Here is an 811581-nt window from a genome sequence, read left to right on the forward strand (position 1 = left end):
ATACTAGTAAGTAGGCAGCTAAGTATCCTGTTATTTACAACATCTTAGAGCAAATCATAATTACCACCTTGGACTTCCTACAACTTCTAAGCAATAACCTATAGCAGACTACATGACACTTCCCTGGCCCTCTTTGAATTCTTTATTTACTCATCCATAAGATCAGAAGCCTCCTTCCAATACCCATTCATTAATATTCTGCAATCACATTATATGCCATCTTATCCTTATTCTATTATCCTATACTGCTACATGGAAACACCAGGTAACCAATAAGGCTTTAACAGAATTGTGAACTGCCTTATGGAGAGGAGCTTGGGATTTGCGTTGGGAATAGTGGTGATAAAGGAGATTTCGCCTGTTTCTTAGTATAGTTTCCCTTTTGATGTCAACTTCGCCAAGTTTTAGAGAAATTCTTGGGGAATGCCTTGCGGCAGCATCTTAACCATACAAGAATAGAGGGTGGCGAATAATAACTAATAGGATAGTTATATCCTTGCAAAGTTTTGGGCAATGGATGTTACCTTCTAGGAGATGGCCTTGTCAACTTATTCCTAATAAAAAGGAGCGGTTGTGCTTGATTACATTCTTAATCTGTCAGGTAGATTAAGTAGGCGAAGGCAGGAGGTTTAATATGATAGCTGGAGAGGAGAGAACTTATACAGACATTCAACCTCTTCCTCACTGTCAGTCATGTAGGTCTCACAATAGCTCTTAAATAATTAACCCTCATGTCCCCCATATCTCTCTTAGAGTTCTGAAAAATTACAGAGGGAAGCAAACAAATTATTATTTAAATAGGGCGTTGGCAAACTCAGCACACAAATATAAATTCATTGTGGAGGGCTAGAGTCAGGCTTGAATTCAATCTAGCTGTGATAATTCACATGTGTAGTGCTTGATGCATGGTGTTGATGCCAGCTGCCACACGCATCCTATATATATTTAGACAGGCCCTTGTTCTCTTGCACTCTCTCCTTCATTCCTTCCCCATGCTAAGTTGTTTCATTAAATACTACTACATTGGTTGATCTTCTTCCTTTCATACTTGAGTATAACACTAGCCAGGCTATTTGCAGTTTTCTAAAGCTTAAAAAAAGGGATATCCTCCATATTACCAAACCTAGGTTAGGTCCTTCACTGCTTCGCAGTAAAGGGCCCTTCCAAGCGTAACCCACAAATAAAAAGGGACTAAGAGAAGGTGGCGCACAACAAGGCCCCTGTTTAGACCTTGCAGGAATAAATTTAACAACTTCGCCTGCTAATTAATAAAAATAATATATAGCCACCTCCCTACAACAGCAAAATGCAGCCAGGGGACGCATTAGGGCCTGGTCTATGGTCCAAGAATAATTATGGGGGTTTATGGTGTATCATGTTCCCATGAAACCAATGAAGCTCACTCCAGAGATGATGATTGACGTTCGAGTCAAGCTGCTGAGATAGAACGACTAGAGTGAAGGCACTTGCTTTCAGGAATTTAGCTAGCTAAATCTGAAATATTAGTATAAATCCTACTATCAACTTAGGCTACACTACAGGTCCCTTATGCATTGGATCTACGCTAAGTGTAGGTGAATTCCATAGATATATGCTTTTTAGAGCTCCTCTTCTGACATTACTATTCTGCCACGACTGTACGCACTATTCACGCATTAGGGTTAGACCAGTAAATATATTACTAGGTTGTAGCCCTCATAACCCCACTACAGCAGACATATCAACATGCCATATGATAATCCTTTTCAGCTAGGCACTGCACCATTTCAGGCCATTCATGCGATTAGACGCGTAATATGATAATATGCAGAAAGGCGTGCCGCACCCTGTATATAAACTTTCAACTAACATAATATTGTGGTGGCTGAAGTAACTTAAGTGGGCTTTAGACTATTTAAATTAAAGGCATATTTCCTTTTTTTAGTGACTGATCCAGATAAAGCTTCCTCCGCCTTCCCAAACTCATCCTGAGCTAAAAATAAGAATGAAAGTTCGACTTACTCCCTTGAGCAGCTCAGTAACTTAAGACATAAGGTAATTTTGTGGACCAAAAAGGGGTGGCTAGGGCTAGATGGTGTGGTAAACAGAGGCGTGAGATGTAGGATAAGTTGGGGTTCTCTAATACCCCTATCCTTTACCACCTTTAAAAGTGATGTATCACCTCCTCGGACTGCCCTATCCTCATGTTTTTATTCTTAATCCTTAATTACTCTTCCTGCCACTTTTTTAATAATGTTATCATTTCATTACTCTCCTATATTTATTCCTCAGTGTTGCACAAGCCCGCAAGGCGCTCTCTCATCACTATTACCATCCAGTTGCAGAGCGCATGTCTTTATTGCCAAGCCTTTTATTATCCCTAGAACTCCTTCTTGATTATCAGTTGACCTGGTATGATGAATTCAAGTTTACCTCATACCACCAACTGCCCTCGTCTGAGCACTGGATCTTTGACCTCAGAATAAAATACCCAGTAGATGATGCCCCCCCGAATTGGGGAAACAACAAGGCTGAGATATACATAAATTCTCCCACAAATGTGCACGTCACACCTTCCAGCACTCTTGCAATCACATCACAGTTTGTCTAATAGCACATGGACGTCCGCACGCATTAAATCTTAATGCGCAGATTTTGCTGCTACTCCAGGCGGAAGACTCTTTGTTGAGAGCAAACTAAGAACGGGCTGTGCTCCCAGTAATAGACAAAAAGGAATCTAGCCGGCGTTCTGGGCGCTAGGGGCTGACTATACGCCAAGCTGTAATATAATTAGTAAGCAAGCTGCCACTGCAACCGAGCTGCCACTTTCCCATCTGATTCCAATGTGTTTGAATTCGAAGCTATCCAAACAGCTACTATGCCACTAAAAACATATATAATTACAAGTAATTCAGTGGAGCAGGAAGGCAGGATCCTACTTGCAATATCAGCCCTAAAAAAGAAGGAATCTCAGTAATCAGCAGGGCTGTACAGATATTCAATGCCCCTTGTTCAACTCTACGCGATCAGTTAAAGGGTATTAAATACCGCAAAGAAACACGCGTAAATGGCCATAAAATGACTCAAAATGAAGAGGAATCACTTATTAGATGGATTCTATCTATGGATTGATGTGGAGCAGCTCCCTGACCATCCCATGTGTAAGAAATGGCAAATATTCTGCTTATACAGCGTGGTTCAACTCCTATTAAGACTATTAGAGAGAAATGGGTATATAACTTCATTAATCAGCATGATGAGATCAAAACCTGATTCTCTAGGTGCTATAATCATCAGTGTGCTAAATGTGAAGACCCAAAGATCATCCTAGAATAGTTTAATCATGTCTAGATTACTATAATGCAGCATGGGATTGCACTAGAAGATATCTATAACTTTAATAAAACTAGCTTTGCAATAGGCTTAGTAGCTACTACTAAGGTAGTTACAAGAGCTAAGATGCTTAGTTAGCCCTTCCTTATTCAGCCAGGGAACCGCGAATGGGTTATATCTATAGAGTGTATTAACTCTACTGGATAGGTGCTTCCACCATGCATTATCTTTAAGGGAAAGGTCTATATTAAGGGCTGGTATCAAGATATGGCCTTACCAGCTGACTGGTGGATTGAGGTTAGCGAGAATGGATGGACAACTAATCAGATTGGATTATGATGGCTTTAAAAGGTCTTTATTCCTGCTACTACCAGTTGTACAACTGGTAGATATCAACTATTAATTCTTGATGGCCATGGGAGCCATCTAACACCTTAGTTTAATTAAATCTGCACTAAGAATAATATTATTCCACTCTGTATGCCTGCGCATTCATCACATCTCCTTTAACCTCTAGATATTGGCTGTTTCTCTCCACTAAAGCGTGCATATAGCCGCTTGATTGAGGATAAGACACGAGTTGGTTTTAACCATATTAATAAGCTTGACTTCCTTGAGGCCTATCCACTGGCTTGTACGGCAATCTTTTCATCAGATAATATTAAGAGTGGCTTCTCAGCAACTGGATTAATACTACTAAATCCAGATCGGGTGCTTAGTCAGCTTAATATCCAGCTCAAAACCCCTACACCACCAGGCAGCCAATCAACTGATTCTATCCCAAAAACACATTACAATCTTAAGCAGCTGAAAAAGCAGGAAAGCATGCTTAAGAAGCTACTCAGGGAGCGTACATATAGTCCTCCTACCCCTACTAAGGCTGCGCTAGATCAGATTATCAAGGGGTGTGAGATGGCAATGAATAATGCTATCCTTCTTGCAAAGGAAAATCAAGATCTACGTGCTGCACATGAGAAGCAGCTTCAAAAGAGGAAGCGATCTAGGAGGCAGATAGAAGCTATAGATGGATTCTCTATCCAGGAGGGGCAGGAGTTCATTCAGCGCAGGAATCAGGCTAATGAAGCTATCCCATCTATCCCTACAGAGCAGGTAGTAGATGCAGAACAACGCCCTCAACAGGCCCCCCACGCTGCAGTGACTGCCATATTCTGGGCCATAAGCGATTGCAATGTCCACAGCGCAAGAATAACTAGATTTAGCAATATAATCATGTTTTAGGGGTTGAAAATAGCTTCGATTTCGGCTCCAGCCAATCTTGGGTGGCGGCTCGGTTGCAGTGGCGGCTCGCTTACCGATTACGTTACCGGTTGGCCTGCTGTGCCAGAATGGGATCTATTGGAAGTCGTGAACGGTTTGCCAACAGTGTACAATACACTCCATTGTGGGTATGCGCCGGGAGGGCCCTGTGGGGAGTATAATGGGCTTCGAAATGGTGGTGTGAAATAGACTGGCTGTGACTGGCATACAATTGGTTTTGAGGTTAATAGGTGGCAGGCGCCGGCTGCTGGGGAAGGTGAGCAAAGAAATTCGTGGAAAAAGGAGACCCTGTCGTGGTATCTTGACGGGGAGAAGACCTTTGAGATATCAGAGTCAAGATTTAAAACTCAGCTACGTGGGAGTCAATTGCACACAAGGGGCACTTCTTGTTGCTCAATGTTGCGGTAGGTGGCAATTGGCGTGGTCACCCAAATTCTAGCACTCTGAGTGGCGAGGCTGTACAGATGGAGGTTGATTACATTCGCGTGTGGAATTCGTATTGGGAAGCGGGAAGATGTTAGTGTACTTGGGTATTTGTCTCATGGCTGCAGAGCCTTATATCAGCTACAGTCCAACATAATAGTCTCAGCGTATCGCATTTGGGCAAAGGAGTTATATATTACTGATAGGCTTGAGTATATACGATTATTATATAGCATAGATTGGTGTAGTGAAATTATGGTAGCTCAAGTGCGGAAAGATCTTAACATCAACTGGGAAAAGTTGGAAGTTGTGAGTTCTAATTGGCATTTTTAAATTTATCAAATTTATCAGGCTGTGTCCATTCTTGCTACAACTGCGGTAACATCTGTGAAGGCTACCATAGGCCATTCATTTACCTTGGGGCCCTCGGTGACCCATTCAATAAAGTTTCATGACCTCGTACTTCATGTTCTTATTACTTGGGCAGTTGGGGTTAGAAACATCATACTGCTGTGCAAGTCAACAAGGTAAGCTGTCAGTATCATTTAAAATGCTACTTACATACAAAGTATCACACATCCAACCAGTAATCTGGTAGTAAGAGTGAGCTACTAGCGCGATGGTGAGGAATTGCACAATGTTGCATAAGTTTCTATGAACTGCTCTCCCTGCTTGTAGTCTGGATGGCATGCTATAGGATGGGAATGGTAGTTATGATTTCTTGCTGGTTAGAAAATTCACTCATCATTTCCTCGCCCGATGCTGACCCGATGTTAAAATGGTCAGAAATCGACAACTTTGCTGTCTCAAAGCGTGTCATGACCTTCCTGAAAGCCAGGCAGGTCTGGAACGTGGTGTCCCAGCGGCCCGACAGCCAATTCAAGTTCGACCTTAACACGGCCCGCCCATGGGCCGCCTAAACAGCCCATTTTTTGATTCTTCTGCATAATTAGGATGGGTAAATCGCTGATACAGCTCAATGTATGAGCGTAATCCATGGGTGAGCGGAACATAAAGATCCAACCCATTGATAAAATTCAAACCCGAATATCTCAACCAAAACACCTTAATTAATTTAAATATAGCAAATTTTTACATGAATTGATCCTGTGGCCAATCTCCTTGCATCTACTACGCCTTGGCAGGGCCCTTGTTGCTGATTGATCTTGCTGAAGAGGCAAATCGTCCTGCGCTGGCGATACTGCCCTGGTTAGGTTCAACTGGCTGATTTAGCTGCTGAGCTAGCTATAGACCTTCTTCAATTAAAGGGCCTCCTTCATGGGGTATTATTGGTTCAACCATCTATCTTTCTAATGTTTCTTCTTATTTGTAGGATGTAGATTAGTGTTTTCTTGAGTAAGCAAACATAGTGCTATACATAGCAGCTTTTGATAGTCTAATCTAGGGCGATTTTTGGCGGGGTCGGAGGGCTATTTGACTGTTCTTTTTGTAATCCTTTAAGCAATGGAGCTTGCTTATGTAGTTCTATAATGGTCTCTGGTGTTTTCGGGGTGAATAAACCCTTGTAGGAAGGCTAACCACCAACACAGATATAGTAATCGACCCACAGATTGCTATAATCGCATCAATCTCTGCATTAGGTATTGTATCTATATAATGTTAGTAACATACTGGAAAATCGCTCCTTTATTAGGTGAAGATGGATTTTCAGTCTAAATACACTCCTTAGCTAATATATCCACACAATTACACATTTGCAGTCTAGGGCTGGCCTCTCTGTCCTTTCTGCGAGAGGCCCATGCGATTGAATGTCCCGCGTTTCAAGTGCGCTACACACCAATGCAGACATAGTACTCTACCCACAAATTGCTACAAGTCGCTTCAATCAAAGTATTCCACTCCCGGAACCGGGCAAGCGCGATCCCCGCCGCAGTGTCGAACGAGTTGCAGTTATCGCCTGACTACATGTGATAGAACTTGCTACAGTTGCTCACAAACCCGGCCATCTGTGGCTATGGCCCTGTGGGCGTCGACTTAGGGGATGAGCTCGTGGTTGTTGCGCCTGGAACGTGTACGCAAATAAGTAGTCTAGCCAGAGGTTGGAGCATGCTATCATACGGATGGATTAGCACCTTGGTGTAGCGATGTGGGGTGATTAGGTGAATGCATGGAGACATACTTGCGTCGACAGTGGGATTACACGCCTTGAAATGCGCGTTCGTGATGCCGTACCTGTCCTTAATAGTGTCGCACTGGTCCCTCGAGGTGATGAGGTGGAACTTGTCGCAGTTGGGTTTAGGGTTTAGCTATCTGTTCCATGATAATTTACTATGGCCTCCTTAGGGATCTATAAAATATCTACCTCTCCGTGAACAACCAAATAAAAACATCGCGTCAAGGCCAGACTCTAGGATACTAAGTGACAGATGTACAGTGTATGTAAGTTTAAAAATTTAGGTTTATAAGTTTAAAAGGAGAGTAATCAACAACAGATATAGGAAAAGGCCATAAATAGGTAAACGTTTTCCTTTTCAGTTCCTCCTCGCACATCCCAGCTACTAATTCTCTCGGTCTCTCCTATTGGGAGGTTGCTCCTCAGTGAGAGGCCAAACTATGTATCTGACTATTTAGCTTGGTCTTGTTAAGTTGATTAAGGTGTAATTTATCTTACTCATGCCTTTAATTAATCTCTTACCTTCGTATGAGGCTAAAGTATTTAACTATATAGCTTGTTCTTATTAAGCTAATATAGGCATAATTAATTTCACTTATTACTTTATAATAATATATTTCTTTTAAGAGTAAGGCAGCCATTTCTATGCTTAGATCTGACATGGTATTAGTAACCAAGGATAAGAAATACTGTTATTAAATAAGGCCTACCTATAGACTAATACTAGTAGTATAATTAATTAGCTAATAGTAGCAGTTAGAGTTGCATAACCGAACCGCTAAAATCGAATCCAACCCTCACCAAACTTGCAGCGGTTCGGTTCTGTTTGTGACAGCCCGTCGTCGTCCCATCACCATTTTTCCATTCACCTCGTTACCTTGGAGCTTTCTGCCGCAGCAGACTGCTTGCTACTTCTGGAGGTCTGCTGCCCCGCGATATCTTCTTGCTCCATGTACATACTTTCTCTTCCCTTTCCTAGACTTAGTATTCATTCTAAATACTACCATATCATTCGATCTGCTGAAGTGAACGTGATACTGTTCCTAGATTGAGAAATCGCACTGGGTTAGGGGCAGGTCAGGGTCGGATCCAGGGGGTCAGTGGTTAAACCGCTAGAAACTGTTTTGCTTAGTAATCACTAATTTCTTCAAATTTGGGCTCGAAATCGCAGCAGTTCGGTTCCAACTGGGGTTGGACTCGCCCAAACGCAACTCTGAACTGGACACCAGCTGTGGATCACATGACTCTGTACTAATTAATGTAATAATCAGATATGTCATACGACTTCACTTCCTGTTGCACTCCCCTTTTCATATTTAGCCTGTATGGCCTCAGTTAGGCATCCTCAGCGATTTCTTACCGTCCAAACCTAGGATATAGGTCAAACCGGCTTCTAGCCCGTGACATGCTTCGTTGTTATGGAAGAAGTCATCTGACTCATCCATTAGGCTAAAAACATCACAGAATTTGCACTCTTACTGTACTCTACTCCAACCCTTATTATATACAGCACAACAATATCATCAATTGCGAACAAGGGAAAGAACCTAAGGTTTCAGACAAGGGTTGCTGAACTTGCTGCTGAAGTCCAACTGACTTAAAGATCTTGGCTGTATTTTCCGCCCATTAATAGCCTTTGTAACTGCGTTGTTCATAAGTGAGAATGAAAGGTGCGTAGTAATAATTATTATTATAAGGCATGGACTCTATGGTTCTCTTTGTCAGTGTTGAGGTCATTGCATCTATGGTAGTTCGTGCCATCCGTGTTGTATGTCAGTAGATTGATAATCTTCCTAAGTGCTACGTACAGCGGAGATGGATATACGCCACTGCTCACGTGGTCGTACGACAGCATCTATGAACCTTGGTAATGGGATGATCCGACGGCAACCCCAGATCTAGCCCAGTCTAAGCTGCACGCAGATCCTGAAACCTCGGATTTCTCATAAGATGCCAAAAGGATCATATGGAAAAACCGCCTGATCCATGGATGATGGTCGATTCCATTCATGGAAATTTAGTTAGGACTATGATGGTATCCGATCGTCTTCAATGCCCTAACTTTGGTTCACTTCTGACCATTGAAAACATCTTTGGTCAATCCTTTTACAGCAGTTAGTCTTGAGCAAATCAAAAAAGTTCGCCTCTGACAGCTGGATACTAACACCAATAACTATTGCTATTAAGTATTATGGCAGTCATAGAAGCTAGCAAAATACATCCTAATATAATCTCCATGCTATATGCCATTGAAGCTCAAATTGCCATAGCTGCTTGCAGGATTACCTTCTGACCGTGCCTTCCTAAGGGTTTTAGATTATACTCATCCCAATCACGGAACCCAAATGAAACCCCCATCAGCATCTATTGGCACTACCTCCCCTGTGCCAGCATCGGGTAAGTTGTGCGCCTGTCGTTGGATGTGGTAGCCGCTCGCCTGCTCAGGCAGTCAGGTTCCGTCTCTGAAATTGAAGCCTAATTCATTTGCTATGCCATTGACATCTAAAACCCACATGTCTATATAGTCTAGACCATTGATAACACCACCTGTCATACCACTCAAATCCTAAATAAAACTTATCCATCCTGTCTAGACCTTTGAAGGCGCGCTATTCATGCTATGCTACCATGTTAATATGACGCATAGCAACGCCACGTACATGAGGCCTGAAGTATACTTAAGCAAGCATTAGGACCTTCAAAATCACACGGACGCAAGCCCTTGAAGATTTCCCATCTAGGTTAACCTTTATTAATCTCACAGAGAAGACAACATGCAAATCAAGAACATCGTCGCAGTCCTTGCCCTGGCCAGCTTGGCCTCTGCAGCTCCAGAACCCGAAAACTTAGAGAAAAGGGCATGTCCGCTAGCGAGTCAGCACAGGTTCTGCTGCAAAGAATTTTTCCCATTTCGTTTCTTGTTTATTACGGCACTCGGAAACGACTGCAAAGGTAAGTTAAATTATATAACCCTCCAGTGAAACATATCTGACAAATTCAGCAAACTCTAGCACTTCGGCCTGTCCACCCGAAAGACCTAAAGAAGCCTGCTGCGGTAGTAATCTCCCCCTACAGGTAATACATTCACTGTACTGTGTGATTCAGCATTGACAATTGCTAATTTATGAAAGCCTAATGGAGATCTTGCCTGTACTGGATAAAGAATCTAGCTACAGTGCAAAATCTTCCTAGGGATTTGTCATTAAGGTTAGGGAGGTCGCATTTACCATAAGTGAAACAGGAGAAAGAGAAGCAAAGGGATCTAAAAGTTCAGCTTTATAATGTTTTACTTGAAAAAGGAAATCTTTTAGTGTCTGCTTGAGTATCCAAAATCATGTACAATATATTCTCTTCCACAATGCTATCTAATTCTTTGTTTTCATCACTGACACAGAAGTTGAAGTAAATGCTTGATTCGAAGTATTTGGAGCTGACAAAACAAAACACTAAGCTCCAGAAGATAACTAAGAAGGCTTTCCTCTATTAGAAGAAGGCAGCCAGTGCCGATGTCAACTAAAGTTGGTCTGGTAAAGAACAGAATTATTAGTTAGGGGTATCAGCTACCCAACCCTAAAGTTTGAATGAACTAGAATAGAGCTGGTGCACGAGCAAAGAGATACTATGGAATCACACCATGTGTAAAATAATGTATACTATACCTGGGTTAATGTTATCAGTTCATAGGAGACCATTAAAACATCAATTCATGGCTCATTCACAGACTATTGCGAATATAAGGAAGCAAATGTCTGGCAAGCTATTAATACCCCTGCTCCTAAATCATCTGTGGATGCAACCATTAATACACATTTAAAACAGCATTTATCTCCTTCGAGCCTCCAGATCATGGCATTAGTTCCAGTATGACAGCACCATACACACGCAAATACTTTACTGGCAGGGCCCCCTGTGCTGTTTATAATAAGAATTACCATCCTAGCAGCGGCATCGCCCTTTTTGGAGATACGCGCGAGTTCCTCAATTCCCTGCACCATGAATGTGTAGTGGCCTGCTGCGCGTGGGTCTATCTTATGACTGCCCCAACACAGTGGTGCGGCAATAAACACACTGTTGGTGTAGAGCGTGAACATTATGGAGGTATAACTGCGACCCAGGCGGTAGTTAATGCGTGCAGAATAATACCGTGCATCTTTGGCGCTTAAATTGGCTCTCGGCACCCTAGAGAGGCGAATAGTTTGGACAGTGACCATATCAGGGCTTAGTTCAGGAGGGGCTGGTAGCGTCCACTCGCCGCCATCACCATGGTTACTTTCCCTGGACCAGGTCATTTCAGTTGTATCTCCAACGCCAGAGTCCAGATGTAGTGGAATAAATGGAGGCTGCAGTGTCGACAAAGAAACAGTGATGCCAAGTCTGCATTCAGGCAGAGAGGGCGAAAGGCAGAGCCCTACCCAGCCACCTAAACAACGAACCTTGGGATGACCTGTTTGCTGATCTCCAGACAGTGGTGCCAGCACCTTGCCTAACACAGAGCGGACATTCCAACATGAGGCCTCGGGATACACGATGCCGAGCCTTCCTTCTGCGAACCTTGACGATCTCTCGCGTTGGTGCTTCTGTCGACGCCGGTATACTTTGCTTGACTTGACTTTCCTTCTGCGCTATCGGGCCATATCGGCTCTGGAGCTGTTCAATATCAATATAGTGGGCGAAGCAGGCTAAAAGGCCTGCCACAGCCGGTCGCAGGGCGCGCCTCGGAGGGATTCGTCGAGAAGGTCGAGTTCATTGGCAGTCTCATGATCTCATCTTCGGGTTGATTAGGGTCGATATTAGTCAGCCCTGGTCCCCAGATAATAAGTCGTAGCCGTTCAATTTCAATCTTTGTCTGGAGGATCTCGCGATCGACGCTGTGTCTTGCAGCCGCGGCGAGTGTATCCAGGGTCTCTATGCAAGTATTAAATAGGGTGGCCAACCCAACCACCCCAATTGCTGTACTTACTATCTCCATTTATGAAGCTCGAGCTTACAAGGGTAGCCGGAATGATGCTTTACTCGTGATATGCCTCGTGCAAAATATAATCTAAAACATGACAACCCCAGATGTGATGGAGATTGATTCCAAAACTAAGAGTGTCCCTCTGATGTTTGGTGGCGCAATTTTGGAAATGTAGAGAGTTGCACCCTTTATCACAACCCCAAGTCAATATTCCGGTCAAGTACATGCAACAGACTTGCCTAGTCACTTACTATGGCAAGCAATCCAACGCCTATACCTCTAATAAATCTTCCCGCCACAAGAGTGGCATAGTTTGGTGCAGCTATCTGGAGAATAGCACTAATATCAAATACCACAACCACAACCATCAGTGCTCACTTGCGCGAGAACCAGTCCGCCACATAGGGCCTGGAGATGCAGCCAACAAAGGCACCTAGCAACAGCATCACACGCATAAACTCTGTGCCAAAGGCAGATGCTTCAAAAGGCGTGGTGGAATTGCTCCATCACATTAATGATAGAGATGACTCCCATATTGTAGCCAATAGAGAAGCCACCCAGAGAGGCGAGGACCGCCGCGCCGAAGACATATTTCAAGCTGAGGAGAGCTTTAACCCCCGAGGAGCCGTAGGAGATAGATTGCACGAAGCTCAGATCCCGCAATAATTTATTCATTGTATTCTGATGATACCACCTCACCGTCAGCCTTGATGGACAGATGCTTTATATTTTCATCAATGGCCATGGCCGATGCAGAGGAAGGGGTGATATGGACCGAAGAGAAGAGCAAGATGATGGCTGTGGGTCTTGGGGGCCGAACTGATGCCCTCGAGCTGTTATTTATCATGCCTCTTGAAGAACGTTTCTCTTTTCTCATAACGCCCGGAATGATTAAACTTTTAGATTCCAGAGTTTCGTTTGCGGGGGTGGAGTCATTTGAGACATCCAACCCAGAAGTTGAAGTGGCCCTTCCCCAGATTTTCAAAGACGGTGATTTAACCCGCGCCCTACTACCCTTGCAATGTGATACTGCGATCGCATGTTTCGCTGAAATAACCATGCGCGCGTGCAAAGTGGATCCTCTTTTGATCAGCAGAGAGTTCCCTCTCGGCCGATTATCTGGGCGGTAATATCATGATCCACGGAGGAATAAGATAGACGGCGCGCCCCAAGATGATCCTGTGGAATCTTGGGCATCTGGAAAATTCGGGGAGACTCTACTCCACGCTGAGTTCTCTGCACGCGTATGTCCATACGACATGCCCTGAGCACACATATAGCTGATGAGTTCGTGATCGACTATTTGAGTTTCTGCTACTTCAGGCTTATTACTAAAAAGGGGCAGGGTCGCCGATGGCTATGATAACCGTACCTAATCTGTTACAATCCTAGGTAGACTTTCGTTGGTCGGGAGATAAGCTGACTTATTGTTTGTGGTATTTCTTTTTTTATCTAGACAAGCTTTCTCTAAAGCGGGAAGCGAACCTGACTTGCTAGGACCGTGTGAGCCTTACCGATCTTTTGAACCCACAGATGATCATGTATGGGCTGACTGCTTGGTTAACCACAGCGCTGATGTGCTCCGATATTGCTTTGGATCCGATGCTGAGAGCACCCATGTCGCCGCAGCAGATACAACATCTGCTCAACGCATTTCTCAGTACGAAGAACTCTGCTTTTTGATGAGTCATGGGAAGAGTTTCACCCTCTCTATTTCCTTCCCATCTATGCCCGCGAGGCAGACCACCCGCGGGGAGAAGCCTTTCCCAAGATTTGGTATCTCAACCACTGCCACGTTGCTGGTATTCAATACTCGGAACTTGCGAGGATTCTGCTTGTAGTACACAACCCAAAGGTACCCCGCATGGGCCCCAGTCACCATGCTACAATGCACTCCGTGGACCAGACACTTAGGTCCATCGTTTTATGGATATGGGGCATCGATCTATCAACCAGTACAGCCCACCGCGCCTGGTCGTGGCTAGTATGGCTATCCGTATGTGTGGAGATCGATTCACCATGCAGGTCAACGAAGAGGCATTGCTCACTCTTCTTGTTATGCTTAAAGAGAATCATGCCAGGCGCAGGCAGCAACTTCTGAAGAAGGCTTGGGGTTGGTTTTTAAAGAGCAATATTATGGTCTTAAGACAGAGTGGTCAACATGCTACCAATAGACGTGATTCTTCAAGCTATTTTAGTGAGGGTGACACCATACTAGTTAAGCTCAATATGCCCGAGCACCGTTACAGGGTCTCATTTAACTGTGTTTATCACTAAAATTTATATCTAGGACAATATTGCAGAGCTTCATTTCAAACTCCCTTATTACACCAAGCCTATTGCGTGTTCCTATGGTCCTCACACCTGGTGCCCTCATGGTATTGACACCCTTCCCTAGACAGTTCAACGATTTCCATGGCAAATAAATTAGCCGGGCAGCTAGAAACGCGCCTGACTAACGCTGCGCTGCCCCATTAATGTTGCTGTCAACTTCCTAGTGACCGCAATCGAACAATCAGCCTTAGCTCATATATTCTAGCCTATGATGCTGGTGTGAAGCATAAGCTGAAATAGGGTTTAGTCCAGGTACAAGCACAGTCTCCCCACTACCGACACCTTAGGCGTTGAGATCTCCACAGACTGCGATGCTCAGAAGGAGGCGGAGGGCATCGTAGCCCGTCTCTCTACAGCCACATCAAAGGGAGATGCGCAAGCTTTCACTGGGCTGTTCCTCAATTATGGTGAGACCCTTTCAGCAACAAGATCCGAAATCTGGACTTTAGATGACTTTGAATGTACAGGCGTGTGGCGTGACAAGCTCTTATTCACCTGGGACTTCCACACATTTAACTTCAGAGAGGCCATCTCAAAGGCCGCTACCGACCTTTTGCCTCAAACCAACGCTAGAAATTTCGACTTTCTCGAGCCTGCGACTTCGGTGCCTCGCCCTTACCCTGACTTCTCTCCGTTACAATTTGTTGTATCCTTCGAGACTGAAATTGTCCTTGCTTCGGCCGTCATCAATGCGGTCCTCACTCAAGATGGCTGGAGAATTTACACCATGCACACTGTTGCAGAGAGCCTCAAGCAGTTCCCCGAGCAGGCTGCACCAGATGCGCACATGACCGGTATCACTAGCTGGGAGAGTCATAGAGCCGAGGCCATCAACCGTGTTGACCCCGAGGTGCTGATCATCGGTGGTGGTCAAAAGTAAGTACCCAAGCATGTGAGCTCCATGAAATAATCTTTGGTGATTTTGTGTTTGGTAATAGCAGCTTTGTCAACAGCCAAAGCCTCATATCTATAAACCGAACAGCCTCCCTGCTGGCTGAGACCAGTTATATTAAACCCCATTTCTTTACTCAGAGACGCCCTAAATACTATGACCTTGACACAGCCTAAATCACGGATCTAAATGCCATGGGGGCGATGGGAGACGGCACTATGCATGATGGGCTGGTAATCAACACAATAGCGGCCAATCTCTCCTCCATAGTCTATTTCCCCCACAGTGTGTATGTGGTAAAGGACGGCCTAAAGGTCCCCGTGGGCAGCTGTATTGTTGGCCAAGCCTGGCCATAAATTATGGAAAAGGGGAATAAGATCGACGATTAGCACGGTTCTCGAGCTGCCGTCAAGGTAGGTGAGCTGGGTGACGTGGGAGTCGTGAAAGTACAGGACATGCTGTTTATAGTGTCAGGTGGCATGGTAGGGCGCCATCGTGGTTAAGTGGAATGCACATCAGTCAACCTAGGACTCTGCTATATTATGCGGTATATCACTGGTCCTTCTTACTCCTTGATTACCACACACAGTGCTTATTAAGGCGATAGATTCCCACATTCGTGTTGGGGGTGAATAGGATCCGGACTACAAATGGCTGATTGCCCCAAGTTGAGTGGTGGTATGAATCAGAATTGCCAGTCAGCTTCCCTCCTGCTTCACCTGAGCCTCCCAGTACGCTGCATACAAGGAAAAAATCTAGGTGTGGGTAACAGCCCACGATCTAGACATTGTTACGCGGGAGATCAGATTGGTACCTATGTTGCTCCTGGTGTTTTGATTGAGAGCTGGGGACCAATGTGGCTCTATGGCAAGGCGGCAGAGCATCGCGTGATGTAAGACTACAAATCTGAGCTGCTTTAACTCTGACAAAACAACAAAAATAATACATTTATACAGGTTTGTGCTCTATGCCTGAGTACTCGTAGCGCCTCGACTCTCTTGGTACCTGGTCCTCTATAGGCGTGGGCTTCCTGACCATAAGGGCTCTCAGTCCAAAGCATTCAGACACCGGAAATTCTCTACGTCAGTAGGTGTACGTAAAACAGTTAAGCCCTTTCAGAGCTAGTCTTGGATAGTTATCTGTTTCTATAACTTTCCTATCCTTTCCTAGGTTTTCATTGCCGGTTATCAGTTGAATAGTAGGTTTGATCTCATTTAGTCTCGGGTTCAATAATATCCATTATGAATATGAAAGCACGATAGTATTATTACAATCTGATTCTCATTGAGCAGTTATGATCAAAGACTTGCTGGTTCACTGAATGGTATATAGAGCATCCAGAGAAGAGACCATACTAATCATAACAGTAGGGCTATCGGTACAGCAAGCTGGTTCTCCCCAAGCAAGGTGAGCGCAGATATAATCTCCACTAACTGCCAGAAAAACCATGTCAGCAGGGCCACTACCGCAGAGAACCATTATCCCCAGGGTGTCCATACACCATGGTCTGTAGTGTTCCTGTGTTGTTTCGGCTAACCAATTCCTGCGTGGGCTGTCGAGGCCTGGGCTATTAGAGGACGGGTCGTCCTCTTCTGAAAGTATTCTGTCAGCAAGAAATGGCTCCGATAAGGCAGCCCAGGCTATTTATCGGTAGGAATCTCCGTTTTCCATGACTGAATGCCAATGATAGTCGCTGTGGGACTTTGTAAACATAACCACTCTCGGAAATTCCATTTAGACGATTCGTAATTCAGTTCCATTGCGAGCGCTTGGAAGGAGAAGTCAGGTACCAAGGAAAGGGGTTTTCTCCAAGGGACATTGTCCCTGTGTTTAAGTGGAGGGGTCTGATTCAAGCACAAGACGAATCAATCGTGGAATCTGTTATGATCCACAAGATAACGCGGTTAGCACAGACATATCCGACAATCTGGCCGTCGAGTTCCCGAGGAATATCACCATCATTCGCTTAAGCTCGGTTCCTTCTATGAAGCCCTAGCCTTCGACTGAGACGGGCGGCGTGCATCCCTGCCTCCAGCGATTATCTGGTCTCCTATATGTGAATTGGATATATTTCCGCGGCAATCCTTCTCTCCCACAGTCACACTTCCTAAGCTCTCGAGTACTATTCCACGGCAGGAATGTGATAGAGTTATGTAGTATACTGGGAGCATTTTTTGGTCCTCTCATGGGTCCAAATGGTGATTCTGTGGCGCTCCATTCGAAATGTCTTTCCACGGTGTATACTACACTTTACAAGCAACATGAATGGGTTTGACACTAGCATCCTCCGGGAATACTATCATTATCTTATTTTGAACGGCGAGGAGCTGATATTCTGATGTCAGCCCCATGATATGGCCTGATCATAATTTGAGTCGCCAATTCAAGGAACATCCCCTTATCTAGACAGGGACTATTTTCGGGAAGCGATTACGGATAAAGCGGATCTGGTCCACTCAGGGGCATAAGCTCTTATCTCCAACTCGAAAATTGACAGATCACAAGTCCGGCGTATTAGCTCTCCCGCGGAAATCAGACGAGTCGTAGTAGTCGATGTCCGATAAGGAGCTACACCAGCCATACAACGGAAATCTCGAGAGCAGGGAGAACAGATAAGCGCGTCAAAAGCAAATATCCCACAGCATCCCTCAAAACACTACGGTGGTCTCAATTTCAATTTCCCAAGAGCATAAGTAGACAATGAATTCAAGCTGGGAGCACCGGTCGAGGACGATCCGTGCTCTTTTCTCATCGCTTCAGCCCTATCATGTATGATTTATGTGGAAGTGAAGCACATCCAACATGCACAATAGTCTCACCTTCCGAGCAGCCCTCTCAGCGCCCACTTCGATTGAGGCCGAGAAAACCCTGTCCATTACAATCCTAGCGGTGTCTATAACCTCTGTTCTCGGAGCGGGATGGATGATCTTGAGTTTCATCGTAGGCGTTCTGAGCTTTGCGTTCCCTATGAGCGAACAGGCATACTAACAGCCAAAAGCTCATTCCATCACTGCGGACATTCCGCCATCAGCTAATCCTTGGTAATTGCTACATCAGTAAGCCCTGGACGTCAAGCTGAACTACCTCATAGGGCTGGGAATAAGCGATTTCATGATAGCCCTAAACTTCATGATCTCGACAACAATGAATTTCACCGGCCATGAAATCTGGCAGCCAGCCCAGCTTGCATTCTGTAGTTTCAATGGATTCATGGCACAGTTGTTTATCATCCAGAGTAAGCCGCCCTTGCTGCGTGGCTCAAAAATATATACTGAGACTTGTTCATAGCTGACTACTGGGTTTTGCTCATTGCTATATGCACCTATGTGATACTCTCCGACAACAAACGGGCATCGGCATGGATGCAAGGTCATCCGATCGTCATTTGGTGTCTGCCATGGGGACTGTCCGCACTTTGGGCAGTTCTCGGTTTGGTGATTGTTGGATACGGGAATATAGGAGCATGTCTGTTTCTCCGACGCTTTCACGCACTGAATGGACCGCTGAACTGGTATTCAGGGTGCTGGTTCACCAGTGACCGGATTCGGCTCCTCGTCAACTTCATTCCTCGATGGATCATCGTCATTGCAATAATAGTACTGTACGCTCAGCTATGTTGGATACTACTTAAAGCCCATAGGGCAGTCAGTTCATCTGAGGAAGACGACACATTTATCATGCTGTCTCGCTCGCAGGATACTCAGAGGCGCAGACAGGATCCATCACCGAACAATTCTTCAAATTCCAGGTCTTTCAGAAAAGTCCACCCTGCTCCATCTCTCAAGAAGGTAGTCAATCACTCCCTTGCCGATTTTCTCAATAGTTGACATTTTACAGATGTCTCAACGCATGATGTTGTATCCCACGGTATACATGATGATATGGATCATCCCCACCGCAATTCGGATCTACCAGTCCACTGCCAAACGGCCCGTACCACTCTCGATCAACATTCTGGACAAGGTAATTTTCGTGAAACTCTGCTGTAGGTACATAGCTGATGTTGAACCAGGTGTGCATTGCTATCCAGGGACTTGTAGATGCCATTATTTACGGTAAGTATTCTTCACCAGCACAGATAGTCTGCTCCTCACTTACTCGACAGGGCTGAATGAACGAACGTGGAATGCATGGACAGAGCGATTTTCCTGGGACTGACCAGGCTGAACAATGGCCGTTGGTGCAATAGTTCCAATCTGGTTTGTAACAACATATGAACCTAGATTTCGCAATTTCCTATATATCAACTTTAGTGGTTGCTGCAGTGTCTTAAGCCAGGATGGAACCCCCGAAACATCCCATCTTGTCACTATAGCCTAAAGCTCGCCTATACACTTTGACAGTAATGTATTGTGTGCTTCCCCGCGCACCGACGCTTTCGCACTGCCTTCCTTATTAATAAAGGGTATTTAGATACTATATAGACTAGAGCTAGACCACATTATTTTGTAGAGATTAAGATTTATAACATACTCTTAGGAGACCTTATTCTATATAAGCAGGTATCAGTATGAACAGGCGGTGACGTTACCAGCTTGTTCCGGAACGATCAGGTGAAGACGAGGCGTCGCATCCTCTTTGGCTTGGTGGGTCCAGTTCATGAACCAGGCAGGGGGATATATCTGGTGGTTTATTACGCACCATTTAAGCTTGTTGGCTCCCGTCCAGTACTATGTTCTGTCAAGTTGAATTTTTGACCGCAGCTGTCCTTGTTAAAAATGTCGGCATGTCACAGAAACTAGCGCAAGTCCTCGGCGGCTGTATCAATATGATGTTTATGTTCAGTTCAATTTTGCCTTCCTTTACCCTCGATCGGATGCAAAGGACAGTGATGGCTGGTTGCAGTGGCCTTAGTCTATGCATGCTGATGATCTCAGCTCTTCTCTCACGAGCAAACGCTACCACCAAGCATGCATTCTCGTCCGGGGCTGTGCGTTCCTTTTTCTCTACATGCTTATCTTTGGGATGAGCGTCAATTGTGTGCTTTGGGTTTATGTTCCAGAAATCTCCCTCTAGCTGCCCGCATGCGACGCGTGGTACAGTAATTAGTATCAGTTCTAATTGGCAGTGTAACTTTACAGTTTCGATGATCACGCCGGTTTACTGGCTCTCTGCTGCGTAAAATGTAAAGGTTTCTCAACTGAAGATTGTCCTCGTGAATCTTCTGAGAGGTCTGCTATTAAATCAAAGGCTGTGATGAAGTTTTCTTGATGTCCTGAAATGTGGCTCAAATGGTGGAGCAGACCAAGACTGAACTTAGAAGTTCACCGTTCGACCAAGATGCCAATCGCGAAGATGGGCACCGTAGTCTTACACACCTGAGGAAGCCGTATCTTGAGCCAATTGTCGTGATTGTAGGTATGATAGTCGTACTCCGATAGAAAGTACAGTAGAAAGTTAGTAGCTGCAAGTTATGCAATCATTTTTGATTGAATGACAAGTAAGTCCTTTAACTCCCAGAGTTAGATGCAAAATGGCTGGACGGCCAGCTAGGGTAAATGCCATGTTCCCATACCAGATAGGGCTTGAGCAAAGGCTGTTTTATTGGTTTACTCTGATTTCGACTCCTTGGCTCCGTTGATCCTAAACTGCGCCCTCTAGAGAAGGGCCCGGTCCACTAAGTAGGGAATGCAACAGTCTGGCCTTGCTTGTCAATGTGGCAGAAGATCATGAAACCGCAATCGAAATTCAAGTAGATCCATTACCAAAGCACTCTGCGCATCAAAGTCAAAACAAAGAAGCATAACATAAGACCGCAATGAGTAATACAATCAGCTCAGGAATCATTAATGGACTCCATCGCGGCTTCCAGCCCTCATTAAATGGCAAACGCTCCTCCTGGAAAACCGCTTTCGCGTATTTAACTGGAAGGTGATAGAAGACACCCTCACCAAAAACTCCCTGAAGTATAGCAGCTTCAGCACAGCCCACTATATGGGTTTTGTAGCTAAATTTTAAATCCTTATTCTTTGCTTTTTGCTCCAGATACCGCTTCTTGCGAAGCCTGCCAAGATGGGAAACAGAGAAGAAGTCTTCTTTTGGATACCCAAGAAACCCTTCAATTAAGCCCGAGTGAGGACTGATACAGTCACCCAGGGCGCGATCCTCTCTAGAGAGAGAAACATCGTGTTCCACCGCATGAGGACGTCCAGTTTGATCCAGATTCAAGACAGGTATCCCAGAATTATTTACCTGTCCTGGGTTGCGAAGGCCACGATGCGACTTTTCGTTGTGAACAGCATACGCAGCCTTGACAAGGCCCAACCTTATGTCGATGCCAACACCAATATGCTTGAGGGCATCCTTCAGCTGATCAGCCGTAATATTACGGCCATCGCGGGCAATTAGCCCGTGGTTTGCCAGGGCGTTAAGAACAGGGCATGGGGCTCGTAAGTCTTCAGCTCCAGCGGGGTGATATTCGTATTTCTTTGCTAGATATGATGGCTGAGCCATGAGAGTATAGTACCAACCATTTGTGGTACAGACTAGTAAAGGCCAATGGAACTAAGATCTAAGTTCATCCTTGTCTTTTCCGGCTTTGATGCAGTCGACTAACTACTTATAATGGTTGACGCTCATGCCGTGACATGTAAGGTCCGGCCCAGGTAAGGTGATGCGCAACACGATCGGTCTCTGGACTTGGAAATTAGATGTATTCTAGACCCAGTATCAGCTGCATATTCCTGAGTAAAGCCGAAATCAGATGTCGCGCGTGTTAATTAGATCATCTTTGCGTAGTAATGTTGTCATTAGAGTTAAGGATGCGCGACATGTTAACATACGCTTCTGGATTTGATTCTCTATTCCTAATTCATTACCGGTCTAGACTTCAGCGGGTTTAAGCAAGTAAACCTTGCTCAAGGAGGACATACATAGTTATGTATACTTTCTTTAATTCCAAAATGACTGCTGGACCACCCAATAAATCTACAGATATAGAATTGATCAATAGTATTACGTTGTAAGCTCACCTTTGGTATTCTCTATGGCAGGGAAAAATTGCGAGGCATCGTAAGCTAAACCATGTAGTGGCGTTAGAGTGGCGTGATAAAGGGTTTTAAAATAACTTAGTACCAGCAAGCCTGATTCTGAGACGATTATTGAGCCATCGCCTCTGATCTAGACTACCTCTGCCCTTGCTTAGGATGCTATATTGCATGGTCGAATGATTTGACATTATGACTTCATTATAGTATGATTGCGTACAATTCTCGATTCTCAGTTGGGAGAATTTACACCCGGATGAAGCCAGTTTTATCGCCTCGTGGCCTTTTCTAGTCACAATAGCTGGAAGCGCGCTAGCGGACTTCTGAAACTAAAGCTTATTAGCAATAACAATAGCCGAAACTCTCCTAACTAGCCAAGTGTCAGGCTGTCTTTTGGATCCATGGGGCGCATATAGCTTTTATCCACATGCAGTATTAAGCATTCTGTATCAATGTCACTTGGCTATTGCTGTGGTGAAACAGTGAATTGTATATTAACTGAAATGGTTATTCCCTTATATCTCACCAGCCAGTAAATATTCCGAATTAATATTTCATGTTTAGATAGACTAGACACTAGGCTATCAAGTGATACTAATATTTCTAGAAAAATCCTAGAACTTAGTGATTTCTAAGTAAAATAGTGAGGGTTAGTTAACCTAAACAGGCTAAACTAATAAAACTGCAAAAACCATAACCAACAGGCTTAACTGAACTTTGAGTCAGTTTTGCCCTAGGGAAACTGAAACCAGTGTAATTCCGAGGCTAGGCACCGAACCCGCACCGCAGCGAGTTCGTGAGGGTTGGATTTAATTTAAATGGATTGGTTATTGTCAACCAATCAGAGGTAATAGCGTTTGTATGGTAAACGCATATACGCGGAATATCAAGGGAAGAAGGTCTGATTCTTCTAATCTACGATCTCGTGCTAGGATTTATAGTCAGGGAAAACGCAATAAGAACAAATGAGAACGACTGGGCGAGTTGAATCTATTTCCCGCGATCTGATTGGTCGAATCAGAATTCAAGATGATTCTGTAAATCCTCTACCAGATTCGGTGGCCGCTGGCTGACAGTTATGCAGCTCCAAGGAGAAGTTGAGAACCCAGCCTAATCCGCGAAAATAACAACCCTAGTCTGATATCAACTATTAAGATCAGTGTAGAGGGAATAAGATAACTAGTATTACCTAAGCAAGGAGAACTAGTTAATCACTAAGTTATAGGATACTTAGCGACTTGCAGAGATAAATACAGTATTCCATGTAGCATAGCGCTTTAGTGCATACGGCGGCATTATGGGCCGCCGTAGCCCTTAACAGTGATGGTAAGTATATGGATTAATGTGCAGAATTGATTTCTGTCCTATTGATTGAGGCCTTCCATAGTAGTAATGATTGACAACGCGTCGCCTCATTGTATCACAGTGGAGAGATTATGCTGGAAACCTGGTTGCCAAATAACCCAATGCTGTAATCCGGAATTGTCGCCCATGAGTAACCACGCTCATCATGAGGATACACTTTCTTACTCAGGAGCAGAACATACCAGCAATGGGCATAATATTAGATTTGCCAACGGGTCCTAGAGCATAAGGAGTACTGCTGAAGATAATGCATCATTACTTTCCAGTAATCAGCCCACTCTCACTACTTCTGCAGGTATCCAGGAATCCTGCCTACTATAATACTTTATTGAGGAAGTATCTCCCTGGGTACAAGATATTACTCTCACTATGCAATGCAACACGTACTAACCTCCCTACTTTAATCGCTATGATGATCAGCGGCATTTCTAGTTAGTTATTCCCTGTTGGGCTCAGCACCGCCCGACTCTTTGATATGCTATGTTTGCAGTATCAGCCTGACACTTGTGTCAACTGCCTCAATACAGGACACGCTGCGGGATTCTATATGGTGGGCAGTTACTCCTCCACCTACGAACGTCCAGTGCTGTTGAATATATGCTCAAATGCATCCCTGGTCTGGCCGAGTTCCCTAACATCCAGGACCCGACACACCAAGAGAACATCATCGCTGCTGCCGTCATTCTACGTCAGAACGAGGAGATGGAAGAAGAGACCGGCAAAGGCAGAGGCAAAATCGAAGCTGAGTATTACGATGACGAACGCGTCAACTTTCTGGCTGCCACTCAGAGGATCATTGACTCTATGATCGCCTCTCGGCTCGACCATTCACTTGCTACGGCCGCATATTGGATTGTCACTCGGAAAGAGATTTATCATGCATTGACAAGGGAGACGGTTCCCGCATTTAGGATTCGATTCTGACCGTTGGCGTAATGCTTCAATCGCCAACAATATGATTGTTCGTCGGTAAAGTCGCCGAGTGGCGCTGGGGGCAAAAGCGCCCTGATGGATGGAGTAAGTATGCTTTATCTTCTCAGTAGAGGATTTCTTTTTTTGATCACTAGAATTACAGCACAACTCAAGCTGCATGAACAGAAACTGGTTCATGAATCGCTTGGTCAAACGGAACCTATTCTTGAACTCAAGGCAGATCGAGCTAAAGGCCAGATATTTCCGACGGTCTGGTACAGCTTCAATGTCCAGGCGACGGCAGTACAGCATTTCCAACAGGCTCAAATGATCTTGACTGCTGGGAATTTGCAACTTGCGTAAGCTGATATCGAGAAGAAAGATGGCTTTGTTCAGTAGCTGACTGTGTTTAGAAAAGCAAATCGTGCGGCTCATCACGAAGCAGAGGCTCAAGTTTGATCAATCATCCTCAATCTCTGCGCTATCGCTTTGAATCGCCTACAAGTGCAACCCTGCCTGGCAAACGCAGTCATTGCTATCACTCTGTACGGCGCTTACTTTACTGATCATGAGGAGCGCGAGGCATTAGTTGGTATCATCAACCGGACAAGAGACTTACATGCGTGGCAGATGAAAAAGCCATATCAGACTCTGCTACGACGAGGGGAAGCGGCCGACAGTGCAGAGATATGAGACCTAAAGCATGATAGTTCATTCTCAAGAGCTTGAATAGCCAAGAAGATCTAACTCACTTACTCAATAGATTAGAAGCGTCTAAGGTAGGTTCTACTAGTAAAGTGGCCTGTAGGTGGATAGAGAGGGTATTTAAGAAGGTAGTCAAGAGGACAAGGAAGAGGGTAGGAAAGAAGAATATTTTAGGTCTGTATAACTGTGTGAATGATTAAGAGGCGCTCTTAGTCTTAGGCCCTCTTTACATAGGATAACCGTGTAACAAGGTCGCTCCTTATACATAACCTAGTAACAATTTTAGTCTAATTCCATGTTCCCCCGTTGTGAGCAGGCCGGAGGTACCCTGCTCAAGGGGTTCCCTAGGGATTCTTTAGGCTTCAGAGAATCTGTATCCTGCTGAGATATCACCTGCGAAAGGTCTCCACCCTTTGGCAACTAACTTTCACGGGATACCGCCAAAATTGACTACTCACAGGGAATACTCAAGCTAAGAGAGAGTCATCCTTATGGACACTCATCACTTAATTACTCCGATTTCCTTCTACCTGAACGCTGAGGAGAGAACGAGAACCCATGGTGTGACAGTATGTACACGGAGTGGTGGGGCAATTTTTGTGATGCCGTCTAGTAAAAAGTAGTGCAATTGCCTTTTCCTAATCATTCCCTTTGGGCCTTAGCAGCGTTGAGATATCGCTGTATTTTTCCCTGTGGGAGCCTTGCCCAATCGCCTGTAAGCTTTGAGCAAAGACTATGGTGGTTGTCGAAAGGACTCTTGACGGCCCCGCCGCCACCTCCGGCATGCTTAGGCGAGCCCCTGTGCATTCGTACGGACTTGCAGTGCGTTTCTCTGTTTCGGATTGTTCTGATGTACCGCTCGCTGGTTTGGGATGGTCTGGTGAGCGTCGCTGTGGTGCAGGAGGCACCTTGACAGCCTTGATTAACTTCCTAAGGATAGCATATTCGAGCTTCAGCTTGATGCTATACACCAACGCCTTGAAGGTGGTTTGCACGGAATACAGTCCGGCATATTGCGTGCCAACCACGGAGGCGTCCAGAAGAATAATAATCACATTGATGATGAGGAGTTCATGCAAGATGTACCGATAACGGTTTCCATCAGTATACCTTAGGAACTTCAATGTACCCCAGATATATACTGCGGATAGGAATGTCTCTTGGATACAGAATCCAACCAGTTGTACTCTTTCAAGAACATTGTATGCCTTGACAAAAACGATAGGATGGCTTGGTGCATTAGTGCCGAATGCAACCACCGCAGTCGGTATATGGAATATTATTGCATCAAAGATGATCAAGTAGAGGATGCCGCGTAGGAATTGTTGATTCAACAGAATCAGATGGAGTCGTGACCACAGGACCATTGATTGACCTGTCACCATGCAACACCAACCGATGGTCACCAGGGTGTGTGTTCCGAGATAATTATGACGGACAATGTTGAAGAACTTCAGGAATAAACCGAGGCCATATGGGATAATACCGGTTGATGCGACAAGAAGACTCCAGAAGTAAGCGCCCCTCCACCGTTTGAACGTTGTAAAACAAAGAACAATGAGCTCTATCGCATTGTACCAAGCCAATCCGATGAAGGTCGCAAAGAGGACTTCATCTAGACACCGCCGGCTAGTATAGACACCTCCAGAGAGGCCGTTGTTGCTGCCAGGCATGGTAAGCGACCACGTCTCTTGTCTGTTATAGGGGAATGATCACTCTCAAAGTGGTATCGGGCTCGGAATTGAGAGAACAGGCGGGTGATAAGTCTTGCACACCACCATGTAGCACTGAATATAATCGTCATGGTCCTAAAGTCTTCGATGCTTGGTGGCGGATTTAAGTTCAAGAGAAACATGGTTGGTCCAGAACCAGAGCCTGAGGGAGCGCCTCCCACAGGCAAAACCAAAACGCCTGTCTGGCTGAGCTATAGGATGCAATGCAATCTGTTTTCTCTTTCCTTGTGGTAATATTCCACCAACCGAGACAGTGCAACTGATACTTATGCGTGGCTCGCATGATTGAGATATTGCGGAAGGCTTACAGAACTGCGACCTCCGACCCCATTGCTCGGATATTTCAAAGAGGTGCTTAGCACACATAAAATCACTCGGCTCCCACGGCCCGTGAGGACTGTAAATTTCCCAACGGCTCAAAACTGACCCTAAACCGGCTGGGAAAGGACTTGCTCCCGGGCGAGGCATTCAATAATGCTTCAGTACATAGGCGGACTTTTGTGCAGAGCTACAAGAGTTCAGCGATATGAAGGGTTCAATTGGAGTAAAGTGTCTAAGTTTGGGGCCAATGCCGTGACCATAACTCCCTCACCAATTAAATTCTTAAGATCCGTTGCCTATCCGCCACCTTGGCTTGCGGCGCGAGAGGACCACTTTAGCCAGGATCATTCCGTGCTCTGGAGGAAACCAAAAAAGAGAGTAGCCCAGATCTGGCCCAGATCACACTTCCAACATAGACTGACAGACCAAAAGCTTAAATAGCTACTGTTTTCGCCACACTATCAGCCGACATCCATCGAGGGTTTAACAAAACTGGCTCTTTATGTGCTAGGGCGAATTTCGATCTCTACAACCACGCTCCGACTCTCCTACCTAGATGCACTCTCTAACCAACTCCTAGCGTGTGGACATTCATGTCGAATTCCACCGCGTCGGACAGCGACCATGGGCTCACAGAGGGTATCTACACTAGCAGAGCATGTCTTGAGTCTGTCCTTGTCTCTGTTTTCACCACTATTGCCTCCTACAACATCATCGAGCTCCTGATTCTCTGCTTTACCAGATTCAAACGGAGGGACGTTTACTTTTGGACCTTGCTAGTTGCAACCCTTGGAATCATTCCCTATAATCTTGGCCTGATCCTCAAACTTTCTAACGTCGTCCACAACAATAACATCTCATTAACGTTTGCGAGCATTGGATGGTATTGCATGGTGACCGGCCAGTCTATGGTGCTATGGTCACGACTCCACCTCCTGATTCAGAGTCAAAAGGTGCTGCATGGTACTTTGTGCATGATCGTCGTCGATGCTTTTGTACTCCATATCCCTACCACAGTGCTTGCCTTTGGCGCCAATGCACCGAGCCGTCCCCGGGCATTCGTGAAGGGGTATGAAATTATGGAAAGGGTACAGTTGATCGGATTCTTTGCTCAGGAGGCTCTGCTATCAGTTTTATACATCTGCAAAACAGTTGAGTTTCTCAAGACTCATGTCAGAAATCGTTACTGGGGTATACTGCATCAACTGCTGGTTATCAACATCCTTATCATCCTGATGGATGCTTCATTCGTTGCAGTTCAGTACTCAGGGTTTTACGCAATCCAAGTCACTCTAAAGGGCCTGGTTTATAGCGTCAAGCTGAAGCTGGAGTATGCCATTCTGGGCAAGCTCGTCAAGGCTGTCAATGCACAACGCAAGGCCGCCGGATCGTACTGCGACACAGATCGCACAGACAAGTCCTCCATGCCATAATCATGTTCAAAGCACCGGGCCGTTAACTCTTTACGCTGGCGATTCTTACCACTGCCTTACGGGCACCACCAGTGCTGACGCTGCACCGAAAGTCTCTTGATATCAAGATGGAGATTAATTCAGAACCGGATGAGTGGGGCAGGAAGAGGAAAGCAATTAAAGGACAGTGACTAGGAGAACGGCGATAGGACCGACGTGCTGGACACGCTGGGGATGTGGCAGATTTCTGAAAAGACATGTCGATGTGACCAGTTTTATGCATAACACTAGAGCTGTTAATGAAGGCAAGATGGAAGAAGGAAGATGGAAGATGGAAGTTGGAAGTTGGAAGCTATCATATGATCTCATTAATAGAGCATGCAGGGATACTACTCACTTTGACTAGCTTCACAATCAAACTGTTCCACCTCTGGCTTTTTGTCTACTATACCAACTTCCAGCAAACAGTAACATGTTCATAGCAAAGGCTTATAAAGTTAAAGAAGCTCTTTTAGTTAAGTTAATCCTTTAATTCTTTAAGTTTAGTAGAATAAGGCTCTTCTAATTAATATTAGTTTATAGTTTTCTTTCATATTTAGCTATCTTTAAGTAATTACTAATTAGCTTTAGTTAAATAAGTAATTAATTTAATACTATTATTTACCTTAGATAATACTAATTTGTAGATTAGGGCATTAGGTTAATCATTCTAGACGCATCATAATAAAATGGACTAAGTAGTACCCTTAGTTAGAGGTTGGGGCAACAGGCGTGGGCGGACACAGTGGTTGGATTTGGAATTGGGGGTTCCAAGGCGCCATGCTGGGACGCTTCAGACAGCCATGAGAGCCTTCTCATAACAAGTCTTATGTTGTAAATTTTCCATATATAAAGGATCAAATTTACTACATGCTACATCAACATAAAGTCAGAGCTTTTTATCCCAGTCTGATCACAATTTTGAACCTGGTGCTTTCTCTTTGTTATCTGATGATCTTTGTGCCTTAGTGCTTGTATAATGATCATTTCCACTGGTACTACCTGTCTCCGACCCTGTATAGATCTGTTGGGGCCGCCATATTGCCGGGGGCCGACCTATGTTGAAATCAGTGAGTCCTCTTCTTCGACGGGAATACAATGTATGAGCTGTGAACTTACCAGCAGACTCCCTCCACTGGGCCAGAACGCCAGGGCTTCGTGAAACAATCACCAATGAGGTAATTAGATCTGTAGGAATGCCCCTGGACAAGGACCACACTGCATTAGCAGGGATTACTTCTTTAATGTTGGATACTCAGAGCAAAGAAAGGACATACAGTGCAGTGTAGACAAAGCTACCATACAGATCAGCATTCGCAAAAATTTTGCGAGCAGTGAAGTAATCATCGCTGCTAGCAATGCGGTCGATCTCGAATGCGACCTGAAGGAGCGGGTCCAACTCATTTACAGGGACCTCACGCGTGAGGTCATGAAGAATCTCCTTGATCGCCTCTGCACGTGGGTCCGTCCCTTTGTAGATTCGATGCCCGTATCCAAACAATCGACACTCTTTCCGTTTGACTTTTGCAATGAGCTCTGGGACCTGATAGGCTGTCCCGACCTCTCGCATGACACTGTAGGCAGTGTCGATCGCCCCACCGTGTAGGGGCCCATACCCCGCCGCGACACCCGCGATAAATGAGGAGATTGGATCGGCTTGGGTCGATGCCACGTGCAGGAAAGCGGCGGTTGAGCATGTCATCTCATGGTCTGCGTACAGAATCCATAGCCGCTGGAGAGTGGCGATAATAGTAGCGGCAGGCACTCTCGAGTTCTCTGCAAGGCCGCTCATGTGTACAATGTTCTCGATCATACTTGCGCTGGGGTCCGCTGATTTTAGGGGCGTCCAGTTTTGTGACAGGCGATCAGGGAGACTGTTACAGTAACCACAGCAAGGATGCGCACGACCTGCTCGTCCACTAGCTTCATGTCATTCCCATAGAGGTTGCGTCCTACGTACGAGGGTACCAGGTGAGGTCGGTCGGCTGCGAAGGCGCTGAGAGCCGCTATAAAGATGACTACTGATGGAGAATCCCGTCTGCGGAAGCATCAGATTCGTCAACTGAGGCCAGAACGACGAATATAGTAAGGGGAAGAGTCCTACGGGAAGCTGGTAACAACGTCCTCAACTACTTGAGGGACGAAGCACTCCTCTGCAATGCATCTCTGAAGGTGCTGGAGTTGTTCTTGAGACGGCAGTGTTCCCCAGATGAGGAGATAGATAATCTCTTCGAAAGTCTTCCCCTCAAGTGCATTAATTGTGTGGCCTCGGTAGCATAGTAAGCCACTTTTTCCGTTGCTGTAATGGCAAATTCGACAGGTCAGTTAGACATGATAGTGAGTTGTTAGGAGCAGGGAACAAGCACATGTAAGTAATGTTGGATTCCTTCACCGCGGTATTCCGAAACCCAGGGTCAAAGACGCGAAGTCCTTCCTTGGAATGTTGGCTTGCATTTTGACTGTCATCAGCAGTGATCTGTCGAAAACTGAGGGCATGCACCGCATTGCGGTAGATTGGAAAGGTGTATTTGGCTCCTGTACGACTGTCCTTCACGGAGAGGAAGCCTTCCGTCTTCTGATCCCCATTATCTGCAGGAATGGCAGGCTGCGGCCAGTTATGTCGATCGGCGTCATCCATAACCAGAAAATGATAAAATAAAATAAGATAAACCCCATTAAATCGCCATTGCAATCTCCAGGCTGTGCTTGTGCGCTGGTTATATACCTCACAACATGCAATTGAACTGCGCATTATAGTCAATGACATCAGGAACTTGTGTAAGACCACTGCTTCCGTTTGCATCTCAAATATGTCACAAACAGACGTCATTCCTGCGCCAGCGCGGTAAGTAGTAGTACTTGTGTTGTACAATGGCTTGATCATATCTATTAGATCTGGTATTCTGATTAACGTTGTCCGCTTCCTCCCATTGTGAAACGAGAGGAAGCAGCTCATAGAGAAACTATACGATATGGCTCCTAACCATTTAGTAGTTGTTGGTTGTGTGCCCCTATATATAAACATATAAAACTATATTATCTATACATCATTTGTGTTAATCTACTAAAAAAGTAAGGGATCAGATAAAGGTTCCTTAACGAGCGTGTGGGTAAAGATGGGGTAAACAGGATATTTTGCGTTGAATAATATGCGTGTCTCAAGCGTCTGAGGTTTCGTTCCCTGCCTTCTGTTTGTGTCTTGGACAGAAAGCGTTTATCAAAAAAAAATCAGCCGTAAGGATATAAAACAGGGTTCTAGTTATAAATATAGTTGTCAACGACCCTAATCAGTACTAGGACTAGTTCAGACCCTGTAGTTTCCAGCACTACAAGTACACGTCTGAATTTAATCCTCTGTTTCTTTGCAAGGAGAACTTTATAGTTGAATCCACTGGCATAGGGGCCACTACTCTTGAGTGCCAGGCTAGCCCGCTCTATTCAGGAACGGAGTGCGACAAATGCAGCACGGTGTCAACTGTTGCTGGCAAAGTTGCTAATGCCCAGGTTATATTCTTCCTGCATGCGGACTCGTGGTCCTCCTACCATGATAAGACAGGAACGATCTATATTTTTCGCCAGCTATGCTCTATAAAAGCTATAGCAGGAAAGATATAGTGATGGCGACTGTGATATCCTGCATGTCCTTGAAAGTGAGAGGTTAGCAGATGCACCACCACTGAAATATATTAAGGGCCTTAACTAACTGTTCTACACAGCCTTACTTTACTAAGCCATAGAGTAGCATGCTATGATTATGAAGCATTAATTTCTGTGCTCCTTGAAGCATGGTGCCCTTTACCAGTCCTTGATGTCCCGGACTAATTAGAGTTGCATAAGTGTATAGCAGGGAGTAATCTTGGTAAGCTTTGCCTTGCTACTTTGTTCTCCTGTTTTAGTGTTGATTGCTGGAAACAGTTGACTAATTGCATCTGTGACTGACTAGTAGACCTTCGGATGGTTAAGCATGTTAACGAGGCTTCCCATTTTGTGGGATTGTGGGAGACTGTCACAGGCTCGGTGGGTAGCATTGGTATGGAGGGAGAAGAACCATTAGAAAGAAGATTTAGACATATTTCGTTGTCTGCTGTATTGAGTAGAAAGCACTCAGAATACAGTTCAGCCGACCTTTCGGAAAAGTTCAGCTAGTGCCAAGATAGCTGAGACAGTGAATGAGACAAGCCTAGATCACATAACTAATCTCCACTTTAAAGGTCAGCTGACCTCCTTACAGTAACTTACCTTCTTACATATCTCTCATCTCCCCCCCCGCCCCCCCCTTACAATTTTTTTTTTGATTAACTAGTTATTACTTAGTTAATAACTAGTCTATTCTCCTTCTCTCTCTCCCTGCTATTCTCATTATCACTTCCCTTCTTCCTAAAAGATCAGTCTTCTACTTTCTAAATACTCTCACCTTCATTTCACAATTCTAGCAACGCACCTAGTTCCTAACTACTTAGGAACTAGTTAGTAAATCTCACTATTACCTTACCTTTACCTCACAATTCTAGCAGATAACTAGTTTATAACTAGTTCATAACTAGTTTACATTCACAATAGCATTTATTAAGAAGTTAGTAAGTACTACTCTAACTATTTAACTAGTTTATAACTAGTTCTGGATAAGTTAGAATGCTAACTAAACTATAGAACACATATCTCTAGTACCTTAAGCTGGGGCCAGACAAGCTTACCCTCCCAGCATACACTAAAGATGTAAGTCATCCTTCTGACTAGTTACTAACTAGTTACTAACTAGTTAATAGGAGGATAATTTCATCATCCTTTTTACTAGAGAGGTGTTCTGCTGAGTTCTAAACTATCTAAAGGCTATAGTATGTATACACCTATCTTTTACATAGACTAGTTACTAACTAGTTCTTTTTAGGAGGTGTACTCTTTATTAAATAATCTAAAGAAGCATATTTCAAAGTTGCATACCATATATAAGATTAAGAAGGGTACTAGTGGTCCTCCCTTAATTACAGAGTAGCAAGAGGTAATTAGTAAGTCTATTCCTAATTAGTTCCTGACTAGTTACTAACTAGTTATAGCTTAGTACCAAAAGCTTTATAATAACTATATCAACCCACCTAATAACACATCTAAGCTCCCTCCCCTCCCTAAGAAGAAGGATGGAACTATAAGTACTCCCTATTTACTAGTTCTTAACTAGTTCTAGACTAGTTACTAACTAGTTAGGTCCATATTAAAAACATAAAGACCATATGTAAGGACATGGGTGTTACTATTCCTTACACCAACTATAAGGAGTGTAAGTTAGGTAAAAGTAAGTTTTACTATTCCTCTCACCTAGTCACTAACTAGTTACTAACTAGTTCTTAGAATGCTGTTCTGACGCCTCTTATAACTAGTGTGGAAATTTTGACTTCTTTACTAAGGAAGAAGGAGAGGAGGAGGAAGCTAAGAAGGAAGAGGGTGAGGAGAGCACTCTTAGTAAAATTAAGGCTAGTGATAAGGAGGCTAAGGAAGAAACTAACTAGTTCTAAACTAGTTCTAAACTAGTTATAAACTAGTTAGCGACAAGGCATCTCTAGTTTTTCTTTTAGTTATGAGGAGTTATTAGTAACTGGGTCAACTAGTATTCTAGTATGCTTTTTCTAAAAAAAGACTAGTTATTAATGAGTTAATAACTAGTCTAGCTTACTACTAGGAGAATGGAACTATCTTTTTAAATATTCTAAACCTAAAGTCATCTTTCTTAAAGCCTGATATATGTCTGTAAGGTATAGATAATATATAATAAGAGTAACTAGTTCATAACTAGTTATGACCTGGTTAACATATATATATATATATTTACTATAAAAGTATGAACTAGTTCTTAACTAGTCCATATCTACCCTATGCAAGGACTAGAATAATTATTATAAGTATATATAATTTATTAGACAAGTTCCTAACTAGTTAAGAACTAGTACCAGGCTGTTCCTGGCCTAAAATAGCAACCTCTTTTTGCCAGATCTCAACCTGTAGTAACCTTTCTCTAAGCTGAACACAATTTACCTCTAGCTAAATCTATCTTTCTTCAAGTTAAAGACACCTTTTAAGCTATTAAAGCTTACATTCTTCAACCTCTAACTGAGCCTGCTATATCTATAAATTCTGGACTTGTAAATTAGAAGTAGCTGTTTGCTGTAGTAGCCTAAGATAGAAAGGTAACTAGTTAGTAACTAGTCCAGAACTAGTTAATATAGGGACTTACAGTGATTATGTACTTCTATAATATATTAGTAAGTATTAGTAATAGTATCTCTATAAAACTCACCCTGGTGGACTTGATGATGGGATACCTAGGTAAGGAGTTGGAGATCTAAGAAAGGTTAATATAGAGTAGTTACTAACTAGTTAGTAACTAGTTACTAAATATACTCAGATAGAGACTCTGAGTATAGCCTAGTATTAGAAGGGTTAGAAAGAGTACTTTATAGTATAGAAAGGATAGATTTATATACCTTCTTGGGGTTGGTCGACACGGTAATTAGGGAGTTAATGTTCTAGAGAAGTTAGAAAAGATATAAGCTAACTAGTTTAGAACCAGTCCTTAACTAGTTATACTTACCATAATCTTAAGCATGAGGTTAGTATTCTACTATAAGAGCTACCTCTTCTTCCTCTATAAGAGGGTATTGCACCAGAGGAGTTTAACTCAAAGAGAATATTATCAGGATCTCTAATATTCCCTTCATTCCAGCGCTTCAGCTTCTGACTGTCTAGGGGATGTTAGCAACTAGTTGCTAACTAGTTAAGGACTAGTTCATACTCTGCCAGGTAATATTATTCTAGTATCATATTACTATATCATCTGATTGATATGAATGATGGGTACCATAGGCCATTCATGCCTAATACTAATTAATATCATGCTGATTAAGGATATAGGATCTAATATAGTTAGTTAAGTATAATAAGCTAGTTACTAACTAGTTATAAACTAGTCTATAACTTACCCCTTTACTGCCCCTAATAGTGACTCATGAACCCCTATAAAATAAGATTTATAGTGGCTCTGCTCAACAGCATTAGTAATATTTCAAATCTGTTCAAAGAACTCAGGAGGCATTAATAAGCAGGCTTTATTTAAGCCAGCTGCAATAATATAATAGTATTTATACTTAGCCCAACCTGCAATCTCTGGTGATTCATGCTCTAGAACTAGTTAGTAACTAGTTTAGTATAACTAGTTTAGAACTAGTTCTCACCTTGAAGAAGGTTAATAAGCTAATAGTATTCAGCTTCTATTTCACAATTAAGAAGGCTTCTCATCCTTATAAAGGTAGTATAAGAAGGATGCCCTAGCTCATTCATATCTCTAGCTATTCTAAGTAGTCTTAAAATAGTTCATAGAAAGTGCACATAACAGAGAATTAAAATATTCTTTAATTACTATTGCCATGGTTAGTGAGCATTATTAATAGAGGCAAGGTAACGCCCAAGGCCTAGGATCTATTAGTAACTAGTTAGTAACTAGTATATAACTAGTTATACTTACCTAACATCTGCTTACCACACATATCAACCACAATACCCTTAAACCCACTATTATGAAGATAGTGGAAGTTTACTAGCTTCTAGGTAATTTTACCTATTAAGCTAAATACTTATTTAAATAAAAGTTGATAGCTTTGGGCTGTTTCCTGGTTGATAAACACTTATAAGAGTGTAAGACTTAACTAGTTAGTAACTAGTCAGTAACTAGTTAGAACTAGTCTACTTACTCTTTCTATGTTTAGGAAGAAAGGTTGTAAAGATCACCTTATTAAACTCTCCCTTAATCCTTTTATAGGATATATTAATTTCAAAGCTGCTAAGAGAGCTTAGGATCTGAATCTGCTAATTAAATCCACAGATAACCATGGTATAATCATCCTGGGTATATACCCTCCAGATATAATTCTAGTGACTAGTTAATAACCAGTTAATAAATAGTTAGGGACTAGTTGCCTACCTTAATCTCTAGCCTATGATCCATTTCATATAGAATACCATTAATATTCCAACCACAAGGATAAAGAAGGGCTTTTTCCTTAGTAATAATAGCTGCAAATCAGTCCTGATTTACAAAGCTATTATGAATTTGAGAAAGGGTCTGGCCATTATACTACTAATAGAACTATAAAAGTAGAGGGCTCTAAAGAAAGGTACCTATAACTAGTTAGTAACTAGTCCCTATTTCTTATGCCTATTTTAAGTAAACTAGTCTATAACTAGTACATAACTAGTTAACTTACTTAAAGTAAGATCTGGATTCTATATTTACCTAATCAGATCCAGAATCCCATCTATAATAAGCTATGGTGGCTTATTTAGTGGAGGTAGTAGATAAGTATAAATACTAGTTAAGAGAAAGATAGCATAAGGGCATGCCTGAAGGTCCTCTGGAATATATATTCTAAACCAAACATTATAGGCCATTTTCTGCATCTTTCCAGCTCCCTGTGGATGGATAACCCCTAAGGAAATATCAGTTTAGTAGACTAGTCAGTAACTAGTTAGTAACTAGTCTTTAAGTAGTAGTAACTTACCACATAGTAGTTAATAGGTTAGGTTTTATTCAATAACTCCACATAATCTAGGCTGCTGATTAGAGCCATTATATCTAAGAAGCTCTCTCAGGCAATTCAGATTAATATTCACTGCCCTATTTATAAGGCTCATATAGAAATGACCTTGACAGGGATTTCTAGAATTTAAATAGACAAGATAAGGCATTTCAGCTCAGGTGATTAACTAGACTAGTTAGTAACTAGTTCCTAACTAGTCTAATCTATAGAATATACTAACCTAAGTATCACTTAGTCTTAATACTAGCTAACATGTTGTTATTTATTAAAGGCAGGCATCACCTAGATTAAATCACTATTTAATACTATAGAACATCCTAGGAGCTAGTTAGCAACTAGTCTATAACTAGTTAGGAACTAATCCTTACCTATATACAGCTCACTCTTAGGTGCTAATTCAGAATCAGTAATTCTAGAGCATATCTCTAATATTTGCTCTAGAATAGGTAGTGAAACCCAAGTATGATGAATATTCTTTAGTTCTAGTAATAAATATTCACATACTTTTACCCCTATATAATAATAAACATATTTTTTAACATTGCACTCTAGGAGTGGTAAAAAGGTTATTTAATATAAGCCCTCCTATTAATAAGCATATTGTATCTAGACTAGTTAGTAACTAGTTAAGAACTAGTTTAGAACTAGTACATACATCATGCAATGATTTCTCAAAGGTTTCCAAGTTCCAGCCATGACTTTTTATAATATAAGTATAGCCATTTTCATCAGATCTTGGATATTCTAGTAAATAATCACTATACTTAATAAATTAAGCAGTATTTCCAGGCCTTTTCCCTCCATTAGTAATAAGGATAATTAGTATAGGCTATAAACTAGTTAGTAACTAGTTATGAACTAGTTAAACACTAATCTTCATACCACCTCATCTAGATTACTACTTGCAGTATTATAACCATATAAAATTACTTTATCAACTTCATTTAATAATTCATCATACTCTGATTCAGGTGTAAGAGATGATAAATTAATAAGAGAATTAATTACTATTTAATCATTCTTAAGATAATGAAAGTTATCTAAGGATGACATTATGAACTAGTTTAGAACTAGTTAAGGCTATAAGATATAGTGAAATTATTACAGAACATGAAATTAGATTTAGATATAAAAGGTCGGATGAGCTTTTATATTTATGTTATATAGGTCGGCTGACCCACTTTGGTTAGCCGAACTCCTTAGTAAAGGTCGGCTGACCTGTAGTCACGAAAGCACTTTGGTCCATACACAAAGTTTAGGAATCTGCAGTTCAGAGAAACATTCCTGATCTCACTAAATACAACATCAGTGAGATTTGACGGCTCATAGATACCCAATAGTGTAGTAGCGTTTGAGTCTCCAATCTAACATTGTTATTGATTCACAACTTCAGCGAGACGTCGAGCAACGGAACCATAGTCACTCCAAGCTGAAATCAATTTTACCACCTCTGCACGCCCGTTCATCAACCCACATCCACCATGGGCAGTAACGATCCACTCCTCCGCATGCCCCAGATCTGTCTGGAGGCGTCAAGAAAAGTCGGCATGCCATCTCCAGCAACCAGCGCATCTTACGAAGATAGGAAGCGCAGCGAGAATGCCTTTTGCTCGACCTTCGTCCTAGGAGGAGAGCACGTACTCCCATACTTTTTGAAGTCCATGTGCCCGCACCTCATCTGGTTCCCAATACATTCATGGGATCACTGAAGGAGCTTCATGTCGCACTTCCGGCTGCCTTGACAAATATTGTGCAGAGATGGGTTGAATCTGTGATCAAAATCAACTGAGGGTCAACGGACATGAAGCCTTTGATTTTCGCCGTATGACTTGACCCATCCTTGACAGTTTTAAGGCTATACACTATCTTTTATCACACTTAAAACGCACGTCGGTTAAATACGGTCATATGTTACATCTTCACGCATTTACGGCAATACCATAAACATGGGCAGCATTTACCAGGCGCCTGAACATCTGCAAATTTGCTGGTCAGCCACAGACAATGTAGGACAGCCGTTGTCGGTGATGCTGGCCAAAGACGAAGATCGACATCGCGATCGAAAAGATTATCAGGCGATATACCAATCAACGCCACGGCCTGGATGCGATTGTAGCCAGGAGACCCTTTCGCCTCATCTAATATTAGCTGACTGACCGAAGTCTTGTTCTGCGGTTGAAAACTTTCCACGAGGCTCTAGTTAGAGCTGTGGTGAATATCGTGGACAGATGGTGGGAAGATATTAGTGCCAACTTCCCAGCCTGAATGCCTTTGGAGCATCCTGTGGAGGCTGTTTTACAGGTCAGTAATGTCAAATCTTGTTCCTCTCAGGGCACTAGATGACAGGTGATGCAGTGGATTGATGAGCAGAGCCGCATGAAGCAACTGTGGGCGTTTAGAGACTGCCTTGGCATTTGGAGGCCTGATTTCATATTGACAGGTGACGGCAGCGGTGCGGTTGGATTTCAACTGTGTGGGATAAACAGCCGTGTACCACTCAACGCGCTCATCAACAGCGCATACTAAAACGACATCATGTGGCAACTATTGGGAGCCGAATCGAGCTTAAAGCCAGCTGGTGACTTCAATGAGATGGTGGACAGTCTTGTCTGCCTTTTCGACGCTAGGTTGCCAATCCATCTTGTAAGGGGAAGGGACACAATTGACAGGCAAGAGTTTATCCACCTAGTCGAGAAGAAGACTGGGCTACGGCCAAGGTTTGTTGGGTTAGCGGACCTGCAGTTGGGACCGGATCCTTCTTCTGCGACAGGAAAGTCCCTTTGTTGCAAAAGTCCGGCCAGTAGGGAAGAAGGAGAAGAACTAGAGAAGGTTAAGCAGGTGGCTCTATTGCTCTTCCCTGATGAGTACTCTTTGCTGGCACAAGACTTGCTCCAACACTTAGCACCTATAGCGGCACATGATTTTCGTACTAGCCTACTAGCCAATGGCGATCGGTTCCTAGGCATTGTGTTACAGGAAATTGAGCACCTTGTAATCACCCACAAAGCCCTCACTCCCGACCAGGCTAGACTCCTCAAGGACTGCATCGTGCCTACCATACTACCAGGATCTCTGGAATTGGAGCAATGGATCGATCTTAGCACCCGAGCGGAGGTTACGAAGAACGATTATATTCTCAAGGCAGCCCGTCAAAGTCGCGGGATGGGTCATTTACTCGGAGAGGAAGTCTCTGAAGAGAAATGGAAGGTGATCATGGCCAGGATGGATGATCCAGGTATGCGCACGGGCACGACATGTTTTGTTCTGCAGCCTTACATACAACAGCCCACCTTTGATATTGTTGTGAATGATGATAAAGTCGAGCACGGTTTTCATATGATTGGTACATACTATACAGCTAATGGTCGCTTTCTTGGTCTAGGCCCTTGGCGCGCAGGAAGGGCAAAAATCTGCAACGTCCATGGTAGCGGGTGTGTGGGGCTATATTCTGTTACTCAGGCAGACACGGATTGATAACAAATACATAAGAAGCTGCTTGCATGCAGCTGCGTTTCTACGCCACGGGCAGTCGCGTCAGTCGACTGTGAACAAAGCTGGAGGGGCCGTGTCGGATCAGATGGCCAGAATTACAACAATTGATATTCGAGAGGAGAATTCCATCCATCCATTGCTTAAAACCGAATCTAACCGACAGCTAGATATCGACTAGGTAGGCATCTTCCCTTGGAAACCTGTATATCATCAATCAGACCCAGAGGAGGATCTATGTCGATATGGTTCTCTTCAAGCAATGGTAGTACTTTCTGGGATGTCATACACATCGCGGTGTAGGGACGATATAAATGGATAGTGAGAGGGAGAGAGAGATATGTGTACACTTTGACTTGTAGGAACCAACCAGCTATGAGGAATATATTTACCCCCTATCCGAGACATAAAGAAAGTTATGAACTTAATAGTATTAGGTTGTCACGACTAGCCCATCGATAAGGAAGTTCTACGGACAAAAAGCAGAATAAACAACATCTTCATTATTCTCAATTGCGTGAGGGAGGTTTTGCTATAATGAAAAGCAGATAATGGGTAACCACATCTCGTTTCTTACAAGATTAGCAATTCCTTAACACAGGAAGTGATCATGTCAGTAATCCCCTGGTAATCCTCTGTCATGGAAACTGAGGTGAAGTATGGGCCGATGCGCGGTATGGAGACGGTCTGGAAGCAATGGGAGTGATACGAAAGGCGGTCTGCGCAGTATTCAATTCAGATGCTATCCAAATGGGCTGGCAATGGGAAACTGCATGACCATCCCAGTCTGTGCAGCTGGAGATTATATGGGAAGTGACAGTCATTTCTAGGCTTCTACAATCATGCATCCGTTTTCAGAAACTGACGTCAAAATGTCAAAGCTGGTGATGCTTGCGACGTTACATCGAAGAGCACCAATAATGGTGTTTCTTCATAATTAACATATGAACACATTAATGAAGTCAGGTTTTGTCCTTCAGTGACTTCCCATCTACCCCTCTGCTCTCACAGACCCGAACATGGCACCCCTACTGCAGACGCATACCCCATCCCCCAAGACGATACATATCCTAGCAAATCTATCTCCGCGAGCAGGCTTTCAGGTCCCCTCAAATACTCCGGAAGCCTGGATGAATACGAATCATTTGATCTGACTTCCGCCATTGGCCGGGAGTTCTCGACACTGCAACTGAGCGAGATCTTACACGACGATGCCAAGATCCAGGATTTGGGCATCATAGGTCCGGATTTCTATTGTGATGAAAGTAAAATACAAGCACTAACATACAAGCAGTCTCCCAGCGTGGAGTGGTGTTCATGCGCAACCAGGACTTGAACATCGCTGACCAGAAGAACCTGGCGATCAAGATCGGGAAGCTGACAGGGAGACCCGAGGTATCTTATCTTCATAAACATCCTCTTTCGAACGGCAAACGCGGGCTTGCAGTAGACAAGGACGGAAAGGTCGATGATGAGGTGACCATTATGTCTTCTGAGCAGAATAAGAGGATGTATAGGGGTCGTTGTGGTCCTAGTACGAAGCGATTGGCTAGTGAGGGATGGCATTCAGAGTAAGTAGATCGTCTTATGGACCTGGCACAACTTCGTGATTTACAGAGGTGGCAGTATCACCTTTGAACCAGTGCCATCCGACTACGCCATCCTGAAAATCGTGACTCCTCCTCAGGACGCAGGAGGAGATACACTTTGGGCGTCTGGATATGAGGCCTACGACCGACTTTCCCCAGCATGGAAGAAATTCGCCGAGGGTTTGACGGCCACCCATTACCAACCTGCTTTCAATGATGCTGTCAGAGACCAGAATATGGAACTTATCACAGAGGATCGCGGCAATCCGGAGAACAGCGGAGTGGAATTCAAAGCCTCCCAGTCAGTATATCCACTTGCTTAAGTTCTTTTCTAGATTCCTCTCTGACTAAGGCTGTTACAGTCCCGTTGTGCGCACAAACCCGGTGACTGGGTAAGAGCATAACAATATGAGCCTCTTAAATTCGATGAATGAGAAATGGGCTGATCACTTGCAGATGGAAGAGTCTGTTTGCTGCTGGATTTCAGATCCGCGCAGGATGGATTGACCATGTGACAGAGTACGAAAGTGAGATGTTAAAGTCTTACTGTAGGATTCTCACATGATATTTATTAAGCAATGAATTGACTAAGCATGTTTTTTTGCATTCAGTTCTGAAATTAATTTCTGAGAACCATGACCTTCAGGTGCGATTTCGCTGGAGAGAAAACGATGTCGCCATATGGGACAAGTACGTATGAACCCATGCAACCCAATGTGAGCCAAATTTCTAACCCTCTACTAACCGCTCAGTGTTCCATACTGCAACTTAGTAAGTAGAATATGGTGGGAACAGTCATGTCAGCAATAACCTTCTGACAACGGTGACAGTGACTATAATGGTGCTCGGGTTGGAAACCGAGTGGTTTCTATTGGAGAGAGACCATTCTACGACCGAAATTCCGTTTCCCGTAGGGAAGCGCTTGGACTTGAGGTGTAGGGAACAGAATGGGCTTCGAATATTCAGCGAAATCTGTTCCATCTTCAATGTAACAGCGATGGGGTGGTCTAGTTTAGCTGCACGGGGCCAAGTCAGACCTCCGGACTTAGCATGTCGCTTCAGGTTAAATTGAAATTTCTGGAATGTACGAATTTCTCCAATGAGCCCGCCGAGTTTCTCCTACTTGAATCGACTACGACGATCGCAGGTAGTGGAACGGTCGCATCAAGCTGCCGAGAACGGAAAGTGAAGGCATCCGGATCCAGCGGTCGGAGTGCAAACCGGTAAAAGCGTCAACCCCGACGCTTTCTCTTCTCTCTAGGCTCAATATTGCTGCAAATCTGTTACATCGATATGAGTTACTAAAATGAATACCCCATCGCCGATCATCCTCGATTATACCCTCCACGATCTCTACACAGCCGATTCGGAAGATGGCCTGAACACTGTCCTGATCTACTACCCGTTACAGTTCGGGCACAACCATGAGGGTACATCGGCCAAGTTTACCTACGGGTACAAAGTGGAAGAAGAGGATGAAGACGCCACGTCGTCCTTGACGATGGCCGCCAACCTGGTACCACAGCGATACGCGTTCTCAGCCGGCAGGATGCCTCTGGTTATCCTGGACGTTATTGCACAAAGGAGATTGGACAACGAAAGCGAAGGGGGTCCTCAAGGTACGGATTCTGCGCCCGCCCACCATCTTGATATCTACCAAACGTTCGCCCAGCTACAGCCCGACCAGCGGCCAATCGTCAGTTTTGCAAACAACCCGGACAGTATAGAGTTAGACTTGGACGCGAGGATCGCCGTCCTAGTGCCCACCGACTGCCTGTCGCATTTACCACACCTTACCTGTCCGGAAACTCACTATGAGATCCTGTCAAAACGTGGGCTGGCTCTGTCGGGATTACCAACGCCGCCGTCTCGGGTCATTGACACCATTCTTGTCAACCACGAGGATCCCAGTCTACTTGCCATAGAGACTGCACGGATGACTGAGTCAATTGGGCAACGTCAGATCCCTTTCATGGTCAAATTACCCCAGTCGATTTCAGGGATGGGCACCTTTGCCGTGACCTCCGAAACCGACCGAACGCGGATAAAAGCCATGCTCACAACCCAGTTAGGGACCATGCTACGACAACTTAACCAAACGAACCGGCATCTTCATCCCTGCTCGTTGGTCTTGCAAGACTTTGTTGACGGACCGGTGGTGGCTCTATCATTGTTCGTCACCAAGACCGGCCAACCCATATTCATTGCCTGCTGTGAGCAACTATTCGATGACCACTCGCATTGGATCGGCGGGCGCATCTCGTACCGGCAGCAGGCAGGGTTTCGAAAGACGTTTTGCGCGCTCATGGGCAAAGTGGCTGCGTTCTTGCATCGCAAAGGGTATCATGGCCCGGCGGGCGTGGATATTGTCATCGATCAACACAGCGGGGAGCAGTTGGTTATTGATCTGAATGTTCGGGTTACTGGTACTTTTAATCTAGGGCCTCTCACGGGGCATTTCACTCGGCGTGGGCTGTTCGAGGCTGCTATGACTAGCGGGGATTTCTTTTGTACGCGAGATGCATTCGAGGAAGTCTTTTCGGAGGAAATTCGACAAGGCAGTTTGATTGTTAGTGGCTGGGTACATAACGAGTCACGGTCAAAAAGCTATGCTGCGATTACTATTGGGGCGAGAGATTATGATAGTTTGCAGGAGTACCTTGAGCGGGTTAGGGCTGTTGGTCTACAGAATTAGTTTGTGTGAATTCAACATTGCTCCTTTCATGCTCATCCGATTCCTGCTCCAAATCTGAGGTAAATGACCCCTATATACAGCTTCTATTACTATATTTCCGGCTGCATTATAAAGTCACAAGCTTCTGCGTCGCTTCAGGCATGATCGACCGCAGAAACTGTTCTAAACTCTCTACATCATCAATATCCGAAAGAAAAGCCAGATGCTGATCAGGCCGCAGCAAAGCCATGCACCCCTTGTCCCCAATACCAAAAGACGAGTACAGCCTCCCTCCGCCGGCATGATGGTAAGCTTCACCATCAGCCCAAACCCTGCCATAGTCTACACCGTCTTTTGTCCAAGGACGGAAGACCATCGGCAGGTCGTTCAGCTCGATGCTAAGTCTATCCGCACAGTGAATGAGATACACCCCGAGAGCCGGAAACCCGCGCCGCGCCACGGAGACCGGGTCATTCAACTTCTCGAAAGCTGAATCCGGGGAATTGAGGGCATTTGCGAGGTCTTCGACGCGGTGCTTCTGATCCGCTCCCGCAATGTCACCTCCAAAAACGATCAGATTCCATTGTCCCGTACTGGGGAGGATCTGCTGCAGATGGCATGCTTGCGAGTCGCTTTGGTTAAGGATCAGCACGCTAGGAATGCGCGCGCCGACTCGAAGATTCCGGGCCACAGATGGTCTGCTGCTGCAGGAGGCCACGCCTTTGGGCAAAGGCGCATCACAAACTGTTGCTGTAACGAGAGAATTAGGCTCGTAGATCACAGCGAGTCCCGACATTGAGGAATTCTCCTCCTCGAGCGCCCGCCTGTGGTCCTCGTCGAAGCCGCCATGTTGGGCCTCCGGATGCCCGTTCCGCTGGCTGCACATTCCTCGGCAGATCCGCTGGTCTAGTGCAATCAGTCTTTCGGCAACGGGCAGCCGTTCTTGTTGGTACGTCTCGAGGACACGTGGGTGCAATACACCCTTGATGACTGACGCGATTTTCCAGCCGAGATTAAACGTGTCTTGCATGCTGACGTTCATCCCTTGTCCTGCTTTCGGAGAATGCGTGTGGATGGCGTCTCCGGCAAGGAATATGCGGTTATATAGACCAATTTTTCGGCAGATGCGTTGGCCGACCTGGTTGTTGTTAACTGAGGTGGTTCAGGTACAGCGTCAAAGGAGCAAAAGAAGGGGTGAGCTGACGGTATATATCGTTGACCATTCAATGTGACTTGTTCTCATGGTATACGGCTGCATGATAGTTGCGACCTGCTCCATGAGGATGTCTGCGTTGCGTTCTGCACGATACCTGTCGGCTGCTTTGGGTGGAAGCTCGACATAAACGCGCACCAGCTTTCTTTCCCGTGGAATCATCATGAGAGTCCCATGATTTGACTTGATAATAAAACGTTTCCGGATGTCGGCTGGATGACCAGCTTGGATTAGCAATGTCGATGGCGATACTTGATCCGGCTGAGCTTACGAAAATTCGTCAAGGGGATAATATCCAGAACACCCCAAGAATCGTCGTAGCTTTCTCCCTCAAATCTCAACCCGAGCTGCTTCCTGAGCCAGCTATGAGCTCCATCGCAGCCCAGAATGTACTTGGCTTCGACCATTGTCCCTATTCCTACGTATCCGGAGTCATCCGATTGAGCCTCGCTGAGCTCACTGCTCGGAGTACCCACGCCATCAAACGGAGTCTTTGGGTTGGATGACACATTCTCCAGATTGACGCGGATCGGAAACGCATCATGGTCGTCGATCATCATGTAGTCGATCTCGAACGAAGTGGGGATTGTCTCCCGCTTCACTTCGACGTGCTTTCGAGCCCGCACATATTCCATGAGATATTCTTCTATTCGACCCTGGCTGAGCGTGGACTCATGGAACCGGGACCATCCGGGCTTGGAATTCGTGGTGACACTCTGCCTTTGCAGCTTACCATCGGCTGTGGCGCCCTGGACACGACAGGAGGTTGAGTTAGTGGAATTGCTATCGAAGACAACGTGGACGGTCGTACCCATAGTGCAATCTCCACGGTGTGGTTTGCTTGAGCCCAGACTTTATCCGCGAGGCCGAAACTGTCGAGGATTTCTAGCGTTCGACTCTCCAGTCCGTCCGCTCGACCGCATCGCGTCTGATGCGACTTCTGATCAATTATTATGGTGTTCACGCCCATCTGGGCCATCCAGGCGGCGGCTATCAACCTTTTCACCGGCAATTAGTCGCCGTCATTTATTTAGTTTCGGAAACGAAGGAGGAAGTTGATAGAGCAACATACCCGGACGGACCAGCCCCGACGATCAAGATGTCGGTCCGGACTGTATGGCCCATGGCGGCGTGATCAATTTCAGGGGTGTTTAGGGAACCAGAGAATGTAGACGTATGTTTTTGGCGAGCAACCAGAATGCAATTGAGTACATATTAGTACAGACGCGCGGTGAGGAAAAGGGGGCCCCATGGTCCGGCTAGTCTGGTCTGCGTCATGATCAAACACATTTTCATTTTTATGGCCCAATCGAGACTGCCAAATTTCCGCATTCAGAAGCACTGTTGGGACATACCGGTTGGCGACGAAGTGGTTTAGGGAATCCTAGGTAATCGCGGATAAAATGAGTTGGGTGGGGCCGCGTTACATTCAAAGCCCTAAGTTGATGGCGTCATGATCCGGGCGCAGAAGTGTTTCCATACTTATCCTCCCACTGCAGAGCTACTTCTTGCTAACTATTTATTAGGGAGACGCATGTCATCATCTGCGAACTATTCTTCCAGATGCCAGCAATTGTTTTCCTGAATTGACTTTTGTGTTCTTATCATCTTTCCATCAACCACGTAACTATTCATAATGGCCACCCTAACCACAAACACATCCATATCGCAAGGGTTCTACAAGCCTGAAGAAACTGTCTTCGTAAGGGACTCCCTGCCAAGCTCAGATATACTGTGAACTAAATGATCCGACTAGTGCAATGACGGCCGGGAAAACCAGCTCCTCGACTTCATAACTACTCATCCCCAACTCTCCGCCATCCGCAACTCGCCGGAGGCTGTACTCGCCGCCATCGACGAGTTTGCCCGCACCAAGGACTTCTTGATGAATGTGGGCCCATACAAAGGCAGCATCATCACCGACATTATTGCCACCGAGCGGCCCAGCTCCATTCTCGAAATCGGCGGCTACATCGGCTACTCGGCCATCATGTTCGGCAGCGCAATGCGCAACACGGGCGTTTCGGCCCCTCGCTACGTCAGTCTTGAAATGAACCCGAAGTTCGCATCTGTTGCGCGCGCCTTGGTTGATGTTGCCGGTCTCAGTGATGTCGTTGAGATTCGGGAGGGTCGGTGTCGGACGTCTCTGCAACGTCTTGCGGCGGGCACTTCGAACCAGGGAGCCAGCTCGAAGAAGTGGGATATGTTGTTCTTGGATCACTCGAAGATCTCGTATTTGAATGATCTGAAATTAGCCGAAGAGTTGGGCATCGTTGCGCCTGGGTCAATTGTCGTTGCAGACGATATGAAGAGACCAGGCAATCCGACGTATTCGGACTATGTGAGGGCTGATACCGCGACAAAGATGGAGGCGTATATGCCGTTTGTGGGATGTCTGTCTGACGGGGGCATCTCGTTGGGAAATCCGTACTTGGTATATCAGACTGTTCTGCTTGAAGGATTGGAGCCGACAGGGCACATGGTGAGTTTTTATTACCCCCGTTTATTGCAGTTTCGAAAAGCAGGCTGATGGAATCTAAGGATGCCGTCGAGATATCGCGGTGTGTGGACTTGGTAGACATGAATTGAGCGGCTGGGGCGGAGACCTTTGATAAAGGGGATTCTAGTTTGGCATTTGATTACCGTACACTTTAATAGCACCATTGGTACCAGCTAGCTCTGCAAAAGTGACTGCCACCTTGTCCAAATGTGTGGGCTGTATTGATACCGTCCAAAACCTCGATTTGTTCATGTGCCCGTTCTAGGACGGCGACTTCCTTCGTCTATGTCAGATATCTCTGTCCAAATATGCTAGACGTTATATTCTTCAAAGCGCTTTACATGGCCCAGGCGATAATATATGGAAGACAGATCCTAGTAACACTTGTCGTGCGTTGGAGTATACGGGTCCTATACTGAATACAGGCGACTGCAAGGTTTCCTGAACTCGGAAGTCCACATCCACAATCGGATATTTTCGTTAATAGCAACCAGAGTAAAATCTACAACGCTCTGTGTCAACCTTCTATGTCAAAAATCTGGGTCTTCAAAACATAACATACAAGATAAGCCGGCCGTCTCCCATACATGTGGACATACGGGGTCAGCAGCAACGGGGTCAGGCCACCCATAAGGGTATACCAAGTCGCAAGGTAGCTCGCCTTTTGCTTCTCGACCTTGTACTCAGCAGCAATGGGACCAAACACAGGAGGAATTATCCCAGCGCTGACTAAGACACCCTGGGATTCAGTAATGGGAACAGGACTGTTATATCGTGCGTAGGGTCACCCGCACTGGACAATGAATGCCAGGATACAGAGAAGAAACAGCACATGGTACTTGTACCAATTGGCCAGTTCTAAGACTATGAACCATTAGTTTCTTGCGCTCCCAATATGGAATCAGGTGGGAATTTTCCTTACAAGAGGATTGTCCTTGGGGTCATTCGGCTGGGGTTCCAGGGGGAGGCCATTTGCGTCCAACTTCAGATTCGAAACGTGGTCTTCCAAGGGTACACGACACCTCGACATCCTCCATATGGGACATGCGCTCTTTGTCGTGGACAGCCATATGAACAAACCTCAACTTTACCACCAGCAGTGAAAGTCGAAATATAGAAAGAAATTGATAGAAAACTCGGACTTTATGTATGTGCACGTGCCCCAGATGTGAATGAATATTCACAACTTAACTGCAGCCAGTCTAGCATATGGCAAGTGACGGCCTTCGCTCCTCCATGTGCTTAAGAGAGCTACTACTGCTCTACGGAGTACTGCTAATGTGAACAGTATGTGGGCCGCGATCGCCACTGGGCGAAAGACCTCTACATGCTCGAATCATGCCCAGTTACCATATATATAACCCACGGCATTGAGTTATCTTTCCAATGCCCTACTGTATGGGTCACGATTGACGAGATACTAGGCGTCGTGCATAAATGTTGACTTCGGCCTCGTGAGACAGACATTATAATTGACACATCCTCAGCCATGACATGCACATGAGTTAAAATTTTGTTTGGGACTATGATGACCTTAAGATGACAGGGTGGCTATGACTACTCTGTAGGAAAAGCTTCCTTAGGTATGATAAACCTTGGTGGTTCATTAATCCTAACCTTACGCATAGTTCCGTCCCGGAACTGTCATTGAAAGTTATTAACTGTACAATGACCTACCATTTGAGTCATATGGTATATGTCATGAACTTGATAATATAAGTATCAAAAGCTTGGATTAATTATGGAATACACCCCAGTCTTAGTGTAAGACATTCTTGAATGATACTCTACTATAAACCCTCTTATTGATCTTGGCTTTAATCATGTCAGCCGGACAAAGACAGCCGAAGCCGCTTCGTCGCATCATAACAGCCCATGATCCTAAAAGCGGCAAAGCTGTCTTCAGCAGTGCAATTAGTGAACAGGTATCATGCACTGGATTCCCTGTTCCCCCGGGCAAGCCACCAGCGACAGACTATGTTCTGGCCTACAATACAAATGTATTCCCTGTGAAAGGGCTCTCGCCCCCAAGTTCTACAAACCCGGACTCCAAAGCCGATCTCGACATTAAGCAATATCAGTCCCAGCTCTCAAGGCCATCACCTTTGCCTCCGCCCAACGGCACATCCTGCACCGTCATCGAGGTACCACCGGGCTCAGCGGTCCCGATGCACCGAACAACAACTCTCGACTATACGGTTATAATAGACGGCACTACAGAACTAGTTCTTGATTCTGGCGAGAAAAAAATATTGAAAAAGGGCGATGTAATTGTTCAGCGAGGTACCGCTCATTCCTGGCGGAATGTGACTGAAAAAAGTGACAATTCTGGCGTTCTGCGTATCTTCTTTGTGTTTCTGCCCATGGAAAAGGTGCAAGTGGAACGCGGACTCATTGATATGGACTTGACTCTGTCTTTGAAACAGACTTGAATCATGCAGCGGGGGGTGAATCTTGCTGCCAATTATTTTGTCACTGACTTTCGAAGACTTTGCAGCCTTTTCGCGGCCTGTTGGCAGTAGTCACTCTAGACTAATCACAGTGTATTTTATGGGCTCTCAATGATCATGCTTCCACCACTCTCTATACTCAATACACAAATTATCATGCCAGTGTGTCTCTTAAAGGGTACTAATTCCTCTGAATTGGGCTGGTCTCGGAATATACATTGCTTCTGCCAGGGATTCAAAAGAGTAGTTCAAGGAATGCGGTAGAGGATTGGTCACTGGTCCAGGAGTCAGTATCATCACATTGCGTCAATTACATACAATGAAATTCTTTGCTCTTGGTATATTAGCATCATATAGCAAGAGTCGTATGCCTTGGGCCCTCCCCACAGAGCTTTTGTCGGAGACGTCATTTTCATTATGAGAAAGAGAAGAGCGAGATATTGTTGGCCCCGCTCCCTCAGTCAAGGATGACTGTTTTAACAATCTTGATTTTATTCCAATGACTTGAATAGAAATATTTCCACGGCTGTGTAGTTTGACTGTTTGAGTGTATGACTTTTCGGATGTGTAAACCCCATGTGAAACATCCAGACTTGCTAGTATAATTTTAATAAAGTAAAACTCAAAGCACTGTTAGTGGGGGTGATCCTGGGGATGGAGATGCGGAAAATTTTGTCTGTATGAAAACCTTCTGCATACCCGGTTCGCGCTTATCAAATAAATCATAGACTTTCTCCATGTCCTCGAGCTTGAACCGGTGGGTGACCATATCCAAGGGGTGGATCTTGTCCTCTTGAATATACCTCAACAGCTCTTTCCAGTATTTTTGCACAGGAGCTTGTCCATTGCCATGAAGCTTGATCCCACACTCCATTAAGGCACCGATGTTGAAGTGATTACACTGCATTGCAACGTCAGTGGACTTGTTTCACTGTAGAAAAGGTACCACATACATAACCAGCATATACGCCTGTGATACCACAGTGTCCAAACCCACGGACAGACATAAGCATTTCATTGACCAGTTCGGATGTATCCGTTTCCATGCCGAGTAATCTCTGAAAGTAATGGGCCCAGCTTTTTTCATACTCACCAGCAGCGCACTCAATTGCCACATCAGGTCCATGGCCGTCGCACATTTTCTTTAGTGTCGAGGGAACTGATTCACCCCTTGGGAGGTTTGTAAAATCAATTGTCTCCAGCTTGGGCAGGATTTTTCTGATAAAGTCTAGTCGCCATTTTCCCTGGCCGCCGTCAATAAGAATAACCCGCTTAGCACCATGGAAGAAGCTGTATTCAGCCGCCATTTGTCCAACTGGGCCAGCTCCCCAGATTGCCACAGTGTTACCTTCCTTAACCCCAGTGTCAACAACGGCATTCCAAGACGTTCCCAAGACATCAGAAAGATAGAGTCCTTTTTCATCAGGAACGTCATCAGGCAGATGAAGGAGGTTCACGTCACCATAAGGGACGCGAACAAATTCCGACTGCCCACCGGCAAAGCCGCCTGTGAAGTGGGAGTATCCAAAGAAGCCTAAGACAGCGTTTAGCATAGTAACCTCACCGAGATCACCATGGTTGTTTTAGGAAACCCACCGGATGTTCGTTGTCCATACAGCTTAGTAGCACTCTCGCCTGTATTCGTCCGCTCACACATTGTGGACAACCCCTGCTTGCAGTAATAACACTGTCCACAGGCAATTTGGAATGATGACACAACGCGATCGCCCACTTTAACCTTCTGGACTCCCGGGCCCACAGTGACGACGATGCCGCAGAACTCATGGCCGAGGATATCACCTTTCTGCAGCTCTGGGATGGCCCCTGCATGTCGAAAATGGCAGCGTGTCAGCAGATCTAGTGACAGCTTATTATCTCATGCAGAGTCATGGCATACCGTGGTACAGGTGTAGATCACTCCCACAAATAGTGCTGCCTGTGACCTTAACTATGGCATCGCCTGGATCAATGATCTTCGGGGTGGCCGTCTCAACTATGACACACCATATAAGCAGGAGGCTCGAATTATTTGAGATGCTTGAGGTGCAATAAAGATCGCTTACCGACTTTAACTGTACGGTTGCCTTGCCATGTCAGGGCTTTCATTGTTTGGCTTGGGTCGCCGTATTTCTCCCCGTAGTTGCTGACATGTCCGGTGATCGAGGTGGACATTGTGTATTTCCACTGAGAACTGATTTAGTCGCTTTCCTCCTTCCTTGTGTCGCTAGTCAAGTTTGTTCAGCTGAGCTCTGTGTGAAGATCGATCGGAATGAGCGGACTGTATTAATTATCTTGTCTTAAGCGTCCCTGACACTATGTCTACATCACCGGGTTTATATCTCGGCCAAACCTGAGTTGGGATGATCGCCTTGATGTCATCCAAGTCATAAGGACTCGAAGATATACCGAGGCGCTTGGCCACAACTTGGTTCTAGACCGGTTAGGAGCGACTGAATAATTATTTGCTCATAAGAAGTTCTGTTGAACGCATCATTACACTACTATTTCTACTACGCCTGGAATGGTTGCCTGGATGCCTTTTTTGGTTGGCGGTTTTAGGCTTGACAAGTTCCTGAGCAATGGAATTTATTACACATGTCAAACAGTGGAATCGATGTCCCTATAGTAGAACTAATTTTATTTGCTTCGAATGTCGGATTATTTAACAGTTACTTTGGACACCTGTGATGTTAGAGCTAACTGAGTGTTGCGTACTCTGATGATGTAGACCATTGGCAATCCCATTTGCAGCCAATCTGTCATTGTGACAAATCTTAACCATCACAACTTGTCGCACCCAAATTCTCCGGTCATTATGTTTTATTGCATATTTAGGTGACCATAGTTTGATAATGGATGAGTCGAGTTCCTATCTGGCCAACTGAGACCTCGACCCGTTCGAGGCTGTGTGTTTTGAGACAGTGAAGAGAGACAAGTAGAGGACATCAGCAATGTCTAAAGAAGAAAGGAACTGGATATTCTGTATGATGGTAGGTAGATAGATATACGCATATATCCGCAGTAGTTTTTATGTTATCCTCGTGGAATGCGTCTTCCCACCCCAGTTAAGCTTATTTTAGCTTACTCAATAGATAATATGGTGCAGACCAGCAGAACCCAACCCAACCCACCTGGCAGTCATCTGAGGCCAATCGGTACAGCCAAACATGTCATCGTTGCACATACAACATTCCTCTACACCAAGACAATGGTACATTCGCATACTCCTGTTGCCGTTCCACTGAATATCACTCTTCAGGTCTGTCCTGGAACAACTGCAGTGTATGCCACGATGATCAGCGCAGTCAGAGCCACCAATAAAGACTTCTGGACATAGTATCACAGCTTTTACAGGTCAATGCCCGTTCTCACTGCCGGCCAAAAACCCCACCCGGCATCTACGAAGGTGCAATCGGAACCCTGGATGGGACTCTTCTGACCTCAGAGTCCACAGAGGGTTATATAGTGTAAGAACAACCAAAAGCCTCGCTGGACCTTTGAACTATCGCCAAACACGCTGTCGTCGACGGTAAAGAGCACCCTTTCTAATAGATTACCAACACTTACGTTTATCTGGGCATTCCTACATTTCTGGTCAATGTCTTTTTCCACGAGAATCGAGTCGGATGCTTCTATAGCGGAGACAAAGCAGCGCCCTCCCTCCTCTCCCCCACCCACGGGACGGATTCTCAATCCTAAAGGGACCAATGCGAATACAACATCTACAAACATTCTGCGGACAACTGGAGAGTGAATGATTCCTCCTTTTGATCGGGGTGGAATCTGGCAAGAATGGATTCATAAGGATGCGGCTGTACCTTACAGACAATATCTTGAGGGTGATGGCGTGGATGACAGCAACGTCAAGGTATTAGGTTCGTGCAAAATTCTTCGAATGGCAAAATGGGCTGAACGAGTCAGCTAACGAATACTGGGACTTCCTGCGTTCTAACGCTTCTCATGTCTGAATAGCTTGATATTCCCCATACTAGACGAATGCCATTGCAGCAAGCTAGCTTCACTCAACCTTTCATTAACAAGGCCGTATAGAGTAACATAATGCGTACTAGGGATCACTCTCTTTATTTGATGCCCCATTTCAGCATCTATCGATATTTGAGCTCGTCGAGCCTGATCCAATGATCCTCCACAAACACCATATCGTTCTGTCCTTCACCATGCTGCCTTAAGGCTCTCTGGTAGGGAGGAAGCAGGATCCATGCTTTTGACGGCAGATATTGACAGCAATACCTCGCTCCTCCCCAGTGGCAAACACGTCACACAGAGTATAATGTTGTGACAATATCGGCAAATCGAGATATTGCTGATCTCAACGGACCTGTAACATCCCCTGCAAATAATAGACTGTTCGACCAACCCCTCATCCTCGCCATTGCTGTCATTATCGTATTGAGTGAGCGAGTAACTCTGATGCCACATCGTGACTCCTTGTCCCCAGACCGGCGAAGACATCCCCAAGTCGCCGAAATGCCATTCCATCATTCAACGGATCATTGTCGCTCGAGAGCCGAATACATTGCTTGACTTGTGCGGCGTAGCAGGCCATCGCCTCGATGTTCCGACCAAAAGCTCTGTAGTATTTCCCCATGAGGAATCCAACTTCTGAATTAGCCACGATGCGGTCTGCATGAGGATTCTTCTCAGATTCCTGTGGGTCTGCGATCTCACTGAGATAGAGAGCCCTTCCCTGCACGAGTAATTCCAGCATCTCGCCGGATCTCCAGCCCTCAACCGTATCAACGCCCACTTCGATAGCCTGAGTTAAGAGTGAGTCGCCAGAAAGACGCAGTCTCCAGTACAAGGGTAATCTCTCCATCTGATCTCTTCCCACTGTAGGTATTAATGACTCCCTGCCACCCCCACGCAGCGCGTGAAGAGTCGTCTCCATAGATCTGGAGAAATACGCCCCTGTAGAGTTCCAGATTTTGCAGCCTGGGTGGTTTTAGCCTGGCGAAATGCAACCTTGGCAGCACTCGTGTATGCATTGACCATGTAGGCTGTATTGGACGTGTGGCACGCTGCCGCCGCCGAGAACCAGTGTGTAAAGGAGTCAGACAGTTCGGAGTTGGCCAACAAACATTCCGATAGGCCTGTGATGTCGGTTTCAAGACGCGGTGCACGAACTGGCAGATATAATGGCCATTCATGTCGAGGCCGGATTCCCCAGCAAACTCCTGGTAATGTACCGAATAGCAGGGAGGAAAATACCGCGAATACTGCCGGAGGCAAATGAGTCATACCACCCTTTCTCGATTGGTGGTAACGCCTCCTGCACATCGGAATCGATGAGCCAGGTCATGAAGGGGTCCCGTATGTCCTCCAGGAGAGGCACATCACCGGCAAACATGACGAGTCTCGGCATCGCCCACTGGTCGAAAAGGAGCTTGCCAGATAGATTTCAATGGTCTGTTTGTCTTCTTTGCGACATTGATGAATACCAATAGCCTTGAGGGCTGGGGTGACCGAACCGCTAGCTCGGAACAGGAGTACAGTCGCAATGTCCCTCTTGGGAAGTCTTCCGGGCAAGAGATAATTTCATAGTATCGCTTGAATAGCGTTACCTTCGCCTCATAGAAACTGACTCCAATCGGTGGACACCCATCCGCAGATATCGGACAGTTCCATTCACACCTGAAAAAGTATCCCAGCGAGGCATGCGTCAGCGTCACGTATGTTGTCTTTGGGTCGGAATTGAAACCAGGCAGATTGTTCAAGTCTTCGAACCCAGTCTCCGAGTGGTGAGTATCTGCTTGTCCCATATATATTGCTTTCCGTTGAAGTTCTGTCGTCGTCAAGCCGTCCTTCCGGTTGAGGAGAAAGAGCGAAGCATACTGCCTTCGCAGATCTTGCTCGAGCCAGATTCAGCCGTCCCCAGATTCCGAGCGCCATTTGACAACGCTTTCCATTTCGGCCAATCTGAGCTGCGACGTGGAACACGTAGCCCAGGTGAGCATTTCATTCAGGTCCTCTGCATATTGAGGGGAGTCTTTAGACTTTCTGACATGTCCTTCAGAACGTGTCGAATTGTCTGGGACAAACCGTTCGGTGCTTCATCTAGTGCTTTCCGAATGCTTCCTTCGTTCGCTGCTTGAGGAGCTCTTTGAGCATGAAATCTACCCATATAAACTAAGCTACCTTAGCAACCAGGTAATAACGGCAATTTCGACGATCACTTACCATCCGCCGAGCCCCTGTTGATAATCTCTCCACTGTTTCACCTCGAAGCCCGTTTAAGATAAACCGACTTTGAGATGCCGCTCTGTATATATCGCACAATATCCTCTGAGGTAGGACGTATTCTCCATTTTGATGGTTCCGCCGCAGTGACACCGAGTTCAAGGCCATCTCCGTGATCTGTCCATACTGACTAGTCGGTCGCGTCCAGATTTGGGGGACCTGATCGTGAGACATACTGTTAAGCTAGTCAACGTTGGGAAGATGATTACGCAGAGGAAATTTGGCCGCCATATTCTTGCCGATCCCGTGGGGTGCAAGAGTCGATATTCTACCTAAACTGGACTGGTGATAGCGTCAGGCTAGTGGCATTGCACTAGTTCTAACACCAAGGGCTGTTATTTGTGTGGAACTGGCAAGCTGCCTGCTGATATAGCGAAATCTGAAGTCCTGATCACAGCCGAAGCCTGGACGGGCTTACTCCAACAAGCTCTCGAGTGCGCAGCTTAGATTGCTTGTCATGTCCACCTGCATCTATGCCAACCAACTCTGATTTGACTAGGTTTGTACGCTTCCTGCATAGGTCCTTTGGGTTTTCGCATTCCTGTGTCCATATACCCCAGGAGAAGGGAGGTGTAGTAGTTGCCGCCCTGAACAAGGAAATGTCTTCCAGATGTGATCTATATACAGTCTAGGCGTCAGCTAGGCTCCAGCAGACGCGAGTCTGGTCATTTCTTCCGATAGAACAAACCTCTATCGGCTCTTCCCCGGCTCCCATATCCTCTCCTTTCTGCCGATCTTCATTTTGTCGACCGGCCTGGACAGCCGTTCAAAGGCCATCATGCACTCCTCTTTTCTCGCTGCCCTTCCTCTCACTGCAGTGATTCTCCCTATTAAATGGTCATTTTTACACGGATTAACAATTGCAGAATGCTCCCAAGCCTTGGATTGGTCAACTCCTAAGTACCAGTAATAGCCATGATCTCATCGGAATGTTCCGCAGTCACGTGGATGTAAATATATATTTGCCTCCCACCCTGCTACTTGCTTTCTAATCACCTCTGGTTAACTAATTTATACACACTACTTTTGTCAGTACTCATATATGAAATAAATAGTAATTAAATCTCTGTTTATTATGCCGAAGACACATGGAGATTGAGGAAGCACCTAGTAAAAAGAGTGAATCATAACAGAGCAAGTTGAATGGGATCATGCCATATCTAAAGGTTTACAGTCGTATTTCTGGAAGAGCCGAAGGATTCTGCCCGTCATCCGGATTTAGTGTTACATTGGCCAAACTCTAAAGAATTTAAGGCTTAGGCTCAAGGCAGGTAGGCAGCAGTTGAAAAAAAGGAATCATGGGCCCTGGAGGTGCAACTGACAGAATTGATAATCTTGACAAATGAAACGCGGAGTCCCCAACTTGGTCACCGGTTTCCTCCAGATTTCAGAATCATTTCAGACTCGATAGACGACGGATACCCGATATCGGTCCGGGTGGCCAATTTTTGCACGAAGAAGATCCATCCAATGACCTTTTGGACGAATGGGACCTGCTGGCCAACTCCGAAGCCAAGCTTTGTGGTGGGTCTTGGTCAATTTTCATTATGTATAGAGAATCCAAAGTATGGGGCGACGGAGAACTTCGCCTCACACCGGGGTGGATCGGCACCACAATACGGAGTAATGAAAACTTAGTTGTCGAGTCATATATCAGCAAGACGATCCGCCCTGAACTGCATTCACTGTCTTTAAAGCTTGTTGCGCCTTTTGTCTGGTCTCTCTTGCCTCCCTTGCTATTAATCGAATTGAAACACCATGGAGGCCATCAACGCGAACCCTCCCGCATACAGGAATGAGAAAGTCGAAGAGACCAAGTACACCTCGGACTATGAGGAGGAGGGCCAACTCAAGACTGGCCAGGTTGCAGATGCCTTTGGAAACGAGGAGTCTGCAGAGATCAAGTATAAGACGTTGAAGTGGTGGTATGTGTTGGGCAATCTCGCCAGTGGGCTCGGATCTTTGCTGACCATTGCTTTTTTATTTATCTAGGCAATGTGGCTTGCGTACGAGATTTCCTCGATGTGATCGTCATTTCGGCCTCTAACATTGTTTGATATAGTCATGATCTGTGAATCCGTGTCGCTCGGTGTGCTATCCCTGCCGGCTGCTGTGGCTACTCTGGGTCTTGTCCCGTAAGTGCTCCAATAGCGATGGTGGAGTTATTGCCGTTACTGACATTCTTGCAGAGCTGTCATTCTGATTGTCGGTCTTGGTCTGCTCGCAACCTACACTGGATACAACATTGGTTTATTTAGAGAGAGATACCCTAAAATCCAGAACCTTGGAGATGCCGGAGAGATCCTGATGGGCCCTATTGGCCGGGAAATCTTCGGTCTGGGTCAATTCTTATTCTTTATCTTCGTCATGGGAAGCCATATCCTGACCTTTCGGGTCATGATGAACACTATCACTGAGCATGGCACCTGCTCGATCGTCTTTAGTGTTGTTGGCACGGTTATTTCCATGGTCCTCTCGATCCCCCGTACCATGAAGGGGTTGACATGGATTTCGTTTGCATGTGAGTAGTCCATTGAGGTCACTTGGAACTAGGACGTGACTTGGTACTAATCCGGTATCTTACAGCGTTCCTCAGCATTTTTGGCGCCGTCATGATTACCATGGTCTCTGTCGGTGTGCAAGATCACCCCGGCCGCATTATCGAGGCGACAGTCGACACCACTCTCTACTCCGGATTCCAGGCTGTTTCCAACATAGTTTTTGCCTACTGCGCCCACGTTGCCTTCTTCGGCCTGATCGCCGAAATGGAAAACCCCAAAGATTTCAAGAAGTCGCTGTTCATGCTTCAATCCTTCGAGATTTGCTTGTATCTCACTGCCGCCGTGGTGATTTACTACTTTGTCGGCAAAGACGTAGCATCACCGGCTCTGATCTCTGCAGGGCCTGTGATGAAGAAGGTCGCTTTCGGCATTGCTATTCCTACGGTGCGTCTCTTTTCCTTGGCTACCGGAGCATGCATGCTAACTGATATTAGATTGTTGGAGCGGGTGTGGTCAATGGTCACGTCGGTCTCAAATACATATATTTCCGTCTTTGCCATAAGTCGGATCTGATCCACAGCCGTAGCAAACGCTCTGTCGGAATCTGGATCGGTCTCGGTCTGACTTGCTGGGTTGTCGCCTGGGTCATTGCAGAGGCCATTCCCGTGTTCAGTGACCTGAACGGGTTGATTGTAAGTCAAGTTCTATACCCGGTTCATTTTGAGACCTATGCTAACCGAGATTAGAGCGCGCTCTTCGCCAGTTGGTTCAGCTATGGGCTCAGTGGTGTCTATTGGCTTCATCTGAACTATGGGCAGTGGTTCGCCAGCCCTCGTAAGATTCTGCTCACCATCCTCAACATCTCCATTGCCCTGTTCGGTCTGGCCCTCTGTGTCTTGGGCTTATATGCATCAGGCACGGCCATCCACAATGATACCAGCAGCAGCAGCTTCAGCTGTGCCAATACGGACGCTTAGGTCTTTTTTTGTAAATAGTTAATTGTACATAGACATGTCCGTTTGACACGCAGTTGCATTAGAGCCATGATTTTTCATACTTGCTATGTTGGCCTCCTAACATCTACCTTGGAAAGTTCGTAAAATCTGTTTCGATACGACCATCATGAGGGAACATTACCAATCATTCCTGTTCTCCAGTCTGCAAGATCTGCTATTTACCAGAGTTTCACGTAGGAGCGGATCGTATTCCTGTCCGCCAACATGTTCTGCTCCAATGGAGATATCAAAGGTTGGATGATGGGTCACCGGCCAACGCCCTGCACCCAACAGGCAGCGTAATAATGGGGTAGGGTAGCCCCAGGGCTTCGTCTGCGGCCGTTCCCACAGCTGAACTCTAGTTTTAATGGAAGTTCAGCGTGATGATCTGCCCAACTGTCGTACCGTATTTCCTCTGGGTCCTTGCACACGCCGTAGGTGAATTCGAATGCTGTAATGGTCCAAACACTGCGCATACATTGAGGGGCATTGGTATACGTGTTGGCTGGCAGGACCTCGTCCGGCGAAGACAGACTGAATATTTCTCTGCGTTTTCTGTCCATGGCGAGCCCACTGTGATGCTCAACTTATACAAGACGACTCGGCTGATGGTGTCATTGGCGGCAGTGGTATAGTCAAGACGGCCACCATAGATGCAGGTTGCAGTGGCGTTCTGAGCTTGTAAGACGCACGTGTCATTGTCTGGATTGCTGACTGCATCCGGCATGACCAGAGAGAACCCAAGGAAGAGGTATTCCGCGTCCATCATCCGATTGGCGCGCGTGATATCGCAGACTCCGCGACCAAGTTTGGCCGCAATGCTGAAGATGCTATCACCCTCCAGAACCGTATAATAGAGAGTAGTGTTGGACGCCTTTCGGGGCGCCACATGAGGCACGGATAGAGCGAAGGCTGCAAAAGCCAGTGAGGACAGTACTGCCATAACGAATGGGACTCTGGGTGCCTTCTGGCTTACCGTTTCATCCATACCTGCGCCCAGGCATCGATGGCAACTTCATATCCATGGGTTAAAGGCGCATTGAGTGCTTCTCCAGAGACTATACAGCGCGATGCGGGGAGTGCTCTGTGGCGTCTTGCCAATTTCGGTAGTGAAGCCCGACATTAAACTGGATGTCTTCAAGTGTTGGCGAGCGTACTTACAATGTTTATCCGGGCTACTTACACCCTGTATAAATCCCGCAAATGAAGGAAGAGGACCTGAACTGTGTGCGCATCCATACTCCGATTTTGAATGTTGAAGTTGCTGGGGCGCAAAGGCCTTGATCACATTTGACACTGCAGTGGAGTTGTTACTGGGCTAGTAGATGGCGAGGTTTCCGTTGGAAAATTGATCGGGATAAAACCTCAGAATGGGTATGCCGAATGAATGACCGACTAGATCTCTGGTCATGTTAGAGTACCGAGCCAGCAATACCGTCCTTGACGACTCGGGGTTGGCATGGATCTCAGTATTACTTGCGTGCTAGTGATTGGAGGTATTATTGTAGATAAGCACAGATTCGTTTCGCCTTTAACTGTCTCTCGCGGGAATCTGACGGCTAGGCCTCTATATTGGAGGCTTAACCCTAAGGGCTCTCTGGAGGCTATGGAAAAAGCTAAGGCGTCATCATCACGAAAATGGTGTCAACTGATGCTATATACCTGGAACACAATAAAAAGTGACATGGATAAGAGTGATCTTCCGAGAATATCTCCGAAGTCTGTAATTTTCCTGGAGTCACGTATGAAAGTACCTATGATCCCACGGATAGATGAGTCGAAAATCAGTCCTTGTGGCTTGCCCTAGGTAACCGTTATAGCAAAGACGAGAGGTATAAAGCCATATGTAACGTCTATGATGCCCTCCAGACTGCCAGCAACAACTGCAATATACCAACCACAAGTGCACCAACATTAAAGATGATAGCCAATGTTAGCACGATCCTTCCCCTACTGCCTCTGTTGGCCATGTCAATGCCTTCGACACCGGAAATGCCCATCAACAAACGATCAGTCACCTGTCTGAAAGTCGGCGCTGTTGCTACAGCCACTTGGACCAATAGTGCCGGGCAGAGCTGTTCCTTCGTCGGGGTGGTCGGAAGCAATTATGGCACCAACAGTGCTGGAACAGGAGAGTAAGTTTAAGGTGCATTTTGCTGAGGCGTCTTAGACGCAGTCTGGCTAATCGGACAAATTTTTCAGTTATTCCTGTAATGGCCGATGTGGCGGGGGATGCACGGGCACTGCACTTGGCAATGCGTATACCCAAGACTGCTTCTCCCATGATATCTGCTCCTATTTTAACAATGCCAGCGGAGGGTCAAGGTGCGTCAGCATTGACGAACCTCGACTGCAAGACACCTATACTAATGCTATTCTAGTGATCCGAACTGCGGAACTGCTTATGATGCTGCAGTGGATGATTTTCTCCTTGGTGTTGCAGATGGATGTTCGCAGACAAATCCAGCTCTGGCAGTCTCAAAACCAAGTTTGACTCCTGTCTGTAAATAGAGCTCCCTTTTAGCCCTTTAAGGGCCTTGGTTGGACTCCGTGTCTCCAGATGTAGCCAGCCTGCTACCAAATAATTAGGAATTTCATGGGCATATGCGTCTCTCGTGCATAATATAATTGTTTCAATGGATCATCGGGATCACATTACGATTTGGACCGAACATTAGTAATATCGAGACAATTATCAATAGAAATTTTGAAAACTTCTGGCAGCCTCAGTGCCTGTGCCCTTTTCATCCCTCTGATCCGACTAACCATCACATACTGAGGAACTATGACAGGCCAAGGAGGATCACTGATTGTATACAGGCATTGCTGGAGACTTGCCGACCAAAATATCGGTACTCTTGCTAGGAAGAAACTTGGCCTCCTTTCCTGCTCGCTCAGCACCCTGAGCCTGAATCTTCACCTGGCTGAAATCAAACTTTTGCTCCGGGAGTAGATCATAGACGCCCTTTGCGTACTCCGGAGAAATGCAATACAGCTGTGCTAGGTATTTGAGTTGTATTTCGGGATACTCAACCACCTTGAGCATTCGTGCAGTGTTGGAATGAAGATGCTCCCTTGCTCGAGCATCCATGACCTTTTGGTATAGAGCACGCGGCTGGTCATACTCCGACGACTTCCCTTCGTGGTAGAAGTGAGACTTGCGGCTCACAGTGTTATCTGCCAGCTGGTAGGGCGCCTCGGCAGTATCCGGTCTGAACTTGTGTACGAAACTGTTGGGCGTGTATTGAGGATTCATCGCGTGGTTTGCATCCACTCTCAATGGACCATCGAAGTTGAGTGAAGAGTAGGACGAGGCCATGAATGGACAGTTTACTATATGTGTTAACTTGGATCCCTCGTATGAGAAGACCTTCTTACATACCAGGTACTTGATGCAAGTTGACCCCAATCCGATGATACTGTGCGTCACGATAGAAGAACATGCGAAACTGCAGCAGAGGATCCGGGCTGTCCTCAATTCCCGGCACCATGCTTCCCGGAGAGAAGGCGGCTTGTTCTACGTCTCGGTGGAAGTTCTCCGGGTTTTTGTTCAAGACCAGCTTGCCGAATTCATGCAACTGTCGATGTAACGAGTCAGTCACTATATCCCGTGGCTTAATCCAGGTGTTGCACGTACCGGGAACTGGCTCTTGGGCCACACCTTGGTGACATCGAATGGATCAAACCCCAATTTGGCAGGGTCAGCTTCCTCTGGCTTCATCATCTGGACGTGCGCCGTCCAGCTGATCTTTTCGCCCTTTTCAATGGCCCGATAGAGGTCACGCTTTGAGAAGTCTGGATCCTCACCACAAATCTGGATGGCTTCCTCGGCAGTGAACTGCTTTTGTCCGTGATCTGCGATGAAATGGTATTTGATATACACGAACTCTCCATTTTTGTTAACCCTGTCAACGTCGTCAGTATGTATTACTGTCTGAACAGGATCATTTTACCTACCATTTGAATGTGTGACATCCGTACCCATGTTGATTGCGCCACCCCACAGGTGTGCCGTGGTCGCTGAAGAACATCATGCCCGCATGGTTTCTATTGTCTGTTAGTGTCTGAGTTTCGATAATCTCCATTGCTCGCTCACCCCTCGGGAGTGTTTGCGAGCAGATCGAACAGAGAGTTGTAGTCCAGCAGGAAGTTCTGCGGATTCCGATACTGGGAGCGAATAACATCGGGGCCTTGAATGGGATCACGACAGAAGAACACGGGCTGTATCGCCACTGTTAGTCGCTGGCCTGCGCTGAAAATTGGGTAGGCATACAAAGTTTAATCCCACAATGTCATAGTTTCCCTCACCGGTGTAGAACTTGATGGCAAAGCCCCGTGGATTTCTCGCCTCGTCAGGGAACTCTCGGCCCAGAGTCACAGTCGAGAAGCGGACAAAGACTGGAGTTCTCACGCCAGCAGACCTCAGGAAATGCGCCTACAAGATTAGCAATCTGCGTTTGCTCCCGAAAGACTGAGGGGTAGCTCACTTTAGTCAGTGATGATACGTCTTTGGTGGTCTCGAAGTAACCAAAAGCTCCGCTGCCACCTTGACGTCGTTAGCTCGAGTGACGATGGATGATTCACAGTGATAACTTACAAGGGTGGACCATCCGCTCGAGTGGCTTCGAGCGATTGAAATGCTGCTGCTTTTGGAACAGAAAGGTATCGGACGCTACGGGTATGCCTCCCGCAGTCTTACTGTGGGCTGGGTCAGGAAACGGAATAGCTTCATTGTTCGTAAAGTACGGTCCATCATCCGCTCTCTTCCCTGCAGCTTGGATACCGGTCAATTTAGCTGCAGTCTTTGCCGGGCCATCGTTGGCGCCCTGGAACAATGAAGAAAGCTGCATAGGGCGAGGATCAGCTCCCGCCGCCCCGACGGCCTCGCCTATCGCCTGAAGAGGATGAGATGCCATTGCGAGTATTCAGATCGGATATATTTCTCTTAGTTCAAATCACAGCTTGTGGTGCTGGGAGAACCCGGTATACACGAACATATATACTTTTATTGATGGCCATCATAGTGACTCGGTAGCATCCGCAGCTCCACAAATAATGGGGTCAACATGACGTCCGCTCTGTCCGCATGTATAAACGAAGGAAATCATGATTCAATACTGGTTCATCCTGGAAATTACATTGATTAAACTAGAATTGAGTCAATTGAAGTGAATTGGCAGTCCTCTTTAGGAAACAGCCAAATTATGGAAGCATTACCCGCGCAATGGTCATATCATTGTTAGTGTCGCTTGTGTCAGTAAGGCAGCATTAATGCTCTGACAGAACCCCCAACCAAGACAATTCGATTCGTTCTAGATCTGGATAAACTTGCATTTCCCTGATACCATGCCTGATCGATACGAATTACTCCTCATCCCTTATAGGTAGATCCGGTTCCCATCCCAACCAATTATCAGCCAGAATCAAGAGCTCATGGGTACTACTACCTTACCTTGGAGACATGTCCAACGGCTAAAATAGCCTTGAGATATAGCTTTTAGTGAAGCAGGCTTTGGTGGACAAAACCAAACTTGAATGTCATAGGAAATAGCCGAGCTGACCATGCTGTTGCTAGCAGTCATTTTGAGTCTGTCTTATCGGACTTGTCTATGCTTTTCCGGGCTTCAAACCCAGATAAAGTCGTCGAGCCTCACGTTTTAACCTCTGTTGCTGGATTTCAATACCGAACTTGTTCTCTCTTGGCGCTTGAAGCAATGCTGAGACGGTTATTGAATGCAAGGAAATCAACTTTTGTATTAGTTGGCTAATTACATGCTAGTATAGCCCATGATGTTATTCCCATATTCTTTACCCAATGCAATGTCATCAATCATTAAAATGTCGCTGGAGGCGGGTCAGCTCGCCGCGTCCCACAATGCGTAGCCCCATTCCCAACCAGCGCAGTGTCCGAATGTCCGTAATTGAGCATCTCCAGATTCGCCAATGGCCGATCCGGAAGCGAAGATCTCAGGACCGGCCACATCCCGACCGTACCAGTGCTGCTTCCAACCAGCATTGGGCTGGTCGATGGCTGGCATCGCCCGCAGCCCTTGCAGCCTCTCATTGTTCTTATATCTTTCTACGGACCAGGGTTGAGGCGAGGGATCCCGGACGACCCGCACTGTGTCCATGAAGGAGGACTTGGAGGATATCGCGTTGCATGCCAACAATCGCCAGCGAGCTTCCCGGCTGTTCTGGGAGAGGACCTTCTGTAGGAAAGTAGGACCCAAGAGGACGAGATGATTTAAGTAGATGCTATAATCGTTTGCATCGTCTATGTGTGCCTGTCAGCGTAGGAGACATGGGTATCTCAGATGGAAAGAAGCGTACCAGAAGAACTGGGATATAGCTCCCATGGATCGGCCGGCAGTGAAGCTGGTCTCAGCGACCTCCACCGACTATCTGTGCGAGGAAACTCCTGCTGCATTTCGTCGAACATGCGCTTGTATTCGTTCCGCACGAGAACCCAAACCGATCCAAACTCCTCCACCTCCCACGGAGCCATGGAGCCGAAACAACGCCGCCACATTTCGTGGATAGTGAAGTTTTTGTACCAGGTGGAAGACGTCCGCTTGCACGTCGACATCGACGACTTGCAGAGGTCATCGGCCGGCTCTGTCCACTCTCGTGCGCCAAAGACGTTGCAATATGTTTGTAACCGGCACAGCGCTCGCAATATCCGTGCTTTTTCTGTTGGTGAGACTCGCAAAGGAGCGGCTTGCTGCCGTGGAATGGGTTCGGCCTGGCGCGAACGTCTCGCATGCGAGCAAAGGGTGTTTAACAGTGTCTGGAACGTTTGATGAAGGTGAAGAAGGTCGATACTATCGGAGGGGTTCAGCTTGCTGGGGACTGAATCGGAGATGCGCTGGCGATCGAGAACCTCGATGATCCTCTGTTTGTTGGCTGACTCCTCAGCATGGAGACCGGCGGATTGAATGGCCATAATAGGTTCTTCCAGCCCAACTGCGCCATAGTGTTCTCGTACAAGGCGATCGAGAATGCTTCTTTGGGACAAACGGTAGGTGCTCCGGTATGCTGCGGAAACTCGGATAAGATCGTGGAGGGTTTCAACATCTGGCATAGACTTCAGGATGTGAATTTTGAGCTCTGCTGGAAGAGTTTCTAACGCCATGGTTGTATAGATGTGCACGAGAGGATAAGAGTGACGCAGGATGATGCAACCTGATTGATCATGTTATGCAATTGGAGCTGTAGTTGTACCTGGGAATAGTGGAAGAAACCCGGGGGTATATAAAACAAGTCATAGCTGTTAATGTCTGGATTTCTGTGTCGAATCATACTACTCCTTCTTACCCTTCAAGCACAAAATTCTGGGGTAAAGAATTCCCGCTGATGGCTTGCTGCTATTCTTGCTTTCCCCACAAAGCACTAAAATGGGCGAATATTTGGGGCCGAGGATACCCAGAGCTCCACCGGGAATGACGGCAGCCAGGAGGCGGTCATACCGGAATTGGTGCTGATAGGCTCCCCTGCCAGCAGGGGCTTTATTTGTTAGGTAAAATATTGGCCTCGCTCATCATCTGACATTGTTAATGAGCTGTAGCTAAAGTCGTGTTCAGTTCTAGACCAGTTGCGTGCTTTGTCGAAAATTTCAGCGTCAAGAGGATTGTCCTTGGCACCAAGAAATGCCTCATCATGACTTTCCCCCTTACTGGACTTTTAGGTAATAGATTGATTCTATGGATCAGATGACGTCAAATAGCTGGGATACTTTTCATCTTCAGCCAAATGGAGATTTGAGGCAACTCTGCGCCAGAATATCTAGATCTAGACTTTACAATGCAACGATTGACTCAGATCTACAGTCAGTACAACAGAGCGTGTCCATGATACTTTCTCTGCTCGTCATTCATCTCAGATTCTACCCCGGTCCTCTTCGGAAAGCCATCGAATGACCGAGCGTACGTGGCAATCGAGTGTGCGACCAGCTTTGTACATATCAGTAATGGTTCTCGACTGTAGAGACAGAACAACTCTTACCTTGGTATTCACCTCCCAGGCAGTGAGATTGACATTGCTTACGTCGTCACAGAGCTGGTGGTAGCAGGGATCAAAGGCCTCTCCAGCGACACCTCCGAACATCTTCTGCTCTTCCTCTGTCTTGATCACCTCAGCTCCAGTAGCGATTCCGCCGCCGGGGATGCCATTCCGGATGAATGCATCATAGTCGCTTCGTCCATCAAATGGGATGTAGGTGAAGTTCAATCCGTGCGCCTCATAGAACTCGGTGTAGAGGTCCCGCAGCTGTTCCGATCCGACCGGGTTGACCGCGTTGGTGGCGTTGTAGACCTGGTAGGCAAAGTTGGGCGAGGCCAGCATGTCATAGTCCATAAACAGCCGGATCTTCAGGTTCTCAGCCTCGGACAGCACCGAGACATAGTAGTCCGATCCGAGCAGTCCTTCTTCCTCCGCGGCCCACCAGGCCAGTCGTACACAGTTGTTGACCCGGTACTGAGGCAGCAAAGAAGCGATCTCCAGCAAGGTCAAGGAGCCCGATCCATCATCGTTGATGCCAGGTCCTTCCATCACGCTGTCACTGTGTGCACCGGCCATCACGCAATTGTCGGCGTCTCCTTCTTTGGTTTGCGCAATGATATTAGTGGTGGTGATGGTCTCCACCGTGGCGTCCATGTAGGCGATTGCATCGACCTTCTGGCCGTGTCCGAGTTGTTCTAGGAAGGGCGCCGCATCACTGTCAGAAAGGCCAAAGGTAGCGACATGGTTGGGAGACGGAGAGCCCAGAGTCCCTCCGAGGCCGCCTTTTTCGTTGTTGAAGATCACCGCAGCCACGGCTCCGGCCTTTCCAGCCAAGGCGGACTTGGTACCAAAAGGACAGCTGCCTCGGCTGATAAATGCGATGGCACCCTTGACCTCTGGGGGTAGTCTGCTGCGTCACAGCCCAGGCGTGAGACAAGCACCAGCGGTCCGTACACCGGTTCGTGGTTCTTGGTGGGGGGTGTCAAGCCCATGGGGAGAGCAGACTCTGGCACGGTGTGGCCTAGCACCAACCGTGATTCCACCACATTGCCGGTAACTGCAGGGAAGGTCTGGTTAGAGATGGTGTAGTAGTCGTCGAAATCCGTCAGAGTCGCATAGATGTAGTCCAGCGTCCCCAGATGGCCTGTGGTCACGTGAGTAAAGCGCCTTGCGATACGCGACGCCAATCAAATTCAAACGAACCTTTACTGCCAATCACGCGTGTGGGATGATTATACTCGTCAGATCCGCGTTCTGCGATGCTATACAGGTGCTTGGCTCTGTTGAGTAGCTTGCCGACATCGATCTGGCTTTGCACCGCGGAGGAGCTGATCAACTCCTTCCCAGCCACCGGAATTTGGGGTTCCGAGGCACCGAAGAGAGGGAGCTGAAGACCGGCAACTTCCCCTGTGAGAGCAAGAGCAGTGGCCAAAAGGCGTATTGGTGAAGCTAGCATTCTGAACATCAGTAGTGGTGTGCAATTGTCAAGAGGAGGGTCATGCTGAAGGAGTAGGAATCATGGTGGTCATGCCTCAAGGGAATAGCCATTATGTGTGGGGCATTGCTGGCAAAGGGAGTCCAATCACTGATAAGTGTCGCTACAGCAACAGATGAGATGGCCAGATACGGAGTAGAGTAGATTGACTTATGTCCGTCACCCGTGTTATCTGTGTAAGGTGATAACTGATAAGACCGGGATAGTATCAGCAATATACAGATACTTTAGTCTACCTTAGATACCTGAGGCTCTCGATAATACCCAAGGTATCCGATAAGACATCCAGGGAATTACCGGGAATTACTTATCCTGAAGTAGTTTCAAATGAGCATCTGCTCTATTTAGTAGAAAATAAGGCTTCAATGCATACCTACCCTGTGCCTGTTCCAACATCCAACACACATACGATCCCTACGGGGGATTCTGTCTGTATGATGCTCTCCTCCAAACCTGCTATTCATGAGAACGTGTTGAAATAAAAGTAAAGTTTCAGAATCCCTAGCGATTTGTACAGCAGATCTAGGCCGAATGAAGGTCTGATTCTTCTCAAATGAATGACTATCTAGTCCCAATCCATACCCCGATATGGCGAAGAGGAAGACATTCAAATCGAATCCATAGAAAAAACGAACGGTATCGGATATTGCAAGCGTGACAGTCTTCCGTCAATTCAAATACATCCCAATTCCATAAGAGGTAAAGTAGGCCATCAGAACGGCCAAAATGCTTCTGTTAGCCATCTACGTTCGAACAGTGGGCGAGTCCACTACCTACAGACACGCATAGAGTGCCGGTCCTATAGCACGGGTGATTCTGTTTCACCAGTTAGCAAAAGCTTTCTCAGAAAAGAAGCATAACCGATTTGACTACTGATATGAAGGGAAACTTACTGAGGTGCAGGAGTACCATGTTCCCGCATCCCCTCCAAGGGATTTATCACCCCATCCATATAGCCTGCGCCACTCCATCACGGCTCTTACGATACATATGACTCCTTCGCTGTCTCCTGGCTCCATTTCCTGACTGAACCACTGTTTGCCGTATTCCAGCAGGCCGAAGATGGCCAGCTGGGTGAGTTGGAACTTGATTTTCTCAAATATATGTCATCCTCTGTATATGTAGAGGGCACGTTATTAGACAAAAGTTATTGGGCATGGCAACTTCTGGGGACAGAGGTCAATCAAAGACCGTACAAACGAAATGTCTATCGGGTATCATCATATGGCTTAACTACTACAGATGGTACGAGCGAGTGTTCTCAACCAGAACTCCCAACCTCTCCCACCAGCCTTCTACTCCCATATCCTCTCGGCCACTATACATATCGATCAGTATCATATGCCGCAACAGTCATGAATGCAACTTACTCGGTCTTCTCGTTTATCCAGGGTTCAGTCTGTCCTTCTGCCGTGTTCGGATTGCGGAATATGACATTCGATTTCTGGCGCCAGTGAGCTTCAGCCGGCCCTCATCTTTTTCGAGTGGAACTTACCATGCCAAGGGTGAGGTGTATGGCTGCAGGCGATGGTGCATACTCTTCCTCCGCCCTCCGTCCTTCAATCAACGCTTGGATATTCCTGGCGACCACGCCGGCCTGCACGGATCCTGGTCGAGCGGCCTTTTGCGCACCAGTGTCGGCAATGTCACCCACGGCAAAAATGTTCGGAAAGCGTTCATCTTGTAGTTGCAAAGTAGGCCGAACTCGAATAAACCCATTATCCAGATTGATCAACGATCCAGATCTCGAAGGGGTCAAACTAGTCAAAAGGTCATTATTAGGCCGTTGGCCCGTTGCGAGAATGACGAATTCCGTCGAAACCTTGCTGCCGTTGGTCAACTGCACATCAAATGGCTTTCCATCGGTAGGGACTCCTTCTGAAGGTACGGTCGCGCGAGCGCTGACAATAAGCCTACAGAAATTGACTCGTCAGTCGAAGTTCGGTGCTGGGTAAGTCTATCACGTGTACATACCGGACCCCTAGCTCGTCGAGTCGCTTTTTGATCAGCTCATGCAACTGCTCATGGAATAGAGGCATGACTCGTGTCCGAGACTGTACAAGAGTGACGTCTTTATCAGGATAGTACTCCTTGAGGTCCGTCGCCATCTGCACCCCAACAGCACCTCCACCGACAATCAGGATCGACTTGGCCCGCTTGATATCGGCCTGGTGGTTTCGCAAGTACTCGACGGAGGACACCTTGTCATCATTTTTCATGCCGCCGGCTGAGCGAGCCGAGTCCCAGTGGCAATTGCTAGATAATCATAGGGGATCTGCTTGGAATCCTGCCACTGGCGGTCCAATGTCACAAATCGTGGGTTTACCGAAAGTACTCTCGCTTGGACCACTGCATGTGTGGATGGACCGGAAACAGAGGAGAAGATTCCGGTGTACGGGATGAAAGCTTTATGTTCATGACCGGGTACAATGGCAAAACGTGGCTGAGATGAACAGGTTAGCGACATCGGGATACGGAGGAAGAAACCTTACAAAAGCAAAGAGATGGTGAAAATGGCTATGTGGTTCAATCAGGAGGACCTGCGGGAATTAACATGTGTATTCTGGCCGTGATGGAGTATAAAGTACCCGATGTGTTTCTGGAACAACTCGTGCGAGTTCCTGAGCAGTGGCCTTATACAACTTATCAGTATGAAATTCATTTTACGTCTTGGTGAAGGACGTACTCTTCCCACATAGGACCCTCCCACCACAATGATATTCTTCAAAGGTGCTGCCATGTCGATCTGATGTTCTTTTAAGCTTCTGTATTGGTGTCCAAAGCACAGAATGAAGAGGATGAGGATATGACCCCCAACTCCGGGATTGTGCATTTATATATCGGCATTGGAGGATCGGATACACACCCGGATCAAATAGGACAGAGGCAGGACTGATTGATAAGAATTATCAGATCATCTTTTCTGCCCGGCAGTTGTCAGTCCCTAGCATTCATATTTCCGAGCTTTGAGCTGTCCTACTCCATTAGGCATAAAGTCCGAATACGCCGAGCCGGACCGCTTAAGATTTTATCCGGCAAGCCACAGGTTAACTGCTATTGCCGTGGACGCATTCGTGATAAATTTCATAATTAAGATTGCAAGGCCATGCGAAGTGCTGCCATCATGGATGGTTTTGCTGTTTGTGGGATTTTTGTCTAAAATGCTTCTTATAAGCTCCACCCTCAGTGTGACCTATATATAAAAGTTGTCCCCTATCGATGCTAACCCTTCCCTTAGTAGGCTGACTGTCATGGTATTATATTATATAATGTCTTACTACTTTAGCATTTAGGTCGTTCCATCCGTCTTCGTCGTGTCGCAGTACCACGCGTCTAACTGCAGCCACAGCTTCAATATGACTCACTTCAAGTCATCCTGCTCTGCCCTCATCTTTTGTATAGAGTAGTTCCGTTCCCAGTATCGGCATGTTATCCCTGCATTATCTTACAAATTGTCATAAAATGTCCACGCTTCCGATATCCGAGGACAATCCATTCCAGACTTTGATTACTGAGACGAATACTGATGCGGTGAGTAATATTCAAATGTTTCTGGTAAGAGTCCCATGTTAAGCCTCTCTATCAGGCTCAGTTGCAGTCCTGCTACGAGGATCACCGAGTAAATCGAAATGCACAGCAAGCTGCGAAGATCCTGGTACCAGACTTCGCAGGCTGGAATCTCGACGAGATTTTAATGCGCCTTGACGGCCCTGCAAAGGAAGAAGGGTTTGTTGATCCGCGCAACTGCCTGGTCATTTGGGCCCGGCCCCCTTCTCCAATTCGCGATCTTGTAAAGTTCGTGCAAAGCGAACTCAGAAGCGTTGCTCCGAGTAAGTTCTTACACTTCACAACCCTTTCGCGCGTCCAGGAGGCAAGGCGCTCACCGTGTTCTGACAGCCCTCTGGTTCATGCCCTCCGAGAATCTACATACAACAGTACTGGAAATAGCCCATTCATTGACCGAAGAGCAGATTGAGAGTCTGGTAAATACTCTGCAGTCATCACAGAACATAACCAGTGCAGATATTGCAGACTATGCGTTTGCTCATCGAACACGCCTTGTGAAGCCTATGGTGGGCTTTGATTCTGCAGCCATGGCACTGACCTTTGTCCCAGCCGCTGGAGAAGCTTCAGATGCGCAACGCAGTATCGACGACGAGACCTACAGTTATCATCATCTACGTCGTGATATATTTGACATGGTTCGGGCGGCTGGTATCCCGGTTGCATCGCGGTACATTGTTCCTTCAGCCCATCTCACCATTGCTCGGTTCGTCACTCAGGACGGCTTCGTCAGACAAGGAGACGCAGTGGGAGAGGGACATGTTGACCCTTCCAAGGTCAAGGAACTGATTGATAAGATTGACGAAATTAACCAGAAGCTGCAGGACGAATATTGGCCTAGTGAGAACGGAACAATCAAGGCCGGCGGAGAGTGGCTGGTTGGCCAGGAAAAGGGCTTGGTCATTCGCAGGGGTCGTCTGTGGTATGGTGGTGGCGATGATGTACAGCTTGGAAAGGGCTATTGAGCCTGAATTAGTATGATACCTTTCTGTGGATGGTCATAAACACCATCCTGAACGGAAATGGACTGAATATACTTCTGTCTCCGTTCTATGACATAGAGGTTACTACACTCGGAGTCGAGTGTTTTATGAAAACAGATTCAATGCAGGCTGTATAAAGAGGAACAGGTCTATCATCGAGATAATAATGGAATTGTGTCCCTCTTACTATGACCTATCCGATAACTGCAAAGGCATCATTCAACACTGCTTGAATTCTCCAATCCCATACTTGCTATACTCCCGCCCAGTGTCCAGTCTCTTTGATCCTGTCCACTGCCTTCCCGAGATCTTCCATGTATTGCCTATGTAGTGTCTGTCGCAGGTGTTGCGGTATACTAGGGTATGCAATGCGCATGACACGAACAGTGGCCTGAAACTGGATCCGACTCAAGACAGTCGGTTGCAGATCGTACTCTTTGGCCAGTCGTGCTGGGAGGAAATGGATAGTCAAAAGCCGCGAGAACGGGGCCATGACTCTCATCCACATCGGGAGATGGACCGGATAGAGGAGATCGCGACTCAGTTTCCGTGCCATATCGGTGACCTCCAAGGTCTCGATGTTGTGGTTCCAGTACTCCCAGAACTCGTCAAGAGTGGCTGGCCACATCTCGGGAGGCATCCGGAGGGAAGTGCCAAATACCGCAGATTCTCGGTAAAGCGCTTCCATCTCGTCTCGGGGCAACTCCCCGAAGAAGGTTTCGTGAACGACTAGAATAGCGACGAACAGGGTAGCGGCGGTCCATTTGTGCAACTCCGGGTCATTTGCATCGTAGTCCTCTGCCTTGACTCGGGCATGATAGCGGTGGATGATGGAGAAGACAGCTGCCTTGTCCTGCTGAGTGCCAAAGACAGCCGCATTGATGAAACGGGCGGTATTCTGGAGGCGGCTGGGAATGCGAGTGGCAAAGCTGGAGTGGTTGTAGCTGCCCTTGGCCAGGGCAGGATGGGCAAACTGACAAAGGATAGCAAACTGGCCTCCGAGGAGATAGATATCTTCCGTCAGGAATGTCCTGAGGTTTGTGGGGTCCGCAATGGTGTCATAGATGGGTACAGATTCGTACGACTTCGCCGCCTCTGTGAGCTGAGCAGTTCCCTCCTGGACAAAAGCCATGACTTCGTATCAGGAAATGTGCCTGACCTGGTAATGACTCAACGACACGATGTTGCTGTGTGATATTTTATAGGGCATGAAAGAGATTGGCCGAACCGAGGAACGGAAATCAGGATACGTATAGAGAGGTACAGTGCATTTGATAATACACAGCAGATTCGATCAGCACCGCAAAAGGGCCAAGTATGCCATCCTTGAGTCTGCCAATTATATCTGGAGAAATTCCGGCTCACCTCGTCCATCATTTAGTGCTCGATCTTGTGGAGCGGGGTTGCGCATGTGAAAAGGCATGTGAAAAGGCATATGAAGGCTACGGAGGCGTGTCAGACGCAGAGGTCAGATGGTTTGAGAAAAGCAGAACAACCTCACCAGCAAATCGTAATATAGCATCGACTAAATGGAGGACGAGAGCTGTAGATTATTTGGCTCGACAAAGACTCCTGCTGCATCCGGGATGCCAGGGTTTGCGGCCTAGATGGAATGCCATTTGGCGTCTTCCAGACATTGCGCAGACTCTTTACGTCGTGACGTTAAGGACGCTCAAAATAGCGTCCATAGAGGTTCATACACCTGTGAGGGCTATTGTATAGGGGAGTGAGTCATGAGAATTTATATGATAGGGAATGACCTAGCGTTGAGACAGTGGCGCCATCTAGCAACAGACTTGATGTAGGTCCCTAAAGTAAGCTATGTATTTTACTCAGCCAGTCCGTGCTCTACAGGTGATGATGTTGGCTGCATTCACAACATTAGGAGCTATAAATATGCAAGTGGCATCCCTGAATAACACCTGTTCTGCCCATGCAGTTGACGTACTCAAAATGTGCCTCTCCATGTTTCAGCACTGAAACTTCGTGCCAGGTGCGGAACTTGCGCTGGTCTCCAAACTTCTTTGCATGCTTTATGGCTCCAGTATAGATGGCCAAGTGGGAGGGATGCGACCTGGCCCAGTGTTCGAGGTCTGCAAGGTTACGAAAGAATCCAGCCACACAGGACTCTTTAGTCTCAGGCGTCTTCTCCAGTGCACGAGCAGTGGGTGCACGATTGTAGAGATACCGTAACCCCATAGCGCCACTCTTCTGGGGATTATCCCATAGATACGCCAGTCCAGCACGCAGGGTAGGCTCTAACGTCTGCTCGTATGCTTTGGTTTCGTCTTCGGGGCAGTTGGCCCAGAATTGTCCCGAGCGGATGTGGACAAGGTTGTCCGGATTCGTGCCTACTACGTGATAATTTTGAATCTCGCGCTGTGACGTAGTCTCTGGTGCCAACTGTGTCTTTTCAGGCCCCTCGTTCTCGGCGAACTGATCTGTGGCTGAGGCTGGGATGCGATCGCGGGCAGCCCCCAATATGCAGTCAAGGTATGTTCCACGGTCGACACTCCGGGCAAGCGAGCCAGTCCCGGTAGATAGTCCAGACCTGAATAGTTGGTCTCGACACGCGACAGATGGCTAGTGAATCGCTCACACCACAAGCCAACAGACTCTCGATGAGGAGGACTTAATTGCTCATGGATATTCACAAGTCTCAAGCGTCGTATGCTGTCCTCATACTTGCTGGCTTCCTTCCAGTAACAGACCCAAACAGTGGAGCCGGGCATATCATCTCCGTCAAGAACCTGAAATTGTTCGATCGACGCAGGTGCGCTCGATGCATCCTCGACCATCCATCGCTGGATGCTCTCGACCGCCTCGTTAACGCTCTCAGTCAGTAACCCTTCATCGGTTTGGGCCCCACGCCGTTGGACCCCAATATATGCGGTGAAAACACAGTCCATATCAGCTGGGAACTGAGCCATCCACCTTGGAATGGGCGGTCGATGCCCTTTGGGCTGCCGAAGTGGAAAGACTCGTCTTGTGCAGCTCATCGCGATGTGCGGATATAAAGTTGTGCCGTGTTGTTTCTTCAAAGATGATGGCAAACACACAAGAAACAGGAGCATTCGTGTCTCAGAGAAGAAAATGACTTGCCTCGGATAGCATCGTATAACCCCGCTTTGATCGGATGTCTCTATGTCGACCTTACCACGTAAACAGTCCTCGCTTATAGTAATTGGTCATACTATAATCGCATCATTTTATGCATGCTGCTTGTATTCATCGATCTAGGATTTCTCATTTTCTAGTCTGCTCAGGTCATACATTCCCAACCACATTTGACGATCAGAGTCTAAACACGACCGTAACTAAGAAAGAAAAAGAGATGCAACTATGGATGCAGAGGGTTTCCAATTCAAGGATCGTCGTAGCTCCTTCGATAACCAGGGGACATCATCTCCTGTACACTGTAAACTCAAGAGCTAAAAATGTCACATAGGCAGCAAGGAATATTACACCGGCTATCCTCCCCAGGCCGAGGATAACCACCAAGAAAAAGCCCAAGGATGACACCCAGACAGTCATCAGATCGAACAGGACAAACGTGTCTGATCGATTCCTTGTATCACCGGCGAGTGCCACCACGCCGGCACAGAGAGTCAAGAGGAAGATATTGCTTCCTGCAGTAGTGGCCGCCATAATGTTGACATGTCCGCGAGACCCGCTGAGGACTGCAATCAGTTTCTCAGGCAAGGTGGTGGCGAACGACACAATGGTCAGACCAAAGACAGTTCCGGAGAGATGCAAGGAATCGGCGATGCTCACGGCACTGTGCGACAGAAGATATCCAGCTAGTGATAGTGCGATGAGGCCGAAGAATAGCTGGGTGACGTGGTACAGAAGGCTCCTAGTCGACCGTTCTGGGAGTTGGCCTGACTGAGACACTATCAAGGGAGTCGCTTCAGTCACAGAATCCACCACACCATCGGTCGACTCTACATCACTGTCGCTGTCCGATAGCTCAGGTGCTGTCGCAACTCCTTTGTAGATGGCATAGAGGATTGAGATAACATAGAGGGCAAACAAAGCGATCAGAAAGCCGCCGACTATTTTGTCCAGCTGGTTGAAGAACGCCAGCACCACGAACAGCGTGCTAACCGCGAGAAGCACTGCAGCATATATTTTGGCACTCCGATCAAAGTCAATTCGAGTCGGATGGAACAGTAGACCCAATGAGAGCGCGCCCAGGATGTTGGAGATGCTCGAGCCCATGAGGTTGCCCAAGGCCAGGGGTGTGCGATGTTGCAGAATGGCAGCAACCACCACGGCGAGCTAATCCAAAGTTAGTTCGCATAAGAGATCAGAAATAGAAAAGTTGACTTGCTTCTTCATACTCCGCCCCTGCCGTCAGCAGCGCAATAATTGTGTGCGAAACCCCCAAGGAACGGCCGACGGTGACGGTGTGATCAATGAACGTATCGGCGCCAAAATCAAGGACAAAGACACCGGCGATGAAAACGCCTATATTGAAGATGAGGCTGTCCCAATCCATTGCACCACAATCATCGCATCGTTTGGGCGAAGGAGTAATAGGGATGGGAAGCCGCCCGAAATAGGATGCCATTAAAGTTTTCCGTTTGGCGGGGCAAGTATCCGCGAGTGATGCTACCCCTGGTATGACCATCAACTCACCATCCTTCGTCGAATCATCGCGATCAGTTAAGGCAAAAGAAACAAAGGTTGCGTCGGCTGATCCACAGCAACTAGTAGATTCGATATCCAGAACGGCATTGGCTTGTGCATCCCGCAAGGGAAATTGCAGAATGCGGGGTTGGTCGCATCTGTGCAACACCAATAGCCTTCATACCCCCTGTCAGATCGTATCTGCAGGTGAAGCATCAGGCATGCAGCTGGGATGGTCGCCAGTGGATCCCGGATGATGGCCGCTTGTACAACTCCAGCACCTCGATGCCTCCCATATGATCCAGTCGTTTATCGACCAAGGCATGCCATCCATCTCACAAAAATCAAACCTGAGGGCGGGAATCACATATACGAGGGCCAAGACATACAGAGCATTGTCTGATGGCGCTGAAGTTGCAGCAATGCTACTACGGTGCCCTGGGCTTACTGTCAGCACTCGTATTCTGCCGTGCCCAGGGAGTCTAAATATGTGATACTGTGCTCTCTGGTTTCTGTGAACTACAAGAGAGGCCTCTATACATTGTGAATGGCCTTACTGAAGGGATTGGTGGAAGGAAGCCATACTGGGCATCTCACAACAATGACAGACATTGGCTGGCAGATACAACTTCTTAAAGACTCGGCGCGGCATACTTCGTATATGCATGGCCTCAGAGTCTGGATGCAGAGCGGAGTTGCTTCCCCAAGAAGCATAATGCCAGCCTTGAGTATCATTGTAAAGGATCAGTCACATCTACCGAATCGTAGAAGGAGGAGGGTTGGGGGGGGGGGGAGGATATCTGTATATAAAGCCTCTTGCTCCTCTGTCTGAAAAAACAAGACAAACAGCAGATCAACTCGAACTTGGATTGCCTATTCCAGCAAAGATGAAGCAATACCTTCTATTACTTGCCTTATCATGGCTCCTCAGCGCTGTCATTGCTGTTGAAAACAACCTGATTGACCTGCAGCCTCTTCCCCGACACGTTTGGGACAAGGATGCTTTGCACAAGAGAGATGATCCCGCTGGAAGTGTGGCGCTACAGGACCATGAGCAGTTCATGTGGACTTCTGGCAACGGTATTTCTTAAATCAGCTTTCTGAACAGCGGACTGACCGTTACAGAGCCAAACACCAAGGTCACTGCAGTCAGCATGGTTGTTTGGTCCCGACAGGATGAACGCATCCTGGACATGGACAAGATTTCCTTTGCCCTGGACTCGGTCAGCTGCACCGACGGGATGACCCTCAAGTTCAAAAACAAGCTCTTCTATCTTGCTGCCAAGTTCGCATGGCAGTGGGTGAATTACAACGACATGCGCAGTTTCGTAATGGTCTCCAGCTGGGAAGGATGCGGTAATGCCCGCGAGCGCGATCCTTGGGTGGTCAGCAACGCTGTCTTTGACGACAAGGCCTCGACGGCCAAGCTCGCAGCGACCAAGAGTACTTGGCAGAAGGTATCCAACACGACTGTTCTTGACTTTGGAGATATCGTCCTCGGCCAACAGGGCACCAAGGACAAGCGGTTCCTCGATGTAAGCTTGAACAAGGCCTTTACCCTGGATCTGAGCTCCTCGTTTCCCACTGAAATTGTCAACTGGACCATGAACACCCCGTTTGTGGATGCCAGTCTCGCCATCAACTGTGTCAACTGCGGCACCACAGGCACTCTCGCGTTCGCCGGCCATGTCGAAGCGAGTCTGTTCGGTGGGTTGGAGAAGTTTGAGCTCTCCGCTACACCTCGTAACATCGCCGCGAATCTGGACCTGAGCTTAGAGTTCAAAGGTGAGGTAGATTTTGATGGCCTCCCCGCTCCGGGTAAGGAGTGGACGCTGGTGGAGCTGCCATTGCCCAGTGGCTGGCGGGTTCCGGGGGTGTTGACATTCGGACCCAATGTCAAGATCAATGCAGGTTACAGTATTGAATATATTGGAGGCGAGGCATCTGTCACTACAGGAATCTCAGCCAGGGTGCCCGATAGCTCGGTAGCCAAGGTAGATTTGGCCAGCAAGAACCCGGTGACTATCTCAGGATGGATTCCAGAAATCCAAACCAAGCCTCTCGAGATCGAGGCACAAATCCACGCGAGAGCAAAACTCTACACGGAAGTTGCGGTGGCGGCGAGCATTGAAGTCTTTGGTATCCAATAGCCCCCTTCTTGGATTTGAGCATGTGCAGCTGACCCTTGTTGCAGACAATGGGCTGAACGTTGAAGTGGGCATCAAAGTTCCCGATATTACAGTGACTGCGGGCGCGGGATACAGTAAGCTTCTATCGAGCCCAGATCTCTTCGAATACTGACTCTGTCATCAGACGTAGCCGGCTTCTGCGCCAATGATCCCAACAAACCCTATGGAGTCAAGCTGGATGCTGCGCTGGGTGCCAGTCTGGGGCTGCAGGGCTATACAGAGGTGAAGGGGGAACGAGACGTGTTCCTGGACGTGACTTTGTACGAGACACCGACGCTGTACACGTTCCCCCAGCTCTGTCTGGCTGCTGGAGAAGAGTCTCCCGGAACCTGCATTCCTCAGTCAGACCCTCTGGATCCAGATGATGGGGTCGCTCCGGGCGTCCTTCGGAGAGATACAACGAGCTCAGTGGCGCTCTCCAGACGGGATGCAGATAGCGCCTTTTACCAGGGTCGGGATCCATATTACCTCGCCTGCGACGAGGGCCGCACGAAACAGATCTGGGTGCAAAAGTATCAGCGCCCCTCGCGACTGAGGAACAATGCTGCCGTCCCCATCATCCAGCCAGGAATGTCGTGCAGTAATAGCCCACAGAACCAATGCCCTGCCAGCACCTGGAATATCAAGGAGGTTCCCAAGGATGACCGGGCTGGCGTGACAAGACAAGGATGGGCCTGTAAGTGCCTTGACCTGGTGCGCATAGAGACAAACTGACGAAAGTAGCGGAACATATCTATGAGGGCAACTGGGTCCGTGACTTTATCGACTATCTGGTGAAGAATTATTATCCAGCGACGATCGAGGATCCCACAGTCCAGGACAACACTAAATGCAAGGGAGCGATGAACAGTTTTGGCATCCAACGCGACATCAGCACGCCCAATCCTACCGTCGCGTTCAACTACTCGGAGGCGTTGATGCAGAATCTGGGTACCGTCCATACGGCGTCGACGCTCATGGCGATTTTCCCCAACAGACAAAATGGCATGAAATATACTGTGAGTTTCGTGGAGGTCGACCAGGCACGCCGTAATGACTGACTCCCATCAGATGTTCGCTGGTAATGATCTCGATGCCAAGTTCAAGACGTCCGACAAGAATACCAACCAGCGAGTGTGCTCTCTCGGACGCATCGTCACCATCTGTCAGTATATGAATTATGGGGAGATTCGGACTCGCATGAAGGCAACCATCGCGGCCATAGACGGTCTTTTGTCAGTCTTCTCTCAATTACCTTCTTTGTTAGTTCCGTGTTGACCGTTTAGCAGAGACAAGATGCAGCAGGACGTCAACATCTACCTCCCAAGTCCCCTTAAGAATGAAACACTCAAGACGGCCCACGCCAAGTTCTTTGAGGAGAAGTACAGAGGGGGATTCCGCAATGCGCGGAATCGACTCCAGGACTATGCCAGCTGGCTCCAGGGTCAAGCTGGTTTCGGAGATCTCGACCAAGCCACGAAGGATGAAGTGGCCAAGCTTGCAAGCAATCCCGACGCTCATTGCAAGGAAATATGGCCATTGTAAGGATCAGTTGGCCAGGTCTATGAAGAAATATGTTGATAAGCTATATATTTGCATTCAAATCTGTCCTCTTGCGTCACTAGTTCAGTTTGATTGTATATCTGGTGAGAAGCGCCAAAAAGAAGATCACAATACGTGTGACACAACGAACACAATCACTTGTCACTTCTTCAATGAATGCCTGGATGGGTATCTCAGTGGTGACTAGCCTAGGACCCTTTCCGATTCTTTCCACCAATGTAGCGAGTCGAATCAAGGCCATTTATCGAAGAGACTCGTAGCAGAAAGTCGGAGAGCTCCGAATTGTGGGTTCTGAGGGGAATTAGACACGGACACTGCTACACTTGGAAGCATACACACGTCTGATCCCCTAATTTATCCCATTTGGCAGGTCTTTCTCCCTCCTGGTGCGGATCCTGGTCCGCGAGGAACTGGGACCGACCCCGGCTTGAAGACTCGGGAGTCTCGTCACTCTCGTGTAGCTTGCCGTTTTCAGACATGTTCCGTTAAGACAATCATATAGATGCTCATTAAAAATGTCCACAAGAAGAACGGTGCCGTGATACCTCTGGTATATGGACAGCGTTGAAAAAGGAGCATTATCGGACCGATGACTTCACCATTCATCATTTCCCCTCAGCATTGCCTCTTCGGGACGCCCCACATTTATGCCCGAAATGTGCAACTTGTGCTATGCAGCTGAGTCAGCAAGAGTGGCGCAGAACCATCGAGATCCCTGTGGATCTTTTCCCCATTGCTCCCTCTCACTGTTCTTTCCCTTCCCTCTCCGCCTCAAACAAGGCATAACCAGATCCATCAAGTTGCTGCCCAGTGTCGAGTGAAATGACTTCACTTTAGCACGTTTCATCCCCATTTCATCCACGTCAGTTCTGCACAATGAGGCTCTCTGCCTTGTCGCTCGAAATTCAGGATATTCCCTAATTCTTTCTCAATAATTTGACAGCACTATTTCATCCTCTTTCCGCTAACAATGACAGACCGTCCCCCTTCGTTGTCCCACGTCCGAGATGACCAGCGGGAGGCCGAGATTCTATCACAACATCTTCATCCCCAATTCACCGGGTCCCTTCATGAAGAATCTCCCCTTCAGGCCCGTGCTGCGGCTGAAGCATCCTCCAGTTCAAACACTCCGGAACAACATTCATCGCTAAAGCTCCTGGGTGGTGATGTCCATCGCGATCTCTACCGGCTCGAGGCCAAGGCCAAACAAGCTCTGCAAGAAAGACGGGCCGCCAGCTTTTCTTATCCCGCCCGACCTCCCGATGATGCGATAGAAGAAGGCGTGGCTGCCATGGAACCTGGCAGCTTTCGTCGGCACTTTGTACAACAGAAAAAGGGCTGGGCCAGCGATGCACTGGTCGCTCGCTCGTTCCTGGACTTTCTCGACCTGTATGGTAGTTTCGCCGGTGAGGATTTAGCGGAGACGGAGGATGAGTCTGCGATTGCAACGGAAGATCTCGAGCATGAGCCTGAACGACGACCTCTGCTGGGCCGGCGGAGAACAACTCGACCACCTCGCCCTGGGGACGCGTCTCGGGTCAAGACATTTTTCACCCTACTGAAGGCGTTTATCGGGACGGGAATTATCTTCCTGCCCAAGGCCTTTCGCAACGGTGGCATTCTCTTCTCCTCGGTCGCTCTGGTCACGGTCGCGGCGGTCACAAGTCTCTGCTTCCATCTTCTGCTGGAGTGTCGGAAAGGACATGGAGGCGGTTATGGTGATATCGGTGAGCGTATAGCAGGGCCTCGATTCCGATCGCTCATTCTGGGGTCCATCACCATTTCCCAACTTGGCTTTGTCTGCACAGGTATCATCTTCACTGCGGACAATTTTCGGGCGGTCTTGTCAGCAGTCGCTGAAAATAGCGAAAAAGTTCTGTCCACCAACATCCTCATCGCACTCCAATTAGCTGTTCTTGTGCCGCTGGCATTCATCCGAAACATCTCCAAACTGGGTCCGGCGGCGCTCCTCGCGGATATTTTCATCCTCATGGGTCTTGCGTACATTTATTACTACGATATTGCGACCATTGCGTCCCGGCATGGGTTGGCATCGTCAGTGGAACTATTCAATCCCAAGTCATTTACCTTGACCATCGGTTCCTGCATCTTCACTTTCGAAGGAATCGGCCTCATCCTCCCCATCCAATCGTCCATGAAACACCCGGAGAAATTCGACGGACTCCTCTATACTGTCATGATCATCATCACTGTGCTCTTCACCGCGGTCGGCGCTCTGTCCTACGGCGCTTTTGGTTCCGACACGAAGATCGAAGTCATTAACAATCTTCCCCAGGGAGACAAGTTTGTGAACGCTATGCAGTTCCTCTACTCGATGGCGATCTTGATCGGTGTTCCGGTACAACTGTTCCCCGCCGTTCGGATCATGGAGGGCAAACTGTTCGGTCAGGTGTCGGGCAAGCGAGACCCTTGGATCAAGTGGAAAAAGAACATCTTCCGATCGTTGATCGTGTTGGCTTGCGCTGTGATGTCGGCCGTCGGAGCTGCTGACTTGGACAAGTTTGTGTCGTTGATCGGCTCGTTTGCTTGCGTTCCTCTGGTCTACATCTATCCGGCGTACTTGCACTGGAAGGGGGTTGCAGACTCCCCCTTGGCTAAGTTTGGCGACCTTACAATGGTGGTGCTGGGGTTCGTCTTTATGATTTATACGACCTTGTCTACTGCTTCGGTATGGCTTGAAGGGCATAAGTAAGTTATGCATTGCTTAGATAGCTGGACTTGAAATCTCAAATGATACACTATTTCCGCTTGATACTTTTCCAGTCACGAGGAGTTGAACCATTGGTGACAATGGGCCTCCGAACCTACTCTGGGCTTTTTGCGTACAGTAAACATGATCCAATTGCGTTCAGCCAAACAATTAAGGCACGAGAATAGGGACCGCGAGGCATTTTTTCAACCTTGATCTGTCTCTAGTAAAGGCAGCAGTGGACTCAGTAAGTCAGTATCATCCTACCTCGGAACCCGACTTACCGAGTGCGCCAAAGGACGATCAGCTGTTATATCTCAAGGACTATTCATCCGTCGCACTCATTTAGTGTCAAAGTTTTCTTGCTAGGCATTAACAGATACCGGCATAATGGACGTCGTGCTTGATGTTCTGGATACCTTTGTCTTCGACAAGTTATATGCGCTTCTTCTACCAGCCAAATCATTTGACCTTTCGGACCAAGACTCGCTGCTTGATTACAACTGCCATATCAATCGATATGTCACCCTCACTCCAAACCAACACACTGTGCAGAGCAGCTGGTCGCGAGACAATATCTTCCGGCAGTTTCTGAGTCTTTTCATCACGATTTGGTGGGGCTTCAATGTCCCTATTCAGACCAGCGGCGATAGCACCTGCTTATTGACTTCTTAGGGGCTTCGGGCTTCTGCTCTACTTGACCACTGCCACCCTCTCCTTCGCTCTGGTCTTCGACAAACGTGCCATGCAACATCCCAAATTCCTTCGCCATCAGATACGGCTTGAAATCGGGCAGGCGCTGCGCGCAATGCCCGTGATGGCGGCCCTGACTGCTCCTCTTTTCCTGGCCGAAGTGCGAGGATACAGCAAGCTATACGACTTTCCCACCGAGAGTCCCTTCCCACTCTATACCTACCTCCAGTACCCGCTCTTTATCGCGTTTACCGATTTTGCAATCTACTGGATTCATCGAGGACTCCATCATCCGGCCATCTATAAACGCCTGCACAAGCCGCATCACAGGTGGATCATCTCCACCCCCTATGCGAGCTACGCCTTCCATCCGGTGGACGGCTGGAGCCAGGGTCTTCCATACCACCTCTATCCGTTTCTTTTTCCGCTGCAGAAGGCGGCGTATTTGGGTCTCTTTGTTTTCGTGACCATCTGGACGGTCATGATCCGTAAGTCTTCTGAGATCCTCTAATTCGTGAAAGAGTCAAATGCTTACGATTGAGATGAATGCCCAGACGATGGAGAGTACGCTCTCGATTCACCCGTGATTAATGGATCAGCCTGCCACACTATTCACCACTACTATTTCAACTACAACTACGGGCAGTTCACCACGTTTTGGGACCGTATTGGAGGCAGCTATCGCAGGCCAAATCGGGAGCTGTTCAACAGGCAAGAACGGCTCAAACAGACGGAGATCCAGCGGCAAGTCGAAGAGATGGAGAGATTGGTAAAGGAGGTCGAAGGATCTGACGATCGGTGTTATGAGCAAGCCACCAAGAAAACTTCTTGAGGTGATCGGCTGTTGTGTAGAGGAGGTCATGTAGCAAGGTTGAGTGTTTGGTGTTGTCTGTGAGATCCGCCGGACCGTCGTAATGTTAATGATGTTGGTGGAAGGCGCTCTTAAGGTGTCCACAATTTGCCATCCCTTGAATATATCTCCACCAGCGCCTTCTATCTACATACATGCCATCCAGCGGAAAAGAAAAGGACAAAACTCCCATTTAATTCAGGAAGACGGCTTTTGAAAAGTTTGCCGGGAAGTGGATCTTTGGTTGTGTTCCGGAATCGTTCCACTACAGCTGTCCACAGAAGGCGTAGGGTAATAAAAGCAACGGCGAGACTGATCAACTGACCGGCCACCAATCAACTTCTTCTTGTTTAGCAGTCGCGAAATAGCCAATATGCAGTCTTTCAGACGCGCTAACTACCATTTATCAAGACACACATCGCGGGGGCTGTCCACGGCATGTCAAGGATTGGGCCTCAAGATCAACGCCAATAGATTATGGGAAACGCTACATGAGACGTGTCAGTGGGGAGCTGCTCATCGTCATGGCGAGTACGTGAATTGTCATCTTCCGGTTGAAGGGTAGAGCTTATTCCGAATAGGAGCCCGACAGACACTGGGATGGCTCGTCTCACGCTGGATGACAACGATGCACGTGTGCGGCGATGGTTCGCCGCAGAAGTCGAAAAACTCGGATGTTCGCTGTCCATAGATCAGATGGGGAACATGTTTGCACGCCAGAAAGGCAAGTCCCAGTCATCTGCTCCCATGATCGCCATGGGAAGCCACCTTGATACCCAGCCACGGGGCGGTCGGTACGATGGCATTCTGGGGGTGATGGCGGCGCTGGAAGTGCTACGGACAATGAAGGAGAACGGATTCCAGACCAACTACGACGTTGGGGTTGTCAATTGGACGAAGTGAGACCCTGCTCCCTAGACCTCTCCTCGTACTTCTTCTAAATGACTGCAGCGAAGAAGGAGCTCGATTCCCCAAGTCAATGTGCTCCTCTGGCGTTTGGGCTGGCGCCATCCCGATCGAAAAAGCCTGGAATCTGCGTGACATACGTGATTCAAGTGTCACGCTAAAATCCGAGCTCGAGAGACACGGATTTCTCGGCCAAATGGAGTGCTCACACACTGCGTATCCCCTCGCTGCTCATTTTGAGCTGCATATCGAACAGGGCCCCATTCTACAAGAGACAGGACGTTCTATTGGCATCGTTCAGGGCGCACAGGGATACAGGTGGTTTACTTTTACAGTCAAGGGACGCGATGCACACACAGGCACGACGCCCTTGAGCGCCCGTCAGGATCCCCTACTTGCAGCCTCGCGAATGATTGCAGCGTCGAATGACATCGCTCAAAAGCACAATGCTCTTGCTTCGACTGGGATCTTCAGGATTCCTCCTAACGCATCAACTAATACGGTTGCATCCGAGGTTTCCTTCACGCTTGATATCCGACACCCGCAGGATAGCGTGGTACATGCAGTGCAAGAAGAATGTCTACTGGCCTTCTCTGCCATTGCGGCCCAGGACGGAAAAGGAGTCACCTTCGACTGGACGTTGGACACCGATTCCCCGGCTGTGAAGTTTGATCAGGGGTGCCTTGAGTCCATCCAGGCAGCGGCCAACCACCTCGTTGGTCCCGAGCAGTGGATGAACATATCCAGTGGCGCTGGCCACGATAGCGTGCATACCAGCCATCACTGTCCGACTGCCATGATTTTTGTGCCCTGCCGCGATGGCGTCAGTCACCATCCGACGGAATATTGTACCCCCGAGCACTGGTAAATGGTTGTTCTTATTCTGTCGTAGTTGGATGCTAACTCTCATAGTGCATTGGGTGCTCAAACCCTGCTTGAGGCTGTGGTTCACTACGACCGGACCAAGGCGCAAAACATTTGAATAATGAATTGAGTGAATTAAAGTCAGTTAGCAAAGAAGTGGACTTACATATTCTATAATAGACTCGCAAATATAGAGTCTGGAGCACCCTACTGAATGGTGCAGGCATATGTTGCCTATCAGAGAGCCTGGTGATTTTTATGCAACATAACCAGAAGTGTCCATATCCAAAATATTCAGAATGGCTGACAACAGGGACTGCACCAGGGAACGTTTCATCCACCCTTTTCATCTCAGTCAAGCTTTTCTTCCTTTCTGTGCCATTATTCCCCACTCCCAAGAATGTTCATAGAAGGCGCTTTTTGTCGCGAGAAGGCACAGAGACCCACTCATAAGACAGCTCAAAATTTTTAATTTACATATATGTACACAGCACTGATCATAGGTCCATGCATATCCTGCTTAATTATTGCAACAATCTTTTCCCCTGGCAAAATGTCTCGTCGCCCAATATACTTCAATCCCTTGGCGGCGGACGAGCGCTGCGATTCCTCGACCATCCAAGGCCTCAATCATTTCCATCATTCTCTCCCTGATTACTGTCCAACACCCTTGGTCTCACTCCCTGAAATTGCAGCCGAGTTAGGTGTCAAGGCGGTTTTCGTAAAGGACGAAACCAACCGCTTCGGACTGCCTTCCTTTAAGGTCTTGGGCGCATCATGGGGATGCTATCGCTCTGTGGTGTCTCATCTGGGACTATCACCGACTGCCGCTCTTGAAGGTGTGAAGCAGCGGCTCCAGGAAAGCCCCGTCACTTTCTTTGCAGCTACCGAGGGAAACCATGGACGAGCGGTCGCCTTTATGGCAAGGCAGCTCGGAGTGACCGCCCGAATCTTCGTCCCTGCATCCATGGACGAGGGGACGCGTAAACGTATTGCATCGGAGGGCGCTGAGGTCTTCATCAGCGATGGCGACTACGATCAAGCGGTCAAAGAGGCATGGGTCGCATCACGGAACGACCGTGGACTACTGGTCCAAGACACCGCATTCGATGGATACGAAGAGGTCCCGGCATGGATTGTGGAGGGGTACTCGACAATGATGACGGAGATCGATGAACAGCTAAGGCAGCATAATCTGCAAAGCACCTTGACTGTTACCCCTGTGGGTGTCGGAAGTCTGGCGCATGCCGTAGTCAGACATTGCAAGTCTCGGACGACCCCGATTGCGGTTGTGGCTGTTGAGCCGGACAGCGGACCGTGTCTGATCAACAGCCTCCAGGCTGGCAAGATGGTCACAGTCAAGTCTTCCGAAACGATCATGAATGGAATGAATTGTGGCACGGTGTCAGCCACGGCGTGGCCCGATCTGCAACGAGTAGTTGATGCTGCAGCCACCGTTTCATCGTATGAGAGTCACTGCGCGGTTCAGTATTTGGCATCTCATAACGTACGCGCTGGTCCTTGTGGCGGAGCATCCTTGGCTGCCATCCGATGGTTGAAAGGGTCAGGCCAGGCCGCATCACTACTGCATAGGGACGCTGTGGTGGTGCTTCTTTGCACTGAAGGTGCCCGCCCGTACCCCCTTCCTCGCGATGTGGCCGTCGAGGACGTTGTGGGTTTGACGCAAACTCTGACACAAATCAACTCATCCAACCCTACACTATCTGTGGCGGACGGCGTGGGAGAGACTGAGATCGCCGACTACCTCGCGGCCTGGTTCGCTCATCGTGGGATAGAGTGCCATCACGTCGAGTCGGTTGCCGGTCGGCCATCCATCGTCGGGGTATTGCGCGGGAGTGGCGGCGGTCAGTCGTTGATGTTCAACGGTCATATTGACACTGTCAGTTTGACTAGCTACGAGCAAGACCCGTTGTCTGGCCACCTGGGCGAGAAGGAAGGCAAGCCAGTGATTTTTGGACGGGGTAGTCTGGACATGAAGGGTGGACTGGCTGCTTCTCTGGCAGCTCTCGCAGCGATCAAAGCCAGTGGTCGCACCCTTCGGGGAGATGTCATTGTGGCAGCTGTATCCGATGAGGAAGACGCTTCCCAGGGAACACGCGATATTATTGCCGCAGGATGGCGTGCCGATGCAGCAGTGGTTCCTGAGCCCACCATGGGGGCAATCGCAATTGCGCATAAAGGGTTCGTGTGGGTGGAAGTGGACATTCTGGGTGTCGCCGCGCACGGCTCGGATCCTCAAGCGGGAGAAGACGCGATCCTTCACGCGGGTTGGTTCTTGCAGTCTCTGGAGCAGTATCAGAAGCGACTGCCCGTCGACGATACTCTGGGACAGGCCTCTCTACATTGTGGGCTGATCAAGGGAGGTCAGGAACCTTCTTCGTATCCGGAGCGTTGCACCATCACCATCGAGTTCCGGACGATTCCCGCCCAATCCAACGAGTCTATCCTTGAGGACATGAACGCTTTGTTAAGCGACATTGCAAAAGAGAAGCCTCGCTTCCGATATGCTCCGCCGCGCCTCACTGTTTCGCGCCCGACACAGAAGCTCCCTGCGGACCACCCTCTAGTCCAAAAGACTATGGCATGTGCCACTGGGGTCTTGGGATACTGTCCTGAAGTGGTCAGTGTACCGTTCTGGTGCGACGCGGCTCTATTAAGTGAAGCGGGAGTCCCTGCAATCGTATATGGTCCATCAGGAGCCGGACTGCACAGCAAGGAGGAATGGGTGGAGGTTGACAGTCTCCAGAGGATGAGCAGAATTTTCGAAAAGTTGATCCAAGAATTCTGTGCTTGAAACTTGAAGTTTATGGATTATAGATTTGTAGGAACTGTATATAGATGGACAGTTGGAAGAAAAGATGGATCTATCTTTCAACTTCGAAGTGACTAGAACTCTTCTGATCTGGACTACCATTCCATCTCCAGATGCATATACAAGTACGTGAGGTCGTTAAAACGTCCTTGTTTATTGGACGGCAGAAATTCATGCATGGCCGTGGCTTTGCGGTAGTCCTTCACCGACGCATTCAGATCGATATTGAGAACGTAACGGGAGTCCGATAGCAGGGGGCGGGCGTATGCTATTACCTAAAGTACTTACTGATGCTCATCCGGTGGTTTTATCTTATACTTAAATAGAAGGAATGCACCTTGCCAGTTACTTCATGGTAAGCTGGACAGTTACGGCGGCTGAGGGACATGCCTCTAAGCAGCGAACTTCGCAGTTCAGCCGGAAGAACCAGTTTGGACGCGCTTCTGGCGTCTACTCCAGGCCTTGCTCAACTTAGCCAGAGGCTCCTGATATTCAGGGCACCCTGGTGGAGACTATTCTCCAGGCACATCACAAGACCGTAAAGGACACCTGGCCTTTCAGGAGCTTGCTGCATACGCTCAACTAAACAGGGTCAAGCTATTTGAGAGACCGAAGTCCATCTGGCAGGAGCTTACTGTGGATGAAGAGTCTCGAAAGAACCAAGATGAGCCAGGCAATACTGAACGTCGTCCAAGTGCAGCGTTTGGAGAGGTCAAAGGATCCATACAGATGTACTGGCGTGTCTGACATAAACAACGGCAAACAGTAAATATAGACTTAGGCACTCTGCTTGCAATTGATGCCAGCAATATCCATATAACATGTCCTGTTCATGTTTTGTTTCGGCTTTTTTGAAGCGGTTGACATTGGACGGTAACACGTGATATGTCAGACGAACTAACTGCTTGGCTGAACGGTTCTGGGAGTCACATGACTTTCATGAGTCTTACTCTGACCTTCTCACGAAGAGGGGAGTGAGTGCTCGTCAATATTATCGACTCTTCATCTGCGCATCGTAATATGGCCTGATTACAGTCACTATCAATAGGCATAAGCATAATGGATCATCCAGATTATCTGAACTCCTTGTCCTCACATCCCGCTCCTAATCCGGCGGAGAATGGCACATGGTTTAATGCCGATGACACGGTTGATACCACTTTATTCAGCAACAACCTTCAACATGATTCTACGCTTGATGTGAACCAGCTGAATGACATGTACTATCTGTCATCCGGGTCTGCAAATGATGAGTGGCTAAGCTGGTTTGACGCCAACGGTCCAGATACCCCGGAACTGTTTCCGTCCCCTACGAGGCAGGACCCTGGAGTCTTGCAAGCTGCCACTACAACGACCAGGGATACACGGTCGGAAATGCAAAATCAGACCCCTGCTATAGCCTCGCAAAGCATGTCAAACGTCACTCAGTGGCTAGATGGTGCCTACTGCCCTCCACAGCCCTGCAGCTACTGCCGGAAACACCGGCTGCAGTGCCTCATCATCCGTACCACACCAGCGAATCCGAATCCGGTAACCTCTTGTTCCAGCTGTGTCGCTTTATTTCGGGAGTGCAGCCTGGCCCGCGGAGAAAAGCGCCAACCATCACGGTTCGAGACGCTCTCTCCCGTGTTGGGCCACCTGCATGGTGTCACCGAACTGGAGGAAGACGAGGTACGCGGTGACGCATATCATGATCGGATATTGCTAACTAGGATGCAGGGAGAGCAAGCAGAGGCATCGGTACCAGACATCAGCTGCGCAGACACGCAGAAGGAGTCAAAACAGTTCGTCAGAAGAGGCGTCCGGATATTGAAGGAATGGTTTCGCGACCACCATGATTTCCCATATCCTTCTGAAGAGGAGAAAGCGCGCTTGGTTCGTGAGACTGGATTTTCACGAAAGCGCATGTCAACATGGTTTGCCAATGCACGCCGCCGCCAGAAGGATAGATTTGAAACTCCTCCAGCTGCTCAAATCTGCCGCTCTGGATCTCCAATGCCAGCGAGCCGGCTGACCCTCATGACGCCGATGGAAAGATGGCAGAATTCACCCCCGGAGGAGGAAGCGGTACCGGAGTCAGTCATCATGAATGCCATCTCTTCTTGTGAGGTAGCACCTTCAGAGCACGAAGCCGCCATGTTCGATTCGTTCCTGAATCTCGACGAGACATTGTCGCATCTCGGTTCTTCTGTCTCTAGCATGGGAAGTAGACACTCAGAGAGCTCGACAAGCGTCTCATCCGCATGGAGCCACCGCTCCGGAGACAGCTCGCTACCGTTCCCGCTGCATCACCCACGTCCGCGGGCCCGGCACAGAAGAACTAGGCCTAGAGGCTCAATGAACGAAGGGCAATACCAATGTACTTTCTGCACCCAGTCCTTCAAGAAGAAGCATGATTGGCTCCGACACGAGAAGAGCGTTCATCTCCAGCTTGACGCATGGGTCTGCACTCCGGATGTCAACGAACTCCGGCCGGGCAACTTACCGTCGGAATGTCGATTCTGTGATCATAACGCGCCATCTATCGATCACTGGAATGACCACGAGTTTGAGGTGTGCGCGCAGAAGCCCGTAGCAGATCGTTCTTTCAGTCGGAAGGACTATCTATGGCAGCATTTACGCAAGTTTCATGGATGTACCAAGCTGCCCGTTGACAGTCTGGATCAGTGGCGTAGTGCTGGGAGCGACGTCCGTAGTCGCTGTGGATTCTGTAATGCGTCATTGCCCACCTGGACAGCCCGAGGGGATCATCTCGCCGATCATTTCAAGCAAGGGTGCCGCATGCATCAGTGGGTTGGTGACTGGGGATTAGATCCGCACATGTTGGGTGCCCTGCAGAACGCCATTTTACCATTTGAGCGGACCATGGAAGCTACAACAGATTTCCCTCTGTCTGCTGGCTGAGTTCCCTCGAGCGGTCTCAATGTATTGTTCTGCATCGTCCAAGGCATACTATCATCCAGCTCATCTGCTTCTTGGGTTGATCTTGATATCCCTATGGATTGCAAGTATTAGGTGAAAGACCAGCGTTCATATGGGTCTCTCTTCATCAAATCAAAACTCATCAATGGTGCCTGTGTGGCATTCCTAGCTACTGTACAATATGGTATTTCCTGAAATTAACCTCAAAACCACATAGAGGTTTCATGACATTAACATTACATTCGTGACCACAAATCATTTGCCGGGTTCATAACATGCATTCCTAATAAAATCTCGACAAAAGACTGCTCCTACTGGAAAGCCGCCGGTACTCATCCATGGCTGGACTGACAGGCTTCGGCATATCGTCGACTTCCATCGAGGCCATGGAGCGACTGGCTCTCATCGAGGCCGGCCGCACATTCTGTTCGGCCTTGGTCCGGATATAATAATGCTCATCCTCCTCCTCCATAGCCACATAGAACCGCTCGTTGAGCTGGCGACCGTGCGGTCCTGCACCACACGCCCCTTGCAGCTGCGCGGTGGCCGGGCTGTTCATCGCCAACGCGAACAGATTCTGAGGTTCCGTAAAGTCGGTGATTTGTCGTCCACGCACCTCGAACAGCATGAACGCGAGAATGATGGCACTTGTCAAAAAGGCAAACACCAGGACCAGATAGAACACGTTCTGCCATTGCTCCGTGCCCCCGGAAGCATATCCCACGGCGCGAACTGTGGCCTCGAAATACTGCGGAACGGGTTCGGCGAGTGCAGAGGAGTCGTTATCGGTCTTGGTGTAGTTAAAGAATTGCACAAAGGGGGCATTCCTCGACCCAAGGAGCAGGGTACTGCCTGCCAGAACCGCAAGCGCCTCGCCGACCGATGGTAACTTGGGGTCAAGCGAATAGGTCTTTGTTCGATTATCGAGGGCCGGAAGGAACTGCATCAGGAGGCGAGCATTGCTGGCGCGGCCGTCGGTGATACCCGAATTCAAACTCAATGATTTCGCCCACTCGTCAGCCACGTTCTTCCAGTTGCCATCCCACACTCCGTCAAGGGCACTCTGATTGCGGTGATTATACTGCAAGGGATTCGCAGGATTCTCGCACCTGGTTGAAAAGGAAGCTCCACTGGCGGCCGCCGAATACCTGGTCGAACACACCGGGGACAATTTCGCCTTGAGTGCGCACAGCACATAAGGCGGTGTCATGGATTTATTTGGCGCTGCTCCGAGGATGTAAATGGCGTTTGTGGGCCAAAAACCAGTGCTATTGGTGATGGTATTGTTGGCTAGGGGCAACTTGCCAAACACAGGAGGCGTCTGCTTTATCTCGGCGTTGGCGTTGGGATCCCACCCGAAGAGGTCATCGACGACCGTTCGATTAAACCAGTCGACGGCGACGTTTGTGTGTCCCTCGTAATCCCAGGTCAGTGGGTCGAAGTTGTGCCCGCCAGGCCACCTCTCGTATACTAAGGGAGTGAGCTCCTCGTCCGTCATCCCTACACAGAGGACGTTGATGGCCGGAGAGGGCACCGAGGCCTCAATCTCGAAGTTGCCTTCGCCGGTCACATCGGCCGGCTGGCGGATGCCATTCCGCGGGTCGGTCGCGGCGGCGATAACTCCTGCATGAGGCATTGCGGCGGTGACGTTGTTGACCATTCGACCGTACTTGAGCGACAATTCGGTCATATTGCCAATGTCAATCCAGCTTCCTGTCACGGTAGTGTTATCGTATAGCGAGCCGGTCGGGGGTGGCCGCGCTGCGAGGTTTGACGTCGTCCGGTTCTTCCTCTTAGCCAGGTCGCTCCAAGCAGAGATGTACGCCTGGTAGTTGTGGTACGCCTGTCCGACCAGTTCCAGGTCCAAACAGGTACTTCCTGCCGCTTCCGGGTCCATGGCCAGAGTGACGGGGGTCGAGCAATGAATTTTGAGGTATTTCGGGTTGGCGAATTCGGTGGACACGTTTCCGACCAAGACCCGAGGTTCGATGGGGCCCATCCGCAGTTTGGGCGCAACTATTACCATCAGTTATGCACGTCTTGTTTTCATCAGAGCAAACCCCTACCTAGTGCCTCTGCTGCGGTGGTGTAAAGCATGGCCACCAACGTCGCGGTCAACGTGATCAGGCCCAGCACCGTGAGCGCTGAGTACCGCACAGTCTCCCAGTGCACAATGAGAGAGCCTGGCTGCATGATCCAGGTACGCATGCTCATGTCGGAGATAGTAATCCCCGCGACCCCTTGGTGATCGCCCGACGACTCAAGACTTGCCCCAGAAACGCGACGCAGACAGTCACGTACGACAGCTCAATGGTCTTGGCGAAAAGTGCACTAAGTAGGCTGGCTGTGGAAGGCGCCAGGCCACCCTCTTCACCGATCTTTTTGTCATAGCGCGGCTTGACCAGCGCGAGCACCAGGTAGATGCCGGAGAAAATGGTGGAGTAGATCGCGAGGACCAGGATTGTGATGGGAACCCATGACAGCCGCTTCTGGACTATACCCTGGTGTGTTGGACATTTTATATATTCCGGCGAATGCGGCAATAGTGTCGTCCGCGACGTCTGGTCCTGCAATGGCGACGGCTCCGAGGGTTCGGGATACGGGGATTTGGTCGCGAGGTCGCCGTCGTCGTCGGCGTCATCGGGAGACTTATACGGGGATGGAGGGAAGGTATTGGTGATTCCTAGGCCAAACGTGGTCCCGCGTTGTGCGGGTGGTGAAGCGGGGTCTTCGTTTGTAGAAGAGGCGGGCTGATAGCGGATATAGTCTCGGTCGGGTGAAGGACTGCGGTCAAAGGGATTCCACGATTTGGATGGGAATGAGTCGTCTTCATTATCATTATGATCATTATTATTAGTGGTGTCGTCTCGACGAAGCAACTCGGACAACGGAGGCAGAAGATATTGCTCCGACTGCTGCGATTCGGACGCCATGACGGGGCTGTTCTGAATTATCTGAAGCGACAGTAGGGAGTGTGATGGATGGAAGCGACTGTAGTTGAGGTCATAATGCAAGAATGCCAGGAATATCAGAGAACTCCTACACTACGTTTCTGGTGATGCTGTTGGGGGGGTGTAGGACAGAAAAGCGGACTGTGCCACCGCCAGCGGAAGCGTAAGATTAAGTACCTCCACGGGTGAACTGTCCGATGAGCAGGGATAAGCACTCGAGCTGAAATCTGTGACCAATTGAAATGCTCTGGATTTAAGCCACGCGGTCTGGGCGCTGTTGGACCTTCTGAGACCGGTTCGTGGTTGTTTGAGTCTCGGAATACTCCGCAGATAACGATGCAAGTACTCTGTCCTTTTAACATCTTCAGCAATGGATTCTGTCTCTTGATTTATTTCCGTTTCAGCCCTGTATATACCCTTCTATTGTACTACAGTCTGCTGTAGTTCGCCATAGCACTGCTGGACTATTCTCAAAATAGGTTGTACGACCCATAACGGGTGATCAGCTTCGAGGCTTGAGAGTCAGAGTCAGGGTAACGGGGCTCAGCCTTGCGCATCGTACACAGAAACAGGAAAGGATCAGCCCATCGCAAGGAAACTAACCTGCTCCGCTCGTGCTAGGCTCTAGGTTCGTGTATTATTAATCTCGTAGACTTCTCATTTCCTTTGTCCTACCTTAGTCTATTCACTTGACTCTGAGGCTGTTTTCCATCCCCAACAACTTCAATTCTCTACACTGAAAATGACAATACCACGGGGTAGGACCATGGAAGTAAGTATACATCCAAACCACTAAGAGAGTGCGCAGTTGGATTATAGTTCCCGAAACCCTATTATTCAAGCTTAAATAGGCCTTCAATACATCTCTAGTTATATATAGTACAGTTGTGTGCTGGCCCTTGCTCTACCCAACCAGTTCCGTGCTTAAGCTGTACCTGCTTATCTTAGAGGTTATTGGAAAGGAGACGTCACTCATAGGAACGACGGCTTCTAATTGAGATAAAAATAATTTCCAAGAGAAGTTACTCGAATTATTTGTGGTTGTGATGTTTATCTCGCAATAACCGCTGCTAATGATATCCCGTACATCCACAACCTGTTTTCAATCCCCCGACACTCTTGATGCCTTTCAAAGAAGGCTCCAGAACTTAGCATCTACTACTGGAGCATTGCCGAAGGGGGATTCAATCGAGTTTTTCTCCCCACGTTCGGTGATGGATTCGAGGCCCATTGCCAAGGTTCCATATCAAATCGCGGGGCCCACGCAATACGCGACCGTCAGCGAAGCGGCCACTCTCCAATATCTTCACTCCAAAGGTATGCTTGTACCCAAGGTATACGGATATTCCTCCTGAACTTCAAGCTGCGTTGTGCACTTCCATCGCCGAGAATAACCGTGATTGGCCCAACTGCGGATTACATGTTTTGCCATAGGAAGCGAGCTGGTCTCAATCTTTACCGTGGACCTTGTACGTTCATCTCATAGTTGGAATCTCAAGATGTCCAGTTTCTGACTATTGCTGCAGGGATTGACCCTAAGAAGTACCTTGCCTCGATTGCAGCGAAATAAATTGAATGGACCCGGCAGTATGGAAAGCCGGTCCAGCTTGGCTTTCCGCATAATGGAGTCTTTCCCGGGGAGAAATTCCCAGAGGATTACCTCTGCCTTCTAGATAAATACCTTACATTGGCGCAGTATCTACTTCCAGACGAACCTGATAACCCGCTTGATCGGCCAACTCTCCGCCATCCAGGTATGTATCGTCCATTGAATATACAGTCGAGCAACAGTACTGACAAGTTGAGATTTGAACCCGAATAATATCTTCATTTCACCCGACTCCGATGCCATCTTTTGTATCGTCGACTGGCAGCATGCAACGGTCGAGCCGCGTCTGCTGGTTGCTGGCCATTTCCTCGCGCATTCGAAAACCCAGACCCTGAACAAACCCCCGAGCTAAACGAACCATCTCTTCCATTGGACTACGAATCACTTTCAGCCCATGAAAAGGCTGAAGCTGATATACTGTATCGTCGGCGTCTGCTCTTTTATTACTACCGTATCTTCAATGGTCATTTCAACAAGGCACATCTCGAAGCTCTTCGTGACCCGATCCTTCTGCCGCGTCAACACCTTGTGGATCGGGCTGGCAGACAATGGAACGGGAATCCCATGACGTTGAAACGGGCATTAGTGCGCACGGTCGAGTACTGGCCTCATTTACCCGATACGAAGGGACTGTCGTGCCCGGTGCAGTTCACCGGCGCTGAATTGGAGGGCTTTCATGAGCAGGAACAGCGGTGGTTTGACTTGAACAAGTTTGTGAATCATTGGCGGGACCAGATTGGCGGTGTAAATAAAGATGGCTGGACCAGCAATGAACAGTATGAGTGAGGCTGTACAGAAAATTGCTGAGCGTAAGGCTTCTCTTGTGGCTAGTGCGGAGAGGGACGAGGGGGATATTCGTCGCTTGGAGAAAAGGGTGGTTGTTCAGAGCTCGTGAGGAGATTAGTTGATATAATAGAGAATGTCTTTCGTCCATAATATTGATGATTATGTGCTTCTGCCCACCTTCCAGTCGGTTGGGATTGTACCATTTGGGTACAAGTTGATAAAGTGGCGGTGCGGTGCCTTTCTCCACCTGCATTTAGCCGTTACAACTTACCCCTCTCCATCAGAGATGTTGACATCTGTGCATCAATAAAGACGAATCATTCTTGACTCAGCTTGATTCCAGATCGTTGATCTTCAATATGACTCAATTAGAACTTGTCACCGACCCTGATGATCTGAATGAGTTTCATATTACAGCTGGACTGTCTAGCCTCAACACTGGAGGCTCGCGGGCCCCACCAGACCCAGCACTGCGGACGCGGAAGGTGAAGCTGGTTTTACTACAGCCTCTAGCCAAGCCTGATATGCTTGCAGCCTGCCGTAATCCCGTTTCTCGCGTCACTCGCAGATCCACTGGTAGTGTCGATGGCGCTTCCACTTGCGAGTTTCTCGATATCCGACCCCTCAGTAAGGCGTGGAGACAGGCAACGATGAAAGTCCCGCCCTTTTCTCACTTGATATTTGATCTTACCCTACCAAAAGCCAATGAAGGACGCAATGACTCCTTTCGGAAAGTGTACTGGGACATCGGCATTCCCCAAGGCGACACGCTCAGTGTTGAGGTGCGGGACGTTATGAATCTGGTCGTCACCATCGCCACCGAGACGAGGATACGAACCAAGGGTAGCGTGTATTTCGAAATCGTTTATGACGAGGCTGAAGGGGTAGCGCCTAGGGTATTGACCCGTCTAGACAAGCAGCTTCTTGCTCTTCAGCAGTTTCCTGGGAAGAAAGATGTGGAAAGGGCGAATGGTCACTGATATAATGGGTTACTGATGCTTCCTTGCAAGTGGGCTGGTCGGGCGCGAAAGGGTGTATCTTTGACATTATTATGATGGACAGAATTATTGTCTATATCCGCGCAAGTCAAGGAACGCGATGCTGCAGCCATTAGAACATGATCTGTATTTGAGCACTGACAACGCTATCTAGCTACCTAGTTATTCTTGTCCATTCATAGATGTACTATCTATCACTCTTTCCTCATGCTACCTACCTCCACTGCGCATATCCACACCTAGTACTTCCGGAATGCGATTCGAAAAGCGCAAGCTGTCAGGAACATCATCCCGGCCGTCACAGACCATAGCACCACAAGTAAAGGATCCTTAGCCAGCGGCGACAAAGCCATTCCTAACAGATATCCGACTCCAGCAGTGCTGATATAGCACGCCTGTAGAACCGACTTCATGCTCTTCGGGGCATGCAAATACGTGCACTTTGATCCAGTGGGCCAGCAAAACACCTCGGCCAGGGCGATGATCACAAAAGTCGGTAGCTGAAGCAAAACATGCACTTGGTTCGGGGTGCGGCCACCTGATGCAGCGCACGACAGTGGATGGGAGTAACATGGACCGGAGCGATAGATGATTGCCTGCACGACTGCGGAATACGCCATGGCCACGGACATGATGAAGAATCCCAGACTGATGCGGTTGACGGGGCTGAAGTGGATCTTGCGTCGTCGGAGAAGAGGATAGAGCTGTTTCTGGATGAGCACGCCGAAAATCACGTAGGGGATCGGGTTCGACGTCTTGATCAGGTCATTGGGGATGCCGTGGGTTTCCATCTGTCCGGCTTGCGAGATTGAGACTTGAGCACCCTGTCCCATGCATACCCAGAAAATGGGCCATCCAATGCTGCTGCCGTTAGCTGCTACATCGCGATGACGGGGATCGGGGAGGAATACCAGATTTTGAATGCAGACAGGGCACTCCGAAGCTCAGAAATAAAGTCCTTGTCCCATGGCACCACTCGCTGGTGCTTCTCTAGCTGGTACTCTGGCCGAGCGGCGTCCAAGCTGAAGCCATCCCGGGTAGCATACCATAGGCAGCGAGCTGCACGTGGAAGAACAGAGCCTTGTGGGACAGGATGAACTATCGAACCCCAGGATCAGCAATTAACACTAGCTGACATACGGAAATTCCTTGCTGCCATACCAAACTTTGGTCTTGCTAAATGGACAATCACCACGGCAAGTACGACGGCACACAGACCCAGCAGGTACGCGGACCAGAAGCCAATATACTTTTCCATCAACGTGGTAGCAATGATCCCCAGTGACCCGACATTCACCATCCTAGAATTACCATCTATCTGTCAGTAACACAGTCATCCAGTATTGGCACTATCGTTCATCATACCAAAAGTACACATTGTAGATATACTGGATGGTCAGTTCGCGACTTTCGACCACCCGCTGGCCATTCTTCCTGATCCTTATCCGCATAGTTTGCTCTGTATATTGGTCCGCTGAACAAGCAGTAAGTGTCGTCCCTTGAATTGGTGAGCATAAAGTTGAGGACTTACCAATGAAAGGCTGTACTGAAGCTTGAACACCGCCCAGTCCCACAGCGATCAGAATACTTCCAAATATGAACCCTATACGAGAAACGCCGCTCTTCATCTCGGAGGGAAATGAAGTGCCGAACAGGATTGCAGACCCTAGAGCATAGATTCTGCAAGCCAAGTCGTTAGAAGAGGTCCGACAAGCCAGAATGAAGTCCAGAAGTACCCAGTGAAGATCTGCAAAGCTTTATATCTCCCTAGACGTCCATCAACCAGGATTGACGCCGGCAATGACAACAGATTCACTGTAACGGTGAAAGCCAAATTGACCGTGGTAGCATGAGTCTTTCCTAATCCCATCGCGCCAGGTATGAGGTCATCTAGGCTGTTCTGGAGATAGTTCTCTATACAATATAGTACCAGAAGGCCAGTAATTTAGGTGTCTGCACCACTCTAGAGTTCAAACAGCTTCTGTACTTACGGAAGAGACTCTGTGTGCCATAGTACGCAAACCGCTCTGCCATTCCAATCGTTGCAGCAAGCCAAACCCGCGCCGGCAGGCAGGCAGTGACATGTTCCATATCCCGGATCTCATCTTCAGTCGCCGCTTCGCTGCCTGGTGCTGTGGACAATGGAGCGATGTATGCTGCTTGTCCTTTTTCAGCTTTGTCCTCCATAGCTGAGTCCAGTCTCAGGGCCATGTTGGTAGAGTGTCACGAAGTGATAGTGTGTGCTATCTTCTAGATTTTCCTTTGATACTACCCGCATTAAATACGTTATCTCATCTATAGAAATGCCCGGAATTCAACGGCGTTGGACGGAGTTCGGGATAGCTTCAATGGACAAGTCCATTGTCAGGGACTAGGTATACCGGTTTACGGACTAACGCATCGGTATAGTATAGTTCAAATCCGGTTGCAAGCTACAATCCTAGGCCCAAGACACAATTCAACAACAGCATCGTACAGAGTCATATATGGGTGCTCCTTGCACAAGTAGTAATCTACTCTCATAGCAGCCCTGATAGCAAGGCTAAAGCCTTGGATTATAGGAAGTATCCAAGCAGCTCAATACAAAGTATACCTCTCCGGAGAGAAGGTCGAGTATCTGCATTGAAGTAGTAATACATCCATAATAATGCAAATCCCTCCATCGAGTCAAGGACCCCGTTCAGATCCGTTAACGTAGGAGATGCCACTAATATCCCAAGATCCCTGTCAACATTCGTAATTCCACTAGAACTGACTGTCAGTATTTATAGAGATTTGCCTCGTATTTCTGTTATGGAGACAACAATACATTAACCGATATTCTGGTCCCTCGGGGCTGTGGTGAGCGTATATACTTGCCCCGCCAACCCCGCAACTCGTCCATTCCGCCAGCCGCCCTCGCTTCTTAGCACTGGGCTCAGGATGGATTATGGAATGAGTCGGACTTCACATCTCCGTCGCATCTGCGGTCCTCCAATATGGCCATCACTATCGATACAGCAAGGGAAACAGATGCTCCTCGCATCGCCGATATTCACATGGCGGCATTTCACACCAACGGCATGCTGCTGGCCCAGTTTCCCACGCCGGCCGTGCGAAAGGGGCTATGGACGTCGCTAGTCGACAAAGTCATCAAAGAGATTCGAGATCCGCAATGGGAGGTACTAGTGGTTAGAGAGGATGATGATCGAGTTGTCAGCTTTGCCAAATGGTGTCTTCCCGTTTCTGAGTCGGCGGTGTATGAGGAAGAGCCATGGGTGTGGCCTGAGGGCACCAATATGGCTATTTTGAACGCTTGGACGGAGAAGGTCGAGCAGGCAGCGGACGAAATAATGGGGAGAACACCATGCTATCGTACGTTTTGTGCGATCCGGTTATCTGATTGACGATTGCTTACAGCGTCCAGGCCTTAGCTTTATTGCGACTGACCCATCTTATGCACTGCGTGGAGCAGGGTCCCTGTTGGTCAACTGGGGAATTGAACGCAGCAAGAAAGAGAACATTCCTATTGCTCTGGAAAGCACGCTGGCTGCTGTACCATTCTACCAGAGCTTTGGATTTCAAACAGAGGCGCGAATCTCCATGCCACTGGAAGGCATCGGAAAGGATGGTGAAACAATCCTGTACGAGGAAGAATGTCTTACATATAGACCTAAGACTAGACCATACTTTGAATAAAGAACCATACAAACTAAATTGACTAGCACCAGCCGTATTTCTCATTCAAGAGCCAATTGAGCGAGTACGGCTTTCCACTCCCCTCGCCATACCATTGCAGACAGGGTATGCTGTCTTGTGTCCGTTGCTTGCGCTGGAACGGGATACCCGATAGTTGTATTGCCCTCTCCAGAGAGTGCGACGGATTCCAGAGCTTGATCTTGTGCAGATCCCATTCCGCGGCTTCTGCCTGAGCAGCTCGTATAACCTCTCTCACGCTCGTGACTTGTTCATAGGTGAGATCGTCGTCGGCGTCGAAACTCAGGGTTGCACCCTCCATGACAAATCGGAGAATGTACAGCGTGTTCTCGGAGAGGCTTTTGTCTGGATGATTATAGAAACGGTGCGTCCAGATGGCCCAGACAAATTGTCCGGGTTCTCCGCTCATGGCGCCTTTTACAAGCGGTGCTCTACCAAAGAGCTTCTGCGTCACAAACTCCTCCTTGCTGTGATGCCATAGCATATGGTCGTGGTCTGGGAGAATAAGCAACCGGGTCATATTATTCGTTGAAAAACGCGACATGGTGTGTCCAAGTCTCGCCACGTCGACGGCACAGAGCCTGGCTACATCCTCAGCATAGACAGGCAACGCAGTGTGCTGTACCACAGCAGGTTCAAATTCGATATGGTCGCTCGGAAATGGATGCCATCCCAGGCTTTTATAGAATCTGGGCTGAATGTCCGAGAAGAGTACACTGGCCACACATTTCTTTCCCGCACACTGCCAAGAGGGAAGTGTCTTGCTCAGCTCCTCGAGCAGTCTCGAGGCATATCCCCGTCCTCGATAGTCTGGATTGCAGTAGACGCTCGCAATGCCGTGGACAACCACAAGTTGATTAGCTTCCGTTCCATCACTGATCAGTGACAGTTTGCGAAACGTCTCACAGGATGCGAGTATCGGTCGTTGATTTGGCGCAAGGTTTCGATCCACCAGAATCCACTGCGTCATGCCCTTGTTGCGGGCCAGAGGAACTGACATGAGATACGCAGACTCTTCCAGATATTGAGGAATGGTAAGAGCATCCTTCCACTCATTCGATGTCAATTGCCAGATGCGAAGATTCTCCTCGTCCGTGGGATGGCTGAGATGAAGATTCGGAGATGTGGAATCTGGGAGCATTTGCTCCTCAGATTGAGAAGTGACGACGGGCACTGCAACCGGAGTCATCCTGATCTTATCTTTAACAATATCGAAGAATATGTGGATGAATCTCGAGGTGCATTCCAACAAAGGGATTGTGGCATCGGTTTGACCCAATGAAACGACTAAAATGCTCGGCGGTTAGAAGGCCCCTCTCGTTGGTTGATGCATGTAAAGAGGAAGATGATTGGCACGAATAACTCGAAACGGTGACCTGCAATGCAGCCCGAGCCCCTTTTTGCTTATTTTAGTGTCGTGCAGCCATGGTGACCCCAATTATTTGGCGCACAGCTCTGTGCCTATCTCCTCTTGCCAGCCGTCGGCCTGCCCCTCCACGAATCCTGCTATCCTTCTGAGATCACGCAGTTCCTTATGCGCTCAGCCATTGGCAGAGTACACTATCTCGAGTCAGGGGCATCAATCGTGCCGCGCATTTACCAGTCCAGCCGCTGGGTTTGGGTTAGATCCTCCCATGCTCTACGGCCAGAGGTTTCCCACTCCTGCAAAGCACCACGCATGTTTTCACCCTTTGAGCAGCTGGATCGTCCTTGTTGGAACTACAGTCTCTAACGTCCAGCTCGAAGAATTGGTCGTAATGTAGCTAAAGGATGGATCCGATCACCACTATCGGACTGCTTGGCTCAATAGCCAACCTCATCACCATCACCGGAGAGACAATTCAGCTGGTAAGAAGCTTCAAGGATGGCGAGCGCGAACTAGCGGATTTATCCAACCAGCTATCACTTTTTGAAGAGAACCTCAAAGGATTTGACCGGGTCTTCCGAAGTCGTCGGGTTGTCCACCAGATCTCTGTGGAAACCGTGAAGAATGGCATTGACGAGAGTTACACGACGCTGAAGGACTTGCAGAAGCGACTTAAGCAAATCGCCAGGTCCGAGAGCTCAACTATCAGACGTATGAGATGGGTTCAGCACAAGTCGAGCCTCGAGAGGATTGATGGCCGCATCAAGAGCCAGTGTGCAATGTTGCACAGCCTGGTCTCGGTCGCTCAAATGTTCGTCATCTTAGCGGCTAAATAGGAACCGGTGTACTAACTCATATGCTCTCAGGGAAATGATGTTAGCCATGTGTAGCCAGAATCCTCAGCTTCTCGAGATCTGCTCCAACGTTGCAGAGGAGATGGCGAGAGACACGATTGACAGGCCTGATATTCCTCTGCTTCGCACGCCTACCGATCCTGCACCGACAGTCGACTGCCGACCGTCCGCATACCAGGAAGAAAACATGAGAGCGGTCACGAGAAACTCTGTCTCATCGACCAATTCGTCAGACGGCTCATTACTGGCACCTGGAGCGTGGAATATGCCTCGACGGAGCTCTTCATCGACTGGGTCAAGCATCGGCAGCTCAGCAGGATCACCAGCGACATCCATATTTTCGAGTCTCGATGATTCAGCCTCGTCAATCACTGTCCCAGATCAAGATGAAAATATACAAAGGCCCTGTCCTGTACGCGCCAACAGAGCTAGGAGTGCCGACACAGATGCCCTGGTGATTCGCCGCGCCTGTCGATTCGACTGCTACTGCCGATGCCACAAGCAAAGCGTGGAGGTTTCCAACGCCCTCTTCTCCAAGTTCAACTCTAACATATTCAAGCAATCCAAAGCTGCACGGATCGAATGCTCTGAGCCAGACTGTGCGGGCGCAACATACTCACAGACCCGAGTTTTACCATCCGCTTTCTTCCATCGAGCCGTTTCTCGTTTGGCTTCGATGCAGGGAGTTAGGATCAGATACAATCTGAACACATATCGAATGGTGCCAGAAGGATCTGATGCAATGCGATACGTCAAACATGGCAACCTGGACAAGCTGAAGATGTCCATTTCATCCCGGGAGGCCACACCCTGGGATACGGCCCCTGATGGATGGTCTCTCTTACATGTACGCTCCCCCTCTTACCTTTTCACCGATTTAAACGCTAACATTTAGTAGACCGCGGTCTATGCAAGACAGTTACCGACCGTAAAATATCTCTGCAACATCGGCGTGGATACTGAAGTCGCAGACCTTGGAGCTAGGTCCGCCAACCCCAATGATTGCAGATGATGGTACAAAAACTGACTGCAACAAAGAAAACCGGTCGACCTAGCGATTCTCAAGTCACTAACCGCAGACGCAACCGAAGTGGAGAAAGAAATTGTGCGCATATTCGCCAAAGACGACGACTACCTCGAAGACTTCGAATTCACCCCGATCCACATCGCCGTTCTAGATCTCTACGACCCCAGCGACCCGGAGCGGCCGAAGCTGGAGGACCTGATTGAATTCGTGGATAATGCGAATAATGCTCCGCCGGGGACAAACTGGGCACGATGGAAGAGTCGATACCAAAAACGATCCCCGTTGTATGCTGCCATCATCGAGCAGTTCCGCGTGTCCGCCTTGGAGGGCGACAGCGCGCGCAAAGTGATCCATAATCTCCTCGACCAGAAGGACCGAAAATTCCACTGGACGCCCCTGCATTGGGCCGCGGTGACCAATCGGGCCGACAAGATGAGGATCCTCGTCGAACATGGCGCCGATCCCTTCATCCAGTCCAACCTGAATGCGAATATCATCCATGCCGCGGTCGAGTCGAATGCGTTGCAGAGTTTGGCCTACGCACTCGAGCTGAGCCGATGCTATCCGGAGCAGTTGAACATCAATCAGCCCAATGTCTGGGGAGAGTCGCCGCTGATGATGGCCGCGCAGGGGTGTTTAGTGGATTGCGTCCGGTTGTTGCTGGCCGAGGGAGCTGATCGCGCAGTAAGACAGGAGAATCAACAGGTGGCGCTTCATTACGCGGGATTATCTTCTCGAGGAGAAAGCAGACGGCAGACAGTTGCCCTGCTCTGCCAGAACAGCGGACAAGACTCATTGCCTATCAACTCGCAGGACGAGGATGGACGACCGCCACTGTTCGACCTTCTGGATGATGCGATATGCGTGGAGGAGTTGATACGCAATGGTGCCGATCTAAGCATACAGGACATAACAGGGAAGAACGTATACCATCATGTATGCATACAGGATGAGAGCGAGTCTCTCAGGACCCTCATACGGCTATGCCCGAGCACCGCCCTGTTGAAGCAAAAAGACCGGGACGGGAACACTCCACTCACCGAAGCACTGCAGCACGAAAGTACGAGGAGCGCAATGATTCTTCTTGACTCTGACGACGTTGGCGATGTGTACGGAGGAGATGGATGGGCAGCGGTTCACTATGCAACCAAGGCCGGAGATCCGCGGCTGTTGGAGAAGGTGCTACAGCATTCAAGCTACAGGAAAGGAATGAGAACTCGCGATGGGAAAACAGCCCAAGTAATTGCGATGGAGTCTGGGACATGGTGTGGACAAGTAAAGGAACTCTTGAGGAAGTATAACTTGCTGGCATGAGTCTACGATGTGACATGATATCCTGTAGATATTCTGATGTAACTTTAGTGTCTATTGGCTTGATACATTTCAACGAACGGGGAATCTTATGAGTCCCGACAGAACTCTTCTCGACTGGGTCAAGCATTGGAAGTGAAGCTCAGCAGCATTACCAGCGACGTTCCCATCCTCCAGCCTCGATAAGTCAGTTCGTGAATAGTAAATTTAGCCGATGTGCTGGCGCCATTGCAGCATCCAATAAGCTATGAGAGCCTGGGTTAGCTGCGGACGATTCCGAGACTACGGACTACAGACCGACCCGGACATAGCAACGTGCATAAAGTGATCGACATGAATGGGAACAGCTGGAGAGATCCTAAACATGGGGCGAGTCGGTGACACTCCAGCTACATGATCTTGGAGATTATGTGTGCTCTTCAGGCGGCCTAGTCTTCAGTCCATCTGACAGGTTTGAATATATGATGTGATCTGTCTTATCAGGCTTGCTTTAGTGGTATAGCTAGCTTCTTTGGCGATGATCATGACTGCTACCAGTTAGCTATCCTGATTGACCCCGCGTTGATTATCCTTCGAGCTGAAGATTACTGCTCCACCACAGGCAGCCAGATCATGCGAGGTTGCCCATTTCTGGTCCCAGCTTTGGTTCTCTCCTAGCGGCCCGTCTCGCCCGCGCATCTTCCGCTACTTTGGACCATTCTCGTTCCGCTGATCTCCTAGCGGCCGTACAGCGAACATATTAAGTTCGTCCTAGGTTTTGTTATTTGAAAGGTAGTCTAGATCCTGACTACGGAAGAGAGACTGGCCAGAGTCCACAACATGATTGATAGAGACTGTGGAGAGGCAGAACCTGAGCGCTGCGTACAAGAAGAGTAGACTTTATATGCCATTGTTTTGGAGAATCTACAGACACAGATTCAACAATCCCGGCACACAAGCGAAGACACAAGTCGAAACGCAAATTGATGACTCAAATGATTGCCACAGTTAGACAAACGTCACCCTCCTCTGATTGACTCGGACCGGAGAGTATCCGATATTTGCACTTAAGCTGGTCCAATAAGGTGGGTGGAAGTCCAGGGTTGAGTAGTGGTCTGAACAGTGTGCTGGCCATGCGATCTCATCCAGCATGTACTCGTGCCGGCTACATCATTGACCCATGCTGTACGGACACAGTTCGGCTTTGAAGCACAGAGCTTCATGCATGCCATATAGGACGGTTGATTTAGAGTACCCACATCCCAAGCGCCAGGATCATTCACTATAAACCAATCAGCATGACACAAGACATGGAAATGGGAGATATACACTTGGCGTAATATATTTTCCATCTCTTGCCAGCAATAACCACCTCCCGTCCATCATCGTTTCGGGCTAGAGTATGTGAGTCAATGTCGTCCACAGATATAAGGGGAGGCCTACCAGGAACGAAGCTATCAGGGACCATCCGTGGGTTAGACAGTCGCGCAATTTCTTTGTTTGCAGCTGCGAGACTGTTCTCGCACGTGGTTTTTGCGGCAGATATGCTGCTCTTCTCAGCTGCACACTGCGCCAACGATGTACCACATTGCTCCTTCTCCTGTGCCAATTGCTCCTTCTCCTCGAGACATTGCCGTTGTCCCTCGGATGGTCCAGTGGCGGGATCATGTTTCTCGCCAGGTGTCAGTAGTACAGCACCCGGGACACGCAATGAGATGGCATCTGATTTGTCGGACTGCCAGCAGTTTCCAGCATGCCAGACCATGCCATGGCATGCTGGCTCCGCCGTACATAGCCGAGCACACTCTTCGGGGGATGCGCTCTCCTTTACCTTCTTGGGAGCGGGAGATATGTAAGACGTATCGCAGGTGACGGTGTAAAAGGTGGAATCGACTTGAACTTGCCCTGCTTGATTGGGACAGAAGCGATTGTAGTCAGCCTTTGCGACGCTGCTGAACCACAGTGACGCGAACAGGAGGGACACGAGTCCAGACTGGTAGAAATTTGGTGCACCCATCTTGAAGACAGTTAACAGAAACAGAGGATGATACTCCAAGAAAGCAATGGGACAAGCTGGTGCACGGGCTGAGTTTTATAGAGAGCATCAGTATGCGTGCTCTTGCCCATTGGCAACAGTCCAAGTCACATCATGCCTGCCAACTTGCAGCTTCAGGTAGCCACCACTTTCTCCTTTTGCCAAAAGAAGGAAGAGTGAGCGACCATGTAGATCTCAGGGTAATCCAAGCGTCCAACGGGAGCAATCTGCAGCACTGAGTCCCTGACTCTGTAGACAGAATTGGTGGCAACTGTGAGAGCTGCGATATCCAAACGCGCGCACTGTGACGGAGGCTGCATGGCAACTGGAGCTGAGGGATTTATCATAGGCTGTATCATGCTTCTTATCACGGTGGCTAGCTGAGCTGAGACAGGAAAACATGATGAGTTCGAAATATGCACTATGCCTGCAGATCGATCTCCACGACCAGCTCATGCAGAGTAGCGCCCCGCCGATCATAGCCCAGACTATGGAGTATTCTGCAATTCCTTCAGGCTGCTGTACCCAAAGTTGCTTGTAACTGCAGGTTAAGCCCCATCTCCTTGCATTTGGAGGGCAGACCTCGGTTCTCCGTGCGACAAAGGAATGTTCGCCTGGGCCTTGTCCGCTCGGCCGATCCATTACAGGAGAATCAGGAATGATGTAGTAACTGTAACCTCAAGGTATCTCGTCCGTCCCCTGTCAATAATGTGAGGGGTTTAGGGCTAAGAAGCGTGACTATATAACGTGGCCATGATTCCGTCGATTGAACACCATTCATGCAATCCACCTCGTTTTCCGACTTGTTTTACTACCCTCGAGCAAGAATGAACCTCCCTCTGGCACTCTTGCTGGCTACTGGAGTACTTCAGGTGGCCTGCCAGCAAGCGTCTGGATTGCAAAAAGCCCTTGATTATCCCTCCCGCCCAATCACCCTCGATGACATTGTCCCGTCCTCTTGGCGTAACCCTACCACGGGCGAAACCGACCTAAAGTGCTGTCCAAAGGGGACCGTGTATGACGGGACCAGGTGTCTGCTGTATCAGAAGGACATCTGTCCCGAGCACATGATCTTCGAGGATGGGATGTGTGTCCATACCAACGGGCCACAATGCCCACCTGGCTTCAAATATCAAGACCATCTATGCGTGTCCACTCAAGACCCGCTCTGCCCGTCCGGATCCAACTGGATAAACGGGACCTGCACGCTGTCGATCCCTCCCGGTTGTGATGCTGGATATGAGTTCAGTGACGGTCACTGTGTGCACCAAGAAGGTCCTCAGTGTCCACATGGCTTCTTCCCCGAGAACGATCGGTGTATCTCCCGGTCCAATCCGGATTGTCCCGGTGGCTTACGGTACGACGGCGAAAGCTGCATCGCCAAGGAGGGGCCGTCATGTGGGCGACCGGACCTAGTCGTCCTTGATGGGAAGTGTGTTTCCAAAGAGCAACCGGAGTGCCCTCCTGGGTACAAGAACGATGGTTCTCATTGTCGGCTCATGCGTGACCCCGAGTGTCCCCCTGGAACAGTGTCTCGAAATGGGAAATGCGTGTCTCAAACCCCGCCCACTTGTACATCGGGCCATTTCGAGGATGGGCAGTGTCGAACGGACCAGACGCCCCAGTGCCCTCCGGGGTTGAACTTGGAGAACAAACGATGCGTGCGCCGAGAGGGCCCCGTCTGTCCCCCTGGATTCGCTTCATCCTTCCATCGACCCTCTCAGACCGGGCGATGCTGCCCAACGGCTTGGACGTGGGATGGTTCCTCCTGCATCCTTATCCATACCGATCCCGCATCGTGCCCGGAAGGAACTGGGTTCGACGGTGAGAAATGCGTCAGAGCTCCTCTCGAGCAGCCTCTCTGTGATCCCCTACTGGAGCTCCGCGATGGTTACTGCGTATCAGAAGAGACGCCCGCCTGCGACGTAGGAGTATGGAATGGACAGTATTGCCTGCTCGATGAAACACCATACTGTGCGCCTCCTACTCGGTTCAATGGTGTGGAGTGTGTCTCCACACAGCCCCCGACCTGTCCAGAAGGCTCGCATGTCCATGCCGACCACTGCCGTGGCGACAGGCCAGCGAGCTGCCCACCTCCCCTCCGTCTAGTCAAAGATCAATGCGTGGATGCCACAACTCCCGAGTGTCCAACAGGCTTCACTCTCATCGGGACCGTCTGCCGTTCGGACAAGCTCCCTAAGTGCCCCGATGGTCAGATGTACTGGAACGGCAACTGCATCATCCCGATCACCCCCGAATGCCCGGACGGATTCCCACCGGTGGGTGATAAGTGCCTTGCAGACCTCCAGCCGGAATGTCCCCCAGGCTTCCGAGTCGAGGGCAAGAACTGCATTTCCACCGAGAGCCCCGAATGTCCCCCGGGACTCGATCGCGTCGACGCAGACTGCGTCCATCGAGACCCCCATCCTGTCCCCCAGGCACAGCGCCAGACGGAAACCGATGCATCTCGCTGGTACCACCTCAATGTCCCGACGGTCTCGTCCCGCGAGGCAGCGAATGTGTCGCCAATGATAACCCCGAATGTCCTCCGGGATTCCGTTTCCTGGATAACCACTGTGTCTCTGAGAATAAGCCCGAATGCCCGCCCGGCTCTAACCTCGTCGGCGAGGAATGTGTCGTTGAGAAGGCCCCCGACTGTCCGCCCGGTACGGAGTTCCACTCTGGGATGTGTGTCTCGACGAAGCGGCCTGAATGCCCCCGGGCTTGGAGTTGAAGGATAATAAGTGCGTCAGGAGGTCGGAGCCCGAGTGTCCTCCGGGTCAGAGATTCAATGGATTCTTCTGCGCGTCCACAGGTGATCCGCAGTGTCCTGAGGGAACGAGCTATGATGGGACGAGGTGTTCCGTTAATGCCAATCCTTCTTGTTATGAGCTGCAATATTGTCCCCCTATTGCTCCATCGCAAAATGTCTTGGTGGCATGATCGCACGGAGCCTCTTCAGTCAGTATGGCTGTCGACACGCATTTGACCTATTGTTTTTAGGGCAGCTCGAGTTCTCGGTCTCAGTGATTTAGTCTTCTGTCGTGTGTTTATTGCGGTGCAGGAATTAACTACATATTATCCAAGTCATTGGATTCATATACTGTCTAGTATGCCTGTTCCTCTTGCAGCAATAGGATCATTCTAACTCATTTATCGTTGTCGGTAGTTAGGGATGTAACTAAGTGTCTTTATACATTGCTAGAAAGCCGTCCTTCCGGTCTTGACGGATCGAAGCACACCTTCTTCAGCCAGCTTCTTGATCATATTGAAGAGCATAAAGTCGCATCCTCTGCGAGCAATGATATTAATCGTCACCGGCCACTGCTCCGTCACCATGGTCACGGGCGAGTAATAGTCCACCTGTCCGAGAGGAATGGTAAAATCCACACATCTACAGCCAGTCAGCTTGCCCCAGACATGCGCAAGACGCTACTTACCCAAATAAAGTACAGATACCGCTGCATGACACGTCTGCATGCTCAGGAAACACATTCATGAAGCTCGCATTGGGGCTGCTGTTCAAATCTTGCTCACGGAAACTCGGCAAGCCCCCGGTGCCTCCGTCGCAGATCATCACAGCCTCAGAGCATGAGTCAGAGGTCTCGTACAACACTTCGTCCTGGAACCAGTTGACCGCTGCGGCTTTTGTCTGCAGGGCCTGCTCGTACACTGCCTGGGTGATATGGCTGACATCATATCGAGTCCACGCTTCCCTCCACTGCGCGTCGACCGGGGGGAAACGACCTTCATTCCTCGCAGCCCAGGTCGAGATCAGGGGTCCATAGACCTTGGTGGACTGGGTCCACAGCTGTAGCGTCGCCCCGGCGTCGTATAAGAGATTCCAGTTGACGAAGAGGTCCCCAACGGCCTCGGGGGAAATGGATGCATTGCTCGCTGTGGCGGTAAAATTCGTCCGCTCGGTCGTCATGTTAAACACACTTGTCATGCCGTGAAGGAAATTGTCGAGGATGGCCTGCGCTGCGGGATTGGGCAGAGGGAGATACTCCACTGGATATAAGATCCGCTTCGGAAATGCCGTTGTATCTGGTACCGATAGAGGGGGTAGACTATTGATCGAGGGATCTTGATGAAGGTCTGGGGTATACCAGGCTTTGGCGAACTCGGCCCATTCAACAGGATCGCGAGAGAAGACTCCGACAGTATCCTCCCCTGCATTCAGTGGAACAGCACCCTCAAGCGACATCATACCCTGGCTAGGACGGTTGCCAAAAGTTCCCGATACCGAAGCAGGACGACGCATCGACGAACCCGTATCCGTCCCTATTGCCGCGTCAAGCCAATCGTACGCAGCGATTCCGCATCCCCCTCCGGAGGATGAGGCCGAGCAGGTCAGGTACCCATCACCCCGAGGATTAAAGGGGGCCTGTTCATCAGTCCAATTCCACGGATCTGCAGCCGACGCAAATTGAGCTAGCTTGAACTTGCCGACTATCACCGCTCCGAGGTCGATCAATCGTTGAATGGCAGGAGCACTCGAATTGGCAATCGGGGTGACCTGTATCCACGCCTGGCTTCCAGCTGAGGTCTGTAGGCCTTTCACGTCAAAAAGGTCTTTTACAGAGACTCGTTTACCTGCCAGTGGTCGATTGTCATTCCAGGAATGAATTCGACTGGGCACAGGGATCAGCGGGCCCCAGAGCCGTGGATTCATGGCAGGTAGCGCAGTAAACGAACCAATGCCGTCGTTGGAGGGATATGCACCAGTAATAAAGGTGCTAAAGTTGTCGACATACAGTCGGTAGGTGTCAAGAAAAGAGACGGACCCATTGTCGACGAGAATGGTAAATGGACCTGGTGGCAGGGATGTGCCGTGGTCGTCCTCTAGCGCATATCCATTGCTCGGGATACGATCGAAAGAGCTGGAATTGAATAGAAGACAAGCCGCGCCGTGGCTCCTGAGATATTTCTCTGCCGTCGAGTCCAATCTAGACTTTGAGACAGTCGATGTGAGATAGATTGCGTACAGGAACTCGGGGGAGAAGACATCATCTTGGGTCAGGTAACGGGAAATGGTAGTCTCAAGATAGCTGCCGGTGACCACACTCTGGTTCACCAGGATGACTGTTGCTGGCACAGGTCGAGAAGTACTGGTGTAGTTCAAATTGAAGATTGCTCTGGGATGTTCGATGTTGGCAAAGTATGTGACGTTGCCAAGTTCATATGTAACCCCTTGAGCGGAAGGCTGCACATTGACCATGGGATCCTGTCTGCTAGAGATCCCAGAGACAGCAGTATAGAAAAGCAAAAATTTCACGAAGACAGCTATCCAGGAGTTCATTTTGAAGGAACCATTCTAGCATGGATCCACTTGGCTGTTCCTGACGACCGTGGTCTGCCTTTATGTAGACGAAGCAGACAGCAGCCTTTGAGATTTGGACCGCAACATATGCGTCTGTCATATGCAGAGTATGCCTTCTCCCTTACTGAGGTTGTTGGATGTCGTGTTTCTCAATTCTCGATCCTATTCGACGGGCGTTGCCAATGTTGCACGACAGCCATACACCACGTTCCGTGCTAGGCGATATTCCATGGCCTGGATTGGTGGAGTCGAGACATGTTTGATTACATTGCGTCAATTTTGACAGACATGCAGGCACTGTTGCTTCTAGATGCCACATTCGCAAGGATCCTGACTCGCATGGTAGCATTCCTATTGTTCTCGCGTGCGATCCTATTGTTCAGTTGGTCAATATCAACACCACCCCTGTCCACATTGTTTCTCCTGCAATTCAGATTATTGAGCCTAGGGGAGAATGGCAACCAGTAGTTGATTCATTCTCTAATGCATCTCGCCGTTATTCCGTCCACACGTGGCATAAATTTCCGGGCCTCCATGACTCGTTCAGTTTTCATCCCTGTCTCAACCCCCTGGGCCAATTTCAATTGGCTACAGCATGCAAGCTGTATGTGATGAGATAGAAGCTTTAGGGCCTTGGAAAGGTGGCAGAGAATAATAGAAGCCTGAAGGAAGAGGCATGAAGATAAGTCAAAGGGGGAGTTTCTGGATATTAATCGATCATTCCGCACTGTGCACTGTTATTGCCATGAAATAAGCCGTACTCTTCTGCTAAAACAGAACGAAAATGCTTTTGTAAAGCAAAGTTATATGCAGGTTGAATGTGTTAGCTGGCCAGACAACGTGAAGCAACGCAATATGCGGCGTCCGTAGGGGAAGGCCATATCATCCGCTGGCTCCAGCACCCAAAGAGGGATTCAGATTGGGGGGTAATCAATCTGTGCAGTTAATCTGTGAACCGCCAACCATGAGTCAAGTAAGCAGGAAATAGCTAAGATTCACAAGACCATATGTGAGTCTGTGCAAGTCCTGCAGTGTCAATTGGCGACATTAATCAATTTCTCCTTATATCATATACCGGGGCATAGAAACATGCTCATGGGAACAGCAACTCACAATACGATTGACATAGAAAAGAAAGAAAAGAAGGACACAGTAATCCTTGGATCACAACAAGACTGGTTGTTCTATATCTACCATTCCTTCTTCAGACTGAATAAATCCTTGTCCTCAGTCACGGCATCGCCCGCTGCCTTAAACACCCTCAGAATCTGAGAGTTCCTCTGCTTGACATGGCTTAACATGATCTTAATGGCCTTGCTGGCCTGCTCTGCAAGAACCTTCTTATCTGCTTTTGCTGCTTCATCGGCGATCTCATGTAACTGCTTAAACCAGTATAGCCATCTCCAAGGACTAAATCCACTTGGTGCTTGTTGACCTAGCTCTGACTGGACAAAAGTGAAGCCACCTCTCCTAATGGTACTGTTAGAGCAATCATTCCATGAGACATCGGATAAGAGTATGATGTTATGCCCGGCCTCTCGGAGCCAGGCACATGCAGATGGGAGTAATGACGCGATAGTCATTATATGGATTGTCCGGCGAGCATCTTCGGCATCTGGGTTATTAGAGCTGCCAAGGGGACGCACAGACTCGAACGTATTATGGAAAAGAATTAGAGCAACCTGGCAAAGCTGATCATTGGCAACGCGCGTGGAGGCAAGCTTCGCAAGGAAGGACGCAGCATTAAGACACTGCTTTGCGTCCATTGTCGCGCAGTTGTTGATCCACAACTCTGTCATGTCTGTTGTAAGGAACGGCAGGTCGTTCCGGACAGTCCCATTGGGAGTTCTGGCAATATCGATACCAGCACCCGGTGCCGGCCTTGTTAGGGGCCCTTGTCCCCTTGTCCGCAGGATGTCGAGCACCCATCTGTCTTGTTCAAAGCTTTCGTGGGAGACATGTCTGGCGCATTGGTAATAGACATACCACAGAGAATGCAGATATGGCTCGCAGGAGTCAATGGAAGTGCCGCTCCTGCAGTACCTTTGACCAACGATCCATTCCCTGTTATGTGCTACAGATCGGAGCAGGTTGAAATCCCCTGCTCGAGCAGCCTCCTCAAAATCCGCCTGATCCGCTGGGGCGCGTGCAGCGAAGCCGCAAGGGCTATCCCGCGGTTGCGAGCTTGGTGAATCTCTTGTAAGTCGTGCATCCTGTGTTCAGATCGTGAATGAGCTGCCGTACCGATTGGAGATAAGGTTCACAAAGGTGAATCTCCAGGAATGAGGTGAGTGTTGGAGGGCAATGAGAGTAGAGAACGGATACGTTCTTTATAAAAAGGGCAGACTGGGGGATAGGTAAGGAATGGTAAGGGATACTGTCTTTACGGCAGGCAGCAACAATCTTTTGCCTCCCAGTCTGACCCGTAGATATACGATTGGTGACACGCCACTCGTTCGGGGTAGGACCGTAGGAGGCCCACTGATCAGCACAAGATCGGCAGAAGGCGTGCCCATGACTCGATATTTGGGGCTAGATACGCTGACTATCCAGGGGAATCCTGGTCACACTAGACTCTGGTGCTGTAGTGCTCCACGCCAGAGGTGAAAATACAACGAGGCGCATTATAGAACTCGAGATGACAGTTCATATGCAATGCTGGTATAGCATAGAAAACAGGACAACTATAATAGAAGGTACTAAAAATGCAGCAAACTTGTATCTGTGTCTCTACACTAGTGACTGCCTCACAATCAACCAAGTAGCAGCAGGAGAAGTACTCGCCTCAGTTAACTACCTCCTGGCAGACACACTTTCTATTGTAAGAGTCAAAATAGCATTCTTTATCCTCGATCGTGTCGGTACACTTTGTGTAGAAGTTAGCATACTCTTGGAGCAGGGTCCAGGGCAAGTTACCATTTTGAAGTCGCAATGACAGATAGCAGGGTTCCCATTTTGCGACTTATAATGGCATTGATTGGTTTTTGGATCGCACTCCTAGTTTGAAAAGATCAGGCTCTTTGTCCCTACCCCAATGAAACTTGGACACTTACTCCTGGGTACCGGACCTGAACATTGTTTTCGGTTCTGACATCTAATTCATTGGATGCTGGAGACGCTGGGCTCGCTGGGCTGCCTAATGCTCCCAGAGCAGCAGAGAGGGCAAGTCCCAGAGAAGTGACGGTACAAGCTTTCATGATGAAGACGTGCAGCTGGAGTTATTTGAGAAGCAGGAGTGATATCTTGTAAAATGGATTTGTCTTTCATCTAACCTCCAGTATGTTGGGTCAGTAGTCGTCTTGAATAGATACAATTTCAATCAGGCGGGAGCCGTCAAGACAGGAGGACAGTTGGAGGTCTACAAGTTGTTGAACGCTGGGTAGCTGGTCAAACTCACACCAAGAGCAAGGCCACCCCGAGATATCAAGCGTCCTTCCTAAGAGGGAATATGCTGGATCCGACCAATTGCTTGAGGCTATATTGTTAGCTGATTGTTGGTATCCGGCCAACGGGCCAACTGCGCAGTGGAGTAGCCGCTGGCTCCTTTCCTCGAGCCGCACCAACCTGATTGAGACGTGTCGGTCTATCGTCGTCGACTAACTCCTGATATCGTCGTTGAGACACCGGTCGATCGAGGCGATGTAACAATGACTCCATCGAGAAGCAGAAGCCAACTCTCGACCCCAAGGGCGACGATCCACGAGCGGAATCAATGAGAAACCAGACACTTGTCGGGAGGTTCGACTCCAGGATCAGTCGAATGGGCAACATGACCGGATTCTGCGAGGACAGATGGATATAAAATTGTCGATACTCGCTCCCTCTGGACGACTTCTCTACTACCACATTCAGGAACTCCACTACTGCCGTCCAGAATTCATACAATCTTTCTGCTGTCTTTCTCTGATCAAGAGTCTCTGCTCCAAACCACCCACAATGCAGCTTATCAACAACGCCGTCTACGCCGTTACTGTGCTGGCCACCCTTGCGGCAGCCGTCCCTGGCCCAATTGTCGCTAGGGGTGAGGAGTTCCCCGTCTTCAATGGCGAGAAATCCGTCATGGTTTCAACCGAGCCCTCTGCGGAGACCGGCAACGTCTTGGTGGCCATGGCCGAAGGGGACGTCGACTGCAAGGGCTCTGCCTTTTGCGAAAGACTCGGCGGGAGCTGCGACGATGCTTATCGCAAGGTGATTCCCAGCAATACCTACAGCACCTACCTCGAGTATGTCTACCCTGATATGAGAATATATGGTCTGAACGTTTGCTAACGCGACAAAGCGCTTCCAACACTGGAACTTGCAGTGGCACCTGCGGTCTTTTTCTCGGCGGCTCCCACTGTGAAGTCATGGGCCAGGATTTGATGGACGCCTACAATGACATTCGCAACCGAGGCCATTGCGCCCATTGCGGACGCAAGCAGATTGCCAACGGCTGCATGATCAAGATTGACCGGGTGACGGGTTGCTAAATGGAGTCCGCTCTTTGATCAGACGCGAGGTACATACCGTATGTGCATGTATTTAGGGCCACAGGGCCGCAATCTTGGCTTTTAGTTTCAAAATTTAGTTTACTTCTTGTCGTTCTTTGGAACTGAAACGAAGTACGTAGTAAAGCTTCTCAAATGTACTGAACTCCACCAGAATTTTCATGGTGGACCTTTCTTAGCCGCTGCTTCACTTTGGGGCGAATCCCCCTAATTCGGATAAGAACAAGTGTCCACGGTTACATCGCATTTAAGCGGTCTTAGCTAGCGGCTGTAGTGACTCTTAACCCAGGCACTAACCAACAGCTTGTCTTAAATTTCTCACCCGGTTGGTCGACAGTGTTTAGAGGCGATGATCTTGTGGGTCATCTTGTTGGGTCTAAATGTCCGCCAACCCTACCAACTCCACCACAAGTCCTTCGTTTAACTCAGGCCACTGGGCTAACTGGGTGACCCGTTCAGGGATCCTATCTTTACCTGACTGGGAAAAAGGCCCCGTAGTCCTTAGTCCCTAGTCCATAGTCCCTAGTCCGTCCCCATGTGGGCTGAGGCAATTCTCTGAGCCTCTGGCTCAATCTGCTGCCTGGGGGTTCGGTTTTCTCCTTACCCTCCCCAGGTATCCCACTTATCACTCTCGCCATTTTCACAAATTCCCATCATGCAGCGATCATGGAACAGCTGGTGTTCCCTTCGGCGGACGATATTGACCGTCGCCATTGGCGCTTGCGGTGTTTTCATCTATTTGATATGGTTTGGAATGAACTCGGACCGTGATAATGTCCCCCGCTCCTCACACAACTCATCCCAGCAGGCCACTGCACCTGCCAGTCATCCACTTCATTTCAATGCGCCGACTGCCTCACCTGTCTTGCCTCAGCGCCGCCATTGGAACAGGATCATGTTGCAACGTGGAGTTTCCAGTACGGACGAGACGACCAGAACCTAGGCCTGAGTCAGAGCCAGTGCCAAGCAGCATTCCCTGGTCTTTTCCAAGATATCCACCGAGGAGTCGAGTATTGGAAGTCGCGAGGAGGGATATCAAGAGATGATCTGAATACGATCCCCTTCAAAGATGGCATGGCCCGCGCCATCATCTCCAACGGAGACCTGTACGTCGTGGCGACAAGAGCAAAGGGGGACGACCACCGGCGCAAGATCGTTGGTACTCTGGGATCTATCCATCGGGCGCTCTCCGCGTCCGCAAATCGTACCTCACACCCCACAATCGAGTTTATCTTCTCGATCGAAGACCGCGTGGATGACGTTAACGCGGTGGGCCACCCGGTCTGGGTGCTATCAAGAAAAGCATCCGAGGAGTCGGTCATCTTGATGCCTGATTTCGGGTTCTGGTCCTGGGCCAAGAGTAACATCGGTCCATACGGACAGGTCGTAGAGCGCATCATGGCCACTGAATCCAAGCTGAAGTTCGCAGATAAGGAACAGAAGCTGGTCTGGCGCGGGAAGCTGAGCTTTGCACCAAAGCTGCGTCGGGCGCTCTTGGATATTGCACGGGGGAAGCCCTGGAGTGATGTGAAGGAGTTGGACTGGAGCAAGAAGGCCAATTTCTTGTTGATGGAGGATCATTGCCGGTACATGTTTATCGGGCATATCGAGGGTATGTTCTCTTTCACTTCAACTTTTGCTGTCCAAGGCTGACAGGTGTCGTCCATTTCAGGTCGTGCATATTCGGCATCCCTCAAATACCGTCAAGCCTGCCGGTCGGTTGTCGTGGCACATAAGCTGCAGTATATCCAACATCACCACTATCTCCTCGTCGCCTCCGGTCCAGAACAGAACTACCTGGAAGTCGAGAGAGACTTCTCCGATCTCCCCAGACGAATGGATGAACTCTTGCAGAACCCAGACAAGGCAGAGCGGATAGCCAATAACAGTGTCAAAACCTTCCGAGAACGGTACCTCACCCCAGCCGCTGAGGCATGCTACTGGAGAGCGCTCTGGGAGGGATGGGCTGAAGTCTCGGCGAATGTCACCAGCGACGTTGAACGGCCGCCGGCGGACAGGGGACTGCGGTATGAGTCTTTTGTCCTGATGGACAGTAACGATATGTTCAAGTATTCATTTGGGTCGGAGTAAGAGCACTGTGATGGATATGTATATAAATATAATAGTCGATATGATCGATGCAATGAATGACAAACATCATGATACGATTGCCTTGCAGGTTACCATCAGCTGATCATCAGCACTATAATCTAACCTCACTTGCTGAATTGATCTGACAGTGATGCAGCACCACGTGACTCGGTCATCTACAATGCGACGGATATACGAGGGGTCTGCAAGGGGCATATTCTTTCGCTTTATAAGAGTCATGTCCAATTGCGGGTTGTATTTATTGAGGCCCTTGGCTTATGCGTCCAAGTCTTCTATGATGAAAGGGCGTGTAGAACGCCCATCCCGAAGAAGGGGTTGAATAAATGCGGAAACATATATACTGCCGGGTTAGCAATTAGAGAATGACATTTACAATGACTTGCCAACAAGCTCGGGACACTCCGTAAGGTGATATTGATACTTAAGGAAATAACGTTGACTATTCTTCATACTCCGATTTCAACAAACTGTGACGTTTTTCTAGTCCGACGGAGGGGGAAAAAAACATCAAAAAAGTGACCTACGCAGGATTCGAACCTGCAATCTCTTGATCCGTAGTCAAGCGCCTTACCATTGGGCCAGCAGGCCAGGTTATTGTGATTAACAGGCTTTTCTTACTTAATGAACAAGAATTACTCAGACTGCTTGGGCACAAGCTTGAATGCATTTGTGTTGCTCTTCTATGACCTTATGTATAGCTTTGATATTAGTATTTGGTCCACCACGCCGGTCGAAGGTATATTAAATAAATTGCTGCCATTGAGTCAGCTACCTACTTAATTGTCTTGATGTGGATAATCTTGCCTCAGTTTACTTTCGACTGTTCATCCACACATGTTTCTCGTATAATAACTTCCCTCCTTGGCTAGAGGCTAGAGCTAAAGTCCAACTACGCTACCATGAAGCGCCTAAAACGGCTAGAAGACAGCCATATAAGGAACAACGGCTATGTTCTGTGGCTGTTCACGAGACGGTGAAACACCCTAAGCATTTAGTCTCCAGGCACCCTTATTCCTCCATATTTCGCCTTTTTATAGATATGTGTCGTTGGTGTTGAAAGATGGTGCGCAGCTAAGTTGGGATAGTCTGCCATACTTGGTCTCGAGGATGAGACAGATATATAACTCTGCCAGCTCACTAGAGACAATGAGTCTGCGCGATGACAAACTAGCTATCCGGATAGTGCCATCATGGATCCCTCAACATTCATCGACCCTTATCTGACACTTCCTGATCAGTTGGTGCTGCAGGAGCTTCTCAGGAATGAAGACACAAAAAGTATATATCCAATATCCCAATAGTACAACAGACAACTGACCGCGAGTAGGCAAATCTTCAAAAACATCCGACACTGTCCAAACGCTACAGTGTCTGAACAATCCCAAGGAAGTAGGGTTCGATCCGACGGTCTTCCAGTTCTGGGATACCCATCAGTTGCGCACCAATCTGCACCCACCCGCCCGGAAATATGTCCTAGATCCCTATGTCGCCTGGGCTCAGGAAATTGCCCGGTACCCTACAGACGTGGTGATGGTCACTCATCTGTTGATCTATTTTGGAATGTCTATTCCCAGCGCCGTCTGGCTACACTGCTATCACTTCACTTGGATCCACGGGTTGCTGCATTGGATCTTGCATGTCTGGTTCGCAGGCACATACACACTGATGAAGCATCAATATGTCCATATGAACGGCGTTCTCGCTCCAAAGTATCGTATATTCGACAGACTGTTTCCCTACCTCGTGGATCCGCTGGTGGGCCACACCTGGAACTCGTACTACTACCACCACGTCAAGCATCACCATGTCGAGGGCAATGGGCCGGCAGACCTCAACTCGACGATGTGGTACGACCGCGACTCGATCACAGATTTTGCCTGCTACGTTGGCCGCTTCTTTTTTCTCATCTGGCTGGAGCTGCCCCTATATTTTCTGCGGACAGGAAAGCTCAAGTATGCACTCAAGACGGCCCTGTGGGAGGGGAGCAACTACGTCTTCATCTATCTGATGTGGAGATATATCAACCCTCGTGCGGCCTTTTGTGTGTTTATCCTACCACTTTTGACTCTACGACTGGGCCTGATGGCAGGCAATTGGGGACAACACGCTTTTGTGGACCCTGACAATCCGACATCCGACTTTCGGTCGAGCATTACGCTAATCGATGTTGCTGTACGTCCCGTCCCACGTTTCTGTCTTTCTTTGCAAACTAATGATACCATCAGAGTAACCGCTTCTGTTTCAACGACGGCTACCACACCTCCCACCATCTGCACCCGCGTCGCCACTGGCGAGATCATCCCGTGGCCCTGCTGAAAGACCGAGAGCGCTACGCGAACGAAAAAGCGCTCGTCTTCCGAAACATCGACTACCTGATGCTGACCGTCAAGCTGCTACAAAAGGACTACGAGTATCTCGCCAAGTGTATGGTGCCGCTGAGCGCGCAGCAGGCCAATATGACCCTGCAAGAGCGGGCGGATATGTTACGAGGCAGGACGCGGCGCTTTCCGAAGGAACACATTCATGCGTCCAGTGTTTGATGCCGTAGACGGCCTACTTCTTGGCCGTGATATACGGCAACCTCGAGGCCAAGCGTATCACGTATCACATTACTGCAGCCTGATCAGTGCATATTAAAAAGCAGCGATTGGAGGATAATCATGTCGCGAGTAATTGCCGCTACTATTCGTAAGCTTGGTCCCGGTCTATTTATTTTGGCCCGGAGACTTGGCTTGTGGCACAGCCGCCCTGTTCCTGCCTTAGCTGTTGCTTACGCCAGGAACAGCCGTTTAATCTCGTAGCCTAATTAGCCTACTTAGCCTACTCGGACAGTCCGACATAGTACCTTAGCCTACTACTGCATCTCGGCTATTAGTCATGATTACTCCTTATAACTAACTATAGTGCTCGGGATCAAATGCCCCCAACTCAGACCAAGGCTGGCGCATTTTAGGCAGGAGAATTTGAGCCAATGAGGTCTCGGGCTGAACAGCGTGTTCTGTACCGCTAGCAGATTGAGGCTATTATCGGGACAATTATATCTCAGCTAAATTAGCCAAGAGAAGGAGAGAGGCCTGCATGCGTGATAGATAGACTGCTGCCTGATAGCTGCCTGATAGACCGAATGCTCGCTAGGAGCGACATGAACCATCCTATTGTCTTACTCGTGAGAGATAGGAATTTTGTCCAGAAGCAGAAGCAACAACGCGGTCTGTAGTAGTAGAGAATGGAACTAGGTAAACTAAATAACAGCCAATTTCAAGGTGCTGGCATTATACAACTTCCCAAACAAACTGGGAGGATCGCGCGCGAGCCAATCGCTTGGCGCCGCCAACTCGACCACCTCCCCTCCGAAAATAACAGCCACTCGGTCCGTATCCAAGACCGCGGATATCGGACGCACAATGGTGATGCTCGCGCTGTTGGCAGAATCCTCGCGGCTGATTTTCTGTGCCAGCTGATTGGCCTCCCAATCGACGCTGGCCGTCCCTCGGCGAGGATAAGGATCGCACCGGCCCGAACCAAGGCCCGTGCCAGGAATAACAGCCTCTTCTGCCCCACGTTGAAGTGATCGTCGGTCAGGGAGACGTCGATCCCGCTCGAGCCACGGTTTGAGGCTCGACGGTTGGGTCCGAGGCGCTGCCGGATGTGCCGGATGTGCCGGATGTGAGGTGGGGAGTCGGCGGCGATGATGACGATCTCGGCCACACCCATCAGCAGCTCGGCCGTGTGAATAGCATCAGTGACAGTTCCATACCCGCAAATTGCAACCTCTGCAAAGAGGTTAATGATGGTCCCGACGTCTGTTGTCTAGATCTGCCGCTGGGGCGTTCAGGACTGTGTTTACAAGGTATTGTGGAAATGGGCCGAGGCTCGGGCTAGCATCCGCCCAGTCAGTTGCCTACACAATCATCATCCTGTCAGACAAAAAGGGCCAAGAACTCGTACCAAGCGCCGACATCAAGTCGGACAATGGCGAGACCTGCCAGCGCGGCGTAGATTCCCAGATACTCCCCCCGGTGGTCGATCGTATGCTCGTCGCTTAATTGGAGTCATCATTTCACCACGAATTCTGCGGATATTAGTGCCCTTTTTCAACATGGCATAGCGCGTATAAGCGAGTATACACACGCCGTCAACTGAGACCAATGACGAACGGGGCACATGCAATGACAAGGTCGATAGCATACTTGGGGTGGACTGCTCGGACGGAACACTTGTAGATAATCATGCCTCTAGTCCGCCGTTCGCTCCTTGAGGAGTTTCAACCGGAGAGGGCGACATCGACGGTCCCAATGTAGTTTCCTCAGGAGACTTGCTCTTCCCCACGGGTATATTGGGGGGAGGGTTGAGAGCAATCACTTTCTCCATGCATTCACCTTTTTGTAAGTGCCTTCGTCCGCCGGGCGTCCACTGCCTTCGAGAATTATGATGTACTGCTGGTCGGAAAAGATTCCCCGTCGCTGTCAAGGGAAGAAATTCCGACTTGCATTGGTAGTCAGAACGGTAATTGTATCTCCCCGGTTGAGCAGTTCATTGGCACCAAACAAGTCGTGGAAAATGCGCTTTGGTCTTGAGCAATGGAAGGAATACCTCCCAAACAGCAGAGTAAAATGGAACCCATCGCGACAGTCCGTAGCCACTACTGGACCTGGGGCATTCTCAACGGCGATGGAACACATCACTAGCAGTCGTCGAGCCCAGTGGGTGAATTGGACCTGCACACAGCAAGAAGAATAGGACGTAAAGCGGTCTTGGAGTAAAAACTTGCTTCATATTCAAACACAGCGAAAAAAAATAGTGTATATCACGCCTTCTCTATTGTCAGTTCCTGTGGTGCTGGTTGCTGACATCTTACTGTAGTTACTCGCACTATCCACCTGTAGGGCCATACCAAAATAAATGAAGAATTCATGCGTTAATATTGAGACAAATTCTAAGCTTGGCATTTACGGACTGATATGGCTATTCTTAATATAAAAGTTGTGCTGCTACTAAGGTGCTAACGTCTAGTGCTTACATCCCTCCACAGCTGGGGCATTTGTGGCCCTGTTCGGTGTTTCAGCCTCAATAAAAGGACTGGTACGTTGCTCACTGCAGAGAACATGTGCTCCACTTTCAAATCGAGACTCGGTAAAATATGAGGCTTGGTTGAGCAAGAATCAGCACAGCCTGTGTCTTAGCCCTTATCCCTGTCACCCAATTTAACCAAGCCTAACTGAGCAAATGCGGAAATTAAGCTAGACTACAAGCAAAGCAGTCTATTTGAAACCGTCTCTACTTCAGCTATCTACAGCTTACCAATATTCAATGACTCGGAACAATGCGGCAGCCTAACAAGGATCTAATCAACAACCATGTCACTTTGCCCGTCCAAGACTCTTTGACGCTCGACATCCGAGTTCACCCCAGAAAACCTATTCATATAGATCTAATCTCCAGACAGAATTGTCGGGATGCGCTATGACTGGCTCGTTTTCCAGGCAGCACAAAAAGCAGCCCTAATCCTCGCTCTTGATTCCGAAAATAGAATTAGGCAGTGGCCATGGCGGATTGTATGCATCCCAGAAGCGCAACAACAAGACATAACAAGAATTGTATCAACAATTTATATCCAGTTATAAACCAACTTGATTGTCCTTGAAGTATATGGGAATAACCTCTATTCGATTGTTAATCTGGTTTCACCTTTCGCTCTCTATTGTGACTGAATTGCTGGCTGTCATCGATCTTCCATTCTTGTCTTGCTTGCTGGTCAACTTTATTCGATATGCGTATACAGCTTTTATTACCTCTGCTATTGCTCATTTCTGCAATTGGAGTGCTTGCTGTCCCGGCGCCGACTCCTGCGCCGACTCCTGCTCCTACTACGGCCGAGGCCCATGTCGAGCAAAGAGGGACAGAAACAGCCAACGATTATGACCCCCATATTACCATTGAGGTTCCCAAAATCACGATCAAGCCCTTTAGTCTGTCACTGGATCTGCCTTCCGACACCTGCACACCTACCATCACCCCCGATGCGAATGGCTGGGTTCCGGCAACCGAATGCAATGCCCTTTACAACTACTACCCTTCCTTTGGCGCTGCGATTGCCTTTTCCGTTCTTTTTGGTGCCTTGATGGTCACTCATTTTGTCCAGGCCACTGTCTACAAGGCAGGGTTCGCCTGGGTCATCTTGATGAGCGCGGCATGGGAATGTGTAGGATTCGTGGTACGCACGCTGAGTACGCGCGATCAGCAGGACAGTACTCTTGCCACGATCACTCAGTTGTTTATTCTTTTGTCTCCATTGTGTACGCTTTCCTCTCAGATCCCTTCTTCAAACACCTGCTGATCATCTGTCAGGGGTCAATGCATTCGACTACATGGTTCTGGCCCGAATGATCCACTTCTTCGTCCCGGATCGTCGAATAGGCATCTTCAAACCCTCCGTGCTGGCCATGATCTTTGTGGTCCTGGACCTAGGGTCCTTTGTCATCCAATTGATTGGAGGCAGCATGGCCGGACCCGGGGCGGACCACGACACCATGATGAAGGGTATTCACATCTACATGGGCGGAATCGGCATACAGGAATTCTTCATTATTCTCTTCCTCTTCATCGCGATACAATTCCACCGCCAGATGCTCCATCTCGATCGCCAGGGGAGACTCGTTGGACTCAAGGCGAAATGGCGAGGCTTGCTATATGCGTTGTACGCGAGTCTGCTATTCATCACGGTGCGCATCATCTTCCGCCTGGTGGAGTTTTCCTCGGGGAATGACGCGTCAAATCCCATCCCGCAGCATGAGTGGTACATGTACGTTTTTGACGCTGTCCCCATGTGGTTTGCTATTGTGGTTTGGAACGTGGTTCATCCGGGGGCCATCATCAAAGGCCCCGATGCAAAGATGCCGCCAAGCCCTCTGCGCAAGATCTTTTGCTGCGCTTGCTGTTGTTCCTGCTGCAGAAAGCGGAAGAACAAGGACATGCAGAAGATTCCAGATAATGACCACCTAGAAGGCGATGAGATGTTGCCGCTGCGGGAGCGGGCGGCTTCACCATACAGATAATGCTCATCGATTGCTTCTCTGGTAGAATGCTATTTTACCTTTCTTTTCTTCTCAAATATACTGTCCGTCTACATGATTTTATGTATCGGCGTTGTATTCAATTCCTAAAATTGTGACCTTACACCATCAAAGAGACAGGAACAAAAGGTCTGTGGTCTGATTCTTGGATGACTTTCTCCATCATGTATATCTAGAAATATGTCCTTTGTGATACAAATTGAGTCGCTGTACTAGATACACTCTTGTGATAAGGCAGCAACTATCATATATACAGGTGACAGGAATCAGGCAACACTAACAGAACATGAGAAGATTCTCTAGGATCTTCATTATTGCGTACTCGCGTTGAGACCCAGTATATCTCTCACTACCATCCACAAGCAGCTCTGTATCCATGACCGTCATTACCATTCCATCCCTAGCCTCGTCAGTCTAATGCTTATCTACCTTGAAGTTGGAGAGAACTCACCTGCAATCTGTTGGCCACATCACTAACATACGAAGCAGTCGCCCCCTGGGGATCATCCAGATCGTTAAAGTTGATGCTGCCCGAGTTGTAGCCCCGGAGCACATTGTACGGGTTGCCACCGGTGTTGGCCCCAACATTGATGTCGTTGAACCATTGGACAAGACCACCGCCTTGTGCTGTGCCCTGTGTGCCGTCGATGATCATCTGGGTGATGCTTCCCTGTGGATCATTGGGGTTGAAGGACACCGACCCCGCGTAGGCCTGCATCAGCCCGCAGTTTTGGACGCCGTTATTCGTGCAGCCGACGTACACGTTACCACTAGACTGTGAGGTATTAGTCTATGATCAAATAGATTAGAGACCGTGCCATACCTCCTGCATAACTACCGCCAGAATCAACCGAGGATCGACCTTGGCCGCGGCAGACACCTCGACGATGGCATTCCAGATAGCGCCCTGGATGGGACCCGATTCGACCAGTGCCATGGAGGTTTGCTGGTTCAGATCAAACATCGCCGTGAAGCCCATCCAGTTCTGGAACGGCGGGAAGTTGGCAGCCGACCCGCGGAAGCAGTAGTAGTATTCTGGATCCTGGTATCCGGCTGCGCCGTTGGTCAGAGAAGAGCTATACCAGTTCAACCCGTTGCCGGTAACCGCGGCGCTGTTCGCATCGCCGGATCTGCGCCTGCGACTGCTGGAGCCCACATTGTGGAGATACGCGGCGACGACGCCGCCCATCCGCCAGAGTTGTCGCTTTCCTTTGCGGCGGCAACGGTATTCTCGAGGACGATGTTGCTGATCGCCTTGACGTTGGTGCCGTAGAGGTACACCGAGCCAGCCGATGACAGGATGCGGACGGCGTTCGCCTGACAGTCCCCATTACATCCACCGTTGTGGTTGAAAAACGCCCAGACGCAGCCTCCATAGAGGAACAAGTTCGAGGAGCCACGGATGCGCTCAAACAGCGCCATGCGACATCCTGCATCGTTGGCGTCGCAGTTACTGAAGTTGGGGTCGCCGGCAATCAGGTTCGAGGACCATGGCGCAGGGGCCAGATCGGGACTTCCCCAGCCCTGCCAGTAGGGGGTTTCGCTCTGCTGGAAGGCGGAGAAGACGTTCTGGGCGTACTCGAAGTTGTACTGGTAGAGGGTGTGGTGTTCCATGGCCGTTCCGACGAGCCAGGTACCCTTGGTGGCTTCGACGAGGAGACCACGGCCGGTGGCGACGGTGGTTGTCCCGCCGTTGCCGTCGAGGTCGTGGTCTGCGGTCCATCCCCACATGTTCTCGATATACGCCGAGGACGTACTGGTCAGATGCAGCAGGCCCCAGGCGGCTTTGCACTGGTCGGGACTGCCGTAGCAGTTGGTTTGGACTTTGGAGCCGACTGCGCCGCCGATACGGAAATGCGAGTTCCAGAATCCCACGTCGCCAGGAGCTGCTCCGGCAATGTTGACCTCGACCTATCTCCAGTTAGCTGTAGCTTCAAATAAAGCGATGATAGCCTACCAATTTGCAGCCCTGGAGAACATCGGCCACTGTAAACATCATATCTGTGAACTGGGCGACGCCCACGTCGCCTGTATTCCCGACCTTGACCATTGGCGTTGGGGCATTAGGATTCCAAAAGTTGGAACCCGTAGCACTGATCGCCGAGGCGTACGCATCTCCAACAATAATCGAACCAGCGGGGACAAAGATCGTCCCTGTCACAATGTACGTACCGGCTGGGAAGTAGATGATCTTGCAGCCAGCATACTGGGCCAGGATGGCGTTGATGTTGGCCGTGTCGTCGGTGGCGCCGTCTCCCTTGACAGGAAGACCGCTCACAGTCTTGATATTGATAAACTGGCTGGACGAGTACTGAGCGTATGTGGGCGGTGCCATGGTAAAGTACTTGGAGTTGGCTCCGAGAAGAACATTTGCACGAGGCGTGGTGACTCTCGAGCCTTGTGCATGTGTAGGGGTGGTAGCCCCTCCGGAGTACTAGCGTCCTGTGAGCGGCAGATGCAACAAGCCAGAGGGATCGACTCACCATGTTTCCATGCACCCAGGTGTCTGTCACGGAGCCGGAGAGAACCGCATTGTTGTTAAGCGAGACGGTGCTGCCGCTGTTGGTGCACTGCACATTCTCCAGGATGATCGAGTTCTGAGCACTACCACCAGGATTGGAGGAGACGATCATATTACCGAGCGAGCTGCCGCTGGAATCGATGACGGTCAGCGAGCCAGAGATTCCACTGGCATCAATGCCTGTAGCACCGTTTGAGAGGTTGCAGTCCAGACAGACGAGCTGAAATGCGCCGGCCTTTATACCGACGTTGGCCCCGTTAATGGTGATCCCCTTGAGGACCCATTGTTGGCCGCTCAATTCCATGCCAATGGCACCACCATTGAAAGTAAGATCGTTCTGTGGAAGTCAGCAAGTATTCCTGCATAATGATTATCAAACTGACCAGAATGATATTGCTGTTCGAGTCATACTGACTTGTCACGCCAACATGGTTCGAATACGTTGGCATGTTGAAGACGACATTCGTCAGCTGCGTAGCCTGCGAGACAGTCCAATCCAACAGGGTAATCGACTTCGAAGCAGCAACGGCCGTAGAATCAATAATCACGTTTTTGAAGCCAATGTAGAAGTTGATCGTACCGCCCAGGTGGGGGTCTTTTCCGTAGATGATATGATCGTTGGGAAAGTTTGCGTTGGCTTTGAGAGTAGGCGGATTGAGGGCATCGCCCACAATGACCGTACCGACGTATAGCTGCAGACTACTCTCCATCAGGTACGTCCCGGCTGGGAGGTATACGATTGCAGGTTGACCGGTGGTGCCCATGGAGTGGCTAGCACGGTTAGGGCCGTTGGAGGCCCCAGCTATTGGCAGTTAGCACTTCGCGTCTATATACGGGCAAGACAGGGGGTAATACCGTTGATGGCATTCTGAATAGCAGCAGAAGCATCCTTAGCTCCGGTGTTGTCCGCTCCAAAGTCGGTCACCACATTCCGAAAGACCTTGTAGTTATGCTTGTAGGTCGAGTCCAAGAACGACGACTCTCCGTTATGAGTAATTGTCTCCAGCCAGAACTTGCTGGGACTGTCCGGAGTCGGACCTCCACAGCTTGCTCTTTTCTGGCTATCATGGCTTGTGAGGTTTCCCGTAGAGCCTTGAGTAACCGGGTCCCAGGGACGGGCAGTTTTGTTTTGGATTGGAAAAGGAATGGTTCTATATCACTGTCAGATTGAAACATGCTACGTGCGAGAAAAGGCGGCTTACTGTTTATGGGGAACATAGTCAAGAGAGGGAACCCATTGTTCGACATTGAAGGTGCTAAAGTTGGTAGGAGCTTGAAAATGAGTGCCAGCTGGAAAAGCTGTAGAAAGAATGGAGAACGAAAGACTCGAGGCCAGAAGCCAAGCGAACCTCGCCATTGCGACAGAACCAGCCCTGACAGGAGAGAATGAAAAGAGTGTCTGTCCTGGCAATAGCAGATAACCACTACATCTTGGATGTATTTATACATGGAAGCTGGCCTGCCCTCCAGCTAAAGATTCTGAAGAAGCAGTATAGGGGGTCATTTAGCTCAATGACCTGAAGCACTCCGTACCAATCATTGCAGCATTTGTCTGCCATCGGGCGTGGGTTACCCTTCTCGGACAAGCTGAAGGTTTAGTAGACGCATTGTAGAGATGAAGGGTCACTTCGGATGCGACATGGCTGGCACATAATAAGAACGCCGGCACTTAGTGCAGGTACAATGTCACCTCGCTAATCTGAGTTAGGGAATTGGTCTATTGTAACTAGACTCTAACGCTGGGGCATCCACCAATGGAATAGTCAATTGTAGGCCATGAAGCCTCGATATTATTCACGTTTTGTTTGATGGATAGTCTAGTAACCTGTCTCATTCCTCGCTACATAGTCTTTCAAGTAATCATGAATAATATTATCGTTAGCGGCTGACTCTGAAACTAGGTGGAAGGGTCGGCTAGAGAGGAGGCACCGAGATGATTGGTATATTTGGCCCACTGCGGAAATTACGTGCTCATGCTTTCAGCTGAGTCCTATCTAAATAGGCAATTGGTATCAGTTCAAATGTCGGCAATACTGACTCTGGAACTGAGAAAGACAAGCATCATCAAGCATAGCTGGTGCGCTTGGCAGATTTAGGGGATCGACTCCTTTTCATATGGGAAGATGATGATTATGAACAGTGGAGACTGGAGACTGCTGAATAATCAATCAATTGATGCCGCTTTCTTCAGGCTTAATTTCTGCCACCTTTCTCAGGCAGCTCTGCCTCCGTAGCATCTAGATTCAAGACTCCTTTCACCTGGGCAGCTTGGTATGGCTAAGAACAGAGCCTATTCAATGTGTCTCTTTTCTGTTCTCAAATCTAGAATTATGCTGAAAAATAAAGATATAACTGTTAGTCTTGAAGGCACTATTGAGCTAAAAAGTCAGAGATGTCAATATGGCATCTCCTCCTTAAATATAGATAACGGTAATATCTTATGGCTACACCCTGCAGACATAATATTCCCCCTTTAACATCAACACTCAAGAGGCCAATATCAGTAGATCTGAGCTAGAAGATATGTCGTAGTCTAAAGCAGCAGCTGTGCGCCGTTAGGAGAAGAACAAAAAGTGCCACCCTGCGATGGCGAAAACAGCCAAGAAGACCTCCGCAGCCCTACGTCGCATTGACGCAAGACACCATTTAAACCAAACCTGGGAAGAATACTAGCAGCATTCTAGCCTTACCTTTGAATATGATATTGTATTAAAGATGGATCTCGATCATACCACATGGATTCGCTCATGCCTGCTGCTTTTGACGTCACTACTTGGTGACTTGAGACTGTATATATGTAAAGAATGTAAAGAATGTGTAGTGATAAGCTCAACCGACTGAATTTATCAATAATTCTATACAATTGAAAGTTGATACCTGAGCTTGAAAATGGCTGCTTATTCTGGAAATTTTACAAATGGTCGTCGTCCTCAAGCGACCAGGTACGTCTATCGGGAATCCTTTACCAACAGTCTCTCTACTTACAGATTCTCTTCCAGCTCCCGTAACATTGCCTTTCTGAGTATCTTCGCTGTCATCGCCGGTGGCTACCTCGCTTTCCGAGCCCAATCGCCCAGCAAGAACGAGCCATTGGTGTCGAAGAAAGAGGTCGAGGCAATGTACGGCAGTCCGGCAGGTCAGGGCGATCGAGTGGGACGCGGACCCGCTCATCAGCCAAAGGACTAGGGTCGAGGGCCTATTTCTCTTTTGAAATTCAGGCTGTACATATGGCGTTGTCTTGTTCGTTTTCAGGTTGATGAATCGGATTTCTTTGTTGTCTCGTCTTGAAGCATCAGAGTCCGAATGCATGTACCTATTCTCCGAAACTCCGAAAATCCGAGATCTGACCGAAAAGCGTCGACTGATTGATGCTTCTTTATTAATACCGGAATAAACCCCAGAGGCATGTCTTCAATATTAAGTAGCTCTAGAAGACTATTTAATCCTTCCCCGACGCGGTATAGCCATAGTGTCGAGTATTCCATACATCCACCTTTCAATCAAGTGATCAATCCAGACAGTATGGACTCAATAACCTTCCATCACAGCCCAGGTGTGTCGATACATGCCTGTATCTCTCACCCAGCTATCGTTCAGCACAAACCCCTCCTAGTCTTCCTCCACTACTGGGGCGGCTCCTCGTCGACGTGGTACAAACTCACATCGCCAGACTCCCCTACCTCACTCAGCGCATCATATCCAACTCTCGCAATCGACCATCGAGGATGGGGCAAGTCAACCGGACCATCCCAGGATGGTAACACCGCCTACTCGATCTCCTCCATGGCAAAAGACGTTGCTTTGGTCCTGCAACAGCTCGCAGCAGACCAAGACAGGAAAGACGCCCTAAAGCATGGATTCATCCTGATCGGCCACTCAATGGGAGCCAAGGTCGCGATGGCAACTCTAACCACGCTGCCACGCGACCTACTCAACTGCCTCAAAGGGCTAGTCCTAGTCGCTCCGGCGCCCGCGACGCCTCTACTCCTGCCACCGGAAATGCGAGAACAACAGAAAGCGGCGTACCAAAACGCCGAGTCTGTCCGCTGGTCGCTCAACCATATCCTTGCGAACCCGGAGAATCTTGACGAAAAGGATATCGAGATGGTGGTTCGTGACAGCTTGCGAGGGAACGAGTTGGCCAAGAGCGCGTGGCCGACGTATGGTATGGCGGAGGATGTATCCGATGCGCTTCAGCGCGCTCTGGAATCGATGGATAGGGAGAAGCTACGGGTGAATATTCTGGTCGGAGAGTCCGATGTTGTGGAGCCAAAGGACCGGGTGGATAAGGAGGTTCGTCGGTTTTTGGAGCGCAGTGGGATCCAGGTATCGATGACGAGCGTCCCCGGTGTGAAGCATTTGCTGCCGCTTGAATGTCCGGAGGCGCTTTTACAGGAGATTTCCAAGTTCTCATAGCGTAAGATGGTAGTATAGTGGCTATAACATTCAATAAGACAGCTTTAGCTATCGAGTCGCTATCGTATTCTTATCATCTAATCATTACCAGCGTTAGAAATGTATGACAGAGAAACGCCGCCAACACCATGCGACAGGACAAGAACATATCCAGAAGACAAGCAATCGTTTACGACTGTTCCGACCTGCTGATCAACGACGCAATCACCGCAGCTCCCACACTCGATCCATCCACGGCAGGAATCAACCGGATCGGATCCGGGGTATCAGCCGGCCACTCCAGGATCTCCCGCAGCGCCCCGATAGCCCTCTCCGGGAAGCATGGATACTTGTTGAACACAGATCCATCCACAGCGACATGACAGCTTTCCAACCCCCGCTTCTTCATGATCGCCGCGATGCCACACGCGTATAACCTCGCCGATCGCAAGGAAATCATGTGCGCCAGGTCGTAGCAGAAGCGTAGCTCGGACGGGGAAGGCGTGATTGACAGCGTCTTCTCAAAGGTATCTTTGGCTGTCCGCAGATCTCCGGAATCGTCGCTCTCGATAGTCGCCAGGAAACAGCAGTCCAGAACATACGGCTCGTTTAGTTTGGAGGAATTCTGACCGTCAAAGATCGCCTTGCGATTGTGGAGATCCAGCAGGATGAGCCGGAAGATCTCACCCAGGTAGAATCCCGCAACCATCTTCTCGTATCGCTGCTGACCGGGTCGGGGTGAGGCGCGGTCGATCTCGGCGTCGTAGTCGGTAAAAGGGAGCACTCGCTGGCTGTTATCAAAGGCGCCGTACTCGCAGTTGATGGCCATGAATGCGTCGTCGGGGAGATGCTGATCGGCCAGTTTCGGGATCTGGGAGCATCGCTCCATGTACGCTGCGTTACTGCCTGTGCCGAAGATGCTACCGATTTCGGTCTTGGAGTCGACGTAAGAAGAAGCCATCAGGGTACCGACTGTGTCGTTGACCAAGGCGACGATCTTAGAAGGGAGACCCTATTCAAGTTAATATCAACCCTTTATGCAGAGGTGCTGAAGCAGCACCGACCTTCTCCTTGAGAGCCTTCTGCAGCTCAGCAACAACGTCTGCCCCCTCGACACCCTTAATGTCAAATCCTTTAGTCCATCGCTGGAGGATGCCATGCGAGATGGATGTTTGGGTGACAGGGTAGGAAAATGTAAAGGCGAGAGGTGTCTCGGCAAGCTCCTTCTGCGAGATTGAATAGCGATCGACAAACTGCTGCAGACAATCGGCAATGTAGTGCCACAGTTGCTCTGCCGTTCCGGACTTCAAGGACTTGGGAATCTTGTTGTCCATCTGGACGACGTCATACTTGCCCGCAGTGCCGTTGAGTGTCACTTTGCAGACGCGAAAGTTGGTGCCTCCCATGTCCATCGTGAAGAAGGCTCCCTTTTCGTCGCCGCGGGGCAGTTGCATTACCCATGTTGGGTTCATTGGCTGTTTGTTCTAGTTAGTCTGTGCCCTAGCAGGTAGAAAGTAGGCTTTAATGACATACAATGTCGCCGCCTTGGCCACTGAGCCCTGAAACCTATTAGCATTCATGTCTTGAGACAGTCAGGAAATGCGATTCGTACTTACCAACTTCAAGTTCATGGACAAAGTGGTCAGTAATCTGCTTTAGCTTGGCAGAATCAACAGTTAAGAGTTCCCGCAGCCTCGTGAATTCATCCTGAAGTGCATCCCCGGTCACCTTCCGGGCCAGGGGAGGAGTAGGTGCTGGCAGACAGTTAGCCATTTCTCGTCGCTTCAGTCTGAGGCGCAGACATACGGCTTGTAACAACCACCGACGCGGTAGTGGACATGATGTCTGTGTTAGAGGGCTCTGGTGCAAAGGAGCTCTGGGAGAAGGGACACTCTGGCCGGGGTGAATGTCGAGGGCTTTGATTTATGGTGAAGGAAGGACGAAGAACTCTGCGCTAAAAAAGGAAATGCGTTGAACTTGGCTGTATAGACGCGTGACCGTCCGGGTGGTTCTTTTATATTCTATTTCTATTCCTTCGGTGTAGATAGCATGATTATTCGCCCTACGCTATTGCAGTATTCCTGATGTCAGCTATCCAACTATTCCACCAAGCACATAACCGGACAATAGCATGGTGGTGGCCATGACCTCCATGATAAAGACCCATTAATGGATCCTTCCGTCACCATGGCATATACAGCACAGTTCTCAGGGAAAATCAACTCCGGCCACCCACTCTTGATCATGGTTCCGCCAATGTAGTACTCAGTTTTTGCCCCTGCAACGGAGGTCCCTGAACCGATTGTCTGTACATCAACGGGATGACGTATTGGCTGCCAAGACCGCCACTCAACATATTCAGAGGGCAGGATGAAAGTATTCCACCTGGACGAACACTCAGTTCTCCATCGCCGGTGAGCCTGAGGTAGGCTAGACTCAGAAATGTCAGAGACAGCCTCGAACAACCTAGGAGACAGAGAGGTGGACTCTTCCAGGCAATTCTAGCCCCCGAATATACTGGTAGCCAAGGAGGCCATGGGAACGATCTGATTGGATGAGAATCAGAATTCAAGGCATCTGATTGGCGTCGCGTTATCACGCTGGTCAGGTGTTACGTCATTAGCCAATCATGTCAATCACTTCCCAGTTTCTATAACTACCTTATCTTTTCCAGGATCACTCCTTCTTTATATATGCCTTACAGGGACACTCCGGTCTTATCTACTCCGTAAGGTCAGCCAGAAAACTTAAGGTCAAGACGGGTGACGTATTCATCCAATTAGGACTCGGAAGCACCTGACCGTAGTAGATATCTTCTGGATGATTCTATCAGGAGTCAATGTCTGATAGCTAGGCTATACTATGCATGTTATACGGTGTAGCCTTCAAAGGTATCTCAGAAAGGGGAGAAGTGCTATACAGTGAGGACTAGGGAGTAAGGCGCTGGAACCTATGCTGCAGACTTAGTATAGGACGCATCTCCCAACAGCCCATAAGTCGATGATCGGTATTTAATCAACAGGAGGTACAGCAGCACACAGATTGACTACTACTAGTTATCTAGTGGGTAATAGATGCTCATGGATTAGGAATCAGTTCGTCTATGTGTGGTATTACTGCAAATCTATCATATCATAAGTATCTGAATTACTGATATAATAATGGCTCACTTGAGCTTGTCATAATACCATCGACAGTCCAAATGATAGACAAATCATTATGTATAAAAATAGTAAAATTGGCCCAGGGTAGATGCATGGGATGCTGGCGAGCTTCGTCTCCTCTTCAAATAAAGAGATTGATATCAGATAGCTCTAGCGCTTCTGGCTCATTGTTGTCTCTGGCTGTAGGATACGCTGAACAGCCAGACACCAAAATCCCCAGTGCCTGACTGCGGCAATATATGACGAGCTGTTCTTTACGGTATAAATGAGGTATATTTTGCTATGAATCAAGTCGTTCCAAAACATCCTGTGGCAGCTCTTGCATGATAACCCTGCATCTCCCATCCATAAACCAGTCAAGGTGAGCGTACATGTTTCGGTTGTGGCTGCTTCTTATTCTGCCACAAAGCTTGTCAACATAGACTGACAGCCTGAAGACAAGCATATCAGTAATGAGTTGCGAATCAATGATATTAGGCTATATTCATGCCTTCTCCATCAGACCACAGTGGAGCCGGATATACGAAGACCCACAACCCCTCACTGTGGGATATTGTCGAGGTACATATCGCCAAAGCCTTGCATTTCACGAGCTGTACGATCGATCATGATACTAAAGGTTGATGAGAGAAGTGTTTTAGACGTGTTAACCAAATAATCCGAATATGTTAAACAACCCATTGATAGCAGAATCAGCTCAGTTACCTAGGTAATCATTTCAGCTGAGATCACACTCCGAGCGTAACTATCAACACCGAAAAGAGAAATGATATCCCATCGCAGAGATCACCCCGCACTCTCATTTTTCAGTTTGCGGGGTTAACTGAAGTATTCCCCTTCGGCTTTCCTCCCGAAGCCTCTCAAGGGGCGAACGATGTCGATCCTTGCATACATCCCAAGCAACTGATGTCACACAACATCAGAATCAGCCTATTTCATTCCTGGCGGATAAATTTCCGCAGAAGCCTTAAATACCTTGCATTTGACTGCGAGATCAGGACCATAACAATGGCCAACCGCGATGATGGTGTCTATCAAACGTTGGCTACTCGGCTTCTGCGCCGTGTCCACGGTATGGGCGAACCCCATACAAACCCGCGAGGAGGGCTATGTGATGCCCAACTCGAGCGGCTTCCGCATGCAGCATGGCTTTGAGACTGTGCTCGTCCAGCCATTTGGCTACGACGGGTTTCGCGTGCGCGCCTGGCCCTATCGTCCGCCCACTGGCAACGAGGTCAGCTTCATCTACGACCCGCCTCTCGAGGGTTTCGAGGATGGAAAGGCCCATGGCTTGGACTTTGACACTGCGTTCAATGGCAATCGGACGGTCGCCATTCGAAATGGCAAGATAGTTGTCCGTACGTCCGGTTGGGGTGGGAACCCGGGGGCTACCGGCTGGCCTTTTACCGGGTGGAAAATGACGGGTCGGAGACGCTGCTTACGAACGAGTATGCGCCTCTCAAGTCGGTCAATCCCAGGTACTACTTCTGGCGCGGACCAGGGAGCGAGTTCTCTGCGGAATTCTCGTTCAGCTCGACGCCGGACGAGCAGATCTACGGCACGGGCACGCAGCAGGATCATATGGTCAATAAGAAGGGTTCTGTGATCGATCTGATCAACTTCAACACGCATATCCCGACGCCGGTGTTTGTGAGTAACAAGGGCTACGGCTTTGTGTGGAACATGGCGTCCCAGGGCCGGATGGAGTTTGGAGTCTTGCGGACCAAGTTCACGGCCGAGTCGGCGACTGTGGTCGACTATGCAATAGTCGCTGCGGAGCGAGGTGACTACGATACACTCCAGCGTCGGCTGTCGGCACTGACAGGTCGTGCGCCCACGCCTCCCGAGGCCTCGCTCGGTTACATCCAGTCGAAGCTGCGGTACGAGAACCAAACCGAGGTGGAGCTGCTGGCTCAGCGGTTCAAAGACCACAACATCCCGGTCTCCATGATCGTCATCGACTACCAATCCTGGGCTCACCAGGGAGACTGGGCATTGGACCCTCGCCTCTGGCCGGATGTGGCGCCCATGGCGAAGAAAGTCAAGGATCTCACAGGCGCAGAGATGATGGCGTCTCTCTGGCCCAGCGTAGCCGACAACAGTGAAAACTACCTGGAACTCATCGCGAAAGGGCTACTATCCGCTACACGATCCGGCCCCGGCACCACCGACTCCTGGAACGGGTCTTACATTCGGAACATCGACTCAACGAACCCGGCCGCTCGGGCGTTTCTCTGGAAGACGCTGAAACGCAACTACTACGACAAGGGCATCAAGAACTTCTGGATTGACCAAGCCGACGGCGGCGCGCTAGGCGAAGCCTACGAGAACAACGGACAGAGCTCCTACATCGAGTCCATCCCATTCGCGCTGCCCAACGTCCTCTACGCCGCAGGCACCCAGCTCAGCGCAGGCAAGCTGTACCCTTGGGCGCACCAGCAGGCCATCGAAGAGGGATACCGCAACGCCACCGGCACGAAAATGGGTGAAGCATGCGACCACATCAGCCTGAGCCGCTCGGGATACATTGGTTCCCAGCGCTTCTGCAGCATGATCTGGTCGGGGGATACGACTTCCGTGTGGGATACGCTGGCCGTGCAGGTTGCCAGTGGCCTCTCAGCGGCTGCAACGGGGTGGGGATGGTGGACGATGGATGCAGGAGGGTTCCAGGCTGACCCGACGGTGACGTGGAGCGCGAACATCGACACGCCCGAGTACCGCGAGTTGTACGTGCGGTGGTTCCAGTGGGCGACATTCCTGCCGTTTATGCGAACACATGGGTCGAGGAAGTGCAATGTCCAGAATGCGTACACGTGCAACAACGAACCGTGGTCGTATGGCGAGGAGAACACGCCCATCATTGTGTCGTATATCCAGCTGCGGTATCAGCTCAAGACGTACATCCAGGCTGTGTTTGAGCAGTTTCATCAAACGGGGATGTCGATTATGAGGCCACTCTATATGGATTTCGAGCGGACAGATCCGCAGATCGCGAAGATGACGCGGGAGAATGTCAATGCAACTACCCAGCAGTACATGTTTGGCCCGAGGCTGCTTGTTACCCCAGTCACGTTGCCCAATGCTACCGAGTGGGAGGTGTATTTGCCGCAGACGGGCCAGGATGAGACAAAGCCGTGGACGTACTGGTGGACGAATCAGACATATGCTGGTGGACAGACAGTGACCGTCCCGGCCCCGATCGAGCATATTCCGTTGTTTTACCTGGGTAGGAGGGAGGATATAATGAGTGGAGGTGTGTTCTAGATGCGGCAACTTAATCATGTTGGAACTGTCTACGGACTCATCGCCCTACTGCTTAATGTGACTGACGAGGAACGAGGCGATAGAGATGACCCAGGCCTTGCTTGTATTGACTAGTCATCATCTCATGCATTCCATCACTTACTACATCACTTGCACCTCGTAGTCTCATTTGCTCGTCTGCTCTCTCAGTCCGTCACTACCACCCTGTAGCTTCAGGCGTAGGCATAGCCGCCACCGACTCGGGCACCGCCATAGCAGCCATGACATTCGCCTCAGCCGCGGGCGTAGGTTGAACCTTCACGTCCCCCGTCAAAGGCACCAAAGTCACAGGCGGGATATACCAGTGCGCATCACACTCGGTCCACAGCGCATCAATCTGGCGGACCGCCTCGGGAAGATCCAAGAAAGGCATGTAATCATCCCGGATCAGCGTGCAGGAAGGATCGTACAGCGGACACTGCGATCCTCCGCGGTACTGTGGCCAGGGAATCAGCGGCATGGTATAATTGCCGACCTCCTGCGGCATGAACTCGGCGAAATTGAACGGATACGCAGTCCCGATGGTGGGGTACTTTGCGTTGCGGTGATTGCGGACCGAAGACACGCTGACGGGATCCACGGCGATGATGGTGTCGGTGTGCGTGTCCCCGCATTGGCTTCCGGGATGGGCGCGCCGGTTACTCCAGGCGTAGATGGAGGTAAATGAAACGTAGATGCTTGGGGAGACGAGGGTCTGCCCGTTGACTACGGCGGTATTGGGGCCGTTTCCGGTTGGTGTAGCAGGGATGGTGGTGCCGCTCTGCAGACATAGATCGCCACCAGCGGTGGTCACGGGCCAGTAGAAGACGGTTGCCGTGCCGGGGAGGAAGTGGCAGTTTGTGCAGGGGTCTTCGGGGTAGGACCGTGTTGTCGAGGGACAGCTATACGGTGGGATGGGGCTCTTGGTGTCGCCTGGAGTGACGGTGGTGACAGTGTCGTAGTACGAACTGGACAGTTCCCTATACGTCGACCAGATCGGAATGCATTCTTGCGTGTTGAGGTCGCAGTCGGGCGCTCGCGGCTCCCGGTAGAGCTCAACCGTATTCGTGAAGGTGGTGGTGTAAGTGCTACATGGTCCTGTACCGGGATAGTAGGATGTCACGGTCTCACGAGGGCCCAGCGCGCGTGGAATACCGTCGCAAAGGGTCGTCACAGGTCCTGTATGAGTATCCGGGTATCTCTCCAGCGACGAAGAGGTTCTGCAGGCCCCCTCGCTGGTTGGATATGGGTCATAGGAGATACTCGTCGCTGTTGGGCCTAGCGAGCGTAGTCCGGTGGACCGGCCATAGTATTCAACCCACTTCGCATTGCAGGTTACAACCGGCGCTTCGGGGCCGGTTGTTGGTCCATAGAAGTAGTCTGTATATGTGGGCCAGAAGATGGATGTGTTGGAGATAATCAACCACTGGCCACTGGTCGACGATGGCTCGCCGGTGGGTGATGGGCGGATCGTGATGGAACTGGCCGTGACAGCCAGACATAAGGCTGAACTGGTCAGAGCTATTTCATCATTGTGGATGAGGATACCTACCAATGTGTCCCTGAAGGACAGCAAGCAGTAGAGTCCAGAGCATGATTGCTGATTATCAGTTGCTTGCTCACTGGACTTGCTCTCAGAGAAAGACAGCCTTTTTATACACTCACTCGGCCACACCCCGCTATTCTTCAGCGGTCTGCGTAGCGATGTCTGGGTAGCGATGTCACATTGATCTTGATCCACTCAAGACATATGTAGTAGTGTGATTGGGGGGCAGCTAAAATCTCACATCTAGAACATGCAGACTCGCCACCAAGCCATTCGATATGGGCCCATTGCCAAGTCTTTACCTGCAGATCCGACACAGCCCGACATCCGGGATTGGCCAGGATTCAGTTTGCCCACAGGACCTCGTATATCCAGCCTAGCTTCAGCAGTACAGCTCGCCATGAATCAGTCGATTCAAACTTTGATTACTGAACTCTATGTGTTTGGAAAAGAGTCTGCCCATGTCAAAATGCCGGCAGATTCTAAAACATGGCAGTATGTACGCTACCCCTTGAATTGCACACTCCATTTCTTAAAGGGCTGATAATATAGGCAAAACAGGTAATGCAGTAAGTGGAGTAACGCTGAAGCATTCAATACTAGCTAGATTCATACTATGCCTTACACCAGGTCAGTAGGCAATCCAAATGTCTTTTCCGGCGCCCCGAGAACGCCTGACAGACTTTGCAGATCTCCTCTGATGGTGCACTCATGAGAATAATAGAACGCCTGTAGGCAAATTGAAGCGAGTGATTGGAGGTGTCTTCACTGACAGTGAGTGCAGTCAGTCATAATCCTTTCCTTTCTTCTGCGCAGTGTACAGTACCTTTCTATGGAGTAATCGCACGCCCCCAACTTTGGAATGTGCCTCCAGTTCCGAGTTCTTCTTCCCCGCGGCTAATCCTTTCTCGCTCGTCGTTATCAGACGAGCATTTCAGGCCCTCCATTTGACAGACTTGACGAACGAGAGTTGCGCTGTCGATCTCATAGGCGACTTGTCCGGTTCTGTTGGTCTATCGGGAAGTGAAATCTGTAGGATGCAGCTCGCTTCTCGCAATGGGACAGTCGAGTACCAGGTCTGTAGTGCACGAAGCCGTGTTGGTGCACTCGCTGGCAGAAAGGACAGCGGACGTAGACACTCGAAGCGTTCCAGTCGAGGACATCAATATCAATAATGCGTGTGTTCGACATTCTGCCGTTCCAGTGGACCGATAAGCTCCACACAGTTTGATTCAAATCCGATGTTGTAGGGTTGGTGTCTTCCAGCAAATCTGGAGTAGAGCAGGTGTACGTCTTGGTCTGAGCCGTGGAGCTGTATGTCTTATATAAAGCATATTTCTTTCAGAGCGATGAGGCCTGCAAAAAGATACTACTACGGCAAGAGCCGCCTTCTACCTTGTAGTAAGTGATTATCTGCCAATCAGTTTGCCTGTAGGCACTGCATATTCACAATGTTCCTGCGGCGCCATGCCATGCACCACAGCCACAATATGCGCCACACAAGTCGTTTATTGGGGTTCCTGTATTCCCAGGTAACACGACCATATTCTGCTCTTTAATCTTGCCATGAGGCTGGCTATAGAAGAGATAGTTTACCACTAACCACTGATTTACGTTGCCTGCTGGATTACGACACTGCTGTCCTGTACTTTGCGGGCATTTTCCATCTAACTGATTTGCCTCTACTCTAATACATATGGATTATACCTATTTGTGTTTGCTCCTATTGACAGACAAAGGAGGATGCTCTACATAAGGACATCTTAGCTAGTGGTAACTATCCTACGAACAGCAACCCTCATCCTTTACGGTTCTCGGCTCCTGACAGAGAAACAAGGAGCTCTGCAGGACCACTTTTAGGCGAAGAGTGACAATATCCAAAGGATCCTGAAGAATGTCTATGCTTATACTACGAGAACTGACAATTCTCAATGTCTTTCTTTGATGTTTGACATAGAGGCCTTTGCATTTGCATAAAGATATAGGGAAACGTATCGTGATAGGGCAAAGCCTATATCAATGCATATATCGCTCACACCTGAACACAAAAGAACAGAGCAATCCTGCAACTTATATCCCAAAGTGATTGAAGCCGACTACGCACAGTAATCACTGTTTCCTGGACCACCATCTTTGCAGCCATTTCGGCAAGCCTGCGTAAACTTGATATTGCCAAAGACATCGTTACAGTAGAAAAGGATATTTTCGGCAGTTGGGTTGTAAGTGGAAGGCGATCTCGCTTTCGCATTTGTGTCTGATCTGGTACTCGTAGTTCCCCTAAGTTGATGAATAGTTATGTATATGGACACATTTTCCGATAGGATACTAGCCAAGATCGAAAAGGGTCGGTCCACAGTAGTTAAGGCCCCTTTTACAGCCCCTCCCACGGACACGACCAGAAAGAGCAGCCATTGTGAGGATTGTAGAGAGCTTCATTGTTTACACTGCGTGCATCTTGCCACTCCCGCCGTCCCTGGAGGCCATATCCTAGCTTCAGTTCTAAGAAGTATGTTATAGCTAGATATACATAGTAACAAGTTCATTCGTCCTTGGATCTTCCAACATAAAGGCAGCCACAGCTAACATGAAAGTATTGTATAAATAGAGTTTGCTCTTACAAGGATTTAGGGCCTGTAATTTCCTCTGAATAGTAATAGCGAGTTAGAACACACAGATATAGTTCACATAAATGATTCGGATGTTATCACAAAGGTCTTATACCATGTTATGACATATCCATGCCTTCGAGTCAGCCCCCGCATTCGTCACGGGTAGCGAGACTAAATTGCGGGGAGATGGCTGAAGAATCCTAAGGAAGCTAAGCTCGTCCTCAGATGCAAACATTCGCCAATAATCTGGCCAGTTGGACGGATAAAAACGACGAGAATGTCCTCGTTCCGGCTCGTCGGGGGAACTGGCCGAAATTTGATTGCTCGTTACCCTTTTGATCACGGACGTCGATGAATACCCCAATCCTGAAAACTCAGATATTGGACGCCACGCGTCTTTCCACCAATGAGTCTTCTTCAGTGGCTTTTAATGCAGAGACATCAGAGTCTATATATTTCGAGGGGAGTCTCGTCAGGGTCCATCGCCTGAGACAACGGCCACCGTATAAACTTTCTCTCATCTTCCAGCCTTGTGCCCGTTATTTGGCCTTCCATAATGTTGCACATATCGATCGTGTCATTGACTGTTTCCTTGGCTCTGGCACTTGGTGCCAACGCCCAAGCAGCATTATACGCTCAGTGTGGTGGTCAAGGCTACTCGGGTCCTACCTCGTGCGTCGCTGGAGCTGTCTGTAAAGTTTGGAACCCGTGGTACTGTACGTCTGTTGCAAATACTACTATTGAAGATAGATCAATCCTGATCGACAACACTTAGCTCAATGCGTCCCTGGAACAAGTACTGCACCGAGTACTACAACAACCACAACGACCACAACGACCACAACAACTAACACCGCCACACCCACCGGAGTAAAGTACTTCATCACTTTGTGAGTCACCCTCAACTTCATACCGAAAGTTCTTGTACTCATCAAGTTAGTGGTGACTCCTACTCGCAGACGGGATTCAATATCAATGGCACCAAACCGTCCGCCGAGAATCCCCTCGGGAACCCCACTTTGCCAGGATGGACGACGACTGGAGGCTTGAACTGGATCGGGTTCCTCGTCTCGAAATATAATACGTCCCTGACTCTGTCATACAATTTTGCCTATGGTGGAGCGACGACCAACGCCAGCCTTGTTGCTCCATTTACCTCTACTGTCCTTAGCTTCATCGATCAGGTCACCGAGTTCACCAACAGCATCGCCTTGAAGCCCTCTTATGCGCCGTGGACCAGCGAGAATACTCTCGTGGGCGTCTGGATGGGCGTGAATGACGTTGGCAACTCATACTGGCAGTCCAGTATTGACGAACTTCTCATCAAGATCATGGATAGCTACTTTGGGCAGCTGCAAATTCTCTACAACGCTGGAGTGCGGAACTACGTGCTACTCGGTGTTCCTCGTAAGTCTTGCTTCTGTTTGACATCACCGATAATTCTAATACTTCTACAGCAATCAACCGCTCCCCACTCATGCTTTCCCAAGGCACCAGTGCCACTACCGCGGAAGCGGCAGTGATCGCAAAGTACAACAACCTGATCGCGACATATCTCGCTAACTTCAAGTCCAAGAACAGCGGTGTCACAGCGACAATCGTGGATACGCAGGCGCCATTCAATAAGGCATTGGATAATCCCACGGCCTATGGTGCGCCCAATGCTACCTGCTATAACAGCGATGGTACCAGCTGTCTGTGGTTCAATGACTACCACCCTGGCGTTGCAATCCAGAACCTCACGGCACAGGCTGTGGCTTCTGCGCTGAAGGGATCGTTTTTCTAGGGTACCTTCACAGCCGTGAATGGATAACGCCATCATTTTGCCGAGGTGCCTCTTATACGACTGTATATACTCCGTTGAGATAATATGCGAACCCAGTCGCAGCTTTACATAAGCTATTCAGCCTTCTGGCATAATAATGTTTGATCGGTACGCAAATGTAGAGAGATCTTGGATCCCTCGGTGATGAAATACACTTCCACTTAGACCTGGTCACTGCCACGATCAGAGAGGCTTCCGAATTCCTCATTGGTATGGACTGAACAATGAAACCTCACCCACTCAACCACCGAGAATTTGGCAGTATCATCCATTTGATCTCTGTACTTTCGAGGGCCATTAACTCTTCCATTATCGTACAATGAATCCACCAAGGCACAGCTGATATGTCCTACAGGGTTCAAATAGCAAGGCACGCCATACTGTCTCAGTCTTCAGTGCCTGAAATCCAGCTGGATCAGCCGCTTTCTGACAAGTTCACAGGTGATCACATCTGCTCATGACAGTCCCTTTATATATTGACCGGTGAGCAATGGGCGTTACTGGCCTGGGTCCAGGCCATCATGGATCATCATCCGCATAACCAAGATCACCATTGCAAACTGGTATCTTGCCTGGTTGCACCCTTGGACAGCTGTAAATCTACTACCCGTACCAAAGATACATGTGATCTCTCTTGAATTGCATATATGTTACTCTCAGTGTCTTATTCTGGTTAGGAGAAGGCATTGTACTTACTACGTATTATTTGTGAGCGATCCTTGCACAATAGTAAGCGAATTTCAATTATGGCCATAGCATGAACTAAGGAACAAGGACTACCTGGAGCCTTTGATCAAGGTGAGCTTTACGGCGTATCGGAATTCCTAACCCGAGGTGTCCATTGGGTCACCATCTAAGCTGATCGCCTCAGCGGCAGCCAATTCTAGGAAAGGCAGCTGCTGTTGGATGGTGTCACAAACCTGCTGCAAGTTAGAAGGCACCCAGTGATCTTCCATATCTTTAAGCGCCACTTTAACCCAGTATCTCCCGCCGTTCACGAGCTTATTGAGTTGATGCTCCATCCAAGCATCCCAGCAGTCGAGAAGATCCAAGTCTTTGATCTTGTCCTTGAATGAGGATGTGATTCCTGCAAGGGGTACCTAACTCCACTTTGGGTGTCAAAGGAATGCTCCGAGCTCGATCATAAGGGGTGTCTCACATTGCTGATCGGAGAGAGCAACTATTTCCATTGCTTTTCTCGCGCTGGATATCTCCTGGTCTGAGATGTCATCCCGCTGATTCCAATAATAGGTTTTCAGTCAACATTCTCGGTCCGACAAGGCGTGTTGTTGATGCCTGCATTCCAGGGCGTCTCCGCCACCAGTCACTATGAATCAGAAGGAAATGTATAAATTGGGGCATGCAAGATGTCCTCAGACCAAACAAGAGATTAGTCTCAATGATGTACTCACACACGATTGCGAGTGCCTTCTTTGCAACTTGTTGTCTGTTGGGCCTGGCGACGGCATCGAGTCCTCTTCATCATGCCGACGGCAACCCTGACTACTCCTTTGACGATCTCTGGTCTCTGGAGAGAAGTTTCTGGGATACGTTTCTCTACCCGACGAACGTAGCACAGATCAACGCGACGGATGACTCTGTCTTTGCCGAAAATGTATTCCCTGCTGAGCACCGATGGAACCACAACCCGTTCTGACATATTGATTCAGGTCCAAGGTCGAGTGGACATCACACGCACTTTTGACGGCCGCGAGCTCAACAACGAATACATCTTCGGACTTTTCTCCGAGCCGGAGCACCTTAGTCTCGTGGGTGTTCCCATCGCATACAGCATCACCCAGTTCACAGCCAATGGCAACATCGCCTCGGCCACGACAGTCGTCACCTTCAACTCGACCTCCTTCGGGGTCATCATCCCCGTAACCATCGACACCTGGATCGAATGGGACGCACAGCAGAAGATCGTGCAGTACGACGCCACATTCCGGTGGTTCGGGCCCCTCCTCGAGGCGCTGCTCAAAGCGCAAGCCGCCAGGATGAATACCACCGACCTGGCCGTAGTGCGGGCAGCGCTTACGCAGCGCCTAGCAGACACAATCTGCCAGACCCACGAGGACAACTGCAAGGGGGAGAACCAGCAATACGAGAGTCGGGACGCCTGCATGGACTTCCTGACGAACAAGACGCGCTTCGGACAGGCGTACGAGCTGGGCCGGGATACCCTGCTCTGTCGCGAGGTGCATGAGCTTATGGTCAAGTACCGGCCGGATATACACTGTCCGCATATCGGACCTACGGGGGGTGACTACTGCGTGGACGATCTATCGTATGAGCAGGTGGTGCTGGAGAAGTATTTCCGGGACTCGTTTATTGCGTATGGGTATGGGCAGGAGCAGAATATCTGGGTTGCGTAATTCTATGATCTATCAGTTCATTCAGATTGCCGTTGTCCTTAGCCAATATGAGTTATACTGCACTTCCCCCTCATTCTCTCTCCAGAATATCCATGAGACAGAAATAATCAGCTTCAATCCAGCAGCCATCCACAGCACAGGCGAGATATCGTGTGTCGCCTTGGTGATCCATCCTCCAGCGATTGCACCGATCAGCGTCAGAACAAACGCCACCACTCGACGATCCCGCTTCTCATTGCGGAGGAGAAACAACTTCGGATCGGAGACCAGATCACAGAGAAGACTGGTAATGACCACAGTAGGGATCTCGTTGAACCCCAGCGCCCGACTAGCGACGATCTGACCTGCAGACTGGATACTCAAGAGCACAATAGGCGCTTCCTGATTCCAATGCGTCTCGCTCGAAGCAGGGCCCGAGGGGATGCCAGCTATCACGCCGCTCTGTACCAACGAAGCAGTGATTACCAGCATGGCGACTTGTAGAAAGAAAGAGAGAACTAATGTCCCTCTGCGTTTCGGTCCGAGGAGACGGCTCAGCCGGGCGAAGAGAAAGCAGCCGATGACGAAGCATCCGATTGAGGTGAGAGAGCGCGCCCAGCCGTACGGTTTAAGATTCTGATTTGATGCGCCCAGGCCGACGAAAATGGTGTTTCCTTAACGATGAGCCGCGTTCCTGACCACGCTTATGGTTGACTTACCCGTTTGCATTGAAACGAAGGTGTTGTAGGCTGCGCAATCAGTAGCCGCAGGATAAGAGGGATGACGGGACTACTTACCATTGTAGAGGGTGCTATCCACAAGACCAGAGCTTAGACAGCACCCATACAGAAGCACCTCAGCGTGTTTGGCATTGATATCTGTGTTGAAGAAACCAGTGATGCTTTTCTTCGAGTCCGACGAGGTGGACATTGTGATGGATCCGTGATGAGAGCACAGCGAGGAACGAAATTGCAACAGCAAGAAAGTGGGAGACCGTGGGATATCCTCAAAGTAGTCAATTCCAATCCACCGCGTGTCAATGTGGGATTTTCTCCCCGAGCTATACCAAGACCCTGATTGTTTGCAGCATTATGCAGCGAGATGAGCACGGATTTACCCGACATCAACCCGGGCCAGTCGGTCCAGGCCAATCGATGCAACATTCCTTTCGGATTCCGGCATGATTATCAGATCACTAAACTTCTCGCACTATTCGAGCTGGTCAATGAGCGGGGTGCGGATGGCGCCGAGACTGCATCCCTAGTGCCAAGTGGCTTGGCTAAGCGACGCCGGAGGATCTGTGCATCAGAGGTGATATTGACTTCGGGGTGATTCGGTGCACTCGCGGAGGCCAGAGACCACCTTGAATTGCCGAAACGACATGGTCTGCAGTACAGCAACCTGGTTTCTTCCGACAGTGAGTCTTGGATTGTGTTCCAAAAGATCCAGCACCGTCGACTTGTCACTACCTAAACTCAGTTTCACAGCTTCCAAGGCGTTTGACCAGCAGTATGATACTGTATTTCCCCTCTTTGGGAGTCTCTAGTTTTGCTCGGGGTATGCTTGAAATAAAGCTTTTGATTACGTCTAAGACCTGGATGATTTACACGGTCCGAAATTCAAAAAGCGCCACCTTTGACGAAATGAAGTGCTTGACTCACGACTGCCGCTCGCCAATGGCATGTCCAGATCGCAGACCAACTTCTTCACGGGCTTTTTCTTCCTATCAGCGCGTCGAATGCAGACGCATGGCATTCGCTTGGCCTGCGAACTTTGTGGCTATGCTGTATCACGCTAGCTACAATAAGGGTGTCGTGAGCCGGGGTCTTCTACAAAGGGGGACCATCGTTGGCTGGATATCTCTCGGCCCGGGGTCCGAATTTGTTGTGAATGATACCCCTCAAACGCGTTGTGCGTCTGACTGGATCGATAAGGGCGTCGATGAAGCATCCAGAATCACGCCCGCATTCTGGGCGCGCCTGCGTCGTCAGCCGCCAAGCGAATCTAATATAGGTGATAAGCACGACGGATATTATGACTCGATATGGCCGAGGTGGTTGCTACGAGTCGACACGGAGGGTGTTATCCAGCAGTGTCAGCTGCGATGATGAGACATGCTCGACGAGGGTCACGTCCGACGGGGAGAAATTGCGCCGAGAAGGGGATTGTGAGAGAAACGAGGTTATAAAAGGATCGGTCTAGTCAGACCAGATCACAGTCTTTACCATCTACCCTCCCAGCATCTCAACTCCACTATCTTCTTGGGACTTTGCCAAAATGAGCATCACCATTACTGTAGAGAAGGACGGCTTCTACGAGGTTAACGGAGAAAGCCGTGAGCCCACGATCAGCCTGTACATGATTGCCGGTGCTACTAAGCTCCGCAAGTATCTCCGTGATACTGACGAGCTGATCGTCTGCCCGGGAGTTTACGATGGCCTGTCCGCACGGATTGCCATGCAACTTGGCTTCAGGGCCCTCTACATGGTATGCATACTCTCCCTATCTCCCACATCACCTTCAGTGTACACGCTGACCTCGTAGACTGGTGCGGGAACAACCGCCTCTAGACTGGGCATGGCAGATCTAGGCCTAGCCCAGCTGTACGACATGAGAACCAATGCGGAGATGATCGCCAACCTGGATCCCTTTGGTCCTCCTCTGATTGCCGACATGGACACTGGGTACGGAGGTATGTATCTACGCACTTCCCCTCGACATTCCTTAGCTAATCACAAACAGGCCCCCTCATGGTCGCCAAATCCGTCCAGCAATACATCCAAGCCGGCGTCGCCGGATTCCACATCGAAGACCAAATCCAGAACAAGCGATGCGGCCATCTAGCAGGTAAAAAGGTCGTCTCCTTGGACGAGTACCTCACACGCATCCGCGCCGCAAAGCAAACCAAGGACCGCCTCCGCTCGGATATCGTGCTGATTGCGCGCACCGACGCGCTGCAGCAGCACGGCTACGACGAGTGCATCCGGCGTCTCAAGGCCGCACGGGACATTGGTGCGGATGTGGGTCTGCTGGAGGGATTCACCTCCAAGGAGATGGCGCGCCAGGCGGTCCAGGATCTGGCGCCGTGGCCCTTGCTGCTCAACATGGTGGAGAACGGGGCCGGGCCGGTGATTACCACCAAGGAGGCCAAGGAGATGGGGTTCCGGATTATGATTTTCTCTTTTGCCTCCCTGGCGCCTGCGTATCTCGGCATCAGGGCTGCTCTTGAGCGGTTGAAGAACGAGGGGATCACGGGCATCCCTGAGGGACTGGGGCCCAAGAAGCTGTTTGAGGTGTGCGGGTTGATGGATTCGATGAGGATTGACACAGAAGCTGGAGGGGACGGGTTTACTAACGGCGTCTGATTGGTTTTTGAAATCGTTTTTCTGCATTTCGTATTTCATTTTTGTACCTACTCTTGTTTCCTTACATCAGTCGCTGTTGAGCATTAGTTTAGAATCAAGGAATTTTTCAGGGCGCACATAAGCTAAAGAGCGCAAAGTATATTACACGGTGGCTGTGAATGCAGTTAATAACCACATAGCAATCTGATTGGCCTGTCTGGCAGTCAATAAGATATATATATGTTATGAGTGAACAAGGGTTCAGTGCTGGTTTCTCATGAGACCCTGCGAGTGTAAGCCACTCAGCGTAGACCCAGCCCGGATGCTGAGATTCATCAACATTCTCGGTACATTTCGGCTCAGGCTTAGATGCTTTTCATTCCTGTTTCTTAGACTACGAGTCAGTCACTTGCCGTGAGACTAGCTGCTTGTGAGTCTTCGACCCCTAAGTAGCCGAAAATACATCTGAAGGCACAATTGGTGGAGAAATGCTCCTCACGATGGTAAGTTTTGAGTCTACAGATTCGAAGTGCCAAGGTATCGATTAGAGGCATACACATGCATGTTCATAACATGACTCTGCTCTTGAAGTTTCGATCCACAGCTGAGATGCACCAAGGTGTCGAGGCGGAATCGACCCTCCCATGAGCTGGGGTCGTGGATTCCCCAAGTACCATGAGGTCGAAATACTTGATATCGTAGCAATGCTTTTCAAACTGAGCTGAGCCTCAATTTGCCTCTCTTGTGTTACGTTACGTGTAGGAAAAAGTCAATTCCTCGACCGGTTTCGCAGGAACAAAACTACTACAGCAGGCAGGGGGGGTTGACACCTTGGGGGTTAAAAGGAGCGATAATATTGCCAGACCAAGACGCACTGTTCAGCCAGCCAAGGCCCGTTAGAAAGGGCAATATCGGCCACTCAAAATTCGTCCTCCATTCATAATGGATACCGCTATTCAGAATCTACAGGGTTAAGCCCACGTTTTGCAGGCCACAGAAGCCGGATCGCGGCCGGATCCGATTTGCATCAGAAGACGAACTACGTGAGGCTAGCACGAGATTACTGATCTTGACTTCACCGTAATGCAATAGTGGAAGAATCCGGAAGAACTTGCAAACTAGAGACACTATTATGCATGTCAGAAGCCTTCATATTCCGTGATTGGCATACCTCTGACATCAATCTCGGTGCTCGGGTGCCGCGCGACGAAATGCGAGAATAAGCGGCAAACCGTGCCAATTGGGACATAACGGCCCTAGTCCATGACCACGACGAACGTGTGGGCGGATTATTTGAATGATACCTGTGAGAATGACCTGATCCGCTGTGTGGCCCTGCCTGAGGACAACCCTCTGTATGCCATCAAGCAAAAGGCTCAGCCGACTTGGGACGCCATGAAAGTAGATATTAAACTAGAGAATCGATTATGCATATCTGAAGGTTTTATATTTTGGAAATCATCTAGCTGTCATATCAATCTCGAGGCTCAAGTGCGATTCAGAAATGCAAGAACAAGCGACAGGAATACTAACTGGGAGTGCGATGACTATGTGATGCATCAAAATACTTGCTGAGAGCAGGGAAACTGGATGTCAGATACACTAATTGCTCCTATACCCAAAGAGCCAGAGAATGCATGCTTCCTAGAACACTAGGGGAAATACAGGAACCCAATGAAGATATCTGATAAGCACATCAAACGTCACAGGAATATGAACCTCTTCGTAGGAAGTAAATCGTAAAAGTCGCATTTCATTCAAGGCCAAGATGGGTTTGCAAGTGGATGCGGGAGGATCCTTGGGCCTGGCTACAGACACCAGCCCCATCTTGAGGATGGGAGCTGTTTCTGTTCCAGGGCTGGAGTCCTTTATGGAAGCTTCATCTATCTTAGTCCAGACTGTCTCAGGGTAGAGGAGGACGTTGCTATTCCAAAGTCCACGCAGCTTTGGAAGAGTTCATATAGCTTCTTTTCTCTCAATCCGGGATCAGCAGATGCACAGGAGCCGAGTTGCTCAGTTCCTCTCATGCAGTTCATGGCTGCGTCGTCCAGATATCCTTTGGTGACAGATTGAATGCCCATGCCGGTCGCTGAGCGCCAGTTGTCAGCCACATAACCTGGGCCTGGACAAGCAATCGTCAGCAGAAGTTCCAAATGATAAGATATTGCTGGTGCGAGAACATACATTTCCCAAAAATGTCCGACTCCATGGTAATCAGGCTATACTCAATGTCCGGGTTCCTGACTCCCACCATGTACACGTCAGAGAAATAGTAGAAGAGATATGAGGTGACGAATGCCCGGATAAAAGCCCAGTTGTGATGCATATTCTGCAGCTTGTTGATTATTCCCATACTGTACGGCACATCCACGGGTTCCAGCTGCGGGACTTTGCAGAAGACTCGGATCCTTGAAGCTGCCCTAGACCCAAACGTCCAGATTTTGGCTGAGCTTGGCCATAATTTGAACCACTTCGTCATCATTAAGAATGTCCGGATGGTACTGGATGTCATTCAGTCGTTTCGTAAGCTCAGCAATGTGCTGATCTTTCTGCATTAACAGTTTCGAGGCTTCATGATGAATCTCTTCAATTTCCTCCTTTTGCCTGCGACATTTTTCCTCTGCTTGCTGCACCCGATGATAGACTTGATCGATGTCGTTAAACAGACGCACGGGACTTCTCTCGCATGCCAGCCCTCATCCATCGCGCCTCTGGTCTCCGTTGCTGCTTTTGCGATCAGGTGATTGCCGCTGCGTTCTGTATGTGAGGGAGGCAACCGTCCTTTCTCCGCTTGAGCTTTGTGTTGTTGAGGAATCGATTGCTTGCGCTCTACTCTAAGGCTAGTTGTGCCCAAATAAAATGCAAGTGAGGTTATATACCTAGTTCAATAACTGAGCTATCGTTCATTCTAGTGCCAAGTCGAAAAGATGAGAGCCACGAGAGCATATCACGGACAAAGTAAGCCGGTCTAGACCTCATCACTGACACCTATATGAATAGGTTGACCACGAATAGGGAGAACGTCGGGGGCATATTCTTCCTGTCGTCGATGAAGTCGAAAGACTGGTGCAAGACCAGATGGTGCAAATATCCATGGCTGGAATGCGGGCCAAGGTGAGCAAAGCGAACAGGTTCCTTCGACTTTTACTCCGTACAACCACCTACAATGGACCTTGAACAGGCTATCTTTTTCGTTGGAGGCTTGGAGGCTTTGGTTCTTCCGAATATCTCTTCAGACGATTGCAATCCGCCGTGGTGAATGTGACTGTGATGCAGCCGCCTTTTCAGATTGCCATGACACCTACTTCTGCGTCTATTTGTTCAATCTTGAGTTCAACGGAGTGTCTTATGGATCAGTGCAGGCCAAGTATTGAGTCTGTGGCCTTGTTTGTTAGGTGCAACGTCGCGTTCATGCTCGCCACATTCACCGAGATTCGTTCTTCGATCTACAAGTTGCATTGTTTTTGAGCATCTCAAGGATGAGCGTCATACCCCAGGAGTTCTGAACACAATTTGGTCGTCTCTTTCAGTTTCCTATGATTCTTGCTTTTCGAAGTTGACAAGGAAGAACATGGGTCAAGCTCTGTGGCGTCAGTTTAATATTACTTTGACGAAACAAGCACAATAGACGATGACTCTGATGTCGCATGCTGCTTAAAGGACACACTTTTGCAGGCTGAAACAAGAAGACCGTAAGCAGACAAATATCCACTTTCAATACGAGTATCCATCTATCTAGTCATCATGCCAAGACTTTTCGGCCTAGAAAAGCCTCGTTGGCATCAGATGCTTTTTTCCTTCTTCATTTGATCATTTTGATACTCTTGGCGCACCGCATCGCAGCCCTATGAGTCAGAACGTCTGGTCAAGCGGAGAATTCAAAACTGCCCGATTTCGCCAAATACAACGGACTGACTCTTACAAGATCTTGACCGAGTCCGAGAGTACGCTGTATTTTTGCCATAACGGCCGTGAATCCTTCAACATGGACAATTTCTACTTTCCGCTAGACCTGTCAAAACTGGAGAATGACCGACTCCGGCTAGTTCCATTTGATGTAATAGCTCGCTACTTCTCAACCTGCTACGACCACTAACCTCACAGTTGTAGTCTAATTTCGAGGAGCTGTCAGCGACATACGTGAAACTGTCATCTGAGACTCCCGAGATCTTCCAATATCTTCCCTATGGACCTTTCGAAAGCCCCCAAGCGTATGAGCAGTGGTACGGCAATCGCATTCGGCCCACCAAAGAATCGATCATCTTCGCCATCATCCTCAAAGCAGGCATCGTCAGAAGGCGAAAGCCTGGCTCCGACGAATTTGAGGAACTGAACGTGGAAGACGGTACCTTTGCAGGGACTACCGGCCTGATCAGGGCGGATCCAGATAACTCCGTTGTCGAGGTGGGAAATGTAGGTATTCTTGCTTACTTGCCGTGTAGACGTACTTATCCACATAGGTCGTGATTCTTCCACGGTTCCATCGAACGTTTGTGGGAACGGCAGCTCACACGCTTCTTCTGAACCATATGTTGGATCCTCCACCTAATGGACTCCATCTCCGACGCGTCCAATGGCAGGCCTTCAGCAGCAATCAGGCCTCGATTGCCGCGGCGCAGCGCCTCGGCTTCCAGCTCGAGGGCATCATTCGCTGGCAACGGGTGTTACCAGAGGGCAAGAAGGGAAATGAGAGCGGTGTCATTGACAACAAAATGCCTGGGTTGGACCCAACTGGCCAGAAAAAGCTTGGGCCAGGCCGTCACTCGGCGATGTTGAGTTTGTGTTGGGATGATTGGGAGAATGGAGCGAGGGAGAGACTGCATGCTCTCTCGCAGAAATATTCCTAGCTTGGAACATGGAACCGAGACTTTCGTGCTAATCAACTCCCCTCTCAATCACATTTTTTGATCATATGAAATGATCGTGGAATTTGAACTCTAGCAAGCCACATGCACCGCCTTGTTTCATTGTCTGTGAGTCAAGTCTGCCAATGGATACAGTCAATGAGAGTAGGCGTCTTGGCCAGCAGGTCACTACTTATCTATGAAGACTGGTTTGTAAACACAAGTCGCAATCATTGTAGTTGTAGGTCAATTTGACTCGACAGCTTCCGAAATCGCTATCAAAGAACACGGATGATGAAAAGCTTGAGGCTTTCAATTGATCAGCTTATTGGTCAAGTAGGCCTAAGATCGTATTCAGGGAATACTTCTGAGAGGGAGGTTATCGAGCAATCAGGAGTAGGAACTATTCTCGGACTGATGCCGATTATTGAGTCATACACAGCTCACTGGATATGGGGATAGACACATGGACAATGACACTCCAAAGCAAGTATCTCTTGGCTAGTTTGAAGTAACTTGATTTCTCCTTGATGATCTATTCTAGGGCTATTAATAAGCCCATGTCGCCATTCAAAGAAACGCACAGATGCGGATCCATACTCTGGTCAAGCCTGCCAAGATTCTTAACTGTAAACGAACTACGAAGCCATACAAACTTCCCATCCCAAATTGACTAGACCCATGGGCTTAATAATAATCCTCGTATTTTAACTCACCTTGCAGCCTGAGTCACCTTCACCGATCTCGGACATCTCTCGGGAAATTGTTTCTCAACCATTCAGAATTGACAGTTGACACGCCCTTGAAGCTCGGCATCGAGCCACCAGCAGCACCAGTGGACCAGATACGAGGCACTATGCCAAACTGAGGCACCGATGACTCCATTATGGCTGGTTTGCAGCATTTGCAGGCGATCTCGCCTATTATTCAAACATTGTGTCTAGGCTGGAATTTGCGTCATTCTTTGTGTTTGTCATATTTGGGGAGTTTGTCATCCATGGGGATGAGTGTATCGATATTCTGCCTTGAGGGAGGAAAGATGTATATAAAGATCCAAAGATCCCAGTTGAGAGACATCTTCATCAAGAATATACATCAAGCATCGAATAAACATCCATCTCAATCAATCGTGATCCTCTCAGTTGCCTACCTCGAGCTCTCGAAGAGATACCAAAAAAGATATCATTAAGCACTCTATAGCCATCCATCGCGCGGCCACTACAAAGAAGAGCCTTTCCTGAGCATTCTCAATCGAAACAAAACCAATATACAAAACACCGAGTCCTCCAAAGAACATCAACACGTCAACATGTCGCCCAAGTCCTTCAAGTCCACCACCACTTTCGATAACGCCTCAACCCACACAACATCCTCAACAGCCTCGACTCTTAAGGGCATGTTCACAAAATCATTGAAGCTTAAGGCGGCCGAGAAGGCGCCTTCAGATCCTAAGCCTCCAAGCAAAAAGTCCCCAGCTAAGGACTACACCGCTGCAGCTGTTCACCACGAGGCTGTTGCTCAGTACCTGGCCCTTCGGTGATATGTGTCTTCGAAGCACATATCAAAAATTTGCATGACTTACGGAAATTTATGGGTTCGATTGCGCCGGCGCTATTTGAAATAATATAATGTCAATGTGATATATATCCTTTGTTGCTTCTCGAACTACAATGGGGGCTTGCATCGTTCACGGGGAAGGTATCTGGTAGTTTTATGTATATACACCTTCAAGTTTGGTACAATCTAACTAATGATGAGTCGATAATTCTGGTCGCTTGAAACATTTTTGTGTAGCGTGCTTGTGACGCTCTGACACATGTGGAGATGTGACACAATAAGCTTACCTGAGACAGGACTAGCAGGGATATCTGCAAGGGTAATATCATATGTACTGGCCTGCATCTGATCTTTCATGTGTAAAAGTGGAATTTACTACAAAAACTGCAGTTGGTGGTACTTTAATCTACTTGGAGCAGTCTCCTTCCGGGTCGTCATCTACCATGCCTCGGCCACTGTAGGTCTGAGGTTAAACATGAACATATGCCAGTTCTCCGACACTTTCAAGCTGTCCTGCCATAGTATTTCAGAACGTCCGCACAGGCTCATTGTGACATTTTTGCTTATTGTGGTGAATATGCCGGCAATAAGATTGAGCGGGGCATTTATTGATAAGCAATCTCATCATCTCCACAACTCCCACGCTTTCCACCGGATCTATCGTCATTTCCCCTCACTATGGCCAAATTCCGCAGGCTTATAAATCCAATTTCAATAGTCTTACTTCCTATATAAATCAAGTAATTCACACACTCTTGGGTTGTCAGCAATCTCACCATCTACGAACACAGAACAGCAACATGTCCGCTCCAAAAATCACCCTCTACACCAACCACCGATGCCCCTGGGCCCACAGAGCGCATATCGCCCTCAAGGAGCTCGGCCTTGACTACGAAGAGGTCATCATCGATCTGAACACACCCCGAGAACCATGGTACCTTGAGATCAACCCGGTAGGACATCTTCCATCCCTGGTAATGACCGTTACTCTAACAGCCACAGCGCGGTCTCGTCCCCACCATCTCCTACAACGGCAACATCATCACCGAGTCAGCCATCGTCGCCCAGTTCCTCGCAGACGCGCACCCATCCCACCTCCTTCCTCCCTCTAACAGCGTCGAAGGCGCCCTGCAGCGCGCCCGCATCGCCTTCTTTGTCGATACCTTCTTCAGCAAGGTCCAGTCGCAGGTCCTGGCTTCTATGCGCGCCACCAGCGACGAGGACCGCGCTGCAGCCGGCGATGCTATCGTCGCGGCGGTTGAGAAGGAGATCGAACCCATTCTGGCCTCGCAGAAGGGATCCGGTCCGTTCTTCGGTGGGAGTGAGAAGTTGACCCTGGCGGAGGTGTTGACTGGTTCGTTCCTGTTACGGTTGCTGTCGTTGCATAAGCCTGAGCATGGACTGCTGAGGGAGGATTTGCCGGAGCTGTTGGAGAAGAAGACTCCGGCGTTTACGAAATGGGCCAAGGCGACGGTGCAGCAGGAGAGTGTGAACTTTATCTGGGATGAGAAGAGCGTTGCGGAGCTGACGAAGAAGAAGATTGCGTCGCTGGCTCAGAAGTGATCGCCCTGTGCGTATATCAGTATTTGAATAACGGCCTATAATGATATGACTTGTCTTGCTATCAACAAACTGAAGTACTTCTTGTTGTTTCGTAATTCCCAATATACTCCACCAATCATGAGGCACATGAAAGGTCATGGTGGGACCTCGTATTCGTCCTAAAATTAAACCATCAGAACTTTTTATGTAGGTCTAACACCCATCCATTGCTGGTGCTCAGTCAACCTTCGTCATGGACGCGTCCAATATCAACGATATCACACAAGACGCCCGTCTCCAGGTGCTCACGGGACTCTACTCCCAGGCCGAAATCCTCCAACAGCTCATCGACATCTACGAACTCCCGGAGCACAGCACAAACGTGGTCCAACAACTGATCCAATCACTCTGGAACCAGCAACTAGAAGAAGAGACAAGCTGGTCCGATGAACCAACCGACGTCGAAAAGCTCCAAACCGCGTTCTCCCGTTTAGAAGACGAGGATCGCATCATCTGTCGTATGAATTTCACCTGCTGTCAGACCTGCGGGAATGCCGAGATCGGTGGAGAGGCAGATGAGACACACATCGGGTACTGCTTCTTCCATCGGCAGGATACAGAGGGAGCAGTCAGGGGCGGGGCCTATCGCTGCGATACGGAGATCTCGAAGGGGATAGTAAAGACGAGAGCGTGGTGGATATCGGCCAGAAAATCGCTGCAAGGCTACGAGAGGAAGGGCTTAACGTGGACTGGAATGAGAACCCGAAGAAGACTATCGAGCTTGATCCGTTTCAGTGGCGCGTCCGCCTTGGTCGGTCGTGATCGGTTTACCATTGCTCGTCATTCCTGGCCATCGTCGCGATTCATGAAGGATTGTGGTTCGAACCTGAGCGTAGAAAGGTCGAGGCACTCAACGACTAATAGTCAGTTCATCAATGGAGATCGTGCAGACTGACCCTGACGGTTGTGCTTTCCTGATATTTAAAAAACCGCAAATGAAGTATATCTGGTGGTAGCGGACATGTTCAGGCCGGCAGAAACGGCGTTCTTCCCGATCGAGCACGGAGAAAGATGCCGCTGCACAGTTCAGGCTGAATTCCCCAGTGACTTAATATTAATGTATACTACATATACCCTCAGTATTCTGCAGGAAATAATTCAGCCGCCAATCATGCTCTTTGCTCCATTCAGTCTGAAGAGAATATGGTACTTGAGACAGGCTTCCCCGCGGGTCGTACATCGGAGCGAGGAGACATACATGAGTATATATATTAGAGAGGAGATGCACACATAGACTAGTTGAATATACCTCAAGTGCATTGAGAACTGTGAGCTGACGAAATGCGGACTCTTGCTTTCCTGTTGTTCTTCACTTGGCTGTTCACTGCATCTGGGACGATTCTCGAGAACGGTCAGGCGCGGTTGAACCCGTATCCAGGGCAAGCGGAGGTTATTACGCTGGACAACAAGACATGGAAGACCTACAAGCCTGGTGTAAAGGAGCTTTCCTACAAGGGCAGATGGGACGACAAGCATATTTCTTGTGAGTCCAACAGAAGAACATAAAAGAAGAATCACTGATAAGAGCAGGGTGGTCGTATGTACAGCAGTCACTGCAATTGACTCTCGTTCACATTCCCTAGGGCTCCTGGATTCAAGCTTGCATTCACGGGTGAAAAGGTACGAAGAGCTTCCTGGAACAAAGGGATGAAGACTGACAGGATAGCTCGCCTTGTCCTTTGGCCAATACACGAGTCAAGGTGTTCTCGTCGCATACAGGTATGTCGGATGCCGGGTCTCATGCAAGGCTAATTTATTGCAGACTGGGTGGCCAGGACTGGCAATTCTCGAATGTCACTGCCAATGCCACATATCAATTTATTGGCCCTACCACGACGGGACTCAATCTCACTAATGCTGGCGACGCAAAGACTTTTGAGCTGAGAGGTAAGGCACGTACTGGACGCTCGTACAATAATCTCGCTGACTCTAGTAGTTACGAACTGGGCCTATGGATACGTTTCCCGGCTCCGTATACAGCAGGAATTTACTGACAACAAGCACAATCCAGCTGGCCGGTGTATCCGTCGCGGCAGATGCAAAGATCTCCAGGATCCCGAGTACCCGAAGATGGTAGAAATTATCGGAGACTCGTAGGTACACGGGATCCAGAAGAGTCACATACTGACCTCTGCAGGCTGAGCTCCGGCGACTACGCTACATATGAAGGGCTATCCTCCTGGGCGTACGATTTCGCAGCAGGTCTCGGAAACGTAGAATACTCCATTACTGTACGTTCTCTTCTACACCTGCTACATCCTGTATCCTGTGCTAACCGCCAAGGCCTATCCCGGTATCTGCCTTCACGACCAGAATTGCTGGGGAAATCCCCGCGGTCAGGTAAGCCAAGCCAGGCCTCCATTGTCGTCTCCTCAGACTGACCACCAGGCCTACCAATGGTACCGCACCTCCGACACATCCTGGCGCGCACACGAGATCTACGGCGACAATCCACCCAGGTGGAACTTTGCAGCTCAGCGCCCAGCCGATCTGGTTGTCATCAACATTGGCACAAATGACAACAACCCGACGAACAATGTCTCCAGCACAGACTACTACAACGACTATGTCGCTCTCGTGGACAACATCCACAGGATCTGGCCCAAGGCCAATATCGTTCTCATGGTGAGTCTCCTTAACAAAGTACGTACAATGCTAATAATGGCAGTCGCTTTGGGGTGGCTTCGGAGCTTCGGGGGATACATACTTGCAGGGCCCTATATGGGTGGATGAGATTAAGCGGGTTTACCAGCATTACGAGGGGAAGGGGTTCATCCATTACTTCGACACGACGGGGATCCTGCAGCACAACGATATCGCTCCGCAGTGGCATCCCACTGATGTTGGACATTTGAAGATTGCCGCGCATCTGATGCAGTGGGTGAAGTTGAAGTTTGGGTGGGAGTTTGGGGCTACCGGGCCAGAGGTGCATCATGGGACGTTGTACTGGAATGATCAGGCAAATTACTAGTTGTGGCAACTGCGCAAGAAGACAAACGCTCCGTGTCGTAGAGAGATGAGCTGCATGTTCGTTAGGCCTTTTTCCTGAGCAGACTAGGAGACAAACATCCTAAGACTATCCTTTCCGATAGAAACCCACTAGGATCATTTGTAACTGCGACCCAGTGAGGGATATATATCATGCAAACGGACCAATCAAGTGTATATGACGTCCGTAGATGGCTGTCCCTGCCACCTCATAGTGGCACTGTGGCTCCTGCACACCGTTCCCGTTAAGCTCGCCGGAGATGCATACTCCTCGGGTAGTCCCCTCTTTGCGGAGACAGAATATGGGGAACTTTGATAATTGACTGATACTCGGCCTTCGACTCGGAGTGGTGAGCTTTTAGGGCTTCTATTCGCTCAGCCTCTTCTAACTGACCTCGCCGAATCTCCTACTCAATGAATATCTGCACCTCCTCTAGCTATCATCACTTTGTAGAGAGTTGGGTCCTTGTATGGTCGGGGCTGCCGGACGATGTCCAAGGACTCCAAGCTGCCTGATCTTGCGCTTATGAGCCTACCCTCTCCGCGGATGATTGTCAGATTGAACAAGTATTCCAGTACTTCACACCAAGCACGAATATTGACTGTGCCTCAAAGAGTTTGCACTCATTTTTCGTCATTACTGGACTATTTGACTGATGTGGTTTGTACTTCGAGGAGATTTTGGTGCGCAGAGGCTACCTTTCTGCCATTCATTGGATAGCTATGCTCCGACCTGCTGCAAAGCTAGAGCACGGTACTTTATCTGACAGCCTGGTCTAGCCCGTAGGTGAGGTTTTGTCGCCCAGGTGGCGGTAGTCTTAGCATATCGTCCACGTCGAAGTGCAGCTGAAGCGGACTAGGCTTTTATGGCGAAGCAACACCGAGAGTAGCTCGCACTCTGATAGATGGGCATAACTTCCAGCCAATGGGGAGTACATCTAAAGCACCAACTAATGCAGACAGTGCATTAGTCGGGACTGATCAATTTCCTGCTTTGGACATCCAAGACCCCCAAAATCATGTATCAGACATCGTCTTCCAGATATGCTATCAAAGGCCCACCCCAACTTATTCCACGACAGGCACTCCAAAATACTTGGTCGATTGTCTTCCCCAGGAAAAGTTTTCCGTTCCCCAGCAGAGAACTTGCGAAAAATGAGGTTGGCATACAAACGACTACTCAGGAAGAAAATTCAACTGCAACACCTCCTGCACCGCCTCATGGATGGTCTCTTGCTTCCGTAGAAACTCCAAAAGCTTGATAATACTGTCATTGTCTCCTTGGGCGATAAGGTTGATCAATGAATTGAGTGCATTTTTATATCGTTCTTTTGCCAGATAAATCGGGTCCTCCGAGTCTGCTTTTCTGTTTGGCACAGTCGTCGAGGTAGTGCTTCTCTCCTGTAGAGTTCACGTCAACGGCTGTTCTCACAAAACCGAATAAACACCGTACCTTTGAAGAATGGTTATTTTGTTGCATCATGAGATACCCTCGGGGAACAATGCTCGTGAGGTGGGATGTAAATCACCGCCTGCCGTTGGGTGAGTGCTGTCAAACACAATTGAACTTTAGGGAACCTGGAGCCTACTATATTAAAGCTTCAAACGAAGGAGTTAGCCTAACATAAAAATTGCTGTAGATAGAGATTCAACGTGAGCGGTCAATGGAATCATTCAGTCTTATAAACAATAAGCCTGAAGAAACAGAGTCGGTGCAGATCAGCCCAGACATCGGGCAGCAGATCATGGTCCACCCGTTAATAGACCAAGAAGTCCAGGCTTGTCAAGCCCGCCAGTAAGAATTGGGTTACAATTACCCCCAAGTCCGGGAGCCCGTGTATCTGTCGTGTGCAATGTGTGTTGACCTGTTCTAGCCCAATTATTGAGTCTATGAAGCTCATGCAGATCCAGCTATTGGTATGCATTGACCCAAGTATTAGGGGTCCAAAGCAGACCTACTAAAAAGCTTCTGGATCATCCACAACCTAATATATGAGATGGCATTTTAAAAGGACGCCATGAAGAGCATTGCCCTGTTAGGTTCTGAATTCATCTATATTAGGTAAGGAACTAAGACATCCAAGCTTATGGCTCGATGATCGACCTATCTCGATAGTCGTTGAGAATGGCTGCCAATTGGCTGGCAGTGTATCCCATAAATTAGCCATGCAGCTGAAGCTGATAACTATCTAAGAGGAGAATAAATGGGGCTATCTGCCTAGTTCCTCAGAGATATAGTTCTCCGCTCAATATTTTGTTTGTAATTTAGTATCCTTAGCATTACAGTTATCATTACACCATATATCTAAGCTATCTCTAGGGTATTTAATCTGCCCTATAATATTTATTCTTTTTTGAATTGATCATCATGAATTAGTTCTGCTTGATCTTGCCTTATTACCTATTCGTCCGCCAGGATTACTAGCCCATATTGTCTCAGCTTGCTACGACAGTTATGAGCCTGAGTGCTCATTAGCTATCTCAGGATAACACGCACACATTGCCACTGTTGTCCTCTAACGCGAGTCTGCAGTTTACCCTCGAGTCGATCGGATCGGCCGTCGAACCCTGGTGTCGGCCCACCTCAAAGCAACTTCAAACTGGCTAGTATCCTATACAAATATGGTGTACGTGGAGGCAGGTCAAGCGTCTGTGACTGTTCCAAATGACCAACTGCTACAGTCAGAGGCACAATGGAGAGTCTGGATAAGTCACGTTGAGTCTGCGGCTATGTCCGAGAACGTTTGGAGATATCTTGATCCGGACGAGGCCATTGTCCCTGAAGTCCCAGATCTTCCCACACGTTTCCCTGAACCATCCGATCTTGATCAGGATGCAGTCGATGCTATCGATCTGAGTGATAAACTGCTCATGAAGTATGATAAGCTCTGTAGCCAATTCGTTAAGAAGAGAGCTTTGGTAACGGCCACCCAGAAGGCTCTGGCGCGTATCAATAGCTATATTATCGCGAGAGTGGCAAAAGAGTATCATCCACAGTTGACTTCCTGCAAGACGCCGAGCCAGAAGCTAGTTCAATTATTCTGTTCCAACCAAAAGGATCTACTCGCCACCAAGACCTTCGCAACGAATGGCGACAGCTATCTCTTATTCTTATAGCTATACTACTTATTATTTCTATACCTCTTATGCTTACTATAGCTATAGTGCCCTATCTATTACTACTAATACTACTACACTATTAATACTGCTTCCTCTAGTTACTAGGGCTATCCTCCCAGTCATGGACATGCTACATCCTATACTAGTTATAGATATAGTATATTTTATAGTTAGGGGGGCAGTGCCCTTATTAGTATTATTATCTTTATACATAGCTTATCTATACTACTACTCCCTCCTCCTCCTATATCTCTTATTCTAATAGGGCTAAGTTATATAGCTCTTTTAGAGTACTACTACTACTATTTATAGGCCCTGCCTTGTAGGGTAGGGGCCTATTACAATTTTATAATAGCTATAATACTTCTAGTACTAAGTATGTATAATATAAGGGACTTTATTAGTCTTACTAGTTAGTATATTTACTTCTCTCTTTATACTTAGTGTAGTTATTAATTATTTTATTCTTTTAAGTTCCCCCTTACTATACTCTCTATTAATATATCTAAAGAAGACTAAGGCAGGCTACTAACAACCATTAAGGCATGCAGTAGATGTAGAAAGGACCCTTGCTAAGATAGACTAGAGTATATATACACAGGCTAATAGTTTGGATTCCTAGAGATATGTATAATAACTACCATGTAGGCTATGGCGCTATAGATTTATTATAATTTAGTTTAGTAGATATCTAGGAATTCCAGGAAGTCCAGGAAATCAAGGCTCTAGCACTACTAATTATTATAATTTAGTTTAGTAGATATCCCAGTCCAGGAAGTATTATCTAGTTCTAAGAGCTGATTCCAGCTTTTGTTAATATCCAGGTAGTAGTTGAGTGGATTATAATAAGTAGTAATCTATGGCAAGGAGTTGAAGCACCTGATATATCTGCCTTAATGATCAGGCCATGTATACTTAGTAATGGGCTCTGGAAAGGGCTGAGGCCACGCATCCTGCGTGGCCAAAAGACCTTGTACATCTATAAATGCATCTGAATAATAGAAATGTACTATGTCTGGGAAGGCACCGTCTCCCATTCACGAACATTATCCAACCCCCTAGTCCTCGAGACATCTCCCCTGTCTAAATATCCGCAGATCCTGCCGGTAGGATCCCACTTCCTGCGGATATCCATCAGTCGACGCCCGTTGTTCTCGGACCAGTATCTGGTCTGTCGTTCCTGGAAATCTGAATCCCCTAGATACGCCCCAACCGAATGCCGCTCGACTTGCTTCATCACGTTCTTTACCCACGCCTGGCACCGTGCATCGTCCTTCTCGTCTTCCCACACGGTATACAATGCAAAGTAGTGATCCGATTGCATGCTGAGTGCCATACTCGGCAGGTCGCGGCGGCTACAAGGGTTCATCGCGTACCACAAGCAAAAGGCCTTGCGATGGGGCAAGGTGGTGAACGCCTCCTCCAGGACTTTGGGGACGTCCGCGTCGTTGTGCAGGTAGGCATTCTCGGCGCAGTAGCGGTGGCCTTCTGGGTTTGCCTTGCCTTGGTTCACGTATTGGTTCTCTAAGCTGTCCTCTCGGCAGAACCATTCCCCGATGGTGCCAGCAGGGCGTGACTGCTGGGCTGGAGTGAGGGCTGCTTCTGCCTCTTCCGGAGTGTGTTTTAGAGTCACGAGGAGAACGAAGAGGCAGATGTCATCGCTGTCCTCAGGATACATACTCACAACAGCGATTTCGGTGTCGCGATCGAAATCCGGGGTGATGGCGACTATCCAGCTGAAGGCTTCATGATATTTGCTGATGGGGTAGACGTACCCAGACGACCGAAACCCGCGTTTGGGATACGGGATGAGCTCAAGATGGAATTGTGTGATCACACCAGGGAAGCCTGCCACGGGGATGGGCCGAGGATTAGATGATGAATTGATGATGTGGGTTAAGAGCTTTACCCGGACCGGCGCCTCGAGCTGCCCAGTAGAGATCCTCGTTTTGATTCTCATTGCAGTGCAGCAGTTCCCCCTCCGCCGTCACCACATCGACGGCCTTGACTCTCTCGCACGCCCAACCCCAGCCCTTCATAAAGTCAGTTAACCATGATACTTGGAGAGTTCGAGTCATACCCGGCAGTTCCATCCCATACCTCCTTGCAGGAGAAAGCCCCCCAGTCCAACATCCGGACAATGACCCCCGGGGAACATCAACCCGTACTCCTCGATCAGCTTTCCGTTAATCTCCTTCCCCGTCATACTCGGTGATGCTCGCGCCATGCGCTTCTCTGCCTCCACTTCCAAATGCTTGTAATCGCCCAAGTCTATAAGAATGGACTCATCACGCACACTCCAAGCAGCCCATGAATGTCCCCCGGAGCGCACGGCGACGCGGCAATTCTTCTCCTTTGCCAACTTGACTGCCAGCACGATGTCGTTTAGACAAGTAGCCTTGACTACCGCCATGGGATATCGACGCGGGCGACGGTGGTTGAAGACGCGACCCACGCGGGCTTCTTCGTAGACGGCTGGATCGGCCGAGGCGCGCCAGATAATACGCATTGTACTGTGAAGTGTGGTAAACTGGAAAGAAGACACGACTTTGTGTTTATCTAGACTATATCTGAGGTGTATAGGTGAAAGTGGTTATAAAGGTCCTCTTCTACTGTGTTTCGCGTACGCCCCGATTTACCCCCGCGGCCGACCCCGCACACTGAAATATCGCGTGGAGCCGAAATGTGGAGGGCGGAACTGAAGCCGCGGAAGTAGCGGCATTATGATCGTTCTGGCAGAGTAGGAACGGGGCTCTGAACTCTTAAGATCATACTACCACAATCTATGCGTAATCAGGCCTTGACTTGAGTGGTTTCTGGTCCAAAGTCCACCGTAATGTATGGGGAGTTCTGATGAAGTCCGATAATCGGATCAACATTAATGTCCAGTATCCCATTATCTTGGCACTCAACGTGTCAGGCAAACTCAGAATAAATCCACCAAGTCAAGATAATCAGTTGTTTCTGATACCCGGTAACAAGAGATGGTTGACCTGCTGGCATTTGGCAACGAATTCCGCTAACGATGTGCTGAGCCACACTTGGTTCTGTTTGCCATGAGTTCCTGGCGAGGACTATTTACCCGTGGCACACTCCTGAATCCCAAGGGGGATAGTCTGCGCATCTCCAGTGAGTGCGTAATACGCTGATGATTCTGGTCGGGCAAATCAGCCATGTCGAGACCCACAGACAAGGTCTGGATTCGAGAAGTCGAGACTGCACAGTACTCATATCTTTCGTGGCCTGAATAGTAGTATCAGACTCGGTAGATATCATGATGCGCTTTACATAAAATTGGATAAATCGTCACACACGATCAGAGACGGCCCTGGATTAACGCAGTGGACCTCTGCTTCAATTATTCATTCGTTACGTAGCAGGATAGATAGATTTAATATAGATAAGACCTTAGTCTTGGAACAGTGTTTGTAGCTGTTACATCTTCAGATACAAACATCCCCAGAAGCAGTGATTCTGTGATGAGAGCTCCATCAACGATAGAAGTCGCCGCATAGAATAGTTATCCAATAATCAAATTCCCCATTGACTTCAAACCAATAAAGTTCCACAAATTGAATCATCGCGAATCTCAGCTGCCGCTGTTTCGACTACTCTCCCACCTCACGATCATCCGTCCAGAATACAAACTGAACAAACGACCACTTCATAGAGGCCTGTCGGATAGACTTGCCCCAGAAAAACAGTGGGATGAAGAAGAGTAGACAGCCGCCTGAAATGCCCGCCATAGCGCCATAGGCAGCAATATAGCCGGACTCGTTGACCCACGTATTGGTATAGAAGGAAAGCAGAAATCCAAAGCAAGCTGCGGCTGTTAGCGGAGAAATGACCTCAATGGAGGAAAAGAAAACTCACACTTGAAAGCAAGCTGGGTGACCGTCACTTCACCTGCGACTGGGCGGAAGGAGTCAATACAGTAGACGAAGGAGACATTCGTGCCCTGGGTGATGGCGAAAGACACTACACGATGATGTGTCAGCTGGATGATTTAAACAAAGAAATGATAGGACAAACATACACAAGCCCAAGCCAACGGTAGGTACCATCCAGTGCCAGCCATTGGCGATACCACATCCATATAGCACCAGGGAAAGAGGCGCGGCGATCACACTTGGGATAATCGCGGGCAATCGCATCTCAGGCTCACGGATCCCTCCATTGCGTTTGGTAAAGTAATCCGCCACCCAGTCGGAAAACGGACCACCGGCGAATGTACCCAGGAAACAACCTAACATGCCAGCGATGAAACATAAACCGGACTGCCAGGCCTCAAAGCCGTAGGTTGTGCTGAACGCCGAGGCGAAATTGGAGACAACAGCCACCAGGAACCCGATAGTCACCGACATGACAATGGTAGCCCAGAAGATGGGTGGGATGAGGATCAGCCCAAAGGGACGCACGAACATCCGCCAGAAGGACTCGTCCGTATATGTCTCGCCGGACCAGAAGCGCAGACTACGCAGGTAGCTCATCTTGGGCGGGATGGGAGGGACTGAGGCGAATTCCAGATTGTTGCTGTCCGACAATTTTTGGATCTCGACGGTACGTTCCACGAAGGGGTTTCCAACACGCCGGTAGGCAGTTTCTGGGAAAAAGAAGACGACCACAACGGTCAGAGCTCCGACTAGAGCGCATCCCACCCAGTAGATGGTCCGCCAGTCGTGCTTGATCGTGACCAGTCCCGAGATGATGATACCGAAGGCGACTCCTGCACTCAAGGCGGCGTTGTATATGCTGGTTAAACGGGCCGTCAGCTTCTCTGGGCGCTGAATCAACAGCAGGATAAGAAACACTCACGCCATGCCATAACCTCGCTGGTGAAGATAGAACACATCGGCAATGGTAACAGGCGCCAGGCACTCGCCGGCACCTGCCCCGATACCTAGGATGGTCCGGGTCGTGAGCTCGCCTGCATACGTCTTTGCCAAACCGGCTGCCAGTATCATGAAGAAGTAGAGAATGAAAGCAAAGATGTAGACTGGCCGCCGGCCGTATTTGTTAAGCAGCGGCACCCAGAAGAGACACGAGACGCCCTGCATCAGAGCGCTGTTGTTAAAAAAGTACGCGGCCCGACTGATCCAGTCACTCATCGTTGTGTTTCCCCCTTCTTTGAAGTCCGTCGCAATTGCAACCATTGCGACTGTAGGACCGGCAGCCATGAAATTACACATGACCATGGCTAGGGAGACAAGCATGGCGATATAGATCTTGTAGGCAGTCGACCAGCGAAGGGGATCATTGGGGTCCAGTGACGGAGCTGGAGTCAAGATAACCTCATTGGTGTGCTCATGCCGCAGACGCACATGGCCGAGGTTGCGTAGATGGAAGGGGCCGCGAGACTGACTGTCCTCGACATGCTCGATCGTCTCCGTCGTCTTGAGGCTAGTATCTGCCATGGTAAATAGTGATATAAACAAGGAGGAGGATAGCTGACGAGGGAAGAGCCTGGAGGTTGGAGGGGGATTAATACCAGTCCAGGCGATTTCAGAGAAAGGAAGTAAACAATGAAGAGACGTGCACCCTCCTAAGCCATTTTCACTGGGCTGGCGATGGTTGTCGGCTGTCCCCCTCAAAGCGGAGAGGCGAACGGGAGCAAACAGTGTTGGCTTGCAGCGGCTTTTGTGCGAACAAGGTTTAGTGACTTTAGTCTGTGCAAAACGTCGGGGAGGTGGACAATCCGGGGGGTAGGGTCCGGGGAAGTGGGGGGAGACATCAGAAAACCGCTTGGACGAATCAGAATAGTTTTCCATGCACCGAAAGAGATGATCCGAGTGATCCAATTCAAGCTAGGACGGACTGCTTATGGAGAGTCCATTAGTTTTAGAATTGGTGGGAAATAGTTCCAGGAAGGATATACAACCGGCCAGTAATATGAGGTGATTCGTGAAATCAGGATGAGTAGGTGAGGAGGGATATGATTATGAATAATTTATGATAGAGGCTGATATTATGCAGTTCTTGACTAGCAGCGAATTGCAAGTATCTCATTCACCAAACCACCTTCCCAAGACAAGCAGACCACATACGTCCGCACCCGCAGAGCAGTTACTAGTGAGAGCGAGGCTTAAGATGTCCACCTCCAGGCAAGCTGACGGTCTTGGACTTGAGCCACGCGTTGGAAGCGGCAGACGGATTGTAGTAGATGTTGTAGCCCCTGGAACGGATGTTCTTGTTGTTTGCATCGGCATTAGTAAAGTCCTGTACACTGACATCCCGAGTCAGAGTCCAGGTGCAGGTCTCATCAAGAGACACAGCAAAAGTGGCGGTTCCTTTGCCCGCAGTGTAGGCAGAACCAGTCCAACTGGAGTGGTCCGTGAGGCTCCAAGAGATTGAGCTGCCATTGTATGCGACGATGTCACCCTCTAGGGCGGACTCTGCCACAGAGACAGTAACCTCAGCAGGCTGAATGGAGGGGTTCTCCTCCGAGCCGGCAAAGTACTGGAACGCCTGAGTCACCTGGGAGGAATTGGCGATGACGAGGATACCTGAGGCTGAGTTCAGCTCCGTGGCTACGAGAGTGGCTGTGGCAATGATGTTGCCAAACCACAGGGCAGCCATGTCCTTCTTCAGAGTTGTAAGCCGAGAATTTTCAAAAGAGATTGAGGCCCCGCTGCGCCTCTGCGAAGATGAAAACATGACGGTTCCTGCCAATAAACCAGCAGTCAGATCGACGTTTTTGAGGACCGCCTTCTGCGCTTCGTCACTGAACAGCATAGGTGCCTTCTCAGCCAGTCCAACGACGTTGGTACCGTAGATCTCACCGAGGGCGTAGAAGATGGCACTTCCAATACCCGCCGTATGAGCAACCGAATCGCTGACAAAGAGGTAGCCGGCTGGGCTGTCCCCAGAAAAGGAGGAGCAGCGATTGCCGCCAGAGTAGTGGCGCACATTCGACGCGTAGATTGTGGCATTTCCTGCCGCGTAGAGACCGTGAGAGACAGGCCCAGAGCTGTAGAGATCCGTCTTGCTCACATATACGGTTGTCCCAGTGCCATAGGAAAAACATTGGCCGCACCATTGTGCACGGTAATGTTGCTGTTTTCGATGTATGCAGTGGATGAATTTGCAATATGATGGCCGCGTTGACGCCAAAGAAACTCGCCTGGTTGAGCCAGGTGCAGTATCCCTCCTTGATAACCTCCACATGAGACAGATTAACAGTAGCACCATGCGTGGCAACGAGCACACTCGTGTCGTTGGCATTAACCGTCAAGGTCTTGTGGTCCAGTTCCGCAGCCTTGTCAACATAGTAGTAGGGACCGGTGATGTTATAGCTCAAAGACATGGGGCCTCCGTTATCAGTGGTGTAGTCTGCCATTGTAGCGTCATCTTTGACATCCCCGGGCAGATCGGCGTAGTCGCTAGGATCAACGATGGAAACCGAACCCAGCACAAGAGAGCTGAAAGCAAACCATAGAAGAGACTGCATGGCCATTTTGTCAGGACAGCTTGCGAGGCGAACAGGTTTTTTGAGGTCTAGTAGTCCGAGTTGCTGACGTTTTATCTGTATGTACACAAGCCCAATTTATATCTTTGTCTGCCGTATCCTTGACAGAGCCAAGCATACGAATTCATCGTAGGATCAGCATCGTCCACAATATTCCTCGTTGGGAAAAATGAATACATGCATGCAACCTGGGGTAAGTGGAGCCGTAGCGTCTTGTTGTTTCTGCTCAAAGTTTGATTGAGATGGGGTCCCGAATAGGAGGAAAAAGAAGCTATAATGAGATTGAGATTGAGGGACGCGTGGCCTGCGACTTCTTGTGCATGTTAACTGCTTTGGGCCAGTGCGCCTAGTAATAGCCATTGAACTTAGTATGATCGCCAGTGAAGAAGTAGAATAGATACTCCATTTTATCTCAACATCACTGGTCATTCAGGTGAAAGAAATCAGCTATGACAGGATATAAGCTCGTTGTTCGACAATACCCAGCGCAGTGATCCGTTTCTAACACAATCTTTTTGAGACACAGTATGTTGTGATATCTAATGTCGAGTTCAATATTGACATCAGGAAGACAATTACATATTCTTCCCATCAGCTACAACGAAGGTAGTAAAAGAACGCGGCATAGATATCTATTCAATTGGCCTCATTCCCGAAACATCGGGCACTCCGTCTCCCTCCACCACCCTGGCGCTTACAATCTCATATACCGGCAGCTCTGCGAGTCGCGAAATGACATGATGTAGTGTAGGCAGTTGCTCCCAGTCCAGCGGGTCGATCTGGAAACTGGCCTTGGAGGAGGTCCATACCTTGCGTGGATTGGGGGTGGGCACAGCCTCCGAGAAGGGATCAAAGGCCGCGTACTCTTCAGCCGCCTTGTTCTTGTTCAATCGACCGGTCTGTGGGAGATATTTATATACCAGGATCCCATCATCAGCTTCTCCACTGAATCCTCCGGGGGTCGACGCTGGTTCAACTTCGACCAGATCCTCAAGTAGGAAATGGCCCCAGAGAGAGCCCTGCCACCCTGTACGAATCCGATACGATTTTGCCCGGCGGTAGATGTCCACTGAGGTATATAACTTGGGAGCGCCCAGCTCTTCTCTTCCCGACACGATGGGGTCGGTCAGTGACTCAAAGAGGATGGGCAGGTAGGAGCCTTGAATGACGGTGCCGTCCTTCTTGACGTACTCGACACCATGGACATACAAACCGATGTGAGAATATCCTGAGCCACCCAACCACTCCATCTTGTTCAGGGTGGTCTGCGAGAAGGTGGCATATGCCACAGTATCAGGAGCGCTGAATCGCCAGCCACGGCGGCCCGGGGGAAAGAGGTTCTGTAGTACGGTACGTGAGGTCTTGAACTTGATCGAGGCAGTAGTGAAGGTGGATTTGGTGCCATCCCGGGGGACGCCCAAATGGTTCTGGCGCGGACCGGGCATAGGACCAAAGGCGAGGGGCATGCGCCAGTAGGGATTGGGGATGCGTTTCCACGTCCACTCGCGGAGTCTCTGCGTCGAATTATCCCACTCGTCGTGGCCAAAATTGTAGTTGGTAAAGCCGTACACTAAGACAGTTAGTGTGCTATTTGCGACGAATGAAAGTGGAACACTTACTGTCAGCGGTTTCCTGTCCATCGACTCGATCACGGCCGGCCAACCGAGAGTATTGTTGTATGCGGCTAGCGCGTTCATGGCGAATCTCATCATACAACTGAAGACGCTCTGGTATTTCCTCGACGGTCGTTCCCAGAGGCAGCACTACTGCCAGGGAAGCAGCGTCTTCTATTGCAACCCCCGCTCCCTGCCCTTGATGTGGGAGGAAGGGATGGGCGGCGTCGCCCAGCAGAGCCAAACGCCCCTCATACCAACGGGGAATCTCCTCCATATCTAGCAACTTCCAAACCCGAACACTCTGCGGATCCGCCATGCTCAGCAGCTTTAGCACTACAGGGTCAAACGAAGAGAAGATCTGGAGCATCTTCTGTAGATTGCCTGACTGGCCCCAGCTCTCGTCTGCCTCTTCTGCCGACTCCTCTTCCGGGTGAATCAACACGAAGTTCAACACAGTGTTGTGCGACGTGGGATAGAGTACAATCCGCCGATCAGCGCCGTACCAGATGGATAGCTCTCCCGGACGCTCGACTAGAGCGGCAGTCTCGGGAACATGCAGCGCTGCTTGCTTGGATACAAGGAAGCGAAAGGCGCTTTTGCCGGAGCAGGAAGCCTTGACATTTCCGCCTGGAATTGCGCTGCGAGTGATGGAGTGGACTCCGTCGGCTCCAACCACCAGATCGCCCTGGAACTGGGTCCCGTCTTCAAGTGTGATGGTGGCTGTTGCTGAGTCGACCTGTACCACCCGACTGGCGGTTCGGAATGGGATAGCCTCGCGGTCCGCATCAGCGCTCGTGGCTGCCCTTTTAAGTTGGTTATGCAAATCAATCCGATGAGCTAGGAGCCATTGCTGGAAGCAATTAAATCGATGCCCTCAAGACTACTTAGCGGTGGTACTCACATGCTGCCATCTCTTGTTTTGCTCGGTAAGATCGATAGCTCGCTCAATGTGGCCCAGAGAGGTATATTCAATAAGCTAAAGGGTTAGATTTAGTATGCGAAATACCATCAATAGCATAAAGCGTACCCTCTCCATCAAGTTCGCGCCGGACTGTTGCGCATCGATACCCAGTCGCTTCAGGATTCCATTGGCATTCGGGGCAAGATGAAGTGCTGCGCCGGTCTCGACGGCCAGTCGAGATTGTTCGAAGATCTGTAATGGTCAACCGTCTTTGCTGTCATAGGCGGATCGGATAACACACCTTGACAACATGGCCTTGCCTACGAAGAGCAATTGCAGCAGTCAACCCACCGATTCCACCTCCTACTACTAATACCTTCAAAGGAGATGGGCTGGTTGTCTGGTTTGTCGCGACTGTTCCGTTAACAGCTGCCATTGTGTGAGATATTGCCTGTAAGTAGAAGAAGAAACACAAATGGGTAATAGGTAGCGCACCGCAATGATTACTGCAATTGGGGGCCTTTTGTACCAGTAACGATCATTTTTATTCAAATGACTGAAAAACCAATATCAGGTGGGGTAAGCCTTTCAACTTACTCTCGCGTCTCTTGTCGGGAAGCAGATATTTCGGGACCACCGGTTGAGGAGGTGGAGGGGCTGTCGTCCATCCGAACTCACCACGTATGCATTCTCCCATCGTTTGGTAGTCCAGACTGTGGTCATCTGAAATTTCCGCACAATTAATAAACTAACTGATTGGATGCCTTTGTGAGGCACGATAGTGTGAGATCTCGGGGACCTTGAAACAAGCAGCTGCTGCAAATGAGAGAATTATATGCGGCCACATCACGGTTGTTTAACGATATGTTGAAAAGATACTTCTCAAACAGTGGTATCTCAATCTGTCTACCAAGCACATCGACTTGCACAGTCCACTTTAAGTTTATATTCGAGATTGTCATAAGGCCGGCAGGTTTACGGATTGTATTCTCGTGAACAAAGTGTCGGAAGATAGTATCTCTATAGAATCATGGCATCCGCATCCTGGTGCAATTACGTTTTACGAGGATATACAACTGTATTTGGAAACTAAAGTATCGTCCAACAACCTGTACAGGAAGCCTGGGCTATATAGGATCACGTACACGGAAGCTTCACCAACCATTGACTGGGAAATGTGAAATAGACATAATTCAGCTTGGACATGGATTACTCTACTACACTCTACCTATCTCTCTGAATCCATTCAAACTGATCACCGAGATAGTTGTAAGCCCGAAGATCGCCAGACCGTGCATGACCCTCGAAGTTCTCAGCGCGTGCTGCCCTTCCACACAGCCGTCCCAATTCTCCGCTTGCCTGACGGCTGGTGATTTCTTGATATGTCACGGTGCGAAGATACTTTCCCACCCACAGACCTCCCGTGTATCTCGCAGCTTTCTTGGTGGGAAGGACGTGGTTGGTGCCAATGACCTTACTTGATTAGCTTGGAATATCTCCTACTTTACTCAAGGGCATACCTTATCGCCGTAGGAGACACAAGTCTTTTCTCCAAGAAATAATGCACCGTAGGCATTCATTTTCTTGAGGGCTTCCCGTGGCTCTTTGGTGAGGATTTGGACATGCTCGCTGGCATATTCATCCGCCAGTGTCCAAGCTTCGTCAATCGAGCCCACAACAATCACCTCGCCGAACCGTTCCCACGAGGTTCCCGCTAGTTCAGCGGTCGATAGGTTCTTCAATAGCTCGGTAATAATCCGCATCGATTCTCGGCCAACGGCCTCGGACGTGGTGATGATCACCGCGGGCGAATCAGGCCCATGCTCAGCCTGCGAGAGAATGTCCGTTGCCACCGTAAAGGGATCGGCCGTCTCATCAGCCACAATAAGAATTTCCGTTGGTCCCGCAAAAAGATCAATCCCAATTTCGCCAAACAACTGCCTCTTCGCCTCGGCGACAAAGGCGTTGCCTGGCCCCGCGATGAAATCCACCTTGGCCATGGTCTCGGTGCCCAGTGCCATGGCCGCAATGGCTTGCACTCCTCCAAGCAGATAGATTTCGTCTGCACCAGCGAGATGCATGGCTGCGATGGTGGCATGAGGGATCTTGCCTGCGATAGGAGGAGTACAGCCAATGACCTTGGGGACGCCGGCTACCTTGGCTGTGAGAATGGTCATATGGGCGGAGGCAAGGAGGGGTAGCGCCCGCCTGGGATGTAGCTGTTATTGTCAGTCTAGATTGCACGTTTTGGTCTTTTCGGAAGTGCCTACGCTCCAACTGTCTGGATAGGCAGATTTTTCTGTCCAAGAGACACGCCCTTAGTTTGTCAGTACAGCTTAAAAGGCACCGATAGTCAGACTTACTGGCTGGATTTCGTACTCAAAATCTTTGATCGAGTCACGTTGCGCTTGTGCAAAGGCCCGCACATTCCTCTGGACCTGCTTAATATCCTCGATTGTTTGTGCAGAGCAGGCCGCAATGGAAGCTTCAATATCTTCTCGGGAGAGATTGAACGAGCCAGGCGACCATTTGTCAAACCTTTCCGAGTACTTGCGCACTGCTGCGTCTCTATTGGCGCGAATGTCGTCGATCACGCCCTTGACAATGGTGCTAACGTCGACTTGGGGCGCTGTCGAGTTGGACGCGGTATCTGCGCGACTCTTCAGGTGACGTCTTGCCATTGTGCCGTTGAGTCCCGTTTATGGTAGAGCAAAGATTGCAGTTAGAATTTGTGTGTTTCATTAATTCAGCTGTCCATGGTTAGAGTACATATAACTGTAGGGTGTTATGCATTGCCATCAGCTCCCTTCGGCTCCACCCGAGCCTGCGTCGGCCACAACTCCGAGAGTCCGGTCTTGACTGCGAACACGGAGAACTATAGAGGTCTAGCCGGGAGTGCCGTGAGAGCGCCCTCGGGTCATTGCTAACCCCAAAGCAGGAATTTGGGGCTATTGTCCCAGTCCTCATCCAGCTCGTCGAGCCTTCATCTCAGCCTTCTTCACTAAGAAAACTGCCAAACTTGCACTACTATGACTTCACCGAAGGTCGCTTTGATTACCGGCTCGTCCAGAGGCGTAGGCGCAGCAATTGCCCGATGCCTGGCCGAGGAGGGCATGAGCATCGTTATCAATTACAATTCCGATCCTGCTCCGGCGGAACGATTACTCCAAGAGATGAGAGCTTCGAATCAGGCCAAGGTGCCTGGTGCCGATGTCTCTCACTATGCAGCATTCCAGGCGAATCTGGCCGACCGAAGCGGCATTCAGCAGCTCGTGCAGCAAACCATTCAGACAATGGGCCGGTTAGACGTGGTAGTTTCCAACGTCGGCTGGACGCGAATGACCAATTTCATGAATCTGGACGAAGCGGATGACGAGACGGACTGGGATAGGTGCTTCTCGATGAATGTCAAAAGTCATTTCCAGCTTTTCCGGGTTTGTCAAGAGCATTTAGAGCGCAGTGAGGGGGTATTCATTGCTACAGCGAGTGTTGCGGGTTTGAAGCCTAGTGGGAGTTCATTGGTATGTATCACTTTAATTCATGTATTACAGAGTTCGTAAATGGTGGTCTGACGATACTAGCCATATGCCGTGACCAAAGCGGCTCTTATCCATCTCATCAAGAGTTTGGCCATCATTGCAGCCCCGAAGATCCGAGTCAACTCGGTGTCGCCAGGGGTTTTGCTGACAGTGAGTGACTCGCTCGACCTTGAGAGCAGTATCTAACAGACCGAACTAGGACTGGGGTCTTCAATTCCCAGAGGAGAAGCTCAACGCTGTGAAAGAAAAGAACTTGCTTAAACGATTTGCAACTCCGGAGGTATGTCCCTAATACATAGTGATAGCGCTATTGACTCATGGACATGATAGGATGTTGCCGAACAAGTCAAAGTATTTGCTACTTCTAAGTCCATGACGGGGGTAAATGCAGTAATAGACGCAGGCTTTTCGGTTTGAGCCCTCTTTCTGAATTGAATTCGTATAGCAGGTTAGAAAGTAATAAAATCTTGTTTAAGGTATAACTGCTGCATGTCATTCATTCATACATTCATATACTCATCTTGTTAGTTGTCAGCATTGCTGGGCATCAAGCAGGACAATGAAAGTGACTTATATTTTGCTATACGCTGGCGAGCTCCTTCACTGGAATGATTCTAAGGACCTTACTATTGATTGAGTGCTTGTGAACCTGTTAAGCCTTTAGCATTTGGTCTTGCTTGACCTGGCTAATGTTGAGTACAAACCATTTCTGTTTTGACCGCTCTGAACTTGGTCGGATCCACCCTGAGCTGTAAAATGATACTATTAGCACTTGGAGAGATGTGAATAGCTGCTCTGATTTTATTTATAAAGTGGCTTTGCTGAAACAATTATGAATGTGTCAGACTTTGAGTTCGCTCCAGGTTCAAAGGAGCACGCCAAGTAAGATTCACTCATAGTAACATAGTAGCCGGTCATCTAAGAGCAATAGCTGCAGTCAAGCTGCCAATACCTGCCCCCACTGTCAAAATTTGGAGGCTATCCTGGTTGGTCCCGTTCAAGTTGTTACTTCCCATGGCAGTTGAGGAACTTATAACATGGAGGTTGTAGATGTAACTTTCCTTGAAACAGGACCTCTACCCAACATAGCCTTGCTCCGCTTTATTGGAGAAAAGCTGAACATAGAGTAGTAACATGCCTACCCTTCGGAAAGCCTTATCGTCGAGGAGAAATCGAGGAGACATCGTGGCCGGCCATCAGCTCCGCATTTTCAACTCCACCATGCGGAGAGAACAGAGAGCAGTTACCTACTGATGCGGATGTAAGCAGTTTAACAGATTGGATAGCAGGACTTAATTATGTTTATAAAATTTAGTTGTCACACATGCTATCAGGGCTCAGGAGTAACAATTCCTTCCATTCTATCTCAGATTCTTGAAGGCCAAGTGATATTCATGCTAAATCTAGTTTATAAAGACATTACTATAAGGGATAATACTTTATTCCCCTATATATTTTAGTAGAATATCACTATCCAGCTGAAGATGGCTCTAGTCTAGTGTGCTGCAAATATCTATCATCCTAAAGACATTGAGAGGGCTCCTATTCTGGTCACTTATAGGCTATATAGCAAGGATATTCATTACTATAAGTATGCATAGTCTTATTACACCTCTATTCATGTACCTAGATTACTAACCTAGCTAGTTTCTACCCTAAGTTATTTAGTAAAGTTAACCCCAAGCACTACTAGTGTTAGGCGCAGCAAACTGCGAACCTGTATGTAGCCGAACTGTGGGTGGTCACGTGGGTAGCACATGACCCAGAGAGATAGTATTGACTGTGGAGGTGTAAGGATCTTACATCTTAGTAATTAGTTTAACTATAAAGGTATTACTACTACCACACTATCTACTAGACTGGCTGACCCAATCCGCAAATCCATATCCAACCCACCCAATCCGCACTTTGGGTTGGATGGGGGTCGACTCTGATCCAACCCATATCCATATGGGTGGATGGCATCCTACCCATATGGATATGGGTAACCCATTGGGTGCACATGACTGGCAGAATGACAGATATTCATAATATTCTCTTAAAGAGAGGTCTTTCTACCTACTAAAAGTAGTATAGTCTAAATCCTTAGGTCTTTCCGCCTGCCAAAAGTAGTATAGTCTAAAATCACGTGTATAATATGGGTAGAATGGTTATCCACAACCCAATCCGCATGGATATGAGGGTGGGTTAGATAGGTGGTGGATCAACCCAAAACCCATGCGGGTTGGATTGAACCCCTGCGGATCCATCCAAACCCAACCCACGACCAGTCTACTATCTACTATTTAATAGAGAGTATTCTATATACTCTCACAGTTCTAATCACTCCACTAAATTATGATAGCCTAGTAGGAGCAGTACTATATACCTTCTAAGTAAAATAGTTACTACTAGGGTAACAAAAGTGACCGCAAGGCTAGAGTCAGAAGCTGACACACCCTCCTTTCTCTTCAGCGCACACACTGATACCCTCTACCCCTCCTTTTGTCCTCGGACTATAATGACTTGCACAGCTAGCTATTTAGACTCTATTTGCAAAAGATTTACTAGGGGCTCTAAGCCCAGAGTTGCTTTCGGTCCGGGTTGGTGCGAGTTTTAACCCAAAGCCTTGGTCAGGGGTGATTATATTGCCCCTGTTGTCGTGCTACAGATACAGTCATATCTCTTATTATTTCTACAGCAGACAGCTTCTTCCCCTTCAATCCTATACACTGCCATGTATGTCCAGACTCCTTCAAGAATGTGGATATGAGAAAGTGATTAATGCCAAGCATGAAGGATTTTCAAATGCACTAATCAATGAACAAGCCCCAGATGCAATCAGATGTGCACCATTAATCCATCGCGCACGATCCTCACATAAAAAGGCCACAGCATAGGCAATCTCATCTGGCTGAGCCATCCGTGGCCCAACCGGAGTCTGATCAATGATTGGTTGAAGGATCTTCATCTGCTCCTTGCCGGCACCAGCGAAACCCTCGGTCATTGTTGGACCAGGACTGACGGCATTGACGGTACAGCCATACTTGGGAGGGAGTTCTTTGGCCCTGCAGAGTATGCTCAGTATTCACACAGGTACGACCATAAGAATGGTAGAACAACTAACCAGCATTTGGTAAAGGAGTCGACCATCCCCTTGGTCCCCGCGTAGATTGTCTGGTTCGGCGGAGGCCCACGCGCCGAAATACTTGCAATGTTGACGATCCGACCGGACCCTTTGGTCAGGTGTTTTAGGCTCGCCTGCGTCAGGAGAAATGTTCCCCGTCCGTTGATGTTCACCAGCAAATCCCAGTCCTCCAGCGTCTGCTCTTCGAAGCGCTTATTGACTGCCAGCGCAACGGAGTTGACGACGATATCAATCCTACCCCATTGAGAGACGGCGGCGTCAACCAGCTTCTGAGGCGCGTCTGCGCGGGACATGTCTGCCTCTACGGCAATTGCAGGCGAATGAAGAGAGGCTACCAATGCGTCTGCTTCAGCTTGGAGACTAGGGAAGGGATAGTTGACCACCGTATTGGCCCCGCGAGAGGACAGCTCGCGCACAATAGCAGCTCCAATGCCAGAGGAGGAACCGCTTACTATAGCTACTTTGGCTCGTAGCGACATCTCCATTGTGCTGGGCAAGAGTGTGCTGATCGATTTGAAGAGGAGGCTGAAGAGAGGTACTGAGCTTAATTGATATGTATCAAACTTGTCAACTGACTACTCCTTCATAAATATCACTAGGATTATTGCACTAGCGAGTGTCCTTACCAGATTACCCTCCGCTGCCCCGCGCAGCACAAGTTGATGTCCCGACATCTCCCCCACCTGCCCGATAACCCCTCTTAGTGGCTCGATGGAGAATCTGCGGAATGAAAAGAACGTCAACCTAGGTTGTTCTGCAAAAGTTAAAACAGTTCGGCCTGTGAAGAATCTTGAGGCCAAGATTCGCAGTGTGGGTAACTCGCTAAAATCGAAGTTCTAACTAGAGTTGCATTCAGTCTGAGTTCGGGTGAGTTCAATCCTAGTTGGAACCGAACCGCTGCGATTTCACGTCCAAATCTTAGAAATCAGAACCAAACCTGATCTGTTCTGATTCAGTTCAATTTTAACCGTAAAAACCAGCTACTAGGTCTAGATAGGCATAGCTTAGCCACTACTAACTAATTATGGTTAGATTCAATTTGGTTTTGGGTTGGTTAAACCACTATCATTCAGTGAATTTTAACTATCTTAAAATTTCAAATGACCATTGACTGCCATACTATCAACCATACTATTACTATACCTATAGAAAATTAATATTTTTATATGAAATATATGGTCATTATAGTCATTTTAATCTATATCTGAAATATCGATTCAATATCTATAGGGCTGAATAGATGGTGGTTAAAAAATTATTTTTAAACATGGTGGTCGTCAACCATTGGTCTTATATATATATATATCCACATCACTTTCATACCAACCCCTAACAGAAATGATTATTCCCTTATATCTCACCAACCACTAGATATTTTCAATCGATATTTCATATTTAGATAGACTAGATACTAGGCTATCTATTGATATTAATATTTTAAGGGAAATCCTAGAGATTAGTGATTACTAAGCAAAACAGTGAGGTTTGGTTAACCTAGTCTGATAAAACCACAAAAACCATAACCAACAGATTAACTGAATGGTTTTGAGTTTTAGGGTAGCAAAACTGAAACCATTGCAATTCCCTAGGCTAGGAACCGAACCCTCACTGCTGCAGGTTCAGTGAGGGTCAGATTCAATTTTAGCGGTTCGGTTATGCCCCTCTAGTTCTAACATTGTATGTTTCCTTATTTCAAGGATTAGAAGATTAGGAGTAGTCCTGAACTAAAAAGACAGGGGCTGCATGAATCTATTGAATGATATCTTAGGTATGATAAGAGTAAGAGAATAGTATAACAGGACCTGCCCCATGTAACCCCAGGCCATGACCTGTAAGAGTGTAGTAATGTAACTTACTCTATATCCCCTAATTCACCCTTGCCTGGTCTTATAATCTAGGTGCTATATGACTCTCTACCTCTCTATTATCTTTATCTATTATCACTCATGCTTCTGCCATAGAAGAATAATATATACATAGTATAATAAACCACACTATATATTTACTATTAATAGGTTTAGCTATTATAGGTATATACTATCCACTACATTATCTCTATATTACTATAATAGTGTGATAGTATACCTAGCTACTTAGTTATAGTAACCTCTAGTCCTACTAACCTAGTTAGCCATATGGCAGGGTGAGAGTATAGATGTAACTATAGTATATAGTATAGTAGCAGGCAGGGATGCCCCTGTCTGCCCTCCTCTATATATAGAGTACTATCATCAGGCTAACATCTACCTATACTAATTATATTAGTATAATTATTTTCCTAATTCCTTCTATTATTCCTAATAGCTTTGCCTATGCCCATCTATATATCTAATATAACTTCTCACCCCTAACATCTTTAAGAAATAAACTATAAATCTAATTTAAGATGCTATAACTATTAAAGTAACTATAATAGTTTAACTATATAGGGCTAATTAGACCCCTAATAAGGACCCTTAAGAATTTTATATTGTAGGATATGACAGCGACTAAACCAAGCATGGCTGGTCATATATTAGCCTAGTTGGAATAAACTAACTAGTTATCCAGATCGGGTCGCAGACCGATGTGGTGATATTTATGCATTGAATACAATTGCTTTCATATACTAGACGCAGGAGCAAGCACTATACGTTAAAGTATAGAAAACTGTATAACGTATCCCACATCGCCAGTATACCAATACAACAGCTGCGTATTTGAGTATATTCAAGCCCAATTTGAAGGGTGGGACAGAGTCACTCCGTAGAAAGCTCTACATCCTCCCGCTTTAACATACCCTGAAGGACCCTGTGGCTCCTGACCAAAACTTCTCAGACTGATTCTGGTCTTCCTTTAGACGCCACACCTAACCCGTGCCAGAGACAGCCACGTTGACTGGCTCAAGTCAATTCTGTCTCAGAGGTCGGGGAACTCATCTCGGCTTCACGCTCTTTCTCCGACCCAACCAAGATCATTGACGGATGACAAAAATTCATGGCAACCATGGTCAGAAACATCAAAGCAGAATCGAAAATATACATGAAGGCTTCATGGCTGATGAGGTACCCATTGTTCCCCTGCGCATATTCAATCAAGCGAAAGATCGACCTCACCAGAATCAGGACACTCGCGGCGTACAGGCCCACGAGCACAGTTTCCCACGTTCGTGAAGTCCTTTCAGAAAGCCGAGCCGCAAGTGCTGTTACCTCATGCGTAGGATATTTGCGAATTCGGGAATGAAATAACGCACAGGTGGCTATGAAGAAGCTGAAGAAGACCAATTGAACACATAGGCCTCCGACAGTAATATGCTCGCCGAGGTTGTAGCTGCTGATCGTACCGCTCGCCATGATACCGCCACCTAGAGCCGCGAAAGTCATCAGTACTAATCGCGTAGCTTATGGAGCACATCTGGCCTGCGCACCTGCAGCTTGCATAACAAAGGCAATGACATCGCCTGTAACGAAGATCTTGGTCATCCACCTCACTGAAACCAAGCTGAGCCTTTCTGCCCGTAGATAAGTGACCAGTCGACCTAGCACCATATAGATAGAGGCGGCGTAAAGCGGTGGAGCAAGGAGAATCAAGATCGTTTGCACACTATAGATCGGGACCGATTCCTTATGATTATGGGCCAAGGTCCGGCAGATGTAGCCAATGATCTGGACTGAACATCCATTAGCTGGCCGGAACGGTCACAGCAACCATGATAGGATGCAGTGCAATTAGCACTTACAGAAACCCCCAACGACAAATGCTATGAAATACCAAGCCCGCGCCCGGCTGAGTTGATAGACATGGTATATCGTTGTAAGAAGAAACAAAGCGACAAAAAGCGCTGCTGCAGCCGTCGATGGGGTGTATCTATAAAGTTTGAAATCGATCTGACCGTCGCCTGCCATCTCAAGTGAGGGTATGGAAGACTAGAAGCAGTCTACCGCGAGCAACAGTGAACAATCTTAGTAAAGAGCAGATAAAAGAGAAGTTAATAATCCATGAAAGAAAAGAGCATGTATTCTGCTTGGTTTGTTTATATAGGAACGGAATTCTGCCTTCCACCGCGTCTGAGCAAATACGATTACGACTGCGATTACGGCTACGGCTACGACTACGAGAACTTTCTCTGCTGATGGATCCGTGGCTTACGGCCGAGGAATGGGCCAATGATTGCAACATGTCCGTGGGGCATGCAGACTATGAGGCTTCTTGACGCAGACAGTTTCATCGCCAGCCTTGGAAGCTGTCTTTCAGGGCAGACCCTGGAATCACACCTCTACCATCAGACTGTACGTATTGTTGCCTAAACAGTAACTATGACCTACAAAAGATCTCTGAGCTATCGACTGTCATATCTTGTCCCTTGCCTTACTCACTGGCATGGATTTCTTAGCTGTACTGTACTGCAACAGAAGCCCACTTTAGCTGTGTCTGAGAAAATTCACGCTTATTATAGAGTAGCTGTAATAGGAGGCGGGAAGTTTGATTCTTAATATAAATTAGCACATCTACATCTCTAGATTCATAGAAATTTTCACAGCCACGCCGGTTGCTTGAAGTTGCTCTTGTTTCCTTTATTCTCCATTAGTTCACTCTATATTGGATTTCTCTCCTTTTCTAGTATAACACCATGGCCGCTGAAGCTTCAAGTTTCAAACTGTATAGATATGATCCTTCTATTGGTGCGGCTGTTGTCTTTGTTCTTCTCTTCCTTGTTGGTTCCTGCATCCATACGTACCAGGTTGCGCGGACTAAAACATGGTTCTTTGTTCCATTCATCCTTGGTGGATATTGTAAGTCCTCCCAATTCCTGCACACCAACAGTTGCACGGGCTCACTTGGCGTCTAATCACTAGTTGAATGGATCGGCTACATTGGAGTAAGTCTCGTTCATTGATTCCGTCCCATGGAGGGGGGCGTTATACTAACTTCTGGATCGAGCGAGCCATATCGGGGACACAAAGTCCGAATTGGACCGTCCAACCCTATATTCAGCAAACCCTCCTGCTTCTGATTGCTCCTACCCTATTTGCCGCCAGCATCTACATGGAATTGGGCCGGATAGTCCTACTGACGAATGGGGACATACATTGCTGGATCAGGCGACGGTGGTTGACCAAGATTTTCCTCTTGGGCGATATCATCTCTTTTATCATGCAAGGGGCCGGTAGGTCGAGCAAGACACTGCCATTGTGCCCGTGTATTCTAGCTAACTATCTCAAAGGCGGCGGAATCATGGCAAGTGGTAGTGCCAGCGCGCTCTCCACCGGCGAGCACATAATTATCGGAGGATTAGTCGTACAGCTGATATGGTTTTCTCTGTTTCTCGGGACTACCATCAAGTTCCACATTGGGGTTCAAAACGGTCCGACTCGGAAAGTCGTCAATTCGCAGCCGCCGTGGGAGAGGCACATATACGCAATGTATAGTGGCAGCCTTCTCATCTTCCGTCCGCTCCATCTTCCGTCTCATCGAATATGCTCAGGGCAACGACGGCTATCTCGTGACACACGAAGCATACATGTATATTTTCGACGGCGTGCTAATGCTTCTGAACATGGGCGTGTTTGCATGGATTCACCCGAGTGAAATAAACGCTTTGCTCAAACCAGGCAACAAGGCAATAAGGCGCGTCTACCTTGTCTACTCTGTGGGGAGTAGGTTACCAGGTTGAATGGAGTAGCTTGCACACCCTCATTCGAGTCATTCCGGGCACCCTCTATTCGACGCACTTTGTTTATACTGACCGATCGTAAACAATTCGAATGGTGGACCAGGGAGGCCTACAGGACTGTTTACGTGTATCATACGCTTTTTGAACCAAATGAACGTGCATTGGGGTGGGCCAAGGCTGTGGGACTGGAGGCCGACTTAAAATCTCATCTGATTCGCTTGGGATAGATGGACTGGGCGTTTTCGCTTTCGTGTTCGTATTTCTGGGATCTTCAGAATAGATTTTTGTGGGTTCTTCCGTACGTGTCTCTAGCCTGACTCAGTTAGTTGCCGCAACCGCCACCTCTTACTACATTTCACAGTGCCCTTGACGCACGTCTTATCCTCAAAATGCCTACCTCATGTTCTCTCCCTTTTTCTAATCTCAGGTGACCACTACATACATGCGGGTATCTCCTACCGGCATTTTATATAGCCCTCAGCTGTCCTGGCACCTTACTTTTCCTGTTATGGCTACGCGGAGGTCGCATAAAAAGTCCCGCAATGGTTGTGACCAGTGCAAAGAAAGAAGAATCAAGGTTTGTCTTGTTTAATTTCACCCAAGATCTGTCATGGACCGCTCTCCCTGTAGATTGTTACTTACATGCACGTCTATGGCCCTATTCATCTGATCTAGTGCAATGAGGACCATCCCTGCGGTAATTGCTCAAGGCGTGGTATGAATTGCACCTATAAACGTCGTCATCACAGTCCTTCTCCCATAGGAGAAGGACTGGGCAATGTGTTAGGTCTAGCATCTGGCGTGCAAACTCCTAGGGGGTTGTGCAACTCCCGATTTCCATCGATTTCTCATGGCGATACCTTTGGTTCGTTTCTTGAGAGGGTAGCAGAGGCAGCCTACATTGCCCAAGAATGGACCAGCCAGGACGCCGAACTAATGCATCATTTTACGCTCCACACTTCCAAGTCTCTCGCTAGGCGGCAGCAAATGCAAGATGCATGGCAAATTGCTCTCCCGACCTTGGCTTACTCCAATGAATTCCTGATGCATGGCATTCTTGCCCTGTCGGCGCTCCACCTCGCCCATCTTAAACCTGAAAATCACAGCCGGTACATCACAAGCTCCAGATTCCACATCTCCCTCGGCTTGCGCTCTTTCCGCAAAATACTTCCGTCGCCCACGACTGATAACTGCTGTGCATTGTTCGCCTTTTCAAGCCTGATCATGGTCTACGTATATGGTTCCCCGGAAGAGTCCGCGGAGGTCGACATGGTCGACACGCTCGAATCCACTCTTCATTTGTTCAAGTTGTGTCGGGGAACCCTAGTCCTCAAGCCTTACATAAATCATATACGAAACAGCTCTCTAGGGCCACTCTTTCGGCAGGAGTTTGGTATGCAGGAGTTTGATGGAAAGTAAGTTCTATTTCCAAGCGCCCCCATTCATGTGAGCATGTCGTACAACGAGTCAACAACATACCTCTCGCATTTTCTCAGAGAACCATCATTATGGGGGCTGGGTATTTCGCAGCTCACAATGTGATTAGGGAGACGTCAAGCAATATATTTCAAGGAGTGGAGCCCCAGCTTGACCGGCTTAGGCAGATTGTTGAATCGGATACAGCGGAGCCTGAAGAGAGAACCACACTTTTCCAAGCGCTTGACAATCTCGCATTATCATTTAAGGCTATCCACAATGCTGAATTGCCGTTGGAGTGTGGAATGATCTACATGTGGCCGCTCTCTATCAATGAGGAATTCTTCGATCTTCTGAGGCAAAGGCACGCCGTCGCATTTTTACTGCTAGGCTTTTACTGTGCTCAACTCCATGTCTTTTGTGACTACTGGTTCGTCGGACGGCGAGGTCATTCGCTGTTTTCCAGCATTTCGGCTGTTCTACCCAGTCGACTCACTCCATGGCTGGAGTGGCCAAGAGACTTCATATTCCAGAACCAGACGGCCAAGGTCGGCAGTTCTGTCGGACAATATGATGCTTATCTAATGCAGACTTTGATCTCACAGAATAACACAATCACCCAATAATACCTTGACATCGACATCAGCCATCATAAGAAGAGTGACTGATCTCTTTGAGGCCTTCACTTTAACACTAGCAACAAATGAAATAACAATGCCATTATCAGTAATCTGATCAGGGATTATGGCATCGAGCAAAAAAGGTAAAGGGACTATATGCCCTCCACGCTTATCCTTTCAATCTTTCAGCATGTGCATCCACAGTCAAAGGAGGTTTTCTTGAATCTCTTGTGTATATATGTAAGAATCTGAACTTAGCGACTGCAGTTACTGTTAGGCCTGTATTTTTCTTATACTAGCCTATCTAGAGGCTCTCTTAGATTTGCTAGCGGTAACAATGTAGAGGAGCACCCAAATGTGAATAAAAGTGGACTTTGGGAGAAGAGGTGAAAAGTGAAAAAGTGGAAAGATACAATAATGGTTAACCAAAGGGTTAATGAAGCACTGTGATAGTTGAGAAAGTTAAAGTATGTCTGCTAATAGGTTAGTCTATCCTGAATGATTTTATTATATTGGAATGCTTCTAGAGGTATCTGAATAGGTGAAAGAGGTAACCGAATCCCAAGTGCCTACTGTTCCAATTGGTTGCATATCCGCCACATGGAGGATACATCGCCAATCGACAGCTCTTCTCGACTTGAATTGACATCATTTGAAGTCAATAGATCGTCAAATCCATCAGTTATATTCGAAATCACTTCATAAGGACAGTAATTGTCGTTTACTCCTGAGTTCCGCATATCAAATGAGCCTTGTATGGCTTCTTGCCCCAGCTTCTAACAACCAGATATCCGACACTATACCCAAGCACTGACCTTGAAATGGACAGAATAAAAGGCTCTTCATAATCAGGAAACCCTACATACAGAACACATTCACTGGATATGCCGTTCCCTCCATATGCTGATCAACCGTCCCCTACATCCAATCCGGCTCGTTGGCCAAGAATGACCACGACAACCGCTATCTACGACCGTCAGATTAAGCAAAAAGTCCACACTGAATCGAAGCTCAACTAACCAGCGATAGATCCACCCCCTCCGCAACTCGAACCGTCCACTTGGGTCTGAAACGGAACGGCGGCCGTTGTCCCTCGGCGAGGACACTCCGATCCGTTATCCGATGGATGTACGCCACGTTGCGATTCTGAACAACCACCACCTGGAGGATATTATACAGGTCTTGTGTATGCACCTCCAACATAATCTCCTCACTTTGCGCTGACCTCGGCTGCTGCGCGGCATTCCGGAACGTGACGACCGCCCGCGGCGCGTTCATCGCAACCCGCAACTTTGCTTCGAGGATACACTGGTCCCCGCCGGGGAGGCGAAGACACAGAGATGAGGAGTCGTACCATTGACACCGGAGCTCGAAGAGGGGGAGTCCCGAGCGGTCGTGGAACATGCGTGCCTGGTTGATCTTCCAGGGCTGGCCGCGGACGGTGAAGAGTTCGGTTCCGGCGTGTTCGATGGAGTAGTCGAGCGAGTGCCATGGTTCTGGGCGGTTGGTCACAGTCACTATCACTTCATGGCGGGTGATGCTTTCGGGTCGGATGGCGATAGGGTATGGTGGTGGTTGGACTTCGGGGAGGGCATACGACATGGTGAAATCCTGGCGAGGACATGTCAGTAGAGCGGCCGGGCATGCCCATTCTTCTAATGTATTGTTATCTAGACTTGAATCACTAGAAGTGCCGTGTAAGGCAGAGTCGGAGGACGCCTTATACCTCCCTAACGGCCGGGGTTGCACCTGTTGGTTAGTCTGGTCCATTGATTGGTCAGTACAACAGTTGTTGCGGGGGATTGCTGACGATGATTGCCAGGGGCAATCGCAGCGGTCAAGAGGACATTCAGGAGGTGGCTTGGAGCTACGGAGCTATATAGGGCTAATCTTACGGAAATGCCGATAGTGCGAAGAATGATGTTTCATCCATAACGTTAGTTTGAGCTTGAGGTAACTCCAGTATGTAACCCTGAGCGGGGATTTATGTCCACTCCAAATAGATATATCCTTAAATCTAAGGCATATCGATATAGCAGTCCTACGAGTTCACATGCAGGCTTACCAGTAGGTAGCCCACTTACTGTCCCCCTGACAACCTTGACAAACTCCTCGGCGATAACCTGGTCCGTTCGCTGCGAAGGGTGCAACTCATCAAACCACATGAAGGAATCCGGACTGGGGAGCCGAGTGCACTGCCCTCCGTCAAGCGTGCAGTGATTGTTGAAGCCGGTCACATTGGCAGGTGCACTCCCGTTGAAATACTTCGTGGGGTTGTAATACATCTCGGAAAGCTGCCAAATCAGTGGTCGCCCAGACCCAATGCCAGATATGACGCAACATACCAATCCATACATGTCCATCACCGCAAACCGTGCCCCGGATACCTCCTGGCCACCAGCACCTCGTACGGCGTCTGGTACTTGAACACATCATTCGCAGTCGCAACCTGCTCCCACATTCGGTAACTGGTCAAGGTCAGATTATCGGGCTTGTCGGGCCAGTAGTGGTTGGCCCCCACGCCGCCGTTCTCGAGCGTCGCGTACAGGGGTGCCAGCTGCAGGGGCGCCAGGTTCATGAGCACGAAGTATCTGCCGCTATTTGCATAGACCTGGTCGAGAACGGAGTACACACAGTTGATGTAATCCGGTATGGTCTTATTCTTGACCTGGGAGTCAGTGATAAAGGCGTAGTTGCCCAAGTCGTTGGTACCGATCCAGATCGAGTACACCGTTTCCCGGGGTGGGATGTCGAGGAACTTCTTTCCGGAGACTTTATGCTTGCTGTCTGCCAGAAAGGCAGGCACTTCGTACTCCAGGACAGAAGGGAAAAGGGCGTTGATGTAGGAGAATGTGCGCGGGGTGATCTCGTTGGAGCATACGGCGCCGCTGACGGCGTAGTTGTACAGGTTTACATCGGCGTATTGCGAGACATAGTGGCCCCAGACATAGCCACCTGATGCGGTATTGTTGTTCTATGTTTCTCAGCGAGCTTCCTCCATTAGGGGACAAGAACGTACGTCTGGCTGCTCCCAGCCAACTGGTGGAGCTGACCCGTTATGAGAGCCAAAGTAGTTCAGTCGTGATTGGTCGGTGTAGCTATCCCCAAAGGAAACAAGACTGGTAAACTTCCTTGGACCCCATGATTGAGGATGAGCGGAAGCTACTTCGATTGCAAGAATCAGCCTTAGAAGGAATTGCGATTGATGCATGATGAGTTTCAGCGCAGCTTTTGCTTGATTGCATCTCCGGCTGCGGGGAACATCGGTTGTTTATAAACATTGCCAAAAAGAAACAGGGATTTTCCGTCCGTCCGGCAAAGAGGAGTCAGTCCTAATCAAGACTGATTGAAGAAAAGATATCTACAGTGACGAATGATCTCCGGGGTTCTTTGCGGAGATGCGGGGATTTGTGGACCAGCCTGGGTAAATACGTGGATAAATAGGGTTGTATAGTCCAACGCGTGCCACAAATCATAATGGAAGATTTCTTGTTATTCTGCCGGGCAATTAATTTCAAGATAGCTTTCTCCTTGCCACAGAGCGGCTTACTGTATATCGTCATCTCAAGCATCTGGAGATGCTGTTATTATGCTAATCAACCGTAGGCCATAAGTATAGATGACACACTCGAGGCATCAGTCCGCTGTGGCGTCCACAACGCATCTAGCGGCTAGCCATGTTCAGCGAATCTTACATATCTAAAGGAAGCATCTGGTTCCTACTATCATTTTGCTTCGAGAGGTCGGCTTAATTACAGAGGTAGATGGTGAAGCTCTTAATATTGATTCAACATCAGCAGGATCTGTGATACCAAGATATTTATACCACCGGATTTTCTGAGTACTACAATAGTATGTCTTGGAACCAGTGTCACCACCTATCTACAGTAATAATATATGCCTTCCTGTCTAGTCTCTATATACCTTGGAGTGTTGTAGCCCTGGTGTTTTTTTAACAGCATACTTCCGTCATCAGCTCTGTAACTATCAAATTTGCAAATTTAACAGAAGGTAATAATCTAGATCAAGACAATCTGGACATCTCAAGAAGAATGGGCAGACTCTTCGACATCTAAAGGAAGGATCCATTAGTTAGTGCAGTTCGCTATACAAAGGATGATATCCTGTGCTAACTGACCAATCATGATAGGAAGCACGCTGTCCCTAACGTCGATATTTTCATCTAGTCTGAGTCTCTGGTCCTTGAGCTGATTACCATTGCTGTTTAGCAAGTTCGCAGTCAAGTATATCCCATCGTCGGAGACATCTTGTCCGACGTCCCTCGCGCTTTGCCCGAAGCTCCTTCCACCAAACCAGAGGCGGCCTTTGTTTCAAGGTTAGTGCACTGTATTTGATCATTGGGAAATCGGACTTCCTTACCATTGCTATTGCCGATTATTTCATGTCGTTCAGGTTTATTCCTGAATCTACCCAGTCGCCGTCATATTTTGCGCAGGGACGTCGTACATAATGCCCACCTAAAAGCTTGAAGTCGCGTGCAACGCCTCGGAGATCCATAGTAACAGTAGTCCGATAATTGGCTTTGGTTACGAGGAGTGGTTTTCGGATTTGCAGCCAGGACAATCGGACAATTGCTACTCCTGATAATGGGTCCCTTATTTATATCTACAAAACGAGGCAATTGTGTCATCAATAGACACATTCTCCTCATTATACAAGCGGTAATTCAATGTTTCGAATCGCCATAGATTTGGCCTATCGGGAGCCTATTTTGTAAGGTAGTGTTATACTGTGTATGTATCATGACATCCTAGATCTATGTAAGGTTACTGAATTTGTCAACCCCAACCAACAATGCTTTTACTCTATAGAGAAACAGTGCTGATTTTTCTTATCGGATAATTTAGTAAACTCCTGGTTTTATCAGTGAGATTTGTAGCAATTCAAAGTTTGTGGATTGGTTACATTGTTATGTTACGTTGTTCTGTATATATTCCCATACTCTCAGTCCTGGGATCATCTACTTATCTTCGCATCATACATTCATACCCATAACCTCCTTTGAAGGTCTACGAAGTCGGATGTGGACGCCCCCTTGTCTGATATTTTGGAAGACAAGGATTACTTTTGTATCTCAGGCAGATTTATGAGTATTAAGACTCGGGTTTCTTCATTAAGCATTCGGTGAAGCAATAGCCGCACAATAAATGCTTGTTAATTACTCTGTAGAGTATGACTGCCATCGTATTCAGAAACCCTCAGTCGCTGTAATCCACCTTGGATCCATTCCAGTGGCGCCACAAAGGCCATCTGGCTCCATGAGAACAATTGATTCTTCCCCCCAAAGACAAAGACTTCGAATCTCCCGACAAACTTCCCGTCCACCCACACTCTGCTCCCTCCAATGACATCTGTGCGAATAATGATCTGGCTTTGGAGAGGGATCTGGATGGGTTCATGAGTGGACGACGTCTCGTTTGTCCAGATTCGTCCCGGATACCCCGGGTCGAATCCAGCGTCTTCGGCGACAGAGCGAAGCGGGTACTCCCATCCGTCGGATGTAAATGCCAGAGTACCGGATGCGGATAAACTCAGAGAGCAGTCGTCGGAGGACAGCACGAATGGTCCCGCGACGTCGAGCTTCAGCGTGTAATTCATGCCCTTGCTGCCGTGCCCGAGGTGGACTCTTTCTCCGGATTGGTGCTCGGACGTCCAGCTCAAAGGCCAACCTCCCCTATGTTTGGTACGATCAATAAGTCTCCTGTCTAGATTCTGGCCAACCGCGCGGGCAGTAAGTAAGTTGGCAGACAAAAACAAGCTGGATTCATCTAGTCGTGGACCTCGCTCGCCGGTCCATGCTCGAGACGCAACAATCGGGATCCCGTTGCGCATGGAGTAGAAGGCCTCCAGCTGTGTCGTCGCGTCCGGTCCGTTGTCATTCCATGCGGCGAGAATTGCGCCCTGGACTGCCTGCTTGTTCGGTTGCTCGGTGACGTTGAATGGATTAAAGAGCGCCGGGGTCCATTGCCATCCGTCAATGTCCGCGAAGTTCAACACACGCGAGTTATTGAACGAGTATGGATACGGGGCCGGAAATATGGGCATATGGTCGTTTTTTAACGACATGTACGCCCAACGATCCTCCGAATTTATGGTCGTGTACCCATCATTTGCCAGACTGACAGGATCTGATTGCCCGTATTGCCAGTGTTGAATAATCACATCCTTAGATATGGAAAGCGTATCTGATGGCTCATAAGTGCCCCATATGCGGATCCTTTTTCCTGACTCTTCGTCGATGAATCGTGCCATCTCATTGACAAAATTGATATAATCATCCGCCAATGTTGAGTCGTACTCGTCCGCCCCGATATGCACTTCTTTTGTGTGAAACCACGGCAGGAATTCACCCCAGACGGACTTGACGAGGGCACCGCCTCAGGATGAGAAAGATTCAGCAGATCTTTTTTCTCTAACGCCAGTTCTGGCTTCCATTTCGTCAGAAATAGGCAATGGCCTGGTGCTTCAATTTCAGGAATAACCGTCACTCCCCGCTGCGCACAGTGATGCTCCAGCTCTTCATAGTCTGTCCGAGATAGCGTCTCGTTCGGCCTCTGCACGATTCCATGAAGGTCAGGGCTCTCAGGGTGCAGCGAAAACTGGGCGTACACCTCGCTCCATGTCTCATTGTGGCCCCGATTGAGAGGGTAGTTGTCACTGGTGTGATAGTGGAACTCGGACATTTTGAAGAACGAGGCGTACGTGCATAGATCCTTAAGAAAGGCAGGCGAGTACCACTTCCGGCCTGCATCGAGCATGTATCCTCTGGTTGGAACCGAGGGTACGTCCACGATATGACCACCGGGAAGCGGTTTGCCGTCAGCGATGATCAACTTCTGCAGCAGCGTTCGCGTTCCCCACCACATCCCTCTCGCCCCAGATCCTCGGATAAAGACACGTTGCGGGTGAATCTCCACTTCATACCCTTCCTGTGTTGGCGTGCCATTTTCGTAGGTCAAGTTGCAGTCTGCGCCAATTCTGTCCAGGAAGATGCCCTGCTTTGCGCCGAAGTCATTGACCTGGCGGAGTGTCCACCGGCTGGCGGTCACTTCCTGCAGATCATGTAGAAATGTCGTGGCGAATTCCAGCGCCGATGGAGGAATCAGCGTCAATCCATTTTCATCCCGATGAGAGGCAAAATCAGCCTTGATATAGATGATCCTCTGCACTGAGCGAACATCAAACCCCGGCCATGGCCCTAAGCCTGTTTGATACACTGGGGGAAGTGTCTGCAGTGCAGCGGTCACTAGACTAAAATATGGGATGGTATTTAGATACATATTTAGCTGTCCCTGAGCAAATGGCTGACTCTGCACGGACTAAATACAAGCAAGGGTTGCATTGCTGTGGTTGTCGAGGTTACATCGGCTCCCTGCATCCTGGGGTCAACAATCCCATTGTTACCCTATCATTGATTGATAATCAGATATAGATCTCACCCTGAGGATAGTCGTAGTAGTAGTTACATCTTAGTGCTGACTTTAATGTTTACTTTCCCCGCACCGCAATCAGGACAAACCCCCAGATTGAAGATATTCATTGATGCCTCCCCGGAGCCACTGATGAATCATCGTATTTCCTAGTAGAGACATAGCGATATGAATAAATTTTCTACAAGTTGTTGAATGGGTGTGCTTGTTAAGAGGATAAACTATCCCCTCCAATCGCTTGTCTCCAGCCCATGGCTACTGTGTAGGTTAGCTCATCTACAGAAAACAACATCGAGTGGGAGGGGTTAGATCAAAAGCAATTTTCATTGCGGGGTCAACAGTGCGTCAACAGTGCTGCAGTGCGATCAGGATGCTATTTCAGCTTCACCTAGAGAGGTACATGGGTCGTGCATTTCTCAACAAGCAACATCTGCCATATTCCAATGCCGAGGCTTGTGGCTCATTACTCTCTTAATTCAGTTCTCAAACAAACCCCAGAAAACGCCTCATCCAAGAGGAGCATTCGAAATTCATCGTCTTACCTTTAGGCGACAGATGTCTGCTCTCCACGCTTGCTGTCAGTCAGCTGACATTCACGACTCGCAATCGATGAGAAGAGACTACCGACAATGAGCGTAACTGACACTCTCCAATTATTTCTGCTGGTTAGCCAACGCGACAGTTCTCCCTCATACATTCGAGCCACTTCCTCTCGGCTCAATCAAGCCGCGCGGATCGCTATTAGATCAATTGCATCTCATGGCCGACGGGCTTCCAGGCCACGAGCACGACTTCTACTCCGTAATTACAGATAGTCGTTGGCTCGGTAGCCATACAGACTACGACGACTTGAACGAGGGCCTTCCGTACGGGTTCAACGGGCTGGTTCCGTTGGCGTATCTGACCGACGACTAGAGTCTTAACGACCAGGTCCGCGTTGTCGCTGACTATGGTCTCGTCGCATCAGCAGGCTGACGGATGGCTGGGGCCTGAAACAATGATTTGTGATGGAGGCTGACAGGTCTGCATAAAGTTTCTTGTCCAAGTAGATGCATCTCAGTGCGCGGACCTCATTCTGCAAGCCCAAATCACTCTGCAAGTTATCTTATCCGACCGCAGGCGTAGACCCCCGCTGGTTTCGCTCGAACGAAGCAAATAATAGAAACAAAAACATATAACAGCATGTATATGTCAGTGCTCACCCACCCCAGCGTCTGTTCCCTCGCCACTTTGCCGCCCACGTTCTGGTGGCCTTTAGGTGAACATTTAGGTACCTGAATATTTTATACTTAACTATTAAGAAGCTGCATTTTGATAAAAGCGCACATTAGTGCCTATGTATGAGAGAGAACTTATTTTAAACTATAATACATCCATCTCACCCCTACACTACACCTTCATCCCTAACTTAAACTGATCGGACACTATGCTACAGAAGCTAGCAGTAACTTTTACATGCATAATTAACCTTATTAAACATAATAATAAAGAGATTAAATGAGCTGTTCTTCTATAAACAGCTAAAAGGTATAAGTAGAGTGTGAAGATTTTTAACTAGTAAGTCTTTTAAATCTATAGAGGCTTGCATCTCATCTACTTAGATTCCTTAAGCTACACCCTGCTGCCTGCTCTCCCCCAGATATTAAAACCTACAAAGGGTTTTTAGAACTTTATATAAGAAATATAATAGGTTAAATTAAGGAAAAGCCTATAATAGAGACTATAGAGAATTTCTACTAGGACTTTAAAACAGCTCTTTCTCAGCTAAGGGGCTTCTATGTCCTAAAGAATATATCTAATATCTTAAAGAAGGTATGGATTTTTAACCCTAATATAGTCTATATACTAATAAATATCAAAGTATATTATATTAGATTTAAACTAATATATGAAGCTTTTCTCCCTGAATTGCTTCAGCCTGGTGATATCCTTATGCATGATGGCGCCTCAGTGCATACTGCGCATATTATTAGCTCCCTGCTTAGTGATATGCAGATTCAGGTTAAGGTCTGGCCACCATACTCACCTGATCTAAATCCAATTAAGAATCTATGGGCAATCAATGCCAATCATAAAGGGAATTATCTATGAGCGCTATCCAGAGCTTAAGCATGCGCCAGATACTCAGGATACTTTACATCAGCTTATAGATGCAGCAAAAGAGGCATGGCATGCAATAGATAAGAGGGTTCTGCAGCAGCTATCTAATACTATGCCTCACCGTGTGCAGGCGATCCTTGATGTAGAGTTGCATAACCGAACCGCAAAAATCGAACCCGAACCTCACCGAACTCGCAGCGGTTTGGGTTCGGTTCCTAGATTGAGAAACCACACTGGGGGTTAAACCGCTAGAAACCATTTTGCTTAGTAATCACTAATTTCTAGGATTACTCTAGAAATATTAATATCACTAGATAGCCTAGTATCTAGTCTATCTAAACATGAAATATCGATTGAAAATATCTAGTGGTTAGTAAGATATAAGGGAATAAGCATTTCTGTCATAGGTTGGTATGAAAGTAGTGGTGGTTTATATATATATGCAACCAACCCTTGACGACCACCATGTTTAAAAATGATTTTTTAACCACCACCTATTCAGCCCTATAGATATTGAATCAATATTTTAAATATAGATTAAAATGACTATAATTACCATATATTTCATATAAAAATATTAATTTTCTATAAGCATGTTTAATAGGCGCTGGGCATAGGCCTAAGGTAGGGGAAATTGAAATCTAAAAACCATTGAAATTTTTGATATTGCCTAGGCATACCGCCCACCTAGGTAGGCTAGTGACTGCCTATCTAGGCCTAGCGGCGGGTTTTGCAGTGAAAACCACAACCCGAACCGGTTTGGTTGCGGGTTCTAAAATTTGAACCCGAAACCGCAGCGGTTCGGGTTCAACTAGGCTTGAACCCGCCCGAACCCGCACCAAATGCAACTCTACCTTGATGCAGATGGTTGGTATACGAAATACTAGTTTCTATAGCAGCAGAATAGATCAAAATGGAAAGCGGTGACTCTGGCGGCAAAAACGGGGGGTCAAATACTTTTGAACCCCCACTGTAGTCCCGCCTCTCATAGCTCTGGGCAAGTTTGCACCCTGCTCCTGCAGATCATTTTCATTTCTCATCATCTCCGTCTTGGCTGTGGGTCGCTTGTGCCACAAAGCCCCGAACCACTTCTAAACTCTCCGCGGTGATGACTGAGACAGTAGATCGAGGTTCTACTTATATATCCACGAAAACTGTAACTCATCGCATGGCTAATAACAAATAGAGGAAGCTCACTCAGTATAAAGGCCAGGCATATATATTGTGTAACTGCAACGTCTCTACCTTACGTTTCAAACACTCACATTCTGGCAATCCTCATATTTCCTCAATTTTAACCAATCCCTCAAGCTGATACCGCCATGTCGTTCCCCGTCTGCCTCCTCTCCCGCTCAACATGGCGGCTCGTCGGGCTTGGCCTCACCACGACTGTGTTATCTCTGGGAGCCTTGGCCATCATCGCTCCCTCTACGGCTGCCAATACTCTTGGGGTCGTCCCGACCACGTTAGAAGGCCACAGTATAGCCGAAAAAGCAATGGTGTTCCTTGGCATACGGGACTTGGCTGCTGCGACGGCGTTGTTTTGGTTCTACCGTGAAGGCAAGGAGAAGGAGATGGGAGTACTACTGACGGCCTGGACTGGGGTGTGTTTAGTGGATACATGGGTTACGACCCAGGGCCCGAGAGGATGGGATAAGGGGTTTGGGGATTAATCGGAGGGCCATGGTCGTTGCATTTGGCGGGTTGGGTCTTTTGCAGTCATGATGGAGTTGACGTGTGGAAGGATTCATAGAGAAGAGCAACCGGGCCTAGCGGGGGGTACAATTTACCATCACATCCTTCATGTAGTTGTGGTATAGTAGGTTGGCGTAAGAGGAACCATCCTAATGATGGAAGTTTTTAGCTACCAACGGAGCATATGCTATATTGATGAGCAATAAAGGTAGTAAGGTTCCGCAGTGGCTAGGTACGAAGATAGATAACTACTTGTCCTGCCACTTTATACCCCATAGAACACATATCTAATAGCTTTCTCGATATCTTCCTTTGGTAGCCCCAACTGGTTGTTCCAAAGGCCGTACGGTCTTGAGTCGCCCAGACCCTGTTTACCGCATGCTCCACCCCGGACCAAATCCATGATTCCTGCGAAATCCCCGGCTGCAAGCTTCCTCTTGCCACTAGCGATCACCTCCTCAGGTGTAATGTGCTTTATAGTCCACTTCTGGCCGTCGACCATCTCGACTACTTCTAGGATATCTCGTTGGCTGATATTGAAGGACGACACGAAGACATAAGTGTTCTTTGTCTCGTCTGGATGTTCAAGCATCGCAACCAGCGCCTTGCCGACTGTGGATAACGTGGTGGTAGTGACCACCGACGTCCCCCCGTCGATAAATGTGACCGTCTTGGAAGCGAGGTCGAAGCCTAAAGCCCGGCCTTCATAGCCCAGTCAAACCATGCACCGGTCACAAGGCTTGACCAGGACATCTCAGGCTCTTTCGACCGGAGATAGTCGACTGTACCTGCTTTAGCCGGTAAAACAGCCGGCATCAGCTCCGAAAACTTGGGGTCCCGCGAATATGGCCCAAACTTGCTCGGGACGAATCTCTTCACACCGGCGGCGAGGGCGGCATCAATAAACCTATTTTGGTCCCCGGCTGCGTTGCCGCCAACCATACTGATTACGACATCCTGGCCCAATTAATATGAGCCCCATTATGAGCAAAATACAGGGTACTGAGGGATAGAATGATTATAAATCGAATAATGAACAAATTCATTGCTTATTCATTATTTATCATTGCTATTCTTTATCATTCTTCATGAGAAAAATTGTCTGAAGTACGTGCCGCTCTTCCGATCAGTTTTGTAACGAACCCTCACGGTCTTGACAGTGCTGTTGGATCAGACAGATAACTGCAGCAAGCATGTGGGGTAACCAGCATAAACAACTGGAGTGTCAGGAACGGGGTGGGGCTGCTTACTACAGACCGTTGATTCAAGGTTCCTGGGTTGTTGGAAGTCTCGGATTGATTACTATTCGGCCCAAAGTTAAATAGTTAGATGATCCTCGCAAGAATGCCTGGAACCAATAAATTATGGTCATTTTTCCGTAACCGTTCGAAGCTTGGCATGTACAGAGTATTTTTGATGGTTCCGGTGGTTCCGGCGGGGGAAGCCTCGGAAACTTTTTTAACCTGTCTCTAAGCAGCTGAATAACATCCAGTCCTCGATGACAAAACAATACCATCACTATTCAACGCAACTCAAATCAACGATTCTCGTAGGGCGGTTGACTATAAAAACAGAGGCAATCCAATGCATAGTCCGTTAATTTGACTTATTCAGGGTTGTCAGCTTCTCCAGTCATTCCAAACGTATCCTTGTCATGTCTTCCAAGAAACTCATTGTCATTCTGGGCGCCACCGGTAACCAGGGCGGCTCCGTTGCGGAAACCTTCCTCCAGGAACCTGAGTGGCGCGTTCGAGCGATAACTAGAAATCCTCTTGGCCCGAAAGCGCAAGCGTTAGCTGCTCGCGGTGCAGATATCATCAAGGCTGACCTGGATGATCCATCCTCATTTGGCTCAGCATTTGAAGATGCGCAAGTCATCTTTGCTGTTAGCGACTTTTGGGGGTTGTATGGCGATCCCGCCAATCAAGCGAAGGCAGCAGCAGCAGCGCAGCCTCTAAATGTCTGGGCCGCCAACCATGAGACACAGCAATTGAAGGATATTATCGACGCTGCAGCGAAGGTCCCCTCTCTGGAGCGTTTTGTGTTGTCATCCCTATCCGATGCAACCAAATGGTCTGGAGGGAAATACAGCCATGTCTATCATTTTGATTCCAAAGCCACGGCCGAGACTTATGGGAGAGAGAACCACCCTGAGTTATGGGCGAAAACGAGTATCTTCCAGGCTGGGTACTTTTTGAGCAACTTTGTTTCCAACCCAATCACTCATCCTAGAAAGGTAGCGTGTTGCCCTCTCTCTACTTGGAAGTTAGCTTATTCTATGCAGAATGCCAGTGGAGTAGCCCAGTTCATTGGCGGGCTCGACCCTGATGTGGATTTACCCTTTATTGCTGCAGAAGAAGATACTGGGCCCATCGTCAGAGCCCTAGTGCTTGATTCAGCTGCAAAAAAAGTTATCGGTTACAGAGCCCGCATTACACTACGCCGACTCATTGAAACCTTCTCGCAGGTGACAGGTATGAAAGCCGAAGCCGTCGTGTTACCCAAAGGAGAGTCAGTTGTTCCTTTTCCTTCTGAGCTACAGCAAGAACTTGACGACAACTGGGCGTATTGGAAGGAGTTTGGATATTACGGAGGTGATCCAACTGTCGTACATCCTCAGGATGTGAGTGTCATCATGCCCTGTCGTGAGAAGTTCTTTACGCTAACATATATAGTTGGAACATGCACCGAAGCTCAATAGCGTGGCTGATTACTTCAAAAAGCAAGACTGGTCCAAAGTGTTTGGGCCGTAAGGGTGGGGATACTATTGAATTATGTTACCGCTTGCCCGATTTGGAAGCATACGAACTGGCAAAGCACTGCCACTCTTGGCCGAATATTTGATAGCATTCGATCATTTAGAAGACCGGCAATCCAACCCCTATTGAAGGCATAAATAGGAGATAGATAGTCATTTATTTAGAAGAATCGGACCTTTATTGATTTTCGATTGGCCATATAGTTTACTAGTGATTTGGAAAGTTTATATATCTTAGTAATTTCAACAGTTATGAGCCCGGCTTGCCCTTAAGAGACGCATGGATTGATTTGTTTGGATTATTCTTCCAGGCCTGCAGGTTGGAGAGCTCTATCTCATAGTATTGGCGAGATATCTCATTGGAATTGCCTGATTCAGAAGAATTGAAGTTATATCAACCGACAACACCGCCGTCACCCCTGCCTAGAAGCTGACATGGAGTACTATGCCGAACCAATAAGATCCACTAGGAAGGCCCCATTGTGCTAGATTTGCCTGATAATTAGTGGCAGTGGAACGCCCATATAAAAGGCTTAGCAATGAGCTATGGAGTGGAAGAGATCTTAGAGAAAAGCTACGCCCATTGAAGCTGATTCATCCAGATGATTTGGAATCAACTAATCAGAGTGTTATAAATTCCTGGAGATCTCCTGCCAGGCAGATCATTTATCTAAGGTCATCTTGTTGATTAGCTTTGCTGGCTGCAGCATGATTGGTTCTACTAGCTTCTCAACAGCAATCATTTAATCATCTGGATTAATGTATTTCCAGACCTGTTTCTGCTCAGTGAGTGTTTAGATGTATCCAATCCATGCCCACTAATCATCTGGCCAATCCAGAATGATTAGGACCCTCTAAGTGGGCATAGAATCAGTAGTGATCGAATAGTCAGGCATATCAGCTTGCTAGGGCGCTGAGATACCCGTTGCGAATGGCTTCACTCCCTTCCAAAGCGGTCGAGGCCTTAGAATGGGGTAGGCGTTGCCTCATAGGTGTGGTATCCGATAGCAGTCAATCAAACCAGGCTCATAACTGTCAACCGATCCCCGTTGATAGCGAATCTATGGTAATCGCTAGTAAACGGTATGATTTAGGATGAATGAAGGTCTGATTTCTGGCAATCTAGATATCTAACTAACTACTTATAATTAACTAAATGAAAACTCTGTAAAATCTCCTTAATTCAGTGAGTTGAATCCATGGTAGCATCCAGTGATCTGATTGGCCCAGCTAGAATTCAGCTAAATATCGATATCCGATACTCTCCGGATTCGATAGTGGTAAGATATGGCTGACACAAAGCCATCCAACCAACATCAAGTCAATAATGCAAGTGTGCACATCAAGTCTGCCCTGCTGGGTTAGCTGCATTATTTTGCATTAATGTCCTGAGGAGCAGCCTCTGCCTGCGCCATCATGTCACTCGCTCCGTGTTCTTGATTATAACGTGCACAATCATGTACAGATATTGAGCTTCACTTATCGAACGGGTGTAACTTTGGAACTAGAGGTTGCTGACCCACTTAATGCACCATGAAGGTGCTCCCAATTAGGGTTCTTCACAGAACTAATGGTTTTCTGTATATCTGCTCGATGTTAGCGTTTGCCTTCAGATAGGTGACGAGATCGTACTGTGTTGTGCTGAAAGGGCTTCATCTATTTCTTCAGAATTTCTTTTTTTGGCCCATTTCCCCTTGTAATTACGTATCTGATATATTACACAGTGAAAGTGCTTGGAACCAGGAGCACGCAACTTTCTGACTTGTTCTCAATTGTAAGCTTGGTTGTAAAGCTTAAACTACATCCCACTGGTTACACAAATTGAATCATAGATCTAGATCGACTTAAACGCTTCTGAACTGCACATATCAATCTATGCAGTCATAACCTATTATGGCTTAAAACCTAATGGTCAGGAGGACCAAATGCGAAAGTCACTATTCCAACTATTGTTTCCTACCCGGATTCGGTAAAAGCTCTAGCTAATAAGGCGAATTCATGACTTCAGCGCGTCATCTTGATCCGAGAAGCATCCGGCTGAATAAATTCAACTCATCATATTAAGGTATTTCTTAAAGTCTATAATGATTTGTTTCTCCAGGTTATATTGCCATACCTGGGCCTATGTGAGCATCATGGTTTGTTCGGTAGTAAGCTGTTATTCGCTTGGACGTCATACATTCTCTGCCATCCCTGACACTCCTACACAATATCATACTGGATATCAGCAATGAGCTCCTAAAATAAAAACAGAGTTAATGCAAATAGCCTGGTCTACGCAGTTCTAACAGTCTTCTAATTCATTGGCTTGTAACTGCACTTTCCTCTAGCTATGACCTGCAAAGCTTTATTGTAGATTAGCTCACCTTCACAGGAAAGTTTATTTATTTGAATTTAGCAAGAACACCATAGTCTATAGTAGCCTATGTAGGAAATTGGTCATTTGGTCATCATCCTTTGAAGGGCTTGGGAGTTACTAATCTGTCTATACACATCGCCTCAATTATCTGGAGTAGGTGTTATTATGTCATCAGTTTGTCACTTTTCTGGCAAAAATAGTACACTCTCTTAAAGTTCATGGCCCTTGGCAAAGCAACATGACCTGCGGATATAAATAAGCCTCCTTCTCCCATAATCAGGCCACCCTCCTTCCAGTGACTCCCAGTTAACTAATATCAAACCGTATCATTCCACTTCAAATTAGTATAATGAAGTTCTCCACTGTTCTTCTAGCCTCGTCAGCTATTCTATCCGGAGCAACTGCTAGAGTCATTTGGACAGACTACGAGCCTAGTGAATTATGTTGGAGACCTTGCATCCCTGAGAAGCCTGACTGTCCTCGTGGCTGGGTAAGAGAAATACCTTGAATATACTGTGGAAAGAACAGAAAGTCTGCTAACACTTCACACATGCAGTATGCAAAGCACTTTGGGGTAAGACTTGACTTTACCCACCACTTATTATATCCCTGGAAAACTGCTGACATTGTTTAGAAGCATTGCTGGGCTTGCTGCAAGGAGCATGATGGCGACGAGGACGACCTGTATAGATGGCTTTAAGAGTGGCGACTACTCGATTTCCTTCTCACCGGCATGAAGAAGAGTATAATCTGATTTCTGCGGGGCGCTATGAATATTCTGCTTGTCCAAGATGAACTGTGGTAATTGGTCACATCTGCTGTGCATTCGTACAAGATAGTGATGAAATGAAAGCTCTCCTATGATTTTACGAGAGTAATGCAAAGCACCCTTTCATAGACATTTTGGAGCATACTTCCTTATAAACCTTTGATGACTCAATATGCATGCAGGTGGACAGTGTTTTTGATCGGTAAGATTAAATTACTCGAAATACACATATTAAAAAGAGATATGGAAACTTATTGGCCACAGCTTGTGTCGTCGTCTCATATTTTTAGTCGTCCTCCTCAATGGGGCAGGGAATGGGATGGAAGTTCAACCTGACGGAGCTTCCTGCAGAAGTTCGTTTCAGGTTTTTACTGCCATCAATGGTCAGACCAGATTTTTTGGAAGTGGTATCTTCAGGTGCCAAAGTCAGACGAATTCTGGAGACATCTGGCTGAGAGTAATCATCCTCCTCATAATAATCATAATCAAGATCACCACGGAATCGGATAACATCGCACCATCCAGCGCCAGCTGCGAAAAACTTGTCTGGCCCAGCAACAGCAAGATAGTTTCCACGGGGGACCTTCTTAGAACCCTCAAAGTCCCATAAGTAGAAGTATGGTTTGCTGTCCATCCCGGCATGGATTGATCCTTCATAATTATGACATGAATATTGTTTGTGGCACACTTTGAAAACCTTGGATTTGTCTTGGCCGAATTGCAGGTAGCTCCAGACACCACTATCTCCCCCAAGCCTTCCATACTCATCGCTGCTCAAGCGGTAACAGCCGCCATAAAAGAGTGGGGACCTGTGGACTGGGATTCTGCCCAGTTACCTGCTGCTTTAGCATCCATATGCACTCCGTGACGCATATGGCGATCGTTGTTGTTGGTATAGTCGTCGAAAATGCTAAGCTGAATTGCTGGTGAGTGGTGAGGGGTTGCCCCAGTGTATTTGGTCACCATAGAAACCGCCAGTAGGGCTTTCAAGACGTGATTGGCTAAGAATGGCATATTTGCCTGCTAATAATTAAGATTTTTTTTTTGTTCTTCCAGTGATCAATCAACACTGGCCTTCGCAAAGTGCAGTGTTTAGATATTTGTAATCTACTGGTCTTCTGAATTAAGGTGATGTCACACCTAATTACGGGTAGCAATGGATGTAACATATAAAACTCGACGATGTCATGCTTGCTTAGTGTCGACAGGGCTTGATCTAGTGTAAGGCTAGAGCCTAGAACACCTTTTACTGCTGGTTAGGATCTGCAAACGACGAAATATTAACTTCGGCCGGAGAGTTAAGAGCGGCGCTAAAAAGCTTTACATCAAAAATGCTCATTTAGATTGAAAGCTATATCTTCACAGGCCTGTTTGCATATCATTAGTAGACACCTGATTTACTCAGATGTTACAAAGATACTGCGAACAGATAATAGTGATAGAGCACTAAGAGTGGTTGACATCACGATTCCTACCCAGCCATCCTGACGTTTACCAGCGAGGTCAAAACAATAAAAGGAGAAGCAGAAAAGGAAGCGATCTAGACCTCAGATGACTCCTAATGAAGGACTCGGTATACAGGAAGCTAGGGATCTCATCCAGGCGAGAAATGAGCAAGGGAATGAGGTTGAGGGTCATTAATTAATTCTGCGCCTTTACCTTAAGAACCACCAAAACGCGCGCCACCAAGGTGTTCAAATTGCTTTATTATAGGGCATACAAGAGTTAGATGCCCTACACGCAATACTTGCTAGATCTAATGAGATAATATTCTATTTTGGTTGATTTGGATAGCTTCGAAAGTGTAAACGCGTTGAAATTGGATGGGGGTGGCCGGCTCACCCGGGAATTACGTTATACTCTGGTAATAAAAGCGCCCGCACATTTTTTTGGGCGCAGACGCAAGTTGCATATGCTGGTAGATTAATAGGGTTTAGTGCGTGGTCTTATTCTATATAAAGTAATAGAATGTGTTCTCTCTCCATCTTATATTATGGCTTTGCTTTTTTTCCGAAGTCGTCTTTGTCGCATCCTTCAAGAATGTGATGGAGTTGTGTTTCCTGGGCCTGGTCCCCAGGATTCCTTAAAGGTTTGAAAGTTCTAGTTTCGAAAGATTTTTTTCGTGATATTCCGTTATCAATTTGTTCAACGGTTGAGTTGGAAAATGTTGTTAACTCAGTGTTGGATGAGTTCATCATTATTTATCTTTTAATTGTGAACCTTTACAATATATATTTTCACTAGATCGTTCGAGAGGGTACCGCTTTTCTACCTTTTTTGTTAATTGTGAGCTTTTCCCTGGTCATGCTGATAACCGTTCTTTGGTTTTGTCTTGTTCTTTTTTTCAATATTCAGTCGATATTTCTCTTTCTTTAAGTGGAAGAGCTATTTTGACTTGTCCTGGTGATGGTGAGCGAGTCAGTGTTAGTTATGTCCAGTTGAATAGGGAGCAGTTGGAAGCGACAATGAGTCTCTTTGAGACTCAAGGATTTCTTTGGTCTGACATGTTGTCATGATTTTTCAGATTTTATATTCTTTGGCATGTCTTTAGCATGTTTATGTTGGCGATATTGATCACACACCTACAGGGGCCCCTTCTCACGGGCAGTGAGAAGTTCACTTCTGTTTATGGAATTGAAGTCGGGCCACTTCTCTATAACATTGCTTTCGGTGTGAGAGCGCAAGAGCGCACACCTAGCGCGATACGGGAGCAGCCCCGTAAGGGGGAAGGTACCGTATTGATTTCTAAGAAATCATCGCGCCGGGGGTCTTAGGCAGTCTCTGCTGCCGCCAATTCCTGATCGGAAGACCGGGTTCCCTGCTAGTACGGCTAATCCTCTTTGCGGGGCGCAGGGTACGAGCACTCCATACTCCAGTGGTCATAGGCGTTTCAAATGGGTGAAAGCTAAGAGAAAGTAAATTATTAAAAAAAAACTGCTTGTAGATAGGAAATGAGATAATGGTTAAGCAGAGAGGAGACCCTCATATTTAAGCTAGCAATAGAGGGAGACTAGTTATTATAGAATCACACTGTCACCTACTGATCACCCATGCTTACCCATGTTGTTGGATAGCATCACTTAGTTCACCTTCACTCACCCACACTCACCTACACTCACCCTATGGTTTAGCGTCTCTCACCTGTAAAGCAGCAGGCCTTCAAGGGCGCATATAACTTCTGACCACGTTGATAATACTGGCTTAAGTACGGCTGAGCGGATGGGAAGCCCTGTTTTCCACACCCTATGGTTGTATGTGCTAGATTCAGAGACAGATCCAGCTTGTATCGAACAACAGATTGTAGAGCGTCTATTGTTATCGCGCAGCGATCATAGCAGAGTTTGTATGCAAATGCATGGATACGATGTATAGGGTGAAATGCTGTTTGTATGAAATCCCAGCCAACCCTTGTAGCAACTCCAGGTATAAACGGGTATTTGCGTTTTATGCTCTCCTCCCATGCTGTTGATATAGACAATTCAGTAGAGCAGGAAAAGTCAGGAACAAAAAATACGAGGGTATATAGGCTGAACAGGCTCATGGAAGTAACCAAGAATAGGTGTCAAAACGAGCAAGGGCGTGATATCATGATGTTGGTCGAACGAGGCAGAAGATCGATGAAGAGGTCGTTCGGAAGAAGTAAATGAAAATGGCATGCGCGGAACTTCAGGGGCAAATCGCCCATGTTGTTGGGACTGAGCCAGTTGGCAGAAGTGAAGGCGAAGACGGAGCTCGAGACGATGGTTCTGCATGCGATGCACAGGTTTGTTGATCTGATGCACCCGATGCTGTCGGAGAATTACCGGGATCTAGTGCAGCAGACCGAGGATGACGTTGATGATCGGTGGGGGCGCGCTCGCGCGGGCGGATATGGTGCTTAGTCTGCAGTCTGCAGTGGTTGTATGAGCGAGACCCGAGGGATCAAGGGCAGACGCTCTTGGATTGCATGCATGTTTCATGAAAAGGCCCTGGACTGGCAGCCCTGGTATACGGATGGGCTTTACCTCAAGGATGATCTGGATACTATACCCTCGGACATCGCTGACGCAAACGATCCGCTCGAGCACGGGGTCAATGTTGCTATGGGTTTGAAGAGCGGAGCTGTCTTTAGACGCCTGACGCATGACGAGTTGACTAGCTAGGAGCGCGCTGTGAGCCGTCAACTGGACTGCTAGATACCACGGCACCTTTTCTGGGTCACTCATTGGCGACGAGCGGATCTCCGGGCTGAGTCCCGCACGTGGCGTGGAGCTTTGTACCGTGGTCGCTGAGCTACCTGTACCATGTGCTGGGAGACAAATTCGTTGGCGCATCACTGCGAGCTCGCCGCGTTCAATGCACTGCCGGTCATGACTCTTCCAAACTGGTCGGCGCATCAGTACGTTGCGCAAACTAACCAGCCCATCTCGCATAGACTGGACCGCTCTCCTTTTTCAGAACGTAGACGAGACGGGTCAAACCTTTGGACTCGAGCCGAATTACCCTTGCTGCACTGTAATCATCCGCAGGGATATCCCAAGTTTGTATCTGCGGCATTTGTAAAGCAGGGCCAGAATGGTATTGCACACGCCTTTCTTAGTCAATGAGGTGTCCAGACTTCAACAAAGTCAGGGGTGGAGGTGGGGATCCTCTGTGACACCGAGTATCCGTTTACGCAGCAGTTGGTGTATGCCGTCGACACAGACGGGCCATTCGAGTTCTCCGTACGGATCCCACTGCTTCAATTAATGGAACCCTCTTCGTGGCGCAGCACCTGATACACGAACCGGCATGCTCAAAATTCCCCTAGGTCAAGGTCCATCAGAAGTGATCGTCACTCTGTCGGCGAACTCCACGTGCAACGCCGTGCCAATGATACCGTAGCCAATCTACTACGGCAACCTGCTCTACTCGATTCCAGTGCAATATACACGAACTTCCCAGCCAACCCAGAGTTATCCGGATCTTCCGGACAACGTACGGGATTACGAGCTTCGTCCGACCGGTTCCTGGGCCTATGCAATAGACCCCTTCTCCCTGCGATACAATGGTTATGACGGAGCTCGGCCCAATCCTCTCTGGACGCTAGGAGCACACAGTCCATCACAGCAACAGTCTGCGAGATCCGATGGGAGCTGAAAGACGGATATGCGTCCAATCCACCCCACAAATGTAACCGCACATGCCAAGGCCAGCCGGTCGAAATCGAGCTCGTCCCATATGGAAGCGCAAAGTTACATATGGCGGAACTGCCTGTGATGGAGTAAGGGGCGTCGGGGGCAGATACCCCGAATGGTAAAGGTGGCGTTATTCACGTATGATCAGCTCCTTCAAACGGTCATAATCCGATGATTCTCCGGACCGCCGTTCTCGTGTTGCTTGGTCACTATATTTATTAATGCGGGGTACAATTGCGACGATCCTCCGCCGGAGCTTGTCTTTTGGCGGGAATCGCTGCAGAATCGGGGAAGTCGGATGGTGTTTGTCTTACTTTGTTGCTTGTCACTCGGCTTGGCAAAATGCTACGGCCGCTAGGAATTATCCTATTGCTGCATATTCTGTTGACAAGTCTGGGCATCGTCAGTGTGCGCCCGTAGTGTGGATACGTATATGAGCCACCGGGGAAATGGCTCGATAGCGTAGGACGGGAACGAATATATAAAGCCAGAGGTACACCACAGTTCGTCAATTGCAAAGCTTCACAACAAACAAGCAAACAAGATGAAGAGCCTCGCGACGATCTGCGCGGGTATCATTGCCCTTCTCACCCCTGCCATGGCCCTCCCCCAGCCTCTCCCGCTCGATCTCCACAAAGCCGACACTAGCAAAGTGGGCTACCTCGACTTCTACTGGAAGACTGAGGATGAGAGCGTCTATCTTGCTTTGAGCAACAACAGTAATCCACTCGACTTCAGGCCGGTCAACGGTGGAAAGCCCGTTGTCTCCCCGACTCTGGGCACAAAGGCCGTCCGGGATGTCTCCATCGTCGAGGGCGTAGGCCGCGACAAGGGAAAGTACTGGCTGATCGGAACGGATCTGGATATCGACACTGTTTGTCCCCTTAACCTGTAAGCGTCAGGAGATACTGATTGTGGTAGACCAACTGGGACAAAGCGACTCGGACCGGATCGCGGGCCATCTTCGTCTGGGAGAGCAGGGATCTGATCCATTGGACTAACGAGCGCCTTGTGACGGTCGAGGATGCGACTGCCGGCATGGTCTGGGCGCCGGACGCAATCTGGGATCCGAAAGCCGGTATGTCGCAGTGTACATCTCGTCGATTGAGTTTGACTAACAAACGTACAGGAAAATACCTGGTGCACTGGGCTTCCAGATTCGTAGGTAGACCCCGGCAACATACCATGAGGAAGTAGACTGACCCAATACAGTACGCAGCAAACGATCCCAACCACACCGGCAATCCCACCACCACAGATGTCATCCGCTACGCCCACACCAGCGACTTCAAGACCTTCACCAAGCCGCAGACCTACATTGACCACAAGACAAGCACGATCATCGACCTCAGCATTCTCCGCGTCGACGACAACACCTTCGTCCGCTTCTACGTCAGTGGCAAGGTCTCCGGCCCCGTGGTCGAAGTCAGCCGCAACGGCCTGTTCGGTAACTGGGTCACCCCCTCGGGCACCATCCAGGGCAGCACCGGCTTCGAGGGCCCGTATCCCTTCTGGGACAACGTGCAAGCCGGCAAGGCGTATTTGCTTTGCGACAAGGTGGGTAGTGTCACCGGTTTGTCGCCCTGGGTGTCGACGGATGTGACTTCGGGAACGTTTACGCCTGCTTCGGGCGGTAACTTGGGAGCATTGAGACATGGATCCGTCTTGTCTGTGACCCAGAAGCAGTACGATGCTTTGGCTGCTCTAGGTTAGTAGCCAGCTGAGAAATTACAGCATCGGTTCCTCAATGATGTTAGACCCAGCTATATATATTTTTAGCGATTATGTCCTCAATGAGAAATGAAAATGAACACATATAGTCCCCTGCACAGGATGGATTAGACTCTCGCATGATTGATCCTTCAAGAGTATAAAATTGACTCGGCCACGGTCTCAGACGTGTAATGTATCATCATGGGTACAAAGTTCGCAGGTAACTAAAGTACAGGCATTACCATTGTTTATAGATGAGGGAAAAATTGCTCACAGTCGAATTCGAACAGACTTGTCATCTAGTGTTCTTGAGCCTTGACCATACCATATAAAACCAAGAGTCTAAAAAAGAAGAAAAAGAAATGCTCACAAGCGGATTTGAACCGCTGACCTCATGATTACTAGTCATGCGCTCTACCAACTGAGCTATGCGAGCTGATTGGTTGGTTATCTATTCATTTAGAGCTACAGAAGCCAATCTACAGTATCTTTGACGTTAATGTAGCTGTGTCAGCTAAGTTAGAGAGATGTCTCAACAACGGTTTTAGGATAGTGTAGAAGCCCAATATGATCTCTGATAGCAGATTTTTGATCCTTTCGACTTTTTATCCAACGTGGAATGTCCACTAACGTTAGATATAACCATAGTTCGCATTGCATTTCAAATCTATGCATTCCGGTCAGACGGGAGGCATTGGGATACTATTACCACTTCAAATCTACTACTCATCGAGCTTAATGTCATTCTGTTCTATTCAGAAAGAGAGTAAATAAATTTGGATTGGATCACGTGTACCATGTCACTGGACATACGCGTCGCGACTTCTCAATCGACACTGCCCCTTCATACCCCTTCGCATCACAACCTACTCAACTTCACAGATAATTGTCGCTATGGCTGGGTCTGATGCTGCGTACAGATTTGGTCCTTTATTGACGAGACTGCCAGTGACGACAACACTGTCGTTCACGACATAAATTGGAGCAATCTCAATCCGGCAGACTTCTTCGATAGCCTCAGTCCTAATCTTCCTAGACCAACATCTTACCCGACTGCGGATGAGGTCCGTCAAGAAAGCCGCAAAAAAGCGACCAAAAATCTTGTCCGACTGGAAGTCACTCAATAAGATCATCGAACGGCATGAAGAACGGATTCAAAAGCGATGGCGCCAGAAGACCAAGACTAAGCGTCGTCAGATCCTTCTCTCCGCATGGCCAAACATGTCCAAGATGCACAGGCCCGACTATGACGCATTCAAAAAGGGACGCCGCGAAGAGTCGAGGGAGGCATACATGTGGCCTTATATCAATCTGGAGGACCTGGAACAAACAAGACCGTTGCTCCTGCTCCTCAATGCTCGCGCTCGGCAACAGCCACAATGTTTTGCGCACGCGGACTACCATGCTCCACATCTTGGGCATGGCACAGGTGCTATCCGCTCTGCTTTTCTCAACCTGCATACGATGATGTTCACTGGTCGGACGACACCGGAAACATACGGAGAGCTGATTGCATGGGACGACGATGATGACGCATCTCTATGGCTTCATAATGGTAAAGGTTTCCATCCCGGCCATGGGCTAGTGCTTCTGGAAATACAACAGCGGATCTACGAATTTCTTTTAGATTGTACCCGTCAAATACTCCACGATATTCCTGAGGAGGCCTTGGTCAAGGACTTCTCTGTACTGCCCGAGCCCGCAATTAAAGATGAAGGAGACTGACATTCCCTGGCTGCAGTGGCAGCGGACGCGCCTTACCGTCTACCCGCGCAGCTCGCCTTGGCCTCTCTAAAAGACATCATCGATGCTAAACGCTCAGCTATGGAGGATCATCTTATAGCGTTACGGGAGGACCCCGGATACTTTGCAGACGTTGTCAATGAGTACAAGGAACATCGCGACGAGGTCATCCCAGATACTAACGGCAACCCGCATCCGACATTGGCACCACATATTCACCCATTATTCTGGAACCGAGTTCTCCAAGACGTTGTGCCCGAAGCTTACATGAACCTTTGAGATCTGGTCCACGCTCCATTCTCTGTCGCCGACCTGCGTCAGCTGCTTTCCAAATATCATGACAGGATATCGCCGGAGAAAGACCTGCCTACAGACCTCTATAACGCGTTTGTAGAACTGAAGTATATCCTGGAACAGTTTGCCATTGGTCCAGTCAACCAGCTCAAAATAGCAGCTCCAGCCTCCCCTCCATTGCGATCACTCTTTGTTCGGCAACCACAACAGTCGGGCACTTCGAAGATGATTGCAGAAACCCGGGCGGGTGTATCAAGGTCCAAGAACCAGGGGGGCCTGCTTTGGATTCTTGAAGCGCTCTGGGGGGATAGCAACGTGGTGTTTTTGGCAGGTCGGAAAACGCTCATGGATGAGCTCGAATGTCTCGTTGTAATGGACCCCAAAAACAAGGAGCTCGTCTCGAGCCGAGTTGCTAGCATCATTTCAGACTTGGCAGTTATCTCCGAATGTCTTCATCAAATTGAGCTCTACCAACCGTGGGCGAGTACATTCGAAAATGGGTTTGTTGAACGGCGAGATGAAATCCAGAAAGAATACAGCAACCTAACCAGCGGTTGGGACAAGTACCTGGTAAGCTTCGAGGGGACTGCTCTAGCCAAACTTGGATCGCCGGAAGATGGTCGATTCCATTACCCGGCCGAAAAGCGACGGAATCATGAAAATGTCGAACTTATGAGAGCTGCGGAGAGGAATCTGGATGCCTTCTGGCGTGCGGTGGATTCGCATTTGCCAGTGACCCGTGGAATGGCCCGACGCAACGCTGTGTACAAGGTGCTTACTAGGATTTCTGGAAAGCTCCAACGAACGCCTGCCTGGGTAGAGCCGGTAAAGCGACCCGCCAAAGTGAAAACCTTGGAGAAGAGTCTGGCAGATCTCCAATTCGAGCTGGTACATCGAACCGAGAAGACCATTGAGCCGGCTACTGCTCCTTTGCCCAAGGAGAAGGTGAAATCTCAAGGACAGCCCAGTACGTCTGACAAAGCCGTGGAAGCCGATGTGCCTGCCGAAAATGGATATGATATTCAGCCAACGTTCAAGGTGGACAAGCGGTCATTGAAGGTCTTCTCCACACTATTCTACCAGCCTTCGCAAACTGCTCACCCCGGAGAGATCCCGTGGAATGATTTCCTCCACGCTATGGGCACCACCGCTTTTACGGTGGAGAAGCTCTACGGCTCAGTGTGGCAGTTCACACCGAGACATCTGGACGTCGAGCGCAGCATTCAATTTCATGAGCCGCATCCTATTGCGAAGATCTCTTTTCGGGTCGCAAGACGGATTGGAAGGAGGTTGAATAGAGCTTACGGTTGGCACGGCCAGATGTTCACATTGGCGTAATGTGCCTCCTTCTCTGGCGACTCGATAGAAGAACCTCAAACGCGTTGAGTGCTGGCCACCAGTTAGCTCCATACAAACCGTCAGCTATTCTGCTTGTTTGTGCGCGCCTTCCCCTACAGCTGAAGTCCCTTGTTTTACATGTGCAGTTTCTAAGGAGCACGGCTCGCACTGGTTTATTTATGGAAAGAATCTACAGTAGATTACGGTACAGCGATATATCCACAGCGTAGAGACCGAATATCTGTGCATTTGAGCGAACGATATGGGTGCGTCGTGCACATCTCAGCGTCCATGATCCCCCTCAGGAAACTGCCACATTGACGACCTATCCAGGAAAAGAGACTGTCAGGGAACAACGTCAGGGTCGTATACTCGATTTCGCGCTCCAAGGTGCGAACCCGGACGCAGAATGTATAGATAGCTCCCCTGTGTCGAGTTCGTGAGTTGCATTGAAACATCATAATCTCATCTGTCACGCCTTCGCAAGCCAAAAGCCTGCAGGAGCATTGAAGGTTATGACAGCCATACAATATATCCTTCGAGTCCACCAGCCCTTATTACAGCATCCAGGCAATTACCAGGTTTGCATATTGCAAACAGCAAATGACTGATTGCGGTTTTGCGTTGTGGGCCATCACGGAGCCCGTCAAGGATATTCTTTGCTCGAAGGAGAACAGTATAAGCACGACTTTGCAGATCTTCGCATCCGTGGCGGTAATAGAGGTTATCTGGTCATCCATGGTGGTATAATGGTAAGGATGGTACATCCGCCATTGTGCCGCAGGAGATGCAGAATCTCCTCGACGCTGCATAGCCATTCTTCCCACACTTTCCTGTGACTTGATCTTCGGTAAAGTTGTCAGCCGGCAGAATATTCAACATTCGAAGTAGAAGCAGTTGTTCTGTATCTGGAGAATGTAAGTATAAGATTAGTACCTTCTATGTCGTCTGGACATTGCAGGTTTGGTTAAAGAACTACTCGCCTGGCCATATTTCCAGCGTCATGTAGTATATGCTAAAGTCCTCAGACTCCAAGTGATATGAGTTCTCAACGCTTCTGTTTCTCAACAACCGTTCTATAGCTTCTGGGTGGGTGAGGTGTACTTACAAGACATGCTAAGCAGAAATCACTTTTCTCAGACTGGATTGCACGAAGTTGTTCCATATCCTGTAGATTATGATGAGCATTGTATCTCCAGACAAGTTCAATATGTCACTCACATTCAGACACGCAGTCAAATCCCTTCCCTGGCAGCTTTCTCCTCTCCTTTCTGTAACAATACGCACTCAGCAACCACTCCTGCCACCAGATCCAGAACCAAAAACCAACCAAACCAAACCCAATACTCAAAACTCCAAGAGAAAATAGAAAACTCACCGCGCAAGCCCAAACTCCCCACTAGCGCCCACCCTTCCATCCTCCGATCCCGATCCCAAAACCTCATCTGATGCAGAATGGCCCCCTCGGCACTCGTCCAAATGACCCCATCCGTCGCCGCCGCGGCCGTAAACGACAGAATGAGATCCCCCGTTTTGGCGCCGTCGTAGCGCTGGATCGCGTCGATGGAGGAGTAGATTTTTGCGTCGCGCGCGCGGACCTTGTCGAGGCATTGTTGCAGGAGGTTGTAGGATGGCCAGGGCTGGTCGGGGAGGTTGGAGAAGACGATGCAGTAGTTGAAGGTTGTGTAGAGGGGGTGGTCCATACCGTTGTTGAGGGTGGGTAGGCTGTTGAGATCGTAGTTTGGTGGGTTGTTGGAGAAGTTGTTGTTCATTTTGATAGAGGCAGATGCTGTTAGAGAAGTTAATTGAGTGGGTAGTTGGAGAAGAGACATAGTTGATGAGTTCTTTTCTTCTGTGGAAAGCGAGGTATTTATATTATAGACTAAGACATATTCCTGAACAGTATCTGTTGAACATTGCAAAGACAATGTCTTTGTATATGGATGGTTCGAGACATCCTTTGTCATTGTGAGACCATATTACAAAGGTGCTTTGGGGAAGGGTCGCAGAACAATAAATATGCCTCTGTAGGAAAACAACGATGTCATTGTAGATCTGGAACTCGCTGGAGCTCAGTATAGTTTCAGTAAGTCTTGATGAACGGGCCTTGTCGTCTAGATTCAGCATAGATCTCAAAGCTGACAATAAACAACGCGGTCTCAAGCAAAGTGCTATTTCCTTGATGGTTTACCGGCTTTTTGTCCGTCTTACAAGGTCCAGCCGGAATCGAAAAAAGTCACATTGTTGAGACTACTGCTGAGAGCCTCTGCATATATTTCAGATTATTATTTGTTGATTGTCTCAATTTGACCAGCTACGCCAAGGTAGATGGACTCCCACATCTAAATATTCATGACAGACTACCATTGTACGTCTGAAAGGTTGTAGCCGCTACTGGCTTTCTGCCAAAGCTATGAATCTTGCACATTCTCCGGCTCTTCCGGAATCGTGGCGAACTTGTTCAAAACTTGTTTCAGGGCAGGCCGTCGGATAGGTTTACTATCTCTATTAGTATAGTCTTTTCGTCGAGATGTGGTAGACATACCTGATGAACATGTCCATGCCCGAGTCCATGCAGTCTTTAATATTACTTTCTTCCGAGAAAGCGCTGAGCGCAACAATAGGCGCCGAGTAGCCCATGCCCCGGATGAGGCGGGTGCTCTCTAGGCCGTCGAGGTTGGGCATCTGCCAGTGTCAGCTGCGCTACTTGTACATAGTGATGGTGGCATAATACCTGAATATCCATGAAGATAAGGTCAAATACTTTGCCCTCTTCCATATTTGCCTTGACTGTATCGTAGGCTTCTTGGCCGTCTTTGACGACCGTTACATCATATATCTCTTCTAACCGAAGCATTCTGGAAGGCGTTAGTGTTGTTTTTGAAGGTGTAGAGAATGACATACCGAAGGACCACCTCCTGGTTCACTACGTTGTCCTCAGCCACCAACACGCGCACCTTGCCAGATGTACTATCTTTCACTTCCGGTTTGGCTCCATCAGCTGGAGGAGCTCTGGGAGTCGATGGTGCGGGGGATGACGGTGTGGGGGTAAAGAACGGCTGACTGAGTCCGACCAGTCGAGGTTGCAGATCCTGCTTCTCAAAGTTGGTCAACGGATCGCTTCGAACAGAGCCAACAGAGCCATTGTTCGACGGCGGTCGCGCGAGACCAGAAAGATCGTCAAGCGAGAAAACGCTCGGTGTGCGCGATCCAGCGGCACTGGAACTGCGGGTACTCGGCGCTGCCTCCTTGACGAATTTCAACGGAATCTCCACAGTAAACAAGGCGCCTTTGCCCGGCTCGCTTTCAAGGGTGATCTTTCCATTCATCAAGCGAGACAGCTGCGCGCAGATACTGAGCCCCAACCCGGTACCTCCATACTTTCGGTTCAGTCCGAGATCGCCCTGTACAAAGGGCTCGAAGACGCGTTTCTGTAAATGGAGGGCAACGCCAGGACCATTATCCTCGACCTCAAACTGGAAGATCAGAGTTCGCAACTGCGAAAGCACGGGAGTGTGATATTCTTCCTGAACCAGGCCGTCCACGGGGTCACGTGGCTGAGAACTGGCATGCGAGGGTGGTCGGGATCGCAGTCGCGAATTGCGTCGAGAGTCCTGCAGAGAGGTTCTGGGACTGCCCGGTGTTTCCGCTTCTCGGACGCATTTGATGCGAACCTCGACCTTGCCATGCTCGGGCGTGAATTTGAGACTGTTGCTGACCAGGTTGATCAAAACCTGAAGGATCCGATGTTGATCACCCCATAATACCATGTCCCTCAACCGACCAGTCCCTGGAGGACCAAGCGCGGGGGCGACGGTAGGAACGTCTTCTCCGGGAAGCCATCGCCCTTTGGCGGGAGGGTATCACCGCTGACAAAGTTGACATTGAAGTCGATGTGTTTTTCCTGGACCTGATTCTGGAAAATGACCGCCAGTTGAGACCGGATGTCCGACAACCTAAATTCCCTCTCTTCTAACCGAATTGCCTGGTCTATTTGGTTCTTGCTAAAGGTCAACAAGTCGTTCAAAAGATGCAGGAGAAGATCGCCCGACTTGTAAACGACCTGCAAGGACTTCTTGATCCGAGGAAGATCGTCTTCGCCCATGCACACGGCACACATGCCCAGAATCCCATTCAGCGGCGTCTTGAGCTCATGTGAGATGTTGGCGATGAACAACGTCTTGCTCTCGTTGGCAGTCTCCGCGGCCGACTTGGCGGCTTCCAACTCGCGGGTTCGTTCCGCCACTCGTTCTTCGAGCCGATGGTAATGGATCGAAAGCTCGTCTGACATCTCGTTGAAAGTGCTCGTCAGCTCCGTCAGTTCGTCTGTGATGAGATGCCTGCGCTCCTTCACGCGGCCTGGAATCTGGAAAGTTCTGGCGTGATTGCGACTGCCATTGCTGTGTGCGCTGTTGGGCCGGTCCTTTCGTCGGAAATGCTTCACCCAGGCTACGAAACCCTTCTCATCCATCATTTGATCGTCAAAAGTACGGGGTTCCGTCTCCGCCTCGCTGGTTCCTAAAATGTACGGTCCGCTGGAGGGAGGGTAATTATGCGGAGGCTGGGAGGGTGGCTCGATCGACTTGCGAGTGGCCTCCCTCAACCGGCGAATCGGTGCCACGGCCAGATGAGCGAGCGGAGGAACGATGACGATAATGAATCCTATCGTCCCAAAGACGCACGCCAAAATGATTTTCCTGAGCTTGTTGATCGGGGCGAATGCCTCCGCCTGTGTCTGCTCCACCAACAGGATCCACCGTGCCATCTGCGTCCTCGGCCGGATCGCGCCGACCGCAACCTGATATCCGTGTTCGTTTCTGGTTGACAGATCGCTGATTGAATCGTTGGACTCAGCCCACGGTTTCGACATGAGTTTCCATGCCAGCGGATACCTGGACAGGGCAAAGCTGTTCATGCTCAAATTGCCGCCGTGCCTGCTGCTCTGACCGGGAAGTGGAGTAGGCTCGAACACGTAGTGGACCTCGGCGTGAGAAAGTCCTTCCACGTTCGGGGCAGAGGTCGCTGTGGCCGGGTAGGCGTCCGGGGCAAACTGATTGTCCGCGCGGGATGGACCGAGCAGGAGAATCTGGGCAGTATGTCCCAAGCCATCGCGGGAGTTGATCGTGGCCTGCAGATTGGCGGCACTGGCGACGACACTGTACGCAGTCAGCAGGGGGATACCTAGTGTCTCTTTACTCCAGGACTGCCTACGTCATGTATCCAAGAATGTCAGTGGCCGAAGTATTATTGATGATGGGCACTGTGACTGAAACGAGGGAAAAGGAGCTGTTGATCGGCAGCGGTCCAAGAAGAAGAGCGGTGTCAAGTCCCAGCTTGTAGTCCGGAAAGGCGTACACATCGGTTGTGGTGCTGCCGTCGGAGGCTGCGGAATATGTCAGATTAGGGTAGAGCGCGGGAGGGTAACCGAGACCCTCATCCCCTAGCATAACCGCAGTGCCGTTCGGGTAAGCGTAGGGAAGAGTGATCTCGGCAATATCTTTGGCAGTGACATTGAGCAATCCGTGTCGATTTCCTTGACCATTACGAGAGAAAATGATGGCTTGATACAGGTCCAGGTAATTGTTACTGCCCAGTGCCGACTGCACATCCGTGACGGACGAGGTCCAGTTCGAATCACTCGAGTTCCCATTGTAAAACCGACCGAGAGCACCCTGGATCAGCAGTCGAGTAACGATGGTTTTGCTCGTCGATTCGAGAAGCCTGAGATTGGAAGCGATCTGGCTGGCTTTGATTTTTGCGACCAGCTCGAGTCCTTCGGATCTAAGAGAGTAATGTACTTAGAGGAAAACGTACAATGAAGGCGAGTGCAGGCTGCTATCTTACTGGACATCGACCACAAAATTGTAGTTATTAACCCACTGCGACCAATTAGTCTCGTCTTGAAGGATGATCGGCGATCAGAGAGCTCACCGTAGCGATGGACAGCACGGCCAGGCCCACTAGGGCGGTCACAAGGACCAGCAGGCCGAGCTGCACGGCAATTGGGATGCGCATCCGGAGACAACTCTGGCTGGTCGTCCAGAGTAGGCCGGCTCAGCTCATCCTTTTGATTCTGGCGAGGGTAATGGGGGAGAAGGGATGAAGAAAGAAGATGAAAGGAGAGGAGACGAGGAAAACGAGGAGATGGGAAGATGGAGAAGATGTTGGAGATGGGATGTCCCAATCGGGATTAGCGATTACTCTGTTGCAGCGGATCTCTGCAACAACTGTCAGACTGAGCCGAGTCTGGAACAAATAATAACGAGGCCAGGCCGAGAATCCGATAACTGAGTCCAGAAATATCAGACAATTAGATTTTGGAAAGCCGTTAGAATAACGGTAATCCATACTTCGGGGTCACGGACGGACCACGGATCCTAATCTGAGTAATAATGCTGGATGGAGATGAGCTGGTCGCTTACCGAGGACGACGACAGGACAAGGAGGCCGGCCAGATCGGGGCAGCTGTGGATTCCCACTTGACTCTGCCTTGGAAGCAGGGAATTACAGTGGGTTAGGTGCAGCGAATAATTGCCGAGAGAAAAAGCCTCCTGAAAAGGCTGGACTGGTCGTGACCCATTGACCCATCAGTCAATCTAAGCTGTGGTGTTTTTCTGTCTTCCTTTGGCTGCGGGCCGATCCACTGCCTCAGGCCCTCAGGTCCGCCAATCAGGTGCCGGACATGACTAATCAACTGCATCACGTGCTATCTGCAGTCTCTCTCTCTCGATCCCGATACATCTACATCTCCATCTACAAAAAAAACTAGGTACCAGCTATCCACTGTTTACTTCTCTCTTAGATAGGAAGCATCCCTGTAATGGTCTATTGGTATACCTTGATAACAGGAGTTGCTAGCCAAGAGTTCCCTGGCTTTCACTCGACAATGATGGCTTAGTACATGGAATAGGACGACAAATTATATAATTTGGGCTAGCTTGCCTACCACCGAGACACCACATGCATAGCATTCCCCTCTCATTATTCAAAGAATTTGAATCTCTCATTATGGTCTCTCCACTTGATAGGCTACCACAATCCAATGGCAGCAACCAACGCATCCATAGCCGAACTATGAGATGAAGCATCCACCTGCTCAAGGGGACCAGCCCAATTAACCCCCATCTTATTATTGGCATCGCGATCATTCGCCCAGATACTATCGGCAGACGCTGTAATAACACGCGAGTACTCCTCGTCCGGGGCCACACTGTGCAACAACCGCAGGTTGCGGATGAAGATCCCCTTGAATTGTGTGCTGTCGCCCGTACAGCTGCTGGGCTCGCAGGGTTCATGCATAACCCCATTCGAGTCACTCAGCGCCGCGATAGCCGCTCTAGCAATCTCCCCTGCTGACTCGAGGAATGTTTCGTTAGGAGACGCGCGGTATAGCTCGGCTAGTCCGCCAAGGATGACTCCTTGATTATAGGTCCATCTATTTTGTCATCAGCATTCGTATCTTCGACTGTGGAGATTGTCCCCCTACGTGGTTTGTCCATTATTCTCGCAGCTCTCCGTCAGTCCATCGTTGATGGTGTGGTTCTCGTTGATCATCCCGCTGCCTTGGAACCAATCCCATTCGCGTTGAGCCCAGTCAACATAATACTCCTTGTTCGACGCTCGGTTGGCCAAATGCGCGGCTAGCGAGAGAAACAGCTCGTTCGCAATGGCGTTGACATAGGTATGCGTGTAGTCCCAATAGATGCCCCCGCCGCATCTGGACGGCCACACCTTACTCTAAACACCATCAGAACCAACTCCTCCAGGGCGAAAAAACAATCGAGACAACCCACCAATTCCTCGAATACCCCAACCGCAAGATCCAGGTACTCCTGTCTACCTGTGACATCAAACGCCGCGATCCACGCCAACGCCCACCACGCATCATCGTCGTACGCGCCATCCAACCATTGAGAGACATCTACCCCTGTGCGCCGCCGACTAATCTCCTGTGGCCGATGATGCTTAATCGCCCCATTGTACGTGTCATTCCCCCGTCCCGGCGCGGGATTCGATCTCGGCGCCACCGAAAATGTATTCTCAAACACACCGACAGCAACGTCCCGCACCGAGTCGTCCACATCCGCCAGGTCCGCAATCACAGTCATGCAGTTGGCCCCATTCCACCAGCCGCAGGTATTCCAGATGCCGCTGGTGGTGTTGTACCATGTCTGTAGCGCAGCGAGGGCCGTCTCCGCGCGTGTTGTAGGCGTTGCGGCCGCGACGGAGGAGGCAAGGACAAGGGAGACGAATTCGAGGAGCATTTTGCGTGTGTCATCTTGAATTTTCAGGGGGAGAGTTTTTTCGTCTTTTATGGTTGTCAGCCTACCACGCAAATTGCAGGTGATGTATCAGTGCGCAAAAAGGGGTCGGAATGCCACCATGTATACATGCCAGGGATTGGGACATTCTTTCTGGAAAGATATGTACCATGACGCACAAGGATCTGCATGCTCGGGCGGAATATAGTCTGGAATATAATCTGACTTGTCATGGAGTCGAACTTGATCGACGGCCGGGACCTGCAGGGGGCCATGTAGGTCCGACTGGGATGTGTCCTGTCACATTTGTATGCTGATTCGAAACCGAACTTCGGACCGCCGTGATATTTTTAGTTCGGACAGTCACCGGTCAAATCATAAATCATATGTATTATTTTCTGAACGACATAGTCTTAATTCTAACCAGCCAACCTCCAACTCATATATACATAGCTATGACAGATCACCGCCAAGTATCCTTCTCCGTCGCAGTGGACACACCGCAAGCTGACGGCACCGTATACGAGCGGTTGGGATCACTCTCCCACACGATCGAGCCATCGCTTTCCTTGCGGATGTACTTATACTCGAAGGTCGTGCCTGCCGGCAGGCTGATAGTCACATACCAGAGGTTATTGCTGGAGGTATACTGGGACGCACTCAGGGGCACTGCGTTGCTGGTATCCCAGTTCCCGAGCTGCGAGATGGATCCGACGATGTAGACGTTCTCGCCGTAGGTGGTAGTGGCGATCTCATCGAAGGTGACAGCCACGGAGGTAGGAGTCGTGCAGGCGCTAGTCGTGCTGGTGGTACTGGTGGTAGAGGTGTCGGAGCCAGCAGTGGTGGTGGTAGCAGTAGTGGTGCCGCCCGGCGAGCCGCTGGTCAACGTGCTGGGCCAGGAGGTGGCCGTTGCGGTGCTGTAGGTGCCCGTGGCAGAGCCCATGGAGCAAGACGAGGGGACGGAATTGGCGGAGGCGGCGCCCCAGGGGGCAGGCACCACGCCGTTACGGCGCATGTTGGCGGTTAGGAGGGCGGCGTAGGACCAGGTCAGGTCGCGGGCGGAGAGGGAGGTCCCGGAGGATTTGTCGAATTGCTCGGAGAGGGAGCCGTTGGTCATGGCGTGGGCCTCGACGATGCTGACGTAGCCGTCTGCGTAGGTCTTGACAGCGTTGATGATGGCCGTGAAGGTGGAGCTGCTGGAGGCGTAGGTGCCCACGGCGGCGGAGCTGTAGATGTCCTTGAAGAAGGCGAGGGATGTGCTCGTGATGGTGATGGAACCGAGCTTCTTCCACTGGTAGATAGCGTCGTAGAGCTGCTCGGCCGCGGCGAGGGTGGTAAGGAACCAGGGGTTGCCGTTGTAGTAGACATCCTCAGGATAGCGGCCAGCGGAAACGGCAGCACCCTGCGCGATGCCGGAGTTGATCGCGTAGACCGAGCGGAATGAGTCGGTGTACACCTTGTGGTTGGCAAGGGCACGAGGAGAGCAGGGTTGGAAAGTAGTATCGTCGCAGCCGGCTTCGGGGTCGAAGGTATGGATGCTGGCGAGGACGGTGTTGGCGTCCTTGCCGGAGCGGCCACCGCCGGTGTTGGCATTGATATACGAGCCCGTCCAGAAGCTCTGCATGTAGCAGAGGATCTGAGGGGCTTGCGAGTCACACCACGAGCAGGAAGCTCCCACCCGTTTGGCAAATGTGCTTCCCTCGACAAGGGCACGGTGCTGAACGGCGACCGTGAAGAAGGACATGGAGTTCACTTCTTCCCAGAGATCTGTCAGGTAGAATGGAAGTAGTCAGCGATGAATGTGCATATATGTTATTAGAGAATTAGGACTCACCAAAGCCGCTCTGGCTCCAGTACTGAGACACGTAGGACAAGTCGTTGCGCACGATGGGCCAGATGTTGTTGACAGCATAGCTGGAGTAGCCGTTGTCCTGTTTGATGTCAGCAACTCGTCCTATCGTCATAAACGGAGGACATACAATTAGCCAGTTGCCAAAGTCGATGAGGGCCGTGGCGCGCAGAGCCGGACCATCGCGCTGAGGACGACCCCAGGCTCCGGTAAAGGCGGTCATATCGACGTTGTACTTGGGCTCCGCAAGACCTCCGCTCGAAAGACCGCCAGAAGGATTTGAAACGGTCTGCAAGTAGGCCTGAGAGTTGACGTATTCTGTAATGACTTGCTGCAGGCCCAGATTGCCGTTGCGGAAGAGATCGACCAGGACTTTCGTGACGAGAGCGGCATCCCTCGTCCAGGTATAGTAGTCTAGATATGTCAATGAAGTGTCGGCAGGTCCATTTCAGGAAAGGGGCTTACAGTCTGGGTTGCTGGTGCTGGGACTGGCAATAATTATGCCAGGCTTTGCGCTCTTCGCATAAGCGCCGTCGGCACCGATGTTGGCCAGAATGCCATTCAGAGAAACGGTAGTCTCAGTAGCCAGCCAGCTATCCAAGCTGCCAGTAGCACGAGGGGACAGCTGAGGAGCTGCAATAGCAGCATGGCCGAGAGCCAGCGCACAGAGCGCGTAGGAAAGGCGAGGCATGGCTCGATGACAGAAGGATTTGGCAGTGAAAGGTGAGATAGATGAGGGTAAAGGGGATGAGATGAGACTGGTCGTTCTGAGTCCTGACGCAAGGGGCAACTCTGGGGTGTGATCCCTCTTCTTATAGATTTTGACTCTGCATGTCTTGTCGTCGTGTGTCTTGAATGTATTTCCGGTGAGCGGATTTCTTGTATCTTCTGCTTGGCTGTTTTTCTTAGCATTCTAAGCAGCTGATTGGACTGAGAAATGAACCCATGATCTCATTCAAGCTAATCCACGATTTCTGCATACGCGAATCCCCAAAGAGCATAAACAACGCCTCCAGATGGGCATGCAAAGAGAGCCAGGTTCCCCACGGGGTCCATCTGCAACGGGAGGACATGGATTCCGCATGTGATAGTGAGAGTGATCCCATGTAGAGACGGAGATTTCCATTGATCCCGATAGGTCTAATAACCTGGGGGAGACATTGGAGGTCGAATCGCAATAGGGTAACAGCACCAGGCAAGTCCTTCACGGAGATTTAGGGACTATTCCGCAGCTCCGACTGGTCCTTCTATCCGAAGCTAATGCTGCCGGGTCAAATGGCTCATTCCATGCCTATCATCCGCCGTTAGCCGGGCCTCCGATTTCTCAAACGCACGTATTCACTCCGACTTGGCTTGTGGGGAAAATTTGGCAATATGCAGACTGGCAGAATCGTCAATCGATCGGGCAAGTCGCTTCACGGAAACAGGCGCTGCTTAAAGTGGTGAAACCATGAGGTATTCAGAGCATCCGCTATAGCGCCGGACTTGTTGCCAATTCGGATCAAGCCTGAAGGAATCCAAGAAACCGTCGATATTAAGATTTCCCGCAATTGCGCCGCCCCCTGCTTGGTTGCGCATGGACACTCAATCTCGGATCTCAGCTCCGTGTCAGTTTCTGTCTGTCATGCTTTCCACATGTTCACTAGTCTGATTCGGATGGCAAATGCATCCTTCGACGGTTCAATTATCCGAAGAAGTTAGAGTTAGGGCTTCTACATCACCACAACTAACTACGAGCAGACTGTCAGCCAGTCTCTTTGATGTACGTTTGCGAGGCCATGTTTAACCTAGTATCCCTCCATCAGGATGTGGAGAGACTGAACACTAACTCTTTTTACTCCTTAGCACACGCTTAGCCGTTGTGGGAACCTGGGGATCAGCTCGCTGACAATTTCACTGCCGATTCCACGAATCAGCCCTTTGATTCTACACTAACATGTGCTATGCAGCCTTCAGAGAGATTACGTGCGTTTCTTCTGCACAACTGCCGAGCTCACTAGTGGAGTTCCGTAGTTTTCGGCTCCTAGTTGCCTCCCTAGAGCCGGACTCGCCAACCTATTGCCGTTAACGTAGGGCCTTAGATGCGGCATTGCCAAACTCAATCGGTGCGAGAGTCGAAACACGCGTCATCACCTCCGACGGCAGTCACGGCGATGAAGATATCAATCTGACCCATGCGCTGGAATGATCGTCGCCGGTGAATGCACAGGACTGGACATCCGTAGCGTATTAGGAAGGAGTTGTAGTTGCCAACTAGCAGTAGCGGAGGGTATATAAGTCTTGTAATTCTGTTGAGAAATCTTCGTAGGGCATGATAGAAAGCTGCAGGCGCACATTGCCAGGATGAAGTGGACCTCGTCACTCCTCCCGCTGTCCCTGTGCCTATTTGGACAGGCTGCCAATGCTCTTACCCCAGCCGAATGGCGCAGTCAATCCATCTATTTCCTCCTGACCGATCGGTTTGGCCGAGAGGATAATTCCACAACTGCTGCCTGCGATGTCACGCAAAGGGTTAGTGCCATGTCGAGCTCTGTCTGGGCACATGCTAACGTTTGCAGCTATATTGCGGTGGTAGTTGGCAGGGGATCATCAATCATGTACGATTTCCTGACATTCTACAGTCAAAACTAACGATGTCAGCTCGACTACATCCAAGGAATGGGATTCACTGCCATCTGGATCACCCCAATAACTGAGCAGTTTTACGAGAACACGGGCGATGGTACGTCCTACCATGGGTACTGGCAGCAGAATATGTGAGTTCTGTCTCTGGGCCGCGGTTCTATACTAATCAACGAAGCTACGAGCTCAATTCCAACTATGGAACAGCTCAAGATCTCAGAAATCTGGCCGACGCTCTGCACGCGCGTGGCATGTACTTGATGGTCGACGTGGTCGCCAACCATATGGTAAGCTGGCTTTTTCAGGGCGTATGTTAGAAACTGACCATTTAGGGCTACGACGGAGCAGGCAACTCGGTAGACTACAGTGTCTTTTCTCCCTTTGATTCCTCCAGCTACTTCCACCCATACTGCCTCATATCCGACTACAACAACCAGACTAATGTAGAGGACTGCTGGCTGGGAGATACCACTGTCTCACTGCCCGATCTTGACACGACCAACACGGCAGTGCAAACCATCTGGTATGATTGGGTGAAGGGATTGGTTACCAACTACTCCAGTCAGTAAGCCGCAAACCTGAGCATGGAGAATACTGACAGAGACAAGTCGACGGTCTGCGCATCGATACTGTGAAACATGTGGAAAAAGACTTCTGGCCCGGCTACAATGACGCTGCCGGCGTCTACTGTGTCGGCGAGGTCTTTTCGGGTGATCCCTCGTATACCTGTCCATACCAGAATTACCTGGATGGTGTGCTCAACTATCCAATGTACGCAATTATGATCTCGGTGCGGATTTTATACTGACTAGAGCAGCTACTATCAACTTCTCTACGCGTTTCAATCGACCAGCGGCAGCATCAGCGATCTCTACAACATGATCAGCTCCGTTGCGTCCGACTGCGCGGATCCCACCTTGCTCGGCAACTTTATCGAGAACCATGATAACCCCCGATTTGCCTCGTAAGTCTTGCCTCACTTTTTACCTATGCAGACTAACCTCCCCAGGTATACGAGCGACTATTCGCAAGCCAAGAATGTCATCTCCTTCCTGTTCTTTTCCGACGGGATCCCCATTGTCTACGCAGGACAGGAGCAGCACTACAGCGGTGGCGCAGACCCGGCCAACCGCGAGGCTGTCTGGCTGTCTGGATACTCGACCAGCGCCACGCTGTACAGCTGGATCGCCTCTACCAACAAGATCCGCAAGCTAGCAATCTCCAAACACTCAGCCTACATAACCTCCAAGGTAATTTCTCATCGCGCCTTTGCCATTCTACGCTAACCTCGCTAGAATAATCCGTTCTACTACGATTCCAACACTCTGGCTATGCGCAAGGGTTCAGTCGCTGGCTCTCAAGTCATCACTGTCCTCAGCAACAAGGGATCCTCGGGCAATTCCTACACCCTCGCTCTCAGCGGCACGGGATACTCTGCTGGTGCCACCCTCGTCGAGATGTACACGTGCACTACTCTCACCGTGGACTCGAGCGGGAACCTCGCCGTGCCAATGGCATCTGGTTTGCCCCGGGTTCTTGTGCCCTCGTCATGGGTCAGTGGAAGTGGCCTCTGCGGTGGCTCTATCTCCACCACCGCGACAACCACCACCAGTTCCACCAAGACCACGACAGCATGCACATCCGCCACAGCCCTCCCAATCCTCTTCGAAGAACTCGTCACAACCACCTACGGTGAGACCATCTACATGACCGGCTCGATCAGCCAACTCGGCAACTGGGACACGAGTTCTGCGGTCGCCCTGTCGGCGAGTAAATACACCTCGTCGAACCCTGAATGGTACGTCACCGTGACCGTGCCTGTTGGCACCTCCTTCCAGTACAAGTTCTTCAAGAAGGAGTCGGACGGGAGCGTCGTGTGGGAAAGTGATCCGAACCGGTCTTATACGGTGCCGGCTGGGTGTGCGACGACCGTGACGGTGTCTGATACGTGGAGATGATTCTCGCCTTCATTTGGGCTCAGGTACTGGATGATGTACGTAGGCTGATATGAGCTATGATAACAGCATGTCTCTGGGAATACTAGATCGCACGCAGCAGTAGGTTGATCTTATAGACGGACACGCTTGTTCACCGTATTCTAGTAGACAATTGTCCATACTCTGCGCAAGACAAGGCAGGGAAAGCTAGTAAGAGACATCAATGGAGGAATCTGCATTGTCACCGTACTGTTCGAAAAAGCGACTTGATATCCGTCCCGATAAAATGGCCACGAACGTCATTGACGAGCTTCTCAAACTGAACGAGTTCAGGCAGGCCAACACGACCATCAGGCAGTAGGTGACAATCAATGCTGATATCATGCAACGACAACTCGCTTATCTCATCCTCTATTCTCATTAGTATCTCCCAGACATACTAGGGTCACCTTACTTGAAAATTCTGCCTTGAATCCCTCAAGAATGACCTGATCATCGACCGCACGAGGCCTGAATGCAAGCAACATAGCAGCAACAGGAAACGTCCAGCGATCCCCAAAGCCATCCCTCGCGATCTCAACAGCCGTCCGCACTTCATCCGCAGTAGGACTCGAAATCTCTCCTTCGTAAAATGGCCGACGAAACTGAATCACTCTGCTCGCCCACTTCCCCCATTCGGACTCAACAGCAAGCGGAGGGAACAGCTCGAAGAGACCAAGATCAATCAGCGTCTGGAAGCTGACCTCCACACATCGTCCGCTAATATCCAACGCGCCTTGGGAGAGATACTCTCCGAAATAAGCAGTGTCCCGAAGGGCCAGGTATTCATCCCAGTGTCTCATCTGCCACATCGCATTATTATTCAAAGCATTAACAGCCTCCAGATCCTTGATAAATGTTCTTTCGGGAAAGTCGCGTGTATCAATCATGAGTAAGAAAATATCCTCGAATGCAGGATGGTCGTTATCCGTTCGATGGCGATAGAGACCGTACTGCAGTGCAAAAAGCAAAGAGGTAGTCCAGCTCATCAGATTGCAGCCGTCATCACACTTCCATTCAAGGTGGTATAGAAGCGAGTCTGCTGCTTCGAAGGGATCCATGGCAAATAGATCATTCATTTGCTCGTCAAGATCGTACAATGCTGCCGGGGATCGGACAGCGTATGCGCTGCTCTCTCCTGCTGAGAGGGGAGCGTGGACCCGAAAGAGGTACCTTGGGCGAGCGCCTTTGTCAAAGTGTCTCATATTGAACTGAAGAAAGAGGTTAGGGTTGAATGGGATGGATTGCATGGATTGCATGTTGCTACAGGAAAGAGACTATGATATGTATGAATAGTTATGATAGTTGTAGTTGCTCTGCCATGGTAACTGGAATTCTTGATCGAATATATAATCCTACCAACGAGGCTGTATACCACAAGGCTGTAACTATGCATCAGGCGACTACTACTCGAGCTGCGGCACAGAAAATCGTTGGATGAAAGTGAATTAGAAAATTGAGGCTCAGCAGCATACCTGATCAGATGAATATCAATAGATTGCGGCGTAGGAATTCACTCGGCTACATGGTGATTATGTTTGTGAAGCCATACTCCGTACATGTAATACTGCGGGGTGCCTGCCTGCACATTAAAATAGTGTAGGATGTCTCAGACTAGGACATGCTATCTTCTGCCATACATAACCTCTCTCTCTCTTCAACCTCCCCTATTCATGTTAGCCCGTATTTTCTTCTATATACATTCCGGGTTAGATGCAGAATCCCTACCAAATGCCGACACGAGGTGAAACGGATTGCCAAGCCTGTTAGCAGACCGCTGGTCCGTATTAGTGATTCTGATTGCTTGCGATAACAAGCCTTCGCTTTAAATAAACCTACGACATTGGGATTATCCCCCCACCTTCCTGATCGACGGTAGTTAGTGTCATTTAGGGTAGAACTCTGACAACGGTTGTTGATCCCTTCCCGCTGCCACTCGGAATTGGTTCGGAATAAGCTGGAACGGTCCGAGTAGCAGGGGGGAGCATATAAACAATGTCGTCCCTCATAGCAGCCCCTCATAGCATTCTATATCTCCATTCTCTACTTTAATTGAATAAGACCGACAAGATGTCCACTATCACTGTCACTGGCGCCGCTGGCCGCCAAATTACCGGTACCTATATGATATATCCAGCGATATGAGCCCTACACACACTAACAAGACAGTCCCCACCGGCCTCTTCATCCACAACGAATTCACCCCCTCCTCCGCCAACGAAACCCTCACCGTCGAGAACCCAACAACAGGAAGCACCCTCGGCACCGTCTCCGCCGCCACCGCCGCCGATGTCGACCGCGCCGTAACCTCCGCCACCACCGGCTTCCAGACCTGGCGGACAACCCCCGGCCCAGAGCGAGGCCGGCTCCTCCTCAAGCTCGCCGACCTGATCGAGCGCGACGCCGAGGAGTTCGCCAGCCTCGAGGCTGTCGACGCAGGGATCCTCTATACCGATAGCATGGGCATGAATATCCCCCAGGCGGTTGCAAATCTGCGGTACTACGCCGGCTGGGCCGACAAGATCGACGGAAAGACTCTTGAGATCCCGGGAGGCGTGGGGTATACCTTCCGCGAGCCGCTTGGTGTCTGCGCGGCCATTGTCCCGTGGAATGCCCCATTGTACGTTCCCCTCCAGTCCCCCTCCATCCACAATACAAACAGTAGCTGATAGTGCCCAGGATGATCACAATCTGGAAACTCGCCCCGGCACTAGCAACCGGCAACTCCCTCATCATCAAAACCTCCGAAAACTCCCCTCTGTACGGCCAGAAACTCGCACAGCTCATCATCGAAGCAGGCTTCCCCGCAGGCGTAGTCAACATCCTCGCCGGCCTGGGTCTCCCCGCAGGCCAGAGCCTAGCCGAGCACGCCTCCATCCGCAAAGTCTCCTTCACGGGCTCCAGCGCTACGGGCCGGAAGATCCTCTCCGCAGCAGCCAAGACGAACCTCAAAAAGGTCTCGCTGGAGCTCGGCGGCAAGGGTCCCTCCATCGTGTTCGACGACTGCGATTTGGAGAATGCGCTCCTCTGGACGCGGATCGGAATTACCGCGAATAACGGGCAGATCTGCGCGGCCGGATCGCGCATCTACGTCCAGGATACGATCTACGACAAGTTCCTCGAGGCGTATGTGCGTGCATCAAAAGAAAACCCCGGTGTGGCTGGTGATCCGCTGGACCCCGCGACGACCAAGGGGCCGATTGTCAATGGGGCCCAGCATCGGAGGATCCTGGGGTATATTGCGCAGGGCAAGGAGACCGGGGCGAAGCTGCTGTTTGGGGGGAGAAGGTCGGCGAGAAGGGGTATTTCGTGGAGAATACGGCGTTTGCGGATGTGGCCGAGGATGCGGCCATTATGAAGGAGGAGATTTTTGGGCCGGTGGCGGTAAGTAACCTTATCCTTATTCTTGCCCTGGTTGCTACGGAGGTATATGCTAATGCTAATGCTATTGTAGAGCATCGCCAAGTTCTCGTCTGAAGAGGAAGTCATCCGCAAGGCGAACGATACCCTGCACGGCCTCAGCGCGGCGATCTTCACCAATAACGTGAACCGCGCGCACCGGGTGAGCAGGGCGCTGGAGTCGGGCCAGGTGACGGTCAACGCGTGGGCGATGCTCAGCGCGAATGCGCCGTTTGGTGGTGTCAAGGAGAGTGGATTTGGCAGGGATATGGGCGAGGAGGCGCTGGAGGGGTGGACTTCTGTCAAGACGGTCAAGTATATGATTATGTAGTGCATGCTTCCTATTTACAAATACTCGTCTACAGACTGATCGGGTGCATCTTGTGAAACACATTGTTGGGATCATACTTGGCCTTCAGCTCCTGCAGTCTTCCCAGATTCTCGCCGTAGATGTTGTTCACCACCGAGTCACCCGCTAACCTCGTCAGCATACGCGCCAGTTACAAGAGTAAAGGAGACTTACGCTCGGCATAGTTGATATACTGCGGGACCCCTCCTGCACCCTCGCGTCCAACTCGGCCTTCCAGCGCGCCTGCTGCTCGCGCGCCCAAGCCCGGTGCTCCCCGTCCTTGCGCGCATCCGTCCACCGCAGGTTAATCAGCCCATTCTGCGTGCTACTGCGGCTGGCAAACGCCGTCGCATGGCGCGGCACCGCACAGATGGCGCGCATATCGTAGAACTCGAGGAGGAGGGCCGACGCAGCGAGGTCAGGTTCCGCCTGCAGCCGGACCGTCAAGTCAGCGAGCATACTGCGCGCAAACGCCGGGGCCAGCGGCGGGTGGAAGAAGACGCCCTTGAAGGACTTGCGGCCGCCGTAGGTGGCCATCGGATTCTGCAGGGTGTTGAGCTGCGAGTAGGGGATCATGGCGGTGGTGTTGACGACGGGGTCGAGTGACAGCAGACCCGCGAAGCGCTTCTCGCCTTGCTCTTGGGTGCCATTGTAGAAGACGATCACGTTGGCCATGGGGACGGGCGCGCCGGGCGGCTGGGCGAAAATGCAGATGGCGCCGCTGCGGGGGTCCGGGTTTTCGAGGGTGAGGTTGAGCTGCTCGATGACCTGTTCGACTTTGTCTGGGGGGAAGGCCAGCAGCCCCGCGTAAACGGGGTTGGGCTGCTCGTGGGCCTGGTAGGTGAAGCTCGTCACGACGCCAAAGTTGTAGCCGGCGCCGCGGAGGCCCCAGAAGAGATCGGCGTTTTCTGTCGCGGACGCTGTCACGATCTGTCCGTCGGCCAGGACGACCGTTGCAGATAGGAGATTGTCGATGGTGAGGCCGTACTGGCCGCTGAGCCAGCCATATCCGCCGCCTAGGGTAAGGCCGCCAACACCTGTATGGCTGACGGTGCCTCCCACAGCGGCCAGTCCGTGCTCAGCAGCGGCCTCGTCGACTTCCTTCCAGGTGGCGCCACCGCCGACCGTGACAGTTTTGGCAGCTGGGTCCACGGAGACGGACTTTATCAAGGATAGGTCAATGACTAGACCACCGTCAGAGGAGCTGGTGCCAGCCACAGAGTGGCCGCCACCTTTGACGGCGAGGTCGATGTGGTTCTCTTGAGCCCAGAGTAAAGCGGCTCGGATATCCTCGGCATCAGTCGGCATGACCACGATTCCCTGTTGCCAGACCGTCAGAATGATGCTTCTGAATGTAAGGGGACATAGGCATACCGCTGGTTTAGAGCCGGTGTCGGACCATCGTTGAAGTGTATTGTGATAGCCCTCTGAGTCGGGGGTGTAGACCTTGGCCGACCTGAGCTGAGTTTTGAGAGCGGTAATAGCCGATTCGGCTATCATTTTGACGATAATAGAGGAATAGTGGTTGAAGAAAAATGAAGCTGAAGGATGCAGGATGAAGATCAAATACCCCGCATCGTCAATGGCGGATGCCCAAACGACCAGTAATCAACACGAGATGGCGCAGGCAAAGTTACCAACAATTGATCAAAAAGTCAATGAATCAATTGATATTCTTACATCTACTTGGCAATCTATTAATGGTTAGATGGTAATTCTGCCGCCCACGTCGCTCCTGGCTTTTGCCCATTTGTGTCTGGCGCCTCCACCAGCCTCGAAGGATTCCTCTCTACCGGATATCCAGGCGCATAAGACGCTTCTTGCTGCATCGGTTGAGCATACTCGTGACCTCCTGGAGCAGCAGGAGGATAAATCGACTGAGCTTGTTGTGCAGCGCGACGACGTCGCCGGAACAGAACCCAGATCAACGCCCCGATGAGGATGACGCCGGCTCCAGCACCGACCCCGATTCCCGCTGCTGCACCCGCCGACAGCCCTGAGGAGGATGATGTAGATGTCGGCGACGACGTAGGCGTACCCGTCCCCGTCGCTGTAGTGGCAGCCGTACTCGTCGCAGTCGAATTCGTCGCAACGCTCAAATCATAAAGCGGCCGGGCCAGAGTCACCGTCTCGCCCTTGGTCGCGTTCGGCTGCGTCTTGCACGCCGACACCATATTATCCATGAAATTGCCCAGGACCTTGGAGCCAGCCTTGCCTCTCAAGCACTCGGAGCAGCCACTCGCGTACGTGGCAAAAGCATTGCTGTTCTGTGTGCAGTAGCTGTATAGCGAGACATTGGTGCCCCACCAGAGGGTCTCGAAGACGGGCTTCAGGGGGAGACACTGCGACTCGCAGGGGGAGAGCGAGGCCGAGGCGGAATTCTCATAGACACAGACTTGGATTGTGTATTTCTGGTTGACTTGGACATATCATTAGTATGTGCCGCTGTATGGTATGTGGATTGTGGATGTGAATCAAGGGATAGCATACAGATGAACCAGTAGATGTCACTGTCGAACTGGTTCGAGTAGGTGGTACTGGTACTTTCGCAAAGGAGACAGTTCTTCATCGTCAGCCCCTTGACCGTGGAATTGTAATCGCCATCATTGCAGATCAGCTCGTCGTTGACGGTCTTGTCGGTGCCTCCGCAGATGGACAAACAGGGGGAATTCACGGTCGCGATGACGGCCAACGCGGGGATTGCCGATAGCAGCAGCCCGAGACCAGCCAGTTTGGCCATATTGATGGGTTTCTATGGATATCGAATGATGACAGGAAAAAAAGGACGGGAGGTGTAAGATTTATCCTCTATTTGAGACGCGAGCACAGACCCGCTGAGCGGGCTGAAGATGTCAGCTACGGCCATCATCCATGTTTAGCTGTACGACTAGCGGACTAGCTGCTGATACTAAAGCGCCAACCCATGTCCACTGGCCAGTCTGATGCCTTCTTTGGATGCTGATCCCGCAAGGCGTCGCGTAACCTGCTGAATACTGTCTGATTCGCTCATGCGGAATGGGGGCGCAATCAGCCCAATCCAGCAATAATCGTCCGTCTTACTGAACAGCCGCAGGATAGTAATATATTGACCGGACTTGGCCCTCTATGCTAATACCTGCTTGGAATACTTTTCATACAACTCCGGATACCATTTCTGGCCTACATCCGGATGGCTCAGAATGCGATTCCGCATATACGCCTCCCCAAACTATAACAGTCAGATTACGAAGTGGACAAGTAGCAAGAGACTTACACAAGAGTATAATGGCGACAGAAACTCGCTCGGCACATCCACTGCCCTCTTCTTGCGATTGTCCGACGCCGGGATCCGCTGTACAATATGCGCGGCCGACTCTTTCAGCTGGGCTAGGGTGAGGTCCATCCGCACCGCGAGGAAGTAGGGGATGCTATATCTTGTTTTTGACGTGGGTGCCTATTCAATGTTAGCTGCTGCTGAGATCGAACAAGAAGAAATAGAACATACAATAACCCGATGCGTGGTGGCCGTACAGACACCCCCCGTAATAGCCTCAAACCCCTGCTGAATATTCACCACCAGACTTCCCTCGATGGGCGGCGCGTCGATCCATTCGCCTTTTTTGTTAAGAACCTGCAATCCACCGGTATCATCCTGCGAGAGAAACGTAAACAGCCCGCTCGAGTCCTTGTGCGGACCGACTCCCTGCGACCCGGGCGGGGACTGCGGGTACTTGATGAACTTGAGCCGGTCCATGTTCCCCCTGAACGCTTCAAAGGTGGTCGGCGGTAGCGACAGACATTCGGCCACATGGCGCATGAATATCTTGGATAACTTGGCCGACTCGGCGATGTACTCCTCTACTAGTTCTCGGGCGCCGGGGTAATCAGGGTACTACGTCGTCAGTCGTCTAGTCAGCCTCAAGAGGTGACGCATACCTGACTGTCACCCTCTAGCCTCTGCCAAATCGGATCAGTTGGCGCCCACTGCTTCATCCCCGGGGTCCCAAAGTCAAACTGTTCGCGCCAGTCGGTTTGCTTGGCCGTCGTCTCCGCGCCCAGGCGGGTATACCCCACGAACGAGGGGGAATTGATCATGTTGCATTTTTCTTTGACTTCGGCGGGCAGCGCGAAGAAGTCGGGAAGGGTAGCATGTGCTTTTTTGACAATTGCCTGGATTGGTCAGTACAGTAACATAACTATCATGGGGTGCAGTTGGTATACCTCCATGCCATGGTTGGTCAGGTACAGGAATCCCACGAGGAAGATGGCTTCCCGCAGTTGGACCAAGGTTTCTTCTTTGGTGGAGGGATCTTGGAGTCGACTAAAGTCGATGATGGGAATTGAGGAGAAATCAGCCATCTTGTAGTTGTATGATGACCTGGTAGAATTGAAGATTGAGGGATCGCAATAATGAGGGGAAGAAGAGGAACAAAAGAGTGACAAAGCGGGGTCGGAAAGATTGCCGCGGTGGATCTGATCTGATGGCGGAATTAACTGTCCAGATGGCAAGACATATGGCAAATCAGATATAGCGGGAAAACCTTCTGCTTTCCATCATCTCTATCAGTCATTCAGCTCGAGTTTAATCCATCCAACAGAGTCGAATGTGTATCTCAGAGCTTCGGCTGGTTCACCCCCAGCTCGAGCATTCAGCGATCATCGAGGATCCGTCGATCTGCCGTAGAAGACGCAATGGCCACTGACGGTGCAAATATGTCGATTGCTGATGACTTCTTGTTGCCTGGTAGCTAGTTGAGAGGAGCGCTCCTACTCTTATGGGCATAGGGGATAGTTTGAGCGACAATCCGAAAGAGCTGGGACAGCCCCTTTCATCCTTTAGATTGGCAATAAGGAAAGTCTATTGATAGATATCTCTAGGATAAGGAGGAAGCTAGCTGTAGGGCAGAATAAGACTACATTTATACGAGACCCATTCCACCCGGCTCTCCCGCATATGGCCAATACTGGACGGGAGACAAGGTGCACGACACCTTCGCTCCATCCGGAGGCCGCGACACTGTAGGGAATGGTTGTCGTCTGCTCCATGCTGTATGCGCATCCGGAGGTGTTACATGATATCACCAACGGGGCCGATGTGGGGTGTGGGACCGTGTGGCTGGAAGGATTCCGTGTTGTCAGGGGTAGGTTTCGTTTCCTATAGTATCCGGTGAATAATGGGATAACTGACAGGGGGGTAGATGGGACCCGGCGACGGGCTGGGCAGGCTGACTACTCAAGATACACGTGATGTCCTTATAGTTTCCATAGAACAGAAATGTAAGAATCAACCTAGTATGAATATAATTGGCAGACGAAGGAGTGAAAGAAGTATCAACTATGTACAAGCAGCAATCCATTATTCACATCCATCTCCAGCTATTCCATCTCGTCAGAACTAAAACTTCAGAGTCTGACCGGCCTGTCCAACAACAGCCGCCTTGACCTTGCTGGATCCGACCAGAGAGTAAGAGTAGGGAACCGAGGTCAGGGTACCCGCCAGAGCGGTGTTCTTGGCGCCGCCAAAGTCATTGTCCTTCTGCACGGCGTAGCCGCTGTCAGTGGAGTAGAGGGCCTTGCTGGAGCCGACGAACTGGTTAGACTCGACGAGGACCTGGGCGCCGTCGCGGGTGTTGATGCCGTCGCTGACGTTCTCGTAGTAGTTGTTGTAGATGTGGCCGGTGCCGAAGCGGAGGGATGGGCCACGGGAGTTGATGTTGCTCCAGTAGTTGTTGGCGTAGGTCACGCGCAAGTGGCCCTTGTCCTCGTCGCCGTTGTTGTCAGAGTGGCCGACCAGGGACGCCTTCCAGTGGTCGTGGATGTAGCTGTTGGAGATGGTCACGTAGTCGGCGGCGTGGGTGAGCTGCAGTTTGTCAGTATATTGTTTCATTTCATTTCCAGGTTTGACTAGGACGTACATCAATCAGACCGTCGTAGTAGTCCTTGTCGTGGTCACGGTCAGAAGAGACATCGACGTGGTCGATCCAGACATTGTTGGAGTATTCTGCCATTCATTAGTCGAGAACATTATCAAAAGAAGACGGGATACATACGAACGCCAATGGCATCTCCATTCTCAGCCAGAACCTTCTTGACTCCCAGGTTGCGGATGATCACGTTGGACTTCTCCTTGACCAGCCTGTTCTCATTAGTCATGCATGTCCCCTAGAGTGCAAAAGGCTGTACGTACAGGCCGAATCCCTCGAGCACAGCGGTGGAATCCTTGCCGATGATGCTGGTGTTGCTGCCAACCTTGACCTGTTTGGCCGCCTGCGTGATGGGGCCGCTGACATAGACCACCTTCTTAGCGTCGCTGGAAACGGCAGCAGTAAAGGCTGCGTATGAGGAGACAGTGGTCGTAGTACCGCCGGCACCACCGGTGGTGCCTCCGTTCAAGCTGGCGTAACCAAAGGCAGCCTGTCATGTCAGCTTTAAGCCTCTGCTAACGGATTTCAGAAGACATACATCATTGGGGCCACGCTTCTCCAACGAGTCGAGGGTAGCGGTAGGAGCAGCCAGGGCCAGTCCAGATAGGCCAGAGGCGATGAGAGTAGCAAGAAACTTCATGATTGTTATGTTGAGAGAAAAGCAAGTACCAGACTTGACGAGCGAAGAGAATAAAGTGAAGGAAAGTAAGTGAAGAGAGCGGATAAGAATCAAGACCAAGCCTGTTGAGCCTATGAAACAAAAACCACATCGCAGGCGGCATCAGAGAGCTTTATATACCTTGGGAGCCCCTGTACTACTGCATATTCGGGGAATGGCCCCCATATATTTCCTAATCGGGCAGTGCACCGGTATATCTCAGACACGCTGCTCAAACTGGAACAACAGGCCAGCCACCAGTCCGCTTGGCGGCCGTTCTTGGCAACGGCACCTATTCAGAACCACTGTAATGGAAGAACCGTCTCCATAGGTGGACGGACTCCCCAGCGATCAGCGTCACACGACGCCAGATTCGGACAGGATGATGTTATATTGCACAAGATTATTTCCGTCCGCTGAGACGCATCGCATCGTGTTTATCCCTGTCAAGCACAGCCGCCAAGTCCATCGGCGGCCAGCATATACCCTGAAAAGGGTCTCAAAGGCTCTGATCATCGTCGATGCAGAAGCCAAGCCTGGGGATCCAGCGGGGTAGCAGCGTCCGGACAGCGACGGAATGACGCTCGATATCAGCGCACATGATGGAGGTATCCAGCATTGACCGGCAACGGCAAGTCCCCGAGCGTCTCATAGAATATCCACAAATGACGGGGTGGTGTTTCAAAGCTTGTCCGAGCAGTTCATTGCCAAGACAGCCGGGGTTTCAGCTGCCGTATTGGCATTTGTTCGTGATAGGGGGTGTGACGTGATCAACGTTGACGCTGTTGAGAGATCTTCATCAGAGCAACAATATTTCCATCAATTGCTTTGAGCCCTCTCCGACATCCCCGGACAATGAGGCTTGACGAATCTGATCGTGACGAGATCGTCGTCCCAGGTTGTTGATCCGGAGAGTTGCATCCCATGACCATCTTGATGATCGACGCGAGCGAGTCTACGCGACAGGTGGAATTGGACTTGATGCAATATAGAAAGAGTCCGACAATAAATCAATCCGCGGTCAAAGAGCTGATGGTCATCTCAGAGGTGTGGAAGCGCGCAGTGGAATCCTGTAGGAATATGGATTAACAAGAAACAGGGGCTCTGCCAAGTCGGGATTTGGATCCTGAGTGTCCTGACTGACTCGTGGAAATTGCAAGAACGCTGGCGATGATGTGCTTGATTCGTAAGCGAATTGTACGTTATTCTTGCAATGGTCTCATATTCGTGTGATCCCAAATCAGCAATCTATAGAAACAACAATCAAAATAGCCGAAATATGACGACGATAATATCCAAATGCAGATCCCGCAATACAATGCAATATGTGCCCAATTGCCCATCCGAGGTATATGCAACGCCAGTCGACAGAACTCCAGTCCCAATCCCACCCGCTACAAATGATAATCCTTTTCAAACGAATATAGCGAGACCTGCTCCTCCATTGGCATCGGAATGCTGATTTTGGTCGCGTCAAACTCCCACGCTGCCTCGCGCGCCTCCTTGGAATTGCGAATATAGAAAGGCAGCGTCCACTCGCGCAGCCGGCCCTCCAACAGACCCATGTCCTTGTGCTGTTCCCACATCCGCCGAGCGGACTTGAACGCTTCGTTGACCGTCTCCCGCCGGAGGTCTTCGTAGGCTCTGAATGCTTCCGTAAGCGGTTCATCGCGGTACCGAGCAAGAATCCGAGAAAACACAATTGCGTCGTCGAGCGCATATGCCGCTGATTCATCGCGCGGGGGCATCTATACACAGTTAGTATGAGCCCATATCCCCTGACCCCAAGACAACATACCGCATGTGCTGCATCTCCCAGCAGGATCGCTCGCTGGGTATGCCACCGCCCTCCAGGCCGAACCTGGTAGACCGGGTACAGCATCCAGTCCGTTGGAGAATGGATCATCTCGCGAATGCACGGGATCCCCGACTTCCCGAATCGATCCTGCATTTCTTCCTGCAATGCTTTCCGAATGGCATGCTGCTTCCGCCAGTCCTGGCCAGCCTCGATCCGGTACCGCGGGAGCAGCTCCTCGGCGAACTGCACGATAGCCGCAAGGAAAATCTGCTCTTGGTCGCGATCGCAGTAGCTCGCTAACAACGTACCATGCCGGGAGATGTTCATGGATGTCGATCGGAAATGAGCGCGGGATTTGAGCGTCTTTGCCTCGACGACGCCCTGCAGGAACGAGATGCCCGTATACTCGGACGGAGAGTCGGGTGCGATCCATTGAGTCCGTGTGGCTGAGTGCACGCCATCACAGCCCAGGACGAGATCGCCCGCTGCTGTCGTGCCGTCCTGGAAGTACAGGATGGCGTCGTCGGCGGTTTCTTCGCCCTTGACTAGTTTCTTGCCGAAGACGATCTCGATATTCCGGGTGCGCTCGACGACCGCCAGCATTGCTACCGAGAGGATAATCCGCATCACTCGTCGGCCCTTGTATCCGCTGTACCCCTGGCCATGATGATGGGTAAAGTCGATCGACCCCAGGGACCTTCCCGACCGGCAGGAAAAGAATTGAATGGCATCGACGTCGGCTCCGCCTTCGACTCCCAAACGGTCAAGTTCTGCCAGGACTCCGAGTTGGTCGAGGTGGCGCTGAGCGACGGGAGTGAGGTTGATGGCGCCTCCAGAGGTGGAGAGGATGTCATGGCGTTCAAAGACGGTGATCTTCAGGTCTGGAACGAATGGGGTCAGCTCCTTTGAGATGGCCAGAGCACTAGCGATGCCCGCAATGCCGGCCCCAACAATTAGAATCCTTTGAGGAGGCATGGTGTGAGAATTGATTATGGTATGGTACGATCGAATGGTCAGAGTCGGGGACTTGGAAGGAAAAAAATTACAAGACCCTCTAAGCGGGGCTGCCGTGATTTCATATCCCGATTGCCAACCGACAACCGGAGTAGCGGATGTCGAATTTTTCGTTGAGAAATAATGATTAGCCTCGTTGAGACTGAGTAGTAGCTTTATCAAGGAGTGTAGTGTGGAAGTACGGAATAGCGTCACTCTTTCCACGGACAAAGAACCAGATCACAGCAGGTCGGTCAGCTTCGCCACAATGACCTCTGAAAATCTCGAGACTATCTATAGAGTCTATGTCACGGAAAAGCTAGTCTAGAATCTAAAGGCGATCTCGAAACCGGGGGAGCTTCCGTAGAGCGTTGGTGCACGGGTGAATCAAGGACAGGTCACATCCACAGATATCCAGAGATACAACAAACAATGGGACGGGTAAAAACCTAAACGTAAATAGACACTCATTTTCGGCCGGGAATGGAGACTTCTCGGGAATTTGCATCATCATCATCATCACCCATCGCATCTGATGCTTTTGTGCAGTTCACTGCTGCGTGCATGCGTTGACGAAATTTTCTTCAGGCACATGCGATATGGCCGGGATTCTCTTAGTACGAGATAGTTAGTACTATGTACAAGATAGTTCGTCTGTCATTCTGCCAGACTGAGTTAGCTACATAACCAAGTCTCTTAGATCAATACAATTGACCACTTACAGCACCCGAACTTGGCCGTTGACGGGGCAAAAGTTCGATGCGTCTTCTCCCGGCCCTTCCGGCCCACCCCTAAAGGCCACTCTTCCGTAGCGTGAAACAAGATTGGGGCAACTTTTTCTGTTTCTATCGATCTAAAGACCGGGAAACAGGATCAATAAAATCTGCGCCGGAGTTTGTCCATGATTTGTCGATTCCTTTTCGTGGACTGATGCCGAGGCACCTACTGAACAGTCGATGCGTCCCAGTGTCCATCTATCTACTGCATAGTCTTCAAAAAGGGGGACAATGCGGGTCTCGAGATTTAGGAATTAAGACTCAATGGTCTTCTTCCTTTTTCCTTCGTGTCTTAGGAAACCCGGAGGTTGTACTTCCCCAACTCTATCAATCTATATCTTTCTTAGACTTTTACCTTGTCTGCGAATAAAAAGTCATGCATTGTTCCTTTGCCTTTGTCTCGGAGTCATCATGTCTATTCATGCTTTTAGTTTGTTTTGAGCAGTCCCAATGACAAGCGGGACTTGATCCGTCGTCTATGATGCTGCAGGTCACCGACAAAGGAAGTCCACGGTGGAGCTCCATGCGATCTATCCACTTATCTGCTCCGCATACGGATACTCCGTCTTTCTCACAGAATGACTACGACATAAGTCACGGAAGCGGGTCGGGTTCAAGCTCCCCGTGTTTTAGATGCGCCTTGGGCCTAAGGTTCCAGTAAGTGTTGACAGCAGAAGCGGCGCATATTGCCGCTGAAGCCGATTAGCAGTGCACACAACGCCGAGCAGTTATCTTGTATGCCAGACTTACCTATCGTGCTTGTCATCTCGTAATATCCAATATGTTCCGCCATGTAGCCCGAAAGAATTGGCCCAAAGAAAGCTCCAATGGTCCAGCTCTGGCTGCATATTGACATGGCCCTGGAGTATCCGCCATGGGGTCCGAATATGCCAGGGTGTCGGTTTTCAATTTCATCAACGGTCGCTATTCAAAGATCAGGAATTGCACCACTGCTGATGATGCTCACGCTGACTTACCGGTAGCTTCGAGTACGCCAACACCATTGAGTAAAACCGACACGATTCCCACGGCCGTCACATCCATAGCGTAGATAATCTGCCCCCTGTGGCCTTCATTCGCCCACGGGAAACGCTCATCCCCTGGCACCCCGAGCAGCCACAACAGAGGGGCCAAGCCCAGAAAACCAATCGTGGTGGGGATCCGCGTCCCAACGCGGTCCTTCAGCCAGCCAACAAGGGGACTGAGCGCAATGCCGGGACCTTGCAAGGCCAGGAACATCAGTCCCGCGGGCATGCTATCCCAATTGAACGCATCGCGGACGTGCAGGGGAAGCGTCGTGTCGAAACTGGAGATCAATATCGCAAAGACAAAATAGCTCAGGACCCCGCTTACGAATCGACGGTGCCGAAACATGTACACGTAGAATTGTAGACCTGTCTTTTCTTCAATTGTCTCCGGTGCAGCCGTGGCGCGAGGGGCGGTCGATGTGTCGTTGTCCGGGTGGAGAAGCGGCGAGTTTTCCTCGATTGGGCCGTCATCCGCAGGGGAAGAATCCGATTGCTTCTCTGCAAACGAGCCTGATGAGACCTTGAAACATAAAATCTCGGGTCCATCGCTTACCTCTCTTCCTCCGCGAATTCTCCAGCATCAGTAAACGCAGAACAATATCCACAAGAAGGATCGCAAACGCGCTAGCCCAAGCCGTCCAATAACCGCCGATTTTGAACAGCACACCCGAGACCATTGGTCCCGCCGACAAGCCTACAGCCGCCGCCACCGAGATGATCCCGTATATCATGCCCAGACGCTTTGAGTCGACACTGTCGGCAATCGTCGCATACCCCACCACCCACATGAACGAGCTGGCGATGGCTTGAATAAATCGGCCAATGAAAATGTGGACCACTACAATACCACATAACAGCAGTCAGTCTGCGGTCGACGAACATCTCACATTGATAAGACATCACCCACCCGACGTCGCTAGCGCTAGATACACCGAGCCCAGGAGGGCGGCCACCAGTGCCGACAGCAGCCAGACTCGCTTCGATGCCGACTTATCAGCATAGTGTCCAATGAACGGATTCAGCACGACGGCCACGGCGGCACTTTCGGACAGCAAGGCGAAGCTGATCCGTTGTGTCAGCGAGGAGTCTAAACCGAGGCGATCTTCAACCACATAGGGGAGAATCGGGACAAGGAAAGTATATAGGAATGTGTCTAGGTGTTGATTGCAACGCATTAGTCAGAGCGCAATGATCAATGGATACGGCCGACTCACCTGTGAACAGGGCCATCGCCATTGCGGCGACGATGAACCACGAGGAGGAGCGCCATTCGTGGCCCCATTTGGCCTCACGGACGGAGGTGAGATTCATCATGAATCCTGTGAATGGGGAACAGTTAGAAAAGGAATGGGAAAAGACATTGTCTGGAGATGACAGAAAATTTTGAGGATTAGCAAGTGACTGGGATGCAGCGCCGGTTTCGTATTATGATAGCGAATTGCTGGGGTCGGGCTCCACTCGATGTGCGAACAAGGGCTCCACTGCATGGCTAGTTTAATCGAGTGCTTTCATCTCAATGGTCTCAAATAATCGGTGTGATTGTAATCGCACTAGCCAATCTGCCGGTTTAAACTTATGAGTCAATGCCATTGACTGATTGAGTCACCGATCAGCGCAAGAAGCCCCGCAGAAGCCTCGGTCGCTAACTACAAGATGGAAGTTTGCTGAACATAGAGCATGGAGCTAATGCCTAAGGCACCAATGAAGGCATCTTGAGGTTCCCCGGTTCGATCCCGGGTCGTTGCATTTTTGTTTTGCTATTATTTTCATCATATCTATCGACTCTGCTTCTTTGGATGTACATTTGAAGATAGTAAAGCAATGGTGCCTTTTATTTGTATTGTGGACAATGGCTGCAGGTATTATGCAATGATTGTTGCACAATCACATCATGTCGGTCTGATCACCACCTATCCCTTAACATCCAGCCACAGGAAGCAATGCACAAACTTGATCTTTCGACATCAGATTTTCTTGAATACGTAATAGAACAGAGACTGTGCCATGATTGATTCCGCCACTATAGAATTACAATTGTGCTTGAGTCGATATTGGCGGAAGCACACCACCATATATATGTATCTCGAGCAACGTCCGATGACGAAGATCAGTTGTCTATCCCGCCTCTACTGCTAGGTTCCTGCAAATTGAACCTGGTTGGAGTTACCTGTATACAATTTCCTAGCTAGGTAGTCCCGTCTTTCTCTCACCTTCTGAAAGACTTACGCCAGTAGCTAATAATGATCGGCTATAGAAATCTGTATTCGTAGCTCATCCAGCCATCACCACGAAAGTAACATATATCGCTCACATCGTCGGTATCAAGCAATTATAATAACATGAAGCATGACCTCGTCAAAGATATAAAGAAAGGGAGAACTGCCCCGAAACCCCTTCACGCTGAGAAATTACACCAATGTCTCCTGGTGACAAATAATCCGCCATTCTCCATCCGAAGCCTGCTGCCATGTTGTCGAGCCATTCGCACGGTACGTCTTGTTTCCTCGGGTAGCTGTGACCCTGTACGTAACCGTACCCGCCATAAGATCGATGATGATGATCCGCACTTCGTCCAGTGAGTAGGTATCGAAGCGGTGGAAGGGTGGCTTGACGGCATCGTGAATCGTGTTCTCGCCCTCCAGAGTTAAGATAGGGGTTTGAGGGAAGATCATGTTGACTTCTTGGTGGGAGAGTTTCTCGATGGCCGGCCCGGGGTCTGCTGAGGTCAAGGCCGTCCACAGAGCGCGCTCTTTGATGAGGAGGTCCTCGCGGATACGATCGTGCATGGAAGGCATGGTGACTGACGGGTTTGACTGTAGTTGAAGGGTCAACAATATGGACGATAGAAACAAGCGACGAATCTGAGACGTACACTCGCGGGATGCTTCTAAATGAGGCTGGTTGAGGCGAATTGGTATATTGTTTTATGTCAGCGTGAGGGAAGTCGGGTTCCACGTCAACGCCTAAGTTGGGATGCCCTTAAGTATGGTTATTGTTCCTGGGAGCTGTCATTCAATTCAACCTTTGGACAGTTCCATGGATATAAAAAGGGAGGAGGAGACATGGAGTGACGTCATGTGGCTTCTCCCCACGTGCATGACGTGGTGTCATCTCTGTTTCTTGTCTCCAGTGCTTTAGATAGAAAAGGATTCGCTGCGATGGAGCCGGATCTGCCATGATGAGCATTCAATCAGTATGTCAGAATTGGTGCTCCACATGCGTCATATTGGCTGGTCGGTCGTGTCCTGGTGGGAACACGCCGTCATTACTATATTGAGCCAAGCATTTGACCTAGTGGATGAGCCGTCACTCTGCCTTTCAGATCTTGATGAAGAGAGAGGCAATGTTACTAGAATAAGATCTCCAATCAGAGGATTTGTTCTTTGTGACCGCAATAGAGCTATACTACCTAAATTTGGTCAAGTCAATCATGAAAACGAGAGCACCCCGCCGATAACGTTATCTTATCGCTGATAACGGAAGCATAATCCCAAAGCGCCGTTCGTTCTGTGAGGGACAATCCATTATTAAGGCTGTGATATTCGATGGTATTGTCGCTCCCATATCGATGGATCAGGCGTCTGCGTCTCAACATCGCCGATCTTTCCGTCGTTTACTGTGGAAAAAGGACATTGTCAATCTGCAAGTGACACTACCATGATCGAGCAATCGCCTAATATGTCCCATTGTTGGCTCGATTCTTGAGAAATTTCCACCGGTTGCTCACCAAACTTCATCCCCCTCGCCGCTACCGAGCCTCAGGCCAGCTCGAGGCTTCGCGGATATTGTCTTTGGGTCACTACGTGTACGACATATGTATGACTTCCTGACCGAGGAGCATTTGACATGATATAGCTCTAGATGTCACAAGATACAAAACCAAAGAGCAGCTCTCCAGCCTGCCTCTTCACCTTCTGCGTCCAACATATTGACGCCGAACTAAATCTTACCTTGTCCCGCACTCGAGGGAACGGTACTCTGCACCACGGTATACGCCGACGCAGAGGCAATATTCTTGCCTGCAAAGTTAGACAGGAAACCCGTATCCGCCTGGCTGAAGGTCCCGGAGCTCCCGAATCCATTGACCTGGCACACGTGTCCCAGGTAGGTCGAGCAGACCTTGTTCGTGGTGGCATCGGGCGAGGTAAACAATTGTCCATCTACGGGGCTTTCGACAATGGTATCAATATTCTGGAAGACGTTGCCCTCAGCCAGGACGTAGCCGCCCGATCCAATTTCGAAGGCGTGTCCGCTGGAGTCGTACCAGTAGTTGTTGACCTGAGCGGTTAGTTTGGGCTTGCAAAGTACGGAGGCGTTGCTTACCGCATGGAGAAGGGTGTTGCCCTGGACCTTGGGACTGCGGCCGCTGAAATGGTAGATATAGTTGCCTTTCATGGTGACTAGATCGTTGGACCCGTCCAGGTAGATGCCCCAGTAGTGGTAGCCGTCACAGGTGGCGGAGTAACTGGACACTCCGTTGAAGTAGTTGTTAGAGATGGTCACCCGGTTCGAAGCGCTAGTGCCGAGGACCAGGTGCTGGCGGCCAATTCGCGCAGTCTACCATGCATCAGAATGAGCCAAACGATATTGGACTTGGGGAGCTGACCGTAACATGATCAATCCAAACCATGTCGGCATTGTTAATGGTGATTGCGTCACCTCCCCAGACGTACTTGGGGTTGATATCAGTGATGGCGATGTTTCTGCAAGTATCAGTTATTTTCTTTTGCAAAAAGTACTGCGCATCTTACTGGATGATAATGTTGCTCGCACCGCTGACAATCCGCAGACCCTTGCCCTTGATCACACCGCTGGACCCAGATCCGAGCAGTGACTTGTTAGATTTGACGGTGATACCTAGGATACCAGCATTGTCACTGTAGCCGTTAGTTGTGCTCAGGAGAGAAACCCGGCCACACTCACTAGGTGACAGATACCGAGGGGGCATCAGGCTGATAGTTGGTACACCAGTCATTCTGGTTGATTGCCACCTGGCACGCAGAGGCAGTTCCCCAAGGCGCACAGCCAGTCGCTGTCGTCGTGCCTTCGGTACCAGTAAAGTCGAATCTGGTCAACAGTCAGCCTCCACGTACAATGATGGTATATTCCCTGAACGCACGTCTTGGTCAATACAATCACACGAGCCTGACTGTCCCCAAGGTAGGACACAAGCTCGGCAGTAGTACTGGGGTAGACGGCTGTTGCACTCCCACCCCCAGTGACGCCCTTGGCGAAACCCTCCGCAGCGCCGGAGACACTGACAGCGCTGGCGCCGGCGATGAAGCCTGCTATGGCGAGAAGACTCCGATACTTCATCTTTGCGTTGAACAAATTCAGGTCTACTCTTCACCAAGCAACAGTCAAAGACGTGTTTATATACTCGAGCCATGTTTACCAAGCCTCTGTCCGGGTGGAGATTCGTCACCCCACAGGATTACGCAGCCAATTCAGCCACAAACATATTAAAGCCATGCTCCCATGAAGAAAGCAATATAAGAATCTATGGAAAGTCGCTCCGATTGGTGGACAGAGAAATAACCATCGTGAGCAGCTCTTCATTCCATCCTCACATTGATTGCCTACACTCCTGTCTGCGAGGAATAGTCCTGGATTCGGAAAGACTTAGGACCAGGACCTATCTGATGACAGGGAGTGTGCACGGACTAATTATGTAGGAATAGGTTAATGCGCCAATTGAAGGCCGTAGACGAGGCCGTTATAGGGCTTATGGCCGACACTAACGGCAATGTCGGATTAAAGCCGAGCTCCATCAGATGATAGTTAAGAAGAGACCGTTGTTTGCAATAAAGGAGAGCTAAAGCCTGGCGGTTTCTGCGCTCGATTGTCATTGTCCCACTTGTGGATAAACTCGTCCAGCACTAGTTTGAGCCAGAGTTTATTCGTGTTATGACAGCGCCACTTCTCAGGCACTTTCTTCTCCAGGACACGGAGAAATTGACAAAGTCACTCGCAAGCAGAAGAGGGCCGAAGTGACTGCATCCTTCTCTCCGTAATTCCTATCAGCGAAGAACACAGACGGCACATTGCTCTAATCATCACCCTTAATTAGTTTCTCCCTGGGAGAAACCACCATATCCCTGCTTCATTTCCCTCTTACAACGAGCGCGAGTACGGATGCTACTAGTGGTCATTAATGTGGAAGGGTATATCAGCAAGGAGCACAGCTTCTGAGGCCGCATTCCAATGCTTTGTACATTCAGCTTATCCTTGAGCAAGCCTTCAAGCACGAATGATCAGACACAGATTGTGACCCGGGCTTTGATGGATAAGTACACCAGTTAAGCTCGATGCAGATATGGCCGCCTTTAATGGAGTCGAAGCTGAGGAGGACGACGATACTCATACTCCCATGCCAGGCTATCGCGCAAGTAATTATACTGGCTCACCGTGACCATGTTAATTCGGACTTTCGTCCAACCCACATCATGAAGCGTACAGCCCTCAATCGGCTCCTCAGGGATCCTCTACAAGCATCTCATACTCATCTTCATATTCCACTGGGTCATGCGGTTTCCATTCCTTATTTAATGAACTTGACATAGCCACATTATTTCCGGGTATTTCCCCCCAAGGCGCTGAGGACTTGTGAGCCACCGAGTCTAACGCCGCTTCATCCACCTGGCGACAATACCGATATCGCTGGGTGTTGCGTTGGCGGACACCCACACCCTGCTCCACCTCAACAGCAGTCTCAGCCCATTGTCTGATTAAGTGGGTGGATGTGGTGCCACCATGAAAACGAGCCCGGTCCTCCAGGACAGTGAGGCTAAGACTATCCATCAGATCAAGCGCCCGGTAGAGCTCTAGGGAGCGCCGAGTGCATCAGCGTAACCGTTTCATGAATTCATCCTAGTCGGCATCGCTTATGTAGGTGCTGCGGTAGATGACTAGCTCCCAGATGCGATGGCCGTCTTCTTGAAGTGCCTGCTTGATCTGCCTAGCCGTACGTGCTGGTCTGAGGCTTTGTGACATTTGTGCTGGGGGAAAATCCATTATCATTTTTGTCACAAAACGAACGGAGCTTTGGGGCTACGCTTCCGTTTCCTTTGAGTCAGTTGCTGAAGCATACCGACTCTACACCATGTCGGTTACGCATTTTGCTACTTGGGTAGAACACGTGGCGCTTATATCCCTTGATCATCTGAGTGTGTTTGGAATCCAGGATGAAATAGGAAGGTTCAGACTGTGGCTAAGAAAAGGAAGCCCTTCCTCGAAGAGATTTGGATACAAGTTTAAGATGGCTTTCGAAAGAGAACAGAAGTACCGAGGAATGACCTATGGAGAGGACGACCCACGCACCGAGCGATGGCGCATTTTCTCCCAAACTGCGAAGGTCTCAGAAACGAACGATTCGTTGGAATCAGACAAACATATCCACGTTGCTGATACTACCATCCGCGAAGATGCAGTGCTGATTTCGCAACGATGTTCCGATGCGGTTCGCGAGGTCCTAAAATCTGTCGACGATCCAGTCTTGCCCTTGCCTTGACAGGTAGACCTTGCTTTGCAGTTAACATGGCATTTGGCTCGAGTTCGGATCCTTACAGAGCCTCTCCGAGTGCAGTTCGAGACCATCTTGAAACATGCCCGGAGAATGCCAGTATTTGCACTCATCGCTGTCGGGAGAACTTTTTTTATTCGATTCAAAAGGTTTGATGATGCTGACGAGTCTTTTATGCCGCCACAGACAAATTAAGTTCAATATCTTAGAAATGATTGGTGATGTTCTGTTGGAAAAGGATGAGTACAAAGAAGCAGTGAAAGTGTACCAAGAGGCAGCAGTTGGGATGGCACGATTTGTGAAGGGGAATCGCAAACACGCACTTTTAGCATGAATGAGACCTCGTGGTCTTCCCAAGCAAACAAATAACCCAAGCGATTGACAGAAATGCTCATCAAATCCAGATAAACGCTCTGAAACTTGGCAAAACTGCGTTCGATATAAAAGAAGCACTCTTCAAGTCCAACTAACCGCTAATCATGTCGAGATAACTGCCCTTCAAATTGAAGGAATCGCTCATCAAATCCAACTAACCGCTCTTTAATATGAAAGAACTACCCTCAAAAGTGGAGAAACTGCTCATGAAACTAAAAGAGCTGCTTTTGAAAGAGAGAAAACTGCCCTTGAACGTGAAAGAGCTGCCCTTAAAAGACAAAAAACTGCTCTTGAAGATGAAAGAACTGTGTATTCAGATCGGCTTGCGCTGGACTAGAACACTTCCAGTGGAATGTGGAGGGGGACTCCATGTTATGACCATCACGATGACAACACCAACTACACCTACATCTACCACCAGTACACCGTCCATGGGACCGATCCAGATAGGCATTGTGCCGGGCTGTCAGCAGTTCTACGCTCTCCCGCCAGGAGATAGCTGTTCCTCACTTTAAGCCAATTCGGAATCACCTTTGCCGAAGGATACGAATGGAATCCGTCGAGTACGTTTCGCTCTTCACCCTCCCCTACTATTGCACCAAAGCATCAGTCCTAACAGTCAGAGTAGTTGGCAGTAACTATGAGACTCTCTGGCTGGCAGCGCATACTGCGTGAAGGGGCCTGCCTTGCCATCTACATCTACCACAACGTCTAGCCACGACGCCTGGTATACTGTCTCTGATGGCGGCTCCTGCGATGCAATTGAGGCGCAGTTCGGAGTCACGTTTACGCAGCCTTACGAATGGAGCCCGGATATTGGTTCTGGTTGTCAGTATTTGCTGGTTGGATATGTTGTTTGTATCGGCGTCTCTTCGTAATATTAGGATTAATGCTCCTATAAAGAGTCGGAGGTGCGTGGGGAGGGAGAAAGGGAAGGCAAGTCAGATCTATACTCCATTCATATAAAGTAGATGTTAAGAGTTCTTATCAGTGGAGACTTCTGGCTCCTTTCTTTTAATATATCTGTAGGTTCATCCAGCTCCATATGCTTGATGAAGGTGTCTATGATTCACTCAAGGTGAAGATTAACAAATCTGATCCAAGTACGGAGCACAAATTCTTATCACCAGACGTCGTTCAGACCTTGATTTAGTCATTTTGCATGAAATCAGCATATATGGGAGTATGGAGTTGCTGGAAGTAAGTCTTTATCATCCAGGATAGCTCGGTCTTGGAGCCAAGATAGGTGAAGCATTTTCCAGGAACAAGAAGTCCTTCAAGATAAGTTCCCGTCCCGATATCTTGTCGGTAGTTCTATCTATCTCCAGTCACGATAAATCTGTTCGCGTACCGGCGAGTGCCGTGTTAATTCTCCACTTTTTCAAAGGCCAATTGAAAACCGGACCGATATGAAGATAAGCACTTCAAAGACGGTGTTTGGCGACAATCCGACCCAAAAGCACGACAGAATGGATCCCATTGACTAATGGCGCCCGCTATCGATGCAGATCACTCATGAAAAAGTTGCGATAGTGGAATCGGATCCACTGTGCTGTTCCTAGATCCCATCAAAGGCTCATGTCGCGCAATTTCCGCTGCAGAATTTGCAGCTATATAACCGTGTCGGATGCCGTGACGGGTAGGCCTCAGTGCAGTACGAAAGAGTGAAGACGAAGGTCAGAACAGTAGACGGCCTCATAATGCAACTGGTCAAATCAATTGCGACAGGATTGCTGCTCGCTGGCTGCGTGCTGGCATCAGCAGTCCCTAAGCCAGCGCCAGTGCCAGTAGCTCAGCATCATCCTCACAAGATTGCGCCTAAGGTGTTCATCGTCTCTATGGTATGTCATGTGGGTTGTAAGGATGACAGCTACTCACATGCGCAGTTCAAACCTGAAGCCGCGGTCTGGTGGAAGATCCCCGAGTTTGATCTCCTTGCGCACAATATCACTGTACCTGGTGCTTCGCCCGTCTACCCTGACGTCTACTGCACCGCCGACTACAGCATCTGCCAGCTGATCACCGGCGAAGGCGAAATCAACGCAGCCGTCACCGTCTCCTCCATTGCCTTCTCCCACCTCTTCGACCTCACGCACACCTACTTCCTGATCGCAGGCATCGCCGGCGTCAACCCCAAGGTCGCCACCATCAACGGCGTCACCTTCGCCCGGTACGCCGTGCAAGTTGCGCTGCAGTATGAGATCGACATCCGCGATCTCGGACCAAACTACACATCCCCCTACATCCCCCAGGGCGCCCACGCACCCGACCAATACCCGCCAGCATCTACGGTACTGAAGTCTTCGAAGTCAACGCCGAGCTGCGCTCGCTAGCCGCCTCCTTCGCCCGCACGGCGCAGCTGGCCGACTCCGACACCGCCAAGGCCTACCGCGCCAAGTACGTCACGGATAGTGGCACCTACGCAGCGGGCACCCAGGCCCCCTCAGTCGTGGAATGCGACGTCTCCACAAGCGACGTCTACTTCAGCGGGACGATCCTCGACGACGTCTTCGACAATACCGTTAGTGTTCTGACGAACGGGACGGGCGTGTACTGCAGCACCGCGCAGGAGGACAACGCGACGCTCGAGGCGCTGCTGCGCGCTGCGTCGCACAGCCGCGTGGATTTCTCCCGGATTATCGTCATGCGCACGGCGTCTGACTTTGAGAGGCCGTATCCTGGTCAGTCGGCGATTGATAATCTGCTGTATGCGGACCAGGGCGCGTTTGGGCCTGCGGTGCAGAATATCTACAACGCGGGGATTAAGGTTGTGGAGGGCATTCTGGACGGTTGGAATAAGACTTTTGCGGCTGGTGTTAAGCCTAGCAATTATATTGGCGATGAGTTTGGGACACTGGGCGGGAAGCCGGATTTTGGGCCTGGGACGACGATTGCTCGGCAAGAGGGGAATGCGTTAAAGAAGAGAGGAGTGGCTAAGCGTGGGAGACGGTTGTAGGCTCGTCTTCTATGCTGATATATATCATTTATCGTCTAGACTTATGTCTGCTTTGAATAGAAACCTGATTGGCAACTCCTTCCCGCAGCAGGGGTTATAATGGTAGCTGTATATGAATCACAAAGATTTCTTTGTAGCCTGTCTGAACCCGCATACAACGGAAAAGCTTCTGTACCATTTCTTTGAGCGCCATTGATCTCCCAAGCCACGCATAGTCTCCATGTCCTGGTACAAACATGAGAAGGAGGATGGTATTTTAGAAGAGTTCAAGAAACTACTGCAATCCTGACGAATTCAAGCTTATGTCCATGAAGGAACCCCGCCAAATTGATATCAGCCGAAGTGCTGAGCCGAACTGCCGGCTGCTGATTATTTCCTCTTTGGGTACGGAGTGATGCTTCACTCTGGTCAACCTCCCCGCAGTCTACGTGCCGGTAAATAGGTAGACTCGGGATAATATCCTCCGTATCTTGCATCCTTTCGTCATCGGTATGCGGAGTATTCATTGGTTTCTCCGCAATTTCCCCACAGAGGCAGGGATTGAGAATAACCGACTAAGGGGGTTTAGGTCAGGCCGGTAGGCGACGGGTATAATGACTTTCTTCGTTGCCCACTACCCAAGGTTCTGTAACCAACACGCTACACACGATGAATCTTAAAATACTTGTCTCCTGCCTCCTAGGCTCTGCGGCCTTGGCCGCAGCATCCACTTCAGAGCTCCAAGTGGAAACAACCAGCGGCATCGTCCACGGCTTCTACAACAACTCGGCCGAGACTGTCCGCACATTCCTGGGTATCCCTTATGCCGAACCGCCAGTTAGCGAGCGCCGATTCGCACCCGCCGTGCGCAAGTCTAGGGTGAAAGGCGTGTTCGACGCTTCGTCATTCGGGCCCCGTGTCCCGGGCAATTCTCGTTCTCGAATGAGTCGATCTGGACCGTGCTGCCGTACAACCCGTGGAACACGGCAGACATGTCCGAGGACTGTCTGTCCATTAATGTCTGGGCACCTGCGGCCAAGCATAAGAAGGCCAAGGGGAAGAAGGCGGTGATGATGTATATCTACGGAGGGGGTTTACGCAGGGGGTACGGCACTTACATTCTACGATGGGAACAATCTGGTCCAGGATAACGAGGATATCATTGTCGTGACGTTCAAGTAGGTTTACCTGCCTAACTAGCTGGAGGGCAGTGCTCATGGTATAGCTACCGCGTGACGGTATTCGGGTATCCCAACTCTCCTGATCTACCCCGGGGTGAGCAGAACGTCGGCCTTTTGGATCAGGTTTGTCACTTCCCTGTTCCATCGAGCACGGTTAACCGGAGCAGAGACTGGCGGTCCAATGGGTCCACGACAACATCGAGAGATTCGGCGGCGATCCCTCTCGAATCATGCTGTTCGGGCAGTCGGCCGGTGCAGCTTCGGTGGACATGTATACCTACGCGGTAAGTCTCTATGTTTCCTCATTCTGGCAACATATCTAACTGCTGACGTAGTACCCCGACAATCCCCTCGTCCACGGCGTCGCCATCGAGGCCGGCGCAGCAGACATAATCACCAGCGCCGACTCCACCCACCAAAACTGGGATAAGCTATCAACCGCCCTTGGCTGCGGATCAGGCAGGGGAACGCTGCGCTGCATGCAGGAGAAACCAGTTAAGCAAATCGTCGCCGAGCTATCTTCAGCCTCATACAATTTTGCTCCGGTACAAGACAACGTCACTGTTTTTGCAGACTACCCTGCGCGAGCTAAACAGGGCAAATGCGCGCGGGTGGTACGTACAGCCTTCGCTTGAATTTTGACTTGTCTGACATGTTAGCCCGCTCTCATCGGTAACAATGATCGCGAAGGCGCGGCCTTCTTCAATCTTAGCTCTGCGTCGATCAACGAGACGGTGATCTTTGCGGCGACACAGACGACCTTTAACTGTCCCGTTCAGCACTCTGCTTTGTATGTCTCCCAAGTTTCCAGGGTTGACCTTGGGCTAACGACCACAGACTCAAAGTCGAACAAGGGATTCCGACATGGAGGTATCTGTACCACGGGTATTGGAGCAATCTGAGTCCGGTGCCGTGGCTTGGGGCTTACCATTCAAGTGAGTACCGAAAGCTAGTGAGGGTCAGGGTCCCGACTAACGAAGACTAGGCGAAGTACCTATTGTGTTTGGAACGTATAACATGTCTCCGCTGAGTATTCCGTCTACCCCGCAGGAGGTGAAAGCTAGCCGATACATCCAAGGTAGGGGGTTTCAGTTCGGGACTTGGTAACTAAGACTAATATCTGCAGGTGCATGGGTTGCCTTTGCCAAAGATCCTCACAATGGATTGCGGAAGTATGGATGGCCGGACTACAAACCTCATGGTGAGTTGATCTCTGATGAACTGGACAGACCGGACAGATCTAACAGTAACAGGCAATACCCTGATCAACCTGGCACTGAACAACAGCGTGGCCCCGGTATTTACGTCGCCCAAGGGATGGGATAGCCACTGCAAAGGATCTGTCTTTGTACCATAGGGGATAAGTACATAGATGGTAGATATATATCCACCTGATCAATGAACAAGCACGCTCCTACCAATCAAATCAATCAAAAACCTCCAACGGAAAGTGATCAGCCAGCGCCTGATACCCTTTGACATTCGGATGCAAATGATCCCCGAATCAAACTCCTCGGCCAACACCCCCGGCGCCCTCGGATCTCTAAGCGTTTTATCAAAATCCAACACCGCATCAAAAACCCCACTGCTCCGAATAAACTCATTCACCCGCTGCCTCGTCTTCTCCCGCTCATCACTCGAGTACGGCTGCGTATAGTTCGACCCCACCGGCGTCCCAAACGGCGTGATCGTCGCCCCGAAGATCGGAATCCCAGCCGCATGCACCCTTGTCGCGATCTGCCTAAACGCAACGAGCAGTCTATCCCCGATGCGCTTCTGGGTCGCGGGATCAGCGCTCGCCACGCCGATGTCGTTCACCCCCTCGAAGATCATGGCGTAGCGCACGCCCGAGTGCGCGAGGACGTCTCGGTCGAGCCGGCTGAGGACGTTGGGGCCCAGCCCGTCGGCGAGGATGCGGTTGCCGCCGGCGGCTTGGTTGAGGAGGGCGATGGAGGAGGTTGACCGGTGTTTTTGCATGCGGGCGAGAAGGAGGTCGGGCCATCTGCATCATTAGCTAGGTCATATGGTCTATGGTGCACGAACGAGAACGCACCGATTGTTGCCGTTGGTGTCGCTTCCCCTGCCGTCGGTGATGCTGTCGCCGATGATGGCGAAGCTGCGCGCGGAGGGAGGTAGAGACGCTTCGACGGCGCTGATGAAGTACCTGCGCTGAATTAGCTGGGTCCGTAGTATACATTCAAGTGAAAACCTACCAGTGATCCACGCTCATCACCGATGGATCGGTCAGATTGTTCGCCCCGACGTAGTTTCCAAAAGACAGCCAGGAGGTGGTTCTACTTCCCGGGTGTCCGGTGATGGCATTGCCTTGCTGCCCTTGAGCGAGGTAGATATCAATCAGAAGAGTCGACTGCGCCGTGACAGGAAAATCGATGGGATCTGAAACCGCCAGTGCTCCCTTCGGAATGGTGATATCTTCGTTGCCGCTGAAGAGGATCTTTTTGCTTGACCCTGGCTGGAGAGCGCTTGTCCCTGTCTTTTGATCGACTGGTAGGCCAATGGCGATGCTGGTGATTGCCAGATCGTTCAGCCCAAAGACATTTGAGAGTCGTAGGCGGATGCTGTCCGCATCGAGCGTGACGTGGATAGTTTGACGGATGGTGGAATTGTTGAAAACCGAGGTCGACGAGTTCTATTCGCATCAGATGAGGTTATTGCACGTTAGGATAGACTCACGTATGGAGCGGGAGGCAGATTGTAGGGCTCGACCAGTTGCGGCATGGTCGTCCAAATATCCACCCAGTGAGATCGACGACTTGAACCCGCATTGCCCCAAGGGATATGTCGAGAGGAAGTGACCAGACAGTGCCGAATTGGAGGAGTAGAAGAAGAGCAGCGACTGCCCTAGACAGGAATGTAGCCATGTTGAGCTGCAGGTTCGGCCAACTTCAACCTAACTTTTTCCTCGTATAGCAAAGTTGGCCTCAATCGAGGAGGAGCATGTTAAATAGAGACGCATGATCAAGGAACACTCCATTCCCCCGGATTGTCCCTTGATTCCTCCACAGGCTAAACGGATAAAATGGTCCCAGCTTGGAGGATGAAGGACTTGGCAATAATCTATTCATGCAGGATGATGCTGCATCCACTCCCCGCAATTCCAATTCAGCCGTTGGTCCGGGGTAATTTGGGGACGGGATCAAGGAGGCTTGGCTGAGGACATCCAGATCCTGATCCTGCACCGAGTGAAGCTCCTTTTGCTCAGCAGCTGATGAGCGCATTCTTCATCTTCTAAATGGCGTCCGTTCACCTCTAGAGAATTGATCAAGATAGTTACTCTCGAGATAGATACGGATATGGCTCAGAAGATCATCTTCCACGGTACAAGGGCGAGGAGGCTAACTCCGCTATTTCCGTTGATGACAATGCGGGGTACAAAATGATCACATATAATCACATAGCAGCGTCCCTTTATCCTCCCTGGTTCCTTCTGTCAGGCTCAATCAACAGGATCGACACAATGGCTGCCATCATCCAACCCCAGAAATCCGCCCTCATCACCGGCGCAGCATCCGGCGTCGGCTTCGCGATCGCCAGACTCTGCCGCTCCAAAGGCATGCACTTGGCGCTCCTCGATATCGACACCGCCAATCTGGAAAAAGCCAAAAGCGAGTTGTCTGCTCTCGACTCCTCCGTGAAAACAGAGGTTTACACCATCAACGTTGGTAACCGGGACGCCTGGAAGGATATCGCGAGACAGATCCGCTCGACATTCAACGACCTCGATCTTGTCGTTCTCAATGCCGGAAAATCATACAAAGCGGGGAGTGAGCTGGCAGGACGGCTGAAACCATGGGCTGACGCTGAATACTGGAAGAAGGTGAATTCATCCCATGCCCATACTTGGCTACAGCTAATCAAACAGACATTCGACACCAACGTCTTCGGCCCTCTGAACGGACTCGAAACGCTCCTTCCGCTGCTAACCAGCTCATCGCCAACTCCCAAATCGATCGTCATCACCGGCTCCAAGCAAGGCATCACGAACCCGCCCGGAGCCGCCAACCCGGCGTACAACGCCTCCAAGGCAGCCATCAAGAATCTGACCGAGCATCTGGCCCATGATCTGCGGTCGGATCCCGCCACGGCTCATATCTCGGTGCACCTGCTGATTCCCGGGTGGACATGGACAGGCCTTATGGGGAATGTCGGGCCTACGGACGAGAGTAACATCAAGAAGATGGAGGGGGCGTGGTTTCCTAGTCAGGTTGCGGAGGAGCTGGTCAAGGGAATGGAGAGGGGGTCGTTCTACATCGTCTGTCCCGATAATGAGACGGACAGGGCTCTGGACCAGGCGAGGATGCAGTGGGCGAGTGATGATGTGGTTGAGGATCGGCCTGCGTTGTCTCGATGGGAGGACAAGTGGAAGGGGAGAGCGGAGGAGGAGATTCAGAGTGAGGCTAAGAGGAGAAGGGATGCTTGATGCTGTCCGGTAATAGTGAAGTATGCTGATCTGTTAGCTAACTATAGATGGGTTTGATTTGCTGATTTATCTTACTGGTCGACAAGAGTGTCCTGCAGCGAAGGATGAGTATATAATGCCGGCAGTTGTGACACAGTAGACCAATGATATAGTGGCCGTAATCTACTAAGATAAGCAAACTAATATAGAGGCCTAGTCAAGGCAAGAACTTGATAGATATATGTGTCTTGCCAGTCTAGAGTCACAGTACGATAGTTACTTACGGAATTACACATTCGCCCATGAAGCGCGGAAAGCCTGCTTTAATATAACAAAGAAAACACTAAGTCGGGTCCTGGTATTTACAGAGCGTAGGAAACATTGAGAGATCAGTGGAGGATGCGGGATATCTAGGGAGGACATGGTTGTAACGGATGCTGATTATGTTGGGTCAGTATCTATGGCGTATACATAAATACTAACGGTGTTAACATATACGTATATTCCCTGTCATAGTTTAAGAATATTTCTGTTAGAAAGAGTGCATTACGCTTGCGCCTTGGTATGATGTATCTCCTTAATACACACCCTTGGACCCTTTAGTTTAGTAACTATACCTTCATCACTCCTGTAGTCATGTCACCTACGGTAGTGGGACTTTTCTCCCAAGTTATTAGTAGTATTAGATACTTCAAAGCCACTGCTAAAGTTAAACTCTCCCCAGAATAGTAGCTATAGGTCTCTTGTACTTTATGACTGTCATGATCAGGGCTGGTCTGTATATATACCAAGAGCCCATACATATCACTCTAGCTTATCATCAGAGACACAAGCAGGACATTATTAATATTGTGCAGTGCCCCTAGAGACCATCAGTGAGCCTTCTCATGACAGCTCTCCACAAGTACACTATGCATATGCACCGCAATTAGTACACACATATGAGACAAAGTCGAGATTCTCGATGTGGCGCTATGGAAGCATATTGGTGCAGAAACATTGTTCCAGGATCCACGGAGTGATTGTGGATGACCGCATACTTTCAGTCCCAAATGGGGATAGAGTTGAGTAAACTGAACCTCTAAAATCGATTCCAACCCTCATTGAACTCCCGTGGTTCGGGTTCGGTCCGTAACGTAGAGATTTGCACGGATGCCGGTTTCCCTACCCCCAACCCGATTCGGATTCGGTGAGAACCATTGGTTGCAGTGCTTTCAGTTTTGGGTAATGATATTTTGCTTACTTATTACTAGTTGTATGGCTTCCTGGGATATTTTGATATTGCTAGATAGCCTACTATCTAGTCTATCTAAATACGAACTATCGATTCAAAATGCCTAGTGGTTGCTGAGATATAAGGGAAAATCATCTCTATCACTGTCAGGGGTTTGGTATGAAAATGGTGGGGATACAACGCCTGTTAAAAGGGCTCTTGGCCTTGCCGGCCTTTTACAAGTCCCCCGGGCATTCCGAATTGACCCACGCCCACGGCCAACCCTACAAGCAGTCCGGAGTGGTAGTGCTGTCTCCGGCTTTCTCGGCTTTCCAAGTTGCTGTCGGTCCGCAAGTTTTTAGCCACCTTTTATAGAGTATCTTGAACCCTGCATTTCCAAATCTTTCCTTCTATCACTACAGAGTGGGCAATATTTCTCAAATCAGCTCCGTTCTCACTCCCCTTGCTGAAGCCTTGAAAATTCATTGTCCAACTGGCCATCTCTGTGCCCTCGTCGAAAATTAGTTACCACTATTCTCTTTCAACTGTGCCAATTCTGTGAAATGGCCCGTATCCTGATAACCGGTTCTACGGATGGCTTCGGCCTTGAGGCTGCCCGTCAGCTGGTTCAGCGGAATCACACCGTCTATCTTCATGCGCGTAACCAAGAGCGCGCAGAGGATGCCAAGGCAAAATGCCCTGGCGCTGCTGGCGTGCTGATTGCAGACTTGACGAGCATGGCAGAGACGCGCAAACTGGCTGAGGAGGCAAACACAATTGGTACCTTTGACGCCGTCATTCTTAATGCCGGACTGCTTTATGGCCCCTTCCGCAAGACGCCAGATACTGGCGTGCCGGCTATGGTCTTCGTCAACGTGGCCGCACCTTATATTCTCTCTTGTCTCCTCAAGCAACCCAAGCGCCTTATCTTTATTGCTTCCACCCTACACAAGCAAGCCAACACGAGCGTGAAGGATATTTTCTGGTTCGAGCGTGGGGAAAGGGAATTCCAGGATTTCCCAGCATACTGCGACTCGAAGCTTCATGTTATGCTTCTTGCGAATGCAGTGGCAAGGCGGTTTAAGGGCACTTCAGTCACGGCTGTCCATCCTGGATGGGTTGCTACCAAGCTTGGAGGTCAAGGTGCTACCGACAAGCTGGAGGATGGTGTCGAGACATACGTCATGCTGGCCGAAGGCGATTATGATCAAAGTCTCACCGGTGTCTATTTTGAGCCCAAGAAGAAGATCGGTGAATCTCTTGAAGTGACAAGGGACGAAAATCTGCAGGAGGTCGTCGTCAAAGCCTGCAAGGATCTCACCGGTCTTCAGCTACCTTAGTGGCTTATGTTTGGCATATCGGCACCATTCATGGTTGGCGTGCATCTTCTGGAACACGTATACGATTATTCTAGAGCTCGTCGAGATTCCCAATACCTAGGCCCGGGCTCTCACCGAACTAACATCAATGATCTCCTGCATGGAGGCTGATGTCCCAATCTCGGACTTGTTTGTCCGTTGTCTCAGAATAAGTTTGCCCTGTTGCAACATAGCCTTTGCCGTGGCGCATGGCGCTTCCGAATAACGTGTAGTTTAATACGGAGGTCTCCAAAATATTCTCGCCGTAAATTACTAGTCTTCTTAATCAGACAGGTCCTCTCCAGGCATTAGCGGAGCGTCGACTCCAGCATGGCGTCCCGTTGCTATCATATCACGCTTACAAATTAGACTTATAACAAACTGGAACAACAGCAGTGCATGGTCTGCCAGTTATTCTAGCTCTAGTATTCGGACATTCAAGCTGAGCAAGGAGAGAACCGGCACATATGAACCCTTCAGCATAACGACGAGCAGCTTCTGGCAAGGGTAGAGCGCTCCCACAACCATAACAACCCTTTCTGAGAAATATCATTGGCATCTGACGCTGATGGTTCCAGGTCTTTGTGAATTTTTAGAGTAACAATACTGTTTGGTGTCAATTTTCTGGCTACAGATATCTTATGACTCGGAGTGCAAGAGGTCAGCATTGTGACTCGGCCAAGAATCTTCCACTGGCAGTTTCTCTATATATCCTTTACTTCTAGGCCCCATGTCATACTACAGTCATCTCTCATTTCCATTTTGTAATCAAGAATTCGCACATACAACATCAGATAAGCTGCATATGTCCAGACTTGCCTGATATACTGCAACACATATATAGCAATTGGGATGCAGCAAAGGGTACGACCCCTAATAGGATTCTAATTGTACTGTAGTAATATATACATTGCGTGGGACGATAGTGCTGGGGTAATCAGCAGCTTCATAAAACACTAGGTAGATACAGATTGTGAAATATTCTTAAATTATGAAAGGGAATATACATACATGTTCTGGTTATACTTTTCTGCTACCATTCTTTGCAAATCTAAATTCATGATTTAGGTTACGCTTTACTTCAAAATGTAGGTAGTTTCATAGAACACAGGGATAACATCACCTTGGCCCAGCATACGCATATTGTGAAGATGCATACCTAACTAGTCTATCTATACACAATATTAACTGCAGAGTTTACTAAGCTTTAGCTTCACAAAGGATTTTTACCTGTATAGCCTTTGGTAAATAGTTACACCTAGCTGATTGATATATTTACTGCGGCATAGTGCTCATCCATTGATCCTAGTCAAAGAGATCATACTTAAACACACTCACTTTATTTTCCTTGTATGTGCCATTGGATGTGCTATCTATCAGTTCTACCTTTAACAATTGGTTAGATATAGAACACTCATGCTTTCACCTGGTCTACATTCAGACAGGGACAGATGAGTTGGCTAAAATAATACCTTGTCAAAGTGAAGTCGGCTCAAGAGAAAGCTTGGGCGAGTCAGTGAAGATGTCTTGGAACTGCAGGGACAAAATGTAAGATATAGTAGACTTATGAGCCATGCAGCAGATCCAGCTAGCTGTCTAACCAGCTTAACTGCTGAATCAGTTTAATGATATTGGGTGCTCTTGCGACCCGTACTGCCGCAGTGTCTACAGAGGAAGAGCATGGTGATAGAGTATCTTCTGCTTATAGTGCTAATCCTTCTTACCAAGCACTAAAATCGTCTGAAACAGGAGGTTCAATTAAAGCTCTACAATGCACTATGATTGTCATTCGACGACCAGGAGAGCGTATCACCAATCTCATATCAATATTTTTGGTCTATAAGTGCACCCCCCGCTCCTCCTATTGCATGTTCTCTAGTAGATGGTATAAATGTTTACTACTCCACCTATAAGTTAACCTTATCTAGCCTCAGTCGCGTCTCTGTCTCTTGAGGCGGTTTTCTTCCGAACTTGTATAGTCCTGCACGGATACCTCGGTTAACCTGGCTCACAGGATCTCAAGCACACTCCTCATGTGCGATACGTGGAATTCTTCTTTTCTGGATATTATATGAATTGTCACTCGCGTACGAGCTAACGAAGGAAGGGCTAACTATTAGAATATAGAAATAGCAAGACAGAGCTAAAGAAAACATGTATATTTAACAAGGTCAGGCCAAGTGCCCTGCTACAGAGGGACTGTGCTGATAAGTACCGACTTCTCCTCACGGATGCAACCTCATCTCACAGGGATCGCCGCTTTCGTCCAGCCATCCATCTTCCCCTCATCTAGGTGCTCTCCAACGAATGATTGATCATTTCTGCAGAGGATAATGCGGAGAAATAGCGTGGGGGTTACATCTTCAAGGATCCGTGTCACCATGTTATCTGCTTATCTTAACATCGCGCGGCTGATGATACTCTGCCTTTGGGCAAGCAAAATGATAAGCGATGATTCAATCGTGCTGATATATATCTGCCCTTGCATGTTATTTCCTTGATTGATAACCCTCCGAAGAGTCGGTGTGCCCCTTACGTCGAGTGGTGTATATCTTCCACCATCCGTCTTAACTTTCACCATCGATAGGACCATGGCGTCGAATATAATGTCCGACACAACTCGAGACGATACAAAAACATCCACTGCAAATGAGTCCATTCATGAGAACGGCGACAATTTGAAGAATTATGGCTCTGCGCCCGGAGTGGTGGAGGATGTTGTGCGAGTAGTCGATCACAAGGCCGAACGGGCTCTCTGTCGCCGGTTGGACCTGCGATTACTTCCTGTTCTCGCCGTGATGTGTGAGTTTTTGCCCAGTGGAAGGCAAATCATGATACTGATTGATCAGATCTCTTCAATGCGCTAGACAAGGGAAACCTGGGAAATGCAGAGACAGATGGAATGAGCAAGGGTAAGTCCACATTGCCCGTCAAGAGATCGAACTAATGACTTGTATAGATCTCAACTTCAAACCCAACGAGTACAACCTGCTGCTGTCCATCTTCTTTATTCCATACGTGATTTTCGCGCCTCCCGGTGCGATGCTCGGTAAACGCTACAGTCCGGCCCGCGTCCTGCCCATCCTCATGTTCTGCTTTGGCTCTTTCACCCTGCTCTCGGCGTCAACCAAGAACTTTGGGGGCATTTTCGCTCTTCGCTGGTTCCTGGGCATGTGTGAAGCCCCCTTCTTCCCACTCGTCATCTACTACCTGACCACGTTCTACCGACGCGGCGAGCTCGCCCGCCGGCTGGCCATCTTCTATGCCGCCTCCAACATCGCCAACGCCTTCTCGGGCCTGATCGCCTTTGGCGTCTTCCAGATCGAAGGCTCCTCCATCCCCAACTGGCGATACCTCTTTATCGTCGAAGGCGGTGCCACTGTGCTCTTCTCCATCTTCGCCTTCTGGTACCTCCCGCGCAGCGTCGCCGAAGCCAAATTCCTCTCCGAAGATGAAAAGGCCCTCGCCTTTCACCGCATTCAGGTTGACTCCAGCGCCATTGTCAACGACAAGTTCCGATTCCGCGATGCCCTTGTGATCTTCAAGCATCCCACCACCTACGCCTTCCTCTGCATCGAAATCTGCCTCGGCGTTCCCATCCAGGGCGTCGCGCTCTTTCTTCCGCAAATCGTCCAGCGCCTGGGCTACTCTACCGTCAAAACGAATCTCTACACCGTCGCCCCCAACGTCACGGGCGCCATCATGCTCCTCCTTCTGGCATTCTCTTCCGACGCCGCACGCCTCCGCTCCCCATTCATCGTCCTGGGATTTCTGTTAACATTCACCGGCTTCATCATCTACGCCTCCATCGACGACGTCCAGGCGCAGATCCGCCTCGCCTACTTCGCCACCTTCATGATGACCTGGGGCACGTCCGCGCCGTCCGTCCTGCTGAGCACCTGGTACAACAACAACGTCGCGGACGAAGGGCGCCGCGTGCTGCTGACGAGTATCGGGGTGCCGCTGGCGAATCTCATGGGGCTGGTGAGTAGCAATGTGTTCCGCGCGCGGGATAAGCCCAAGTACATGCCTGCGTTGGTGACTGTTGCGGCGTTTGGAGCCACGGGGGCGTGTCTGGCTGCGTTGCTGGGGTGTTATATGTGGTTTGATAATAAGCGGAGGGACCGGAGGGATGGGGTGCGTTTGCGGGCGCAGGAGGTGCCGACGGAGAGGTTGAGGGATGGGCCGAAGGCAAGGGACTTTCGGTGGTTTTTGTGATGACCAAAGGCTATGAGATAACTTAACTTAGCTAGTCCACTAGCTAAGAAGTAGAAGAGTCTAGAGCAGCTAACTATATTAGCATGGGAGGAAAAGCTTGGTGCTATTAAAAGAAAGGTAATAGCAGATAAGCTATCTATATGCTCTTTAATACTTAAAAGAATACTTGGAGTCTATAATGTGAAGAGACACTTCAAGACATTATATCTGCAGGATTATAAGTATAATTCCTATGACCTATCACTATAGCATGAGATGCACCTATAGTTGCATGCGTATAAGGTACATCAGCTTCATACCTGAACAGATAGATGCACTTATAGACATAATGTCGCTGCGGCCTTCCCGGACGCCTGAAAGGCTCCGGAATGCCATTAAGGATCGAGGTTGGATCATGTGGCGTAGAAAAAGTGGGAATACAAGAGACATGTAATCCTTTTACTACTGTGATTTTATATCTTTTATATTGGCAGATATATGGCCTACATATACAAGAATTTACTGGACAGCTCTACCCTCCCACAAGGCCCGCGGCGACAAGCCCTCCCGATTTAAGACATGGCGGTAAACATCCTCGCCGCCGTCCATATCTCTTAACAACTGCATTGCGCGGGGGTCGACATTCAAGGTCGCCGCCAGGTAGTGCAGGGCCGTGTTCCCATCGACATCCTGCGCGCGGACATCAATGCCGGCATCGACCAGGACGCGCAGTGTCTCCAACTGGGCCTCCTGCTCGGCGGGCGTCAATGGTGTCCTCGCGCGGGGCCGCAGCGGGTTGAGCCGGGACCGCGGTTGTGGCTGCAAATGCAAGGGACTGGGCCTGGGATGCGGTAACCAGGCGGCATCGAGAGTTCTGGCGCAATGAATGCTCCGGCCGACGTCGGGGTTTGTGTCGTCGATGGCCTCGGATGTCAGGGGCAGCGAGGCGATGTGAAGCAGCGTCTGTCCGAGGGCAGTGGCGCCGCAGACGGGAGCGGCAGGGCGAGCCAGGACAGGAGGGTCGGGCTGTGACGCGCGACAGCGAAATGGAGCGGGTGGACTTCGAAGATAGGGGTGCGGACGTGAGGATCGAAATCGGGGTGGTCCCGCAGCTCGGTGATACATTCTCGAACTTTGGAGTCGTCTGGATCACAGCAGGCCAGGGCGTTAGGAGAGCGGGGGAAGGGCCAGTGTCGGCGCCGCGGCTAGCGGTCGGTAGTTTGGGGAGTAGTGGTGTTGATTGAGAAGTTTGTGGAGCATGGCGCGGTGGCCCGCGGAGATGGCTTCGTGGACGGGTGACGAGGTCGACATCGACGATGGGGTTGCCTCCTGGCTCGACCGTTCGTCGTCGACGCCTTCACTAGAAGGCTGAGTCCGAGTCCAGGCGGATTCATCCGCTCCGGCGTCGCGGATCAGGTCGAACATTTGCTCTTGGCCGCACGCAGCGGCGACTTCGAGAGCCGTCAAGGCCTTGGTGGAGCGGAATCGTTGGCCCGGCAGATTTGGCTCGGTCCAGAAACGAGGAAAGCCGGAGTGGCGCTCGTCCAGTCGGTTCTGGCCCTCGTTGTTATTCCCGTTCACGCGTGCCCGGGCTTGATCCATGTACTGTTGGCCGTGGAAGGCGACGATCGCGTAGATCCCCGGCCGCCACACGCCGTTGTCGTTGAGGAGATGCTCGAAATGAAAGTGGAACACCACATAGTTATCTTGCTCGATCTCCTGGTTAGCTGCGCTCAGCGCCGTCGGTATGGAATCATACCCCAGCTGGGCTCGGGATCATCGTCCGAGGAGGGATACGCCTCTGCGTCTTCGGCTAGGTTCCTCAACACAGCAACTTGGTCCCATTATCGAGGAACAGCCGGTCTGGGAGAATGCCACGACGCTTTTTGGTTCCCGCCGTCGGGCAGCGTAAGACGCAGAGCTCGCTCCGTGCCGCCTCAGCGTCCGAGATGCCCTACACGCCGTACTAGCTAGATCTAATAAAAATACATTGTTTTGGTTGATTTGGATAGCTTCAGATATATAAATTCATTAACATCAGACGGGGTTGTCTGGCTGGCCCGGGTATCCAGCTCGTCTGGGAATTACATTATGATGATACGATGGATTTCCTGCGGCTGTTGAATTGCGTCGGAGATGACCCCCACTCGTATCTGCGGTGTAACGTCTACTTAGATGGAGTTACATGCAGTCATATGAATCCTCCTCTAGACAATGAGCATCTTACCCCGGATCTGCAGCTTTATACTTTTACACGGCAGTAGTGTGGGGTACGATTTGCGAACAACATGACAATGTCACCCAAGATGTCCTATGCTTGAATCATTGTTAAACGGTCATCGAAGAGATGTTTACAGAAGAGATAGAAGTACTTCTACTACAGAGCTATATGAAACAATGCTGAATATTAACGAGAATATGAGGATAAAAATAGACAACACTAACCCTATCTGCTCTAGTCTTTTGACTGTTAAGACAGCTGAGTCAGGCATTATCTGTCATTAGTTAACTTATCCCCCTATCAGCCATGGCTTAAGTCTGATGCACGGGACAATGAAAGACACAAAGATCCGCTTGGCGAAAACCTCCTACGTGCCAATTCGCCCGCGGAACGGATGTACGACTTGCAAGTGCGATTCCTAGGATGACCCCTGTTGCTCAGCCGACACTGACCATCCCAGAACCTGTAAAGTGAAATTCGGGGAGGGAAGGCCCAACTGTATCCGATGCAGCAGTACAGGACCCAAATGCGAATAGAGTAGCCCAGCTCCATCACGTCATGCCTCAACATCAGAATCTAGTATGGTCCCGGTCCTAGACCGCCCGCTTTCGCTCGTACCGAGTGGTGTATGGCGGGAGCGACGGGCCTCGCACATTATTCCCAACACGTGCGTCATTCATTGCCGGGGACTTGACATCGACTTTTGGGGCGGCGTTGTCTCCCAGGTATGTCGAAGTGACCCTGCGGTGTGAGACGCCGTCAACGCCAGCAGCGCCCTCTTTGAGAACTCGGAACCCTGCTTCGATCCTGTCTGGCTGAGGCGAAATGACCAGGGAAGTGTTCATATCAATATAGCATTGATTAGCTGAGTCTTGTTCATCTGCATAGAAACGCTGCAGAGGCAAGTGGAAGACGCGCTACGACTGTACCAGCAGGGAGTCAGTCTTATCTTCGAGCTGCGGGCAGGTGGGACTAGGTTGGGCTCTCGACCAGACTCGGCTCTTTTGGGAGACACGATCTTCCCTATTTTCCTACCACTGTGCACAATTGCGCTGAGTATTTCAGGCGTTCCTGTGAGTGGCCTACTTGATGAAATGCGCTGTCTTATCGGAAACACATCCCCCTCTCTCAGGTCGGCGCGTCTCGCAATGGCCGCTCTGGCGGCAGAGGGCATGATCTTTCAGCGCACTGTTGAGGGTAACGGTCACGGAGGCCCTATTCCCCCAGCATTCACGAACAAACAAGAAGATATCCAGAACCGGCTGGCAGAGTAGCACCGCGCCTACACCAACTTAGTTAACTTGTCTGATCCGTCACAGCTTCCTAGCAGCGTGACTTCTCTCTTGCTTTCCTTCCACGCTGCCGCATCAATCGTTGCCGCCGTTTGCACCGAGCAGCTGGAGACCGCATACGACGCCTATATGCCCCAATTCCGGCTGGTAGTTGAACAGTCCGCTGTACATCTCGAAGCGTCGGCTGGCCCGAATGGAAGACAACCGCCATTCACCTTTTGAAATGGGAGCTGGTCTCTCGTTGTTTCTGACGGCATTCAAGTGCCGTGACCCGTGGCTGCGTCGAAGAGCCTAGGAATTATTGGAAAAGGCACCTACAGTGCAGGCGCCGTGGAAGTGTCCACCGGGTGCAACATTGGCGGAAGCTTTTATAAAATTGGAAGAAACCGGAGGTGAAAGCACTATGCACGAGGAGTTAACTCGGATGCGTACCATTTCCGAAGGACAATACTCGGGGAGTGAGAGATCCACGGCTACTGTGTTTTCCGGCCGCGAGATGATCCCGGGCCATTAGGTGATCTAGACATCTCCAAGTGGAATCGGGGTCCTGATCAGATCTTCTTGAAGTTTTCTCGGAATCGAGTTGATGACAAGACAAAGACGTGGCGAATGGTCCATGACATTGTCCCGATTGACTATTGGCATGTCTCTATGATGCCATGTCAAAATTTGCCAGATGGGGTTTACTATCATTCATGATATCTGGACAACATAATAACAACCTTCTCGCTAAACGCATCAGAGGATACCTGTCCAGCAAGTCTGTCCTCATTATGACACCTTCCCACTGACTCGTCAAGGATCCCTCGGGACCTTCACTCTAGCCTGCCCAGCCAGCATCTCCATATTCTTCAACCTCACACCCCGCATATACTCCTTCTGCTCGTACGTCATGTCCTTTTCCGTCTGGTCATCGCGGAAGCCGTTCGTGAAGACGTAATGGATAGAGTAGCCGATCAGGACTGAAACCACGCAGCCGACGATAACAATAAGGATGATTGCTTCTTTGGAGAGTTCCGCCATTTTGACTGCGCTGTATCATTAGCATCTTGGATCGAGCAGATACAATAGCATTTCCTCACCTGAATCAACTGCTGTTTCGACCTTGTTCAAGACGCATCAACGCAACGAGACTCGCGGGAGGGAACCCCTTATATCCCTTCCCCGTCCTGCCATCGTATCAACCAACAGTGGCAGTCAGCATGTGTAAGCGCTAAGTTACTCGCTATTCTGTTTGATATCCATGCGTCTACTCTATTTTTGTCGGGGTTGTATACAAGCTACGGCCTGATTGGGTCTAGTGTAGACGGCAGTGATGTCATAGCCGAACAGGCCAATCAGATGGTGAAACCTGATTATGTCAGTACACTTTCCGAGATGGGAGATTATGCTGTTCATGGCTGGACACAGCTCAGACTCCAGAGGAAAAGGAAGAGTCTGATAATCCCTCGGGGATATAGTCCTGAGGTCGTATTTACCAGCTCCTGCTCCTCTTTTTGAGACCCGTGCCCCGAGCTTGAGGATTGCGTGCGAGGGTTACATCCATGGTTGGTTAAGATGAGCTGAAAAATATATTATCTGCTAGCGGCTAGCCAAAGGTCCTTGAGCTCATTATGATTTTAGTTTTGGCCTTGTATCCAGGTTCACTGGTTCACTGTGATAGAGTCCTTGTTGAGAGGGCAAAGAAGCCATTGCTACGAGGGTTCATATCTAAGAACTAGGGCTTCTATCGGTACACCTTGAAAAGGTCCTTAACTGACGGAGGACTCGTACACTGTCTATTAATCCTAGCCGAGTTTATTTCACCTTTCAACCTAAGAAAGAGACCATTGCCGTGATCTCTCTATAGATCGTGCGATCAAATCTATTTCTGCCACCCCGAAGTGCTGATCCCCTCCTATTGCCAACTCCAAACAGCAATCAAGCAAAATTCCACAGCCGGTTGTCACAGCCGAGAACACATACAATCCATGGGTCCCATTCGCAAAGCTTCTGAGTCAAGACACCATTGGCCACGGACATGGTTCCTGATTCGGTAGACAGGTTCTCGGACGTCAGCTCCGTTCAGCTACACCAAAATGTGACTTAAGGCTCGGTTATAGGACCTCGCCACGTGGAAATATATGGCATGGGTGCTATGAGTGGTCAAAATTCAGGACGTTGCGGATTTGGATCGGAGTAGTCAGTGGGCTGTCTCGGTCATAAAAGATAGATCGGGGCTTAACCATGGAATCGTATGGGACGGCCCACCAGAGAACCCTCAAACAGCAAAGCCCGCAAGCCAGGCAAACGGCTACTGGTGGCGAATCCAAAAATGGTCCAGTTCAAACATGGTACAGGGTTCAGATATTCCACAGAAAGTATTGCCATAATCCGTGCAAAAACCTAATTCCTCCCAAGGCCGAGGACCTTGAGTCCGGGAGTATTCAAAAGCGCCCTTCCCTCTAGTGACTTTAGCATGCTCAGTAGCTCCAGTTTGCGCAGCGATCTTGCAAATCCTTGAGTCTAGCGCAGTTATTCTGTTCGATTGATTACGTTTGCACCACCGTCATGGTGGACGAAAGTGCCGCGGTCCGTGGAGTGGCGGCCGCTTTTCTGACGGTGGCGAGCATCGCGGTCATCCTGCGATGCTATGTGCGATTGTGCATTGTCAAGGCGTTTGGCTGGGATGATACAGTCATGATCTTCTCTATGGTATTCTTCATTTTTTGAGAGTTTGGGTGAAATCAATGCTGACTTTTCAGTTATTCTATGTCATGTTTTCCGGATGCATGATCGGAGGTTCTCTCTGGGGAACAGGAAAGCATCTCGTCGATTTGACCCCAGAGCATAGAGCACGCGCTATGGAGGTTTGTACTGCCTTCAATGTCTCAGACTCAGACCTCGCTGACGTCTTTAGTACTGGTTCCTCTGCGACATTGGCTACGCCATCTCGTCCATTCTCTGCAAGATATCCGTCGCCATCTTCTTGCTGCGCGTCATGGTTCGTCCGTCTCATAGGCGGATTATGTACGCAGTCACCGCGCTCACGGTCATCGTTGGCGTCATCTTTTTCGTCTACATAATGATCCAATGCTCGCCGGTATCCTATTTCTGGACACGGATGCTCGGCGATACCTCCGGCAAATGCGGATATGTCGACGCGATCATCATCATGCTGTACCTTTTCAGCGTGTCTTCTGCGATTTTCGACCTGACTGTTGGCCTGCTGCCTATCTTGCTCGTGCGCAATCTGCAGATGAACAAGCAGACTAAGATTGCAGTGGCGGGTCTCCTGGGCATGGCGTGCATGTAAGTCTCTCGCGCCTTCGACGATGCCTGTTGCCTTCCAAGACGAGTGCTAATATATTTTCAGAGCAAGCGTTGCCATTATAATCCGGATTCCATTCGTCCAAACCATCCGCGATCAAGATTTCCTCTGTGAGTCATCCTCATCTATCCCATTTGACCATCTCTAACAGAATACAGATGCAACCGTCCAGGTGAGCTTAAGGCAGTCATTCTGGAAGAAAACAAGAATACTAACAATATAGATCGCAATCTGGTCCAACATCGAAACCGGCCTTGCCATCACAGCCGGCAGTCTCGCCACCCTCCGCCCTCTCTTCCGCATCCTCCACAGTCGCAATGGCTCCTCTTACCGCATCTTCGATTCCTCCGGCCCCAGAGCAGGAAGCGCCAGCACCAGTTTTCCCTGGGTGACCTTGAAAGCAACACCTCGCAGTCTCTCCACGATCCGACCAATAGCAACCCCCAGGACGTCCGTCATGGAACCACGACCTCGGTGGCGAGAAATGATGCTGCGGAGTTCATGACTGAGAGCACGGAGCAGCTGAATGGAAAGTCACCCTCGGTGCCTACGCGGTCTTTGTCTAAGATTGGTGTACATCGGACGTTTCAGGTTTCGACATCCCAGGTGGGCTGAGTGCCTGAGTGCAGAGGGTTTATCTCACTGAAACAACTGCGCTTTGCACAGGGTTTCTCCTGTCTCCGCCAGGGTTGATCTGGTGAGTCTGGCGGGGTATCAGCTCCTGCCCTTCGCTTGGCTGTTGGAGTCTCTCAAGCCAGCCTAACGACTTGACACAGGATAGGTCGTTAACCAACATATAGCAGGCGGAGGAGTGCTGGAGTCCTCGCATTAACAGAAGCCATTCGATCGTTCAAGACATGTCAATTGGATTTAATAGATACACAGAAACATGACTACCAGAGACTCTCCATCTCCACCACAGCTGCGAGTCCTCCAGCTTCCGACTGATTCCACCATTGCAACCAAAGAAGCACACCGCATGACCGAAGGGGCCTCTACTACTATCAGACTATTCAATACCCCCAAAATATCGAGGGAATCGAGGATGTCGTTTTTCGGCCCGGGAATGTCGTGAGGGATGACTTTGCCTGCGGCTATATCGAGCAGGCCTTTTGTGCGGATGGAATCCAGGCCTTGCGGCTGGGTGTTGATGTTGAGGAGTGTGATTTCTCCATCGATGGCGGATAGGGACTGGGTGATTGGATGGTGGGAGGCGCGATTCAGCCAGAAAATGAGGCGGGTGTCCTTGTCGGCGGCTTTGACGTTGATGGCCGCTTGGTACTGCTTACTGCTGCTGCTGCTGCTGCTGGTGGTGGTGCCGTCGGTGAAGGACAGGTAGATGTGCGGCGACTTGGGGTCTTGTTTTTCGGTCTTCCCGTGTAGCGTGTTGGGTGGGCGACCCAGACGCCGTACTTTGGGATTGTCATCTTTGTTCAATATGGAATGTAGTGTGATGTACTGGTAGAAGATAGGATGGGGTTAACGGGTTTTAAGTACTCCGCAAGCAATGGAGTCGAATGTGTGACGCGCAAGCTTCCGTGCTAGGGATGCGTAATAGATCAGCCAGAATAACCTGGAGATAGTCCACGTGCTAAGGAAATGGAGGCATCTATTGGGATGAGCTGATATTCAGCTCTGTCCGGCACTTGTCAGCCTGCAGATCGGCTGTCCTCCTGCCCGTGCGCAGGCAACGTCATGGCGTCTTACTAGCCTGTTGCTTAGCAGGCTTAGCTATGCTATGCTACACCACTAGGACATTGTCATTGTAATGCGATAATTGGCCATTGATCACTTTGAGACTTGAACATCTTGTTTTCACTGATTGACTTGATTAATCGGGTTCTGACGTGCTGATGAAGATCAACATCTCAATGCAGACCAGTGAGCATTCCACCACTTCAGCTGATCCTTTCTATAGGTATCATCTTCCACATAGCTCCCACTACGATTGACGCTGCCCACGGTGCGGAAGACGATATTCTGCGGTTTCGACAGTTCATATTCTGGCCAGTATGGGACACCGTCCACCGCGTGCCCGTTCGGATCCAGGTCATGCACGAAAGAGGCCCAAGACCGGGACATGAACTCCGATAGCTGATGATAGGACGGATACGGTCCGATATAGTTGGACAGATTCCGAGACGGATTGTTAAACACAAAGATGAGCTCTGCGTAGTGCGTGCTGTAAACCGGCGGTACCGTGGCAATCAGCTCCAGAATCCCATTCCAGGGCGGCTGGTCGAACCGATAACTGTACACCGGCCTCTGTCGATGTTGGTCTTTGGCATGGTTCTTCCCGGCATAGTACTCCACCAGCCCGCGTCGCCCAGCATGCACGAATATGTCGCCCGCGATGGCAGCCCCTCGCTTGTACATCCAGCCCTGACTGGCGAACCGCTCAGAACCAGTACCGTACGGACAACCCTGCGCAGGATCATCAGGATAAAGCGCCAGCAGTTCCTCAACTTCATCGTCGCTCAACCCGCCGCCGTTCAGCGTATGGATATACGCAGCAACATCAGCAGTGGTATTCAGCGTCCCCCTCGGCCCCCAAAAACTCGCCGTCCCCTCATCCGTATTCGCCCCAACCAGCACCGCGACGTCTGCAACCTTACCCAGCGCAAGCGTCTCACTCGGCTTGCGCGTGATAAACTCCCCGTCAATAACAGGCGTGTATATCTGCGGCTTAAACGCCTCAAAGAGCACCTCATACGGCACCGTCCGCAAACACGCCAAGGTATCGCTCGCACCCTTACACCCCACCGTCTCCGTAACATTATCATACATCGCCTGGAACCCGTCCTCAGCGACAATAAGCTCTTTATCCTGAAGCGCCGGCCCCAGCATCGTCCCACTATCCATGATCGCCGCGCGGAACAGACCCTCATTCTCCCCGTCGAATCCCACAAGGTGGTACCCCACGCTGAACGCCCCGGCACTCTCACCCCAGATAGCAACTTTCTCTGCGTCCCCGCCAAAAGCCGCGATATTCTCGCGGATCCACCTCAGGGCAAGCCGCTGGTCATACAGCCCGATGTTTGCCGCCCGCGCCGCGAGCACCTCCCTCGACGCGAGGAACCCCCACCCCGCGACGCGGTAGTTGATGCTCACGCCGATGATGGGCTTGCCGATTGCGGCGGACTGCTGGACGATATACGACATGTTGTATCTGGGGTCGGCGACGCCGCCGGCTGTGAAGCCGCCGCCGTAGATCCTGTACTGGTCAGCCTCAACTCCAGCTGAGAAAGGAATAAACGCACCAGACTAGCACGGGGAGTGGCTTCGCCGGGGAAGCAGTGTCCGGAACGATAATGTTGAGGTACAGGCAGTCCTCGCTCAACGGGCCAATGCCGACTTCGAATCCGGCGTAGCCGGGACAGTTGGCTGGTTGCGACGTTGCAGGGTACGCTTTGTACCGCTTATTGTAGGGAACGGGGTGCCGTAGTCGGAGGTCGTCGACCGGCGGCTGGGCGAATGGGACACCCAGGAAGGCATTCTGGGAGAATGAAGGCAGACGCACGCCGCAGAGTGTTCCGTTTTTGGTTCTGGCTCTAGGCGAATCTTGAGGGCAATGGCCTGCAAGCGACGGGGCTGCCAGAGCCGCGAGGGCTAGGGTTCGGAGGGCGTTCACTACCAGATGCATCCTGCTGGTCCAGGGTAGGCTATAGTTTTTACGACATTTAATCTTTCGGGGTTGCAGAGATATATGCAGTGAAGGGAGGCGTCCAGTCGGCCGGACACTTTCCGGTACTTCCTCCGTGCGAAGGAGCCGTTCAATCATTAGACCGCAGAACCTAAGTTGGTGCGGGGTAGTTAGTGTAAAGTGCAAGCTGATATAACGCTGAAAAGTTAATTGAAGTGGTATGTGTGCTCGGTATTACAGTCAGCCTTGTGTGCAGGCAGAAATCAAGGATGAGGATATACTTCCGTCCGTCGCATATGCCCCTCGTATGGTGCCCTTGAGCCCTTGAGCAGTGTTTTCCCAGCAGTATTTGAGTTGTTCAAGAATGCAAACATTTCTCTCAATCAACTAAAGAAGCATAAGGAACCGGTCTAATGTTAATAGCCTATACTAACGAGCCTGGTAATCATGTATGCATCAAGGCCTATCAGCACTGCCGCACTTGAGGTTCCTTGCCATTCTCAATTTTATAAACTTCCACCCTTGATTGGAACCAGGCTTCTTTACCAGTCTGGCCATGTATCTGACCAAATGTCATTATTCAATTATGCTAGTGTTTGGTATCCTAATGTACATGATGCTTACCATTCGTGGAAATAGTTCTACTAAACGCTCGCTGTGCGTACCATCGTTCAATCGCAATAATTCGGACAATGTTGTCCCCGTAGTCAATTTCTGTCGATCTTCTTCGAGTAGATGATGGGTTCAGTTGCTATTCCATTCTTTCGTAGGAAGGAAATGCCACGGAACGATCAATCGCTCAGGCAAGGCACATCCACCCAGTAATGCCTTCTTATTGTCGCTTAGAAGTCTCAGAGGTTGGTACATACTTACCTTCCATCCCCTTCTTGATGCCAAGGATTCTCCTCGGGCGTCGTCGCGGGAATGTCCACTAAGTGGTTATTTTTCCCTGCTTTATATCCACTTAAGCAATGGCTGTGCGTATCAAGCTTGGATACAGAGATTGTAGAGTCGAGTCGCCTAATTGTCCTAGGACGATAGCGAACGTTTACTGGCCAGGTATCAAGTATAAGGCTAGTTTATGGGTCAACATTGCGATCGCCTATGCAGGGTCCACCCATGACCAGCATGGGTCCCTTGTGGGTGTAGGGCTGGTGTGCTGATATTAGGTAGAGTCCTAAGGTTGGTCCCCGGAACAGTCTCCAGGGTCAATATCTCTTGTGAAATCTCAACATCTTACCATTTGCCAGTATCTTTATATTGCCATATAATTATCTTCTAGGCTTCTATCCGCTCCCAGTTTGCGCAAGTATCATTATCGGACAGTCGGGTAGCTCCGCCTCTAGTACTATTCCACCGTAAATACTAGTAACTAGTTCCTGAGTACAATCCAGGGCGGCAGGGCCCACACAAGCATGGGACATTTTAAGGAAATATCAAGGTATTATGGGTCAGAAGAGAAGCGGGAGGCTCAATGAAGTTGCCTGATATCCGTAGCTCATAGATATTTTCGTCCAGTCACTCTCCTACACGTACCAACTATTCAACTAACGGACAACATCATGCCCACCACATCAGATACACTCCTCCCAGCACCTGCTATGCAGGCATTATCAGTATCGGGCGATGACCTCCCAGTCTCACCTCTTTGCCCAATAGTCGATTCCTACCCCGGAGACCCAATCGCCCAATATCTCATAAACCCATTTGCTCGACACATCTTCAAGTAAGTCAGGCACCTAGATTGCTCTGCTCTTCACTAAGAATGAACCAGAACTTTGCTGGCAATTTACGCCTTTCTGATACTCTCGTATCAAGTATGTGGTCTGTGGAATGAGGAGCCAGTTTGCGACCGGAGGGTCAACCATCTCATGTACGCGGTTGTTCTTGGGATTTCCGCGTTGATGGTATACACCCATTACCTGAGGAAGCGGCTTGAGAGGCAGCAACGGGTATCAGCATCAGGAGAGGGTAAGACCGTTAAGGGAGAACCTTGAAGGCTATTACCGCAGGTCGCATGGCTGGTTTGTCCTTGAGAGGAAAGATTTTTGAACTGATCAATGCATATATGAGATTGAAGTTGGATGGCTACCGACGCTTGTTTGATATCATCCACAAAACCACCAGTACGTGTTTTCTTGCGCAAGAGGTTATCTGTCCATTTGATATGACACTTTTGTAGAGACCTCAATGCTACCATGAATGCTGTTCCTTGTAGCGCATCTGAAGTCCAGCGCAGTGTCACAGGACAGCCTAGCCGAGTATGCACTTAGGAATGGCTTTTTGTTTCGTACTAAGGTGCATGGCTACAATGAAGCAATATGGATCACAAGCTTGTCGTTGGCCAAGAGTGCACTAGGTAATATATGCGATGTCAAATACACTTATAGGCTCAAAAAGAATATACGCAGATTTAGAGAGTATCTGCAATCACTGACTACATAACCTTTGTCGACAACCATCCAAAGACAGTCTTCCGATCTCGCTCCAATTGCCTGGCACTTTGATGGTAATCCGGTGATAAATACAGGATTTACTCTCCGTGCAAGTATAGACGCAGTCAGGTGCAAGTATGTCCGAATGACTGTCCTGTGTCCAACTAACACGCAGAATTGGTCTGCGTAAGCAGAGCCAGCTTCCACGGAAGAGAGTTATAATCACCCGACGCCGTCGGACTCAGACCTTGGTAGAGGTAGCGGAGCTTGCACGGGCTGATAGTCATGGTTTGGTCTACCTGCGAGCGCACCATCTCGCCATGGCTGATGCTCTTGGTCCAGGAAGTTCCCGAGAAGACCACATTATTCCAACGCGCGAAGGGATTGGCTTCAGTGTTCGCAAGTCCAGTCCATGTACCCGTGAGAGACGGTGCTGTCCATGACCGGAAGTACCGATTCCCATCGCTCCCGATGGCTTCAACGATGAGAAGGTACTGATTTCCCACGCGGTATACATTGGAAGCTTCGAAGAGATTGTTGGGATTCGAGTCAGAGAGTGCAATGACGGTGTTGCCCATGCCGTTGGGAAAGTTGCTCAGTGTGGTCTGGGAGCGGTAGAGGTGGCCGTTGTCATCAGAAGAGAAGAGGTAGCAATTGGAGGAGTCGCAGATAACCCACATATCCACCCAGTAGCCATTCCCGATATTCTGAGTGATGATGCTAGGAACGCTGCTAAAGAAGTTCTTGGGAGCACTCCACCCAGCAGGATTGCTAATATCCTTGTTTGTGGAGTAGGCAGCATTCCCATTCTGGAAGATCAGGTACCACGCCTGCTGCGGCTGGAAGTAGAAGACCTGGGGGCAGCGCGGTATCCTGTCCCAATGCCACTCTGGTCGAGATAGAAGAAGGGTGCATTCCCCGCTTGGTTGAAGTCGGTGAAATTGAAGTACACCAGATTATAGCCTGATGCCTGAGCAGTGCTAGCGAAAACATGATATGTGCCGTCAACCTCTATGATAGAGGGGTCCTTGATTCCCGCGAGGTTGCGGCCGTCGTTCTTGGGACCAACCAGAGCATTGGTCGAGCTCCATTTGAAACTGGTGGGCAGGCTTCCTGTAGCGCCGGATGTGCTTGTCGAGGTTGTGCGTGTAGCGGTGGTTGTCATGGTCGTGCTGGGCATGCAGTTGCCAGAAAGGCATTGATAGTACCAGGCGTTGATAGAGCTGCAGCATGCACCAGCCACACATTGGGTCGAGCCCGTCCAACCATTCCCACCACCTCGTGTTTAATTAGTGATAGTCCATCCCTTAAGAAGGATAGGATATGACGTACATTGGGCATACAGCGGTTGCTGAGCCTGGACGGCCACTGCCAGTCCGAGGAGTGTGGCCCCTATAGCTCTCATCGCGGATCCCTATGAAGGCAGTAAATTTGATATCAACCTGAGGTCTTGCTTGATGAATGATACTCCAGACGCCCTGAAGTATCGAAGTGATGGCCTGTTTTAAAGCACCAAAAGGCCCCTTCGGCATAGGCGACGATCAACAGGTGCCGAGAATATGAAGCAAGAAGATGCACTCCACCGGAGAATCGCTAAATCAATGCAATGCTTTGAGCCACAGTAATCTATATTTCCTCGTTTAGGTACTTTGCGGATGCTGCAGAGTCTGGATATTAGCCGATAGTCGAACATCTCGGGATGTATATTTTGGCTAAAATCAACCCACCACCGGGATCCTCAGCAATGATTTGCCCTTGGAGACCCCGCATAATCTTCAGTAGCACCCTTCTCGCAGATATCTCAATCTGAATGGTCCATCCGAGCGGCATTTGAGGTATACTCCGCTAAGCATGCGCAGGGCCCGGCATTTTGCGGGGAACTCTGACTCCTCCTTGGAAAAGATCTACTAAGTGCTCGGGTCAACGTGGCTAACCAACCTACATCAGCTATCAGTGGTTCATATACCCTTCTGCTATAGTCTGCATAAGCAACACAAGGGCTGTGGAAGTTCCAACAATCTCGTAGACTCTGGGATTCATCAAATGGATTGAAACGGAGTTTGGCCCTTTCTCATTTCTATCCGGCGTCAGTATCCAAGCAGACAAGGACTATAGTCAAATAGCCAGGGCTGAAGTTACATTGGTCTGAAGATGTCAATCTCCTGGTTTAAAATGGGCGATTGGAATACTCACGCCGTGGGCCCTCCCTTTCCCCAGACTCTAAAATGAGGGGGCCAGGCACCACTTACGGTTTTCAGTGGATTGAGTGGAGATTAATTCGGCTAAGAAGCTAGGCGATTATCCGTGCACCGCCTGTCTGCATACTGAGGTCTGGAAGGCGATGCAATGTCCATCCATACAGACTACTCGGGAAAACGGTCCGTCAGTCTCGGAGACTCCACAGGTTGACAATGGGCTGGAAAAGCTGGAATCTCAAGCGAGACTTCACCGAATGATGGTTTACTGGTATGATCTGCTATCATTGCTGATTTGGTGCATACTCCGTACCTAGCGTCTTCCTTCTCCCGCTCGACATCCTTTACTTCTGTCAACAATCCCGGCCACATATGCAAACGACTTTGCTGATCATCGAACAATATGGTACTCAGAATGTCTAGCATGCATCGTTAATAGCAGGGATCTCGGTAAATAGAGATTCCTTCGCAAGTGGAGCTGAACCGAGATCCTTGTCGTAGCAGAAGATGCTCCAGACGATCTATAAAAGCGGACAGCGGGCCTATGAAGTGACTCACAAGACACAATCGCAGGCTCAGAGTTAGTTGCAAGATGAAAGGAATTGTATGCGCGTTTTTCCTCATGACCGCCGCATTAGGCGCAAATTTCAATCAGCCGGTCTTGTGGGAGGACCTGGCTGATCTCGACATTTTCCGAGTGAATGACACTTTCTACTATTCCGCATCAACAATGCATTACTCTCCCGGTGCTCCTATCCTACAGTCGTACGATCTAGTCAACTGGGAATTCGTCGGCCATTCAGTGCCTACATTGGACTGGGGCTCTATCTATAACCTCGATGGGGGACAGGCCTACGTCAAAGGTATCTGGGCTTCGACACTCAGATATCGTAAGAGCAATGGCTTGTGGTACTGGATTGGGTGCGTCCAATTTAGCACTACATACATCTACACTGCGCCTTCGGTGACAGGCCCGTGGACTAAGAGTGGTGTTATCAACACCTGTTACTATGATGCCGGCTTGCTCATTGATGATGACGATACAATGTATGTGGCGTACGGAGGCACTACCATCTCCGTCGCCCAGCTCTCTTCCAACGGGCTCAGTCAGGTCAAGACGCAACAAGTGTTCAAATCCACCATCGGAGCCATTGAGGGCTCGCGGTTCTATAAAATCAATGGCGAATACTACATTTTCAACACGCTCCCCGCCAACGCCGAATATGTCCTCAAGGCAAGCAGCCCATGGGGCCCATATACACAGAAACTACTCTTGAAGGACATCGCAACTCCGATTACCGGAGGTGGTGTGCCCCATCAGGTACGCACCCTGCTATATAATCAAGAGACGACTGAACTAACGGAATATAGGGCGGCATTGTCGATACCCCTGCAGGAAACTGGTATTACATGGCCTTTGTCGACAGCTACCCCGGAGGCAGAGTCCCGGTTCTCGCTCCGATTACCTGGGGCTCCGATGGGTTCCCGGCAATAACTACAGTGAACGGGGGCTGGGGAACCCAGTACCCATATCCTGTGACTCCACGTCCCCTGTCCTCCCCTACAGGAAAAGACACATTCCAGGGCACCACGCTGGGCCCTCAATGGGAATGGAACCATAACCCAGACCCCAGCTACTACAGCGTAAACAACGGCCTGACCCTAAAGACCGCCACCGTGACTTCCAACCCCTACGCAGCCCGAAACACCCTCACGCACCGGATCCTAGGCCCAGACTCCACCGCAACAATCGAGCTGACAATCAACAACATGAAACAGGGAGACCGGAGCGGCCTCGCCATGCTCCGCGACTCCTCCGCATACGTCGCCGTCATCAACAACAGCGGCGTCTTCCGCGTAAGCATGGTCGCCGGACTCACAATGGACGCCAACTGGAACACCCTCTCAACGGGCACCGAAGTGGCGGGCGTCAACCTCTCCGGTAACCCTTCCAAGATCTGGCTGCGCGCATACGCCAACATCCAGCCCGGCAGCGGCAGGACAGCGTCATTCTACTACAGCACCGATGGCTCCAGCTTCCACTCGATTGGAACACCGTACACGCTGAATAATACCTGGCAGTTCTTCATGGGTTATCGGTATGGTATCTTCAACTATGCTACTGTGTCGCTTGGTGGAAGTGTGCTGGTTAGTTCTTTTGAGATGGAGCGCGGCGCTCCGTCGTCTGGCGCGACCACTACAGCTTCGCAGCCAAGTACCACCACCACTCCTCCGGCTGCGGGGCCTACTCAATCCAAATGGGGTCAGTGTGGTGGTAGCGGCTGGACAGGGCCTACCGCTTGTGCGAGCGGATCGACATGCTCGTCAGCGAATCCGTGGTATTCGCAATGTTTGTAGTGAGCCGCACAGTAGCAGGCATAGTAGGTCTAGTGTGTAGAACAGCAATGGGTGTTGAAGATGGCTTTGCATGCTACACATAGCTTTCAGAGATCATCTACTTACCTACTTACCACACTTTCCACGCAGTAATTCTCTATCAATATGAAAGGAGCTTTACCTGGACGTTTCCAGCGGTACATGTCTCTCGAATGGTATCGACTTGCGCATCGAGTCTGTCGCCTTCCATGAAGTTATAAAGTCTTTACTATCAGGATGATGCGCTCCCTCCCTATTTGTGTAACATTTATTCGTCAGTAAGATGACCCAATGCCATAACGAAATATCAAAATAGCATGTATGAAAACCTCAGAAACCTCAATTATAATCACAAAGACGCCCAACTTAAGCAAAAGGATGTCTTCATTTCGGCGAGTGAAAGGTATACTCATCATTGAAATAGATTGCAGGGAAACTGGGAAAGGGGAGTATCATACCTGATCTTCTAATATACGGAAGGTCGATATTGAAGTTGTTGTCCTTGTCTGTTGTGCCCATGATGGGTTTTTGCTGGGTTTATATAGCTGTAGTAGGTTACTCTATAGTATATACTAAACTTATGCAGTTCACACTGTGTTGCTCAATTTTCTCTATCCATTACGAAAAAGTACATGAGTTGTCTCAGACCACAGTTCGATGTACCCCTGCCATGACTCTATGGGCCATGGATGACATGCCTGCCCTCGTATAGTCAGATGGTGCTGAGTTGTCAGTCCTAAACATTTGACTCAATCCCTCTTTTCATAGCGAGTTAATTAGATTACAGGTTGCTGTACTTATGGGTGGAACCACACAGGGTGAGTCACCTCGTATATTGCTCCCTCCCGATACCGAATTAGGGCATTGATCGGTCAGAGAGTGAGTCAAGTGAGTCACCTCGTAACCAGCAAATAACTACATCGAAGCAAAAGATTGATACTAGCTGTCAAATGAGGCAGCGGGCCGAGTAGATCAGCGCCAAGGTAGTGGAGTGGCTTACTATATTATTGCAGCTCATAGCCAGTCGATAAAGGAAAGCAACCCAGGTAACGTATATGATATATGCCATAGATGACAATAACGTTAATACATTTGATATTCTACAGCAAGGTCCAAGTGATAATCTACTCCAGCATATTTAGTAGAGTGCTCTGATTATAAGTTATAAATGATTGCGCCAGGAGACGTCGGGTCCATTGAAATATACATTCGGGAACGGCTTCAACGATGTCAGGTGGAGGGAGCAATCTAGGAAGTCCCACTGTGAGGAGAATGACGACTGTCGGAGTCCAGAATGGTATTGCTTCGCTTCAATGGAACTCGGATTCCTCGCGTCTCATCCTTATCATCCGTCGTGCTCTTGTCGAGGTGCTCATAGGTGACATTCAACGCGGTTGATGACCATATGTTAAGGCTGGTTCTTCCTTGAATTAATGAGGCCAGAGGTCGCGAGGTTATTCTGCTTCTCGCCACCAGCAAAGACTCGAGCTAAAGTTATAGAGTAAGGTCTTTGCTGTCGTCCTCCTTTAGTAGACATGGATGCATTTGTAAAACTAAGCCTTGTGGCAAAAAGCCGATGAGGAAAGGCAACAAAGAAGATCTTAATCCCTCTGCCCCTGGCAAAAAGTAGTGCAACATGTGACATGATTTCTGAATGTGTCCACCAAAACATTAGATTCCTACCTGTTTTCTATTACCACCCTATCAATCTTTAGACAAAATAAAAAAGGATAGAGCTATAGGTAACAGGCTGACTGCACTTACCCTAACTAAAAATTTAGGGAATCCTCTTACTACTGTAGGCTGTAGCTATATAATTAGGCCTCTTAGAATCTACTATCTTCTGCATATAGAAATGCCTAATTATAAAAGAATGTAGTTACTGCTTAGAAGATATATTAATCTATTAAAGAATAATCTCTTATAGATAGACCTTATTTAGCTACTGTATCTTGTTAGTTATGAAATGATCAAACCAGGAGTATGCAGCTAGACTACAACAGGTCACATGTGATGTGTTATGCATATTGTTCACATCCCTAGAATTCTTAACACAGCTTCTCCTTGTCACTTCACGCCTATTGATACTTGCCATCATTGAAGAAGGTAAATTTCACACAACATGGGATCTATCACAGAACCTGATCATCTTCCGTCAATCAGCTACGCTGATCTTCGACACGAGGATACAGGGATCAGAGATAGAGCGGCTGAAGCTTTCACGCAAGCCCTCCGGGACTACGGGGCATGCCGAATACGAGATCATGGAATCCCGCAGGATAGACTTGACATGTGCTTTGAGAAGGTGAGTGCCATACCACGCCAGAACACATTCGTCAGGTTGCTGTATTGATGAATTGAACTCCGTCAGTGCCGGCAGTTCTTCGAACGAGAGCCTGGAGAAAAGGCAGCCGATTGCGCCAGGTCTGGAGTAGCCAGCAGAGTGCGATTCGTCCCGTACGGAAGTGAAAAGACGCGTGGGGAACCACACTTGGAAGAGGTTCTGCAGCTCCGAGATGGGATCTATAATATGGGCGGGAATTGGTCCCTTGAGGCACGAGAGCTTATCTGCGCATCGGAAAACTTGCATACCACATGTAGTGTCATTCATTGCACACTGCTTGAGTGTCTGTCGTCCTCTCTGCATCTGACTCGATCTTTAGCCTCTATCCACCACAAAGAGAACTCGTTCTTCGCGCCCACCTACTTCGCCCCGTGCTCTCATGATGAAGACATCCTCCGCGTCCCTGTCCACATCGACCCCACGACGATGCTGTTCAATTTCCCGGACTCGCATGGCGGCCTCAAAGTTGCGGACCTGAGAGACAGGGCTGGAAATCTCTCTGCTGTAGAGGTGCAAAACACAGCGACGTTTATTCCGACGGGCTGTCAGCCCGGGGAATTCGTTGTCCTAGCGGGTAATCTTTTAAGGAGGCTGGCTGGAGGTATAAAACATGCGGTGCATTACATCGAGCGGCCGCTGGAGTCTTCCGGGTTTCATTTGAATTACTGGACAGTACCGGATATGGATACTCCTTGTGACTTTGGCGGCAAACGAGAGACTGTGGAAAAGTATTTGGTCAGGGTATTTCCATCAACATTTGGTCATTCCTAGTGCATTTCTGGGTTGCTGTGAAGACAAGTTGACCAAGCTCCCTCGGGTATAAGTACTTATAACCACCTAACAAAATATAGATATTACCTATTTCGGAAGTTATACAGACCTTACCTATATAGCATGTTGAGGGGGCTGTGTTATGCTGGCTTAGTCAGCCCACTGCTTAATGAGCTAGCCCCTATCCTACATTCTTACTGCTGGTTAGGCTTCCTAAGTAGAGAATCCAACCACCTCCAGCATATCAGGAAGCGTCAGCAGCGCTGTGGCCTAGTCTAGATTGTCATCACGCTATCATTCCCTCTTTCTGTAGTCTCGTCTTTTCTTTTCTCACTTGTAAATATTTCTATTAAAACAAAAAGGACCCAAAGAAACAAATATAGGATAGAATCTTCATCATGACGACGGCAGCAGTGTTCGGCTGCACAGGAGCAGTGGGCTCTCAGATTCTCGCTACCCTCCTCGCCATAGACTCATTCTCATCCGTCAAAACAGTCTCACGGAGACTTCCGAATGTCCAGTCACCCAAGCTCGAAGCCATGCAAGAAGGCGACACTTCCAGATGGGCCGGCATGATCTCCTCCTTCTCACCCAAGCCATCAGTCGTCTTCAACGCTGTCGGCACCACAAGAGCCGCAGCCGGTGGACTCCAGAATCAGTGGAAGATCGACCACGACTTGTGTATCGAGAACGCCCGGGCAGCAAAGGAGGCAGGAGTCAAGACGTACGTGTTCATTTCGGGTGCAGGCATTCGAGGATTTCTCGCTCGCTACCTGCCCTTTTCGAAGATGAAGATTGGCGTGGAAGATGCCATCAAGGAACTTGGCTTTGAGCATGCTATTATCCTGCGGCCTGGTATGATTATCGGGAGGGAGAATCCCAAATCTGCGCTCTTGGAGAACATCGTGGGAAATATGAATAAGCTGGGACAAGGTGTCCAGGATAGCTTAGGTATGACCAGCCTGATCTGTGCTGACTGTTTTGATACTGTGAAACTGACTCTTGTGTGCAGGTCAAGATCAGACTGTCATTGCCAGAGCAGCTGTAGCAGCTGCCCGTATGGCCGACGAGGGGAAGGCCCCGTCGAAATATTGGGTTGTGGAGATGGGTGATATTGTCAAGCTGGGCAGAGATGAGTGGAAGGAGTAGCTCAATATGTATATAAGTGGCCATTTAAGTAGCGCTGCTGTGGAACAGTACAGTGAACCTGTCAATCATCCTGACCATTACCGCTGCTATTGGTAAAAAATCCGTATTAGAGGATTACCAATCCTCCAGTGGAGCGATTCTATCTCGCAATTTGATTAGCAGTTGCCAAACGAATCGCCCGCTTTCATCCACATCTATGGTTCTTTTGCCCGTGAAGTAAAGAAAGTAGTCCAGGCCACCTTTTGTGGGAATACGTTCATGTAGAATACATGGCACGGGCTCACGACTAGCACAATTACACGCCCAGGTACACCTACTCAGGACTTTGCATGAGCAGTGAAGGTGGTCACAACAGTCAGTGGCACCTATCGTGAACCGCCTTACATATACTGCCTGTAAACTGACACTGTCAATGTGCGAGAACTCAGCCCGTGTTTTCATCCAGTGATCTTATACAGATTGACGAATGTTCCGCCTTGCAATGACGAAATGTATCCGCGGTTACGGTTGTCCAGGGCAGGTTACTCTGGGATTGGGGATAGGTTCCCGGGGGACATGCATAGAGTTAACACCAGACTATATAAAGATGAAAGACATCCAGACCTTATCTACTGTTATTTTACCATCTGTTATTTCCCATATTTCAAGTAGCAATCAAGCTCACATCCCCATGAACCAATTCCACCTCACCAATTAATGAGCGGCTATCGGACTTGTACCAGCCATTATGAGATAGCGCCTGCGAGCAAATCCATTTAGCTCCAAGGCGCCACTTGCGAGTTTGTGGTTGGACTGAATGAGGAGAAACGCTGCGCTTCAGGTTTCATCTGCGACTCTCCGGCGGCTATTCCTTCTGATGCTCATGAGTGGCCGGAAATGGGACACTATGCGCTCTGTGGTAGATTATTATTTCTAAAGATGCTGTCGAGCCCTCGCTAGATTTTATTACTAGGATATCTCTGCAGAAATGCATTATCAGGCCTGGTGAGCCGAGTCAATCCAGTTGTCTGACTCCATACGCACAAGGCTGAGATCTAGAGAACATAGTATAAGGTACAGCCACTTCAGCAACGCCTTCCAGCCTTGCCCGTTCTTGATTATATATAAGAGAGAAAGCGCCTTAAAAGTCACTACACCTTAAAGCGAGAGCGAAACTAAATGCAGGAGAAGCGGAGGAAGTGTCAGTATGGCAGCAACACAACCCCTCATCCAGAACGCATTCCAGGCAGCGGTGCACGAATTCAAAACAAATCTTAACAACGATCAGCTCTACACCAAGCTGCTTGCAGTCACATCCATTGACGAAGTCTACGACCTGACCGACAAACTTCAGGCCGACCAGGGCAGAAAAGGGCATCTCCGCCATCTAGCCAAGATCGAGCCTTTCCTCAACCGGCTCCGAGAATATACTGGCGTCATTGACACTTTTGTGCAGGTATATCCGGAAATCATGGGGTTGATATGGGGTCCGATTAAGCTGCTACTGCAGTGGAGTAGTGCCCTGACGAAGTCGTTTGATGCGATTGTGAACACGACAGCGGACATTGGATTGTTGCTACCGGAGTTCCAGGAGGTTGTCGTCTTGTTCTCGGGAAATGATAGGATCTATGATGTGCTGGTTTTGTTTTTCAAGGATATCCTCGACTTTTATCAGATTGGGTTGAAGTTCTTTTCCATGCCGCGTATGTATGGCTGATACGTGGCATATGTCTGGTGTGTGCTCTGGAGCTGACTATGATCTTGCTTGATGCAGGCTGAAAATACTTTTTCGAGGCTTTGTGGCCGCGGAAGAAGGAGCACATTAATCTGGTGAAGACTCACATTGAACGGCACGCTCTGCTGATGCGAAACGAAGTGAGGCTGGAGCATATTCGAGAGGAGCATGACACTCGCTTGAAGGCGTTTGAGCATTTCAAAAATGCTGAGAAATCTCACCGATTGCAGCAATTCTACGCTATCAAAGCGGACATGAGTCCGAGGATGTATGATGATAAACTCAACTGGTTCCATAGCCGTGTCTGTGAAGGTACAGGGACTTGGCTGTTTAAAGAGGACGTGGTAAAGGATTGGTTGGATGTCAGTAATGGTTCTTCAAAAGTCGTCTGGCTTCAAGGAATTCCGGGCGCAGGTTCGTGAGCCTCCTCTCCATGTCGGCCCTGAATAACAAAGACCACCTCTAGGAAAGACGTTTCTTGCTGGTGCCGTGGTAGACAAGGCGTATACCATCGGTCATACTGCTTTCGCCTTTCTTAGTCATGCCTTCAGCAGCAGTACTTCGGCTCTAGGTGTTCTACACTCGCTTCTATTCCAGCTGGCCTCTCATCACGAGGACCTCCAAGATGTACTCTGTCACTCAACCATTGAACAAATCAAAAGCAATGTTACCGTGGCGGCGGATACACTCAAGACGGTTCTGGATTGCGCCGGCCAGGTCTTTCTCATTATCGATGGCTTAGACGAGATCGACGAGGTTGAGCGTGGAGTGCTTTTGAAGCAACTCCTGCATCTATCTCATGAATGCCATGAGACCCGCATTTTCATCAGCAGTAGACTAGAGGAAGATATCGCGGCAATTCTCGAGGCCAGATCGGAAATGATTCGGGTTGACGGGAAAAATGAGGAAAGCATCCAAGTCTTTGTCGACTATCAGCTGAAGCAGATTTTCCAGAGTAGACGGTTTCCTCCTCAACTCCAGGATGAAATAAAGCGCTCATTGGCACCGCTTGCACCCAAAGCCAAAGGTAGGAGATGCTTTTCTCGGCGCGATCTTGCGGCTCACGCAACTACTTAGGGATGTTCCTGTATGCGAAAATCGTCTTGAGTGGTATTGAGCTGATAGACGATGTGGCTGAAATTTGCGAAGATTTGAGCATTCTGCCAGAAGATCTGGATGATGCGTAGGGATATCTGGGATCAAAATTAGACGATGAACTGAGCTGTTACAGGTATTCCCGAGTACTTGTACGAATCAACAAACTGCGACCACCGTCAGCCCGCGACAAGGCCAGGAGAATACTGGCCTGGGTGGGTTGCTCGCCGACACCACTAACCGTCCAGGAGGTCGAGCAAGCACTGACGATCAAACCTGGAAGCCTTGAATTGGAGAAGAAAGTGTTCGCCAGTCCAAACCTTAACCGACTCTGCGGACCCATTATCGAAATAAGTGATGGATATATTCAATTTGTACACTTCACAGTCAAGGAGTATGTATCGTGAGGTCTGGCTGGAATATATCTGGCTAACAGAGAGCAGATACTTGTTCAGTCCCGGCATAGACGGACATATTAGTCTTACCCATGCGACCCTCGATCTTGCCATCTGCTGCACTACTTTTCTCAGTCAAAGTCATTACGAGGTCGATACTTTGCCCGATGATGATGGTTTCACCAGCCTCCTACTGGATGGGAGCTATAGATTGCATCACTTCGCAGTAAATGGCTGGTATGAGCTGGTCAAAAAGTACTTGCAGTTGACAAAGAACAAGCCACTGCCACTAGGCCTTGTGCACTGCCTAAGGACGCTGATGGTTAAACGCAGCAACGAGGAGTTTGCAGCAGAGCGCGATACCTTTTTCAAACCTGCGTACTTGCAGCCTATCAAAACAGAGTATCCGGATCTGTATCACTTTCTTATTAGAATAGCCCAATTTCATGAGAGATGCTCACAAACTTGGTATCATGTCAACGAAGGTATACCACTAACTCAAACCTTCGGGCAGAGGACTGACTTTGATAGGGGACAGATGGAACAGGTTTGATCCACTGTCAATATTCCGTGTATCGGCGAAGATATACCGAGAGCTGGACTCCAAGCTGTGCTCTTCCAGTTATCATCAACCAAACTGCCACTGCGACTCCATTGAGCGAAACTTCGGCAAACGTCCGTTCAAATGCGGGTTCTTGAACTGTTCTTTTCAACAGCATGGCTTCGAATCAAAAGCGCAACGAGCAAAACATGAAAAAGAGCATACTCGCCCTTGGAAATGCAGCGTCTCCGGGTGCGAGTATGAAAATATAGGATTTCTATCACGCAGCATGAGAGACCAACACCTGGAAAAGGCTCATAAAGACAAGACACCACCAAGGGATCTCTCCGCCGACACAATCGAACAGGATGAGGTGCAGGCACTGGTGCTCGATTTGGTCAGAGAGGATGAAGTGGAGATGGTTGAGCGTCTCCTGCCGCGCGTTGACGATCTCTATCGATTTTCATCTCTGTTAGGCAAGACGGTAGGCGAACTCGGGTCTTTGCCAATGGCGCAGATGATCACGCGGGTCTGCGAGGAGGGGGAGAAGCACAGGGCTGTGGATCAATTTTATCACGGAGCTATAAAGACCGGTAACGTCAAGTTTATTGATTGGCTTATCAACACGAATCAGATGCCGGAATATAGAGATGAGGCGGCGTCTATTACTGCTGCCTTCGTGAAGAGCGACTCTGAGGACATGTGGAGACTCTGCGAGCAGTTCATGGCGGCTCTCTCGCGTGTTGACGACACGGACCGAAGGATGTCCGATGTTTGCCTTGAAGAGCCGGTCATAAATGCTACCTGCAGGGTCGCGAATCGAGAAAAGATGTTACTTTCCCTTTGGGAATCCGTGGGGGCAATTAAGAAGCTCAAGGCTGCTAAGCTTTCATATGCCTTGGGGGTTGTTGCAAGAACGACGTGCTCTATTCCACTCGGGAGAGCGCTTCTCCAATACGGAGCTGATGTCAATGGACAGAAGGGTAAATTAGCGGTTTCGCCCCTTCAATTTGCTGCGCGGAAGTCGTCGATTGAAAATGCAGAGTTCATGAGATTCCTCCTCTCTGTTGGCGCCGATCCGGAACATGTATCCCGCTCGCGAAAACCTTCCGACGAGGTAGGCGCCAAGGAAATTGTCCGGTGGCTTGGGATGACATGGAATGAACTTGTCGAACAGACGAGAGATTGTAGGATGGGCGCCTCCGCTGCCCCTCCAGATCCTTCAGTACGGCCATGACCTTGGCGAGCTGCCTAGGGCATTCAGCTGAGGGGCAGGCGGTGTTGCGACGCTATTCCGCTCGTCATTATGGAACACTTGCTCGTTAATCAATGTGTTGAAAACAAAGAGCATCTGCTGCCAATATGCTCAAAGAAATGCACCAAAAAGGCTACATAACAAATCATCATGGGATGATCCATAGGCAGTACACTGCAGTAGATGTAATTAAAACGACACTTAGGCTGTTTGAGAATCAAGACTAAGACAAACTTAATGAGAGCCAGACCGGGTTATCCTTGCAGAAGTTCTGCAGCCCAACCAGACCGCTCCAGCTCTGTAAGGTTGTGAAGACCTTGCTGATCCGAGTCGTTCCTATAAAAATGTGGCGGTACCCCGTCCAGTATCTCTTCCCCTCTCTTCATCCATTCAACCAATTCCATCCTCTCATCCGTGGGAAAAATTGACAACCACCTCCAAGCCATCATGTCTACAAACCCAGGCCAAGTCTCCCCCCTTGCGGGAATAACCCGCTACATCACCACCCACAACCCCTCCGGACAAGCCATCATCCACTCGGAGCAGCCCGTCACCTGGGGCTCCTACGAGGACGGCGCGCTAGGCATGGGGTCGCCTACACGACCTCCGAATTCCCCGCCAACCTAAACAACGAGACCGACATCAAAACTCACGAGCAACTCATGCAGAAGAATGCACTGGGCCTGGTGAACCCTGGCGGGACGGTGTGTCGGTTTGTCGATTTCGGGCCCGGTGGAGAGCCGTTCATGCATCGCACGCAGAGCCTGGACTACGGGATTGTGCTGCAGGGGGAGATTGAGATGATTCTGGATTCTGGGGAGAAGAGGATGTTGAAGCCGGGGGACATTGCTGTGCAGCGGGGAACGAAGCATGCGTGGAGGAATCCGAGTGAGGTGGAGTGGTCGCGGATGGTCTTTATATTGCAGGACATTCAGCCGATAGTGATCGGGGGGTTGTGCTTGGGGAGGATATCGGTGGGTCGGGGGAGATCAAGCCTAGTCAAGGTGATTGACCGGTGTGTCATGTCTTTTTCTAGATATAATCTGAGATATAGTACATGATATACGATGAATGACTACTGGTCCTTCACCTTGATCACGACCTTTCCGAAATGCGCTCCGCTTGCCAGGAACTTGAACGCCTCCTTGGACTCCTCGAAGGGGAATACCCGGTTGACAACAGGGTGGATCTGGTGCTTCTCATAGAACCGCACCATCTCCTCGAAGCGGTCCTTCGGACCGTTAATGATGCCCTTGATCGTCAGGTTTTTGCGCAGCGTGAGCACGTTCATGTTGAGAGTGTCATTCGGATTCTGCTGCTTTCCGGATGTGTAGCCAATGCAGTCGATCAATCCACCAAAGGCGACGCAGTCAAGGGTCTTGCTCAGTGTCTCCGAGCCGCCGGTCTCGAGGATGATGTCCGCGCCGTGGCTGTCTGTCACCCGCATCACCTGCTCGTTCCAGTTGGGGTTCGTGCGGTAGTTGATGGTATAGTCGGCGCCCAGCTTCTTCGCTCGCTCCAGCTTCTCGTCGGACGAGGACGTAATGATCACTGGGAAAGGTCAATCGCATGTCACAAGAATGTATAGGCATTACGACACAAACCTTTCGCCCCAGATGCCTTCGCAATCTGCAAACCAGCAATCGACACCCCGCCCGTCCCAAGCAGCAAAACATACTCGCCCTCTCCTCCGTTCTGTCCCATCGGCCGCATGCCATTAATTGACATCCACGCCGTCACGCTCGCAATGGGAAGCGTACTAGCCTCCTCGTGCGTCATGTAACCGGGGGCCCGAACCAGAGCCTGCTCAGCGAACACACGATGTGTCGCCAACACACCATCCAGCGGCAAGCCCAGACCGCGTGCTAATTCCTTCTCGGTCACTTGCCCAGTCTGGTGATCCGGGAGGAAGGTCGATAGGACGCGATCGCCGGCTTTCCAGGTCGTTACGCCTTCGCCCACCTGAGTGACCACACCGCTCATGTCGCTGCAAGGGACGACGACAGTTTCGACTCCCTGGGTTGCTTTGTGGTGGGTGTACTCGCCCATTACGACTAAGACCAGAATAAATATTCGAAGTTCGGTACATTGAATCGAGGCTACTGACCTTCGGTATCGCGATAATTCAAAGAAACAGCATAGATTTCCACGAGGACTTCCCCGTGGCCGGGTGCGGGCATGGGGCCTCGGCCTGCTGCAGGCTGTCAAGGCCTTTCAGGTTGCTCCTCCATTGCTTGATAGATGGTGACATTTTAATGATTTGAAGCTCGACCTTTGATGTTCTCCAGGAAGGTTCAAAAGCTCAAAATTTATGCAATAACTAGATGGCCAGAATTAATAATGCTGAAAAATGCGTCACTGTGGAGTCGCCCCGCAGTTGGAGAATCTCGGCGATTTTCCTTTTCTCAGCGGTGGAACATTGTCCCATGGCTGTTGACATGTTGATATCGATGGCCTATGTGATCCAGAAAGATAGATCGAGGGCGTATTAGACATTGGAGAATGCAGAAGATGCAGTCGTGATGCACGAGGTTGTGTGGGGTGGTTTTACCCCAATGAGGGGTCGATGATCGGCTTGGAGAACTTTTCCCGTTCGGAAGTAGGAGCCTCGGTCTGGGAGATGCAGAGCACATACTATGTAGATCAGACTCAGGGTTGACAACTGAGAGATAGTGGCCTCCTATCGCGGTTATGCCGAATTTTATCGGCCCCTGTGACTGCCTGAATGCTTGACCGGCGAGCAGCTTGTTGAAGTTTCTTCCGCAGAAGTCGCGAGCTTAGTATGGTCATGGTCAACAGAATATTTCCCTGTGTATCGCGGACTTGCTCTTAATGTGTATTAGGGATACGCCTTCAGCAACCCCGTATGGTATACGATGTATTGATGCGGAACAGCACCTCCCCGAAGCGATCGATGTCAAAGGTACCGTTTCTTTGTCAGTGCGAAGACCTAAGGTAAAAACCTCACTTATTTCCCCGGTACGTTGTCCATAACCTCTTCGTCTCCAACACCCAACGGACTCGATGTAGGTCGTAGACCGGTCCACTCATACAACAAACGCCAGCAATCCAAGCAACAGCTGGCTGTCACTGTGGTGGAGTACACTTACACCGTCGGCGCAATATGCACTACGTAAAGGAGTCTAGTCATCAAGTGCAACAGCTTGTATGATCTGTCTAGAGATTATCTACTCCGTAGTTGATGAACGACAATCTGAGAAGCTCTTGACCGTAGTACTGGTGAATCGCGGCCGTCTTGCGGTCCGGAGGGTCTCCTGCCGCTGATATGTCTCTGCGAACAATAGCAAAAGAATTAAGGAACAGTCCTGAACACAGTCGACTTCATATGTTGTACCACATGTGAGTTGCAAGGTAGTGGAATACATACGTCCTCAACATATATATTCCCTGGTAGATTGGCTCTGGATCCACACCAAAGCAGCTCACTCAGGAGATAATCCAAGAGTCCAAGCTTTGCTCCTCGTCCCAGTTGTAGCTTTTCTGATCCTTCCATCTATTAGACACGCGTCATCCCCGCTGAGGTGAGAAATCTTCTCATCAAGCAGAAGAATATCTATCGATGGTTGTCTCAGGCATCCACGAAACAACGCATCCACACATGGATATGCAAGTCTCCACCCCTCGGCCCTGGCCCCTTATCTCCGGCCCACATGCACGTCATGGCAGAGGCATAAACAACTATAAACAACCATGAATCTCTTCCTCCTTTGATCTTCTAGACATAGACAATCACAACCATCACATCATGAACCCCCACCTAAACCCCAAACAATCGCCCACCGCGGCAAAACCAAACACCCCACCGTCACAAACCCCGCTCCTCCCAGTACCCCGAAAACACCCTCGAGAGCTTCCGCGCCGCCGCCGCCGCCGGCTGCGACGCCATCGAGACGGACCTCCGCGTCTCCCGCGACGGGGTCGTCGTGCTCTGCCATGACCGCTCGCTAGAGCGGGTCTACGGCGTGAAGCGGTTCGTGGACGAATATACCTGGGAGGAGTTGCGGGCTCTCAAGACCACACAGGCGCCGCACGTGCGGATGCCGCGCTTAGTAGATTTCCTGGCGCTGCTTTGTGAGCCTGGGTGGGAGGGGATTTGGGTGGTGTTGGATATCAAGGTATATACTACTCTACTCTAGTCTACCCTAATTCTACTCTGGTTTGGGAAAGATAGGATACTGACAGAAATAGCTGGGTAATCTCCCCGAGCGGATCATCCCGCTTCTTGCGGAGGCGTTTGAGTCCGTCGCGCCGGCTACGCCGTGGTCGAAACGGCTCGTCCTCGGGTGCTGGTCTGCTGCGTTCTTCCCACTGTGTGAGACCTACTTGCCTGGTTTCGAGACCGCGTTGATCTGCTTCGATCTGTGGTATGCGGCGCGGGTGCTGCGGGAGAGTCCGGCGTCGGTCAATGTCAACCAGAAGGTGTTGATGGGGATGGGGAGGGGGTTTCTGGAGGAAGCGCGGGCCGCGGGGCGGCGGGTGTTTGTGTGGACGGTGAACGAGCCGAGTTTGATGCGGTGGTCGATTGAGCGGGGGGTTGATGGGATTATTACGGATGATCCGGGACGGTGTCGGGCGATGGTGAAAGGTGTTCCGGCGGGGACTCGAGACGAGAGAGTCACTGTTTCGCAGAGGGCTCAGGCGTGGGCTGTGTCGCTTCTGGTGGTCATGTTTGGGTGGCTTTTTCGACGGAAGTTTCTGTATAAGCTGGAGAAGCGGGATAAGAGCGAGTAAATAGATTTCACATTAATCATTAACGTCCTATTCACATGGCCGACCGCAATTCCAAGTATAGTACACCAAGTATGCACAAGCAAGCAAGAGCAGACCTTCTGAAGCGACAGTGGGGATATATAGCGTATGAACAAGAAATGTAAAGAATTGAGGTCAAAGCAAGGGTATATAGCGGTCCAGACCAGATGAAGAACGAGTGAAATAAATCCAAATATGTAGACCACGAAGAGCGCGAAAAGTTCAATCAACGCTGCCACCAGTTCATCAGGACAATTGAACAAAATGATAGAAATCATGTCATCATTAACCGGGTCGTCCGCCTCTCCGGGAATCGTCGGGCGCCCGCTGGGGAGGCCCACGCGGTACATCCAACATCCCGGAAGGACGACGAGAGCCAGGACCAGGACCCGGGCCGAAGCCAGGTCCATGACCAGGGCCAGGGCCAGGGCGGCGGGGATACCCAGGAGGCATCGGGGGTAGTTCGGGGGACGAGCGGCCAAGGGCGAGGATGGCAAGGTTGGCCGGCGCATGCGATTGGGCGACATGGATGCAGCTGCGCGGCGAGCGTCGCGTTCGCAGTACACCAGACCGTTCCATTCAAAGTACTCGCCCTTTACGGGAATCCCGCAGGTCCGGCAGGTCAAACAGTCGGGGTGGAACTTCTTGTGATCCGCCGGCCCCGGGCCGCTTCTCTCGTTCGTCTCGAGATACTGGCCTTCGATACCCTTGTTGCATGCACTGCAAAGGGACCCGTTCAGTTCATGATAGTGCTGTGCACAGTATGGGTGGTCATTCAGCACGTAGAAATCGGCCGTCTCGAATGGCGATCGGCAATGACAGCAGACGAAGCATTCGCGGTGGTACCGCCCAGTCAGGCGGCCATCCTTGGACGAGACAGACTTTCCTAGAATTGCCTCACCGCATCCCCTACAACGCCCTTTGGGACGAGGTGGCGGTCGAACGGGAGGCTCTGTCGCCGATCGAGTGATCGTGGGCCGTTCCGGGGGCTCGTTTCGAGGATCGTGAGATTCTTGTCGTACGAGAGGTATGCGAGGTTCGCGAGGCTGTGGAGGAAGGCTTGGTGCCTTGTCTACCACCAAGGACAAACTACCTTGATTGATGGCCGGGTCTGTCGGGGAGTCGGGACTGAGAAGTGAAGCAGGAATTCGCGGGGGTTCAAGATCAACGGGACTTTCCGTCTGCTCGGTTTCGGGCAACACTGGTTGCCGATTGCCACTGGCCTGCTGCTCTTTGACGACTCCCAGTCGGCTCGTCTCCGACGGCTTTCTTCTTGACAGGCTTGCTTCGGAGGGAAGACTGGAGATTGAGGTTCCGCTCCGTGTTTCAGAGGGCGACGATTCGGAAGAAGAAGAGGTCGAATTTTCCGTCGCATGATCGGGGAAATCGAGACCTAGAGCACGAGCAAACTTGGAAACTGATGTATTGCTTTCACTGCTCGAATCTGTGCCTTTCCTCGGCACATCCTTTGGCTCAGATTGCGAGACACTGGGTGGTTCAATGTCTGACACGGAGGGTCGGAAAGCTTTGTATGACACGTTGGCGGAGGAGGCAGACGACGATCGTGCTTCATTAGGATCAAGCCAATCAGCAGGTAAGCCAAACGAACTTTGCGATGGGCTTCGGAAGAAGAGCTCAGCGGAGCCTCGTGTGCTGCTAAGCCGGTCGGAATTCGTATGAGACGATACACGCAATGGATCAGGAAATGATTTCTCGGCGGTTGCTACTCCGAAATCGAACCCGCTGAAGCTGCCGCCCTTTCCGTCATGCTTCTGGTTTTCCGTCCCAGCTGATTGCTCCGCTGAGGATGAATGCTCGATCAAAGGTTCTAGATGATGGGCGCGGCCGGATGATGCCTCTTCCGTAAATTGATGTGACTCTTGAGCAATGCTGCCGAATGAGGGTCGCCGACTGGACATGGCAGTCGATCGCTTGGAGTTGTTCTCGCCATACCGGCTACTCCCGGCGGATGTTCCGTAACTACTCCTGCTGTCAATCGAGTCCCCATGTCTATGGGAGATCGCTTGAGCGCGAGGCGCATCATGCTGTTTCGTCAAAGGCGGGGGTGAACGTCCTCTCTCGTATCCTGACATGCGCGCACTCTGCGGAGGCAGCGAAGCCTCTCTATCCATCGCATGCGCGAATTGCGGCGAGGGCACTGGCGGTGCAGTTTGGGCTATCTGCAACAGCGACAGCGAAGCATTTCGTTTCTTGGACATCGATCGTGGCAGGGGGAAAGCCGGCAAATTGCCAACTGGTTTGATCACATCAGGCGAATCGGGCTCATCCAGAAGGGGAGAGATGCGACTTCTTTGCTGCAAATACGGCGACCGTTGTCCTGTTGATACTGAGAGCGGAGACGGGGTCAGAGAGTCCTTTTCACTCTTCGATAGATCTTCATTGGGGTGTAAGTACGACCGATCTAGTCGATCCAATCACATTAGTCCACGTCTATTGATAGGAAAGGATGAGCTCGATGTGCATCATAACATACTCGCTAATGATGGATCGATGCGCGGTGGAGGCCCCGGTCGTCCCAGCCTGGGTCCAGACGGGTTCCTCAGGTGTGTTGAGGCTGTCGCAGAGTCGGACTTTGGTGGAGGCGATGGAGGCGGCGGAGATGGAGATGCTGGACAGAGTCAGTCACGCTGGCATATGTTGATATATTTCAGTCGAGCAACTACCTGGCGCAGGTTTGCAGACGTGATCTCCCATCTGCGAGATCTCGACCCTCATCCCGCAATTGGAGCATTTGATGGTGGGCAACAGGGCCCCGTCCATCAATCCCGCCATATCGACCGACAAGAGGTCTACAGGATATACGAATCACTGATATTGTTCGTTCATTGAATTGATAACAAGCACAAAGGTGAATGAATTTCTCAGATTAAGCAGTAGCCGTCATCTGTCGGTTTGCTCGGTCTACCACTGGTTACCATCCACGTAAGGATCCCTGCTCGTTCTGCATCAAAGACTGAATCCTGCAGTTAAAGTGGTCAACCAGTCCAGGAATAGCGCAACAATCAATGTTCGAGATGCATAGAAGTAGGTATATGTCAAACTGCAAGGAGTGGAGGAAGAGGAAAATGGATGATAATAATAGTCCAATTGCTGTTTGGAGCCGTGTTTCTGTCGAGTGGGACCAACCGCGACTGATGGCCCTCGTGTGACGATCCAGGACTTTAGTGTGCTTTCTTTTTCGACGGCGCGGCCCCAATCAGGAGTAGTTCAGGATGACACGCGTTCTTGAATTGGTCTTAGTCTTATTCTGCTCTATTTTTCTCGCGGCAGAAGAAGGCTGTTGGCGGATCAAAGCGAAATAATCGAACCTACGAGATGTTGGCTTGCCTGAGGCGTCGAGGTCTGATTGGGTGATGATATTTTTTTCTGTTTACGCCCCTTTTCCCGTTGACCACACGCAAATATTGGCCACTGTTGGATGCTTCTAACCTTCTATGATGATTCTTTCAGACAGACTTGGATCTCAGATCAATCTGGTCTTCTAGATATCTGGATATCTGATAATTGAGAGCACTATCAGGTACTGGGGATACTCATGATTGTGCCTCTCAGAAAGGTCCATGGTCCAGGATGACAACCCCCTGAACCAAGAACCACCGAAACTGCCGATCGTTCGTCAGGGGCAACTGTTCACTCTACTATCAATCCATTGGCTGTCAATACATCAGCCCTGTTCCTCCCTCGGATCAAAACTCTGAGGTCGTATCCATAATCCAACCCTGATGGTGCACGAGCCTCTCATTAGCCTGTGTATTCTTGCTGCCAATGTTGATATGATCACAGTGCTCTCTGATTGCTGAATCCTTCGTCTAGGGACTCAAGATTACTTGCAGGTGTCTCTAGGTTTGTTCGGACGGCTTTCGTTTGCGTTCAGGTCATGGCTTACTTTGCTGCAAAGAAGTGGAGCTGAATATTGCCTCGAGGCAAGGGGCGCAAACTTAACCGGCCACAGTAGCTGCACTGAGCCGTCACGGCTTGGGACATCGAATGAGGAGTCAATCCGCGGGACATCAATGGAGACTTGCAAGTCGGTTGATGATGACTACAGATTCGAGCATATCATCACACTCAGGCTTCTCGAAGGCCAAATTGCGCATTTCTGAAGGATCAAGTGATCTAGAGTATTGTTTTCTTTGGTGTCGAATACTCCGGACGATTGAATTCAAAACACGGGGTGTACCATGGTTGCGGGAAGATCACTTGCTGACCTCGTGAGCTCAAATATGGAGCAAACTGTTCATGAGTCTTCCTTCGATTGAAGGAACGATATTCTGGCATTTCTTTATGCTAACAGATCGCAAGAATGCAGATCGTGATGGCTCTTTCAGTTCAATAATGAGCTCACAATGTCTATTGCGCCGGCATCTGATAGACTTGGACGATTACCAGCTCCCACTTATGAACTCGAGGCTCAGGAGTTGGGAACTGACTTCGCCCTTGGCAACTCGGCGCATTGAAAATAGCACATACAAATTCTCTTTCATTCCATACACGGCATTGCCTGACCTTGTGGTTATATGATTACGGCCTCGTTAGCAGAATAGCTGCGAGCACCAGATTGTCTACCTGTGGTTCGCGTCGTATTTTTTTACAACGTTTATGACTACGGATCAAGCGATGTAGTCTCCCGGCGTACTGATTGCACTACTGGACGTCAGGCCCGCATAAATAATTATGAGCTGAGGATGAGGCCATCGTGTTGGATGTAACCATGGAACGTCCAGCCGAGCTTCCCGCCTCCTGCACACCGCAACATTCCAGCAGCTGCAAGCACCAGGAGGCCGTACCAGTCCACTGACATCCGTACGCGAATTCGAATCCCTGATAGATAGATATTTCTCGTCTATATATCAGCATTAAATCAACCCTTTGAGCTTTGCTTACTTTTATTGAAATATCCAATTGTTCAATGTGCGAGACGGCAGGTATGCCCCCAGGAGGCCGAGCCTAGGCGCCCAAGCCCCTAGGCAGGCACTTAGGGTCTCCGTAGACCGCCAATTCCAAAGCGGAGCATCACTGCAGCAGTAAACTGTTTTCGTCGACTCGGTCCACTCTGTTCGCAAGCGATGCAAGCGCAGACCACAGGTTGTCCTTTACTCCTGAATCGGGTCCGATGCGCTGTCTCAGTTGCATTCTCAATCTAGGCACGTTCCATGTGCTCAATTGCCGGTTGTCAGGTGTCGTTATCGGTGGTCTGTAGGAGAGTAGTACTACGAGTATCAAAAGATATGAAACATGACTCATGAAGTTGTCCAAAGGCGACAGCAAAGATTGAGGTTGACGGAATAATAGCGGCCGACCTGCATTCTTGGAACCTCGGTGTATCTATCTAGTGCTTCTAGCGATGAACAAAGTGTGCTCAGCATGCAGGCAGCAGCTTTGGGAGCTTTATCAACTTCCAGAGGCAATTAAGGAGCAGAATTCTGAAGGATTATACAAAGCAAAGTGTTGCTTCAATCTGTAGAAGGCAAATGGTAGGCCAATGGACAGCATTAATGGAGGGGTACGGAGTACCTGGAGGGGCATGAGACGCAGTATCTGTGCTTCTACTGATACCTAGTCACACCGCAACTGACAATTCACTACCGTCGATTCCTGTTTTCGTTATCGCTAACAAGTCACTACTGGCAACTCGGACCTAATTGGGGGGTAGAACCTTGGGGAATAATACTGAGATGGAGAGAGTGGGTTGCGGAGCAATGCGGGAGACATCGTGACTAAGGAGTATCGTGGTCCGCTTTAAATATCCTGCCGTTTTCCCTCCTCTCCCCCTTGGTCTTTCTTCTCTCTCCCTCAACACATCGTACATCAGCTTCTGTTCCCAGTCCAAGAATTTTCCTGGTTCTAAGCTTTCTGATCACACTCTCCGAGGCGTGATCGCTTAAAAACCGTCAAAATTTTCGGCACACTTCTCAACTCGTAAGTACTGCGTCATGCCCGGAACCTTTCCCCGTCTCCAGGTCAGGAAGCTCAATTTGAGCCTTCCTTCCTCGACTTGCGAGTGAATAACATCACAATTGATCCGAGCTGACATACTTTGTCTCTAGGCGTCACCACCCGTTCAACGGCCGGCGCTCATCCTCTCGTGGTGGAGCACCGGATAGTTCACTATACATCCAATAAATCACTCGAGCTTTTCAGCAACTTTTAACGCAATGGCTCCCCACGCAAACTCGGATGCTGCTGCCAATGGCGCCGTGAACGGGTCGGCTCGTACCACCACCGCTCCTCTTTTCACCGTCAACTCGCCCAACGTTGAGTACACTGACAACGAGATCAAGAGTCAGTATGCTTACCACACCACTGACATCACTCGCACCGCCGAGGGTAAGATGGTCGCCACTCCCAAGGTGACCAACTACCAGTTCAAGGTTGACCGCAAGGTCGGCAAGGTTGGTATGATGATGGTCGGTTGGGGTGGAAATAACGGTTCCACGGTGACTGCTGGTATCCTTGCCAATCGCCGCCACCTCGTCTGGGAGACCCGCGAAGGCGAGCGCGCTTCCAACTACTACGGCTCCGTTGTCATGAGCTCCACCGTCAAGCTTGGTACTGATTGCAAGACGGGTGAGGAGATCAACATTCCGTTCCATGACATGCTCCCGATGGTCCACCCCAATGATCTGGTCATTGGCGGTTGGGACATCAGCAGCATGAACCTTGCCGATGCCATGGATCGGGCGCAGGTTCTTGAGCCAACCCTCAAGCAGCTGGTTCGTAAGGAGATGGCCGAGATGAAGCCCTTGCCCAGTATCTACTACCCCGACTTCATTGCTGCCAATCAGGAAGACCGTGCAGACAATGTCCTCGAGGGCGACAAGGCCTGCTGGGCTCACGTCGAGCGTATCCAGAAGGACATGCGGTGAGTGCAACCACTGATCCAATAGTGGAAGATGCTAATAAAGCCAATAGTGACTTCAAGGCTCAGAACGGCCTGGACAAGGTCATTGTCATGTGGACTGCCAACACCGAGCGCTACGCTGACATCATCCCCGGCGTCAATGACACTGCAGACAACCTGCTGAACGCTATCAAGGCCGGCCACCAGGAGGTTTCTCCCTCTACCGTTTTTGCGGTGGCTTGTATCTTGGACAACGTTCCCTTCATCAACGGATCGCCCCAGAACACTTTCGTCCCCGGTGCCATCCAGCTTGCTGAGAAACACGGAGCCTTCATTGGTGGTGACGACTTCAAGTCCGGCCAAACCAAGATGAAGTCAGCTCTGGTTGACTTTTTGATCAACGCGGGTATCAAGCTCACCTCGATAGCCAGCTACAACCACCTGGGTAACAACGACGGCAAGAACTTGAGCTCTCAGAAGCAGTTCCGTTCCAAGGAGATCTCCAAGTCCAATGTCGTTGATGACATGGTCGCGGCAAACCACCTCCTCTACAAGGAGGGCGAACACCCCGACCACACTGTTGTCATCAAGTACATGCCCGCTGTCGGTGACAACAAGCGTGCTCTGGATGAGTACTACGCCGAGATCTTCATGGGTGGCCACCAGACCATCAGTTTGTTCAACATCTGCGAGGACTCTCTGCTTGCTTCCCCTCTGATCATCGACCTGGTTGTCATTGCCGAGATGATGACTCGTATCACCTGGAAGTCGGCCGATGACGCCGACTACAAGGGATTCCACAGTGTTCTCAGTGTGCTGAGCTACATGCTCAAGGTATGTATCCTTGGTTATCTTCTGCGCATAGACCATAGACTAATGGATTACAGGCTCCTCTGACTCCTCCTGGCACCCCTGTCGTCAATGCTCTGGCCAAGCAGCGCTCTGCTCTGACCAACATCTTCCGGGCCTGTGTTGGTCTCCAGCCTGATTCTGAGATGACCCTGGAGCACAAGCTCTTCTAGGAGAAGTCCTTCCACGATCATGCTATCGCATCTGCCTATTAATAGTTTATCAGTAGCCAACTATAGCCACTCATTATTATGAATCAATTATCGTACTTACTGTTCGGTCACCATACTGTAGTTTATCATTGCGTATCAAGTCATTTTTATTCATCGAACTCTTTGCTCGCGGTTGAACCGAATGAAATGTAGTTTAGATATCGACTCATCCATAGTAATATATGTCTCAACTCAATACACCTTATAGTCCAAGTGATCAGTGCCGATGCTACTTGGCCCTACCAATGTCGCTATAGGCATTCAAAGCCGGCTGCCCCCCAAGATGCGCGTAAAGCACAGTCTTCCCTGCGAACTCGCCCTTCTTCGCCAAATCAATCAACCCCGCGAAGCTCTTCCCTTCATACACAGGGTCCGTGATAAACGCATCCTTACTCGCCGCATACTCCATAGCCTTGATGGTCCCCTCTCCAGGCACCCCATAAACCCCCTCATGGTAGTTCTCATCAAGAACCACATCCTCCTCGGTGATATCGTCCTCCTTCAATCCAATCTTAACAGCTGTACTCTTCGCAATCCGCAGCACCTGCGCCCTCGTCTCCGCCGGCCTCGCCGACGCATCAATCCCAATAACCCTCCTCTTTTTGCTGCTTTGCTCCATCCGCTCCAGCAACTTAAACCCAGCAATCATCCCCGCAAACGTACTCCCCGTCACGGCACACACCACCACCACATCGAAGAACACCCCCATCTCGCGCTCCTGCATCGCCACCTCAAACGCCCACCGCGCGAACCCCAGCCCGCCGAGCGGATGGTCTGACGCCCCGGCAGGGATATAGTACGCGCGCTCGCCGCGCGCCTCACACTCGGCCATCAGCTGCTTCAAACTCTCTTTATGCTCGATCCCAAAGCCCGCAGGGTGAAGCCGCACATCCGCGCCCATCAGCCGCGATAGCTGGATATTGCCTACTCTGTCATAATGCGCGTCCTTCCACTCAACCCAGTGCTCCTGAACGAGGCGGGGGGTGAGGCCTGCGTGTGCGGCGGCGGCGGCGACCTGGCGGGTATGGTTGGATTGGACGCCGCCGATGGAGACGAGGGTCGTGGCGTTCTGGGCGAGGGCGTCGGCGAGGAGGTACTCGAGTTTGCGGGTTTTGTTGCCGCCGTAGGCGAGGGCGGAGTTGAGGTCCTCGCGTTTGGCGTAGATGGTGGTGTGCAGGTCTGCGGAGGTGTTGGGGAGAGGGTGGATGGGGAGGGGCCAAGGGTGAGGGTGTAGCGGGGGATGGAGGCGAAGGGTTCTGGGAGGGGATTTCAATGGTCATTTTTGCTTTGCTTTTTGTTGCTTTTGGCTGGTGGTTGGTGGTGTAGAGGTGGAAAGAGTAGCAGTAGCTGTCCCTCTTATACTGTGGGCCAGCATCTCAAGTGCCTCATGTCGCTGAGACGGCGCGTGTTGTAACTGGTATGCTTATCAGCATGCATCGTCAGTCATTCTCCGATGGATTCGCGGATCGGACGTTGTCCGCTTGATAGGAAGATGCCCTTGGGAGTTTCGGAGTAGTCATGGAATTCCGATGCGGGGTCGAGGTGATGGTTATCTTTGTGGTGGGGAAGTTGCGCGTCTCTGTTAGACGAAGATCTATCTAGCGTATTCAAAGTTGGTTGCAGAGGGGTAGTCGTGGATCAAGGATCAGCAAGGTCCTCGGTCACTGACGGATATACACTGTGGTGAGGACCTTGCGAGCATTAGGAGACGTACAAGTAGTCGCTTGGTACACCGTTCTATCTACTGCGAATTGCTCAAACTTATACACATTCAATTGCAATAGAGAAATGGTATATTGATACGCCATAGATCGTCAGCTCGTCTGTATCTGATTTTACACATGGAGAAAAAAAAGAACCCCCCTCTACGACATGTCGACAACGCAGCGGATGCAGTCACCCTGCTTCATCTGCTCAAAGGCAGTGTTGATCTTGGAGAGAGGCTCGCGGTGGGTGATGAACTCGTCCACCTTGAGCTGGCCGTTCAGGTAGTCGTCGACCAGAGCGGGCAGCTGTGTACGACCTTTGATGCCACCGAAAGCGCATCCTTTCCATACACGGCCAGTAACGAGTTGGAATGCTATTGATCGTGAGTAAATCGCCACTAAATGATTGGACACACACTTACGTCTGGTAGAAATCTCCTGGCCAGCAGCAGCAACACCGATGACGATACTCTCGCCCCATCCCTTGTGGCAGGCTTCCAGGGCGGCGCGCATAACACCGACGTTGCCTGTGCAGTCGAAGGTGTAGTCACAACCACCATCGGTCATCTCAATGAGCTGCTCCTGGATGGTCTTGCCGTTGAGCTTGGTGGGGTTGACAAAGTCGGTGGCACCGAACTTGCGAGCCCACGCCTCCTTGCTGTCGTTGACATCGACGGCAATGATCTTGCCCGCCTTGTTCTTGACAGCACCCTGGATGACGGAAAGACCGACACAGCCAGCACCAAAGACAGCCACATTCGAACCCTCCTCAACCTTGGCAGTGACAACCGCCGCACCGTAGCCGGTGGTGATACCACAACCGAGCAGGCAGGACCGGTCAGTAGGAATCTTGGGTGTGACAGCGACAACGGAGATATCAGCAACAACGGTGTACTGGGAGAAGGTGGAGGTGCCCATGAAATGCAACAGGTCCTTGCCGCGGGCCTTGAACCGCGAAGTACCGTCCGGCATCACACCCTTGCCCTGTGTGGCACGGATCTTGCCGCAGAGGTTGGTCTTGCCGGACTTGCAGAACTTGCACTCACGGCATTCGGGCGTGCTTCATACCGGCGTTAGCTGGATATTCCTCGGCAGGTTCACCGCGGGGAACGTACTAAAGAGCAATGACATAGTCACCGGGCTTCACCGAGGTGACACCCTCTCCTACTGACTCGACAATACCAGCACCCTCGTGTCCGAGAATGACGGGGAAAGCACCCTCGGGGTCCTTTCCAGACAGTGTGTAGGCATCTGAAGCCGATTAGCCGTGGCACCTTTTCTGGAAGCTCTTCCCAACCTAGAGATACCAACCTGTGTGGCAAACACCAGTGTGCAGAACCTTGATACGGACTTCGTGAGCCTTAGGAGGCGCAACCTCGACATCCTCAATCGAGAGAGGCTCGCCAGCGCCCCATGCAACGGCAGCCTACAGTTCCCAGTGTTTTTAGCTTGTGTGCGCGGATGGATCGCAGTATAACCTAGCCAAGCTGGATTCCGGAAGGGTGCAGTAGCATCAATGGTCGTACCTTGCAAGTGATGGTCTAAATGTCCAGTCAGCAACCACTTCTCACGAGAAGGTAATCAATTTTGATGATATAGTGCCGATATCGACTCACCTTTCCAACAGTGTCGGCCATGATGTTAACAGGTTCGGAGTTCGGATGGTACGGGAACTCTGCGGAAGAGGAGCGCAGGGAAGGTGAGGTAAAGAAATGTCTTTATGGAGGAAGAACGATAAGCGCGCGAGCCTGATTATAAAGAACCAATGCTCGAGACGAGTCGATCGGGAAGTGGACCTTTGGTCTTCTGAGGAGGTCAAAATTCGGCGAGGGGGAGGGGATGACGGTGGGGTGAGGGGTAGCAGCGATGCTTAGAACAGACGCCGACGGGAAACTCTCGGGTTGGGCAATCTCATCTTCTGGGTTATGACTCCTCGTCCTTTGAGATTTGGATCATGACAGGTGGATCCTTAGTAATAATAAAAGTAGTAACAAGTCAGAACTGCATATAATCCCCTCATGTCTCCGCATTCTCCAATTGATATGGTGATGCTCTGGTGCCGCAGTTGATCCAGCTTCATTGTCCGGATAGACTGTTCATTACTATGATGCAGTCAACTTCTAGGGAATATGAGCTGTAGAGCCAGCTCAGCAACACTCTATACCATAAAACCCGGTTGTCAACTGAGCAATATTATCCTGGCTCGACCACCTCTATACACCAGATACCAAGCTCGAGGCCGAGTTCGGCCTGCTCTCTCAACCAGGATGAGCTATCAATGACCAAAGTGTCGAAAAGGGTAATGTTTTCCGGGCGACATTTGGTCCGTGTCCCCGCCAAGACCATCCACCAGCTACGAGCCCGTGAGGCAGGATAGCTCCAGGAGATCCCAACAGAATGCTTCGTTTTATCGTTCAATTGAATTGATAATCTCACAGCGAATCGACCAATAAGTTTCGATCGTCGGGCTACACTAGATTGTGATCACCCAAATTGGAGATTTTTCCCAGCCTTATCCTTGTATCAGGCTTGCTTGTCTCTGATAAGAAAGCTTCAACTGCGTCATACTGAGTTACATATTTCCTAGACAGATACCCATGAAGGTGGATCGTCTAAAATGACTCCGAGTTTTGCGGCTTCAGTGCCTTCATTTTTCTGCATTGGACAATGTGACGGGCCATCAACCCATCAAGGGCTACCGTCTCATGAGTCACGAAAGTAGGAATATGCTATATGGTACATGTTACACAGATCAAAGCAAACCCAAGAGGATACCTCCCACTATAGCCCCTTCACGGCGGATTCTTCTCCGCTTTCATGCAGGAACCAGCCCAAATGCCCATTTATTGAGCCGAAGACGATCATGCCCCAGGGCTGTGAAATAGATCCCAACGCATTCTATACACCATACGAAGAGAAGAGACAAGACCAGAGGTAAATTACCGGCCAGGCATTTGTCCACCCTGCATCATAGCAGCGTTCTGCTCCTGGAAGCGCTCGTTCAAGCGGCCAGAAGCCTTCATATATTTGTCCACACAGCGCATGACACAACCTTCTTCACGGGAGATGAGGGACTTGGTGGTAAAGTCGTTGACGCAGTTGTCGAAGCAGCGCTGGACGAGCTTGGAGTACATCTGTATGGCGGAAAACAGTCAGAGGCAGGTCTCGACGGCCAATGGGTCGAAGATATTGGACACTGGGTAGGCCACGTTGGGCGGCCGGATCAAGGCGACAGATAAGAACATACAGTCATAAACTCCTTCAGTTGCTTCCTTTCCATGCGAGAAGCGAGCTCTCGCTGTTCCGCGGCTGTAAGTCTGATGTCCCATGTTAGTTTGGCACACGATCGCAAGTCGGGCCTACTGAAGACTCCGTAGGCAAAAAGGACTTACCCGTCCATTATGATGTGATCTAGATGTGGCTTGAAAGACAAAGCAAAAGAGAAACGTTGGATGATGATGTTTCGATCAAGCACAATAATATTTGCTGAGCCGGCACTTGATAACCTTCGCGGCTGCGGAAGCTACTGTTTTACAATCACGTGATGCTTGATGAGCTCATGTGACCTTCATCACCTGTCTCTACCTTAAGAGTTTGTGCGGTCCATCTACCCCTGGATGCCTCTGGATGATGAGGATGATGCATCATTGTGCAGATTTTAGGCTTGTGAATCTAAAAGTTCACAGTCAAGCTATTAGTACACCAATTTTGTGAGCTCTTATTGAGAATCGCGCTCCTACCGCCGTTATACAACGGAAGAAAGCTCATCCACACCCGAAGTGTCACCAACTGGCTTCACTCTACAACTACTGAGACTAACCCCTTTAGGATAGCCGAGCGGCCAACTTAAAAAAAGAACGCTGCCACCAGCCAGAAGTTGGGCTCCATAATGTGAAATTGTGGCATGGACAGAACCATGGTCATCAGCCTTGCAACATTGCCAACCCCACCAGGGTCACCACCCAACATACCTTCTCTGGAAGTGATCATAGCTAGCTAATTAATGGGATGAATGCTCTCTTACTCTGGCTTGGATTATCTATGGATTTAACGGCCAGTTTCCATTAGGAAGTTTTTTGCCGTTGCTAAGAGTTTCTGATGCCCCTTCTATCCACAGTTGCATATGTGGCATACTGGCATTAGCTTCTGCTTGGTTTTGGTGGATCAGTGGCTTCACACAGCACCTATCTGAATTTATCCGTAGATTATATTGGCTGTATCGCGGCAGACTCCGACTGGTATGCAATATCTGTCTTCAGTATAGTTCAATTAGCATATATATTGAGCTTACATCTGTGGCGTGTACTCCCCCTGTTAGTCTTGGAACAGTGTGGTATACCAGTTACCTAGTCTACGGAGTAAGGAAGAGCCTGTTCTGCTCATCGTCATTATATCATTCTTAGTTACGGAGGACAGTGGTGTGCCTTTCTTTGTATGTATTTGGGACCTGCCGACTAGGTCATCGGCCCCCAAAGGTCTCGACTGCTTGGGGGAGGTGACTCTCTTATTACTTTTCCCCTTCGAGAAGACCTAGTCCGTACTCGGTACCTTACTATCTACCACCTTTGGTCTAGTGCTACCTTTTACTTAGTCGAAACTAGCCGTACCTGCTAGTCACTCCTGTGGGCGGGGAATCGTCAGCGTTCCATCGACTTTCTCGATAGTCTAGACAACTAAGACAAGCAGGACTGCAGGACTCCAAAACTTCGAGAGCTGCTGGTTCCTTGGTTCTGGGTCTTTTCACTACTCATGTAGCAATAAGCAATCATTACATAGCGCCCTGTAAGGTACCTGTCTAGTTATTTTGTATGTCCTCCGTAGATGGTAGTCGATCACTCGTCAAGAAAATTATCCTTCTAACCTTACCTCAGCGGTCATGGTCATAGTCGTCGATGTGTAAGGTAATAATAATAATAATATAATAATAATAATAAATCGGTTCAGCCCATCAACGCCCCTCATTCTCCTCCATCGCCATCTCCTTCGTGGTGTTTCCGCCAATCCTTTCTCTACTCCTCCTCTCTCTCAGGCGTCCTAACTGATTATTGAATAAAAAACCCACCCCTGTCTCCATTTAGTCTTCGCTCCCTTGAACTGAGACCTTCTCTAAGGGATTGGTTATTCCCCTCCCTTCCCACAGTTCCCTGGAGGAGCCTGAAGCCACTGTCAGCCTGAAGAGAGTAACCGTCCCTTGTGCCTCTCCAATCTAATCACCCTTTCTTCCATCCACCGTACCCTTTGACCCCTCCGACTTTGACCACTTTTTTTCCCACCCTCTTCCTCCTTCTTTCCCCGTACTCCCGTCCTCGCCATTTCAGCTCCGTCTCATCGCCACTCGGTCGCATTTATCATCGAGGCGCCCACGGGACTTATCGAGCTGGATTTCCCCGCATTATTAACTGACCGTCTCCTTCGTCGATCCGCTGTGGGCGTTGCGGACGGCGCGCGGCTCTTTTCTCCCGCTGGCTTGACTAGTACCCGGGCTATTTTGGGATCACAGTCCCAGCCTCGGGGATCCTGCGAAAACACGAGGGCGGTGACGAAGGACTCGGTTTTATCACCTACCCCAGAGTTACTCTTTCGAATAAGAGACCCTATAGATCTCCCGCCAACTCACATTTCTCGAACACTCTCGACATCATGGTGACAGGCAAGTCGCAGCCTGGCACTGAGCCGGTCCACCCCCTCCCACCCTCTGCGAACCATGACGGAATCGCGACCTCTCCACCATCAAAGCGAGACCTGGCATCTTGGTGGAGGCAGTTTAAACGTAACACGAGGAAAGAGGATGTCAAAGGTACGCTATTTGGAAGAAAAAAGCCCTTGTCTGTTGGAAGCGCCGGTTTCTGAGTTGCCTCTGATGGGCGACCTCGGTTGCGAACCAGCGCTCCTGGTCCATGCGACACCTTTCCTGCAGTTCGACAAACTTGACAGCTAGCCCTGTTTTTGTTATGCTTGCTACATCTATTCTGCGTGCAATTACCACGAGCGTATCCAGAAAGCTGCTGTGCTTGGTGCTTGGGTTATTTCTGAGACCTGTTTCTTATGTGAGGCTAATCCGCCTTTTCTCAACAGAAAAACCTCAGGGTATCTTCGGTGTTCCCCTCAACGTCAGCATCAAATATGCGAATGTCGCGATCTCCCTCACGAACGATAACGGCGAAAGCTTCATCTATGGTTATGTACCCATCGTCGTCGCCAAGTGTGGTGTCTACTTGAAGGAAAAAGGTACGAACAATCGATCTTCTTCTTTGCTCAGGCCAACGGCCTACTGACAGCGGTTTTATTTCTAGCAACGGACGTTGAAGGCATTTTCCGTTTGAATGGATCTGCGAAACGTATCAAGGACCTGCAAGAGATCTTTGATTCGCCGGAGCGATATGGGAAAGGGCTGGATTGGACCGGATACACTGTGCACGATGCTGCAAATGTCCTGCGTCGCTACCTTAACCAACTCCCCGAGCCGATCGTCCCTTTGGACTTTTACGAGCGGTTTCGCGAGCCGCTACGTGCGTACCAGAGGCAGGTCCAGGAAAATGGACCCTCGGCTGATTCGGATGCGTTTGATCACGCAAAGGCTGTCGCGGCCTACCAGCAACTAATTAGGGAACTTCCCCCACTGAACAAACAGCTGCTTCTCTACATCCTTGATCTCCTCGCCGTCTTCGCGTCCAAGTCTGACCAGAATCGAATGACTTCGGCTAACCTCTCCGCCATTTTTCAACCTGGACTACTGTCTCACCCACAGCACGATATGTCGCCAGATGAGTACAAGCTGAGTCAGGATGTTTTGATTTTCCTGATCGAAAACCAGGACCACTTCCTTTTCGGAATGAATGGTACTGCCGCAGATGAACAGACCCTGAAGGAGGTCGAGGGCGGTACTGCTCGCCGAACGACGACGAATTCCAATATTAGACGCTCAGTATCCAGCGCGAGCGGCGGCGCGGATAGCTTCCGCAAGTACGAGAATCTGCGTAGGAACGTCTCCGTGTCCTCGAAGCATTCGCGTCATTCAAACAACTCTCCTGGACCGGTGACACCAACCTCCTTGAGTGGTGTTGGAGTCCATCGGAGCAACACATTGCCATCTAAAATGTCACCAATATCTTCCGCGAGGTATGGCAGGGTTCAGGAATCGACCAGCGTTCAACCGTCTGGGCTCAACCCTTCTGTCCAGAACTCCCGGTCATCCAGCCGCGCCCCGACGTCGCGGGAAGAAACTAGCCAAACGACGCCGGCGCCTCCTTCAGGATCCAACGCCGAGTCTGGCACCACATACATTCACTCATCCACCCATGGCCCCATGGCAAAAGTCGCCGAAGCTCGCGCGCCCATCGCCGAGAAGCCTGCCATTCAAGACCCTCTACCGACCCTGGTGTCCTCCCCTCCGCCGCCCGTCGTGACTCCAACCAAAGAGCGAAAGTTGTCTACTTTCTTCACCAAGTCCCCTCCGCAGAACGGTGAGCTGAAGGAACCCCGTCAGCCAAATCGCCTGAAGAAGAAGCGGATTCCAGACAGTGCCAGCGAGAGTGCCCACAGCTCTTCTCTGTCGCTACAGGCGGCGCCAGGTGAATCTGTTGTGAGCGTCGTTCCCTCGGCTGCACGGGCACACGAAGCAGATGGTGAAGCCGGAGGGGCGACCCCTAGACCTCCAAACACGACAAATCCCGGAGATGATACCACCATTAACGCCGCTGAAGAGAAACCAGGCGTCCAGAATGACTTGCAGAATGCAGACAATTCGCTGAGACCGCATGGTTCGCGCACACCCTCCATGAACTCTCGCTCCTCATTCACAGATCATTCGGATCTCGATCAGACAGACGAGAAAGCGGATCGCCGGGAGCACCGACGGAGTTGGAGGTTCCATCGGTCGTCTAAGCGCAGCAACGAACAAATCGGACTCGGTCTTGCATCGCCACCACTTTCCGCATCAAATCCCAGCGCTGAGCGCAGCACGACCTCAGTTGGCAGTTGGCACCAATCCAGCAAGAGCTCGCCGTCGGATATGCAACAGTTCGCCAGCGACCCATCCCAGCAACCTTTGAGCCTGGACGCTGAGATAAACAATAGCGCAGCTCCAAAGGAAAGCACGGAGCCCGAGAAGCGGAGCCTCTTTGGAAAATTCAAAGCCAAGGTTGCGCAGGTCCGGGATGGCGTGAGGGATGAACGAGACCGTACAAGAAGCCCGGCGCAACCGGATTCTGAGAGACCCGTGTCCAACCATACCATGTCCCCTGCTGGCAAGGACAGAATCAGCAGTGGACCTGCGCCAATTGAGGTACCAAAGGAGAGCAGAGAAGAGCAAACGCGCTCGCCAGTGTCCCCAATTATGTCCAGCTCCGGCCTGCCCCCGGCGATCCCGGAGGAACCCCGCACTCCGGAGAGTCCTGTCATGCCGCGTACCGATCCGGACTTGGACAAGGAAGCAACCGCCGCTGTCCCTGCTGATCCTAGCAACCCATCGCACACTGAAGCTCTTGCTGCCGCGCAGCCTGAACAGAACATAGAACCTCTTCTAAATTAGATGCCCTCGTCAGGCTCGGCATGCTATTGCCCTGAGCGCCCCGAAACGATCTGCGGGGCGAGCCACGGCTCGCCCTATGTCACTTTTTGGAATGTAACGCAGCCAGATGCCTTTTTTGCAATGTCTTTCAGTCCTTTGGTATGCTCGGAAGTGGGCCGGTATTCGATTGTTCTCGTGTATTTTTCTTTATGCTTGTCGAACTTCTAGCTATAAGTTCGCTTGCACGAATTTGTTTTCGTCTCGACTCTACACCTTCTTTTGATTTGCTGGCTATGTCCAGGTGCCTATCTAGAGCAGCGGTGTTCAAGCTTTTTGCTGTCTGTTTGTTCTCGAGGCCAACGCAATGAGTGGGACTGTATATCGCGTCTCTGTTCGGTGGGCGTGTCCCATTCATACCCCTGATCCCCTTTCTATTACGCCGTTTCATGCGTCACGATTCATGTTTTCCCGTATTTCCTTTCGCCCTCGCTACGGGGTAGTTAGCTTTGCTTCTGGTGTTACCTCTCATTCGTGTGGGTATAGGATGGAAAAACAAAACACATAGAGCACTTTTCGACGCTTGGATCGCTTCCTGTGAGCATTATGTAGTCAGTAGTGTCATTTGCGCCCATGAATGAGGACGACGTGGGTCATTATCAAGAGTATTCAAATGACTGTGGTCTATGCCTGAAAATGAAGGCGGCATATTGACACCTAACAATCAAGGCAACCACCCCATAGCTCATGGGACGAGCCAATCAGGAGTCAGGGGATCCGGCCCAGCCGCCGAACTCTCCCAAATAATTCAGCATCGTCTGCAACTACCTCAAGTTTCAACACTCGCTCGTTCTCAACATCGTCCTCGCACACTCCGTTGAATAGTCCACAAGGGCGCTCCTGCGCCCATTACTCCCCTCATCATGACTTCAGCGCCACCCTCCCCTCTCCGCGCAGCCAATGCCGCTTCCTCCACGCCAGTCCCCCTCCGACCATGAAACCCTCCGCTCCGCCCGTGAATATCCTCCCAACGCAACTCGCCCGAACATACTCCTTCGTCCATCCCGCCGCACTGCTGGCCATCCTGGCCGTCCGGTTCCAGGCGCTGGTCGCTGATCCCGTCGCGGAAATGCTGAATACGCTCCCCTTCTTGGCCCTGCTGCAGGTGACATACGTGATGGTGTGCCTGCCGCCCGCCGGGTCGGTGCTGTCCTCGCCGCCGGCGTCTCCGGTAGGCGAGGGAGATGATAAGGACAAGGAGAAAGAGAAGAGGAAACTCCCGGTTCGAGCGGGGAAGCTCGGCAAGAGGAAGAACCAGGCGCATGCGGCCGGTTTGTCGGCGAAATTGACGGTACGCTCCTCCTCTTTCAACAAACATAATTCGATCATGGGTCAATTTAACGCTTGTGCTGGTGCCGATGCTAACGGTTGTGGTTATGGTGACAGCCCGCCCTCCTCTCCCTAACCCTCACCTTCCTCCTCGCCACCCCCGTCCTCGCCATCCTCCTCGTTCTCTTCGGTGCCCCCTAACAACACACAACGCCGAGACGGTCCTCTGCGCCGCGCACATGGCGCTCCTGGCCTCGACGGCGCTGATCTACGTACATGGTGTCGACGGCGCCGTGTGGCGCGAGGTGTGGGCGTTTGCGCGCCCGGCTGATGCCGTCTGGGGCGGTGCGCTGGGGACGGCTCTCGGGGCATGGTTTGGGGCTGTGCCGATTCCGTTGGATTGGTGAGTTTTCCTTCTTTTGATCCTGGGTTGGGATTGTGTTGATGCTGATGATGGATTAGGGATCGTCCGTGGCAGGCTTTTCCGATTACTATCCTGACGGGTGCGTATATCGGGTTTGCTGTCGGATCGGTCGTCTCTCGGTCGTCGTGGTTGTTTGGGAAATGGCTTGAATTTATGCCGGAGCAGGATGATCAGGATAAGAAGACGGAGTGAGGTGGGTTGAATGAGCTGAGTTGAGGCATAGCATTTAGCGTCTGTAGTCGGTTTTATGGTTCTTGTAGATAGTGCGTAGTCATAGTCTTGATTTGGAGTTTAAGTTTACTTCCGGAGCCTGTGTATGTCCTTCGATCTATTGATATCTATATATGGAAGGGGTTATAGATCAAGTGAATGGTGGTATCATAGGACAGACTTTCATCATGGAGTTGAGTAGGACAGTAATTGATATCAAGAAGGTCATGACGGGGCCTCACAACGGCCAATGCGATCAAGAGCACTTGTTCAACAATTTGGATCAGTCATGAAAGAAAGAGATTTGAGAGAGCTCCAACTTAGTAAATCCGACGCCATGGAAGGGTATCAATGGCGCAATGAGAAGAAATGAAAGAGGTGGAAGGATTGATGGATGTTTTTCAAGAGGCTCATCGCCTCCGCCGTGTTAACGTGAGGATAAGTGAGACCTCCACATTGTAAGGCCCCGAAAGCCAGCCGGACGACCATTGGCGGCTGGGCGATGTCATATCATACGAGCAACCTCGATGCGCCGGTTACACTGCCACTTCGACCGTCCGAACACATCGTCCCTGGAAGAGCCTCCAGGACTCTCCACATCGGATTCACTCTCGTACGGCGAGCCGATCTTTTCCGAGCAGGTCACGGAGTCTGTTGGACAGCGAGCCAATGCTTTCCTCATACGATCAAGCTCCTGCGACTCTCGGCTGCGGATTGGGTACATCGTGCCCACGGATATCGAGTTGTTAGCGAGCCGCTGCAGTTGCTCGACGTCTTCCTTGAGACTGGTAACCTGCGTCTCCAGGTTTCTTCGCGCGGTCTGCTCTCTTCTCAGGAGCATGACCAGTGCACTGTATTGCTCGACTGAGATCCCGCTGAAGTCGCTTAATGAGGTCGAAGATGGCGTTTGCAAAGTCCGCGATGGCTGCACGTTGCTAGGTCGTATTGTAGCGGTGCTGATTGGCCGACCGTCCGGCGTGAATTCGTCGCTCTTCAGCTCCCCGGTGCCGGCGGACTGGGGATGAGCCGATGACTTGTTGCGGACATGCCGTCTGCTCTTGGTGGGGGTAGAGACTTTATTTTCTCTCGGGGCCTCGGCCGGCGAAGTCTCAGCGCGGACATTCTGCAATCGAGCAATGGCAAACTCAAGGTCGATTAACTTGACCTCTAGGGTTGTGAGTCTCTGTTCGAGAGAGATATCTTCGCTGTGCTGCATGCTGTTTACAAGATCTCCAATGTTCGGCGTTATGCTGTCCCGTTCCTCCTGCTTCTGAGGCCCTTCAACGGGGCGCTCGCTGGGGGTTTCGGATGTGCTGGCAACTGTTGTTCTTGTAGGAGGCCGTTCGGATATTTCGCTATCTGAGGCCATATCAAAAGCTGATGAATTGACGTAGGTTGTTTCAGTGCTGCGTCGTCTCCACTGGATAGGGGACATCCGGTGATCTCGTGCCATCGCGCGAAGTGCATCAGCACTTCGTGATCGCCTCTTTACTCGAAGGTCCTCGCGGCGTAGCAGGTCTGTCTGGTCGCTATTCGCATGAGAGCTCCTGTCCCGGCTCCATCTTGCGCTATCCGTATTAAAAACTGTCTCCATCGCGTTTCGGGCGTCTTCGGACATGATCAAGCTCGGCAGTGTAGCTCGCCGGCGACAAGAAAGTGCCGGTGCAAAACTATGAGAGCTAGCTTCGGGCACCCGCAAGCCGCCACCTTCCCGTTGAAGAGGGCTGCTCGAGCTTGGCGTCTGTGACTTCGGACTCTGGAGCTCTAAGAAGGAAATCTCGGTCATGTCCTTGTTTGACCGAGGCGTTTGCGAGTCTGGGGTAGGGGAATCCGAGACGGTGTCGTCGAGATCATCAGTATCACTCCGCCTTTTGCGGGTGAAGATCTTTCGCATGACCGTCTTCAGAGTGCTTCCTGTTCGCCGATGCGTATTGGACCCTCTTGTCAATGTGTCTTGGGCATGGTGCCGGGGCGCTGCTCCTTGGGAATTTCCGCGCAATGCGCTCGGTAAAATAGGAGACCTCGAGCCGCGCAGAGGTCCACGGGGACTCAATACCATTTGGTGGGATGTGACCTGTGGTAAAGCGGTGCCCTCATACGACTCCTGTGCTAGAGTAGAGTGACGGCGAAGTTGCACTGAGCTCCTTTCCGTACTGAAGCTGGAGCCCGCCATCTTCATTCAAATGCTTCATGTATAGTATATTCAGCCAAAGCGCGACTGAGATCGGCGACTGTAGGGATTTGATATACGCTTTGTTATTAAACCTGGGTATTCAGAGGGTATCTGTCAAACTGGACTTTGCCAATCAGATGAGTATAGCTTAAAGCTTATTTGAAGCGACTGTGTGGGAAGATATCGACTGAGAACATATGGGGTATCTCGAATATAGGGAATCAATGGGTCGAAAACAAGGAGAGTGTGCCTGGAAGCAAGAGGGGCAGTTAGCAAAGTATTCCGCATAACAAGATCAAAGCTAGCGCAGGGAGCCGGTGGAGGGGTTTTATCGAGATTGATTCTTACGTTAGAGTTGTATCAAGAATGTGTAAGCAGTTGGTTTGATATCTTAAGAGGCCATGCTCGAGCCACAACGAGAGACAAGAAATGCAGATGAGATGATGTCAAGCTTCCCATGAATCGAAGATCGCAATAAGAGAGGGAGGTGACCAGAAGATCAAATGAGCGACAATGAAGCTACCAGGGTGGTAGGTGACCGTGGTTGAGATGGCCTTGTCAGACGTCGGTATCTCCACACAATCCGAAGGACAACCGGGGGGTAGCTGCGCACGGGATCAGATAGCATCGGAACGATATAGCCTAATTGAGATAATCGTGGACAACGGAATGCAACGAAAGACACGACGCTTGTTCTGGATGCATGACCGATGCGTTTGACCTAAATCGGGAACAAGAACACGGGCTGCAGCAGCGGACTGGAGTCAGGCTGAGTGACAGGGGGACGTTCGACAGGGGTTCGACCGAAGAAGTGTCAGAGTATCAGACACACACTACTGAAGTGAGCAAAAGAATGGCCAGACCAAGAATGGTGAGACCGGTACGTTGTTCAAGGAGGAAGTCTCTGAGAGAATGGAAGCTAAGCAGGCAACAAAGTAGGCGGGTTGTATGGAGACACGGAGTCAAGATTCAAACTACTAATTCCTGACAGCATCATCGTCGGACACACACCATCAAGGACTAGCCAAAGAGAACGGCGGGTTGGTAAGACTATTCGGGCCTTGACGACCAAGTGGGCCAACAAAAAGAACGGATGTTTGGGCGGCGGCTGTTAGTGCCGCGTCGGTGCGTTCAAGGCAGTTTCAGTTCTGTCAGGGGGTGGGAAGTCGCTTGAATCTCAATCCCGGTCAAAGTTGAGGATCGTAGCCTTCTGGATTATTCTGGTCTGAAACTCCTCGTGGTCTGTGCTGCGAATCATCTGGGTGCAAGATAGATAAATGTTGTCAGTGAAGGTCGCTATCATCCTTGTAGTGAACGCTCATTGGGGCCAAATACTTGGACATCAAACAAGCCGCAAAGTCAACGAGAACCTGTAATGACAAGATGGCGTACTTCCAAGGTTAATAGTGAGTGGAACATGAGCTCGGAGTTTGAACGTCAGTCTGTAAGACGGTAACTGTGAGACGGTGAGAGGTGCTGAGACACGCCAAGTGGGTGCTCGGATTTGGAATTCCCTCCTAGGTACCCGCGGGTTGACTTGAATAATGGATAATAATAATGAAAGATATACGATTTTCATGTCCAGAATCTCGAATAATGACACCGTTTGACACGGCTTATCCGCAGAATGAGCGCATGCGCTAGAGAGTAGGGACTGTAGGAAGTGGGCTAAGGAGGCGTCTAGCTGATAAAGAATTAGTGCCATGTGCTTCTTGGAGTCTGGGCTCTCCAGTGAATGCATAGTAGCACATGGTATCTACCGCTCTGGCAAAAGCAATTAATGACCTCAGTAGCATTAACAACGTATTTCTACGACCTAACGTAGGATGCTTAGCGGGCAGTAGACTGGACTCGCCCTCAACCGTTCTAGCTGTGATAATTCCCTCCCTCGTCAGTCCGTCGTCATGTACACAGACATACGAACGTGACTTGAAGACCTAGAGTCTTTCAAAACCCTCGTATTTAGTCGGACTATTCCGGCCAGTCAAATAGTACCGATCTAGGCGGATCTCGAAAATATAACAGCCATAGGTTGCGGGGAATGCTGCGCTCAGACGCACAAGGATCTGCGGTTTGACGATTGATTGCATCAGTTATTGCAGGGTCTTGACAAACAACGAGACCGTGCGGCATCAGTGTACGGCTAGCAGTAGAAGAAGCGTCCCTCAGAGCGTGGTCCAACGGGACCGGTTTGTTGGGAGCAAGCGGCTGTTTACACTCGTCTTTCAGGACACTACGCGGCTTGGTGTCGATAACCTGATTATCGCGACGGCTTGCCTCGAGATGACTGTCTACCATCTTCGAGACTCGTCTTCCTTTACAATAGTTCCCCTGTATCTGGGTAGCGTAGATCCGCATGTTCTTCGAGAAATGCCATCCATCGCTTGAGAAAGGCACTTCCTCTGCAAGGCAAACATTTCACGTTAGCAGGCTGCCAACACTCGTCCACAAAGCTGACGGACGTGAATGCGATTTCTTGAAAACAAGTTACTGATGATTGCGGCGCACTCACTTGCTGATTGTCTCCGAATCACCACATATGCATAGATGCCGTTTGGGACGAGTCATGGCCACTAAATGACACAGAATGCATGCAGATTAGCAACAAGTAAAAAGATGGGAAGGCAAGTCCAATCAACAATGAGAGGAAGGAGGAAACACCGAGACATACCGTTCAAACGCCGCTTCTCCCCCAAAAATCCCACTTCGTGCTCGGAATTACTACGAACAAGACTAACCACCACGGCCTCCTTCTCGCGGCCTTGGAAACCATCCACACTTCCGAGCTCGAGACCAGGATACTTTTCTCGGAGCATGGAAGAAAGCAGGGCAAGCTGACCGTTGTACGGAGTAATGCAGGCGATGTCTTCAGGCTTTACGCCGGCCTGTATGAGGTTTTGCACGTGCTTTGCGACGACCAAAGCTTCCATTTCGTTGCTCTTGCTTTCGCCAAGCAATGCTTCCTTTTTCCCTACGTCGTCATCTTCAGTCTTCTCGGGAAAGTCGCCGCCTTGTGTGTCCCAGAATACGACTGGCTCTCTCGTATCATCAGTCTCCTCAACGTCATAAGGTAAATCCTTAAGGAGACGTGACTTCACGGCCTCAGCGGCAATAAGCTTAGATTCGTACAGCTCGTTGGATGGGAACTGCATAATCTTTTCATGCATCCGATACTGTGTGGTTAGCATCCTCTTGATACCGGGTCCATGCAATGAAAGAAGTCGGTCAAACAACGTTGTCTCCAGAGAAAAGTCGCCATTGATTTCTGCAGAACTGGCTGAAGCGTCTTTCGTGTCTGATTTCCCTTTCTTCTTTGCGTTCTTCGATTTTTCAACGGAAGACTTGACGGTAGGGGGAAGCTGCAGGTGGTCTCCCGCAAGGACCACTTTAGACGCTGGCAATAAGGGGATCCAGCACTGAGCCTCCAGAGCTTGACTGGCCTCGTCGATAACAACTACGTCAAACTTCTGATTCTTCAGTTGGTGACCGCCAGCCCCATGGAGCGTAGCAAGAACAACATTGCTTTCGCGAACCAAGTTGTCCACACATTTTGACTCCCGCTCGCGAAACTCACGACGGAGTTCTTTCAGATCATCATAGATTGCCCGCCTCTCCCGACCGGTCCTGGTTTTGCGAATACTAGCTTGTTTTTCATCAATCTCCTTCCTCACATCTTTGACGATCGCTGCCGCTTCCGAAGTATGAGTGAGCACTTCTAGGGAATGCTCAAGCACTGACGGCAGCAAACGAGCGGGATGGCCTATGCGTACCACTGGTGCTTTGTTGGGAGCTAGTCTTTCCACGATATTGTCGACGGAGATATTGGACGGTCCGCAAACCAGTACGCGGAGTTTTCGTTTGACCATTTGAAGAATCAGCTCAATCAAAGTGTGAGTCTTGCCTGTCCCGGGAGGCCCGTGGATGAGAGCCACATCCCTGGACGCCAAAGCAAACCGTATAGCTTCTTTCTGCGAATCGTTTAGAGTTGGATCAACGAACTCAACGGGGCCAATGGCGTCATAATCTGGTTGCATTGGAGACGTATGGCCAAAGGCAACTCGCATAAAGTGCGAGTATTCTGAGTCCGTCATTTTAGCCATTTTCTCCATGGTTTGATTCATACTAGAAGGAGTAAGTCATTAATTCCCCAAGCTCAGTTTCAGCAAGGGCCACGGGGGAGGCAGCCCACATACCGTCGGTACGTCACGTCGTTTGCAAGTTTTATGCTGCCGTCGACCATTAGCATAAGTCGGATACGATCAGCTTGCTACCCTTAGTATAGAAGGCAGTGCCGGAGGTCAATGAGCCATGTTGCTTTGAGCGATAGAAAACATACAGCCATAGTTTCTTTCCCCAGAGCTCCTCAATTGCCTCATCGTCCTCCTTGGATCGGCCACCACCCCTTTTTGTCCAAACGCAATCCATATACTTCGCTCTCCAACTCTTGTAACAACCCCTTCCGGGCCCTTAGATGCTTCGACTGCATCTTTCCCACCAGCTTTTCCCTTATCCTTCGAAAGCTTTTTGCTCCCCGACCCACTTGTGTCGTTCACGCGGACAATATCCCCGACTCGGATTCCGTGCGCACCAAGCCTCGGTTCTCCGTCAGCTCCAGCTTTGTCATCGTCGCCCTTGTTAGTCGTAGATTTGCTCGAGGATACAGCTGCATCGGCAGTGAACTCGCCGACAACGCGCCCGCCCAGTCCGGTTCGGCATTGCGATAACACAATTCCCGTCAGCGCGTAGCCTGTTGCTTGTAGAGTTCGACGCGTCGAAGGTGAGACTGAGGCGGCGGTGCTGGCTAGTGAGGAGGAGGAAATTTCAGCTTCGTGCTCTTGAAGAAGTAACTGCAATTGCGCTTGTGCGAAGTGGGGTATCGAGATCGGTTCAGGAGACATAGTGGGAAGGTAGAACTTGAATTCCTAGGACGTCATGAGATAGAAGCTTTCACAAGAACACCAGAGCATTACTGAAATGTTGAACGTACGCGAGTTTTGCGGTAATGGCACCTGTGGTGAGGTATCAACCGATCTCCCCTTGGGAGCTTTGGAAGTGGTCGGAGATAAGATCTAGATATGTCCGTAGCTGGCGCCTTGTCACGTGAATGCGATGAAGCTGGGATCTGGCTTAATCATTGTTGTATAACTCCCATTATGTACGTTGCCCATCCTCACATATGCAAGGCACTAACGTACTATGGATGACCGGTATTTGTTCTTGTGATACTGGTAATGGGTCCAAGGCGAAGGCTTGGAGGCTGTATTTGGGATGGTATCGGTCCTACAGGGGCCTCGATCATTGTATAATGAGCGCAAGCCAACCTTACTCAGGGGAGCTTCAGGCAGCACATATCGCTTCTTTAAGTGAGACGCTGATTTCCGCCGTGCTTCCGATCCATCTACCAGCAATGACTTCTGTACAAGACATCCATATTTGACAGTCTCTATGCGTGCTGTGCAGACAAGCTGCAAGTGTTGGATCACATATCCTTGGTGCGTCCTCCTGTTATTTCGGGGTTCTTCCATGATGGGCTGGATCCTGCCTTCAAATACCTTTCCCAAGTTGGAGTTACCTGCAATGATCAGCATGCTGCCGGGCGCCTAGAGACTCCAACCATGGATACACGTTTTGAACCCCCTGCAGTCCCTCCTGGCCGAGGGTCAGTATCGTGTACTTCGTACATGACGAAGGCCATGCTCAATGGCCTTGTGAAGGTGCAGGTCTGCAGGGGCAAAGAGCAGTCGTAGCATCCATCCACGGGTCTTTTGTTATTTTACAGCGACCAACATATTTGAATAATAGGACAAGTGCGCCCGGATTATGACCTTACTCAAGAAACTTATATGCCTATGTACGTCGAAAACGGTATCATCGATGGATAAGATTACATTAAGAGCATTCGAAATCACATACCTGGCCCTGAGCTTAATGTAGAAAGGGCTGGGCAGCAGAAGCTACCAGAGCATGGCATTATCGCTTGCTGGTTTGGTCAGCTTGGTGATAGAATAATCACATATACTGACTAGCTGGAAATCCAATATCAAGGTACATAAGCGCCTGGCATAGAAGGTATCAGTAATTCTCAGAAGCAGCTATTTTTGAATGACCAGGAAGAGATGTGGTCATTTAAGCATGAATAGACCCCTGTTTCTGGTTATATATAACGCGTTTGTACTTCACGCCCAATAAGTGTGCAGTACGCATATTAAGAGAGATATTAAGCTTATTATAGAGAAGAATAGTAACAATACTGTAATCAAAAGTCATATTAAAATATAAAGATAAGTATAGATAGTGCTTGTGATATTGCATTGAGCCATCGGCCTTGATTTTTACAATAATTCCACTGATTTAGAAACAATGAATAAGGCGCATTAAGGCTAGCCTTCCTAGGTGGTCTCCGTTGACAGCTGGGGCTACCCACACCACGTGACAAGATCTTCAACACCTTAGTAAACCATACAATTGCTCGTTCAGCGAGTAAAAAGAAGATATATGCAAAAATAATGCCTGCTGATTCAAGGTCGACAATTTATTAGTATTACCTGACTAATGATCCAGGCTCTTCTACTACGTTGTGGCTTGTTCTTCGAGGATGACGGTACCATCTTCAGACTCTGGTCCGGCTCTTGAAGCTCTTTGTCAGGCCTTATCTCATGCTGATAAAGCTTAACCCTATCCAAAGTATGCTCAATGACGCCACAACCCGAGGATATATATATAGCCATGCTCAAGTTCAGACAACCTTTTTGTTCCTTCCTCAAAAACCACAATCCATTCAAGAGTAATATCTTTGATCAGCATTGATACAATTCATTGAGTCCTCGCTTCATTCACCAACCAACCGTTCGCTGCTATAGCCGAAGTCCCAGCTACAGCATCTGAAGACTCGGGGACACCAATAATATCATCATGTCAAAACCTCTCAGCCACATCAAGATCGCACTCCGTCGCTCTAGTGAGCGCGGCTACGCCGAGCACGGCGGCTGGCTGAAAACATACCACACCTTCAGCTTCGCCGACTACTTCGACCACCGCTTCCTCAACTTTGGTTGCCTGAGAGTGCTGAACGAAGACCGCGTCGCTGCACGAAATGGCTTCCCCCTACACCCTCATCGGGATGCAGAGATCTTCAGCTACATCCTCAGTGGCGAGCTGACACACCGGGACAGCATGATCAAGAAGGGAGCAGAAGGCGCGCAGGGCAAGCAATTCTACCGTATGCGGAGAGGTGATGTGCAATTCACGACTGGGGGAACTGGTAAGTACCTGCTTCTGATGCATTATGACGTTGCGAGGGGTAGATGCTAACCCGACTATCAGGAATTGCGCATTCTGAACAGAACGAATCGAGCAAACCCGTGCATTTCCTTCAGATCTGGGTCCTGCCCTGGAAGTACGGACTGAAACCGCAGTATCACACGATGTCCTTCAGCGAAGAAGCGAAACGGAAGTCCTTCGTTCCGATCCTGTCGCCGTTGGCGGCAGGGCCAGACGCGACGCCCGCAGAGGAAGAGGCTGCTCGTCCCAAAATTCCAGACACGATTCCTATCCACGCCGACTTTCTCATGGGAGCTGGAATTATCGCGCCGGACACAACGTTCAAATGGAGCGTTGGCGCAGGAGATGTGGTCAGCTCGAAGAAGAAGAGGAATGTATATATCCATCTGCCCATGACGAAACAAGGCAAAGCGAAGATCAGGCTAGATGGAAGGGAAGACGCTGTGTTAGAAGAAGGCGATGGTGCATTTGTTACTGGAGTGAACGCTGGGGATATGCTTGCAGTGGAAAGTATTGGGGAGGCTGAGGCTGAGGTGGTGGTGCTGGACAGTAATTAAGGTGTTTGTAGTGATAATGAACGATAGAACTTTCGTTTTGTTTGAAAGCTGGCTCAAGAATTATCGCTTCCAGAAAGTGTCATCGCTTCTTTTATTTCATTTCAGTCTTCTTGACTCACCTCATTTCTGCTTGCACACAAATTTTCAGAGGAAAAACATGTTTGTTACACCTCAAATTTGGATTTTTGTTTACACATGAGTTCATCGATATGATTAAGTATGAGATCGTGACCACAAGACTCAATTTTTCTTCACTTTGAAATTAAATCAATAAAACGTCTCTAACCTCACTGGCCTGGATACATTCGCTCAAATGGCAGTAAGGACGATAAAATATGACCAAAGTAAGGACAATTTTCTGAGCTTTCGAGATTCTCCTCCTAACATTGAGTAGGCCCATTCAACGAATCGAAGACCACCCGTCAAGAAAGACAGCGCCGTTCCTTAATGTCCGTTTTCGACAAATGGAAATTTGAAGTCCAAAGGCCTCCTTGCAACCGCACGCCCCATGACAAGTCGCTCCGCAGTCACCTCATAGGATTGATCATCTTCGAGAAAGACACGAAACTCCCGAAGTCCACGCAGATCCTGAAAAGCTTCGAGTAGCTTCCTCACGTACTTGTTTCGATGTGGGGCTGCATTGCGCCAACTAGATGATCTGGTACCCAAGTCCACGATTGTGAGAGAGAGGCGCGAAAGTTCAAAATGCTCTCGTATGAAGCGACGTAATACTGACCAAGACACCATGGCAGAGTCTTCGTGTGGCTTATGGCTAGGCTTCGCGGGGTGTCGATGCATCGCCGGGAATTTGAAAACCAGATGGCGAATCAACATGAAAGACGAGGTTGGAATACTGTTCATGAAGCCCATCATGAGATCAGGGTCTTCCTCCACAAAGGCGAAGCGGCTCATGGTAAAAAAGATCCGGCGCGCATCTTCATAGAATGCCCGGCTAACAAGGAAGTACCTTACAGGCGACGAAAAACAAGAGCAGGTGGTCGAGTACGCCGTCTGACGGGCACGACAGAAGCACGCCGCCTGGAGCGGAGAGCAGGTGCCGCAGCATGTGAGCGGGCGAGACTCATTTACGCGCAGAGACTTGCGATCTATGAACGATACGATGCCTGGTATCCGGCCCCGGGTGGCAGGTAGGGGTCCAACTGGTTCACCAACAGGAATTCAAGTATTATCAGCTGCACTTCTTTGGGCAGATCAAAGTACGGAAAGGTAAGACTTTCCCCGAGATTGCCAGTCAATCTCAGGGCATTTCTCTTAACGACGGGACGTATATCCTCCTCCGGGTTGTGACTGAAATGAAAAGCACACTGAGAGAGGGCAGGGAACGGGTCCATGGCAGACATTATCTTGAGGGCCACTGCCATGTCCTTGACTCTGCACTTGAGACTGAAATACCTGAGATTAACCATTTCCAGAGCGGCATAACGGCAAAAACGAGACCACAGCCGCAGAAGATTGCGCTGAGCGCCAGGTTTGATGAAACGATTGTCCCAGGTACGCATTTCGACATGCAAATATCTCACGTCTTCTGCGGCCCAATCGACGGCGTTAAAGAAGCAATCCCAGTCGTTCAAATTGGTAAGTATGAAACTAAAGCGGTTGTGCGACCAGAAAAGGGCGCCCAGGTCCTCCCGGAACTCGCGAGAAACCATGAGCACCTCTGTCGGCAGTCGTGGATGATCACAGAGTCGACCAGCACAGGTGGACCAAATCCCACGTGTATGGAAGAGATTACGCGTGGCGCACGTGTGATCAGCAGCCTGTTTGACTCTGTGTGCCTCAGCCGTTATTTCGATCAAACAAGGCCGTACTAGTCCTATGTACTCCAGAATCCGAAGCTTGACTTTTTCTGGAAGTTGACACAGTGACTTGCCACCCTTCTTCGAACTGGACATGCTTGTGGTGTCTTTCTCTCGATCTGCGCCCTTGGAATTAGACGCTTGGTCTTCAGATGATGATTTGACCGTGCTCAACGACTCGAATAATGCAAAGAAGGACTCTTCATCGGGGTCGAGCCGTCCCACCAGGGATCCGTTGCGATGACGCTGAAGGAGTGACTCGTCTGCAGAGGTCAGAAGTTGACCTAGGAAGGCAGCAGCCTCCGAGTGAAGTGCAGACTAGGACTTACCCATGACGGTCGGCAGGTTGAAGGAGGCTCCGCGTCTCGAAGACCAGGGAGTGTAAGATTAATTATCAGCCGTCATGGAGACAATGGGCTGAGATAGGCCGGTTAAGGAGGTCACACAAGAGCACCGAGAAGCGGCAGATGCTCTCTATGAACACAATGGATAAAATGGAAGGATGCTAACTGAAGTGATTCCTTTTGGCCGAACATGTAAACACTGCACCCGGTAACGGGACGCACTATCACGGGGCCGATCTAGGCTCGCATTCAATGCCTGGGGCATTCACTACCAGGGCACTTCACAACCCCTCTACCTTGACTTTTGCCCCTCCAGACACGGAGTCATCATCCTTCAGAACTTCATCCTTGACTTTCGCTCCTGTTGTCTTCTTTGAGAGAAGTCCTCTGACTTCGCTCTTGCACAACTTGGTCCCAGCAAGATCGCACTCACCGCACCTCCGGCCAACAGGTAGGCAAACTGTCTGTCCTAAGCCCACAAGCAGCTTGTTAATTTCATGCCATTTATCCCTAGGGAGCCAGGACTCTAATGCCATGCGTGTCTCCTCAGGTGTCTTGGTTTTGTGCCAACCCCAAAGATTCGTGATACGGTGAACATGCACATCAACTCCAATTCCTTCGTCCTTCCCCCAGGCAGCACTCATGCAGAGATATGCCATCTTTGGCCCCACGCCGGGCAACTTCATGAGCTCCTCGGCGGTCGATGGTATATCTGAATTGTACTGATCTCGGAGTATCTCAGCTGCTGCCTTGATATATTTGGTCTTGTTGTTATGGAAGCCGACTGTCCTGATTAGCTCGTTCAGTCTCTCAGGAGAGACTGCCAGGATGTTCTCGAGATTCAAAGTGCTATCTCTCAAAGGCTGTGACGACTTGAGGTCAATATCTTCTTGCTCTTCTTTCTTGACTATGGGATCTTCTGCTGGGGCTTTTCCATCCCCCAGCTCGGTGTGTAACCGCTGCATAGCCACAGCTGTCACTGTGTCCTTGGTCTGGGACGACAACATCAATGCAATAAGGGTCTGAAATCGTTTGTCTCTGGGAGACGATGATCGCCAATAGAGTTCCGCGCAGCCCATGGTATCCACAGGAGCCGTCGGGTTGTTCTCCCGCATTTTCTTGACCATGGAATAGATGGTCTCCCAGTTCGATGGCGGTTCTATCTTGATTGAACCATCATCGCCCTTGATCTTGCGGGCTGGTGCACGACGTGATTTTGGCTTCGCAGACTCCACCTTGACAGCCTCGCGTTTTGTGACGGTCTTACCGGGCGCTCGTGTCGTGCTCTTGGTGGACAGGCTGCTAGGGCTACTCTTTCTCTTTTTCAGAGGGGGTTCCAAGATATCCTCGATGTCCACAGTATCAGCTGATGAGAGCGACGAAGTATCGTCACCGTCACTTTGCTGGGACTGTGCTCCCGTTATCGTAGGCGCAGTCTCAGTATGGCCATTTGCGCCAGCATTGAAGGCAAAGCGCTGAAGGACGTTTGCCCTTGACGAACTACGCGTTTGGCGTCGCGTAGGAGGCGAGAGAGCCTGCAGAAGACTTGTCGTCTCTTTGGAAGTGCGCGAAGTACGCATGGTTGATTGTCTAGTTTTGTAGATGAAGTTGATTATGTTATCTCGCGGATATAAGAGCTTCATATGATATTGTTGAAGATCCCCATACAAAGGGGCGAAATTTTAGCAGTTGGTGCTTAGCTGCTTACACATGGTTTCCCCGACCACGGAAGCCCAGACCGCGGAACTCTTCAGTGACATGGGGAAGACCCACAGCCACTGCCAGTTGAACCTCGGTGCAAGTATCCCATCGACGTTTTGGGCGAATAATCACCTCAAGAGCTGCTTCAAACTCCTTACCCTCTCCTTCATTTATATTCTAGAATCACGGTCGGGAGCCACATCCTACCCGAAGCAGGCACTTCAAACCCCCGACCTCGTTGATCATCGATTGCGCCCGCAGCTCCCACATTCCTTGAACCGCCTGCTATGGCGTCAAGCTCGACGACCCAGCGCCTCCTTCGCGAACTGAAAGACTACACCAAATCTCCGAACGAGGCCTTGCTCCATCTCGGCCCAGTAGACGAAGATGACCTCTTACACTGGGAAGCAGTCCTGAAAGGCGTCAAAGGCACACCGTACGAAGGTGAGTTAATCAAATCAGCCGCTGGTCGCCGTCCCCCGACCGACACTATCTCACCCTCCCACTCCAACAACGGCATACCTTCCCTTCCACATAACTTTATCTTAATATCTACCTCCGCAATGCTAACGCATATGGATATCTCAGGCGGTCTCTGGGGCCTCAAAATCGCCATCCCGCCGAACTACCCCCTCGCGCCGCCCAACATCCGCTTCACCACTCGCATCTCCCACCCCAATATCTCCTTCACGACGGGCGAGATATGCCTCACGCTCCTGACGACTGAGCACTGGAGCCCTGTCTACACACTCTCGACGACGTTAACCGCCATCCACCAGTTGCTCACGGACCCGCGGCCGGATTCGCCGCTGAACGTCGATGTGGCGGCGCTGCTGCGCGACGGGGACATACCAGCGTGGGAGAGTATCGTCCGATATTGGACTGAGGAGGAGAGATGGCAGGGGCAGGGGACTGTTAGTCGGTGATTGGAACGCGAAGGGAACGATGAGGGGAGAACACGACATTTCTTGATCATTTTACGAAGAGCGGTAAAGATATCTGTTACGTATATACATCTACATACCCGACGGATCTGGAGTTGCATATAGCTTTTTTTCTTTCGACGGCTGTCTACATGTGGAGAGAGACCGGAAGTGGCTTCCTCGAGGAGCTGTAATTATTTCACTGGTATCAGCTATCGAAGTAGATGAAGCACCCATATTCAGACGCAACTGCTTTGCAAATATGCACGTTTATGGACAAGACAGAACCACCATGGCCTGGCAATGATAAGGAGAGACATGATACGCTAAAAAAGCAAAGGTATTAACAAGAATAACCCGCTGATATAACCATCTGGACCAGATATTCGAAAAGAGAGACAACAGTCGGACGCCGGAGACCATGCAAAGGATCGTAAAAGGTCGGAGTCATGTCATGAGTAAATATTAAACAAGGAATAAACGCCATCAGATGCAATAAAACGCAAACTGTGAGCACAACCATAAAACCAGGATATTCGGACGTAATAGGATGATATAGGGTTCGAGGTGACACTGCCAACTTGTCCGGCTGTCTAGAGAGCCATGGCCACGGCGGCCGCGCCTCCAAGCATGATGAGCAGCTCCTTCTGGAGCCCGGTGATGGATGCGGCACTGCCGGTTTGCAGACCGGGGCCGGTCCGGTTGTCGTGGCGCCTGTGGCGCCTGGGTTGGAGCTGTCATCCGTGGGGTAGACGACCGTCACGGCCGTGACGGTGCTCTGCTGGCCATTGGGGAGGGTGGTGGTACTCTTGTACGTCGATGTGTAAGGGGTACGGGTGGTAGTATGCTTGCTGGTGGTTTGACCCTCGCTTGTGGAGGAGGCAGTTGTCAGAGTTGTGCGGGTTTCTGAGCTGGTAGTCGACGTGGTGGTAGTAGCTGTGGTGGGGGCAGGGGTGTCATGAGTAGTTGACGTTGTGGTCTCGCTTGTACTGGTTGTAGTAGTAGGCTGCGTCTCGGTAGTGGTAGGAGGGGGTTGGATGGGGTGGAAGTCGTCGTATGTGACTCGGGGGTGGTAGTCGTTTCCGAAGTGGTCTGCTGAGTAGTAGTCGTAGGCGGCTGGGTCGTAGTTGCAGGAGGGTTGGGCGAGGACGTGGTGGCGTTACTGCCGATATCTCTTGCGAGATTCAGATGTGCTGCCAGTGACCGATCCTCTCTCTGGATGACATCAATGGCGTCTCTGTCAGTGGGGAAAACACCATGGCGAAATCGGTCGATGAGATGCAGAGCTCTGTGAATCGAGTTTTCGTTGATATTGTTCAGGTTCTCAGAGAAGGTATCCTCGTTAGGAATCGGCACTGGCTCGGACTGCTCGGGAGCTGGAGCTGCGATAGCTGACGATGCAACCAGAGAGACAAAAAGCAGGCGAATTAACGGAGTCATGATGATTAAGGTACGGACTGAGGGACCTCGCAATTGGTAACGGAAGGGGAGAGGATTGAGATTGAATAAAGTGCAGAAGATCGCCTGATTCAGCAGTAGGCTGAGATAATGCGAGGAGATGCGATGCTGTGGGACAATTGATTATCAACTGCTAGGATTAGCAACCGGTAGGCGTCAGGTAAGTTGCTTGACGAATAGCAGTTGCAGCAAGTCGGACGCCAATTTGCAATGAAAAGAGAATTATATGCAAGAAGAGAAGATGAAGAGCCCCCAGAAGGCGTCCGGGTCCTTTTGTTTGTTCCCGGTTTGGATGCAGGATACGTAACTGTAGAAAAAAACTAGACTAGTGAAGGCCTAAGCCTAGTAGCTACTTAGTGACTCCAAAAGTCGTTTGTTTCGGTTTCGCATTCAGTCGAACATAGAATAGCCGACCAATCAGGACGGTGCGCCTTGGTACTATCAGTGGATCAGCCATGGAACCCGAGGAGAACTCGGACTTTTTACCACCAAAAAAAGACATCAGCAAAACAAAGGCTGATACCTAGCAGTAATAATAGACTAGAAGGTGGCAATGCTACTCAGTACAACTTGCTTCTTATCCGACAAAACACTGCAATTCATTCCTTGCATATACACCTGACTAAAAGAATAAGTAACCTCCGTTGCTGTCAATAGTACGTATCGGCTTCTGATAACAGCCTTATGACTCAGCATTTGTCCATCTACCCAAGTTGTTGAATAATATTGCTCTTGTTTACTATTTTCATGTCTCAAAGTGGACTTGGTAATTGAACAACAATGGATACTAGAGACTAATGAAACCAGGGAAAAGAGGAGGGGGGAAAGGCCCAACACATGCAGTTCCAAGTGAGGGAGTCGGCCTAATCCGTAACACAAGGTTTCTGTCCGATTCGGTTTCGGATGCGACATCATCACCGAGCCTCTCACAGCCAATCAAACAGGACACAAGCATGAGATCAGGATTACGCAAGAATTGATCGATAGTTAGCCATTGTTGGCGTTTCTACTCCGTAAATACTCTGACGCGACCGCATTTATTGGGACGGAGTGCGGCTAAGAAGGCATTAGTATCCATCAGAAGCTAAGTGGAATAAAAAAAAGCCAGGCCAGGAAAAACAACAGCAAAGCATCCCTGGATCATGTAATGTTGAACCTGAATCGCATGGTTACTGAACCGGATAAGGAGCTTGTCTGCCTGATGCCGCATCGGGACGAGTTGTGACTTGCGTGGTTCCAACAGAATCCCGATCTGCTATTTTTTCGGCAGTGGCTTGCCTGGGTGGGGTTACACCATCAATGATATGATTGGTCCTTACTGAACTGAGAATCGCCAGTTGTTTTCAGGATTCAGGCTAGTGGAATTATTGCTTTACCCATCATTATTATTGCTACACTGTTGGATTAGCCCAAGTCCATCTTTGTACCTCTGCAGTTCGCAGGCCATCAGCACAAGCAAATTAGTGAAACTCGGTACTTTTGTTGTTTGACAAGATCGTGCTTCGGTATTATGCAGAATGCCATGACATCCCTCTCTCTTTATGGTAGATGCACCCATAACCCGCCATACGGGGCCACAAATTGGTTCTCTCTCCAAATAGTCTGAGACACCGGCACTATTTTTGCCAAAACGTATTACTTTCTATAAATATCCCTAATTAAGTCTAGGACTGAAATCTGGCAGCACTACTCCGTATGACGAGGTTGATTCAATCGACGAGAGCATTCTAGTCTGACTGTTGAGATAATCGACTTTGATTCAGGTAGCAACCTGCCTTAGTACGAACAACAGTATGCAGCTGGTAATTCTAAGGTTCTTGATTTTGCTAGACTTTCGGATTGATTGGTCTAACAATAGAATGTGACTTGACAAAAAGAAACTATGGAAAGCGGACAGACATAGAACGGCTTCAAGGACAAAGCCAGTAATATGTGCTGTCACTGCCAATCGTCAATACAGGAGCATGTTGTCCGGGAATCTCGAAACACAGCAAAACCAGACACTCTATGAACCATTTCTCACAATCGAAATACGGTTATTGTTGACAATGCCCACCCAGGCACCCCATCCGACAACCCTGCCATAGATGGCATCGGCAATCTCCCTCAGGGTCGCCCTGTCGCTCAGCCTGCTTCGATCAATCGGTGCACTCAGAGCGATGAGCTCGAAGAAATAACGATGGGGACCATCTTCCGGGATTGACTTGGGCGGAAGATACACAGTATTGCGTCTGTTCTTCCCGTACTTGAATCCGTCTTCGAGCATATACGAGTCATTGTGGGTTCTGCTCACTTGGAAGTCGTCATGCTGGAGTCCGGTGAAAACGCGTGGGATTCCGTAATATAGCCCGTGGATGACCGAATGGGGAAGAGGAGCATCAGGGTCCTCGGCCACAAGGAGGTATTCTCGGATATTTCCGGCGGGAGAAGGCCATTCCAGAGCTGGAAAGAATCCTGCTCCCTCTTCCATATGGTCAACATTCAGAGGCGAGCCCGATGGGCCAATCTCGGAACAACTGAGAGGAATCGTGGGGTACGGGAAGTTGACAAAAGCTGGCCCGCTTGTGAATAGCTTCTCATATTGGGCCTTGACGCTGACCACCAGCATAAGGCAGCTGAATGCGGGACCTATAAGATGCATCTGCGAGTAACTGTCAGAAGTTTTCCGTCCGCCAGGGCAATTCGACGACATGCCTTTATCGATTGTTATCTTTCAAATGCCAAGTTCGTGAAAGGATGACTTTGGAAGGATAAGCTGTAAAGCAGTTTGTCTTTCAAATCAGAAGTAGTGTTGCAGTGATTGAGGAACAATTCCAGTCCTTTGTTGGGGGGAGTTATAGAGGACATTTTGCAACAGTAGCTACGGAAAGAGCAGAATCACCTGCATATGGAAGCTGCGTCGAGCAGCAGCACGAACACTCGCTGGCGCTTTCTCTCCATGAACGCCTGACCGGATGTCCTTTCGACTCAACAATCGCGGTTCGTCTAAAGTGGCAGACTGGAGTGTTGTCTGAGGAGCAGGGGAACTCGTTAGTATCTACGTATTCTGTTAGTTTGGAGTAGTTCGATGCGGGTTGTTGATCGTGTTCGGCTATCGCAGGATCGGAGCCACCCCAGACGTGCGGGGATCAGTGTGGATCCTTGTCCATCTGATGTTGAAGCTTGCCGAGGCAACACCTCGACAGCTCCAGATTCTCATATGATGTTACATTCACAGATATGCTATAAACCATGCACCATGAAAAGAGCTTGCTGAGGTATCCCTCTAATTATCAGCCTACATTCTCACTACGTCCCTCCCACTCACCACAAGCTTCCCGGAGTCGCTTCTATTTACCAACGAACTATTACCCTCAAAAGCTTCCAGATGGAAAGCACGTGGAAAGACATTGTCGCCTCGTATCCTCCGCAGGCAATCGAATTTGTGGGCACAGTCCTGGTTCAAGTCATCTCCTTTTGGCTTCCATCTCTCTGCTACCTTTCCTTAGACGCCTTGTTCCCGTCCTTCTCTCAAAGACACAAATTGCAACCAGCACCCAGACAGCCTACCCGACATGATATCTGGCAATGCTTCGTGGTAGTGGTGCAGAACTCGATGCTGTCCATGGGCCTGCATCTCTTCCAAATTTTTGTTCTCAAACGGGGGACTTCAGCATTTCGAATTCAAGCGTCGTTGCCACCCCTGGCCGAATTCCTTCGTGACTTCATCCTGAGTATTCTTCTGAGAGAGGCGCTCTTCTATTACAGTCACCGTTTTCTTCACAGTCCATTCTTCTACGCCAGAATCCATAAGCGGCATCATAAATTCACAGCACCCATCGCACTGGCAGCGCAGTATGCCCACCCCATCGAACACATTGTGGCCAATACGCTTCCAATTACTTTGCCACCGCAAATTCTGGGGAGTCATATCCTTACCTTCTGGGCCTTCCTGGCTTACGAGCTCGTCAACACCGCGACAGTACATAGTGGGTACGATTTCTTCAAAAACAAGGCGAAAATGCACGACTTGCATCATGAAAAGTTCAACTTGAACTACGGGTCCATCGGCCTTTTAGATTGGCTGCATGGGACTAATAAGCTTGAAAAGAAACGGAAGGAATAGTGATAATCGAGCCATGTATATATTTGTTGAGGTTGCGACAAAAGGTCAAAATGTTTGTCTATCTCAGCAGTTTGTGCTTCGGCAAGTCGCCAAATCATCATTCATGCGACACCAGTCGTCAAAACTCTTGCATAACTTAATATTAATCATGAAGGCTTGATATGTTCATTCTTCAGTGTCTCCCTCCTATATCCTGGCTGCCAGTTTACCAGTGTCCTGCAGCACGTACCCACTACGCATTGCCTTGCTCCTAGCGCACTCTCCGTGCTGTGGTGTCACATATCGCACTTCAGCCACCGGTTTGTAATCAGATCCCGACATTTTGGCAACTTCTTCATCGAAACCACGTTCGTCGGTCTTTCCATCGGCTCGACGGACCAAGTCGTAGGCCCTCCGGGAGGCTCAGACTCGGCGCATCCAGCAGGATCAGTTCGTTTGTTGAGAAGCAGTCGTGTAGCTCGTAGACGACGATATCGGCAGGCATCACCCCTGCCTCGGTCATCGCCGTTTGGGCTGCCTGCTGTGTCATACCATAGCTGATCAGCAAGTGGGGACGCTTTGATACGCATTGGCTATCTCAATGACAAGATAGATTGGAATACTTCATGAAAAGTGTTGTTGCAATACACGATGATAATATTACCTGATAGGGGTATTGCGATCGATGTTTGACTATGTTGGCAGCTTGATACTCATTGCCCTGCATTTATCAACTCAAGTTTTTGCAGACTTGAAATAGTGCTTTTGACACAGGAAAGCAGTGGACATGATGTGCCTTAACAACGGTGCCACTACTTCCGTCTTAATTATCTGAGATACATTTTCCACGACTCTGCAAAAGCTCCCACTTAGAAAAAGACTTGATACCTGAAGACCATCCATTAAGTGTGTTAACATCCAAATGTTGAAAATCCCCGCCGCAGTCCGCAGGCAAATCAGCCGTAGTGAAATGAAGTTGTCCCTTTGTAGGAACTCATACGTAGCAGGATGCACCGGTGCCTCAGTAGTCTGAAAGATCCTAAGCTTATCAATGCTATTCAATTTACTAGAGCCGTTGTTGACCCCAGTGCACATGGACGATGTATTGCTTAACTGCAGCTATTAGCATCTGGCTGTCGATGGCTGGGAGAAATCAGGATACATAGACCTTATTTGAGGCTGTCATAAAATTTCCGATCAAGATAAAAAAGATAAAAATCAATGGAGAAAGTCCGAATACCTCTAGCGGGGAATGAACTTGTGATTGAGAGAAAAAAAATCTTTTCTAGGAACGGTTTTTGTTTAAGCAGTCTTTGTTCCCCTAGCCCACATAGCCCTTAAGCTAGTAGAACTGCATCCAATAAAAATATAACCCAATCATCGCTAAAGTCTGATGCATTTACTCTGATGAGATCGAACTCGCGATCAAGAGGGGAAAAAATCCTGCCTGGAATGGGCTTTTGTTTAAGCAGTCTTTGTCTCCCAGCCTAACCTCTGGTCAACTTACACCAGCCTAATAGCAAAAATACCTTGAGTAAGTTAAGTTAGTTTAAGTTAACAAGGCGTCAAAGGGTGGAAAGTAGTGATAAGAGTTACCTATCTCCTAGAGATGGTCCAGATGGATGAGCAGTCCATCTTATAGACCATGCACTGAGATGCCAAGCCTTAGCTACACACTTTTCCTAAATAGGAACACTATACTGCTTCTAGTAATTCACTGTCACTGGAGACTACGGAGTAGTCCACACGGACTTTCCAGTTGCCGGAGCTATATATCTCTGGGTTGAGGGACACCACAGCTTTCCCCCAACAGTCCAGTCTTCATATGTAGTCTAACCAGTAATATAGATTTAAGAGACTTAGATGAATCACTCTAATACTAAGCGCGAAAATCGCCTGTAAGTAAGAGAGATAGCCGATTGAGTCCTTTTGACTAAGGAATTCTCGAAGACGGGGCTAGCCTTTACTGGTGGGATCCCTGAACATTGCCGGCAGGTCTAGACCAGCCAGGACAAGCCAGGCTGCCACAATACTCCATCTGCTCTTAAATTAGGTACCAGATGGATCATATTCACCATAAGACACTCCGTATTCATAGTGCTTCGTTCCACTTAAGAGAATGACATTAAGAGTTTCAGAATGAAATAGTAGCCAAGAGACCAATAGCGATTTACATACATAGGCGTTTTATTATGATTGTCGAGTGAGCGGGAGAGAAAGCGGCAGTACTATACTCCATGAAACCCGAACTTAACCTCAAATTCATGTTACCTCTCCAGAGAGGATCAAGTCTGATATTTCAAGAACACTTTTAAATATCCAGGTACTCTGTACATTTGTTCGCGTGCTGACATGAAACATGCTCACCTGTCCTACCAATTCCTTGGAATGTGGTTGTCTTCCCCCACCCAATCACAGAGGCGGAGTCCAGATTCTTCTAGGCGGCTGGTGGCGCCCATGGATTGACGTCAAGCTTTGCCTATTTTTGGCCGAAGGATCAAAGGATCCTTCATGCAGCGGCCTTGTTTTTGACTCTTTCTTGAGAATAATGATTGAGATAGACATCAAATGGTATTGAAATGGCTTTGCATCAGAGTTTTCTTTTATTTAGGTTTGCTGTGATATGGGTCAGCAGCTAGTATTGTCATGCAAGTAATCTAGGACCTAGCTAGGTACTTAAGCAAGGACGTCGTTGCACGACCGGACCACGACACAAACGCTGAGACAATGTTTGTATGTGCTGGCAAGTTGAAAGCCTTTCAGAATCTAGTATTGGATTGGAGAGATGGATTGATGCATTTATGATTATGTTATCTCCCTGCCTCTGTTGTAGTGAGCCATTAATGTCAAATCAATACCCGCCGGATTGCTTTCCCGCCTCAGTCGGGACTTCAAGAAAAGGTGGGTTTTAGTCACCACAAGTCGAGGCCACGCATTATTCTCTATCCTACCTCCGATGCACGGAATTTATACAAAATATGATACTGCTCAGAGCATCTTCCTCTTACACAGTCATTAGCACTCCGTAGAATAAAATATAGTGATGGCAGCAAAGTATCGGCACCTGCGACTGCTATCCAGGGTCTCAGGGACTGAGCCCTTATTTCTGAGGCCTGGGGGTCAATAAGCCAAAGCTCCACCCGCCCCTGGCCGATTCCCCACCGCGGCAGCCAGCAGGGTCAATCATCATCAAGCTGCTGTGACTGCTCTTTGGATTATTCTCTTTCGGCGGGAATTGTGTACCGTAGATAAATGGTCACTGGGAATGTTTCAGAATCTCAGCTTAACTCGGATGGAAAGTAGAGAGGTAGTACTCTGGAATTTTCCACCCAATGATAATCTCCATCCGCACAGTCGAATTCATTTCCTTCGTACGGAGTAGTCTGAAGTCTTTCACTCTTGGCCGATCGGATGATCTTTGGGTCTTTTAAGCCCACGATCCACAAGAGTGTCAGACAAGGCCCATTCTCTTTCCCCACATCGCTTGTCAATGGCCACTGAGATGGTCAGAGCTGTCTTCCTTATCAAATCAAGTGCAGAGTGATGACGAGTCCTGTGTGTCTACCTGTGAATGTGGAAGGTTATCCCTGTGTATGTAAAAGTATTACCATCTCCGGTGCTATTCTTATCCGCTGGCACCCCAGACTCTGCGAACGGTACCGTAATTCTATTTGCGTTCCCTGTTTCTCTCAGGGATAGGTCCTGGTTGGTTTTAAGACCCTGCCACCCTTCATGGGTATTCCATCTTTCCCTGCCTCTTTTGTTTCTGTTTCCTGCATATCCCTTCGGTCGTTCATATCCTTCCTTCTTCCTTTCTTTTCTCCAGTCCTTCATACCTCTATTAATCGATATCGTCACTCGCTAGACTATACAATCTTCTCCATTTCTCCTTCGCTGACATTGACTTTGTTAAATCACGGTCTCGCCATTCTCTTCGAGCCGTCTACCTATTCGATTCCCTAACCAATACACATCACTCATAATGAAGGTCTCTGCTGTTACTGCGGCTCTCGCCGTCGGTGCCTCCACCGTTCTGGCAGCTCCCTCCATCAAGGCCCGTGACGACGTCACTCCCATCACCGTGAAGGGTAATGCCTTCTTCAAGGGAGACGAGCGTTTCTATATTCGCGGTGTCGACTACCAGCCCGGTGGCTCTTCCGACCTGGCTGACCCCATCGCTGATGCCAATGGTTGCAAGCGTGATATTGCCAAGTTCAAGGAGCTCGGTCTGAACACCATCCGTGTCTACTCGGTCGACAACTCCAAGAACCACGACGAGTGTATGAATGCCCTGGCTGATGCTGGCATCTACCTGGTGCTCGATGTCAACACTCCCAAGTACTCGATCAACCGCGCCAAGCCCAAGGCGTCGTACAACGATGTCTACCTCCAGTACATCTTCGCTACCGTTGATGCTTTCGCCGGCTACAAGAACACCCTCGCTTTCTTCTCCGGTAACGAGGTTATCAACGATGGCCCTTCTTCCTCTGCTGCTCCCTATGTCAAGGCCGTCACTCGTGATCTGCGTCAGTACATCCGTAGCCGCAACTACCGTGAGATTCCTGTCGGCTACTCTGCTGTAAGTCCCTATGCTACATACAGGTGACTCGTGACCTCTTGTTGACTGGTCCAATTCTAGGCCGATATCGACACCAACCGTCTTCAGATGGCGCAGTATATGAACTGCGGTACCGATGACGAGCGCAGTGACTTCTTCGCTTTCAACGACTACTCCTGGTGTGATCCCTCCTCTTTCACAACCTCGGGCTGGGATCAGAAGGTCAAGAACTTCACTGGCTATGGTCTTCCTCTCTTCCTGTCCGAATACGGCTGCAACACCAACAAGCGTCAATTCCAAGAAGTCGGCTCCCTCTACTCCACGGACATGACTGCTGTCTACTCTGGTGGTCTCGTGTACGAGTACTCTCAGGAGGCCAGCAACTACGGTCTGGTGGAGATTAGCGGCAACGACGTCAAGGAGCTCCCAGATTTCGACGCTCTGAAGACCGCGTTCGAAAAGACCTCTAACCCTTCCGGCGACGGCAACTACAACAAGACTGGTGGTGCCAACCCTTGCCCCGCTAAGGACTCTCCCAACTGGGACGTTGACAGCGATGCTCTGCCTGCCATCCCCGAGCCTGCCAAGAAGTACATGACCGAGGGTGCTGGCAAGGGCCCTGGTTTCGCCGGCTCTGGCAGCCAGGACCGTGGTACCGAGTCTACTGCCACTGCTGAGCCCGGATCTGGCTCTGCCACTGGAAGCAGCAGCAGCAGCAGCGGCACCTCCACCTCTTCCAAGGGCGCTGCAGCTGGCCTGACTGTCCCTAGCCTAACCATGGCTCCCGTTGTCGTCGGTGCGGTTTCTCTCCTGTCCACCGTCTTCGGCGCTGGTCTCGTCCTTTTGTAATTTGCTCTTCTCATACCCTCTTGAACAAATTGTCCTATTGCCATGATTTTGTTGTTCATCTTCAGTTCAGTTCTTTGGGCTCCCGACTGGTCTAAATGGGGGAAATCGTATTCAATTGATGAATCGTCCGTGGTGTTATTTCACTCTCCAGTGAGGAGGACCCGGGAAAATGTACAGTTTAGGTTGGCTTCTCTGGCCTCTTATAGATTAATTGAATGACTCAATTTTCATCTTTTCACCTTGCGGGTCAATGATTTGCAGTGGTCGTCTGGTGCTTGTGCCTTTGGCAGCGACCGACCCACCCACCTTCTATCAAATCACAGAAGACTCGAGAGAGACTAGACGACTGCCACCTTGGCAGTAGGGCTGTTAGTCAAGCCTAGTGTTAACAGGATAAGCTCTCCCCAGGCATCATACTATTCTGACTGATCTCAATAGTAATCCTACATTGTCCGACTACCGACATTTTGCACCGGCAGCACTTTCGAGTTTCGATCTTCTAATATCACCATATTGTCGTTGCGGGTTGTGTCAGCTCCGACACACTCATCTTAGCATCCTGACTCAGTCGACCAATCAACCACAATACTTTAGTGATCCATCCACTTGATAATCAACGTCCCGGGGGGGGCACTGTTTCGATTAGATGGAAATGTGGGCAATATTGGTATCGAGGGTTACCGGCTCAAACGACCGACGTTGAAATATGAAACCAGACTTATCTAGCTCTCCTTAGCGCGTCCCACTCGGTGCAAGTTGACATTTGCCGGCGCTTCTTGGTTTGCTTATTTCCTGCTGGCGCATGCGACATTCGTTCCATCGGAGAAGCAGTCGTGGTTTTGTCGGTTTCTTCTAGTCTAGCCGTTGACGAGCCCACCTGGTTAATTCTTCCAATCCACCGGGTGCCGTCCGTCCTTCATTTCTCGGTCGTTTTCCGTGCGAGGGCTAGTCCGTGCTTGAGACATGGGTGTGTATATGAATGATGTCCTCGCCATGATGGCTGTCCATTCAGCTGATCACTTATCCATTCATTCGCTTCTTTTTTTCTTCTTCCTTTTCCGGCGATTCTAGCCGTCATTCGCTTTTGGGCTGCTGCTGGGTCGGCTATCCCGTTCCTTTCATTCAAAATCAGATTTTGTCTTAGCATACGCTGGTTGTTTGCGGCCTTGCTTTGTTTCTCGTTCTGATCGGCTGAAGAAAAAATGCGTTCCTTTCTTTTCGGTGGCTTGGTAGCCTTCAGCTCGACGCTCGGCGCCTTTGCGGCGAACTACAATTCGTCCGCCTACAGTGACTCGGCATCCGGGATCGACTTTCAGAGATGGTGCGATGAGAGTACCGGATTCTGCTTCGGTCTAGCCCTCCCGGAGACCGTAGGAACGGACTTCGTCGGTCAACTGGTGGTGCCGCTGGACGGCTCGAAAGGATGGGGTGGTGTCAGTCTGGGTGGCTCCATGACCTCAGCTCTTTTGATCGCTGCCTGGCCGAATGGGAACTCGGCTGTCTCGAGTCTGCGCAAGACAACCAACTACGCCAACCCGGAAGTGTACAGCGGAGACGCCAGCCTCACCGAGATCCCCGATGGCACTTCTGTGAACAGCACTCATCTCACTTATACGTTCCTTTGCAGTGGCTGCATCCTCGGACAGCCAGCGACGTTCGACGCCACAGATGAAACGTACTTCCTTGGCTGGGCCCTCAGCAAGACCAGCCCTACCACTCCTGCCTCGGCCTCGGCGGCTCTGACATACCATGCCGCTGGCTTTGGCAGCTTTGAGATGCTCCTCGGCCAGGCCAAGTCCTCCAAGTACTCCACCTGGGCTGCCATGGCCAAGCCGACCAGCGGATCGCCCTCCAGCACTCCTTCCGCGTCTGCATCCGTCTCGGCGTCCCCTAGTCGCAGCCCTGTCGCCAGCGTGACCCCGACGGTTTCAAACTCCACATACGACTACATCGTTGTGGGAGGTGGTGCGGCTGGTATCGTGGCTGCGGAACGCCTGGCAGAGGCAAACAAGCGCGTTCTGCTGATCGAGCGTGGAGTTGCCCCGACAGTCGAGATGGGTGCCTCTGACGCTCTTGCATGGAACAAGACCCTGGCGCCAGTGGACATTCCGGCCTTGAACCAGGCACTGACCAGCCTGGGTGTTGTTGGGGATTACCTGTGCGAAGACACACCCGGCATGGCTGGATGTGTTCTGGGAGGCGGCACTATCGTCAACGCGATGGCGTTGATTTACCCACAGGAAGCCGACTTTGACGACAAGTGGCCTGCCGGCTGGAAGTGGCAAGATGTCAAGAGTGCCGCTGCCCGCTTCTACGAGAGAAACCCCGGAAGCTTGCTCCCGTCCGCTGACGGTCGCCGCTACGACCAGGGCATGTACACAGTGCTGTCTTCCTTTTTGAGCAGTCTCGGATGGAAGTCTGTTGATCAGCACAAGCAGCCCAACGAGAAGCACAAGGCGTTCAGTTACCCGTCCTGGTCGGTCGCCAATGGCATCCGAGCTGGTCCTGTACGCTCCTACCTCCCTTTGGTCCAGAACAAGGACAACTTCACCCTGCGTCTGCAGACCACAGTCCGCCGTCTGATCCGCACTGGCGGCCACGTCACCGGCGTCGAGGTTCAGAACGCCTCCGGCGGTGTTGAGGTCATCCGGATCCGTCCTGGCGGCAAGGTCATCCTCGCGGCCGGTGCTCTATCCACCCCTCGCATCCTCTTCAACTCTGGCATCGGCCCAGCCGAGCAGATCAAGACCGTCCAGAGCGGCAGCACCGGAATCACCCTACCCGCTCAGAAGGACTGGATCAACCTCCCAGTCGGCCACAACCTCAAGGACCACCCCATGTTCACCGTCAAAGTCAACACCGGCGCCAACTTCACAGCCTTCAACACCTCCAGCGTCATCCCCGCCACCAACTCCCTCGCGCAGCGCATGTACGCCAGCGGCTCCGGCATCCTCACCCAGGGCGGCCACCGCCTGCAATTCTGGACCTCGAACGTCGCCTCCGACGGCGTCACCCGCTTCTTCCAGGCCTCCTGCAGCCCCGGCGGCGACGGCATCATCACCATGAAGCTCTACCTCACACACGGCGCCACCTCCTCCGGCGTCCTGGGCATCAACGCCGCCGGCTCCACTACCATCGAAACAGACCCCTTGCTGCAGACACTCGAGGACAAGGAGGCACTCACGTCGTTCCTGCAAGAGCTCCTCGACGACCTCAAGAACGCCTCCTACACCGTCCAGGAGCACACCTCCGCGGCGGACATCATCGCCAAAGTGACCAGCGGCGACCACTTCGTCGGCACAGCCAAGATGGGCACCGATGACGGCCGCCGGAATGGCACCTCCGTCGTGGATACCAACGCTAAGGTCTACGGTACCGATAACTTGGTAGGTTTCTTCTTTTCCCCCGGCATCTTACCAAGTCCACTGCAGTATACTGACAAAAGATTACTAGTACATCGTCGACGCGAGTATCCACCCCGACCTCCCAACCGGCAATACCCAGGCCATCGTCATGATCGCCGCCGAGGCTGCCGTCGCACGCATCCTTGCGCAGGGCAGCGGCCCCGGCTCCTCCAGCATTGTTGTTTCTGCGCCAAGCCAGAATACCGCTATTGCTTCTGCGTCTAGCATTGACAGTGCGGTTCCTGTTCCTGTTCCTGTTCCTACCGGCGGGGCAAGAAACCACTGTCGGGGGCGGAGTCATGACTTCCGCTGCGGCGGCCACCGAAACTGAAACCGAAGCTGCCCCTGCTTCGACGACGGCTGGGGCCGAGGGTGCTGGTGGTGTGGCCACCGTCACGAAGTGGGTGACGTCCGTGGATGTGGTTACTGTTACCAAGCATGTTCTTGTGACTGCTACTACGACTGTTACCGTTTTGCCTACATTGGCGTAGTCCCCCGAAGAAGAAGAACCAGTATGCCTGCACTGCAGTCAACCGATGTACTAGATATATAAACTTGAATGTATTCCGAATATCTTTATATTGTATCTAGTGCAACTCACTCAAATCCGCAATCTATTCCCCATTTCTAGGAATATAACGCTCGCTCATAGTCATGCTCATGGTCACAGTCATGGTCCTGTTATCCCACGGCCAAAAAACCAGGATAGTATAAACACGAATCCCATCCCCCAGAAGCAAAAAATGAAATCATCACATCGTAATCATCATCATCAGCTCATCATCAGATCACATCACACTGATTCGTCTCCCAGCCAGTACTGATCCCCCCATTCAGTCTGCATCATCGCACCCCCGCCCACGCCCACACCCATATCCAGATCGTCCAGCGAGAAGACCCCGTCGCCAGCGTACCCGCCTGCGCCATCCGCGAACAGGAATCCGGCGCCGTGCACGTCGCCGTGCATCAGTGCCATCGAGACCGGGATGTCGGCGACGGACGCGAGGGCGGGGTCGCGAACGAACCGCAGGTTAGCGGGAAGAGCGAGGATGGGGCGCGGTGGTGAATACCGGGAGTGGAACTGGAACAGGGGCTGCTGGGGCGGTGAATCGCGCGCCAGGATGGGAATGGCACTGTGCATGTGCGTCGCCGGATGAGTATCCGGGACTCTGGCTCATACGCATCTGGGTGTCTGTTTCTGTCGAGCTGCGGGAACGCACAGAAAGTCCCCGTCGTGCGGGGACGGCGCCCGCTGCGCTGGGACGACCTGCAAGCGGTGGTGAGATCGCTGCGTGGCTGGCGGCTGGCGTGGCAGAGTCGAGCGAAGGACGGGGCGCGATGGGTTGGAAGGCGCTGTTTGGACGGGAGGGTCTACCGGAAGATTTCTGGAGAAACCGAACCGGAGAAAGGACCATATCAGCGAACGACTGCCTGAGAAGGTATATGCATGGGCAACGACGAATCCCAAAGAAAAAGCAAAATCAAGACGGTGCTTCTCCCCCCTCTTGTCTGGTGACATCTACTTTTGAAGATTGAGACTTGGACTCTGCCTCACGTCTGAGTTTGGTGTGCTCCTCTGGAGCTTGGCATGGGGTGCAGTTGCATACAGAGCAAGTCGAAAAGGGGCGACCCTTTCTGGCGATGCGGATCAATGGTCGATCTGTAATTCGTTATAAGTCTGATTGAAATTGGAGGAGGAGAGGATGGAGGAAATAGATACCATTGTGTTTACAGGTTGTCACACGGTGGCCGCGGACGCAAGCTTCACAAGCCCACTTTTCACCGTCAATGAGCATCCCTTGATGGTATGAAAGGAAGAAGCCATGATGAGGGATGAGGAGGAGGAATTTATACGTGGACTGGCGGAGAGGAGATGAGACAATGCATCATAGGTAGTAAGGTAGTATTGGGGAGGATTAAAAGGGAATAGAGGCTGGAGCTGGAGCTGGAGCTGGAGCTGCCTGCCTCAGGTGTCCGGAGATCGACTTGTCTTGCAGTCACGGGCTGTCGTTCGGCTGCAGGTAAAGCGGTTTCCCACTTAGGTAGGTGACGGAGACCAATTTTTACGATATCATTGAATCCAAGAGGATGTGATTGGTGCGGATGGAGAAATATTCGACACGTTGGTGGCTATCATGAAAGGAGGATCCTCTGAGGAATCAGCAGGAAATTTCCTTTGGATGGATCCTTGTGTGTATAGAGGCTAGAGAGTCACTACTACCGCTGTATATTCTCGAAGACAAAAGACGGAAACCGAATGAATCGAGACTAGCGATGAGGGATTTTCGACCCTCGGCTCCCGCAAATGAAACCCAGGGATTAGGGGTGTTTCTAGTTTCTCCCAGCTATCCCCCAAAGCAGCAAAGCAGAAAGAAGGGAGATGCTAGCTGGTGTAAGCTGGCAATATCAGTTCGTCCTTTGGCAGTGCAAGTGGGAAATACCAGGGAGATGCCAGATTCGTCCTAGCATTGATTAAAACTGGTGGTCCAGCAAATTCCCTCATACATTCGGTGCTTAAGAGTCAAGACTCTTTTTCAGACCGCCCCTCTTCCTAAAGAAAACCAATCTTGCTGCCTGGTGTTACGGATCCTCAAGGTCTTGCGTTAATAATAATAATATTAATGACAAACAACATGATCCGCTAAAGAAGAAAAATTAAGACGAGGACAAGACAATTAGAGCTTGACTGAGACGCTCGGGTCACTATGAGGCTGGAGACACACATTTACAGAGTACAGTATATAGAGCACAGTTACAGAATAGAGTACACGCTTGAGATCAATGACATACATGATTGACTCGCTACGACATAACCGAATAATATTAATTTCCAATCCTTTATCAATCGCAAACCTATCTTTCATATCCGCTCGTAATCAAAATCATATGAATGTGTAGATCAGCTCGCTTGATGGAGGTGGCTGAGCACTGCATACCCGGCAGCAGCACTAAACAATAGCTTCAGCACAAGCCAAATAGAGGCCCGTGGCGCAGTCTAATTGCAGCCGATTTCCATGGTTGATCTTGTATCATTCAGGTGTGATTTACTATGAGGTATTTCCCCCTGATGATACGATCGTAGCTCGACTAATTTCCTGCGCGATTTTCAGATATAGTTCGAGCCTTGTAGGGTCTTGTTTGTATACTCTACGTATGGTTGTCCCGTAGTTATCCCGTAGTATACTAGGTTTCATTAATGCCTTTCGACCGGAGATTTCATATGAAAGTCAAAAGAAAGGACATAATGCTACCCGGTGAAACAAATTTTATCTCACATGTCGCAGCATAGCCGACTTCGCTGCCAATTCCCGTCTTCCCACGCCGCTCCTACGTACAAAGTACGCTGACCAACACATCCACTCTTCTCGGCACTCTTTAGATATGTACCTTAATGGAAGCGATCGCATCATGCAGTTTTAGCCTCCAATAGAATTTTGAGGGGAAACGGCGGCTGAATTAAGGTATCTTCTGCGTGGCTTGTGCACAGTACTTTGATTTCCGACTGCGCTTGCTCGGAAAGGAAGGTCCATTCTTTGTTGACAGCTGGCGGATTCACCCCTGGTCATTGTTGGAGATCATGAGACCGATCGTCCTAGTAGACTCTGCTGCCCATACTATTGCGATCCAATTGCCAAGGTGAGTCAAAAACTAAAGTACGACGGCACGAAGCGTAGACAATCTCATAGGTATCCATTCGCTGCTGATGCCACCAATGCAAAGCTATAGATAAATAATGGTCACAATGAATCCAATCGCCTAACAATAAGCTTAAAACCGCACGATGCCACGTTTACACTTCCTGTATATAGTTCGCAGGTACACTTTTGGTGACCCCTCCCCGTTCGACGTCGGCCCATCCATCCCCGCTGTCCCGGTTGACCAGCACGAACCGGTCGCCTTCCACCATGCTCCATTCCATATCGCTGCGCGCTTCGTAGTCATACAGCGCTTCGACGTATTGCAATTTCTTTGCCCCTCGCCGAGGGGCGACTGCAGGCCCAACCCGCTTGGGCGCCATACTGCCAGCTAACGAGGCAGACGAGTTCGAGTACGTAGAGCCCGGCCGATCTGTGAATCCGGGACTGGCCGTGGGCGCAGGGGATGCTGCCGGTACCACTTCCACGTATGAGGCTGGGACGAGGCCTTCTCGCGATCCAGCGCGAACGCGCATCCATCCGGAGCCATCTAGAAAACCTCAGTTAGGACGATTCACCGTATGTCAACGGCAAACTTACCATCAGGTTCAATAATATCCACGTCGTCCCCTTCCTGCACTGTGATTTCGTCCGCTCCTCCAGCTTGATACGGGTACAACATCTTACCACGCGGCTCGCCTGATTTGGCGGGAGCGGACGGCGACTCACTTGGCGCTGGAGCGCTAACGTACTGTGTCGGAGGTGGTGCGAGAATCCGATTCCTCTTCGGAGCGGCAACGGCGGGTTTGGTCTCGGCAGGCGCGGCAGGCGCCGCAGGCTCTGTTGCACTGGCTGGTTGGCTGGTAACATTTGACAATGATCGGTTTGCGCTCGCCGCATATCCGGAGCTCAAGGAGTTCATCGTATTTTGCCGAGTGAGTGATGGCGCGGCCGATGTTCCGTTCGATGGTGCATTATCGACCGCTGGCATGGCACCGGCTTGCTCTTGTCGCTCTGCCTTGAGCTTCTTCTTCTCCTCCTTGGTCTGTTCGCCAGGACATTCCGCGGGTACCTTCATCTGACATTTGCTGTGGCATGTGTACCCGCAATCCCGACAATCAAAGCCTTTGGCTGACAGTCCCCAAATGCGCTCCCCGCAAAGATCGCAGTTGGTCGGGATCTTAAACGTCTGTGACTTGAAATTGTGATTCTTGGCCCCTAGAGACAAATCGCCGACCACCGACATGATGGTCGACGTCTCAACCTCTGCAGCCAGTCGTTTCCGGTCTGTCTCATGGAGCGCCTCCTGCAAGAAAAATATGGACCGGACAACCTCCACTTCGTTCCGGTTGTCTTTCCCTTGCCGAACATTTTCTCGTACACGCTTGGCGTTGTCAACTTCTCGTCGCTTCTGGTCGGACTCGACTCGCAAGTCCCGGACTTGCGTCTTGCCCTTGCTGAGTAGGTTGCGCAGAAACACTTTGGCTGTCTCATCTGTAACCATCGACTCGTCATCATGCCAGATAGGACTGGGTTCGAATACCATGTTGGCAGGTTCCTGCACTTGGGTGACGTTATGACGAAGAAACATGAGTGAGTCGAGGTGCGGTACGTTTCGAGGAATCTCGTTCAGTAGATGTGACATGTGGTCCATACTCTTGGAGAGAGAAGCTTTCTCTAACTGAGCTGCGAGAGACCATACCGAGTTGAGTTTTGTCACCCGGGTCTCATTCAGGTCTTGCAATCCCTATACACAGTGAGTAATCCACTCCGTAACCCGACGCCAACTACTCACATCCAAAAGCTCTGGCACATATTCATGGAAATATTTCTCCTTCATCTTGTTGGTCACGTTTATGCTGATGAGGTACATGTTCTTCCACACATTAGTAAGACTGGTCAGCCTGGGGATTGAAGGAACGGAGAGGCTCACCTTGATATTGTTCATTTCCAAAATCTGCTGCTGATAGGCAGCTTGCGCCTTCGACTTTCCATGGTCAAACGAACTTTCCATCTTCTTTCTGCGCGCCTCGACCTCCTGGCATGCCCCATCATATTTCCCCTTTGCCTTCTTCAACTCGCCGTACGATGAGTCTCTCTCCTTCTCCAGCTTCGCATGAAAGTCCACATGGCATTTCCTAAGTTCTTCGTACTGCGCCGCCGCTTGCTTGAGAGGCTCCGCCACTTGCGCGACCAACTCCGAGGCGAACTTGTCCCGTTCCGCGGCATGCGATTCGACAGCGGTCAATTGCGTCGTCCAGGTGGTAAGAGAAGCGCTTTCAAGGGAGCCCGGAGTCATTGTAGGATTGTCTCCAACGCTCAGGCTGCTGATTTTCTTCGCCTTGCGATCGTAGTATTTCCGACAGAGGGTAGTGAGTTTGGTGGCGTATTCCTTCTCGATCGCGCTCCGCTCGCGATAAAACTGTTGTATCTCGTCGAGCCATTGTATTCCATTCGACACCTATGGGTGACGTTTAACACCGTTGTTCTTGGTCTTGCGGACAAAATGCGGGGAAGCGACTTCGGTACATACCCAATTGTTCACTGGTTTAAATGCGTCCTATTTCAACAGCAAGTATTAGATAGCCATTCTCAAGTGCGTCGATGGTAAATCTTACCTTTAGCTCCGCTCCAAAATGAGGAGCAACGTCCGCAGTTGCCATCTTTTAGAGGGCTTCTAATGTATCCCGGCGCATAAGACACTGTGTCAGAAAGCCAAACCTGGGTGTAGCGTGTACTAGGTGGCCACGTTTGACCGTTCGCGAGAGAAGCCACAATCCCCCACGTGCTGACGTCCCTTGGCGGTTTGATGCAGCCAGTAAGGTGTCACAAGTCGCTGAGGCTAATAAAAATAGGAAATTTCTGATAAGAAGCGACCAAAAGGCTATTATCATCTCATGTTAACTCCGGCGTTGGCGCGGGCATCGCGGAAGCGGGGATGATGGCTGATGGCTCATGGGCTCATTGGCCTGAGAAGGTCGTAACAATACCAAAGCAGCTGCCTCAGGCATGCCTGCCTCAAAAACCCCCGTTGCCCTGGCGCTGAAGTTACCATCCTGTACCGTCCGGTACCACTACGTAATTTACCTCACCGCCTTCCATTCAGCGCTAGTCAGGAGATTCCCAAAGAGGGAAAGTGTCGTTACACGTTATCGCCTGGTTGGTTTTTTCTACCGTCATTATTGTGCTCCTAAAGCGCAGTCACGGCTTGATACCTTGGGGATTTGAGCTTGAATAGCTATCATCTTGCCATTCGCATCGGTGTCAGTGCGATTTCGGCTCTTGGTCCTTGCACGGTGATAAAGTCCCTCCTTTATTCATCTGATTCTATCCTTACTCTTGTCTATCTTTCATTTACCCCGCTGTTTGCCTCTCCACAGAGCTCTGGGTGTTGCCCGCCTGCTCACAGCTTTCGAAACTGCTGGACCACCTTTTCGTCTCTGGTCTCTAGTCTCTTCAATTTCTCTTGAAGTCACCTATTATGGCCTCAGAGCAGCCAGTCGAAGCCGCCCCAACGGGCGGTTCTCTCGCCGATCGCATCACGGAACCCAATGAATCAAACACTTCCGGTACGAGCGCCATATCATCTCCCTTCGGCGGATCAGATCGAACATACGACTAATCTGTTGCAAGCAGAAACCCCCGCGCCCCCAGCCGATCAGACAGATGGCGCTCCCGCGCAACTTGGTGGCTCCGACCTCCACGAACCGGAGTACAACGTTGAAGTCAAGCTCAGCGATCTGCAAGCCGACCCCAACAACCCACTCTACTCTGTGAAGAACTTTGAGGACCTTGGACTGTAAGGGCGCATGGTTTCCTGTGTTTGTAGTGGTATTTGTAACTAATCTCTTTGCGACCCAACAGCGACCCGCGAATTCTGAAAGGGCTGTCGAGCATGAACTTCCGCAAGCCTTCGAAAATCCAAGAACGCGCCTTGCCTCTACTGTTGAACAACCCTCCCAAGAACTTGGTCGGCCAATCCCAGTCCGGTACCGGAAAGACCGCCGCTTTCGTTCTGAACGCTTTGAGTCGTGTCGACCTGTCGACGGAGCAAATGCAGAAGACCCCTCAGGCACTGATTTTGGCCCCTACGCGAGAGCTTGCCCGTCAGATCCTCGGCGTCGTCCAAGTCATGGGTCAATTCGTTGATGGACTCATCATTGGTGCAGCTGTTCCGACCGATAGAGACAGCCGTCCCAAAAGACTGGAGTGCTCTATTGTGGTTGGCACTCCCGGAACCGTAGGGGACATGATCAAGAGGCGTACTTTTATCCCCAACAAGCTGAAAGTGCTCGTTCTTGACGAGGCCGATAACATGCTCGACCAGCAAGGTCTCGGCGATCAGTGCATCCGTGTTAAAGCGTAAGTTAAAAGCCATACTCTGCATCTACTACCGCCGTTCCAGCTGACTTTACTAGTCTTCTGCCGCGAGATATTCAGGTCGTCCTATTTTCAGCCACTTTCCCAGAACACGTTCATCAATACGCGTCGAAGTTTGCACCTAATGCGAACGAGATTACACTTCAGCACGAAGAATTGACTGTTGAGGGAATCAAGCAGCTCTACCTTGACTGTGTGGATGGAGAGGACAAGTACAAAACCCTTGTTCAACTTTATGGACTGCTTACAGTCGGATCGTCGATTATTTTCGTCCAGGTAAGTAAACCCACTGCACCACGTCCATGAACGACTTGATGCTGATCAGCCCCCAGACTCGTGCAGCAGCTCAAGAAATCGAGAAGCGAATGACGGCTGAAGGACACACTGTTGTATCATTGACTGGTGAGAGGGATCCCTCAGTGCGAGACGCGATCATCGATCAGTTCCGAAGAGGCGAAGCCAAGGTCTTGATCGCGACCAATGTACTTGCCAGAGGAATTGACGTTTCCACTGTCTCTATGGTTATCAACTATGTGAGTTCTCGCTTCGGAACACGATTATTGTGTGTTACGTGTCTAACCCCTCTAGGATATTCCAGAACTCCATCAGCCCAGCGTGCCTGGACGACAGGCAGATTTCCAGACTTACTTGCACCGTATCGGTCGTACGGGTCGTTTCGGTCGTGTCGGTGTCTCTATCTCATTCGTGTCGAACCGCGAGGAATGGGAAATGCTCAACCAGATTCAGACATACTTTAACTGTGAGATTCAGCGCGTTGATACCAAGGACTGGGATGAGGTGGAGGATATTATTAAGAAGACCATCAAAAATTCGCGCGCCAATCCAAAATTCGCCGGCGGGAAGGAATAGAGGACGGCTAGCTCCGGCGCTGTCTATTGTCTGACGAATGAATGGCTTGGGCTATGTTTTACGTGTACACAGTGATGATAGTAAACTTTGATGGCTACAACATATGGAAGGAGAATAATAGATACCATTGACTGTCAACCCCTTGTGGTGTTGTTGAGATGATAGATATCTAAGGTAGCTCTGGGGCCGTAATCAGGCGCCATGGTCAGCGATGCCGTCATAGCGGAACTGTGGGGTCGGATATCTCCGATCCTTCGTAGTAGCTGATAAGGATAAGTCAAGCTTCTGGATTACTGGTCGCAAGTTACTGAACTGTCCGACTGGTTCCTGGGCAATTGGCTATTAGACTAACTCATTGTACAGATATGAAGAAATATCCATGAGTCTAGCGGTGAGAAGCAATCTGCCTGGAAAAGAATGGAAAAGAGGGGTATCTGCCGGGATGCCTGATGATAAGGTGCGGAGAGAACCTGATGAGATAACAAGTCACATGCAGATGCAGGAGGACAGCACTCGTCCTATTCCTCCTTCTCTCGCCATCTCTTGACTCTGCTCTTCCAAAAACTTTATCTTCATCTGCTTCTATCGTCTCTTCTTTACACTGACTTACAACATGGGGGACACATCCACAGCTACCATGCCGGATGCTCCGAGCATCCAGTCCCCTACATCCCCTACATCCCCTACGTTGCCGTCAACTGGTTACAGCAAGCACATTGTGGTACGTATCAACACAACCATGCAATCTAGAACAACGCGGTTTGGACTAAAATGCCCCCTCAGTTGACCACCTACCCCGGCCAAAGCGGCGTAGATCCCGTCCCCCTGGTATGGGGCGCACCCGATGCCAAATCCCGTGGTCCGGTCATCGTCACCCGCGGCGCGGGGATGCTCAAGCGACGGAACGCCATGGGCGCCCACGGCGGCAGCTACAGCATCTACAACGCCCTGGCGATCGCGGCAGGAGACCTGGACGTGAACTTCCGCCCGGACTTCCGGAACAGTGAGCCCACGTTCAACTTCCCCTGGCAGCCTTCGTGGGCGGACAAGACGAAGATCGTCTCCATGGACCCGTTTGGGCATGATGTTGTCAATCAGTTCCGGGAGGAGCTGGAGGCCGGCTGGGATATCCGGCCTACGATGGCTATTACGCGGGCGAATATGAAACTGGCAGAGATCGGGGAGGCTGTGAAGGATGGGCACTTGGATGTTGATGGGTCGATTGTTGTGGACTCTTCGGGGGAGGTGCGCGTTACCAAGGTTGCGGTTGAGCCGGTCTGGTATTTGCCTGGTGTTGCGGATCGGTTTGGGGTTGATGAGGGGACGCTGCGGCGTACGCTGTTTGAGCATACGGGTGGCAGTTATCCGGAGTTGATCACCCGCCCTGATTTGAAGGTTTTCCTTCCCCCCATTGGGGGGTTGACTGTTTACATCTTTGGCCCACCAGAGCGTGTGTCTGATGAAAATGTGAAGCTGGCGCTGCGGATCCACGATGAATGCAATGGAAGTGACGTCTTCCAGTCGGACATTTGCACATGCCGGCCGTATCTGGCGTTCGGGATTCGGGAAGCAATTCGCGAAGCTCAGAACGGGGGCAGTGGGGTTGTTATATATTTCCGGAAGGAGGGTCGTGCTTTGGGTGAAGTGGTCAAATATCTTGTGTACAATGCTCGCAAGCGGGGTGGTGACACGGCCGACAAATATTTCACTCGGACGGAGAACATTGCGGGAGTGCGAGATGTGAGTTACACCATTCATAAGAAGATTGACGTTGTACTAACTCGCGTATAGATGCGCTTTCAAGCCCTCATGCCCGACATCCTTCATTGGCTTGGGATCAAGAAGATCGACCGCATGTTGTCCATGTCGAACATGAAGCACGACGCCATCGTCCAGTCGGGAATCAAGATCCTCGAGCGCGTGCCAATCCCAGAGGACTTGATACCGAGTGACTCGCGCGTTGAGATCGATGCAAAGATCAATGCCGGCTACTTCACGACAGGTAAACAGTATACAATGGAAGAACTGGCGGCCGTAAAGGGACGCGGCTGGGAGAAATGGGAGGATGTCACGGTAAGTAGAGCTCTTTCTGTGGACGAGGTCTTACTAACTCTGTCAAGCATTAACCTGCTATATATTCGTCTATCCACAAGCTCAACCTTGTCTTGAAGAACGATCCGACCAGTTTGATATCGATTGATCTTTTCGGGTATCCCGCTTAACATGGGTTTAGGTGTTCAGGAATGGGTTTAGTACTAGCAGAAATCGCCAGAGAATAAGCGACTGCAAGCGATTAAGGTCATGTAGCTTTCCTGTAAAGTATGCAAGAGGACCTTCTGGTTGTTGTTCAGTCTCTCAAGCTATGATAGCCGCAACCGGCTAACTTACAATATCAGGCCAGCTGCTAATGAAAACCTTGAGAGCGCATTCGTAGATCGTTTCATCCTTCCGTTATTCCTGATAGGACAATCTATGATTATGATATGCATAATATGATGTGCTCTATAATTTCCTAGAGAGGTACTTCGGGTTGCCATCCGACACGGATTCTTTTCCCGATTTCCCCGCTCGTTTCGCTAAATCATACATTCTGTAGCTATGCCGAGTATAAAACCCCCTGCTCTGCCACTCTTTCTGTCACTACGAGCTATATTCCCACCTTGAACTGTCCCCCGTTCAATACCTCAACAATTAGAACGCTACTGCACCATGGGCTCCTCACAACCCCCCACAGTCTCTCCGCAACCCCGCGTCCCCAAACCAGGCGTCTGGTGTCCCGCTGTGACTTTCTTCAACCACACAACCGACACGCTCGACCTCGACTCCCAAAAGAAATACTACGCCTACCTCTCCAGAACCGGCCTCGCGGGCCTCGTCATCCTCGGCACAAACTCCGAAGCCTTCCTCCTCACCCGCGAAGAGCGCGCCCAGCTCATCGCCGCCGCCCGCGAGGCCGTCGGCCCAGATTACCCCCTCATGGCCGGCGTCGGCGCCCACTCCACCAAGCAGACGCTGGAGCTAGCAGCCGACGCGGCGGCCGCGGGCGCGAACTACCTCCTCGTGCTCCCGCCCGCCTACTTCGGAAAGGCGACGACCATGAGCGTCGTGAAGCGGTTCTTCGCGGATGTAGCGGCGCGGGCTCCGCTGCCGGTTATCATCTACAATTTCCCCGGCGTGTGCAACGGGGTTGACATTGACTCTGAGACGATGACTGCGATTGTGCGCGAGTCGGCGGCAGCGAGCCCGAGCGGCGTGTCGAAGGTGGTGGGTGTCAAGCTCACCTGTGCGTCTGTGGGGAAGATCACGCGATTGGCGGCGACGTTCTCGCAGGGCGAATTCGCGGTTTATGGGGGGCAGTCGGATTTCCTGCTTGCGGGTTTGAGTGTTGGGTCGGCGGGGTGCATTGCGGCGTTTGCGAATGTGTTTCCACGTACCGCCGCGCGGGTGTATGAGCTGTACAGGGCTGGGAAGGTGGATGAGGCGATGGCGCTGCAGCAGAAGGCGGCGCTGGCGGAGAGTCCGTGTAAGAGTGGGATTGCAGCGACCAAGTATGCCACGGCGGTGTTTAGTGCCTCTTTGGCGGGGATTGAGGGGGCAGAGGAGAAGCTCAGGCCTCGGACGCCGTATGAGGAGCCGGGTGAAGGGGTGAAGCAGATGGTGCGGGAGGTGATGGCGGAGGTTGCGGAGATTGAGAGAAGTATATAGTTGCGATTACTACGAAGATACTCCGGCCAGGGTCACCACCTTGACTCGTTTCCTTCAATTGCCGGTAGATGAGCAAGTCCAATCGAGGAACCAAGAAACTACCGCGCTTAGTATCTGTCTAGAATGTCAATAGCTTCAGTCCGCAAGGAGTTATTTTGCTGACTGTGGGGAAATTTCTCCGACACGCCTCCGAAATCCGAAAACAGCCCGGGACTGCGGGGGTCAGAGATCAAGCTTAGATGAAAGAATCCCTTTCTGACTTGCCGAACACGAAAAGCCGGATTGCACAATGCAGAGTCGGTGCATGTGTCTACGAGGTTTCACCGACGAGGCCCCGGATTTTGATCTTTTATCTGGCCAAGCTGAATGCCAACACTCGTCGACGTCACTCCCGGGCCGGGGTTGACGGCAAAATATTTCTGGTGTAAGACTTTGCTGCGAGAGCATCTTTGATCGAGTAAAAGATTCTTTGGAATTGGTAAACTTGCGACACTGATTGACTGGTGCAAACAGTATCCAACTCATCCGGAGAGTATTTAGCTATATCTGGAGAGTCGCACAGCAAATCGGGCTACTGGTCGGCACAAAGCCGAAGAATTGGGGCAGCTTCTGTGCAATTCTCCGAGCCGTACCCCGGGGACGCATTCTAGCTTCGGTATGTTTCTCGATTGCATCTAATTTGATCCTGCGTAGCACGTTGACCATGTGGACTGGAGTACCCCGTCTGGGGTCTTTGCGGCTTTTACTAACATCTGGGGTTCAGACCCCCTGCTGTGGACGGTGGGATATAAATACCCCCTCGTCCTCCTATTTTCAGTGAGGAATGTGAAGGCATCAATCTTTCAATCAGACAAGCAAAATGCGTGTCCCTCTCATTCTCTTCGCAGCTGCAACGGCAGCGGCCCAAACAGCCAACTATTCCGGGCCTCTGCGGCCTCAGGTTCACTTCTCCCCTCCTTCTCAGTTCATGAATGACCCCAATGGACTTTTCTATGATCACAAGAGAGAGATTTATCACATGTATTACCAATGTAAGCCCAATTGACCGCTATAGATATGTACATGTGCTAATGCGTCGCAGACAATCCTTCCCAGATTGTTGCAGGTAATCAGCACTGGGGCCACGCAACCAGCAAGGACTTGTACCACTGGACCAACCACCCCATTGCCATCTCCCCTAGCAAGCCGGACGAGTGGATCTATTCCGGCTCGGCTGTGGTAGACAGTAACAACACCTCTGGATTCTTCCCTGACCAGGACGACGGTGTAGTGGCCATCTACACGCTGGCCACTGCGACGCTGCAGACGCAAGACATCGCCTACTCCCGTGACGGCGGGTACACTTTCACCAAGTATGAGAACAACCCGGTCCTCAACATTGGCTCAAGCCAGTTCCGTGACCCGCAGGTTACATGGCATCCCGAGACGCAGAAATGGGTCATGACCATTGCGTATGCGGACGACCGCGTCATTGGGTTCTACACCTCGCCCAATCTCAAGGAATGGACGCATGCCTCCAACTTCACCCAGTCAGGTTTGCCAGGAACGCAGTTCGAATGCCCCAACCTCGTCAAGTTCTCAGTCGACGACCGCGCCGACTCAGAGGACCCCACCAAGTGGGTGCTGTTCATCTCCGTCAACCCTGGCGCGCCACTCGGGGGTTCGGGAACCTACTATGTCGTTGGAACATTCAATGGAACCCACTTCACTTCGGAAACCTCCCGCGAGACCCTCTTTGACTTCGCCAAGGACAACTACGCCTCGCAGTGGTACTCGGGCATCCCTGAGGACGAGCCCCCGCTCTCCATCGGCTGGGCCAGCAACTGGAACTACACCCAGCAGGTGCCCACCGGCCCGCTCGAAGGCTGGAGAAGCTCCATGTCGCTGCCCAAAGTGCACACCCTGACCAAGGTCGACGGCTCCTGGGTCGTCACCAAGGAACCATTCGACGACATGGACTCCGTCCGCGGAAAGCAACTCAAGGGCAAGCGCTCGCGGAACGGCGACGTGACCTTCGACTTCAAAAACGTCAAGTCCAACGCCGTCTCCTTCGACGTCGAGATCAACGGTATCCCGTCCACTGGCGCCACGGGCCAGGTATACTTCAACTTCACTTCTTCAACCTCGGGCGAGTACGTCGATGGCGGTCTCAGACTGGACAACGGCTTCTTCTGGATCAACCGTGCTGGCACCCATCTCTTCACCCAGGCCAACAGCACCGGCTACTGGCCCGTCTTCAACACGACCGTCAAGTCCTTTGACCACGGCGAATTCACCTTCTCTGGTGTCATTGACCGCTCCCTCCTCGAGGTCTCCCTCGCTGAGGGCGTTCAAACTGGAACGATGAGCTTCTACCCAACCCATCCGCTGGATACCCTAACCGTCTCTGGCAGCGATCTGAACAAGAAGACTTCTTTCCGTGCTAAGGCCTGGGGATTGGAGAGCGGCTGGTAGACAATAGGTGTCGCTGAGTCGCGTTTGCAAGTTTGTTCTCGTTTGCAGTGGTGTATATGTGAATCATAAAAAAGTCTAGGCTCTCTTACTCTTAAGTAATGACTTAAGTAATGAATGCAACTAGTTGTGTCCGCGCGTGCTGAAGCGACTTCGATTACTCAAAGGGTTACATCCCATTATCCTTATCACCCAACCACGGACCTCCGCCGGGGTACCCTTTTTGTTTTGTTGATCGCCAAGTGGGGCGGCATGCTGTATCCGTAGCCTGTAGAGAGGTGCTCCGTAGCCTTTGCCTTTCTCCCTTGTTTGTTTGCATGATTGATCTCCCTTTTTGAGCCGTGACCTGAATTCTTGCTGAATGAACGACGGTCTGCAACGAATTGCACAGGTATTCCCAGTCGCACAAATTCAAATCGATCTCGACACATGTCGGGGGATCAGTGACCAGTCGGCCTCGGACATGCAGGTCAGTAAAGTCTAGAAAATTCACCAAGGTCTCAAATTAGATACAGTCAAGAAATCTGTTCATAGCGTCTCAGATCCTGAAGGATTTGAAGGAACTCGTCAAGGTTTACTGCTATATAAAAACCTTTTAGAAACACGGCTTTACTACCTTAAAGAGAGATAGATTCCTTATGTGTAAGCCATATTTACCCTGCTCCATAACCACTAAACATTCAATGACCCTAATTTGGGACGGTAAATTGGTGGTTGATTGAATAGGACCTACTGAGGTTTTCCAGCACTATACTCTGGAGGGCCTTGACCTCATTATGGTCTCAGCTTTTCCTAGATATCTCAAGAGTCAAGACCTTATTGAACTTTTTCGAGACCTGGCTGGACTGTAAACGGAATCAGTCCGCACTGCGATAACCTGCGCAATGCTTGCCAAGTCATGTAAATTGACCGATTGGATCAACACTATCCCTGCAAGGGGAGTGCTTGTCGTTACATTACATGCCAGTAGCGCTAATTGCTAAGAGCAAATCCTGCAATATAGAATGGTTGCATGCACTAGCCGAGATGCAATTAATTAGCACCTCTGTGTTTCGCCTGAATGCTTGTAGTTAGAAGCTGCATGCTTCACCTGCTTCCCCTCACCTTGTACTCACTAGGTGATTAGAGCAGTATCAGGCCTGGGGCGGCACAGACTGGGTATAAGAATGGCTTGTCCGTTCTTTTTTGTTCTCGATTTCTTTTTGTGATTGTAGTCCGACGGTACAGATTACGGAAGGTTGATTGCCAGGATGCGGACTGTCGCTGCTTCGCTGACGCTTGCTGCGTCTTGTCTCTTTGGGTTGGCGTCTGCCCTCATGCCCAGGGCGCCTTTGATTCCTGCGCTGAAAGCGAAAGTTGCCTTGCGCACGGGAAACGCGACATTCGAGCAGTATATTGATCATAATAACCCTGGTCTGGGGACATTTTCCCAGAGATACTGGTATAATCCGGAATATTGGGCTGGTCCTGGCTCTCCTGTGTGTATTTCCCGTTCGGTGTTCGGTTGGTGGCTAGTGCTTGTGGTGTGTCGCTGACTGTGGGAAAAGGTAGTTTTGTTTACACCGGGTGAATCGGACGCTGCGGACTACGATGGATTCCTGACCAACGAGACTATTGTTGGACGCTTTGCTGAAGAGATCGGGGGTGCGGTTATTCTGCTTGAGCGTGAGTTCTTCTGATCGTCAATGATCGAAAGCCTTCGCAAGTGCTCATCGAGTCCCCAGATCGCTACTGGGGAGCCTCATCACCATACCCCAATTTGACAGCTGAGACGCTCCAGTACCTGAATCTGGAGCAGTCGATTGCGGACCTTGTTCACTTTGCAAAGACCGTGAATCTTCCGTTCGACAAGGATCACAGCAGCAACGCTGATAGTGCGGTGAGTAGAGTTGTCAAAATTGACCTCCACGCAATCCGCATGCTGACTGATGTTCCATGAAAGCCATGGGTGATGTCTGGGGGTTCCTACAGCGGTGCGCTAGCCGCGTGGACCGCATCGATTGCCCCAGGGACCTTCTGGGCGTACCATGCCTCGAGTGCGCCTGTGCAGGCCATCTATGACTTCGTACGTGATGGCAAGATGATCTTGAACAAAGCACATTTTAACATACGTAGTGGCAATATTTCGTCCCTGTTGTCGAGGGCATGCCCAAGAACTGCAGCAAGGATGTCAATCGCGTGGTGGAGTATATTGACCATGTCTATGCGTCAAGGGATATCGAGCGCCAGCAGGAAATCAAAGAGATGTTCGGGATGGGAGCCCTCAAGCATTTCGACGATTTTGCAGCGTATGTTGTGTTCGCCTTCTTTGAAAGGTGAATCATGCCTTGGTGCTAATGCGTTTCAGAGCAATTACGAACGGACCATGGCTTTGGCAGGATATGAATTTCGTCTCGGGGTACTCCCGTTTTTATAAGTTTTGCGATGCGGTGGAGGTGAGGCCCTTTTCCAACTCGAGGCTTCGACTGTGCGAATGGTCGTCTCACGCGGTATTAGAATGTCACGCCGGGGGCAAAGTCCGTTCCTGGACCGGAAGGCGTCGGTCTGGAGAAAGCACTGCAAGGCTATGCGTCGTGGTTCAATTCAACGTACTTGCCTGGGTGTAAGTCCCCTGGATACGTACTCGAGCCCCCTCAGAGACTGACCAGAATAGCCTGCGCCAAATACAAATATTGGACCGACAAATACGCTGTTGACTGCTACGACTCATATGACCCTGACAGCCCCATATACACCGACACGGCCGTCAACAACACCATCAATAAGCAGTGGACCTGGTTCTTATGCAATGAACCTTTCTTCTACTGGCAAGAGTATGGTACCAACCCCATGGAAGCCGGTAGCCTGCTAATCCCCATGATTGTAGTGGTGCGCCCAAGGATGAGTTCACCATTGTCTCCAGGATTGTCTCGGCGGAGTACTGGCAACGACAATGCTACGGGTACTTCCCAGAAGTCAACGGCTATACATTCGGTAGCGCCAGAGGCAAGACCGCTGAAGACGTGAATAAGTGGACCAAGGGCTGGGACTTAACCAACACAACACGTCTGATCTGGACAAATGGGTTCGTCGTCTAACCTGTAACGCTTGATCAAAGCTAACATTTCTGCAGTCAGTTCGATCCCTGGAGGGACGCCTCAGTTTCATCCAAATTCAGACCCGGAGGACCTCTTCAGTCCACAGAACAAGTGCCAGTACATGTGATTCCGGGTGGAATGCATTGCTCAGATCAATGGCTGGCGTATGGGGAGGCGAATACCGGCGTTCAAAAGGTGATTGATGAAGAAGTGGCGCAAATCAATGCTTGGGTCGCGGAGTATCCCAAATATAAGAAGCCTTGATGTGCCTGTGATTGTTCATGGACTTCGAGGTGGTGATAGGCCCTGCCGTCCTGTACATATGTATGATATCCTGACGGCGTCAATGGCTTGACTCTGCACATTATCTCGAGGTTGATACAGTTCCAATGGAGTCAGATACAGATAGTAAGGATAGTTCAATAGACCTGGTTATTTATAGAAGTGATTGCGATGATGTAAGAAGATGAAACGGCTTCGACAGCGATTGGTCAAGATCTCCAAACAAGAAGGCAGGTAAACATTACAGGACAATACAATATGTGTATTATCAAAACATAGCAAACACAACTTAGTGTTGCAAACTTACTGGTAATTACAAAAACACACCAGTCGGTTTGCCGGAATCGCTTCTTCCCGCGATCATACGATGTGCTCCGCCGAGCCACGGCCGAGATTCCCATGTTGCCCCAAAGTCAGGAACAGGCAGCCATTCGTTTCCTTTAGGTACATTGCAGCTCAAGGAGATTGATGTCGTTACAACTGCTTACTACTCAGCTCAGCAGATTCGCCTTCGGTACTGTTGAGTTGCTCAGGTGGCTTGCTTTGCAAGATTCATGCAGAAGGGAAGAACTTGAAATTTGATACCACCAGTACTGTGGGGTTGCATGTGGAAGGCTGGAAGTCACGACGATCACGCTTCCTCTCAACCAACAGCCCAACGCGACGATAAGATCCTCATCTAACGCTAGCCTCGGCCCCTTACAGTGTTGAGTCAGGTCCATCTCACATGACTTGATCATATACATCTCAGGAGAGTGTTCAGCCAGCTTCTTGCCTTCACGCTCTGCACCTATTCCTGTATTAAGTGTATGGCTTTTATCATTGCAATTAGCCATATCTTTGCAGCCTGCACCAACATTCAGGTTTGACTCCACAATTGAGTTTTAGTCTCCTGATTAGCGTGTTCGATTTGGGCGATCATCAATCATCGTTTGAACTTAAACCCGCAGTTAGCCGGCCTTTTGACCCCCTCCGTCTCAGGTCTTGACAGGTACGCAGTCTTATCAAGGTAATTCATCTACAGCTATCATTGTTAACAATCTTGTCTTCAATATAGTACAAGACTATACTCAGTACATCTGATGGTCCAAGACCAGCAGTGAAACACGATGTCCACCCCCGGCATTGGTGGGGATTTCCAGTTGTTCTCGCCTCTCGAGTCTACGAGGAGAATATCTCAAGGAAACTCCGTGTCAGTTGACCAAACAAGTACGGCCGATGCCAGTCAGGACTGGACACAGTGGATGAGATGGGATGACGAGCAAGCATTTCCAGATACTGCAAATGCTTCGCCTAGCTCCCCATTTGACTTTGCTTTTGTATCGCCAAGTGCCTCTTCCGGACGGGAGGCCCCTGGTGCGATGCACAAAGACTTCTCACCTGATATATCTCTAGATTTCAAAAGACCTTCGCTTGGATCTCTCCCGGGCGGAGATCTGGATAATAATGTATCCCCTCAGCCAGATCATCTTGGTGCGGGGCCACTGTCAGTCCACTCTAACTCTCCCCTCTCGTCGACAGGTGCAAGCCGCAAACGCAAGACTGGGAGCGATGACGATGGATCTGCGATGACTAGCATGTTCAAAGCTAAACAGGCGCCATCAAAGAAACGAGCGCATAATGTCATCGAGAAGAGATACAGAGCCAATCTGAACGAGAAAATTGCTGAGCTAAGAGACAGTGTGCCCAGTCTACGGGCCTCCTACAAGCAGGCAAACGGCAACTCCGGCGATGATGACGATGATGGTGTCACCTCAGCCAGCAAACTCAACAAAGCGTCTATCCTTTCGAAAGCGACGGAGTACATCCGCCATCTCGAGATTCGTAACAAGAGATTGGAGGAAGAGAATACCGCGTTGAAGATCCGATTACGTCAGTTGGATAAGGCCGCTGATCAGATTGTTACCTCTGCAGCGTCGGTGTCATCACCCAGCGACTGCACCGTATCTACAGAGTCAGGGGCGAGCTCATCCCCGAGTGTGTTCTCGCACGCGGAGGACGTTTCGAGTGATCACTCTCCGACTTCTTCACACCCTCCCGAAGGATTGATCAAAGTTCCGGATGCTTGGAAACGTATGAGGGCTGCCGGTTCAAATGAGAGCTCCTACTCGCAATCGTATATCCAATATAAGAAGACCGACAGTCACTCGTCTCAATCTGGCGAAGGACGTATGCGCTCGCACCTTCCCAATAAGTACATGCTGGGCGCCCTCGCCGGGCTCATGGTACTTGAAGGCCTAGGCACAGAAAAGAAAACAGAATCAACGGCAAAGGGGCTGCTGGCGGTACCTTTGAACCTGTTGAATAGAGTTCAGCTGCCGTCACAAGTTTACTCAAGCGCAGCGTTTCAGTACTTCTGGTCGTCCTGGCACGCGCGCGCAATTTCCCACTTTCTACTGCTTGCAATTCTTGTCGTTGGTAGCGCTTTCATTGTCTTCGTCTACCTGTTCAATTCAGATCCGAGGCGACAATACTCCGCCTCCAAAGTCGCTTCTGATGTTGCACTTTCGTCATGCAACTTCAGACGACAAGCCTGGCTTACCAGCATTCAACGAGTCGGTGTACCACGCCATAGGTTCTTCCACGAGTGGTACGTTGTCACATCTCGATGTTTTGAATACGTTTTGCGGTGTCTACTAGGATGGAAACTGTATTCTTTGGCCACTGGCGTCACCGAAGAAGATGAGAAAGGGCGCGTGAAAACTTGGGATATTGCAATCGATGCGCAATTGGCCGGCGGCGATGCAGAAATCAGCAAAAGCCGTCTTGTCCTTACGATATTTGCAGCAGGAACGCTCCCTCGAAGCCCGATGAGGATGATGCTGAAAGCTCTCCACTGCCGCATTCTGATGTGGCGGGTCGGTGAGCCTGGTTCGTGGACATTCAACGTATCGAATGATGTTGCCCGCAGTCTGGCCAGGTATCAATGGGATCTCGCGCGCAAGATGAACGCCGCATTACCCAAGAATCATCCGGATGCCCTGCCGAGCCATTTGGCCACCTTGCTGAAGATTGATTGTGACGACGTCATGATTGATACTATCATCCAGAGAGCAGCAAATCTGACTTGGAATCGCCCAACACAAGAAGGAACCGACGATGACGAAGCGCTGTTGGATGTCGTCGAGGAGGACCCCGCGATTCAATCCTCACTGGATGCTCTTGCTGCGTGGTGGTCAAGTCACTTGCTTCAACGGGCGCTTCTCAGGTATTTCGAGGCGAGCTCTGGTGGGCCCGACGCGAAGAAGAGCCGCGATATTTTCAAATCCAAGATCAAGCTCGCTCTTGATGTAGCGCCCCAGCCATCTGCAGCCCATACGCGCGCGCTGGTCATGAAGGCCGTCTTTTTTGAACGGGACCGCGTGGCCAACATCGGAAGCGTTCTTGCCGCACTCCCGAAGGACAAGGGTAAGAACAAACAAAACCAAGCTTCTAATTTTCTCGACTCTTCTTTACCAATATCCGTGCGCGAGGAGATCTCAACGGCCGTCCGATGCGCCATGATCGCGGCGATCTTCAAGGCTCGAGCAACTGGCGATACCTCTCTACCAGCAGCGTTCACAGTACAAAAAGCGATCCATTGGTTTAATCGCCTGCCCCTTGACCCAGTTGAGCTTACTCTCCTCGAATTTGCTGCGGTATATCATCTTCTCCATATCTTGGCGTCAGACATCGACTACCTTGCTTCGTCAGATTCGTCGGCGCCACCCTCCCCGATGTCCAAGGCATCGGACAAGTTGTCATCATCTGAAGATGATGATGAAGATGGCGCTTCGCGGCGCAACAATAATATCATCCCTCATCCGATGCCCAACTTGGGCCGTGTTGCTTCCGAGCTTATTTACTGGGCTCGCAATGCTTATAACCCTGCTTTCTACGGCTTCACATCAAACCTTGTCAAAGTGATTGAAACTGAATGCACGTCATTGTGTCAGACGGCTGGTGTGCATGTGGCCGACTATTCCTGTGTCCAGGAGGAGAAATCTAAAGCCAAGCAGGCCATTGACGCCAAGAGACGTTTCGCTGGCGACAGTGGAGAAGCCTCCGAAAATCCAGTCCTCTCCGATAAGTCGGAGTGATGATGACGCTACCGCCAGAAGCTTGGGAGCTGGCGAGCAGAACAGTCAACCTGGCAAAGCATCTGGTCTGGATTGAGGCTCATGCATCTACCACGCAGCACTGGAGCCGATCTCTTTTTTTCGGCTTTGCATTCTTCTTGCGTAATATCCCTGGATAGAAAAATTTCCATATAAAAGGCGTTTCTCTCTCGGTGGGTCTTTTCTGAAAGGTCTTCTCTCAGGTCTTTGTCATGTTAACCAAGATGTGCCTTCCAAATGCATAACACTCATGAATAATCCTCATTTTCTGTTTATTTATTTATGGATATGGATCTCAGATGTAATGTGGCAGGGTTACATGGATCGGGGAAGGGGCGCTCGTGGCTGCCCAGTCTTCACACCTTATCTTGTATGACATAAAATTTGCGTCATTGAAGAACCAGACTCTACTCCAGCATCTCATGGGACTGGACTTACGAATGAAGCTATTCGCGACGCGTGTTCCCCAATTAACCTTCGATGGTATCATTTTATTCTATTTCGAAAAGATCCTCTGCTGAGTTACGAGGGAGTTTACGATCGCCAATAGAGAACTTCAGTATGGGGACTTAACTTTTCATGCACGCGCATCTAGGGCCATGGCTCGGGATGCCTTGGAAGTCGGGTATACCCCTGGGCCAGGTGATCATGGCGGCTGTAGGGTCTATGGTTCGGTGATATCATGAGTGGTTCCTTTTCACCTGATGACTAACCAAAGGTGATACTAACTACGTAGTTAGTAGGCTAACTACCTAGCGACACTCGACGGCAGTCAGACTCAACATCCCACTCTTCGTGTGCTATCAATCACGTTATGCTCTCTTGAATTCATCCAAGTGCTGAATTACGATGGTTTAGGACGTTCCGATAATTTTTATTGATAAAGGCTATCAATCGTGATGAAGTCTTCGCTCTTCCCTGAGGTGGCATTCGGGTCGCCCTTCCGCGCTGTATATTTATAGTTTGATCTCGAGACTACGGTGGCATTCACGTTCGCCTACCGACATCATCGACCTCAGAACAAGCACTCTTGTTGGCTCTTCGACTCCAGACTGGAGATTCACTCTCTATCTAAGCGCGCGTTGCGTGTTGTCTAGGCCTTTTCATACGATTCTGAATCAGCAGCGTTGCAATATTGGCTCGTTGCATCCTCCATATCGTTTTGCAACAACAAATATAGCCAGTAAAGGGTCTTTCTTTGCTTACATCATGAGTCTTACTGCTATGTGAATGTACGACGTCTGTGGCTTAGAAACTCTCAATACAGAGTGAACCTGGTTAGACTGTCATGCTGGTGAATAGAGGGATCCCTGCGGGCCAGAGAGCTCGGCGAGCAACCGCGAGCTACATCTTCGATTGCTTTACAGTGGACCAGAAGAGAAGTATGACAGGAATGTTATCTCGTGATAAGCTCAGGCTGGCAGGCAGCTGCTGCGTCATAGGGTCAGAACCTGCAAGATGACGAGGCCGTGGACTTCTTCAGCGTCAATTCTTGCCGAACAATGGAGCAAGACTTGTGCTCAGGGCGAGCAATCAAGCTTTCGGTATTCGCGGGAATTTGGCGATCCTGCATGACTTTCCGTTTTCGGAGCTACCGTTCCATCGGAGAGTAGGGGCCCATCCGCAGACTCCAATAAATTCAATCTAAGTCTAAGACATCGGCTAATAACTTGACCAGAATTCCCAGCTGTCGACAATGCTGTGTAAGATTAGTCATTGAATTTCGATTGAGGGTTTTGGTTCGTTTCGAGGCCCGGCAATAATAAGGACCTCCGCTATGATCTAGACGGGCTCCACGCTCCAAGTCTCTCACATTCCAGAGCGAAGCTCAGCTGAGTAAGACATCAACCCCCGACATTCTCCATGGTTGCACTAGCTTGCTTCACTGACGCTGATCTTTTTGTCATCAGTCTTCCTTGTAGCTTGTTGGGTGACTCTTTGCATTACTACGTATTCCATGATGACTGCGAGATGGTGGATGACGGCATCAGGAGGAGAGGTCATTGTAGAAGCACTTTCACGTCATGGCTGGATTTATTTTTATTGTTCACGGCCTGGTGTCTTGCGTCCATGATTTGACTGCTTTAACTTCTGCAAGAACTCTCTTCTATTCGCGGCCTTTTCGCCAGTTTGGAAGCCCATGTGCAGCTTTTGCCGCTGCTATACTTCGATTCACTCCGTTCGTCCGTCATTCAACTTGTGATTTGAATGTTTCTTTTGACCTCAGGAAATGGGAGTAGAACTCGGAGGACCAGGGGTAGACCACTCCCACCCCGGCTACCCTCATCGTCCTATGAACCCGGTATTGGCGACACCTCTGTTTGTCCTCGGCGGGGTCTTCACCGTTCTATTCCTGTGTCGGGTGGTCATAAGGGTTCAGCATCGCCGTCGTTTACGTGAGATTCTTCAGACAGATGACCAGAGCAAGTTTTCGGGGACCAGCACCATCTTTGCCTGGATCAAGAAACATGTACTCTATGCACCGTTGTTTTCAAAACGGCACAGTCGCGAATTTCAACTGCTCAACAGGATTCATATGGGAAGCATACCCTTACGACTGGAGGCTACGTTAGTTCTGGGATATATCGCGACCAACCTGCTTTTCCTGTTCGTCCTAGTCGACTGGTGGACGGACTATCAGGAAAAGATGTACCAATTAAAATATGCCGCCGGACATCTGGCAGTAATGAACTCGCCTGCGCTGGTCTTGACCGCGGGTCGGAACAATCCCCTCATCCCACTTCTGGGCATTCCTTTTGACACTTTCAATCTCCTGCACCGCTGGGTCGGGCGGATCATGATTGCTGGGGCCCTTGTTCACATGGTCTGTGTCATTGGGGCGCAGGCCGCGCAGGGTGGGTGGTTCAGCTGTCTCGAATGATGGCCGTTGCTGACAAGGGAAACAGTATCTATGGACGCGATCACGAACGAACTTTGGAGTAAGCCTTTCTATGTATATGGAATGATTGTAAGTGATCCGTCTCGGCGAATGGTTTACTAATTGGCATTGCTAACGGCGGTCGATGTAGGCTCTTATTGCCTTTGTAGTCATTTTCTTTCAATCAGTATCACCAATTCGGCATGCATTCTACGAAGCCTTTCTTCATTTTCATATATTCCTCGCAGTCATGGCATTTGTTGGGCTATGGTATCATCTGCGTGGCTTGGCCCAGCAGAGGGCTCTTCTGGCCACGTTGATCCTTTGGGGTCTTGAGGTGAGTATCTGTCCTTGGTCATCAAGTTCGCACTACTCATGCTTCTCTCCAGAGGATTGCACGTCTTGTCAGCATTATCTGGCGGAATTGCGGCAAACAGCGTACTTCTGCTACCGTGGAACTGTTGCCTGGAGACGTCGCCCGGGTCGAGGTCGCCGTGTCGCGTCCCTGGAAATTCAAGGCCGGACAGTATATGTACCTCTATGTCCCATCGCTAGGACTATGGACCTCGCATCCGTTCTCCGTGGCATGGACATCCTCAGATCGGATGACTACCAGCGAAAAGCGCGATTCAAGCGACTCGTTCAATGTCTTGCTGGGGGGACCGCAACGGACCACCATGTCATTCCTGATCAAGCGGCGAGATGGATTTACCAACAAGCTCTTGAGGAAGGTTCACAGCTCGGAGGAAGGGAAGTTCAACGCAACTGCGTTGGCAGAAGGGCCATTCGGTATGTATTATGACTCTATTCCTTTCCGCGAGTGGGAGATACATCATATTCTTACATAGTGGAACACAGGGGGCCTTCACTCGCTTGCATCTTATGGTACGGTACTGCTCATAGCAGGGGGAATAGGCATAACTCACCCACTCTCCTACCTGCGCGAGTTTGCCGATGGCTTCTCCGACCGGTCGATGGCTGTACGGAGAGTCACCTTGGTATGGATTGTGCGCCACCTAGGTACGTTCTTACAGGACAAAGAGCAAACGAACATGGTCTAACCCCAATTAGAACATCTGGACTGGATCCAGCCGTGGATGGCCACTCTACTCGACCATCCAGCCGTCGAAGCCCCGAACGAGCGCAAGCAAACCTCATACTTTCAGCTTCCTGAGTTTTCATTATCAATTCAAGTCTACGTGACAGCGAAAGGGTATACCACAGACGAATACTTATCCGACGAGAGCCCCTGGACCAAATCACCACCTTCAACGGTGTCTATTAGCATCAAGTATGGCAAACCATCGTTTGCGGAAGTTGTGGATGTCGAGATGGCGCAGCAAGTTGGTGCGATGGCCGTCAGTGTTTGCGGCCCGGGAGGACTGGGCGACGATGTGAGACAGGCCATTCGAGAACGTCAGAACGGGCGGTTGGTTGATCTTTATGAAGATACGTTTTCTTGGTAGAATTTGCACACCATCAAAAATGCTGGCGTTTTTGGATCATAAATAGAAATACAAACTAGAAAATGTAAAATTTTCAGTCATTCCAGTGAAAACAGCGTAAGTTAGCACATAAGGATAATATCTTGATCTAAGATGAGGTGAAAGCCGCGCAACGAATCTTGAACGCCTGATCAGGCGTAGAATTACCTAATCGGGCAATAGGTGGGTATCCCTGTTCGCCAGGTCTAGACTGTGGACCAACACAAATCCTGGTTCCTGGATCTTCAACCATCGGCTTTTCCCTCCAGCATGCTACATTCACCACACTTCAGACGAAATCCAGAAGGATGTTGATGACGACGTATTAGGAGTCATGATTATTACTGCAAACACCGCTGCAACGTCTGATCTACCAGTGTGTGTATCCAGCCTAGCAAGCAAGCACCTAAGCAAAATCAATCACAGCATACTCTTCGACGTCTTGATCAAATGCAGATTCACCGGCGTCAAAGCCTTCCCTCTCAGCAAAAACTCCTCAATATTCTCCATCGCCAATCGTTCAAAACCCACATGCGTGTCCACCGTACCCCCGGCATTATGCGACATCATCACCACCCGCCCATGCCTCGCCAGCCGCGGATGCACATACGGTTCCTCAGCATGAACATCCAGTCCAGCAGCCGAGATCTGCCCTTCATCCAGAGCCCGCAGCAGCGCCTCCTCATCAACCAATGATCCCCGCGCGATATTGATGAACCGCGCCCCGCGCTTGAACCTCCCCAGCCTCTCCGCATCGATCAGCGTCCGCCCCGCAAACGGCGTCGCGACCACCACGCAATCCGCCAACCCCAGCAACGCGTCCAGCTCGCCCACGAACCGCGCGCCAACGGCGTTCTCGACCTCGGGCGATTTGCGGACTAGATCGTTGTACGCGATCTGCATGCCGAAGGCCGCGTGCGCTTTCTTGGCGATCGTGTATCCGATCTGGCCCAGCCCGATGATGCCTAGCACACGGCCGCGAGGGTTCAGCGCTGTCAGCGGGGAGTTCTTGTGTGCGTCGAGGAAGCGCTGCGGGTTGCAGGAGTGCGCGGCCTGGTGTGACCAGGCGAGGTTGCGGAAGACGGCCAGGATGAGGAAGAGGGTCATGTCCGCGACTGATTCCGAGGAGGCGGCGGCGCCGTTGCAGTATATGATTCCTGTCATCGCTGTTAGCTAGGTGAGTCTGCCTCTGTGCTGGGTTGGAAACGCACCGTGCTGTGCGAAGATATCTACATCCGCCCAGTCGTAGCCTGCGCCTGCGGAGGCCATGATGCGTACTGACGGCGGGAGGAGGGGGATGAGTTCTGCGTCCCACCGGCCCATTTCACCTCCTGTATTCCAGAAGGGGCGGAAGATTGCATGAAAGTCCCCCAGCGACGCTCTTTCAAGGCTCGCATGAACTCGGCCCGTTCGCGCTCTGCGGCCGTGGGTTGGATGATTTCAAATTCCGAGGCGAAGCGCTGGTAAACATCGTGGTTGTACTTGATGTTGTCGCCTATATGGAGAACTCGATATTTGGACGTCATTTTGTCTTCTGATTCTTTTCAAGCTATATTCCAGGGCTACGGGTTGTGTTCCGTGGACGTTGTCTTATACAAAGTATCGCGTTGTATACTCCGGCCCCGATCAATTGCCGAAGGTCAAAAACCGATAGCCGATGCAGCAGATATCCGACATCCAACCCACCCATCTATAGCCGTCAGAGACCGATAGCAGTACCTGGCCAGGGATGATCGTTTTATAAACCCGAATGTAAGTCTTTCATAGGTGAAGAGGGCTGATCCCCCCGGCCAAGGTATACAAACGACTCCACGCTGTTCTCCCCACGCACCCTACTTCTACCGAACTCGGTCAAGATCCCCATTCTGCTCTTCGGTAGTCACTCTTCCGTACCGCGAGTCCAACCGCAGAGGCAATGTTCGCGCCCCGAGGATGTCGAAAATGGCGACGTCTGCGCGGAGTTCTCTCGAGAACCAGTTCCGCAGTTCCACTGCTGCCAGGGAATCCACTCCGTACTGGTGTATGGGTTTGTCGACGTCTATATCAGCAAGCGGTAATGAGAGCATCTTGGAGAGCTTGTTTTTCAGCTGTTCTGTCACTGCTGTAGTGACATCGGCTACGGATCCAGCGTTTGCAAACAGAGCAGCGAAATTGGTATGCTCCGCCTTCCCGGGAATGCCAGCATCCGTCCCTTCGACCAATGTCATATGCTGGTAGAATGGTCGCCTGATCCATTCCGTGGTTGTCATGCCTTTCTCCCGCAGTTTTGGTGTCATTCCAACCACCGTCTGACTTCTCAGCAATGGAATTTCGTTCAGACTTGGGTTACAGTAGATATCCAGGAGCCCGTGGAGCTCAGACTCTGTGATCTGCTGGAAGACAGTACTCGCCAACGTCTTTTCTCGAAGGGCCAAGTTGTCTTTTAAGACACCAACGGACAGAAACATCCCAAGGTCAAACGACACAGCTTTCTCGCCCAGTGCAATGCGGTACCGGGCTAGGCCGTCTTCAAACGTATTGCCAGCGGCGTAACCAGATGCTCCTCGTGCGCCGTATATTCCAGCAACAGATGACATTAACACGAAAAAATTCATTCCTCTCGGAAGAAGCTCGTGTAAATTCCACGAGCCTTGGACTTTAGGCGTGGTAGAAGCTTTCCAAGATTCGAAAGATATAGCTTCGAAATGAGCGTCCTAGGAAAGCAGAGATGTCAATGAACGTTCTTTGATATCGAGATATTGAACTTACGCTAACGACCATCGATGCTTGGACGCATCCTTTGATCGGAGGCATTGTCTGACCAAACTCGTACAAGACGGCTTTCAGGCATTCCCTGTCGGTAATGTCACACGCGGGTGTAGCAACTCTTGCGCCTTTGGCTTCTAGCTCCCTGACCAGGTCGTGAGCATGTGGGTTCTGAGGCCCCGATCGTGAAAGTAGAATCAGATTTCGAGCTCCCCTCTCAACAAACCAACGAGCGATGCTCCTCCCTAAGCCGCCTAGGCCACCTGCGATGAGATATGTTTCATCCGGACTAAAGAGGTACTCTGGTCTTGTTTCCAGGACGGTCTACGCTGGGTTAGCTAGCATTCTGCTCAGATCTTGTGCGTCGGGAGGGTCTGGCATACCATTACCTCGTCTGTATCTCTCATCTCCAAAACAGCCTTTCCTGAGTTCTTGCCACTCTGCATATGCCTGAATGCAGCTTCAATGTCTGATATGCCATAGACTTGGAGTGGATCCGGAAGGGGCATCTTCCCTTCTCTCAACAATGACAAGATAGTTTCCAATGCCGCTGTCACAACGTGTGGGCGATCCATTGTCATCGCGGCCAGATCAACCGCAGCAAAAGTTATATTCTGCTCGAATTGCAACATCGGGAGCTTTGCGTTGGACAAGATATCGTTCTTCCCGATTTCGATGAACCGGCCGTACGGTGCGATCGACTCCCAGGAGGCGATAAGCCCCTCGGAAGACAACGAATTGAGAACCACATCCACGCCTTTGTTGTTTGTGAGGCGCTTGATTCCTTTCGCGAATAGCGTGTTTCGACTCGAGAAGATATTGCTCTCGGGAATGTTGTACTTCTCTACCAGGAACCGTTTTTTATTCGGATTGGAGACAGTCGTGAAGACGCTCGCACCGAGGAGCTGAGCGATTTGGATGGCGGCTTGTCCCGTTCCTCCAGCACCTGAATGAATCAGAATTGTTTCTCCTTGCTGAAGTCGAGCGATTTGATTGAGCGCGATCCACGCTGTGGCATACGCGACTGGCAAAGCTGCGGCTTCCGAAAAGGAGAGCATAGTGTCCGGAATCCTTATGACGGCCATGTTTTCTTCTAGACGGACATAGTTTGCATGACGACTGGGATAACACGCCAAAACCCTGTCTCCTGGTTGAAACTTGCGGCACGAGGACCCAACATTTGTAACTAGCCCTGCAAACTCAGCCCCCAGCGCCTCACTGTCCAGTCGCCCCAGGGCAATAAGCACGTCCCGGAAATTAAGGCCGACACTCTTGACTTCAACCTCGAATTCTGTAGGTCCGAGTGGCTTCTGATGTGAAGTGTCCTCCAGGAAGTGGAGAGTGTTCAACAGACCAGGAGAGCCTATCTCAAGTCTGAGCCGGGGCCCAGCACCGAAAGGTCGTAATGCTTTCTGTTGAGGGAGCTTCTTCGCTGAGATTTCCTGATTGACCCCAGTGGCGTGGACCAGGCGGCCGACGTGAAGCATGCCGTCAAGCTCTGTGTAATCTGTGTCGATGCTAGTCTCCTGAGTCACAGCAGAGAGCGCTAGTTTGACAATCTGTTGTGCCTGGTGCTTGATCGACGCCTTCTGCTCCAGGGAGAGGATTGTCAGTCTTGTTCTGTGGTTCTCCTCTCTAAGGACTCGAAACAGTCCGTCCACGAGCCGATATTTGGGACATGGTTTTTGTCCGCCCCCACCATTTACCCAGATAAGATTCCTCGTAGAAGACAGCAAGCTATGAAGACGCTTAAACTCTTGTTCGTTTATATCGTACAGGTAGGGACTGTATCCTTCCAAAACCGTGATATCCAGACTGTTTGTGAGATCTTCTTTTGTCAGGAAATGTTCCACTGGTGTCTGCGTTATATTGGCCAGTCCCGCACGCACGAGCTGGGCTTCAAGTTCACCGGCCAATTCTACTTGCGCATAGTTAGCAGGATCAACGATGATACTTATCTTCGGCGACTTTTCAACCGCGGACGTATCATGAACGGCAGTCGAGAGAATTAGACTAGCCTCCTGACAGTCCTCGTGGCTATAGTCGTCGATCACGACATCGCAGCCTGAGAATCCGGCTTTCTTCAAGTGTCTTTCCCACTGAGCCGGGTCCGCGCATGGATTCTTCTGGCGGTAGGGCTCGAGTCCTAAGAGTGTCAGAGAATCTTGTGCGATTCCAGCTTCAGGGCATAGAAGGGAAAGACGTACCTCGCCACCATCCTTCAAACAAGCCAAAGACAAACGTCGTCCGGATAGCACCCGGTCGAGTGATTTCGACAAGTACAAGCTTTCCCCGCTGTAGTAGATGGTATCAGTTATTACTCGCATTCAGTTGCGACATGCTGATGGAACGACCATACGGCTTCAGCAACTTGCGGACATTCTTCAGACTCGCAGACAGATCTTTTGTTGCATGCAAGACCTAAGATATCAGTCAGGTCAGATCAGATCGTGTCCCTACTCTCAAACCGTACAATTTCCAAACTCATAAACTCACCAGAAATGCAACAACCATGTCATACGTTTCACATTCGAAGCCCTCCAGCCCAGGATCCTGCTCGATATCAAGCGTCTTGAACCTCATCCGCGTGCCTTGAGATGCAAAGAGGTCCTGTGCCTTCGGAAAGAATGACCCAGATATATCCGTAAAGTCCCAATGTCCATAGCGAGGCACCGTGACATCGTTTTCCGAGTTTGAAGAAAGGACTTCAAGGCAGAATTGAGTCATGGCGCCGCTTCCAGCACCGACTTCAAGGATTTTCATGTGTGGGTTCTTGTGCGCCAGCGCATCCAAAAACCGAGCGAATTGACGAATACGTGGGAGAGAGTGAACCTGCAGATCATGGTCATTTGACTGTCATTCGAATGTCATCGTGGCGTCCTGGCTTACCATTTCATAATAAGAGTCATCAAGTAAGTTTCCTTCGAATAGGAAAACAATGGGGTCGATTTCTCCTTTAAGGAACTTGAGAAGGTTCCTACAGACTGTGCTCACAAGTAGTCCTCTCTTGTTCATGTTCTCGAGTTTTGCATGAATGTCGTTAACGAAGCTCTCGTCCTTCATGCGGTTCCTCCATGTTTCAGAGCTAAAGGGAGAGTGGCCTGACTCTAGTGCTCTTTGTTGATCTACCATCCACTCGACGTACCTCCTCATATGGGGAGGGTGATCGATCTTGACGTCTGGGATCGACTTCAGGACTTTGTCAACGTATGTTATAACAAGGAAGTCCAATTCAGTAAAGTACTGGACTGGTTCTTCGCTGATTGACTCCCCACTTGCACAAAATGCTCGGATTTCCTCGTTCTCCAGCAAGTCGAGGTCAGGCTTCCATTCTATATGGTGACACAGGTTCTCTGTCTGTAGTTGACCATCTTCTGAAACGCCCTCTGAGCTTTCCAGGGCTGTGACTCTAAGGCCGCTGATGGTCAAGAGTGCACGCGTCATTTCGCAATCAACCGCAGTCATTGAATACCGAGCGTCCCCAATGGCTGACCTGTGGGAACTCGCATGCACCTTGATACTATCCGCTGTCGGATGGCTCAACCCGCTGTTCGATATCCATGCTTGGTCAATCCGTGTCGGAACAGCCACAGGTTTTTTCTGGCTTCCGTACGTCACGATACCGGCCATCATGTGGATAACGGCGTCCAATGTGGTAGGGTGAATCGTATGAGGCTGAGCAACTGCTGAGCTCGCGTCCTCCACCCACCTGTAGGTGCGGACATCCGAGACAAATTGGCCATTGGGCTTTCCATCGCATCGGAGAGCTGTAATTGCCTTGAAGTCCGGTCCATAATGGTAGCCACAGGCAAATATATCTTCGTAGTACTGGGATGCGTCGATGGATTCTGCGCATGTATATGCTGCATTCTGATATGACTGCACAAGACCTTCCTGCCACTCGCGCTCCACTCGGCCGTTGGTATTCAGTCCCATCTCGCCAGCTTCGAATGCGGCTTGAATAGAGCCAGTGGAGTTGTCAATCCAGGTGTTGTTGTCGTACGAACATATCCGGAATTCGTACCAGCCGCTACTATCTGCCTTGCCTTCTCTGACGCGCTTCATGTGTATATTTGTCTCGATGCCGTCCGCATGTATAGGTATATGCAATGCAGATGAAAACACGACATCTTTGATATTGAAGCCCACAATGACTTTGTCTGGCTCAACAAGCTGCTTGATCGCCTCCACCGCCATGACCAACATGCCTGCCGCCGGGTAGAGAATTGTATTATTGATCTTGTGATCTTGGACCCACGGCAACTCAGAGACTCGGATGATGTTCCTCCAGGTAGCTTCCATTGGGTTGCCATCTGGATCTGGGATACCGACAAGGTCCAGACGGCCGAATCTCCTGCATCTGTAGCCCTTGCTTTTTCGGCTCTCGCGCCAGTATGATGTAGAATGGTTGAATGGGTATTCGGGAAGGTTACTGAGCACTCGCCTTTGGTTGGTTCCACCATAGGCAGTTGTGTTAACCGGTGCCATATTGATTGGGTAGCCGTAGCAATGCAAGTGACCTGCGCAGTCCAAGGCGGTCTTCACAGCAGATTTATTCCGTACTAGAAGTGAAAGATAAAGGATATCGGCTTGCTTGCTGATGCTCTTGAGTATATCTCGGCATGGGCCTTGCAATGCTGCGTGCGGCCCAATCTCTAAGAGATGATTGATTGCCATTTGATAGCGATGGCTTCCATCGATTTTCCTGGTCGGCTTTCCTGGAGAACAGATGCGGCTCACAGCATCGGAGAACAACACTGGAGACACCATATTCCGTACCCAGTATGCAGGGTCCGTCAGCTCAAGACTTGAGACCCAGTCTCCAGTTACAGAAGACAGCATGACCGGAGCCTTCTTCTTCTCACAACTCGGCTTCTCCAACGTCCCCATCGCAGACTGATACTCGTTTGCGATTTCTCGCATCTGGAACGAATGATACGCGACGTCGACTACCAACTTGCGTGAGAAGACCTCATCCTGCTGCAGCAGGTCATGCAGGGCGTCAATTTGCTCTGCGTCGCCTGACACTGTCACGCTTCTAGGGCTGTTGATGCAGGCCACGACCAGTCTCGTGCCTTGGATCCTGTTGATATATTCTTGGGTATCCTTCTTGGATAGTCCTACCGCAAGCATTGAACCTTTTATTGAACTAAGCTCTTTAAGTTTGGCCGCCAGAATGCCTCGGTAGTATGAAGCTTTCAACGCGGATTGCTTTGAGAGACCCCCCGCGCAGTACCTGTCTCATCTCTTGTCAGTCAATTGAGATAAATGGATATATTGGGGGGGAGAAGTACGCAGCAGCAATTTCTCCAGATGAGTGTCCCACAACTGCCGTCGGGATAACTCCCCAGCTCTCAAGCAGATCGACGAGGGCGACCTGAAGAGCAGTCGATATAGGTTGGCCATAAGCGGGGTTATTCACGTTGGTATCAGATGCGGACTTTTGTAACTCGCCTTTGAGATGATTGTTAGCCATGTCGCTACAGGCTGAATGAGACGGATACTTACTTAGCAGATCCCAGGTACACCCTATTGTTTTCAGGTACTTCGCGGACTCCGAGAGACTGTCTGCAAATATAGGATACCGATGTAGCAGCTCGCGACCCATTGCGTGCCATTGAGCTCCTTGCTATGAACGGTCAGCTTCGGCAGTCTCCGGTTTGTTATAGTCATACTCCAGTAAACAAGAACGCTATGTGAGGGTCGTCGGTAGATTTGATTGCAGGCGCAAAGTTGTCTGAGAGGCTCCCAAGATCCCCCAAGGGATCTCCAATAGCATAGCTCCGCCATTGGAGGTGACTGCGGCGCTGATCGAGGGTGTATGCCAGGTCGAGCAGATATTGACGTCGCTGGCTTCTTGAGAACTCACGCTTGTCCGATAGAAATGGCTTCCACGATCCCACAAGTCGCTTGATTCCGTCTTCGTCTGCGGTTGACCACACAAGAAGCTGGTGGTTTTCCTCCTCGTCAAGAAATTCATTCTCCTTTTGTCCAATGGTATGATCGTCGGTCAGTTCGCAGCTTTGGTCATTCATGGTGTAGCCACGCTTCCCTTGAGCCACTAGACCAATGTCTGCATGTAATGGAGGTACGACCACCGTCTGATGACCGGTGTTTTCAATACCCATAAGGCGAAGGTAATTGTATGCATCGTCCAGGACGACATGGCAATTTGACCCGCCGAAGCCGAACGAGCTCACGGAAGCTCTGCGTAGGCCATTCTCGGGCCACGGAATGGCCTTTTGCAGCACCTATTGTGCGAAAGCTGTTAGGGCCGCTGACTCAAGACGGGAACTCTTCCAAACCTTTAAATTGAGGAACTCTTCGTCAATTTTTGGATTAAGTGACTGCAGGTTTCGGCTGTTTGGTGGAATGATGCCTCTCTCCAATGCTAAAATGACTTTGATGACTCCAGCAACACCACTAGCTCCTTCAAGATGCCCTATGTTCGATTTGACAGATCCACTACAGCGTCTTAGGATCGTTCTCGCTCGGAATGGCCAGCCAGGACTTACACGTATAATGGCTGCTCGGGGGACCTATACTGCCGAAAAGCCGTCCCTATCGCTCTCGTTTCGATTGGGTCACCAATGGGGGTTCCTAAGCGCTAGTTAACAGAACGAAAGCCTCCTAACCTTCATAACGGAATACCTGTGCCATGGGCCTCGAAATACCGGGTTAATGACATATCCAGCCCAGCCTTTTTGTACGTATCTCTAATCAAGCGGACCTGCGCGTCTTTGCTAGGCTGCGTGATACCGGGTGTTTTCCCATCCTGGTTCGAAGAAGATGACCTTATAAGGGCTCTGACAGTGTCTCCATCACGTATAGCACTATCGAGTCGCTTGATCACAATGACACCGATTCCCTCGCCTCTTGCATATCCATTTGCCCGGCTATCAAAGCTGTAGCTGTGACTATCTCGCGACAGCAGTCCCAAATTGTCCAAGCTCATGGTTAATTCTGGCGTTAGTATCACGTTGCTCCCGATTGCTAGGCCCTACCGAAGCGTTAGCAAGAAAAGCCACAAGAATTTGTCCTTCTGTCAACATACCATAGCAGCGTCTCCACTCCAGATCGATTGGCATGTCATATCCAAGGCGATCAAACTGCTTGAACATGCAGTATCAACCGCAACGCTGGGTCCTAGAAGATCAAAGAACCAGCTAACTCGATTAGCAAGCATATTCCGTGATGTGCCCACAGCCGTGTATTTAGGCATATCTAGCGGGTCTTTGGTCTGCAGCAAGAAGTAGTCATCGCTGAATGAGCCTGCGATCACACTGGTCTTGGAACCCGCGACTTTCTCCATTGGCAGACCTGCGTTTTCCAGGGCTCGATAGACAGTCTCTAGGACCATACGTTGCTGGGGATCCATTGATTCCGCTTCCGCAGCACTCATTGCGAAGAATGGCGCGTCAAATGTCGCCAGGCTTTCCTTGAGAAAGTGTCCGCCGCGCATTGAGATGCTGTCGAGGCGGTTGCGATCGGGATGGTAGTGGGCGTCGATGTTCATCCGATCGGTAGGGAACTCAGTCGAAACACATCTGCCATCGAGCAACATCTGCCAGAAGGCATCTGATGAAGTTGCATCATCGGGAAATTTGAAGGAGAAGCCTACCACCGCTAACGGTGGAAGACTGTCGGTTGATGTGCTGCCTGCCATAATGGAAGAAGTCAGTGCAGCGGTCTCGGGAAGAAAGAAGATAGACTGAAGCTATCTAATATAATAGCAATTAGCAAGCTGATATATTTGTCTCAATATTAATGAATGGCATCCTAAATCGGTCAAACTGGCGACTGGTGTTGTAAAGCGAGCATGTCATTTGTCACTTGTCGAGACCCATCGCCCCCGCCGTCTTACATCCACCGCAGACACGGCAGGACGCCTGAACTGAGTAGCTTACGACGAAGCAACCCCATCATAGCGCGATCTGCCATTGTCATTGGCCATATTACGGTGAATGTGTTGGCTATCCACCCTTCTGTCCGTGCCGAACACGGTATCTATTTGGAATTCGACCAAACTGGCAAATCAGTGTTGGTCATCCACGCAGCGACAGTTGATAAATGGTTTCCGTCACTTACTTTGATCCTTTCTCAACGGAAGTACATTGACAACTCCGTTGAGCCAAAATGCGCATTCTCTGGTGAGTGTGCCTCTGATTCTCTAGCCAGTGCAGTGGTCGAGTTGTTAATGGAGAGCAGTCTCCATGGAGCAGGCACCAATTCTCGGGTAAGCAAACTCAACATTATCGATGACGAGACTGACAATTGTCAAAGATCTTTGAGATGCAGACAGGTAGGACAGCCTTCCTCATGCAGATCGAATCTGACAGAAACAGCCGCCATCAGGTACGAGCTAGCAGACAGCCACGTCTACGATTTCGTGGAAGGCACCATTCCTTGGAGCATGTACCCAGGTCTGTGGGTCGCTTTTCGTACATAGGCATACACCACTGAGAACTGTTTCTACAGGTGTTGAAACAATCGCCTTGGACAAAGAGCCTGTCTTCGCGTACTTTGACGACATGGACCCACCGAGTGGGCTCGCCGTCTATCAGCATTTCGAACGACACCTGAGAGACGAGGGGCCGTACGATGGTGTAATGGCATTCAGTCAGGCGGCAACGATGATCCTGACGTACCTTATACACGTCTTCAGGAAAAAGAACCGAGGAGAGGCCGTTGACAGCCCGTTCAGATTCGCTGTGTTCTTTTCAATCGTTCGGCCGCCGATTGACTATGAGGAACTACAGAAGGGGAAGTTTGTAGATGTGGATTTAGATGATGTCAAGGGTATTGTTGAGATCCCCACGGTCCATGTATGGGGTGCATTGGAAGAGAGTGCCGGCCAAGCGGCCATGGCGAGCGACGTCTGCAGGTCAGATGTGAAATGGACGTATGTTCACGATCGAGGGCATGAAATTCCCGGCTCAGGGAGCAAGGATGCAGTGACCAAGACGGGGAATGCCATACGAAGGGCGATAGAGACTGCGTCAGATCCTCTTGATAATGAAGAGTAGCCAAGCTCATCATCAAAAATATCAAACATTATGTGTCCAACACCGCTGCACTATCTATATCTACCACTCAAAACCTCCTACGCACGCCCCTCCAGCAACGCCCACCTTACCAAGTCCGCAATCGTCCGACTCACCCTATCCGTCCGGGGAATCTCATGCCCACCCCCATGATCAAACACCCTCCTCTTCCCGGGCTCACAAATCCCCGAAAGTTGCACCCCAGCCGCATACCTCGGATCCTTAGACCCATAAACATGCACCGTCGGAATCCCCACCTTAAACGGGCCCCGGATCTCCCCGCGGAGCTCCTCCTCATCCACCGCCCCGCCCCGGACGCATCGCCCATCCACCGCGCCGACCCCTCGCCAATATCGACGCAGAATGAGCCTGCATCGCCAACGCCTCTCTCCCCGCCCGATCGCGCTCCTTCACCGCGGCAGAAACCTCAAACCCTACGCTCTCAAGCAGCTTCAGCGGCGGCCCGCCGCAGATGAAGATCGCCGCCTTGAACGGCGGAGGCTGCGCGGGTCCTGCGCTTGGTCGAGGAGGAGCATCGCGGTGCCGAGGGCGCATCCCTGCGAGAACATCATCACCGCATCGTAGGGACCCCGTTCTGCGATAAGACCCTTGAGCCAGGTGCAGGTTTTTTGGATCGCCTCGGGGAATCACCTTCCCAGAAGGAGTAGTAGGGGGCAGGGTAGAAGAGGTCGATTCCCGCTGCGGCGGTGGAAGGGTAGCAGCCGTCTATGAAGTCGAAGTCGATGTGGAGGTCATTGAGGTGAGAGCGGAAGGTTGCTGGAGGGAGAGAGGGGTTAGTTGCGAACTTGCGAGCAGCTGATAAGCGAGGGCGAGCGGGGTAGGTTACGGACCCGTCTGGGACTTGAAGATGGTGCCGCTGGTGCCCTTGCCGTGGAGGCACAACACCTTCATTATTATGGCGGGATTTGGAGCTACAAGTGAGATGGCAGTGAGACGGGGAGATCACTTTGAAGCTGCAGAGAAAGAGATAGAATATTGCCAACCTGGCAAGAAATCCACTGGGGCTAGGATCCAAAATCCTCCGTAAGCAAATCGCCCCCACTACATCTGCAGCCTGCAGGTTGGTTTGCAATAACGGACATCTCGGTTCGGCTTCATGTAGTTTGCCAGTATGATAAATTTAATCCTGGGCTCAAAGGTGGCTGTCACTGGCGTCTCTGGCGTCAGATTAGGTGATTTCCCTTCATTGATCACTGCCTATGCTTATTGAGTTTACCCGGCTGTCATCCTCGCGAGTGATGAGACACGAATGAATATATATTCCAAGCACCCAATCATAAGCTGAAGGATCAGTGCTATACGAAAACTAAGGTAAGCATATCTGCGATATAGCAAAACAAATTGTCAACGAGTGAATCTAGTCAACGAAAAAAGACCCAAGGCAAGGTGTGTTGAACACCATCTAGAACGCGCCGGAGCTGCCGAAAATGGTTGAACATCCTCAGGCTCTGTTTCAAAATTCTACCCCCGTTCTTGCTTCCATGTCCTCTACTTCATTTCCACGCTGGCATTGGCACTCATCGACAAAAGAGTAGATGGCGTCAGCGTCAAACCAGCTCTCATCTCAGCATCCATCATTGTGAGCGTTGCGTTCCTCCCGCTTCCAATCCGGTAGGCCCTCTTGATCGCCTTCCAGCTTTCCACAAGCGCCAGGTACACAGCGACACATCCGAAGACGATTCCCCACTCCCATCCGATACCTTGATGCTTGAAAACCAGTCTGTTGACTGCAGGCAAGTAGATCACCGGAAAGGCCACCACGAAGCCGGCAATCACTGCCCAAAACAGGAAACGGTTTCTCCAAATGGACTGGAACACAGAGAGCTTGCCGGGATATCTATCAGGATCCAGATTGAACAGAGACCGGGAGAAATGTTTGACCTCCCACGCTGTGATCAGCAGAAGAAATGTCAGTGAGGCATAGGTTGTAGCACGTGCTCGGAAGACGACATTGCATGTTTCGTTCCAGCCATTGTTGCAGTCCTCTCCCAGGTCCGAAATACCAGCACCAGCTCCATAGATGACGCATACAAAGGCCACCAGGCACAAGGATCCCATGAAGGTACCGTAGATCATTTTGTCGGTGATAAGCTCTTTGGTGAAGACACCGACCTTCAGGTTATGTGGTGGACGGTACATCAGATCAGGCTGCCCTTCTTCCAGTCCCAACCCTAAAGCTAGGAACGACGAAGTGACTAGGTTGGCCCAGAGGATTTCAAGCGGCGATAGAGGAAATATCGAGTTGCCCTGCTTATCCTTAAAAGCCAGAGCTATCAAGAGCAAGATCACCTGAGCGATATTCGATATGAGCAGGTGCATCAGGAACTGCAGGTGTTAGTCATGCCATACAAAACCGCCAAGTCGAGATTACCTTCTGAATGTTGTCAAAGAGTCGTCTTCCTTCCTCCACTGCCTTCACAATAGACGAGAAGTTATCGTCTGTGAGTACCATATCGGCCGCTTCCTTTGCAACATCGCTGCCATTCTTGCCCATTGCTATGCCAACATCGGCGCGTTTCAGGGCGGGCGAGTCGTTTACTCCGTCGCCTGTCATCACACAGAAAGCGCCACGTCGATGCATCGCCTCCACCATTCGAACCTTTGTTGCAGGGCTACATCTAGCGATCACAAGAGGTAGCTGCTCAATGGCGTCTATGTCAGCATCAGACAGCTCGTCAAACTCGGCAGCAGCCATGACCAAGCGACATGATCTGCTATCCAACATTGGACCGAGAATTCCCACTTCAGACGCAATTGCTGTCGCCGTCTTGATGTGGTCACCGGTGAGCATATGCACAGTGATTCCGGCCATCTGACACTTGCGCACAGCAGCAGCGGTTTCGACACGGGGAGGGTCGTAAAGCCCTACAAGGCCGCAGAACTCAAGATTGGCCTCAGCCATGGCGCGTGAGGACACTTGGGATTCGTCTTCGAGTGGTGTTCTTTTGTGTGCAATGCACAGAACACGAAGACCTTCCCCAGCCATCCGATCAGCTTCATACTGAATGTTTTCCTTTTCCTCCTCGGAAATGGCGAGACCTGGTAAAACAGCTTCGGGGGCTCCCTTCGTATACACCTCGTTCATGTTCCCGCCCGAGTTTTTGTAAACGATTGTCATCCGCTTAATAGAAGAGTCAAACGGATATTCTGTGTGAAGCTGCATACCGTCTCTCTGCAGTATAGTCGATTTCTCGTAACCGACACGCAGCGCCAGAACGTTCAGGGCGACTTCGGTGGGTTCCCCCACAGCAGTCCAGCGACCACTTGAGGGGCCAGATGGCTCCTCATTTTGGACGACTGACATATTACATAGAGAAATTGTGGCGAGAAAAGTAGAGAGAGCCGGGTTATCACCATGTTTTTCAGGAACCCAGTCAGATCCGTTCAGTTGAATTAAACCGCTGGTAGGGTCGTATGGGTCGGTGGTATCCTGAACAGTCAGAGTACCAGCACCTGGTATCCACGCCGTACGTGCGATCATTCTTCCTTGCGTCAATGTTCCTGTTTTGTCAGAGCAAATGTTTGTGACACCCCCAACAGCTTCCAGACATTGAAGCTTCCGGACGATGACGTTCCCCTTAGCCATTGCTTTGGTACCCACCGCCATGGTTATCGTGAGCACAGCAATTAAGGATTCTGGAATCACGGCAACGCCAATGGCTATTCCATATATCAGGACTTCTCCTTCAATGTCCCACTTGTTGACAGAAAAGACGATAATAGCCAGGAGTACTGCGAGAGCAAAAAGAAGGAGCGCAAATTTACTCAACTTGACCTGTAGCGGAGTACCAACAAGACCGAGGACATTTTCCGCTGTTGATTTGACACCGCGGACGGCCCGAACGAGCCTACTGGAGTCGGCGTCGTCTGAAGTCTCCTGGAGAAGTTTAGCTATTCTGCCCACTTCGGTTTTCATTCCGGTAGCAGTGACGATTCCGGTTGCCCGTCCTTGTGTCATGCTACATCCAGAATATGCCATGTTGGTTCTATCGCCGATGGGGATATTGTGGGAAGAAAGCACAATATGTGGGGTCTTGTTCACAGGCAAAGATTCGCCCGTTAGCAAGGCCTCATCCGTTGATACATTTGTACCGTCGATCAGTCTCAGATCTGCAGGAACGATGTCGCCAACTGTGAGTTGAACAACGTCGCCGAGGACAACAGACTCCGCCGGGACGGAGACCACGCGGCCATCTCGCAGTACCTTGCATACAGGTGCGGACAGTCGATGCAGCGACATAATTGTCTTTTCTGCCCGGTAGTCTTGGACGAACCTATGAAATATTGATCAGTCTGAGGCCATCAAAAATCAGAGTATATAAGCCTACCCCACGACAATGTTCAGGACGATGACTGCTGTGATCACACCTCCCTCGATGTAGTCGTGGATACCGAAGGATATAGCCATAGTGATGAGGAGAACCTGGTTTTACATTGGTACCATTTGGCAACTTGATTGGTGACAGACCGGAGTGTGGCCCTGCAGGAATGATCATACCATAGTTAGACTATTGGAAACCTGCCTCAACAGAATTTTCCAGGTCGATACGCCCTCGATTTCTTGCACCCTATTTGGGCCATCTCGCTCCAAGCGAGTGGCCGCTTCTGTACTTGACAGGCCATATCTGGAAAAGTTGAGTCAGAGAGAGGTAGCAGAAAGAGGGAGTGAGGACTGAAAGTGTCGAACTTACTGAACATCGACCTGTAGAAGACTTGCCAGTTGTTCAGGAGAGAGAGTGTGTGCACAGTGAGCTGAGCTCTCGTCATAATTGCCAAAGGCAGCATTTGCCGATTTATAGGGCTGTGGCGTAGAGACTTCTAGAGTGGCAGGATACTCTAGCTTCTCCACGCTGAGTCCTGCTTTTACTTCACATGCGTGATTACTTGAGATTGAGGTGTGTCTGTCCGTAAAAGGACATATAGGAGGCTCCGTCGATTCCTCGACATCAGGCGGAGACGTTTCAATGCCCATCCAATTAAGGTTCGTACAGATGTGGGAAACCCCTTTGATGAATATCAGACTTACGAGCCTCAGTGTATGATGATGGGATTGGTTGTACCTCTCTGATGGCGAAAAGCAAATGAAAGTTAGGATGCGAATAGAGGTCAGGGGATCGTCCTAAGATATACCAGTCATCGCATGGATGAAGCTCTGGCGTTGACCTGAGGATCGTGAGGGGTTGCCATGCTTCCATCATCTCCTGCATGGAATATCATTGGAAAACGATGGATCGCTTTATCTTGGCCGAGTTCATTCGTACCTCAGTGTAATCGACACTGGTTGAAAGTGAAGTGAGACCAAATTCCGGGGCCGCTAAAGGCTTGGGCCATGGGTGGCTGGCCGTTAGATTGGTTGGCGATCGATCCGAGGACAGCCTCGCCGAGGCCGACAAGGATTGTTACTCCATTATGATTCGTTCCCAGAGCCAAAAGTCATGATACTTACTCGAGGCCAAGGATGCGAACTAGCCATACATGCTCACATATATCGGTGGGAGCGAATCCCGCGAGATACCTTAAACCACGTGAGCCGTTATGCACAGTATCAACTCAGAAATTTGCTACAATGCATATCTAGGTACATCTAACTCGATGCAACAAGTATACAGCAGGCGCCAATGCAGGTGAGCTGGTGCCAATTACTGAGAGCTCTAGTAAACCGATACTTGCGTGACGGACAACCTTCTCCGTGAGTGGAGCAGTTGTCCCAGAATGGACTCGGAAATCCTTGGCCATGATGGTCATGCACTGCCACTTTGCCAATATTCTCGGCGCTTGGAGATTGAAGATGTAACACTTTGGAGTGCTCTTAATTCATATGTTGAAAGCAGGAAGAACCCAAGCCTAGCGGAATGACGCCGGTCATCGTGAGCGGGCTTCGATAGCTTGGGTCAGTTGCAGTAAGTCACATGGTACGGAGTAGTTCCGCTTGGTATGGTTCAAAAGAAAGGAGACGCATTCTCAATCTGATTGACCCCCTACCTGCAAGGTATGAATGCTGGAAATTGGTGCTGCTCTGTCTCGATAGGTAAAATTACTACGTCACCAGTACCTACTGGTAAGTCTGGTATCCAGTGTCCTCTTAAGCCAGAGGCGCCGGATACGGCGGGAATCTTGGGCCCGGACCGCCTCTGTTACTACCTGGATCATGCAGAAACAAGAAATGAAGCTGCACAGGACAAGATCCTACAGGTGTTAGATGTATTATACCTCTCTAGAGGCATGTGTGTTGTTCCCTACCATGCGTGGGTGCCATACCTAAGCACTCCGTACGTGGGATGGAGCGGGCCATTCAAGCAGCCCGATCAGCCAATCGGGAAACAGCCCGCATTGTTCAATCTTGCTGCCAAAAATTTCCAGGCGGAAGACCGTTCGCTCTCTCTCTCCCTCCACACAGCAGCTTCTTCTTTGACGCCAAACCCCCGTCGATTATCCGCTTTTCCGAGGGATCTGGTGCTCTTCTCCGGTCTTTACTTAGGCGTTCAACTTGTTTCCGACCGGCAATCATCGACAAGCACAATGGTTGGGCCAACCGCCTCCCTTACTCCTCTTACCCGCGCCGACGGGTCGGCATCCTACAAATGTCCTTCGACGGGGTTCGACGTCCTAGGTTCCGTAAATGCTCCTGTCGAGCTGCCTGGTCGCCGTGATGCATTGAAGCCTGAAGAGGCGACTATCGAAGTTTTTGTGAAGCCCGGGACCACTCCTGGTGGGGTTGGTGAGAGAAATGTCGAGGGGATCCTCAAAACTATGCTGGGAAGGTTGATTCTGGGACGAGAGAAGGGATATCCTCGCAGAGGCGTTGTCCTTACATTGGCGATAGTGGGTGGTGAGAGTGTCTGTCGGGGAGATTCGGTGAGTGTTTATTGCAATCGTGGTGGAATCTTACACTTAGGCGAAAGTGGACATGGCTGACTTTGCCTGTACTCAACAGTATCTGACTCTCCTTCCTGCTCTTCTCCATGCTGCTCTTCTGGCTCTAATCTCGGCTTCTGTTCCCCTATCGATGACCTTTACTGCATCCATCCTGGCAGTCACATCGTCAGGAGATATTATCCGACAGCCTTCTGTTAGCCAAGCGGCAACCGCGAATTCTCTTCACGTTCTGGCATTCTCCAGCAAGGGCCACCTACTTCTGAATGAAAGCCAGGGAACATTCGACTTCGCTACTTGGGAAAGAGTTCATCAGCATGCCTCCGCAATCTGTCGCGGCACATTGGCCGGCAGTGCCGATGGCGACGTCAATATGGATGAAGAGGGAGGGGAGCTAGGGTTAAAGAAATTTATGCGGGAGACTATTGAGGACAAGGTCTACCAGGATTATGCTTGGAAGATTGATGCGGCGTGATGTTGGGGCTAGAGTGATCACAGCTGCATGAACACATTGATAGCACATAGGTGCTATTTCGGGATGCTCCTTCAAGCCGTGGCCTCCCGTGCATTCGGCAACGTCAGATTCGCTCATTTGGCATGACCAGAGCACATTTTGGCGTCGGGACTATTGCAAGGCACACCCTAGGGCCCTTCCATTGGTGCGCACAGGCGTTTTGCTCTCCGGAGTCACCATCTTTAATGGGTTCTTCCACGAGCCCATACCGCACGACACACTAACCTAGTCTCTGGCTCTAAAGTTCTGGCCCCGGCGTGCTATCACGCTGTCGACTTCTGCTAGACTATCTTTGGCCGTTCGTGGGGTTATCCGTTTTGACACTGAATTTCTAAATATGGATCACCAATTGGAGGAAACAACTGCTCCAACCTGCAGAAGATAGGACTGAATTAGCCAGCTATAAACTCAAATTTATACGATATTCACAGTGCATCAAGCAAACTGCTGACTACGAATGGGTCCCGTGGTGACTTGACCTTATTGCCACGATCCTTCTCCCTTCACGCTCCCGCGTCTGCTCGATGACCGTCCGCTCCCACTGCTGGGACCAAAACCTTTTATGTTAGAGAAAGCCATTCCTATCCCAAGAATAACGTAGCACTTCCTTAGAGCAGCAAGGTGATGATACACATGCCATCGGAAAGAATGCTGCTTTACCTTGTTTTGGAAATGCAGAACAACATGCTTTATGATGATTTGTGATCGATCTGAAATGATGATGAAAGATTACGGACCATGGAAGCAGATCGAAATGTGGACTGGACTGCCCATAATTTGCCGGACATTCTTGCTCGCGATCCCTGGCTGAGGAGAGGCTAAGGATGTTTGTAATCCGCCGCCAAACCCCGTTACATCCGAACACGGCTGCCGCGGCTGCTCCGCCTTCTCCAGTACTAGACTAGTCACTATCTTACGTTAGGAGCAGTCGGTCCTTTTCCCCCGTCCCTGTTGGCCATTTTGCCCTTTTTGTCCATCTTTCGCTGGAAATAACAATAATTCCGTCTTACATCTGAGAGTCACAACACCCCAGGTCGATGGAATAATCACAAATCCCTCCTTCCAAGGCAGTCGGCCCTACACCTCCGTTACTCATTCGCGGGCTTTATCATCCCTCATGGCTTCCTCTTCTTCAAGCCATGGCCCCCTGAGACTCCAGTCCGACTCCCTTCCCTCTGAATCCTCCGCTCTCTCCTCATCCTCATCACCGCCGCTCTCCTCCGCAGCCCCACCATCAGGTCCAACTTCTCCAGACTCTTGTCCCTTGACGTCCACAACCGTCGGTGCCTCGCTCCTTCGGGATTATGCCAGTCATATAGATCCTTCTCAGTCGACAAATGATCTTCATGTGAACCAACCCATTTCTGGACTGTCCAACAGTAGGGCCAACGTCCCGCAGAAGCTTGAGCTTCACCAGGAAGAAGCGCCGCCTGTCGCCTCGTTACCTACGTCCCCTTTCCTCTCATTCCGCAGTGCGGGCCCCTTGGGTTCGCAGCATCGCAAGAACGCATCGTCAAGCGACCTTATACCCCGACAGACGATCATGAAGGCTCTCGCGTCGCGACCGTCGCTGTGCACCAATCCCAATTCCAATGCGCCGCTGGCGGCGTCCCTCGGATTACTAGCTACAAGCCCCAATTCGAGTTCTTCAGCGGAGACGGAGCAACAACGGTCCAGCAACTCATCGTCACAGAAGCTTTCCGCGGCTCTATCGAACCTACAGCTGGGCAAATACCTGGAAAGGTCGCCGTCGACGGCGCAGCTGGTCCTGCAATCGCCATGCTTTTTCCATCGACGGTTCGACGATGCCGTCAACATTCAGAAGGTGTTGGAGGAAATCGCCGACGATGAGTGGTTGTCTCATTCGCGGCTGGTACAAACTGCAACAGGAGTGCGGGAGGTGTCGAAGCAGCTTCAAAGGCGGCCGATCAAACGGGCAGTGAAAAATGTGATGATCGTGACAAAGGCGCGCGATAACCGTCTGGTGCACTTGACGCGAGAGCTAGCCGAATGGCTTCTCTCGACCCCGCGATATGGGAGCGACTTGGGGGTTAATGTATGGGTTGATTCCAAGCTACGGCATTCCAAACGATTCGACGCAGCGGGACTGCTGCAATCTGAGCCGCGATTTGAGCAGATGTTGCATTACTGGACTCCGGACCTCTGTTGGGCCGCTCCAGAGAAATTTGATCTTGTTCTTACGTTAGGCGGGGATGGTACGGTCCTCTTCACGTCCTGGCTTTTCCAGCGGATTGTTCCGCCGGTGCTCTGCTTCTCGCTGGGAAGCCTGGGCTTTCTAACGAATTTCGAATTTGAGAATTACAAATCACATTTGAATGCTGTCATGGGAGACATCGGCATGCGCGTTAACCTGAGGATGCGGTTCACCTGCACCGTCTTCCGCAAAGACCGAAGCAAAGGGGCAGAAGCAGGTGCGGTCGAAGAAGGAGAGCAATTCGAGGTCCTAAACGAGTTAGTTATAGATCGGGGGCCTTCACCTTATGTGTCAAATCTTGAGTTGTACGCCGACAATGATCTCTTGACCGTGGTTCAGGCGGACGGCTGCATCTTCTCCACGCCAACTGGTAAGTTCCCTGGGCTTGGTCCAAATGGTCTACAATTGGCTAACGCACTGGGTTAGGATCTACGGCGTACTCTCTGTCTGCAGGTGGCTCTCTTATTCATCCTTCTATTCCTGGCATTCTTCTTACTCCTATCTGCCCCCACACTCTGTCTTTTCGTCCAATGGTATTGTCAGACTCGCTGTTGCTCCGTATCGCCGTTCCGACGGGATCCCGCTCCAGTGCCTACTGTTCATTTGATGGCAAGGGACGCGTTGAACTCCGCCAAGGGGACTATGTGACCGTCGAAGCCAGCCAGTACCCCTTTCCTACCGTGGTCTCCGGGAGCGGGGAATGGTTTGAAAGTATTCAGCGAGCACTGCGTTGGAACACCCGCGGAGCCGTTCAGAAAAGCTGGAATCGCGATGGGACTGATGACATACCTGCGGATGAGGAAGAGGAGGAATGGGACATTGATACCGATGCCGGTCTGGTTGGCACCGACAGCGGTCTTGGGCCCAGCGAGGACGGTGACTCGGGGACTACCAGTCCGATGAAGCGACAGATGAGTCTGCTCAATATGTAGCTGGCTCCGCCGGCCTTTGTATATTTCCCGCTTGCTTTTTGTTCGTGTGTTCGTGTTACACCTTACTGCGATGCTCTCCGCGAGACATTACGGATCCGCTATGGGACTGGCGTTGGTTATATATTTGTTTACGGGATACGGGACATTCACTTTGCTTGAAGAACATGGCATAGACTTTCAAAGGATGATACTTCTGCGGTTTTAGACTATTTTGTTCAAGGTGTGCTTAAGATTGGATTCTGTTACTACTTTGCTGGTACAAACTTGCTGTGATACAATTGAACTATTAGAGAAATGGACCCTCTATGATCCATTCGGACAATATCTCTTCGTACACTCACAGAATGTCGTTTGCAACCCGGTTTCCAAACTTTTAGTTGGACGTAGAGAATATTTTCAAATAAGGGACCCCTCGACTCGTGAAGTAAAGCCGAACCAAACACCATACCATATATACCACATACCACACTTACCAATCGCAACACTCCGACAAAAGCGCCGCAAGCTCCTCCAACCACCTCTTATCCTCCTCGTCGAACCCCGCCGGCTCCGTACAATCAACATCGATGATCGCAACCGTCTACCACCGATCAGCAACACAACACAACACAGAACACAACCTCAACCCTCCAACGGAATCAACGAAATCAAGAAATCAAACTCACCTCCCCACCAACCAAAATCGGCACCACAATCTCACTCCGACTACTCGCGTCACAGGCAATATGTCCCGGGAAACTCAACACATCCGGCACAACCACCGTCTCGCGCTTCTCGGCCGCGGAACCGCACACGCCCCGCCCGAAGCGGATCTCCTGGCAGGCGGGGCGGCCTTGGAATGGGCCTAGCAGTAGAACATTTGTGATGTTGTTGTTGTTGCTTGGAGGGTTTTGGGACGAGCCGAGCGCGGGGAATTTATCCTGGCGGATGTAGAAGCCAGCCCAGTTTACGGAGGAGGAGGGGGACGGGAGGGCGGCGTAGGCGTGCCAGAGGAGGGAGGCGATGTTGGAGAAGTTGCTGTGTTTAACTGTCAGAAGAGCAGATCTTGTGTGGGTTGCTAGGGACTGGGGTGATTACCTGACCTGAAGGTGTGTTAGCGAGTTTGGTAAGGGTATGGGAGGCGAGGGGGGAACTTACCCAATTGCGCTGGCCTGTTACTAGGCCCTTGGCTTGTTCGAGGACTTGTGCGTATACCTCTGCCTTGGTGGGTTCTTGGGAGGTTGAGAAGTAGGAGGAGTCGGCGTGAGGCTGGATTGTAGTTTGGTCAGCGCATCCTGGAATGTGTGCTGGGTAGGATATCAACCGGAAGAGCGGTGACGCACCATGATGGATGTAGAGGTCTATCAAGTTTATATGTACAAAACGCGAATTGTGTAGGTGTAGTGGTGATCTGAGAAATTGGGGAAGTTGTCGTCTCGGAGAGAAAAACGTAAGATAACTGGTGTGGGGTTGTTGCTGCTTATCGATAAGACCTTCGTTGACGGAATCGATGGGAAGATAAACGCCATAGGGACGTCCAACCTACGAGGGTCCACAAGCACATCTCAGATCCTTACAGTATAGGTGGGAAAGGTAAGGGAAAACTACTACGACAAGGGATTAAGGTCTTCTAACTCATGAAGCTGAGCCTGAATGCTCAATCTATGTCTTTGTCATTTATTACTACTAGGCTGGCAGCAACTCTCGCCTAAGGAATATAATTATGTACATGACTAACATGAGCCAAGGATAGAAGAATCTATAAATCCATATAGTGCACCTAGGATAGCAGCTAAAAGTACAAATCGAGCCGGAGGCCATGGGGTCCTGCGATAGCGCGAGACGTCCCATTATCAGAAACCAAGAGATCCCGGTTGGAAAGTGGCGTGTTTACCGAGCACCCTCCCTTGGCCCAGCTGCTTGGTTGACACTTCAGATCCGCTGGGCAGTCCTTTGCATCCTTACAAAAGGCGCCTATATCGTCTTCTTTGAGCCAGCACCATGGGTCGCCCTTGCTCCATTCTTCCTTGACTGGCTCAGAGGTTTTTGGATCACATTTGCTCCAACACACACCCTGTATACCATTCATAAGAGCGCAACCGCCAGAGACGACTGGTGGTTTCGAACATCCGCCTCGTCTCCAATCACTTGGTTGACACTCAAGCTTTGATGGACAGTCCTTTTCAGTATTGCAAAAGGCACCGATATCACCATCTTTCAGCCAGCACCATGCATCACCTTCTTCCCACGTTCCACCGACTGGGTTACCGGTTGCGGGATCACATTTATTCCAACACACACCCTGTATGCCACCCATAAGAGCACAACCGTCAGCAGAGGTTGGTATCGGGGCTGTCGTGCTGGTAGTGGTAGTAGTAGTGGAAGTCGAGGATGGAGTATCGCCAGATCCAGGGTCGGAACCGGATCCAGGATCAGGGCCGGAAGTCGGCTTGACGGTTGGGAGCACCGGCACAGCCATGGTTCCGGGATAGCTTGGATGATGACCATTGGCACGTTGTCTATTGTCGTGCTGACCTGCTCGCTGCCGCCAATGTTCGGTATTTGGATAACCGCGCCGTTGACGTTGATTGACCCTCCCGTTACAGTATACGGTTCACCCCTGACGATGGCGATCTCCGGTATACTGGTGGTGACGATGGAGGTCGATATGGCTCCATATCCATTCGCACCCTGATCGTCATTAGGATCGATCGTGACACCTGTCGGGCAGTACTGCCCCGTTGTGGTGGCCGAGTTGGTCGCCGAGCATCCGGTGAACTTGGCTGTCCTTGTTGTCGAGCAGCTGGTGGTAACCTGAGTGGTTTCAAGGGAGGAGAAGCTCTCCGTGATAATACTGCCGGGTGGAATTGATTGGACAGATACGGGTGGTAGGACGATGGTGGTGGTGCTATCTCCAGCGGAGACAATGACGGGGCTCGGCGAATAGCTAGGCGTCATATAGAAGGAGAAGGGATCCGTTTGACCGGAGTCAATTGGCAGGTTGAAATATGCAATGACCGTGGTGGTAACTAAGCATGGAACTGTAAGAAGCTGGGTTATTTTGGCACATATGGGCGGATATAGTAGAACATACCAGGACTGGGATAAAGCGTCTTGATTGTGGAGCCTCCTAGTACAATGGAGGTTGTCACAGATGAGGAATGTATTGTCGTCTTCGTGGGTAGAATCAGCTCCGGCAAAATGAGGTCACAAGGGGGAATACACTCCACGACAGGAGAAGGTTGTGGGAAGATAATCGGGTCGACGTAGACATCACCAGAGCCACTGCCATTGTCGCCTCCTGTACCAGAGCTATGCGCGACACATGCTCCTTCAGGACAGTAGCCGTATTTACAAGTGAAGGCGCACAGATCTCCATATATCGTTTCGTCCATCCCTGGGCCAGCCTTACCCACGACATTGGTCGCCTGCGGAAGAGTATGTAGAGCACCTTTGGCGGTACACGTACAGGCGGCAATGGGGCAGTGACCCAGGTTGCAGGCAAAACTACAGAGACCCGCGAGACCACCCTCGCCAGTACCAGCAATACATGCTGGGGGCAAGAAGTCTGAGACAGTCGGAATACTCAGCGGAGCTGACACTGTCCCGCACGCGTTGTCTGGGCAGTATCCATATGGGCAGTCGAAAGCGCAGAGACCACTATAGCTGGCACTTAGGCCCTCCAGAGGGTAGCCCATGGGGCCTGTGGCATCGGGCGTATCTCTCGGCTCGCCTTGCTGCTGGCAGTAACAGGCACCGAGGGGACAGTAGCCATATTTGCAGGCAAACTCTCAAGGTGAGGCACAGAGGCAATCTTTTGTCTTAGATTTCTTAGATCTTAATGGATTGTTAAGCCTTCTCCCCAATTAGTTATACATAAGTCAGTTCGTAAATCAGTCACTATACCCGAATTCGTCGTACCGTGGCGTCACGGGCTGCAGCCTTAATATTTCGTCCCACTCCTCTTCTAAAAGTATGGACGACCAGGCGAAAAACATTGTGCGCAAATTATTCGTTCCTGGAAATCCCAGGGCGTCCAATCTGATGCTATCCCAGAATACAAGACCATATGGGCGAAAGGCGGAGTAGCGTACGCATCTGAGAGGCGATAAATTGTGTGTACTGCATTGCCATAAACACTGTGTGCCTCGGGAAGATCGGCCACCAGACATATCCAGTTCTGCCTTGTCCCATTGCTCGTCTGTCATTGATGTATAACGACCGCAGCAATGACTGAATTGCTCCGGAATTGAACCGGAGAGCAACCAGGAGTATAACGTTCCACGCCCACCTGCCTGTTCATCTAGCCATTGAAGAAGAGTTGTTATCTGCTCGACCTGTCCGTCATTGTCCATCCATAATATTGTTTTCCAGAACCCTTCCACGTTGTCATCCAGCAACGTCTGTGCTGGCTGACCGTCTGTCGTTATAACTGAACATTCCGCGTGTGTCTTCCGAAGTTCACAGAAAAGAACAATACAGAGTAAACCGTGAAGTAAGCGTTGCTCCTCAAACCACGTTGCTGGTCCGATATCAAGGGGACCATAAGGAATTCCCTGAGGGCGTTTATTCCGGTCAACTACTCTCCTCGTATTGATATACTTGGTCTTTTTGGGCAGATGCTCCACCCGCAACTTTAAGCACCTAGCAATCATTGAATGAAAGCATACATGCGCGATTCGTCGCAAGCGGGTCATTAGGACAAGGAGTCGGCAAAGAATGACCGACGACGTCGACCTATCGGAGACGGTCCCTGGAGGAACCGCTCCCTAACATATCGTAGGGTGCTTAGAATGTGTGTGTATGACGCCTCCAGTGGCTCTGCAGCTTCGTCATTCGCCTGCCGGCCCTGTAAACCCGAGGCTCGGGTCCAGACAAGGACCAAGAGCCTGACTGCATGCTGAACATGTGGGAGCAGGCCCCTTTCGCGAGCAGGGTTTCCGATAATCGCATCCACAATCACGGCGAACAGATCGGTATTCTCGTGGAGCAATGCCGCGACAACCGGAGATGCATTATGCAATGTATACAGCGAGGGCAAATCTGCGAGATTCGAAAGAATATTTTGTAGGACGAACCAAGGAAGTCGGCCGAATGGATCCATCCCTTTCGCAGTTCTTTCCCGAGTGGTATATAGTGTGATTTTCAAATTATCAACCAAACCGTCGCCGACTAGGGACGCGGACTTGGCAGCGAGAGTATCGATTGATAATTGCAGCGATATTCTAGACAGGCGATGAGAGGATGTTGAGTGAAATACTGAGTATGGGAGTATGCCTCTTAAGCGAATGCTGATTTAAGCTACTCAGATAGTTAACTAAGCGTCGGTCCTATTTCCCGATTGGGAACACAACTATTGCACAGGAAAGATCAGTGTTGAAAGGAGTACTCCGTACATCGTTGAGGTAGAGTAGACGAACTTGAGGTATTTTCATGCGGCACAGGCATAAACTTCACTTAATTAGACAGGAACATGGGACCAGAAACGGTGACCAGTAAGTCGTCTAGCTAACTACCTAGAGTTGCCACTGGTTGACTGTTAGCATCAATTACGTACCTTCAAATTTCATACAGAAGTGAGACATTAATTCTACAGGGTAGCATTTCCAGTATTTAGTTCAATTGGTAAACAGCGCGATTTGCTTAGCAGTTGTTAATACATATCCACCGCCACCATTATTGCTCCTGTGTCCACTCTTCGCCCGTCACCAACATGATCCATCTAGATAGAAGCACAGGCCATTTTGAATTTATTATTATAGAGAATTGTATTGATCAGCATATGCCTCCACGCCGCCCAGACCTCCAGACCCTTGTCTCCCAGACCTCTATATTGATCTAGTGTGGACTACGAAGTATTCGCTATTATCGCCTAGACTACTTCGTACACTGATACCCTTGGGCCATTGATAACCAGCCTCGCCGCGTCGGTTAAAATCCGTGGGTAAACTGTGTACGCCACTACCTAAAGTAAACAGATATGCGGTATCCAGATGGATCGATGGCGCACTACTATATGTCTACAACATCTTGAGCCTAATTTCAGCTTGATATCGTTTCCTGTACCGATGCGAAAGGGGAACTGAGAAATCTGGTCTGTTTCCTCCCGTCTCCCTGACAGTGATGAGCAACATCAAGTCAGCCTCAGTTTGCTAGACATATACTTCTGAAATTCTTTCATACTGTATCAGTCTTCACTCTTCACGCTGTCATTCTGCAAGAATCTTCGGGTGTCTTCACATTCCCTGCAGTCCCAATTGCACAATGTTGTTGAGAATTCCTCAAATAGGCCTGGCAGCCATCTTCTGCTTCCTCTCTGTTGCTACAGCGTCAGCCGACTGTCTCTCAAACATCACTTACAATCAATTGGGGTCGTTCAGCAGCGCACCCATTACATTCAAGTTTGGACTACTTAACGCCACAGCCTGCGGACAATACTGTGAGAAGACCAAGAAGTGTCAGGCATGGTCCTACGTGGAAGGAGAGGCAGCCAATGTCACCTCCACATCTGATCATAATACATTTGTAGGATTATATCAGTCGTTCTCTAAGATGCCGTGCCAACACCCATTGAAGCCGAATTTCGTGGCATTGACGCTAGATGCTGAGGGATTACTTGAGAGGCTGAAATCGACAATGTATGGGAGTTCTTCAGATATACGCGTCTGGTACACATCCCCATAACCTCTGACCATATACTCGATCCTTTCCCAATGGCAGTCGGAATGGTTCACGCCGTGGACCCAGCTACAACATCTCCAGGTGAGCCTAGAATGGAGCACATGGCAACAATTTAACCACTCTATGAATTAGGGCAGTAAATCATAGAACCTTCCTCCACGTGGTTGTAAAGAGGTAGTTCCGCTTCCCCAGTGCATGTTAGGAACGCTGAGATAGTCCATGCTATGGGTCCTGACGAAGTACAACAACAGAAACCCGCTTAGCCAGGGGAGGGGCTTTACGACTCGCGAACTGCTTTCAGTTCACGACGCGCTATGTGGGCTTGATGCTGACATGGTTGAGGTAGTGGAGTTGTCGCGTATGTATGGCACGACTGCGGAGACGACTACTCTTGTGGCAGCGGAGGAAGCTCACTCATTACTCGCTTTGATATCAGGCTGCCACGGTTCAACAGTAGTACATTAGAGATACTTACCTGGGTCGACTTCCAACTTCTGCATGGTCTGTTGACAGCAAGTATCGGGTTCTTTCTTATCCATACACAATATATATACAATCTGCATCACGATTACTTCTTCTCTACCTCTGCCTCCGATCGAACCACCTCCTCCCGTCCATGCAACACGCTCATGCCTCCCGGTCCAGTGAAGTGTTTCTGACCGGTAGTGAACCAGGTAACAAGACTGATCAGCGCAACCACACCAATGGCGGCTGAAGTATAGTTCATGGAGTCCTTGTCAACGGGGTAATAAGACGGGAAATTGAAAGTGATAGATGCGAAGAGCAGAAACAGAAGCCCCAGGACATTGAGGGTGATCGAGATCCACGGCGGCAGAGAAAAGGGACCCCTCATTTCTTTCTGGTGGCCAGTGAAGTAGCCAAGGAGCCGGCTGAAGAGGGCCATTGCGTATGATAAATCTGTAGAGGATTAGCAGGGGTTTTGCATATGACTGACCCCGACAAGACTTACAGAATCCCTCTGTTGCAATCGCAATTACAGTTTCGAATCCAGTCGCGGTGCCAAAATCAATAGCATCCAGAGCGAGTTGTACAGCCAGTGTCAGTAGCACGGCGTTGACGGGAACTTGGCGCTTGCTTTCAACTTTGGCAAAGACCTTGGAGAAGGGCAGGCCGTGGTCGCGGGCGAATGCGTAGACAGAGCGTGAGCCCTCAGCGAGCAGATTGTTCCCCGCAACAATGACAATGACGGCGATCATGCTAGACAGGAAGCACGTACCAACTTTGCTGCCGGTGGAATCGTAGAAGATCTGAATGACAGGTACGCCGGTGGATGTGCTAGCCGTTTCGTTAATGTCGCCGATGCAGAAGCAGAGGGTGAGGAGGAATGCGAAGCCGGTGACTGCGCCGAGTACGACGGAGAGAATGATGGCTTTGGGGGCTTCTTTCGAGGCGGACTTCATCTCCTCGGTCATGTGTGCGGGTGCATCGTAGCAGCACATCCCGAAGCAGGACTGGAGGATGCCGACGATAGCGGCCATCGCTGGACCCCAGCCGGTGAAATTCTGGAACTCGGAGAAAACGAACGCTGGGGCTTGTTTGTGGTCGTTTGTGGCGAGGAGGACGATCATGGTGATGATGAAGGAGCCCACGTTCCAGATTAGGATGAAGCGTGATATGCGGTTGAGTAGGTGAGGGCCCCATATATTGATGGCGGCAGCTATAAAAGCAACGAGGTACGCAACAAGAACGGTCTGCCATCGTTCAATGGTGTATTCAGGAAAGACGAGATTGGCCATTCCGAGGACAAAGTTGGCAGCGATGTAATTGTTCGTGGCACCCATTGCAAGAACCCCTGCTTCAAATAAGTATGCGGCAAAGTATACTAATGACCGGGAATTTATCGACATACCTATAAGCATGAACCATCCACTTATGTATGACAGCCCGCGTGCGATCTTTGGGGGAGCCAGAGCGGCCACCCACGAGTACTGACCCCCCGCAACAGGGTACATGGAACACATCTCCGCCATGGGAATTGCAACTGCAAGTGTAAGAAGACTGACGCCGATGAAGCTGAATACCATGACCGGAGGGCCACCGGACGTGACTCCTACAATAAAGACGCCGCTCAAGGCAGTCCATCTGATAATTCAGCATGCATTCCCACCATGAGCAGAGGAAGAGGAAGACGTACGATGTGACGATGCTGAAGCTGAAACCGATCATACCCAGGAGGCCAAAGGTCCGCTTGAGCTCTGCTCTACGTTAGTATAGTCCATCCGTTTGGGACAGCTCTCGTGCCTTGTTCATAGCCAAGATTCTCAAGACGTATATCTTCTGCAGCTGTCGGCTGGAAGACTTGCTTGTTATCCTCCTCGATAACCGCCATGGTGACAGTAGGCACAGAATACCTCTCTCTTGCAAGATTTCAGAAGTTGGTCATTCAACGATCGGTTCCAGATGAAACGACCCTGCCGAAGGCAAGAGGCTTTTAAACTCCAAGTCCCCCTCCCAGACGCCTCCATGAGCCTGCATCTTCCCTTGATATAGGAGTCACCCCTTCGGACTAGAACAACAGACGGAGAAGCCATAGGGTTGAAGGTAGAGAGCGAAGGCTTGATAAGGATAAGATAGATAGTCGACCAAGATTTCCCAATCGAGAAGGTCTCCGCGATGACAAGTGGGTCGGTTTGAAGGTTAAAGTCGAATGATCGTGAGGGGAATCAAGGAAAGTCGAATCAGCTAAGAGACATATGTGGGATAGTCTAATAATGGGCCCAGCATATGTGCGAAAGTGCGGAGATATCGTGGAGTGTCATTGCATTTGTCAAGAAGGACCTGTGGTTTTCGCTCTGATAACGCAGTTACTCTACTCCACCTCATCCAACTTTCCCAGGTGCCGGACCAAGAGGAATATCGAAAGGCCACTCTTTCTCAATAGGATCCATTCTTACAATTGGACAGCTGATCCGGTCTCACCGAAGCCATCATCACGCTGAAAAAGCATTCGTTTCTCGGGGATGGGGATCAATCAGGACTCAGGAATACTAACACATCGATCACGTAGTCAACTGGGACGAAGACCGAGATAAGTAGACGGAGATAGTACTGTGGAGAAGTCGCTAGCTATTTCTTGAGTCTTTTATCAGACAGAACTCAGGCTGAGACTCACCCAGTCAGCATTGCTTTGCTCCTGTCGCCATCGCCTACCTTCCTTGTGTTTCATCGCATACCACGTTGCTTGTACATTTTATTCATCACTAACAATATAAACACAAGTTACACAACATTAGGGGCTCGCAGATAATCTTGCTCCCGAGTAGCCTTGCCTGTATAGCCCCAGCAACGATGATTCTGAAATAGCATGGCATGGTGCTGAAGACTTATATAGATACTCGTTCCCGCCAGTCTTGCCTGCCAGTTGCAGTGAGACTTGAATACGGCTGGCTCAGTAGGGGATCCGGAATCTTATCCCAATCCTTGATTGCGACACAGTCAAATGCAGCCATTGATTCTACCCTGCTTGACTCGCATTCGCGGCATTCCTGGGTCCGCACCAAATAGCCACTTTCGAGGGACTTCAACACATTGATATCAGCAACCCAATTCCCCGAGTCAAAAACGGATATCACTGCCTCTGCAAGAGATATCTCTTTGAACTGGGAGCTATATTGACGAACGTCCACCTTAAGTACAAACCAGTGAAGCGGACATGGAGGGAGGTGCTCTTCAAGGCGTCCTCAAGCATGCCGTAGACCACATTGTGATTCACGAGATTCCAATGCTCGGAATCAGCGTTTATGCGCTTCAGAAACTACTGGCGGAATCATATGTATCATGCCGGCCGGTTAACGTTCCCGATGACTCTCCAAATAGCGTAAGCAGGTGCAGTCCTGCGGGTCACACTGCCATCGCGGCAACGTAAAGGGGTCTCATGGGGAGTTTGCAAAGACACGTTAGAGGTCCTCTAGGTTTATATCAAGCCAACCAGACTCTAGCATGCAGAGAGCAGCAAAATCCTGCCTGAGTTATACTTGTAACCCCAGGTTCGCGGTAATCAGCTAGTGGCTCAACTTTAAGTAGGGAGAAGTCCAAGTTTAGATTAGCAAGAGCTATTGTAGCTTCTTGCGTTGCACCTGCTAATAACACCCCAGGCCACCCGAAAGTGCTCGCATTGCGGTCGTGGCACGGATGATCATATCAAACTCGAAGTCATGATCTGGATCTTCATGCTGTGTTCTGTGCTCTAGGTCCCTATGCGAGACTTCCTGCTGAGCGCTCACATGTGCCAAGCTTCAGCGCAGCATAAAGGGACTGACAAGGCTGTGGTGGCTTATGAGCCGATCATCCTGACTAGGCAATAAGACACGAATATACACTAAAGTGCCCTATACGTTATAACATTGCTGAATTACCTTCATGATAAGTATAATATTTGCAGTTGCAATCGCGTTCATTCCCCTACGCAGGGATTGACTGCAGCCGTCACACAATTAGACAGCGTACTATGCGTCCTGAGACTTCTTCTCTAGCTCCAGCTCCCATAACTCCCCTACCAACGTCATCCCAAACCCTTCATGCTCCTCCTCCTTCACCAACTGAAACCCTTCTGCCTTGTATAGCCTCCTCGCCGAACCCAAGATACTCTGCGTCCAGAGCACCACCCGCTTGTATCCCACATCCCTCGCGAATTCAATACACTGCTTTAACAAGGACCTCCCGACTCCCGTTCCTCGAGCGCTCGGCTCCACAAGAAATAAGCGCAGTCTGGCTGTATCGGGCGAGTCTACGTCCTTGACAAGCATCATGCAGCCCACTGGCTCATTGGTTGTCTTGTCAGTGCGCTCTGCGATCCAACAGCGCTCCGAGGTAGGATCATGGTTTTGCTGAAAGTCCGATGCGATCTTGGTGACTAGGGAGATGAACTTGTCGTTGAAGTTGTATTCGGCTGCGTAGAGGGTCCCGTGGCGGGAGATGATCCATTCTATGTCTGCAGGTTTGTGTGTACGGATTGTGATATAATTTGTTGGCCGAGATGCTGTTTCAGCCATTTGGAAGAGGATGGCGTTTGTCAAGTTATGCGAGGTGTTGAAGGTAAAATAGTCCAGGAATAAGTAGCTCGAGGGATCTGGATGGGACACGACATGGACGGTCCAGATGAATGGGTTCTAAGCAATGAAGGACAGTGTTTTCTTGAAGACAATAATCCTCTTTCATTTCTTCTGACGTGAGCGCTACATTTGACAGTTTTGTTGACTGTATGCCTTGATATTTGGTGGGGTATCGATGCCATCGACAGGGCGTGACATGCGCCCTTGGTTGACGAAAGTGTATCTAATCCTACTCCACCACACCCAAAACAGGGTTTTATATTGTCGGCAATTTTTGTCAGTTTACATCTTCATGTTTCCATTGGAATCCATGTCGCTAATAGGTTCGCATGGAGGCTACCTTCTTCTCGCCAAAATCAACGCACTCCCCCATTCAACATCCACCTCCACATCTTTCCAATCATCTCGTTGAAAGGACGGCTCAGTCGCTCGAATCTTGTCCATCATCTCATCAATAATATCACCACGTTGATCGGTATTCCCAGGAGCCCTCCTCGTCCTATCGGGCCATTTCCTCTGCCATGCATGAAACGAGCTCCATGTTCTGACATATTCCTCCATGGACCCCAAAGTCATCCTCGCATGCATGAACCGTGTACCTCCCTCTGCTCCAGGCTCATACTCATCACGAGTGACATCTTCCCAGTCCTCGACCGGCGGCTGGACAGCTCGCAGTTTCTGTTGCACTATGCTCCGACCTGGCTGCTGCCAGTAGCTTCCCAGCAGCCAAGGATCTTGCCCATATGCATACTCATTGATGATATTGGTTGCTCCGGGGTAGGACACCAGCACATGATCCTTGTAGCCCCAGAAAGCCAGCGTGCCTCCGGATCGGACAATTCTTCTCATCTCCGGCCACAGCTTGGCATAGTCGAACCAGTGCGCGCTCTGCGCAGCGGTTACTAGGTCTACTTGCGCATCTTCAGCGAAGAGACACTCCTCTGCTCTTTCTTGGTGGAAGGTTATGTTGGGAAAACCGGTGGACAGCTGCCGTGCCTCTTGGATCATCCCTGCGGATGGATCGCTGGCGAGGACCCGCTGGAAATGTGGACTGAGCTCGCGAGCGACTAAACCATGGCCTGTTCCCAAGTCAAGGGCTGTCCTTGACGGGCCTCTATGATATGCAAGCACGGCGGAGTAGAGCTGCTTTGAGTATGTTGGCCGGAACGCTGCATATAATTGGTGAGAAAAGGTATTGCTCCTGTTGGTCGTTAGGAGTCTTCAACTGACACGAACTCGGAAGACGTACGCAAATGAGGCCATACTGATGGATGGCTTGCTGCTAGTAATGATCAGTTCTTGCACTAGAGCTAGAGCCCGGCACTCTCGAGTAGTGAGTTCGACAATTATGCCCGAGTGGCTCTATCATGATATTCCATGATGCCCGGCTTGTATTAGATTCTCATCCTCCCGACAACGGCAATGTAGCTCAGCCGATAAGCGGCATTTGCAAACCGCTCCGTTTCCGATGTTCGGTTCTTCGCCGAGTCATATCAAACAACTCAGAGCATGGTGCAAACCGAGGTCACGAGTTTTGTAGCAACATTGGCTAGTACTATGCACTGCACAGTTTGACCTGGGGGGTAAGCCCGCTGAGAGGGTAAATGGCAGGAATATGGCACCAAAGGCGCCAAGTACTGTATCACGTGACTGCCACCGAATACGCAATACGATGTTCGCTTCCAAGTATGGAATTTGGAATTTGTCTGGCAAATTGAATTGCTTTCATCCTCTGCTGAGTCTGCTTTATGCGCATAAAAATCATATCTGCGCATATGACCTGACCAACCTTTAACCTAATATGGTTAGGGTATTTGATTATAGTGTCACCCTAAATATGACACTAAGTCGTAGTAACTGATCATGTCCCTGCCAACCGAATACGCAATACGATGGTCGCTTCAAAGTACGGACTATCCCTACCTTTGAACGGCTGTGTAATTCGGGGACATGCCATTTTAGCCAACCATCCGAGCGAGGCTCTCCACTCGGACAAGAAATGGCGTACCATTAGCAAGTCATGTTGCATGTTAGCAGGGTTGCATGTTAACTGGGGTGCTCGGCATTCCCTGAATGAGGAGGACTTGCACGAACTTGAGTAAATATATATAAGAGCATACAGTCAGGCATGATGGATGTTTGGCTGGATCCTCCATCCTTTTTCGTGTTTGACAGAACTCAATATGCTCTCTACGTCATCTGAAAACTCACTTGCTGGCAAGACCTGCCTGGTCACCGGTGGAGCTGGCGGGCTGGGCAAGGCCATTGCGTCTACTTTCCTCGCAGCTGGCGCAAACGTGGTGATCTGCGATGTCAACGAGGACCGACTACAGCAGACGTCGGCAGAACTGGGGGAAACCGGTCGATTGAAAGCTACCAAGGCGGACATAACCTCCGCGAGCGCCGTTCAAACGCTCTTTGACGAGATCGTCGCGGACTTTGGGAAGCTCGACGTCCTGGTCAACAATGCTGGGATCATGGACAGGTTTGATCCAGTGGGAGATCTCGACGAGGCACTGTGGGATAAGGTGATTGGCGTGAACCTCACAGCCCCATTTCTGCTCAGTAAACTAGCTGTGCGGAATATGTTGGCGCAGCCTACCCCTGATGGATGTATTATCAACATCGTGTCTGTAGCCGGTAAGGCCGGCTGGGCAGCGGGTATGTTCTCCGACAACTAAAGTATTCCGATTGCTAACTCGAAGTAGGCGCAGCATACACAGCGAGCAAGCACGGTCTTGTTGGGTTGACCAAGAACATGGCCGCCTTCTACGGTAACAAGGGCATCCGGTGCAACGGGCTGCTGCTGGGCGGCATGAACACTAACATCACCGACGCCTTCCAAGCCGGCTTCAACAAGGAGGGCCAAGACAAAGCCCTCGAGATCGGAACTGCCGTCAAAGCGCGCCTGTGCGAGATCGACGATGTAGCCGACATGTGTCTGTTCCTGGCCTGCGGCAAGGGCTCGAAACTGATCAACGGCGCTCTTATCCCGGCAGACAATGGCTGGACGGGAGTTCTTGGATGATTTAACTTCATTTATATTCGTATTATCTACTCATGTAGTTCCAGTACTTGCCCTTCAACCTCAACAATGCATATATTCCAATCCCCCGCCTCATTCTGGATACACTCTCCCAGATTCACACTCGCAGACTGCACACTCCCATGCCGATCATTCAGCTGCGCATGCAACATCGGTGTCCCCTCCCCTCCTTCCAGCGCAAGATGCACCTGCGATGCGCTCTCCGCGAACGACTCCCCTCCCCAGACAAACTTCCCTAAAGCACAAGCACATCTTAGCATCCGTTTATCCGCTACACGGCGCATTCCTCTGATACCATCGTAACTTACCGTTATTATTCCCCAGACAATCATTCAGATCAATCTCGGAGTAGGACCACGTGCCGTCGGGCCGTTTGCAGCGACTGCTGAGAATGTGTTTGTCTTTGAGGACGATGGTGTCGGAGGTTGTGTGGAAGCCGCGGAGGGACATTTCGATTTCTTCATGTATTTCTTTTCTAGATGATCTCCTCCGCTGACTTTGCGGGTGATGAGCGACCGAGTCGAGGGTTTATAGGGTGACGGGTTCGTTGGCCACATGCGTCATGTTGGGCGAATGTTGATATCAGGGTGGTTTGGGGGTTTCCCTGGGCTGCGGGTTTCATTCCGTGGTTTTACATGGTACTCCGTTGGTGAAAGGGTTAGTGGCTGCATATCGACTGAAGTATTTCTGTAGCCAGTATAATGGACGTAAATGTAGATGGATTGTTGTTAGTGTACGTCCGGAGCAACTGCAAAGTATACGCGGGCGTACTTCGGAGTTCGGGCTATCTAACCAAAACTCTATGATTATACAGCAAGCTATCTGATAGTTACTTGATAGCTCAAGTTATACTAGTACCGAGCGAGTGAGTGAGCTAGAAACCAGCAGCTGTACATCCTGCATCCTGCATCCTGCAACCTGGCTAAATGGCTAAATGGCTATCTACCCCGCTCACTCCGCACTACCTTACTAGCGATTGCAGTAGTGGGGTGTACTGCTTGCTTCATTGGCGGATTGCACGCAGGGGAATATCTGGATTCCCTGTTTCTTGCGCAAGTGAAACTAAGCAGGATGAGGGTAATCTGGGCAATATCGGAAATAGGATATAAAACGAGTGCCTAAGTCCGGCCTTCCGGGAGAGCCGATGGTATATCTATCTGGAAGGCAGCTTCGTCGAGAAGTCACAAGCACAAGGTACTATACAGTGCTAAAATGAAATATGTCCAACTCGGATCAAGCGGACTGCGCGTCTCGCCCATCTGCGTGGGCTGCATGAGCTACGGCAGCCCCGAGAAACGCTTCGACTGGGCACTAGGCGAGGAAGACGCGCTCCCCGTGCTCGACCACGCCTACCGATCGGGGCTTAACTTCTTCGACACGGCGAATGTCTACTCGAACGGCGACTCGGAGGTGATTCTCGGCAAAGCGATCAAAAAATACAACTGGCGGCGCGAGAACATCGTCATCGCGACCAAGGTGTGGGCGCCCGTCGGTCGCGGCAAGGAGTATCCCCTCTTTATGTCCAACGAGGAACGCGACAATGCCGGCTACGTGAACGAGTACGGGCTCAGCCGGAAGCACATCTTCGATAGTATCGAGGCGAGTCTGAAGAGGCTGGATCTGCCGTATGTTGATCTGCTGCAGATCCACCGGTTTGATCCCAACACGCCTGTGAAGGAGACGATGGAGGCGCTGCATGATGTTGTCAAGTCGGGCAAGGTGCGGTATATCGGGGCGTCGTCGATGTGGGCGCATCAGCTGTTGGAGTATCAGTATACGGCGCGTATGAACGGGTGGACCGAGTTCATCTCCATGCAGAATTTCCATAACCCTATCTACCGGGAGGAAGAGCGGGAGATGTTTCCTGCGTGTGCCAAGTTCGGGATGGGTGCCATTCCGTGGAGTCCGCTTGCGATGGGCTTCTTGACGCGGCCGTGGAAAGCGTTTGAGGAAACCACTCGAGGGAAATCGCTGAATGGTAAACTAATGGGCCACCCGTTTACCGAGACGGACAAGAAGATCAGCGAGAAGATCGATGAGATTGCCAGCAAACGCGGTGTGTCGATGACCATAGTGAGTCTTGCATGGTCGTTGTCGAAGCCGTTCATCACTGCGCCGATTGTGGGATTGAGCAAGAAGGAGAGAGTGGACGAGGCGATTCAGGCGATCAAGTTCAAGCTCACGGAGGAGGAGATCAAGAGTATTGACGATCTGTATCAACCTAAGAAGGTCATAGGCCACCATTAGTTTCCAAGTATTGCAGGCTATTTCCTCAAGCCGAATGTCTTGGCTATCCTAGACCAGATGTGTTCCATCTTCCAATAACATAATGCCATATGATCACAAAGCTCATCCCTGATCGCTTAGAGTATCACAATCATCCTAGAAGCCTGTCAATAATATGGCTGCGCTCAAGGATCAGGATTCGCTGCCTCAGCGGCGCACATGTCAGCACCTGCAGTAGGCACCCGTTGACCTGCAGCATGCAGTAGAAATTCCACAATCCTGGAGCCTAACCGATTCCAGAACCAGACGGCTGTCTAGATTCCAGAGCGCAAAAATAATCACTTGTAAGGTTCCTGCTGCAAGGCAGGATACTCACTAATAGTGCTCAGCCGGCCATAGCAGTCACCACACCCACTAGGTCATGCGAGAACCCGTCCAGGGATCAAATCAGGATGACTGGCCGGTATGATGTGCCGGTTCTGCAGAATCCGGATCGAGATCGTGCTAAAATAGAAAGAGGGAGTTATGTGCGGCACGAGACTGTGTGGATGCGAGAGACGGCGCAAATGTCTTGCATTGCCCACCCTGCTTCGCACAGCTTAGCTTTGCTCGAACGGTTGCGAGGCTGTGATTGAGTTGTTGGAATCTGGGAAGAGAGCAGCGGATTGGCGCGTAGAGTTGCCTGTAGGCTGGGGCTAACTTATGCAGGGGAATTTTCTAGTCATGAAGGCTGAGGGGTCGAGTCTATTGCAAATCACACCCATTGTTCAGTAAGACATCAGGAGTACTTCAACTCAGACAGTGTAGTCGATCAGTCTTGAGTGCAACCCAATAAGGATCTCGCTGCAGGTACGGAGTAGATGGAAATCTGTTAAGTTGCCTTCGCACTTGTTTCCTGTGTCGGATATCACTTCCCAGGACATACGGTGGCAATAAACCATGTTGGTCATCGTTCGTCTCTCGGATACTTGGAACAGTCATCCGCTCATGGCTATTGGACCTTGTTTGAAACATGACGCACTAGATGGTGATTTAGCAAAAAAATCCGAAGGTTCAGACTTTTGAGGACGCTCAGGTGGGGGTGGATCAATGTGGGAGGTGGGCGAGTCGGCTGATCGCCCTGCTTGGTGGATGATTTAGATACCCCCTGTGGATGGTGATGATCAGAACCATAATGCGCTTGACAGGAAGGAAGACCGTGTTCGGAAAAGCAAATACCGATTCTCCGCTTCCCTGACTCGACTCAGGCAGCTAGTGTGGTCGATAAAATTGATTTGATTGGATCCTCATAGCTGCTTGTATGAACAGAGCTCTTGTCTGCCATGAGTACAGTACGGCGTAGTCAAGAACTGACTCCAGCATGAGAATGGAAACCTCGCACCGGCACTAGTAGCAGTACTCAACCCTGTCTATACTCATTGTTCTATTCATTCAGCATTATTCACTGCTCCTTGCCCACCTACCTTCAGAAAGTAGGTCGCAACTAGTACTAGTAAGAGGCGTAGCCCAGCACAGCCCGTCTGCCAGTCACCTTCGCTGTTGACCCCGGCAGATCGACCATGTCCCACTATCGGTTTCTAGGCTCCTTTTGATGGTGGGAAACGGTCTCAATCTATGTCCAAATTCAGTAATATCCACAGCCATCCAGCTGTCCAACATAATTCTCAAGTGAGTCCTCATACTTATATTGTGATGTTTTTTGTGATGACTGCCTCTGCCTTGTTTTTTCCCACACCCTTTTTAGCTCAGTAAGTAGGGTTCGGGGTCACCCGCTTCTTGCGCGTGTGGTTACAATGCTCCTTTTATTTGCGAAACCTGGTGAATGGTGTAGACAAATCCCGATGCTCCTGACGGCAACCGATTAGCTCTTAAGGACAGAGCTCACCCCGTCTCGTTGGCTCAGACTGTTGTGAATCTCTTTGGCTCTTGGACAAGATTGTCAGACCTTGCCACTGCTGAGTCCTTTCTTCTTCGTCCTGTCCTTACAAAGACAGTGCAGTGCACTGTCTTGCTGATGCCTAGTCCGAGCCATCTTGTCGACGCGTCTGACAGTCCCAGTTGACTAATCTCCTCATTCGTCGTCCTGCATCTGACCACGTACGACCTGACATATGCGTCGTCTTGTGTTATGCATTTATGCTACCTTTCCTCTTCTTCCTAACAAGCCACTGACAACGAATCTTCAACACCTTTGCATATCACTTCGATTGCGAAACCGCTCGTCTTCCTGGCGGGTCGTCATTGCTCAATCATTTAAACCAACATTTTTCCAAGCCACAAATTTCCTGGTCTGCGTCATCGCTTGGTTTTTAATTTGACTGTCTTCCTATTTTCGGTTCGTACGGCAAGCGATTTGGAAATAGCGTCCGCCGGATGCATGCCAAATCAGAAACCAATCAGCGTTTGGGATAAGGGGGAAATTTGGATCCGCTACGGTCACCGTTTGCCAGGATCATTTGACTCAGGCCAGCAATCATGTCGCAGGTGAGTGAGATATGTGTTCTGCACGCACTGTATCCTGCCTTGAAACACCCCTTTCTGCCTTTTTGACTCTCCATCTGCCTTGAGAGAAAGCATGCATGTCCTTGTTCTTTTGCTTTTTTTGCTTTACCCCTTGCGTGGTGGACGCTGGACTGGGCAAAGAGTGGGGGCAAATCCGCCAATACCCGGGGTTCAAGGGTGGTACCATGGGCGGTAACCGTACCGTACCGTAACATACTTGCCCCGCCCGTCCACTCAATTCTTTGCTAGTTTGCGCCTTTGTACCCGCAGCTCCTCCAATGACGCCATGTCACGACTTGTTTTGTTGTCCGGAATTTGGATGACTCTTTTTGCTATGAGATTTTCTTTTGATCGCTTCCCCGCAAGATGATGATGATGGAATCGCTGCACTGTTTTCCTTGTACGGAGCGTCGAGCACTTCCGTCTCTGCCTACCTAGTCAGGAAAACCTGTCTTCTTCAGAATTGTGTCGGCTGTTGCGGCTTCTGAGAAGAAACGGGGCACCCCAGAGGAGATCATTTTCGATACCCGTTCCTGTCCCTGGTTCCATTATTTCTTCGTTCTTGTCATGTCCCGTCTCTCTCCACCCTTACCAAGTCGGGCAAGCACGCTGATGTGGGCTCATCTCTGCCGCGGCCAGGGACAGAACTATCCTCGCCTAAGAAGGAAAAGGATAAAAGCCTCAATGGCAGCCTCTCCACCATCCTCCTTCTCGGCCTCCTCGTCCTCATCCTCTTCTCTCTATCCGTCCTCCTGCAGCTCAATACACTCTCCCCCGTTGCTCAGCAGTAAGTAATTGTCCGTTTGTTTCTATCCTCTGCGTCTATCTTCAAACGCATGCCCGATGCCACTCCATCCGACCATACAGATACCTCTTTTACCCCTCTTCTCCACCTGTCTCCCCTCCTAGCGGACTATCCATTGCTCTCATTGGAATCATTAGATTCAGACCGTCCACGTTTCATCTTATCCCCTTTTAATGATTTGTTTACTTCCCCTTTTGTGTTGGCACCGTCGATATCAATCTCCAGTTCTCCACCCTACACGTGTGGCATGTCTCGTTCACTTCCTCTGGTCATTCTTGCTGATCGCGTGCTCTTAGCCAATCTCTCACCCTCCTCCTGGTCACCCTCGCATCGTCCTTCTGCAGCTTCAGCCCGAGATCAACTGGAAAGCCTGATCGCCAAGCACGGTCACCCCACTCGAGTCTCATTATCGTCCTTGCGTGACCTGACGGCTACCTCTTCCACATATAATCCACCGTCGCCGCTGTCTCCTCGTTCACCTGCTTCGGAAATCTCAGAATTGTCTGATACTGTCATCCTCAGCCGTTCTACCTCGCGTCCAATTCCCATACCAAAACCGCCGAGCAGTCCTTACGATTCAGATCTGCCGGTCACCCCGTTGACGGGGCGGTTTGAAAAGGATTATTTCCCGCAGTCTGATCAGTCCAAGTCTTGGAGGAACCGCGAGAGTGTCTCCCGGCTGGACAGTGACCGCTATCACCGCTCTTCATACCGCCGACCATCCTCCAGAATGCGTTCCGATAGCTCCTCGTTCTATTCGCCGGCCATGTCGCCCAGCATGTCACCCTCCACCCGCTCCGCATCTCCACAGCCAACACGCTCTCGCCCTCACAACTCGGCCAAGTCCGTGCCAGCATTCCATCTCGGCAGCCTGCCTCGGTTCCATCCCGCTGTCTACCAGCCCTCGAACAACTCCCAGAGTTTGGCCGCACAGCCTCCGTCGCCCCGACATTCCCGACAGCAGTCATACTGGACCTCGTCAAGCTCTCGTGACACGCTGAGACAGTACAGAGAATTGGTGGAAAGCGTCACTCTCTCCAGGGCACCCTCTCGGCCGCTCTCGCCGAGTCCCTCTGCCCCAAGGTTAGACCCTTTACGCAGCCCGGGACCTGTGACTCCATTGGCTCTGGAGGAGACCAGCGGCTACTTGACCATTGGTGCAACGAGCTCAGACTTTTCGTCGAGCGATTCCCAAAGCTCCAGCGCTGCGCCAGATCTGGTTGAGAAGCTCATTGCTCGCGAAGTCGACCGGGCTCGTCAGAAGTCGCGAAAGAGCTCCAAGAATTGGTGATCAATGCCGGTTCTCTTCTGTTGCTGCCGTCTTCCACGTCCTGGCCGGTTATCCAGGATGGAAGCTTGCATCTTTTCATTCTTTTCCAACTTTCCCATTAACTCACATCTGTCAGATGGGCTCCCACATAAGAGCTCAAGTCAGCCAGCATCATTCTGCATTCATTTTATACCCCATACAGCCTTGCTTTAATACTTTTCACATGTCATCTGTGGTGCCCAGACCCGCTCTTCTCCTATATCCTGTCTCCTATAAATTCAGACATGGCCAGAACAGATTGTCCTGCTCAACTCAAGAGTGATGTTGAAATTAGATTCAAAGGGACGACACTTAGAATTTCTCATGCTACCTCTGCCTTCGTATCTTCGCTTCGACTGATTGCGGGGAACTTTGCTTCTGCTCTGTATTTACATATTGCGTCCTGAAAGGACGAATTATCGCTAGATCGGTCAATGTTAGAGATTCCCAGACTGCCACATGACTTTGGTTTTGTTTTAATAACTCCACTGTCCATCGATTAAGAGCCAACTGGTCAAATCTAGGTAGTTGACACTGGATAGTTTGACGCGAGATCGGCAGACCAAAACCGCTAAGTCGTAAGGTGCTCTCCGGAGCTGGGCGATCTCTCCCCGAAATCCAGCACCCACAGATTTGCGGGGCGCAAAGCATCCCCATTGAAATTTATAACCTGGTCTCCCTTCCTACTTGGTCGATTATCGTTGCTCCGTTCCTGCGATGGGCAGTCGAAGTCTCTCTCCATCATCTTTGCTCACAACGGAATCGATCGAACCCTCGACTCCGTCATTCCCTTGAGCAGAGCACCGCGCTCGATGGGAGACCGCTACACCCAATCTCCGATATCGCCGCGGATTTTCGAATATTGTACTTCTCAATCATCAGTCGCATTAGCACACATCACACATTGTCAACGCCGTCTGTAGACCTTGACCATTACTCCGGGGAATCTAGAGTCCATATAGATGTCGTCAGTTGAAGCGTTGCTTTCCCCGGTAGACGCAAAGGTCCCCGGCGACATGGGCAGCAGAAGTCAGAGCACGCCCGCGGTGGTGCCCGGTGCGACGGTTTCGACCGAGAAGAAGAGCGACTATAAGGGGTTTGTAGCGGGTGTGTTTTCTGGAATTGCAAAGTTGAGTGGTATGTTCTTCTTCCTTTTTCCCTTGTGTACGAGGGCTTTTTTTCTGGTGACGTTCAGGGCTGAGCTGATATCGGTTTTATGGTGTAGTTGGGCATCCGTATGTGACGTGACGATTCCTACTACGTTGTTCTATGACTGATGGACATGCGCTAGTTTCGATACGGTAAAGGTGCGATTACAGACGAGCAAAGAAGGGCATTTCAAGGGGCCGTTGGACTGTGTACTACAGACGGTACGGAAGGAGGGTGTGAGTGGGCTGTACAAGGGAGCTACGCCGCCGCTGGTCGGTTGGATGGTTATGGACTCTGTGTGAGTACTTTCGTCGGTGATTGATACGACGGATAATTCGGGTCTGACTCATGGGATAGCATGCTCGGTTCCCTGACGTTGTACCGACGACTACTGCTCGAAAATGTCTTTTCGAAACCCGCTATTCGGTCTCTCACGCCGTTTGCGAGCTATCAAGCTGATCCCAAAACACTCCCCAGCTTCGGACATGGGATAGCCGGTATCTTGGCCGGTACGACCGTCAGTTTCGTAGCGGCTCCAGTGGAGCACATCAAGGCGCGGCTGCAGATTCAGTATGCGGCGGATAAGTCGAAGCGAATGTACAGCGGGCCAATCGATTGTTTAAAAAAGCTTGTAAGTCATCGAGGTGTTGGGTGTTGGAAGCGAGCGTCGGCTGACTGCAGCATAGCTGCGCACTCACGGTATCGCAGGGTTATACCGCGGCCTCTGCGCGACAATCCTCTTCCGATCGTTCTTCTTCTTCTGGTGGGGTTCCTACGATGTCCTGACGCGATGGATGAAAAACAACACAGCAATGTCGGCGCCAGTAATCAATTTCTGGGCCGGGGTATGTCGGCACAGATCTTCTGGTTGACCTCGTACCCGTCCGATGTGGTCAAGCAGCGATTGATGACAGACCCAATGGGCGGAGCGCTGGGTGATGGGGAGAGAAAGTTCCGCCGGTGGAAAGATGCCGCCAGAGCGGTTTATCATGAGCGAGGGTGGAGAGGTTACTGGAGGGGTTTTGTGCCCTGTTTCTTACGAGCATTCCCGGCGAATGCGATGGCCCTGGTTGCATTTGAGGGCGTGATGCGGTCGCTGCCGTGAGCCTGTAGTCAGGTAATCAGGCCTAATGAACCATGATAGACTAGACGACCATTTGTATATAGCATATGAGATACCAAAAACCAATTGGTAATGATTATAGTGTGTCGTTTATAGCCAGATGGTCGGTCATTGCTGGTGGTACAACGGTGGAGGTCAGCTTGAGTGCGATGCAACATTTCCGCATTCAGCATACCTCGCGCAGGGACAGAAATCTGGGCTCCGGTCCACATTTCAACGTTGAAGGCAAAATATTTCTGACGCTCATTGGGTAGTTGTGGGTTCAGAGATCGACTATTCGACCATTCGAGGGAGATTGAGCTGCGGTTCTGCAAAGTCGGTCCGCGTATTCTTTTCCGGCCACAGCGCAGTGAGGTCAGGGCGGCAGACACAGGCCAGACCATCGCTTCATCTTCTCATCATCGCCAGCTCACGTCTCTCGTCGACTTCCCCTGCACGATTACCTCGAAATTCACCTATTCACCGTCAATCCCGCTATGTCGGGGCGCAGGTCGAGAATTGACTTCATTACTGGCTAAGCATTATCTCCCTGTGCCCACATCTCCGCCGGTCCAGATCTTTCGACTTGTCCTCATCGAACATCTCCAATTTCCACGAGCCAGCTCGTGTCCTCGTCACCAACTCCAACCCTACCGATTCCTGCTTCCGCTCGCTCGTTACCACCGGTCGACACGGCCAGAAATGGCCGTCGCCCGCACAATGCGACGCACGAATCCAATCACTCTCCTTCTTGCGGCCATACTGGCGTTTGGATTCGTCATCTTCGTGCTCTCCCCTTCGTCATCCTCTGCCTCCCCGTTAGCGCAGGCTCCGGCTCCTCCTCATCCTCTTCTTCCTCCCAGCAACGCCGCGAAGACGACGCCGCCGAAAATCCCCTCTCGCCTCCGACGAAACCCTTCTTCAAATCCCAGCCCGTCCGCCACGATGGCCAACAGGCCCCTCCCCCGGTCGTGCAGTACGACTTGAACCAGCTCACCAGCACCAGCACCTCCGCCGCCAACGGCGAACGAATCCTGATCCTCACACCGATGGCCCGCTTCGTGCCAGAATACTGGGACAACGTGGTGAAGCTGACCTACCCGCACGAGCTCATCTCGATTGGGTTCATCATTCCCAAGAACAAAGAGGGCAATGCGGCCCTAGCCGCACTAGAAGCCGCCATCGCAAAGACGCAGTCCGGCCCCATCGACAAGCGGTTCGCGAGCATCTCCATCCTCCGCCAGGACTTCGAGCCGCCCCTGCAGTCGCAGGACGAGAAGGAGCGGCACAAGATGTCGAACCAGAAGGCGCGCCGCGAGTCGATGAGCCGCGCTCGCAACAGCCTTCTGTTTACGACGCTCGGACCCGCCACGGCTTGGGTGCTCTGGCTCGATGCGGATATCGTCGAGACGCCGCCGACGCTGATCCAGGACCTCACCGCGCACGATTACCCCGTCCTCGTGCCCAATTGCTACCAACGGTACTACAACTCGGAGAAGAAGAAGATGGATGTCCGGCCGTACGACTACAACTCGTGGATCGATAGTAGTACGGCGCAGAGCATGGCGGCGGAGATGGGGCCCGATGAGATCCTCCTCGAGGGCTACGCTGAGATGCCGACCTACCGCACCCTGATGGCTTATCTGGCTGATACGGCCAACCCGAACCCTAAGAAGGTCATTGAGCTGGATGGTGTGGGCGGCACGGCGCTCATGGTCAAGGCGGAGGTGCACCGTGACGGCGCGATGTTCCCTGCTTTCCCCTTCTACCACCTTGTCGAAACGGAGGGTTTCGCCAAGATGGCGAAGCGCCTGGGGTACTCCATTTATGGGCTGCCGGATTATTTTGTAAGTTGCATTTTTTTTCCTCCTTTGGGGTTGACTCATGAGATCCTAATGACGCTTGCAGGTATACCACCAAAACGAGTGATGTGGTTGGAGGAAACGATGTTTTTCATAGACTTTTTTTTTGTCTTTTTCGGTGCATCGACGCAATATGCATTACATTGGGCGCGCTGTGCGCAACTTTGTCACTATTTAGAATAAAATCTTTCAGATCTCATGTGGTGGATGGAGTTTTGGCGCCAGCATTGTGGCATGCGGAGTCCGCACATCCTTTACATTGGTTATCTAGATGCACGGAGCTAGATCATTTGCAAGCAATTTTATTATCTGCCGGGTATTTATCGACAGCATCTGTGTCCTTTAAGGTACTTTTCGTCTTATCGCTTTTTTCCAATCAAGTATCGTCTAGTCTGCTGCTGCCACATCATAAAAGACCACACCTCAATCCCAGGAGATACTGCATAGCAGAAAAGTGTTAGTCAATGTTCACAACAAGCCGGACTCAAGTACTCACGCAAGCATGATTCCCGCCCCGGCAGCAACCGCCAAAAACTGCACAATCGTCTTCTTGATCTCAACTGTCTTATCCTTGCCCGTCTCGAGCAATTCCGGGATGACCGACACAGTCCCGACGTAGAGGAAAGTCCCCGCAGTGAAAGGCAAGAGCATATCGCCCCATGTAAGGCTCGTCCCCAGCAGCCCGGCCGATGCGTCCGTTACACCACCAGCTGCTGCGCCGTGCCCGCCTCCCAACTCCTGGACCGCGATCCCGATGAATGTACCAAGGAACGCACCGATGGCGGTGACGAACTGCGCACCCATGGCTTTGCGCTTGGAGAAGCCGGACTGGATGAGGAGGGCGAAGTCGCCGACTTCGTGGGGGATCTCGTGGAAGAAGACGGCGACGGTTGTGGTTGCGCCGATGGTGGGGGAGGCGTAGAAGGAGGAGGACATTGCCAGGCCGTCGGTGATGTTGTGGGTGAAGTCAGCGATGAGGTTCAGGTAGCCGCCTAGTTTGACGCTGGGGTTGATTTCTTTCTCGTCTTCGGGTTCTTGCTTGGTGGCGGCCGCGGAGGAGTCGGGTTTGCGCTTGCGGAGCTCGGTGTTGGCGGTGCTGGTGGTGGAGCTGGTGGTTGTGCCGTGGGAGGAGCTGTCGGTGTGTGTGTGCGAGTGCGAGTGTCCTTCGCCTCCTGTTGCGATGCGGAGAGCCTTGTCCATGGCCACGAAGGTGAAGAAGCCGACCATGATCCCGAGTCCGAGGAGGAGATTCCTGTTGGGTTCGACCATGACGAAGCGCACGTGCTCCGGGGAGTCCTCGCCTAGGAAGATCTCAGGGAGAAGATGGAACAAAGTGTCACCTAGAAGTCCTCCGACGGCGAAAGCGACCATGACGGAGAGAGATGAAGGGTCAATGTTCGGTGGGCATAGTGCCAGGAGGAAGTCTGTAGCTATTAGATCTTGGCACGGTAATGACATGGTCTCTCTAAGCGCGCATACTGGGAGGTCCGGAGATGTACACAGTTGCCAGGATTGCATTGACCGCGGGACTGCCAGGAAAGAGGATCGAAAAGAGCCTCGACATCATGCTGGCGGTTGGTGGGCTGGTTGCACGCTTGTGCTCATTAAGAGCTTCCACAAGTGGACATTCCTGAGCAAGTCAGCCTCTATTCATTAATTGCTAAACATCTAAGATGACTAGAAGCTTGAGCGCAATTACCTGCAATTTGTCTTCGATTTCCGCTACGGAAAGGTCGCCCACAGTGATCTTGTCTCCACTGTTAACAGTCGCAGCTGCCAGCACAGAGAATAAGAGGAGACCAGCGAAGAGAGCGAGGCCGGTCCTGCGCGCAGGAGAGAATAAACTGAGTGCCATCGCTGTCGTGAAATTCTGACTGCAGCAATGAGCGATTGGGCAGAGACACTCGAGGATAATACCCTGGTTACGCCAACACAATAGATATCGGACAGATTGTTTGTTAACAGCTCGTTATCAGTGGAGCTATGTGTCGGCAAACACGCCAAGCCTCCAGATGCAAACATTAAAAAGTTTCGGAGAAATCGATAAGAATCGATCTAACCGCTATGCAATTTTATCGTCCACCACTTTTTCGAATTAACGCTACAAGGCTATAAGAAGGATGGGTCGCGTGCTACAGAAGAAGAAAAACCGGTCCTCGACGCCGAAACAGAAGCCCAAGAGGACTGGGCAGCTGAAGAGCGGCAAGAAAAAGATCAACGTCCTGGGAAATGCCATCATCGCTCAAAATTGGTAAGAACTACCAATTCTTGGAATCGATCAAAGAATCGCCACTGACATGCGTTTCACTGCAATAGGGATCGCAAATTGACCCTGACACAAAACTACCGCCGCTTGGGACTCGTTCACAAACTCAATGCTCCAGCTGGCGGTAGCGAAAAACGGCCGACCAAAGATGGGCGCATCGAGGAGCTGCCCGATGATCCCCTCCACATCAGGGGCAGCGCCAAAGCGTCCGCAAAGCAGGCAGTCATGGGCGAGACCAGGGTGGAACGCGATCCGGAAACAGGCAAAATCATCCGAGTGATTCGTGACGAAGAGGAGATTGAAATTGGCGGCCGCAAAGTCAAACCTTCGAATCCGCTCAACGACCCACTGAACGAATTGTCTGAAGATGAGGCAGCCGAGCGACCCGCTTCAGAAAGAGCCAATGCCAAGAGCGCGATTGTTCAACTGCTGGAGCGTCAGGCAGACCAAGAAGGGCAGGCAGTCAGGGCGAAGAAGCCTCGGCACCAGAGCAAGCGGGAGGAGGAATGGATTATGAGGTTGATCGAGCGTCATGGAGAGAACTACAGCGCCATGGCTCGTGATAGGAAGTTGAATCCTATGCAACAGAGCGAGGGTGAATTGAAACGGAGGATTCGCAAGTGGAAGGCAAACCACTCCTCATAGTTTGTGTCTTGATGCATTCCAGGCGCATGCGGCGTTTTTAATGGGTTGTTGATATCAAAAAGTTGTTGTCTAGGCTTCGGTTGTCAGTTTATACTATCTGACAGGTCTGCAACTGTTACATATAGACCTATATCACATTCACGTCTTACAGATACCATACCAATATAAGAGTAAGATGTCGATACAGGAGCCTGCCACGAGGAATCAACCCTCTCTTATGATCAGTATCGTCATGCGTATGTAGTGGAGGTCGTCTGAACGCAGGATACTTTGGTAAGGCACATCTCTACGAGGCAGATCCTTGCTGACATTGTTCTTGCCAGATAAGAGTATGCGTTGTTCTGTCGAGACGCTTTAGGTAGACTGTCGACTACAGAGTCACAGTTAGGTCCAGTATGCTTTTCTATCCTCAGGCAGCATCTCAACGCCTTGTTCCCCAGGTATCCAGCTACCGTACCTTACCCGATTCGGCAACCAAGGGCAACACATAGGTCTCCAGCAACAGCACCACTCAAGGAACCGGGGCAGGTGGTGCAGGGGTCAACGCCAGTCAGTCTAGCACTGACTCTTGCGTGACTTCTGTAACCATCAGCGTCTCCGGTTCGAATACAGTTCTGGTGCCTGCATAGACCTCCTTTTCCAGCTATACAGGTACCGGGATCGGGACGGATCGGGCTTTGGGCATCCTACAGATGGGTGTCTATGGCCTGTTCCGTTTTGTCTCTTGATCGTGTTCTCTTCTTTTTGCCATTCTCGTTCATTTCGTTGTCCTGACAGAGTTCCAATGTCGAATACCTTCATGCCTGTCTCAGCAAGGTTGTCTATCAACCTAGGTTCTCCCTGGCTGCTGGTATCCCTAAGTGACTACTCTGGTCCAGTCCACTCTATCTCCATAGTGTTTTTACCTAGTCAACCGTAGGAGTCATGGAGGAGTAAATCTCCTATGACTGGGAAGTAGTCCCAAGATGAACTGTGCTATGGTCCTGTTGAAGAGTAACGGCATCTTCCGTGCTTCATTCGCATTCACTGCTCAACCACGACGCGTGCAGTATCAACAAACATCGCCTCAGCAGCCTAGCTTTAGCTCAAGCTCTCTGTAAAATTAGTAGTCCGGCCATCCTGCCACTTTTACTCACGCTTCATACACTTTCATCTGACGACTCGACTTCAAGATACCGATACCAGCCTTGACTCCATGAAGACATATCTAGCCATGATTCTCCTCCTATACGCCAGTCTCATGCTCCTTGAGCTAGCAAAGGCCCAAGTCAAATAGTACTCTCCTCCTTCCCACCATTTGATACTTCTAAGACAAAAGAAGCTAACAAGCAGCAGCGACCCAACCAGCGACACTCTCATCTGCTCTAAACCCGGAGGAAGCTACTGCCCAGACGGCTCGCTAAAGGGCTCGACGATCCTATCCTGCGTGTCGGCGACCATGATCGAAGTCCGATCCTGCAATACCATGTACGCAAGTGCCAGACCACTACCAAAAGCAAACAACTGAACAGACATCCATATCTAGGCTCTCGAGATTCATCCCACCGCTCTACACTGGAGCTGCAGTTTGTAACGTCCCCGGAGCCTATAACCACTTCCTTGATATGAACTAACGAGGATATACAGGCCACGAATCATCCAAGCACGCAGGAGACGCCGTCTGCGCTTTCAACGGCACGGGATACTCGATCGACGGCAAGATCTCTCATATTCCCGAGACAACCCTCTGCGGGAGCTGGGAATCGCCCCTCTTTGCCCTCGGTAGGAATTGCGATGAAGCAGGAATGCAGGCTGGCATCGATGTCATGCACGTCTCTGAACCTCCGCGGGTGAAGAAAGACGTCAACACCCCGCTCCCATCTCCGACGTCGCTTGACGGAAGAGTCTGCTCCCTCCCATATAACCCATGGAACCTGGGCGACTGTGTCGACGGTGCAACGGTGACTGGCGTCCCGGTTCTACAGGTTGTTTCCGATGGTGCGGGGCGTCAGCGTGTATCTGCATCTGCGTCTGCATCTGCATCTTCAGGATCTGGGGTGGCGAGTGCGTCTCCGATTACGACCAGTTCCATTCGTATGGTGTCTTCGGCTGTGTCTGGTGCGAGTCCTGCGGCGAGTGGTTGGGCTCCGAGCTCGAGTGGTGCTACTGCGACGGGCGCTGTTAACGTTGGCTCGGGGAGAGGTATGGTGTGTGATGGGGCTTGTTGGAGTATGTTGCTGCTTGCTTCCCTGCGGGTGGTGGCTCATGTCTTGTTGATGCTTGGGCGGGATTAGGTGTTTGGGATTTTCTCAGCTGTTTCAATCTATGTTTCGTATGGTTTTACCTTGGTTTTGCATGATTCCGTGATGATCACTCTTAAACTTGGCAAATTACAGCGTACAGAAATGTTCGACGTTGGTCATAAGTTCCATCATTGTGGCAGCCTCAGAATGACTCGTAATCGTGATTCTAGTAGATTTTCTAATCTTTCTATCTATGACTGTATCTGAGAAGTACCTTTATCATTGACATAGCCATGCTTTGATACCCGTCCCTGATCTAGGACGACGTAGTAATCCGCATCCTTGATTGCTTCCAACCGGTGCGCAATGGTGATGACGGTCGACTCCCGTAGTTCCTCCCTTATGACCTGCTGAATCTCAAGGGAGCTTTCATGGTCGATAGACGCGGTAGCCTCGTCGAGAATGACAATCGGACTGTGACGCAAGACAGCCCGCGTGAGACCGATCAGCTGCCGCTCGCCCTGGCTGAGGTTGCGGCCACCGGCTTCGACGTGCGTCTGCAAATTCCAGCCATGCCGACTACAGACACGCTTCAGCACATCTGCACACTCCTCGTCCGAGTATTCACCGGTTGGATCGAGATTCAACCGGATGCTGCCAGGGAAGAGAACAGGATCTTGAGCAACGAATGTGACGCGGGTTCGGAGCGCTTGCGTATTGACTTGGGCGATATCGATGCCGTCGACGACGATCCGGCCTGATTCAGGGCGAATAACACTGAGCAATGAGACAGCTAGCGTGGACTTGCCACTTCCTGTTCTGCCTATGATGGCCGTCGTAGATCCCCCGGGGATTCTAAGAGAAATGTTGCGGAGTGAAGGCTCCAGGTGCGGTGCGTAACGAATGGTAACGTCTTCGAATGTGATGTCCTGCCCGAACCGCGGCCACGACGCTGGGGGCTCAATAGTCCCTGGATTCTCCTGCTCAATATGAAGCAGCTCATCAATCCGCTCAACCGAGACAAAATCCATTTGTAGCTGTCCATATTGTTTGCACAAAGCATGAGTGGATGTAACAAAGTTATTGGCGGCTATCAGTACAAATGCCGCCAGACCTGGAGTGACATCGGTGTATAATGCCAGAACGGTGAGGCAAAACGTGGACGCAGCTGACAGTGTCTCGAATCGATACATTAGCCAGCTTTGAAGCGACCAGTAGAAATGATCCATGCCCTGGAATTTATCTACCACCGCAATGACTCTGTTTTGGAAGCGTTTTTCCGCGTGGAACGCACGAACAGTCGTGAGACCATGCAAGAGCTCGCCAAAATTTGAGATCAAAGGACTAAGGGACACCATCTCAAGACGCCGCAAGCTTTGGGATGTTGGCAGAAATTGAAGAAACGTGAAAATGAATGCCGCAGTGAGAGCGAAGGAGAATCCAAGAAATGCCGGTGTTACCGACGCGATCACCACAATCGAGGAGATCCAGGTGATGGCTTGGAAAGCGATAGCCTGGAATTGTTCACTAATATTACCGTCGACCACTCCGATATCCGATGTCAGTCGGTTCATCAACCGGCCGATAGGAGTGACATCGAAGAAGCGGAATGTTGCATGGCTTACTCGAACCATGACCTCGTGAAAGAGCTTCTTGCCTGCACAGTAGACGATGACCAGCATCAGAAGTTGTGCAAACAGAAGCATGGCCGATTGGAACGTCGTTATCACAAAGAAGGCCAGAAGCCAAGGACGTACATCATCGAATGGCGCTGGCAATTTCTCCAGGGGATCGCTTTGGTCCCAATGGAACACCTGGGACCACCCATACGGTATAACCCATTGCCCTGCGGAATATCTGCCTTCGGGGTAGAATGGCTGAATGCTAGGAGAATCTGGTTGTAGGCCTCACCCCACTCCTTTAGGAACCACGATTGTCCTACCGATGTCAATCGGTAGATGGCCAAGATAAATACTAGTGAGATCCACCATCTGTATTTTCCAGCCCTGATGTAGTTCCAATAGACTCGGGCTTGCACACCCCATTCCGCACGGTGCTCTTCATCCATAAACTTTGTCGGGGCAGAAGCCGCAGCCTCTCGAAGAGCGCCTTGAATCTCACTTTGGGCCTCGGCTGACTTTGCTAAGGATTGGACACCTTCATCAGTGGCCGAATCCATAGACACAGCCTGTTTACCGTGAATTGTAGCCCGGCCATCTTCAATATGGACTATTTGATCTGCGATATGACTGACCAGCGCCGTACGATGCGTAACTAGAACAACGACGCGGTCCTGCATCAGAGGACCCGTAAAGCACTTTCGAACCACGGTCTCAGCAGTGTTGTGATCAAGAGCAGAGATTGGGTCGTCAAGCAATAAAATCCTAGCGGTACTATAAAGTGCTCGCGCCAGCGCGACGCGAGCTTTCTGGCCGCCAGAAAGGCCTATACCATTCTCACCCACAAAAGAGAGGTCTCCATGCTCGAAATTCTCGAGATCAGGAAGCAAAGCACATGCATCCAAAACTTTCTGGTACCTTTGCTCATCATATGGCGAGGAGAAAAGGATGTTGTCTCGGATGCTCATGCTCTGGAGCCAGGGTGTTTGAGCACAATAGCCCACCATCTCATTAGGGATCTCAGCGGAGCCGCCAATTCTGTCCAGCTCGCCGAGTAGCGCTTGAAGTAGAGCCGTTTTGCCGGCCCCTACCTTACCAGAAACGACAGTCAGACCCTTGGTTATCGTCAAATTGATATCTGAGAGCACCGGGACGACTCGACCAGGCCAAGCATATGAGCAATGTTGTAGCTGAATGGAAGCAGAGTCGGCGGGTTCGGTGGCAGGTGTCTCCTTATTCGGCTCGGCCATGAAGTCCTCAATTCTTTCGACGGCGATAGATGCATTGATCAGTACCGTTATGAGGCCAGGGATATCCCTAAGACGGGTCTCTAGCATAGTAAATAGCTGCAAGGCAGGGAAGATTATATCAATGCGCAGAGGATGACGGGCCAGAAGTGTGTAGGCATAGAGGGCAACTACAGGAAACACCCCGCTAGCAAAAGTGTTCACGAAACGAATCAGGATGCTCCACAGGTTGGTGATGATACGAAGGTTCAGCTCCGACTGCCTAGCATCCATAACCTGCCGGTACCAGTGATCCTGCCAGCCATACCAACGCAGGTGACGAAGCGCTTCGACAAACTGAGAGGTTATCTGAAGTCTGGCATCTGTTGCGAGTCTCCGCACTCGCTCCCAACGGAGAAGGGTGCGAGTAATGACGGCGTTCAACACCTGAGCAACCAGGATTGCTAGGATCCCCAGGAAGCATGATGGCCCAAACAGCTTCCAAACAAGCACGATTGCAATGACAAGTCCCAGAGGTTTGTCAATCAAGGAGTCGACTTCCCAAAACCGCTGGGCGACTTCATAGACATCACCACGGAGCAAATTGAAAATCTTGCCCATCGAGGCAGCCGTTTTAGCCGGCTTTTTTGTGGTTTGCCGGCGCCCAGAGAATATCCCACAAAGTTTCTTTCGCTTGGGAATCTCCGCTTCATCGTCAGCATCTTCTTCGGCAAGCTCTCCGTTTGCGGCCCCTTCATCCTTTTGTTCTGACTGGGGGTCAAAAACGTTCTTCCTGGAGAGTGCCTTCTCGTAGACCATCATGATCATCTCCCCTCTGCTTCTTTCGTAGCATCGTCTACCAAACCAAAGGTTGAGTACTTGCGATTGTGCCGCAACCACACGAAGGACGAGAGTGACCAGCGCATAGGTCATGGCAGGACGTTTCCCTGAGCTCATGTCCTGCATGGCTTGAAGGAGTTGCTGCAACAAGATTGGAGTCGCAAAGTCTAGGATCAAATCAGCGAAATTTTCCGTAGTATGCACGGGAATTCCAGACCGCATATCATCATCACAATTGCAATGGTGGAAACAATCACTAGATCAATCCCATTCGCACGAAGCAGACGACCAATCACTGAGCCTTTAAGTCGACGAAACTTCTCATGTAACCTGCGATGTTGAAATTCGAAGCCAAGGAACCAGACGTCGTCCTCGTCCAATCGTCTTTTCTTCCCAATGGAGATGAGCGGTGCCATCCATGACACACTAAGGAACTGCCACAATTTCAAATTGTCTTCTGGACTGCGAAATTCGCTGGATGAGTGCTGTCCAACAGCAGCGATATCATAAATGGGAACTGAAGGCTCACGGAGAGGCATGAGCAATATAGTAACACATCCAGCCATAGCCGCGCCAGTCGCAACATAATACGCAGGAAGCATTGTCACTGCGTACGCGTCATGATTCATAATAAATGACAATTCCACGGCAAGCTCTGTAATGAAGTATGCAAGCATCCAAGCTGGACATGTCCTTGGACGTGCTATACAAATGAAGATAGCGGCAACTGCCTGAGGGACGAATAAGCTCAACTTCCCCAACGATGCGGGCTATCTTACCCATGACACAAGGAGAGCTATAGTAGCCACGTCAAAGCCATTTGCAATTGCTTTTACGACCTCAGCCGCGAGCCCTACGAGTGTGATGAGGAAAAGGCTGATCACCCATCCCACCCTTTGCTTGATCTGCTCCACTGGTAAGTCTGGCCATTCCTGATCCTGACAACGTTCTGAGATGAAGGGTTTCGTCCATTCCGGACGCCAGCGGTGCAGAAACTGGCTGAGAAAGTAAAACAGAGCAACCCCTATGATGACGATGGTTGGTATCGTGGAGAAATAATGCATGGCACATCTCGACAGTCGAGCATTGGCCGAGTCCTAGCATCATTATGTCAGAGCGGGGTGAAACAATATAGAATAAGTGTCGGTGTGCAGTACCCATACTGGATGGCAAAAATGAAGCACGCCATAATTCTGAACGAGAGACATCAATTCAGACCTAATCCCAGAATATTGATTGGACGGATACTCAGACAATCTTGTCTCTTAATATTGTCCAGAGCGTCTCTGCTTCGTTGGTAGGTAGCTCGTTCTAGACGGAGGCGGAAGGATAAGCCGAGATGCCTAAGGCACCATATAAGCTTTGGGTCTGAAATTTGGGAGGCTGAAAACGAGGCGACTTTAGGCATAATTTCCCCACATTTCACGCCTTACCGTCTCGTTTTCCCAAAAATAAATGAAACACATGGTTTTATATTTGCCAGCAATGTATTAATGAATAGATATCTATCCCCCCGAAGAAATTGGAAGCATGCATGTTCCATTTGATAGAGTGAAAATGAAGGTTTGCCAAGCCTCGGGTACCGCATCACCATCAATATTCTAGAATGGTAAGATACCGCAGTATTAGGAATGAATATATTTTGTAGATTAGTGATACAGTGTGCGATCAGCACCACGAAGTCAAACGAAGATCAAATTGGATACATATATCGTCAGAGAATGGACTTGTAAATATCGTCGCAGAGGTGTGAATGAGAGTAAAATATTCTCACAAGGACTCCTGCTCACTCGAGCCATTTTATGTATCAAGCAACCTGATCTAATAGACGTTTCTCCCATTCGATCAAGATCATGAAGTATTACACCAGTGTACTCATAACAAACATCACGTTTTCCCTTGGTTCGAAGGTTTCTCTTTGTCGGTCTCAGAGGACACGCTGACTCTCTGCACGACCCGAACCCACCGTCTCCTCCGCCATTCGCCCATGCCATTGAATCCTGAATGCCCTTGCTCCTCCCAGTCTCGAGAGACAGACTTCTGCTTACCTTTCTGCGTCTTCTTCTTCTCTTGAATTGAGGCCGGCTTCGAGGTTGAGCCGTAATCTTGATACCCTAGGGCAGTGGCCACGGCGTCCTCGTCTCTGGACGCGGATTGAGAAGGTAGATCCCAAACCCAGCCTCCAATCTCCTCGTTGGCCATGCTTCCTTCTGGACCAGCTCCGGGTATCTCAAAGCCTACTCCGGTAATCATGCGCTCAACGACCCACTCACGGCAGTCAAGGTCCAACTTCCACTTCTTTGTCTTCCATGCCCAGCCTGGTGGAGGCCGAACGTCTTCGAAGAAACGACATCCCCTTGGGCGGTCTCCTGCAATTCGGGACGGCGACAGGGGGTCATATGGCACTGAACTGAAAATAAAATGGTCCCACTCTGACTCAGAATAAGGAGCTAGGGAGCGATTTTGGATCTCGAAAATTTCTACCTCACGCTCTTCAGGATATGAATCCAGAGAAATATCTGCCAATGAATCAAGCAACGATACGGCGGCGGATGGGTTCGACGGCATCGACAACCCGTACATGTCTAGAGTCTTCTTTTTCTCCGCCCGGTCAGCCTGCGGGTCGGCTTTCACAGCACCCCTACTGTCTCCTAGCAGGTTCTGCAAGAATTCTTGTAGGCCGGGGTGATTGGATAGGACGGCTGCATTGCCACCAAGTAGTAGAATAAACCGCCACGGCAGGAGATGAGCTGTCAGAAACAGTAGCGCAGCAGTGATTGTTAGCACAAGGAAAACAGTGGATGAGAGCTTTTCATTCGAAAAGTTGGTTATGGGTGCAAACAGCGAGACAGTCGCATCGTGCACATCAGAGAAATCAGCCATGACGTTCTGGAGATCACGCATATTTCTGAAAAAGTCCTTTGATGTCTCAGGCGCTGGCTTGATAGTCTTTGCAGGTGCAAGTGCCGGACCCTGGTACGAGTAATAGGGCGTGGTGCTGGAAGTAGACATTGAAGGAGGAGGTGGATGCCGTGCCGCGAAGGCTGGGACCATGATGAATAGTAAGATGACAGTGATGGGAAGTACCACCAGTAGATTAGGATCCAGACATAGAAAAGAGTAGATAAAAAGGAAAGAGAATGTATGGGAGGATTTCCTCCAGCTTAGCAGACGTTCAACTCGGTTCTGGAAATGGAAAACAATCCCGATCCTGTCAAGACTGTTATCAACATGCAAGTTCAACATTTCCCCATAGATATTTTATCTGACATACCTGGCGTTGAAGCGACGAAAATTATTAGCCATCAAAGGAAGGCTGAACGCTGGCCGCTTAACATCTGCGGTCGTACGCTTGTCGCCTCCCGACACAGACTCGTTGTCTACATCTTCGGCGGGAATGACTTGCTCCAGAAGCCTTACATCAATGATGTTAGTATATTCGGCGCCTCAAAAGACTCGTTTCTCATATCAGCGACAGGATGCTACACACTTGGCGAATAACTTGTCTTGCAAAGACTCTGACCTTCCATGCCGATGTGACCTGGTGTCATTTTTGTTGACTGAGATGACGGGGATGGGCTCGTCACGGTTGGCAATAACTTCTGCAGTACAACCGTCATCCATCATGCCCTAAGCTAGAATCTGCGTCGAGAGATAGAGTTGAAGCATGAAGGTGCATTTCTTGTGGCGGATGGCCTGAATGGCTTGGTCTCTCCGCACAGAAGCACATGCACATTGATCAACTGTTCTGATATGGATGAGCCGAGCAGGGTCGGATTCAGTAAAACGGGGTGGTAATTTGGGTAATGGACATGTAATTTGGGTACAGGTTGATCTGCCGTAAGGGAGCAGAAAATGACAAAATCCACCCATCATACACTAATCTCAGAAGAGCACTGTTTGCTCTATTTGCGCTTGTCGTTACCCAATTAGGTATCTCTAGAGCTACAGAAAAGGAGCCAGGGGGCACGCACTACCTTACTTTTGCCTACACTAAGGTAGACTAGTACTACTAAGAAACTTGCGATAGTTAGTGTGCTCCGTTAGGTTACTCCATTGTACTCCGTACTAGCAGAGGTCAACAACAGCTTGTTGTTTACCCAGTACCCATAATTATTATATTTTGTCACTTCCTCGACTTTTCTCCTCTGCTTCATTTTTCTAGCTGGCATTGGGTGGCATTGCTTGCTTCTTTCTGCTCACGATATTATCTGTATATTTTCGTTTCATCAGATTTGGGTGCCTTCCTCGTTCCCTTAGCAATATTTCCCCTTTTTCTTCTTTCCCGTTTGCTTGGGCTCTAGTGGTCCCATTTTATTATATACGCCCGTAACTTTCTTAACGCCAAGTCCAACCGAACGACGAAGAGTTCCCCTCTGCGCACCAACAACCCTGTGTCGACACTTCGAAAAGAAACCGAATCGATATTAATACGCTGTCAATCCTTTTATCTGGCCGCGTTCTTCGGTTTGGTTTTTCGTGGTCGACTCCTGGCAGAAGAGACGTGCTCTTTTTGTTCCCCGCAATGGACCGGTAGCGACCGTTGACGGGTTGCGCGACGGTGTTGTCAAGCCTCTTCTTTGTTTTGAAGGCTGGGGAATCAGTGACGCCTCTGTGCCATTGGCAAAAGAAAACGACGCTGGGCTCCTCGTTCACGTCTAACTTCTCAACGAATCGCCCTCAACGTGCCCCTATCGCTACTGGGAATACTGGGATCGAAGCCTTAGGATGCCAGAAAAGCTACCGTCGCAGCAGACTCCAGGGAGGGGCAGCTGCGTAAAGGACAAACGGGCTCGACCAGTCCACCTCGGAATGAAGATTCAGGATCTGGAGGTATAATATCCAAGCGATGGTTTTGTCCGGTGCGGAATCGCAAATGGCAGTGGCTGACGAATCTGGCTCTAAATAGCAGAGGGTCCCGCGCGAAGACGCTTGCATAAACATGCATCGACACCTTTCCTTTCGGATACTCCTCCTTCCTCAAAAACAGCAGCTGGGTCTCGCATAAGCATCATGACCAAGAGAAGACTATCGATTCGAGATCAAAAAGTGCCGCAGGGCCCACGGCCGCAAGAACCCTCGCGCAGAAGGTATGGGCTCAGAATCTCCAGTTTCCCTGCCGGGTCTCTTTTAGCGTGACTAGGAAGGTTGTACTATTGATGACCATTAGCATCTAACTTTTTGCTTTGTAGTAATGCACCAGGCTCTTTTTTCCACTCGGGACACTCTTCAATTGATTCAACAAATGAATCAACGCGGAGTACCAACTCTCGTGTCAGTCTTCGAACCACCAGCATGGGGAATCTGGCAAAGTCGGACTATAACCATACGCCTCCTGACCAGACGGACTTCCTTGCCCCCGTCAACTTTGATGATTTCCACAACAGCATCATGGCAGAGCCGAGTCTAAATCACTTTCCAATGCCGGGCACTGGGGTTTCAAACCACCCTGGAAGCCAGCTCTCAGGTCCATTTACGCGGAATCCGTGGGCAAATAACAACGAATCCAGCTTCGCCAGTCGGTCAAGAAGTAATTCTGTGCGGAGAAAGAGTGAGGTTTCACGTTTATCGAGCCAGAATTCCTCCGCAGAATCGGTGTCTTCGCGTCTTCCGGCTTCCAACACCGCTGCGCGGAGTCGCCGTCAGAGTCTCGTGCAAAATTCCACTGCAAACGCCACTGCTCCGCGCGCTCCACGTAAATCCATAGGCCCTGTCTCCATTCCAGCTGCTACATCTGCGAGACGTCAGAGCGTGTCTGCTCGAAAGGCAAGTGTGGACACGGCTCCAGCTGACCATGCAAGTCTCCGCCCACATGCCCAGAATCTCGATTCCAACGGCCTTGACAAGACGAGGCTCCCTTCCAATGTCCGCAACATGAAAGCCAAGTCGCTCCAGCCACCCTACCGAGAACCTGGTGACCATTTGCTGACCACATCTGGATTGACCGACCACTCGCGGTCATGTTCCACTAATGCTGTTCGGACGCCGATTAAGAATCCTGCCGGTAGTGCAACTACGCCCGCTTCATCTGCGAAAAGGATGTCAGTTATGCCCCCACACGCGACAGGCCTCGGGGCTCGAACAATAAGCCCTACCGATGCACGGCGTATGAAGCGAATCTCTATAGCGCCGCAAGCGCCTCCATTACCATATACTCCTCCAACCAAACAGGACACGCTGCCTGTTCGCCCGCGGTCCTGCGCCCAGTCTCCGTCTAGCCTGCCGCGGAAGAGCGTCACACCATCGTCGACGAGAACAACGCCCGACCCAAGTCGGAAATCCTACAGTTCAGGCTTGTCTTTGTCGTCCAACACGAGCTATAGCTCTACGAGGAATTCCGGCAGTTCCTTGCAGACAAGATTTGCCCAGAATCAATCGTCTTCCCGGTTACCCACCCCAAAACCGCGTGCAGAACACACGGGGGGAAACAACGAAGAAGTCCCTCCTGTTCCCGCTATTCCGAAGGCTTACGAGTCTCCCAAGGGTGACGGCGATTTTCAGACCTACTTTGCACCGCGGAAGTCTAGTCTTCCCCTGGATATTGGTCTTCCGAAGCCTAAGGTTGACCACGACGCTGAGCACAAACCAGCGACAAGTGGTAACGACAGAAAGACTACGGACCATCCTGCTGAGCAAGCAATGAAAACCCCTGATGCAAAGACTCCGGCGAGCAATTTTGGGAAGAAGAATCTGCAGCCTTTGAAATTGCCCCGTTGAACCTGTTGCCTCTCAGCACTCCCGTGGCCTCTAAAATCGAAGCTTTGAAGGATCACGAAGACGATGCGCAGTCCTACACTCCGTCAGGCAAGGTCGTATCTAAGACTCCAAGCACGCCGATGACGGCCTCCAAGGCAAATTTCTTTTTTCGAGACGATGACGATACAATGGACTTCACCCACGCTCGAAGCAGCACTTCCCATTTCGTGCTGAGCACCTCGACAACTGCTCCTCTGAGGACAGCAAGTAGCTCCAGTGCATTGGCGTCTTTTGACAATAATACTACTGGTGGTGCGCGAACAATTTCCCCGTACGTCTCATACACGTTGCCAAAGAGTAGCAGCGACTTCAGCAACCTACAACAAAAGACCAACGCGAGTGGCAATTATTCCCCACGGATCTCGCAATCATACAAGCTGACTGGGCCTCGACCTCAAACTCAATCATCCGCATTCTCTTCGAATGCTGAGACAATCAGTCAATTGTCTACTCCTTCGGATCCTGACAACAACAGCGTTTCTGGCTCCTCCCTCTTCAATAAAATCACCATGACCAGAAAGCGTAGCAACTCCAAATCACAGCGTTCGACAGGTGCTGATCTGGATCCGGCGAAGCAAATGCCGCCGCCTATACTCCCAGCATCTGCCACCTGGAATAACCTGTCCACAATCAAAGGTTCGAGTCCCACGCTCAAGCCCGCGTACGTTCAAACAAGACGTCAGTCATCTATTTCCGGCACGAGCGTCTCAACGATGCGGAACCCAAGTGTGAGCAGTGAACAGAGTCTCGCTTTGGAGCCAAGTGTCTCGAATGAGTCCGGGGAAAGCAATACGGCACCACTCCGATCCGGATCTTCAATCTTTTCGCCCGTGCACAAGATGATCAATTCGGCAAAATCCAGCACGGCAGCCACCCCTCGCCAGCAGCATGAGTCTAACCCTGACTCTGACATTTTGGTAGCCGACGAGGAGATGCGCAGACTCGCTAGCAAGCGCAAGGACTTTGAGACTGCCGCCAGGAATCTGGACGAATTACGCCGCAAGGCAGGCCCGAAAGAGCGAGTGAGCCCAGCGCAGGCACTGAAAATGGCCAATCTCAATATCTTCGAACGTGGAGAGATCATCGACTTCAAGGATATCTACTTCTGCGGAACGCAGAATGCGAAGAAACACGTTGGTGATCTGAACGCGCAAGCTGCCAACTTCGGCTACGACGATGATCGTGGTGACTACAACATCGTGATCGGTGATCATCTTGCGTATCGGTATGAAGTACTCGATGTTCTGGGCAAAGGTAGCTTTGGTCAGGTTGTGAGATGCATCGACCACAAGACGGGAGCTCTGGTTGCTGTGAAGATCATTCGCAACAAGAAACGGTTCCACCAACAAGCTCTGATCGAGGTGAACCTCCTCCAGAAACTCAAGGAGTGGGATCCGCATCGCCGTCACAGCGTGGTTAATTTCACACAGAGCTTCTACTTCAGGGGCCATCTCTGTATCTCCACGGAACTGCTCGGAATGAACCTTTATGAATTCATAAAGGCTCACGACTTTAAAGGGTTCTCACTCAAACTAATACGCCGCTTCACGAAGCAGATCCTGGGCACTCTGACACTCCTGCACACCAAGAAGGTTATTCATTGTGATCTCAAGCCTGAGAATATCCTTCTTGTTCATCCCATGAGCTCCGAGATCCGGGTCATCGATTTTGGATCCAGTTGTTTCGAGAATGAGAAAGTGTATACCTATATCCAAAGTCGTTTTTACCGCTCGCCAGAAGTCATTCTTGGCATGTCTTATGGCATGCCGATTGATATGTGGAGTCTGGGGTGTATTTTGGCCGAGCTCTACAGCGGCTATCCAATCTTCCCGGGAGAAAATGAACAGGAGCAGCTTGCTTGTATAATGGAGGTGTTTGGTCCTCCCGAGAAACATTTAATTGAGAAGAGCACTCGGAAGAAGTTATTCTTCGATTCTTTGGGCAAGCCTAGACTCACCGTCTCTTCAAAGGGCCGAAGGCGTCGACCCAGTTCAAAGGACCTCAAACAGGTTTTGAAGTGTGACGATGATGGGTTCCTCGACTTTATCTCTCGCTGTCTTCGATGGGATCCCGCTCGTCGCCTCACTCCTCACGATGCGCTCAGACACGAGTTCATCACTGGAATCAAACCTGCGTCACGCTCTCGAAGCTATGGTATGGCGAGCCTATCAAACAAGCGTGGCACCACTCTGTCTAATCCCACAGCACGGCCGCTACCGGAGCCACCTGGAACTAGTCTCAAAAACGGTACATTTATTCGCAGTCGCGACATTTCAGGCAGCTCTCCTGTGAAGCCGACAACAGTTGGTAAACGGCACTCCACCGTGAGCGGCCTGCAGCCGTCGACTCCCGCCAAGCGAGGCACGACTGTCCCTTCTACTCCTGGTTCAGCGTTACCCCGTGTCGCAGCCAGGAGCATCAGTGGAAAGCCTGACCTCGCGACTGCGGCGGCAGCGACGAGTCTGGTAAGTAACCTGACCGGCTAAAGATACAACCACGAGGCCATTTGACTGATGAGTTGCTAGAGAAGTAAATGATGCGTCGTCTCCCACGTCTCCACCTTTCGTCCTCCTTTTTTTTTTCACATGCCTGTAATATTAAATTCTTCTCGTTATCTTCAACTTGCATACATCCGGTCGAGAACGTCGGCGGTTCTGCGCATGCGTCATGATTGAATTGAAGTGAAACAGATTTGAAGCGGCGGACAAGGCAACAAGAGTTCATTTTATACCCCCTTATTCCAACATTTGTGTGGTTGCCATGATACCTGTACTCTTTGCACCTTTTCCTTCACTTTTCTGTTGTGTTTCCTGCTTGCCCCTAGTCTCCAATTATTTATGATACAGTCATGACCTTTCCTTCACAACTTCTACCGGACCATATGCATATCCCTTTGTCTTTCAGAGTTGCCTGCACATGTCTTCGCATCGCCTCATGCTCATGTACCCTCGAGGCTATTTGCATCGCTACGGATCTTCATTGTTATGCATAAAGCGTCTGTACATTCTTACGCCTTCCTATGTTCATTCTTCTCATTAGTACCCTTGTATCTCTTCAATTCTCGCCCGGGACCGTTGTGGCTTAATCTGCGGAGTATTTTCTGGTGTCATGCGGACTATTGTTGACTTTGCTTTGCGGAGCTTGTGGCTACTGGTGGTATTAGGCAGCTCTGAGGGTGTGCACTCATCTAGTATAGAGATCATGAAGTCGCTATGAAATAGAGAATATTAATCTATGAATTTCCGTTGCTGCTTGATGGTGTCTTGCAGTATGTCAATGTTAATCTAGCCTTGTTGATAGCGTTGTGGATAAGGCGCCCGATAACGCTTCGGGGTGCGGAGTTTAGATAGGTACCTCTTTTGGAACACTTGGCCTGTACTCGTCTTCCCCCCGTCTCGCCTGTTTCAACTATTTTCTTGCGCTATCACCAGAGCTGTGCTCACTTGCATTACGCGCTTTTTATCTGTGCTGGCTGTAAACCTAGCCTTTCAATTCACTCCCGTTCATGTCTTGATTTGTCCAATTCAAGTTGCGACTCGTGATGAACGGCTACGCATCGCACGGCCTTGACGAGGATGCATTTGGGGAGAAGTCAAGCGTCAAAGGCAGCTTGAAGACATTCGATGCATTTCGTAAGTTCTCATCATGAACCATTGACACGCTCAAATGCCGAGTTCCGCTCGACCGTGTGTTTTCGCAAACTGTCCTCGAAAGCGGCCGGGCCCAGGTTATGGTGCGGATGCTGACGATTGTCGTGGTGATTCTAGCAAAAACAAAACCTTCTTATACAGCGCCTTCTCCCCGCGGAGGACAATGGACGGTCCTGATATTGCTTGTCTGCACCTTCTTCTCGATATCCGAGTTCCGCACATGGCTCAAAGGCACCGAGAAGCAGCACTTCAGCGTTGAAAAAGGAATCTCCCATGATCTGCAACTGAACCTCGACATTGTGGTCCACATGCCCTGTGACACGCTGGATGTGAATATCCAGGACGCTTCGGGCGACCGCGTTCTTGCCGGTGAGCTGCTGAAACGTGAGCGCACGAGCTGGCAGCTGTGGATGGACAAGCGCAACTACGAGATCTACGGCGGTGCGCACGAATACCAGACGCTCAGCCAGGAGCACGCCGATCGTCTATCCGAGCAGGAGGCCGACGCGCATGTGCACCATGTTCTCGGCGAGGTGCGGAGGAATCCCAGGAAGAAGTTCGCCAAGGGTCCCAAGCTGCGGAGAGGCGATGCTGTTGACTCGTGTCGGATCTATGGCAGTCTGGAGGGGAATAAAGTCCAGGGCGATTTCCACATCACCGCGAGGGGACACGGGTACCATAACAACGCACCTCATCTGGAGCACAAGAGTAGGTTTCTCCTTTTTTCCCCTGGGTATTCACATTGAACTGACGCGCACAGCCTTCAACTTCTCCCACATGATCACCGAGCTCTCCTTCGGCCCTCACTATCCCACCCTCCTCAACCCCTCGACAAAACCATCGCCACAACCGAAGACCACTACTACAAGTACCAGTACTTCCTGTCCATCGTGCCAACCATCTACTCCAAGAGCAGCCTCGCAATCGACACCTACGCCAACGCCCCGCCCTCAAACCGCCACAGCAAAAACCTCATCTTCACCAACCAGTACGCGGCCACCAGCCAGTCCAGCGCGATCCCGGAAAACCCCTACTTCATCCCGGGCATATTCTTCAAGTACAACATCGAGCCCATCCTGCTGATGATTAGCGAGGAGCGCACCGGTTTCTTGTCCTTGCTTGTGCGGCTGGTGAATACCGTCTCCGGGGTTATGGTGACGGGTGGTTGGTTGTATCAGATGTCAGGGTGGGTTGGCGAGCTGCTCGGCAGGAGGAGGAGAAGGGGCAAGTCGGAGGGTGTTCTTACTGGGCGCCACGAGGCGGACGATTGAATCCAGTCGATGTTGCTATTCGTGCATGTGTTCAGTTGGTGCTCTGTCTTTTGCTTGTGTCGGTTTGGGGCATTTCGGTGCTGGTGTCTGTGCTCATATATTGCATCGTTGCATAACTCATGGGATATCCATTTTTTGTTAGCCTGAACTAGTATATTTCATTCATTATATTCTTTAGCGTAATCATTATTGTAATTTGGGTGTTGCTGTGCCAGTCAAAACACTGGCTGAAATTGCTTGACGAGGATCAACCGAAAGAGGAAGGTTGATAAGATGCTGGAGATTATAACGTATATCAACATCAGATCTAAATCTCGAATATCTCACCCATACCCACACCGGCACCCTCCGCGCCAGCCCGACTATCCACCAAATCCAGCCGCCAGCCCTTCCAGTCCTTGAGCTTCCCCTTGATCCCGCGGACCCACTCCACGCGCTTCCGTGCTTCTTCCTCGGCCTGCGCTCGCGCAAACTCCGCCTCGTCAAACTCATCCTCGAAGTTCTCCTCAGACAGGAGTTCCAGGCTGCCACGCGCAGCGGGCGGATGCTGCTGGGTCGACGAAGCCCGGCTGCGGTTCCCGTAGCCGCCGGTGAAGGCCGCGAGGCCGCTCGAGAGGACGGTGGAGAAGGACGAATGCTGCTGGGCCATGCTGCGGCGGCGCGCGTGGTCGGCGGACGAGCCGCCGACGAGATCCACGTCGTCGAAGGCATTGGCGGCCGGGTTGGTGTCTCCCGCCGTATAGCCTTCTTGGTCCGCAGTGGAGAGCTCGCCACGCCGTTCCTTCCAGACGCCACGACGCAGATCAAAGACCTCTCCTTCGAGGTCGCGGATGCGACGTTCCAGGCGCGATCGTTCCTCGTCTTCGAGCTCGTCGAGGGCGTCGTCGTCTGTGCCGCCGGATTCGCGCTTCCTGAGGCGCTCAAGGTCTTCTTTCAGTCGTAGGTTCTCGTTTTCGACGCTTGCGAGCCGCTTGCGTAGAACAGCTGCTTCTTTCTCGGTCTTTTCACTCTCGCGGAGGCGGGCCTGGTGGCGGGTTTCGGACTCCTTGTGTAAATTTCCCATTGCTTGGAGTTTCTTGTCTAGTGTGTCGATCTTCTTCTCTGCTTCGGACTTTTCTTGTTTCAGTTCCTCGATCTCCCGCTGCAAGTTCTTGATTAGTGTCTCCGTAGAAGTCTTGTCTACTCCTTCCTTCACTGCCTTTTCGGAGGCTCGCGTTAGGGCATTTTTTGTATCTGTAAGCTCCCGTTGAGACTTCTCGAGAGCGGATTCACTATGAGAGAGTCTCTCTTCTAAAGCAGCTATCTGAGCCTCGTGAGCACTGCTGGATGAGGATTGTTCCGAGAGCTGTGCACGAAGATTGGAAATCTCTAGTTCCATGGCCTCGATGGTAGCCGACTTGGACTCAAGCTCTTGTACGAGGTCGGCAGGAGGCGACTCTGACGGAGCTGGCACGGAGATGCTGGCATTGTTGCGGTGCGACCGATTTTGAAGGTGCGAGTTCTGCCTCTGTAAAGAGGCGATCTCTGCCTTCTGTTGGCTAGGTCAGTAACAGTCTCAACAATGCTTGCTTGGATATAGGCAAAACCACACCAATTCGTCTATCTCCGCCGCTTTCTGCTCGGCTTTCTCCAACTTATCTTTCAACTCCGCCGCATCAACGCTCGCTTCCCGAAGATCCTCGAGCTGCTCTTCCGTCTTCCGCCAGCGGCTCGTCGACTCTTCCAGCTGCTTCTCTAGTCGCTTGTTCTCCTTCTCCAGCTCCTCAATCCGCATCGACTGTTTCCGATAAACCTCGTGCACGGAGTCACCGTTACCGGTCAAAGGAGGTAAAGAGGGCGACTTCAAGGCATTCGATGGTGACGTCGAAGCACTTCCTTGAGAGACGGAGCCTTTTCGGAATGACGACGAGCGCATCTTGGACTGGATTGAAAGAGACGGTTGCCGAGTATGACCCGCGCGCGGGGTATCTAGTTTGACGTCCGGAGTCTGGGGCTCGGCATCCGGCCCTGGAGAAGGGGACGTAGGCGCCTCGGGCATGGGTTCGACTGGCGACTCAGGGCGCTTTTCCGGCTCAGCCCTGGGTTCAACTTCAGGTTCTAGTCTTGGTTCAGTCTCCGGCTCCGCTTGCTGTTCCTCCTCCTTTTGTGGTTCCTTCTCTGTTGACTCAGGCTCATCTTGCTTCACCTCTGCGGGGGCTTCTGCGGGGGCTTCTTCGGTAGGCGCGGCGGCTTCTTTCGGTGTGTCCGCTTCCTTTGGAGCTTCTGCGGTGGCAGCCTTCTTGCCGGCCTTTTTCTTCTGTTTCTGGAGCTGCGCTACCTGTTCGAAAGTGTATCAGCCGTCAGCCAGCTTCTCTCAAGGGTCGTCCGCATGTCGGTTTTCCAGGCTTACTCTTTTCTTCGCAGCAGCCAGCTTCTCGGCCTTTATGCGCTCCTCCTCGTCCGCCATCGTGTGTGATCGTCTGAGGTATTCACAGTGATGATGTGGTAGGGGAGGAATTGGAGGAGATCTTATCTAGGTGTTTGTGTACGGAACGGACAGCTTTCCCCGATCCACAAGACGTGCACGGACCACAACCATTTAAGTACTGATCGTCTACGAGTGTTCTTGACCATTATGAGCCACGATTAGACATTGTACGTTCAGATAGCGGCTAACTCAACTATATTGTTAAGCCATCGCTTGTAAGATGTATATCTTTATATTAAAATTAGCCAAGTAGTACCTCTTGGCATGTCAAGCCTTCTGGGAGATAGATTTGCCCATACTCAGTTTAAGATTGTTGAAGATCAAACAAGACTCTTTAATGTTGCCCTGATTATGCGTGGGTTGCGTTCACTTTGGATAGCACTAAGGAACAATGTAACGAGATAGAGACCAATGTACTGGTGGTACATTGAAAATATCATTATATATGGGAGTGTTTCTCATTCGTCTGTTAGAGAAGCCCGGAAAGAAGCACGGAAACACAGAGCAGAGGGGGTATCTAAACATGACAAGTAATTGTCTGCTGAATAGCGTTCGCCAGACTGTGAACTCCTCTGATAGCCATGAGCGGGCTCGGATGAAACGCAGTAAACGACACAAGAGTAGTGCGTTGGGGAAAGTAAGGGACTCGGATCTTTCATGCCCAAAGGTATCATATCTGTCCCGCCCAGAAGAGATCTGGTGGTACATTTAAAATATCATTATATATGGGAGTGTTTCTCATCATCGTCCACATAGAAAAGAACAGGGTTATTCTGACTCAGAAGAGAAGAAAAAGAGTGAGCATTGATACATATCATACAATGGGAAACGACATCAACATCACGTGACTCTATATGAAGTCCACTAGCCCCTTTTGGACGACCGACTATGACGTAGTTACTATTGACTGCACCCATCTACGGTTCTATACACCACGAAAGGAATCTCTTCTTTTAGCGTGCTACACCAAGTTGAACCATCTACGATCGCAAGGGTAAAAGACACATTGCTCATTACAAGTGTATCACATCCTGAAAGCCAATCTTCACAGACCCCATGCGGGGAAGATCAGCCTCAAAGTTATCAGTGACAAGCCCTCGAGCTACACGCATAGCAGGTCAAGCATGGATTTTCCACTCGGTACTAGACATCTCGTCGTGGGACTATTGGATGAGATGCATATGCAGGAGTGGTCATTTGGTCATGTCTCATGACAAATTGGATAAGAGCTTCAAAACATCTAGTACGACGGATGGTGATAGCCAGAGGGATGATAGTGTATGCATCTCCTATCATTATGTATACTGGATCGCCGAATCCTCATTGGTATTGAGCAAAAGATTCTTTAGATTACAAGGCCTCGCGACCGACGAAGATGGATAACTGCTTCTTATACCATGTTCAATCTCAGAATCATGTCATAATGACTACCGAATTATCGTCACTTTCATGAACCCAAGGATCTACGTAAAGATTCAAGGCTGAAGAAATTTCATTGTAATAAGATTACAGAGCGTAGCCCAACGTAAGCGTGAAAACAGCACTGCTGCAGTAATTAGAATGAACCCATGTGTGCCAGACCAGGTTTCAAGCTATGCAGTGCAGCAAAATCATTATCAAGGTTGAATCAATCTGAAGAACAAGTCTTGAAACCACTCATTACGACAAGAGGCATGTACCGCCGTTGCCGGTCACCAAACGCCCCTCACCGCAGAACATGCAGGTTTGAATGCAGAGTAAAATCAAGCCAACGCCGTAGACATAAACAAGAAAAGAAAGGAGTAAAAACAATCATGAAAATAGACAAAGAAGAGAAGAGGTCATCAAATCACTAAGTCGGAATTAGACTTCCATTTGGTCGGCAATCTCCTCGCTCATGGCGCGAACTGTTCCTTTACTACCTGATCTCGACCGGAACTCCTCGTCGCTGAGCACGTAATTGTCGTATTCATCAACAACAGGGCGTGTTGGCGGGGATGAACCTTCTTCCTCACTCTCGATCTCGAGTTTCGCGCGATTTCCAAGCCAGTAACGAGCTCGCTTGCTTGAACCCACCAGATCAGGGGTCATGTACCGGGATACATCAACATCATCAAACGTTCGCTTGCCAGTGGGCGTGGTGGGAAGTCCATCACCCTCTTCGGGTGTGTGACTGAGAATGGGGATCGCTCGAATGTAGAGGTAGCAGACACGTTTACGAAGGCGGTTGAAGAAAAAGTAGTGCAAACTCCAGATCGCACCGTCATCCGCATCTGATGGGTCTTCGTCGGGCGAGTACGAATAGTATGAGCACTCCTTCAATGACATATGTTCATCAATTGTTCTCCACATTCTGGGGCCCCAAATATGAGATGCTGCGCTGTTGTATGATCCAGATATCGTCGCCGGAGACGGGGGAGACATGTCAATTGACTCGCGAGGTCGCAGGTTAAACAGAGTTGAGTCCACGGTGTTCATAACCCTCTTCAGGCTTCTCTCGCGACGAAAATCCGAAGGGCGCAAAACGTGCGAAAAGTCATAATCGGGATGGCTTGCATTGAGCGTCGCGATCAAGTAGGCAAAAGTCCGGCGACTGGAGTGATCGCTCAGGGGGCCAAAAGGACTCGAACGCGACAGATTGAGTGAAGCAGCCGCATCGGATGCATTGGGAGGTGAAAGTGAAGCAGACAGGCGAAGTACTGATTCATATTGGGCTTCCAGTGATTGTTCAATGTTCTTGTACAGTTTCCGGTCGGCGCGAGCAGCCTTTGTCGTATACAGGTCGCATCCACCCACGATGTGGCAATCGTCCGTATCGAAGTTAAGTGAATTCGCGACGTCTTCGAGCTCGGGAAGAGGAAGATACTATTAAGATCCATATGTCAGCATAACAGAACAATTCCCGCGGTAAAGAAGTGCCTCGGCGCAATGTGGAATGCGCACCTTCATCTTTGTCAAAGAAGTGTTGTCAGAGGAGATAAGAAGCGAGGGCGACTGGGAGTATTGAGGCAAGAGCCAGATATCAATTCGTCACCTCTGGTTCACCAGAAGACAACAGAAAGAGGTTGATCCGACGCGATAGAGGATATCTGCGCGAATGATGTCGAGATAGTCGTCGTGGTGGACTGACCGCTGATCGGAGATAAGGACGGTTGCGCTGGCAGCTGAAGCCACGAATAAATAGGCCGATAGAGCGCGGCTGTGAATGTCTCAAATGATATTTGTTTGCTGAGACAACCCCTCTCAGCAGAATCAAATGGATCTGAGGATGAAACAGGGATTAAGAGGGGACTGATTGATGAACAGCGATACGGGGTGATCCAGTTGCGCGTTGGCTGAAGGGGGGAGGGCAGTCACGTGGCAACTGCGACCGGCCAGTGATATCACGCACTTACTTCACGGGTCCAAAGGAAACACTGTTGCAGACCCAGAAAATGACGAATGACTTCACATGAGCCCTTCGTTGGATAGATTGACGATCACTTCCTTTGATTCCTGGAACTGGCCAATGTAGTATTAATTAGTGCTTGAAGTCGCATAGTAGAAGACAACGCCTATGTACGTCCAAACGCCTGTCGAACTGCCCTCGAAAATCCGGATAGCGAAAACCCAAAGAAAACAGTATGAACAGGGAAACGCTCGCTTGTCAAACAGTTGCTACATGATCTTCGTAACCACATCTTCCTCAACCTGGAGGAGGAGCGACATTAGCCTAACTCAGACATGTGACGTGTTCACATCGGATAAGGCTAGGAAGACCCAACGAAAAGCAATAGATTTGGAGATGTAGTGAATAGGCGTGATGAAAATAGGTGCAATGGGAGGATGATTGGAGAAGGTCTCGGGCACATAAACGTGATCGGAGGCAGGCAAGCGGATGGAGAAGTAGAGGATGTGAGACTTTTTGCGCTCACAACCTCTACGCATTGCGTTGGGTGTGAAAAGACAAGGGATCCTTGATGTCAGGGAAAATCAACTCACCTCCATATCTTCCAGACTATCCTGTTGACTGATACACCTGAGCACATTCTTCTTGCTGCTCTCCTGCATCTCGCCCGCAAGCAGGAGTTCATCGAGGATGAAATATGCCTTTTGGAAGTTGAATATGATGTCGAGCTCGCAAACGTTGCCGTAGTACTTGTCCATCTGCTCAACATATCGATGCACGATTTCGAGGGTGATCAACTCGTTATCGGTGGAAGCGCAACCGGCGATGAAGAAGAGGGAGGCATAACGGCGGTAGACGACCTTGGTTTCTTAAGAAGGGAAACGACAAGAGTCAATTTCATCGATGCTGCAGTGTACGAAGGCAATCCCTGGAGAAAGGGAGCGTACCTTTGTACTCGAGGAAATTGCACATCCGGGTGCGACGGGACAGGACGAGCTGAGTCACATCTTTGATAATCTTGGCCTTCTCCTTCGGCGAGAGAGTCGTAAACCATTTGGCAAGACGCTGGATAGAAGCAAATTTCCATCAGTCAAGGAGCTCTGGAATCAAGTCAAGGAACTGGGTGGGCCACGAGGCATACCACTTTGCCTTGCCGCGACAACAGGATCAGGTAACTGAGAGGGGACTGTCAGTCTGAGTCATAAACAGTAGACGAACCTCTCGGCAAGAAACGCCTTACTGAATTGCCATTATGTTCTCTGCGATAGGATGAGATAGCAAAAGGAATGCCACAATTTGGTTGTGGACAACTTTAGGTTGAAGAAGGAGCTGGAGAAATTATTTGCGCGGGCCGTGTGGCCGATGGGGGAAATTATTGCCCCGCTGATATTATTCAGGAACATCTCATGTCAACCACGTTCTTTGGCCAGCTACTCCGCACATATTTGATAATTATCCTGATTGAGGTTGTCAAAGAGCAGATGGAAAGGTATTGAACAGAACTATTATCCTGGTGGCACAAATCTTGGGGGATCTGACCAGCCACCGCTGCAGTGTCGCTCTGCCATCTAAACCAGCCCCTTTGATTGCTCTCTAAGTGAGCCCAACCAGGTAGCCTTCTAGAGCTTTACGATGCTGATATTATTCAGCTCACTATGGGTATCTCAGTAGGCCTCACCAAAAGCAGAGCATACGCATGTCCTCCTCAGTTGCATATACTGGTTAATTGAATTAGGTGCACGTATCTCCTCAAGCAGTTTGTCCCTGTAGTAGACATCAAAGCCATGCTTGATGACAATTTTGCAGCGAGTGTCACAATTCGCAGTCGGAGAAGCGCAATTAATGGTTACCTACTTTCACATATAAAAATACTTCGTTTTCTTAGTTCCAAACGGCAAGAATTTGAGCAATCTTCTTGTATGATTCGGGTCGCCGCATCTGTGCCAAATATATATATTCGGCTGTAGAGTACTACCAATCCACGTTTCCGCAGGACAGTATCATCTCTCTCAGTCAAGACAACATAGGCCTTCAGATATCTCTCGGTGCACATACATGGCACTCAAATAGCTGTGTACTACTCCTTCAGACTACATACAAAGTCATCTCGTGATTCATATTGATGAACCTAAAGTTCAACGAGAGATAGGATGTTCTCATTACCACTGGAACACTGATGTTCAGCGTTCTTTCAGGAGCGATTGATGTTTGAAATGACACTATCCGACGAGCCACTACTCTCAGGCTCCTCTTAGACACCCTTGAGTTAGCTGAAGTTGAATCTTTGCTTGAAGACTATTATTCTGACAATCAGGTCCGAGATGAAAGCTCTACGAATCGCAGCTACCTCTTGTTCACGCACAACCACCACTTGATGGCTTTATCGATGTTTTCAACTGAACTAGCTTCCGAAATGGAAGAGAGTCAACCTGTCATACTGGCAGCCATCCGAATTTTTTATCGTCGGAACGTGGCCTACAAAGATGGACGATCAAGAAACTTAGATTGGGCACGTAGCCAAGGTTATTGGAGCTGTCAGTCGAACTGTCATCTTTTAACTCCACATTCTGGCTCTCGCTCAGTTTGCGGGGTTGGTCCCCGGCTTTGCATTGCGGCGTTTGCTCGGACACACCAACAAATGCCGAAGACCATTTATGTCGGATTGACATCGGATTCGAACTTTTATACTTTCATCGGATCAAGGGAAGACCTCTGCTGTCAGAGGAGGCGTATGGAGCTGGGAATATAAATGGAAGTTGTGGTTGTCTGTCGCAGAACATGGCTTCTAGGCAAGGATTGCAAGCACATACCTACACTTCTTAATAAACACATGCAAACTTATTCTACTCTACTCTCGATACGATGACGAACTTGAATCAACCTGAGGATCGTGTTGATGTGCTCATTGTCGGGGCTGGACCAGCTGGCCTCATGTTGGCAAACTGGATGAGCCGATTAGGGATCAAGACTCGCATTGTGGACAAGCGTAGCACAAAGGTTGGTCCATTCGATCTTCATACTGAAGCTTACTGATTCCTTGCGCAGGTATTCAGCGGCCAAGCAGACGGGCTTCAGTGCAGGACACTGGAGATCTTTGATTCCTTTGACTTTGCCCACCGCGCCTGGAGAGAATCGAACCACATGCTGGAGATCTGCCTCTGGAACCCCGACAAGGACGGCGTTATCCGTCGATCTGATCGTATTCCAGATACTATCCCTGGCATTAGTCGCTTCCAGCAAGTCGTGCTTCATCAAGGCCGCATTGAACGGTTCTTCCTTGACTCCATCAAAGAGCACAGCAATATCACCGTGGAAAGAGGGGTGATGCCCACTTCTTTTGAGTTCGATGCCTCAAAAGCTACCGATGTCGATGACTACCCCATCACTGTCACCTTGCGCACCTTGACAGAGGAAGAGGCCACCTCGAAGCAGCAACAGGCTACGAACGGCGCTGCTGTTAGCGATGGCTTGTTCCGAAGCAACCTCTCCCCGGATGACACAGACGACATGCTACGAGCAGCTGAGCTGGATAGCCGTGCAAATCAGACCCAGGTTGTCAAGGCGAAGTTCATGGTTGGCTGCGATGGCGCCCACTCGTGGGTCAGACGCCAACTAGGGTTCAAGCTGGAAGGAGATTCGACAGATTATATCTGGGGGGTGCTCGATATCATTCCCATCACCGATTTTCCGGACATTCGAATGCGTTGCGCGATCCATTCTGCGAGCGCGGGGTCTGTGATGGTCATTCCTCGCGAGAACAAACTCGTTCGGCTATACATCCAGTTGCAGTCAACAGTCACCGGAGGTGGTAAGGCGGATCGTTCGAAGATCACGCCCGATGTGATTCTCAAGTCGGCGCAACGCATTCTTCATCCATACAAGCTGGACTACTCGTACTGCGACTGGTGGACTGCGTATCAGATTGGTCAGCGGGTTGGAGACAAGTTTTCGCTACAAGAACGTGTGTTCTTGGCTGGCGATGCAGTGCATACACACTCACCAAAAGCCGGTCAGGGTATGAACGTAAGCATGCAGGACGGTAAGTGTCATTTCCATCCTCCGTAGTGTTGTCTGAAACCTTGCTAATGACCATTCAGCTTATAATTTGGGCTGGAAGTTGGCCCATGTGGTGAAAGGCTACTGCGACAGCGCAATCCTCAAGACATACCAATCCGAAAGGAGGCGCATCGCTCAAGACCTAATCAACTTCGACTATCGCTTTTCTCGCCTCTTCTCCGGACATCCAGCCAAGGACGTCATGGACGAGGAGGGGATCAGCATGGAAGAATTCAAGATGGCGTTCCAGAAAGGAAACATGTTTGCAAGTGGTATCGGTAAGATAATGCAGTCGTTTCTCACCATTTGAGCATCCTCGGTCTGACCACTTTAAAACAGCTGTTGACTATGGCTCTAGCCTCCTCGTTGCAAAGGCGGGAGACTCCGGCGAACAAGGCGATGGCACGGATGTTGCAAGCAAAGACAAAAGCCTTCGGATAGTCAGCAAGCAACACCTGTCAACCGGAATCTCCGTTGGCATGAGAATGCCGAGCTTCAAGGTGCTCAACCAATCCGATGCTCGGCCATGGCATCTCCAAGAACTGCTGAAGAGCAATGGCCGCTGGCGGGTGATCGTCTTTGCTGGTGACCTTACCAACCCCGAGAATTTCGGCCGCTATAGCCAGCTGGGAGAACAGCTGAGCAGCCCGACTTCGTTCCTTCGCAGATATACGCCACCTGGGCAGACTATCGACAGTGTCATCGAAGTTCTGACGGTCCATGCCGGACCCCGCACAAGCATTGAACTCTTAGACCTCCCCGAAATATTCCATCCGTATAGCGAGAAGCAAGGATGGGATTACTGGAAGGTGTTTGTGGATGATCAATCCTACCACGAGGGTCATGGAAAGGCGTACGAGAACTACGGTATCGATCCCAGACGTGGAGCGAGTGTTATTGTCCGACCCGATCAGTACGTCAGTTGGCTCGGTGAAGTGGACGACTACGAGGACATGGAACGCTTCTTCTCTGCGTTTATGAAGCCACAGTCGCAGCTGGCCCAGAAGGAGGTTCCCGTAGCTGCGGAAGCTTCCACTCTATGAGATACTGCTTTCCTTTTATTCCTCTCACCCTCTGTAACCCATCTAAATATTCTCAATAGATGTCCTGGATCTTTGCTTGATACCTTTTGTCTTATCGTCCAAATCGGATGATATCTGTGAAATATTCTCATCTCTTTGAATCCTGGAAGAATTCTCTTTGACTGGCTTGCTAGACCGGGATTCTGGATCTGTACTTGGTTACTGCATGCATCGACCCATAAAGAGGTGACAACGGGTTCGAGACTCGACCAGTGGATCATAGAACGATTAAGGGACTGGACCCATAAGGAATGAGGATACCGGAGCCCACTGTAGTTAGAATCGTGAGTGGCTCAACCGGTGGCCAGCCAGTCCACTGGTCCCATGGATCACCATGATAGGGCTATTGTAGGAGTATAAGCTCTGAGAATTGACTTCCAAAATGTTGCAGAGCTTGTGGTGACGGAATCATCATTTCATATCGGATTCAGGCGGAAGAGAGCCAGTTCTGATGCTGTAGAGCGTGAACCATTCTTGAGCAGTCATGCATACTAGGAGCTCAGTAGTTCTATCCAGTACAAGCTCCAGGTGCATATGCACTGCCGCCCAACAGCTGGCTGTAGCTTCCTTATTGCTTGACGATCATTCTCTAACTGACCCTGACCACACTTTGGTTTTACCTCGACAACCTTGATGATAAAAGTCTACATTGACTAAAACGAGAAGATCAAATCTGATTGATCCAGACCGTGACTCAACTTCCATTTACTGGTGATTTCATGACCGCGCTCCCATGCATGACGTAGCATATTTTCCATTTCCGCAACATATCGTCATTCTCGGCCTCCGGACATTCCGCACAGAATAAAATATTCTTCATCCCTAGAATCAAGCAGCGCATCAGATCTGCGTCTTTTTATCTTAATTTCCCCGTCGTGGCACCTGTCAGACTGCGTGTTCGAACCTACTTCCTTTGCGTCGTGGTGACTACCCAATATACTAGCTAGGGCAACTATACTCAATTGCGACTACAACCTCGCCAAAAGAACGAGATAAGAACTGCAAGCAGCTCAAAAACTAGTCAAAATGGCCCTTAGAGGAATCCAGCTCGGCCTGAGAGTATGGGAGGTACGTGTAGACTTCCATTTACGGCCACCACGTCTTTTGACAGAGAAATCGGACGAATAGCTAACAAGCGAGTACTGCGCAGTTCGTCTTCTCACTGCTCGTCATGGCCTTGATCGGTAACATCATCGCCATGGCGTTCGCTGGCAACCCCGCCACGATCAACTACAGCATGTTCACTGCCACATTCTCCATCGTAACGCTGTTCTACCTCGTCCCCGCCTCGATCAACCTTAGCTGGGCCATTCACCCCATCATCATGATCGTGCTCGATGTTTTGAACAACATCTTCTTCCTGACCTGTGCAATTGCACTGGCTGCTCGGCTAGAATGCCACTCTTGCTCCAACGATGTACGTTGCGACCTTCGTTCCCATGGTTTTCAGCGACTAACGAGCCTAGAATTACACACTCCACAACGAAATCACCAACGGCGCACACAACCGTCAGAAGCGATGCCGTGAGGCTCAGGCCTCTGTTGCCTTCCTGTGGTTTGCTTGGGCTGGATACATGGCTTCGACGATCATCTCCATCATGATGGCCCGTAGCTCTACTGTTGACCTGCGCAGCCGGACCGGTCGTGCTCCTCGTGGTCGCCCTAGCATGGCTCAGGTCTAATTGCAGTGATACTGTATGTAGCCCTACTTTCTGGCGACAAGGCTCTAACCGGGTCAGTAGTCTTCAGTAGCAGACGTCTCTCTACCAGCTCATACGACTGTAACGACTACCGTCAATGCTGAGAGGGTCTGCATTGGTGCCAACGATGTATGATGATCGATGATCTTATGCCGATGAAAAATAGGCTGGGATAACAGGGGAAAAATCTATTGGTATTTAATGACAATCTGGGGTACACCATTATAGGAGTCATGGATGGAATTTCCGGATAGGTCTGGTTATGGTGGCAGGGATGGGTGGAGGGTTGGAGTATTGGTTTCATTCTCATATTCGTTCATCTGTACTTTATACGTACTCGATGCTTAATACTTTGCTTTAATGTACCATTTGAGAGTATACAAAATAACACAGCGTAAATCTCATATCCACAAGAATCATAGAATATAGACGTCGACATCGGCACCAAACCACGTCAACATCAAACATCTGCACTTTGCCGCTTGACCGTGACAATCATGGACCGTCGCACAATATCCTTTGCATCTCCAAAGTATCGTCCTGATCGAAAGCTACAATCCAAAGCGTCAGCCAGATACCAAATGACCTAGTCTGCCACATACCTCCAATTCAAATTAGCCATCACGACATTCTGCACGCCCCGGATATACTGCTGCACTTGAGCATCGACATGCTCTCCCCAGCTCGGAAGCTCGGCCAATGCAAGATACCAGTCCCTATACCGAGCGACGAGCATATTGCCGATATGGTTGAATGCCATTTGCGCCGGCATGCCGGAGTGACGGCATACAGCGACAACGTTGTGTGTTACTCCTTCTTTCTGTTGCATATCAGCATGATTATGCGAGCCAGTGATAGAGGAAAAGGATGTTACCTCTTCCTTACAGTAGGAGAGTATATCGTTTTGTCTGTCCAATTAGCATCCGGCCGAGATAAGAATGGGGAGACGGAAGACGGAAGACTTACAGAAGAACAAGATCAACTCCAATACGTTCTATCTCCTGGATGCTTCTGCACTCAAAGACGTGGTCCGGGATATCCAGCTTGTGCGCGTATCTGATGGTATGAGTGAAACTGAACTGTACCAATGTCAGGGGTTTAGACCTACTCGACTAAAGCGAAAAGAGGCGCAACGCCCGCTGACTGCCGTCGCAATGCCAGCATCTCGTCTAGAGATGGGCATCGGCCTATGGAGCAGGTGCGCACTTGCTCGATGCTGCCTTTGCAGTAGTATCTCATTGAAGAGGCGAATCTGCGTCGGATTCCTGTGGCTGCATGAGTAAATGTACGAGCAACGTTGATGATTCATACCAGGAGGAGAAGCCTGAGCCTCGTCAGCGAAATGGTAAAACGGAATCAAGAGAGAAGGGGCATACCTGAGCCACACGCTGCCATACTGTGTTGTGAACTCGAACCAGGGGACTGTCTGCCTCAGAAGGCAGCTGAGCACCCTCCCCCATCCCGGCAAGTAAACTGTCAATGAGCTGCTGAGCCCGTGCAGGATCATCCTTCAGGCCTCCGTTATCGAACACTGCCAGATATGCTTAATACTCGGAATGCAAACGTCGAGAGGGACCTACTATCATCGAATGGAAACACCCAGTTCCCCCAATCGCACACAGTGCGCAATTCCTTCGGCCCAGCATCCGGCGCCGCGACGGAACAGAAGTATGAGAAATCAGTTTTGTGCAGGATCCGCCGTGATCTCTCATCAAAGGAGCATTCACTGGATAAACAGACGATTCAGTAGGCGGGTCGGCCGTGCAGCTTGGGCTAGGTTACTGACTTGGCCAACCATTCCTCGGATTCCTTTCTCACCTCTTCGTAGTGCGGATTGACTACCGGATTCTCGGACAGAAACAGCACGAATAATTGAGGAAGGTGAACGGGGATATGTGTGTCTTGTGGTGGTGTCCGCTTCTCTCCGAGCCGCACTGGGTTCTCATGCACCAGAAAGTCAGTCATTTTGGCTTAGGATATAGATGACATAGATAATGGATGTTTGGTTAGAGTCGTAGAATCAATGTGATTCGTATCTTCAAGACTAGGAGCCATCGCAACGAGTGTCCATGATTTTATACCCAGGATGCTCCATGTCGATCAGATTGGAGAGTACTGTGAATCGACAATGAACTCCCTCGAACAACAACAATTCCAAATCTTCCCATAACCATACTCAAGATACTCCTACTAGCGCCAACCGAATAATGTTTCTGTCATTGGGCCCAAAATCTGGAGGATAGTTGCGATGTGCAATTTCTTTCATTGCCACTGGCTAACTAGTGAGTTAGAGTTCGCCCCGTCTCGCCATGATCTTCGTGGCCATTAGTCAAAGCCGCAAATTTGACGTCGTGCTATCTCAACATGCAAAGTTCACCAAATGCGCCTACATGTGGATTCAAAGACAAAGAAGATGGCCTTGATATTGTTCTCCACTGTGGAGAGAACGAACCGCATCATTCTAGCGCCACTGTTGAGCAACTATTACTGTGTAGATCATTGCCTGAATCCTGGGGTCTGTTCTCGATCTTCTCATCTCATCTCATCTGAGTCATAGATCAAGATGACAAGGTTGTCAGCTCAAGCTTCAACGGCTACACCCATCCGTGGCAAACGGTCAAACCTGTTTATCAGAACATGCTCTTGCGGACAGATACCCCAACATCCCATATTCCCTGCTCTCAACCAGTATACTGACCCAATCCCGACAGACTGGTACACTAAAGCCACGCTGAAGTCTCTTTTCTTTATCTCTCGTCCTCGCGGCAATGGTCACGAAGATCGTCAACATAGACGGAGACTGAATGAGATGGGTTCTATCTCGTGTGGCGAACGATGCTAGCAATGGACTCTATCAGTTGATAGTTATCGACCGAGCGGTGCTCGGCGTGGTCATGGCCTCACTCAATGACGGAGTCTCAGCTAGGTTCATGGGTCGAAGCATGATAGGGGCAGTATCAACCCAGGAGTACCTAATTGGCCACGGTATAGGTCTCCTCTACTCTGTACATCAATTCCAAATTCAGCAGCGGTCTCTGGCATGCTTCACTAGTCGATCGACTTTCAAAAGCAGGAAACGCCTGGACTTGAGACACAACAGAGGGCTTCATTTCTTTGTTTCGATCAACGCAATGGCCTCCTCTGCAATGCCTCGTGTGCAATGAGTCGGCTACGTCGGCATGATGGCTTGCCATGAAGGACTGAGAGGATTGCTCTGCTGTAGCCCTCGAACAAAGCTTCTCGAGGCTGGAAAGGGAACGCAATGGAATGTGCCTATATAACGCCGTAGCTGGAACTGTTGATAGCCCTAACGATGTAGAATTAGAGTACAAGCAGTATGTCTTCTACTTCCTCTTTTTCCAACTCTTCACCCCGTGTCGGGGAAACGATAAGCAAATGGGGCTATTCATTCAAGTGGACTGATAGCCACCTCGCCCAGGAGACAATCAAGCCATTGCGCCAGGAGTACGATACCCTTGGAGCAGCGGCCCTGGAGCGAATCCAAGCGGTTCGTGCTGCTCTGCTCGGAGAAAGGGAAGCGAGAGGCACTGCTCCTCCCCCAAACGACCTCTACATCCTTCTTCGAGATCACCACGGCGAAGACGAGACGCTGTCCCGGTTCTGGAAGGAGCTCCATACCGTCCCTGACTGGGTAGATTGGGAACAGCTTGAGCGAGGCCAAAGGTTCTTCTACCGGTATGCTATTGCTAATATCGTCGGCTTCGCGTTGCAGGGGTTCATGGCGGAGAATTCGGTACGTCCTCTTTCGTCTTCTAGCATGTCCTTGCAGCGGCCATGCCACTGACCGTCCTAAAGGCCGCCTCAGGAGTCGTCGAAGTCCTCGTCCGAACAGGCGGGTTTTCCACCCGTATGCTCCTCGGACGACTGCTCGAGACCTTCCAGTGGCTCGTGCAAGTTACCCACAGCCTCGCCGCCATCCAACCCGGAGGAGACGGCCACATCGCAACAATCCGCGTCCGACTCCTCCATTCCTCCGTCCGACAACGCATCCTCAAGCTCTGCGAGCGAAACCCCGAATACTACGACATCAGCCACCACGGAATCCCAATCAACACCCTCGACTCCATCCACTCCATCACCACCTTCAGCTGCAACCACATGTGGCTCCAGCTGCCCAAGTTCGGGGTCAAGCCTTCGCCCCAGGAGATAGATGACTACGTCGCTCTATTCCGGTACCTGGGCTACCTGCTCGGCACGCCAACGGCTTTCTTCGAGACAGCGCAGAAAGCGAAAGTGACTATGGAGAGCTGCTACCTGCATGAGCTGCGGATAACGGAGACTTCGCGCGTGGTGGCGTATAACTTCGTGCAGTGCGTGCAGAATCTGTCGGCGCCGTTTCATGTGTCTAGCGGTTTTATTGAAGCGGGCAGTCGGTGGATAAATGGCGATGAGCTCTGCGATGAGCTTGGTCTTGGACGGCCGGGGGCGTTGCATTATCTTGCTTTCATGGGGCATTGTATGCTGGTAGTGTTTATGGCTTGGGTGCAGCGGCTTGTTCCTGGTGTTGATGGTTTTGTGGTCAAGGTGAGTTCCTGGTCGTGATAGTCCGTTTACTTGGATGAGGTACTGACTGACTGTCTAGTTCTTCCGGTCGATTCTATACCGAGCCCTGGTGAACAGGAAGTCCCGTACTAGTTTCCAGTTTCAGTATGTTCCGCAGGAGGGCAAGAAAACTGGCAGGGAGGCATATCAGGCGGGCAGAAAAGTTCACACTGATCAGACAAGTCATGTATCTATGGGCCTGTTTGAGTTTATGTTCTTGTCTGTGGTTCTTGTTTTCGGCGGTCTCACTGTGGGAAGTATTCTAGCAGGAGGGCTATGGGTACTTGAGTTGAGTGGAAGAAGGCACCTGATGAGTTGAGTAGAGTATCAAACTACCTTGATTGCTGTTTAGAAATCATTTAAGTGCCAATTGAAATACAGAATAGTATCAAACTATCTTGAATGCTGTGGAACAAACCAGTGACATAGTGCATGTTCATTCATACCACTTGCCATGCCCGGCTTCCTAAGGAAGTTCAACCCGTTATTATTGAAAAGTTGGTTATGCGGTGTTTGGCCAGCATAGGCAGTGCTGATGCGGAGAAGGAAGAAGGAAGGGAACGGAAAGCATCCGGCATAGAAACAAAAGGCACGCCCAATATTGGGTCAACCAGGTCCTCGAGTGTCCAACCCCATAGGCAGCGCCGCCATGCGGGGAGGGAGAAGAGACAGGGAAGTGAACGCTGTAACCAAGTCCAAATGCATAGAGGTAGCGCCCATGGCCAATAACGTCTACATGTCTGCAACCGTTTAGCAGCTCCGCCATGCATAGAACGAGATATTTGGAGACAAGCTGACACGGCTGCCTGTATAAGCAGAAGGCGGCCGAATATTAGAACGAACAGCCGCAGGGCATGTCTTTATCGTCCACACCGCCGATTCCTCATGGCGCCTTAGGCTCAGGAGTCCTGACCCTCCTCGGTAGGAACGGTGTTTGCAGCGCGAAAGGCAAGGCAACAATCCTTGAGAATGAACTCCCAAGGGATTCGTGAGTTGCGCTATTGCAATTCGATTTCGGCGCAGGCTGTGTTTGCTGCAGAATGTTGTCTGCAAAGGATAACGCCCAGCTCATCGTACAGTCTGCTTCCTTGATCACTTTGACGCAGTGATGCGTAATGCCATTTTGAACTTCTCGGTAAATTCGTCTTCCACTTCTTTGACCTTCGTCTTCTTCTGTTCTTCCTCGTCGTCGTCCCCTCCTCTTTCTTCTCTTTCTCCTTGACTTCTCTATTCGACTTTGGAAGGCCGTATCTTCCATCTGCTCGGAACGTAGTATGGCGATGGGCCATGTAATACCGGCTGATTGTGTGTAGCACCGGCTGATACCGTTCGCTGTCGTCACGGGGACAGTCGCTGCTTTGTTTCAGGGACCCAGAGGAGAAGAGGCCCAAGTTGGCTCTGAGAAGTTCCACCAATGCAGTGGTGTTGGAACATTACCAGCACAAATGCGATGGTACTCAATGATGGCCTCGAGGACATTCCAGCATTGTCCTCTGAATGTGAATTGCGCACGCAGGTGTCGATTGCACTTGGATGATCAGCATGTCGACCCGTATGCGTCCACGTGAAGAAATAATCTACCACGTAGCAGGGCGTTTTCGTCACTTCAAGGACATGCGTTGATATTCTATGATGGCTCCAGGACATTCCAACAAGCCCCTCCGAGTTGGACCTGCGTTTGCAAGTTCATGGGGCTTGGATGATCGAGCATGCCATTGTCATCACTTCAGGGACATGCGATGGTATTCGATGATGGCCTCCAGGACATGCGCCTCCGAATTGGGCCTGCGTTCACCACTCCATGGACGTTGATGTCCGACATGTGGACCCGTACATATCCACGCGAAGAAGTACCCGCGCAGATAACTTTGGTCTCCGTCCATTCGAATTTCGTTGAACGGGCTTGAACAATTGACCTCCAGCTTCAGAAAAGGGTTCACAATCGCTATCTTCTGCGCCTGCGAGACCCGGATCGATGACAAACGGCATGAATATGCCGAACGCGGTCCATAGAGCCTGAGCCCCATGCCGAGACTGAGGAGCAGACGGCTGAACAAATAACTGAACCGGTGGCATACCAGCCAGTAGCTGAGCTGGGAGGCGTAATCTACTCACTCATGTCAGCTCACGTTGCGACCACGATGGGATCAAACTTATCATACCGAGATCTCATTTTCATCGGTGTAAGATCTTGCGAGGCCTGCATGTGCCCTCCGGCTTTGAATCGGAGAAGCCGCATCGAGAGAAAGCCCGAGACCCACGATTCTTGAGTAGAATCTTCGTGTGAGCCCGTTCAATGTCCGCAGTTGTGGGCTATGGCCGAACACGCCATTCTGACGGTTCGAAGACCGAACCGCAGGATTCGTCAGCAGAACCTCCGCGAGCGCCTCTGCCTCTGGGGGATTGCTGGTCTGCGTTACATGGATCACTCAACCAGCAACCAGCAATCAGCAGAATCTCCGCCGGCGAGGCGGCCGAACGCGGCAACAGAATCAGCATGTCTGTCTGATGCACAGGATTACACGTGACTTGTTGATGGGCCCTTTCCAAAGCCGATAATGGTTTTGGAAGAGGCAGAAAGGCAGGATTCATCAGCAGAATCTCTGCACAGCCGCCAGAAGTCGACGGTAGGTTCTGAAAGAGGCAGGCCTCGAATCTGGGTTCTATTCCAGAGAGTAAAGAATAGCACATGTAAGAAAGGCAAAGAAGGATACTTTAAGAGAATAGGGCTTAATGCTAGCCCATCGATCCGGGTAGGAGAAGATGAAGTTGCAAGTCTTGCAGTGGGAGAGACAAGATGAGATGAGAAGAGAAGAGAGTTCTGACCTTGGGGGTCTGGGGTTTTTATATGTCTGCCAGCAGGTGGGAGTCAATCTAATCCGGTGAATCAGGTACAAGAAATGATTACTTCCGGTGAATCCATAGAGAATGATGCATACAGAATGATAGATAGGCGTGTGAATGGGATTGGCGTGAGGTTGTACGCCGAGCTTTTGTAGACTCACTATGCGGGTCTCTGCAGGAGACGATGAATATCTCTACGGAGCAAAGAGACGATCAACAAGGCTGAGAAGCAAACGGGCGTTGAGCAACGCCGAGAAACAAAGAGGCGATGAACATTGTCAAACGAAAGCATGAGCATCAGGCTGATGTCAACCTAGAAGTGAACCTCACGGACTGCCATGTCTATAGATGATGCACGCGTTGATTTGTTTTTAGTGATACAGGAATATCGGGCATATCCCGCAGTATGTACATGTATACTGCATGAAAACCCGCTCAAGAGAAAGAACTTTGGACGGAACCGTATCTGCACCGATTAGTATCCGGATATGACAGCAGACAGTGCAACTCACCCCTGAGGACACTCGCTTCCCAGAGCAACGCTACCGCTTCTCATGTAGCAGATCTTCGCTTCCTGACACTCTACATTGGTGCAGTTGGGGGACTTGACGCTCATCTTACCCTGATAGGTATTATGCAAACTCACCAGGTCTTTATCTTTCTCCATAGACTCCGTCACCCGATGCCAAAAGGTGGCATTCAAAGGGTCATCCTTTTCCCAGCCTGCTGCGGGACCGTACGTATCACGGGTTGAGTATTCAAACTGGAACGTGGGCCCAACTGCTTCGAGTGAAGTGTAATCGGATACGTTGCTGAAGAAGGTGTAGGCCTCGTAGATGTTGAAGTCGCCAGTATCGACTTCGTACATCCTGAACCCGCTGTTCAGGTTCGTCAACGGGGTGATGCTGGGTATGATCCAGCCGGTTGCCAGGGCTGTGTCCGCGCTCTGCAATGTGCCATTGTTGGCGTAGTAGATCATGAATTGGTCCTCATGGGTATGGCCGAAGAAGATATTGGCAATGACATGGGGCGAGTAGCGGTCCACAATCTGATAGAACAGATTGGTGGGATCAGGGAGGGGATTGGAGCCATCCCATCCGCTGAGAACATGGCCAATGATCCATACACGCTCGCCGGCATCTTCGGCCTTTTGAAGCTCGTCAATCATCCAGGAGAAGGCGCCAGAGCTGTCGGGGTCGGTGGAGTTGATGAAGTTGAAGTAGTTTTTCGCGTACCAAAAATCTGATAGAGTCAGTGCCTCGCATAATGACCAGCATCCAGGTACTATTACCAGTATTGAGCGCAATAATGCGCAGGCCGTAGTGAGTCTTGACAGAGTATCCACCGTAATGTGTGCGCGCTTCCTGAGCAGCCTTCTCATCGATCCATCCTTCATGTTTCCAAAGTCCGGCAACATGCTCGTAGTTCCAACTCTGCTGTTCGCCTAGAGGCCCCGGAAGATTGTAAGGAGCATTGATGTTCTCGGGGCTGGTATCGTGATTACCCAGCGCAGCAAAGACAGGTCCGGTTAGGTATTCTTTGAACATGCCATAGATGCTAGTCTCTGTGTACTCGAGATATTCTCGAGACATTTCCTGCACTGGATCATGCGACACAAGATCGCCAGTGTAAAGAGACCAAGCCAGAGAATCCTCATCCTTTCCCTTCCCGGTCCCGGTCAAGGGCCCAATCGCCTGAAGAGCAGCCAAGCCAAGATCATACGGCGTGTCACACTTGAAAGTCCCGTACGCCGGGGCAGGGAGTAGGACCTCATCCCTCGAAGCCGAATTGAAGTTGTTATTACGGCAGCACAACCCGGACGAACAATTGCCCTCGGAGCTGACCGAGTACCGCGGATCCAGATGAAAGTCTGAAAGATGCAGCACCTTGACCCGCTTCCCGCTCGCCCTGGGAACTTGAGGATTTGCTGGCTTAGGTTTGGGGAAAAGACCAGCGGTGTCCAGCGGCCTTGTCGCTGGCTGACCGCAGAAGGACTTGCTCAATGCATGGCAAATATAGTCCCCATCAAGGCCCTCCACGTCAGCGAAGGCCAGCACCTGCGTCCAGACGGCGCCGAAGACCGACACAGCATAGTCCTCTTCGCAGGTGGCATTTGACTTGAAACTAAACTGCTTGCAGAGCGATGTCAGGGTCTCGGGCACTAGAGTCGGCGCATACAATGCAGCAGGCTTGGCTGCAGTCAACGCTGCCTTACATTTGCTGCAGCTACCGTGCGCAGCGTTGCCATTGATGATGCTGGTTACATTGGCCACTACAGCTTGGATGAGCTCATGTTGTTGACTGTCAGAGAGCTTCTTCGAAGGGGTTGGGAAGACCACTGGGTCGTTGTTCTCAGTTGGTATAGTGTTGGGATTGGTCAGATTGTATGGGAAAGTAATATTCAGCACAGGGTCCTGAATCACTGGCTGGGGCTCCTGAGTGGGCTCTGCTGGGAGGTAATAGTAGGAGCTGTACGGAGTGATGCGAGTCAGTTACTTCACATCGGTACGCTCATCCAGACTTACGAAAACGCCGAAGTCGGAAACCCAGCCGGCGCAACATAAGAGGATGCGCCGGGGAGAGATGAAACATCTTGACTCGGAGCTGCCGGGAGGGAGGCAAGGATCGCCTGCCACTTCATTGCAGCCGGTAAGGTCTTGACAGAATTATAAACGACAGGAAGGAATCATTCCAAGAAAGTGGTGAATTCTATAAACCTTCATGGAATCAATTCCTGCTCTGTATCAGTCTGTAGCTGAATCAAGCTCTACCAGGAATCCTCGATGCGATGGGGTAAACAAGCAGATTTCCCATTTGGGACCAGTTGGCGGGGTGATTGTCCAATTGAATGGACACATGTCTGACAGATAGAATCATGGAAGAATGTCTATCTATCCGTTTAGCAAAGAGCTTTGCTGTGATATAATTTAACGAGGTCAACGACGCCATCAGGTCCGAGTCTTCATGCTCCTGGCCTCTGTATTTAGATATATATCGACAGCAATTGTCGTCTACCAATCGCCACGCCTAACTGTCTAGGTTAAACCTAACAACCAGCAACGTAAGGTAGTATATTCCACAGAATACACGCAGTAAGGTACAGCGTCGGCAAAGCCTATCTATTGCACCCTCAACATGTCAGATCTCCATATCCGAGGCTGATCCGCGCGGTCATGATGTCATTGCTAAAGTCCGACACATCCGCACAGCTCAAAGCCCGCGGCCAGTATCAAGAACGGGCATGAGGCGAATTTACCGGCTGCAGACTTCGGTAGTGGGGACTTTAGATACATACATTAGCAGCTCCCTACGGGAGGGCGATCGATTCTACAACTGACAGAAATTTACACACGTTCAGTAGAAGAGACCTTATATTCCTTTAGCTTATCTGCAATTGTTGGACAGCAATCAAAATGCCCGTCGTTCCATCCCTCAAAGACTCAACCTTCGACACCGACATCCGCGATCGTCACCTCATATACGACTATGCCGCACAGGACCCCACGGCAACCCAGAAAAATGGCGCTATGAAATGTGGTTCTATAACGAGGATCGGTTCGTCTATGCCATCCACGGCGGGCCCATGGCCGGCCGTAAGAATTTCCAAGCAGCCACGTACCAATGCATCCGGCCCGGCGAGCTATGGCAGTGCAACTGGCTGGAAGAGACGGGGACCATCTGCTCGCTTGTATATGATATCCCCAGAAAGCGCATCACTACGATGATGGGATTCTCCAAAGGACACTGGGAGAATGCCGAGGCTGCGCATGGGGACAAGCGGAATGCGGAGGACTTGGCGCGGTGGAGGGGTCTGGCGAAGATTGGGATTCAGACGGATCGCAAGCTCATAAGTGAGCAGGCGGAGATTGTGGAGGATTTCCGCGGACCTGGTAATTTGGAGCCGATTGACATGGACTGGCCGACACTGTAGGCGGCAGCCAAACGCTGAGGAGCATTGGCCGAGTTCACTGGGTTAAGATGGTTGTGGAATATATGGTCGATCTTGAAGATATCGGAATGTGTAGAAAGGGTGGATTCTAATATATCGCAACGTTTTGAGTACAATTGTAACCAGAGGGGTTCCCTCCCTTGTCATGTTATCAATAGACATGATCCTGAACATCCGTTAAGGCATGTCCGCCCGCTGGCTGCTCAACACGTGAGGTCTTTTTCCAAAGCCCACACAGGTACCACAAATGAATGAACCCTATCCACTAGACAGGTGGGCCGAGTATCAAGAGTTTCAGTGTCGAGACGGTCAGGAGTGGCCTATGTAAGGCTCGAGTTCACCTGGACTGATGCAAACGAGGGGCACCCTGTACAATCGTATGGTTCAGCAGTGGCATTGACTGACCCTTTGAACCGCATGGATCTGGTTCGACTATGCTTCTGAGGGATGACTCTCCAAAGTCTCACTCATGAAGTAGCAAACATGGTATGCCATTAGAGCACCGTGATGTCTATGGGATTGAGCGATAAGGTGTGAATAGGAGCCTAGCACGGGCGTAACGAGCGTTCGATAGACTCCTGGGGTGGACTCAGTTCCGGCTGGACCATCCGAGGGTTGTATCAATGGATCGATCTTCGGTGCTGCAGTGTAGACGTGTCCCTTAGCTGAGACATTCATCAGCCGTCTTGGCTAGACGACGAACTCCCGGAAGAAGGTGCCTGGATGCAGACAAGCTCAATCATAATGTCATCCTTGCCGTGCATCAAATAGGCGTTGGAAGACGGGGCTCGGCTAAGAATGGCGACCGCTACCTGCTCGGCTTGTTGACTGGACGTCATATTATCGATGAACCACGTCTTCCACGGGCTTCCGCCGAAACCAGGCGTCTGTATCGTAGCGGTCTTGTCAGGCTCGGTCTCTTGAGCGAATGCTATTCAGTGTGAGCTAATGTCAGAGCGCAGATAGGCAAAAATAAGAGCCAAGAGTCACGTACCCTGCACAGGCAATGATTGCACATCGAAAAAGGGCGGTGGGCAATTGGAGAGCATAGGTGGATTGACGAGCATTTGACTGATAACGGTTTGGAGCGGGTACGTATAGTCCCCCTTGGCCGTCAACTCGTAAATGGCCCCTTTCAGCAACTCCTTCAGGTCGTGTGTACACTGGGGACCCCAAACACCATCGCAGCCGTTACTAGGCCCAGACGGCGTCCCTGTCAGATTTCCTACGCGGAAGGCAATCTCAGAGGTCCGATTTGCAGTAATGACGGAGTTGTCGATGCGATGCGGGTCGTATGCAAGCCAGAAACTGGCCTTGACCATAGGTTCTTGCCCTTTGCCCGAGGGATTCGCGTCGAAGCCATAGTACAGAGTGATATCATCAAGGAATAGAGGAGGGAAATCGAAGTTGAGGGCTGTCTGAGCGAGAGGATCGACGCAGCCACCGTCCCAAAAGGTGCAAAACTGAGCGAAGGCTGACGGCAGAGCGACCAACACCAATATTAAAAGCATCCAGCCAGGTCGAAAGACCGACCCTGATCCGAGTTGTAGAGACATTGATAATTTCACGACCGTCGGGACAAAGCAGTTTCACGAGAGCGATCGATATGTTTATGGTATCTAGATGGGACTGTTGACGGAGCAGCGGCCAGAGACAACTGGCATGCTCATTACCGTGTTGCGGATGTTATGGTTGTTGACGAACCCTGTCGGTCGGAGAGGTTGTTGAAGGGATAGACGGAACAAGGAGCGGAGGGATGAATGCGAAAATAAAGCCAAGTGGAGGAGATAAATATGTCGCAAGACCCTTTAAAGCATGATAAAGCCCACAAGCACTAATACCACTATTGCTATGGGGCAAAACGAGAAAGGGAGTGCAGAAACCAGAAAGAGATGCTAGTGAGAGTCCCCTCTGCGCTTAGACGGCACAGGCGCAGACCGTCCGTTGTGTAAATGTGTCTAAACTGTTCTGGTGTGAGGAAATGGCGACTATTGGTGCTCTTGCGAACCACTTTGTCCACCGACCAGGGGAGGCTAAGGACTTAAATCAAGCCAGTGGCCAAGCAACGGTGATATTGACGGAGATGAGGACAAGGGTTTGTTTGATGTTACAGGAGTGAGTTGAGTACTAGGAAGCCCAATGGTGGAAGAACATGGCCTGACGAGGAAACAAATGTGCGGATGGGGAAAATACCTCCAGGAAGATGAGTAAGATTCACTCCTGAGGAGATTATTATGGATAAAGGAGGCTGAGGCACAAAGCTTCAAGCCTTGTATTAAGGCCACGGAGAGGCAGACTACCTCCTACAGAGCACCCCCAGGAAAATCAGAGACAGAGATCATACGCAATTGTAAATACGACAACAGACCGATGGTGGATGATGATGATGACCCTGCTGACCTTCTCAGACGGTCAGTGATTCAAACAGATCATTTCTTTTCAAATTTTGAATTCGGGTTATTACTCTCTCAAATCCAATAATAAATAATCCACAAAAACCAGGGCTTGTGGGGCCCGGGATTGGCCGCAGGGCTCAAGAAACCCCGAAGAGGTGCCTTTAGCGCTCCCTGATTTACCAGTGGACATTCTTAGCAAGTTAGCCCTGCTTGACCAGCCAGGCTAACGGGGGCTGCCCCCGCATTTCCTGGCCAAATGTGGCAGTTCCGGTGGTTGATCTCAGACAATGTGCCAGGAGTGGACCACTCAGGGAGCAGAGTCTGCACATATTTGGATACTTGAATCCTGGGCGTCCCACTTGGTGTGTTTAGCCTGCCAGCCCCCCACCGCAACTTGATTGTTCTCCTTTTACGCTGGTAAGTAATTTTACGACGAGGAAATCGGCGGAGGACAGTCAAGCGCTGAAGAGATGATGTCCTGTTATCTAGTATTTGAGTTCATATGGCTGATACTTTGATCAGAACAAACCAATAATGTAACATGGAACTGTTATCCTCAGTCAATTGACCGGAGATGGTCTGTATGCATGAAGCCGCAGTGATTCTCTTCTACCTAGGTGACTGGATGTTACCTCGTCAATAATGCTTGCTAATAGGGTAGTGGGAAGTTAGGAATTACTGAGCCACTTAGAGAGGTAAGTAGTCGCTAATGAGTGGCCTGCCAAATCAGCTCTGTACGGAGTATGTAGCTGAGCATTAAATTCTATACAGTCATATTTACACCAGCTGGTCAAGCCCACCAGGATATCCCTATGCTGTTTGAACTCATTCAGCTTAGACTCACCCAGAAGGAGGCAATCATACAACCACTTTTCTCCTTGGACATAGAGAAGCCCCGAAGAAGGCTGTTGAGATTTCTCAAGCCAATGATGTTACGAACCTGATCTGGTTCCGAAGATGTCAAGATGAGTACGGACTGTTCTGACCCAAACAATGATTGACCCTTTCCCACTGGTTCGCCCTCAGTACTCCGAAGGACTCATGAAGGCACCTTTTACCGTGGCCTGGTGCCGATTTGGACTCAATCGTCACTGGATGACCCACTGTCAACTGTGACACCCTGTTTCTCCTCTTCCCTTCCAGATAGCCTAATGAGAAATATGTCTTAGTTATAAACCAACAGGCGTATCCGGCACCTCAAGCTTGAATGATTCAAATCCATTAATAGGCAAGCCAGTCTCACATTGTTGGGTGGAAGGCACCCAAGACTACTATAAGGTAGCGAAAAGAGACATGAAGTCATCCTCTATTTTAACGCAGCCTCTAGTGCGTCATAGGCTCACACTTACAGGCTAAATTGGTGCTATGACTATCCACCCAGTACACCAACAACGAAATGGCTGTTAGCCAAGGACAGCCAGTCAGCCACTTTTCCCTATTCTAGTCTAGCAGGCAATTGAATTAAGGGTTCAGCGGAAATGACCCGTTCGAGTGTTGGACACCTCGGGTTCGCAACTTCAAATGGATTGGTATGAAAAGTCTAGTTTGGTTTGGGAGTTTGGCAGTGGACCTTGAAGTTAAATGGCGGAGGTGCCCTATCCGATAACGCCGCTATCCAATCGAGAGGCGGGTTAGAGTTGTAGGTCTTGCTACGGAGAGTTGTGAACCCTTGGCCACTGTGCGCATTGCTTTTCTCAAAGGAATACAAAGTATGTACTTAAAGTGACTTTGGGCAGCACAGTTTTGCCGCGGTGCTTGGGACAGGAGATCAAAGATGGATGAAAAGAAGAAATATTACCTCACTGATACTAGTAGACAATGCTGGTAGCAGAATTATATCAGAAGAAATGCCCTCACGACCAGTAACTTTCCCAGCAAACTCCATAATAATGACTTCGGATGAGGGATCTCATGGGATCAGCTATTCATTTTATCTTCAAGAGATTTGACCCGGGCCTTTATCAGCGCAGCTGACTCCGTAATTGATCTGGTCAGCTTCCGGATCTTTTCCAGCTCTCGTGTCCTGTTTCTCTCTGCAAGAGACACGATTTTCCGCACTGTTTCAACCTCTGCTGCCTCCATGTCCGTCAACCCGCGCATACTGGGATCCCGATTATTCTTGCGGTGATTCTCGGCAGTGCGGACCCTGCAGACGGCCTTGACAAGAGGCAGAATAGCTGGCTGATTGAAGGTAAGCCACGCTGCGTTCTCCGGCGTTGCGCCCTGGTGGTCCCAGATGATGTCCATTGCTGCTGCGCGCTCGGTGAACTTCTTCAAACTCTGAGCGCCATCAGGCACTGGAGCTACGTTTTTGACCCAGTCAAAGCCAACGGCTGGCACCTTTCCGCCAGGGTTAGATGTCTCTTCACTGTCCTGGTCGCCGGGGTTCTTCATAGTGCCATTTTTTCTGGCCTTCAGCCATGCCTCGTATTGCACTCGTTCATCTATTGTCATCTGTGATACGGCTATGCTTTTTGGATCACTCAAGTGCTGAGATGCCATCTGCAAGCCTGTGAACAGTGCTAGGCTGTTCCCGTCGCTGACCACTTTGGCTAATGCTTTCATCTTCTTGGCCGTTGTTTCGAGGTCGTCGTTCACTGATGGCACTGGGAGTATCTTTAGGTTCTCGCCAAGATGCTGCAGATCTGTAGGATCTATCACAGCCTCTGGACTTTGGGTAGTAGCAATCTTATTTTTCTCATCGAGAGAGCCGCCTGTAGCTTGATTTCGAAGTGCTAGAGAATGCGTAGACATTGTTGGTAATGATGAAGCTGATGGCTCCGAGGGACTGTGCGACATGACGGCAGCGTCCGACTACCAAGGGAAAATAGGTTGATTTCTCGAAGTTGGTGATCTAAAGAAACTGTGTGAAGCCTCAGTCAAATTCACTGGCTTGATATATATGGGAGTGCCCAATATCAATATCAGGTCTGATGTAGATGACTCGCATGTGACAGGCAAGGGGTACCTCAGTCGTTCCAGCTCTTATACTTGGCTGAACAACTCATCTTGAGATGAAGATCAGACTCTATCAATGAATTGTCAGATGTGATGGGGTACAACGATGAAGGTGTCTGATCGATGAAGGGAGGGAGAGATCTATAAGAATGAAGCTAGTCTCCACAAGTTTGTGTGAGGATGACTAAGTTATAATGAAGAACTACTAACGTATTTCCCGGGCGAGCGGGACACCCGACCGAGCGGGACACCTCTGTATTCCATATAGAATAGCACTCTTCAAGGCTTTGATATCTCAACCACGTCCATATATGCTACAATATAAGCAAGATATTTAGACTATATACAGATTAGAGTATATGAATACTTTTTTGCATGGCCCTAAAATTCCATCCTTCTCTCTTAATGTCTAAAAAGCTAATTTCACCAAAAATACTAATGTAATTTATGTTACCTGAGTATTCACATATACTAGAAGGCTGTGGCTTATAAATATAACTCTGTATGATTATACTAACACCTCCTATCAAATCTCAGACCCTGTAGATGCTTGGTTGTTGAGATATGGAAGCCTTGATATGTGCCATTTTATGTGGGATATAGAGGTGTCCCGCTCGGTCGGGTGTCCCGCTCGCCCAGGAAATACGTTACACTACAGTAGCAAGTTGAAGAACTAAACAATCCAAGACTCTTTTGATATCCGGTCAAAGGACTTGAATCTTAGAATAACTGGACGTATGTGAAAGATGACTGAAAAAAATAAAGAGTGAGACGCAGATATATTGTACAACAGGTGCCTATTGCGAATCGAATAAGGTCACCACATTTGCCGTATGGCCAGCTAATATACATTGATGTTTAGTTCGTCAATTTTCATCATGTGAAAACTTCAGTTGGATGACAAGAATATTGGGATGAAGATGACAGTAAAGCAAGTCAAACATATAGGAGAGTTTCCAAAATTGGACAGGTCCCAAACGCCGAAACCCCACGCTCGAATGCTGCAAGAAAAGAAGTTGCCCCGTGGCTAATCCTACACATGTGTCAATCAGTTGTCGTCATCATCCGTAAAGGTTCGCTCTTTGAGGCCATTCCCTCTAAGCCAGACACGCTTCCACGGACCATCGGGTCCGAAAGCTGCTTCCCGATCCTGCCGCATCCCCTCAAGGACACCGACTATACCACCATTCCGCAACCGCTCCAAGACTATGTTCATGCCTTCCTTGCTTTTGAGCACTGCATCTCGGGTTCGGTTCACGCCAATGAGCTCAATGGTTCTCTGAATTCCAGCAGTGGACAGCGACGAGAAGAAGCCCTTTTTAGGCGTCTCTTCATCAAACTCAATGGTCTGATCGGCAGTAGGGATGGTCTTCTTTTTCCCAAGGAACTTTCCTTGTCCCAACCGAGAGCGGAAGGTGACCGTGGTTTTCACCTGGGTCTGTTCGTTTCTCTGAGCATCTAGTGAAAGCCCCTGTAGGCTTTCGAGCGAACCCTCAATTGGTTGGCGCGTGTAGAGCTGTTTCTCAACAACACTCAGAATACCCGTCCATTCCATGTTCCGCGATTCAGTTTCCATCCATCCTTCCTTAATGTCGACGACGGTAGTCTCAAGTATATAACTCTGGCCAGAATTGTCCGAGCCCCCAATTCCTTTCGGAAGTAATTTCAGAATGCCCGACGGGACCTTTGACTTCTTCAAATGGAGACGAACTGTATGAAGTCGCTCCGTCTTCGGATCCACATAACGGTCGATCACATCGGTGGTCAGAACATGGCGAGAATATGGATTCGGGTATCGGAGAAAGTAGGCCAGCGAGACGGCAGGGAAGGAATAATCGTACGTGAAGACATTCTCGAAGAATTTCATGGTTGCTGATGCATAAAAGAGGCCGTAGATTTGATATGACGATGCTGGAGCTGATGTGGCGATGGAGAAATCGGACGTCTGAGGAAGATGGGTGCTCGTCTGATCCTTGACCTTTCTCAGTGGTCGGAAAGCAACTCCTGCAAGAAGAATTTCTGTCAGCTTCCGGGAGCTCTGGCGCTAGCCCGTTTTGTAACGCGGGGATGCCAAGAAATTCACGTGATTGATTTTTCCGCTAAGCACACCGCCCGAATTCTGCCAGCAGGCCTGAGTCACCCACCAAACTGTCTGGAGGGGCAGGAGAAATTTATTGACCAGTACTCTAAGATTGTTACCATCTTCCGCTACTCAGAGTGACTCGCCGTAGCGCATTGGTCGCCTTCTCGGTCATCCGTTTGATATCTTCATCTCGCTGATACCGAAACCTTCATTAAACATGGCCGACGAACCTGGACAACCCCCCGCTCTCACGACATTGAGCCTGGCCGAGAAGGCCCCCGCGTCCAAGGCAGTCGCTCAGGTTGTGACTCCTTTCGATGTGTCCGGTGGTGTCGACGAGTCGGGTAAGCTCCTCCCAGTCGACTATGATAAACTGGTTCGGGAATTTGGAGCGACTCGTATATCCAAAGAACTGCTCGAGCGCTTTGAAAGAGTAACAGGACGTCGGCCTCATCGATTTATGCGCAGAGGAATTGTGTTCAGTCACCGTGACCTGAACCTGATTCTTGATCGCTATGAGAAGGGACAACCATTCTACCTCTACACTGGGCGTGGACCTAGCAGCGACAGCATGCACGTCGGACACACAATTCCCTTTGAGTTCACTAAGTACGTCGTCCTTTTTTCAATTCATGCTTCTGAAAACAAATTGACCAGGATGACTTTACCAGGTGGTTGCAGGATGTCTTCGATTGCCCTTTGGTTATTATGCTTACTGACGACGAGGCGAGTCTTATGTCTATGACGAGTTCTACCTTTGCGTCTAACTAGTTTATAGAAATACATGCATTCGCAAAAGATCGAGGTCGAGGATGCTAAGAAATATGCGAAAGCAAATGCGAAGGACATCATTGCAGTTGGGTTTGATATGAAGAAGACATTTATTTTCAGCGACTTCGATTTCGTTGGCGGCGCATTCTATGAGAACATCTGCAGATTGGCGAAGAGGATCACAATAAACTCCGTCAGAGGAACCTTTGGCTTCAACGACAGCAACAATGTCGGAGAATTCCACTTCTGCGCGACTCAATCGGCCACTGCATTTGCAACCAGCTTTCCTCATATCTTCGGCACCGACAGGAAGAAGGTCTCGTCGATTCCTTGCCTGATTCCCTGTGCGATCGACCAAGACCCGTACTTCCGTCAGTGCCGTGAACACGCCGAGAAGATGAAGTACAAGAAGCCCTCTTTGATCCATGCTATCTTCCTTCCCGCTCTTCAGGGTCCTGGCTCGAAAATGTCTGCGAGCGTCGAGACATCCGCCATCTATATGAGCGACGCCCCCAATCGAATCAAGAACAAAATCAACAAGTACGCCTTCTCTGGAGGACAGGATACAGCTGAGCTTCAGCGTCAACTGGGTGCCAACACCAAGGATGACGTCCCGTTCCAGTACCTGACGTTCTTCATGGAAGATGATGAGGAACTGGAGCGGATCCGTGTGGCTTATGAGAAGGGAGAGATGCTTACCGGCGAGGTCAAGCAAAAATGTATTGCGGAGCTACAGGCTTACGTTCAGGCCTTCCAGGAACGCAGGGCCCAGGTCACCGACGAGATAGTTGCTGAGTTCATGCAGCCCCGGCCCCTGGAGTGGAAAGGCAACCCCAACCCCATCGTTGTTGAGAAGAAATAGAGGTTCCTCACTTTGAATAAATAGCCCTGCTTTTCAGCGTGCACCTGCCAGTTTCGTCAAGCGCCTGCTTCCGGAATGCTGGTCGTGGGGACGTACAGGTCCACCTTGGAAACATGAGTGGTCCAGCAAATGACATGAAGCGATGATAGATATGAATGAACTTGACCGTCTCAGCGTTTCATCCTTGATCGGTTCAATGCGGATACGCGTAATAGTTTTACCCCAGTTGCCTTGTTGGGCATGGGCAATCTTGGGATTAACGGTAGATTTGACCAACATCCATCTCTCATGGTTTAGACTCGTTCAGCAGGATTCTGCCACGGAAGAATCCTCTCACACCATTACTGAGCCAACACCCTTCACCGTCGATCAGCTCGGCGACAGTGATCGTTTGTTCGGAGCAGAACCCCTGAGACAGAGCGTACCGCCTTGTTGTACCCGCGTTACCTCCACTAGAGAGAGGTGGCGTGACCCAGGCCGGCCCGGAATCCTCTTGATCAATCTTCGCTTGTGTGGATGCGGACGTACGTCGTCTGAAATATGGAGTCGTTATGCTCCCCTCCATAATTTCCCCTTGAGGATTCACGATTAGTACTTCAGCCGGATCTTGTGGGGAGGTGATCTTGGCTCGAAGTCGCGCAGCAGTGTAGTCGTCTCGGGATGTAGTCTTATGTGTTGTGAAGGGCGACGGCACGGTTCTTTGGGAGTCTATCGTGACACGCCAGGGCGTGGATGTCTGATTCATTTCGGAAGGCAGGAGAAGGCTTGATGGATCCATTGGCAGCGCTGCGTTGGCCTCGACGGTGCACGTACCATCTCTGTCAATGACAATGCGGAGACGCCAAGGTTTCGTCCGGTCTGGTATGAAGCTGTTGAGGTGTTCGACGAAGGACTCTACGTCTTGTTGTAGGAACGTAGCCGCTTTGCTCCACCCGAAACATTCTGCAGCTTTTAGTAGTCGTTCCTGATGATAGGGGAGAAGGTAGTAAGGTGATCGCAGGGGGTCTGGGTAGGCATCGGTGGGTTGTGTTCTGAGCAACTCGGGAAGCGCAGGTTCGTAGCGAAGAGAGGAAATTATCTGGAAGGAGTCCGAGGCTTGCGATGGTGTAATTGTAGCCATTGCGTCAGCTAGGAGCGAAATGGACGCAGAGTAAGTGGATCATGGACCCTGTGTTCAATGGTATACCGCGAGGGCAGTAAGGAGGAATAAGACGACAATGTATGCGACAGTCAACGAGAAAGCACTAGTAGTGACAGGACCAATTCTCTACCATATCAAGACTCTGCCTTCCCGTAAATCATTTCCAATTATTAGAGATCGGTTTTCTCGGGCGATGATGATATATGGTGGAGCAGAGTAAGCAAGAGAGTGTGATTGGCCTGGTGTGCTCGAGAGCTCGGAAGGGCGCTGCAGTACGCCGGAACTTGGAACATCGAAACGCATAACTTTTTCAGGGCCGCATCATCTCTCCCATCACCCTCCCTTCTCCGAAGCCAAAAAGAGAGCAGCGTTTTGCTGACAAGCACCCCACCCTTCATCAAGGACCGGTATGTTATTATTTAATTGCAATTACTTTCCCCAGTTCTTGCTTTCTCCCGAATTGTTCATTTTTAGGTTGCTCACTGCCGTTCCCTGCGCTATGCAGAGTTCAGAATTCAGGTTCCTCTTTGCCGGGTCATCATGTCGAGCGAATCGCCATTACCCCAGCCAGTCAAGAACGTCGTTGTTGACACAGCTTCCCTCCCTGCTTCATCATCCGCGTCAGTCTGGGACCGTATCTCGAAATGGGTGTCGGAAAATAAGGCGCTGGTCTATACCGTTGCTGGTGTTGCCGTGGTCGTGACCAGCGCAGGCGTTGTATACTACCTTTCCGACTCCGGCCGGACTACCCCAGCACCTACTCCCACAGAAAAGAAGAAGAGCAAGAACCAGCGACGCAAGGAGAAGAAGAAGGCGGAGGAGGAAAAGAAGGCAAAGACCGCCACCGTTCAAGAGGGTATGCTAAATCTGACCGCGTTTTGCGCACCCTCAAAGCGCAGTATCGAGCTGATAACCGTCTAGAACAAGCTCCCAAGAAGGTCGAGGAGGTTTCGGAAGAGCTGCCTGAGGTCGATGAGGCAACTGTTGATCAGTTGTCGGACGAGGTGAGTTGCTAATCCTATCCTTCCTGCTTCTCCCACCGTCCGCTGCTCGGATGCTCACAATTGTCATTGCAGACCCGGAAAGCTTATGCTGCCAAGCTCAAGGCGGCTGGAAACAAGGCTTATGGCTCCAAGGATTACAACAGGGCCATCGACCTCTACGGAAAGGCGATTATTTGCAAACCCGACCCTGTCTTTTACTCGAACCGCGCTGCCTGCTACAATGTCCTTTCGGAGTGGGAAAAGGTCGTTGAGGACACTAGCGCTGCACTGGCGATGGACAGTGAGTACGTGAAGGCCTTGAACAGGAGAGCGATTGCGTACGAACACCTCGAGAAGTACAGCGAGGCCCTTCTCGACTTCACTGCCAGCTGCATCATCGACGGATTCTCCAATGATGTCAGCCGCAACGCGCTGGAAAGACTTCTCAAGAAGGTTGCAGAGAGGAAAGCCAAGGCTATCTTGGAAGCCAAGGGTCGCAAACTCCCTAGCCCTACCTTCGTGTCCAATTACCTCCAGAGCTTCCGCCCGCAGTCTCTCCCCGAGGGCCTTGAAGAGTCCGCAGATCTCAGCGAAGAGTCTGGCAAAGGTCAGCTGCGCAAGGGTCTGGTCGCCATGAGCAAGAAGACCGGAGACGGCTACGAGGAAGCTGCTGGTGCTTTCGAGAAGGCCTTGGAACTCGGTGATCTGGGTGAATACGAAGCGTTGGCCCTCAACATGAGAGCCACCTTCACCTACCTCGAGGGCAACGCCCAGTCGGCGCTGGCTGATCTTAACAAGAGTATTGAATTGCAGCCATCATTGGTGCAGAGCTATATCAAGCGCGCCAGCTTGCACCTCGAGCTTGGTAAGTCCATCGCGTTTTTGTTGTGAGCATCACCCAGGTGTTTCTGACCGGTTTTAGGCAACAAGGACGCCGCAGCCGACGACTTTGAACTCGCCATCACCCACAACAAGGACGATCCCGATATCTACTACCACCGCGCCCAGCTTCACTTCATTCTTGGAGAATTCGCCGAAGCCGCCAAGGACTATCAGAAGTCGATCGACCTCGACCGCACCTTTATCTTCTCTCATATTCAGTTGGGTGTGACACAGTACAAGATGGGCTCTGTTGCCTCAGCCATGGCTACATTCCGTCGGTCCGTGAAGAATTTCGAGGACGTACCGGATGTCTACAACTACTATGGTGAGCTCCTTTTGGATCAGCAGAATTTCTCCGAGGCCATTGAGAAGTTCGACAAGGCTGTGGAGATGGAGAAGCAAAGCAAGCCAATGGGAATCAATGTCCTACCCCTGATCAACAAGGCCCTTGCGCTGTTCCAGTGGAAGCACGACTTCCAGGAGGCCGAGAACCTTTGCCAGAAGGCTCTAATCAGTAAGTCATTACCATTGCCTTCTGTAATTGTTGAGCATTCACTGACTTGTGTCTTAGTCGACCCTGAGTGCGATATTGCTGTGGGTACCATGGCCCAGCTCCTTCTTCAACAGGGTAAGGTCTCGCAGGCGCTCAAGTACTTCGAACGGGCCGCAGAGCTGGCTCGTACGGAGGCGGAGATCGTTAACGCCATCTCGTATGCCGAGGCCACTCGGACACAGTTGGAAGTCCAGGAGAGATACCCCCAGCTGGCAGCGCGCCTGCAATCCATGGGTGCTGGGTTGGGCGGACCTCCTGGTCTGTAAAGAGTCACTGAGCCACTTCAACGAGTCACACACGATGAACTCTTTCGCACCTTCTACATAGACCACTTTTTTGCCCCGATGGCTTTTGCGAGACTAATCGTTTCCCTCCCCTCCTTCTTCCCTGTCAACAGCCTTCCAATTGACAGCACAGCCATGCGAGCAATACCTACGCCTTTATAATGGACCGTTTCCTTAGCTCACTCTGATACTTGGGGTGCGCTCGGTCTCCTCACTTACGAGTCTGTACCTACTACCATATGTTTGCGTTTCATTATATGCGTTCCCCTCTTTATCTTAAAAGATCCCTTCTCTGTCTGTTCACCTATCATATGTCTTCCCTTTCTGTTTCTTGTATGTTTTGGTCGTCTGCTTGTTTACGAAAAGTGCTGGTCTCCCACTATGGAGGAAGCAGCATTGTGGCCGGAATGTTTGAGTATGTTCGACGGCTGGAGCTTCGTTTCTGGCAAGGGACGGCGATGGAAAGGATTTCAACTTGTACCATAGTAGTAAGCGGGTGGTAGTAGGAAATACAGTATGTTGGTTGCATTTTTCCATGAATGCTATCTACGTGGGTACACTTTTACACTCTCACACATATAACATCTAAGGTAATCATTGTTGTTTCCGGTATACTGTACATTTCCCCGCAAGCCATACGCAAGGCCATCCTTATCGGCAGCCTAACTGCGTAGACTAATCCTTATCACCTGACGCAGGTGGACCACGGGAAACCCCACCTCTCACTATCAAGGTACGTACTAGTGTCAGGTAGTCATGTCATTGCGTATCGCCAGCATCAGCGTCACCATCTCAGAACGAACTGTGGTTCACTCCTTTTACTCGTACATCATCATTATCAGTTGTAAAATAGTTCCTGCTTGTTCTTGATGACTCACTAAAGAGGACGTTGAATCCCCTCAACTCTGCGTTGCTCGTTGTCTTAGGTATCCCCAGTCAGCTGCTAAATAAGATATACTTCGTTAGCCACATCTCCACAGTTCCTTCCTTATCAGGCCGGGTATTGTTGGTTTGGCCTGCTGTGCAGCCGTGATTTATTCGAGCATCTATCACTGTCTCTCTGCCTTGGGTATGGACAGCAGGCAGCCATTCTGAGCCCGCGTCTTCTACCCACGGAATCGTACGTGACTACGGTGTTGCTTGTCCACGTTTCTCCGCCTGACACCGACCGTCTCTTTACCTCAGGCTGATCCCGTACACTTCCTCCTCTTACCCCTCCCCACCTTAGCTATCTCCCCGTCATCGACTTGGTTACTTTATTGCAACGACGACGGATCGAAATCTTTTACATTTATTCATCGAAGGGACTAGACTACGACTGTTCGACACTTTTCCAGCTCACCTGTCAAAGTTGTCGAATATCGTGTCTACAACGGTGAAGGCGTTGTCTTTTGTTAGTTGTGGGTGATAAGCAACACTTGCTCCCCTCTCAGAAAACTCAAGGCTCAAAGGCCACGAGTCGACTGGCCAAACCTTCATCATGCCTGATAAGCAGGGTATGTAAGCCACCGAGATCTTGTAAAGAGAAAGAGCACTTGACTTACTTGTCCTTGTGTTTTTAGCTGTTGTGACTCTTTACCCGCTCTTCCAGCCAGATGTCCTGCCATTCCGCTCCCTAACGTTCGCTCCCGATACCGAATTTGTGAAGATTGGCCGGGCTTCCAAGCGGGAAGCGAAGGGTCTCGTCCCCGCTCATCATAATGCATTGTTCGAATCGAGGGTTATGTCCCGGGATCATGCGCAGTTGAGGGTATCCTTCGAAAAGAAGGTAGGTGATGTCAAGGCAACCCCATCCCGTTGCATGAGAGAAACTCGTATGCAACATTGTTCGTACTAATGCAATTGAGCACAGGAGGTCTACATACGGGACAATGGCTCCATGCATGGTACTTGGGTCAATTGTAGAAAGATATCGGCCGACAAGGATATCCCAATCCACAGTGGTGACGTTGTGATATTTGGTACCGAGGTTATACGCGGCGAAGGTATGCCGTCTACCTCACTAGTGAATTCCTGCCAGACACTCGCTGACTCCCCTACTCTCTCTAGATACGTATCCGCCTATGAGGGTTCGTTGCGAGTGCCAATGGTTTGACCTTGAGTATGTGGCTACTTGTTTACTTCCTCCCGAGGCTCGTTTACTAACATAGTAACCTTGGCAGCGAGGGGGCTTCGAGACCCAAAAAAGCACAGGATAACCCAAAGACAAACACTTTCTGCGTCCCTGACACCGACGATGAGGTAATTGAAATTGTCGACGAGGCCCCGATGGACTCTGCATCGACTGGATCTTACGTTCCTGACGACGCAGACATTTCTTCGGACTCTGATCATCACCGATCTGCTGGGAACTCGACGCCTATGACTTCGCCTTTGAAAAAGGATGTTTCTGTAGAATTAGTGGAAAACAAATCCTCCGCATCCGCCAGTGATCTTCAAAGTCATGTGGTCAGATCGCAGCCAAGTCCGATTGAACTTGACGAAGAGAACAATGAGCACCCTCTTGTAACTCCGCGGATGACCCCACCGTCTGTTGAGGACATTTACGAGGGTTCCTATGCCGGTATAGCTGATGATATGGGCGGCATCGATTATGCTCCAGATAATGAGCCCGCGCTTACTGGTTACAGTCGAGGGGACTCAGCCACTGGATCCGATGGCTGGGAGGAAAGTGAAGAGCAAGACGACTCTGAAGACGATTTGATGTCGCATTCATCTCTCGGTGTGGACACCGATGGGTTCGATAGGGAGGCCGATGCTATGGCATCCAATGTTCCTTCGACTCCAGTGATCTATGAATCGCTAGTGGCTGTGGCTGTGAGTAAGGGAGCCCAGCCGCAAGAGGAGGACAGATCGCTACCCACCCAAAATGATGCGCCTTGCTCGACAGCGGTCACAAGTGGCGAGCATGTTAGTCCCCAGACCGCTGCTCCGAACATGAACAGCTGGAACTTCACGGCGAATGAAGATTCGACCGAGTCGACTCCCCTCAAGTTCGGCTGGTCGTCCATCCCACAGCCCGTCGGAGTCTCCAATTCGGCGTCACGGTCTAGTGGAAGATCGCTCGATCACTCACTCGCCTGTTTCCATCACACTACATCGTCGTCGAGCGCGGACGAATGTTGGCCCAACGTTGCCTTTCATCCTATCGATCCTTTAACGCAATGTGAAAGCAATGACAGTGCCATATCGCAAGATCACCGGACATCGGCTGGTCCTTATACTGATGGACCATTCGTCAACAGTCACACACAAACCACTTTCGATGATTTTGAAAAGGGAAATAAAGTCCAGTCTACCGTTGCTACTAACGCTAGTCAGCCAAGTCGAGAAGAACGTCCCAATGAAGAACGTGTCGAGTCTCGGGACAACAGCGGCCGCGTAGATCTGCAGTCAAATCCTCATAGAGTATCATCCATGGCCGGCGCAGGGGCCACACGGGACTCCAATACACGCCTTTCTATCGCTGACATTGTTGATACTTCCGAATGGACAGCAACATCTGGCGTCAAGCCGTCGCGGAAGAGGAAGGCTCCTGAGATGGAATCGGACTCAGAAGAGCTTGATCAGGGCCTTGCCGGGCACTTCCCTGATGTCACTTCAGTTGACATTTGTGATTTGCTTGACAATCATTTTGTCAGTGGGTCTGCAGAGTCATTCTCTCAAGACGCTCAGCCACAAGTTGCACCCGTTAATCTGGATGCCTCGCTGTCTCATCTTACGGGGATTCACACTGTTGGCCAAACTCAGAATCCCAATGATGCACCCAAAGCTGCCAAACCTGCTGCTAAAAATGAACGACCGTCGAAGCGACAAAGGGTTTCGGGCTCAGGAAGCTTTGGAAGTCATGTCGCCACTGCTCTTCTCGGCGCAATGGTTGGTGGCTTGGGTACAGTCGCTCTTTTAGCCTCCCTTCCCACTGACTACTTCGCTTAAGAGGCCTACGGGGGAGTGCAGCCGCCGACAATTTCTTTGCCTCTCTCCAAGTCTCCTTTCATATGTTTGCTTCTTTGATTTCTCCCCTCCTGCCAGACTGGATTTGTTTTACCCTGGCATTCCTTTCAACCAAGTCGGTCGTTTTGTTTCTGGGAATTTTGATCGTTCAACGGCGTTTATTCTACCCTCGGATGGCTTGGCTTTTGGGAACCTTGTTCCTCTACTGAGAATTTGTCGAGAATTTGCGGGATCGCTCACGCTGGTGCTGGCGTGTCTCCTTTTATTTATCCTTAAGGAAGAATCATACAATAATATATGTTTATGATGCATCTTCCACACTGGTAGCTTACTGCAGAGGCCCAGACATAATTTGCGCAGCTCCCATGATGACCATCCCGCCGAAGAAGTCACATTCTTGCTTAGGTTTTCATTTCACCAGTGACTCTCAACGCCAGCTGGCAATGCATGGTGTCTGGTGTCGAGTCTGAGGGCTTGCAATCACTGAGCATACTGGATTCCTCCGGTCCTCGGAGCATTCTGGCCATGATTCTAATCCATGTATAAGCCCGATAATGGTCTCTCTAAGGACATGGATTGGCTATAACATACAAAACGATGTTATCCAGGATTGGCTGCCTGATATTGAGGGCAGATGTCAGCTGATCGCAATCTGTTCGGCGCTTCCCCTTGTGCTTCGGTTTTGTGCAACATCAACACCATCACCTCACTAACGCCAAGGATAAAGGAACAGACTCTACATTATTACGCATGGTAGGCCCTTTCGCTCAGCCATCAATATGCCATGGAGATATTCTCCAAAGAGCCCAAAAACCAAGAAAAGTGGGCCATTGGTCCAAGGGGATTTCCTGCCTCAGCCACATCTTTCATGCGCATCAGTCTTTGGCTGGAGATTTCGAGCAAGGTTCCGATGGCAGTTGGAATGGCACACGAAGCCAAGGTGAGACCATGTCTAATGCGCGATTTATACGGATGCTTGCATATTCCCCCTAAGCGCCACCACCAATAATGTAATATGCCTCTCCTATGCTGATCTTGTATCCATTTCTCCCTTACCCAAGCCACGTCTCGGATCGGCCGGTTCGATTGGGATAACTCTTCGCTGCAAACGCTCTCCAGCCGTTTTCATCTTATTATATCCTGAATCTTATGATTCTTGACACTCTGGACTTTTCCCACATGGATGGATGTAACCTCTCGGTACTATGAACACGACACATCAGTTTCATGGGAACAATCGGTGAGCGCGCAAGGTTCGTCTGAGTTGTCTTTTACAGGGACCAGGAACCTGTGCCGGGCTAGCGAGCCAATTAGCTGCAACAACACTTCAACTGCAAATGCATCTCACATTTGTTATGAGAATGGCTTTCTGGGACCGTGTTTCATTTCATGCCTTACGACCTCAAGGACATGTGATCACTCGATCTGTAGGTAAAGTGCCATGCATCTGATATGAGGCACAGAAGGCTTTGCTTGGCACAAAGACTCCAAGTCCGTACACGGCCTTCTGGCACTATGGGGCTGGTAAAATCGTTAGACTCGCTCTGCAGTCTCCACTGCTCGTATATCGGGCGGATACCTGCATGAGACCACATATTCGCATTAAGAGGTGAGATCTCAGAGATGCAGTGCTGAGAGTGCTCACGAGACCATTATGAGGTACCCATCACCTTTCTCACAAAGTCACTCACTTTATTAGTCCGAAGCTCCGGTATCTCAGATGGACTATAACGGAGATTAAACCAACTAGATCCCTGACATCCCATTGCAAGCGATGGGGGTAAAGGAAGCCAGTTCATAACCAGCTGTTGACATGTCCAACAGCGTCCTCTAGCATGTGTTCCCATAGGCTGACATGATTTTATTGGCCTTGCAGTAGCTTGGATCCTATTATGCAGCGCAATGGTGTATGTGCCGCAGAATCTACACTCTCGCTAAGAGTCGCATTTGAGTCGCTGTGCTCAATTCCGTTGATCATTGCATCCTCGGTCATAGGAACAGAGTGATTGAGCACGCATTAGACGGTTCGCTAGTGGGCTACGAACGAGCGAGACGAATGACATTCAAAGCCGTACAGAAATCGATCGTGTCTTTGCTCGAAATGAAAATGTAATTTGTGGGCACCGGTAAAAGGCATCGGCATTGCTGACAGGAACACGATACTAGGTTGATTTTACTTCTCTCTCGTCTGTACATCTTCTAGAACAGCGTTCTGTGTGATCTATATTTGACACACGGGAATGATATCATGCTGGCACGTTGCCCTGCATCTATCCGTGGTTGTCAGCTAGCCCCCTCTTGCTTCATTGGAGCGGTCAGCGATTCGAAATTCCTGTGCCAGTCCCCTATCATTCGCGACTCGAGTAACACAGCTCTTGGTGGCTGCCATGCTTTTGCTTTGTTCCATGGTATGAATCTTGCGACATTTTCAAATTCCTTATACTTTTCCTGTTTTTCGCTTCTTTCCTTCACTCTGATTGCATGATTCAGCGCTCGTTCCCTTCCTACCTGGACCTAGCTTCATGCGGCATGTCATGAGCGAGGCTCGGACCAAGATATCTGGTCGACTTTTCAATTTCCATCTCAAGCACTTGCGACTTGGACCCGGCTCTATGGGCCGCACTGGTCGTCAAATTTCCATTTGTCGGAAATCTGACTTGCCAGATGATCTTGAACGCGTGTCTACTGGATCGTTGGGCCGCTTGGGCGTCGCTTCGATGGTTCCTGATCCCTGTCAGCGCAGCCGATCTCCTCTGACTCCGCCGCGTCTCCGACATGGACGACAGACGTTGATTCGCCATCAGCAAGGATCTGAACCGGATGAATAGCCTCGAAACTCTAGTCGCACAGTCCAGTGACCCTATGGTCTTTTGCTTACGGCATACGAAGAAATCGCCGTTTGGACTGGACAGGGAGGGGCCTTGTTCGGCCTGCAAGGCCAAGTTTCTTTTTGCTCATCTAATCTAATCATACCACCTGCGCAGTTATAGAAGCTGTATTAAGACGAGACTGATAAGCAACTCATTTCCTCAGTTGAACAGGACTGTTCTTTTAGACGCAGCCAACGGATGTCAGCCAGGCTTTATGGATCGCTTGCTTCAGGATTGCAATTGCGTCTACAGTCTGCCTCTAACCTTTGATCCTTCGCCGCAAGCTCCAAAGCATACAATCATTGTCGTACTACCGTAATTGAGATTGACACAGCAGAAAGTCATATCGCGCTATGTCGTCGCTGAACCTGGACCCGGAGCATACATCTTGCATAGGAGGCCGGACCGTCGTAACCTGTCGGGATTGCGCAGGCAACGCACCAAGGTACGTTCTGCATGTCTTTCCAGAAGAGTATTGCACCCATTCTGATATCCCGCAGAGGAGCCGTATGTGCCAGCTGCAACGGACGCGGCTTCGGCATCTTCGTCTGTGCGCATTGCAACCCCGCGGCGGCTGCTCTTACTGCCAGGAATGCGGCCTCGTCAACTGAATCATCCACACTTTCCTCGCCTGCATCGCTAAGTCGCAGCTCGTCGACTTCGGTGTCGTCGCGGAATGATCTAGCAGCTGCTCGACCGTGGAGGCGCTTTGGAGATGGCGACGGGGGTCCCGGCGGGGGGAGGATTGGAACGAGTGCGAATACGCCGCGGAGTGTATGATCAGTATAAGTTCTCAGGCATGACTTACTCAGGTACATCGGAAGATGTTGCGTGCGAGCTACAGCTACAGCATGCATAGTGACGCTGGGATGGCGAAGAGGAGTTTCGGGATTCAAAAGAAAGATTAAACTTTTTTAAGGGAGCCTGCGTGGATTCGAGACATCCTTTGTATATACTTCCTATCAAACCAGACAAGAGGTCTCCCTTCTCAAAAGGTCTATGGAAGGCGTGTGATCTGTTAACTACTTAACCCCCATAGGCTGATCTCTTGGTCAGTGATAAATTATTTTGTCAAAGCCGTAAATGAATGGGCACTATAGTATTTGCTGTCCATGGATCCTTTCACATTGTCTCTAGACCCATTTGTAGGTAACATCCCTATAGCTACTAGTGGGTCTGTCTGTAGCTGATGCCTCAGTAAGAGAAGGTTAAGAGTTGCAGTACCATTGGTAATTAAAAGATTATGGTAAAAGATAAACCTAACCCTAATTGATCTAAGAAAACAATCCACTTACAGCAGGTCAATTGTGCAAGATAGCAGCTTCTAGATACCAACCTCCAATTTAGACACAGCATCCGCAACACCCAGTTCTCATTCCCTGTTACCTCTTCAAGTCTATGAAGCTCCTTTTTGTAAAGGCTCCGCAGCACCAAGAGTGTACTCTAAGCTTCCCCTCTCTCGAAGTCTGTCCATAACTAGGCGTTTCAGAGTAAGACTTAGCTGACCATGACTCTTCCGTTGCTCGATGATGCTCTAGACCTCAGGGTCCTTCGTACGAAAGGCGTGGATGAGGCAAAGAGAGAACTTTCCCTCATCGAGGTCTTCACAGAAGCCCTTTTGTTCAGAGTACTGGTTGTTCCTATACATTAGCATTTGTGGATTTGTGGAGGAGGATACGAAGCATACATCGGCGGACACCAAGTTCTGATAGTCGTCTCGAATCTGAAAGAATCGACCTGACGAGGGCAACAGACTGCCATCAATCATTCTGAAATAGTCCTCCTTGGATGGGAGATGCCATGGTACGTCCAGTAAAGCTCCTGAGCTGGACCTAGGTGTCCCAATCGGAGTTCCTCTTTATCGTAATGGTTATTCCACTTTCCAAACCTGACCGGCGGGTACATTGCTCACCCAGAATGCGATTATATATATTTCCAACGTGCATCAATGAGCAGTTATGAAGAAGGTCAATTGCAGACGTTAAGATTTCCCTTTCTGGGTCGGGCACCTGGTACCATAGATTCAACGCATCGATGAATATTTGCCGCATCTTTTTCGAAGGTAATGATCTGACATATGTGGAAGGATACTTGGTAACCTTTGTTGGCGTCAGCACAAATAATCTTTATGAGCAGGTACCTTGACTTACAGTTTCGTCGAAGGGCTCTAGAGCCAGGTCTAAAAAGGCCGTGAACTGGCCATTAAGATCGTCTCTCTGACGCTCAGCTGTGCTGCACACTCCATTAACTGGTTCAGTCATAGCTTGAGGCTTCACGAATGACTCTAATTTTGTGCAATCTTCGGCGAAATTGTATCCTTGACTTCACCTCATTTGATGATAATCAAGGTGTTGGTTGTTCAGGTTGCCTTGGGACCGGGAACTGGAAATGCTCCAAAGGAGATTCCCTGCTACAACGTGCTCCATGATGTCTAGCCATTTCCTTATATTTTGAGGAGGCAGATGCGTCTAGGCTCCTTTGTTGTTCCCAGAATTCCTCTTTGGCTTGAAGATATTGCTGCTCCCTTTCAACCGCGGCCGTTTTAACAGCTGCTTTTGCCTCTTCTATTGGCATGGAGTGCCACTTCATGAACAGGGTGACCGCGTTCGAAATGGGTAGCTTGTTCTCCTTCGTTTGACAGGAGTCATTCTCTTTTTCCCACGAGTAGTAATCATTGTGCAGGATGAAAAGTTCCATGAGAAGCTTGGCAACGGTAGAGTCATTGCTTCTTCCTGGTCTGACAAAGTGATCTTGTATGCAAAGCAAGCCATCGCAAGTATCCCTCTGCGAAGGGTTAGAGGCTGCCGGAATAGAATGCTGGCTGTAAACAGCGCACTTACTGGCAATCCCTCATACCGTAGCATAGAGTCAAATATTTCTGCAGGTTGTCGCAGTGGTTCGCCTCATACTGAGCATCGTACACCTTGTCAGACCGCTTCCACTTCTCCCATTGTTCTATGAACTCCGAGCCCAGCTGACGATCGGTTTCAAGAAGCTTGAGCATTATTTTGGCCATGACTTGCTTATTGCGGCCTTTTTCCAACCGTTGGGAAGGAACATTTCCAGCTCTATGAGACCTGGCGTGCTTATGGTCGCTATCATTGCAGTACGTCTTTTTGAAGGTGTTAGTGGTATCCCGAAGTTTGACACGGACTGCCAGATGACTTACTGTATGGACAGTCTCTGCGTAATCAACGTCTGTTTAAGCAAAATGGATTCGAGTCTTATCTAGCACAGAGGTGTAATAACCCATAAACTTGCGATCATGTATAAACTCAAGTTCCGTACGTACGCAGCCACTGCCAATGCTCATAGGAGTCGTTCATCTGTGTCAGCTTATCTGACGGCAATCCGGATAGTCAGCTCTGTGGCGAGGGAGATGGACAAGGCGTTATATTCTGGGCCTTGTCATGCCCTCTATTGCGGCCTTGATAAGCTAGCAGTACTTTGATTGTGGGATACGCGATAATATGATGCTTACCTCAAGTGAGACCAATCTAATCATAAATGAATGTTTTATTTTTCCAAAATGAGTGTCCATCTAGGGTCTATATACCCAGGATGTGCTGAGTATGAAGTTTTCATCCCTTAGTATTTGTAATTCATATCGTCATAAGGTAAATGGGTAGGAGTGAGCTATATATCTATGCAGCATACTGCCATACATTCCTTCTCTCTACTTGGAACCGTGTAGCAGGAAAGGGACGCAAGGGAGCAATCAAGGGATACGAAGTATGCCCGCCGGTGTGGTATGGACGGTCCATCTACCTATCACAGTAATCTTGTATAGTAGATCAAATCGTCATATGTACTCCGTAGATTAGTTGAGATCGCGATCTAAAATATCTAGTGGCTTGGTGATCGTAGATCAGGTGGATAGAAGGTAGAACAGCGATTGAACCCTTGCTGTATCGTCCAGATTCAGTAAGCAGTAATCTGTACCCTACGCTGGTTTCCAAGCCAGATCCAGTGCTGCTTACTCTGGGCTTCATAATACAGACAGGACTGCTGGGCCAATTCAAGGCAGTCGCAGGGAAATACATTTAGCTAGGGAGAGCAATTCTCCCAGCCTGATGAAAACTAGGATAGAAGACAGTTCAGTATACAGCACTCTGTGTAGCAGACCTCACAGCACAGCATTGACATGGCCTACTACAGGCTCTAAGGACGTCAAGCGCCAGTGACACCTCCATCAGGTCGAGGTTTCTTTCCTTTATATATCTTTCTCCCCTTTATTCGCACGGTGTGTATTTCATGATTCTCCCCCTCATATCGCATATTATGACCCTCCTATCTGTCCCCTTGTCTGTTTCACAAGGGATGAGCTGATAAGCCTCTACAGAAACCGGTTCACAACCCTAAGATACTCCGCCTCATACCCAGGTCTACGGCCTGATCACCTATGCGACTGGATAGATTTTCTTGCGCAACGTGTCGCAACCCTACGGGGAATCCTCATCCTTGAGGACGATAACTGTAACGCTAAAGGCATCCTCAATGTGGAAATTGACATGTCATAGGTTTATATCCTCTTGTTATGTACCATAGGCAAGAATATGCCGATATCAAGAAACGCCAGCAATATCGTTCTGTAGTGGACCCATCAGTCCATTGGTTCAAAGTATAAAAAGCGGGGAACCCCATGGGGAATCATCCGGCTGTTGCTCCCGGCTTTTCCGGATATCTGGTGCATCTTCTCTTTATCGGGGCCTCTTGTCCACGTCATGTATCTACAGTCAGGCTTGAGAGCGTATAAATAGTACAACTTTCAATAAATGATACTACATACATGGACTATGCAGCATTAGCCCCAACGATCCCCTGTGACCGTACCTCAGCAGCTGAACCTGCTGTCCTGCTCCACCGCGACCTAAGTGACAACATGCTGCGCAAGCACGCAACAGGTGTTGCCTGAAGAAGTATAAATACAATAAGTTGTATCCGTGCACTCTCTCTCTGCTAAGCCCGTAAAATGTATTATCTTCTTACTTTCCAGTATCAAGCGATTGATATAAATCATCTAGCTCTATAGAAGGAAACGACTACAGATTCCCAGACACCCTGGCGAACAATTCCGGGTGCTGCATAACTGCATTCTCGACTTCTTTGATTGCATCGTAACCATAAAGCCAGGGCTGCACCTCTGGACATGTCCTGGTATTGCGTAAGCAATTGATCGTCCCGCAGAAAGTATAGTTACTCACCATCTACTGGGAAATGCGCCTTTGATCTCCTTTCCGAGTTGAGACAAGAAGACCTCGTCTCTCTTTTTCTGCTCCTCGCCATCTGGCATGTGAAAATCATGTCTCTGAAAGAATGTCAATACGTTGCAGCGGAAGGAATAAGATGGCAGACTAACCTGCTTGAAAGTCTCCTTGACAATGGCCTCGCCGCGGGATTTCCGCAGGCTCTCGTATAGCCGGAGGATATGAGGTAAGTGCGATTTGCTCTTCATGTGGCCGAGTAATCGGCCCAGGACTGCGCCATCTTCGAGAGACGAGTTGGCGCCTTGTGCGAGGTAGGGGAGCATGGGGTGGCATGCGTCACCGCTGTGTGGATTAGATGGTGGATATTAAGGAACGAGGGGATGCGTACAGGAAGACCAGGTTTGATTTGTCGTTTACCCAGTGTTCCATTTCAGCGTCTGCAGTGTACACAATTCAGTTTGTGTTGTAATTATTTTGTGCAGGATACTCACGGTGCATCAGCTTCCACTTGTCCACGCTGTCGACGTAGCTCAGGAAGCGATTTAAACTGCCGTAGTTGTCAGCGTCAGCCAAGGGCCAAAAGAAGACAACCTACACTGGATCCCAGCCTTCGAAGAGGTTCCGCATTTCTTCCACCGACCCAGACTGCCTGGAGACTCCCGGAGGCAGATTATCAGGCACCAGCAAGACAATATTGAACATCTGTCCATTGCGGAGCGAGTAGGCAACCGCATGCGCACCAGGACCAATCCAGAAGTGGCACTCTGGGTTCTCAACCCATGCTCTCAGCTCCGGATCCGAGATTTGATCCGCGGTTAGCACGATTCTGTAGGCCAGATCGCCTGTGGGGAGCGGCGCATCTTTCTTCCCTAGGAAACACTCTCGGCAGCGAGACCAGAGCCCATCAGCGGCAATGATCAAGTCGCCGGTGTACCGATTGCCAGCTAGGGTTTTGACCGTTGTCGTATCAAAGTCTATCGAGTCGACTCTCTCGTTGAGATGGAATGTCACGCCGAGCTCCTTTGCACGGGCATACAGGGCTTGCTGAAGGTCCACCCTGTGCAGATCGATGAACGGGGCACCATACTTTGCGCGGATATTCTTATGAAAGGAGGCTTCATTGGCGAGGACCTGACCGGTATAGCGATGGACGGTGAGCGCCGTGGGCTCAGCTGCGGCTTGCCAGATGGAGTTGGGAAGTTGCCAGTACTTGAAAAGTCGGGAGGCGTTGGGGGTTATCTGAAGACCTGCGCCGACCTACTTTATTTAGAATGACAGTGTGACATCTTCTGTTCACCTAACTGACCTCGACGAGTTCCTTCGCTTGCTCGACTACTTCTACTGTATGTCCGGAGAGTGCACAGGAGACTGCCGCGGCTAGGCCACCGAGGCCAGCACCGGCAATGATAATGTGGAGATGAGCTTGTTCAAACTAATTTTATTCAGCTAATTAATCATATACGAGAATTGCCAATAGCCTCTCACCATTGTGTTGCGTTTGAAGATCTCGCCGATTCGGTAGAAAGAGAGACAATGTCGAAGGTTTGAAGACTTGACACCCGAGAGAAGCAGGTCTTATAATACTTTAAAACAGCTCTACTAAGAAGCTAAGAAGCGCCTCCATCAGCCCGTCAGCTGGTGGCTAATTGCCGGCCATTATTCCGTAAAGTAGTAGATGACGGCGGAGGCTTACCAGCTGCTCGGAAATACCGAGACTCTTATAGCCGGATTTCCCGGCGGTTGTATACGACCAGAACGGGGAAGTTTGTGTAATTCCTTTCGCAAATATCGCATTCCGTTCCTGCTGGCTCTTGATTCCCAGTGTTTTCGATAAGCGTATATCTCATCGAATACATCAAGCGAATTATCCTTGCGCAGCACTTTCAGTGTATCCCCAGCATACCTCGGCTCAATCTCCTTCAACGACGTGAGAAAGTCCTGCGAAGCAAGCGCCCCAGTAAACCCTTCCATTTCCAAGCGCTCACAATGGCAGAACACATCCTCCCACTCGTCAAGCCATTTCCCCATACTCTGGTTAGTCGATTTCGACCCCATGAGAATCCTCCATCTCTCCATGACCCGCCGCTTCTGATCTTCCACCGAAGGCTCCAGCTTCTCTTTCAACTTCCGATAGATGTCAACCTCGTTATCCGATTCGATGCTGAACCGTTTCAGGTACCTGTCAGCGACTGTCTGGAAGATCGCTTGCCAGACTGTCATTTAGACCCGCTTGTTTGTGTTCATGTTGTCTCTCTTCTATCTCGTAGAGGTCTCATTCTAGCTCGTACCGGGCTAATTGCTCAGGGGTCGGTTGCGTGCAATTCGCTGGCGAAGGGTAGGCCGGATAAGACGGTTCAGCCAGATAGGGCTCCTTACCGAGAAGAATATCCAGGACTCCAAGGCTGCGATCAAGGCGTGTGCTATGACGGTTCCAGTGCCACCAGTCGTCTTCTGGGTTGTTCAAGAAGGGGGTGTTCGTGGTTACTGTGTAATCCATGTTGGCTGGATTCGATATAACCTCACTGCTTCCGGATTAGGCAATTAGGTCCAGAACCAATGAGATGCACGACAGGGATAGAACTTATGACAATCCCGCGAGGCAAGCAAATACCAGAGATCGGTTTATGTGCATCAGGGCAAGCCGGTCTCATCTGTGGCAATCCGCAGGACAGTCATAGCTTGGATATCGCTAGTAAGCTGTATGCAGTGATTAAGTTAGAAAGGGTCCTATTCTGCCCAAGCAGGTGGCTACCTAGAGGATCTATATACTCCTGAATCCTGATGTTGAATTAGATTACCGCTTACCAAATTCAGATGGAAGAATCTTGTGGCATATCATTCTCTTGGTTATGATCAGCGGGCCAATTATCTAATAGAATTACGCGCATAGCTTCATATTTACCAGATTAAGCGTATAAAGACAGCCTACCTAGACTTAACTAGAATCAGACCTTCATTGATGTCCGGAATGCATACAAATCACCACTTCTCTAGATACACGGTAAATCATCAACGGAATCCAAAATAGTTCCATATATCGTACCCCCTGGTGGTCTAGGGAATACATACTACAGTTATGGGTCCAGTAGACTAAGGAGAACCATCATTCTGGATATTCGTACGCGGGAATACCAGAAAGCTTACCGGCGCAAGACCATGACGCAATCAACTGATCCATCTCTAGCGTATACAATCAGTTGTATGCAACTATAATCATGACATGGGACAATCTGCCATCCCATTAGTACGGACAGCACGCCACAGACTATATAACAACTATAACGCCGACTTCTCCCAGGTAATCTCCTTCCCATTAACCCCCTCCACAGCCGGAATCAATGGCCGCAGCGCCATCCCGTAATCGCCCCATTGGGCGTCCTCAACAGGGTATGGATATGAAATTTCTTCGGCTCCTCATTAGCCAAAAACACACCCGAGTGGTGGTCAAACTCAATCAGAACAACAGGGCTCTGGATACGGTAGTAAAAGGGAGCCTCGTCGCCGAACCCGCCAATCCAGCAGAAGTATGTCTCGTCTTCATACTGGCGGACCTGCGCGAGTTTCAGCTGCCGCGCCCGCGCGGGCAGGTAGAGGAGGTACTGCTCCAGGATGCCATAAAGCAGTTTTTTCTGGGGCTCGGTGAGGGAAGTAGCGGGGATGCCCTCGTAGGGGACGACGCGGTTGTCGCGGTATGCGCCGCAGAGGTGGCGCTGGTCGTCCCTGTTCCAGCGGCCCGGGGCATTGCGGGATCGTGCATCTGGGCGAAGATGCGGGCCTGGGACTGGAGAGAGGGTGCTAAAGACTGCATGAGCTGCAGGCCGAATTGTTCCTCGACTTGCATGATGCGGGTGCCTGCGTAGGGGCCGCTGTCGATCTCGTTGGGCTCGGCGCCGGTGAACCACGGGGAGGCGATGATTTGGGACTTGTAAAGGAAGATGTTGAGGCAGAGATGGTGGCCGTAGAAGGACCAGCCCCAGGGTCTGTCGGTGGAGGGGCGGCCGAAGAGCACGAAGTTGTAGGAGAATTCGTTCATGACGCGGGGGAGTCGACCAGCTCGCCCAGGAAGTGGTTGATGCGCATGGCTTTGACGGCCTTGTCGTAGCCTTCGGGGGAGAGCGTCGTCTCGAGGATGCGCATGATGGCGTCGCGGACGGAGGGGGTGACTTCGTCGAGACGCAGGCCCTTGTGGCTAAGGAGGAATTCCGGGTTGGACCATGTGCGCCATTCGGGCGAATCGATGTGGTAGCTGAGGGACTGGCGCTGGGTGTCGTCAAGAATGGAGAGCAGCGACTCGGTTGCAGTGACAATCTCCGCGATAGGGACGCCTTCGTCTTGTAGTGTGAACAAACCGGGGCGCACGTTTCCTAAGACGTTCAGTTACAGCCTTACAGCCTCAGAGTCAGGAAGGATGCAACTACCATCAGTCGTAACACCCTTAAAAGGCTCCTGCAGCAAATCCAACCAGTGCATATACAGCGCGTGCAGCCACGGCGGATGGCGCAGCGTCTTGAAATCATGTGCGTACTCATGCGCATCCTGGCTGTGCATCACCTGGAAGCGCTTCAGACTAAGATCCGGGAGATACTGGCGATATTCGCCCGTAGGCTTCTGCAATTGAGCCAGCTGTTCGGACGACATGGTGGTGGACAGGTTTGAACAAACATAACTATCCGCGAAATCAGCCAGCAGCCAACGACTTTATTTACTAAACATCCTCTGGCCTGATAGTCGGCTCTTCTCCCCGTGTCGCCGTTGCGTCCTTGTGATGGATTGATTCTCCACACCCGCTCTCCCCCCACAGTCCACTCCCACTGTGGGGAGCGGCAAACAGCTTTTCCGCCCTGCCAGCAGGACTGTACGCCCAGTTCACTCGTCTCAAGAGTCTAGACAGTGTCTTCAGGACCGTCGGTTCACTCCATAAGCAAATCCGACTCTCCGACTGGCTTCCCTACTTGGGAGATTATCCCCGCCTCCTCCATCTCCATCTCTGCATTCCCCAATGCACGCATCTCGCGTGGGGGAATACTTTCCTGGCGTCATCGCCGGATCGCGATAATCTTATTATCGGCATCTGATGTTCCGTTGTCGATTGGGTGATTCTGTGCGTCTGTGCCAAGGAGATGCTGCAGTTGTGCCTTTGATTCGTTCTGTGTTGTGTCCTGTATGATCTGAAATGGATATGGAGTTGATTGGGGAGGGTGCTCTGGATAACGCGGCCGTTAAGGGAGATAGAGCCTTAGTATTGTGAAGGTTGATGGTGGAGACCTCTACATGAAATGACATTCGAATTGCTACCAGATGGGAAAGCAGACCTTAACAATAACTACTCTTCTTGAAATATACCGTTACAGCTCCTGGATCTAAGAATAGCCATTTGACTGTCAGTGCTAAAGCAAGGGTGCGTTTTCTGCATATGCCCATAATATTAAAATAAGATACAGGAAGAAAGGCCGTATATCATAAGACGCCAGTCTGCGCCATGCACCAAAGCGAGAACTCCGTTATACGCCGGCCGCCCAAACTCAAGACAATGCAAGAAAAATGCAATTAGCTGGCAACAGCCAGTTGAGCCACCAAGTCCGACGCCACGTCGAGGAAAGGATAGGGGCTCGTGATCTCCTTCTCCTTGTTGAAGTACCGTTTGCTGATCGGATGCCAGTCGGTCTCGCCCTCCGCGCGGATCACGTTCTGGTATCCGTCACACTTGAAGTCGACCATGTAGTTGTTTTCCTCCAGCTGGTACAGCTGGATATCCACAAACACCCACACCCCATGCGAGATTCGTCCAGGCACGTGTGACTGCGTTGCGGAGGATGGGCCGGAGTGGGTCGCATTCTCCATGATAAGAGGATTCTTCTCTTCGGCAGAGTGCGACAGGCTGGAGATGTTGAATCGACGGCGAAGCTCTTCCAAGTCACTCTTGCTGCTCTGCACACTAGCTGAGCGACCCGGTGCCGTGACGCCTTGCTTCAACAGACGCGCTCGGATGAACCAGGAGTCCTTCGGAATGTAGTAGTCGGCCGGAAGATCTGGATATTTCCCTTGCAGAGGTCTTTCTCCCGGTCGCCGTTCAACCCCAATGGGTGTTGTGCCTTCTGTGAAACTGATTAGTTGAAGAACGTGAGTCAGTAACTTGGAACAGAACGAACCTGCTTCGGAGGGCTGGATCTCCCACACGCCGCCCTGTGCTGCAATGGCTTTGTAGAGATAGAGCATAGCCTCGTAAGGTTGATTGCGAGACCGGATACCAAACTGCCACTTGCGGGTTCTCTTGGGCTGCTGGGGTGCACTCCGAGCCTCTGGGGGTTCCAGGCGCAGTTTGTTCAAGTCTATGATACTACGGGAGTGCGGTTTCAAAGCTCTAGCGGTTGCTTCCTGCTCCTCGGGGGAACGTGCGCCGGAAAGATCGTCGTCGAGACTGACCTGAGCACGTTCTTCTCGTAATCGGTCCGCGTCACGCGCCCGCTGCTCCCGCTCCCGCTCCCGTTGCTCCATTAGCTGATCATGCACATAGGGCAAGCTGGTCGGCAGAATGCGAACGTGGCTGATTCGGGAACTTTCAAAATCATCCGAATCAACCTGTTGTGGTACTTGCGAGGACTGGCGATGTGAATCATAATGAGGCGATCCTTGAGGACGGGGTGCAGCGGGCCGGCCAACTGCAGGTGTAGTCAAAGGAGTGCGGTTCGGGGGAGGCGAAGGTGCGACAGGACCACCCATCAGGTTGTCCTCTGTGGGAGCTGCGGCTGTTAGCTAACACCCTCAGGAGGTCATGTTTTGAGTCGTCACTCACAGTTGGTCTGCATCATTTCGTTTTCTACGATTATGAAAAAAGCATCCTTGATAGCGCTGGGCTCGGAGGTCTTGAGTGCATCTTCGATATCCTCCCGCGCATATCCCATGCTCCGTTCCAACTTGGAGATGGCGATCTGGTGGATCTTGTGCTGGGCGGAGAGAGGCTTCCCCGGGGCAATCTTCTTAGGGTCGATAGCCTTGTTCGGATCCACCCCAGTAGCAATGAATTCTTCCGGAGGGGGTTGAAGATATTTTGGTAGGTCTTGCAGAAACCAAGGGTCCTGGCGAATCTCGGGAATAGTGATTCGGTGGACAGGGTGGACTTGAAGCATCGATCTGATCAGGCGAGCCGCTCCAGACGAGATATAAGGGGGCATGTGGAAGTTGCCCGCGGCAATCTTCTTGAACAGCGCCGGAATATAGTCGTCGTCAAACGGGAGGCGTCCCACCAACAAAACATAGAGGATCACGCCGCAGCTCCATACGTCGACCTCGGGTCCAGCATAGAGCTTTCCGGAGATGACCTCGGGAGCAGCATAGTTAGGACTGCCGCAGCTGGTCTTGAGGAAATTCCCATCTGTCATGATGTTGCTCAGCCCAAAATCCGCAATCTTGACATTCTTATCCTTGTCAATAAGCAGGTTCTCCGGCTTCAAATCCCGATGCACGATTTTGTGGCGATGGCAGTATTCGACGGCACAAATGATCTGTTGAAAGAATTTGCGGGCTTCTGCATCGTTGCATCTCCCTCTTTTGACCAAGTAATCGAACAATTCTCGTTCAGCGTACTCGAGGACCATGATGATGTCGGTTTTGGTAGCGATGACGGTGTACCTGCAAGTTGAAAAGGATCAGTCCAATTCTATCCGTTAACACACAAATAAGACTGAGACGTGAGCATACAGTTTGATAATATGAGGATGCCGTAGCAATTGCAGATATTGAATCTCCCGCTCCACACGACCGACCATGTCTCTGGACAGCAATTTGCGACGGGAGATGATCTTCAGAGCGACCTGACGACCGCTAGGTTGATGAATCGCCAGCTTCACCTTTCCAAACGAGCCTTCGCCCAGAATCTTAACCGTCTGGTACTGGTCGAGCCGCTGCATGTCCCTCATGGTCGCCGGTGACTGCATGGCGGGGTCGGCGGCCATCCCGGTCGGGCGTGTGGGCGGAGGCATTGCCATGGCAGGATAATTCGAGGCGTTGGGGGGAGGACCGGCCCCAATGGGACATTCACGCTGGCGATCGGAGTTGTAGGAAGGGAGGGAGACAGAAAGGTCCTCGTCGTCAAAGGCAGCTGCCATTGCTGGTCGGGAGGACGGACAGGACAACGTGACGTGATGGATTTCTCCGGGCGGTCCCAACGGTCCGTCCTGCTGACTTTCCAGCTTTTTTTTGCCCACCCCAGCTAATTTTGCTCCCCTTTTTGGTCTGGAACCGACTAAAAACTCGTCTAGAATTATGGAGACGCCAATAAAAAGTAATAATAATAGCAACGGAAAGTGATAGTCCCCACGAGGCCACTGAACCAGGAGTTCAGGGTGAAAGTGGAGCGGAGACAAACCGAGCGGCGAGAGGTTCCTATGATTTTTGAGAGTTCCTCCTGTGTTGACCGGTTAAAGTAGAGGAAGAGAGAGGAGACTGTCAAATATTGATGGGTATCAGGATTATGGCGTTGAAATTCGGTCTGCTAGTTGAATAGAAGGTAATCAAGGAGAGAAAAAGACCAGAAATGAGGGGAAAGGAAGGACAAAGATGAACAAGCGTCATAGACTTATATCATACATCTAAGGAACACATCGTGAGCTGTTCCCGCGGAGATCTGATCCCTCATATAAGGATCTGGGGAGTACATTAGTACCTAATCCTAAGACATTCAAGAGATCACACAAAGTCAGTCTGATGCCCTGTTATTCGCTGAGTGTTTTACAGTGACAGCTTCCAGCGCGAACTCATATAACAGTTTCTCCTGTCATTTATTCTTAGCCTCCATTCTTGCCTTCATTCCTATCATTTCATGCCTGTCAAGGAGCCTGGTTAAATCTTGAATCACTCCGGTCTCTCTGAAGCATAATCAATCCCCAGATACAACCGCTCACTCGATATATCTGCTTCAACCCCGCCGATCGATCCATAGTTTCCTCTATCTTAACCAAGGTTTCATCCTGGCTGTCATACTGGAGTCTACACAGAGAGAAGAGGGAAGGCATTCGAAGGACTGACTCTCTTGAATGATGAATCCTTGATTCTCCAGTTGCTGAGCCAAGACGGGTTGCCCGCGTTTGTGTCTTGGATTTGTCTAATCAACTTAAGCAGTTCTGGCGGAATTTTCCGAACCTTACTGGATGACTCGATCCAACAGGGCTAAGTGATCATCAGGCATATATAAGGTCTGTGCTATATTTCAGATTGGCTGATATATGGAGAACATCCTAATTTATCGGTCAGGCTGGATAGTAAGGTACAGATGTGGAGGCTGTACCATACTAAAACCCTTGAGATGGGCAGTCTCGACCACACTTAGCACGTTTCAGCCGTGCGGCACAGCACCTTGCAGCACCAGCTCCATGAGACCATACTAAAGCAGGAAAGGTCCCTGTCTTCACGAACCATGCGGAGATTGCTAGGGAGATTAACAAGAGGCTGTGAGCCTTATCTTACCCTTTTGGCTGTTAGTGTTTTCTGTTTGACGGGGCCAAATCTGTTGGCCCTGGTCGATGCATCATGGCTAGGCTGGCTAGTTAGAAGTGGTAGTGTAACATTATAAAAGGGTGACGGGGATGCTATTGAAGCGAAATCTCTCCGTTTTTCGCAAGTCACTCTACTTCAGCAGTCATGGGTGTAGTGGTATCCTTTATCTTTGCTCTCACTGTTCTGAGCAATGTCAGCGCTGCCACAGTGAGATCCCTCTCTGGAGAGGCTCAGCCGTTCAACTTCCCCAAGGCAAGACGTCTCTCTGCTGCGGTTTCTCGTTCAAAGCTTGAATCCAGAGCAGAGTTTGCATCCAATCTCCTTAGAAGGGAAGCAAGTTTTGACTTCCTCCATGGTGATCAAGATCCCGAATCGGTCTTTGTGGCCACCTTAGACGTCAAGTCGCAGTCACCCATTCTGGCATTAGAGGAGATGGATGACTCGGTCCAAGATGTGACCTGCAAGGACTCACAGATTGACATATCATTCGGATCAATTGAGCAAGTCCGCTCAGTCCATCGAGAACTCGAGCAGATTGATGGGTTCATCCTAGTCACCTCACATAGTGGGTGTAATCCTGATGGAGCGAGGTCAACATATCGGTCAGTACCTCGAATATTTACATAAGGGAGCACCATTAACCGTGTATAGAGTCACCAAGATCGTAATTGATCCGACTCGCAACGTGCTGTCACTAGGGAAATCCGACTGTGGCTGGCAAGACGCATTTCACTCAACTCGAGTCTCTTTTTCGCGCAGACGTCCATCCGAGGTCCGGAGACGTTCGAACACGCCTATGAAGAGACAGCAGCAGTTGCAGCCTGAATCACCAGAGACAACAAAAACCATGGGAGGGTCTGCTCAGACTCCGACGGTCACATTTCCCGCGCCTGGCGCAACGTCGGGACTCGCTTCAACGTCGACGAAGGAGCTCAATGAGCATTATGTGGACCAAAAGATATTTCCCCCTGAAATTCCTGTGGCGGACATGCTGCTGTAAGTGCATTCAACGTAGTTTATTCCGATCCAAGCCGAGAAGTGAAGCTCATTACGCAGACCATCAGGAATCACTGTGTCTTGCAAGAATTGCTCCTTGGAAGGCAACATCGTCTTAGACAAGGGCTCTTTCGAGATTTCTGGATCTGATGGGCTCGTGGACGCTGTCAACAACACCATCGCTTTCTTTGACCATGGCAGCATTGAAGTAATTGCAAACGGGCTCTTTGCGCAGGTCGAACTTGAGTTCGATATTTCTGCGAGTCAAGATCTGGTCTCCTTTACGGCTCATCTTCCTGCTATTCCACTTATTCCTTTCGAGGTATGTTCGCTCAGAAGACTGCAAGAGCCGGTCACTGACGTGTGGTAGATTCCCGGAGTCCTCGTGTTTGGCCCGATGATAGTGGCGGAGTTTGACATGAGTTTGAGCCTTGCCCAAAACATTGGCTTTTCATATGGCTTCAACCTCTCCGTTAGTTCACCTCAACATTCCATCCTTTCTTCCTTACACTGACTTGTACTCAGGTCCCTGCAAATTCCAAGGTGGAGCTGAACATGGACGAGATCTCGAACTCCTCAATCACAGGCTTGTAAGCTAACCCGCGCTTTCACCAGATTCTTCAGCTAACCGCTTCTCAGTGACAAAACAACCGTCCATGCCTTGCCATTTCAAGCAAAAGCCGCTCTGGTCTCCCTTATAGCCAGTATCGGCTTCAAACCTCAGGTCCTCCTCGGCATTAACACGGCAGTAGGAAGCGTCCAGGGAGGAGTCGGCGCCTTTCTCGAACTACCCAAAGTTTCTGTCAATGTGACCCAGCTCAGTAACGTCAACGAGAAATGCGAAGCTGTCTCAAATGGCGATGGTAAGCTTACGTCAATGCTGGACAACGTCTTTGGAAACTTTACGAATATTGTTCCCACCGTCGACATCAATCTGGGAGCCCTGGCGAATTTCGAGGTTGATGTCCCACGCCTCTTCGCCGAAACAGCTGCCGTGCAAACCGTACTGGCTTCAACTTCATATCCCCTGCCGACGGCGTGCTTGCAGTTTGACTCGGAGAGCGGCGAATACAGTTCTCCTACTCCGACTCCTACTCCTACTCCTACCCCGGCATCGTCTGCTGTAGGTAAGGCTGCGACAGCTGAGAAGAAGAAAAGCCGGGCTGCTTTTGTGGGAATCAATCGTGGGTTTGTGTTTTTATCAGTAGTTGCGAGTTTGTGCGTCTTTTAGTGTTGAAGAAAGAAGAATGTATAGTCTGGGATACTCAATAACTATATGTTGTAGCCACAACGTTAGTATATATTTCTCGGCAGTCATTGCGACGTTGCTAATAACACCGTTTGGCGACATCGTAGAGTCAGAGTGGTCATATCGAGCGTCATAGAGATCAGCGCGGTAATATCCCATTACCCTACATATGCATGTGCTTCACACCAGCCCACACTGAACCAGTGATGCTACTCTGCAGATAGGTAATCTCGGTCTCAGGTTACTCAGACTACAGAGTATGAGTCACATGAAACTTCGGGAGCTGCGTGAAATACATCAGTCGGCCAATCAGATGCTGTAAACAAGAAGGTGGGGGAGGCCGTCGGGGTCCCAAAGCGGCTTAGGGCGCGCAACAGGCGGGGACCTAAAAGAGGAAAGGCGGGTGCCTTAAGTTGGTGACTGAGGCTGTGAAGGGTAATAAGGTAGTCAGCTTCCTCGTATTTGGCTCGAGTTGAACGACCTTCCCTCATCTTCAGGCATCTCTTTCTCTTCATCCTTCGTTCTTCGCATCCTCTCCTCCTCCTCATCAGAGCACCCGCGTGTTCACTTAGGTTGCACGACCTTCTGCCTTTTGGCGAGCTAAATCCTCAAAAAGTACATTCTTTCACTCTCGCAAGACCGTAAATAGCCGAGATCTTATCTCGAAGACGGACGGCTTCATCTCTAATATTAATCAATCTTTTCATCGTCATTCGGCATCATCTTTAGTCATTCAGCGTCGTTCTTAGTGCAATCGAAGCAATGTCTGCAAGCCAATCGCTGTTTCACATTGAGAACCCTGCTCGCGCTGACGAGTGGGTTGACTTTGACAACTCCTTCGAGTTCTCAACTGGGTATCTGGAGAGTAATCCACCCTCGCTGGACTCGATCTCTCCAAAAGACTTGGAGTTGGTCTACAGTGATGCAGACGCGCTGAATTGGGATTCGGAAGCCGCTCAATGGCCTCAATCAGCCTTCTCCGACCTCGTTGCCTTCGAGGACCCTTTAATAGGAAGCACAGAGATGCCATTGGACATGGCTGGCTTCCCCGAGAATGTTCCTCCACTGCCATCATTTCCCGAAGTGGAGTGCTCTGCCTCCACATTTGATGCCACATGGTCATCATTCGACGCCTCAAATATGGAAGAAACCTTCTGCTCACCTTCGACCTACCGACAACTGATCGAATCTCAGGCAGCCGCGGACCCGCGCTGCTTCTCGAGAAAAGAAAAGCGTCTTGAAGCTTCCATTACTTTGCACCTGCAACGCCTGCAAGATGCTGCAACGGCTGATCTCAATCTGTCTTCAGAGTCATGCGGCAGCTTTTCCTCTCCATGCTGGCCCGACTCTGCTGCAGGAAGCGCATCTGAGCCGCAGTCTCGTGGAAGTCCATCCAGCACATCAGCCTCTGAACCCTCCGCCAAGTCATCTACCCCACCCTCTTCAAGACCGAGCCCGGCCAACGGTGGAGTTGAGTTGGTGCTCGATTTGAATATGAACACGACCACCAATCTGCCGAAAAAGCAGAAACCACGGTCCCAAGCCCAGAAAGAAAACTACATCAAAGTTCGGAAACATGGGGCCTGCGAGAAACACCGAAAACAGCATAAGCGGGTAAGTCCTATATCGCCGGTTCAGATCATATCATTGCTAATGCTGTACAGTGCAATTGCCTCGACAAGTCTGCTTCTCGTGTTCTGAACGATTCTGCCGTCGCAGCGCTAGCCCAATCTACCAAGGCCCGACTGGACGTCAGAAACACCGGCCAGAACGTTATTGTAACCAAGCGCCTCGGCCCCAATACCCTGCCGACTCTACCGCCCGCAATTTTGGACAGGAGCCGTGCGGTGAAAGCGGTACCTGGATCTGTTCAACCAAGCGCTGCGATTTCTCCAACGGTAAAGGCGAATGTACAACGTGTGGATCATACTGTTCACGATTCTGCTGGACGTGTAAACACCGCGATCTCGCCAACAGTTTCGACGAATTTCCGACCCTCGGAGCGTTCAGCTCACAGTTCGGCTGCACGCGCAAACACGGCCGTTTCGTGGTCGCCCGCACCAAATGCCCAAGTCATGGGGCGTATCGTTCAGAATTCTGGTGGACGCATTATTTCGCTGGAATCTCCAGTGAATGTCCAACGTTCAGAACGCTCGGCCCAGAATTCTGCCGGACGGCAAAACACCGCGCACGCTCATATCGAAGTTTGTCAGTCGCCCAAGGAGGCAAGGCCTTGGCGTAGAGGCGGCCACACTTCGTCGGTGTCTGGTCCACTGGTAACGCAGAACGCCCAAATGGCGACTGCTGGATTCCGTGGTCGGCAAGATGGCGCTGTTCGTGCTGTTCAATTCACTCCGGGCCTACTCCGCGAGTCCTCTGGTGTACTCCGGCCGTTCAGATACAAGCCGACGTCCCAGGACGTTGGAAAGCTGGTCGAGGCCCAAAGCACCCAGGCCAACAAACACGCAAAGGGCAAAGCAAACTTCTGGTTCAACAGTTGGGCTTGGAGTCTACCTGGAAGCCGAGCAGAGGGGGTTCAGAATTCCACTGTTGCCGAATATGCGGGTGCGGTTGTTCGCAACACCGCGCTGGCGTTCTCGGCCTTCTGGCAATCCTCTACCTCGCTCACTTCGTGGGCAGCTGTGCTCCTTGGCCAGTTAGCTCTATCCTCTTCTCGTCAACATATGTTGGCCAGGAAAGGATTGGGACAGGCTTAAGAGTGCCAGCCCTCAATATCGTCTGACCTTTAGCGTTTTCGTCTTGTGCTTGATGCTTGATTGTGGAGTTCTTTAGCGACTGTGCCTTGATATCCCGATAGTACATTAAAAGTTGTATCTGAATAGAATTTTGTCATCTCATGAAGTACTCTCTAAAGTGTAGATCCCTAAATAGAATATGCTTGACCTCGCATTGATTATCTGAAGACGCCCCAGAGCCCGGCGTGCTAAGTACTAGCTGACTCTGGTGAAGCAACTCCAGAGATAGAAGCCAATAGTGTATAATCCAGACTAGGTAATAGCGAAAGAGAACTATATGGCCCTACTACAACCATGGTCTCTAGTTCTGGTAATCGTGGCCATTGATCTAGGATTCTAGACTCCGCATGAGCAAAAGCCCTGGTACCGAGTGTGGAGGCGGAGATTTGCCATTGTTATGAAGCGATGATGTCAAGCGGCTTCTCCATCGCCACGGGAAGTATATAAACATCGACTGCACATACTTTCTTTTTCACTACGTACTTCGCTGTAAATATCGTGCAGATTCATATACATAGCTTGCATATACATAGCTTGGCTTTGCACTGTAAAGAAAAAAAGGAAACAAAATGACCGACTCCTACACCAGCTCCTCCTACTACTACAGCTCCTCCACCAACACCACCAACGGCAACACCACCACCGGCCACCGGTACACCACCACCTCGCACACCGACCCGGACGGGACGACGGTGGTCCGCACCGCGCATCAAGACCTCGGCCAGCCGGCCGTCGTGGAGGAGCGCCGCTACGACCGCACCGGGCAGGAGCAGCAGATGCTAGCGTCCGGGTCGGAGACGCTGCCCGGCGGAGTGCGGCGGATTACCGACCTGGACGACGAGACGGGGGCGACGACCTACGACGCGGGACGCAGTATGGGATTCCGACAGGATCCGAAAATGAGCGCGATGAGAGGGGCCGCGGCGATGAGTGGTGGAGTTCGTCGGTGGGGAGATCGTCGTACGATATCGGGACCCCCTTACCTGGTGCTAGGACTTACAATGCGTACACAGGGGCGTATGAGGAGCAGCGTGCCGATTACGATGCCGATGGGGTGCCGCGATACCGGGACCGTGGCCGGGGACGTGGGCAGAGTGGGTATTCGGCTGAGCAGAGGGCGAGTCGGGAGTTTGAGACGGATCAGGGGACGAGGTTGAAGAGGGAGACGGATGTGAATATGGCGGATTTGTTGTAGTTTTTTCTTTTGAATGTCATGTTGAATTAGCTGTACAGAATGGATGTCGTGCAAGCCGTGTGCAAAAGGTCGTCGTAACTCGTAGCAAATGTATCTGTTGATAAGAGGCCTATACCCTGATCCTTCCCTCGCTCCATCTCGCTCGTGCTCTCTCAAACGCCCAGGGCAGCTGAAACACCCAGTGGCAAAGCATGCCCGCCACGAAGCCGATGGCATCATTCTTGAACCCCACGAGCAAGCCCACAGTAACCATCATGACTGTCCACCGCCTCTTCCGCTCGACATCACTGAGCATGGGCCCGATTTCGTGCTCGCTATCGCCTGTAAGTCCTTGCCCAATCCCGGCGATATCTCTGGCTCCAGTGGTGTTGAGACTCTCGCCGACACTGACCAGCTCCAGACCGGCTGCGATGACCATTACGCCAAGCAGCGCGGAAGGAAACCGCTTTAGCAGCCCAACGAGAGTCTCCCCGAAGAATACGCCAATCACCAGTTTCAACCCTCCCAGGAAAATGACACTCGAGCCAGAACGCGCCCCGAATCGGTACTGCGCCGCTAACCCACCAGAGCCATGGCAGACCGGCATCGCCCCGAACCAGCACCCAACGAGATTCATCCCAGCCACACTCAGCCCGATGGCCGTGATGGACGGCGTCTTCACCTGTGGCAAAAGATCGCCCGCCAGATGCACAACCGCCACAATCGAGTTGAGCGTCGTCAGCGGGATCTGCCCAACTCCGGCATCCAACGCGCCAACCTTCCACTCCGACATCCCGGGAATCACCACAAACGGCCGCCAAATCTCCAGCGACGGCAGGCTGGCCGCCAACGTCGACTGGACAAGCGCAAACGCCAATCCCAGGGTGAACACGATCAGCGCATACGGCACACTGCGATAGAAGTTCGTGAATAGCAGAAAGATAAACCCCGCAATGGCCCACAGACGGTTATCCGCCCATGAAGGCTGGAGCCACCCCAGCGGCGCGAGGGTCTTCCCCGCCGCGGCGATGACCAGGGACAATCCCGCGCCGACCTGGATGCCCTTGATGACCGGGATGGGAATCACATTGGCAAACCAGTGAAGTAGACCCGTCACACTGAAGATCAGGATGCATGCGCCTACGAAAATCCCGGCCGCAGCGATGGTCCCGTTGCTGAAGGATCGGGCGATGGCTACCGCGGCAATGGCTTTCATCGGCTGCACGGGCAGTGGGATCCCGAAGAACAGACCGGTCAGGATGTTGAAGATGCCTGAGAATATTAACGTACTGGACAGCGAGACGGTCCCGTTGACAGCAAGGGCGATGGCGATGGGAAGAAAGGTTCCCAGATCGCCAAGCGAACCGGAGATCTCGGAAACATAGTGATTTTGGAAGGTTCGCAGGTTGTGCGAGGATATCTCGCGAAGAGTTTCAATCTTCATAGTGAATTATTCAATTGAACTGATCAATCGATGTTTGTCTATAGGTGTCGAGAAAAGGGAATATGGGGACTATTAGATAAAGTGGAGGAACCATGGAAAAAAGTGAAGAAAACAAGGATGACGCGGAGTCATGTGGCCCCCACGTTGACTGTCCCTTCTCCAAGGATCCAAAGCAAGATAAGCTAGGCGATTCACGATCAGAAGATCAGAAGATCAGGAGATCCAGGCATCTTGTAATGATGATGCGATTGTTATGGCATACGTGGAAGTGGTTTTCTCAGCCCAGATTTTCATGATTTGTTGCTAGTTCCTCCGGCCAGGGCCAATCCAATGCGGGGTATCAATGAGGCATGGATAACCTCAAAGTCACGCATTAGTACTATCAATAGCATCCAGACTGATAAGATCATTTCTTAAGATACACTACGGAGTAGATGGTCGAACTGTATAAGTTTCGCATTTCAGTGTAAAGGTTACCCTAGATAGCGAGAGACTGTGTAGTTTGAATACACTGCAGATAAGCGAGTGACAAGGGTGAGAAACTAGAGACATAGCGAGGTAAGGACTGGACGGCAACTAGGTAGCCAAATCGTTGAATGGGCAATTGTGCTCATGTATTCAGGTTAATAGTCATCACCACGACTGATGACTTCTTTCCCACCGCTGTGGAGGAGAATCGTATGCTCGAACTGGGCCGTGTAGGATCCCTTCACGTCAACAAGCGGCGAATAGCATTCAACGATGCCGTTGTCCACCAGATTCTTCATCTGTGTGGTAAAGTCAACAGCCGTATACGCAATACTGTCTCAGTTGCTTACCCCAAGAAGATAGTTCTTCACCCCAAGACGCTCGAGATACCGGCGAGAAAAGACGATGCTGCCAAAATTGGCGTCGATGGTTTTGAGGAGTGACTTGGCCGAGGAAAGATGCAGATTGGCACCAGACATGTTCTCGTTTCTCCCGTAGCCGTAAACTCCGACCTACTGCAGCATTAGAAAATGACATGTACTGAAGGGGAAAAACTCTCTTGTGCCCTACATCATCGTCGAGGAATCCTCTGCCAGTACTTCCAAAAGTCTCGATGGCATATACTTCTCCCTCTTCCATCTTGTCCTGGTTATTGTTCTTGATAAAGGGGATCTGTTTTCCGCCATGGATATGGTACCGGAGAATATCGTGGCCAGTGATGTTGCGGATAGCCTTGACCGGGAAGACTTTTCCGTCAATTTCGACTTCGTAGCTCTCCATCACCTCCTGGATCGCGGCGCCAATATCACTCATCCTTGCATCAACACCAGCATGCTACCTGCGCATCAGCATCACAGCATTTCAGCTCAACGTTCTTGCGTGGACAGACATACCTTGATACCGGTATTGGTTGCCTCCCTCACTGCAGTAAGAAGATTATCGTACTTGTCGTCAAAAGCGACAGTAAATGCCGAATCAACAATGCGACCATTCACATGCACACCAAAGTCTACCTTGAGGACATCACTCTTGTCCAGGATGACGTCCTTCTCACGTGGATTTGGAGTCCAATGAGCGGCAATGTGATTCAAGCATAGGCCAGTGGGGAAGCCCATGCCGGCTTTGAAGAAGTCTCCAGGTTCAAGTCCCTGGTGGCCGGAGAGCGCACGAACACCATCTTCGATACCCTCGGCAATCGATAGGAGAGTTGCTCCCGGCTTGATAAGCTCTTTCTGCGCATATTGGCGGACCTGGCGATGGATTTCGGCAGCCTGGCGGTAATCGGGGAGGAAGTCCTCGTCCCAGAGACGCGAGTTGTAGCGCGCCTCTTCATCGGTCGTGCGCGACGTACAGTCGTACGGGACGAGTTCTCCTACTGGATACTCCGAAGGGAACAAAGTCGAGACCAGCACACGCGGTGGGCTAGTCTGCTTGAGCTCAGTCGCCGAAAGGGTTCCCGATTTGGTCTTCTTCTTCTTCTTGTTGGACTTCTTGCGTTTCTTCTTCTTTTCTGTTATGCGTAGACCGTCAGTGGTGGTTAAGTGCACTTGATCGAAATTTTGGGAAGTGGTTGATTGAGCTTACCAACATTGGGAGTCTCGGTGTTCACCCCATTTTCTTCGGCATCCTCATCGTCGTCATCATTATCACCAATGACTCCACGATCCAAATCGGCCGATCCCGAGCCATTTCGAGAGGTCTGAGGGTCGGGATTGGCTGGCTTGAGCTCATTGGAGTTGGAGGCTATACGGGAAGGATAAATTAGAGTTGCCGACGGTTGTTGTTTGTGGGAGGGTAAAACTCGTACTATGAGGAGCCTGCCAGTGTCCTTCAGGGCTCTTTGATCCCATGCTGTGGTTCCAAATCGCAGTGCTGACATGAACTGATGGCGAGCTAATCTGAGAATGTTGTCAGTTGTCAGAAAGAACAGAAAGCGGGGATTGAGTGTGGCTGCCTGGCTGAACAATCCCTTGCCTAAAAAGGTAAGGTTTGTATGTTTCTGCTCTTGGATACGAATCGAGACATTTATGCCGAGTACAACCATCTACGGAGTACGCTTTGGGGATTATTTACTCTACTGCCACCGCCACCACCACCACAATCATCGGCCTATTCTGTCACTACTGTCGAGCTAGGAGATTTTATCTGTGGAGACTCTACAGCGGCCTGTGCCTACTCTTTTCCGGCCTGCCAGTGATTATGAGACGAGCGCTTGCCAGTCCTCACAGGTCCGAGTACCCCCCCTACCCTCGTGCTCAGATACAATGATGGATAGTCAATTGACTATCCATGCATGAGATTTGTCAAAATCCCTTGTCATCTCATCATCCTTGCAATTATTACTACTCTCTATGGGCGCTTCGATGAACCGCTAAGGTGCCAAATGTTTGCTTCCTCTTCCCCAACTCTTTTGCAGGCCCTTTTTGTCTCTTGTCCTCTCCAAAGCAACGTCCTCTGTCAGACACGAGAAAAAAGAAAAAGGAAAAAGCAAAGGAAAAAAGCAAGAACTATTAATATAGTCTGCGAAGCTGTTTCAAGGCATCTTGGCCCGATTCATCCGACACTCAACCGGCAAATTATGAGGAATAGCCCCAGCCGAGATCTTAGACGTCTCGTCTCCCCCATTGCTCAAGTGCTTCGATGGACAGTTCGTCCGGACATCACCGGATCATCCAGCTTGGATTGACCTGTCACTTCTCATTGGCCGTGCAATTTACTACAGCCAGCTAACAGTAGGAAAATAGTAATATGGGGAACCAGGTTGACTCAGGTAGCCACAGTCTGCACGCAACAAATCTGACAGGGATCGCTGTGACTTACGAGAACCACGATGGACCAATAGCGCCAGCCTTAACAAGTACTTGCAGTTGCCGGCCTCGCTCACTCTATGAATAATGGAGCGATCTGGCTCACGCTAACCTTGACATTCACAGCAGTTTGCATGAAGAGAGCAAGCCTCGATGGCACGGTCGTTCAGTCCACCAATGTGCAATAAACAACTGTGGTAACTGGTAACTGCTGCAATTTAGAGCGCGAGGAAGAACCTACCCGCTGCGGATGAAGCTCGCATAGAGCTACTTCTTTCCCCCTCCTTTACCAGCATACTTACGCATCGAGAGGACAAATGAGGGTATGCTCGTGCTTTCTTTTCCCAGGTAGCAGACATGTCAATTTCTAAATCAGTCGAGTCGCTCCTGAGGGTGGTCTCCGAACAGCGCCATCTCGCTCAGTCACAGTGCAACAAAAGTCCTGAATGCAGATGGTAGGCGTTGAGCGCCACTGTCTCGAATCCCCTGTCATTCAGCCAGCCTGTTACCGGCGACGCCGTTGGAGAGGGTGGCTCTGGAACATCTTCCTACAGCATGGTAGTGAGAAGCCCAGACTGATGTCGGGCGCTCCGTTCAGTGAATTTCATCCCAATGCACATTTGATTGCATGCAGTCCAGACGATTGCTCTGCACATTGCTCGCCGTGGCATACAGCGACGTAGCATACGAAAATTTGCCCCCTCACTCCCTATATGATTATTTAAGGAACCTATGCCCTCTCAAAATCGTCTCGTTGCTCTGGTCTGCAATATCTTTTTTCCTCTTACTCAATGGTTCTTTCCTTCTGATGCTGTTTTGAGTTGCCTTTTTTGTTGTTTTGCGAGTCGTCGTCGTGACTCGAGAAAGACGACAGTTGATTACGACTCCCCTACTGGGCCCACAACCATTGTCCCTCCAACTAGTAATTCAAAGCAATCATTATCCGCAGGTTCTAATACCTCTCCACCTGTCGTCCACACTCAGGCTTCCCAAGAGTCAACAGATAATACCACCTCTACTATAGCCCCGGTCATCTTAACAACCATGGCAGCCACAGTTTCCTCTCCCTTGCCGCCTGGTTTGCTAGCTAGCAACAGACGGGTCTCGGGTCTCATGGACAGCGATGTCCTCTCTAACAATGGCGTCGCCCGTTCTGTCACTTCCCGTAGGGTGTCCTCCAGGAAATTCAAGTTTGTCGAAACAACCGAAGTATCCAGTTTGGTGCACTCCCTCAAACGTCGAAGTGGCGACGAGCTCGGCACCGGTGCATCGTCCAAGCTGTTGAACCATACACATGACTCGGTCTTGGACTGGATCCGCTCCCAGCGGATGAGCTTGCTCCCCCTGAAGGGAGTAGCTACGACAAGGTGCTATCATGGGCGCAGCTTTTTGTCGAGAGGCTGCACTCTTTCGACGAGGCGATTGCGGAGTTTGCCGGTGATAGCTATTTAGCTGCGCAGTTGGCTTACGGCTACTGTGCTCTGTTACTCGAGGTACAACCATTTATCCTACACAGATGACCTCACGAGGCTGACACACTCGCAGCTAGGACAGGAAAATGCGTCTGCGCTGATGGTTTCCTTTGGCTTTTTCTATAGCACTTCGATGAAGCTCGGAAACCTGCTTGAGCGGACGGAGCTGTTCAGCGTCTCCCAAGAAATCCGAGAGCAGCTGGTACTCGCTCTGGCGGACTTGGTCACCCTGGTCGCCAGTGTGTCCATGCACTTTCACAAGGCGATCCTCGGTCTGACCACGGCATCGATCTCCATCGACCTTTACAAGACCTTCCCTGGCCAGATTCAGACATTTCGTGACCGATGCGAGAAGATTTCCGAGGCCATGTGGCGCCATCAACTCCTGAGGGAGAACTTGGACCTCGAGAAAGGTATATTCATCGCTTTATCCATTGGATAGCCCGCTGACCAGGAACAGTGTCTGATCCCAAGGCAATCAAGCTATGGCTGAGCCCTGAAGATCGCGTTCTTGGTAATGTCGCGGAGCAAAGTTCCCATCTGGCCCATGACCGGGAGGAAATGACCTGTCTTTGGATGGCACCTTACTTGGCGCGCTTCTTGAAGAGTCCGCTCAAAGCTCTTGCTATCGCTGGCAAGCCTGGTTCCGGACGAACGGTTTTGGCCTCTGTGATTGTTGATCAGCTGCAGCACACGATCGGGGGTGTCTCCTACGCCACATTGTTCGTTCCAATCAGTGAGTATCTCAGATAGTCCATTCTGCAAGCGACCTCCTAATTTTTTATCCGCAGATGCAAGAGTGCCAGCAGAGGCAACACCGCGTGCGGTAGCCAGAAGCATTCTGTACCAGCTTTTCGATAAGCGCATCGGAAATGTGCAGTTGCTGCAGATCCTGAGTGTCGCCCATGAGCGCAGCAAGAAGGCCACTAATGAGCAGGATTATGACAGTCTTCTGTGGAATGCTTTGGAGGCGGCACTCAGCGTGGCTCTGCCTGGTGCCAAAGAGCTTGTCATTGTCGTTGATGGCGTTGACGAGGCATCCTGCAGTGAAACCGCCATGCTCAACCAGCTGGCCACAGCCACTGCTAAGGGGAGTAACGTGAAATTGATCACCCTTGGTGCACTCAAGCCTCCCACTGCAGCAGACCATGCCTTTGTCCAGATCACCGAGGAACTCATCTTTGATGATGTCGCCGCCGTTGTACGGGATCAGTTACAGCAGAGTCGTGTCTTCTTGGGCATGTCTGAGCTGGATCAGGAGACCATCGTTGGCCGCATCACGGAAGCGTCCCAGGGCTCATTCCTCTGGGGGAAGCTCGCCACAAAACGGGTTCGCTACGAGGAGACTGAAGACAGCCTCCACAAGGCCGTGGATGCCCTGTTGAGTGCCAAGCTTACTCTTGCCGACTTTGTCCTCCAACTTCTGCAAGGACACAACGTCACTGAGGATGCAAAGAACATGTTGCTCTGGCTTATTACAGCCGATCGGCCGCTTCTATTGAAAGAACTCGAGCTTTTGGCTTCTATACAGGTCGACAAGCTCACGGTGGCGGACCGTAAGCTGGACGTATTGCAAGTCTTGAAACCACTCAATGGTCTGGTATTCGTGCAAGATGGTCAGGTTTTTATTCGTCATGGCCTCTTCAGAGCCTCCCTTCTGGATATTTTTAGCAAGGGCAAACTAGTGTCGACCGTCAAAGACCGCCACGCCGATCTCGTGACTCGCCTGTTGATCTACATCCGGGCAACGGTGACGCAGGAGAACGAACTCTCCCTTGTATCTCTGGACTGGCACGATACCGACCGCCTCGTCAACAGAAATCCCTTGCTCGAATTCGCCGTGCGTTACTGGGTGCACCATGTTCGGCAAACCTCAGCGTTCACAGCCAAAAGTGAGGTTGCAGTAGCGAAGGAGTTTGCCAAGATCCTACCGGCTTCGATCACGACCCTGCGACTTGAGAGCACGCTGTGGGGAAATGCACCTACGCCCACGCTGCTGCTCTACTTGACCACTGTCACCAACATCTACCGCCAGATGCTGTCAGCGAATCATGTTGTTACTCTTCAGTCCATAATCTTCTTGGCTCTTTTGAACCAGCGCCTGGAGTATACCTCTGAAGCCATTCCTCTGTTCTTTGAAGCCGCCACGCTGAGCCGCACGCTTCTAACTTCACGCCATATCGTGACAATGCAAATGGCTAGGACCTTCGTCGAATTGACGCAGCAGAGAACCACAAGCACCAAGACCGAGATTATGGTCAAGAGAGAAGAGGTCCTGTTGCTGTTGGTTGAATGCTACAAGCGTCACTATGGAGAGCATTCTGAAACTGTGGTCACAGTTCTCAGGCAATTGATCGACCACTACACCCTGATCAAGGAAGAGGAGAAGGTCAAGGAGATCACCATTTCAATTGAGTCCATTACCACCCACCATCATGGTCATGGTTCCAATGGTGCTAACGGAGGGCTGGAGATTCATCTCAACAAGGGCAGTGCCGGGCCAATTGATATCGGTGTCGGGTTCTCTCTGGATTATGAAGAAGGCGACGAAGTCATCCAAGAATCCGAGTCGTACAACGTTGAGGAATGGATCAAAAAGGCCGAGATCTACGTGGCCGAAGGCAAGGTCGAACTCGCCGAGCGTACTTATGTCGAGATCTGGCAGCGGGTGAGCAGAGAGTACCGCACTCATTACTCTGCGTACTGGGAGGAGCGGAAGATGACCACTGTGCTGGCGTACTCCAAATTCCTCGTGTCTCAGAAGAGAGCATACGAGGCATCCTCTGTGTTGTCCAGTCTGTGGCAAGAGTATGAACAGGCAAGCATCTCGATCTCCGAAACTTCCGTGTCCTACTTCCAGGAAGTCGCCAAGATGATGAAGCTCGTTGGTATCTCCGACGTGGCACTCTTGGTCTACAAGCGCTGCTCCAGATACTATGAGAGCATCAATTCAACCCACAGCTCGACGTACAAGGAGATTCAGGAGAGCATCCGAACGACCTCGAAGGAGGTTGTCAAGTCCTTCAGTTCTTCGAGCACGGTCATATCGGAGACAACCATCGAGGAGATCTTTATCGGTGGCTCCAGCTCGACCGAGACCATCGAGGAGTCTTCATTTACAGCTCTGCATCGGTCCCTTGAACTGTATATTTCGCAGCATCGCTGGCAAGATGCTGCGCGCCTGCTCAAGAAGATCCTACGTCTTGTCTGGCCTTCTCTCTTTGCGCCATCGGTTCAGGACGTCACCCTCCCCGAGAAGCATGTCGATCATTGCGTGGAACTTGCTGCCCGTCTCGGTCTGTGCTATCATTTCCGGCGTCGCTTGAGCAAGGAAGAGGACATCCGCCTGAGGGTGTACCGAGCAGTCCGTGCCGAGAGGAAAGTGGAAGACAAGCTGCGTGAGCGCGCTACCGCCGAATTGCTTCGTTTCTTCGAGCACACCTCCCAGACGGAGATGATCATCAACCTCCGACAGGAGATGCTGAGCGATTATATTGAAGCCTACGGGGCTGAGCATGAGCGTGTTATCAAGATTCTCTGGGTCCTAGCCGAGCTAACGCGTCCTCGTCCAATTTTTATCGAATATTACCAGCAAATTATCCGAGCGTTGAACAAGGACTCGCAGGTCTGCCATCCAGAGGCCATTGAGCCGATGGTCATTGTGGCCACCGAGCTGTGGAATCAAGGGCGCTATCTGGACGCCTTGGCCTACTACAAGGTCATTTTCAATACGTTCCTGACCCAGCCCAAGCTCGGTCCCAAGTTTCAGGTCCAGGAATTTGTGCAGGAGCTTTTCGAGCGCTACACCCGCTGCTTGCGCAGCGTCCACGCAGAGTTCACTGTGCTACACAAGGTCACTGTCGAATACCGAGCTCGGTGTACGGCGGTTTTTGGTGTGGCTGCATCTATTACCATCCGAGCCACCCTGACTCTTGCGAAGCTCTGCCAGGAGTCCAAGCGCTTTTTGTCTGAAGCGATCACTCTCTATGAGGAGCTTCTCAAGATCGAATCCGCGGAGCTGGACAGGGATGAGATTTCCGTGACACTAGATGGTCTCTCCGAGGAACAAGATGAGTCTTCTAGCTCCTCCGCTCACAGTGAACGGACTTTCAAGGTCATGCGGAAGCGCATCACCACCGTGCGTGAGACGCATGGATGGGCCCATGAGGAATCTCTGACTCGGATGAAAGAGATGATCACCATCTACACTGAGCGGAAGGAGACTGAAACTGTGGTGCGCGAACTCACCGAGGCGACCGTGCAAATCCTCATGTCCGAAACGTCTTCCACTCGCTTGATCGCTGCAGCCAGCACCATCGCGTCCTGCTATATTGAAGCGGGCCAGATCCAGAAAGCGGTCGAGCTCTCGCACGAGATTTATCGGCAGATTGTGATGAAAGAAGTCGTCAACATTGAGAGTGTTCAGTTTGATCTCTCCTCCAAGGAGCGCAAGAGTCTCACATTCTTGGCGCAGCTCGAGTATATCCTTCGGCGCAACACTTCTGTCACGGTGACGGAGATTCTGGCCGCGTTGACCACGGAGTATGTCTACTTTGAGGAGTTCCGGAGATTGATCACGTCGAAGAGCAGCTCCATCCAGACTCTCACCGTGTCTGCTGCTCGCCTGTACCACTTCCTGGTTGCTAATGGCCGGCAAGCTGCGGCGGCCCGGGTCTTTGATGATTTCCTCGGCTATTTCGCCGCCACGGAGGGCAAGCGTGTGGCTCTGACCGAGACGTCGCGGGTGAAGATCCTGGTCATTACTATCCTGGACCACTTCAGCACCCATCATTCGCACGACTTTGTCCGTTCCATTGGCATTGCAAGCATCCATCGGGTCACGGAACTTCTCAAGGACCAGCGATATGAAGCGGCTTGTGATCTGGCGCTGGCCAGCTTCAAATACCTATCGGCTCACGAGTCCTACCGGAGCCCTGCTATCGTCAAGTTTGCCTTTATCTTGGGTATGACCATTTCCGGGCGCGATGTTGTCCACGGCCCCGACGACGCCATTCGCAAGAAGCTCCTGGGTGTGTCCGCAGTCATCATCCAGGACGCTCTCCGTGTCATCGACGGACTCAAGATCGACCTGTCGCAGATCGGCCTGCACCACCTGAACAACCTCATCGGCCTGCTGGGCGAGCAGCAAGACTACCAAACTCTGGCTTGGCTCCTGAACAAACTCTGGAACAGCCGCGAAGCTCAGCGTACCTGGAAGCCATATATCACACTCGCGCTGGGCCGCCGCCTCGTCCTGGCCCGCTACCTCGTCGGCGACTCGATGGCAGCGGTGCGCTTGGCCGAGGACATTGTGTACAACTGCCGCCGCGTGCACGGTGCCTGCCACCCCGCTACACTGGATACCTCTGTCCTTTTGTCCCAGCTGTACATTGGCGTCGGCCTGCGGTACCAGTCCCACAAGAACGGACAGGAGATGGCCAACCGCTACTACAAGAAGAGCGCCGCGCTGCACGAGAACCTCCTGCGCATCTTCAGCGACCCTTCGTTTGCCGAGTTGGAGTGTGGGCTTGACAACAGCATGAGCCTGGATGGCTCGGCGTACGATCTTGACCTGGGCGAGCCGGTCGGCCACGTCCCGGACGGCGAGGGTGTGCGTCGGCACCTGTACCTGCTGAAACTTGCCGTGCAGCGTCTGGGTGATTGGCCCAAGGACTACAGCGAGTATGAGCGGCTCAACGCGGACCTCTTCCGGGAGTTTGCATCTGATCTGAAGGGTGTGGAGGGAGTGGAGAAGTGGGATCTGAAGGCATTTGGGGCGGGCAAGGCAGAAGGGAATGCGGATGTGTTGGAGACTGAGTTCAAGGGGTGGGAGTTTTTGGAAGCCCCTGCACCAGTGGAGGGGTAATCTTTCTTACTTTGTGTGTTGAGTTGTAGTCTTCTTTGCCTTTGTATTATGTCCTAACTTGCTTAATATGTTTTCAGATGCAATGCAGTATTCTATAGCACTTCTTTAACACTTCCTTCTATTATGTAGGACTATGCGTTGATGAAAGGGATGGACTGGCTATGAATGCCCTGGCAATGCCATTAGATGCTGGATGCATGCTATGTCCGAGGTTAAGATCTTATATACAAGTAGTATATAAGTGAATCAATCACCCATTACATGATTGGATGCCTTATATAGTTACCTTACCCTGCACGAACCAGCTCCTGCAGTCCTGCTAATGCACACAACAGAAGACAACAATCTGCCTTAATATATGGACCCAGCAAACACTCCATTCATAGCCGTCAATGCGGGGATCCCATCCCATCCCATCCTCTCCATTCCATACGGAGCTACTTCCTCACCACATCGACAGCCACAACCTCATCAGCAGAAGCAGACTACCTCATCATCGGCGGCGGCACAACCGGCCACCTCCTCGCCGACCGCCTCTCTTCAACACCCACCACCACCGTCCTGATCCTCGACCCAGGCGACGACACCCGCACCAACCCCAACGTCACCAATCCAACACAATGGCTCCGCAACGCACACACAGACATAGACTGGGCCTACGCCTCCACGCCCCAGTCTTACGCCCTCAAACCGCACCCTCTCCTACACCGCAGGCCGCATCCTAGGCGGCACGAGCATGATCAACGGGATGACGTACCTGCGCGCCGATAGGCCCGAGATCGATGCGTGGCAGGCGCTAGGTGCTACGGGGCGGACTTGGGAGACCGTCTGGCCGTATTACTTGCGTACGGATAAGTTTAGTTAGCCGTTGGGGTGGCAGGTTGATGCGGGGACGGATGATGTGCCGTCTTTTCATGGGAGAATGGGGAGCGTAGATGTTTGTTTCTCGATGGAGTTGTCGAGAACGAAATTTTGGGAGAGGGTGAGGGATGCGTGGGTGGGTTTAGGGGTGAGATGGAATAAAGATCCGAATAGGGGGTTGGGTTGAAGGGATTTCGGTATGGCCGCAGACGATTGATTGTAAGGAGGATGTAAGGTGTAGTTCTGCGAAGGCGCTTTATTATCCTATTGATCGGACGGAGGAATCTGAGGGTTGTTGATGCGTCGGTGATTCCGCTGCAAGTGAGTGGGCATCTCACGGCGACGTTGTATGCGGTTGCTGAGCGGGCGGCGGATATTATATTGAATTAAGACATAAGAATTGATAGTTTAAGAGATGAAAAGAAGAAGATGCATTCCCTAACTCCATCCAGGTATCCGTAATGTAACAAGTCTAGTAGATAAACAACTTTTGACCTTTTGACTCTGCGTAAATGCTATGCTCGCTGCGCCCTCGCGCGCGCGCTATACGGCCTGCAACATATCCAGCATCCCCTTGGTCTGACACGCCTGATGCGCCATTTCCACCTCCTCGCGCACCCGCCGATGCAGCCGCTCCACCATCTTGTCGATCTGCGCCGATTGCCCCAAGTTGCCCGAGTAGATGTCCAACACGTTCATGGCGACCTCCACGCACAGCGTCACCAGCCGCGGCTCCGTGATGTTCTTGTGCACCCACTGCAGCACCGGCTGCAGCGTCTCCTCGTCGCGGCCCTGCAGCGCAGCCCGCAGCGCGGAGCGGTGCCGCAGCGCCGTGAACAGCGTCAGTTGTGCCGTCTTGTCACTCGACGCCAGCACCTGGTCCAGCGCCGCCGAGTACCGCGCCTTGCGCAGGTCGTACTCCCACGTCTGCTCCTTCTTGCGCTTCTTCTTGTCCTGGCCCTCGATCACGATCTCCACGCCTTCGCCGATGAAATCCCGGCCGCGCAGCCGCTTCTCCCAGCCGGACCCGCGCTGCTTCTGCTGCTTGGCTACCTTCCGGTCATGCTCTTCCAGCTTGCCCTCCAGCAACGCCTGCATCTCCTTGCGTCGTTCGCGCTCCCGGATCTTCTGCTGGCCCGACAGCCGGGTCTTGATCGATAGCAGACCCGACTGCATGCCTACCGCGATGTGCTTGTCCTCCCGCGAGACCCCAGACGTAATCACCTGCAGCGACAGGATCGGAGACGGGTACTTCGAACCCGACACTACATTCCACCCAGTCGTCTCAAACACCTTCATGTGCCCGTCCAACGCACCACTAAGCAGTCTCTCCCCATTCGACGCCAGCGCCAGCGCCGTCACTGTCTTCTGATGACTCTGAATCATATGCAGCGGCTTCCCCGCCACAATATCCAGCACCGCAATCTTATTCTCCGCCGACGCCAGCAGCGTCGTCCCCGTCGGCATAGGCAGCACACTCTCAATCGGCCCCGCCATCTTAAACGTCATCACCGCCCGGTTCTCCACGCGCGGATCCCACAGCCTCACCGTCCGATCATAACTCCCCGAGACCACCAAACCCGACGCCGCCAGCGAGCCAGGCATGTACGCCCCGCTGCGCACATAGTCCGTATGTCCCAGGAACGTCCGCGCGGCGCTCTCGCTCGGCAGATCCCACAGCCGCACGGTCCGGTCGTCGCTGGCGCTCAGGACGGAGGTCGGATCGCTCGGCGAGAACTTGGTCAGCCACACCGGCTGCCGGTGGTCCTTCCATGTCTTCAGGATTGCCCGCGACGCGACGTCGAAGACCTGCACTGTGCCGGTGTCGTCGCCTGTCACGACTACCCGGCCATCGGGCCGCACGTCGGTGCCGCGTACGGTATCGTCGAAGCGGGTGATTGTGCGGAGGAGTTTGCGGGTGCGGATGGAGTAGATCTGCACGCGGGCGCCGGTCGTCACGGTGAAGACGTCGGGCGGCTGGGTGAGGGACGGGAAGGCAGAGGCGGATGAAGGAGCGGACGGCTGCGTGATGAGGTTGACGGGACCGTTGGCGGGAGAGGGGATGAGGAGCGGATTCTTGAAGGTCTTCCAGTATTGCTGCTCGGGCGTCAAGCGGGTTGAGGGCAGCGCAGGCAGCTTGACCTGCTGGAGGGGAAGGACGGGGGCAGCCATGGCTGCTTCCGTTGACTAATTATCGATTGATCGATCGGAAACGATATCGATTATCAAGTGAGTTGAGAGAATGCTCGTTTCTCAGTGACTGGCGTGGTGTGTTGGTGGAAGCTGGTTGATGATCTTGAAGTTTTTTATCACATCAAAAAAGTTCTGTTCTATCGCAACGCCGATTGGCAGATACCGCTAGTAATTTATCTGTATGCAATTCATATTGAGCGGTGTATCAATACATCTCCGGTATTTTATTTTCAGCCTGAGGCATCAATCGAAGCCCTAATTCTAAGAGCAGATGCCTTCATCCATTTCTACAAATGAAAACAGGGAAGACTATTGAACCTCTGGAGCTCCGAGCCAATTGGATACTGCCTTGGTGACAATGTCAATGTGACGAAGGAAATCTTACATGGAGATCTACACCTCCAGACCACTTGCTAGAGGATGAGGGATTCAGCACAGTGAGCTAAGGGCACGAGCAAATTGACTCCATTCAAGGAAGCTTAGAGGTGAATCACAGAGCGAGTGACTCAAACTGCCTTAATGATAATGCTTCCCGCTAATTAGCTGCATCTATACAAATAGAGTTGAGCTCCCGAACTGCCTGATCAGTTAGAGACAAACACAGTCAATGACAGCAAAGGTAGCTTGTTTGCGGCCAACGAGCCAGCTCAAGAAATAAAAGCAAATATGAGTCGACTCAGCTAATTGGGTGGTCAATAGGGTGTGACATACGGAGGATATGGTCTCTCATTCCCTCTTCAAGGTGTCCGTTTGCCTTCAATAGTAGATGCCGATCTATGCGAGAAGCTGTACATGTCACTCTGTGGCTTGCGCACCCCCAATAGTGGTATATTCGCTGCCCAGCGTAGAATTGGCGTGAGGATCAATAAGCCTACCTAGCTTCTAGAGAGCGAGTATAAATACCCCTCTCACCTCCCGTGGACGTGGACAGTTGCAGCTGCGCTTCTTCATCTTCATCTTTGTCAATACATTCTGCTTTTGCAATTCAAGCGTTGCCAGATCATCATCATCATCATCATCATCATCATCATCATCATCATCATCATCATCATCATCATCATCATGCGTTTCTCCGTCCCCGCCGTCGTCACCCTCACCATGAGCGCTGGCCTCGCATCAGCCGCCGCCAGCCTCCCTTCCACAGCCTGCTGGAACCTCCAATCCGTCATCCAGAACGTCGACTACGCGCGTTTCTTCGGCCACGCCCAGCAGGAGATCTGCAGCAAAGGCTGCAAAGTCAAGCTCTCCGAGTACGAGCCCAACCTGCGCAACTTTGGCAGGTCCATCATAGAAGCCGAAACCCCCAACATGGGCACGCCGCAGCTGAACAACGCCTACATCAGCGGGGTGGACAGCCTGATCGACTTGGCCCGGACACAATGCGCAGCCGGGGAGGGCGACCTGTGCGCCATGAATACCGCCGAGTTGCAGTCCCTGGCAAAGTGTGTCAAGGCCAACTCGTGGAGAGTTTTCCTGGACAACGCCTTGAGCCTGTGGCCTGTTCTGACCACGAACTGCCAAACGCAGTATGACTTCTTTTCGAACCCGGCCTTGTGGGAAGAGAAGGTCCCGGCCTATTTCCGGGGATTTGCCGAAAACTGCGAGAAGAACTGAGTTGGTCCGGTTTGTCAAGAGGCTAGTGAGGCTTGAAGGCTGCAGGACTTGCAAGATGTCGTCGGAATTATGGATATTCGGATTCCCCACGGCATATTTAATCGGCAGCTATGTAATTAGTGCACCCGGACTATTTGCATATACATCGTTAGTCGAACAACCCAGCGGATGAGTGACAATTTCTGTCGATCCAAGGATCTAGATTGTAGTAGTATGAACTACAAAAGTGGTTCCAAGATTGAGGGGATCCAGAAGCCCTGATCACAACCTTTGACTCTGAGAGTGAGGGCGTACGGAGTAGATGGATCAGGGCTGCATAAGCGGTGTGACAAGACCGATCAAGATGATCGTCAGTAATAATAAATAGCGAATCCTGCCCCTGGAGCTATTGATGAGAAACTCCGCCGTCGTACGGATGCACGGGAGGACCCAGTTTTTCCACTGAGCTAAATTGTCGGGCAGACAAGCTTCTAGCTACGTAGTCGTAGTAGAAATGATAATGCACATTGGTCAACGAGTCTGCTCCTGAGAATTCTGCATTGGACGTGTCGAATCCAGAGACTCAGGAGATAGGATGGCTTCATATTGCTTTTTCTGGTTCTGTATTCCAGCTGACCTGTTATCTGCTAGTTACTTTCGCATTGGCTTTTACTCTAAACACTAGCACAATTCCTTGGGTCGTCAGTCTTTCAAGCAGCAAGAGTGCAAAACAACTGCACTGCCGCAACGATGTATATAGAATCCATGATGAAAAAGGCGCTGAAATCGAAGTGGGCTCGAGACCTCTTGATGAACATCGCCCGACAAGGTCCGATCCCTCAACACGTCGCATTCATCATGGACGGGAATCGGCGATTCGCGCGAGCGCGCGGTATGCCAATTGAGCAAGGTCATGAACTCGGGGCGGCAACAATGAAAGAGGTAACGTGCAGGAACCCGGTACCTAGATCTGTGCTGGAAGCAGCTGATTGACTGACTGACTGACTGAAGATTGTAGAAACCGGCTTTATCATCGGGATCAAGGTGATCACAGTATATACGTTCAGCATTGAAAACTTCAAGCGGCCGAGAGACCAAATCGAGGCCATCATGGCTCTATTCCGAGAGCAGATCGCCATGTACTCTGCTCCCGGCGGGTTTGCGGAGCAGTTGGATTTTTCGATCCGGGTGTTGGGCCGCTTAGAGATGTTGGACGAAAAGACTAGAGACGCATTCGAGAAGGCGGTCGAGGCGACGCGGAAAGGGAAACTGATCCTGAACTTGTGTGTGGCGTACACGTCGCGCGACGAGATGACAAGAGCCATGCGACGGTGCGTGGAGGAGTATCCTCACACAGCCATCACCGCGCAATCGCTTTCGGATAACCTGGACACCGCGCACAATCCGCCTGTGGACCTCGTGGTGCGATCGTCGGGGGTGTATCGCCTGAGTGACTTTCTGCTCTGGCAGTGCCATGAGGATACTCAGATCCAGATCGTGGATGCGACGTGGCCGGAGTTTGGGGCCTGGGAGCCCTTTATGGTGTTGCTGAGATGGCAGAGAATGAAAATATCCAGCAGAAGGCGCAGCAGCGATTTAGCTACAGCTAGATCGCAGGTCATGGCCAGCTCCTCCATCTCATCCTCGGCGGTCGCTTGTGCCTTACCGCTTCTCTTTTCGTTTTTGAGTGCCTTGTCTTGCTATTATTTCCTGGCGACTGTATGACCTTTGGCAAGCGAGCGTAGTGTTATTACTCTAGCCTGTGACGATATCTATTTACCCTACTGCGGCTTCATTCTCTCATCCCTGTTAATTTACTGTCTATCGTGCTGCGAATCCAATGCATTGGCAAAGATTCGCGCCATGAGGCCTTTGTTCTTCAGCTTGCTCCTTGTGGCGCCTGGCGAAGTCGAGAAATGGCCGTGTCAACCAACAGAAATATCGTCGGGGTACAATCAGAGCAAATATAGTATCCAACAGTAACATTCCAATCTCGATTACGTCTGCTGAGTACCACTCAACAAGGTCCTGCTACATATTGGCAAAGTGATTCACCAGTATAGCAAAAGGGCCAAGCATTTTGATGGAGAGCAGCAGTCAGTATCTGGAAGAACAGATGCATGGGCAGTCTATAAGAGGGGCAATCAGAGTTAATGCACTTACTATTAAAACGACAGGAGCCATGGCTGCAAGCTATTGGCTGAATAGCCATAGATCGGCAAGAAAAGGCAATTATATCTTCAGCATTAGCTGTCATACAGTGGGAGTGTTAGAAGGAGCAAATGATACTTCTTCAAGGGGCCGTGCGCTTATTCGGACCGGCTGTCGTATTTAGTTATCTGCCTTCTTAAGTTCTTGCTACTCTTCAGTTCAATCAAGGCCTAGCTTAGTTTATATTGTGCTCGGAAAAATAGGCAGCAGGAGATCTTCATCTCCCTACACTATTTCGCATGATTAAAGTGCAAGGTAGAAGGAGGTGCAACCATGATTAATTCCTGTAGGGTCCGTCGTGCTTCGTGCACAGTGCATTGACATATTCCTTACATAGACGAACGAGGCATGCTTCTCTGTCCATGCGGATTGAGCATGACACATAACATTCCTCGCAACTCCACCACGGTCAAGCAGGTGTCAATAGTCGACAGAGTAGATTGCCAGTCTCAGAATGGAACATGGAAATGGATAGCTCCAGAATTGGCCTACCTCTTCTCTACAGATCTTGAGGACGCTTCCGGTCAAGCTAAGCCTGTTACTCGACACTTTGCAGGGCGTAGCCAGACGAATGATATCAGACGTAAACACTATATAGAACTCTGCAGAACAAGTAGTGGAACGGCCAAGCATTGCCCGATGGCGCAAGGCTCGATTCATGCGGAATCCTACCCAACGGGCCCCGCATGTTTAAGGATAGCGGAGCAGAGACTGATCAGGCAATATAATTTCTGTAACCAACGTGCCGAATCGAATCCACTCTGTTGTGGCTGTGGATGGAGATTCAGACAGGCAGCAAGATTCTGGTTCTAATTGTGTCCGTCAGCTTGCGATATTGGCATATGAGTGTATTCGGATGATGACCAGACTAGACTCGTATCTTTGATCTTTCTTTTCTTTCATCAACTCCATATAATTCTGGGTAGACTACAGAGTGAAATAGCTTTGTGGATAGACTGTTGTGGTCTAGATAGATGGATACATGTGCCCAAGGCTGCAAGGCGATCCTTGTGGAGAACTCATGTGGGACTGGTAACAGTCAGGTATTAGGTATGATTGCTGTCTCAGTCTGGCCCACGATCATCAGCTCTGGAACAATCTCCCTGTCTGCAATTCCTACAATCCCGAGTCAGAATCATTGAATAATAACCATCGTCTGGTACGAATATAAATTCCTTGATTACAGAGAGTAGGCCTCTTCTTTTGAGGTGGCCAGGACGAGCTGACAGGAGTGAGACATGTCAGTGTCGATTGTGGCTGGGAGTCGGAAACAGGGCGTAAAATACCGTAAGGCTGTATCCAGATCCGGATTTCATGCAGGAACAGCTTCTGTCCGCCAATCAGATCCTGCAAATAGATTACTACCAGCCTCCTCCCAGCCTCCCACTATATCCACCCAACCAATCATAACGCTGGGCCGCCGCATTACGACGTATGGGTTATCGCGATCTCACCCGCTGTTGCTTATCGCTTTGTTTCGGCTCTGTCCTCCTCCTCCTCCTCGTCCCTCTCAGCTCTCCTTCATCTTTCCTTTCTTCTCTCCTGCATCATTCGCAAGTCAAGCGAGAGGTTGCTTGCTCGTTTATCATCCGCTTCTCGCTTGGCTTTTTCTTCTTAATTCCCATCCTGCAGCATTGGTCTACAATCTGTGCTTCCGATTGATCAATATTCTTGACCTGCACTAGGCCCCTCCACGGGACACTACAACTCTCTCTCCGTCAATTGATGGTTACATAGCTTTTCTAAATCCTTATTCAAATCTTGTCCCTGAGGTGAACTCTCTTTCAGAGAGAAGTTGCCATCATGGCTTCCAAACTACCCAGGATAACCAATATCAACCATGCCGCCGGCATCTATGCTGACATGTCGGTGGACGGTCCCGCAATCGGCACGCTGGTCGCCGTCATTGACCGCGCGAAGAATCTGCCGAATAGAAAGACTATGGGGAAACAGAATCCGTACTGTGCTGCGCGGTTAGGGAAGGAAGCTAAGAAGACAGAGACTGACCTGCGGGGAGGACAGACGCCGAAATGGTATCGCCCCATTTTCCCTTTGAGTGGTCGAACCATGCTGACTTCGATTTAGGGACCATGAGCTTCGATTTACAGTGCACGAGTCACCTGACTACTTCAGACTCAAGGTATCGATATTCAACGACGACAAAAAGACCGACCTGATCGGCGAAACCTGGATCGATCTGAGAGACTTGATCATCCCCGGAGGGAGCCAGAGCGACCAATGGCATCCGCTGCAGTACCGAGGAAAGTATGCTGGTGAAGTTCGCATCGAGATGACTTACTACGATACCAGGCCAGAAGACGAGGCGGTGATCGAACGGCGAACGCAAGCCGCCGAGAAGGTCCATGCCAAGAGCAGTGGTTCGAGACCGGCCCCGGCCGCTCCTGTCAGCTCATCGTCTTCTCTGTCGGGCCCTCGCCAGCTCGAGAAAGTCAAGAGACGGCCGCTTCCTAGCGACCCTACCGCCTCGACTCCTGCGCGTCCGGGACCCCCGAAAAGACTCCCTCGGCGCCTGTGCCGTCTCATCCTGCTCCAGTGAGACCAGTTCATCACGAACATGCTCATTCCTTGCCTGCTATGAATGGCGTCGATCACATGCGCTATGCACAAAGGCAAGCACCTGATGCTCCATACGATGCATATGCATCCGCGTCGCAGCCTCCGCCCCCAGCAAAGGTGTATGACACGCCTGACGACTTTCATCGCGAGTGGAATCACGCGGCGCCGGCCCATCCCGCACCAGCACCTCTAAGGCGGTCTCCACAAGAAGAGAGCTATCCGTACCGTGAGAGATCCGATGCCTATGACAATCGGCAACATGCACGGCCACGTTCCGGCTATGGCAATGGACCGGCTCCGGATTACCGCTCTATGCCACCAAGCAGACCAGAGTACCAGTCCCAACCTGGACCGGACATGCACCCAAGACATGCATACGAATCTACCTCTCGCCCCACCAGCCATCACAGCAACCGCCAATTCCCTGCGCCAGAACAGTACGGATATGAGGAAGATGCGTTGCGTCATAGTCATGGACACGAAGCTGCTCAATACTCCCCTCATTCATCTACCAGATCGTATAATCACTCCCCCATCGACTACGCGCAAGGCGCTCCTCCGGCCCCGGAACCGGAACATCACTACCGTCTGCATAGCAACTCGGTAGCAAGCATCAACAGCCGGCATCGCAATTCCATTGCACACGAAAACTTCCACCCGCAATATGCAGCCATGCAGCCCCGCGTGGACGACGAAGAAGAGGAGGGACCCCCACCTCCGCCCCAGCGCATCGGTCAGGCCTGGTCCAGCCGAGTCAACAGTTAGTACCGTCACCAGCTTCCTCGTACAAGGCTTACTCTCCAGAGTTTGCACCGTCCCCCCGCAATACCAACGATATGACCGCGCTCCAGCCGCTTCGCCCGTTGCACGGGAACCGCCTACAGGACCACCCTCGTATGAAGAATCCATCGGTTCCGCGCAGCCTGGTCGCCGGCTTTGACCCGGCCATTGCCGAGGTGGAGGCCGCCCGTGCTGCCCAGGAAAGCCAAGCGAACCGGCGGCGCAGCTTCTTCGAGGAGGACGCCATGATCCGGACCGTCGAATCGAAGCCTGCCTCAGTACCTTACCCTGACGAGACCGATCCCCGGCGTTCCTTGGTTCTTAGGAAGTCTGTCAGTTCCGAAGCTCGGATCGTCCCACGGCGCAAGTCGGTCAGCCCGCGACCACCCTCCACTGCGGAACGCCAGGTATCTCAGATCCCCTTCTCACCCGACTCGTACGATGCGCTGAATCCGAACGCGGCACGATCTGCCGTCACCCGCGACACAGCCCCGGCGTATGAGACGGTCGCACAGGCAATGCAGACGGCCCGACTCAATGAGATGAAGCCGGATACCTCAGGACCGATCATTGGTGACGATGGGCGCGAGATTGATCCTTCGGATCATCTTCCTTCGGATACTTGGGCGCCAGAACCGGAACGCAAGAACCGAAAGCCCGAGGTGATTCTCCGTTTCAAGCATCCCTCCGCCAGGGAAGTTGCGGGACCCCGTCCCCGGTCCAGCGGGACATCCACTGTTGCGGAGTACCCGGAGCGTGGCCGGCAGGAGTACGGAGGATATGGACATGGACGAAATTATAGCACGACTGAGGCGGCACGGCCGCGATCTTCGCACCGCAAGTCCGTCTCACCAGCGCCGAGTGCGCGCTCCTCGCACTCTGTTTCTAGCCTGTACGCCAATGTCGGGCCACCCATCCCGGCCAAAGTCCCTATTGCACCTCCAGCGGGGCCAAGCTACCCGGTAATGGGCGGCCAAACCGGCATGGATGCACTGAGTCGGGAGCTGAACAGCATTGACCTGGGGTCTGTGGGATGTAGTGTCGTTCGAGCGCCACGAAAATACGTCCCCAAGACGATAACGTACGCTATGTGATTATGAGATTTATGGGCATACGGATAAATTGAGAGCATAAGACAAATTGAGCGCATATGGACAAATTGCAACAATGGCGTTGGTTGATTTGGTTGATTTGGTTGATTTATGAAATAAGGCATCGTTATCTTGTGCCCATGACCTCCTTGTAGCTAGTGAATACATGAGTCAACAATCTTTCAACTGTTCAACTGTTCAACTGAGACATCTTCACTACAATGCTAGCACAATGGGAATAGACAACGCCCCCAACAACCTATATAATATATCCCCATCTCCAGCCCTCTCTTCCCATCCCCCAATGCATCCACAACCATGGCCCCAAACCCAAACCAAAACCAAAACCATCCAAACGAACCCCCATCCTCCTACAACAGAAGAGAAGAAAGAAACCCAGGAACCCGCCTGCGAATTCACCCACCCCTGCACAACCTCTACCAACAGCAGCAACACCTCCACCTCCACCTCCCCCTCAGGGACTGCCTCCGGCGGTGGCAACCCCCGCAAACTAATCTCCCACATCTTCGGCCGCAACAAAACCTCCACGAAGCTCTTCCCCCAACAGGTATGGGTGCACTACTGCCGCAAGCACTACCAGCGGGCGCGGTACCGGTCGCGCGCGTGGCCGTTTACGCAGTGCGAGCTGCTGCTCGATAGTCTGGCGCGGATGGAGGCTTGGGGCGGGGTGCAGAGTTTTGAGGTTGTGCTTAGGAGGAGGGAGGTTCAACGGCTTTCCTCCTCTTCCTCTGCGGAGCGGCAGGGCACTGCTATGGAGGGGGTTGCGGTTGCTTTGAGGAAGGGGAGAGGACGGGGTGGGAGAAGCTCTATTACCTCTACCTCTGTTTCTGCTGCGTGCGCTTCTGGGCAGGAGGATGAGGAGGAGTATGAAGATGATGAAGAAGAGTCATCTGGTGGCAGGAAGAAAAAGGGACGGCGCGCGCCACGGATCAAAGCGTGTCCTGTTCCTGAGTGGTTGCGCGCCGAGACGGGGCCTGGAAAGTCGTTTGCTGAGATCCGGGCCATCGTTGAGCGGATCCGGGAGGATTTGACGGAGCAGCATCGTCAAATACAAAAGTCCAAGGGCAACGGCAAAAGTAAAGAGCAGGTGTTGTTTCCGGATATTGAGATTCTGCCGACGTTTCGGGAGTGGGTTTTGGAGCAGGCTAATGAGGATGTCAAGAACACAGGCAAGAAGTCAAGGGTGAGTAGGAGGGGAGCGGTGCAAAAGGTACAAAGGTGATCCCAAGTAAATGTGATGCGTTCTCATTAGCATTAATCGTGACGCCTGTAGGCTGGTACATACGACGCCGGAAAAGTATCAGAAACCGAATAAAGCCGACCATAACATAAAGCAAAAATGATAACTTGCCGAGCCGTGTGCTGCTAAATGGCCCCAGATAATAAACGAAAACAATCATTTTCAAGTCAATCAAGAATGATCCGGAATCAACTCATATCCCCCCTCCGACGGAAGACTATTCCCTGCAAGGATCATGGCCAGCGCGCAGAAAAGACTCACACACCAGCTGACGGTGCAATAAATCCAGGACTCGCCCAGCCGCCAGCCAACAAAGAAACGGTCCTCATTGTCATACAAATATGCCTGCCGCCAGTGTCAACGACCGAGTATAGACCCAAAATGTGAGATAGACTTACGACAATCGACATACTTGCCGCCTGCACAAGCGCAGACAGGATAATCAGCAGACTCAGCACCTTCCACCCTGACTCGCGCAGCCGTTTCCCGGCCGACAGCACAATCAGATACGCAACCACGCTCATTCCCTCCAGCACAACAGCAAACGACATCAGGAACCCGACGGTCCGCCACATGGAGCAAAAGTATCGGTCTTCACCATGGCAGTCTTCACGCTGGGGGAAACTCTCGCAGACGTTGGTGAGGGAGGAGCAGCGACGGTGGAGGCCGTAGGAGTAGTGGAACTAGCCAAGTCAGTTCACTCAGTCCAGTCCAGCCTGTGCTCAACCCGTAAGAAAAATGTATGCCCACCTTTTCGCTATGATAGCTGACCCATTTCGGGACGACGATGGATGAGATCGTCAGGCCGAACGCTGTGGTATATTAGCCTCCAGCTGTCGCGATTAAAATCCACGAGATTCAAGTACCAGCAAGAAATAAAAGCAAGGTGCTGGCGTAGACGATGGTTTTTGTCAAGAAACCGGTGTAATTCTTGTCTGTTCCTCGAGGGACGAGATGGAAATCCATCCTGGCGTACGCGGTCGAATTGACCTGACCAAGAGGATGGTGTAGCAAGGGCAAGCGGGCGATGACGACAGAGCAGCTGTGGTCGGAAGGGGACGGTCAACGCTCACTGACCGGCAGCGAGGGTTATCACTCAACCGGAGTATGGTACAGAGTGAGTAGATCAATGCGACAGGAATGACCGATAGTATGGATTGAGAAAAAAGGGCTCGAGTGTCGAAAGCAGGGAACCCAAAAGACGGTTTAGTGAAACAAGACGATCTGGCAGGACGAGGTGAGCGAGGTGGGGAATGCGGCTCTGATGTGGCAATTCAATCAGTGAGACAGAGAGTTATCTAGGAAATAACACTAACAATAATGTTGTAAAAGACAGGACTGGGTTGCAGTCGTTCAAATGATGGAAGAAGGTGGAAACGGAGGAAGATGAGGAAACTCCCCGATAAATGAGGCTTGGGAGGAGGACAATGTATATCTCAAGGCAGCGTCATAGGTACGGTACTACCACACACCTTTAAATCTCTCACGAAAGTACCACCATCCCAACACACTCTCTTCTTATGATTCGACAAGAATCACCGCAACATAGCTGGATATGTACTCAGTACTACCTATCTACCCCCGGATTAATTAAATATATCCCACTTATGCTGATCGATGGTCATGCACTCCTGCTGGTGAATTCCTCTGTCCGAATGACCCGTCGATCAACCGAGCCATTATCATCCCTATTCCGTCCAATCATTGCCTCTTTCTACCTGAGCTAGACTCAAGTATAATCTTGCGGTCTTGTCGCAGGATAATAGAATTACGAGAACGGCCGGTCTCAGATAGTTAACTTACTTCTAAACAGGCTTATCTGGTCGGTCAAAGCGTCAGTCATTGCGGGGGTTGCATAGCCTAGTTAGTGGATTGCGGGAAACAATAAATTAATCTCCAACAAGGTCAGATATACAGTTGCGCTATACTGAGGAAAGTCTGCATGACAGAGATAGCAATGTCTTTCAATTGATCACATAATGTCGCCTGCCACTCAATGTAGAATAACAGTCCAAGTCATAGCATATAGCAGAGGCAGTATCAGCAGCCATCACCCAGCCGGCATATGCCTGCGGTTATCTCCCCGGTCAACGGTCAGGTACAAGAAGAAGAATCATTAGATGGGCAACATGTCGACTCAGACAAGAAACAAAAAAAAGAAACGCAGGAAAAGAAGTGTAATATTAATCTACAGACGCCAAAAGAGCATCGTTCGCCTTTCCATAGGCGGGCGTAGAATGGCATGATCAAGGAAACCATCACGACAGCGAGGGTCTCTCCGGCTCAGGTCACCATGGCAGGGAACCATCCAGAAGAGGGACATCAGTGGAAGGAGAAAAGGGAAAAAACGCCAACCCGGTCATTACAATCCGAAGCGCCGCGCACAGGTTTTTACTCTCATTCGCCTCGATTCCGCTGGATCATGGCACGGAAATCATCATTACTCTTCCTCGTCTTCTCATCGCCAACCGGGTGAGAGCCGCTTTCTGTCGTCACATTCGTGGTCGTCATTGTCGTCGCACTTTTGGCGCCTTCTTCGGGTTTCGTGCTGCCCCCCTGCGAGGCTGTCGAAGAAATGCTGACCCGCTTCACCCCCAATCCACCTCTTCGGCCACCGCGCTGACCAGGATGCACAGGACGCTTGATCGGTCCGGTCGGCTGGAGGAATGTGGCCTTGTCCTTTGACTTTGTCGCCTGACCGGGTCCCCCCTTCTTCTCCGCCGACTGCTTCAGCAGTTCCGAAACCGTGCCCACATGCAATTTTCGACCCGGAGCAATTTCCTGTCCTTCGAGTTCGAGCGAAGCCTTGCCGGCATGGTTCACATCCGCAAATTCGACAATAGCCCCTTGATGATCAGGGCGCAGGACGATTTTAATGAGCGGTCCATAAGGTTCAACCATTGCACGGATCCGCGCATCATTCACCGTGTCGGGAACGTTCATGAGCCCCAGGGTCCGCGCCGAGCGCTCCTTGGCTGCGCCTTCAGGCTCGACTGATGGCGCTTTGGTCCCATTCGCCTCAGCTGCAGGGGATTGGACGCGGTTCACGATAGTGGTTGCAGTTCGTTTAGCACCTTGGGGAGTCGAGATTCGGACCTGTAGCGGGCGCCAGCGGAATTCCTGTTCGTGCATAGCAAGGGCAGCTTCTGCCTCCTCCTACTCGAGAGATTAGCTATAAAACTCAGTAGCGGGATGGCCAAAAAACATACTTTGGTGGAGAAGACAATATAGCCAAACCCTTTACTGCCACCATCGACCTTTCTTGGAATCCGCACCGTCTCGATAGTGCCATACTTTTGGAACACTTCCTTAAGGTCACCCTCGTTGGCTTTCCAGTCAATGTTGGAAATGTGAATCTCCCGCCCTTCGTAAACAGGTCCATGACGGTCCTCTCTGCGCGTAGGATCTGAGATCTTGACTACCAGATTGAGGTCGCTTCCAACCCGGGTGCCATTCAGCTTGGTTGCGTTATGGGCATCCCCAGAGGATTTGAACTGCACGTAACAGAATCGCCGATGAGTGTTGTATTTAAGAGATGGGAAGCGTATATCGACAATCTCGCCATACTAAGACTGGTTAGTTTCACATTAGATGGAGCTGTTGGGCAGGTGCCTACCTCGCGGAACAGATTTCGGATATAACTTTCATCAGCGGTCGATGGAAAGTTCGTCACGAACAATGTGGATCCGGAGCCAAGATGAACCTCAATAGCGTTATCGTCAAGCAACTTCTGATCACGCGTCTGAGCCACGAGAGCTTCCTCTCTTGTTTCGAACTCAATGATGGCGATCTCAGAGTTTCCATCGTCGCCTGGCAGCATCGTCAAGCCTTTGATTGTCCCGCACTGTCCAAGTCAGATGAGGAAGTGAAGACAACAGAAAACCAGGGGAGAAACTTACATGACGGAAGAACTGTCGCACACGGTGTTCCGTGATATGCTGAGGCAATTTCTTGACCACTACTGTGGCATTTTCGCGGTCGCGCCGGAGTGCGACAGGCTCGGGTTGCGGCGCAGCGGGTGCTGGTGCTGGTGCTGCTGCTGGCTCCTCGGCACGGGCCTTTTTGCTGCTGGGATAGCCGTTTACTCCAGTGTCATCCTCGCGCTTACGCTTCTCTGCTTGAGATGCAAGATCGGCCGCCGCCGCCTGCTGTTGCTGTAACGCCGCCGCAGCTTCCTTTTCTCGCCGTGCGGTGATGGCCTTCATGGCTTTCCTGGTCTCAAGAATAGCCTGTTGGAGTTCGTCCGAGTCCTCGTAATCTTCACAGTGCGCGACGTAGACCTGCATGATCTTCTCGGGCCAATCTAGGTCTGTCCGCTTGATGGCCTGTTTCAACACGGCAGTTGCAAAGCTGGGGTTGGGAGTCCGCCGAGCCGCATCCGCCGTCGCTTCTCCCTGCACAAATTTGCTCCACGAGATCAGCTCCCAATGATAGTAGGTGAGCCAGAATTCGTAACTATTGCCACGGCGACCGACCAACCCCTTGAAGGTTTCGCGTGCACTGTCCCAACTGCCGCTTTCACTCAGGTAGCGGATATAGATGCGTTCAAGGCGAAACAGCGGATCACCCTGGTATGAGCGACCGTACTTCTTCTCTCCGAGTTCCTGAACACTTTCAATGGCGGATCGAATGCCAACCTCGGCAACATCCAGGTCCTCATCGGTCGAATCTGAAAGAAAGGCGCGCCGACGAAGGTAGCTGCACCAGGCGGTATGGACTTTCAATACCTCCTCCATACCACCGGCGTCCAGCAAGCCAGTACTTGTGGCTTTGTGTTTGATGTCAGCGATCCTCTGGAAAGATTGTCCTTCGCGCTCGGAGCTTAGGAGGTACTGCGACCAAAGGGTACCAGAGCATGGGCAATGCCTGGTGGCTCTTTCGAGCGTCGATATTGTGGTCGCTCTCGCGTTACCGTGCGTATTCTGGTCGATGAGGAACATGACGTAGTCCTCCCAGAGGTTGGAGTCGGTCGGGAAACGTAGGACTGCACGCTGGTAGATGGCGTTCACAAGATCGAAATTCGACTGGCGTTTCCGCCGGTGCCGGCTCACTTCCCATTCAATGTACTCCGAGTACGCCGCCCACTCCAGGCCAAACTCCCCAGCATCGACGGCATTGCGCAACTTGATCTCCAGATGCTCCCGCGCGTTGTACTTCTCTTTAATTGGCGTAGCAAGTCGACCCGCCGTGTCGGCCATGATTTCCTCGTAGTTTGCGTTGTAGTATGTTGACACGAATCCCGAAAAGGCCTGGAAGGTCTGGTCCCAGGTAGCATGCGGGGTTTGCAAGCGGGCATCGAAGAAGCCCTTTACTTGACTGGCACGTTCTTGCGATGGGCGACGAGAAAGGTCCTGAACTTGCAGATCCAGAAATCGATCCCAGACCAGATGGCTATCGTGAATCCTCCACCGGGTTGCCTCGGCACCTCGCTGCCACACTTCCAAAACTGACTGCCAGGTAAAGACCTCACGACCGACCAGCTTGTCCTCCTCGGACCATTGGTTCGAACCAGAATCCCCGTTTGCGGAGTTGTAGAGATATAGTACCCATTCACCGTAGATGGTCCATAGCTTGGTACTACCGTACTCCTCCTCAATTGATCGCTGGCAGAGTTCCATTACCGCTATGCGTTCCTCAACCGATTGCGCCAGCATACTCTCGTCCTGGATCCACTCCGCCCAGAGATCCTCACCCATGGCGAACAGCTTGTCCATCTCCTCCCGGGCAGTGCGCATATCTCTAAGGAGGTCGTATTTCCGTGGGTCGCCGTGGATATCCGGATTATTGGGCGGGTAAACATGGTTGACGAAGCCCTCGTGGAGCAGACGGATAAAATTTACGTGCGCCTCGTAAATATGCGGATTGTCTTGAATCTGAGCGAAGAGCTCCGTCGCCATCCTTTGAGCCTCGGGCCGCAAAGAAGTGTCAGCATAATTCCTCCGAGCAGCGCCTTCCCTCGGACCCTCCGACATTGCGATGTCAAACGAAGTTCTGGGAGTAGGCGTATTGTGAGAGATCGGGTTAACGTGAGGGTACATCGTGGATGGCGATAGTTGGCTTTCATAGGACTCGGTACCCCGCAAAATGGAGGTATTGGAACGCTGGGGCTGATGATGTTGCATTGACGCCAAATCTGCGAGGGTATCCATGCCTGGCGTGGATGCTTGTCGGGATGGAGGCAGATCAACAGACGGAGGCGTGCCATTTCCTCCTCCCATGTTCGGACCCGCACTTGGACTACTCGTCGCCGGCGGGGAAGGGTCGTTTAATTGCGAAGGGGCATATACGTGATGCGCAAGAGGAGATGAAGTCATGGCTGGCCGTGCGGAAGTTGTGCGACCTTTCCGTAGCGGCTTATTCGGTGGACGTGAGGTTGTGGCAGAAGCATTGTTGGCAGACATCGATCCGTTTCCAGGGGTTGAACGCCCAGATTGAGGATTCGAGTCTGGCGAAAGAAGTGAGTTTATATCCATAATGGAGAACTTTTTTTACCAAAGGGTTTGATGATGGAGAACGAAGGCGAAGGTAAAATGGAAGTCGCCAGTTAACGCGCTGGCGCGGACGCAAACCTCAAGGAAAAAGAAGAGGAAGGAAGGAACGAAATGGATTCGAAAATTAGAGGACAACTGATGATAGCCTCATCAACGAGTCCATTCCTGCTTTGGCCAGAGCCTCGATCGCGACCCAGGAAGCAGGACTTTTGTCGTCCTTTCAAGTGGTGCGGAAAAGTTCCAAACCACGACAGAATTGCGCAAATGGAGAGATTAGGACCGAGGATTCTTCCCTCCACGTGAGTAAATTTCCTCTTGTTCCGTTTTTCTCTCTCTCGTTGCTTCTCCTTTGAGTAGTCGATTCTTGACTGTATACGTTGATGCTTGAGGACAGAAATGACAAGGATTTCCAGGACGGAAAATGGGACGACCGGGGAGAGCGAGAAAGCCGAAGGGGAGAGAGAGAGGAGGGGGACCAAGCTATCCAGGTTAAGAGCTAAAAAGCGGGTAAGCGGCGGTCACGATGACGGGAAAATATGGGGAAATAGAGACCTACCAAAGGACAGGCGACAAGAAAGAGGTCGAGAACAGCGCAGTGCACCAGAAAGACGAGATTGTCTCTTCACGGACCTGAAGAAAAGACTGATGGGAGTAGGATAAAAAGAGCTCGCAGCATGGGATAGATACCTGAGGTACGAACGAGTACTATGCGACAACAAGCGTAGTAAGTGATCAGCCACCTAGCTCAGGAATGAACGCTTGAACAATCCTCAAGGCTTTAGCTAACATCGTCGACCTGAAATTTGAACTACGTAGAATTCCCGTACTACTATGCAGGAGTTTTGACGCTGATTACTACGACAGATTCTCGACTCGTTTGGATCGAGGGATTGTGTAACCGATGGTTTAAAAGACATGATTTGTTGCTCAGGCCATTTCAATTGATTGATACAACAGCTGCCTTGACGTAGTGATCAAAATCTATAGAGCGCTTTTACAAGGCTTAGGTGCATTGCTATGGATGACAAGCCTAGGTCCCTGCTGCTCGATTTCACCTGAAAGAGCTGGATCTGAAGCTGTTTTACGACTGGAGTTTGAGAATCATCACGTGCCCATGATCAACAGCCACTTGCATTGCGCTGTGCGCCGAGGAAGGCATCCCCTTCCCTGTTATGAACTTGTCGGCTGAATCTGTTAGTCAACAGTCGAGAATGGTGGATATGGATGTCTGAGTTGGCCAGTGGCTCGAACCATCAATCATCCACATCCCATTTTCGGAGTTGCAAACGATCGGACAATGGTTGAGCGAAGCAGATGAAGCCATGAGGCCCATGACGACTCAGGTATAGGTATCCAATGCTGAGAACACTGGCTGTCATGTAATATTTTCAAGCAGTCACTGCATTTTGCACCGTTCAAAAATGCTCAGCACAGCCACGTATATCGTACAAAATGAGGCAGACAAAAGGGCTGCCGCTTTAACCGACAGCAGCAGAAACTTACCGACACTAGTTCGATGATGAGGTCATTTTGCATGAAGAGGTAGTGGTAGTACTCTTTCTACCAAAGCGCTTAGAAACTTAGCAAGGGACTAGTCTACAGGTAGATTAGACTAGCTGCGAGCAAATTGCAAAAAGTTGCCGAACTTGCAAGGAGTTAGGACCGCCGTCTGAGAGCTAGAACTAAAAAGGTTGCTGGCGTTGGTCAAGCCTCAAAGCAAACAAAAATGTGGCTTGATTCACTAGCCACAGTGTACGGTAGACCATGTCAACCCACTCCGCAGCCAAGAAACGCGGATCATGTGCTCTCGACTTTCCGATTGCAATTTTCCCTTCAGTCTCCGAATATCAGGCTCACTCCGGGGGTTGTTAACGCTCGTTTGTCATGGCCACAATGGGTGCTGTATATCCCTATGGGCAACTGATCCGGTCAGGTAAGTCATTACCCTTCCAATTGCTTTATCCGTCACCTGTAATATTCTTTTGGCCCTGACACATTTGTGTAGCCCGGAGAGGTGTTACTTTCGTCCCTCGACGCACCCTGACATATTCCTTCCCTCGTCGTGCTCAGGATGACGGCAGCAATGGGCCTAACGACAAACCGGAGGAGCAATCCAAACCGTCTGCCTTGTCCTCCATCAAGAATTTCTTCTTCGGTGGCCGGTCCGAGACCGCAAAGCCGAAAATCACCCGCAGAGCAACAGCCCCTCCCAAGCGTGAAGGTTCATTGAGCGCAGATTCGATTTTCGCCGAAGACGAAGCAACCCCGAAGCTTATTGCATCCGGTCGGACGCCAGCAGCACGCAAACAAGCCACCGAAGCGGCGGAAGGCGAGGAGGAAGCCAATCTGGAGGTGGAAAACCGAAACCGTATCACCATGGCGACCGTGCTCGATCCTCGTCCGAAGGCGAGGATGCGCTGGGAGCGCAAGATGATTATTCGGGAAGTACGTCGTCGGGGTCGTCTAACGAAGACCGAGCAGATTATGCGGACGGAGCGCGAGTCGCTGTCCAAGTCCCATTGGTTCAAGACGTCCGTGAAGAAGCTGGGACCCCTCGCGCGTCAGATTGCGGGAAAGAATATCGACGAAGCTATGTTGCAGATGCGCTTCAGCAAGAAGAAGGTCGCCAAGGAAGTTCTTGAACATCTCGAGCACGCGAAGAACGTTGCCATTGTTCGGTCAGGTATGGGTCTGGGCAACGCCGCAGAACAGAAACCGATCACCATCACTCTCAACACTGGTGAGCGGAAAACGATCACCAACCCTTCATCAATCTACATTGCCCAGGCTTGGGTCAACCGAGGACCATACGGAGTCGACTACGACCATCGCGCTCGAGGCGTGATTAATCGGCTGCGGCCCCTTACACGTCCCTGAGTGTCTTGCTCAAGGAAGAGAATACCCGGATCAGAGAGTGGCAGGACCGTGAGGCTGAGGCACTGCGCAAGCGGAAAGCCCAACTCTGGACCCAGCTTCCGGACCGGAAGATCACCGCGCAGAACCAGTACTATAGCTGGTGATCGACTCGTTCGCTTCGTTGTTTTATAGCCATGACCAGGCGATTTGATGGGTTGTTATCGGCGTTGTTCGTTTCCTTGTAACTTTTCCTAGATTTCTGAAAGCTCTCTCCGTCGAGCGGATGTTGTCAGCGCTTCCTCTCCCACATCTATCTACTCTTTGGTGACGCGAGGTCATCGGCTCGCCAACACCGTTTGTGGTCTAAAGAATTGAGCCGATAGTGGGCTCACCTTGTACAATACTGAAATATACATTTCTGGACGCATTGGTTTTCCCTATAGTTACTAAGTCGGGTACCTATAGAAAGTGCCCTGTGACGTCTTCTATTTCACCTATACGTCCTTTTCCCTGGGTCCGAATTGACCATTGTCAACAACCTCCCCTAGGCAAACTGATTTCCCATCCTTTTCACGACCTCGTTCTGAGTCGGGTGAAACGAATGAATATATCAGACCTGGTCCAGTCTGGCTGGCGATTGATTGCCCCACACGCACCAGAGCCCGCGGCCAATGAAGCGCACGGGCACTTGGATATGGTCCCCCTGCATCCCTCCACAGCTCGCCCATTGGGGCAGGGCAATGAGCTAGAATATCAGCCTCTACAAGAAAGTGAAAGGCCGCGTTCGAACCCTCCTACGACACTTTGCTTCCAACGGTTCTTTCAAATATCTTTCCTCATGTACGTGCTCATACCTGGACGCTTTTTCCCGTACTAACACCCGTCCAGACCATTTCTGCTTGTAGTCACTATCATTTTAGCTGGCTTCATGATGATGGCTGAATCAGTCACATCCGAGTCGCATCTGAGACTGAGCACTGTGACCGGGTATTTCTTGCAAGATGAGTCGACGACTGATCCGGGCACTTTCGATTATGTGAGCTGCCATTGAAAGATTACCATCACCTAGGGACCTAGCTGATGATGGCCAGGTCACATCAAACTTTGGCCTAATATCTCGACGCTATGACTCGGACGCCGAGTTTGATCCAAACGGCCGCAGAACCCAATGGGAGCGCTTTGAGTACCAGATCAACAAGCTCAATGCAGAGAGTGGCCCCGAGACAAGCTACAGACTACTTTATCTTGGCCGACATGGAGAGGGATACCACAATGTCGCCGAGCGCCGCTATGGGACAGAAGCATGGGATGTAAGTCTTTCCGCTGATATCCTCTACCTATGGCTTCTTATAGGAACTCGATTGACTGTTCTAGTGCTATTGGTCCCTCCTCGACGGCGACGACAACGGGACATGGGTGGACGCCCGTCTCACTCCTGTGGGCATAGCTCAGGCGGAAACCGCGCACCGCGCTTGGGAGACGCAGATCGAGAACAAGATCCCATTCCCTCAATCGTACTACGTGAGTCCGTTGAATCGATGCTTGGCCACCGCCAGTATCACGTTCCGCGGCCTGAAGATGCCGCATACGGAGCCTTTCCGCGCGGTCGTCAAAGAGGTACGTCGAGTGTGTATCACCTTTCATGGGTCATGAAAACTTACATCAGCAGCTCCTCCGAGAAACAATCGGTCTTCACACCTGCGACAGTCGGTCATCGAAAACAGCCATACAGGCCGAATACCCCGAGTACATCATCGAAGATGGCTTCGCAGAGGATGACCCCCTGTATGATTCAAAGCTACGGGAGTCTGACACCGCCAGAGACGCTCGCCTTCGCGACTTACTTCAGGATATCTTGTCTCACGACGAAAACACTTTTATCTCCTTGACTGCCCATTCGGGCGCCATTACGAGTATCTTGCAGGTCACGGGGCACCGGAAGTTTGCGCTCGCGACGGGTGCTGTCATTCCGGTTCTGGTCAAGGTAGAGCGTGTGCCTGGTCCATTGCCGAAAATGCATATTGATCCTCCTACGACGGCGCCGATTTGTAAAAATTGATTTCAAGAAGCCGTGAGCGGGCCTATGGAGGTTTTGGCAGAGGCATGTTGTCTATGCATGTCTATTGACTATTGTATATTCCCAGATGAAATGATATCCCTACACCTAGCTAACATAATGTATTAAAGGCGCAGTCAATGCGAATGGCAGTTCTCTTGCCACTTTCTGGGTTTGGACCAGCTCGAGCGCATAGTAAATGAGAGTTGTAAGGACGAAAGTTAACGCCCAGTCCTCCTCCCTGGTCGTAAATTCAATCAGGGTCTTATCCACTCTGACGATGGTGAATGTTTCTCGGATATGCTCATCGAGACGGCTTTGATATTCACTTTAGTCAATTTTCTGAATTGCGTCATAGAAATACATCCCCTCTCAGCCTCCTAAAATATACCCAGGACCGCCGCTCTGGCTGTGGTCTTCAAACGCGGCAACGGTCTGCTTCTGTTGAGATACCTTGAAATCCACCATCGGATTCATCTCGTTCTTGCTGGTTGAAGCTTTTGGAGGCAGTTGCACCACAGGTGTTACCACTTATCCTATCGCTGCTACTTCAAAAGATGCCATGACACATGAAAAGTTGGCAGTGGCATCCTCGCCTGGATACTCGTTGCAGCTTGTTAGCCTGGAGACCCCTTTGGAAGAACGGGTTCAAACTTGATACATCCTCCGGTCTTCTGTATATGGTGCGGGATAACGCTGATCGTCTTTGTATACACGCGAAAGCAGAGAAGTTCATTTTGATGGCAGCACACGACCACAAGAGTCACCCGGACATACAGAGGACGCAAGATTGCTGCAGAAAACAGTCTATATCCCGCTTGAAAGCGTTATTGGAATCGTACGTTTTCGCGTGTCCAATATGCAAAGCGTCTGAGGAGCGCCATCAGCCGTATGGCCAACTAGTTAGCGAGCGATGTGTCTTCAATGGACACAAAATCAATGAAGGCTAAGCCCTAATAGCATGGTGATAGTTTCCCTCGCCCCCTCCTCCTCTCCCGGGGGTCGGTTGACTCCGGGTTCACCAACCTCATACACACAATTATTGATTGATCGCGTCGTAAATGCCGCTCTCGCTCTCAGCCCTCCACACGTCGTGCTTGCTGCCCGCCCGCCCCGCTTCTCGGCCATTTTCCTTAGCAATGTCTGACAATTCGGTTCCTTCTAAGATGGGCTGGCTCTGGTGAGGAAGGAACTCTGACCGAAACCTCAGGGCAGTTCGCGGCACCTCGCCAGCAGAAGTCGATCCTCATGGAACCTCCCCCCAATCTGGACACGTTGTTTCAAGCAGTGAATTGAGGAGTGCTCTTTCTTATTGCTCGCCAGTGACATAAGGCGTCAAAGCTGCCAGAGAAGCTACGATGGCCTGAAGTTGGATATGGATTTCCACAGGGAATCGTTGCACGAAGTGATGGAGTATACTGCGTACATCCCGAGCTGTGAAGGTTATTCGTCCACTGGGTAAGCTCTTAATATGATTTCATATATACATGGCTAACAGATCAGTCGGCTGATAATTTACCAGGGCTATAAGGAAGTATTCCTCACACGCATGACACCAGATACCCGTTACGTCGAGTGCCTGGAGAGGACAGTTCCGACCACCACCGCCGAACCAGAGGAATTTATGGCGATGCAGTCCCTTGGCCCCTTGGCGCACTGAGAAGGAGACTCATCTCCGAAGCCTATGCCTGGCACTGCTGGCATTTCTGTCGGCAGCTGGATCATGCTTCGATCTACCAGGCGAGACCATCAGAACTTGTCATATTCGTTCTCGTCGGAAGTGGATCGGACTAATGCCCGATCGAAAGATTTTCAGTCAGTCTTTCTGACGTTGTAAGGTTCGAAAAAGCATTGGTTCCGCTCCGCCACCATCCGTCTCCTGCAGCCAGCTGGCGGAGCGGATCTCTTCTGGTAGAACAGAAACCCCCTTGATTGTGCGGTTGGGGTGGTTGAAGCCGAGTGGAAGATCCGCTGGATTCCTCTGGTCTTCTCCATCTGGCCATTCCATGATTCTCAGCTGGAAATTCTGAAATAAAAGTGGATGGCATTTATCATGGGCACTAGAGAGTGCAGTGCGCTTAACTATTGCACCCTTGCAACTGCCTGTCAGCTTGTTCTTGAAGGCCGTGGGCCTCCAGATTTCCAAGACCAGGTGATAGCTACAGCGTCAGTTTAGGTCGAGCGCCGATGACAGCGAGCAAGAGGAATTTTTACCTCCCGTTAACCGCTGTCTACGGACGGTGGTGTACAAAGCTGATCAGGCAGGGCATACGCACTTGGCCAAGAGTGTTTCAGTGCACCTGGACCCAAGTGGGGGAGTTCCATCTTGGAGAATCCAGAGGGGGGTTTGCGCCTGATAGGGGGATAGGATCCTGGCTTGCCTTGTTGGACAGGGCTCGGTATGGGATCATTAGCTCTCGACTACTGCAGCCCAGATACAACGGGTTGGCCGGCTGCTGGAACATCTGGCCAAGCAAGGACTGATTACAGATGTAGTTGACGTGGAAATAGCTGATCAAGAACTGGTGGACCACCAAGAAGACATCGTGGTGCCTGTGATAGAGAGGGTTCGGGTGGACGACAAGCTGTTATGGATAATGAACCCCCCAACTAAAGGCCATGTTGGTGTTCACTTCAACGATGCACAGGGCTGACTGATTGGAATCTTGGCTTATAACTGGCTGATGTACCCGGACAAGTTTGATCTTAATCGCGTGGAGAACGAGGTGCTTGCGTTTTTTAGCTCAGTGTGTGCGTTTCTCGCACTTCTTTCTGTTGCTAGTCTTATGTGATTCACTAGTGAGCTTATTGTTAGTAGAGCCTACGGAGTACGGCAAGCCATTGGAAGAAAACTAAAAAAAAAAAAAAAAAAAAAAAAAAACTAATTAAATAAATTGATTCCTAAATATACCGCTCACGATGCCGCCTAATCTCCTGTATATGAATTTCCATACCATACTAAACGATATAACAAAAGAGTGATGCCTTTAGACATCATGCTACTATGCGTTCTGAAGGATTTTTGAGAATTATCTTAGAAAAATCAAGTCTGCTAACATTGCAGTATGGTTAGCAGAGGGCAATGAGCTACTTAATTATGCTCACATATGTGCCAGGAACCTATTGCATGTGCCGTTCTTAATGCCAACCCAGAAAGGAAATATATTTTAGGGCTGATGAGGGCATGGAGAATACCACGAGAGAGGCTGGATTCAGAGGGTTTCCGTGGGAGTTTCGACACATATAATCATGTTCACAAATTCGACAATGATATTGATTCATATTCTATCTTTCTATTTAGTGTCAACGTGTCATGATCATGATCCTTGATCAACTCGGGCATCTCCGACTGATACTGATAAGCCCACTATTTAAGCATCATTTTCCCCCGCATTTTTTCCCCTCAACTCATCCCACTTCTTCCACTTATTCTTTTCCCACAATCAATTTCTACGTCTAAACCATGGAAGGCCTCACCCCCTCTCAACTCACATTCTTCCGTGAGAACGGCTACCTTGTCATCCCCGACTTCCTCTCCCAAGAGGACATCACCTCCCTCCTGACCGAGACCAACAGACTCCTCGACGACTTCCCACTAGAATCACACCCCTCACCAAATTCACCACCGGCGACGACGAAACCAACAAAAACGACCCCACGTCGGCGACGACTACTTCCTCAACTCCGGCGACAAGATCCGCTTCTTCTTCGAACCGGACGCCTTCTCCTCCACCCCCGACCCCGCAACCGGCAAGCCCACCCTCCTCAAGCCCAAACAGCAAGCAATCAACAAAATCGGACACGCGTTGCACTCGCTCTCCCCGCCCTTCGAGAAGGTCTCCCTGAGCGCGCGCAATGCCGCCATAGCCAAGTCCCTGGGCTTCGTGGACCCGCGCTTGCTGCAGAGTATGGTGATCTGCAAGCAGCCTGGGATCGGGGGCGCGGTGCCGCCGCATCGGGACTCGGAGTTTTTGTATACGAGGCCGCCGTCAGCGGTGGGGTGGTGGTTTGCGCTACAGGATGCGGGGCCGGGGAATGCGACACTGGGGATGTGGAAGGGTTCGCATCGGCAGGGGATCAAGAGGCGGTTCGTGAGGAAAATTGGGGAGAATGGGAAGGTTGTTGGGACGGAGTTTGTGGAGAATGATGGGCCTGAGATGCCGAGGGGGTCCGAGGGTTACGGTCAGGACCAGGGTCAGGAGGTCAAGGATGAGGATTTGGAGATTCTGGATATCACGGCCGGGTCGTTGGTGCTGATTCATGGGAATGTGTTGCATAAGAGCGAGAAGAATACCAGCCCGCGCAGCCGGTTTGCGTATACTTTCCATGTCATTGAGGGTGCGGACGGCTGGGACTATGATGAGAGGAACTGGCTGCAGCCTCCGGAGGGTGGCGAGTTTTCCAAGCTGTATCGGTAGGAGACGAGAAGAATTGTACGTACCTTACCCTTCTACTTGTCTGCGGTGGCTTCTTAGACAGCTGGAACGCCAATCCCGCATATTGCTTCCAGATTGCGTCCAATATCATGAAGCCCCCGGTGCTATGCTTGCCCACACTCGAGCAATACATGCCAGTCATTCTGGGCGTTCTTTGCGCCACAATCATCGTCTAGCTGCTGATCCTCCTGCAATGTTTCCTGCAGGTACGGCAGCAGGCTCGATATTCACTGCCCATACCCCGTGGGACTAGGAGGAATATGCCAATGGAGGCATTATATCAAAACCTTGTCTACGCATCTGGCTGATAGATCCAAAATAGAAAGCCTATACTATAATCTCAGTCAGTGTGCCCGAGTGGTTAAGGGGAGTGATTAGAAATCACTTGGCTTCGGCCGCATAGGTTCGAGTCCTATCGCTGACGTTTCTTTTTTACTTTTGTACTCTACGGCGGATCCCCGCCTATCATGCTACAATACAGAGTACTAAAGCGCATTGCCAGATTTGCTGGGTATACGGAGAGCAGAGGAAGAGTACAATTCGCTCGCATAAGGCGATTCTAGGCCAATAGTAGGTAGTGTGACTATTCCATGTGGAAGACGGACCTTCGTTCCATCATGACCAATACTATCGTTAAATGGAACTTCTTTCTGTTTCTACTTAATTAAGAAGACTCAGATGAGAGGACTCGCGTCTTTGACATGGGGCTTCCTACTCTGTAAATGGATGCAACGTGGCCAGGGGATATGTATGCCATCCTTATCTTATCAGATTCATCCCAAAGCGGCGCATCTCGGCCGTTCGTCATCTTATCCCCGATCTGCAACGCCCCTGACAGCTGTCACCCATCTCTTATCTACCCATCATCAGCTTAATTCCAACAGAACAGCCTAGGTGGAAAATGGACCCCGACGCAAGCGTACCAATTGACGAGCCATCCGCCTTCAACTACGTGCTCTCCTTCCTCCTCGTCGGCGTAGCATGGGGCTTCACGACGCCATTCATCCGACGCGCCGCAGCGGACTTTAACGCTCGGCAGGAAGCACTCCAGAATCCGCCGTCCCAGACGTCGCCGCAGACGCAACCAGCACAGTCTACCACCGAAGAACAGGAGCTACAGGATCAAAGCCAGGGCGCAACTAGCACCACGAAGAATGGAGATGGACACGAAAGTGAAGAGGATGAGGACTCGGAATCGGGAGAGGAAGACCAGCCTCTTACTTCGAATGCGCGATCAAGAACAAGAACTACTGCTGCGGCTGCTGCAGGAGGAAGTAGCACTCGCGTCCCCGCGTGGATGAAACCGAAGCCTACATCTTCATGGCTCACGACCAAGATCGTGACCGTCTTCTGGACGGTTGTTAATCTCCTCCGCACGCCAGCGTATTCCATTCCGCTTGTTATCAACTTGACTGGAAGTATTTGGTTCTTTTTGTTGGTTGGGAAGCATGGTTTGTCTTCCTCTCCTTTCTCACTGTTGTCTATGACTGTCTCCATGCTGATATTTCATAGAATTGTCCTTGACTGTCCCACTGGCGAATTCGAGTGCATTCCTCTTTACCGTCCTCGGGGAGTGGTATGTCGAGCGCAAGGTCATTGAGAAAGAGACATGGTTGGGAATGGCGCTTGTCTTGGGCGGTATTGGGATCTGTGTGCATTCGAAGAACCAGAATTAATTAGCTATAATCCAATATGAATAAAATGAAATGCAGTAAAAATAAACCGGTTCAAATATAATCGCGGAAGCAAGAATGGTGGGCGAAAAAGAAAAAGGAAAGTAATTGCATCATCCGTGAATCGAACACGGGCCTCGTCGATGGCAACGACGAATTCTACCACTAGACCAATGATGCTTCTTATTATAAGAACTTTGTTATTTTGTCTCATGAAGACAATGCAGAAAAAAGCCACCAATGACCACCGCAGAAGTCGTATGCTCCTGATGGAATAAATGTGAACCGCATTCGAGTGTGAAGCGAGGCTAGAATGAGGATAGAATTGAAGCGACGAATCCCTATCGTCAAAAGCACGGAGGACAATATCATAAACCAGGGCAAGGACAGAGTTGAATCAATCAGCAATAGGATGGAGGAACAGCATAAAATGATAGGTCCAGCAAAGACAGGTCCAGCAAGGACATGCTCGAGTAATACGGCGAGGATGAAGTCTGCGAAGGAAATCGAGACCGACTTCAGCTCAATTCCATGGGCATCTCAGCCTTAAGGATGGTTCAAAGAGAGCCGAAGTTAGTGAGTGGAAAAGGGACAGCATGAGCCATTGTCTAGACGTTACATCTCAAGTATAATATAGGCATAATGGTGTCACATCCCATACTTAACGGAACACCACACATTGTGGGACGCCCTGTATATGCGCCCCCCCCTCCCCAAACAAATGGTATCTACATAATACATCGCAATCATCTTTCAACGAAGCAGAACCAAGCAAAAGCATTGACACTCCATATCATAAAACATGTCCTCGTCGTCCAGGGTACCATACTGAGCCCGCAGCGGTATCGTGGCCCAACCCGGTATAGAGCCGGGTGCATACATCACATGGGAAGGAAAGGCTAGAGAAATAACATCAAACCCCTCGGAACTGTACGAATGGTTAGAGCTTGAAAGCAGCATGGAAAAGTCGAATATTCTTGAACATACCATACGAACGACCAGGAACCACATTGCCCCCATGAATTTGAATATCGAGAGACCAGCCACACTCCAAAGCACGACAGCCATGTAAATCGTGGCCCTGTTATCATCCGTCGCATTTTTGTCGCTGTTGAATCGGTCCAGACCAGCTGCGCTCAGCACAACAGCGCCCAGCGCAAAGTTGCAAAACACCCAAGCGAGCACGACCGCGCTTCGGAACCCTTTGTAATAGTCGGCTTGACGTTCCTCTTCCGAAATGATCTTGGTCTCCTTGGGCGGTTTCTGTGCAAATTTGGCCAGTTCTGCCTCATACTGCGCGTTAAGATCTCCATCGTCCTGGGGAATATCAACATCGACTTTTCCGCCGGGTTTCGTGTTGGCTGAAGGCAGTTTTTCGGCCTTGTCGTCTCCCTTGGTACCCCACGTGATGTCGTGGGTATTGCAGAAGGCATAGATATTGAGTACGTTGATGTACGTTGGCGTAAGCAGCATGTATTGAACAAACTGGTACAGGTTAGCTTCACATATAGCCAAAATTCGGAGGAGACTTACGGAGGTGAACATGTGCCAGGGGTCGAAGAAGATAAGTGAAGCCAGGAGCCACATGACATAAGTCGACCCCAAGGAGACAAAGATCGAGAAAAATTGACTGTTGCTGAACAACTGCCCAACGCTAAATGAATTATCGGCGACTTCCTTCTGAATGGATTTGACGGTCACAAAGATTGCTGCAAAGGTCAGGTAGATCATGATGCCAATCCAGAAGTAGACCATGGTCATGTAGAACTTGTTTGAGCCGCCGGGACGGTTGCCGAGGGAGAGAACGAAGCAGGTCACCAGGGTCGCAAGATAGAGCCACTCGAAGACAACACCCAGAACTTTACCCGTTGTCCCGAGAAGATCAGCGTCACCAAGGTAGGTAGTGAGAATATGGAAGACCAAGAAGAAGTTGCCCTGCGATTCACGTTAGCATTGGCTCATTCCGTCAAGAAGAAGAGTGCACATACAATATTGAACCACGCAAAGATCATGTTGATAGTCTGGTAGATGAACTCAATCAACAACATGAACTTGCGCATGAAGCTGTGGTCGCTTCGCCAGATCTGGTAGAAATGGGCGATCGCATAAACAGCAGCAAAGAAACTTCCGTTCAGCCATCGGCGCCGCTGTAGAATGAATTCCGCCATTCGGTCAGGCACATCGGTCTCTCCAGTTGATGACTTGACATATTGCAGGAGCCAACGGCAATTGCGTTTTGTCACAATCTCGAAACACAGAATTCGATCCTCGGCCAGGTACATGTTGGCTGTGAAGATACCGGCATTGGCGCCATGCATCTTTTCACCCATGAAGTAGCGCTCCAGAGGACCTTGGCCGTTCTTGTCGTTCTGTAACGCGACGTATCTGTACGCAGAAAAAGCACCAGGCAAGACAGAAATGAAACCAAAAGCTGATTCCAGAGGCTTATCCAGGATGTTGCTGAGCTTATATTCGAAGTTTTGCCCAGCCACCAACGGATTGAGCAATTTCTTGCCATGCGACAGCATGACTTTGATCTCGCCACAAGCTCCTCCACACATGGGCTCAATGTCAAAAGCCTTCCATAGCTGATAGATAGAGTCCCGTCCGGGCTTCGTTCCTGCGTCCAGAAGCACGCAGATATTGGGGTCCAATACACGGCCAAAGGCCTGGAAGAACCAACGATGTGAGTTGATCTTCTTCTGGTTCTTTTCCTTCAGGCAGAAAATCATCTGGACTGGGCAGGCCGAGCGCCCTTTTATGTGTACCTGAGTTCCTTTGAGCTCGAGGCCGACCTGCGTAGTATACTCGTAGATATGTGCCGTCACATCCTTGCCGTTCACCTGCTGCTTCGCGATACCATCCTGGTACACTCCGAGAGCAGCTAGCACAGCCCGTGTCCGGGGGTTGATCTTGGCACGACCATCGCTGATGACGCAAACGACAATCTTTTTCCATGCGTCCTTGCCCCAGGTTTTACTCTGCGTCCGATTGCACATGTACTCGATGTTCTTGAACACGCCGATCAATGTTCGAGCGAAAAGGAAGTCGTCCTCGTTGTACATGGTAATCACAATGAAAAGCTCGGTGTGTCGAGGCTTCGCGAACAGTTTCTGGCGCAGTGTAAACCGCTCCTCGTAAAAATCAGCGGGATCACAGGTTGCCGCCGAGTAGCGCATATGAGTGAACTCGTCACGACCGGGGGTTCCGCATGAGGAACTTGACTGAGCAGCTTCGGCGCAATGGGACAGTCCAGGACCAGGTTACCGTGGAAGAGTTGTACTTCCTTGACCGTCTTCCAGCGTCGTATTGGCGCCGGACTCGGAGTGGGCGCAGCCGCAGCGTCGTCTTGGTACTCATCACTGTACGGGTCTGGACCGAACGGGTTCTCAGGTTGTAAAATGGGCACTTGGTCATCTTGGTAAGGCTGTTGTTGCTCGTGGTACTGCCCTAGATCATAATCATCTTGCGGCGTGACTGTTGGCTCGTACGGCTGGGTATAGTATGCGTCGTGATGAGCTTCCGGGTTCACAGCATAATCGTAGCCGGGATATTGCTCAGGATGACGTTGCTCGTATGCTTCATTATGACCGTAGGAGTTGGGAATTCGTTCTACCGAGTACTAGTATCTCGAGTCAATCTCAGAAGTCACCGGCGCTTTGGTTGCAATGGTGTTCTCACAGTTGGCTGCTCTGCTAGACGGTCGCTGGAAGGCATCTGCAAATGGTCATGCACGTATGGATTATCCGACAGCTGGTAAGCGTTCAAAGGCCGGCCTGGCGACGGCGTTCGATCGTCCAAATGATGAGGGTTCATGGTGGGAGAGCGATTGCCATCCTCTCCGTAGTGGTCTACAGAGCTCGAATGTCAGTTGGAATGGCTACCGGATTGAGCGTGTGGTAACCAGTGTTAAAAAAGAATGTGAAATGGCAGGCAGAAACAATTGCAGAATGATCGCCAAACAGCTTGCGCAAGTGCCAATGGGAGCTAGTCTCGTCAAGTCGCTTTATGGGGGGCTATGTTTCAGAAAGACAGTGGATGCGGAGATGCGACGGATCCCGCAGCCCTGCAATAACAACAGCGTAACTCGGACCAAAACAAATTACGGACTAACCTAAGCGATTATAGGACATTGTGAGAGTAGGGTCTTCGTATATTGATCGTTTGAATGAGCTACCCCTTTGTATTTCTGGCGAGGGGGAGTGATTGGGAATGCGCCAAGAGCGTCGCTGGAATGAGGTCAAGCGCCCAGTCACTCGATAATTTATCGGGGCTTGCGGAGAATTTGACGACTTCCAAGACAAACGGCAGGGAAAGGAATGAAGAGATCGAGGATGCTGAGCGAATAAAGGTGCTTTTTCATCTGTCAACTGCTGCCTGTTGAGCGCAAAACGTGCGACGCCACTAGTGGTGGCTGTAAAGGACGGGGAACTGGGGAGGACAAGAAGGAGAAGCAAAAGTTGTAAGCTGAGAATGAAGGAAAAGAGGCTTTGCTTGGCAGGCTTTGCGTTGGCCAAGGAACCAGAAGAGATGGATGATCACTTCTTGGATGTTAAAATTCGGGAGAATAATACCCTGATGACGACGAGTAGAAAAGATGCACTGTTTACTACTTCAGACTAGACTACGGAGGACGCCCCGCAAAGCGATGCAGCTATCTGATATGCTTATCCAGCAGAAGGCTTCTATAAGTCCCTGCTTAACGAAAAATCTGCACATCTGCACGACGTATTATGCAGCTTCGGAACATTGATTTGCATGTATCTTCCTCACCTTGATCCAACCATCAAAATCGACTTCGATTCATCAATCAAGCCACGGATATCGTTGCCTTGGTCCATGGGCTACAGTGGAGAGACTGGGTGTAATCCTTGGTCACTGGGCCAACGGGAAACCGGTGTGCCTGTCACTGCCACAGTGCCACACCCCCAATGTGCCCACCTATGGCTCAGCACTCTAAAAATAACCGTGTGCCACACTGGAACTGATTCACTAGTTGCAATCGAAGAAATTGATCTTATTCATGGTCATAAACTTGGTGACGGTATGATTGTTTGAATAGACGTCACCAGACACTTGGATTTCTAGCAGACTACCTATTTGCTTTAACATGATCATGAATTAGCAGGAATATATATCCCGCTGTGTATCATACAGCCCTAGCGCGAGTTTTCTTGAACGACAATTGCAGAATTTTACCTGATCCAGTGGTTTAGGCATCATTATTTTCCATAGATCAGGACAATCTTGGAGCTCCATATCAACTAAAAACTTCGTCATACTATGCAATACTCCTATTCGATAAACCGGTGGATGTTCGATAAGAATGCCTCGTGGCTGAAGGCGGTGCAAAGCGGCAGAATTCTTATCGCTGTGGTGGGGTGTGCAACATTTTAATCAGAGATGCATACATGCACCTGTCACAGTCCTTGCTCAATCACCAGGCAGCTTCTCATCAGGTAACGGTAAAAATGACCGCCTCCAAGCCTACTTCACCCGGACACAATTTCAATGTCCTCTTCGTCTGCCTGGGCAATATCTGTAAGCGCGAACCCTCCAACCCTCACCTCCGAACTCCAATCTAATACCCCCACACCAGGCCGCTCCACCATGGCAGAAGGAGTCTTCCGCAACATGGCAAGCACCCATCCATTGATCAATGAGATCGATTCTGCAGGCACAGGAGCCTACCACACCCTCGAGCCCCCGATTCGCGTACCATGTCCACCCTCCGCCGCCACGGCATCACAAACTACGACCACGCGGCGCGGAAGATCACAAAGGATGACTTTTTGCGGTTTGACTATCTCCTCGCGATGGATAAATACAATCTGCGGGATTTGCTGGATGTGCGCGAATCGGTTGTTGCTTCGTTGCGGAAGTCTGGAGGTGCCAAGGGTACCCGGGCGTCGAGCGGAGAAGCCGGCGCGAAGGTTGCGGAGGTGAGGTTGTTTGGTGATTTTGGGCCGGGTGGTGTTCTCCATGACCGAGTTGGTGGGGGAGAGGTCGTGCAGGATCCTTACTACGGCGGTGTTAATGGGTTCGAGGAGGTTTATCAGCAGGTTGTGCGGTTTTCCAAGTCCTTTCTAGAGTATTTGGAGAAGAAGCAGGGCTCTGAGGCTGAGGAGTGATTCCTGATCTTTTGAGAATGGCATACTGCGTTCTTGCATGTTGAGTGATACCCGATAACTTATAGATATGATCGATCAATATACGACTTGAAGGAGTTCAAAGCCGTACTGGCTGCACCGAGGCTTCATCAATGGTTCCGTTTTCTCAGATAGTATAGTACACTTCACAGTAATATTGCACAATTGGCCGAAGGAGACGGTCTCAAGCAACAATGGCCATACAAGTGGCTAGCCATCTCTTCATACCCGTTCACTGATCTTGATGGCGGCTCTACACCCGAAGCGGATCACATTGACCAACGGATCATAAGGCTGCGCCTCCTTGGCATCGTTCTCAACGGCATGGTCCAAATGCTCTAGCTCCTCATCACGAATCCGGCGGAACGTCGCCAGCATCTCCTTTAGTTCATCATCGAGCTCCTCTCCCCGGCTCCTCGCGTCTGCCTCCCATGACAGAATCTCCCGCACTTGGTCGTTATAATGAGACCCAATCTCCGTCTCCACTGCCTCAGTACAAGCCATGGCTGCCTCCCGGCCCATGACTCCCGTCGACCATCCCAAGAAAGTCGCTGCTACTTCCCAAATCGGATACATGGCCGTCGGGCGAATCCGGTGCTTTGCAATAAGTTTGTTGAATGTCGAGAAGTGTCCGGCTTCTTGGTCATACATGTGCTTCATGAGCGGTCGGAGGTGGGGATGCGAGCGCACGACCTGGGGTGTTTGCGCAGTATAGATGAGCGTTGCGGCAAGTTCGCCGGCTTGGTTGACTCGGAGTGCGCTGTCCAGGTACTCTCGTTGTTTCTTGCTCAAAATGTACGTGGGTTTCGAGGATCCAGCGCCGGAATCCTGGGAGGACTCTGGCGCACCATCCGAAGGACTAGATGCTGCTGTAGAGCTGTGCCGGCGTCGACTTTGGCGCAAAATTGATGGAGCGAGAAAGTCGAGCATCAATGGTGATGTTGACCGAGCGGATCGGCTGAGAACGCATCTTCGAAAGGAAGATAATGAATTCATTCTGGGTGTGTTTTTGATACAATCAGAAATACTTGGATAATATCATGAATGAAGAGTTAATCGAATGGGCAATTTATCAACAATTGTAAGCATGAGATGCTTATACACCGGATATTCCGAGGTGGTCCAACCCAATCGCATGGCCGCAGACGCGCGCTTGCGGCCTTCTTGGCAAGGCATCAATCTCGGGGGTCCTGCGGCCGGAACGTCATGGGCGAACCAAATCGTGCGGGTGCCGCCGTGCACTCCATCCGATCGCTTCTCTTCACCTCAAGACCATCCGTCCTCTTGATTATTCACTAATAATCCGCCACCCAACTCCATCCTCGCGACCTGCTTGGGCTTTCTTTTCTGTCGCGAGATTGTTATATACAGCTGGCTCCGCCCTAGCCAAGTACTCGATTAATTTATATATCGGTACCCACGTTCGGTTCCATAGGTTCGAGTCGCTGAGATCTTAGCTGTGCATTGCGACGGTGAATTAGGGGGCTGTCGCGCACTCAAATCGGCTCTTCCCTGCTTGCGCTCGCCAGCCATTCTATTTCGAGTCAAACGCCACCTGGTTTTCAGTGAAATTTTTGCACGATATTCACTATGGCGGATGATCTGGATGCCGAGCTGCTCGCTCTAGCGGGCGACTCCTCTGACGAGGAGTCATCACCTCCTCCCAAGCAGAATTCTGAATCTCCTGCTCCTTCGGCTTCTCCATCATCGGCCATGGCGCGAAAAGGAACGGCAAAACCGATTAAAAGGAGCAAGAAGTCGCGCAATGATGATGAGGGTGATGAGGAGGATGGCGAAGTGTAGGTTGCGGTTTTCTTCGTGCTCATTTTGACCTCAAGTGTGTTCTTGTGTTCGGTGGCTGGGAACTGACAACACTGGCCCCGCCAGGTCTGATGCTGGATCTCACCATTCACTCGAGTCCGCCAGCATGTCCGAGTCTGACGCCGCCTCCGATTCCGAAGGAGCAAGCGAGGACGCTGAAGAGGATCGCCCTATCTTCCCTTACGAAAAACTCTACTACTCTGCCAAAGACAAAGAGGAAATCATGGCGTTGCCAGAAATCCAGCGTGAACAGATTCTCTCTGAACGAGCGCAAGAGGTCGACCGACGCAACCAGGACCTGGCTCTTCGTCGTCTCTTAGCATCTCGCGAACGCGATGAGGCTCGGCGGGTGAAAAAGTCCAAGCGAAAGGCGAGCGTGGCGGATCTGGAAGAAGGCCAGCGCAAGAGCTCCCGGCAGAAGACCACACTTGGCGGGCGCAAAGTTGGCGAGGCTTCTGAGGCCATTGAGGCATACAAGCGTCAGCGTGAGAAGAAGGGCAAGCGCGATGAGCTCCGTCGTCGTGATATGGCTGCTGGCGAAGCAGCTCCAGCAAAGGACGAAGCACCCTCGGACAAGGATGCTGAAGGCGAAAGCGAGGTCGAGTGGGATAATCGCGAGCGCTCCCCATCTCCTCCCAAGGATGACCCACCTGCGGATCTTCGTGACATTCAACGTGCTCGCGTGGGACGTACAAATTTCGCACAAGTTTGCTTCTATCCTGGATTCGACGAAGCGATTTCTGGATGCTATGCTCGAGTGAATATCGGACCAAACAGAGATACTGGTATCAACGAATATCGTCTATGTTTGATCAAGAGTATGTGACCAATTTGCCTCTCTAACTTCACCTATAGACTTGCCGAGCTGACCTATTACAGGATTTACAGAGGGACGACCTTACGCCATGGAAAGCCCAAACGGCCGGTCGTTTGTGACAAACCAGTACGCTGTTTTGGCGCATGGGAAAGCAGAGCGCGAATTCCCTTTCATAGCTTGCTCTGATTCACCCTTTACCGAGGTAACTTTCTTTTCCTCGATCCTGAAGCCCTCGTTATTATACTAACGCCTTTCAGGCCGAATTCAATCGCTACCGCCAGACCATGGCAGTTGAAGATTGCAAGATAGCCACCAAATCAGTGCTTGCCAAAAAAGTAGCAGACATCAACCGTTTAATCAACCACCAGTTTACCAAGGAAGAGCTGAATGAGAAGTTGCGCAAACAAGGCTCTCTGGATAACAAGATGCGCACCTTTAAGCGCCTTGAAGCCGAGAAGCAGTTGAAGTTGGCTAGAGCTGCTGGTGACGATGAGGAGGTGTCGCGCTTGGAGAAGGAGCTGGCGGAGCTTACTGGGCCAAAGCTCGCTTTCAGTACCCAACCATCGAAACCTCGCACGGAGAAGTCGGATTATGAGCGCCTCGCCGAGTTGAACCTGCGCAATCAGAAACTGAACACCGAAAGTGTGCGTCGTGCCCAGCTCGAGGAGAGAAAGGCAAGTCGGAAAGCCGCTGCAGCAGTCGCTCGTGGTGAAGCTCAAGCCAATCCATTCATGCGTGTTCGAACCCTTGCCAAGACCCATTACGATGCCAACGGAAATAGCCTGATACCGGACTCAATCTCCAGCCGCGGCGGGACTCCTGGTACAGGATCTGACACGCCATCCAAGGCCAGTACGCCTAAACCTGCCGTCACTACACAGAAGAAGCAGTCGAAGGGTGGCATTGCCTCGATCCGCCATCGCAATATGGACGACGAGAATATTGCAGCCCTGGATCTGGAGTTGGATATTGAAATCTGATTGGGACCACATCAATCATCGTTGCAATAATTTTCATTGCCGGAAGAGCATGATGAGCAAACAAGTTAAGGCTTGGCGATGTCTCTTAGGATGGCTCATGAAAAGGACTTTGAACCGGACATGACTTTTTGATAGAACATAGGCAGGTGTTACGTTACACCAGATCAGCGTCGGTTTCTGTATTTCTGTCACTACGGGCGGGCTTTAAACATCGGCGTCATACCACACCTAGCATGGGAATTTGTATTTATCGCCAATGAACCATTGAACATTACTGAAAGTTTTCCATTGGCTACCTCTGGCAGTGCCGACTTCAATGTACTTCCAGTCAGGGCAACAAGATTGCCTTATCTAATGTCACGTGTTGATAACAACCGTGCTCCACGCGCTTGGACGCGATGCGCGTCGTTGATACAAGCAGAATGGGACTTTCTCCGCCCTGGGTTCGCATTATCGCTTGACACCATACACCCTCCTACTTCAATGCGGAGGGACTATTACGGGCTTCGCTGAAATCACCAATGACCAATTGACCTCTCTGCTATGTGCATTATAATCTAATTACACCAAACACACCATGTCAACACCCTCCACGCCGCGGACGGCGCGCTCCGCGTCTGAGAGTGGCACACCGGTCCTCACACCAGGACGAAAGATCAAAGCCATCCTGGCCGCATTCGATAGCGATTCAGAGTCAGACAACGGTGGCACCAATCAGCGACCGATACGGAAGCCAGAAGAAACCATGAATGATGCGGAAAGCGAAGAAGACGATGACGACGATATTGTGATGCCCAAGGGCCGGCTAGCAGCTCGCATGCAAGCTCAGAATCAGACAAGCACCAATCCACCAGTGACGGGACAAACGGCATTCGACCGTGTTTCGAAGTTCTTACGTGCCGAAAGAGAGCAGTCTAAGGAAGGCGAGGAAGCGCGTCATGAATCTGCTTCTGCTTCGGAGGACGAGGATGACCTTCCTAAGGCTGGTCCTAGGAAGAGGCGTAATGCAAGAAAGACACCGGAGCCTGGCGAGGATAGCACGCCTCGCTCGCCGTCTCGCGCTCGGTCCTTCTCTCCTTTGTTCATGTCTTCCCCCGCGCCGCAACGTAATGACGCACTTTCAGACGACGAGGAGGACGATGACGACGGAGAGGATTTGAAGGCCGACCCTCGCGTTCGCGCGCTCATCATGCAGAAGCGGAAGGAGCGCGAAGAGACCGAACGAGTCGAAGCGGAGAAGAAGGCCGCCTTGCTGGCGCAGAGGAATCAGTTCAGCTCGGAAATCGCTTCAGTGGAGGATAGTGATGAGGAAGAAGCTGGACGGAAGCTCACGCAGACGCGGCCGGCTGCGCGTAAGGCTAGCAAAAAAGCTTTGGAAGAGATGAATCGAGAAACACAGAGGATCAGCAGGAATATGCAGCTGGCTCATCAGGCGCAAACAAAGAAGAAGATCACCAAGGAGAGCTTCTTTGCGCGATTCAACTTTATGCAACAGGAGGAGACGAATGTCGCAGGTCAGACTGGGGAGAATTCGTCCACGACGGCTGGGTCTCAGCAATCGTCGGATAATGAGGCCCAGAAAGCTATAGAGACGCCGCAGACTTCACCTGTTCTCGGCCCATCAAACAAGCACAAGTCCGGTGAGGCTGTGGATGAAAGTAACAAGGAAGGTGGTGCTGAGCTCGACGTGGAACACTTCCCAACGGTCGATGAGATGTTGACTAGATCGCAAGACCAACCTCAACAAGTTACTGTTGGACGTGTAGAGGTGAAGGAGAACGAAGGCAAGAAACCGCTCGAGCCAACAAAGCCCGAACGAAGAGCTCTGACGCAGCCTCCCATCCGCGTGCGAGTGTCCCGACAGTCCATCGCTCAAAAACAACAGGAGGATTCTGACGACGACCTGGAGGTTGTTACTGACCCGGCCAAATGCAGGAGTATCGCGGCGTTCGAAAATCTCCCGGCAAAGAAAATGCAGGAATCAGCGTCTATGCTCAAGCTGAAAGCATTAGCCCAGCTTACTTCACCTACTCGACGGAGTAAGACTATGAATACGGCGGAACTCTCGGCCATGCTTTTGCTCCAGGCGAGGCAGCAAGCCGCCAAAGAAAGACAGGAGAGGATACAAGAGCTACGGGCTAAGGGTGTAGTCATTGAGACCGCCGAAGAGCGTGCTGCTATGGAAGATGAGCTTGAAAATCTTGTCGAGAAGGCACGTCAAGAAGCCGAAGAGATTGCCAAGAAGGAGAGAGGGTCTAAAAACAAGAAAACGGAGCTCGGAGATGACGAGGACGACGAAGAATTTGAGCTCTCCGGCTCTGATCAAGAAGGCTACGGCGATGGCGAGGGAGATGAGGAAGATGACGAAGACGATGAAGAGCAAGGATTAGTTGACTCGGAGGCTGGCGAGGATGAGGAGTCCGAGGACGAGCAGACCGAAGTCATGTCAGCAGATGAATCGGAAGTGCCGACTGCGCGACGCAAGCGACCAACTCGAGTAATCAGCGACGACGAGGATGAAGATGAAGAACCGGCACCCAAAACACCGGCCAAGCCGACTCATTTAACAGTAAACTCTGTTGAACGGCCTCAGTTCCCTGGTATGACCTCTGACGGACTGACAATGAGCCTCACACAAGCCTTTGCTGGTACACTTGGGGCCAGTCAACCGGTTACCCAGGCAGGCTCGCCGGCTATTCCGAACTCGTTGCCTGACCCTGCACCAAACCGCCGAGATTCGGAGTCTCAAATCATCATCAAGGATAGCCAGGAGCAGCGCGCCGAATCCACAGACATACTGGCAGGTTACACACACCCCGAGAGCCGAGTCTCTGAATCGCCAGCGTCAAGAGCCATGTCACAATTCTCCCAAATCCCTGACCCTACGCAGGATGCCGGCTTTGTTCTCTCGCCCTTTGATCCATCAAAGAGATTCCTAGAAGCCCCCCATTCGACGATCGAAACCGTGCTTGTGGGACAAAATGAATCCCGGAACACCACGCCAGTTCCTGACAGGAGAGCGAAGCATCTTCGGCGTGGACGAGCAGCAAACCTGTCCATGATTGAAGAGCAAGAAGAGGGAGGATTCGAGATAGATGCCAGTGCTTTTGATGTCATGAAAAAGGCAGCGAAGAAGAAGACCCATGTTCCATTTGATCCGAAGACCAGCAAGGCCAAGGAGATTGTGGAAGATGCGGCCGAAGAATCTGATGACGAATATGCCGGTCTTGGAGGCGCCAGTGACGACAGTGACGACGAGGAAGATGCCTATGATCGACAGATGATCAATGACAATAGTGGAGAGACAGTGGACGAGAAGCAGCTGGCTGCTCTGAATGCGTGCGTTACCTCATTGACTTGGTTGAAGATGTTGGCAACTGACCTAGTTATAGGCTCCACCAGAGAAATGCAGACGAAAAGCAGGTTGCCAAACTGCTAAAAGATATCACAACTGGTGCGCTCCGACGGCGGAGACACGCAGACGATGAGTTCGATCTTGATGATTCGGACGATGAGCTGCTTGCACGTCGGCGGCAAAAGCAAAGGGAGTTTGCGCGGATGCGAAAAGCTCTCCTTGCCGATGAAAAGATCGGCGAGATCGCCGAGAACCCCAAGAAAGCGGCGTTCTTCAAGGCCATTGAAGATCGCGATTCAGATGACGATATCGGCCTCGATTTCTTGGACGAAGAGCAAGGTCCCGGGTCCCAGGAGGACTCGTCTCAAGGTGTCGCATCAGACGCACCCCAGCAACAGTCGACTGCCGAAGAGAGCAACAAGAGGAAAAGGCCTCTCGAACCCTCTGCAGAAGACATCAACAACCGTCCTCCGCCTCACCTACGTCGCAAGCCGGCGAGCGCTATATCCAAGAAGCCCGCCACTCTCGCCGAGATCCGGGAAACCGTCTCTTTCTTGACCGAGACGCCCGAGTATGACTCCTTCCACGAAGATGCGTCAATAGACGATGTGGATGAGGCACAGCACGACGATGTTGATGACAGCAGCTCAGCACAGGAGCAGCCAAAGGAAACCTTCGCTGTCCCCAGCCATCCACGCCGCACAAGAGGTCCAGTTGTTGACCGTCTTGCACTGCTCCGGCAGGCATCATCCAACTCTGCCACGTCCGCTTCTTCCAGCAACCGTCTAGCATTCTTCGCTGGTGGAGGCAACGACTTGTCCTTCCGCCCTCCTCCCATGCTCCGCAAGACTACAACCAGTTCGTCTTCTAGTTCTACGTCATCCAGGTCTGACTCATCAAAGCGAGTCACCAAACCCGCAATTGGAGCGTCTGTCGCCAAGAAAGGCGCGGTCAATTACTACACTGCGGCAAGAGAGAGGGAGCGCGAGCGTGAGATTCGGGCCAAGAACCGCTCTGGCGGCTCCAACATTACAGCTCTGTTGAACAAGCATGCCAGCAACCGGCTGGGTTCTCTGGGAGGAACGGGTCAATGGGAATGATGATAGATTGTATCATGACTACTGCGTATTGGCTTGAGTCTGTCCTGGCGTTTCATGGGTCGAAATCATGGGCTGGAGTATTGGGCGAGCATATCATAGCCTTCGATAAGAGTTTAGCGATAATCTAGTATTCCCAGCAATTGAGTTCATGTTTCGTTGGTTATTGATCGAATGACATCGCTTCCCGTTATCTCCAACCGGGCATGCTTCGTGCGGTGCCTGATGACTCAGGCAGAACCATGGTTTGACTCACCCTCACCGGATAATCTCTCGGTCCGGACCACCCACTTATGATCGGCGTCGGGAACAAAAAAAGGCACGCTTTGCCCCTCAGCAGCGGCGTTCCTTATCTCAGTCTGTCTGATCTTCACGCATTGGAAAATCAGATTTTGCCAAACATGGCGTCAACAGGAGAGACTACCCTTCCCGAGCGGCCAAAGGAGGCAGCTCCTCCTGCAGAGCAGAGCCCCGCCCCTGCAGGCGAAAAGCCCGCTGAAGAGAAGTCCGCCAAAGCACCCAAGCAGAAAGCTCCCAAGCAGAAGGCACCCAAGAACCCCGACGGCAAGAACAGCAACAACAATGGCAAGAAGGGAGGCGGCAAGCCCAAGGCCACCAACGCCAAAGAGGCCGCGATTGATCTGCGCTCTGTCGACCCCGAGGCCATGTTCAAGGTCGGTTTCCTCGCCGATGTATACCAGGAACGGCCCATCTCCGAGAAACACCCCAAGATCCGGACCCGGTTCCCTCCCGAGCCCAACGGCTTCCTGCACATCGGTCACAGCAAGGCGATCGCGGTCAATTTCGGGTTCGCGAAGTACCATGGCGGCGAGTGCATCCTGCGCTTCGATGACACGAACCCCGAGGGTGAGGAGGAGATGTACTATCGGGGTATTGAGGATATTGTGAGCTGGTTGGGATACAAGCCTGTCCGGGTTACTAATGCTAGTGACAACTTCGACCGTCTGTATGAGCTCGCGAAGGAGCTTATCCGACGAGATGGAGCTTATGTGTGCCACTGCACCAAGGCTGAGATCAAGGCCCAGCGTGGCGAGGCGGACGGTGAGCGCGGCAAGGCGAGATACGCGTGCCCTCACCGGTCGCGTCCTATTGAGGAGTCGCTGCGGGAGTTTGAGGCTATGAAGGAGGGCAAGTACAAGGCGGGAGAGGCTGCGCTGCGTATGAAGATGGATTTGGAGGACCCTAACCCCCAGATGTGGGATATCTTCGCGTGGCGTATTCTGGATGTCGATCAGAAGGGCCACTTCCGCACTGGTGGCCAGTGGAAGATGTATCCTACGTACGACTTTGCGCACCCTCTCTGTGACAGCATCGAGGAGATTACACACTCCCTTTGCACGGTTGAGTTCGAGATGTCGCGGCAGTCTTACGAGTGGCTCAACGACAAGCTGGATGTTTACCGGCCGATGCAGCGTGAGTACGGTCGCCTGAATCTTACAGGGACTGTGCTATCGAAGCGTAAGATCATTGAGCTAGTCAAGAAGGGTTATGTGCGGGGATGGGACGATCCTCGCCTCTACACGCTGATCGCCATCCGCAGACGCGGTATTCCTCCTGGCGCCATCCTCTCCTTCGTCAACAACCTCGGTGTCACCAAGGCTACTGCCATTGTCCAGACGGCCAAGCTTGACCAGGTTGTCCGTCAGTACCTAGAGACTACCGTGCCACGTCTGATGGTTGTTCTGGAGCCCCTCAAGGTGGTCATCTCGAACCTGCCCGACGGCTATGAGGAAATGGTGGAGGTTCCATTTTCCAAGGACCCGGCGTTTGGCTCCCATCTTGTGCCTTTCACCAAGACCGTCTACATTGAGCGCAGTGACTTCCGCGAGGAGGACTCGCCTGACTACTTTCGCCTTGCCCCCGGAAAGACCGTTGGTCTTTTGAAGGTGCCTTTCCCAATCACCGCCACCACCTTTGACAAGGACCCTCAGACCGGCGCGATTACCTGCGTCTACGCACATTACGAAAAGCCCGAAGAAGGCTCTGACGCCCCTGCTAAGAAGACCAAGACGTATATCCACTGGGTTGGCGAGTCGGCCGCCCACAAGAGCCCCGTCAAGGCCGAAGTTCGCGCTTTCAACTCCCTCTTCAAGTCCAACGATCCCAACGCTCATCCTGATGGATTCCTGGCCGATATCAACCCCGATTCCGAGGAGATCTATGAGGGCGCCTATATCGACATTGGATTCCACGATGTCTCCAAGTCGGCTCCCTGGCCCAAGACGAGTGGCGAGACCGGAGGCGAAGTGAGCCCCTACTCCATTCGATTCCAGGGTATGCGGACCGCATACTTCTGCGTGGATACGGATTCGACGGCGGACAAGGTGGTCTTGAATCGCATCGTCACTTTGAAGGACACTCAGGGTAAAACCTGAACACATTGTTTCTGAATAAGAAAAAATGTCTGCTTACATTTGTGTACCGTCTGGTATCTCTCGGTGTTGCGTGCATATCTTCAGTATGATTAATGTGGTACATGTGGTCATGAGCATAAGGAGCTTTGTCATGTTAGAGGCGAATATGTTGAGACATTCTGCACTTACCTGGTATAATGGCATTTAGCATAGATCCTCATTGCGCTCACGATTAGACAGCGTGTTCATCTGTATGCTTCCAGCTCTGGAATCAAATCCATAAGCGAGTGGATAGTCTTAGTACCTCGCGGGTGATGAGCGGGGCCCCGAGGAAGATAGTACCCATCCCACCCAGCATTCAAGGCAGCCTGATAGTCCTTATCAAAGTCATCCCCGACATGGACACAAACAAAGTTTTCACCCGACTCGCCCTCGTCCCCAAGCAAGCGCTGAGCCTGCCTCCTCGCCACGTCGAAGATGACCCGACTCGGCTTCTCCTCTCCCGCCTCGTAGCTGGTAATCACCAGATCGACATCGTCCACTTGATCTGCCGTAGACGCATCCTTGCACCCAGACCTAACTGCCGTATCCCTCTCCTCAAACCCAGGTAACCGCATACTCTCAACCCCCTGATCAGCCCTTACATCACCCACCGTCACCCCAATGCCCTCAACACCGCCGGAACCCGATCATCCGAATTCGAAATCACACCCACAAGCACGCGCTCAAACGGCCCAAGCCCCCGCCGCCGGCTCTTGACCGTCCTTACCACCGCAAGGAAGGGTGCTACGTCGTCGAAAAGCGCATACCCCTCGCTACCCGCGAAGCGATCCAGAAGATGCGCCACTAGCGCATCTGGCACGGCGACGTCAACGCCCGCGTCAACTGCGCTACTGCCGCCCCGTTCCCTTGATGTCAATGCCTGCGCGAAACTCCCCCGGATGACCTCCTCCCACCACTGCCGTGGCCCGCCATACCGGCCGCGCAGGACATCCTTCCGACCGTAATTTGGGCGTGTCTGCGCCTGTTTCTTGAAGGTTGATTTGAAGGCTGTTTTGAGGCGGTCGGGGTGATGGTTGAGCGGGGGAGGCCGAAGTCGTGCGCGGCCTCGGCGTATTGGACTGGGACGGGGCGGCGGGGGTGGAATATTGTGCCGAAGGCGTCGAGGGTTAGAAGGAGAGTTCGAGGTTTGCGATGGTTCATGATTGTGGTCTTGGGACTGGTTATGGAGAGTGTTGTTGGGTCGGTGATGGTGAGGTATAGTACAGATGACTCAGCAGATAGTGGGCAACACTCCATAGTCATATAGCAACTCCGATATCAGGGATCCCTGGTTATAGCAACAGGCACATTGGCATAATACTGGTTTATTCTACGAAATCCCTCATATAAGCAACTAAGGTCGTCCTTAAGGTGGTGGATCACCTGATCATCTACTGATATAAATTGATGGTTCGGAGTGTGATGTAGGTATGAGATGAGGCCTTCTGAGTACCAAGAGGCAGGTGAGATGAGTTCAACGAGTTCAACAGCATTAGCAGCAGCAATTACTGCAGCAGCAAGGGGCTGCTGCTTCTGCTGCTATCGTATCAGCTGTCCATACGCTTCATATCATACGACTGAAGCAAAAGAGGCGTCGAAAGGAGGCCAGAAAAATACGGCGTCGTCGCACGCTGCTGACGCGTCGTCGCCTTATTTCCGCTCGTAGCGCTGGGAAGATGCCGGAATCTGAGAGTTCCACTTCCGACTGGCTCGTTTCTCCTTTAAAAGGAGGGAGAGTCCTAGATTGATAAGATCGATTATTCGGTCAGTCGTGTTTTTTGGGTTAATGTCTCGCGATGAGTTACGCGGGTGTTCTGCTCCTGGCCGGTCTAGTAACAGCCTCGTCCACCGTCCAATTCCCTGACAATGCCAACCACATATTCAACGCAATCCATTCCTCAATGAGACAATGGGGCTCGTCTCTACATCACAACGGGATGTCCTTTTTCCTCGCCTCTGTGCCTGCAGGTACCCAGCTGTACCACGGCACACACCAGCGCGATCGAGTGAATGGGACAGAATGGCTTGCCTTTGAACCCGAGCATGCGATGGTCTTTGCGACGTTCGGACAAGGTCGTGGACCTCCGCCTGGCGGTCCTGACGGTCCTGGTTCTGATGGCCCACGCGGCTCTGCGTTCCAAAAGCTCCTGGGACTGATCGGTGAGACTGAAGATGCCCCCGATACTGGAGGCTGGCTGCATACGTACGCGGCTGCCAAGGATCTGCGACTTGTGTATATCGACGGCATGTCAGCCGCCAAGACCTCGAACGGGACGCTCGACTCTCAGGATCGCATTCTGCTGCGGGATGCGCTGGATGACGGAAACGGGAACCCGATGCGCAACGAAAAGCGGCGCGCGGAGACGGTTTGCCGGATGGCGAGGGAGGAATGGGAGGATCGGATTGACGGGGTGATTCGTATGGAGGCGGGTTTGAGATTATCTTATGTGATTTCGCTCGTGATTTGGACCTGCTGCATGTGGTGCGGGTGAAACTCGAGGGTAATGGCCCGGGAGCTGGACCTGGACGCGAGCCTGACCGGGGCAAAAAGAAGGGAAAGGGGCCTGGAGGACAGCCTGGACGAAACCAGTGGGTGAAGGCCATTGCGGCCCGGTACGATGGCATCGGGGGACGCAGGGTAGCGTTGAACTACGATCACTTTGTCACGGCATACACCTATGGCTTGGACCTTTTCGCCTCAGCGGAGGGAGGCCGCAGTCTACCACGACTGCAACACCTGTCGTCTGCTGACCTGGATCCTATCCGCATGGATTTACACCGGTTGATCATGTCTCACGATACGAACGAGCCTTCATTCAACTGGCAGGCCGTCACCGATATGGTGATTGAGCGGTATGCACACGAGCTGCGGTACCTGGCTTCCCGGGAGCTCTCGACCACGGAGCAGCTGCATGCCGAGCTGGAAATCACCCTTGGCCCGTTTATCGATTACAGCGACCGGAACACTACGCTCGAGGCAGATCGATGTAGCGCGCAGTTCCTGTCTGCGCGCAGTCCGGCGAAAGGTGTAGCTGCACAGGCTGTCCGGTCCATTGCTCGGACGATCTGCTCGACTCTGCTGGAGGCCTGGCGTCAGACGGACCATGGACTAGCAGTGAAGCACATTAATGATCTGATGGAGTATCTGTCATGGACGACCTGGAAGGAATGCAGTGGATGCGGCGACCATGAGGTCTGTGTTGTGCCTATCTGGCCGATGGGTACAGTGGAGGATTACGAGCATCCGCAGTGCCGCGATGCGAATCAACCATACGGGCAGGGCTCTAGATATTGGGGACGTATGCGGCCTAGATAGGCCACGTTATATAACCCTTTAGTTCGTGTGGTTACTTGAAATTTGAGGTTATATACTTCATCCTTTGACAATTACCATATAATAATAATGCCGGGTGTATACATCCTACAAGATAGACTGATGGAATCCCCGAGCAAGGAATCGAATTATATCCGAGAATCGGACTGGATTTCTACTTAGGACTCTATCTCCGAGAAAACTGTTGCTGTCAATCCGTTGAAGGATGTCCCCGTGGGGGACATTTGCCGGCGTGGGGAAGAGGATGAGACGTTCTTTATTCTGCACTGACTACCACTGCATCAGAATCGAAGAACGAATAAGAGTCAGTCAGAAACGGGATCTAGTAGGGAATCATCAATTGCCACTGAGCATATTGGCATGGAGGTCCATAATAACCAGACTTCAAGCCTGTGGGACGTGGGACTGTGGGAGTTTCCCACGGAAAAGTCTTCAGCCGGCCCATCATCATCATCAAACGCCAAACTCAAGCTATGGCTGGGCCTGAACACAAGGTCTTTATTTAAGATATCAGACTCGCTCGAGATGTCTCTATTGTCGCAAAGTGTTCGGTTATCATCATCTGAGTGTCTCTTCACCTTATCTGCACATCAACCATGGCGCAGACACCTCAGGATCTCAAACTCGCCATCATCGGCGCAGGTGTGTTAACCTTGCATCTGAGCAGGAATTCCTCGGACGTTAAGGCTAACGACGACAGGTATGGGCGGATTGACCTGCGCGCTGGCGCTGGCCAAAGAAGGATTCAAGCACATCGACGTCTTCGAGTACGCTGCCGACCTGGGTTTCGTTGGAGCAGGCATCCAACTGGCCCCCAACATGGCGCGCGTGCTGGACCGCCTGGGCGTGTGGAAAGACATCGAGGCCGAGGCTGTAGAGATCAAGGACACGAGTGTGCGGGGTATGACTTTTGTTTCAAGACTGAATAATCTGCCTAGTGCTTACTGACCCGGGATAGTTGGCGCTACTGATTCTGAGCTCGCGCACGTTCAACTCGGCTACATCCGTGAAACATACGGATACCCTCACATGGTCGGCCACCGGCACTCGCTAGCCAACGGCCTGTACAATGGCTGTCTGCGCTACCCCGACCAAATCAAGTTCCACTTCTCCACAGCCGCCGAGAACGTCACCTCGTTCGGCCCGCGTGCAACCTTTACAGCCGTCCCCCGCGACGGCAGCGCCCCTACCAGGTCGAAGCGGACGTCCTTCTCGCCGCCGACGGCATCAAGTCCAAGACCCGCGTCGCGATGCTGCAGAAGCTCGGCATCACCGCCGCCGTCAAGGACACACACCAAGCCGCATACCGCATCATGATCCACAAGGACCAATGCAAAGACGACCCAGAGCTGCAAGCACTCATCAACAGCAACCGAGTAACACGCTGGATCGGCGAGCGCCGCCACATCATCGCCTACCCGGTCTCTAACAACACCATCTACAACCTCTCCACCACCCAGCCGGACACCAACTTCGCCGCCGCCACCAACGCAGCCTACACCACCAAGGGCTCCAAGTCCGCCATGCTGCGCGTCTTCGCCGACTTCTGCCCCCTCGTCCAGCGCATGCTCAATTACGTCCCCGAGGGAGACGTCTGCGAGTGGAAGCTGCGCGTCCACGAACCCCTTCCCACTTGGGTCTACGACCAGACCGCTCTCGTCGGCGACGCATGCCACCCCACCCTCCCGCACCTGGCGCAGGGCGCCGCGCAAGCCATCGAGGACGGCGCGACCATCGCCATCGCCCTGCGCCGTATGCCGGACCCTTCGCCGGAGAGCATCACCAAGGCGCTGAAGGTGTATGAGAGTGTGCGCAAGGACAGGGCATATGCGCTTGTCGAGCTGGCGGCTGCGTCCGGGAGGGCGCTGCATCTGGGTGAGGGCGCGGCCAAGGAAGAGCGCGACAGGCAGTTTGCGGCGCTGAGGCAGGGGAAGGGTCCCGTGCCGGACAAGTGGGCGGATGCGGATGTGCAGCGGGAGATTTACGGGTTTGATTGTCAGATGGTGACGGAGGAGAGGTTTGATGAGTGTTTTGCGTAAGCATATTCCCTGTTATTTCACTCTGGCAGAGTTGATCTGTATATGAGTGTGTATGTATATAGTTGCTGATGCGGATAGACTGTAGACATCACTCTCGCGACGCTAAACTGGCATGAATATGATGATATGATATGATCAATTAGATTTACTGCATATATCTATATCCAAATTCTATTCCTATCTACTCAGCCTCAGTCCAGGATTAAGCTATTTCCTTATCTTGGTTCACTGCGTGACTGGAGTCTGGAACTGTCTGGCCGATTCGTGCCCTAATCAGGAATTCAGGCTATACATCGGCCCTCGGCCGTCGGCTGTCGTGTCGGCCACGCCAGAGTGTATCAATTCACCGTATATTCGACCGCGAGCCCTCACACACGACTAATATCACTGCCATGAATATAGCCGATTAGACAAAGAAATCCTTCCCGATAAAATTAGGATATATGTGGTGTCGTTACATTGTCATTCCTGGAGACCCTGGAGACAGCAACGTAGTCACGAGAACGATCTATATAAATACTCAATCCCACTCCACGTCGACCTATATCCACCATACATCCACAATAAACTCTTTAAGGCACCTATGCAAGCATGTTCCAAGTGTCCCGACCTCGTTCGGGGCTGCGCTTCCTACAGGAAAAGGAAAAGATGCATAAGATTCCAAAAGATGATTCCTGCTCGGAACTACGCTGGTAGTACGGCGACTCTTATCACTTGGTCAAACCAAGGAAGGGAAGCTGATGGTATAGAACAGCTCCTACGGGGAAAGTACGGAGTTTTGACGGTTGTCCTCTGTCGAGGATGAGACGAGACGCTAGATGTTATGCGGATGCGGGCGCTGATATGATCAAGATATGTTACGTGGGTTTATTTCAATTTCTAATCCAATGGGATGTCTGTGCGCTATTCAACTTCATTATTCAATCCAACTCCAATGTATGCTGCCTGGCTAAACATAACATAACAGACGCAAATAAGCAAAATGACAGATCGTGGACAGGCCGTTAACACATCGCACATCACACGGTCAAATAAACAAAGGATAGATAGCAAACCATGGTGTATGCCGCGAGCATGTAGAAACGCTTGTAGGTCTTGCGGTCATAAGCTGCTTTCCCCCAGCTGAATGCGCATCGAAGGCCCGAAAGAGACGCAAAGACGACATGCAGTATTGCGGTGATGACGGTGCCGTTATATATCCAAGGCTGGCTGAGAAACTCCTTGTCTCGACCGTCCCAAAAGAGCTTGCCAGTAATAACCAAAGGCATTATTCCAGTCCCCATAACCAAAAAAGCAGTTGCCCAGCGTAGAGTTCCATGCCATCTGGGGCCAACAATGACTGGCAACGTCTGGCGGTTCATTTTCTTATCTCCCTCGCTATCATGAAATTCTTGCATATGGACGGTGAGCATGACCCAGGCCGAGAGGACGAGGTAAAAGTCGATCGGCGGCAGAGGAAAGGACGGAACTTCGCTGTGGATAATCTCGTCGATCAGCCGGAACATGTTGTAAACCCCGACAGAGGCGAAGGCATTGCGGAACATAAAGTGGTTGATCTTTGGCCAGACATAACAGAAGCACGTCCAGAGCTGGTACCAGATAAAGAGGCAGCCAGCTTGGGAGCCCGCGAGGTAATATGCCAGGAGCGGACAGACGATCCAGCTGATTGCCCAACGCTTGTGACCACCGGCGACCGTGAGCAGACCAGAGGGAATAGGACGTTGAGGCTTGTTTATTCTGTCCTCCTCGACGGAGGTGACTTGGTTGACAATCTCGAAGACATAGAGATGGCAGATGAAGAGGAAGACGGTCTTTAGGAGAACGGACAAGAGCTGCAGCCAGGGGGTGCTGTCAAGTAGACTAGGAGTAGGCAGGAAGCGAGCCAGCATGCCAACGACAGGTAGAACAAGTCCCTCACGGGCGTTGGCATAAAGGAGCCGCCAGGTAACCAGCAGCTCCTGGTGAACTCCTATGACAGGGCGTTTTTCTTGCATTCGGGCGCAAATTGCTCTGTGCTCTTCTGTAGAATTGGAACGCTGGGAAAGAGAACAGTATAAATGTAAATGCATTTTTGCTGAACGGTGCAAATAAAAAGAGCCCCGGGACTATCAAATCCGTGATGGCCTGTGGTTACTATAACGGGGAGTACCGATATATAGGTTGACTATGGTGGATATCACGCTGGCAGTGAATGGTGCGAAACTCATGGCGACCTTGATATAAGGTCAGCTCTGGTCAGTCTTGGTCAGTCTACTTCCGACCCAGACACCCCGAATGAAGCAAGTATGCATTGCTGTATCCTGCCATATCAAAAATAATGCGGTGCAACTCTATCCAAACATCATTATCTGCATGACAGAATGGTCCGTTTTGGGTATCTTTGACGTGTAGGGGGTAGGCCAGCTCGAGAACGATTGGATACCAGCTTAAAAGTCGGCTGTTTTTGGACAGTGGATCATTGGCACTGCAGAACAAAACAGCCAGCAATTCCATCCCTTTTGCCCATTAAAATGCTACTAACCAGCATGCTCCTGCAAATCTGCAATGTATGCAGTATGTCTGCAACGGGAGAGTGGAGGGGCTGCCGTTCTGCAGTTCTGCGGTCTGCACGAGGAGCAATTTGGCAACCGTCAAAGTTAGGCCGTACTTTAGCCTGCCGCTAGGCGTCGTTGACACGCTTAGGTGCAGCTGGTGGTGTCCTGCGTAACCCGGCCTGCAGAAACTGAATCCTCTGCCTTGGAACTGGGTCAGAAAAGGGTTGCCTTGATGCATATCCGACCACACATGTCCGCTATTATTCAGTTTTTTGATGCATCGGTGTTCATTCCAAGACCTTCAACCGATAGGTTCGATGAACAATAGCTGAGCAAATATAGTTGGTCTGACCAACAATTTGCAAGCATCAATCTACGTTCACAGAACATGCTTCCCCAGTGCGTGGCTGAAGGATTCGAACCAAACCCACGGGAAGGTATCGAGGCGTTGCGTTGCGCTGACAGGTCATCCAACCCCATCTGTCGAAGATCTTAGGCTGATTATGGCAAGTAACAGTCGTGGCCAGGGATGACTGGCTATTAATATGGATGGAAAGTATCAACGTGATATCCAAGCACAAATGGGGCTAAGGAGGGCTTACCCAAAAGAGTAACACCTCCACCATGGCTGATCAGTCGTCTGCAATATGACACCCTCCATAACCGGCCCCTTGGCACCGGGATTTGGACTTTCGAATATTCTGGACGCTAGGAGACTACTGAGACTCTAAGAAAAGGAGACACCGACGTAGTACGGAGTAGCCTTGCAAAGTTCCGTTATCCGCACGTTCTGCCAGAGCACATCCATCTGCACGTCACATGAATGGGTTAACCCCCTTCTATTCATGCTGCAGAGAATGGCTTTGTCCAGGGAATAATGCAGCAACAATGCTCGTTTTGACGCAACTGAACTCCATTGCTTTCAGTTGTTTCTTGATTTGGCGTCATGTCGAGTCCCCTCTTCTGAGGGCCCACTCAGTACTTAAGTACCACCAGCGATGGCATGGGTCTACAGACCCCGGACGAACTCCGGATGAACTCCGGACGATATAGATGCGTCTCGTGGATCACTTCTCTCCTCATCCAATTTCTGCCGACTATATCCAATAGGCCAGGTTCGACTTTCGAGCCTTGCTAACCCTCCTAAGCGTCCCAAAGAAGGGACCAGATGTTTCCAATATTTCGGGTCGTGCCATACTCGCAGCTCATCTTCGCACGGTCTGCTTGCTAGCCCCGCTGCAAATCCTCCAATGAAACACTGCACAGAATCTGATAACAAGCGGATGCTGAATGATTTGTCTGCGCTGGTTGCAAAAGCTTATAGGTGAGTCTAGAATGCGGGAGCTGTACTAGTAGAGTAAGGGCTGGGAAAAGTCTGATATCCAGCGGGCATTCAATGCTATCAGGGCAGCCGTAACGAGGGCGTCGTCATATCGTGGGTCACACTAATGCGGACTCCGATATCAATTGAGGAGTAGGTAGGCATCCAGGCTGTGAGAATCCAGAAGGGGAACTTGCGCAAAGTACGACCTTTACGATTCTAACTTTGCGAGACAAGTCAATGGTCAGCACGGCTCTAGGACCATACGCTTTTGCCGTTATTTGCCTTTCGAGAAAAGCAAAGTCTGAATTGTGTGCAATAAGACAAGACGTTGAATGTCCTGACGCCTGCGGATTCGGTCCGAATGACTCTCTCCCTGCAGCGTAAGATTGCCACGGCACGAAGCCATGCAACCTTCTGGCATAAAATCCGAGCTATTTTCTGACGAATAATCTTGAGCACCAGATGTCTGATTCGCGGGCGTATTCCGGATGTCGAATGCTGGGAGACACTGTGATCAAGGAGGAGCCAAGGGGCAATTGACAAAAGAATTAGGAGCACATTCAGACGATCAGGCAGCAAGATATTTACCTGCCTGTTCAGGCATGCTTTTTCTTTGTTTTGTTCGAGCTCCTCTGATGCCGAGTTCTATGTCCTTATTATCGCCTCGTGAGAGGTAAAGAGTTTGTGATATACTTCCTTTTCACATCGACTGACTCTGTCTTTCCGTCTCTAGCCATAGATGTAGTTGTCTTCAGACAAACAAGCCGACGGAGAGTCCACTGTTGAGCGGTAATATCTTCTGTAAACTCTCTTGAGAGAATGTGAGAAGTTTGGTATAGCAGAAACCAGTCTCTCGGGGAAAGAGACATTTGCCTTGGTGCCTCAGGTGTAACTGTATGCCTGAATCCTTATCGGTATCGGCCGTCGCGCATCGCCAAATGAGATCATCTCGGTGTGATGCATCACAAAATCATTCAATAATATATCGCAATTTCCGAGAATATTGAAGCTACTCTGTAGCTCGTACATTCGTTTAGATGCCCGTAGGAGTAAGATGATTCGGTACGCCTCATTAAGGCTTGCTTCAGCTAACGGTTCCTCAGACGCCTTCTCCGTTCCGTTTCCCCCAGCGTCCTGGCTCATCTGCTCGACCTAGTGCTGCATCTCAATTTGCATCTACTCCCCGCTTTTTGTTATCTCAGAAGCCGACTGGCCCGGAAAAAGCGAAAGCAAAGGATGAGATCAACACTAGTGATCCGGAGGAGTCACCGCGATCAACTCCTCTCTCCACGGCACGTGTCGAGCCGCAGCAAAGAGGACGGGAATTAATCGAGGACTTGCAAGATGATGCGACTCATCTCTTCAACTCCGGGCTGAGGAAAGCCGTCGATGATATATCTGATAGTGAGACAAACCACACTACTCCGCCGGAGGGTGCCGGCGATATAGATGCCGCATTTGATGCCCTGTTTGGGCCGACTACAGTGGATCGAAGGAAGAGACGCCGTATATCTCTGGATGAAGAACCATCTACGACTCAACCTGCAAGGCACAACGCAGACATGATTCTGACTTCTTCGCCGGAGACTTCAGCGTTCATTACAGATCCGCCTTCGTCGCCCATCCCCTTCCGTACTCCAAAGCAGAATACTCTGACGCGGGGGACCGTAGCTGCTGCACGGCAAACGCCTAGGCCTGCGACTCCGGCAAGTACAGCACCATTCCGCGACCATCCTCGCTTCAAGATGTTTCAACCGGCATTGAGCAGTCAGTCGCAATTCACCCCAAGACCGACGGCAGTATCTGCGTCACAATTACCGACCCCTGGGCCCCAAAGACAGAAGCCAGTCTTTGTCCTGCCTCGCTCTCCGTCTCCATCACGGATGGACGATGAATCGATGATTCCAACTCCATTCTCCCCTTCCTCTCATGCTCTTCGTCGGCGAGGCCGTCCCCGATCGAGTACTGCAAACTACTTACCAGGCGGCATGGCCTCGGACGTCCGCAGCTGGATCCTGGAAACGGGAGCCAAAAGCGAACAGATCCAGAAGAGTCTAAATGCTTATTCTAGGGAGCACCAGACCCAAGCGCCCCCTGATCTAAGCCAGTATTACCTTGTTCTTCGCATCCTTGACGTCCGGCAGTCTGCGCTGGGTAGCTCTGGCCCAGTGGCTTATATACGTGGTGTGGAAGTCACTGTTCCCGCTGAGCTCGAACGTGAAATCTCGCAGTCAAGGAGAGTTCTCCTTCTTGGTCCGCCTCGGCCAGCTAGCTTGCAGTCCTCTAGTGCAAGAACTCAAGTTCCTGAGCTTCGCACTGGTCATCTGGTCGGAGTGTTTCGGAGTCTGGTCTGGGAGGTTGGCTTGGAACAGGCGCATGCGCCGAGAGAAGAAACGCAAGAGAACGAGGAGCTTGTGAGCAGTCTTGGGTGCGATACAAGCACTGAGAATCTGGAGGAATGGCTCGTCGGGATGCAATGGGAACTAATCGACCAGAATTGAGATGGTCGCATGTACGCTTCGCTTTACTTGCTTGGTGATACCCTTGTTTACTATCAGCGACTTCGAATTTATCCGTATGGAAGGGAGATCCCCTGTACAAACGGCAAATATTATGATCAGTCTTTGGTCATATATAGACTCATGCAATGCTTTTCTTTATCCGGGCCAGACACCATGCTCCAAAGTAGGCGAATAACCTCCAGAGAGAATAGGAATATATACAAGAGAGAGGATGTCGCACGCAATCACCCAAGACTAACATCTTCATTCGCCACGACCTTCAAAGCATCCACAGCGACCCTGCATCCCCACCGAACCAACTTCTGCTCCCTCTCAGACTCCACAATATCTGTCTTCGAGACCACCTTTCGTATGAAATATATCAGTCCCTTGACGATCTGCGGCGTGTCCCGTGTGCGCAGGAAGATTTCCATCAAAGGTTTCTCGTTCCTCTCAGCTTCCTCCTCCTGGTCCGCCTTCTTGCCCTTTTTCTTACCCCGTTTCGACTTCTGAGACTGCTGGATGATGGTGATGATGAGGATCTCAAGAAAGGCCTTTGTCTTGGGCTGGAGGTAGGCGAAGTTGAGCGTTTTCAGCACGCTCAGCGTCAGTGCGTCGTCGGCGATAAGGCTGGCGTACATCTTGGCTAGGTTGACGGCGGATTTCATCGAGAGCTGGTTGCGCTCGTCGTTATCGTCGCCGAACCCGGCATCTTCGTCGTCCTCATCCATATCGTCTGATTCGCCCATGCGCTTGAAGCCGTTCCACAGGGTATACATGAATGAGACCTTCATGCGGCGGCCCATTTCACCGCACAGCCGCCGTGCGATCAGCGTGTAGTACGGGTTGTATGCCTCCTCTTCCATGGCGCAGTGAGTAAGGACGCGGGGAATTTCGAACTCCTGTGCACGTTTCAGTCGAAGCTTCGTTAACCGGACGTGGGCATCTTGGTAGTCTGTTGCGGACATGATGGCGACAAAGATGGAGCGGCGAATATCGGTGTTCATGCGGTGTGCTTTTGCAATGCTGGCCAGGTCGGGCTCGCCCTCGCTGTCCTCTTCCTGAACAGCAGCGTTGTTGTCCTGCGGTAGGTTGGCTAGCTCCTGACGCGCGGACACAAGAGGATCTTCCTTCCAGCTTGCACCGACAAGCCACCACTTGCCCTTCTTTGAGGCATTGTGGATGTCCTCTCGTGAGATACTGATGGGCTCTGAGGCGCGCAGGACTCGGGAGTTGTTCAGAGAACCTAGGATCTTTCGCATCTTGGTAATATGTTCCGAGGTGATACTTGAGCCAGGGGCCGATTTCAGACGGTTGTTCTTGAGATCGGTGATGGTGTCGATCATGTATTTTGTCCGTACTGACAGCGATTCTTCGCCGACCTTTGCTACAGCAGGTTGGATCAGGAGGACGATGTCTTTCAAGGAGGAGGGGTCATCTTGTCGGAGCTGAGGACCGGAATCTAATTCTGTCAGTAACACATCCTTAGACAAAGGAGATTCGATAGCGTACTTCTGATGACTTTGAGTAGTAACTCCGTGCTCTCCTCGTTGATCTCTTGCAGGAACAGCCGGATATAGTCGAATACCAAGGTGCTTCCGACGACGTGAAAGTTATAAAGTTGCGAGAGTAAAGAGATTAAGTTGACCATTTCCTTTCCTTGGAACTTACCACGCTCATCTCCAGCTGCGTCGAATGTCTCAACCAGCTTCTGAACGAGCTCAGCCCCAAAGTCGGGCCCAATAACTTTATAGAGTGCAGCGATGAAGCCCGCATGGAGGATGATGAATGTATCTTGCAGAGCAGATCCTTCGCATACAAGGCCGAATAGTAGCGTCAAAAGCGTCGAAGTGACGTTTTGTCGAGGATATTCACGATAGAGCTTCTCAAATTCGCCAAGGATGGAGATAAGATTGGCTTCCGACAGCTTGTTCAAATGTCCTTGAGCCTGACGCCTCAGTCTTGTAAGGGACTCGGATTCAGACGAAGAGGTTGCTCGTAGTGACGGTGGAATATATTTCCCGGGTTTGTTCTCGGCAGACGGAGCGACAGGCGCAACGTATGGATTTTCTCGTTTCTTTGCGGGAGGCTTCTCTTCCTCATCTTCATCTTCGTCTTCATCCATATCGTCAAAGTCATCTTCATCGTCGTCAAAATCACCAAGCTCCTCGTCACTTCCAAGCTCGCTGTCGTCCTCCTCCGAATCGTTCTCTGGTGCAAGACCTTGCGCTTTCCTTCTCTTGTTCTTCAACCATTCGTCAGCCTCTCGTTTGCGCTTTCGACTTTCGTCTTCGGACCCGTCGCCCAAGTCACCCAGCAAATCGAGCAGTCCGTCCTCTTCGAATGACTTTGGCAGCTTCTTCCCCTTCTTCAATCCCAGCTTCTTCTCCAGCGCCGCGATTTCAGCAGCATCCTCGTCAAGCTTGTCTTTCACAGCCTGAGAAACCTTGCTGGGCTTTACGCTTGAGGTATCTGCGGCATCCTCCGACTCGGACTCCTCAACCCCCTTCTGATTCTTCTTGAGTATCGACTTGGGCTTCGGTTCGGGTTTCGCAGATTTTGACTTTGGCGGGGGTACATCTTCGTCTAAATCCGAATCAAAATCTGAGTCGTTTCCGAAATCTGCAAGATCCTCGTCATCATCATCGTCCTCGGCCTCATATTGTCGAGCTTTCGATTTCGGAGGAGGTCCACGTCTCTTCTCTGTCCGTTCTGCTTGACGTCGGTCTTTTCGCGATCCAGGTCCGCTCCATTTATGCTTCTTTTCGCCGTAGTGATCTTTGATTCCCAGCTCGGCGCGAAGCGTCCGGGGTAAAGACGTAGTATTGTGTTTTGGCCTGGGTCGTCTCATCTCTGCGACAAATATACTAATTTGATTATCGTAGGCTGTCGCAAAATAAATGTCCGCTGGTAATTTTTATGCCGTCACAAAAAAAAGCTGCGGAGCAGAGGCGGAATTCACCAAAGGCGGTGTGGGCTAGGTTGCGGAGATTTGTCTCCCCACCATGACAGCGTAGCGCGAAGGTCGAGATCGCTGCTAGACATTGGACAGCTGGAGAGAGATACAGATACTCGGAATCTCATTCAGACTGTATCTGATATTTACTTATACCCTGCACCAGCCATAGCCTTGCTATATGCCCTCTTGTTACATCGCACAAAACATCCCATATCTCCGACCAAATATTCCAGCATATCGCAATCACAATGGCACAACACCTCGGTCACGAAGAGGTAGGAATTCACTAACTCTGCCTTCATTCCTATACGGGATTGCCTGATCCATATTGAATCGCAATTAACTCATCGCAGTTCTTCTCTTCCCTCTCCGACCTCCTTTCCAAAACCTCCCAAAAAGCCCGCGGCTCAGTCTTCCTCACCCAAAAGCCCCTCCTCCCAAGCAACGCCAACACCAGCACATCAGAGGAGGCTTCTTCCTCGTCATCCCTACCTCCCATCCTCATCAGAGCGACAGACGGAAACACAAACGCTCCGAATCCCAAGACCACCAAAGACCAGAACCAGAAGGCCGCAAAGACATCCAAGATCAAGCTTTCGACTGTTGTCGCGCAGGAGGATCTCGAGACATTCTTTGCGCGGTATGCGGAGGTGTGCAAGGCGGGTATGACGGGGCTGAAGAAGCGGGATCGGAAAAAGGGGAAGGCGAAAGCGAAGGGTGGTGCTTCGAAAGTTACCAAGGCTTGACCGTGGGGGTTGGTTATCTGTGATGCGGCTGATGTTGGGGTTTTGCATTTATGGCGTTAATGCTGGCTTTTTTTCTATATCCTTTTGCACTAGATCTTGTTGCAGTGCATGTGGTATGCAAAGGTACCTTAATTGTACTTAATTGTCATGGCATATGGTTTGCTGGCGGTCTGGACCCAGTTTGCCTGGTCCAGTATCAATGCCTCATCTGCAACTTTCAATGGAAACGGGTATATTGGCAATCGATGATACACGCTAAAGGTACAGGTTTCATTAGGGAGTACATATCCAATGCGAGACTTGATCCACCGAAGAATCTTATGACCGCCCAAACAGACATGGAACAGCAGAGAAAGATCATACAAGAGGAGTCGTTAGAGACCAAGAATGCGGTGCGCCCAAGCGAGAAGGCGCCTGAATGAGAAACGAGAGGACATTAAAACACGGTACTGAAAAAAATAGGCAAGAGAAAGATAGGTATCAGGGAAAGACGATGGAGGTGGATTATGACATGGTTAGTCCAGATCCCAGGGATCGAGTTTCTTCGTGACATCCGACCCTGTTGCTGTTCGACGGTCAGGCGCAATTGGAATATCATAGTCATCGACGGCTTCTTGAGAATTGGTGGCATGATATTCAAGTTTTCGGTTGAAATCGCCCATCGCTGAGTTGAGAGCTGGGCCTAGGACAATTCTCGCCGCAATGTGGATCAACAATATGAACAATTGCACTGGAGGCACCAGGACAAGGGCCGCAGTTTTCTGGAGGATGGAGGCCGCATCTTGCTTTTCCGGTGGACTACTACTGACCAGAATGGACGATGGTGGCATTGGCGATATCTCTCGTTCTCGCGACGCTTTGGAGCGCCGGCGAAATTCAATGCTCATGTCGCTCAGGTTCTTTGCAAGGTCAGTCTCAGCGCTCGAGGGGATGTCCAGGAACGACGTGGAACTCGACCCTGAGGACTGGTCCATCGGTGAAGTTTCAGCCTGAGAAGCCGTGCTATTGATGCGTTCTGCTGCTGAAGGGAATTTCTTCTTGGACGAATCCGTCAGATGAAATGCCATGTCGTCCGCCAAACATTCTTGTTGATCCGGCAATTTGTCCGGACAAGCGACTGACAACGGCGATGCGGTTGTCAATGGGGAATGGATCTCAGCGGCTGGAGATGGTGGCATTTCAATCGAGTGGAATGATTCGATACTTGAGGAGTAGGACATGTCAGGATCAACCTGCAGGTCGGAGGCCTCTTCGAACCTTGCCAGCAAGGTTTCGAAGCTATGTTGTGTTTCCGCCACGGAGCTTGTGGGAAGAGGCAGCACCCCGGGAACGGTGGCTGAAGAGGGCGCCTCCTCCTCATCATCGGGGACCGTCTCCAGAATTGTGCTATTACTGTCTTTCGTGGTGAAGCCGCTATCGTCGGTTGTATTTCCATCCGTATCTTCCCCAGTGCTTCCATTAAGCAAAGCCAAGTCTTCCGCCGCGGACGCGTTTTTCAATACCGACATCGATCGAACGGGGGCACTTTCTCTTCGCCCCTTTGGGCGCCATGCCCGTTTCCGCCTTGGAGCTTTCGCTTCTTCGGGTATCTCAACAGTAAAACCTCTTTTGAAGGGGCATGGCGTTACTTCGTATCGCAAAACTTTAGAAAGCGCCTCTTTCATAGCCGCCACAAGTTTCTTATCTTCCTCAGTCTCATTCGGAAGTTCGATGCGATAGTATGTGAGAGGTCTTATGCGCAGAACAAACGTTGACTCTCCATCCACACACCAACACTGTGAGTTTTTGAGTATTGCATGAACGACACTCCCACATTTCAGAAAGACAGTCAGGCCATGCACCTTCTCGAGCCTCAGAGGCGCACAGGCAACTGTTCGCTCAGTCGCCGATCGCCATGGAAGAGTTTCGATAGTGTCAACCGGGTAATCGAAATCGGCGGGAGCGGTACTCGAGGGTATAGGCGCAAGAGCTCGGGGGGAGAAATGCACTATCTTCGCAGACGGGTGGAAGAACATGTCATTTTCGGAGGCTGTAGTGCGCAAAAATTCGGAGCTGGGCTGCTTCCGGGGATGTAGTTTGGTCGGCAGAGTAGCAGATCGACGGATAGACTGGATATGAGCGGGGAGTACATCCGAGGACTCGGGCATATTGATAGCAGAAGAAACGATCGATAAAAGGGTTACATTGAAAAGCAGTAGCAGAAGGGTGAATTATAAAGCTAAATAGAGATGTATGGTGTAGGGAAAGACAAAGAATGACCATGCAATCAAAAAGAGTGAAAGAAGGATGGATCCAAGGAACGAACGGCGATTAACTTATCTCCTGTCAGACGGAAATTATCATCATCATCATCGAGATCGGCTGTTGATGATGGTTAACCGGTTACTACCACTACGGAGTATTATCGCTTCTCCCTCGTGATCCGCTGCGGCAGGCGGGGGGATGTCGCCTGAGGCATCAGAAGGCACATGAACAGGTGGGTCCGCGCGCCTCAAGCAGCCTTAGTAATGAATCTGCGGCTGGCGTCTATCTGGCCAATCATCACATGCGATGACGCATTTATTCAGTGTTTCCTGCATTAGTTATCTATTTGGTTGCCTGTGCCAGCTTTATTACTAGACTGCATGCTAGCATCACTATGTGGACTACTTCTATTTAAAGGACAAATTGTCGCTGGTAGGGAGCCTACTCCGTTTTATCTTTCTCTCATGAGAATAACCCAGCGTGCTGGTTTGCTCAACGTCCATCATGTCCAATTTCGAGCCTAATGCCGTCATCCGCGGTTTCCAGCTCACAGTCGTCGGCAGTAAGTTTGTTTAGTTGTGTCAATCCCTTTTTGGTTGGTCTAGTAGTTCCGAGAAACTTTAGACGATTAACCAAAGAGGTCCTGTGCATGCTCTTGTGAGTTTAGTTCAATGCTAACATCACTTGAAAGCTGTTCGAGCTCTGCGAAATCCGGAGCTCTTCAAGTATGACCATTTTCGGCAGGCCGCTCTAGCAATAGCTGTTGGAGTAATCATTCACCTGATTATCCAAATTCCGGTGCGTTACTATTGACTCTTTGTTTACCTGGGTTTTTGCCGATTGCTAAGAATTCTTGACTAGATCATCGGTGTCAAGCTTCTCGTCTGGATTGCATCATGGTTCTCCGATCTAGATCGTAGCTCATGGGATGATTCCATCATGAATGGCCTGGATTTCCTCAACAACTCCGTCCTTCAGGTACCATTCTTACTCATGACTTTAATGCGATACGTTACGCCAACTTTGGATGAGATGTGAGCCTTTTACACCCGTATATTGAAAGGTCCTTTTGCTAATTGCTTAGCTTTATGGAGTCTTTGAAATGGGTTGACTCAACCTACGTTCAGAAGCACAAGGCTGACGACCCAAAAACTCTTCGTGCTATGTACTACCCGCACCTGGCGATGTACTCAACCAAAGGAGCTACTGGTGTCTCAAAGCCGATTCCGGAGGCAATCATTCTGTTTCTGCGGCGATATGGGCGCAAGTTCGGGACACTCCTGGGACTCTACATGATCTCGCTTCTTCCTGTTGTGGGAAGATTCGTCATGCCTGCAGCCTCCTTTTATACATTCCAGAGCAGCGTGGGAACAACTCCTGCAGCGGTAATCTTCGGAACAGGTCTGGTTCTCCCAAAGAGATTCGTTGTCAGGTTCTTGCATACGTACTTTGCATCTCGCAGTCTAATGCGTGAACTGGTGAGTTGCAGTGGCGTCGCTCTCATTTTTTGTCTGACATGGCGTATAGCTTGAGCCCTACTTTTGCCGGATCCACTTCACACCAGAACAGAAACGCCGCTGGTTTATGGACCGTCAAGGTGTTCTGTTCGGTTTCGCCTTCGCCTTCACTGTGGTCCTCAAGGCACCCTACATCGGAGTGCTGATGTACGGCGTTGCACAAGCATCGACTGCATACTTGATCACAAAGATCACAGATCCCCCGCCCAGTCCTGCCGAAAGTGAAGGTTTCGCCGAGAGCCAAGTCACCTGGAAGAACAAGCACGACTTCCTGCGGCTGTCATTGGATAACCTGGACAAACTGAATCTCCCTTCACAGAATGAGGGGGAAGTGCAGGAGGCAAAAATACCCCAAAGTCCGGGACGGAAGTTCTCTTGAAAAGCCCAGTCTTATAGACCGGCAAGGTTTCAATGCAGCAGAAGGCACAACGGTTGGGATCAGTGGATCGCTCTCGAGCATAGCGGCAGACGCCGAGGGCCAATAACCTGAGTGTGAAGGGTAGATCCCCTGTCGTATGTAGGATCCCACACCTACCATATCTATCACTTCGAAGGCTTTCCTGCCATGTTTATCATCTCAATTTCAGAACGATGCCTTTCTTGGTTGGATATGATTTGCTGTTACACTGCGGAGGCCCGCTGATAAGCGAGATACAGTGATAAGAATGCATTGCTGATACGTAGACATCGCGTAATGTGCTCAGTTAAAATTGGAGTAACATCTGCAATTTGGAGTACGTAGCATCTTATCCTACCTATCCTCCCCGCCTGCGGGGTATACTCGATATCGGATGAAAGGATAGGTTCACAGGACAGTTTCCTCGGTTCCTGAAGCTAACGCGAGGATTCAAAAGGATGTGTTGTTCCTGTGCGATCCTATCAATCTTATGCGGTTGGTAGACTACGCGAGCCCTCCAGCCATAATACTACCCTTTCTTGGTATATTGCCTATAGGAACGACTAAGTGACCTCAAAATGGGCGTCAAAGGAATTCGTACCGCTCTCAAAGTCGATCTCGATAAGCCAGCTTGGGAGCAACCGGGCTTACATGTATGTGCTGTCAGAGAGTCCTGAATGTTTACAACGCTGACACATCGCTAGAATCGCTGGCATCCAGATGGTTCGTCTGCTGCAATGACATCGTCGAAGTTCTCCTCTTATTAATATGAACATTCTTACAGTGCCGGCCTATGGCAAGGTCGCCAACAACGAAGTGGTCAAGATCGAATGTCTCGATTGGACTGGTGGCCAGATCAAGAACAATGACTCTGCCGACGATATTAAGAACGTCGACCTAACGCAAATCCACTATCTCTCCGGTCCATTTGAGATTGAGACGGCCGAACCCGGAGATGTCCTGCTTGTTGAAATCCAAGACGTCCAGCCGTTCGAGGACCAGCCCTGGGGCTTCACGGGAATCTTCAGTCCCCGTAATGGTGGAGGGTTCCTGGACGAGATCTATCCTGAGCCGTGCGCTTGTCTTCCCCCTTCACTGCACAAGACTGACTTCTCTACCCAATAGCGCCAAAGCAATTTGGGACTTCGAGGGAATCTTCTGTTCTTCGCGGCACATCCCCACGTGCGGTTTGCAGGCCTCATCCACCCAGGTATTCTGGGTTGCGCTCCTTCAGCCGAGGTCCTCGCCGAGTGGAATCGCCGTGAAGGCGAACTGATCGCCACGAACACCAGGGCCGCGATGTCGCAAAGCCCCCGAACCGAAGAATGTCCATGCCGGCAGTGCGGACGAGGACCTCAAAGCCAAGATCGGCAGAGAAGGCGCAAGGACTATCCCGGTTAATATACACCTTCCTCCCAGTATCTTATGAACATAACCTAAGAGACTCGACTAGGGCCGCCCCGAACACGGAGGAAACTGCGACATCAAGAACCTCTCCCGTGGCTCCAAAGTCTACCTCCCCGTGCACGTCCCCGGTGCCAAATTCTCCGTTGGCGACCTCCACTTCTCGCAAGGCGACGGGGAGATCTCATTCTGCGGCGCCATCGAGATGGCGGGTGTCATAACGCTCAAGTTCACGGTGATCAAAGACGGGATGGCGAAGATGGGGATGAAGTCTCCCATCTTCCACCCGGGCCCTGTTGAACCCCAGTTCGGGCCCGGCCGGTATCTGACGTTCGAAGGATTCTCCGTCGACGAGCACGGCAAGCAGCATTATCTGGACGCGACGGTTGCGTATCGTCAGACTTGTCTGCGGGTCATTGAGTATCTTCGTCGCTATGGTTACAATGATTATCAGATCTATCTGCTGTTGAGCTGTGCCCCTGTTCAGGGACATATTGCGGGGCTTGTGGATATTCCTAATGCGTGCACGACGTTGGGGTCCCGATGGATATTTTTGACTTTGATATCCGGCCTGAGGCTGAGGTGGTCAAGATGGATATGGGAAGCTGTGCCTTTGCCAGCAAGTGACTATGTTCTACTACACACTAGGTATCCTTACATTAGTGTGATTGTTATGTTCTCCTGTTGCATCTTTTTTTGGCACACAGAACAAAATTCACGCAATCTATTTTCGTCAGACTCTTCTTTCTCCTCGAGCCCATTGACCGGAAGAGTGATCCCCTTCATAACTTTTGAAAGTACGGTGTAGCACCAAACAGGCTGTCTATACAACTTTCCTCGAAAAATGCTAGCTTTCAATGCGGCGAACACGCCGCAAGTTCTATAAACGACCTCTGCTCTCTCCAATCTTTGTCCACTGATCCTCTCCGACTTCCTGAAAATCCATGACCCTATCAGGCCCACCGAATCGATTCTGAGTCGCTCTCCAGTCTCGATCGACAGCTGTCTCCGGCCTCCATCGAACGACGTCCTTCACCTCCTTCTGTAGTTTATTCTCTAGAGCATCAGCGATAAAGCCGCCAATTGTAGGCATCTGCATGGCGCCGTTGCCGGAGCCTCCAACAGCGACTAGCAGCGAGTGGTGTTCTGGATGCCTATCGATCAAGAAAGCACGGTCTGGGGTATCGGCGTCCCAGCAAATGCGCGCGAAAGCCAGTGGCCGGTCAGCCAGATGCGGCATCGTATCTTGGAGAAAGTCTCGTGCGCGGGCTTCGGCCTCGAGCGGGATCTGATGCTTCGCGAAGGGGACACTCTTCTCCTGGCCAGGTCTGTCTGGATCAGAGAGAAAGTTGCAGTAGCCTGGATGTTCGTCACAGATCTTGAGCTCGTGTTTGTCTTCATCGGGCTCCATGAAGAAGCCTTTGGCGATGTTGAACAGCACAGGGAGGTTCCGGTACTGCTTGACCTCTTCTGGGTCCATCTGAATATGACAGAGAGTCCACGCGGTAGGCCGAAGCTGCTTCTTGAAGTCTAGGAGACTGTCACTACCAGCACCTGCCGAAAGAATGGTGCGATGGGCTCTGTGTACGCGACCATCGGCAGTTCTGGCTCCAACGACATCTCCATCCTCGTATACTAATGATACGACATTTCCTTCCGGAGAGCTAGTGATGAATGTGACTCGTAAGCGCTTAGCCTCGTTGAAAGCAGAAATCATGGCCTTTTTGGCGTGAATCCACCCAGCTCCAGACTTGTGCCACCAGCCTTTCCAGCCAGGGAAGTTGCCTGTCAGTACGCCTGGCGGCATGGTCCGGCGGAAGTCCTCGGCAGTCTCCAACTTGACGAAGTTTGTTTCTGACGGTTCTACGTCGTCTTTTCGTATGTGGTCAATCAGAGCAGGTGTGTGCCCCGATATGATAAAGCCAGTTTCGTGAAAGTAAGGCTGGAAAACCGGGTCGGTTTTCCAGGCTTTTAGAGCAGTTCGCGTAAATGTCGAGAAGGCTGCGCTTCGGGGGTCGGATGAGCCATCTGTCTAACGGTTAGAAGACGGGACATCCACTTCATATCTCAAAAACCTTCGGTCGTACCCTTGAGCTCACTGTGCTCCATAATTTTATTGATGTCATTGCCTGCTGCGATGGGCGAAGGAACTGGATGAGGGTCGAGAACTGTGACATCTTTGTAGCCTCGACGAGCGAGATGTAGAGCAGTTGAGCAGCCCCATGTGCCTGCTCCGATGATGAGGATTGAAGATTCAGTGGTCAAGGTCGAAGGTGCCATTGTACCACTTTAAGGCAGTGATTATACTAGCAACGTGGATGGGACGGATGCCAACAAGATATTCATCTGCGACTGGGAGTGAAGTGGTATTTCAATGACAGAGATGGGGCATGCTATCATGCCATATCAACTCAAAGCAAAAGTGTCGGATCATTCCGAGCTGTCTGCTTCAAGAATGGCGCTACTGACAGAAACCGTCTTGTTGTTCGGCTGGTTTTGCCCCGCCTCGGGATTCCTTGAAGCTGCACCGGCTGGACCTTCCTCGTCTCTTGGACATATCCCAGAAAATCTGGGGAAATCATCAACGATCGTCGCGTCTCCGCATCTTTAATCAGACCCATAATGATGGATAAAGGGCCTTGGTCGATATGCTTGATCTGGCTTATCGCCTGACCAGCCCTGAGATGAAGGCATTGGTCGAGCTCGCCGAATTGATAACCCCTGTTGCTTATACACAGAGAAGACAAGGAAATCGCGAGAGTTTCCTCATCGTTCTGTCTGCTATGCTGTATTTCATTGGAGCTTTCTATCTGGTTGTCGTTTGGAGCTTCCTCATGTCAGTCACTTATCGTATCTTCCCCTCTCGTGAGGTCAACGCATCATGACCCACTGCGCGCTTATCTCATTGCATCAATGCTGTCTCAGAGGCAATATTCCCTGGTCGCCTGCTATCGAATGGCGTACCTTTCCAGAGCTACCGTGAGGGGTAGGGGCGGTATCGAAGGTATTCGGGATCACCATCTCTTAGAACGAGATTGTCATTGGAAAGCTACATGCTGAACCCCTCGGCCCAGAAAGAGTTAATGTAACTCTATCATGAGTCTACCATGCCTGTGAAGGTATTTAAGGGGCACGATTTCCTGGAAGATGCTCGATAGTGGAAGCAATTCTCTTGTGAATTTCAATTTGACACATGATGGCTCGTTCGGATGATGTGTACACTGATGTCCCGGGAACTGTATACCTGGTCGATGGTGACAATCTCATCCTTTGAAACCATACATGGTCATCCACTAATCTTTGTATAGCGTCCGCATCTTTAACAGGTGCTGCCCATGCAGGGCAGGATATTCTCCTGATCCCGCAGCCTTCATCCTCCCCTGCTGATCCTCTGGTGAGTTTGAGTTGTCTGACGACTCTAGGTCTGGTACTGATTCCTTGGCTAGAATTGGTCTAGAAGCAAGAAATACTGGTCTCTATTTCTTATCTCTGCCTATGCTTGCGTTAACTCCTTTGGCGAAAACAACTGGGGTGCAGCATGGACAACCATAGCCAAGGAGACTGGAGTTACCCTGGAGAACATGAACGGGGTTCTGCCCTCAACTACCTCTTGCTTGGATTCTTCAATGTGATCTGGATCCCCACGGCAATGAAGCTTGGACGAAAGATTGTTTACATTCTGAGTTTGCTCTTCGTTCTCGGCAGCGGTATTTGGGGTGCGTTCTTCGAAGGCACAGCCCAATACTATGCTATGCTTGCAATTGGTGGCATCGGAACCGCCGCATATCAAGCCCTTATTCAATTAACGGTCTGCATTGAGTCCTTGTTGACTGGGGTCCTTTCCTGTTGCTGACGATCCACCCCAGATCTTTGATCTTTTCTTTTCTCACGAGCGCGGTAGAATGGTGGCCATCTACATTTTCTTCCAGCAGCTGGGCTCTATCTTGGGCCTGATTCTGGGAGGGTACATCACCGATGGTATCGGCTGGAGATGGAGCCAGCCTATTGTTGCGATTGCATGCGTGAGCCTCGACTGTCCTGACCTTGACCCAAGACATAGGAGCTGACTCCCATCAGGGCATCTTGATCTTACTATTCATCTTCACGTTCGATGATACCATGTTCCCGAGATACCGATTCGGGAACAGCGGCCCTTCAGCTGTGAAGACTGAGACTTGCACCACGCAGGATGACGCACAAGTCACCTCTGAAAAGGATCAGAAGCTGGAACCGTCTACATCCGTCGCTGTAAGCCATGGCGCTGGCGAAGTCGACATTCCCCCTCGGACCTATCGCCAGAAAGTCGCCCTGATCCACTACCTCGAAGATGACCAGACAACTTGGTACCAGTACTTCCGTCGCCCGTTCTTCCTCTTTGCGTTTCCAAATATCGTGCTGGCCGGCATCCAATTCGCGTTTGGCTGTACAGCCGGCATCATCTCTTTCAACACCATCTCGGAGATCATGACGGAGCCACCATACAACTGGAGTGCAGGCTCAGTAGGCCTACTATTCCTAGCTGCTCTCGTCGGTAACTTCATCGGGTAAGCATATAAGAGCCCCTTCCAACAAGAGAGAGTCGACAGTCCCAATCTAACAATGAACCAGCATGGGCATCGGATCCTTCTCAGACTGGATCGTGCTCTTCCTAGCCCGTCGGAACAAAGGCTACAAAGAGCCCGAGATGCGTCTCTGGGCCTATATCCTCCCGATTATCCTCGCCGCTATAGGCTACTTCACCTACGGCTGGGGCGCCACCGCGGGGGACCACTGGATCTCGATCGCCGTCGGGCTCTGCTGCATGATCGCACAGCAAGTCTCCGCGACGAGTATCGCGACCGCATATGCAATGGAGTGCTTCGACCGGGTAGGTCTTCCCCGTCAACAACTTCCCAAACCCACTTATCCCCCGAAGTGAGACAAGCATCGTCTGACAAGCTCAGATTTCCGGAGAACTCGTCATCGTCCTCGCGATTTGCTCCTCCTGCATCAACTTCGCCATCTCCTTCTCCGTGCAGCATTTCATCGATGCAACGAATTACGGCTGGACGCTTACATTCTTTGGTATCTGGGTGCTTTTGTCCATGCTTATGGCTGGGCCGATGTTGATCTGGGGGAAGAGCTGGAGACGGAGGTGTAAGGGGCGTTATGAGAAATTCCTTGCTGAGACTGGACGCTCCGTTTCGTAGATATTTGCTCGGGTTGTCTGCGCTTCGAAAAGCAGGTATGAGAAAGTATTTGGATGTCGAGAGAATGTGTAATCGTATTCCTCACTTGCTGAATGTATCTATTGAAACCACACGGAATCTGTATACCATTGTCGGAATATCGAACTCCGGCCGCAAGACGCATGTCGGCTTGCAGGACGGGTAGCCGATGGTGATCTACATAGACAAAGCGTCAAGTTGCGATTCGCTTCAGAGACCCATATACTCGACTCCTCGTTAGAATTATTTTATTCATACGCTAGTTGAACAATTGCTGGGCGTATCACGCGAGAACGAACACAATGCGCCAATCACCATGTTTCAAAGCCGGTAAAACATTGCCGAGAGACCCCCATCAGCTCCTGAGGAACCGCAAGGAAATGCATCGTCGCTTTTGTGCGCAAAACGAAAGAGAATACATAAAATCATGAGTCATTGACCGATGAACCATGACGCCGATGCTTTATGAGAAGAACTTCCGAGCGGCGGCCTTCTCCTTGGCTTCACGGTCCTTGATCGCCTTCTTGACCTTGGCGATCTCGTTCAGAATGCCAGCGTCACCGGGAGCCAACTTCAAAGCCTCCTGGAGATCCTTCAGCGCTCCATCTTCCTCCTTCAGACCACTGTAGGCGACAGCGCGGCGATAGTAGGCCTTGGCTTTATCTGCTTCCTTGGCGTTGGCGGCGTCGGCGACTTCAAGGGCGTAGGTAGCCCAGTTCTGGGCATCCTTGTATTGACCAAGCTTGTTCGCGAGCAGGGACGAGTTGGAGTGAAGAGTGAAGCGAAGAGATTTCATCTGAGGCTCGAGGTCCTTGGGATCGTTCTCATCGGGATCAGGAAATTCGTTCAGGTAGCGCAGGCCCTTCTGGTACTTGTCAAGGCCAAGGGCAAGGTCGCCGCTCTTGAAAGCAGTGTTGCCAAAGTTCTTCAGCTCGGAAGCGATCTTGAAGCAGACCTGAGCGTTGAGCTCCTCGCCCTGGTGATCATCGGGGTAGTCCTCGTACGGGTCTCCAGTGGCATCGGCAACCTGCTTGGTGGCGTTCTCGTAGTCCTCGCCGGAGAGCTCACCGCAGTCAACGATGGTGACGTCGGCGGTAGGCTTGTCGGCTTGGGTAGGCATATTCTCGATCTTGCGAACAATACTCTTTCCGTTGATCACCTCACCGAAGACCACGTGCTTGCCGTCCAGGTGGGGGGTTGGGACAGTGGTGATGAAAAACTGGCTGCCATTGGTGCCGGGACCAGAGTTGGCCATCGAGAGGAGGAAAGGTCTGTCGTGCTTGAGCTCGAAGTTCTCATCTGGGAATTTCTCGCCGTAAATGGATTCACCACCAGTTCCGTTGAAATTGGTGAAGTCACCACCCTGGATCATAAACTGCTTGATCACACGGTGGAAAATGGATCCTAAGCGCGCGCAACCGTAAGACTCTGAATCGCATCTGAAGAGACAGGAGGAAGGCCGTACCCTTGTAGCTCAGTGGTTTCCCTTGCTTCCCCACGCCCTTTTCGCCTGTACAAAGGGCGCGGAAGTTCTCTGCGGTCTTGGGAACAACTGGGGGCTCGTTAGTATCTCAGCGACGAAAACTGGAAACACGTTGCGTTACCATCGTTGAACTGCGATTACACAGTCAGGCATTAGCTGAGCGGCCCAATTGACGAAAACAGACTGGCAATCTCACCAATTCAAGCGCAACACGGCCAGCCTTCTGGCTGCCAATCTGAATGTCGAAGTAGACACGAGGGCGACCTGCGATCTCACCAAATCAGTAACCCCTCATCCTGAGGTCCAGAACCCCACACTAGACGGGGCAGTACATACGCTGAGTCTCAGCCATGATTGCGAGCTAGAAGTAGTGCAATAATGAACGAATGTGCTGAGAGATGACTAGGAAAGACAAACAGTAGCAGAGCGAAAGTGTTGTGTCAGAGAGTGAGAGGAGTTAGTGAGGAGAACAGGAGGAATTGACGGACGAAGTGGGCTGGACCAGCCCTTTTTGCGATGCTTCAAGAAGCTTCCATCGACTCCGCACTCATTCAATCTGCGGGCAGTAATCAACTATAAGACCACTTCTTCCAATTTTAGATGCATGGACGGTCCGTTGAGGTTGATTCTGGAAAGGAAATAGCCCGAATCATTATATTATGTGCAATTTGTGAGTCTATCTAATATCTACACTCAAACCCAAGCAACCAAACACCTTTGCAGCATACAGTATGTTAGGTCATTATTCCAGCAGTGATGCTGGTAGTTCAAACTCGATGGTTTGCGTCTCTCCATCTTTCCGTTCGCCCTGCGGCTTATTCTGTCCCTCCGCAGGTTTCTTCTCCTTCGCCAGTTTGGTATTGATCTCGATTGTGACCTAAAGTTGACCCTCATCGTCAGCACGGCTTGACATTCTCAACCGGAGAGGAGGTACGAGGAGGAGCAAAAGCTAACCGCCGCATCCTCACTGCGGTAATCTACACCCACCGGCCCATCATTTTTCAGTTCGACATCCATCATGGCCTGGAAGACACCGTTCTTGACCCGGTCGGGTTTGTACGCTTCGCCCAGCCGGCGGAAGAAGTAATCGTATAGTTTCCGTGCTGTCTCTGCGTCGGCTGCATCGTGAAAGTCTGGTTTGCTGCCCTTCTTCAATTGACCGTAGAGCGTAAATTGTGATACTGAGGCAAAGTGTTAACGGCCGCATTCGAAGATCCCTTGACGGCCAAACCCACCACAGAGCACCTCTCCCTCAATGTCCTGCACGTTCCTTTTCCACTAAATGGGAAAAGCATAGTTAGCTTCTGGTTTGCCCTGTCCCGGGGTATAGGCCACTCACTTGGCCGCCTTCTTCGGCAGGCCATAACTTGGCCTTCAGTATCCGCTGAATGAGAGTGTCTGCGTCCTTTTCGGTATCCTCCTTGCCTACACCAGCAAGAACAAGCAAGCCGCGGCCGATTGACGACACGAGTTTCTCGTCTACCGTGACCGACGCAGATTTCACTCTCTGGATGACCGCTATTCATGAATTAGCGGAGAGGGACTTTGCGGAGAGAGCAAGGCGCACCTTTCATGTCGGAGTATATTGCGGAGAATTCGCGCGGAATACGAGGAGAGAGAAGGTATATTTAATATAAATACTAACTAGAGCAGACAATTGTCAGCTTTTATTCTCAAAGGTAAAATATGCCCTTTATGAGGCTTCACAGGCTATTCATCAAAATAGAGACGCATCGGGTAATAGCCGGGAACGGAGATGACATACCTGGTTCTAGAGTCACAACAAAGATATCCTCAGTTTTCTAGGATCAAGCTCTGATCAAAATTCCTTTGATACAGAGCGCTAGAATATTCAACCCATAAAAGAATTAGTGTAGGCACATTCACGTAGAGTAAGCAGATGGTGATAACAGTGGTTTCGCCTCCTCCGCCTTCGATAACCCTCCCACACATTGCTTGCTGCCCGCCCAACTCACCGCCTTCACCAGGTCTTGACAACTCCGACAAGCAGCAGGAGATTCATTAACATTCCCAGCCTTTTCTGGCATCATCTCCCAGCGCGTCTACTTTCGCATTGTCGCCCAACACCCTTTTCCTCCTTCCCAACTGGAACCGCAGCTTCCAACCCGCCGATCACCTTTCCATATCTCCCTAAATCTCCGAAAATTCCCTTTCTCCCCACGGCGATCTGTCCATGTGAACAGCAGCCATGACGTCCCGCAAAACGCAGCAAGAGATCGACAAGACCTTCAAGAAGGTCGCGGAAGGCATACAGACATTTGAGGGCATCTATGAAAAGATCCGCTCAACATCGAATCCTACCCAGCGAGATAAGCTGGAGGAGAACCTGAAACGAGAGATCAAGAAGCTGCAGCGATTCCGCGATCAGATCAAGTCATGGGCTTCCGGCAATGAGGTCAAAGACAAAGGGCCGCTGCTCGAGCAGCGCAGAGCAATCGAAACTGTGGGCTAACGATTCCAATCCGACTGACACCGCCTTTCCGGGACATGGGAGAAAGCTAACAGAGGTTGCAGTGTATGGAGCAGTTCAAAGCCGTGGAAAAGGAGATGAAAACCAAGGCGTATTCCAAGGAAGGCCTTTCCGCTGCGTCGCGACTCGATCCCAAAGAAAAAGAGAAACTCGAAGCGTGCGACTTCCTATCGAACTGCGTGGACGAACTTCAACTGAAGATCGAGGCGATGGAGGCCGAAGAGGAGACCCTTCACGTGCAGATGAAGAAGGGCAAGAAGGATATCACCAGGACAAATCGTTTATCGGACCTCTCGCGGATACTGGAGCGACATAAGTGGCACGTCAACAAACTTGAGTTGCTGCTACGAGCGCTTCAGAACGGCGCGGTCGAAACCAGCCAGGTGGTGGATCTGAAGGAGAGTATCAAGTACTACGTGGATGATGGACACAACGTCGATTACTGCGGAGAAGACGAGACGCTCTATGACGATCTCAATCTGGGCGAGGATACCGAGGCGCAGTTCGGAATGGTTGGGGACAACGATCGCGTTTCGTCGCAGGACACACAATCGATCCAGGAGGACGAGCCGGAAGTGAAGGCGAAATCGTCGAAAGCTGACGCTAGTGGGCTCCGCCGGCCATCAGCGCAGATGAAGTCACCTTTGCCAGTTCTCGCAACACTTCACCCTCCAACACCCACAAACTCCACTTCTGGCATGAAACCCGCCCCTCCTCCGACTCGTCCCCCGGCGAGACTCTCAAATACGCGTCAGCAGCGGCTGCCGCAGCTGCGAGCGACAAAAACGGTGTCGGTATCGCCCCTCTGCCCCCGCCGCCTGGCACGAGCCCTGCCTATACCGCCGCCATTCCAGTCTCGAGAGCGTCATCCACAGCATCGCCAGTTGTGTCTTCCGTCCAACCAGTATCGAAAGCGGCAGCGACCGCCACCGAAGAGACTGGTGGACACGGTCGGTCCAAGACTCCAGCTCTCAGCCCCAGCGCCGCAGGGACGCCCGCAGCGGCCAGTGCTTCGAATACGATGCCTTCCACTCCAGCGATGGATAAGGCGAACGCCGCAGCCGCCAAGGAACAGCCTGCGACAGCCAACGGCGAGACAGCCAAGGAAGATGAGCAGCGCGACGAGTCGATATACCATCTGCCTCCCGGGCTGCAGGATTTGATCCAGTCATTTGAGATCACCAAGAGCCGCGCGGCGAACAGTGCGTCAAGCTCATCACCGTCGGTTCAGCGCCTGCTCGCAGCATCACTGACGACTTGCCCGGAGCCTGCCGATGCAGAGAAGCCTCGTCATTACCGACCCTCGAATCCTTACAACACCCTCTCTACTACCCGCAAGAACCACTCGCCATATTCGATGATCCTCGTCTGTATGACACCGGACGGATCGATACCGATACGCTTTTCTACTTGTTTTACTACCGTCAGGGAAGCTACCAGCAGTACCTGGCGGCCAAGGCGCTCAAGAACCAGAGCTGGCGCTTCCATAAACAGTACCAGACCTGGTTCCAACGCCATGAGGAGCCGAAGAACATCACCGAGGACTATGAACAGGGTACATATCGGTTCTTCGATTACGAGAGTACCTGGTAAGACTTTCTCTTTCTCTTTTCTTTTCTTTTCTTTTCTTTTCTTTTCTATGCAACAAGCTAATCGAGATGCAGGATGAACCGGCGCAAGGCGGATTTCAAATTTATCTACAAGTATCTGGAGGATGAATTATAAGAAGTGTATCTTGGGTGCATATGGGACGGGGCTTTCCTTTTTCTGCTGGACAGGTGGCGAACATGGATTTTTTTTGACAGGTTCATCTTCATCTTCATCTTCACCATCATCTTTGATACTTGTGGTAGTCTTGAATGTCCGCATTAGGCTGGTTGGGCTTTGACTGGTGATGGCGGGAATATGTGATATTTACTTCATCTATTTCCTGCCCCTGTTTTTTCCCCTCCTTGTCTATTTCTTTTGCTCCTCATAGTTCTTCTATGGTGTCATCTGTGAAACGAGTAAATGAATGGGACAGCAGAACATGGGAGTTCTGCTTATGCTACTTCTGTTCCTAGGTTGGCTGACAGCAAAGTAAGAGACAACGCAATTCAAGGTGCCGAGGCGAAGAAAGCTCCAACGCTAGACTCACCGAAGAAGGTTTTCGCCTCTGTCAAAGCTTAAGATGAAATCAATAGCTCCTCTGGGCTGTGAAGCAAGCCAGATGACACCCTGGTAGGACCTGGCTGAAGCTACTCGCTGTTGTCTTATCATACCTCCTCTAACCAAGATAAACGTTCCCTGCGTCACAGGAGCGGGGACTGACATTAGTAGACAGGAATATAGTACCTCGTTGCCCCGGTCGTCAAAAAAGGACAACTGTTTGACGCAGATCTCTATCCGCCTCACTTGACCATTTCTCGTATTCTTCCATGCAGAGCCGCCATAGTTTGAATCCTACTCACAGCAACCAGAGGTGCGGGATTTTTGAGCCTGCATCATCACCGTCATTGAGGAGCAGCTCGATGCATCAGATGTACCATGTACGCCTGGGAGCCTTGCCAACCGCCTAGTCTGCAACGGGCTAAGTCTGACGCTAAAGTAGCCGGGGGCTGTGCGATTGCGTTGTGATCTTCCCTTTGGCTTCGTCAAAGTTCAGTCTCAAAGTCCAAGCCCCGAATCCGAGGCCAAGCGATCAATTGCAACCGGCTTTCTTGGCGCAATGTGACTGTTGTCATTGGACAGAATAGGGGATGATTCCTTCCATGGTGGACTTGGACGGGAACAAGCCCACAAGGCTGTCGAATCGCGGATTTATTGTGGGTGGTGGACTGTGGAGTAGGAACTGTTGTTCTTGGGCCACTTGGTGGACTAGATAGACAGTAGTCTATAATGTAGAGCAGAATGATGATGATGAATGATGATTGAGATTGTTTCTCCCCGGAAAACGTGCCGACTGCCGAGTGAATTGAATTGATTCTGATTGTGATCTCATCGTAGCAGAGAATAATAATTAATGAGTAGACTAAAAGACAAGATTGTCGCCTGAGGGTCAGCTGAGGAACACATGACTCGACAATTCGTACTTTTGCTAGTTCTGTCTGTCGCTCTCGTCCTCCGGGTACTTCCTCTCAGGCTGTCGTTCGTTCTTTGCGGGGATTTTGCCCTTTGTCACCCATTTTCTAGTCCCGCTCCCAGAAGATACTTTTGTCCAAGAGGTACTGACTAGTACCAGTGCCTTTTCGGTGAACCTCTCAGCGAATCAAAATCGCCCAATGCTGATGGCTTCGCAGATGATCCCCAAGTCACACTTACCCAGTAACGAGGCAATCAACTTACTGAAAATGGGAAGATTGTAAGAACCACGGAGTACATAGTACAGATCTAGGTATCTCGAAAGCTTCACGGCCAAACAGAAAATCAGCAGCGGCTCCACAGCACATGCATGTGTAGAAGGGGGAGTGAATGAACGCATACCGACTATCTCGTCAGTACTATAGTAGAACGATGATGTTGGCATTATATGATCACACCTATCATCGTCCTCATCGTGTTTCCGACTGCAGTCGGATGGCGTGGGCTATTCATCCCCGTCCCACTGCCTCCAATCACCACTGTCAATCCCCAGCGCAGGGGGGAATCCCAAGAAGCCCCCGCGTTTGACGCTAGAAGGGCCAAAGAAGTTTCCATTGTTCCCCGAGCCTTCTGGCGCCAACGCTAAGCAAGGTTCTTGCCTGGTGAGGATCGACCGCTTCACTCTCCCGCAGCAGTCCCTCCAATCAACGTCCCGCTTGATAGTGGCTGAGTGTCGCGATGATAAACCTAGCAGATTTGCCAAATAACTTGGTCAGGTTGGATCATTGGAAATCGACTCTCAGGCCGTCTCTCCTCTCGTCTTCGCTTACCCCCAGCCCGTCCATTGGATCAAATCAGGTACCTTGATTCCTCGTTCAGGTGACGGCGCCCATGACTGGTTCGGACTCATTTGAAGTCTCTCTTAAATACTCGACGCGATGTCCGCAAGGCCATCGATAAGGAGAAATCCAGAACTTGATGCACGTGCGACCAGTTGATTTCATGCCTGTCGCGTTCGGCTTCTTCTTGCTGTCTTAATTATCATTATAAGAACTTCCAGTCCCTTTTGTTTTGTTTCTTCTTCGTCAACACCTACACTCTTCGATCATCATGTACTCTCAAATGAACGACAGACTCTACCCTCGGTTCACAGTGGTAACTACAGACTGTACTCTTTTACTACAACAATTTAAACTAACTTGTTGTACTTCCAGAACTCTACTCTTCCTTCATCGACCCCCATGGAGCAGTCCCCAAGCCCACTCTCTGCGCAGTCCTTCAGCTTTGCAGATGTCTTCCCTGGCGGAAACGAGCTCGAACCTCTCGCTCAGCCTTTCGACTCGGTCTACGACTTCACGCCGCCAAGTCCCTATAACACCACCAGCGTCCCAGACCTCTACGGTCTGAACACCTCCTACAGCGTCCCCATCCCATCGTACTCCTCCTCCTACGAGACCCAGTTTGCATTCCCGCCGAGCTTCGAAGGATCGTTGCTCGCGCAATACCCGCTCAGCACCAGCGCTTCCTCGTCCGACTCCTCCAAGTAAGCACCCCATTTTGTGGTACGCTGCCTTGACTAGATCCAGCACCTAACTAATTCTGAACCTACAGATTATCCAAACCCTATGCGTGCGAAGACTGTGGAAAGGCCTTCACACGCTCCGCTGACCTCAAACGGCACCAGACCAGTGTCCACTACCCGGTCTACCAGGATTGTCCGGTGGAGCACTGCCCGCGGAAGGATCGCAATGGCTTCCCGCGGCGAGACCATCTTATGGAGCATCTTCGTTCATCCCATCACATGGATCTGCCAAAGCGCCGGATGACGAAGCGAGTTCCGAGGACGTCTGCCTGATCTTTTCTTCTCTCTTTCTATGTTCATGTTCGTCTTCATGATTGATGCTGGTTTAGACATGTACCATTCTACTGATTCTCCATTCCAGTTTCTTGCTTTCTAGCATCCTTATGGTTTACGTTTTGCTACTTTGCTTTTCCTTTCGATGTTATTCTCTTATTTTACATTTGTTGGTTTGACGATGCAACGAACATGAGGTATAGAGGCGTTCGGAGACAAGGTCAAGGCATGTGTCGTTTCGTTATAGCCACTGTGTTTTTGTTTCCTGCCCTGGACGACCGAACAGGTCGGACGTGTGATGATTTATTTTCTTTGCGTTTGTCGATTTATGATAGACGGGACGGCGAATGGCTGCTTTTCATTGACTTTGACTTGGTTGTGCTATGTTTCAATTATACATATTTCTTATGGTGTTCATATTTTGGATTTATAGATCGATGCACTTCATCATATTACTGAAACACAATAACATGTCTATTCTTTGATGTTTTACACTGCAAATATAGACTGTCTAGTCGCAATGTTGGATAACAAGCCCGTCAATTGAGAACCAGCGAAAAGGGCAACCCTCATTGAAAACAATCAATGTCCCTAGCAAGACATAGACATAACTTGAATCTACTCGCGGAGGAACAGATCCATGATATGACCATGCTGGCATACGATTCATTAGCTGTGTCTTTCTGTGTGTAACATATCAACAGGGATTGAGCTGCGGTGTCTCGTGTTCGGCAGCTCGCCCAGAGTCCGCTGCCTGCTACTTCTGGAGGAAGGTATTATGGTTCCCATTGGGCTCGTATTTGATTCCTTAACCTCCCTGTAACAGAAGGAATAGGCCATCTCTTCCGGTTCACTGGAAGGCCTTTCAGGCTTCTTAAGGCGGGAATGGCTTCACTAAGGCCAGAGAAGTTGGATGACCTTTCTTTAGCTCCTGGGTTAATCCCCTGGTGCGTCTGTTCGTAGGGCTGGGTGGTTGCACTTTGGCGAGAAGTAATTTGGAGTTGTGGGAAATAGTCACTGTATGAATGGCTCTGCTCTCGTCAAAGTCCTGCAAGGCCTTGAATATTTGAGTATCTCCAGGCCCTGGACATAGTTATCCAGTTGGTTGACTGTCGAATTGAGGATGCGGCCTAGTCTGAGCTGCAGCACATGCTCACAACCTATTAACGCCCTTTGAATGAGGGCGCCGAAGAGAAGACCCAGATGTGAGAAGTCATGGTGCTTGGGTGTTTCGATGCACCCTGGTTAAGACGGCGTGTAGTTCAACTTAAGCCTCCTTGTTGCTTTGGCGACGTCTTTTGCGAGCTTGGTCAAGTAATGTTTACCAAGCCACTGTAAGCAGGCAATATACTGTTCTGTTCTTTTCCAAAAGTTTGTGAGCACCCTCTGTGTCGGATATGGTTCTCACGAACCATACCCTGCAGAGCATTGATCTTTCAGACTTGTTGCTCTGGCACTCAGCTGTTCGTGAAGTAGCTGATAGTCCTGAGTATGCCGCATGCCAATTTATGGCAGGGTGAATCATGGGAAATCCCATCAAGGGCAGTCTCTAGAGTGAGCCTGTCGCCCGATTGGACCGTTGTGTTTCCGTTAATAAGGCGACGGATGTCATTCCTTCTCTCCTGGAGTATCCCGAGATGTTCGTGCAACGATTGTTGATTCATGATCAGAACATCCCCGTCAATGGGCATGCCCTTGGTTTGTCTGCCAATAGACCACAATATCCAGTTTTCCGCATCCCATCGTATTAGTCAAGCGGCCAAATTGCAAACAGCATCATGACGTTCGTGGGGCTCCTCTTTTGGAATATTTGGTATTGCTTCAACACCGAAGCTCTTGATATTATCTTGGCGCCATCACTGTTCAAGAACTATTGAGCCTGTCTCAGATTCATTCTCCTGGGCTGGATTACCATCGCCTCCAGTCGTGGTGAAATAGCGGGACCTTCAACGGTTCAATAACTTGAATTTGCTATGTGTGTCGGAGCATCAAGCCCAAGATGCTGGATCGAAGCATTGCCTTTTAGCACCACACAAGACACAATGATGAGTAGGTGCCATTCCTACACTGCAGGTTAGCACATTCAAGGTAAACTGAGCAAAACAAAGTAGGTGTCAAGAATATACATGGATCTCACGAAGGCACAGTGGTCAAGTTGAGCATTAGCCGTCTGTCCGGGCCCCCATGCTGGCTCGGCTGAGGTTGACATTGATTGCAAGACCATGCAAGCGTGCATCAGAGGAAACGACTCGGTCTACCAGCCGGTGCCGGGCCTAGAGACGACGGAAACAAGCCCAGTAGGCCATATTTTCTCGATCTTGAACCTGGCTACTTGGACCGGCTCCATCGTCTCTTCCCACTCCGTGCCTTGTAAGCGAGAGTTGTATCGACGAGGTTGTGATCGTCTTTCGAGTTTGTCTTGTCGTCAACATTGTACCGTGTTGTTTCCGTTAAAAATGTGTCACAAGGCGGCGGGTCAGGTGAAAGGCTTCTTGGGTATAATTGCGGATCGCTCTGGGTATTGAGTATAGCACCCCTCCTCGGACGGCCGGTATGGGAATCGGAGGTTGTTCTCGGTAGTAGGCAGCTCAGCCATTGGGGTTCTGACAGTCTCGATGGCGTTCTTGATGAACTCGCCACGTTTGAGGGTGATGGTCCTGAGTGCGACAGTCGCAGTTTATAAAAAGGTCTCCCGGAATTTTGTAAAAATCTCATGAGATTGAAGTAACAACAATCTTCTCGTTGATGGTGAGCTGATCACAGAGAGATAGTCGGGCGCATGCCCCCGCAGAAACACAGCAACAGCAATATCAGACTCCAAGTATGGAGCTGCGAGGCCAAGGGTCATAGGTAATATTTGCCCCTTGGGAATGAAAATCACCTCATCATGGATAGTGAACGCAGGGTGGTCAATAGCTTCAACGGTGTCATCGTACCGGCCAATCCAGAATAGGCTTTTAATAGGACCTTATAACTTCTCCGAATGCCTAAATGTTAGTTAGTTATAAGGTACTGTTATTACCTCAGAACTCAGATGCTTACCTACAGTTCCGTCTTCGTCGAGACATCCAGCAATCTCCGGAACCTCCCACAGAGATGGGACTTCGATTGTGTATGATAAGGACTGCCCACAGACATTCACTGGTATGTTAGTTAGAACCACATTATTATTCACTGAAATTCTACCAACCTGGTTCCTGCTCATCTATTCACTGCCAGCACCAGCATCAACGATTACCTTTCTCTCACATCACCAACAACACCATCCATATCATCTCCCTCACCCACACCACAGCCTCCCTACAACCATCCCCAAGCCGTTCCCCTCTTCCTATCCAATTCAAGTCACCGTTCTCATTAAACCTCATCATCATGGCTGGCAGCTCCGCGTCCCGTCTCGGGAAGAGACGGGTCCCTCTTGCAGAGGAGTCACTGAAGCTGAGATGAAACGGAAGAAGGAAGACGAAAAGAAACAGAACAATAATGATTATGATCCTGATGAGGAAATAGCGGAAGCCGCTCCTCCAGTGAACTTTATCCGTTTCCTTCCAGACAAATTCCTTGTTGATCGACTCCTCCCTTCTAAACTGGACTTCGACACCCCCGATGAAACGCCAGCATGGAAACTATGCCCAATTCCTTTGATGAAAGCGGGCATGACCCGCAGCAAGGCTGCAAGCATGACCAAGGGTCGCGTCCTATCATCGTACATGTTTCTGCACAATTGCGGCTGCATTTACTGGATATGAACGTATTAGGGCCGTGATAGCACGACAAGTAGCATAGTCCTCGATGAGCGGCGCGCGCTCCGGAAGGTAAGCCGCAGCATACACACATGCTCCGCAGGGAACATCGTCCATATAATTGCCTTCTCTTTGTCAATGAGGGCTTGGTCCAGCAGAGAGCGGCAGCATCGCTCGAAGTATCAGCTTTAGCAATCAGTGTAGTGGCTCTCCTAATCACGGTTTTCGATGCCGGGACTGGTTTTCCAGCCCATTCTGGGAGCAAGCAGGATTCCCTTCGCTTGTTCCATTGTGGTGGATATACCAGTCTGTCATCCGGTAGCCTATGCTGCTGGTAGAAGATGTCATGCTCTCTGTCATACTCTTCTCGGGACTCGGGATGCGACATTGATCACCCCTTCTGAGCGAGCAACTGGGACTCCTGCCTGTCTCCTTCATGGGTTAAACATAGTCAAGCTGTGGAGGGAATGGAGCGACAAACTTTCTGTATTCTACCCAGCATGTCATCCACTCATCTCCGTCTTTCTCCTTCGAAGTTGTCGATTTTATTGCTCCCCGGCGATACATGATTACTGATCGATGCATGAATAGTCGATCATATCCATCCAATTGAAAGATAGGAGCCATAACATGATTGCCTGGCGCCGGAACATATAGCCGGAAAGTTGATATGAGAAGGAGGCAACGTTGACTGCGCTGGACAGACATCCGGTCAAGCATAAGAGGTAAATATCTATTCACTCAACAATGGCATAGTATTCACAATCCACATCCAAAGTATTCAATAAACTCAACTATCTTCACTATCAGCATCAAACCCCAAACAACATTCACCACACCTACTTCCCGCTCCCCAAATCCACAAACTCCCGAAAGCAATCTCCCTGCGCCCTCCCCCTTCATCAAACACAACCCCCTCCTCCTCTAACAACCGCCTCTTCTCAACCTGATACTTCCCACCCAAGATCCACTCCCCCTTATAACCCCCCAAGGTCCCATTCATCGCCAGCACGCGATGACAGGGCACCTCTGGCGCAAACGGGTTCGTGCGCATTGCGTTCCCCACGGCCCGTGCGCTGGAGCCTAGATGTGCCGCGAGCGCCGAGTAAGTGGTCCAGCGGCCTTCCGGCACGGAGAGGAGGGTGCGGTAGACGCGGCGGCGGTAAGGGGTTAGGGTTGGATGGAGGGAGATGCGGTGGAGGAATTTCTTGGTTTGGGGGGTAAGGGATAAGCATTCTTGTGAGAGGGGAGTTGGTGTGAGTTTTGAAGGGGATTGTTTGGTTTTCGTAAGAGATGCCATAGTTATTCGTGGGTGGTTATTCAATATGGACCACCGGGCTCTCTTGCTGCAAATAAATGTACAGCGGTGATTTGATCTTTCCAGAGGTGGATGGTAAGAGATCATACAATGACCTATATGTTTTATTAATGAGGGTCTTCAATCAGTCAATTGTTGAGACTCACTTACTCTAGTTGTCCTGCTTATGTAGTTTAGAAGAGTGCAAATGGTTACGCGACTTGGTTTATATGAGACTGTTTGGGCGGCTCAGGACGTTGCTCTCGATGTAGCAAATCAGAGTCACCCTGTTGGGTCACGATACGAGCCACTGCAGAATGTCCAACAGAGCACTCATTGCAATGAGCCCACTGAAGGAGTCTTGCCCATACAGAAATAAAAGCTAGTGTAAAGACTGGAGGTACTTTTACACCATCTTGAAGCTTAAGCTCATAATGGTGTCTCAGACATCAAAGTACTGCCCTTGACATACACCGAGACGCCCTATCACGTGATATTACTCGAACATTTATGAAAGTCGACTCTATCTCAATGGACAATAGGAGCTATGATGATATGTCTTTTCGTCATAAATTCTCTAGTAGACAACACAACCAACATAGGAAATATAGAAGGCAAAATGCTACATGTGGTTCGCTAGCGTGGCTAGGCTAGAGGAGAAAATACAGGGGGCGGAGGAAGAGGATTTCAGGGAGTTTAGAAGTGGATGGCCTTGGAGTAGGTGGCCATGGCAGCCTCCTTGAAGGCCTCAGCCAGGGTAGGGTGAGCGTGGCATGTGCGGGCAATATCCTCGCAAGAAGCACCGTATTCGACGGCCAGAGTGGCCTCCGCAATCATCTCACCAGCGTTGGGACCGATGATGTGGACACCGAGAATGCGGTCGGTCTCAGCATCGGCGATGAACTTAACCTGGCCCTCAGTGTCGAGGTTGGTCTTGGCACGAGAGTTGGCGCTGAAGGGGAAGGTACCGACGCGGTACTTGATGCCAGCGGCCTTGACCTCGGCCTCGTTCTGGCCAACCCAGGCGACTTCGGGGTGGGTGTACATGACGCTGGGGATGGCAGCGTAGTTGACGTGGCCGTGACCCTTCTTAATGTACTCGACAGCAGCAACGGCCTCTTCCTCGGCCTTGTGGGCAAGCATGGGACCGAAGGTGCAGTCACCGATGACACGGATGTGGGGAAGCTTGGTGCGGTACTCCTGGTCGATCACAAGGCGGCCTCTCTCATCCTTGTCAATTCCAATGTTCTCCAAACCCAGTCCTTCGGTGTAGGGCCTGCGGCCGATGGCAACCAAAACAACATCAGCATCCAGAGTCTCCTCCTTTCCACCCTTGGCGGCCTCAACGCTCAGCTGGACGGTCGCGCCGCTGTCATCACCCTTGGTGACCTTGGTGTTGGTCTTAAACTTGATACCCTGCTTCTGCAGAATCTTCTGGGCCTGCTTGGCGATGTCGGCGTCCATACCAGGTCCACCAATCTGGCCAAGGAATTCAACAACGGTAACTTCGGCACCGAGACGGGACCAAACGGAAGCCTGTGTTTCAGACACAATCAGTAAGAGGAAAACTCAAAGACGTCCGAATTCTGGTCATCAGGTTTACGTACCATCTCCAGACCAATGATACCACCGCCAATGACAACCATCTTCTTGGGAACCTCCTTCAGGGAAAGAGCGCCGGTGCTGGTGATGATTCTCTTCTCATCAATGTTCAGGCCAGGGAAAGGAGTGGCCTCACTTCCGGTGGCAATGAGAATGTTCTTTCCGCGCAGAGTCTGTTCACCACCATCGAGCAGGTTCACCTTGACGGTGTGCTGGTCGACAAAAGCACCGGTACCCTTGATGTAGTCGACGCCGTTCTTCTTGAACAAGAACTCGATACCTTTTGTAAGACCATCCACGGAGGTGTCCTTGGCCTTCATCATCTGCTCAAGGTTCAGCTTGACATCACCGACCTCAATACCGCGCTTTTTTGTGTCGTGGAGGATCTGGTGGTAGAGGTGGGAGTTGTTAAGCAGGGATTTCGAGGGAATGCAGCCGACGTTCAGGCAAGTACCACCGAGACGTCCACGCTTCTCGATACAAGCGGTCTACGCAAGATCGATAATTGTTAGCAAAGGGGACAAAATGCGCAAAGCGGATTCACACTCAGAAAGTGTCAAGACTCACCTTGAGACCTTCTTGACCAGCCTTGATAGCAGCGACGTAACCAGCGACACCACCACCAATGATGACCACATCGTGCTCTGTTAGGAGTTTCAATAGTCAGCCGCTGCCCTTTCATCGGAAGCGCAGGCACCCGTCTCACGGATGCCCCAGGGAACAATTAACCACTTACCAGTTTCAGAAGCATAGCCGCGTCTGAAGCGTCCATATACGGACAGAGAAGGAGCAGCAACGAAGCTAGAAGGGACAGACTGAGGGCCGGCAGTGCGGAGGGCAGCCCGCGGTGTCGCCCGCGGCAACATACTCCGGAACATTGTGTGCTGAATGTAGAGGAGACAAAATACCAGATATAAGGGAGATTAAAAGAGATAGCCAATCCTCCAGATCAAGAAACTGGGGAGGAATGGGAGGACAACAATTGGGGATGGTAGGCTAATAGTATAAGGAAAAGGATGTTGGGACGAGGAAAGCTTTCTTGAGGTTCTGGCAGCAAAAGCTGGCGGGCCGGTATTGATACGGTATTATTTGCGTATGTAATCATCCGGACCAGTGAGCATCGGGTCAAATCGGCTATCTTATTCCATATTGCCGGCAAGTGATGCTTGATAATAAGAATTCACGGACATCGGTGGGCAAGCGATATAGTCTGCTGTATAATAGCGCATACGTCTACGAGATACGAGATCTTTGTCAATGATCACAACTGTAAAGTAAATGGGAGACTATGCTGGTTTTGAGGTCGACAACAGATCGGTAATGCAGTATACCGGAACGGACTATTCCACTCTCGTCAGCGGTAAAGGTGGATAAGATCTCTTTTAAGGCTGCGGAAAAGCATCACCACCACCACGATACCCCGGACTCAGGTGGTCGAAAGCGTCGGCCGTCGCCGAAGATGATCTACTTCAAGGGAAACAGGCTCAATATTATGCTTGCACAAGTGGTTGTCTGCCATCAGATCCTCAGAAGTAGCGTGTCACCCTCGATATTACGTTCGTCTCCGCGGGTAACGTAAAGTAATGGCTACCGTCGGCGTTCAGAGGCAGCGTGCATGATATACGCTCATTCTGCAGGTGCTTTGCTGAGCTTGTCGAAGAAGGTGGTTATCCAGGTCCAATATCTGGCTGCCATTATGATTTCGGACACCTCAAGAGGGTAGTCGAGTTTCTAAACGCCAGCTATCGCGGATGGAGAGTATACCCATCGAGAGTTAGTAACCAGCAGTCCTCACCTCCAGGGACGAAGCAGGGCAATCATAACATCGTGAACCAGAAGATTGACGAGGCGGACGAATCGCTCGAGCTGGCTGCCTTCGCAATATATCCCAGCTTTGGGTTCTACTGAGCGCAAGTCCAGGTTCGCCTGCGAGCACAGATGTCGAGGCGTCACTTAGCAATTGTTTCGAACATTATGGGGTCTGAGCTTCAGACTGACTGCGCACCATGTGAACCATTGGACACAAGAAGAAGGTAGTTAGTGTCCTGAAAACATCAGTCACGACTGGGCCACGGTCATGTTTAACTGCTCCAAGTTTTGTAGCATCGATCCATAAATGTGGCATGGAGATCTGTAGTCCGTAGCCGACTGGATCCTCGTATAAGCCTTGTTCTAGACTTAGTGCTAGAGTAGTCTGGCTGTGTTTCATTATGGTCTGTCTTGTCTCCGCCAGCATATGAAGAAGCATTGTTGCCTCAGGCTCCAATGCCATTTGCGTCTGGCCCAACACCTCCAAGTCTGCTATCCTCATTATGTTTCTATGGATTTGGCTGACTTGAAAGAGAAAATCTCATCAAAGCATTGCTTCTAGTCTCTTCTATGTCCTTGGCATCGTCATCGTTCCAATCAATAGCACGAGGTCCTCTCAAGCATCCCAAATAGGCATTTCCCAGGCTCACTGTCGGGCGATTTCCGACTCTCCACCCAACGACCCCAGAATTTCCCTCTGCGCTCCCCCGCAACGCCGACTCCAATCGCGACTCGCCAACACCATTGGATAGAACGTGTCTCTGGCCCCAGATGGAATAAATCATCAATCTTTTCAAGGAAATGATGGTCAGAGAATCCTCGTGTGAGCCCGTATAGACTACCTATCTACAGGCTACAACGGCAGAACAGTTCCCATTAACCGAGAGTGCCTCAGAGGGATCTTCATCAGGGTATCAGTATCACACTGACAGCAGCCACTCTATGCTCCAACGGAAAAGTGCAGATTTCATCGGAGCAAACATGGCGCCATCCATATTAATGACGCAGATTGCACTTGGCTCCAAAGTTTCCGACATCTGCATCAGACTCCTCCCCGAACGCCTCCCGATCCAGTGAGCGGATGCGACCATCGTCTGGCGCCTCTGGCCGCTGCCACATGCCCGGAGTACCGATTTTGTTCAGCCATCTTTTGCCGGTCTATCTCCAAATCACATCAACCAGGTTCCCATCCCCACGAGTCACAGTGCGTTTTTCCTTCTCAGAGTGGGGAATACGACACCTTCGACCACCTTTTCCCAGTCGACCCCAGGAGCCAGACTTCTCCCACGCGGGATGTAACCAAAATAAGTTATCCTATAGAGAACTATACTCCAATTCTTTGGTCGGACCTCAGCCGATCATCATCAGGATGATCGTCCTCCGGCGTCTCTTGCAGACCTGCACATTTAAATCCTGTGTACCACCCCACAGAAAAGAGGATCTCTCGGATCATTGTAATCTCGCGTCGTCCACTCTCCACGGTGTGTTCATGCTGGAGTGCTCATCGGCCCTCAGGCTATTTTAAGCACTTGAACCGTGATCGGAAGGACCTATTGCGACTACTGCTCTTGAGGCGCCTGTCACTTCACTTGCAATTCTGCCCAGTCCCTAAATTACCCTACCATCAAAATGAGTGACCAAATATCAACATGGAATATTGTACACAAGCTGGAGAAAAAGAAGCTCCTGATTGCGATCAATTGTGTTGCTGCTTTGTCAATCCTCTTCTTCGGTTAGTCTGCCGTTTCGCATCATGAACGCCTTTACTGATCAGATATTCAGGTTATGACCAGGGAATGATGGGCGGAGTAAACAATGCCAAAGACTACATTGATCTGATGGGCTTTGGTTACACCGAGATGAAAGATGGCCAGCCTACTCCAGTTGTCACAAATAGCTTGTTACAGGGAGGAATTGTCTCCGTCTACTATCTCGGGACGCTCTGCGGATGCCTCCTTGGTGGATGGATCGGAGACTCTATTGGTAGAATCAAGACTATTGCTTGGGGCGCTGTATGGGCCATACTGGGCGCCGCGTTGCAATGTTCAGCGCAGAATCATAACTGGATGATTTGCGGTAAGGCTTCATACTCAAAATCAATAGATAACTTCGCAGTGACTAATCAAAATCAGCCCGGTTCATCAACGGGATTGGCACCGGTATTCTGAACGCAATCGTTCCCGTCTGGGCTACAGAGACCGCCGAACATACTTCTCGTGGACAGTTCATCGCCATCGAGTTTACCCTCAACATTTTCGGAGTCGTTTTGGCGTACTGGCTGGAATTGTGGGTGCCCTTCCCCTCTCCCACTTCGCCTGAAGAAGTCGTTTCTAATAATTAATAGTGGTCTATCTTTCATCAATGGCGGAAGATCTCCGTTCCGTTGGAGATTCCCAATTGCCTTTCAGATTATCTTCCTGATCGTGTTATTCGCAGCTGTCTGGTTCTTCCCAGAGTCCCCAAGATGGCTAGTTAAGGTTGGACGAGAGCAGGAAGCGCGCTACATCCTCGGTCGTCTCCGTGGCAGCAGTGGTGATGACGCAGTCCGAGCCGAAGCCGAGTTCCGTGACATCCAAAGCGTGGCGGAGCTCGAAAAGACAATAAATCATAGCAATTCCTACTTTTCCATGCTTTTCGGCTACAAGAGCGGGAAGTTGCACCTGGGACGCCGTGTGCAACTGGTCATCTGGCTCCAGATCATGCAGGAATGGGTCGGCATCGCCGGTGTCACAGTTTGTATGTCGTTGCTGCCAGCGTCAAACGCTTGTGTATGACTTCAGCCTGACTGATGTGTCCAGATGCCCCGACTATTTTCAGCATTGCCGGGTTCGATTCGATGAAAAGCCAGTGGATCAGTGGTCTGAACAACATTTTCTACATGGTCCGTCCCCATCATCCCATGACTTCATGACTTTATCTGATTGCGATTCTACAGTTCGCAACACTTATCTGTGTCTTCACGCTCGACCGTATTGGCCGTAGGTGGACACTCTACTGGGGATCCGTCGCCCAAGGAGTCGCCATGTTTCTTGCTGGAGGCTTCTCAAGGCTCGCGATCAATGCTAGGGAGGCCGGAGATGTAAGCAAGGCAAGCTCATACGGTGCCGCCGCCGCATCGATGATCTTCATCTTCACCTCTGTTTTCGGCGCCACATGGCTCACCGGTAGGTTCAACTCTCAGTCTTCACTGACCCTCAACTTCCGCTAACATCTCACCAGTCCCTGGATCTACCCCGCAGAAATCTTTCCCTTAGCCGTCCGCGCCCGAGGAAACGCCTGGGGCGTGGTAGGATGGAGTATCGGAAACGGCTGGCTGGTAAGTGTTCCACAACCCCTCTCCTAGCGAACAATCAAACTGAGACATTCATAGACCCTCCTTTGCCCAGTGATGTTCAGTTCCATCGGCGAAAAGACCCTGTACATCTTTGCCATCAGCAACGTCATCACGATCCCGATGGTCTGGGCTCTCTACCCGGAAAGTAACCAGCGGACGCTGGAGGACATGGATCTGCTTTTCGCGGCGGAGACGCCCTGGGTGTGGGATGCGGAGCGGACCTTTGCGCGCCTCAAGGCTGAGAACCCCGGCTATATCGAGACTGCCGGCCGGAAGAACAGTCTGTTGGATTCTGAGGCGGGTGTCGGTAAGTCTGCTGCTCAAACTACGCAGCATGAGGAAAATGTTTCGTCTGAGTAGCGGCCCTCTGGAATGGAGACCTTGGGCCGGATAATGCACGCCGGCTTATGAGTATAAGATAACGGATCATGAAATGGATGGTTCTGACTCGTCTCAAGAACACATCGCTTTTATACCCCGTTGAACGAATAAATGTCAAATAACGCACAAATTCAAATAGATATTTCAAAAGACCAAAACCAGAAAACCCAGACTCGAGATAAGAACTCGTCTACCTCCTATAAACACATCCCACCCTTCCTCTACCCACGCACAGCAACCCACCCGGCAACGGAGGCCCATACGGCCGCCGACACAGACACCCCCGTGTCAAACCACGACAACCCCGGTATCCACCACCGTGAGCATGAGTCTCAGTTCCATATGTATGGCTGCAGGTGCAGGATTGACTAATCTCCCTTGCTCCATCATGATGCGTAGAGTGAGTCAATTGCTGATGGTGATGGTGATGATGGTGCCTGTGCTGCTGAACGTGGGCCTGACTGTGACAGGCAAGATGGGGTGGATAGCTCTCAAAGGAGTGGGATTGAGCTGTGCGGTTGCAATGGCTTGTGCTGGAGGTTTGTTGGTGGTAGTGGTGATCGTGCATTCCCTCGGCTAGAGGATGGGCGTAATTTAGACTGTTCCCCAGTGTATATTAGTAACTGTACTTTGGACTGGCAAGGGATATCAAGGCCAAGTGTGATGCCGGAAGGTATGTACGCACATGTGCGGGCAGCCATGTCGAGCCCTTGAAGTGGAATGGCAACAAGCTCCAATGCCTCGGCGAATATGGGAGCCGAATGTCGAAGAGTCCGTATCGCTGTCATCGGTGGTGGCCTCGCAATCTTGCCCACCAATACATGCGTTATACGGATAAGCATTGCAATTGTTGCCGGCTGGGTGCTCAACGACGTGTCGATGCACATGTTTAGACCAGCTGGTTGAACGGATAGCCATTACAGAGAAGCAGTGAACGGTATGGATGGATAGCAAGCCAACTGGACGGGAGACGACGGGTTTGCAAACGCTCGGTGCTGGCACTCAGTGCTGGGAACTACAACTATTTAAGTGCCGGTGCGCTACTTGGCCGATAGAAGGCAACTTCAGAGGGAAATGTAACCCTTCACGCGGTCATGATACCGACTGTGCCCGACAGGACTGGTCGTACAAGGTATAGACTGCTGTGCAACATCAGATGTAGTTCGCCAGCCTAGCCCCCTTCTTGAACACGGCAGTAGAAGCCTTTTTCGAAAGCGAGGTCGCACTACGTGAGGCTCTTCCTGGCCCTATTCAAAAGCAGGTACTTGCTGTAGCGAATCCGATGTTGATTCGGAAATGTTGTGCTACCGACTTGATTTGCTAAGGGTCGTCAAGGTGTCACAAAGAAGGATAATAGTACAGCCAGACGGTATGCTCTATGACCATACAAATGAGCCAAATGCAGTAGGTTAGGTTACTACGTTTAGCTGTCGCAAATTGTTCAAATCATTCTTTCAATCAATGTTGAGAATATGACCGGACGACGTCGGGAGATTTTTGCTGTAGCTCATCGAAGGAGCAAAGGGCTGGATCCACTCTTTCAAAACTGTTCGAAAGGTGTCACAGACAGCATCCACCGCCTGCGCATGAGAAGCACCGCAGCTTTCGATATAGACTAAGAAAGTCAATTAGCAATGTTTTGCACCTATGTTCCTGTTGTGGAAATTACCCTTGACTTTTGGTTCTGTGCCAGAGCCACGGATGGTGAATCGAACATCTCGGTCCAGCCATAGGGTCAACATCTGACTACTTTTGTCAATTGGGAGTGCTGGCTTGTGATCATCTGTGCCCGAATCATAGCCTTCCGTCATGTCTCTCCACCTCAAGATCCTGAATGAACCAACGGATTTTTGTGTTCGGTAAGGCCCATTCCTGATGGCTCCAAAAAGGCTTTTCGTGATCTCCGGACTAGGTGATCGGAAGTAATTATTGAGTGTTTCAAAGTACCCAAAATCCTTGAACAGCTGCTGTAGTTTCGAATAAGGGGTGAGGCCCTGAGATCTCCAACGAGCTTCCGCTGCTAGGAAAACCATAGCCGCAGTTACGCCGTCCTTGTCGTGGCACACGTCTGGGAACATATACCCCAGGGCTTCCTCGAAAGCAAAAGGTACATGGTACCCTGACTCTTCCAGTCTCCGGGCAATATTTCCCATCCACTTGAATCCAGTCAATGTTTCCTCAAAGTGGAAGCCCTTTGACTTTGCCATCTTCTCGAGCATGCCTGTGGAGACCGCGGAGTTCAACACAGCTACGCGTGATTTGTCATTTCGACCGTCAAGCGAATCAAACAGATGCGATGCCAGTAGAACGCCAAGGTGGTTCCCCGTGAAGGTGAACCAAGAACCGCTACTCGATGATTAGTGACTATTTCCAGAAATATCGAAACACCTCCGCATGCCTACTTACTCAACTTTCTCGGCGGCAGCGAACCGATCTGCATCCGGGTCATTGGCAATAATGAGGGTTTTGCCCTGTTTATCAGCTGTTTGCATGGCCAAGTCCAAAGATCCATTCTCCTCCGGGTTTGGGAATGACACCGTTGGGAAATCAGGGTTCGGTTCCACTTGCTCTGCTACAGCGGCGAAGTCGGTCATTCCAACCGAGCGGCATAAGTCGGGAAAAATCAGACCCCCGACCCCATGCAAAGGAGTATACATGAATGGTCGCGGGCTTGACCAGCTAGGGACGGTGGATTTCTAGGCACACTATTAGTCAATTACCCCGAATGAGGGTGGCATGATTCTCACAGCATAGTTCCAAACGGTCTCGGTATATCGGGGCAGAATCGTCTGAAGAGCTTCAGCATGGAGATACTCCGTGGCTTCTGGGCTGTTCCAAGCATTTGGCCACGGTTCTAGGTTGCTGTCAATCGATTGCGCTATCTCAACATCCATAGGCGTGTTGATCTGAGCGCCGTTCTTGAAATACCTAGTCCAATAGTCAGCGCCGTCCATTTGAAACAAGAAAAGCGTGAGCGAACACTTTGTAACCTGTACGCAATCAGCAATCAGAACCGAGATCTAGGGAGTGCAATACATACCGTTGTCCTGTGCTGGGTTCTGCCGACAAAATCATCTGTGTCAGACTTCTTCTGCTCTTGTCACTGCGCGAATTGTGAGGAAACATACATGGCTTGCGGTGATCATGACGCCAGCTGCAGCTCGCAAATGCGTCACACCAAATGGGACTGATGGTGTCAAAGAGGACTCTGAATAATACCAGACTGGTATTTTCATCGCAATGAAGGCATTCGCTGCCAGGGCAGCAAATTTAGCAGAGTTGTGCCGAGCATCGTGGCCAATGACCACACCATTCGATGCAATGCCAGAGTGTTTGTCTCTAATGTATTTGGCCAACCCTTGCGATGCCTGAATGACGGTCAGGGAGTTCATGCAGGAGAACCCTGCCGCCATCCGACCACGAAGGCCGGCTGTTCCGAATTGAATGCCTGCACTTGTGTGGTTAGAAAGGCGGCGAGTGTTGGAGACAAAGCAGCTTGTATTGTAGAATATACATACGCTGCCGAAGACGCAGCTCGAGCTCTGCAGTCGCTCCAGTCTTCTGTAGCTGCTCAATTTCAGCCCGCGTCTCGGGATTCTACGTTTGAGATCAGCAATCTTTCATGGTACCATTGGAGCTACTTGCGAGCACGGAATCAACTTACTCGGTCCCACTCAAGCCATTTCTGAACCAGTAAAGAAAGAGGTTCCTACAAATCACAGTATCACTGCAATCAGATATATATTTCGGCTACCTGTGAAGATTCCACTGAATTACCTCAATTGTGGATGCAGGAACGGACATGGTGGATCATATGATGATGAGTGGACGGCGTAAACGGACGATCAGATGAGTCGACAAGATAGTATGATAGGCCGATGGCTGATTGTGGCTTTGAAATGGAATACGTATCCAGAATGGATGGGATGGGATGATGATCGCCAGTGCGATGGAGCGCGTTTCATGTGCTTCTTGTCGGCTTGTCCCCGCTTTGTGCCTGTTCGAGCAATCCACAGTCACCGCTTCCCGCCCCATAGCGACGCAGGCCGTTTCCGAGGTCTCCAGACTTGGACCTCCGTGAAGGAACGTCCTTGTTGGTTTTCTTTTACTTCTTCAATTCCCCATACAAGACGATGTTGGAGTCAATCCAGATCCATACCATTTTCTGAGCTCGAGTCCATCGATCCAGCCTAAGACAAACTCGGGATGTCCCAGACGCAGGAAGCGGCCCCTACGCCGGCCTTCAGGGCGCGAAAGGACGCAATCTTGTCACGGCGGTACATCGAGGGTCAAATCGCCGATGGCAAGCATATCATCATTTTCGATGATCGAGTGCTCAAGGTCGATGCGTGGATCAAATTCCACCCTGGAGGAGACAAGTCTATTAAACACATGGTCGGACGGGATGCGACGGACGAAATCAATGCGTACGGTTACCGAGGAATCCAAGGACGATCGTAACCTGACGACTGACGTTCGCTTTTGTATAGGTTACATTCACCAGAGGCACGCCAGCGAATGTTGTCTTTCCAGATCGGCCGCATCCAGGGACCGTGGTTGAACTTTCTCCCTCCGATCCAGGGCGGGAAGTTCCGTCCATATCCAGGCGAGACATGTTCAAGCGACGAGGACAGCACAGATCAGGATGTCTCACAGCCCCCTTCTCCAGTGTTTGATGCAGCAGACGCAGGATACAAAGCTCCAGGAGTCCGCCGCCGAAGGAAATCGACAACGACTTCGGATACATCAGTCTCAACCACTCCCACTGAAGGGTTCGAGCCGAAACCCTTCTTCCTTGATGCCCGAACTCAAGAGGAGATCGTCTTTGATGTCGCTAAGTACCCGTCCCTTGACACGGCGAATCAAGAAGAAATCAAGAGGAAATACCGCGAACTGAATGAGCGGATCCGCGCGGAAGGTCTTTACAATTGCAACTATTTCTCGTACTTTATAGAATGCTGTCGCTACACTCTTCTCGCTGTCCTGTCATATACCTTTCTTCGCTTAGGGTGGTATGTGATATCGGCCTTCTTTCTCGGGTGCTTCTGGCACCAGCTCGTTTTTGCAGCCCATGATGCTGGCCATATGGGCATCACCCATCATTTTCATGTCGACTCAGTCATCGGCATCATCATTGCGGATTATTTAGGCGGCCTGAGCCTGGGCTGGTGGAAACGGAATCACAATGTCCACCACATCGTCACCAACGCTCCAGAGCATGACCCCGACATCGAGCACATGCCTTTCTTTGCCATATCACATCGCTTCTTGACGAGTCTCCGAAGCACCTACTACGACCGTGTCATGCATTTTGACGCCATGGCGAATTTCATGCTGCGGTATCAGAATTACCTCTACTATCCAATCCTTCTGTTTGGTCGATTCAATCTCTACCGACTGAGCTGGGAATACCTATTTTGCGGCCAAGCCCCGAAGAAGGGTCCTGCCTGGTGGCATCGCTGGTTCGAGATCGGAGGACAGGTATTCTTCTGGTATTGGTTCGGCTACGGCGTGCTATACCGCTCTATTCCAGACTGGAGCAGCCGGATAGCCTACATCCTGGTTTCTCACATGGTCACTGCTCCTCTGCATGTGCAGATCACACTGTCCCATTTTGCCATGTCGACTGCCGACTTGGGTGTGCATGAATCGTTCCCTCAAAAGATGCTTCGCACCACCATGGATGTTGACTGCCCTACATGGCTCGACTTCTTCCATGGTGGACTGCAGTTCCAGGCTATTCACCACCTCTACCCTCGCATTCCTCGTCACAACCTGCGTCGTACCCAGAAACTCGTGATCGACTTCTGTCGGGACACTGGCATACCCTATGCCGTTTTCACCTTTTATGACGGCAACAAGGAAGTGATTAGCAGACTTGGGGATGTCGCGAAGCAAGTCCGTATCCTTGAAGAATGCAGGAAATCGTGCGCCGAGCAGGGCGTTTTCTCAGATCATCGTCACTGAAAGGGAGCTGTTGCTTTGCTCATGGTGGAACTTATCAATCCCAGGCCAGATGTCCGGTTTTCTGGGTCTTGTACTGTCAGTGTACATTTCCTATTGTTGGTGGCTGTTTCGAGCTTGGATTTGGCCCTGTGTGTTACGCTATGCTTGTGAGGCTCTTTTGGGCCACTCTAATGACCGTCATGCTTCTTGTGTTTGACGCTGCTAGATAATGACATTAGAGCTGGCACTCGATTGCTAGCACTGTCGAAGAGAGCGCATGGAAACCCGTCCTATTCTTCTTCTTAGTTAGCATGGATGACTGAATTGATATTCTGTCGCTAAGAGATGCTATGCATTCGTATCTACAGTCCATTAAGGGACACACATCGTAAACTGTACAAATCTAGAGTGTCTTGCATTTTCGTGACATCTCAACCTGGCATGCCACCACCCCGGGCAATTTTCCTGGCTCTCTGTTGGCGTCTATTGTGATTCGCCCTGCTAGCCTTATTTTCTTCCTTCCTTTGTCGAGCCACAGCGGGGTTCTGCTCTCCAGAAGCTCCGGCATTAGTCCCTCCTCTGCGAGCCCTCCCACCACCTCCACCTCTTCGACCACCGCGACCACGGCCCCGCCCGGGTCCTCCTCTACCGCCAGAAGCAGAACTGGGCTGATCGGTGTCACTATCCGATTCACCATCTTCCCTAGGTCCAGGCTTCCTGTACGCCGTCGACGGCAGTTCGGGCTGCGCCAAGGCGCCGCCAGGGGTACCAGCCGCCATCGCGAATCGATCTTCCAACTTTGCCAACCGCTTGGGATCTCGGGCCAACATCACGCCCCAGCCCTCAATGGCCTCGTCGGTCATGCCGGTCTCGCGCTTGAGCGATGCGCGGGGTTGTGAGCGGCGCGTGGCAGAATCACGCGCGAAGAGGGCCGGGTTGGCCTTGTAGGCTTGGAAGAGGGTCATGTCGAGGTCCTCGGCTCTGCGGTTGCGGATGTCGGCGTCTGCTTCGGCGTCTGTGACTGCGGTTAGGCCGTCGATTGTGCCGCCTACGTCGGCGACATCGTATGTGTCGTCGTGTTCGTCGTCGTCAGAGTCGAAGGCTGCCAATGCGGACATGATGGCTGCTTTGTTGACGGTGTGCTGGCTGCGGTCGGCTAGGATGGCGTCCGCGGTGAGATCTGAATCTGCGCGGCCGAAGCGCAGTTTGCCTTGGCTGGCCTGATCGGCTGAGCGGGCTAGTTCGGCGAGATCGACGTCGTTGTCGAAGACGTTCTTGCGAGCTGGGGCTGGTGCGGGGGTGATGGGATTTCTGGAGGAGTTGGACGTGGGGTAGAGGGTCGTGCCGGGTGTCGTTTGTGAGACGGGAAGTTGCTCGGATTGATCGAGTTCTTGAAGTTCAGGTGGTAGAGAGCCATCAAGAAGGTGTGCGACGACCGTCTCCGGATTGTCGCCGTAGTGATCGAGCAATCTGACGATGTACCCTGAGCCCAGATCAGGGAAGAGATCTTGCACCTGTGTCACGAGGGACATCTTGTGGACATGCATGTTCTCGACAGTAGGAAGATCTGAAACACGACCTTTGCCTTTGTCCATCTTCTTCCTTTGCTTTTGGTAACGGTGGTGGAATGTTTTCGACTCATTCCGATACGAACGCAAGCTAGATAGTAGATCTTCACCCCGTTTTTGTGGATGCACCATCAAGTACCTCTCCAGACGGGCTAATAGATCTGAGCTGCAGATGAGATCTGAAAGTATTGTGGGCTCTCTCTTCGCCGTTGGACTGCCCACCCCTGCGCTCGCTTTTAAGCTGAACAATTGATCCAGAAGCAACGATAAGTTCGGCTTGACTCCTTTCAACAAAGAGATCAAGCCAACATAAAGATTTGCTACAAGAACCTTGCGGAAGTCAACACTTTTCTCGGACTGATACGCATCGGAGAGAGTATCTATGAAGTCAGAACCGGCCATGAGAACCTGGCCGCAAGGAGGAAGTGTAGAAGACAATATCGTCAACAAGCGGATGTCAGACGTTAATTCCATGTTCCCGGATGAATTCGGTACTGAGAGTCGCTTGATAACTAAGGACTTTGCTTTCTCGAGACTGGATGTTATTGCCTCATGGTGCCTATCCCATGCTTCGGACAACAACCTCTTCAAAGCTGCGCTTGACGGGTGACAACAGCACATGGCACCGAGAACATTCCATTCTAGCAGTTCAGAAGGCGGATTAGGCGCGTCCAACAGAAGTCTCCTCGTCAACAAGAAACAACACTTCCGTAATGTTCGCGCCCTCGCGCCCGTCCGCAGCGCCGACACATTTGAGGTGGCGAGCTGTTGATAGAAGGACGATAAAAAGCCGCTTGTAGGCTCATCTTTGGAGACAACTTCCTTAAATACTGAATCAGAAGTCTCGATGCGTATCCCTAGGAGTAGAATCCATGCATCCAGAAATGACTCCCATTCCTCATGTAATATGCTCCTCTGTACTGCGGGCGGCGGAACTGGTGCGAGAGGAGGCAATTTTTCCATGGTAGCGCCCGCTCAAATATCTGCGTCAAGTTAAAGCAGGAAAAAGAAAAAAGGCTCAGATAAAGAAGAAGAGACCAAATCTAATCATCACAATCATCAACGGCCGTCGCATAACCTGTCGTCATAATCCCCTTTTCCTAATACGGTTTCCGATGATGATGACAGATCGGATACTGAGTCGCTTTCCCGACTGGGACTAGCTCGAGATAGCCGAGTGCCAAGGCAATCCGCCCGCACAAGAGACGCTAAAGACACGATCAAAAAAAAGGATTCATACGTTTGTCGCATTTCACGATAGCTCTTCAACGGCCATCATCACCTTACCGAACCTCGAAGTTCAGGTCTTGATTGGCAACTAGCCTCGTGACAGGTATGAATTTTCTGTCACTTCTGTCTGGTTTTCTTGAACAAGGACTAATTGAATTGTGTTCGATAGCCATCTCGTCAATCCCGGTCAACCCACCGCACAATCAGCAAGATGTCTTTCCAGAAGCCTGAGAAGGAGTTCGGCGAGGGCCCCGTACGTTCTAATCATTCTTGAAATCTGCGCTCACGGTCTCAGTGAGGCGAGCCGCAATTGCGCATAACTAACCGATTCATTTCCCCGCCAATATAGAAGGTCCACAAGATCCGTATCACCCTCACCTCTCGCAAGGTCGCCTCTCTTGAGAAGGTGTGCTCTGAGCTGATCGACCGTGCCCGCTCCAAGTCCCTCCAGGTCAAGGGCCCTGTCCGTCTCCCTACCAAGACCCTCCACATCTCCACCCGTAAGACCCTTGCGGTGAGGGTTCCAAGACCTGGGACAAGTACGAGATGCGCATCCACAAGCGTCTCATCGAGTAAGCTACCCCGCTCATCCTTATGATCGATCGTGAGATCGCTAACGAGAACAATAGCCTCCTTGCCCCCACTGAGACCGTCAAGCAGATCATCATCAACATCGAGGCTGGTGTTGAGGTTGAGGTTACCATTGCCGCCTAGATGTTTTCCATCTAGTTGGGATCAGGGAGGGTTTGGTGTCAACTCTTAACTGGGATGGCACTAGCGCTGTGCTCATTGGGCCGTTCAGTGGATATTTATCTTCACGCCGGAAGGCTTCTACCGAGGCATCGTCGATACCCGCTAAAACCTGTAATCAAAAATGGGAAAATTTGCAAAACGAAGAGCTCTCATTCGTCTAATTGATTATCTGTCCTCGTAGTCGAGCAAAAACGTAGTAAAAATGTAGTCTTCGCGTCCGAGCCCGATAAACTAACAGCGCCGCTCAACTCCTAGCATCAAGCCCATACTAAAAGTACGTGTAGTGCGATCGTTAAGATAATCATATAATACATGAACGGTGCATATGTGCTTCGCTCCATAATAAAAAGGTCCACTAATACATGTGGTCAAAAATCGAAGCTCACCCACTCAGATTTGGGAGGCACGCTGGGTATAACGCCGTCTTTGAAGTAGCCATTCTTCAAGAAAAACTCATATTGCTCAGTGACTTCCGGTGTGTATTCTTCCGGTTTGCCGTGCGCATCTCTCAGGCTCGCTTGATCGGGCGGTCCATCCGGGAAAAAGATGCGAACATAGGTTTGACGGTCTTGAGGATGAAGATAGCAAGGGACGTTGTCAATGTACCTCACGGGTTGACCCTTCCACATTGATAGTCTCTGCGTCATGGGGTCCTTGACCGTCTGCCCACTTAGAGGTGGAATCGGGCTCAACTCATTCGGATCATCAACCTTGATCGCTGGGGGAGGGCCGGTGCCTGCGATCGGTGTAGGAGCAGGTGCTGCGGTTGTTGGAGCTGCTTGAGCTGCTTGACCAAAACCTCCAGCAGGTTGACCAAAAGGGGACGGAGCCGCCTGTTGAGCCGCAGCTCCGAAGGGGCTTGGGGCTGCAGCGGGTTGGCCAAAAGGAGCTGACGGTGCTTGAGGCTGTCCGAAGGGCGATGGCGCCTGTACAGGCTGCCCAAAGGGGGTTGCTGACGTTTGTGTCGTTGTCGAAAGTTGACCAAATCCAGCAGGCGCCACAGGCTGTTGGCCACCAGCAGCTTGTGCAAACGGGGAGGTAGTCGCTGCTCCAGCAGCCTGAGCGAACCCGCCGCCTTGCCCCTGATTTTGACTCGATATCTGACCAAACGGAGATGTGGTACTTGGCTGACCGAATGCTCCTGTCCCTGTCCCTGTTCCTGGCGCTGACGGCTGGCCAAAAGCAGGCTGGCCAAAGCTTGGTTGACCGAATGCCGGTTTCCCGAATGCAGGTTGCCCAAGCGCTGAGGGCTTTCCAAACGGGGAACCTTGACCCAAAGCACTAGGTTGTCCAAAGCCAGGCGTTTGCCCTAGAGTAGAGGGTTGACCGAAGGCCGATGGTTGCCCAATTCCAGCCGGCTTGCCAAAGGCTGAGGCACCCGCGCCGCCTAATGCCGAAGGCTGGCCAAAGGCAGACATTTGTGCCACGGCAGCTGATTGACCGAATGGTGATGGTTGACTAAACGGGGAAGGACCCTGACCAGCAGCAGGGCCTGCCTTTCCCTCCGTAATGTCGATCCGATTCGGATGTTCGTTGATGCCGTCGAGAATGTACTTGATAGCACCATCGACATCATTTAAAGCAACCTCCATCTGCTTTACCGACTCTGCGTACAAAGCTTGAGCTTCTTGGACTGCGACCTCAACTTTTCCTGCTGCCATAGCTTCGTAATGCCGTAATCGTAGTTCTTCAAAGCTCTGCTCTCGCTGAGGGCCACCGAACAGCTGCCTTGGGGCGTTTCGGCCGGGTCCATAGGCAGAGAGTATCCATTCTGGCAGTCCTTTACCAGCAGTCAAGTCGACTTTGATATCCTCCGCAGTAATGCCATAGCTGTGGTGCTGTTAGAAAGATTGGCGTGTCTGATCGCAGAGATTATACTTACTTGACAGGTTGCTGAGCTTGAGGCGCAGAACGACCTTTGCTTACTATTAGCAAGACGCAACAACATTGCAAGAGAGATGTAACATAGAACACTGCTCAGGAGGACGAGTAGACGGAATAGCATACGAAGAAGAAAATTGCGGGAACATGGGCAGGCGCAGACTTCGACTGAGAGACGAAGGAAGTAACAAGAACACTCAGATGGATGCAGGTCATAATGACAGTAGAGCCACTACCGATCACAGAAACAGGATAATAACAACTCGCTCGTCCATTGCATAAGATGGAATTAAAAAATATGCATACCTCCGAACCCTCCTCCGGGAGCGAGGGCTCCAAATCGATTGCTAGACCCTGCTGTCTGCTGGCCAGGATGTTCAAACTTGCATCGTTCTGTAACAATGATGAGCAAAGTTTTCAAAAACAACGATAAGAAGCAGCTAAATACCTCCAAATCTACATCTGCCTTGCTGAAAGAAAGTACAGACGACCATGATGTTTCTTTTCTCAGATTGCGCCAAGTGACCGCGGAAGAGCAACGCCAGTAGGAAACTGTGCCCTTGATGGATGTATATTGAATGTCAGGCCTGCAGATCACTCTGTCGAATTCATCACGCTCGATGCTATATGTATCGTGTTTTTGACAGAAGAAGATTAATTGAGATGAAGATGGAAGTTCTGTTCGAGATGGAGATGATCTTTTGTTGGAAAGGAAGACAACATTTACGTCCGATGACAATACATTTCACCGACCCGAATCCTTTCCCAAGAAGAAAAGGCAAGTATGAATCCCACTCCTTAAAGTCACTATTTTAACCAATTAGACCTTAACCTACTGTATTTCCTCGACAATGATCGTAGACGATGAATTTAAAGAGTTTACAAGCTACTGAGGTATCATTCCGTCCAGATTCCGTAACTTTGCTTATCGCTGGCCCTTCTACTACTTTGGTATCACTGTATCTACTTTTATTGGCAAAAGAAAACAAAGCCGAATCCACTCTAAACTCCTGTAACAGAAAGAACCTTTGCATGAGCTTTTTTCAAGCCGATCTGTTCCATCAAGCTTGACCGCCAGCGCTTGGAACCGACGTGTGAGTGTTTTTCACGCTCTGCCTGAGCGCATCCCAGTTCAGTCCATCGACCTTCTTTCCGCCTAGTGACTCTAGTTCTGTAGAGAGTGCGTCCAATTTCCCAGTTGCAAATCGTCGCATCATTGCCGTATCCTTCGCACCGTGCAGTGTCTTTGCTCGTCCGCGAAGCAGCGCTTCTTCAAACCACTCTTCTTCCGTGCTGTCCAACGGAAGACTGATCAACTCCATGGCTCTTTGGCTTCGCATTTGACCAGGACTGGTTTTATGAACAAATTCGATGAGTTGCTCGAGATAAGCGCGGCGAAGGGACTCGTCCCGCTTCCTTGTGAAATAGAACGCTTCTGTTATGCTGGAACGGCAAAGTATGTCGAAAAAGGCTTTCTGTACTTTCTCGGACGCCAACGGCGGGGTCACGGTGAGATAATAGGCCATAGCAAGATTATCATCGTGCTTTGGCAGTTGCGGAAGGGTCAGGACATAAAGAATCTCGTCGGGGAAGGTGGGAATGATTGAGGGCTCAGTCAGATATTCAATCGCTCGCTGTAATTGTGTCCCTTCGTCAGAATTATGAGTAGGCGCACTGTGCGCGTGGACATACCCTCAGTTCTAATCTATCCAGGTTCCAGAGGCCTTCAATGAACAATCTGTACTTCTCCGGCAGGTGGCATCGGCGCGCAAACTGGGAAGCGGCATCGCTCGCTGCACGACAGTCCTTTAGGATATAGTAGATCAACGCTTGCTTGTGATGGATGTCTAGCGCGGACGAGACAATGTGATTAACGAGCGCGCGAAGGTCCGCATTCGATCGTGGAGGATACAGTTGTTTTACTAGCAGATTATGGTCGTCAGCATATGCCTCGTTCGCGCTCCGGTCTCCAATTACGGAGCGAATTGCCTACCAGCTTGAACACCGAGCAATCCCAAGAGTCGGTCGGCAAACAGTTGGTTCCCTAGTGCGCGGCGGTTGGAAAGGATCTGTTCAATGACCTTGTCATCGTAGGAAAAACTCTTATTGAAGTAGAAAATGCTGTCGAAATCATCCCAAGTACCCATGATGACTGCACCAGGATGAGTTACAATGACAGTGTTGGCTCACTGTTGGTCTTCCGCTCTTATCGGCGACTTGGGGAAGGCGTAATATCGGAGCTCTGAATAACGGTACCTTACAGCTGAATTACGGTGGATGCGGTAAATCACGTGATCTAGCTTTGTTTCATGTTGTTATGGCAGAAAACGACGCCTTTCCGTTTCGAGTCAAAAGGTAAACAACCCACCTAATCCACTACCATCGCTGGTCGAAAACATCTTCATAACTAGCGATTATCCCCCATTGCCTTCATGAGGCTTTCCGATACCACTTGCATTTTTACGACATAATGTCATCTTCGCTAGCAAGAGCCAGGCCGTCTAGGCGCTCTGCTCCCCGAAGGAGTTACGTGATTGAGGAAACATCCGAGTCAGAAGATCCTGGCAATGTGACCCCCACTGCATCCAACCACAGCGACAACGATGATGACGACGAAGATGAGGAAGAAGAATATACTCCAGTCCCTGCTAAAAGAGCAAAGAGCGCGTCCCGACGGCGAACGATAACTGAAGCGACAACACCCACCACCGCGCGCAAGGTACGAAAAACGCGACGGTCGACAACAGCAGAGCAAGGTGATACCTCAGAAATCAGCAATGCAAACGAGGAAGGCGACTCCGTCGTCCCCAAGGAAGAGGAAAATGAGTCTCCTTCACAGAATGCGGCTGCAGCTCTGAAAAGAAAAAGTATGGCTCATCCCCGCAAGAGTCGGGTTTCTTCCATGCTCCATCCGGAAAAGTCCTCATTGCCAACTCCAGGGCCCTCAGTCTCGCCCGAACCAGAACCGCGATCGCAAAGAGGTAGCGTGCCTCCGCTCGCTGATATTACCGAATCAGCGATAAATCAGACACCAGCGAAGCCCTCAGACGACCCGAAATCGCAGATCTCCATCATCAACCCAAATTCGACCATCTTGGAGAGACCGATGGACATTGTTATGAAGTCACGCAATCTGGCACCCCCTATACCAGAAGAGCCATCTGGACCCAAGCCCCGGTTGATTATCACCCACCTGGTTCTGACAAACTTCAAAAGTTACGCAGGGAAACAGATTGTAGGTCCTTTCCATGCTTCATTCTCCTCTGTTGTCGGGCCCAATGGATCCGGCAAATCGAATGTCATCGATTCGTTGCTGTTCGTATTTGGATTTCGAGCAAGCAAAATGCGACAGGGCAAAATATCGGCTCTGATCCACAACTCCGCCAACTTCCCCAACCTACCATTCTGTGAAGTCGAGGTTCACTTTCAGGAAATCCTCGATCTGCCAGGTGGAGAACACGAAGTCGTTCCAGATTCCCAACTGATGATATCCCGCAAAGCATTCAAGAACAATACCAGCAAATATTACATGAATAACAGGGAGACAAACTTCACGGCGGTAACAACTCTGCTTCGAGAGCGAGGTATTGATCTTGATCACAAGCGATTTCTCATTCTTCAGGGCGAAGTCGAGTCCATCGCTCAAATGAAGCCCAAGGCCGCAAATGAACACGAAGACGGACTGCTCGAGTATCTCGAAGATATCATCGGGACGTCCAAATACAAGGCTCCCATTGAGGAGGCAGCAGCCGAATTGGAACAGCTCAACGATGTGTGTGTTGAAAAAAACAATCGTGTTCAGCACGTCGAGAAGGAAAAGACTGCGTTGGAAGACAAGAAGAACAAAGCGTTGGCCTACATTCAGGACGAGAATGAGTTGGCCCAGAAGCAGTCGGCCCTTTACCAAATTTACATCGATGAGTGCGCTGACAATATTCGGGTCACTCAAGAAGCGATCCTGCAGATGCAAGAGCTCTTAAACATGGAGCTCGAGAAGCACGAGGGTAACGAATCCGGTATCAAAGAACTGGAGAAAGCTTACAAACGTGGTATGCGGGAGTATGAGAATATGGAGAAGGAGCTGCAGGGCTTGATGAAGGAGATGGCGAAGTACGACAAAGAATCAGTCAAGTTCGAAGAGAAGAAGAAATTCTTGTTGGGCAAGCAAAAGAAACTCGAGAAGTCCATGCAGGCTGCTCGTCTTGCCGCATCCGAGTGCGAAAGCTTGGTGCAGAAGCATACCGATGATATCAACAAGAAGACAGCTGAGACTGCCGAGCTCGAAGAGGAGATGAAGGCAGAGGAGGAAGAGCTGTCCATAATTCGGGAGGGCTTGAAGGGAAAGACCCAGGGTCTTTCTGATCAGATAGCTGCTAAGCAGAAGTCCTTGGAGCCATGGGATGAGAAAATCAACAAGAAGCTTTCTGCTATCGCTGTGGCCCAAAGTGAGCTCGATATCCTCCGCGAACGAAGCAATGCAGGGGCTGTACAACTAGAAGAGGCGCAGTCCAAGGTCACATCTATCGAAGAGATACTGGCAACCAAGCAAACCGATCTTGAGGAGCGGAAGGCTCAAAAAGCTAGTCTCGAAGAAGAAGTCACCAGTCTGAAACAGGATCTCAAGAAATTTACCAGCAGAGAGACTGAGGTTCGTTCGCATGTTTCTAGCGCCCGACAGAAGGCCGAGGAGGCCAGAGCTAGCCTCGCAAGCACCCAGAACCGGGGCAGTGTTCTGGCTGGTCTTATGCGTCTCAAGGAGTCAGGTCGTATTGATGGTTTCCATGGCCGCCTTGGTAACCTTGGAACCATAGACGAGAAATACGATGTTGCGATATCGACTGCCTGTCCTGCATTGGACAATATGGTGGTTGATACCGTCGAGGTCGGTCAGCAATGTATAGATTATCTTCGCAAAAACAACCTCGGCCGCGCCAATTTCATTCTGCTCGATCGTCTTCCCCGACGCGACATGTCTCCAATCTTTACTCCAGAGAGTGTGCCAAGATTATTTGACCTAGTGAAGCCCAAGGATCCGAAGTTCGCGCCTGCATTCTACAGTGTTATGCAGAATACACTGGTCGCCAAAGACCTGGAGCAGGCCAACCGCATTGCTTACGGTGCTAGACGGTGGAGAGTAGTCACTCTTGACGGCCAGTTGATCGACGTGTCAGGAACCATGAGCGGAGGTGGCACTCGAGTGGCACGAGGTGGTATGTCCTCAAAGCAGGTGGCTGAGGTGAGCCGGGAGCAGGTTTCCAAGCTAGAATCCGACCTCGAAGAGATGGAGAGGAAGTTCCAGAATTTCCAAAATAAACAGAAACACGTGGAGGCCGCCATCAGGGAAAAGTCGGAAGAGATCCCCCGTGTCGAGACGAAGATCCAGAAGATCATGATAGAGATTGAGAGCGCAAACCGTAGTCTTGCGGATGCTCAGCGGAGAGTCAAGGAATTGAGCGTCGCACACAAGCCATCAAAGGCTGACGCTAACCAGGCTGAGCGGCTTGTGGCCCAAATTGCCGCCCTTGAGGAAGAAATCGAAGATCTCCGAGCCCAAAAGAGCGGAATTGAGGAAGAAATCCAGACTCTCCAAAACAAGATCATGGAAGTTGGCGGTGTTAGGCTGAGAAGTCAAAAGGCGAAGGTCGACGGGCTAAAAGAACAGATCAGCCTCCTCGCAGAAGAGATTTCTAATGCAGAAATCGGAAAATCCAAGAATGAGAAGCTAATCATGAAGCATCAGAAGGCTCGCGCGGAAGCAGAAAGGGAGCTGGAACAGGTCGCGGAAGGCCTCGAGAAGCTGAACGCCGATGTCGAGAACCAAGCAAATGACGCATCCGGTTGGAAGCAGGGAGTGGAAGAGGCACAAGAGGTAAGAGTGCAGCAGTCACCAATTGTGAGCAGCCCGCCTAACACATTCCGCGCAGGCCTTGGAGACGAAGAAGGGAGAACTCAAGACACTCAAGCAAGAATTGGACGACAAAGTGGCTGAATTGAACGAAACCCGGGCCACAGAGATTGATATGCGTAACAAACTGGAAGAGAATCAGAAGGCGTTGACAGAGAACGAGAAGCGCCAGCGATACTGGTCTGAGAAACTCTCGAAACTCACCCTGCAGAACGTGAGCGACCTGGGTGAGGAACAACAGCCTACCGAGCTCCAGATGTACACCAAGGACGAGCTCTCGGAAATGAACAAGGAGTCTCTGAAGGCAGTCATTGCTGCGCTCGAGGAAAAGACCCAGAACGCCTCCGTGGACCTGTCTGTGATTGAGGAGTACCGCCGCAGAGCGGCTGAGCATGAGTCTCGCGCCGCTGATTTGGCCACGGCTCTGGCATCTCGTGATAGCGCCAAGGCTCGCCTGGACGGTCTCCGATCTGCTCGTCTGAATGGGTTCATGGAGGGATTCGGCATTATCTCCTTGCGTCTGAAGGAAATGTACCAGATGATCACCATGGGAGGTAACGCTGAATTGGAATTGGTCGACTCGCTAGATCCATTCTCGGAGGGTATCTTGTTCTCTGTCATGCCTCCGAAGAAGAGCTGGAAGAATATTGGTAACTTGTCTGGTGGTGAGAAGACGCTCTCTAGTTTGGCGCTCGTCTTTGCGCTGCACCATTACAAGCCCACGCCTCTGTATGTGATGGACGAGATTGATGCTGCCTTGGACTTTAGAAACGTGAGTACATTCATTACCTCAGGACTGGACAGTAACCAACTTACGTTCTACAGGTCTCCATCGTGGCCTCTTACATCAAAGAGAGAACCAAGAACGCGCAATTTATTGTCATCTCGCTGAGAAACAACATGGTAAGCAGCGGTCCATCCCCAAGTCATTCATACGCAAAAGGCTAATAACAAGTAGTTCGAGCTTGCCTCCCGACTTGTCGGTGTCTACAAGGTCAGCCATATGACGAAGAGTGTGACGATCGAAAACAAAGACTACATCACAGGGCGATAAGGATGAAGGTTTTTGTGTTTATCGCTCATGTTGTTTACGGCCGGAAATGGATGTGGATATGTTCTGGTTTTCTTATGTTTGTGATGGGACTATGTTATTGTAGCAAGCTTCATTACGGTGTTCTTGGTTGTTGAATATTCTTTGAGCTGGTTGAAGGGGTCTGGGCTTGCATTCGTGGTATATACTTTTTCTTCTACCGTCGAGGTAACTTTCGCACATATACGGATCTAAGTGGTCATTAATTGTACGTTCTACCAGAGGATATGTCTGCTCAACAATCTCCGCGTCTTAAGGTCTGGGAAATCAGAACTTATAAGGCACAAATGATCGTAGACGTCGTACTATCCTTGATCTCTCTACAGTAACCTACGGTGTCTGAATTCGAGGACATATCTACCGATATCAAAGACCAAGTAAGACATCCACGACGATCACATGTATTGATCTACTCAAAACCCCGAAGAGAGAGGGTAGGCAAGGGAGACAGCTGACATAGAATACAAAAAGGCGTGTGGCATGATATGCATTGCGAACATGAGCTCTCACATTGCAAGCGCTTCGTTTCGTCACCTTCGTAACGACATTGACATTCACATCATGAGGAACCAAGCGCCGGCAATCCCTGCCTTCCTTCGTAAATTAGCATTAAAGCAGAAGTAAAAGTGATGTAAGTAAGTAAGAAGACAGCGAAGGGGAATCAAGATAAAAATATCACGTATCCGCCCAGGGTGACCTGTGACTTATCCACACATTCGAGGAGAGAAGCGTGGATGAGGGACGTGAGGAAGAAGAGAAGAAAGTAAACAAAGACGTAAACAGAGAGAGAACCGAAACCCGTAATTGTACCATGAACTCCGTATCCATGTATTAGGACGCCATAGTCTATGCTGCAATTCACTCAGAGAAAAATCAGATGAAGGGAAAGCCAGCCGTATGATGCAAGGTAGGAGAGTTCGTATCGAGTGGTCATCGGATCGTGGCAATAGGACGAGAGAGCAGTGACTATTTGTCACAATGGTTTGCTCTCGAGAGCCAGGCGATGTAGGTAAGAGCTGAGGATATGGGTATGTAAGGAATCAAGTTGAAGCTACAGCTTCAAAGCTCTTAGGCAATGACAGTTCGACGAGGCGCGATAGGGATGGGCTTAGGGCCTGAAGACAAATCCAGACCGGATAGTCCAAAGTCACTCTCTGACTGGCCTTTGGATGTCGAGTCCTTCCCGTCATCGATTATTGTACCGCGTCGCGATTTTACATCGACGTCGTCGCCTAGTGTGCTGCAAATGAATCGTTCTTCCGAGATTGGTACAGCGCCAAACATTGAGCCGAGCTGTTGCAAAAGAGCAACAAAGTGCGCATGTATTTCGGCGAATATGTACTGATTACCCACAATTTCGGAGAGGTTCCGCGCCCGAATCTGCCCAAGTCGGCGGGGCTGACCATCCGGGTCGACTCTGCGGCCGGTGAGGAAAGAAGAGACGGGGGTGTAGTGCCGATTGTTGGCCCGGTTCGCTGCTTCACTTTGTTCCTCGAGGCGCTTTGCCTCCTCCTCCTGGTATTTCTCGGCCGAATTGACGATGCCAGTTGCGATTCTCCCAAACGCACGCCAGATTACCGGGCACGCGCGGAAGGCCCTGCCTGCATCCTTGCCGGCCAACGCGACAAGCGCATAGCTACGCCTTTTGCCCCGAGCCATGGGATCGGGCAGGCGGAAGACGTATGCGATGGTATAGCCCGCGGTCGCATCACCGAAACACAGAGGTCCCGAGGACAGGCCGCGAGGGAGAAGCTCGCAGCTGAGAGTACGGATGGAGGAGCGGCGGAGTAGTGCATAATCAGATGGGTTCGGAGGCCCACGGAGTGATAGATATGTGAGGATGTGAGTATGACACGAAGCATCGGAGGCGACGGAAGACGAATGGATGGAATCGGGAAGGGAGGCATGGCCGTGCAGATCATGCGTACTGTCGTCACCGTCGGAATGGCTCGTCCCGCAAGAGTAGACGACTTCTCTAGATCGCAAAACTGGGCTACCATTCCTTCCCTTGCCGTCACGGCTGGCGGTCCCTGGAGCGCCCGGGGGTAGCTGCCTACTCACATCGTCGGGTAGAGTCAAGCTACAGCTGGCGCAAGTATCACCGTCGGCTCCCCCAGAATGTTCAACTTGGAAGGCTCGGTCGAGTTTTGTTGATTCTTCAGGAAAAAAGGCGAATCTTCGATCTTGGGAGATTTGCCGGCCGTTGCGCTGGATGCGTCTGGACGTTTCGTTGACTTGTTATCCCTGGCATCGCCGAGGCGGTTGCGCATGCCATGAGAGGACTGTGTATCGTGAGAAGTTGCGGGGGTATCGTCGGGAGAGAATTCTGAGGTCTCAGGATAGCACTGAGAGCATGAAAAGGGTAGGACCTGCGAACAAATGATCGAGGTGGGACCATGCACTTCGCAGAAATGCGTTAAAGAGAGCTGGTAGAGCGGCATTGTCAGCACCGAGTCCTTTGTCAGATTCAAAGCTGCCATGAGCACCCAGAAGCCAGGACAGATATGAAAAATGTCAAAAGCACATAGCAGGCACACAGAAAGCCGAGTTGCAGCGAGAAGCGAGGCGTATCCATTGCCAGCATGATGATATAATAGAATGCGCGCAATGTTGACGCAGCGCCACACATGTGAAAGGGAGGCGTTGGTCGGTATATAAGACACACATGCATGCGCCAAAATGGCAAAGGACAGTAAAACGAGGCGAAGAAGTAGGTTACTCACAATGAAGTCCATCTCCATGGAAGATTAACGTCTAGCAGTATTGGGCAACCATTTCAGACCATTGTTGCTATACATGCTTCTCGAGGTGAAGAGAGGTGGTGATGGCGAGACTCGAGAAGTTCGTGTGGCAATGACGCAGGGCGAACGATAACAATAGAGGAGTGTGCGGAGGGAAGACTATGCGCTACTGCTATGTATGCCGATGGGGAAGAATGGACTGGACTAGAACAATGAGACCTGTCAGGCCAGGATTGACAGTGAAATGTGAATTGACTGGAATTAGTAGAGCTGCGAAGGCCAGCTTGCAGGCCACATTAAAGTGGGAGGAGGTAGATAGATAGATAGATATCGACTGAGAACGGCAAGTAGGAAGTATTTAGAAGGAATATAATAGAGAGACAGACGATGGTAATAATAATAATAATAATATAATAATAATAATAATAATAAATAGTTATTATAAAAGAAAAATAACAAAATAATATTATTATTCTTGGAGAAACAGAAGCAAAAGAAATGGATAACTGCGATGCGAAGTAGTATGCCTAGTTCGATTGATGGATCAACCCACTTCTACTACTAAGTTAACACTTATTCTTTTTTTTCTTTTTTTTTTTTCGTTTCTCAGATGATTTTCCTCCTCCAAATCCACAATAGTCTACAAAGTAGCGTCTTTCTAGAACATTTACTCGATCCGTAACTTTTGCTGTTTCCAGCCATTATCGGAAGGGAAAGGGAGACGGGAAGAGGAATGGTATTTAGATGGTATGGTATTGTCATTGAGCCGGTGGAGGATTGCCGAACAGAGCAAGAGGCCCAATGACCGGTCGACTTTTCATGGGCAAAGACGAGGGATCCGGTACTGTAAGACTAGTAACCGCTAGTAAAGGTATGGGGAAAGTAACGGAGGGGCATACTCGAGTACAGGCCATTTGAAGCCCGAACACACTCTACACTGTCTGTCGGTAAGTACTTGAACGTTGTCAATCAAGGGTTGTACTATGATTATAGTTATCTGTTTCTTGTTTATCATATACTATCCAGCATATGCATCTATGGACAATGAGAACATGGAAGTGATACTGGTCGGGGTTTCATCGGGCCAGGGCGTACCCAACTCGACGGGTACGCAATCGAAGGTTTGTAGAACGAAAAATGGAAGAAGTCAATCCGTTCCAGAATCCAGATCCGTCGTTTCCTGCGCTATTTTCTGGTCACTCGGAGGAAATGGCTGTCTATGATTATAATTGGGCAGCATTAATTGGATGCCCTTTCGTCTAGCTCCGTCAGGTAGGATGAACGATGGTAATAATAAGATAATAAAAATAATAATATTATACTGCTGAGTGCTAAGAAATATCCGCCGCTGCAGCCTGCAGCTTACCACAGAATTTGGAACCACTTGGAGTCACCTGAGTGAATTGAATGCTTCTGCATGTTGCATATTACTGAAGAATTGATAGATAGATTTCATGCATCTAAGAACAAAGTACTTTATCATCGCACAGGTAAGAAAAAGCAATGTATGCTCCTACCTGAGATGATCAAGCACAGTAACCAACTCCCATGCGAATTGCCGGCCCTCCGGCCCATCGGCAGCATCCCAGTCTCCCGGAAGCAACAGGTCGATGCTTACTACGAAAACGGGGTCTAGACGAAAGCCACCTAGTGACCTAACAACTTCGAGTTCCACAACTTCCACGGCCTAGTCGATGGGATGTCATCGCAAACTCGACAAATACCATACCTCTGAAAATACAAAGTTCGATCGGCTCTATTTTGAGTTCCCAGCCAGAACGCTTAAAAGGCAAGTATTCTGGCAATCACCCCACAGAAAAGATGCTGTTTAAGCCTCCAAGTAATCAGATGGAAAGAATTATGCAAAGAATCGGTACATACAAAGTTTGAATGATGATTGTCGAAAACCTACTAGAGTAGCTCGCTACGAGGTCCGTACTGTGAAGTGCAAACGGTTCATACTTAGCCGCCAGCCACAAGTCACAACCTGCAATTTGCAAACTCTCCATTTAAAACCTCCTCTCGCTGTCTCACATGTGATGACTGGGGGGATCATCGGGTAGTGCACTTGTCGTCAACTCAGATCTCTGTCAGGATATTTACGCATGGAGTACGGAGGACGCCGGGAGGTAGATGGTAGTTAGTCAGGTTAGGCTACCTACTCTAGCCTAACGGCCGTTTCTTGTAGATTTGAACACACCGTGTCGTCTCCCGTCCGTCTTTAGCCTCCGTGACCCATTACTCGTCACGATCTCTTTTGCCTAGATAGTCAGCATACTCCGTTTAGTCTATCGCTTCTGGGGAGAGGGTACGGACCATATTTCTCCTCCGGATTAATAGCTCACTCTAGTATACTCTGTAGTATATTAAGGCAATCATTTGCTTGTGATGTTTTGCCGTCTCTATCACCGAACAGGCTACGTTCCCGGCCTTGACAGAAAGACGGTCAAGTCTTCAAGAGTATACGAACGGAGCACGGAGTACAGTTACCTCCTACGTGTGAGTCGCCAGAGTCACCCGCACCACATGGGAAAGTTGTCGATAGCCGTGAGACAAACGGCAGGATATCTATGCCATTTATTCCTATGCCTCCGATTTGTTCCAGTTCCGTCGCGGGAAGCTCTAGTAAGGCCGGTCAATAAGCGCATTTGGAGCTAAGCTGGTCAGAGTAATTGCGTAAACGACATGTCTGATCCGTCGGAATGAAATGGTAATAACTGCATAATCACTACGCAGTGTCAGGATAGTCATCTCGGCACCCGGCATCCTGGGGACTGGTGACTGGCGAGGCGAGACCGAGTGTCACTCGTTGCCCCGAAAAGGAGGTCTCACTGTTCAGGAAGTAGTTCCAAACGAGAGATAGACTTGACTTTGACGGAATTGACTGTTGAGGAGAGGATTTGCCTTGAGCATACGGAGTACTACCCTCCACTTTGATGAGTCCCAGCCCGATCGCCGGCATGCGGCTGTTTTCTCCTCGAATGATGGAAATATATTGCATTTGCATGTGGAGTGCAGGTGTAGCCTAAGGTACATGGTTGATTAATATGGGGAATTGCTTGCCTCGTATTCCATATGCTCTTCTCGATATGCTGTCTCACCTCGAGTCAGCAGAGTGATTACATGGATATCGGCAAAATAATAGTAATGGAATTAAGCCGACTGCTCTCGGAAGGATTTCACGATTTCCCATCTCATGCGTTTTTCCACGACGACTAGCCTAAGATTACTCCCCGAGATTTGGAGAACCAACTTAACGCTCGTTGATATTGACCAGGATGACGCCAGGGTTTTGGGTGCTGCGACCGGCCAGGTTCCCTGTCATGATAACGTATAGTCTAGACTATTATTTCTTTGGAGTTTCGAACTAGTTGTTGCCAGGGAAGTCAACGTCAGAGTGATGTTTGTTATGAAGTTCCTTGTTTTCATTTCTCAATGGCTTATAATTGTTAACTAGTTTAGGCCTCTACTTGTCCCTTACTTGGTACGGAGGTCCATGGTTCTTCTATCTGTCTATCGATGGCGACCAGGGTATGTCGTGATGGATCATATTGATAACTCCCGTCGATAAGGAAGCTTTTTAGCTCCAGGAAGCTGTTCCTGCGTCGTTATCGCATGGCGCTTGTGGATAAGATAGGAGCTATCGGACGTCATCAGTTTGTTGTACATATTCGACGATGCTTCTTATCTCATGTCTAAAGTGAAGGAAGGATGTGATATCTAGTTTGCACTGTACGTCTCTATGAAGTATTATTGTCGTCGGACTATCCAATTTGACGGAGACTCTGATCCTCTGATCCTCGTTGGAGCTTATGCTTGTCTAGATACCTGCCCATGGTTTCACAAGTAGCAGCGCCATCAAGGCATCTGGTATAGGCTTAATCAAGTACTCCTACATAGCTTGAAGAAATCACATACATACTCTACTGTCTTCAAACCAGTCCAGCAGAATCGATCAAATTTCATCTTGAACAAAGTAAGCAAGCACACGAGTCAAGAGACTGCATGATCCACCTCAGCCTGACATTTAAATCGCGCGGGTTCCACACCGGTGTCCATGGATGGCAAATTGGCACGACTCGACTCCATCCGTCCCAAAACCATGTCCATGTGTCCTGTCCATCTGATGAACAGGCCAATATGAATCGAGCGTTTGTCTTGTCGATCGAGACATTTCTCCACGTGGCAAACCCGCGTCTGATACTTTCTTAATTACTCTTACCTGCGCTATGCTGGACAGCCTCGACTTTCCCAATCGGATTGTTTCGCCGAGGAGACCATCCACTTTCGACCTCGACTCTGTCTCTGATATTAAACGACTGATTGGATTGGGTTCCAGCTTCCTATTTCCGTTCCTGCAGACTGCTTTCTGCTTTCTACGTTAGCCTCACGCATGGAACCTACGAGAATTCAGCTATTGTAGTCGTTAACCCCGCGCTTCCCGCTGAGGCACCGCCGATGCCATCTTGGCTGCGGTGCTGATGCTCTGATTTAGGTTCAAATGGGCTAGGTACCAGATGATCGAAGTTGAGCTGTGTTGATCGAATCCTTCATCCCACAGATCGCCATCTTACTTGGTGTTTGAGGAGTACCCTGGGTGGCCTATGATGCTCTCACTAGTACTCCGTACGGAGTACACTGTATACGTACTACAAGACCTACCTTTCCTCCACCCTGAGCCGCTCATAGTACCTGAATATTCATAGAGTATCCATGAAGTATGCATTAAGGTCTTCATCTGTTGCATTCTGGTGGGGTCTGATCGAATAAGGCCGTCGTTAAGCGTAATCAGGCAGAAACATGCATTAACATGCATTTGCTTTTGTAATTCCGAGACACAATCGCAGCCTTCGCAGGTCATTCATGCAAGCAAAATGATCACCATATTATTTAGGCAAAAATGGCTGGTAATGAATACTTCCATTGGACTGTTGGTTATATCAGCTTAGTGATTGTGCAACAACCCCAGCGAAGTATATCATTCACACGGAGCATAATCTCTAGCATCACAGTAGTGTCCCTTACTAGGTACTTTACACCTACAAGGTTCAGGCAATGATCAGGCTGACATTGACACTGTAGATAGATCTCCTCTGTAGCGCTGCGGCGCTGCCCGCCTCAGCCCGCAGCCGCAACGCAGATGATCTCCTGATAAAGGAGATCCCGAGGTGACCAGTCACATTTCATTACATTGCGACATCTCGAGTCTCCAGTTCCGAGTTGATCTTCGCAACCTGCAGGAAGGCAATGCAACCTGCACAAGGGGGCAATCCAGTCTCAGACCCGCTTTCGTCCAGCCACCTGCAGGAATCTCAGGGGGCACGATTTGGGCATCAAGGGTCAATCACTCACTTCCTCCGTGTAGATACATGTTCATGTTCATGGTCACGGCGGTAATCTTGGCAATGGGCGATCAGGTAGCTCAGTTGATATCTGCTTTTGGTGGCTGAATGCCTGCAGCCTGCCCCCCGTTTGTCTTTTTGGGTAGGGCGGTTGCGACTTGCGCGTGGGCAGGAGTTGCGTCTGTGGTGATTTACGAGTTACCGTATGTATGACCAGGGTTTAGAGCGGGAGGCGTTCGTAGTCCTTCTTTCGATGCCCTTTTTTCCTCCCCTGAGGGCCATTCGTTGTCCAAGATACGTAGATCTGGCAGCGAGATAAAAGGGACTCCTTGAGATCGCTACTCCGCGGGTTCAGGTAAATGGACAGGCGTCGCTGCTACAGCGGTAAGTTACAATAATCAAATGAGGAAATGTGAACTGTTGTATTTCCGCGACGAGCAAAACTACCAGTCGGTTTCACTCTCGCTACCGGGGTATGCCTTCTTGCGTAACTTCCACAGAGACTTCTCCCGCTGCGCGGCCTCCCAGTGCCGCCGGCTGTTGTTTTCTATCACCGTCATCCAGGGCACGTTGCTAGCGCGCCGTATCCGGTCCCTGAGCACGGCAGACACCATGCCTTGCGTGTCTGCGTCACCCGCTGCGTCCTGACCATCCCGGGTGTCGGCTTCTTTGCGTGTTTTGGCGACAAGTTCCTGGTGGCGCTTTTCCACTGCGCGCGCGGCGTAGTAGTCTTCGCTGATGGCCCAGCTGGGGTTATCTAGCATTCCTCGGACAAGCACGATGCCGTGGCCCTGTTCCAGAGCATCGCGAAGTTTGGATCCTGGGATCGGAGTGATGAGTTCAAGCTTGCATGATGGAACGTCGATGGAGCGGACGAGAGCCAGACCCAGGCAGTTTGAGGCCTTGGGGTCGAGAGGGTTGCAGCTCCCGGAGCCGACGAAGAGATAGGGGAGATCTTCGTTCGGGGTACGTGTTATCATTGATTCAAAAGAGGAGGACGATGTAGGAGCGGCGTCGCCGTGGGAAGCATTCGTAACGTGGTTCATGCCGACGTCTGAAGCGGCATCTGACAGATCTTCAGCACCTTGCATGGCGTCCCGTTGAGAGCTACCCGAAAATCCGGCTGTATCGGCTTGGCCCATAATTGCATTGGGAGACTCGGCGGCAACAACGCCAACGAGCGCTCCATCCAGGGCCTCGTGGAGAAGGTCAGGGCTAATCTGAGAGCCCATTACCATTATTCCACGAATGCCTTGCCGTGGCCCGGCGTAGTCGACAACGAGCGGTCGAGTTCGGGACATGGTTGTATCCAGCCATTGTGGATTATGAATCTCGCTTGGGTGCGACATATGGAAGTAGGATTGTACTTGCATCGAGCGTAATTGGGCACTTGATCTGCTGACGAAATCGGTGGGCTGGGACGGCAGCGTGGTCAGAGGGACTCTAGCTTCCTGGGCAGCCTGTCCGAGGGGCTCCACGACCTCAGAAGGACCTTTCTCGCTCATATAAACGACATCCGACAAACCCAAAGATTTCACTAGCCATGTCGCGACCTCCAGACCGAGCCCGAAGATCCATCCGGGGTAATTGATAATCAGTGGACATTGAGGGTAGCTTGCCAGTAGTGCTCGATAGCGGTCCATAAGGTCCATCGCTGCCAAAACGTAATGGTCAGGGTCTTCCTTTGGAGATGTGGCTCCGATGAGGTGACTCCGGATGATCGAACCATCCTTGGATTCGGCCAATGATGGATGAGTGAACGGCGGACCAAAGAATGGAGAGCGAAGGTGTGCGAGATAAACCTGGCCCATCGGAGAGAATTCCGGTTGTCCAGGATCAAGATCCAGAAAAGCGACTCCGTCAGTATTCCGGTGTTTATTTTCGGTTTGCGGCGCTGGACTCAGAAGATGATTCAAGAGGTAGCGGCTGAAGGTTGATTTCCCTGACGCTTTGGGACCACAGATCAGGACTTTCAATCGCCCCCCTCGCTGCGAGAGCGACCTAATCGCAGAGCTCCATTGCTTTTCAAGATGGAGTGGCCTCAGATGACGATTCCAGGAGTCGTCGGATGAAGTATATAACTATCAGCAGTTAGGTGGCGGATAGACCCATGAACTAGAAGGGAGAACACCTACCACTGAGAAAGTCCTCTTGGTAGACGCAGAAGCGTTCTTCAATGTCAATTTGTCCGCTGGTGTGTTCTTCCCATTCCATATCCGCTGATACAATGGTGACAAGTGCCTGAGTCGATAGATGCCACTGTGACATGACTTGACCTCGATCTCGGCTTCGCCATCAACCCCAGCCACACACTTAATGACGGGCAACGAGTGCGTAGACGGCGCGTAAACCCTGTAGAGCCGCGGCGAAGGATGCAGCTTTGCGCCCATCAGGCTAATCACACCTCGCTTGACCCAAAGGTCGTAATGTCCCAACAACACGAGGGTCTAGTTCGCCATTAGTACAGCACATATACATGTCTCATGCCCTTTCGTACCATCTTCTCTTTGATACAAACACAGAGTGTATGCTCATCACTAGATACGATATTGCTCTTGTTCAACCGTGTCTTTGAGAGTGGAAAATTCTGGACCTGCGGGACGTCATCGGCCGGTGATTCATAGCTGTGGAGAGTTAGTGCATGTGTTCTTCTGAAACGACTTTCCTACACTCACCCTTCAGCATCATCCTCCACAGCAATGGCTCCCACGCCATTTTCTTCCTCCAGTACATCCTCATCCTCTTCCTCGGCGGCGTCGGAGGTCTCAGCATCCCCCTTCTCCGGAGCTGGTGTCCGCTCTGCAATCTGTGCTCTTGCGGCGGCAGCAGACCTTTGAGGCTGCTTTTCAGCAAGCTCAGCAGAGCTCAAGGTCCCTGCCTTTCTCCTCGTAGAGCGCCTCGGCTGTACCCGATCGTTTCCGTTAGCGGCCTGCCTCGCGGCGCCCTCCTCAGGTGACCACCGCGCTCTTTTGGATGGCGGCTCGACGACAGATTCATTCTGTGCGGTCTTCTCTGGCTCTACAGGCTGCGCTTGCTGTTGCCGAGCTTTGCGCGCCGCAAAAGCGCTGACCGGAGCTAAGACAGAATTTCAGTTAGCTATCGGCTTCAGAGTGAACAAGAGCACGGAGAGAGATTGAGTCTGTACCAGTCGCCTGCTGCTTCTCAGCTTTTCTTTTCATGAGATTGGGATGCTGAGCGCAATTGGCTCAAGATTATGAAAATGAAAGAATGTATTCAATGGAAAGGCGGCACCACAAAAATCTCATATCATCGCGGATTGCGGACTTTAGAGGGTGGTCTGTGCTCCGCGGAGGAGAAAAAAAAGTTGTCGGCTCACTAGATTTCACGGCGGAATAACCTCACGACTTGCGGAGTCAGCTCATCAACAAAACTTTCACTAATCATACATATATGCCTCTGTTCGGCACAAGATTATATTGATTTGTTGGCATTTTGCAAATATACCTTGAGCGCAGCCAGCAGGCCGAGGCTGCAAGTCCCGAACACTCCGCATCGAAATCTCAAACGCTTCCTTTTGACAGACGGCTCTGTCGAAGCACAATGGCGCCAGCTAAGTCAATTAAGAAGACTGCCTCGGACAGCGAAAGCAATTCGAGCAGCAGATCGACATCACCCGAACCAGCGAAGAAGTCGGAATCGGATCGCGAGACTGAAGATTCGTCAAGCTCAGGATCTGAGTCGGAAGATTCGGCCAGCTCCGATTCTGAAAGTGTCCCTTCGTCCCCAGAGATCAAGGCTTCCAATACGTAGGTCCTATCGCTTACTTTGTTCTCGGAAACTGTCAAGCTGACGAGCATAGCTCATCTACAAACGATTCCCTCTACCCAAGACCTCCTTACAAGCCACCGTCAGGCTTCAAAGCTGCGAAGAAGCAATCACCACCGTCTTCTACCACTTCCTCCCTCCTTTCCGACCTTCGCGGCAAACAACTCTTCCATATCACTGCGCCCGCCTTCCTCCCTCTCTCCAAAGTCAAAGAGGTGTCCCTGGCGAAGATCTTACAAGGGGAGCCGGTACTTAAGCACGAGAGCGTGCAATATGGTATCCCATCCGAGAACATTGGCCAGGGCGACTTGGGTGGGAAGAGTCTCCTCCTTTACGATTCGAAGACGCAGACATACTACAGCGCACCTGCCACTACCATGCCTACCTATCACGTACAAGAAATGATCGACCTCCCTAAAAGCTTAGGGACCGACGATGCAGTATTGGCAGCAGCACAGGATCAGATCAAGCCACCAAGGAAGCAACCGAAACATCTGAAGATGCGGTTTCGCCCGGTCGGTAGTGGAGAGGGTCCACCAGAGACGATCGGTTCGAGTTCGGAAGAGTCCGAGGGAGAAGGAAAGCCAACTTTCAAGTTTCCCAAAGAATCAAAGACCGAGCGCGAGGAAAGAAAACGGAAGCACGCCGAAGAAGTGGAAGGATCCCAATCGGGTGGCTTGCCCAGGAAGAAGTCCAAGAAACAATCTGTCGATGCATCACAATCAAGCAAAAAGCGAGATGAGAAGAAACGGAAGAAGGAGAAGGCGTGATGAATGTCGAAATGAGAACTGTATTTTCATGTTGTTCATAAGCGAAAAAAGTTGTCCAATTGACGGGATTGCGCATCATGGCCAATGGTGCCTGCACTCTGATCTTTCGATCTCTAAGAAGAAGCATCTATGCACTAAAAATCAAGTCCTGGATGCTCAAGTCTGGAATCTAGTACTACCATATTTCTCTGAAAACAAGCTATACAGACTTGAAGATATCCACAATATAGTGCTGCTCTCGACCAGACTCCGTTGCTCCAGGTTCCCAAGCCAAATTGGAGCACACTGCACAGCCACTGATACCGGCAATCAGCCTCGTGCTTGTACTAGGCCCAAAGGTACTCGATGAGCGGCAAATACTTAGTACAGAAAGATCAATCAGATATCATATGATCTTAGATCTCAGACGCGACTTAGGCCCTTGGAATTTTGGCTTGATCGTCCCACGATCTTACTATCTTCATGTCACGTCCAGCTCAGAGAAGCGACGGTAATGTAAATTACAGACAGATCAAAGAGGGCGATGACATAAGGCAGTTGAGCGATGGCAAGTGCTTATGATTGGATGAATACCGTGCCTCAATCACATGCAATCCCCATGATTGGTGGGGCCAGGGACTGATGAACAGCTGATACAGACAAGTGACGCCAGAGGTCAAGCTAGGGCGTTGGGCTTGTTCCTCTCTGTAAGTACTTGCTTAGAATCACTGCACATTGTTCATTTCCTGCAACTCTTTCGCTTTGTGGATCTTCATCTGGAAGATCATGCCTTAGTCTTTCTTTTCAGCATGACTCTGAGCCCTTCCCTTCTGTCGCCCTAATGACACCCTCCTCAAGCGTTTCCGTGCACTGATAACAATCTTGTGGAAGGCCCTTATCAGTTTGGAGTACTATAGAGACGGTGAGCATTCATTTATCTCGTTCTCTTTCGTTCCCTTTTTCTTCATCACTTATAGGGCATGCTGCTTGTTGTGGACCAGTGAACTGATTGACAGGATTATCTGTCTATTGTAACACTAGGTTTACTCAAAGCCCTGGTTGTGACATCTGGCTTGTTGCCTCCAACCATATCCGTGGACAACGCACTCCTTCAACTGCAGTCATCATAGCCTCGTCGCTCCGCACCTTAAGGCTGCGGCCGCGATTTACCACTGCATTTCTTTACCTTTTTAGGTCTCAGAGAATCACTTAGGTTCTGATCTACGTCGAGAATGCGCCCATTTCTGGACGATGCAAAGCGACGGGTGGACCGCAAGCTCAGCGCAAGCAGACAGTCCCTGTCCACAAGCCGTCTTCTTCCCAGTGCTTTGCCGGATAGACTGAAAGACAATCACGATGCCCAGGTCGACTTTACTGCACCTCCCGGAGGATCTGGCTCTCGCGAGGGCCATCTTCAATACATGCAACAATCCATATTTGGGATGATCGCCGCTGTTGGCTCCAGGTCTGATTTTCATGCGCGGTTTGACGAGTCAAGTGACAGTGATGGAGAAACAGAGCAGCGACCAAGAAAGGAATCTTCTGTCAGGAAAGGAACGTCTGCGTCGGCAAATACGTCCTCCCTCGAACCGAGCCAAAGATCCAGTTCGCGGACCGATGGGAAATCAGAGAAGGAGTCGGGCACAAGAGGCCGTCGCCATCGAAGGACAATATCGGACCATAAATTATTTCGGCCATTTAAGTCGAACTCCAAGCATGAGCCACAGACCGATCCTTCAACGGGCGATGAAATGCCCAGCGTTTCACCTCCTACACGGCCGCGCAGTGCCACTCCTCGAGCAGCTCCTATCCTGAGCCGTATGGTCGAAGCTCAAGCCCAATTTGATTTGAAAACATCGTCTACCGAACGCTCCCAATCTTCTCTCGATGAAAGTGGCGAGAAGGGCCCTCGCGACGCATCCGTGTCCCCCCTCTCTACAAGGCTGATGGATATGTTCGGCTTTGACAAACCAGAAAAAGTTCTTGTTGAGTATGCCTGCTCACTTCTCCAGAGCATGCTTTTACAGGGGTACATGTACGTCACCGAGGGACACATCTGCTTCTACGCCTATCTCCCCAAGAAATCTACAGTGGCTATCAAGTCTGGGTATCTTTACAAACGTGGTCGAAAGAACCCCAAGTACAGCCGCTACTGGTTTTCTTTGAAGGGTGATGTTCTTTCCTACTATGCCGACCCGTCAAATCTCTACTTTCCGAGTGGTCATGTCGATCTTCGATACGGGATTTCTGCCTCGTTGGGCGAACCGAAAGAGAAAGGGAGGGAGCCTAGAGATTTTCAAGTCACTACAGACCAGAGAACGTACTATTTCAGAGCTGATAGCTCCATGAGTGCGAAGGAATGGGTAAAGGCCCTGCAAAAAGTGATTTTTCGGACACACAACGAGGGGGAGAGCGTCAAGATATCTTTTCCGATCGAAAGCATTATAGACATAGAGGAAAGTCCTATGGTAGATTTTGCCGAGACGTTCAAGATACGTGTGATTGAGGATGATGACTCGTACGCGATTGATGAGGTACGTCTCTTGATTACGATCCTTCTGCACAAGGCTCATGATTCGCAGTATTTCTTCACATTCTTCAACTCCGGCCGGGAAGCATTCGAGTTCCTTAGAAGCCTCATTAATGACCAATCTCTGAAACATTCTTCTCAACACCTTTCGCCGCAACCGGACCTGTCACCTCGGTTTGATCGTACCCGCAAATCTCGAAACAGGTGGTCGTTGACCACCGGGACGAGTAGGATTCTAGGTAATAGCAGAGCTGAGACGCAGCGGAAAAGGAGTGTGAGCACGAGTCATATGAGCCTCGCGCATGATGTTATAAAATCATCGCCGGCAACTCGACACCAGGACTCGTCAGACTCGATATTGAATTCTTTCGAGCAAGGTTCTGAGTCCTCAGCTGCCTGGCAATCGATGACAGATGCGGCAGAATCAGCGAGCCAGATCTTGAATCGCAGTGATGTCTTTCAATCTCCTACTATTTATAGTCTGGACAGAAGACCTTCTGGCGGAGAAAGAAGAGGAAGACGCAATTCTGACGAAACGGCTCGATCACTATCCACGCGTGCTAATGCTGGTACCGCTCACCAGATCGATGAGCTTGGCAGACGAACGGATGGAGATACAAGTGAACGTGAGGCTCGGGATTCCACCGGTGAATCAGACCAAGACACGCAAGATCCGACTAAATCCTTCTCGGGTGCGCCTTCTCTGAACGAGCTTGTCAAAGCCGGGGTATATCCTCTCCAGCGTGCAGCAGGTCTTGCCGAGTACTTGAGGACCCGGTCAAAGCAAATGAGTAATCTCCTGGCCATTGAATCTATGGGCTATCTAGAGAAAGTCTCGGGAATGTGGACTGGCGGTCGAAAACATTATGGCGAGGCAGAAGATGTCTTGCCAGATGATCAGGACGTCGATCCAGAAGACAAGGAGGACGGCTGCAACTATGGCGACCGTTTCCGTGCGCACTTTGCACTACCGCCGACGGAGAAGCTGCAAGCCACATACTTTGCGTACCTGCACCGGGTGCTTCCGCTCTATGGCAAGATATACGTCAGTCAGAAGAAGCTGTGTTTCCGCAGTCTTATTCCTGGGACTCGTACAAAGATGATTCTGCCTCTAAGAGACATTGAGAACGTTGAAAAGGAGAAAGGCTTCAGATTTGGCTATCACGGTCTTGTTATTATTATCCGCGGACATGAGGAGTTATTTTTCGAATTCCGTACGTCTGATGCTCGGGATGACTGCGCTGTTACGCTCCATCAACATCTGGAGGCTGTAAAGTTCATGGCAGAGTCAGGCTTGCTAGCTGAGCAGGAGCAGGACGAGTCCGAGGCAGCGATGGCAGAACACCGTATGCTTCAAGAGGCCAGATATGATGATTATGGCGAAAATGACTTGCGGCCCTTGAATGAGTCTTCTGAGCAACATCCGATTTTTGACGATCCTCGCGCTTCAATCGTCAACTTCAAACCGGCCGAGTCTCTTCGGATCACCTGTCTGACGATTGGCTCGCGAGGCGATGTGCAGCCATACATAGCCCTATGTAAAGGGCTGCTTGCAGAAGGCCATAGGCCAAAGATTGCGACCCATGCAGAATTCGAGCCATGGGTGAGAAAGCATGGCATTGATTTTGCTCCGGTGGAGGGTGACCCAGCGGAACTCATGCGCATTTGCGTTGAGAATGGGATGTTCACGTATTCCTTTCTCAAAGAGGCGTCGCAAAAGTTCCGGGGCTGGATTGACGATCTTTTGTCGTCGGCATGGGCTAGCTGCCAGGACAGCGATCTTCTCATTGAGTCACCCAGTGCCATGGCGGGTATACACATCGCCGAGGCGCTGAGAATCCCTTACTTTCGTGCCTTCACAATGCCGTGGTCACGGACAAGAGCTTACCCACACGCCTTTGCTGTGCCTGAGCACAGAATGGGCGGTGCGTACAACTATATAACCTACGTGATGTTTGACAACGTCTTCTGGAAGGCGATCGCCGGGCAGGTGAATAGATGGCGGAAAAACGAGCTCGGCCTAAAGGCGACTACCCTGGACAAGATGCAACCGAACAAAGTCCCATTCCTCTATAACTACTCTCCCTCTGTAGTACCGCCACCGTTGGACTATCCCGACTGGATTCGAATTACCGGATACTGGTTCCTTAACGAGGGGACCGACTGGACTCCTCCAGCCGCCCTGTCTGAATTTATCCAACGTGCTCGCGAAGATGGTAAAAAGATAGTTTATATCGGCTTCGGATCAATAGTCGTATCTGACCCTTCGGCACTCACCAAGACAGTGATTGAGTCAGTCCAGAAGGCTGATGTTCGCTGTATTCTCTCCAAAGGATGGTCCGATAGGCTCGGCGATCCTGCCAGTGCTAAGCCAGAAGTACCACTGCCGCCAGAGATCCACCAGATTCAGGCTGCGCCGCATGACTGGCTCTTCTCGCACATCGACGCTGCCGTTCATCATGGAGGAGCGGGTACCACTGGGGCGAGCTTGCGTGCTGGGGTTCCTACGATCATCAAGCCTTTCTTCGGTGATCAATTCTTTTTTGGGTCGAGAGTAGAGGATTTGGGCGTGGGGATTTGCATGAAGAAGCTTAACGTGAGCGTTTTCTCGCGGGCACTCTGGGAAGCCACCCATAGCGAGCGAATGATCATCAGAGCACAGGATCTAGGCGCAAGGATCCGTAATGTAAGTGACATTTTTGTGATCAAGCACTCGTGGTAACAGATCTGTTAACAATCGATCACAGGAGGATGGAGTAGCAACTGCTATCCAGGCCATTTACCGGGACCTCGAATACGCCAAAACGTTGGCCCGCCAGCGCTCTATTGCTTCATCCACGCCTTTTTCGCCAACGCCCTCTGCCAAAACGACGGCCGAGCAGGATGCTGATGATGATGTCGAAGACAGTGAGGAGTGGACGTTTGTTGGCGACGATACTGACATGGAGATGTCAAAGAGGTTACGAGATAGGGCGATTTCCGATGCTGATATGCTGCCCGATCGATTGCTTGCCAATTCCAATCCCGGTGATTCTGGACCGGGAAGGAAATTGAGTGGCCGCTAAACGCGGCTGAGCCGGGGGTGTTGTTGTCTTGGGGCATTCACCTTGCCAGAATATTTTACGATTTGATGACATTTTCTTTCTTAATATTGCCATCCACTACGTTGATTGATGATTCGGTTAGGGGGTTGTGTTTAGAAGGCACTCCAGCTCTGGTTCTTGGTTCGGTGTGCATTCTGCATAGAGTATAATGTTTGATCGTTTGATATCATGGTGTTGGCGCTTTCACCTACCATGATCATCTGTGTGAACCCATTCCGCCATCTTGTTGTATCTCCCAGTTCGAGAAGACATGACTTATTTCTGGACGGGGCTTGATATATGGTGCTACGATGTCATTTCCAAAGCGACCCCTTCCTTCAGATTGTGTCTACTTCATCCTGGCGATCAGAAGAAGTGAAGCGTTTACGTCGCTTGGTCAGCGGTTATTGATGATAGAATGAATTGAATCTTGCGCGAATAGAATGGCAAGTCCATTTATATCCTCGATCCCCGTGTAGCATGGCTGATGAGCCACTTGATTCTACCGTCCTGGTAGTGGTCGCCCGATGGCCATGACCGTCAGGCTTTTGATGTATTAACGAACACGGCAGCGCTTCAGCAATCCAATCCCAAAAGATTGGTCAACATAGAATACGGAGGAGAAAAAGGAGAGGCCTCTCCTCGTCGGATGTGAATGCTATGTAAGGCGCTCGTCATGACATAATAATTGAGGAATTGCATTACTGGTTTTGAACATTTAGCCACCTGACTTACGCTTGTCGGTCGCTTCTTCATCGTCATCCCCCTTGCCTTCAGCCTTTTCTTTCCGCCGCTGTACAACGTCCCAGTTGTAGACACGAGCGGTAGCGACTTCGATGGTCTATGTCAAACATCAGTCAGAACTCAACAGCAAAGGAAACTGGACTCCTGCACGCACGGTAATCTGCTCCCTCAGAAACTCCAGATCCTCATCACAGTTCGCTAGACTCTGCTCTGCGGCAGAGAGCTTCTCCGAGAGCATCGTCTCGGCCTCCGGGATGGGGTACGCGAGCATAACGTTCGCCCCGAGCCAGAGGTATACTTCTTCCGTGTCGGTGGGGAGATTTGCGCGCGCGCGTAGAGGGTATCGTTTAACTCAAAGCTGGTTTCGAGAATTGAGGAGTTTGTCTGCCATTACCCATTTCATTCAGCATGCAATTACTGCAAAGTGGTATTATCGGTGACTGGACTCGATGACCTACTTCTTTCTGCATCTTCAAGAACCGCACGACGTCTAATGTCTTCTTGATGTCGGGGATCTTTTCTCGGAGGCCCGCCGCTCGGCGCTGGGTGTTGAGTTCCATGAATTGGTATTTGGAGATCATCTCCTGGAAGCGCTGCAGGGTGGGTTCCACGTCTGCGCGCGAGGCGACGTAGTCGCTGACATTGTCGATGAAGGGAGCGGCGGGGATTCCGCGTGGGTTCGTTTGTGTTGTTACGGTGCTGGAGTAGAGTGGTTGTCAGTTCTGAAGTGCTGCTGCGGTGGACTGGAGGGGGACGTGAGGGGTGATGAACTTTTCTTTCTCCCTCGCGTTTCCAACTTACCTGGCTTTCTTGTCTGCCATTGTGGAGTTGAGTGACGGCAGACAAAGTCCCACCCCCGGAATTACGATATTATGCGAGTAGAGAGGGATATGGCGAAGAGGGCTGATCTGAGGATGGCGGGCGATGAAGCCGGTGATATTATTGATTGGAGGTGATGGATGTGGGGGAGCTCACTTGCCTAATCTGGCAAGGTCCCATTACCGTCATTATATTATCGCCCGGCCAAGTTTCCATACTTCCATGTATCTACAAAGTACCTAGACAACATCCATACCGACTATCGCAATATATTGATATTATAACGGACCATTGATGAAATATGGACTGAAACTCTTATATACCCTATCGACATCCAACCGCCCACCACAAACACCACCATGGTCCTCCTCGTCACAACCACTCATATCATCTCCGCACTCGAAGCCGTTCCCTCCTCTTCTCGCAAGGAGCTGGGCCTCCCCGACTCTCTGAGTATCAACTCGCCAATCTCGCACGAGCAAGTGATCCATCTATCACGCTACTTCCGCAATGGAGCGAACAGCACCAGCTCCGATCCGAGCCCAGACAGAAGCCTCAACTCGCTCCTCCGGGGCACAAAAGTCTACGTCCCTCCTCCGCCTAAGAAACCTGAACCTGTACGTTCTACCCCCTCTCCCTCTTCCTACTGCAGGTATTAACCAATATGATCACCAGAGCCCCGAGTACCTCGCCCTAAAGGCCCGCCTCCTCGCCGCCGCCGAAGCAGACGCCTACAACCGCATGACAGCCACAACATTCACACCCTCCGCACCAAGGCACAGCGGGCCCTCGCCGATCTTCTCCTCCTCCACGCCGACTCTCTCTGCCCTTCACGACTCTAAAGCACCCGCCGGCGATACGGAGACGACAGACCCGCTCACCCCGTCACTGGTACTGAACATTTTCCTCTCGGTGCTCATCACAGGGTTCAGCGTGTACTGGGCGCTGACGAGCTTCCGTACCCCTGATATCTTGGTGAGCTCTGTATCCTCTTTGTGGCGGGGACAGCCACCCAGCAAACCGAGTGCGAATAGGGTGAGCGGGGGCGCGTCGGAGCCGGTGCGGGTTCTGGTCTCCCTGTTCGCCGCGCTGATGGTGGGCGTGGCGGAAGTTTTGATCTATGCGATTTATCTTCAAAAGGTTGACCAGGCACGGGCGCGCGAGAGGCGCATCAAGGAGCGGAAGGAGGTAGTGGAGAGTGATGTGGTTGGGGGTCGAGCCGGCAAGACGGATAAGGAGGGGATCCAGAGTATTGATGGAGATCAGGAGACGATATGGGGAAGGGGTGCGAATGGAGGCGTGCGGCGGAGGATGAGGGAGAAATGGGAGGAGAAGGAGAGTCAGAGGAACCAAGATAATGCGGGATGACTGTAAGTTACGATTTCATTCTGTCGAATGATCAAAGAAATGGATTTATTCGTCCGGATGCTCCAGATCTCTGGACACCGGAGCGGAAATGACAACAGAGTCATAAATTAATGCATGGTATTTGTCTATCAAAATCTAACCTCAAATCTACAGTGTCGCTTGTGGCATCAGAATCAGCGGATATGCTGCTGCTCAAGTCATTATAATTAATGGTCGTCAGTAACGGGGTGCATCATGCATCGTTTCATCATGTCAACAGGTTGGGAGAAATCGCTTTTGTTGAGACTGGCAGACTGTCAACAGTCTCGATCGAGGAAATGGGTATCAGGGAAAATGAAAAGAATCAAACCCGCTTCTCGAGAAGGAGGTGACCCGTTGGGATCTTTGCGACGAAACCATCGTCTCGGCTGAAGACTTTTTCGCCTCGCACCCAGGTTTCGCGGACCATGCCTCGAAGGGTACGGCCCTGGTAGGGGGAGCACTTGTTGCGGAAAAGCATGGTGCTGGGCTTAACGACCCATTCGGCGGTGTCGTCAAAGACACAGATATCGGCGTCAAAGCCCGGGACCAGGTCGCCCTTTTGGTTCTGCAGGCCGACCTGCGCCGCAGTGTTGGCACAGCACAATCGCACAATATCCTGAAGGGCACGCTTCGTGTTGGCGTCATCGGGGGCGGAAGTCAGGTTCTTGCGACGGCTGAGCTCGGTCCACATGATAGGGAGTCCAAGACCGACGGATGAGATTCCACCCCAGGCGGAGAAGAAGCTGCCGGGGTTTTCGACCTCGCCATTGGCAACATGATGGCCAGGAATATGGGATGGCAAGAGTTTCAGGTCAGGTGTGCAGGGAGAGTGGTCCGACACTACAGTCTTGATGACTCCGTCCTCGGCATGACGTTCGAGTTCGGCCCAGAGGCCGTCCTGGTTCAATTTGGAGCGGATGGGAGGGCAGCACTTATGACGAGTGTCACCATCGCGAATCTCCTCAGCGGCGAGTGACAGATAGTGGAAGCACGTTTCGGCTGTGATTCTGACACCATCGGCGCGGGCTTTGCGCAAGAGAGGAATCACCTCCATGGCTGATAGGTGGACAATGTGCAGTGGGAGATTGGGGGCCAAGTGAGCCAGTGACAGGATCTCCTGCACGGCGCAAGTCTCGAAGACTGAGGGACGGGAGGCAAGGAAAGTGGAGTAAGCTTCCACAGGACCTGCTGGGGCCGCAGGGGGGTCAGAGGTACTGACAGCGTCTCCAACAGAGGCCGCGATGGGGGGTAACATCTCTGCGTGGAACATGAGGGTTGTGGGTTCATGGGCCAACTCCTTCATAGCCAACTTGATGTCCTCGGACGAGACAGCGGGGAACTCTTCCACCTGTCAAAGGATAAAGCGGTCAGTGGTGCACCGAAGAAACGCACGAGGGAACATATACATACCCCACTATCGATAAGGAAACCCTTGAAACCGCGCACACCCTGCTGGACCAGAGCCTTGAGCTCGCCAGCATTGCCAGGGATGATACCGCCGTAGAAGCCAACATCCACCCAGCACTTGCCCTCGGCGGCCTGAATCTTTTCGTTCAGGCCGGCAACGGTTGTTGTTGGAGGAATGGCATTCAATGGCATATCAATCACTGTGGTAACGCCACCAAAGGCGGCGGCCTGCGTTCCAGTGTAGAAGCCCTCCCACTCGGTCCGGCCAGGCTCATTGAGGTGGACATGTGCATCGACCAAACCAGGCAAGAGGACATGAGGGGAATAGTCGGTATATGGAGTCCCCGCGGGGAAGTCAGACGCAGGAATGACCGAGTCAAAGACTGCAGTGATCTTGCCAGTGGTACGAGAGATAACAATGGTGGCTGATGTCAAACGGCCGGAGATAACGGCGCGCGAGGACGCCACCACGGAGATTGAAGGCATTTGAGGAGGAGCCTCCATGGTGAAGGGGTATGAAGAAAAGAGATATAGGGAGAAAGAATGACGAAATGACTGAGGAACGAGAGGAGAGGTACGAGCAGTGAAAGAGAGAGAAACTCTGCCGTTTCCTCGAGGGAAGATTGGTGGGGGGAGCGAGAGAAATTGCTTGTTGATCGAGTGCTGATAAGGGAGGATAAGAAAGATAAAGGAAGTTTTGATAGTTGTTGATAAGGATAAGAAAATTGTTCTGGACCCGCCACTCGGCAGAAAATCGGGGGAAGTCGAGACGGGTAAACAGAGAAGGAACACAAGGCCTATCTCAGAGATTTCCTATTATTATCATGGCTGACCCTGAAAGGACTCACCACTTATATACCAGAAGACCCCGGGGATACGGTCGAGTAACCTAGAACGCCGTCCACGGGGTGCATGGGCCATCCGCACAGCCAGAATGGCGATCGAGATCATGATCCTCCGAAATACCCACTGATTCAGTTCAGATTACTCGATGGGAATTACGGGGTAGACTATGCTTCAAATATTGGCTTCGGTTATTGCCCTTGAACAAACAGCTCCTGCCTATTGCTTAGGCTCCTGTTTCGGCAAACCTGACAGTCAAAATATAGTCCTTCTCTCCAGTACAATCAACCCTCCATACTACCCAGAAGCCTGTCATACACACTGTATGGAGGACAGTGTGCATCGTCTGGATACCCTCATGCTTACCAGATCCGGTTATCGGAACACAAGTCCACCGGCAAAGTGGCAAGCGATCCGTAAAATACCGGCCGTGTAAAAATTTCATACTTCGTAACAATGGCCGCACTTCCGAACCAATCACAAGAATTTCCACCAATGGGTGCCTGACGGGCGAGGCAATCTATCGGGCGTCTCCGCTGGTTCCGTCGGGTATCTCCCTGCAGATTTCTCATCCCTCTTACTCGATCGAAATTCGTGGGCCGTTTCCTTTTACTCGATCAAAATGAGTTGACGAATGGAGTCACGATGGATGTGATAGCCATTGCTCTCTATAATTGGGCGCTTAGGAAGACTGTCAACAGTCTCCAAAATTCTGTGCTCTCCCCCTCTTTCGGCGTCCTCCGTGAAGTTTTGACTCAAGGCCTGGCCGTCCTTCGTCCCCAAGTCGCATAGATTAAGAGTGAGTGTATCAACGCAGGTCCATCGTGCATAGTGCAACATGTCCGCTAGTACATTGTCATGCTTACTCGATCATTTCTCCAATTGCGTCTGGCATCGTCAAGGTGATATCAGCACGTTGGTTCAACAATTGTGTCAGTCTGATTCAACATGAGGCAACTGTGACTGCTTCGGATCAACACGCCGCTCTAGCTTTCTGCCGTGTTCCTTCCTCGTGGCCACGCAATCCCAAATTGTCGTCTGACTCGACGGGGAAATCATGACCGCGTATAAGCGGATCCATTGGTGCTTCCACACTATAACCTTCAGATGGCTAGTGTAAGGATAGTTGACGGGTGTTAAACGGATGAATCGCCGCCACCTCGAAACGTCTCTTGAGCCCTCGTATCTTCTTTTGTTTGGTACTTTTGCGGCTGCAGACAACCCTTGCCGTCAGCACCAGATCCAGAGGCTCGTGCTTCGGCGCGCTGACCGCCAGAGGGCAGCAGCTGACCTGCGACAGACAGTGTAACGTTAGCATACCTCATCTTCGGGAAGGTTCGCCTTAAGACGAAATAGCAAGTTCAAGAGAGTTAAGATAGACATGTCAATATTAGCAGACGTCAATCCACGTCGTCTTGATCGAAGTTGATCTCGAGAGACCAGCCTTTGATGAGGACGACGATTTGTATCAGAGCGTACAGCTTCAGATTTCGCTTCTTCATCCTTGTTCAGGACAAGGCCCTTCCAGCAGGCACAGTTGGCCCGTGAGCTCACAGTTGCATGTGCAAGTGCTCGTGCCGCAGTGTCTTTAAGTCTGGAATTGTTTGAGATTGAAAACTGGTCTCAGACACTCCCGATGATCCGTCATTGTAACGGTTCAGTTTTCGAAAATATGACCAGAAGTCTGGAGGGAACAGAGCCAAATGGATGTATCTTGTTGTACATGGATATATATATCCCCATCCTGGAAGACGTTTGCGAAAGCTCGATGATAATTTTTGGATATCTCTCGTCGTCAATGATATTCTCATATTGGCATTTATCCCTTCAAAACACCTTGTAACTCACAGGTTGCATCACCTGTCACTTCCATGTTTCTTGCGGACTTGCGGAGTGCTTACTGGCCATCTTTTCAGACTCAACCCACTCACTCACATCTAATGAGGAATGGCCTAATCACTTAACAGCCATTAAGAAGCCAAAAACTTGTCTCACTAAATAAATACCAAAAAACGAATCCCCCTGAATTGATCTCAACAAGCGATCCACCGGACCGACCCGCCGGCAAGTGGGCCAGACAGGGGACTAGAAACAAGAAGTATGACAGGATTAGAGTGATCGACCGAGTCCTAAACTTGCAGAGAAGGCAGACAAATACCTGGGGATTATCTGGTCTGTTTATGAAGGATGAAAGAACCCGCATCCAGTCTCTTCACTGAAGAAGCAGATTCAGCGTAGCGCAGCCTCTGTTTGGGAGTGTCAGAGTCCCGCATACATGCGCTATGCGAATCCTCAGATGTCGAGACTATCATTGTAGTGGTAAGAAAATAGATACTGGGGTGTTCAAATTAGGTGCTTATCTTTTCATGAGGTTACTACGCTATGATGCATATTGCAGTTTTGGACTGCTGGCATGCTCATTGCGTGCTTCCCGCAGAAATTACGAGATTCCATGTTTAGAAATGAGTTTTCCCATTGGCAATGGCAGCTGTTTGAAGTTCAAAACCGGCATATTGCCGACGGAGTTGTCTTGCTGAAATTGTATGCTGAGAACGAATAACGAGATGAGCCTGATGGCTAAGACCTATTTCAGCTGGATAGATCAATGACAACAATACTTGAATTATTGAGTATGAGATCGAGAGGTAAGAGGGAGCTTCTGAGACAAGCCTCCTATTTCAGATTAGGAATACGCACAAACGGCCAGGATAAAGAGTTCTCTCATTTTGGATCATTGAGAGCACCGGGTACGGAATGCTCGTTGACAATGGATACTAATTGAGACTATCTGACTGGACCCTTCTGGCGCCTCAACAAATCAAACGCACCATTGAATATCCTAGGCTGAAGGGATGTCTTTCGTCAGCCTTAGGGTATAAACTTTGAAAGTCAAAGTCATACGGACTGTAAAGGACATCAACCATTCGAACTAATCTCCATCCCCAGCAACGGTCTCCGAAGTGGCGCCGTCCAACTCCTTGAACTCGAGATGTGCTTCGCCGTCAGACGGATTCGCATACATCCTTGCCAGCCACTGAAGCATATTTTCCCAGGCATTTGGCATGATGCATTCTGTATGCAGTGCCTCACCAGACGAGTAGCAATTGCAGCCGTGCTCTTGAAAGCCTGGCACGGGGAAGCCAACAGGTTTGTCGGAGAGTACGTAAGCGCGGCAGCGAGAGGAAACGAAAGAGACGAACGATGATGGCACGGCCGGGCTCTCCTCGACGAGGTCAAAATGGGTGTAATGGAGAGGGTTGGACAATGCGATGGCGGATACGTATGCTCTCCATGAGTCCCCTTATCATGAGCCTGTGTCAGCAGCTTCCCACAACAGCCCTGGCATAGAGAAAGAAGGGAAATGGCAAAGCATACACTCAGCTGCGAGATACCGAACCGCTCCTAGGCCTCCCTCGGACAAGCCAATGATGTCTATCTTCGCGTCCTCCCTGACGAGGCGACCGCGGGCCGAGAGGATCTCGTCGAAAACGCAGGCAACATGTTCCTGCCAGTCCTGGTTCGAAGGGATCTTGTTTCGACGGGTCATCGTCAACGGCGCATCGACAGCTGAAGACCGCGGAAGGGCGAGCCACGTTTGATGGGTGACTGCTCGACTGGAACCGCAGTGCCAAATCAGCTGACCTGTATTCGCCAGAAGTAAAGCACTGTCTGTATCTTTGAAGCCTGCTGCGGATTTCTGTTCCAAGATTGCTCTCGCAAAAGCCACAGCTGAACCTGCGTCGACGCCTTCTGTGCCTACAGTACGATATGCCCAGATACCAAGGTCCTGAATGGGCTCCCCAAACACAACGATGACGCGGGATGCGCGAGCCAGGTTTGCAGAGACCCAAATTGGAACATGAGGATCTTTAGGACCAGATGTGAGAGGAAGTCGGATAGTAGTGAGTCCCAGACTGCGCAGGCGTGAAGAGACGACAGTGCGAATGCATTCTAGTCATGTCAGTGGATCAAGCTTGTCCGAACTCCTCGGGCTGATGAAGAGTTCCAAGAGTCTTACCGTTCATTGCCCCTCGTTGTAAATCATTACATCGGTCATTTCTATTGATCTTGAACTGGAATTCCTGTTCGGGATTGGCAATCTTTCTGATCTGATCCTTTTCATTGATGAAGTACCTGCAACATTCGTTGGACTTGACTGGAAAGATTCAAACTCATCTGGCTGTCCCTTACCCAAGTTTCTCCAAATCCGCAGGAAAGACAGGATCCTGAGGCAGATCCTGTGGACGGTAGACAAACATCCTCACGGATATCGTTGCTTGCTTTCTCAGAAATTGAGCGAGCCCTGCGGGATTGCAACTTAAGAGATACAGGAAGGAAGCACAACTTTTGATAAGAAGTCGTATAAGGTGTACTGTACCCTGGAGAGTGATGAGTGAAGCTCTGATAGTTTCCAACTAAGAGAGTGTAGGAACGGAACGAAAACTATGGTGAGAGAGATGGTGTAGATGGATTTGAAGACAGTCGTATGTGATGAGAGCTGCAACTATCCGACGAGACGTAATATTGGAAAACAGTCGTTTGCTTTGGGGTGAATATGACCTGATTTTGCTATCACTCAGCCGCTCTGAATGTGTCTTGACTGGAGCACAATACATTGATTTCTGTTATTGCTTCCTTTTGAGGGAATTTATATACCACCAGACCAGGATTCATTAATCCTACTAGCTTTAGTACTTCTATAGCTTTAATATAAGCTATAAAACTTTACATATAGCTTATTCCTTATAGGCTAAGTGTTGTAACTTCACCCATCTACCACCATGGCCCTAACGACTCAAATGTTCACTGACTGACATTTCTCAATCAAGCATCGCATCTATTGTACATCTCTCAGAGAAGGAAAGGAGGATAAAACGCCTGCGTGCAAACCGGCCGTCCCAAAATCGCCAACATAATACAACCTGCAAAATAGAAGAACTCTACCAGCTCGCCTTCTTCACACCGGGGAGTTCACCATTAAGCGCCTGCTGACGGAATTGATACTGTGACGAACAATTTGTATTAGCCAATCCGCTCAGACTATCGACAATCACCAGGCAAAATCACCGGGCAAGGACGCCACTTACTCTTGCAATTCTGAAATCGCGTATCACACTCCTGGCGATTCCTCCTGCTACACATCTGTTCTTGATCTGCGTCGGCCGGGTGTAGGCGTGCATCTGAGAAAGCTGCAGCTGAGCCTGGGCACGGACTCGCTGGGGGAGGGTAGTGTTGCGGATGATGTAGCGGAGAGCTTGACTATATAGCATGAAGAAGCCCGTATTAGCTCTGAATAACTTTTGCAAACTTCCTAGCCAAATGCTGCTAGGGTGGCCATACCGATCAGGCTCATATTGCTCGAAGACCTTGCGCTTCGTGTGGTCGCGGATCACGCGGGCATTGATAAACCCGCTGAGATCCAGCCTCTTCGATCTGAACTGCGACATGGTGAATAGTGGAATGAACGTTAAGGGGTAGCTCTCTTCGCTGTCAAATGAATGTCTTGGAGCACCGGCGCAACGGAAAGCGGTTCAAACCGAGCGTCGAGTTGGCAAAATGTGCCTTCCAGATCGGGTTAGCCCGGGTTGGCCCAGATATCAGAACGATTTGGTATAATTAATCCTATATTATGCTTTTCAAAATAGGATTTTGCTCTTTAGAATATGATTGTGCTGCTTATTGAATCTAATATGTTTTAGTCTAATCAGATTCTACGAATCTATCATGCGATAATCCTTTCGAGTACTCTAGTATTGGTAGGGCCTCTTAGCCTAGGGAGCGATCGCAGCAGAGAACTTTAGTCACCAATACACAATCTCGCTTTTGATGATTCCACCAGTGACAGTTAGTTCGTCTCAGTTGTTCCTGTGGGGCAGCCGAGAGCCAGAGTGTACGCTCTCACGGTCCTACGAGCCAGCGCCGTTCTGGAGAGCCGCGAGATGTCCATGAAAGAGGGTCAATTACTGACGAGTACGTGAGACAAAGACCGAGGATGAGATCACGGAAGTAATTGTACACCTTTACTATTCGTCAGAGTACCCCAATGCGGTAAATTCTATATGCTGGTACAGGTTGGCTGCACGCGAACTCAGAGCGAAGTGCAACAGCAATGCAGGAGTGATGCCACCATTGACCGTCCTCTTTCCTCCGCCATACTGGTATCATTGAAAATTTTGAAATGAAATCAGTGCTTGACGTTCTTAGCGTTGGGGTTGCGGGGATCGTTCTTGAACTCCTCGGCTAGAAAAGAAAAACAGTAAATGTCAGCCATTGTTGATTGAAGTGATGGAATTCGAAACGCATGGTCGAGGCGCATCCGCAGAGGGATCCTTTCATCTAGTCGCAGGGCAAAAGGGAGGCTCACTGTTCATCAGAGCGTTGGCGAGAGAGTTGACGCCGTAGAGGATGACGACACCTGCAACAAAATCTCCGTTAGACTGGGGCATTCCGGCTTTGGCTAGGATCGAGACCGCTTTTCTGGGTTCAATCTGCGAGCTCAACATATCCGCGATAGAATCAAGATGGCATACCGGCAGCGAAGAAAGGAGCCATAGGCTTGGCTGTGATTGAGCGGTTAGTGACTTGAATCGATCGCCATCGCACGAGCGTAGTAGGGGTCTTATAACATACCCACAGGGGCTGGGAATTTCTTTCCGAGGAGAGACATTGCGACTGATTATGCAATTTGAAGCTGACTTCTGGTTGCGGAGGGTTCGGAGAGTTGATAGAGCTTGAGAACCGTGCGACGAGGAGAAGCGGAAGCAACGAGGTTTGCCCGGAAGGCCGATATCCGGCCGCTTTTACGGAGTGGGCAATAAGCCAGTGCCGCTTTTATCGGCCCGCGAACCCCTCAGCAAATAAACAATGAAGACCAGGATGCGAGAAGACAGCAACATATCTACACCCCAGACGAAATTAACAGTAACATATGCTCCAACATGGCTGCATCACTTCAAGCCTCAGTTGACTCACTTCAATCCTCATTACAAACCCTCGATTCATCCATCTCTACTCTCGACTCCGCTGTTAGCGACTTTCCCCGATTGTGCAAGGTCTTGCAGACAACGCGGGTAAGAGACATGATAGTACGACAAAGCCTATCACTTTCATTAATTTGCTGATTTTTGGGTTGCATGCTAGCACTTTGAACTCCTTCCCGAACCTACTCTGCGCGAAGCACAGCAGTCACTCTTGGATGAAATCACACCGAGCATCGCGCATCTATTATCCTTAGCCTCAAACCATGTCGAAAAGCTGTCCCGTCGCGAACAGGCCCTCAAAGCTAAATGCGAGCTCCAGGAGGGCAGACTTCACTCCAACGACAGCCGTCAATCGTCGAGTCGCGGCCTGGGCGCTATGCGCGATCGACAGAGACAAGATGGTAGTAGTGCTGTCGCAAAAGCAGCGGAATACAGACGACTCGTCCAGAAGAAGGAACGGCTGAAGTACGCAGTTGAGCGATTGGAGCTGCAGAGTCGGCAACGTGAGCGTCAACTGAGAAAAAGTATGGCTTTTCAATAAGTCCACAAGCGGAGTTGGGAATCTACCCTCGATCCGAATCAGTCTTTGTCGCGGACACTACATCTACGGAATATATTGCCTGGTCGGAAACAGACAGTGAAGCTGCTGGTTATCTGCGACTATGCGATAACACCTATGAGGAAACGAACCCCACCCCTCTGTTCCAAAGCACAGCGCGCCTGGCGGGCCCGACGATCAAGGCAGCATGCCTTTCGATCACTACCGAACGGACTTTGCGAGAAACAGCAACTTGCAAATGCCAAAAAAAGGCGCCTATGCCGACTTGGGCTGATTACTTCGGTGGCCGACCAAAGCTGCTGGTTCTAACTGCCCTGGGAAGGCCACCATCCATAACAAGGTGACGGTGTGCGAATGCGCACCCGGAAGGATTGCAGGTGATTAAGAATAGCAATTTTGAGTGAGGAGCTTTATAGTGACTGCACTCTATGCAGTGATGTCTATTGTACACATGAATGCAACACAAGTATTCCGATCCCGACTGCTCAAAATTGTAGTATACCCATGAACCATGATACGCCGCAAACCTATTCCTTTATCCCCCCAAATGTACACTGTCGGGTGATTTATGTGGCTCAATCAAGATCATGGTTTGTCAGCTTCGCAGTAGATTGCTTCTTCAAGGCCTGTCTGATCTTCTTCTTGTCCTGATGTTTCTTCCAACTGGGAATCGTCTGACCCTTCTTTCTCACAGGGGTTGTGAATACATCCCAGTTGTCGGACGAGGTAGTTTCCAGAGCACCATCTTCCGATTCACGTAGAGCGGCTTTCGAAGCAGCTCGCTTCGCCAAACGCTCTTTCTTGCCCTCGCCATGCTTCTCACCCAGTCTCAAACTCCGTGGGACGCGGGTCTTCGCACCAAGAGCCCACAGATCTCCCCAGCGGGCTTTGCGCGCATCCTTGTAAGCTTGCTTACTGTAGGAACGAGGAACGGTCCAGCGTTCAATCTTTCCTGCTGGTGTACAAAAATCAAAGATGACGTGTCCCCGGCGTTTCATTGGGGTGTAGACGGCGCGAGGGAGAGACAACGTATGGAAGTCTTGGCTGTTTTGGGCAGTCGAGGGCTCGCTGGTCGCAGCGTCATCAGAGACATTGGCGTCTTCCGACTCCATATCGTGGAGGTGCTCATACCCAGCAAAGGCTGCTTCAGCGGCCTCAGGACCTTGGACGATGTTCATCTCCTTGCGTAGATCCACGCCACGTTGAACGGCTATGTAACTGAATTTGACATCCTCATGGTTTCGATCCTTGGCGCCTAGGATTCGTTGAAGGAAAGCGGGCCTAATAAATCTCTGCTCGAAATGGCAGAAGTCTCTGCGTCCCTTGGCATGGCCAGCAACAGAATACATGGGGCATTTCGCATGATTTGTGCAAGGTGCAATAATCATGCCTTCCTCTTTGTCAATATGCTTGTTCTCGTTAGAAGACTCGGTAAGTTCTTCGTATTGTGTAGAACCGGGACTTGAAATGTAGCGCTTCAGCAACATCTCACGAGCGCCGGCTATCGCTTCGAATCCCTTCTGATGACCCTTTTCAAGAAGAATCAGAACTCCACCGTTAGGATTCAGAAGAGTCCAAAGATTTTCGACATGTTCTTTCCGCATATACTCTTCCTCCAGGCCAAGTAGAGTATGTGGCGCTATGATGACATCGTATTGTTTGCGCGGGGGCGGAGGCCGCTTGTCATCGAGAGTTGGCTTCTCGCGAATATGAACATAATCGGGCAAGCGCGGAAGGAAAGTGGTGTTGTCGAGCATTACACTCGCGCGATTGCGGAGCGCCTCTGAGGCTGTGACTACCGTCGACCTACCCAATGGGATAGGATCTGTTTCGGGATGATCTGGAGCCATGGCCTCCCATTCTGCCCGAAGGACGTCTCTCCAAGCCAGAATTCCAGCACCACCAGCGCCAGCATCCAGGACACTAGGACCACCCTCCTGTGCCATCAGCCGACGTATCCAGTCTGTGCCCAATCGCTTTCGAACCTCGACGAGTACGCTCAAGGCAGACGCGTACATGCCGGGGTATAAAGCTGCCATGTACACATTCCCCTCCATCTGGCTCATGTGGCGCTGAGAAGCCTCAAGGGGAATCGGAAGCTGGGGTACCTGTGCGCGCGGAGGAGGAGTTGTGGTGGAGTGAGGTAGCAGCCTGCCGCCGAAAGTTCGGTGAGCGACGTCCGCGATATGCCTGTTCGAGAATTCGGAGAGGATGACGGAAATCGGGCCAGTAACAGTATCTTTTGGCAGGAAAACAGTGCTTGGTTCCGTAGAGAACTTTCCCTCGCGCGTCAAGGGATGCAAGCGAGGGGCCGCGTCTGGAACCGCTTCATCTTCGAATTGTTCCAGCATCAGCTCCCCACCAAGCTGCTCTGCCACTTCTCTCGTGCGACGCATAGCTGCCGATTCTTCCACAGGAGGACCGACTTCCATGTCATAGACGAGCGGAGGCCCATCGTCTTGCGACTCAACCCCCTCAAACTCGACTTCTTCCCAGCCTCCCTGGCCATCCGCTTGAAACAAGCGACTGGGATCTCTATCCTCCTCGGCCAAGTCAGCGTCCAACTCCGGTTGTGGCTCTTCCGCCTTGATGATCGGTTCGCCGTATAGCCGTGTATACAATCGAAGTTCTGTTTCGTTCAAATAGCCTGCTGGAAGGTACTCGCCGAATTCTTGCCTCACAGTTCGCACTCGTGATTCCAAAGCTTGCTCGTCTCGGTGGCCGATCGTCTGGCTGAATACATGGTCGAGTTCGGGACCTTCAAGATTCAAAGCTCCTTGATACTCCTCCAACAGTCCCAAATCATCCATGAGCTCCGCAAGCTCCAGCTCGGTTTCATTGATCTTATCGATCAGAGCGTAGATGGTGTCTTTTCGGTCCGCGTAAGGATGAATATCTGAGGGCGTCTCGCTCGAGATATGTCTTCGCCCAATCTGCCATCGCTCGGTACTGTTGCCGGAGGTACTTCTGAATAATAGCGCGTGCGAGGTAGGGGATGGCGCCCTGCGAGACAAAGTGCTTTTCAGGCGTTGAGCGACGCAATTTGCAGCTCCGCAGCGGAGCTGCTGCGATGCTGTCCGCGGCGAATTGTAGACTGGGCGCAAAAGATCATGCGAACATGATCGACGTGCCCTCAATGCTGGCGACCTTGACAGCATCCTAACACCTTCTCCCAAGCGCACCGAACCAAGATTCTAGTGAGCAATGAGTGAGGGCAGAAATTGTAACGCCACTCGAGGAGCTTTTACATGGCAAAACTTTCGCCGAGACGCAGTGTTCCTGGCGGAATCCCACAGCTCTCATTGGTCGCTCAGAATTTCTTGGATTACATAATACATTTATCTGAGAAACGATTTGTCCAAACAGCCGCGAGGGTGATCGGTACTCTTCATTCACAAATTGGTATTGTATTCAGTTTGGAAAGTGACTGTGGATATCATGATTCGCTGTCTGTGTCCTCGGTGCCCATTAGCACTTTCAGAGACGCCAACCATTTCATCACTTCATGCTCCAGAGCCGTGAGTTTGGCCATGACCGTCATCAGACTAGGATCCTGGCTCTCAACACGAATCTTCTCCTTTACTTTCACCTCTTCTCCTTTCCAAACAAACACATCGCCCATCTCATCATGAGGGCGATGCCGTGGCCCAAATAGTCGGTCTCGAATGTTGAACCCGGTAAGCGAGATATCGGTAGCGAAGGCGGTCGGCGCATGAGAAGAAGGTGCAGTGGTTTCAAGCGTTCTCAGATGGAGCACAAGAGCCGAGTCCGCGATAGAGAGGTGGAACGAGAGATCTGGTGGCAGCGGAGGGTCGAAAATCTTGTAGTCCAATCAGCACCGAAATCAATACCAGGCGCCTGTAATGTTGAGTGACTCACATTATCCTCCACGCTGGTTTCCCACCACTTGCCTTGGACATTATCGTTCTCCCCTTTCAGCATGTGCCGCGCCTCCGTAATAGTCTCATGCAAAAGACGTAGTTGACCGAAGATGAAACTGGCATTCAGTGGGTCACCAGTCCATGTGCTTACATCTACGACATCGAGGCTCTGATTGACGAGATCTCGCACGGATGACAGCTGCTTAAGGACGAGCTCGGGAGCATTAGGAGCATTGGACAAGCATAGACGGGTAGTGGGCGCGCCACGGGCAGATGCAAGAGAGCTAAGGCGCAGTTGTATGTCCTATCACGTTGCCATCACATTAGCTGCCGCATCGCAAGTAACATGTTTGACGATGCAAGAAGGGTGGCGCAGAAGCATACCCCCTTCACGACTTTGGTTCCAACTCTGGTCACGAAGCCTTTGACACACTCCGACCGGTGAGAGGACAGCACCAGCGTCGAACCCGGTTCCTTTGGCGCCAGTAATGCAGCACAATCACGAAGGCCCTCCCTCAATGCCGCTAGAGAGTCCTGTAGAGACCGAAGTAGCCATTCTAGTTCCCGTGCCTGGACCAATGTTTAGAGATGAGTAGTAATCTACGCATAAGGGGACATGGGATGCGTACCAAAGCACTGTCCGCTTCCCGTTCCAACGAATCTGGAGGCAAAGGTGGATATGCCCAAGTTGCCATCACGAATATTCACAAGTAAACCAATTATCAAAGTGTGCTTGATCTCTAGTGACATAGACCCCAGAACTACTACTAGGTAGACTAGCACCCGAGCTGCAGTGGACAGTACGGAGTAGAACCCACCTATTGGGCTGAGGTACGGAGTAGGGAAGGTAGGGCAGCGCACAGCCAGGTCCACAGTGGTGGGGAGTTAGGCTGGCCAGGCAGAAAAATTTCGAAAGACTAGAATCCAATTCCAGTCAAGTAAAGGTCATAGTCTCATCGTCTCATAGGCTCATAGCAGGAGCCAGTTTGCAACCCGATCGATCACCATGGGTGGTGCAACGTCAGAGCCACTGGGCCGAGAAGAGGAGAAATGGAGACAAATTGGAGACAAGTTGCAGTTGAGAGTGAGTTGGACAAACGTCATGGATGTGATGTGCACTAGTCCCGGTTGAGGTTAGTGCCAGGCATTAAGGTAGCGGCTATCTGGAATAGGTTAGTGGGGTCCGGTCAATGATGACGTCGAGATCATCACTGAGTGTTCTTGGCTCTTCTGTGCTGCGGAAAAAGCAAGAATCAGTGGATGCTATCATGCTGGTCGTGCCACACATCGAGCAATTAACTTTCAAATGAACACGGAGAGTCATGATGCATCCTCATTATTATATCACTCCCCCAGTAATTTCTGCCCGTTCCACGCAGGGGTACCCGGGATCACCGGATCACTGATATAATTGCCGATGCCCAGGTTGCATTTTTCTGCGGCATATGTTCGAAATCTTCTTCACCACTCTATTCTGACTGTCTACATAACGTCCTTGGGCCTTTGGTGCTAGTTTCTTAATTTTGCCCAGTATTACCCCCAACTACTTCCAGCCGAAATAATACGTCCTTCACGCCGGCACGATTCCTACGCCGAGTTAGAGATAGTAAGATGGTTTTGAGCAGTAAGTATCGCTCTGACAGTCTGAGAAAGTCCCGTCTTAACACACTGCGACAGGAGTTGGTCTAGGCTTCTTGGGCCTTTTCTTTACGGCCGGAGCCCTTCTGTTGATGTTCCTCGCTTTTCTCGGAGGAGCAAGGAACTCGAACCCTCTGGACAGGATTTACTGGCTTGAAGCTGCCACGGGCAACATCCCCGGCGCGCCGGCCTTGTCCCGATGGACATACTGGAATCTGTGCGCGGTGAACAGCAAGGGACACAATGAGTGCGGACCGTCGTATCCTGACTACCCCTTTGATCCCCCAAGCCACCGGACCTTTGATACCCATGTCAACATCCCTTCAGCTTTCATTGGGTGAGTAAGCAGCATGTCCTTGACATGAATGTTTAGGATAGTATGGCAACAACTAACGATGCATAGGACCCGTCATTATTTCTTGACCTCCCGCTTCATGTTCCCATTCCACATCATCGCCTTGTTCTTCGCTACCTGCTCGCTCTTCACGGGGTTCCTTGCCATGTGCACCCGCATTGGAAATTGGGTCTCGGCATTCTCAGCGTACTTTGCGCTGACTTTCCAGGCCATCACCACTTGCCTAATGACGTGAGTTCCATCATTCAATGTTTTCTAGAGTATAGATTTCGTTATAACTGACAACTCGAATAGCGCTGTCTACGTCCAGGGCCGCAATAGATTCAACGACAACGGCCAATCGTCTCATCTCGGTGTTAAGGCTTTCGCCTTCATGTGGACTTCCGTCGCTCTCCTCTTCCTCTCCTGCGTGATCTATTGCATGGGAGGCGCCGTCGGCCGAAAGGACGGCGGATATAGCGGACGGGAACAGAGACGGCGTGGTTTCTTCAATTCGCGCCGAGCGGGAAGCTTGAGAAGCAACAAGGAAACCGCACCGTAAATCTTGTTCGTCTCTTTGCCAGGGACGAGCCAGTGTCGGCGTGGCCTAGCTCTTAGGATCACGTCCATTTTCCTGAGTTCAAGGCTGTTGTTGCACGGAAACTCCAGTATAACGGATATAGGATTCTTGCGTTAGCGCTCACCAAGAATTCCTGAACACTGTCTTGCCCCAGAGGAATTCTCTATCGACACCTCGAGACACCCTCCAACCCTACGCTCATTTTACGTGTTTATGAATTGGGTACATGTTTGATCTTTACGGCGCTCTAATCCCTCAGTTGCCACATGTTTACTGTATCCTTGCTGTTTGTTTGACGGCTCTTGACGATGTTTGAACTATTCTCTTAACCATTTAATAATCTGTAATATAATCCCTCTATCCCAATACGTCACCACGCGATTTTGTAGAAGTACTTCAAATAGCCAAAGGTACTGTTATCTCAACAGGGTATGTATTCGTTATTTGGCGATAGACAATACTATGACAAGTATACAATTAGCATACTAAAATGAAACTGCCAGGCTTTTCAGATCTAGGAAGAGCAAAATGAAAGTATAGAAAATGCCAAAAGTGAAATTGATCACATCTAGATACTCTATGAACTCATATAAAGGATGACATTACCCATAACGTTGCCTGTTTCAAGACAGTAGATAGTTTTTTGAAAGGGAAATACGGAGGACCGGATTACTGCTTAAGCCTTGGGCGACTCGACGGCGCCACGGACAGCACTCTGACCACCGACTTCCCGAGCGGTGATCTGCATGCCCAGATCGGCGTTGACGTGAACCATCAGCTCAACCTTGCTGCCAGCCTTGACGCCCTTGACCGCAAGTTCGGCAATGGGTTTCTCGGTCTTCCATACAATCTCACGGACTTCCTCCTCTTCATCCTCGTCCGAGTCAAAGTCGGAGTCTTCGTCTTCGTCATCCTCAGCCTTGGTGGGCTTCTCCTCCTTGGGCTTTGGCTCGGGCTTGGTTACCTTGATTTCGCGGATACCCTCGCAGACACGCACAAGGACGTCACCACCATCCTTAGGGACGGAGTACTGAGCGATGCGGCGAGCAGGCAGGGCGGTCTCGGCGTTCAAGAGAGGCTTGAACTCGACAGTCTCTCCGTGCACGAATTCAACACCAATGGCATTGCGCAGATGAGGAGTGGCAGTAACCATGGGATGGATGCTCTGCTCAATGTCTTCCTTGTCGAACTCCTGGATCAAAGAGGCCTGGATGGCAGCACCACGAGGAGCCAACTCGGAGGGGTTGATGGCGCTGGCAGAGGTCGAGGGGGCGAGGATCTGGGTCTTCTCGGGGAACAGGTTGCGGGCCAGCTGAGCAATCTTGGGCGTGTGGGATGTACCACCAGAGAAGATGACCTCGTCGATATCCAGGACATCCAACTCCGCCTTCTGGACAACCTGCTCGATCAGGCGAGTGAACTGAGCAAAGACCTTGCCAGAGAGCAGCTCGTAACGGGTCCGGTTGATAGTTGAGCTGAAATCAATACCGTCCGCAAGACTCTCAATGCTCAAGCTTGCATTGGTACCAAGACTCAAGGCCCGTCTTGTAGCCTCACCTTCCAGCTTCAATTTAGCGAGACCGCGAGCGTTCTCGCGAGGGTCGGTCTTGTGCTTCTTGATGAACTCCTTGGCAAAGTGATCGATGACAATCTGATCCAAGGTTGCTCCTCCGAGCTCGTAATCGTGGGCGGTTGCGAGGATAGTGTACATACCACCGCGGCAAGCAATCACAGCCGCATCCGAACGGGTACCACCAAGGTCAGCGACCACAACCAGCTTGTCAGTAACGGTAGCCTCGGGTCTGGCATCGTAAGCCAGGACGGCAGCAACCGGCTCGTGGATGAGCTGGAGAACCTCGAGGCCAGCGGCGCCAGCGGCAGCGGTAAGGGCTTCGCGCTGAGCATCGGTGAAGTCGGTGGGAACGGTGATGACGGCAGCGTTGACGTCCTTACCGAGGTAGTCGGAGGCGGATTGCTTCAGACGGCGGAGATGACGAGTTGTGATCTCCGAGACGGTGACGGTGTTGGGGGTCTCGCTGGCAGTATCCCGGATGGTGAAGGCAACAGTGGAGTCGACTTGCTGAGGGTGCGCTGACTGGTGGCAGGGAGTAGGATCTATCGACTTGAAGCTGTGTAAAGCAAAATCAGCATGTCTGTTCTTCGAATAGGAAATCCAAGTCCAGGGCTAATTACTTCTTGCCAACGTAGTCTCTGAAGTATGCAACAGTGTTCTGGGGATTGCGGACAAGCTGGGCCTTGGCTTGAGTGCCATGGTATTCTTCACCATCAATGTAGGACAGAACAGTAGGGATTTGACGATCTACAGGTCTTGGTTAGCTTCACTTTCATAAATGTATATTGCCCAGAGATGCGTGCGATCAACGTACCTCCTTCCTCGTTGGCGATGACTTCAGCCTTGCCTTCCTATACATCAAATCGTTAGAAAACTCCTCATGCTTCATAATCGGATGTTGAACTAGTGGGATCATACAGGAGTGAGGCGAGCAATGGAACTCGAGGAGTTACCAAACGAGATACCGATAGCGAATCTCTCCGCTGTTTCAGCGGCGACACCGTTCGAATCACCCATTTTTGATGTAGAGAAGGGCTGAGAGAAATAAATGAGGACGAAAAAAAAGTGAAGATGAAAGAGATGTGTGAGGAAAGGCGGAGTCAGGCCCGGAAATTTGACTCTACTTTGATCGCTTTGGATTTCTTTCTCAGAGCAGAAGAGAAAAAAATCTTTTGATTTGTTTGGCAGCGGGAGGCAACTGTGGCTGATGCTTATCGATAACAAATGTGGCGGTGCAGCTAAGAAATCACCAATTGAAGTATTCCGACAGCACCATCGACTTCTAGTTGGTCAACCTGAGAGGCCCCGTCGACTTTTAATTACCGAAACATGCTCGGATTCCATGTAGATTTCTAGGTTTCCTATCGGCAATAATATACTACTTATCTCAGTGTCGTCAATATAGTCTCTGGGCTGATTTTCACTCTGCAGGGCGGTAGCGTCACGTGCTGATAGTTGATAGCGGGATTCTGTGGCATGAATTTCATGTTCCAGTTCAGGTCACATCTCGCTGCCAGTCAAGCCATTGATCCACGTTCAATTGGTAGCAGACAGACGCTTTAGGCGTCAAATACAACGATTCGAGAAAATGTCGTCGCCTGTTATCTTGCTCCCAGGTGATCATGTGCCGTCAGATCAACTGCCCTCAAACAAATCTGCTCCGCTGAGACTAGGATCTGGCCTTCGACTGCTTTCTCCAGCAATTCCCTCTCCGTCATCTGGTCATGTTATTGCTTCTGCACAGGCCGGTCTCCTCTCTACAGATCACAAGAAAAATGCTGTTTCCGTCTTGTCGTTTCCTAATCGCCGCTACATCCCAACGCCAAACGATTTGGTGATCGCACAAGTTCACCATTCCAGTGCGGAATACTTCTACTGCATGATTACGCCTCAATCACCTCACGCGCTGCTCGGCCAGCTTGCTTTCGAGGGTGCCACAAAGAAGACGCGGCCAATGTTAAGGCAAGGCGATTTGGTCTATGCTCGAGTCCTATCCATCGGTCTCGGTGCTGGTGCAGAAGTTGAGCTTACCTGCGTAAACCCAGCAACCGGCAAGGCTGAACCTGGAGGATTGGGTCCATTGAACGGAGGAATGGTGTTTGACGTCTCTACTGGCATGGCTGCGAGATTAATGAGAGCTAGCTCGTCGACCTCCGAGCAAGAGGACGGTGTGGATGGATTAGTGGTCTTGGAGGAACTTGGGAAGAAGTTGGAAAAAGTCGGAGGCTTCGAGGTCGCCGTGGGAAGAAACGGAAAGGTCTGGGTTGACTGCTCAAATGGAGGCGATGCTGCTGTTAAAGCGACAGTGGCAATAGGACGCTGTCTCACCACGATTGACGAGCATGATCTGAATCGAACGGATCAGAGGAAACTTGTGACGAGGATTCTACGAGAAATGAAGGTCGAGTCTTGACGTTGCATGTGATACACCGAGTAGCTCCTTGTATACCCAACCGGTTGTCCTGTTTTCTTGAATTTTACTCCCTTGTAACCATTATTGTGATATAGACTACGACTACCAAGACAAAAAGTTCTACTTCCAAGTCGCCAAACATTTATTGTCGAAATCACGATCTGCGCAAAATTGTTGTAATGGCTCCTAAATAACACTCGGTGGACGGTTAGTTAGGGCGGAGAAGATCCGCAAAAAGTCGCGCCGCTCGCGCAGCTTGAGGAATTTTTTCCACTATCTTATCTGGCGGAGCTACTGGCTCGTAAACACTTTTTCCCCTAAGATACCTCGCCAAACTCATTCAGATTCATGAATTCTCCCTAGTATTTTTTTCAAATGGGTCAAGGGTCCTCGCAGCCCATGAATGGCGGGCTCAGTGAGCCTGAGAATCAAGGTAAGCTTTTACTCAGTGTGCTTTTTGCGAAAGACCGTATACCTGCTTTTCAAAACATTGCCGCGCTGTACTTTGAGCCTGACTATTTGCAAGATATGAGTGAAAACCGCGATGCTGTCGGTTCATCTGGCCCTCCGAAAACCTCCAAGAAAGTGAAATCAGAAACCCAGGTCGAAGGGGCAGCCACTCCCAAGCGGAAAAGAAAGCAGACTGTCAACGATACCAACACTGGCATGCCTTCGGACACCCCAAACCAGTTGCAAGAATCGCCCCTGGACCAGGCAGGGGCGCGCCCAGTGAAGCGCACGAAGACCGCCCCCTCGACTGCAAACGCGAAGGAGGCCCGCAGGTCAGAAAAGAATGGCAATCGCGAAGCCATTTCGTCTCCACAGACCCCGGTGATTGCCAACATCTCCGAGACCGGAGAAGCTCGTCGTCAGTCTATGAATATGCAATCTTTAACGGACGTAGCGCATACGAACGGAACCGCGTCCAAAAAACCCAAGAAGTCCAAGGCGAAGACCACACAGCAGGACGAGGAAAAAGAAGTCTCGGCTCTTCCGCAGAGCCCTGCGGAGACTAAGCTGATTCGTATGGCGTCTGCGAACCCATCGCTCGCGGATAGCTCAACGGACCAGAAGGATTTGACGGACACATCGGCCGCCCGGGGACCCAGAAGAGGGAAGACAGATAAAATGATCGGTTTTTTCGCTCCATCCGAGGTCAGCGCGTTGGAGACCTTCAAACTCCAGTTTTGCAACCAGCATGCTATCTCCAGCGATAGATTTGATAGGATGGTACAGCATGTGGACCGGCGCAAAGACAGCGGCTGGCCCTGTGATGAGATTATTAAGAAGCCGGATTTTTGGCAACAGATTTATGATGTATTACCAAGCAGGGATCGAAGATCCGTCTACCGATTCATGAGGCGCCATTTCCAGGACTCATCCCAGAAGCCGCACCACTGGACACACGAACAAGATGACGAGCTGATCGAGCTGGTAGGACGGTATGGTCCTAGATTCGCTCATATTGCCAAGCTACTGGGTCGAGTTGAGGATGACGTGGTTCAGAGATGGAAGAATCGGCTTGAGCACCGGAGCACCATGAGAAGGGGTGCGTGGTCCGAAGAGGAAGTTCGCGGGCTGCTCGATGCTCTACAAGCCTCCTGGAACAACCTGAGAAAGGACGGCCAAGATGTGGGCCGAGACATCTACGAAATGGATGAGGGCTTAGTATCCTGGGGAACAGTAAGTAATAAACTTCAGAACTGCCGGTCAAGACAACAGTGCGCGGATAAATGGCGCAAGATCAGACGCAAGATTATGGGACAGCGCAGCACTGGAAATCAAAACGCTGTCTACGACCCAGCAACGGAAGCAAAGCCACAAGGCAGAGCCAAGTCCATTACGCTCGCGGAGCAGATGGAAATGGAGAGGATGCTGAAGAGCTCCGAGTACGTCGATTCCGAGGATGGAGACGAAGAGGACATGGAACAGTCCGCTGGCACAGAGTCTCAATCACCGAACATCAAAGATGAGGGTGAGTCTGCCGAAAAGGAATCCACCATCATGTCCGCTCCAGAAAAATCGTCGGCTACCTCAGCGAAGGCACTCAAAGGTTCTCAATCCAAGGAGTCGCAGACCGGAAATGACGACGACTCTGAGTCCGAAGCATCATCCGACTCGGCTGAGTCTGCCTCTGACGATGCTGAAGCCGAAATCAAGTCAGGTTCTGGATCTGGCTCGGACTCGCACTCTGAATCCAGTATTGAGAGCGACGCAAAAGTCAACGGCAGGATCAAGGCACAATCTCTAAAAGCGCAGGTGAAAGATGTGGAAAATAACAAGGCATCTGCTGCAAAGTCGTCGTCAAAACCTACAACGTCCACACCGAACCAGAAGCTCGTCGAGCGGTCCAAACCCAAAACAAGTGACGGTAAACAACCCAGAAGTCAGGCTACGAAGACATCTGCTTCTGACTTGTCGGTCAAGGCTGAAACAAAAGCAACTCCACAGGCTAAAGCTTCGAAGCCATCAAAGTCAACCACTAAGGACGAGGGAATGTCGCAAACGACGTCGCCCGAGTCTGAATCAGATTCCGAGTCCGCATCCGATTCTTCCGAAGAAGATGAGTCTACATCAAGCTCCGAAGAACCGTCGGACAGACGGCCCACAAAGGTCGCGCCGAAAACACCAACACCCATTCAGAAAGCAAGCGTGAAGGGCCAGGTCTCTCGGAAGATTCAAAATGAGGATGAGTCCGAAGAGACCTCCTCAGCGTCAGATGAAACATCTTCCGGTGATGACAGCACCGAAGACAGTGAAGCAGACGATGACAGCCGCAGCGCCAGTGACTCTAGTGCTAGCGACGACAAGCCGGTGGAATCGCCGAAGACAGCCGCACTCAAAGGCACCAAACGCAAAGCTCAGGAACCCGCAGAGCGGACCGGGAAATCTGAGTTGAAGCGCCTGAAAACAGGTCAGAAACCAAGCAAGAAGTCCTCTCCGTCATCCGCCTCCGCTAGCTCCTCGTCAGAAGATAGCGAAAGCGAGGATGACACCGACAGCGATTCAGAAGCCGATACGGACGAGTCAAGCTCGGCACCAGACAGTTCAGACTCCACGTCTAAGGCCCAGCTCAAGGACAAGTCCGTGTTTAAGCAGCCTACTGCTCAGCCAAAAGTACCCAAAGCTGTTAATGGGCAGAAATCGGAGCTCCTAAAGTCACGCACTCCGGCAGTATCAAAGGAGGGAAGCAATGCCAAGAATGGGCAAAGCGGAGCGAAGCAGAAGTCGAAACAAGTCAAACCTTCCCTTCCTCAGGTCAAGAAGGACGGAGAGAAGGAGAAGGGCAAGCTGGGATCAACTCCCATGTCAAAGGGGAAAAAGTCCAAGTGATGGGATACAAATATGGTATAGACGACTGACTGACTTATGAGTGACGATGATTTGGTTTGTGATAAGAACTTGGGTGTACGCTAATTCGGTGTATTGTACGATAAACTCGAAGATCTCGGCTCGACACGCCTAATATATACTGGATAGATGGTTAAAAATGTAATCTGGAATGTCTCCAAATCGACATTCTCTTCTAACGGGCGACTAAGAGCCAAAAGGTGGGAGCTGCAGGCCCCCTTTCTATTGCGGTACTTCCTGATATGAAGCTAGACGCTGTATACTAGAGCTCATCCTTCTCCCAACCAGGCTCCTCGTCTTGGTCTGCAGACTCCGTGTCTTCCTCCTGTTGTCTTTGTTGTTCCAAGGCGACTCTTTCCGCCAATGCCGCAATTTCATCATCATATTTCGTCCATTCGGGAACCTGTCTTCGGGCCCTGTCCAGTTTGGGCTCTTTTGTTTGCGGGTTATTACACAGATCAATCGTTCTTGCCGTGCTGAGCGACTCGTCCGAGCACCAGGTCTCGCACCATAGCCACTCCTGGGGTAGGCTCTTGATCGGGATATGATGCTGCATATGGTTCGGCAGGTCTTGGTCGAGATTACTCAGACTGTTGGGATCGGCCGAGAGCATCTGGTACTGTCCGCGAAGACGATCGCCAGCCGCAAGGGCCCGGAAGCGGTTTAGATCTACCACGTACAGCGCTGAGATGTGATAGGGAAGACCGCGGAGGAAGTTCTTCCAGTATCCTTGCTTCCAGAAGCGGAAGCCTTCCATCTCCTCGCGGGAATCGCACATGGGTGTGAAGCCATATGGCGCGCCCTCGAGATCCAGAGAGACGAGGTCGTACATATCCGTGCGGACGATTTGATCAGCATCCACGAAGATGACCTTATCTAATGAAAGCGGGAAAAGAACGTCCAAGAAGAGGATCTTGTACCCCCAGATCTCCCTTTGTTTCTCCCGCTGCGCTCGAAGCCAGTGCGGCCATTTGTATGTGACCATTTCGTAGGAAAAGCCATATTCTCTCGACAGATGGGGAAGGAAGGATTTGAATGAAGGCGAGAGAAATTGTTCGATAAACCAGAATTTGACGGTATGCTTGGTGTTTCGCATCACGGAGACCATCATGATGTTCAGCATTCGCTCGTACAGGTGACCGCTCGCCACAGAGAAGATGTTGATGTCCGCCTGCTTCTCAGCCAGACCATCTTTAGAACCAACACCTACGCTTGAGAGTACACCCTGAGCAAAGTTGAAGCCCTTAGATACGTAGTCCATCGCTGAGCCTGATTTGACGCCTGTGTCTAGGACATCTTCCATCTCCTGGCCCTTCTTACGCGAAAGGCGAGGGAATAGAGTCTTCCCTTGGAATGAGAGAAGTGCAACTTCGTTGTTCTCGTCACCGGGTTGCGGACTGTACCCCTGGCCGCCGACACTGTCAAGGTTGAAAATGCGCTGACTGCGGCCAGGTTTAAGATTGATCTTCCACAGTCCCGGCTGAGCTTTGAACTGGAAATAACCCAAATTCGCCATGATGATAGTATCAGCGAAGTGAGGACTGTCTTCGGTGCCGAGAATTAGTTGAACTCCCCTCGGGGCAGTCTTGACCGTGACATCGCGCGAATGTCCTTCAATCAAGATGTGTTCCAGTGCGTAGATAGCGTCAACATTGGCACCTGGTTTCAAGGAGCTCAATTTGATGTTGTCCAGGTCGTGGATCGATTCCTTAGGAGCAACGAGCCAGGGGGATGGGACGTCCATTCCCAGGGTGAGAAGTGCCTCCACCGGCACGCCAGAAAAGGTGGCAGTGGGCCTTGCAAGAGTTCCATCATCGTTGAACGATGGCTCCGAGTCCAAGACATAGCGATAGAATCGCTTCGTTGGTAGCTCCTGGATCTCGTCACGTGGGTTCAGGGCCAATGTGACCCGGACGCCGGCTAATTTGGAGAGGACCTTCAATATTGGCAGCCATCTCTGTGCTGTTTCCGATGTAGGATCAACAGAAGCAGCGACGATGATAGCTGGATCTTCAGAAGTCGAAACAGTTATGAGAGACCGCAAATCGTTCCATTTCTTGAACAAATCCATTCTGATGTTGGACGTTTGTTCAAAAATGCCCTCAGGGACGTCAGACACGGTCGAAAGAGCCGCAAGAGAACTAAGTTCGGCAAGCGCAAGAGGGCCAGAGAGCTTCGACTCCAAACCGAGATCCTTTGCAGCCTTTGCAACAGGACCTATTCTCCTCGCCTGTTCGTAGGCCAGAAGTCCATCCAGATCTTCTTTCGATAGCGTCGATCCATCTGGGAGAGGCCCAATCGCTCTGCCGTTGACAACGACGCCATTCTTTCCAGGCAAAAATCCAAGATCTCTAGCCAAGGCCTGCTGCGCCTCCCAAAACTGGGACATTTTCTTAGCCTCTGTTTCAGGAAAGTTGGTGATTTTCGCAGTCTTCAAATCGGTTAGAACTCGGGAAGCATCCACTCTGTCTGTCCCCTTCAATGCGTTATAGACCAGGGTAGATCCGCTTTCCGTCTCTACATCAGGAGCTGGGTTATGAATCAAAGCCATCTCCGCTTCGCCGTGTGTCTCGCGATGTTCAAGAGCCTCAACAAGCAACTTCAGGCCGTTCTCGGAGTCAAAATCTCCGACAACGATCAAGTGTTTACTGTCGAGTGTATCCGTCTCAGATGCAATGCGGAGAGTATCAACAGACTCTCCCCTAGACTCTGCTAGTTTCGAGATGTCCACAATTCGGATATCCTTTGAATCCTCGGGGATTATCAAGGGGTTGCGGCGATCGAATGCTTCCGAGAGGAAAAGTTCAGGAAGCCAGGTATCTTCCTCGATAGTTCCATCCACGACTCCTTGTTGGATGGTCTGCAAGTCGCGTCCAACTCTCATACTCATTTCCTGAGGCCAGTTGTCGTCCCGAGGAACAAAGACTCCATTCACCAAGATATATGGCGTATCGCCCTTGATTGAAAGTCGGTCCTGGTATTGCTTGGTCCGGGAAACCAGGGTCTCAAGCTCATCGCTCTTCAAAATCTCTTCGAATGACCGAGTTTGCTTATTGGGCCGCAGAGTTCGATCCTTGGTGGCATGTTGGAAGGTGGCCTTGTCCGGAGACCCTATCTTCTTCTTGGCTGCGGACTATTTATCATTAGCACACAGACGACCAAATGACACTTGGTACGACATACCTCTTCCAAATACTGGATCAGACTGGCCAGGCCAAATGTTTCATGGAGATAATGAGCGACTTTGAGTTGCGCGACGGCTCCCGGAGACGAAGCAAGAGGGACCAGACCAAATCGCACTGGGATCTTCCTCTTGACAAACACCTGGAGAGTTTTGACGACTAGCTCCATGTCATCAGAGCTAGTGAGATCCACAGGGGCGACAATATTATGAGCATCGCGCCGCACAGCGGGGAGTTGGCCCGGGTACATGGGCTGAAGGTACTGCTCACAGTAAGTACGCTATTCGCATAGGGAACTGACGGTGGAAGCTTACTGCTGAGAGGTCGTCTGGCCATGATTGGTATTTTGTATCCTTTTCCAGGTCGTTCATCCAGATGATCACGCCGCCGCCCTCAGTTTCATCCCGGTAGTTGTAACGCGGAGGGGAATCCTTCGCCAGTGTCTCTCCGAGGGTCTGATGGCAGAGCAAATCGACAGCTTCCTGAGCAGAAAGTCCAATGCCCCGAAATTTGTCGATTAGTCTTCTTTCGCGACGGAGGTGATCCAAAAGTGAGAATGCATCTATCTGACGAGGATCAATCTGAACGCCATTGATCCACATGACATTGGCGCCTGAAGGAAGCATTCCAAGCCGGCTCGTACGGATATCTTTCAGCAGAGCGGCTGACGCATTGTAGGCCGCAATCTTGGCGGAGTGCTTGGGAAAGTCTTGAGAAATCCTCACAAGCGTATCCAAGGGGTCTTCACTGTCCATCACATAGCTGACCGTGTTCAGACCGAGTCGGGCCACTTCTGAGGAAGAGAGAGGTCTCAGGTCATCAGGCGATTCTTCCTCCACGCTGGCCGACTCAGCACTCCCCGAGTCCTTTGGGCTCCTTTGCTCAGCATCACGGTCGTCAATCACAATATAATCCGTCCGCTTGAGAGCAAGTTCGACACCATAGCCAGAGACAAAGAGAGGACGAGATATCCAATGCTGAGGTGGTCGGTAGCGGACACGATACGAGACCTGTCCTTCCTTGGCGAGCGCACTCAAGGTTTGATGAAAATCCCTGAACATGGAAGACGCAATATCCGCATACAGAATGGCCGGTGGAAGCGATATATCTCCGAGCACTCGATCGAAGGGAAGTTCTCGCGGATCTCTGCACACCATAGTATGTTAGGCACCCGTAAACCCACAGTCGAGAACAATAGCAACTCACGACTCTCCCATCACATCCTGCTGGGCACGCTCCATGCTGGAGGAGCAATACTGTTTACCCTCCGAGTGAACCCATACAGGACATGCCGCATCCTGCGCCGCCATCAACGAATGCTGGACAGACGTATTATAGAACTGATAGTGCGCCGTAATTCGAGGGGCCGCCGATCGGATCGCCAGAGACAGCTTGAACGACGACAAAAGTTCCGGCGTGCTGAGATGTCCATCATCATAAACGACTTGTAAGAAACGGTCATAAAGCTGCTTTTCTGTGGTCGCATCGTCAAAGGTTCCCTCCGCGATACGATCGAGTAGGGGGAAGTACGACGTTGAGTTCTCCTCCGCAGCTGTTTCTCTAATTCCATGATGAGCAAGCTATAAGCATGGTACGGAATGGGATGGCCGGGCTTGCTTACAATAGCTCTAGAAGATACGGTGCGGAATCGAATGATGCTTGTAAAGCAACATTGACAGATGGGCTTCCACTGACCACAGAGGTCAACGCAGCCAGTACTACAAGGCAAAGCCGCCACGAGGTGACGGAGCCTAAACCTATAGCCATGATTGAAGCGCGGCTTCTAATCCACAGCTTCTTTGTCGAACTGTTTATCAAGTTGCTAGGTGGAACGGCAGCCGAATAGCAAGCATAACGGGCCGACGGTTCAAGCTCAATGTTGGGTTGCAGGTAGCGTACTGGCAGATAAAATGCGTAATCTTAATCAGGCATAAAGAGAAGCATTTATCTCCGTCTCAATGAGAGGAGTCCGTAAGCAAGTTACCTCGTTCATTACATATCTACAGGATGCTCTTCAGGCCACCTTGCTGAGAGCTCCTACGGGAGGCGCAGCGGCCACTAGCGCAGAACTTCCGTGTAGAAGAATAGAAGCTTCCTATTGGCCGATTATTTCCATCCACTTCATGAAACTGCATTGTTCTGTACAAAGTAAGGTAGTTGGTACTGTACACTGCGTTTCTTTTCTTGAAGTAGAACAGCCTGGCCTTTGACTTATTAAGTTTGCAGCATTGAAATTGCTGCGTCTGGTGGCTGTTATTGCTCTATCGCCTATGCTGTTCATCGTGGCCCAGTGCCTTGCACAGGGGCAGCTGAGTTGATGAGAGTCTAGATTCCATCGTTCCCTCCAAGAATATCACCCTTCTTCTTCCTTACAACGTCTGCTTCCGGAGGTGAACTGCGTCTTTTCCCTCTTCGCTGTCCCTTCCGGTGACGCTTGGTTCGGTCGCTTGAGGCTAAGAGAGCCAAGCTGGTTACGGAGAGGAGCTCTCCAACGTCCGTACTGCCGTCCCCAGCCATACACGCCCAATCCTCCCTCGCCTCCTGCATAACATTTCCAATTGTCTTTCCCCGCCCAGAAGCATGCAGGATGTTGCCGATCGCAGCATGCACGGCCAACAGTATAGGGCTCGGTGGCTGACACCGCTTGCTCTGACTCGTCAAAGTGACCAATCTATCTGCCGGTAGAAAGCGTCTGTACGCCGTAGCAAAGTGCGGGAACGTCTTGACTCGGTAGCAATTTGGAGTGCTCGTAGCCTCTAATATCAATCTGAAAGTCTTGAATTCGCGATCAAGCGGGAATAACATCATGATCGCGTTATGCTCGCGGTTGATGTCCTCCAATGTGAACTTTAGCCGAAACCGCAGAGCAGGAAAGTATCGGTATAGGTTTGTCCAGACGTCTGACAACGCCTTCCTCTCGTCCTTGGGACCTCCTAGTACGGACGGTAGTATGTGTGCGGCTTCTAGAGGCCCCGTGAGAGCTTCGTCTGGATGGTCCGAGTTCTGGTCGTAAGAGCCGGAAATGACGCATTTATTCCCGTCTCGCTGAAGGCATTTTTTCCGCAGCCGTTCAAGGACTTTCCGGTAGTCTGGACCAACGAGGTCGATGGTGTCTTCCTCTGCAGAATAAGATGAGCCGAGTTCAGGGGTGTGGTTCGCGTTAGCTAGGAGAGGTCGAATGAGCCCAGTGTCGAGGGTTTCAGCTAGTTCGTGAAGCTCGTCATTAGATTGACAAGCCCGAATATCGCCGTAGAGATTTTTCTGTCCGTCAGGTGGCAAGAACATGTAGCAAGTCTCAAGGAAGCGGACGGTGTCATCCTCGTCATTACGAGCTCTGTATCCTTTCAGCTTGGGCCCGAGTTTTGCCTTGACTTCATGAGACATAAGGTTATTCGTAGATGATGGCACGGAGATGAGTTATGAGTATTACCGCGGTGTGTGTGATGCTTGTTGAGTTGTATTTCTCTGAGGCAAGAAGAAAAGTGAGAGTCCAGGTATTGAAACAGAGAGACTCGAGTGTTTCTCCAGGCCTAAGGGTATGGATTGAAGAAGATTTGGAAAATTCACAGCCAGGTGCTCTGGTGCATCCCAGTGTTTTTCGATCGGGGTATACCTGATGCAAGTCTAGGTTTCCTACTATTCGAAATACATACAAGCAGCAGCTCGAGCTGTAGTATTCCTTATGATCCAAAGAAAGAAGAGACCATTATCATTGCTTCATGTGGTGGAAACAGCATGAATATAGGATGGCAATGACAAGTGGTACGGCTCAGCCATCTTCTCAAGGCAGCAGGGCTCCTTCATCTTTAACAGCCATGGCAAAGGTATTGTAGTACAAGAAATGAGCTATTTTGGGCCATCTATCGTTTCTACAAGCTCCCAACGATGTTCGACAACAAGTTTGAATTGATCCTGCCAAAGATGGTCATAAAACATGTGTATCATAAGCTGGTAGTCGTGCAACAAGTCTTCTCTAGGTACATTTTGTGCAGTATCAAACGCTTTCCAGACGCCAATCCTCCCGTCAAAGACATGCTAAGCCGACCCAGATGCCGAAGACAAAAGCAAAGACAAATACATCCTGAAACTTCATATGAACATAAAAGCCACAAAAAGAGAAAAACAAACTCCGAATACGACCAATACTCCAGACCCACGCTTTTCTCTGTCCCTCCGTTGCTTTTTGAAAGAAAGTGTGAGTGCAGTACATATAAATCCAACAGTCATCGAGAATCAGAGCTCGATTGTTTTGAATGAGTTCGCTTGCGAGTGGTAGCCTCCCAAATCAGGTTCCTGCGCTTCAGATCATCTGTGTCGAAGTATGATTCTTCATCTGGCGCGTGACTAGGGAGGTTCTCTGGACGGATACTGAGGGCACTTGTAGACCTCATTTTCTTGAGGCTTTTGGCCTTTCCAACGTCCCCGAGCTTTCGAAGTTCGCGGGCCAGTCGGTCAAGGGCCGAACCACCCGCTTTAAAAGGAGGCTGTTTCTCCGGCGGTGGTGGAAGAGGCTTGTCCAAAATATCCTCGTTACTGTTGCCACTGCGGATCGAAGGTGGGGGAAGCTTATCGGTCGATCCGAAGCTGATGCCGGAGTCGACTTTGCGACTCTTGTGGCCACGAGGTGCGGGGTCCTCTCGGTCTTCGAAGCTGGAAGGACCGTTCACCAGCGCACACTCGTCGATGATCTCATTGGCAATTCGCAGATACTTGTCCAGGGCTTCCCGAACCAATGGCCATCCATTCGCTTCACCTTCGGGCGCTCCCTGGGTGATCACCTTATCTAGTATCTGCCTACCGTTGGTCTCAAAAGCAGAGATGTATCGGAAAAATCCGTCACGCTGAGATTTGAGGATTTGCGGAGTCAGCTGAGTAGTGGGCGTAACCGTCGCTTCCGTCACAGGGGGGAAGAGCGTGTTCAGCATGGCAATGCAATTGGCCTTGTTAAATGGTGCCAACAACATCTCATTGATCAAGATCTGGCGAACCATGTCAGCAAAGGCAAGTAGTCATCGAGGTTAAGAGGGGAACCAGCTTACCCAGCGGCGAAGTCCGAGGTAGATCTGAGTGTAGAGAGCTTCAACTCTCCGACCTTGAACATTGATCGATTCGATCCATGTGAGAACCCCCGGATATTTCTTTGCAAGCTCGGTCTTCTCCTTGAGGTCGTCGGGATGGATATTCAGTCGCTGTAAGGCAGCCGCAACCTCTCTTCTCCGGCGATTTTCTAGGTCCTTCAGATAGTCCAGGGCGGTCAAGGCTTGAGGAAAATCAACCTCGTCCAATTGAGGAGCGAAACAGCGACGAAGGAAAGAGGTCACGAAACTTGGCGGTAGGGAGCAGGGCTGGGATGGCATTCGAGCAATATGATGAGTCAGCTGTGCCCTGAAGTCCGCAGCGGGATCCAAGACGAAGTCCTGAGAGGAGATGGAGGCTTTGGACGAGCTGGAAGAGCGATTTGAGAAAGCAGTTTCGGGGGTGCGGGTTCCCGAGCTAGGTTGTCTGGTCGGGTTGCAGTTCAGCGCGTACATAGTACGAAGGGGAATCTCGTAGGTTTCAGGATAACGTAGGCAGTGGTCGAAGATCCAGGTCCAGGCAGAGCCATCTAGGCCGCTCGGACGTTCTTCCAGATGTGCCATGTTTGTCGATAAGGAAGAGAATGGAAAGTCAGATGGTCGATTGGAACTCGTTGGAATCCAGGACGAAATCTGTTGGGGAGGAGCGGATTTTAAAAGGACTGCAGGTCAGGAAATGTCCTGAGTAAATCAAACCCGTAGTATACGTTCAGGGGATGTGTATGCGACGTGATGGAGACGCAGGTCGAAGAGTCAATCCAAATAGTACCGAAAACGCGGATCGCAAAGACGGCTGGTATCACTTGCGTGTAACCTGTGAAACCCGCGACTCCATACCACGAATCTGCACCTCGAAAACAACAATTGACCAAAGCGGATGAAGGGTTTGCTGAACTGGGGAGAGGAGCGCAAGTGAGAAGTACTATCCCTTGGGTTCCTTCCGGCGTGAGGGGGGAAAAAGCGTCTATAGGAAGGCAAACGGAAGAAGTTCCGGTTTGCTTGATCTCCGCTGGTTAAGTCAATTGATTGAAAGCCGAATTTAACTTTCGTTTCCCTCTGGGTCCTCTTTGTTTCGAGTCCTAATCAAGCTGTTGGAGTACTCGAAAGATGCCGATAAAGATTGGATTAAAAAAAAAAGGTGGTGTGCTTTGTATCACGGAAAGTCGATAACTCGGCGGGGATGCTGTCAAAGCAATAAAGCAAACAGTGATCGCAAACAGTGATCGAGGATCAGTGCGCTAAAAGAAGCCGAAGAGATTTGGTGCTTTGTATTTTGGATAGGTCCAAAACCAAGTCTTGCGAGTCAAAGAATGAATAGAATGGAAATTTTGAGATCCAGCGACGGCGAAGAACGAGAAGCAACGAATGTGGCGTCAGAACAAAGAAAGACAGGCGCAGACGCAGTCGCGTGGAAGTGAGACAACAACAACAACAACGATATTGGAATATTAATATTTATCAATCACCAGTTCCAAAACAACATCATCAAAATAGACAGAAGGAGGGGAAAGAGGAAGAACCAGGAATAAATGGTAACTGCCTTGTGGACTGGCTTCCGAGGGAAAATGGGTGGATCGGACTAATAATCCCCATGCTAATAAGCAGCGCACTGATCGGGTTCATTAATTATTACAAGAGCTGATCGAGGCTTCTGGACTCTTTTTGCCGTCCCACTTTTGCCCCTCCCACCGGTCAATAATTACAATCCAGTCGATCAGTTTTACCTGCTACTTGCTTCCTGATTCCTGAACCATGAGCCTATGACAATTTGACACTATTTCGAGCGCCGGTAGACTAACGAATCCTTCGATCTGTGTTCCGGTTCCGTGGATTTCGCCTTCGCCTTCCGCTGTGTGGAAACTGCCAGGTGGATGCTGCCACCCAATGACGATACTCAATTGCTGTCTGACAGTCTGCTACTCCGTACTTAGGTACGTATCCATGGATGGATGTAAGGTACATAAGATAGGAAGCTTTGTTTCTATTCTCGATCACTTTTTTTCAAAGTACTGACGGACTGACATCAGCTTGCAGCGCGGAGGCTGATGTACGATGAAACTCGCAGAGCACACACCATCAATGTGACGCAGAAAATCGATCACCTATCTTCCGGCAAACAAAGGAAACTCTCATCCATCATATCGACCCTTACAATCGGCGTTCGTTCAGATTTCACATGAAAATAATGAATTTACTAGTACTCCGCACTGTGACTACTGTCCAACTCAAAAAAGGTCCAGACTGGATAAATCCAACCCATTGGAAACATCCTAACGAGGAACCATTCCTGCTAGGGATAAGTCCGTCGTTGTGGTTTGTTTGACGGTTTGACCTTGCAGGCTCCCGACCTTCCGCGCGGACCAGACATCCAGGACGAACAAATCAGGATGGCTGAGTCAATGAAGGTGGATCAAACAACCCCTGTAGGTTGGCGAGCTGCGTGCCGGCCCCAGTGTGCTGGGTTCCGCCAGCATCCTAGCGCGTCGTTGTCCTTTTGTCTGTTCAGGTACCGTCGGGTCGTCGACCTCGTACGTATGTGCCTAATTCCTAGGACTCTAACAGCCTAATACACTAATAGCGTAAGGAGGTACTTCCTGCCTCACACGGCCACGCCTTTCGAGTCCAGGCCCACAATTGGACATCTCCTCTTTTTCCAGTCAACCGAAGTGAGCAGTCAGTTCAATTGCTCGAAATATCGCCGTGCCGTTATCTTGCATGATGCGTCAAGCGATCAATCTTGGATTTTACGTGCGACACGCTGCATTAGGCACAAGTCCGGATGGCCCTGAGATTGATTTTCCTCATTTAACATCGAGTCAAGTGCAAAGAACGGCTCCGCAGTTCGATTCCTGCGTACTACTGGTAGGTCGCTGTGTACTTCGTACCTGTCTCAAACTGCCGTATGAGCAGCACTTCGAAATGGTTCATTTTCAGTAGTAATACTATTCTGCCTATCGATTCGGCGGTCGGATGATTGAACACTGGCATCATATTTCACTCCATACGGAGTACACGAGTCGAATACCCAAAATATGACCAACATCGGGCATTTTACCCCCAAGACGCAGCACCGTTGGACGTCATAGGCTCATACACTCTAATGCCAAACGTTGATCTTTCATCTTTTGCTGTCGATCACTCTCGACGATCGAGGGATCAACTTCAGCTGATGTCAGTGGCCATGAAAGGAAACCTTTCGGTCCCCATTTTCAGTCAAGCTGCAGGAGACGTTCCGAAACCCAGAGTCCGAAGTTTGAGACTCCTACCGCGACCTTTTGGATTGATCTCATTCAATCAACAAAGCATTTCAATCCTGCACAGACACTCCTATCTGGAGGTCGCAAAAATATCATCCTAGAACGCTCATCGAGACGCAATCGCTCGTGCCAAAGACGACGGGATTTGTGAAGCCTATTTCCTCTTTAGTTTACTATTGAACTGTTTTTCTGCGGAAACAGCGCGACTTTCCATTTCCGGATTCGGTCTGAAGTGCCGCCGCTTTTTGCTCACTGAGCAGTTCCAGAGCCGTCCGGATAGTCCCCTGCTCACTCACTGATCATTGCCAAACACAGAGTGGGACTGATTAATCACCCTGGGCAGCCAGATAAAAGTGGTTAAGCCAAGCCTAGCCATACCCATGCACAATTCTCTTTTTGGGGGCATAGATTTCACTTCGCCCTAATGATGTAGAAGGGTCTCCTTTTTCTTTGTTCGCCTATAATGCTAGGAATAGTACGGACTTGCAAAATGATCATTAAAGGCGCAAGCTTGTTATGCTGTAATGTGCTATAACAGAAATTGCTAAACCCTACACCATGGAGAGACTTTGATTTTCGTAGGTGGAAAAAGTTAGTCGTCCTGCCAACGCTTCAGAGTGATAATGGTCGACATAATGCATCCTTGTCTCTTAGTTGTCTAGTAGACAGGGTAGTATCCCAAGCACCTCAATCTGAAGTGGTCTTGGAGCGGGCGCCTATCGCGGCACCTTCTGGGTACTAATGGGAATGAGAAGAGCATAGGATGAGATGTCCAGAAGACATGATTTAGAATGCATGTTACTGCTAACGTCTAACAGAAGCAAAGATAGGCTAGCAAGGGATTGGTAATTAGATCTTTATTACATGGCTCAGGTCATATAAATGCACTACCAGGCCAGCAAGCTGACAGACAAGACCCTCCATAACCTACATCTCAGACTTGTATACGGTACATACTGGATCCTACTTACACTATGGGCCGTAGAGAGACCCACGAGTCGCTTTCAAGGTTTATTGAGGAGGCCTGGCGAGGGTGTTCAAGCAGGTGCACTGGTTGCAAGCCAACAGGTGGGAGGCACTTTGGCCCGGGGAACCCCCATGTCGAGAGTCTAGAAAGTCATTCCCTGACTGGCGCAGCAATTACTATAGATATGGCGCGTATCTAGGAACTTACTGACAATGTCACTTAAAGCCTGTCATGTAACTCCAATGACGAGTGAGCTGGCGACTGAGTGCTTCACATGCCCATATTGCCCTAATAGCTACTAAGAGGGCCTGGCGGTAGGAGGAGACTTCTACCTGGCGGACTTAAAAATCTTCAAACTTTATATCTGCCTGACCGCGACTCGGCTTCCACATTCAAACCAGATGCCTCTCTTGGATGTGCCCCTAGACTTACTCTGGTGTATCCTGGACGAGCTCGAACTAGCCAGGGATGCGCACTGGTAAGCGTCAATGCAAGCACTGGAGAGGACCATCATACAAGTGGAATCAGTGGAATCGAAATATTGGGTTATATACGTCACTTGATTTGATATTTACAACAATAGTCCTTGATTCATCAGCAATATTCTACGTGCCTTAAGTTGGAACTCACAGTAAACGGATGCAAATGCTGATGAAACCTTGAGGTGTTAGACTCAAGACATTTAGACATTCAATAGCTTTACAATTAGGAGGATGACAAGAGCTGCATTAAATACAACGTTAAGAGCCATAATTAGGTGTAAGATAGTACCCTAAAAATCTAAGCAATCGCGCAATAATACTTTGGTCATGGACCTACCTTTCCCATACAGCGACTAGCTGAATACTCCCAATGGGCAGAAACTGTAAACTTTTCTCAGCCTCTTGGAGCTCATGATAGCCCAAAGCGACAATCGCAGATGCCGAGAAGCCGGGGAATGGCTGCATTGATAGTGCGATTGTGAGTGAGGGCCGAAATGACTAGAACAATAGCTCATACGTCACATAGGAAGGGACTTTGTTGATATGATTATAGGCTAAAGTCTGAAAAGTGCATGCAAACCCTTCATGATACATGTATAACTTTCCTTATGTCAAATCTATCTTGTGAATTCTTGGAATTGCTCCAAGGCAGCACATATCCACGTTGGTTGCTCACAACTCTTACCTGCCCCTCCTTGAAATCAGTGGTATAATGTGTGTGCCCAAACACCCAGACTTTCACCCCAGCTAGTGCTTGTGATAGGATATCAGTTCCAAATGCAACGCTCCAAGGGTTCTGGGCGTGTTGCGGGCTCGATGTCCTCTGGAGCAGAGGGGCATGGTGTGTCACAACAAGAATCGATCTTCTTTTACTCCGCTTGTCTGCCTTTCCATTTCCCTGGTGTATCGAATGTATCTCTTTCCGTAACCAGGCGAGATCTGAATCATGGCTTGCATTATGGTCATCAATTGACCAGCCTTCGATTTTTTGAAAATCTTTGACTTTCGACTGGACGACATCCCTCGATTCATGAGGTACTTTTGACCAAAGCGTGCAGCCTAGGATAGTGACGCAAGAACCCGGGACATCATATCTTTTCTGATGAAGGACAATTAATCGTCCATTTAAGGAAGGTTCCCGTTCGAGTTGTCTAGCTTTCTCCAGCCCTGCAGCGATAGTCCCATTGTAGAACTCATGATTTCCGAGTACGAGGATTACCAATTTGAATCTGTCTGTCTGTTTTTGTAGGAAATGGCGATAATCATCATAGTCCGTTAAGCGCCCAATATCACCCGCCAGGATAAGATGCTCTGCGCAAACCGGAATTTCATAAACGGAATACTGCAGGTTAATCTCAAGATGGAGATCAGAGAGAATTTGAAAGGACACGGAAGACCGATTTAGATATGAACGTAATTTATGTAGCATTATGTCGCTCTAAAACGCTGTAATCGTAGTTGAAGCGTCAGGTCTAGCTATTAAATGAGGGGACACCTTTGGAGGCGGGTTGGAAGTGGAAGTGGATGCTTGATCTATTAGGGGTGGCCAGGAACGCTGAACTATCCAATAGATCTAGCTTATAACAAAATGAGGTCGAAGTGTATACTCACGTGATGGGTATTGCCAAGATTGCGCTCTTGGATGCTATTGAAGCCGGAAGTCTGCCCCTTTTGTGGGCAAACACTATCAATGCGATGCCACGGTCTTTCCTTACTAACATTTCAGACAATGGAAGTCGCTCTGGCAATAGAGAGAGTTTTGACCAACTTGCGATCTGAAGGTATACCGGCCTGTGTTATTGGTGAGATAGCATTAAACTACTATAATGTACCCCGAGTTGTGCATGTAAGTGGTCTCTCGCTCTCTGTGAAGAACATTGTCTTATTATTTTCAGGATATCGAGATATGCGTCCCAGAAAGCTTACTATCGAAAGCTGTATCCAACCTCTGCTCTACCGGTCTATATCAATTAACGCAGAAGGAAGGGTACGATATATTCACGGAATATAAAAGGGGATTTCCGACGCTCGCTGTGACAAACAGCAACCTTCTAGTTGTGATCTTTCCTGATTCACATTTCCATCTTTCCCCGCTGGGCTCCAGTATCGTATCGTATAAGGAGATAAAACCTACAGTCTACAGTCATGAGATCCAAGGTCTAGTTCCAGTGGATGATAATACGACATCTTCCGACCCCGAATACTAAGGCTTAGTCTTACTAAGCCGCAACGTAGCAGGGGTCAGTTAATTTCGAGAATGACTGTATTAGTATAAGTCGCCTTCCATTTTGACTCTTACAGAGCACTTCTGCAACACTACCAGACAGCTCTTCCAGAGACTCCATCATGACTTCAGCTCGAAAGCCAATGGGCAGTTGACTCTAAGCCTGACCGATGTGTGAATAATAGCACGACATTGACTCCTCAAAAGATGAGACATACAGACAGTGGGAGGACGCGTTGGGGAAGACTTCAATAGAAATGATATTGCCTCGGTACTGATTGTACCTCCATCAAAAGATCTCAGTCCTGAATTGACAGGAAGCATCAAAAACATACAACAGCCGGGATTCGCTGGTGGTCACCCACCCAACTACTAACCGGCCGGCGTGTGGCTTAAGTACGGCTGAGCGGACGGGAAGCCCTGTTTTCCACACCCTATGGTCGTATGTGCTTGTCCTCAGCATGGAATGGTTAATGTATGCTTTGCAGTAGATTGAAATAAAGTCGGAGTACAGGATAGAGATCTCTTGTACTCTATGGACCGGGAGGCAGCGAACACTCGGGTTCTTATGCACTGTTTCAAAATTGAAGATCTGTCAGACCGCTCAGAGGCAGACAGATAGCGCGCGCTCAGTAGTCCTTATACTCATCAATGATGTCTTTTGCTGTGAATGCTGAATCTGGTGCGGTCAGGACCTTTGAAGAGGTACTTGAATAAATATAGGAAGATAAGCGCCGTCGAGCAGAGGCGGCAGACGCTTACGCCCCTGGCTACAACACCAGCCTTCCTCCTCTGTAGATAGCAGGGCGGTACTGCAGAAGCAGCAGGTCCTTAACTGGTCGTGCGAGAATCGGGTCACGACCATGAGGCCAGCTGCTCCCATTAGCAGAGGGACCCTTGCCCCGGCTATTGCGCAAGATATCCATCCACTACCTTCCGGTTGTGGGAGCGCCGGTTGAATCTCTGGTAGCAGAAGGCGCAATGGACTCTGACGCTGTATGGTGTTCGGTAGAGGTGTAGTCTCCAGCAAAAGGAGCACGGGGAGGATGTCAGGTGGGCCAGGGAGTAGCAGACAGGGGCGCTGGACTGACAGGAGTTGTAGGAGCCGTTATGCATTGCTAACACCGGCAGGTCTCACAGGTCCTATAACAGACATACTCCCGTGGCCGCCAGAACAGCTAAGTACGCGGGGAAAGAAGTCGCATTAGATGTGTAGCATAGGTTGATGGAAGGGATGACGAAGTCGGCAGGATAAGGAATGTTAAGGAATATGGAATTACAGATACATGGATAGATATAGCAGGCCACACAGGTAAGAGTGTGGGCAATGGGTAACCCAGTTACCCTGCCATATAGAGGAGATGCAGAGATCCCCTTTCCTACCACTGTAGTATTTCCGTATATAAAACGCCATATCGTCAAGCAGGCGAGCAGGTCTCAGCAACTGAGCTGGCGAGAGCACCGGAGCACTGACATCAAGATAGTGCGATGGTGCGCCGGACAGCGCTGACCTGTAGCAGCCGGACCAATCAATGGCAAAGCAGTGGTTTAGTTCATGATATTGCATATGTACGTGCATCATCAGCAGTAGCAAGGCCGGAGATGGATCAAGCGGATGGAGCAATTCGATAAGTGACGTGGACCGTCAACTAGCAAGGCCGAATCAGCAGACGTAGAGAGAAAGTCGCGTTACTGCACACTTGTGTTAGGCAATGGATGTTTTCCATTAAGGGGGCCTGGTCAGAATCTTCCAATCACACTGACTCTGGACCCACTCACTTTGGTACCATTAAAGCGTGCTGGAATAGATCCCTCTCTTAAGAATAATTTGGGAGCTGCCAGAGCGGCTGGTGCGTGCACAGCGAGCAATCAGTGAGTGACCTGGAGCACTCACTGAGCACTCATGTGCGGCCCTCATAAAAACAGCAGCATCCGTATCGGGCAATGTACAGGACTTGCATGAAAACAATTCACTACAATTCACTACTAACAGCATGCTATGCTCTGCTAGTGACCCAGCAGGCCTAGCATCTCCAGCTTATCGGACTCGGCCCCCCCGCTGGACCCCGCTCCAACCGGTTTCTTGGGATCATAGTCCGTGCCGAAACGGGCATGACGGGCCGGGCTTTTATGGTTCTAGTGCGTCTGCCTTGAACGATTAGTTTATCAGGGTTTCAGCCCAAAGTTGAGTTTAGGCAAAGGAGTCGGAATGAGGCAAGCCAGATACATCACGAGTTCTGTATACTTTACAACGTACCAATGGTGTATCTCAAGTTGAAGATTCATTGTCAGGAAGTAGGTACACAGATCTGACTTTGAGTCTCACTCTAACATTTCTATAATGGTAAAGTCCAAGTAGTCAACAGAGACATAACCGTTCATTATCTATGGATGATTATTTAATGGCCACTTGCTACAGCCATTCCGTCTATATCCAAATCAAATCTTATTGACATTTGACATTTGACATTTGACATGCACTAAGCTATGGATGATAAAAGAAAGCTTGCATCATGCTTCAGCTTAGACTAAAGTTGAACATCTATCCTTATTGCCATTGCCCAGCTTTATGATGTCTAGCTAGGCACTAAACAAATTTTGATGTCTTTCTCCTCTATCATTTGTTTCCCTTTCCATCTTTTCGTTCCTCGCCTTCATCTGTTGGTCCTCTCTTGTTTCATGCCCTTGATAGATTTACCTAGTCACCCGCTCACAGGGTCAATGACATCAAGCCCCCTTAGAATGGAACCCCGGCAATTTTGCTGGTTTCGAGGTCCGTCAGCCAGGCTACCTGTCACGGTCCTGCACAGGGTGATGGGATGCTCTTATGAGGAACGGCTATCACCTTGAAGATGGACTCACAGCTGTTGTCTTCATATCATTGAACCGATTAAGTTGGACCGTGCATCTACACCAAAAATAACATGATATCGCCGCAAGCAGCATGCTAGTTCAAGTGGAGCAATTATGGTTTCACAGGCACAGATCTTCAGGACTTGGTCATTTTGGGCACCAGACCAGGAAGAATGGTGTCAGCTGTGACGCATTATGCTTTGCGTCTTCAAGACCACAAGGCTGTTCCAGAAAAGTACGAGTGGGCCGAAGAGCTTTAAAGAATGTCAGCGACACTAAGTATTGACCGAGCGGTAGCGCCTCCTGGGAGTGCTTGTCAGAGGGCTTTCGGAGCTACCATGCTTGCGAGCGCTTGGGGCTTGGGGAGTCCTCCCATTGTAATAATCTATATTCAAAACTTGTCCTCAAGTCCGACATCTCGCTAGAATGTGGAAATCTGTCTTGCTAATGAGACTAATGGAGGTGCTGTACACAGTAACAAGATTGACTCCATGAACGTCAGAAATCAGAATCCAAAATGCAATTGTCCAGGAAAGGCAGAACCAAAAATGTCATATATCAAAGGTGAATCAAAGAAACCACGAGCATCTCAAGACTTAAGATAAAATTCAATACATCCCACTTGGCGAAGGGGGGAGCTGTAAGGGTGTAAAAGAGACCAGGGAGGACTTTACCAGGAGGCCAGAAAGTGCTGCCTCAGGCGTCGACAACAGTCTTCCCAGCTTTCTCTAACATGCGTCTCTGTAAGGAGGGCAGAATTAATATGCATCTGAAGAGGCCTCGCATTGGCTGAATGACTGTGCGACACCGCAGTGAGTGAAATCAATAACTATCATTTTCAGCCATATTGAACAACCACGCATTGAGCATTATTCTATCATGACTGCATAGAACTCAATAGTGCTCCGTACTCATCCTGAGATGGAAAAGGTAAACTTTTGCCGGCAAACTCAATGCATTATAGCTGGTCAGATCAACCCTTCTTCATCTTAATGGTCACGACAATCAAGAAGGTCATTTCGTGGGCTTGCAATGACAATATCATTATCATTGTTGGTTTATTCATGACCGCGCTCGGCAATGGCCGAGTCATGATATCAGACTCGATTTGATTACTCGCCACTCTCGAAACACAGTACACCATTATCTCAATCAGGGAGGAGAGAGGGTCCACTCCAGTTCGCGGTTGAAGGTCAACAGAGTTGGTGGCTGGCGTCCAGCCTGCGGGACGCAGGCAATTGACAGGAAGATGATCTTCGTGAACCATGGACGGCCACGAAAGTTGAGTTATACATGATAACCTAAGTGATCGGTCATATCCGGCCTTGTCCTGTTTGAGAAAGAGGCTGTGAAGTTAATAGCTTCATCGATTCTCCTGGACGAAGATATATAAGGTCTCTGGTCCCTGCATGACCCGAATCCAGCAACAACAAATCATTGATGAAGTTCACACCCTTTGAGTTGAAAGGTGAACTCCAAGAGGAGAACCATCATTTGAACGCGATGTCTGGGTCACATCGCCCTAATGTCCTCTCTGAGGAAATGGAATTACTCCCGACTACCGCAGCCTTTTTCCGCCGGGTTTCTCGCATCAATACTCGTATACCTCCTATCGCCAGGAAAGCTGCCGTGCCTTGCAAGGTAGCAAATATGTCGCATGACAAACTGCAACAAGAAAACGCGTCTCCGTTGCCCAATCTGCGTCGTTGCGTCGGCCACACCTCTGTTCTTCGCAAATCGATGGAAGCAACCCAGAAAGAACGCAGACGCCAGATGCACCGTCTGGGTTACTACGAAGACAACGGACCCAACTACGGAGCCAACGATAGGACCGAGATTGACATTTCTGCCATCCGAGAACAAGTTGCCAGGACAGTCAAGGCGATGATTCGTCGTCGCTCCATCACAGGCACACTTCGAGGCCCTGAATCAGAAAAGGCCAATTCATTGGTGCGCGCATCGTCACACCGATCTCACGAGAGCGATACGCTTCAACAGGCAACGGAAAAGAAGCACAGATTTGCTGCCAAGAGTCGGAAATATGCATCCATGCTGGTACCTGGGCGGAGGATGTTCACCTGTCCCTCTCCCATGTTACATACGAATGCCGTCTTTTGACCCATTCTAATTGTCTTCATATCAGATCATTGAGACTATCCGCGCACCTCTACGCGGATATGGCGGATCTTACGAATTTACGAATAGTCTATATAATGGGGAAGCGACTGAGCGAGCAGGCACTGCTAGATATTAGCGACGTTTATTCATACCTTAGCAATCGATGAATGTCAAGGCTCGGTCCGCGTTAGGTCCGACACAAGACAAAGATAAAACTTTGTTCAAAACTCCCTCATTGTAGAGCCAGCAAGACGCTCATGTCTCCCTCTCACAATCAATCTGATTGTGTCAGAAAGTCATCATCATAGAGAGGTAGAACCCTTAGAGTAGAGTTTGCTGATTGACTTTGCGGACCATGGATCCGCCGCGTCTATTCTCCACAATACGGATATCAGCAGCACTGTTTGTCTCATTGGATGGAAATCTCAACTCCAGATCGGAATGGCCGGCTCAGCGACCCTGAGTTTGTTGGAAGGTTGAATCCGAGTCTGGCCGAGCGACGAAGGATCGCCGGATTCGGATTCGGATTGCGTTTGTGCTCGTAGTGTAGGTTCAGTGGTCCTTCAAGTATTGTAGTCAAGTGGTCTTATTCGATTGAAGGCGCTGATAGTTACTCTTGCTTCAACTCAAATGGCAGGAGAGGCTTGGGCAGACAATCAGGGACATAAGCAGCTCCCGTCTCCCATTCGATCGATTCTCACCAATCGGAACTGGCGTTATTTCGAGTGGAAGTACCCTAATCTACTTAGGTATCTGATCGAATTGTTCAAATACTTAGATTTCGTCAGCAATATTCTAGACGCTGATGCCATGAACGGTTCCAATCCTGTGGTACTCTCCAAACCTTGAAGAGCAAGAGTAAGCCTTGAATTGCCGCTAGAATCCTGGGTTTTGATCAACAACGTAGAGGCAAATGATGCAGCAATATGTGTCTTACTTGAATTTTATCTGAATCGCTGCATGTGCACGAAGGACGTGTTGCCGGTGGTAAGATATATTGTTTCGCAATCGGTTGCACTTTGGATTGATTGTTTGCCGTATTTGAGTGCTGGCAACACTGTACTCTGTATTTGTATAAGCTTGAGCTTTAAAATGATCTTACGAGACTGCTGCAATGATTACACAAAGTCGAATGACATTTCAAGACTCCAACAGCTGGTCGATATCAACAAAGCACTTCTATGGAGAGCAAATCCCTGATTGGCCGGACCAAGGCACCAAGGCACCAACACCGCCGAAGTGCCAAGACCAGCGATATGAACTTTTGATAGCATCATTCATAGCATCCAGCATCAGACCAGTTGCACACAACAAGAGATACAGTCACTAAAGCAAACACTGGCCAAACCACCAGACAGTCCCATCATCAGCATGGCCAAACAACCCCTCGCCAAAACCCTCCAGTTCGAGAAAAAGAACAAAGACATGCTCAAGCTCCCAAAATGTACGTGCTAATCAGCACCCAACTGAACGAACGAAATCCACTAACAAAACCAACACAGACGCTCGAGTGCAAAAACGCCCTATCCCACACGCCCCCGTCGCATCCCCTACGCCGGCGCCTCGGTCCCGAAAATCGTCTACGTCTCCACCAAGTCCCCCTTCATGAGCGCCGTCAAACGCGTCGAGAAGCTTCTCCGACAGGCAGAAAAACGCGCCACCGCGGCCGTCAATCTCTCAAGTAGCAAGCGGACAGATCGGCAGAAGCTGGCTGAGGTAGCGCGCGGACAGGAGCAGCTGAGCAAGGAGGAGGTGTTCGTCAAGGCGACGGGCCGGGCGATCGAGAAGGCGCTGAGCGTTGGGCGGTGGTTCGAGGAGCGGGGAACGAGTATACGGTGCGGGTGAAGACGGGGAGTGTGCTTGTTGTGGACGACATCGAGGAAGACGAGGAGGCGAAGCGGAAAGCGATTGAGGAGGCGGAAGGGGTTCTGCAGCAGGAGCAAGCCCAGAAGAAGAAAGACGACGAGAAGGATGTTGGTCAACCCGCTTCGGATCAGCCTGTCGACGCTCCCGCACAGCCTGTACCGAAATCCGAAACGAAGAAGAGGAAACGCGCTGCGAATGCTCTGGCCTCAGCCTCTGGTGAGGAGCTACCGGAGACGCGAACGCGATGGGTCAACATGGTCGAAATCGCCGTGACGCTTAAGTGAACACCCCCGGATATGGCACTGGAAAGCCCCCCTTCTCAGATTGCGTATCTCGCCTCAGCTCTCAAGTGGCTATAAGTGGCGTCCTCTCTACTTTCCTCCGCAGTGCATGTCTACTGTGATAGACCGAGGAGGATTGATACCGACCTGACCTCCACCTCAGCACTAGCTAACACCGTGTGGGGCGTCATACCTGCAGAAATGCCCATCGCATTTATCTAATCGACGATCCAGCACACATACCCACAATCTCATCGCCTCGGCTACCATTCTAGTCAATTGGCCTGATGGTAGCCGAATCAGTCGCAGCCCGGCCGATATCTACGTGGCCGTGAAGGGTGATGCTGCTTCAAATCGAAAGAATATGCCATATCCTTCCTATAGGCACTACATCTTGATATGGGCAATTTAAAGCTAGAGCTGCATCAACGTGGTGAACTATCTTATTAGAGAGATATGATCATGATCATAGCCCTGGTCTACCGTGGAGGAGATCTTGGATTGAATCTCCCGCATATAAGCAGACAACCTGTAATGAGCTACAGGTGAAAATGCTTCATTCAATAGTAAAAGCTATCCACGAGTGCAGTGCAGACTTTTCTAGACTATTCAGATCGCGATTATAATGCAGACAGATGAATGCGTAGACTCGCCGTAAAGCTTAATCGTAATCTCGAGAATTGAGATACTGGTTAATTCGCAGAAGTGCAATTAGAAGGATGGGCAATGTATGATTATGCATTCATAAAAGGAAACTCAAGTCATTCATCGCTTCGCGGAAAATTCAAGGGAAGTGATGCTGCTATGATAGAACTAATACACAGAGGGTGAGCCCTACTCGGCTTGCTGCTGCCCAGAAAAAGAAAGAGACATTAACATGAAATGACGAGAAAACCAACTGCCGCCAGAAAGTCGTAACTGGGTCAACAGGGCGCTAGAACAGGAGGAAATGTGGAAAGGTCCGGTGATGCACGTTATGCAATGTCATAACTGCAGGTCAAAAGAGAGTAAAGAAAACAGCAAACACCAAACACCCCAGCAACCAGTGATAAGAAATGAATCAAGGGCCCGTGACCAGTGTACACGAAGGAAAAGGAGAGAACCAACCCGTGGGAAGCTAAGTGCTCAAGACAAGACAATAGGAAAGGTTAAAAAGAGGGAGGGAAAGCCCGAGGGCCAAACAAGATGATGACGATGCTCATATGAGCTCAACACCCTGATTCAAGACGAGGTCTCAAAAGATGAGGAAGACAATCAAGAAGACAATTACTTGTCCATCTTCTGCCATCCGTTCAGGTATGCCATAAGGCCTACCCCTAGAAGTACCACTCCAAGCATCGACGCATACGGGCTGGTCTGTTCCAGAACATGGTGTTTCAAGGGCTGTTTCGCGAACGCCGTGCCAGAACCATTGACGTTGGTATATGACGATGACGGTGTTGTGATTGGATGTGCTTGCTTCTCGACTTCTCCGCCTCCAACATGGCCGGCATCGTCAGTCGGCGAATGATCGCGAGTAATAGCAATTTCCTGCGCTGCAGATTCGTTGCTTATCTCGTACTTCTCTGCACGCTCACGCCGCAGAGTGTCGATCAGCTCCGCCAGGGACTTGCGTGCTTCCACCGTCTCGCTCTCCGCTTTTTCTGCCCTATTTCTAAACATTGCGACTTGCTTCTTCATTTCCTCCATTTCTTCCATCATCATTTCAAGGCGAAGTTGCAAATGATAAGCCTGAGTGTCTGCTAGCGTTTCTGAGGTGGACGATTTGTCTGAGCCCGAGTTAGGAGGCATTTCCGCGTTGGTAGGCTGCTCATGGGCGTGCTTCTCGCTGATCGCCACATCATCGGACCGAGCACCCATACCCTGTTCGAGCGATTTTCCGTCGATGCCCTTTGCCTGCAGCTCCAGATTTCTGGCCTTCTCCTCTGCAGACTCCCGTGCGTTGCGTTCTTGCAGCAATAGAGTCTCCAATTCCTTTACACGGGCACCCTGACTATCCAGCTCCCGCTTGGCGGACGACAATGCCTCGATTAAAGACAGGATCTGACTGGACTCACGCGAAACAGGAGAGTTACTTGAACCTAATTTCGGCTTCTCCGTATCCGACCGTTTGAGAGGAGAGAATGCATCGGCACCCGTGCGGGGCGGTGCATCAGGCTTTTCGGGAAGTGGTTGCTGCGGTGGTGGTGCAGGGGATCTGAGAATCTTGAGAACGAATCGACGCGCGGCATCTTAGGTCTGCCGTTGACTTGACGCGAGACACCGCTGTCTGGTGGCGAGTGCTTTGCTTTCTCTTTTTCTTGGTGACCCGGTTTCGTCAAAGAAGTCAAAAATTCGTCGGTTTGCCGGAGATCTTGTGCTTGCTGCTTTGCCTGTTTCATTTCACTCTAGACGCAAAAAGAATTAGTGGGATGCCATTTTGGAGGAAAAGCGAGCAACAAACGTACTGTAAGCCGCTTGACAATCTGTTCGATGGAGATTGGAGAATTCCAGTAATTCATCTGACGTTGCTGCTGCAACGCACTGAGTTGACTGCTCGCAGCGCTTTGCGAGCTTCTATTGCTCATCGTGCTCCCGGAGCGCCCTCGGAGATGCGACAGAGGCTGACTGAGCGGGGAAGGGAGAAGACCGTTACCAGAAGCGGGATCCAAATCTCCCAGGGTGAGGTCGAAGATGTTTGGCATAGTCCCATAGATCCCAGCGTGCTCAACTTTAGCGGAGACCTTGTGATGGACGATCGTCTTTTGATCCTCACTGACGATGTCAATCCCCAGCTCCAGGGTGTCGTTTTCGCGAAGTTCGTGTGGTTCCGACTCGCGGTTCTCCGGAGACAGGCGCTGGCCATTGACAAAGGTCCCGTTCGACGATTTGACATCTCGAATCCAGATTTTGCCAGTCTTGTCCGCCCATATCTCCGCGTGTTGTCGAGAAAGCACTTTGGAATCGAAGAACCCGTTCACAGGAGTAGGAACGGTTTTCGCATTTGTCTGTCGTCCAATTCGCAAAATTTCTGGGTAAAAAGGAACAGTAATCTGCTTTTTTTCAAAGGTGCCATTGATTGGCAGAAGCGTCAATATGGCCGGCGGCTCCCCAGATGGCGCGCTGCCAGCGCGGACGCCATTCTGCTGGGAAGACTGGAGCATGTGCTGCGAGGGAACAATAGACGAAGGCTGATGGAGAGCGGACATGGTCGAAGCAGCACCGGGCCCAGAGGAGAATGCAGGCATCACCTGGGTGCGTGTGGTACTCACTCCAGTTGCCGGTTCAGACTTGGTACTCGGCCAAATACTCCTGGAGGACTTTTTCTTCGAAGACCAGGTACCAGATTCAGCGTTGTTACTTTGTACTGCATGAGCGTTTTGTGAACCGGCGACTATGGTGGAGGTGGAGGAGTTTGATCCTAAAGACGACGAGGAGTTGGATCTCTGAATCGTCTTCCGTGGCATGAACATCCGTGAAACTTCGTCGTTCATTGAAGTCAGGGCTCCTTGTCCTCCTTTACCAGAGTCGTACCATCCCAAGCGAGGACCCTCTTGCACACTAGGCGGTGATGCAACAGCAGTCATGGAGAAACGGGCTGGCGCAATAGACAATATCAGAAACTCAATGTGCCAACACCGCCTATCGCATGGGTGCGAAGTCGAGGAGCGAATCGATAAATGTTCGAAATATCAATGATTTATCGAATACCAAGCTCGTTTGCGATTGTTTATGATGAAGACTAATTGATGCTGAAGTATTGCGATGTCCGGGCTTTGATCCCTACCGACTCTGAGGAGGTCACGTTAGTATTGTTTCGATGCCAACATAATCGAACTCGTGTCATTTCCACCAAAAAGGAAGCAAATACACAGTCGGTGAGCCCTGTGTCCAAAAGACGAGACGTCAAACATACCTCTGAAATTGAGATCTGGAGAGCAAAGTAGAGATAAAGTATGGAAATGAGACACTGGGTGCGTCAAGTCAAGGGAGCCGTGTGATTCTTGGTCCGAGCCGGGGAAGCGACCGGTTGATGAAAGAACGCCGTCCAAGAGGAAGGAAGGAGGCACGAGACGGGGCTACCGCCTTATACAGGCTTCTGGACCGTTGAAACAGCAAAAATCTTGACGCACAAAGGCTGAAGTTCCAGGACAAAATTCACATGGGATGCACAACACCACAGCGGGAGAGGAGGTCAGTTTAGGCCTTGGGACGCCTGAGGCCCTTACTCACGTGACTCTGCACGAGCCATCATTGGAACAAGAAGCCGCTTCATAGTGCATTTGGATGTTCTTCGGAGTCACGTGCATCTGACGGAATAGGCCCGCGGCTTTGTAGGTGGAGTGACCTTTCGGAGCTTTGCTGCTTAAGAACAAGCTTGCCTAGCATCAAAGACCTGCACAAATAGCATTGAGACTCCGGCATCCTACCTTTGATATTTGCTCTAAGCGCCTGGTGCATTCAGAAATACAGTATATCTTCTCCCTTGTTTCTCGAAAATGCCTGTCGTTGCAGCTCCGCCTCAAGGCCACGGCCCCTCCACCTTTGACAAGAGTGAGTTTGGAGACAGCTGGGGCATTTGACGATGCCCACATCCCTCTGTTGATGGTGAGCTAACTCTGCAACAGTGAAGATGGGTGCTCTGATGGGATCGAGTAAGCCTGCGGAAACATAATGTCCTTTCGCATGAAGCGTCGCTAATCAAAGCGTTCTTTCTAGCCGTTGGCGGTATCATGGGATTTATCATCGGTTCGTACCATTAAAGTGCTGATATATGCGAATATGTCGCTTACACGGTCTAAGGAACCGTCACTATCTTCCAGTATGGCGCTGGGCCTAACGGTGTGATGCGCACTCTCGGAAAATACATGCTTGGTTCGGGTGCAACTTTCGGGTAAGCTTTCTTTCCAGCCAGCATGATACATTTGAATTGGCCGTCTGTTATATGGAACAGAGACGATTAAAATTGTTCTGGCCGAAGTTCTTGTGCTAATGTGATACTTGCTTCCCAACAGTCTTTTCATGTCGATTGGTAGCGTTATCCGTACCGAAGGACCTCACAACGACGCTTGGCTGCGTGCTCGGGGACCCCCAATGATGCTTCCTCGTCAGTCTCCTCTACGGCTCATGCGTCAGTAGATGCACAATACTGCTTCTGCCGCAGGAACTGAGAGGGAGATATGTCACGACCCGTGGGGACGACTTGTACAATAATATCTACCGGGATGGGAACCTTGTACTGCAGGGAGCAAGACACGCGGTATGGCAATTTGCCGCTGGATGGCTGCAAAATGTCAGCGCAGCGGAGGGACTCTCCCTACATCATGTACATAACATGGAGGCATCGGACATTGGGTCGGATGGAAGGTGCCTCCAGCGATGCATGCACTTTTTTCTGGCGTTGAACCAAGGGATATCATTTAATGGGAGATTGATGAGATGTCAAATCAATTGGTCACATAACATTGGATATTGAAGTAAAGCATCCATGATTAGTATGGACAGAGCTACGGTATACGTGCAGTCATTAAGTCCACTAAGTGTGGCATTTCTTACGCTGGTAATGTTACAACTAACTTTGAACAATGAGGAACCTGGGAAGTCGCTCAGCAGCTGCATTGAACAGCTGGCCAGACAGAATGCTAGCATGTCGAGCCTTGAATAACTCGAGGGTCCAAGGAAGCGGACGATCGTCCGTACAGGGCAGCTAGGCGTCTTTTGAGCTCGAAATGATCCCGCCTCTGAGGAGATGTACGATCATTAGTGTCCCATTGTCAATACACTACAGGCTGTTGTATGCCGCTGCCTCTGTTCAAGAGAGAGGTGACTGAGGGACTGCAATAACGCGCTTTGACCTAATCACAATTCTGCCTGACGATGTAATGAGCTGGCGGTGACACCGAGTTTGGACAGGTAATATAACGCGATAATGCGGAGATGTATGCATGGTCACCTTTTTACTTCGTGGAATACCGATCATCGTGCCCTTGCTTCGATAAAAGATGATCATACTTGGGTACACCAGAGCGGAAAGAGAAGTCCGAGCTGTTGCTTGGTGAACCTTGACGATCATGTTGATCTGAACGCCTAGATTTCAGTAGGGCAGAGTGAAATATGGGGCCATTCTCGTTAGAGCGACAGAAACCAGTAGTCTACTCTGTGGAGCCGAGGCAGTAAGAGATGATCTATAGGAGATCTTCTCTCAGGAACAGTTTGAAGAGTCGTGTATACTCAACCGAACCTTGATCATTATTGTATTATTGTTGCGCCAGTTCCTTTCTCAACGATGATACTGCTCCTCGTGACCTCAGACCTGCGGCAACCAATTCAGCCCTAGGCATAATTGGGTGCCTGGGCCCCATTTCCGTGGGTCATGACTGGATTTTCAGGAACAGCCGAACAGGTGGATGGACTAAGACTGGACAGTTGGACTGGGGGCATCACTGGCATGGCCATTCTGCTTGTATCCACTGAGTTTTTTAGTCCCTTCGTAAACGGTGTGACAAGTTGAGAATTTTTACTTTGCAATTTGCCATCAGGGGACTATTGGAGTTTAGCCAGCGCATGTAATTTCCCCATTAGCTGGCGCGATTCGCCCAAGGGACGAGAGTTGAAAGAGTCATATTATTACGAGAAGCATTCTGTGCCAAATCCTCCGATCTCCGATTCATCAACCAATTCAGTCGATGATTGCTGCGCCAAGGGGTGAGTTTAGGTCCCTGAGGGTTCGAACTCCAAAGGTGCGACAATCAACATGCCTCTCTCAGACCTGCGTGAAACAGCCCAGAGACAATGGAGGTGACCGCAGGCGCCAGAATGAAGTTTAAAGAATTTACGAACCACCACTTCTGCAGGAGTTGAATGAAGGACAAAGGTCCCTTAGTAGTGATGCTCACATAACAAAAATCTTTTTTGTTGCTTCTTCTCATGATGATTTCGCTGCTCTTCTCCAGCCAGAACTGCAACCCAAGAAGGCAAAAGAGCACTAGGCTCTGGTGAGGGTCTATTTAATTACATGGTCCAGTAACTTCGATCGTACCTGACCAAGTGACGATGCACCAATTTCCGGTGAGGCACTAGAGGTGTACTAATCTCGTTTCTCGGGGCTCCTAGGCCCCTGCAGCGAATCATCCCATGGCGTGCCTGGGGCGAGTTTAGGTTTTTGAAGTCGCATGCACAGTTGAACCCTTCCGACCATCCATCATCGGCCACACACATCACACAACGATCCGCTTTGCTGACAAGGTCTTCCTTCTTCAGGAACCTCCACGGAGTTCGAACTAGTCAGGCAGCTACAACTTGATCCTCGTAATTCGCTCCACAATCCTAAGAAAAGGTTTTCACCGTCCCTCTGGACCCTTAGACTACCGTTGTTCATGAACTGCGGACTAGACTACCAGTACGAGCAGTGATGGCGAACCAAGTCCCAACCAAGCCCAAGCTAGGTAGCATACCTTATGAGTTAGGACAAGTCAGTCCAATAGAAAACCAAACACAATAAAAATCTTGTATTAGTGTAAATTGATGGGATGGACTGACCCCTTGCGATTGGTTAAGAATCTGCCCCCCAGGCCAAGCTGCACAGACAGACTCATGTTGTTAAATAACAAAGCGCTGCCCCTGTCTGGTTTGGAATTTCTCCTTCATAAAACCTCCTTCACACGTTCGTTGTCTGGGGAATATTGTTCCACTTACACTCCTTCTTGGCCCTTGAGCAGTGCTCCCCACGTTCCTTACAATAACCTCCTTCTGCTTCTTGACTCCGGCGCTCACTCGTTCGCGTACCGAGTCTTGAATTCTCAGCGCTCCTTCATCCCAGTCATTCAACCTTGGTCAACCTTGCGCGACTATCCCAGATTACCGTGCCGGTTCCAATCTCGCGGTTACACACCTTGCTCTCTTGCGCATTGCGTTCTCTATCCTTGACATCGGATAAGGATACCTCGATCGATTCATACGAATAGCGCTGTCGCGTGCACAACATCAATCTCCTAAGTGTTTATAAAACCCGGCGATTCATTCCATCAATATGAAGATCAACGCCATTGTTTCGTCCGTACTCTGCCTGGCTGCGACCCAGCTTGTCGCCGCAGATACCACCACTTCGACCTACACCCACACCATCACCAAGACGCTGGTCCGCGTGAATTCGGAAACCCCAGGAGCCTCCACAGTCGTCAGCTCCTATGTCATTCCCTCGAGCTCTGCTACTCCTTCTAGCAGCTGGATTGCCAGCAGCAGTGCTGCTGCCACGTCGACTCCTGCGTCCAGCACCCCGTCCGCATCTGGCGTCGTGAATCATTCCGGAGCGGGAAGTGTTGCTGATGTCCGTATGCCTGTCGCACTCGTCGCCGGATCTGTTGCCCTCCTTTTGGGTGCTGCGCTGTAATTGAATGAACAGCCATCCGAGTTTGTTTGCGTTGCAGACAAGTGCAATGCGAGAGCTGGACTTGATCAACGTCGCGCTCGTCGCGCCCTGGCAGCTTGCGAACGAGTTCATTGAATTCTTCTTCTACGCGCAAGTGAAGTACAGGTGATGCCCTCATGGTATATCACCTTGTTACCTTCGACTGCGCTCTTCGAATATATTCATACTTTTGATTCTTTCTTTCTTCTTACAACTTCTTCCTCCGCGTCTGAGATTTTACGACTTGAAGAATGAGGCAGTGGTCGAGGCGCTTTGGATTCATATACCCCTTTTTACGACTTCTTCTACGAGTTGATGGTGATTATTCCCCCTTTACCTCCCTGATGTCTGCCGGTCATCCGGTTATGATCACGGAGTTTCGGTTTCATTCGACCTGTGAGGTGGTTTGTTGAGCTTGGAGGATACTATTATGTTGCATATAGCTTAGTACATAGGCCAACTCAATAGCAATTTAAAGCTTTTGGTCAAAATCCATCTCTTTTTTCAATAGAGAATCCCTCGGCCTGGTTTCATCTGACTGCATTTCTGCAATCTCACGTTACACCACTAAACGGCGGCACACAGGTTTTAAATGACTAGTGCATCAGGTCGATCAGATCAATTCCCCATGTTGAGCTTTAGATAAGTAGTAGTGTAGTCTGCCGATCAAAATGAAGATGCTCAATGCTCAATGCTTAATGCTCCAGCCTGATCGTCAAGTGGAGTTCTTCATTGAGGAACACCCGGCCCGATTGGCAGAGCGCGTGGAGGTGGAAGCCGACGCGTGCGCCGTTTCCGGTAAACAGTCGACTGACCACCGGTTGACCGTCACCTCTCGGACAGATTATCTGATTCCACATTCTTGCAGACGTCATGGCTTCCGCATGTCTGACTTGAGATTCTCCCTCGTGGTCTCGATTGCGCCTGCTCGCTAAGGTCTGTTGACGTCCATCGCAGATCCGTTTCCCCACTCCGGTGACGACGCGCCCCAGTCCAAAACAAGCGGCGTGGTCGCAGACTACAAAAATTATTCCCATTGTTTTTCACTGATAACCTATTCTTGAAATACGCTGAAAAAAGAGTTGCGCCCGGCATGGATAGCGAAGTCCCCCTTCCCCCGCCGCGACGAATCCGGCACCGCTCCCCCGCCAGTGTCAGTTCCTCCGCTGCGAAACCTCCAGCTGCCTCCTCGTTCAAAAAGACATACCGACTCTCGCGCTTTGATGACCGCTCCAGTCAGCCGTCCAGTGATCCTGCGCTCTTCTCCAGCGATGATATCCCTGCGTCTGGTCTCGAAAACTACAACGCCCCCGTCTCCTCTGGAGCTGCAGCGGGCAGGAAACGACGCTATCGGGGACATGGTGGGGAGAGACGGTAGTCGATCCGAAGCGGAAGAGGGCAGATTTTAAGGACAAGCGGCTTGTGGATAGCGGTGTGTGGATGGGAAGTGATGAGTCGACAGCAGAGTCGCTTTTGCCGTCTGAGGATGCGTTGATGTGGGGGGAAGACTTGATGAGGAATATGCAGAATTCTACGTCAGCTGGGGTGGGAAATGAGGGACAGATGGGTGCGATCAGTTCACAATCCCTGAATTCACAGCTGCGTCAGACCGTGCCACAGCCGGGGAATTTCAGGAAGGTGGAGGAGCCGAGGGAACATCAACTCGCTAGGACGATTGTCAATGACTGTCTCGAAAAAGGGCAGGACAGCGTCGACTTGAGGTGAGATCATCCCTGATTGAGTCGTGTGAAGCTGCGCTAACTCTTGCAGCAATGGCAATCTGAGAGCCCTTCCGTCGGGCTTGCTGCTTCCGCTTCAATATCTCACCAAGTTGCCCTCAGTCAGAGAGCCTCCAATATCGGAAGAGGGCTACAGCTCCTTGAAACCGTTTCTCCGTCTATTCCTCGCTGGCAATGCGCTTACTGCAGTTTCGGGAGAAATATTCGAACTCGACTCACTCAGAGTTCTCAGCTTGCGGAACAACAAGCTGACAGAGATTCCTCCCGCTATAAGAAAGCTGACAATGCTACAAGAGGTCAACCTTGCGGTCAATCGCCTGCGGTGTCTTCCTTGGGAATTACTATGGTTGATCAAAAAGGGTGATCTGAAACATCTGATGGTCCGACCCAACCCCCTTCTTCAGATCAATGAGGTAAAAGTTACAAGGTGGTACTTCCCCGATGGTAGCGATGCAGCATCACCGGAGGAGGTGTTGAAAGCGCGCCATTATGAAGGACCCGCACCTGAGGAAGCATGGGCCCCAATTCAAGTGGCGATCAGCCCCGTCCGACGGTTCAACATGGAAGGTATTCCCATAACGGATGGCCAAAGCGGCACCTTGCCGTTGAGATCATCGGACGATGCACCGTCTCATGTGCCCTCGTTGCGTGAGATATCTCTGCTGGCTTTCAGTCAGTCAGCCTATTGCGACCAGATAACCGAGTCCGAAATGATCGGCTATCCGGAACTAATGATTCGCCTCCTTCGACAGGCTAAGGGTGTCAGAAATGCCGGCGGTAGAAGCTGCTCGATATGTCACCGTAGCTTCGTAATTCCTCGCACCGAATGGACTGAATGGTGGGACTGCAGTACCTATGAGAACGGGCTCAAGAGACCTCGGTGTCCTGGGGAGCAACTACGCCCCTTGCCATTTCGAAGGTTTGGTTGCAGTTGGGCATGCGTTCCTGGAGCCGAAGAGTCAATGCTCCAAGCTGAAACTGGTCAGCAACAAGGCTAATAGCATCATTTTTGGAGGTTGGCATGGGCATGTGCATTGTGTGATTCCAAGCGACTGTCGATAGACTGTGCCATGTGTGCTGTACGTATGTTGGTGTATATTCGCCATCTTGCCTTGGCTGCTCTTGAGTTCGAGAGGCGGTCCGTAAGATTAGCTCTGCTATGGAGAGGCATCTACCTACTACCACTCCAAGGACACTCTGTAGACCTATTGCTCAATGTTGACTCTGTCTCCAGGTATAAACGCCAGACGTCAGGTGACTCGACTTTTATCCAAGCTTCCTTAGTTCTCCTGCAGCCTACCGCCTCTTGCTTCAACACGGCCGGGACAAGCATGTTCAGCAGCTCAGCTGCGCACTGTTCTTCACTGGGCCATCCTCTCTCGCGACAGAGAGCTCGTGGAACTATGATTTACCCCAGAAGGAGGTTCTAGAGGATTTCCTAGTTCGGCAACAGAGCAACGGACGGGATAACGGTCTCGACTTCGACATCCCGCATAAGGGCTGGGCCATTTTCGATTCTACTATGCTTAAATAGTTGGAGAAGCCGGCAGGTCCTTCGTTGTAACATACTTGTACTATACAGGATCATTCCTGCTGGTAACGTAATCAACCCTAAGTTTAACCTTGGATGATCCATTCCAACTAACCCCTGATACTAACCGTACCTTAGGTCTTCGTAAATCGCCCAAACCTAGTAATATCGGAATTATGCTCGGGTCTAGAAACACTGGGCCATGGAACCTTAATCTAAGACTCTGACACAAGGGTGATTTAATGTACATTCTACCTAGGACCTCGTTGTCTTTTATTCTCCTCCGCTGCTCATACAACTCCTCAAGCAAGGCATAGCCGCAGAACAGAAAATGAGTGGGATAGCGCCCCTACCCATGGAAATCTATGATGAGGTATGTTCAATAAATCAGCGACTATTATTTCTGTAGAGAGGAGCTGATTTGGCATAATAGATTTTGGAAAGATGCTACCAGCCCTGTCTCCTGCAGTGCTGTTCGATGTATATTGCCAATCGTCATATGAGGATATATGGTACGCTTCGTCAAGTGAATAAGGCATTCTATTACAGCGCCACACGTTTGATGTTCCAGACCTTTGTGATCCAACTGGACTGGGAAGTTCAGGGGTGTGACTTTCCCTTTATCAAATTTGAAGAGCTCTGCTGCAACGCCAACGCTCGCTACGTTGAAAGATTGGTTATCAAATGCTGCGAAAGAACAGCAGGTCCAGCTGCATATAACCCTGGAGACTTTGCTGGCTCTTGCAAGAAGTTCGCGCTTCATCTCAGGCAACTCCAGTCTTTACGCTCCGTTGTACTGGTTTTCTTCACATATCCTTATGGTAGACACGGCATGGAGGCGGGTGGCCATATCGAGCAGATAATCGAGGCTCTTCAACTTGCGCAGCTACCCAAGCTCGAGAGATTAAGGATAATCTATGATGCAGCGTCCGAGTTTACGTCTGAGGATGGCTTACTTGAAAGCCCACCGCCCCATCATCCCCCTATCTCGAGGGGTATAAAAAGTCTCCAAAGCGTAACCCTTGATCTTGGGTACAGCCGGGTGACCCGCAGGCAAGACTCCAGTATAAGTCAAATCCTTAAACAAGGGGAGAGCCTGGAATATGTTGATGCACATGGAATCCATAAATTCCCACGAAGTTCATCAACATTTCTACACCCATCGGCTCCCCTACAATTCTTGCGACTTGCGTTTACATTTCTCCCGGCCGAGTGCCTCCTTGAACTCCGCCACTTTCAAAACACGTTAAGAGACTTAGGGCTTGACGATGTGCGACTTAGCAGTCGTTCTTGGGCTGAAGTTTTCAATTTACTTCAGCAGTATTTCCGCCCTTCGCAGGCTGCAGGTAGATAACTGTGGATACCAAGATTGCCAAGATCGTTGGAAATTTATCCCTATGACTGAGTCTGATCGGCAGGCTTTGCTCCAATACATATTCCATCGTCCACAGACCTGGGCGAAATTAGTCCGCAAGATGCATCGCTTTCAATATCCATGAACGAACAGTCAAGTCTGGTAGTACTTGCGCAGGATTCGACAACAGGCACTGGAGCAGATGGTAAGGTACTTGGCAGAAACCATGGGCTGGATGACAATGTGGAACTTGGCTTCCTTTAAAGAAGTGAAGAATATCAATCCCATGGCCTGCCCATCAGCAGGATGCTAACCCGGGTATAGAAATGATTTCGCGTAGTAAAGTCTCTATCCCAAAGACGATAGATAGGATCCTGCTGGAGGAAGTAAAAAAATAATACATACGGGAAGAATTATATCGATGATAGAAGAACCTGGTCACATGTTGAATGTCGATATACGCATCTGAATTTGTTGGCCTTGAGGTATCTCTTTCATAAGCGCCTAAATAGGAAATTGTTGCGGCGGATGGCATCGTAGCCCTAATTCGAGCTCTTGACTTGCTCCCAACGCTGGGAAGATATGAATATGATGCTGATAGCTTCTAAGGCACCATAACCAACGTGACATGGGCCCGTGTGATGAGAGTGGCATCTTACGGCTTTCACAAAATGAATCTGGAGATAATTATAAATATGAGTGTGTAAATCGTCGGCTCCAAGGACGGACGTCCAAATTGAAAAAGTGAAAAGCCACGGCAATGCTCGACCTGTATCTCCTTATTTCTAAAGCACATCCAACTTCTTCCTGAACCTCAACTCGGTCAAATCCTCCGGCTGGCACACCATCACGCGGCAACCTTTGATGTCCGGGCGGGCCAAGATCTTCTCGTACGCAATAGCAAACTCGGACGCCTTCATCGCCCCGAACTGGTCTGCTGCAGCATCTACCGTCACGAACAAGCCAAGATAGATCTCGTTGAAGCGGACATTCGTGTCTGCGTTGTCGACGCATGCCACATTCGCCATGGAGTATAGCGCGCCCTGTGTCATGCTGGCTGCTGCGCGACCCCCATTGTCTCCGCTTGCGCCTGTACACAGCGTCCAGGTGCTTGTGGGGTCGCCCTGCTCGAGAAGATAGGGGATGGTGGCTTGATAGGCGACTGTCGACGCGTGTCAGTTTCTTTTCATATCTGTGGAAATCCTACAACATGGCCACAAACTCACAAAGGTTGGGCTCAAAATTGACCTGCATATGCTTCCTCAGCTCCTCAGTGGTGAGATCAAGTATTGACGCCGTTTCGAGCAATCCGCCAGCTGCCCATCGCACAATCAATCACCCTTCTCATCAGCCAAAAACACATAGCATATCAACACTCTGATGAAGTATCAAAACTCACCCGCAGCATAAACATGCTGAAACGCCGGCAACTCCCCCTTGCGCACTTTCTCCACCACATCCTTCACTCCCCGATCAGACAGGATGTCCGCCTCTACCGTCGTGATGCCCTCGCGAGTTCCTACATTGCGGAACAGCTTCTCTGCCGAAGCCTGGTTGCGCACGATGGCAAGGACGTGGAGTTTGGAGCGCAGAGCGGCGTGGATGGCCGAGGCGCCGATGTTGCCTGTGGCTCCAATGATCAGAACGGTCTGCATTTTGCTTGTGGAGGAATTGGTGATGGTTTAAGGTATGGTTGGGCGCAGGGTGCGGTTGCTGCTGTATCACAGGAGTTCGTGCGTTACTTCAGCATTTAGAACACGGGAAGATAGTTTCGAAAGATATATAGAGGGCATTCATTTCTAGGCAACGACCTGTCTTGCCGCCATGTTCTTCCTACGACCCCACCGCTATCTCCCTCACCCAGTCGTTCTCCGTGTCTGCATCCCCGAGAGGTAATCGGCTTGCATGGCGTTCTTGAAGCTCGGACTCCGAACTAAAACCGGCTATGAGAAAACCGCTTATCTCCGTGCTTACCACAATCCATGGGGGGTCCTCACTATAGGTAAGATTCGAGTTGCAGCAGATAATCTCATAGTTCGTTGCTTCAGAGGCTTGCACTCCCTTCTGCTTCAATCCCGCCGTCCTCGCCTCAGTTCAAATCAAGCACATTGGGCTCGCTAAGTTTCCATCCGATCCACAGAGTGAGCACAGAACTCCATCGAGAGATGAATACCGCATGAGCAAAGCTGCGTTCAATATGGAGGGAGTTCAGATGTATACGCCACTAAAGGAGCAGAATATGTGTTTTTGCCTAAGGTCATGCTGGCGATCCTGTGGAATCGGGAAACGCAGTCATGGAGGTTATAGTTGGAGGGAGGAGATGAACATGCTGGCAGATTTCTTCACGGAGATGGATGTAGCCTTGGTAGTCATTAGACAGTACTGGAACCTCGAACTACCTGATAAAAGTAGAATTAAGGTATAGGATAGATCGGCCCCGAAAATCTTAGTTAAGGTCCAAAACTTAATTTTACATGCGCGGACAAAAGTCCCAAAGGCGACTTGCATCAATTATTGGAGGCCATCTGTATACTGTACCCCGATAGATGCGATTTGATGTACCAACACAGTCCCAAGTCCATCTTAGACCCCAATCTACTGCATCGCCTTTTCCATATCCGTAGCCCATAGCGCCGCACCAACCGCATTCGTGAACGAGAACATCAACGAGGCAAACGGAATCATCTCAAACAAAAACGCAGCCATCCCAAATCTGCTCTCAGTTAGCAATCTCGTAAGTAACAGCACAAGACAAACCAAAGGTGAACCATACCCGGTATACCCTCCCTGATTCTTCTTCACCCACTCCTCTCTCTTCCGCTCATCCCACCCCTTCAACTCAAAATACCTCAAATGCGCCACCGGCCCATTCTTCTTCCCCTGCATATACACATACAATAGCGTCCCCACAACCGGAATAAAATTCAACGGCAGCAGCATCAGCGACCTCACCAGCGCCGATGGCCTCATCCGCTTCAGCGGCCGGTTCAGCACCCTCCCCAGTCTCGACACCGCTCCACCGCCAGAAGCATTGATCTGGCGCCCTTTCGCGACCAGCTCCGTGTGTCCGCGTGCAACGAGAGTGCCATCAAAGGTATCGGTCAGCGCGTCAGCGAGGACAAACGAGCGCGCGAGAAAATTGGTGATGGTCGAGCTTTCGCTGAGGACGAGCAGAGCGGCGGAGATCGGGGCCAGCGGGCCACTGGTGAAGGTCATGATGGCTGCTTGCGGGACGTACGTGAAGAAGAACATGGCGGTTGTGACGCCGAGGCCGAGACCGATGGTCTGGACGGCACGAGAGATAAAGGGGCGCCAGAGGTCTTTGTGGTAGGAGAAGAAGAGAATGCCCTGCATTATATGTCAGTCAAACCGATAGTCAGAATGCAGTCGGGCTTCTGAGCTCACTTTCACCGGGTAGAGATACGCGCCTGACACGGCGACGTCGTGGGCAACGGCTTTGAAATTGTCTGCCTCTTCGTGGAGGGCGTCTTTCATTTTATCCGCCATTGTTTATTAAGACTCGCAGTGCGATTGCTAGTTGTGATCTCAGTAGAGCCTCAGTATGGAGAAGAACTGTCAATTGGGCGTGGTGCAGTTGGAGTGAAGAGTATCGTCGTCGAAACATATGATAAGGATGGACGCAGCTATGACGTCATGTGGTATATGTGGTATCACCAACTAGGGCGTAGATTTCCTTGTCATACATGGTAGTTAAGGTGCGTCTGACGTCTGACGTCTGCCTAATTTTGACTTGTAGGTAGACTGTCTCTAACGCAAAAGCCTGTGTATACAGATACCTAATAACCATGGTTTGATAAGAATCCGTCCAGTCACCCTGCCTAGCCAATTGTGTTAGTTGTCATGGACCGAGCCTGCACCCCAAGTAGACAACGCCCCCAACGCCTAGCCAAGCTTATTACTCAATACCAAAATGTTCGCTAATGCAGTACATCCCAAGTGTCTCAAAGTGAAGGGAAATATCGTGATGAACAAAGACGCTAGAGTAGAGAGGAAACCTGATGATAGGGCTGCCCTCTCTTCATTGGTCGTTATCTGCCCGAGCCTGATGCCAAATAGTGTCGCCACTCAAGGCTGAAAGGCTAAGCGTTGCCAGATTCCTCCAACTGGAAGATGGAGGAGCAGAGGAGGCATGACCTTCTAGTGCCCCCAAATCTGAGCCTCGGTGGTGTTCAGGGGCGGAGGTCTCTTCCTCACTCGGGTTCGTAATGAGCATAGGGGCGGACGAAACGCTTCGATAGGATTCGAAGCCACGATTATCATCACCATCGGCCATTCGCTGTGACGAGTCGCGTGATTCCGCAGTTGTGTTTTGAGCCATGGAGCGAACGACGTCTCCCTTACAGATCGGGCAAGTCCGCCGACGGGTCGTCAGCCATGGAGTTCTGCGCCTAAGTTAGCAGAGTGTAGAGATACAAAACCGTCAGAGAGAGCTACTTACATGCACTCCGCATGGAACTCATGGCCGCAGGGTAGGCTCATCACTCTGCTTTGCCCATCGACGTATTCTTCAAGACATACAACACATTCCACCTGCCGTCCAGTGTACTTGCGGCGCCAAACGGAGGAGGCCGAACCAGACTTCTCGCCTTTTGCCGAGTCCATGTTCCGAGTCTTCTTGGCTTCAGCTGTATTGCTACGTAAGAACGAAGAGCGTGACGGGGCCAGTTCCGGACGACTCCGAGAACCTAGCAATGGGGAAGTCGGCGAGACTGGTCCAGGACTGGAAGATCGAGAAGAACTTGCTGCAGACGAAGGCGTCTGGATTGTATGGTAGGTCCTCACCGGAAGGCGGTCCACGATGGACTTCGGAGCCCGCCAACGCCTCCGACGGATGCGAGATCGAATCAAAAGGAGAGCATACACGACCGTCAAAGTGAGCAGAGGACTGACAACTAAAACAAGGAGGGTATCGAAGAAGGGGCTTGTAGACATGCTTGTTGGTGTCAACGTAACCCACAGGCCCTCATGTTCGGTAACCTTGGCATTTTGATCGGTATTCCTGCGCATCTTGTTGTTTGCTGGTTTATCCAAGTTGGCAACTTCTGTACGTCTAGGCGCAAAGAAGCGTTTGAAAAACCAACCCTTGTCTGCTGCAGCGTTTCCAGCAGAATTTACGGGAGAGCCATCACGCGAATGGAATTCTTTGTTGTCGCTGGATTTATCGACGCTCCGATATTCACCGCTTCCTGGAGTGATGCTACCGCCCTTCGGTGAATTAGAAGTCTTCTTTTGACTCTTCGCAGTTTTGCCGGACTCAGTCTTCGCCGAGCTTGCAACGCTACTCGGCGACGGTAGAGAGGTGCTTCTGGGGGCCACAAGATCTGGATCTCGCCAGTCCTGCACACCAATGATGAAGCCATCGCCGTCGGCAAGGCTGGAAACGCTTTCGGTTTTTTTGCGATCATCAGCAGCACTGTTGTGTGCAACTTTATTCGATTGTTGCTTATCACCCAGCCGAACCCAGTCAATGTTTCCGCTGTTAGGTGGTCGTCGGCTGTCTTCAAATTTTTGCCAGACGTGTCCATTGTTGGTCCTACTCAAACCTAGCAGTGACAGGAGAGAATGAAATAGTCCAGTTTTCGGTCTTGGGGCAGTCTGAAGCGGCTCATCCACCGCAGCCTGGGGCGTAGGGGTAGAAGACGGGGTGACCGATGTGGTTGTTGTTGGACTCACACGCTGCTTGTCCGAACCGGCGGAGAGTACAGTGTGAGTAGACCCGGCTTTTTCGTCCAAGCTTAGATCTGCTCCGGCCTGCGGAGGTATCAAAGATGATAGCAAGTGTGCTGTCGTGTAAGACGTGAAAACAGCCGGTATAGTCACATTGGATGTGTCCCCTCTGGCATACATCGTTACGAGACTTCCTCCTCGCGTATCATCACCCACAATCACGGCGATCGCTCCGCGTCGTTGAGCCCATTTGACCTTTTCCAGAAAACCACAGCCGCCTCTGCTTAGCAACACAACTTTGCCATTTATCTCGGCGCTCTCCTGCAAGGATTGTATATCTGCATGAGCAGCCGGCTTATTTTGGCGTTCTCCGGGCTTCTCCGGCGCACCTGCGTCTACCACATCTGAATCAGGTAAAGGATGATGCAAATGGTCGTCGGTGCCGTCGTTCGTCGAGGGTGGAGGGGCTCCGCCAGCTGCAAGATGTTCTGATTCTGATTCTTGCTGGGGATCAGCCCGGTGTTGACCTAAAGAGGCCGCAAGACCATCCTTAATACCAGATGAAGAGGTCTTGTCTGCGGCTACCGTCGACTTATCCGGACTGCGACGGCTGTCACCATCCCCCCATCCTGGGATATCCGAACAGCCCAACTCTCCCTCCGCGCCACCACTAGTTTTCTCCCCAAAACCACTGCCCACCCAGAGTGGGCCACTCAGTCCCTTATCTGAAAGAAGAGGGCCAAATGCTGCAGGTCTGGCCAGGAAAAAAGTCGAGTTGTCATCGGTAAGGCTGATAATAGCGGATGGTGGGAAAAGCGAGGAAGGTATATTGAAGGAAAAGAGAGCGTGAAATCCAGTCGTTTGACCAGCGAGCGAACTGGGATCAGCCACGCGAGGAGATGACGAAAGAGCCGAGAACAGGGTAAGGAAAATCGGAAAGAAGAGGAGACAGAAGACTATAGATACTAGGCGTGGCGGTCGCATGGTTGATGATTTTTGAGGACAAAAAATCCAGGTATGGTCCTGCCAGGGAGATTGAAATTGACCGAAAGTCGTGATTCAGGTGCAGATGTCCTCTTGTAGGCTGCTGTTTTATGACCAATCACAAGGTCGATCAAGGGGGATAGAGCCGGAGCTCATCGAGGACAATCACGAAGCGGATGTAAGGGCAGGAATCTGACGGAAATGCTATAGGGACAGGAGATAACAGAAGAAGATAACTCAGAAACAGAGAACTCGATGAGAAAAGAGAAACGGCAGGATGGACACACTTTGAAGAGGAGAAAGAGGAGAAGAGGGTAGAAGCCACCACCACCACCAGGAGCGAGCGTCACTGCGTCAGAGAAACAACAGACGCCATAATAAGGTGGGAAAGGCAGCTTGAAAACGTAAGGTAGGCCTCAGGCAGTCACAGCACAGCCTCGGAGTCACGGGTTCTGCGGCACTGAGGCGGCGATCCATCAGGCAGCGATCATTGTGTTTCGACGGCGGTATCACTGTATCGTACTCCGTACTTGACATTTATTACATTGCACGTAGTAGTGACAAGTATCATATCTTGGTTAATCTTTCCACTTTGTATAGTAATTAATCTGAAAGTCGTAAAAATAATGGGAGCACTTACATATACAAACATTCAAAATCAGCGTCATGTTTTCCCCTTTGCTAGAAGCTCATAGGATGGAGGTACTTAGCCTCCTCATGCCTTACCAGGCTGTCTATATTTTGTAATGCATTTTACACCAGTCCCCATAAATCATGCCACATTTACTCCGTAGATAGTCCCTACAGCCCGCCCCACATCTTCAACAGCCAGTTGTGCCTTAAATTTAAGAGTTGTCATTAGGCTTGGCAATTTAAAGGCATGATCGACGAACTGCTCACGAGGCACCTAGAGTCGAAAGACTACATAAGCGAAGAGTCAACTCAGTCTAGGACTTTGTTTCGTGCTACTTGCGTTACGGAGTACCCTGCTTTAATCAATGAACCCAAGACCATGTCATCTCAGTGGCTGGCACGAAGTACTATCTCTAACAACACCAGTAACAGTGATCCGTGTTGAGGGATAACCCCGTCAAAAATATAAACGTGATAAGGTAGCTCATGATACAGTCGCTCTGGAAATAGGCCAGTGGGCTCACGGTTATGTCATCACTATTATTCTCGACCACAACTCTTCATAGAGCGTCTCTGGATCAGATGACGCTGGATGACACAAGACTGATCCCACCACCTTTACGGTCGATTTTGGTCCTAGCCATGCTTCAAGACCCCCTCTAAGCTATGGGAACGATTGGTCCTATATCGTCACGCTTGCTGGGTGGCGGGAGAATGTTTGGCTCCTTATATAGTGAGCCAGGCATCGCTCGATTAGACGTCCAAGTGGCGGAAAACCATCAAATCGATTCAATTTCAGTTGCAGAAAATTATCAACATGTCCAACATTTTCCGCAAAGTCAAAGATGTCATGAGTGGGCGTCTCAATGACCCTAACGACACCGCTCAATACGATGACGGCGGTAAGTAAATGACTGAGCGAACTTGCGTTGTGGCACCTGGTCTGACTTGTCTGTAGACAAGCGTACTTACAATGATAGCGCAAGCGGTAACGATTTCGGATCTGGTGTTCACGATGCTCTTCCTGGTTCTGGCAACAGTAGGCCGAACGTTGGCGAGAACGAGCGAGACAGGAACGATCAGCCTCCTGCTTCTGCAGAGAGACATCGTGGTTCGCGAGGCTATCATGGGTCAAATTCGAGCACTGAAAACTATGCAACCGCTACAAATGATTACAGAGGTCCCACCAGCTAAGGCTTGGAACCAAGGTTGATGATCAAGACATACCCTTGACTCGTCCCGTCAAACTAACGATACTTGTAGCCAATATAAGTTGAATCGTCTCTTAAGGTCACCCGTCCCTGGCGGCGCTACCACGCCATGAGATCGACGATAGCCCGGCCTTGAAATTATAGTAATATGGAGGACGTCTGTGGTTCGTTGAATTATTCGCATGAAACCAAATTCTTCGGTATCTATCTCATGAAACTAAAACTATTAAGTATATGTAGGAATGTTCCTATATGTGATGTTTGCCTCCTGCGTTGTAGATCATACTCAGCGTTTTCTTCCAGAACAAACGCTGGTTGTCTTGCGTTTTTACAACTCTCATCCTGAAAAATTGGCGTACATAGAGACTATTTTCAATCTATACCTTACTTATATGCTCGGTATCTAATGTCTTCACTTGGCCTGTTTTTGGTAACTGGAAGACTTATCCGATCCCCGGGACTCCTCATGACATCCTGAAAGATAACCCTGGTACTTCCGCCTGGCAAGACCTGGATAGACCAACCTGATTATCATTCAATGTACTTTCCCGAAAACCTTGAGTCTGTGATATCGATCGGTCCAGATCAGATACCTCTTCCGGCATTCTGCCTTATAGGGAATCCGGAACTAGTTCATCCCTCCACGTCTTCCAGCAGATGTCGAGGAGACTCAGCCTTCTGCATGTACAAAAAGTAGCATTTAATTGAATAATCGTGTTCAAAAGAAAGGACAGTTGCTATGAATCTACTGAATACTGAACTAAGGCGTCCACAGAGCCATTGGTCAACGCTTTGGCATGTCCTGGCTCACTGGTGAGAGCACTTGCTCCTCCAGGTGAACATATAACAACAAATAGAACAAACAGGAAACACTTGGGTGATTCCTTCTGGGAGTAAACCATCTCACCTTCCACTACAAACATCCTAATCTTCGCATCTTCTACCACGTACATCACAGCATCTCAGGTGAGCGGGTCAAGAAAGTGACTAGACTCAAGCACAGCACGTTACGCCTTGGTCTCGGCACCATCTGAGGTCCCAGTTCGAAGGCCCTCATGTTGAGACTTCTTGTATTTTGTCTCTTCTGCAGCAACACAAATTGTCGGCACCAGCCATCCAGTTTCCATTTCTCAGTCCTCCCGTCCAACCTTTCTCTTACATCAAAACATATCCATTCTACGCATATCATCCTTGAGCTTCAAGCATTACGATTGTTTGAATCCCGTTTGGGCCAGCCTCTCACTCTTTTCATAGCTCTCCCCAGGGCACGGAGCATTGTTGAGCGCTGTCTCTATCATCCCAAGCCGAACACCAACATCCTCGCGACGTGCATTCCACAGTTTCTAGTCGGCAACTCTCACAACAAGCCAGCCATGATGAGTCAGATACTGTCTCGTACTCATCAGAGTAAGCCGGGCTTAGCCAGAGTTGCCACCGGAGACGGCATAAACATGGACGTGCAGCATGAACTGCACAGTCTCGATGACATTGCTTCCTCTCGACCGGTTGCACTGAGTGAGCTCTGGAATAGAGCAAGCTTGCGTGGCAAGGTCACAAAGCCATTGAAGCCCCTGCAGATTGGTGGTAAACAAATTCACGATGTCAAGGAGATCTCAACTGACACTGAATCCATTGTCGTCGCACAATGCAAGCCTCGTGCTCGCCTTGCTCCGATGCACCGCTCTTATATCGAGGCGGGTCACCACAATGGCCAACAAACAGAAATATTGCAACGCTCCCGTGTTCGTTCGGAAGCATACTATCCAACATACGCACATGAGGCGAGAGAGTACCTCTGGCATGAAAAGGCTGATGGTCATGTTCAGCAGAACCCGCTAAGCTATTGCGACGGCTACGATCCTTCCTATCTTCAGTGTCTCCGCCACGATTATCGCAGCGTACCAGATGGGCTTTTCTACAAACATCAGAACTTCCTGCAATCCGAGCATGCTATCTGGCCTGCAGGACCGTGCGCGGCCCCCAACAACACTCGGGTTCCCTCCCATGACCAATGCCCCGTCGCTGATCACCAGTACATACCGGAGTCGTACATTGAGCCCCCGAATGGCGGCATTGGAAATGGATATGATCAGTCAGGATATGGGCCGCTGGAGGCTCCAGACTACCATTATAGCCAGAGAGACACTCATAGGGCGGCCCTCCCAACTGAGACTGCGTATTCCGAACAAGCCCGGGTCAATTATACCAGCCACCACTCCGTTCAAGCCGATGCAGAACTTTTAGAGGTCGTTCGTCAAAAGCTTCTCCGAAAGATGTCTAGTCCAACTCGGGCAGAGGCTTCAGGCGCTGCTGAAGTTCAGGCTCCCAACCCTATTCGAGTTTCCTTACCCTCTCATGACAGGAAGCCAAGCTCTGCTGAGAGCGATTTGTCCAAAGCTAGCAGTAAACGATCGATCAAAGAAGAGGCAACTGCCTTCCTTCAGAGCGTCGTTGAGAACTCTCACTTGGATGCCAAAGGAACCAGTTCCCAGCATCTGACGGCGCAGTCCGAGGAGTCTGCTAGTATTCGGCTCCAACAAGAAAGCCACGAAGCAGAACATGTGAAATCACAGTCTGTTGGCATGTGTGACCGTCATGGAAGCCTGAAGGACGCGCGTCTAGTCGGCCAACGGGTCAAACTTGGAGTCAAAGGCACCAATTCGCTCTTGAACGCAGGCGCTAATCAACATCTTCCTCGCAACACGAATCATCTCGTGCATAGGGGAGATATAGCAAAGGACAACCAAGAGGACCCTTACGATAAGCTTCTTATAGCTAACAGCAAGGCTGTCCCACCTCCACCGGGGCTTCCTATACCATTGGAACAACAGAAGAATACTGATTTCTTGTTCTTCGATACCTTGGCACCAAATAGAGCTAGGCTCGAGGAAGCGGATTCCTGGTTTCATACCGATAACCGGGGTGCCAGTGAGCTCCGACAGCTGGTCTCATCCATCGCTTATGATAACGTTGAGAGAGAAGCATTGCTTCACGGTACTTCTAGCCCTACTTCAGGGACTGCAACTGCATGGCAGACGACTCTGCTTCTGGGGAATGTTATTGCCAATCTTCAATTGCATACATCCAGTGGTCCTACCAAACACGCAGACTACTTTTCAGATTACGGAGTGGTCGACTCAGCCTGTTGCGAGCCCAGCCACGGCGGACGTTGCAGTTATTTCTTTCAGGACCCTGCAGTTACCCATTGGAAACTTCCAACCGACCGAGCCACCCCAGAAATGAGAATCGAGTCAGAAGATGAACTCGCCGGGCCTCAAGTCTACGGTCAACATTCTGGTACTTGGTAGTAGCCTTGAACAGTTTTGTGGTAACCCTTGCCTTTAACTGACCCTGTGAATTGGTAAATCACGCAACAGGCTCAAAAGCATGGATAGCATGGACAGCATGATAGAGGATGGGGTTCTATATGGTGATGGAAAAGGAGAGGAAGAGGACGGAGCTTTTACGAGGCAGATGGTTCAGTGGATAGCTTTGGGGTTCTGCAGTGTAGTCAGGAGATCTAGGTTACCTTGCAACTTTTCATAGCTCTACACAACCTGAGAACTACGACTTTCTTCTACAGTTGGTAAAACTTGGTGCCGGTCCATTATAGGAGTCTAGGGCTGATCCATGGGAAAGCATTCAAATAATCTTGGATCAACGCATTTATCCTTTATGCAGTCGTGTTCTCTTGTCTCCTCTGTCTGGAACCTCCCAAGATCGAGTCACAATAGCCATGAAAAGTATAGTTTCAGTGGCCTGCTCCGTTCAGTTGATGACCGGTCGTTTCTTTCCCCATCTTGTTTCTCTGAGCGGGAAACCCTTTTGCTTTTATACTACTATCTAGGAAAGTCTATCCTTGGTCTTCAAATTTCATCGAAAAGCTTCAAGCTGATCTTTGTGTGCACAATCAGATAACCTAAGTATCATACATTTCGCAGCTCCCCCATCATATTTATCTGCTTCTGCTGAAACTGTGTCCAACATTTTGTTCACTGCTTAGTAGATTTGCTTGCTTTCCATCTGAGTCTCGAGACCTACAGCGCTGTGGAGACACTCAACCGCCTTTGACGCGGCACCGCTAGGAACAGATCGATATGCCTAGGGGTCTCTCGAGAGACTATGAAATTATTGGAGGAACTCGGAACATCCGAACATTTGTGGATCTATTAGCTTCCTGACGTGCTGGAGACGCCCCGTCAGCCTGGTAACAATATTACTCGGGACATATTGTCCTGCGTCCCTATCTGCAGCTGTGCAGTCAATTCTCGCGGGAAATTTGTGCAGTATTTTCATGAAATGCTTTGAGCGGCCCCAGTCTCCACGCTCTATCGATGTCAGATTTGGCAACATTGGTTTGAGAGGGTGCATTGGCAGTCCGCGATACTACATCGAGAACCTTGTAGAGTGTCTTCAGCTTGCGCAGCCGGTCACGCTGGAGAGACTCGAGATCCGCCACGAAGGCATGGATGCAAGCATTCTTCTCTCATATCCATGCAAGCATTCTTATCTCATCATCTGGTCAATCGCTAATGCTAAGAGGCCTAATGGGCCTCCAATATCCTTCCTCTATTTCCCATCTTTGTTATTCTTGGTATATGGCTACCATGATATTCCGTAATCTGAGCTCCTTCCCACAGAGCAAGTAGTGTTGGACTCTTAGTGTACTAGCATGCAATATGCCTAGTCTTCAATATGCCTACTATACTAGCATTCGATGTTCTCACAAGTATAGACCGTCAAACTCTGAATTTGTCAAGATAACTAATGCCTCATGCAGTACTGGTAAACCTTCTCTGAAGCTTGTGACGTTAGCAACCGCTGTTCAGGGACTACTTCTAATAGACTAAAGCTAAATTTGCTCTTAGACTAATCTACATCTGCTCCTGTGGCGGTTAAAGCAGTGCGTCATAAAGGCATGAAGAATTTTGACGTCGAGTTGTACATTCAGTCTGCCATACGTAGACCTGCTTCGCCAAACCTAGAGAGCCTGAGGCATCTCAAAGACAACGTTTCTACGATACAGACTACCAAGTCCTATGTTGGTCATCTATGCAGTTTTTAGATCAAGAGAGTATTAAGGAAAGCGCAGTCTCATTGTTGAATCGACAATCTACTACTCGAATAACCGAAACAACACAGATTCATTGTCCACGTCCATTTCTTTCGAGGGTGCGTAGTCTCTCCTCAGCAAGTTGTGCTTCGAAGATCTCGCGCTCCTCCTGGGCACGTAAACGCTCTTCGCGTGTAGTCATCGACCGTAGGCGCATCTCGTTGTATTGACGTCTGAGGGCTTGGACATCGTTCCCCTCAACGTAATACGCTGCTCTCATTGCAACATCACGCCCAGGGCTACGATGATCCCTGTATCCACGCTCGAAGGACAAATCTGGGTGCTCAGGGGAGTGTGATATTTCCCGTTCCTGATACAGTTGGAGGGCGGACTCATCATATTCGCGAGGTTCCGATGGGGCCCTTTGGTCCCGGAAATCCTCGGTTATCTCCACGTCTTCGTGGCCGGCCTCTTCCTCGTCTTGTCGCGGCGCTGCAGACAACCCAGGCAGTGGCGGTCGTGGCGGCAGTGACTGAGACGCTTGGCTGTACGAAGCGCACTGGGTAACGCGACCCGCGCTCTGGGTGCCGAAAAGGTTAGCGACTGTACCTGTACCCCGCCGCGGCTGCAACAGCCGGATTCACTGCGCTCGTGGACGTACGCCGGATATCTCGATCATGCGAAAAGTAGACCGTCTGGGGGGGAAGGATCGAGTTCTTCCACAGTAGATGCGCCGTGCCAGGTCAGGGTATGACACTTCTGAGTGACGTCCCTGAGCAGATCCAAGAGGAACTTGTTCCGATTGCCGGCGGTACGATGGATCAGCCTGATCTGGTGGGAGTCCCAGACCTTCAAGTTCCCAATAACGATCAGAACTTTTTGCGCCCGGCTGAGAGCAACATTCAGTCGGCTTCTGTCACCGACAAAGCCAACGCTCCTGGCATCCTTGGATGGTTTTGTCATCAGGAAGACCACAACGGGAGACTCGGATCCTTGGGCTGCATCGACAGTCAAATTCTCATTGAAGCCAATGTTGTTTTTTCCAAGGATGTCGTCCACCAGCGCCCTCTGGTCCCTGTAGGGACTGATTATCATGACGTCCCTGGGCTCGATCCTTTCTCCTTGAGCCGTCTCGAACTGGTACAGCTGAGACAAGAGCTGGCGCAGAGCGTGCACCTGTGCCTCATTGTGCGAGGACAGGCTGTTCGCGTGGCGATCAGCGTACCCGATAGTACTTATAAAGATATAAAGAGGCGGCGAAGACCTACGACACCGAATTTTCGAAAGTAAAGCCGAGACTCGGTGAAGGCGTCCCACGCGTTGCCCACACGGTCGGCAGCGTCGTTGAAGGGTCCAACTCGAGAGCGGACTCAAGGGCATTGATCTCGGTGTCCACGATCTTGGTGAACCGAACTAAATCATCGCGGACGTGTCGAAGTTGATCCAGAGTTTTCAAAATCAGAAATAGAGACCGGCCAGGGCAAGACGGTGCCATCTAACGGATTACGACGGCGGCGTTTTACCGAGGGGGACCGCGAAGCGGAAACAAGACGTCGTTTGGGCCCTTTGGCCTTATCAACATCGAAGGAAGGAGGGGGATGAGAGGCACGCGAATCCGAAACGAAGGGATCATTAGAGAGGGACGATGGCTTGTCCAGGCGAACACTCGACGAAGGAGTCCCCTACTTCGACGCAAACGTAGGAGGGTTGAGGATTTTCCCAGACCGGGTACTCCGAATCGACGAATCATCAGAAATGACGACTTCAGGAACCTTCTGCTTGACGGGGGTACCTTTTGCGGAACGAGGGGCCTTCGAAGTTGACGTTGGGCACGGATCAGAACTGACCAAGTGACCACTCTCTTCACTATTCACTAATAATCCCTGGGATACGACCCCAGTGACCGGGAAAATCTGTGGTTACTCCTCTTGGTCACAGTGATGCTCAACCGGTCGAGTCACTGTTTTATATGTACCGCGTGACCACCAAAAAATTGAGCAAAATATGAGAGCAAGAATGATCGGACTCCTCGAGAGGCCAGACTTTGACCACCAAGCTATCGTCATCGAGTGGACTGGACTCGCAAGTCGCCATTATACACTCGCCTGTTCCACAAATCGAGAATTTGGCTATGATTCCGACAGTTCGTGGTAAGCATCGTGCATGGATAACCCGCTTTCTGAAGCCGAGTCATGAGCGCCCGTTTGAGATATGTGGCCCCCTCGTTGCAGTCATTCTCTGAAATGACTGTTGGCGGCAGCTGATCGGGATCTCCGATGAGAACCACCGCTTTGACCGTCGGCATCGTCAAAGCGATACAGTGGTCACCCTCCAGGCACTGCCCAGCCTCGTCGCTGATCACGAAATCGGGTTCGAAGCTCGAATCGCGAAGCAGTTCGTGGGAAGCATTGCTCAAAGTAGTAGCCACGACTTTGCAATTCCTGAGGACGGCCAATACGCAACCCTCATAGGCGTTGCGCAGCTCCTTCGACTGTTCTCTGCCCAGGCGGCACTCTTTATCCCTCTTGACCATATCAAGGAACTTCGCACAGTCACGGTCCCGTGTCGATTGTGCATTCTCCTCGGCGTAGCGCTGAACAACATTGTGAATCTGCACTGGCTCGAGGATCTGGCTTGCCGAGCTCCCTTTTCTTGACGCTCCCAGCCTGCGTTGATCGGAGTTTGCGCTGTCAATTCTGACTTGTGCAAGCTGATAGGCTGGGGTTCGGAAGCGAACAAGTTAGCCACACCATCGCTGAAGTGGAGTGTGTTTGCTCAGAGCTGCAACAACAGCCTCCGCGAGATTGTCGACGCCCTTATTGGAGCCAGCGACAAGCAGGACCTTCAAATTCAATGCCATGAGCAAGAGGATGATGACCACAGCAGTTCTTGTTTTTCCTGTTCCAGGTGGCCCTTGGATCAGGTTGACACCGCAGGTGATCTCAAAGGTTGACTTTAAGAAAGCCCGATGCTGAGGCTCATCCAGGGGGAAATTTTCCAGGATATAAGATATTCTCTGGTCTTGCTGCTCTGAAAGAATCTTTGACATCTTGCGGGCGTCCAGAAGAAAGTAGAAGTCGCTGATAGGGTCCAATTCAACTCCGTGGGCGAGTACTGTTCTTTTCAGCGAAAATCCCTCCCTTTCTTTGCCTTCCAGCTCTTCCCAGGATCTGCATAAGCTCACTTCCCCACAGCTGATTCCGACCCTTCAGCCCCATCGACAGTCAGATTCTTGTTGGGCAAATATTGTGCCCTCCACGGACCATCGTCCATATGGCCGGAGCAACCTTTGAGGGAGTTACTAGTCCGGTCTCGACACTCTCTCCCGCGAGTTGAGCCGGGATAGAACACCCGCGTGTGACGCATATGTGTGAGATGTGACTGCCAGTTGGGACATCGGTCCTGTGGCGGCCGGTATAGGTGAGATGTGGATTAGGAACGCAGTCCGCGAACTGCGGCCGGTCTCACGCAATCTATCGTTGGACTTTATCCATATCCGCCACCTCGTTTCAGGGAGCATGTCCGTCTTTCCTGGGAGTTTGTCCCTACCTGACCATAGCCATCGTTGTTTGTAGATCCCTGAAATAAACAGCATATGGTGTACGAATCCACCTCTGCATTTCGGTGTGTGTCATCCACTATGTCTTCGTACCTGACAATGTGCAATTGGGTGACCGAGGCAGGCTCTGACCAGTCCCCTCCTTCTTGTTTTGATCCTGTCTTGTTTCCCGTGGGATTAATTCCCATTTTTCGATAACGACTTCACTTCTTGTTTGGTGAACAAAAATGGTTAGAGCTGTTTTCACGTCACCACCTGCTTCCAACAGCCACCAGCGAGCGTCATCCGCGAGCTTCTGGTCCTTGTATGGACTAATGATTATGACATCCTTGGGCCCGATTTTTTTCTCCTAGGCCCGTCGTCTCGAACTGGTACGGCTGAGACAGGAGACGGCACAGAACGTCCACCTGTGGCCCATTGTACGAGGCCAGGCTGTTCTGGTGGCGATCAGCATATTCGATCGTACTTAGGAACAGACGGTGAAGCCCTGCAACACCGAGTCTTCGAAGTAATGCTGAGAACTGGTAAGACATCCCTCGCGTTGCCTACACGGTCCGGAACGTTGTTTGAGGTTCCAACTTGCAAATCGCCACCATATATGTGCTGGTTCCACAAACCGAAAATTTCGCTGTGATTTTGATAGTTCGTGGTAAGCATCGTGTATGGATATCCCGCTTTCTGGATCCAGTTATAAGGCTCACCAAAGATACGAAGAGACCATCGATCTTTCCCTTAATTCTTGCAGGCTGAATTCCGCCTGGTAGAGCAGAGACTGTGTGGCTGCAGTGGAAAGGTGCACCATAACTGGATACATAGATGGTCAACTTGAAGATTGACCACCGTGTCATGTGTTGTGCTTTGAAGGGCGATGAAAGCGCAGCAAAGCAAGGCCACGAAGTTGGCTGAAGCTTGCTCGCAAGAATAAATGCAGTGCGCGAGTACAGGATGTTAAAGGCGCCAGCGATTGCTGAGTATCTGTCTTAGGATATTCTGGACCCAGGCAGCCTCTTGATAGACCGTTTGCCGCGCCCCAACGAACCAGTTGTAGGAGGAAGATGTCGACTCTGCGTTTCCCCTCGGCGAAGCGCTGGACGACTCGATGAACCTACGCTGTCAGTCGCGGTTATCAATGAAGAATGCATTATGAGGATACAGCTCGATATCTCACCTCTTCAGGGGTTCTGCTCTTTTGTGAAGAGCCATTCCATTGGTGGACTGCGGCCCTTTCCGTGCTTAGGGGGATTCCCTCGAAATTACCAGAATACTTTTCAAGTGCATTCCCAGCAATATTTTACACAGAGGTCACCCAGCACTGTCAGCCATTGAATCGTGTCTCGCACAGCTTTGAATTTCGGGTTGAATTTCTGGAAAATGAAAGGTCTTCTTCTTTTCCTGCCATCCAGTTGAAGCTCTTCAGTTTGTTCCAGTCAGTGTTGTTGCAATACCATGATGCCGCTGTTCTCACGATTACGGGATTGGGCAAAGGGTTAGGACACCCAGCCTTGGATGATGAGGTTGACATCAAAGCTTACCAAGAAGTATATAAAGTTGGAATGTCCATCGATTTGAGAGTTTCGAGTATTCACGGCTCCGGGCCCGGGGAAAGAGACTGCCATCGTCTGCGAGGAATCTGGTCAGCATGAGACCTTCTATTGCGGGTCCTTCATGAGAACTCTGATGCTCAGAACGAACAGATACTGGTGGCATCTTCTTACCTGTACTGTACCTGATGGCATCCTGTTCCTGAGATCCGGGAAGGGCAACTCCGTTTGCCTAAGGACAATTCACGGACGTATTCCAGAGAATGTCTATATGGTCCCGACTGAGCAATGATGCCGAGCAAGCAAAAGAAGTGAGTAAGACCTCTTCAGTCTATTGCTGGACTTTAACCATATCAACTATGCAAAGGCAGTTGGAAGAGTGGACCGATTTTGAGAGAAATGACGCGGCTTTATAGACGCCATGGTCTCGCTAAGGAGAAGCTGAGAAGAAAGATTGCCATGGTGAAGAGACCTCAGCATCATGATCAAGTGAATACAGTATTAATTCCAAGCACTGAAAGCTGTGCATATCACTGGCAAGATATTGGAACCGTTATACTGATTGCTATCGAGATTCACTATGAAAGTACTTACTGAGTTGTGAAGGCATAGAGATAAGAAATGATAAGAGAAAGAGAGAACTAGATCACAAGACGAAAGTCGTACAAGTGAGATGATAAGTGAGAGCTTAGCCCGTCCTTTAGGCATAAAGAAATCCTTCCTTTATTTTACATGCCTTTGAGCCTGGTTCTTAGGTGCATGGAGAACTAAAACGAGTGTTACGCTATGATGCAGATTGTATGTAATAACTATTAGGGCACCTGCGGTCCTCTGTTCCCTAATTAGGAAGCTATGAAGCTATTCAGAGCAACATGAACAACATGTCTCAACAAGCTGCTCGCATTGACCCAGATAACCCAATATCAATCAGCGTCGTATCTTCGCAGTATCGGGATGTCTTCCGAGAGTCCTCTTTCGATTCCTCGAGAGTAACAGGCTTTTGGTCACTATATCGTACCGCGAAGTGGTTTCTGAGGAATTCGCAAGCTCAGTCATACCAGCTTTTGCTAGAAAATTTGCCCTCGCCTCATGTGAGGAGTATGTAGTCAGCCATCACTCAAGAATAAATGGTGTGTCCAGTGTTCAGCATATAGTCATTTGGAAATCACCAGCCCATTTGGCACGTTCGATTCCCGATGCCTGGTCTCATTGATCAGGGATCGGAACATTCTCCCACCACAACAGTAGACATATGCAAGGCCACATTCCTCATATTCTTCGTTGCAGCGATTACCAGCAAAAAGGCTGACTATAATCGCTAGCTCTACCTCAATGGTACTACGCATCTGATGCATTGATTCTACTATTTGCTTTAGATAGCATTGCGCTCTATTTTAGCTAGTTGCCCCCAAGTTCTCGTGGTACATAGCATCGAAGACATGGCCGAGCATTATGCTCATTCTGACTTCTCGCAGTTGTTTTCTGAAGATATCTAGCCCCGTATAACAGTTACTTCGCAGGAAGGGCTACCGAGAGACATCTTTGATATAATGCTCTACTTCATAGAATGCTCCAGTATAGAAGGATATTGACAGTGAATGAAAGGCCATCTAGTCTCTGAGCTGTTGTTCCCAGCTGTGAATGTATTAGCAGGGCTTAATCTAGTCTTTGCCCTAGGGGTTGAAGGTGCTTTTCTTCTCCCTGCACTCGCACACACAACTGATTTTCTTCTCAACACACTCCCCTCATCTTCCATCAAATCTCTCCATTTTCATCCTTTCCTATTACTTCTCCAGCCCGAGTTCGTTCTTCATCAACCTTGACTTCTTCATCTAATTTCGCTTCTTTCATAACGCTTCTTATCGTCTAAATCCTTTCTCCGAGCCTGGTCCCTTATAATACAATCTTTCCAGCGTTTTCAAAATGAGCTAGATTGGTCTGGCTTACCTTCCTCGCCTCGATACAACATACGAGATGAGCCCTTTTGTTTGTTTTTAGAGTACACTACGGAGTTCGGAAAAGGACATTCTCTATTTTACATTATCTGGGTATTCTGCAATTGCTGATCTTAATTTTTCTCCAGATGAAGACACCCAGTATGCGTAGAGCGTCTGGTCGCTTCATACCGCTCCGCGCTCTTCGAGCATCTTATTTTCCCCTGCCCTGTCTCGGTCTTCCTACGCTTTCCAGTTCTCTTATATATAAGTTGATTTCTCCAAGTTGCGCCATCTCTCTTAGAGGGTTTGGTGTTCCCATTCCTTGCGCCATCTCTCTTAGAGGATTTGGTTTTCTCTTCCTTGTGACATCTCTCTTAGAGGGTTTGGTTTTGATTGTTGCCAGCTCTTGTAGAGGGTCTGGTTTTCTCTTCCTTGTGCCATCTCTTTTATATATATTGGTTTCTCCAAGTTGCATCATCTCTTTTATATATACTATTTTCTCCAAGTTGCATCATCTCTTTTATATATATTATTCTCTCCAAGCTGCGTCGTCTCTTTATATATACTATTTTCTCCAAGATGCACCATCTCTCTTATATATATATTAGTTTCTCAAAATTACGCCAGCCCTCAAAGAGGCCTCCTATGGGTCCGCATTTTTCGAGTGACTTGTTTTTCCTTTTTTAATACCCATGTCAGCTCTTTAAGAGTGTCTGGTTTTCTTGTCAGCCTTTTTTTATATGTCGGCTCCTTTATGTCTGTTTTAAATTTCTGTTACTATCTAGAACCTTATTCTCGCCATGAGAGAGTCTATTCGGCGTGCGCAGAATGGCCTGCCTTCTTAATAGAACCAGCCTTCTCATAGCGTCAAGTTAATTGATACTTGTATTTCCGCCAGTTTTTTAGAGTAATCTATTCTCCTCAAGTACAGGCAATTTACTGAAAAAGATAGCGGACAGCAATTCCCATGAAATTCAACACTCTTAGGTTGAGTCGCAACCCACCGTATCCAGTATTTACAGCAAGGTCAAGCTAAAATTGCCCTTGTGAAATTATCAGAAGTGTATCCTCTGGTACACGCAGTCTACCTTACCGACGAGCTACAATGATATATGAGTAAACTTTGCCTTTTTCGAAGAAAGTGTAGTACTATGAATGGTTTCAATTACGCTTGTAATCAGACCTTACACTATACTTGAGATATGTATTCTAGCATGAAGCTACAGTGCAAATGAATTCAAGAAGAAACCAATAGGAGAAATACTGAAATCACACTTGAGTTAAGCTAAGGGCTTTCCCCAGGAGGATTCTATACCACTGCACGGAGTACGCAAGAAGCCTTAGAAAGATATCATCTGAAGATGTTGGATCCATGTGGAGCATGCAACTATGGTGATTCCTTGGCAACGGCGTCCAGGTTAGTCTTATCCTTGAATTTGATAGGTTTTAAATAGGTCCTGGGCCACCCACCGTTCCCAGTCTAAACCTTATGATCACAACAATCCATCCTCTGTAGTTACTTAGGATTTACTACTCACATAATACGATGATAAGATACTTCTACCTCTAACTTTTCCCAGTATTACTAGCAACAACCATAGTGCATCTTAAGTTCTATTTATTGTACTCAAAAACTACATGTGGCTTGACAAAATGTCAAAGTACTAGTTAAGGTAGATAAATTTGGTAGGAACCTGACCTACTGGCAGGATAATAACTTTGAAGGAATTCCGTCCATCAGTCCTCACATAATATGGGCTCAAAAGAAATATTGGCACTTGCTCAGTCCATATAGGTGAGCTTATTGATTACAAGTTAGTTTAAACGAGCTGAACTTTATCCAGGCCGTCATTCATAGACCAAATAACTCAGAAGTTATGATTTGTTTGGCTGAGCACCTATGGTGGTCTCCGGCAGCCAGTGATCAGAATGCTGCAATACCAGAACTACCGCCACTGTATACTCCTCAAAGAGCCTCATTTATTGATTAAAGCGGAGCATATCATGGTCTGCTGTCAAGGTGAAAGGCGCCTACGGTGAGAAATAAAACGAAGCATTTGCATTGCTGAGTATTAGACCACTGTAATTATGGAAGGTACCCTTAGACTCACGAGTACGTCGCCGGACGCCTTTTAGCCTAGTGGTATTAGATTTCCGTATTCACACTCTCTGCGATCGTCTGTTGATAAGGAGTCCAATGAGCCCTTCAGTATCTGCCACAAGAACTGCCTCCATTCGTCTCTCATGCTTCGTTACTGTATCTCATGTTAACATCTATGGTCAGGCAGAGTACCAGGTGTCCCTGACGCGGATGTGCTTCGCATCGAAGATGTCGAAGGGACCAAAGCAATGCAATGCCAGAAAGCCACTCTCCTCAAGAGTCATTGACCCGGGACCGTTCTCATCCAGGTAATCCTTTCAACCTTTGTCAGGCTATGCGAATGTAACGTCGACCACTTGTCGATGCTAGCTTATCAAGATCTACTTAGCCTCTTTTTAGGAACTGAGAGTTTTTATCTCACAACCGCTTGCGCCAGCACTTATGGAGACACTTCTTTTTCTTATCGGATCGCTTGGCCCGATCCATGCTACCATCTCGATTCCCGTTTGCACCAGGTTTTCCATCGTTCTTCCACAGTTTCACAAGATGAACGATTTTATTTCAACAATGGCGAAGTTCTGACCGTCCCTCGGCGCCTCTCATCTGGACAAGCGGCCATCCGTCTTTGCTACAATCCTAGCATTTCCCATCGTGACGGTCACATTTTGTCTATCCGGATCCCAACGCAGCCTCCTTGCTTTCTTGCAGTAATGGCTCAACACGTCGAGGAAATTACAAGAGCCATATTCGTAATTTCCTCGTCACTTCTTCCGGCGAACACGTGTTTCGCTGAGTCAGGATGCGCCGCAGAGACGTTGGATAGTCCGCCAACTGTGGTATAAATAGTTTGACTCCGCGCCTCGTGCGCAGATTCAGGACCGTCCATAGGGTCGCTGCTCTGCGTACGGGCACTCCGGCCATGTTCGACATGACCCCAAGCAGGCGAAACACGTTGCGGTGAGAGACCGCATGAGATGAATGGCTTCATTTTCCTCCAAATAGGAGGTGATTGCCTCAAGTTCGGCGATAAACCCTTCCACCCCCTCCGAGTCCCGCGCTGCAGGCGCCGTCGCGGCCCACACGGCGGCCCGACGGCGGACCCGGAGGCACTTCTTCTTTAACCGTTGGCATCTCTTGCACTTCCGGTATCCTGCGTCGCGGACGCAGGCGCACGCCTGCCCGGTCAATCTCGAAGATAGCCCTGTCTGTCTGGCCACGGTATTGCGGAATCATCCGGGAGACATTCAAGATTGTAAGCGTCCCTCCCTGATCGCTGAGAATGATTGAATTCGGGATAATGTTCCCCACTAGACTAGGGACATGGCCTTCAGCGACATGGGTTCTGCGCGGAGTCTGGCGGGTAGAAGCTTGAACACCATTCTGACGTCGAAGCTGGTAGTTCAGGTTAGCGGGTATATACTGACACACTTTGAATGCCACTTACTCGCTCCGCCTGGAAGTCTGAATCCTCGGTGTAGTCATGGGCCTGTTCGGCAAGGATACAGAACCCTGCAAAACACTGCCGGACAGACAAATTGGTGTCCAGGGCTCGAATAGGTCGAGAGACGTGGAAGGCAAAATCGGCTGTTCGCTTGACGCACATGGTCCCCTGGTAAGTGGACAGAAAGCCGTAGCGCAACCCAAAATTCCTCATCTGTGCCAGAAGCTGCCCTGTGGAGATGTCAGTGACAGTAGTATGGCGCTGGGGGCGAGCTACACATACCAAGATGGGGTGCAAGCCGCACACGAGACCGAATGTTGGAAACAGACAACACAGTAAGTTGAAGGGTCCAGAAGGTTTTAAATTCCATGGAGCGCATCCTTGAGGCAGCGCTGGCAGGGCGCGGCAGGGACCGCGGAAACGCCTGCCCGCAGGCGCTTCCGGGTGCCGGCAGCAGCAACAATGGGTCCGCTTGACAGGCATGGTGATTTCTATCTGGCTTAGCAACGTCTCTACGTCGTTTCGCCTGCGAGAACCTACCTTGATGGAAAATGTGTACGTCGAAATGGAAGATATGAAAGCGTCGGCCATAGTTTTGACCGCTGATGAGTTTTCTACCGTTGCCGTTTGAGGTCCGTCTTTCTTTGACTTTGCTCTTGTCCTTGACAACATATTACCCTTAAGGGGATCCGTCGGTGTTTCGTTTCTGATGTGGAGCTAAAACGATCGGGTTGAGGAAAACTTGCCGACGTCTATTTTCCTGTCATTGTCCGCGGCCGCGTTCTTCTTAATATCACGTAGATATGCCTTCCATTGCTTATGGTCTTTCAAAGCTTCGTTTGTATCCTTATCGGCTTTCTCAAATTCGACATTTTTTGAGCTATGGGAAGTCGCAAGCGAGGAGTGTCCTCAAATAGTATAGAGTCCGGAATCGAGACCAAGTCGAAGTGTGCTATCAATCTATGCCACCAGTAAGCTGTCTGTACGGGAAATGCCATACGACTGTCAAAGTGTCCAACCAATGGATTTGGGGGCACTTACCTGGGCTTTGAGTGTACCAAGAGTGTACCAGGGAACCAACAGCATCAAAGTTGACGCGAGGTGCAGATGCTACTGGGAAACCTGCCACTCTAAGAGCGTTTGACTGTGTCAAAATGGCATAGAGTAAGGTTGTGATGAGCGACGAAAGGTAGAGAAACGGACACTCGATGAAAGCGAATGGAGGTGGTTTTGCAAGTCATTTGAAGGGAATCCCCGAGACTGCATACACGAAGCAGTCACCAAGAGCGCCTTCCATTTTGGGAGTGTACTGCAGACCTCTATTCTGGGCAGGAGGTAGAACCATTATATGCTTTACAGCAGAAAGAGGAAGGTCCGACCACTCCAATTCCGGTGAATGGCATCAGTTTTTGCCATAGAGTAACTCATTGTAGGCCTCAAGCATCACTGAGAATTAGATGATTTATTCACTGTCTCATCATGTAATAGTCATTTCAGGGACAGCAAACATTTATATAATCTGTTATTCATTCCTTGAATGAGGCCAACTTCCGCAGTGCCGTCCAGCCCAAGGTTTCTGCCAAGTGCGTTCTGAAGCCCAGTGATACTTCTCGTTTTAAGGGAAACGATTGTGTGGCCGTACTTGACATAGTTTTGGAAGCTGATACATCCCGTGGTCTCAGTTGTTCTCCTCAAGATGATGTGATCTGTTGTTACGGGTTCAGTGATGCTGCCCGGGATCAATCATAGTCATACCAAAGTGGCCTCAGGCTAATCTCACAAAACTACGCTTTACTGGCTGCGAAAACACATGTATCTTCAAAGACTATGCTCAATACTTGTGATCATTGAGATCTATCATCAGTTCTTGATGTTGAAGCTGGTTCCGTGTCACCCATAAACCCTGGCAAGCTTTCAGCCCTAATTTAAGCTTGAGGTATGGACTTGCAGTCATATGAAAAGCTCATATTCTGTTCGAAAAGTATACATTCTTTTGAAAGTAGTAGTTCCTCAGCAATTCTCCAATAAGGAGCTGGGATTGATCGGTTGTAAATATTGACATAGATGCCAGAGTTGTTGCCTACAAGTGTTAATAGATTATATGTTCAAATGCAGATGGTTGTTGCACCTCACTGGCTAACAGAACAAAGCAAAACATCGATTATTAATCAGTACTACTGTATACGAAAGGACATAAGCTACTACATACTTTAAATTCTGACAGGAATCCGCAGTACCTCAATAGTATCTAAAGTATAGTGGGTCACTGGAAGGGCGTCTCGTATCGAGTGAGTCACCCCACCACTGGTAACTACCACGGTAGGATAAATTATCTTGTCATCTTCTCTTTTCCCGATCTCAGTTCCCTTCTGACATTTCAGATAATTTTACCTAGATCAGAAGCAGAAGTCAAGAATGGCGGTAAACCAAGAACAAGCAGACTATCACCTCATTGGGCTCTTCACCCGATATTCAAGTACGTACGCCATCACGCGTCTCCAGCGGTACAGCCAATTGCTAAGCTTATTATCTCAGGCTGGACTGCTCGCGTTGAAATAGTGTTGGAGTATTTCCAAATTCCATATACAGAGCAACAAATAAATTTTGACGATGTCTGTGGTCCCGTTCCTTCAAACATCCAAAACACTAACCGAAACCAGGTCCGCAAATTCTCCCCCTCAGGGCTCGTCCCCCTGCTCGAATGCCGTTCTTTGAGCTCAACCCTACGCATCAATGACTCAATCGCCATCTGCGAGTTTCTCGCAGAGTCAAACCCTCATCTTGCCCTGTGGCCACAGGACCGCCTCCTCAGAGCCATGGCGCGCAGTGCAGCGGCCGAAATGCACTCTGGTTTCACGGCGCTGCGAAACGCATGCCCCACGAACTTCGTAGTGCGGTATACGGGCAATATCCCCGTGCCTGAGGCTGCGAAGAAAGATATCCAGCGTCTATTTACGATCTGGGATAATGCGCGACAGGCAGCAAAGTCACGGCTGGCTGAGCTGGGTAAGAAGGATGAGGGGTTTCTGTTTGGTGGGTTTAGTATTGCCGATGCATTCTTCTGGCCAGTGCTCTGGGTATGTGTCAACTTTGCTTGTTTATTCTTGTTGTTTGGAACCAGGGGCTAAATTGTGGCTCAAACAGCGCTTCCGCACGTACAATCTCCCTCTCGAGGGCGCTAGCGCTGATGTGGTGAAGTGGATGGAGACAATGTGGAATGATCCGGCGACGCAGAAGTTAGCGCACAAGTATTATCGTCAGGCGGAGCTACCGGAGACCCATATGGAGCGGTATGAGAATATCTTTCGTGATCGTGAAGATATTCAGTATGGAAGGTTTCCGGAGGATTGGAAGTTTACTGTCCCGGGAAGCTCGTGACGGCCAACCAATTCTCTTGTTTTGAATACAGGATCGGTCTGGCCGATCCAGAATCGTTCGTCATAACACAAGAGTTATATAAATAGGTTCCTGCTCATCTACCACCCTGAGGCAGCAGGACATTCTTGAATATGGTATAGTTGGATTCCCCCTTCGTATCCAGCACCGCAAAGACAATCTCTTCAAACACTCCATCCCACTCCGTCTCCTGCAAAACCTCCTTGTAAATCCTGGCAACCTCATACGGCGGATTTCTGAACGCCCCACAGCCCATCGCCCCAAGCACACAGTGCGAGATTCCATTCTCAGCAAGAACCCGGAAGACCTGGCGCATCTTGTTCTTCACAACCAACCCATCATTCGAATTGGCTGAAACACAAAGTTAGCCTCATCCCCTTTCAACATGCATACCGAATAACATACCAAAATGCCTCCCATCAGCCGTCAACGCCGGCCTCCTCAACGCCGCCAAACTCACCACCCCAACAAGATACTTCTCCTCGTCCCGGTACAGCCGACACCCACTCGCAACCTCATCGCGGAAGACCACCACAGCAGGCGACCACACAGCCCCATACACCGGCAGCGGGTAGTACTTCCGGTCAAGCGTCGCCGCCAAGGTACTCCGCAGACAGAGCGCCTCCTCCTGCGCCAGCGCCCCGTTCAACCACCCTCCGCCGGGATTCCGCTCGCTCGCCATATTGAGAACACCCACTCTGGCTCTGCCGGCGGTGCGCTGCAGGATGTCCCGCGCAGCGGTGAAGCTGTCCTGGCCTGTGACGCTGAGCTGGGGTTTCTGGGTTGCGCTGTTGGAGATGGGTTTGATAGGTGGGAGGAGGTGAGGGTGGGCGCGGGAGGCCTGCGAGGCGCCTGTTGTTGCTTTGATGACGTACTCGGTTAGTGAGAGAGTTTCGGCGGCGAGGCGCTGGCGTTGCGCGTTGTTGGGTGGTTTCGGGATAGACATTTTGCGCGGGAGACTTCTGTGTGGTTGTTTGCTGGCGGTCTGGTTGCGTAAATTGTGGTCTTATAATTCTTATTGTATTGATGTGAAGACTTATGTGACTTGGATCAGCAGCGAGAGAAATTACTCCAATGCACTGTTGTGGCGGTGCTGATCTGCTAACAGGCAGCTCAGGCTTCCAGAAATACGAGGTGTCGAGACTCATGAGTCAGGAGTGTGCAACTTGCCTCCGCAAGGCTGTGTGCGCCTCGTGTTGCGCTGATCCGACGTGGAACTGTCAAACCAACCGAGGCCGAGCTAACTGAACCATTAAATGCGTCCTGCGATGTCTGCGCCGTCTGTTAAGTGAGAGCTGGGGTTTGCTGCTCTATGGACGCCTCTAATCTTGGCCGCAAGAGTGCGGTTGCCTATATTGGAACTTGCTAGGGCTCAGCTCAGCCCCCGGAGGCAAAATGTTCTAGTCGAGTTCATATTAGATCTCCATATACTGTCAAAAATACATCAATCATGACTGAGGCAGTAAATGACAGAGACCTCTTGGCGAAAGAAAACCCCACGAGCAGGAAAAATTGGTAAATGACCTCGAATATTGCAGCTTCGCTGTACATTATGAGGCAGCTGTACACTGCTGAAAGGGCTAACAAATTTCAACAGATGGCAAGTATAAGATAAGAATGACAAACGCCATGAATTGCTGCAGCTCGACAGTCCTACGCCAGAAACATGCGCCTCAAATCATCTGAACTGAAAAGAAACCGAACCCTTCATTAAAAGTCATAACCCAAGGCGCCGTATCTACTCGTGCGACATGCAATGCCGAGTCATAGAGAAAAGGTGAAAGAGAAACTATGTCGTGTGGACCGTGTACCGGGGCTCGAGGGGATGAGTCGATTCCTAGCAAGTCACAAGGTTGATGTGGTTATCATTAAGCGCAGCGCAGGCAAGAATGGTACGATGTGGGTGGAAGGCAGTGCTGGCAATTGGGGAAGAGCGGTTGTGGTGCAGGAAGCTTGAGTATGGTTCGAACGTGGACAGATATGTTCCATCCATGTTGAATGTCTTGACCTCATGGCGATTCGTGCCCCTTTTATTCAATCAGTCAGTTACAGGACTGGAGAGCATCCAGAAGCAAAGGAGAATCACATACACCATGAATACGGGAGCGTGCTCGTGAACACTCAATGTCCTGAGGGTATCTTTGGTGGCATAGATTGTTGAGATAGGGTCTTCCATGCGAAGATCCCACAATCTGATCTCGCCATTTCGACTGCCGGACACCAGCTCCCTCAATCCACCTCGTTGCATGTGGACATTGGTGATCCATTGCTTGTGCTCACGCCAAACTTTCACCATCGAGGTCGTAGGCTTTAGACGCTGATCAAACACGCGGACTGCACCATCGCCGAATCCGGCCACGAAGACGTTCCCTGCCACCTGGTCGGACGTAAGGGAGGTAATGCAAGACCCTGAGCGTGCAGGGATGTCCTGTCAACACCTGCGTCAGTAGTCACCCAGCAAGGCAGAGGTTAAGAGGAGCATACGTTGGTGCAGACTTCAGTGGCCGCGTTCCACACACGGATCACCTTCACATCTCCAGCAACCAGTGCTTTGCCTTGGCCTTGCTGCCAATCGAAAACCAGACCAGCATTTCTATTGCTTGGAATTAGTTCCGGCAAAGCGCGGAAAGCTGTCACTATCTCCACCTCCTTCGGAGACTCGTAATTTCTGAATACTTTGAGTACCCCGTCGGAGGATCCGGTCATCAGCAACGCTTGATCGTCCTCGTTGATATAACGGATTTCGTTGATCCTCGAGCCCGGCGGGTTCCCGTTGGAAAACCTATTAAGACGCTTGTGTCTCTGCCAGTCCCAGATTCTGACAGATAAATAAGATTAGCATCAAGACACTACTTTGCGCCAGTCTCACTTACGCGATCGTGTCCCGGTCATCCGCAACTGCGAGGTGATCCTCAAATTGATGGAAACACATCTTCAGGGGCTGACTGGTATTAGTAAGCAAGGCCAAAGAGTTATCCCAGCGACTGCTGCCTGCTTTTCCCTTGAGGGGCTGGGTTTCCGTGATGATCTTCTCGTTGCGGCTACGTCTCCAGAGACGCTCGTTGTAGTCGGCGCTACCGGGTTCGTCGGGCTCATTGGGCTTCATCTGGGGTTCACGGAAATACTGAAGATGGGTAAGAAAATGTCCATAGATGCGGGTGTACTGTTCGCAAATCAAATGGAGAAGGCTTGGGGTTACCTCTGTGGACCAATCAAGAAACCGACTCATAAGGGGTATCACGGGGGCTAGAGATGGGTCTCTGGGTTCGAAACCGCGCGAGGTAGGAATTGGAGCCTGGTGATAAGTTGCCGCGGGAGCGACCTGGTCGTTGACTTCCGGAGGCCGCGTCCATTCGGGGGGAGCACGTCCTCGAGGGGTGACGGGCATGCGGCTCTTTGTGGGCGATGTTACGCTCTGCGATGATTGTTGCTCGATCTGGGAGGGTCCACCGAAAGCAAGATTCTTGAGTGAAGCGGCCACACTGGCTGTTCTTTTGATGCTCAATGACAAGTATCCTTCCTGTTTGGGAGCAGCCGTCTGCGAAGGAGGAGCTGGTGGAGGCGCGGCCCTTTTCGATTCCGCTCTTTCGCGAACTTGTAATTTCTGTGACAACCGGCTAGTGAGTTCCATGATTTCCTTTCGGACCTTGTCAGTAAGCGACGCCATGGGAGACGCTAGAAGGGTGAGGTGGATGTAGTCAATGATCATGCTAGCGTCTTGCGCAATATCAGGATGTGGGTCAACAGAGAGTATAAGAAGTTGTTTCCAGATCGTGCCGAACGTGGTATTCTGCGACAATTTCTGTGATTTGTTACTTGAGTTGGCGGCTCCATTCTGCACATCTTCCAGCGTGAAGCCTCGAGAGCCGTCGTGCTCTAACCGAAGGAGAAGGGTTTGCTTCTCGTCCTGGAACTCTTCATATGCGGCGACCAGGAATTTGTTCTGGTAGCGTTTGACAAAGGTCGAGAAGAAGACAAGAAGCTCCTTTCTCACGAGGACACTACCGTCTGATGCCATGGGCAGCACAGCCAAAGCCAGGGATTCTTCAATCTGCGCCACCTGATCGGTCAAATCAGGGATGCCCAAGAATGTGGTCGCTGCATGGAGCATTGCTGCCCTGACCTCCGGGACGGGGTCGAAATTCAGCTCACAGAGTCTTGCGGGTGCCGCACACCGGATTCCCATCCACTTGGCCTCGGGGAAGTCGGACCAGAGCATGCTGATGCAGAGACATGACCATTGTCGAAGTAAAGGATTTTCGACATCAGTCAAATGCTTCAGACAAGAGTCAAAAAGCTCGCCAGAAAGGCACACATTCTGGCCCTGAGGATAGTTCTTACAGAATATCGAAACAATGAAAGCACACATTGCTCGGTGCTCACTCGCGTTCCCCACAGGAATGGGTGACGAAGGGTTAAGGATAGAGATGAAATAATGGATCCCATTGTCCTTCAACAGATCGTTCTGGACGGTGTGATCCACTGCCATAATCCGCGCCCAAATGAACACCATGACGGGTTTTAGCTCTTGGGCTGCTGACTGTAGCAGTTTGACGACATATGGGAAGATACCGATGCTCAAAGCGAGATGAACAGCCCACGGTCCCAAGTCGAGAAACTTACTCAAGAGGATGAGGGCCCTTAGTCGATGTGCCTGGCTAAGTAGAACTTGCAGAACGATAGGGAGTTGATCCGGCGGGTTCCTCTCGGTTGGGCCGGATGAGAGGTAGACCTCAAAAGCAGTGAGTTGCTCCGCGAAAAAGGTGGAATGTTGGTACTCGTATTGTCTGCGGCCTTCTTCATGGTCAATGAGAGCTGGTAGCTGAGATAGCACCATCTCAACAGCAAGATCCCAGCTTTTCCAAAGCGGATGATGATGAGTCTCTGGGAGTTCGGGTGAGGATATCGGATGACACTTGTACGTGCGCATGATGCGCTCGCTGAGAAGAAAATTCCTGAAAAGCGCAGCCACCATCAAATCTTGCCGGAAAAGCTTCTTGAACAATGCTCGTGGCAATGTGTTCCATGCAATGGTGTCAGTGATTGCGGTGAAGATCCAGTTCAACTCGCCGAGTGGGCTTCTGCGGTCCTGCAAACGACCAGGGACTCTGAATTCGTCGATTGAGAGATTCGTCTGGAGGGGATTCTGGAGAATGAAGTAGCGCAGCGCTATTTCTATGGGTGTGGTTAGGCAGCAGGTGAAAAGATCTGCGGGAAGATCGGGATTGGTAGGCAGTGACTCGTTCTTCTGACAAGCTGCCAGAAGGATGCAATCCCCGTAGTTCTGAACGACGGCGTTCGGGTCACGCTTTTTGGCTTCAAGGTTCTCCTTTTCGTGCTTCTCCACAAAAGTGTGGAAATTCTGCACGATGTTCCCGGCGTGGGAAACATCAAAAACGAAGAGACTGGGACCAGCGAGCCAGGATTGCAAATCATACAAACTAACTGGAATGTACTGGGTATAGTTCTTGTTAAACACCCAGATTTCTCCCGATTGTGTAGGCAACGGAACACCGTGACCGTTGTAGTGAAAGAGAACTCTCTCGTCCTTAGCGTTACGGCGCAGGGAAATGCAGAACTTTTTCGTCTCATCAACTGAAGGGTCAAGATACTGTTTGTATCTAGTTCTTAGGCTGAGAGTTTCGTACTGCTCCTGCAGCTTCTTTCCAATCTGCTCCATTATCTTGTTCTGCCCACCGCCCGTGGTCGATGTAGGATCCACCCAGCATTCCAGCTTGGCTGATGGGTTCGTCTTCACCACGTCAGGAGGGTCGACACCGATGTTCAAGCAGATGGCGAGGGCAGCAGAAACTGTCTTCAAGCGATCCTTCATGCGCCAATCCTGACTGGGCCAGCTTCCAACTGGGTCTCTTGGGATGCCGTTCGTATCGTGCCGCTTCTCTGTGAAGTACATATAAAAGTTCTTGAAAGAGTCAGCCAATCATCCGGGCCCAACGACCCTGGTGAAGTCGCGCCGCGCCGACTGCTTACCGAGTGTAGAACCTTAAGGTACTCGCTCGAGGTGTACTCCTCCTGCCACCCATGTCGCATGGCAAAGTCTTCTTCCTCATCAGCAACAGCGGACTTGTCGAATCCCAGTCTCGGCCCATAGTCACTTCGAGCCCTTTTCAGAGCTGCTGTCGGTCTTCCGCTCGAGTCTGAAGCCCGATCTGACGTCAACCGAGGACTCGGCTCGAAGACTGCCGCATTATCTCCTGCCGATGAACTGGCTGGACGGTGAAGCGACGATATAGACGGTTGTGAATGTTCAACAGTGGTGTAAGATCTGTGGTGGCCTGAGGGCGCGGGTGACTTGTCGCGTGGAGGGATATAAGTGTCCAAATCTGGACCGAAAGCGACACGGACAGACTTTTGATTCTTGCGTGGTTCGGCTTGAAGGCTTGTCGCCTGCTGTTTCGCTGCAATGTCTTGCTCCATGTTGATGGTGGGATCCCTCATGGTGTGTAAGTGGAGATCATCTTCTGAATGGCGTCACCGTAAGAAAGGAGGGTCTGGATGTCAAGATTGCGCTTAATCAGCCACCGGTCATATCGTTAGGTACCATGTCTGCTATGACATGCCCGCAGACTCCAAAGTGAATTTTTTGCCGGCGGGGTAGCAGAAATTGAATTCCTACCTTGTACTCCGTGGATGCCTATCATACCTCCTCCGGGAGCAGTCCAAACAGGAAGGCCTCGGTCCACAAAGGGACGGTTTCGCTGGAATATCCGGAATCAGGTCAACAAGATAAATGAGTGCAACTTGCCCACAAGTCTGTAAAAAGCAAGCTCAATCCCGGGCCCACAGCGTTACAAGCAGCTGTTTGTCGCCGTGGTTGGGAGTTAACGAGGTTCATGAGCTCCGGCGGTGATGTCTTGGCGTGGGAGATCGGGGAACATTACTTAATCCGGTCCCCATATTTGTCCTCATCTACCGGCATTAGCATTATTACATCACAGATGCACAGCGACTCAAATACTCGGGTTTTGGTACTATCGCTGAGTGAGGGAGAAAGTACTGTCCGCAATGTGTACTTTGAAACGCAGATCAACATCTTACTTTTGGTTCTTATTTAGAAGTCCGACCTCGAGTGTAGTCCGACAGTGCTCTATGTTCTGCTATTGTAGGGCCATAATCTGACTCCGCACTGTACGAACCCGTACCAGTCGGGAGCTCGACTGTGCGAAGATTCCTCAGTTTAAAAAAGCTTTTCAAACAGGATATGTATTTCTGAAACTACCTTGCTCTCTTGCAAATGCGTCACGATTTTTTCGAGTTTGAATGCCATCGTGACATGGATTATAGATGACACGTGCATCGAGACCAAATACCAAAGGCTATAAACAAGGCGCCCACTAGTGTTGAAAGCAAGAGCATAAAACGGTCCGCCTGCCAATTTATCACCAAGGTAGATAGTAGACAGACTTTGTGGAGTACTAGATACCTACCTAACAGTAATATTATTACTAGTAGCAGAAGACGCCCAAAGCACTCAATCCTCAGAGCAGACAGAATGGAACTCCATCTCACTGTTATATGTTCTCCATCATCCCTTTCCTACTTGGCTTCTGTCAGGGGGGACTAAATAGAACATGCGGCCGCTGATAGGCCCAGCAACCCTGCGAGTCCCCTCCCAACCTCCCGTTGGTACCTGAATTTTGAATCCAGGAACCCCCAATGAGATTAATAGGTGATCCCCCTTCTCCCCGTCCATGGGCCATGGAATGATGCAAATACATACACATATGATCACGATGTTCATCACATCTTCCATGATTTGCTTCTCCACCTTCTTGCAAAGGCCAAAGAGAGCAGACTCCCCTGAATCCCGTCAACCGTCCGACCCTACCTACTTTAGTGAGATCGTCCTCACCAACTGCTTTGAGGGAATGATCTTCCCTGATTCCTAGGTTGTCATAATAATGATACGTAGGAGATCTCTGCGGGCCGTGAGCACACATTGCAAAGTAAGGTAGGTTGCTCCTCATAAATTAGGATGCATCTTAGGCAAGGATTCGACATGGACTCAAGATCGCGATGCATCCACCAAACGGACAATTCTCATGAATGTACCTTAGTCTAGATAGTATTAGCCCAGGGTCTTCAGCTTGTACTGTACTGTCATAACAACAACCCAAGCACTGGAATGAAGGAACCACACTTAATCTTCATTCCGACATAGCCAAGGACTCTCGGGCCCTCACATGTTCATTTGGAAGGAATGGTATCCTTTATCCTTGATCCTTCGGGTTTTGATTTGCAAAAAGAATTCAGTGCATGATCAGTGGTCGCCCCGAAGCAAACATGCATCACAATAGCAATAATTTCTGTACGGTGTTGAGGCTGTTCTTGGTAGAAGCTGTAAGGTACCAAGTAGCATAGCATCATCCATGGCTGTACGGGAGGTTGGTTTAATTAGGATGCTGGACGGGCTAGATTTTAGAAACGCTCGCTGTCGACCACTGAGTGCTCCTAGTACTGTTGAGGAAGAGAATCACCTCGTCATCATTGATGGCTAGGAGCTTGTGTTCAACTGAGGCAATTGGAGCTTCGGTCTGGTCTCGAGCAAGTTTGAAAGTAGCTACTCTATACCGTGAGCCACCGCTATCTTTCTGGATACTACTACCTATCTATCAATTGTCTAAGTATCTGAACTGTGGTGGAAAAACGATTCCAACCTCGTGGCCCCGTTGTGGCTCAAATTTACCCCTTCCGTCAACCGCTCGATAATAATGAGCCACCAACTTAAGGCCATCTACCAGCCTTAATGCAGAATAAGAATTACCTACGTACCACTAATAATAATTAACGCTGTTCAGGGAACTTTGAAACGCCGGCACCGCCCAAAGACTTGGTCTGGTGTTGCTGCTGGCTGCTGCGGTTCTCCAATCCCACCCCATACGCACCCCAAACTGCCTTACCTTGACTGATTTGGCCATCTTGAGTTCTTGACATCGTTGCTCTCCGCTTCCCTTTCATTTCTTTTTTTCTCGCTTTCCCTTCTCTCTATCTTCCTCACTCTCCTCTTTCTCCTTTTCCGTTCTTTTTGTTTTCCTTAATACGATTTTCTTTCTTCCGTCCTGTTTGCGTTTTGTTTTCGCTTCACGTATAATCTCCTATGCTCGCTCGGAGTCGCAGTTGCGCTTGTGTGAGGTTGTTTTAGGGATAGTAGGGGGTTCTGCGGCCACTACTGCACCAAGGTATTATTTACAAACCCCAGAATGAATTATGATCTCAGTCGCATCAACACTCTGACAGCCTCTTTAGACTCTCATCGCTGGCTTCAATATTTGAACCCGAACGTTGCATCACCTCCCTCCATCAATCAGTCGGTCTCTTCGCTCGTAGGGGTAACCCTCAGTCTGGCGCTTGCTCCTTTCCACTGACATTCGCTACGATTTCTTGCTCTATGCAGCTTATCACTGAGGCTCGTGGAGAGTCGTGATTAGACCGGTTTACACTAGCTTTGTTTTTGTTCGAAGTGTTCTGCACCACACGATCTTGCGCTCTGAACGACCGTTACGAATCGAATATCCACGATGGCATTCTTGTTCAAATCAAAGAAGAATCAGCAGGCTAGCGGCCTACCACCGGCGACACGAAATGTACATACCTCAGAAGGTGCTCCAACAGTCACATCGCCGGCTGCTCCTAATGGAGCGAAGGAGCAGAGCGGAGGAATCTCCCAAACGCCTACACCCAGCAGTAGCTACAATAATTCGTTGAATTCGGTCAATAGCACGAACAGTCCTGAACATCAAAGGGCGCGGCCGAGAGCCGAATCCGAATCTCAGGTTGGTGATTGGGTGCTTACGGAGCAAAGGAGCGCTATGTTGTACATTCTGACTCTAGCATTATAGGCACAACGACCACCACAGGCCGCGAACACCACCTCTCCTAATTCTAGCCCCGGTGCTTCGCTCTACCCCTGGTCCCAACGTCGGCTCAATTTCTCCACACCCCAAGGGAACCCGTTCCCGCGATATGGTGCAGCAATCAACGCGGTCGCCTCGAAAGAAGGTGACATTTACATGATGGGTGGATTGATCGATGGATCTACTGTCAAGGGCGATCTTTGGATGGTTGAAAGCAGCGGCGGGAATTTGTCGTGCTTCCCCGTTGCTACCGTTTCTGAGGGACCCGGTCCTAGAGTTGGCCATGCAAGTTTGCTAGTCGGGAATGCTTTCATCGTGTTCGGAGGAGATACGAAGGTCGATGAAAGTGACGACTTGGACGACACTCTATATCTTCTCAACACCTGTGGGTCTCCACCTTTTTTTGGTCAGTTGCAGCTCACGTTCACCTTGCTGACGTTATGATTTCCCTCAGCGTCCCGACAGTGGTCGCGGGCAATTCCCCCCAACCCTCGTCCAGCAGGACGTTATGGCCACACCATTAATATTCTTGGCTCCAAGCTTTACGTGTTCGGTGGTCAGGTGGAAGGGTACTTTTTCAACGATCTTGTCGCCTTCGATCTCAATCAGCTTCAGAATCCTGCGAATAAATGGGAGTTTCTGATTCGCAATAGCCACGAGGGAGGACCGTCCCCTGGTCAGATTCCTCCCGCGAGGACCAATCATACGATGGTCAGTTTCAACGACAAGCTTTACTTGTAAGAATCTCAGCTCTTACCTTTTAATGCCCATCGGGTTGGCTTACTCATCTCGTAAAGGTTTGGTGGTACGAACGGCCTGCAATGGTTCAACGATGTCTGGTCTTACGACCCGCGAGCGAATCAATGGTCTCAGTTGGACTGTGTCGGATTTATTCCCACTCCTCGCGAAGGACATGCCGCGGCTCTTGTCAACGACGTCATGTATATATTCGGTGGACGTACGGATGAAGGCATCGACCTGGGAGATTTAGCCGCTTTCCGCATTACGACTCGGCGATGGTATTCTTTCCAGAACATGGGACCAGCGCCTTCCCCGAGATCAGGCCATAGTATGACAGCATTTGGCAAACAAATCATTGTCTTGGCCGGTGAGCCAAGCTCTGCACCTAGGGATCCCGTGGAGCTCAGTATGACGTATATTCTTGACACCACCAAGATTCGTTACCCGACCGAAACCCAGAACGGAGAAAAGGTCGGTGCATCTTCCCTGGCCATGAGGAAAGGAAGCCATGACAGACACGGGGCGCCAACTGGCAGAACGTCGCGAGAGGCGCAGAATACACCACCTGCAGACTCACAGCAACGGCGAGGACCAGGTCAAACAAGGGAGAGTATGATGGTAACCCCGAACAGTCGACCAGGCGACCATGGCCCAGGCGCGGGCCCGGGCTCTCGGTTACCAAGAGCGTCCATCGCGCAGGCACCCGCAGGCCCTCCTCCGCCAGGTCAGGCACCTACGCCTGGTCCCCGAGGCAGCACACCACAGCACGCCATGAATCCCAGAAGTAAAACGCCAACCGACCGTAACTACGGCGGTCCGACAGCGGACACTGTTCGGGCGATGGCATCCGAGAGAGACAGGGAGTCCCCGGTAGCGAGAGATTCGTCCAAAGACCCTCGCTCTGCTAACGACCCAGGGCCTATGTCAAGTGGACATCGAACTCCCACTCAAACGCCGTCAAGAATGTCTGCCAGAGCCATGGAGGCTGGCGAAGCTGCTCCTTTAGCCAGACAGCGCTCTCTACGTCAGCATCGCCAACGCGGCTCCATGGATAGTGCGGACGAGTCTGTTCTGGGGCGGCATGCCAGTATTGATGGATCCATCGAATCCCGAGGTCACAGGAATTCCAAGTCCATGGGGGATGAGCCCAGGTCACCCCGACTTACTGCTCACCAGGAGGCTCTGATCAAGGAGCTGGAAGCAGCCAAAAATCGCAATGCCTGGTATGCTTCTGAACTTGCACTGGCCAAGAAAGCCGGATACACGGTAAACTTTTCGAGCAATGCTATCGCGGACGAGCGTGCGGCAGACATGTTTGCGGATGAGGATCGGCCCTTGATTGAGGCCTTCCTTGCAATGCGGGCAGAGCTTGCAAAAATGCAGGCTACAGTGGATCGACAGGCTGCCATCGCATCTAAGAGAGTCGCCGAAGTAGAACATCAGCGAGATGTGGCTGTCAATGAAGCAGCTTACTCTCGCGCCAAGCTTGCAGCTCACGGTGGAAGCCAAAGGGGTACTCCGCAGCCTGACGGAGGCTCGCAGGATCCAGATGAAGCGATAGCCGACCGTTCAACCGAAATGGGCCGACGGCTAGCTATGGCTCTCGCATCTCAGAATGAACTGAAATCCAAGCTGGAAGCAGTCTCAGCAGAGCTGGATCAAGAGAAGCGCGGCAGGGAACTGGCTGAAGAGACATGTGAAGCCACGAGGAGGCGGCTGGCGGAATTGGAGATGCAGAATAATACGCTGGAGGTGGAGAGCTTGCGCGCAGAATTTCACCGCGTGGAGGCGACAGCAAGAGAGGAGTCATTACTGCGCTCAGAAGCTGAAGCCTCCTTAAAGCAACTCACATTGGATAAGGAGGAACTGCTTAAGAGGCTTGAAGACTCATCATCTCGTCTGAGGGACTTTGGTAACAACCTCGGCAGTCTTCGGGAAGCGGTGACTGCATCCTCGGAGAAGACTGCCCTGCTCGAAAGGCAACTGGAGGAAGAACGCGAGCTGCGGGAAGGACTCGAAAGAAAACTACTGCAGTTGAGGTCGGAGCACGAAGAAAGGGCTGCGGAGCTGGAGAACGCCACCCGGCGCCTGCGGGACGCAGAGGAGTTGGCTGAAAGCAACGCCAGAGAAGCGGAAACCCACAAGAACGCGTTTTTGGCCGGACTTGAACGCGCCTCCTCCTTCGATTCCGAGACGTCTATCCGCTCAATGGCCGACCAGCGAGTGGCTGCTCTGGAAGCTCAGGTTGAAAGGGCTAACAAACTGGCCAAGGTCAACCAGGCTGCAGCTGATGAGGCAGCCGACAAACTGAGGCGAGCCGAAGAGAGAATCGCTGGGCTCGAGGCCTACCAAGAGCAAGCTAGCCGAGAAGGCCTGCAACTTCGCAGACAGCTCCAGGCCGTTATGAAGGAGAGCCAAGCGCATGCTGCTGAGAACAGAGAGCTCAAGTCAAAGCTGGAGAATCAGCACCGAGAGGCTGGAGCCTTGGCCATCCAACACGCCACTCTGAAGGACCTTCTCGCAGAGCGTGGAGTCAGCTATACTGACAGCAGACGTTCTCCCAGGCTTGAATCCCCAGGCTCTCGGTTCGGTACGCCCGAGCAAAGCCGTCTTCGTGAGCTGGAACAGCAACTATCGGCTAGCTTGAAGGCTCATGAAGAACTCAAAGCATCCTTTGAAACTCGGGAGCAGGAAGCAGACCGTGCGTATAGAGAGAAGCTGGAGCAATTGGAAAACGACTACCAGTCCGCTGTTCACTATGTCAAGGGGACCGAAAAGATGCTCAAGCGGATGAAAGATGAGCTGACCCGCTATAAAGCGCAAAATGCTAAGATTCAGGCCGATCTCGAAGCGGCGCAAAGAAGCATAAGTCAGGCATCCGGCCAGGGCTCAGAACCACCAGTGGAATGGGAAACTGAACGCTCAAAGCTGCAGCAGTCCATCTCTGACTTGCAGCAAGATACTGCATCTTCCATTGCCAACCTAGAGATTCAGATTGCGAAACTGAAGGAGGACTTGTCTGCCGCCGAGGCTGAGAAAGACAAATCGCGGTCAGAATATGAGAGCGTCAAACAGGAGCTCATTGCTGCAGCAGAGAAGAATCGGGCGGAACTGGAGCAGCTGAAGCAGGAGAACGCCCTGCTCGAGGCTCGCGCATCAGACGCCGACCAAAAGGTCGCCATGCTTCTGGATCAAGTTGAAGCCTCCGTCGGGCATTACCGACGACAGTCGCAGCCTGTCCAGGGCATGAACGGTATCTCGCGAACCCACAGCAATGCATCAAGCAACACGATCAGTGGTGTCAGTGGTCGGCCAAGGGCAGACAGCGCCGTCTCGCAAGATGACCCGTTCCCTGACAATCGTGGCTCCATGGCGTTGGACTCCCTTGCTAATGAGCTGGAGGCATTACGCAGTCACTGGGAGAGTACCAATCGCAACTATCGATTGAGCACGCAATCAGACTTTGATCGAACTCCAACCAAGGAGACCCATGGGTTGAGTGACAGCCTGGCCGAGTGGCGGCGCAAACTGGACGAGGAGGAATCAAGAGCAGGCTCTCCAGAGAAGAATAAGCCTCGCGCGGTCGAGGAACAAGCGGCAGCGAACATGATCTAGACCGGTCCAACAGTATTAACGATGTGACTCTCCAGTTCCTAACGTTGCCATGAAATCAGGAATGCCACGGCCTCTCATCCGGTCCAAAACCGTGCGATCACCATATCATCTCCCTTGGGGATTGTCTCTATCCTGTTTTATCTCGTGTTGTTTGTCTCCTAGGCATGTTTGCGATGTCAAATTCCCCTATGCTCTCTTTCCCTATCGGATTCAATCCAAATTCTGTTTTCGTGGAAAAGGATCCGAAAACCGCTTCATGTTCGAGAGTATTTCCTTTTATTCTTATTTTGGCACTATACTATCTTCTCCTTCCTTTGTTTCTCCTCTTCTTAGTTTTCTGTTGAGTCCTCTTTTATACCCCTTCAATATCTCGCTACCTGATCCTGACTGTACTACTAGTTACTTGTGCTTCAAGGAGCCTCTGCCTGATCCTGGTCAGATGTAACTTTCTCAATGAAAGCTGGTTGCTCTTGAACCTTGAGTTCGCTCAGTCTGATGTAGTTGACTCCATTTGCGGCTAATCATAGATCAGGAAGCCGGCGTCTAGCTTGCTTGCTCCGCAAGGACTGGTGCCAGCAAACTTGTACCCTGGCTCGTTAAAAGCCCAGAGTGTTCGCTGGCATATAGGGTAAGGTGATATTTAACATGACAATCAAATGCAATGGAACACAGATTTCTCTGAACAACCATTTGAGTAAAACCAGGTGTCTTACAGCCCGTCAGTGCAGTCTCATGGTTCGTTGGTTGATCGCCTGCGTGTATGGTGTCATCTTCCGGCTCGGAACCAGTTGGCTACAACCTACAATAGAACAAATCAGTTCTAGATGCATGCTTTGGCCAAGTCCATAGCAACCAAATCTCCAAGGGAAATTTCTGATGAGTGGGTGATGTGATGATCATCTTGCTGTGCCGTCGCGGTAACATTGCGGTGAGGCGACGGCCGCAAGTCTATATATGCAGCTCTGGACATTGAATCTTGATTCATGAGATTGCGGCAATTGACTATTCAATTGAGCCTTGTACAGAAGCCATGAGCTGCGCAGGCTGGTATGTGGTTTATCCTTGATATGTACATGGTATGGAGTAAGGTACAAGAACACTGACAGCGAAACACATGACCTGGCTGCAATGTAGCTGTTTCTGCCCAAATACGGAGTATAGATGTTCGATCATTTGGTGGATAAGGTATCTAGGTATAGTATTTGTAATTACAATACAGATAAGGCGGTATCACTTCCATGGGTACCTAGGTACTCATCAAGACGAGGTCATCTGAGCAGGCCACGGCATACAATACTGTTGGAAGTCCGGGGGTGGTTGACCAGGTGGAAAGGATGAGGAGTGAGATGCTGGGATTTTCCAGATTGCTATCTGCCTATAAGCTGTCTGATCCAAGGTATGAGTGTGGCTATGAGGTGAGATGATGAAATTATGCAAAGGCAGAGCCTTTGTGCCTCTCTGTTGTTTCGCCGCCCTATCTGCCGAAACCAGGTCAGTTGCCACCCATTGATGGAACTCACCGTATCTCGACGCAAGAGGAAATGGACGAAGAGCAATGGGATTTATCTCCTTTGCGATGTGATACTTGACCGGGATGTAGGTTGCTATCATCCAAATGACTGCCTTCGATGTGGAATATCGGTAGAATAATAATAGACCCAAGAAAGGCTAATCATATCAGGTTCGGGCTGACCGCTTTATTTGGCTATCGTCGGATGTTGATCGTCTACCGTTTCGATTATTCCTTGCATGGCCGGGTATCTCGCCTGGAAGAACATTTCTTTTCCCAGTTCTTGCTTTGCTTGATGATTGATGGCTCGATAGCCCTTGGCAGCAATGGTAAATGAAATAACCGAATTGTGTTGATTGTGTTGTTATTATTAGATAGCTTGATATCAGGTGAAGATCCTCTGTAATCTAGACTCATTTATGTGTACTTGCTGTAATACGCCATACTGTCTTCTTACATACAATACCTGCCTAGCTTCTTCCCGAGACAGATTTTGCCTCCTCTTTGCCTCTAAATGAGTTGCTTTTTTTCCCGGAGCTGTGCCTAACCTCAGGCTAACCTCCAACACCGCTTTTACTTACCATTACCCGGCCCCCTCTTACCTAGATACCTAGTTACCTACGCTCAGTACTGCTTAGTCTCTCCTCTTCAGTACACCCGACACTCACTCAAAGTCCTCTCTTATTCTCCTTCCTCCTCTTCCCTTCTTCTCTTTCTCCCCCAATTTCCACCTTCCGATATCAAGGCTCTGCCCTTGGTTTTCGTTTTCTTTTTTCCTTCTTGTTTTCAACAGCAGGTACTTCTTTCCTGTCTGTTAATTCCTACGCGTCTCATCTCTGCATTTTCGACGTGTCCCATTATTAAGGTGAGTTGGCCTCCGGGTCTCCTTTTCCCTCTCTTGTCCCCTCCGCCTTTTCTTCGGTCGGGCCTTTACAGTCGGAATCAATTGTCCTCATCGCCACACCCATTCCGTCTGCAACAAAACAACAAGGAGTACATTTTTTCGACATTCTACTCTCACTTCTTTCAAACTCCTGCGTTTATTTGGTGGCCTTTCTTCTCCTATTGAGTCGTTGAGGCGTCTCCTTCCGTCACCAGCTTCCCACCCGCAGCAGCCTCATTGCCATTCACTCACTTTGCCAAGCAACTACGCGCTGGAGGCTGGAGCTTGCACTTTTTTCCCATTCTACCACTCTCAATCTCTTCTCTTGTTCCTCACAGCATTGACTTTTTCCATTGTTTGACCCCATCGGACTCGTCTTCGTTGGATTTGTTCGCAGCATCGTCAACTGTTTTGACCAAGAACTTACATTTCTTCTCTACAGTCTTTGACATCATCTCCAGTCACAGCTTTCAGCTGTGCCTAACAATCGACAGCCAAGATGACGACCATGGTTAGTATTTACATCAATGTATCCTTCGACCCTTGTACTCTGTACTAATATGGTCACAACACAGGATTTGCGAGTCGGTAATAAATACCGCATCGGCCGTAAGATCGGAAGCGGTAGTTTTGGTGACATCTATCTCGGTATGGGCATTGATACTTTTTGAGGGAGTTCGGCTGGTGAGCAACCGTTTACAAAAGGATACAGGTACCAACATCATCTCTGGGGAAGAAATTGCCATCAAGCTCGAGAGTGTCAAGGCCAAGCACCCCCAACTCGAGTATGAAGCTCGAGTTTACAAATCGCTCGCTGGTGGTGTTGGAATCCCATTTGTCCGCTGGTTCGGTACCGAATGTGACTACAACGCCATGGTCATCGACCTCTTGGGTCCCAGTTTGGAGGACCTTTTCAACTTCTGCAACCGCAAGTTCTCCCTGAAGACTGTGCTTCTCCTGGCAGATCAACTCATCTCCCGTATCGAATACATCCACGCCAAGTCCTTCATCCATCGTGATATCAAGCCCGACAACTTCCTGATGGGTATCGGCAAGCGTGGAAATCAAGTCAATGTGATTGATTTCGGTCTTGCCAAGAAGTACCGTGATCCCAAGACGCACTTCCACATCCCGTACCGCGAGAACAAGAACCTCACCGGAACGGCCCGTTATGCTAGTATCAACACTCACCTCGGTGTTGAGCAGTCTCGTCGTGATGATATGGAGTCTCTCGGATACGTCATGCTCTACTTCTGCCGTGGCACTCTCCCTTGGCAGGGATTGAAGGCGGCCACCAAGAAGCAAAAGTACGACCGTATCATGGAAAAGAAGATGACTACTCCTACCGAGGTCCTCTGCCGTGGATTCCCCAACGAGTTCTCCATTTACCTGAACTACACTCGCTCCCTGCGTTTTGATGACAAGCCTGACTACTCCTACCTTCGCAAGATCTTCCGCGACCTGTTCGTCCGCGAGTCCTACCAGTACGATTACGTGTTCGACTGGACCGTCTACAAGTACCAGAAGAACGCTGCCATGATTGCGGACGCCACCAATAACAAGAAGGACAAGGAGGCCGACGGCCGCCAAAATGCAGCTGGAGCTCAGGCCCCCATGGCTACTACTGCTACTGCTGCCAAGCCTGGTGCTATCTCCAGCCAGCGTCGCAAGGTCCTCGATCATAACACGCTCAACAACACCCCTGACACCAACCGTGCTATGGGAGGGAGTGACAGGATGTGAGTATCTGAAACCTAGGTTCCGTGTAGGGAACCCCTTTCCTCTGCGTTTGGTGTTCAAGATCCGCTCTGCGCGTGGAGGTCTTTTTCAGTTTCTAGAATCTGACTAATCTCATAGTCTTCGGCATTAGGCTGCGCTCTGCTTCCAAGGTTGCTGCTTCAGGTGCTTATGGGCCTGCCGGTAGCCGTACGAAGCGGGACGATGGATACGGTGCTCAGTGGTACTAATTGTGCAGCATGGCAGCGTAGCTTGATTTTACTCGTCTTTTGATCGTATTTCAGCTTCCTGCATGCCAACAACTTACACCAACTTCGAAGCCCGGGACCTACTGTCATCACGGTACCTGTCTGCATCGTGCAGCAATCTTCTCGGACTTCTTTTGCCTTGGATCTCCATTCTTTTTTTTCTTTTGTTGTTCCCGTGCACTCTATCAGCCCTTTATCCAGTCCTGATCGTCTTTCGATCTACAACGCTTCGACGGACCGCTCATCGTTCTCTACTTCGGCAAGTTCGCTTATCAGTCTTTCGTGTTTTCACTCGGTGGAGGCTTTTTCTTCAACGCTCGACAACCCCACCATTTTCACGACTTCTGTACTCGATACGCGGACGCTTTTTTGAAGGGAAATCGATAGCAGCCTCGAAATGCTTTTTACTGCGGCTATATTTTACCCGTTCACCCACCTTGGTCCAGTCACTCGAATTCGTATTTGAATCGGGATTTTCAGTCTCAGCAATTTGCCGGGTGGGTCGGGTGATAAGAGATGCATAAACGGGATCATCAGTATTGTGACGAAACAGCTTTATCAGAATGTCGACAAATGTCACTGGGAATCCTCAGATTGATCATCTATTGTCCCTGTTTCAATACTTTTCCAACCCCATCTTGCTCTTGCTCTTCCCATCGTCTTCTTATGTCCTGCATGCTTTCATGTACTTTCCATCGTTTTGCTTGTGAGTTATCGACGTGTCAACAGGGGACGGTGACAGAAGGAACGACCTGCGATGATGTGGTGGAGATGGCAGTTTCTGGGTGTCTACTTTTGAGGCTCATGCTGTTGTCCTTTTCGACAAACTTGTCTCACGACTGTCCGGTTATGAGGATTATGGGACGACTTGCAGTGGGTCAGGCACGAGGAAAATGCGTCTCTGCGTTTGGGTAATTGGCGACGGAAAATGGCTAGGGTCGCTTCCGGGGGGTATCGCGTCGATTTGTTTTCACTTTAACGGCATCTCATGGCTTCGATGTGTTTTTCCACGCTCTCTCGCATTGTGTCGAAGAGTCCAGTTGTGAGGACCTATCGCGAACCAACTCGAAAGCTATCGGCTAGGTTCTCTCATACTGTCTCTTCGGTCACTCAGATAATATTTCAGTCTTTTGTCGTGAATCAATTTCCTTCGTCTTTGCAATATCACTAGGCTGGCACCTTCGTAGTTGTCTATAGCTCCTTTTGTAGCTTCAGGAAGCAAATGCGCAAGTCATAGGTAGATTTGACGCAAAGACTTAAGTCTCTCATGGAGTGGTGACATCGATAAGCTACCTGGAAATCCTTGTCCTCGATTCGATCAGATTATCAGCGGCGATTCCCTTAGTTGCATCGATAATGAAGCTGCCATCATACCCACCCCGCGTCTTCGAGTGTTTTCAATATCTACATCTACATCTTCATCATTATGATACGCAGAATCATGCCATGCTTCTTAAAACCTTTGTGTCATTTATCGGGAGCGGCGAAATTTCGGTTGCTTTGCATCCATGTTATTCTAAGTTGTTCCTTTACTCTTAGTTTCTCGGGTTCTCCGAACAAAAGCAATTCCAAGGCTCAGCCCCATCAAATCTGTCTCCGTACCATCCTGACCGCTGTCTCCCATCGATAAGAGACGAAGTGTCTCAACGATTTTATCAACATTGTATTCTTACCTGCTCTCTTATAGGCTGATCATCCACTGCAAGAAGACGTGCTTTGGTTGAGAGAAGTGCAGAGATATGGACTACTCATTTTATTCCAATCCTCAGTCACAGCAACCATTCCCCATCTACGATCTCCACGGACTACCCACACCCGATCAGAACAACCCAGCGCCTCAGGGGGATGATATCAATGATCCATTCAGTTCTCTAGTTGTTTGCCTACGTTTCCCATTATGCTGAACTGATACTAATCCTGTCCTATCCTAGAATTATCATTCATTCGACCCTTCCTTTCGCATTCAGAACCCCGCCGCCCCTTCGTCCTTTGTCCCTCCACCGCACTCCCCACCTGAATCCTTCTCCAAACACTCTGTTTCGAGCAATGATTTCCCCAATAGCCATGCGGAGCCTGGATCCGTCGAAGGCGGCGATGATCAACTCCAGCATCGGAGCAGCAGCGAGGAAAAGGACAATCTGACTCCAGCACAAAGCAAGCGCAAGGCACAGAACCGAGCTGCGTATGTGATCCATTCGTTCTTGTGAAAGCGTTAGGGCTGCAATACAGGCCCGCGCTGAAAACATGCTGTGGAATAAGTGCGGCTAACGTATCCCCCATCGGTGCATCCAGTCAGCGAGCCTTCCGCGAACGAAAGGAGCGCCATGTCCGCGAACTCGAAGAGAAAGTCAGCACGCTCGAGCAAGAATCCACCACCCTAGCCGCCGATAACGAACGGCTGAAGCGGGAGCTGGCCAAGTACGCAACGGAGAATGAGGTTCTACGGGCTACCACGGGCCGATTGGCGAGTTCGCAAGGCCGTCATCTGGACTCGGAGCCAACCGTCACAGGTCCGATGAAGTACACCCCCACTGACTTTTACACGAATCTTGTGCCGAAGGGTGAGCCGGCGCCTACGCATCGGGTGACGATCTGCGAGAAGACGGGGGAGAGGCTCCTCGATGCCGGAGCGACCTGGGACCTTATCCAGGGGCATGAGCTGTACAAGCAGGGCCTGGTGGATATCGGGGATGTCTCTGATCGGTTGAAGGGGATGGCTCAGTGCAATGGACAGGGTCCGGCGTTCAGGGAAGGCCAGGTGCTCCGGGCCATTGAGGCGAGCGCTGCGGCTGGCCGCGATGAATTGATATGACCGAGGCAGAGGCGAATTTGGACTGAGCTATGATTTGGAAAATATATTTTGGCGCGTTTTCGAAGCTGATTATGGGAGGATACGGCGCTATGTCGGAGGGTGTTATTTGGCGCAGGAATCGTGTCTGGGATTGGTATACGCTTATCAAATGATCTTTCTCATTTATTTCCATCAATGCACGCATGAGTGCCGGGAAAGGGATATGAAGTAATGAATGCCGAGAATGCTAGCGTTTGCGGTTGCACTATCGGACGACTGAATGATTCACAATTTGATATATACATGCTTGTATTCATGAAGCAACACAACTGTGCTCTCCCGGTCACCTATCCTTTGACATGAACTTAAAGTCTCATTCTGTAAATGCAAGCGAGTTGATCAACAACCCCAGTTGAGCCGTGTCATTTTCGAGTTTGTCCCCATATTTTAACGTATGCATCGTATGTGTAAAAAAGAAGGACGATCCGTTATCAGATAACAGCATGATAATAACATGTTGTACTAGAATATAATTCGCGTCATTGTTCTCTCAATCCCAATCATCGTCGAAATCTTCGACATTCGCATTTCTGATGTTTGATGAACGCTCCTCGTCAAACGAGTAAGATCGCTTCTTTAGACGGACATCGCTTTCTTTCAAGGCACCCAGATCCACTAGCATTCGCTCAAGGTCTGCGAGACGACGTCAGCCAACATCTATACAACATTAACAATCAGCAAACGTACCTTCAAGCTTAGTCTTGGGTCCATTGAGCTCCCGTAATGTGACGAGCTGCCTTCTAATCTCTCCGTCCTTGTATACCAGAATCGTGGGCGTATTCCGCTCCGGATACCCTTCAATGCACATATCGCCGCGGATCTCGCAGAATTTAATGTCGCCGTATTTCATAGCTAGTTGACGCCACAGGTCGGACAGAATCCGCGACTCGACGTTCCCGCTGGTGGATGTGAGGTGGACGAGCACGAAGGATTTGCTGGAGGCTTCTGTTACCTCGCGGGCGTAGTCCACTTTTTGTAAGGGGTAAACTTGGTTATAGATGCTGGTTTTTTGGAGGGTAGAGAGTTCTGCGAGCCGCTTTTGGCTGGATTTGGTCAGTACTTGAATGCTTAGAAAACCGCAGCTGGGATACCGGGGTTCTCATGGTTGACGATGTACCGGTATTGTTCGAGGAATTCTTCGTCTTCTTCATCTTCGAGATCGTGCAACTCATCTAGGTCTTTGTCTTCGAGTCTGTTCTCATGTGCTTTTCGTTCGGCCTCCACGAGGGCCTCTTGGATCAATGGTTCAGGGTCCTGGGGCTTTTCGGGGATAACGCCATGCTTGCGGAGAATGTCATTCCTATGGCGGGGTGAGTGATTATCGGGGCTTTGTTGAGGAACTTGCGGAGATTGATTTTGCCTACCACTCGGTGTCCTCGTTGGGGTTTACCTGGACTTCCATGATGAGATGTAAGTTGATCTATCGTGAGAAATAGAAATCGCAAGTTTAGAGAGAATGATAGCTCGCATGCAATTGTTTGTTGAGGCTCCCGAGTACCTGAGATGATGATATGATGCATGCCGCGTGTTTGCTCTGTTTGCAGCATCAGCCACAGTGGCTAGAGCACCCACAGACGCGGAAGGCCACCTGGAGATTGTACAACGGCGTTGGGAGCTGCTTTGGCAACAACCTCTCTCCATTCATGCTCGATTCTCCCCTGGAACAGGGTCAGTAGCCTTGCCTTGAGATTGGACACTGCTCCTACTGGTCTGGCCTTTTATTTTGTCTCTTTTAACCTCACCCCTCGCGGATAATGAGGGCGCGTTAACCGTTTACACCGCCTGCACACCCAATTGCTACTGACTTACCCATAATACTTACCCGCCCGTCCTTAATTCCACTGTTGACTCCGGCGTAACCTTTACCGGTAACCTACACCAGAAGAGGGTATCAGAACAGAGCTCTCTGCTGCTGTTAGATCAGCAGCTTCTTTCACCATGAGTTACGTCAAAAAGGATGAGGACGCTGATCAGGTCATGATCAAGCTCGATCGGACCTCCGTCTTCCAAGATGGTAAGGGGATTATCAGTTCCCCTGAAGGTGCTACCAAACTAGCAGGAAATTAACTAATTATTTTCTTCTCTTTGTCTGTTGATAGCACGTCTCTTCAATTCCTCTCCAATCTCCCCACGAAGATGTCGAACCCTCCTGACCAAGATCGCCGTCCTCATGTTTACGGGGGAGCAATTCCCCACGAACGAGGCGACCACTCTGTTCTTCGGCATCTCGAAACTGTTCCAGAACAAGGATCCTTCCCTGCGACAAATGGTCTATCTTATTCTGAAGGAACTAGCGAACACGGCCGAGGATGTCATCATGTCAACAAGCATTATCATGAAGGATACCGCTGTTGGTAGCGACATCCTCTACCGAGCAAACGCCATTCGGGCTCTGTGCCGCATCATTGATGTGAGCATCCTTCGTTATACTACGTTTGTTAGGCTTAGTAGCTGATGCAATTTCTAAAGGCCACCACCGTGCAAGGTATCGAGCGATTGATTAAAACCGCTATTGTCGACAAGACCCCTTCTGTCTCCTCCGCCGCCCTGGTTTCTTCATACCACCTCCTTCCAATTGCGCGCGATGTCGTCCGTAGATGGCAGAGTGAGACGCAGGAAGCTGCATCCGCATCGAAGTCGTCGACCGGTTTCCTTGGCTTCGGCGGCAGCTCTTCGAGTCACGCTATCTCGCAATCAAACTTTATGACTCAATATCATGCCATTGGTCTCCTGTACCAGATGCGCTCGCATGATAGGATGGCGTTGGTGAAGATGGTTCAGCAGTATGGAGCAGCTGGTGTTGTGAAGAGCCCCGCCGCGCTGGTATTGTTGGTGCGATTAGCAGCGAAGTTGGCGGCGGAGGATCCAGGCCTGAGGAAACCGATGATGCAGATGCTCGATGGCTGGCTCCGGCATAAGCATGAGATGGTCAACTTCGAGGCGGCAAAGGCAATCTGCGATATGCGCGATGTAACCGATGCGGAAGCGTCACAGGCTGTTCATGTTCTCCAGTTGTTCCTCTCTTCTCCCCGCGCCATCACCAAGTTTGCTGCCATTCGTATCCTCCACAACTTTGCCAGCTTCAAGCCTCATGTTGTCAATGTGTGCAACCCTGACATTGAATCACTTATCTCCAACTCCAACCGTTCCATCGCCACTTTCGCCATCACGACACTGCTCAAGACTGGCAACGAGGCCAGTGTTGACCGCTTGATGAAGCAGATCTCTGGTTTTATGGCTGATATCACGGATGAGTTCAAGATCACTATTGTCGAGGCTATTCGGACTCTCTGCTTGAAGTTCCCCAGCAAGCAGGCCGGTATGCTGGCGTTCCTCAGCGGCATTCTCAGGGACGAGGGTGGATATGAATTCAAACGGAGTGTCGTTGAAAGCATGTTCGACCTGATTAAATTCGTTCCTGAGAGCAAAGAAGACGGTGCGAACCCCCAACCCTACTATTTCCCCTCCTTTTTACCCTGCTTGTTTGGCAACCCAACTAACAATAACTAGCCCTTGCCCACCTCTGCGAGTTCATTGAGGACTGTGAATTCACCAAGTTGTCGGTCCGAATTCTACACCTTCTCGGTGTGGAAGGGCCCAAGACATCTCATCCCACTAAGTACATTCGCTACATCTACAATAGAGTCGTCCTGGAAAATGCTATCGTACGAGCTGCCGCTGTAACGGCCCTGGCCAAGTTTGGCGTCGGACAGAAGGACCCTGAAGTGAAATCCAGTGTCTCCGTCCTCCTTACACGCTGCCTTGATGATACGGATGATGAGGTACGAGACCGAGCTGCCCTCAATCTTCGTCTTATGGCGGAAGAGGACGAGATGGCCGGACGGTTCATTAAGAACGGTATGTATAAGTCGTCTATTTCAATCTGATGTTTTCGAAAAACTTACATAACTAGATTCTATGTTTTCACTTTCTACGTTCGAACACCAGCTTGTCATGTACGTGACATCGACAGACAAGGAGACATTTGCCGCGGCTTTCGACGTTTCCACGGTTCCTGTTGTCACACAAGAACAAGCATTGGCCGAAGAGAGGACCAAGAAGCTCACAACTGCAACACCCACCCTCAAGGCTCCTTCTGCAGGCCCTCCCAAAGGCAAGGCCAACGGCGTCGCCGAGGCGGCAACCGCAGCGGCAACTCAGAAATATGCCGAGCAACTCATGCAGATTCCCGAGCTCAAGGCATACGGAACTTTGCTGAAGTCCTCTGTGCCTGTTGAGCTTACTGAGAGCGAGACCGAATACGTGGTGACAGCCGTCAAGCATGTTTTCAAGGAGCACATTGTGGTGCAATACGACATCAAGAACACTCTGCCCGATACGGTACTTGAGGATGTAACGGTAGTCGCCACTCCTTCCGAGGAAGAGGTCCTGGAAGAAGAGTTCATCGTTCCCGCTCCCAAGCTGGCTACAAATGAGCCTGGTATCGTATACGTCACCTTCAAGAAACTCGCCGGCGAACACAGCTTCCCTGTCACATCATTTACAAATATCTTGAAATTTACCAGCAAAGAGGTCGACCCTACCTCCGGAGAGCCGGAGGATAGCGGATATGAGGACGAGTATCAAGTCGAGGACTTGGAGCTTACTGGCGGCGACTATGTCATTCCCACGTTTGCTGGCAGCTTTGACCACGTCTGGGAGCAGACCGGCGCGAACGGGGAGGAAGTCAGCGAGACTCTGCAACTCAGTAACACGAAGAGCATTTCAGGTGCGTCTCGAATTCGATGTTTCAACGTGAATCCAATTCAATATACTGACTTGACTGCAGATGCCACCGAGCAATTGATCACTGCCCTTTCTCTCCAGCCTCTAGAAGGCTCAGATGTGGCTCTTAGCAACAGCACACATACGCTCAAGCTCTTCGGAAAGACTGTGTCAGGTGGTAGGGTTGCAGCTTTGATCAAGATGGCTTTCTCGAGCAAGACGGGTGTCACTACCAAGATCACCATCCGAGCGGAGGAGGAAGGTGTCGCGCCTGCTGTCATGGCAGCTCTTGCTTAAGGTTGTATATTGTAATGGGTGCACGTTTCAGCAGGCGTGCACTAACGACGGATTCTGCATTTTCATGAGACCAGAACCATTTCCTGCGTTTTGTTCCTCTTTCCTTCAATTGCCAGTTTCTACCTATAATTGAGGTGTCAAGCTAGATGCGATGATTATTTTGTGTAGTTGCCAAAACCCGTTATCCGCTTGGTTTCTACATCGTCTTTGATACTTCTATTCCATACCTATTCCCTGTTTTCTTCACCTTCTGGATGTTCCGTACACTTGGTTCTTTCACCTTCTCATAGCATTACCGTCCCAGGAGGGCAGTATTCTGACTTGAGGATCCTTAGTTAGACCTTGGGTGTACTTAGTCGTCGAAGAAGCAAATTGATCAAAAATGTCTCAAATCCCTGTTTTTCCCCGTTGACAAATTCTGTACAGTGCTACTCTGTAGTCGTGAAAGACATTGTTATCGTTCCCTCTTGATACCATGCCTTCTGTCTGAATGAAGCCATTCCACGAAAATGCAAGGTCCCAAAGCTGTCCATGAAAATGCTCGCACGATAAGACTGGCAGAGCTATAGCTTGATCTCTTTCTAACCTTGTTTCTGATTAAACATCTTTGTTGTTCAAGAGTTGACTGTGTCAGCCCTTTGAGCTTTTGTGTGAGTTTGCTGCTCGTCGGGAAAAGGATATATGTCTACACAGCGAGCGAGGAATTCCGCGTCAAGAGCCCTGCATCCGTACTCATGAAAGGAAATCTTCTCTGAATGAGCTTCAGGAGATTGATGATTCAAGCGTCAGAATTCCTTAGAGTAAATTCTGGGCTTGTCAGCCGATACATGATAAGCGGGTCATGCATTTGGCAATACATTATTATTGATATATTCATTCTAGCTGTGAAGCAACTGTGTCTAGAGTACATGACGTGGATAAAATGTAAAGAGATATGCTGTAAGTTCACACTGGCGAAAGTCACTTTTGTTATCATGGAGGTAACTGTGTACCAGGGTCAAAAGTCATTATCATGGTCGTCTGCGGCGTGTAGATGTAATCTCATAGAATCCGAGCCATGCCAGTCACATGTAATATACTCCGACTTCAGATTCGTCCACCGCGGTCGGCGCACCTTGTTCAGCTCTCTGCTTAGCATGTTTATGAAGGACATCGTCAACTTCTTCGTCTTCGACAATGCGCTGGTCGGTGCAGAATATATCCGAAAACCCGACGGAACAGACGTTACTCAGGCCTTTGTCCAGCGCCATGATTAAGGATGCCGTTTCAAAATGGAGTACTGGGTCCAAGTGAGGCATGTCGAACTCGAGCACTTCAAGAGCCAAAGGAGGCGACAGGAAGTATAGAACATCGAAGAATGTCTCATCTACCATATCGCCGGGGACACTTAGATATGTCAGGTTGGGTAGGAATGCTGTCACAGCGTTGATAGACCCAGGCTCAAGCCCACGATTTGCATAGGATATTGTAAGGTCCTTTAGAGTCTCGCTCAGCTGCGGACTACTGAGCAAGCAGGCAATGCTCGTCACCGACAAATCCGTGCAATTCTTCAAAGTCAAGCTGGTGAGAGCAGGCGGCCAGGAAAATGAGGGGATCGTGGTGGCTGAGAAGTGACCGCTCAGTTGCAGTTTATGAAGGAGAGGAGGCCATTCTGTTCGTGATGAGTCCGGGACATCGAGATTGGTTGAACGGGGAAGTCGAAGGGTACGTAGTCGCGGCAGACGACTTAACGCTTTCTTGAGATTGGCGAAGGGAATCGGATCCGCAACCAGAGAAAGATCAAGATAACGGAGATTCGTGCATTTTGACAGAGCAGGAAGGCTGTTGACACTGTAAGTCATGTTAGCGGCGAACCTCGATTGATGGAAGCTCGAAAGCATTATAATGAGAGGAAAAAAGACAAGTCCAAACGAGGGATTCAGTACTTACGCAAATGACACTCTTGGAGCCAGGAAAACTTCCAGGTTCTCCTTGACTCGACCAAGCAGTCTAGCAGTCACGCTGTTGGAGCTATGGTGCACCAGGCGACTGAGATCCAGGCGGCGGACAAAACTTCCCAGATTCAATTTATTCCTCCGTCCACCGACTCCTGAGCAAGTTGATACAAACTGCTGGAAAGAGTTTCCGATATGTAGCCGGGGCTTTTCATACAGAAAGGAGACGGCTGCGGAATACCACTGATGCGATACTAAGCAGCATGCGTACAGCGCCTCTTGACGGTGGGCTTCATCTGCAGCCACAAAGCGGACGATTTGCACAACTATTTCAGTAGGTAGATAAATTTGGCGAGTAGAGTGCATCAGGGGCGTATAAAATGCCGAATGCCATGATACTGGCGCAGAGTAGAGAGGCACTTAAAACGAAAAGCCGTGTAGAGAGGTAGAGGGGCCGTTGATGTTGGCCCGATAAGAGATTAAATAACCGGGGAATGATCTCATTGTGTCGGTCCGCTGCCGCTGTCCGCTGGTGACTCCGCTTTATCTCCCCGACTCCGACCCGAGTCAATTCACTTTCTACACTCAATTGCACCGTTGTCGGTTTATATTTATGTTAGTATATCACTGACACACATCTTTGATTAGCTACGTTCGCTTAGAATGAGACCGCAACCTCTTTGGCGCTCTCTTGGACGATTGCAGAGCGCCTACTCATACTCTTGTCGCAGAGCCATCCACACTGCCACTTCCACATCTCAGCTGCCAGACTTTGCATTTGCATTTGAGTAAGTCCCAGACCATCGCAGTTTGTAAATACCCTCGCTAACCACATTGTGACGTAGCATCGATGGTGTTCTCCTCCGGTCCTCCAAGCCCATCCCCGGTGCGGCCGAGTCGCTAGCATTGCTTAAGGGCCAAGGAATTCCATTCATTCTTTTGACAAACGGCGGGGGGAAACATGAGACAGAGCGAGTGGCGGAGATCAGTGAGAAGCTCAAGGTACCCTTGGACGCCTCGGTCATCATCCAAAGCCATTCTCCTTTTGCAGAGCTTGTGAAGGGGCCTGATGAACACAGCTCCTTGGAGAATAAACGCGTGCTGGTTGTCGGAGGTGACGGCGATGGCTGTCGTCGGGTTGCGGAGCAGTATGGCTTCAAGAATGTGCTGACCCCTGGCGATATTTTCATGGCCAATCCTTCCATTTGGCCGTTCTCCACAGTTTTCAAAGACTACTATGAGAAATTTGCGAGGCCGATACCGAACCCGCTGGACCCTCGGGACCCAACCAAGGGATTGAAGATTGATGCCATCTTCGTGTTCAATGACCCCCGCGACTGGGGGTTGGACGCTCATGTGATCATCGACCTTCTACTATCATCGCAGGGTGTTTTGGGCACAATATCGGACAAGAATGGGCGAACGGATCTCCCAAACAGGGGATTCTTGCAAGACGGCCAGCCACATCTGTACTTTTCAAATCCCGATTTGTGGTGGGCAGCGGCTTACCATTTGCCGCGTCTGGGCCAAGGAGGTTTTCGCGAGGCCTTGGAAGGCACCTGGGCCGCGATCACCGGAGGGCCAAGCAAAGGCGTTGAGCTGAAAAAGACAATCATCGGGAAGCCATACCAAGGAACGTATGAGTTCGCGGAGCGACAACTGATGCGCAATCGCACAAGGATCTTTGGGACGGATAGTACTAAACCATTACGGAACGTTTATATGGTTGGGGACAACCCAGAGTCCGATATCCGAGGCGCAAACAGCTACCGCAGCGGAAATGGCAGCAACTGGCATTCAATTCTTGTGCGCACTGGTGTCTACAGAGGAGGAGAACCCGCTTGGACTCCAGAAGTCATCGTTGACAATGTACAAAAGGCCGTCGAATGGGGAATAAAGTCTTCTGGGTGGAAACTCACCAAGTGAAGGACTGGATCAACTGGATGGTTCAGTTTCTATAGAGCGAACTGCATGCATTATGGACTATTCGAGTGGAAGCGAGCATATATAATTTGGCAGACCTGCGTTATAATAGGTCTATATCTGAGATACCACAGACTTCCTGTATTGGATTTGCTTTCGGAAGATGTAGCGTTATCCAGAACCGATTCAAATACATTTCTTTCGCCTTTGTTTATAGCTTCAAACATGCCGAAGATAACCGTACAAGTTGATCCCTATCGCATCGCGGCCCTAGCACGTGACTCAAATGGAGCCCCTCATAGGGCTTAGGGCTAGGATGGGCTGGCGGGGTGAGTCGGAGCATCTCATTGACTCATGAGCTTGAGATAGTCATAACAACGCCCACCTCCCCCGATTCAGTCTGCAAACTCCGTGAAACACCAGCGACCATGGCGGACTCCGAATTGCCCGTTCGCCCCAAGCCTGAGGAAACCCCCGCGGCCGCCCCCGCCGAAGGAGCTGAAAAGGGTCCCAGCAAGAGTGCCTTGAAGAAGGCCGCAAAGGAAAAGGCCAAAGCCGAGAAGGCTGCGGCTCGTGCAGCCCAGGAAAAGGCTCAAGCTGCTGCTGCTGAGGCCAACGATACCGCCAAGGGTCTGTACGGCCAGCTCCCTGAATCCGAAGATGTGGTTCCTTCTACGAAGTTCTCCGAGCTCGGCGACGGCTACTATGAGAAGGAGGTTACCGTGGTGGCTCGTGTGGACAATGCCCGTGTTCAGAGTGCTAAACTTGCTTTCCTGATGCTGAGGCAGCAGGGAAAGAAGGTACAGGCTGTCATTGCGGCTGCGGAGCCCATCTCGAGACAGATGGTCAAGTATACGGGCGGTCTGAACGTCAACTCCATCGTCCAGGTTACCGGTATCGTCAAGAAGCCTGCCATCCCCATCTCTTCTGCTACTCTTAGCAACCTCGAAATTCACATTCAAAAAGTCTACATGATCTCAGAGGCCGCCCAGATGCTTCCTATGCAGGTTAAGGATGCGGAGAGACCGCCTCCGGAGACGACTGAGGAGGGCAACCTGGTCGACGCAGAGGGCGCTCCTATTGTGACTCTCAAGACTCGTCTGGACAACCGCGTTCTTGATCTACAAACAGAGACTAGCCAGGCCATTACTTGGATTTCGAGTGGTGTTGCGGAGCTGTTCGCAGAGTACATGATCAAGAGCGGATCAAGGTGGATTTTCACTCCCAAGTTGGTCGGCGCTGCCACAGAGGGTGGCAGCAATGTGTTTGAGGTCAAGTACTTCAAGCGCAACGCCTACTTGGCGCAGAGCCCCCAGCTGTACAAGCAGATGTGCATTGCGGGTGACATGGAGAGTGTCTTCGAAATTGCTCCTGTCTTCCGTGCTGAAGAGAGCAACACGCACAGACATCTGACCGAGGTATGCTAATAAATCTGTTTTGTTTGAGAAAGAATCGATCCTAATCAATTCTCAGTTCGCCGGTCTCGATTTCGAGAAGACATTCCGCAGCCATTACCACGAGGTCTTGGAATTTGCCGAAAACCTTCTCGTCTTCATTCTCTCCCAACTCAAGGAGCGTTACAAGGATCAGATTGCCATTATCCAGAAGACATACCCCAAGGCTGGCGACTTCAAGCTTCCCAAAGATGGCAAGGCGCTGAGACTGAACTACATGGATGGTGTGGCTCTGCTCAAGGAAGCCGGTGTCGATATTTCTGAGCAGGAGCGATTCGAGAACGATTTGACCACCGCGATGGAGAAGCAGCTGGGTCAGATCATCCGCGACAAGTACGAGACTGATTTCTACGTGCTGGACAAGTTCCCTATGGCCGTCCGGCCTTTCTACACCAAGGCCTGCCCCCAGGACCCCAGGTTCTCCAACTCTTATGATTTCTTCATGCGTGGCGAGGAGATCATGTCTGGAGCGCAGCGTATCAATGACATCAAGGAACTCGAGGAGTCGATGATTGCGAAGGGCCTCGATCCCAAGCAGGAGGGCTTCGAAGATTACCTGGCTGCTTTCCGCCAGGGCTGTCCTCCTCACGCGGGTGGTGGCCTGGGCCTGAACCGTATCGTCATGTTCTTCCTGGGCCTGCCTAATGTTCGTTTGGCAAGTCTATTCCCTCGTGATCCCCAGCGCCTGCGCCCTTAAGCATTTAGTTTAGCTAGCGACGACATTACATACCCGTGTGAACAAAAGTATAATGGGAACCATGAGACTGGATAAGCCGCATAATCGTATTCAGAGACTATTTCTGATCAGACTGTCTGCGTAGTGTTCTTTCCATCCAGGCCATTGTGGTTGCCAAGGGGCCTAAGGCATCCGTTGAGCTGCCCTTTTTAAGAGGTGGCCCAAGCTCCCGAGGCTGGAACTTTTTGGGTCGGAGGATCATGAATCCTGTAGCATCAGACAACACCGCTCTGAAACGCAAATCCACATCCAAATCATGCCGGAGAAGCGGAAACCACCCACGTCTGCCTCTGGTTTATCTCCTTACTCGAAGCGTCCCCGTCCATCATATGCAGAAGAGGATGATGCCGACGAGATGATGCCCGCCGTGACGCCCTACGAACGCCCTCGCAACCACCCCGTGTATGGGCAAAAGAGCGCCTTTCCAGGCTTGGACGTCGAGGTGGAGGATGAGCTGTTCTACGGTGATGCAGAGGATGGGATGGAGTATCTTCGCATGGTCCGGTAAGCTTTTTCCCTTTCGGATTCTCGTCAATTTTTATTCCTGTTCCCCGCTTGCTAAATGTCTACATGTCATTTGCCCCATGTATAGTTCTCACTCGCGACGAGCATTTGATGGTTTCGAGAGCTAATCGCCGGCCAATGACTCTTTCATGAGAGTACAGATCCGAAGCTAACTCTTTACCTTTCCTGTTTACCGCACCCAAACCTGCCGAGACGCCGACAGAGACGAGCAAAGATGCGATCATAGAAGAGCAAGAGCCCGAACCAGCATCTGCGCCATTGCGCGACGGCATCTTCGCAGACGGCGTCTACATGGCCGCTCCTGCCGAACCGGAAATTGCGCAAGCAGCCACGGGACCACAGGAAGACGAATACTCCGACGCGCAGTCGAGCTACTACAATCTCCTCCACCATCGCTTTCTCCTTCTCCGATCCATTCTAAAATGCACACCACCATCGAGCGCGATTGCTGCACTGGACGATTCGCATCCGATCAGTTTCCCCCGACATTCGAAGACTGCTCGCAAAGAGTGGAGACGGCTTCTGTTGGCGGTGGACCCGCGGACGGTTCAGCTGGCCTGTATGGATATGGACAGCGTACGGGGTGTGCTGGGCATAATGGCCAGGCTGATGTCCGAGAATGTCAGAAGCGGGGATGCGGAACGAGTCAGACGGATTGGAGCCTGGGCTTGGGGACTGTTGGGCAAGTGCCGCGATGTCGGACAGCTGGGGACCGAAGAAGTGGGCGATATTCGAGATTTGGGCAAACGGGCCGTGAAGATATTACATAAGATGAGGGAGGAAGATGAGAAAACCAAAGCTGCCCAGCGAGACGGTGATCTGTCCAACGAGGAATCGGATGATGACGAGATTCCGGAAGACGACCACGCACAGCCCAAGGATGCTCAAGAGAATGATCTCGCCGCTGAGCAGACTGATCATGAAATGCAAGATGCGGAAAGGGAGCCGCCTGCAGAAGACCTCGACGCAGCCAAAGCGCGTCTTCAAGCGATGCTTCAGGGCAATGAAAATGAGACGCTTGAACCCGACAAATCAGACAATGTCGACGTCGCCAATAACGCTGCAGAGAGCCCAAAAGACAGTGCTATTGAAGTGGCGATGCAGACCCGTGCAATGCTCGACATGATTATCACCGTTGTTGGCGAGTACTTTGGGCAAAGGGATCTTCTCAAGGAGCGGGAGTTGTGGATTGATTCCTCATTGCCTGCCACATAGCGTGATCTCGACGTAATGTCGTATTTGAAAAGCTTCTAGTCAGTCTTTTACACTGGCAAATCCGAGATACCCAATTTGACATTCGTCGATAGTTCAGTTAGTGTCTACCGACCATGCAACAGTCTTCTGTTACCTACTGCAAAGCGTAGAATATTGTATTTTCTGAACTTAGTAAATAAAATGCATCCATCTGCTTCAGGAGCCGTACATACAACGAAGATGAATATCCTGACATCTATCTGCTGGTCCTGATTTTGCATGTGGTCTAGTATAATGAACAGTGGACGAATGACTCTTTGCGTCATTGTTTAGGCTGCGCGCCCCAACCGACTCTTATCTCCGTCCGTCATTCATCCTTCCAACACCCATGCCTCTCCTCATCACCTCAATTCCAGCGATTACCGAAGAGGGTTATTTTGTTCTCTCATGTCGATGAAGACAATACATAGATGAAGCAGGTGCATAACTATTAACCTGCATCTCCGGTAAAGCCGCCGCCATGGCTCCCAAAGTCGAAATCTCCATCCCAACCGCTACCACCTCACACACCTCACCCCCTACACAATCTACAACATCACCCTCCGCCTCCCCTGCGCTCCTTCACCATCTCCAAGCGCTACTCCGACTTCGTCGCCTTCCACACCTCCCTCCTGAACCAAACCAACGCCCCACCACCAGCCCCCCTCCCTGGCAAACACTGGTTCTCCAACACGGTCTCAAACCCAACCCTCCGGGAAGAACGCCGGCAGGGCCTCGAATCCTACCTCCGCGCCATCAACGAAGCAGACGACCCCCGATGGCGCACCTGCAGCGCCTGGCGCGCGTTCCTGAACCTCCCCAGTTCCGCCGTCGGCAACGGCAACGGCAGCGCCACGACATCCGCCAAGCTGCATGCGGCCATCACGGAGCCCGGCGCGGCAGGCACCCAGAGCGCGATCACGGACCCGACGCTGTGGCTTGACTGCTACCGCGACATGAAAGCGCATCTGCATGATGCGCGGCTGCATCTCACAAGACGGGACCAGGAGACGACGCCGCAGAAGCAGCATGAGAGTTCTGCGCGAGCGAAGAGCAGTCTTGTGCGCGCTGGAAGTCTGATCGGGGCGTTGGAGGACGGGCTGAAGAATCTTGGGGATGCGAATGCGGATGCGAGGTCTTGCGCGTCTGGGAAGAGGGGTGCTTGGGGAGGAGGGAATGCGCTGGGCGATGGGGAGATTCGACGGAGGAAGGACTTGCTGGTTAATGCGAGGAAGGAGAAAAATGGGCTGGAGGATTTGTTGAACGCGATGGCTGCTAAGAGTCGGATTGATAATGCGGTTGCGTCGATACAAGACAAGGAGGCGTTGGTTGGGTCTGCGAGCCGGAAGCCTGCTCGTTCGGGGAGGGTGCTGGGCAAGGAGACGGAGCGGACTCGCGAGCTGGACAATCAGGGTGTTTTACAGTTGCAGAAGCAGACGATGGAGGATCAAGATATGAGTATTGAGGAGTTGCGGAAGATTGTACAACGCCAGAAAGAACTGGGGATTGCTATCAATGCTGAGCTGGAGATTCAGAATGAGCTTCTGAAGCTCACGGATGAAGATACTGACAGGTACGTCTCAACCATGGTTTCAGTTTTAATAACCCATTCTGACGTCTGTCGCTTAAAGGTTAGAAAAGAAGATCGAAATCGGGAAGAAGAGGGTTGGCAAAATATCCTAATTTGGCGTCTCACGGGCACTTCCACTTCTACGCAGTTCTATCCATTATTTCTGAACCATTTAGAGGAGCGACTTGCAAGTTATTTTCGGCAGTTGAGCGGTTATCACTTTGTACTATCTTTAATCTACTCTGGCGGCATCACCGTCTGAAGGCTCGTCAAATTGGTATCTATTGTCATTCTTTCCCGTCATTGCTAGCTAATAAATCCTGCATCAAGATTTGTCGGATTGGGCCGACAAGAACTGGTAGTTAAAAGAACGTCAGTATATGATTCCCGAAGTCAATGACATCGAAGACTCACCTCCTTCGCCTGTTCCTCAGTCACGTCTGATTGATCAGATTCACGCTGGCTAATTAGCCCCAGCTTACTGCGTCGAAGTAGCCACCAAAGTTCTCGCCGATCCCCACCGAGTTCCTCCTTTAACAACTTGTCTTTCAGCTGCCTTAGGAAGTCATTGTACAACGCGGGCTCCTCGAAAGAAATTAGCTCCTCTCGCATTACTCCCATCTCCTCAACGACCCTGTCATAGTTCGCATCACCAAGACTATTCTTGATCTGATCCTCAATGATTGACGTCATCTGCTTCACGGCATCTTTGATCGTCTCGATGGTTTCTGCCTGTGTCAGAGCCTGTTTGAACTCGGGGATCGCATTTGTTGGAGAGATTCTGGCGCGTTTTTCTTGGTGAAGTAAAGCATCAACGTCGAGACCAGAAAGCGGTTTCTCGCTCTCACGAACACGCTTGCGTCCCTTAACTTTGGGCGGTACTAGAAACTGGTCAGCAAGTGGTGACCCCTGCCGAAGGAGACTGCTTGGAGCGAACCTTTTTTGACATCGGCAGCCTCCATAAGCTTTTGTAGATACGCTTTTGATTTCTCTACCAGGTCTTGTGGCGGCTGAGAAAGCTTCGTTAGATTCTTCGAGGGCGGAGGCACTGGATCATCTGGGTGTATAGCACGGTAACGGATCGCAGAATCAATGCGATGTAATACCGGCGAAAATGAGTCCTCGATGGGAAGGCCCTCTACCGGATTCCTGGAGGCACGTTAACAAGAGAGTGCAGAATGGTACTAATCGACGGACTTACCCATCCTCATCGGTATCAACAAGTTCCATGCTATCCACATATTCACTCATTGCATCAAGCAAATCCTTGTTCGGCAGACTTCGATGCTCGGTTACTACTTTGCCAGAGACAGTGATTACCTTGTCCAGAGGAGGGAAACGATACGTTCGGACGTCTTCGGCGAATGGTAGCTGAACCTCGAGGAGGCACTCATAGTCAGGTTCAATTGAAGGAGCAAGCAACACCATGACGGGAGGCTTGTTCTCTTTGACCACCAATCGAGCTACAGCATAGCACTCTAGTTCAAAGAGAGCATGAATGAAGGATGAGAGCGCCAGTGAGGCTTTATCATTGCCACGTTGCCCGATGATAATGTTGGTTGTCGACATGTGCATATAGCGATCATACTAGAACAGACCATAAGTTCCTACTTCCCAGGTGAAAATCAGAGGAGTTAAACTTACTTTGTCAGTTTGTATGAACCCAACCAGTTCCAATGCTGCGTATGTTTCGAGTGTTGTGATGTTCTCGTCTGTCTCGCTGATATGTACTGCCGTCCGTCCGTATTCGTACCCCTTGGCTAGTTCCTCCCGCTCCACGTCTATTTTACCCCCAGGAGCATTCTCATCAGGGACCTCGTATGTTCTCAGGTTCCTGACACTTGTGAGAGCGCCCCCCTCGGGAGGGGACTTCGGTGCTTCAGACGATTCGCCTTGCTCTTCTTCAGCTCCCACGTCTGAGCGCAGCACAAAGCTACTTGCGCTTGGAGGCTTCGCCACATATGTCCGATAATACCGTTCGACCGGTATGCGGAGAGCAGTGTCATACTCTTCCGGATTACCTAGTTGTAGGAATCCTTTGAAAGTCGCTACCGTTCTAACCTTCTTGACCCGTGGAATGTCCATCTCTGAGATAGCTTGTTCCAGCGTTCCATATGCGCCGTCACAATCTTCAACCAGTCCGCGGAGAAGAGCCTCATTTTCGGCCTATAATTCTCAGTCAGAATGATCACTCCCGGTAGCACGACAAGGCTCTACCTTTCGCGGATCCTTTCCTTCCTCTTTGAAGCCATACTCAGGGTCGTCAAAGTCGGTGCCTCTGGAAATGGTTAGCACATTGCCTCTCATGTTCTCTGCCGGTATCGCTGACAAGACAACCAACTCGATGTTGTCTTCCTTGATTTTCTTCGTTATCTGGTCGAGATCCTCATTGCTCATCCATCCCAGGCCGTTTGTGACCAGCACAATCCTGCGTTTGTACTTCAATTTCTTGCAATATGTGACGATCATTTGGATAGCCAAAATGATGGCGGAAATCGCTTGAAAGAGTCAGAGTACTTGCCGATATCCTGAGTAACGAAAATATGAGGAAGTTGTTTACCATCTCCCTTATCAGTCTTGCTAGGCTTGATTAAAGCATCCAATCTTCGGATATCTGGCATAAGAAACCTGGTACATTAGATGAGTAAAGGTAGCCTGCGTAAAGAAGAAACATACTGCTGAATCTCAGAAAGCACCGATATGTGTTTAAAATGAGGGTCATCATCAAGTTCGTTGGAGGTCTCTGTTCTCCTGCGTTAGTACAGAACATGAGACGACACTTGATGACCTATTGGCGTCTTACCATCTGTTTTGAGGCCAATTACACCGATTGTGGCTGTTTTGCGACCTGTGGCTACCTAATTACCAACGATTAGCCGCAAGTTCATGACATCTCATGCTTAATAGGTATCCTTGCAGTTGCCGTGATGCGATCCCAAACATATTGCATGGCCCATTCAAGATCCGTCATTGATCGGCCATTGCGCTTCTCCCCCATGGATTTCCCTACATCCACGATATAGACTGTTGCTTCCTTTTCCGCCATGATCAAGATGCTCTAGAAGAGAAATTGAGTCAGGAGATGGAGGAAGAATGAGCCAGATAAAGGTTGCTCATTGATGCATAGACAAACACGACGCTCCAGGCAGACGCGCGATATTTCCCAATTGGGTGTTAGGCGGAACGCGAAGGCACATGACATCATGATTGGAAAGGTGCGTCGGCATTTGCACATGGTAAGTGTACATACTCAAGCACCAATGAAAGCCGTTGCAACAATTACCTTTCCCCGGAAGGAGTGCGTCGAAATATGTTCCGACATTCCCCAGCTCGCCACCTTCGGACAACCATCGACCCCGGTCTATCTTCTCTGCATCAGAAGACCCCAGCTCGTCCCTTGACGGATTATAAAGTGTATCATTAGTTGCATTAATTGTTGGACAGGCAATATGACTGATCCTCGTCCCTACCATCTGCTCAGGTACATATCCCTGGTTATCAGGATGTAAACATTTCGCTGACTTCTGTCGCAAGCTACGGTACCCTATTGGGCGTGCAAGTGTTCCAGGTGAACCTCATTCTGCCAGCTAGATATCCACTACCGCTGTTAACACAAAGGCGCAACAGACATTTATTGGGGGCGTTATTGCTTTCCGAGTGCTTCCTCGCCCTCAGTTCTCAACGTTGCAGACTTCGATATTCCCCGTGTACTTCACGCTTCAGTCCGCACTCCCCGTAGTTATCGCCTTGACTTCCAGCAAAGGTGGCCAGCTCAATGGCATTTCCGGACTTCTCGCTCCTGAGAATCGATTCGGAACACTCCTGCCTCTCGCAACTGTTGCAGTGTCTGGGCTGATCAATCAGGTCATCCTGCGCCCACTCACTGTCCGGACGATGAACGAGCGGAAGCATCAGGGTATGGCTTGCGCCCTGTTATCTCATCTCGCTTACTGGCTGCTAACTTTCTGTAGAAACTCGTGACGGCAAGAAGAGCTACGACCCTGCACCCCACTCAAAGGAGATGATGGCTTTGAACAAGAAATTCGGCAGACTTCATGGTCTGTCGAGTCTGATCAACATGGTCAGCCTTGCTGCTACGATCTATTATGGTGCAGTGCTTAGCAAGCGCTTGGCTTGAAGAGCCCTCTGATTGGAACGTTTCAATTGATTGCTAACCCCAGGGCTGCTTGCTGGTTTACCACTCTTCCTTTATGTCCTTAACACTCTCTGTATATCGTTCCAACCATATGACCATATATCAACCCGCCTGCAAATATAAAGAAATCTTGTTAGATACATTGTTTCTGTTGAAGTGGATTGCACATTTACCTCCATTCTGCTTTGAGATCTCTCGTGGCGTTGAGACATATTATCCACCAGCGTTTGGCTCATAAGGTCTCTGGCTCCTGGCATAAATCTTGTGTCACTAACCTGAAACCAAGCAGCAGATTCAGAATCAATGAATTTCTGTGTTCTATTTTTGTATCCCTCTCAAGCACATCTGCGTACCATGCTTTGAGTCAACTGAGACATGTACGCGGAATGACTGCTTCAAATCGAATGCCATTCAACTCTTTGTCGCAGAAGCGACCATATCCCATTGATAATCGTTGGGCATCTGGATATTTATCTCCCCCTCCCTCACTCCGTCTTGACAGGGCCAGAAACAGGAAGACCTGTTCTCCCCTTGCCGATATTTATCCATGCGCAACTTTTTTCTCTCCTTAACCTCGTTCTCAGATTGACTGTCATCAACCAGCCTTTGCAAAATGTCTATTCTGTCCGTTGCAATTGTCGTGGTCACCGTCATCAGCCATATCTTCATATCAGCGGTCCGATTGATCTCAGAACACCTGGCTTGCGCCAAAATCTATATTTCGAGAGCTTTCGGGAAAATGTTTGCTTTCAACGTTGACGGTATTGTGAAAAAGCTTGATCAGCATCAGTGGCGGACACTACACACATCATACATAAAGCCATATTCCGCTTCCACGCCAGTCCCTGAGTCCGATATCGCGTGTCTAGGGACCGATAATCTCCACCGCAAGAACCACTCATTGTTTGACCCAGGCTTGAGTGAGCTGGGCTCACTGTGGCATGGTCAAACCAGTCAGGATGCTGTCTCCACGTCAGGCCATCTTGCCAACGGGCCGGCTTTCGGGAGACTTTATCGTGAAGCTCTACTCATCAACCGGCAAGTTTTGCTTTTCGTTATGGTGGTTCTGTTGATGATACCAGCAGTAACATCCATGTTCACTTGGTATTCTCGCAGGCACTGTCTCCAGGTAGCGAACATTGAGATTCTAGGTTTCATCAACAGTCCGTCAGTCCGTGCCCGGAAGGTGTTTCTGTTGAAAAGAATGAGCTCCGCTGTTTCAATCCTGAATGGCCAAATCGACAGCGTCATGAAGCAGATAGCGGTGGAGCATGAGCGGGTTTCCGCTGAACTACCCACCTTCCTTGATGCTGAAGTCAAAGAACTGCGAGATGCTCTCGAGACACAATTCCAGAACGAATTTGATCACCATGTCCTGGAAGTAAAGAATTTTGCGGACAACTTGGAACGCGCACGGAGTTTTCCAGATCCCGAAGCCATTGAAGCGGAGTGCAAGGATTTCCAGTCTGAGCTTCAACGCTGGAGACAGCAAATGGGCAATTTTCTCGCTCATGCCAGTATCAAGGCTGAAAAGAATGGTAATATACAGATCCCTGTCAAGCACATCATGGCGACCCCAGAGGAAGTACCGACCGCTCAGGTTACTGAGACTGAAGATGAGGCCATCGAAGACAAAGTGGACAGAAACGACTCTGCAAGCCTAACTGTGAGCGAGAGTCCTCGAGCACAAGATGAGAAGCCAATCTCGAGAATGGCGCTATGGACAACGGCGTCTGGATACCCTGCACCCACACCTGCGGAAATCGAAGAAGGTCGAAGGATTCGGCGTGAGAGAGTCGCAAAACGTATGACAGAGAACAATGGTCAGCGATCTGTGAGAAGCGAGTCTGGGCCCAGAAAGCGCAGATGCGCGTTCCGATACAGGCGCCACGGCGTGCACAAGCAAGACCACGATGCGGCTCGCCAGTCCAACAACCCCTCCTTGCACTAGATTATCTTTTTGGGAAGGAGGCCGAAATGCATGGAGCAAGAAATTCTGTGTCTGCATTGATTATGGTTCGTTATGGGAGTACCTCAATCAGTAAAGATAGGTGGCATTGTCAATTGGACGCACCTAGCTAGATCTCCTTCAAAGGTTGAGTGCCACAGGTAAACTTCTAAAGCAATAGATGAATGTATCCGTAATGAGAATGTCAAAGACATGATCTAATTTTTCTCTAGCACGGGAAGTGTAGGTATTCCTTTGGCTTGGATCCGAATGTATTGGCGGTTGTGGTTGCTCAGAGCACCCCAGGACAAAGAAAGTGTCCATCAAGGGCAAGCCTTTGCGATCTCAAAGACAACAAACCATTTCTTTCTTTCCCTTCTATCATCTGTACTATTTTAGACTCAACCACAAATTGCTTTATCCCCCTGCCCTTGTTCGAACTGTTTTACCTCTTCGACAGCACTCCGTCTTTCCAGGTTTCATCTTCTTTCGTGACTGGACACAGTCGAAGCACGACTTGCTAGACTCTGTTCATTCTCGAAGCCCTCATTTCTTTGACTCAACCCCTTTGCGAACATGGCATCGTCCCGGAGCCTCATCTGTCAAAGAACGTTCGTTTGCTGCCATGGTATATTCTCATCCACAAGGAAGACCCATCCGAGGTTATATATCCTATGTAATGCCTAAGGACTATGCCATCTTGAACCGGTTTCCCTTTTTGATTTTCCTCGCTCCTATCTCTTCTTAACATTGCAAGTATTGCCTCGGACTCGAAAGAATACTCGAATTTCATATTGCCTCCTCAAATCAGACTCCTTCCTCCTGGCTGAGGATGGAGGCCACGATATTCGTGCTCAGTTCTCTAGCCACCAATCTCGCTGGAATCTACTGGCATGTCCCCTTCACCGTCGTTGATCCTCATCACACGTTCCTTGAGCGACTTGTTGGCTCCGTTCAGGTGTCCAGCACCATCTACACTCTCAGGTATTGGCATCCTCTCGTGTTCCCCGAGTTCCCCGAAGCTGCAAAATGTGAAAGCACATGCGAAAACCCATGTGGGAGCCCAGCACAGAATACTTCAATTGAGCTTGGTGACATGCTGAAGAATGTTATGGATCAGCATGTTCAGAAACTAAACTTGACGACCCCTTGTCCCATAAATATTGGCAATACTTGCAGTGATCAACCGCCTCCACTTACCACGATACATCACACGCTCTTCGGAAGAGCTTTTGACATCCCTCTCGATCAGAATTCTGCCGATCTGTACTGGACTGTCTTCTTCACGGCTCTTGTACTGATTGGTATCATTCTCGTACCCTGGAAGGGATCCACCCAAGGCAGCCGCAAACATGATACGGATGCTACCTCGGGTCGGATATCCGACAAGTCGACACACCTTCCAAGCGAGAAGGAGGCCCTGAATTGGATTCGTATCTCTTGCTTTGCTGTCGGTCTGGGAATCAAAGACGATATTTCGCATGACAGCGTCAAGATCAGAGCAAAGATTACGGAGATTCCAGAGAACTTGCGTCAATTCCAAAAAATTCTCCAGTCCGATTCCATGGGCGCTGAATGCAAGGAAGGAGGAGATGTGGAATCCAACAAAATGACACTCGCCCAAGTCTTTGATGGTCACCTTCGGTTTTGCAGCGAAGCAGTGAAAAGTGCCATGGAGGTGCTGAACCAACTCAGCAGACGCGTGGACCACAGAATCAACCTACACAAACAACCGCTAGATGGCTACAGCCATGGCCAAGGATATCAGAAGCTTGAAGATTTAACTGAGAAGTTTAGTCTGTATCAGCAAGAGTTTTCCACCAAGGACACCCTGGAGGCAACGACATCGGCCATGGAAAAGCGCATTGTCGGAACAGTGGATGATCATATTTCAGCCCTTGACGAAGAAGCCAAGAAGCGGATCGGTGACGTTGAGTCTGCACTTGCAAATATCTCAGCCCTTCACGAAGAAACGAAGAGGCAGATTGATAATATCGAGTCTGCACTTGCAACGGTTCAACAATCCCTTTCCGTTGGTGTCGTCGATCAGGAACTGCTGAAGGAGACTATCGGCGGTCTCAAAGCAGACATGGAGAATCTCCGAACTTCATTGCAATCACTTTCTTGCGAGGGCAATGACTCGCAAGTTGGTGTCGATACCGTCGTTCACGAGCAACTGCAGAGCCTAGAGAAGCGCGTGCGATCCCTCGAGCGTGCGGCTTCAGTGACTCCCCTCGACAAGAAGCAGATTGAACAGGAACTTGACGAACTCGACCAAGCCGTAATCAGTCTGAAGAATTCGCATGCGGAAATCCAGTCAAAGCTCGACTCAACCGTCACCGAAACACAAGTGAAAGAAGCTTTGAGACAAATAGCCGCGCACCTCGAGCAACAAACTGAAGGAATGAAAAACCAACTCCACGGGCTCATGGAAGCTTTGGATGAAGTCAAGAACGCTGTGTTCAAGTCGAAGAACAAAGACCCTGAACTTGCCAAACAATTGGAAGATATCGAAAGGGCAATCGATGATTCAGCAAAGGAGGTACAAAGCTTCAGAAAGGATCTTGACACACACGCTCTTGAACACAAAAGTCTGCGCGAAGCCGTCAACCGTTCCTTAGAGTGGAATAAGGAGCTTGAAGACGGAATTAAGCAGAAGATCAGCAGAGTAACCAGGAGTATCTTGGAAACGAATGCCCGGATGCACATATCAACCGAAACCAAGGATAAGCTCGAAGAATACAAGTGGCATCAAAGGAACATGAACATGAGTATTTGGGGACACCTAGAAAAATGCATGGCCGCTCTTGGCATCAAATTTGACTTGAGCGCCGCTGATCTAGTGACTGTGCGCGATAGGAACCAGGATCCAGTCGAAAAGTCCGAGTCGAAGGATGAAGATCTTGCTGCAGAGCATGGCGCACATAGAGCCGGGACCGACGTTGTCGGTGAATGGCCCTCACAGAAGGAAGGACAAGGCGCAGGATTCGAGGCCCAATCGCCAAAGGAGAAAGCCCAACCTACAAAGGATGAAGCAGGAACCCCAAAGGGCGAAGCTCAAATAAACAAACCAGTACAGACATCCGACGATCAACGCCGCGCGAGTGCCGAGTCTGAGCTGATCAGTCCGAGGAGTTCAAAACAAGCTCCCAAAGCACTTAGTGGTCCAAAGCAATCGCCCGTAGCAGGTCGGGGTGATGAAGCTGCAAAGCACGACAAAGCAGAAACAGCACAAGCGCGAGCAGAACATAATCAAGAGGGTGAGAAGGGCCACGAATCTGCTGCACTGGGAACCCACAAAGAGATTATAGCGCAACCGAAGGCATCAGTAGGAACCCAGTCTCCTCAGACTCCGGGGTCTGCGAAGGGCAAATCATCTGGGAAGCACGCCCCAGAACCCCTCCGTCTGAAGACCGAGACATCTACCTCCGCAAGGCTCGAGAAGGGCCACGCTTCGACTCAGTCGCCTTCAAAGCCCAACACTGAGCCTACCTCTGCTGAACTGAGCAAGAGTAGGTGGGCTCCCTCAACTCCGACCCTGGCTCAGTCCAAAACCCCTACTCATGGAGAGACTGAAGGGGGCCAGTTGGTTGCGCCAATTCTAACCCAGCCGCCTTCGAAGCCAAACACTCAGTCTGCCTCCGCCGGAATGAGCAAGAGTATGTGGACTCCCGCAACTGCGACTCAAGCGCAACCGAAGACATCAGAAGAAACCGAGTCGTCTCAGACACTGGGGTCTGCGAAGGGCAAATCATCTAAGAAGCACACCCCAAGAACACCCGGTTTGAACCCGGAGGCATCTACCTTCTCCGCAAAGCGCGAGAAGGGCAAAGGAGCTGGCACGGCTTCAGCTCAATCGCCTTCAAAGTCAAGCACTGAGTCTGCCTCTGCCGAAATGAGCAAGAGCAGGTGGGCCACAACTCCGACGCAGGCTCAGTCCAGAACGCCTGCTCATGGAGGGACTGAAGGGGATCAGTCAGCTAGCCCAGCTTCAACTCAAGGTCCTCCAAAGCTGGCAGCATCCCCTTCTGCTGAAATGAGCAAAAGCAGGTGGACTGACTCTAGCCAGAAGGCTAGTCCAGCTACAGTCCAAGCTTCTCCAAAGCTGGATGCACCCACTTCTGCTGGACTGAGCAAAAGCAGGTGGGCTGATGATGAGTCTCCAACCGCACAGAGATCAAAGAGTGTTTCCTTGCCCTCCGAAAAGAACCCGAAAGGAGACCTTGGTGAAACCTTTTGAACGCAAGTGCATAGTTCAGGATTAATGATTTTTCAGTAGACTTCTTTGATTTAGCTCTATGTTTTGTTTTTGTGATTGTTTGTTGCTCTTTGTGCCACCAGAATTTACTTGTCGTTTGTCTGATTCAGTTTGGAGAATCCTGAATTGGTGTTCTATGTAGGTTGCTTTGTTGTTTTCTGCTGTCTGAGACCGAATTTTGGTAGCTTGGAACAAGTCATATTTGTTCACGTGGTTGCAAATGTAATATTTCTCATGTTGATTCAGTCTGGTGAAAGGAAAGCCTAGTCAATCAAGGGTATCAGATATCGTAAAGTCAATAGGCCACAGCAAGCCTCAACGCCAAATCAACGATGCAGAAATCCTCAACAAAATATCAAACGGTGGCCTGCTCAATCAGGTATTTTCGACAGGCTGCCTTCAGCATATCGATACGTCTCTGAGTATGAATGAAGACCTCGCGGTACATGTCCAGACTCTCCTGAACAACCTCCTGGCGCGATTTGGAGCCTGCACAGATCTCACGCATACGGAGCTCCATTTCCTTACGCAGGAATGGCTTGCTGAGTGACGGTTTATCCGGTAGATTGGCGACCACGTTGTCATAGCCTTCCACCAAGGCAATACCTAGGCGAGTTGGGATGAATTCCTTCACAGCGTTCCGACCACTTCCTCGCGAATGAACGGCGACGTACTCGCGCTCCTTGATTTTGGCAATGTGTTCGGCCATGGTGGCATCCGTCCCTATTCCGTTCGCGTCCATGAGCCCGATGAGCTCTGGTTCGGTCAAGTAGTTGGGGGCCGTTGTCTTGCCCTCGAACATGTTGGCTTCAGTCGGCACGAAAACTTCACCAACTCGGAAGTTGGGCAGTTGTTGGCTGCTCTCCCACTTGTCGTAGACGTAAACTTCAAGGTAGTTCTTTTCCAGAACGATCAGTCCGTTGGCGTGAAACATCTCGTCGCCATATTGGATCTCAATCTCGGTGCTTTGACCTTTTGCGTCATCGGAGCAGCAAGCGAGAAATCGCCTGACTACAAACTCGTAGACTTTCTTCTCGTCGGCGTTCAGTGCACTTGGTGAGACCCAGCACACTGGGTGGATAGGTGGATGCGCGCGGTCATTGTGGCGTCCCGAACGAGGAGTTTTGAACGCGCCATTGATGAGACTTCGTAGTTGGGAGAGTCAGTTATGTTGGAGAATGTCCGCTTTAGAGAAGTCTTACCCTCGGGCATATTCACCCCAGTTGTTATCAGGGTATTGCTTCTCAATTAACTTCTTCAAATCAATCCCTTTGTCAAATTGATCGGTCTCCGTACGAGGATAACTGATGTAGCCTTTGGTATAGAGAGATTCTGCAGCCTAAATCTTGATGAGCCTCACGGCGAGAGCTTAAAAATAGTGTACAGACTGCATACCTTCATGACCGCTGAACTGTCCATGCGAAGGTACCTGCTGCCCATCATCTGCAAGTCCACCGTTGTCAACGGCAGAGGTCTCCATTTGCTGGTAGGTTTTTGGTTGACTTTCGTGACTTTAGCGGTCTTTGCTAGCAGACATCTTTCCAGCATGACGATCACGGCCGCCCTGCCGAAAAGATGGACTCTCCTCCACAAGAAGTTGACTTTTTTTCTTTCTTGGACGTGAACCACCTTAATTCCCCAGAAAGTCTCCGGCTTGAAATTCTTCACTCGTAGATATCGATCAACAACAAAGCCCAGTGTGGGAAATTGACATGATCCTGTTGATTGAGTTAGCCAGGATGGATACTGAAATCAGGCAAGCTCAAAGGTAGGCCAACTACGTACCGTAACTGATGAGTTTATTTGCCAGATCAGCACACATACGCTGTAGTTGAAGACTCTGCAATCGGGTGAATGCAGCACCAATTCGCAGGTCGAGTTCGATTCTGGCAGCAACTGCATTTGCTTGGTTCTCATCCACATCTATGAGGGCCCGAGCAGCGCGTAGAACATGCCTGTGATCAGGTGAGCATTACTGATGAAAGAGTTATATATCATCCTTATACACTTACGCCCTCTCTGTGTTGCTGAATCGAGCTCTTTTGACCATGATACGCTGGTTTCCCTCTTTGGCTTTTTTGCGGACTTCGGTACCGATGTGCTCTCCCTCTCGATCACAGTCGGTCCAGATAAATAGAGCCTTCGACATCCTGGCCTGCTCCTTGATGTTTTCTGCGATTGGCTTCTTGTCCTGTACACAGAGTTAGCCTAGCTGCGTGGTCCAAGAGCTACCCGTGACCAGGTCCTTGATGACCGAAAAGAAGTTGGTATTGCGTACTTCTTCCACAAATTCGCGCACAGGAGCTTCAAAGAGTGCGCCCGGTGGGCATGAGAGCCAGCTTTTGTACTGGCTCTCGAAGTCGAGGGCCATCAAATGTCCCAGCACGCTGGTCATTGTGACTGAGCAGGTGCCCCAGGGGTCACCGAAATTGAACTCAAATAAATAGTTCTTCACATATTTATTACCGTGTATAGATATCTATGTCTATCTCAGTATATGTGACTTCAATAACCCGTGCCGTCTTGCCAACGGTCACTCACAGTTTGCATGGAACCCCGGAAAGATGCTGAGCCACAGCTTTAGCGATGGCAGGTTTCTCTGCCACGCAGAGAATCCTTGGGACAGGCATAGCAAATGGCCCGTTAATTTAAAAAGTCTCGGTTATGCCATGCTCGATCTACCCTTGTTGACACTCAGGTCATGAACCCGACATTATTTCTTCCTCGAGTAGAGGAACAATCGAGACGCGCAAAGACGCGATCAAGTTCCAGAAACGGAGATAGTAGATTTCTGCCTGTATGCCTTAGAGCCTTAACGCCTGAGGCAGCCATATCAGTGGACCCCAATCTTCGTCGCCCAAAGCGGTAAGCGTGCTGGCCAATGAGAACGCTCGTCCGCGTTGTCATGATGGCATCCATCTCTTTGTTTTGCCTCGATGTTTTGATCTCCGCGATCGACAAGACAACATCTCAGAATTACCGTCAGGTGTGCAATAGTTTCAAACTGCGACACCTGTTCTGAAGCCCTTCGAGATGGCGATCCCACTTCCTCAGGTTCACTCTGTTGTGGACTGTGCCTCTTTCAACCGCACCGTGCTGCCCTTCCTGTCGCAGTTGACAACGCTTCCTGCGCAGCTGCAAGTGGCCGCCGCAACGAAAGATGTGGACGCTCTGAAGGATATATATCTGTCGACAAACCCATTCATCTCCGCGCTGGTGTTCACTTTGGTTTTGTGGGTGCTCTTCATCGTGGCTGCGGAATTCAACCGCAACTACTCGCAAGTTGATCGGTTTTGGAGTATCCTGCCGTCTGTGTATAATGTGCACTTTGTCGCTTGGGCGCGCATGTGGGGCATTAAGAATCAGAGCCTGGATACGATCGCACTCATCACATTGCTCTGGAGTGTAAGTTATATTAACGGGACGACTCTGTATCTGCCACCGACTCTAATTCCGCTTAGATCCGCTTGACCTTCAACTACTGGCGCAAGGGAGGTTATCAGATTGGTTCTGAGGACTACCGCTGGGATATTGTCAAGTCCCAGATCAACAACCGGTTCCTGCTCTTCCTGCTCAACGTCACCTTCGTCAGCTTCATTCAGCCAATGCTCCTTCTCCTTGTGACGGCGCCTACCTACAACTTCATTCTCCTCTCGCGCCTCCCTGGAGTTGAACCGTTCGGCCTCCCCGACCTTATTTTCTCCCGCCTTGCATTCTTCTTCCTCATCATCGAATACTTCGCCGACCAGCAGCAATGGAACTTCCAAAACGCAAAGAAGGAGTACCAGAAGACAGCTCGCATCCCCGACCAGTACAAAGGCCAATTCACTCCCGAGGACCTGGAGCGCGGCTTCGTCGTTAGCGGTCTCTGGTCACTGTCCCGTCACCCGAATTTTGTCGCCGAGCAAGCAATCTGGCTCACTCTGTACCTCTGGAACTGCTACCGCACCGACAGCTACATTCAGTGGACTGGACTGGGTGTTTTGGGCTACATGCTCATTTTCCAGTCAAGCACCCGGCTCACCGAGTCGATCAGTGCAGGCAAGTACCCTGAATACAGCGAGTACCAGGCGCGTGTGGGACGCTTCATTCCTCGCTTTTCTGTCAAGCCCAAGTACAATGGCAGCAAGAAGAAGAAAGCCCCTCGGTCCGAGACTGAGTCGGCAGGCGCTGGTGGTCAGTCTACGCAGGACGGCAAGAAAAGTCAGTGATGGGAGAGGGTTGGGGTTCCGATGCAGGATTTCTGTCGATTTATTTTCTTCACTTTTAATTTCTGGGACACTGGGGAACTGGAATTTCTTGATATATATATTGTCATGTTTGAGTGAAATTTCAGGTCGGAGTATTCGATCCGCTATATCAAGGTTTGATTAGTTACGCTACCAGGCAAACACAAGGCTGCTACTCTCAGAGTTCAAAGGAATATGAGAAATCCGAGTCACATAGCGTCCTAATTGTGTCAAATTGATACTCCACCACCCAGGCCTAGATGGTTACATATTATACAGGAGTACACTAGATAAGTCTAAAATCAGAGTTGAAACGCGAACGAGATGAGTGAAGAGGAAGGGAAATGCAGAGACATCACAAAAATCCTAATATTTATGATACAAGTGAAACCCAACGGGGAGGATAAGATGTGAAGACAGCGGAGAGGCTTCAATCGTTCAATAAATACAAAACCTGGCATAAAGAAACATGTAGCACCCTCCTCGCCTGAGCATGGATATTCCGTTGTTTCTATAGTTCGTTGCCTACGAGGGCGGTTTAGCACCACCCTCGGAACCTCCTTCAACTGGCGGCGTAGGCTCGGGAGGAGCAATGGTCTGTCCTTGGGCGGCACCAAAGTACTTGGCGAACTCGCCAGAGTCGGGATAGGGTCTGGGACCGAGGAGTCTAATCATGTCATCACGGCTGAGGACTTCCTTGGCCAGGAGCTCTTCGGCGACAATGCCAACTTCCTTCTTTTTCTCAGTGAGTAGAGCGCGGCATTGGTTGTATGCCTCATTGACGATGCGGCGGACTTCGCTGTCGATCTCCCGAGCGGTGTCCTCGGAGAAGGGCTTGTGAAGCTGCTGTTGAGGGTCCTCCTCGTAGTAGATGTATCTGAGCTTGGGCGACATGCCGAACTTGGTTACCATGGCAGTTGCCATGCGGGTAACTTTGTTGAAATCATCGCTGGCGCCGCTGGTAACAGTGTCGAAGTGCAGCTCTTCGCTGACACGGCCTCCCAGAGTCATAGCCATGCGATCCATCAGCTGGTTTACGTTCATCAGGTAAGTGTCACCACCCGCTGGCAGATACTGTGCGTAACCCAAAGCTCCTTGACCCCGAGGAATAATCGAGACTTTGAGCAGAGGATCGGCCCAGCGGAAGTACCAGCCACAGATAGCGTGTCCAGCCTCGTGGTAAGCGACCGTCCGCTTCTCTTCGGGAGAGAGCACAAGTGATTTCTTTTCCAAACCTCCGACGACACGCTCGATAGCCTGTTCAAAGTGCCTCATGGTGATGGACTCGGCGTTCTCACGAGCCGCTAATGAGAAAATTAGCATTGCTGGACACCCACAAACCAAAATTTTGAAACTTACCAACTAAAGCTGCCTCATTGACACAGTTAGCAATGTCAGCACCAGCGAAGCCAGGTGTCAAAGCAGCGAGTCTTCCTTCAAGATAATCCATATCCTCCTTGGTCACGACCTTCTTCAGATGGACGCGGAAGATCTGTTTCCGGCCTTCCATCGTTGGTCTGTCGATACCAATGTGCCGATCAAATCGTCCAGGCCGCATCAAAGCCTTGTCGAGAACATCGGGTCTGTTGGTACCAGCGAGAACGACAACTTGTTCCGTAGTGTTGAAACCATCCATCTCCGTCAGGATCTGGTTCAGGGTGCTCTCCCGCTCATCATTACCTCCACCGAAGCTCTGTTTGGCCCTAGATTTACCGATGGCATCGATTTCGTCGATGAAGATGATGCAAGGGGCATTCTTCCGGGCGTTGGCGAAAAGATCACGAACACGGGAAGGACCGACACCAACGAACATTTCGACGAACTCGGAACCGCTGACGCTGAAGAAGGGTACGCCAGATTCACCAGCAGTGGCCTTTGCGAGCAACGTCTTACCCGTACCGGGAGGACCTGAGAGGATGGCACCGCGAGGGATCTTGGCACCGAGTTTCTGGAACTTTTCGGGGGTCTTGAGGAAGCTGACGAATTCCATGATTTCGACCTTTGCTTCGTCCATACCCGCGACGTCGGAAAACTTGATCTTGATATCGGTTTCGTGATTGAAGCGCTTGGCCCGGCTCCTTCCCATACCGAAGATTCCGCTCTGACCACCCGCACCGCCGGCAGCACGTCTCGACAGCCAGAAGAAAGAACCTATCAGGAAAAGTGTAGGAGCGACGGACAGAAATGTGGTAAGCCATGGTACCTCGTCAACGAAGGCGACGGGAATCCGCTCGGAGCTTGGAATCCCAAGCTCATGCTGAGCTTCATCCAGCCTGCGCTCAAAGCTATCCACGGAACCAATACCAAAGTAATAGTGGAAATTCGGCTGTAACGCCGGCGAGTCAGGGTATACCCGAGCCAACGCGTCGCGGTGCAAGTCCACCTTGACTACGGCATGATTGATAACCGTCAGCTTTTCGACAAGGCCCTTGTCGAAGAAGTTCGCTCTAAACTCTTGCCATGTTATCTCCTTGCTGCTTTCCCCAGGAAAGAAGCTGCGGTATACATAGTAGGTGATGAGCGAGGTGATCAAAAACGAGGCGGGGTCGAACTTGAACTCGAAGGTCCGGAAATTCGGAGGTATTTGCTTGTTCGCCTGATCTCGATCCTTCTTTTGCTCTCGCTGCTGCTCCTGCTGCTGTTGTTGCTTTTGCTGCTCGCCCTGTGCAACGCCCTCTGACTTGGCTTTCTCCTTATTCCGGTCCTCCTCGATCTGGTTCAGTTTGTAGGCGTAGTCGGTCATGTGCTGCGACATGTATCGTGTTAACTTGACATAATCCATCAGAGACGCCGGCCTTCCGGACTGAACGTGCTTCTTGATGAACTGCTGAATCTCCGCCGGTAATCCCTCCCTTAGCAACAGTGTCCGTATATCATCCAGCATCTGATGTTGCGATGGCGGCACCTTGTTCTTCAGGTGGTCGACGAATAGATTAACTTGTTCCTGCTCCTCCTTGCTAAGAGGAGACTCGGGTTCTTTCGGCGTCTTCCCATCAGCAGGTTTCCCGCCGTCATTCTCCGGTCCCGTCGCTGCTTTGTTCTGGCCGCCTTTGTCGTTCGGGGGCTTCGGACCCCCGGGGGTTCCAGTAGCATAGGTCCTAACACGGTGGGCCGTGATCAACGATGATAATCTCGACTGCGGAACATGCGCAGACAGCGGACGTGTGCGATTGATGCATTCTGCGGCTCTCCTCGAATACCGAGCAAGATTGCCTGGCCGTCTGAGTAAGGTGGCCATGGTCGAGGTAGATGAGCCCGAAGGCGGGGTTAAAGGATTAAATTAGGCTCACTTCAGTTAGAAAGAGAGTCCGCGGAAGCCATAGAGGCTCTAGATGAGACAAAAAGGAGGATAGGAAATGCGTGTTCGGGCCTAAGAGGAGCTCTTGCGGAAGCAGTTCGCCGCCATCCATTGACACCTTCCGTCGGCCTGGGATTTTTCGCAGTTCCGCTGGTTTGCTGACTCATCCATCGCAACCAGAAAGGCCGCATCGGAATCTCAACGGACATGATGACCGACGACTTTAAAGTATGATTTAGGTATGATTGTTCGAAATAAATCCATTACGCATTATCTATGGCCTTTCGGGTCGTTTCAAATCAGACGCATGCATCTGATCAAGGCATATTGTTACACGTCGGTTATATGAGTATGTGTTTCATATTGAAGTTAACCCTTCCTTTCCGCCTTGACCAGAGGCATTCTACTATTTTGTACAAATCGTGATAAACATTATCCAATGGATAAGATGAGCAAGTGGAGTGTTGTCGAGATTCTTCACAAGCCATAAACGCCTTTTATGCCTGAGAATGTGAAAGAAAAGAAAATAAATGCACAGCAGCAAGCGAGTAGAGAAAGCCCGGCTTGACTCCGTTAAACTCCGATGCTCTACTGAGCCCATATTAGCCTCCCACGCTGGTGTCCGATTCGTTATTCGGTTTTAATCATTATTAGGCTGTCATCACAATCCACCGTGGGGTGGACCGTTGGTGTCAAAGACCGGGAAATTTGTTGACATGTCTGCCCAGTCCCATTCGATGGTCATCGGCATCTGCCACAAATCTTGAGGGACGAAGGGCTGCTGAAAGGATGACAAAGGGGTATTTGCGGTCGCCGAAAATGGTGGCTGCTCGGCAAAACTGACACCTTCCAGCGGATCGGGACTCAGCATGTCCTGGTAATCCTGTCCAACACCGGGCATAGCCTGTATGTTGGGAGGGATATTGGTCGAGATACCAGTCGCCCCGGGGATTTCACGATTGGGGGCAAAACCTCCTGCATCGTCAGCCATAGTATTACAGCCGGGATCAGCTGGATTTTCAGCGAACAATGGCGACGACATTTGGGCATTTCTTGACGGCCCCTGAGTGGGCTGCGTTGTCGAGGGTGAGGGTGCGGGATGCTCTTCGGGGGTACTTTGCTGTAGGTTGACCGGTTCCTCGGGTGATTTGCGCTTCTTCTTCGAATATGACTCCTTCTCAGCTTTATCAAGGACCACCTTCGCAATCCTCTCGAATTCTCCGCATAGACCAAGCATTCGCTTGATGCTGCCGTTCGATTCATCCGAGACCAAGGTCGACAGGAAATTGACGACTACATTCATCAACTTGACATCTGACCGAGCGCGAGCATCACTGGGATTCTGGAGAATATTGGCAAAGAGTGTGACAAGAGCTGACACGGGATAGTATAGTATCAACCTGAGTTTTGTTAGCTTAGAAGCAATATCTCTTTCCAGAGAACAATGCACTCACCAGACACAAGCGAAATCTCCCTGCGGAATGTATTTAATTAGGTTAATAGACGCCCTGGCAGCAGTCACACAGAGTACCGCCGATAAGAAGACCCTAGGATTCAAGGGCCTGGCATTCAGACCCTGGATGGCGTAATTGGAGAGACGACTTGTCCAATAACCGTGATGCACAGACATACGGTGAATGGTCGTTAAACAGTTATAGTAGGCGAAATGTAGGACAACCACATGGAGAATGAGAGGTGTGTGCGAAGCCTTGATTTCATGTTCTGGACGAAAATCCAGTGGGATACTGTCCTTCCAATCTTCAAGTTCCTTGTCGAGTTCTCCGATAGTATTCAGAAGCTCGCCATCGGACTGTTTGGACGCCTTGGCGGAGTATAGCCGTTTGTACACCTTGCTTTCAATAGTAGCGAAGCGACACATGGATCGGAACAAGTTAAACTTGCTTCTACCGTCAGATAATGGGACATTGCCGATGTTGTCGGGTGGATCGTCGCTTGGTAATTCCACATTCATGTCGTCGTCGTCTTGTACCGGCGGACGCCCGGAGCGGAGACAGATGCTATGTGGCAGATTAGCACAAGTGCAAGATACTTGTGTTTAGTTCTACCTACTCTTTGTCAAGAAGATAGGCGATCCAGAAAACTCTCTTTCGTTGTTCAACTTCCACTGGGTTCAGACCGAAGCCAGAACCTCTCTTATGGAGGCCGATGCTGTGAGAAAGTCTGATTGCCGCCGCAACCAAGAAGAAGGACGGCTGGGGGTTTGGAGTTCCCTGTAAGAAAAGAGACTAATTTGCTGTCAGCACACCTAACGGTAATGCGTTCTTGACATTGACTAAAACTTACCATTCCAAGCAGTGCTTGAACACTGAGAAGATCCGTATTCCGCATGGTCAGTTCCGTCAGCACTCCCATGGCATTTTTCAAATATAGCCAGGCTTTCCTGTCCTCTTCTTGCGGGACCAGATTGCTCATAACTCGTAATCTGTGAGCAATGGCTAGCACAACGTTGATGCTGGCCCACCAGCCGGAACCTTCGTAAGGATCTCGGGAATATTGTCGTTCGACCAGGTGCATGAAAGTCGGCTCGTGGTAGAGCGGAAACATGCAGTTGAAGTTGTCGAAGAAGTCTTTGAAAAGCGACATGGCTTCATCCTTCGGTGGCAACGGCTTGAACACGCGGCGAGCAAATATATCGCTAAAGATTTCAGGCTTCCAGTACATCCATTTGTTGTCATCTACATAGGCTGATGAGATCATTTCTTGAAATGAGGTATCGCCCGTTTTCTCATTGACCCATTGGATGCCTTTGGGAGAGAAGATCGAAAAACCTGATGACGAACCTGAGATCAGGACGGTCAGTAATTTATCCTTATCACCATGTAAGTTATTGGGAGGTTTACCGATGTATCGCGTCTCCCCACAATTATTTGTCACCAGGGAACACATCATGTCTGACAGGCCTTCAACCTCCGTCTCTGATTCCTTTTGCGATTCCGGGGACGTAGCAGCTGTCCGTGGGCTTGATTGAGACTCTAAGCGAGGAGTAGAATAGTGCGATGAGCTATTTTGCTGTGACATAGCGGTCTGACTCTGGCTGGGGATATTGATCTTCTGCGGATTATGCGGAGTATTCGAACCGCTTGTGTGATACCGGTCAGCAAGACGCTTCTCCAGCGTTCCAAGATCTGTTTTTCCCCCATCGTCTTCTGACAAGAGACCAGAAAGGCGCAGTAAAGACTCCATCCTCCCTAATCGGTTTTCGAGGCCCTCGATATATTTGGCACTAATCGCGACGGAAAGTCAGCATAGGCATTCGGACCAGAAGCAGAGAAGTAAGCATACCCTTTAGGAGGATTCCGCTTTTTCTCAACCTGGGTAAACACACAATCCGTCTTGTAGTTGGTACAATGCGAGCATTTGGGCATCTTCCCATCACATTTGATCTTCTTCTTCCGACACATGTCGCAGGCCTACCTCAAAGACAGTAAGTCAACGGGTGAGCTAGACTTCAGAGCATGAGATGCGTCCCCACTCACCCTCGCGATCCTTCTGCGTTTCGCATCACTGGTATCATCCGCCGCCCCGATTGAAGGTTCATCTTGAAAGGTGGGATTGGAGAAAACCGGAGTGACGGGAGAGCCATCATGTCCGTATGACCCGAACAAATGAGGTTGCTGATTCATTAGCATGGGCATACCGAAGCCCATGCTCTCTGTTCCGTCCCCTATACCGTCCATCGCAGCTGCATGTATGGCCGATGATGCCTGTTGTCGCAAGTAGCTCTCCAATGGTAGAGTAGAGTTAAACAGGCGTTTGACTCGAGTGATCTGATCAATGTGGGGTTTTGGTATCTAGATCCGGTGGCCGATGTAGAGGATAAGCAGGTTGGTATTCGCTCCAATCCGACCAAACGCAACATGAGTGACTAGGGATGGTCGATGACGATCGCCATCCAGCGCGAAATCGCTGGTAGAGGCAGCAAAGGCTGTCGAGAAAAAATAAAAGGATATCAAAGACGGTCAACTGGCTTACTCGATCTTTGCCCCGAGGCAAGCACGTGGCGAGCCCAAATACTACACCTTCAAAGGTGGGGAAATGAGAAAATCCTTCTCTCTCGTCAGCTGCAGATTAGAACTGCTGCAGATTAAGTACCATGTAGTCAAGAAGGACGATCATCAAGGAGAAGAAGATAAAATTCGTTGAAGGAAGAGAGAAGGAATCATAGTTCGGTTTGCAGATTGCAGTTACGTATCAAACGGTGCTGCCTTTGGTTGACCAAGTCCGCTTAGTTGAGAGACTAAAGTGCAGCTAAATTCTTACAGGCCAGAAGACTTGGGCTGAAGCTTCCTGACCACACAGATTGAGCGCTGTTCCTTTTGTTTCTGCCATCAACCGATTAATAATTTCCAGAGTTCTAACTCTATCTATGGAGTAGTCTGAGACGCAGAACAGATAGTCCGTCTCCCGTGGATCAGAGTTTCAACTAGAAATTACTCTCACTCTTCCTTCCGCGACTAACTACAATCGACTAAGCGGGATCATCGCAACGGAAGCCGTTAACCCCGAAATCCGAGCGAAACCACAGCAAGGGATTTAGGGATTTCGAGGTTCCGCCTTTCATCGCTTTGGAACCCGGTGGTTTATCCAGAGTGGCGGTGTCATGTGCTTTCCCCTTCCGAGTTTCTGATGGCCTCATGAGCCATGAATCATCCAGGATCCAGGATCTACGATCCATCGAGTATCACAAACGGATCCCGTGGTCGACGCACTCCGCGCAGGACTTGGTTGTTGTGTCTGGAAGAGTCTACAACGAAAGTCATCACTAGGAACTATCTACTAGAGTACGGAGTCCCCAGTCCACTGCCCAATTTCTTCTTTTGTTCAGTTATTATCATCCGCTCCTCGGTAATAACCGTATTCGTATTTCGTATGGCCGTATTCGTTATCCATCAATCTCCTTGGCAGTGTGTGTGTCGATGAGGCAGTACACAGCCATCCCTCGTCAATGATCGACATCGACAGGGTTCAAAACTCATCAGTATCGCTTTTCACATTGTTATCAAGCGTCCAGTGACTGCATAGGGCGGATAAGATTCAAATGCAGTGTGATTCGAATATGCATAGTCAAGTACAATTATGGAGCACGGAACTAAAGAATCAGGAGCGGCGATCTCGTCAGGACAAATGCGGTGAAAATATACATCTCCGAAAAGGAGCCCGGGGGTTTATAAGCCATGATTATATCCCATCCTCAAATTCCAACCAAACGCCACGCTATGCACCCACAAAAAGTCATCTTTTGTACAATGGACGAACGGATACTCGAAACGAGACAAGAATCCTAGCACACCGACATTGGTCCTGGATTTGTCGAGAGCGATTTATCGATATAGAGGAATCATTATGTGTGCTTGTCCAAAAACTCCTTGGCTTCGTTGATCTTGGTTGCGAGATAAGGGCTTCCACCACGATCAGGATGGTTCAGCAGCATGAGTTGGCGGTGCTTCTTGCGGACCTTGTCCTTGTTCAGAGACCGCTCGCTGACTCTGTTAGTCAAAGCGAACAGTGGAAAGGGACGGATTAGTAGACGTACGGAAGTTCCAGGATCAGGGCTGCTTCACGACGGGTCATGCGTGGCTCAAATCCTCTTAAGCATCTGTCAGCCAACCCCGGCTCGTACTAACTATATGATCAGGACGGATGGTACCTACCCCTTGTAAAATGCCTTTCCCATAGCGTTCATACCTCCCTGGTAGCGACGAAGAGCGACGTAACCAGCGCGACCCTGCAGAACAGAAAGAAAACAGTCAGCCGACTAAGTATCGCAAAGTAGCATCCAGAACTCCTTCCTTACCAGAAAGGCCGCTGTAGCGACACCAAGGCCGACAGCGAAAGTTGAAGCCATGCTCAAGTGGGCTGTAGACGTAGCAGATCAGGGAACAGCTCAAGCAATATATTGATGCGTTATGGATTCGAGATGGCAATCGAAGTTCTGACGTTGGAGAAAATCGGAGCGCTGTCGAGATAAAAATCGGAACGCCGCCGCGATGCCTATTTAGGTTTAGCGCCGTCTCCTCCACGCTTCGAAGCTTTGTAAAAGTTTCTACGGATTTTCGAGCCGCCTTTTTCACGATAACAACTTTTTGCAATAAACCAGTCCCTTTAATATCACGATGAGGGTAGAAACTTGTCATTTTTGCTCCAGGTAATATCTACCTGATTACAGAATTAGGACCCGACACTGACTCCTCAAATAGGCCCGTGTACCCGAGCAAGGGTATCACCTTCGTCCGCAACGATGCGAAATCTTTCCGATTCTGTCAGTACCCCATTCTACGTCCACTCCACGCACGACAAGAGATCTAACTCGGTTCCAGGTCGGAGCAAGTGTCATGCAAACTTCAAGATGAAGCGTCAACCGCGAAAGCTGAAGTGGACCAAGACTCACCGTGCAGCCCGCGGAAAGGAAATGATTGTCGACTCGTCCCTGGTGCTGTCTCAGTTCGCCAAGAAGAGGAACACCCCGTCAAGTACGACAGAAACCTGGTTGCTGCTACCATCAAGGCCATGGAGAGAGTGGAGGAAATCAGAGCCCGCAGAGAGCGTGCGTTCACGAAACGCAGGCTGGGCGGCAAGGTGGCCCGCGAGCGCAAGCGCGAGGAAGACCGCAGGGTCGTTGCGCAGGGCGAGCACCTCATCCGCAAGGAACTTCGGGAAAGAGAAGAGGGCCAGCCATTGGATGTCAGCAAGATCTCAAGCAGAGTGGTCGGCGAGGAGAAGCTCAGACAGAAGAAGAAGACAAGACTGTTGGTGGATGGAGGTGTCGAGGAGGAAATGGACCTCGACTAGAGGGTTTCTCTTTGCTGAATTCTTTCTTGCTTTCCTTTTCATCAGATATGATATCTTGGGTTTACATGGTGGAGTTAGGTTTCTTTCTGTGTCTCAACCGTTTGCTATCACAAAAGCATATCCTGAGGACCTTATGACGAGCATTTGTCCTATATGTGACCTTTCCAGCCCTTCTGGTGTTCATATATGGTTCATTTCCATTCAAATACAAGGCTTGACACTAATTTCTTGCTTGTGTTTCTCTGTCCCTCGTATGTGGGGTGTTTCTCTCACTTGCACCAGCTCACCTGCCAGCCCCCTGACGGCGTTCACTGTCGAGATTCACCTTCGACAGTGAATGAGAGTTGCCCTCGACGCACAGTAAGTGTTGCTCCCAGGCATCTCTCCTCCCCCTCTTCTCTTCTTCTTCTCTCTCTTCTCTCTCTTCTCTCCTCATCATCACCAAGCTTATTAGATCAACACTGATCGTTAACCACTGAAACAACTCTCACTAGCAAATCAGACTGCTTTTCTGCGTCGTTTCAAAACGACTTAAAACTAAGAAAAAGTATTGAGCAGATTTGCTGTTCCCTCCTTTCTTGTTCTCCATTTGAAGCTCACTGGCGTGTTGGTGGCTAACGTACGGTTGAGAACAGAAAATGCTTTTACCTTTTGTCGGAGGATTTCTCTTCCTCACTCTCTGGGGATCATTCTTCCAAGTGCTAGGAAACAATGATCCCCACGGGAGGTTCGTGAGGACCATATCCGACGCCGTGGGTGCAACGGCTTTGGCCAAGGGGATCTACGACCTGGCGGAGGCCATAACCTCCACGTACACGGCTCCTGGGCACAAGGAGTTCCTGTACGTCCGCTCGACTGGTTTCCCAAGTCCTGCGGCCCATGTAGGTTTCCCGAACGCCACCGGCACGCGCAAGTCGACAATCAGCGTGGCTATCCCGCTGTGGGAGGAGGCCGATGTATTGCAGATCTGCGTGGATTCCGGTCCCGTGGACTGCGACACGGCGGCATCAACCTCGCCCGCGTCGTCTTCTCGTGTCGGTCTGGTCGTTGCATGGGGCTTATCGGCTTTCATTGCGCTCCTTTGGAAGGGACTTGTCTCTTTTGGTGTTTCCGCACTGGGAGATAAACTCGGTTGGCTCGGCCAATCTCTCGAGGGTACACCCAAGGTAGCCCACTACCTTGCGGCCGACAGTGCTCCATCTCTGTACGAAGAGGTGGACGCTCTGGTCGAAGGCAGAATGCCCTCGGAGGTTGCCGTGCCCAGCTCCGATGTTGACGCTCTCACCAGATCCGCCATTGCGGCCCCGTTGGATGAGCAACAGACGTGGAGCTTCGTAAGTATCCACTCTGAGGTGGAGAGAGCGATCTCTCGTTTGGAGCGCCAGCGGATCGTCACAGTGTCCCCGGAACTAGATTCCTGCACCGTCAAAGGGCCGAAGGTCAATCCCAACGGCGTCGTCGATGGACTCACGGACACCGTCCAAGGCGCGTCCGATGTAGGCGGTTCGTCTGCCCTCCACCCGTCCCGGAAGTGGGCCCTCGTGCTCCGCCGTCCGGAGAACCTGTCACCAATTTTGGTGCTCCAAGTCGTGTGTGCTTTGCGCGCCGGTTGGGAGAGCCATACCGCTTCGGCGGTCCCTGACTCTCCATGTTCACAGGTGGCCGAAGAGCCAGAGGCCGACGCAGAAGGCGCGCCTACCTCTGGCAGTCGGAGACGCAAGCGACCCAGCCAGGCCAAGAGGAAGCGCTACGCAAGGAGACTCAGGGAACGGGAAGAAGGTCTGAACGGGGCGGCGCATGAAGCGCCCTGCCCGTCAGCTCGTCTAACCGCCTGTGACCCTCCAGCGTCGACTCAAAGCCAGGCGCCTCTTATTGTAGGCAACAGGGTCCCGTCGCAAGACGCGAGTCACGGGCAATTTGGCGGTCCTCGCCCGGCTCTCACACATGTTATGGGTGTGTATCCGTCGCCGTATGGCTGGCAGCAACCCATGTACAGCCAACCTCCTTACTACTATTACGGCCAGTACTAGCTCGTCTAGTACTGCGTCGGTCTGACTTCGCAGTTGTCGACTGGGACCAAGATGTGAGCCTCCGTATCCCCTCCTTTCTTCTTGGGCCAGTCATTCTTCAGGAGCCGGAGAAGGCAAGGTCGGTTGATTGGGCCAGTCCTCGGACTGGACCTCCTGGTCCTGTTCCTTCACTCTCGCAGCCTGCTTGCTTCCTGGGAATGCTCGCCCGGCCGCTCGTGGGTCGCCACGACTTCTTGCGAGTTGGGATAGTTTTAAGGAGAGACATGGTGTCAGGTTCGTGCGTCTGGCGGTGGAGTTCGGGAGCGAGTGACGGTATGGCACGTAAAGACGTGGTTGTGAAGTGAGTTTCCCAGATCTTGCCTTTTGCGATTCATTTTTCTGACGCGGGTGGTAGGACTGTTCGCCCTCCGGGGCTGAGTTCTTAGTCGTTCTTGTCTCTTTGACAAACGGTTGCTCGTCTTGTTGAAGGTCCGAGACTGAGCCTGACATATACCACGTTTATATCTTGACCGCCGACGACACCACGTTTTACACTTTGACAAAACCCTTCGCTACAAACAGTACATGCAAGCGCTCAGGCAGATACATATCGTTTTCACTGTTGTCTCGTAGTGTCTCTTCTCTCCGCATGAGTGCTCCTGCTCAATCCTTTTTCTGCCACATCATCCACTCATGACACATAAAGCGACTTTGCAACCTGGAGCCGGCGGTCAGTATAACAACGCTTCGACCTGACTGCTTCGAGTGGCAGTCTCAAGGGCTACTTCGGTCTAGACTTCGGAATATGGGAGTTGCGTCGTTCTCCTTGCCTCCGTCCAACTTCTATTCAGCTCTGCTGAACTGCTTCTTTGGTGCAGATCAAGGGTAATCCCCTAGGAGGATTGGATTATCCTGCCGGCACTGCTCCTAATGAATAAATGCCGATATCATCATGTCAGAACCAAGCACAGGAACACAACAGGTGAGTAAGGGAGCTTCAGCACATCTTTCAGCTCTAACCTAGTGCAGCCACAGGAAGCGACACACCAGTCGTCATACCGGCTCTACTCTCCGCAGAAACAGACGCAATCAATCTCTTTGCGCAGAATATCAGACCTTCAGACCTTCAGAGTCAAGCAACAGGCAATATTGATTCAAAGTGCAAGATTGACAACTGTAACCCACCCTCCAACAGGGTTGTCTAGGAGGAAGAGTTGACTGAGCCTATCTTCGAAACAAAGGTCGATGACTTATGATAGTATGACCATGATATTATGACCCGGGATGGATGATGCATTGCGTGGATACTGGCCCTGTTTTATTGTTTTTGTACTTGCATGGTTGAGGTTGGTGTTATCCGATTTCAGGACTCGTGTGGAGTTCGATCTCTGTGGACACATGGATTCATTCTCATTCGCGGATGTGCTGGCACGACTTCTCCATAACACATCAATGCTACTCCACTACAACCCCATCTAATCACTTCTACAGTTGTTACATGAATGCTTGATAAGGGATCATATTGTCGTATTGACAACTCACTCAATCGGGGATTGTATACATAGAACAAGGGAAAGCGGACAGTCGTAGACATCGGCAAATGAGGTATGTCCTGTTGTATATGGAAAAGGAAACATGCCGGGGATGGGCATCCTGAGGAGATC

The 811581-nt window shown here is 50.2% G+C and overlaps 329 protein-coding genes and 4 non-coding genes across 333 annotated transcripts, besides 3 other annotated features; 168 read left to right on the top strand and 165 right to left on the bottom strand.

The window, feature by feature from the left end:
- Positions 1–4658: 4658 nt before the first annotated feature.
- On the top strand, positions 4659–5933 carry P174DRAFT_415655 (uncharacterized protein; the record flags this gene model as incomplete). The annotated part of the gene is made up of 3 exons (XM_024824430.1): positions 4659–4718; positions 4828–4846; positions 5800–5933. 3 exons carry the CDS (start codon positions 4659–4661, stop codon positions 5931–5933), a joined length of 213 nt encoding a protein of 70 aa, XP_024686455.1.
- Positions 5934–9921: 3988 nt separating this feature from the next.
- Positions 9922–10099: a sequence feature (Protein overlapping with rRNA (P174DRAFT_381051, PKX97861.1) was converted to a misc_feature.).
- Positions 10100–10148: 49 nt separating this feature from the next.
- Positions 10149–10222: a sequence feature (Protein overlapping with rRNA (P174DRAFT_381051, PKX97861.1) was converted to a misc_feature.).
- A 56-nt stretch (positions 10223–10278) lies between these two features.
- Positions 10279–10308: a sequence feature (Protein overlapping with rRNA (P174DRAFT_381051, PKX97861.1) was converted to a misc_feature.).
- A 385-nt stretch (positions 10309–10693) lies between these two features.
- Positions 10694–11620, bottom strand: P174DRAFT_25 (uncharacterized protein). Its single transcript, XM_024821457.1, has one exon. It carries the CDS (start codon positions 11434–11436, stop codon positions 10870–10872), a length of 567 nt encoding a protein of 188 aa, XP_024686457.1. The 5' UTR covers positions 11437–11620; the 3' UTR covers positions 10694–10869.
- On the bottom strand, positions 11621–12222 carry P174DRAFT_26 (uncharacterized protein). Its single transcript, XM_024821487.1, has one exon. It carries the CDS (start codon positions 12114–12116, stop codon positions 11805–11807), a length of 312 nt encoding a protein of 103 aa, XP_024686458.1. The 5' UTR covers positions 12117–12222; the 3' UTR covers positions 11621–11804.
- On the bottom strand, positions 12189–12475 carry P174DRAFT_363046 (uncharacterized protein; the record flags this gene model as incomplete). Its single annotated transcript, XM_024821895.1, has 2 exons — positions 12189–12290; positions 12356–12475. Coding segments are annotated over 2 exons (222 nt in total), but the record flags the coding sequence as incomplete, so codon positions are not given.
- Positions 12476–12841: 366 nt separating this feature from the next.
- On the top strand, positions 12842–15436 carry P174DRAFT_426227 (uncharacterized protein; the record flags this gene model as incomplete). Its single annotated transcript, XM_024825366.1, has 6 exons — positions 12842–13230; positions 13561–13906; positions 14019–14354; positions 14408–14482; positions 14686–15314; positions 15421–15436. The coding sequence occupies 6 exons, from the start codon at positions 12842–12844 to the stop codon at positions 15434–15436; spliced, it is 1791 nt and encodes a 596-aa protein (XP_024686460.1).
- Positions 15437–15524: 88 nt separating this feature from the next.
- On the top strand, positions 15525–15686 carry P174DRAFT_363313 (uncharacterized protein; the record flags this gene model as incomplete). Its single annotated transcript, XM_024821912.1, has 1 exon — positions 15525–15686. The coding sequence occupies one exon, from the start codon at positions 15525–15527 to the stop codon at positions 15684–15686; it is 162 nt and encodes a 53-aa protein (XP_024686461.1).
- Positions 15687–18132: 2446 nt separating this feature from the next.
- Positions 18133–19441, top strand: P174DRAFT_362277 (uncharacterized protein; the record flags this gene model as incomplete). The annotated part of the gene is made up of 7 exons (XM_024821846.1): positions 18133–18270; positions 18329–18371; positions 18422–18565; positions 18619–18795; positions 18850–19118; positions 19168–19293; positions 19343–19441. The coding sequence occupies 7 exons, from the start codon at positions 18133–18135 to the stop codon at positions 19439–19441; spliced, it is 996 nt and encodes a 331-aa protein (XP_024686462.1).
- Positions 19442–19908: 467 nt separating this feature from the next.
- Positions 19909–20396, top strand: P174DRAFT_465354 (uncharacterized protein). The gene is made up of 2 exons (XM_024830538.1): positions 19909–19955; positions 19999–20396. The coding sequence occupies exons 1-2, from the start codon at positions 19930–19932 to the stop codon at positions 20297–20299; spliced, it is 327 nt and encodes a 108-aa protein (XP_024686463.1). The 5' UTR covers positions 19909–19929; the 3' UTR covers positions 20300–20396.
- A 661-nt stretch (positions 20397–21057) lies between these two features.
- On the bottom strand, positions 21058–21783 carry P174DRAFT_360888 (peroxidase family protein; the record flags this gene model as incomplete). Its single annotated transcript, XM_024821749.1, has 1 exon — positions 21058–21783. The coding sequence occupies one exon, from the start codon at positions 21781–21783 to the stop codon at positions 21058–21060; it is 726 nt and encodes a 241-aa protein (XP_024686464.1).
- Positions 21784–24278: 2495 nt separating this feature from the next.
- On the top strand, positions 24279–24956 carry P174DRAFT_455676 (uncharacterized protein; the record flags this gene model as incomplete). Its single annotated transcript, XM_024829346.1, has 3 exons — positions 24279–24578; positions 24683–24698; positions 24757–24956. The coding sequence occupies 3 exons, from the start codon at positions 24279–24281 to the stop codon at positions 24954–24956; spliced, it is 516 nt and encodes a 171-aa protein (XP_024686465.1).
- A 1250-nt stretch (positions 24957–26206) lies between these two features.
- P174DRAFT_332797 (uncharacterized protein) lies at positions 26207–26905 on the bottom strand (the record flags this gene model as incomplete). The annotated part of the gene is made up of 1 exon (XM_024821673.1): positions 26207–26905. A coding segment is annotated over one exon (699 nt), but the record flags the coding sequence as incomplete, so codon positions are not given.
- A 994-nt stretch (positions 26906–27899) lies between these two features.
- P174DRAFT_398359 (uncharacterized protein) lies at positions 27900–29102 on the top strand. Its single transcript, XM_024823832.1, has one exon. The coding sequence runs from the start codon at positions 27946–27948 to the stop codon at positions 28783–28785; it is 840 nt and encodes a 279-aa protein (XP_024686467.1). The 5' UTR covers positions 27900–27945; the 3' UTR covers positions 28786–29102.
- A 605-nt stretch (positions 29103–29707) lies between these two features.
- Positions 29708–31441, bottom strand: P174DRAFT_465364 (citrate synthase; the record flags this gene model as incomplete). The annotated part of the gene is made up of 6 exons (XM_024830539.1): positions 29708–29859; positions 29923–30005; positions 30081–30633; positions 30663–30841; positions 30908–31102; positions 31170–31441. The coding sequence occupies 6 exons, from the start codon at positions 31439–31441 to the stop codon at positions 29717–29719; spliced, it is 1425 nt and encodes a 474-aa protein (XP_024686468.1). The 3' UTR covers positions 29708–29716.
- Positions 31442–39216: 7775 nt separating this feature from the next.
- P174DRAFT_107 (uncharacterized protein) lies at positions 39217–39761 on the top strand. Its single transcript, XM_024820997.1, has 2 exons — positions 39217–39689; positions 39744–39761. The coding sequence occupies exon 1, from the start codon at positions 39335–39337 to the stop codon at positions 39542–39544; it is 210 nt and encodes a 69-aa protein (XP_024686469.1). The 5' UTR covers positions 39217–39334; the 3' UTR covers positions 39545–39689; positions 39744–39761.
- Positions 39738–41285, top strand: P174DRAFT_465376 (uncharacterized protein; the record flags this gene model as incomplete). Its single annotated transcript, XM_024830540.1, has 2 exons — positions 39738–39876; positions 39943–41285. 2 exons carry the CDS (start codon positions 39738–39740, stop codon positions 40860–40862), a joined length of 1059 nt encoding a protein of 352 aa, XP_024686470.1. The 3' UTR covers positions 40863–41285.
- Positions 41286–41749: 464 nt separating this feature from the next.
- On the top strand, positions 41750–43546 carry P174DRAFT_508278 (TauD/TfdA dioxygenase family protein; the record flags this gene model as incomplete). Its single annotated transcript, XM_024831442.1, has 8 exons — positions 41750–41775; positions 41889–42118; positions 42172–42448; positions 42504–42767; positions 42829–42858; positions 42923–43014; positions 43078–43156; positions 43297–43546. The coding sequence occupies 8 exons, from the start codon at positions 41750–41752 to the stop codon at positions 43403–43405; spliced, it is 1107 nt and encodes a 368-aa protein (XP_024686471.1). The 3' UTR covers positions 43406–43546.
- A 226-nt stretch (positions 43547–43772) lies between these two features.
- Positions 43773–45161, top strand: P174DRAFT_426236 (putative solid-state culture specific protein; the record flags this gene model as incomplete). The annotated part of the gene is made up of 1 exon (XM_024825367.1): positions 43773–45161. One exon carries the CDS (start codon positions 43773–43775, stop codon positions 45159–45161), a length of 1389 nt encoding a protein of 462 aa, XP_024686472.1.
- Positions 45162–45267: 106 nt separating this feature from the next.
- Positions 45268–47478, bottom strand: P174DRAFT_361361 (putative FAD monooxygenase; the record flags this gene model as incomplete). Its single annotated transcript, XM_024821776.1, has 5 exons — positions 45268–46278; positions 46345–46565; positions 46625–47102; positions 47165–47351; positions 47426–47478. 5 exons carry the CDS (start codon positions 47476–47478, stop codon positions 45268–45270), a joined length of 1950 nt encoding a protein of 649 aa, XP_024686473.1.
- Positions 47479–47989: 511 nt separating this feature from the next.
- On the top strand, positions 47990–48883 carry P174DRAFT_363530 (O-methyltransferase; the record flags this gene model as incomplete). The annotated part of the gene is made up of 2 exons (XM_024821931.1): positions 47990–48055; positions 48110–48883. 2 exons carry the CDS (start codon positions 47990–47992, stop codon positions 48881–48883), a joined length of 840 nt encoding a protein of 279 aa, XP_024686474.1.
- Positions 48884–50676: 1793 nt separating this feature from the next.
- P174DRAFT_415667 (cupin domain-containing protein) lies at positions 50677–51285 on the top strand (the record flags this gene model as incomplete). Its single annotated transcript, XM_024824431.1, has 1 exon — positions 50677–51285. The coding sequence occupies one exon, from the start codon at positions 50677–50679 to the stop codon at positions 51283–51285; it is 609 nt and encodes a 202-aa protein (XP_024686475.1).
- Positions 51286–51925: 640 nt separating this feature from the next.
- P174DRAFT_499662 (zinc-dependent alcohol dehydrogenase) lies at positions 51926–53475 on the bottom strand (the record flags this gene model as incomplete). Its single annotated transcript, XM_024830916.1, has 5 exons — positions 51926–52204; positions 52257–52837; positions 52900–53127; positions 53201–53296; positions 53367–53475. The coding sequence occupies 5 exons, from the start codon at positions 53473–53475 to the stop codon at positions 51926–51928; spliced, it is 1293 nt and encodes a 430-aa protein (XP_024686476.1).
- Positions 53476–55364: 1889 nt separating this feature from the next.
- Positions 55365–56981, bottom strand: P174DRAFT_499663 (uncharacterized protein). Its single transcript, XM_024830917.1, has 3 exons — positions 56533–56981; positions 56229–56414; positions 55365–56154 (listed from the first exon to the last, which is right to left on the bottom strand). The coding sequence occupies exons 1-3, from the start codon at positions 56684–56686 to the stop codon at positions 55706–55708; spliced, it is 789 nt and encodes a 262-aa protein (XP_024686477.1). The 5' UTR covers positions 56687–56981; the 3' UTR covers positions 55365–55705.
- Positions 56982–57450: 469 nt separating this feature from the next.
- P174DRAFT_381060 (uncharacterized protein) lies at positions 57451–57735 on the bottom strand (the record flags this gene model as incomplete). The annotated part of the gene is made up of 1 exon (XM_024823053.1): positions 57451–57735. The coding sequence occupies one exon, from the start codon at positions 57733–57735 to the stop codon at positions 57451–57453; it is 285 nt and encodes a 94-aa protein (XP_024686478.1).
- A 1186-nt stretch (positions 57736–58921) lies between these two features.
- Positions 58922–61224, top strand: P174DRAFT_398368 (neutral amino acid permease). The gene is made up of 7 exons (XM_024823833.1): positions 58922–59486; positions 59554–59567; positions 59624–59696; positions 59751–60082; positions 60148–60506; positions 60557–60754; positions 60809–61224. Exons 1-7 carry the CDS (start codon positions 59320–59322, stop codon positions 61037–61039), a joined length of 1374 nt encoding a protein of 457 aa, XP_024686479.1. The 5' UTR covers positions 58922–59319; the 3' UTR covers positions 61040–61224.
- Positions 61225–61323: 99 nt separating this feature from the next.
- Positions 61324–62000, bottom strand: P174DRAFT_415671 (LysM peptidoglycan-binding domain-containing protein; the record flags this gene model as incomplete). Its single annotated transcript, XM_024824432.1, has 2 exons — positions 61324–61591; positions 61651–62000. 2 exons carry the CDS (start codon positions 61998–62000, stop codon positions 61324–61326), a joined length of 618 nt encoding a protein of 205 aa, XP_024686480.1.
- Positions 62001–62977: 977 nt separating this feature from the next.
- P174DRAFT_362782 (uncharacterized protein) lies at positions 62978–63568 on the top strand (the record flags this gene model as incomplete). The annotated part of the gene is made up of 3 exons (XM_024821878.1): positions 62978–63192; positions 63260–63382; positions 63439–63568. The coding sequence occupies 3 exons, from the start codon at positions 62978–62980 to the stop codon at positions 63566–63568; spliced, it is 468 nt and encodes a 155-aa protein (XP_024686481.1).
- Positions 63569–63860: 292 nt separating this feature from the next.
- On the bottom strand, positions 63861–65973 carry P174DRAFT_381064 (catalase; the record flags this gene model as incomplete). Its single annotated transcript, XM_024823054.1, has 8 exons — positions 63861–64390; positions 64440–64635; positions 64695–64962; positions 65015–65104; positions 65154–65278; positions 65331–65492; positions 65545–65603; positions 65655–65973. 8 exons carry the CDS (start codon positions 65971–65973, stop codon positions 63861–63863), a joined length of 1749 nt encoding a protein of 582 aa, XP_024686482.1.
- Positions 65974–66859: 886 nt separating this feature from the next.
- Positions 66860–68408, bottom strand: P174DRAFT_436333 (uncharacterized protein). The gene is made up of 2 exons (XM_024826010.1): positions 67388–68408; positions 66860–67331 (listed from the first exon to the last, which is right to left on the bottom strand). The coding sequence occupies exons 1-2, from the start codon at positions 67998–68000 to the stop codon at positions 66913–66915; spliced, it is 1032 nt and encodes a 343-aa protein (XP_024686483.1). The 5' UTR covers positions 68001–68408; the 3' UTR covers positions 66860–66912.
- Positions 68409–68877: 469 nt separating this feature from the next.
- Positions 68878–70543, bottom strand: P174DRAFT_436335 (M28 family metallopeptidase). The gene is made up of 4 exons (XM_024826011.1): positions 70259–70543; positions 69950–70199; positions 69059–69923; positions 68878–69006 (listed from the first exon to the last, which is right to left on the bottom strand). Exons 1-4 carry the CDS (start codon positions 70509–70511, stop codon positions 68884–68886), a joined length of 1491 nt encoding a protein of 496 aa, XP_024686484.1. The 5' UTR covers positions 70512–70543; the 3' UTR covers positions 68878–68883.
- A 1047-nt stretch (positions 70544–71590) lies between these two features.
- Positions 71591–73441, bottom strand: P174DRAFT_436336 (NAD(P)/FAD-dependent oxidoreductase). Its single transcript, XM_024826012.1, has 8 exons — positions 73237–73441; positions 73139–73183; positions 73043–73090; positions 72845–72993; positions 72525–72806; positions 72046–72463; positions 71921–71994; positions 71591–71868 (listed from the first exon to the last, which is right to left on the bottom strand). The coding sequence occupies exons 1-8, from the start codon at positions 73288–73290 to the stop codon at positions 71787–71789; spliced, it is 1152 nt and encodes a 383-aa protein (XP_024686485.1). The 5' UTR covers positions 73291–73441; the 3' UTR covers positions 71591–71786.
- A 248-nt stretch (positions 73442–73689) lies between these two features.
- Positions 73690–75257, top strand: P174DRAFT_436338 (uncharacterized protein). Its single transcript, XM_024826013.1, has 3 exons — positions 73690–74081; positions 74137–74380; positions 74448–75257. The coding sequence occupies exons 1-3, from the start codon at positions 74013–74015 to the stop codon at positions 75077–75079; spliced, it is 945 nt and encodes a 314-aa protein (XP_024686486.1). The 5' UTR covers positions 73690–74012; the 3' UTR covers positions 75080–75257.
- On the bottom strand, positions 75227–76485 carry P174DRAFT_436339 (oxygenase MpaB family protein). Its single transcript, XM_024826014.1, has one exon. It carries the CDS (start codon positions 76227–76229, stop codon positions 75351–75353), a length of 879 nt encoding a protein of 292 aa, XP_024686487.1. The 5' UTR covers positions 76230–76485; the 3' UTR covers positions 75227–75350.
- Positions 76486–76831: 346 nt separating this feature from the next.
- On the bottom strand, positions 76832–78132 carry P174DRAFT_436340 (phenylacetaldoxime dehydratase family protein). Its single transcript, XM_024826015.1, has 2 exons — positions 77602–78132; positions 76832–77533 (listed from the first exon to the last, which is right to left on the bottom strand). The coding sequence occupies exons 1-2, from the start codon at positions 78025–78027 to the stop codon at positions 76979–76981; spliced, it is 981 nt and encodes a 326-aa protein (XP_024686488.1). The 5' UTR covers positions 78028–78132; the 3' UTR covers positions 76832–76978.
- A 220-nt stretch (positions 78133–78352) lies between these two features.
- P174DRAFT_446613 (sodium:calcium antiporter) lies at positions 78353–79613 on the bottom strand. The gene is made up of 2 exons (XM_024828609.1): positions 79431–79613; positions 78353–79378 (listed from the first exon to the last, which is right to left on the bottom strand). Exons 1-2 carry the CDS (start codon positions 79596–79598, stop codon positions 78500–78502), a joined length of 1047 nt encoding a protein of 348 aa, XP_024686489.1. The 5' UTR covers positions 79599–79613; the 3' UTR covers positions 78353–78499.
- A 1003-nt stretch (positions 79614–80616) lies between these two features.
- On the top strand, positions 80617–83583 carry P174DRAFT_398381 (uncharacterized protein; the record flags this gene model as incomplete). Its single annotated transcript, XM_024823834.1, has 7 exons — positions 80617–80809; positions 80855–81868; positions 81924–81992; positions 82043–82594; positions 82642–82916; positions 82969–83132; positions 83187–83583. The coding sequence occupies 7 exons, from the start codon at positions 80617–80619 to the stop codon at positions 83440–83442; spliced, it is 2523 nt and encodes an 840-aa protein (XP_024686490.1). The 3' UTR covers positions 83443–83583.
- P174DRAFT_446615 (uncharacterized protein) lies at positions 83474–84041 on the bottom strand. Its single transcript, XM_024828610.1, has 2 exons — positions 83800–84041; positions 83474–83751 (listed from the first exon to the last, which is right to left on the bottom strand). The coding sequence occupies exons 1-2, from the start codon at positions 83937–83939 to the stop codon at positions 83649–83651; spliced, it is 243 nt and encodes an 80-aa protein (XP_024686491.1). The 5' UTR covers positions 83940–84041; the 3' UTR covers positions 83474–83648.
- A 389-nt stretch (positions 84042–84430) lies between these two features.
- Positions 84431–87695, top strand: P174DRAFT_426255 (putative amino acid transporter; the record flags this gene model as incomplete). The annotated part of the gene is made up of 5 exons (XM_024825368.1): positions 84431–86169; positions 86398–86417; positions 86550–86784; positions 86846–87351; positions 87418–87695. The coding sequence occupies 5 exons, from the start codon at positions 84431–84433 to the stop codon at positions 87693–87695; spliced, it is 2778 nt and encodes a 925-aa protein (XP_024686492.1).
- A 391-nt stretch (positions 87696–88086) lies between these two features.
- Positions 88087–89601, top strand: P174DRAFT_455700 (M20 family metallo-hydrolase; the record flags this gene model as incomplete). Its single annotated transcript, XM_024829347.1, has 4 exons — positions 88087–88244; positions 88295–88612; positions 88665–89483; positions 89532–89601. The coding sequence occupies 4 exons, from the start codon at positions 88087–88089 to the stop codon at positions 89599–89601; spliced, it is 1365 nt and encodes a 454-aa protein (XP_024686493.1).
- A 435-nt stretch (positions 89602–90036) lies between these two features.
- P174DRAFT_426257 (putative diaminopropionate ammonia-lyase) lies at positions 90037–92298 on the top strand (the record flags this gene model as incomplete). Its single annotated transcript, XM_024825369.1, has 1 exon — positions 90037–92298. One exon carries the CDS (start codon positions 90037–90039, stop codon positions 92296–92298), a length of 2262 nt encoding a protein of 753 aa, XP_024686494.1.
- A 1077-nt stretch (positions 92299–93375) lies between these two features.
- P174DRAFT_381090 (homeobox domain-containing protein) lies at positions 93376–95220 on the top strand (the record flags this gene model as incomplete). Its single annotated transcript, XM_024823055.1, has 2 exons — positions 93376–93987; positions 94036–95220. The coding sequence occupies 2 exons, from the start codon at positions 93376–93378 to the stop codon at positions 95218–95220; spliced, it is 1797 nt and encodes a 598-aa protein (XP_024686495.1).
- A 154-nt stretch (positions 95221–95374) lies between these two features.
- P174DRAFT_436347 (uncharacterized protein) lies at positions 95375–98317 on the bottom strand. Its single transcript, XM_024826016.1, has 3 exons — positions 97477–98317; positions 97305–97447; positions 95375–97254 (listed from the first exon to the last, which is right to left on the bottom strand). The coding sequence occupies exons 1-3, from the start codon at positions 98169–98171 to the stop codon at positions 95522–95524; spliced, it is 2571 nt and encodes an 856-aa protein (XP_024686496.1). The 5' UTR covers positions 98172–98317; the 3' UTR covers positions 95375–95521.
- Positions 98318–99262: 945 nt separating this feature from the next.
- Positions 99263–100584, top strand: P174DRAFT_426260 (uncharacterized protein; the record flags this gene model as incomplete). The annotated part of the gene is made up of 4 exons (XM_024825370.1): positions 99263–99506; positions 99624–99658; positions 99778–99943; positions 100064–100584. 4 exons carry the CDS (start codon positions 99263–99265, stop codon positions 100582–100584), a joined length of 966 nt encoding a protein of 321 aa, XP_024686497.1.
- Positions 100585–100890: 306 nt separating this feature from the next.
- On the top strand, positions 100891–101753 carry P174DRAFT_436349 (uncharacterized protein). The gene has a single exon (XM_024826017.1). It carries the CDS (start codon positions 100944–100946, stop codon positions 101562–101564), a length of 621 nt encoding a protein of 206 aa, XP_024686498.1. The 5' UTR covers positions 100891–100943; the 3' UTR covers positions 101565–101753.
- A 68-nt stretch (positions 101754–101821) lies between these two features.
- P174DRAFT_361255 (uncharacterized protein) lies at positions 101822–103769 on the bottom strand (the record flags this gene model as incomplete). The annotated part of the gene is made up of 7 exons (XM_024821772.1): positions 101822–102443; positions 102494–102680; positions 102744–102883; positions 102948–103056; positions 103114–103262; positions 103319–103496; positions 103583–103769. 7 exons carry the CDS (start codon positions 103767–103769, stop codon positions 101822–101824), a joined length of 1572 nt encoding a protein of 523 aa, XP_024686499.1.
- Positions 103770–104560: 791 nt separating this feature from the next.
- P174DRAFT_426263 (GNAT family N-acetyltransferase) lies at positions 104561–105260 on the top strand (the record flags this gene model as incomplete). The annotated part of the gene is made up of 2 exons (XM_024825371.1): positions 104561–104936; positions 104989–105260. 2 exons carry the CDS (start codon positions 104561–104563, stop codon positions 105258–105260), a joined length of 648 nt encoding a protein of 215 aa, XP_024686500.1.
- P174DRAFT_436350 (GNAT family N-acetyltransferase) lies at positions 105199–106511 on the bottom strand. Its single transcript, XM_024826018.1, has one exon. It carries the CDS (start codon positions 106465–106467, stop codon positions 105283–105285), a length of 1185 nt encoding a protein of 394 aa, XP_024686501.1. The 5' UTR covers positions 106468–106511; the 3' UTR covers positions 105199–105282.
- Positions 106512–106746: 235 nt separating this feature from the next.
- Positions 106747–109921, top strand: P174DRAFT_381101 (ankyrin repeat protein). Its single transcript, XM_024823056.1, has 4 exons — positions 106747–107455; positions 107511–108345; positions 108397–108482; positions 108537–109921. Exons 1-4 carry the CDS (start codon positions 107049–107051, stop codon positions 109837–109839), a joined length of 2631 nt encoding a protein of 876 aa, XP_024686502.1. The 5' UTR covers positions 106747–107048; the 3' UTR covers positions 109840–109921.
- Positions 109922–110816: 895 nt separating this feature from the next.
- On the bottom strand, positions 110817–111832 carry P174DRAFT_508299 (uncharacterized protein; the record flags this gene model as incomplete). Its single annotated transcript, XM_024831443.1, has 3 exons — positions 110817–111097; positions 111145–111210; positions 111259–111832. The coding sequence occupies 3 exons, from the start codon at positions 111830–111832 to the stop codon at positions 110883–110885; spliced, it is 855 nt and encodes a 284-aa protein (XP_024686503.1). The 3' UTR covers positions 110817–110882.
- An 845-nt stretch (positions 111833–112677) lies between these two features.
- Positions 112678–114793, top strand: P174DRAFT_508300 (cell wall cysteine-rich protein; the record flags this gene model as incomplete). The annotated part of the gene is made up of 3 exons (XM_024831444.1): positions 112678–114223; positions 114289–114542; positions 114581–114793. The coding sequence occupies 3 exons, from the start codon at positions 112678–112680 to the stop codon at positions 114791–114793; spliced, it is 2013 nt and encodes a 670-aa protein (XP_024686504.1).
- Positions 114794–115051: 258 nt separating this feature from the next.
- Positions 115052–117071, bottom strand: P174DRAFT_361936 (amidase family protein; the record flags this gene model as incomplete). The annotated part of the gene is made up of 2 exons (XM_024821823.1): positions 115052–115244; positions 115291–117071. The coding sequence occupies 2 exons, from the start codon at positions 117069–117071 to the stop codon at positions 115052–115054; spliced, it is 1974 nt and encodes a 657-aa protein (XP_024686505.1).
- A 1292-nt stretch (positions 117072–118363) lies between these two features.
- Positions 118364–120092, bottom strand: P174DRAFT_455711 (DUF3632 domain-containing protein; the record flags this gene model as incomplete). The annotated part of the gene is made up of 2 exons (XM_024829348.1): positions 118364–119367; positions 119987–120092. The coding sequence occupies 2 exons, from the start codon at positions 120090–120092 to the stop codon at positions 118364–118366; spliced, it is 1110 nt and encodes a 369-aa protein (XP_024686506.1).
- A 1017-nt stretch (positions 120093–121109) lies between these two features.
- On the top strand, positions 121110–121642 carry P174DRAFT_455712 (uncharacterized protein; the record flags this gene model as incomplete). Its single annotated transcript, XM_024829349.1, has 2 exons — positions 121110–121396; positions 121477–121642. 2 exons carry the CDS (start codon positions 121110–121112, stop codon positions 121640–121642), a joined length of 453 nt encoding a protein of 150 aa, XP_024686507.1.
- Positions 121643–122315: 673 nt separating this feature from the next.
- P174DRAFT_455713 (uncharacterized protein) lies at positions 122316–123751 on the top strand (the record flags this gene model as incomplete). Its single annotated transcript, XM_024829350.1, has 3 exons — positions 122316–122427; positions 122466–123272; positions 123333–123751. The coding sequence occupies 3 exons, from the start codon at positions 122316–122318 to the stop codon at positions 123749–123751; spliced, it is 1338 nt and encodes a 445-aa protein (XP_024686508.1).
- Positions 123752–124288: 537 nt separating this feature from the next.
- On the bottom strand, positions 124289–124360 carry P174DRAFT_t25. The gene has a single exon. It is a non-coding gene; the product is annotated as a tRNA-Arg (tRNA).
- A 602-nt stretch (positions 124361–124962) lies between these two features.
- P174DRAFT_361768 (uncharacterized protein) lies at positions 124963–126312 on the top strand (the record flags this gene model as incomplete). The annotated part of the gene is made up of 3 exons (XM_024821807.1): positions 124963–125050; positions 125097–125944; positions 125998–126312. The coding sequence occupies 3 exons, from the start codon at positions 124963–124965 to the stop codon at positions 126310–126312; spliced, it is 1251 nt and encodes a 416-aa protein (XP_024686509.1).
- A 612-nt stretch (positions 126313–126924) lies between these two features.
- P174DRAFT_455715 (uncharacterized protein) lies at positions 126925–128003 on the bottom strand (the record flags this gene model as incomplete). Its single annotated transcript, XM_024829351.1, is given in 5 exon segments — positions 126925–127013; positions 127067–127120; positions 127140–127229; positions 127285–127471; positions 127926–128003. The coding sequence occupies 5 exon segments, from the start codon at positions 128001–128003 to the stop codon at positions 126925–126927; spliced, it is 498 nt and encodes a 165-aa protein (XP_024686510.1).
- Positions 128004–129431: 1428 nt separating this feature from the next.
- Positions 129432–131051, top strand: P174DRAFT_398415 (RTA1 domain-containing protein). Its single transcript, XM_024823835.1, has 2 exons — positions 129432–130068; positions 130121–131051. Exons 1-2 carry the CDS (start codon positions 129543–129545, stop codon positions 130825–130827), a joined length of 1233 nt encoding a protein of 410 aa, XP_024686511.1. The 5' UTR covers positions 129432–129542; the 3' UTR covers positions 130828–131051.
- Positions 131052–131194: 143 nt separating this feature from the next.
- On the bottom strand, positions 131195–134723 carry exg9 (putative exo-beta-1,3-glucanase; the record flags this gene model as incomplete). The annotated part of the gene is made up of 9 exons (XM_024830918.1): positions 131195–131245; positions 131297–131620; positions 131669–131898; positions 131937–132756; positions 132803–133279; positions 133329–133703; positions 133750–134168; positions 134222–134517; positions 134569–134723. 9 exons carry the CDS (start codon positions 134721–134723, stop codon positions 131195–131197), a joined length of 3147 nt encoding a protein of 1048 aa, XP_024686512.1.
- Positions 134724–136205: 1482 nt separating this feature from the next.
- Positions 136206–136728, top strand: P174DRAFT_446635 (uncharacterized protein). The gene is made up of 2 exons (XM_024828611.1): positions 136206–136308; positions 136366–136728. Exons 1-2 carry the CDS (start codon positions 136256–136258, stop codon positions 136550–136552), a joined length of 240 nt encoding a protein of 79 aa, XP_024686513.1. The 5' UTR covers positions 136206–136255; the 3' UTR covers positions 136553–136728.
- A 65-nt stretch (positions 136729–136793) lies between these two features.
- On the top strand, positions 136794–137804 carry P174DRAFT_436356 (alpha/beta fold hydrolase). The gene has a single exon (XM_024826019.1). The coding sequence runs from the start codon at positions 136889–136891 to the stop codon at positions 137780–137782; it is 894 nt and encodes a 297-aa protein (XP_024686514.1). The 5' UTR covers positions 136794–136888; the 3' UTR covers positions 137783–137804.
- Positions 137805–137951: 147 nt separating this feature from the next.
- P174DRAFT_415707 (putative hexokinase) lies at positions 137952–139601 on the bottom strand (the record flags this gene model as incomplete). Its single annotated transcript, XM_024824433.1, has 5 exons — positions 137952–138773; positions 138826–139236; positions 139295–139320; positions 139378–139515; positions 139568–139601. 5 exons carry the CDS (start codon positions 139599–139601, stop codon positions 137952–137954), a joined length of 1431 nt encoding a protein of 476 aa, XP_024686515.1.
- Positions 139602–141664: 2063 nt separating this feature from the next.
- P174DRAFT_508309 (glycosyl hydrolase, family 31) lies at positions 141665–144189 on the top strand (the record flags this gene model as incomplete). Its single annotated transcript, XM_024831445.1, has 2 exons — positions 141665–142279; positions 142357–144189. The coding sequence occupies exons 1-2, from the start codon at positions 141947–141949 to the stop codon at positions 144187–144189; spliced, it is 2166 nt and encodes a 721-aa protein (XP_024686516.1). The 5' UTR covers positions 141665–141946.
- A 196-nt stretch (positions 144190–144385) lies between these two features.
- On the bottom strand, positions 144386–145802 carry P174DRAFT_415709 (uncharacterized protein; the record flags this gene model as incomplete). Its single annotated transcript, XM_024824434.1, has 2 exons — positions 144386–145713; positions 145760–145802. 2 exons carry the CDS (start codon positions 145800–145802, stop codon positions 144386–144388), a joined length of 1371 nt encoding a protein of 456 aa, XP_024686517.1.
- Positions 145803–146003: 201 nt separating this feature from the next.
- P174DRAFT_499695 (uncharacterized protein) lies at positions 146004–147088 on the top strand (the record flags this gene model as incomplete). Its single annotated transcript, XM_024830919.1, has 5 exons — positions 146004–146248; positions 146292–146322; positions 146361–146383; positions 146478–146527; positions 146570–147088. The coding sequence occupies 5 exons, from the start codon at positions 146004–146006 to the stop codon at positions 146926–146928; spliced, it is 708 nt and encodes a 235-aa protein (XP_024686518.1). The 3' UTR covers positions 146929–147088.
- Positions 147089–148918: 1830 nt separating this feature from the next.
- P174DRAFT_455722 (putative cellulose-binding GDSL lipase/acylhydrolase) lies at positions 148919–150148 on the top strand (the record flags this gene model as incomplete). Its single annotated transcript, XM_024829352.1, has 4 exons — positions 148919–149073; positions 149138–149170; positions 149234–149769; positions 149820–150148. The coding sequence occupies 4 exons, from the start codon at positions 148919–148921 to the stop codon at positions 150146–150148; spliced, it is 1053 nt and encodes a 350-aa protein (XP_024686519.1).
- A 1441-nt stretch (positions 150149–151589) lies between these two features.
- P174DRAFT_361799 (uncharacterized protein) lies at positions 151590–152562 on the top strand (the record flags this gene model as incomplete). The annotated part of the gene is made up of 2 exons (XM_024821811.1): positions 151590–151802; positions 151858–152562. The coding sequence occupies 2 exons, from the start codon at positions 151590–151592 to the stop codon at positions 152560–152562; spliced, it is 918 nt and encodes a 305-aa protein (XP_024686520.1).
- On the bottom strand, positions 152400–153283 carry P174DRAFT_381121 (YoaK family protein). The gene is made up of 2 exons (XM_024823057.1): positions 153261–153283; positions 152400–153215 (listed from the first exon to the last, which is right to left on the bottom strand). The coding sequence occupies exons 1-2, from the start codon at positions 153268–153270 to the stop codon at positions 152584–152586; spliced, it is 642 nt and encodes a 213-aa protein (XP_024686521.1). The 5' UTR covers positions 153271–153283; the 3' UTR covers positions 152400–152583.
- A 1535-nt stretch (positions 153284–154818) lies between these two features.
- Positions 154819–156021, top strand: P174DRAFT_381123 (isocitrate lyase/PEP mutase family protein; the record flags this gene model as incomplete). The annotated part of the gene is made up of 3 exons (XM_024823058.1): positions 154819–155028; positions 155086–155233; positions 155284–156021. The coding sequence occupies 3 exons, from the start codon at positions 154819–154821 to the stop codon at positions 155904–155906; spliced, it is 981 nt and encodes a 326-aa protein (XP_024686522.1). The 3' UTR covers positions 155907–156021.
- Positions 156022–157768: 1747 nt separating this feature from the next.
- P174DRAFT_426282 (uncharacterized protein) lies at positions 157769–158589 on the bottom strand (the record flags this gene model as incomplete). Its single annotated transcript, XM_024825372.1, has 4 exons — positions 157769–158007; positions 158070–158265; positions 158312–158489; positions 158558–158589. The coding sequence occupies 4 exons, from the start codon at positions 158587–158589 to the stop codon at positions 157769–157771; spliced, it is 645 nt and encodes a 214-aa protein (XP_024686523.1).
- Positions 158590–159755: 1166 nt separating this feature from the next.
- On the top strand, positions 159756–160881 carry P174DRAFT_381127 (GNAT family N-acetyltransferase). The gene is made up of 3 exons (XM_024823059.1): positions 159756–159942; positions 159996–160298; positions 160346–160881. The coding sequence occupies exons 1-3, from the start codon at positions 159871–159873 to the stop codon at positions 160730–160732; spliced, it is 762 nt and encodes a 253-aa protein (XP_024686524.1). The 5' UTR covers positions 159756–159870; the 3' UTR covers positions 160733–160881.
- A 734-nt stretch (positions 160882–161615) lies between these two features.
- P174DRAFT_455727 (uncharacterized protein) lies at positions 161616–162269 on the top strand (the record flags this gene model as incomplete). Its single annotated transcript, XM_024829353.1, has 3 exons — positions 161616–161665; positions 161817–161858; positions 161930–162269. 3 exons carry the CDS (start codon positions 161616–161618, stop codon positions 162267–162269), a joined length of 432 nt encoding a protein of 143 aa, XP_024686525.1.
- A 794-nt stretch (positions 162270–163063) lies between these two features.
- On the top strand, positions 163064–163903 carry P174DRAFT_436361 (glutathione S-transferase family protein). Its single transcript, XM_024826020.1, has 2 exons — positions 163064–163239; positions 163289–163903. Exons 1-2 carry the CDS (start codon positions 163087–163089, stop codon positions 163847–163849), a joined length of 714 nt encoding a protein of 237 aa, XP_024686526.1. The 5' UTR covers positions 163064–163086; the 3' UTR covers positions 163850–163903.
- A 178-nt stretch (positions 163904–164081) lies between these two features.
- On the top strand, positions 164082–164734 carry P174DRAFT_508315 (uncharacterized protein; the record flags this gene model as incomplete). Its single annotated transcript, XM_024831446.1, has 2 exons — positions 164082–164419; positions 164458–164734. The coding sequence occupies 2 exons, from the start codon at positions 164082–164084 to the stop codon at positions 164648–164650; spliced, it is 531 nt and encodes a 176-aa protein (XP_024686527.1). The 3' UTR covers positions 164651–164734.
- Positions 164735–165024: 290 nt separating this feature from the next.
- On the top strand, positions 165025–166859 carry P174DRAFT_465520 (SGNH/GDSL hydrolase family protein; the record flags this gene model as incomplete). Its single annotated transcript, XM_024830541.1, has 8 exons — positions 165025–165371; positions 165555–165607; positions 165664–165784; positions 165933–165981; positions 166026–166119; positions 166172–166228; positions 166277–166513; positions 166557–166859. The coding sequence occupies exons 1-8, from the start codon at positions 165170–165172 to the stop codon at positions 166857–166859; spliced, it is 1116 nt and encodes a 371-aa protein (XP_024686528.1). The 5' UTR covers positions 165025–165169.
- A 1193-nt stretch (positions 166860–168052) lies between these two features.
- On the bottom strand, positions 168053–168356 carry P174DRAFT_455731 (uncharacterized protein; the record flags this gene model as incomplete). Its single annotated transcript, XM_024829354.1, has 2 exons — positions 168053–168277; positions 168330–168356. The coding sequence occupies 2 exons, from the start codon at positions 168354–168356 to the stop codon at positions 168053–168055; spliced, it is 252 nt and encodes an 83-aa protein (XP_024686529.1).
- Positions 168357–169498: 1142 nt separating this feature from the next.
- P174DRAFT_426287 (uncharacterized protein) lies at positions 169499–169993 on the top strand (the record flags this gene model as incomplete). Its single annotated transcript, XM_024825373.1, has 1 exon — positions 169499–169993. The coding sequence occupies one exon, from the start codon at positions 169499–169501 to the stop codon at positions 169991–169993; it is 495 nt and encodes a 164-aa protein (XP_024686530.1).
- A 1018-nt stretch (positions 169994–171011) lies between these two features.
- P174DRAFT_398435 (FAD-binding oxidoreductase) lies at positions 171012–172522 on the bottom strand (the record flags this gene model as incomplete). Its single annotated transcript, XM_024823836.1, has 3 exons — positions 172077–172522; positions 171906–172029; positions 171012–171844 (listed from the first exon to the last, which is right to left on the bottom strand). Coding segments are annotated over exons 1-3 (1386 nt in total), but the record flags the coding sequence as incomplete, so codon positions are not given.
- Positions 172523–173604: 1082 nt separating this feature from the next.
- P174DRAFT_363281 (putative MFS transporter) lies at positions 173605–175410 on the bottom strand (the record flags this gene model as incomplete). The annotated part of the gene is made up of 4 exons (XM_024821911.1): positions 173605–173819; positions 173870–173974; positions 174033–174748; positions 174812–175410. The coding sequence occupies 4 exons, from the start codon at positions 175408–175410 to the stop codon at positions 173605–173607; spliced, it is 1635 nt and encodes a 544-aa protein (XP_024686532.1).
- A 652-nt stretch (positions 175411–176062) lies between these two features.
- On the bottom strand, positions 176063–177449 carry P174DRAFT_426290 (uncharacterized protein; the record flags this gene model as incomplete). Its single annotated transcript, XM_024825374.1, has 2 exons — positions 176063–177049; positions 177102–177449. 2 exons carry the CDS (start codon positions 177447–177449, stop codon positions 176063–176065), a joined length of 1335 nt encoding a protein of 444 aa, XP_024686533.1.
- Positions 177450–178093: 644 nt separating this feature from the next.
- P174DRAFT_361504 (putative salicylate hydroxylase) lies at positions 178094–180414 on the bottom strand (the record flags this gene model as incomplete). The annotated part of the gene is made up of 5 exons (XM_024821792.1): positions 178094–179031; positions 179081–179927; positions 179979–180053; positions 180105–180230; positions 180280–180414. 5 exons carry the CDS (start codon positions 180412–180414, stop codon positions 178094–178096), a joined length of 2121 nt encoding a protein of 706 aa, XP_024686534.1.
- Positions 180415–181102: 688 nt separating this feature from the next.
- On the bottom strand, positions 181103–182711 carry P174DRAFT_436364 (histidinol dehydrogenase family protein). Its single transcript, XM_024826021.1, has 4 exons — positions 182342–182711; positions 182249–182295; positions 181499–182186; positions 181103–181451 (listed from the first exon to the last, which is right to left on the bottom strand). Exons 1-4 carry the CDS (start codon positions 182657–182659, stop codon positions 181203–181205), a joined length of 1302 nt encoding a protein of 433 aa, XP_024686535.1. The 5' UTR covers positions 182660–182711; the 3' UTR covers positions 181103–181202.
- Positions 182712–182915: 204 nt separating this feature from the next.
- P174DRAFT_381134 (SDR family NAD(P)-dependent oxidoreductase) lies at positions 182916–183967 on the top strand. The gene is made up of 4 exons (XM_024823060.1): positions 182916–183499; positions 183560–183667; positions 183717–183797; positions 183848–183967. The coding sequence occupies exons 1-4, from the start codon at positions 183008–183010 to the stop codon at positions 183932–183934; spliced, it is 768 nt and encodes a 255-aa protein (XP_024686536.1). The 5' UTR covers positions 182916–183007; the 3' UTR covers positions 183935–183967.
- A 2284-nt stretch (positions 183968–186251) lies between these two features.
- Positions 186252–187553, bottom strand: P174DRAFT_381138 (SDR family NAD(P)-dependent oxidoreductase; the record flags this gene model as incomplete). Its single annotated transcript, XM_024823061.1, has 3 exons — positions 187271–187553; positions 186624–187187; positions 186252–186564 (listed from the first exon to the last, which is right to left on the bottom strand). Exons 2-3 carry the CDS (start codon positions 187127–187129, stop codon positions 186252–186254), a joined length of 819 nt encoding a protein of 272 aa, XP_024686537.1. The 5' UTR covers positions 187130–187187; positions 187271–187553.
- A 1973-nt stretch (positions 187554–189526) lies between these two features.
- P174DRAFT_465535 (RTA1 domain-containing protein) lies at positions 189527–190528 on the bottom strand (the record flags this gene model as incomplete). The annotated part of the gene is made up of 3 exons (XM_024830542.1): positions 189527–189987; positions 190051–190293; positions 190363–190528. The coding sequence occupies 3 exons, from the start codon at positions 190526–190528 to the stop codon at positions 189527–189529; spliced, it is 870 nt and encodes a 289-aa protein (XP_024686538.1).
- A 725-nt stretch (positions 190529–191253) lies between these two features.
- Positions 191254–192297, top strand: P174DRAFT_455740 (RTA1 domain-containing protein; the record flags this gene model as incomplete). Its single annotated transcript, XM_024829355.1, has 5 exons — positions 191254–191416; positions 191480–191502; positions 191565–191790; positions 191848–192072; positions 192140–192297. The coding sequence occupies 5 exons, from the start codon at positions 191254–191256 to the stop codon at positions 192295–192297; spliced, it is 795 nt and encodes a 264-aa protein (XP_024686539.1).
- A 508-nt stretch (positions 192298–192805) lies between these two features.
- Positions 192806–193716, top strand: P174DRAFT_363006 (Zn(II)2Cys6 transcription factor; the record flags this gene model as incomplete). The annotated part of the gene is made up of 2 exons (XM_024821894.1): positions 192806–192874; positions 192973–193716. 2 exons carry the CDS (start codon positions 192806–192808, stop codon positions 193714–193716), a joined length of 813 nt encoding a protein of 270 aa, XP_024686540.1.
- A 1386-nt stretch (positions 193717–195102) lies between these two features.
- On the bottom strand, positions 195103–197544 carry P174DRAFT_446650 (SGNH/GDSL hydrolase family protein; the record flags this gene model as incomplete). The annotated part of the gene is made up of 5 exons (XM_024828612.1): positions 195103–195300; positions 195354–195944; positions 196418–196627; positions 196732–197307; positions 197353–197544. The coding sequence occupies 5 exons, from the start codon at positions 197542–197544 to the stop codon at positions 195241–195243; spliced, it is 1629 nt and encodes a 542-aa protein (XP_024686541.1). The 3' UTR covers positions 195103–195240.
- Positions 197545–198573: 1029 nt separating this feature from the next.
- Positions 198574–202958, bottom strand: P174DRAFT_455744 (beta-N-acetylhexosaminidase; the record flags this gene model as incomplete). The annotated part of the gene is made up of 4 exons (XM_024829356.1): positions 198574–198704; positions 199571–200671; positions 200716–201605; positions 202933–202958. The coding sequence occupies 4 exons, from the start codon at positions 202956–202958 to the stop codon at positions 198574–198576; spliced, it is 2148 nt and encodes a 715-aa protein (XP_024686542.1).
- A 2062-nt stretch (positions 202959–205020) lies between these two features.
- On the top strand, positions 205021–205779 carry P174DRAFT_436369 (DUF4267 domain-containing protein). Its single transcript, XM_024826022.1, is given in 2 exon segments — positions 205021–205544; positions 205564–205779. 2 exon segments carry the CDS (start codon positions 205207–205209, stop codon positions 205607–205609), a joined length of 384 nt encoding a protein of 127 aa, XP_024686543.1. The 5' UTR covers positions 205021–205206; the 3' UTR covers positions 205610–205779.
- Positions 205780–205844: 65 nt separating this feature from the next.
- Positions 205845–206521, bottom strand: P174DRAFT_426301 (uncharacterized protein; the record flags this gene model as incomplete). The annotated part of the gene is made up of 2 exons (XM_024825375.1): positions 205845–206281; positions 206368–206521. The coding sequence occupies 2 exons, from the start codon at positions 206519–206521 to the stop codon at positions 205845–205847; spliced, it is 591 nt and encodes a 196-aa protein (XP_024686544.1).
- A 538-nt stretch (positions 206522–207059) lies between these two features.
- On the top strand, positions 207060–208528 carry P174DRAFT_436370 (NmrA/HSCARG family protein). Its single transcript, XM_024826023.1, has 3 exons — positions 207060–207815; positions 207864–208202; positions 208255–208528. Exons 1-3 carry the CDS (start codon positions 207234–207236, stop codon positions 208330–208332), a joined length of 999 nt encoding a protein of 332 aa, XP_024686545.1. The 5' UTR covers positions 207060–207233; the 3' UTR covers positions 208333–208528.
- A 3223-nt stretch (positions 208529–211751) lies between these two features.
- P174DRAFT_415735 (uncharacterized protein) lies at positions 211752–212099 on the bottom strand (the record flags this gene model as incomplete). The annotated part of the gene is made up of 1 exon (XM_024824435.1): positions 211752–212099. One exon carries the CDS (start codon positions 212097–212099, stop codon positions 211752–211754), a length of 348 nt encoding a protein of 115 aa, XP_024686546.1.
- Positions 212100–215274: 3175 nt separating this feature from the next.
- On the bottom strand, positions 215275–216001 carry P174DRAFT_415736 (uncharacterized protein; the record flags this gene model as incomplete). Its single annotated transcript, XM_024824436.1, has 2 exons — positions 215275–215828; positions 215863–216001. 2 exons carry the CDS (start codon positions 215999–216001, stop codon positions 215275–215277), a joined length of 693 nt encoding a protein of 230 aa, XP_024686547.1.
- Positions 216002–217165: 1164 nt separating this feature from the next.
- Positions 217166–218334, top strand: P174DRAFT_361818 (glycoside hydrolase family 43 protein; the record flags this gene model as incomplete). The annotated part of the gene is made up of 4 exons (XM_024821812.1): positions 217166–217495; positions 217543–217699; positions 217751–217782; positions 217834–218334. The coding sequence occupies 4 exons, from the start codon at positions 217166–217168 to the stop codon at positions 218332–218334; spliced, it is 1020 nt and encodes a 339-aa protein (XP_024686548.1).
- A 363-nt stretch (positions 218335–218697) lies between these two features.
- P174DRAFT_t24 lies at positions 218698–218770 on the bottom strand. Its single transcript has one exon. It is a non-coding gene; the product is annotated as a tRNA-Thr (tRNA).
- Positions 218771–219228: 458 nt separating this feature from the next.
- Positions 219229–221709, top strand: P174DRAFT_455748 (uncharacterized protein; the record flags this gene model as incomplete). Its single annotated transcript, XM_024829357.1, has 4 exons — positions 219229–219282; positions 219463–220020; positions 220111–220329; positions 220399–221709. The coding sequence occupies 4 exons, from the start codon at positions 219229–219231 to the stop codon at positions 221707–221709; spliced, it is 2142 nt and encodes a 713-aa protein (XP_024686549.1).
- Positions 221710–222676: 967 nt separating this feature from the next.
- On the bottom strand, positions 222677–223541 carry P174DRAFT_455749 (uncharacterized protein; the record flags this gene model as incomplete). Its single annotated transcript, XM_024829358.1, has 2 exons — positions 222677–222684; positions 223088–223541. 2 exons carry the CDS (start codon positions 223539–223541, stop codon positions 222677–222679), a joined length of 462 nt encoding a protein of 153 aa, XP_024686550.1.
- A 430-nt stretch (positions 223542–223971) lies between these two features.
- Positions 223972–227801, bottom strand: tcsB (putative sensor histidine kinase/response regulator TcsB/Sln1). Its single transcript, XM_024826024.1, has 8 exons — positions 227641–227801; positions 227554–227588; positions 226921–227490; positions 225525–226865; positions 224614–225483; positions 224444–224567; positions 224255–224394; positions 223972–224208 (listed from the first exon to the last, which is right to left on the bottom strand). The coding sequence occupies exons 1-8, from the start codon at positions 227722–227724 to the stop codon at positions 224121–224123; spliced, it is 3252 nt and encodes a 1083-aa protein (XP_024686551.1). The 5' UTR covers positions 227725–227801; the 3' UTR covers positions 223972–224120.
- Positions 227802–228738: 937 nt separating this feature from the next.
- P174DRAFT_363246 (putative glycosyl hydrolase) lies at positions 228739–229973 on the bottom strand (the record flags this gene model as incomplete). Its single annotated transcript, XM_024821909.1, has 3 exons — positions 228739–229144; positions 229196–229446; positions 229503–229973. 3 exons carry the CDS (start codon positions 229971–229973, stop codon positions 228739–228741), a joined length of 1128 nt encoding a protein of 375 aa, XP_024686552.1.
- Positions 229974–230399: 426 nt separating this feature from the next.
- On the bottom strand, positions 230400–232586 carry P174DRAFT_381149 (putative glucan 1,4-alpha-glucosidase). Its single transcript, XM_024823062.1, has 4 exons — positions 232285–232586; positions 231950–232233; positions 231805–231901; positions 230400–231737 (listed from the first exon to the last, which is right to left on the bottom strand). Exons 1-4 carry the CDS (start codon positions 232508–232510, stop codon positions 230434–230436), a joined length of 1911 nt encoding a protein of 636 aa, XP_024686553.1. The 5' UTR covers positions 232511–232586; the 3' UTR covers positions 230400–230433.
- A 1576-nt stretch (positions 232587–234162) lies between these two features.
- P174DRAFT_508327 (putative alpha-amylase) lies at positions 234163–236399 on the top strand (the record flags this gene model as incomplete). The annotated part of the gene is made up of 9 exons (XM_024831447.1): positions 234163–234330; positions 234378–234416; positions 234460–234575; positions 234620–234728; positions 234774–235002; positions 235050–235212; positions 235259–235405; positions 235451–235691; positions 235737–236399. 9 exons carry the CDS (start codon positions 234163–234165, stop codon positions 236397–236399), a joined length of 1875 nt encoding a protein of 624 aa, XP_024686554.1.
- A 220-nt stretch (positions 236400–236619) lies between these two features.
- Positions 236620–237478, bottom strand: P174DRAFT_455754 (uncharacterized protein; the record flags this gene model as incomplete). The annotated part of the gene is made up of 3 exons (XM_024829359.1): positions 236620–236789; positions 236833–237137; positions 237228–237478. 3 exons carry the CDS (start codon positions 237476–237478, stop codon positions 236620–236622), a joined length of 726 nt encoding a protein of 241 aa, XP_024686555.1.
- Positions 237479–238463: 985 nt separating this feature from the next.
- On the top strand, positions 238464–240147 carry P174DRAFT_508328 (putative aldehyde dehydrogenase; the record flags this gene model as incomplete). Its single annotated transcript, XM_024831448.1, has 5 exons — positions 238464–238533; positions 238587–239037; positions 239097–239619; positions 239703–239801; positions 239872–240147. Exons 1-5 carry the CDS (start codon positions 238488–238490, stop codon positions 240145–240147), a joined length of 1395 nt encoding a protein of 464 aa, XP_024686556.1. The 5' UTR covers positions 238464–238487.
- Positions 240148–240175: 28 nt separating this feature from the next.
- On the bottom strand, positions 240176–241665 carry P174DRAFT_455756 (FAD-binding oxidoreductase; the record flags this gene model as incomplete). The annotated part of the gene is made up of 4 exons (XM_024829360.1): positions 240176–240291; positions 240340–240358; positions 240379–241485; positions 241540–241665. The coding sequence occupies 4 exons, from the start codon at positions 241663–241665 to the stop codon at positions 240176–240178; spliced, it is 1368 nt and encodes a 455-aa protein (XP_024686557.1).
- Positions 241666–241862: 197 nt separating this feature from the next.
- P174DRAFT_361863 (uncharacterized protein) lies at positions 241863–242905 on the bottom strand (the record flags this gene model as incomplete). Its single annotated transcript, XM_024821818.1, has 2 exons — positions 241863–242584; positions 242656–242905. 2 exons carry the CDS (start codon positions 242903–242905, stop codon positions 241863–241865), a joined length of 972 nt encoding a protein of 323 aa, XP_024686558.1.
- Positions 242906–243268: 363 nt separating this feature from the next.
- Positions 243269–244651, bottom strand: P174DRAFT_508330 (isopenicillin N synthase family dioxygenase; the record flags this gene model as incomplete). The annotated part of the gene is made up of 5 exons (XM_024831449.1): positions 244366–244651; positions 244081–244314; positions 243650–244036; positions 243419–243598; positions 243269–243373 (listed from the first exon to the last, which is right to left on the bottom strand). Exons 1-5 carry the CDS (start codon positions 244501–244503, stop codon positions 243269–243271), a joined length of 1044 nt encoding a protein of 347 aa, XP_024686559.1. The 5' UTR covers positions 244504–244651.
- An 888-nt stretch (positions 244652–245539) lies between these two features.
- On the bottom strand, positions 245540–246977 carry P174DRAFT_499715 (pectate lyase family protein; the record flags this gene model as incomplete). Its single annotated transcript, XM_024830920.1, has 5 exons — positions 246607–246977; positions 246332–246558; positions 246195–246280; positions 246060–246145; positions 245540–246004 (listed from the first exon to the last, which is right to left on the bottom strand). The coding sequence occupies exons 1-5, from the start codon at positions 246706–246708 to the stop codon at positions 245540–245542; spliced, it is 966 nt and encodes a 321-aa protein (XP_024686560.1). The 5' UTR covers positions 246709–246977.
- A 1143-nt stretch (positions 246978–248120) lies between these two features.
- On the bottom strand, positions 248121–249499 carry P174DRAFT_455759 (FAD-dependent oxidoreductase; the record flags this gene model as incomplete). Its single annotated transcript, XM_024829361.1, has 2 exons — positions 248121–248474; positions 248525–249499. 2 exons carry the CDS (start codon positions 249497–249499, stop codon positions 248121–248123), a joined length of 1329 nt encoding a protein of 442 aa, XP_024686561.1.
- Positions 249500–250479: 980 nt separating this feature from the next.
- P174DRAFT_381164 (putative MFS multidrug transporter) lies at positions 250480–252929 on the bottom strand. The gene is made up of 6 exons (XM_024823063.1): positions 252536–252929; positions 252229–252474; positions 251875–252159; positions 251271–251819; positions 251044–251217; positions 250480–250985 (listed from the first exon to the last, which is right to left on the bottom strand). The coding sequence occupies exons 1-6, from the start codon at positions 252633–252635 to the stop codon at positions 250888–250890; spliced, it is 1452 nt and encodes a 483-aa protein (XP_024686562.1). The 5' UTR covers positions 252636–252929; the 3' UTR covers positions 250480–250887.
- A 513-nt stretch (positions 252930–253442) lies between these two features.
- P174DRAFT_381168 (nuclear transport factor 2 family protein) lies at positions 253443–254309 on the bottom strand. Its single transcript, XM_024823064.1, has 2 exons — positions 254194–254309; positions 253443–254134 (listed from the first exon to the last, which is right to left on the bottom strand). Exon 2 carries the CDS (start codon positions 254114–254116, stop codon positions 253730–253732), a length of 387 nt encoding a protein of 128 aa, XP_024686563.1. The 5' UTR covers positions 254117–254134; positions 254194–254309; the 3' UTR covers positions 253443–253729.
- Positions 254310–255260: 951 nt separating this feature from the next.
- On the bottom strand, positions 255261–256637 carry P174DRAFT_398474 (polysaccharide lyase family 1 protein; the record flags this gene model as incomplete). The annotated part of the gene is made up of 6 exons (XM_024823837.1): positions 255261–255599; positions 255645–255878; positions 255928–256024; positions 256073–256198; positions 256245–256388; positions 256441–256637. The coding sequence occupies 6 exons, from the start codon at positions 256635–256637 to the stop codon at positions 255261–255263; spliced, it is 1137 nt and encodes a 378-aa protein (XP_024686564.1).
- A 1158-nt stretch (positions 256638–257795) lies between these two features.
- On the bottom strand, positions 257796–258122 carry P174DRAFT_426322 (uncharacterized protein; the record flags this gene model as incomplete). Its single annotated transcript, XM_024825376.1, has 1 exon — positions 257796–258122. One exon carries the CDS (start codon positions 258120–258122, stop codon positions 257796–257798), a length of 327 nt encoding a protein of 108 aa, XP_024686565.1.
- Positions 258123–260836: 2714 nt separating this feature from the next.
- Positions 260837–262498, top strand: P174DRAFT_465672 (purine-nucleoside phosphorylase). Its single transcript, XM_024830543.1, has 3 exons — positions 260837–261059; positions 261105–261509; positions 261539–262498. The coding sequence occupies exons 1-3, from the start codon at positions 260919–260921 to the stop codon at positions 262172–262174; spliced, it is 1182 nt and encodes a 393-aa protein (XP_024686566.1). The 5' UTR covers positions 260837–260918; the 3' UTR covers positions 262175–262498.
- Positions 262499–262822: 324 nt separating this feature from the next.
- Positions 262823–264660, top strand: P174DRAFT_499722 (carboxylesterase family protein; the record flags this gene model as incomplete). Its single annotated transcript, XM_024830921.1, has 9 exons — positions 262823–263032; positions 263101–263258; positions 263379–263457; positions 263502–263618; positions 263670–263948; positions 263994–264124; positions 264172–264269; positions 264320–264412; positions 264461–264660. The coding sequence occupies 9 exons, from the start codon at positions 262823–262825 to the stop codon at positions 264658–264660; spliced, it is 1365 nt and encodes a 454-aa protein (XP_024686567.1).
- Positions 264661–264729: 69 nt separating this feature from the next.
- On the bottom strand, positions 264730–266309 carry P174DRAFT_508338 (SGNH/GDSL hydrolase family protein; the record flags this gene model as incomplete). The annotated part of the gene is made up of 6 exons (XM_024831450.1): positions 266152–266309; positions 266029–266107; positions 265548–265984; positions 265388–265498; positions 264845–265336; positions 264730–264772 (listed from the first exon to the last, which is right to left on the bottom strand). The coding sequence occupies exons 1-6, from the start codon at positions 266214–266216 to the stop codon at positions 264730–264732; spliced, it is 1227 nt and encodes a 408-aa protein (XP_024686568.1). The 5' UTR covers positions 266217–266309.
- Positions 266310–266562: 253 nt separating this feature from the next.
- On the top strand, positions 266563–267907 carry P174DRAFT_436379 (SDR family NAD(P)-dependent oxidoreductase). The gene is made up of 2 exons (XM_024826025.1): positions 266563–267172; positions 267218–267907. The coding sequence occupies exons 1-2, from the start codon at positions 266813–266815 to the stop codon at positions 267773–267775; spliced, it is 918 nt and encodes a 305-aa protein (XP_024686569.1). The 5' UTR covers positions 266563–266812; the 3' UTR covers positions 267776–267907.
- Positions 267908–269394: 1487 nt separating this feature from the next.
- P174DRAFT_436380 (putative short chain dehydrogenase/ reductase) lies at positions 269395–270588 on the top strand. Its single transcript, XM_024826026.1, has one exon. The coding sequence runs from the start codon at positions 269531–269533 to the stop codon at positions 270305–270307; it is 777 nt and encodes a 258-aa protein (XP_024686570.1). The 5' UTR covers positions 269395–269530; the 3' UTR covers positions 270308–270588.
- A 2002-nt stretch (positions 270589–272590) lies between these two features.
- Positions 272591–274543, top strand: P174DRAFT_398482 (putative MFS transporter; the record flags this gene model as incomplete). Its single annotated transcript, XM_024823838.1, has 3 exons — positions 272591–273127; positions 273175–273237; positions 273285–274543. Exons 1-3 carry the CDS (start codon positions 272917–272919, stop codon positions 274541–274543), a joined length of 1533 nt encoding a protein of 510 aa, XP_024686571.1. The 5' UTR covers positions 272591–272916.
- A 498-nt stretch (positions 274544–275041) lies between these two features.
- On the bottom strand, positions 275042–277917 carry P174DRAFT_499727 (uncharacterized protein; the record flags this gene model as incomplete). Its single annotated transcript, XM_024830922.1, has 9 exons — positions 275042–275548; positions 275646–275727; positions 275862–276249; positions 276282–276335; positions 276750–276769; positions 276968–276989; positions 277196–277239; positions 277362–277623; positions 277779–277917. The coding sequence occupies 9 exons, from the start codon at positions 277915–277917 to the stop codon at positions 275042–275044; spliced, it is 1518 nt and encodes a 505-aa protein (XP_024686572.1).
- Positions 277918–278663: 746 nt separating this feature from the next.
- Positions 278664–279229, bottom strand: P174DRAFT_436381 (uncharacterized protein). The gene is made up of 2 exons (XM_024826027.1): positions 279118–279229; positions 278664–279063 (listed from the first exon to the last, which is right to left on the bottom strand). Exon 2 carries the CDS (start codon positions 279056–279058, stop codon positions 278831–278833), a length of 228 nt encoding a protein of 75 aa, XP_024686573.1. The 5' UTR covers positions 279059–279063; positions 279118–279229; the 3' UTR covers positions 278664–278830.
- Positions 279230–280585: 1356 nt separating this feature from the next.
- P174DRAFT_415762 (putative PTH11-like integral membrane protein) lies at positions 280586–281960 on the top strand (the record flags this gene model as incomplete). The annotated part of the gene is made up of 7 exons (XM_024824437.1): positions 280586–280729; positions 280780–280884; positions 280935–281326; positions 281391–281455; positions 281504–281517; positions 281569–281733; positions 281793–281960. The coding sequence occupies 7 exons, from the start codon at positions 280586–280588 to the stop codon at positions 281958–281960; spliced, it is 1053 nt and encodes a 350-aa protein (XP_024686574.1).
- Positions 281961–283205: 1245 nt separating this feature from the next.
- On the bottom strand, positions 283206–284988 carry P174DRAFT_363433 (carboxylesterase; the record flags this gene model as incomplete). The annotated part of the gene is made up of 2 exons (XM_024821920.1): positions 283206–284559; positions 284606–284988. The coding sequence occupies 2 exons, from the start codon at positions 284986–284988 to the stop codon at positions 283206–283208; spliced, it is 1737 nt and encodes a 578-aa protein (XP_024686575.1).
- A 1562-nt stretch (positions 284989–286550) lies between these two features.
- P174DRAFT_415764 (uncharacterized protein) lies at positions 286551–286985 on the top strand (the record flags this gene model as incomplete). Its single annotated transcript, XM_024824438.1, has 2 exons — positions 286551–286714; positions 286763–286985. The coding sequence occupies 2 exons, from the start codon at positions 286551–286553 to the stop codon at positions 286983–286985; spliced, it is 387 nt and encodes a 128-aa protein (XP_024686576.1).
- Positions 286986–287587: 602 nt separating this feature from the next.
- Positions 287588–288828, bottom strand: abfII (putative extracellular glycosyl hydrolase/cellulase; the record flags this gene model as incomplete). Its single annotated transcript, XM_024828613.1, has 3 exons — positions 287588–288296; positions 288374–288701; positions 288756–288828. The coding sequence occupies 3 exons, from the start codon at positions 288826–288828 to the stop codon at positions 287588–287590; spliced, it is 1110 nt and encodes a 369-aa protein (XP_024686577.1).
- A 1412-nt stretch (positions 288829–290240) lies between these two features.
- Positions 290241–291976, top strand: P174DRAFT_381181 (putative xylosidase/glycosyl hydrolase; the record flags this gene model as incomplete). The annotated part of the gene is made up of 2 exons (XM_024823065.1): positions 290241–290939; positions 290990–291976. 2 exons carry the CDS (start codon positions 290241–290243, stop codon positions 291974–291976), a joined length of 1686 nt encoding a protein of 561 aa, XP_024686578.1.
- Positions 291977–294081: 2105 nt separating this feature from the next.
- Positions 294082–295223, top strand: P174DRAFT_499731 (Clavaminate synthase-like protein). The gene is made up of 2 exons (XM_024830923.1): positions 294082–294299; positions 294366–295223. Exons 1-2 carry the CDS (start codon positions 294117–294119, stop codon positions 295107–295109), a joined length of 927 nt encoding a protein of 308 aa, XP_024686579.1. The 5' UTR covers positions 294082–294116; the 3' UTR covers positions 295110–295223.
- Positions 295224–295347: 124 nt separating this feature from the next.
- P174DRAFT_398489 (NAD(P)-binding protein) lies at positions 295348–296311 on the top strand. The gene is made up of 2 exons (XM_024823839.1): positions 295348–296060; positions 296122–296311. The coding sequence occupies exons 1-2, from the start codon at positions 295508–295510 to the stop codon at positions 296256–296258; spliced, it is 690 nt and encodes a 229-aa protein (XP_024686580.1). The 5' UTR covers positions 295348–295507; the 3' UTR covers positions 296259–296311.
- Positions 296312–297444: 1133 nt separating this feature from the next.
- P174DRAFT_508347 (uncharacterized protein) lies at positions 297445–301383 on the top strand (the record flags this gene model as incomplete). Its single annotated transcript, XM_024831451.1, has 7 exons — positions 297445–297940; positions 298114–298386; positions 298439–298999; positions 299098–299155; positions 299204–299461; positions 299511–299947; positions 299994–301383. 7 exons carry the CDS (start codon positions 297445–297447, stop codon positions 301238–301240), a joined length of 3330 nt encoding a protein of 1109 aa, XP_024686581.1. The 3' UTR covers positions 301241–301383.
- Positions 301384–301651: 268 nt separating this feature from the next.
- Positions 301652–302319, top strand: P174DRAFT_508348 (cupin domain-containing protein; the record flags this gene model as incomplete). The annotated part of the gene is made up of 2 exons (XM_024831452.1): positions 301652–301807; positions 301894–302319. Exons 1-2 carry the CDS (start codon positions 301706–301708, stop codon positions 302317–302319), a joined length of 528 nt encoding a protein of 175 aa, XP_024686582.1. The 5' UTR covers positions 301652–301705.
- A 14-nt stretch (positions 302320–302333) lies between these two features.
- Positions 302334–303438, bottom strand: P174DRAFT_426339 (zinc-dependent alcohol dehydrogenase family protein; the record flags this gene model as incomplete). Its single annotated transcript, XM_024825378.1, has 3 exons — positions 302334–302809; positions 302863–303312; positions 303366–303438. 3 exons carry the CDS (start codon positions 303436–303438, stop codon positions 302334–302336), a joined length of 999 nt encoding a protein of 332 aa, XP_024686583.1.
- Positions 303439–305818: 2380 nt separating this feature from the next.
- On the bottom strand, positions 305819–309263 carry P174DRAFT_499735 (uncharacterized protein). The gene is made up of 3 exons (XM_024830924.1): positions 308713–309263; positions 308523–308657; positions 305819–308450 (listed from the first exon to the last, which is right to left on the bottom strand). The coding sequence occupies exons 1-3, from the start codon at positions 308819–308821 to the stop codon at positions 305914–305916; spliced, it is 2781 nt and encodes a 926-aa protein (XP_024686584.1). The 5' UTR covers positions 308822–309263; the 3' UTR covers positions 305819–305913.
- A 1626-nt stretch (positions 309264–310889) lies between these two features.
- Positions 310890–311362, bottom strand: P174DRAFT_436388 (uncharacterized protein). The gene has a single exon (XM_024826028.1). It carries the CDS (start codon positions 311291–311293, stop codon positions 311063–311065), a length of 231 nt encoding a protein of 76 aa, XP_024686585.1. The 5' UTR covers positions 311294–311362; the 3' UTR covers positions 310890–311062.
- Positions 311363–311854: 492 nt separating this feature from the next.
- On the top strand, positions 311855–314014 carry P174DRAFT_436389 (inositol-3-phosphate synthase INO1). The gene is made up of 4 exons (XM_024826029.1): positions 311855–311968; positions 312097–312911; positions 312962–313724; positions 313778–314014. The coding sequence occupies exons 2-4, from the start codon at positions 312205–312207 to the stop codon at positions 313910–313912; spliced, it is 1605 nt and encodes a 534-aa protein (XP_024686586.1). The 5' UTR covers positions 311855–311968; positions 312097–312204; the 3' UTR covers positions 313913–314014.
- A 58-nt stretch (positions 314015–314072) lies between these two features.
- P174DRAFT_436391 (putative 1-aminocyclopropane-1-carboxylate deaminase) lies at positions 314073–315526 on the bottom strand (the record flags this gene model as incomplete). The annotated part of the gene is made up of 1 exon (XM_024826030.1): positions 314073–315526. A coding segment is annotated over one exon (948 nt), but the record flags the coding sequence as incomplete, so codon positions are not given.
- A 202-nt stretch (positions 315527–315728) lies between these two features.
- On the bottom strand, positions 315729–317494 carry P174DRAFT_508354 (bifunctional alcohol dehydrogenase/S-(hydroxymethyl)glutathione dehydrogenase). Its single transcript, XM_024831453.1, has 6 exons — positions 317274–317494; positions 317184–317198; positions 316969–317083; positions 316773–316908; positions 316080–316717; positions 315729–316031 (listed from the first exon to the last, which is right to left on the bottom strand). The coding sequence occupies exons 1-6, from the start codon at positions 317292–317294 to the stop codon at positions 315817–315819; spliced, it is 1140 nt and encodes a 379-aa protein (XP_024686588.1). The 5' UTR covers positions 317295–317494; the 3' UTR covers positions 315729–315816.
- Positions 317495–318278: 784 nt separating this feature from the next.
- tim9 (protein transporter TIM9) lies at positions 318279–319138 on the bottom strand. Its single transcript, XM_024826031.1, has 3 exons — positions 319050–319138; positions 318905–318974; positions 318279–318791 (listed from the first exon to the last, which is right to left on the bottom strand). Exons 1-3 carry the CDS (start codon positions 319055–319057, stop codon positions 318597–318599), a joined length of 273 nt encoding a protein of 90 aa, XP_024686589.1. The 5' UTR covers positions 319058–319138; the 3' UTR covers positions 318279–318596.
- Positions 319139–321297: 2159 nt separating this feature from the next.
- On the top strand, positions 321298–324187 carry P174DRAFT_426343 (putative Rho GTPase activator (Sac7); the record flags this gene model as incomplete). The annotated part of the gene is made up of 3 exons (XM_024825379.1): positions 321298–321454; positions 321592–321885; positions 321951–324187. The coding sequence occupies 3 exons, from the start codon at positions 321298–321300 to the stop codon at positions 324185–324187; spliced, it is 2688 nt and encodes an 895-aa protein (XP_024686590.1).
- A 799-nt stretch (positions 324188–324986) lies between these two features.
- Positions 324987–326279, top strand: P174DRAFT_508356 (PIG-F family protein). The gene is made up of 4 exons (XM_024831454.1): positions 324987–325514; positions 325610–325672; positions 325711–325895; positions 325955–326279. Exons 1-4 carry the CDS (start codon positions 325158–325160, stop codon positions 326106–326108), a joined length of 759 nt encoding a protein of 252 aa, XP_024686591.1. The 5' UTR covers positions 324987–325157; the 3' UTR covers positions 326109–326279.
- A 246-nt stretch (positions 326280–326525) lies between these two features.
- P174DRAFT_1438 (uncharacterized protein) lies at positions 326526–328702 on the bottom strand. Its single transcript, XM_024821139.1, has 2 exons — positions 328648–328702; positions 326526–328549 (listed from the first exon to the last, which is right to left on the bottom strand). The coding sequence occupies exon 2, from the start codon at positions 328303–328305 to the stop codon at positions 326632–326634; it is 1674 nt and encodes a 557-aa protein (XP_024686592.1). The 5' UTR covers positions 328306–328549; positions 328648–328702; the 3' UTR covers positions 326526–326631.
- A 723-nt stretch (positions 328703–329425) lies between these two features.
- P174DRAFT_1436 (uncharacterized protein) lies at positions 329426–329935 on the bottom strand. Its single transcript, XM_024821137.1, has 2 exons — positions 329635–329935; positions 329426–329557 (listed from the first exon to the last, which is right to left on the bottom strand). Exon 1 carries the CDS (start codon positions 329876–329878, stop codon positions 329642–329644), a length of 237 nt encoding a protein of 78 aa, XP_024686593.1. The 5' UTR covers positions 329879–329935; the 3' UTR covers positions 329426–329557; positions 329635–329641.
- A 681-nt stretch (positions 329936–330616) lies between these two features.
- P174DRAFT_426346 (putative DNA helicase) lies at positions 330617–333197 on the bottom strand (the record flags this gene model as incomplete). Its single annotated transcript, XM_024825380.1, has 5 exons — positions 330617–330701; positions 330812–330872; positions 330971–332421; positions 332493–332562; positions 332636–333197. 5 exons carry the CDS (start codon positions 333195–333197, stop codon positions 330617–330619), a joined length of 2229 nt encoding a protein of 742 aa, XP_024686594.1.
- A 2014-nt stretch (positions 333198–335211) lies between these two features.
- P174DRAFT_381201 (pirin family protein) lies at positions 335212–336137 on the top strand (the record flags this gene model as incomplete). Its single annotated transcript, XM_024823066.1, has 2 exons — positions 335212–335560; positions 335623–336137. The coding sequence occupies 2 exons, from the start codon at positions 335212–335214 to the stop codon at positions 336135–336137; spliced, it is 864 nt and encodes a 287-aa protein (XP_024686595.1).
- Positions 336138–336506: 369 nt separating this feature from the next.
- On the bottom strand, positions 336507–339878 carry P174DRAFT_508360 (uncharacterized protein; the record flags this gene model as incomplete). The annotated part of the gene is made up of 3 exons (XM_024831455.1): positions 336507–337217; positions 337307–338035; positions 338691–339878. The coding sequence occupies 3 exons, from the start codon at positions 339876–339878 to the stop codon at positions 336582–336584; spliced, it is 2553 nt and encodes an 850-aa protein (XP_024686596.1). The 3' UTR covers positions 336507–336581.
- Positions 339879–340286: 408 nt separating this feature from the next.
- On the top strand, positions 340287–340925 carry pex4 (putative ubiquitin conjugating enzyme (UbcJ); the record flags this gene model as incomplete). Its single annotated transcript, XM_024829362.1, has 2 exons — positions 340287–340443; positions 340588–340925. The coding sequence occupies 2 exons, from the start codon at positions 340287–340289 to the stop codon at positions 340923–340925; spliced, it is 495 nt and encodes a 164-aa protein (XP_024686597.1).
- A 146-nt stretch (positions 340926–341071) lies between these two features.
- Positions 341072–342853, bottom strand: P174DRAFT_436398 (putative GPI anchored cell wall protein (Dan4)). Its single transcript, XM_024826032.1, has 3 exons — positions 341986–342853; positions 341611–341911; positions 341072–341569 (listed from the first exon to the last, which is right to left on the bottom strand). The coding sequence occupies exons 1-3, from the start codon at positions 342360–342362 to the stop codon at positions 341516–341518; spliced, it is 732 nt and encodes a 243-aa protein (XP_024686598.1). The 5' UTR covers positions 342363–342853; the 3' UTR covers positions 341072–341515.
- A 1340-nt stretch (positions 342854–344193) lies between these two features.
- On the bottom strand, positions 344194–345435 carry P174DRAFT_436402 (YbhB/YbcL family Raf kinase inhibitor-like protein). Its single transcript, XM_024826033.1, has 2 exons — positions 345075–345435; positions 344194–345021 (listed from the first exon to the last, which is right to left on the bottom strand). Exon 2 carries the CDS (start codon positions 345019–345021, stop codon positions 344386–344388), a length of 636 nt encoding a protein of 211 aa, XP_024686599.1. The 5' UTR covers positions 345075–345435; the 3' UTR covers positions 344194–344385.
- A 31-nt stretch (positions 345436–345466) lies between these two features.
- On the top strand, positions 345467–346648 carry P174DRAFT_499747 (sterol desaturase family protein). The gene has a single exon (XM_024830925.1). It carries the CDS (start codon positions 345748–345750, stop codon positions 346483–346485), a length of 738 nt encoding a protein of 245 aa, XP_024686600.1. The 5' UTR covers positions 345467–345747; the 3' UTR covers positions 346486–346648.
- Positions 346649–346728: 80 nt separating this feature from the next.
- P174DRAFT_436405 (uncharacterized protein) lies at positions 346729–347017 on the bottom strand (the record flags this gene model as incomplete). The annotated part of the gene is made up of 1 exon (XM_024826034.1): positions 346729–347017. The coding sequence occupies one exon, from the start codon at positions 347012–347014 to the stop codon at positions 346820–346822; it is 195 nt and encodes a 64-aa protein (XP_024686601.1). The 3' UTR covers positions 346729–346819.
- A 3286-nt stretch (positions 347018–350303) lies between these two features.
- On the top strand, positions 350304–352037 carry gel1 (1,3-beta-glucanosyltransferase gel1). The gene is made up of 2 exons (XM_024823840.1): positions 350304–351043; positions 351104–352037. The coding sequence occupies exons 1-2, from the start codon at positions 350447–350449 to the stop codon at positions 351869–351871; spliced, it is 1365 nt and encodes a 454-aa protein (XP_024686602.1). The 5' UTR covers positions 350304–350446; the 3' UTR covers positions 351872–352037.
- A 1036-nt stretch (positions 352038–353073) lies between these two features.
- Positions 353074–355504, top strand: P174DRAFT_398518 (putative cellobiose dehydrogenase; the record flags this gene model as incomplete). The annotated part of the gene is made up of 2 exons (XM_024823841.1): positions 353074–355257; positions 355325–355504. Coding segments are annotated over 2 exons (2364 nt in total), but the record flags the coding sequence as incomplete, so codon positions are not given.
- A 437-nt stretch (positions 355505–355941) lies between these two features.
- On the bottom strand, positions 355942–357310 carry P174DRAFT_1790 (putative Cu-dependent DNA-binding protein). Its single transcript, XM_024821249.1, has 3 exons — positions 356996–357310; positions 356799–356935; positions 355942–356669 (listed from the first exon to the last, which is right to left on the bottom strand). Exons 1-3 carry the CDS (start codon positions 357069–357071, stop codon positions 356307–356309), a joined length of 576 nt encoding a protein of 191 aa, XP_024686604.1. The 5' UTR covers positions 357072–357310; the 3' UTR covers positions 355942–356306.
- Positions 357311–358962: 1652 nt separating this feature from the next.
- P174DRAFT_436409 (putative actin polymerization protein Bzz1) lies at positions 358963–361828 on the bottom strand. The gene is made up of 6 exons (XM_024826035.1): positions 361529–361828; positions 361444–361470; positions 360844–361371; positions 360706–360786; positions 359511–360657; positions 358963–359460 (listed from the first exon to the last, which is right to left on the bottom strand). Exons 1-6 carry the CDS (start codon positions 361571–361573, stop codon positions 359066–359068), a joined length of 2223 nt encoding a protein of 740 aa, XP_024686605.1. The 5' UTR covers positions 361574–361828; the 3' UTR covers positions 358963–359065.
- Positions 361388–361874, bottom strand: P174DRAFT_1851 (uncharacterized protein). The gene is made up of 2 exons (XM_024821266.1): positions 361529–361874; positions 361388–361470 (listed from the first exon to the last, which is right to left on the bottom strand). The coding sequence occupies exon 1, from the start codon at positions 361802–361804 to the stop codon at positions 361577–361579; it is 228 nt and encodes a 75-aa protein (XP_024686606.1). The 5' UTR covers positions 361805–361874; the 3' UTR covers positions 361388–361470; positions 361529–361576.
- Positions 361875–362110: 236 nt separating this feature from the next.
- Positions 362111–364301, top strand: dbp5 (ATP-dependent RNA helicase DBP5). The gene is made up of 6 exons (XM_024826036.1): positions 362111–362479; positions 362547–362709; positions 362775–363272; positions 363329–363566; positions 363623–363823; positions 363879–364301. The coding sequence occupies exons 1-6, from the start codon at positions 362392–362394 to the stop codon at positions 364158–364160; spliced, it is 1470 nt and encodes a 489-aa protein (XP_024686607.1). The 5' UTR covers positions 362111–362391; the 3' UTR covers positions 364161–364301.
- A 179-nt stretch (positions 364302–364480) lies between these two features.
- Positions 364481–366627, top strand: P174DRAFT_436411 (putative GTP cyclohydrolase II). The gene is made up of 3 exons (XM_024826037.1): positions 364481–365900; positions 365952–366233; positions 366281–366627. Exons 1-3 carry the CDS (start codon positions 364932–364934, stop codon positions 366284–366286), a joined length of 1257 nt encoding a protein of 418 aa, XP_024686608.1. The 5' UTR covers positions 364481–364931; the 3' UTR covers positions 366287–366627.
- Positions 366628–366724: 97 nt separating this feature from the next.
- P174DRAFT_436412 (dihydrodipicolinate synthase family protein) lies at positions 366725–368034 on the top strand. The gene has a single exon (XM_024826038.1). It carries the CDS (start codon positions 366870–366872, stop codon positions 367863–367865), a length of 996 nt encoding a protein of 331 aa, XP_024686609.1. The 5' UTR covers positions 366725–366869; the 3' UTR covers positions 367866–368034.
- Positions 368035–368724: 690 nt separating this feature from the next.
- On the top strand, positions 368725–370319 carry P174DRAFT_426361 (glycoside hydrolase family 32 protein; the record flags this gene model as incomplete). The annotated part of the gene is made up of 2 exons (XM_024825381.1): positions 368725–368896; positions 368947–370319. The coding sequence occupies 2 exons, from the start codon at positions 368725–368727 to the stop codon at positions 370317–370319; spliced, it is 1545 nt and encodes a 514-aa protein (XP_024686610.1).
- A 1247-nt stretch (positions 370320–371566) lies between these two features.
- Positions 371567–373657, top strand: P174DRAFT_363388 (putative serine peptidase; the record flags this gene model as incomplete). The annotated part of the gene is made up of 10 exons (XM_024821915.1): positions 371567–371794; positions 371864–371981; positions 372041–372195; positions 372259–372381; positions 372432–372604; positions 372664–372751; positions 372813–372918; positions 372970–373129; positions 373183–373380; positions 373429–373657. 10 exons carry the CDS (start codon positions 371567–371569, stop codon positions 373655–373657), a joined length of 1578 nt encoding a protein of 525 aa, XP_024686611.1.
- A 1127-nt stretch (positions 373658–374784) lies between these two features.
- Positions 374785–377754, top strand: P174DRAFT_455802 (basic helix-loop-helix domain-containing protein; the record flags this gene model as incomplete). Its single annotated transcript, XM_024829363.1, has 1 exon — positions 374785–377754. One exon carries the CDS (start codon positions 374785–374787, stop codon positions 377752–377754), a length of 2970 nt encoding a protein of 989 aa, XP_024686612.1.
- A 2248-nt stretch (positions 377755–380002) lies between these two features.
- Positions 380003–382116, top strand: P174DRAFT_455803 (ferric reductase family protein; the record flags this gene model as incomplete). The annotated part of the gene is made up of 6 exons (XM_024829364.1): positions 380003–380627; positions 380679–380740; positions 380802–380987; positions 381040–381439; positions 381509–381670; positions 381722–382116. The coding sequence occupies 6 exons, from the start codon at positions 380003–380005 to the stop codon at positions 382114–382116; spliced, it is 1830 nt and encodes a 609-aa protein (XP_024686613.1).
- A 438-nt stretch (positions 382117–382554) lies between these two features.
- Positions 382555–383660, bottom strand: P174DRAFT_455804 (D-mandelate dehydrogenase-like dehydrogenase; the record flags this gene model as incomplete). Its single annotated transcript, XM_024829365.1, has 3 exons — positions 382555–383291; positions 383346–383515; positions 383536–383660. The coding sequence occupies 3 exons, from the start codon at positions 383658–383660 to the stop codon at positions 382555–382557; spliced, it is 1032 nt and encodes a 343-aa protein (XP_024686614.1).
- A 312-nt stretch (positions 383661–383972) lies between these two features.
- P174DRAFT_415798 (type I polyketide synthase) lies at positions 383973–392545 on the bottom strand (the record flags this gene model as incomplete). Its single annotated transcript, XM_024824439.1, has 14 exons — positions 383973–384827; positions 384883–385203; positions 385263–387025; positions 387087–387174; positions 387259–387300; positions 387376–387711; positions 387769–390115; positions 390174–390333; positions 390388–390508; positions 390555–391130; positions 391185–391344; positions 391395–391479; positions 391531–391879; positions 391934–392545. 14 exons carry the CDS (start codon positions 392543–392545, stop codon positions 383973–383975), a joined length of 7815 nt encoding a protein of 2604 aa, XP_024686615.1.
- Positions 392546–392767: 222 nt separating this feature from the next.
- Positions 392768–393937, top strand: P174DRAFT_436418 (uncharacterized protein). The gene is made up of 5 exons (XM_024826039.1): positions 392768–393029; positions 393088–393115; positions 393163–393181; positions 393225–393302; positions 393358–393937. The coding sequence occupies exons 1-5, from the start codon at positions 393016–393018 to the stop codon at positions 393903–393905; spliced, it is 687 nt and encodes a 228-aa protein (XP_024686616.1). The 5' UTR covers positions 392768–393015; the 3' UTR covers positions 393906–393937.
- P174DRAFT_436420 (putative EF-hand calcium-binding domain protein) lies at positions 393868–395026 on the bottom strand (the record flags this gene model as incomplete). Its single annotated transcript, XM_024826040.1, has 6 exons — positions 393868–393994; positions 394016–394266; positions 394417–394518; positions 394575–394700; positions 394775–394829; positions 395021–395026. 6 exons carry the CDS (start codon positions 395024–395026, stop codon positions 393983–393985), a joined length of 552 nt encoding a protein of 183 aa, XP_024686617.1. The 3' UTR covers positions 393868–393982.
- A 113-nt stretch (positions 395027–395139) lies between these two features.
- On the bottom strand, positions 395140–398986 carry P174DRAFT_381237 (putative potassium/sodium P-type ATPase). Its single transcript, XM_024823067.1, has 5 exons — positions 398636–398986; positions 398443–398569; positions 398273–398367; positions 396316–398218; positions 395140–396269 (listed from the first exon to the last, which is right to left on the bottom strand). The coding sequence occupies exons 1-5, from the start codon at positions 398914–398916 to the stop codon at positions 395433–395435; spliced, it is 3243 nt and encodes a 1080-aa protein (XP_024686618.1). The 5' UTR covers positions 398917–398986; the 3' UTR covers positions 395140–395432.
- Positions 398987–399481: 495 nt separating this feature from the next.
- P174DRAFT_436423 (uncharacterized protein) lies at positions 399482–399748 on the bottom strand. Its single transcript, XM_024826041.1, has one exon. The coding sequence runs from the start codon at positions 399678–399680 to the stop codon at positions 399519–399521; it is 162 nt and encodes a 53-aa protein (XP_024686619.1). The 5' UTR covers positions 399681–399748; the 3' UTR covers positions 399482–399518.
- A 715-nt stretch (positions 399749–400463) lies between these two features.
- On the top strand, positions 400464–401292 carry P174DRAFT_361879 (putative exosome complex subunit Rrp46; the record flags this gene model as incomplete). The annotated part of the gene is made up of 2 exons (XM_024821819.1): positions 400464–400799; positions 400879–401292. The coding sequence occupies 2 exons, from the start codon at positions 400464–400466 to the stop codon at positions 401290–401292; spliced, it is 750 nt and encodes a 249-aa protein (XP_024686620.1).
- A 989-nt stretch (positions 401293–402281) lies between these two features.
- On the top strand, positions 402282–404786 carry P174DRAFT_436424 (putative NAD+ kinase Utr1). The gene is made up of 2 exons (XM_024826042.1): positions 402282–403916; positions 403973–404786. Exons 1-2 carry the CDS (start codon positions 402449–402451, stop codon positions 404476–404478), a joined length of 1974 nt encoding a protein of 657 aa, XP_024686621.1. The 5' UTR covers positions 402282–402448; the 3' UTR covers positions 404479–404786.
- On the bottom strand, positions 404713–405882 carry P174DRAFT_436425 (GAF domain-containing protein). The gene is made up of 4 exons (XM_024826043.1): positions 405801–405882; positions 405614–405726; positions 405144–405498; positions 404713–405058 (listed from the first exon to the last, which is right to left on the bottom strand). The coding sequence occupies exons 1-4, from the start codon at positions 405801–405803 to the stop codon at positions 404948–404950; spliced, it is 582 nt and encodes a 193-aa protein (XP_024686622.1). The 5' UTR covers positions 405804–405882; the 3' UTR covers positions 404713–404947.
- A 350-nt stretch (positions 405883–406232) lies between these two features.
- P174DRAFT_465822 (uncharacterized protein) lies at positions 406233–408455 on the bottom strand (the record flags this gene model as incomplete). Its single annotated transcript, XM_024830544.1, has 2 exons — positions 406233–407311; positions 408364–408455. 2 exons carry the CDS (start codon positions 408453–408455, stop codon positions 406675–406677), a joined length of 729 nt encoding a protein of 242 aa, XP_024686623.1. The 3' UTR covers positions 406233–406674.
- Positions 408456–409153: 698 nt separating this feature from the next.
- On the bottom strand, positions 409154–409561 carry P174DRAFT_415804 (uncharacterized protein; the record flags this gene model as incomplete). The annotated part of the gene is made up of 1 exon (XM_024824440.1): positions 409154–409561. The coding sequence occupies one exon, from the start codon at positions 409559–409561 to the stop codon at positions 409154–409156; it is 408 nt and encodes a 135-aa protein (XP_024686624.1).
- Positions 409562–410721: 1160 nt separating this feature from the next.
- Positions 410722–411141, top strand: P174DRAFT_426373 (uncharacterized protein; the record flags this gene model as incomplete). The annotated part of the gene is made up of 1 exon (XM_024825382.1): positions 410722–411141. One exon carries the CDS (start codon positions 410722–410724, stop codon positions 411139–411141), a length of 420 nt encoding a protein of 139 aa, XP_024686625.1.
- A 565-nt stretch (positions 411142–411706) lies between these two features.
- On the bottom strand, positions 411707–413488 carry P174DRAFT_508380 (putative GABA permease; the record flags this gene model as incomplete). Its single annotated transcript, XM_024831456.1, has 4 exons — positions 411707–412056; positions 412109–412951; positions 413009–413241; positions 413364–413488. The coding sequence occupies 4 exons, from the start codon at positions 413486–413488 to the stop codon at positions 411707–411709; spliced, it is 1551 nt and encodes a 516-aa protein (XP_024686626.1).
- A 1979-nt stretch (positions 413489–415467) lies between these two features.
- On the bottom strand, positions 415468–416374 carry P174DRAFT_436427 (GNAT family N-acetyltransferase). The gene has a single exon (XM_024826044.1). The coding sequence runs from the start codon at positions 416148–416150 to the stop codon at positions 415605–415607; it is 546 nt and encodes a 181-aa protein (XP_024686627.1). The 5' UTR covers positions 416151–416374; the 3' UTR covers positions 415468–415604.
- Positions 416375–416473: 99 nt separating this feature from the next.
- P174DRAFT_446715 (putative S-adenosylmethionine-dependent methyltransferase) lies at positions 416474–417779 on the bottom strand. Its single transcript, XM_024828614.1, has 2 exons — positions 417460–417779; positions 416474–417411 (listed from the first exon to the last, which is right to left on the bottom strand). The coding sequence occupies exons 1-2, from the start codon at positions 417471–417473 to the stop codon at positions 416547–416549; spliced, it is 879 nt and encodes a 292-aa protein (XP_024686628.1). The 5' UTR covers positions 417474–417779; the 3' UTR covers positions 416474–416546.
- A 599-nt stretch (positions 417780–418378) lies between these two features.
- Positions 418379–419463, top strand: P174DRAFT_508383 (SDR family NAD(P)-dependent oxidoreductase). Its single transcript, XM_024831457.1, has 2 exons — positions 418379–418871; positions 418919–419463. The coding sequence occupies exons 1-2, from the start codon at positions 418394–418396 to the stop codon at positions 419236–419238; spliced, it is 798 nt and encodes a 265-aa protein (XP_024686629.1). The 5' UTR covers positions 418379–418393; the 3' UTR covers positions 419239–419463.
- P174DRAFT_415809 (CVNH domain-containing protein) lies at positions 419265–419706 on the bottom strand (the record flags this gene model as incomplete). Its single annotated transcript, XM_024824441.1, has 2 exons — positions 419265–419491; positions 419565–419706. The coding sequence occupies 2 exons, from the start codon at positions 419704–419706 to the stop codon at positions 419265–419267; spliced, it is 369 nt and encodes a 122-aa protein (XP_024686630.1).
- Positions 419707–420426: 720 nt separating this feature from the next.
- On the top strand, positions 420427–421586 carry P174DRAFT_436431 (aldo/keto reductase). The gene has a single exon (XM_024826045.1). The coding sequence runs from the start codon at positions 420469–420471 to the stop codon at positions 421501–421503; it is 1035 nt and encodes a 344-aa protein (XP_024686631.1). The 5' UTR covers positions 420427–420468; the 3' UTR covers positions 421504–421586.
- Positions 421587–424061: 2475 nt separating this feature from the next.
- P174DRAFT_455817 (uncharacterized protein) lies at positions 424062–426080 on the top strand (the record flags this gene model as incomplete). The annotated part of the gene is made up of 4 exons (XM_024829366.1): positions 424062–424176; positions 424324–424458; positions 424498–424771; positions 425159–426080. 4 exons carry the CDS (start codon positions 424062–424064, stop codon positions 426078–426080), a joined length of 1446 nt encoding a protein of 481 aa, XP_024686632.1.
- A 693-nt stretch (positions 426081–426773) lies between these two features.
- On the top strand, positions 426774–430542 carry P174DRAFT_446720 (mannosyltransferase complex subunit MNN9). The gene is made up of 9 exons (XM_024828615.1): positions 426774–427235; positions 427324–427333; positions 427390–427545; positions 427605–427878; positions 427934–427995; positions 428058–428348; positions 428625–429116; positions 429173–430196; positions 430258–430542. The coding sequence occupies exons 1-9, from the start codon at positions 427061–427063 to the stop codon at positions 430276–430278; spliced, it is 2505 nt and encodes an 834-aa protein (XP_024686633.1). The 5' UTR covers positions 426774–427060; the 3' UTR covers positions 430279–430542.
- On the bottom strand, positions 430525–432130 carry P174DRAFT_398566 (Zn(2+) transporter YKE4). Its single transcript, XM_024823842.1, has 4 exons — positions 431911–432130; positions 431691–431841; positions 430708–431635; positions 430525–430650 (listed from the first exon to the last, which is right to left on the bottom strand). Exons 1-4 carry the CDS (start codon positions 432064–432066, stop codon positions 430635–430637), a joined length of 1251 nt encoding a protein of 416 aa, XP_024686634.1. The 5' UTR covers positions 432067–432130; the 3' UTR covers positions 430525–430634.
- A 146-nt stretch (positions 432131–432276) lies between these two features.
- P174DRAFT_499772 (nucleolar protein 16) lies at positions 432277–433303 on the top strand. Its single transcript, XM_024830926.1, has 2 exons — positions 432277–432462; positions 432528–433303. Exons 1-2 carry the CDS (start codon positions 432332–432334, stop codon positions 433120–433122), a joined length of 726 nt encoding a protein of 241 aa, XP_024686635.1. The 5' UTR covers positions 432277–432331; the 3' UTR covers positions 433123–433303.
- Positions 433304–433517: 214 nt separating this feature from the next.
- P174DRAFT_465858 (uncharacterized protein) lies at positions 433518–435519 on the top strand (the record flags this gene model as incomplete). The annotated part of the gene is made up of 3 exons (XM_024830545.1): positions 433518–433562; positions 433622–433661; positions 434749–435519. The coding sequence occupies 3 exons, from the start codon at positions 433518–433520 to the stop codon at positions 435393–435395; spliced, it is 732 nt and encodes a 243-aa protein (XP_024686636.1). The 3' UTR covers positions 435396–435519.
- A 50-nt stretch (positions 435520–435569) lies between these two features.
- On the bottom strand, positions 435570–439489 carry P174DRAFT_436437 (putative ABC bile acid transporter). Its single transcript, XM_024826046.1, has 3 exons — positions 439247–439489; positions 437256–439196; positions 435570–437205 (listed from the first exon to the last, which is right to left on the bottom strand). The coding sequence occupies exons 1-3, from the start codon at positions 439443–439445 to the stop codon at positions 435596–435598; spliced, it is 3750 nt and encodes a 1249-aa protein (XP_024686637.1). The 5' UTR covers positions 439446–439489; the 3' UTR covers positions 435570–435595.
- Positions 439490–440744: 1255 nt separating this feature from the next.
- P174DRAFT_398571 (PEX28-32 family peroxisomal membrane protein) lies at positions 440745–442811 on the bottom strand. The gene is made up of 3 exons (XM_024823843.1): positions 442520–442811; positions 442304–442444; positions 440745–442240 (listed from the first exon to the last, which is right to left on the bottom strand). The coding sequence occupies exons 1-3, from the start codon at positions 442654–442656 to the stop codon at positions 440917–440919; spliced, it is 1602 nt and encodes a 533-aa protein (XP_024686638.1). The 5' UTR covers positions 442657–442811; the 3' UTR covers positions 440745–440916.
- Positions 442812–444324: 1513 nt separating this feature from the next.
- On the top strand, positions 444325–448322 carry P174DRAFT_415818 (putative protein kinase; the record flags this gene model as incomplete). Its single annotated transcript, XM_024824442.1, has 3 exons — positions 444325–445627; positions 445690–448250; positions 448311–448322. 3 exons carry the CDS (start codon positions 444325–444327, stop codon positions 448320–448322), a joined length of 3876 nt encoding a protein of 1291 aa, XP_024686639.1.
- Positions 448323–449181: 859 nt separating this feature from the next.
- Positions 449182–450706, top strand: P174DRAFT_446726 (putative COPII-coated vesicle protein; the record flags this gene model as incomplete). Its single annotated transcript, XM_024828616.1, has 3 exons — positions 449182–449417; positions 449553–450143; positions 450225–450706. Exons 1-3 carry the CDS (start codon positions 449327–449329, stop codon positions 450704–450706), a joined length of 1164 nt encoding a protein of 387 aa, XP_024686640.1. The 5' UTR covers positions 449182–449326.
- Positions 450707–450857: 151 nt separating this feature from the next.
- Positions 450858–453196, bottom strand: P174DRAFT_398574 (uncharacterized protein). The gene is made up of 3 exons (XM_024823844.1): positions 453096–453196; positions 452298–453023; positions 450858–452237 (listed from the first exon to the last, which is right to left on the bottom strand). The coding sequence occupies exons 1-3, from the start codon at positions 453150–453152 to the stop codon at positions 451014–451016; spliced, it is 2007 nt and encodes a 668-aa protein (XP_024686641.1). The 5' UTR covers positions 453153–453196; the 3' UTR covers positions 450858–451013.
- Positions 453197–453465: 269 nt separating this feature from the next.
- Positions 453466–453949, bottom strand: P174DRAFT_2739 (uncharacterized protein). The gene has a single exon (XM_024821529.1). It carries the CDS (start codon positions 453879–453881, stop codon positions 453555–453557), a length of 327 nt encoding a protein of 108 aa, XP_024686642.1. The 5' UTR covers positions 453882–453949; the 3' UTR covers positions 453466–453554.
- A 1066-nt stretch (positions 453950–455015) lies between these two features.
- P174DRAFT_426389 (RNA polymerase III-inhibiting protein MAF1) lies at positions 455016–456101 on the bottom strand (the record flags this gene model as incomplete). Its single annotated transcript, XM_024825383.1, has 2 exons — positions 455016–456017; positions 456096–456101. The coding sequence occupies 2 exons, from the start codon at positions 456099–456101 to the stop codon at positions 455016–455018; spliced, it is 1008 nt and encodes a 335-aa protein (XP_024686643.1).
- A 546-nt stretch (positions 456102–456647) lies between these two features.
- P174DRAFT_436446 (AP-1 complex subunit sigma) lies at positions 456648–458004 on the bottom strand. The gene is made up of 5 exons (XM_024826047.1): positions 457781–458004; positions 457682–457715; positions 457488–457605; positions 457134–457408; positions 456648–456842 (listed from the first exon to the last, which is right to left on the bottom strand). The coding sequence occupies exons 1-5, from the start codon at positions 457789–457791 to the stop codon at positions 456810–456812; spliced, it is 471 nt and encodes a 156-aa protein (XP_024686644.1). The 5' UTR covers positions 457792–458004; the 3' UTR covers positions 456648–456809.
- Positions 458005–459402: 1398 nt separating this feature from the next.
- P174DRAFT_361069 (putative FAD monooxygenase) lies at positions 459403–461639 on the top strand (the record flags this gene model as incomplete). Its single annotated transcript, XM_024821760.1, has 4 exons — positions 459403–459537; positions 459586–460579; positions 460638–460874; positions 460936–461639. 4 exons carry the CDS (start codon positions 459403–459405, stop codon positions 461637–461639), a joined length of 2070 nt encoding a protein of 689 aa, XP_024686645.1.
- Positions 461640–462638: 999 nt separating this feature from the next.
- P174DRAFT_436450 (MARVEL domain-containing protein) lies at positions 462639–463373 on the top strand. The gene is made up of 3 exons (XM_024826048.1): positions 462639–462746; positions 462829–463095; positions 463145–463373. The coding sequence occupies exons 1-3, from the start codon at positions 462705–462707 to the stop codon at positions 463358–463360; spliced, it is 525 nt and encodes a 174-aa protein (XP_024686646.1). The 5' UTR covers positions 462639–462704; the 3' UTR covers positions 463361–463373.
- A 465-nt stretch (positions 463374–463838) lies between these two features.
- P174DRAFT_446731 (terpene synthase family protein) lies at positions 463839–465594 on the bottom strand (the record flags this gene model as incomplete). The annotated part of the gene is made up of 9 exons (XM_024828617.1): positions 465165–465594; positions 464959–465104; positions 464755–464909; positions 464690–464702; positions 464487–464643; positions 464345–464434; positions 464253–464286; positions 463981–464198; positions 463839–463929 (listed from the first exon to the last, which is right to left on the bottom strand). The coding sequence occupies exons 1-9, from the start codon at positions 465341–465343 to the stop codon at positions 463839–463841; spliced, it is 1083 nt and encodes a 360-aa protein (XP_024686647.1). The 5' UTR covers positions 465344–465594.
- A 1121-nt stretch (positions 465595–466715) lies between these two features.
- Positions 466716–468260, top strand: P174DRAFT_455832 (oxygenase MpaB family protein; the record flags this gene model as incomplete). The annotated part of the gene is made up of 3 exons (XM_024829367.1): positions 466716–467132; positions 467195–467923; positions 467982–468260. 3 exons carry the CDS (start codon positions 466716–466718, stop codon positions 468258–468260), a joined length of 1425 nt encoding a protein of 474 aa, XP_024686648.1.
- Positions 468261–471293: 3033 nt separating this feature from the next.
- Positions 471294–473426, bottom strand: P174DRAFT_455833 (PPN1 endopolyphosphatase family protein; the record flags this gene model as incomplete). The annotated part of the gene is made up of 3 exons (XM_024829368.1): positions 471294–472027; positions 472077–473254; positions 473311–473426. The coding sequence occupies 3 exons, from the start codon at positions 473424–473426 to the stop codon at positions 471294–471296; spliced, it is 2028 nt and encodes a 675-aa protein (XP_024686649.1).
- A 634-nt stretch (positions 473427–474060) lies between these two features.
- Positions 474061–474889, top strand: P174DRAFT_436451 (uncharacterized protein). The gene is made up of 2 exons (XM_024826049.1): positions 474061–474253; positions 474283–474889. The coding sequence occupies exons 1-2, from the start codon at positions 474199–474201 to the stop codon at positions 474714–474716; spliced, it is 489 nt and encodes a 162-aa protein (XP_024686650.1). The 5' UTR covers positions 474061–474198; the 3' UTR covers positions 474717–474889.
- Positions 474890–475411: 522 nt separating this feature from the next.
- P174DRAFT_455835 (uncharacterized protein) lies at positions 475412–476290 on the bottom strand (the record flags this gene model as incomplete). Its single annotated transcript, XM_024829369.1, has 2 exons — positions 475412–475665; positions 475729–476290. 2 exons carry the CDS (start codon positions 476288–476290, stop codon positions 475412–475414), a joined length of 816 nt encoding a protein of 271 aa, XP_024686651.1.
- Positions 476291–479047: 2757 nt separating this feature from the next.
- P174DRAFT_415829 (uncharacterized protein) lies at positions 479048–479884 on the bottom strand (the record flags this gene model as incomplete). Its single annotated transcript, XM_024824443.1, has 1 exon — positions 479048–479884. One exon carries the CDS (start codon positions 479882–479884, stop codon positions 479048–479050), a length of 837 nt encoding a protein of 278 aa, XP_024686652.1.
- Positions 479885–480800: 916 nt separating this feature from the next.
- P174DRAFT_436454 (MSF1 domain protein) lies at positions 480801–482072 on the bottom strand. The gene has a single exon (XM_024826050.1). It carries the CDS (start codon positions 481953–481955, stop codon positions 481137–481139), a length of 819 nt encoding a protein of 272 aa, XP_024686653.1. The 5' UTR covers positions 481956–482072; the 3' UTR covers positions 480801–481136.
- Positions 482073–482256: 184 nt separating this feature from the next.
- On the top strand, positions 482257–484212 carry P174DRAFT_436455 (tryptophan--tRNA ligase WRS1). Its single transcript, XM_024826051.1, has 3 exons — positions 482257–482780; positions 482843–482897; positions 482950–484212. The coding sequence occupies exons 1-3, from the start codon at positions 482389–482391 to the stop codon at positions 483802–483804; spliced, it is 1302 nt and encodes a 433-aa protein (XP_024686654.1). The 5' UTR covers positions 482257–482388; the 3' UTR covers positions 483805–484212.
- P174DRAFT_362299 (aminotransferase class IV) lies at positions 484091–484924 on the bottom strand (the record flags this gene model as incomplete). The annotated part of the gene is made up of 1 exon (XM_024821849.1): positions 484091–484924. One exon carries the CDS (start codon positions 484922–484924, stop codon positions 484091–484093), a length of 834 nt encoding a protein of 277 aa, XP_024686655.1.
- Positions 484925–485485: 561 nt separating this feature from the next.
- tom70 (putative mitochondrial outer membrane translocase receptor (TOM70)) lies at positions 485486–487629 on the top strand (the record flags this gene model as incomplete). Its single annotated transcript, XM_024821802.1, has 5 exons — positions 485486–485801; positions 485867–485949; positions 486022–486793; positions 486851–487324; positions 487382–487629. 5 exons carry the CDS (start codon positions 485486–485488, stop codon positions 487627–487629), a joined length of 1893 nt encoding a protein of 630 aa, XP_024686656.1.
- A 129-nt stretch (positions 487630–487758) lies between these two features.
- On the top strand, positions 487759–488202 carry P174DRAFT_2938 (uncharacterized protein). Its single transcript, XM_024821602.1, has one exon. The coding sequence runs from the start codon at positions 487887–487889 to the stop codon at positions 488148–488150; it is 264 nt and encodes an 87-aa protein (XP_024686657.1). The 5' UTR covers positions 487759–487886; the 3' UTR covers positions 488151–488202.
- Positions 488203–489127: 925 nt separating this feature from the next.
- On the top strand, positions 489128–491583 carry P174DRAFT_455840 (FHA domain protein; the record flags this gene model as incomplete). The annotated part of the gene is made up of 5 exons (XM_024829370.1): positions 489128–489143; positions 489210–489415; positions 489500–489632; positions 489697–489762; positions 489836–491583. The coding sequence occupies 5 exons, from the start codon at positions 489128–489130 to the stop codon at positions 491581–491583; spliced, it is 2169 nt and encodes a 722-aa protein (XP_024686658.1).
- A 768-nt stretch (positions 491584–492351) lies between these two features.
- On the top strand, positions 492352–492831 carry P174DRAFT_436461 (uncharacterized protein). Its single transcript, XM_024826052.1, has one exon. It carries the CDS (start codon positions 492386–492388, stop codon positions 492608–492610), a length of 225 nt encoding a protein of 74 aa, XP_024686659.1. The 5' UTR covers positions 492352–492385; the 3' UTR covers positions 492611–492831.
- A 1993-nt stretch (positions 492832–494824) lies between these two features.
- P174DRAFT_415835 (uncharacterized protein) lies at positions 494825–495251 on the top strand (the record flags this gene model as incomplete). Its single annotated transcript, XM_024824444.1, has 2 exons — positions 494825–494916; positions 494972–495251. The coding sequence occupies 2 exons, from the start codon at positions 494825–494827 to the stop codon at positions 495249–495251; spliced, it is 372 nt and encodes a 123-aa protein (XP_024686660.1).
- A 751-nt stretch (positions 495252–496002) lies between these two features.
- Positions 496003–496894, bottom strand: P174DRAFT_3118 (uncharacterized protein). The gene is made up of 4 exons (XM_024821649.1): positions 496622–496894; positions 496384–496570; positions 496159–496327; positions 496003–496101 (listed from the first exon to the last, which is right to left on the bottom strand). The coding sequence occupies exons 1-3, from the start codon at positions 496730–496732 to the stop codon at positions 496236–496238; spliced, it is 390 nt and encodes a 129-aa protein (XP_024686661.1). The 5' UTR covers positions 496733–496894; the 3' UTR covers positions 496003–496101; positions 496159–496235.
- P174DRAFT_3109 (uncharacterized protein) lies at positions 496498–497507 on the bottom strand. Its single transcript, XM_024821648.1, has 3 exons — positions 497312–497507; positions 496622–497255; positions 496498–496570 (listed from the first exon to the last, which is right to left on the bottom strand). The coding sequence occupies exons 1-2, from the start codon at positions 497333–497335 to the stop codon at positions 496815–496817; spliced, it is 465 nt and encodes a 154-aa protein (XP_024686662.1). The 5' UTR covers positions 497336–497507; the 3' UTR covers positions 496498–496570; positions 496622–496814.
- A 2006-nt stretch (positions 497508–499513) lies between these two features.
- On the bottom strand, positions 499514–501224 carry P174DRAFT_381307 (putative monooxygenase; the record flags this gene model as incomplete). Its single annotated transcript, XM_024823068.1, has 8 exons — positions 501164–501224; positions 500985–501110; positions 500274–500935; positions 500170–500225; positions 500067–500115; positions 499831–500020; positions 499676–499779; positions 499514–499625 (listed from the first exon to the last, which is right to left on the bottom strand). The coding sequence occupies exons 1-8, from the start codon at positions 501164–501166 to the stop codon at positions 499514–499516; spliced, it is 1302 nt and encodes a 433-aa protein (XP_024686663.1). The 5' UTR covers positions 501167–501224.
- A 246-nt stretch (positions 501225–501470) lies between these two features.
- P174DRAFT_3155 (uncharacterized protein) lies at positions 501471–502479 on the top strand. Its single transcript, XM_024821651.1, has one exon. It carries the CDS (start codon positions 501665–501667, stop codon positions 502193–502195), a length of 531 nt encoding a protein of 176 aa, XP_024686664.1. The 5' UTR covers positions 501471–501664; the 3' UTR covers positions 502196–502479.
- Positions 502480–502961: 482 nt separating this feature from the next.
- Positions 502962–504353, bottom strand: P174DRAFT_446744 (DUF3500 domain-containing protein). Its single transcript, XM_024828618.1, has 4 exons — positions 504097–504353; positions 503715–504042; positions 503461–503658; positions 502962–503398 (listed from the first exon to the last, which is right to left on the bottom strand). The coding sequence occupies exons 1-4, from the start codon at positions 504314–504316 to the stop codon at positions 503014–503016; spliced, it is 1131 nt and encodes a 376-aa protein (XP_024686665.1). The 5' UTR covers positions 504317–504353; the 3' UTR covers positions 502962–503013.
- Positions 504354–505167: 814 nt separating this feature from the next.
- P174DRAFT_398614 (serine/threonine-protein kinase) lies at positions 505168–508266 on the bottom strand. Its single transcript, XM_024823845.1, has 4 exons — positions 507377–508266; positions 506472–507307; positions 505828–506418; positions 505168–505773 (listed from the first exon to the last, which is right to left on the bottom strand). The coding sequence occupies exons 1-4, from the start codon at positions 507781–507783 to the stop codon at positions 505226–505228; spliced, it is 2382 nt and encodes a 793-aa protein (XP_024686666.1). The 5' UTR covers positions 507784–508266; the 3' UTR covers positions 505168–505225.
- A 1048-nt stretch (positions 508267–509314) lies between these two features.
- On the top strand, positions 509315–511397 carry P174DRAFT_381311 (putative GPI anchored protein; the record flags this gene model as incomplete). Its single annotated transcript, XM_024823069.1, has 6 exons — positions 509315–509735; positions 509869–510166; positions 510227–510488; positions 510537–510638; positions 510692–510756; positions 510806–511397. The coding sequence occupies 6 exons, from the start codon at positions 509315–509317 to the stop codon at positions 511395–511397; spliced, it is 1740 nt and encodes a 579-aa protein (XP_024686667.1).
- Positions 511398–511901: 504 nt separating this feature from the next.
- Positions 511902–514277, top strand: P174DRAFT_436466 (uncharacterized protein). The gene is made up of 2 exons (XM_024826053.1): positions 511902–513029; positions 513080–514277. The coding sequence occupies exons 1-2, from the start codon at positions 512178–512180 to the stop codon at positions 514130–514132; spliced, it is 1905 nt and encodes a 634-aa protein (XP_024686668.1). The 5' UTR covers positions 511902–512177; the 3' UTR covers positions 514133–514277.
- Positions 514278–514627: 350 nt separating this feature from the next.
- On the top strand, positions 514628–515366 carry P174DRAFT_508412 (uncharacterized protein; the record flags this gene model as incomplete). The annotated part of the gene is made up of 2 exons (XM_024831458.1): positions 514628–514983; positions 515046–515366. The coding sequence occupies exons 1-2, from the start codon at positions 514741–514743 to the stop codon at positions 515364–515366; spliced, it is 564 nt and encodes a 187-aa protein (XP_024686669.1). The 5' UTR covers positions 514628–514740.
- A 109-nt stretch (positions 515367–515475) lies between these two features.
- P174DRAFT_455847 (putative sulfate/molybdate transporter) lies at positions 515476–516789 on the bottom strand (the record flags this gene model as incomplete). The annotated part of the gene is made up of 1 exon (XM_024829371.1): positions 515476–516789. One exon carries the CDS (start codon positions 516787–516789, stop codon positions 515476–515478), a length of 1314 nt encoding a protein of 437 aa, XP_024686670.1.
- A 456-nt stretch (positions 516790–517245) lies between these two features.
- Positions 517246–519298, bottom strand: P174DRAFT_381320 (putative methionine aminopeptidase, type II). Its single transcript, XM_024823070.1, has 6 exons — positions 519065–519298; positions 518842–519000; positions 518151–518767; positions 517828–518091; positions 517608–517769; positions 517246–517556 (listed from the first exon to the last, which is right to left on the bottom strand). Exons 1-6 carry the CDS (start codon positions 519105–519107, stop codon positions 517413–517415), a joined length of 1389 nt encoding a protein of 462 aa, XP_024686671.1. The 5' UTR covers positions 519108–519298; the 3' UTR covers positions 517246–517412.
- Positions 519299–521108: 1810 nt separating this feature from the next.
- Positions 521109–528351, top strand: P174DRAFT_446751 (NACHT domain protein; the record flags this gene model as incomplete). The annotated part of the gene is made up of 7 exons (XM_024828619.1): positions 521109–521328; positions 521391–521557; positions 521610–521949; positions 521997–522272; positions 522328–527398; positions 527738–528005; positions 528052–528351. The coding sequence occupies 7 exons, from the start codon at positions 521109–521111 to the stop codon at positions 528265–528267; spliced, it is 6558 nt and encodes a 2185-aa protein (XP_024686672.1). The 3' UTR covers positions 528268–528351.
- Positions 528352–528691: 340 nt separating this feature from the next.
- P174DRAFT_436470 (snoRNA-binding rRNA-processing protein UTP15) lies at positions 528692–530555 on the bottom strand. Its single transcript, XM_024826054.1, has one exon. The coding sequence runs from the start codon at positions 530433–530435 to the stop codon at positions 528807–528809; it is 1629 nt and encodes a 542-aa protein (XP_024686673.1). The 5' UTR covers positions 530436–530555; the 3' UTR covers positions 528692–528806.
- An 858-nt stretch (positions 530556–531413) lies between these two features.
- Positions 531414–532235, top strand: P174DRAFT_446753 (uncharacterized protein). The gene has a single exon (XM_024828620.1). It carries the CDS (start codon positions 531519–531521, stop codon positions 532068–532070), a length of 552 nt encoding a protein of 183 aa, XP_024686674.1. The 5' UTR covers positions 531414–531518; the 3' UTR covers positions 532071–532235.
- Positions 532236–532817: 582 nt separating this feature from the next.
- Positions 532818–533774, top strand: P174DRAFT_381326 (undecaprenyl diphosphate synthase family protein; the record flags this gene model as incomplete). Its single annotated transcript, XM_024823071.1, has 2 exons — positions 532818–532991; positions 533061–533774. The coding sequence occupies 2 exons, from the start codon at positions 532818–532820 to the stop codon at positions 533772–533774; spliced, it is 888 nt and encodes a 295-aa protein (XP_024686675.1).
- A 48-nt stretch (positions 533775–533822) lies between these two features.
- On the bottom strand, positions 533823–534446 carry P174DRAFT_3454 (uncharacterized protein). The gene is made up of 3 exons (XM_024821713.1): positions 534339–534446; positions 534213–534287; positions 533823–534077 (listed from the first exon to the last, which is right to left on the bottom strand). Exons 2-3 carry the CDS (start codon positions 534231–534233, stop codon positions 533871–533873), a joined length of 228 nt encoding a protein of 75 aa, XP_024686676.1. The 5' UTR covers positions 534234–534287; positions 534339–534446; the 3' UTR covers positions 533823–533870.
- A 1017-nt stretch (positions 534447–535463) lies between these two features.
- Positions 535464–536310, top strand: P174DRAFT_3539 (uncharacterized protein). Its single transcript, XM_024821735.1, has one exon. The coding sequence runs from the start codon at positions 535499–535501 to the stop codon at positions 535943–535945; it is 447 nt and encodes a 148-aa protein (XP_024686677.1). The 5' UTR covers positions 535464–535498; the 3' UTR covers positions 535946–536310.
- On the top strand, positions 536064–538711 carry P174DRAFT_455853 (uncharacterized protein; the record flags this gene model as incomplete). Its single annotated transcript, XM_024829372.1, has 4 exons — positions 536064–536293; positions 536346–536758; positions 536815–537570; positions 537603–538711. The coding sequence occupies 4 exons, from the start codon at positions 536064–536066 to the stop codon at positions 538709–538711; spliced, it is 2508 nt and encodes an 835-aa protein (XP_024686678.1).
- Positions 538712–538792: 81 nt separating this feature from the next.
- Positions 538793–540130, top strand: P174DRAFT_3696 (putative pathogenicity factor). Its single transcript, XM_024822289.1, has one exon. The coding sequence runs from the start codon at positions 538875–538877 to the stop codon at positions 539949–539951; it is 1077 nt and encodes a 358-aa protein (XP_024686679.1). The 5' UTR covers positions 538793–538874; the 3' UTR covers positions 539952–540130.
- A 10-nt stretch (positions 540131–540140) lies between these two features.
- On the bottom strand, positions 540141–540935 carry P174DRAFT_362335 (uncharacterized protein; the record flags this gene model as incomplete). The annotated part of the gene is made up of 4 exons (XM_024821852.1): positions 540141–540314; positions 540368–540652; positions 540720–540781; positions 540836–540935. The coding sequence occupies 4 exons, from the start codon at positions 540933–540935 to the stop codon at positions 540141–540143; spliced, it is 621 nt and encodes a 206-aa protein (XP_024686680.1).
- A 1431-nt stretch (positions 540936–542366) lies between these two features.
- P174DRAFT_426418 (U6 snRNP complex subunit PRP24) lies at positions 542367–546442 on the bottom strand (the record flags this gene model as incomplete). Its single annotated transcript, XM_024825384.1, has 4 exons — positions 542367–543125; positions 543179–543535; positions 543586–543813; positions 543869–546442. 4 exons carry the CDS (start codon positions 546440–546442, stop codon positions 542367–542369), a joined length of 3918 nt encoding a protein of 1305 aa, XP_024686681.1.
- A 1899-nt stretch (positions 546443–548341) lies between these two features.
- P174DRAFT_436475 (mitochondrial 54S ribosomal protein uL22m) lies at positions 548342–549743 on the top strand. The gene is made up of 3 exons (XM_024826055.1): positions 548342–548393; positions 548466–549329; positions 549356–549743. The coding sequence occupies exons 1-3, from the start codon at positions 548354–548356 to the stop codon at positions 549478–549480; spliced, it is 1029 nt and encodes a 342-aa protein (XP_024686682.1). The 5' UTR covers positions 548342–548353; the 3' UTR covers positions 549481–549743.
- Positions 549744–550125: 382 nt separating this feature from the next.
- Positions 550126–551504, top strand: P174DRAFT_381334 (histidine phosphatase family protein). Its single transcript, XM_024823072.1, has 5 exons — positions 550126–550156; positions 550205–550352; positions 550408–550626; positions 550691–550933; positions 550986–551504. The coding sequence occupies exons 2-5, from the start codon at positions 550245–550247 to the stop codon at positions 551373–551375; spliced, it is 960 nt and encodes a 319-aa protein (XP_024686683.1). The 5' UTR covers positions 550126–550156; positions 550205–550244; the 3' UTR covers positions 551376–551504.
- Positions 551505–554747: 3243 nt separating this feature from the next.
- P174DRAFT_436477 (phytanoyl-CoA dioxygenase family protein) lies at positions 554748–555944 on the top strand. The gene is made up of 2 exons (XM_024826056.1): positions 554748–554889; positions 554972–555944. The coding sequence occupies exons 1-2, from the start codon at positions 554836–554838 to the stop codon at positions 555788–555790; spliced, it is 873 nt and encodes a 290-aa protein (XP_024686684.1). The 5' UTR covers positions 554748–554835; the 3' UTR covers positions 555791–555944.
- Positions 555945–556151: 207 nt separating this feature from the next.
- On the top strand, positions 556152–556232 carry P174DRAFT_t1. Its single transcript has one exon. It is a non-coding gene; the product is annotated as a tRNA-Ser (tRNA).
- A 273-nt stretch (positions 556233–556505) lies between these two features.
- P174DRAFT_436478 (uncharacterized protein) lies at positions 556506–557522 on the top strand. Its single transcript, XM_024826057.1, has 2 exons — positions 556506–557259; positions 557321–557522. Exons 1-2 carry the CDS (start codon positions 556710–556712, stop codon positions 557482–557484), a joined length of 714 nt encoding a protein of 237 aa, XP_024686685.1. The 5' UTR covers positions 556506–556709; the 3' UTR covers positions 557485–557522.
- Positions 557523–557590: 68 nt separating this feature from the next.
- On the bottom strand, positions 557591–557661 carry P174DRAFT_t23. The gene has a single exon. It is a non-coding gene; the product is annotated as a tRNA-Gly (tRNA).
- Positions 557662–558291: 630 nt separating this feature from the next.
- On the bottom strand, positions 558292–562022 carry chsA (chitin synthase class I). The gene is made up of 7 exons (XM_024826058.1): positions 561596–562022; positions 561163–561332; positions 560702–561103; positions 559470–560669; positions 559015–559416; positions 558469–558966; positions 558292–558409 (listed from the first exon to the last, which is right to left on the bottom strand). Exons 1-7 carry the CDS (start codon positions 561612–561614, stop codon positions 558395–558397), a joined length of 2706 nt encoding a protein of 901 aa, XP_024686686.1. The 5' UTR covers positions 561615–562022; the 3' UTR covers positions 558292–558394.
- Positions 562023–562952: 930 nt separating this feature from the next.
- Positions 562953–563612, top strand: ltpA (tyrosine protein phosphatase LTP1; the record flags this gene model as incomplete). The annotated part of the gene is made up of 3 exons (XM_024824445.1): positions 562953–563022; positions 563081–563196; positions 563256–563612. 3 exons carry the CDS (start codon positions 562953–562955, stop codon positions 563610–563612), a joined length of 543 nt encoding a protein of 180 aa, XP_024686687.1.
- Positions 563613–563639: 27 nt separating this feature from the next.
- P174DRAFT_4028 (demethoxyubiquinone hydroxylase family protein) lies at positions 563640–564764 on the bottom strand. Its single transcript, XM_024823965.1, has one exon. It carries the CDS (start codon positions 564624–564626, stop codon positions 563853–563855), a length of 774 nt encoding a protein of 257 aa, XP_024686688.1. The 5' UTR covers positions 564627–564764; the 3' UTR covers positions 563640–563852.
- Positions 564765–564915: 151 nt separating this feature from the next.
- Positions 564916–567528, top strand: P174DRAFT_436483 (RNA polymerase-associated protein). The gene is made up of 4 exons (XM_024826059.1): positions 564916–565429; positions 565518–566269; positions 566331–566470; positions 566526–567528. Exons 1-4 carry the CDS (start codon positions 565221–565223, stop codon positions 567246–567248), a joined length of 1824 nt encoding a protein of 607 aa, XP_024686689.1. The 5' UTR covers positions 564916–565220; the 3' UTR covers positions 567249–567528.
- A 168-nt stretch (positions 567529–567696) lies between these two features.
- On the top strand, positions 567697–571841 carry P174DRAFT_381346 (uncharacterized protein). The gene is made up of 2 exons (XM_024823073.1): positions 567697–570587; positions 570641–571841. Exons 1-2 carry the CDS (start codon positions 567826–567828, stop codon positions 571701–571703), a joined length of 3825 nt encoding a protein of 1274 aa, XP_024686690.1. The 5' UTR covers positions 567697–567825; the 3' UTR covers positions 571704–571841.
- A 195-nt stretch (positions 571842–572036) lies between these two features.
- Positions 572037–574221, top strand: P174DRAFT_436485 (glutamine--tRNA ligase). The gene has a single exon (XM_024826060.1). The coding sequence runs from the start codon at positions 572102–572104 to the stop codon at positions 574094–574096; it is 1995 nt and encodes a 664-aa protein (XP_024686691.1). The 5' UTR covers positions 572037–572101; the 3' UTR covers positions 574097–574221.
- On the bottom strand, positions 574020–575335 carry P174DRAFT_436486 (uncharacterized protein). Its single transcript, XM_024826061.1, has 5 exons — positions 575198–575335; positions 574735–575105; positions 574265–574714; positions 574134–574219; positions 574020–574050 (listed from the first exon to the last, which is right to left on the bottom strand). The coding sequence occupies exons 1-3, from the start codon at positions 575276–575278 to the stop codon at positions 574321–574323; spliced, it is 846 nt and encodes a 281-aa protein (XP_024686692.1). The 5' UTR covers positions 575279–575335; the 3' UTR covers positions 574020–574050; positions 574134–574219; positions 574265–574320.
- On the top strand, positions 574106–574300 carry P174DRAFT_436487 (uncharacterized protein). Its single transcript, XM_024826062.1, has one exon. The coding sequence runs from the start codon at positions 574122–574124 to the stop codon at positions 574281–574283; it is 162 nt and encodes a 53-aa protein (XP_024686693.1). The 5' UTR covers positions 574106–574121; the 3' UTR covers positions 574284–574300.
- A 102-nt stretch (positions 575336–575437) lies between the features above and the next one.
- Positions 575438–575890, top strand: P174DRAFT_4085 (uncharacterized protein). The gene has a single exon (XM_024824173.1). It carries the CDS (start codon positions 575553–575555, stop codon positions 575781–575783), a length of 231 nt encoding a protein of 76 aa, XP_024686694.1. The 5' UTR covers positions 575438–575552; the 3' UTR covers positions 575784–575890.
- P174DRAFT_436488 (uncharacterized protein) lies at positions 575548–577495 on the top strand. Its single transcript, XM_024826063.1, has 2 exons — positions 575548–576528; positions 576555–577495. Exons 1-2 carry the CDS (start codon positions 575914–575916, stop codon positions 577431–577433), a joined length of 1494 nt encoding a protein of 497 aa, XP_024686695.1. The 5' UTR covers positions 575548–575913; the 3' UTR covers positions 577434–577495.
- A 392-nt stretch (positions 577496–577887) lies between these two features.
- Positions 577888–579591, top strand: P174DRAFT_436489 (putative monooxygenase). The gene is made up of 4 exons (XM_024826064.1): positions 577888–578093; positions 578152–578352; positions 578410–578615; positions 578645–579591. Exons 1-4 carry the CDS (start codon positions 578048–578050, stop codon positions 579488–579490), a joined length of 1299 nt encoding a protein of 432 aa, XP_024686696.1. The 5' UTR covers positions 577888–578047; the 3' UTR covers positions 579491–579591.
- A 918-nt stretch (positions 579592–580509) lies between these two features.
- P174DRAFT_362377 (UbiA family prenyltransferase) lies at positions 580510–581484 on the bottom strand (the record flags this gene model as incomplete). Its single annotated transcript, XM_024821856.1, has 1 exon — positions 580510–581484. One exon carries the CDS (start codon positions 581482–581484, stop codon positions 580510–580512), a length of 975 nt encoding a protein of 324 aa, XP_024686697.1.
- Positions 581485–581649: 165 nt separating this feature from the next.
- P174DRAFT_4171 (uncharacterized protein) lies at positions 581650–582520 on the bottom strand. The gene is made up of 2 exons (XM_024824573.1): positions 582012–582520; positions 581650–581954 (listed from the first exon to the last, which is right to left on the bottom strand). Exons 1-2 carry the CDS (start codon positions 582260–582262, stop codon positions 581741–581743), a joined length of 465 nt encoding a protein of 154 aa, XP_024686698.1. The 5' UTR covers positions 582263–582520; the 3' UTR covers positions 581650–581740.
- A 1865-nt stretch (positions 582521–584385) lies between these two features.
- On the top strand, positions 584386–585849 carry P174DRAFT_455869 (uncharacterized protein; the record flags this gene model as incomplete). The annotated part of the gene is made up of 2 exons (XM_024829373.1): positions 584386–584397; positions 584452–585849. The coding sequence occupies 2 exons, from the start codon at positions 584386–584388 to the stop codon at positions 585847–585849; spliced, it is 1410 nt and encodes a 469-aa protein (XP_024686699.1).
- Positions 585850–585936: 87 nt separating this feature from the next.
- Positions 585937–588746, bottom strand: P174DRAFT_398658 (MIF4G domain-containing protein). Its single transcript, XM_024823846.1, has 2 exons — positions 587362–588746; positions 585937–587311 (listed from the first exon to the last, which is right to left on the bottom strand). The coding sequence occupies exons 1-2, from the start codon at positions 588698–588700 to the stop codon at positions 586095–586097; spliced, it is 2556 nt and encodes an 851-aa protein (XP_024686700.1). The 5' UTR covers positions 588701–588746; the 3' UTR covers positions 585937–586094.
- Positions 588747–589056: 310 nt separating this feature from the next.
- On the top strand, positions 589057–589554 carry P174DRAFT_426435 (signal recognition particle 14 kDa protein; the record flags this gene model as incomplete). Its single annotated transcript, XM_024825385.1, has 2 exons — positions 589057–589083; positions 589162–589554. 2 exons carry the CDS (start codon positions 589057–589059, stop codon positions 589552–589554), a joined length of 420 nt encoding a protein of 139 aa, XP_024686701.1.
- On the top strand, positions 589459–590116 carry P174DRAFT_4209 (uncharacterized protein). The gene has a single exon (XM_024824911.1). It carries the CDS (start codon positions 589605–589607, stop codon positions 589974–589976), a length of 372 nt encoding a protein of 123 aa, XP_024686702.1. The 5' UTR covers positions 589459–589604; the 3' UTR covers positions 589977–590116.
- Positions 589752–591911, bottom strand: P174DRAFT_381357 (uncharacterized protein). Its single transcript, XM_024823074.1, has one exon. The coding sequence runs from the start codon at positions 591699–591701 to the stop codon at positions 590070–590072; it is 1632 nt and encodes a 543-aa protein (XP_024686703.1). The 5' UTR covers positions 591702–591911; the 3' UTR covers positions 589752–590069.
- Positions 591912–592188: 277 nt separating this feature from the next.
- Positions 592189–594011, top strand: usgS (transmembrane protein UsgS). Its single transcript, XM_024826065.1, has 5 exons — positions 592189–592360; positions 592490–592596; positions 592660–592832; positions 592883–593276; positions 593326–594011. The coding sequence occupies exons 1-5, from the start codon at positions 592303–592305 to the stop codon at positions 593692–593694; spliced, it is 1101 nt and encodes a 366-aa protein (XP_024686704.1). The 5' UTR covers positions 592189–592302; the 3' UTR covers positions 593695–594011.
- An 86-nt stretch (positions 594012–594097) lies between these two features.
- Positions 594098–595743, top strand: P174DRAFT_446777 (acetamidase/formamidase family protein; the record flags this gene model as incomplete). Its single annotated transcript, XM_024828621.1, has 7 exons — positions 594098–594365; positions 594417–594435; positions 594497–594785; positions 594838–594899; positions 595005–595108; positions 595166–595621; positions 595693–595743. The coding sequence occupies exons 1-7, from the start codon at positions 594291–594293 to the stop codon at positions 595741–595743; spliced, it is 1056 nt and encodes a 351-aa protein (XP_024686705.1). The 5' UTR covers positions 594098–594290.
- A 132-nt stretch (positions 595744–595875) lies between these two features.
- On the bottom strand, positions 595876–597454 carry P174DRAFT_398666 (NAD(P)/FAD-dependent oxidoreductase). The gene is made up of 2 exons (XM_024823847.1): positions 597204–597454; positions 595876–597144 (listed from the first exon to the last, which is right to left on the bottom strand). Exons 1-2 carry the CDS (start codon positions 597394–597396, stop codon positions 595997–595999), a joined length of 1341 nt encoding a protein of 446 aa, XP_024686706.1. The 5' UTR covers positions 597397–597454; the 3' UTR covers positions 595876–595996.
- A 678-nt stretch (positions 597455–598132) lies between these two features.
- Positions 598133–600368, top strand: P174DRAFT_508440 (putative MFS transporter). Its single transcript, XM_024831459.1, has 8 exons — positions 598133–598370; positions 598425–598510; positions 598563–598647; positions 598695–598924; positions 598983–599138; positions 599194–599660; positions 599725–599983; positions 600060–600368. The coding sequence occupies exons 1-8, from the start codon at positions 598310–598312 to the stop codon at positions 600303–600305; spliced, it is 1590 nt and encodes a 529-aa protein (XP_024686707.1). The 5' UTR covers positions 598133–598309; the 3' UTR covers positions 600306–600368.
- Positions 600369–600405: 37 nt separating this feature from the next.
- On the bottom strand, positions 600406–602158 carry P174DRAFT_446780 (CYP40/PPID family peptidylprolyl isomerase; the record flags this gene model as incomplete). The annotated part of the gene is made up of 5 exons (XM_024828622.1): positions 600406–601727; positions 601789–601875; positions 601928–601937; positions 602003–602070; positions 602143–602158. 5 exons carry the CDS (start codon positions 602156–602158, stop codon positions 600787–600789), a joined length of 1122 nt encoding a protein of 373 aa, XP_024686708.1. The 3' UTR covers positions 600406–600786.
- A 394-nt stretch (positions 602159–602552) lies between these two features.
- On the bottom strand, positions 602553–603711 carry P174DRAFT_436504 (D-aminoacyl-tRNA deacylase). The gene is made up of 5 exons (XM_024826066.1): positions 603572–603711; positions 603374–603450; positions 603146–603324; positions 603042–603084; positions 602553–602987 (listed from the first exon to the last, which is right to left on the bottom strand). The coding sequence occupies exons 2-5, from the start codon at positions 603378–603380 to the stop codon at positions 602722–602724; spliced, it is 495 nt and encodes a 164-aa protein (XP_024686709.1). The 5' UTR covers positions 603381–603450; positions 603572–603711; the 3' UTR covers positions 602553–602721.
- A 105-nt stretch (positions 603712–603816) lies between these two features.
- Positions 603817–606388, top strand: P174DRAFT_436505 (CNOT2/3/5 family protein). The gene is made up of 5 exons (XM_024826067.1): positions 603817–604270; positions 604342–605047; positions 605068–605586; positions 605637–605886; positions 605962–606388. Exons 1-5 carry the CDS (start codon positions 604016–604018, stop codon positions 606020–606022), a joined length of 1791 nt encoding a protein of 596 aa, XP_024686710.1. The 5' UTR covers positions 603817–604015; the 3' UTR covers positions 606023–606388.
- A 2079-nt stretch (positions 606389–608467) lies between these two features.
- P174DRAFT_415879 (C2H2-type zinc finger protein) lies at positions 608468–609212 on the top strand (the record flags this gene model as incomplete). The annotated part of the gene is made up of 3 exons (XM_024824446.1): positions 608468–608512; positions 608572–608900; positions 608969–609212. 3 exons carry the CDS (start codon positions 608468–608470, stop codon positions 609210–609212), a joined length of 618 nt encoding a protein of 205 aa, XP_024686711.1.
- Positions 609213–613745: 4533 nt separating this feature from the next.
- Positions 613746–614663, bottom strand: P174DRAFT_499833 (MGMT family protein; the record flags this gene model as incomplete). Its single annotated transcript, XM_024830927.1, has 2 exons — positions 614424–614663; positions 613746–614368 (listed from the first exon to the last, which is right to left on the bottom strand). Exon 2 carries the CDS (start codon positions 614358–614360, stop codon positions 613746–613748), a length of 615 nt encoding a protein of 204 aa, XP_024686712.1. The 5' UTR covers positions 614361–614368; positions 614424–614663.
- Positions 614664–614750: 87 nt separating this feature from the next.
- On the bottom strand, positions 614751–616857 carry P174DRAFT_436510 (dihydrolipoyl dehydrogenase). The gene is made up of 4 exons (XM_024826068.1): positions 616591–616857; positions 616422–616498; positions 615860–616342; positions 614751–615788 (listed from the first exon to the last, which is right to left on the bottom strand). The coding sequence occupies exons 1-4, from the start codon at positions 616730–616732 to the stop codon at positions 614949–614951; spliced, it is 1542 nt and encodes a 513-aa protein (XP_024686713.1). The 5' UTR covers positions 616733–616857; the 3' UTR covers positions 614751–614948.
- Positions 616858–619292: 2435 nt separating this feature from the next.
- On the top strand, positions 619293–621357 carry P174DRAFT_415882 (putative MFS monosaccharide transporter; the record flags this gene model as incomplete). Its single annotated transcript, XM_024824447.1, has 8 exons — positions 619293–619395; positions 619446–619739; positions 619796–619949; positions 620008–620399; positions 620462–620544; positions 620599–620831; positions 620883–620979; positions 621034–621357. The coding sequence occupies 8 exons, from the start codon at positions 619293–619295 to the stop codon at positions 621355–621357; spliced, it is 1680 nt and encodes a 559-aa protein (XP_024686714.1).
- Positions 621358–621462: 105 nt separating this feature from the next.
- Positions 621463–622564, bottom strand: P174DRAFT_4547 (uncharacterized protein). Its single transcript, XM_024829258.1, has 2 exons — positions 622064–622564; positions 621463–621977 (listed from the first exon to the last, which is right to left on the bottom strand). Exons 1-2 carry the CDS (start codon positions 622294–622296, stop codon positions 621569–621571), a joined length of 642 nt encoding a protein of 213 aa, XP_024686715.1. The 5' UTR covers positions 622297–622564; the 3' UTR covers positions 621463–621568.
- A 268-nt stretch (positions 622565–622832) lies between these two features.
- Positions 622833–625182, bottom strand: P174DRAFT_415884 (phosphoribomutase PRM15; the record flags this gene model as incomplete). Its single annotated transcript, XM_024824448.1, has 10 exons — positions 622833–622993; positions 623048–623724; positions 623785–624074; positions 624126–624306; positions 624359–624368; positions 624419–624437; positions 624507–624826; positions 624897–624975; positions 625043–625087; positions 625156–625182. The coding sequence occupies 10 exons, from the start codon at positions 625180–625182 to the stop codon at positions 622833–622835; spliced, it is 1809 nt and encodes a 602-aa protein (XP_024686716.1).
- Positions 625183–625329: 147 nt separating this feature from the next.
- P174DRAFT_436515 (fatty acid desaturase) lies at positions 625330–627663 on the top strand. The gene is made up of 2 exons (XM_024826069.1): positions 625330–625805; positions 625869–627663. Exons 1-2 carry the CDS (start codon positions 625585–625587, stop codon positions 627343–627345), a joined length of 1698 nt encoding a protein of 565 aa, XP_024686717.1. The 5' UTR covers positions 625330–625584; the 3' UTR covers positions 627346–627663.
- Positions 627645–629995, bottom strand: P174DRAFT_436516 (ASCC2 family CUE domain-containing protein). Its single transcript, XM_024826070.1, has one exon. The coding sequence runs from the start codon at positions 629853–629855 to the stop codon at positions 627756–627758; it is 2100 nt and encodes a 699-aa protein (XP_024686718.1). The 5' UTR covers positions 629856–629995; the 3' UTR covers positions 627645–627755.
- Positions 629996–630333: 338 nt separating this feature from the next.
- Positions 630334–630836, top strand: S10a (40S ribosomal protein uS10; the record flags this gene model as incomplete). The annotated part of the gene is made up of 4 exons (XM_024829374.1): positions 630334–630375; positions 630472–630636; positions 630663–630694; positions 630752–630836. The coding sequence occupies 4 exons, from the start codon at positions 630334–630336 to the stop codon at positions 630834–630836; spliced, it is 324 nt and encodes a 107-aa protein (XP_024686719.1).
- Positions 630837–631243: 407 nt separating this feature from the next.
- P174DRAFT_361659 (FG-nucleoporin nup42) lies at positions 631244–633250 on the bottom strand (the record flags this gene model as incomplete). The annotated part of the gene is made up of 4 exons (XM_024821799.1): positions 631244–632705; positions 632758–632800; positions 633063–633149; positions 633205–633250. The coding sequence occupies 4 exons, from the start codon at positions 633248–633250 to the stop codon at positions 631244–631246; spliced, it is 1638 nt and encodes a 545-aa protein (XP_024686720.1).
- Positions 633251–633758: 508 nt separating this feature from the next.
- On the bottom strand, positions 633759–634962 carry P174DRAFT_436519 (ELYS family protein). The gene is made up of 3 exons (XM_024826071.1): positions 634750–634962; positions 634449–634678; positions 633759–634390 (listed from the first exon to the last, which is right to left on the bottom strand). Exons 1-3 carry the CDS (start codon positions 634901–634903, stop codon positions 633818–633820), a joined length of 957 nt encoding a protein of 318 aa, XP_024686721.1. The 5' UTR covers positions 634904–634962; the 3' UTR covers positions 633759–633817.
- Positions 634963–635155: 193 nt separating this feature from the next.
- smc4 (condensin subunit SMC4) lies at positions 635156–639959 on the top strand. The gene is made up of 4 exons (XM_024830928.1): positions 635156–638625; positions 638681–639433; positions 639487–639564; positions 639620–639959. Exons 1-4 carry the CDS (start codon positions 635227–635229, stop codon positions 639713–639715), a joined length of 4326 nt encoding a protein of 1441 aa, XP_024686722.1. The 5' UTR covers positions 635156–635226; the 3' UTR covers positions 639716–639959.
- Positions 639960–640819: 860 nt separating this feature from the next.
- Positions 640820–642231, bottom strand: P174DRAFT_415890 (folliculin domain-containing protein; the record flags this gene model as incomplete). The annotated part of the gene is made up of 2 exons (XM_024824449.1): positions 640820–641800; positions 641854–642231. 2 exons carry the CDS (start codon positions 642229–642231, stop codon positions 640820–640822), a joined length of 1359 nt encoding a protein of 452 aa, XP_024686723.1.
- Positions 642232–643444: 1213 nt separating this feature from the next.
- On the top strand, positions 643445–643780 carry P174DRAFT_4748 (uncharacterized protein). The gene has a single exon (XM_024830655.1). It carries the CDS (start codon positions 643476–643478, stop codon positions 643713–643715), a length of 240 nt encoding a protein of 79 aa, XP_024686724.1. The 5' UTR covers positions 643445–643475; the 3' UTR covers positions 643716–643780.
- A 4497-nt stretch (positions 643781–648277) lies between these two features.
- grc3 (putative RNA processing protein Grc3) lies at positions 648278–651013 on the bottom strand (the record flags this gene model as incomplete). Its single annotated transcript, XM_024821880.1, has 5 exons — positions 648278–649915; positions 649970–650281; positions 650332–650458; positions 650510–650909; positions 650980–651013. 5 exons carry the CDS (start codon positions 651011–651013, stop codon positions 648278–648280), a joined length of 2511 nt encoding a protein of 836 aa, XP_024686725.1.
- A 183-nt stretch (positions 651014–651196) lies between these two features.
- Positions 651197–652586, top strand: P174DRAFT_446794 (DNA-directed RNA polymerase I subunit RPA34). The gene is made up of 2 exons (XM_024828623.1): positions 651197–651601; positions 651655–652586. The coding sequence occupies exons 1-2, from the start codon at positions 651396–651398 to the stop codon at positions 652388–652390; spliced, it is 942 nt and encodes a 313-aa protein (XP_024686726.1). The 5' UTR covers positions 651197–651395; the 3' UTR covers positions 652391–652586.
- A 1015-nt stretch (positions 652587–653601) lies between these two features.
- atg26 (UDP-glucose:sterol glycosyltransferase) lies at positions 653602–657964 on the top strand (the record flags this gene model as incomplete). Its single annotated transcript, XM_024821910.1, has 2 exons — positions 653602–657585; positions 657647–657964. 2 exons carry the CDS (start codon positions 653602–653604, stop codon positions 657962–657964), a joined length of 4302 nt encoding a protein of 1433 aa, XP_024686727.1.
- Positions 657965–658700: 736 nt separating this feature from the next.
- On the bottom strand, positions 658701–659547 carry P174DRAFT_415894 (tubulin-binding prefolding complex subunit PAC10; the record flags this gene model as incomplete). Its single annotated transcript, XM_024824450.1, has 4 exons — positions 658701–658823; positions 658881–659077; positions 659181–659425; positions 659528–659547. 4 exons carry the CDS (start codon positions 659545–659547, stop codon positions 658701–658703), a joined length of 585 nt encoding a protein of 194 aa, XP_024686728.1.
- Positions 659548–659783: 236 nt separating this feature from the next.
- P174DRAFT_4905 (TMEM199/VMA12 family protein) lies at positions 659784–661160 on the top strand. The gene is made up of 3 exons (XM_024830809.1): positions 659784–660162; positions 660221–660915; positions 661067–661160. The coding sequence occupies exons 1-2, from the start codon at positions 659905–659907 to the stop codon at positions 660911–660913; spliced, it is 951 nt and encodes a 316-aa protein (XP_024686729.1). The 5' UTR covers positions 659784–659904; the 3' UTR covers positions 660914–660915; positions 661067–661160.
- On the bottom strand, positions 660877–662296 carry P174DRAFT_436528 (allantoinase alX). The gene is made up of 2 exons (XM_024826072.1): positions 661067–662296; positions 660877–660915 (listed from the first exon to the last, which is right to left on the bottom strand). The coding sequence occupies exon 1, from the start codon at positions 662235–662237 to the stop codon at positions 661257–661259; it is 981 nt and encodes a 326-aa protein (XP_024686730.1). The 5' UTR covers positions 662238–662296; the 3' UTR covers positions 660877–660915; positions 661067–661256.
- Positions 662297–664320: 2024 nt separating this feature from the next.
- On the bottom strand, positions 664321–664686 carry P174DRAFT_415897 (uncharacterized protein; the record flags this gene model as incomplete). The annotated part of the gene is made up of 2 exons (XM_024824451.1): positions 664321–664470; positions 664594–664686. The coding sequence occupies 2 exons, from the start codon at positions 664684–664686 to the stop codon at positions 664321–664323; spliced, it is 243 nt and encodes an 80-aa protein (XP_024686731.1).
- Positions 664687–665940: 1254 nt separating this feature from the next.
- On the bottom strand, positions 665941–667778 carry P174DRAFT_398707 (uncharacterized protein). The gene is made up of 4 exons (XM_024823848.1): positions 667376–667778; positions 667203–667318; positions 666560–667135; positions 665941–666484 (listed from the first exon to the last, which is right to left on the bottom strand). The coding sequence occupies exons 1-4, from the start codon at positions 667441–667443 to the stop codon at positions 666114–666116; spliced, it is 1131 nt and encodes a 376-aa protein (XP_024686732.1). The 5' UTR covers positions 667444–667778; the 3' UTR covers positions 665941–666113.
- Positions 667779–667973: 195 nt separating this feature from the next.
- P174DRAFT_508461 (mitochondrial 37S ribosomal protein uS14m) lies at positions 667974–668631 on the bottom strand (the record flags this gene model as incomplete). Its single annotated transcript, XM_024831460.1, has 3 exons — positions 667974–668187; positions 668272–668443; positions 668525–668631. 3 exons carry the CDS (start codon positions 668629–668631, stop codon positions 668125–668127), a joined length of 342 nt encoding a protein of 113 aa, XP_024686733.1. The 3' UTR covers positions 667974–668124.
- Positions 668632–670094: 1463 nt separating this feature from the next.
- On the top strand, positions 670095–671114 carry P174DRAFT_398713 (DASH complex subunit SPC19). The gene is made up of 2 exons (XM_024823849.1): positions 670095–670254; positions 670325–671114. Exons 1-2 carry the CDS (start codon positions 670123–670125, stop codon positions 670703–670705), a joined length of 513 nt encoding a protein of 170 aa, XP_024686734.1. The 5' UTR covers positions 670095–670122; the 3' UTR covers positions 670706–671114.
- P174DRAFT_436530 (tRNA methyltransferase RSM22) lies at positions 671091–673926 on the bottom strand (the record flags this gene model as incomplete). The annotated part of the gene is made up of 1 exon (XM_024826073.1): positions 671091–673926. A coding segment is annotated over exon 1 (2231 nt), but the record flags the coding sequence as incomplete, so codon positions are not given.
- Positions 673927–674159: 233 nt separating this feature from the next.
- P174DRAFT_455899 (uncharacterized protein) lies at positions 674160–675299 on the bottom strand (the record flags this gene model as incomplete). The annotated part of the gene is made up of 4 exons (XM_024829375.1): positions 674160–674543; positions 674603–674908; positions 674989–675174; positions 675234–675299. 4 exons carry the CDS (start codon positions 675297–675299, stop codon positions 674160–674162), a joined length of 942 nt encoding a protein of 313 aa, XP_024686736.1.
- A 799-nt stretch (positions 675300–676098) lies between these two features.
- P174DRAFT_436533 (SUR7/PalI family protein) lies at positions 676099–677304 on the top strand. The gene is made up of 4 exons (XM_024826074.1): positions 676099–676228; positions 676282–676579; positions 676646–676828; positions 676892–677304. The coding sequence occupies exons 1-4, from the start codon at positions 676216–676218 to the stop codon at positions 677136–677138; spliced, it is 741 nt and encodes a 246-aa protein (XP_024686737.1). The 5' UTR covers positions 676099–676215; the 3' UTR covers positions 677139–677304.
- A 180-nt stretch (positions 677305–677484) lies between these two features.
- Positions 677485–679746, bottom strand: P174DRAFT_508466 (ribosome-associated complex protein SSZ1; the record flags this gene model as incomplete). Its single annotated transcript, XM_024831461.1, has 4 exons — positions 677485–679285; positions 679350–679476; positions 679544–679580; positions 679648–679746. The coding sequence occupies 4 exons, from the start codon at positions 679744–679746 to the stop codon at positions 677833–677835; spliced, it is 1716 nt and encodes a 571-aa protein (XP_024686738.1). The 3' UTR covers positions 677485–677832.
- Positions 679747–680317: 571 nt separating this feature from the next.
- P174DRAFT_362485 (exosome non-catalytic core subunit RRP40) lies at positions 680318–681142 on the top strand (the record flags this gene model as incomplete). The annotated part of the gene is made up of 1 exon (XM_024821863.1): positions 680318–681142. The coding sequence occupies one exon, from the start codon at positions 680318–680320 to the stop codon at positions 681140–681142; it is 825 nt and encodes a 274-aa protein (XP_024686739.1).
- Positions 681143–681330: 188 nt separating this feature from the next.
- On the top strand, positions 681331–684515 carry P174DRAFT_5097 (MYB DNA-binding domain protein). Its single transcript, XM_024831599.1, has 2 exons — positions 681331–681575; positions 681669–684515. The coding sequence occupies exons 1-2, from the start codon at positions 681518–681520 to the stop codon at positions 684473–684475; spliced, it is 2865 nt and encodes a 954-aa protein (XP_024686740.1). The 5' UTR covers positions 681331–681517; the 3' UTR covers positions 684476–684515.
- Positions 684516–684708: 193 nt separating this feature from the next.
- On the bottom strand, positions 684709–689442 carry P174DRAFT_446809 (putative UDP-glucose:glycoprotein glucosyltransferase; the record flags this gene model as incomplete). Its single annotated transcript, XM_024828624.1, has 5 exons — positions 684709–687626; positions 687677–687937; positions 687990–688821; positions 688882–689235; positions 689297–689442. The coding sequence occupies 5 exons, from the start codon at positions 689440–689442 to the stop codon at positions 684756–684758; spliced, it is 4464 nt and encodes a 1487-aa protein (XP_024686741.1). The 3' UTR covers positions 684709–684755.
- A 558-nt stretch (positions 689443–690000) lies between these two features.
- P174DRAFT_381432 (uncharacterized protein) lies at positions 690001–691083 on the bottom strand (the record flags this gene model as incomplete). Its single annotated transcript, XM_024823075.1, has 1 exon — positions 690001–691083. Exon 1 carries the CDS (start codon positions 691057–691059, stop codon positions 690001–690003), a length of 1059 nt encoding a protein of 352 aa, XP_024686742.1. The 5' UTR covers positions 691060–691083.
- An 815-nt stretch (positions 691084–691898) lies between these two features.
- On the bottom strand, positions 691899–693314 carry P174DRAFT_361554 (uncharacterized protein; the record flags this gene model as incomplete). The annotated part of the gene is made up of 2 exons (XM_024821795.1): positions 691899–692654; positions 692715–693314. The coding sequence occupies 2 exons, from the start codon at positions 693312–693314 to the stop codon at positions 691899–691901; spliced, it is 1356 nt and encodes a 451-aa protein (XP_024686743.1).
- A 3889-nt stretch (positions 693315–697203) lies between these two features.
- On the bottom strand, positions 697204–698958 carry P174DRAFT_499861 (uncharacterized protein; the record flags this gene model as incomplete). Its single annotated transcript, XM_024830929.1, has 5 exons — positions 698142–698958; positions 697794–697915; positions 697605–697697; positions 697407–697471; positions 697204–697262 (listed from the first exon to the last, which is right to left on the bottom strand). The coding sequence occupies exons 1-5, from the start codon at positions 698883–698885 to the stop codon at positions 697204–697206; spliced, it is 1083 nt and encodes a 360-aa protein (XP_024686744.1). The 5' UTR covers positions 698886–698958.
- Positions 698959–699155: 197 nt separating this feature from the next.
- P174DRAFT_499862 (uncharacterized protein) lies at positions 699156–699922 on the top strand. Its single transcript, XM_024830930.1, has 2 exons — positions 699156–699302; positions 699352–699922. The coding sequence occupies exons 1-2, from the start codon at positions 699186–699188 to the stop codon at positions 699661–699663; spliced, it is 429 nt and encodes a 142-aa protein (XP_024686745.1). The 5' UTR covers positions 699156–699185; the 3' UTR covers positions 699664–699922.
- A 4114-nt stretch (positions 699923–704036) lies between these two features.
- Positions 704037–704651, top strand: P174DRAFT_381440 (uncharacterized protein; the record flags this gene model as incomplete). Its single annotated transcript, XM_024823076.1, has 1 exon — positions 704037–704651. The coding sequence occupies one exon, from the start codon at positions 704037–704039 to the stop codon at positions 704649–704651; it is 615 nt and encodes a 204-aa protein (XP_024686746.1).
- A 1371-nt stretch (positions 704652–706022) lies between these two features.
- P174DRAFT_499864 (ribonuclease P subunit p20 family protein) lies at positions 706023–706801 on the top strand (the record flags this gene model as incomplete). Its single annotated transcript, XM_024830931.1, has 3 exons — positions 706023–706099; positions 706154–706486; positions 706507–706801. The coding sequence occupies 3 exons, from the start codon at positions 706023–706025 to the stop codon at positions 706799–706801; spliced, it is 705 nt and encodes a 234-aa protein (XP_024686747.1).
- Positions 706802–708064: 1263 nt separating this feature from the next.
- P174DRAFT_455912 (putative cytoplasm to vacuole targeting Vps64) lies at positions 708065–710364 on the bottom strand (the record flags this gene model as incomplete). Its single annotated transcript, XM_024829376.1, has 3 exons — positions 708065–709003; positions 709048–709185; positions 709246–710364. 3 exons carry the CDS (start codon positions 710362–710364, stop codon positions 708065–708067), a joined length of 2196 nt encoding a protein of 731 aa, XP_024686748.1.
- A 782-nt stretch (positions 710365–711146) lies between these two features.
- P174DRAFT_436544 (MGR2/ROMO1 family protein) lies at positions 711147–712236 on the top strand. The gene is made up of 5 exons (XM_024826075.1): positions 711147–711331; positions 711406–711432; positions 711497–711526; positions 711581–711671; positions 711793–712236. The coding sequence occupies exons 1-5, from the start codon at positions 711277–711279 to the stop codon at positions 711914–711916; spliced, it is 327 nt and encodes a 108-aa protein (XP_024686749.1). The 5' UTR covers positions 711147–711276; the 3' UTR covers positions 711917–712236.
- Positions 712237–714806: 2570 nt separating this feature from the next.
- Positions 714807–715166, top strand: P174DRAFT_415915 (uncharacterized protein; the record flags this gene model as incomplete). Its single annotated transcript, XM_024824452.1, has 1 exon — positions 714807–715166. One exon carries the CDS (start codon positions 714807–714809, stop codon positions 715164–715166), a length of 360 nt encoding a protein of 119 aa, XP_024686750.1.
- Positions 715167–716277: 1111 nt separating this feature from the next.
- On the top strand, positions 716278–718092 carry P174DRAFT_508476 (leucine-rich repeat domain-containing protein; the record flags this gene model as incomplete). Its single annotated transcript, XM_024831462.1, has 3 exons — positions 716278–716558; positions 716582–716905; positions 716955–718092. The coding sequence occupies 3 exons, from the start codon at positions 716278–716280 to the stop codon at positions 717919–717921; spliced, it is 1572 nt and encodes a 523-aa protein (XP_024686751.1). The 3' UTR covers positions 717922–718092.
- An 840-nt stretch (positions 718093–718932) lies between these two features.
- On the top strand, positions 718933–720265 carry P174DRAFT_499868 (uncharacterized protein; the record flags this gene model as incomplete). The annotated part of the gene is made up of 1 exon (XM_024830932.1): positions 718933–720265. One exon carries the CDS (start codon positions 718933–718935, stop codon positions 719806–719808), a length of 876 nt encoding a protein of 291 aa, XP_024686752.1. The 3' UTR covers positions 719809–720265.
- A 227-nt stretch (positions 720266–720492) lies between these two features.
- On the bottom strand, positions 720493–721538 carry P174DRAFT_436548 (uncharacterized protein). The gene is made up of 3 exons (XM_024826076.1): positions 721208–721538; positions 721035–721124; positions 720493–720970 (listed from the first exon to the last, which is right to left on the bottom strand). Exons 1-3 carry the CDS (start codon positions 721461–721463, stop codon positions 720594–720596), a joined length of 723 nt encoding a protein of 240 aa, XP_024686753.1. The 5' UTR covers positions 721464–721538; the 3' UTR covers positions 720493–720593.
- An 865-nt stretch (positions 721539–722403) lies between these two features.
- P174DRAFT_362495 (uncharacterized protein) lies at positions 722404–723315 on the bottom strand (the record flags this gene model as incomplete). The annotated part of the gene is made up of 3 exons (XM_024821865.1): positions 722404–722521; positions 722582–723156; positions 723214–723315. The coding sequence occupies 3 exons, from the start codon at positions 723313–723315 to the stop codon at positions 722404–722406; spliced, it is 795 nt and encodes a 264-aa protein (XP_024686754.1).
- A 266-nt stretch (positions 723316–723581) lies between these two features.
- Positions 723582–726657, bottom strand: P174DRAFT_5299 (PA and RING finger domain protein). Its single transcript, XM_024832371.1, has 2 exons — positions 724268–726657; positions 723582–724211 (listed from the first exon to the last, which is right to left on the bottom strand). The coding sequence occupies exons 1-2, from the start codon at positions 726478–726480 to the stop codon at positions 723848–723850; spliced, it is 2577 nt and encodes an 858-aa protein (XP_024686755.1). The 5' UTR covers positions 726481–726657; the 3' UTR covers positions 723582–723847.
- A 1273-nt stretch (positions 726658–727930) lies between these two features.
- P174DRAFT_426486 (uncharacterized protein) lies at positions 727931–728307 on the top strand (the record flags this gene model as incomplete). The annotated part of the gene is made up of 2 exons (XM_024825386.1): positions 727931–728015; positions 728072–728307. 2 exons carry the CDS (start codon positions 727931–727933, stop codon positions 728305–728307), a joined length of 321 nt encoding a protein of 106 aa, XP_024686756.1.
- Positions 728308–729379: 1072 nt separating this feature from the next.
- On the top strand, positions 729380–731632 carry P174DRAFT_362736 (uncharacterized protein; the record flags this gene model as incomplete). Its single annotated transcript, XM_024821876.1, has 1 exon — positions 729380–731632. One exon carries the CDS (start codon positions 729380–729382, stop codon positions 731630–731632), a length of 2253 nt encoding a protein of 750 aa, XP_024686757.1.
- Positions 731633–733854: 2222 nt separating this feature from the next.
- On the bottom strand, positions 733855–734990 carry P174DRAFT_5421 (C-terminal helicase domain-containing protein). Its single transcript, XM_024832381.1, has one exon. The coding sequence runs from the start codon at positions 734755–734757 to the stop codon at positions 734053–734055; it is 705 nt and encodes a 234-aa protein (XP_024686758.1). The 5' UTR covers positions 734758–734990; the 3' UTR covers positions 733855–734052.
- On the bottom strand, positions 734991–736013 carry P174DRAFT_5420 (uncharacterized protein). The gene is made up of 2 exons (XM_024832380.1): positions 735404–736013; positions 734991–735188 (listed from the first exon to the last, which is right to left on the bottom strand). Exon 1 carries the CDS (start codon positions 735908–735910, stop codon positions 735440–735442), a length of 471 nt encoding a protein of 156 aa, XP_024686759.1. The 5' UTR covers positions 735911–736013; the 3' UTR covers positions 734991–735188; positions 735404–735439.
- Positions 736014–740437: 4424 nt separating this feature from the next.
- Positions 740438–741213, top strand: P174DRAFT_5452 (uncharacterized protein). Its single transcript, XM_024832384.1, has one exon. It carries the CDS (start codon positions 740561–740563, stop codon positions 741020–741022), a length of 462 nt encoding a protein of 153 aa, XP_024686760.1. The 5' UTR covers positions 740438–740560; the 3' UTR covers positions 741023–741213.
- Positions 741214–743387: 2174 nt separating this feature from the next.
- Positions 743388–744335, bottom strand: P174DRAFT_415924 (uncharacterized protein; the record flags this gene model as incomplete). Its single annotated transcript, XM_024824453.1, has 4 exons — positions 743388–743630; positions 743689–743907; positions 743960–744186; positions 744239–744335. The coding sequence occupies 4 exons, from the start codon at positions 744333–744335 to the stop codon at positions 743388–743390; spliced, it is 786 nt and encodes a 261-aa protein (XP_024686761.1).
- A 1977-nt stretch (positions 744336–746312) lies between these two features.
- P174DRAFT_436551 (glutathione S-transferase) lies at positions 746313–747616 on the top strand. Its single transcript, XM_024826077.1, has 4 exons — positions 746313–746432; positions 746492–746568; positions 746617–747033; positions 747101–747616. Exons 1-4 carry the CDS (start codon positions 746372–746374, stop codon positions 747332–747334), a joined length of 789 nt encoding a protein of 262 aa, XP_024686762.1. The 5' UTR covers positions 746313–746371; the 3' UTR covers positions 747335–747616.
- Positions 747348–748618, bottom strand: P174DRAFT_499876 (uncharacterized protein). Its single transcript, XM_024830933.1, has 2 exons — positions 747758–748618; positions 747348–747703 (listed from the first exon to the last, which is right to left on the bottom strand). Exons 1-2 carry the CDS (start codon positions 748296–748298, stop codon positions 747429–747431), a joined length of 816 nt encoding a protein of 271 aa, XP_024686763.1. The 5' UTR covers positions 748299–748618; the 3' UTR covers positions 747348–747428.
- Positions 748619–748950: 332 nt separating this feature from the next.
- P174DRAFT_436557 (ubiquitin-binding TORC1 subunit KOG1) lies at positions 748951–754176 on the bottom strand. The gene is made up of 7 exons (XM_024826078.1): positions 753990–754176; positions 753344–753864; positions 750552–753275; positions 750226–750476; positions 749837–750170; positions 749443–749780; positions 748951–749379 (listed from the first exon to the last, which is right to left on the bottom strand). Exons 2-7 carry the CDS (start codon positions 753809–753811, stop codon positions 749190–749192), a joined length of 4305 nt encoding a protein of 1434 aa, XP_024686764.1. The 5' UTR covers positions 753812–753864; positions 753990–754176; the 3' UTR covers positions 748951–749189.
- Positions 754177–756620: 2444 nt separating this feature from the next.
- On the top strand, positions 756621–761665 carry P174DRAFT_5570 (putative cell polarity protein (Tea1)). Its single transcript, XM_024832386.1, has 4 exons — positions 756621–757146; positions 757213–757612; positions 757682–757964; positions 758025–761665. The coding sequence occupies exons 1-4, from the start codon at positions 756892–756894 to the stop codon at positions 761581–761583; spliced, it is 4497 nt and encodes a 1498-aa protein (XP_024686765.1). The 5' UTR covers positions 756621–756891; the 3' UTR covers positions 761584–761665.
- Positions 761666–764536: 2871 nt separating this feature from the next.
- P174DRAFT_363436 (casein kinase 1 family protein) lies at positions 764537–765943 on the top strand (the record flags this gene model as incomplete). Its single annotated transcript, XM_024821921.1, has 3 exons — positions 764537–764624; positions 764689–765715; positions 765847–765943. 3 exons carry the CDS (start codon positions 764537–764539, stop codon positions 765941–765943), a joined length of 1212 nt encoding a protein of 403 aa, XP_024686766.1.
- A 1411-nt stretch (positions 765944–767354) lies between these two features.
- On the top strand, positions 767355–768773 carry rsmA (putative bZIP transcription factor (Fcr3); the record flags this gene model as incomplete). Its single annotated transcript, XM_024830934.1, has 3 exons — positions 767355–767838; positions 767893–768143; positions 768191–768773. The coding sequence occupies exons 1-3, from the start codon at positions 767701–767703 to the stop codon at positions 768771–768773; spliced, it is 972 nt and encodes a 323-aa protein (XP_024686767.1). The 5' UTR covers positions 767355–767700.
- Positions 768774–768994: 221 nt separating this feature from the next.
- On the bottom strand, positions 768995–770214 carry P174DRAFT_381469 (phosducin family protein; the record flags this gene model as incomplete). Its single annotated transcript, XM_024823077.1, has 4 exons — positions 768995–769445; positions 769500–769855; positions 769930–770112; positions 770177–770214. 4 exons carry the CDS (start codon positions 770212–770214, stop codon positions 769303–769305), a joined length of 720 nt encoding a protein of 239 aa, XP_024686768.1. The 3' UTR covers positions 768995–769302.
- Positions 770215–770427: 213 nt separating this feature from the next.
- On the top strand, positions 770428–774203 carry P174DRAFT_381472 (coatomer subunit gamma). The gene is made up of 6 exons (XM_024823078.1): positions 770428–770826; positions 770912–771222; positions 771282–772248; positions 772323–772670; positions 772726–773541; positions 773602–774203. The coding sequence occupies exons 1-6, from the start codon at positions 770751–770753 to the stop codon at positions 773832–773834; spliced, it is 2751 nt and encodes a 916-aa protein (XP_024686769.1). The 5' UTR covers positions 770428–770750; the 3' UTR covers positions 773835–774203.
- A 480-nt stretch (positions 774204–774683) lies between these two features.
- On the bottom strand, positions 774684–776214 carry P174DRAFT_446833 (F-box domain protein). Its single transcript, XM_024828625.1, has 2 exons — positions 775764–776214; positions 774684–775664 (listed from the first exon to the last, which is right to left on the bottom strand). The coding sequence occupies exons 1-2, from the start codon at positions 776132–776134 to the stop codon at positions 774899–774901; spliced, it is 1137 nt and encodes a 378-aa protein (XP_024686770.1). The 5' UTR covers positions 776135–776214; the 3' UTR covers positions 774684–774898.
- A 115-nt stretch (positions 776215–776329) lies between these two features.
- Positions 776330–777825, top strand: P174DRAFT_381478 (putative HAD superfamily hydrolase). The gene is made up of 2 exons (XM_024823079.1): positions 776330–776556; positions 776614–777825. The coding sequence occupies exons 1-2, from the start codon at positions 776432–776434 to the stop codon at positions 777692–777694; spliced, it is 1206 nt and encodes a 401-aa protein (XP_024686771.1). The 5' UTR covers positions 776330–776431; the 3' UTR covers positions 777695–777825.
- Positions 777826–778051: 226 nt separating this feature from the next.
- Positions 778052–779922, top strand: dps1 (putative aspartyl-tRNA synthetase Dps1). The gene is made up of 2 exons (XM_024831463.1): positions 778052–779109; positions 779165–779922. Exons 1-2 carry the CDS (start codon positions 778120–778122, stop codon positions 779840–779842), a joined length of 1668 nt encoding a protein of 555 aa, XP_024686772.1. The 5' UTR covers positions 778052–778119; the 3' UTR covers positions 779843–779922.
- Positions 779923–780111: 189 nt separating this feature from the next.
- On the top strand, positions 780112–781738 carry P174DRAFT_436566 (SIP1 domain-containing protein). The gene is made up of 2 exons (XM_024826079.1): positions 780112–780385; positions 780547–781738. Exons 1-2 carry the CDS (start codon positions 780138–780140, stop codon positions 781619–781621), a joined length of 1323 nt encoding a protein of 440 aa, XP_024686773.1. The 5' UTR covers positions 780112–780137; the 3' UTR covers positions 781622–781738.
- A 247-nt stretch (positions 781739–781985) lies between these two features.
- On the top strand, positions 781986–783523 carry P174DRAFT_436567 (Qc-SNARE protein). Its single transcript, XM_024826080.1, has 3 exons — positions 781986–782132; positions 782236–783212; positions 783271–783523. The coding sequence occupies exons 1-3, from the start codon at positions 782121–782123 to the stop codon at positions 783320–783322; spliced, it is 1041 nt and encodes a 346-aa protein (XP_024686774.1). The 5' UTR covers positions 781986–782120; the 3' UTR covers positions 783323–783523.
- On the bottom strand, positions 783468–786324 carry P174DRAFT_436569 (ATP-dependent DNA helicase 2 subunit KU80). The gene is made up of 11 exons (XM_024826081.1): positions 786127–786324; positions 786013–786067; positions 785886–785952; positions 785770–785837; positions 785539–785707; positions 785427–785487; positions 784854–785375; positions 784411–784796; positions 784147–784358; positions 783624–784090; positions 783468–783564 (listed from the first exon to the last, which is right to left on the bottom strand). The coding sequence occupies exons 1-11, from the start codon at positions 786253–786255 to the stop codon at positions 783535–783537; spliced, it is 2166 nt and encodes a 721-aa protein (XP_024686775.1). The 5' UTR covers positions 786256–786324; the 3' UTR covers positions 783468–783534.
- A 334-nt stretch (positions 786325–786658) lies between these two features.
- P174DRAFT_361488 (DUF4149 domain-containing protein) lies at positions 786659–787347 on the top strand (the record flags this gene model as incomplete). The annotated part of the gene is made up of 4 exons (XM_024821788.1): positions 786659–786690; positions 786744–786777; positions 786837–787125; positions 787181–787347. The coding sequence occupies 4 exons, from the start codon at positions 786659–786661 to the stop codon at positions 787345–787347; spliced, it is 522 nt and encodes a 173-aa protein (XP_024686776.1).
- Positions 787348–787978: 631 nt separating this feature from the next.
- P174DRAFT_381488 (uncharacterized protein) lies at positions 787979–789316 on the top strand (the record flags this gene model as incomplete). The annotated part of the gene is made up of 1 exon (XM_024823080.1): positions 787979–789316. The coding sequence occupies one exon, from the start codon at positions 787979–787981 to the stop codon at positions 789314–789316; it is 1338 nt and encodes a 445-aa protein (XP_024686777.1).
- A 4471-nt stretch (positions 789317–793787) lies between these two features.
- On the bottom strand, positions 793788–796293 carry P174DRAFT_398796 (DNA topoisomerase 3). The gene is made up of 7 exons (XM_024823850.1): positions 796113–796293; positions 795850–796050; positions 795584–795762; positions 795357–795526; positions 794967–795289; positions 794774–794910; positions 793788–794716 (listed from the first exon to the last, which is right to left on the bottom strand). The coding sequence occupies exons 1-7, from the start codon at positions 796119–796121 to the stop codon at positions 793927–793929; spliced, it is 1809 nt and encodes a 602-aa protein (XP_024686778.1). The 5' UTR covers positions 796122–796293; the 3' UTR covers positions 793788–793926.
- Positions 796294–796565: 272 nt separating this feature from the next.
- P174DRAFT_446843 (DUF1295 domain protein) lies at positions 796566–798111 on the top strand. Its single transcript, XM_024828626.1, has 2 exons — positions 796566–796976; positions 797033–798111. Exons 1-2 carry the CDS (start codon positions 796605–796607, stop codon positions 797780–797782), a joined length of 1122 nt encoding a protein of 373 aa, XP_024686779.1. The 5' UTR covers positions 796566–796604; the 3' UTR covers positions 797783–798111.
- P174DRAFT_436573 (putative mitochondrial inner membrane AAA protease Yta12) lies at positions 798005–801188 on the bottom strand. Its single transcript, XM_024826082.1, has 2 exons — positions 799160–801188; positions 798005–799104 (listed from the first exon to the last, which is right to left on the bottom strand). Exons 1-2 carry the CDS (start codon positions 801036–801038, stop codon positions 798326–798328), a joined length of 2658 nt encoding a protein of 885 aa, XP_024686780.1. The 5' UTR covers positions 801039–801188; the 3' UTR covers positions 798005–798325.
- Positions 801189–801759: 571 nt separating this feature from the next.
- atrR (transcription factor atrR) lies at positions 801760–804520 on the bottom strand (the record flags this gene model as incomplete). The annotated part of the gene is made up of 6 exons (XM_024829377.1): positions 801760–802498; positions 802553–803116; positions 803169–803344; positions 803403–803899; positions 803960–804342; positions 804402–804520. 6 exons carry the CDS (start codon positions 804518–804520, stop codon positions 801760–801762), a joined length of 2478 nt encoding a protein of 825 aa, XP_024686781.1.
- A 1940-nt stretch (positions 804521–806460) lies between these two features.
- Positions 806461–806964, bottom strand: pam18 (putative mitochondrial DnaJ chaperone (Tim14); the record flags this gene model as incomplete). The annotated part of the gene is made up of 4 exons (XM_024829378.1): positions 806461–806599; positions 806653–806706; positions 806771–806844; positions 806914–806964. 4 exons carry the CDS (start codon positions 806962–806964, stop codon positions 806461–806463), a joined length of 318 nt encoding a protein of 105 aa, XP_024686782.1.
- Positions 806965–807007: 43 nt separating this feature from the next.
- Positions 807008–807908, top strand: P174DRAFT_508503 (ribosomal eL24 family protein; the record flags this gene model as incomplete). The annotated part of the gene is made up of 4 exons (XM_024831464.1): positions 807008–807264; positions 807317–807378; positions 807437–807549; positions 807576–807908. The coding sequence occupies exons 1-4, from the start codon at positions 807233–807235 to the stop codon at positions 807906–807908; spliced, it is 540 nt and encodes a 179-aa protein (XP_024686783.1). The 5' UTR covers positions 807008–807232.
- Positions 807909–808546: 638 nt separating this feature from the next.
- On the top strand, positions 808547–810363 carry P174DRAFT_415948 (uncharacterized protein; the record flags this gene model as incomplete). The annotated part of the gene is made up of 3 exons (XM_024824454.1): positions 808547–809861; positions 809933–810278; positions 810333–810363. The coding sequence occupies 3 exons, from the start codon at positions 808547–808549 to the stop codon at positions 810361–810363; spliced, it is 1692 nt and encodes a 563-aa protein (XP_024686784.1).
- Positions 810364–811581: the final 1218 nt, after the last annotated feature.

This window comes from Aspergillus novofumigatus (genome assembly GCF_002847465.1).
Source record: "Aspergillus novofumigatus IBT 16806 chromosome Unknown P174scaffold_1, whole genome shotgun sequence".
NCBI lineage: Eukaryota > Fungi > Ascomycota > Eurotiomycetes > Eurotiales > Aspergillaceae > Aspergillus > Aspergillus novofumigatus.

Excerpts from the sequence above, each read along its gene's own strand:
- P174DRAFT_25 (XM_024821457.1), bottom strand. The coding sequence starts at position 11,436 with ATGACCTGGTCCAGGGAAAGTAACCATGGTGATGGCGGCGAGTGGACG.
- P174DRAFT_26 (XM_024821487.1), bottom strand. The coding sequence starts at position 12,116 with ATGGAGATAGTAAGTACAGCAATTGGGGTGGTTGGGTTGGCCACCCTA.
- P174DRAFT_465354 (XM_024830538.1), top strand. The coding sequence starts at position 19,930 with ATGAACCAGGCAGGGGGATATATCTG. Across the intron at positions 19,956-19,998 it reads CAGGCAGGGGGATATATCTG|TACTATGTTCTGTCAAGTTG; the intron begins GTGGTTTATTAC and ends GCTCCCGTCCAG.
- P174DRAFT_398359 (XM_024823832.1), top strand. The coding sequence starts at position 27,946 with ATGTCGAATTCCACCGCGTCGGACAGCGACCATGGGCTCACAGAGGGT.
- P174DRAFT_107 (XM_024820997.1), top strand. The coding sequence starts at position 39,335 with ATGGGCAGCATTTACCAGGCGCCTGAACATCTGCAAATTTGCTGGTCA.
- P174DRAFT_499663 (XM_024830917.1), bottom strand. The coding sequence starts at position 56,686 with ATGCCGAGACTCGTCATGTTTGCCGGTGATGTGCCTCTCCTGGAGGAC. Across the intron at positions 56,415-56,532 it reads TGCCTCCGGCAGTATTCGCG|GCCTATCGGAATGTTTGTTG; the intron begins GTATTTTCCTCC and ends CCGACATCACAG. Across the intron at positions 56,155-56,228 it reads ATCTGGAACTCTACAGGGGC|TGGGAAGAGATCAGATGGAG; the intron begins GTATTTCTCCAG and ends TAATACCTACAG.
- P174DRAFT_398368 (XM_024823833.1), top strand. The coding sequence starts at position 59,320 with ATGGAGGCCATCAACGCGAACCCTCCCGCATACAGGAATGAGAAAGTC. Across the intron at positions 59,697-59,750 it reads GCTACTCTGGGTCTTGTCCC|AGCTGTCATTCTGATTGTCG; the intron begins GTAAGTGCTCCA and ends ACATTCTTGCAG. Across the intron at positions 60,083-60,147 it reads GACATGGATTTCGTTTGCAT|CGTTCCTCAGCATTTTTGGC; the intron begins GTGAGTAGTCCA and ends GGTATCTTACAG.
- P174DRAFT_436333 (XM_024826010.1), bottom strand. The coding sequence starts at position 68,000 with ATGGCCATTCAATCCGCCGGTCTCCATGCTGAGGAGTCAGCCAACAAA. Across the intron at positions 67,332-67,387 it reads GCTATATCCCAGTTCTTCTG|ACGATGCAAACGATTATAGC; the intron begins GTACGCTTCTTT and ends AGGCACACATAG.
- P174DRAFT_436335 (XM_024826011.1), bottom strand. The coding sequence starts at position 70,511 with ATGCTAGCTTCACCAATACGCCTTTTGGCCACTGCTCTTGCTCTCACA. Across the intron at positions 69,924-69,949 it reads GCAGCAGACTACCCCCAGAG|CCGAGGCAGCTGTCCTTTTG; the intron begins GTCAAGGGTGCC and ends CGCATTTATCAG. Across the intron at positions 69,007-69,058 it reads CCTGGGAGGTGAATACCAAG|CTGGTCGCACACTCGATTGC; the intron begins GTAAGAGTTGTT and ends ATATGTACAAAG.
- P174DRAFT_436336 (XM_024826012.1), bottom strand. The coding sequence starts at position 73,290 with ATGGCAGCACCTTTGAAGAATATCATTGTGGTGGGAGGGTCCTATGTG. Across the intron at positions 73,184-73,236 it reads GAGGGTCCTATGTGGGAAGA|GCCACTGCTCAGGAACTCGC; the intron begins GTACGTCCTTCA and ends AAGTTGTATAAG. Across the intron at positions 71,995-72,045 it reads TACACCTCACCCTTGGCATG|AAATCGAATGTCATATTCCG; the intron begins GTAAGTTCCACT and ends CACTGGCGCCAG.
- P174DRAFT_436338 (XM_024826013.1), top strand. The coding sequence starts at position 74,013 with ATGTCCACGCTTCCGATATCCGAGGACAATCCATTCCAGACTTTGATT. Across the intron at positions 74,082-74,136 it reads CTGAGACGAATACTGATGCG|GCTCAGTTGCAGTCCTGCTA; the intron begins GTGAGTAATATT and ends CCTCTCTATCAG. Across the intron at positions 74,381-74,447 it reads ACTCAGAAGCGTTGCTCCGA|CCCTCTGGTTCATGCCCTCC; the intron begins GTAAGTTCTTAC and ends GTGTTCTGACAG.
- P174DRAFT_436339 (XM_024826014.1), bottom strand. The coding sequence starts at position 76,229 with ATGGCTTTTGTCCAGGAGGGAACTGCTCAGCTCACAGAGGCGGCGAAG.
- P174DRAFT_436340 (XM_024826015.1), bottom strand. The coding sequence starts at position 78,027 with ATGGCTCAGTTCCCAGCTGATATGGACTGTGTTTTCACCGCATATATT. Across the intron at positions 77,534-77,601 it reads GCTTGCCCGGAGTGTCGACC|TTCGCCGAGAACGAGGGGCC; the intron begins GTGGAACATACC and ends GCCACAGATCAG.
- P174DRAFT_446613 (XM_024828609.1), bottom strand. The coding sequence starts at position 79,598 with ATGGATTGGGACAGCCTCATCTTCAATATAGGCGTTTTCATCGCCGGT. Across the intron at positions 79,379-79,430 it reads CAGGGGCGGAGTATGAAGAA|CTCGCCGTGGTGGTTGCTGC; the intron begins GCAAGTCAACTT and ends ACTTTGGATTAG.
- P174DRAFT_446615 (XM_024828610.1), bottom strand. The coding sequence starts at position 83,939 with ATGTCTGAAAACGGCAAGCTACACGAGAGTGACGAGACTCCCGAGTCT. Across the intron at positions 83,752-83,799 it reads GATAAATTAGGGGATCAGAC|AACCCACAATTCGGAGCTCT; the intron begins GTGTGTATGCTT and ends AATTCCCCTCAG.
- P174DRAFT_436347 (XM_024826016.1), bottom strand. The coding sequence starts at position 98,171 with ATGGCGTCCGAATCGCAGCAGTCGGAGCAATATCTTCTGCCTCCGTTG. Across the intron at positions 97,448-97,476 it reads CGTCGGGCGATCACCAAGGG|CATGCGTACCTGGATCATGC; the intron begins GTCGCGGGGATT and ends CTCCGACATGAG. Across the intron at positions 97,255-97,304 it reads CACCGCAGCAGAGGCACTAG|TTGCGCCCAAACTGCGGATG; the intron begins GTAGGGGTTTGC and ends TGATGGTAATAG.
- P174DRAFT_436349 (XM_024826017.1), top strand. The coding sequence starts at position 100,944 with ATGACTCAATTAGAACTTGTCACCGACCCTGATGATCTGAATGAGTTT.
- P174DRAFT_436350 (XM_024826018.1), bottom strand. The coding sequence starts at position 106,467 with ATGACTCCGGTTGCAGTGCCCGTCGTCACTTCTCAATCTGAGGAGCAA.
- P174DRAFT_381101 (XM_024823056.1), top strand. The coding sequence starts at position 107,049 with ATGGATCCGATCACCACTATCGGACTGCTTGGCTCAATAGCCAACCTC. Across the intron at positions 108,346-108,396 it reads ATGGATGGTCTCTCTTACAT|ACCGCGGTCTATGCAAGACA; the intron begins GTACGCTCCCCC and ends AACATTTAGTAG. Across the intron at positions 108,483-108,536 it reads GTCGCAGACCTTGGAGCTAG|AAAACCGGTCGACCTAGCGA; the intron begins GTCCGCCAACCC and ends ACTGCAACAAAG.
- P174DRAFT_398415 (XM_024823835.1), top strand. The coding sequence starts at position 129,543 with ATGCGTATACAGCTTTTATTACCTCTGCTATTGCTCATTTCTGCAATT. Across the intron at positions 130,069-130,120 it reads TATTCTTTTGTCTCCATTGT|GGGTCAATGCATTCGACTAC; the intron begins GTACGCTTTCCT and ends ATCATCTGTCAG.
- P174DRAFT_446635 (XM_024828611.1), top strand. The coding sequence starts at position 136,256 with ATGGCTGCTTATTCTGGAAATTTTACAAATGGTCGTCGTCCTCAAGCG. Across the intron at positions 136,309-136,365 it reads CGTCGTCCTCAAGCGACCAG|CTCCCGTAACATTGCCTTTC; the intron begins GTACGTCTATCG and ends ATTCTCTTCCAG.
- P174DRAFT_436356 (XM_024826019.1), top strand. The coding sequence starts at position 136,889 with ATGGACTCAATAACCTTCCATCACAGCCCAGGTGTGTCGATACATGCC.
- P174DRAFT_381127 (XM_024823059.1), top strand. The coding sequence starts at position 159,871 with ATGGACAATTTCTACTTTCCGCTAGACCTGTCAAAACTGGAGAATGAC. Across the intron at positions 159,943-159,995 it reads TCCGGCTAGTTCCATTTGAT|TCTAATTTCGAGGAGCTGTC; the intron begins GTAATAGCTCGC and ends TCACAGTTGTAG. Across the intron at positions 160,299-160,345 it reads CCGTTGTCGAGGTGGGAAAT|GTCGTGATTCTTCCACGGTT; the intron begins GTAGGTATTCTT and ends TTATCCACATAG.
- P174DRAFT_436361 (XM_024826020.1), top strand. The coding sequence starts at position 163,087 with ATGTCCGCTCCAAAAATCACCCTCTACACCAACCACCGATGCCCCTGG. Across the intron at positions 163,240-163,288 it reads GGTACCTTGAGATCAACCCG|CGCGGTCTCGTCCCCACCAT; the intron begins GTAGGACATCTT and ends TAACAGCCACAG.
- P174DRAFT_436364 (XM_024826021.1), bottom strand. The coding sequence starts at position 182,659 with ATGGCAAGACGTCACCTGAAGAGTCGCGCAGATACCGCGTCCAACTCG. Across the intron at positions 182,187-182,248 it reads CCTATCCAGACAGTTGGAGC|GCGGGCGCTACCCCTCCTTG; the intron begins GTAGGCACTTCC and ends GCTACATCCCAG. Across the intron at positions 181,452-181,498 it reads GTGTCTCCTACGGCGATAAG|GTCATTGGCACCAACCACGT; the intron begins GTATGCCCTTGA and ends TAATCAAGTAAG.
- P174DRAFT_381134 (XM_024823060.1), top strand. The coding sequence starts at position 183,008 with ATGACTTCACCGAAGGTCGCTTTGATTACCGGCTCGTCCAGAGGCGTA. Across the intron at positions 183,500-183,559 it reads AGCCTAGTGGGAGTTCATTG|CCATATGCCGTGACCAAAGC; the intron begins GTATGTATCACT and ends TGACGATACTAG. Across the intron at positions 183,668-183,716 it reads CGCCAGGGGTTTTGCTGACA|GACTGGGGTCTTCAATTCCC; the intron begins GTGAGTGACTCG and ends AGACCGAACTAG.
- P174DRAFT_436369 (XM_024826022.1), top strand. The coding sequence starts at position 205,207 with ATGTCGTTCCCCGTCTGCCTCCTCTCCCGCTCAACATGGCGGCTCGTC.
- P174DRAFT_436370 (XM_024826023.1), top strand. The coding sequence starts at position 207,234 with ATGTCTTCCAAGAAACTCATTGTCATTCTGGGCGCCACCGGTAACCAG. Across the intron at positions 207,816-207,863 it reads CAATCACTCATCCTAGAAAG|AATGCCAGTGGAGTAGCCCA; the intron begins GTAGCGTGTTGC and ends TATTCTATGCAG. Across the intron at positions 208,203-208,254 it reads CTGTCGTACATCCTCAGGAT|TTGGAACATGCACCGAAGCT; the intron begins GTGAGTGTCATC and ends TAACATATATAG.
- tcsB (XM_024826024.1), bottom strand. The coding sequence starts at position 227,724 with ATGCGCATCCCAATTGCCGTGCAGCTCGGCCTGCTGGTCCTTGTGACC. Across the intron at positions 227,589-227,640 it reads CCGTGCTGTCCATCGCTACG|TGGGTTAATAACTACAATTT; the intron begins GTGAGCTCTCTG and ends AATTGGTCGCAG. Across the intron at positions 224,209-224,254 it reads GGCATGGACATGTTCATCAG|TAAACCTATCCGACGGCCTG; the intron begins GTATGTCTACCA and ends TAATAGAGATAG.
- P174DRAFT_381149 (XM_024823062.1), bottom strand. The coding sequence starts at position 232,510 with ATGCCTCGCCTTTCCTACGCGCTCTGTGCGCTGGCTCTCGGCCATGCT. Across the intron at positions 231,902-231,949 it reads ACTTTGGCAACTGGCTAATT|GACAACGGCTACTCCAGCTA; the intron begins GTATGTCCTCCG and ends GACATCAAACAG. Across the intron at positions 231,738-231,804 it reads CTGGAGCCAGAGCGGCTTTG|ATCTCTGGGAAGAAGTGAAC; the intron begins GTGAGTCCTAAT and ends TCTACCTGACAG.
- P174DRAFT_381164 (XM_024823063.1), bottom strand. The coding sequence starts at position 252,635 with ATGATGAATCTCACCTCCGTCCGTGAGGCCAAATGGGGCCACGAATGG. Across the intron at positions 251,820-251,874 it reads GAATTCGCGGAGGAAGAGAG|AGAAGCAATCGGATTCTTCC; the intron begins GTAAGCGATGGA and ends GCTCGTTTGCAG. Across the intron at positions 250,986-251,043 it reads CGAGATGACAAGCACGATAG|CGGCAATATGCGCCGCTTCT; the intron begins GTAAGTCTGGCA and ends AATCGGCTTCAG.
- P174DRAFT_381168 (XM_024823064.1), bottom strand. The coding sequence starts at position 254,116 with ATGCCTTCCATGCACGATCGTATCCGCGAGGACCTCCTCATCAAAGAG.
- P174DRAFT_465672 (XM_024830543.1), top strand. The coding sequence starts at position 260,919 with ATGCAACTGGTCAAATCAATTGCGACAGGATTGCTGCTCGCTGGCTGC. Across the intron at positions 261,060-261,104 it reads AGGTGTTCATCGTCTCTATG|TTCAAACCTGAAGCCGCGGT; the intron begins GTATGTCATGTG and ends TCACATGCGCAG. Across the intron at positions 261,510-261,538 it reads AATACCCGCCAGCATCTACG|CTGCGCTCGCTAGCCGCCTC; the intron begins GTACTGAAGTCT and ends GTCAACGCCGAG.
- P174DRAFT_436379 (XM_024826025.1), top strand. The coding sequence starts at position 266,813 with ATGGCTGCCATCATCCAACCCCAGAAATCCGCCCTCATCACCGGCGCA. Across the intron at positions 267,173-267,217 it reads ACGCTGAATACTGGAAGAAG|ACATTCGACACCAACGTCTT; the intron begins GTGAATTCATCC and ends CTAATCAAACAG.
- P174DRAFT_436380 (XM_024826026.1), top strand. The coding sequence starts at position 269,531 with ATGGCCCGTATCCTGATAACCGGTTCTACGGATGGCTTCGGCCTTGAG.
- P174DRAFT_436381 (XM_024826027.1), bottom strand. The coding sequence starts at position 279,058 with ATGGCGGAACTCTCCAAAGAAGCAATCATCCTTATTGTTATCGTCGGC.
- P174DRAFT_499731 (XM_024830923.1), top strand. The coding sequence starts at position 294,117 with ATGGGATCTATCACAGAACCTGATCATCTTCCGTCAATCAGCTACGCT. Across the intron at positions 294,300-294,365 it reads TTGACATGTGCTTTGAGAAG|TGCCGGCAGTTCTTCGAACG; the intron begins GTGAGTGCCATA and ends GAACTCCGTCAG.
- P174DRAFT_398489 (XM_024823839.1), top strand. The coding sequence starts at position 295,508 with ATGACGACGGCAGCAGTGTTCGGCTGCACAGGAGCAGTGGGCTCTCAG. Across the intron at positions 296,061-296,121 it reads AGGTGTCCAGGATAGCTTAG|GTCAAGATCAGACTGTCATT; the intron begins GTATGACCAGCC and ends TCTTGTGTGCAG.
- P174DRAFT_499735 (XM_024830924.1), bottom strand. The coding sequence starts at position 308,821 with ATGGCGGGATTGATGGACGGGGCCCTGTTGCCCACCATCAAATGCTCC. Across the intron at positions 308,658-308,712 it reads CGTCTGCAAACCTGCGCCAG|CATCTCCATCTCCGCCGCCT; the intron begins GTAGTTGCTCGA and ends GACTCTGTCCAG. Across the intron at positions 308,451-308,522 it reads CATCGATCCATCATTAGCGA|ATCGGTCGTACTTACACCCC; the intron begins GTATGTTATGAT and ends TGGATCGACTAG.
- P174DRAFT_436388 (XM_024826028.1), bottom strand. The coding sequence starts at position 311,293 with ATGAGTCATGTTTCATATCTTTTGATACTCGTAGTACTACTCTCCTAC.
- P174DRAFT_436389 (XM_024826029.1), top strand. The coding sequence starts at position 312,205 with ATGGCTCCCCACGCAAACTCGGATGCTGCTGCCAATGGCGCCGTGAAC. Across the intron at positions 312,912-312,961 it reads CGTATCCAGAAGGACATGCG|TGACTTCAAGGCTCAGAACG; the intron begins GTGAGTGCAACC and ends TAAAGCCAATAG. Across the intron at positions 313,725-313,777 it reads TGCTGAGCTACATGCTCAAG|GCTCCTCTGACTCCTCCTGG; the intron begins GTATGTATCCTT and ends AATGGATTACAG.
- P174DRAFT_508354 (XM_024831453.1), bottom strand. The coding sequence starts at position 317,294 with ATGGCCGACACTGTTGGAAAG. Across the intron at positions 316,909-316,968 it reads CACTGGTGTTTGCCACACAG|ATGCCTACACACTGTCTGGA; the intron begins GTTGGTATCTCT and ends AATCGGCTTCAG. Across the intron at positions 316,718-316,772 it reads GACTATGTCATTGCTCTTTA|CACGCCCGAATGCCGTGAGT; the intron begins GTACGTTCCCCG and ends GCCGGTATGAAG.
- tim9 (XM_024826031.1), bottom strand. Across the intron at positions 318,792-318,904 it reads AACTGAAGGAGTTTATGACT|ATGTACTCCAAGCTCGTCCA; the intron begins GTATGTTCTTAT and ends TCCGCCATACAG.
- P174DRAFT_508356 (XM_024831454.1), top strand. The coding sequence starts at position 325,158 with ATGAAACCCTCCGCTCCGCCCGTGAATATCCTCCCAACGCAACTCGCC. Across the intron at positions 325,673-325,710 it reads CCGTCCTCGCCATCCTCCTC|ACGGTCCTCTGCGCCGCGCA; the intron begins GTTCTCTTCGGT and ends CACAACGCCGAG. Across the intron at positions 325,896-325,954 it reads GTGCCGATTCCGTTGGATTG|GGATCGTCCGTGGCAGGCTT; the intron begins GTGAGTTTTCCT and ends ATGATGGATTAG.
- P174DRAFT_1438 (XM_024821139.1), bottom strand. The coding sequence starts at position 328,305 with ATGAAGATGGCGGGCTCCAGCTTCAGTACGGAAAGGAGCTCAGTGCAA.
- P174DRAFT_1436 (XM_024821137.1), bottom strand. The coding sequence starts at position 329,878 with ATGAAAATCGTATATCTTTCATTATTATTATCCATTATTCAAGTCAAC.
- P174DRAFT_436398 (XM_024826032.1), bottom strand. The coding sequence starts at position 342,362 with ATGACTCCGTTAATTCGCCTGCTTTTTGTCTCTCTGGTTGCATCGTCA. Across the intron at positions 341,912-341,985 it reads GAAACGACTACCACCCCCGA|TACAAGCGAGACCACAACGT; the intron begins GTCACATACGAC and ends TACTACAACCAG. Across the intron at positions 341,570-341,610 it reads CGACAACCGGACCGGCCCCG|AAGGAGCTGCTCATCATGCT; the intron begins GTCTGCAAACCG and ends ACCGGGCTCCAG.
- P174DRAFT_436402 (XM_024826033.1), bottom strand. The coding sequence starts at position 345,021 with ATGCATCTTATAGGTCCCGCATTCAGCTGCCTTATGCTGGTGGTCAGC.
- P174DRAFT_499747 (XM_024830925.1), top strand. The coding sequence starts at position 345,748 with ATGGAAAGCACGTGGAAAGACATTGTCGCCTCGTATCCTCCGCAGGCA.
- gel1 (XM_024823840.1), top strand. The coding sequence starts at position 350,447 with ATGAAGGTCTCTGCTGTTACTGCGGCTCTCGCCGTCGGTGCCTCCACC. Across the intron at positions 351,044-351,103 it reads TTCCTGTCGGCTACTCTGCT|GCCGATATCGACACCAACCG; the intron begins GTAAGTCCCTAT and ends GTCCAATTCTAG.
- P174DRAFT_1790 (XM_024821249.1), bottom strand. The coding sequence starts at position 357,071 with ATGCTCATTGACGGTGAAAAGTGGGCTTGTGAAGCTTGCGTCCGCGGC. Across the intron at positions 356,936-356,995 it reads GACAACCTGTAAACACAATG|ATCGACCATTGATCCGCATC; the intron begins GTATCTATTTCC and ends AACGAATTACAG. Across the intron at positions 356,670-356,798 it reads CCAAGTCTCAATCTTCAAAA|TTTCTCCAGAAATCTTCCGG; the intron begins GTAGATGTCACC and ends TCTCCGGTTCGG.
- P174DRAFT_436409 (XM_024826035.1), bottom strand. The coding sequence starts at position 361,573 with ATGGCAACTGCGGACGTTGCTCCTCATTTTGGAGCGGAGCTAAAG. Across the intron at positions 361,471-361,528 it reads ATTTTGGAGCGGAGCTAAAG|GACGCATTTAAACCAGTGAA; the intron begins GTAAGATTTACC and ends CTGTTGAAATAG. Across the intron at positions 360,658-360,705 it reads ATGTGCCAGAGCTTTTGGAT|GGATTGCAAGACCTGAATGA; the intron begins GTGAGTAGTTGG and ends CACTGTGTATAG.
- P174DRAFT_1851 (XM_024821266.1), bottom strand. The coding sequence starts at position 361,804 with ATGATAATAGCCTTTTGGTCGCTTCTTATCAGAAATTTCCTATTTTTA.
- dbp5 (XM_024826036.1), top strand. The coding sequence starts at position 362,392 with ATGGCCTCAGAGCAGCCAGTCGAAGCCGCCCCAACGGGCGGTTCTCTC. Across the intron at positions 362,480-362,546 it reads CAATGAATCAAACACTTCCG|AAACCCCCGCGCCCCCAGCC; the intron begins GTACGAGCGCCA and ends TGTTGCAAGCAG. Across the intron at positions 363,824-363,878 it reads TCTCTATGGTTATCAACTAT|GATATTCCAGAACTCCATCA; the intron begins GTGAGTTCTCGC and ends TAACCCCTCTAG.
- P174DRAFT_436411 (XM_024826037.1), top strand. The coding sequence starts at position 364,932 with ATGCCCCCTCAGTTGACCACCTACCCCGGCCAAAGCGGCGTAGATCCC. Across the intron at positions 365,901-365,951 it reads ACATTGCGGGAGTGCGAGAT|ATGCGCTTTCAAGCCCTCAT; the intron begins GTGAGTTACACC and ends ACTCGCGTATAG.
- P174DRAFT_436412 (XM_024826038.1), top strand. The coding sequence starts at position 366,870 with ATGGGCTCCTCACAACCCCCCACAGTCTCTCCGCAACCCCGCGTCCCC.
- P174DRAFT_436418 (XM_024826039.1), top strand. Across the intron at positions 393,303-393,357 it reads TCCTTGGAGCATGTACCCAG|GTGTTGAAACAATCGCCTTG; the intron begins GTCTGTGGGTCG and ends CTGTTTCTACAG.
- P174DRAFT_381237 (XM_024823067.1), bottom strand. The coding sequence starts at position 398,916 with ATGGGCATTGAAACGTCTCCGCCTGATGTCGAGGAATCGACGGAGCCT. Across the intron at positions 398,570-398,635 it reads CTTCTACAGGTCGATGTTCA|ATATGGCCTGTCAAGTACAG; the intron begins GTAAGTTCGACA and ends CAACTTTTCCAG. Across the intron at positions 398,368-398,442 it reads TTTCCAATAGTCTAACTATG|GTTCTCCTCATCACTATGGC; the intron begins GTATGATCATTC and ends ATGTAAAACCAG.
- P174DRAFT_436423 (XM_024826041.1), bottom strand. The coding sequence starts at position 399,680 with ATGGCCAAGGATTTCCGAGTCCATTCTGGGACAACTGCTCCACTCACG.
- P174DRAFT_436424 (XM_024826042.1), top strand. The coding sequence starts at position 402,449 with ATGGCTTCCTCTTCTTCAAGCCATGGCCCCCTGAGACTCCAGTCCGAC. Across the intron at positions 403,917-403,972 it reads CATCTTCTCCACGCCAACTG|GATCTACGGCGTACTCTCTG; the intron begins GTAAGTTCCCTG and ends GCACTGGGTTAG.
- P174DRAFT_436425 (XM_024826043.1), bottom strand. Across the intron at positions 405,499-405,613 it reads ACAGGCCAGCGCAATTGGGT|CAGCAACTTCTCCAACATCG; the intron begins AAGTTCCCCCCT and ends GACAGTTAAACA. Across the intron at positions 405,059-405,143 it reads CGATTTTGGTTGGTGGGGAG|ACGGTTGCGATCATCGATGT; the intron begins GTGAGTTTGATT and ends GATCGGTGGTAG.
- P174DRAFT_436427 (XM_024826044.1), bottom strand. The coding sequence starts at position 416,150 with ATGGCTGAAACAGCATCTCGGCCAACAAATTATATCACAATCCGTACA.
- P174DRAFT_508383 (XM_024831457.1), top strand. The coding sequence starts at position 418,394 with ATGCTCTCTACGTCATCTGAAAACTCACTTGCTGGCAAGACCTGCCTG. Across the intron at positions 418,872-418,918 it reads TAAGGCCGGCTGGGCAGCGG|GCGCAGCATACACAGCGAGC; the intron begins GTATGTTCTCCG and ends AACTCGAAGTAG.
- P174DRAFT_436431 (XM_024826045.1), top strand. The coding sequence starts at position 420,469 with ATGAAATATGTCCAACTCGGATCAAGCGGACTGCGCGTCTCGCCCATC.
- P174DRAFT_446720 (XM_024828615.1), top strand. The coding sequence starts at position 427,061 with ATGTCGTCAGTTGAAGCGTTGCTTTCCCCGGTAGACGCAAAGGTCCCC. Across the intron at positions 427,996-428,057 it reads GCGACAATCCTCTTCCGATC|CAATGTCGGCGCCAGTAATC; the intron begins GTTCTTCTTCTT and ends AAAACAACACAG. Across the intron at positions 429,117-429,172 it reads CTTCTTGCGGCCATACTGGC|CGCAGGCTCCGGCTCCTCCT; the intron begins GTTTGGATTCGT and ends CCTCCCCGTTAG.
- P174DRAFT_398566 (XM_024823842.1), bottom strand. The coding sequence starts at position 432,066 with ATGGCACTCAGTTTATTCTCTCCTGCGCGCAGGACCGGCCTCGCTCTC. Across the intron at positions 431,842-431,910 it reads AAATCGAAGACAAATTGCAG|GAATGTCCACTTGTGGAAGC; the intron begins GTAATTGCGCTC and ends TGACTTGCTCAG. Across the intron at positions 431,636-431,690 it reads GTACATCTCCGGACCTCCCA|ACTTCCTCCTGGCACTATGC; the intron begins GTATGCGCGCTT and ends TAATAGCTACAG.
- P174DRAFT_499772 (XM_024830926.1), top strand. The coding sequence starts at position 432,332 with ATGGGTCGCGTGCTACAGAAGAAGAAAAACCGGTCCTCGACGCCGAAA. Across the intron at positions 432,463-432,527 it reads GCCATCATCGCTCAAAATTG|GGATCGCAAATTGACCCTGA; the intron begins GTAAGAACTACC and ends TCACTGCAATAG.
- P174DRAFT_436437 (XM_024826046.1), bottom strand. The coding sequence starts at position 439,445 with ATGGCACCGCTCATCTCCATTGGGAAGAAAAGACGATTGGACGAGGAC. Across the intron at positions 439,197-439,246 it reads AATTGTGATGATGATATGCG|ACTTTGCGACTCCAATCTTG; the intron begins GTCTGGAATTCC and ends ATTTGATCCTAG. Across the intron at positions 437,206-437,255 it reads GTGGTTCCTAAAGGAGTGGG|GCAGATATTCCGCAGGGCAA; the intron begins GTGAGGCCTACA and ends TCTACCCCGAAG.
- P174DRAFT_398571 (XM_024823843.1), bottom strand. The coding sequence starts at position 442,656 with ATGATGGATGACGGTTGTACTGCAGAAGTTATTGCCAACCGTGACGAG. Across the intron at positions 442,445-442,519 it reads CAAGACAAGTTATTCGCCAA|GCTTCTGGAGCAAGTCATTC; the intron begins GTGTGTAGCATC and ends CATTGATGTAAG. Across the intron at positions 442,241-442,303 it reads TTTCGTCGCTTCAACGCCAG|GATCGGGATTGTTTTCCATT; the intron begins GTATGTCAGATA and ends CAGTCTTGACAG.
- P174DRAFT_398574 (XM_024823844.1), bottom strand. The coding sequence starts at position 453,152 with ATGGCGGACGAGGAGGAGCGCATAAAGGCCGAGAAGCTGGCTGCTGCG. Across the intron at positions 453,024-453,095 it reads TGGCTGCTGCGAAGAAAAGA|GTAGCGCAGCTCCAGAAACA; the intron begins GTAAGCCTGGAA and ends ACTTTCGAACAG. Across the intron at positions 452,238-452,297 it reads CGGCGGAGATAGACGAATTG|AAGGCAGAGATCGCCTCTTT; the intron begins GTGTGGTTTTGC and ends CCTAGCCAACAG.
- P174DRAFT_2739 (XM_024821529.1), bottom strand. The coding sequence starts at position 453,881 with ATGTACCACCAGATCTCTTCTGGGCGGGACAGATATGATACCTTTGGG.
- P174DRAFT_436446 (XM_024826047.1), bottom strand. Across the intron at positions 457,409-457,487 it reads CAATTTCCTCGAGTACAAAG|AAACCAAGGTCGTCTACCGC; the intron begins GTACGCTCCCTT and ends TCCCTTCTTAAG. Across the intron at positions 456,843-457,133 it reads ATAGTCTGGAAGATATGGAG|GTTGAGGAAGATGTGGTTAC; the intron begins GTGAGTTGATTT and ends CTCCTCCTCCAG.
- P174DRAFT_436450 (XM_024826048.1), top strand. The coding sequence starts at position 462,705 with ATGGCCCTTAGAGGAATCCAGCTCGGCCTGAGAGTATGGGAG. Across the intron at positions 462,747-462,828 it reads TCGGCCTGAGAGTATGGGAG|TTCGTCTTCTCACTGCTCGT; the intron begins GTACGTGTAGAC and ends AGTACTGCGCAG. Across the intron at positions 463,096-463,144 it reads GCCACTCTTGCTCCAACGAT|AATTACACACTCCACAACGA; the intron begins GTACGTTGCGAC and ends TAACGAGCCTAG.
- P174DRAFT_436451 (XM_024826049.1), top strand. The coding sequence starts at position 474,199 with ATGCCCGTCGTTCCATCCCTCAAAGACTCAACCTTCGACACCGACATC. Across the intron at positions 474,254-474,282 it reads CGACACCGACATCCGCGATC|GACCCCACGGCAACCCAGAA; the intron begins GTCACCTCATAT and ends TATGCCGCACAG.
- P174DRAFT_436454 (XM_024826050.1), bottom strand. The coding sequence starts at position 481,955 with ATGAAATTCTTCGAGAATGTCTTCACGTACGATTATTCCTTCCCTGCC.
- P174DRAFT_436455 (XM_024826051.1), top strand. The coding sequence starts at position 482,389 with ATGGCCGACGAACCTGGACAACCCCCCGCTCTCACGACATTGAGCCTG. Across the intron at positions 482,781-482,842 it reads ATTCCCTTTGAGTTCACTAA|GTGGTTGCAGGATGTCTTCG; the intron begins GTACGTCGTCCT and ends TGACTTTACCAG. Across the intron at positions 482,898-482,949 it reads TTATGCTTACTGACGACGAG|AAATACATGCATTCGCAAAA; the intron begins GCGAGTCTTATG and ends ACTAGTTTATAG.
- P174DRAFT_2938 (XM_024821602.1), top strand. The coding sequence starts at position 487,887 with ATGTTTGCGTTTCATTATATGCGTTCCCCTCTTTATCTTAAAAGATCC.
- P174DRAFT_436461 (XM_024826052.1), top strand. The coding sequence starts at position 492,386 with ATGGAGATATTCTCCAAAGAGCCCAAAAACCAAGAAAAGTGGGCCATT.
- P174DRAFT_3118 (XM_024821649.1), bottom strand. The coding sequence starts at position 496,732 with ATGACTGAACCAGTTAATGGAGTGTGCAGCACAGCTGAGCGTCAGAGA. Across the intron at positions 496,571-496,621 it reads TAGAGCCCTTCGACGAAACT|GTTACCAAGTATCCTTCCAC; the intron begins GTAAGTCAAGGT and ends ACGCCAACAAAG. Across the intron at positions 496,328-496,383 it reads TATATATAATCGCATTCTGG|AGGAACTCCGATTGGGACAC; the intron begins GTGAGCAATGTA and ends ATTACGATAAAG.
- P174DRAFT_3109 (XM_024821648.1), bottom strand. The coding sequence starts at position 497,335 with ATGCTACGGTATGAGGGATTGCCA. Across the intron at positions 497,256-497,311 it reads TACGGTATGAGGGATTGCCA|AGGGATACTTGCGATGGCTT; the intron begins GTAAGTGCGCTG and ends AACCCTTCGCAG.
- P174DRAFT_3155 (XM_024821651.1), top strand. The coding sequence starts at position 501,665 with ATGGCAGAACACATCCTCCCACTCGTCAAGCCATTTCCCCATACTCTG.
- P174DRAFT_446744 (XM_024828618.1), bottom strand. The coding sequence starts at position 504,316 with ATGTCGTCCGAACAGCTGGCTCAATTGCAGAAGCCTACGGGCGAATAT. Across the intron at positions 504,043-504,096 it reads TAAGGGTGTTACGACTGATG|GAAACGTGCGCCCCGGTTTG; the intron begins GTAGTTGCATCC and ends TGAACGTCTTAG. Across the intron at positions 503,399-503,460 it reads TCTTTAGCACCCTCTCTCCA|GGACGACCAGCGCCACCTCT; the intron begins GTCCCAGGCCCG and ends CCGCTGGAACAG.
- P174DRAFT_398614 (XM_024823845.1), bottom strand. The coding sequence starts at position 507,783 with ATGGCAGCTGCCTTTGACGACGAGGACCTTTCTGTCTCCCTCCCTTCC. Across the intron at positions 507,308-507,376 it reads CATCCTCATATTATCAAACT|GTACACCGTCATCGCTACCA; the intron begins GTATGCTCACGT and ends TTCAACTTGCAG. Across the intron at positions 506,419-506,471 it reads CGAAATGATGCAGACCAACT|CTCCCACAGAGGACAACCTG; the intron begins GTGAGTGACGAC and ends TAACAGCCGCAG.
- P174DRAFT_436466 (XM_024826053.1), top strand. The coding sequence starts at position 512,178 with ATGTCTGCAAGCCAATCGCTGTTTCACATTGAGAACCCTGCTCGCGCT. Across the intron at positions 513,030-513,079 it reads ACCGAAAACAGCATAAGCGG|TGCAATTGCCTCGACAAGTC; the intron begins GTAAGTCCTATA and ends AATGCTGTACAG.
- P174DRAFT_381320 (XM_024823070.1), bottom strand. The coding sequence starts at position 519,107 with ATGGGATCAAAGAGCCCTGAAGGACACTGGCAGGCTCCTCATA. Across the intron at positions 518,768-518,841 it reads CACCGAGACTCCCAATGTTG|AAAAGAAGAAGAAACGCAAG; the intron begins GTAAGCTCAATC and ends TACGCATAACAG. Across the intron at positions 517,770-517,827 it reads GAGGATTCCTCGACGATGAT|GTCGGAGTTTACGGCTACGG; the intron begins GTAGGGCACAAG and ends ATGCTGCAGTAG.
- P174DRAFT_436470 (XM_024826054.1), bottom strand. The coding sequence starts at position 530,435 with ATGGCTGCCCCCGTCCTTCCCCTCCAGCAGGTCAAGCTGCCTGCGCTG.
- P174DRAFT_446753 (XM_024828620.1), top strand. The coding sequence starts at position 531,519 with ATGCGTTTCTCCGTCCCCGCCGTCGTCACCCTCACCATGAGCGCTGGC.
- P174DRAFT_3454 (XM_024821713.1), bottom strand. The coding sequence starts at position 534,233 with ATGGCTCCTGTCGTTTTAATA. Across the intron at positions 534,078-534,212 it reads TGGCTCCTGTCGTTTTAATA|GACCTTGTTGAGTGGTACTC; the intron begins GTAAGTGCATTA and ends AATATGTAGCAG.
- P174DRAFT_3539 (XM_024821735.1), top strand. The coding sequence starts at position 535,499 with ATGTCAGTGTCGATTGTGGCTGGGAGTCGGAAACAGGGCGTAAAATAC.
- P174DRAFT_3696 (XM_024822289.1), top strand. The coding sequence starts at position 538,875 with ATGAGTCAACAATCTTTCAACTGTTCAACTGTTCAACTGAGACATCTT.
- P174DRAFT_436475 (XM_024826055.1), top strand. The coding sequence starts at position 548,354 with ATGGGTGCTGTATATCCCTATGGGCAACTGATCCGGTCAG. Across the intron at positions 548,394-548,465 it reads TGGGCAACTGATCCGGTCAG|CCCGGAGAGGTGTTACTTTC; the intron begins GTAAGTCATTAC and ends ACATTTGTGTAG. Across the intron at positions 549,330-549,355 it reads TCGGCTGCGGCCCCTTACAC|AGAATACCCGGATCAGAGAG; the intron begins GTCCCTGAGTGT and ends TGCTCAAGGAAG.
- P174DRAFT_381334 (XM_024823072.1), top strand. The coding sequence starts at position 550,245 with ATGATGATGGCTGAATCAGTCACATCCGAGTCGCATCTGAGACTGAGC. Across the intron at positions 550,627-550,690 it reads ATGGGACAGAAGCATGGGAT|TGCTATTGGTCCCTCCTCGA; the intron begins GTAAGTCTTTCC and ends TGACTGTTCTAG. Across the intron at positions 550,934-550,985 it reads TCCGCGCGGTCGTCAAAGAG|CTCCTCCGAGAAACAATCGG; the intron begins GTACGTCGAGTG and ends TTACATCAGCAG.
- P174DRAFT_436477 (XM_024826056.1), top strand. The coding sequence starts at position 554,836 with ATGGAAGGCCTCACCCCCTCTCAACTCACATTCTTCCGTGAGAACGGC. Across the intron at positions 554,890-554,971 it reads TCCGTGAGAACGGCTACCTT|AATCACACCCCTCACCAAAT; the intron begins GTCATCCCCGAC and ends ACTTCCCACTAG.
- P174DRAFT_436478 (XM_024826057.1), top strand. The coding sequence starts at position 556,710 with ATGGACCCCGACGCAAGCGTACCAATTGACGAGCCATCCGCCTTCAAC. Across the intron at positions 557,260-557,320 it reads TTTGTTGGTTGGGAAGCATG|AATTGTCCTTGACTGTCCCA; the intron begins GTTTGTCTTCCT and ends GATATTTCATAG.
- chsA (XM_024826058.1), bottom strand. Across the intron at positions 561,104-561,162 it reads GTCTAGCAGAGCAGCCAACT|TACTCGGTAGAACGAATTCC; the intron begins GTGAGAACACCA and ends TCGAGATACTAG. Across the intron at positions 560,670-560,701 it reads CGCCGAAGCTGCTCAGTCAA|TTCACTCATATGCGCTACTC; the intron begins GTTCCTCATGCG and ends GGTCGTGACGAG.
- P174DRAFT_4028 (XM_024823965.1), bottom strand. The coding sequence starts at position 564,626 with ATGAATTCATTATCTTCCTTTCGAAGATGCGTTCTCAGCCGATCCGCT.
- P174DRAFT_436483 (XM_024826059.1), top strand. The coding sequence starts at position 565,221 with ATGGCGGATGATCTGGATGCCGAGCTGCTCGCTCTAGCGGGCGACTCC. Across the intron at positions 566,270-566,330 it reads TCGTCTATGTTTGATCAAGA|GATTTACAGAGGGACGACCT; the intron begins GTATGTGACCAA and ends GACCTATTACAG. Across the intron at positions 566,471-566,525 it reads CTGATTCACCCTTTACCGAG|GCCGAATTCAATCGCTACCG; the intron begins GTAACTTTCTTT and ends AACGCCTTTCAG.
- P174DRAFT_381346 (XM_024823073.1), top strand. The coding sequence starts at position 567,826 with ATGTCAACACCCTCCACGCCGCGGACGGCGCGCTCCGCGTCTGAGAGT. Across the intron at positions 570,588-570,640 it reads CAGCTGGCTGCTCTGAATGC|GCTCCACCAGAGAAATGCAG; the intron begins GTGCGTTACCTC and ends ACCTAGTTATAG.
- P174DRAFT_436485 (XM_024826060.1), top strand. The coding sequence starts at position 572,102 with ATGGCGTCAACAGGAGAGACTACCCTTCCCGAGCGGCCAAAGGAGGCA.
- P174DRAFT_436487 (XM_024826062.1), top strand. The coding sequence starts at position 574,122 with ATGTCTGCTTACATTTGTGTACCGTCTGGTATCTCTCGGTGTTGCGTG.
- P174DRAFT_436486 (XM_024826061.1), bottom strand. The coding sequence starts at position 575,278 with ATGAACCATCGCAAACCTCGAACTCTCCTTCTAACCCTCGACGCCTTC. Across the intron at positions 575,106-575,197 it reads ACCCCCGCCGCCCCGTCCCA|AAACAGGCGCAGACACGCCC; the intron begins GTCCAATACGCC and ends TCAACCTTCAAG.
- P174DRAFT_4085 (XM_024824173.1), top strand. The coding sequence starts at position 575,553 with ATGAGGCCTTCTGAGTACCAAGAGGCAGGTGAGATGAGTTCAACGAGT.
- P174DRAFT_436488 (XM_024826063.1), top strand. The coding sequence starts at position 575,914 with ATGAGTTACGCGGGTGTTCTGCTCCTGGCCGGTCTAGTAACAGCCTCG. Across the intron at positions 576,529-576,554 it reads GGGAGGATCGGATTGACGGG|ATTATCTTATGTGATTTCGC; the intron begins GTGATTCGTATG and ends GGCGGGTTTGAG.
- P174DRAFT_436489 (XM_024826064.1), top strand. The coding sequence starts at position 578,048 with ATGGCGCAGACACCTCAGGATCTCAAACTCGCCATCATCGGCGCAG. Across the intron at positions 578,353-578,409 it reads CAAGGACACGAGTGTGCGGG|TTGGCGCTACTGATTCTGAG; the intron begins GTATGACTTTTG and ends GACCCGGGATAG. Across the intron at positions 578,616-578,644 it reads CGCGTGCAACCTTTACAGCC|GTCGAAGCGGACGTCCTTCT; the intron begins GTCCCCCGCGAC and ends CGCCCCTACCAG.
- P174DRAFT_4171 (XM_024824573.1), bottom strand. The coding sequence starts at position 582,262 with ATGCATCAAGGCAACCCTTTTCTGACCCAGTTCCAAGGCAGAGGATTC. Across the intron at positions 581,955-582,011 it reads AGATTTGCAGGAGCATGCTG|TGCCAATGATCCACTGTCCA; the intron begins GTTAGTAGCATT and ends TTTGTTCTGCAG.
- P174DRAFT_398658 (XM_024823846.1), bottom strand. The coding sequence starts at position 588,700 with ATGAGACGACCCAGGCCAAAACACAATACTACGTCTTTACCCCGGACG. Across the intron at positions 587,312-587,361 it reads ACTACTCAAAGTCATCAGAA|ATTCCGGTCCTCAGCTCCGA; the intron begins GTACGCTATCGA and ends TGACAGAATTAG.
- P174DRAFT_4209 (XM_024824911.1), top strand. The coding sequence starts at position 589,605 with ATGGCGTTAATGCTGGCTTTTTTTCTATATCCTTTTGCACTAGATCTT.
- P174DRAFT_381357 (XM_024823074.1), bottom strand. The coding sequence starts at position 591,701 with ATGCCCGAGTCCTCGGATGTACTCCCCGCTCATATCCAGTCTATCCGT.
- usgS (XM_024826065.1), top strand. The coding sequence starts at position 592,303 with ATGTCCAATTTCGAGCCTAATGCCGTCATCCGCGGTTTCCAGCTCACA. Across the intron at positions 592,361-592,489 it reads CCAGCTCACAGTCGTCGGCA|CTGTTCGAGCTCTGCGAAAT; the intron begins GTAAGTTTGTTT and ends ATCACTTGAAAG. Across the intron at positions 592,833-592,882 it reads ACGCCAACTTTGGATGAGAT|CTTTATGGAGTCTTTGAAAT; the intron begins GTGAGCCTTTTA and ends CTAATTGCTTAG.
- P174DRAFT_398666 (XM_024823847.1), bottom strand. The coding sequence starts at position 597,396 with ATGGCACCTTCGACCTTGACCACTGAATCTTCAATCCTCATCATCGGA. Across the intron at positions 597,145-597,203 it reads GGAGCACAGTGAGCTCAAGG|ATGGCTCATCCGACCCCCGA; the intron begins GTACGACCGAAG and ends ACCGTTAGACAG.
- P174DRAFT_508440 (XM_024831459.1), top strand. The coding sequence starts at position 598,310 with ATGATGGCTCGTTCGGATGATGTGTACACTGATGTCCCGGGAACTGTA. Across the intron at positions 598,925-598,982 it reads AAGCCCTTATTCAATTAACG|ATCTTTGATCTTTTCTTTTC; the intron begins GTCTGCATTGAG and ends GATCCACCCCAG. Across the intron at positions 599,139-599,193 it reads CTATTGTTGCGATTGCATGC|GGCATCTTGATCTTACTATT; the intron begins GTGAGCCTCGAC and ends GACTCCCATCAG.
- P174DRAFT_436504 (XM_024826066.1), bottom strand. Across the intron at positions 603,085-603,145 it reads CTGCCGAAGAAGGCGGCCAA|TGGAAAAGGAACGTGCAGGA; the intron begins GTGAGTGGCCTA and ends TTTCCCATTTAG. Across the intron at positions 602,988-603,041 it reads TGAGGGAGAGGTGCTCTGTG|TATCACAATTTACGCTCTAC; the intron begins GTGGGTTTGGCC and ends ACTTTGCCTCAG.
- P174DRAFT_436505 (XM_024826067.1), top strand. The coding sequence starts at position 604,016 with ATGACGTCCCGCAAAACGCAGCAAGAGATCGACAAGACCTTCAAGAAG. Across the intron at positions 604,271-604,341 it reads AGCGCAGAGCAATCGAAACT|TGTATGGAGCAGTTCAAAGC; the intron begins GTGGGCTAACGA and ends CAGAGGTTGCAG. Across the intron at positions 605,887-605,961 it reads TTCGATTACGAGAGTACCTG|GATGAACCGGCGCAAGGCGG; the intron begins GTAAGACTTTCT and ends ATCGAGATGCAG.
- P174DRAFT_436510 (XM_024826068.1), bottom strand. The coding sequence starts at position 616,732 with ATGTTCCGGAGTATGTTGCCGCGGGCGACACCGCGGGCTGCCCTCCGC. Across the intron at positions 616,499-616,590 it reads CGGCTATGCTTCTGAAACTG|AGCACGATGTGGTCATCATT; the intron begins GTAAGTGGTTAA and ends AACTCCTAACAG. Across the intron at positions 615,789-615,859 it reads GTATCATTGGTCTGGAGATG|GCTTCCGTTTGGTCCCGTCT; the intron begins GTACGTAAACCT and ends TCTGAAACACAG.
- P174DRAFT_4547 (XM_024829258.1), bottom strand. The coding sequence starts at position 622,296 with ATGGCTATCCGTTCAACCAGCTGGTCTAAACATGTGCATCGACACGTC. Across the intron at positions 621,978-622,063 it reads CGACATGGCTGCCCGCACAT|TCTAAATTACGCCCATCCTC; the intron begins GTGCGTACATAC and ends ACTGGGGAACAG.
- P174DRAFT_436515 (XM_024826069.1), top strand. The coding sequence starts at position 625,585 with ATGTCCCAGACGCAGGAAGCGGCCCCTACGCCGGCCTTCAGGGCGCGA. Across the intron at positions 625,806-625,868 it reads GCGACGGACGAAATCAATGC|GTTACATTCACCAGAGGCAC; the intron begins GTACGGTTACCG and ends GCTTTTGTATAG.
- P174DRAFT_436516 (XM_024826070.1), bottom strand. The coding sequence starts at position 629,855 with ATGGAAAAATTGCCTCCTCTCGCACCAGTTCCGCCGCCCGCAGTACAG.
- P174DRAFT_436519 (XM_024826071.1), bottom strand. The coding sequence starts at position 634,903 with ATGGGTACTTGGGATGATTTCGACAGCATTTTCTACTTCAATAAGAGT. Across the intron at positions 634,679-634,749 it reads ATTGCTCGGTGTTCAAGCTG|TAAAACAACTGTATCCTCCA; the intron begins GTAGGCAATTCG and ends ATAATCTGCTAG. Across the intron at positions 634,391-634,448 it reads TGGATAGATTAGAACTGAGG|CGAGCGATTGAATATCTGAC; the intron begins GTATGTCCACGC and ends ACACAATTACAG.
- smc4 (XM_024830928.1), top strand. The coding sequence starts at position 635,227 with ATGTCATCTTCGCTAGCAAGAGCCAGGCCGTCTAGGCGCTCTGCTCCC. Across the intron at positions 639,434-639,486 it reads CTGCCTTGGACTTTAGAAAC|GTCTCCATCGTGGCCTCTTA; the intron begins GTGAGTACATTC and ends TACGTTCTACAG. Across the intron at positions 639,565-639,619 it reads TCTCGCTGAGAAACAACATG|TTCGAGCTTGCCTCCCGACT; the intron begins GTAAGCAGCGGT and ends AATAACAAGTAG.
- P174DRAFT_4748 (XM_024830655.1), top strand. The coding sequence starts at position 643,476 with ATGATTATAGTTATCTGTTTCTTGTTTATCATATACTATCCAGCATAT.
- P174DRAFT_446794 (XM_024828623.1), top strand. The coding sequence starts at position 651,396 with ATGGCGCCAGCTAAGTCAATTAAGAAGACTGCCTCGGACAGCGAAAGC. Across the intron at positions 651,602-651,654 it reads GAGATCAAGGCTTCCAATAC|CTCATCTACAAACGATTCCC; the intron begins GTAGGTCCTATC and ends TGACGAGCATAG.
- P174DRAFT_4905 (XM_024830809.1), top strand. The coding sequence starts at position 659,905 with ATGGTCCTCCTCGTCACAACCACTCATATCATCTCCGCACTCGAAGCC. Across the intron at positions 660,163-660,220 it reads CGCCTAAGAAACCTGAACCT|AGCCCCGAGTACCTCGCCCT; the intron begins GTACGTTCTACC and ends TATGATCACCAG.
- P174DRAFT_436528 (XM_024826072.1), bottom strand. The coding sequence starts at position 662,237 with ATGAAGGAGTTGGCCCATGAACCCACAACCCTCATGTTCCACGCAGAG.
- P174DRAFT_398707 (XM_024823848.1), bottom strand. The coding sequence starts at position 667,443 with ATGTTTGTCTACCGTCCACAGGATCTGCCTCAGGATCCTGTCTTTCCT. Across the intron at positions 667,319-667,375 it reads GCGGATTTGGAGAAACTTGG|GTACTTCATCAATGAAAAGG; the intron begins GTAAGGGACAGC and ends CGAATGTTGCAG. Across the intron at positions 666,485-666,559 it reads TCGGTATCTCGCAGCTGAGT|GGGACTCATGGAGAGCATAC; the intron begins GTATGCTTTGCC and ends GCTCATGATAAG.
- P174DRAFT_398713 (XM_024823849.1), top strand. The coding sequence starts at position 670,123 with ATGGCTGCATCACTTCAAGCCTCAGTTGACTCACTTCAATCCTCATTA. Across the intron at positions 670,255-670,324 it reads AGGTCTTGCAGACAACGCGG|CACTTTGAACTCCTTCCCGA; the intron begins GTAAGAGACATG and ends GTTGCATGCTAG.
- P174DRAFT_436533 (XM_024826074.1), top strand. Across the intron at positions 676,580-676,645 it reads ATCCCTTCAGCTTTCATTGG|GACCCGTCATTATTTCTTGA; the intron begins GTGAGTAAGCAG and ends AACGATGCATAG. Across the intron at positions 676,829-676,891 it reads ATCACCACTTGCCTAATGAC|CGCTGTCTACGTCCAGGGCC; the intron begins GTGAGTTCCATC and ends CAACTCGAATAG.
- P174DRAFT_5097 (XM_024831599.1), top strand. The coding sequence starts at position 681,518 with ATGGGTCAAGGGTCCTCGCAGCCCATGAATGGCGGGCTCAGTGAGCCT. Across the intron at positions 681,576-681,668 it reads CAGTGAGCCTGAGAATCAAG|ATATGAGTGAAAACCGCGAT; the intron begins GTAAGCTTTTAC and ends ACTATTTGCAAG.
- P174DRAFT_499862 (XM_024830930.1), top strand. The coding sequence starts at position 699,186 with ATGGAAGTCGCTCTGGCAATAGAGAGAGTTTTGACCAACTTGCGATCT. Across the intron at positions 699,303-699,351 it reads ATGTACCCCGAGTTGTGCAT|GATATCGAGATATGCGTCCC; the intron begins GTAAGTGGTCTC and ends TATTATTTTCAG.
- P174DRAFT_436544 (XM_024826075.1), top strand. The coding sequence starts at position 711,277 with ATGCCTGTCGTTGCAGCTCCGCCTCAAGGCCACGGCCCCTCCACCTTT. Across the intron at positions 711,433-711,496 it reads GGGTGCTCTGATGGGATCGA|CCGTTGGCGGTATCATGGGA; the intron begins GTAAGCCTGCGG and ends CGTTCTTTCTAG. Across the intron at positions 711,672-711,792 it reads GGTTCGGGTGCAACTTTCGG|TCTTTTCATGTCGATTGGTA; the intron begins GTAAGCTTTCTT and ends GCTTCCCAACAG.
- P174DRAFT_436548 (XM_024826076.1), bottom strand. The coding sequence starts at position 721,463 with ATGCAGACCGTTCTGATCATTGGAGCCACAGGCAACATCGGCGCCTCG. Across the intron at positions 721,125-721,207 it reads TCAGCATGTTTATGCTGCGG|CTGGCGGATTGCTCGAAACG; the intron begins GTGAGTTTTGAT and ends TGCGATGGGCAG. Across the intron at positions 720,971-721,034 it reads CAATTTTGAGCCCAACCTTT|TCGCCTATCAAGCCACCATC; the intron begins GTGAGTTTGTGG and ends ACGCGTCGACAG.
- P174DRAFT_5299 (XM_024832371.1), bottom strand. The coding sequence starts at position 726,480 with ATGCGACCGCCACGCCTAGTATCTATAGTCTTCTGTCTCCTCTTCTTT. Across the intron at positions 724,212-724,267 it reads GAGTTCCATGCGGAGTGCAT|AACTCCATGGCTGACGACCC; the intron begins GTAAGTAGCTCT and ends ACTTAGGCGCAG.
- P174DRAFT_5421 (XM_024832381.1), bottom strand. The coding sequence starts at position 734,757 with ATGCCCTTGAGTCCGCTCTCGAGTTGGACCCTTCAACGACGCTGCCGA.
- P174DRAFT_5420 (XM_024832380.1), bottom strand. The coding sequence starts at position 735,910 with ATGGTCAAGAGGGATAAAGAGTGCCGCCTGGGCAGAGAACAGTCGAAG.
- P174DRAFT_5452 (XM_024832384.1), top strand. The coding sequence starts at position 740,561 with ATGAAGACACCCAGTATGCGTAGAGCGTCTGGTCGCTTCATACCGCTC.
- P174DRAFT_436551 (XM_024826077.1), top strand. The coding sequence starts at position 746,372 with ATGGCGGTAAACCAAGAACAAGCAGACTATCACCTCATTGGGCTCTTC. Across the intron at positions 746,433-746,491 it reads GCTCTTCACCCGATATTCAA|GCTGGACTGCTCGCGTTGAA; the intron begins GTACGTACGCCA and ends TTATTATCTCAG. Across the intron at positions 746,569-746,616 it reads AACAAATAAATTTTGACGAT|GTCCGCAAATTCTCCCCCTC; the intron begins GTCTGTGGTCCC and ends AACCGAAACCAG.
- P174DRAFT_499876 (XM_024830933.1), bottom strand. The coding sequence starts at position 748,298 with ATGTCTATCCCGAAACCACCCAACAACGCGCAACGCCAGCGCCTCGCC. Across the intron at positions 747,704-747,757 it reads GGCTGATGGGAGGCATTTTG|CCAATTCGAATGATGGGTTG; the intron begins GTATGTTATTCG and ends TTTGTGTTTCAG.
- P174DRAFT_436557 (XM_024826078.1), bottom strand. The coding sequence starts at position 753,811 with ATGAGGGATCCCACCATCAACATGGAGCAAGACATTGCAGCGAAACAG. Across the intron at positions 753,276-753,343 it reads ACCTTAAGGTTCTACACTCG|AACTTTTATATGTACTTCAC; the intron begins GTAAGCAGTCGG and ends GACTCTTTCAAG. Across the intron at positions 749,380-749,442 it reads CACGCTCCCGTATTCATGGT|GGGCACGAATCGCCATGAGG; the intron begins GTATGTGATTCT and ends ATTGAATAAAAG.
- P174DRAFT_5570 (XM_024832386.1), top strand. The coding sequence starts at position 756,892 with ATGGCATTCTTGTTCAAATCAAAGAAGAATCAGCAGGCTAGCGGCCTA. Across the intron at positions 757,147-757,212 it reads GAGCCGAATCCGAATCTCAG|GCACAACGACCACCACAGGC; the intron begins GTTGGTGATTGG and ends CTAGCATTATAG. Across the intron at positions 757,613-757,681 it reads TCTATATCTTCTCAACACCT|CGTCCCGACAGTGGTCGCGG; the intron begins GTGGGTCTCCAC and ends GATTTCCCTCAG.
- P174DRAFT_381472 (XM_024823078.1), top strand. The coding sequence starts at position 770,751 with ATGAGTTACGTCAAAAAGGATGAGGACGCTGATCAGGTCATGATCAAG. Across the intron at positions 772,249-772,322 it reads TCCTGAGAGCAAAGAAGACG|CCCTTGCCCACCTCTGCGAG; the intron begins GTGCGAACCCCC and ends AACAATAACTAG. Across the intron at positions 772,671-772,725 it reads CGGACGGTTCATTAAGAACG|ATTCTATGTTTTCACTTTCT; the intron begins GTATGTATAAGT and ends TTACATAACTAG.
- P174DRAFT_446833 (XM_024828625.1), bottom strand. The coding sequence starts at position 776,134 with ATGCACTCTACTCGCCAAATTTATCTACCTACTGAAATAGTTGTGCAA. Across the intron at positions 775,665-775,763 it reads GCTCCAAGAGTGTCATTTGC|TGTCAACAGCCTTCCTGCTC; the intron begins GTAAGTACTGAA and ends CATGACTTACAG.
- P174DRAFT_381478 (XM_024823079.1), top strand. The coding sequence starts at position 776,432 with ATGAGACCGCAACCTCTTTGGCGCTCTCTTGGACGATTGCAGAGCGCC. Across the intron at positions 776,557-776,613 it reads GACTTTGCATTTGCATTTGA|CATCGATGGTGTTCTCCTCC; the intron begins GTAAGTCCCAGA and ends ATTGTGACGTAG.
- dps1 (XM_024831463.1), top strand. The coding sequence starts at position 778,120 with ATGGCGGACTCCGAATTGCCCGTTCGCCCCAAGCCTGAGGAAACCCCC. Across the intron at positions 779,110-779,164 it reads CGCACAGACATCTGACCGAG|TTCGCCGGTCTCGATTTCGA; the intron begins GTATGCTAATAA and ends ATCAATTCTCAG.
- P174DRAFT_436566 (XM_024826079.1), top strand. The coding sequence starts at position 780,138 with ATGCCGGAGAAGCGGAAACCACCCACGTCTGCCTCTGGTTTATCTCCT. Across the intron at positions 780,386-780,546 it reads GAGTATCTTCGCATGGTCCG|ATCCGAAGCTAACTCTTTAC; the intron begins GTAAGCTTTTTC and ends ATGAGAGTACAG.
- P174DRAFT_436567 (XM_024826080.1), top strand. Across the intron at positions 783,213-783,270 it reads ACGGATGAAGATACTGACAG|GTTAGAAAAGAAGATCGAAA; the intron begins GTACGTCTCAAC and ends TGTCGCTTAAAG.
- P174DRAFT_436569 (XM_024826081.1), bottom strand. The coding sequence starts at position 786,255 with ATGGCGGAAAAGGAAGCAACAGTCTATATCGTGGATGTAGGGAAATCC. Across the intron at positions 785,488-785,538 it reads AACATCGAGTTGGTTGTCTT|AGGCACCGACTTTGACGACC; the intron begins GTCAGCGATACC and ends AACCATTTCCAG. Across the intron at positions 784,091-784,146 it reads GGCTGCCGATGTCAAAAAAG|TACCGCCCAAAGTTAAGGGA; the intron begins GTTCGCTCCAAG and ends ACCAGTTTCTAG.
- P174DRAFT_398796 (XM_024823850.1), bottom strand. Across the intron at positions 795,290-795,356 it reads AAATAAACTCATCAGTTACG|GATCATGTCAATTTCCCACA; the intron begins GTACGTAGTTGG and ends CTCAATCAACAG. Across the intron at positions 794,911-794,966 it reads ACAGTTCAGCGGTCATGAAG|GCTGCAGAATCTCTCTATAC; the intron begins GTATGCAGTCTG and ends ATCAAGATTTAG.
- P174DRAFT_446843 (XM_024828626.1), top strand. The coding sequence starts at position 796,605 with ATGGCGATCCCACTTCCTCAGGTTCACTCTGTTGTGGACTGTGCCTCT. Across the intron at positions 796,977-797,032 it reads TCATCACATTGCTCTGGAGT|ATCCGCTTGACCTTCAACTA; the intron begins GTAAGTTATATT and ends AATTCCGCTTAG.
- P174DRAFT_436573 (XM_024826082.1), bottom strand. The coding sequence starts at position 801,038 with ATGGCCACCTTACTCAGACGGCCAGGCAATCTTGCTCGGTATTCGAGG. Across the intron at positions 799,105-799,159 it reads CAATGAGGCAGCTTTAGTTG|CGGCTCGTGAGAACGCCGAG; the intron begins GTAAGTTTCAAA and ends TTTTCTCATTAG.